Source organism: Pinus tabuliformis, chromosome 3_2 (assembly GCF_031772625.1).
Source record: "Pinus tabuliformis cultivar Carrire ecotype Pingquan chromosome 3_2, CPIR1, whole genome shotgun sequence".
Classification (NCBI taxonomy): Eukaryota; Viridiplantae; Streptophyta; class Pinopsida; order Pinales; family Pinaceae; genus Pinus; species Pinus tabuliformis.
The window spans coordinates 1109655389-1110805080 of record NC_142302.1 but is presented as its reverse complement, the minus strand read 5'-3'; the positions used below and the strand labels follow the sequence as shown (position 1 = coordinate 1110805080).

At 39.3% G+C, this 1149692-nt stretch overlaps 1 protein-coding gene across 6 annotated transcripts; it reads right to left on the bottom strand.

The window, feature by feature from the left end:
* Nucleotides 1-196761: 196761 nt before the first annotated feature.
* Nucleotides 196762-730191, bottom strand: ATM (Serine/Threonine-kinase ATM-like protein). Of its 6 annotated transcripts, none has more exons than XM_089417581.1 (79): nt 729688-730191; nt 729273-729419; nt 729057-729165; nt 713693-713836; nt 676023-676184; nt 675652-675847; nt 675298-675454; nt 675071-675210; nt 674876-674966; nt 674035-674138; nt 673272-673370; nt 673122-673178; nt 672840-672921; nt 631092-631166; nt 613506-613547; nt 613108-613178; nt 612674-612722; nt 612215-612286; nt 589413-589568; nt 589014-589109; nt 588714-588916; nt 573977-574640; nt 573661-573732; nt 573272-573445; nt 569659-569784; nt 569410-569537; nt 551727-551883; nt 550090-550136; nt 549929-549992; nt 549555-549629; nt 528288-528407; nt 509990-510178; nt 501885-502006; nt 501690-501762; nt 501354-501481; nt 500778-500919; nt 500473-500619; nt 500249-500347; nt 500092-500138; nt 499769-499964; nt 499303-499521; nt 474991-475062; nt 474710-474779; nt 454021-454138; nt 453745-453868; nt 452695-452841; nt 427311-427358; nt 427091-427195; nt 426406-426489; nt 422573-422890; nt 420876-420997; nt 394104-394170; nt 393877-393951; nt 393663-393785; nt 392241-392405; nt 392046-392150; nt 362733-362884; nt 362322-362526; nt 362173-362220; nt 361965-362048; nt 331216-331299; nt 305701-305781; nt 305397-305486; nt 305135-305197; nt 304710-304850; nt 304355-304411; nt 304205-304264; nt 279990-280084; nt 279775-279883; nt 279184-279273; nt 249980-250059; nt 249800-249878; nt 249133-249179; nt 248948-249047; nt 199299-199430; nt 198928-199062; nt 198764-198829; nt 198509-198652; nt 196762-197473 (listed from the first exon to the last, which is right to left on the bottom strand). In XM_089417581.1, exons 2-79 carry the CDS (start codon nt 729339-729341, stop codon nt 197396-197398), a joined length of 9126 nt encoding a protein of 3041 aa, XP_089273707.1. In that variant the 5' UTR covers nt 729342-729419; nt 729688-730191; the 3' UTR covers nt 196762-197395. The 6 variants fall into 6 exon arrangements, with proteins under 6 accessions (XP_089273707.1, XP_089273710.1, XP_089273708.1 ...); XM_089417584.1 differs by having other exon boundaries at nt 501690-501759; XM_089417582.1 differs by having other exon boundaries at nt 729273-729375.
* Nucleotides 730192-1149692: the final 419501 nt, after the last annotated feature.

Below are 1149692 nucleotides of genomic sequence, written 5' to 3'. Positions count from 1 at the left end.
GTTGTTGCTCCAAAACTGCACTGCAGCCTGAATTCGCCCCCTGATTTGCCCACTCTAGAGTGCCCAGAAAATTCTCGGAAATTAGGAATGTGATCCTTGTCCAAAACCAGAAAGGGTTTCCCTTGGTTCCAACCTTCAAAATTTGACATTTCATAGCTTGGCCCTCCAATTTCAAATTTTGTTACTGTGATTGATCCTGTCAATCTCCACTCTCCCAACTCCAACAATCCTCCTCAAATGGCCCTCCAAATGATTTCCCAGCACCCCAGCTCCAAACTCCCCCGGATGATGTTGCCCCAAAAGAGCCTCACTCCAATCACTGCGTAGTCATGGAAGAGACGACACAGTGCTATGTATGAGGAAGTGAGAATTGCGTGTAGGCTGGTCCTCTTGGCTGTAGCTACCCTCCACATTCGTGAAAATGATGAAAGAACACTCCCATAGCTTCTCCGATCAATTCCCAAGAGAGCACTGCTCCACAAACAACAAGTGACTTCTCCCTTTGTGCAGTGGTGGCTCCCAGATTGCATGCTCTACCCCTAGAAATGCGTGGGACTTGTAGCTAATGCTTCTTCCAGTCTCAATGATGAAGGAAAACCTTCCTTGGGTAGCACTCGAAGTCTGCCAAGGAAAGGTTGAGCTTCTCTCATTGGGAATCTCTTATGCTAAACAGCACAATATTGGCTCAATTGAACAACTAAGGCAAATTCAATTTTCAAATAAACAAAAGACCCCTATTGCTCCCTCGTTCCTTCCCTTTATAATTGTTGGCCATGCATTCCTTGTGGGTCCCTCCACCAATTTGATTTGCCTCAAGGAATTCGAATTCCTTCTTCCCCAAGTGCGTCCTCTTGGCTGTAGCTACCCTCCACACTCTTGAAAATGATGAAAGAACACTCCCGTAGCTTCTCCCATCAATTCCCCAGACAGCACTGCTTCGCAAACAACAAGTGACTTCTCCCTCTGTGCAGTGGTGGCTCCTAGACGGCGTGATCTACCCTTAGAAATGTATGGGACTTGTAGCTAATGCTTCTATCAGTCTCAGTGATGAAGGAAAGTCTTCCTTGGGTGGCACTCAAAGTCTGCCAAAGAAAGGTTGAGCTTCTCTCATTGGGAATCTCTTGTGCTAAACAACACAATATTGGCTCAACTGAACAGCTAAGGCAAATTCGATTTTCAAATAAACAAAAGACCCCTATTGCTCCCTCATTCCATCCTTTTATAATTGTTGGCCATGCATTCCTTGTGGGTCCCTCCACCATTTTGATTTGCCTCATGGAATTCGAATTCCTTGTTCCCCAAGTGCGTACTTCATGTGGGCCCTATATTCCCCAAACATACAAATAGAGTATTTCTCCTATGTTTTCCACCACAATTTGCCTTGAGCTAGTATTAATCAAAATTGTCAAAAATTTATTTTCCAAACATTAGGAAAATTTAGGAAGGAACATTACAGTCCTCCCCTCCCGGATGTTGCTTGACCCCAAGCAATTGTAAAATTGGAGGCTATAAATTCTGCTCATTCTCCCATGTAGAGTCTCCTCCAGTAAATTTTCCACTTGACCAAAAGCTCCCTGACCACCATGTTCCTCAACTTCCTCTCCCAAGTCTCTAGTATGAGCTCGATGTCAAAATCAAATGCCCCTCATCATCCAACGAAGGCAACTCGGTTGCTGCTACGACCTGTTGTCCCAATGCCTTTTTCAGGCATGAGACATGGAACACGTTCTGAATCCAGCTCTCTAAAGACAGCTCCAACTCATAGGCCACCTCACCTGCCCTCCTGACCACCCCATAAGGCCCATAGAAGTGTGGTCATAGTTTTTTTGCACCCTTCAGCTTGAGTGACAACTGTGTATACAGCTGCAAGCGTACGTAGACCATGTCCGCTAGTTCAAACTGTCTCTCCACCCTGTGCTTATCAACATATATCTTTTGTTGATTTTGGACCACCTGCAAATTGTTCTTGAGAGCCCGGAGAATCTCCTGGCTTTCTTGAACCGCATCCTTGGCCCCCCGGGCCCTACTATCTCCAAACACCATGTCAGAAAAAGTAAGAGCATCGTACCCATAAAGAGCTCGAAAAGGGGACATAGCAATGGACATATGATAAGTTGTGTTGTAGTAGAACTCCCCGAGATGTAGCCACTTGACCCACGCTCTCTGCTGCCCAGTCACGTAGTTGCGCAGGTACCCTTCCAACCATTTGTTCACAATCTTTGTCTACCCATCAGTTTGGGGGTGATAGCTAGTGTTAGGTGTAAGCTCTATCCCTACTAGCCGGAACAACTTCTGCCAAAAAGCCCCCATAAATCTGTTGTCCCTATCACTCACAATGGTCCTGGGAAGACCATGCAACCGAAAAACCTCCCGATAGAACAACTTAGCCACATGAGAGGCTGAAGATCTCAATGAAATAGCAAAGAAGTGGGCAAACTTGGTCAATTTGTCAACCACCACATAGATGCAGTCTCGCCCCTGCGCAACTGGAAGCCCGGTGATGAAGTCCATGGATACGCTCTCCCACTTCCTCTCCGGAATGGGAAGCGGTTGTAGCAAACTGGTCGGGTGGGTCAACTCCACCTTGTTTCTCTGGCAATCCACGCACTCCCTCACGTGCTTCAAAACATCTCCCTTGAGCCCCCACCAAGAGAATCTCTCCCTGACAGCACGATATGTCTTGAGGAAGCCTGGGTGCCCTGCTAGTGGAGAATCATGGGCTGCCTGCATGATCCTCTCCTTCAGCTGAGATCCTGGCACCAGATAGATCTGGTCCTTATAGTAAATCACATCATCCATCACCCGGAATCGATCATCCCAGTGTGTGCCATCCAAAATATCACAAGCATGCCTGTCCTTAGAGTACTCAACCAATAGTTGAGCCTTCCAATCTTGCGTGACATCCACCAAAGGCAGCCTTGTTGGTCTCCTACAGAGGGCATCTACTACCACTTTGTGTTTACCCTTCACATTGCCCTCCAAGACCAAGTCAAACCTTTCCTTTGATCAGCTTCTCTTCCACAAAGTCAACACTAGTAAAACTTGCTTCAATGCTTCAGATTTCGACCTCTTTTCAAAATTTCGGCTTGTTGCTTCTAGACTGCAATTTTCGGCCTCTACTACAGAAACCCTAGTTAGCACGTGTGAAAGAATTAATGGTGAATTTTGCCTTCTAACTTCTTCGCTTGGATAGACTTCTCTTCCTTGACTACTCAGCTTGAAAACTTGATGCTTCTTGACACTTAACTCGGCTCCTTGAAGTGACTGCAATTTAGTCTTGTTGCAGTAGCAATGATGCCCTAACTTCTTCGCACGTGTGAAGGATGGCAACCCCAAAAACAATTCCAAAACCTTGATTTTGCTTCTCCTTTTGTTTCCCTCTTTTTGCTAGCTATTATAGTCTTCTTTTCTTCCTTTAACCGAACTTGATTGATGCTTCTCAAATGAGGTCAAATGCCTCTTATTTATAAGCTTCTTGAGAGCCCTAATAGGCCGACTTCTCACAACTTGTAAGCCGACTTGTCTTGGAGAGTGACTTTGACTCAACTTATGACTCAAATAATTTCTTTTACATGATACAAGATGCCTTAATAGGGCCTTTTCATATGACAATGACTTCTTTGTCTTCTTGACTTAATGAAAAAACCTAGTAGCACTCAATTGGTGCTTGACCTACAAATAAAAATAACCTTGAGCATGAAACCCATTCTGCAAAATAATAATAATAATAATATTTCTTTTCTTTTTCTCTTTACATCAAAATACATAAAATCATGATTACATTAGACATTATGAAGACCGAACCTAGTTACATTTTTGCACATCCTTCACTCACTCATTATTGTTCAACTTCTATTTAGAGATGGAGCACTAGAGTTTCATGAGAAAACCCTTGGAAGGATGTGGTGAAAAGAGTGCTTTGATCTCTCTCTCTTGGGTTTTTCTCTTTGTACATTCTCTCTCTTGTATTGGAGGCTAAGTCACCAGATTCGGCGAATTTCAACGAACAAGTTCGAAATTCGACGAATTTTAATCGAAAACGAATTTATTCATTCGAATTTGCCGAATTTTATGGCGAACTCGAATTTCATCACGAATTCGAATTTTTTGCCGAACAAATTCGTTTAGGGTTCGATGAAATTCGTTTCGGGTTGGAAAAAATTCGTTTAAGTTCGTTTTTTTCGCGCGTTTTAGCGAATTGCCTGCAGCCCGCGTGTTTCATTGTTTGCCGGGTTAAAACTTAAACGATAGACTATAGTTCCATTGTTTCATTGTTCGAACTTCGAAGGGTTTCATTTTGGAACATCTACTCGTGCCATCTTTGAAAACAAAGCATTCATTTAGCGGTTAGATCAATCATCAGCTACAGGCTGTTATTATGCTTGATCGCCATGGGGTCGTTCCTTGTGCAAACACTTCTGGCCTTAGTTTATACGTGTGCAGAACCGAGGCTTAAGTAACCTACTGAACACTTGTGTTTGAAATGCAACCGCAGTATTGGTCAATTTGCACACTGGTAGCCTTTGGGTCCAGGGGCTTCGCTATAGAACATTATGCCTTATCGATCTTTTCAGAACTTCGTAGTAATATTTCAATTTTTATTGGTCTGCTCAGGCCTCCCAGCTTGAGTTTTTTTAATACTTCTTCCAAAGAGTCATATTGCAATGCATTAGCCCTTGAATGGTTTCTGAATGATTGATATTTTTTTCTCGGGAGGAAAGTGTCTTTCAACCAAAAATAATTATCTCATTACATTTGAAGACACAGTATTCAATGGAGCATTACATTTGTATACAGAGTATTCAATGAAGCACGCATCTTTATCAGAAAATTCATCACTCTAACTTTCTTTCCTTGTGAAGTGCAATATCAAGATTGAATACCATATAAAATATATCCAATTTAAAAGATATATGAAGTAAAATCTCATGCAGAATAAATAGGGGATATAAAGTAAAATTTCACATTCAACAGAAATTACAGAAACAAAGGACACATAATGTCCTTTATCAAAGCTTCTCGAGCTTCTCACGTATAGAGAAGAACTTCCTGAGACAATTTATTCATCCAGCACAGCCTATGCCACGGTGGTAGGAAAATTTTGAGGCCTCAATCATCAAGGGAGGTTGTTGTAGCCCTGTGGGATGGTTCCCTCTTTCTCAGTTTCATTTCTGACAATTTCTCATGAGTAAATAGTCGTTTTTATAGTTCTGGTAGTTTGAAATTGCTTAAACTATTTTCACAACCTTGAGAGCCTTTATTTGTGATTGCTTACCCAAAATTACATTTCCTGGTTGATTTCTAATTTTCTACTTTCCAAATCTTATGATTCTAGAACCTACATGGTAACTTTTTTCATTTATAAGCATGAATTCCGTTGCAATATGGTGCTTGCCATATTGTTCTAGTTTTTAAATTGATAAAAGATTCCTGTATTAATGAGCCTTTGCTTAAAATTTTAAAAGCATTACATCATGTTTTGCTTTAGCTTCGATCATCATTTCTTACTCTGACCAATAGACTACCCCTTCTATTGGTTGCGGCTCCAATTTTACAATATGCACACCCTTCTGTGAAGGCTATATTTATTACAGCTTTGTGCATGTACAGTATGAGGGAAGAGGTCAAGCAGAGCCTCCCATAATGCATCTAACTTTATCCCTAATACATGTTGCTTTTGACCTGATGCTATTCCTGCTAGGAGTCTAGGACGAGTAGATGTTCTATTGATGACATGGATTGTGGAAACAGCAATCTATTCCCAAAATGGAAGTTTCATTTTCTTGGAGTGAAGCAAGCCACCAACCATCTCCATGATAGCCCTATTCTTCCGTGCTGTTACTACCAACCATCTCCATGATAGCCCTATTCTTCCGTGCTGTTACTACATTTTACTGTGGAGTGTAAGGAATAGTTCTTTAGCAAGATATGCCTTGAGATATGAGAAATTATTGGAAAGCATTGCCAATATATTCACCTGTAGATTCTGAAGCATATAATTTGGAGGATAATTACAATAAAGATTAACATTAAAAGGCTTGAAAATGACCAAAATTGATCACACATAATTTATAAAATTTAATAAATTTTCTAGCCTCTGTTCTCTTGCTAAGCCAAAAATTTATTTGAATTTGACTTTAAATTGATTTTTTTTATATATATACATTTTTTTTCGAATTTCTATATGTCGAACTTTATCGACAAAATTTTAGTTGCCGAACTTTATTCGAATTTCATGGTCGCTGGACTCAAACTCGAACACGAACCTGGTGACTTGGATTGGAGGTGCTATGGTTTCTTGGAGCACTTAGAACATCTTGAATACTAAGGTTAGGGATCATCCCTTGAAGATTATAATTTTATGATTAAACCTTGGGTAGTATTGTTGAAGAGGAAAGACGAGACATCTTGCTTGACGACAAGAGTCTTGATAGTCTGATACTAGTTTGTGGATGACCTCTAGTAGAGCCAGGGTTTTTCATTGTTTTCCAGCTAGAGTTTTGGAGAGCTAGAGAATTGTACTAACCTTGTGATGAGGCTATGGTATCATGTATGTACATATGCTTCATATTTATACATATATATGAAATTTCCAGCCATCCAAAATTGTCTCAATTGCAGATTTGATTTTCAGTATTCATTATCTTCTTGGTTTGGTAATTTCCAGCGCTAGTTTGCCATGCTGGTTTGACATAAATGAAGGTTGAAATTGTTAAGTGATTAAACATTAATAAAAAAGATAATAGGGCAGATTTACTGATGTAAATCTGCATTAATTGCAGTGATTCCAGATCCAATTTTATGTTCGGAAAGTGTGCCCCAAGGCTAAAAATTGTTGCCATATGTTTGGTATCCTTACTCTTAAATTGCCCAATGGATTGGAGTTGAAGTGAATAGAAATATTGTCAACAATTTGCTGTTGTTATATTTCAGGTCAGCCCTAAGACTTAATTTTCGTAGAAATTGGATCTAGGAAACCTCCAATGTGAGTTGAAATTTCAGAATTGTATTAAAAGTCAGAATTCCAAATGTTCTACAATTAATTCAGAGGGTAGTGAAAGATTTGCAGGATACCAAATTTATTTCCTTCCCATCCCTTTGGCAGAGTGGACCTGGAGAGGTCTTGTTGTCTCCATCTACAAATCCTTGATCATATAGCCATGAAGAATTGTTGCAATTTAAAGAATTCTGTAGTACAATAAAAAGGGGTGGCAGCCCAGAAAGAAATTATTTTGTTATGAACTTCTGAGATTGTGATTCATTTGAGTCTGTGGCAATGTCAGGGGATTCCCAGAAGAGTGAGCAGAAAGAGGTGAGGATGTGGAAAGGGGGTCCTCCACCTTGACTCTAGTGCAGAAAACAAGGTTTCACGGGGAAGCCTAGTGAGATCAGCAAGAAGGGAGAAGTTTTCTAGTGACAAATTCAGAAAGCTTTGAAGGCACTAGTTCAAGAGGAAAGGGATTTGTGTGTTGAAGACCACAAACAATCTTAACCCTGTCATAGTATTTATGCAGTAGCCATGGCCATGAAGCAAGAGGTCTAACAGTCTCTTATGGATTGCAGAATTTGTTTGGATGAAAAGGAGAAATGAAATGAAGAAAACCTGGAGATGCTAACAGAAGAAAATGAATATGTGGGCATCAAACTCAGGGCTTAGAATTTGGTACTTTGTTTGGAGGAGAAGGAGAAATGGAATGAAGACAACAGAAGGAGCTAACAGAAGAAAAGGAATATGTGTGCATCAAACTCAGGGCTTAGATTTGGTAGTTACTTACTGTTGAAAGAGTGCAGAGGACAGCTGTGACATGATTGAGGAAGTGGACAGGTGAGTGGATAGATAACTGGATATGTTGCTTGATGAAATCATGTACAAGTCATTCAATATTTATCAGGTGCATTATTGAGAAGAACACCACTCCACCAGCGACTGGATCAGGTGCATTATTTCATTTACATGGTTTTAGATATCTTATGTTATGGTATGTTACTATATGGTCTCCTTAAATATGGATTTATTGAAGCAACTATCAGTTGGAGTCCATTAGAGTTTGGCATTCTACGGTCAAAAGTTTTTGTAATAACTTAAAAAGACTCTGAATGTTTATGTTTGTTGACGAAAGCCATGAAGAAGTTATTTAATAATGATAGGGCATTCGTGACTCCAACTGTACAGAGGCCTCAACAATTTTGTAAATCTGTATATCTTCCCACCTCAGGCATGGATAATATAAAATATTTTCTTTTTCTAAGTAGGTTTTGACCTTGTGTCCTGTTTCGATCACCGCTATTCTATTGGGTGGACACAAGGTGGCAGGAATAGCGATGATTAAAACAGGACAGCAGGCGCAAAACCTGCCTTAATAAGCTAGGTGGCAATGAGTATATGCGCCATAATCAGCGTGAACAGGTTTGCACCAGGTATCCTACAAGAATGCGGGATAGTGCCAGGACTTTCCCTGCAAGGTCCTTGGGACAAAAAAAAGACCACGGTAGACATAAAAATATATAGAACACTTGCAGATACATTCCGTCAAGCCGTCAAGAACGAACTATATGGGATCCACTCATGCACAAATAGTACAGGTCCAACTTAGACACAGAACTGTAAAAAAAAGCTCGCATGCAATGAACAAACCCCAAGCGCCTAAACAAAAGGGCTTAAAATGGTTTTATAGATCAAGTGGATTAGGCTCATTACAGCCACATTGCTTCCAAAATATGATTTTTCACTCCATAACAGGGAGTTCCTTTAGGCTTGGGTGGCAAAGTAACTTGTTCTGCCATAGTCACCCAGGCAACAGTTACTTATTCTGCCAAGATCTGCCGGGACTTGCCCCTGGCATCATCCTTTTTTATATGGATTCGCATAAATTATGTATTCTGCCAAATCCACCCAGACTTGCACGTCATCCCATCTTTTCACTGTCATTCAGATAAGGAAGCGGGAACTATACCAGAATGGAACACTAGTGGATGGCTTAATCCTCCCTAACTTCTCCAGCAAACCAAGACTCCTTTGGTAATTCAACATGAATTTAACTGAAACAAATATCTAGTGGACGGCTTAATCCTCCCTAACTTCACCAGCAAACCAAGGCTCCTTTGCTAATTTAAAATGAATTAAACTTAAACAAATATGTTGGGCTCTGGCATTTTATTTATTTTAAAATAAATCATATTGGTTTTTAGAATTGAAAAAAATAATAAAAATTCATGGGCGCCTATTCTAAGGCCATGAAAGACTTACCAGGGAGAGTGTTGGAATCTCTCATAGTGAATTCCAAGACACCATTTTCATTTTGAGAAATCCGTTGCAATCCGAAAGCTTGAGCATTGTAGTTTTGTGTGTTGTGATCACCGGATTCTAATGCCCCTCTTGCATGTCTATGGATCAGTTTACAATTGATTGTAAAGAATTTGTCCAAATGAGGACAACTCCTCCCTGAATCGAATGTTCGTCTATAGCCTGTAACATCGGAATTGAATATTGTAAAGTTGGTGTTTAAATTTTATTTGCACATGGTAAGAGACATCAACGACCTGGTGGCCATTTTCATCAATTTCTTGTTGTACAGCTCTGCAACTTCTACTTATAGAGTCCAAACTAATTTTCATTGAAACCAACAGGGGCTAGGTTGTTAATTTGAATGGCTAGGTTGGGTGGGGCTTAAATGGTGATTGTTGTCTTTGAGAGTATTTATGTGACGTAAGTTCCGATTGAAAAATTTCGCTTTTCAATCCCTTTCACCTTTGACTCTACTTCAAAAAATCTGTTATGCCACATGCCTATAATCGTCATAAAGCGCCTTTTTTGTCACATGGATTCCCTTCAAACAAGTTGTCAAGCACATAACCCCTAATTTTCTGCTTTTAATATGAGCTTTTCCTAAATAAACGTCTCAAAGCATCTCAAGGTTGCAGGTTAGGGTTTTCATCATTCTAATTATGAAGAGGTGAAGTCAATGTTTATTAAAAGTTTTTGAAGTTTTATTTTCAGAGAGTCAAGGTTTCGAACTTTCTACTGTGATTCGTTAATTAGTATATAATTAATTATTTGAATGTAAAATTATTATTTTATTTTATATTATAATATGATAAAGTTTTAAGTTTTGAGGATATTTGATAAAATTATTATATATAAATATTTTTTATTGAATAAAATTTGATGAAAATAATTAAAATGAATAAATTATTATTATATTGTAAAATGATTTAGATGGGAGTTTTATTTATTTATAAGTAAATGTTTATTTTAGTTTTTCAATTAAATATAAGTTTTTCACTAAAAATTTTCTTTAGATTAAACTTTGTTTTATTTATTGGTCAAATATTATTTTATTTTTTATAATTAAATATATATTTTTATCGATAATTATTATAGTTATTTTAATTTAAGCTTTTGTGATCTATATTTTAATATAAAATAATTTTCCAGAAGAAATTACATTGAACATTTTGGTTGGCGCATTTCGAACCAACGAGATGACCAAAATTTTCAATGTGATTTCTTCCAAAAAAATATTTTTTATTAATTATTATAGTTGTAAATTACTTTATTGAAATTGTCTCCACTATTTTAATATTTTATGTTAATTTTTATGATTATAGTTTATTTGAATGGTTTTTATCTTGAAAAATAAGAAACTTTTTGTTAAAAATTACATCATCGGAGTTTTGTTGACGTGTTTCGAATCATCTATTGTGGTTCATCATCAGGACAAGATGAAGAACAAGATATTGGCATCTAAGTTCCATAGGCGATGCCAAGAGAGCTCGCATTCCACTAAAAAAAGCACAGAGGGTTGAGTGCGGTTTCAGACATGTTTCTACAAACGCAAACGGCTGAGCAGAGGCGTAAGTCTTGATAACTTTCAAAGTAGTCCTAAAATTGGCTCACATCACAGTCCATTTTCATACAATTTGCACCAGATTCAAGATCTGAGTTGTCTATCAAACCCTTAGATGTTTCCTCGGGAAAATTGATCTCCTTGTCGTGAGCAAATTCTGCTTCTAGTGCACGAACAAAACTGATATGTTTCTTCACCGTGTTTTCTGAATCCTAAGAATGAAACCCAAAACACAACAACAGTTGACCTAGAACGGAAAATTCATGTTATCATTGGTTGTCTTCTTTAGGGACCGAAGTCTCTATGGAGGTTATTTCAATGCAAAGTATTTGATCTCTGTGAAGGCTAGGGTTTTTTCTGTGGTTTCGGCTACATCAATTGGCAATATTTTGATGCAAAGTATTTGATCTCTATGAAGGCTAGGGTTTTTTTCTGCGTTTTCGGCTACATCAGTTGGCAAGAGTCTGCATATGGTTTTGTTTCCAAGTTTTGTTTTCATAGGCGATGCCAAGAGAGTTCGCATTCCACTATAAATAAAAAAAACGTAGAGGGTTGAGCAGAGTTTTAGACACATTTCTACAAATGAAGATGGTTGAGAAGAAGAGTAAGTCTTGTCAGAGAAGTTAGTTTACCAATGTAGTGTAGAACTCTGACCTTATGATATTGAACTTTGGCAAAGAACTTCGACCTTATAATATTGAACTTTGGTGATACTTGTTCTCTGCGGTGACAAGGACCTCGACCCTATAATATTGATCTTCGGTCTTCATGCTATCGTCAGTTGTCTTCCTCTGAGAACTAAAGTCTTTGTGGAGTCAATATTTCAACTAGGGTTTTTCTGCAGTTTCGAAAGTATAAAATTATTATTCAACACATGTTTATCGTCTTGCTCTGTGGTTTTGGGTCTCACTCTGCGATTTCAGGTCTCTTCGGTGGTTTCGGGTCCAGCAAATCCAATTAAATATGCGTCACAAACATCGCTAAAAACAACTCTGACAGGTGCATACATTCCCACTTACTCTCCTTTAAGTTTTGTTTATTTACACTATGAGTACTTCCCCTCATATTTCTAAACCCCTCTCTAGCAAAGGGAGACGAAGTAAAATTGCCCTAGAGAGTCTTTATGAATACATTTAATCTTTAGAAAGACGAAGAGAAGAAAGAAAAAACCATTTTAAACTAGAATTAACTACAATGCTTGACAACAAACTACAAATTGTTAGAAAATAATATAATCTCACTCGAGACTGGACTCCAAGGAATGAAAGGTAGAATTCAAGAAATTGAACATAGTAAACAAGCAATGGTTAAAGAAAATGACACTTTGAAAAGCGAGATTAAAAATCTAAAATAGAAACTACATAATAACTTAGTCTTAAATAGCACAGAGAATACATTAGATATTAAACCCATAAAAGAAGAAATTAATAAACTAATTGTACTCGACCATGAGTGCCACAAAAGAATCTTACACCTAGTTATAATTGTTTGCAGAGAAGAACAAAACAATGAAGACACGTTAGAAATAGTTAAAGAACAATTAAAGACAAAATCTCAAATTCAAACAACTTATCTCACCGAAGCAATAAGGGTAGGAAAGATACTTGAACATAAACACAGACTAATATGTGTCAAGGTCAATTGTAATGACCATAAATTAGATATACTTAGGAAATCCCCAAGCCTAAAAGGAACTAGAATCTTTATAAATGAATATCTCATTCCAAAAGACCAAATTGAACTTAGGAAAGAAGTCCAAAAGGTCAAGGAGGAAAGAAAAGAAGGGAAATGGGCAATCATTAGGAATAGAAAAATTATTATTAGAGATAGAGTCCCAAACGCGAGTGATAAATAGGGAATAACATCACTTTGGATCATCTTCTAGAATTGTCCTGGTTTTCCATGGTGTAAAGGTCTTATGTTAAGTTGGATGTTGAGTGATATTGATATTATTCTTTTAGTTGAAACTAGGGAGCATGACGAATCTAGGGTCCCACACCTTGACGGATTCACTCTTTGGTCAACTTGGAATAAGAAATTCTCCAGGAGAGATTTTGTTGGTATAGCTTGTTATATTAGGAACATTGTTTCCTCTCACATCCGACTTCTTAAAATTGACCCCTTCAATCATTACATTTGGATTGAGAACTCTAACTCTACAACCAATAAGATCTTTCTTGCAATCTGTTATTTCGCCCCTATCAGCTCTACATCCTACAAGAAAAACAATCTGGATAAGAATTGTCCTTTCAATACCTTAGAGAATGGCATCTACAACCTAAGGAATTGTTGACACCTAATCATGGGGATTAGGTGAGTAGTTATAAATAGTGTAAATAATAAATAATGGAAAAGGAAGAGTTATCAGGAGAAGAAACCCAAGAGTCACTCCCTCATGTATATAACTATGAGCAATCTAAGTGAATAAACAGATTTCATTTTGAGGAATTACCTCCTGGCCTGACATGGTATCATAGCCAGCGCCATTTTTGGCTTCCCAACTCTATTTTTGGCTTCCTGCTCTTGTAACTCCCTTTGCCTCTATTCTACAGTTTTGCAAACTAACAAATCACTATTGTGCATTGAATGTTGTTGGAAGAGTCCTCAAAGAGCAACGATACCACGACTACAACAATTCGGTGAGGTGAACCGATACCACCGAGTTCAGAGGGCCAACTATGGAGTAGCATGAGAAAGGCGACCGTATGCTACTTGTATGTTAAATATTTGTTGAAGACTGTTTTTTTTATATAACTCTATGTATTAATTGTGCATGCATTAATCATGGCAGTGTTGACTGTCTCCCAGAAGGCGTGATATGATCTTCAGGTAGCATAAGTTATTGTTGTGATGTTAGTACTGGAATGACGGAGGATGCAGATAAGTTTTCAATGAATTTTCTACCGCAACTATTGATTTTTTGGCGTGGTGTTATTTTTTCAAACTACAAACGATTTACAATTTTTGTGTAGTTAATTGCTCCAAGCAGAACTTGCTGATTTATCCACAAGTTCTACAACATTTTTATTTGACATACGCTGCTTGGTTCATATACTTTGTAATGCCATACGTTATACCCGCCTCCTCCCATAATACGTTGTCATAATACCTGCCTCCTTGTAAAGCCATACGATACCTGCCTCCTCCCATAGTGTGTGTGCCTCAAACGCATTCTTAATCAATCCACACCCAGAAAGCTCGACCTCAGCCTCTCCATCCGCTCTCCATACCTCTACATAGTTAAACATTGGTTTCTCCTGTTGCTTATAAAACTTCACATCTCTCTGCTTGCGGTCGTTGTCCAATCCTTCTGCCAGAGGAAGCTCGTCACTGACCTGGGCTATCATTGTCATCTTCGCCATTATTCCCTATGAAATCCTGAATTGAGCTCCGGCTTCATTCGGTGATTCAAATCTGAGACCACAGACTTGAATATTTGGTATATATGAACGCATATTTGAATTTCATATATGAACGCATTGTATTGTTGAGTTATTGCATTAAAAACATGTTAGGGCTAGTATAAATGTGTTTCACGCATTTTAGGTTCCTCCATACTGGCACCTTGAATGACCAGATTCATTGATTCTTCGCCATTAATGCTTCAAAATATGTACAATGGTCAAGTTGGGATACCACTTATTTCATAACCATGGGGCCTCCCTCATATAATGCCTTCCCCATTTAACCCTCCCTCACATAATACCTCTATTTTCATATATCAGAATCATATTTTTTTTTACCATTAGGAGTAAAATTTTGCAACATAAGTATTTCTTTTCCCACAGTACAGATTTTATAATGCATTCATTGATATCTATTGTGGGAGTGGTTCTCAACGGGAAGGAGAACTATCCAGAATGGTCGCGGAAAATCAAACACACTCTCATTTTTAATGAGTTGTGGAAAGGAGTGTGTGTTGGTGAAGGAGACAAAGAACTATAAAAGCCTACCTCTGACAAGGAATTTTCCATTTGGGAAAATAAGAAGAACAAGGCTTATGCCTTGATTGCAACATCAGTAAATGAAGAAGTGAGTCGCCATATTTTTCCATTTTCAAATGCTTTCGAAGCCTTACAAAAACTAAAGGAACTCTATGACTCACACTTTGCACTTGAAGTTGTTCAACTAATGATTAAATTGTTTAGCCTTCAATTACAAAATGATGATCCTCTTGCTCTTACATTAGAAGTAAAATCTATTATGCATGATATCAAAGTCACTAATGTTGAACTGGACATTCCTTTGATAGCTTTTGTCAAGGCACTTTATCCCACTTACTCAAATTATCTTGAGTCAATGCAAGCAAATTGAAACCTCAAAGAAATTAACTTTGATTCCCTTGTGAATAAATTTGCTGAGAGAGAGAAAGCTTTCGCTCCTCAGTCATCTGAAGAGGATGTGTGTCTTGCACATAGAGAGAAGAATCTTGCTCAAGATTCTTCGAGAGGAAGAGGTGGTCGAAGAGGAAGAGGAAGAAGAAATTTCAAAGGTAGAAGGGGCAGACACTCTTAAGGAGAAAAGTTAGATTTACATTACATACGTTGCAATAGAGATGGATCACATGATGGATCCACATGCAAGTTGCCTTGGGACAGAATTGAGTAGGAAAGAAATCAACCCAAACGTAAAACTAATGACAAAGAGAAAGGTAAAGCACCTGAATCCACTCACTATGGTGTGGTACATTGTAATATTGGAGTAAATGAAGAATTCTTTAATGCTTCACTTGCTTCTTGGAAAAATGATTGGTTGCTTGACTCAGGAGCAACTTGCCACATGAATTTTAGAAGAGATTTTTTTGAATAATTTACTGATAGTGTTGACGGAGCAGTATACTTTGCAAACAAATCAAAACTAAAGCCATCAGGGCTTGGCACAATCATGCTTAAATTGCCTGGTCTTCCAGTCTTTCTTCTGCATGATGTTTTATATCTCCCATAGCTGAGGAGAAACTTGTTTTCCTTGGTCCACATCCGCCAACAAGGACACTCCATTCATATGTTTTATGGCAAGGTTGAGGTGAGAAAAGCATCAGATCACTCACTTGTCATGACAGGGATAGAAGAAGAAAGGCTTCTCAAGCTACAAGGTACCTCTACTCGTGCATAAAATTTCTCATACAATTCTCATTATGATGAAGGTACATTTCCATCAAGTCTACTATGGCATGCTAGATTTGGACACTTGAACTATGACAGCCTTCGCTTGTTGAAGAAAAATGGTGGTACCGCCTTGCCTACAATTCCTAGGAAACTAAAGCAATGTGATGCTTGAATTCTAGGAAAGCATAGCAAATAGTCTTTTCATGATTCACATTCCAGAGCATATAGAAAACTTGAACTCGTTCTGTTGAAAAGTGTGCAACAAGAAATGCTTGTTGAGAATGCAACAAGATGATGGAGCTTAGTGAAAAGAGTCGCCTTCACTAAGTGGGCCTGTAGGCAAATTATGGGGCAAGTTCTATTTTTGGATCCCAGCAGGGATGATCACAAGAGGAGTGACCACAACAGGGATGATCACAGCAGGAGTGATCACAGCAAGAGTGATCACAGCAGGAGTGATCACAGCATGAGTGATCAAAGTCTATTTTTAGACTGGTTGTCTAAAATAGAAAAGTCAAATATTTTTGTCTCATAATAATATTTGGACTATAAACATGATCTTATTCTCTTAGAGCACTTCAGCTTGAGCTACAGATGTGGCACATGCAGCTATCAGAAGGAAGTACGCTTTCTTTGTGGGTCAGTTGAGTTGTTGCATGCATGACTTCAGTTAGAACTCAATCAATTGAGTTTGGTGGAGTTGATTGTAGAGTTGATGGAGTTGTGTTCAGTTTGACTTGGTTAAACTAGTTGTAATTAGTCTAACTGCAAATAGACTAATGATGAGTTGTTAAACTAATTATTAACTCATAATGCAACTATAAAATACATCAGTTAACTCAGTTGCATGTTAGTGCATGTTCAGTTCAACAGGGACAGGTGTTAGAGGATCAGATTGTTATCAGTTGTGACTATAGTTGTGCATGAGGATTTGCACAATCAAAGGGATTGAGTATGCCAATGAATTGGTCAATACCAAGTATTATAGCCTCTGCTCACGTCTTTCACAGTGTGAGTGATTCTTTGGAGGTTAAATATGAGTTTGGTAAACCATTCTCATTCATTCTTGAGCAGGTATTGAGCTATGGAGGTAGGCAAGCAGCGAGGGAGATTTGGAGATCAGATCTAAGCTGTATTGTGTGTAGCATGTGGAGATAGTACTGAGTACTTGTGAGGAGTATTGTACTATGTATTGTTACATGATTCAATCACTATAATATACAGATAGTTGGGGTTTTTAGCGAGATGCTTTCCCCGGGAAAATATTGTGTTGATATGTGTGATTGATGCTTCTATGTACGCCTGTGAATGTTTCTGCTTCTGTAAATTGATGATCAATGTAGAGGAGGTTATGTATTATGCATGTTCCGCTTATAAGTGTATAATCAAGATAATCTCTGTGAATATGTGTCATATTATTCAAAATTTCTACATGGTATCAGAGCGCTTTGATTTGTAGAAGAAGTTCTACATGATATCGAAGCTGTATTGATCATCAGATCTATTATTTAGAAAGTGTTTACATTTTATTTCTTTAGGAAGAGTCTGTAATCGGGCCAGGTAGCCTCTGGATTCATCCTTCTTTTGGAAGGTGAGATATCCGGTGAATGCCCAGACAGTCAATCTCTGTACAAGAAATACTTTGTTCTCACGAATTCTAGATCGGAAGCGATTGAGTTTTGAGCTAGTGGAATTCGAATTTAATTCCAAAGTAAGAGCGAAACTCAGAAACATTAAGTGTGAGAATGGAGACAGTATGCCCTAGTATCTCACGAAGTTCACCCAATGTCGGGATGAGCTGGGAAGTGTGGGGGTGACTGTCGGATGAGGATGGTGAGTCTAGCACTCCTTTACCTTCCTAAGAGTTGGCATAGCTACCAGGACTCAGTGAATGGAAGGGAGAAACTGCCAGATTGGGAACGACTATGGTCGGATTTGATGCAGGAGGAGATTAGACGGAGCACCAGAGACAGTTCTTCATCTATGCATGATGAGGAGAACTATGCCTTAGCGAGTAAGGTGAAGAAGGGGAAGGAGAAGGGTTCTCTTTCCGAATCCAGTTCTTCCAATGATGGGAAGAAGGTTGACAAGGCGAAGGTGAGATGCTTTCGTTGTCATTAGTTGGGTCATTATGCTACTAATTGCCCAAAGAAGAAGTCCAAGAAGGGATCCGAGGAAGGATCTGAAGGTGAGGCACTTGCTTCACAGTTTGAGTTGGATTTCACACTCTTTGCATGCATGGTTTCATCCATGATGGGAAGTGGTTGGTTTCTTGACAGTGGAGCTTCTTTCCACATGACCGGTGACAAAATTTTGTTCAGTACTTTGGAGGAGAAAGATCTCCAGATACTCATAGGGATGGGTAATGATGAGAAGTATAGTGTCTCAGGTGTAGGCACGGTTATTTTTCAGAGGGAGCATGGAGCTCTCCTTACCTTGACTAATGTCAAGTATGTACCAGGACTGAAGAGAAACTTGGTGTCGATCGTGATGCTGGAAGATAGAGGCTATGATGTAGTCTTCAGTAAGGGAAAGGCTTTCCTTAGACACATCATCACTAGACAGGTGAAGCAGATTGGTTCACGGGTCAAGAACCTGTATGCTCTTGAGGTTCAAGATGCATGCAAAGCCTTGAGCAACGAGGCAACTGATGGAGACCTGGTGGTTGAGAGGGAGCGGATATTACCTCTCAACATGCAGAGCCAAAAGAAGTCTCAGACGATTGTGGAGGAGCCACGATTGGTGCAGCAGCTTCAGGAGGTTGTGGATGAGCCACAACAAGGGAATCTGAGAGGAGATCGAGTAGAGACATCTACTCATGTAGAGACCTCCAGTAGGGGGAAACTTCGAGCCAGGTGGGCTGAGGGATCACATGCAGCAATACCTCCAGGTAGGAGGTGGGGCGATATAGAGTGATCATCCCAAGGAGGAGGGGCGGGATCCTTGAGGTACCCAACCTCTTGGATGAGACCTTGCTATGGGAGCCCCAATGTGTAGTAGCAGGAACTGACTGATTGGGTAGAGACAGATGCGGATGGAGCGACAGAGAGAGCGACAGTGCAGGGAATCCCAGGACAGTGCATAGCTAGCAGGCTGCAGCAATGCGAGAGGCACAAGTGTTTTGCATAGTGCTAGATGGCACAGAGAGGTGTGCAATGGTGCGAGATGCATGGAGATGTTGCAGTAGCGCAGATGTCAGAGAGGGAGCACTTGTCAGCAACAAGTAGAGCTTCAACATCAAAGGGTGTTTCTAGCCCAACAGGGAGGTCAGTTGGGAGGTGCAGTGTGGATGCAATGCTGGGAGATAGAACCAGCAGTAGCACGGATGCAGTCAGAGATCAAAGTGACAGAGGCTAGAGCAGTCAGATACTGAAGAGCACAGAGATGCAAAGTCTTGAGTCGATAGAGGCAATAGCAGTCAGTGACTTTGATGACAGAGCAAGTGGACCGGCCAGATGTGTTGCATGGAGAACATTCCAAAGTTACAGGATCGGGTTTGAGAGGAAGTATTTCTTGTTGAGAGGGAGTGTTGAAAAGTGTGCAACAAGAAATGCTTGTTGAGAATGCAACAAGATGATGGAGCTTAGTGAAAAGAGTCGCCTTCACTAAGTGGCCCGTAGGCAAATTATGGCGCAAGTTCTATTTTTGGATCCCAGCAGGGATGATCACAACAGGAGTGACCACAACAGGGATGATCACAATAGGAGTGACCACAGCAGGAGTGATCACAGTAGGAGTGATCACAGCAGGAGTGATCACAGCAGGAGTGATCAAAGTCTATTTTTAGACTGGCTGTCCAAAATTGAAAAGTCAAATATTATTGTCTCATAATAATATTTGGACTATAAACTTGATCTTATTCTCATGGAGCACTTCAGTATGAGCTACAGATGTGGCACATGCAGCTGTCAGAAGGAAGTACGCTTTCTTTGTGGGTCAGTTGAGTTGTTGCATGCATGACTTCAGTTAGAACTCAATCAGTTGAGTTTGGTGGAGTTGATTGTAGAGTTGATGGAGTTGTGTTCAGTCTGACTTGGTTAAACTAGTTGTAATTAGTCTAACTGCAAATAGACTAATGATGAGTAGTTAAACTAATTATTAAATCATAATGAAACTATATAATACATCAGTTAACTCAGTTGCATGTTCGGTTCAACAGGGACAGGTGTTAGAGGATCAAATTGCTATCAGTTGTGTCTATAGTTGTGCATGGGGATTTGCACAATCAAAGGGATTGAGTATGCCAATGAATTGGCCAATACCAAGTATTATAGCCTCTGCTCACGTCTTTCACAGTGTGAGTGATTCTTTGGAGGTTAAATACGAGTTTGGTAAACCATTCTCATTCATTCTTGAGCAGGTATTGAGCTATGGAGCAGGCAAGCAACGGGGGAGATTTGGAGATCAGATCTGAGCTGTATTGTGTGTAGCATATGGAGATAGTACTGAGTACTTGTGAGGAGTATTGTACTATGTATTGGTACATGATTCAATCACTATAATATATAGATAGTTGGGGTTTTTAGCGAGATGCTTTCCCCGGGAAAATACTGTGTTGATATGTGTGATTGATGCTTCTATGTACGCCTGTGAATGTTTCTGCTTCTGTAAATTGATGATGAACGTAGAGGAGGTTATGTATTATGCATGTTCCGCTTATAAGTGTATAATCAGGATAATCTCTGTGAATATGCGTCATATTATTCAAAATTTCTACACATTCATTTAGATTTATGTGGTCCAATGCATGTTCCTTCTGCAAATGGAAATAAATATATGATGGCATTTATTGATGACTACACCAGAATGTGTTGGATTTATTTATTGAAGAACAAATCTGATGCTTTTCAAACATTCAAGAACTTTCATACATGGATTGAAAATGATGCACAATCTCATATTAGATCTATTCGCACTGATAATGGAAAAAAATACACTTTAAATGAATTTGAAAACTATCTTCGCCAACATGGGATCAAACATCAAACAACTATGCCTTATAATCCCCAACAGATAGGAGTAGCTGAAAGAATGAATAGGACAATCTTAAATATGGTGCGCTCCATGATGTTTTTCAAGAATTTAAAATTGATGTTTTGGGCTAATGCGGTTCTATGTGCTATATATGTAACGAATAGATGTCCATCTAATGCTATTAGAAGCAAGACTCCTTATGAAATGTGGTATGGCCACATTCCTTCGGTAAAGCATCTAAGGGTCTTTGGTTCCACCCATTATGCCTTGATACCAAAGGTATGTAGAAACAAACTTGGTGCAAGGAATCGTAAGTGTATCTTCTTAGGGTATTCAAACACCTCCAAAGCATATCGACTCTATGATGAAGTTAATAAAAAGTTTGTTGTATCTAGGGATGTAATATTTCTTGAATCTTCCAAAGCTGATAATGTTTTTGAGCGGCAACTTGATCGCTTGGATAGATTTACAAATATAAAATCATTTCAAGAATTTGATAATCAGATTCCACATCTTGATCCAGGTGGATGTTGGTGGCCACCCACCAACCCATTTGGACCCCCAAAACTGTCTCTTTCAGTCCTTTCAGTTTCCTAAATTGTAGCACAGTTTACTATTTTTAGCAGTTTTTCAGGTCCTGAACTTCCGGAGTCGTTTTAAGGCCCTAAACGACGTTTTTTTGGGATTCTGGGCCTCCCAAAGTGGTAGTACTCGGATAGATCTTTCTAACGAGCTATCGTACGCGTCAAACGGAGATCGTATGCCAAAGTTACGACCCCGGGAAATTGATGTACCAATTTACCCAAACGGGGCCCACAATTTGGTGTTTCATCTTCTAGGGTTAGGTTTCGGGATGTGAAGGGTTTTCCATTGTTTCTCAACAATAAACAGGCCTTCGAGCCTCATTGTAATACAGTTCGGAACAGTTCAGAGGCATGTAGCCGCACATCTCTTCTCAGAGATAAGCTACCATCGCCCTAGCTGGTTTATTTCCATTTCTGGTTGTAAGCATATTTCAGTATTTTCCATTAATGAAGTATTATTTCCGCTGCATCTCTGTATTTATGGTTATCGCATCTCTGTATTTATGGTTATCTCTGTAATCTATTGCGTTCCTGTTTAAATCCGGATCAGTGGTATCAGAGCGGTCTGCTTTTTCTCTGTTTTTCTTTGCATGTCCCCAACGAGGTCGGGATATAAGGAGTTAGGGCTTGAACTGGTCGAACCTTTGCAAGACCAGCCTCGCAAATCCCGACGGCCTCCCATGGCGGATGAGAAGAAAGACGAGGGGGCAGGAGATCCTATCAAAATCTTGCTCGAAGAAGCGCTCGAGCGGCAAAGGAACGCGATGATGGATAGCTTTGCGCAGATCCTTCAGCGGCTACCCAGAGGCGACGCATCGGCTTCCAACAGCGACTTTGGAAAGGCCACACCATTTAAGGTACAAGTTAATTTTGAAATCCCCATATTCGAGGGTCAAATAGACGCAGATGCCGTAGATAAATGGTTAAATCTGCTCGATGGGTATTTTTCTGTTCATGAATTTTCAAGTCGGGAAAAGATTATTTTCGCTCTTCTCAAAGCAGCCCCCCACGTCAAGGACTGGTGGGAAACCTACTGCGAGCAGAAGGATGAAAGTACAGGCTCACTATTTTCAGCCGCACCCACTTGGAATGACTTCCGAGATGCAATCAAGGAGCAATACTACCCTGTCGGAACCTATGAGGACAAATACATCAAATGGACCACACTGCGGCAGGGACGAGACCAAGATGTGCCGGAGTTCACAAACATTTTTCATACCCTTCGTACACAGTTGGGTATCAAAGATTCTGAGCTGCATCTAGTACTCAAATACCGCGGCTGCCTACACAGATACATTCAGGAAGAGATGGGGTTCTTGAACATCTCCTCACTCGGCACAGCATACCGATACGCTGTCAAAATCGAGCAAAAGTTCAAACAGAAGAAGCGAGACTTTGGATCTGCAAATCCGAAGCCCAAAGGACCAAGCCAAGGCGGGGTGACCCAAGACAACCCCTCGAAGCCGCAAGAAAAGAACAACACCATGAAGCCGAAGAAGGACACAGGGAAGTGGTGTGAGTTCCACAAGAGTCCCACTCATAACACAAGTGAGTGTCGGACCAAGCAGTCGCTGGTGGCTGAATTGAAGGCTTCCGAATCAGATGCATGTTCCGACCCTGAGCCAGAACCCGAAAAGGGGAATGGCAAAGGGAAGCAGATCATTGATGCGGATCCCAGTGCCACTGTTGCCACCGCCAAGATCAAGAAAAATGAGCCCGAAGATCCAGAGGAGGGGGAGCGTCTTTTCCACTCACAGATGTGGGTGAAGGGTTCACCGCTGCGATTCATTGTCGACAGTGGTAGCCAAAAGAACCTGGTTTCAGCAGAGGTCGTGAAGCGGTTGGGCCTACCGACTACACCACACCCACAGCCGTACAGTATCGGGTGGCTTCATGAAGGACGAGATCTCAAAGTTCGCCAGCAGTGTCGCCTTCCCTACAGCATCAAGCCCTTCACAGACGAGGTATTGTGTGATGTTACACCTCTGGATGTTTGTGATGTACTATTAGGCCAACCATACTTGTGGAGGCGACATGCTGTGTATGAGTCAAGGCCTCGTGCTGTCATTATTTCTTTGAATAGTTCATCATACAGGATACCAGAGGTAGCCCCACCTACTGCCACATCCTTGATCACTACCAAGAAAGGCAGCAAGCTCATATCACAGACCAGGAAATTCATCTGTATGGGGAAGATCGTTGCTACATCCATGGCCCCCGCGAAGGATTCCTCCATGCAGCAGCAACAGCAAAGGGATACGGTCATGACAGAACACAGGAACAACTTCTCCTCACCCACAGAGATACCACACAAGTTTCAGGTGGGCAACAAAGTCTGGTTGCATCGACAGAAAGAACGCCTTACCAGAACCCATCAGAAGCTCAGATCACTCCGACATGGTCCTTACAACAGTACCAAGGCTATGGGGAACAATGCTTTGGAGCAAAACATTCCTCCATTCCTTCGCCTGCACCAAATGTTCAATGTGGACCATCGTCGACCATGCTTCCCACCATCATTGGACACATCAGAGATTGCAGGACAAGTTCAGCAGATGGAGGAACTCAACGCAATCGGGACCATTGCTTCCTAAGGGGGGAGGAATGATCCAGGTGGATGTTGGTGGCCACCCACCAACCCATTTGGACCCCCAAAACTGTCTCTTTCAGTCCTTTCAGTTTCCTAAATTGTAGCACAGTTTACTATTTTTAGCAGTTTTTCGGGTCCTGAACTTCCGGAGCCGTTTTAAGGCCCTAAACGACGTTTTTTTGGGATTCTGGGGCAACATGGGTCCATGGACCCATGTTGCCTCCCAAAGTGGTAGTACTCGGATAGATCTTTCTAACGAGCTATCGTACGCGTCAAACGGAGATCGTATGCCAAAGTTACGACCCCGGGAAATTGATGTACCAATTTACCCAAACGGGGCCCACAATTTGGTGTTTCATCTTCTAGGGTTAGGTTTCGGGATGTGAAGGGTTTTCCATTGTTTCTCAACAATAAACAGGCCTTCGAGCCTCATTGTAATACAGTTCGGAACAGTTCAGAGGCATGTAGCCGCACATCTCTTCTCAGAGATAAGCTACCATCGCCCTAGCTGGTTTATTTCCATTTCTGGTTGTAAGCATATTTCAGTATTTTCCATTAATGAAGTATTATTTCCGCTGCATCTCTGTATTTATGGTTATCGCATCTCTGTATTTATGGTTATCTCTGTAATCTATTGCGTTCCTGTTTAAATCCGGATCACATCTTGAAGGGGGGATTTCTATACTGGATCAACCTATGGAATCTTCTTCTGAAACACTCTCTCCCCAGCATGAAAATCCAACCACTGATGATACTTTGGGTGATTTGATTGACAGAATTGGGAGACTCAATCTTGATTCAGTCCCAACTCAATCAACTGAGCGGCCTAGACCATCTCAGAAAGGTCCCCCAAAGTGGCTAACAAAGACACTTGAAAGTGTTCATCCTGATGAGGTTGGAAAGACACGAACAAGAAATTCAACCTGGTAAAATGGAGGTGATGTAGATGACTCTGATTCACCCGTTGATATGGATGTTTCTTCTAATTGTGAATTGAATTTGTCTACAAATTTCTAACCAACTTCCTTCAAATAATCCACTTCTCACGATGAATGGAAAGAAGCGGTGCAAAAGGAGTATGATGCCTTGATAAAGAATGGCACTTGGAAGCTGGTTGATCCTCCATTGGGAACCAAACCAATTGACTGCAAGTGGGTCTACAAGAACAAGTATAAATCTGATGGATCACTTGACAAGCACAAAGCCAGGGTTGTGGACAAATGTTTTGCACAAAAGGAAGGGGTCTATTATGAGGAGACCTTTTCCCCCACAACAAAATGGGCTACCATCTAGACACTCTTTTCCCTAGCAGCTCAGAACGGTTGGAAAGTCCATCAAATGGATGTAAAAACTGCTTCCTTTAATAGAGATCTAAAAGAGTCCCAACTTGAAGGATTTGTTGTGAAAGGACATGAACATAAAGTATGCAAACTTGTGAAATCCTTGTATGGCCTCAAGCAAGCACCATGAGCCTGGTATGAAAAATTAACTGAGCATCTTCTGAAAATCAATTTCAAACATTATGATCTTGATGATGGAACTTTGTTTGTCAAGAAAGTTGGCAAAATAGTTGTATATCTTGTGGTATATGTAGATTATATTTTGATGATACAGAACAACGAGAGCTACATTGCATCCATAAAGAAGGAATTAAGAAAAGGTTTTGAAATGACTAATTTTGGCTATGTTCATTACTATCTTGGTATTAAAGTAACTCAACATCCGAATTCTATATTCCTTTCTCAAAAGAAGTACATTGGAGATCTATTGAACAAGTTTGGCATGACTGAATGCAATCATCTAACTGCTCCAATGGAACAAAACTTAAAGCTCACATCCATTCAAGGAAAAGAATTTGAGGATGCAACAAAGTATGGAAAACTTGTAGGAAGTCTCAACTACCTGACTACTACCAGACCGAACATTTCGTTTGCTATTGGAATCCTCTCTAGTTTTATGCAAAAGCCTAGTGAGGGACATTGGTCTATTGCAAAAAGAGTTCTAAAGTACTTGAAGGGAACTCAAGACTTTGGACTCAAGTATACATAGGTGGGCGACTTCAACTTGATTGGATACTCTGATTCAGACTTCGACGAAGACAAAGAAACCAGGGTATCTACTTCTGGTTATGCTATGAGTCTTGGATCAGGAGTTGTCTCCGGGAGATCACACAAACAATCAGTTCCAACAGATTCCACAACAGAGGTAGAATATGTGGCAGCAGTTGAGGCAACAAAATAATTTTTTTGGCTTAGGAAAATCTTGGTATATTTGTAGGTAAAACAAGTACATTCGACTCCACTCATGATTGACAACACTTCTGCAATAAAGTTGGCCAAGAACCCAAAGTTCCATGATTGAACAAAGCACATCAATACAAAATACCATCTGATTTGACATTATGTTGAGGCCAAGACAATCCATCTACACCATCGTTCCACTAATGAGCAGATTGCAGACATCTTCACCAAAGCACTTGGAAGAGAAAATATTGACAGATTCAGAATGATGCTTGAATTCACCAACATCCCTTCAGATTAAGGGGGGGAATGTTGAAACCTAATCATGGGGATTGGGTAAGCAATTGTAAATAGTGTAAATAATAAATAATGGAAAAGGAAGAGTCATCGAGAGATGAAACCCAAGAGTCACTCCCTCATGTATATAACTATGAGCAATCTAAGTGAATAAACAGATTTCATTTTGAGGAGTTACCTCCTGTTTTGACAGGAATGAAGGTAATATCCTTTTGCTTGGGGACTTTAATGCTCAAACTTCTGCTAACCAAGATATTATGTTAAGTAACAACTCTAACCCCTACCCCTTATGGCTTGATGAGGATGATAACTTAGCTAATAGATTCAAGAGAAACTCTGAAGATATAATCAAGAACTTATTCGGCATTGATCTCCTTGAACTCTGTAGTTCCAAAGACCTAATCATTCGTAATGGTATTAGCAAGTGGCCTCTCTCCAGTCAGATGACCTGTTTCCATTGGCTAGGTAGCAACGTCATGGATTATGCGATTTTTGACACCCATGTCCTCAACTGTATTACAAACTTTGAGATACTTAATGGGTATGAGCCTGACTCTGACCACAAACCTTTTTCTTTATCCCTCAATCTTGTTATGCATACCACCCACATGCAAGAGACCAATGAAAGAAAAAGACACATTCACTTTGATAGAAGTAATGTCGACCTTTTCTTAAGGGATTTAGAAAGGGACTTAGGCTCCTTGACTTATAATAACAACATTGATCAAATCTATTACAATTTTACTACTACCCTTTCCACTACCATTAGCAAGTTCTCTAATGAGACATTGTATAAGCACAATAATAGAACTTCCAATCCATGGTATGACAAAGACTGTAAATTTTCCAATAAATAAATTAGAGACGCCCCTAATGAAATAATTAAGCTCCAGAATATAAGTATATACAAAGATCTCATCAAGAGGAAGAAGAGGTCATATATTAATAAGAGACAATAACATCTTCTCCGCCTTTATTAATTTGCACCCATAAAGTTTTGGCGGAATGTGCTTGTTCGTAAAACTAAAGGTAATCATTTTGTCCCATTAGAAAATTGGGATAACTATCTTAAGAAGTTGTATGACTCTCCGGACACCATGGACACCATCTTAAACACTCCTATTAAGGAATATACATTTTCTTTGGAAGACGTTGAGTCTAGGATTAATATGCTCGCTAATGGGAAAGCTAAAGATATTGAATAATACCAAGCTGAGATCTTTAAAATTGAAAGATCTATCCTCATTCCTCATCTCCATAAGCTTCTCAACTTGGATGTAAAGCATGGCTTCCATAAGCTTTGGATGCAAAGCCTTATTGTGCCTATCTTTAAAAAAGGGGACAAAAGTGTTCATGTTATTCAAGCTTGTGGTTTCTCCTTTGATTTTTTGTGACATGAAACTTGTGTAGGGGAAATGATTATATTGTTATTATGACAGAGTTTCTACACACATCCACCCATGCTCCACACTAGGCACAACCACCCATCACAAGCCAATCTCTCGAGGGAGAGACTCCAAGATGATGTTGTGAGAGGGGTGGGTCACCACAATCTCACACATGCCTCACTTTACCTTTTTGTATTCACCATCAATACGGTTTGTACTTGATCACTTAGTATAATCACTCTTTCAACACGTATCAGAAGATTATTTTCCTTCTTCAAGGATCCATACATCCCTCGATCCCTTCCCTTCCTTTTATCCTATACATTGTTGTACTTTTGCCAGTGAAACTTATTTTGGCATTAGCACCCCTTTTTTGATTCATATTTTCGATACTAGGGAATTGATGTGTCCTATGGAATTCCATTTATACGTATTGTGCATGGTGGTAATATGATGGACCGATAGGCTAGGGAGTCTTCTAGTGTATACAATTCTCTAAGGACTTACTTTTATTGGCTATTAGGGAAAAAAGAAAGACTCCTCATAATTATCTTGTATAGTGAGTCTAAATTGAGGGTTGAAGGAAAAATTCCTAAATTAAGATGCTTGATTATGTTGTTTGAGTTCCCTACAACAATGAGGGAGAAAATAGGAATTCTCTTAGCTAGATTGATTCCTTGGAGAAGACCATACATTTTTGCTTGGTTGTTGGAAAAGTTTCCCAGACTCCAAGAGTAGCATATTTCCTTTTTTTTTTCTCTGGGGATGTAGAGCATCCCCCACACACCTACTACCCATGGATTTTTCTTTGAGGCCCCATCAAAATAGAGAATATGAGAATTACAAGTGGTTGGCTATTCCTTGAATTGGTATTTTGTGAGAGACAATTTCCATGCTTGCTTCTTATGAGAATAAGATGGAGTTTGTAGTTGTATGTTGAAGGGAGAATTCCATATTTCCTCATACGAGTCTAAAGTCTATAGTCTGTATAACATTATTGATATTGTTTTTATGTGCTATGATAGTAGAGTTATAGCTTTGTTAGCTATTACTACTGGATTGGGATTGATGTCTTGGAAAAATGCTTTGTTTCTTGCAAGCCAAATCTTACAACTGACATGTTTTAGGAGAACCATCCATATCTTCCTAAATAAAGGATTTTCTTTAAATGTATATAAGTTATTCTTGTGTCTTGTTAGTTTTTATGCTATAATATATAATTAGTTATTACATATCAATTTTTAAAAATAAAAATTATTATTGTATTTTTCTAACAATAATAATGGAAATTATATTAACAGCTCAACAAATTTACATCTAAGATATAAGTAGCATGTTTTCCATGAGATTTATAAAGCATATCTAAAATTTACTGACCTCGTGCTTTAAAAATCAGTTACATACATCCATAATATCTTAAAACTATATAGTGTATAATAAATGCCCAAAGTTTGGTAGCATTTAGTTGGAATGTGCAAAATCAAAGGAGAAAAAATACTACTCTAATAATATAGAATTACCATATTCTCTATTGAGGTTCTTAGTTCAAGCTTGTCAATCCAACCAGAGTAGCTTTAGAAGAATTAATTGAGGATGCAAATGCTACCATGGTTTTTTTTCATATAATCTGTAAATGGATGAAGTTCTTATGTACTGGTTTTTTCTCTTTAATAGAAAACTCCAACATTTTTTTCTTTTTGAAAAAAACTTTGTGCACCAATTGTAATATTCCCTCTAACCTCGTATCATTAGAGAAGAATCTTACCCGATTCTGCTTCTCATTTAAATAATGTTCACAGGACTCAAAATATAGAGAGCAGTTAGACATACCTTCTACCATACCATTATTGTGTAGTACTCAAAGGCCCTTCTCTCTGATATGTCTCAGTCTTTAAAGCCATAACATAGTCTTTTCTCCAAAAGTTGTTGGAGTTTTTCCATCTTCTATTCTATTCTCAAGGACAAAGAACTATTGCACCCATCACTGTTAGTTCTTCCCAATAATATATATAGAGCTCCAATTCGAAATCCCCTTAGCAATACCATTATTCCTTGAACCATCATATTGGCATCCTTTTCAAACACTATTTTTCCACCCGCATTGCTCATCTTACTTATAGAAATCAATTTTTTGGCCAATCTAGAGATGTGTAGAACACCACAGAGTGTTCTAATTCTTCCACCCATGAGTTTCAATTTTATAACTCCTCTTCCTATGTGTTATGAAACCAGCTCACAAAAAGATAGAAAAGAGAGATCCACGACTTAGAATTCAGCCTCTTCGAGGGGGCAACCTCCTTTACATTACATAAATGAACAATTCTTGGATGATACAAATGAAAATACATAACAATAGTGGGCTTCTATGTGGCACAATAGTAACAATATGGGCACTACATGGGTACATCAATATAAATAAGGGGTATAACTACAATAGTAATGGGGTAATCACTAGTATTATAGGGACCCAACATGCCCCTCTCCTTCAAAAAAGTGTTGTCCTCAACGCTTGAGTAGTTCAGGATACTTCTGCATAAAATTCTCGTCCTCCCATGTGGAATCTTCAGCGGACAAGTTCTTCCACTTGATAAGGTACTCTGAAATTGATCGATTTCGTAGCTGTCGAGTTCTTGTTTCTATAATTGCTTCCAGTTCCAATATAATTTTTCCTTCTTCGTCAAGTTCTGGCAATATTGTTTGAACCGAGAGCTTGTCGCCTATAACCTTCTTTAAGCATGAAACATGGAAAACTGGGTGCAATCGAGAAGCTGCAGGAAGCTCCAATTTGTATGCCATAGTACCAATCTTTTGCAACACCTTGTACGGACCATAATACTTTGGTGATAATTTATTATCCTTCTTAGCTTGCTTGAGGGACATTTGCTTATATGGTTGTAGCCGTAGGAATACCCAATCACCTACATCAAAACTTCTTTCACTGCGATGCTGATCTGCTTGTTGTTTCATTCTATTCTGTGCCAACACAAGGTTATCCTTTAAGAGTTGGAGGACTTGTTGTTGATGTTCGATGTGATGTTCCACTGCCTGAACCTTAGAATTTTCTCTTAAATATGATGTGATGGATGGTGGTTGATACCCATAAAGTGCCATAAATGGGGTCATTTTTGTTGCTGTATGAAAGGAAGTGTTATACCACCATTCAGCCAGAGGCAACCATTTGACCCATTGTGTCTGTTTATCAGATACAAAGCAACGAAGGTATCCTTCCAAACATTTGTTTACTATCTCAGTTTGCCCATCAGATTGAGGATGATAAGATGAGCTATGAGCTAACTGAGTACCAAGACAAGAAAATAATTCTGTCCAAAAATTTCCAGTGAAAATGGGATCTCTGTCACTTACAATAATCTTTGGGTTTCCATGTAGCTTTTGAATTGTTTCCATAAATGCAGTAGAAACTGTACTGGCTTTAAATGGATGTGATAATGCACAAAAGTGTGCATACTTGGTAAGTCTGTCAACTACCACCATGATGACACTCTTTCCCTCAGACTTGGGTAAACCTGTGATAAAATCCATTGAAACCTCCTCCCAACGTTGGCTTGGAATGGGTAAAGGTTGTAATAGACCCGGTGTCTTAATTGTTTCCACTTTATTTTGCTGGCAAACCAAACATTCTGCCACAAACTTATGAATATCTGATTTAAGGCCATCCCAAAAAAATTCCTTCTTCACCCTGTGGTAAGTTTTTAAAAATCCTGAGTGCCCTCCTAAGGGAGAAGTGTGTAATTCCATAAGAATCTTTTGTTTTAGCTGGGAATTCTTACAGAGGTATAAGCGATCTTTGTACCATAACGAATCATTTTTCCAGCTAAATGTATCAGACGTACTAGAATCTTGTTGTAGCTTTCGAATAAGTGCCCATACTTCTTCATCATTCTTCCATTCCTCCCTTGCTTCATTTATCCAATCTGGTTGGATGATAGAAATAGCGCACAACAATGCTTCCACATCCTCATCCTTCCTTGAGAGTGCATCTGCCACCACATTTTGCTTCCCCTTTTTGTAGATGATTTCAAAGTCATAACCCAACATCTTTGTGACCCACTTTTGTTGCTCTTCAGAGGATAATCTTTGTTCTAAAAAGTATTTAAGGCTATCATGATCTGTTTTTACCTTGAAGTGTCTTCCCATTAGGTAGGGTCGCCATTTCTTAAGTGCATGGAGTATTGCCAACATTTCCTTCTCATAAATAGCTTTTCTTAGAAACTTTCCCTTGATTGGACGACTTTCAAAGGCAATGGGTCTTTCATCTTGCATTAGAACAGCACCAATTCCATTTCCTGAAGCATCACATTCCACAGTAAAGGTTTTTGTGAAGTCCGGTGTAGCTAAGACCGGTGCTTGGCACATTGCCTCTTTAAGATGTTCAAAGGTCTTTGTTGCTTCCGGAGTCCATGAAAATGCATCTTTCTTCAATAATGTTGTTAGAGGTGCTGCTATTCTCCCATAATTCTTAACAAACTTGCGATAATACCCTGTCAACCCAAGAAATCCGCGCAAATGCTTTATGGATGTGGGGATTTTCCATTCCTTAATGGCTTTAATTTTGGTAGGGTCTACCTTAACTCCTTCATGAGATACAATATGACCCAAATATTCCACCTCCTGGACTCCAAAGAAACATTTGGATCTTTTGGCATATAATTGTTTCTCTTCCAATAGTTGTAGCACCCTGTCGACATGTTCAACATGATCCTTCCAAGACTTGCTGTAGATAAGTATATCATCAAAAAATACTAACACAAATTTTCTAAGGAATGGTTTGAAAATTGAATTCATCAAACCTTGAAATGTTGAAGGTGCATTGGTAAGGCCAAAAGGCATGACCAAAAATTCATAATGACCCTCATGAGTTCTAAATGCCGTTTTCGGAATGTCTTCAATCTTCATTCTGATTTGATGATATCCTGAACGAAGATACAACTTGGTGAAGTAAATTGATCCATGCAATTCATCCAGTAATTCATCAATGACAGGAATGGGGAACTTATCTTTAATAGTGAGCTTGTTGAGCTCCCTATAATCCGGACACATGCGCCATGATCCATCCTTCTTGTGCACCAATACTACTGGAGCAGAGAAAGAACTTTGACTCGGTTGAATTATACCAGCCTCTAGCATTTCTGCAACCATACGTTCAATTTCACTTTTTTGGACATAGGGATATCTGTACGGCCTGATGTTTGGAGGAACACTTCCTGGAATCAGATGAATAGCATGATCATGATCATGCATAGGTGGGAGACCTTTGGGAGTCTCAAATACCTTGGAATGATTGTCCAGGACTTTTTGGAGATCTGGAGAAATAGATGATTCTAATGTGGAAACATCTAGCGAACATAATTGTGCAATTACACCGCTTTGCTCCTTTTTTAGAAGCTTTGTCATACCATTAGAGCTGATTATCTTTCCTGGTTTCCCTGCAATACCCCTTAATTCAACTTCCTTTCCTTCCACAGAAAATTTCATGAAAAGTTCTTGAAAATTAAAAGCTATTGTACCCAAGGATTGTAGCCATTGGACTCCTAGTACAACATCAGCACCTCCCATTGGAATGGAAAGCATTGGGCTAGTCAATACATATTTTCCCATGGATAGCTTGATATTATGGCACTTTCCAGAGCAATTTATTGTTCCTCCATTTGAAATCATCACTTGACACTCTGGTGCTGGATATAGGAAGCAATTCAATTCTTTTGCTACCCTACAATGAATAAAATTGTGGGTGCTTCCTGAATCAATCAACACTATCACCTTTTTCTTCTTGATTTGTCCTTCTATCTTGATGGTTTGAGGAGTGGTAATTCCCGCCAATGCATTACAAGATATGGTCGGATTTATTTGTTCTTCATATAGGCTTTGTTCCTGGAATATATCCTCTTCTTTTGACCTTTCTTGCTCCTTTTCTTCTTCCTCTTCACAATCTATGTAGAATAATTTCTTCTCAGCACACTTATGACCTTTTGTGTATTTGCTATCACAATTGTAACAAAGCCCTTTTGCTCTTTTTTCTTCCAATTGTTGCGGTGTCAACCTTGTAGGTTGTGGAAGACTATGGGAAACAACACTTCCATCTTTATAGTTGTGAATGGTATGCTTCCTAGTTGCCATAATTTTTCTTTCCATTTTTCTTGCTAACCTGAATGCCTTCTCTAATGAATCAGGTTCCCAAAGGCGCACATCGTGTTGGATATTATCCTTTAAAGACCCTATGAACACATCAATCCTATGCTCCTCTGGAATATCTTTTATCCTTATGTTCAATTTTTGGAACTCCTCAATGTGCTCCATTATTGAACCCTTTTGTTTGAGATTCATCAATTGGCTAAAAAAAGTGTTGCTTTTTGTATCCTCATAATGTGCTATCAATTCTTCCGTAAAAATCGCCCAAGTGATAAATTGTTTACGAGAACAAAGCCATTGATACCATACAAACTGATTTGGTTCCAAATATAAAGTTGCCATACGTACCTTTTGTGTGTTTTGCACATTATTGAGATCGAAGAATTGCTCCATCTGTAATATCCATGTGGCGGGATCCTTGCCATCAAACTTCCTCACATCGATTTTTGGAACATGGTGAGTCTTCGATCCAACATTAGAGTCTATGGAATCATGATTAACATTTCTTTTATTCTCATCATGGGTTTCCTTTACTACCTTTTCACCATTAGTGACCCTTTCTTGTAGCAACTTCTTCAATTCATCCATCTTATCATCCATGCCATCAAATTTAGCGTCAATCTTAGCTTCCATGCCATCCATCTTAGCTTCCATGCCCTTTATCTTAGATTCCACGCCATTTACCTTAGATTCCACGCCATTTATCTTAGATTCCACGCCACTTATCTTAGCTTCTGTTAGCTTTTGTGAGCGTGACATTTGTTGCACTTGTTCTTGTAATTTTGATATATCATGTAGCATTTCTTCCTCTTCTTCATGAGTCATGCTAGAGCTTTCAGGTTCCTTACTAGGTGTTTGCATTTTCTTTCCTCGGGGCATCGGTTACCAATAATAATGCTTCACTATGCCCTTTGAATTCCGTTAAACCAAGCTTACACAAAAATTTAAAAAAAAAACTACACACCTTTTTTCACTTTATAGAAGCCTGATATTGAATCTGATGTATCTCTGTGATTTCAGATCATCCAGTTCTGCAATTGCTATTGTAGTAGCCTTCTGCGTCCTCTTTCCAATGCCACAAGTCTAAGCCAAATTGGATTCTCCAAGGAAGAGTTATGTGAAATCTCCCACAGTGACTTGCTTTTAGACTAGTTCAGTAGAGCGAACTTGTACGACGTGCCACGAGTCACTGTTTCAACCTTTGAATCTGAAACTCACCCACAAACAACTACAGTCCGTCCTATTTATGTACCTTTTTACGAAATTTCAATCCGATCCTCAGAGAGAGAGTTATGACGATTTTCCCCAGGTCACCTGTTTTGAATGTAATTCAGGAGTCTGCAAAAAGTCCAACTTCCTCAGATCATATCTCCGAAAATATCGTGAGAAAAGTTCTGAAATTTGGACCCATGGTTCAGCGCCAATTCTTCTCAAATGGGTTTTTTTCGCGACTTCTGAAACGTTACAGAAAAAAAGTTATAGTGAAAATGCCACGATGACCTGTTTGGAGCAGCGAAACCCTAGAATCCAAAGCTCTGATACCAAATGTTATGAAACCAGCTCACAAAAAGATAGAAAAGAGAGATCCACGACTTAGAATTCAGCCTCTTCGAGGGGGCAACCTCCTTTACATTACATAAATGAACAATTCTTGGATGATACAAATGAAAATACCTCCTTTCTATATATAGGAGTCTAAGTGGTCCCAATACAATCAAAGCCTACATAACAATAATATTGTAGGGCACAACAATAACAATAGTGGGCTTCTATGTGGCACAATAGTAACAATATGGGCACTACATGGGTACATCAATATAAATAAGGGGTATAACTACAATAGTAATGGGGTAATCACTAGTATTATAGGGACCCAACACTATGATTCTAGCTATCGAGTCATCTACTAAGAAAACATCACCACCATCATATCTTTCATACTCGCAAAACCATTCCATGTGAGGAGTCTAATGAGGGGATGTTCTTGAGACAACCAACCATACCTCGTGATCTATATGTATTTTTAAGAAGCCATATACACATCCCCTCCTTCATCTAAAGAGTTTTTTGTTTTCATAGAAGGAGTATCATCAGACACCTTCCCTTTCTCAACAATTTCAGATTTACAGTGTTTTTTGTAATGCCCTTCTTTTCTGCATCTTTAACATACCTTTATAAATTTTCTTGGAGATTTAGATCTCCCACTTGAGGACTTATTTTTATTTCTATTTTGGGAACACCTTCTTACAAACAAGGCATCTCTGTTTTTACTTTCCATATTTTTCCATTTCATCTCCTATAATAACAAGGATGAGACTATATCGCCAAAACTTAAAATAGTTGCGTTAGTACCTATGACAACAAACAAACTATCCCACGAGACTTATCTTCATATGAAATCTTAATATCAACAGATGATATTTGAATTACCATATTATTGAATGTGTTTCTATGCTCTCTCATTGAGTCTATGTCATTCATCCTCAAGTTATACACCTTTTTCTATATGAGCAATTTGTTCACTGGAACTTACACTGATAAAAGGTCCCTAACTTGTTCCACATTGCCTTCATTATAGCTTCTCCTGAAACATTTAGTAAAACTGAATCTAAGAGACACAATCGTATTGTGTTCATTTTCTTCTGATCCAACTTGATCTAGTCGTCTATCAACATCACTATTAGCGTAAGACCCAAATTCACAACAATCTAAAAAATAAATATTTAATATCTATTTCTTTCACTTAACAAAATTTCTATTTTAATAAAAATAATAATTGATAATATATTTTGTAAAACGCTATTATGAAATTGGCTCTCATTGTGTCACGCCCCTACACCTGCGGTAGTCTTCCAACCGCTTGTAGCGAGGTGCGGCACCACCGAACGCTTTCTTTTTAACAATACTAACATTCGTGGACTACGCCTACTCCAACATTAACATACTTAGTTTGTGGTTCGCAACCAAGTAAAAGCATTATCCTTTATACTTTAATGAAGCCCATACTCATTCATTATCCATATGCAATTAACCGAGAACACCAACAATTGCAAACGAGTATAAAGGGAGGGGCAACTCCCGAAAAGTCTGCCCAACAATGTATTATATCAAGAATATCAGATTTACAACAAGTGTGTCTTGGCTAAACCAAGTCTCACACTTAACCAATTTTACAATATAAGCAACCTGCTTTACAACTGTGTGCACCCTTGCACAAGAAGAAGTGCTCACCCGAGCCACTCAACCTTCCCACCAAGTCCTGCACGCATAACCCGAACCTCTACACTTCAACCGGCATAAAAATACCAAAACTGCACTCTAGATGGACTACGCATGAGATATGCGTATCCTCTTTCACTCTTGCGCAGGTTTTTACCCCTTATGCGTAGATGAGAGAGAGTTCGTTGTGTTCCAAATGAGCTCCAAGCTCACATACTTATATCCACATCAAACGTATGTTTTAAGGGGGTGTGCAGCCCCATGGCCGACCCCACCATTATGCACACGCCCACATGTCTTCTTATTTCAAGTCGGCTTGCTTTCAAATGCAAGCTCCTTCCATCGCATGTATAAACTCTTGCTTTAACACTTAGTCGTTTTCTAAGTGTCTCCTCATAACATCGTTTTTTTAACGTCGCACTTCCATCGTAGGTTCGTTTGTCGCACGCCCGTCGTGCGTCCGTCGTGCGCCCGTGCCCGATATCCATCGCTCGATCACCCGAAGGCCTTACACATTGTGTCTCAATTTTCTTTGTCCCTTTGAACACATTATTATATATCCTTATGGACATTCTCTTTGTATCATTACATGTTTGTTAATTATTGATTATGTATGTTAATTATTGATTAAATATTTTTCAAAAATATTTTATGTAAGTATAAAAATAAATAAATACTAATATATAATAATCACATTACTTTAAAATTACAAACACAATTAGTTTATTATGTGTTTTTTTTTTCATCATTACCTATACAAGCTTCACCTTTCTTTGTAAATTAACCCTTAATATGCATTTCATATAACCCTTAATAATATTTTTAAATGTACTTCTCTAACTTTTATATATATCCACTAAACTTCGTCTAAGTTAAAAGTGTGTATTTCTTTTCCATCAAACCCCTCAATTCATCTTTCTTTATTTCCTTCACATACATTTTCTATAAAAATAAAACTAAAACTGACCGAAGGCCCTTCAAAGTCTTTCACGTCCACTTATATTTGTGAATATGTGCAAATAGTTATAAATATGATTACAACATTTAAAAAGCTGGCATTGCAATATATCCTCAACCAGGTCCTCGAACTCTTTCACGTACACTTATATTTGTGGATATGTCCAAATGGTTAATAATATTAGAAGATTTAAGTAATATATTTCAAGTGTCATATAATTCACTCTTGATCCACCTTTCTCAATTAACTATAAAAGGTAAAAGTTATTATATATTATATAAAAGGTAAAGGTGATTATATATTATATAAAAGGTAAAGATGATTATATATTATATTTTTAATCTGGTAACAATGGATTACACATAAATCTCATTTTGGTTAAAATTTTGGTTTCATATTGAAATAGGATAAATATTATTAAAATGTTAAATATAAAGTATTTCATGTTTAAATATGTTTTCAAGGAAGAATAAAAGAAAATTGGATAAGAAAAATAAAAATTATATTTTTATTGGATATAAAGATGGTTTGAAAGGTTATAAGTTTTGGAACTCAAAAACTAAGAAGGTTGTGTATAATATATATGTGGTATTTAGAAAAATCAAAGATGTTGTCAAACATGAAGTCATACTAGGTAAGAAAGAATAAAAAAACAGAGTTTGAATTGAAGGATGATGAATAAGGCTCTATTAAAGAACAAGAATTAGAAGATGAAGAAACACATACTCTAGTATTGATAAGATCAGTTCGAGAAAGAAGAAAGCCAAAAATGCATACTCGATTTGCTTTCTAAAATTTAAAATTTTCCTTTGTTTAGATGATGATTCTAAAACTGTTAGGGGGGTAGTGGATTTAGAGACTAAAAAACTCTGAGAAAAGGCCATGGTCGAAGTAATGGCATCCTTGGACAAGAATAGTGGAGTTGCTAGCTAGAAGAAATCCCATTGGTAACAAATGGTTGGTTAAGAAGTTGAATGCATAAGGTAGGGTGGAGAAATACAAAGTTGAGTTAGTAGCAAAAGGTTATTCCGGGGTAGAGGGAATTGACTTTGGTGAGATCTTTTCTCCTATTTCCAAGTTAACTTCTATTATTATTTTTTTATCTATTGCTACAACGTATGATTTTGAAGTAGAGTAGATGGACATAAAGACAACATTCCTACATGGGGATCCAAAAGAAGAAATCTACATGAAGTAACTAGAAGGCTTTGGGATGAAGGGAAAGAAAGAGTTAGTGTACAAGATTAAAATTCCCCTATATGGATTAAAGAAACCACCAAGGATGTGGTATAAAAAAATTAATACTTATATATAGGGACTCAACTTCACAAAGAGCAAAGCATATCACTGTGTATATTTCAAATTAGTTGGTGGTCATCTTGTTCATTTGATATTGTATGTGGATGATATGTTGCTGATTGGAAATGATAGGGAAATCATTTGGAAAGTGAAATCTTAGTTGTCCTATATATTTGAAATGAAGGGTCTTAATGCTATTTTTTTTTTTGGGCATGGAAATTAGAAGAGATTGGGCAAACAAGAAACTCTAGTTAAATCAGTGAAGGAAAATACTATAAAGGTTTAATATGTAGAAACATAAACTGGTAAAGTGCCCATTCCTATAGGTGTAAAGTGTTATTTTTTAGTAGTGACAGACATGTGTTCTAGTCTATATGGTGTCTAATAATGATGCTAAGGAACACATTTTATCCAATACCTAGAAAAGGTTTCACAAGAAACACCTCAATTAGATTAATTAGCCAATTATTAAATATTTTTCCTAAATCTAATTTAGGAAAACTAGTTAATTAAATCTGATTAATTGAAGAAAAATGATTTTGCTTTTGGAAGTCACTTGATGGGGTCAAGATCATCGTAGCCATTGATCGTGATTAGATCGTGGCCATTGATTGCTCAATGAGAGATTATAAGAGCAAGTCGATGAGGTTTGGAGAGAGACACTTGAGCATTTCGACTTATCCAATTGAAATGAGTTTGCAAGGGCACAATTGAAGTAGAGGGAGACACTAAGAACGAGGTTTTAGAAGAGGATTTTGGAGAAGAATTTTAGAGAAAATTTCCATAATGATTTCTAGTTTCCAGAGGAAGGGAGGAAGTTGATTTTATCTGGAGAAAGGGAGGCCGAATCAGTGGTGCGAGTTTGCTAGTTAGCTAGTGCAAGTTATAAAGAGGAGCTCATTTCAGTGTGCCAATGCCAAATCTATTGCCTAGAGGTAGAGCGGGTGGGTCAAGCAAAGTGTTGAAGGTGGTTTACTTGCGAGAAGTGATTTCTAGAGGCTGAGCGAATTTCCTAGAGGAGCTAATGTGCATTTTCAGTTACCAGTGTGAATTTCCAGAGGAAACTCATGTTTCCAGAGTATTTTTCTATTGGAGAAAATTGTATGCCAAATCTTCTCTAGTATCAAGAAAACATTTGAATTTCTCAAATTGTTGAAGAATAATAATAAAACCCTCATCTGTTGAACTAGTTTTTCCCGCATTGGGGTTTTTCGAGGGACTATTGTGTAAAAATAATGGTGTCCAAAAATTTGTGTGCATTATTTTCTCAATTCCTAAATTTTATTGTGAAGATTTGTGAAGTAGGAAAGTGTTCCCTCTGCGGACAGAGGCAACCCCTCTAGCCCTAGAGTGGGTCTAGTCACAACAAAGACAAAAACAACAATTGATTTCCTTAAATAGTCATCGTTGGAGGCCTACCTCAAAACCAGTGCTCGATGAAGCTTTCGTTGTGCCACTCCAGCTTCTGTTTCCTTCTCCTTAATGAGCAATCAACTTGAAACACCACAAGAAAACAACAGAGCACGTAACCGAGAACAACAATGATCTACTTACTTATAAAGTCAAGAAATCATAAGCTATCAAGTAAATTGTACACAAGATATAGGAAATCATCATTGATTGTATTAAAATGAATCAAGAGCAAAGCTTACAACCAAGTCTTGACGTCGCAAGCCTTCTCAGAGGGTCAGTAGGTATGTTCCTTTAAGCATTCACTCTCAAGAATGGGTCTCCCAAATGGGTAATATCTCTCTCTCACTTACAAGCTCTAATGCAAGGCTAAGGCACTCGACAACCTCTTACCAAACTATCAACAATTCCACACTTGTCAAACTCACACCAAAACTATCTAATCTGCTTCAATCCAACTAGCAACTAGTAACTAGGAACTCAAAATCTTGCTGATCATAGCAATGGTGAGTGCTTTTATAGGAAGAGGAGCCTCCATGAAATGAGGGAGAGGGAGCTTATCCTCAAGGGGGGCTTCATAAAAGGTGGAACTACCATCCTAGAGGAGGAAAGGCAAACCAATCTGACCCAAAAACCAATTCTAGAATCACCCAGAAGGCCGAATGTTTGAACTAATTCGCCAAATCTGGATTGTCGCAGGTCATAAACTAGAGCTTAGCGACGACATCGCAAAGGAGCAATGCATCCAGACCAATCGTCGCAACAAATGTCTGGAGGACTTGCGCCGAGCCCTAAAATTCGACCATCGCAGGAAACAGATGTACCCCTGCGACGATGTCGCAACTGTATAGTTCATGACAGGGAACCATCATGCTTTTTAGGGGTTTACTTGCGGCGAGGCAGAAACTTAGGCAAAGAGGGTCAATCTTTAGCATTAGAGAGCACTTGCTTAATATTCTTGTATGAGTGGGAAGATATGGATATGTTTATCTGTTGTATGACATAGTGAAAGCACTGAAATGAGGTTAGTGTTAAATTAATATGTAATAGATGCCCCCTAAAGCATGAAGCCTGAGAGAGTGGGAGGGGTGAAATGCTTTACGAAATCATAACCGAACTAGAACACCACCACAAAGAACCTGCAGGTGCAAGTACAACTGATATCTATGGTAGTGAAATACATGTAGTCTAGGCATGGGCGCAGCCATCCAAAAGACATATGAAACTTGGTCTGTGGTATGGACACAACCACCCAGTTGATAAGACCATATATAATGATAAAGGTATGGTCGCAACCATCCATGAAGACTCAGGTATGGTTGCAGCCATCCAATCAAAGAGTCATGTATGTAATCACAAACCAATCCACGCAACCCGAACATATGTAATTTTTGTCCGGGGTCTTGAAACCCAAACTAATCATAGTACAACTGTTAGCATGCGAACAGATGTGCTGAAGTTGAGCATCATAGAAAATCACTTGATTACTGGTCAATGATGGAAACCATTAACAAGCGCGAGAGAGACCACCAATAATGCCAATGGTTCTCAAGGTACTATCAGTGCAATCCACCAAGTGTGAAAAATGTTCTGAAGTCGAACACTCGTGGAATCACCCAATCGAAGTCTAATGATGAAAGTCTGTCGTCAGGTGCGAAGAACTTTCCATTGAGGCATGCAAGCTCCAAGGTACCAAAAGGGATCTCTAGATCAATCTCCTAGATAATGAGCTGGTGTCTACAGGAGGCGATCCATCGCAGGAGGGCCATAATGTTTCCTCATTAACGACACGAGACAAGGAACAAGTGGTAGATGGTGAAACAGAGCATCAGAGGAGGAGGTAAGGGTGTGAACTGCAAAAGGATGATACTCTTGAACATATCGGCGACATGACTTCGGAATACGGCAACATTTTGGTACCAAGGGATCTGAAGTTGATGGAGGCAACACGGATCAGATGGAATGAGGCAAAATGGCAACCCAAAACCCTGGAAGGCTAATGACGATGTGAGGATATCCCAACCCGATGAGAGGAAAAAGTGTCGATGTTCAAGAGTGATGAGTTGTCGTAGGTAACCAACGACGATTTCCAAATTTTGCCCCACCATTGCTGGCGAGTACCCCAATTATTTTTGAAAAACAAGCTTGAAGGGGATAGCATATGCTTGTAATATAAGTGATATTTTAATGAGCCCTAGGGAGGAGAAGCTCGAGTCTCGTCATGGTGACGAGTCCAATGTCATTAGGGTTTAATGAGTCCAACATAGGTAAAACTTGGAGTCTTTTTCATGTTTAGAGAATTTGAAAAAGACATGAAAAAGAAAACTCCAGGGGGGCCTTTTTCGTAAATTTGTGTCCCTGGAGCCCGAAAAAGTACAAAAAAATACTCGAGAGAACCGCTTGACCATTACGATCAAGGAGTACTTTTCGTAATTAGTGTTCTCGATCTGAAAAAGTAAAAAAGTGATCGGAGACACGACGTTTTACCAAAATCGAACTCGAAACGACAAAAGTCCGGTCATCTTTTCATATTTATACGGTTAGAAAAGAGCTTGAAAATAGATCACCTTTTTATTCTGTTTAACGAGTAAAAAAGGGAAACTCGACAATCTTTTCGTCTTTTATAAGTCGAAAAAGAGCTTAAAGAATACTTATAGAAAATTTCACAATATGGACCAAGTATGTATCAATCACCAAATGTATCCATCGCCCCCTGTTTCTGCACAGAAAAAACAAAGTATAAGATCCATTCGACAAGAATGCACTATAATTTTGAAAAATTAGGTCAAAAACCCTGAAATCATAGGTAAAACCCAAATTATGTTGCAAAAACCCAAGCCCTATAGTTTAAAACCCTAAAAATTTAGAAAAATATCTATTTAAAGGTCTATGGTAAATCATATTTACATTGTGTTTTGAGTTTCTTACCTTTGTAACTTTTCAACTACATACTTGTGCGATTTTGGGAACTGAATTCCATCACCTGTGGTCGACCATTTTGTGCGAGACTTTTACCAAGTAAGTACATCAATCCTTTCTCTGCATTTTGTTTGTTTTGAAGTCGAATTTCATGCAATTTAGGCGGTTTTTAGTGAATTTTTTGGTTTCACAATCGCTCCTCGATCGTTGCTGAAGTCCATCACGGGTTAGAGACGATCGAGGATTTTACACACACCATAAACGACATCGTCACAAGAAATAGGTGTACTGTTGTGATGATCCAACAAAAAATGAACTATGAAATTGAGTCATCACTACTGTTTTAAAACAATTGCGACGACGTCGCGAAATATGAATTTTTGATTTTTGGCACATTTTGAACGGTCAAAATAATTCTAATTAATGTTATTGGTTTATGCAGGGTGTGATAATGGTGTACGTGTGGCAAGATCTAACTCATGAAGTTGATGATGAAAGAGCACTTAATGATCCTCAATGTAGAATATCCCTTTGAAACTGTGGCCTATTAAAATTCTTCCTCACACCACCACTCCTTCGGGCACAACTAGCCCTGCTCGAGTTTTTGATTCGCTCGTGAAACCTAACAGAGGGAAAGTTCGTTATTCGAGGTTAGGAGATTGAGTACGATGTGACCGACATATACTTCCTGACAAGCTTATCTCGTCGAGGTGAGAAACCTCGCATGGAGGGTATGTGGGTTGCTGGAGAGACTCTCGACATGCTGATTGCACGAGTGTGCCCGGCGGCACACAAATCAGCCACTAGTGGGAAACTGCAGATCCCAACCGTGGAGGATTTGACACTTCATGTCTTACAATTTACGATTACGAGAGTAACAGGCTCTCAGGCACAGCATGAGGCAACTAAGACCCAACTGTGGTTGGCTCTAGATTGCCTTAACCTAACCATGTATGACTGGGCTGAGGCAGTGTCTCTGAACATGAAGAGACAACTGACCAAATGCTGACGTGGAGAGACCAAACAGTTTGGATATGGGTCCATCCTGATACTTCTCATGCTAGAGTGAGTACCGTCACTTCAGTTGCAAGATATGGACCTATACATGCGAGGACCGCGAGAGACTTGCATTACCATATGGGCATATGTGATGCCACGAGGAGGTGGCGGCCAACCAGTCTCATGGGGAGTACTATATCGGGAGTGGCTAGAGCGCCAAACGGTTGTTGTTGAGGATTGGCCCTATGCGGGCACAGACTTCCAAGGAGATCCTGACATGTTGCTCCCACCCGACGAGCAATGGGACAAGAGAGGTAACACACTTGGTTAGCCACCACACTGTTTACATGCTTTTGTTTTTTATAATGTTTTTGGATTTTTAAATGTATATGTCTTAATCATCATGTTTATTTCATTTGCAGATGTGGGACCTGAGAGGCTTGTGGGTCTCGCGCCTACAACACGGAGGGAGGAAAACGGAGAGCTAGCTTTGCCATGCCCAGGTGGTGATGTAGAGGAGGAGATTGCCCAGAACCTCGAGGGCCTGACTGAGGGGATCCCAGATTACAGGGGGTTCGAGGAGGTCCCGCGAGAGTACCAGAGACACATTGCTGGCGTATCACCTAGGATCCATAGACTCTTGCGACGAGTAATACGGGCAGTGGTCTGCTATAAGGAGCAGAAGCCACCCCAGTAAACACCTAGGTTTCTTTTTCTTATTTCGGAGAGACATGTGTCTCAGATGTATCACAAACACATACTCTATTTTTTGACATATACACCATTTTTTAGCGCCTCGGTGCGCCACATGATATATATATATATATATATATATATATATATATATATATACTATCTATGGTTTATTACTGTGTCTAAATGCTTGCATACAATGTTTTGATTATAAATTGCGTAAATGTTTGTCTAATACATGATTTTCCAATGCATCAGTTAATGTGTTTAATCTTCTTGGAATGTTTTGATAAGTGATAAAATCAAAATTTCTTTCCAATAATCTAACATGCAAATAAAACCTTAAAATTTGAGGATTCCTGACAGAATAACACCCGTTAAGTTCGAGAACAACAAGTTGAGAATCCAAATTCACAATCAACGCATGAATATCAAGGTTAACAGCCTCAGTCAATAGTTCAATTACAACACTATATTTAGTGACATTGTTTGTGGTACAACCTAGACAAATGCCTTGGAGGTTTACTAACTCACCGTGAGGATCGTAGATCACCCATGCCGTGGAGGAAATATTTCAGGTAGTACGGCAAGCATCGTCAGCGAAACCAATGTAAGGTGCACCAGACATATGCATAAGCAGTAAAAGGCACAATTAGTGGCGATAACACCTACACATCAAGCCACACACGCACACACACTGAAAACACACGTATGTACACAACAGATGCACAAAACTTCATGCATAATATTTTTTGAGATAAAGCCCATTTCGGGGCTTATCTAGAGGGTTCCCTTCATAATCAATCAGCTCATAGGCCCCTTTTTGCAAAATGCATTTCACAATATAAGGCCCATGCCACATAGGCTCGAATTTGCCTACCCCCAGCTTATCATTCGCTTGATCGTAGAGTAGGACTAAGTCTCCTTCAATGAAAGAACGAGGGTAATAGTTTGATCGAAGTGAGTTTTGACTCTCTTCTTCTGTGCTTCAATGACTAAAGAGGCTAGTCGACGGGTCTTGTCTAGCCGCTCTAAGTAAAGAAGGCATTCTTCTAATAGGGTAGTATTCGGGAGCAATTCGACAGCTAATTTAAGAGAAGGGATCTCGCATTCAATCGGAAGGGTAGCCTCCAGACTGTAAACAAGCTGAAACAGGGTGAATTCGGTGGCATCCTTCACGGAAGTACGGTAAGCCCATAAGGCAGAAAACAACATCAAATGCCAGTTAGACTTGTGCATGCCAATGGTACGTTGAAGCATCGTGACCAACACCTTGTTGATGGCTTCTACTTGGCCATTGGCCTGAGGATAGTATGGCGTCGAACTATCATGATGCAAGCCTAATTGGGTGTTAACTCAATCATCATATGACCACAGAAATGGGAACCATGATCAGTGAAAATGGCCTGAGGGACCCCTAACCGGGTAATTACATGATTGAATAAAAATTGAGCTGTTGTTTTACCGTCGTTAGATAATGTAGGCATTGCCTCGGCCCATTTTGTAAAATAATCGACGAAAATGATGATAAACCCATGCCCCCCGACCGAGCGAAGGTTACAGGTCATAAAATCTATGCCCCATTTAGCAAAAGGGCCAACGGTAATGACAGGGTGTAAAGGAGAGGGAGGTGCACGCATCTTCCGTTGGTAGATTTGGCATGCATGACAAGAACGGACGAAAAGAATGCAATCCTTAAAAATAGATGGCCAAAAATAACCAGCGCGGAGGATCTTTTGGGCAGTAGCATAACCGGACATATGACCACCACAAGCACCTGAGTGGCAGTCATTCAAGACTCGTTCAGCTTCCTCGAATGTCAAACAATGGCAGAGAACAGAATCAATGCCGAGACAGTATAGGGTGTCCCCGATAATACGATAAGGCTGAGAATGATGGCGAATACATCGCCGAGCATCCTTGGACAAATCAGATAAAAGGAGGACGTCTGCAGGTAGACAATAATATCCCCGTACCAGGGATAAACAGTGATGATCAAGAAAAGGGTATCATTTGGAATGTGATCCTCTAACCGAGAGGGTGCAGCAGCGGATGGTAATGAGCACAATAACTCAGCGAAGACAAGGGATTTCTTAGACTTGGCCGTAGTAAACTCCAAATCAAACTCTTGAAGGATAACAATCCATTTTGAGTACTTGCCCCCTAGCAATTAACGTGACAAGATGTACGTCATCGGGTTGCAATCAGAAATCACAGTTGTCATGCGCAATGAAAACGTTGGACAACATGAACAACTGCCAAAGAAAGCTTCTTGACATAAGCATATCGAGTTTTCGCATCGAGTAAATTGCGACTGAGATAATATACAACATGTTTGGTACCATCATCATCGTCTTGAACCAAGACCATGCCAATTGTGGTATCGACGATGGCCAGATAAAGAGTATAGTTGCAGTGATAATTAGGCGGATGTAATGAAGGAGCAGAGACAAGGAGTGCCTTGAGTTGCTCGAATGACTCTTGTGCAGCGGCATCCCAAACAAAGGAGGTGTCATGCTTTAATAACCGCGTATAGCCTTTAGCAACATGGCGCTTTGCTGAATGAGCCGGGAGGTCATCCAAGTAAGGTTGCACAATGTGACGAATGTCATGAAACGCGTAGGACATTGCGCGTTGGAAGGTAGCACTGACATTTTTAAGACCGAAAGGGAGCTTCTTATAGGCAAAGGTACCCCACAGGTAGATGAAGGCATTTTTGTGTTGATCTGCAAGCAATATATTAATTTGGTTGTAACCAGAAAAATCGTCCATAAACGAATAAATTTCACTCCCAACACAATCGTCAATGAGCTGGTCAATGAAAGGCATAGGATAATTATCTTTGGGACAAGCACGATTAATGTCGTGGTAGTCAACACAAACCCTAATAGTGCCCTGCTTCTTGGTCACAGTGAAAATATTAGAGACCCAATCAGTGAGCAGGATAGGGTAAATAAACCTAGCTTTAAGAAGTTTCTCAACTTCGCCTTTAATAGCTGCTGCCTTTCACGGGTGCACGGGGCGTAAATGTTGTCAAACAGGTTTGGCACCAGGATACGTAGGAATCTCATGCACCACGATACTAGGATCAATTCTAGGCATTTCTTCATATGACCAAGCAAAAACGTCGCGAAATTCTTGGAAAAGATTAGTATAAAGTTGAATCTCCTTAGGAGTACAGGTTACTACAATATGTATATTCTCGACAGTCCCTGGTTTGACAGAGATGTCGATGGGGATCGTTTGCATAATGTTCCCCATATTGCCTTCAGATAGAACTTCATGGACGTGAATAGGCGTATGAAGGGGTTGGGAGGGGACACAAGAAGCAAACTGCTCAAGACATGTAGTCATGGCCCCGTGGCTAGGGAGAAACGAGGAGCAATGGTGATAATAAAACCAAGGAGGCTCCTCAAAAGACATAGTCTCGATAATTGCTTCATCAGAAGGAAAGATTTCCTGTAACGGATCCGAAGAAGAACTGTCTCCGAGCCAAGGGGATTGTACATAAGTTTCGAGAGCCCTGCTTGAAGGAGCAGGTTTAGAAGATAAAGCCGATGCAGAAACAATCTCGACATAGCTGAGCTCGGCAGGACTCAACGGCATGACATTGCCCCAGGATTCTATCTGATCGATGGGAGGAAGCACCCAAGGATGAGAATGAACAAAAATCATATTGATGGGAGTGACGTTGGGAGGTGGGAGTGAAAAAACACCCATGAGGGCAAGATCTTTAAAAAGTCCAGCACCCACACTCTCATATGGAACAGAGGCATGTTCTATAAAGGCACGTTGCCATCGGAAGAAGAAGAAGCGAAGAAGGACAATTGGTCAACTGTGACAATTTTCCCTTGATGGGGAAAGCGAAGGACACAAAACAGAGATGATGCCACAACTCGCATGGCATATGTCCAACTTCAACCTAAGAGGAGGTTGTAAGTCAAATTTGCATCGACAACTTTGACCTCAACTTCAACTGTCTTCCCTTCCAGAGTAATAGGCAAACGCGGGAGGATACCGAAAGGACAGGAATCTCTTCCATCGAAGGCTTCCAAGGTATTTGGAGATTGACTCAACATTGGGGAACCAATAGCCTTCCAACAAGCAACATACATGATGCAAGTGGAGGTGCCCTCATCAATAATAGTGCGATGAATATTCTTAGAGTTAATGATGACTTGAATGAGGAAAGCAATCTGATGAGGCAATCTCGGTACATGATTATCAAGATCAAAAGTGATCAAATCTGAATCGGTTAGGTTAATGCCACCAATGGCTGATAGCAGAGACTTCCTCTGGGAGGGACAGCTCTGGAGGACTTCCAACGCAGACATAGCCGAAGGGGCTTGTGCTAGGTCCTCAAAAATGCTGTAGTGCTATGTGGCATGAGCATTAGGATTGTAAGAAGACTTTCAGAGCATCCCTTTGGGAGGAGGTTGAATGACTAGCTTCGTACTAGGCCGCTTGATATGGAGAGGACCAGTACTAGACGAAGGAACACTGGAGGGGATTTCAGTTTCCTTCCCTGTAGGTGGAGGGTATTATTTTGACCGAGTACTGATATGGATGGGAATCGTCCCAGCCATAAATACTTGAGAACTGAAAGTGGAAGAAGATTGAGGTTGATTAGCCACCATTTGAGTTTGTTGTGATGGAAAGGGTTCTTTGAGCACAACAGGAGTCCCTGCGGTGCCTTTGAGTAGACGACTAACCTCATATCATCTAGGACAGTCTTTAGTATAGTGATCCTCATCAAAAATGAGACAACTATACTTAGGTTTGCACTTAGCACCTTCTTCGGCCGGAGGCTTAGGAGGATCCTTCTTTGGTTGATCAGGTTTATTCTTCCCTTTACCCTTTTTCTTACCTTTCAAAACTTTATTTTCCACGGTGGACTGGACAACATTAACTTCGGAAGTTTTACCAGGATTGGATGGGGCCTGAGAAGCATTTTTAGTTGGAGCAACAGACTTTTGCTTCACAGGAGTCACAAAAGAATTTCTGGAAGATGAACTAATGGAAGCAATGACACCATCAACAAATGGCGTAGACGGAGCTTTGGAAGTTCTGGGTCGCGGAGCATCAGGAAAATAATCATATAGCGTACCGGACTGGGAGTAGACCAAGTCAAGATACTGAGCACGCGAGATAGCTTACTCTTCAATAACACATGCCCCCATGTTACAGGGAAAAGTGTCTATTTAGAACTGCTCTATCCCACTAAGGTGTGACAGCTACCTCAGAAACAAACAGAGAAAAGATACTTTTGTATTTCCTTTATGAATTATAGATAGAGAGGAATAGAAAGAACCAACCTGTGTCTTGCGCTAATCCTTTGATTCGATCCCTCTCTTCTTTGATAGTCTCCAGCTACCTGCTCACTAGCACGCCCAGCTTCACAAAGCACCTGTAAGATCACAGAAGCATAGCACTATACAAAGACATGGATCTATATTCATAAACAACTTAGGATCAGATTTAAGTTGACCATACAAATGTAACAAGCATCAATGATACAAAAGCATGGAGGAGAACTAAAATAGCTTTTATTGATAAACAAGAAAAGATCCAGGAGGAGTTACAACCAGTGGTTCCGACCCAGCATCAACCTCCCAGCAAAGAAGCCCCTCTTCACCTCAAACAAAGCTTAGATCACCCAACAATCTGATGTTTGTCTCTAGAAACCAACAACAATTCCTTACAATATGAAAAATTCCAGCCTCTGGATCTTTGGGATGAGGGATCCATATATAGATATCTGTAAGGAGGATGAGTCAACTTGTGATTTGATTAGTGTCTTCTCTCTGTCAGTTCTTGCTTCCACTTGGAGACTGAGGGCCTCTTACTCATCCTTGGTCGAATTCAGTGGGGCAAGTGTCACAAGAGAAGATTCTGGAAGCTTCCATTGCCTCTCCACCTCGCGGAATGACACTGCCATTTTTCATTTCTCGCCCATCGCACCCCATAGAAGGGAGTTTTGAAATGCAACGGACCCTCACAATGCATTTGGGTGAGATGCAACGCACCTAGCCAGTGGAGCAGCTGCAATGATCCTGTTTTGATCAATTTTGAGTAGTTTTTCATGGAGAACTTCTGGGAGAAGCTGTAATCTGTTGACCTTGTTCCTTTAGGGGTTAGAACAACACTTTTAGGGACTTAGGAGCCCTTGGTTTATGGACATTTCATGCTTGGAGTTGTAGGGCACAAAAATGTCTATAACAGTTGCCCCCTAAAGTATGAGGCCATTAACCTTTTGGTGTCGGGTGAAATGCTTTATTATTAGGATCCGAAGTTCTTTCAATGCTGGGAGGAGACGTGTAATAAAATACAATACAATACATTATCTTCATAATATTTTCATGATCTAGCTGAGGTGGGCATTCCCATGCTCAACTTTATAAATTCATTTTCATGTACATAGGACAGACAACCGTCTGAGTGTAGACTGATGATTCTGATAGACCCATCATCCTTTTGGTAGGATGATTATCTGTGCTGCAATGCTGTACATTTAATGTCTTTATTTCCCTGAATATATATCGTAGCCCGGATGGATGAAACTAGATCTGGGGTCTTCAATCTTGTCCGATCTTCACTCGAAGTACAAGTTGATCCATGTGAGAAATGTTCTGAAGTCGAACATGGAAAGACATCGCTTGATTACCAGTTAATGATGTAAACTGTTAACAAGTGCGAGAGGAATCACCGATAATGATAATGACCCTCAAGGTACTGCAGTACAATTCACGTGGTGTGAATAAAGGACTTGGCGTCGAACACCACGCAAAATCTTTCGGTCGAAGGCCATTGATGTAAACCTGTTGCCGGAAGTGAGAAACTTGCCATTGAGGCATGCAAGCTTCAAAGTAATGAATGGGGTGTTCCTAGATCAACTTCTTGGATAATGAGCTGATGTCGACAAGAAGTGATCCGTCACAGGAGGGTCTTAATGAATCCCACATCAATGAAACGGAACGGAGCAATTGATTTTGATGGAGGTGAAAACGATCTGGTGATATAAGGTTCAGGGTGGCGGTCATGAAAGAATGGAGTATAATGTATGGTAGTGGGTGAGACATAGGTGACTTCTCTAGATGACTTCTCTTGAACATATCGGCGACACTGATGTGATGGATTGGTAGCATTAACCCGAAATGTGGATGGTATGGCGTGACCATGGTGATGTGATCGGTGAATGAAACAACCCAACTCGACTCGGACACAGAGTGGAAGTGTCATGTTCAAGAGCGACTTGCTACCAACAAAGTTTCTTTGAGTTTTCTTCCCAATTTTTCCCCAGTCATTGCTGACCAGTACCTCTTTATTTTTGTCAAGCTTGAGGAGGATAACATATGCTTGTTCTATAATTTTCCCTTCGGGCAAACCCATCGCTATGTTTTAACGAGCCTAGCGATAGTGAAACTCGTTCTCGTCTAATGACAAGTTTGTCGCTATTAATCTTTTTAACGAGTTTAACGACAAAGATAACTCGGTCCTTTTCAATTTTAGAGATTCTGAAAAGGAATGTAAAGGTAACTCCAAAATTCCTTTTTCGTCATCTAATCCCTTAAGTCCGAAAAAGTATAAAACAATACAGAAGGGATGAATTTTCGATAGTTTTAACGAGCCGAACAAAACAAGCGCTCGATCTTTTTGTGTAATAATCCCTCAGGTCCAAAAAGGTTAAAATCTAGAGGAGGGATAGCACTTCCTTTCCCTTTAACGAGCTGGAGAGGCCAATGGCTTGACAATCTTTTCATATTTTACGAGTCAGTTGAGAAGAGCTTAAAGGAGATTCGTCTTTTGAGGAACGAGTGATAAAATGGGTAGCAGCTGATTCCAGGTAAGGTTTGGAATTTTCCAATCACGACAGTGTCACAAGGATGGCTAGTGAAATCACTCTTCGCAGCTGTTCCTCAAAATGGGTAAACAATCAGATGGAGGTGAATGATCGGCTAATGAAAAAGTGGAGGTGACGGTGCAAACACGACCAAGGCTTTAATGGCTGAAGTACTACATTCACGATGGTTATTTACCGGGGAATAGTTCATTTTTTAACGAGCTTAAACGTGGGTGGAAACATTTGCTCATGTCTTATGTTTATTTTTTAACGAGCTTGAACTATGTGCTAAAATTGCTCGATGCGGGTTTATTTTTTAACGAGATTGAACCTTGCGATAACACTGCTCGATTAATCCAGTCTTGTGATAAGAATGTCTCATATAAAACGACAAATTTTAGATTTTTGCCCCACATCCTTTCTTTATGCAAGTTAGGAAATGACCAATCCAAAAAACAGATAAATGATCATTCTTTGCTTGCACTCTAAAAGGTTTGCATGCCCCCAGGTAAAAATCAGAGTTTCAAGGTTACCCCTTCTTTAGTCCGTTAAAACATTTGGTTTACCGAGAGAGGCCTACCTCTTACAGGTTACCCAAAGATTGCTCTATTCACAGCGCAAACAAAACGCTTCTTCGGCGATGTCTATCGAAACAAACAAAGGTGAGCGGCGATGCCCGCCAACTCACATAACTTTGACAAGAGAATCTTGTTCCAGAATAACCCCCTTTTCCAATCACGGACGGGGGTACAAACTAGTCATATTCTCTCGCAGAAACCTACCTTATACCCGAAGTTTTCCTGCCGAAGCAGACCAGGGTGCATGCCCCCTGGGTTTCAGTCATGTCCCCCCGAATCACTCGCGCTCATCGAGAGGACGAACTGGAGATTGAGACATTTCTTGCGTGAAAAGACCATTCAGGGATGGTATATGACTATTTGCTCTGTATGATCTGGGAAATGAAAGCTGGTCCACGAGCTTGACCACTCTTCCTTCGTGCGGAAAACACATTACTCTAAAGAGTGAGGAGACAATTGCTCCCATGCAATAAATATAGTCTCGTCCAAGGAGTAGATTGTAATCCAGGGGTCCTCGAACTACCATTACGTTCATGTGAACTGTTTTCCCTCTCAATGTTATGGGCACATCGGGAAGGATCCCTAACGGTCGACTCGTTCCTTTATCAAAGCCTGTCAGATTTCTCATCTTAGGCAAAAGCGATGGTGAACCAAGCGCTTTCCAAGCAGTTGAGGAAAGGATACTCATAGAAGCCCCCTCATCCATGATGGTACCAGCCATAACCATTCTATATATTTGAACAATAATTCGGAATGGTACACTAGCTGGTAAACGGGGTCTGCCTAGTTGATTCCAGTCGAAGGAGACAACTAGGTTGCTTGGAGGTGGGACCGAATAGACGGCCGGGTACGACTCTGACGAACTTCCTTCCTGCGGTAAAGGAACGGGTAAATTGTCCCCATGTTCGTTGGAGTCTGTGCTTATGAAAATAATTTGGATGGTGTCATCCTTGTTCTCTTCAGTGATTGTATCATCTGAAGATGGAACCTCTGAAGGCAAGACCGGGTCAACTGCCGCCTCGACCTTTTGACTTTCGTCTGGTATGGATTCAGATGGTTCATCTTCAATGACAAATGCTTCGGCCGACCACCTGAGCGGGTCAGCCGGATTTTCAACTAGTGACGGACTCGGCAAGAGTTTTTTATATCCAGGAGGAAGTCGTAATGGTGAAACCGGACGATCATCCAAAACTCTTTTAGCTTCGTCTAAGAAGGGACAACGGTGGACGACATGATCGCCTTCGCACAGTTTACAAGGAAATCTATATTGTCTTTTTTTTCCTGGGGCTTCACTTTCACTAGTTGACGGTGTGTTTTCAACATGATCATCAGAGGTTGACGACACCGGGTTGTGCAAATGAGGAGACCAGTCCTTTAAGATCCGAGGGATGCAAGGACAATCTCTGTGATAGTGGTCTCCTTTGCAAATGGAACATGGCGATTTAGGCCTGGTCAGTGCAGTGTGTGGATTTTCGTTAGACGACACTCGTTTGCCCCCATTCGCTTTTGGCTCCTTCTTCTTCTTCTCTTTCTTCTTCTTTTCCTTCTTCTCCTTAGGTACTTGACTTTTGGTTTTACCAGCCCCATCAAGCGAAGAGGAAGGAGGGGAGGAAGAATTAGAGGAAGTAGAAGGTTGGTGGGTAACTCTGCACTCGTCTATTTGCTGATTCGATTGTTCAGGAATTGTGGTGTTCTGAACGACAGAGGTTGAGAAGAGCCATACAGGCAAACCAATTGTCAGTCTTGGAAGCGACAATGTGGCCATATGGGGTGAACCAACATCTCCCCAAGAGGAGAAGGGACTAGGATTTCCTCCAAGGAGAATTCCTTGGTTGGTGGACTCCATTTTCTCAACCCAAGATCAACGTAGGAAAGGGGTATGAATATTCCGTTTAAAATAAATTTTTAGACGCTTTGAAATAACTTGTTTTTTCAGTTTTTAAGAGTCAAGAAAAAACAAAAGATGACTCTAGCCGCCTTCGATTTTTAATGAGCCTGAAGTGACAAGTGCTCAGATGGACCTTTTCCGTTAAGGAGTCTGAAAAGGAACGAAAGGGACTACTCTGGAAGTCTAGGTAGGGGGAGTACCAAACCAATCGCAAAACTGCAGAATACTTTTTACGGTACGGCAGTCAATCTTCCCGAATGCTGTGTTCAGTGCATTGTGATCGATAGGGCGACAGACACGGCTTCCTATGGATAAAGGATTTAAGCCTATAGGGGTCTCCCAAAATATACTCAACGGTATGTGGGAGCACAAGTCCGTACTGGCACTTATCATTTCAAAGTGGAGGAATCACCCAACCATCAGTGAGAACAACAGTTACCAGGCTTTACGACGCTGGAATACGTCTCTAGCCTAGACCTCTAAATGTTGTGCGTTAAATTCCAAAGCGTTGTTAGATTCATTGAATTTATTTTAAGTTGATCTTGCTTATGAAGTTTGCCTTTTGGGTTCACCACGAGATGTAGATGTAATTCCTAAAATGCAATCTAAAGATGATAAACAAACTTTTTATCTCTTTTGTGCAATGAAAATCCTAGCTACTAAGGGAAAAGAAAGACAAAATCTTTTCACAAAAAGCAAAGAGCACACTGTAAATGCACTTTCCTAAATCAAGCCAAACAGACTGTCTATATGCAAATGCACATGCATGTATTTGTTTTCGACTTTCTTAGTATTGATGCTAAAAAGAAAGTTGATGTACAAATCTGAATTTCTTTTCAAGCGACAAATATAAACAAGCTCTTTTTCGAAATAAAAAATAGAGATGATTACGATACCTTACGATTTTGAAATGAACACTCGTTCTTGACACTAGAAAATCACAAATTCAGACCAAAGGCAATAGTAACAGGATAATCGACCATCAACAGCAATCAAACTTTCTCCTATGATCGAAATCGACACTTGCGACATATTCAAATCAAAGGACGACAATACGACTATGCTACTTTTGCAAAGGAAAACTGTAAACGACTCAACAAACACACAAAAACATCTACAGTTCTTTTGTACAAAGGAGGCGAAATAACAACAAGGAAAAGGGGTTTCAAACAGACATATACTGATCACAGGCAGCAAAATTCAGGGATAGAACTGGAAAGAATGAAGCACGGGAACCACAGCTGCACAGAGCTAGTCTGATCAGCGCACCTGTAACACAGAGAATCTGAAATGCAGCGCAGGTTGTCCCTTCGGGAAGTGCGCTGAAATTCAGAATCTCTGAACAGTACCTGCGTTGGCCCAGAAACGAGACTCTGTCCGGGTTCCAGGTCACAGTTTGCAGTTCAGTCCTTGATTTTTGGCCGAGTAAAAAGCAATTAGTAATGCAACAATCAGGGGTAGATATAAGGAGGATCTAAGAGCTATCACAAGGGCAATCAGATAGTTTGTGAATCAGTTGTTTAAATCATAAACATATCCAGTGAATGGATTGAAGTAGCAGTTATCTACTTTGCATTTGTTATGGAAAATGCAGTTCGAATGCTACTTATAAGTTTATGAAACAAACAACAAATAATGATAAACAAACAACAAATAATGATAAACAAACAAACTAATTATCCCCAGTGGAGTGGCCATTTTGTTACAGGGAAAAGTGTCTATTTAGAACTGCTCTATCCCACTAAGGTGTGACAGCTACCTTAGAAACAAACAGAGAAAAGCTACTTTTGTATTTCCTTTATGAATTATAGATAGAGAGGAATAGAAAGAACCAACCTGTGTCTTGCGTTAATCCTTTGATTCGATCCCTCTCTTCTTTGATAGTCTCCAGCTACCTGCTCACTAGCACGCCCAGCTTCACAAAGTACCTGTAAGATCACAGAAGCATAGCACTATACAGAGACATGGATCTATATTCATAAACAACTTAGGATCAGATTTAAGTTGACCATACAAATGTAACAAGCATCAATGATACAAAAGCATGGAGGAGAACTCAAATAGCTTTTATTGAAAAACAAGAAAAGATCCAGGAGGAGTTACAACCAGTGGTTCTGACCCAGCATCAACCTCCCAGCAAAGAAGCCCCTCTTCACCTCAAACAAAGCTTATATCACCCAACAATCTGATGTTTGTCTCTAGAAACCAACAACAATTCCTTACAATATGCAAAATTCCAGCCTCTGGATCTCTGGGATGAGGGATCCATATATAGATATCTGTAAGGAGGATGAGTCAGCTTGTGATTTGATTAATGTCTTCTCTCTGTCAGTTCTTGCTTCCACTTGGAGACTGAGGGCCTCTTACTCATCCTTGGTCAAATTCAGTGAGGCAAGTGTCACAGGAGAAGATTCTGGAAGCTTCCATTGCCTCTCCACCTCGCGGAATGACACTGCCATTTGTCATTTCTCGCCCATCGCACCCTACAGAAGGGAGTTTTGAAATGAAATGCACCCTCACAGTGCATTTGGGTGAGATGCAACGCACCTAGCCAGTGGAGCAGCTGCAATGATCCTGTTTTGACCAATTTTGAGTAGTTTTTCATGGAGAACTTCTGGGAGAAGCTGTAATCTGTTGACCTTGTTCCTTTAGGGGTTAGAACAACACTTTTAGGGACTTAGGAGCCCTTGGTTTATGGAAATTTCATGCTTGGAGTTGTAGGGCACAAAAATGTTTATAACACCCCATAGAAATATCCCGGGCTATCAGACCGACAAACGAGGTTGTAAACTAGTCAGTCAGAAGCTAATCGGGGATCCAGAACTTAATCAAACGGCGACGCCACCTCCATTCATGAATATGATAGGAGATATGTGTGGTCGTGTCCTATTTCAAAGATGTTAGGGGGTGTGTGCCCATAATGAATGGGCAACTGAAAATGAGTTAAAAATGCCATAGCAAGCGAATTAAAGTCCTGGAAAGTCCCACGAGCTAGCTCAATATACCATTTCGTGACAGAGCTAGTGAGGGTCCGTTGGAAATTGTGGAGCCGGATAGAATCGTCAAGCCATGAATTAGATGAACACCATAGGTGATAGGTCATGACATGGGCTTGAGGATCTTCCCCAGATTTACCATTGAATTTGGGACAATCATCGGGAATCTTAGTTGGAACCGGTGGCCAATACGGATTATGAAGAATGGGATCATTTGTCAGCTTGGACACATCAGGCAGTTCCAAAGTCGCTAAGAAAGGTAATTGATGATTGAAGGACATCTCAGGCCACATATAGGAAATGGCATTCGGGTTCCATCCAGCTCCTTGTTGCCCCCATTGATTTTTCCTGGACGGATTTTGCCCGTAATGGTTTTGTCCATAGGGATTATAAGTATAACTGGATGGTTGACCTGGGTTTTGACCACCAGCAGCCCATTGATTACCAACCTGACCAATAGGAGCAGCATACGGCTGTTGAAAATTCTGATAAGGATTGACCTGTGGCTGTTGATAATTTTGATACGGAGCAGTTTGAGGCTGCCCTTGGGGTTGTGGAAGGGTTTGAAAACCATATGGCGGATAAGCTCCAAACTGTGTCTGGGGTCCAGGCTGCATTTGATAAGTAGGTTGGGTTTGGAAGCCAACTTGAGTTTGGAGACCAGATTGTGTTTGGAGCCCAGACTGGGTCTGGAAACTGGGTGGAGCTTGAGAAACAACAAGCATTTGAGTGCTTGGTTGAATGAGACCAGACAGATGTCATTGCGGAAATTGAGGCTGACCCATTTGGCTAGAAGGTTGGCGCGGTTGAGATTGAGGTTGACACATTTGTCCAGAAGGTGGAGGTTGCTGGGTAATGGGTTGACTTTGCGGAACCGAAGGCTGGCCTGACTGACCAGAGGGTTGAGCTGGCTGAATAGTAGGTTGGCCTTGCTGGATTTGAGGCTGGCCTACTTGTCCAGAAGTTTGACTAGGCTGGACAGCAGGTTGGCCTTGCTGGATTTGAGGCTGACCTACTTGTTTAGAAGGTTGACCTTGCTGGGTACCAGATTGGCCTTGGTTGACCAGAAGGCTTCCCGAAGTAAGTAAAAGAGGAACCAGTGAAGGCCGAAGGTTGTCCCTGTAAGGGTTGTCCTTGTAGGCCAACAGGTTGCCTTGGATAAGGTTGCCTGTACTACGGCTACCTGCAAGACGGATGACCTTGATAGGGCAGACCTTGAAAAGTCGAAGGCTATGCTTGGCCACCATGATAACCAGTATGGCCCCAAGCAACAGATAAAGGAATCGAAACCTCAACCGTAGGTTGAGATGGGATAGATCCAGTGTGATAAATATGAGCTCCTCGAGAATCATAATATTGAAACGAATTTTATGGATCCAGATTCTGAAGAGCATGCATGTACTGGTCATACGTCCACCGTACTGGAATGGAACCAGAAGAAGGTGGAGCACCACTGGTGGGATTAACAACTCCAGATGTCGATGCTGAAGGACCACCACTAGTAGGAACAACTGAAGGTCCAACAACAATTGTCACTACTAAGGATATAGTGACGACGCTAATAATGGGAGTTGAAGAAGCCACACAAACAATAGGTATAGTCGAGACAAATGTGATAGTCACAATGTGAATCTGGGGTATAAAAGGTTCTGAGGTCAAAGTTACAGTACGAGACCACATAGAAATTGTAGGGGGAGATCTGGAACTTATCATATTAGCCAAAGCATGGTAGCGTAAAGGCAATGTGATACCAAGAGGGGTAACATAGAAGGGTGAAGTTTCCATAGGTATAGGGACTTCACCGCTTGCCATAAAGGTTTCTTCACTAGAGACGGGGGTCGTCTCATCCATGTCAGAAGAAGACATAGGGACTGAAACACCAGGAGGAGTAATTGGGAAGTCCACTTCAGAAGGCTCCCAAATAGGGTTCCAATTGATATTGTAGAACTCCTCTTTCGGGGCATGAGAGTTAAGTGGTTAAATACTCGGAATAATAGGGAAGGTATCACTAACAACCGGTACCTCAGAAGCGACAGAAGATGTAAAGCCTTGGTCACTTTGGGAGACGGGATCGGTGATTCCTCTAGGATGATTTAACTCAAAAGTCCTAAGAAAAGATAAATGAGCAGGGAAAACAATCCTATGCAAACTGAAATGTAGTCAAGATTTAACAAGGGAAATGTGAACGTGGTCGAATAAATTTTATGACACGGGAACAAAACTTAATCTTTTCATTTTTAAAGAGTCAAGAAAAGGAAAAAAGATGACTTTAGTCATCTTCGAATATTTAATGAGCCTGAAAGGACAAGTGCTTAGATGATCCTTTTCTTTTAAGGTGTCGAAAAGGAACAAAAGTGACTACTCTAGAGAACTAGGCAAAAGGTTTACCAGACAAACCATAAAACTACATATACTCCTTGGTGATCAAATGAAAGAGAAATGACCAAGGACTTTTCGTATGGTAGTCAATCTTCTCAAATGTTGTGTTTGGTGCGTTACGGTTCGTAAAGTAGCAGACATGACTTCCTATGGATGTAGGATGATAACCTAGTGGGGTCTCTCGATATATACTCGACGGTATGGGGAGCATGAGTCCGTACTAGCAGCTATTGAGTCACAGAAGGAGGAATCACCCAACCTTAAGTGAAAACAATAGTGACTAGGTTTAACGACATCGGAGCATGTCTTTAGCCTAGACCTCTAAATAATGTGCGTTAAGTTCCAATGCGTTGTTAAGTTCATTCAATTAATTTTAGAGTTGATCTTGAATCAGGTTTCAGTTTTCAGGTCCTAGCATATGTATGTCAAAAAATCTTAGGATGCAACTAGAATGAGTAAAGCACCAATCGTTTCGATGAACACCTACTTAGAGAAAGGTAGAGAGTTCATTCCCAAGTAAACATAAAACCAAGACAAGCAAGTGCAAGCGTTAAGAAACACAATGCATCAACACATTAATCCTACAGTGCATCACTACTACTAACGAAAGATTTAAAGTTCGCCTTATAATTTCTCAAAACATGAAAATTTGTAATGCACAAGTACTTTCACTTTCGTATACCAAATGAACAAAATCCCTTGTTTTTTTTTTTTTTGAATTTAAAGATACAAAAAGGAAAGTGTAAATATGATTGATCCAAGCAATCGTGATCTATGCTTGATAGTGAAGAGATCGAATCAATGTGAACAAACTGGTTCAATAATCGACACTAAAAATCAATCAGAAAGAAAAACAAGCAGCAAGAAACCTCAAGCAAATCAATAAGATGGTTGCCGATGAGCCTTGGATAGACAGGTAACCCAAGAAAATGGTTTGAAATACCTAAAAGAGCTAGGTCATAGGGTCTAAAACACAAGACTTACTCATATGAAAATCAACCAGAATCAAGCCTTAACCAAAGCATCAGAACAAGCCGATGGGAGACAGAAAACAGTAGGGGGTAAGCAAGACTGATGGTTTCAGGAAGCAAAGTTGTGAAAAACAACTTGCACCGGAATCGTCGCAAGCCTATAGCAAGCAACTTGTGACGATAAGCGAATCATCGCAAGTGTAGAGATAGCAACTGAGCGACGTCGTCGCAGGGATACACCTATCTTCTGCGACGGTCTGATTTCAGGAAAAGTCACTACTGTACGACAGGTAATCAGAGGACAAGGAAACGTCGTCGTAGTTGTTAAGCTATCTTCAGCGATGAGTTTTAAAAAAGGACAAAAAATGAATGACAACACCCGAAAACCACCAGGTTATTCTTGCAAACAGTAAAAGGAATTCCCAGATTGACCCAGGTAATCCATAAAACTGAAGGTGCAACCCCAAAAGTCAAGAGACACTTAAATCAAAAGAAAAACCAAGAGTAAATAAGAATAAAACACACAAAGGATTCTCTAACGGAGTCGCCAACTTGTGATGTAGGAAAGTGTTCCCTCTGCGGACAGAGGCAACCCCTGTAGCCCTAGAGTGGGTCTAGTCATAACAAAGACAAAAACAACAATTGATTTCCTTAAATAGTCATCGTTGGAGGCCTACCTCAAAACCAGTGCTCGTTGAAGCTTTCGTTGCGCCACTCCAGCTTTCGTTTCCTCCTCCCTAATGAGCAATCGAACTGAAACACCACAAGAAAACTACAAAGCACGTAACCGAGAACAACAATGATCTACTTACTTATAAAGTCAAGAAATCATAATCCATCAAGTAAATTGTACACAAGATATAGGAAATCATCATTGATTGTATTAAAATGAATCAAGAGCAAAGCTTACAACCAAGTCTTGACGTCACAAGCCTTCTCGGAGAGTCCAATAGGTATGTTTCTTTAAGCATTCACTCTCAAGAATGGGTCTCCCAATTGGGTAATATCTCTCACTCACTTACAAGCTCTAATGCAAGGCTAAGGCACTCCACAACCTCTTACCAAACTATCAACAATTCCACACTTGTCAAACTCACACCAAAACTATCTAATCTGCTTCAATCCAACTAGCAACTATTAACTAGGAACTCAAAAACTAGCTGATCATATCAATGGTTAGTGCTTTTATAGGAAGAGGAGCCTCCATGAAATGAGGGAGAGGGAGCTTATCCTCAAGGGGGGTTTCATAAAAGGCGGAACTACCATCCCAGAGGAGGAAAGGCCAACCAATCTGACCCAACAACCAGTTCTAGAATCACCTAGAAGGCCGTCTGTTTGAACTAATTCGCCAAATCTGGATCGTCGTAGGTCATAAACTAGAGCTTAGCAACGACATCGCAAAGAATCAATGCATTTAGACCAATCGTCACAACAAACGTCTTGCGGACTTGCGCCGAGCCCTAAAATTCAACTGTCGCAGGAAACACGTGTACCCCTGTGACGATGTCGCAACTATATAGTTCATGACAGGGAACCGTCGTGCTTTTTAAGGGTTTACTTGCGACGAGGATGAAACTTAGGCAAAAAGGGTCAATATTCAGCATTAGAGAGCACTTGCTTAATCTTCTTGTATGAGTGGGAAGATATGGACATGTTTATCTGATGTATGATGTTATCACTGAGAATTTTCTCAAGGTTAAAGAAAGAAATTTCCGAGGTAACCACAAACCAATCTTTTAAGTACAGAATCTAGCCAATCTGTACTCAGAGAGGGCTCTCTCTTTATGATTTAGCTTTGTTTGATGAGATGTTAGGCTAGTTATTATTGTTCAAGGGTTTTTTGTTTGAAAGTGATGGAATTCTGAAACAAGTGGGTAAATCAGGCTTTTAGGCCATTGGGCTATGGAGTCAAAAAGGGATAATTCAATGGATTAAGTCAAATTGCTGAGGTAGGATTTCAACAGGCAGGATAACAGAGTAAAAACAAACTTTGAGCATTTAATGGGTGGTAGTTCTAATCAAAACTAGAGGGCAATTAAGAATCCTCAAGTTAGGATTAGAAAGAAGAGGGAAAGATGGGTCGACCAACATAAGGCAATTAATAATCCTATACCAGGGACTTATTAAAGAAAACTACGGGGATAGAGGAGAAATTAAGAATTCCTTTACCGAAATAGTTTAGAAGAAAACATGTAAATGGCATACTATTGATAGCAGAGAGCTATGAAGCTAATTCTAATATACTTTGACTATTTTACCATTTAGTTTTAAGATGCATGAAACATTGAAACATGTAGAAAACACATAAATGACAAGGATAGAATACTTATTTGCAATTAGACTGCACTTGAATCTGATGAAATTTCCTCAACTTTTATTCCTTTTCCAACAAAGATCCAGTCTTGAATACAAAAGTTTCCTTAGCTTGATAGCATAGAGTTACAAAAATGTTGTAGAATCGACCCAAAATACTTCAAATGAAGAAGTATTTATACTAATTGTAAACTGAAATATCTTGAAAAATATCAAGATTAGTTTTACATTAATAGAACTTAAATAAAGGACATTCAAAACTAATGGATCTATTTGGCACTATGTTTATGGATTTATGGTGACAAAGAAGAGAAAGTCGAATTTCATAGCAACTCTTAAGTGATGATGAGGCATCCCAGTCACTAACTGCATCCTTCCTTTGTGCATTTTGCCCCAAAAATTCTACAAAACTTAGGGACCAATGATACACTTGTATATCTCAATCTGAGATAGATATGTAAAAAGAGAAAAAGGTTATTTTAGATAAATATGATGTTGAGATAAACCTCTCTCAGTTTCCCAAAATTCAGCTCCAGCTGTTCACATTATTCTCTGCAAAAAGATGTCAAAAACAAGACTTTACACAAACTGAAAAATAGGCTGTGAAGACATGCACTTATCTCCCTTTTGGTAATACCTATGTAAAAAGTGAGATAGGTTTTTGTAAATTAGCCTGCCAGGGAAAAAAATCTCCTCCATTTTCTTGAAATACTTCTTGGATTGGCCACAATAGTTTCTGCAAAACTATGACTTAAACAAGAAATTTCTGAAGAATGTACCATTTCTGCTCTGATTTCATCTTTTAAACTTAAATTCCTTTCAATTTTTTTTCACTTTTACTTTGGATAAACTTCATTGTAGTTGGTGAAATTGTTTCCATCTTTGTTTAACCCTTAATGTCTTCATGTTTACTTTTACTGTTTACTGTTTACTTTTTACTTTTACCACTCTGTTTTTTCTTCTGTCTTCACTTTGACATGAATTTGTATACTCTGTTTTGTAACTGTCTTCCCTTTTGTTTATCTTCATGCTAGATGATTTACTTGACTTGGTCTTCAATCTGATACTCTTTAATCCTGATACACTTTGACTATTATTTATCGTGTCCTTTTACCTTCAATGTGTAGTTTAGGTTTTTACTATCTGTTTCAATAGTAAATCGTTTACTTTCATGTTTCCTTTGCTTGTCTTTTTACTGTATGTTTTATCTTCCATCTCTATCTGAATAAATTTGATAACAATCTTGGAGTAAATAGGTCTTATGACTAGTATTAAGACTGTTTATCCAAGGCTATGGTCTTCTGATCACCTGTAAAACAAAACAAAATGTTAAGAAAGCATTGGCTTGCAGGGGAGGTCGAAAAGGTTTCATTTGAGATTGAAAGGTCTGTGGAGTGAGTCCAAAATGCTTTTCGGGAGGCAAACCATGCTCGAATCGGTTAACAGAGGCCTTAGGTGGCGCATATGGGTTACATAGGGTTTTATTGCACAATTAGGTGAAAACGAGAAAAACTGGGTTTTTTGTGTTTAAACGGGTAAACGATTGATATTGGCAAGTAAGCTTTGAATGAACAGTGGAAAATTTGTTATATGCGGAGAGTGGGAAGCGGGGGCAGTAAGCGGATTTCATCGTACCGCTTTTGGGAGGCGAGTGGTTTTAAGGGAGGACTGCGCGATCCACACATCTTTCGACACATAGCTTCGACACTATTTTGGAAACCGCTCACATTGCACGCTAAAGGTCGACCAAAAGGCCCGTGCGATATGGGCGATAGTCGTCAGATCTGAGGGATTCGATCAGACGGTGGTTGGGGTAATGATGTGACTGATGGATAACGGAGGGCGAGCCTGATATTAATTAAAGGAGTTAATCATATCGGGGCGATTTGATTGGTCACTGAGTTATTAGTTAATCCTGGTGACTAATTAATCCTCATTTAGTATGGCGGGGTTTCGGGTTCTTAATTAACCATAGATTGGTTAATTAATTCTGTTTATTGATTTTGTTAAGGTTATATTTAACCGCGGGACGGGATATGTAAATATTTTGGATTTTTATAATAATACGGGCGCGGGTGTTTTGTTTTTGGGGAGTTAAATAATAATACAAGTTAAAAGTTAATATGACTTTGTGGAAATTTAACAAGTGCTAAGATAAAATGTTTTCGAAAGTTTATTTCATCATATAACATTTATAACTCACGCTAAACGAATATAAGGGTTTTGAGATATGGAAATGTTTTTAATTTCCCTAAGTAAAATAGGGATTTTACTTAGGAAAATCTTTGAAAGGGGATGAATGAATTTATGAAGGTGTGAATATTGATGAAAGGGACTTAAGTACTTTAGTCATTCCAAATTATTGGGCCGAGGGTCCGGTCCCTCCAAAAATCAGAGAAATGCTCTGAGCCCCTCTAACCTGTTGTAGATACCTTTAGCACTTACAGGAAATTAGTAAAATTTTTAGGGAAAATGATTGGGGGAGTTAATTCATTTGACTTTGTTTCTTGATATGCTGTCTTCATTGTTATTCATGCTTTGTCCAAGTGATGAAAGCAAAAATATTTAAGCTTTTAACTTAACCATTCACCACACATTTATTCTGCAACCATCATCTACTTACCCTACCTACTTACCCTAGCATTTTTACTTCTTTATTAGGATGCACTTAAACTGGCAAACCCTTATCACACTTTCTTTTCTTTTACATATTGCAGTCTATCTGAGTCTACACTTAGTACATCCAAGGGCTCAGATTAAACTGTTGAGCTCCTTTTATTCACTCTACCTATCTACTTATCTGCCAAGATTAAACGGTATGGACAGATATTTATTCTCTATCTATAAAACATGAAATTGAAAATATGAACTAGCCAAGCTTAAGTTGTTTGACTATTCATAGATTGTGGCATGGGTGACAAGCTGCACATAACCTTTATTTCACAAAAGTAAAAAAGCACTAGCACTTAGACTTGCACACTTTCATGGTCTTTTCTTTTTGTTGGGGTTCAGTTTCTTTCATTTTTCTGACCTTTTTCATTCTTTTTGTCCTTTTATTCTTTTTCTAGGACATACCCTCTTTACATTTTTTAATTTTTTATTTTTCACAAATATGGAAAAAAATTGCAATAAGCAAAGATATGAACATATTTCAGAGCTAACCCAAGTAAATCATGATATATCACACTTATTGGTATAGGAACCTAACATATGACACAGTGAAAGCACTGAAATGAGGTCAGTGATAAATTACTGCGTAACACGATTGTAGTAGTGATTAATTGTTATTTACCGAATTAATTTTTTGAAAACAAAAAATCCCTAGTAGATAGAATATTAAATTTCTAGTTACTACAATTATGGAAATTTCATTTAACATTATATGCAAATTAGTGTCCCAAGACGTAGGAAAAGGAAGAGGGCATGTCTCATGTCCCGTATGTAGAAATTTTGAATAATAAACACATATTCAACAGAGATTACCCTGATCATGCACTATTGCGGAATACATGCAGAATACATAAGCTCCTCTATGTTGATCATCAATTTAGCAGCATCAAAAACAATGAAACATCAATCGCATGCACACATTAACACAGTATGTAACCCGGGGAAAGCTTACAGCTGAAAACCCCACACTATCTGTATATTAATGATTGAGAACATGTAACATTACATAGTACAATACTCCTCACAAGTATCTAGCACTATCTCCACCTGTTACACACAATACATCTCAGATATGATCTCCAAATCTCCTCCGCTGTTTGCCCGCCTCCACTGCACAATCCTGCAAGAGAATGAATGAATCCAAACTCATTCCAAGTTCTATTTACCTTGGAGAATCACTCACACTGGAAATCACGTGAGCACAGGCTATATCACTGGGCATATGCAATTCTCATGGGCATACTCAATCCTTTGATTGTGCAAAATCTCATGCACAACTATAGTCACAACTGATAGCAATCTCAACCTCTAACACCTGTCTCCATTGAACTGTACATGCACTGAGTTAAATGATGTATTCTTCAGTTGCATTATGAGTTAATAATTAGTGAATTAATTAATAACTAATTCACACAACTCATCACTTAGTCTTTTGGCCAGTTAGACTAAATACAACTAGTTCAACTAAGTCAAACTGAACACAACTCCATCAACTCCACATCCAACTCCACAGAACTCAACCACATGAGTTCTAACTGATGTCCTGCATGCAATAGCTCAACTGACCCACAAAGAAAGCGTATTTCCTTCTGACAGCTGCATGTGCCACATCTGTAGCTCAAACTGAAGTGCTCCAAGAGGATAAGATAAGGTTTATAGTTTAAATATTATTATGAGACAATAATATTTCACTTTTCTATTTTTGACTAGCAGTCTAAAAATAGACTCTGATCACTCCTGCTTTGATCCAAAAATAGAAGTCCATCTATTTTTACCAACATGACCAATCATCCATAAACAACAAACTGCAACTCATAGACCATGATCCATATGTCTAAAAATAGACATAGTCTAAAAATAGACTTTGCGCCAAAACTTGCCTGCGGGCCCACTTAGTGAAGGCGACTCCTTTCCACTAAGCTCCATCATCTTGTTGCATTCTCAACAAGCATTTCTTGTTGCACACTTTTCAACACCGTATTTGATGTATGCAGCAGTTTGCACTAGACGAGAAATTACACATGTTGTGGGAGTTGTTAGCACTCCAGGGAGCTCTCCTAGGTTTTAGCTCGGAGATGCCTGGAAACATATAAATCTTCAATATCGTTCTTTGAACTATTGGAATGGATTGCGGTTTGGATCAAGTCAGATGACCGTTTCAACTCTTTTTCACTCAAAACATGCATGAACACCCTCAACTAGAGAAGTATTTCAACCACTAATGCTCAATAGATTATAGATTCAATGGATAGATGGAGAATACTGACTGTACCAGCAAATGCATACATAAACACATATGAATGGCTAGCTATAGAAAGAAAATGAAGCTTACAAATCCAATTTATCAATGCAGAGATAAGATGACAATTATCTGGCGTTAGACACAGAAGAAAACATGAATAACCTATTCAAGTGCAAGCTTAGAACAGAGGAGAAAATGAGAATTGAACATGTAACAACAAAAGAAGCTTATATTGCTGGAATGAAGATGAGACGCTGAGAGGAGCAGAGTCTCCACAGTCTCCAAAAGTTGAACCTCTAATACCTCTAACTTTCAGCCATTTATAGGCTTTTTACAATGCCCTTGGGCTCTCTGAGGCTCGAGGTGTCTTAATCTATCCCCTCTATCTTTTTAACCACTTGATGCCATAACTCGACATACATGAGCTCAGAGGTCTCTTTTTCTAACAACATAGTAACCAATTTTTGGTAAATTCGCTGTGTTGTCAGGTGGCTCGCTCGTGCCAGCGATGCTCCATGATCACTTCTATTGGTTCGGCTGTATCGTGCTGTGGCTTTTCCCCTTCCAGCCATCTGTCTCCCAACCTATGTCTCCCAGATGAGTGCATCTAGCCTTTGAAATCCCTGAAATGGCCGCTTTCTGTTTTACACAGAGAAACACATTCAAACTGTGAAAATCCGTTGCGAACACTGTTCATTCGAACTTCAAAAGTCCTTAAATCTGGTCTATTCTCCTATCGAGTCCGTCCTCAATCGCTGTCGCAAGTCACTTCAGCTTTGTTCCAAGGCTTCCCTTTGTATTTTGGAAATACGTTTAAAACATTGAAAATAACGTGAAAATTGGCTCCCTCCGGACTTCAAATATTATATATTTCCCTTCATGAACCCTTTTGGGTCTGGGTTTTATTGCATCGGTGTTGTTTCTTTGTATTTCGTTAAATAATAAAATATGTGAAATTACATTAAAAAATGCCTTTCGGCGGATCTCAAAATCTATGCAATAATGTTTATATAGCCATCGGGTCCGGCTAATCGCATCGCATACATGTATGGGTATAGGCCCCGCTCCATAATGTTTCTCCGATTGCGATATCGCTATGCGATCAGTCGCAATCTCATATCGCAATAACCCCAGGCCATTGTAAGCGCTTTGTTGTGGTTGCCGATTGCGATTTGCCGATCAGATCTGGACCGTTGATTGGCCAGATCTGACGGCTGTTGTGCATTCATTGCTCAAGCCTCCGCTGCTCTGTTTTTCACTGCTTTCTAGTGTTTTTTGCCTCCCGATAGTGTTTTTCCGCCTGTTTGAAGGTTCCCCTTATGCGATGGTTTTGATCTTCTGAATGATTTTAAGAAGATTTTGAAGACTTAGAGAGTGTTTTGGATCTGTTTGGATCAACACCTCAGGGCTAACAGGACCCGATGCAATTATAGATGTGAGAGTAGTATTTTTGAAGTCTGGCTTATGGCCAAAGCAGAGCAAGAGGAGATGTGGCCGTCGGAGCTAAAATAAGGGACATTTCTTCTAAAAATAGCAGCACTGCACCTCAGGGGCTAACAAGAGTGTTGAGCAAGTATATGTCAAAAACAAGGAAGGAACAATAGAAAATAATTAAGAGGGTTTTTATGTATTTGCGTGGATTGTGTTACCAAGGAAGACTAGGATTAGACAAAGCGTTGGATATATATGGATTTTTTGATGCATATTTTGCTGGTGATATGGATCATAAAAGGTCTATAAGTGGGGATTTGTTTAACCTATTTGGAGGAGCAACTAGTTGGATGAGCAAGATATAATCTATAGTGGCAATCTCAAGTACATAAGATGAATACATGGTGACCACTCATGCAAGCAAGGAAGCAATATGGTTACATAGATTGTGTTTAGGAATTAGGTTGGTACAACAAGTTGTGAGGATAGATTATGAAAGTCAGAGTGCAATCTTCTTAGTCAAGAACCTAATATATCATTCTAAGAAAATGCATATTGATGTTTAGTATCACTTTGTGAGAGATATGACTGAAGAAAAGAATGCGTTGTTGGTGAAGGTGGAAAATTTGAAGAATGTTGCAAATTCATTAACAAAATTTGTAAGCACTGAGAAGTTCTTTTGGTGTGGAGAAATAATGGGAATTATTGCACTGGGTTGTTAATGATGTACTCTTGCAACCCCATGTGTGCAAATAAAATAAAGTGGGAGAATGTTGGGTATGCGTTATATTCTTTGTAAGACCATCTCCACGGGCTATACATTGCACTAGGTGCAACAAGGGGGTGACAACAGCCCCGAAAAAAAAATGGGGTAGTTTTTTTCTGTTCATCTTTGCGGTTTTCAACACATGGTTTTTGTATTTAGTGGTTTTGTGGCACATGGTGGTTTATCCCATGGTTTTCTAGTTTCAGTTAAAGAACTATGATTGTATTCTAATCCATGGTCAATGGAATGGTAGTTTATGACTCTCTCTCTCTCTCTCTCTCTCTATATATATATATATATATATATGTAATACTGTAAGGAAGGATATACTAACAAATGTTTTTGGATTTCCTAGTTTGGGTTTCAAGGGTAAAATCTCTATGTTAATGTGTGTTCCCATTGCATATTTTCTATTTTATGAAGAATCTGTTTGTATTAATTAATTATATAGGGATAAAACCTACATTTTCAACCTCAAAAGACATTGAGATTTGAATTAAGCTTGGGGATTAGGGGAGATTACAAATAATCAAGATGAACCAATATCCCTCTATTAGGGATCCCTATTATTGCAAGCAAGATGACTTAGAAATGTAATCATCATTGATGATTCTTTAATTTTCATTTGAAAAATGAAAAGCCCCACTTTCACTCCATCATCGAGTATAGATAGACTAATTTACCAACTATAAGGGATAGCCATGCATTTGAATCATTGGAATATTTTCATAATCTTTGCACTCATAACTGTCAAATGGATTTCTTCACAAATATGGGTATGCAAATGGAAAAATGTAGGTTGTGTAAAAATTATGGAGGGTGGGGGGTATTGGAGATTGGGTTGAAATCTTGATAATATTCCATTATTAATGTCCCCAAGTATTTTAGGATCTCATGCCATCAAGTTAACTTTGACGAGTGTAAAATCAATTTCTTTTGAGTGCATTGGAGTTTTAAGCCACCTCGTTGTCACCCTGCCCCCCTACATACCCTTATGTTGTGCTCTCCTACTTCGGAGGAGGTGACATTTAATGTAGGTTGGGATGTTTTTATGCCATTGAGGTGGGATTTATGGACTTCATGGGAGATTATTTCATCATAGTTGTGAGTAATTGTGGTTGTTTGAAGAGGCATGGCTCTATTCTTGGATTTTCTCCACTGATGGAAGTCCAAGTGGAAACTGATTGGCTCATTTCATGGTATTCATAGGTTATTGTGGGTTCCTCATTGTTGAGATATGTAGCTTGAACCAATCCTTTATTTGGTTATGAGTGTTTCGGGCTTCATCTTATTTCCAAGTTGCAACAATAAGAATATTGAATTGCATAGGAGCCTTCGGGTTCAATGAAGGAGTCTTATGTCTTCATCATTTACCTTTGGTTGCTACAACTCTAAGAATGAATGGATGGTGCCAACATTTTGGTTGTGACCCTTGTGATATAACGTATCTTCACATAATATTAGGAGATTATCCCACTAGATAAGGGACCTATAGGTTATGGTATCACAACTCAATGATTGCTTGCATCCTCATATATGAAGATTTGAAGGTTGAAAATGAAATTTTGGAGGTGAAAGTGGATTTTCAAAACAATCAAATAGAAATCTTGACCTTGAAACATAATTCGTTTTCTTAATTAATCCCAGATTATGCCAAATTCCACCAAACTTTAGTTGGTTTTCTCATAGATGAAGCAATGGAGAAGGCTATTGTCTAACTAGCACACGAGTGCATGGAAATTGAAGGAATGGATGTTAATATCAAGGTATGGAACACATAAAATGCCTATAAAGGAGACTATTTCAAATAACCTCTCCAAATTTTATGTTTTGTCGATTGAAGCTCGTTAGCATGCTCTAAAAAATAACATAAATTTACTGTTATTTGCCACAAAGGACTTCAAGAAGTCTAGATTTGGGAATAAGCAAACTAATCCAAGTAACTAAATGATTATTATGACCTTCCAAAGTTGTTCCAAGGATGAAATGATGCTTGTGATCTTGAAAAAGAACTTACTTTAACCATTTAACCCAATCCTACAACAAGGAATCATCAATACTAAATGTAGAAATATAAAAAAACAACAACAAGCGATGCATGTGAATAGGAAGTAAAGTGAATAAAAGTAAATGCTACAAAAGGGCTTTGAGGCTCCTGGGATGGCCAAGACCAAGGAAAATTAGAGTCCTATGGAGGATACCAAGACTTAGAAGCTGAACATGACACCAATCTTCATTATTTCCATCAATACAATTACATCCCTGCAAGAAATGACAGTGGAGCTGCAAAAATACGAGTTCTCTCCACAAGAAGACTAATAAAAATCAACCCCTAGAGGAAAATTTGACTTGGTACTTATAAAAAATGATTAGGAAGCATTCCCCATGAAAGGAGGAAGCTTTCCCCACCAAAATCCCTTAATTAGTGGATCTAGTTCCCAATACTAGGAATCTGCATTAAATGATAGGGAACACATTCCTAGATTTTCTCAATCATTGGAGCTCCAGAATATGTGAAATTATTTAAGAATATCTTCTTGATTTATTATTTAATATTGATCCTCCTATAGTAGGGAGCAAGTCCCTAAATTATATCCTCCTCCAAATCTTCATAATCGGCCTAACATTCTCACAATATTCCACAAAAAATAAATAATATTAGGCACAAATATGAAATTATCCATAAACCTTCCTAATGAACATATTAAAGTTAAAAATACATTATCTAATTCAAAAAAAGAGGTTTAATGTGCTGAAGGATGGTCAAATGAGCCTTAATTTATGTCTAATTTAGAGGCCCATCAAAACTGTCTCAACTTGTTGCTTTTTCCTAGATTTTTGGCATGCACATCATAAACCCTAAATCGATCAAATCTGTTTAATGGATGTTGCAAAAGCTCATTTTTACATTTTATCTTGGAGATCTGGCATTCCTGAAGCATCTAGGATCCTTCGGCATAATCGACACAACTTTTTTGGGTAAGTTTTGCTTTTCAAGTCTTTTGTTTCTTTTTTTCTATCGCTTGTGTTTCCCTAGCTTTTGTGGGTGTTGTTTTGCATGTATTATTGAATAAACGTTGAAATTTTAGTTTGTTTAAACTTGTAGAAGTGTTGTTTCAAGTTATTCATTGCCTTTCTTAAGCGTGCATGCATAACCCAGTTTTTGCACTAACGGTTGTTGTTGTGGCGACTCTCCCCACAAGCTCCATTGTTCGTCCGTTTGATTGATTTTTGCACTTGCTTTGATTGCATGCATGACCATTCAATGAGATTTGCACCATCCTTCACTAATGCATTCATATCTACTCGTTTTAAAGTTTCCCTTGGGCAAATCTGGGCTGCCTTAGCTCAGATCTAGCTCTTCCTAGCATGACAACATATTTATGGAATTCAAGGCTCTGCCTTGGCTCCAGGAATTGTGCAGAGGCTACCAGTTACTGGCTCCAGCTACACTCTATGCAGTTCTAGGAGGTAGTCTCGAAGTCTTTCCCACTGGGATTCTGCAATGTGCAGTCCTAACCAACATTAAGCCAGATTGAACTGCGCATTACGCAATTCCAGCCCTTAGCAAGTCACACTGGATTACACTCTGCATAGTTCCATTCATTGGTACCTCTTACTAGCAGCTGGGACTACGCAATTTATAGTTCTAGCCGACAGTCTCTCACCTCTTAGAGTCACAACTTTGAAATCTTGCCCAGTAGTTACCCAGTTTGTTGCATGATCCGTCCTTGAAGCGTTTTTGTTTTAAGCTGACATTTTCTTGCCGTGAGTGTCCATTCTATCTCTAGGTACAACAATTGTTGAAAATCCCCTCAGTGTTACAAGCAACATGGTTTCCAAGAAAGCTGGATCAAAGGATACTGTAGAGAGCAACACTAGAGATGTGGTTGAACAGGTGCCAATGAACTTGCCCATCTATGAAGACATGCAACTGTTCGTAGAGAAGGTCATGAAGATAACATGGATAGAAATAAAGGACATATTTGCAGGCAATTTCAAGGAAGATCTGGAAGATCGACAAGTATATGTAAAAGTTCACAAGTCAAGCTTGTATAGGGTTGCATGCATGTAAAACATCTTTTGCGCGCGAATATCATTCAATGGATTGTCTCACGTGCCAATCTCGAGACGATGACATTGAGTAGTAATAGTGGAACACAACTTTCCACCTTCAGGTCAGAAAAATACCATGAGATGTATCACTTGCCACAACCAACGAACCACATGGATGCATTGTTCTATACTCCCAACATCAATGTGAACACTAGTGACATGCGTTGGGTACGAGATCCATTAATGTTCAGAGCACTACCCAACCAAGTCTACAAGACGAAGTCACTCAGGAAGGCCTATCATCTCTTCGTCATCTTTGCATGCCGCTTGTATGGTCAAGAGAGCACAAAGACCTTTCTGCAAAGTTAGGTAAACAGTTGGAAAATGAAGGAAGGCCATTCAACTGGTTGGACATGTTGGCTCTTCAGCTGAAAGTGCATGTGTCTAGTGCCCAGAATCCGCCAAAGGATGAGAAAGAAAGATTCTATATGTCTGCATACCTGCCTGGTGCAATATGTGCCTAACAACAGTTCCCTGTAACAGGTTGGACATGTACACCATCAGATGATGAAGTGAACATCTATTAGAAGTTTCTCTCTGAGTGCAGCTACTGAGGAGTCTTGGCGAGGCTATTTGACCACTTCATCACCCTAGTTTACAAGATGATATTTGAACAAGATCCATCTTGCATGTCCTAAGAAGCGATGTAGGCATTGCTTAACATTGTAGATTGGTATGCCTCACTCGGTGGCACCTTTATCAGGATGTTTGGTGGAGATAAGCCTCCGCATGAGCTACCCAGGTTTGCCACGGACAAGCTGGTCATGCAAGAGGTTGCATACCACATCTCCATAGGGTTATCAGCAGGATTGCATAGGAGGAAGAAGGCACCATGGCCTAATCTTCCTTTACGGATTGGGTTGTACGAGATCCATACCTTGAAGGATGTGGATGCTGAGGCCGAGACCGAAGACTTAAAGAAGTTTGGGTTCAACACCAAGAATTTCAATCTGTACGACCACCACTGCATATGCAAGAACCATTGTGCAAAGGTGTATTAGCCATGGATACATGAGGCATGTCATTGGCTAGAGGAAGATCCTTGGAGGTATTGCTACAACTCCTCTAGGCTCAATGAACTGGTCATCATAGTTGTAGAATGGAAAGCAGCACTGCACGCAGTGGTACCACAGGAAGAAACATCAACAACAACAATGAGCAACAAACCAGCACAAGACAAAGGAAAGAGGAAGATTGTCAAGAGCGCAGAGGCTGAGCAAAGCTAGAAGTTTAGAGAAGATCCTCTTGTTGAGAAGGTAGCTTTGGAGATAGAGGCAAAGAGGCGACAACACAAAAAGAGGGTATAATGGAGGAAGAGAGAGAAGCAAAGGTTGGATGATACAGATAGGAAGTTCCAGGAAATAGAAAAGAAGCTAAAAGCATAGCAAGAGCTCAGGAGGAGATAAAGGGAAGAGAAGCATAAACAAGAATAGGAGGAAAGGCAAGGTGCATTGACAGAGCAAACTGCACCTATACAGGTTGAAGAATCATAGTAGCCAACAGATGAAGAAGAGGGTAAGTAGGTGCAGGTTCAGGAATTTTCTCAGCAGGTTGAGCAGATGGTTGAAGCAACGAACATGGAGCTGAAACAAGAGCCACAAGACCAAGACATTGATCTCATCTCGAGAGCATCTGAGGTTGGACCATAGTCTTCGCCACCTCTCTAATCACAACGAGTCCCGAGCGAGTAAGGAGAGGTTGTTCTCCTTGATGATGATCTCATGATGAGATGTACAATTGGTCATTTGATGAGTCACAATAAAGGATTTTACAAGCACGAAGAGAGAACTCCCGGATGATCACGCATCACCTGTGCACATTGAGGAAAGGGTGATTGTATAAGATGTTAGAAGACATCCAACTTCCATGGCCGAAGCTTCTAAGGCTTATGCAGAAGCCACGAGTTCAACGATCAAGTTCTTGATAGCAGAGAATGATCGGATGGCAAAGGAATTGCAAGAGGCCAGGCAGAGAACATAACAGTTCGCAGGTTCCACAATGATAGAAATGGAGAAAGTAATACTTGCTGAAATATCAACTCTGGAGACCACCATGTGGACATTGTATAGAATATTTGTCATCGTGCATAAAGCGATTGTCTATCTAAATGGTTTTCAATAGCAGTGCGTGAAGACAACCCAAACTCTCAAAGACATCCATGTTGCTATTGCACATGTATAGGAATGGACAATGAGGTGTAAGGGAGCCCCACTTTACTTGCACAAGATGAAGAAGCCGTAGGTAGAGATAGACAAATCACAGATTCAGATGTTGATTTGGAACTATGGGAAGCTCCCTCCGGTTATCACCAACACTGAGGCTTCCTATGCACGATTATTTAAAAGTCTAGATGTCATAGTGAGGACACACAGGATCCCTTCAATCAGAACCCTCACTCAAGCCATGAGGAAGAACCAAGTCATGCTAGAGGTCGACAGGTACATAAAGCAGTTGATGGCAAAGCCACCAGTGATGACTTGCAGCTAAGTGCATAGAACATGCAGAAGTACATCGGTGGTCCAACCACACTCAAGATAGTGTTGCACATGCTTCAGGATGAGATGGACAGAGGTTTCAAAACCATATACCCTGAAACTATGGAGGCAAGATTCGGCTTTGATAAAGACATCACAAAAAAGTATGGGGACAAAATAGCACAGTACCAAGCTTGGTATCAATTCGTCACTAAAGACCACCACGAGGAAGTTACCGAGTTGGTATTTCTCCAAGACCCCGAGTGATGTTGTTTGTCTTGTTAGCTTGACTCAAGCCTATTTTTCCCCACATGGGTATATGTGGAAATTGAATTATTGGAAATATGTTGTAAGTGAAAATCCAGGTATCACTAGTGGAATGTGAATAGTCACTATATAATGTGAAGAGTCATGAGGGTAGTCCAAGAGTCAAAGGGGAATGTCAAGGGTCACTGTTGGGCAGTGGATCCCCCCATAGCGGGTTTTTGGGCTTAAAGCCTAGATTTTCGTCAATGTAATGTAAAGACCCCACAAAATGCAGGTGCGGAGAGCGAGAGTCTAGGGTAAAATAATATAATTTAATGTATGATATGTCAGCCTACCCATGGTCCATGGACCATGGGATTGTATAAATAGAGCGAGGCTCTAAGTGTAAAAGGCAGCCTTAGTCTTAGCTTAGAGAAGTGATATGGGTTTTGGATGAAGAATTCACTCTGAGTCTATAAGTCCAAGTCTTGGGCTGTAGTACTAGGGTGAGGCTCTGCAGCTGTGTGCGCAGATGCCTGGTAGAGTCCGCAACTATGTTTGCGGACCCCTGCAGCTGAGTGCTCAGGGTGGAGTTGGAATTAGATCTGAACAGAGGATTAATGAAATATAAGTTACTTGTGGAATATTCTGTGTTTATGCTTCTACTATCTTTATGCATCTCTTTATTATTTATGATTACACGCACTTGTATGAATTTTGAATGACTGATAAGAATATTGGGCCCACATAATTAAGTTAAGATTTATAATAATAACAAAGTAAGGATAAAGGATCTAGACAGCGCCTCTTCGCACTCTTACAGAGCTACACGAAGATCAGACGACTGTGCGGAGCGGCGCAAGCGCGCAGGATTGGTTCGCAAACTTCCCATACCTCATCAAGACATCCCTAGGGTGCAGAAACCTGGTTCCAACACCCATTCATACTACCTCGGGTGAGACCTCAGTCTGCGCACCGCGGACTATTGCTGAAAGGGCTGGTAGTTTCGGGATTTGTTTGGCTAAATCACTTCTGAACCTGGGTCAGGCCCTAACAAGCCAACAAATGGTTCCATTGTTAGGACCGGGATCTGCCTAAGGGATGTCTGATGTCGTGCCACTAGAACCCAACAAAGAAGGAAATTGAAGAGTGGTTGGACAAGAAGCTTCACGAGTTCGTGACACAGAAAAATATAACTCCACATATATCCAAGAAGAGGTGGCTGGATCACTACGTATATACAGAAATCCATGAGATTTTCTTCGCGTCCTTCTCTTCTGAACTGTATGAGTGGATCGCGAGGTTAGCTGACAGCTAGGGAAGGTACAAGCTTGATCAACTGATAGTGTGAAAACTCTGGAGTTAGTGTGCAGACTAGAGGCATCAGAAGATAAGATCGCACGAGCTGTGGACCATTGGATCGATCAGATAATAGGGGGATTTATCACTGAGTTCATGGTAGATGTTAGCTCTCGAAACTACCTCAGGCTGAGGAAGGCAAAAACTCAAGGCAACATCAAACCAAGCTCAGCCTCGTAGCTAGCCCTACGAGGACAGGAGAGGGCTCTCTCCGGGTCTATCTCGGTAAAAGGTCTTCAAAGGGGCTGAGATGACAAATAAAGAATACTGATTTTAGGCTAGTAAATTGATAGGGAAAGTTTGATTTCAAATTTTTAGGGTTTTGTTGGACAACAGGGCAAGGCAATTTTGGGTGCGGGGATGATACACAGTTTTTGCAGAGGTCTTTTTGGGGCAAGGTAGGTGATTGTTTTGATGCCTTCAAAGGAATTGAATGGAAAGGTATGACTGGTGAGGAGCTAAGGAGAGCAAGAAACTTTCAGGAGTTCTCCTTAAACAGATGAAAACATAGATATTAAGCAAACTTAAAGGCAGAGCATAGAAAACCATGAATTCTACCTCAACACTTCATTTGCTTAATTTGCAAAAGAGAATAGTAGGAAAATGATACACATAAAAAACTTACAAGTACATGAGAGTAACACACCATCAACACAAATAACCACAGGAATCCCAAATAGTGCTGCAAAACCCTGGCCTTTCCTTTGCCAAAATTGCAGAGATACAAAGTGTAATACAGTCTAAGTTTATCCCTCCAGAGTCCAACCCTGAAAATGACTAAGAAGATACATAATATAGGCAAGCTAACACATTTCCTTGCCTCTAGGGGTCGATCTCATCATCCTAGGAGCTGTTTCAACCAATTCTAAACTGAGCACTACAATCTAGGCAATCAAAACAACTTGCCTCTATAAGCTAGGAAACCAATTCATTCATTAATTTTTTGCCATTTTATGAATGAATCTTCTAGAATAGGTAAAAAAATGTCATGTCAACATGAAAATACATTAATTACATCAAAGAGGGTGAAAAATCCCATGAAAATTCAAAACTGGTCAAATAGCTGCGTTATCCTGTACTGTAGATGAAAAATTGGAAAATTTCCCTGATGCGTAGCGCGCCAAATCTCTACGCGTAGTGCGCCTTTCAGCCCACTTTTGGGGCACTTTCCGGAATCCAAATGAGGCTCAGGTGGTCTTGGTGGAAAGGTTTGGATGTCTACTTTCCAACCCAAGTGTAATTTCTCAATTTGGTTCCCATTTGCCCCTCAAAAAATGAATTCTCCCAAGACTGCTTCCTGTGTGTCCAAAAAGGGGCAAAAGGTCATTTTTTGCATTTTTTTGACCTTTTGGGGGCCCAAAGCTTGATGAAATGTCTTGGCAGTGGCTGAGCAGGTGTATTTTATCATGACAAATCCAAAAATTCAAACCTTTCTTGAATTGGGCCTCCCCATCTTCAGGGTAGCGCGCGACGCGCTACGCGTTGAGGGCAAAAACCTGTTCTCAATACAAAAATTTCAAAATTGACCAAAACTTCTCCAAATTTTTTGAGATTTGAGCTGGGGGTGTATCATCAAGTACCATGCTCCTTCAAGGAGGCTTCGGCCAAAATTTGGAGTGGATCGGGCCTTTTTCGCCATTTTAATGCCTTGCTCAATCGCCTCTTAAAGATCTTCATTTTCGCTTTGCAAACATGCATGCGGGCCCAGTAATGATTCTTCATATGGCGGAGCAGATCTTTGTCTCTGTTTATCTTGGCTAACAATTTCTCTAAATGAGTGTTCACCCGAATTAGCATAGACCCTTGCTCAATAGGTGTCAAATCACCGGGTCTCTTGCGGGCCAAGTTTCGATCTTCTCGGATTCGCCGCAACTCATCAAGAGTGTGTTCATCTTCTAGCTGCTTGTTACACTGCTCCAAGTAGTTGATTGTCCAATTGGCCGTTTCCATTTTTTGTTGCAAAAAGCGATTTTCAGCCTTCTGTTGCTGAATGATCTCCTTTAGCTCCGCGCTAGGAGAGCTGATATCAAGGTCGATAATATCTATGTTCGGATCTCCTGATGGTCCCTCATCAAACATGGGTTGCTTGCCTCTGTCCTGTACCTGTACCTGTGCTGCTGTCGAAATCGAGGCCCCTTATACACGAAGTGGAGATAACACTCGCTGTGCTGATGAAGAAGGCGAGACCCCTTCCACCTGATGTGGAGATAATACTCGCCGTGCAGATGCAAATAAGGCCCTGTGGCCTCTCTGATATGTAATACATGCTGGAGTGCTGACATGCTCGGGCTCTGGAATGTCAAACTGATGTGAAAGCCCTCCCTCATCATGGAAAATCTCAGGAGGTGGCCTTGGTACCATGAAAAAGTCGCGAGAAATGAAATCCTCCCAAGCAATACCCTGCTGTGCCAACTGATGCATCACTATGATTTTAATCAGTGCATAATGATAAATACTCTTGTGCTGCTGTGCTGGGCTCTTCCTTTGTACCAAGGGCACCATCCTTTCTATATTGCGACACATGAAAAAAGGAATGTTCATCATTCGTACCCTTGTGAAATGCATCAACAAACGAATATGGTACGAATAGAGACGTGAAAATCTGCCCTCACAAGTGAAATAGCGAATAATGAGTCTCATCAATGGTGCATACTCATCCCTTAGGAATCTGAAAGGAAAAACAACAGTTAAGTGTCTCATACACCCGGGTTTGATATATGGCTCATAGTGAAATCTGTCTAACTGCTGGCGCTTATTCCATTCCTCCCCTACATTTGGTATCCCAGTGGCTTGAGCAACAATCTCGGGTGATAGGGTGAAGTCCACTCCTGCAAGGTTCACATGACCATTCTGCAAATGTAGGACAAACAAGCGAGCTAGTTCTCTATGATGTTGAATTTGTGAGATCCGCTCACAATATCCAAAACATGATTGGTACTGAAAATAGTTCATTGCAAGTGGACAAGCTTGCAAATGAGCCAAAGAAGTGGGCTCCTCCCTGACATGCCGACCACCTTTACCGCCCTTGTGATGCCTCCTTGGCACTTCTATCTCTGGTGTTGAATCACTGTCATAACTCTGCTCATAATATGATTCGGTTTCTGACATAGTTTTGAAGACAGGATGGCTGAAATGTATATGCTGACTGTGCACACAATTGATTGCTGTTTGACTTTTTCAAATGCTATTACCAAGGGGACATAAATACAAGGGAATTGTTAGGGAAAGTGAAACATGAGGGAATTAGGGACAATAAAAATAAACAAGGAATTTAGGGAAGGGCAAGGGCATAGGAAATTATGATAATGTAGGGTTTGGGATTTTGTGGAGGGATATTATAGAATTTTATGGGCAATTTTAAGGAGAATGCTGGTGAATGTGGGGAAAAGAAGGATCAAAATGGGAAAACCTTGGACAGCATAACACCTTGAAACCCTAGCACAAACTAGGTCTTTAAATTTCACACAGCAATTTAGGGTTTTTACTTCTAATTTTCATGGCATCTTTATCATATTTATTTCACATTCATCTTGGAAAACTGAAATTAGCCATGGAAAAGAAGCTTACTTGTATTTTTCTTGAGTTAAGAGAGAATTTGAGAGCTTGCTGGCAAGTCACTGGGCGAAAAACCCAACACGTAGCGCACCTTGCCCAACGCGTAGCGCCCCTCTGGTGCGTAGCGCCTGAACAAAATTACACTGAGAAAATCGCGCCGATGCGTAGCGCGCCCTAGGTGCGTAGCGTGCCTCTGCTGATGCGTAGCGCGCCCTTGGAACTGCCCGATTCGCTCACTGATTTGTGAAATCGCCTTTGCAAGGATCCACTTTGCTTGTAAGAGATGAATGAGGTGTTAATGAAGAGGAATGTGCTTATATAGGCTCCTTTTTAATTTTTACTTGACCAAAACCCACTTTGTAATGTTTGAGTATTGACACTTTTTTGAATTAATAGGCTCTGACTTCTAGTTTCACTTTTTAAAATAAATTGGTTGAAATAATGATTTCTTCTAATGATTTTTGCAGGGATAGCTCTGAAATGCTTTGGCAAAAGAAACCAAGGCTGCGCTTCAACATTTGGAGAACTTGAAATTTTGACAATTTTTTACAAAAACGAGATGGTGACTTGTGTTTTTCAAAAACAGAGTTTTGAAAACAAAGTCCAAATTTAGTTGTACAATGATGAGAATTATTGAAATGATGCTCTATGAAGGACATCCCTCTGGCCTACTGGTCCTTTATGACTTCTTAAGACAAAATTGACTCAACCCTAGACCTAAGACCTCGAAATTTAAAACAAGATGATGAATGACCCTTGAAGACTTTATTTACTTAAACAGACCTGAACCAGTAGTGCCAAACACGAGGGGAATAAATGACACAAAACTACTCCACCAGAGTTATGGCATGCCTAACGGAATGCAACTGATCACACTGATGGGACACCTAACCATGAAATGCAAAGAGCTTTGATCTCTGGTGAAGGGCTAGTAGACCGACTCTAACACTAGACACGACCGTGAACTATAACGAAGTAGAACGACATTTTCTCAAGGGATCGCGAGGTAGGTACATTAAATACCTGAATACTTGGATTTAGATGTTGTTATGTGAAAAATGGGTGATGCGAATACATTAATGTTTGGAACGACGCGGAGCAGAAAGATCTACTAAGGTACCCAGGGATTAGGAAACAATCCTTTAATTTCACCTTTGCGAGAGAGCGAGGAGGAGCTCACTCGGGTTTCTCCGAGAAGTGCGGTTAGTTTGATCAGGCAGCATATTTCGCAGTTATCACCTCCACTTATGCCGTCACCCGCTTCACCCACTTCACCTCCATATTCACCCACCCCACCTCCATCAAACCCACAGTTTAGCATGGCGAGCACAATCAAGCTACCCATATTTAGAGGAGTATGGAATGAGGATCCGGACCAGTTTTGGTTCGTGGTAAGAGTAGTGTGGGAAGCACAAGGGGCCACGGACAACAACATTAAGAAGGCCACATTGGTGAGCACACTGCAGGATCGCGCGCTGACATGGTATATCAAACACTCTAATGATCACCCAAATGCAGGAATAGCGGAGATCAAGAATGCGTTGAACAGAGAATTTAACCGGCCGAAATCAGAGACACAATCAATCATCAGATTTAAAAAAATCGCGTTGCTTCCAGGTGAGACTCCCTGGGATTTGGATCAGAGGCTAAAGAGTATGATCCGCCAGGCTAATATGATGCTAATGGATGCGCAACACCGTGCATGGTTTGTGGCGTCTTTGACACCACACCTAAGGACGACGCTGTCATAGTAGAAGCTTTCAACCCAGGCCGAAGCGTTGGAGATGGCGATGAGGTTGCATGAAACACCGATACAAGATCTGGGGTTGGGAGTCCAACAAATCCACGTGCAACTATAGAATCTATGCTTGGAGATGCAAAGTTTGAAGCAGGATAGGGCGCCACGGCTAGAGGCACGCGAAGAAGTGTGGTGCATAAAATGCAAAGGCCAGGGCCATGACAAAGACCACTGTCCAGTCTACACGAATTAATTGGTAGGAGGGGGACCAATGCCGTTAAGACCAGAAGCACAGGCAGGGCCTAGTGCAGCACCCGTGCCATGGTGCGCAACCTGTTAGATAGGAGGAAAGCACACGACAGATAACTATCGCTTGTTGCAGAAGTATACATAGACTCCCTAGCAACTGTTTTGTAATTTTTGCAGATCGATGGGCCACAATGAGTGTACTTGTCGCAACTATGAGTTAATGATGGAGCGGACCCCAGAATATAGAATGCAGACAGAAATGCAAGGCCTCGACCCAACCATGGGAATGGTGCACGTTGGATTTTAGGGCCGAGGTTGAGGACGAGGAGGAATGGGACTAGGAAGGGGCCACAGATAGTTAATCTGTTACAATTGCGGAGGACCAGGGCACTACGCTCACGATTGTACCAACCCAACGAGAATATCTTGTTTGTATTGTGCTCAGTTTGATCATGAAATGGTAGATTGTTCTACGTTGATCGCACAAATGCACGAGAAAGGGGTACTACAACCTACTCCGACTTAGAATATCCAAATGATGAGGTCTGACTGTGCGAGGAAGACCCCAACGTGAACATGATGCTCATAAGTGGCACGACCACAGGGGAAGATAAGGGGAAGCAGCCAGAGGAAGATACATGGATTCATAAGGCTCCTACAAAGGAACCTGAATTTGACTTGGAACGCACAAAGGAGATGTTTATGGAAGTTAAGAAGATCTTCGCGGAGGCCTCTACTTCAGGTAGTACGGATCAACCAGAGCCAGGAATGGATCCTTCTATGCTTACTACCTTTTTAGAAACACGGATGAAGTTTTTGCGCAACAATAGGGTAGTTAAAGGACTACAAGAGCTGATCACTAGGTGCGCAGGGTCAGGTGAACCACGCATGGTTCAGAAACTAAGAAAGCATACATTGTGCACCGGGAGGGAAATGAGATTAATGGCGCAGATTAGCAATATGAAATGGATCAGGTAATCCTAGACCTGGGTTCGGACGTGAATGTGTTACCAAAGCAGACATGGGAACGCATGGGCAGGCCCGCATTACAGTGGTCCCCTATTAAATTACGAATGGTGAACCAACAAAATATTTTGCCCATGGGAAGGTTGCAAGGGGTAACAGTTGATATCTAAGGCGCGAGCACGCAGACAGACTTTGAAGTGATAGAGATTGTTGATGATAACAATCCTTATCCTGCGTTGCTAGGAATAGATTGGGCCACTGATATGAATGGAGTTATCAACCTAAAGAATCGAAAGATGATATTCAAGAAAAAGTCCCTACGCGTAGTAGTTCCGCTAGATCCAGCCGAAGGATCACGCTATGCTGAACTTGTGCGCGACGAGGACAGTGAAGATGAGCTAGATTTCATATACCAGATAACAACGCAAGACTAGGATGGAGTGAACCCAACTACAGATGGGAGAATTTCATGGGAGTGCGATAGTTCATGTACTTCGGATTCAGACAAAGAGGTAGAATGCTGGTAGAACCGGTTGCACGAAGTGATAATGCTAAATTGCAACATGATGATTATATCACTACAGTGCGTGATGACAAAAGCAAGGGAACTGCCAACATATGATGGGGTAACAACAGTGGATGAATTCTTAGACAAATTTAAAAGTGTAGTACCGAAACAGCAGTGGTACGGTGCGCTGGAATGGGCGTTGCGCACGACACCCACACGATGGTGAGTACACATTAGAAGACTATGGGGAATTGGCGCGAATGTAGAAGACAGATGCGCTTACGGTTTGGAAGTCCCCAGTGTCGAACGCGAGCCGGGCAGCTAGGACGAATCAGTTTGCGCACCCACCTGTGTCTACGGGTGCAGACGTGTGTTGTGCAAGCACATCCCACGCTAAGGATTGAAAATCAGAACCCGACGCAGCAACAGGGAAAGTGAAGCACACCACAAATGCTCCACGCTGGAGCATTCACAAAGCAATATGGAATCATGAACAGAGTTTACCAGGCGGGACGAACTGATTGGGATTTGCGCGTGCCAGCGGTACGATGGGCCTATAGGGCCATGTGCAAGAATATGAGTGTGGAAATGACTCCGAAGATGACAAACAGAGTTGAGGCCGTAGTATTGCCTCACGCAATCACTCCCATAATTGCGACAACACACGAGGACCAGAGCAAAGAGATTATGCAACTGTGTGAGGATGAACATATGCAGATTCAAGAAGCCATTTAGTGAGGGAACCTTGAGCTTCACGAACTCGAAGAAGATCGGGTACGACTGAAGCATAAAAGCATATTAATGGACGAGGACATCAGAAAACTGGAAACCAAAATCTCGCAAGCATTACGCATCGATAGAAGGACGGGTCCACATATGGGAAACCCTACCACCGCACTAGAAGATTGTTGCTGGGAGTTTTTGGCTATACTACCATAGCTGTGACCACACCTTATCAGACAAAGGAACCAAGGAAGCACACCGCATAAGGAAGAACGCGAGGTGTTGAATGGCGCGAGGGTAACTAAGGAAGGCCCGCAGACCGGGTTGGAAGGTGACTTGAAGCCTCGAACCAGTAGTGTGACCACCTAACTATCTATAGGAAGCACAGTCTCAGCACTCTAAGTAGTTGAAAGAGAGCGCGGGATTATAAAAGAGTATGTATGGGAGCTGCGCGATACGGAAGTTGTGCGCAGGATTAGTATGACGCACATGTCGCGTTCGTGCACAAGGGAATGCGCTGTCATGCAGATAGGCTGGAAAGTGAATGTTGGTGTCACTGTTCATGATGGGATGGCCAACTAAGGCAACAAGGAGCAGACGATGGGCAATTAAGACACAAAGTCAGAACTAGATTTGGGACTATCTGCCACCAGTCTTGCATTAATGAGCTAAATCTGAGGGGAATAATCGAATTTGAATTCAAAAGGGCCTATAAATCACAAGGGGCTCTCCCTCGAACAACCCTTGGAATTTTGAGAATTCAGTTGTTGCGTTATCAAACGAGCATGAACTTGACGAATTTTGAGGTTGTAAGAGCAAGTCTGTGGTTTAAAGCATTTCCGAAGGAGACACATGATTCCCTGATCAGAATAATGTCAACAACCAAGGGAGCCGCACAGAGTTCTATGCGACTGGTAGGGGATGCACCAGAAATCCCTAAATCACCACGGACACCGAGGCACAAAAAGGACCCACAGGCAATAGGACCGGTCTGTATGTCTTCGCGAAATCCACGGTTTGGTAAACTGTCAATGGAAGAGAAGGGAAAAACAGTTAATATTGAGAGTGATGATGAGGAGAAGGATTTCCAGGCATTCGTAAAAGAGATTGAACCAGAGGTAGAAATGGAAGAAGAAATCCAACCAGTATGCACCGCAACGAAGCTGCCCAAGTATGTCCCTCCGCAATAAGGGAGGGTAAAGGTACCTAAAGATTTGGATGTCGTTAAAAGCACACTCAAAACCTCGTTCCTCCTCGAGGGAATACTGTTTGAAGGTTTGGCTGTGGGCGCATACCCAAAATGAAGTTTGAAGACTGGGACCTCGCAAATAGCGAAAAGTTCCCTCATTTGGAAACTAGCCAACTAATGGAACAAAGCAAGGAGGGGGCAGTTACAACGCTACAACCACAGAAATCGCTGCGCAGGGTGGAGGAGGCTGGGCTACTCCACCTCCTATCGATTGCACACTTTCGTCAGGCACCAATCACGATATTTTTCATAAGGAAACTGCTTTGCTTGGTGCACGATGGGTACTTGTGGCTGGAGGAGCCCATTCTCATCATAGCAGAGCTTATTCATAGGATTTATCGGCTTCCCTGTATGGGAAGGGACCCTGCGGAAATAACTGGCACAAGTGGAGACTTGGCGATTGCCGAGGCCATGAAAAAGAAATATAAGTTGGAGAAAAATCAGAGGGGTTACGTTATTACTAGAATTCAAGACAAAGGGGTCGAAGTCGCTACCCAGTTGTTGGCAGGAAAGGTGATAAGAAAATGTTGTGGCAATGAGGTACCAGCAATGGTCATCACGCTGGCCGAGCAATGCGTAGAAGGGGTACGGTTCAACTGGGCGCAGTTCCTCTGCGAGGAGTTCCTGACGAACTGTAGGGAGGCCCAGGAGTAGGGTAAGACCTTCCACTATGCATGGTTGCTCTTATCCATCCTGTTGGTTACAAGAGAATTTCCCCTTGACCACAACTGGCGAGAGGCAACAAAATATGCATCGCTATGGGTGATGAAGGATGACACGCGAATCTGCGAAAGAAAGATCTTCTGGGTATTGATGGAGGTAAGCATACAAATGTGGATGAACAAACAGCCACGCCTATCCCCCTCAGTATATGATAGTTTGCGGAGCTTTGCAGACTTTTAAGCAGATATGCACAATGTGTATATCAGGGAACGGAAGGATCCATAGCAGAAGTGGACCACACTCCCCTTCATCGCAATAGATGATGCTATTTTCGCAGTGCTCGACACGTGGCCACTGGAATGGCACGCACCAGATCTAGTGGCGTGCAATGAGACAATGATTCAAAGATAGAAGGAATCCGCCATGCTACTAGCACAACAAAAGTGGAATGAGAAGCTAGCTGAAGAAGTACAAGCTTCCCGTGAGGCAGCGAAGGCCGTCGCAAAAAAAGGTAGCAGTAGTAGGGGCCACTACGACGTAGGAAGAAAGAGGCCCGGACCTGACCATAGGACATGGAACAAATGATACGACGAAAGGCACAGACCCAAGCACCACCTCTGCATAATTGAAATGGCCGCGCGGGATGGAACGAACAGGGCCACGAAAGAATACCAAGGCTTCCAAGTTGGATGGGGAGCCTATTACACTGACCGAGGGTGACCTATATAACATTGGCGACATAGTTTGCGAAGTCACCAGGGAGGCACTCTAGGAAGCAATGACAGAGCAACAAAATGTGTTGGGGCGCTCAGGGCGCAACTCTAGGAACTTCAGGTGCAGCCCCCACAGCACAGAACGGTAACCGTTTACGGGGCTACGGGTACATCAGTAACCGAACAGTTGGTGCGAGCTAAAATGGATAATACCATCACGCTGCTGGAAGGAGCATTGACAACGGACAACACGAAGGACAGAGCCACAATAGGCCGGCTCAAGGGACTTGGCCTAAACTTGGCTACCCTTTAGCGAGAGATATTGTACCAGCTGCAGGATGGAGCGACAACAGAGCTTCGCGCTAGGGAAGGATGCGCAGTACAGATCCTGAGTGAACAACGAATCAACATCGAGTAGCCGAGCGTCCAATGCGATGAAGCAATAACACAAACTCAACAGCTGGAGCAAATCGTCGAGGAAGCATGTTGCCGCATCCCCGAGCTAGAGATTGCAACAGACTTACCAGTAGGTATACGGATCCATAAATTGGCCAGTGGATTCCATGGGGCAAAGGAGGAACCAATGAGGATCCAGCTGGAGCTGAACTTGCAGATCGCAGAGCTGCGGCTGAAGGCGCAGCCCTCTACACTGCCGGAAGGCAGAGAGCAGCGACACTATTCCATTCAATCGAGGTTGGAAGTAATAGAGCACGCCATACAAGATTGCACGGGCTTGTTAGATCAGTCACTCTTCACCCTCACTTCACTACAAGAAGACCCAACGCTACAGCAGTTAGAGACAGAAGCACGAGAGTTGCAGCAGTCCTATGACAATGTCCGGGGGACCATGCAGACGATTGCGCTTACTCAGCGACTGGCCAAGATGATGGAGGCCCAGGCTCTAAAGGAACAGGTGGACGTTGCGCGCCAGAAAGAAACAGTGCTTAAAGTGTGTATCCAACCTTGGCTCGAGGAAGCATTCATGGTCACCACCATGATCGAGGGAAAGCTGGCCTAGATGCAAGGTACATATGCGTTAAGGCAAGAAGGTGCCTCTAACAACGATGCATCAGAGAGTCGCGCACAATTGATACAACGAACATCGGAAGAATGTGTGGCAAAAGTAAGTGAAGTGCAGAAGTTGCTGGATAAACTCCACGCAAAGATCAACGCACCAGCTAAGTGACTCGGGACGAGTCACGATGATTGTGTTGGGGGCCTGTTGGTGGTGAGCCCTAGTATTGAAGCAATAATGTTGCAACTCCTGGAACTCCCTTCTTTAATTTTATCAACCCAGTAGTTCGTAACAAACTTGGAAGCGACGGTGATGTATGCACAAGTACTAGCTCTTGCCGCAACTGTCACTTGATCAGCTGGCACAAGTCCGTCAGGAGCTTAAGCCAACTTCTATGAGCTCTTAGAATGAAATTTTTAACTGATGGATGAAAGCTAACTCAAAGGAGGCTAATCTACTTGCAGAAAGAAACTGAAAGCGGAAAGGAAATGCAAACCCTAGAAAACCCTAATTTTACCAGCTAGCCCTACTGATGCAAGAAAGAGGATGCAAGCTACTGAAAGAGATGCCATTGCATTCTAGGAAGCTAAAATGCATGTGTCTAAGCTACTTCTATAGTAACATCTGAAAAAAAAAACATCTTTTTGTATTTTTAAATAAGTTGTCATAATTATCATGCATGTTCTTTCACTGTTTTGACTGTGCAGAGGTGGATTGGCGAGAGGAAATGCTTGTAGAAGGTTGGGAAGGTTCAAAGAGGGCCTAAGGGATCCCTAGCACCCTTCCAGAGAGTTTCACAAAGTTTGGCTATCAAGAAACCGCGTTCGTGAGCTTCTACAGGAAGTCTGCAGGGGTTCTACAGGATGTTCTGAAATTTCTATAGGATGTTCTGTAATTTTCTACAAGATGTTCATAAATGAGATTTTGGAGGATGGATGGAGGAAGAAAGATGAAGGAGTGGGTATGGAGGTGAGATAAGGGTGTTAAGGGGTCTAGGACCTGGCGCATGAGGCTAAGGAGTGATTGGTTTTGGTTCAAGGATGGAGGAAGCGATTGTGCACAAGAATGTAGAAATTAGGGCAAGGTGGGAAAAGTATGGAAAATGAAGGGTATGAATCTTGGAATAAGGGTTGGAGTAGATTATCTGATGGAGGAAAGGTAGATAGAGAGGTAATACAGGTGATCTGCACACAATTTTCTAAAACTGACCAAACAAAGACTATGCAAACCCAAGATCTAGCTATCTTGACCTAAATAACATCAAGGAAAATGAACAGCAGTTTATTTGCAACGAAATAATGTGAAATGCTATGCAAACTAAGAAATCAAGAATCTAAACATGTAACCAACTTCTGAAAATAAAAATCGAACACTAATGGTTGCATGGCGAAGCAAAGAAAGTGTTTTTGTTGGCAGCAAAGTCACCTTTGTCCTAGCTCATGATCCCACTGAGGGAGAGGTGAGATCAGAGGTGCTTGATGGCATTTTTCTGAAGATATTCCCTGTTAATAACCTATCCAATCAATCTGAACATGAAAAGCTATTTTAATCATCAAAAACAACCTAAATAACAAAACAAAATTTAAATCTAAATAGCAGATTTTATTCCAAGAATGCAGCAAAAACACATAAAGGTAAATAAAGGAGGTACTGGGCACTTGAGATGGGACCAACCCCAAGAGCTACAACCTCCTAAGAAATATTAGAGCTGGTGAAAAGCTGGATTCATCTTTATTGAGCAAGAAACAATAGTTACATCAAAAACTGTCCACAAGGGAAAGCTTGAAAGTGTGCTGAAATGCAGAGCTAATCTACTGCCTAAAAATGACTCAAATCGAACTACAAACTAGCTAACTTCTGCCTACAAAGTGACTAACTGAAATGAGGCACTAAGCCCTCTTATTTATACAAATTGAGGACCCCAACAGCCCTCCTAAACTTTAGGAACTCGGCTGCCAAAACTTGTAGTTAACAACACTTTTATTAGCACTTGCTCGGCTGCCCTTGTGATAATTGATTTGGTGGCCCTTGAACTCCGAGCTGATGGTGGAGAATTCGAGGTAAGGGCCCATAAATGAAGGGGACACCTTCCTACAAATCCTCTCCCTCGTTCTCGCACGAATTTGGCTGCCAAGTGCTCATTAAAACCTTTGATTTTGTCTCCAAATTGACCAAAAAGACTACACAAAGCACACATTAGACTTGTTGGCATAATGACTAACCCAATTCACTCTATTAGCATAAATATAATAAAAAACATGCAATAAACTAATGAGAATGATGGATTAAGTCGAATTAGGAGGTTGAATGAGCCCATTTAATTATCCATTTTTGGGGCTCATCAGTTGGGCAGCGGATCCCCCCATAGCGGGTTTTGGGGCTTAAAGCCTAGATTTTGGTCAATGTAATCATAATGTAAAGACCCTGAAAAATGTAGGCGCAGAGCACGAGAGTCTAGGGTTGTCCACCCTAAAACAATATAATTTAATGTATGGTATGTCGGCCTACCCATGGTTCGCGGACCGTGGGATTGTATAAATAGAGTGAGGCTCTAAGTGTAAAAGGCAGTCTTAGTCTTAGCTTGGAGAAGTGATATGGGTTTTGAATGAAGAATTCGCTCCGAGTCTGTAAGTCCCTGTCTTGGGCTGTAGTAGTAGGGTGAGGCTCTACAGTTGTGTGTGCAGAGGCCTGGTAGAGTCCGCAGCTGTGTGCATGGACCCCTGCAGCTGAGTGCGCAGGGCGAAGTTGGAATTGTATCTAAACAGAGGATTAATGAAAGATAAGTTACTTGTGGAATATTTTGTGTCTATGCTTCTGCTATCTTTATGCATCTCTTTATTGTTTATGACTACGCACACTTGTATGAATGTTGAATGATTGATGAGAATATTGGGTCCACGTAATTAAGTTAAGATCTATAATAATAACACAGTAAGGATAAAGGATATAGACAATGCCTCTTCATGCTCTTTACAGAGCTACGCAAAGGTCAGACGGCTGCGCAGAGTGGAGCAAGTGCACAGGATGGGTTCACGAACTTCCCAAACCTCATCAAGACATCCCTAGGGTGCGGAAACCTGGTTCCAGCACCCTCCCATACTACCTCGGGTGAGACCTCAGTTCGCGCACCGCGGACTATAGTCGAAAGGGCCAGTAGTTGCGGGATTTGTTTGGATAAATCACTTGTGAACCTGGGTCAGGCCCCAACAAGCCAACAATCACCCCACCCTTTTCTATATATAGAACCTCATAACTCATAGTACAGACTTTTGGGAGCCAATATTTTGGCTAGGCATTGCTTAAAGAAGTCATGGAGAGTATTGTGATGAGCCTTGGCTTCTCCACAATGTAGAGCAAGTACATCTTTTTGGAGGAGCAGGTGTTGTTGATTGTAATGTTCCACTATTGGGACTAGTGGTTGTTAATGGTGTAATTATGGATGAAACTTTCACTTAATAATATATAACAAAGCCATAACGTTTTCATGCATATTTTCATTATTATTGTAGTTGGACTATTATGGTTGCTTTAGCAATGCATGTTATTTAACTTACGCATTTGTGTGTGAACTATTTTGTATGAAATTGTATGAATCTTGTTGTAGATGTGTTGTTGGTTTAACCCGTCACTTTGGTTTGTGGGCTATTCCACTTTCTAGCTTGTGATGTCATTTCACTCATGTGTTCCTTCCGGGTTGTGTACTGTTACAAGCTTCTACGGGACACACTTCCTTTTCACCTTCATGTGTTAGAACCCCCATGCATCTCACTTGAATCGTTTCAAGGTCACACACTTGCTTCCGAAAAATGTATCACACTTACCTTTACGCGCTACCACAGTCAAGGCATTACTTTACTACCCACTGCTGGAACTCCTACTCAAAACGGTCTGAGGTCTAGTTGGGACTTCTTACCGGGGAGATCCCGTGACATGTTGGCAGGTCCAACACCATCAATAGGTGAGAAGGCGTCAAACCTTCTTAACAAATCTTAGATGTATGAGGCCCCTATATTCAGATGTGTATTTATGACCTGTACAGTACATGTTCATGATGTGTTCGACGAAATGCATTTCATGGTTAGGATGGGTCCAGCTAGGTCCTTGTTAAAGTTTTGCATTAGAGGCCTTGTTTTCTTGTTAATTATCACTTTTGAATGTTTCATCAAGTGGCTTAAATCCCACCGTCGATGGAACAAAACTGGTTGAAAAAGTCTACAGTTGCATGGAGGCCTTGTTGTGGGAGCGACTGGAGGGTTTCAGTCACATGAAGGGCTTGTCATGGCAGTGACTAGGGGCTTAACTTAGTTAAAAAACAAGTTAACTCAGGGGTGGGCACCTAGAGTGGTTTGTTAGCCTCTAAGGGTCCTGTAGCTCCTGAGGAAGGTCAATTTGGTTTTGGTTTGTTGATTCCACTTCCTTAATAGTACTTGGGAAGTTGAATCACATCATGTTAACTCTTTGTCACATATTTAGGAGGAGGGTGTTATAGATTGATATCAGAGCATGGTTCACCCTTTGGATTAGATGGGTGGAATGTGCCTATCATGCATGCATGTAGATTGTATATGTGTTTGATGTGTATGCATGATGATGGTCATTGTTGCAGTTGTGTTGTCATGTATAAGTTGAAGGTGTTGTTATTGAGATGTGTTTGTCATGAATGAATGTCAGTTGAATATGAATTTGTTGTGTATGTCTAGTGTCTATATGTTGTTGTGCATGCATTGTCATGGTAATGTTTGTCGTGCATGAGGTCATGGTATACAACTGGTATTGTCATGAATGGTGTCGATATATTGTTATGATTATGATTATACATGTATTGTGCTAATCTGGATTGATCTTGCAGATAAGATATCCTCCCTTGAACTATACTAAGGTATGTTGGTTATGTTTATATTTTGGTATAACTGGCATGATATACTTGTAGGAAGAATAATATGAAATATGACTAGTAAGATGGTGGATTATAGTTCACAAGACTCTTCCTATAGATAAGATGGGCAACATGGTGATGAGTACTCCCCTCATATAACAAACACATTGAGAAGTTTGAAGGCAGAAATAAGGATTTGAAAATTAGATAATGACATAATAATTTAGTCACAAGAGAGACTTTTCAGGGCATAAGAGAAATAAGCAGAGGTACATGTAGTTATCCTTCATAGTTTGTTAGACTTGCAGAGATAGGGACCACTTAGGACCAATCATGGACAAGAGGACGAGACTAATGGAGCCTATGGTAGCATATATCATGATGGACACAGGTCAGACAAGGATGATACTATCATGGATGGTAAATTCTTGGACACACCTGATAGCAGAAGTAGTGGACATGGGCATTACTCTAGTTCTGGTTCAGACAGCTATCATGGTCATCATCGCTATCATCCTTATAGCAGGAGTTACAGGGGATATTTGTCAGATGAGTTAAATAAGTCCAAGCCACCTACATTTGATGGAGAAATGAAGAAGTCACAAGATGCATAAGCGTGGTTGCTTGGGATAAATATGTTCTCAGATTGCATGATTACTCAAAGAACATGAAGGCCAGGGTAACTACGTCCAGTCTTAAAGGTAAAGTAGACATTTGGTGGGAAGGCGTGAAGAATGTCAGTGGCATTAGGGAAGAAGAGTTGACTTGGAGGGAGTTTGAAAGACTTTTCAAGAAGAAGTATCTATCACAGAGATATCATGATGATGGGGCAAAATAATTCTATCAGTTGAAAATAGGATCTATGATCGATGAAGAGTATGCTAGTAGATTCTTTGAGCTATTGAGTTATGTGCCTTATCTTAAGGAGGTGAAAGTGAAGATTTAGAGATTCATCAGTGGGTTGCTAGTATCATTCAAAGACAAGATTGAGTTTAATGAGCCTAGATCATTGGAGGAAACCATTAGAAATTTGAAACATTGTTTGAGCAATTGAAACGTAAGACCGAGTCTCAACAAGTTTGGAAAGGGAAAGACAAAGCTAAGGGCAAGTGGTCACCAAAGCGAACATGACCTTAGGATACATGTGAGAAAGAGAATGTGGTTCCTTACAAGAAGTTTAATGTAGTTAGACAGGGACATTGCTCAGAGCCTAGAGGGAAGCAGAATAAAGGTGAGGGTAAAGGATAGTTGCAATGTTGGATATGTGACAAGGAGCATCTCAAGAAGGATTGTCCATTGTATCAGGGCAGTAGGCCTAAGATCTACAGTGCACAGGAAGCACATATATTTGGGGATGTTGGAAAGAGCATTCCTTGGATCTATGTAACATTAGATAACAGGCAAGCGTATCACCAGGCATCTATTATCGAGATGGACGACAAGATTTGTGATCAAGTTGTTTCTATTATGATTGAACCTGTGTCTAATTATAATTATGTTAAAACTGACTTGGTGGATAAGTGTGGTTTGAATAAAGAAGTACATGAAGAATCTTGGTTAGTGTAGTTGGCTACATGTACAAGGAAAAGAGTTCATCATTGGGTAAGAGCTTATGCATTTGAGTTGAATGGTATGCCTACATGAACACATTTGAATGTACTTCCATTGGGATCATACAATATGATTTTGGGTATGGATTGATTGTATCTTCACATAACTAAGGTGGATTGCTATGAGAAATATACTGAGTGCTTGGATGAAAATAGGGAACAAAGAATCTTACAAGGTAAGAAGAAGGCTACATCAATGAGGACGGTTACAACTTTTTAGGAAAATCGCAAATGCAGGAAAGGGTGTGTGTTATATGTAGTGCATATTTCCAGTGACAAAGGTAAGGATGTTGAGGATGTGGAGGTATTGAATAAGTAGCTAGTTTTACAACATTTTTAGGATATATTTCCTGTAGGGATTTCATAGAGAAGTGGAGTTTTCTATTGAGTTGGTACTAGGGGAAACACCATCATGAAAGGCACCTTACAGGATGAGCACTCTAGAGTTAGTGGAATTGAAGTTGTAGTTGAAGGAAATGGTTGACAAAGGATACATTAGGCCAAGTGTATTGCCATGGGGTGCACCAATGTTGTTTGTGAAGAAAAAGAATGGTATTATGAGGTTATGCATTGATTATAGGCAATTAAACAAGGTGACCATCAAGAATAGGTATTTGTTGCGGAGGATTGATGACTTGTTTGACAAGTTGAAGGGAGCAACAATGTTCTCAAAGATTGATTTGAGATCAGGATATCATTAGGTACACATCAAAGAAGAGGACATCTACAAGACTTCTTTTTGGACTAGGTATGGACATTATGAGTTTGTTGTAGTCCCATTTGGGTTGACTAATGCTCCTGCTATTTTTATGTGTTTGAGGAAAAGTTTGTTGCATCCTTATCTGGACAAGTTTGTTATTTTATTCACTGATGATATATTGATATATTCTAATAATGAGGAAGAGCATGTCGAACACTTAACAAAAATATTGAGATTGCTAAGAGAGCACCAGTTGTATGCCAAGCTTAGCAAATGCAATTTGTTTAGGACAAAGGTGCATTATTTGGGACATGTGGTTTCCAAGGACGGCATAATAGTGGATCCAGAAAAGATCAAAGCTATTATGGAATGAGAAACTCCTAGGAATGTGGGTCAGGTCAGATCATTCATGGGATTAGAAGGTTATTATAGGAGGTTCATCAGGAAATTCTCACATATTCCCTATCCTATTACATCATTGCAAAGGAAATAAAATAAATATGAATGGACAAAGGAATGTGCAACAAGTTTTGAGGAGTTGAAATAATTATTGACTATTGCTCCAGTTCTAAAGATTGCAAATCTAGATAAAGAGTTCATGGTGTGTAAAAATGCTTGTAAAAGAGGACTTGGTGGAGTCTTGATGCAGGAGGGACAAATGGTATGTTATGAATCAAGGAAACTGAATGAGCACGAGTATAATTATGTGACACATGATCTTGAGTTGGAAACGATTGTTCATGCATTGAAGATGTGGAGACACTATCTTCTTTGTAGGAGGTTTGTATTGATGAGATACCACAATGGATTGAGATACCTATTTAACCAACCAAATCTTTATTCCAGGCAAGCTAGATGGTTGGCCACAATCAATGAGTTTGACTTCGTGATCAGGTATATTAAAGGGAAGGAAAACAAGGTTGCAAATGCTCTTAGTAGAAGAGTGAATGTGAATGATATAGCAACTATGAGTTCTTATGGGACAAATCTACAGTATCAGATCTTACAGGGAGGATAATAGGATGATAGGTATATGTAGCTTAGGAATAGGTTACAACAATAGGGTACATGTGATCAAGATGTGGACTATCATCTTACAGTGGATGGGTTGGTTAGATTTAGGGACAAGATCTATGTGCTGGAAAAGAATGAGCTCAAGAAGCTTATCTTGAGGGAATTTCATGTTAAGCCATATTCAGGTCACCCAGGATACCAGAAGACATTGACAGTGTTGAAGAAGCTATACTATTTTCCGAATCTGAAGAAGGAAGTGGCAAAGTTTGTGAATAGATGCTTGGATTGTCAACAAGTAGAGGCAGATTGTAAGCTTCCAGGTGGTTTACTACAACCGATTCACATTCCAGAGTGAAAATGGGAGGTCATTTATATGGATTTCATCACAGTTTTTCCGAGGAAATCTAGACAACATGATTATATTATGGGGTTGTTTGACAAGTTGACTAAGGTAGCTCACATCATTCTAGCGAAGTCTACAAATTCATGTAGTGAGGTAGCACAGGTCTTCATCAGGGAGATAGTGAGGTTGCATGGTGTTCCGAAGAATATCATATCAGACAGAGATTCCAAGTTCACTTCTAGGTGCTGGAAAGAGTTATTTACAAGATTGGGTTCAAAGTTGGCCTCCAAGACAACTTATCATCCACTAACAGATTGAAAGATAGAGAGGGTCAACATGATTTTGGAGGACATCTTGAGGATGTACATCATGCATTAGTAACTAAAATGGGAAGATTACCTTCCACTGGTTGAGTTTTCTTACAACAATGGGTATCATGAGTCACTAAGGATGAGTCCGTTTAAGGCACTCTATTGGGTGGAGTTGTAATACTTCCATCAGTTAGAGTGATCTGGTGAGTGAGGTATTGATTGGATAAGACATGTTAGTAGAGATGGAACAAGAAATGAAGGTTATGAAACATAATCTAAAGGAAACACAGGATAGACAAAAGAGTTATGAAGATCAACATAGGGCATTCAAGGAGTTTAAGGTTGGAGAGCATGTGTACTTGCACATCAAGTCCAAGAAGGGATCCTTAAGGATTGGGTCATGTGTGAAGCTGACACCTTGGTATTGACAGACTTTTGAGATCCTTGAGAGGATTGGACCAATGGCCTATTGACTTGCACTACCTCTCACAGTGAAAGTCCATGATGTTTTCCATGTTTCATTGCTTAAAAGATATGTAAATGCTGTTGATCATGTTATTGATTGGTCTGTATCGCAGGTGGATCCATAAGGATAATTCTAGCCAGAACCTCAGTGCATTTTGTAGAGAAAGATGCTCATGCTCTGGAACCGAGAAATCAATTAGGTTAAAGTGAAGTGGAAGCACTTTGGCCCCGATAACGCTACATGGGAGATGGTTGATCAGATGTGGGCTATGTATCCTTCATTATTTTCTGGTTGAGGAAAAGGAGTTCTGGTATATGTATTTATTTATATATATGTAAATAACACTATGAGTTGTGTTATAAAGATCTAATAAGAGGTATGCGTATCATGTTGTTATGTTGTCATGTTAGTTTTCTTTTCAGCAGGTGAATCATTGTAAATACTACAATGAGATAAGTTATAAAGATCCATGGGAAGTATGTTTTGGTCTTCAATGATTTTGCTGGTTGTAGGTGTCATTGAACACCGAGGACAGTGTTCCCATAAAGGGGAGGGGTCTGTAACAACCCTGGGTTGAAAGTTCATGTAGTAAAGTTAATAAAGGAAAAATAAGACAAGGGTCATGAGATACGTATTCCAAGATGAATGTTGGGAAAAACATTCTAATGGGTGTTCATTTGGTTTATTATGGCTAGGGGAAGGCGGAAAATGCAATTGCAAAGGATTTGGAAAGGCAAGAGGCATTAATTGGCATTTTATTTATGAAAATAAAGGAAATTAGGAGAAAAGGAAGGTGAAATGTCACATGTTGCATGTGAGGAGGAAAATGAATGAAAATAATTGAACATTGAAGAAAATAGAGGCCTCATTAATAAAAAGACTTATGAGGATTAATTCACAACCTTTTGTCAGTTTAGTTTTGGAGCTCTCTCTATTTTCTCTCTCTCATACTCTTTCACACTTAGAGTATTCTCGGGGCATTCTAGAATTGGAGAAAGGAAGTTAAAGGAAGGACAGGAAAGAAAAGGGAAGCAAAGATCAAGCAAGGAAGAGTTCGATCAAGCGGATATAATAGGATTACTTGTAGGTATCGAGTTGCATCTGTGATTTCCTTGCTAGTTTTGGCATGCATGGTACATGCATATGTGTATTTGGTTCTCTTACTGTCATTCACATGGGTTTCGCTAGGTGTGAAAGTGGTTTAAACCTTGCCTTGCCATTTTTGGATAACCATGGTGTGATAGGGTTCTTTTACTTAGTTGATTTGGATTGCCGAATGGTTTCGAAACTAAGTGGGGTGGTCTCAGGAAAATTACCAAAGGCCTAGGAATCCCTTCACCGATAAATGGCGAGATACAGGGTAAAGCTTGAGGGTGGAGATAGGAAAATTCTCCATGGTTTAGCTGGAGAGATCAGGAGGCATCCATGCTTATTTAGGGCCGAGTGATCCCTTGACTGATATATGGCAGGATTGCGGTAAATCTTGATAGTGTATGTTTCCTTGTTTATGCCTAGGAATCCCTTGACTAGTAATGGTAGGATAGATGGTAAAGCCTAGTTGTATAGATGAGGGTTTCGGGCCTAGGAATCCCTTGACCGGTAATGGCGGGATACAGGGTAAATCCTGAGGAGGCCCTGGTTTTTTTGTTGTGAGTCCCACATCATGCTTGGAATATAGCATGGGGGTGATTCGCTGAAAGAAAGATTTGGTTCAACCCAATCTATGGTCGGGTGGTACGTGGAATTCCATGACTTGGTTGGATTTTGAATATGTTATTAAGAGCTCTTTTACCTTATATTTCATGAGTAAATGTATTTGTGATTATGTGGATTTGATGGTTGTTCTATCATTGTCATTATTCTAGTTATATGCTGGTTATAAGCATGGTTTTATGACAGACTTAAGTTATGGATCTCATCATGATTTTGTTAGTAAATGAAATTTTAAAAAATGAATGACCCAATAGATGATATTTCAACTATGGCGAGAAGACATCAAACCTTCTTGATGAATCTCAAATAAGTATGAGGCCGCTATGTTTAGATGTATATTTATGACCCTCTACATTACATGTTCATGATGTGTTTGATGAAGTTCCTATCATGGTTAGGATGTGTTCAAGTTTTGAATTAGATGCCTTTCCTTCTTGTTAATTATCATTTATGAGTGTTTCATCAAGTTCTGGGAAGATTCCTGGGTCTCAGCCTTGAAAGACTGGCTTAAATTTTAGGGTCGCTGACACAAAACTGACTGAAATTTTTTGCAGTTATATGGAGGCCTTGTTGTGGGAGCGACTAGAGGGTTTCAATCACATGGAGGGATTGTCATGGGAGTGAATGGGGGTTTAGTTCAGTTAAAAAGAATGTTGACTCAGGGGTGGGAACATGTAGTGGTTGGTTAGCCTTTGGGGGTCTTGTAGCTCCCGAGGAAGGTCAGTTTTGTTTTGGTTTGTAGATTCCACTTCCTTAATTATACTTGGGGAGGTTATTCACATCATAGTAACTCTTTGTCACATATTTACCCTAACGAACCGATTATATTGGGTAAGTGTGGGAGGAGGGTGTTACAAATTGGTATCAGAACATGGTTCACCCCTTGGACTAGATGGGTGGAATGTGGTTGTCATGCATGCATGTAGATTGTATATGTGCTTGATGTGTATGCATGATGATGGTCGTTTATTGCGGTTATGTTGTCATGTATAAGTTGAAGGTGTTGTTGTTGGGACGTGTTTGTCCTAAATTCATGTCGTTTGAATATGCATTTGTTGTGTATGTTTAGTGTCTATATGTTGTTGTGCATACATTGTCATGGTTATGGTTGTCGTGCATGAGGTCATGTTATGCAACTGGTATTTTCATGCATGGTGTCGATATATTGTTATGATTATGATTATAGATATATTGTGCTAATCTGGATTGATTTTGCAGAAGGGATATCCTCCATTTAACTATATTGAAGTATGTTGGTTATGTTTATAATTTGGTATAGCTGACATGATATACTTGTAGATAGAACAAGATAAAGGATGAATAGTAAGATGGTGGATTATAGTTCATGAGACTCTCCCTACAGATCAGATAAGCAACATGGTAATGAGTACTCCCCTCACATAGTAGACACATTGAGAAGTTTGAAGGCAAAAATAAGGAGTTGCAGAACAGATAATGACAAAATCATTTAGTCACAATGGAGAATTTCCAAGGCACAGGTGAAACAAGTAGAGGTTAATATAGTTATCCTTCATAGTTTTCCAAACTTGCGGAGACAGGGACCACTTAGGATCAGTCATGGACAAGAGGACATGACTAATGGAGCCTATGGTAGCAGATCTCACGATGGACACATGTCAGACAGGGATGATACAATCATGGAATGTAGATTATTGGACACACCTGATAGGAGATGTAGTGGCAATGAGAAATACTCTAGTTCTGGTTTAGACATGTATCATGGTCATTATCGCTATCATCCTTACAGGAGGAGTGACATGGGATATTTGTCGGATGAGTTCAAGAAAGCCAAGCCACCTACATTTGATGGAGATATGAAGAAGTCATAAGATGTAGAAGCGTGGTTGCTTGGGATAAATAAGTTCTTCAAGTAGCATGATTACTCATAGAACATGAAGGTCAGGATAGCAACGTTCAGTCTTAAAGGTAAGACACACATTTGGTGGGAAGGCGTGAAAAATTTTAGAGGCATTAAGGAAGAAGAGTTGACTTGTAGGGAGTTTGATTTTTTTCAAGAATAAGTATCTATTAGAGAGATGCTATGATGATAAGGCAAAAGAATCATGTGATTTGAAAATAGGATCTATGCCCGATGAGGAGTATACTAGCAGATTCTTGGAGTTGTTGAGGTATGTGCCTTATATTAAGGAGGAGAAAGCGAAGATTCATAAATTCATCAGTGGGTTATGGGTAGCATTCAAATTTCAAAGATACGATCGACTTTGATGAGCCTAGATCATTGGAGGACACCATCAGAAAGTTGAAACACTGTTATAAGCAATCGAAGTGTAAGACATAGTCTCAAAAGTGTTGGAAATGGAAATACAAAGCTAAGAGATAGTGGCCACTGAAGTGAACAAGACCTCAAGATGCAAGTGAGAGAGAGAACGTGATTCCTTACAAGCAGTTTAATGTAGTTGGGGACATGGGTCACAACTTGGAGGGCAACAAAACAAAGGTGAGTGTAAAGGAAAGTTACAGTGTTGGATATGTGGGAATGATCATCTCAAGAAGGATTTTCCATCATATGAAGGTGGTAGGCCTTAGATATACAATGCACATAATGCACAAATAGTTGGGGATGTTGGAAAAAGCATTCCTCAAATCTATGCAACATTAGATAATAGGTAGGTGGATCACTAGACGTCTATTATCAAGTGGATGATAAGCAAACCCCTCTATATTTCAGAACAAGAAAGAGCACAAGAATGAAACAAGGGAAGCCACAAATATCAACAAAAATCCCTATTGATATTAAAGATTCCCCTACACCAAGAGACAAAATTCCTTCCCCTAAGTCACCAATCACCTATGTAAGGAGGCATAGTACCAGATCAACTTCCTTAAAGGGTAAGGACATCCTACAGGATCCACAACAAAAACTACAGGAAGCACATAAATTGGAAAGCAAGGTAGGGGATCAGCAAGAAACAAAAGAGGAAGACCCTAAAATAGAGGAACCAAGTCCCCAACCTAACCTAGACTCCTACTACCGGTTTATTGAAGGAGGCAAGGTGATACCTCAAAAATTTTCCATCCCATTGTTTTTAGAACTTGATCAGGAGAGGGCTAAAACCCACAGATGGATGCAAATCACCAAGTCAAAAGGGGTGGAAGACATTGGGCACATGGAAGAGAAGCTCAAGGAAATGGGAAAAGAGCTAAGTGGCTTAAGGGACAGAGAAGCAATAATGAGAGGGAAAATGCATGGCTGAGAGGACAACTGCAAGAAAGGGAAAACCAACTAGCATGTATGGCCAGCCTCTCATTGGAGGCCATCCAGTGTAGGACGCCAGCTAAATCTTATGCTCTTTACCTCAGAGAACAATGTCTGCAATTTCAGATTAAAAAACTAGCACAAAGGGGCACCATGCCATTTCAGGACTACATGCAGTTTATTGATCTTTGTGATCAAAGTACACTAGAGGATAGGGCCAAAATGGTTGAGTTTTACTTGCACAAAATGGCCCTCACATACATGAATGTTTGGGATCCTAATGTCAAGCTAGGAGATCTACAATTAATGGCTTTAGAATCATGGATGAACCATGAGGAGTCAAGGGCTGCAGAGATAAAAAGAATATTGACCAGAGAGCAAAATGAACCTCTTTTCGTTAGAGCTGAACAATAAAATCCCATGGCCCTAATCAGAACCCATAATCTAATTGCAAATGATCCTTAGCTGGCAGAGAGATATCTTCCTACCCAAGAGCAAGCAATTTCACATTTTGAGGATATGTTTAGGCTGCTAGGAGATGATAGTATACATGCCTACTTAAGGAGATGGAACACATTGCCACACAGCTTGAAGATCAGAGAATATCACTCCCCTCAAAGGTTGAGAGAGGCACTCAACAGGAGACCTATGTATAAGTAATCAATGCAAAGGTTGAAGGTCAATTGGATAGGCCTAAAAATCAGTCCACCACTACCCCTAGGGATGATAGAAGGGATAAAAGAAGAAGAGGAAAAGAGACAGTGGGAAGAAGTAGAAAGGAAAGTAGGTTTTTATGAACAAGAAGAAGAGACCACAACAGAGGCATGGGATGTCAGAGAGCCTACCAGAGCCATGAAGGACATGGAAATTGACTAAGTTGCTCAGAGGATAAGCAACACTTTCAATAGGGGGGTGATGATGAGCCTCATCATTGGGTAATTATATGGGCCTTAATTCACCTCCTAGCTTAGTCAAACCAACTATTCTCACAACTTACTGCATACTTTTTATTATATTTTGTTTATGAGATGAGTTAGAGGTGGATATTTTTCTTTGTGGTCTAATGTGCATTTAATGTAGGATTAAAGGATAAAAGCAAGGAATTTTGGAAAAGACCTTGGTCAAAACTCGAATGGGACAAGGGAGAGGAATTATAGGAGGTAAATCCTCCTCATTTACTGCCCCTCCATTCGAATATTCCTTCATCAACTCGAAGTGCAAACAACCAAATCATGAGGACTAGAAGGCAGTCAAGCAAGTGAAAGTCGAAGCACCAGTTTATCTCGAGTTTGGGAACCGAGCCTCCCTAATTTTAAGGAACTCATTGGAGACTTCAAATGTATAAGTGGAGAGGCCTAGGACCTCAGTAGGATTCAGATTTTTTATTGTAAAACTCTACTCTATTTTTGAGATGCAAGACTTGTGACAATTTTTGATGTAATCCATGGTTTTGATAATAAGAATGAGTTTTTTTTGAGCCAGCACTGAGTTAACTCAGAGGGTTGAAGCTCTTGGGTTAGGGCCCAACCCTAGCAGCTAAGGATCCTCTTTATTGTACATGTATGCTAGCATATATTCATGGTTTAATTGTTCATTTTCTTAAGTAGCTGCATTTCCATTACAACAGTGTAGAGTAGATTGGTTGTGTTTTAGTTTGCTTCCATTTGTGCCTTCTTTCAATTAGCAAGTTAGCAGGGAGAAAAAGATCACATAAGGTTGTTAGTAGGTGTCTCGACCTCACCTCCTCCCTCTGGGACCATGACTTGAGGAAGAGACCCTTCAGCAACCCCAAACACACAGATTTCTAGTTTTTGCATGAGCTTTGGAGTTTGTCTTGATTCAGTACTTGGTTCGCTTCATTGTCGTCTTTTTCCATCACTCTCTCTGTAATAAGATCTCACTCATATTCTAATTTCCTTCAACACTTTCTTCATGCATAATATGGGCAATCGTTTCAGGCTTTTCTAGTTTATGAGAATTTATCTTGTTGCATAGTTCTTGGAAGACACACACATTTTAAGCATTGTAGGTGCTTCAAGAGGAGGTCTAGACTTCATCACAAACATCCATCTTTCACTTCATCCACCTCAACCATCTCTTGGTCCACACTCATCCTTGCTATTTTTTTGTCCTTTTCCATTGAAATTCCCCTAGATACATTGAAATGCTTAAGCGGAAGCTAATAAATCACCTCTTAATCAGATTATACCCATGGATTTCCTTAGCTTCCGATCCACAACAATCCTGGCCAATCACCATCAACTGCGTGTCACATATCTAACGTATTCATTTCAATGTTTGACTTTATGCGCTCCAAATCTCCACCGTTGATCAATCTCGCATGATCCAATGGCTATCGCGTCACCCGCTCGCCAACTAGCTTGGCTGATCTCCATTTTTGATCAATCCCGCATGATCCAACGACTATCGTGTCACCCGCTCGCCAACTAGCTTGGCCAATCTCCACCGTTGATCAATCACGCATGATCCAACGACTATTGCGCAATCTTGCGTGAATTCTTGCACGACCGATATCGGATTGAGAGTGCGTGATAAAAGTGGTTTTCCCGTGCTACATGTCACCCACTTAGGCTAATCGCGTGAAATTTAGGAATTCTGCTTACAGATTTTAGGGGCGCAAGATACTACTTACCACCTACGAAGACCACTCCATCATTCTGCACATTTTCCACCCATCTTTCGACACGTGACTTGATGTGATCCATACATCTATTAACTTAATCTCCTGCGATAAGATCTCTATCGCTCATCTTTCGTTAATCTGACTGATCCAACGGTTCTATGCACTACTATTTCATTACTTCTTCCTTTCACTGATTTCGATCTTCGATTACTCTTCCGCTTGACTCCTTCCTGAACTTTGCTCTGCGTATTATTTAAATGCTACCACTCCTGAGCTTTGATTTGGTGATTCAATCAGACTCCAACATTTTCTGATCATCACAATACGCCTCTGAGCATTGTCCTCTCTCTTAGATTCTTTTTTAATTCCTTGCACACTTATGTTATGCAGAATTACTCTAATCCACACACAGTTTATAATTCAATTACTCAATACACACCACACCATCCAAACACTCCATAGACCTTCTAGCCATCCTCAACCACCTTCCATCCACCTGTCACATCTACAAGAACAATTAAATTGCATGCTTGATTTTACCAAAAAAACCAAAAAATTGAAAATAGATTTAGTTTAGTTTCCTTGCTTACACATTAGTATGGTTTGATGCTCTTTACTTTTGTAACTTAGATAGTAGCATTAGGTTAGTGTTGATTTAGCAATTCTGCTTAGCATAGCTGTTTAAATGGTTAATTAGGATATGGTGTGATTTAACATTACATGTTGTTTTCTTCATTACTGTAGTAGAGTAGCTCTCTTAGAATAGATTTGCTCTTCTTCCATTAAATAATCAAGCTTCTTCTAACTCTATAGAATTCTGGCTTGGAACCCCTGGGGTCTCTCACCAGATGAACAGTGACAACAGGCAGGACCTTCACTTTTACTTGTGCATATAGCACTGTCACCTCCAAGTTTGTACGAACCCTGGGTCGATAAGTAAAGCTGGTAGCCCAGGAGCTGTAGCATCCTTGCTGCAATACTGACGCTCATTAGAGTCATAGAGTTGGAGCCACACAAGTGGTTGCATTGAGTAGAAAAATTAGGGTTGTTAAACTTGCTTTGGGTGTTGCATTACCATCGCGCCCCAGTAACTATTTTTGTCATCAGGCAGCTGGTCTTCCTAGTGCATGATGGGTGTTTGTGGCTGGAGGAGCCCTCCCCATTACGAACCACCTAATCCACAGAATTACCTGACTCCCTTGCAAGGGGAAGGACCCAGTGGATATTTTGGAGGGTAAGAGTAACGATTTGGCCATCTCGAAGGCCATGAAGAAAAAATTCAAGCTGGAGAAGAAGAAGAGGGGGTACGCGATCTCTAGTATCAACAATAAGGTGGTTAGAGTCGCAATGTAGATATTGGCTGGAAAGGTTATGCGGAAGTGCCGTGCGGATGAGGTGCCTATGCCGATGGTTGCACTTGCTATGCAATGCGCATAGGGGGTCCAGTTTAACTGGTCAGAGTACTTGTGCAAGGAGTTCTGAAAAATTGTCACGAGGCACAGGAACAGGGGAAGACATTCAACTATGCATGGCTTCTGCTATCCATAGTACTGGTGGCTTGGGAATTGCCTGAGGACAGCCAGTTCCCCACGATTGTGCAATATTTTTCGGAGGTAGCGAAGTACACTTCGTTGTGGGCAACTAAAGTTGCGCAGAGGATTAGAGACAACAAGATATTCTAGGTGCTCATGGAGATGAACATCAGAATGGGGATTAACCACAAGCCGTGATTATCGCCCACTGTTTACAACAGTCTGCAGAGCTTCGCGGAGATCAAGGCGGACTTCCATCACATATATATTTAGGTGTGCAAGGACCCTGTGAAGAAGTGGAACAAGCTCCCCTACCTGGCCATGGATGATGTCATATTCGCCGTGCTTGAGTCATGGCCGCCGGAGTGGAGTGCTCCAGCTAGCTCTGCGGTGGAAGCAGAGAAGTTTGCTGAATAGAGGAAGAAGGAGGAGGCCAAACTGTGGATGGCGCAGTTGGAAGATAAAATAAGGAATGAAGCAACAGTGAGTAAGGCACAGGAGGCGCAGGATGCTGCAAAAGCAGCAGTAGAACAACAACAGGCAGCAAAGAAGGAGCGGGAGGGCCAAAAGTCACCCTCGCCTGAAAAGGAGCCCAAAATAGAGGAAGTTGGCATGGACCCACAAACAACGTCCACACAACTGAAGAGGCAATGCCTGAGAGAGCAGGTACGGAAGCGGAAGAAGTAAAAGGCCTCTAAGACTTCTTTCGACCTGATCACCCTCACTGAGGGGGATCTACATGATATAGGGGAGACGGTGTGTGACGTCACCGTGGACGCCCTCTAGTAGTTTGTGGAGGAAAATCAGATGGTGTTGGGGGCCCTTTAGGCACATATATAAGAGTTGCAGGTGTGCACTCCTCAGGCTGGTACTCTGTTGACCAGCCTCGCAGTAGGCACGACCACAACTAAGGAAATGCTGTGCACCCGCATAACCAACACTATAGTGCTGCGAGAAGGGGCACTGGTTACAGAGTTCAAGCCTATGTTTAGTGCGCTAAAGGGATTTGGGATAAACATGGCTGTGATCCCTCTAGAGATGCTTTATGTTCTGTGGGATGGAGTGACTGCAGAACTACGGGCAAGGGAGAATCACGCACTTCAAGTGATGAGAGAGCAAGAGATTAACATGGAACAACTGAGCCTGAAACATGATGAGGTTGTAACACAGAACATGCAACTAGTGCAGGTGGTTGAAGAAGCTTGCTAGATGATCCCTGAGTTGGCCATCCCAGCAGAGGCATCAGCAAAGTAGCACATCCAGAGATTAGCAGTAGGGGTGCGCGAGGCGAAAGAAGAGATGGATAAGGTTTAGTTGGAGCTGAACCTTCAAATAGATGAGCTGCAATTGAAGGCGCAACCTTCAACCCTGCCAGAGGTGAAAGAGCAGCGTGCCAGCGCCATTGCAGCAGGAATAGCAGAGATCAACAATGCAGTGAAGGACTGCACCAAACTTTTTGAAGAATCGTTCTAGGTCCTCACCACCCTGCAGGAGGACCCGAACACACAATGCGTGGAAACAGAGGCGCACAAGCTGCATCAATAGTATGATGACATAAAAGGGATCGCGTAGATAGTGGCCCTTACACAAAGGCTCGCGCGGATGTAGCAGGAAAAAGCACTCAAGGAGTAGGTGGATGTTGCGCGACACAAGGAAGTTGTTTTGAAGGCGCACATACAACTGTGGATCGATGAGGCCTTCATCATCACAACCTCTATCGAAACCAAGCTCGCGCAGATGCAGGGAATGTAGGAACAGGTGCAGGGCAGAAGTTTAGCTACAACAGTCTCTAAACAGCGCATCTAGGAAGTACATCAGGCAACTCCTTAGCGGGTTGTCGATCTTGTAGCGGTCCAGGTAGAGCTAGGTGGTCTTCGCGTGAAGATCTCTGTACCGACAGAGAGACTTGAGGGCGAGTCACGATGTTTGTGTTGGGGGCCTGTTGGGCGCGGGATCCCCCAAGGGAAGTTTTGGGGCTTAAAGCCCAAATTTTGGTCAAAAGATGTAAATCTGATGTAAAGACTCCGCATTTTGTGGTGCAGAGCGCGAAGTTGCAAATGAGTGATAGGTTTTTCCGCCATCATTTTTGTAATGTAATGTTGGTCGTAGAGATCTAGCTATTGTCCACGGACCATGGGATTATATAAATAGAGCAAGGCTCTAAGTTGTAAATGAGGAATGAAGGATGAAGAATTGAGTCTTATCTTGAGTGTAGAGTTGAGTCTTTGGGTTGTAGAGTAGGAGAAGGCTCTGCAGCTGAGTGCGCAGAGGCCTAGTAGTCTGCAGTTGAGTGCGCAGATCCCTATAGCTGAGTGCACATGGTGAGTCGAGTCCGTAACCATTGAAGCAGTAATAAAGAGAAGTTTCGAATCAATTATGTGTATCTATTTCCTGTTTTATGCTTTGAATATATTGGGTATGAATTTCATTTTCACTATTTATATGGTGCACGAACTTATGTGATTGTGCTGATTAAGTAAATGTGAGATAAAGTATTGGTTTACACGAAGTTAACTAACAATTGTAAAAAGATAAGTAGATACGCGGTGTAACTTGGAGAAATAGCATAGATCGCTGCCCTAGCAGCGCGAAATCCTCTCAGTCCCTGATTAGGGCTACATGAAGGCGATTATAACATATCGAGAAGGTATCGCAGGCCAGGATAGTGCACGAAGTGACCTGCGCAAAGATATTCACAATTGGACTAAATCGACCCCTCAGACATCTCAAGGGTGCAGAAACTTGGTTCCAGCATCCCCCCATACTGCTTCGGGTGAGACTTTAGTCCACACACCATGGGCTGTTACTGAAAGGGCCAGTAGTGTAGGGATTTGTTTGGCTAATTAAATCCAAACCTGGGTCAGGCCTTAACAAGCCAAAACTAACTATATATTTTACTTTCATTTTCCAAATGCAACCACCAAAAGAAAAACTATTTCAAATTTATTTCAATGAACAAGAATGCACTCAATGCACTTTTAGCTTTCAATCACTAAACAATATAATCTATGTTCAATGATGATCCCAAAAATGACTTTTCAATGCAATGTGATCTAATGCACTTTACGAAAAGTAAATTTTGAGATGAAAAATAAATTAATGCAAAATCAATTTCTTTTATGGTCTCTGTTATCACTCCTCCGGATCTCCAAGGCTGAGGAAGAGTCCAGTTGAGGTAACCACAAACCAACCTTTTTACTTGGTAGCTAGCCCTACCAAGCTGGAGAGACCTCTCTCCAAATAATCACAGCCAAGAGGGTTTGATAGATTAGGGTTTTAGGCTAGATATAGTAGCTCAGGGTTTGTTTGATTTGATTGGGGTAGTCACTGGATGAGTGAATTAGGTCAGAGAGTGAACCAGGTCAGGGAAAAATAGAATTAGAATTGCAGACATCTAATGGGGCAAGGTAGGAAAGTTACTTTAACATTTTGTAGCATAGTGATGAAATGGTTTAGACTGGTGAGGTGCTAAAAAGAGCATGAAAATAATGAATTATTTTTAAACTGAATAAATAAAACAAATTATGATGATTTTCCAAAAACAAAGCATAGAAGATGTATTCTTCTTATCACACCTTGAAAATCAAACATATTTAGAAGTGAAATGGATCATGAAAGGTACAAAACATTCACACACATGTAACTGAAGAAGAAACAATATCAAAATACCATGCCATAGGAATCCCACCAAAATAGATGCAACTCATCCAATATATTCCATTCCAAAGTCTGAAACACTAGTACAACATCCAATAGAGTCCAACCTGTAGAATGACTGAGAAATTACATGATATAGCCTCAAACCAACTCATCCTAGCTTCAGGGGTTGAATCCATGAGAGGAGGAGCAGTTACAACAAAAACTTAACTGATAGCTAGAGTGTAGGGTGGTCAAAGTGACTCATCCCTAACTTAAGTAAAATGATTCATTACATCTCATGAAGGCCATTTACCTGATGTAATTACCCTAGGTAATAGTAAAAACATGATAATTACATCAATAATATGAATTAAAACAGTAAAATATTGATTTCCCATAGGTAAAAATCAAATTTGGAGAAGAATAGTGAAAAACTAGGCCAACTGTCAAACATGTAGCGCCATCTTTAGACCCACTTTTGCCTATCTTCATGTGTCCAAATTGAGCCTAGGATAGCTCATTCGAAATATTATCATGTCTAATTTCCAAAAATGCCTTTGGTTTTCAAAATGGGCTTGATTTGACCCCCCAAACTCCATTCTCCCAAGACTAGTCAAATGCGCAACGCCTGGTCCAAAAATGAGGCAGAAACATGATTTTTTGGTAGTTTTTTGCCTTTTTCACCTGCCAATTTTGCATTCTAGGGCTAGAAACATGGTTTTCCTAGATGTATTGGTCCTTATGAATCCATTGGTGGCTTTCATTCCTCCAAAAAGTGTCCCAAAAAGTGCGCAGTGCCTAGGGCGTTGTGCGTTTGACCATGCAGCTGATATGAAATTGCCTCAAAAAACACAGAAAAGACAGTATTACAAAAAATGAGCCAAGAGTCTTCAAAATTGGTCAAGGAGCTGATGTTTGGTGTGGCTAGGCATGGAGTGAAGCCTCTGCAAGTATATCAAGCTTCTTCTTCTCCTCCTGGTGAGTTAGGGCTTCAATTTTCGCCTTAATAGCCTTGAGCTTTGCCCTTGTTATTTGATTTCTTTGACAATAACACTTTGCCATCCTTCTGTGAATGTTATTCTCTTTTGGCCTTGTCTAGGAGATTTTCAAGATGGTTGTTCACCCTCTCAAGCTAATGCTCTCGGTTCTCATTCATCATTCTGGCAAATTGTTCATTTAGGGTGAGCTCATTAACTAGTTCAACCTCTTTATGTTTTTCTAGCTCCAGTGCTCTTTTTAGGCCTCTGGTCCTTGGCCTTCTTCTTGGCACCTGTTCCTCCGTCTGGTCACCATATTCTCCATATTCTTCATCAATTAAAGCCTTAGCCTTTTCAGCCTCCCTCTTTTCCTTGATAAGCTGAATATCCATGACCTCATGTTTGGCCTCAAACTGCTTGTTTTCCTGCTCATAATATGAGATGATGTATTTTTCCCTCTGCAAGTTAATCGGAGCTCCCTGTTGAGTGCATCATTTTCTTTGATGACAATTCTTTTGCTTTCACTTTCATCAGGTTCACTTAGGTCAACTAAGGAAAAATCCTGCTCTGTATCATGGAGGTGCTCCTCCTGCTGCTGGACCTCTGTCTCTGTCATCTTTTCCTTGCCCTTCTGTACCTGTTTTTCTGATTAAGAAGGCAAGGCGCCTCCCACAATATATGGGGAAAACACCTGCCTATGGCATCTCTGATAAGTGTGTGTCAAAGTGCCCAAATCATCCCCTTTAGGCTTGATGACTTCAACTTGTTCAATCTTCTCTTGCTCTCTGATTTAATCTCTATTAGGTGAATGGATATGCTCATGAAATGGTGATGATGGAGGTGATGGTGAGGCTGACTGATTAGATGAGGATGAATGATTTATCGGCTGAGATGGAAGAATGGAGGTGGAAGGATGAGATGATGAAGGGATACTTTGAACATTCTGAGTAGATGAATGAGTGAATATGGGATTGGCTATGAAGGTACTCCATGCAATGTTGAGTTCCTTGAGATGATAAAGGACTATGATTTTAATGAGGGAATGATGAAAGAGACTCTTCATTTGATCTTTATACTCCCTTTTCTGGGCAATGTAGGCCATCTTCTCAACACTCCAGAAAAGATAGTAGGGTATATTGAGCATTTTTACCCTAGTGAAATGCATTAAAAGCCGGATGTGATAGGAATAAAGCCTAGAAAATCTACCTTCACATGAAAAATATTTCATGATAATCTTCATCATTGGGGCATATCTGTCAAGGAGGTGTGAAAAAGGAAAATAGCCCCTTCTTTCATTTCGGTACCTTGGTTTCATGTAAGGCTCATAATAATGTCTCTCCAAATCACCTTGTTTAAACCATTTCTCCCCCAAATTTGGGATTTCGGTGGCAGTTGATAAAGTAAAATTGATACATGCTAGAGTGACTTGGTTGTCTTGGAGTTTAGATATGAAGAGCCTAGTCAACTTAGGATGGTATTAGACTACCTGAACTTGCTCATAGAAATCATAACATCCTAGATATTTAAAGGATGTTACAATCATAGGATATGCCAAGAGTTCCCTGAGATTTGTGGGATCAAATCTATGTATCTTGCCTCCTTTGTGTGTTTTCTTGACCTCTGTTTCTTCTCTATATGTTTCCTATTCCTCATTGTGTGGTTTGTATTCCTCATCTACCATGGTGTTTAATATCAAACCTTAGGGAGGTATAAGGTAGTGGGAATGTAGTTTTTTGGGAATAGGAAATGGGGAAGGTTAAATATGAAATGGAGGAGGATATAGGGTACTAGTATGATAGATTTTGAGATGGGGGAAATTGTTTGCAATGTAGAGGTTTTGGGAGCCTAGGTAGTTGTGGCGCCTAGGACTTAGGGTTTTGGAGAAAAGGTTTAGGGGAAGGGAATGAAGGTGTAGGGGAGTGTATAAAAGGAATTGATAGTGCAAGGGTAGTTTTGGGGGAGATCTAGGGTTTAGATATAGGATGAACACCAAATATTCAATTAAACTTTTAAAACACTTTGAGAGTGACTTAAGGAGGAATAAACACACTATCCTTAGTTGTTACTTGCTTGTTTGGAGGTCAAATGTCCTTTGGTGGAGCTGAGGAGGTGAATGTCGCCTTTATGGGCAAACACGCAACACCAATGGGGAGTGCGCAACGCCTCAGGAAAGCGTGCAACGCCTTAAGGGAACACACAAAACCAGGTAAATGTGTAGCACATGAAGAGAACGCGCAACACTTGCTCTGTTTTGTTGATTTTCGCCCAGAATTGTGAAAAGGGTCTGTTGGGGTTTTCTCAATTAGTGAAGCTAATTTTGAAGCTAAGAAGTCCTTTATAGCTGAGTGAATTTGATCTTTTAACTTTAAAACCCACTTTCTAATGTTTTATTTCACCTTTTTGACATCTTTGCTAATTTCCTTTCTGACTTTTTCCTTTGCAGGTGGATGATGCTGGAGTTTTGGCAATCTTTACTCTTGAATTTTGCTTGGATGAAGTTGGCACATAGAGTTTGAGTGAACAACTTAGGAATAGTAACTTATTACATATAATGGACATAAAATTACATAAATAAATAAAAAAATATTACATCTATTTTTTTGAAATAAAATTACAATCTTGAAACAAAACTCATACTTTGGAATGAAAATTAGAGCTCAGGAAACCATAGTTACATGTTTTCAAATCCTCTTTGAATGAAACGGGATACTATTTCTTTCACTCTCATGATTTTGCTGGCCTTATGCAGTGAATGGTGTTTTATTGGACCTTGGAGGAATGAAACCTAGTGACATAATGGAACCTTGAATAACCAGACTTCATGTAGACTTGACTGACACAAGACATGATGAAATGAGCTTTTATAATGAATATATGCTCAGTAAGACATAGGAAGGTGGGCCAAAAAATATTGATTTTTTGAGGGAGAGTGGGAATTTGACTTAGGCTACCATCAGCGAGTAAATTTTTGCATGAGGACCTAGGTGGAATGATAAAAATTTCAACATGGGACACTAATATGATATGAAAGAGGAGTTTTGATCACTGATCGCAGTATGAAAATACTGTCTCTAACAGTCTCAAAAGAACTAATAATGCTTAAACAATAGAAAATCAGTATTTTCCCACCCATACAAGCAACAAACAAAGATTTTAATTGACTAAAAGTATGAAAGACTCAATCAAAAGGGCATTTTTACCACTTCAAGCATGGGATAAACATTTGCACACCATAAAGAAACTGAAGGCAAACAGACAGGATCTAATGCACACATAGCAGGAGGATGACCTCATAATTCAGGACACACTAGGATTTTTAGCAGAAACCCTAAAAATTCTCAATTTTAAGGATCAACACTAATTTTCATAGCAAAATCCATGCTGATAGGGTCATCAACGCTACTTTACATGGAAAAACGTGTGCTGAAAACACTACTTTACATAGAAAAACACGTGTTGAATGAGAAAATGGATCAACACGGGAAGACAGTGGAAGACAGGGCTTCCAGTGCGACTGTATTAGGAAAAATCAGTGTTTTCAGCACGACTATAACTAATAAAACCGCATTGAGCGATGAAATTTTAGGAAAAACAAGCAGATCTTGAGCAGAACCCTATACCTAATACCCTAAATGACTGAGTACTCAGAGCACAAACTAAAAGGCAATCAAAACCAAGGATCATTGAAAGGTTGGCCAAACTAATCAGAAAGGCCATGGTCTACAAAACCAAAGATTCTGGGTTCAATCCCCAGTGGAGTCACCAATTTGTTATCTAGGCAATCCCTTATATGGATAGAAGTGATCCCTCTAGTCCAATGAGTGGATCTAGTAACAACCTAAACAAATACATGCAAAAATTTCCTATTTTAAATCAGAATGACATGGGAGAGGAAATATGGCCTACCTCACTCCTATGTGGTCACTTTTCGAGGTTGATGTCGATCTCCTCACTTCCAAGCTCGATCCTCGCTATTATGTTGCGAATGCCTGCAAGAGAGATTAAACAAAGACTACAAAGGAAAAACATGGCATATGCATTCTAATGTAAACCATGTGATAGATCAAGGCACATCATACTAAGAAAGTAATCATTTACATTCTTATGGAAAGTAAGCATGCATTGTATTAATAATAAACACAAGAGGGGAGCACACAACCACTGCCTTGATGTTGGAAGCCTCCTTTGGGATGGGTTTACAAGTCCAAGCCAAGACTTATCAAGCTCTCCTTTCTCCTTAAAAAATTGGCAGCAATTAGGCACAATTTAGTAGCACTATGACCAATCTAGTCTGACTAACCATTTGAGGGTGTAAGGGAATGCATTTATAGGGAAGGAGAGGGAGTTAGGGATCCACAAAAAGGGGAAGAGGGTCCAAATATTAAGGGGAATATCCCTAAAGGTAGGATCAAGGACTCAAAATGGGAGAACCCGGTCATATCCTTACTCAACAATAACGAGCTCGCCGTTCTCGAGGCTTCTAGTAAGAGAAGCTTCTGCTCCATTTTTGGAGAAACCGCTTAAATAGGATCAACGTGGATTTTCCTATCCAAAGTCACGCTACCAGTGCTAGTCACTAGTTTGACCAAAGGGTACCAACATGAGTTTTCCTGCTAAAAGTAGCAATGGGCTTGCAAATAGGGTTTTTTGACAAGCTCTTCCAAAATTGCTTCAAGGAATTTCTTCTTCTTTTCTTCAAGGATGCTTTGATCAATGTTTTTTCATGGTGAATTCATTGACATCTTTTGTCACTTTGAGAAATTTTGGGCAAAGTTCGAAAGCTTAGGGTAAGAGACAGGGAGTGCGAAAAATTATTGTCTAACAGATGCCCCCTAAAGCATGAAGTCAAAACAGGAAGTGATGGCTGAAGTGATTTACAAGTAAAGGCAAGGAATTTGGAGAACTACCATCGGGAGACCTGAAAATACAACATATATGACATTTCTGAGTAGGCATTTAACAATACATGAATGCACGACATGGGAGCATCCATCCAACTAAAAGGGATCATGTGTATGGATCCACGTCATGGACGCAACCATCTGACTAGAATGGATCATATGTATGGATCCACATCTTAAGGGGAAGATCCCTAAAGGTAGGATCAAGTACTCAAAATGGGAGAACTCGACCATATCCTTATTCAACAATAACCAGCTCATCGTTCTCGAGGCTTGTAGTAAGAGTAGCTTCTGCTCCATTTTTTTAGAAACTACATGAAGAGGATCAATGCAAATTTTCCTATCCAAAGTCACACTGCCAATGCTAATCACTAGTTAGACCAAAGGGTAACACCATGGGTTTTACTGTTAAAAGTAGCGTTGGGCTTGCAAATAGGGTTTTTCGACAATCTCTTCCATAATTACTTCAAGGCATTTATTCTTCTTTTCTTCAGGGATGCTCTGACCAATGTTTTTTCATGGTGAATTCATTGGCACCTTTTGTCGCTTTGTGACATTTGGGGCAAGATTTGAAAGCTCGGGGTATGAGACAGGGAGTGTGACAAATTACTGTATAACACTTTTTTATTTCCCCTTTAGCATAATTTCATCTAAACATATGTAAAAGAAACCATTTAAACTTTCCATCCATGAAATATGCAATGATCTACTTCATGTAGTAATTTAAGCACTTTCAATATTGTTTATTTATATTTAGGATAGCCTAAATTCAAGTGCAATGGACATAGTGGATTGAAAGAAAAAATGATAAAATTGACTCAATATAACCACTAACTTTCACTTGCATGTCAATTTTTACATGCTTGGTATCATTAATTAGTGTCTTTATAGCTCAAAGCCTCAATGAACCATCACAATTTGATTTATTTATTTTAAAATATAATTACTACTTGTGCTGTGTGCCTTAGTTTTCATTTCTCATGTATATATTTTTTTATGCAAATTTCACTTTCATAACAACCAGTGGTGAATGGGGAATTTTCTTAACACAACAATCTCATGCACAAATTTGTGTGAAATCGTAATACAACTTAAATGATGGAAAGGTTGTAGGGGAAAATGAAAAATGATTTAAATGTATGCATGAATGAACTAGCATCCCTAGTGAAAAAGTTGGTCATAGACCACCTTCACACAAATAATAGTGAAAAAGTTGGTCCTTAAGACACAACTAACCAACTTATATTCTAAACATATCTTTCATACAATGAGTGCATGTAAAATTATTACTCAAAATATTATTTTCTTAATAGGTCAAGATGAAAAGGGAATAGATTTTTCAATTTTGACATAAGATTAACTCAAGACAAAAATACTCAAACTAGAGCCATACTAAAAAAATCTAGTAATAGACCATAGCTATAGCAATATCAACTTCATCTATAGGAGTAAACCACATGCATTGAAATTGATATCAAATTCTTCTTATCAAGCTTATCCACAAACTTTATAATCTTCCACGAGTTCATTGCCTAATGTCTAGATATAATAGATTTGTTCACTACATAGCTAATTTTTTCCAAGTAAAAATTGATCAAATCAAACCCTAGTTTGAACCGTAACCTCCTCAAAATCTATGGTTTAATCAGTGGTCTTTTCCATAATTTTTCTATCAAACTCATCAGTGGCTATGGAATACATGTCTTTCACATTGTGGAGCCATATAAACTATTAGCCAAACTTCATATGCCTTACATAATGTTTAACCATATTGCATATGCCATGTGACCAACCATTATACCATATAGCATACATTACCACATAAAATCATATTGTAAACCTTTTCCATTAAATCATATGTCAAACTTTGATATGGATGCACATTATCTCTATATTATATGTCCAAACATATATTGTATGCCTAATTTTGTAACATAGAACATATGTTTAGAACTTAGATTCATATTAAAACTTGCATATATAACCATAAGCCCAAAATAATCTTCATGTCATGATAATTTAAATCCTTCAATAAAGTATGGTTGAAACGTTTCCATGATTTTTTTATACCAAATATTTTATTTACATGCTTATCTCATACATTTATATCAACCAAAAATCATGTCAATCATTAATAACACTTTGACTAATGGGACCCAACCTACATAAGCTTAATAAAGCATTGGGATATCAATCTTTACAACAATTTTCAAGATTTAATATCATAAGATCCATATTTATAGATCAATAACATCCAACGAGAGCTTTACAACTACAAATGGGAAATTTTTCATAGGTTTTAACAATATTTTTTAGGACACTTTTTCCCAATAGGAAGAAAAGTTTACATTTTTTCTTCAATGTGCCAAAACAAAATGGATGCACTATTGTGGCATTATTAGAAGCACACTTTAAAAACTAGCTCTCGATATGGTTCCCTTTGGGCTCCATTCCATGAGGCTCATGGACACTAATTATCTTTCTAAACATAGGTTTGTCACAAGGCCAATGGACATGTGTGTTCATGTACCCTTTGTTGAAGTAACATTGTTGTCCATTATATGAAAGAATCATTAATGCTCTTTTGATTTATTACATACTTGGAGCATGTAATATTGTCTCATATGTATCTGTTTACGTCATTTACAACGAATGCATGCTAATTTATTAGTGTTCCTCCTTCTCACTTGAGTATTAATGCTATAATACATGGTGAAGCGCCAAATGCTAATGACATAATGAATCATCAATGCAATAATAGCACGGTGATGCATTGAAATATTCATAAATATTCTAGTGTGAGGGTTTTTGCAACACTTAGTGGTTTTCCTACATCTTGATGGCCACTATGTCAAGTGGCCTTGCTTCCTCACCACCTCCATCAATGCCTAATATAGTTGCCTTCGATGCTCTAATCTCCCATGTGTTGAAATTCCAAAAATCGAAGCCCTCACATTTTGTCAAAAAGATTGAAGATATTTTGAAGGTAGGGATCAATGCTTCTCCATCCAACATAAGGTCTCTTCAACTTTTTGAATGAGGTTTAGTGCAATGGGTCATAGGGATCTAGCCCTACCCACACTCCTTGAAGTAGTGGGTAAATAAAACTTGGCAGCCACTGATAAAGGGTCAATTTTAATCTTCTTTATATGTGTTCAGAGGGTTTTATACCTTCTTCTTTGAGAATAAGGAAGAATAGGACTTAATCTTTAGAGGCGACCCTTCTTTCATAAGTTCTCAGGGTATCTATTTTGATTGTTGGAGCCTAGATTTTAACCTGAAATGTGATGTTCCTACAACAAATACATTCTAGGTTAAACTCCCCTTCCTTCTTTTCCATTGTTGGAACGATGCCACTTTTAAAAGTATTGGAAATGCCCTGGGTAAGTGTATTGATTGTGTCGAGCCAAAAGAGGGTTTATTTTCTTGTGCTAATATATGTGTCGAAGAATATATGGACAAAGGGCTTCCGACCACAATAAATCTCAACTTGGATAACTAGCCCCATATCTAAGAGGCGGATTATGACTCACTTCCTTTTAAGTGTGTTGAAAATGCAACAAGAAAATCCTTTTTTAATTTTTTCCTGGATTAAAATTGGGAATAAAATTGCAATTCCACATCACATGACAACTTGTATTGGTTAACTAAGTTAATTTGACTTAGTTGGCTCATTTAATTCGAGTTGAGGGTCTAACTTGAGTCATGTAGAGTGTCTCCTACATTATAGGAGCCTGATTGAGTTTCTTTTGAGTTGTAATTAATTAATCTAGTTTAATTGAGTTAAAGTGAGTTAAACTGGTTCCAACTATTGGAGGAACTAGTGGGAGGTCTAGTAGTGTGGTCTGCTTGTAGTGATCAACCAATTAATTGACGATTCACTCATAAATAACTGATGCATGTCAGATATGAGAGTTATCTAGTTGCGATTGGATTTCAAGGACAGTGTACTGATCAGTTGTATAATCATCTGAATTGTTCAGATGGTGCATGCAGTTAAAGGAGGCATATTAGGATTACGTAATTCCTCATTGAACAACGCAAGGAAGTAGGAGCTTGGAAGGCTAGGAAATTGGGTAAGTGTTGAACAAAATTAGCCTAGGAAGTAGTGAGTCACATAGAGATAGTGCAGACGTTGCTCATGATTGAGCAAAGCATTGTAACCTTCTCATATATTCTGACTAATGCAGTATACATATAGCATGGATTTTAGTTGTGGCTTTCCCTAAGAGATCATTATGTAAAATGTTAATTAAATTCTTTCTCTTGTATGCTTCGTGATTTATCAATCGATCAATTATTTCCATTGATGAGAAGAGTAGATTCAAGCCTTTTGTTTTAGAAAATTACATAAGTAGGTTGGATCTACAAGGAATTTCTAAATGGTATTAGAGGAGAAATAACTCTAGAAGAGGAGAATATGAGTTTGTATTTTGCAGGTGAAATCGAATTTGCAGTATGATACTTCAGAGCCAGCAGGATGTCTTTCTATGTATTGAGACTTGAATATTCCCTTGAGGGTAGTTCGAACTATATTTCTTGGAAGGACAAGATGGAGGCATTGTTGGAAGACAACAGGCTTAAGGAATTCATAAACAAATATATTTCAAAGCCTCCCACAACTAATGCTCAGGATTTGGCAGAGTGGAGAAAATGTGTTGGAAAGGCGAGAAGGATTATCCTAGGAGTTAGAGATCATATTGTATCAAAACTCCAAGGTAAGGAGACTCCATTTGCAATGTGGAATTCCTTGACAGACTTGTTTCAAAATAGCAATGACCACACGAAGCTGGAAATTAAGGACAATCTCAGGAAAATCAAGGTGGCGAAGGGCAAAACAATACCAAATTACTTGACCAAGTTCACCCAATGTCAGGATGAGCTTGGAAGTGTTGGTGTTATAGTTGCTAAAGATGACCTAGTGATCCTAGCACTTTTGGGCCTTCCCAAGAGCTGGCACAGCTACCACGATTCGGTAAATGGGAGGGAGAAGCTACCAGAGTGGGAGCATTTATGGCCTAACTTAGTGCAAGAAGAGATTCGATGGAATACCAGAGATGGGTCCTCATTCAAGTATGAGGATGAGGAGAGCTGTGGCTTAGCTAGAAATGCAAAGAAAGGCAAAGATAATTCATCCCATTGCAAATCAGATTCCATTAAGGGCGGAAAGAATAAGGACTTGTCGAAGATTCAATGTTTTCACTGTCATGAGTTGGGACACTATAACACGAAGTGTCCACATAAGAAGGTCGACAATAAGCCCTAAGGAGGAGTGGCAAGTGAAGCTCTTGCTTCACAATTCGATTTGGATTTCACCCTCATCGCTTGCATGGTGACATCTATGATGGATAGTGTTTGGTATTTGGATAGTGGAGCCTCATTCCATATGATTGGAAACAAATAATTCTTCAGTGACTTGGATTTGAAGGACCTCTAGATGCACATCGAAATGGGAGATGAATAAAGGTATATTACAATCGACATTGTCACTATTACTTTTTAGAGGGAGTCTGGTTCTTCTCTCACATTAAAAGATGTCATGTATATTCTGGGTTTGAAGAAGAATTTGTTTTCAGTTGTTATTTTGGAGGACTGTGGCTACGCTATAATATTTAGCAAAGGAAAGGATTTCCTTCATCGCATTGCCTCAAGACAAGTGAAGCAGATCGATGTTTAAGTGAAGACCCTCTACAAATTGGATATAGAATACTATATTTCTTTTAGCACAAAAGCAGAGAAGGTGTAGAGCCGATACATTGGTGAGTTTTGGAATAGAAGATTGGGTCACTTCCACCACGGAGCTTTGAAGATCATGCAACATATTTCTACAGGACTTCCCAAGGGTGTACATTTAGGAAGTACACCAAATCCACCTTTCATGAGAAGGACAGTTGAGCGTAAGCGATCCTTGAAAGAGTTCACTTAGATGTGTGTGGACCGTTCTCAAAAGCCTCCACGGCCAAGCACAGGTATTATGTAATATTTGTAGATGATTTCTCTCGTAAGTGATGGATTTTCTTCATGCATACGAAAGATCAGGTGTTCGTTAAATTTTGTGATTTTAAAGCACTTGTTGAGAAAGACACTAGCAAGAAAGTGAAGGATCTTAGGAGCGATAACAATGGAGAATATGTGTCGAATGAATTCATGAAATTATATGCATCGTAAGGCATTCAATGGGACTTAATAGCACCCCATAACCCACAACAGAATTGGGTGGTTGGAAGGAATAACATAAGTATTATGGGAGTTGCACAGGCAATGTTACATGATCAGGGCCTACCATTGCACTTGTGGGTTGAAGGATGAAACATAGTTGTATATGTGGAACAAGAGTCCTTATCGGATTCTCGGGATGAGTACACTAGAAGAAGATGTTTCAGGTAAGAAACTAGATGTAGCACACTCCAAGATCTTTGGTTCATCATTTTATTGTCATGTTACCAAGGAAGCTAGGAAAAATCTAGCGCCGACATCTGAGTTTGGGATATTTGTGGGGTACACTGATACACCTCACAAATATTAGGTGTAATTTCCATTTCACAGGATGACAATGGTTCGTAGAGATGTGAAGTTTGATGAGGACAAGGCCATGAGATTTTCCCTTGAGAGGGAGCTTCAGTTGCATGCAAATGAGGAGATTTTAGCTCCAAAATAAGAACCTCAGGATGATGTGGAGCATCCACATGCAGAGGAGCAGAGAGTGAAAGCACCCAGTCATGTAGAGACTTCCAGAGATGGAAGGAAACACATCAGAGAGGCTGACATATCGATGCATGATGTTACAAAGAATGTGGGAGCACCCACATCACAATGTAGGAAAAGGAGGTCATAAGATCAGTACGCTAGCTACATGGCTATGATGAGCGAGAGTGTAGAGATTGAGTCATCGTCATTCAAGGAAGTAGTGCAAAAACCAATATGGGTTAATGCCATGGTTGAGGAGTATGACTCCATTATCAAAAACAATGTTTGGGAAGTGGTCCCAAGACCAACAAACAAGTCGGTGGTGAGTTCCATATGGATTTATAAGGTAAAGCAAGCAACGGATGGGAGTGTGGAGAAACACAAGGCCAAATTTGTAGCCATAGGGTTCTCTCAGGTGGAGGGAATTGATTACGAGGAGACCTTTTCTCTAGTAGCAAGGTACTCCTCATTCATATCTATTCTAGCACTTTCAGTGCAAATGGGATGGAAGATACATCATATGGATGTGAAGACAACATTCCTCAACGGATTGATTAAGGAAGAGGTGTACATTGAGCAACATGAAGGATTTGAGACCTTCAATAGATAGTCGCATCTATGTAGATTCAAGCGAGCATTGTATGGATTGAAACAGGCACCTCGTGCTTGGTACACCAGGATTGACAGTTAGTTCACCAGGTTGCGCTTCACCAAAAGTGAATCATATGAAAACCTTTACCATATTGTGGTTGAAGATAATTTTTTTATTATACTATTATATGTCAATGATTTAATTCTAACAGGTGATGAGAAGCTGGTAAAATCTTGCGAAGAGGATCTTGCAAGAGAATTCGAGATGAAGGACCTAGGGCTCATGCATTATTTCCTTGGTATGGAAGTATGGCAAGGAGATGAGGAATTGTTTGTTGCTCGGGGCAAGTATCCCAATGAGATACTGAAGAATTTCCACATGGAGAGTAGTAAACCCATGGAGACTCCTCTAGCAGGAAATAAGAGGAAGGAAGATGCTACTTCAAGTGAAGTAGCAGAGGCTACTATTTAGAGGACACTTGTGGGTTCACTTATGTATTTGGTGAACACACGACCATACATATGTTTTTTAATTAACATGATTAGTCAAGAAATGGTTAAGCCAACCAAAATCTATTGGAAGGCAGCTAAACATGTGTTGAGATACCTCATAAGCACCACTCAGTTTGGTCTTTGGCATAGACGGACAGAGGGAGTGAAGTTGCAAGGCTTCATAGATGTAGATTGGGTAGGGATTCCATCAGACAGGAAGAACACATCAAGGTAAATCTTTAATATTCGGTCAACAACAGTTTCTTGGTACAATAGGAAGCAGAGATTAGTTGCACTCGGTTTGGAAGAAGCAGTTTACATGGTTGCTAGTCAAGCAGCTTGTGAGGCTATCTGGATGAGGAAGATCCTTATTAAGTTATTTGGACAATAGATTGATCCGACATTGATTTATTGTGACAATCAGAGTTGTATCAAACTCACTGAGAATCTAGTTTTTCATGATCAGTCCGTGCATATCGAAATCTAGTATCACCATCTACGATATTGTGTGCAGAGGAGAATCATGTTGTTGGAGTACATCACTACAGATGAACATGATTCAAATATTTTGACAAATGAATCATCAAGATGCAAATTCGAGTTTCATAGAGGCAGGATCGGGGTATTAGACAATCTCTTTCTTGTTTAGAGGAAGTGTTGAAAATGGTACAAGGAAATCCTAATTTGGTTTTGTCCTTGAATTAAATTGGGAAAATAATTGTAATTCCACTTCACATGAATTTTTTTATTAGTTAACTAATTTAATTTGACTTAGTTGGCTCAGTTAATTCGAGTTGAGGGTCTAACTTGAGTCATGTAGAGTGTTTCCTACATTATAGGAGCCCTCGTTGAGTTCATTTTGAGTTGTAATTAATTAATTCAGTGTAATTGAGTTAAAGTCAGTTAAACCAGTTCCAATTGTTTGAGGAACTAGCGGGAGGTATAATAGTGTGGTGTGTCTATAGTGATCAACCAGTTAACTAATTATTCACTCATAAATAACTCATGCATGTCAGATCTGAGAGTTACCCAGTTGAGATTGGAGTTCAGGGGTAGTGTATTATTAGTTTTATAATCATCTGAAATGTACAAGTGGTGCATGCAGTAAGAGGAAGTCCTATGAGGATTGCATAATTCCTCATTGAACATCCCAAGGAAGTATGAGCTTGGAAGGCTAGGAAATTGGTTAAATGTTGGCTAAAGTCAGCCTAGGAAGTAGGCAGTGAGATAGAGATAGTGCATAGGTTCCTCAAGCTTGAGAAAAGCATTGTAATCTTCTCATATTTTCTTACTAATGCAATATACATATAGCAGGGGTTTTTAGTTGTGGATTTCCCTAGGAAATCATTGTGTAATGTGTTAAGTGAATTATTTCTCTTGTATGTTTCGTGATTTCTCAATCGATTAATTGTTTCCGTTGATGAGTAGAGTAGATTGAAGTCTTCTGTTTTAGAAAATTACATAAGCATATTGAATCTAAAATGAATTTCTACAAAATGCAAGATTTTCATGACGAACATTTTGTTAGAAGCTACAAAAACAAGATCAAGGAGAAATTGAATCAGGTGGAAGAATGGGATCAATGAAACAAACCAAAAGGCGAATAGGACCATCCAATTACACTAACAACTAGCCATAACAGAGTGATTCAATAGGGAACAAAGGCAAAAGCCTAGTCTCTCCATCCCATGCAAAATCAACTGCAGGAGAGGGTACCAGCAATCAGGGTGTAGTGCAGGCTAATATCAACAGTTTTGAAGCACTCAATCTAGTTGAAATGGAAGGTGAGTTTCCCTCAAGAAACTTCCCTCCCTCTCCTAGCAAGGACTCCAAATCCTCTAGTCTTCCTGAGGATGGCATTCCACCCCTTGAGGATGCCCCTTTCCATGTGATAGGAAATATTGACTCTTCCTTGGATGAGGGTGAATTCCACTATCCTAGGGTGACCTGAAATAGCCACTACATTGCCAGTTCAGCGAATGGAAAACATAGACAAAGACAGAGAAGGAACAAGATCAAATTCATCGTAAGGTGGGAAGAAAAAAGAACAAAGAGGTTTGAACTGAATGAAAAGGTCAAAGAATTGGGAAGACAAGCTATTTTGAACATAAACCACACATGGATATGGAATACAAGGAAATGATGTAGTTCAAGCCCCAATCAAGGGGTTGTAACACCCTCCTCCCACACTTACCGAAGCTAACCAGTTTGCCAAGGTAAATATGTGACGAAGAGTTACTATGATGTGATTCAATACCCCAAGTACAATTAAGGAAGTGGAATAGACAAACCAAAACCAAATTGACCCTCCTTAAGAGCTACAAGACCTCGAAAGGCTAATTAACCACTCTAGGTGCCCACCCCTAAGTTAATTTTCTTTCTAACTGAACTAAACCCTTATTCACTCCCATGACAAGCCCTCCATGCAATTGAAACCCTCCAGTTGCTCCCACAACAAGGTCTACATGTGATTGAAACCCTCCAGTTTCTCCCACAACAAGGCCTCCATGCGACTGAAACCCTCTAGTTGCTCCCACAACAAGGCCTCCATGCGACTGTAGACTTTTTCATCCAGTTTTGTGCTAGAAACCACAGGATTTAAGCCAATTTTTCAGGGCTAGGACCCAGGCCTCTGCCCAGAACTTGATGAAAGAAGTAATAATTAAAAAGAAGACAAGGCATCGAATGAAAAACTTGAACAAGGACCTAGTCAGACCCATCCTAATGATGACATACATTTCATCAAACACATCATGAACATGTAATGTACAGGTAGTAAATACACATATGAACATAGGGGCCTCATAATTATCTGAGATTCGTCAAGAAGGTTTGATGCCTTATCACCATAGTTGCAATATCATTTATTGGGTCATTCATTCATTAACATTTCATTTACTAACAAAATCATGATGAGAGCCATAACTAAGGTCTATCATAAAACCATGCTTATAACCACATATAACATGAATAATAACAATGATAGAACATCCATCAAAGCCACATAATAACAAATACATTTACTCATGAAATAAAAGGGAAAATAGCTCTTAATAACACATGTAAAAGGAAACCAAGTCAGGGACTTCCACGTATGTTATAGACATATTTGGGCACTGCAACCCCAATCACATATGTTGATAAAACAAGGGCTCTTAAACCCCTAAAAGTGTTGTTTCACACCCTAGAGGATCATGGTCAACTGATTACATCATTTCCCAGAAGTTCCACCTGAAAAACCACTCAGAACTAGCCAAAACTAGACCATCTCACCTGCTCCATGGTTAGGGTGAGATGCATCTCACCTGCTACACATGGGAGGTGCGATGCATACTGAAAAGGCCTTCTGTAGGGTGCGATGAATGAGAATATACAAATGGCAGAGACAATTTGCTAAGTGGATGATCAAGGAATCTTATAGAAACTTCTCATATGACACTTGCCTCTTAGAATTCGCCCAGGGATGAGTAAGATACCAATAAAATCTCCAAGTGGAACCAAGAAATATCATTAAAATGACAATAACAAAAAACCCAAAAGCTGACTCACTCCCCTGTAAATATCTATATATGGATCCCTCATCCTAGAGATCTAGAGGCTGGAATTTTGTATTTTGTAAAGAAGTGTTGTTGGTTTCTCAGTGAAACATTGTATTGTTGGGTGATCTATCCTTTCATGAGGTGAAGAGGGCTTTCATGTTGAGAGGATGGCGCTGGATCAGACAACTGGGTTGTAATCCTCTCTTCTACTTCTATCAATAAAGCTATTTGATTTTTCCTCCATATGCTTTCTTATTTCTGAATCTTGTATTTGTGTATGCATTTGTATGGCTAATGTACATCTGATTCTACATTGTTTATGGTATCATAGATCTCTATGCTTTGATGGTATTTTGTTGCTTTGACTCTACAGGTGTTCTTTGAAGCGGGACAAGTGAGAAAGGAGTGGCGAAGCTCTATCAAAGGAGAGAGGAAACAAGCAAGGAGCCAAGTGAAAGACTAAGGTTGGTGCTATCTGCTTCTCTCTCATCTATCTCCCATAAAGGAAAACACAAGTTATTTTGAATTGTTTGTTCCTAAGATAGCTACCCGTCTTAGTGGGACTAGAAGATTTGAATAGACACTAGTTTTCCTGGAAAAAAAATGGCGACTCCACTGGGGAGCGAATAATTTGTTTGTTTGTTACTATTGTTTGCTTTATAAACTACAGACGGAGCCTAAAGTTAAGCCAACTAGCCTTCGAACTGCTTTTGCTATGCAACTGCAAAGTAGATCAACGTTGCTTCAGTCAATCTCCGGGTTGGTTTATGAACTGAACATCTAACTTGCAAACATCCTAAGTGCCTTGGTGGTAGCTCAATAACCTCATAAGATCATACCTCTATACTTTGTGTTTACTGTCCATCATAAGCTCGGCCTAAATCCATGAACTTAGCTGCAAATTGTGAGTGAAAACCAAGCTCAGTCTCGTCCCTGGACCATCACATTGTCTCTCATTGGCAGTCTGGATGCATCGCACCTCCCGTGTGCTGCAGGTGAGATGCATCCTTGTTTCCCTTAAGGACAGGTGCGATGATTGAATGAGACTGTTTCTCTCTCCAGATTTTGGTTTTTTCTTCATTGTTTTCAGCTCTATTCAGTAGTTTTGCAGCCTATGATCAGTATATCATTGTTGAAACCTTCTTCCTTCACATTATTCAGCCTCCATTGATAAGGAATTGTAAATGTTTTTTTATGTATTTTTCGTCATTTACAGTCCTCCTTTGCAAAAAGTAGCTTAATCGAATTGTCGTCTTTTGATTCGAAAGTGTCACAACTGTCGTTTTCAGTCAAGAAAAAGAGTGTCATAAAGTCTTCCTCTTTTAGATAGTCGATTGTACTTTTGCCATTGTATTTGATTTGAATTGTCAATTATTTGAAGTGTCGAAAGTAGTTTTCCATTCGAAATTGAAAGTGTTGTCTTAGTCTTCCTTCCGTTTTTGAAAGAAATTGCTAAAGTATCGCTTTGAAGAAAAATAGTTCAGATCTGTACTTAGTTTTTTTTTTTGCATTCTCATATTAAGGAAACGGAAAAACAAATACATGCATGTGCATTTGCATTTAGACTGCATGTGGAAAATGATTTAGGAAAAGTGCACTTAGTGTGTGCTCTCTGCTATATGTTGAAATAATCGTACTTTTCTTTCCTTAGTAGCTAGGATTTTCATTGCTAAAAGAAAGCAAACGATTCTTTATCATTTTAGATTGCATATTTAGGAATTGTACATCTACATCACGTGGTGAACCTTGAAAGGCAAAATTCTTAAGAAAGATCAACTGTAAATAAACCTCAATGAACATTAAAATGCTTTGGAACCTAACACACAACATCTAGAAGTCTAGGCTAGAGACGTATTCCGACGTCGTAAAGTCTGGTAACTATTATTTTCATCGTAGGTTGGGTGATTCCTCCTCTTTGATACGACAAGTGCCAGTACGGACTTGTGCTCCCACGTACCATCGATTATATATTGGGAGACCACAATAGGGTGATATCGTTTATCCTCAAGAAGCCGTGTCTGCCACTCTATCGATTGCAATGCACTGAACACAACATTCGAGAAGATTGACTGCCGTACGTAAAGTCCTTAGTATTTTCTCTATAATTTACCATCGAGGTGTATATTGCAGTTTTGCGATTGGTTTGGTAATCCCTCTGTCTAGATTTATAGAGTAGTCACTTTCGTTCCTTATTGACTCCTTAAAAGAAAGGTCCATCTGAGCACTTGTCACTTTAGGCTCATTAAAAATCGAAGGCGACTAGAATCATCTTTAGCCTTTTCTCGACTCTTAAAAATTGAAAAAGAAAGTTGTGTCAAAGCGTCATAAAATTAATTTAATTCAGAATAACATTTTCCCCCCTTCAATTTTGAGTTGATCAAGTAATCCGCAATCGTGGAAGAAAGTCAATCAAAACCCCATCGTTCGTGGAGACTAATGAGTCAACCGTCTTTGACTCCAGAAATGAAACCATTCCGGGCCAAGAGATCTCATTTAATTGGGTCGAAATCTCCTGGTTTATTTGAAACTTGTGTTTCAACATCATTAGAGACTCCAGTTACTCCGATTATTTCTGGTACCCCTACCTCTACAAAAGAAGTTCCGCAGTTGCAAGAGGACATTAGAACTGATCCTAGTGTAATGGTAAACACTTCTATTCCTGAACCAGCTCCATCTAGGGCTGATTCTGAAGGTGTCACCCCTCCACTGATCCGGATTTAAACAGGAATGCAACAAATTACAAAGATAACCATATACACAAAGATGCAGCGGAAATAATACTTCATTTCATTAATGGAAAATACTGAAATATGCTTACAACCAGAAATGGAAATAAACGAGCTAGGGCGATGGTAGCTTATCTCTGAGAAGAGATGTGGTGGCTACATGCCTCTGAACTATGTTACAATGAGGCTGGATGGCCTATTTATTGTTGAGAAACAATGGAAAACCCTTAACATTCCAAAACCTAACCCTAGGAGATGAAACGCCAAACCGTGGGCCCCGTTTGGGTAAATTGGTACATCAACTTCTCGGGGTCGTAACTTTGGCATATGATCTCCGTTTGACGCGTACAATAGCTTGGTAGAAAGATCTATCCGAGCACTACCACTTTGGGAAGGGCAACATCAGTCCATGGACCCATGTTGCCCCTAGATTTCCCAAAAAACGTCGTTTAGGGCCTCAAAATGGCTCCAGAAGTTCAGGACCCGAAAAATTGCTAAAAATAGTAAGTTATGCTACAATTAAGGAAACTGAAAATGCTGAGAGAAACAATGGTGGGGGTCCAAGTGGACTTGGCAGGTGGCCACCAATATCCACCTGGGTCATTCCTCCCCCCTTAGGAAGTAATGGTCCCCATTGCGTTGAGTTCCTCCATGAGATGAGGAAACTTTTGCTGAACTTGTTCCCTGGTGAGTCACTTTCCCTGTTGAAGGAGTTGGCCTGCTTTGACAACTCGATACAGTTGGATATTCTGTTGGCGAGTGTTCTTGATCTGTGTGTCCATGATCTGATCAGTTGCAGCTTGTTCCATGCAATCTGGATTTAATTCTGTGGGTTTGAGCTGTTCTGCAATGTCGGATGTGTCTAGCAATGGTGGAAAGTATGGCCGAAGGCGGTCCACATTGAACACTGGGTGCAGGCCAAGGAATGGGGGAATGCTGAGCTCAAATGCGTTGTCTCCCATAGCCTTAGTAATGGTGTAAGGACCATATTGGAGTGGTCTCAATTTCCGATAGGCTCCAGTAAGGCGTTCCTTTTGCAAATGCAACCAGACTTTGTCGCCCACCTGAAACTTGTGTGGCACCCGATGTTGATCATGTCGCTGCTTGTACTTGGCATTTGATTTCTCAAGAATGTCATGGACCTGCTGGCGAATATGTTGGATGCGCTCAATGAAGCTGGTGGCCTTATCTATTTCGGACTGGACATGAGCTGAATTTATGTGAGTAGCTACAAGTGGCATGGCCACATCAATGGGGCATAGTGGCTGGAATCCCAAACCCACCTGAAAAGGGCTATGGCCAGTGGAGCTGTGAAGAGCTCGGTTGTAGCTGTGCTGAACATAGGGGAGGCTCTCGTCCCATGTGCGTGGATGCTTTGAGTTATACATGCGCAGAATGTGCACAATCATCCTATTGACAACCTCTATCTGGCCATCAGTTTGAGGATGGAAGGCTGTGGACTTCGTGAGTTTTGGTGTCCAGCATTGACCAGAGACTGGACCAAAATGTGCTGAGAAACCGACTGTCTCGATCTGAGATGATAGACTGTGGGATCCCAAAGTGCACCCACACTCGTTCAAAGAAGAGTTTAGCAGTGGCTTCTGCTGTGATATTCTTCTTGCAGGCCGCCATAATGGCCATCTTCGAGAACCTGTCGACAACCACAAAAACACAGTCATTTCCATGCTTAGTGGAAGGAAGGCCTGACATGTAATCCATGGAGATGGATTCCCAAGGTCGACTGGGGGTAGGCAACGGGGTGTAGAGGTCGTGCTTCTTAATGGTCGGTTTGGCAGTGGCACAGGCAATACATGATCTGATGTACTTCCCAACATCCTGTCGAAGATTCGGCCAATAGAAATAATTTTGCAGTACTGCGACTGTTTTCTCGACCCCGAAATGCCCAGTAGGCCGACTGTAGTGTGCTTCCCAAATCATCTTGGCACGCTCGCTTGAAGGAACACAAAGGTGACCCAGGTGGCATAACAGGGCATCCTGGAGGTGAAAATCTGGAACATGCCGACCCTCCAAGAGTGTCTGGTATGTGTGTCCGAATTCTGGGTCGCTTTTGTAGAGAAGTGGCCAATCAGAAGTCTCGTGCCCACAAGAGTTGAGCACGGTGGTTAACGCCATGATCGGTGGTCGACTGAGGCAATCTGCAACATTATTGGTGCTACCCTTCTTATACTTGATATTCAAGTGGAACTGTTGCAGGTATGTAGACCACTTCTGATGGCGATCCTTCTGCAATTTCCCTTGGGTCTGTATGAACTGCAGGGGTTGCTAGTCTGTGTGGATGACCGTTTCCTTCCCCAAAATGTAATGCTTCCATTGTCAGTAGGCCTGTACAATGGAATACATCTCTTTATCATAAGTGGGGTACTTCTGGACTGTGTCTAAAAGTGTTTCACTGTGATATGCCACTGGATGTCCATGTTGAGTAAGGACTGCCCCAATAGCATAGTCAGAGGCATCTGTCTCGACCTCAAATGGTTGTTGTAAATCTGGTAACGCGAGCACTGGTGCCGTGCAGAGGCGATCCTTCAACTCCAGGAATGCCTTCTGTTGAGATTCAGACCAAAAGAATTTTTCTTTCGCCCCTCCCTTGGTGACTTGACTCAAGGGCCAAGTAATATGAGAAAACCCCAACACGAACCTGCGGTAGAAGTTGGCAAGATCTAGAAAGTTGCGGAGCTCTGTTAGAGTGGTTGGAGATGGCCAATCCCGAATGACTTGGATCTTGGCTGGATCGACATGCACCCCCTGTTCATCAATGATGTATCCCAGATACTGAACCTGGTTCATGCCAAAAGTGCATTTCTCCAAATTGGCACATAGCTTGTGTTGCCACAGTGTTTGGAGAACCTGTCGAATGTGGTGGAGGTGCTCTTCCCAACTCTGGCTGAAGATCAGAATGTCATCCAAGTATACTACTACAAAGGAGTTGGTGAATGGCCGCAAGATGTCATCCATTAGCCTCATGAAGGTTGCAGGAGCATTCGTCAATCCGAAAGGCATAACCAACCATTCGAAAAGGCCCTCCTTGGATTTGAAGGCAGTCTTCCACACATCAGTGGGTTCGATTGGTACCTGGTGATATCCTAACTTCAGATCGATCTTGCTGAAATATTTCGCCCCCTTTAGTTGGTCCAGGAGGTCATCAATCCGCGGGATCGGGTACCTATTACAGACAGTGATCTTGTTCAGCGCCCGATAGTCAATACAGAGTCTCCATGTCCCATCCTTCTTCTGTACCAACACGATCGGGATCCCACAAGGCGATGAACTCGGACAGATGTGACCTTTCTGCAGGAGCTCCTGAATTTGCCTCTTGATTTCATTGTTTTCCAGAACGGAGTGCCGATAAATTGGTCCATTGGGTAGCGGCGCACCTGGGGTCAGATCGATGGAGTGTTTGACCTGACAGTGCAGAGGAACCCCTGCAGGGGAGGTGAAGATGTCCTCGTACTCCTCCACAACCTTGTTCACCTGTAGTTGTCGTGCAGAGGGACCTCGTCTGGAGGCCGCGACCACTGTATTCTTCTTTCCTTGATGGCGTATCAGCAGGAAAACAAATTTCCTGGTTTTGGAAATGATCTTACTGCATTGTTTTGCAGTAATCAAAGAGATGGCAGTAGGTGGTGCTACCTATGGTATCCTGTACAACTTATCTCCCAATGTAATAATAACAACACGGGGCCTTGATTCATACACATCATGTCGCTTCCACAAGTATGGTTGTCCTAATAATACATCACAAAATTCAGGGGGAGCAATGTCACACAATACCTCATCCGTGAAGGGCTTGATGTTGTATGGAAGGCGACACTGCTGGCTCATGCGAAGATCTCGTCCTTGGTGAAGCCACCCAATGGTGTATGGTTGTGGATGTGCTGTGGTCGGTAAGCCCAACCGCTTCACAACCTCTACCGAAATGAGGTTCTTTTGACTCCCGCTATCAACAATGAACTGTATCGGGGAGCCCTTTACCCACATCTGGGAGTGGAAGAGACACTCCTCCTCCTCTGGATCTTCGGGTTCATTTTTCTGGAACTTGGCGGTAGCAACAATGGCGTCGGGATCTACATCAATGATCTGCTTTCCTTTTTCATTCCCCTTATCAGGTTCTGACTCAGATTCGGAACATGCATCTGATTCTGAAACCTTTAGCTCAGCCACTAGTGACTGCTTGGCCCGACACTCACTTGTGTTGTGAGTGGAGCTCTTATGGAACTCACACCATTTTCCAGTGTCCTTTTTCGCCTTCGTGGCGCTGTTCTTTGCTTGCAGCTTCGGCGGGTTGTCTTGGGCTGTCCCGCCTTGGATTTGTCCTTTGTTCTGTGGTTTCAGGGCACCTTTCCCCTGCTTTGGATTCGCAGATCCAAAGTCTCGCTTCTTTTGTTTAAACTTCTGCTCGACCTTGACGACATATCGGTATGCTGCGCCGAGCGAGGAGATGTTCAGGAATTGTATTTCTTCCTGTATGTACTTGTGCAGGCAGCCACAATATTTGAGTATCAAATGTTGCTCCGAATCCTTGATACCCAACTTTGTGCGAAGGGTATGGAAAAGATTGGTGAACTCCGGCATGTCTTGGTCCCTTCCCTGCCGCAGCGTGGTCCACTTTATGTATTCATCCTCATAGCTTCCGACAGGGTAGTACTGCTCCTTGATGGCATCCCGGAATGAATTCCAGGTGGGTGCGGCTGAAAATAGTGAGCCAATACTTTCATCCTTTTGCTCGCAGTAGGTTTCCCACCAGTCCTTGACGTGGGGGACTGCTTTGAGAAGAGCGAAAACAATCTTTTCCCGACTCGAAAATTCATGAACAAAAAAATAACCCTCTAGCAGATTTAACCATTTATCTACGGCATCTGTGTCTATCTGACCCTCAAATATGGGGATTTCAAAATTAACTTGTACCTTAAAGGGCGTGGCGTTTCCAAAGTAGCTGCTGGAAGCTGATGCGTCGCTTCTGGGTAGCCGCTGAAGGATCTGGGCAAAGCTGTCCATCATCGCGTTCCGTTGTTGCTCGAGGGCTTCTTCGAGCAAGATTTTGATGGGATCTCCTGCCCCCTCGTCTTTCTTCTCATCCGCCATGGGAGGCCGTCGGGATTTGCGAGGCTGGTCTTGCAAAGGTTCGACCAGTTCAAGCCCTAACTCCTTATATCCCGACCTTGTTGGGGACATGCAAAGAAAAACAGAGAAAAAGCAGACCGCTCTGATACCACTGATTCGGATTTAAACATGAATGCAACAAATTACAGAGATAACCATATACACAAAGATGCAGCGGAAATAATACTTCATTTCTTTAATGGAAAATACTGAAATATTCTTACAACCAGAAATGGAAATAAACCAGCTAGGGTGATGGTAGCTTATCTCTGAGAAGAGATGTGGTGGCTACATGCCTCTGAACTGTGTTACAATGAGGCTCGAAGGCCTATTTATTGTTGAGAAACAATGGAAAACCCTTAACATTCCAAAACCTAACCCTAGGAGATGAAACACCAAACTGTGGGCCCCGTTTGGGTAAATTGGTACATCAACTTCCCGGGGTCGTAACTTTGGCATACGATCTCCTTTTGACGCTACAATAGCTCGTTAGAAAGATCTATCCGAGCACTACCACTTTGGGAAGGGCAACATCGGTCCATGGACCCATGTTGCCCCCAGATTTCCCAAAAAACGTCGTTTAGGGCCTCAAAACAGCTCCAGAAGTTCATGACCCGAAAAACTGCTAAAAATAGTAAGTTATGCTACAATTAAGGAAACTGAAAATGCTGAGAGAAACAATGGTGGGGGTCCAGGTGGACTTGGCAGGTGGCCACCAATATCCACCTGGATCATCTAGTATCTATTGCTGCAGAGTCTATAACTTCTTCGACACCAGAAATATTTTACGGACCTGATGGTCTACCTCTTCCACCTAGACTGATTTCTATAGAAGAGATTGTAGAGGATATTCCTTCTACTACCCCATTTCATTTTGGAACTGTGATCCACCTATATCCTTCTACCACAGAAGTTAGTTCTTTTGATCACCCTTCATCGCGAGTTCTTGTCGAATCGCTAGGAAATCTTTTGGATAGACTCAATATGTCTAAACAACCATCGACATCTAGGACTGTGTCATCTGATACAACATCAACATAACCTCCTACTGCTACTCCGACAATGTTCGCTAGTATACCATCTGTCCCAACTAGTTCTTAACCACTAGATGGAGTCCACCCGGAGACTGTTTCGACAGCATGGTTTGTTCCTATTCGTTCATCCAGAATCTTATCTGGAATTTCTTATGTTGAGACTCAACAAATTGATCCTTCACATCAATATCAATTTGGGCAGTCCAGTCTCCAAAGAAAAATTTACCCTTTGAACACTGGATTGCCGCCATATGGGGGGCAGTATGCCTTTTCATTATTCCCTCCGGGAGAGTAACCATATGAGAGTTCACAACAAAATTTGGGTCAAGTTGGAATTGCATCCAGTGGTTGGGTACCAATACTGCCTCAACAGCCAAGAGTTGTATATTCAATGCAACCAAATCAACCTGTGTCGAACATTCCCACTACACTGGCTATTGTGACTATGTCGCAGGTACAAGCGCTGCTTTTTGTATGTCAACCTCAAGTCTCTCAGGTCATAATACAACAGCCTCTTGTCTCCACGACTCAATCACAACCACATATTAGTGGCTCCTTAACTGAAGTGACTCAGGGTCAAACGGGTACTATCACCCCTCATCTTGGTCAAACATCCAGTATTGGATAGCAGCAAATGGTCCAACAACCATGGCTGGTGCAATATCAACAACCACAATTCCAGCAAGCTTACCGAGGACCTGAGCAACAAAGCTTTGCAGGTAATGGGCAGCCGTATATTCAAAACGGATACCAAAAATCATATTATAATGGTTATGCTCATCAACCTTATCAAAGTTATCAACATCAAATACATTATGCTAGTATGCAAAGACCCACTGCTCAGGCGATCCCATCTTATCCTAGGTATGCTTCGCCGAACCTAAATCAATAGTTGCCTTTCGTAGCAACTTTAGAATTACCAGATCTGAATCGGCTAACAAATGATCCAATTGCTTACGCCCCTTGGTGGCCAATGATTCCACATAAACTTCCGTCAGATATTCCTAAATTCAATGGAAATCCGGGAGAAGATCCATCAAATCATGTAATGACCTTTCATTTGTGGTGTTCGTCCAACACCCTCAACGATGATTTGATTAGGCTTCGCCTTTTTCAGCGAACGCTAATTGGTCCGACAGAGAAATGGTACATCGAATTGCCTAGAGCTTCATTCGACAACTTCAACGCCCTTGTCACCACCTTTTAAACCCATTTTCAGTTACCCATAAGGTACGAAACAGGAATGGAGCTCCTTACCAATTTTAAACAGACAACAGCCACTCACATATCTGATCATATTCATGAGTGGCAACGTTGTCGTCGAATGGTAAAGACATATGTTCCTGATCAACTTCTAGCTGAATGGTTTATTAAGTCATTGTTACCTTCTATTACAGAAGATGTGGCCAAGGGAGGAGTTGTCACTGAAGAGCAAGTCGTTGCTCATGCACAATATCTAGAATTGATCTATACTCAGTCTGGCACGCTCTATGACAAAATTCCTGACGCTCCTAGACCAGAATTTTCTGTTCTTCCTCCTCCTAAATCAAACAGAGACTCTCATGCCGATGATGGCGTGATTGGCACCTCAAGTACGCAAACTGCAAAGTCTCAAACTGGTAAAGCCCTTGCAGTTTTGAGTAAAAAATCAAATGACAAACTTCCTGCCTCGGAGGTCAATGCCATGTCATCAGACAAAGGCAATGAATCGAAGCAACCAGGGGGCAAGAAGAAAGGGAAAAACAAAAAGAAGAAACAAGAATATTTGACTCCTCAGAAACCTTCTGGAAACCCTACTGGGAAACAGAAACCTTGTTATCTATGTTTAATATGTAACGACGAGCATTTCACGAGATATTGTCCACATCGAGCTGAGGTTGCAAAATTTTGAAAGACTTCAACTACCTCAACGGTGTTGACTGATCCGTTTCCAAACACAGAAACCAACCTGGTTGCTATCGATAATGCTTCCCCATCCCAAGCGCTTATGTTATCCATGTCAAAGCAGCAAAATGAGCAAAATGATGCTTTGATATCGATGAGGAACAAAGATTACGGGAATCCACAGATGTCGAACAATAACAAGGCTAATGATCAACCTAGTAGTTAAACAACAACTTCTTCAGAAGTTGTGCCACCCATCATTCCCGAACTCCACCAAAGGGAGTAGTACACAAATCGACATTTAATCCTCGTGCTCGAGCAGCACAAAATTATAATATAGTAGAGGATCTGGCCCAATCGCAATCCGCTATGTTGACACTTGAGGTACTGCAGAATTTCCCCTCCCAAAAGCAAGCTTTATTATCAGAAATAGGTGGGATTGACCCAATGGATTCCAATCTTGTGGCCTTTAATCATAAAGGATATGAACCTCAGTTACCGGCCCAACTCGCTTTCCTTATACAGGTAAAATCTCTCAACAAAACTGTTCATCAAACGATCATTGATGAGGGCGCATCCACCTGTATAATGTCAATGAGTTGCTGGAAAACTTTAGGCTCACCACCCTTGTCATGATCATCAACAACATTAAAAGCATTCGATGGAAGAACATACACGCCGTATGGGATATTAAGTAACTTGCTAGTTGAACTGGGGGGCAAGACAATAGAAATTGATGTCGAAGTTATTGATGGAAACCTTGACTATAATATCCTACTGGGCAATCCCTGGATTTATGCTATGGCTGCCGTTGTGTCAACATATTTTAGAAAGATTTCATTTCCCTTCCAAGGTGGAATTACAATCGTTGACCAACTAACCTTTTTCCCCAACAGTTCACAAGCTACTGGAAGAATTCCATTGATCCATGGAAGTTCTCAATCGCTTCAAAATGTCAGAGTGGGTATCCTAAAAGACCCTTCCTTGATGGGTACTTTTTCCCTCCCGCCTCCAAATAATTTGGCGGCAGTGGCCATAGTGGAAACCTGTCATATGATATCTTCTACATCATCAAAGATTAAGAAGAACTCTGACCATTTTGATACTATGGGTGGCCTAGGATAGTTCTTATCTTGTGTCGACCTTGTTACAGAATGAAACAAGGGTTATGAGGATGGTTCTTTTACTTTGTCAACCTCATTAAAAAATGAAACAACTACCTTTCCAAATCGAGTCTTTGATTACGATCTCGTAAAATCCAAGTCGAGTCTTTCAAAGATCTCGAAGGTAAACCTTCATTCCAACCACCGCGTTGAATGCTATGAAGCTTGGGGGGCATGCACCTCGATTTGCGTCATTATGTTGGGGGCATGCGAACTTATAACAAGCATATTTTTTTTTGTTTTAAGCTTGTGTAAACATGAAGCCTAAATGAGAAATGTTTATGCAAAGTTCAAGCTCATTAAAAAATAAACCTAGCAACGAGCAATGTTGGCACAAGGTTCAAGTTCGTTAAAAAATAAACCCGCCACTGAGCATAGTTTCTTTCGATTCAAGCTCATTAAAAAATGAATCCACCCTCGGTAAATAACCTTTGTGATCGCATTGCTATCCGCCTTTGAGCCTTGGTCGTGTTCTTACCGTCACCTCCACTCTTTTAGCCGATCATACACCTCCACTTGATTGTTTACCCTTTTGAGGAACAACTACGATGAGTAATTCTACTAGCCACCCTCATTTCGCTGCCGTGTTGACAAGTTCCAAACTTACCTGGAACCAGTTGCTACCCGGATACATCACTCGTTCCTCAAAAATCGAGTTTTCTTTAAACCCTTTTCAGACTCGTTAAATATGAAAAGATTGTCGAGCATTCCAGCTCATTAAAGTGTTTGGAAATAACGAGTCTATTTTAAACTCTTTTCGGACTTGCTAAATATGAAAAGATTGTCGAGCAATTGGCCTCTCCAGCTCTCTAAAGTGATTTGAAATGCCATCCATCCTGTATTTTAATCTTTTTAGACCTGAGGGATTATCACACAAAAAGATCGAGCGCTTGTCTTTTTCGGCTTGCTAAAGTGATCAGAAAAGTCATCCCTTTCGTATTATTTTATACTTTTTCAGACTTAAGGGATTACACCACGAAAAAGGACTACTGGAGTTTCCTTTCCATCTCTTTTCAAACTCTCTAAACATGAAAAGGACTGAGTTATCTTTGTCGTTAAACTCATTGAAACAATAGCGACAAACATGTCCATTCGGACGAGAGCGAGTTTCAATGTTGCTAGGCTCACTAAAACATAGAGCCAAGTTTTCCCGAAGGGAAAATTATAGAACAAGCATATGTTATCCTCCTCAAGCTTGATAAAAATAAAGAGGTACTGGTCAGCAATGACTAGGGAAAAAGGGAAGAAAACTTGAAGAAATTCATTGGTAGCAGGTCACTCTTGAACATGAAACTTTCACTCCATCACCATGATTGAGTCGGGTTGGGTTATTTCGGTCACCATCACCATTGGTATTCTGTACCATCCATGGGGTTAACGCTACCGATCCATCACAGTGTTGCCGACATGTTCAAGAGAAGTCGCTTAGATAATTCACCAACCAAGCTAACGCCTCATCCACTGCATTACCTTCAGTCTCCATCTTTCATGATCGCCACCCCTGAACCTTATATCATCAAATCGTTTTCACCTCCAGAAAATCATTTGCTTTGTTTCATGTCATAGATGTGGGATTCATTAAGGCCCTCCTACGACAGGTCACTTCTTGTCGACATCAGCTCATTATCCAAGAAGTTGACTTAGAAACAACCCTTTCAGTACTTTGAAGCTTGCATGCCTCAATGGAAATTTTCTCACTTTCGGCAACAAGTTTACATCAATGGCCTTCGACCGAAAGATTTTGCGTGGTGTTCGACATTGACTCATGTATTCACACCACGTGAATTGTACTGTAGTGCCTTGAGGGTCATTATCATTATCGGTGATTCCTCTCGCGCCTGTTAACAACTTACATCATTCACTGGTAATCAGGCGATGTCTTGCCATGTTTGACTTCAGAACATTTTTTCACATGGATCGACTTGTACAATGGGAGAAGATTGAATGAGTTTGAAGACCTTAGATCTAGTTTCATCCATCCGAGCTGCCATATATTCAGGAAAATAAAGACATCAAATGTACTCCATAGCTGAACAGATGATCATCCAAGCTAAGGGATGATGGCTCTACAAGAATCATCAGTTTGCAACACAGACGGTTGTCTGTCCTATGTTCATGAAAATGAATTTATAAAGCTGAGCATGGGAATGCCCGCCTCAGCTAGATCATGAAAATGATATGAATATAATGTATTGTATTGTATTTTATACAGGTCACCTTCCAGTTCGAAAAACCTCAGATCCTCATGATAAAGCATTTCACTCGACATTAGAAGATTTACGACCTCATGCTTTAGGGGGCAATTGTTATAGACATATTTGGGCACTGCAACCCCAATCACATATGTCGATAAACCAAGGGCTCTTAAACCCCTAAAAGTTTTGTTTCACACCCTAAAGGATCATGGTCAACTGATTACATCATTTCCCAGAAGTTCCACCTGAAAAACCACTCAGAACTGGCTAGAACTGGACCATCTCACCTGCTCCATGGTCAGGGTGTGATGCATCTCACCTGCTACACATGGGAGGTGCGATGCATATTGAAGAGGCCTTCTGTAGGGTGCGATGAGCGAGAATAGACAAATGGTAGAGAGAGTTTGCTAAGTGGATGATCAAGGAATCTTCTAGAAACTTCTCATATGACACTTTCCTCTCAGAATTCGCCTAGGGATGAGTAAGAGATCAATGAAATCTCCAAGTGGAACCATGAACTATCAGTGAAATGACACTAATCAAAAACCCAGAAGCTGACTCACCCCCCTGCAAATATCTATATATGGATCCCTCATCCTAGAGATCTAGAGGCTCAAATTTTGTATTTTGTAAGGAAGTGCTGTTGGTTTCTCAGTGAAACATTGTATTGTTGGGTGATCTATATTTTCATGAGGTGAAGAGGGCTTTCATGCTGAGAGGATGGCACTGGATCAGATGGCTGGGTTGTAATCCTCTCTTCTACTTCTATCAATAAAGCTATTTGAGTTTTCCTCCATATGCTTGCTTATTTCTGAATCTTGTATTTCTGTATGCATTTGTATGGTTAATGTACATCTGATTCTACATTGTTTATGGTATTCTAGATCTCTATGCTTTGATGGTATTTTTTTTCTTGGACTCTACAGGTGTTCTTTGAAGTGGGACAAGTGAGAAAGGAGTGGCGAAGCTCTATCAAAGGAGAGAGGAAACAAACAAGGAGCCAAGCGAAAGACTAAGGTTGGTGCTCTCTGCTTCTCTCTCATCTATCTCCCATAAAGGAAAACACAAGTTACTTTGAATTGTTTGTTTCTAAGATAGCTACCCCTCTTAGTGGGACTAATAGATCTGAATAGACACTAGTTTTCCCGGAAACAACGTACCACCCGACCATAGATTAGGTTGAACCAAATATCTCTTTCATCCAATCATGCTCGTGCCATATTCTAAGCATGAATGTGGGACTCATAACAAAACAACCAGGGCTTCCTCAAGCTTTACCATGTATCCCACCATTACCGTTCAAGGGATTCTTAGGCCCAAACTAGGAAACATACTCTACCAGGATTTACCGCAATCCTGGAATATAATGGTTAAGGGATCACTATGCCCTAAACAAGCATGGATGCCTCTCGAAATCTCCACCTAAACCGTGATGAATTTTCTCATTGCCACCCTCAAACTTTACCATGTATGCTACCATTTACCGATCAAGGGATTCCTACGCTTTTGGGAATTTTCCTGAGAGTCGCCCACTTAGTTTCGAAACCATCCGACGATCTAGCTCAACTAAGTAAAAGAACCCCATCACACCATGGCTGTCCAAAAATGGCAAGGCAAGGTTGAAACCACTGTCACACCTAGAAAAATCCATGCTAATGACAATAAGATAACTAAATACACACATGCATGTACCATGCATGCCAAAACTAGCAAGGAAATCACACATACAACTCAATACCTACAAGTAATCCCACTGTAGCTACTTGATCCAACCCTTGCTTGCTTGATCTTTGATTCCCTTTGCTTTCTTATCCTTCATTTACCTTCCTTTCCCCAATGTTAGAATGCTCCGTGTGCAAGACTATGAGAGAGAGAGAAAATAGAGAGAGATCCAAAACTAAACTGAAAAAAGGTTGTGAATCGGATCCTCAAAAGCATTTTTATTAATGAGGCCTCTATTTTCTTCAATTTTTCATTATTTTCCTTCATTTTCATCCTCACATGCAACCTGTGGCCTTTCGCCTTCCTTTTCTCCTTTATTTTCATAAATAAAATGCCAATTACTGCCTGTTTCCTTTCCAAAGCCTTTGTCATTACATTTGTTAAATTCCCCTAGCCATAATAAACCAAATGAACACTCTCTAGGATGTTTTTCCCAACATTCATCTCGGAATATGTGTCCCATGACCTTGGTCTTATTTTTCCTTTATTAACTTTGTTACATGAACTTTTAACTCGAGGTTGTTACAGACCCCTCCACCTTAGGGAAACACCGCCCTCTGTGTTCAATGACACCTACAACTAGTATGACCACTAGAGACCAAAACATACTACCCATGGAGCTTTATAAATTAGCTTGTTGCATTATTTATAATGATTCACATAGCCAAAGTGCAACAAAGCTTATAGCCAAGATTGCTAATCGAGAAATTATTGTGAGGTATGCAAATTGTTTCCATCAATTCAAAGATGGGGTATGCTCATGTGGGGATTATTGGTGATGCCCTCTTAACGGACAATAAAAATAACAGTTTCCACAACAAGAAGCATGAAGACATGCTTTGGTTGACAAAGGGTAGTTGTAATTATTAGCTTCTAGAGTAAGGTGTTTCTAGATGGAAGGCTCAATAATATGTCAGTGCAAATTATTCTTTTGATGCAGACATGCTTTGAAATGCTTTGGTTGACAAAGGGTCATTGCAATTAGTAGTTACTAAAGTGTTTTAAGATGGAGGGTTAAACAATATGTTGATGCAAATTACTTTGAATTACAATTTTCCTATTGGACAAATTGTTATGAAGCACATCATTGAACTAAAAACACAGTAAAGGATGAAATGAGCCCAATCGGAAACATGCAACATGGAGAAACAAGCATCTACTAACTGTCTCACTATCTCTGAGGCTTCTTGTTTCAGTGTTCACAACAGGAACAACGATATATTATTTCAATAACCATTTCATTTTGTTAGTATTGATTTCCTACAGAGAAGCCCAACTCTAACTGTGAGCACTCCAATATCTAATTTTTGAAGATGCAAATTCCAGATGATATCCTGTGGACCTTCCGTTCCTTGATTAAAAACTGGGTGTCAATCAAATAATTACCAATTTTTGTATTAGTTCTACTTTTTTGGTTACGACAAAATTTTTTGGAGACATTGGGAGTAACATAGCAGACAGGTGTCATTCTGGGTGGTCATTTGGTGTATTTGGTAGATTTCAAATACGCTCCAAAATTTTAGATACAACGAATGTTTTGGAAATCTAGAGGCTTCAACTTGGATTGGTTTATGGCGGATGTGCAAATGCAGAAATATATATTATACCCAGGCTTTCTCAAGTTGAAGAAGCTATGTAATTTGCAAAGAAAAAATGAATGGTATGGAAAATACTTCACTTGAAAGTCATCCCCCTTTTAAATCATATTCTCACTATAAAGTTATGTTTTTTTCTTGTTCTTGTTCTCCACAATTTCCATTCCAATGATTGCAATAATTGAGTTTTTAACTGAATTGTTCTTTTTTAAAAGAGGAACGTTTGGGCTTATAGTGGGGACTGGTTAATTTTTCTCTCCATCCATTTGTTTTCAAGGTTTTTGGGACTTTCGCCAGTCTCAGATTAGATCCCACCTGTCGGGATTTGAACTTGAGTTATCTTCACAACAAGTAGTTGGACTTGCCACTAAACCTTAGCTAGATGGACAAATATCTGACTATTTTATAAGTAGTTCTAGGTTATTTTTTGTATCCAACTGTACCAATTTTTTTATTTCTGTAAAATGACATAAAGGCAAACAATTGTTGGAATGTCTCTATTTGGCCACCAATGCTGTCCATAAGGTGTATTCTACAGAGTGATTGGAAATATTAAAATTTAATGTCAGATTATGTGCATATGGTTTTCTTGCCATGCGTTGGCTACTGAGTACGAAAGTTTAAACACATTATTGATTATAGACCATATTCGTGGTATGGCTCAAGGATATTTTTCTTCATTTTGTTACCATGTTGCTACCGTTCAACACATAGGCAAGAATGAGATTGCTGGTATTTTTCCAACCGCAATCAATAGTTAGATCTCAAAAAGCCCCAATGTAACAGGCTACACGCTTGCATATACTTGAGCCCCAATCTTTTATGTGCATCCTAGAAATTCCTGTGCATTTGAGTCAGCTATTCAGATTGGAATTCATCTTTTTAGGAGGAAATCAACTCGTAAGTGGTATCAACACACCATTACCTATTCTTACTGATCTAACTAATTTATCCTTCCTTGAACAAATACACTTAGGTGAAAATCATCTTACTGACACCCTACCTTTTTCCATTGAACAACTTTCCCGATTGTCTGTGTTCAATGTGAGCCACAATGAAATAGGTGGAAAAATACCACTAGAGATTGGAAAACTGGCTAATCTAACATACCTTAATTTAGAGTGGAATATATTCAATGGATCCATTCCTTCAACATTTGACAGACTTCAAAAGTTGGAAATATTGTATCTAGGCAAAAACAAGTTACAAGGAAATATCCCAATGGAAATTGGCAGGATATAAACATTAGGACTCTTATCTCTGAGCCAAAAAAAAGTTCAATGGAAAAATTCCTCACTCTTTGGGTCAACTGAAACAGCTGAGAGACCTCTACCTTGATAAAAAAAAATTATCCGGAAACATATCTCCCTGGGAGATTGCCTGAGATTGGAGGTGTTGGACCTAGCTCACAATAGGTTCCATGGAAATATACCACGAATAGTTGCAGGTCTTCCAAATTTGCAATTCTTCTTTTACTTGTCCAACAATTTATTAGAAGGTCCCCTACCTTTGGAAATTAGCAAAATGACCATGGTTTAGCAAATAAATGTTGCTTTCAATCAATTAACAGGTTCTATTCCAAGCCAACTTGAAAGCTGCACAAAAGTACATTATCTCAATCTGTCGTTGAAATCATTTGATGTCCCAATTCCTGATTCACTTGGGAAAATGGGATTTTAGGAGGATTTGGATTTCTCTAGCAACAATTTATCAGGCACAATACTAATGTCCCTAGAAAACCTTAAAATGCATCACCATATGAACTTCTCTTTCAATAAGTTGACGGGGGAAGTTCCCAAAGGTGGGATTTTCCAAAGACATAGGAGCAGAGCATTCATGGGATATCTCGGTCTGAGTCGAGAATGGGTACAGTTGTCACCATGTCCATCACCTGTTTCCAATATTCACAATAATCATTGGCTTGTGAAAAGGGTAATGATTCCTTTTGGCATTTGTGTTTTTGTAATATGAATTTTATTCATTGGATTCTTGATTTGGAAACATGGCAAGGGATAGGTTTGAGGAGAGATTTCCTCAAGATTTCATAAGCTATTCCTTGGAATTCAGGCCCTCCAAGAATTTCACAGGAGGAACTTATTTCTGCAACTAACCGACTCAGTGGTGCGAACTTGTCAGGAGTTGGTAGTTTCAGATCAGTCTATAAAAGAGTCTTGATCGATGGCACATTGGTTGCAATCAAGATCCTCAATTTTCAAAATGAAGAGGCTCACTGAAGTTATATAAGTGAATGTAATGAGTTGGGAAAATTTAGACACCAGAATTTGATCAGAACCATTACATATTGTTCAAACCTTGATATCAAAGTTTTATTATTTCCTTATTTGCAAAATGGCAGATCAGAAAAGTGGTTATACCCTGGTGAAGATGTATGTCAATTAAGCTTCAATCAAAGACTACACATCGCCATAGACATAACTCAAGGTTTGGCATATCTGCACCACCAATGTTTTGTGCAGTATATTGTGATTTAAAACCGAGTAATGTGATTTTAGGAGATGACATGATAGGTTATATAGCAAACTTTGGTATTGTAAGAATAATTTTTGCAAATGCTATATATTCAATGAATTTTTCACATACACTTAAAGGATCCATTGGTTATATTGCCCCAGGTGCGACTTTTTGGCTAGTTATATGCATTCATGTCTTAATTTTTGTCACATTTATAGATTTCTTATTTGATTTTTTTTTTTTGTTAAAATGGTTTGAATCATTTTGCCCAATATGGATTGGGTGAAAGCGTTTCATCAAAAAGAGATGTATATAGTTATGAAATAGTATTGTTGGAGATTTTAACAAAGAAGAAACCAACCAACAACATATTTGTGGAGGGATTGAATCTTTCAAAATGGATAACCATTAATTTTCCAAATAAAATGGAAGTTATTTACAATAGTCTATTGAGAAAACCCAGTGATGACGCAAATGAACTACCAATAAAAGTAGGGCTTGTTACTGAACTTATGAGTATTGGGCTTTTATGCACTAAAGAGCCTTGACATCATTCGAGGCTTAGAAAGAATTAGAGAAACTTGGCAGTCCTAGATATGTGTTTTCTTTAGTAATTTTTTGTATGCAGAAAAATTACCTTTTTAAGGTGGAAAAATATATAACAAATTAGTTGTGAACCACCTTTGAGGACAATGATCACTAATTCTTATGCGTGAATGTGAGTTGATTTATCATCATCATTCAAGAAAAATTAAGCTATACAAAATGACCAACAAGATATATAAAGAAAACAAATTCTTAACCAACCAAAAACAATTTTAAATCTTACTCCAAAATCTATAAATAAAAATACTATAAAATTAAGTATACAAATATGTATGTAATATATTTTTATAAATAGAAAATTCAATTGAGTTGTTTCAATAAACTTAAATTCAAGTTGAAATTTCCATTTTAATAAAACATAGTACAAAACATGTTATAAGATAGTAAATTGCTCATTTAAACAAATGCCACTACAATGGTCATGGCCCTATCAAAAAGTTTTTCGCATGATTTCCCAAAAAAAAACTTCATATTGATTTGAATCACAAAAACAACAATATTAGTCCTTTTGAATAACAAGGACAACAATATTAGCACTTTGGTAACATTTTCTAAATACTGCAAATATATATTAAATATAAATTTTTAATCAAAATCACGAATAATATTTAAAAAATTATTTTAAATTACCATGCACAAAGATAATAATGCATTTTAAATTTTATTTAGTTATACTTTATATTTGAATGGCTGGAATTGCTAAATAATATTTTTATATAATATACAAATATAAAAAAAATTAATAAATTTATTATATTAAATATTAAAAATATAACAAATTATTTTAGATTACAATAAACAAAGATAATAATATATTTTAAACGTTATTCAACTATATTTCATATTAGCATTCTACATATTATTTGTATTATATATATTAATCTTTATTAAATATATAAATTAGAAATTTGTGATTATATATATTTAAAAAAAATTATGTATAAAATTTAAATATTTTTATAAAATTGAATCTTTGAATCATTATTTTGTTTTTATTAGAAAAGAGTTACATAAACTAAATAAGATTACTTTTTAAATATGAAAATATGATAAAAATTAAGGATATTATACTTAGATAAAAGTAAACATACATACATTAAATTAAATAAGATTATTTTTTGAATATGAAAATATAATAAAAATTAATGATATACTTAGATAAAAATAAGCATACATACATTAAACTAAATAAGATTATTTTTTAAATATGAAAATCTAAATCATTAAAACTTATTCATATCTAGAACTAAAAAATGAATATCATGAATATTTTTTATTTAAATCATATTTATATATAACTTAATTTTGTTTTATAATAATATTTTAAAATATAATAAAATAATTTGTAATAAATTAAGTTTTATAATAATTAAATAAAAATAGTTACATTTTAATTTAATAGTATTGAAAATTAATACTTATTAATATCCAAAATACAATTTTAATTTAAAATTCTTTATACCATAAATTTATTTTCAAGTATTTCTTTAACAACGTAACTCTCACAAAGTTTCCAAATTCCCTAAAAAGTTCAAAACAAAGGGATGCTTGCTTCATGTTTCCAACTTACCAAAAAGAGGAGTGGTTCCTATACAACTATGTTCATTGCTCATCAAATTATCATGATTTTTGGAAGCATCCCTAACTTTAAATATATCTTTAAATTATAATTATAAATGAGGTTTAAATGTTTAATATTTTCATATTGATTGAATATCTTAGTAGGGATCTCTATTTTGGAATAAGGCTTCTAGAATTTTTGTATTTTTGGATTAAAAAAATTAAGTGAATTTGTGATCTAAAGTTATCAGCGATAGAAAGTCTCTACGTCTTGTTAGTAAACAAAATATTTAAACTCAATAGGTGTTTTTATGCCATGATTTGTGCAAACATTAATCTCTCATAGATTGAGAGAAGTGGTAGAGAAAAGATTAATATCTCCCACCTTAACAAAATTGGTGGTCAAGCTTAACAAAAGTGGTGGTCAAGATCAACACATACAAGAAATTCGTGGTGGAATATTATCAAAACTAATAGAGGGATATGCAAGAGTGTACAGTAAGAACATTAACAAAAACGCCCACTGAAGATTGCAACATTGTTTATAGGAAGATAAAATTATGTTTCCTTTTTCCAAACATCTAAGTTAGTATATTACAGTTTAATGAATATGTTTTCCTATTATCATATATGGTTTCATACTTTAACAAAAAATTCGCCAAGACATCACAATGTTTTATTACTCAGTGAAAGATTTGGCAAGATCTTACAAGATTTTATAATTCAGTGAGATTCGCCATGATTTTACAAGATAATATAATTTGGCGAGAGATTCGCCAAAAAAATTATATATACATATTATATTATTGGTAAAAGTGCCTTCCATTTTTCCTATGTATCATGGGGATTCGTCGATTTATTATACATATAAATTTTAGGGGGTCCTTAAAATTTTCCTTGGCCATGAATGAGGCACAATGAAGTCACTAAGTTGCTCAAAGGATGAGCAACACTTTCAGCAGGGGGGTATGATGGGCCTCTAAATTAGACATAAATTAAGGCCCATGCCTCTAAATTAAACATAAATTAAGGCCTATGAACATCCATCAGCACATTAAACCTCTCTTTTTGCATTAGATAATGAATTTTTAACTTTAATATACTCATTAGGAAGGTTTATGAATAATTGCATATTTATGCCTAATATTATTTATTTTTGTGGAATATTATGAGAATATTGGGCAGATTATGAAGATTTCGAGGAGGATATAATTTAGGGACTTTCTCCCTACTACAAGAGGATCACTATTAAATAATAAATCAACAAGATATTATGGAATTATGGAACAGATTGTGGAACTCCAATGGTTGAGAAAATCTAGGAATGTGTTCCCTGCCTTTTAATGCAGATTCCTAGTATTGGGAACCAGATCCACTAATCAAGGGATTTTGGCGGGGAAAGCTTCCTACATTCATAGGGAATGATTCCTAATCATTTTGTATAAGTACCGAGTCAAATTTTCCTCTAGGGAGAGTTTTTCATTAGTGTTCTTCTGGAGAAAACTCATATTTCTGCAGCTCCACTTTGTTTTCTTGCAGGGATGTAATTGTACTGATAAAAATAATGAAGATTGGTGTCATGTTCAGCTTCTAAATCTTGTTCTCCTCCATATGTATCTGAGTTTCCTTGGTCTTTTCCATCCCAATAACCTTAGAGCCCTTTTATATCATTTTATTTCCTTCTTTTCACTTCTTATTCACATGCATCTCTTATTTTTATTTATGCATTTAGTATTAATGATTTCTTGTTGTAGGATTTGGTTAAATGGTTGATATAAGTTCTTTTTCAGGATCAAAAACATCATTTCATCCTTGGAAAATATTTGGAAGGTCATAGTAATCATTGAGAAACTTGGATTAGTGTTCTTATTCCCAAATTTAGATTTCTAGAACTCATTTGTGGCAACTAGAAGTAAATTTCTGCTATTTTTAGAGCATTCTAACAAGATTCAGTCAAGTTGATTCCATTTGTATTAGATCACAAAAACATTCTATTTCATAACAAAATTTACCCCATTGCATTTTCACTTGATTAGGTTAGGAATTTGATGGATTTACTAGCTCACTAGTTATCAAAATTCTAATTTTTAGACTAGTACTTTTCTGCTATTTTTTAGCATGGGTTAACAGAGGTCTTTTTGAGTGATTCCACTTGGAATGGAAACCTAAGACATCCTAGTCAATAAAATTTTTATCCCATCCAATTTGGATTTGATTTTCTTGGTCATTCGATGAATTAGAATTTTGTATAGTAAATCTGTAACATCCTGCAATAAAACAGGGGATCCTGTAGGAGAACTAGTACATCCTGTAGGAAATCCTATAGCAGCCTGTTTTGAGCCCGAATTGAGAAAAATCATCATTGAAGCTGGGATTAGGCCTCTACTTGACCTCCATGCCTTAATACCATTTTAACCCTCTTCCTCCATATCTGTCTCCCTTGCCAAAGAACAAGTGAGGATTAGCATTTTCATTTATAAAACAAAAATATGAAAAAAAGAGTTATTTTATATTCACGCATGCACATAGTAGTTAATAATCCATAGATCAGACTCCAGGCTCAGTTAGTTTAAATCATCACATGTGATAAATAGGTTAAGTTAGGTTTCTTTTACATTTAGTTCATGCTCCTTATGCAATTAGAATATGTTCCTTTCCTTGTACTTTATTTCTTGCAATAGGTCACGGTTTCCATTTCAGTTCATTTTCTGCAATTATTTTAGGGTGTGATTTCAGCACATGCATTCCATTACATCATGACAACAAAGGAATGAAACATTGTATATTGCACATATAGTGCCGATACCTCTTAAGTTTATATGAACTCCGGGTTGATAATTAAAAGTTGGTAGCCTTGGGAGTTGCAACATTGTTGCTACAATACCGAGGCTCATCACTTTTTGGTGCCATTGGTGGGGAGGTGTCAAAGTATGCATTGTTTTCTTCCCTAGTTGATTCATTTCTTTTTACTTTTTGCAAAAACAAAAAATATTTGCATTAGGCATATTTCATTTCAAAAATAGAAAAGTGCATTGCATTAGTGTTTTCATTCAATCATAAAAAAAAAAAACAAAAAAATCTCCAACACCAACCCACTCCCCCATTTGATCACGTGGTGCAGTAAGAGCCACATCACCATTCACTTTTACATGTAGAAGAAGAATATGACAAATAATGTAGAAGACATGGATGGAGAAGATAACAATGAAGAAGATCTTCTCGAATTTCCCATTCAAGATATTGATGGTAGTGTGCACATGAAGAACACCCTTCAATCTTTTCTTCCAAAATTTCATGGTCTAAGGTCAGAGGATCCGGAAACCTTTCTCTTTGAATTTGAAATTGTTTGTAGATCTTATGGTTACTTGATATTAAAAACTCAAAAATTGAGATTGTTTCCAACAACATTGAAGGATATAGCTCTTAAATGGTTCAAGAGTTTAGGGACTAATTCAATAAGATCATGGAATGATATGCAATGAATCAAAGAGAAGATGAGAGCATTGAGGATCTAATAGAGAGGTTCATGTACAATGTTAAGAGGGAAAAACTACATCATTTAGGACCCGACACATTAAAAACCCTCTTACTTAGAACAATTAGGGATGAGTGGATTGGTCTCCTTGATCTGATGAGTAAAGGTGATGTATACCAATTATCATTTGAAGAAATTTGTGAAACATGCAAACACATATCAAGAGGAAAGGTAAGAGTAGGTAAATCAACATCAAGATCGGTAAGTCAAGCTAAACATGGAAATTTGTTTGATGATTTTAAAACAAAAATTCTTAGCAATCTAACCAAACAAGTAGAAATGTTAAGAATGCAAGATGAAGAAAAAGAAGATGTTGATATTTGTGTTGTCCATGCAGAATCACATGATGTTAAACATTGTCCATCATTACCAAGGTTGAAGGAAGTTTACCAAGAGGACAATGGAGCAAGTTAATTGCCAATGCAACTATGTTATGCAGCTCCAAGAGGACCATGGTAGCCTAGTAACCTAGTATGATGCAAGAGCCTAATTCACAATTTCAAGGTAATACATATCCACCTCAAAGTAATTGGAACACACCATTTCCTTGGCAACATTGGCCATCTCAACCCCAAAACCAATTTTGGCAACAAGATTGGCAAGGAACTTATGGGAGCCATCCACAATATCCTCAATATCCTCCATACCCAACTCCATGTTATCCTTATTATTCACCTCCACCTCCACCACAACCCCAACCACATCCATCTCAAATACACACTCACACTTAAATACTTGTACCACCATTTCCAAACCCACACATTGTAGTAGCTCAGCCCACTCACAATGCTGAGGTACAACTCTTCCAAACATCTCCTCTTGAGCTCAATGGTATTCACCATAGCTTAGGAAGAGTATTGAAAAAAAGAGATTACCTTGATATCATTGAAGGAGCACATCCAGAAGAATTAGATTTGAATGATAAGACCAAAGAATCATGGGTTGCACTTGACGAAGAGCAGACAAAAAATTAGAGATTGAGAAAGCTCCCTCATGGTTACCATCAAATCCTCTATGTATTAAAGAGAATAATCAACAAAAAGAGGAAGATTTGAAGGTCATGGTAAAACAAAACATGAAGAATGATCCAAATAAGCAAGAAAACCAAGGACATCAAAGTTATATTGAGGTTTGGTTCCAGAAAATCAACAATATGGAGTATCACTCTCTTCTTCAACTATGCTTGATCCTTTCAAAGTCAAATCATTTGGTCTCTGAATCCAAGTACATGTCAAAGCATACATTTCAAGCCTACACCTCATTTTCTCTGTCATTTTAATGTGCACATGGCTCCATTGGAAATATTCTTCTACTTGAAGGTGATTTTGTTTTTCAAGTAGGGTAGGATAGAAAAAAAAATTGAAAAATAAGAGGAAGAAAATAAAAATCTCAGGTGAAAACCTCCTTTTAGGCGCCTCAGATTGGCTCATTGATTGAAAACCTCCATAAGCCGGTCAATGGGTTGAGAAAAAAAGAGAAAAAAGAAAAGATCCTAGGTGAAAACCTCCTTTGAGGCACCTAAGTAGACCTACTAGTTGAAAACCTCATTGAGGCAGCTAGTAGGCCTAGAAAAAAAAAGAAAAAAGAAATCCTTGCTCCATGTATCTCTTTGATGAATGTAGGTGCTCTCCAACATCTACAAGGAACAAAAAAAAGTTGCCACAAGGAAAAAAATAGGTCAAACCTAGTCAAAAGAGGTCAAATTTTGACTTTCTGCTCCTTTGCTGAAATGCTTCAACAAGGCCAAGGCCATGCCAATCTATCAACAACATCTATTTCCATCATCCACCCATCATTCTCAAGCTTTTCCCATTCATTTTTCTTGTTGTCATAAAAAAACTACAAGAAGGCTCTATTTTACTACAGGAAACAAACATACATAGAGAAAAAATTTATTTTTGTCATAATTTGAAAACCACACATCCATTTAAAAATATGTTTCATGGGGAGATGGGTATGGATTATGGTAACATGCCCAATAAATTTACAGTTTCCAAGAAATCGTCCTGCATCAACTTCAGCCATCTTTAGTTTTTCTCGAGATCCGTGCATCCATTGACCAATTTTTTCTTGGGTAGGTGCATAATGATGATGGAAACATGCTCAGAAAGTTTTAGGTCAATCTATTCTAGCGTTTGGGAGATATGGAAAAAACAAGTTTGCTACAAGAGGCTGTCTTGAATTACTACAGGAAGTTTTGAAAATCTACAGGAAAGACAATTTGATGGAAAAATTATGATGCAGGCATGTTTTGGGATAGGATAAAAAACATTGACTTCACCACATCTCAGCCAACACCCATCATGACCATGTCACTCTATGGGCACACCTTCCACTCATTCCAATACCTATTTACCCTCCAACAAACAAATGACACAAACATTAAAAAAAAGGGCAGATACAACAACCTATTTGGAAGTAACAACAGGCTCCAGGCCTAACCTTCAACACCATGATTAAAAGAGGAGAAGCATAACTACATGCACAATGAAACTTCTCTAGAGCTCAACAACAACAGAGGAAACCATCACCTGCACATCAACAAGAAGACAACCCATTAGCAAAATTAGATCAACAAAAAAGAAAAAGGCACTCAAGAAGATGTATCTGAGTCATGAAAAGCACAACAACATCAACTCAGCAGCACCATGCATGTCTCTCCAACAACCATCAGGTATGTACAGGTATGAAATATTATTGACCTCTTCTCTTGAGCATATTATAGTTAGAAATTTGTTGTCAATGCATGAGAGATGAGGTTTTATAAGCTAAGGATGGGTCAACAGCCTCAACCGCCTTCAAATAGTTAATTGCAGCTCACTCCTTCACTCATGAAATGTTGAAAAGTCAAATTATGAATGGTGATGATTTCAAGGAATGAGAACAACAATTAAAAGAATAAATTTTTGCAAAGACCAAGTCACCACAACACTCCAAACCCTCCATCCACTTCATATTCACTATCTATCCATCATTCATCCATCCCATTTCATAATTTCAAGAAAAAACCCTATCTCACCCTCAAAATTTCTTGAAAAATAAAACAGAGCATCCTCTCCATTTTCACAAACCTACGTCATTTCTCATCACTCCCATAGAGTTAGAGGACTTGAAGGAAGAATGAATGACTACTATAGGAAGGAAGAATGCTACTACAAGAAGGAAGAAATAATTTTTTTTTTGTTAAAACCCAAAATGATAGTGCCTAAGAGAGACCTGATCAAAACATAGAACTCCAAGGCCATTAGGAAACCATCTAGGCCACAAGAGAGAAGAAGAAGGAAGCAAAAGGAAATGATGCATTTACCATCAAAACATAGCTCAAACTGCAGTGGTGAAAAGAGACTTTCCAAGAGGTCTATAATCTCTTTCTAGCTTTTGTCTAAGGCCTAAAAGATGTTATAGAAATGAGAGAAAGGAATGTGAGTCAAGTTGAGGGGTTGTCCTAGGCTCAGACTACCATTTATGCAAAAAAATGGTTTCCTGTAGTTTTAACATGGTTTCCTGTAGTTTTGATAGGAATTACTACAGGATGTCCTAGTTCTCATCTGAAGACATTTTGAAGGTTTCAGAGGTTTCCAAATGGTGGAAAAAGGTAGCACAAGGTTGATAAGGATGTGGAATACCTTGCCAAAATGAAAAATATTCAAGAACCATCTTGAATAAGGGGAAGAAGGAAAACTAATGGTTTCAATAAACAAGGTTTTTTCTTTGCAAAAATATGTTTTTGGGCTTGTCATTGCAGAAAATACAACCAAAATTCTTAATGCACAAGAAAGAGGCCACTAGGGCCATGAATGAGGCACAATGAAGTCACTAAGTTTCTCAAAGGATGAGCAACACTTTCAGCAGGGGAGTATGATGGGCCTCTAAATTAGACATAAATTAAGGCCCATGCCTCTAAATTAAACATAAATTAAGGCCTATGACCATCCTTCAACACATTAAAACTCTCTTTTTGCATTGGATAACATATTTTTAATTTTAATATATTCATTATGAAGGTTTATGAATAATTGTGTATTTGTGCCTAATATTATTTATTTTTTGGAATATTATGAGAATATTGGGCAGATTATGAAGATTTGGAGGAGGAGATAATTTTGGGAGTTGCTCCCTACTGTATGAGGATTACTATTAAATAATAAATCAATAAGATATTATGGAATTATGGCATAGATTGCAGAACTCCAATGATTGAGAAAATCTAGGAATGTGTTCCTTGCCATTTAATATAGATTCCTAGTATTGGGAACCAGATCCACTAATCAAGGGATTTTGATGGGGAAAGCTTCCTCCATTCATAGGGAATGATTCCTAATCATTTTGTAGAAGTACCAAGTCGAATTTACCTCTAGGGAGAGTTTTTGATTAGTGTTCTTGTGGAAAGAACTCATATTTCTGCAGGTCCATTGTATTTTCTTGTAGAATGTAATTGTATTGATGAAAATAATGAAGATTTGTGTCATATTCAACTTCTAAATATTTTTCTCCTCCAAAGGTCTCTGAGTTTCCTTGGGCTTGGTCATCCCAGGAGCCTCAGAGCCCTTTTGTATCATTTTCTTTCCTTCTTTTCACTTCTTATTCACATGGATCTCTTGTTTTTATTTCTTTCTATTTCTGCATTTAGTATTAATGATTTCTTGTTGTAGGATTGGGTTAAATGGTTGATGTAAGTTATTTTTCAGGATCACAAGCATCATTTCATCCTTGGAAACTATTTGGAAGGTCATAGTAATCATTGAGCTACTTAGATTAATCTTATTATTCCCAAACCTAGATTTCTGGAACTCCTTTGTGGCAACTAGCAGTAAATTTCTGCTATTTTTTAGAGCATGCTAACGAGCTTCAATCAAGTTTATTACACTTGTATTGGATCACAAAAACATTCTATTTCATTAAAAAATTTATCCCATTTCATTTTCACTTGATTAGGTTAGGCATTTGAGGGATTCACTAGCTCACTAGTTCTCAAATTTATGATTTTTAGACTAGCAATTTTCTGCTATTTTTTAGCATGGGTTAACAAATGTATTTTTGAGTAATTCTACTTGGAATGGAGACCTAAGACATCCTAGTCAACAAAAAAATTTGTTCCATCCAATTTGGATTTGATTTTCTTGGTCATTCGATGAATTATAATTTCATATAGTAAATCTGTAAGATCTTGTAGTAAAATAGGGGATCCTGTAGGAGAACTAGTACATCCTGTAGGAAATCCTATAGCGGCCTGTTTTGAGCCCGAGTTGAGAAAAATCATCATTGAAGCTGGGATTAGGCCTCTACTTGACCTCCATGCCATAAAAACCATTTTAACCTTCTTCCTCCATACCTGTATCCCCTGCCAAAGAACAAGTGAGGATTAGCATTTGCATTTATAAAACAAAAAGATTAAAAAAAGAGTTCTTTTATATTTACACATGCAGATAGAAGTTAATACTCCCTAGATTAGACTCCATTCTCAGTTAGTTTAAATCATCACATGTGATAAATAGGGTTACGCTAGGTTTCTTTTAAATTTAGTTCATGTTCCTTGTGCAATTATAATATGTTTCTTTCCTTGTACTTTATTTCTTGCAATAGGTTAGGGTTTCCATTTCAATTCATTTTTTACAATTAGTTTAGGGTGTGATTTTAGTACATGCACTCCATTACATCATGACGGCAAATGAAGGACACATTGTATACTGCACATATAGTGCCGATACCTATTAATTTTGTACGAACCTCAGGTTGATAATTAAAAGTCGGTAGCCTTGGGAGTTGCAACATTCTTGCTACAATACCGAGGCTCATCAATAACCTTGATGATAAAAGTGTAGCAATGATATTGATACTAAGGATCTTCCTTTTGGTTAGGTTTTGATAAGCTTAGTAAATCTAACAATGTGGTAAATATGGATGCCTTGACTTGATGGTTGAGTAATGTGATAAAGAAAGTATGTTTTGATTATGATCCTTGAAGTATGATAATTCACCTATTAGCTATCCTAATTATATGACACTAACCCTTGATTAATGTTTGATGTCATGCTCATATGTGAGGAGGAAGTAGTTGATGCTAATATGCTATAAATATGATGCATATACGTTTAAAAACCTGATATAGTTTGATTTGATGATCTAACAACTTTGTTGATGCATGCAAACATTATGATAGATAAGTTGATGTCTTAATTAATGATGTCTGAAGTAGCTGTCCATTCAAAGGGAAAAACTCTCCATAAAACCCCAATACATTATTATTTGTAGATAATGAATAGAAGATACTTGAATATTTTAAATATGAATAACCATCTAATGTTGTTGAAGAAATTTTGGTTCTGATTTGGTTATAAAATGTTTCTATTAGTCCAAGCCTCAATGATCTGATTAAGAATATTAGTTTGTTGTGCTAATATCCTCCTCAGATTAGAAACAAAATGTTACTCATGTGCTTAAGGATCAATGAGTTTTGCAAGTGAAAATGAGTTTTTATGTTAATTTTATGAGCAATTTTAACATAAATAAGAGACTGAACAACAACATAAAAACATACAGAACATCACCAAAAACACATCACAACAGGAACATGATGAAGGAGTTCACCCCTCCTGGGCTACATCTCCTTGGTCCAGCTTCCAATGGCTTGGGCCTCTCTATTACGCTCAAATGTGTAAAAATATGTGTTTACAATGCTTAAATTCTTTTGAAACCTACTCCAATGAGTCTAAAATGTCCAAAAATGGCTACCTAGCCTCTTTCTACATCCAATTTGGTCAAAAACTGGAGAAGTTATGACCTCTCCTAGTTTTCCCACTATTTGCTCCACAAATTGCCCAAAATTCGGCATCATCCTACAATTTCACCCAATTTTCCACTAACGGACCACCAAATCCGCCGAAATCTGGGTGGATTTTTCGGATGGTGAACTTTTCCTTCGAGCCCTAAAAATTAGAATTTAGGGGAATATGGGGGGGCCATGCACCTAGGGGCTAGCCCCCAACGCTGGCCCCCTCTCTTTGATGGTTACATAACAATTTTGTTGGAGCGTTCACATGCCAAGACCATTGGCGGTTAGACATTTAATGTTTGGAGGAATGGTTAACGATCTCTATTACATAAACGGTTGGCCGACGTGTTCACATGGCGGGTGGTTAAGTCCACCTACCCCCCCATACCTTGCAACATTAACATTTAACAATAACATGACACCATATATTGTTAAGCAACACAGCCTGGACTATATGGTTAAGTTGTTGGTTTGTGTGATGGGAGGTCAGCGGTTCGACCCCCGCTGCCTTTGCCTGGTTTATAGCCAATTTTTGGTGCCCTGCTGGGCTGCCATGTGGCGGCCTCCCCACTGGAAACCTTTTGGACCTAAAAAGATCACTTTCAGCTGTCCATCAGGTGAGGTATGATTCCCTCACCTTTCCAATCTCTATCCATTTGGCTTTTGAAGGATTTGTTCCCTTCAACCCCACTCGAAGATAGTGACACTTCCTCTTTTCAATGTCCTTGTTCTTCTGTCAAGTATAGTGTCTTGCTGAAGCTCATCAAGGAATTCTGGAGAAAAGTCTTCAATAGATGGAATTTGAACATTATGTCCTAGATATTCAATCAAAGAAGGCTCATACAACCTTAAATTCTCAACATTAACAACATCATAAATTTGCATATATGAAGGCAAATCCAACTTGAAGGCATTGTTCCCAATCTTTTCCAAAATTCTGAATGGACCATATCGAATTGGTTTTAGCTCTTTACCTTCTCCGTGGAGCCTCTCTTTGCTAATGTGAAGCCAAACTTCATCATTGAATTGGAACTTTTGATCTACACGATGCTTGTCGTGCCTTGCTTTGTACTTGCCTTGGCCCTTTTCAAGCTGTTCTTGAACTCTTTGGTGTACCAATTGGATTTATTCAATGAACTTTATTTCTTTGTCTATGTCACTATGACCATCAATAGAAATATCTTTTCCAAAAATGAAATCTAAAGGAGATTTAGGCAAGTATCCAAAACATGCCTCAAATGGTAATGTTTGAGTTGAAGAGTGCTTTGCCCAGTTGTAAGCACGCTGAATATAGTGCAAATGTTCATCCCACAACTTAAGATGTTTGTTGCAATACCCACGAACAAGATGTATCACTGTTCTATTCACCACCTCTATTTGACCATCTATTTGTGGATGAAAAGTTGTACTCTTTTTCAATTTGGTGTCCATGAATTCCCACAAGCTTGACCAAAAATTCCCAACAAAGCGAGAATCTTGATCACTAACAATGGATGTGGGAAATCCAAAATACACCCATACATTTTGAAAGAATAACTGAGCAATTTTTTCATTTGTAACTTGCTTTTTACGTGGCATCAAATTACACATTTTGCTGAACCTATCCACAACTACATACAAATAATCATGACCTATTTTGACAATGGAAGACCTCCTACAAATCCATAGAAACACTCTCCCATGGTTGTGAAGGAACCGGAAGTGGTGTGTACAATCCTAAATTCCTATTGCTAAGCTTACTGGCTGCACATAATGAACATCCTGTAATAAAACGTGACACACTTTCAAGCATACGAGGCCAATAACAATACCTCTGTAGATGTGTCACCGTCTTACTTACACTTAAATGACCAATAATAAGAGAAGTATGACCAATAATAAGACTGCCTATTTCCAAGAAATTTCACCAGGTTTTGGGCCTCCAGAAAGTCAAAAAACAAGCAAAAAATGACTTTCTGCCACATTTTTGACACACAGGAAGCAGTCTTGGGAGATTGCAATTTTGGAGGGGCAAATGACCACCAAATTCAGAAATTCCACTTGGGTTGGAAATTAGACATCCAGGCCTTTCCAACAAGCCCACTTTTGCCTCATTTGGACACCTGGAAGTGCCTCCAAAGGTGCGTGACCCATTCAGGAATTGCGCGCGACCCATCAAACAGTTTGCATAGGAATTCAACCTACAGCTCAGCAAAACGCAGTTTTGACTGGATTTGACTTTTTGGAGTTGATTTTCATCCTCCTTGTTGTAAATGATGTAATTTTATGATATTTCGACACTTATTTATCTCTTCTAGAAGATTCATTCATAAGATAGGCAAAAATTTAATGAATGAATTGGTTTCCTAGCTTATAGAGGCAAGTTGTTTTGACTGCCTAGATTTTAGTGCTCAGTTTAGAATTGGTTGAAACAGCTCCTAGAAGGATGAGCTCGACCCCTAGAGGCAAGGAAAGGTGTTAGCTTGCCTATATTATGTATTTTCTTAGTCATTTTCAGAGGTTGGAGGGTTGGACTCTTGAGGGAGAAGCTCTTATTGTATTACTCACTGTATCTCTGCAATTTTTGGCAAAGGAAGACCAGGGTTTTGCAATCCTTTTTGGGATTCTTGTGGTCACATGTATTGATGGTGTGTTTCTCTTTGTACTTGTAAGTGTGTTATGTGAATCATTTCCTTACTTTTCCTTCTGCAAATTAGGCAAATGAAGTGTTAAAGTAGAATTCATGACTGTCATGCTCTGCTTTTAAGTTTGCTTAATATCAATGTTTTCAACTGTTTAAGGGGAATTCAAGGTTATTGCTTGCTCTCCTTAACTCCTCACCGGTCAATTCTCATCCATTCACCTCTATCAAAGGCATCAATACCGTTTCCTACCTCGCCCCAAAGAACCCCCTGCGGAAACTGTGTTCAATCCCCGCACCCGAAATTACCATTCCCCAATTTTCCACCAAAAACCTAAAAATCCCAAATCAAACCTCTTGATCAGTTTACTAGCCTAAAATCAGTGTTTCCCTATTGGTTATCTCGCCCATTGAAGATCTTTACCGAGATAAACCGGAGAGAGCCCTCTCCTGCCCCGTAGGGCTAGCTACGAGGCTAAGTGGTTTGATGTTGCCTTGGAGTTTGCCTTTCTCAGCCTGAGGTGAAATTTCAAGCGTTAATAGCTCCAATTCTAGATTAAGACATTTGCCCAGAGGGGCACAATCCCATTTTAATATTATGGTCAGTTTATGCATTTATGTGATCATAGTTCAGCCGGGGACAAAGCAAAGCTAGCAGAATTTTACCTACACAACATGGCACTTCCTGACATGAATTTATGGGATCCAAATGTTGCATTGGGAGACTTAAAGCTAATGGCTATGGCTTCTTGGATGAGCCATGAAGAAAAGAGAGCAATGGAAATTCAGAAAATAATGGCAAAAGAGCTAAGTGAGCCCCTGATGATAAGGGTAGAACCAGTAGAACCATTGGCTCTCATCTATTCTCATCTATGCCCGCCAAAACCTTGTAGCCAATCCTCAAGTTCTCCTTGACTATGTTGACAAGCAAGCACATGCTATTGCTCATTTTGAAGATATGGATAGATTGTTTGGCGATGACTGCCTTCATGCCTGCATGATAAGGTGGAATACATTGCCACATAGCTCAAGGATCAGGGAGTATCACTCCCCAAACAGAATGAAGGAGGCCATGATGAGGGTGCCCCTATATAAACACTCAATGCAAAACTTGAAAGCCAACTGGATTGGTCTTAAATTCAGTCCTCCACTGCTATTAGGAATGTTGGAAGGAGTTAAGGAGGAGGAAGAACAAAAACAATGGGAGGAAGTGGACAGAAAAGCAGGTTTCCATGATAGAGAGGAAGACATCACATCAGAGGCTTGGGATGTCAGGGAATCTGTCAGAGCTATTAAAGATGAAGAGCTAGATTAGTTGCTCAGAGGATGAGCAACCCATTCAGCAGGGGGGTGATGATGAGCCCCAGAAATGGGTAACTATATGGGCTCATTCTGCCTATTATTTCGATTTAATTCACCATTCTTAATAGTTTTGTGCATGTTTTTGAACATATTTATGTCAATAGAGTGAATTGGGTTAGTCACTTTGCCATATAGTCTAATGAATGTTTATTGCAGATTTTTTGGACAATTTTGGACAAAGACAAGGAATTTATGAGCAAATGGTAGCCAAACTCGAGGAAAACAAGGAAGAGGACTTGTAGGAGGGGTGTCTCCCTCATTAATGACCCCTTTCCTCAAATCCTCCATCGGCGGCTCAGAGTACAAAGGCCCACATTGATGATTCCAAGGGGCAGTCGAGCAAGTCAAGTAGGACTGCTGTTATCTTTAGTTCTAGGAAGCTGAGTTCCTTAATTTTAGGAGGAATGTTGGGAGTCTCCATTTGTATAAATAAGAAGGCTTTGAGCCTCAGTAGGTTAGCCAGTTCTTAGTATATTTTCGCACTTTTGTGCAACATTGTACTCAGCTCATTTTCGAGCTCTTTTTGAGAATAGTTTATGTGATGTAACTGCTATTTTTGATAATGAAGATGAACCAAGTTTTGAACCAGCACTGATATTTTTCAGAGGGCTGAAGCTCTTGGGTTAGGGCCCAACCCAAGCTACCCAACACCTCCTTTGTGTACTTATATGTTTTTGTTTCCATTCATGAGTTAATTTCTGCTGCATATACTCATTTTACTTCATTAGATTAGGTTGATTTTGATGGTTAGAATAGTTGTTTTTGCTTCAAGTTGCTTAAGTAAGTTGCTGCAGTGACAGAAAAGATCTAAAAAGGCTAATAACAGGTCTTGATCTCCTTTCTCCCTCCTTGGGACTATGATTTGAGGTCAAGGCACTACTGCTGCCATAAAAAACACAATTTTTGCTCTTCCATGCAACTGCTAGTGTGATACTTTTATTTCGAAAAGTCTATATTGGTTCAGATTTAATTTCTTAGATCATTTTATGTCCTTTCACCATAGTTCTCTCGCATGCTTTTCTGTTCATAAGGTACTGTTCAACATTTTTCTGTTTTTAGGTCAGAAATTAGGTTAAGCTAGACAAAACTCTATTTTTAGTTCTTTCTTTGGTCAAGTTTTGATAAGTGAATGTGCAGATCTCTTGCAGGACATCTCAGCTCACCATCCCTCCATGAAATAGCCAGCACCAGCTCACTTCTCCTATATTTACCAACTCATTCACAACATTTCGCCAATCTGCCCTAATTTCTGCGTTTTCTTCCATAAAGCTACTTTCTTGTCATTTGAGCAAATCCAACCATCATGTTCATCCATGATCTTCCTTGACAAGTTTTAGACACCTCAACACCTTCATCCAACCTTCATTTCCTCTTTCCCATCATTTTTCCACCTTCAAACCTCCAAAAACCACTTTCGGCCTCCTCCTGTAGATCCTTTTGTAGAACCTCCTGTAGATCCCCTGCAGCCTCTTGTAGAATTTCCTGTGAGTGATTTTTTGAAGTATGATCGCAATGGAAGTCTTCAGAAGGGTACTAGGGGCTTCTTAGGACCTCTCCACACCTTCCTCACCATCTGCAAAAGCCAACTCCATCTTCCTTTGCCACCAAACCTCTACACAGTCACAACTAGTCAAATCACAAGCATAATAATTCCACATAAAAACACTCAAAAGTAAAAAAAGATGATTTCTTCTCATTTGTTTTTAGAAGTAGATTGAATAAATCCAATTTACCTTTTTAGTAGTCAATAACACTCATTTCATTAGTTTCCATCTCTTTTTTTGCAAAAGTAGGGTTAGTGGGTAAACTAGGGTTTGCTAGGGTTTGCATTTCATTTCAGTTCTCATTCTCTTTCTGCAAGTAGAATAGCCCCTATAGAGTTAGTTTCCTTTCATCACAGTTAAAACTTTTTCTGAGAACTCATAGAAGTTGGCTTAAGCTCCTAGCGAACTTGCGCCAGCTGATCAAGTGATAGCTTGCAGTGAAAGCTAGTACTTGTGCATACATCACTGTCGCTTCCAAGTTTGTTACGAACTACCGGGTTGATAAAAGTAAAGAAGGACGCCCCAAGAGTTGCAACATTATTGCTACAATATTGGAGCTCACCAGTATACTTTAAAATCAACACCTTTTCGCATGGTCCATTCCCATATAGTACAATAATCCTTCTCCATGTATTTTGATTTGAGTCAAAATACCCATGGAGCAAGCTATAATATCTTCTTCCTTGGAGTTGTCATCGTCAACTCTCTTTCTTTATTTAGGAGACCATATTTGACGTTGATCAATATTATCATGTCTAAGTCATGGTATCTAATGGAAGAGTTTTTATCTTTAGCCATTCCAAATCATACCAAACTTCTTTTTCCAAGCATCGAGTAACCACATGGAAGACTTACCAAGCACGTTATTATAACCAACTCCTTGCAAGATTCTTGTCGATATGAACTCTACCTTCTAGAGAAGAGTTACTTAAAAACATGCATACCTTTGCTTCCATACAACCATCTAACCATCCTTTCTTTGAATGAGTTTGCTTCCATCCTTATAGAAGATAAGCTTTCCTTCCTTAAGAGTAGAAAGACTCGACTTCTACTTTTCAAACTAACACTTGCCCATTTGCATACCTTCATTCTTCAAGAATATTGTTTCCATACTAAATGGAATATACTAGTCATGTCATAATGATTTTTCTAAGAACATTTCCTTAATGATGGTTCTCATTGGAGGATCCTACTGATCCTTCTAACATTATGTTAGGAAATACTTAGATGAACTATGATGTGCAAGATGGTCCAAGTATTCTCATTCTTGTTTGCTAGATGAATTTTTCCAAAGCAATTTGATCATGTAGACTCTAATTCCTTTACAATCATATGCTTTCTTCTATGATTCCATGCTTTACAAAAAAAACAAGGCTCTTCTAGAGAATGCAATGATGCATGCTACTCTACTTTCTACTTTTCTAATAAAAGAAAGACAAATTTCAAATGAACCTGATAAAGATGGATCTTCCTTTAATAGTAAAAATCCTTGGGATCTTCTCCTTTTGACTTCTTCTTAGGCTCTTCCTTTTCTTAAACTATGTTAGCTCCACTCCTTTCCTTCCTTTTGTTGTTCTTCTTGTTTGGACAATCACTCTTAAAATGTCCATACTCGTTGCATCCAAATCATTGAATCTTGGACTTATCTTGTGTTTTAGATTTTTATATCTCCTATCACACAAGTGCTTCAAATATACAAAAGCCTCCTAGAGACAACCTCTGGGTTTATAGGAGACCAGTGCTTAGGGCATTCGAGAGGAGTGATTTTGAAGATTGTCTAAGGGCTTTGTGCTGCACTCCATATGTCACGTTGTTTGAAAAGAGATAATTCAGGGGCTTGGTTGAATAGTCCTTCATCAAGGTAAACTCAAGCAAACAAATAGATCTAAATACTCAGGGGGTAAATATGGCTAATCTCAAAGATAAGTGTTTTGGTTCTGGTGGCCGACACACAACAATAGGAATCTTAACATTGTTGTTGTAGTATATATGAACAAGATGAAGGAAAGGAGGGGAATTTATGTGTAGGGCTAGACAGAACACAGAATCCTAAGCAACAATATCCACTAGAAATATGGAAGAGTGAAGAGATGAAAATGTAGAAAGAGTGGAGCGCACATTAAGGTCTCAAACTCTATGCCTCATGAATACATTTTTCACCAAACAACAATAAGTAAATCTGTGCACATACAGGTACTGTAGGCTATTAAATAGCACAAGTAAATTTGTATTTAACACATGTACTTTTTACTACTTAGCAACAAACATACAACCATAAGGAGAGTGATACCAACAACTTCGTTACACTATTTCAGAGGAGGAAAGACATACATGAAGTGATAAACAAAGGGGAAACATATTGTGCATTTCTTTGATTGGAATCAACAAAACAATTTCATTAATCCTTGAAGAAGGAGTCCAAATCACCAACCCATTACATTTAGTAATTGTATCAGCCCAAGGACCTCATGAGTAGGCAAATTGAACAAACTGGAAACAACGAATTTGGGCCTCTTGGGTGCAGAATTCTAGAACTCTTATTAAGTTTTTCTTCCCTTTTTTTATAAGGGGAGGGGGAGCTTTGAAAGTAGTTACAAAATATATCAATCGAGCTTCAATTGTCTGATCGACTAGCTATCTCAACGTGTGAAGGTATGTTTCCCAAATCATTACAAAGGATTTGATTCCTTTCTTTAAAATGTAGAAATTACAGAATAAAAGAAATAATGAAAATTGAATGATGGTTGAGGAAAATATCTCCTTGTCGTTCCTATGATGGCCTCTGATTTGGCCATGTCTTTGCCATGATTCTCTTCTTCAACGACTCGATCGATTTGCCTATCGCTGTCCTCTTAACCTCTTGAACTTCCCACTTTCTAGATCTGGGAGCGATCAACTATGGTGGCCTTGGTGGTGTTCACGAATCATAGCTTTCGACTCATCCATCTCTTACCTCTCTGCATCACATTATCGGAGCCTAATATGTCCTGTAATATTACCATAGTGATATATGATAGTTTTTCCTTATCATAACTATATTCTTAAAATACATTACGAAAGTAGGGAGTCTCGATGTCCATGTCCCCTTTTGTTTAGCCCCTTTCTATTTTCCTCCATGCGATTGGGTGCGATGATTAGAGGCTTAGCCTTAATGTGTTAAGGAATTTTGTTCTTGCCCAGGGGCTATTTTTCCTTTGTTAAGAGCTTAGCGCCCTTGGTTCTATAAGTTCTTCTTGACCATGTGCCAGCCCTAATATCAGAGCTCCCTTATGAACACTTTTTCAATTGCCAATTGTTATAAAGTGTCAACATCCTCAACCTCTAATATGTCGACCTCCGATATGATGTCATCACTCCACGTGACACTTCCTGAGTGGTGACACGTGTCACCCATATTTTCCCCCTTAGGCTCCCCAAAACACCAAAACTGCTTGCCACGTGTCCTACTGTACTGCCATGTCATGCTAACGTCGGATGCCACTGTAGCTTATCCGGACCAATCATATACAACCACATGTCCTGCTAGAGGAGAGAGAAAAGGGCTCATCCACCTTTGGTTTTGCGATGGAATCCTTTGTTAATATTTATTGGAGTTCCTCGACGTTTTTTAACATTATCGAAACACTATGCATATCACAACTTTTTAAAGGTTGTCATCTTAAGAAGTTGCAATTCTTCAATTCGTCTACCTTTCGATGTGCCGATGCTCTGCTATCTCAGGATCTCTGATATGTGATTGCCAATACCTATAGACCTCTGGTATGCGATTGTCGATTTCTTTGGACCTCCAATGTTGTGATGGACCGATTTTCCTAACCTCCGATATGCAATTGCCAATATGCCTGATGCTCTAAACCTCTGATATACAATTGCCGATATGCCCGATGCTATGATGATGCAATCACTGATATGTCTGATATATCTTGACCTCCAATATGTGATCTCCGATATATCGGACCTCCGATATTCCTTCCTAAGGCTTCAATCCTTGAACTTCAACAGACCATATCTTTTGATCCAAGATTCCATTTTTGGACTTCCACATATTGTTGGAAAGCTTGTTTAGAGCACTTTCCAATGGAGAGGGTCCGACATAGGCTTTCAATCCTTCTGCTGCTTGGAAGAGGACTGCAAACTTATCTACTCGTTTACATTGTTTTGACATCATTTGGAACCATTCGAACTGTTTTGTAGTAAGTGATAACATTAGCTCCAATTGGGGACAATGCTTTGCTGGCAAGGTGTTGAAAACCTGCAGACTAGTAGCCTTCATCATTGGGCATGGAGTCAAAAGATATATTGAACCTATAAAGCCAGAAATTCTCCATGGAACCTTATTTGCTGGGAGTCCTTTCCTCACAATATGGAAATGCAGAACTATCAATTCTAGAAGCAGAAATTTAAATGCTCACTTGGTGAGCTTATTTATGTACAACTCCTACTTATGTACAAGGCTCAATTCATCCAAGTGAGGTCAACCTTCCAATGATACCAACTTAGCATCTGATTACTATACCTTATGCCATCGTTCTCTAGAAATTCAACAACTAAAATAGGCATGTACCATTTGAAATATTTAGGTAAAACATTTAATGCATACCCCATAATTGAGATAAGCTACTGAACAAAGAAAGATGCCATATAATCATCTACTGGATCATAGAATTGATGAGAGAAATTTATAGTTGTCTCCCTTTCTTGAACAATTTCCAGGAATAAATCTTTTTGCAAAAGGCACCCATAGACACTGCTTAGTCCTTCAACTTTGGGCTCTTCTTGAAAAATTTGTTGCTGGAAGCCTTCTCCCCACTTGCTGGTAAGGAACTATATTTGAACATCTGCGACATCCTTAGTCTCATCCTCCTCTGAATCATCTGAATCATAGATTGGAGAATATTTATTAACTTGAATACTAGTTTCTTAGACTTGTTCTCTATTTGAAGGAGGTAAGTTGTAAATTGGAGCCTCTTTGTTAACCTCTTGGTGGGCTTCCTCTTTTTGTGTAGCATCCTATGACTGAGACTGTTGTATTCCTGCATTGCTCAACATCCCATCAAAGTCATATGAATCATAAGAAGGAGAATCATACAATCCGACAGAATAAGATCTCTAAGGGTTTGTTTTTAACTCGACATCATCTCCTTATTCTCTTTCTTGATCACTGGGTGATGCTTCTTGATGCAAGTAGATATATTCTTGGAGTGGAGCACCACAAATATCTTTAGCATGATCATTAATCTCATAAATATTTTCAACATTAAAATGTGCACAACAATATTCAAACAGAGCATATGATGGATATAATCTTTTGCAAAAATGATTAAATGCTATGTGAAATCTCTTTAAGGAAGATATGCTACCACAAGGCATTGTTTTGTACCAAAGTCTAGCATCTCCCTCTAAAGAATGCATGAAAAATTTCATTTTCACATCTTCAAACAAAATACCCAGTTGTTTCATGCATTCAAGAAAATCCTTGAGGTGATGGTCCGACCTTCTATCTGTGTCTCCACTGAATCTAGGAAAATAGGTATACCATTCACGAATTGAGGGGACATGATTGGGATAACTAGCAATAGAAGAAAAAATCTAGTGGGGCAAATTTGTAGGCCAAGAATGCAGGAATGGACATTTTGAAAAACCCTCTAGGTGAGTGATCTCAAGTTCAAATGTAGGGGAAGTTTTCTGCTGTTTAGCATCAAAGCGAGTATGATGCCTCTTGAAAGCTAGGACGACCAATTAAGGAGATAGACAGTGGAGTCGCCAGGGTGTTTACAATAATATTCAAACAATGGAGTCACCAAGATGTTTACAATAAGATACTAATAGTGGAGTCGCCAAGATGTTTACAATAAGATACTAACTGTGGAGTTGCCAAGGTGAGAGATCTTCAACCCACACTTCCCTTGCTCACTCGACAAAGGGAATGCAAAAATTATCGTACCCAGGGAAAAAATTCTGACTCGTTCCTTGGTAATGATATCAGAAAGACGTTGTATCTTTTTCTATCTCCTGTCACACAAATTCTTCAGAAGATATAGAAGCCTCCTAGAGACAACCTCTGGGTTGATAGGAAACCAATGCCTAGGGAATCCAAGAGGAGTGATTTTGAAGATTGTCTAAGGGCTTTGCGTTGCACTCCATATGTCACAAAGTTTGAAAAGAGATAATTCAGGAGATTGGTTCAATAGTCCATCAAGGTAAACTTAAGCAAACATATAGATATCGATACTCAGGGGGTAAATATGGGTAATCTCAAAGAGAAATGTCTTGGTTCTGGTGGTCGACACACAACAATAGGCAACTTAACATTGTTGTTGTAGTATAGATGAAAAAGAGGAAGGAAAGGAGGGGAATTGATGCAGAGGGCTGGACAAAACATAGAATCCTAAGAAACAATATCCAGTAGAAATATGGAAGAGTGAGGAGATGAAAATGCAGAAAGAGTGGAGCACGAATTAAGGTCTCAAACTCTATGCCTCATGAATACATTTGTCACCAAACAACAATAAGTAAATCTGTGCACATACAGGTACTATAGGCTATTAAATAACACAAGTAAATATGTAGTTAACACATGTACTTTTTACTACTTAGCAACAAACATACAACCATAAGGAGAGTGATACCAGCAACTTCATTACACTATTTTAAAGGAGGAAAGAAATACATGAAGTGATAAACAAAGGGGAACATATTGCGCATTGCTATAATTGGAATCAACAAAACAATTTCATTAATCCTTGAAGGAGTCCAACTCCCCAGTCCATTACATTTAGCAATTGTATCATCCCAAGGACCTCATGAATAAACAAATTGAACCAAAGTGGAACCACAAAATTCGGGCCTCTTGGGTGCAAAAGTCCGGAACCCTTGTGAAGTGTTTCTTCCCTCTTTTTATAAGGAGAGGGGGAGCTTTGAAAGAAGTTACAAAATATCTCAGTCGAGCTCTAGCTGTCTGATTGACTAGCTGTCTCGGAGTGAGAAGCTCTGTTGCCCAAATCATTACAAAGGATTTGACCCCTTTATTTAAAATGCAGAAATTAAAGAATAAAAGAAATAAGGAAAACTGAATTATGGTTGAGGAAAATATCTCCCTGTCATTCCTATGATGGCCTTTGATCCGACCATGTCTTTTCCATGATGCTCTTCTTCAACTACTCGACCGATTTGCTTGTCGCTTTCCTCTTAACTGCTTGAACTTCCCACTTTCTAGCTCTGGGAGCGATCAGCTGTGGTGGTCTTGGTGGTGTTTAGGAATCATAGCTGCTGACTCATCCATCTCTTACCTCTCTGGGTCACATTATCGAAACCCAATATGTCTTGTAATATTACCATAGTGCTATATTGGAGTTTTGCCTTATTGAAACTTTATTCTTAAAATACATTACAAAAACAGGGAGTTCCGATGTCCTTGGCCCCTTTTGTTTAACCCCTTTCTATTTTCCTCCATGGGACTGGGTGAAGTGACCAGAGGCTTAGCCTTAAGGTGCTAGGGCATTTTGTTCCTACCCGGGGGCTATTTTTCCCTTTTTAAGAGCTTAGCGCCCTTTGTTCTATAAGTTCTTCTTGACCATGTGCTAGCCCTAATATCAGAGCCCCCTTATTGACACTTTTTCAATTACCAACTATTATAAAGTACCGACATCCTTGACCGATGATATGACATCATCACTCCATGTGGCACTTCCTGAGTGGTCACACGTGTCTCCCATATTTCCCCCTTAGGCCCCTGAAAACACAAAAACTGCTTGCCACATGTCCCGCTGTATCGCCACGTCATGCTGACGTCAGATGCCACTGTAGCTTATCGGGACCAATCATATGCCACCACGTGTCCTGCTAGAGGAGAGAGAAAAGGGCCTATCCACCTTTGGTTTTGTGTTAAGTTAAGGTATGTTCTATGCTAGAGCAATTTATTTAAATTTTCACAGTTAGCAATCACATCAGCATTATGATAAACTACAGATAGAACATAAATATAAAACGCAGAAGACAAGCCAAGACAAGAGGACACAAGATGTGGCGCAAGCCAGGGACAAACCCCACAATGTGTGGGGAAACCCTTTGATCAAATCTTCTTTTATCTTCAAAGTTCAGCAGAGAAAGAGAGAGAGAGAGTACATTTGCAACAGAAGTCAACCCTTTGACTTTCTCTAGATCTAAGCATAGATCATCTCCTATAATGAAGAGATCAATTGAAGACATTCTGCTTCAAATGATTCTCAAGGTGACTCCTTCAGCTATCATCGTGATGCATCTCGTCCATTTGCTGCACCGTACTGTGTAGCACCATCATGCTGCCCATGACCATCGTGCTGCTCATGATCATTGTGCAACCCACACATCATGTTGTCCATGACCTCATACATTATGCTGCCCATGTGTCTTGATGCTGCCAATTCATTATGTAGTGCTGCATCCAAGTATCACTGAGCTGTTCTCAACATCAAGCTGTCCATGATCATGTTGCCCATGCTCATGATCCTATCCATCATGCTGCTCATGATCTCATTCAACATTGTGTTGCCCATGCCTGTCCCTTAGAAGTTACCACAAAGGTGATCTCTGAATCTTCAACGAGATCAAGATCTTTACAAGAACTAGATCATGACTTTGTCACTGATCATTCTTGACACAACTTCTTCCACTATGCTGAGAATGTAACTATCACTGTCATTACTACAGCAGCACTTGACATTGCTTGAAATATTTGTCACTAATTCTCATTGTGCTAATATGCAGAGACTAAGGTTGCTTCTTAAGTATCATTGTGATCTCCATTAATCCAAGACAGGGAGAATAGTAAGGGGTCACAGTTCTCAATATCATACTATCACTGTCACCATAGATACTGTGTCTCACCATTATGCCAAGTCTGTCTTTCTGTTTCATGCCTCTTCAAGTATGCCTAGTTCCTGAGGTGAGAAGGCATTATCATGTCATACGTGATCTGGTCTGCCTGTATCCAAACACTACGATAGCATCTAGATCCTATAGCTATCAGAGGTCTGAACCCTCCTTCCTATAGTGTGGATCACACGAAAGAATTGAGTCGATGTTTGCGGATACCCTAGCCCACAGTAATGCGTATCTTCTGTTCTGTGGAAACCCTACCCCATTGTAATGCGTAACTTCTGCTCCTTCATCACCCGAAGATTCAGGGACAGATTGTGAGTCTTCAAGAACTGCGCGTAAGTAGTATTCAATTTCTGTGCGTATAAATGACAACTTATAGAGGTTATGGTTGCTACGTATATGCTGACAGCGTTCCATATATAATCCAATTGCGGGCTTCTGCGACTAACAACATTCCATATATAACTGCAAGTTATGTCCTTCCATTACCTATACATGGATTTTCCAGAGATTAACCAACGTATCAACATATATATGAAAAGAGTATCAATGTATCATTGAACAGCGTATCCATTGTATGTGTCATGACCTTCAGGAACTGCTTACAGATCCGAGAACATTATAGCCTCTATTGATTGCGATTTGACGACTGTGGCACTGTTGACAGTGTATAAGAGTTGTGTGTATGTTACATAGATGAATGTGGCTTCATGGTCCTTCATGACTAGCGTTATGGCTGTTGCTCTTCCAAGAGTAGATTCTCACGTTGACTGCGGCTAAGGCACGTCCGAACTGTGGCTAGGGCACAACAGAACTACGGCTAGATCATCATCTCCACAACGTACAACAGCTAGGGTATCATCCAAGGCCAACGTATTCTTCTTAGTGTCTCTCCTTCACTAATAACCCAAGATGTGGAGAGGAGGAGATCACTTGAAGAATCTATGTGTAAATGAATTCAAGTCCCTACCAATTTATACTAAAAAACGGATGATTGAATAGACACGTCGGTTGGGCTTCTAGAGCCTACATAAGAGCTGGTCGGCTTGATAATAATTACATAAACAAAATAAATTCATATCTCCATAAATACTTATCGGAATTGGATGATCTTTGGATCAATCTGTTGGAAATAATACTGAGAGGGGGGGGGGTGAATCAGTATTATCAGATCAGATAAAACTTTTCAATTTCATACTCAGAAACATATACGCGACTTCAGTTAAGTGAACCCGCGTGTACACGCGACTGTGTCTAAGGCAACTAGCGTATATGCAGAGATCTTATGATTCAGTTAATCTTATCTTCAGTAAATGCATCAGGATATTATTAAGCATATTAACAGTAAACAGGTGCAGTATAACTGAATAGATCATCACACAAAAGCCACACACATGAACACCATGATATAAGGTGGAAACCCAATGTGGGTGAAAACCACCTGCTGCAATTTGTCTCTTTCTTCTTTAATGAGAAACTTCTTTTACAATGTACTGGTGCAGTCCTTTACCAGCACGCAGGCTACAACCTGCAGAGGGCTACAACCCTCTCTCGTTTTCCAACTACTTTTGGAAGGGAGCTACAACCCCCTCAGCTCTTGTACTAGCTGATCTATTTACTAGTACGTAGGTGCTGACCCTACAACCTTCAGGGACCACGTTTCATACATTTTCATACTGGATCCATAAGAGTACAAAGCAAACATTACCGCAATACAATCATCAACTTATACTTGCATCATAATTCATTAAACAACCCAATACAGAATCACTGAAACCTTGTCATCAAGAACACAGAACCCTAACCAGAATCCAGAACTCTGCAACAGCCACCAGAATCAGCAGCAACCTGAAATATCAACCCTTATCATGCATACGCTACTTCACTGTACCAAAACCGCGTGTATACGCGCTTTCTCCAAAGGCAACCCGCGTGCAGATCTAGAAATGATTACTTCTGCCTTCGCTGTCAGATCCGACTCTTGCCAAGCGTCCCGAACAGATAACCAGTACTACCAGATCTTCTCACTGCGTCAGACACACCATCCACTCCACTTTGCCTAGTGATCTTCTCCTTATATAGCCTTAGGCCTTGTTCAATACCAAGAGCCAAAACCATAGAAACACAATACCATCAACTTCAAAACTAGGGATCGACACGCCCGTCGAGACACAATGGTCCGAAACCATAGGCACAACTTCCAAGGACTAACCGCCATGGACCAAAAGTACTTTTCCACATACACGCGCTTTTTCTGAAGCCAACCTGCGTGTACACGCGACTTGGGCTTAACAAACCTGCGTGTATGAACTTCCTTGGCAAGCTGTACTAGAATCTGTCTTCTGATTAAGTTGCCATCACCTGTACCAACTTCTGAGCATCTGTACCAACCTCTGAGTGAGTTGCCATCAAGGACAACACTTGAATCATAATGCCAACAATCTCCCCCTTTGGACTTGATGGCAACCACCACACCACCACCACACCAAGTCACTCTCCCCCTTTGACATCAAGGGCAAAGGGTGGACCAAAATATTCTCTTCTTTGGTATACCTTCTGCTGTCCATACTCCCCCTAAGTACCTGCTGAAATCTCCAAATGTGCTCCCCCTTTGTGTATGCCAAAGTGTACCAATCTATCCATCCTGCTCTTGCTGAATTGTGCTGTTCATGCTCCCCTTGACTATAGGCAAGATCTGCAAAAGATGTTCTTCAAGAAGAACAAAGACTTATACATCATAGAAGACCTTCCTATCACCAAAAGACTCAACATACATTCATCACCCAACCTAGTGGGGATATACCAATATTGACTCATCCACTTAACCATGTGAAGATACATGATAATACATGAACATTTCATCATTCATCCCAGGCATAGTGGGGAAACCAACATAGGCCGTTACATGACCTTGACATCATAAAAGAGATACATGACATAGTGATGAAATATCTAGACCAAGACTTATGAAAGCTACCAACAGCATCATAATCTGTACCATAAGCATCAGCCTGCAATACCATTCCTAAACAGTAAGATGTATCATTTAGCTTCATAGACTTTATCAACAACTTCTAACCATAATGCCAACAATGCATTATTTGAAGAATATTCTCCCCCTGAGTGTGAGCCAACCATGTCTGAACCATTTCCTGAGTCTGTTCTGCTCCCCCTGAGCCTGAGCCAACCATGACTGAACCTGGGTCTGTTCTGCTGCCCTTTTTCCATATACGCGACTTTGCAGCCTGTAACTCGCGTATATACGCGACTTGTCTTCATTATATCAGCGTATGCAGGATGGAATACTGAATTTCATCACTTTCAGATTCCCCTGTGTCTGTTATGTCAGCTGACTGAGTTATCCCACACCTTTCTGTCTCTGTCTTCTTCAATTCCTGCAACTGTGATGATGTATGGTCCCCTTGTCTTGAATTTTGAAATCTGCTCCTGCATTCCCTTGCTTTATGCCCATAGTTGTTGCATGTATAACACCTTATATTTTTCATGTTCCTTCTATCACAATCAATTGCTTTGTGTCCATATGCATTGCAGGCAAAGCAATACCCTCTGAAATACCTGGGATGCGATGATCTTTCTTGAACCATTCTACTTCTGCATCTGGCTGCAACATGTCCAAGATTATGACATACATAACATTCAACATTATTCAGTGGAGGAAATAATCGTCTATCACGTCCATAGTTAGGAGTAAAGGATCTTCCTTGAGAAATTTCTTTCCTTGGTTGTTCCTTGAGCATTTCAGATTTCTCATTAGAGTTTCTTGCTTCACCTTGTGAACTAGATTCACCTTCAACATATTCATGAAAACCAAGACCAGTCTTGATAGCAGGAGATCTTTGACTATTAAGAATATCATCCAAGACTTTAGAACTATCTTGAAATCGTAAGAGCTTATCCTTTTCTTCTAGTTTACCTTTCAAGATATTTACCTCAACCTGATGTTGTTCTTCCTTTTTCAGATACTGCTTCCTTAGGTTTTCTTCAGCTTTTCTCCCTTCTTCCACTTGTCGCTTTAGTTTGATCACTTCATGTTCTTGATCTTCAAGATCTTCTTTTAGAGAGAGAATCTTTGATTCAAGTCTTTGAATAGTTGTGCTCTGATCTTTTGCTATATCCTGCAATCTCTCCCTTACCCTGGTTTCTGTCTCCAATTGTTCTTTTAATTTGGCAACTTCTTCAGTTTCTGCATTCTTCTCTTCATGTGCCATGAGACTTTTAATATCCTCGCTATTATTGGATGAAGCATTCTTCTTCTTATGTGCCATGAGACTCCTAATATCTTCACTATCATTTAATGAACTCTTAATATGGGTATAATAGCTTCTACCATCTTCTTCATATATCTTTCCTTTGTTATGAGGACATCTAGCAGCATAGTGACCAACTCTACCACATAGAAAACATTTGAAAGGTAGCTTATCTTTGAACCGTCCAGTTCCCCGTTCAAGATTCTTGACAAAATTTACCTCATCTTCTTCCTCTGACACTTCGAATGCGGCCTCTGGTGGTACCTCTTGTCGCATTTCAAAAGCAGTTAAGATCCCGTGAAGCTGTGACATGGTAATTTTCCGCACATTCTCCTTTTCTTCTATGGCAGATACTTTAGAATCAAATTTAGTAGACAGAGATCTCAAAATCTTTTGAACTAAGACAACTTCCTCAAATTCTTCACCCAGATCCCTCATACAATTCACAATCTCATCCATACGCAGGAAATAATTAGCTACGCTTTCATTACTTCGCATCTTAAGAGTTTCATACCGGATTCTGAGAGTTTGAAGCTTTGCTATTTTTACCTGATCATCTCCTTCATAGCTTGTAACGATTTTGTCCCATATTTCCTTAGCTGATTTGAGATGCATGATCTTCATAAATTCTGATTGAGTCAAAGTACTCAATAGGACAGTAACTACTTTGGCATTGAGCTCATATTGCTTTTTCTCTGCTGGATCTGTAGGAGTTGCTGATGGGAATTTGTATCCTCCTTCTACGATTCCCCAAACTTCTGCTCCAAGCGACTGTAGATATGCAGTGGTTCTTATCTTCCAGTGAGTAAAATTGTTCCCGTCAAAGACTGGTGGCCTGATGTGTGCCTCTCTTTCTGGATTAGCCATTTGATGGATCTTTTCCTTCAAGCGATCAAGCTTTCTCTGAAGGACCTGCTCTGATACCAATTGTTGGAAATAATACTGAGAGGGGGGGGGGGGTGAATCAGTATTATCAGATCAGATAAAACTTTTCAATTTCATACTCAGAAACATATACGCGACTTCAGTTAAGTGAACCCGCGTGTACACGCGACTGTGTCTAAAGCAACTAGCGTATATGCAGAGATCTTATGATTCAATTAATCTTATCTTCAGTAAATGCATCAGGATATTATTAAGCATATTAATAGTAAACAGGTGCAGTATAACTGAATAGATCATCACACAAAAGCCACACACATGAACACCATGATATAAGGTGGAAACCTAATGTGGGTGAAAACCACCTGCTGCAATTTGTCTCTTTCTTCTTTAATGAGAAACTTCTTTTACAATGTACTGGTGCAGTCCTTTACCAGCACGCAGGCTACAACCTGCAGAGGGCTACAACCCTCTCTCGTTTTCCAACTACTTTTGGAAGGGAGCTACAACCCCCTCAGCTCTTGTACTAGCTGATCTATTTACTAGTACGTAGGTGCTGACCCTACAACCTTCAGGGACCACGTTTCATACATTTTCATACTGGATCCATAAGAGTACAAAGCAAACATTACCGCAATACAATCATCAACTTATACTTGCATCATAATTCATTAAACAACCCAATACAGAATCACTGAAACCTTGTCATCAAGAACACAGAACCCTAACCAGAATCCAGAACTCTGCAACAGCCACCAGAATCAGCAGCAACCTGAAATATCAACCCTTATCATGCATACGCTACTTCACTGTACCAAAACCGCGTGTATACGGCTTTCTCCAAAGGCAACCCGCGTGCAGATCTAGAAATGATTACTTCTGCCTTCGCTGTCAGATCTGACTCTTGCCAAGCGTCCCGAACAGATAACCGAAACTACCAGATCTTCTCACTGCGTCAGACACACCATCCACTCCACTTTGCCTAGTGATCTTCTCCTTATATAGCCTTAGGCCTTGTTCAATACCAAGAGCCAAAACCATAGAAACACAATACCATCAACTTCAAAACTAGGGATCGACACGCCCGTCGAGACACAATGGTCCGAAACCATAGGCACAACTTCCAAGGACTAACCGCCATGGACCAAAAGTACTTTTCCACATACACGCGCTTTTTCTGAAGCCAACCTGCGTGTACACGCGACTTGGGCTTAACAAACCTGCGTGTATGAACTTCCTTGGCAAGCTGTACTAGAATCTGTCTTCTGATTAAGTTGCCATCACCTGTACCAACTTCTGAGCATCTGTACCAACCTCTGAGTGAGTTGCCATCAAGGACAACACTTGAATCATAATGCCAACACAATCCTACACCTCTCGACAAGAGCGATCCAATAAAAATATTAGCTGCCATAAATAAGCCGACCCACATGGAGTTTGGCCCTAGTTTCCAATTTAACACTCCCTCTCAACTAGGGAGAACTCCATTCGGTGATCCATATGTACGATTGTACTATCTCGGCCATTAGTGCCTTGCAGTGCTCTGCCTAGCTCTGCTCAGCTCTGCTGGCTCTGCTCTACTCTGCTAAGCTCTGCTGGCTTTGCTCTGCTCACTAAGCTCTGCTAGCTCTACTCTGCTGGATCTGCTCAGCTCAGCTTTGCTGGGTCTGCTCAGCTCAGCTTTGCTGGCTCTACTCAGCTTAGCTTTGCTAGCTCTGCTAGCTCTGCTCAACTCAGCTCAGCTCAGCTCAGCTCTGCTGCTCAGCGCTGCTCTGCTCATCTCTGCTGAACTATGAAGAAGAAGAATTGATCGAGAATGTCTCATACCATTCTCCACTAACCCGAAGTCAGACTCAGAGTGCGTACCACTAGTCCCAGACCAGTCTCAACTGACCCGAAGTCAGCTTCATAGTAAGTACCACTCCTACCACTGGTCCCAGACCAGTATCGCAGTCTCAGAGAGTGTACCACTGGTCCCAGACTAGTCTCAACCGACCCGAAGTCAGCGTCATAGTATGTACCACTCTCACTGGTCCCAGACCAGTACTGCACTGACACGAAGTCAGTATCGGAGTATGTACCACTGGTCCCAGACCAGTCTCAGCCGACCCGAAGTTAGCGTCATAGCATGTACAACTCCTACCACTGGTCCCAGACCAGTATCATTGATCCCAGATCAATGGAGGACATCCCAGCGTAGGGAGTACGGTAGATACAACGATGCGTCCATTGGTACTACTATGGTCCCTAACTTCATTTCCCTGCTCATTGATCAGATGAGAGGTACTTCCCATGAGTCCCAGACTGCATGGGTAGGATGCCTCGACAAGAGAACTTAATCAATCTTGTCCTCATAGGAGAACACATCAATCCTGCTACAATCGCCATGGAGAACACATCAATCCAGGCTGCCATGGAGAACACATCAATCCAGGCCTTACAGGAGAACTAATCATCCTACTACACAAGAGAGCGAATCATCTTGTCCCACAAGAGAGCGAATCATCTTGTTTCAGTGTGCACCACCAGGGGAGGGTGAGTCACCCTGTGGTCGTATGTTGCTCCAATAGAACTGCAAGCCCCCCAAAGCTCCTAGAGCTCAATGTATGCAGCATGTAGGACCCTTTTACAAAGGCCTCTCGATGACTTCAAGTCGTTCGGGAAAATCACAAATTTGATCTTTCCTCAGGGCTCTGTCCTGTACATCATCTCAGTGTGATGGAGCCTCCTTGATCATCGACTTACCATATCCCAGATAAGGCAGTAATTGATGTCTATCTGCTGGAGCAATTGTCAAATATGGGATTCCTCAATAATCGAATCCCATCTCTGGTTGTCACAGAGATTCACAGTGTTATTCATCATGTGTACAAACAGCTCACTGAAGAGCTTCAGCAACTAGACTACCTCACAGAAGGCCATACTTTCAGCAATGTATTCTGCCTTGGTGGTGCTCAGAGTCACCGACTTCTGCTTCCTGCTCATCCAGGATATCAAGGCAGATTCCAAACAGCACTGAGAAGTGCTCTAGTGATCCTCCATACTTCCTGCCCACTCATCATTCGAATAATCATGTGGTTTCATATTTCCGGCAGTGTATCTCAATTCATGAGAGATTGTGCCCTGAAGATATCTTAGAAGATTCTTGGCACCAATCTAGTGAGGCTCAACCAAATATGAGCTCACCATGCTAACTGCAACACAGATGTCTAGACGGAGGTTCTCCAAGAACATCAACGCGAATGAGTTTATGAAACTCAGAGGCATTTCCCAAATCTGGTCCGACATCATTACCATATAACTTCTGAAAGTTAAGATCCTCAAGGCAGTCACAAGCTTGCATCTTATCTTCCCACATTCAGAATCCAACTCCCTCTGTCTCCTATAAATGAGAGGGTCTGCACCTGTCAGACATAGGTTCCGGTACAAGAGGTTTATCATCCACAACCTTCGAGTAATGGTTTGGATCGGTTTCACTCCTAGTGAATCTCAGCTGCATTAGACAGCTATCAATCCTCTCATATTATGCCTGAGGTGTTTTTCTTCAAGCTATAGAGGGCTTTCTTCCACCTGTATACATGAGATTCCTTGATCATGATTCTCAAACTCCTCGGGTTGTTCCAAACCTGTGAACCTGCTGCATGAGGGGAATGGTACCCTTATAATATTTTCCTTTGGTACATTTCAGACATGTACCTTCATGCTTCCTTTTGAATTCAGGCATCCTAGTCACCATTTGACTCACAGACCTCTAGAGCTGAGTCAATGGACATGGTCACCAGTGGACTTCCTGCAACTTGATACAACCCTGAACTCAAAAACATCTTTAAAAGATCTATTTTCAAACACGTACCTTTCCATCGATAAGTGCCACCCTGCAACCTTTGACTTCCATTTCCGAGATGGACATCAGGTTCGATTAGGTACATAAAAGAGATTTTGGGGTTCCTTGCTTTCGTGGAAGAGTCGACCATTTCCTTGATGACCTGCATTACCAGTCATTCTTTTGATCATTGAAGATGTCCCATGAATGATTGTTATCTTCATCAAGAGATGCGTCTCTACCATTCGAACACTCCTTCGCATAACGACCGAACTTATTTCAACAAGGCATCCGCCTTTCCTTCCACCCTTAGATCCGAACTTCCCAATGAAGTGATCTTAAGATGGACCATCAAAATCTTCCGCTGCGCCATTTTGATAACATTCTTTGCTTTGAATTCACCCTCGGTGAATTATGAGGAACCCATTGATCCTTCTGTCTTGTCCCAACTGTCTTCGGTGATTGCTATTTCACTCTTGCTTGGGCATTGTCTTCACCTCAGCTCTGATACCATGTTAAGTTAAGGTATGTTCTATGCTAGAGCAATTTATTTAAATTTTCACAGTTAGAAATCACATCAGCATTATGATAAACTGCAGATAGAACATAAATATAAAATGCAGAAGACAAGCCAAGACAAGAGGACACAAGATGTGGCGCAAGCCAGGGACAAACCCCACAATGTGTCGGGAAACCCTTTGATCAAATCTTCTTTTATCTTCAAAGTTCAGCAGAGAAAGAGAGAGAGAGAGTACATTTGCAACAGAATTCAACCCTTTGACTTTCTCTAGATCTAAGCATAGATCATCTCCTATAATGAAGAGATCAGTTGAAGACATTCTGCTTCAAATGATTCTCAAGGTGACTCCTTCACCTATCATCGTGCTGCATCTCGTCCATTTGTTGCACCTTATTGTGTAGCACCATCATGCTGCCCATGATCATCATGTTGCTCATGATCATTGTGCAGCCCACACATCATGTTGTCCATGACCTCATACATTATGCTGCCCATGTGTCTTGATGCTGCCAATTCATTATGTAGTGCTGCATCCAAGTATCACTGAGTTGTTCTCAACATCAAGCTGTCCATGATCATGCTGCCCATGCTCATGATCCTATCCATCATGCTGCTCATGATCTCATTCAACATTGTGTTGCCCATGCCTGTCCCTTAGAAGTTACCACAAAGGTGATCTCTGAATCTTCAACGAGATCAAGATCTTTACAAGAACTAGATCATGACTTTGTCACTGATCATTCTTGACACAACTTCTTCCACTATGCTAAGAATGTAACTATCACTGTCATTACTACATCAGCACTTGACATTGCTTGAAACCTTTGTCACTAATTCTCATTGTGCTAATATGCAGAGACTAAGGTTGCTTCTTAAGTATCATTGTGATCTCCATTAATCCAAGACAGGGAGAATAGTAAGGGGTCACAGTTCTCAATATCATACTATCACTGTCACCATAGATACTGTGTCTCGCCATTATGCCAAGTCTGTCTTTCTGTTTCATGCCTCTTCAAGTATGCCTAGTTCCTGAGGTGAGAAGGCATTATCATGTCATACGTGATATGGTATGCCTGTATCCAAACACTATGATAGCATCTAGATCCTATAGCTATCAGAGGTTTGAACCCTCCTTCCTATAGTGTGGATCACACGAAAGAATTGAGTCGATGTTTGCGGATACCCTAGCCCACAGTAATGCGTATCTTCTGTTCTGCGGAAACCCTACCCCATTGTAATGCGTAACTTCTGCTCCTTCATCACCCGAAGATTCAGGGACAGATTGTGAGTCTTCAAGAACTGTGCGTAAGTAGTATTCAATTTCTGTGCGTATAAATGACAGCTTATAGAGGTTATAGTTGCTACGTATATGCTGACAGCGTTCCATATATAATCCAATTGCGGGCTTCTGCGACTAACAACATTCCATATATAACTGCGAGTTATGTCCTTCCATTACCTGTACATGGATTTTCCAGAGATTAACCAACGTATCAGCATATATATGAAAAGCGTATCAATGTATCATTGAACAGCGTATCCATTGTATGTGTCATGACCTTCAGGAACTGCTTACAGTTCCGAGAACATTATAGCCTCTATTGATTGCAATTTGACGACTGTGGCACTATTGGCAGTGTATAAGAGTTGTGCGTATGTTACATAGATGAACGTGGCTTCACGGTCCTTCATGACTAGCATTATGGTTGCTGCTCTTCCAGGAGTAGATTCTCACGTTGACTGTAGCTAAGGCACGTCCGAACTGTGGCTAGGGCACAACAGAACTACGGCTAGATCATCATCTCCACAACGTACAACAACTAGGGTATCATCCAAGGCCAACGTATTCTTCTTAGTGTCTCTCCTTCACCAATAACCCAAGACGTGGAGAGGAGGAGATCACTTGAAGAATCTGTGTGTAAATGACTTCAAGTCCCTGCCAATTTATACTAAAAAACAGATGATTGAATAGACACGTCAATTGGGCTTCTATAGCCTACATAAGAGCTGGTCGGCTTGATAATAATTACATAAACAAAATAAATTCATATCTCCATAAATACTTATTGGAATCGGATGATCTTTGGATCAATCCTACACCTCTCGACAAGAGGGATCCAATAAAAATATCAGCAGCCATAAATAAGCCGACCCACATGGAGTTTGGCCCTAGTTTCCAATTTAACATTTTGTGATGGAATCCTTTGTTAATCTTTATTGGAGTTCCTTGATGGGTTTTAACATTATAGACACATTATGCATATCACAACTTTTTAAAGGTTCTCACCTTAAGAAGTTGCGATTCTCCGATTCGCTGACCTTCCGATGTGCCGATGCTCCGATATGCGATCACCGATACCTCTAGACCTCTAGTATGCGATCGCCGATACCTCTAGACCTCTGGTATGCGATCGCCGATTTTTATAGACCTCCGATGTTGCGATGCACCGATTTGCTTGACCTCTGATATGTGATCGCCAATATGCCTTATGCTTTGAACCTCCGATATGCGATCACTGATATGCTTGATGCTCTGATGATGTGATCGCTGATATGCCTGATGTCGCTGGACCTCCAATATGCGATCTCTAATATATCGGACCTCTGATACTCCTTCCTTAGGCTTCAACCCTTGAACTTCAGCATACCATATCTTTTAGTCTAGGAGTCCATTTTTGGACTTCCACATATCGTTCGAAAGCTTGCTCAAAGCACTTTCCAATGGAGAGGGTCTGATTTAGGCTTTGACTCCTTCTACTACTTGGATGATGACTGCAAACTTCTCTTCTCTTTTGCATTCTTTTGACATCAATTGGCACCATTTAAACCGTTTTGCAGTAAGTGATAACATCTTGTTTTCTTTTGGAGTTTCCAAACTTCCCTTTCTTCTTCTTGGATTTTACAACAAAGGCTTGAGACTTCTCATTTGATTTAGTGTCATCGTTTGCCTTCAATATTGTTTCTTTCCATAAAACATTGAGCCCATAGTTCATCGAATGGGGTAATATATTTTCTTGAGTAGACACTAGTTGCAAAATGCCCCATTTAGGTGGAAAAGCATTTAGTACACAAGTGGTTATATTTGAATTAGAGATGACTTCCCCAAGCCCTTGCAGTTGGTCCCTTAATTGTGAGATCCTCGTAAGATATGTGGCCATATCTTCATTCTTTGATATCCATTTTCTATATAGTTGATTCCTCAAGGATATTTTCTCACTCGATGTACTTATAGTACAATTTCACCAATTTATCATACATCGCTTTAGATGTACTCAAATCAACAACAAAGGGAATGAGATGCTCTTTTATAGATTCAATAAGAATCCTTTGTGCCCTCACTTCTCCCTTCTTATACTTTGCTAATTCTTGAGTCTCCTCCTTGTCCAATATAGTAACTTCTCCAAGAACATATTCCATGACTTCATTTTTGTGAGCACCAAATCAATCCTCTTCTTCCATGCTAGGATGTTTGTTGATCCAACAAGCTTATTGCTTTCCTTGCAAAATGTGGATTGACACATGAACGACAATATGGTACTTACTTGTCAACCAAGTGTCCTTCTTGATGATGCCTTGAACTATCTTGATACTTTCAAGAATCTTCAAGAGACTTCAAAGGCTTTCCTTCTTAAGATGATGACGCCTACAATGAGAGCTTGATCCTTCTTAAAATGATGAGGCCTTCAATAAGAGCTTGATGTAGTAACCTTTCTTCAATGAGAGCTTGATCCTTCTTAAGATAATGAGGTCTTCTTCCTTATGCCCTTCCTTGTGTCCTTAGCAAATGATTCCCTTTGACAAGTAACCTTCTCTTATGCCAACAAGATGATGTTCAAGCTAGCTTCTCTTCTTCATCTTTGCTCTCATACTATGTTGGAGAATTAGGTAGGGTAGATATTTAAAATAATTCTCCTTATCCTTAATAATTGTTTGTGATATTTAATTAACTTCTTCTTGTTCTTTATTAGATTTTCTTCATCAAACAATTATCAAGAGAATAAACCATAAAGACAATGGACAAAAATTATATGCTCCAAGCCAAGGAAAAAAAACCAAGAAAGAATTTCTCCTCTTCTTACAGAATCAATTCAAATGCGAGAATCTAAGACCCAAGCCTCTAGGTCAAGATTTCCTCCAAGCACCAAGTCAACCGTCCAAAAAATCTTCTTTAAGACAAGACAAGGTCAACCAAAGTCAACAAAGGTCAACTTCTTAAAGATCTTCTCAAATCAAGGTTTCAACCCTCAATTAAGGTCTGCAAATTCAACCTGCAAATCTCAACCTTGCAACAATTGTAGAAATATTAGGATCTTCGCACGTGTGAGAGAAATGATCACAAAATTCAAATTTTTGGTCTTCTTTCTCCACATTGACTTTCTTCCTTTCTGTTTGAATTTCTCACTCTAAATCTTCTTCTTTTCTTGTCGCAGATCAAACTTGTGAAGTGTCTCCCAAATGAATTCAAACTGTTCTTATATATATCCATCTGTGTAGGTTGAATTACCCAAAATTGGGCTGACTTGTTCTTATAGGTTAAATTTGACTTTGTAGACTACAAAATAATATCTTTTACATGTTACAACTTGCCCGAAAGGGTCTTATATAAATGATAATGACTCTTTTGACTTGTGGTAAATATTATTTTGACTTGACAAACCCTCACAGCATGAAATGCATGCTTGACCTAGTTGACCAATCAAATGAAGCATGAAGCCCATGCTTGAAAATAATATTTTTCTTTTTTTTGCTTGTAGCATAATATATACATAATGACACAAGTACAATGAAAATTATGAAGACCAAAACTAGTTACATTTTCCAATAAGATGTTCTCCTTCTAGATAACACTATATACTAGTATATCATCCACATAGACAGTAAAAAAATGAATCTATAAAAGGGTGCAATACATCAATCATTAACCTCATAAATGTAGCTAGTACATTATGTAGACCAAATGGCATGACTAACAACTCATACAAACCATTCATGGTTTTGAAGGCGATATTCCAGCTATCTTTTTCTTTAACTCGAACCTTGTGATATCCAGACTTTAAGTCCAACTTGGTGAAGTAATTTTCTTGCTGCAATTGATCTAGTAGATCATCTATCTTGGGCATAGGGTACTTGTTCTTGAGAGTGATTTTGTTCAACGCCTTGTAATTTACACACCCATCGACTCCCATCCTTCTTTGGCACAATGATGATGGGTGATCCACATGGTAATGTACTTGGTCAAATGACACCATGTTCCAATATCTGTTGCGACTGTTTCTTCACCTCGCTTCTATAACATACCGTCTGTACAACCTGATGTTTGGCAATGGAAAATCTGACTATAGTTGGATCTTATGCTCCACTTCCCTCTTAGGTGGTAATCCATTAGGTCCTCAAAACACATCCCTATATGCATGTAGTAACTCTTCCAACGATTTTTTTCCGTTTCTTAGTACACTCCTCTAGGGATGCCTTGCCTCTTATTGACTCTTCTACATACTGATTTTCTCTTAAAAACAATAAAACATACTTCTTATAGGAACTGATTAATTCCTTGGCTTGGTTGGCACTAACCAACAATTTTTGACTTGCCTTTGTGTGCATTAATAATGAATGATTTTCTATCTTTGATTCACTAATACTAGTTGACTCTTCGCATGAATATTGCATCGCACATGTACATGTAGGGACTCACAAACACCACTCCACATACATCAAGGGGAACCACATCTAGTTCTACTTCATCAATAAAATCAACACCGATGGAAGATTTAATTTTGCACTATTTTGTTACCTTCAGCGCTGCATCCTTATTTACCCATCCCAATGTATATGGGCTTGGATGATCACGAACTTCCGACCCCAACTTTTTGACCAGCATTGCTACAATGAGATTCACTTGCGATCCTGAGTCAAACATAGCATCAATCTTTGTCTTCTTGACTTGTATCTTTATATGGAAGAGTTTGGTCATTTCTTTCTTTTCTTGTTGCTGAAGGCTACTCAAATTTACCTCCTTCTGCACTGACGTACAAACGATCTTTTCATCCATGTCCGAGCTACTTTCAACTTGGTTGCTCAAATATGTGGCCATTGGATTCTTCTTCTTATTATTTTTCTTTTTGTTCACCGAATTTAACTCAAGATGCAACTTCCAACACTTTTTTTCTGTATGGCCGTCAATGTTACAGTGTTTACTAGGTCTTTGCATTGGTAAGCTATGGCTACCGTCTTTTTATCTTTTCCCCCTTTTTGCTTCTTCTTCCCCTCCTTGGAAATGTTTTGTTGGTCCTTCTGCTTCAGTCCACTTGATTGTGCTCTCTTTAGGCATATATTCTCCAAGTACTATGCATGTACACAAGCCTTGTCCATTGATTTGGGCTTGAACAACATCACTTGCTCTCACAGATGGCAGTATAGACCCCCCAAATATTTGAGTACATCTGGGTTCTTTGGGCAGATACCCAACATTATGGCCATATTTCTGAACTTTGTGGTGTACTCTTGCATGCTTTGACCCGACTTTTTCCTGAAGTAGTGCCACTAGATCCACTAGTCCTATGTATTTAATAAGGTAAAACTGTGACTTAATGAGGGTTTTGAAGTCTTCCCACTTAGTCACTGGAGGTTCTCCCTCCAACCTTGAGGTCCTCGTGTCGCTTTCCCACCAAGTTAGGGTATGGCTCTCTAATTTCAACAACACAAATGAAATCTTTTGTTCTTCCTCAATTTTATGGACATTGAAATACACTTTCAATTGTTGCAACCAATGATTTAGCTTCAGGGCATTAATCTCGATATGGTGCAACTCAATATCGACCTTTGCTTCCATTTTAAACAGGGGTTGTGATTGATTCACAACACTCGAACTGGGTTGATCCTTTCAGCTCTTCCTTTGGTTAATTCTTCGTTTCTTCTTGATCCTTTGATCCCCTTTCTGATTTGTCTTCTGCATTTAAACCCCCATCTTCTCCAAATATCCCAAGCTTTTTGTTTAGGGCCACTATGAGGAGATTTACATTACGACTTATATCCGTGTTGTTGTTCAAGCCGTGAAAATGTTTCCTTTGCAAGATCATTATGGTTATTCACAAATTCGTCGGCCATGATTAGGGTTTTTCGACTTTTTGCCTAGCTGATCTAGATCCCTTGCAAATATCCACAAAATACTCAAAGAAACCTGCTCTGATACCAATATGATTTGTAAACTACCATGGATATTCCACTAGATAGTTTGTCACAATAGATCTGATAAAATTATATTTAAAATATGGAATTCTAAATTGTTATAGTTTTATTAGATTTATGGATATGTAGATTTACTGTTAATAGTGCATGCATGCAAATTAAAATTATGCAAAAAATAGAGTGACAAAATAAAAGCCCTCACACACATTTGAAACAAGATATGCTTTAGGAAACCCTTTTAGTAGAAAAACCCAGCTAGAAGGCGAGGTCGCTCCACACTCTTCTAAATGGAAATATGACTATGAGTACAACAAAGTATTGCCTGTACGCTGCTACAATGCACAAATCATCTTTATATCCTCTACCTCCTCTTGGCTATTTTTGCTCAGCTATGGAACAAATCTACTTAAAAGAATGAAACCCCTTTTCCTCCCAGTGGCTCGATTATAACACAACTCAATAGCCTATTAGTGGTTAAGTTTTACTACATAACTCTTAATAGGTGTTACAATATAGACTCTTCTAGAGTCTTCTACAACATAATCATGTGGCTAGCCCCTTTTTCATGAATACTAGGGGCTGTCGTGGCATCCTCTCGAATTATGGTGGTGAAAATAGAAAGGCCAACTTTTGAGTGGCATAACTTTCACATACAGACTTTGATTCCCAGGTTTCTATGTGTAGACTAGGAAAAAAAGAAGCAGTGCTAAAGCGACAATTTTACCCCCAAAAGATGTCGTTTGATGCCTCAAAACGCTCTCAAAAAGTTTCAAACCTTATTTTTTCAAACTGGGTCCTATTGGTAAAAGTGGTGTCATGAGTTGATTCCTCCATTTTTTTCACTTTGAAAGCATCAAGATGCATGTCAAACAATATAATGAACCAATCCAGATCAACGCTCATTTGTTGCAACACTCATAAAAATATCATATTTTTATGTGTATGCACTTCCCAATTTTGTATTTTTATCTTCCACAACGTATTTTAATTGTGAAGATTGCAATAGTGATTTAATCATTATTTTCCAAATTCATAATTCAAAAAACAAATAATATCTAGTAGAGAGAAGATTAAATTCCAATTTTATTGCAATTGTCAAAATTTCAAACATTGGCTCTAAATGTGCAACCTTCTCCCCAACTACCATAAGTTGATCATGAACCTATCTGAACTTCATAAGGTAACTAGTCGTTGAATTTGAACTAGTAATGTCTACGGATCTTTTGTTTATATTGTCACTTTAGTAAAGGCTAACTAGGGCATTGAACATTTCATTTGTTGTTTTCTTCTTAGATATATAAGAGCTCATACGATCCTTTATGGCATTCATGATCATCCACTTGGCCTTCACTTCTTTCTTGTGAGCTTTCAACTACTATAGAACTATAGGCAAAGGCACAACATTCTTGACAATATTGACAATATCCTAGAGATAATTCTCTTCTAATAAGAGCATATACCTCACTTTCCATGACAAGAAATTCAAGGCTCTATCTAATCTATTCTCAAATTTGTGACTAGATGAGGCCATCTTTGAGATTTAATGCACAAAATCTTAGATCTAAAAAATAATCCTTAAAAGAAATATTGAAATCCTCTAATTGCTACCCTTATTCTTTTTCCCTTTCCAACAATTGATTTATTGTTGTAAAATCTTGAGAATTTCAATTAGAGAGATTATTTTGATACCATGTAAACTTTTCATGCTGAAGTGATCACTATCCTAACATTCTCTCATAAAACAACTCAAAACATAATTTATTCAACAAAAAAGGATTAGATTTTTAAACATTGCCTCAAACACACAATAATAAAAAAAATGAACATTAGAAGATAAATCACACAGATAGGGATTTCTCTTCAAATTTGATTTTCATTCCTTTGTTCAAAGCTTACAAGGTGATCTTTGCAAGCCGCTTTGAACCAATAATTATATTATCAATAAAATCGCTCCAAACTACAATGTATGGCCATATCTGAGGGTGTATGACCCGTGCATAAAGAAAACCCTATTATAGTAATGGTATGACTTGTATGGCCTATTGTACTTTCGAGTCACATTAGCAATCTCCTCTTTTACCCTTGAATGTATTATGCACTCTTCCAACTTTTTTGTTGTCTTCTCATATCTTGTTACACCAATAGACGTGTCTATTTGGAATAGGACTTCCATAATTTTAATTTAATTATCAATAATAATTAAGTTAATGATAAAGATTTAACCTCTAGGAAATATTCTAAAATATTTTTAGTTACACATCAAAAATTGAAATTTAACTCCAAAACAATTATATTTTTTCCTATTTAAATTAAATTAATTAATTAAAAATAATATCATATAAAACGAATTTTTTGAGTATGTAACATTAAAAAGAAAAGAAGCATTCTTACATATATAATAGACTTCTAATCAACAGTCCCTTTCCAATTAAAAGAAAATTGCTATAAATCCTGCCCACCTAATTGGTTGACTTTTCATATATTTAAATTTAAAATGTCTTTAAGAATTTGTTTAGATATCACATCTTCATTTAAAAAAAATAAATATAATTTAACTGTGTAAATATTTTGAGCCACCGTCTTTTGAAACTTTTACCAATACTCTTAAACATTATATTTGACCATCTTTTTTTCATCAGAAAAATTAATTTAATTGCGTTAGTACACATTCAAAGAACCATTGTCTTCTACTCCAAAGACATTATTTCAAAGTTGGCAAATGCATATGAGAAAAAAATATATAAACTGTACGTATTTTACAGTTCGGCCAAGTATGCATATGAAAACAAATTTCTATGCTGCAGTTCATAAATAAACAATTTTTAGACATGACCCTATCCATCTCTAGAGATACATGGCTTCCGCCTTCATTATACATAATCCACAATTTTGAGTCCACGGCAGCCATAGGATGCTCATGGAACAATTAATAAATAACAATTTTGAGTCCACGGCAGCCATAGGATGCTCATGGAACAATTAATAAATAACACCTCTGCCTCACCATAATCTTACGCAATCGATCAATGTTACTCCGGCAAAATTTCTTGCACGTTTGCATCCACCTCGCAGTAATATAGCTCCATATGAAAAATGGGACTAACTGAATTTATGCAAAATAGAAAATGCTTTTTGCTAATGTGACATGGCCCAAAATTTAACTTGGCCGGCATAATAAGAAGACCCAAATCTAACAAAATTGATTGTGTGTCCACAATGGACAATATGAGCTCTTAACCACTGATTGATTAAAATAAACAAACTCAATAATCTTCATTGCCACCTCTGACTCAAGTATACAACTGGATAAAAGGGCGCTGTACAACGGTGGAATTATGAATATTAGTGCTCCTCTCAACCTCATAGCCAAGAACCCCACCCGGGAAACATTTGACACAGGCGTTCTGAATCCACAGCATCTTGAATTAACTGTTGTACCTGAAAATAGAGTTTCCATAATAGATTGTCACTCTTCAAGCTGCATGGCACATATATATACAGCTAAGTACATATACTTACATAGCCTATAATAATAATATGTGGATCATATATACAGTTAAGTACATGTAGATACATAGCCTATAGAGTTAGTTCAAGTGGTTTGACTTAATACGTTGAAGTTGTATGGGCAAAGGAGGTACCCCAAACAACATTCATGGAATGCCAGGAAGAACCTGGGAGTATCCCAAGGAAATTTTCCATGGAAAAAATACATATACAATGTACATGCACATGAGCTAAGGGTCTACTGGTAAAGTAGATCTAGTATCTCTGTGCCTCTCCAACTTCAATTGTCATTGAGGCTGGCTATTATGTGATAGAGCAGAGAGATTCCCTTCCAGATCCTAGGGAGTTAATCGTGGGTGCATGCATTGGGGTTGGGATGAGAATGTTTCTAGCATTTTTAAAACCTCAAGGAATATTTTGGTTGATTTGACCCTTTTCCACTCTGCCGTAATGCAACCAGGGAGGTTGCAAAAGTCTTATATTGTGGTTGGCAGTTAACACTGCCCTTCATTTGGAAACCCGCGGAAATGTGGGTAAATATATGGATGTGTTGGCAAGCTACCAGCGTCCTCATGCATTCCACTGAGTGCTGCAAGGGTACCCACCACTATTACAGCTGGCTGTTAATACCATCCTCTATCACGAAACCTGCAGAAGAGGGGGCAATTCTGCGGAATGATGCTGGCAAGGTATCATTTTCCTTTTGCTTAATTAGCGATAAGTTATAATACTGAGTAGTCTTTAAGTGCGACTTTTTGGAAACTTTTCTGGTTTATTTTTCGATTTAATATGTCTAGAATCTAACTGGGATTCATTGAAATCCCAAGTTTAATAGGTAAACTCTTCACAATTGAAGTGCCTCGGGGTTTTTTAGGGCGCTGAATCCATATATGCGGTCAAAAAACTATTATCTATAAGTTCTCTATGTGCATGTCTGGTAAAAGTTTAAACATCTACAATACTTACCTGCCCCTGTATACTTCTCATTTCCCCTTCTTCATAACCTTCTAGCTTTTTTTTCACACGCATTAAGGCACGTGTTGCATCTTTGTTCCCTTCATTTTCATCTTCAGGGCTCTCCACATCTGAAGTCTCATCCTCGTCGGTTTCCTGTTATAATTGTAATTGTAATTTATCAGTAGTGTAATAGTATATCATCAGCTCATAAACAATTACACAAAAAAGCTCTGGCAATTTTTAGACCACCAATTCCTCAACTACCTTTTGTCGTTGTAATGCTTTAAGAGGTGACAGAGCCCATTTGTAAAGTGGGTCATGGATGAAAACCTGCCATGAAAGAAAGCGTAAGTGAGATTAGGAAATGTTTGTAATTGTTCCAAATAAGCTGTAACATGATTTTGTAGGAGGAAAATGAATGTCCCTACTTCAATAATAGTGAGCAGTGCTTCTTTATTTGTTCTCATCACGGATAATGTTTCTTCACAACATCTTCTAAATACACCCTCCACACCAGTGACTCCCATACCGTCAATGATGTCCCTTGTCAACCGAAAAGGAACCTGTTCCAAGATAAATTCCGAATTACGATACAAACATTTTGTGGATTCTATTGCTTTTATACTTGACACTTGATTTGACATTCTTTTTGTGACTCTGAATTTATAATTTCTTAAGCTCATATCATGTGCTCATGACGGACATAATGTTTAGTTGATGACAATGTCATACAAAATGAAAACAAGTAATACAGCGGTTTAGCTATGGTGATATAATATAAAGGTCGTGAGAAACATACTCTTTCTGGAGTCTTGAGCATTAAGCCTTGTTCAAAGGCCACACCAAGATCAATATGAACCACTTCAGCAGTTATTTGATCAATGAGAATGTTCATCGAGTGCCTGTCCCCAAGACCAACAATGTAGCCCACCTGTTTAAATAGAACAATCAATTCTCACTGTTAGCATGTCAATGCAAAACTATGAGGCACTCGGACTAAATTTTTACCCAAGTTGGCAATTTTCCTTAACTTGGAAAATTGGTTGCAGAATTCAGCATGTATAAAGACATGGAGGTACAAGTCCCAACTATACAAATGTATGATGCTTGACTACCATATTTACAAATAAGAAAGTATCCTTTTTAAGAAATGTACCACGATTCAATTAAGAGGATTTCAGTGGAGCTCCCAAAGTGTCAAATTGATCAAAGAAGGTCACAGGTAGTAATTACAAACCAGTGCACTTGTATTAATAAGGCGTGAAACAAAACAACTGCTCTAAAGTCCTGAATTAATTGTGGCTTCCCTGAGATATATGAACTATAATTGCATTGGTTGAGTAATAATTTATTGCCCCAAGCCCAATGATAAAGCCAACCTCTGTACAGAGAAAAATCAATAAAGACGTGTTCTTTCTTTTCATATCTTCATAAAGTTTATTGCTTTTTAACCTAAGTCACCTGACACGGGGATTCGGGATTCGTAGGATATGGGGATTCGAGAGTCGGATTCGGATACATTGACCCCCTGGAACAGGACACGTAGGATTCGTTATATATATATATATATTTAAAAATTAGATATTTTTTACACAAATTCTCATTAATGATACAAATTCATTGATTTCAAACATAGATCATCTAGATGTTAGTTTTACTGTTTACAAAGTAAGTTAGTAACATTATAGCAATTAGCATGCATAGTACATACAAAATTCCAATACATGTCACACAAAATGATAAATCATGATTCATAAATGAAAGACAACTTCCAGTTACAAGATAGTAAGATAAAGACACTGACAACCGTAGTTTTCTGATTAAGTCATCAAATCAAAATGTGTTACATAGGTAGTGCAATGGCAATGCTACAATGGCAAATAAAAATAGAAAATATAAAACAACTACAGATATACAAGCCTCAAGGAAATAGGTAGCCCATGACTCATGAGTCAACAATCCTCATAGTCATCATTAGAATCAGCATTTGTCCTCATCATCATGGTCACCACTGCTCTCCATTGCATCCTCCTCCTCCCCTGTATCCATAGTCACCTTTGCATCTGCTGGTGTGGAGGATGACCCCTCGAAAATATCACCATCATCAAATCTAACAGGTTCTAGCACTGGATCATTGAGATCCATGTTGGCCAATGCCAACTCAACACTGTTGTCCAGACCCATATCATCAGGAAAGACATCCCACATCTTTGTCTTTCCCCTCAACCACTCTTCCCTCTGCTTGTAAATAAGACGAAGGTTGGTGTGCACATACACCATTGTCTCTGCCCTGGACTGCTCAAGCCTGCTCTTCTTCACACTATACAAATTCACATATGTGCTCCAATTCCTCTCACAACAAGAGGATGAAGTCACCTGAGAGAGGATCCTCATGGCTAACTGCTAAAGAGGAGGGCTTGTTGCCCCATGATTTGCCTACCAAGAATAGGGCTTCTTAGCCCCCTTGTCTCTAATCACATCATATCTTGCAAATTGACCAGTGTGAGTGGAAAACTCTGCAAAGGCATCCTCCACCTCATCAAGGGATGCTCTATCTTGGAAAACCCGCCTGAATGCATCTTTCCTCCCCTGTAGGCTGTGAGATTTCACCATCCATGTGAGGAGGGAATCTGCAGGAAGGTCCACCATTCAGCCACTCATGGCTATAGCATTTTGGGTTCAATGAGTGAGCTAAACAATGTAAAGATGTGCAATTCTTGTCCCATCTGCTGATAAAAATATCTTGTATAGTACCACAAAAGGCCTCTGGTGATGTCTCATACTCGGGGCACTCACTTTGTAGAATAATGCTCCTCACAGACTCAATCATGGAATCCCATCCCTCATAACCTCTCCTAGGATGGGTTTGTCTGTATCTGCAAATCAAAGCAAAGAAATGATAGGGTCCATGATCTGAATAATTAGATCTACCCTCTCCATCATCTAGCACTGTATCCTTCATTCTTTTAGAGGCTACTTGATCTGTCTTTCTCCAAAAAGACCAAAACTCAGAGATAACCATGGCCCCAAGAGTGGTCTTGACCTCCCTCAATCTCTTCAACATCATGAATGAAGAGGCAAACCGTGTATCAAAAATCTTCAACAATGATAGATTGTTGTACTCCTTGTAAATAATGAGGGCATTTGTATGATTTTGCACAAAGTTATGAATATGTCGTGCATCCTCAATAATGTTACCAATCCAAAGCACATCAGAAGCAATCGATTTCAGTGCTAAGTTCAATGAATGGACAATGCAAGGTGTCCAAAACACTTGTGGATATTTAGCTTCCACAATCATGCCAACAACCTTGCAAACAAGTGCATTATCTGTAATGATTTGCACACAAGAATCAACACCTACATCTTCAATAACTTTAATAAATAATTCACCCTTAAATTGTGCATCCATGTATTCTCCAAGTGTATCCACTGCTTTCAAGAAAACTGGACCATTCAAGGAAGACACCATGAAGTTGATGATTGGGTGTCGTGCTGGATCTATCCATCCATCAGAAACAATGCTAACCCTAGATGTTGGCCATGATGCTTTAATAGGCTCAAGCATTTTTTGCACCTCTTTTTTTGCCTTCGTCAACAATGTGGTTCTAAGCTTCTCTGAACCAGGTGGCACATACCATGATGGAGACTCGTGAGTTAGAGCTCGACACATCTCAATAAATAAAGGTGAGTGTGCAATATTAAATGATATGAAGTTTTGATAGAAAAAGAAGGCAATGGTGAGATCAAGCTCTTTCCGTTTCTCTTTTTGAAAAATCTTGTCCATTGGACCAAGTGTAATTGTTCTTCTTTTCGCTGCTTGTCCCCCAATAGAACACTCAAATGGAAATTTAGTGGTGCTTTTCCTCAAAAATGGAAGGGGGTCTTCATTCTTGGTTTATCTTGATTTTGCAGCCACATTTTCCATACCAACAGTAAACTCCTTTTCCATTTCTTTCTTCTTTTGTAAAGGAACAGCTTTACAAGCTCCAATTCCACAACCTGGTAAAGCCAACAAATGGGCTTTCACACGGTAATATGTGCTTTTGAAAGGAATGTGGCAAAAGTTGCATCTCCATTGCACATTGCCTCCTCCCTTCTCCTTGGTGCTTGTCCCATCCTTTCTTGTGACATATTTCCACAAGGGATATTTCTCAATGTTGTCTTTACGTTCTCCTCTTCCCTCAACATTACTTGCAGCAGACTTTGATGATATTGGGGGAAGAGGGGCATCTCCAATGGAGACATTCTTCCCCTTCCTTTGCCCCCTAACTGCTGCCCTTGATTGAGCCATGAACACTGTAAAAAAAAAAAAAACATGCACAAATTTGTAAAAAAAATTTATATACAAATTGCCGTAATAGAAATGCAAAAAAATAGAGATGAAATGCACTTACTTGGTGCTTGAATCTCCTTGCCAAACGCTCCACACTCTTAGCTCCTTGCTCCAAACCCTTAGCTCCTTGCCCACAACTCAATATATGCAAAACTGAAAGAGAGAAATGGTAAATCACTGAAAGAACAATGCCTTTTTAAGCCCACGGGTTTCATTTTTTTGGGATTGGAATCCCAAAATCGAGACATGTTGTGTCCTAACGCGACATGTACGGGATTCGTATGTGTCTCGTTAGGACACGATGTGTCCCATTCTGAGATTCGAATCCCCAACGAATCGTGTCTGATTCATGGGAATCGAACATGCAGGGAATTCCAGAGAATCCGGTTTCATAGTTTTTAACCAATCAAATTTTGTTTATGCTCAAAATCAATTTTGCTGGTGCTCATATCATGCCCATACATTGTCGCCTATAATAAAGTTCTATATCATGTCTTATGCACATCTCTCCACTCTAATTTCAACAATGCTTCACAAATAAAAAAAAAAGAAGCATTCCTGGACCACAGGAGTCAAACCACATGACATAACTCCATCATGCTCTTGTCATTGTTGGAAAATGCAGCAAGAAAGTCTCAATTTGGTTTTGCCTCGGTGAAATTGAGAAAATTCGAATTTCCACATCAACAGACAACTGAGATGCAATTAATTTGTGTGACATGGCTCTTGTCACTCACTTAACTTAGTAAATTCGAGTTAGAGTTCACTTAAACATGTGCGATTGCTAATTTGTAGCAATCAAGGTCAGTGATTTCAAGTTGTTTTTAGTTAAACTAGTTCTAATTGTTGGAGGAACTAGTGGAAGGTTAATTGTGCAATGAGACTTCAGTCTAACTCAGTGATCATCCAGTTAATTGATCAATCAACCCAAAATAGCTAGTGCATGCAGAGAAGTTGAGTTCCCTAGCTGTGGTGGAGATTCCAAGGCAGTATAACATCAGTGGTAGACTAGTCTTGAGTGTACATGTGTTGCATGCAGTCAGATGATCAACCTTGAGAATTACCCAAGCATTTTGGAGGAAATTTGTAAATAATAGGAGCCTAATTTCCTCAAGAATTGCGCAAGGAAATAGGGGCTCAAACAAAGGCAGAAATTGACTAAGTCTGAGTCAGAGCTTCTTAGTGAGTAGAGAGATAGTTTATTCACTTGCAGGTTGAGTTCAAATTGAGCAAGCAATTGTAATATATCTCTATTCATCAGATTAATGCAAGCATTAGCAGACCAAGGGGTTTTTAGCAATTTTCTTTCCTCTAGAAAAACACTATGTGCATGTGTGTTATTTCTCATTTCATGTTTGTGATTGATGTTCTAAATTGTGAATTGAATTCTGCAGAGTAGTAGAGTAGGATTGTGTCTTGTGATTTCGATTAAAATTTCATGAGCAGTTACATTTCTACACCATAATTTTTACATGGTATCAGAGTAGGAATTTTGAAGTTGTTTCTCAGGAGGATCAAATTTGCAGTTTAGTGCAACAGGATTTCTTCAGAGTTGGGAAGACGACCTTCAATAGGCTGTGACTAGAGTATGCCTTGGAAGGCAACTCTAATTTCATTGCATGGAGGTGGTATTGGATGACAATGGATTGCTAGAATATATCAAGATAGATATTGCAAAACCACACACATCTGATAAACAAAACCTAGCCCAATGGAAGAAAGATGTAGCCAAGGCGAGGAGAATAATCTTGGAGGGAGTACGAGACCACATTGTCTCAAATCTCCATGGGAAAGAAACTCCTTTCGCAATGTGGAAAGCACTGATAAAATTGTTCGAGAACAAGAGCAACCACAAGAAACTGACGCTCAAGGATAAACTTCGAAATATCAAGATGTAGAAGAATGACACTATCCCACAGTATTTGAGCAAATTTACACAAGTTCATGATGAACTTGGTGGGGTTGGTGTTAATGTTGCAAAAGATGACTTGGTAAGCCTAACTCTTCTAGGCCTTCCCAAAAGCTGGCATAGCTACCAAGACTCGGTGAACGAGAGGAGAAATTACTGAATTGGGAATGCTTATGGTTGGATTTGTTATAAGAGGAAATAAGGCAGAACAACAGAGATGGACCTCATCCAAGGGCGAGGATGAAGAAAAAATTACATTGGTTGGAAAGTGTTAAATTGGTGTTAATGTTGCAAAAGATGACTTGGTAAGCCTAACTCTTCTAGGCCTTCCCAAAAGCTAGCATAGCTACCAAGACTCGGTGAATGAGAGGAGAAATTACTGAATTGGGAAAGCTTATGGTTCGATTTGGTACAAGAGGAAATAAGGCGGAACAACAGAGATGGGACCTCATCCAAGGGCGAGGATGAAGAAAAATTACATTGGTTGGAAAGTGTTAAATTTGGCAACTAGGGCCAGACTCTACCTTGGATAGCTCATATGATGGAGATGATATTTTTGTTGGATTCCTCTTTCTGAGAGCTGTAGGATTGATCTAAAGATCATCTCATTCTGACAAGTATAAATGGAAATATGAATTTCTTTCCTCTATGGACAAATTGTCAAGGTTGACCAACGATCTAATGTAGGCTCAAAAGCCTGAAAGTCATGACTTTTCATCCTCAACATTGCATATAAATAGAAGGAGCATCTACCACATTTGGACACTCATCATCACTCACATATCTCTCTCTCACATTATTTGATTGGGTTGTACGGATTTCTGGGCAGTTTCTCTCCTCCACACGTGCGAAGGGCTGACTTTACTATTTTGTTTTCTGCGTTGACCAAGTTGCAACAAGTTTGACCAGCATTGACCGTGTAGCAATTGACCTTGTTTGACTATGTTTTTCTTGGGATAAATTTTGTTTGGGCAGGCCACATTTCTTGGCACAAATTTCGAGGTTTTTTTGGGTTGTTTGACTATCGTTGACCACAGGTTTGACTCTATGTTGACAGAGTTTTTCTAGACTATTTTGGGCTAATTTAGACTGTTCTTGGAGGCCGAATTGACTAGGTTTGACCGAGCAACTTTGGAGGAGTAATTTTGCTAAGTTGACCAACATTGACTTTCTGGTTAGGGCATCTTGTTGACTGCAGTTTGACTAGACAGATTTGACTATGTTTGGGCAAGTGAATTTTGTATATTGTACTCTCTCTCTGCTGAACTTTTGAAGAATAATAAGAAGACTTGATCAAAGGGTTTCCCCACATTGGGGTTTTTCCCTAGCATCCACCAAATATTGTGTCCTCTTGTCTTGGCTTGTCTTCTGCTTTTTATTTATGTTCTATCTGCATTTACTATCATGTTAATGTGATTGCTAATCTGGAAATTGATATTGGGCTAATAAGAAAAATTGAAGTAAATTGCTCTTAAGCATAAAACATACCATTGTTATCTAAAATTAACATGGTATCAGAGCTGAGGTGAAGACAAAGCCTAAGCAAGAGTGAAAAGAGCAACGACTGAGAAGAGCAATCACTAAAATTTGTTGAACAAGGACAAGATTCAATGGCCTCTGCATCTTACTTCATACTTGATGACAAGCTCAATGATAAGTGTGATTATCATGCATGGAAGATATCTCTTGATTTGTCTTTGGAAGAGTAAGATGTTATGGATTATGTGCAGGGAAATATTATTGAACCTCCTTCAAATGCACCGGCTGCCGCTAAGACAAAGTACAAGAAAGGTCAAGTCAAAGTTAAGAAGATCATCAGGGATTCTATTAATAAGTATTTGGTCGCATACATATCTTATTTGAACACATCCAAGGAGATGTATGATAGGTTGGTTGGCATGCTCAAAGTTAGCAATGCAAACCAAGTCCTTTTTCTCAAAAACAAGTTGAAGGACATAAAGAAGGGAAGAGGTCAAGATACCCAATCCTACTTCATGAGGATTACCGAGATAAAAATGATCTTCTTTCAATTGGAGAAGTTATCGCTGATAGGGAGCTCACTCTCATTGCCCTTTGAGGTCTCCCTTGTGAATGGCATGTGTTCAACACTGCTATCCTCAACAATGACATGATTCCAAGTTTCGATGAATTGTTGACTAGATGTACTCAAGAAGGGACAAGGATGATGGAGAGAGACATGCCTTCAAATAAGAATGAACCTACTGCATTCTCCGCTCATGCTAAAAAGAAGAACAATGCAGGTTCAAAGAAGCAATGTCAAGGAAGACCGAGATTCAAAGATGGAAGGAAGGGAAGATGTTTCATTTGTAATAGGTTTGGCCACTATGCTAGGGAGTGTCCTAATAAAAGGGATACACCTCAGGATGATGACAACAACAACCACAACAATTTCAGGGGCAACAACAATCAAAGGAATGGCAAGTTCAACAACAAAGGAAAAAGGAATGCTCCTGCTACTCAACATGGAAATGGTCGACCTCCCAAAAGATCAAGAAACTCTAGGTATGATGAATCTAATGTTGTAGATAACAAGCAAAAATAATTTTATCTTATATCTGCCCTCTCTATTGCCTCTCCACCGGATACCTTGGGAAATTGGTTGATTGATAGTGGTGCCTCAAGGCACTTTACTGGGTATACGGAAGATCTTTCAAATCTGATAGAAAATGATACAAATTTGGAAATCATTCTTGGAGACAATGCCACCTATCCCGTGAAAGGAGTTGGGAATGTTACTCTTCAATTGAATCAAGGTAACACCATTCATCTACAAGAAGTTCTATATGTACCTAATCTAAAGAAGAACCTGGTATCTATTTCGGCGATGGAAGACAAAGGATTCAAGGTGGCATTCATTGCTGGAAAGGTACGTGTTTGGAAAAGAAATTTCAAAGAAGCATTTACTCTTGGATTCGGGGTTGACCACTTATATCAAGTTGGAGGAAGTCCACTAGGAGCTATCTCGTGCGACACATCTCTTCAATCTGAATTATGGCGCCAGAGGTTTTCTCATCTTCATTATAAGGCTCTACCCGATGTGAGGAAGATGGTGGTAGGTATGCCTAAATTTAAAGTAGAACATGAAGGTGTTTGTCAAGGATGTGCCGAACAAAAACATACAGGGGGACCATTCCCCTCAAGTGATAGCAAGACTACCGACATTTTGCAATTGGTTCATTCTAATCTATCTAGTATGTTGCTCGTGACATCTTTGGGAGGATATTTATGCTGATTTGTGGTAGCATCGGATGTGCTCTAGCCATGAAAATTGGTGGAGAGGCTAAGGCACATAAAATCTCCAAGACCCAGAAATCGTTTGCGGAAATTCCACCCGGTTGGAGAGATATTAAAATAATTAATATTTTAAATGGGGTTCCTAAGTCTAAACCTAGGAAAATTAAAATATTAATGGGTATTAATATAAAATTGGGTGAAAATGTTCTAAATGACATGGATCAAGCCAAATATAATCTTAGTTGTTGATTAGGGACTTAATCTCGGCCGTTGAAGACTCAATAGGAAAAGTATAAGAGGAGGCTTGAGGGTCAGTTGGAGATACACCAAATTGATCAGTCAGCTCGATTTTCTGAAGCGGGGTTTTGCTGAGAGAATCAAGCTAGTGATTTGTTGCAGCGAGGGGCAGCTCGGCACGAGGCCGAGAATACATAGTAGAGAGGCAGAGATAGTGCCAGAGAGACAACACAGAGCTTGGAGAGGCTGACGCAGAGGCAACTGGGACTTATGCAAAGGCTAAGGAGGTCAGTGTGGGTGATGCAGAGGGCCAGAGGGCTGACGCAGAGGCTTTAGTAGCTGCGTAGAGGCTAGCAGAGCTGACACAGGGAAAAGAGGCAATGCTGTGTGATTTTTCGTGGGGCAGATTGAGTGCTGGTGAGTTGAGAGGGTGACGCAGTTCCTATCAGAGTGACGCAAAGAAGTGAAGAAGATTGGAGCGGCTTTCGCTGTCCAGCTAAGGAGCTGTCGTAGTTGTTGTGGGATCGTTGATTCGGTGATTGATCAGCTGGAATATTTGTCTTCGAGGAGAGGTAATACTGCCGAGGGAATTCTCTGTTGGGTGAGCCATTTCTGGCACCCTAGTTGTGTTCAGAAACTGCGTAATAATAAAACCCTCATATTTGTTGCATCAGTTTTCCCGCATTGGGTTTTTCCGGGGTCGATTGTCCAAAAATAACGATGTCCCTTGTGTGATTGTCTCAATTATTTCAGTTGCTGATCTGTATATGAGTTAAGGCTGCATTTGCATTTATTTTAGTATTTATATTCATAAATAACTTGTTAATGGAATGAACAAGTAGGAGAAATTAAACTAGATAATGTAGTAGGGATTGCTAATGTGTTAGACTTAGAAATTTCAACAATTTATATTATGCTATCTTTGTGGATGATTTCTCTTGCAAAACTTGGATATATTTCTTGAAGAAGAAGGACGAAGTATTCTCATGGTTCTGTTCTTTCAAAGTCTTGGTTGAAACTCAAACAGGGAAGAAGATCAATATATTGAGGACCGATAATGGAACAAAATATGAATCAAATGAGTTTAATGGTTATTGTAGACAAGCTGACATTAAGAGGGAGATTACTACCGCATATACTCTCGAGAAAAATGGAGTTGTTGAAAGGAAGAATCGTTCCATTATAGAAGCCACTCGTGCCATGCTTCATGATCAAGGCCTTCCAAAGATCTTATGGGCGGAAGCTGCCAACACTGCGCTGTACGTTCAAATAGATGCCCTCATCAAGCGTTGGACTCCAAAACTCCTGAAGAAGTTTTCACTAGTAAGAAACTTGATGTTTCTCACTTTAGAATTTTTGGTAGCCCCATATATTTTCATGTGCCAAAAGAAAAGAGAAGCAAATTGGATGCATCTTGGAAGAAAGGAACATTTGTGGGCTACAATGAAATTTTGAAGGTATATAGAATCTATGTGCATGGTCTAAGAGAAGTGGAGATAATTCATGACGTCACCTTCGATGAAGATGCTGCCCTTGGGAAGATTAGTAACCTTCCTAGGAATAGGAAGGACAAAGAAGTAGATACAAGAAAGCAGGGAGAACTGCAGGATGAGTTGATGCCCGATGTTGAAGGACGAATGGATCCCATTGATCCACTTCCTCATGAGCCCTCCTCCTAAAAAAGGAGGCCCTCATGGCTTAGGGAAACTCTTGAAGATGCTGAGATTCGACAATTGCTCGTAGGGGAACTTTTCGCGAAAGTAAGAAACCGAATAGGTACCAAGGGTACTTACTAACTTAGCTACCATGAGCACCATTGTTCAATCTGAGCCTTGCACATTCGAAGAAGTTGTGAAGCACCAAGATTGGAAGGATGCTATGAACGAAGAGTATGAGTCGATTACGAAGAATGATGTCTGGGATGTGGTCCCTAGACCCAAGCACAAATCCGTTGTCACCTCGAAGTGGTTCTACAAGATCTAGCATGGAGCTGATGGAAGTGCTGAAAAGTTCAAGGCCAGGTTTGTTGCTCGAAGCTTCTCTCAAAAGGAATGTGTGGACTACAATGAGATATTTGCACCAGTTGCCTGATATACAACTGTCCATTTGATTATAGCCCTTGTTGCCTCGCAAGGATGGAATCTACACCAAATGGATGTCAAGACCGCTTTCTTGCATGGTTCAATTAAGGAGGAAGTCTATGTAGAACAATGCAAGGGGTTCGAAGTTCAATATCGTTAGACACATGTATGCAGGTTGAAGAAATCCCTATATGGGTTGAAGCAAGCTCCCTGAGCTTGGTATGAGAGGATCGTCAACTATCTGATGAAGTTGGGATTTACGAGAAGTGACGCCGATTTGAACCTTTACTTTAAGGTTGAGAATGGCGGACCTCTCATCTTGGTACTTTATGTTGACAATCTCTTTCTGACAGGTGCAGACCCTCTTATTCATCAATGCAAGAGGGAGTTGGCTTCTGAGTTCAAGATGAAGGACCTAGGATTGATGCATTATTTCCTAGGCTTGGAGGTTTGGCAAAAGGTAGGTGAAATTTTCCTTTCTCAAGAAAAATACATTGTGAAGCTATTTGAAAGATTTGGGATGGTGGACTGCAAGTCCGTGACTACTCCGATGGAACTTAACTTCAAGAAGTTATGCAGAAGTGCTGCTGGGCCCGATTTGGGAAATCCTTCTGAGTATCGTCAACTCGTGGGGGCCTTGATGTTCTTGGTGAACTCCCGTCCAGACATATGCTTTGCAGTGAATACATTGAGTCAGTTTATGGTCGAGCCTCATCACATACATTGGATTGCTGCCAAGAATCTTCTGAGATATCTTTGGGGCACAATCACCTGTCAGGAATGTGAGACTCCATGGTTATTATGATGTTGACTAGGCTGGCAGTGTGGTGGATTGTAAGAGCACATCGGGATGTTGCTTCTCTCTAGGTTCTGCTTCGATATCCTGGATGAGAAAGAAGCAGAAATCGATTGCTTTGAGCACCGCCAAGGCCGAATATATTGTTGCTAGTATGGCCTTCTATGAAGCTGTTTGGTTGAGGAAACTCTTTAGTGAGCTGTTTGGACATGCATTGGATACCACCGTGATCTTTTGCGACAACCAAAGTGGGATTAGTCTTTCTCGTCTTTCTGAGAATCCTATGTTTCATGACCGCTCCAAGCATATTGATATCAGGTACCACTCTATCCTGGATATGGTACAATGGAGAGCAATAAGGCTCCATCACATTGGGACTGATGATTAGGTCGCATATATTCTTACGAAGCCCGCAGGGAAGGTCAAATTCTTAACCTTCTGTGAACAACTTGGAGTCGTGGAGAGACCCTCTTATGAGGGTCTTGTTTGAGTTGGATATTGAGCTCTGGGAGCTTCAAGGTACTTCTTGGGGCGATGAGCAACCATAGGCTGGGTGGTTCACCTTCCCTTAGTGGTGCGCTGTGTACAAGGTGAGTGGTTCACCTTTCCTTGTGATACCCCATGGTGGTTGATATATGCATAGGATGAGTGGTTCACCTTCTCCTATGGCATATGAGCAGGATGAGTGGTACACCTTCTCCTACCATTACATCCTACCCATGTAGTCTGGGACTCATGGGAAGTACCTCTCATCTGGCCAATGAGTTGGGAAATGAGGATAGGGACCATAGTACTATTGAAGGACGCATCACGTACTACACTCCCTATGCTAGGATGTTTGATATTGATCTGGGATCAATGGAGACTGACTTCGGCTCAATGAAGAGTGATATGATACACTCTCAATCATTGGAGACTGACTTTGGGTCAGTGGAGAGTGGTATGGCACACTCTCGATCATTTCTTCATAGTTTAGCAGAGCAGGGATGACAGGGATGGTACAGATTGTTAGATGGTTTGGCAGGTGGAGTTCTTCCTAGTTGAGAGGGAATGTTAAATTTGGCAACTAGGGCCACACTCCACCTTGGACAACTCATATGATGGAAATTATATTTTTGTTGGGTTCCTCTTTCTGAGAGGTGTAGGATTGAGCTAAAGATCATCTCATTCTGATAAGTATAAATGGAAATATAAATTTATTTATTCTATGGGCAAATTATCAAGGTCGGCCAACAATTTAATGTAGGCTCAAAAGCGCAAAGTCATGAATTTTCGTCCTCAACGTTGCATATAAATAGAAGGAGCATCTACCTCATTTAGACACTCATCATCACTCACATATCTCTCTCTCTCATCGGATTGGGTCGTACAAATTTCTAGGCAATTTCTCTCCTCCACGTGTGAAGGGCTAAATATACTTTTTTGTTTTCTGCGTTGACCAAGTTGCAACAAGTTTGACCAGCATTGACCGACCAGCAGTTGACCTTGTTTGTGTGAAAATTTCTAACTCGAAATTCTACAGCAATAACTGATTTATTTCACCTACTTATTCTTCACAATAAGTTATTTATGAAATCCCTTCAACAAACATTAAAATAAATTCTACTGCAGTTATCACATAATTACATAAAGAAAATAACAGCAATATACATGCACAAGAACCAATCACATCAACACAGTTGTTTCTGGACAATTGTCCCCGGAAAAACCCAATGTGGGAAAACTGATGCAACAGATGAGGGTTTTATTAATCTTCAGCAACAATCGCTTTACAAGGAATGATTTTACAAAGAAACTGAGAGAAAACACCTGAGATTTTCTCCTGGCAACTTTCTGACACCTTCGAGACCCTTCTCCCAGTTTTGCGTCCCTCTGCGTCATCATGCATGAGGGCCACGTCTCCCTGGACTGCGTCTCCCTCTGCACTGTCTCTCAATGTCCCTGCGTCATCTCCTCCTCAGTCACTGACTGCTGCTGATACACTCCTCTTCCTCCACCCTACAACTTGTTGAAATTTCTAAGTCTAATCCCTTAGAAATTTTTCTGCACTATCTGGTTTATTTCTCCTACTTGTTAATTACTAAACAAGTTATTTAACCATATAAACGCTGAAATAAACACAATGTAGTCTCAACCATCTACAGATCAATAGTTGAAAGTAATAGACAAACACACAAGGGACACTGTTATTTTTGGACAATCATCCCTAGAAAAACCCAACTTGGGAAAACTGGTGTTGGCTTGTGGGGGCCTGACACAGGTTCAACATTAATTAACCAAACAAATCCCTACACTACTAGCCCTTTCGGCATCAGCGCGCAGAGTGCAGACTGAAGTCTCACTCGAAGAAGTATGGGGGGATGCTGGAACCAAGTTTCTGCACCCTTGAGATGGATGTGATGTTGTTTTAGTCTAGCTATACCTGCCTTCGCGTAGGTTGCTTAGCTTTTTGTTCCACCTTTTAGTACCTTCACGAAAGGATACAATCAGTTTTCGCGCAGCCCTAACCATGGGTTGATATACTTTCGCACTGCTAGGGCAGGGAGCTGTGATACTTCCCAAATTACACTAAGTATCTTACTTGTCTTATTAACAGATCTTAGTTATCTTTGCGCAAACAGATGTGCTTACTTGTGGTCACTTATCCAACACAATTATATATATTCGCGCATCATATAAGCATTATAAGTGAAATTCATACCAAAACATAACCTGATGCATAGGAATAAAGATGCAGAAATTGTAGAATACTTCTCTTTATTGATACTTTATGACAATTACAGACTCAACCCGCCCTGCGCACTTAGCTGCAGGGGTCCGCGCACTCAGCTGCAGACTTCTAGGTCTCTGCGCACTCAGCTGCAGAGCCTCTACCTACACTATGACCCAAAACTTAGACTTCTACTCAGAGCTATCTATCATATCTTGCTTGATTCCATTTTTCTCTCTTAATCTGCCCTAACTACTTAGAGCTTAGCTCTATTTATACAATCCCAGCGGACCATGGGTAGATCTTCTACAGTCGACATTACATTTTCAAAATATGAGTAGACAACCCTATGACTCTTTAACAACTACGCGCTCCGTGACCACAAAATGCGGAGGCTTTATATTTGGATTACAAAATTGAACCAAAATCTGGGCTTTAAGCCCCAAAGCTGTCCTTGGGGGATCCCACATCCAACAAGCCCCCAACAAAAACATCGTGACTCGCCCTCGAATCACTCTGCAAGTGCGGAGATCTTAGCACGAAGACCTCCCAGCTCTGTTTGGATCATTGCAACTTCGGCAGCGCATTGAGCGGCCGCCTGTTGGACTTCTTCCACGTGTTGTTCGATGACTGCTGCTAAACTGCTTCTCTGAATCTTCTGCTGAGTTGCCTGCAGTTTTGCGAGCTTCCCTTCAATGGAGGCTGTGATCGCGTAAGCCTCGTCTATCCATGGCTGTAGGTGCGCTTTTAATACTGCTTCTTTATGCCGAGCGACATCCACTTGTTCTTTGAGCGCCTTTGCCTCCTGCATCCGTGGAAGCCTCTGTGTAAGGGCAACCGTCTGCGCGGTCCCTTTTACCTCTGTCTCCAAGGGCTTTACATTCGGGTCCTCTTGCAGGGTGGTTAGGACCTCAAATGACTGTTCAAACAGCTGCATGCAATCTGCCACTGACTGTCAACCACTGCTGTTGCTATTGTAACAGTGGTGGTACGCTGTTCCCTGACTTTCGATAGAGTTGAACGCTGAGCCTTCAACTGCAGTTCTGCGATCTGTGCCATCTCTGCTCAGGCGTTGCGCACCCCTGTGGCCAACTTGCAGACGTGCGCCTCCACCTGTTCTGTTGCCTGAATGTCCAACTCCAGGACCATCTGGCAAGCTTCCTCTACTACCTGCATAAGCTACTTGTTCTGCTCCATTGCCTCATTGCGCTGCATGCCCAACTGCTCAATGTTGATGCATTGCTCGCTCATCACCTGTAGAGCGCGACTCTCCCGGGCCCTGAGTTCCGTGGTGACTCCATCTTGTAAGAGGTAGAGCGTCTCCCAAGGGAGCGCGGCCATGTTCAATTCGACCCCTTTCAAACTACTAATCGTGGGTCTGTCGGCCTCCTTCTCTGTAGTAAGTGCCCCATCTAGTAGCACTATCGTGTTGGTCACCCTTGTGCACAACATCTCCTCAGCAGCTGAAGTGCCGATCCCGAGGATGGTGGACACCGTGCTAGCCTGTGGAAAGCGTACCCGCAACTCTATTTAGAGAGCCCCCAATACCAACTATTGCTGCTCTTCGAACTATTGGAGGGCCTCCGCGGTGACATCCCTCATCATTTCTCCGATATCATGCAAATCCCCTTCAATGAGGGTGATTGGGTCGAAAGATGTCTTGGATGCCTTTGTTTTCTTTCGTGGCACTCCCTGCTCTCGTGGTCGCGGACACTTTAGTTGGGTGGATGTCGTCTGCGGGTCTGCGCCACCTTGTTCTGTCTCTATTTATACCTCAATGCTGGGCGAAGGTGACTTTTGTCCTTCACGCTCTGCTCCTCCTATTTGCTGTTGTTCAACCAATTTCGCAGCGTCGCCCCTTGCCTGGGCCTTAACCTCTGCTTCCTTTTTTCTGTGCTTCTTTGCCAACTATGCCATTCGAAGCTTTGTCTCTTCCTTCTTGCGCTGCGTGGTGGACTTGTCCGTATCCACCGCAGAGCCAACTGGAGCGCACCACTTCGGCGGCCAAGACTCAAGGACTCCAAATATCACGTCGTCAGTCGCTAGATATGGTAAGTTGTGCCATGTCTTTGTGGGGTCCTTCCACGCCCTGATAAAGACACAATGGAAATCCGCTTTGAACTCTGCAAACTGGCATAAACTGTGGGCGACAACCGCAGTTTGCGATTGATCCCCATTCGGACGCTCATTTCCATTACGACCCAGAAGATCTTACTTTCTCTGATACACTGCGCATCCTTGGTCACCCACAACGAAGTGTACTTCGCTGCCTCTGGAAGGTCTAGTGCGACCGAAGGGAATTGGCTATCTTCAGGCAGCTCCCATGCCACTAGTACTATCGACAACAGGAGCCACACATAGTGAAATGTTTTGCCTTGCTCCTGTGCCTCACGACAGTTCGCAAGGAACTCGTCGCATAGATAGTTCGCCCAGTGGAACTGGACTCCTGCACATTGGGTCGTTAGTGCAACCACGGGCGCGGGAACCTCATCCGTGCGACACTTCTGCATCACCTTCCCTGCTAGTATTTATGGTGCGACCTTGACTGCAGGGTTGTTAATGCTGGAGATGGCATATCCTCGCTTCTTCTTCTCCAACTTGAACTTCTTCTTCATCGCTTCCGTGAGGGCCAAATCACCACCTTTTCGTTCTGAAATGTTGGTTGGACCCTCCCCTGAGTAAGGCAACCGTGTAATTCGATGAATCAAGTGGTCTGTGATTGGAATGGGCTCCTCCAGCCACAAACACCCATCATGCACCAAGCAGAGTAGCTTCCTGATGACGAAGACGATCACTGGGGCGCAGTGGTAATGTGGCACCCAGAGCAGGTTAAGCAACCCGGCTTTCTCTACACCTTTGAGCCATGTCTGCGGCTCCAATTGAATTGTTCCAGCAGTCGCGTCAATCCTCTGGCACATTAGCTTCTCAATCACTAAATGTGGGAACTTCTCATCGTCTGCGAGGTCCCAATCTTCAAACTTCAGTACTGGAACTCGTCTTAAGTGTGGCCCCTCAAAAACAATATCGTCAGGGAGAAACAGGGTTTGCAAAGAGCTCTTTCTCTCATCTATGTCCTTCGGCACTTTGGTTTTGCCCTTGCACGGAGGAACATATTCTGGTAGCCTGGTAATAGGGTCCGCACCCTGGGTTTCAACTTCCATTTCTTCGTCCTCTTCTTCCACCAGTGTTTCTTTAGATTCCTCCTCGTCGGCCTCTAGATTAATGGCCTTCCCTTTTTCCTGCAGGGTGAGCTTGGTCCTCTGTGGGTTTCTTGGTGAGACGTGCATCAGTATCATACCTTGCTTATCCTTCTTAGGTCGCGGTGTTTTGGGTGATTTAGGGACCTCAACTATCACTCCAACGGTCTCAGGGGCTTCTACTACCGCAATTTCTTGCACTGCTTCCTCGGCTGTCGACATCATTCTAGTCAGGAGGTCCTGCGTCTCTTTCGGCAATGTTTCAAACACTGAACTTGCTCTCAAAGCCTCAAAATTTGAAAGGTCCATACACACTTGATAGCGCAACAACTAAATTTTCAAAATGCCAAGTGTTTTTTACTGGACAACCACTTGTAATTTATAGGGCCTTTTGAATTCGAATTCGACCGTGCGCCCCTTATTCGGTCCATTAATGCTAGATTGGCAGCAAATTTTCAAGAATCTAAGCCATAAAGTTCGCCTTAAATGCCTGCCGCCTGCTCCATTTGGCCTTAAATTGACCATCAAATCGTGAATAGTGATTTTAACAGTTACTTTCCGGCGGACCTGTGCGCTGTCGCGGACACTGTGACACTCTGCTGCTTCGCGCAGCTCCTGGGCAGTGTAGTTTATAGTCCTGCGCCTCTTTTTAGCTGCCTGGAGCGCTAATACTGTGCGTTTGTCGGCTAGTTAGATGGCTGGGCCACCTGTGTATGGCTTCAATCGACTGCCATTCACTTTTCTTGCGAAGGGATCTCCATTCAACTTAATCAACTTGATTGCGACACCGTTGGTGATCTCCTTAATAACATACGACCCTAGCTAATGCATTCTGAGTTTCCCTGGAAATTTATCAAACTTACTGTCATACAACAGCACCAAGTCATTCACCTTAAAGGTGCGCAACTTAATATGTCGATCGCGCCACGACTTTTCATGTTGCTTTTGGACATGCTAGTGAAATCCAGCCAAAATTCTCTCTTCTTCGAGTTCATCCAACTGCGCAAGCCTCTCTTCTAAGGCTCCACAATCCGTCATACCTATGAGCGCCGCTATGCGCAGACTAAGCACGATGTATTCCATAGGCATCACTGCTTCAACCCTGTATACCAGCCTAAAGGGTGTTTGTCCCGTTAGCTTTTTGTGTGTTGTCTGATAAGACCATAATACTGCAGGTATGCATAGGTCCCAATCACTTCGATGAGCATTGCATACCTTGGTTAGCGCAGTCTCCAGTACTTTGTTGAACACCTCCACTGTCCCGTTAGCCTGTAGGTTTAGCCTATAGGTGGTAAGCTGTGCTCTTTTGATGATACACCTGAAATTCTTCCGTCAGTGCACTGATCGTTTCGTTCAGAAAGTGCATACCACGATCACTCATCAAAATCTTTGGGCATCCAAATCGTGTCAGTGCATGTTCAGATACAAACTTCGCGGTCTTCGCGCCTGTGCAATCCTTTACCAGCTATGCTTTTGCCCAACAAGTCAAATACTCCGTCGTAGTGATAATATACCTCGCATCTGTCTTTCCTTGGGTAGAATAGGTCCTACAAAATCGATTCCCCACTTCTCGAAGGGCTGCAACGTCATTTGGGGATTCAAAGGCATTTCATCCCTCCGCGATGACCTCCCTGTTCTTTGACATACGTCGCACGCCTTGCAATATGGTTTTGAATCCTAATGAAGGGTTGACCACCACAACCTTGAGCGTAGAATCTTCTGCGCAGTTGCTCGCCTTGCATAATGTCCTCCCGCAATGCCCCCATCAGCGTCTGCGAGGATGCTGCTTCGTTCTAATTCAGGTACATACCTTTGCAGTATTTCATCATTCCCCATTTTGTATAGATGCCCAACAATGACAGAGAAGTCTGCCGCGTGCACCACTAATTCTTTCTTTTGTTGGACAGAGTACCCTTCCAGTGCAGTTCCAATTGTTAGGAAGTGTATTATATCCTTGAAATGTCCATCCGCGACGCGCACAGCAGAGAGCTGCGCGTCAGGTAATCCTTCCTCCAAATTAGTAGGTTCCTCCCTGTCTTGATGCGCGATAGGTGATCTAGTCCCACGTTCAATCATCTAGGCTTCACAACAACTTCAAAATTGTATTCTTGGAACAATAAGAGCCATCTGCAGATGCGCCCCCCCAACACAGGCTTATTGACCAGGTACTTTAGCGTGGAGTGATCCGTATACATCTTAAAGTGACCTCCTAGCAAGTAGTGTCGATACTTCTGGAGCGCATACACCATAGCTAGCCCCTCGCGTTCAGTGGTGGAATAGTTCTTCTCTGCTTTGGATAATCTGCAGCTTGCGAACGCGATAGGGTGGTCCAAGCCTTCTCTGCCATCCTGTGTTAGTACTGCCCCCAGCGCTATACATGACACATCAACATGTACATGAAATTCTTTCTTCCAGTCTGGGAAGACTAGAATCGGTGCGATAACCATCTTTTCTTTCAATATATCCAGGCTTTTCTTACAGTCATCATTCCAACAGAACTAGACATCCTTTTTCAACAATTTTTCCATTGGCGCAGTGATCTGGGCATAGCCTTTGATAAACTTTCTGTAATATCCCGTATGTCCCAAGGTAGCGCGCAGCTGTTTCACACTCCGCGGCGCTTCCAAGTTCAGAATTACCGCAATCTTCGCGGGGTCTACCATAAGCCCTTGTCTGCAAACCACATGCCCCAATAGGTTCCCAACAAGAATGGCAAACAAACACTTCTTGAGGTTGAGTGCGATCTGGTATCTTCGACAAGTATCCAACATCAAACGCAAGCTCGTTACATGGTGCTTAACCAGTCCAAATATAGTCCAGTCATCAAAATAAACCTCCAGGAACTTATGAATGAATTCCTTGAATGCCGCAACAACCATGCGCGAAAATATAGCTGACACATTCTTCAATCCAAACGGCATTACAGTGTATTGAAAACAACCCCACTCAGCCGTGAAGGTTGTCTTGCTCCTATCCTTCGGTGCGATTTTGATTTGGTGGTACCTAGAGAACCCATTGGTGGAGTATGCTTCTTGGCCACCTACATTGTCCAACACTTCATTTGTGAATGGAGTTGGGAAAGGATCATGCACACAAGCATCATTCAGTTTTCTGAGATCCACGCGTGTCCTTATCTCATCCTTCTGCTTCTTCTCTTGCACCACCATTGGGTTTACCCAATTGGACTCTTCCACAGGCTCAATGATGCTTGTTGCTAGCATTTTGTCTAGCTCTAAGCGGACCTTCTCCTTAGGCGGTAAGGCCTCTGCTTAACTGGCTTCGCGTCGGGCTTTAGCGTGATCTTCATCACTCCCAAGTCTCTGATTATTCCTTTCAAATCCGTAAACTTGGAAGGGAATATGTTTTGATATTCGCGGAGTAATTCAATGACCTTATCCATTGTCGCGTTGTCCCAGTAGTCTCCAATCTTCGCAAACTTGGGTTCTGCCTCCGTACCAACGTTCACCTGTCTAGTTTTCACTAGTGCAGTTATATCAGGGTTCTCAATCTGTGGTCCCTGAACCTCTCGATGGTCTTTTGTCTTTGGAATGTTAATCTTCCACGGATCCTCGTCCTCTTTTTCAGCAGTTACATTATAACATTCCAACACGCGACTCAGCTGAGTAGCCCATTCAGGCTGCATCAGGTCTAAAGGATCCTGCAGTATCCTAAAGATGGCTGCTTTCACAACTTATAGCGCTTCATCAATACTGTCAAATCCGTCCTCAAAACTGAAGGTCATCATGAATCCTTCGCTTTAGGATATCCCATTCACCTGTCCCATGGCGAAGCTCTGTTTCTACATACCAATTGATCAGGATAACATCCAGGGTATGACAGAATAAGTGAACCCACTCAGGTTGTGGCTTTTCTTCATAAGCTTGCGTCCATTTGGCCAGATGCGTGCGCGGATCATTCTGCGCATCGTACTTGTCTGTCAGTCGCATCTTAGGTTTCCCAAATCATGCTTACATCATCCTCCTACATTCACGTCAGTCATCGAGACTTCCCTTGTGTGTACCCCACCATCTTGTGGGTGTAGCGCGCATTGCCCAGTCCAAGGCCTGAAAGCGTTGTTTTTTTGGCACTTCCCTTTCGAATGCATCCAAAAAGATATTTACCTCATTCAGTCCATCATAAGTAGAAAGATTTCTTACCTCTAACGACACACAGCGTAGCGACTAGGTCATCATGTTGCAATTCAGCATAGTTACTTTGTGTAACCGATTCTGCCAGCATTCTATTTCTTCGACGGAGTCCGAAGTGCAGGAGCTCTCGCGCTCCCTTGTAATCCATCCATTCGTGGTGGGATTCACCCAGTCTTAGTTTTGCGTTGTTATCTTATAGATGCAGTCCAGATCATCATCACTCTCATAATCGCAGACTGGTTCCGTATAGCGCGATCCTTCAGCAGGGTCCAGGGGTATTATTACGCGCAATGATTTCTTCTCAAAGATCATTTTTCACTTCTTCAAATTGATTACCCCATTCATGTCAGTAGCCCAGTCAATTCCCAGGAGCGCAGGGTAGGGATTGTTGTCATCAACAATCTCTATTACTTCAAAATTTGCCAGCGCGCTTGCTCCCTCAATATCCACAGTCACTCCCTGTAGTCGCCCCATGGGTATGATTTTTTGTTGGTTTGCCATCCTCAACTGAATTGGAGACCATTGCAGCGCAGGTCTCCCCATTCGTTCCCATGTCTGTTTCGGTAGAACATTCGCATTTGATCCCAAATCCAGAATGACTTGATCCATTTCGTATTCTCCGATCTGCGCGGTGAGTCTCATTTCACGCCGGGTCCTTGTCTTATGCTTTCCAATCTTTCAGACTACGCAAGGTTCACCTGGCACGGTCCCAACACATCTATTGATAAGTTCTTGCAATCCTATCACAAGCCTTACTGTCGCGCAGTAACTTCATACAAGTTTCCAGGAAAGTTGTGAGCATAGAGGGGTCCATCTCTGGCTCTAGTTTATCCTTGCTTCCTGAAGTGGAGGCCTCATCGAAGCTCTTCTTAGCTTTCATGAATGCTTCATGAGTGTGCTCTAAATCGAACTCGGCCTCTTTCGCCGGGGCTTTGCGAATACATGTACTGTCTTTCGGTTGTTTCCCCTTGTCATGTCTTGTCGCGATTCCACTTCAAAGAATTATATTTACATTCAGATCTTCCTTGCGCGACTCAGATTTCATCATCTACAGGTTCTGAGTCGGGGGAGGCGGTAGCGCTCCTTTGTCGCGTATCCTAGCTATCAGCGTAGGAAAATCTTTTGTTTCATGATCAAACAGTGTGCAATACTTGCACGATGGCCCTGTTGGATTAGTGCAATCTCGGGCATAGTCTCCTGGCCCTCTGCAATTGTAGCAAATCAACTGTCTGCAACCTCTACCAGGTCCTCCTCCACCTCGGCCTCGTCCGCGCCCCTGAAATCTTATCCACGCTATCCTTGCATTTTGGTCAAGGGGCTGTGTTTCGGCCTGAACCCTATAGGTGGGAGTTCTATGCATCATCAATTCATAACTCCTGCCGGTACGCTGATCATGTCCCACCGATTTACAAAAGTTGCAGAACAACTGTTGCGGAGTTTGCGTATATTTCTGTAACAAGTGGCAATTATCCGTGGCATGTTTTCTGGCTACTTGACAGATAGCACACCACAAAGCAAGCGCCGCGCTAGGTCCTGCTTGAGCTTCCGGCCTTAAAGGCATCAATCCTTTTCCTGCGAGGTAATTTGTAAATACCGACAGTTGTCTTTGTCATGACCTTGACTCTTGCATTTTATGCACCATACCTCTTCGCGTACCTCTGGCCGAACCGTCCTATCCTACTTCAGACTTTGTATCTCAAGGCACAAATTCTTCAGCTGCGTGTGGATCTGCTGAACTCCTAGGTTAGGATCTTGCATCGGGGTCTCATGTAATCTCATGGCAATCTCCAAGGCCTCTGCTTGAGTTATTATCTTCTGCTGCGACAACGCACTCCTTAAGTGTGGTAGCAGCGAAGCCACAAACCACTCGCGATGCTATCCATCTGTCAAATTCATGTTAGCTTCACGGATCGTACATTTCAGCCTCTGATCTAGTTCCCAAGGCATCTCGCATGGTAGCATCGTGATCTCTTTGAATCCCACAATTGACCGTGCTTCAGATTTAGGCCTGCTAAATTCCCTATTTAGCACTGCTTGGATGTCCACTACTCTTGCATTCAGGTTATCGTTGGAGTACTTAATGTACCAGGTCAGCGCGCGATCTTGCAGAGCGCTAACTAGTGTTGCTTTCTTTATATGGTCATCTGTAACACCTTGCGCTTCCCATACAACCCTTGCAACGAGCCAGAATTGGTTCGGATCCTCATTTCCCAAACCTTTGAATAAAAGCAAATTCATTGTATTTGCCATATTGAATCGCGGTGGTGGTGGAGGTGGTACGGGTGAAGTTGGAGGTGATGGCAGGGAAGACGGAGGTGATGTGGGCAGGGGTGGTATTCATGAAAATACATGTCTTATCAACTGTATAGCACTTCGCGGTGAGGCCTTCACTATCCCTTCTTCGTCCCCTCACAGAGATGAAATCAAGGGGCTATAATTCGGACCCTTATTTCCTTCGTTTCTATAACTTTTTCCGCTTTGCATAGTCCCAAACATCAAGTTAGCTGCATAAGCCGTTTTTCGCACAACATTTTAATCCAAGTATTCAGAGATTTAACATACTTACCTCATGGTCCTTTGAAAAAGCGTCGCTTCGCCTCGCTATAGTTGGACCATTATCTCTGGTATGGGAGCCCTAGACTGTTGTATTATTTAGTTGGATTAACAAAATGAAGTTGGGTTATTGTACATAATCTGTGTATATTGTGAAAATTTCTAACATGAAATTGTACTGCAGTAACTGATTTATTTCTCCTACTTATTTTCCACAATAAGTTATTTACAAAACCCTTCAGTAAACATCAAAGTAAATTTTACTGCAATTGCCACATAATAGCATAGAGAAAAGAACAGTGAAATACAAGCACAAGAATCAATCACATCAACACAGTTATTTTTGGACAATAGTCCTCAGAAAAAACCCAATGCGGGAAAATCAGTGCAGCAGATGAGAGTCTATTTATTATTCTTCAGCAATAATCAATTTACAAGGAATGATTTGCAGAACATAGAGAAATCTTTGAGAAAATACCTAAGATAATTTCCCTCCACCCCATGGAAAAATTCTAACACCCAAGAGACCCTCCAGTTTCCACTGCGTCACCTCCGCGTCATCTCTGCATGAGGACCGCGTCCTTGCTGCGCTGCCTCTCTGAGCTGTCCCTCTGCATTGTCCCTTTGATGCACTGCGTCCCCTCCTCCTCAATGTCTAGCTGATGTTGATACACTCCTCTTCCTTCACTCTGCAACTCTCCCTCTGAAATCAAAATTCTTATTCCTTGATAATCGATTTCCCTCGGGTTAAAGAGTATTTGCCTGGTGTGTCTCCAAATGAATCTCAAGTCTTCCTTTATATTTTTCCTGATGAGATATCAATGCTTGTGATCTAATCTCTAATCAACAACTAAGATTAAATTAAACTAGATCCTCGTCTCTTAGAAGCTTCTCACCCATATTTTCATTAATAACCATTAATATTTTAATTTTCTTAAGTTTGGACTTAGGAACCCCATTAAAAATATTAATTATTTTAATAAAATACAATCTGGGTGGAATTTCTCCAAACGATTTTTGGGTCTTGGAGATCTCTTGTGTTCTAGACCCTCCACAAAATTTCGGAGCTAGAGCACATCCGATGCTTACCCAAAAATCAACATATATTTTGTGCACTAGTAGATTTACTACTATTTATTATTCCGTTGTGCAAAGTAGACTTGTTGTGATACTTGATTTGGTAGTGTCAAAGATTTAAGATTCTATCCTAGACACTAGTACCATAGAAAAACAACATGGAATCAGAGCTACTTTGAAGGGCGAGTGAATCAGGGTGTGCACGCAAAGCAACTCAGAGGGAGCTGGATTGTCTACATCATGGAGGAGAGGGTTCAATTGAAGACATGGAGATGTGGTCTTGACTGGCTTGGCAGCGAGATTGGTTAGGAGTTCTGGTGGATTGGTGGTGAGCCTGGGGAACAACAGTTTGTTGTAGTACAAGATCATGGACTTCCTATGACTTGTCATGGATGGTTGGGACAACTCAAGGGTTTCTTTGGCATGGACGAGATCAGCGTGATTGAGATGGCTTCATTTGATGGATTGCATATTGGTAGGCTAGCTTCTTCATCAGATCGTGATGTTGCATATCCGAGATTGGAGGAATTTGTATGAGTGGTGTTTGATCCAGGAGGATGAGTGCTTGCAGGACTGAGCCAGTGGAGATCGTGTAGGCTTAGAGGGAGTCTAGCTTTAGAGGGAGCAACCCTTGGACGTTTGGGATCTTTAGGTTCAGATGTGATGAGGCAGAGACACTATCGAGATTGCAGGGTTCATTCTACATAGTATGCTCTAGTGATGTACGTGAGATGGTATAGTGTCGCTGACGATGATGTTGATGGAGACTTCTGAGTGTTGGAAGTATCTCCCTCGCTAAGAGGGAGTCTTGAGATTTGTAGCTTGGGAGGTACTCCAAACCCTAGGCTAGAGGGTTGTGGAGGAATTGACACACAAAAGTGACTTGTGGGCTTAGAACCCAAGCATGTGGGCTTTGCACCCAAACTTGTGGGTATGAAACCATGAAGATTTTGAGTGATTTGACATATGGAGGCGTTAGAGGCCCCTTAGAGGAGAAAGAGGCAGTGAAAATCACTCAAATCTGAGGTGTCTATCATGAGATATGAATTTTCTATGTTGCTGATGGGTTTTGTGGCACATAAGTCAGGTCGGCTTGGTGTGTTGGTGTGCCACAAGACATGTTTGTTGACACCACATGAAAGTGTATAAATAGGAGTGAGGAGGAGCCTCATTCCTCATCCAATCATCGCACTTCTTTCTCATGTGAAGCCAAGCAAAGGAATTTGCAATTACAGGAATTCGTATGTGATTGCAGGAATTCACGATTACAGGGATTTGTGATTATAGGAATTCACGTGTGATTGCAGGAATTCGCGATTACAAGAATTCACGTGTGATTGTAGGAATTCATGATTACAGGAATTCCCACGTGATTGCAGGAATTCATGGTTATAGGAATTCACAGTGTGTTTGCAGAGCCAAAGAGAAGTCTCACTCAGATCCAAGGTGTTTTAGAGAGTAAAAGTGGACGTCTTTAAGGAGGAAGGGTGCAAGATTGGGGTCCTAGAAGAGGACAGTTTGTGGAGTCTTTTAGTAGCCGAGAGGAAGGGTAATCATAGTGGTTGGATGCCCTAATCAGAGTGCAGATGCTACAACAAGGATTGGTCACTCGTGGTCTATTGGAGGGAAGCGTGAGAGTGGACCAAGTGTGGACAATGGATTGGGCATTTATGGTTTGTTGGAGGGAAGCGTGAGAGTGGACCAAGTGTGGACAATGGATTGGGCATTTATGGTTTGTTGGAAGACAACGTGATAGTGCCCAAGTTGGAGCCCGGTGCGCACCATTTTAATGAACTAAGGTGGTTGCTAGAGTGGTAGAAGAAGAGAGCAAGTGTCTGATCAGCTAGGAGCAGTTTGAGTAGCCCTAGACTTACCGTGTAGAGAAGGACATCTACAACAAAAGATGGACAGTGCTCCTAGTCTGTGTTCATTGTGGGAGATGGACATCTTGCAGTGATAGGTTGCAACACTCTGTGCCCTATGTTAGTCTTCATTGGAGCAAAGTAGGAAGACTATGTTGAAAATAGTACCAAGGAGAGGTGTTACTAGGCTTTTATCCCTTTTAGCCTAGTGAGCACATTAATGGCTTTCGTTTTGGTGACATTGATGAGTTGCATTAATGTCATGGTGGAAAAGGTACTCAAAAGTGTTGTACCATGTACATTTTCTAATCTTAAAATCACTTGTATTTTATAAAGTGACTTTATGCTAAAAGTACAAGTGTACTTTTCTAATATTAAAGTGAGGTGAAAAATCACTTTACAAGAGAAATTAAAAAGTTACACAACTTGAAAAAGGTACTAGGAGACTTTTAAGTGACGGGGCCAATGTATGAAGGGGCTCATTTGAGAGAAATGATCTCAACCACATATCTTAAGATTTGAGGATGAAATCTCAACCATTGGATCCTAGGTTGAGGATTCAATATTTTCCAAGGAGACAAAAGTGAAAAAGAGAAACCCATTCTTCACTTCACACTTGACAGAGCATGAGAAGAAGAGAGGAGAGGACAAAACTTTAAGGAGGAGGAGAAATTGCAGATTTGAGAGAAGGGTTTGAATTCCAAGGAGGAGACTGTACAAACTACAACATGATTTTCTAAAAAGAGGCAACACGAAAATTGAGGAGCAGAGGCAAGAAATTTGAGGACTTGGGCACGAAATTTGAGGAAAAACTCAGTTCAAGCCTAAAATTCGAGGCATAAATTTCGGGACAGTCCGCTACAAGAAGCACAAAAATCGAGGAGGATTCCAACTACTATCAGGCACGAGCTTTGAAGAGGTAAAGTCAGCCTTTTGCACAAAAATCAAAGCAAATTTTGGGCACAAATTTAAGTGAAAATCTGATTTGTCAGTGGGCACAAATTTCCAAAATATGTGCATTTAATGCTACAGTAAAAAGGGAGATAAGTACTGTGTTTTTATGTACTTATTTATAATTTCTCAAGCAATAAAATCCTCCTTTGAAGACTGGTTTTCCCCAAGAGGCTGTGGGGTTTTTCCAGGGCTAGTTTGACAAAAAATAAGTCTCTTATGTGTTGAATGCTTGCATTAATTATCAGCTGTTAGGAAAGTGAAAAAGAGTAGAAGCACTCTTTATGTTTGCAATTAATGCATTCTGAAATTTATATCAGCATGACAAAACATGTGGGTTGGGCCTAAACAAACACATGCAAAATTGTAAACTGGGTTAAGGGTGTAGGGCATTAAATTTCTACATGGTATCAGAGCTAAGTTGAAGGCTTAGAGCTCAAATTTCATACAGCTGATAAAGAGGGTAGCAAGCATTAAATTCTGCTACAGTGAACGAAAACCTTGTTAGAAACCCAAAGACTTCGGTAGTTCATAGGGAGGAAGGTTCTAGCTCCAAAATTTGCTCCGAATTGTTGGTTGTGGGGTCATGGCTACTACGTTGAGAGTAGAGGACAGATTAGCAGGGTCTAAAAATTTTGGCCCATGGAAGGAGAGAATCATGCCTTTACTGGAGGAAGTTCAACTGTGGGATGTTGTTGAAGTAGCTATACAAACACCCATTGATCTAGCTCTGTTGGTGGAGTTCAACAAGATGAATGTGAAGTCAAAGAGGATCCTTCAAGATGCCATCAAGGACCATTTATTCCCTCGTGTCTGGGATGAGATATCCTTGTCAAATGTGGGAATCCTTGGTCTCCTTACACCAGGGTTCTAATGAGAACAGGAAGACGGTGTTGAGATAAAAGCTACGCAACACCAAGATGACCAAGACTGATAGTGTCACTTCATATCCCACCAGAGTCGAACAAGTGAAGGATGAGTTAGCTGCCATTGGAGAGGCAATTCCAGATAAACAGTTGGTTAGGATTGTCTTAGATGGGTTCATCGAGAAGTGGGATGGTTTTATCCATGGCTTGGTGGCTAGAGAGCATTTCCCTAGTTGGAGGAGGATGTGGGACGATTTCATCCAGGAGGAGATCAAGAGGAGTGCGAAGGGTGGCAGCAAGAGTGGTGGGGAAGGTGAAGAGGAGAATGTTGCTTTTGCGGAAAAGGGCAAGAAGGAAAAGGTCAAGAAGGGGTCTTCCAGTGGAGCAAAGCAAGGGAAGGGGAAGCAAACGACTAAGGAGAAGGACATGAGCAAAGTGAAATGCTTTTCTTGTGGGAAGATGGGTCACTATGCTGTACAGTGTCCCAACAAGAAGGGCAAGAAGAAACAAGGAGCTGCAGCTTCAACTAATGTGGATGATTTTGCGGCTATATTTGATTTAGAGTGTGCTTTGGTGGTGAGTTTAGCCACTCATGTCACATCTTCCCGTGCATGGTTCTTAGACAACATCCTGCCATATGATAGGAGTTAGAGAGCACTTCATGAACATTTCATAGGATGATATTGACTTGGGGGTTGTGCTTGGAGACAACTCCAAAGTCAAAGCGACAGGAGTGGGGACAGTTTCATTTAATCATTACCTCCACTGAAGGTCATAGATGTTCTTTATGTTCCGCAGTTGAAGAAGTGTTTGATATCAGTCTCTAGCTTGGAGGACAAGGATTTTGAGGTACTGTTTCGAAAGGGACAAGTGTTGATATATCCCAGAAGATCCAGTATCGAGTCTGCTTGTGTGATTAGAGCTCATAGTTGGAGACTATATAGACTTATGTTTCAGCCTCTTAGAGCTATGGTAAGCGCATGCCAATAACAATGAGTTATGTGAGCTATGGGACATGAGGATGGCCCACTTGCACCATGGAGCTTTCAGGATGTTGAGGGAGATGGTTACAGATTTGTTTGACTTCAGCACAGAGCATCATGATGTGTGTAGGGGGTGTGCTTTGGGAAAGTACACCAAAACACCTTTCCAAAGCAGTGAAAACAGAGCTGCAGGTATCCTTGATTTGATTCATTCTGATGTATGTGGTCCTATGTCTCATGTTTTATTGAGTGGATATGAGTACTATGTGACTTTCATTGATGACCACTCCAAGAAGACTTGGATTTACTTCTTGAAGACCAAAGATGAGGTCTTCCAGAGGCTCCAAGAGTTTAAGGCTCTTGTAGAGAACCAGATAGGGAGGAAAAATAGGGTGTTGAGATCAGAAAATGGGGCGAGTATACCTCCACAGAGATGGAGTTTTGTGGGGGTGTTAGCATTGAGAGGGAGTTCATTGTGCCTTATAACCCCCAGCAAAATGGGGTGGCAAAGAGGAAGAACAAGACCATTGTGGGTGCAACTAGAGTGACGTTCCATGATCAGAGTTTACCTTTCTTCTTGTGGGCTGAGACATGTAACACTGCTGTATATTTGTAGAAAAAGGGCCCACACAAAGTCTTGAGGAGTAGGACTCCTGAGGAGGTGTTTACCGAAAAGAAACCAAAAGTTGGGCACATTAGGATATTTGGGTGCCTTACATATTCACACATCCTTGAGGAGAAGAGGACGAAGTTGGAACCCACTAAAAAGAAGGGTATCCTAGTGGGTTACAGTGAGACCAACAGAGCTTACCGTATATATCTTCCTGCACAAAGGAATATTGTCTTGGTTCAGGATGCGACATTTGAGGTGGAGAGGGCTTTGAGGAGGTCTCGGGAGGTTGATCAGGTAGAGCAACAGTCTCCTTAGCAAGTGGCCACACTACAAGTTTCAAGAGCATTAGGATTAAGAGGTTCACCTTCTTCAAGAGTGACAGTTTCACAGAGTACAATTTTGCTTGGTTTAGGATTGCCTGGTGCAGGCTCATCATGCACAGTCATAGTTTTAAAACTAGGCTGGTCCGAATTGGATTCGGCCTGGTCAACTGAGCTAGACCCCTGCCCGGGTCGACTCGGTAGAAAAACCGGTTCGACGGTCGTTCCGTTACCGAACCGACCAAGCCCGTATTAAATTGGCCGAGCTAGTCTGTGGCGGAAAAAGGCGGAAAACCAGACTTGTAACTCAAATTTTTTTGGTTTTTTTTTTCCTCAATGCATCTAGCCCTCTCCCAAGCCTATAAAAGTGACCCAACCCCTTCACATTTCATCACAACTATCTCATTGCATTTGTTTGAGCATTTGTGAGGAGATTGTGAAGAGTTATTGTTGTTTTTTGGAGCAGCAATGAGGAGGTTCTTGGGAAATCATTGGAGAAGCATTGAGGAGTTGGTTTTTGGAGCAACATTGAGGAGGCTAGAGGTACTTTTTTCACTTCTCAAATCTTCCCTTGCCTTTTTTTTTGCAAATTTGGAAATTGAAAAGAGTAATTTTTCTAAAAGTAATGAACGTTGAAGAGTTGTTTTTTTTTTCTTTTCATTTTTCAGACTTTTGTCCTTTCATTTCCAATTCCAAATATCAGAAAATGACTCCTTGAATGAAAGATGTTGCTTGGGCATATGCTGAGATGATTGATAATCACATGTATTCCAAATTTTGTCATAAAAGAATTAAGGGAGGTGGAGGGGGCATTCACAGGCTAAAACAACATTGGATTGGTATTAGAGGCCAAATTGTTCCATGTGCAACACCAACAAAACAAATTGGCGAAATTAGGAAGGAGTTGCTAGAATATTTTGAGAAGTTTGAGGAAGAAAAAGCTAGGCAAAAAGAAATAGAGGCTAAAATAGGGAGGAAAAGGAGTATAAAACACATGATGACTGCCAACCCCAATTTTGATTATGAGGGCTCTTCATCTATCCCTTGCACTGATGCATCCAACCCCTTTCGTTAGGTTCCTCCCTCTTTGGAGTCTGTTGACCACTACCGGTCAACCGCCCATAGCAGTACACCCCCTTTTTCTTTGCAAAAAGGCTAGTGCTTGATCGACATGTCCGTGCCATTCTTCAATCATCGACAACTTGATCAATTTATGTTGTAAACCCAGTCTGCATGCATAAATTGTAAATAATCATAGCATATATGAGTCATGTCTGTAAAATGCCTAGGTGGACCTAATTTTCTAAGTGATAATCTACGTCCCTGAAGGTTTTTCGTCTCACCGATCCATGATCGGCAGAGTTTTCCTTCAGCCTAACCCCAAAGTCGGGATGGATTTTGTCACTAAAATCTTAGGAGAATCCTAGTGTGTTAATCTGCTAGATTATAGTTGTGTCGCAGAACTGGGTGGTTTATGAGGGTCTATGTTAAATGGGTTTTTTCCCCTTAAGATGTAAAATTGTAAAAGTCATGACGTAAAGTGTCTTGAGAGTTGGAAAATGTTTTAAATCCCCTCATGAGTCCTAAGTCCTAGGTCCTAGGTGTTTTTTCCAAAGGCTAAGTTCGAGGATCCATTAAAAATAAAAAATAAAAAATTAAATAACTGAAAAAAAAAATAATAAATAAAAAATAAAAAATAAAAATAATAATAAAAAATAAAAAATAATAAAAAAATTATAAAATAAAGCAAAAACCCTAAAAAATAATAAAATAATAATATTTTGAGTAAATACATGTAAAATTCCATTTTTTAATGAATTAACAAATTCGACGGATGAGATTAAGAGATGTCTTGATCCTCATCGACGGTCGAGATCATTTCGACATGGATCACTCGAACTAGCCGTTGGGATCATTTCCTTTAAATAGGGTTCTAGGGGTCATTTGAGATCATTCGATCTGTGAGTCTTGTGCTGAAGAAGCTCTCTTGTAGTTCATTTTTTGTGCAATAAAGAAGACTTTGGGGTTAAAAATCTTGCTGGTGTTACTCTTCGGAAAATGCTGTAAGATTGTTCTATTTTTTCTGCATAATTTTATTTTCAGCCATTAATGGTAGCTTAATGAAGATTGATCTAGGCACAGGTATCTTGTCTGATCTTTGAGGTTTAAATGATAGTTTAGATTCTGAAATATATTGGCAGGTATCTCCATTTGATCGGGGTTTCACTATTGTTTTCTCCTTCTATGTTGATGGTTGATTTTAAGCTGTGCAGGAAAATCCTTTTTTTTCAGATTACCGGGCATTAGGGGAAGTTCTCGGCTGAACCAGCCAACTCCCGGGTTGTGTTTTCTGAAAGAGCCTAGCCAGTTCTTGATCACGGGCTTATCATTCGATTTTTTTTTTTTTTTATGAATGCATGCAGGGTTTTCTGAAGCATTTTACATTTAAATTAAATTCTGATAATATTACTGCTATTATTGATAAATCTAGCTTCCTAAGAGATTTCAGTCTGTAAATACTGTAATTTTTTTTCTAGCTGATCTAGGGTTTTAATTTTGTTTTATGCATATATCATTTTTTGGGTGATTTTTTCATTGCAGGTTGCAGGTTTGAGTTTCCATCCCTGTCCTCAATCATTTATTTTTATACCTGCGTATTTTTCCTCAGCCACGCACATTCTCCTAATCTCTCATCAAATTTGCCTCAGTTTCACGGATCACCTCGGCCCTCCTTACGCTGGCCATTTCTCCTCACGCAGCCATCTTCAGATTTGCAGTTCCCTTTACCTCATCTAGCAACTTCCTAAGCTACCCACGTCCCCCTTCTGCCTGCATCTGTCCGCTCCTTATCTTCTTCACGCGTTTTTTCATTTGCAACCGGATCATTTATCGTTGTTCTCCCGCCGTCACCTGCAAAAGCCATAAGAGATCACGATTTTGTTTTATTTTACTAGTCATTTTGATACATCTTGGGAGGCTGTACAGTCGTTTTTAGTCTCAGAACGCATATACAAGACGAGATAGAAGAAGAAATTGGGATTCAAGGCATGTGGTGGCTAGATTATCGACGTGCAGCTCGATTCCTTCAAGCGATTCACTCTGTCGGCATTCTGCTGCCCTCTACCCATTGAAAGCACCTGCAATCCTACGTGTGGCTGCCGCTGCTAAAAATTTCGTGGACCTGCGTTAGCTCAAATGGAAAAATCAGTCGAATAAAACTGCGTTGATTGCTTCAGGAGTGTAGCGTTAACAGTGGAGCTCTAATCAACTTCGATCAGAGGCACATCGGTTCTCAATATCGGCAGACCTGCAAAAACGACAAAAAAAAAATATTTCGATTTTCTATATGCGATATGGGTAAGTTAGCATAGGTATAGCGTATTTTTCTTTTTTCATATAGTTTCATTTCAGTTAGAATTAAACCTTTCTTTTTTAATTTTAGTTTAGGATTTTTTAGATTTAGGTTTAGGATTTATTAAATTTTGTTTCAGTTTTTTAGATTTAATTTTCTTTAAATTTAGATTTAGCTTTGGTTTAGATTTTAATTTTAAAAATGATATCAAAAGGTTTAAGAATAAAAGAAATCAATTTTCATTTTTTAGTTTAGCCCATAGTTTAGGACTTAGTTTTCTTTTAGAATTAGATAACTTTGTTTTATTAAAAAAATAAAAAATAAAAAAGGATAAAAATTTCCCTTTTTTACCTTTTAGACTTTAGTTCAGAATTAGATTTAGGCTTTTATTTTTTGGTTTTTAGTTTAATTTAATTTAATTTTTTAAATTTAGTCAAGTTTGTTTAAAGTTAGATTTTAATCACAAAAAATTTAAAAATCAAATAAAAAAAAATAAAAAATTAAAAAAATCATAAAAATATTGTGGGAGATTTTTGCCAGGTACAGTTTTTCTCGGGAAATTATCATGTTATATTTTTTTATGCTGAGATTTAAATTTTCGATTTATGCAAGTCTGCACACGAATGATCATCTTGAAGATTTAGCTGCATAAATGTGATATCTGGTTAATGATTCGTAATTTGCCTGGTTGTTCAAAGCATTTGTCTTTCGAAATTTTTAGTCGCTGGATATCGTTATTGAAACTTTAATCATTATAAAAACTCTGTGTGTTTATCGAATATCCTGCATTTGTTGGAGTTTATTTGATGGTAAATGGTTGTTCATGGTTTACATCTCTGCAACATCTAGTAAATAATCGTTTAAACATCAATCCCACAAGGCACTGGTATATTAATTCAGCAAAATCAATCTAGTGCTTGTTTCTTCGTGTCTCCCAACCCAACTGGTCGACAGTGGGTCTTCATCACCTCATAGGGTCTACCCCCCTTAGCCGCGGGAGATAGGCTTAAACGGAGAGATCGGGGATCAGAGTGACAGCCCCCGGTCTGAGCGTTGTCGTGACAATCTGTGCGACAACAGAGTCTATTCAAGAAAAGGGTTAAGGGAAAATTAAAAAAAGAAGGGTGATATCAAAAGTTATTTCACAGTCACACCCTCCTCTCCCTCTGATAGTGCACATGGTCCTCAAGCTAATCAAGGTCAAATGCAACCTACTTTAGATGACCATTGGAATAAATAATTGAGAGAAACTGCCCGCGATTACATAGCTAGATGGTGGTATGATGCTGATATCCCCGTCAATACTTCCCATTCACCATATTATGAACCTAAGCTTGATGCCATATTTGTTGTTGGAAAGGGCTTCAAAGGCCCTACTATGCATGAATTAAGGGGATTTTTTTTGCAAAAAGAGGTTATGTCCATTGAGGAATATTTGAAAGCTTTCAAAAACTCATGGGTGAAAACAGAATGTACCATCATGTCAGATGGATGGACTGATTAAAGGAACCTTACCATCATAAATTTTCTTATCTTTTGCCCACAGGGAATCATGTTTCTAAAATCAGTTAATGCATTTGATAAGGTGAAAGATGCACAATTGTTGTTTCAACTTTTGGATGAGGTTATTGAACAGGTGGGGGTGGTTAATGTTGTTCAGATTATCACAGATAATGCCTCTAACTATGTTCTTGTTGTTAAAATGTTAGAGGAAAAACACAAAACCATCTTTTGGACCCCATGTGTTACACATTGCATAGACCTCATGCTTGAGGATATTGGTAAAACAGATTAGATCAAGAACACTATAGAGCATTCGAAAAGCATAACAAAGGATAACTACAATCACTCATGGATTTTGAACCTGATGAGGAAAAACATAAGGGGGCAAGGATCTTGTTAGGCTTGCTATCCCTAGATTTACAACTCATTTTTTGATATTGCAATCTATGCTTTCCAAACATAGAAACTTGTAGAGGATGTTTTCCAGTGATGAATGGAATGTACATCAATGGGTTCACAAACAGGATGGAAAAGATGTAAGAAAGAAAGTTGATGAAGACATATTTTGGAAAAATGCAACAGAGATTGTGAAGGTTGTTGAGCCACTAGTTAAGGTGTTGCGGTTGGTGGATGGGGAAAGATTGGTTGTGGGTTTCATTTATGAGGCTACGGATCAAGCAAAGGAGCAAATAAAGGTGGATAGAGTGGCTAAGTATGGGACCATTTGGGAAGTCATTGATCAAAGATGGAACAATCAACTCCATTGCCCTATACATGCAGCTGGGTTTTTTCTTAACCCAAGGTATCATTATAAAGCTTTGGAGGGAGAAGCTTTGATTGGGGAGGATAGAGATGGATTGATTGAGTGCCTCAAGTGCATGGTCCCTAATAAGAGTGAGCAACTGGAGATACACCGAAAGATCACTTCTTTCAATAGAGCCAGATGTACCTTTGGCAAGAACCTAACACAGATTGTAAGGGAAGTAGATAAGCAAGATAAACAATTTCAATTTTCAAATTCTTATTTTGTTAAATTGTTTATAATTTGAAAGTTGGATATAATTTATCGAGCTAACTCATTACACAACTATGTTTTTTGCAGCACGATGGTGGGAGGCTTTTGGTAGTCATTGTCCTCAATTGCAGAAGTTCGCAATTTGTATTTTGAGTCAAACTTGTAGTGCTTCTAGGTGTGAGCACAATTGGTCTGTCTTTGAGAGGATTCACATGAAGAAGAGAAATCGTTTAGAACAAAAACAATTAAATGATCATCTATGTCCAATACAACCTTCGATTAAGACGCAACCAATTGCTGAACAAAAGACCTGATACAAATCCCATTGTGTTGGAAGATATTGCTCCATCCTCAGAGGGGGTAGTGGAAAGTCAACTAGCACATTTTGACCCTGATGAGGATATTTGTGTTGATTTTGATTTAGAGATGGACACATTACAGACTATTCAGTTAAATGCAGATCTGCTAGTATCAGTCCCAAGTCCTCCAGTAGCAGGCAATTCTCTACTTAGCCACAACGCAGGCGCATAGCTTGTTTATCTCAGCGTGCACCTGCTACTACTTCTACAGTTGCAGTTGGAGATATTGATGAAGAGGAGGACCCATGGGTTTCCTCGTCTGACTATGATTCAAAGTTTGAGCCAGATGATGTTGGCTTTTCTAGTAGTAGTGACAAGTGATGTTTGTTGTAGAGGCCATTTAGAGCCTCCTTGGTTATGTGTTTTTGTTTTGATCTCTATATATCTTGAAATTTCTAAGTCTAACCCATTAGAATTTTTTCTGCACTATCTGGTTTATTTCTCCTACTTGTTAATTATTGAACAATTTATTTAACCATATAAATACTGAAAAAAATACAATGCAGTCTCAACCATTTACAGATCAACAACTGAAAGAAATAGACAAACACACAAGGGACACCGTTATTTTTGGACAATCGTCCGTGGAAAAACCCAACTTGGGAAAATCGGTGCAACAGTTCTGAGGGTTTTATTATTATGCAGCCTTTCTGAGTACAACTAGGTGCCAAACTGGCTCACCCTACGAAGAAAATAATATGGCAGTAATAACTCTCTTCGAAGCAGATATTCTGAAAGTCTGCTCCACGAAACCCTCTTCAGCGCCTCTCTGAGGCACTGCGTCAGCCCTCCCGGCCTCTGCGTTAGCCTGAAACCCTCTAAGTCAAACACCTTTATGCCTTCCTGCACTACTGCAACCTCCTTTGTGCCTCTTGCACTGTTGCAACCCTCTCTGCATTGGATGGGACTACTGTACTCTAGCACTCTCTGTCGCTTCATCTCCATCCGCTTCTACCGACATCTACCATCCTGCTACTGTCACTTCGGGGCTCCCGTAGTCAGGCATGATCCAAGAGTTTGGGTACCTCAAGGATCCTGCCCCACATCTCCTGTAGTCTTCCTTACTACAACTTGATGTCACCCCACCTCTTCTCTAGAGGTACATGAGCACTCATGGCACAATCGTCATTATCCTCTACCTCCTTCTCTGCCTTCACTGGCGCTGCCTTGGAGTCAGACGCCTCTCCCTTATTCTTCTTCCTCGGACACGAAGTTGCATAATGGCCCAGTTCCCCATAGTTGAAGCACTTAATCTTGGAGAAGTCTTTTTTCTTCCTCTTCCCTTGCTGCCCCGTAGATGTTAGAGTTACATCCTCTTCCTCCTCTTTCTTGACCTAGGCTCCTTTGCCACTACTTCCTGCCTTGGTCAGTTGTTTGATCTCTTCTTGGCGAAGAGCTGCCCACGGTTCTTCCCAATTTGGAAGATTTGCTCTGCCCAAAATGCTTTGGATGAATGTCTCCCACTCCTCGAGATTGCGTTCAGGGCAGTTCTCACCATTAATTTTTGATCCTGCGTGGCCCCTATGGAAGTCAGTTGGTCCTGGATCTCCTGCAACTTGCTGAGGAAGTGATCTATCTGCTCCCCCTTCTGCATTTGATACGATCGCGGTTGATTCTCCAGTAGCATCTTCCTCTGCACAGAAGTGCCCTGATATAATGTCGTCAAGGTGCCCCATCTCCTTTGCCATATTCTTCTCAGCAATATGATGAACTACATGATCCTTGACCCCATCAAGGATTATGCACTTTGCCTTAGCCATCACATCCTCATACTTTTCGTTATCAGTTGGGTTGACTAGGATAGCCACGGTTCTCAAGGCGAAGACCTTGATGCGATATGTATCTAGAACAGACAGGACCCTGGCCTTCCATATGACAAAGTTGGAAGCCCCATCTAGCCTGTCCTGATCCCTCAGTCCGTTCATGGTCATCTTTGATCTTCTATTCGACTCCTCTGAGTCTTTACTTCCCTCATGTAAGTTCTCTCTTCGACTCCCTCTGAGTCTCTACTTCCCTCCTGGAAGTTCTCTGCTAGACTCCCTCTGAGTCTTGATTTCCCTTTTGGAAATCCTTCTGCCAGCAGTCGACTCGCACCTCTTTGATCTCCTTTGCACCTACAACACTGATTTGGATTTCTTGGCTAGAAATCCGCCTAGGCAGCGATTCCATTCTACCTTGGTTCTGTCCCGTTAGGTACTGTTCTGCCTCAACAACAACAACACCCCACCAACTTCACACTCCACAATCTGCCCACAGTTTCCTATGCCCTAGCAACTGAAGCACTGAGTCTCTAGGCTCTATGCAATCCCGAAAGTGGCTGAATCACTCCACTAGCCAAGTGTGTCACTCCTACTTGGGTTGAGAAGGATGACGTGGCTCTTCGTGAGCCTCTTCTGCCTCTCTTTGCTTCTGCGCTGGCCCTTTCTCTGAGTCGGACTGATGACATTGGCCCCTTCTATCACTCGACACAGTTGTTTCTACTGCAAATCCTATGACTCAGCAAGTGCCTTCAGCTCTCCTGTGATCTGCAATCCTCTGTTACCATGTTGAAATTTCTAAGTCTAACCTGTTAGAAATTTTCCTGCACTATCTGGTCTATTTCACCTACTTTTTAATTACTGAGCAAGTTATTTAACCATATAAATACTGAAATAAACACAATGCAGTCTCAACCATCTATAGATCAACAACTGAAAGAAATAGACAAACACACAAGGGACACAGTTATTGTTGGACAATCGTCCCCAGAAAAACCCAACTTGGGAAAACTGGTGCAGTAGTTCTGAGGGTTTTATTATTATTCAACCTTTTTGAGTACAACTGGGTACCAAACTGACTCACCCTACAAAGAAAATAATTTGGCAGTAATACCTCTCTTCGGAAGCAGATATTCTGAAAGTCTGCTCCACAAAACCCTCTCCTTCAACCCTCTGCATCAGCCCTCTACGGCTCTATGCAACCTCTCTGGCCCTCTGCGTCATTTTTGCAGCCTCTGCATCACTCATGCAGGCCCTCTAGCCCTCTGCGCAGTCATTGCTGGCCTCTGTGTGGCTTCCTCTGGCTCTGCGTCTGCCTCTGCATTGGTCTTCCGACACTATCTCTGCCTTTCTTTGCTATGCACACATTTCCCCTCACTGCAACTGATCACTGGTTCGATTTCTCTTAGCAAACCCCGATCTAGAAAATCGAACTGACTAATCACTCTAGTGTATCTCCAACTGGCCCTCAAGCCTCCTCTTATACTTTTCCTGTTGAGTCTTCAACGACCGAGATTAAATCTCTAATCAATGGCTAAGAATAGATTTGGCTTGATCCATGTCATTTAGAACCTTCTAACCCAGTTTTATATTAATACCCATTAATATTTTTATTTTCCTAAGTTTAGACTTAGGAACCCATTAAAAATATTAATTATTTTAATATCTCTTTCACTGGGTAGAATTTCCCCAAACCATTTCTAGGTCTTGGAGATCTCATGTGTTTTAGCCCCTCCACCAATTTTCATGGCTAGAGCACATCCGATGCTACCCCAAATCAACAATATATTACATCTATTAGACAGTGCACTGGGCACCATTTTGATATAATAGATATATTCATGAGCATGTTTTGATAATATGTTGTCTTCTCTCTATATTCTAATGCTTTCAGTTTGGAAACATGAATGAAAATCTTTAAAAATATGTTTTTTCATGAAAAAAATATTTAATGTATTTTTTACTAAGACTGAGTCATTGAAATCAACTAGTCCAAATCGATACCAAGTTGGAGTTGACCCTCGTCCGGTTCTGAATCCGAGTTTGAGTGTTAAAACTATGGGCATAGTATCTCAATGTCCAGGATCTCCATTGGTTATAACAGAGCCTTCCTCATCAAGAGGAGAGGCACCAGTTGAGGATTTTCCCGTACCACCACATGAGACTATTTTAGGGAAGAGGAAGCCAAGATGGCTTCGAGAGACCTTGAAGGAGGCTTAGGAGGCAGTGGGGAGACCCAAGTGGTTAGTGAGGGAGAGAAAACCACCAAGGAGGTTTGGTGGCTTTGTGGCAGATGTTGTGGAGACAAAGCCAACTAGTTTTGAGTTGGCCACCAGTCAGTAGATTTGGAGGGATGCCATGGTGTAGGAGTATGCCTCTATCATGAAGAATGATGTCTGGGAGGTAGTGTCATGTTCTGATGGCAAGTGAGTGGTGACTTCCAGGTGGCTCTACAAGATCAAACATGTTGTGCATGGCATTGTGGAGAAGTTCAAAGCTCAATTTGTGGCGCGGGGGTTCTCACACGTAGAGGGAGTTGACTATGAGGAGAACTTTGGACTGCTTGTTCATTATACTTCCATTAGAGCAGTAATATCTATAGCAACCGAGATGGGATGGAGGATTCACCAGATGGATGTGAAGACCGCCTTTCTTAATGGTGTTATACAGCAGGAGGTGAACATTGAGCGGCCTGAGGGCTTTGAGTTGCATGGGAGGGAGTCTCATGTGTGTAGGCTTAAGAAACCCTTGTATGGACTAAAGCAGGCACCAAGGGCATGGTGTGAGAGGATAGATGCCTACTTGATGCAGATGGGTTTCCAAAAGAGTGATGCAGATCCAAACCTATACTTTATCTTGGTAGGTGACGATCCACTCATTTTGGTTCTGTATGTGGATGACTTGTTTATTACAGGTGAGGACAAACTCATCTAGCACTGCAAGAGAGATCTTGCTTTAGAGTTTGATATGAATGATATGGGGTTGATGCATTACTTCCTGGGGTTGGAGGTTTGGCAGGACGATGGGCATATCTTCGTGGACTAGGGCAGGTATGCTGGTGATATCTTGAGGAGATTCCGTATGGATGGTTGCAGGCCTATGGCTACTCCTATGATCACCAACTAGAAAAAGTTGCATGCTTCTAATTCTGAGTTGGTGAACCCCACTTTGTATCAACAACTGATCAATTCATTGATGTATCTGGTCAATACTAGACCGGATATTTGTTTTGCAATCAACACATTGAGTTAGTTTATGATGGAGCCCAGGAGAGTGCATTGGGTGGCTGCAACACATGTGTTGAGGTACTTACAGGACACAGTGGATTATGGTCTGGAAGATGTGATGGATTCAGATTGATTGGTTGCACAAACTCAGATTGCACTGGGAGTGCTAGTGACCGGAAGAGTACTTCCGGATGTTGTTTCTCGTTGGGCTCAATAGTTGTGTCATGGTTCAGCAGGAAACAAAGGTCAGTGGCATTGAGCAACGCAGAGGGAGAGTATATGGTAGCTAGTTAGGCAGGGTGTGAGGCATTGCGGCTTCGCAAGATGCTTTTTGTTTTACTTGGTCAAATGTTGAGACTAACTCCGATATGCAGTGATAACAGAGTTGTATCAAACTCTCTGAGAATCCAGTATTTCATGACAAGTCAAAGCATATAGAGATCAGATACCACTTCATCAAACACTGGGTTCAGAGAGGGGCAATGAAGCTTGAGTATATATCCACTGATGAACAGGTAGCATACATTCTCACCAAATCATTTCTAAGGGGCAAGCATGTATTTTTCATAGATAGGATGGGAGTGGTGAGCAACACCTTCCTCAGTAAGATTGAAAATAGTACAAAGGAGAGGTGTTACTAGGCTTTTATCCCTTTTAGCCTAGTGAGCACATTAATGGCTTTTTTCTTGGTAACATTTATGAGTTATATTAATGTCATGGTGGGAAAAGGTACTTAAAAGTGTTGTACCATGTATATTTTCTAATATTAAATTCACTTGTATTTTATAAAGTGACTTTATGTTAAAAGTACAAATTGTACTTTTCTTATATTAAAGTGAGGTGAAAAATCACTTTATGAGAGAAATTAAAAAGATACACAACTCGAAAAACGTACTAAGAGACTTTTAAGTGATAGGGCCAATGTATGAGGGGGGTCATTTGGGAGAAATGATTTCAACCACACATCTTAAGATTTGAGGATGAAATCTCAGCCATTGGATCTGAGGTTTAGGGATTCAATCTTTTCCAAGGAGACAAAGGAGGAAAAGGGAAACTCATTCTTCAATTCACATTTGAGAGAGCATGAGGAGAATAAAGGAGAGGACAAAACTTCAAAGAGGAGGAGAAATTGCAGACTTGAGGGAAGAGTTCGAATTCCAAAGAGGAGACTGTACAAACAACAACATGATTTTCTAGAAAGAGGTAACACAAAAATCAAGGAGTAGAGGCACAAATTTTAGGATAGTCTGCTATAGGCAGTGCAAAAATTGAGGAAGATTCAAACTGCTATCAGGCATGATTTTCTAGGAGGTACAATCAACCTTTTGCACAGAAATTGAGGGAGATTTTGGGCACAAATTCCAAGGAGATGAGCAAAAGAAAAATGGTAAATTTTTGGGCACAAATTTCAGTGAAAATCTGATTTGTCAGTGGGCACAAATTTCTAGATATGTGCATTTAATGCTATAGTAAAAAGGATGATGAGTACTGTGTTTTTATGTACTTATTTATAATTTCTCAAGCAATAAAATCCTCATTTGAAGACTAGTTTTCCCCAAGAGGCTGTGGGGTTTTTCTAGGGTTAGTTTGACCAAAAATAAGTCTCTTATGTGTTGAATGCTTGCTTTAATTATTAGCTGTTAGGAAAGTGAAAAAGAGTAGAAGCACTCTTTATGTTTGTAATTAGTGCATTCTGAAATTTATATCAGCATGACAAAACATGTGGGTTGGGCCTAAACAATCACATGTAAAATTGTAAACTGGTTTAAGTGTGCAGGGCATTAAATTTATACAGACTATAGTGGGCAAAAGTCCGTGAGTAGATGAGGAGCAACAGTGGACAGATAAGAGTTGTTCACAAACAAAGTTGTGAACAACTCAACAGGAGTCTCGATGTGTTGTGCCCTTGATGGACTAAGGCACAACTAGAGAGTAGATTGTTGAGTCGAGGTTCAGTGGCCAGATGGACTTGGATCATTGGTAGAGGCAGATTGGTGTTGCTGCAGATCTGGAGCTGAAGGACCATGCAGGTATAGGGTACGACCGAGAGGAGTTGAGAGAGCACGCTACATCAACCAAATAGTCAGAGTATCTTGTTGAGGGTAGATTGGTTGTCAATGGATTGACATCAAGCCCCAGTTTTTGTATCTTGTACTTGTGGATGTATGAGGGCCATTATCCCTGGTACAAGAGGCCTAAATTGTTGTATTAATATAACGAAGTTGGGTTATTGTACATAAGTTGTGTAAAGAGTTGTGTATATTTTGTGCACTAGTAGATTTACTGCTATTTATTATTCCGTTGTCCAAAGTAGACATGTTGTGATACTTCATTTGGTATCATAAGAGATTTAAGACTCTATCCTAGACACCAATATCGTGGAAAAAACAACATTAAGATAGTATATGCCATGCTACATTCGGATATGGTTGTTTGTTGTACAATATCAAGGGGGGAAATAATAAATAGTTTCTTAAGGAAAGGATTAGGGAAAAAGGTAGGCAGAAGTTTAGGTGAAAACATTTACTATAAATTAATTTCCTTAAAGCCCATAAATAAGCTTGACATTAGTTTAGGATTGAATAGAAATCACTGGTTCAACATTTTACAACTCTTTTTATTCTTGTCTCATATACCTTTTCATTTCTATTGGTTTCAGGTATTTTCCCTTGTGAAAAATCAAAAACCCGATTCCTATTGCAACAACTGGAAATAATTCTCCTAATTCTTAACAATTTATTTACTATTTGCTACAACAAAATACTGAATCAATCACACTGCAACCTACACAAATAAACTACGGAAGTAATATAAATAAATGCTGGAAGAAATACTAGCACACACACATAAAATGACAGTTATTTTTGGACAAATGTCCCCGGAAAAACCCAACTCGGGAAAAACGGTGCAACAACTAAGGGTTTTATTATTATGCAACAGTGACATAATTTGAGTACCACTGAATGCCAAAATTGGCAATCCTATAGAGAAAAACTGGCAAGAAAAATATAGTGAGGAATTTCCTTGCTCCACAGGCAGATCCGAGCTCTGACCTTAGCTCAAATTGAGCCGTTCAAATTGGCTCTCCACAGTCACTTTGTCACCCTAGCACAGTCACTTCTTCTCTTAGCTCGTAACAACTTCTCCTCAAGCCGTTTGGTCTCTCCTGGCCTTTGGAACCTTTGCCCAACTTCTGGCATTGAAACTCTGCTTCTCCCCAACAATTTCAACTTGGCTCTAGAGGCTACTGCGATGTTCTACGTCAGCCTCACTGTGGCTCCTCTGCCTCTCTACAAATGCACTCACCCGAACTGGAATCCTTCCTCTAGATTCACTGTCCCTGGCCCTCTCTCACTGCTTCGATTTCTCTGGTTCTCTCTCCGACAACTGAACGCTGCTACTCAGGAAATCGATATGCTCATAAAATCGACTTACACAAGTGATTTCTCTAAGCCCCATGGACTTTTTCTTATAGTTCTCTATTGAGACTTCAACGACCAAGACTAGATCTTAATCAATGGCTAGGATTAACTTGAAGTCAATTCGCTTGAGTTTTTAGAACATTCATACCATAACTTAATTAATTCTGATTAATTAGTCACATTCCCTAAGTTTAGACTTAGAAAATATTTAAAAACTGACTAATAATCTAATTAAGTCATTTCTAGGCGGAATTTCCATAAACAATTTCTGGGTTTTGGAGATCTCATGCATTCTAGCCTCCGCACAAAATTGTATGGCTAGGACACATCCAATGCTGCAAAAATTAACATTCCCAACTGACCATATCAACTAAGGAGGATATGCTAGTGAGGCTTTGCATTAGGCCCGCATTAGGCTTTACATTATGCTAGTGAGGCTTTGCATTAGGCCTGCATTAGGCTTTGCATTATGCTAGTGAGGCTTTGCATTAGGCCTGCTAGATTTTGTGGCACCGATAGTAATTTATAGAATAGATTATTTTTTTGGTTAGCATATTTTGCATACACTAATTTTCACTAGTTATTTGCTAAATTCCATTAAGAATTTAGTGTACTTTTAGGCTGGTTTAGTTAGTTTTACAGTGCATATTTTATATTAAGCTAGCAAGGTAACAATAAAAACTCCTCTTCTCAGCCAATTAGACCCCAATATAAGGCATTGGTCTTGTAGTGGATTGGTTGGAGTATCTCATGGAAAACCTCCCATAGACATGTGGTAGGAGTTGAGACTTGAAAAGTGGGGACCTAGGTTGAGGTGACAATGGGCATAGGTCTTGCTTGTGTGCTGACCATAGCGGATTGTACGATTTTCAACAATTTGCTAAACGGAGCAGTAACAAGGTCTCATACAACAACTGAACAATTTTTTCAAAATTCTTGTAATTGTCTTTATTTACTAATATTATTCACAAAACCCTAAAAATAGAAAAACAGAAAAAATAACCATAAATAAATAATCCATTGAATATCTTTTATGTTTTGTCTATAAAAAAGTTTACGCATTACATTTTTTATTCTAGACCTTTTTCCTGAAAATTGTGCCATACTGAAGATCTAGAGGCCTAAGTAAAATGACCCACTTATTTTGGGCAATTCAAGGTCATCTAACATTAATTTGAGGGTTTTGAAGGTTTTTTCATTAATTTGATTTTTATCTTTGGCAATATCTACAACACGATTGGTGAGGCTCGTTGCCCAGGGTTTTATAAAGGGTTGTCTCTAACATCTTAAAAGCCCTAGTTACATTTCCTAAATGATTAAATTGCATACGATCAATATTTAAAAGTGTTTTAAGCTGTCAGAAAGTGCTGCAACAGTTTTTATCTTGACTAGGACATTCTTTTATTTTTGACCCTAGGGGGATTGGACCACTTTTTCATGCAAGTTTGGATCAGATTGCTGTAACTTACCTTGTACTTTCATTTTCTCCATAGCTGGGCTGTATTTTCACTCATATTTTAGTCCCCTAGCTCAAACACCCAAAAATCTATCATCCTAGTGTGTTTTTCACACTTCCAGGTTGTGTCAAAGACACTCCAAATCTGTTTTTCTGCATTTTCTGTGTTATTTTGCAAATCTGGAAGTGTTGGACAGCAGCAAGCTTGTCTCAATTAGGTTACAAACCAAATGGTAATAAAGAGTAAATCATCTCACTTGAATTTTGTACTTTTCTCTTACTCTCAAGCTTCCAAGATAACCTTTGTTGAGTATTTTGAGTAAGTTTTTCTTGCTGGTTTGTATTTTCTATAGCATAATATTATATCAGACTGAGCATTTATTCGATTTTAACTCCTAACCTTCATCATATTGAGTGTTTATAGGCACTTCTAAGATCACTGGTGAAGTGTGTGTAGATTGGGATAGCTCCCGTGGCATTTTAGAAGTTCGCTAAGTGAGAGAAGAGCACGTTGAGGTGACAATGGGTGCATCTCTTATGTGTTTACCATTTAATACCTTGACCGGACCTTGCCAAGGCTGCTAATTCAAGTAGTAACAAGCCCAATGGGTTAGCTCAGTCGGTTTGAACCGACTATTTCAAGGTGAAGTTCACCATAAGGTCCTTGGTTCTATAGTCTGATTTTGGTTTGAGTCTGGCTAAGTCCTACTGGAGTACTAGTGTCTATTGTGGCTAGCAGTTGGACCACCATCCATCTAAATATATGAGGGAAGATGGGGGATCTTGTGAGGTTATCCTAGGAAAAGAGATCTAATTTTGATATAGAAGGTTTCTTTGACCAATGTTGTGAACATCGGCATCAGGATAAAATCGGCAAGAGTCCAGAAAACCAAAAAATCGTAAAAATCGTAAAAACTGGGTAAATATCGGTAAAAATCGGCAAAACATTGGCAAAATCAAGATGCCATCAAAATATCGATAAAAATCGGCAAACATCGGCTAGGCCAAAAAATTGTGATTTCAAGATAAAATCGGGATGTTATCGAGATGTTTGCAACATTGTCTTTGACAACATTGAATAGTAAGCTTTATTCGTTTAACTAGTGATTATTATTATTATGCTGTTAGACATTTCTCTATGAAGTATATCTATGGATTTGGCATTCTGCCCACACACAACAGTTATATGTTTCTGGGGAAGACAAGCAGTCCATCCATATTGTCCATTCCTAACACTTTCAACATAATTCTCATATTATGCATTAGACAAAGTCCCCTTCAGATAGGGGATGACTTTGGGATGTCTCCAAGCCAGCCCTTGTGGGTTGTGTTGAAAAATGCAGCGAGAAATTCTCAATTTGATTTTGCCTTGATTGAATTAAGAAAATTCGAATTTCCACATCAACAAACAACTTGGATGATGTTAACTTGTGTGACATGGCTTGTGTCACCCAGTTTACTCAGTAAATTTGAGTTGAAGGACTTAGAGTTCAGTTCAGCATGTGTGATTGCTAATTTGTAGCAATCAAGGTCAATTATCTCAGGTTGTTTTCAGTTAAACTAGTTCCAACCTTTAGAGGAACTAGTGGAAGGTCAGTTAAGCAGTGGGACTTCAGTCAAGCTCAATGATCATTCAGTTAACTGATCAATCAACCCAAAATCGCTAGTGCATGCAAAGAATTCGAGATACCCAGTTGAGGTGGAGATTCCAAGGCAGCGTAACATTAGTTGTAGACTATTCTTGAGTGTACAGGTGTTGCATGCAGTCAGAGGATTAGTCTAAAGGAATTGCGCAATCAATTTGAGGAATTTCCAAAATAATAGGGGCCTAATTTCTGAAGGAACAATGCAAGGAAATAGGAGCTCAAGCAGAGGTAAAATTTGACTAAGTCTGGGTCAGATCCTTTCAGTGATCACAGGGTGTGCTCAGTTGAGCAAAGCAATTGTAATACATCTCTATTCTTTTGATTCAATGCAAGCAGACATTGAGGTTTTTAGCAGTTTGCTTTCCTCGGGAAAAATACTTGTTGCATGTGTGTTATTTCTTATTGCAAGTCAAAATTTTTTGTTCTAGATTGTGGCAGAGTAGTAGAATAGGTTTGTGTCTTGTGATTTTGATTAAAACTTCATGAGAAGTTGCAAATCTACATTGTAATTTCTACAGGTTGGGGACAGATGGGGACATCTCTGTTACACCCCTCCCCATTTCCAAACAAGGAATGCAAGGTGCATGTCCTCCTGTACCCTTGGGATGCATCCCCTATGAAAGACTGTTCATGACCCATCTCTTCATACATCACACACACAATCCTTTGCACATGATCATCACTCGTAATTGAATACAATGTATACAATGTATATGATATTTGATATGCAGTTGTTCACTTTTAAATGGTTTTCAGATCTAATTATATGAAATGTTCAAAACATGTCTGTAAATTAACAATGCCTATATAAAGTTACCATTGAGCTTGTTGCCACACTCCTTGTATAGGCCAATCTCTTCTCAAACCAATCTGCTGGTCTAGAAAATCTTTCCAGGAAGAAAAAGTGCATCACTGGCCTGCTTCAACCACCCAATTGCCAAAACTGTTATATTCTGTAATTATGTACTTTTTAAACAACTGGAAATAAGTATGTAAACTTACCTGAAATTTTCACAAACTTTTTGAAAAGCTTTACGCTTGTCCTTTTCCTATAGACATTAAGAAAGGATAATCAGAATTTAGATGAACCAATTTTCCTTCCAACTAAAATAACAGCTACCATGTGAAAGCCATGCCAAAAGTCTCAAATAACCCATCATCTAGCCTCATTCATTTCATCGTTCAAATAACTTTAATAGCTTGAAACAGGGGAAAGATTGGCCTTCCTTACTTTGAAGTGAGGGATAATGAACTTGCAAGTTGCAACTTCTAGCAAATGAAAACAACAGATGTCCATTTTAAATGAGAATAATGGAGGGTGATGAATATTGAGATAACCATGGCTCATATTCTCAGTAAATCGTTGTACTCATTAAATAGGTGTAACACATGATGTCAGAAAGATTGCGATAAGATGAGCACAGCGGTAATATAAATTGAACTAGCATCTATAATTGGTAGATATACAATGCAAGGACTCTGTCCAAATGATGCAAAACCTCACCATAAAGGTTAACAACATGGCAACATTGTAAATGGTAGGGATGTATTTAACTGTAATTTGATAAATCAGTTTTGTTGATATATAATTGCACACAATGCATCCTTGCATTATTCACTCAGGCGTGCATAAAAGATTAGCCTTGGAAACAAATACAAGAAAACTTACAGTAGCCATGTGTTCTCGGCATTTAAGGAAGGACCAATCAGATTTTCTATACCGCCCATGTGCCCCTCCATTCCGTGTGCTGTAGCAGCATTTAGAAAATATAGTTTAGGTATCTTGATATTTCTATTTATGAATATGCTACTATGTAAATTTTCAAAAAGAAGCTGCTGCCCAATATACCTTCCTATAAGATATTCCCCAAGTGGAATTGTCCCATCAACCCACTCCAGAACGCCAGCACTTGGGGTGAATGGTATGACCTGCTCCAAGAATAAGAACACTCTTCATATCAAGGAAAAAAACGAGCAATGGATGAAGGACATCAAGAAATTATTTCAAGCAGAACATAAATTCATCACAATGTTAGTGTGTGAAGATGTAAATGTATCTATGGAATTGGATAGCAGACTGTAAGAATTGTTGCTGCTGCAACAAACTTTGCATGATACTAAGATTTCTGCCACACAGCAGTAACATTTTTCCAGATTGCTACAATCAAGCTTTCTTCTGATTTTGATCTTGTGTTTAAAATGAAGTCTACTTAATAGGAGAAGTATTGTAATTAACATGTTATAGCAAATAAACATTCGTTCTCAAATTAAATCAGTCAAAATTAGGCCCTCTTACAGGTTCAGACAAAAAATAGGATGCAGCAAGCACTGTGCAGTGTGGACAGAGTTGGTCAGTATAAACATAGTATAAGATAATTACATCTGAGCCATGTTTCTGTGCATCTGTTTCCAAAGAATCTTAGGGACTGAGCCCTCTTGATTTCACTGAAAAAGTCGGGATAAAATCAGGAGTTTTTCCAAAAAATCGTTAGTGAGATAATTTCTTTAAAGATTTTTAGAGATGAATATTTTTGTATTTTTTTATTTTTATTTTGCTGACTTTTTCAAAAACATCTCCACTTTAACGACTTTTTCAATTTCTGGAACCTTGCTGATCTAATCCTGACTTCAACTTTTTCCACATTGACTAAAACAAAATGCACAAATCGCTAGAAGGTGTATTTTACTGTAAACAAAACACTGTTGATAATATCGGCGATATTCGAAAATATCGCGATATTTTAGGCAAAACGATATATTGCCGAGAAAATATCACGATATTTTCAAAATATCGGCAAATATCGGCAAAATATTGCGATATTTTGAAAATATCGGCAAAATATCGGCTATGTTTAAAAATTTGAAAAAATTATTTTTTATGCTTGCCGATATTTGCTGATATTTTGCCGATATCTTCACCGATATTGCCGATAAGATGTTTTCTGGACCCTTGCCGATATTTTGCTGATACCGATATTTTCAACACTGATTTTACATGCATTTTTAAAATAGCTTCTATAAATTAAAAGAAATCACCTCTTAAGAGAAAACTATGCTTATGGCAAAATACAAAATAACAAAATTGTTCTTTAAAATAACTGTAAATTGCAATACAATTCAAAGTAAAAGATGTAAGAATATAATCCAGTCATAACAAACCTATCCAGGTTTGCCCTAGCCTTCTTCCTCACTCGGTTGGTCTTATGTTGTCCAATCAACCTATCTGAAAATGCTAACTCATTCATTATTTCATGTCTATCTTGCTTGCATTACTGCTATGCTCATCTATCTTCTTTTTATTAAGAAAACATGTCTTTTATTGTATTTAGTCACCTGTACATGTGAGATCATGTACAACTTACAAAACTATGTTTTCTGTCTTTACCAAGTCAATGCTCAGTCCATCTTGGTTCACACAGAATGCTGGATAAACATTTTGTCTGCCTGAAAACTTTTCTCCAAGTTGACTATCAACTCTCTCTGCAGGATTGCAAATGATGCAAGTAGCCCTCCTGGTTCTTGCCAAAAAGCCAAATCGTTGTAAATATACATGATCCCAAATGAGTCGAGATACAGTCTTAGCACTTCATTTAACATCCTCATGAATGTCATAATGGCATTGATAACACTAAACAACATCACTAGCCAGTGGCCACTTAAAAAATATCCTTCTTGCATCTAGAAGGTTGTCTTCCACCTATCCTTTAAGTTCATATGTATCTGGTGGTAACCAAATTTTAGGTTGCTCTTGTTGAAGCACTTTGTTCCCCAAAGTTCATCTTATAGATACCAATGCGTGACAATGGAAATCTGTTCAAGAGCCAATACTCCACCCACATTCTTCTTGTGCTATCTTTCTTTGGGACTAAAACTATGGTAGATACACAAAGTGACAAGTTGGGTTGAATGTAGCTGTTATCCAATAACCCCTGAATCTACCTTTCGATCTCTTCATCTTCATTTTCCAAGTTCGAACAACTAATTCTTGTGCAACACCTTCTTCAACAAAATCACTGCTTGTTGTAGGCCAATGGCATGCTCAATTGCACAACTTAGAGGCATCTCATGAGGTTATCTAACCATATTGCCATGGGTTTTGGCGAGTGGGTTGAGCTTGCGCCTTATGGCATCGGACAGGTATTTTTACCATTCAATAACATGTGATGACATGAGGGAATGGTAAATGGGCCCATTGAAGGTGTTAGACCCGCCAACATGTCAGGGGATCTCCCCGGTAAGAAGTCCCAACTAGACCTCAAACCGTTTGGTGTAGGAGCCCTAGCAGTGGGTCGTACGGTATCGCCTGACCGCGGTTGCGCGCAGAGGCAAGTAAGATGTCCCTATTGGTAGCAAAGGTGTGACATGCGTAGCAAGCCAAGCAAGGTGTATGAATGGTTCTAACACACAGGAAGTGAGGTGAGTGCACCCCTTGGAAACCTGTGGAAGCACGCAGCTTGGAAGGGAACTCATGAGCGAAGATGCATCACAAACTGGAAAGCAAGTAAGCTAACAATCCAAAGTGATGGTTAAACCAACAATACATCTTAGTAAGATTCATACATACTTATACAGAAAGAGTCCATACATGCATGCGTAAGCAAACAGATACATACATCATTAGAGTAACCAAGATAGCTGAAATACAATAACAATGTATGCATGAAACGTGTTGGCTTTTTTATATTAAGTAGTGAAAGTTCCAATCATACAGTACAACCATGACCACCCACTAGTCCTGATAGCGGAACGTTACAATCACTGCCGCCTGCTCCTCCAAAGAGATATACTAGCTTTGCACTGTGGAGAAGCCAAGGCTCGTTACAATACTCTCCAAGCTTTCTCTAAGATACTCCTATTGGAAGCTTGGCTAACCAAAAGCCTCTACAATGAGTTATGAGGGACTATTTATAGCAAAGGGTGGGGTGACCCTTGACATTCCCCTTTGTGTTGATTTGGGTAGCATCGGATGTGCTCTAGCCACGAAATTTGGTGGAGAGGTTGGGGCACATGAGATCTCCAATACCCAGAAAGTGTTTGAACACATTCTAAATAGATCAGGAGATATTAAAATAATTAATATTTTAATGGAGTCCCTAAGTCTAAACTTAGGGAAAATAAAATATTAATGTGTATTAATATGAATCTGTGTTAGAGTGGTCCAAAAGACATGGATTAAGCCAAATCTAATCTTAGCCGTTGATTAGGGACTTAATATTAGCCGTTGATATGTCAACAGGAAAAGTATAAGAGGAGGCTTGAGGGTCACTTGGAGAATACACCAGAGTGATCAGTCATTTTATTCTCTAGAGCAGGGTTTGCTAAGAGAGATAGAATCAGTGATCAGGAGAGAAGTTGAGGGGCATTGAGTACAGAGAAACAGAGAAGGCAGAGATTGTGCCGGTAGAGTAGCGCAATAGCCAAGGAGAGTGACGTAGAGCCAGCAAGGGCTCACGCAGAGCCACGCAAAGGCAGCCAAGTGCTACGCAGAGTACCAAAGAGGCCAGCGTGTTTGACGCAGAGGCCCAGAAAGCTGACGCAGGGCCTCCTGGGGTTGATACAGGCCAAGAAAGGTTGACGCAGGGCTAGTGTGAGACAGAGAGGGGCTGACGCAGTCCCGATTGGGCAGACACTAGGGTTGCAGAGCAGTTTTATGATGAGGAGTTGTTGGAAGGGTTTTTCGGGGTTTCAGCTAGGATATTTCTCTCAAACTGTGAGGTATAGCTGCTAAGGAAATTCTCTGTTGGGTAGGCCAGTTTCAGCACCCAAATTGTACTCTGATATTGCTTAATAAGAAAACCCTTAGATAGCTGCACCGGTTTTCCCGCATTGGGTTTTTCCGGGGACATTGGTCTAAAAATGATGGTGTCATGTGGTGTGTTTGTTCTTGTTTCTTTTAGATGTTGATCTGTAATATGTTGAGCATGCATTGGTGTTTATTTTCAATATTTACTTTTTAAATAACTTGTTAAAGAAAAATAACAAGTAGGTAGGAATAAATCAGAAATAAGTGCATGAAGGGTTTCTAAACTAAGTAAACTTAGAAACTTCAACATGGAATCAGAGGGTGATTGCAGATCACGAGAGTACTAAAAGACATCAACCGAGCGGAGCAATAGTAGTAGAAAACAGTTGTCCCGAGGTGATAGAAGCTATTTCTAGCAACGCAGAAGCCAAGGACGTGTGACGCAGAGCTAGCCAGAGCTACGCAGAAGAAGTTGAGAACTGCACAGAGCCTCCGAGAGGCCAGTGTTGTTGATGCAGAGGGCAGAGGGCTGACGTAGGGCATCCCAGGGTTGACGCAGAGCTAGCAAGAGGCAAAGAGGGGCTAACATAGTTCACAGAGAGGCAGTTGCTGGGGTCTAGAAGGCTGCAGGAATATTGCAGAGTGGAGCTGGTGAGGTACTGTAGTCAGAACAGTACCTGACAAAGCAGGGCCAAAGAACTTGTTACCGAGGGTTTCTAGCCGAGGAACCTGGATCAGCAGTGCAGTTACATAAGACAATCAAGTAGGGGACATCTCAACAAGCGGCAGAAGGATTTCCAGGAAGGAAATCAGGACTCAGAGGGAGTTCAGAAGAGAACTTCCAGACGAGAAGTAGAGACTCAGAGGAGTCAAATAGAGAACTTCTAGGAGGGAAGTAGAGGAGCGTCATGGCACTACACGGGGTAAGAGACCAGGATAGACTGGACAGAGCATCGAACTTCGCAGTTTGGAAGGCCAAAATCTTATTAGTGCTTGACAAGAATTGTGTCAAAAACTTCGCCTTGAAGGTTATAGCTATCCCACTCGACCTTAATGATAACGACAAGTACGAAGAGACGATGGCGAGGGCCAAGTGCATTAACCTTGATGGGGTCAAGGATCATGTGGTACCACATATAGCCGAGAAGGAAACGACAGTTGAGATGTGGGAGGCTCTCAAGAACTTGTACCAACATACTTCTGTGCAGAGAATAATGTTCCTCGAGAACCAGATGAGGTCGTATCAGATGAAGAAGGGTCAATCGATTGACACCTTCCTCGGAGGACTGAATGAGATCCAAGACCAGCTGATTGCTATAGGAGCGACACCAGATCAGGAGCTTATGGTGAGGACAGCCTTGAATGCTGTCTCAGAAGATTGGGAAGTGTTTGTCCAGAGTATCTTGGGCAAAGGGACTCTCCCACCTTCGGATGAGATGTGGGCAACTCTTCGCCAAGAAGAGATCAGACGACAGTCGAAGAAAGGTAGCATCAACAAAGGGATCAAGGTCAAGCAGGAGGAGGATGATGTGGTCCTGGCATCTAAGGGAAATCAAGAGAAGCAGAAGAAGAAAGATCTCTCCAAGATCAAGTGCTTCCACTGTGAGGAGATAGGTTATTATGCGATCCAGTGCCCAAGGAAGAAGAGTAAGGGAGAGTCTTCCGAGACTAAGGTAGCGCCAACACGGGCAGAGAAGGAAGTTTTGATAGACAATGACTGTGCCATGAGTGCACACATGTCATTTGAGCGGAAGTGGGAAGGCATCAAGCTGTAGTTAGGAGGACTACAGGCGATGAGGGGCAGGATCCTCGAGGTACCCAACCTCTTGGACTAGACCTTGCTATGGAAGCCCTGACGAGAGGTGGTAGGATTGGCTGTGTGGGTAGAGACGAATGCGGATGGAGGGACAGAGAGAGCTACAGTGCAGGAGTCCCGAGATAGCGCGAGGTTAGCAGGTTGCAGTAGTGCGAGAGGCACAAGAGTGTTGCACTAGTGCAGGAAGGCACAACAAGGTGTGCAACGGTGCGAGATGCAGGAAGTTGTTGCACCAGCGCAGAGGTCAGAGAGAGGAAGCACTTGTCAGATGTAGAGGGAGCTTCAACATCAATGAGTGTTTCTAGCCCAACAGGAAGGTCAGTTGGGAGATCAGTTACATACTTCTCAGTAACTGAGTTGCAGTGCAGCAGTGAGTAGCACGATGCAACATGATGAGAGCAGGTGCAGTGCTGGGACGAGGGACCAGCAGCAGCACGGATGCAGAGTGAGCTGTCGTACAGATGCAGCAGTGGCAGTGACAGAACCATGGGCAACAATATAGGATGCAACAGTGCAGAGGATGTTGGGCAGGAAGGCCTAACATCAGCACAGGTACCAAAGCCGGATGATCAGAGTAATACTCAGTGAGGAGTATTGCTAGAGCACAATCCTCGCTAAGAGGGAGTGTTGATTTGGGGTAGCATTGGATGTGCTCTAGCCATGAAATTTGGTGGAGAGGTTGGGGCACATGAGATCTCCAATACCCAGAAAGGGTTTGGGCAGATTCTAAATAGATCAAGAGATATTAAAACAATTAATATTTTAATGGAGTCCCTAAGTCTAAACTTAGGGAAAATAAAATATTAATGTGTATTAATATGAATTTGTGTTAGAGTGGTCCAAAACACATGGATCAAGCTAGATCTAATCTTAGCCATTGATTAGGGACTTAATCTCGGCCGTTGATATGTTCTGGGTATTGGGCAGATTCTAAACAGATCAGGAGATATTAAAACAATAATATTTTAATGGAGTCCCTAAGTCTAAACTTAGGGAAAATAAAATATTAATGTGTATTAATATGAATTTGTGTTAGAGTGGTCCAAAACACATGGATCAAGCCAGATCTAATCTTAGCCATTGATTAGAGACTTAATCTCAGCCGTTGATATGTCAACAGGAAAAGTATAAGAGGAGGCTTGAGGGTCACTTGGAGAATACACCAGAGTAATCAATCATTCTATTATCTAGAGCGGGGTTTGCTAAGAGAGATAGAATCAGTGATCGGGAGAGAAGCTGAGGGGCATTGAGTACAGAGAAATAAAGAAGGCAGAGGTTGTGCCAGGAGAGCAGCGCAACAGCCAAGGAGAGTGACGCAGAGCTAGCAAGGGCTCACGCAGGGCCATGCAAAGGCAGCCAAGTGCTACACAGAGCAGTAGAGAGGCCAGCATGTCTGACGCAAAGGCCCAGAAAGCTGACGCAGGGCCTCCTGTGGCTGACACAGGCCAAGAAAGGCTGACATAAGCCAAGAAAGGCTGACGCAGGGCTAGCGTGAGACAGAGAGGGGTTGACGCAGTCCTGATGGGGCAGACGCTGGGGTTGCAGAGCAGTTTTTTGCTGAGAAGCTACCAGAAGGGTTTTCCGGGGTTTCAGCCAGGAGATTTCTCTCAAACTGTGAGGTAGAGCTGCTAAGGAAATTCTCTGTTGGGTAGGCCAGTTCCGGCACCCATATTGTACTTTGATATTGCTTAATAAGAAAACCCTCAGATAGCTGCAACGGTTTTCCCGCATTGGTTTTTTCCGGGGACATTGGTCCAAAATAATGGTGTCATGTGGTGCGATTGTTCTTGTTTCTTTTAGTTGTTGATCTGTAATATGTTGAGCATGCACTGGTGTTTATTTTCAGTATTTACTTTGTAAATAACTTGTTAAAGGAAAACAACAGGTAGGTAGGAATAAACCAGAAAAAGTGCATGAAGGGTTTCTAAACTAAGTAAATTTAGAAACTTCAACATACAGATCAGCAACTGAAAGAAATGAACAAACACACAAGCGACACCGTTATTTTTAGACAATCATCCCTGGAAAAACCCAACTTGGGAAAACTGGTGCAATAGTTCTGAGAGTTTTATTATTAAGCAGCTTTTCTTGAGTACACTGGGTAAGAGACCAGGATAGACTGGACAGAGCATCGAACTTCGCAGTTTGGAAGGCCAAAATCTTATTAGTGCTTGACAGGAATTGTGTCAAAAACTTCGCCTTGAAGGTTATAGCTATCCCAGTTGACCCCAATGATAACGACAAGTACGAAGAGGCGATGGCGAGGGCCAAGTGCATTATCCTTGACGGGGTCAAGGATCATGTGCTACTACATATAGCCGAGAAGGAAACGGTAGTTGAGATGTGGGAGGCTCTCAAGAACCTGTACCAACATACTTTTGTGCAGAGAAGAATGTCGCTCGAGAACTAGATGAGGTCGTATCAGATGAAAAAGAGTCAATCAATTGACACCTTCCTCGAAGGGCTGAATGAGATTTGAGACCAGTTGACTGCTATAGGAGCGACACTAGATCAGGAGCTTATGGTGAGGACAACCCTGAATGCTATCTCAGAAGATTGGGAAGTGTTCGTATAGAGTATCTTGGGCAAAGGAACTCTCCCACCTTCGGATGAGATGTGGGCAACTCTTCGCCAGGAAGAGATCAGACAGCAGTTGAAGACAGGTAGCAGTAGCAAAGGGATCAAGGTCAAGTAGGAGGAGGAGGATGTGGCCCTAGCATCTAAGGGAAAGCAAGAGAAGCGGAAGAAGAAAGATCTCTCCAAGATCAAGTGCTTCCACTGTGGGAAGATGGGTCATTATGTGAACCAGTGCCTAAGGAAGAAGAGTAAGGGAGAGTCTTTCGAGACTAAGGTAGCGCCAACACGGGCAGAGAAGGAAGTTTTGACAGACAATGACTGTGCCATGAGTGCACACATGCCACTTGAGCGGAAGTGGGGAGACATCGAGCTATAGTTAGGAGGACTACAGGCGATGAGGGGCAAGATCCTCGAGATACCCAACCTCTTGGATTAGACCTTGCTATGGGAGCCCTGACGAGGAGTGGCAGGATTGGCTGTGTGGGTAGAGACTGATGCGGATGGAGCGACAGAGAGAGCTACAGTGCAGGAGTCTCAAAATAGCGCGAGGTTCACAGGCTATAGCAGTGCGAGGGGCACAGGAGTGTTGCACCAGTGCAGGAAGGCACAACAAGGTGTGCAACGGTGCGAGATGCAGGGAGTTGTTGCAGCGGCGCAAAGGTCAGAGAGAGGCAGCACTTGTCAGCTGCAGAGGGAGCTTCAACATCAGTGGGTGTTTCTAGCCCAACAGGGAGGTCAGTTGGGAGATCAGTTACGTACTTCTCAGTAATTGAGTTGTAGTGCAGCAGTGGGTAGCACGATGCAACATGATGAGAGGAGGTGCAGTGCAGCAGTGGGTAGCACGATGCAACATGATGAGAGGAGGTGCAGTGCAGTTGCAGTGCTGGGAGGAAGGACCAGCAGTAGCACGGATGCAGAGTGAGCTATCGTATAGAGGCAGCAGTGGCAGTAATAGAAACATGGGCAACAATATAGGATGCAACAGTGCAGAGGATGTTGGGCAGGAAGGCCTAACATCAGCACAGGTACCGAAGTCAGATGATCAGAGTAATACTCAGTGAGGAGTATTGCTAGAGCACAATCCTCGCTAAGAGGGAGTGTTGATTTGGGGTAGCATAGGATGTGCTCCAGCCACGAAATTTGGTGGAGAGGTTGGGGCACATGAGATCTCCAATACCCAGAAAGGGTTTGGGCAGATTCTAAAAAGATTAGGAGATATTAAAACAATTAATATTTTAATGGAGTCCCTAAGTCTAAACTTAGGGAAAATAAAATATTAATGTGTATTAATATGAATCTGTGTTAGAGTGGTCCAAAACACATGGATCAAGCCAGATCTAATCTTAGCCGTTGATTAGGGACTTAATCTTGGCCGTTGATATGTCAACAGGAAAAGTATAAGAGGAGGCTTGAGGGTCACTTGGAGAATACACCAGAGTGATCAATCATTCTATTCTCTAGAGTGGGGTTTGCTAAGAGAAATAGAATCAGTGATCGGGAGAGAAGCTGAGGGGCATTGAGTACACAGAAACAAAGAAGGCAGAGGTTGTGTCGGGAGAGCAGCGTAATAGCCAAGGAGAGTGACGCAGAGCCAGCAAGGGCTCACGCAGGGCCATGCAAAGGCAGCCAAGTGCTCCATAGAGTAGCAGAGAGGCCAGCGTGTTTGACGCAGAGGCCTAGAAAGCTGACGCAGGGCCTCCTGGGGCTGACACAAGCCAAGAAAGGCTGATGCAAGGTCAGCGTGAGACAGAGAGGGGTTGATGCGGTCCTGATGGGGCAGATGCTGGGGTTGCAGAGCAGTTTTGTGCAGAGAAGCTACCAAAAGGGTTTTCCGGGGTTTCAGCCAGTAGATTTCTCTCAAACTGTGAGGTATTGCTGCTAAGGAAATTGTCTGTTGAGTAGGCCAGTTTCGGCACCTAGATTGTACTATGATATTGCTTAATAAGAAAATCCTCAGATAGCTGCAATGGTTTTCCCGCATTGGTTTTTTCCGGGGACATTGGTCCAAAAATAATGGTGTCATGTGGTGCGATTGTTCTTGTTTCTTTTAGTTGTTGATCTATAATATGTTGAGCATGCACTGGTGTTTATTTTCAGTATTTACTTTGTAAATAACTTGTTAAAGAAAAATAACAAGTAGGAATAAACTAGAAAAAGTGCATGAAGGGTTTCTAAACTAAGTAAATTTAGAAACTTCAACCTACAGATTAGCAACTGAAAGATATGAACAAACACACAAGGGACATCGTTATTTTTAGACAATTGTCCCTGGAAAAGCCCAACTTGGGAAAACCGGTGCAGCAGTTCTGAGAGTTTTATTATTAAGCAACTTTTCTTGAGTACACTGGGTCCCAAGCTAGCTCACCTGATAGAGATAAAAAGTCTGGCTATAATACCTCTCTTCGGAAGTAGATATTCTGAAAGTATGCCCCACGAAACCCTCTCCAGCAAATCTGAAGCACTGCATTAGCCCACCTAGCCTCTGCGTCAGCCCTCTAAGGCTCTGTTTAGCCTCTCTGGCCCTCTGTGTCACTTCTACAACCTTTGCGTGGGTCACGCAGGCCCTTCTGGCCTCTGCGCAGTCACTGTTGCCCTTTGCATCTGCCCTCTGCCTCGCACTGACTACCCCTCTCAACAATACTGATCACTGGTTCGATTTCTCTTAGTAAACCCCACTCTAGAAAATCGAACTGACTAGTCACTCTGATGTATCTCCAACTGACCCTCAAGCCTCCTCTTATACTTTTTCTGTTGAGTCTTCAATGACCGAGATTACATCTCTAATCAACGACTAAGATTAGATTCGACTTGATCCATGTCATTTAGAACCTTCTAACCTAGTTTTATATTAATATCCATTAATATTTTATTTTCCCAAGTTTAGACTTAGGAATCCATTAAAAATATTAACTATTTTAATCCTTAACCACGTAGAATCTGCCCAAAGCATTTCTGAGTTTTGGAGATCTCATGTGCTTTAGCCTCTCCACCAATTTTCGTGGCTAGAGCACATCTAATGCTACCCCAAATCAACAACATATTGATGCATAGTGTTTGTGCTGATCTCCAAGTGTGTGCTGGTGACCATGCGCATCAACCTGTCGAAATACATGTTTAGCTTCAGTCGGACTTGCTTCTTGTCTTTGCTTTCGCGAGTGTGCCAAATGGGTGGGATCGCATGCATGCGCACAATGACACCCATGCTCTTGAATACCCTTGCATGTGATCGACAACACTGCTCACCCTGTCTCGTCCATGCCAGTTGCTAGATGGGTCCAAACCTGTCGGGCACAGTTTCATCAGTTTGTGCATATTGCGCCTCCTACTGTGCTTGTTCCTACTGCAACTCCTCTTGTTTGTGCAACTCCTATTCTTCCTTGAGTTGCTGCTTCAGCACCTTCAACTCCTTCTTTGTTTCTCTCATTGCCTTTGTGCGATGTTCTTGTCGCACCATCACCTCATAGCCTCAATCTCTAAAGTTGCTTTCACCACAGGTGGATCTGCTTGAGTTTGCGACTTTGTTTTGCATCCGCGCTGTCAACAACTCTCCTTTTGCATTTGTCGCATGCAGGTGTGCTACCTTCTGTTACCACTGATGGTGCTGCTCGCTGTGACATGCTGCCATTTCATATTAATATCCTTGTCCATGAACAACTTGATGTCTTCATAGATAGGTAAGTCCATAGACACTTGATCGACTGCATCCCCAGTTGTGCTCCAAACGATGTCATCGACTTTGCTCTCCTGGAAGCCATTGTACCTATGATGCTACTGAGAGGCAGACGAACACCTGTGATACCTGGAGACATAACAACACTCATGACAAGCAATCTGTTAGTCGAAAACCAAAACAAACTGGAGGACTGACATGCAACATACTTGTGTGACTGTCTGTGAAGATTGCACAATTTTCACTGGGAGGTTAGGAGACTGACTGGCAAAACTACGCAAGGCACAGTCCGGGCTGTTGGGAGGCTGACTAACTACTAGAAACGCAACACACAATACAGCTTGGCCTGCTGAGGACTGAAATGACATGCAAACCAGCAAACTGCATTTTGCAGTTTCTGGGGCCAGCAAGGCACTGCCTCCCAGAATTGTACAATGCAAGCTTGGAGGTCAGTGTTGGGCTAGATTTGCGCAGTTTTTGGAGGGAAGGTTAAGCCTTCACTTCCAGAAATGCACAATGCTAGTCGGACAAGGCAAGGTCTGGGCTAAGGCAGCCTAGACCCGCCAATGGGCGACTGAAAACATGATAAATCTAAATGCATGGTGACACTAAGTGTAAACAAGAGTGAATGATCATGCATGCAAATAGTAAGTGCAGGATTCAGAAAATAGGAAAGCATCCATGTGTGTGAAGCGAGTCGCCGCAACAACGATTGTTGGTGCAAAAACAATGTCATGCATGCGACAACAGTGAGATGCAAACGAAAACAAAAACAATGCTTCTACAATCTAACATATATTAAAATGACAACAAGTGCTCATTGAAATCAAGTAGACAACACTCACACAAAGTGAAACACAAAAAGTGTTAGAAACGTAGAGCAAGACATGAAAAGCAGTCTTACCCTGAAACAACTAAGCTAAAAGTGCCGAAAACTCCTGGATGCAATGTGGGATGTTAGAGCTGCAAGATCAATGTGAGGAATGAGCTCTGCAGCGTCTGGTTCATAAGTTTTGATAAGATCGAGGTTATGACGCGCATGCCATAAATCTAGGAAAAAGCAACACTTGGTGAGAGGTTTCTAAAATGAGCTTTGCATGTAACCTCTAGTTGCTACGAATAGATCCCTGGATCTAGGGATGCCTTTTGCATGCTGCCTTTTTCTATTTCGGGTAGAGTAGCCCATGCCTGCAAATCAATTTGCTTGGTCTCAAAGGGAACCGATCAACTTGAAGGCAATGAGACAGCCTGCTTGATTGAGAGAGGGATTTGCGTAGTTTCTAAGCTGAACTGGGTTGGTTGTCCCAGAGGGATTGCGCAATTTCTGGGAGGAGTTGGGCAAGCTATCGTAGAGGGATTGTGCAATTTCTGGCAGGAGTAGGTGACTGTTGCCCAGAATTGCGCAATTTCTGCACTGGGCTGCAGTGCTGGCCAGATTGCGCAGTTTTTCCAAGGAAGCCTGTCTGACTGCTCTGCGCAATTTTGGAGCTTAGCAGTCTGCCCAACTGATTTTCGCAATTTCTGGACTGAGCTGTAATGCTGGGCCAGATTGCGCAATTTTCCCAAGGAAGACTGTCTGACTGCATTGCACAATTTCTAAGCCCAATAGGCTGCCCAACATGTTTGCGCAATTTCTAGAGGGAAGGCTAGTTCCCCTCCAAAATTGCACAATTTTCTGAGGGAGTTTCTCAGCCCACAACTAGCCCAAGTCTGGAGTGGCAGTCTGTGAGGGGAGTGAAGCAAACTAACATGCACAGGGTGACAAGTTGCTGAAAAACCAATGAAGCCTATGTACTTGACAGTGCAAGACATGCTGCAAAGATGGTTGCTAGGGACGCTCCAAAACGAAGCTAAGGCAAAATTTTGGAGGGTGGTTGTAGCCGCTACAACAGGGCCCTAGGTTTCACCATGGGTCAGGTGGGTTCTTGACAAGACTGTTGATTTCTGGTAGAATCAGATGTGCTATAAGTCTCAAAATTTTCAGCGATTTGGAAGGTGGTGTGATCAATTTGACTATGTTTTGACTGGAAATTTCAGATGTACATTTGTTTGAATTGGACAATTTCTCCTAAGAAAAGATTGTTGGGTTTTTCCGCATCATTAGTTTACTTTGATCTCTACTACCTCACTGCATTTATGGTTGAATTTTTTTTAAGTGTAACTGCCTAATGATCTGGAATGTGCTAAAGAGATAAATTGTATATTAAAAGAAAGTATCTGACTTTTTCTTAATTGAACTTTAAAAATCAACATTTTATTAGGAACATAGAGGTTGAGCAGAAATAGTAGAATATACCAAAAACAATTGCAGAAATGACAGACTATAACAACATCAAGAAATAGAAGAGCCAAAATACCACAAATAGTTATAACTTCACTGATGAAAGAAATGTTCATTTTCCTCTTTCAGGAGGTGACTTCCAGACGAGCAGATCTCAGAATATGCTTCACAATGTTAATTGTCTCAAGTTAGCTAACTTCCAGACGAGCAAATCTCAGAATATGCTTCACAATGTTAATTGTCTCAAGTTAGCTACTGTAATAATTACTTAAAACAATAATTCATTCAATTACATTCACCTCAAAACAATTAAGCAATTATAGAGATAACAATAATAGCAATGAACAATAGAAGACACATGCACAATGAGACACAAATTTTGGTCAAAGACAAGGGCAAAACCCCACGAGGGGGAAACCCTAATCAATTCTTCTTCTAGGAGATATTCATTCAATGCTCAATTGAGATACATAATCCAACTTGTATATCAATAACCAGTGAAATCCAACCTTTCACTTTCCAAGTCAACCAAGTCAAATCCAGTCAAATGAGAGAGAAAAATCAGCAATCTGTTACCAGTCAACAATCTGGTCAAAGGGCCAAATTTCAGCCTCTTGCAGCTTGGTCAAAGGGACAAAATTTGGCCTGCAACTTCACAGAAAAATCTTCATCAAAGTCAACAGTCAACCTTGTGCTCAACGCCCAGAAAAAAAACCGAATTTCGGTTTTAACGCAGAGAGTCAAAGATTCATTCAACACAACAATATATTTGGCCTTCTTTCCTGTGAAAATTTGATCTATTGCAACAAATGGAAATTATTCTTCTAGCCGTAAATTTAATTATGGAGTTTATTTGCTACGGCAAACAACAAATAAAATCACATTTGCAACCTTCACAAATAAAAACTGCAGAGATAAAATAGTGTTGGAACTGAGAAAAGCTAGCACACACAATAAAAATAAAACCATTATTTTTTTTGACAATTCTCCCCAGAAAAAACCCAATGCGAGAAAATCGGTGCAGCAGATGAGGGTTTTATTTTATTATGCAACAGTGAAATTTGAGTACAATCTATGGATGCGCAACTGGAAATCCAAACAACAAGAAAATCTGGGCAAAATTATCTGAAGGAATTACCCTTCCTCCAAAAGCAACCTCGACATGAATTCTTTTTAGAAACTCGTCCTATTGGACCCTATGCACCAGCCTTTAGGCATACCCTATGACGTCAAGCCTTTGAACTGCCTCTGATGAAGTTGTTCTGCCTGTCTTTGGTGAGGAAATCGCATCTCCGACACTCTGGACCCTCTACCTAGCCTCTGGAACTGAAAACAAATTTCTCTCTAGCAAAATTGAATTGCTTCTGAAGCAACTGCACAGTCCTCTACGCTGCCTCACTGGGAATAACTCGACCCCTTGCTGCTGCCTCTCCGAATCACTGTTTTTTCCCCTCACTGACCCTGCTTTGATCTATTGCTTTCCAGCGACTGCTATTGCTCTTTGGAAATCAATTTGCCAAGGAAATTGAACTACAAAAGTATCTTCTCCAAGTGCCCATCGACTTCCTCTTATAATCCACTGTTGGAGCACCAACGACCAAGATTAAAACTTAATCAATGGCTAGGATCATCATGGAGTCGATCCTTGTTAGTTTTTAGATGATTCTCACCTTATCTCACTTAATACTGATTAATTAACCATATTCATTAAGTTTAGACTTCGGAATATTTAAAAAACAGCTAATAATCTAATTGAGACACTTCTGGGTGGAATTTCCAGAGATGATTTTTGGGTTTTGGAGAACTCATGTATTCTACCCTCTCCACCAAATTTCGTGGCTAGAACACATCCAATGCTACAAAAACCAATAGTCCCTCTTAGAGAGGATTGTAGAGGGACTGTGTTCTCTCCAACTAGTGCTCAACAACCCATGTTGCAATCTGCTGCATCCTACTCCTACAACACCCTGTGTTTGTAACACCTCTGTCACGCTGTTGATGTCTGGCTATACTGCCCACCAACCACTGTGCAACTCTGATGCTGCATATGTGCTGCTGCCAACACTACATCTGCACTGCAACTCCCTCTCATCTGTTGCTTCTGCAACTGCAACTACTACAACTAAAAAGCATCCAAAATACTGAATCAATTGTGTTCGGTATGATGCATTTGTCTCTCGAGTCTTGACTGCTACTAGCATCTGCACTGCCATTGAAGAATCTGTGTTGCTGCCAACTTTGCACTCAGCCACTTACTCTGTTGTCAACACTGCACTGCGCTCCTCAACATCTGACTACTACTAGTCTGCAATTGTCACCCAAGTACTGACTGCATCAACTGCCATTGATCCATACTGCTACTAAATACTATGGGCCCCCGTAGCCAGGTGATGTCCATTAAGTGGACTCCTCAAGGACCCTGCCTAATCTCTATAGCTCCCTCGACCTACAACTCTAAGTCACGCCACCTCACTCCTGGAGGTATGGCTACCAACATCGTGAAGTCTTCCTCCAACTTGGAGGACAACTTGTCGATCTCAACTGACGCTGCCTATTGGTCCTGCTTCTCTGACTTGTCCTTCTTCCTGAGAGTAAACTGCATGTTGTAGTGACTGAGCTCACCACACCTGAAGCACTTGACCTTTGACAGGTCCTTCTTCTTTCTTTGCTCCCCTTACCCCTAACTGGGACCCTTAGATGCTAGGGCCACATTCTCCTCCTCCTTCACCACCTTTTATTTGTTGCCACTCATAGAGCTTTTCACCAAAGCTCGTCTCAATTCCTCCTGCTGCAAATTGAACCACATTTTGTCACCATCTTGTTAGCGTGTCTCTGCCTAATGTACTTTGGACGAAGACCTGCCAATCCTCTAAGACACTGTTGATCGCCAATCATACTAGCTCTGAAGGTTGAGGTTGTTGATTTCTAGTACCATCGGATGTGCTCTAAGCCACAAAATTTGTAGGGAGGCTTGGACACATGTATTCCACAATATCAAGAAATCATTTTGGGAAATTCCACTCGGAGATAGTTTTATTAAAATAATTAATTATTTTTAATGGGCGCCTAAGTCTCAACTTTTGAAATTAAAATAATTAAAGGGTATTAATCTAACTGTGGGTGAAACTTCTAGAAGAAGATGAGGATCAAACCAAAATGATCGGAGCCATTGATTAGGATCTAATCTGGGTTGTTGGTTCTCAACAGAAGCATTATAAGAGGAGGCTTGATGGGCATTTGGAAAACACATCTGGTGGAGATCATAAGATCGAAATTATGAAGAACAACAGTTGTCAGAAGAGGAATTCAAAGTGATCTTTTAGAGTGAGGGGCAGGAATAGTATTCGGAGGGAAGTTTTTCCTAGCCTGGAGAGTACAAGGCAGAGATGGCAGAATGACGTCCAGAGAGGCTGACGTTGGGCCACGCAGAGCTATGTTGTAAAAGCATAGAGCCTGAGAGGGAGATAAAATTCCTGCTAAGGAAATCGAGTTTCAGAAGCCGGGAGCTAGGGTGTGAGACCGGGAGGCTGAGAGCTGAAGTTTCCAGCCAATAGAGGATCGGAAGGAGGAGCAGCACAATCCCAACAGAGGTGATACAAAGACTGCGTGGGGTTGACGTAGTTTTGCGTAGAGGCTGATGCAAAAGGGACACAAAGGCTCAATTCTAGCAAGATCAAATCCAGTTCTTCCAGTGACAAGGTGAGATCATCTCACTATTTGTTTTGCCCATTTTCTCTCTGTATCAGATAGCCAATTGAGCATCCAACGAATTGTACTCAGAATTACTACTGCTTACTAATAAAACCCTCAGCTGCTGCACCAGTTTCCTGCATTGGGGTTTTCTGCGGACTTTCGTCCAAAAAAATGGTGTAATGTGTTGTGTATTTCTTTCTTGCTCAATTTCTTGTTTTCACTTATAATTTAATTGGTGAAGACTGCAATGTATTAGTTTCGGTGTTTACTGTAGGAAACAATAAATAATTTGTTCAGTAATTAACAAATAGAAGGAACTTAATCAGTTGCTGCAGGGGTGATTCGAGTAATCGCATTTTCACATGGTATCAGAGATACAGGTGAAGCAAGAAAGTAGAGCCAGAAGAGCCCAACGCTGAAGAGGAGGGTCGAAGTGTTGCGCAGGCAGCAAATTGAATCCCCAGAGGGATTGTGTAGTCAAGGGCAGGAGGGCAAAGATTTTCAAGGAATGTCTCTCTCTGAGTGAGTTGACAAAGAGGTAAGACTTCCAGATCAAAGTTTGCTAGTGTCAGAAGGAGCAGCGCAGCATCTTCAACGAAGAGGCAATTTTCTGGTGTGACGCAGTTTTCTACAGCATTTGCTGGGGCAGAAAATCGTCAGAAGGAAGAAGGGAGACGCTATTGAGGGAATTTCTTCCTCAGAGAATTCCTAGCCAGGGAATTTGATTTCTCTATTGCTGAGTAGCAACAGAGAGGAGCATATCTACTAACTCTATAAGGGAGGGCATCGGTTAGCCCAGTGTTACGTAGAGGAGAGAGGAAGTAGTTCGACACTTTTGTTGGCAAAGATGGAAACCACTGGGTTACGAGATCAGGATCGATTGGATGGTGCATCCAACTATGTGATCTAGAAGGTGAGGATGTTATGCCTTCTGGATGAACATTTTCTAAAGATCTACATCGATAATGTGGTAGCTGAGCTCGTGGATCCAAATTCGCTCAAAAAGTACAAGGGAGAGATGGAAAAGGCCAAGCAGATGATCCTGAACGGAGTAAAGGATCATGTAGTATGTCACATCTCAGGAAAAGGGACTTCCAAGGAAATGTGGGACGCCCTGTCCACGCTATATCAGGGATCTTCCGAGCAGCGGAAGATGTACTTGGGGCAGAAGATGAGATCCATGCAGATGCAGAAGGGGGAATGCATTGATCCGTTCCTTGCAAAGCTTCAGGAAACCCAAGATGAGTTGGCAGCTGTGGGGTCAACACCTCAGCCTACCGAGATGGTAAGGATGGCTCTAAATTCAATCTCAGAAGAATGGCAAGTGTTTGTCCAGAGCATCCTGGGCAAAGAAAGACTGCCAGATTGGAAAGGGATAGGGGCTGGTCTTCAGCAGGAAGAGATGAGGAGAGACTTAGTCAAGTGCAAACTTGACAGTAGTAGTAATAACAGTGGGACGAAGCTGAAGAAGGAGGATGAAAATGTAGTCCTAGCATCTAAGGGGCAATAGGGGCAGTAGAAGAAGAAGAAAGATATTTCGAAGATCAAGTGCTTCCAGTGTGGTGAACTTGGTCACTACGCTACACAGTGTCCTCTCAAGAAGAAGGACAAGGACGAGAAGAATGATCTGAAGGCTCCATCCGCACAGATCGAGGAGGAGTTGTTTTCCATAATCGCCCAGAGGTGGGGTGATATAGAACTGTAGTTTGAAAGAACTGCAGATGGACAGGATCCTTGAGGAGTCCACCTCTCGGATCAATACCTTGCTACGGGAGCCCAGATCAGAAGAAGAAAGATGGACCAAGTCAGTTAATGTAGAGGAGTATCAAAGTGACAGTTGGAGTAGCTAGGAGTGCCAGAGACTAAGCAGCGCAGAGCTAGAGTTGATAATAGTGCAGTTGGCACAAAGCAAAGTCAGCAACAATGCAGAGGCTTCACAGGGTCAGCGAAGAAACTAGTAGCAGTCAAAACTCCAGCAACGATGCATCATATTGAAGACATGTTCAGTAATTTTGGATGCTTTTTTGTTGCTGATGCAGTAGCAACAACAGTTGGAGAAGGTTGTATGCAGATGCAGTGTTCGTAGTGGCAGTGCCAGCAGCAAAACAAATGCAGAATTTGAGAGCGAGTTGCAGTACAGTTGCAGTGTTGGCAGCGTCAGTGTCAGCAACAGTACAGATGCAACATTTGCATAGTAGTTGGTGGGAAGCAATGTCAGACATCAGCAGCGCAAAGGGAGATATTACAGAGAAGGGCGATGCTTTAGCAGGTTGCATAAATAGAGAATATTCCTCACTAAGAGAGAGTGTTGATTTTTAGTAGCATTAGATGTGCTCTAAGCCACAAAATTTGTAGGGAGGCTTGGACACATGTATTCCACAATACCCAGAAATCGTTTTGGAAAATTCTACTCAGAGATAGTTTTATTAAAATAATTAATTATTTTTAATGGGTGCCTAAGTCTAAACTTAGGAAATTAAAATAGTTAAAGGGTACTAATCTAATAGTGGGTGAAACTTCTAGAAGAAGACGAGGATCAAGCCAAAATGATTTGATCCATTGATTAGGATCTAATATGGGTCGTTGGTTCTTAATAGAAGGATTATAAGAGGAGGCTTGATGGGCATTTGGAAAACACATAGAGTGGATATCAAAAGATTGAATTTCTGAAGCACAGTAGTTGCCGGAAGAGGAATTCAAAGTGATCTTTTGCAGTGAGGGGCAGGGATAGTATTTGGAGGGAAGTTTTTCTTGGGCCAGAGGGTACAACGTAGAGAGGTCAGAACGACGTCTAGAGTGGATGACGCTGGGCCACACAAAGCCTGAGAGGGAGATCAAATTTCTACTAAGGAAATCGAGTTTCAAAATCCAGGAGCTGGGGTGTGAGATCAAGAGGCTGAGAGCTGAAGTTTCCAACCAATAGAGGATCAACGGAGGGGCAGCGCAATCCTAACAGAAGTGACGCAGAGACTACGTGGAGTTGACGCAGTTCTGTGCAGTTCTGCGTAGAGGGGACACAGAGGCTCAATTCTAGCGAGAATAGAGCCATTACTTCTAGTGACAGGGTGAGATCATCTCACTATTTGTTTTTCCCATTTTCTCTTTGTATCAGATAGCTAGTTGAGCATCCAATGAGTTGTACTTAGAATTACTACTGCTTAATAATAAAACCCTCAGCTGCTACACCGGTTTTCCCGCATTGGGTTTTTCTGGGGACTTTTATCCAGAAACATTGGTGTAATGCATTGCGTATTTCTTTATTACTTCTGCTTATAATTTAATTGGTGAAGACTGCAGTCTATTAGTTTCGGTGTTTACTGTAGGAAACAATAAATAATTTGTTCAATAATCAACAAATAGAAGGAACTTAATCAGTTGTTGCAGTGGTGATTTGGGTAATCGAACTTTCACAGAGGTGCTACCCCAACAACTGAAAGTTGGTATCAGACCACTTGAATCCCGGTGAGGAAGGGATTTATGCCTTCCCCCTTCTACATCCTGATGCATCTCAGCTTCTCCTCTAGGAACATCTTCCACTGCTTGGAAGCACCATGGTATAACGTGGAGAGAGTATCCCACATTTCTTTGGTCGTTCCCTTGGCTGCTATATCTAAGACTATATGATCTCAGACTGCATCTAGGATCAAATGCTTTTCCCTTGCCATCTCCTTCCTATATTCCTTGAGTTGGTCTGCATCTTGAGGAACTGCCACTACATTATCAATGTAGGCTTTCAAGCCATATTCATCTAGAAGGAAAGACATCCTGACCTTTTAGATGACATAGCTGGATGATCCATCCAACCTATCCTGATATCTAAGCCTTGCAGTGGCCATATCAAAAAATTGTCGAAAATCTCCTGTGTCTTTTTGCTTGACTGCTGTTCTGCTCACAACTACTGCCAATTTGCAAGGTAAAATCAAACTTCTGAGACTCTAAGTTCCCTGAGAGAAATTTTCCCTTTGCTATAAGCTCTTTTCTCTTCCACCTGATGTTGGTTCTACTACTGCCTAAACCCTTTGCATCCAACCAGAAATCTGCTCAGTGAAACTCTGAGTTGCAAATGCTCCCTATGATTGTTGGAATCACTCTTCTGGGCAAGTCAATTTTTTTGCACTCCTGCAAGTGAAAAATCGAAATGTTGGCCTAGCTATTCGGCCTGGCTGTTTGAGCACTGTGCTGCCTCAAGAATTTCGGCCAACTACTCCCTCTGAGCAACGAAATTCTTTCTCTTCTTCTGAGCTTCCCGAATGATCACTCACGCTTTGATACCATGTGAAAAATTCATCTATTGCAACAATTGAAAATTATTCTTCTAACTATAAATTTAATTATGCAATTTATTTGCTATGACAATCAATGAATAAAATCACAACTGCAAACTTCTCAAATAAAAGCTGCATAAATAAAATAGTGTTGGAGCTAAGAAACGCCATCACACACACACAAAATAAAAATGACACCGTTATTTTTTGGACAATTGTCACCAGAAAAACCCAATGCGGGAAAACCGATGCAACAGATGAGGGTTTTATTTTATTATGCAAGAATGAAATCTAAGTACAATCTATAGATGCCCAATTGACAATCCAAACAACAAGAAAATCTAGGCAAAATTATCTGAAGGAATTACCCTTCCTCCACAAGCAACCCTAACACGAATTCTCTTAAGAAACTTGTCCTACTGGACCCTCTACGTCAGCCTCTGCGCAAACCCTATGACGTCAAGCCTCTAAATTGCCTCTGATGAAGTCGTTCTGCCTGTCACTGCTGAGGAATTCACTTATCCGGCACTCTGGACCCTCTGCCCGACCTTTGGATCTTTAAACGAATTTCTCTCCAACAAAATCGAATTGCTTCTGAAGCAACTGCATAGTCCTCTACACTGCCTGACTGGGAATAACTCGGCCCCTTGCTACTGCCTCTCCGGATTTGGAAAAATTCCTTTAGATCATTGTCTATGCCCCTCACAGACCCTACTTCGATCTCTGGTTCTCTAGCAACTGCTACTGCTCTCTGGAAATCGATCTGCCAAGAAAATTGAACTACAGAAGTATCTTCTCCAAATGCCCATCAACTTCTTCTTATAATTCACTACTGTAGCACCAACGACCAAGATTAAAACTGAATCAATGGATAGGATCATTTTGGAGTCGATCCATGCGAGTTTCTAGATGATTCTCACCTTATCTCAATTAATAGTGAATAATTAACCATATTCCCTACGTTTAGACTTAGGAAATATTTAAAAACGACTAACAATCTAATCGAGACACTTCTAAGTGGAATTTCCAGAAATGATTTTTTTGTTTTGGAGAACTCATGTTTTCTAGCGTCTCCACCAAATTTCATGGCTAGAACACATCTAATGCTACAAAAACTAACATTTCCTTAGTCAAAACATGATAAAAAAAAGTCAAATTCTTGTTATAATTGTCGACCTTCCAAGACATAAACCTTGGTCAAAGATATGCCAAATAGCCCAAGTCAACAAAAGTCAAACAAAGAAGAAATTTTGGTCAATGCAGATAAGATTCTCCTTCAGATTCCTTCGCTCATGTGAACTCGCTCTCTTGATATTTCAGATTAGATGCGTTGATGTGATGTGTGTCCAAATGAGGTTCAAGAAATCTCTATTTATACGAGTTCCATGAGGTGGTTTTTCACATATGTGGGGCTGACTTGTCCTCCTTGAGGGTAACTTGGTCAAAGTCAAAATTATGAATTGTGTCCATAAATTTCCAATAAAATTATGATTGAAGCTGGCAACTTCAACACTCCTTAGCTAAGAAGGAATTTTTGACTGCACCATAGATCTCAACTCGGTTGAAAAGTGATGTATCAATCCATAAAAGAAGAATGATCCACAACTGATGATAGGTGATATCAATTTATCACAACCAAGTCCATGGCAGTCACATATGACCTTGGTAAAGATCACACACCCTATGTCTGTCGACTAATTCTCACCTAGTTTGATTGCTGGCGATTAAGTGGGAGAAAACTTGCATCCAACACTCGGGGGAGATCAATTTACCACAACCAAGTCCATGGTAGTTGCATTTGACCTTGGCAAAGATCACACACACCTAAGTCTCCTCACCCACTGGCCAAATGGGTGACAATCCAGACAAGCTTAACCATCTCAATATGGCCCTTGTTCAATAATGACACAAAGGTGAATTGTGGGCATGATGCATACTGGGGCATGTACTCAACCAAGTCCATGGGGCCAAGGAGTACCCCCACACCCAAGAGCTACTCTGCTCATCCCCCCCACCAAGTCCATGGCTAGTTGAAAGATCGGGGGACGAACATATGCTCAGTGCTCTCAATTAGTTGTGTTCCCTCTCAAGGAGGGATACATGCTCTTGCACTCCAAACTGGTCTCTGAAGAATAAGAACTTCACTTTGTGTGACGACTTGGTGAGAATGTTTGCAACTTTGCTTATATGTTGGAATGTGATGGAGCCTCACTACTTCTCTCTGTACCATATCTCTGATATGGTTGTACTTGATCTCGAATTGCTTTGACCTATCATGGAATACTGGATTCTCTAAAACTCTAATCCCACTTTGATTATCATAGTATATCACAATTGTATCTAGAACATGATCAAACAACTCTGCAAGGAGATTCCATAGCCACATTGCCTCACAGCTAGCCATATTAGTTGCAATATACTTTGCCTCGATTGTACTGAGAGTGTTAGATTTTTGCTTCCTGCTCATCTAGCAATGTTGATTTGTGGTAGCATCGGATGCACTCTAGCCATGAAAATTGGTGGAGAGGCTAAGGTACATAAGATCTCCAAGACTCTGCAATCGTTTGGGGAAATTCCACCCGGATGGAAAAATATTAAAATAATTTAATATTTTTTATGGGGTTCCTAAGTCTAACCTTAGGAAAATTAAAATATTAATGTGTATTAATCTAAAATGGGTGAGAAAGTTCTAAGTGACGAGGATCAAGCTAGATCTAATCTTAGCTGTTGATCAGGGACTTAATGTTGGTCATTGATTCGTCAACAGGAAAAGTATAAGAGGACTCTTGAGGGTTAGTTGGAGATACACCAAGTCGATCAAGAATTCGATTTTCTGGGGTAGGGTTTGTTGAGAAATCGAGTTAGTGATCTGTTGTAGCGAGGGGCATTTTGGCAGTAGGCCGAGAATACATATCAGAGAGGTAGAGAAAGTACCAGAGAGACAGCGCAGAGCCTTGGAAGGTTGACGTAGAGGCTGAGAAGGCCAGCGCAAGTAATGCAGAGGGCCAAGAGGCTGACGCAAAAGCAGCAGAGACTGCGTAGAGGCTAGCAGAGCTAACACTGGGCTGCAGAGGCAGCGATGAGGAACTTTAGTGGGGCAGACTGGGAAATGAGAGGCAGACACAGAGAAGAAGAGGGTGATGTAGTCCCTGGAGGGTGATGCAGTTCTAGAGAGAAGCTTGGAGCAACTTTTGCTATCCAGCTAAGGAACTGTCGAAGTTGTTGTGGGATCAATCATCTAATTGCTAATCAGCCAGAATATCTGTCTTCGAGGAGAGGTACTTTTGCCGAGGTAATTGTCTGATGGGTGAGCCATTTTTGGCACCCTAGTTGTATTCAGAAAACTGCATAATAATAAAACCCTCATATCTGCTGCACCGATTTTCCCGCATTGGGTTTTTCCGGGGACGATTGTCCAAAAATAACAGTGTCCCTTGTGTGACTGTCTCAGTTATTTCAGTTGTTGATCTATATATGTGTTAAGGTTGCATTTGTGTTTATTTCGGTAGTTATATTTATAAATAACTTGTTAATGGAAAGAACAAGTAGGAGATAATAAACCAGATAATGCAGTAGGGATTTCTAAAGTTCCAGACTTAAAAATTTTAGCAAGGAATTCATGGCAGATCTTAGGCTAAAGCAACACCATGATGTGCTCTTTTTGTTTGTAACACTCCCAGTCCAATCTCCATCTATATACCCTTGTAGTCTCAAATAATCACCAGAGATGTACCTTAGTCCATGATTGATTGCCCCATGCGGATATTGCAACACATGTTTTGCACCACCCAATGAGCATGCAAAGGTTCTATCATGAATTGGCTCAAGGTGTTGATAGAAAAACATATATGTGGCATAGTGTTGACAAGAAACATCAAAGCCAAATCAGTTGTTGGTACAAACAAGGATATGGTAGATTTGGTCCCGCAGCTTCACAGTATAACTTCTTGAAATTTTCCTCCATCGGTGTCGCCATGGATTTGCAATCCACCATCCCAAATCTCTCCAAGAGTTTAATAGTGTATTTTCCTTGGCTGAAGAAAATCTCTCCTGGTTTCTACCACTCTAAGCCCAAGAAATAGTGCATCAACCAAGGATCTTTCATCTCAAATTCGGAGGCAACCTCCCTCTTACACTTGATGATCAAAGGCTCTACTCTTGTTATCAACAAATCATCAACATATAAAACCAAAATCAAAGGCATACCTTGGACCACCTTGAAGTAAAGGTTTGGGTCGACATTGCTTCTGTTGAATCCAAGCATTATCAGATACCCATCAATCTGAGCATATCAAGCCCTAGGGGCTTGCTTAAGTTCATAGAGGTCTTTCTTCAATTTGCAAACATGGGTTTCCCTGTCATGTTCCTCAAAGCCTTGAGGTTGTTCCAAGTACGCCTCTTCCTTAAAGTATACCATGAAGAAAAGTTGTCTTCACATCCATTTAATGAAGACTCCAACCTTGATTAGTAGCTAAAGCAATGATAGACTAGATAGTAGTGTATTTGGCAACAGGTGCAAATATCTCATCATAATCTTCTCCCTCTTTCTTGGAGAATCCTGTAGCCACAAACCTCGGTTTAAACTTTTCAATGCGAACATCAACTGCATGTTTGATTTTTTATATCCACTTGGAAGTCACTACAACTTTCCCCTTAGGTCTCGAAACAACCTCCCATACACTTTTTCATAATGGATTGATATTCCTCTGTTATGGCATCTTTCCAAACTTGTTCCTTCATTGCTTCTTCATAACTGGTAGGCTCAGATTGTATGATGTTGCTCATCAATGCAACATATTCCTGATATCTATGAGACTGCTTGCTTTCTTTGAACGTGCCTCTAGGGGATAAATGTTTCTCTACATCCTATAATGTATATCGAAGGCACAAAGATCTCTTACTAGAAGAGAGAAGATCACAAAGAGGAGGATTAAAGGATCCAAAGGTGCCATATGCTCTTCTAGAATGTCAGGTTCTGGCATGGATGGCTCTACAACTTCATTAATAGTATCATCTCTCCTCTCAGTGTTAGCAGGGATAGGAAAGTCCCCGACTTTTCAAGAGCAACATCTTCATCAAAGATCACATCCTGACTGAACTCAATGTTCCTCTCTCTTGGCACATATTCCCTGTAAGCTTTAGAATTTTCGAAATATGCAACAAATGTACCTTTCTTACCTGAAGCCTCTAGCTTTGAACTCTTCTTTGTTATGAATATAATTCATATAAAAATAATAATGTAAATATAAATATAATAATAATAAATAATAATTAATTAACTAATGGTTAGTTAGTTAGTAATGAAGAGGCATGTCTTACAGACATGACCATTCATGAAAGGGCACCTGCCTAGGTATATAAGCAGGCCCTCATTGTAATCATGACACATCTTTTATACAATCAACAATTCTTATATACAATTACTACTTGTCCTACGATGGATACTTACATATTTTAGTTCTTTCGAATAATTCCGCTACGTATACGAACCTTGTTTGATACATTGGTATCAAAGCCACGTTCTTCGATCCTAGCCTTTGGCCATTAAAGTTTCTGTCAACCTTGTGCGAAAAATCGGTTACCCGATTCCTACTATAGCAACAGATGTTAATTTTTATAATTGTTAATTCGATTAAACAATTTACTTCTTGTGTGCTACGACAAAAATCGAATTAAATACACTGCAACCTACACAAATAAAAATTGTGGAAACTAAATACAACACAGGAGAGAAATATTCAACACACATCTACACAGTTATTTTTGGACAAATGTCCCCAGAGAAACCCATTGTAGGAAAACTGGTGCAGCAAGTGAGGGTATGTATTATTAAGCAGTAGTAAATCTGAGTATAATTCGTTGGATGCCCAATTAGTTATCTATTATAGAGAGAAACTGGACAAAAAGAGTAGTGAGATGATCTCACCTCGTCACTGGAAGAACTGACACTAATCTGCACTAAAGATGAGCCTTTGCACTGCCTCTGCGCAGTTCTGCGTCACTACCACGCAGTCACTGCGTCATTGCAGCTGGGACTGCGCTACACCTTTTGATAATCTGCTGGTTGGAAACTTCAGCTCTGAGGCCTCCTAGTCTCACACAGTGGCTTCTGGTTCTGAAACTTGACTTCCTCAACAGAATTTCAATCTCCCTCTAAAGCTTTGTGTGGCCCTGCGTCAGCCTCTCCGGACGTCTCTCTTCCCTCTTTGTTTTGTACTCTCTGGTCCAGGAAAACTTCCCTCCGAATACTATCCTTGGCCCTCACTGCAAGAAATCACTTCAAATCTCTCTCTGGCAATTGCTGTGTTGCTTGCTTCAGAAATTTGATCTCTAATCTCTTACTCGATGTGTCTTTAAAATGGCCATCGAAGTCTTTCTTATAATCCTCCACTTGAGTAATCAACAACCTAGACTAGATTCTAATCAATGGCTCAAATCATTTGGACTCAATCTTCGTTTTCTTCTAAAAGTTTCACCTTCAATTTGATTAATACCCTTTAATTATTTTAATTTCCTAAGTTTAGACTTAGGCACCCATTAAAAATAACTAATTATTTTAATAAAACTGTCTCCGAGTGAAATTTCCCAAAACGATTTATGGGTATTGTGGAATACATGTGTCTAAGCCTTCCTGCAAATTTAGAGGCTAGGAGCACATCTGATGCTACCAGAAATCAACACTCCCTCTTAGCGAGGATTATGCTCTAGTAATGCAACCTGAGGTTCCTCCTACTGAAATGAAGTGGCAAAAAGAGTTATAACACACCCACATTTCTCAGACTACTTCTAGTTACTGGGCTAAGGATGTGCAGACCTATTTGTGAGTTTCCTCTAGTTCAGCTTGAAAATTATAGTATCAATCACAAACAGCCTTATAGAAGCCTAGCAATTAAGATCTCATTTTGGATCCTTTCTTTAATTCATATTTCCCTTTCTTTTTGAGCAAAGTTTAGGTTTTTATCCTTAGCTAACATTGAAAGTGATTTACAGAACACCAAGGGTCAGTACCTTATAAGTGCGGATCTTGAGCTGTCGCTTTAGTGTGTCAGAGTGGTCCTGTAGAAGAGTATTCACCAAACCAAAAAATTGTTCCATCACCTGCAGACAACCCTCTACAAATATCAGATTATTCATTCTCTAGAGCAAAGGACAACGTAAATTAGCTAAGAAAGAAAAGGCAAATTTAACTATAGCTAGCCAGTAACAAAGGATTATTCCTTAGCTGAGAAATAACTTTTGTTTTGTTAATACACAAAATCAAGATGGCTTGTTACAAACTATTCATACAGTGCACACATATAAATCTCTGAGAATAGTCAGAAGGGAAGGTGGATGGTATCACAAAAAGTTTCACAATTTATAAGCTTGCCGTTGATATGCATTTCCCAGCAAACCATAAGCTAAGCCAGTTTAAGTTACCTAGTGCACATGAATTTAGAATCTGATTGATATGTTTCAATGCCATTCCATGAAAAAAATCTAAAATGCATTTGCTTGACTGATTCAATGCAGATTTATAGAGTGATAGAAATACATTTCTGATAGATAGGAATTGTCTGAATATATACTACAAAGTTCTTGAAATACTTGCTGGCTTACCGCATCTTGTCGAAGGTCATCGTTTCCAGATTTGGCTAACTGACGATACTTATGACCATCAGAACCAATGCATTCAATCACTTTTGGAGTATTTATTCCATTCATTACCCTGCATGGATGTCAATCAATCACATAAATATCTTATGAATGAAAACTCAACGAACAAGGAAAACAGTCAAACAAGAAATTGAGAATATATTTGCAGCTTTGCATACGTGACACGATCAGCTAAGCCATTGAAATATGGGAAAGACCCTTCTGGATATTGGCAGCTTCGATCCACTGGAAGGGTAGCAGTTATAACAGGGACCTGCATAAGAACTTCATTTTCAAAGGTAATCTGGCAAATGAATTTCACAATCTCTATAAGGTAAAGTTACTGAGTAAATACTAAATTCAAAAAATCTCCGAATTGACATATTACTTTATGCATTGATCATTCTAATCTATAACTGTACTAAGATTTGAAAGAAACACTAGTTAAAGTCATAGTTTTCCATTCCTTTTTTCCTCCTACAAGAGGATATACAAAATGAAATTCAAAGTCATAGCAGTTGAGACAGCTAAGTTAATATAAAATATTAATTATTAAATGGTTCACTATCACTGCCCAAAATAGCAGTCTTGTCAAGGTCCTCACAAGGTGCTAGGTGGTATCACATAGGGCAAATGACCATTGTCACCTCAGCATGAGTCTCCAATCTTTAGGCCAACTCCTACAAAGCCAAAGGAGGCTTCCCTATTCTAAATGTCCTCCAACACAGGTTGGTAGACTAGTGCCTAACAATACCTATTGGGCGATGGAGTCTAGTAATTTAATATCTCGCTAAGTCTAGAAAGGAAATATGACTGCAGAAAAATGCAGACCATTAATTAAAAAGACACTCAAACTATAGTAAATGGCCTCAAAATAGCACAAAGTTGAGTGTTAGGAGCCCTTAACAATTGGGAGATAAATAGTAAATACCTTGCTTCAGACTTGATAAATGGCTATAAATGGACTGCACTATATCTGTCTTGCACTTTCAGGCCTGGAAAAATGATATAAAATGTAGAAAACCAGCAAGCTAAAGGTGTCGTAATGACCACCCACAAGCATATGAATGTACTAGATAGATGGATTTAGGGGTTGAGAAGCTAGGGCAATAGATAAATAATAAATAAAATAGTTGAACACTAAGAATAGATGAATAGAACTAATGATAAGCAATCTGCAAATTGTTTACTCATAAAAGGGGTCAAATCCCCTAGGGTCAAAACCTGTAGTTATTTTTATGCAGACTTTTTAATTTCCAGCAATCTGGAAATTGTTTATCGCGTCAAAATGATAAGATATATCTTGGAAGTGAAGAAGAGGCAAGGGTTCATGAAGACATACTTTTTGAGCAAACCCTTAAGGGTTTCACTCACTGCCAAAATATTGTTGTTGTAAATTATATGACAGATATATAAAACCCTTGGACAGCCCCTTGTAATCACTTTAGATCTATTTCCGAACAACACAAGAGCCTTACCTTCCTTGGGCCAAATGGATAAGATTCTAGCAAAACCCAAGTGATGAAACTAGCTAAAACATATATTTGATGTATGAGCTAGTGAAATATTTTTTGATTTCTTTAAAACAGAAAAATGATAAAATTTTGGATTTTGAATGTATTGGTTGCAGCAGTGAGGGCTTACTTTGGCCTAGCAATTTACCTTTTTGGAGTGCTGGATTGGGATCACAATTCCTTCTAGATTAGCTTTGTGATTTGGACTATGAAGTGAGATTGGAGTTGAAGAGACTTTTGAACCCACTCAAGTCTAGATAGTTGTACTGATTCTAAAATTCTACTAGAAAGATCTTCTCCTTCTAGATGTCTCCAACCATTGGGCTTGTTGCCTCAAAATCTAGCAAGTCTTGGGAGATACCTCACAAGGAAAAAGCTAGACTATTACACAAAAATGATGGGGATGCCACCATTACCTCAACAATCCACCTCCTGCTCTTTAGCGGAATTTCACATGGGAGGCTTCCTAGTTTAGGTCACCTAAGAGGTATTCTAGGTCTAGGGTTCAATGTTTACAATTAAATAGGCTTACCCAAGGTACTTAGACTAAGGACAAGGCTCAATTCTATTGGACAAGGAATAGTGTACCTAAGAAGCAACCTATAAAGGACTTGTAGCCTAGGGTTTTTGATGTACGATTCAAAAGTAGCACAACTAGGCATACAAGGAGAGAGAAAAGGTTTGTTATAAGAATACAATCAACAATACGAGTCACAAACCTTCAAGTAATCCTAAGTTGAAGCCTCAGTCAGAATTAGGGTTTTTCTAGCCCTCGAAATGCTTAGGGTTGGTGATGACAGCCCTAAATAGGAGCTTTTGGCATGCAAATTGCTAGATTTTGGTGTTTTAAGACTCAACAGGTAGAACAATCTCCAACCAACCCAAAACTCATGCAAACCCTAACCCTAGTGATTTGCCTTCATGTGCTGAAATTTTAGGAGGGGTAAAAAGATAAAGCTTTATGTATTTTGACCCTCAATATGGATGCCAGTGCCTTCAATCTAGATGGGTGACAGAGACTTGAAGGAATTTAACCACGGAAATATCAAATCCTTGAAGGGAGTAAGCAGGAATACCCTAAGTTGAAGCCTCAGTCAGAATTAGGGTTTTTCTAGCCCTCGAAATGCTTAGGGTTGGTGATGACAGCCCTAAATAGGAGCTTTTGGCATGCAAATTGCTAGATTTTGGTGTTTTAAGACTCAACAGGTAGAACAATCTCCAACCAACCCAAAACTCATGCAAACCCTAACCCTAGTGATTTGCCTTCATGTGCTGAAATTTTAGGAGGGGTAAAAAGATAAAGCTTTATGTATTTTGACCCTCAATATGGATGCCAGTGCCTTCAATCTAGATGGGTGACAGAGACTTGAAGGAATTTAACCACGGAAATATCAAATCCTTGAAGGGAGTAAGCAGGAATACCCTAGGTTTTCACTTGCTAACCTTAGCTATCACTTTAAGTGGGGATAAATTTACTAGAGAAAATCTCTCTATGAGGTTCTCTAGGGAAGTTCAAGGACACAAATTAAAGCATGCAAAAATTAACCAAGTATCTCATATGAACATAAGAATTTAGACATGGAACATAGAAAAAGCTAGCAATATTACATTCAATAATCATGAAAGATATTCAATAATAAGGTAATCACAATATATATATCCAAGAAGCAAGCCCTCTTTATTTCACACCTCCATTCTTCGAGTACAACTTGTCACTGGTTCTTGGGGATATGGCACTCATATGTTCACACACCTTGAGTAGGGTTTGTAGACTTTGTCTTGGGAGGTTGATGTAGCTAAAAGAAAAGGAAAAAGCATATCATGGCCACAATAAAACAAAAAGAAAGAAAAACAAACTGCAAAGATGGTTGGGACATAAAGATTAGTAGGTCGGTAAAAGCACAGCATGAGCTCTACCTATCTCATATGGCCATTACCCGGTTCCTAGGCACATGATCCTCCATTACATCGAAGAAGGAACCATTGCATGTCCCAACCTTGATGAGCGATAAACTAACTCATCTTAAATGGGTAATAAAACTGCTACATCGTACAAAGTAAGCTCTAACCCTTGAGCTATAAGTGGTACTACAAGGAATGATCAAGAAGAAGTAAAGGTGTACAAGAGGGGTGGAAAAACTAAGGCCAAGTTGGTATCTCATGCATCCATGAATGCTTCCTCCTCACATCTATACTCAGGATGTGGACAACCTCGGCAACTGGTCCCTTTGACCACGACACTTGACCATGAAGTATTATGCCTTCCATTACCACAATACTATTCACTAACACTTATCAATTGAACGATGGACTATGGAACTGTGACTTCCCCATAGGGGCTAGAAGCACCTAATAGGGTTGACCTTTAGCCACCCCTACCTAAGGAGAAAAGACCTTTGCGAGATATTGTTCCTTGAATTTGGAAAGGGAGCCTTGTTTGAAGTATTAAATTGCCCTTAACATTTATGTTTGCTTCACTTAGATACATTATTGATCTTAGTTTCTAATAAATGGTTGCTTTCACTAGAATCCATGTTTTTAATGTCAAGTGGATCAATGCCCAGACATTGGGTGTGAAAATTCCTTCAATAAAAATACGAAACTGAGAAATAGATGCACACACATGCACAATAAAAATGACACCGTTATTTTGGACTAAATGTCCCCTGAAAATTCCCAAAGGGAAAAAAGGTGCAGTTGATGAGAGTTTATTTTATTATGCAACAATTTGATAAAATTATTACAATTGGTTGCCCAATTGGCAAACCTTTGGTAATACACTAGCAAATATACTAGAGATCCAAGATCTCCTCTGCTAATCATCTCGTACTCCTTTGGCCTGATCACACCCTAGATTGGCAACTCGCACTGCTCCCTGTAATGCACACTGCTAGCTTGAGGAAATTCACACAATCGTGGAAATTCTTCCAACTAGGAGTCTAGCCTCCCTCTGCCTCTAGAATGAATTCGCTCTGTCTTTCGAACACTCTTCCGGCAATTGACAATTGAATCAAACCTTTTTTGTCTATTTGAATGGGGATTTTGGCTAACTCGCACTGAACAAATCGACCTCTTCTGCAGATAATTCGGCCTCCTCTTTTCTTGCCTCTTGGACACTAGAAACCGAGGGAAATCTCCTTTGGATCTCTTTGTTGAAGAAAAGTGTAACTAGGTTCAGTATTTGTCAATGTAATTTTGATCTTTGTACTTATCAAGAAAAAGAAATATTATTTTTATAAAATTATATGAATGATTTTCTTGCTCATTCCATAGGTCTAGGAAAGTCAAAGAGTCAAGATTATGTTAAAGAGCTCTTTATGAGCATTTACGTAATGTACTTGTGTCAACCTAGTGTCAAGAAGCCCTCCAAGACAAGCACCATTCTTCATCAAAGAAGACTACAAGCAAAACGATGAAGAGAACATCATGTCGGCCTGCAAAAATGAATTAAACAACTAAAAGATGACATGTTGGCTCATATAAATGACACAATGCTTCACCTGTTCAAGTCGGCTCAATTATGGAGGACGAACTACTATAAATACCCAGCTAGGGTATCCACAAAACTACAAAACATAATTTTGGACATCTCTAAAATTATGCATGGGTTGCAAGACTGTAATTTCAGATGGGCTTAGGACCGAATTTCGGAGAGGTACAGTGGTGCAGGAAGAACAGAACTCACATTTTTCTGAGATGATTCAAGGGTTGTAATCCGAATTACAGGAAGGATGGGATCCTCACAGTTAGGATGACAAACAGTGAAGCAATTACAGATGTATACCACAGAATTATAAGTCCTAGCATGGGAGAAAGGAAGAAGGCCTTCGATCTCTGTTTCAGAATACAATCATAATCTCGACATCCCTTATGAACAACTCTCACAAAGACGTACACTATCTCAGTATGCAAATTGTCACGGTGTAATACTCTATCAATATGTTTTACATAATCATGATCATAAACCCTCCAAAGATAAGGTCATAATGAAGAACGATATGATGACCTTGTAGATATAGTGAAGATCTCTATAGAAATGCAGTAGTGATGTTCTCAATAAGTGCAGCAGTGATATAGATGAAGGAGCACTCATGGTGCAGCAATGATCTAGATGAAGAAGCAATTTTGGTACAACTATGGTGATAATCTCAATAGTGACTTCAAAGAGGATTGGTGTCTTGGTCTTGGAGTGGCATAGTATGTCAAGGGTCAAGGTCTTGGTATTCATCAATTGGAATCTCTATAAGAAGAATTTTGTGTGGGTTTTCCTCTGCAAGAGGGAGAGGTTTTGGCCCTAGTGGAAAGCCAAACTTCTTGTGTTCTTATCTCTTTGTTTTGGTAGCAGTTTGATGAAGGAAACACACACACTAATAATAAGAAGAAGATCAAGCTATGAAAATTTGTAAAAGCACTTCAAATTGTTATTAAGTCTAGAAGAAGCCCACTGATACTAAATGCCCTAGATTCTTGAACATGGTTTTAGAGCTAAGGTGCTGAAGTCAAAGGAAGGGCAGTAAAAAGAGACATCAAAGCAAGGTTTAAAGGTTGAAGAATCAAGTCTACAACAACAAAGACTTTTTGCCTACTCATCCTTCAACAGTCTATACTACTAACAGTCTTGGTACTATACAATTGAGATCTCGGTGCCACAGTAGGATTAAGCAACCTCGGTCAAAGAATGAAGTTCTGAACACAAGTACTTTAAACTCGAGTTCATGACAGTGGTTTTCGATGCCATTCACAATCTTAGTCTATACCACAGGGATCTCAATATAGAATGAAGGTGTTCGATGATGGGTCTCTACTATAAAATGATCATCATGGCAAGCACCATCAAGACCCTATGGTTCTACACAATGCTGCAAGATTCCATAATCCACTTATGTGATAGCAAGACAGTGCCATCTCAAGTTCATTAATGGTTTGCTAATCATAAGAATCAGATGTAGAAGGCGAAGAAATCTAAAGACAAGAAGGTAAGCTTCATACCATTTCATCAAGGATCTCATCCGAAGGAAGCATTAATGCATCTGCTTCAAATCATTAAAGCAAGCAAGGTGAAGATTTCATCTTCACATGACAAGTATCTTTTCAATTTATATATTTGGTTAAATGACTTCATGATTGCAAGGACATCTATAGGTTGGATGGGTCAACAAGATTCCTTGCATGAGGAAAGACAATAGACATAATCCTCTAAGTAGCTGAAGTCATTAAACATATCAATAGGTCTCCTCTAAATTTATGGAAAGGGATGCTCATGAAAGATCCCCTCACATAACAATAATGGAGACATCAAAGTGATATAGGTGAGAAACTCATTCTCTAAAGATGCAATGAAGAAGGTCACATGGAATCTATTCTTCATGAAAGTAAAAAAGGAATGTAGGATATCTTCATAAGATCCCATCTACAAGATCTAGGAAGGAAGATAATCATAATTGTTTTAACTGATAGGCAAGGTAACAAATGTCCATGAACAAAAATGTTACATCATTCAACATCTTGTGGTCTCTATGCTAGATAGAGAAAGACAAGTTGATAGAGAAAGACATCAAAGTGATATAGGTGATAAACTCATTCTCTAAAGATGCAATGAAGAAGGTCACATGGAATCTATTCTTCATGAAAGTAAAAAAGGATGTAGGATATCTTCATAAGATCCCATTTACAAGATCTAGGAAGGAAGATAATCATCATTGTTTTAACTGATAGGCAAGGTAACAAATGTCCATGAACAAAAATGTTACATCATTCAACATCTTGTGGTCTCTATGCTAGATAGAGAAAGACAAGTTGATGACAAAAATATTGAAGGTTAAAAGAACTCAACCATGTGTAGAAAGGAAAGGCAAGGTTGGTCCTCAAACAAGATAGAATAAGTATAGCTAAGATTCAATGCTATAAAAAGATTTTGGAAGCTCATATCACTGAAAGATGGAGGAAGTTGAAGAAAAGGGCCAAGGAAAGAGGGAGTACCAAATCTCTCCTATGAGTAAGAAGGTATCCCTCACAAAAAGGGTCCTATCATAAGCTCCTAAATCTTGTGTTATAAGATATGACAATGATAATAAGGTGCATCATGGCATCATGAAAGCACTAGAAACAAGAGCTCATGACATCACTATGAGAATCATAAAGGACAAAATCCATGACAGACAAACATGTAGGGTATATAGCTATTGGGAACCTAAGTGGACATTAAAGAAAAGAGTCATCTAAGGCTCAACATACATCAAGTCAAAAAGGAAACATCTACCAGTTGGGGATATACAAGATCCTCAAAATTCTCTGATGTGATCCTCATCGAAGGGTTCTCTAATCTAGAGAGGAAATAAGTGTTTCAACAAGAATTCCAACCTATGGAATCCATGAGATAATGATATGATGACATAAAGCAGATCAAGGGATTGAAGATCTCTTCAATCAAAGAACCTGTTGGAAGAAGCCTCAATGACCGAAAGGTAAAATAAGGTATGTATGCTTGTGTTTAATATTATAATGTCATGTCGTATGGTTGCAGGTAATATGGATCTTTGCTTCTATCTTAAGAAGCATGATCAAGAGAAAAATGATCTCTTCCTCTGAAAAGATGCAAGAAGGCATAAGCCACACTAGATGAAATCAACATAATATGTCCTCATATGAAGTATGAAGTGATTGACTACAATAAACTATAAAGAAACTTCGATTAAAAGCTATGGAATGTGTGCAGAAGGAAGAGATCGTGAAATATGCAACCAAGATGAAGGAAATCAACATCAAAAATGTTGATTCGGGGTAGCATCGGATGTGCTCTAGCCATGAAAATTGGTGGAGAGGCTAAAGCACATGAAATCTCCAAGACCTAGAAATCATTTGGACAGATTCTACCCGGTTTGGGAGATATTAAAATAATTAATATTTTTAATGGAGTTCCTAAGTCTACACTTAGGAAAAATAAAATATTAATGGGTATTAATATAAAACTGGGTTAGAAGGTTCCAAAAGACATGGATCAAGCCAAATCTAATCTTAGTTGTTGATTAAAGATGTAATCTCGGTCGTTGAAGACTCAACAGAAAAAGAATAAGAGGAGGCTTGAGGGTCAGTTGGAGGACACACTAAGGGAGACCAGTCAATTCGATTTCTGGAGCGGTGTTTGCTAAGAAATTCGAGCTAGTGGTCTGGATTGTAGCAAGAGGTAGCGAGTACAGAACAAAGAGGTAGGAACAGCACCAGAAGATCAGCACAGAGATTAGAGAGGCAGACACAAAGCCTCTCAAGCGGACATAGAGGCAGCAGGACTGCGTAGTCATTGGAGGGCCTATGTGGGTGACACAAAGAGGCCCAGTGCTGACGCAGAGAGGCAGGAGCTGACGCAGAGGGTCTGGGAGTTGCGCAAAGGCCAGCAAGCCTGACGCTGAGTTTGGGGAGGGTGCTGAGAATTCATCTCTATTGGGTAAGCCAGTTTGGCACCCAGTTGTACTCAAGAATAGCTGATTAATAAAATTCTCCTATGTTGCACCGATTTTCACGCATTGGGTTTTTTTGGGACAATTGTCCAAAATATCTGTGTTGATGTGTTTTGATTCTTGTGCATGTATTTGTTTCTGTATTATGGTGTGATGCAGCAGAATTTATTTTAATGTTTACTGAAGGGTTTTCATAAATAACTTATTGGAAAATAAGTAGGTCAAATAAATTAGTTGTTGCATTGATAGAATTTTCACATGTTATCAGACCAAGTAATCAGAGATAGGAAGGGAAAATTAATTATGGGTCAAGACCATGACGCAGAGGCATCTACATCAGAAGACTCGCACAAATTTTCAGAAAATTGCACAAGAGACAGTAATTTTGATTTCTCTATGTTGGCTTCCAGATTGGAAGAAGAAGTTGCTTATGTGACAAGCTCTGCATCATCAGAGTTATGGTATATAGACAGTGGAGCCTCCCTGGCATATGACAGGAATCCGGGAATGTTTCTCAGATTATCAGGAGGAAAGGATGAGTTTTCAGATCACCATGGCGAATAAGGCAAAGTGTACTCCAATAGGGAAGGTTACCATAGTTTTTCAAACAAAAACGAGAGAGCGGTTTCGTGCTACCAACATGCTGCATGTACCAGGACTGGGGATGAACTTACTTTTCGTATCGCAACTTCAAGGCAAGGGCTATGGCATTTTCTTCATCAAGGAGAAAGTATATGTCAAACACCTAAGATGGAAAAAGAAAGTGCAGATTGGGATCAAAAGTAACAGGTTGTACAGATTACAGCTAGAATCACCAATGGCACTGATAGGCAGTCATGGAGACAAGGATTCGAACGAACTATGGCACAGAAGAATGGGACATTTGCACCACGGGGCTCTAAGAATTCTCAGGAAAACTGTAACAGGAGTTCCAGATTTTAGTACAAAACGAGATGATGTATGTAGAGGATGTGCTCTAGGAAAGAATGCCAAAGCAACATTTCCTAGAAGTAAAAACAAGGCCAAGAGTGTAATAGGATCGATACACTCAGATATCTGCGGACCTATGTCCACTAAATCTCTTAGTGGTGTTAAGTACTTTGTCACCTTCATTGATGACCATTCAAGAAAAACTTGGATTTATTCTTTGAAAACCAAGGGCGAGGTTTTCTGTCGATTCAAAGAGTTCAAGGCTCTAGTGGACAACTTGACAGGGAAGAAAATAAAAGTCTTGCGCTCAGATTTTTGCGCCAAGGAGGGCATTAGAAGAGAGTGGACAACTCCTTACAATCTGCAGCCGAATGGCATAGCAGAAAGAAAGAAAAGGACTATCATGGAAGCAATTAGGGCCATGATGTATGATTAGGATATGCCAAAATTCTTGTGGGCAGAAGCATGCAACACGACAGTCTATGTTCAGAATATAACTCCTCATCAGGCATTGGGAAAGATTACTCCAGAGAAAGTCTTCACAGGGAAGACACCTAAAGTCAGTGATTTTAGGATATTTGGGAGCTTAGCATATTGCTGCATACTCGAGGAAAAGAGCAAGAAGCTGGATCAAACTGCAGAGAAAGGATATCTAGTGGGATATAGTGAGAACGCTAAGGAATACAGAATCTATCTTCCAAGGAGCAGTAAGGTAGTAGTTCGACGAGATGTGAAGTTCATGGAGGATAGGGGCTTTAGAAAATCTTGAGAAATGCCTTTCGAGGAGCAATCTAAAGATGAGCCGTTGGTCAAACCACTTCAACCAACAAAAGTAAAGAATTCTTCCTCGGATCAAGAAGAATCACAGGAGGAGGAGGAGCTAATAGAAGCAACTGCTACCAGAGGAAGAACGAGCAAGGAGCTTCGTCAGATTCTGCAAGATGCAGAGGATTTCATTGGTGCACCAAGAACAATAAAAGGGAGTGAAAACAGCCAGATAGATACAAGCATTAGTAGCTCAGGATAGGGAGCCTGCCAATTTTTAGGAGGCTACTCAACATTAGGTTTGGTTGGATGCGATGGTAGAGGAATACAATTCCATAATGATGAACAATGTCTGGGAGGTAGTGCCGAGGCCTTAAGACAGATCAGTGGTAGGTTCGAGATGGATATACAAGATTAAATACGGTGTAGACAATAGTGTGGAAAAATACAAAGCCAAGTTTGTGGCTAAGTAGTATGCTTAGAAGGAAGGAATTGACTACAAAGAGACCTTCGCCCCAGTAGCTAGGTACACATCTATTAGAACGTGATATCTCTTGCGGCCTAGATGGGATGGGAGATTCATCAAATGGATGTCAAAACGACATTTCTGAATGGGGTGATAGAAGAGGAGGTATACATTGAATAGCCAGAAGGCTTTGAGACACATGAGAAGAAGTCTCATGTATGTAGATTCAAGCAAGCCTTGTATGGGCTGAAACAGGCACCTAGAACATGGTATGGTCGAATTGATGGCTACTTGCAAAAGATGGGATTTGTTAAGAGTGACGCAGATCCAAATCTCTACTATCTGGTTGTAGAGAATGAGCCTCTAATCCTAGTATTATATGTGGATGATCTCTTCCTAACAGGATCATTCGGGTTCATCGGGGACTGCAAGAAGAATCTAGCCACAAAATTTGACATGAAGGATTTGGGACAGATGCATTATTTCCTGGGGTTGGAAGTTTGGCAGCAAAAAGGGGAGCTCTTCCTCAGACAAGGGAGATATGCTACAGAAATTCTGAAGAGATTCAGGATGCAAGATTATAGACCCATGGCTACTCCAATGATCACCAACTAGAAGAAAATAGATGCATCAAAAGACAAGGATGTTGATCCCACCTTATACAGGCAGCTCATAGGGTCCCTGATGTATTTGGTCAAAACCAGGCCATAAATTTGTTATGTTGTCAACACCCTCAGTCAGTTCATGGTGGAATCGAAGAGGGTGCACTGGGCAGCAGCCAAACATGTTCTCAGATATATACAGGGAACAGTCGATTATGGACTCTTGTACACCAGGAGTAAGGATATCAGATTGAGTAGATTCACTGATGCAGATTGGGCTGGAAGTTCAGTGGATCAGAAAAGTACCTTTGGGTACTATTTCAACATTGGATCAGGAATGACCTCTTAGTGCAGTAGGAAACAGAAATCCGTAGCTTTGAGCTCAACTGAGGCAGAATATATGGCTGCAAGCACAACTTTGTGCGAGGCCATATGGCTTAGAAAACTGCTTGTGAACCTATTTAGAAGAAATATCGAGGCGAACAGGATCATGTGTGATAATCAGAGTTGCATCAAGCTCTCTGCGAATCTAGTATTTCATGATCAGTCAAAGCATATTGATATTTAGTGTCACTTTGTCAGAGACTATGTCCAACGAGGATTTGTACAATTGAGCTACACTCCTACAGGAGAATAGGTGGCAGACATCCTTACCAAGGTCCTTGGAAGAACAAAGTTTGATTATTTCAGGGAGAACATGGGGCTGATAAAGAATCCATTTCAGTAGCAGAAATGGGTATGATGTTGTAGTGTAATAGCAGTCAGCAGTAGCACGATGCAACATGATGAGAAGAGGTTGCAGTGCAGATGTAGTGTTGGGAAGAAGGACCAGCAACAACACGGACGCAAAGGGGGTTGCAGTGCAAATGCATTGTTGGGAGAAAGGACCGGTAGTAGCACGAATGCAGAGGGAGTTGCAGTGCAGATGCAGTGTTGGGAGAAAGGACCAGCAACAACACAAATGCAAAGGGAGTTGTCGTACGGATGCAGCAGTGGTAGTGGCAGAGCCATGGGCAACAGTACAAGATGTAGCAGTGCAGAGGATGTTGGGCAGGGAGGGCTAGCATCATCACAGGTACCGGTGCTGTATAATCGGAATGATTCTTAGTGAGGAGTATTACTAGAGCACAGTCCTCGCTAAGAGGGAGTGTTGATTTGGGGTAGCATCGGATGTGCTCTAGCCATGAAAATTGGTGGAGGCTAAAGCACATAAAATCTCCAAGACCCAAAAATGGTTTGGGCAGATTCTACCCAGTTTGGGAGATATTAAAATAATTATTATTTTTAATGGAGTTCCTAAGTCTAAAATTAGGAAAAATAAAATATTAATGGGTATTAATATAAAACTGGGTTAGAAGGTTCCAAAAAACATGGATCAAACCAAATCTAATCTTAGCCATTGATTAGAGTCTCTCAGGCAGATGCAGAGGCAACAGGACTACGCAATCACTAGAGGGCCTGCGTGGGTGACGCAGAGACGCCCAATGCTGATGCAAAGAGGCAGGAGCTGATGCAAAGAGGCAGGAGCTGATGCAGAGGGTTTGGGAGTTGCGCAGAGGCCATCCAGTCTGACGCTGAGTCTGGGGTAGGGCGCCGGAGAATTTATCTTTGTTGGGTAAGCCACTTTGGCACCCAGTTGTACTCAAGAATTGTTGATTAATAAAATCCTCCTCTGTTGCACCGGTATTCCCGCATTGGGCTTTTCCGTGGACAATTGTCCAAAATATCTGTGTTGATGTGTTTTGATTCTTGTGCATGTATTTGTTTCTGTATTGTGGTGTGATGTCTGAAGAAAAATTTATTTTAATGTTTATTCAAGGGTTTTCGTAAATAACTTATTGGAAAATAAGTAGGTAAAATAAATCAGTTGTTGCAGTAATAGAATTTTCACAAAAAAGACCAAGAAGATTTGACTAGGAAATCTCCCAAAAAGATATGAACACTCTAATGAAAGTCTGAATAGAATGAAGACCCTTGATAATGGCTATCTTTGGGAGATGTGACAATATGTGTGCAGGATGCTGATACCTACAAGAAGATGTCGTCATGAAGATCCATCTAGTAAGGTATGATTTAATTTAATATAATGCTTTAATTTCTTGAATAATATCTGGATAAGTTCATGTAGGGCTACTAGAAGAAGACTTGTAAGTACAAATGCAACCAACATTCATGCGATGGATGGAAACTCCTGAAAGAAGCATGGAGAGAAAAGAATTAGCCATATGAAGAAGGTTCCAGATATGTACAAAGAATGCCACATTCCATGAAGAAAGGAATGACAGACGGAATAAGAAAGAAAGTGATCGATGGTTGTTTCCCTACAAGGAAGAAGCTCAACTAAATTTTATGACATCAAGCAAAGACGTTGATCAAGCAACTGAAGGACCCAAAAAGAAAAAGTTGTTGATATATGGAAGAGTCCCTAGCTAAGAGGGAGCTCTGACAGGTCCCTGATCAAGATGGAGTTTGAATTAAGATCACCCATGATTACAAAGGAGTGAAAATTGTGTTTTTTCCATGTCACGTGTCATGCACTAGACCAGGACTAACAACTGTAAGTCTAGATGAAGGCCATGAATGGAAATGTAGACACATGATAGACACAACATGCTTGTCTTCACTTGGGAAGAAAGAATGAGAGGATTGGGTAATCATCTGACATCCGATACTCTTTAAGGATGCGTAGGGCATCCAAGATAAGAGTAGGCAAGGGGATCGATATTCTTTGAGGGTTGGGAACCCAAGATAAGAATAGTCCTAGAAGGTCATACTCAATGAACACCCGGGTGGGTATGTACCTTGAGAGACAATGATAAAGGTGTCTATAAATCATTGGTCTCGTCGGCATTATAGCTCATGGTCTCGTGGAGAGATGGAGCTTTTAGTAAAGGCCTTGCACTATGACAATGTTGATTGAGATGATGCTATACAGATTGGATTACCAACCCGATTCTTCTTATGAGAAATTCTTCAGATTGAGAATAACCAAGTACCATTGTAAATACATCCCTAGTTAAGAGGGAGTGTTCAAGAAAAGTGTAACTAGGTTCAGTATTTGTCAATGTAATTTTGATCTTTGTACTTATCAAGAAAAAGAAATATTATTTTTATAAAATTATATGATTGAGTTTCTTGCTCATTCCATAGGTCTAGGAAAGTCAAAGAGTCAAGATTATTTTAAAGAGCTCTTTATGAGCATTTATGTAATGTACTAGTGTCAACCTAGTGTCAAGAAGCCCTCCAAGACAAGCACCATTCTTCATCAAAGAAGACTACAAGGCAAACGATGAAGAGAACATCACATTGGCCTGCAAAAATAAATTTAACAAATAAAGATGACATGTCGGCTCATTTAAATGACACAACGCTTCACCTGTTCCAGTCGACTCAATTATGGAGGGCGAACTACTATAAATACCGAGCTAGGGTATCCGCAAAACTACAGAACATAATTTCAGACATCTCTGAAAATTCGCATGGGGTGCAAGACTGTAATTTCGGATGGGCTCAGGGACTGAATTTCAAATGGGTACAGTGGTGCAGGAAGAACAAAACTCTCATTTTTCTGAGATGATTCAAGGGCTGCAATTCGAATTATAGAAAGGAAGGGATCCTCACAGTTAGGATGACAAACAGTGAAGCAATTACAGATGTATACCACAAAAGTATAAGTCCTGGCATGGGTGAAAGGAAGAAGGTCTCAGATCTCTGTTTCAAAATACAATCATAATCTCGGCATCCCTTATGAACAACTCTCACAAAGACGTACACTATCTCAGCATACAAATTGTCTCGGTGTAATACTCTATCAATATGCTTTACATAGTCATGATCATAAACCCTCCGAAGATAAGGTCATAATGAAGAACGATAGGATGACCTTGTAGATATGTTATCATCAAAAAAATTGATCATCTAGCCTAATTTACTAGATTAATCGAAGAACACCATGTAAAGTCAATTTCACCATAACAAAATTGCTTTCACTGTGAGAAATTACCTAATGAACCACATTTATTAAGTAATTTATAGTTAAATCCATGAAGAATAATTAAATAAATCACTATTTATTTGATTTTCTTCTAGGAATAATTAATTAAACCATTGTTTTATTATTATTCCTTGTCAAATTTGACCCAATCATGAAAAATAAACAGATAAATCATTATTTTTCTTATTTTTCTCTAAGAATAACTAATTAATCACTAATTAATTATTATTCTTTGTTAAATTTGACTAAATCCCTTAGGAATAATTAAATAAATCCTTATTTGTTTATTATTTCTTAACTAATTCCTTGAGATCATTTATTTATTTATTATTTCTTAATAAAAGTTTAAATACTTTTTCCCTCCTAAACAAATATAATAAAATATTATTCCAAGAATGGGATCAATAATATTTTATTATTGTTCATTATTCGATGATAACTCAATATTTTGTTATAATAGGAGCGTTTTCCATTCATTATTCACTTTTGATTATTTTCATTGTTGTACTCATTGTGTAACTGATTAATTTCATTATCACACCCCATATTTTTGTTGGGTTTATGCATTATAGAGGAGAGAGACTCTACAAAATCTAAAGACATTTAAGGATAGCCAAGAACCTATCCCATAGAGGGGGGATGGTAACATTTATCTGTTCTCTTCACAAGTGTTATTATTAAATTATTCTTTACATATTTAGTTTCCATTGGATGTTTGGAGTTATTACTCTTTGTTTTCACTGTTTAACTATGATCATAGCATAGATTAGAATTTTGGCAGGTTTTGTTTCTATCAATAGTTGCGGATCTACAATGTTTAGCAGTCATTTCTATTGTTGAGATTTTTTGTCATTCACAATCTTAAGTGGGTTCTTTTCGTACATAATTGAGAAGAATACACTACAACAAGATACAGTGAAGATCTCTATGGAAATGCAGTAGTGATGTTCTCAGTAAGTGCAACAATGATCTAGATGAAGGAGCACTAATGGTGAAGCAGTGATCTAGATGAAGAAGCAATTTTGGTACAACTATGATGATAATCTCAGCAGTGACTTCAAAGAGGATTGGTATCTTGGTCTTGGAGTGGCATAGTATGTCAAGGGTCAAGGTCTTGGTATTCGTCAATTGGAATCTCTATAAGAAGAATTTTGTGTGGGTTTTCCTCTCTGAGAGGGAGAGGTTTTGGCCTTGGAAGAAAGCCAAACATCTTGTGTTCTTGTCTCTTTGTTTTGGTAGCAGTTTGATGAAGGAAACACACACACTAATAATAAGAAGAAGATCAAGTTAAGAAAATTTGTAAAAGCACCTCACAAATTGTTATCAAGTCTAGAAAAATCCTACTAATACTAAATGTCCTAGATTCTTCAACACTCTTCTCCCAAATCTCAGCTACTCCCTATCGTTGATGCTCTTCTCTTGGCTCGAACTGCGCCCTCATAGAATACGATGATCTAGGTGAGTCAAACTACCTTGGTCACAACTGATTACACTGACGTTATCCCCAAGCCCTTCAACTTCCTCTTATAATCTCTCGTTGAAGTCTCAACGACAACGATTTAATCTCCATTAATAGTTAAGATCAAATTGACTTCATCACTAGAAGCCTCTAGAGCAATCTTGAACATCCTTAATTAATTAACTTTAATTTACCATTTTTCCCAAGTTTAAACTTAGGAAATATTTAACTATGGAAATTAATTTAAGGTGTTTCCGAGGCTTATCTCGCGAAACTTTTTCTAGATTTTGGAGATCTCATGTTCCTTGGCCTCTTAGCATCATCTGAGACTAGAACACTTATCTGATGCCACCATATCCATCAAAAACTAACACCCCCTCTTAGCGATGAAGGTGTTCTCCACTATACCCATATGTTCTCTGAAATTGACGAATTTGGCACTCCCTAGAGCTTTTGTGAGTAGATTAGTCCCCTGTTGGTCTATGGGAACATGTTGTAGCGGAACTGCTCAACGTTGCTGATGTCTGACATCTGTTATACCTCCTTTCTTCACATCTCAAACTGATCTCACTCCCTGTCATTAGAAATCACTGTGAAGAAGTCAATCTGACACACATTGTCCACCATGCTAGTGTGCATACTCTAATTCACCTGCTAACTTCTATAGTTGAACCAATCTCTCATCTCACATTGTTGGTACCCTACGCTGCTGCTACCACTGTTATTGTGTGAACTAACCACCTCAGAACATGAAGATCCAGCCTCCATAGGGATGCTCCCTCTGAAGCTAGACTCCCTCTGAGTCTCAAACTTATGTTGATCTACGATGTCACTGCAATTCGCTCTACAATTGTCCCTTGAGTCCCTGACTGCAACTAGCTCTGCACTGTCTACTGAGCATCTGACTGTGCCCAACTGACTCTGCTACTCCCTTTCAAGTATCTGACTACAACTAGCTCTGCACGTTCCTTTAGGATCTGACAACACCTTGTTGACACCATGATCCTCCTGCAACTTTGACTGTGAGCTCCCGTAGCAAAGGTATTGATCCATGTGAACAACTACTAGATCTGACCTGGACTTCCTTTTGCTCTCTCATGGACCTTGTCCGATCCTGGTAACTAGAGTATCATGCTCCTCCCTCATTTGAAGGTACTACTACTATCAATTCGAATTCCTTCAATCTGGAGGTCAACTCATCGATCTCTGTCGAAGCTGTCGTTTTCCCCCTTCTTGTCCTTCTTCCTCTTTGGACACTGGACGATGTAGTGACCAAACTCACCACATCTAAAGAATTTGACCTTCGAAAGTTCCTTCTTCTTTTCTCCCTTTGAGTCTTGTCCTTGACTAGGGCCTTTCTTCACTTTTCCTTTACCTACAAGGGCTACGTTTTGTTCTTCCTGCTCCACCTTCGGTCCCTTGTCATTCCTGCTGGCAGCACCATCTGCGAGATTGAGCCTCAACTCCTCCCGAGGGAAGTCACTCCACAAGGCGTTCCCAATCTAGTAGCTTATCTCGTCCAGTGATTCTTTGAACGAATGTTTGCCATTCCTTGGTAAACCCATTTAGAGTTGTATGCACCAGTTCACTATCTTATGGTTTCTCTCCTACAATTGCAAGTTCATCTCTAACTCCCTAAATCCTGGTGAGGTAGGACGTAACTCTCTCTCTTCTGCATCTTGGTCATTCTCAGCTTCTCCTTGAAAATCATTTTTTGATTCCTAGATGGATCTTGATACAACTTCACAACGACATCCCACATGTCCTTTGTTGTATTCTTTTCTACAATATGTGGAACAATATGATCTCTAACCCTATTTAGAACCATCCTCTTTTCTTTGGCCATATCCTTCTTGTACTCAAGAAATTTTATAAACTCTGTCAGCTCAACAATTACTATTGTCACGAGCTCCTTCAGACCTTGCTCATCCTACAGGAATTGCATCCTGGCCTTCTAGATGCCAAAGTTTGGGGTTACCTCAAGTCTATCCTGATCTCTTAGTCCTGTTGTGGCCATCTCTAGAGAACTATATACTAGAAATCTCCTCTTCCCAACAAACTAACTAGGCCTCCTCTCCTGCTACTTGCACTCCTCTTGGAATGTGTAGATCAACTTTTGTACTTGCCTCCAATGTCCTTCCCAGAACTTGGACTGCTTGTTGCTTCTATTGGATAACTCATTCTACCTCCCCGACGCCCTTCTATGGAATCTAGCACATGCATTGTTGAATCTGAAACTCGCACTAATTGGACCAGAAAGCTTAGCCTAGGAAGTTAACGTACTGGTCCAGAAGAGAGTTGGTCACCTTAAAATTTAATAAAATTTTCCTAAACATTCTCTCTCCTACATAGATAGGGCAGCCGCTAAGGTTTTGAGTGTAGATTTGTGTGTAAGCTGTTTATTTATTGATTGAAAGATGCTCTAAATTGTAGGACAATCTATATAAAACCTCTAAAAGCAAAATCTAACATTATAGGTTGCCTTGCATGCCCTAGAAGGCCTGATGCTACCCTAATTTATTACTTTTTATACACATCTAACAACCCTAAAACTTGTTTGTTTGAGTTAACCCAAGTGTCTATTGGGGTAGCATCGGATGTGCTCTAGCCATGAAAATTAGTGGAGAGGCTAAAGCACATGAGATCTCCAAGACCTAGAAATGGTTTGGGGAAATTATGCCCAGTGAAGGAGATATTAAAATAATTAATATTTTTAATGGGTTCTTAAGTCTAAACTTAGGAAACTAAAAATATAAATGGGTATTAATATAAAATTGGGTTAGAAGGTTCTAAATGACATGGATCAAGCCAAATCTAACCTTAGTCGTTGATTAGAGATGTAATCTCGACTATTGAAGACTCAACAGAAAAAGTATAAGAGGAGGTTTGAAGGTCAGTTGGAGATACAACAGAGTCATCAGTCAGTTCGATTTTCTAGAACGGGGTTTGCTAACAGAAATCGAACCAATGATCAGTTGCAGTGAGGGGCAATAAGTGCATAGCAGAGAGCTAGAGATAGTGTTGGAATACCAGCGCAGAGGCAGAGAGGTAGACACAGAGCCAAAGGAAGCCACGTAGAGGCCAGCAGTGACTGCGCAGAGGGCCAGAGGGCCTATGTGACTGCGTAGAGGGCCAGAAGACACAGAGGGACAGAGAGGTTGCACAGAGCCTCAGAGGGCTAACGTAGAGGGTTTCATGCTGACACAGAGGCTAGGAGGGTTGATGCAGTGCCTTAGAGAGGTGCTGGAGAGGGTTTCGTCGAGAAGACTTTCAGAATATTTGCTTCCAAAGAGAGGTATCACTGCCAGAATATTTTCTCTGTAGGGTAAGCCAGTTTAGCACCTAGTTGTACTCAGAAAAATTGCATAATAATAAAACCCTCGGAACTACTGCACCGGTTTTCCCAAGGCGGTTTTTCCGGGGACAATTGTCCAAAAATAACGGTGTCCCTTGTGTGTTTGTCTATTTCTTTCAATTGTTGGTCTGTAGATGGTTGAGACTGCATTGTGTTTATTTTAGTATTTATAAGGTTAAATAACTTGTTCAGTAATTAACAAGTAGGAAAAATAAACCAGATAGTTCAAAAAAATTTCTAATGGGTTAGACTTAGAAATTTCAACATGGTATCAGAGCGTGCAGATCATAGCAGAGCTGAAGGCACCAGCTGAATCAGAGAATTTGCAGCAGAAGCAGTTGTCCCGATTGACAAAAATTGTTCCTAAGCAGAAAGCAGTAGAGAAGGGTTGACGCAGAGGGCCTGCGTCATTAGTTCGAGCTAGAGAAGGGGCCAGCGCAGAAGTAGTGAGAGGAAGAAGAGGCTCACGAAGAGCCACGTCATCCTGCTCAGCGAAGTAGGAGTGACGCAGTTGGCTAGTGGAGCGATTCAGCCACTGCTGGGATTGCGTAGAGGCTAGAGGCTCATATCTTCAGTTGTTGGGGCATAGGAAGCTATGGGCAGATTGTGGATTGTGAAGCTGGTTGGTTGTTGTTGTTGTTGAGGCAGAATAGTACCTAACAGGATAGAACCAAGGTAGAAGGGAGTCGCTACCTAGGCAGATTTCTAGCCGAGAAATCCAGATCAATGTTGTAGGAGCAAAGGAGATCAGAGAGGTGCGATTCGACTATTGGCAAGAGAACTTCTAGGAGGGAAGTAGAGACTTAGAGGGGGTCGAAGAGAGAACTTTCAAGAGGGAAGTAGAGACTCAGAGGAGTTGAAAAGAAGAGCAAAGATGGCCATGAGCGAACTGAGGGATTAGGACATGCTGGACGAGGCATCCAACTTTGTCATCTAGAAGGCTAGAATCTTGTCTGTTCTAGATAGACATCGCATCAAGGCGCATCAAGGCATTCGCCTTGAGAACAGTGGCTATCCCTTTGAGAATAGTGGCAGAGAGAGCTTCAACATCAAGAGGATTTCTAGCCTGACAAGGATGTCAGTAGTTGGGTAGATCAGTTACCATCGTCTAAGTAAGTGAGTTGCAATGCAACAGTAGCAGTGGTAGTGCTATGGCCAGGACGATACAGCATGATGAGAGAGGGTTGCATTGCAGATGCAGTGTTGGGAGAAAGGACCAGCAGTAGAATGGATGCAGAGGGAGCTATCGTACAAATGTAGCAGTGGCAGTGGTAGAGCTGTGGGCAGCGATACAGGAAGCAGTAGTGCAGAGGATGTTGAGCCGGAAGGCCAAACATCAGCATAGGTATCAATGTCGGATAGTCAGGGTGATGCTCAGTGATGGAGTATTACTAGAACATATTCCTCGCTAAGAGGGAGTGTTGATTTGGGGTAGCATCGGATGTGCTCTAGCCATGAAAAATGGTGGAGAGGCTAAAGCACATGAGATCTCCAAGACCCAGAAATGGTTTGAGGAAATTATGCCTGGTGAAGGAGCTATTAAAATAATTAATATTTTTAATGGGTTCCTAGGTCTAAACTTGGGAAACTAAAAATATTAATGGGTATTAATAAAAAACTGGGTTAGAAGGTTCTAAATGACATGGATCAAGCCAAATCTAATCTTAGCCATTGATTAGAGATGTAATTTCGGTCATTGAAGACTCAATAGAAAAAGTATAAGAGGAGGCTTGAGGGTCAGTTGGAGATACACCCAAGTGATCAGTTAGTTCGATTTTCTAGAGCGGGGTTTGCTAAGAGAAATCGAACCAATGATTAGTTGCAGCAAGGGGCAATGAGTGCATAGCAGAGAGAGAGAGATAGTGTCGGAATACCAGCGCAGAGGTAGGGAGGCAGACGCAGAGCCAGAGGAAGCCACGCAGAGGCTAGCAGTGACTGTGCAGAGGGCCAGAGGGCCTGCATGTGTGACCAGAGGTTGCAAAAGTGACGCAAAGGGCCAGAGAGGCTGTGCAAAGCCTCAGAGGGCTGACGCAGAGGGTTTTAGGCTAACACAGAGGCTAGGAGGGTTGACGCAGTGCTTCAAAGAGGCGCTAGAGAGGGTTTTGTGGAGCAAACTTTCAGAATATCTGCTTTTGAAGAGAGGTATTACTGCCATATTATTTTCTCTGTAGGGTAAGCTAGTTTGGCACCCAGTTGTACTTAGAAAAGTTGCATAATAATAAAATCCTCAGAACTACTGCACTGGTTTTTCCAAGTTGGGTTCTTTCGGGGACGATTGTCCAAAAATAACGGTGTCCCTTGTGTGTTTGTCTATTTTTTTCAGTTGTTGATCTATAGATGGTTGAGACTGCATTGTGTTTATTTCAGTATTTATATGGTTAAATAACTTGTTCAGTGATTAACAAGTAGGATAAATAAACTAGATAGTGCAGAAAAATTTCTAATGGGTTAGACTTAGAAATTTCAACAATTTTGTTCAGGTTTTCCTCTCCAAGAGGGTGAGGTTTTGTCCCTGGCAAGATGCCAACATCTTGTGTTCTTGTCTCTTTGTTTTGGTAGCTATTTGATGAACTAAAGAAGACACACACTAATAATAATAAGTGAAGATTTATATAAGAAGAAAAATTGAAAACACCTCACAAATAGTTATGATGCTAAGAAGAATCTAATCAACTCTAACTGCCCTAGATTCTTCAACAAAATTCACTTTTCTTCTCCCTAAAGTCATTTTCGGCCTCTTAAGGTAAGCTGCTAACTAGGGCTAGTGCTCTTTCCTCAACTACAGTTAGCAATGTTTTTAAGTAGAGGTATTCAACATGTGGAGGTGAGGTATTTGCCTCAAAATCGAGTCAATCTCATGGCTAATTTCTCTTAGGGCAAATGTTCATTGCCCTAGAAAAGCCCTAGTTTCTCCTAGGCTTCAACTTGGGGCTTATTGAAGGCTTCTTGCTCCATAAATTGAAGGTATATTTTTGTCGGAAGCGTTTTCCTAGCCTTGTGATCATAGGTTAATCTATTTACCTTGCTATTTCTCAAGCCTTAGGTCACATTGTGTCCTAATTTGGCCTACTATAGGATGTGAATTTCCATATTGTGCTAGCTGAGCCCTGTTATTAGGTGCCAAGGTGGAGTTTCCCTCCTTAAGCCAATTTTGTCAAGAGGTAGTGGCTGTGCTCACAGTGGGCCACACCTCATATTGTTGTCCTTTGGTCTAGCTCTTGTCTTGTGAGCTACCCTCACAAGTCCTGCTAGATTTTGAGGCACCAAAGCCATAACATCAAAATACCTTACAGGTGGTGTAGGGAAGCCTCCTTAATGGTTGAAATCCCACAAAACAGGACGAAGGTTGTTGAGGTAACAGTGGCCAACCTTTTTCATTGTTTCCTTAAGGTTTCGACACTCGCTCGGTGAGTCCTTTTGCAAGAACTGCTAGATTTTGCAGCAACAGTACCTACTCAAAGAAAATTTATTATCTCACTGAAGAAACAAAGACCATTAGGCTTACATTTTACAAAATGAGGCAAGTCCATAACGATGCATCAAAAGATTAGATCTCTGATTATTTGGCCAAAAGCCAGTTAATAGTGGAAACAAAAAAGGCATATATTGTAATGTATGTCCTGAAAAGTGTCTTGTACTTTATGATCCATCTTATCAGTGCTAAGTGCATTTTTTCAAAACACTTGTTTCCTCACTAAACTTCTGATTATCTGCAAATGTCAATCTTGCATTCCACACCACATTTCCGGTGACACAAAAGGCAATTTGGCTGACCTGTGATATCATTTGCACTGAGTTTTCCCATTGCAAGCTGTAATTAAATGAAACATCCACCCAGATTCAAACATGCCTTACCAGTTCAAGCTGTCGGACACTACGCACATCCCTTGGCAATGGTATTTTTCTGTTTGTATCCTGCTATCCAGACAAATAATTTCAGATTGATCATTGCATTAAAGATGAACACATTTTATTTGGCAGTGGGAAACTGAATATAAACATTACCTCCTTCTTAGTTTCAAGTTCTGCTAGTTTAATGTAGATCTCTACCATTTGCCTCATCTGCAAACAAATGAGATGAATAACAAAAATCACAACCATTAACAGAACCCAAATTTGGATTTTAATCAAAAAAGATTTAACAATATGAAGGACACTTAAAATCAAATCAAGAGCATGAATGGTTAATGAATGGCAATAAACCATATAGCACATGGAAAGCTGATTTATAATGCCAAAGTTCAAAATTCGTTGTTTCTCTTTGCAAAACATTTTGCACTTAGAAGTAGAAGGAACAGTCAAAGGGCCATTATCTTAAGAATGGAAGACCATTTGGTTCTACTGTTCATAGAAAAATAACCTGTTGAATTACTGCACCATGATGGGATTTGAGTTCATTCAAGAGGTCCTCTGCGGCATGCTTTTTGTCTAAGTCAACAACAAATGCACTCTTGCTTCTTTGTTTATCTTTGACACGATCTCCATTGGCTAAAGCTAGAAGCTAAACAAAGATTAACTCTTCAATGTTAGATCACACAGCAAAGTTCATGCAAGAATTCTCTTTATAATGCCTTGTAGACAATTTAATGAAATTGCTAAAGAAAAACGATAAATATAGAATGCTATTTTAAGGCAAATGCAGCAGGTTAGTTGCATGAATAAGGTTCAAGGCTAACAACTGGCAAAGGAATATGAGAAAAAGCAACAAAATCTGTCCAAGAAATTCTACTGCTCAAGGTTAATCACAAATGGAATGATATCTACAGACGGGCATAGTACAATTACCTGAAATATAGTATGGTATGGATGGTCAACAGCCATTTTCTTAACAAGCATTGTCAATGCAAACTGCATGTACAGTAGACAAGTCATAAAATTTGTCAAAATTATCCAATGTACAGCGGAAGAATTGGAGTTGATTTCCTCACCAATATAATATCTAATTTAATTCCATAGCTCACAACTGGTCAGTTTTTATGATAAAATAATTAAAGTGAGTGAACTTATATGAGATAAGAGTAGAGTCAATTTTCCATGTAGATGGTACCTGAAAACTATGAGATCCTTGACCATCTTTTATGGCACCCATTCTTGATGCAATCTGATACACTAATGGCAGAAATTTATATGATTGAACCTGCTTAGAAATACAATAAAATTACAAGAATATCAAGGAAAGAAATGCAAACATAGAATAGGATATCAAAAATCAGAATGTTGCTTATAGGCCATTGGTTCTGTAGGACTATGAGCTTATCCAGTCGTGTATAAAATACTTCAGTATACATTTCGTACTTAGCATCCATCTTCGATGGAATTAACACTAAATATATATTTCCCTGGAGTCACACCTGTTTTATTGTCTTGATCATGGAATTGACCACATTCTGATTTGTTGATAGGTTGAACCATAAGGAGACAAGTCGAAATACCTGTGCAAGATACTTTAAACATATGAGAGTTGCAAGGGAAGCAATTACCTTCTAATTATTTCCTTTCAAGGATTATTAATATAGAGTTCAAATGTCATTTACAATATCTCATATTATAACAAAGCAAAACATAAATGGACGTTCAACCTACTTGACTCTTCGAATAAATTGTAAAATGTTCATATGATTGGTCAAGTAATGATCAGCTCGATAAGAACTTGTGCCAATCTGATATAAGCAGATGCAGAAAACATTGAAAGTGCATGCGCGAAGATGAGAGTAGAGAGTACACACAAAAGTTGTCAACTGTACACATACTTTACACAGACTAGAAATACATCTATACAAACGGTAAAAATTTGTGCCTAGAGGATAAAAATGATTCTCAGAGATAAAAGATAACATCCTAGATACAGAATTAGCAGAATATTATTTACATGATGCTTTCAAACATATATCCTATGTCAAAATACAACGTATAGATCTTGTTACCCACCAAAAGTGGGTGACCTCATAGAAGAATTTTTCTCCTAGTCATATCTTCCAGCCGACAGCCAGCAACCGCTGATAGCCACCATGTAGCCGATGTGATGTTGTTGATTTGGGGTAGCAGCGGATGTGCTCTAGCTGCAAAATTTGGTGGAGAGGTTGGGGCACATGAGATCTCCAATACCCAAAAAGGGTTTGGGTAGATTCTAAACAGTTCAGGAGATATTAAAATAATTAATATTTTTAATGAAGTCCCTAAGTTTAAACTTAGAGAAAATAAAATATTAATGTGTATTAATATGAAACTGTGTTAGAATGGTCCAAAAGACATGGATCAAGCCAGATCTAATCTTAGCCGTTGATTAGGGACTTAATCTCAACCATTGATTTGTCAACAAGAAAAGTATAAGAGGAGGCTTGAGGGTCACTTGGAGGACAAAATGAAGGAGACCAGTCAGTTCAATTTCTGGAGCAGGGTTTGCTGAGAAATTGAACCAGAGGTCTGGAGAGCAGTCAGGAGGCAGCAACTATGGAGCAGAGAGACGGGAGATCAGCGCAGAGGCAGCAGAGACTGCGCAGAGCCAGCAAGGCCGGCATCATCCACGCAGAGGTTGCAGGAGTGACGCAGAAGGCCAGAGAAGCTGTTCAGAGCCTAAGTAGGTTGACCCAGAGGGTTTCAAGCTGACGTAGAGGGTTTCAAGCTAACACAAAGGTTAGTAGGGCCTACGCTGGGTTTAGAAGGAATGCTCGAAATTTGTCTTTCTATGGGTAAGCCAGTTTGGCACCCTGTTGTACTAGAAAATTACTGAATAATTAAATCCTCCCTTGCTGCACCAGCTTTCCCACATAGGGTTTTTCTGGAGACATTAGTCCAAAATCACTGTGTCAATGTGTGCATATGTTTGTTTTTGTATTACGGTGTGATATTTGCAGCAGTATTTATTTTAATGTTTGTTGACGTAATTTCATGAATAACTTATGATGAAATAAGTAGGAAAAGTAAATCAGTTGCTGCAGTGATAGAATTTTCACATGGTATCAAAGGAAGTAATCAGAGACAGAAAGGGAAAATCAGTTATGGGTCGAGACCATGATACGGAGGCATCCACCTCAGCAGAGTCACACAGATTTTGAGAAGATTGCACAAGAGAGAGATTTCGATTTCTCTATGTTGGCTTCCAGGAAGGAAGAAGAAGTGGCGTGCATAACTAATGCTGCATCATCAGAAGTATGGTATATAGACAATGGAGCCTCGTGGCATATGACGGGAATCAAGGAGTGTTTCTCAAAATATCGAGAAGAGAAGATGAACTTTCAGATCGCCATGGGGAACAAGGCAAAGTGTACTCTAATAGGAAAGGGTACCATAGTTTTTCAGACAGAATCGAGAGAGCGGTTCCGTGCCACAAATGTGCTGCATGTACTAGGATTAGGAATGAACTTACTTTCCGTGTCACAACTACAAAGCAAGGGTTATGACCAATGTTTTAAAACTCCGACTCCGACTCCGACTCGGCCGAGGGTCGACTCTGACTCCAACTCCGACTCGGCCGAGGGTCGACTTTGACTCCAACTCCGACTCGGTATTGACTCGGCCAGTTCGAATTCAATGACTAGGTCGTTGTAAAAAATACATTAAATATTTATTTTTTATAAAAACACATAATTTTAAAGATTTTCAGTCATGTTTGCAAACACACAGCATTAGAATATAGATAGAAGACAACATATGATCAAAGTAGGCTCATGAATATATCCATTATATCAAAATGGCACCCAATGCACTGTCCAATACATACACAATGTTGATATAGAGATCAAAACAAAAACACATAACCAAGGAGGCCATAAATGGCCTCTACAACAAAAGTCTGTGACCAGTACTATTGGCAACTGCTAGAGTTGCCAACATTATCTGGCTCAGTGTTACTTGGGAGCGGGAGCGAAAGTGGGGAGCGAGAGCGAAAACGGGAGTGGGAGTGACATTTTCAGAAGCTCCTGGTTTAGGAGCGAATCCCGGAGGAGTTCGACAACCAATGTCACTAACATCAAGGTACATAGAGGGATTGGTGCTCTTGATTAAATACGAGTTCCATACCCTAATACATGACAAAATTCAATGGAAACATTGCAATCCTCCAATCTTGAAATCCTGAAAAACTGATAAGTCTGCTGGATTTTGAATGAAATCTAAAATTCTACTTTCTCCATATGAAATCCAATGAGGCCAGAACCACTCTCAAACATCCTGAGTCATTTCATGGTAATGTTAAAAATTTAAGTAAAAGGATGAAAATGAAGATTAAGGAGAATGTCACTTTTACTTTAAGAATTTAACATTACCATGAAATTTGAATAGCATATCAATACTAGGAGAGGGGAATGGACCCCAAATAGCACTTAACCAATTTAGAAAACACCTTGGAGTCCCCAACAATTAGCTAAATGTTAAAAAGTTAAAAAAAATTAGAAAAATCCCTGTTTTTTTGGGTGACTGGCCGGATTTAATGACTCGGCCGAGTAGATGTGGAAACGGCCGAGTTGGCCGAGTCATGGCTGACTCGACCTCCCGAACCGTTTCCTCCACCGAGTCATATTTCTGGGCAATAAAACGGATCAACTTGGCCGTTTTCGTTTCGAATCGGCCGAATTTTAAAATTATGGTTATGACATCTACTTCATCAAGGAAAAGGTATACGTCAAACATCTGAGCTGGAAAAAGAAAGTGCAGATCGGGACCAAAGTGATCGGTTGTATAGATTACAACTAGAATCTACAAATGGCACTAATAGGTAGATTACAAGATCAAGTATTCTACAAATTGCAATATAGAGAAGTACAAGGCTAGGTTCATGGCACAGGGGTATGCACAAAAAGAAGGAATAGACTATGAAGAGACCTTTGCCCCAGCAGCCCGATATACCTCTATCAAATCTGTTATATCTCTAACAGGTCAAATGGGATTACTAGATGGATGTCAAGACAACATTCTTGAACGGGGTGATAGAAGAAGAAGAGTATATAGAACAGATCGAAGGCTTTGAAACTCATGAAAGGAGAACTCATGTATGCAAATTAAAGAAAGCCCTATATGGGCTCAAGCAGGCACCCAGAGCATGGTATGGTCAGACTGATAGTTACTTGCAGCAATTGGGATTCGTCAAGAGTGATGTTGATCCCAATCTCTACTATTTAATGGTAGAGAATGAGTCACTTATTCTGGTATTATATGTGGATAACTTGTTTTTAACAGGGTCATCTAGATTCTAGGCTCATACAGGACTATAAGAAGAATCTTGAAGCAGAATTCGACATGAAGGATATAGGGTTGATGCATTATTTTCTAGGGTTGGAAGTTTGGCAAAACAATGGGGAGATATTCCTTGAGCAAGGAAGATATGTTACAAAATTTTTGAAGAGATTCAAAATGTGGGATTGTCAACCCATGGATACTCCCATGATCACCAACTAAAAGAAAATAGACGCGTCAGGAGAAGGGGAGGTGGACCCCACCTTGTACAGACAGCTCATTGGGTCGCTCATGTATGTGGTCAACACTAAGCCAGACATTTGCTTCATTGCCAACACCCTTAGTCAATTCATGGTGGAACCGAAAAGGGTGCATTGGGCAGCAGTTAGGCACATTCTTAAGCATGTGCGTGGAACAATCGGATATGGATTGAAATACTCCCAAGGGGATGACGACAGATTGAATGGATTCATAGACGTAGATTGGGCAGGTAGTTCAATAGACCGGAAAAGTACCTCTAGGTATAGATTTAGTGTTGGATCAGGAATGATCTCTTGGTGCAGTAGGAAACAGAAATCGGTAGCTTTAAGCTCAGCAGAAGTTGAATATATGGCAGCCAACACAGCTACGTGCGAAGCTATATGGCTTAGAAAATTGCTTGTGAGTTTGTTCCTAAGTTGCACGAAACGGGGAAACGGAAACGAGTTTCCGAAACGGGAAGCGAAACGAAACACGACCTCCCCAAATTTTGGAAACGGGGAAACGCGAATATATATAATAATATATATATATATATATATATTAAAAATATTTAAAAATTATTATTATATATATGTGCAATCATAAAGCATGAATGATACATTTACATTATATGATTATAATTTATTACATTTAAACATTAAGATTAAATTTACATCACATTTACTCATGAGTCATGAATGATCACATAATGAAAATAAAAATATAGGAAAATCCAAAATCATCCTTTATTTATATTAGTATATGAGGCTGCAAGAACTATAGAGACAAGTCACAAAAGACTAATCCTCATCAAAAATAGAAGCAGCACAATGCTCAACAGTGGATGGTAGTGCTGAAGAAGATGATGCACCAATTCCACTATCAGATTCGGCCTCAATATTCAGGGCAGCAAGAGAGAGATCCAAATCAGGATTTTCTTCATCCACATCCCATTCTTTAGAAGGACCACTGTTGTATTCTGGACCCCTACGAGATGCAAGGCGAAGGTTGGAGTGCACATAAACAAGATCCTCTGCTTTCTGTGAGCCCAACCTATTGCGCTTCACAGAATGAATAAAACCATAAGTGCTCCAATTCCTTTCTGCTGATGAAGAGCTTGCCACTTGTAAAAGAATACGAATGGCAAGGTTTTGCAAATGTACACCATTTGCTCTATGACAAATCCACCACCTAACTGGATTCATGGTGCTTCTCTCCTCCAAAGCTGATATATCTGCATAATCATCTATTCCTGCAGCAAAACTGGCAAATTCCTCCTTTACCTCCCTATGTAGATGAGAATGAAACATTCTCATAAGGGCTTTTTTCACCCCAGTAGCCACCTCTCTATCCTTATGGGGTGCCTTCCTCTTCCCATTGCTTTTAGCAATAAGCTCCTCATCATAAAATTTGGGGTTCAAAGCATGTGCTAAAGTGTGCAATGGTGTATTGAAATTGTTCCACCTATCAACAATGATTTTCTTGATCAAACCAGCAAAATGATCATCAACAAACAAAAGTTGTGGAGACTCCTGCGAAATGATTTCCATAGTTTTCTCAACCATGGAATCCATGCCATCATATACCTCTCCCAAGAATGGTTGGTCAGTGTCAGCACTCCGGAGAAGCTCAAATGCAGGGGTTGTGAACTTTAGCAAGAAATCTACCCTGCTCCACCAATCCTCATCAAGGCACAATCTACGCACCATAGATCCCCGCTTTGAATCTGCTTGTCTCCACTCAATCCAAAGCTGACTCACCACCATAGAAACTAATGCATGCTTAACCTCAATAAGGCGGCGCAACATCACGAAGTTTGAGGCATATCTTGTCTCAGCAACTTTTAACAACTCCAATTTGGAGTACTCTCGAAATATGGCCTGAGACTGGTGGTGGTTGGTGATGAATTTGATAATCTCCCTTGCTTCCCCTGTGAGTTCCTTTATCCAGGAAACTTTGTTGTCGATCTCCTCTAAGATTAGATTCAAATTATGGACAATGCATGGTGTCCAAAAGATGTGGTCATACCTCCCCTCAATAATTAAACCTGCAGCTTTGCAAACCGATGCATTATCCGTGATAACTTGCACCACCTTGTTAGGCCCTATTTGTTCAATAGCTTTTATAATAACATCAGCAATGTATTGTGCATCTTTCACCTCTCCTGAGTAGTCTTCTGCCTTGATAAACATTGCTCCTTTGGGGGAAGTGGCAATGATATTTTTATCAATGGTCTGCGCCTCATATCTGTCCAACCATCTGAGACTATGGTAACCCCAGAGCTACTCCAAGAAGAACGAATTGGAGCTAAAATGTCCTCCACAAGGTCCTTCTCATTTTTGAGAAGCTGGGTTCTGACTTTCTCATAGTTGGGCCCCTTGTACCCTTGAGGAGCTTTGCTAACTGCCCTTATCATATCTTGCCAGTAAGGAGAGCGAACAACATTGAATGGGATACCAAATGCATAAATGCACCTAGCCACTCTGGAATCAGTTTCTTCTCTTGCTTGCACATTCACCAATCTAGCAATTCTGCTATCCTGAACTGAAGGGGATGCCCCTGGGCCTCTGGTATTTTTGGGTGCTGGTTGTTCATGTTGTTGAGTGTGACCAGCTCTCCTCTTTCTTGCTTCAACTACAATCCTTGGCTCAATGTTAGATGGAGCTTGAGTAAGCTCATCATGCCTTCTCTTAGTACCATCCGCCTCATCTTGCTCTCTTTGATATGCCCTCCTTGCCAAAGGATTTGATGTTTTTGTGCAACCTGAAATCCCCTGTCCTCCTCCATGCAATAGATGCGCCTTCACTCTTGGGTAGGATCCCTTGTACGTATTATTGCAAAGATTGCATCGCCATTCCCATGAGCCACCACCTCCACATCTTTGAAGCTTCGTCACATACCTCCAAAGAGGATAATATTCAGCCCTTGGGTTGGCCCTAGGGATTGAACTTGCAGCTACACTTTGGCTGGAAGCCATTGCTGCAAAAATAAATTAAAAAAACAAATCTGTAAATAATAAAAACGTTTTTCATATTTTTGGCTGTATAAACCCTAGAAAAATTAAAGAAATAGTAAGAAAAAAACTAAGAAATGAATGTGGCTTACCCAAATTAATTTTCTGTGGCTGAATCTACCCTAAAATGCCAGAAAAGAGGAGAAATATGGCTGTAGTTGAGCCAAATCTGCTGCAAAAATAAATTTAAAAAACAAATCTATCAATAAAAAACGTTTTTCATATTTTTGGTTGCCTAAACCCTAGAAAAATTGAAGAAATAGTAAGAAAAAACTAAAAATATGAATGTGGCTTACCCAAATTAATTATCTGTGGCTGAGACTACCCCGAAATGCCAGAAAAGAGAAGAGAAATATGGTTGTAGCTGAGCCAAATCTGCTGCTACTGAAATCTCCTCCTGAAATCTCTTTCTCTTGCTGCTGAAATCTCTTTCTGCTGCTGCTGAAATCTACTTTGCTCACTGCTCAAAACACCCTAGCTGAAACAACTGCCAGTCTCCAAGAGAAATGACTTGCTGAATAGTGTGATGAGAGAATGAGACAAACTGCTCTTTTATAACTTTCGAATAGGTTTCTAGAACATCCCGGAAACCTAAAAAAAAATTAAAAACAAATTAAAAAAACAACACAAATTTGGGGAAACGTGGCTTGTACGGCCTGGAAACGTGTTTTCGGCCGTACTGCCACGTTTCCGTTTCGGGAAACGTGGCAGTACGGTCGGAAACGCGTTTCCAGGTCGTACGGTATGCGTTTCCGGGTTTCGTTTCGTTTCCCGGGAGGAAATGACCCCTAGGGCCACGTTTCCTGCAACTTAGGTTTGTTCAGAAAAAAGATTGAAGGGACTAGTGTTTACTGCGATAATCAGAGTTGTATCAAACTCTCTGAGAATCCAGTATTTCATGATTGGTCGAAACACATTGATATCCGATGTCACTTTATCAGAGATTGTTCAGCATTGGGCAGTACAACTGCAGTATGTCCCCATAGGAGATCCAGGTAGCAAACATACTCACAAAGGCTCTAGGAAGAGCTACGTTCATTCAATTTAGAGAGTATATGGGTATGGTAGAGAATCCATTTTAGTAGCAAAAACAGTGGATTTCTCAGTTACAGTGGCAAGGAAAGAGAGGGAGTTGCAATACAGATGCAGTGTTGGCAGTGGCAGGGTCAGCAGCAGTACATATGCAACATTTGCGCAGTAGTTGGTGGGCAGTGATGTCAGACATCAGCAGCATGGAGGGAGATGTTACAGAACAAGGCGAAGCTTCAGCAGGCTGCCTTGCTAGAGCACATTCCTCGCTAAGAGTGAGTGTTGATTTCTGGTAGTATCGAATATGCTCTAAGTCTCAATTTTTGCAGGGAGGCTTAGACATATGTATTCCACATCAGCAGCATGGAGGGAGATGTTACAGAACAAGGCGAAGCTTCAGCAGGCTGCCTTGCTAGAGCACATTCCTCGCTAAGAGTGAGTGTTGATTTCTGGTAGTATTGGATATGCTCTAAGTCTCAATTTTTGCAGGGAGGCTTAGACATATGTATTCCACAATACCCAGAAATCATTATGGAAAATTCCACCCAGGGACAATTTTATTAAAATAATTAATTATTTTTAATGGGTCCCTAAGTCTAAATGTTAAAATTGGCAACCTAGGCCAAACTCCATGTGGGTCATCATATTTATGCCAGCTGATATTTTTCTTGGATCCCTCTCATAGAGAGGTGTAGAATTGATCTAAAGATCATCCGATTCCGATAAGTATTCATGGAGTTATGAATTTATTTGTGTTATAAGACAATTCGTCAAGGTTGGCCAGCAAGTAAATAACACCCACATGTGCTCAATGTTTTAGTACAAAAGGAGATGACTTGAGAGTCATTTCACACACACTTCTCTCTTGATTTCTCTCTTGGGTTTTAGTGTGAGAGAAATCTAGGAGGAAGTAGCCCTAAGACGCAGGAGGGAAGGAGGCCTACACACTGCCCTCTACAAGCCCTAACACAGTCCTAAGGAGGATGCCCTAATGCATTCCTAAGGAGGATGATCTAGCAACAATTCAAGAGAAGAGACCCTACTTCTATACGCTGCCTAAAGGAGCCTAGTCGCAGTCCTAGGATGGAGAAATAACGCTATAGAGAAAGCCCTAAACGAGTTGTACCTAGTCGCAGCCAAGGAGGGTTATAAAATGCCCTGGCCGTAGCATAAGGAGGCTGAAACAACATGGAATAGCAGGACTATTTTGGGGTCCGAGTTGCTGTAATAGAGGTCGAGTATGCGGTGTGATAGGCCAAGCCCTTAAGGGCTAAACGCTATTGGTTTAGGCATTGTTTTGAGGGACCCAAGGCTATAGGACTGTTGTGTGCTAGGCCGCAAGTCTTAGCACCACAACAACGCTTGCATAGGGGCAGATTAAGGGCCAATATTGACCCTAGGCAGCAGTGTAGCAAAGGAGAGGTCTCTTAAGGGTGTGTCGTAGTTTTCCAAAGGGTTGTTCAAGGGCTATGTGCGAAATTTAGGGCTCCACTAGTGCTCTAATCAGAACAGTCACGAACAACAGTACATAAATTGTTTGGAGCAGCGTTTGTACAGTGTGTTGGCAGCTAGATACATGGGACAACAAGGTCACTTGGTGGAGAAAGCAAATGGGACATCAAGGATATGATACTTGATGGAGAAAGCATTAGGACAGCAGCAAGGTACAGAGTGCCAAAGGGGATAGCTAGGCAACTATGCTTAGTACAACATGTAAAATGGGACAGCTAGGCAATGGTGCTTGTTGGAGCATGGTAAAGGGGACAGCTAGGCAATGGTGCTTGGTGCAGCAAACATTGGGACAGCATGTGTGACAGCAAGGTATAGCAGTACTAAACATTGGGACAACATGTGTGGCAGCAAGGTACACCAATGCTAAACATTGGGACAAGCAGTGTGATAGCATGGTGCAGCAAATGGCACATGGGACAACAAGTACATGATGCAATACAGTGATGGGTATAGTCATGATTAATGAAGCATGATGAGCTGCAGCATGGTGATGATGGGTGTAGCATGGTGCACCACAGTGAGGTGCAGCATGATGATGAGGAGCAACACAATGATAGGTGCAACATGGTGATGGAGTCACCTAGGAGAATCAGTTGAAGCAGCATGTCTTCAACTGAGTTCAACTACCTAATGTATCATCTTCTTAGAGATGATCTATGCTCTTATTTAGATAAGTCAAAGTGTTGACTTCTGTTATATATGTTATTATGTACTATCACTCTCTGTCTCTGTTGAACTATTGAGGAACATATAAGAAGAATTGACCAAGGGTTTCTCCGCATTGGGGTTTGTCCCTGGCTAGCGCCACATCTTGTGTCCTCTTGTTTTGGCTTGTCTTCTACGATCTATGTTTATGTTCTATTTGCAATTTACTTTCATGCTGATCTGATTGTTAATCTTGAAAAGATATTGAGCTAACTGTGAAAATTGAAATAAATTGCTCTAAGCATAGAATATACCTAAAATTAACATGGTATCAGAGCTGAGGTGAAGACAAAGCCCAAGCAAGAGTGAAAGAGCAATCACCGAGATAGTTGGGAAAGGACAAAAAGATCAATGGGTTCCTCATCCCTCTTCAAATTCACCAAGGGTGAAGTCGAAGCAGAGAACATTATCAGAATGGCGCAACAAAAGCTTCTGATGGCCTACCTAAACATCACTTCATTGGGAAGTCCGAATCTAAGGGTGGAAAGAAAGGCAGATGCCTTGTTTGCGAAGGAGTGTCTGAATGGCAAGGACACATCACTTGATGATGATAACAATCATTCCAGGACATCTTCAATGATCGGAGGAATGACAGGTAATGCAGGTCATGAAGAAAATAACCGACTCTTCAAAGAAAGCAAGGAACCCCAGGTATGAAGAATCAAATGTTGTTCTGATAAGATAAAGAAGCGTTATCTTGTATTGGCCCTCTCCTTCAGACTCTTTGGGAATCTGGCTTATTGATTGTAGTGCTTCAAGGCACTTCAACGGATAGAAGGGTGCTCTCTCTAATTTGGTAGAGATGGAAACAATCATGGGATTATACTTGGAGTCGATGCCATCGGTCCCAGAAAGGGTGTAGGGAATGTTACCCCTCAATTGGATGAGGGTAACTTGATTCATTTATAAGAATCTCTTTTATGTACCTAATCGCAAGAAGAACCTGGTGTCCATTTCAGCAATGGAAGTCAAAGGTTACAGGGTGGCATTCATCGATGGAAAGGTACGTGTTTGAAAATAGAATTTTCAAAGATGTTTTTATCTTTGAGTTCAGGGTTGGCAATCTGTATCAAGTTGAAGGATGGTCCATTGGAGACCATGTCAGTTGACACATCTCATCTATAGCATCGGAGGTCTACTTTATGGGGCCCTACCTGATGTGAGTTAGATGGTGAGAGGGATGCCTGAATTCAAAAAGAGCATGAAAGTACATGTCTAAGATCTACCAAAGGAAAATCTTACTAAGGGACTATTCCTCACATGTAGCAGGTCCACAGGTTTGCAACAACCCGAGGGGTTTGAGATTCATGATCGGAATCTCATGTATGCAGGTGGAAGAAAGCCCTCTATGGCTTGAAGCAAAACACCCCAGGCGTAGTATGAGAGGATTGATAGCTATCTGATGAAGCTGAGATTCACTAGGAGTGAAGCCAATCCAAACCATTGCTTGAAGGTTGTGGATGATAGACCTCTCATAACGGCACCTTCTAAGGATGACCTCTTTCTAACAGGTGCAGACCCTCTCATTTGCAAAAGTAAGAGGGAGTTGGATTCTGCATTTGGAATGGTAAACTGCAAGCCTGTGACTACCTTAATGGAGCTTAACTTTCAGAAGTTATGTGGTATTGATGCCGGACCAGATTTGGGAAATGCCTCTAAGTTTCATCAACTCATTTGCATTGATGTTCCCGGTGAACTTTCGTCCGGATACATGTTTCGCAGTTAGCATGTTGGGCTCATATTTTGGTTGAGCCTCACTAGATTGGTGACAAGAATCTTCTCAAATATCTTCGGGGCACAGTCTCTCATGGATTGAGATACACTACCGAAAATATGAAGCTGCATGATTATTCGAACGCTGACTAGGTAGGTAGTGTGTAGGATCTCAAGAGCACCTCTAAGTGTTGATTCTCTTTGGGTTCTGCTCGATATTTTGGATGAGCAGGAAGCATAAGACAGTTGCTTTGAGCACCGGTGAGACCAAATACATAGCTATGAGTATGACCTCGTGTGAAGCTGCCTAGTTGCGGAAGCTCTTCAGTGATCTGTTTGAACACATGATGGATACCACCGTGATCTTCTGTGTCAACCAGGGGGGGATTTGATTGCTGAGGAATCTCGTATTCTATGATTGCTCTAGCATATAGACATTAAATACTACCTTATCTGGGATATGGTACATCGATGAGCAAGGAGACTCCATCGCATTGAGACTGATGTACAGGTCGCAGATATTTTGTCTAAGCCCCGGGGAAAGGTCAAATTTGTGCCTTTCCTGAACGACTCGGAGTCGTTGAGAGACCCTCTTATCAGGATCCTACATGATGCATGCATTGAGCTCTGGGAGCTTCGGGGGAATTGGGGTACTTCTTGGACCAACAAGCGACCATAGGGCGATTCACCCTCCCTTAATGGTGCATTTTGTACAAGATAAATGGCTCAGCCTTCCCTTGTGATACCCCATGGCGACTTAGGGACAGGATGAGTGGTTCTCCTGTCAAGGCATCCTACCCATGCAGTATGGGACTCATGGGAAGTACCTCTCATCTTGCCAATGAGCAGGGAAATGGGGTTAGAGACCATAGTAGTACTATCGATGGACGTGTTGACCCTGTCGCGTACACCTACCTACAAGTTAGTGAGAAAAGCCTTCAACCCCACAAGGTGTGGTTGGTGGCAGGGAACTCAGAGAAGGCGTTGTCACACGAATCCCAACTCTCTTCGTTTGAGCTATCTCCTAAGTTAGCTAAAGGGGGTGGTCCCTAATGAAAAGTTAAGTTAAAAGATGTGAGTTTCTAGGAAAGTGTTATAGTGAAAATGGATTACTTTTAAGGATTTATGAGCAAATATGAAGTGAGCAACTTGAAATAACAATGCCAATCATTAATATGATTAAAAACCATAAAACTAGTGCTTTATAAAGAATTTGCTCAACAATTTAAAGATATATTTGCTCAAAGTAAAATGCAATGCTCTCAAAAGAGAAAACAAAGTAACCCTGAAATGTAAATAAGAATTGTTAACACAAGATATGTAAGATACAAAATGCTTTTGAGATAATCAAATTTATAAACAAAACATGTGAAACATATCTTGCCAAAACCCAAAAATTAGTAATTAACTTGGAAATGTAAAAGAAAGGAAGTGCTAAACCAAGACATCAATATGCAATTAGACTTGAAACATGAAAAGAAAACACTTGTTTGAAATGATTACAACTCTTGCTTTTGGAATAGACTTTGCATATGAAAACTCAAACCATCAAGAGACAAGTAAAGTAAATGTAATGAAAAGTGCTCTTGGTTAATTTTATTAATTAGCTCTACCACAAGATTACAATTTAACTCTTCAATTCTCAGACCTCACCCTCGCTCAATGATATGGATCTCACATTGAGGAGTCAATAGAGGAGTAGAGGATCCCTAAGATATCTACTTCAACCAACTTATTTTTGGAGGTAAAATTTTAATGAGGCTTGGGATCTTCCTACACTAAAATGCCTAGATGAAATGCAAATTGTATTAATTCCCCAAATTAAAATAACGATACATGCAAATGCTTCAAAGAGATTGATTTGCAATGCCTGAAAATGAAATAGTGTTCAACATAAGTTGCAATTATAACTTCAATTGGAGGAATAAAATTAGCTTACAAGTGTTACATGTGTTTCATCAATGAAATAAAATGATACAAGTGAATTGCTTGAAAGTAAAATTTGTTTCAAATAAACAAGACAATAAATTGCTCCAATATTCAAGATAACAATGTGGCATAAAATTAAAGCATGTATTCAAGTGCTCATGAAAAAATTTACCAAGATACATGGAAACGAATCAAAGTTTGTTAAGAATAAAAAATGCTTGCATGTAAATAATGAATTGCCCAAAGTAAAATGCAAGCTTGTAGCTCCAAACAACAATGAGAAAGAAAATGCAAAGCTAAAATGAAATTGTAACAAACTTTAACTTAATGAAATGTGATAGTGAGGTTGTGTTAATTCCCAGTTAAATGATGCATGTAAGTGAATGAAGTATAAAAGCTTAAACCATGCAAATGTCAATCCACCCAAGAGAAGCCTCCTTCTAAATGGGGAGATAGGATACCATGGGAGAAATCCCAAGCTCCTACAAGCAAGTTAGATCTTTTATTAATATTACAATGAGAAAAGGGCCCTTCAAAGTTCCCACCTATACTTCAAGGAGAGTCCTCAAAATCAGTGTTGAAAATATCGGTATCGGCAAAATATCGGCGAGGGTCCAGAAAATATCTTATCGGCAATATCGGCGAAAATATCGGCAAATATCGGCAAGCATAAAAAATAATTTTTTCAAATTTTAAAATGTAGCCGATATTTTGCCGATATTTTCAAAATATCGCGATATTTTGCCGATATTTTCCGATATTTGCCGATATTTTCTCGGCGATATACCGTTTTGCCGAAAATATCGCGATATTTCCGAATATCGCCGATATTATCAACAGTGCTCAAAATAATTGCTTGAAGCTTGGACACTAGACCTCTTTTCTTGAGAAAGTAGTGACAGGATCTCACAAAACTCATTTAAGGGAAACAAGGTGTCAATTTTCTCCAAATGCCCACGATTTAAAGAGGAAAATGGGCAGCCCTCTAATGAACTCGACTTGGACAAAATAAGTCTCAAAAGGGCTCACGACATCCTTGGAAATCAAACTCCCAACACTTGCCAAAGGTCCTGCAAACACTTGTTAGATGTTGCGGGAAGTTGCTCTTCAAAATCTGCCACACAAGAGTTAGCAAACAATCCAAACAATGGCTGCAAAATAAGTTAAGTATTAATGGAAAAATCAGCAAGATAAAATGTATATATACAATTATATTTTACAAAAGGCTAAGCTAAAGAATGAGAGTAAAATCTTGTTTTTGCTTAGCCATCTTCAAGCTCTTAGATAGCAAATGAAAGAAATGAAGTACACTGTTTTTTTTAAAAGAGATTTAAATTTAGAAGTTCTCAGCTTTTGTACAAGCTATGTGCCGAAATCCCTACAAAACCACTTTGTAAGATAAGAGTATGAAGGTTCAAAGAACAAATTAGAGCTCCTTTAAGAATGTATCAAGAGTGGGTTGATCTCTCCAAAGACTTCCCCTCACGCTTGATTCTGTAATCCCAACAAGATGTTCCCTGTACAGAACTTCAATCAAGAATTAGTTCCATATAGATTTAGCAATAAACAATGATAAGAAACTCTAGAGATTTATTTAAAACCAACTAGAGCATTCTATACCTAGAGCATGCTTCTAAATTAAATGTCAATGTAAGATAGCTCTACATTAACAAATCTACAAGAGCATATGGAAGCAAATTAGATCAAAGCATGAGTAAAAGGAATTACACCAATGCTCAACAATTCATCACTCAAAAATGAGGAACACCTCATGAATGAAATCCCAAAGTATTAATTGATATTTCTGAAAGTGTACAAAGCAACAGGGCTCCCGCAAGCACATGAGTTAGTAACAATCTTATACAATGTGAGAGCCCATGGCTCTATTATATAGAGAGTTGGGAGCAAATCCCAATGAAGAATGACAATGACAAATGGCATTGGGTAACAATCCCAAAGAGAAATTCGAACTTGTTGAATAGAGCTCTGATGCTGATCCAAAATGGATCCTAGAACACTCTCTAAGTTTTCGTGAACACTTTAAAAATCATGCCAAAGATTCAAAGTCTTATAAAGATCAAGCTATCGGAAGGAATCCTCAAAAAATTGCAATGGCGATTAACGCGGATCAACAAAGAGCGTCGATCTAGCGCACAAAGTGGTGAACCATGGTAACGTGCGCTGACACCAACCAGCAAATGCAGGGAGAAATTTTGTAAAAATTTCTCATTTCCCACCCCGGTTTTCAGTTTCACTTTATTTCTCCAAAATAGTTAAATGCCCTTTCCCATATCCATACATTCAACAACTGAACAAAAAAAAAAAAAAAAAAAAAAACTGATGAAAACACAAATTCTGGAAATTTTACAGAATGTTGGAAAATGCAGAAATAAAAAATCAGCAGGTACAAATAATCATTTAACACATTTAAACACAGTAATTTTTAGTCAAGGTGACCCAGGAAAAACCCCATACAACTCTTGGGGAAAACCAGTTCGAGAGCTCCTTATTTCTGAAAAATATGCTTTTTACAGTGAGAAATATTCAGCAAAAATCAGCAAGTAAACTTTTACAACTTATCTCGTTTTCCGTGCCTCACAGCCAACTGGAGAAACTTGCAAACAGCAAAATCTGAACAACAATAAATGTTGTATGTACTCCTCGATTTTTGTGCCAATTTTCAGCCTTAAATTCTGTTGTACAGCCTGCCTAGAAAATCGTGCAAGCTGCCAGAAATTCTGCTGTACGATTTCCTCGATTTCTGTGCCGAAAACTGCTATATGGCCTCCTTGAAAATCTGATGTACGACCTCCTTAAAAATCGTGCTAGCAAACTCAGATTTCTGCTCGAGTTCTGTGCAAATTGCTGTACGGCCTCCTTGAAAATTGTGCCCACAAATCTGCCTTTCACTGTATGCTAACCCAGCTGTACGGACTTGCTGGAATGCTACCTTGGAATGTGTGCCAAGCTACTGCCTCCTTCTCCTCCCTGTCCAGAAATCTCCCTTGCTCTCTTGTTCTCCTTCTCCCAATCTGCTCATGAAAGAATGAATGACCTTTTCCTCATTTTTTTCCTTTAATCTAACCCTAAGTGATTTTTGGGTGATCCCTAAATCCAATGGCTGAAATAGATTGAGATCTAGGGCTGAGATTAAATGCTCATTTAAATCTCACTTTCTATTTTTTAATTCACCCCACTTTAATAAAGACCCACTTAGTCATTTATTTCCAAAGTCACTTTTCCTTTCTAATTTTTCATTGACTTTAATAAAGTCACTTTAAAATTAGACTTTAGTAACTTTATCACTTAAAGTCACTTTTAAATTAGATTTTATAAAGTCACTCTAGGAGAAAAATTAAATTCTTTTGGACACTTTTCCCCAGGCCAAAGATCAAAGCCTTAGGGAAGCACCTGTCCTCCGGTACCAAATTTCAACACTCCCTCTTACCGAGGAAGGTGTTTCTCACCACACCCATCTTGTCTCTGAAGTAGTCATGCTTGCCCCGTGGTAAGGCTTTAGTAAGAATATCTGCAACCTGCTCATCAGTGGGAATATACTCAAGCTTCACAGCGCCCTTCTGAACAAAGTCTCTGATGAAATGATATTTGATCCCGATATACCTCTTCAAAGATACTCTGCATTCTCTCCTTCCAAACACTGTAATTTGTATGCCCATCCACCCTATTCTCCACCCTCAATCCCAATGACATCCTGCTGTCCTAAAACTGAAAAATAGCAATGTTGTAGTAAAGATAAAACTGTTGTTTGTGAAAAATCAACTTGCTGGAATTTTCTGAGTGAAAAATCAGCAGGCTGTAATTTTTCTCCTTGCTGTCCCAAACTGCATTTCAGCACTCAAGCTCCGATACCATGTAAAAATTTCTCATTTCCCACCCCGATTTTCAGTTTCACCTTATTTCTCCAAAATAGTTAAATGCCCTTTCTCATATCCATACATTCAACAACTGAAAAATAAATTTTGCTAAAAGCACAAATTTTGGAAATTTTACAGAATGCTTGAAAATGCAGAAATAAAAAATTAGCAGGTACAAACAGCGATTTAACACATTTAAACACAGTAATTTTTTGTCAAGGTGACCCTGGAAAAACCTCCTACAACTCTTGGGGAAAACCAGTGCGAGAGCTCCTTATTTCTGAAAAAAAATGCTTTTTACAGTGAGAAATATTTAGCAAAATCAACAAGTAAACTTTTACAACTTATCTCGTTTTCCGTGCCCCACAGCCAACTGGAAAAACTTGCAAATGGCAAAATCTGAACAACAATAAATGTTGTACGTCCTCGATTTCTGTGCCAATTTTCAGCCTTAAATTTTGTTGTACAGCTTGCCTAGAAAATCGTGCAAGATGCCAAAAATTTTGCTGTACGATTTTCTCGATTTCTGTGCCGAAAACAACTGTACGGCCTCCTTGAAAATCGTGCCAGCAAACTCAAATTTTTGCTCCTCGATTTCTGTGCAAACTGCTGTACGACCTCCTTGAAAATCGTGCCCAAAAATCTGCCTTTCACTGTATGCTAACTCAGTTGTACAGACTTGCTAGAATGCTGCCTTGGAATGTGTGCCAAGCTGCTGTCTCCTTCTCCTCCATGTCCAGAAATCTCCTTTGCTCTCTTGCTCTCCTTCTCACAATCTGCTCATGAAAGAATGAATGACCTTTTCCTCCTTTAATCTAACCCTAAGTGACTTTTGGGTGACTCCTAAATCCAATGGCTAAAATAGATTGAGATCTAGGGCTGAGATTAAATGCTTATTTAAATCTCACTTTCTATTTTTTAATTCACCCCACTTTAATAAAGACCCACTTAGTCATTTATTTCCAAAGTCACTTCTCCTTTCTAATTTTTCATTGACTTTAATAAAGTCACTTTAAAATTAGACTTTAGTAACTTTATCACTTAAAGTCACTTTTAAATTAGATTTGACTTTATAAAAATTATAGTCACTTTAGGAGAAAAATTAAATTCTTTTGGACACTTTTCCCTAGGCCAAAGATCAAAGCCTTAGGGAACCACCTGTCCTCTGGTACCAAATTTCAACAAATTTAAGCAGCGCAGGTAGTTTCTAATATGCGATTAGCGATAGTGAAGAGAAGCCCCGAGCGCCCGGACCTGAAATAACTATCAAATGCAGAAAATAATGTTTCGGTTCCATCGGAGCAGGATTCCACAAAACCGGCAAAATATCGGACGGGTTTCGAGTGGTAAGCAGTTTCAATCGAGTTCCGCCCGATGCCATACAGCGAGTGCCACACGTCCCGGGGAAGAGAGAGAGAACCGCTCACATCGGACGGCTAAACATCATGTTACTTAGCTGCCCAATATGAACGATGATCGTCGGCGGAGATGCGTTCTGATGGATGACCAGATTTGACAAGGTTATGAAGCAAGGTCACATAGGATTTGAAGTCCGAGATAGATGATGCGTTAACAGAAGGTCGTGTTTCGCGGGCATTCTTGGAGTTAACGGAAAAAATGGTCGTCTCAAATATGTCTAAGAGAATTGACACTCATCCATTATGAAATAGGTGGCCACCTCCCTGTGAGGCATTATACAGTGACTGATTACACAAGACAGAGGGATTCAAACGGACAGAAGTAGGGGAACCAGAAAGCCAGGAAGCGAAAACGAACAGTCAGGAAGCAGATTGGCTTTAAAGCCACAAACTGACAGAGAGAGAAGCAAGTGAAGCAGAGAGCAGAAAGCTAGGAATAGAGAGCAGTAGGCAGTAAGCCGAAAGCATAGAGAAGAAGCCGAGCTGACCTACAGAAGCAAAGGCAACATCGAGCCAGGATTAAGATAGAGACAGAGAGAGTCAGAGAGTCTGTGCACTCCAGAGAATGCTTGAGAGCTTCAAGCGCACTCCTCTATAATACCTGTCATGTATGAGTCTCAGATTGGGCTCATACTACTATGACCAATAGAGGTCGAGAGCCAGTAAGGAGAGTCTGTGTACTCTAGAGACTTAGGGGATCCAAGCACAGTCTTGCTAATTTATATTTGTTGTGTGAGACTCAAATTGAGCTCATTGTTGTAAAAACTCTACTTGAAAACATAACAGAGAGGGCACCACTGAATGTTGGACCGGGAGTATTGGGTGAACTCCTTATTAAACTTGTTGTGTTTACATGTTTTCCTATTATGTTTTCTTTAACTACTTCATTGCCTGTGTATTTCACAATTTTATCGATCATTGCATAAAATAACATAGGCACATCCATGCACGAGTCTGTAATACCTTATTAATTGTCTTAGATCAATATATGATCAAATGTCAAGTGTAAAAATCAAATTCTAGCAAGTGGACATCATTTTCTTCTTCCCTTATGTGCCAAATTCGAATTTTATGGTGGAATGACAAGTGTATATGGACGGTAACCCATGTGGGGACAATTTCCCACAAATATTCTCCCAAATCCTCCTAAATGTGCATTAACTTCACAAATTCGAATTTCCAAGCAGTTTTTCATTTAATGCCAGAAATTCGATTTTATTGAGCACATGTCCTTTCCTTGATTTTAGGAGTCCACATCACCTTGGGACTTCATTTTAACTCCCCCATAATGTTCCACCTCATTTCCACAACATTTAGCATGTGTGGATATTTATTTTTCTCCATTTATTTAATTTTCGGCTTAATTAATTCCCAGATTTCCCACTAAAGTTAGGAAAAGTGGGTTTTGAGGGTCCAAAACACATTATTAACCACTCAAAGTGTGTCATAGTAGAAAGTTGAGGGTGAGAGGTGTAATTTTAATTACTCATACCTCATAAAATTTCTCTAGACTACACTTATTACAATTTAAATACAATTTTATTTGCAATTTTTGATCTGCGAGAAATCTAAAAAATTAAAAAATGCTACCTAGACCTAACCAAATTCCACGAAATTTTTTGTGTGATCTAGTATAGTAATATACATCGACTCTAGACACCAAGATGTGTTAGGGGTTCAACCTTGAAACTGTCACCCCGACTTTGGGATAAAACGTGAGTGATAAACCTAGAAAATTATCCGCCTCTAAAAAATAAGGGATAATTAACCAGATAAAAAAAAAACTCCAAGGTGTATTTGTTTGCTCATTGAATCCCAACACTCTAGGCCTGCTACAGACTCAAAACTCATCATTACTAGTATCACTTATTACAATTCCCCATAGGGTGTGGAATCTGGGTACAAAAAAGATGATGAGAAGATAGAAATAGCGTTAAAAAACTCTGTTGACTGACGATATCTGATGGTACAAGTGTCCTTTGGATCATCCTTGGGCATGGAGTCTTCATATAATCATTAGGTGCCACTCCAGTGGTCAACATGATGCATCGCTGTATCTACTGTACTCCCTATATGCTAGGATGACCTCCATTGATCTGGGATCAACGATACTGATCTGGGATCAATATGAGTGGTTTGAGACACTCTCTTGTGATATTGATATGGGATCAATAAAGCTGACTTCGGGTCAGTAAAAGTGATATAGCTCACTCTCTCTTGGAACTGATCTCGAATCAGTAAGAGTGATATGACACACTCTTCATATGGAACTGACTTCGGGTCAGTAGAGAATGGTATGAGACATTCTCGATCAATCCTTGTGTGATGTATGCGACACATGCATATGTAGCTATCATATGCATGTACTGTATACCTGCTATTATGCTTGCGTTCTTTGTATTTATAGATGGGTCGTTACATATGTAAGAGTCGAAAACAGATGTACATAAAATAGTAAGGGATTTAAAGCATGAACCTGTAACATTTTCAACAGAAACCTGACAAAATCAATTAACGGGACTGTTGAGGTACCTACCTGTACTCCTGCAGTTGAAGATGCCTCCGGCTACGCTGCTCCAGTTACCAAAAGACCGAATCCACCCAGCCAGACTGAGCAGAGCCTGGCTGCTCAATCCAGTATGCTTCTTAATAGAAGCTGACTATTCCCCCGTGCCCAAAACCTCAGAACTCTCAAGCTCTTCCAATGGCTAATTCCCCTCCCTTCCGAATTCTTCTTGCTGGTTTTTCCGCCCCCTCCGAATTCCATGCCTCGTGGTTTTTATGCTCTAGCTTGGTAGTGGCCACCCTTCCATCTGCAGCCACCGCTCTCCCTGCAGAGGACACACCTGTGCTTACACATCCCTCCTAGTCTCCTTTCCAGTCGTGAATGAATACGCCTTAATTTTTTAAACCATAAGGTATGTATTAATTATTCTTTTTAACATGACCATTACATGGTGTATACATGTATCATTAAGATATTATAACGTTTAAACATTATACATGTGTCCTTATAACATTATCACGTATCATTATAACTACATAACGTACCATTATAACTTTAGAACATTTAAAACATATCATATTTTTTATATATATTTGTTGTAATATAACATTTATAAACTTTATACTTGGATCCCCTTTTAAATTGATTATTTATATTAATATTTAATATTTATTTTATTAATTTATTACTATAATTTTATTAATAATCTGGAGCATTTATATATATATATATATATATATATATATATAGTCCTCTTTTAAGATCTAACCATACATTACGAAATATTGGTAAATGAGTAGAACTTCTATTCCAAGAAGTGTCATGGTATTTAGCACTTATAATTAATTTAGTATAAAATACTAGTGCGGTGTATGCGACACATGCATATGTAGCTATCATATGCATGTACCGTATACCTGCTATTATGCTTGCGTTCTTTGTATTTATAGATGGGTCGTTACAACAACACTCCTAGATCGAATGATTTCAAATGACAACTGACCTCCTATTTAAAGGAAAATTTCCCAATGGTTAGTTCGAGTGATCCATGTCAAAGTGATCTCGATCGTCGATAAGGATCAAAATCTTTTTTAATCTCATCCGTCAAAATTTTAAATGCATTTTAATATATTAAAAAATTAAAATTTTGCATTTATTTCCTCAAAACTTTGACTTATTATTATTTTATTTATCTATCTATTTATTTATTTATTATTTTTATTGGACCCTTGAACTTAGCCTTTGGAAAAAATTACCTAAGACCTAGGACTTATGAGGGGTTTAATTATTTTTCTAACCCCCAACACATTTTACATCATGATTTTTACATTTTTACATCTCGGGGGGAAAACCCATTTGACAAAGACCCTCATAGACTACCCAGTTCTATGACACAAACATAATCTAGGAGATCCAGCAATTTGTAATAACCTAACCAAATAGTTAGAATTATTCCCAAATCACTTTTACATAGACTCGATTTAGCACACTAGGACTCCCCTAAAATTCTAATGACAAAATCCATTCTGGCTTTGGGGTTAGGCTGAAGGAAAACTCTGCCGATCATGGATCGGTGAGACAAAAAACCTTCCAGAATATAGATCATCACTAGAAAATTAGGTTTACCTAGGCAATTACATACATGATATAGATCTACTAAGATTATTTACAATTTACACATACAGAATGGGCTTATAACATAACATGATCAGGTTGATGATGATAGTCGAATGGCACGAACACATTGATCAGGTGCTATCCCTTCTTCGATAAAAAGGGGGTGTACTACTATGGGTAGTTGACACGTAGTGGTCAATAGGCTGCATTTCAGGGAACAAAAATTGAGGAATTATGGACTGTTTGACCAGTGTTGACTGCGGTTTGACCGCAGAAAGTTACAACAATTTTCTCTCTCATTTGACCGTGTTGTTTTGGGCTGACTTTAACCTTTTGATTAGGCCGAGTTTGACTGGGCAAGACCGAGTTTCTTTGAGGATGATTTGCTGCTGTTTTGAACAGCATTAACTTTCTGGTTAGGGGTGAAGTTTGATTGCAACTGACTGCAGAAATTTACAAGGCTGTTTTGATTTTGAATTGGGCAAGCCAATTTGACTTTTGTACTCTCTGCTGAACTTTTGATATAATAATAAGAAGAATTGATCAAAGGGTTTTCCCCGCATTGGGGTTTTTCCCTGGCATCCACCAAATCTGGTGTCCTCTTGTCTTGGCCTGTCTTATGCGTTTTGATTCATGTCTATCTTCTTTTATTATCAATGTGATTATTGTGATTGCTATTGGAAATTGGAAATTGTTATTGGGCTACTAAGAAACATTGAAGTAAATTGTGCTAAGCATAGAACATACCATTGTTAACTAAAATTTAACATCTATGGATCATGGTAGGCGTTTGCTCACTAGCAAACTGCATCATAGGAGAAAATTTTCTCCTAGGCTTATCCATTTATGTGGATGGGTAACAAGCACTAGGCTCGATGTACCCATCACCTTAATATTTTCCCATTCTTACAACTCTTTGTTTTGCGGAAGCCACTCAACATTTTCACTTTGAGATCAATTGCCTAAATTTTGATAATCCTATCTTAAGGAAGCCCTCCTTGAGTTGGAGAAGAGTCAACCTAAAGAGTGGGGAAAATCTATCAAGGTGGCAATGCATAGCCTTCCCAGGCTCCCTTGAGGTTGCACTTTGTGGTTGGGACTTTTTACAGATTAGTGTTGCTAGACTCTTTTGCAGACTCCAAAGTTTGGATGAATCTCATTCATTCACCATTGGGACGACTAACTCCTAGAGACTCTTCTGTCATACTCTCCACTTCCTAGACTCCTCTGATACTTTCCAAACTCCTATGAAACTCACTGGACTCCTCTGAAACTCACCAGAACATATTTTGAGTATTTTTTTCTCTTTAATGAGTTTGAAAAGAGTCACTGAGTCTTTTTGAGTCAGCCAACCAAGTCTGACAACATTGGTACAAAATGAATGCAGGTTGAAAGGTAACAGGCAATAAATATTGAAACGATGATCTAAAAGAATTGAAGTTGCCAATAAATTCCCTCCAGAGAATATAGCATGCAGAGAGATGGGATAACCCTTATAATAGTAGTTACAAGGTGATATCAATAATGAATAAGCAGATAAACAACACCATGAATAAAATTCATTAGAACATGAATTGTAAGTAATACATGTGAAATTTAATTGTCAGATAAAGCAGATAAGTTGTACAAGTCACATGAATCACCAAATATCCATATTTCTATCTCAATAAAAGATTTGAAATGCTGGGTCTTAAGCTATTGAAAGCATATAGGAAAAGACAGCACAGGATTGATTTAGATATACAGAATCTTAATTGAATTTGCAGGAACTCACTATTATATATCGTTTGGATATGCACATGAAATAGTTCACATAATTAACGCCTAAACAATTTTGAAAGAATTGGACAGAGAAACAATTGAATTAGACGACAATGGCCGATTGATAAGAAATCTGCACCGAATAAGCTTGTTTTTATATCAGAAAGGAAGATAAATTTTGAAGAGGATGGGCATCACTTTGTGATCGATAGCATAAACACAAGTCATAACATCTCAAAACATTGCTAATCTTTAAAAATGTTGACATGTAAAACTGAAAAGCAAAGACCAAAGATAATATTATGCAATGATCAATGATTGTGATGAGCCATCTCCACTCTCTGTTTCCGTTAGGAAGGTTTAAACTTTGTACATACCACTCTTATATCATACTTCTCTCCAGTGACCAAACAACGCTGATAACTCTCCAATGCCAACATCAAGAAAGAATCCTTATCATCCTGCAAAGATCAACACCTGTCAGAAATCCATATCCCATTTTTATTTCGTCATTTAACATTACTTCCAGAACAATTTTAATTTCTGCTTGTTTATTTATATTGAATTTTCATATTGCTTTGTTTGCACTTCATTTTGCACATTAATTTGTTCGCATGGCTGCCACCGAACAATTCACGCTCCATTTTATGGAAGAATAGCATTAAGGGCAATGAACTTCTTCACAATCAAGAGTGCATAAATGAATTTGTATATAAAATGGATTTATTTTAATCATAAATTGTTTAATTAAATAGCGCCTGAATACTGGACTTATAAAGAGGTGTTTGTACAAGCTATGGTGACAGCAAGACCAAAAAAATAACTGGGCAAGGCATATTTGCAAGCCAAGCAAACACATAAGCCTCTGTTGGACATGGCAATGCATTGTCTGAGCTATTAACACAAAAATTAGGTCATACATGCTTTTGTTAACCATAGACTTTTACCAATGAAAGATTATACAAAAATATTTGTTTCCATGCTCAAATCTTTGTAGCTAAGTGGGATGCTTAGGAATGCAATATGATTTAGGGATAAAACTAAGACTATACAATAGAATCAAGTCACTCTCAGGAAGTCATTAACTAACCTACTTATTAATATATCTACACACAAACATGTTGTTTCCACTTTTAGAATTCCTAGATCTGGAGGAGAATTTACTTGAATGAATAGGACCGCTTGGTCTACATCGTACCATTTCATTACTTTGAATGTCTTCCTGGCTAAAAGATCATATCGTCATATTATTCTTGTGATTATTTGCATACAGTAAGTCAGTGATGCAATACCCATATCGCTTGAATATAGTCAAGACTCAACACTAACCAATTTATCATGATCTTGAATTTTCCACTTAGCACTCATTGCATTGGAAGAAGCTCAAATGGGTGAAGAAATGGGGATTGAAATTTGAAACTAATGAAATGAATGCATCAATCACCAACTTAGTAATGGGGATTGAAACTAATGGAATGAAAATGCATCAATCACCAACTTTGGGGCTTCCACTCAGTCAATCTCAAATAGTTCACTTAGCAGTCATTGTGGCAGGTGATGCACACATGGGTAAAGAAGAGGGATTGAAACTAGTGAAATGAATCACACAGTATTAATCACCACTTCTGAGGCATGCACCTAGTCTTGGACCTTGGTTACTAGGTCCAAGCCACAAAGATGTCGAATGATGTTACGTGTTTCTTTTTTCTACTTTCAATCCCACTTCTTTACCCCAATGAGCAGTAACCATTGTAATGAGTGCTAAGTGGAATATTCAAGATCATGAAAAATTGGTTAATTTCGATGGATCATCATTAATGATTTACACTTTACAGATATCCCCAAAATGCTATCTCATACGTTAGACTACAAAATTTTGATTTTATAAGGGTCTTCCATACTGATAATTTCTTTTGATGATTTATTCCTTTGTCACATTCTTATTCATGATTTCATCATTTAGCAAATTACACAAAAGACATCAACCATATAACATTTAAGAAAGTATGATCATAAAGAAACAGCGACACAAAGAACACAAAAATTTACCTCTGGAAAACCCACAGTGGTAAAAGCCTAGCAACCTTTTCAACAGAGAAGTCTTCAATTCAACATCTAAATCAAAACTAGGTCAAACATGGTCCATCCTCCTAGTCAAGTCAATTTGCCAGCCCATTAACATTTGCTTCTACTGTAGCATAACTTCAGCTTTTCTAAGGCAGAGAAGATCTTACATGTGTGAAAATTCTATTACTGCAGCAATTGATTTATTTTACCTACTTATTTTCCAATAATTTATTTACGAAATCTCTTCAGTAAATATTAAACTAAATTCTACTGCAGATATCACACCATTATATAGAAACAAAATACATGCACAAGAATCAAACACGTCAACACAATTATTTTTGGACAATTCTCTGTGGAAAAACCCAACGTGGGAAAACCGGTGTGGCAGAGGAGGATTTTATTAATCAACTTTTCTTGAGTACAACTAGGGTTCCAAACTGGCTCGCCCAACAAAGATAAATCTTCCGGCACCTCCCCTAGGCTCAGCATCAGTCCAGTCAGCCTCTGCGCAGTGTTGATTTGGGGTAGCATCGAATGTTCTCTAGCCACAAAAATTGGTGGAGAGGCTAAGGCGCATGAGATCTCCAATACCCAGAAAGGGTTTGGGCAGATTCTAAACAGTTTGGGAGATATTAAAATAATTAGTATTTTTAATGGAGTCCCTAAGTCTAAACTTAGGGAAAATAAAATATTAATGTGAATTAGTATAAAATTGTGTTAGAATGGTCCAAAAGTCATGGATCAAGCCAAATCTAATCTTAATCGTTGATTAGGAACTTAATCTCGACCGTTGATTTGTCAACAAGAAAAGTATAAGAGGAGGTTTGAGGGTCACTTGGAGAACACATTGAGTTGATCAAGATTTCGACTTTCTGGGGTAGGGTTTGCTGAGGAAGTCGAGAGAGTGATCAAAGTTGCAGGTGACGGGCAGTGAATACAAAAGCGGAGAGGCAGAAATAGTGTCGGGAGGATCAACGTAGCAACCGAGAAAGTTGGCATAGAGGGCAGAAGCTGGAATTGCCGGAATAGCCAGAAAAGATGATGTAGAGGGCAGAAGTCGAAACTACCGGGAACTGTCGGAACAGCCAGGAAAGCTGACGCAAAGGGCAGAAGCTCGAACTACCGGGAACAGCCAAGAAAGCTGACGCAAAAGGCAGAAGTTGGAACTGCCGGGAACAGCCGAAACTCTTGGGAACTGTCGGAACTACTGGGAAAGCTTACGCAGAGGGCAAAAGAGGTTGATGCTGGGGTTTTTCGTGGGGCAGATTGGAGCTAAGGAGCTGCCAGAGTGTTTATCAGGGGTTTCAGCCAAACCATCTATCTCCGAAGGAGAGGTACTACTACCGAGATTATTCTCTGTTAGGTGAGCTGGTTTTGGCACCTAGATTGTATTCAAAAACTACATAATAATAAAATACTTAGATAGTTGCACCGGCTTTCCCGCATTGGTTTTTTGGGGACATTGGCCCAGAAACAAAAGTGTCACTTGTGTGCTTGTTTTGTTTCCTTCAGTTGATGATTTGTAATGTGTTAAGCATGTACTTGTATTTATTTCCAATATTTACATGGTAAATAACTTGTTAATTAACAGAGCAAGTAGGTAGGAAAAAATCAGAAAGTACATGAAGAGTTTCTAACGGGTTAGACATAGAAATTCCAACATGGTATCAGAGCGTGGTTGCAAATCACAAGAGAACTAAGGACATCAGCCGAGCAGAGCAGTAGCAACAGAAAACAGTTGTCCCGAGTGACAGAAGTTCTTCCTAACAGAGTAGCAGCAAGAAAGGGGTGATGCAGTGCTTGCGTCATCAAGACTAATTCAGGAAGAGGCAACGCGGAGGCTGAGGGAGGCAAAGACAAGCTCACGCAGAGGCTAGGAGGACTAACGCAGTTGGCTGAGGAAGCTGATTTGCCGGTGCCAAGATTGCGCAGAGCCTAGGATCTCTAACCTTTAGTTTGCTAGGGTTTAGGAGGTTGTGGGTAAGTTACATAGTGGAGCTAGTGGGGTATTGTAGTCAGAACAGTACCTAACAGGGCAAGGCCAAGGTAGAGGGAGTTGTTACCGAGGTGGATTTCTAGCCGAGGAATCTGGATCAGTGTTGTAGTTGCACAGATGATTAGAAAGGGGCAACTTGACGGTTGGCAGAAAGATTTCCAGGAGGGAAATTGGGAGTCAGAGGAAGTCTAGAATAGAACTTCCAGACGGGAAGTAGAGAGACTCGAAGGAGTCGAACCGAAAACTTCCAGACGGGAAGTAGAGAGACTCAGTAGGACTCAAACAGACAACTTCCAAATGGGAAGTAGAGAGACTCAACAGGAGTTGAACCAACAACTTCCAGACGGGAAGTAGATAGACTCAGCAGGAGTCGAACAGAGAACTTCCAGACGAGAAGTAGACTCAGCAGGAGTCAAACAGAGAACTTCCAAACAGGAAGTAGACTCAGCAGGAGTCGAACAGAGAACTTCTAGGCGGGAAGTAGAGAGACTCGGAGGAGTCGACAAGAAGAGTAGAGAGATGGCCATAAATGGGTTGAGGGATCAGGACAGGTTGGATGAGGCATCCAACTTTGTCACTTGGAAGGTCAAGATACTATTTGTTTTGTGTGCCATGAGGGCTCATGTGCCACTTGAGAAGAAGTTGGGAGACATCGAGCTGTAGTCAGGAGGACTACATAAGATGAGGAGCAGGATCCTCGAGGTACCCAACCTCTTGGATTATGCCTGGCTACGGGAGCCCCGAAGAGGAGTAGCAGGATTGGTGGATGTCGGTAGAGACAGATGAGGATGGAGCGGCAGAGAGAGCTACAGTGCAAGATTCCCAGGACAGCGCGAGGCTAGCAAGCTAAAATAGTGCGAGAGGCATGGGAGTCTTGCACCAGTGCAAGATGGCACAGAGAGGTGTGCAACAATGCGAGATGCATGGAATTGTTGCAGGAACACAGAGGTCAAAGAGGGAGCACTTGTTAGTGACAGAGGGAGCTTCAGCATCGAGAGTGTTTCTAGCCTGACTGAGATGTCAAAGTTGGGAGATCAGTTACTTACTTCTCAGTAACTGAGTTGCAGTGCAACAATTAGCAGTGGTAGTGCTACGGGCAGCATGATGCAGCATGATGAAAGGGGTCACAGTGCAGATGCAGCAGTGGCAGTGGTAGGGCCATGGGCAGCAACACGGATGCAGAGGGAGTTGCAGTACGGATGCAACAGTGGCAGTGGCAAGGCCATGGGTAGTAGAACAGGATGCAGTAGTGCAGAGGATGTTGGGCAGTAGGCCTAGCATCAACACAGGGACCGATGCCGGAAAAACGAAGTTATGCTTAATGAGGAGTATTACTAGAGCACAGCCCTCGCTAAGAGGGAGTGTTGATTTGGGCTAGCATCGGATGTGCTCTAGCCACAAAAATTGGTGGAGACGCTAAGGCACATGAGATCTTACCCAGAAAGGGTTTGGGTAGATTCTAAACAGTTTGGGAGATATTAAAATATTAAATATTTTTAATGGAGTCCCTAAGTCTAAACTTAAAGGAAAATAAAATATTAATGTGAATTAATATAAAACTGTGTTAGAATGGTCCAAAAGTCATGGATCAAACGAAATCTAATCTTAGTCGTTGATTTGGGACTTAATCTCAGTCATTGATTTGTCAACAAGAAAAGTATAAGAGGAGGCTTGAAGGTCACTTGGAGAAAACACCGAGTTGATCAAGATTTCGACTTTCTGGGGCAGGGTTTGCTAAGGAAATCGAGGGAGTGATCCGAATTGCAGCTAAGGGGCAGTGAATACAGAAGCAGAGAGGCAGAGATAGTGTCAGGAGTATCAGCACAGCAGCTAGAAAAGCTGACACAGAGGGAAGAACTCGAAACTGCCGGGAATAGTCGAAACTGTCGGGAACTGCCGAAACAGGTGGGAAAGCTGACACAGAGAGCAGAAGCTAGAACTGCCGAGAAAGCTGACATAGAGGGCAGAAGAGGCTGACGCTGGGGTTTTTCATGGGGTATATTGGAGCTGAGGAGTTGCCGGAGAGTTTATCCAAGGTTTCAGTCAGAGCATTTGTCTTTGAAGGAGAGGTACTACTCTCGAGATTATTCTCTGTTGGGTGAGCCAGTTTTGGCACCCAGAAAACTGCATAATAATAAAACCCGCAGATAGTTGCACCGGTTTTCCCGCATTGGGTTTTCCCGGGGACATTGGTCCAAAAAAAATGGTGTCACTTGTGCGCTTGTTTTGTTTCCTTCAGTTGATGATCTGTAATATATTAAGCATGTACTTGTATTTATTTCCAGTATTTACATGGTAAATAACTTGTTAATTAACGGAGGAAGTAGGTAGGAATAAATCAGAAAGTACATAAAAGGTTTCTAACAGGTTAGACTTAGAAATTCCAACATGCAGCTCCCAGACCCTCTGCATTAGCACTCTGCCTCACTGCATCAGCAGTTGGCTTCTCTACGTCACCCACGCAAACCCTCCAGTCACTGTGCAGTCCAGCTGCCTCTGCGTCTTCTTGGGTGGCTCTGTGTCTGCCTCTCTCAACTCTGCGTTAGTCCTCCAGCACTGTTCCTGCCTCTTTGTTACGTACTCGCTACCTCTTGCTGCAGTCCAGTCTTCTAGTTCGAATTTCTCAGCAAGCCCTGCTCTAGAAATTGAACTGACTAGTCTCTCTCAGTATCTCTCCAACTAACCCTCAAGCCTACTCTTATACTTTTCTTGTTGATGAATCAACGGTCGAGATTAAGCCCCTAATCAACGGCTAAGATTAAAATAGACTTGATCTTCGTCTCTTAGAAGCTTCTCATCCTTATCTTTATTAATACCCCTTAATATTTTTATTTTCCTAAGTTTAGACTTAGGAACTCATTAAAAATATTAATTATTTTAATAACTCTTCTTACGGATGGAATTTTCCAAAACGATTTCTGGGCCTTGGATATCTCATGTGCTTTAGCCTCTCCACCAATTTTCATGGCTAGAGCACATCCGATGCTACCCCAAATCAACAACATGCTTGCCTCAGATTGAGCATTAGACCACCTAAAATATTTTTGTACAGAGGGATGCGAGTTGCCTCAGATTAATGTGAGCTCTCTTGACTTCTTCACATGCCCAGACATAAGATGATGTCTCAGATAGCCATTCACTGGATCTTGATGAACTTTGTGTGCCTCAAACCTCTTCTCGCTAGCCTCAGAAGATGTCATTTTGTTGGCCTCAGACTTCTTTCTTCTTGACCTCAGATATGACAGAGTTGCTTGCTTGGAGAGGGATGAAATGATGCTTTTATATAAGATATCATGAGGCCAAATGGGTGCCTCATTATTGCAGCCGACCTAAGCTCTTTAGAGGGCCGACTTGACTAGGAGGAGGCCAACATAGCTAATTTTGGAGCCACAAATTTTATTTCAAAAATTCAAATTCTCCCTTTTTAAAAGTGTAATATCCCTAAGGAAAATTAACAGTAAATATGCCAAGCAAAATAGACAAAAACATCATGAAACAACAACAAGAAATCAGACCACAATTTGACACTCAAAAATTGTGTTGTGTACTCTTTTTATTAATGGAAAGAGGTGTACAAATAGATGTTGGAATGAGTGCACCTGGGCTTTCTCTAGGCAAGCTAGCAAAGCCAAAAAAAGACAAGTGAGACACCCTCCTCCAAAATTGCTGCTATGTTGCCCAATACTGCACTGTAAAGGCCCAAAAATGTGTTGTTGCTTGAAAGTATTTGCTGCTAGGGCCCTCTCCACTGCTTAGAAAATTTCAGGAAATTAACCTCGACCTCTCCTTAATAAACACATAATAACCAACGAGGGGTTTGGCCAAAGCTTGACCTCGGGAATTGTTGATTTGGGGTAGCAACGAATTTTCTCTAGCCACAAAAATTGGTGGATGGGCTAAAGCACATGAGATCTCCAATACCCATAAATGGTTTGGGCAGAATGTAAGCAGTTTGGGAGATATTAAAATAATTAATATTTTTAATGGAGTCCCTAAGTCTAAACATAGGGAAAATAAAATATTAATGTGAATAAATATAAAACTGAGTTAGAATGGTCCAAATGTTATGGATCAAGCAAGATCTAATCTTAGCTGTTGATTAGGGACTTAATCTCGGCCACTGAAATGTCAACGAGAAAAGTATAAGAGGAGGCTTGAGGGTCACCTGGAGAACACACCGAGTTGATCAAGAATTTGATTTTCTGGGGCAGGGCTTGTTGAGGAAATTGAAGGAGTGATAAGAGTTGCAGTTGAGGGGCAGTGAATGCAGTAGCAGAGAGGTAGAGATAGTACCGGGAGCATCAGCGCAGAAGCAAGGTGAGGGTTAACACAGAGCCAACTAAAGGTCACGTAGAAGCAGCGAGAGGCCATGCAGAGGCAACCAAGAGCTGAGCAGAGCCTGAGGAGGGCCAACGTGGGAGACGCAGAGCCTCCAGAGGCTGACGCAGAGCCCAGAGAGGCTGACGCTAGGCCAAAGAGGTTGACGCAAACCCCACAGGTTGACGCTGGGAGCTTTTGTGGGGCATATTGGCGCTGACATCTGTCTCCGACTGAGACGTACTACTGCTGAGGGTATTTTCTGTTGGGTGAGTCATTTCTGGCACCCAAATTGTATTCTGAAATTGCTTAATAATAAAACCCTCAGATAGCTGCACCGGTTTTCCCGCATTGGGTTTTTCCGGGGACATTAGTCCAAAAATAATGGTGTCACTTGTGTGCATGTTTTTCCTGCAGTTGATGATCTGTATGTGTTGAGATTGTACTTGTATTTATATTCAGTATTTACATGGTAAATAACTTGTTAATTAATAGAAGAAGTAGGAAGAGATAAATCAGAAAGTATAGGAAGTATTTCTAACAGTTAGACTTAGAAATTCCAACATGGTATCAGAGGGTGGTTACAGATCACAGGATAACTGAGGGTATTAGGCGAGCAGAGCAGCAGCAGCAAAAATAGTTGTCCTGAGTGACAGAAGTTGTTCCTAGCAGAACAACAGCAAGGAAGGGGTTACGCAGTGCCTGCATCATCAATTCGAGCCGAGAAGAGGATCAGCGTAGGGGCAAAGAAGAGCAGACCTGACCTAAGCAATGCCCAGTCATCTTTCTCATTGAGGAACGATTGACGCCCATGGCTAGGAGGTGTGGATTTTGCTGGTACCAAGATTGCGTAGAGCCTAAAGGCTCTAACCTTCAATTTGTTGGGGCATAGGAGGTTGTGGGTAAGTTGCGGAGTGAAGTTGGTGGGGTATTGTGGTCAAAACAGTACCTAACAGGGCGAGACCAAGGAGGAGGGAGTTGTTGCCGAGGACTTCTAGCCAAGAAATCCAAATCAGTAGTGCAGTTGCACTAATGATCGGACCGGGGGCAGCGCGACATCGGCAGAGGGGTTTCCAGGAGGGAAATCAAGGTTCAGAAGGAGTCACACCGAGAACTTCCAGGAGGGAAGTAGCGAGACTCGGAAGAGTCGAAAGAGGAGCAATGAAATGGCAATGAATGGGGTAAGAGATCAGGACAAACTGGACAAAGCCTCAAACTTTGTAGTCTAGAAGGAAAGGATCTTGTCCATTCTAGACAAGAATCGTCTCAAGCACTTCGCCTTGAACACGATAGCAATCCTAGTTGACCCAGATGAGAACGAAAAGTACCAGGAGGCAATGGCGAGGGCCAAGAGCATCATCCTTGACAGGGTCAAGGACCATGTAGTACCACATATTGCCGAAAAGGACACGACAAATGTGATGTGGGAAGCCTTGACGAAATTGTATCAGCATACTTTCATGCAGAGGAAGATGCTACTAGAAAATCATCTACAGTCATACCAGATGCAGAAGGGAGAACAGATAGACACCTTCCTCGGTTGATTGAAGGAGATCCGAGATCAACTGACTTCCATAGGGGCCACATCGGATGAGGAGATGATGGTGAGGACTGCATTGAACGCAGTCTCAGAGGATTGGGAGGTATTCGCCAATAGGAAACTGGGCAGGTCGACCCTTCTAGATTGGGAGGAACTCTGGGTGGCTCTTCGTCAAGAAGAGATCAAAAGGCTAACCAAGGCAGGAAGCAGTGGCATGGGGGTCAAAATCAAGAAGGAAGAGGAGGACGCTGCCCTAACATCTGAGGGAAAGCAGGAGAAACAAAGAAGAAGGACCTCTCCAAAGTCAAATGCTTCCACTATGGAGAACTGGGTCACTATGCGAGCCAGTGTCCGAGGAAGAAGAGCAAGGGAGAGGCTTCTAAGACCAAGGCTGCGCAATCAAGGGTGGAGAAATAAGTGGAGACAGATGATGACTGTGCCATGAGTGCTCATACGCCACTTGAGAGGAAGTGGGGAGACATCGAGCTGTAGTCAGATGGACTATAGGCGATTAAGGGCAGGATCCTTGAGGTACCCAACCTCTTGGATTATACCTTCTTATGGGAGCCCCGAAGAGTAGTAGGACTGCCGGATGTCGGTAGAGACGGATGCGGATGGAGTGACAGAGGGAGCTACAATGCAAGAGCCCCAGGACAGCGCGAGGCAGCAGTGCAAGATGCACAGAGTTGTTGCAGTAGTGCAAAGGTCAGAGAGGGAGCACTTGTCAGTGACAAAGGGACCTTCAGCATCGAGAGTGTTTCTAGCCTGATGAAGATGTCAAAGTTGGGAGATCAATTACTTACTTCTCAGTAACTGAGTTGCAGTGCAACAGTTAGCAAGGGCAGTGCTATGGGCAGCATGATGCAGCATGATGAGAAGGCGTGCAGTGCAAATGCAGTGGCAAGGCCATGGGTAGCAGTACATGGTGCAGTAGTGCAAAGGATGTTGGGCAGTAGGCTTAGCATTAGCAGAGGGACCGATGCCGGATGATCAGGGTGATGCTCAGTGAGGAGTATTACTAGAGCACAGTCCTCGCTAAGAGGGAGTGTTGATTTGGGGTAGCATCAGAGGTGCTCTAGCCACGAAAATTGGTGGAGAGGCTAAAGCACATGAGATCTCCAATACCCAGAAATGGTTTGGACAGAATCTAACCAATTTGGGAGATATTAAAATAATTAATATTTTTAATGGAGTCCCTAAGTCTAAACTTAGGGAAACTAAATTTTAATGTGAATTAATATAAAACTGAGTTAGAATGGTCCAAAAGTCATGGATCAAGCCAGATCTAATCTTAGTTTTTGATTAGGGACTTAATCTCGGCCGTTGAAATGTCAACGAGAAAATTATAAGAGGCTTGAGGGTCACCTGGAGAACACACCGAGTTGATCAAGAATTCGATTTTCTGGGGTAGGCCTTGCTGAGGAAATCGACGGAGTGATCAGAGTTGCAGCTGAGGGGCAGTGAATGCAGTAGCAGAGAGGCAGCGACAGTACCGGGAGCATTAGCACAGAAGCTGGGAGAGGGTTGACGCAGAACTAGCTAGAGGCCACGCAGAAGCACCTAGAGGCCACGTAAAGGCAGCCAAGAGTTGCGTAGAGCCTGAGGAGGGTCAACATGGGAAATGCAGAGCCTCCAGAGGCTGACGCAAAGCCCCGAGAGGCTGACGCTGGGCCAGAGAGGCTAACGCAGACCTTAGAGGTTGACGCTGGGAGATTTTGTGGGGCAGATTGGAGCTGATATTTGTCTCTGACTGAGAGGTACTATTGCCAAGGGAATTCTCTCTTAGGTGAAGCATTTCTGGGTTTTCTCAGGGACATTGGTCCAAAAGTAACAGTGTCACTTTTGTGCTTGTTTTTCCTTTAGTTGATGATCTATATGTGTTGAGACAGTAGTTGTATTTATTTTCAATATTTACACGGTAAATAACTTGTTAATTAACAAAACAAGTAGGAAGACATAAATAAGAAAGTACAGGAAGGATTTCTAACAATTAGACTTAGAAATTCCAACAGAAATTCGACCCTATTTGGCTTGAGTGGCTCCGTCGTTGGAGAAATCGACCCAACTGTAGAATCTACTGCTAAATGCTCCAAAAATGCTCGCAACCCCTATTAGAAGGCTCCCCAAGCCCTCCCTCCAATTTTCCACCTCAAACTCCACTCACTCCTCAGCCTCTCAAAGTGTCTCTACCCAAGACTGCGTAGTCCCTGTGCTTCTATAGCTTCCTATCTGTTGTAGTACAACCTCACTACTATTGGTATGATTTGGGACTAAGTTGAACTCCCTCCTTGGGTTGGCAGTCGAAGTCCATCGACGCAAGGGTTGGAATCTCCGCTCGGAAACACCCGTGTGTTGAACAGCACATGCAAACTTAGCTCACTGCTCAAGCGTGATTTGTCAAGAGGCGAATTCTGAATTGATAGATGAATGAGCAAAATGAGAGTCCCTCCTTCATTTTGTCAACTTGCCTCCAAGATTGCCCATGTGGGCCCACATTGAATTCCCTTGTGGTGGCCCCCACCCTCCACCAAGGCCGCAATATTTCATCGAACTCTAATGTGGGAGTGACCCCTATGCCAAAAATCGAATGTGGGCCCCCTAAGCCCACTTTTCCTAAGTGTAACCATGTAATAAACCATAAATGAGCAAAATTGGTATTGACTTAATAATATACTAATAAAAAATATCGCAGTCCTCCCCGCCAAAACGTTGCTTGTCCTCAAGCAACTACAATGAAGGATGTTGTAGTATCTACTCCCCCTCCCAAGTGGCATCCTCATTTGACAGATTCCTCCATCGAATCAAAAACTCCCTGATGACCCTATTACGCAGATGCCTCTCCCTGGTATCCAAAATGGCCTCCGGTTCCAGCACCAAATTCCCCTCATCTTCCAAAATGCGCCGTATTGTCTCAAGGTGCTACAAATGCTCCTCCCAAGTCTGGCTATAAATCAGTTTGTCATCAAAGAAACACCAGCACAAACTTCCTCAACTTCCCACGAAACATGTGGTTCATGCATGAATAGAATGTAGCCAATGCGTTGGTCAGCCTGAAGGGCATAACCAAAAACTTGAAGTGCCCATAATGGCAACGAAATGCTATCTTCGGGACATCTTGGTCCTTCACACGGATCTGGTCATACCCCAACCGTAGATCAATCTTCGAAAAGAACTTAGCTCCCCTCAACTCATCCATCAGCTCATCTATGCGTGGGATGGGGTAGCAGTTCTTCAGTGTCTTCTTTTTTAGGGCTTGGTAATTGATGCACATCTGTAAGGACCCATCCTTCTTCACCGACACAACTAATGAAGCAAAAGGTCTAGAGTTGGGTCTGATATGCCCAAGTTCCAATAGCTCATGGACAACCCTCTCTATCTCATCCCGATATACATTGGGATGTCAATAAGGAGTGGTGATGACGGCCTTCACTCTCGGCTCCAGCTCGATAGTGTGCTCAAACCCCCGGTCAGGTGGTTGACCTGATGGTATGTGCCCAAACACAACTAGATACCTATCAAGAATAGCTTGTATCTCCGAATGTGGTGGCTTGGGCTTACCCCAAACCTCCTGGATCCTCAACTCCACATCCCACTCAATGTCTCCATGTCTCATGTCAGCCTCCATCATGTAGGCCGAAACAGTCCAAGTTGGGTATGAGTGCATTCCTCGAAGCAACACGGTCTTGCCATCTGGCCCTACAAACTCCATCTCCAACTTCCTCTAGTCTGTTGTGACTTTGCCAAGCACATAGAGCCACTGGACTCCCAAAACCACATTGGTATCTTGTACATCTACTACAAAGAAATGATTTGTCATGGAGTAATTCCCCATGGTCACTGTCGAAGCTGGCACATAGCGAGTACACTATATGGTTCTGTCCCCAGGCACAAGAACCGAGAATCCCTAAAACTCCTCAGTCGAGATGGCTCTCCTCTGAACCAACTGAGCATCAATGAAATTGTGGGTAGCACCACTGTCCACCAGAACAGACACACGTTGCCCCTAAATAGTGCATTTGATCCTCAAGGTCAAAAATTTGGGTACCCCGCACATCGATGCAAGGACCCCTGTAGAAGATGAAAAGGAAACTCCCCCTGCTGATGGTGGTGGTGGTGGTGGTCCTCCCTCCTAAGGTGTTGCGCTATCATCTTCACCCATCTCAAAGTAGGTCTCATCCTCTGCATCGTTGTCAGAAAAGACCTCTATGTAGTGGACCTTGCCCACTGCACATCTGTGGCCTGGTGCCCACGGCTCCTGACAAGTGAAGCACAGTTTCCTCCTCCGAAGGTCTCTACAGGTATCCTTATCTAGCTGCCCATGCCCCTGATTGGCCCTTGGTGGTGGAGCCCTGGTGTCTTTCCCCCTCTGTTGGAAACCTTGTCTAGGAGGTAGTGGTGTTCAAGCCCTACTTAGGGCATCCTGTAAGTCTCGAGCTCTCCCTATCGCATCCTGTAATGTAATGGACCTATTGGACCTCACTAGCCCACGCAATGGCTCTGCTAGCCCATCCATAAACATGTAGACCCTCGTAGACTCTGACAAATCCGGCACCATCACAGACAATTGTAGAAACTCAGAAAAGTATGCTTATGTACTCTCGGTCTGCTTGAGCCTTGTTAGCTCCCCAAAATACTCCTCTGGGTCTTTCCTCTCAAGCCTCTCTAACACCCTTCTAGTGAAATCATCATAAGCAGTTACTCTTGCATGCCCCAACGTGGTCAACCCATGGAACCACCAGCCATGGGCTTCCCCCTCAAAATGCAACGTGGCAATCTTGATTGCCTCTTTTTCTGTCATTTGATTCAACTGGAAATAGGCATCCATCTTTTTGACCCGTGCCTTGGTCGAGCTCTCGGAGGACCCATCAAAATTTGGGAGAAACAACCTCCCCAAAGTGCATTGCAAGTCCGTCCCTTGCATGTAGCCTCCTCCACTCTATCCCTTGGGCCTGTTATTGTCCTTTAGCTCACATAAGTCTTTGAAAGTAATCGCCCTCCCAAAATCAGGCCCATAGGGCTGATACTCCAGGAAATTGTCCCCATAAGGTGCCTCCTCCTGCTCCAGTTGCCCACTAGCTCCAGATCGTAGGAATGTCGGAATGGTAGACCTAGGGGATGTGTTCGGAATTAGTGCCATGTTGGCATTGAGAGATGCGTGGTGCTGCAAAGTGCCAAACCCTTCTCCATAGTGGAAATCCCCTTGGACTCCATTACCCTTATTTCCATTGCCATTTCGTTGGCCCATTCTCTCGATGTTCTAGGATAAGTCCTGCACTGCCTTTAGTAGGAGTTGGGAAAACTCCTTTTCCTCATTCACTTTGTCTCCTCCATTGTCCCCCATGTTGGTTTCTTCTACCTCAAGCTCTGTAATCACAGGATCAAGGATAATTTCCAACTGTCTTTCCTTGCTTTTGTACCTTTGCCTTCGATATGTGTCATGTTTTGCTTATCTTCCAATGTTATAGACTGCGTTGCTCCCATAGGATGTGCCAAGTCTATGAGCTGTAATACCACTATAATATCCCTAAGGAAAATTAGCAGTAAATATGCAAAGCAAAATAGACAAAAACACCATGAAACAACAACAAGCAATCAGACCAAAATTTGACACTCAAAAACTACATTGTGTACTCTTTTTATTAATGGAAAAAGGTGTACAAATAGGTATTGGAATGAGTGCACTTGGGCTTGCTCTAGGCAAGCTAGCAAAGCCAGAAAAAGACAAGTGAGACACCCTCCTCCAAAACTATTGCTATGCTGACCAAGTACTGCGTTGTAGATTCCCAAAAATGTGTTGCTACCTGAAAGGATCTACTGCTAAGGGCCTCTCCACTGCTCTGAAAAATTCCGGGAAATTAATCTTGGTCTCTCCTCAATAAACCCAGAATAACCCACGAAAGATTTGGCCAAAGCTTGACCCCGGAAATTCGACCCTCTTTGGCTTGAGTGGCTCTGCTGCTGAGCAAATCGACCCACCTATAGAATCTGCTACTAAATGCTCCAAAAATGCTTGCAATCCCTGTTAGAAGGCTCCCCAAGCCTTCCCTCCAAGTTTCCACCTCAAACTCCACTCACTCCTCAACCTCCCGGAGTGTCTCTACCCAAGACTGCGTAGTCCCTGTGTTGTTGTAGCTTCCTCTCTATTGTAGTGTGTCCTCACTATTGCTGGTATGATTTGGGACTAAGTAGAACTCCCTCCTTAGGCTACCACTCAGAGTCCACCAAAGCAAGGGCTAAGATCTCTGCTCGGAAACACCTGTGTTGAACAACGCATGCAGACTTAACTCATTGCTCAAGCGTGCTATCTCAAGAGACAAATTCTGAATTGATAGATGAATGAGCAAAATGAGAGTCCCTCGTTTCTTTTGTCAAGTTGCCTCCAAGATTGCCCATGTGGGCCCACATCGAATTCCTCTCACTATTTTTTCTCCAATGAGAGCGTACTCTCCATGTGGGTCGGAATTCCTTTTGTGGTGGCCCCCATGCTCCACCAAGGCCGCAATCTTTCATCGAACTCTAATGTGGGATTGACTCCTATGCCAAAAATCGAATGTGGGTCCCCTAAGCCCACTTCTCCAAAGTGTAACCATGTAATAAACCAAAACTGAGCAAAATTGATATTTACTTAGTATAATATTGAATAGGAATATCACCACCAGTCCAAAAGGGACATGATTCAAAAATAATTTTCTTTTTATTCTATCATGAAGAACATGCTTACAAATACATAAATGACTCAAATATACATTATGACGACCAACCATAGTTACAAAAATTCAACATAAAAGCCCCTTTATAATTATCATATATATCTCTGCATGTTTTGCTTAAATGCCTCACAAAGCAATCGCAAAAATTGGTAATGATTGCTCTCATCCAACAATTAAATGTGATTGCTAACTCATCTGTTTTCAAATAATTTTCGACATTGGAAGATTGCCTTGCATATTTTTGCAAACAATTTTGACTTCACATACTCCCCATGGTTTTTTGATGCTAAGATAGAAGGGCCATCCCCCTTTTGTGGAGGTTTCTACTCACATTTTGTAGGGTCGATTGACTTTGGAATCCAAGATCTTTGCTTGGAAGAAGACTTGGAGCAATTCTTTGCAAGATTAAAGGATTTTTCACCCTTTGAATAGCTTTTGGGGGCTAGACAATGCACCTTGAAGCCCATGTATACCTTGGCTTGAGGAGACCTGTCATTGTTTGGAGGGTTACTGATGAACTTGGTTTTCATTGATGTCAAACCAAGCAGCAACCAATGGAGCCCCATCTTTAAGGACAAAAATGGCAAGGAAAGTTAAGGCCTTTTTGGTCAATATCATTTTATTGGATTCTCCTCGTTGTACCGATTCTGACAGTATGTGGCATGCCATAGGAGCCCTCACAGTTTGAAAATTATGTGTGCTCAAACATGAAAGCCCCATCTCATAGTCAAAAGCCCCAATTCAAAAGGTTGACATGGCATCTCACTTTTGACAAGATCATGAAGAAAAATGAGATCTTATTAAAAATAAATTAAATATTTCTTTGACTAATAAATCTTATTGAGGGCATCAAAATATTTTGATTAAATTTTTTGAAAATATCAAGGAGTTTTGGCTCCAAAAAGAAGAAAAATCTCAAATTTGAATAGCCCTCCATGTCGACCTCATCATCAAGGGGATTTTGGCTCCATAAAATTGAATTTTAATTTTTTGTTTCCCTCCCAATCTCAAGCTGGCTAACACTGTTGGGCATCCTCCAAAATCTATTCAAAGGTTCCGCTCTTCTCATCAAGGCATGCATCTGAATGAAGATCAAAAGCAAAGCAAGCTCTGAAATTGTTTCAGTCCTGTGGAGAACTGTTAAGATCAGATGAGAGGTTTGTTTTGTGACTGTAATTCTCTTAAGGGATTTGGCCCTATTAGGGCATGGTTCTGTGCCTTTAGGCTTCAGGTTTCTAGGAATCGATTGGGTCTTTTCACAGTGCTTTGCAGGCCAGCAAAGGAATTGAAGTCTATCTATGATCCATGGCACAATTTTCTGATCTGTCCAAGTTCTGTAAAGGCCGAGATCTGTGAGTAACCTGTGTAATAAGCCCAAACTGTTTTGAGCCTATCTGTGGAATTGACCTTTCCTTACCTGTACTTGAAGATCAGAATTGTCAATACAACTCACTCTTCTGTAGCATTGGACAAATTTTGACCAAATCTCCGTGACGCAAAAAAGACAATCTCTGTTATATGAAGTGACCCTATTGATCTCTGTGATGTGAGAAGCCTATTCACTTAGAAGAATTGTTTGAGGCTTGGTTCAAGTGTAGCTTATGTCAACTGTAATTCAGTTTTTGAGGTACGTTAGATTATTCTGAAAAGCATTAACATGTGCAGATCATTAAGGAGCATTTAAATTGTCCTTGGAAACATGCATCTCATCTTAAGTGCAATTCATTTAGGTGAAAGTTACAATGATAAGGGTGCCTTTTTCCGTGTGGTCTTGACTAGTCTTCTTAGGGATCTAGTATCTGAAGCAATTTTGACATTTGTCCCTCATAAATTACTCACTGGTTGGGCCTTGTCTGACATTCTTGTGCAGCGAATAATTTATGAATCATTCCTCTTTAAATTGATGTGAACTCTTCAACTATTGGAATCTCCAAGCCCTAAGCAGTACTCATTTTGAAGCATGTGTCATGCCTGAAGCTTATACAACAGAGGTATATCGTTGCTTAAAGAAAGAAAAGTTTCAGTCCTTGGCTAGTAATGAACCTATGAAATTCTGAGCAGCTTGAACTGTAATCTAAACATATGATATATTCTTAAGGTGACAACTAATCTATAACTACAGTCTCTCTTGTTTGGTGACAAATAAACAGAGTTTTGTGCAAGGAAATTCTTGAATCTGTGTCTTGAATAATCAAGATGATTGAATCACAGTATAATCTACAATGGCACACTTGCTATTCAGCATAGTTAGCAACAATAGGGTTTCATATTACAGACTCCTTTCTCTTAGCCTGGCAGTTACATCATTTTGACTTCTTACAACGTTGTGTTCTTGCAATAAGAAGTTGTTTGGCTCTGAAATTGGACAGTACAGTGCATTGAAAGTGTCCAGTAATAAGGGTTTGTTAAGTGTTTGTCACTGTTCAGTATTTTTGCAGTTGGGTTTCACAGTTATATCGTTTCTGAGGCAGTTGAAAGAGTGACTTATTTTGCAACAGGCTGTAAGGATTTTTGAGTCTCATCAGCAGCAAGGGTATTGTTGGTTGGTTTTCAGTCTTTTGTAGAAATTTCTCATTTCCCACCCCGATTTTCAGTTTCTCCTTATTTCTTCAATGTAGTTAAATGCACTTTCCCATAACCATACATTCAACAAAGTGGAAAAACTAAATATTGCTGAAAACACAAATTTTGGAAATTTTACAGAATGCTGAAAATTGCAGAATTAAAAATCAGCAGTAATAAACAGCGATTAAAACACATTTAAACACTGAGATTTTTGGTCAATGTCACCCTGGAAAAACCCCCTACAACTCTTGGGGAAAACCAGTTTGAGAGCTCTTCTTTATTTCTGAAAATTGCCTTTTACAGTGAGAAATATTCAGCAAAAAATCAGCAAGCAAATTTACAACTTATCTCTTTTCTCGTGCCTCACAACAATCTGGAAATTACAGCAAACAGGACAGCAATAAATGCTGTACGACCTCCTCGATTTTCGTGCCACTTTCAGCATTAAATGCAGCTGTACGGAAATCATTAAATGCATTGTACAACCTGTAATAAATACGTTGTATGACCCTCGTTTTGCGTGCAGAAAAATCAGCGAACTGCTCCTCGATTTTTGTTCAAACCACTCCTCGAAAATCGTGCCAAAATATGTCTTTCACTGTGTCCTGAATCAGCTGTACAAATCTGCTCAACTACTGCCTTGGAATGTGTGCCAAGCTCCTGTCTCCTTCTCCTCCCTGCTCAGAAATCTCTCTTGCTCTCTTGCTTTCCTTCTCCCAATCTGCTCATGAAAAAATGAATGACCTTTTCCTCATTTTCCTCCTTTAATCTAACCCCAAGTGACTTTTGGGTGATCCAAGTGACTTTTGGATGATCCCTAAATCCAATGGCTGAAATAGATTGAGATCTAAGGCTAAGATTAAATGCTCATTTAAATCTCACTTTTTATTTTTTAATTCACCCCACTTTAATAAAGACCCACTTATTCATTCATTTCCAAAGTCACTTTTCCCTTCTAATTTTTCATTGACTTTATAAAAGTCACTTTAAAATTAGACTTAGGAACTTTATCACTTAAAATCACTTTTAAATTAGATTTAACTTTATAAAAATTATAATGTTACTTTAGGAGAAAATTAAATTCTTTTGGACACTTTTCCCTAGGCCAAAGATCAAATCCTAAGGAACCACCTGTCCTCCGGCTAAGTCACCGGATTCGCCGTATTTAATCCTTAAAATTCGAAATTCGCCGTATTTAATCCTCATTCGAATTTGTTCGATAAAATTCGCCGTATTTAATGACGTATTCGAATTGCATGGCGAATTCGAATTTCTGTCGATTAAATTCGACATTAAAATCGATGAAATTCGCCAGAGATGCGTTAAAATTCGTGACTGATCAAGGGTTATATGGACGCTCCCTTAAAACCAACTCGGCCTACAGCCTACAGGCCAATAGAAAACAACGAAACTCAGAAAACTGCCGCGGCCCGCGTGTGCATCTGCATTTAGTATAGCTGTTTCTGTTCTGTTATGTAAACTCCCTCCATCTGTAATATTCTATGTGATATTGGCTTGTCTTTCGAATAACTCTCGTGATCTGCTTTTCTTTGGAATAAAATGACACAATGCCCTTTCGCATGTAGAACTATTATATATTATATATAATATATTGTATAATATATTATATATATTATGTATAATATATTATATATTATATATATATTATATTTAATATTTAATATTTAATATTGAAATTATAATTTTTATTTTATTTTTATAGTTATAATTTGAAATAATTTTTGTTTTTAGGTATATGGATTTATAAATATTAAGTATTTTAATCATAGGTGCAGAACAGAAACAGCTATACTAAATGTATTTGAAGTTGCCATACCATTTCTCATATGCATATGATATATCTATCTATAATATACATTTTTTTTTTCGAATTTCTATATGTCGAATTTTATGTCGAATTTTATCGACAAAATTTGAGTTGCCGAACTTTATTCGAATTTCATGGTCCTCGAATTCGAACTCGAACTCGAACCTGGTGACTTAGTCCTCCGGTACCAAATTTCAACACTCCCTCTTACCGAGGAAGGTGTTCCTCACCACACCCATCTTGTCTCTGAAGTAGACATGCTTGCCCCGTGGTAAGGCTTTGGTAAGAAGATCTGCAACCTGCTCATCAGTGGAAATATACTCAAGCTTCACAGCTCCCTTCTGAACATAGTCTCTGATGAAATGATATCTGATCCCGATATGCTTTGACCTGTCATGAAAAACTGGATTCTCCGTGAGTTTAATGCAACTCTGATTATCACAGTAAATCACTGAAGGTCTCAACGGCTAACCAAATAAGCCAAACAACATCTTGCGAAGCCAAATAGCCTCACAACTAGCTAGACTGGCTGCCATATACTCTGCTTCCGCTGAACTCAGTGCTACTAACTGTTGCTTTCGGCTGAACCATGACACTACTGCTGAACCCAACCCAAAACAACACCCTAAATTGCTCTTCCTATCAGAAGCACAACCTGCCCAATCAGAATCACTGTATCCTACCAATCTCACTCCATCTCCCTGCCTGTAGTCCAGACCATAATCCACTGTCCCCTGCAAGTACCGCAAAATGTGTTTTGCAGCCACCCAGTGAACCTTCCTAGGCTCACACATAAACTGACTCATCGTGTTGACTGCAAAATAGATATCTGGTCTAGTGTTGACCAAATACATCAAGGAACCAATCAGCTGCCTATACAATGTGGGATCCACCAACTCGGAATCTGAAGCGTGAAGCTTCTTCCAGTTGGTGATCATCGGTGTCGACATGGGTCTACAATCCTCCATGTGGAATCTGCTAAGGATGTCCACAATATACTTCCCCTGCCCCAGGAAGAAATGCCCCTCCTCCTGCCACACCTCCAAGCCCAAAAAGTAATGCGTCAAGCCGATGTCCTTCATCTCAAACTCCGTCGCAAGATCTCTCTTGCAGTGCTCTATGAGTCTCTCTGCACCTGTAATGACCAAGTCATCCACATACAGCACCAAAATGAGAGGCTCCTCACCAATCACAATAAAGTAAAGGTTCGGATCTGCCTCACTCTTTGTGAAACCCACCCCTGCAAATATGTATCTATCCTGGAGTACCAAGCTCTGGGAGCTTGCTTCAGGCCATAAAGGGCCTTCTTCAGTCTGCACACATGGGACTCCTTCCCATGCACCTCAAAGCCCTGTGGCTGCTCAATGTACACCTCCTCCCTTATGAAGCCATTGAGAAATGCGGTCTTCACATCCATCTGGTGGATCTTCCAACCCATCTCTACTGCTATCGATATAATGGAACGGATCGAAGTATATCGAGCCACGGGAGCGAAGGTCTCGTCATAATCAACTCCCTCTACCTGGGAGAACCCTCTAGCCACAAACCTTGCTTTGAATTTCTCAATGCTGCCATCTGCAGCATGCTTTACCTTGTAAAGCCATCTAGAAGTAACCACGGATTTGCCCTCAGGCCTCGGCACCACCTCCCAAACATCATTCTTCATGATAGAAGAATACTCCTCCTGCATGGCCTCTCTCCAAACCTGCTGGCTAGGTACCTCCTCATAGCTAGAAGGCTCAGAGTCAAGGATGTTGGTAACCAACGCCATATAGCTACAAAACCTCTCAGGTGGTCTACTCTCTTTGACCGGTCTCTTCGGCTCAGCAACAAATGTGGCATCTCTCAAGGTGTCCTGAAGCCACTTGGGCTTCCTCTTCCCTGAGCATGCTTCTCCCATAGGAGAATGAAACTCCTCCTCATCACCATCAGTAGCCTGAACTCCTGACTATCTGTCTGTTGTTCTCCTGCCTGCACCTGAACCTGTAGAAGCTGAGGTACCGTGTGAACTGTCCATCAGTGGACTCCCTAGTGAACTGCTCTGTGAACTGCTCTGCATGCTTCCCGGAGCACCACCCCTCTGGCTCCGCGAGCCACTGCTCACTGACAGACCTGACATCCTCATAGATGTACCTCCTGATCCCTGCCCACTGGATCCCTGCGACTGACTCAACTGCTGCTGAGGGTCTAGCTGATCCAGATACTCTAACTCCCATGACCTCCTAAAGGCCCTGTCCTCCTCGAACTTCACATCCCGTCTAACAACAACTCTCCTCTGTGCAGGAATGTAAATCCGAAAGGCCTTTGAGGTCTCACTGTAGCCCACAAAGATACCCTTTTCTGCGGTGGGCTCTAGTTTGGTCCTCTTCTCCTTGGGTATATAGGAGTATGTAATGCATCCAAAGATATGAAGATGACCAATATCAGTTTTCTTCCCAGAGAAAGCCTCCTCCGGAGTCATGTGCCCCAAGGCACGATGCGGACTCCTGTTCTGCAAGTAAACAGCTGCATTGCAGGCCTCTGCCCACAAGAAGAATGGCAACCCTTGATCATGTAACATGGCTTTGGCAACCCTTATGCTGGATCTGTTCTTCCTCTCTGCAACCTCGTTCTGCTGGGGGTTGTAAAGAACAGTGAACTCCCTCCTAATGCCTGCCTCCGCACAATAGTCAACAAACTCTCCAAGGGTGTACTCTCCTCCATTGTCCGACCTCAGGGACTTGATCTTTCGACCTGTCTGTGTCTCCACAAGAGCTCTGAACTCCTGAAACCGCTTGAAGACCTCACTCTTGATCTTCAAAAAATAAATCCAGATCCTCCTGGAGTGATCATCAATGAATAAAACATAGTACTCATATCCACTCAAGGAAACATGAGACATCCGACCGCTCACATCGGAATGAATCAAATCAAGTATCCTAGTCGCTTTGTTGTCACTGCTGGGAAAACGGGATTTGGCAAACTTGCCCATCGCACAACCTCTGCAAGTATCAAATCTGGCACACCTGTAGTCATCTCCCGCAGTGTCCTCAAGGCTCCATGATACATATGTCCCATCCTGCGGTGCCAAATCTCACACAGCTCAGAACTGCTAGCTCTACTGTCAGTACTACTGCTCAATGCCAAAAGGGGCTGGAATGCAAATTTGTACACCTTTGCATGGCGTACATCTATCACTCTAGCTGAATCAGCTGGAGTGCCCCTGGGATACATCAACACCTGTCCTCCCCTAAACAGTACCTCATATCCTCTGTCCTCCAAAGCTGAGACGGATATGAGGTTCTTCCTCATCCCTGGCACATAAAGAACATCTGACACTTTCAAAGGAGGTTTGGACTCCCTCTGAAATGTCAGTGTCCCCACCCCGATTGCTCTAACAACTCTGTCATCACCGAGTACTACCTCTATATCAGTGCCACTCTCTGAAAGCTCTGAGAAGTACTCACGGACTCCTGTCATGTGACGTGAAGCCCCACTGTCCACATACCAGATACCTGAAGATGCTCCGCTAATCGAGGGAAAAGCATGCTCCCTCTGAACTTGTGTGGCAGGTGATCTTGCACTAGAGGACTCACACGTAGTGAACGCAAACTCCCGGTCAAAACGACCTGCAAAGTCCTCAATCTCTGCAGAGACGGATATGAGGTTCTTCCTCATCCCTAGCACATAAAGAACATCTGACACTTTCAAAGGAGGTTTGGACTCCCTCTGAAATGTCGGTGTCCCCACCTCGACTGCTCTAACAACTCTGTCATCACCGAGTACTACCTCTATATCAGTTCCACTCTCTGAAAGCTCTGAGAAGTACTCACGGACTCCTGTCATGTGACGTGAAGCCCCACTGTTCACATACCAGATACCTGAAGATGCTCCGCTAACCGAGGGAAAAGCATGCTCCCTCTGAACCTGTGTGGCAGGTGATCCTGCACTAGAGGACTCACACGTAGTGAATGCAAATTCCGAGTCAAAACGACCTGCAAAGTCCTCAATCTCTGCTGAAGTTGCCATGTCCTGGTTCTTCCCCTTCTTCTTCTTCTTCTCCGGACACACAACTGCATAGTGTCGCATCTTTTGACAATTCCAACACTTCACCTTGGAATATTCCTTCTGTGTGTTACCCTGTTTACCTTTACCTTTGCCCCCACCACTGCTTGTGGAAGCCTGCTTCTTCCCTTTGCCTTTCTTGCCTCCTGCCACCAGTGCTACATCCTCATCCTGCTCAACTGGCTTGGCTGCCCCAAGCTGACCTTTCCTGATCTCTGTCTGAATGCAATCATCCCAAAACCTCTCCCATGTGGGAAGGGTCTCACGTGCACAAACCCCATCAGCAAAGTTCAACCATGAACGGGGGAGGCCATTCACTGCAATCCGCACCAACTCAGTGGGTGGAATGGCCTCTCCAATCGCTGCCAACTCATCGCTCACATTAGTAATCTTTGTGAGATATCTAGCTGCACTATCATTACCCATCTTAATATTCTTCAGCTTCTCCTTTAGGACCATCTTCCGGTTCTCATTGGTACTCTGGTAGAGATTGGACAATGTTGTCCACATCTCATGGGCAATGCTCATTCCTCTCACATGAGGAATGCAATGGTCTTTCATTCCGTCTAGAATCAGCCTCTTACCCTTATTGTTCTTCTTATTATACTTAGCCAACTGAGTAGCATCAGTAGGCACAACAACAGGGTTTTGTGTGGTATGCACCATGATATCCCAGACTTCTGCCTCCTCAAAGATACTCTGCATTCTCTCCTTCCAAACGCTGTAATTTGTATGCCCATCCAGCCTATCCTCCACCCTCAATCCCAATGACATCCTGCTGTCCTAAAATTGAAAAATAGCACTGCTGTAGTAAAGATAAAATTGTTGTTTATGAAAAAATCAGCGTGCTAGAATTTTCTGAGTGAAAAATCAGTAGCTGTAATTTTTACTCCTTGTTGTCCCAAACTGCACTTCAGCACTCAAGCTCTGATACCATGTAGAAATTTCTCATTTCCCACCCCGGTTTTCAGTTTCTTCTTATTTCTCCCATGTAGTTAAATGCCCTTTCCCATAACCATACATTCAACAATCTGGAAAAAATAAATATTGGTGAAAACACAAATTCTGGAAATTTTACAGAATGCTGGAAATTGCAGAATTAAAAATCAGCAGTAATAAACAGTCGTTAAAACACATTTAAACACTGAGATTTTTGGTCAATGTGACCCTGGAAAAACCCCCTACAACTCTTGGGGAAAACCAGTTTGAGAGCTCTTCTTTATTTCTGAAAATTGACTTTTACAGTGAGAAATATTCAGCAAAAAATCAACAAGCAAATTTACAACTTATCTCTTTTCCCGTGCCTCACAGCAATCTGGAAATTACAGCAAAGAGGACATAAATAAATGTTGTACGGCCTCCTCGATTTTCGTGCCCGCTTTCAGCATTAAATGCAGTTGTACGGACATCATTAAATGCGTTGTACGGCCTGCAATAAATGCGTTGTACAACCCTCGTTTTGCGTGCAGAAAAACCAGCAAACTGCTCCTCGATTTTTGTGCAAACCACTCCTCGAAAATTGTGCCAAAATCTGCCTTTCACTGTGTGTTAAATCAACTGTACAAATCTGCTCAACTGCTGCCTTGGAATGTGTGCCAAGCTGCTGTCTCCTTCTCCTCCCTGCTCAGAAATCTCTGTTGCTCTCTTGCTCTCCTTCTCCCAATTTGCTCATGAAAGAATGAATGACCTTTTCCTCATTTTCCTCCTTTAATCTAACCCCAAGTGACTTTTGGGTGATCCAAGTTACTTTTGGGTGATCCCTAAATCCAATGGCTAAAATAGATTGAGATCTAAGGCTGAGATTAAATGCTCATTTAAATCTCACTTTTTATTTTTTAATTCACCCCACTTTAATAAAGACCTACTTAGTCATTTATTTCCAAAGTCACTTTTCCTTTCTAATTTTTCATTGACTTTATAAAAGTCACTTTAAAATTAGGCTTAGTAACTTTATCACTTAAAGTCACTTTTAAATTAAATTTAACTTTATCAAAATTATAAAGTTACTTTAGGAGAAAATTAAATTCTTTTGGACACTTTTCCCTAAGCCAAAGATCAAAGCCTAAGGAACCACCTGTCCTCTGGTACCAAATTTCAACATCTTTTATTATTTGCAGCAGTTTATTCATTATAAACGGGTCATTGTCCGTGGTACGGGAGCCCACAATAGTTGGTCTATTTTTATTTTCAGGGTGGTAGGATGGTGCTAGGCAAGTGGTTGGCGTCACCTTTAGGTTGTAGCCTGAAAACACTTCAGGGTGGCAGAGCAAGTTGGAGTTTCCAGGGCGTTGGTGCGTCCTTCAATTGGGTGGTGGTAAAACAAGGTGTAGGAGACCGCTTTTATAAGGGAGTTGGGGCTTCCCTTTTAGTTGGAGCTGAAGCATTGATGTACTCATAAAATTATTAGAGAAGCACTCGGTGGTTTTTCTCACAGAAGTGTTTCCACCTAAAAATTTTGGTGTCTACGGTTTTTGATTCTGTGTACTATTTGTTGAATTTCCACAATCTTGGGTTTAGGTTAGAGTCTTAAAACCACTGACGCTACCAAACCAAGAATTTCAACCATAAACTACTTTGCATAGTGGAAATATAAAGCAGTAAATCACATATGCACAATATACACAGTTTTAAACCAATGTTGTAGTAATCGTTATTGAGTTATTATCGGCGAAGTGAAAAAATCGGAAAAAATTGTAAAAATTAGAAAGAAAATCAGTAAAAATCGGGAAAAAATCGTAACATACAAAAATATTCATTTTTTTTCAATTTTTTTAATATCTAAAGCATCTACAACATAAAATAAATACCTTGACACATAAATATGATAAAAGAACTAATATATAAGATTTGTAATATCATTTCTACTGCTACATCACATGATCACACATAACAGTGAATCATGTTCTGAATAGTAAGCCCTGACTCCTAAGTCCCAACTCAGCCACAAAATATCAACAAAAAATATAATAATGTATCTCATATCATGAGTCATATATAATGTCATATACAATGAAATGAACCAAATAACTAAAGTCTAAAACTACTGATTTCCTCTACCCCTCTAGATGTAGATGCCGGTGGAGTTGGCAGTGGACTCTGTTGAGCTCTAGAAGCTGAAGAACTAGGAGCTACAGGAGGTAGACCACGTCCTCTACTGGTGACAGGGGTAGCCTGGGTAGGTTGTGTCACCTCCTCCTCCTCATCAAAAACATCGTCGAAAAAAAATAAAATAAAATAAAATCTATATATATATATATATATATATATATTCTTCCAATGATTTTTTCAAGTTATCGCGATTTTTTGTGAAAAAAAAAATAGCATAAAAATCGGGCGATAATATCGCCAAACTCAAAAAATCGCGATTTTCACAACACTGTTTTAAACAAAATTGTACAATTCCCAATCTGTTTTATATTTAATAAACTGAGTAATACACTAGTTTATGGTTTACAAGATACAATGACAATCTTCGTTGCGGGTTCTATGTCATATCTTGTCCTGTTGGTCCTTCACTTCCGTACTATTCACTAGTAGTGTCTTAGTTGATCAAGGCATCTACACTTCAAGACTCCATGAGGGTTGCCTCCTACCACTGCTGCAAGTCACGTCTGCTACAATTAACACATGCTCATCAACTATTCTTTGGGTAGGCCAAATTCCCAAGCTCCAATCTACCACGCTAGCAGCAACTTTCGTCCATCAAGGTGCTACACTTTGGCACCAAAACCTCACCCAATCTCACACCAACAAAGTCCTTATCCGCTGCTCTAGGGCTACTTTGGGTAGCCAACTCGCTATCATCCAACCAGCTCCATGACACCCAATCTCGTCACTATTGAATATGCTCCTAGTATGATGCTTCGCCACCTCGGAAGGCCATACATTTGGCCTCAGCAGGCTTCACAAACATCTACTCCAATCTGGTCAACCATTATTGACCCAACACATCTCCAAAACACTGTTGTCCTTCACTTGTTAGTTGTTTCTCTTGCAATACTGGCTAGGGTACACCACGCTGCACTCAACCTCCACACAGTGCCCGAGGATCAGCGCAGAGATCAATAAGGTAGACGCAGATCCACTCAGGAAGACGCAGAGGTAGCAGGACTGCGCAATCACTGGAGGGCCTGCATGGGTGACGTAGAGAGGCCCAATGCTGACACAGAGAGGCAGAGTGCTGACGCAGAGGGTTTGGGAGTTTCATAGAGGCTAGATGGTTTGACGCAGAGGGTTTGGGAGTTGCGCAGAGGCTAGTTGGTTTGACGTTGAGCCTAGGAGAGGTGCACTAGAATTCATCTCTGTCGGGTGAGCCAGTTTGGCACCCAGTGTACTCAAAAAAGTTAATAATAAAAATCCTCCTATGTTGCACTGGTTTTCCCGCATTGGGTTTTACCGAGGACGACTGTCCAAAAATATTTGTGTTGATGTGTTTGATTCTTGTGCATGTATTTGTTTTTGTATTATGGTGTGATAGCTGCAGTAGAATTTATTTTAATATTTACTGAAGGGTTTTCGTAAATAACTTATTGGAAAATAAGTAGGTAAAATAAATCAACAGCTGTAGTGATAGAAATTTCACATACTGTATTTAATTAAAATATATTTGATAATAACCCCGTTTCATTGGAATTGTCAAAGTGCAACAAAACCAAGAATGAACTGTGCAAAATTGAACCTAATGATGAAATATAAGAAGCGAACCCCATAAAACTCCTCCAAAACCCTCTAGGTCGACCGATGATGTAAACTCGCTCTTGTGACCTAGCTGACACAAACCCTAGAAATCCACCCTTACCGCATCATAAGGGAAACCAAAAATGGGAATATTACAAATACTCTTTCCCCAACTAATGTGGTTGGCCAAGAAGGACCCTCTTGGTGTTAGAGATGCTTAGAGAATCATTGTAATACTCTTTCCCCAACTAATGTGGTTGGCCAAGAAGGACCCTCTTGGTGTTAGAGATGCTTGGAGAATCATTCTTCTCTTCTCAACAATAGCATGAAGTGACCACTAAGGAACCTACTAGTGATTGTGGTGAGCCAATCATGGCTATTGAATATGGATGGAGATTCAAAAGGGTTGCATTACTCTTGGAGAAACAACAAACAAAATAATAGTCAAGCAAGTGCTAGTAGCAATAGTGTACCCCAAAAGAGTACTAGGCCACCTCCACCACCTAAGAGCATCCAAAAGCCCAATGCACAAAGTCCTAATATGTCCAGATGTTGACTTAGGAAGTGTGTTAACAAAGATGAATGTGTCAGTGCCTCTTTTGGGTTGGGTAAGCCTGAACCCCAAAGGGGGCAATTTAAAAGAGCATCAACCTTGAAAAAGAGTCTTGGGTAAGCCTGAACCCCAAAGGGGGCAATGAAAAAGAGCATCAACAAATACCCTTTCGTGATCCTTCAAAATATGTATAATGACCAAAGAAATGGAGGGTATGCACCTTCCTTATTGTCTCTAGTGGTAAATAATCTGATTTTACGCAATTGTGTGCTTGACTCTGGTGCCTTTGCAAATGTAATGACTTAAAAGTCATTGACCAGTTGGAAATGCAAATCACAATGGTGTTGCTTTGACTAAAAGTCTATCCCTATGTATGGTCAGATGAAAGATGTTAAAGTGTCATTGGCTGCTAATAAGGATATTTCAGTGCTAATGGATATTGAAGTCATTGATATGCCGGACGGTTGGGGCATGCTCTTGCCTAGGAAATGGTGTGCCTCTATAGGTCAGTGATTACAGATGGATCTATCATATACTACCATACCCACCATGGATGGGAAACCATTCATTTTGTATAGAGAGCCACACATGCCTGAACATTTGATAAAATATTCTACTGTTTCCCACAATTTTCTGATTCTGGCCATTTGAAGTCATTACTGTGACTTCTATTTTTCCATTGACAAAGGATTCTACAGAACAATTAGCAGGCACAAAATTTAAATGCAAAACAATATTTTACTCTTGGCAATTATGTGTCCTCTTTACAAGATTAATTCAATCTTGCATTTCACATATCCGAAAGATAGTGCACTGAAATTGACACCTGCAATCTATTTGCTTCTTCCATGTCCATTGTATGCTGTTTCTGCAATTCAACAATTCTTCCAGCATAGTCTGTTTTCTCTCCCTGAGAACAAAAACAACAGCCATATCGTTCAGACTTAAATACAGCGGCAATGGAATCTAGGACATTACAATTTTATTTCTCAGAAGGGAACAGTGACAGAACAATAATCAAGAAAATCATGTACCTTTGTCAAACTTTTAATTCTTTTGATGAGAGCTTCCAACTCTTTAGCCTGAAAGAGTGATTTAGTCTCAATCATCAGAACAAATTTATACATTTCAAGAGATGACAGATAATCCATGTCTTCCTATTCCTCATTACTTATACAAATACCTTGTGTTGCCTAAGACGAAGTGCAGCTTGCCATTCACTAGAAGCAAGCCGTTCTTCGTAACTTCGGAAAAGAGCATCAGTGTAGTGTGCGAGTTGGAAATGTGTTCGACATTGTCTGTCTATCCATTGTTTCTCACTTGGAATGCATTTAACTTCAGCAATCTCAACGGCACGCTTCAAGTACTGTTCTAAGATGGTTCGTGAACTAATAAGAGCAATTCAAAACGAAATGTAAGTTCATAATATTTTGGAAATCTGCTCAATGTAAGGGTCCAACAGTAATAATTAAGTTAATATCAATGTCTTTCCTTGCAAAACAAGAGACAAATTTAAGCATCCGAGCTCATGAAAAAGTTTTAGTACTGTTCTGTCACCTGTGTAAGTCTGACAAATGAGGATATCCATTCTTACCTGCTGGATCGACCTTCAGCCAGCCATTTACCAGTCAAACGATATACATCCGCTGATTCATCTCCACCGCCATAATATTGAATAATATACTTTGCCAGGCTAATAGCCATTTCATGTTGACCTTGAGCACGCAAAAGCTTTGCTTCCTCAAGCTGTCAAAGCAAAAAATCAAACACTACATCACGAACACCATGGCGATCGATTATAACATATTCACAAGGACTTGTTAGTATAAATATTAACAGTTAGAATTTAATGTAATAGGATCTACTGCGCTTAAGTGCTGTCCTCAAGTTATTGGCCATCCCTTTGCATTTACTGATTATTAACCATGCAGCTGTCGTACAGATTTGGTCTTGCATCTCCCTTAGCCTGCCATAAGGTGTGCAAAAGGACTTCATATTGCCCACCCAACCACATGATACAATTCTTTTGGGTCATCTGCAAGGAGCCCTTGCAAAAGGTGGAAGTGTTTGTAGCCATGGTGTCATTGAAGCCTCTGTGGAAGTTCACCCTAAAGCTGGTACATGAAGTTATGAAATACCAATTGATATTGAGGATAACAAATGCGTTGTTGTTTGTGAACTTAAAATGGTGTACCTTGTAACGGTATTTCATAGGCTATATTCTATTAGAGACTCTGAATATTGATGACTGGGAAGCTCATGGCAAGCTATGTTCAACAATGGGAACCTGACTATAGGCTTGCTTTTGTCAATTTTAAGGAAAACGTTACTGTGATGAAGTGGTTAGTCATGACTCGTATATCTGTGGAAATACCATAGTCATCCTCTCTGAATGGTATGAGTAGTTTTCCATGAATGAACTTGCACAGTTATATTGCCCTGTTTGGGTTGATTTCTCAAGGTTGCCTGTGCAATAACAGGACTTCTTGGAGCACGTCTTTGTGCTGATTGGCAAGTTTATATGACATGAACCTGCTAACCTTTTCAATATGCAGCCTTTGAGAAGGTGTTGCCTCAGAGTCAACATGTCGAAAGACCTCAAGGAATCATTGTGTATTGTCAGTTTTTGGGGTTACTCTAAGTGTCTACACCATGTGATATTGACCGCATGGTGTCTTGGCTACCCTTGATTGTACCCAAGCGGGCATACATATTGGAGATGGCTTACTCATGGGTTGCTATACCTTAACTTGATGCTAATGTGATGCACTTGCTTAGGAGGTATTAGACCTATGTGGAATGGTGATATTCTTCATGAGGCTATCCAACATCTATATTTTGAAGCATGTCGATGAGAGAGCGACAGTTCGAAATTGGCAAGACAAGGACCCCCTAAAAGGCACCTTTTTCCTGTGCAATGATTTTAATAATGTTGAAACACAAGAAAATAATGAAGGTTTGTTGCCTGTTAGAATGTCATTGAGGAAGAAAATGATCTGAAATGGCCTAAATGCTAGACTTGGCCCTTATGATCCTATTCGGTTCTATAGTTGAGACTTTTTAGATTTGCGGTTTACTTGATCCAATTTACTTGATCGCCCCTGCAAATTTTCACCTGTGTATGTACCTCTGTTGAAACCAGAGTAACTGTGCACCAATTTTGTACAGATATTGAAGTGCTCTCTTGCTCAAAGCAGCGATTTTCCAAAAAATAATCATTAAAGAAATTTCAATATTAAATTGGACATATATTGCTCCCTGCTCTGTTCCTTACACGTGAGGAAATTAATCATAAAAAAGGGTTATATTAAGATTTTATGTGCCTTTAATCAAAGGTATCAGAGGTTATAACTTGCTTAAATATCATAAAAAAATCAAAATTAAAATTAAAAGGATAAAGTGAAAGTTCGACCAAGCCTTTAAAAAAAATTAGTAATTAAAAAAAAGAGCAATTAAAAAAATAAAAGAAGAAAATATTATTAAAGGGGTATTTTGAAATATTGAAGAGAGATATTTGAGGAAGGCAAAGGCTATTGGAGGAATTTGAAGAAAGTTTATCTTGACAAAGAAAAATGACATCTAATTCAGAATTGAAGGGAGGGAGATTTTTAGGAGCCTCACGCTGCGTTGCTCCAGTGCTATTCAAAATTAAAGGGACTCTTGCAAAAAAAGATGTTATTATTTCTATCTCTCTCACTAAAGGGAAAAATTATATAAACTCTAATCTTGCTAACCAATTGGTGATTCCGGAGTCAAATATAATTGAAAAATTAGACTGCTTGGGTAGAAAACAATATGACATAACCGAATTACAGTTAAACATTGGCGATTATACTTTTATATCGCAATTATCTGTTCAATCCCTATGGAATGATCAAGGTGACATTATTTTGGGATCACCATGGATGGAAACCCTAGGTTCCTTCATCCTGAATATGAAGAAGAAGTTTTTGACATTTTCTTGCAAAAAGAAAAAAATAACGCTACAAGATATTACAGTGAAGCCGAATTAAGCAATACCAAAAGACATACTAGATATCTCAAAAGTAATTTTTCAAGAAGTTAAAAAGGTACTACAAAATATGCAAAGAGAAGTTGATAAGATCACCATTGACAAAAATGAAAAAGTTTCTTGGCTCAAAGACCATAGCGAAAAGTTACTAACACAAATCAAGAAGCTTAAGAAGGACAAGAAATCATTACAAGACAAGCTAGCGCAACTTACTCAAGAAGTATCGAAGTCTCCAATCGTAACAGTTCAGGTTGAAGATAACGAAACTAATACCAATCCAGTCAATATCACAACTCAAGAAGAGGACAAACTAGATGAAGTAAAGATGTACTCAGAAATTGCATTTTCAACAACACAAGATTCTAGTGAGGATCAAGAAATTAACCATGCAACTTCCATAGCTAAAGGAAATCAAATACATCAAGAAAACGACACAAACATGATAAAGTTAAGTCAAATCACTAAAAGTCTTTATCGATATCTGAGTCACGAAAGTAGACAATTCAATCAAGCTACTTATTTAGAACATAAACAACAAACTTATGTTCCAAAGAATATTTAAGTGCGCACAAATGAGTCCAGTGATAACAGTTCATCACAAGTTTCTAGTCACCACAAGGTTCCACAAAAGATTGATCTAGGATAGTTTAATCCCTTCTCAGTGCGACAGTTTTGTTTGTCACTTAGAGGATCATATCAACTTGTATCGACGAAGATGACAAGTTCAAGACAGGAAGACATTCAAAATTGAAAAAGAGATCAAGCCTTTTTCATCAACAAGCTTTGAGGACAAAACTTTTTGAGGATGAAGGCAATGTTATGAATAAAATATATAGAAAATAATGTAAATGATAATAATCATAAATAAAGATAATTATTTAGTACTAAGAAGCATGTCTAATGGGGCATGACTTTCCATGAAGAGGTACCTGCCTAGTATATAAGCAGAACTCTTACTCTCATTTGTAACATCATTTTTATTCATAAATTTAATATATAATCTTGTATCTCAATGGAGAAGTACATATTCCAAGTCATTTGGAGTATTTAACTTGAAGGACAAACTTTGTTTGTTCCATTGAATTTGTTTGTGCCTTGTGTGTTGAAGTTTCCGCATGTATTTGCATCTTTGAGGCTGGGAGCGTCAATATCATATAATTTATAGTGTTAACCTTACCAATTAAACTCCAGGAACTATTCTTCAAGGTTTGTATGTAATGTCCCTTCCTAAATTAATTTGTCCTAGGTTTATTTTTATACAATTTCGACATGTTTAGTGACCATGGGACTCACAAAATTTTGAATAAATACTTAGGAGGAAAAAGAGAGGCTGAAATATTTGGTTAGTGGAGCATGGGGGCCACATGCACAAGCAAAAACGCACTTGTCAAGGGAGAAGTTCGAATAGCCAAGGAAGGGAGGTCGAAGAGCTAGATGGAGGGGTCCACGTGGGAAAAGGAAGCTCACTAATTATAAATAGGAGAAGCTCAACTTCATTTGGGGTCTTTTGTCAATTGGACTCATTATTGTTGCTCGAGTTGCTTAGTCGGGTCACTCGGTGTTTAGCATCGAGTTTTCCAAGCGAAGAACTCACCTTTTCTCCGGGGGACTTCGAGTGCCACCCTAGGGAGATCAAATCGTACCAATTTGGATAAGAGTTGGAGGGGATTCAAAGCTTATCACTCAGCCATTTGCTCAGCTAGTGCATGTTCCAGGAGGACGCAGGAAGGGAACACGTTGGAGTCATTTCAGGGATCTTTCGGGTAGCAATTGCTGAGAGAATTTTGGTATAGAAGCTTTAGTGGGATATCAACCTTTTGGAGGAGTTTGGGAGCAAAAGATTACTGCTTGAAGGCAACACAAATTGCAGCATCTAGGGCTATCACAGGAGCCTCTCACTATGTACATGTGGTAGCTTGTGGGACGAATTGTGGAGTTATATTTTGCTAGGGGAAATAAGGAGAACCTTGGGGGAGTGAAACTCGGCCTTTCTGGAGTGATTTGGAAGGCTTTCTCTGGGAGTTGCAGGCAAGCCATATTTCCCAGCAACTAGAGGAGGACGTGGTATTTGGGGGTCGAATTTCGGGGGTCAAAACCAGACCAAACTCTTTTTGGGTTTTGGTGGGTTATTTGTAAAGAGATTGGGGTTAATTTTGCAGAATTTTCTGAGCACCGGAGGTGGAGTTTTGAGCAACTTCTTTCCAGCAGACAGTGCAGTTTTTTGGGGCAGCGCAAGGCATCATTGGAGCAGTTGATTCTATCATCTGGGCTTGTTATTTTATCACCTGGGTTTTGTCACGCTTGCCATTGAGGCAAGCCTAGGTGCACTCCTTCCACACTATTGTACTATTGCTCCAATTGCTTAATAAAATGGCTCAACTGGTTATCATTTCTGGAGTTTACATGGGTGTTCACTGAGCGTTTTAATTTTTTGTTGTTGTATTTATTGTTTTCTTTGTATATCATTGTTTTTTCCTAGTTAGGAACATTAAATTGTAGTATAGCTTCCTAACTTTGTTAACCATTTTGCAACTAGCACTATATCCATTTCTTTAAGTGGTAGGGCATAGAGTTTTGTATGCAGTTTGAGTTCTTGTATTTCGATTGAAACCTTATAACATTCTCCTATTTCCTCAAACCTTTTCCCAATAGCGACAGTCATGGTCAGGTCCTTGATGTTGAAATTTGTAACTAGGTTTGGTCTTCATAATATCTTATGTACTCTTGATTTTATATGTTTGATGTAAATGAAAAAGAAAATGTACTACTATTATTTTGGTCAAAACCAGACCAAACTCTTTTTGGGATTTGGTGGGTTATTTGTAAAGAGATTGGGGTTAATTTTGCAGTATAGCTTCCTAACTTTGTTAACCATTTTGCACCTAGCACTATATCCATTTCCTTAAGTGGTAGGGCATAGAGTTTGTATGTAGTTTGAGTTCTTGTATTTGGATTGAAATCTTATAACATTTTCCTATTTCCTCAAACCTTTTCCCAACAGCAACAGTCATGGTCAGGTCCTTGATGTTGAAATTTGTAACTAGGTTTGGTCTTCATAATATCTTATGTCGTCTTGATTTTATATATTTGATGTAAATGAAAAATAAAATGTACTACTGTTATTTTATAGCATGAATTCCATGCCCTAGGTCAATTTGTTTTTAGGTCAAGCACCCATTGTGTGCTTCTAGGTTTGTCATAGAGTCTAGGAGTCAAAAGAGTCATTGTCATATGTAAAAGCCCCCATTGGGCATCTTGTATCATGTAAAAATAATTTATTTAGAGTAAAAATTTCTCATAGTAGCCCTCCAAGATGAAGTCGCAATATAGAGAAGTCGGCCTCATTAAGGGCAATTTGGGCCTCATGGAAAGGTATATATCAGTGTAGCACGACTCTCATAAGACCCACGAGTACCCGCGGGTCTTGACAGGTTTTATAGCGAGACATGTCATTCGCATAGAAACGACAGTTTCTAGCCATACCTGCCAAAACCTACATAAAACTTGGATACCCACATTGAACCCGTGAAGAACCGTATATGACCCGCACAAGACCAATGGAGAGACTTAAAATTTCGTTTTTTTTTTTTAATAATTTTTTTGGAGATCATGCGGAGGGAAAGGGAAAATGGAGGGAAAACTTTGTCGAGTCCTATACAAGTCGCCGAGTCAATAGCCAGACGAGTCTTATACGAGTACGAGTCGTGCAACATTTGTATATATAAGCGCATTCCACCTCATTTGAAGGAGAGTATCCAAGAAGTTCGATCAAGCAAGAAAAGAAGAAGAAAGAACAAGGGAAGGGCTAATCTTAAGAAGGAGAAACAAAATTTTGAAATTTTTCTCTCTTTCTCTCTCACACATGCTAACAAATTAGGGCACATTTTGTTGCTACAGGGCCAAATCGTAGTTATCTAAAGGAGTCGAAGTTTGGTATCAAAAGGATCAAGTTTGCAAGCCAAATTGCTAAAAAGAAAGAAGCACCCTATGCAAAGGAAGAAGAAGACCTCTTTTACCTTCTTTTCACCCACACATGTGAATTAGGGTTTCGGCAATAAGGTCGAAATTTGCAATCAAAAGTTGCAAGTCCAAAGTTAACATCAAAAGTGAAGTTGCAGTAGTTTGACTTGGGTTGACATTGTGAAAGAGAAGCTCATCTAAAAGAAGGTTGACTTGGTCTAGGGTCTAAAGGTCTTGGAATTTGTCATTTGAAGATTCTATAAGAAGAGAAGAATTCTTGTGGGTTTTCCTCTCTAAGAGAGGTTTTGGCCCTAGCTAGCAGCTTATATCTTGTGTCCACTTGTTCTATTTATCTTCATGTAGTTGTTTGATGATAAGAACATTATAATAATCAAGACAAGAAGAAGTTAATTATAAGTTCTACAAGTTGAAGTTAAAGAACATCACAATCAATTATCAAGTTAAGAGAAATAACCCTTAATCTAGTCGCCCTAGATTTCTCAACACGGTATCAGAGCCAAGGTGACAAGGAAAGGCAGCCAGAAGATCACTCAATTGAAATAGGATACATAAGGGTTGAATATTAGAGGAAGAGCATCAATGGGAACTAGTCATCACTTCACAAGGACTTTTGAAGGGAGAACTTTTGAAAGAAGAAAATAAGACCTCAAGGACCCTACCTCCATCTTAAAGAAAGGAGGACTCTACACATTTGAATTTTTAGGAAGCATCCACATTCTACACATCATCCAAAGGAAGCAAGAAGAGAACTTCATTATCATTAAAGGAATCTTCCTAATATTGAAGAGAAGGAGCATTGTTGAAGAAAGAAGACCATCCCTCCTTATAAAGCTCTCAGGAAGACATCATCATCAAGGAAGCATCTAATGGAAGATATCATCTTCTAGAAGACGTCTTCATTTGTCAAGTAAGTACTTTATATTCATGTCTCAATGTACGAATCAAATGACTACCTTTTGCAAGGAGAACAAAAAACTTGTTGGAACATCAATCTACCTTGCATGGAATAAGAGAATAGAATTGATTCTCACAAAAAATGAGGTTTTTGAGTATGTCAAGGACTCCATCACAAAGCCTCCTTAAGAAAAATCTCAAACATTATCAAAATATATGAAAGGAGAAATAAGCACTCAAAGAATCCTCATTGAAACTATTAAGTATTATCTCATTCCCTTTCTAGAAAAATTGAAGACATCGAAAGAGATCTCTGACAAGATGGTAGATTTGTACTCTGTAAGTATAGTTGGGGAAATAATATCTTTAGGAACTGAATTATACAAGATGAAAGTATTAAAGGAAGAAGGGAGGCTTCATATCTCATGAAGGTATCTCAAATTAGAGATCAACTACAAGAGCTAGGAGAAACAATGTCAAGATCCAGAAAGGACTACTTGTGTACTCAACGCACTACCAGATGAATGGGGCAACTTTGTATCAAGCATCAATGGAAAGAAGGAAGATACACCATTTAGTGATCTATGGGCACTATGTAAGATTGAAGAAACTAAATTAAAAGCAAAGTATGATGTTGGATCAAATGAGCAAACACAAATATTTGCAATTGTGACAAGGAAAAAAGGAAAGTTTGGAAAATTCGAGCTTTGAAAGAAATTTCAGAAGAAAATTGACATGTTTAAGATTCAGTGCTATGAATGCAATGAATATGTGCACTTCAAAAGGAATTGTCCTAAACCCGAGAAAGCAAACAAGAAAAGGAAAGAAAGAAGTGAAGCCCATGTAACTGAAGAAGTAGAAGAAACGGAAGAGAAGAAATCTAAGAAAGAAGTGAAATATCTCTACTATTAAAGATCTCTCATACATTAAGTTTATTCTCAAGACAACAATCATGGTAGGAAGCATTACTATTATGATAAGATGCATTATAGCAGTAATTGAGATGGCATCATATTACAAGCATGAAAGGTTAGCAAAAACAACATTTGCATGGTTGAGACAAGTCATCTAGCAAGATAGGAAGATAAGAGATCATCACACTTCATCATCATTAGATAGAAGCATTTGCAAGGATCATCAAAGATCCTCCATTAGAATCTGTGTTGAAAAGGTTCACCTCTACTTAGAAGAAGCAAGCATTACATAGATAGTCTACATTCCGCCTAGTGTGGGATCTACAATTTAGAATGATAAAGGTATGGTCACAGAAAAGTGTTGCATGACAATTTAGTTGAAGCATTTTCGTCCTCAAGAAAGGAAAAGTAAGTTGTTGAACGAAGTCTAGATGATCATCTGAAGGAAGAGGAAAGCATATATTTGATAACTTTTAATAGATAGATAAAAGTTATGTCATCAACTAATTACAGATAGAATGGTTAGAATACCCTACCTCATGAGCCTGATTGAAGAAGGAACTCTTCCTTCTGAATGAAACATGGAGGCATAAATACAATATGCCTTGATCTCTTCTACATTATGACATGATAGAATCAACATCATATGACGTCATAAAGAATATAAGGTGATCGGCAACAATTGTTCCTATATAAGAGGATTTATGTATAGAAATCTCGAGGAAGCAGTATGTGAAGAAGTTGAAAGGAGAGTTCGTGAAAATGTGTTTGTGATAGTATGGATAATGAACATCTAATGTTAAAAAGGGATTGGCTATGACATGTCCATGAAGAAATTATGAAGACCCTGATAAGTATGATGAAGAAGGAGAAATTTGAAAAGAGATGCCTCGGAGATGGATTCATATATTATGTTAAAGGATGTTGATGGTGCAGAAGCAAATGTTATGACGAAAGGCCAACATAAAGAGGTAATTCTATTTTTAAAGTGTGAAAATTTCTAATACGAAATTCTACTGCGGTAACTAATTTATTTCTTCTACTTATTTTCCACAATAAGTTATTTACAAAACCCTTTAGTAAACATCAAAATAAATTCTACTACAGTTCTCATATAATAGCACAGAGAAAAGAACAATGAAATACAAACACAAGAATCAATCACATCAACACAGTGATTTTTGGACAATAGTCCTCGAAAAAACCCAATGCGGGAAAACCGGTGCAGCAGATGAGGGTTTATTTATTATTCTTCGGCAACAATCTCTTTACAAGGAATGATTTGCCAAACATAGATGTTGATTTAGGGTAGCATCGGATGTGCTCTAGCAACAAAATTTGGTGAAGAGATTGGGGAACATGAGATCTCCAATACCCAAAAAGGGTTTGGACAGATTCTAAACTGATTAGGAGATATTAAAATAATTAATATTTTTAATAGAGTCCCTAAGTCTAAACTTAGGGAAAATAAAATATTAATGTGTATTAATATGAATTTGTGTTAGAATGGTCCAAAGACATGGATCAAGCAAGATCTAATCTTAGCCGTTGATTAGGGGCTTAATCTCGGTCGTTGACATGTCAATAGAAAATGTATAAGAGGAGGCTTGAGGGGCACTTGGAGAACACGCTGAGGGAGACCAGTCAATTCAATTTATGGAGTGGGGTTTGCTAAGAAATTGAACTAGTGGTCTGAAGAGCAATCAGAAGGCATCAAGTACAGAATAGAAAGACGGGAGATCAGTGCAGAAGAGGCAGACGCATAACCAGAGGAAGCCACACAGAGGCAACAGAGACTATGCAGAGCCAAAAGGGCATGCGTCATCCACGCAGAGGTTGCAGGAGTGACGCAGGAGCCCAGAGAGGTTGCGCAAAGCCTCAGTAGGCCGATGCAAAGGGTTTCAGGCTATAGCAGAGGTCAGTAGGGTCTACAATGGGTTTAGGAAAGTGTTGGAAGTTTGTCTATCTGTGGGTAAGCTAGTTTGGAAGTTTGTCTATCTGTGGGTAAGCTAGTTTGAAACCCTGGTGTACAAGAAAATTGCTGAATAATAAAATCTTCCCTTTCTACACTGGTTTTCCCACATTGGGTTTTTTCGGGGACATTAGTCCAAAATAACTGTGTCAATGTGTGCATATTTTTGTTTCTGTATTACGATGTGATATCTGCAGCAGTATTTATTTTAATGTTTGTTGAAGTAATTTCATGAATAACTTATGATGAAATAAGTAGGAAGAGTAAATCAGGTGTTGCAATGATAGAATTTTCACATGGTATCAGAGCAAGTAATCAGAGACAGAAAAGGAAAATCAGTTATGGGTCGAGACCACGATGCAGACGCATCCACCTTAGGGGACTCACACAAATTTTCAGAAGATTGCACAAGAGAGAGAGATCTCGATTTCTCTATGTTGGCTTCCAGGTTGGAAGAAGAAGTGGCGTGCATGACTAGTGCTGCGTCATCAGAAGTATGGTATATAGACAGTGGAGCCACGTGGCATATGACGGGAATCAGGGAGTGTTTCTCAGAATATCGAGAAGAGAAGATGAACTTTCAGATCACCATGGGGAACAAGGCAAAGTGTACTCCAATAGGAAAGGGTACCATAGTTTTTCAGACAGAATCGGGAGAACCAGTGTTGCGGGGGAGCGCCCCCCCCCCTTCGAACCCGCTCTCGAAGCGCGCTCCGGGCGGGAGTAGGTCGGGAGCGGGTCGGGAGCGTGCTCCCGTAAAAAAATTTGCGCTCCCTGGTCTGTGAGGGAGCGATTCAGGGAGCGATCGCTCCCGCGCTCCCGGAGCGTTTTTTAATGCATGATATTGTCAAAAACAAAAATGAACAATACCAATGGATTGGTGATTTGTACAAGAATGGAAAAAAAATGATAAAATTTATTACAAATCATAGCAATACCCATGGCCTTTTCCGCAGTCACTCGAGATTGGAGTTGTTGAAGATTGCGAGGACTAGATTTGGTAGCTATTACCTCACCTTCAGGCACCTTTTGAAGGTAAGAGAGGCATTAGCTAGCATGGTATCAAGTCCACATTGGCAGGTGTTAAAGGAAAGGGCTACAAATGTAGCTGACATGGCAGGTTTTGAAACGGTGGAGGAGGCCGCTCTTGATGGGCAGTTTTGGACAACTGTGAGACAGGTATTGGATTTCACCAAGCCAATTTATAACATGATTCGGTTTGCAGATACAGACAAACCAGTGATTGGCGAGGTGTATGAGCAAATGGATACCATGTTGGGGGAAATAAAAGACATTGTTCATAATAAAGATCCCAACTTGTACAAACTGATTCATGATTGTGTGTGTGAACGGTGGATAGGCTTAACCTTCCACTACATTGCTTGGCGTATATCCTTACGCCAAAATACTACTCAGAATCTTGCTTGGGCAAACCTGCAGCAGGGGGTGGTGTTAGGACCAAACCCCATTTAGATCAAGAGGTAACTAGAGGATATCTGGAAGCATTAGAAAAGTTGGTGCCTGATAGGGAGGAATGTGCAGCTGTGCGCCTTGAAATAGGCAGATACTTCAGTGGCAGTGGTTTGTATGGTAACTTCCATGCAATGGACGACAAAGATAAATTTGATTCTCTCACATGGTGGGAAACATATGGCAGCCACGGACTTTCGCCAAAATTGGCAAAAAAAGTTCTTTCACAGGTTGTAAATTCTTCTTCTGCAGAGAGGTGTTGGAGCACCTATAGTTATATACATAATGTGAAAAGAAACAGGCTCAACGAAAACCGAGCAGAAAGCTTGGTTTATGTGCACTACAACTTGAGGTTGTTGAGCCATTACTGTGATCGGGCTAATGAAGATCCCACATATAAAATTTGGGACAATCACCCTGAGGACGACAATTTGGAGGATGGCATGGTACATATGGAAGAACTAGAAGAGGAGCTTGTACGGGATGAAAATGAAGCAGCTGCAGCAGCCATTCCACCTCCACCTCCACCATCCAGTAGCAGTTCTCGGGACCCGAGTCTTGTTCCATTGCTGTCGCCACCTCCATCGACACCCTCGCGTGGAGGCTCTAGTTCTGGTCATCGGTCTGTGCGGGAGACTCCTGGAAGACCACCATGACCTGCTTATACTCCTGGAGACTCTCGTGGCAAGGGCCACTTGTAGATTTACAGTTTACTTGTCTTTTTTAGTTTCTATTAGACTTTAGTTTTCATAACTGTTGAGTTTTGAGTCCTTGACTCTTGACTCTTGACTCTTTCATATCATTATGACATTATGATATTTTTTGTAAACATTATATCACTGTGACAATGAAAATTTGAAGTTTGAAGTTGGGCCTTGGCAATTATAACTCATTGGTAATGATTGTGAATTATGAATATGATGCTTTGTGAAAGACTAGAGTTGTTTCATTTCATCTCATTATTCATGTTTCATTTTATAAATTTTTAACATTTCATATCATGTTAACAGTTAGAAGTTAGGACTTAGAAATATCTTCGATATTACTTCTTGTAATGGTTAAACTTGGCTTACAAGTACAACTTGTTACTTTGGTGATCAATGATGATAAATGTTATTGAATTTTCAATTCTGAAAGCTTGAAGTTGAAACTTTAATATTGAATTTGATGAATCATGATTTATAAGACTCAGTATGTTGCAGTTGTAATATGTATTTTACTAACTTGTGGACATGGTTGATGACGATTATAATTTCTAGATGATTGATGTGATATGGTTCAATGATCAATTTATGTTTTTTTATGTTTTTTATGTCTATTTCATCATTCTACATGTTTTTGTTGACGTATATGTATCAAAAATTAAAAAATATAAAAAATATATATATTTTTAAAAAATCGCTCCCCGATTCGCTCCCAAACCGGGAGCTTCTGAAAATGGTCGCTCCCGCTCCCGCTTCCGCTCCCGCTCCCGCTCCCGCTTCCGCTCCCGCTCCCGCTCCCAAGTAACATTGGGGAGAACAGTTCTGTGCCACAAATGTGCTGCATGTGCCAGATTGGGGATGAACTTACTTTCCGTGTCACAACTACAAGGCAAGGGCTATGACGTCTACTTCATCAAGGAAAAGGTATACATCAAACACCTGAGCAGGAAAAAGAAAGTGCAGATCGGGATCAAAAGTAATCGGTTGTACAGATTACAACTAGAATCTCCAATGGCACTAATAGGTAGTCATGGGGACAAAGACTTGAACGAACTATGGCACAGAAGGATGGTTCACTTGCACCATGGAGCTCTGAGAATTCTCAGGAGCACTGTAACAGGAGTTCTGGATCTGAGTACAGAACAAGATGATGTATTTAGGGGGTGCGCTCTAGGAAAGTACGCCAAGGCGTCATTTCCTAGGAGCAACCACAGGGCCAAGAGTGTACTAGGATTGATACACTCAGATATTTGCGGACCTATGTCTGTCAAAGCTCCCAGGGGTGTCGAGTATTTCCTTACCTTCATTGATGACCACTCGAGAAAAACTTAGATCTATTTTTTGAAAACCAAGGATGAGGTTTTATGTCGATTCAAGGAGTTCAAGGCTCTAGTGGAGAATCTGACAGGTAAGAAAATCAAAGTCTTGCGTTCAGGTAATGGTGGAGAATATGTCGATAAGGACTTCATTGATTATTGCGCTAAGGAGGGAATCAGAAGAGAGTGGACAGCTACCTATAATCCAGAGCAGAATGGGGTGGCAGAAAGGAAAAACAGGACTATTGTAGAAGCAGCTAGGGCCATGCTATATGATCATGATATGCCAAAATTCCTATGGGTAGAAGCATGCAACACAGCTGTCTACGTTCAGAACAGGACTCCTCATCGGGCATTGGGCAAGATTACTCCAAAGAAAGTCTTCACTGGGAAGACACCTGAAGTCAGTCATTTTAGGATATTTGGGAGTTTGGCATATTGTCGCATACTCGAAGAAAAGAGGAAGACGTTGGATCAAATTGCAGAAAAGGGGTGTCTAGCAGGATATAGCAAGAATGCTAAGGCATTCAAGGAGTTCAAGGCTCTAGTGGAGAATCTGACAGGTAAGAAAATCAAAGTCTTGCGCTCAGGTAATGGTGGAAAATATGTCGATAAGGACTTCACTGATTATTGCGCTAAGGAGGGCATAAGAAGATGGACAGCTACCTATAATCCAGAGCAGAATGGGGTGGCAAAAAGGAAAAACAAGACTATTGTAGAAGCAGCTAGGGCCATGCTATATGATCATGATATGCCAAAATTCCTGTGGGCAGAAGCATGCAACACAGCTGTCTACGTTCAGAACAGGACTCCTCATCGGGCATTGGGCAAGATTACTCCAAGGAAAGTCTTCATTGGGAAGACACCTGAAGTTAGTCATTTCAGGATATTTGGGAGTTTGGCATATTGTCGCGTACTCGAAGAAAAGAGGAAGAAGCTGGATCAAACTGCAGAAAAGGGGTATCTAGCAGGATATAGCAAGAACGCTAAGGCATATAAGATATATCTTCCAGGGAGCAAGAAGGTGGTAGTACAACGAGATGTAAAGCTCATGGAGGACAAAGCTTTCAGAAGATCTCGCGAAATGCCTTCCAAGGAGCAGTCGAAAGAGGATCTATTAGTCATGCCTCTTCAACCAACGGAAGTGAAGAATCCTTCCTTAGATCAAGAAGATTCTCAGGATGAGGAATAGGAGCAAACAGAAGCACTTGTTGGCAGAGGAAGAACCAGCAGGGAACTTCGTCGGATTCTGCGTGATGCAGAGAACTTCATTAGAGAGCCAAGGAACAATAAAAGGGAGCAAAAACAACCAGACAATTATCGCGCGTTAGTAGCTCAGGATGGAGAGCCTGCCAGCTTCAAAGAGGCAGCTCAGCATCAGGTCTAGCTAGATGCGATGCTGGAGGAATATAACTCCATTATGGTAAACGATGTCTAGGAGGTGGTGTCAAGGCCTCGAGATAGATCTGTGGTAGGTTCAAGATGGATCTACAAGATCAAATATGCTGCGGACAGAAGTATTGAAAAATACAAGGCCAGATTTGTGGCTAAGGGGTATGCTCAAAAGGAAGGGATTGACTATGAGGAAACCTTCGCCCCGGTAGCCAGGTATACATCTATTAGGACCATGATATCTCTTGCAGCATAGATGGGATGGGAAATCCATCAAATGGATTTAAAGATGGCATTTCTGAACAAGGTAATAGAAGAAGAAGTATACAATGAACAACTAGAGGCCTTTGAAACTCATGAGAAGAAGTCTCATGTATGCAGATTGAATAAAGCCTTGTATGGGCTGAAGCAAGCACCAAGAGCATTGTATTGTCGAATAGATAGCTACTTGTAAAAGATGGGGTTTGTCAAGAGTGACGCGGATCTGAATCTCTACTATCTAGTCGTAGAGAGCGAGCCACTTATCTTAGTATTATTATGGATGATCTCTTCCTGGCAGGATCATCCAAACTCATTGAAGGCTACAAGAAGAATCTAGCCACAGAGTTCAATATGAAGGATCTGGGACGAATGCACTATTTTCTAGGGTTGGAAGTTTGGCAGCAAAAAGGAGAAATCTTCCTTGGGCAAGGAAGGTACGCTACAGAAATTCTGAAAAGGTTCGGGATGGGAGACTATAGACCTATGGCTACACCAATGATCACCAACTGAAAGAAAATTGATGCATCAGAAGACAAGGATGTCGATCCCACCCTATACCGATAGCTCATAGGGTCCCTAATATATCTAGTCAATACTAGGCCAGATATTTGCTACACTGTCAACACCCTCAGTAGCCAAGCATGTTCTCAGGGATTTATAGGGAACAGTTGATTATGGGCTATTGTACAACAAGGGGAAGGACATCAGGTTGAGTGGGTTTACTGATGCAGATAGGGTAGGAAGTTCAGTGGATCGGAAAAGTACCTCTGGGTACTATTTCAACATTGGATCAAGAATAACCTCCTGGTGCAGTAGGAAACAAAACTCTGTGGCTCTGAGCTCGTCTGAGGCAGAATATATGGCAGCAAGCACAGCTTCGTGTGAGGCCATATGGCTTAGAAAACTGATAGTAAACCTATTCAGAAGAAATATGGAGGCAACCAAGATCATGTGTGACAATCATAGTTGCATCAAACTTTCTCAGAATCCAGTATTTCATGATAGGTCAAAGCATATTGATATCTGGTGTCACTTTGTCAGAGATTGTCCAACGTGGAGCTGTACAGTTGAGCTACACTCGTATAGGGGAACAAGTAGCAGATATCCTCATCAAGGCCCTTGGAAAGTCAAACTTTGACTACTTCAGGGAAAAGATGGGGATGGTAAAGAACCCCTTTCAGAAGTAGTGTGTTAGTAGCACGAATGAAGAGGGAATTGCGATGCAGATGTAGTGTTGGGAGAAAGGACCAACAATAACACAGATGCAAAGGGAGTTGCAGTGCAGATGCATTGTTCAGATAAAGGACCAACAGCAGCACAGATGTAGAGGAAGGTGCAGTGCAGATGTGGTGTTGGGAGAAAGGACCAGCATCAGCACGGATGTAGAGGGAGTTGTTGTACAGATGCAGCAGTGGCAGTGGCAGAACCATGGGCAACAGTACAGGATGCAGCAGTGCAGAGGATGTTGGGCAAGGAGGTCTACCATCAGCACAGGTACCGATGCCGGATGATCAGATTAATACTCAGTGAGGAGATTGCTAGAGCACAGTCCTCGCTAAGAGGGAGTCTTAATTTGGGGTAGCATCGGATGTGCTCTAGCCACGAAATTTGGTGAAGAGATTGGGACACATGAGATCTGCAATACCCAAAAGGGGTTTGGGCAGATTCTAAACAAATCAGGGAATATTAAAATAATTAATATTTTTAATGAAATCCCTAAGTCTAAACTTAGGGAAAATAAAATATTAATGTGTATTAATATGAATCTGTGTTAGAATGGTCCAAAAGACATGGATCAAGCCAGATCTAATCTTAGCCGTTGATTAGGGACTTAATCTCAGCCGTTGAGATGTCAACAAAAAAAGTATAAGAGGAGGCTTGAGGGGCACTTGGAGAACACACTAAGGGAGACTAGTCAGTTCAATTTCTGGAGCGGGGTTTGCTGAGAAATTGAACCAATGGTCTGGAGAGCAGTCAGGAGGTAGCAAGTACGGAACAGAGAGATAGGAGATCAGCGCAGAAGAGGCAGACGCATAACCAGAGGAAGCCATGCGGAGGTAGCAAAGACTGCGCAGAGCCAGAAGGGCCTGCGTCATCCACGCAGAGGTTGCAGGAGTGACGCAGAAGCCCAGAGAGGTTGCGCAGAGCCTCAGTAGGCTGATGCAAATGGTTTCAGGGTGTAGTAGAGGTCAGTAGAGCCTACGCTGGGTTTAGGAAAGTGTCAGAAGTTTGTCTATCTATGGGTAAGCCAGTTTGGCACCCTGTTGTACAAGAAAATTCCTAAATAATAAAATCCTCCCTTGCTGCACTGGTTTTCCGACACTGGGTTTTCCCAGGGACATTAGTCCAAAATCACTGTGTCAATGTGTGCATATTTTTGTTTCGGTATTACAATGTGATATCTGCAACAGTATTTATTTTAATGTTTGTTGAAGTAATTTCATGAATAACTTATGATGAAATAAGTAGGAAAAGTAAATCAGGTGCTACAGTGATAGAATTTTCACAATAGAGAAACCTCTGTGAAAACACATGAGATAATTTTCTACCACCCTTTGGAGAAATTTTGACACCCAAGAGACCGTCCAGCTTTCACTGCATCACCTCTACATCATCACTGCGTGCAGACTACATCCCTTGTTGTGCTACCTCTCTGAGTTGTCCCTCTGTCGTGTCCCTCTGATGCACTGCATCCCCTCCTCCTTAGTCTCTGATTGATGTTGATACCCTCCTCTTCCTTCACCCTGCAACTCTCCCTCTGAAACCGAACTCTTACTCCTTGAGAATCGATTTCCCTGAAGTTACTGAGCATTTGCCCAGTGTGTCTCCAAATGACTCAAGTGTTCCTTTATACTTTTTTAGTTGAGATATCAACAGTTGTGATCTAATCTCTAATCAACGGCTAAGATTACATTAGACTTGCTCTTCATCTCTTAGAAGCTTCTCACCCATATTTTCATCAATACCCATTAATATTTTACTTTTCCTAAGTTTAGAATTAGGAACCCCATTAAAAATATTAATTATTTTAATAGAATACAATCCCAGTGGAATTTCACCAAACAAATTCTGGGTCGTGAAGATCTCATGTGTTCTAGACCCTCCACAAAATTTCGAAGCTAGAGCACATCCAATGCTACCCAAAAAATCAATACTCCCTCTTAGCGAGGAATGTGCTCTAACAATACTTTGTAGCAGAAGTATCACACTGATCCACGGCATCGGTCCTCTACGTTGTTGATGCTCAGCCTGTTGCCCCTCATCCACTGTGTTGCTGCAATCTGTATTGCTACCCATGACACTGCCACTGTCATTGCTGCATCTGTACTACAGGTCCTTTTCAATATGTTGCATCATGTTTCCCATAGCATTGTCACTGCTAACTGTTGCACTACAACTCCCCCTTAAGAACTACACTATCCATTTCTGCTACTGAAACGGATTCTCAATCATCCCCATCTTCTCCCTGAAATAAACAAACTTTGTTCTTCCTAGAGCCTTGGTGAGAATGTCTACCACCTATTCTCCTGTTGGAGTGTACTGTAACTGTATTTCCCCTCGCTAGACACAGTCTCTGATAAAGTGACACCTAATGTCAATGTGCTTCGACCGATCATGAAAAACTGGATTCTCAGAGAGCTTGATGCAACTCTGATTATCACACAAAATATTGGTCGCTTCCATCCTTCTCCTGAATAGATTCACAAGCAACTTCCTAAGCCATATGGCTTCACACGATGTTGTGCTAGCTGCCATATATTCAACTTCAGTTGAGCTCAGAGCTACAGATTTTTGTTTCCTACTACACTAGGAGGTCATACTTGATCCAATGCTGAAACAGTACCCAGTGGTACTTTTCTGATCTATTGAACTTCCAGCCCAATCTGCGTCAGTGAACCCACTCAGCCTGATATCATTGCCTCGGGTGTACATTAATCCATGCTCAATTGTTCCTCGTATATATCTGAGAACATGCTTGGCTACTGCCCAATGTGCCCTCTTCAGTTCTACCATGAACTGACTGAAAATGTTGACATCGTAACAAATGTCTGGCTTGGTATTGACCAGATACATCAAGGACCCTATGAGTTGCTTATACAAGGTGGGATCTGCTTCTTTATCTTCAGATGCATCAATCTTCTTCCAGTTGGTAATCATTGGAGTAGCCATGGGTCTACAGTCCTGCATTCTAAACCTTTTTAAAAAATTTGTAGCATATCTCCTTGTCCAAAGAAAATCCCACCCTTGTGTTGCCAAACTTCCAACCCCAGAAAATAATGCATCCGTCCCAAATCCTTCATGTCAAATTTTGTAGCTAGGTTTTCCTTGCAATTTTTGATGAACTTGGATGAACCTGTCAGGAAAAGGTCATCCACATATAACACTAAAATCAGAGGCTCATTCTCTACAATCAGATAGTAGAGGTTGGGATCTGTGTCACTCTTGACGAATCCCATCTTCTGCAAGTAACCATCAATTCAACCGTAACATGCTCTAGGCACTTGTTTAAGCCCATAAAAGGCTTTCTTCAACCTACATACATGAGTTTTCTTTTCATGTGTATCAAAACCCTCTGGTTGTTCAATGTATACATCTTCTTCTATCACCTCGTTCAAGAACGCAATCTTGACATCCATCTGGTGAATGTCCCACCCCATCTATGTTGCAAGGGATATCACAGATCTAATAGAAGTATACCTGGCTACTAGGGAGAAGGTTTCTTCGTAGTCTATCCCTCCTTTTGAGCATACCCCTTAGCCACGAACCTGCCTTTGTATTTTTCTACATTGTCATCTGCAGCATATTTGACCTTGTAGATCCATCTCGAACCTACAACTCATCTATCCCGATGCCTAGGTACCACTTCCCAGACATCATTGATCATTATGGAACTGTATTCCTCCACCATAGCATCTACCCATACTTGAGGTTGAATGGCCTCCTGGAAACTAGAGGGTTCTCCAACCTGAGCCACCAAATCATTGTATCTATCTGGCTGTCTACACTCCCTTTTCTCGTTTCTAGGAGCTCTAATGAAATCCTCTGCATCTCGTAGTATCTATCGAAGTTCCCATCTCATTCTTCCATTGGTAGTGGGTAGATCTATTTGCTCCTCCTCCTGAGATTCCACCCGTTGTGATGCCTTTGGATTCTTGTCCTTTGGAGAAGTACTGGTGCTGGTTTCTGTTGGTCGAAGTGGTTGGATCAATGGATCATCCTTTGATTGCTCTTCGGAAGGCATTTCTCAGGATTTCCTGAAAGTTTGGTCCTCCATGAACTTTACAACCCGTCGTACTACGATCTTTCTATTTTCCGGAAGGTAGATTCTATATGCCTTAACATTCTCGCTATATCCCACAAGATATCCTTTTTCTACAATTTGATCCAACTTCTTCGTCTTTTCTTCAGGTATATGGCAGTATGCCAAACTCCCAAATATTTTGAAATGACTCACTTCAGGCTTCTTGTCGGTGAAGACTCTCTGGAGTAATCTTACCTAATGCCCTGTTAGGAGTCCTGTTCTGAACATAGACTGTTGTGCTGTATGCGTATGCCCATAGAAATTTGGGCATATCCTGATCATACAACATTGCCCTCTCTGCTTCAACAATAGTTTTATTCTTCCTCTCTGCTACTCCATTCTACTCTGGATTATATGGAGTTGTCCATTCCCTTCTGATGCCTTCCCTTGCGCAGAAATCAATGAAGTCCTTACCAATGTATTCTCTACCATTGTCTGAGTGCAACACTTTTATCCTCTTCCCTGTTAGATTCTCAACCAGAGCTTTAAACTCTTTGAAGTTTGAATTGATCAAAAAACCTCATCCTTGGTTTCTAGAAAGTAGATCCAAGTCTTCCTGGAATAGTCATCAATGAAGGTGACGAAGTATTTGGTACCACTAAAAGCTTTTGTGGACATGGGTTCGCAGATATTTGAGTGTATCAATCCCATAACACTCGTTTCCCTACTATTACCTCTGGAATAAGTCGCTTTGGTGTACTTGCCCAGTACACAACCTCTGCATACATCGTCTCGTTTGGTACTTAATTCTGGAACTCCTGTGACAGTTCTTCTGAGAATTCTTAGAGCCCCATGGTGTAAGTGCCCCATCCTTTTGTGCCATAGTTCATTCAAATCTTTTTCACCATTGTTGCCTATCAGTGCCATTGGCAATTCTATCTGTAACTTATACAGTCTGTTACTTCTGACTCCAATTTGGGCCTTCTTCTTCCAACTCGGATGTTTGACATATACTTTCTTCCCAATGAAGTAAACATCATAGCCCTTGTTTTGTAACTGAGATATAGAGAGTAAGTTCATCCCCAATCCAGGCACATGCAGCACATTGGTAGCTCGAAGTCGATCCCCTGCTTCTGTTTGAAAAACTATAGTACCTCTTCCTACAGGGGTACATTTTGACTTATTTCCCATGGTGATTTGGAAGTTCATATGTTCTTCTTGATAGCTCGAGAAACATTCTCGTATTCCCGTCATGTGCGCAGAAGCTCCACTATCAATATACCAAACCTCAGAGGAAGCAGAACTTGCCAAGCAAGCGACTTCTTCTTCCAGTCTGGAAGCTAGCACAGAATTGTTGTGATCCATTATATTCTTCGTGCTTTCCTCTTTCCTGGGAGAACTGCGTGAGTCCTTTTGAGTTGCTACTCCAACATCATGTTCGCGACTCATTGCAGATTCTCTAATCCTGTTGCCCGATCTTTGATCTGATACCATGTGAAAATTTCAAATACAAAATTCTACTGCAGTAACTGATTTATTTCTCCTACTTATTTTCCACAATAAGTTATTTATAAAACCCTTTAGTAAACATCAACAAATTCTACTGCAGTTGTCACATAATAGCATACAGAAAAGAACAGTGAAATACAAGCACAAGAATCAATCAAATCAACACAGTTACTTTTGGACAATAGTCCCCGGAAAAACCCAATGCAGGAAAATTGGTGCAGCAGATGAGGGTTTATTTATTATTCTTTATCAACAATCTCTTTACAAGGAATGATTTGCAAAACATAGAGAAACCTCTTTGAAAACACCTGAGATAATTTTCCTCCACCCTTTGGAGAAATTATGACACCCAAGAGACCCTCCAGCCTTCACTACGTCACCTCTGCATCATCACTGAGTTGTCCCTCTGATGCATTGCGTCACCTCTGCGTCATCACTGAGTTGTCCCTCTACATTGTCCCTCTGATGCACTGCGTCACCTCTGTGTCATCATTGAGTTGTCCCTCTGCATTGTCCCTCTGGTGCACTGCGTCCCCTCCTCCTCAGTCTCCAACTATGATGTTGATACCCTCCTCTTCCTTCACCCTACAACTCTCCCTCTGAAATCAAACTCTTACTCCTTGGGAATCGATTTCCCTTGGGTTACTAAGTATTTGCTCGATGTGTCTCCAAATGACTCTCAAGTCTTCCTTTATACTTTTCTTGTTGAGATATCAACGGTCGTGATCTAACCTCTAATCAACGGTTAAGATTAAATTAGACTTGATCCTCATCTCTTAGAAGCTTCTCACCCATATTTTCATTAATACCCATTAATATTTTAATTTTCCTAAGTTTAGACTCAGGAACCCCATTAAAAATATTAATTAAAAATATTTTTGGGTCTTGGAGATCTCATGTCCTCTAGCCCCTCCACAAAATTTTGGAGCTAGACCACATCCGATGCTACCCAAAATATCAACATAAAGTTCACTTTTTGATTTTTTGAAAGAAAGCATTTGGTTGGATTGGAACAGGGCTACTAGCAGAAGGTTGTAGAAACTCACCTATAACTAGTACACATAAATTTGGATGGATGATTCTAAAAGGAACATGACTTGAAAGAAGTAGTAGTATGAAGGGCATCCAGATGATGACAAAGGTGGTCATTTTTCGATGATAAGGAGAATGACATGACTAGCAGTAATTAAGTTCACCGCTGCATTTCGTTGAAGGAAAGTGATGAGAATATTGGATCTGGGATGATCTCCCGATGCAGTAAGAAGCAAAAGTTTGTAGCACTGAGCTCTGTTGAAGCTGAGTATATGGCAGCTAGCAAAGCAACATGTCAAGCTATATAGCTCAAGAAACTACTTGTAAATCTATTCAGGAAAAGGATGGAAACGACAAAGATCTTTTGTGATAATCAAAGTTGTATCAAGCTCTTTGAAAATCCAGTGTTTCATGATCACTCCAAACACATTGATAATTGGTATCACTTTATCAGGGACTGTGTTCAGCGTGGGATGGTACAGTTCGAGTATACTCCCACAGGAAATCAGGTAGGAGATATACTCACCAACGCTTTAAGAAGAACAAAGTTTGTTCAATTTCAGGAACATATGGGTATGTTGGAAAATCCCTTTCAATAGCGTGATGCCGCATTTGAGAGGGAGATGTAGCACAGATATAGCAGTGGCAGTGGCAGTGTCATGGCCAACAGTATAGTAGCAGCAGCAGCACGATGTTGGTGGAAGTAACAGTGCATAAAGGGGATGCTTCAAAGACAGAGCAGCATGTAGTTGGACATTGTTGCTAGAGCACTTTCCTCGCTAAGAGGGAGTGTTAGTTTTTGGTGGCACATGAGTTCTAAAGAACCCAGAAACCGTTTGGTGAAATTCCAACCGAATTGTATTTTATTAAAAAAATTAATATTTTTAATGGGGCTCCTAAGTCTAAACTTAGGAAAATTAAAGTATTAATGGGTATTAATTAAAATATGGGTGAGAATGTTCTAGAAGTCGAGCAAGTCAAGATTTAATCTTAGCCATTGATTAGAGACTTAATCTCGGTCGTTGAAGTCTCAACGAGAAAAGTATAAGAAGGAGGCTTGGGGTTCATTTGAGATACACAAAGAGTTGATCAATCAGTTTGATTTTCCTAGGGTAGGGTTTGCTAACAAATTCAAACTAGTGATCAAGTAGTGAGGATCAGAGGCAGTACTGGAAGGAAGTGATTTCCAGTTCCAGCGAATATACGTCAGAGAAGTCAATGAAGGATAATAGAGCCAGTGATGTGCCAAGGAGGGGCAATGTAGTAACTAGAGGAGATTGACACAAAGGGACATCGCAAAAACTGGAGGAGGTTGACGTAGAAGTGCTGGGGAATAGTAGAGATCAGTGTCAGAAATTAGTGTGGGTAACTGGCAGGAGAAATCTTGATTTCTCAGCAGCAGCCAAGGTTGACGCAATCAGAGGGAGTCTCCATGCAGAAGTCACGCAGCAGTTGTGTAGGCTCACGCAGAGACTGCACAGTGACTCATCCAGGCGCTGGGGATAGTCTAAAATCTCCAGAATCGATGTGAGATAATTCTCAGTTATCTTCTCTGAGTGGATTGCCATTTTCTCTGGGGGCATCCAGATTGTATTCAGAAATTTACTGCCAATAATAGAAACCCTCAAATCTATTGCACTAGTTTTCCCACATTGGGTTTTTTCCGGGACAATTGTCCAAAAACAGGTGTGCCAATGTGATTGTTCATATGCTAATGTTTCTCTTGACTTTTAATTTTCAGTTCTTAATCTGCGAAGTCTGCAACTAAATTGATTTTGATATTTACTGAAGCATTGGAGAATAACTCATTGTAAATAAGTAGGAGAAATAAATCAATTACTGCAGCAAAATTTTCATAGATACCACTGTAAGAGATAAACTGAAGTATTTATATGTAATGTAATATTTTTAAATAGAAATAGAAATATGAATGGTGATTACATGCCTTCATGGTGGTTGCCTATATAGGCATTGACTTGCCACGAATGTGAATGGTCACGTTATTTGACCTTTGGAGCCTTCATAGCTAATAGTGGTTATTAATTAATTAATTAATTATTATTAATATTTTATTATTTATTTAATTATTATTTTATTCATAATAGAGGCACATTAATAAGGGGCATTGATTGGTATAGCCTAATCCATATTTAACACTTTCTATCCTTCCTTATTATTTGCTCCATAATTCCATTTTCCCTATCAATTATCACGGGTCTTGGGATTAGCACTCTCTATCCACATCCTTGAGTTAGGAATTGAAAACTTGGCCCTGGAGGTTGATGCAAGTAATGAAAATTGATAAAAGCATAGAAGGCCACAATGGAAAGACAATGTAAAATGCAAAATATGTCAGGGACTTATTTAGCATGTGGGCAAAAGCCTAGGATGAGCTCTACCCCCCTAATTAACCATCGCCCAGCTCCTCAAGCATTCAATGCTTCATCTGAAATAAAGGAAGTCTTGAATGTTCCAACCTCGATGAGCCAGAAATTGTAAGATCTTTAGGGGGTATTGGAAAAGCATAAAGCAAGCTTGATCTCCTAAGTTATGCACGAAGAAGAGAAACTGTTAAAAAAAAAGGTGCCCCAAAAAGGGTTGAAAAGGCAAGTTGAGGAAAGGGGGTAACTCATACCTCCACAACTGTTCCCTCCTTACATAATTATACTTAGGAAGTTCGACCTCCATCAGCTGGTCTCATGGCCATGGCATCCTTCTTGAAGTATTTCCTACTCCATGACCACACTATCACATGAAATCATAGATTAATGGGCCTAGTTATGACACGTTACTCCCCTTGGGGAGCTACAAACGCCTAATATGGTTGTTGACCTAATCATCCCTAACATAAGTGTAGTAACTTGTTTACAAATTCTAAACTAGTAAGACATTTGAAAGTGAATCTTGTGTGAAGTATTTTTGTGCCCCTAGAATTAGATATGGTCTAGTGTGATGGTTTAATGGGTTTTATCCCTAATGACGTTGATCTCACTTGATTTTGGGAGGTTCATTCAGGTGGTGTCACACATCAAATGGAGGTCCCTTGAGGGATGGCTTGAATCCACTCCAACACACTTCAAAGGATGTTTGGCCCATTTTGAGGGAAGATGTGATATTATAGCCCCAACCTTGCCCCTCCAAAGATGGGCGTTGGGCCTTGAGAAGCTTACAAATGGTTTCATACCTCTTGATGTACCTCCAGATGCTGAAATGTTGAACTAGAAAGCCTAGGCATTGGCCTATTTGATGATGTGCCTAGATGGACTTAGGACGCCCTTAGGCTGGCCTTGACCCTATTTGATGGACGCTGCCTTGTTACAATGCCCATACAAGAATGCAGATCATTGAGATGATCTGGGGGGGCAGGCATACCATGCCTTAATGCCAATTCTTGATCTAGATGATGCCACATCATCCCTACATGCCTTGGAAGGGTAATGTAGGCCCTCTTGAGGATGATGTCATGGACCATGGCAGTGGCAGTGGCTAGTAGAGACACAATCATTCACAGAAATTCTGTTTTGCAATTTCTCAATAGATTTTCTCTGTATTTTCCGTAATTTGTGTGGTTCAATATTCTTCTTCGGTGGTCAAGAATTACTATATCGTACCTTTCTTATGTACTCATTGTACCGTGTAGTACGTACTACCAAGTCACATGAAGAGCTTCCTTTGCAGCATTCAATGAATGGTGGTTCCTCACTGAATATAAATTCAAATACTTTCAACTTTTTCCTTGCCAACAACAAGAAATATTTTTAGGGCTATATGCACTTGAAACAAGATTTGTGATCCTTTTTATGCTGAATGTTGAATGAGAAGGATTGTTAACATCGTGATAATATCGCGATATTATCACTTTATCGCGATTTTTTCTAGAAGCCGAAATTATCGTGAGTAATACTCGCGTTTTCTTTTATATGCGATTTTTTTCGAAAAAAATCGCGATTTTTTCCCAATTTATCGCCGAGGGTCGGGGCAACGCGGTTTTATAAGGGATGCTAAATGTTCGAAATGCAATTTTTTTTTAAAGAAACAAATAATTTTTGAGTGGGGCAACTTAATGATCAAGTCTAGGCCCTAGTATTGATATGCTATTCATGGTAATGTTAAGAGAAAGTAGAATTTTAGATTTCATTCAAAATCCAACAGACTTATCAATTTTTCAGGATTTCAAGATTGGGAGATTGTAATGTTTCCAGGTGACACCACCTGCCCGAGCTACCCATGCCACCAGTAGAGGACGTGGTCTACCTCCTATAGTTCCTACTTCTAGTTCTTCAGCTTCTACAGCACAGCAGACTCCACTGCCAACTCCACCAGCACCAGCATCTACATCTAGAGGGAAAGGGAAAGTTGTGGCATTTTCTCGCAAGAGGGGCAATGGAAATCAATAGGATTAGACTTTAGTTATTTTCTTCATTTTATTGTATATGACATTATGACATGATGAGATACATTATTATATTTTTTTTTTATATTTTGAGGCTGAGTTGGGACTCAGGAGTCGGGACTTACTATTCAAGACATGATTCAATGTTATGTGTGATTTTAGCACTAGAAATGATATTAAACATCTTATATATTACTTCTTTTATCATATTTATGTGTCAATGTATTTATTTTATGTTGTAGATGGTTTAGATTTAAAAAAAAATTGAAAAAAAATGAATATTTTTGTACCAAACATTTTTTTCCCGATAATTACGATTTTTTCCTCGCGCCGATATTATCCCAATAACGATTAATGCAACATTGATTGCCGGTTCCTATTGAACTGGGAAGTTATGGGGATTTCCTTGAACTCTTACTGGGAATTAGGGCCAAAGAACATTTCCCTATGGTTTAACTTATATGTTGCAGCATGGCATGTTTTATTGTCAGAGTACCTAGCATATTGTTGGATCCCTTAAGTCCAGTCCTAGAGGGTGATTGTCAACCCAGGGTATTGTGGACAGGCTAATTGTCCACTCTGGCTAGAATTCCCAGCTTACTTGCTGGCATGTGCCCTTTTGCTGACCTCTTTGCTTGTATATTTCGTAAAGTTCTTATCCCAGATGGCCCACAAAATTCTTTTAGGAAAAATATAAGGGTTTCTATGGAGGCGGATTAGAAGAGGAAGCTTGCCCAATTAATTTTTGTCCACACCAATGATGGAGTTAAACAACAGAATGTTTGGTTTTTAAATCTTTGGAATGCCTACTTTCACTGTAAAAATGAGCAGCCATGAACAATGAATGAAAACAGTAGCATCTCAGGAAATAGAAATGACAGTAGCAAAAGATAGATTGAACAATGATAAACAGGAAGGAATAAGGAGGGTTTCACCTCAATGTTAATCCTCTTTAGATCACAATTCCTCTTCTACAAAATATTCATACAGCAGACTTTCGGGTGGCCAGATTAGTGTGTTTGATGTTCATTTCCCAGTAGTATGTTTCTGTTGATTTAGATCTCTATAGCAGAAATTTTGATTGGTTCTTTCAAAGCTTGTGACCTCTAGACTTTAGGTTAATTTTAGAGTACACATAATCTAATTTTTGACACAGGGCAATGATGGATGGGATCCCATCCAAGCTGATTCTGAGCCCACAGATGGAGGGGGTCAATCCCTGAAGGTAGAGATCCTCCACCTGATGCAAATGCTATTCCCACAATGGCTTGATATGGCTTTGTATGCTGGCCAACTGGCCTGATTTTGTTTTTAGATCTTGGGTTTATTAGCTTCTGCTTCCTTAATGGTGAATAAGGATTTTGGGACTCTCAGGCATCCATTTCAATCAATTGATTAGGAACCATAGCTTTCAGCATTATTCTTGTAGACACCGTTGAAACAACATTTTTTTTTGGAATAAAACTCATGTACTATATTTGGAATCTTAATAGAATCAGGAGGCATTTTATTCAAGCCAAAAAAACAAAAAGCATTAATAGTTATTAATCAGCCTCAACTATATAAAGCATATATTAAACCTGCATCCCCTTTATTCATTTAACAACATTCATTACATGCTGACATGGCTGTTCAAAGTCGAGGGATACCTTCATCATAATTAATCTTTCAATCAATGTGATTTATGAATAGCACAGATTTCAAGGATAATTGTAAGTTATAAGGATGATTACAGCCTAGAATAGGTCTAATTTCTGAAAAGAAGTTATAAAGAACAGACAAACAGAACTGAATGGCCCTGACTTTGTAACTTACCCTTCCTAATTGGCATATGGATGAAAATTCCTTCTGATTTTCCATCTCAGCACAAATAAGCTTTAACTCATGTACAACTGTTGCAGCATGACTTAATCTGCCACACTGAGCCATAAGAAGTGACAGCATGAATGTTCGTCCAACACCAAAACTGAATGATATTGAAGCTGAGACAATAGTTTGAAGTGTAATCACCTTACGGAAAATGGTAGCAAATTCAAGGAGATGCCGAGGGATATGCTCTTTACAGTTTAATATCTGAAATAAAATCCGTCTAAATGCAATGAAAGGCTCAAGTAAATTAAACTGTAACCGCATTTGTTTCAAAATATATTGCCAATCCGCATTAAACAAGCCCAACTGCAAAATCAGTGAGAACTATTGATCAGTAATAATGATATGATAAAAGCTTCTGTGTGTAAGCACAATAAAAGATTCTTGCCATGAGAGAACTATTTACTCCTTGAGCATGTGAGCTTCCATAATATTCATGCAAGATACATTCTTTAAATTCATATCTAAAACAAATGCTGCTACAGTTATTCTATGAATTTGTTTACTGCTATGCATACGTTAGGTATCGGGAATTGCATTTCTTAGATGGTTACAAATACATCTTTTCCAACAGAATATATACATTCATGATATGATAATATCAGTCAATCCCTATATCAACATAATTGAACAGTAAAAATTATCTAGAGATTTCCTTGTGTGGTTTCCATTCATTTGTTCAGTTATATCCTAATGTCCTACTTACCTTTAACAGTCGCTACATGGAAAGACATTTGAGAGCCTCGAGAATCTTTTGCATTGAATCAAAATTACCAGTCAACATAAAGAACACAAGTCAAGAAAAACATCTGAAAAAATGAATAGGATGTTAACCCATACAAGATACCTTTGAAATGGTTATCCCAAGTGACCTAAATTGGAAAAAAATCATTTTTAGAATAACAGGCAAAGGACTGAAGACATTATAGTGCATAAAAAGAAAGATATACTGAATCTGGAGTATGGGAAGAAAACCATTGTAGCTGAACGTTGGAGAGTATGGGGGAAATACAAGTCTAGCTGAACATTGGCTCACTAGCGAGTAAGAATTGGAGATACTAAATTTTGAGTATGAGAGAGAAACAATAATAGTTCAACCTCAAATTACATGTAATTGTTCAACATTCTACTTCAGAAAAGATAATGTTGTTAATGTCTACCAATGACCGAAGAATAGGTTGAAGGGACTAGAAAATGCAACCAGTTTACATCAAATATGTGTCTGCTAGATTTCTTTGTACTACTTAACAAAACAAATAATTTGGCCATTACACCAACATGCTTAGATCTCCTTCTATTTGATATCTCAGTGGTTACAAATTTACAAGAAGAATTTATGATCTATTAATCTAAAGTTCAAAATATTTTTCCTGAGAGTCGAGTGAAATTTCCGCTCTGATGTAACTTCGAAAGAGAAATGTTAAGGGATTTTCCAATTAAAATACTTAAAATAAACATAACAGACAAACCCCTAACGTTTTAGAATATAGTCATACAATAAAAAATAATGTAATTATGAAACAGATGCAATGCCTAGCTCAACCACAAAGGCACTGAGTATACCTGCTCAGAAGATGGAACAAAAGGTCCAGAAAATATAGTATTCTTCGGCTCATGATGACTTGCACCATGATTCCCTGTATACATCCAGCGCATTCCCCACGCCTGCGAAAGGTGGTCTAATATCTGTGAATAGAAAACACAAAATTCCATTAGCTAACTTCCATGCAAATTTCCAAAAGTTCAATTAAAATACTTAATTTTCTTCTTGTCATACCTGAAGTTTAAGGATGACAGAGTGGATATTTTGAGTACTTTCTCTACTTGTATGGGAGATATATGAAACCAACTCCTGGATACATAATAACACATATCGGATCTTATATACATGCATCCTTGACACACTAGGAATAATTGTAATCACTGCTCAAGATTCCAATAAATGTGCCTAGGATGTACATTTTAAATCAAGATAATATATTTTGGGATTGCAAACATAAACACCTTCTTGGATTCTTTAAGCTTCAATCCGAACGTGTGAGCATCACCTTCTTCTAGACATCGGAGGCAACTTGAAGAAAAGCAATAATGTGAGTCAATAACCATTAAAGAAAAACAGCTTACATTAAGAAAATAATCTTCAACTAACTATTGTGGACAATTCGGTAGCAACATCACATCCCTAGTAATTATATGCAAATTTGTTACTTAGAGAATGTTTGAACAAGATGGAATTGCAAATGTTTGGTATTCACTAATTATGTACACAACAAACTTGCATTTCTTTCAAATAGGTTATACATCCACAAGCCACACACAATAAATGAAGAAGAACCTTCCACAATTGTTGCACTTAGAGAAGTTATACCAAAATTGACAGAAGAAACAATGGGTTAATGAAAAGAGATATAAAATGTTAGGTGCACGGATTGAGTGGGAAGGAGGTTCAGACTTGAAATGTCAAGAGCAACAATTTTGTTATTGATAAAATCTGATGTTCTATGCTGTCACAATCACTTATTACAAAACTTCTTTATGCTGCAATATTAGTTAAGCAATTGTAGATAGAACATAAACCAAATGCACAATGGAAGACAGCCAATAACAAAATGAGACACAAAAAATCTAGGTCCAAGGACTAGGGCAAAACCCACAAGGGGAAAACCCAACCTGATTCTTCTTCTATTAGGTATCAATTGTTCAACGGAGATAAAAAAGTACAAAGAGAGATCAAGAGAATGAGTGACTTCACCCAAATATGAACAAGTTGTAGCATGAAGATCATTGATAGAACCTACTGATGCAAACACTTAATCAACCTTCAAGTTTTGCTCTTATTCTCCAAATCTCTCTTCCTCACAATCTTCTTCAAGTCTCTCCAACTCTCTCTCTCAATTTTGAATCCTTCTTTCACAATGCACAAGTAGTGAGGGGAGAAGATATGAGGCACATATATATAGGAGCAACATATTCATGCCATAAAGGAGAAGCATGCCTTAGACTCTAGAGTAACTCGCATGCCAAATAGGGAAGAGTAACTTAAGCCATTATGGAGAGAGGTAACGCATGCCTTCAAAGGAGGAATTTCACATGCCTTCAGGAGTATAACTCATGCCCTTTTAGGAAGTGCAACTCATGTCATTAAGGAGAGAGGGTAAAGAATGTCATTTAAGGAGAGGTATGCATGCCTTTGTAAGTTTATGTATTTAAGAGAGAGTGTAACATATGCTTTAAAGAGTGCGTAAGAGGAACCTTTTATGACATGCCTTCAATGAGTGTGTAAGAGGAATATGCTTAAGTCTTTAATGAGAGAGTAAGAGAGAGTGTAATGTAGAGTCATGTGAGACATTAAGGAGAGAGAGGTGCGAGTATGAAGGTAAGGTGACTTGAATTTCTTTTTGATAATAATATCATAAGGATAATGATAATAGTAATGACAATATTGATAATTAAGTCAAAATTGAACTATTAGGATTGATTAATGATAAGTTGACTGATTTTCTATCAACTATACTTGATTACCAATTGATACAAGACAATTTACTATTTTTGGGAAGTCATACTTGACATGCTAGACATGACTTTCTATTTTTAGAAAGTCACTCAAGAATTGTCAGAAATGAAATTTTATTTGAGGAAATCCATCCATGAGTTACCAATTTTCAACAGTTATATAGATTTGTGCCATCGATGATCACAATCTCTTTGAATGTCAATTCAATGTGGGAAGGAGGAAAAAAGGTTATGCTTGTCAAAGAGGGAGGCAAGGAAATACAATAGTGGAAGTAACTATAAATGGAACAATAATAAACACTAGTGTTCTCCAAATCAAAAGATAGTAGGTAAATATGATAAAGAAGGCCAATGGTACTACATTTTTTAGTGTGGGATATAGGGAAACCACAAGGCTGCATAAAAACCCAGCAGAAGAAGCCACTACCATACCAATGATTCGGACCTAGATATCACAACAATGACTATAGTTTGAAACATGAACAAGTGTATTTTTTCAATCTTATACACATAAAGTGCAAATGACACTCCAATAAAAGTCTACGAAACTAAGCGATAAAGGAAGCTCCAACATAAGAGGCCAAGGAAGTGACAAAAGAAGCTCCAGTAAAATAACTCTAATCTTGTTCCCACCCATGTCCTGCATTCTTCATCATTGGTTCAGGTTCGAGTGTCACAAGTCCAACTTCTCCTTTTCTTGACATGACATATTCTGTTAAAATTGGAAACTAGGGCCAAACTCCATGTGGGTCATCTTATTTATGGAAGTTGATATTTTTCTTGGATTCCTCTCTCCGAGAGGTGTAGGATTGATCTATAGATCATCTGATTCCGACATGTATTTATGGAGATATCAATTTATTTGTGTTATTGACAATTTGTCAAGGTCGGCCAGCGACCAAATTACCCCAGCTCAACCTCAACATTGCATTATAAATAGAGGTGACCTCAAGTCATTTGGAGCACACACATCTCTCATGATCTCTCTCCACTCGTTCGGGTTTGGTGGAAAGAGAGGTCAAGAGGGAGACCTAGCTGCAGTCCTAGAGAGGAGATCTAGCCCTAGTCGAAGGTCTAAAAGAAGCGCTAGTCGTAGGTTGAAAAGAAGCCCTAGCCACAGGTCAAAAAGAAGCCCTAGCCGCGGGTCTAAAAGAAGCCCTAGCTGCAGATCCTAGGAGCACTAATACATAGTCTAAAGAAGCCTCTTATTCGCAGCAAGAGGAGCTCCAATCTGTTGTCTAGAGAAGCTCTTATACGTAGCAAAGGAAGTCTTAATCCACTGTCAAAAGGTGGCCCTAATTACACAGTTAAAGGAGACCCTAATACGCAGTTGAAGGAGATCCCTAGCAGTTGTTAATGAAGGATATTTGGCTGCAGTAAAGGAGAGACCTAGCAGCAGCAAAAAGGAGCCCTATAATAGTGTGAAAGAGTCTAGAAAATTAGCGTAGTAATTATGTGATAAAGCCACATTGTTGTAGGTGATAACATGGCCTATTTCAAGGTTGTCTGGGCATGATAGGGTTGTTCTTGAGCTCGATTAGCAAGGTAGAAGAAGCCGCAAAAAAGAGGAGCAAGGGGCTGTTGTTTAAGGGTTGATTGGGGCACTAATTGAGGGGACTGAAGTTACAGTCAACAGCTGGGCTAGGTCGTGGGACATAGCTAGCAGTTGGAGACCTTCAAGAGCTACGTTCAAGGAGGATAGCAGCCCTATAAGGCAGCGTATAGTTGGAGGGACTGTGTGAAGGAAAGCCGCAATCAATAGGTGGGTTGTTGGGTGTATTTAGGGTGTTGTAGCAGACAGAGTTTGTGCCCTAACCAATGACCAGGTTTGCCAAGAAAAGAACCAGTCCTTGCAGCATGTAAAAGGTGCGAGATTAGCAGCTTTGATGCAACGAAGAAAGGAGTGTCTTATGGAAGGAAAGCCACAGTACTCTGGGTGATTGGTTGAGTTGTTCTAGGGCTATCATTTGTTGTATAGAAATCTTCAGTCCTTGGTGTCAGAATTGCAACCTCATTGTGTCATCTTCATGGTGAAGATCTTTGATGTTTGATCTCCTATTTGGCAAGTCAGTATTGACTTTAAATCATTTGTACTATCTCTCTCTCTGCTAAACTATTAAAGAAAATAAGAAGATTTGATCAAGGGATTCCCCACATTGGGGTTTGTCCCTAGATGGTGCCACATCTTGTGTCCTCTTGTCTTGGCTTGTCTTCTCCTATTTATGTTTATGTTTTATCTGCATTTTACTATCATGCTAATGTGATTGCTAATTGATATTGGGCTAACAAGAAAATTGAAGTAAATTTCTCTTAAGCTTAGAACACACCAAAATTAACATATTCACCACCTTAAAACATTCTAGCTTCCACGCCATTTCCTGATTACTTATGCACCTAACATCTTAGTTGTGCCAACTTCCTTCTTACAAAAATATTCTATCACAGTTTTTGCATGCTCACCTCCTCAACTATCTTCTATGGTTTCTCAACCTTACATGCCTCTTGATACTCCTGCATCACCAATTGTAATATGAAGTACAAGTGCCATGATATTGAAGATAGTTTAACTAGCTAATGAAGTTGCCAATGTTGATTTTATTATAGCTTCGGTCGGTATTAAAGTCGGCCCAAACGAAAGAAATTTGAATTTTGAATTTTCACCTCCAAAAATACAAGTCGGCTCCATATTGTTCAAGTCAACTATCCCCAAAGGACACACCTATTCGAGCTCATTAGTTCACTATATAAAGGCACTCGACATCCTCCTCAAAGGACACAATTTGGATCATACAAACTTAACATCTCTTGTTCATCTATGTGAAGGAGACACAAGAAAAGAAGGCCGAAGTTGACCAGGACAATCCAACATTTGACCAAGCCCTTATTCTCTCTCTTTTTGACCTCGCACATCCGGAAGAGGCTGAAATTTTTTGTGAATAGTTCTTTGCAACAAGACAAAATTTATGTGGAGGAACAGGAGCCGAAATTTGGCATAGTCAACCAGATTTGACCGAAATCTTCTGGGAAGCAATCTCCCTGTTTTGATGGAAGTTTGTCCAAGATTGACTTGGGTTTGGTTACTGATCAGACTTCATTTGACTGGGAAGTTGAGATTGTATCTCTTGTTGAATTGAATATTTTTTTAAGAAAAGATTGTTGGGTTTTTCCCTACTTAGGGTTTTCCCAGGGTAAATTTTGTGTATCTTCTATTTGGTTGTCTGTTCATGATTCTATTGTCATTTCTGCTTTACAGTTGAGATTTTCTATGTATAATTGCGTAATGATGAATGTGGCACAAGAAGAAATAATTAAGAAATCATTGGAAGTAATTATCAGTCTAGAAGATCATTAAAAATCAACAACCAGAGATTTGCAAGAAGTGGTCAAAATGGAAAAGGGATATGGTATGAACGTGGCTCAACCCTAAAGAAACTACGTGAAACCCTTGCAAATCTCCTTTCCGATCATATAATGCATCACCTTTTATGGGAGATGAGGAGAGGCATTGAGGGAGACACTGTATGGGGTTAGGCAATCGATAAAGATACTAATTGTGCAAAATGAGTTTGCCTCAAAAACCAATAGCGGAATGTGGAAAGAAAAAAGAAACCCAAGTTTGTGGAAAACAAGGAAGCAGAGTGGGAGTTTCTTTCCCCCATGTGGATATCCTAGCAGGGTGGAGTTCTCTCGAGAAAACAAAAATTAAATGTGCCCATGCTGCCAGCTGACAAATAACATAAGGGCGGATGGCATTTTCCCATGGGAAGAAAAGTAGTGTTAAAGAATGTGTAGCTATGGTCAGTCTTCATAATTATCATTGTACTCGAGAAGAACAAAATTATTATTGTTTCTAACATGTTCTCCATGCTTTTGATTTGGCCAAAATGTTTTTTTGGAAAGAAGAAAATTATTATTTTATTTATGTTTTAAAGTGGCTCCATAAGTGCTAACTCGGATCAAATGATGGCTAGTTGGCTTGCCTAAAAACTCACTCATTCAGATCACATGATGGCTATATAGAGAGCTTAATTCGCTCTCCTTCATATGCAATTGGAACACACATACATTGCTCATTTTCTTTCCTATGTGAAGTGGTCTGAGATCTATAGATCTGGTCATTAAATTTACGATATAAAATCAATGATTAGAGATATGCTCATTGTACTTATGATATAAGTCATAGGTTCGATATCTACTCATTATACTCAGTGAAGCACCACCCGAATAAGACTTGAAATTTGTTGAAGTTTGTAAGTCTACCAGTTAGAAACCCTCCATGCACTTTATCTGATTTATTCCTACCTAATTGTTCCATTACTTAACAACTTATTTACAATGTAAATACTGAAAATAAATACTAGTGCATGCTCAACATATTACAGATCAACAACTGAAGGAAACAGAAACAATCACACTGAATGACACTGTTATTTTTGGACCAACGTCCCCGGAAAAACCCAATGCGGGAAAATCGGTGCAGCTATCTGAGGGTTTTCTTATTAAGCAATTCAGAGTACAATCTGGGTACCAAATCCAACTTACCCAACAGAGAATTTCCTTGGTAGTAGTACCTCTCAATCTGAGACAAATGTCTCAGCTGAAACCTCGGATAAACCTTCCGGCAGCTCCTCAGTGCCAATCTACCCCAGAAACCCCAGCATCTACCTTTCTGGACTACGTCGGCCTCTCTCTGCCCAGTGTTGGCCCTGCGTCAGCCTTTTGGCCCTCTGTGTCAGCAACGCTGGCCTCTCTAAAGCAATGCACAGCCCCCGACTGCCTCTATGTGGCCCTGCATGAGCCCTGCCTACTACTGCGTCACTCTCTCTGGCTCCTCCATTCTCTCCCGGCACTATGTCTCTCTGTACTCAATGCCCCTCAGCTGCAACTCCGCTCACTGATTCTATCTCTCTTAGCAAACACCGCTGTAGAGAATTGACTAATCACTCTGGTGTATTCTCCAAGTGACCCTCAAGCCTCCTCTTATAATTTTCTCGTTGACACATCAACGGTCGAGATTAAATCCCTAATTGACAACTAAGATTAGATCTGGCTTGATCCATGTCTTTTGGACCATTCTAACACAGTTTTATATTAACCACATTAATATTTTAATTTCCCTAGGTTTAGACTTAGAGACTCCATTAAAAATATTAATTATTTTAATATCTCCTGAACTGTTTAGAATCTTCCCAAACCCTTTCTGGGTATTGGAAATCTCATGTGCCCCAGCCTCTCCACCAAATTTCGTGGCAAGAGCACATCTAATGCTACCCCAAATCAACACACTCTCTTAGCGAGGATAGTGCTCTAGCAATACTCCTCACTGAGTATTACTCTAATCATCCAGCATCGGTCCCTGTGTCAATGCTAGGCCTGCTGCCCACCATCCTCTGCACTGTTGTATCCTATACTGCTGCCCATGGTTCTGCCACTGCCACTACTGCATCTGTACGACAGCTCCCTCTGCATCCGCACTACTCTTGCTTGAGATTTTCCCACATCTCATCCCAATTCGGCAAAGTCGCCCTGCCCAGGATATTCTGGCCAAAGACTTTCCACTCATCTGAGCTGAATTGAGGGCCAGTCTAACCAACTCAGAAACTTGAGGCGTAGACCCTACAATTGCTAACTCATCACAGCTCTCCTAAAGCTTCGTGAGGAACAGATCTATGTGTTCCCCCTTCTGCATCTATGCAGATCTCAGTTTCTGCTCTAAGAACATCTTTCGTTGCTCGAAAGATCCCTGATACAACTTAGACAATGGATCCCACATCTCCTTAGTAGTCCCTCTGCTAGCGATGTGACAAACTACATGATCCTTCACTCCGTTGAGGATCATTCTCTCTACCTCCACCATTTCTGCTTGGTACTTCTTCAACGGATCTTGATCTGCAGGCACAGCCACCACGTTGTCGACATATGTCTTGAGGCAATGCTCATCTAGAGGGAATGGCATCCTTGCCTTCCAGATGACATAGTTAGATGCTCCATCCAATTTATCTTGAACCCTCAAACCACTGGTTTCCATCTCTGCCTCAAAAATTTCGAACTGCTCCTCTCTGCTTCCTACTGTTGTTGCTCAGCCAATAGGAAAACAGACTTCCTGGCAGGAAGTGTACTGAGGAAAAAATTCCTCACTATGCTTCTCCTCTCTTATGACGTCTTTCAACGCAGCAAAAACGGCCTGCAAAAAAACTACGTCCCACCAGCTCTTCCTCACATTGAGGCTCAGCGTTGCTCCCTCTACCATGGCAAAATTTCAATCTGGAAGCCCTTCCTCTCTGTCGACTCACTCAGAGAGAGACTGCCTCGAAAATTTTGTCCTCCCAGCTTAGACATCACAATCCCTCTAAGGATTCGAACTACTGCCTCCTGCAACTTTTTCGACCTCTTTTTCTGCTCAGCGTTGGGTTCTCTGGCACTATTCTTCTTGCATCACATGCACTACTCAGATACCATGTGAAAATTCCTTACACCTAGGAATCCCTACTTCAACAACTGATGATATTTCTCCTACTTGTTAAATTTACATGAACAAGCTATTTGCAGTTTCCTATGGCAAACATCGAAATACATACACTGCAGCCTACACTAATTAAATAATATATCGAAACAAGAAACTGAACAATAGAGAAAGATACACACAAATGATAGTTGTTTTTGGACAAACGTCCCCGGAAAAACCCAATGTGGGAAAACCAGTGCAACAGATCTCAGGGTTTTTATTATTAAGATGAAGTATTTCTAAATACAACAAAAATACAACTACTGGATACCTTCCTAGCAATCTAGTTATGGAGAATATCACTTGGGAGAAGAAATTAGTGAGATTACCTCACTCTACACTACAAGACCTGGTTGATTCGGCAGCTGAATCAACAAGTTCACCAACTACTTCTGCGTTGCCCCTGTTGGGCCTACATCAGCCTCTAAGGCTCCACATCACCTCTACTAGAGATTGATTTGCTTCCAAGAGCTAATTCCAACCCTCCCGACTCAAAAACTTCAACCTCTCAGCAGATCTCAGACTTCTGTGTGGAGGCCTCTGCGTTGTTCTCTATGGGGCCTGTGTGAGCCCTTCCTGGCTCTGTGTCACCCTCTTTGGCCTCTGCACTGCCTCCTCTATGTATCTCTCTGCCTCTCTACTGAGTATCGTTGGCTCCAGAGAAGATCCTCTAGCCAAAACTTCTTCTACCCCTCACTGTGTGATCACTACAAATTGCTACGTTGCCTCTAGCTTCGGTAATTCGATCTGATTGATCAACTCTCTATGTGTTTTCCAAATGACCCTCAAAACTCCTTAAATAATCTTCTCGTTGACATTCAACGGCCCAGATTAGAAGCTAATCAATGGCTAAAATCATTTATGCTTGATCCTCGTCTTCTTCTAAAAGTTACACCCATAGTTATATTAATACCCATTAATTATTTTAATTTCCTATGTTTAGACTTACGGTCTTGTTAACCACTAGAGTGGCACCTTTTGATTATATGAAAACTCCATGCCCAAGGATGATCCAGTTTTTTAACTCTACTTCTATCTTCTCATCATCTTTCTTATACCCAGATTCCTCACCTTGCGGGGAATTGCAATAAGTGATACTAGTAATGATGACTTTTTGAGTCTGTAACAGGCCTAGGAGGTTGGGATTCAATCAACAAACGAGTACACCTTGGAGTATTTTTTTTTAATTTGGTTAATTATCCCTTCTTTTTCAGATGTGGATAAATTTCTGGGTCTTTTCACTCACGTTTTACTCCAAAGTCAGGATGACGGTTTCAAAGTTGAGCCCCTAATACATCTTAGTGTCTAGAGTTGATGTATATTACCATACTAGATCACACAAAATTTTTGTGGGATTTGGTTACGTCTAGGTAGTCATTTTTTATTTTTTAGATTTTCCGCACTACGTAAATTGCTAATAAAATTGCATTTGCAATGTAATAAGTGATGTCTAGAGAAGTTGTATGGGGTATGAGTAATGAAATTTGCACCTCACCCTCAACTTTCTATTATGACACATTTTGATGGGTTAAAAATGTGTTTTGAACCCTCAAAACCCACTTTTCCTAGGTTTAGGGGGAAATCTGGCAATGAATTAAACCCGAAATTATATAAATGGAGAAAAAAAAAATACACACACATGCTAAATGTTGAGGAAATGAGGTGGAAAATTATGGGGGAGTTAAAGTGAAGTCCCAAGGTGATTTGGACTCCTAAAATCAAGGAAATGATATGTGCTCAAATAAAATCGAATTTCTAGCAATAAAGGAGAAAGTTGCTTACTTGGAAATTCGAATTTGTTAAGTTAATGCACATTTGGAAGGATTGGAGAGAATATTTGGTGGAGATTTTTGTGGGAAATTGTTCCCACATGGGTTACCACCCATATGCACTTGTCATTCTATCATAAAGTTCAAATTTGTCACGTAAAGGAAGAAGAAAATGATGTCCACTTGCCAAAATTTGATTTTTACACTTGGCACTGGAGCTCCATTCAACAAATTTGAATTTCTCTTTGAGATTGTCACCTCATGCCACTTGTTTAATCACGTTTACATTGAGATTAACTCCAATGCCATTTGTCATTGTCATTCTTCATTGGGATTTGCTCCCAACTCTCTATATAATAGAGCCATGGGCTCTCATATTGTATCATGTAATAAGTTATTGGACTTGAGGAAACTCTATCATTTTGTACTTGCATACTTTCTTAATACAATCAAAATTTTGGAGACGTTTGGCTGGGGTTATCTTGGCGTTATGAGGTCATGTCCTTTCATACTACTGGTATTGTATTTAATTTCTTTCGCATGTTAAATTAATATTAATTTATGCTTGCCATCTTGCTTGGATTTATGTGTGCAAACTATCTTGCACATATCATTGATTGAGAGTAGTATTCTAGGGATAAGTTTGCCAATTCATTTTAGGAAAATGGCTTGGTTTATCTTATTCATTATATTGCTCTAATTTTGTGCAAACTAATACATGTTTAAGTGTGCGGCAAAGATCTTTTGTATTGTGCGCAGAAATCCATCTAGAAGTGGAAGAAATCTCATTTAGATCAACTCACTCCCAGAATCACAGTGATCCAAGACTCAGCCATTTTTTCGCTTCAAGTTTTCAATCCAACGAAGAGCAAAAGAGAATTCTTTTAATCTATAGCTACTTGATCACCCATTTAAAATTCAAAATACTTCTTTGATTCTATTTCTTTCAAAGTTATATCTCCTATTCAAGAGTCATTTCCAAAGTTAGGCAAGTATGGGGTTCACTGCCATTACTTGAGCTAGTACTTTGTATATTAAATTATAAATTTAGTTTTGATTTCTTTTTTCTAATTTCACACTAACAATTTGTTTTTTTTATGTTTTGCAGCCCATAAGCTTGAGCATTGGACAACAAGGAGCTTGAGGAGAAGCTTTGGAAAACTACTGACTTTTGTGTATGCAGAACCCCCTCATGCTATCCAAACACTGATTTCTAGGGAGGCCATAAGCACTTGGGAAAGAGTTGCAAACTCATTGAAGCCGTGGGCCTTTTGAGCCTTGTGAATCTCTTTTGGAAAGTTGTTTCCATCTTCAATTTTGTTGTTGTTATATTTTTTGGGGGAGAGAGTCTAGCTTTGTTAGAGTCCCATCTTTGCAAATATAGCTCTCGTATTGTGGGTTGCCCTCTTAGAGGCATTTTTACCCAGTTTTAGCGCTAATAAAAGATAATTAAAAAAATGTTGGAGGGAGCTTGGGATTTTTCCCATGGCATCCTCCTTCCTCATTTATAAGAGGGATTCTTGTCGGTGGCCTAATCTTGCATTTAGTTTTTTTTAGTTTTTTAGTTTTTAAATTTCATATTGTGCATGCTTAAAATCAATACATTTCACTCCACATGCAAATTTTTACTAATATTGTATTTAAATTCCCACATGCATACGCTCTCAAGTTTTGCAAACTATTTTTCTTTGAAACATTTGGATGAAGCATTAGTTTAATTTGGGGATTTAACACAATTTGCACTTCATCTAGGCATTTTAGTATAGAAAAGCCTCAATCCTCATTAAAACTTACCTCCAACTTAAGTTGGTTGAATTGACTTTCAGGAACCCTCTATCTCTATTGACTCCTCATTGTGAGATCCATTTGGGCGAGGATGAGGTCTGGGGACTAGAGTTCAATTGTAACTTTGTCGTAGCACTAATTAATAAAATAAACCAAGAACTCATTCCACCATATTTGTTTTCTTTGAAAAGTTCTTAAATTTCTTGCTATCTTGATGGTTTAAAGTCTCACATGCAAATCTTATTTCAAGAGGCACTTTGGATGCAAGCATTGTAATTCTTTTTAATTTTGCAACAAGTTTAATTTTTCTTGTAGCTGGAAATTGACTCATCTTGTGGTTTAATTATTGTCATAAATGGTTGATTTCACTTTCAAGTACTATTATTTTGGGTTGCATACTTAATTGCAGTGTTGTGAAAAGCGCGATCAGGATTAAATCGACGCGGGGAACGAATCGGAAAAGATTGGAAAAATCGGGAAAAAATCGGGAAAAAATCGTTTGGTACAAAAATATTCTTTTTTTTTTTCATTTTTTTTTATTTTTTTAATATCTAAACCATCTACAACATAAAATAAATACATTGACACATAAATATGATAAAAAAACTAATATATAAGATCGTGCGCGCCACTGTCCAAATGAGCAACTGAAAAACCAAAAAAGAAATTATAAAATCGTGTTGCCCGACCCCGCACGATTTTTTGAAAAAAGCGCGATTTTTTCAGTAAAAAACGGCAAAAGAAACTAAGCGATTCTTTTGTATAAAAATCGCGATTTGATCGACAAGCTGAAAAAATCGCGATTTTTTCATTAAATCGCGATTTTCACAACACTGCTTAATTGCATGTTGTCATCTTGATCTAACATTTGAGTTATTTTTGTATCCTTTTGAGCAAGATAGTTTCCATGCTTTGATTTGTAGACTTAGTCATGTTGAAGGCATTTATAATATCTTGTGCTAACAATTTATTGTTTCACTTTTCAGGATTATTTTGGCTATCCATTTGAAAGCATTTCACTTCATTCTAAGCAAATACAATTTCATTTCTTAAAAAGAAATACTTTGAAACCACTGGTTGTTTATGTATTTCATGCTTATCTTATGTATTTATGGTTATTGCTCATATCAGTTTTTCTTATAAATCTTAAAAGAAATAATCTATTTAACTCTAGCAATTCTCCTAGAAACTCACATCCTTTTTAACTTAACTTTTCATTAGGGAACACCCCTCTTAAATAACCTAGGAGATAGCTCAAACGGAGAGAGTCGGGATTAGTTTGATAGCCCCTTCTCTGAGTTCCATGCCACCAACCATACCTTGTGGGGTTGAAGGCTTTTCTCACTAACCTGTAGTTAGGTGTAGGCAGCAGGGTCAACAGGTAAAAATAATTAATTATTTTAATAAAATTGTCTCCGGGTGGAATTTCCCAAAACGCTTTTTGATTTCTTTAGAATACATGTGTCCAAGCCTCCCTGCAAAATTTGAGACTTAGAGCACATCCGATGCTACCAGAATTCAACAACTAGCTCCATGAGGGTTTACTGTAGGCGTAGTCGTCCATGAGTGATGAGACTCAAGATTGTTATGAGACAATCATTTATCATTTATGACATATGTATTTGAATTTTGCACTTGCTGACATTTTTATTTTAATTATGGAATCATGAGCCCTGTTGTCGCGCAAATTGACACGACAACGCTCAGACCGGGGGCTGTCACTCTGATCCCCGATCCCTCTGTTTAAGCCTGTCTCCCGCGGCTAAGGGGGGTAGTCCCTGTGGGATGATGAAGACCAACTGTCGACCAGTTGGTTGGGAGACACGAGATACGATAAAAAAACACTTGATGGATTTAATTAATGAAGCAGACCAGTGCCTTAAGAGATGATAAAAACGATTACTTGTTAATTGATATAGAAACATGCACCATGAACAGCAATCGTATTTCAACTTCGCATCTCGACTTGAAAATTCAGATCTCAGCGTGAATAATAATTCCCGAAAAATAACTGGATCTAACACAATTTTTTTTTTTTTTTTTTTTTTTTTTTTTAAAAAACAAAAGTTAATCTAAAAAACTAAACTATAAAACTAAATCTAAAATCCTCCTTTTTATTTTTTTTATTTTTTTGTTTTTTTAAGTTTATTTTATGATTTTAAAATAAAACTAAAAGAAACTATATCAACTCCTAAAAATAACCTATATCTAAAATTGAAATTTAACTAAATCAAACATAATTCCTAACAAACAAAACCTAAAGTTTAAAATTAAAGTCTAAATAAGATTTATTAAATCCTAAAAGAAATTTTCTAAAACAAAACCTTTGCAAATCCTAAAAATTTAAGTAATCAAAACTAAATTTAAAAGCACTAAAACCTAAGACGTAAGTCATACAAATAAAACGAATCAAAATCTAATTAACAATGCTAGCCTATGAATAACCAAAGGTTGGATCTAATAAAACCTAAACTAAAGCGTGACTAAAATCTATGTCAAACAAAACTCATGAAAACGAAATTACCACTGAAACCGTAACTAAAACGCAGAGACGCAATATGTATCACGCTGCCCAAAGAGAAATTCGTTTTTTACCTGATACGCAGGGATACAAAATCGATTTACCTGTTCCGTGACCCGTCAGATAATTTTGAGATTTACGTATGCTGAGACCGCAGAAACTGATACGCTGACATTACCTGAGATCGAGAGTGAAGACGGCTGACCGAAATTACTGCCTGGAACGAGTTTCTTGGGACCGGGCTTCTTACCATGTGCAAAAATAAATGCGATTCCCTTCTCAAAGGCGGATAATGATCGTTTGAGAGCCTCAGCTGCAGTGCCAACTCGTTCAGCAATCTCAACGGCTAAAGAGAACACGCTGGAGTCGTATTTCCAAGCTGGGGGAGTCTGCACGGAATTTTTTAACGCCAATCACGCCACAATCCTAAAGCATCCACGCCAATTTCAACCTAATCTTCCATTTAAGCTACTGCAAGTCCACGATGCTTTCAGCAGTGACAGTTATAAGTAGATTTTCAGTCGAATTAAAAGACGGCTTCAACAGTTTTATGCATGTAGACGGTAAAGGTTTGAGAAGCCTGAGGCTCGCTTCAGTTTGCTGGCTGTGCAGATCCGCCTTACCATATGTCGATTTGAAATGTCTGGGCGATGAAAGGAAGGCGTCTTTATTAACTGCGTACTGGCCCGAAGATATGAATTCAGATCGTCGACGAATGGGATCGAATCACCATCACGCAAAAGAGTGACAGAAAGGACGCAGCTAAAAAATGCCCAGGATTATTCAGTGTGTGCGTCGCAGCCTCTAACAGGATCACGTGATGGAGAGAATGGCCTGTATAGAGAGCTTGAATGGCAGAGTCTGCACTAAATGTGTAGATTTGTCCAGACCTGCAAAACCCTTGATACCGAAATGGTAACCCTGCAAAACTAAATTTTTCTTCCAGATCTTATCTCAGGTCTGCATCCTGCAAGAGGGGAAACAAAACCCGGCAGCTACACGCAAAGATTTAAAGTAAAACCCTTAAAAATTAACCTAAAATCACAGAAAAAATTGCAGTAAACAAAATCAAAACCCTAGATCCAGCGAAAGAATTACAGATATTCTTCAGGTTATCGAACAAAATCAAGAAACCTCTCATGTAAATCAGAACAGAAACTTTTAAAATGATTAACCCAGGGCCGAAATCAGCTAGGCTCTGCAAAGAAAAGCTTGTGGGAGTCGGCTGGTTCAGCCGAGAACTTCCCCGAACGCCCACAAATTTCCTTCAGAAAATGTTTTCTGCACAGCTCAAAACGACCGTCAACAAAGAGGGCAAAAATGCTGCTAGATCTCAAACAGTAATGGAGTTACCTGCCATTACTTCAGAAACCCTAACAGCACCCAAACCCCAGCAAGTGAACAAGATACCTGTGCTCACAATACTCTACGAAAAGCTATTATTAATGGCTGAAAATAACATATGCAGAAAATGAAATGATCTCACAGCAATTCCAGAGAGTAACACCAGCGAGATTTTGGACCCCAAAGTCTTCTTTATTAACCAGAAATCAGATTACAAGAGAGCTTTTTCAGTACTGACTCACAGATCGAATGATCTGAAAATGACTCCTAGCACCCTATTTAAAGGAAATGCTCCAACGGCTAGTTCGATTGATCCATGTAAAAATGATCTCGACCGTTGATGAGGATCAAGACATCTCTTGATCTCATCCGTCGATTTATTCAATTAATTTTTTATTATTATTTTTTAAATTTTTAAATTATTTTTTATTATTATTTTTTAAATTTTTAAATTTTTTTATTATTTTTTTTATTAAATTTTTTAAATTTTTATTATTTTATTTCATTTTTTAAATGGATCATCGAACTAAGCCATTGGAAACATCACCTAGGACCTAGGACTTAGGACTCACGAGGGGATTTAAAACATTTTCAACCCTCAAGACACATTTCATGATGACTTTTTACAATTTACATCTCAAGGGGACAAACCCACTTAATACAGACCCTCATAAATCACCCAGTTCTGCGACACAACTATAATCTAGCAGACTAACACACTAGGATTCTCCTAAAGTTCTAATGACAAAATCCATCCCGGCTTTGGGGTCAGGTTTGAAGGAAAACTCTGCCGATCCATGGATCGGTGAGACAAAAAACCTTCCGGGACATAGATTATCATAGAAAGTTAGGTCCACCTAGGCAATTTTACATACATGACTCTGATCTGCTTAGATTATTTACAATTCATACATGCAGACTGGGTTTACAATGGAAATGATCAAGCTGCTGATGACTGTAGGCTGGCACGGACACGTCGTTCAGGTGCTATCTCTCTCTGCCAAGAAAAGAGGGTGTACTGCATGGGAAGTTGACCAGTAGTGGTCAACATCTGGCTCTACTTGGGGACACGTTGCTGCTCTGTAGGAATGTGAGAATCCAGAATCTGCATCCATGCAACACACAACAAAATATAAGTAGCATCCGTCCAAAATCATCATATACATTAAGCACAGGAAAGATAAAAGCTCTTCATTTATTAACTAACTAATAACATGAAAAGTAAATCTAATCCTAAAAACAGAAATGAAATGCTGAAAAGACAAGTAGGGATAGAAATATAATACAGAAGATGCCCAATGGCATCAGATATCATCTCTGAAGAACAGCTTGAGCATTTGGCCGTTCACTGGTAGATCAAGTGGTTCGCCATCCAATCTGCTCAAGTAGAATGAGTTTGGCCCGACTATATCTCTAATGATGTATGGTCCCAGCCACAAACTATCAAACTTCATATGTTTTCCCGGCTTTTCATTTTTGCGATCCCAGAGTAAAACCATATCTCCAACCTGCAAAGATCTGGATCGAGAGCATTTATCAAAGCTTTTCTTAATATTAGATTGATTTTTACATATAGCCTCAAAAGCTGTCCGACGAGCCTCATCTAATTCCACAATCTGATCTATCCTATTCTGAACAACATCTTTATTAGTGGAAAAATTTTGGAGAAGCCGATAGGCTGGCAATTTTAGGTGCACAGGTAAGGTAACATCCAAGCCATAAACTAATTCAAAGGGAGATTTACCAGTAGACTTCTTCTTAGTAATTCTGTCTGCCCACAAAGCATACTTGATTTTACTGTCCCAAGACTTCTTGTTATCTCCTACTATCTTCTTGATAATGGTTATGAGATTTTTATTGCTTGATTCAGCCAAACCATTACCCTGAGGATAGTAATTCGACGAATGAGATAAGACAATGCCATATTTGAAGCAAAAAGATGAAAACTCTGAAGAACTAAAAGCCTTGGCATTGTCCGTAGTGATCTTAGCGGGGACACCAAATCTAGTAATGATGTTATTCTCAATGAAATCCATAATCACCTTTTCAGTGGCATTCTTAGCAGGAATGGCTTCGACCCATTTAGTGAAATAATCGATAGCAGTTAAAATCCATGAGTAGCCATTGCTAGAATTTTCATGGAACTTCCCTATGAAGTCCAGACCCCAATGCTGAAAAGGTGCCTCCACAATAACAGGTTGTAGAGGAAGGGCAGCAAGCTTCTGCTTCCCAGTGAATAGCTGACAGGCTTGACACGTTCTAACATACTTGTGCACATCAGAAAAAATCGAAGGCCAGTAATAGCCAGCTCTTAGGATTTTGTGGGCGGTAGTTCTAGCGGCATAATGACCACCACAAAATCCTGAATGAAATTCGGAGATTAATCTTTTGGACTCAACATCGTCAACACACCTAAGCACTATGCCCTCAGGATTTCTCCATCCAAGGCCATCCTTCATAAGGCAGTACTTAGTAGCTTTTAGTCTAAGAGCCCTTCTCTTATGAGCGACTAAATGGTTAGGACATGCAAGATTGGTTAAGTAGTAAATTATGTCCTTATACCATTCATGCTCTGCTAATCTTCTCAACTCTGGCGAAGATAGATCGTCAAGGCAGAACAAACCAAGAGTCTTTTCATTACTTTCAGTTAACATTTGAGCTAAACCTTGGCCTTTGATCAGCTTGGTGGGTCTAATTTCTAAATCATACTCCTGTATCTTAGTAACCCACCTAGCACGAGTCCCTAAGCAATCAGTTTGAGTCAATATGTCTTTAACAGTAGAATGTGGGACGAAAGCAATGATCTTAGAATAACCCACATAAGTTTTAAAATGCTTAAGAGACTTGACCAAGGCATAAGCCTGCTTTTCCATGGTATTGTACTTCAATTCAGAGTTTTGAAGTGCTCTACTCATGAAAGCAATAGGCTGCTCGTGACCATCTTTATTCTTTTGAAGCAAGACACCGGCAATGGTATCCTCAGAAGCGAAAGAAAAAATCATGAAATCTTTGGAGTAATCAGGACTAACAAGGACAGGAGCTTTCGCGATAGCAGACTTGATTTCTTGGAAAGCCCTTTTGCCTTCTTCCTGCCAGACAAATTTCACATCTTTCTTCAGAAGACTTTGAATGGGCTTAGCTATTTCCGCATAATTCGGGATAAATCTTCTAATAAAATTTATCTTTCCAAGGAAAGACTGAAGGGACTTGAGGTTATGCGGGAGAGGAATCTTTTGAATTGCTTCAACTCGTTCAGGATCGACCTTGACTCCTTCCTTAGAAATGATATGACCCAGAAGTTTCCCTTCAGTTACCCCAAAGACAGATTTAGCCGGATTCAAAGAAATTCCATATTCTCTGCATCTATCAAAAACCTTCCTAAGATGATCTATATGGCTGATACCATCTTTAGAGAAAACAGTAAGATCGTCTTGGTAAATTTCGATGATTTTCCCGATTAACCCTTTGAAGGCATAATCCATGGCCCTCTGGAAAGTAGCCCCAGCGTTTGTCAACCCAAATGGCATTCTAATGTATTCAAAAGTGCCCCATGGTGTTGTGAATGTGGTCTTGTGTCGATCTTCCTTTTTAACCCAAACTTGATTGTACCCAGAAAAGCCATCTAGCAATGACATCATTCCAGACCCAGTTACTCTTTGCAACAAAGTTTCCATGTTTGGTAAAGGGTAATTATCCTTTTTGCATGCCAGATTAAGGTTTCTAAAATCGACACAAAGTCTTATCGAACCGTTCTTTTTCCTAACAATCACCAAATTCGAACACCATGTCGAATGCCTAGTTTGAGCGATGATCCCTGCTGAAAGCATCTTAGCAAGCTCTTTCTGGACCAAGGGGGCTAATTTCGGATTAATTTGCCTAAGTTTCTGCCGAAAGGGTTTAGCATTCTCGTCCTTTAAAGGAATAGTATGCTCCATAACATCTTCCCTATAGCCTTTTAATTCATCATAGGAAAAAGCTAAAACATCTCTATATTCATGAAGTAAATCAGTCAACTTTTTCCTTTCCTCCAAACTAGTACCTTTACCAATTTTAACTATTTTCGGATTTTCAGACGTACCAATGTTGATTTCGAGGTACTCGCCTGGGTCCATCTTGTTTTCTTCTCTAAGCTTCGTGGCATCATGCCGATCAAAATGTTGCTCCAAGGCAACCACATTTCTAGGAGTAGGATTTATGATATGTTCATGATTCAAAGATCCATCCTCCTGAGAAATTATGCGAAAATCCTCAAACTCATCTAAACTATTGAGAAAACGAACGACTTGTTTTTCATCATTAAAAACTTGCCAATGCTCTGAGTTGTCTGGAACAGATGGTCTGAATATTACTTCCATTTTAATTTTATCGTTAATTAACTCGTCAGACAACTGGAAAGTGGTAGCAGCTACGGCAAGCTCATCCGCCAAACTATTTTGTTCTCGAGGGATTGCTTCAAGGTTAAGGGCATCGAAGTGCTCCATAGTATCCCACACAGCATTTCGATAGTTTCTTAATCTCTGATTTCTACATGTGAATTTGTTTTTAAGTTGCATGATAACCAGATCGGAATCCCCCTTGATGCTAAGCAATTTAATCCTCAAAGCTTTGGCCAATTCCAGACCCAACAATATAGCTTCGTACTCAGCGACATTGTTGGTTGCTTCAAATTCTAAACGATAGGCAAACTTTAATATGTGACCAAGGGGAGATTTAAGCACTACTCCCACACCCTTACCATGACTAGAGAACGCACCATCGAAGTACATATACCAGACTTCATCTTTAAGATTTTTTACCTTATCATCGGGAGGAATTATGAAATTAGACATGATAGAATAGTTCCCGATGTCAGATTGCTCCCTAATTATTTCATTATGAGGCTTCTTAGGATTTTCAACATGAAATTTCCTCTCGGGCTCTCTATTTAGCCTAACAAAACCATCACCGCTAGGAGAAGGAATCATAGCATATGACCAATTCATCTGAATGCTTCCTCCTAGATCAGAGGCCCACTTTCTAGATAACAGCATACCCCAAGCATCAGGTACATCAACGACAACGATATCCATAACAACCATGATGTCCGGGTAAACTGAAAGGTGAACTTGTAAATCCTTGATCAAACCATGTACTTCGATTTTCTTAGAATCCATAGCACATATATTATAGTAGGGTCTAGAAACTCTTAAGTTAAGCTGTTCCATGACCCTTTTAGTCATAACACAAGCAGATGCGCCTGAATCCAACATGCAGTTATTCAATTTATACCCGTTGACTAATAAGGTGATAAAGAAGGGTTGATGATCTTTGTTATCAGCATCTACGCTTTGCAGATAAATAGGAGCATCATGGTAGTCAACCTCGCGAATCTTCTGTTGAGAAGCGTTGACTTGAGGACCCTGAATTGCTTTTAGTAACTTGTCTCTTTGGGAAGGGATCTTAGCGATCTCAGATACGGGAACCCAAATTTTAGCATTATTAAACCAACTACCCAAATTGACATCTATTCCAGAGTTTATACCAGGGTTTAAAGTTCGAGGAGGAATTTGATTTCCGCTCTGATCTTTATCCCTTCTCTGGTATGTTAAACCCTTATCTCTAGCAATCTCCAGAATTTTCTCAGGAGAGGGTTTCTCACCATATAACCTGGCCAAAATGTCATCTTCGTTTTCAAGGTTATTTATACTAAAAGCAGATTGAGGGTTCACAACATCATAGCTCCTTTCCTTAACCTCTATCCAGTCATTCATGGGCAAAGGAAACTTGCTCCCTACTACGCTTATTTGCTCACCTGTCCCAAGCATTCCATTATCCAAGAGTCTTCTGATAGTGGGACAAGAGGACTCTTCGTGAAAAGCATCGCAAGCACGACAGTAAGGAGGAGCATCATCTACCAGATTAGTAAGCGGGTTAGGGGGTCTCTGCTCACTAGATTGACCCCTTCTTTGCCAATTATTATTTCTGTTATTATTATTTCGAGGCTGAAAATTTTGCGATTGCGTTCTTTCCATCTGAATCAATCTATTCTGCAAAGTGTTTATCTCCTTATTATGATTGATTTCCATAGTTTCAATTTTTTGAAGCAATTTAAGAACAAGCTCACTTTCTGGCTCCTGGACTACTTTTCCCTTAGGTTCCTTTAGTTTCGTAGCAGCCCTATCAAAGCCTGGGATTTCAGACTTCCCAGAAGCTGCCTTGTCCTTTTCAAGTTCTACAGCTAAGGCTTGGCAATCTCGATAATCAGTAAGTTTAGCACGCCTTAACTCATAAGATGGTTCAGGACCAAAGGCATCAATGTAAAAATCTTGGAGAGTTTTATCTGTAGGTTTATAGTCTTGAGGTAATTCTCTAATAATACCATTAAACCTTCTATTAAATTCTTCAACATTTTCATCCTCTCTCTTTTTTATTAGAGTAAGAGCTCTTACAAGATGTCTTCCCTCTCTCTTATCTCCATATTTTTCTCTAAATGCATTTATGATTGATTGTAAAGAGTTAAATGAATTTGGAGGTTTTTCTGTAAACCAGTCATAAGCATCACCTGCTAGAGTCAAAACAAAAAGAGACATCCTGACATCTTCATGATCAAAATCAGGAGATCTAGCATACTTAGCCATCCATATATTGAAATCTCGTAAGTGGGAATTAACAGTAATGGCATTATCTCCATGAAAATTAGGCAATTTGTCTAACCCAACAGATGGAATAGCATTGGGGGATCCAGGAATGTTAGAAAAATCACAAGGGGCATACAGACTCATGATGCTGCGCCTAACTTGACCTTTAAAGAGCAAATGAATATCGGAAAGGGCTTCTTGTCCAAGATTTGCAAGGAGTGTACGAGAAGCAAGTTTGTGTGATCGCACCCTGTAAACCTTTTCAGGATCAGGAGTGGGGTTGCACAGACTGCTTGGATGTCTTCTAGTGTACACTCTTGCAGATAATATAGGAAGTGGAGTCGCCACTTGAACAAGAAGTTAGACACAGAAAAGCTTGAAATGTAAGAACCAAGGAGAGAAGAACTCTATTCCCCGGCAACGGCGCCAAAAAATGTTGTCGCGCAAATTGACACGACAACGCTCAGACCGGGGGCTGTCACTCTGATCCCCGATCCCTCTGTTTAAGCCTGTCTCCCGCGGCTAAGGGGGGTAGTCCCTGTGGGATGATGAAGACCAACTGTCGACCAGTTGGTTGGGAGACACGAGATACGATAAAAAAACACTTGATGGATTTAATTAATGAAGCAGACCAGTGCCTTAAGAGATGATAAAAACGATTACTTGTTAATTGATATAGAAACATGCACCATGAACAGCAATCGTATTTCAACTTCGCATCTCGACTTGAAAATTCAGATCTCAGCGTGAATAATAATTCCCGAAAAATAACTGGATCTAACACAATTTTTTTTTTTTTTTTTTTTTTTTTTTTTTTTAAAAAAAACAAAAGTTAATCTAAAAAACTAAACTATAAAACTAAATCTAAAATCCTCCTTTTTATTTTTTTTATTTTTTTGTTTTTTTAAGTTTATTTTATGATTTTAAAATAAAACTAAAAGAAACTATATCAACTCCTAAAAATAACCTATATCTAAAATTGAAATTTAACTAAATCAAACATAATTCCTAACAAACAAAACCTAAAGTTTAAAATTAAAGTCTAAATAAGATTTATTAAATCCTAAAAGAAATTTTCTAAAACAAAACCTTTGCAAATCCTAAAAATTTAAGTAATCAAAACTAAATTTAAAAGCACTAAAACCTAAGACGTAAGTCATACAAATAAAACGAATCAAAATCTAATTAACAATGCTAGCCTATGAATAACCAAAGGTTGGATCTAATAAAACCTAAACTAAAGCGTGACTAAAATCTATGTCAAACAAAACTCATGAAAACGAAATTACCACTGAAACCGTAACTAAAACGCAGAGACGCAATATGTATCACGCTGCCCAAAGAGAAATTCGTTTTTTACCTGATACGCAGGGATACAAAATCGATTTACCTGTTCCGTGACCCTTCAGATAATTCTGAGATTTACGTATGCTGAGACCGCAGAAACTGATACGTTGACATTACCTGAGATCGAGAGTGAAGACGGCTGACCGAAATTACTGCCTGGAACGAGTTTCTTGGGACCGGGCTTCTTACCATGTGCAAAAATAAATGCGATTCCCTTCTCAAAGGCGGATAATGATCGTTTGAGAGCCTCAGCTGCAGTGCCAACTCGTTCAGCAATCTCAACGACTAAAGGGAACACGCTGGAGTCGTATTTCCAAGCTGGGGGAGTCTGCACGGGATTTTTTAACGCCAATCACGCCACAATCCTAAAGCATCCACGCCAATTTCAACCTAATCTTCCATTTAAGCTACTGCAAGTCCACGGTGCTTTCAGCAGTGACAGTTATAAGTAGATTTTCAGTCGAATTAAAAGACGGCTTCAACAGTTTTATGCACATAGACGGTAAAGGTTTGAGAAACGTGAGGCTCGCTTCAGTTTGCTGGCTGTGCAGATCCGCGTTACCATATGTCGATTTGAAATGTCTGGGCGATGAAAGGAAGGCGTCTTTATTAACTGCGTACTGGCCCGAAGCTATGAATTCAGATCGTCGACGAATGGGATCGAATCACCATCACGCAAAAGAGTGACGGAAAGGACGCAGCTAAAAAATGCCCAGGATTATTCAGTGTGTGCGTCGCAGCCTCTAACAGGATCACGTGATGGAGAGAATGGCCTGTATAGAGAGCTTGAATGGCAGAGTCTGCACTAAATGTGTAGATTTGTCCAGACCTGCAAAACCCTTGATACCGAAATGGTAACCCTGCAAAACTAAATTTTTCTTCCAGATCTTATCTCAGGTCTGCATCCTGCAAGAGGGGAAACAAAACCCGGCAGCTACACGCAAAGATTTAAAGTAAAACCCTTAAAAATTAACCTAAAATCACAGAAAAAATTGCAGTAAACAAAATCAAAACCCTAGATCCAGCGAAAGAATTACAGATATTCTTCAGGTTATCGAACAAAATCAAGAAACCTCTCATGTAAATCAGAACAGAAACTTTTAAAATGATTAACCCAGGGCCGAAATCAGCTAGGCTCTGCAAAGAAAAGCTTGTGGGAGTCGGCTGGTTCAGCCGAGAACTTCCCCAAACGCCCACAAATTTCCTTCAGAAAATGTTTTCTGCACAGCTCAAAACGACCGTCAACAAAGAGGGCAAAAATGCTGCTAGATCTCAAACAGTAATGGAGTTACCTGCCATTACTTCAGAAACCCTAACAGCACCCAAACCCCAGCAAGTGAACAAGATACCTGTGCTCACAATACTCTACGAAAAGCTATTATTAATGGCTGAAAATAACATATGCAGAAAATGAAATGATCTCACAGCAATTCCAGAGAGTAACACCAGCGAGATTTTGGACCCCAAAGTCTTCTTTATTAACCAGAAATCAGATTACAAGAGAGCTTTTTCAGTACTGACTCACAGATCGAATGATCTGAAAATGACTCCTAGCACCCTATTTAAAGGAAATGCTCCAACGGCTAGTTCGATTGATCCATGTAAAAATGATCTCGACCGTTGATGAGGATCAAGACATCTCTTGATCTCATCCGTCGATTTATTCAATTAATTTTTTATTATTATTTTTTAAATTTTTAAATTATTTTTTATTATTATTTTTTAAATTTTTAAATTTTTTTATTATTTTTTTTATTAAATTTTTTAAATTTTTATTATTTTATTTCATTTTTTAAATGGATCATCGAACTAAGCCATTGGAAACATCACCTAGGACCTAGGACTTAGGACTCACGAGGGGATTTAAAACATTTTCAACCCTCAAGACACATTTCATGATGACTTTTTACAATTTACATCTCAAGGGGACAAACCCACTTAATACAGACCCTCATAAATCACCCAGTTCTGCGACACAACTATAATCTAGCAGACTAACACACTAGGATTCTCCTAAAGTTCTAATGACAAAATCCATCCCGGCTTTGGGGTCAGGTTTGAAGGAAAACTCTGCCGATCCATGGATCGGTGAGACAAAAAACCTTCCGGGACATAGATTATCATAGAAAGTTAGGTCCACCTAGGCAATTTTACATACATGACTCTGATCTGCTTAGATTATTTACAATTCATACATGCAGACTGGGTTTACAATGGAAATGATCAAGCTGCTGATGACTGTAGGCTGGCACGGACACGTCGTTCAGGTGCTATCTCTCTCTGCCAAGAAAAGAGGGTGTACTGCATGGGAAGTTGACCAGTAGTGGTCAACAAGCCCTTTTCTTATTCAGTGTCTAAATGTTTTGCTTACAAAAATAGAATATGTTATGTTGTACTTTTATAGATATGAGATGATGTTATGAATTATTACATATATTGTGGTTTTTATAACTTATAAGGATTGGAATTGTCACTAGTTTCTTTTTTGCGCTTAAAATTTACCATATTTCAATGTTTTTTATATTTTGACGAGCCTTATACGGGTTGTTCCCGAGTCTTATATGGGTCGACGAGTCTTATACGAGTACGAGCCATGCAAAATTGATTATACTTATGATCTGAAGTCTGCAATTCGAGATCTTCTTATTATCATTGAGATCTGAAGTCTGGTATTTGAGATCTGCTTATTATCATTGAGATACGAAGTCTGGTATTCAAGATCTTCTTATTATCATTGTGATCTGAAATCTGATGTCCAAGATCTGTGTATTCTTATAGAGATCTAAAGTATGTGTCTGAGATCTGAGCCTAGATCTGAGTTCTAATCTGATTGTCTTTCATGGTATGATAAGAGGATCAGCCTCTCCTTGGTGACCTTTGTTGGACATTCAGTTATGAAGACTTAGCACTTGTGGAAGCCTTCTTGGGTCAGTATAATGTCCGTCTTGATGTATTGTTGAAGGATCTCTCTAAGAAATATTTGGTTGGGCTTCCCCCTTGTGGGGTTTCTCCGTGGTCTTTGACCTAATTCTAGTATCTCTTGTTATTGTGCATTATGATCTCTTCTTTCTCCTTATTGATCATTTAATTTCTCAAGTGTAATTACTTAATGAAGTGAATTAAATTGTAAAGAAGACTTAATACATTCACAAGTAATTCCCAGTAGTTCAGAAATACTCTTCCACTTGGTTTCCCAACAAGTAGGCAGTTTCTCTATTATTTGTTTTATGGGCCTTGTGTTTAAATGACCCCCGTTCAAGCACACTAGTCTTACCTAGAAAGGATGATCTCTTTGGAGTACTATCTCTATAGTCTAATTCAAAATAAAGCAAGGCAAAGGAAAATTTATCTTAAACAACCTTTTAGGAGAAATACCTATGTAAATTTGCATTGAAAGTAATTCGTTGGCTGCTGCTTTGGCCACCACATTGGACATAATTAAATTCAGGAGAAATCCAATAGAAATCCCACTTTCCTGCTCGCCAAGCTGCTTCATACTGTATAAACAGAGGTAACACAAGAACAGTTTTCATATATAAATATGCTAAAAATTTATAAGGACAAATTACCAAAGCACATACCTTCTAAACACAACAAACAATACAAGTTCATTAATCAACTACCTTCTATCATTTTCTTATGACTTTTCAGCATGTCTCTGAATTAATGTAACTTAAATTTTGAATGTCAGGTACATACTATAATATTATTTTTATTAGAAGATATATCCTTCATCTCTACACATCATATTGTAACTCGTTTATTGAAAATTTAGGTTGGCGATCGAACACCAAGTTCTCAGACTAACAAGAGTAAATCTTACACAGACAATGTGTTCTCGAGTCATTTCTTCTGCAGTGGTCAAGGCCCATAAGCCATTAATGCAAAGGAGGAATGAAAGCCATGGCAAAATTCAAGTAACTAAGGATTTCAGTAATGTTCACAAAAGCAGGGCCTAAGTCAGATAAGACAAGACAAGTTGATAATATTATTAACGTCCAACAAATGACCACAATAGTAAGTCAACCAGACTAAGAAGTACAACCAGTGATACAAGACAAGTGAATCACTATTTTCAATATCCCACTCTTGGAATCATTATGTACAATCTGATTCATCAATTCTACCTGTACGGGAAAGTGGTAACAATCCTTGAACATCATCGTTGATGTGAAGCTAGAAATACTCATTTTATTTGTGATGATAGAAATGGTATGGAATTTTGCGTTCACATGTGATGAAGTTCATCAGCAAATCATATTTTTACAATATTTCTAACTTTATATTAGCAAAACTCAAACACAGAATGTCCAGCCAGGATTGAACCATCACATGGAAGTGATTGATCATCCAAAATGCAATTGTTTGCACCTCTAAGAATTACCTTGTATATCCAAAACTATAACCAAGGGTTGTAGTAGAAGCAGAAAAAAGGACAATAGGATACATTCCAACTCTTCTTCCAGACCTATAGCAAAATCACATGATGACCAGAGTGACGTCCCCACACTTGATGTTGCAATTTAATTTGGCAGGTGTAAGCCTATGAGCAAAAGAAAGCTATTAGTAAATCTAAGGACTGATTGTCAGGACAGTGTCAAAATACTACCTTGGTACAGAGATATGATTTCTGGTGTTCACACTGCACAATAACGGGTCATAAAAACATCTGTATCTTGTTTGTTGCAAAGTGAAAGTAACATGCCTTTCTGGTTTAGTTCTGAAACATTTTGTAAACTCATCTCTCCAGACCCCAATACTTAACACTGGTCATATCTAATGTTGCATGTATGTACGAATAAGTAGAACAATTTCCACATTAGTGCTGGGATGTACTCCGTACACACTGTTGTTGTATTTTATATCATATTCTTGATCATCCAATGAAGCAAGCATTTGAAAATTAAATCAAAAAACATGGATAGAAACATTCTCATGTGCTGTGCTAAAAGTTGTTGCAGTTAGAAAACCTCCCAATAAAAAATGGAACCCCTTTTTTGTAAGCATTACCTACCAGTGAGGTTTCAAAACGTACAAAATGAAGCAAAACCAATAAGCAAGATCTGAGAAACCTGCAATTCGATAAATTCCAAATCTTGCTGTAGGAAGCCCTTTTGGGAAGCCAGGCCCTGAGAATAAAGATCAAGCACATGGCTGCAGCCAGTTTGTTGCAATGATTTCATGAGGCCTTTGTAGTATTTCCAGTCTGAAAATTCATCTTTGAATGGTGAATTATGGCATATATTTCCAGATAGAGAATGCCTTTGAGAATTATTGCTTGACAGTCCAGCAGTAAGATCTCTTTCTGTTGCTCTTAGAGCTAAATCATATTTTTCCAAAGCTTTGCTCCAATTTCCTTCATGCTCATAAGTAAGGATCTGTGAAACCAACTGGTAATATGGAAGACAGATGTGAGACTTTAAATTATACCAAACAGAACTAGAAACCCATTTCCATTCCCTATGAATTTATCTCAAATTTATCAATTAGGTTGAAATCAAATACCACCAGCATCTTGAAAAAGTTTCAAGTAAATGAGAGAAAATGTCAAGAAAATACAATGTAATTTAAATTATGATGATGTTAGCCAGTAATCCACATTTAATAATCAAAACAGGGTTATACACTCTTCTCTACTTAACTCTTGTAAGTTGCATTATCAGGTGTGTTTTCTTCTCAACTAAAGATTGGATGGGAAGCTGTAACCCCATTAAAAACTGAACAGAAACAAGTAGAAATGGTAGAGTCATTGTATGTCAAAGAGCTAGTTCATCACTGAAACACACTATGGACAGTTCTTTGTAGCATCTTTATCTTTGTTATTCGTTTAGATTAACTACTACAGGAGAATCAAGAAACAAGAAATCAAATGCATATATTATTGTTGTAGTGTTTAATGTTTTTAACTAAGTTACCAGGATTCAGATACGGATACGGATTCAGATCCACTAGATTTTTGAAAATCCAGGATCCGGATACAGCAAGTACAAAAGTTATAATAATACTTTTTAAATTTTAAAAAACACTTTTAGAGTTCAAAAATCAAATCCATTTATAAATCACAACATTTAGAACTGAAATCATATGTTAACAAGATATGAATCCGGAATTTGGATACAGATTCGTCATCTTTTTAAAAGACTAGGATTAGGATACGGCGAGTACCAATACTATAAATATAATTTTTTATAATTGTAAAACTATGAAAATTTACGAATTTATAGCTTTTATATAACTTTGTAATATATAATATTTATGTAAAATAAATAATATATAACATTTTTATGTCATTATTAACTTAATCCATTAACCTTTTTATAGAATTTAAATTATAAATATATAATATAAAAAATTATAAATTAAAACAAAAATAAAGTTAGTCGATAAAGTATATACATTAAAGATTAATAAACATAAACTAAAGATTAATTTGACTACGTTAATAACATAAAGTTGCTGCTGATATGACATAAAGTTAATAGCTTAAAAAATTAAAATAAATAAATTCAAGTTCACAAAATAAAACTATAAGTTAATAAATTAATCGCCGTAAACAAACTCCCGACCACAGGGTGCTCTAATTAATCTAATCGATTAATTTTTTTATATAATTTATAATATATTAAAACTTATATATTAAAACAAATCTAAAGTTAGTCATCAAAGTTTAACATTGAAGATTAATATAACTAGGTTTCGTTATGACATAAAGTTAACAAATTAAAATAAATAAATTAAAGTTGACAAAGTAAAACTATAAATTAATAAATTAAATCGCCAGTCAGCAAACTCCTGACCACATGGTGATCTCTGGAATTTCTTCACCTTCGTGTCCTCTTCTCTATCCGAGAACAAGGCTATATTTCCAATCTCTCTTCGTTCGTGTTGTCTTCCCTATTTGGACAACAATGCACTGTCAACTTCAAGTGGCGGGTGAATGGTATGCTCCAGCAAATGTATGGCCGGTGAGAAGTTTAGTGGGCGAATGACAGGGTCAAGCGATTGCACGACCACAGGGGACCCTCATTGGATGAATGGTCATACGGGGGTGTTATGTCCCTTCTCAAATGAATTAGTCACAGGATGCAGCAACACAATTTTGGCAGCGTTTTTGGTTTAGGAGGAGAACGCTACATGCAGAAACTTAGGAACTATAGGCAATTCGATTTATCTCTTACAGCTAGTGGAATGTAGGGGCCACTACATGCATAATTCGAACTTGGCCAAGGAATACATTGGAGGGAATTCGAGGTAGTGGAAGGAGGGGCCCACAAGGGGCTAAGGGGGCCCAAGGTGATAAAAGAGGATGGAGCTCTCATTTTGCAGCATTCTGATTATTTCACAAACAAACTCAATTTTGTGCGCTCTGCTATTTAGCGAGTCTACCGGCCGTTTAGCCATGGATCTCTCACGCGGGACCTCTTCTTTGGGGGACCATCCGTGCCCGCCCTAGGGAGGTTGTTACACAAGAGTTTCCATGGAGTCCGGTACAGTTACACACTTCAGCCATCATCGCAAGGAGGAACTGTATATTCCTGGGCAGCCAAAGAACACGCAGGAGGGGTTGGAAATCAGCAAGGGGGATTCACAGCATGTTGGGAGAGCCGAGAATAGATCAAAAAAGGAATTCATAGCTTGCTAGGAGAGCCGGGAGTTGAGGAGGTAGCAGAAAAAAGGCGATTTTGCTGGAGTAGCAGTGAGCTAGACTAGCATAGTCGTGAGTCGAAGTTCTAGACAGAGGTACTACGCAGAGGCCTGTAGCAACAAACTAAGACATGTCAAATAATATAATAATTATCTTTAATAGTCATCAGTTAAGTGAAAAGGCATTTCTAAAAGACATGCCCATTCATGAAAGAACACTTGCCTAGGTATATAAGCAAGGCCTCATTGTAACATTCAATATATCCTTGTACATTTTATATATATAATAAATTATTATTACAAATACCTCTTGTGTATTTTTACATTAAAGTGAACAAGCTACAGTTTTGTTGCTTCAGTTCTCTTGTAGATGGTACTCTATGTGGAGATGTTTTGCTGGGATTGAATGATTATTTCAGATTGAAAATATTGTATATATAGATATGTAGGCGAATATTCAATGAAAATATACAATTCACTATTAAAACTCGAAAATTTTAGGCGAATATTATTTTATGTAACAAATAGGCGAAAATTTAAAGTGAAATTGACTAATTTGCTAAGTATTTTTTGAATAAAGGGCCCCAAAAAAATCAATCAACGAGGATTTACATCACTGCTTACACAACTATTATAATAAGTTAGGAAACATCCACATCATGCTTAGTAGGCAAAATGACTGACAGCATAGACCCTTTCAAACTAAAAAGTTAGTTTGGCCAGGCAGATGGCACTTGTGCATACCTTTTGTGAAGATAGTTTAACCATAAATGCTTTTCTTTTTTCTTGTACTTTTGTATCCTCTACCATGGCTTGCTATAAATAGAAGCTAAATTCTCAATTTTACATGCACACAAAAAAGTTCCAAGTATTGGACATGTCTCTATTTACTATTTTGGTAAAGTTTCCCCATCTTTAGGAAAAATTGAGGACAATCCTCCTGTGACAAAAGTTGGTTTTTCAAGTTATACCTTCTAAGCTAAAGTTATAATGCCTCATTGGCTGTACCATATATGCTGATACGTGCTTGAGTGCACCACTGATCTTTATAGACAGTTCATAAAATCTCAAATTTAATTTCTTGAATTTAGTTGAAAATTCCAAGTGCACGAATTTGTGCCAAAGGGTAATGTCGGACTTGTAATAGAAAGGTATTTAAATATTTTCCAAGCAATTTGTAAACATCCAAACCCTTTATGATAAACTCATCACAGAAACAATGATAATTAGATGTCATATATGTTGAGAAAATGAATGCTACCTTATGGGAGCGAACTCCGTAGATACCATCAGGCTCATTAATATTTGTGGTTGCTGCCATCAGCACTGCTATATGATCTGGTAACTGACAAAAAAATAAGGGAGAAATGAACAATGAAGTATAGAATCAGTGACTGTAACCACTAGTTACAAAATATTCACAATTTGAGAGGAATGTTCAGTGGAAGAACCTTTATTGTGTGTACAACATTGATTTACGACATGATATTTAAGAAAAAAAGCTCAAAATGAAAACTATATTCACAAAAAGGACACCTTAAGATGTGCTTCAGGAAAACAAATTTACAAGCTATTATAAAATTGGCTCCCGAAATTCAGTTGTAAAAATGTAAGATTTGCGCCAAGATATTTATTCATCCAATCTTTATGAATTTTCCCCAAGATTCTTATTCACCCTATCTTTATGTGTAAAATCTAAAATACCACTACATTCTCACAAATTTTCAAACTACAAAAGGGGTCGGAAGATTTGGGAAATTTGACATAAATTACAATTTCATTATTACTTAAATTACAAATATTCATCAATAAATTTAAAAGTATAAGCTGTATTTCTTGAAAGTTACTACTGATATACATTTTGTGCAATAAGCAGACTTAGTTTGAGGATGAAACAAAGTGGACATTCTTAACTTTCATCGAATGAAATAATGAAGGGACCTTACCTGCTCATGATGAGAAAAATCAGGATCACCTAATGTGAGAGATCCAAAATATTCTTCACACCAGTGCTCAACATATAAAACAGAAGTGAAATATGAAGCACATTGCTGCCAGATAAAGAAATAACCTTTTCAATAACCAAAATTTCTGCAATATAATAAAATGGTTTCATACATTGCAATTTTTTCACCTATACATGAAATAGAAAAGTAAAACACTCACTATTGCAGCTTTTGCTGCTAGAAGATAGTCAATCTGCAACCAGTAGACCTTGCACAAATTAAAGTTAATGTTAGCTAGTTGGAATTGAAAAGAAAAAATAATAATCTAGAGAACATGTATAGAATATTTAAGGCATTTTAGACAATAGCATATTTCAAAGATAAATGATAGACTACTTTCAATAGAGTTCATCTGCAAATCTCTTCAACATTTTTAAGTAATGAGTGTGGATGAACTTAGCTTTCATCAATGTCCGTACCTAATAAAGCATTGTCCTTATTATCTTTTGACATTAGGCATAACTAAATCTCTCTCTCTCACAGACACATACACACACACACACATATATCCTAACAAACAAGAGATTTAGTAATAACTTGAATTTGGAATATGCAAATTTTACCGTATCTTGACCAATTTTCTACTGCTCTCTTGCAAAATGCATGAACCTGTTGAGAATTGACGCTCACCTATGGAACAAATAAATGAACATTCCAAATAACTCTAAACACAAAAGAAAATATAGCTAACTCAGACATCAAATACCTGGTTTAGTTACAATAGACAACCTTGAAAATTATTTTGGATAATCAACGCCTAGAGAAATCTGTACCACAACATCATATGCATCCTGTTCAACTGGAACCATTTGAAGAAGGATACCTCATACCAAATATACTATCACATCACTAAAACATATCAAGGTACCACTGGCGATGTACAAGTATCACTGGTCAATGAATGGTGCTCTTGCTAGGCTCTAGGGATATAAGTAAATCACTCTGCACTATCCACTTTACTCTAAACATCACACATCTAACTATTGATGAAGTTGGTAGAACCATCAGGGTGATGCCAAGGAAAGGGTGTGCATTCATAAAGTAGCCCCTGTATCTGTACAATGATCAAGCAATCTCATCAAAAGGCCTATCCTAGGCAACTATATTGTAATAAAAATCGTGGATGTGACCTCATACAATGTGAGGATTAATAGGCTGAAAATACACCTCTTTCAAGGAGTCACTGTCCAACTTATCTTGGTCACCAGCATAGACCTTGAGAGGTATATCATATAACCCTAGAACAAGCATCCTTAGTAGCCATAGTACAATTTGTCAAAGCATAAGGAGAAAAGATATTCTAGAAATGTAGCCCAAACATACCTCTAAACTCAGTTGGATCTTCAATAAGACCATTAGCATGAGCCAATGTAAGAACCTCGTTAACCACCACTTTCCCTTATAGAAAGTCCTTCCTACATCCATTTTGGTTTAGAGCAAAACTAGGCACCCTTGGCAATATAATCCTCCCCCTTGTGAAGCATCATCCCATGTTGTGCAATAACCTCCTAAACGAGTGGAATATGGATGTCTTCTTTAAGAAAATGTGCATGTCCTCAAGCTTATGCCAAGCCTCATAGCCACAACTATTTTCTCATACAACCAATAGGCCATTGGTAAATGTTATAGTATCTATTTCTGATGGTTGAATTGATAAAACCAATAGACCACTGGAAAACATTGTAGTAATGTCTCTGTTAGGCCCATACTTTTTGGGGGAAACAAATGCCTCAAGGGAGGAAACTGCTGAATTCATTGCTGATAAAATTTTACATGAAATCAAGGTCATAGGCCCTTTAAACATCATGTGAGTCATCACAGACAATGGGTGTTTATGCAAAGCAGTTGCTGCCACAATTGGGGACGGGTAAGACCTTTTTCTTCCACCATTTAGCTGGTTAATTGTAAGAGCTGAAAAACAGATGCAAAGAAAAACAGTAAGGGATTTATCATGAACCTGTAACATTTTCCTGAAACCTGACAAAATCAATTAACGGAACTGTTGAGGTACCTACCTGCACTCCTGCAGTTGAAAATGCCTCCGGCTGCGCTGCTACAGTTACCGAAAGACCGAGCCCACCCACCCAAACTGAGCAGAGCCTGGCTGCTCAATCCAGTAAGCTTCTCAACAGAAGCCGACTGTTTCCCCGTGCCGAGAACCTCAGAACTCTCAAGCTCTTCCTGTGGATGATTTCCTCCTCCTTCACCATTCTTCCCTCCGTTTTTCTCCCCTTCATAAATCCATGTCCCGTGGTTTTATTTTGTTGTTTGGCGGAGGCCGTTCTTCCATCTGCAGCCCACCGCTCAGCCTGTTGATGACACGCCCTTTCTTATGTATCCCTCCCTTATCTCTTTTAAGGTCATGGATGTACATGATTTATGTTTTTGTAATCATACTATACTTTTATTAAAATATTCCTTTATTATAACACTATATCGTATATATCATATTATAATTTTAATATATCACATTATATTATAAACATTGTTTATTATATATTCTTTTAAATATAACATCATAACTTTATACTTAGATCCCTTTTAATTAATTACTTATATATATTTTAAAATTTATTTTATTAATTTATTAATATAATTTTTATCAATAATCTGGAATATATAATATATATAGTCCTCTTTTAAGATCTACCCATACATTAAGCAATATTGATGAATGAGTAGAACCTCTATTCAAAGAAGTGTCATGGCATTTAGCACTTATGATCAATTTAGTATAAAATACTAGTGTGGTGTATGCGACACATGCATATGTAGCTATCATATGCATGTATCGTATACCTACTATTATGCTTGCGTTCTTTATATTTATAGATGGGTTGTTACATACACTCCCCCTTTAGAAAACTTCGTCCCGAAGTTAGAGTTTTTATCTTATTTGATTACTTATGATAGCAATTAGTACATCCTTCTTAGGTTTGTAAACCGAGGTTAAAATTCTTATTTAATATAAGGAGATTATAAAATTAGTGTTTGTGAATATTTTTAGGTTTATGATTTTAATGGTCATGCCTTGCCCTATCCAGGTTCCCAAGCTATTCTAAAATCATCCTATCCTTCCTAATCTCTTCCGCTCCCATCCTATCCGTCCTTTATTGGAGTATGCCATGGTGTCAGTTTTACTGACCTAACCATTTATAAACTCTAAGGTGACAGCATCGATTATACCAACCTAATTTCCAGTAGGCATCCAGCAGTCATCATCACACGTCTAGGGGAGCGTGATTCGCACAGTCCTCCCATGACTCCAGGGTTCGGAGGATAAACAGTGGGCAACACTTCCACCCCTCTTAGTAGAATTAGGGTTAATACCCTATCATAGAATCTCTTTGAGCCTTAATTGTTCTGAGGTTCTGTCATCACGTGGTCATTTTGGTAACTGTTTATTATCTACAATCATACACTTATCCATGCATTTATAAAATGTGCATTAGCATATTCAAAATAACTTATGTATAATTCACATATGTCAACTACAGTATAATGTATTTTTGCCATATTCTATTCATGTCATTGACTTTCATTTAAAATGTAATTATTCTTTGATTTCTATTCCATCGATCATATTGACATGTATAAATAAAACATAATTATAATATCTTAATTCCTATCAGAAGTAAAATCATTTAATTGTCTTAAACTTTACTTTGACAACTATAATTTAGTAAGATCAATACATATTTCGTTTTGGTATCCATGTACCAGCAGAATTTAAATATATATTATGTCACTAAATTTCACGTTTATATATAATCATTCAAAATGGTTCCGAGTCTCTGATTTGCAATGAAGTAAATATATACTAAACATAGTTTAAAGTTCTTCAAAATTGACACAGATTTGGGTATCTTTAACATATGTCTTTTGTATCTTCCCAAGTAGCTGCTCCAGGACCATACTTGTCCCATTAGACCTGAACTTGGTCTACTAGGCGATTCCTGAGCTGTCGAACCCTACGTTCCAGTATACGTAATGGTTCAACCGATACGATTCCCTCGTCCGATACTTGCAATTCCTTCCATTGAAGGTTATGAGATTGATCAGCTATATCATGTCTTAATACAGATACATGAAATACATTACGAATTTGATGCAGGTGAGGTGGCAAGGCAAGACGATAGGCGATAGGTCCAACTCTTTCCAGGACTTTAAATGGTCCAATAAATCGGGGTAACAACTTTGTCCCTTTTCCGAATCGAATAGTACTTTTATTTGGTATGATGCGGATGAAAACCTGATCCCCTACTTCATACTTCCGATCAGTTCTGTGAGCCTCAACATAACTCTTTTGTCTATCCTGTGCTTCCTTTAATCGTTGTCTAATTTGGCTTACCTGCTTTTCCATTTCTTGGATTAATTCTGGTCCTATCATCTCTCGATCTTCTAACCTGTCCCAACTAAACAATGTTCTGCTAGGTCTGCCGTATAATTCTTTGAATGGAGGCATTCCAATCGAACTGTGATAATTGTTATTGTATGCGAATTCGACTAAGGGTAAGTACTTTTCCCAGTGTGACTGATGTCCATAACATACATTCTCAACATGTCTTCAACTACTTGATTTACTCTTTCTGTTTGCCCATCAGTCTCAGAATGGTAAGCAGTGCTTAAATTTAGTTGAGTTCCTAAGGCTGACTGCATGCAAGTCCAGAATCTTGAAGTGAATCGAAAATCTCTATCGGATATAATCTTCTTAGGTACTCCATGAAATCTGATAATTTCATTTATGAATACTCGAACTATGTCAGCAACTTCGTAAGTATCTCTTACGGTAATGAAATGTGCGCTTTTTGTTAACTTATCCACTACCACCAGAATGGCATTGTGTCTTTGAGAAGTAAGAGGTAGCCCAGTGATAAAATCCATTGAAATAATCTCCCATTTAGACATAGGAATGTCGTGAGGTTGTAAGAGACCCGCTAGGTGACAATGATCTGCTTTTACTTGCTGACATTCCAAACATTTTGCAACAAATTGAGTGATCTCACGTTTCATGTCTGACCAGAAGAAGAGTTTCTTAGTATCCGAATACATTTTCTTTACTCCAGTATGTGCACAATATATTGTTCTGTGGGCTTCCCTAAGGATAGTGTCTCGAAGATCATTATTATTAGGAATATACATCCTTCCATGGAATCGTAAGATTCCATCGTTTTCTAATTCATATCCCTCAAATTTAGATTCTTTTGGCTTTTTACCCTCAAGACTAGATTTCACCTTTAAATACCAGCTATCTTTTATGAGATGCTCCAGTACTCGTTGTTTTAAGTCTACTTTAATAGGTATGAGAGAAAATATCCAAGGTCTTCTGCTTAAAGCATCTGCTACTACATTTTCTTTTCCCTTAATGTATGATATTCCAAAGTCATATTCACTTAGGAATTAACTCCATCACCTTTGTCTGGCATTTAAGTCTCTTTGGGTGAACAAATATTGTAGACTTTGATGGTCGTTTTTAAGTGTAAAACTTCGTCCCACTAGATAGTGTCTCCAAATATTTAAAGCTAGCACTACAACTGCTAATTCTAAATCGTGAGTAGCATAGAGTTCTTCATGAGGTTTTAACTTTCTGGAACCATATGCTATCACTCCTCTATCCTGCATCAATACTGCGCCCAGCCCTTGTTTGGATGCATCAATACATACCGTAAAATCTTTGTCCATATCAAGGACTCTTAGGATTGGTGCACTGGTGAGTAGTCTTTTGAGTTCAGAGAATGCTTTATTACATTGCTCAGTCCATTCATACTTAACACCTTTATGTTGAAGGGTTGTAATCGGCTTTGCGATTTTGAAGAATCCCTCCATAAATCTTTGGTAGTAACCGGCTAAACCCATAAAGCTTCGTATCTCATATGCGTTTTTCGGTATTGGCCATTCCATGATTGCTTTTACCTTCTCAGGGTCTACTAAAATCCTTCACCTGATATGATATGACCTAAATAATGAATCTTTTCTTGAAAGAATGAACACTTGGATAGTTTTCCATACAACTGATGTTTTCTAAGGCAGGACAATACTATCCATAAATGATCTTCATGCTCTTTCTTATTCTTGGAATAGATGAGAATATCATCTAAAAAGACTTGTACAAATTGATCAAGATCGTAAAAAACATTGTTCATAAGATTCATGAATACTGTTGGTGCATTTGTTAATCCAAATGGTACCACAGCAAATTCATAATGTCCAAAACATGTCCGAAATGTAGTCTTAGAAATATCGTTTTTAGAAATCCTTAGCTGATGATAGCTTGATCGAATATCAATTTTTGAAAAGATAGCAGCTCCTTTCATTTGATCGAAAAGATCATCGATTCGTGGCATAGGATATTGATTCTTTACTGTAGCTCGATTCAAGTCCCGATAATCTATGCATAATCTTAAAGATCCATCTTTCTTCTTCACAAAAATTACAGGAGCACCCCAAGGTGATATACTGGGCCGAATATGTCCTATATCCAGTAGTTCCTTCAATTGAATTTGCAATTCTTGAAGTTCTGGAGCTGTCATTCTATAAGGCGTTTTAGAGATCGGTTGGGTACCAGGTTTTAATTCAATAGTGAGATCCAGCTCTCTTACAGGGGGTAATCCTGGTAGTTCTTTTGGAAATACATCTGGAAATTTGGCTAACACCGGATATTGTTCTAAGGATGGTCCTTTTTCTTTGCTTACTTCTTGAATTACATATGCCTGACAACCTTTCCTTAAACAATGCTTCATTTTCATTGCTGATATGTAGCGTAAAGATACCTTTCTCTTGATTCCTTGAATTTGGATTGCTTCTCCTTCATCATTTATACCTAGAATTCTTTTCCCATAACAGTCTATCCAAGCTTGATGAGCTTTTAGTCAATCCATACCTATGATAAGATCATAAGTTCCTAAGGTTGTGACATAAACTTTCAGTTTAGTCGTACAGACCCCTAGGTCAGTTTTGCATCGATCCACACTTAAGCCCACGGATTGGAGTTCTCCTGAGGCCATTTACACCTGTTTGAAATCATTTTGCCTGCGAGCTGCCAACCCACATTTGTTTAATGCATATGACGAAATGAAACTATCTGTGGCACCAGTATCAAATAAGATTTTGAGTTTTATACCATTGATAATACCTGAAGATTCCACTACAGTGGATTGATGTGCTGCTTGGTCGTTGCCGACTACTGCATGAATTCTATGATTACCTTGATTGTTTGATATTGGTTCCTTTCTAGTCCTATGCAATATCTTTGACGAAGCTTCTGGGCAATCGCGTTGAAAATGCGGTCTTCCACATCCCCAACAATTAAGCTGCGTTGATCCTCTTGAATCAGGGCGTGAATTTCTAAATAAAAAGCTTCGTCCTCTCATGTCGATTCCTCTCGAATTTCTTACTCTATTGGTAGTTCCACGAGATGTCCATGGACTGGTGTTTGATGATTCAGCGGCTATAGTGTTTACCCCCATGGAAGCTCTTGTTCCTACATTTCTTGGGGTAAATCTATTACCATAAGGTGGCCTCGAGCTACCTCCTCTGAAGGAATTTCGAGGAGTCTTTCCTGGAAATCCTGATTGTAAACGTTCTGCTGGCCCTACATCTTTTTTGATCCCTAGATGTTCTTCTGCATAACGACCACATTCTACCGTCTCGGCTACTGATGATAGTTTCCACATGCTCACCAAGGCTCTGATGCGAGGATTTAACCCAAATATGAAGTGTTCAGCTTGATGTTCATCAGAGTCTAAGTAGTGAATGTATTTTACAAGCTCCATAAACCTTATCTCGTACTCTTCCACTGTTTTATTACCCTGTACTAAGGTATGGAAGGCTCTGGCTTGCTGTTGTTGAAAGTATGGAGGTAAATACTTTGCGCGGAATCTTTCCTCAAATAGTTCCCAAGGGACATTATCCGATGTAAGGTGCAGTTGCTTTTCCAGATTTCCCCACCAAATCAAGGCACTTTCCTTTAATTGAAATACAACAATTTTTGTTTTTGCCGAAGAAGAATATTCTCTTAATCTAAAGCATCTGTTCATTCCTTCTAACCATGCCTCAGCACGTTCACCTGCTCGACCTCCTGAAAATTTTGGGAGTTTAATTTTCTGAAGCTCCCTAGAAATATCTTCTTTTGATCTTTTGTGCTCAAAATTCTTTGGTTCCGCTGAACTAGTAGCTAAAGGTTGAAGTTCTTCTTTGGTCTTAGCCTTAGTTGATTCTTTTAATGTCTCCAATAAGGCTTCCAATGAGTTCATTATCACGGTCAACTCTAGTGTTGGAGCGATTGATGTTGACAATGGTCTTGGTGGTGACGATGGTGATAGTGGTGGCGATGGGGATAATGATGGCGACGGTGGTGCCATTAATGACGGTGATGCTACCCGATCACGTGTCGTTGCTCATATGTCTTTACCATTGTAATGTTTCCTGTGTACATAATAAAATTCTATAAAAATTTGAGGTAGACAATCGAATTTAACATATAGTTTTCTTTTTGCAATTTCACATTCATAAACGGGTATAGTTTTTTTGCTATTTTTATCTGCTAGGCAGATCTTACTGGTACCGAGGTCAAGGAGGGTGGTCTCGCGACCTCCTTGTCCTAATGCAGGGTATTCTATCCTAATATGAAATAATGCAGAAGTGTATGGTTATTAGTTCCTAAGGTAGATCATTTAAAATTTATTACTAAATAGCATTGACAAAATGAAAATATTAAATGCCTCGTTACGATGAACATCATCAACATACCCATCACACCTCAAACTAGCTATTACCTTTAAAGAAGGACATACATAGTTATAATGTTGAATATATTACTTAGATTAGGATTAAACCTATAATATATATAAATTAAAGATTGTTCTGGTTCAATCTAAATCTGGAAACTCGTATGAGATTGCGATATGAGATTCCAAATTCGCTAACCTTTAAAATTATTTAACCAAAGTTTCTCAAAGGGCAAATTTTCAAGCATGAAATTTATATATATATATATATATTCTCTTCGGAATCTAGTTAGGCATGCAAGTCCTTCACTTACTCTGGGGATAATTGATTACTGCCACACAACCGGTGATAGTATCTCCAATTATTTCACTGGATTCCTACTCCATGCTACTTATAACATCATCTCTCTTCTCGGTTGGAATATTTGATTCCAAATTCGCTAACCTTTAAAATTATTTAACCAAAGTTTCTCAAAGGGAAAATTTTCAAGCATGAAATATATATATATATATATATATATATATATTTTCTTCGGAATCTAGTTAGGCATGCAAGTCCTTCACTTACTCTGGGGATAATTGATTACTGCCACACAACCGGTGATAGTATCTCCAATTATTTCACTGGATTCCTACTCCATGCTACTTATAACATCATCTCTCTTCACGGTTGGAATATTTTGAATATTTTAAATAATTTGAATGTATACTTTTCATTGGTATATTGCTTAAAATTTCAAGAGAATAGTTGGGAATGGTCGTAATCTATAAATATTTAGATTCTCTTAATTGAATTGTCCCTTACACAATATTAATGAAATTATTCCATATTAAAATAATCCCAATATAAATTTAAATTAGGTAAAATAAAAATTCTTACGTTTATATAAATATAGTTGAAATTCTTACATTTATATAAATAAATTAATAACGTAGTTGTAACTCATATACCTCAATGGTTTTTTTTTTAACCCCTAAATATACAATTTTACATCATTAACTGGGTTATTGTTAGAAAGATTAATGAAAAGTAACCTGCAATGTGGCTATTTAACTTTAGATGATCAACAAATGAAATGAATACGAACTTAATCTTTGCAACAACAAGCAGTCTGTGACACTCGTAAAAAGAATACAGGTGCCATTTGGCCACAGTATAGAAAACTATCTCGACACATGGAAATGAGCATGTCCAGGTGGTGACTGCCCGTTCTAAGTGTGTGTTAGAGCGCAAGGCTCTTTCAAGCCTCACAGTGGGCGGCCTAAGCGAAGAATTTTTTTTTTTTTTTGGTATTTAACATCTTTACTGCAATGTAAAACAAGATTCTCATTCTCTTGTTTGGGTTGTGGCTGAATTTACGCGTTTCCCTTATGGAAAAGGACGGGCTTCCTCAACGTGTCGTTAGAAACCGAGAACGGCCTAAACAGCTAGATTTGGCGAGCGATAAACATAAAATCTCATCATCTCAATACTCGCATCATAAACTGCTCTCATGTTACATTCCAGTTGGTATATAAGTCTGCCATCGAGTCCTCTTTTCGTCAAATCTGGGTGCGGCCTAGCCACAAAAATTTCTACACGCTGGACCTCTTGAACACGTATTCATAGGCACTATCTAAGCTCTGGGGGATTAATTGTTGTTTTTAATGACGTCTCTTAGAATTTAGGATATGTAATATTATGCCTTTTGTTGAAGTCATTAAGCTTATCCCTTCGATTTTTTTTTTCTCTTAAATTCCAAAATGGTGACTGTTGTGTTCTTCTAACAATGCTTCTAGATTGCTCTCAGATAGTATTTGTTGGCCACCGCCACGCGGCAAACAAAGCGCTTGTAAACGGGAACTGTCTCCAGTTCGAACCCCTTTATTAACAGCTCACTGCGTGTTGCAGGAATCCATTAATGGCAGGGAGATTGTCTGATCCTTTTACTTGCCCCTCTAGCAGTGATAAAAGGGTTTTGCATACTCAACCTCCTCGGCTCAAATATGTGTATATAAACCAACGCCCCAATAAAATATATGAGCCATGTTTATATATTAACCAACCTCTCATATAATATATATGAATAAAATAAGGTTTGCCTACAAATATTCATCATTCACCATAACATATATCTGTTGGCTCCCTATAATACTAATAGTTACCCCATTACTATTGTAGTTTCATCCCTTATTAATATTGTTGTGCCCCTATTATCCCCATATTGTTATTATTGTGCCCCATAGAATCCCTCTATTGTTATTTTCGTGGCTTTATATTATTATTGTGAGGTCGGCTGGGTTATATTGTGACTCCCTAGACTCCTATATATAGAAAGGAGGTTTTGTCATTTGAATCATTAAAGAATTGTTCATTTATGTAATGTAAAGAAGGTTGCCCCCTCGAAAAGGCTGAATTCTAAGGCGTGGATCTATCTTTTCTATCTTTTTCTTGAGCTAGTTCATAACATTTGGTATCAGAGCTTTGGATTCTAGGTTTTGCTGCTGCAAATAGGTCATTATGGAATTTTCGCTATAGCTTTTTTCTGCGATGTTTCAGAAGTTGCAAAAAAAAACCATTTGAGAAGAAATCGCGCTGAACCTCGGCTCCGAATTTCAGAGCTTTTCACGCTATAATTGCGGAGATATGATCTGAGGAAGTTGGTCTTTTTGCAGACTCTTGAATTACATTCCAAACAGGTGACCTAGGGAAAATTGTCATAACCTTCTCTCTGGGGATCGAATTGAAATTTCGTAAGAAGGTACAGAAAGAGGACGGATTGTAGTTTCTTGTATGCATTTTCAGATCCAAAGGTCGAAACAGTGACTCGTGGCACGTCGTACAAGTTCGCTCTACTGAACTAGTCCATAATCAAGTCACTGTGGGAGATTTTGCATAACTCTTCCTTGCAGAATCCAATTTGGGTCAGACTTGTGGCATTGGAAAGAGGACACAGAGGGCTATTGCAGATCACAAATTCAGAACTAGATGATCAGAAAGTACAGAGATACATAAGAGGCAATATCGATCTCCTACAAAGTGAAAAAAGGTGTGTAGATTTTCTTAAATTTTTACTTAGGCTTGGTTTGAAAATTTATTTTGAAGGAATTCAAAGGGCATAGTAGAGCATTATTATCGGTAACTGATGCCCCGAGGAAAGAAAATGCAAACACCTAGTAAGCAACCTAAAAGCTCTATCATGATTCATGAAGAAGAGGAAGAAATGCTACATGATATATCAAAATTACAAGAACAAGTGTGTTATGAAACCAGCTCAAGAAAAGATAGAAAAGAAAGATCAACGCCTTAGAATTCAGCCTCTTCGAGGGGGCAACCTCCTTTACATTACATAAATGAACAATTCTTGGATGATACAAATGACAAAACCTCCTTTCTATATATAGGAGTCTAAGGAGTAACAATATAATCCAGCCGACCTAACAATAATAATATAAAGCCACAAAAAATACAATAGAGGGATTCTAAGGGGCACAGAAATAACAATATAGGGGTAATAGGGGCACAACAATATAAATAAGGGGTATAACTACAATAGTAATGGGGTAATCACTAGTATTATAGGGACCCAACATGCCCCTCTCCTTCAAAAAAGTGTTGTCCTCAACGCTTGAGCAGTTCTGGATACTTCTGCATAAAATTCTCATCCTCCCATGTGGAATCTTCAGCGGATAAGTTCTTCCACTTGATAAGATACTCTGAAATTGATCGATTTCGTAGCTGTCGAGTTCTTGTTTCTATGACTGCTTCCGGTTCCAATATAATTTTTCCTTCCTTGTCAAGTTCTGGCAATATTGTTTGAACTGGGAGCTTGTCGCCTATAACCTTCTTTAAACATGAAACATGGAAAACTGGGTGCAATCGAGAAGTTGCAGGAAGCTCCAATTTGTATGCCATAGTACCAATCTTTTCCAACACCTTGTACGGACCATAATATTTTGGTGATAATTTATTATCCTTCTTAGCTTGCTTTAGGGACATTTGCTTATATGGTTGTAGCCGTAGGAATACCCAATCACCTACATCAAAACTTCTTTCACTGCGATGTTGATCTGCCTGTTGTTTCATTCTATTTTGTGCCAACACGAGGTTATCCTTTAAGAGTTGGAGGACTTGTTGTTGATGTTCGATGTGATGTTCCACTGCCTGAACCTTAGAATTTTCTCTTAAATATGATGTGATTGATGGTGGTTGGTACCCATAAAGTGCCATAAATGGGGTCATTTTTGTTGCTGTATGGAAGGAAGTGTTATACCACCATTCAGCCAGAGGCAACCATTTGACCCATTGTGTCTGTTTATCAGATACAAAGCAACGAAGATATCCTTCCAAACATTTGTTTACTATCTCAGTTTGCCCATCAGATTGAGGATGATAAGATGAGCTATGAGCTAACTGAGTACCAAGACAAGAAAATAATTCTGTCCAAAAATTTCCAGTGAAAATGGGATCTCTGTCACTTACAATAATCTTTGGGTTTCCATGTAGCTTTTGAACTGTTTCCATAAATGCAGTAGAAACTGTACTGGCTTTAAATGGATGTGATAATGCACAAAAGTGTGCATACTTGGTAAGTCTGTCAACTACCACCATGATGACACTCTTTCCCTCAGACTTGGGTAAACCTGTGATAAAATCCATTGAAACCTCCTCCCAACGTTGGCTTGGAATGGATAAAGGTTGTAATAGACCCGGTGTCTTAATTGTTTCAACTTTATTTTGTTGGCAAACCAAACATTCCGCCACAAACTTTTGAATATCTGATTTAAGGCCATCCCAAAAAAATTCCTTCTTAACCCTGTGGTAAGTTTTTAAAAATCCTGAGTGCCCTCCTAAGGGAGAAGTGTGCAATTCCATAAGAATCTTTTGTTTTAGCTGGGAATTCTTACAGAGGTATAAGCGATCTTTGTACCATAACGAATCATTTTGCCAGCTAAATGTATCAGAAGTACTGGAATCTTGTTGTAGCTTTCGAATAAGTGCCCACACTTCTTCGTCATTCTTCCATTCCTCCTTTGCTTCGTTTATCCAATCTGGTTGGATAATAGAAATGCACACAACAATGCTTCCATATCCTCATCCTTTCTTGAGAGTGCATCTGCCACCACATTTTGCTTCCCTTTTTTGTAGATGATTTCAAAGTCATAACCCAACATCTTTGTGACCCACTTTTGTTGCTCTTCAGAGGATAATCTTTGTTCTAAAAAGTATTTAAGGCTATCATGATCCGTTTTTACCTTGAAGTGTCTTCCCATTAGGTAGGGTCGCCATTTCTTAAGTGCATGGAGTATTGCCAACATTTCCTTCTCATAAATAGCTTTGCTTAAAAACTTTCCCTTGATTGGACGACTTTCAAAAGCAATGGGTCTTTCATCTTGCATTAGAACAGCACCAATTCCATTTCCTGAAGCATCACATTCCACAATAAAGGTTTTTGTGAAGTTCGGTGTAGCTAAGACCGGTGCTTGGCACATTGCCTCTTTAAGATGTTTAAAGGCCTTTGTTGCTTCCGGAGTCCATGAAAATGAATCTTTCTTCAATAATGTTGTTAGAGGTGCTGCTATTCTCCCATAATTCTTAACGAACTTGCGATAATACCTGTCAACCCAAGAAATCCTCGCAGATGCTTTATGGATGTGGGGATTTTCCATTCCTTAATGGCTTTAATTTTGCTAGGGTCTACCTTAACTCCTTCATGAGATACAATATGACCCAAATATTCCACCTCCTGGACTCCAAAGAAACATTTGGATCTTTTTGCATATAATTGTTTCTCCTCCAATAGTTGTAGCACCTTGTCAACATGTTCAACATGATCCTTCCAAGACTTGCTGTAGATTAGTATATCATCAAAAAATACCAACACAAATTTTCTAAGGAATGGTTTGAAAATAAACCTTGAAATGTTGAAGGTGCATTGGTAAGGCCAAAAGGCATGACCAAAAATTCATAATGACCCTCATGAGTTCTAAATGTCGTTTTCGGAATGTCTTCAATCTTCATTCTGATTTGATGATATCCCGAACGAAGATCCAACTTGGTGAAGTAAATTGATCCATGCAATTCATCCAGTAATTCATCAATGACAGGAATGGGGAACTTATCTTTAATAGTGAGCTTGTTGAGCTCCCTATAATCTGGACACATGCGCCATGATCCATCCTTCTTGTGCACCAATACTACTGGAGCTGAGAAAGAACTTTGACTCGGTTGAATTATACCAGCCTCTAGCATTTCTGCAACCATACGTTCAATTTCACTTTTTTGGACATATGGATATCTGTACGGCCTGATGTTTGGAGGAACACTTCCTGGAATCAGATGAATAGCATGATCATGATCACGCATAGGTGGGAGACCTTTGGGAGTCTCAAATACCTTGGAATGATTGTCCAGGACTTTTTGGAGATCTGGAGAAATAGATGATTCCAATGTGGAAACATCTAGCAAACATAATTGTGCAATTACACCTCTTTGCTCCTTTTTTAGAAGCTTTGTCATGCCATTAGAGCTGATTATCTTTCCTGGTTTCCCTGCAATACCCCTTAATTCAACTTCCTTTCCTTCCACAAAAAATTTCATGAAAAGTTCTTGAAAATTAAAAGCTATTGTACCCAAGGATTGTAGCCATTGGACTCCTAGTACAACATCAGCACCTCCCATTGGAATGGAAAGCATTGGGCTAGTCAATACATATTCTCCCATGGATAGCTTGATATTATGGCACTTTCCAGAACAATTTATTGTTCCTCCATTTGCAATCATCACTTGACACTCTGGTGCTGGATATAGGAAGCAATTCAATTCTTTTGCTACCCTACAATGAATAAAATTGTGGGTGCTTCCTGAATCAATCAACACTATTACCTTTTTCTTCTTGATTTGTCCTTCTATCTTGATGGTTTGAGGAGTGGTAATTCCCGCCAATGCATTACAAGATATGGTCGGATTTATTTGTTCTTCATCTAGGCTTTGTTCCTGGAATATATCCTCTTCTTTTGACCTTTCTTGCTCCTTTTCTTCTTCCTCTTCACAATCTATGTAGAATAATTTCTTCTCAGCACACTTATGACCTTTTGTGTATTTGCTATCACAATTGTAACAAAGCCCTTTTGCTCTTTTTTCTTCCAATTGTTGTGGTGTCAACCTTGTAGGTTGTGGAAGACTATGGGCAACAACACTTCCGTCTTTATAGTTGTGAATGGTATGCTTCCTAGTTGCCATAATTTTGCTTTCCATTTTTCTTGCTAACCTGAATGCCTTCTCTAATGAATCAGGTTCCCAAAGGCGCACATCATGTTGGATATTATCCTTTAAAGACCCTATGAACACATCAATCCTATGCTCCTCTGGAATATCTTTTACCCTTATGTTCAATTTTTGGAACTCCTCAATGTGCTCCATTATTGAACCCTTTTGTTTGAGACTTATCAATTGGCTAAAAAAAGTGTTGCTTTTTGTATCCTCATAATGTGCTATCAATTCTTCCGTAAAAATTGCCCAAGTGATAAATTGTTTACGAGAGCAAAGCCATTGATACCATACAAACTGATTTGGTTCCAAATATAAAGTTGTCATACGTACCTTTTGTGTGTTTTGCACATTATTGAGATCGAAGAACTGCTCCATCTGTAATATCCATGTGGCGGGATCCTTGCCATCAAACTTCCTCATATCGATTTTTGGAACATGGTGGGTCTTCGATCCAACATTAGAGTCTATGGAATCATGATTAACATTTCTTTTGTTCACATCATGAGTTTCCTTTACAACCTTTTCACCATTAGTAAGTATTTCTTGTAGAAAATTTGTCAAATCTGTCTTCAAATCTGCCATGTCTGTCTTCAAATCTGTCCTCAAATCTGTCTTCGGATCATCCATTTTAGCTTCCATGCCCTTTATCTTAGATTCCACGCCATTTATCTTAGCATCTGTTAGCTTTTGTGAGTGTGACATTTGTTGCACTTGTTCTTGTAATTTTGATATATCATGTAGCATTTCTTCCTCTTCTTCATGAGTCATGCTAGAGCTTTCAGGTTCCTTACTAGGTGTTTGCATTTTCTTTCCTCGGGGCATCAGTTACCGATAATAATGCTTTACTATGCCCTTTGAATTCCTTCAAACCAAGCTTATGCAAAAATTAAAAAAAAAACTACACACCTTTTTTTTACTTTGTAGAAGCCTGATATTGAATCTGATGTATCTCTGTAATTTCGAATCATCCAGTTCTGAAACTGTGACCTGTAGTAGCCTTCTATGTCCTCTTTCCAATGCCACTAGTCTAATCCAAATTGGATTCTCCAAGAAAGAGTTTTGCACAATCTCCCGCAGTGACCTGATTATAGACTAGTTCAGTAGAGCGAACTTGTAGGAAGTGCCACGTGTCACTGTTCCAACCTTTGACTCTGAAAAATATATACAAGAAAACTAAGTCCGTCCTCTTTCTGTACCTTGTTACGAAATTTCAATCTGATGCTCAGAAAGAAAGTTATGACGATTTTCCCCAGGTCACCTGTTTTGAATGTAATTCAAGAGTCTGCAAAAAGACCAACTTCCTCAGATCATATCTCCGACAATATCGCGCTAAATGCTCTGAAATTCGGACCCAAAGTTCAGCGCGATGTCTTCTCAAATCGGTTTTTTTTTGCGACTTCTGAAACGTCACAGAAAAAAAGTTATAGCGAAAATGCCACGATGACCTGTTTGGAGCAGCGAAAGCCTAGAATCCAAAAGCTCTGATACCAAATGTTATGAAACCAGCTCAAGAAAAGATAGAATAGAAAGATCAACGCCTTAGAATTCAGCCTCTTCGAGGGGGCAACCTCCTTTACATTACATAAATGAACAATTCTTGGATGATACAAATGACAAAACCTCCTTTCTATATATAGGAGTCTAAGGAGTAACAATATAATCCAGCCGACCTAACAATAATAATATAAAGCCACAAAAATAACAATAGATGGATTCTAAGGGGCACAGAAATAACAATATGGGGGTAATAGGGGCACAACAATATAAATAAGGGGTATAACTACAATAGTAATGGGGTAATCACTAGTATTATACGGACCCAACAAAGTGCAACAAATGTCACTGTCACAAAAGCTAACAGAACCTAAGATAAATGGCGTGGAAGCTAAGATGAATGGCATGGAAGCTAAGATGGACAACTTTAAGATAGATTTGAACACAAATTCGAAGACAGGCATGGCAGATTTAAAGATATATTTGACAAATTTTCTTAAAGAATTACTTACCAATGGTGAAAGGGTAGTAAAGGAAACTCATGATGCAAACAAAGGAAATGTTAATCATGATTTCGTAGACTCTAATATTGGATCGAAGACGCACCATATTCCAAAAATCGATATGAGGAAGTTTGATGGCAAGAATCCCGCAACATGGATATTACAAATGGAGCAATTTTTCGATCTCAATAATGTGCAAAATACACAAAAGGTACGTATTGCAACTTTATATTTGGAACCAAATCAGTTTGTATGGTATCAATGGCTTTGCTCGCGTAAACAATTTATCACTTGGGCAATTTTTACGGAAGAATTGATAACACATTATGAGGATACAAAAAGCAACACTTTTTTTAGCCAATTGATAAGTCTCAAACAAAAGGGTTCAATAATGGAGCACATTGAGGAGTTCCAAAAATTGAACATAAGGGTAAAAAATATTCCAGAGGAGCATAGGATTGATGTGTTCATAGGGTCTTTAAAGGATAATATCCAACATGATATTCGCCTTTGGGAACCTGATTCGTTAGAGAAGGCATTCAGATTAGCAAGAAAAATGGAAAGCAAAATTATGGCAACCAAGAAGCACACCACTCACAACTATATGGACGGAAGTGTTGTTGTTCCTAGTCCTCCACAACCTATAAGGTTGACACCACAACAATTGGAAGAAAAAAGAGCAAAAGGGCTTTGTTACAGTTGTGATAGAAAATACACTAAAGGTCATAAGTGTGCTGAGAATAAATTATTCTACATAGATTGTGAAGAGGAAGAAGAAAAGGAGCAAGAAAGGTCAAAAGAAGAGGATATACTCCAGGAACAAAGCCTAGATAAAGAAGAAATGAATCTGACCATATCTTGTAATGCATTGGCGGGAATTACCACTCCTCAAACCATCAAGATAGAAGGACAAATCCAGAAGAAAAAGGTACTAGTGTTGATTGATTCAGGAAGTACCCACAATTTTATTCATTGTAAGGTAGCAAAAGAATTGAATTGCTTCTTATACTCAGCACCAGAGTGTCAAGTGATGGTTGCAAATGGAGGAACAATAAATTGCTCTGGAAAGTGACATAATATCAAGCTATCGATGGGAGAATATGTATTGACTAGCCCAATGCTTTCCATTCCAATGGGAGGTGTTCATGTTGTACTAGGAGTACAATGGCTACAATCCTTGGGTACAATAACTTTCAATTTTCAAGAACTATTCATGAAATTTTCCGTGGAAGGAAAGGAAGTTGAATTAAGGGGTATTGCAGGGAAACCGGGAAAGATAATTAGCTCTAATGGTATGACAAAGCTTCTAAAAAATGAACAAAGGGGTGTAATTGCACAATTATGTTTGCTAGATGTTTCCACATTGCAATCATCTATTTCTCCAGATCTCCAGAAAGTCTTGGACAATCATTCCAAGGTATTTGAGACTCCCAAAGGTCTCCCACCTATTCGTGATCATGATCATGCTATTCATTTGATTCCAGGAAGTGTTCCTCCAAACATCAGGCCGTACAGATATCCCTATGCCCAAAAGAGTGAAATTGAATGTATGGTTGCAGAAATGCTAGAGGCTGGTATAGTTCAACCGAGTCAAAGTTCTTTCTCTGCTCCAGTAGTATTAGTGCACAAGAAGGATGGATCATGGTGCATGTGTCAGGATTATAGGGAGCTCAACAAGCTCACTATTAAAAATAAGTTTTCCATTCCCATCATTGATGAATTACTGAATGAATTGCATGGATCAATTTACTTCACCAAGTTGGATCTTTGTTCAGGATATCATCAAATTAGAATGAAGACTGAAGACATTCCGAAAACAGCGTTTAGAACTCATGAGGGTCATTATGAATTTTTGGTCATGCCTTTTGGCCTTACCAATGCACCTTCAACATTTCAAGGTTCGATGAATTCCTTTTTCAAACCATTCCTTAGAAAATTTGTGTTAGTATTTTTTTATGATATACTAATCTTCAGCAAGTCTTGGAAGGATCATGTTGAACATGTTGACAAGGTGCTACAACTATTGGAGGAGAAACAATTATATGCAAAAAGATCCAAATGTTTCTTTGCAGTACAAGAGGTGGAATATCTGGGTCATATTGTATCTCATGAAGGAGTTAAGGTAGACCCTAGCAAAATTAAAGCCATTAAGGAATGGAAAATCCCCACATCCATAAAGCATCTGCGAGGATTTCTCGGGTTGACAGGGTATTATTGCAAGTTTGTTAAGAATTATGGGAGAATAGCAGCACCTCTAACAACATTATTGAAGAAATATGCATTTTCATGGAATCCAGAAGCAACAAAGGCCTTCGAACATCTTAAAGAGGCAATGTGCCAAGCACCGGTCTTAGCTACACCAGACTTCACAAAAACATTTATTGTGGAATGCGATGCTTCAGGAAATGGAATTGGTGTTGTTTTAATGCAAGATCAAAGACCCATTGCTTTTGAAAGTCGTCCAATCAAGGGAAAGTTTTTACACAAAGCTATTTATGAGAAGGAAATGTTAGCAATACTCCATGCACTTAAGAAATGGCGACCCTACCTAATGGGAAGACACTTCAAGGTAAAAACGGATCATGATAGCCTTAAATACTCTTTAGAACAAAGATTATCCTCTGAAGAGCAACAAATTGGGTCACAAAGATGTTGGGTTATGATTTTGAAATCATCTACAAAAAAGGAAAGCAAAATGTGGTGGCAGATGCACTCTCAAGAAAGGATGAGGATGTAGAAGCATTGTTGTGCGTCATTTCTATTATCCAACCAGATTGGATAAACGAAGCAAGGGACGAATGGAAGAATGATGAAGAAGTATGGGCACTTATTCGAAAGTTACAACAAGATTCCAATACGTCTGATACATTTAGCTGGCAAAATGATTCTTTATGGTACAAAGATCGCTTATACCTCTGTAAGAATTCCCAACTAAAACAAAAGATTCTTATGGAATTGCACACTTCTCCCTTAGGAGGGCACTCAGGATTTTTAAAAACTTACCACAGGGTTAAGAAGGAATTTTTTTGGGATGGCCTTAAATCAGATATTCAAAAATTTGTGGCGGAATGTTTGGTTTGCCAACAAAATAAAGTTGAAACAATTAAGACACCGGGTCTATTACAACCTTTATCCATTCCAAGCCAACGTTGGGAGGAGGTTTCAATGGATTTTATCACAGGTTTACCCAAGTCTGAGGGAAAGAGTGTCATCATGGTGGTAGTTGACAGACTTACCAAGTATGCACACTTTTGTGCATTATCACATCCATTTAAAGCCAGTACGATTTCTACTGCATTTATGGAAACAATTCAAAAGCTACATGGAAACCAAAAGATTATTGTAAGTGACAGAGATCCCATTTTCACAGGATATTTTTGGACAGAATTATTTTCTTGTCTTGGTACTCAGTTAGCTCATAGCTCATCTTATCATCCTCAATCTTATGGGCAAACTAAGATAGTAAACAAATGTTTGGAAGGATATCTTCGTTGCTTTATATCAGATAAACAGACACAATGGGTCAAATGGTTGCCTCTGGCTGAATGGTGGTATAACACTTCCTTCCATACAGCAACAAAAATGACCCCATTTATGGCACTTTATGGATATCAGCCACCATCCATCACATCATATTTAAGAGAAAATTCTAAGGTTCAAGCAGTGGAACATCACATCAAACATCAACAATAAGTCCTCCAACTCTTAAAGGATAGCCTCGTGTTGGCACAGAATAGAATGAAACAACAAGCAGATCAACATCGCAACGAAAGAAGTTTTGATGTAGGTGATTGGGTATTCCTACGGCTACAACCATATAAGCAAATGTCCCTCAAGCAAGCTAAGAAGGATAATAAATTATCACCAAAGTATTATGGTCCGTACAAGGTGTTGCAAAAGATTGGTACTATGGCATACAAATTGGAGCTTCCTGCAGCTTCTCGATTGCACCCAGTTTTCCATGTTTCATGTTTAAAGAAGGTTATAGGCGACAAGCTCCCAGTTCAAACAATATTGTTAGAACTTGATGAGGAAGGAAAAATTATATTTTAACCGGAAGCAGTCACAGAAACAAGAACTCGACAGCTACGAAATCGATCAATTTCAGAGTATCTTATCAAGTGGAAGAACTTATCCGCTGAAGATTCCACATGGGAGGATGAGAATTTTATACAGAAGCATCCAGAACTACTCAAATGTTGAGGACAACACTTTTTTTGAAGGAGAGGGGCATGTTGGGTCCCTATAATACTAGTAATTACCCCATTACTATTGTAGTTTCATCCCTTATTAATATTGTTGTGCCCCTATTATCCCCATATTGTTATTACTGTGCCCCATAGAATCCCTCTATTGTTATTTTTGTGGCTTTATATTATTATTGTTAGGTCGGCTGGGTTATATTGTGACTCCTTAGACTCCTATATATAGAAAGGAGGTTTTTTCATTTGAATCATTCAAGAATTGTTCATTTATGTAATGTAAAGGAGGTTGCCCTCTTGAAAAGGCTGAATTCTAAGGCTTGGATCTATCTTTTCTTTTTCTTGAGCTGGTTCATAACAATATCGGCTTCCATTAAAAATTTATCTCATAATGAATGTCTTCACTAAGCCATTCACTCGTCACAGTTTTCGGTCCTTGCTTCATTGCATAGGCAGTATCAACAATACCATTCAATGCACAGCATAAATACCATTCAACACAGTCAACACAGGAATAAACAACGGACTCACCGGTCAACAACACCACGAGACTACACCAAGGTTGCACCATGTCTCGCTTCGCTTCTTCCCTGTGTGGAGGCACCACGGTTCTTTTATGTGTTTTCTGCTCAATTTAGCGAGTTTCTTCCTGTGTTTTTGTTACCAAATTTCTTATAGTTTCCCGATCCCATTTCTAATATCTACCGACGTTGCCGCTGATGAGAATCGTATTTATTGTTACAGATGGCGTCCTTGTGACCGCTCCATGCAGATTTTCTTCTTCTTCGTTTTATTTCGTTTTTTGAGAGTTTTTTTTTAGTTTCTGGGTGGATTAAGGGCAGATGAATTGTATGCACAGGCCAGATTATACTACACAGAAGAGTTGTGTACACAGTTACAGGAGGTTTCGGATGCGTTGTCTACATCAGAAACTTCTCAAGAATTGACCAAGGGTTTAGATTCACAGGCTGTGCAGCTTTGTGCTAGCCAGCTCACAAAAGGTTTTGATTCAAAACATGGTTGGACTCTCTACGCAGCAATTTCAACAGAATTAAAATTCACAGAGAATTACACAATGCGTAGGGCTGGTAAGGTCAAAAGGGTTTAACCTACCCTCTAATATCAAATGTAAGAACCGAAAAACAAATGCAAAGAAAAACAGTAAGGGATTTATCATGAACCTGTAACAATTTCCTGAAGCCTGACAAAATCAATTAACGGAACTGTTGAGGTACCTACCTACACTCCTGCAGTTGAAGATGCCTTCGGCTGCGCTGCTACAGTTACTGAAAGACCGAATCCACCCAGCCAAACTGAGCAGAGCTTGGCTGTTCAATCCAGTAAACTTCTTAACAAAAGCCGATTGTTCCCCCGTGCCTAGAACCTCAGAACTCTCAAGCTCTTCCTGTGGATGATTTCCTCCTCCTTCACCATTCTTCGCTCCGTTTTTCTCCCCTTCACAAATCCATGTCCCGTGGTTTTATTCTGTTGTTTGGCGGTGGCCGCTCTTCCATCTGCAGCCCACCGCTCAGCCTATTGATGACAAACTTTCTTACGTATCCCTCCCTTATCTCTTTTAAGGTCGAGGATGTACATGATTTATGTTTTTGAAATCATACTATACTTTTATTAGAATATTCCTTTAATATAACACTATATCGTATATATCATATTATAATTTAATATATCACATTATATTATAAACATTATGTTTTAATATATAACATTATTTTATTATATATATTTTTTTAATATAACATCATAACTTTATACTTAGATCCCTTTTAATTAATTAATTATATATTTTTTAAAATTTATTTTATTAATTTATTAATATAATTTTTATCAATAATCTGGAATATATAATATATATAGTCCTCTTTTAAGATCTACCCATACATTAAGCAATATTGATGAATGAGTAGAACTTCTATTCAAAGAAGTGTCATGGTATTTAGCACTTATAATCAATTTAGTATAAAATACTAGTGCGGTGTATGCGACACATGCATATGTAGCTATCATATGCATGTACCGTATACCTGCTATTATGCTTGCATTCTTTATATTTATAGATGGGTTGTTACATTAATACTTCAAATATTGTTTTAAAATATATTGTTGTTGATATTTGATGGGTCAAAATAATATGTAACAAAGAAAACTTTGTTACATGGTATATGGATGAGAAAAATTTGCATATTTTGTCTCTAATGGTCTCGAAACCCACCACACACATAATGACATAGTACAAAACTACACATATATTTAACATTGAATGATCTTGCTTGCTTAAATTATAGTCTGTGATTCCTTCTTAAATGTAATCTAATAAATCAAAATGACATATCACTTGGTCAGGATTTCATTCAACACTAACATCATTACAATATTTGTTCATCACGTACCTTTCCTTTGTAATTGAGGAAGACACATGTTTTGCTAAAATGGGAATAGTTGCTAAGCATCAAAACAAAATTTTCCACTAGAAAGTGCCATTACAACAAAAATAGTATTAATATATTTATGTGCTAAATATACATTATATAGTTATTCTTCATGTCTTTATGTATTCTAGTAAGTCCTGACAACCAAGTTGTATCAACAATTTTGACTACGGAGCTCCCCAATCATTGATTGGATGCTATATACAAGTCTGACACAGAAAGGACCAATCCTTTTCTATGAGCCCTTTTTGGGATCTTCTGCCTATAACTTCATGTGATGAACCTCTACTTGCATGTCATTATAGTAATAAGAAACATAGTTCAGTTTCTTGTTTTATACAAGTGTGTAAATCAATAGCCTGTGCATGTATTTCTAATTCCTCAATTTCTCTAAAACTCATAATTCAAGGTTATATTAAAGATTAATGCATTTGTGTATGATCAATTCATGTGAAGCCAAGCACAACATCCATTCATGACCCAAAACAATAGAACTTACCATATAAATGTTCTCGTGGGCATTAATATTTTTCTTGACTAAGACTCATCAATGTCATGTACTATACCACATACGTAATCATGAGGCCTTGAAGCAAATGAAAGAATAAATAGAAATATAAAATTTGTATTGATGCTATATACCAAATTTTTATTGAGAAATCTGTAAAACTCAAGTATAAATGCATGAATTCATCTCGCTTTCATGGAGAAGCCAAAGTGATTTCTTGACTAGAAGAAAAAACATTTTCTAGAAATACTTTTTTTAATTTTGTATATACAGAAATAAGATTGAGTTCTTCGCATGTACAACCATAAAATATTTTCAACAAACATTTGCAATACTATGAAAAGTAATCAAGTGAACAAAACCAAAAAAAAAAAAAAATTTAAAATACACATAATAAATATCATTTATCTACCTTTGAAGTTTCTTTCCTTTTGGATGGCTCTAGTGTTGATCCTGCCTTCTCCAAAACGTAGCAAAGACGTAGCTCATTCATTGCATCCAAAAACACTTGAATTGACCTTAAGGTTTCATTGGATTCAATAAAAATATATTTTTCAACCTGTACAACATACACATCCCCCACTCAATAATATAACTCCTAAGTCCTAACCATTCCGTGCTTGTAATTTTCTAAAAGTGTGACGAAAGATGCATTCTTAAACCAACAAAATTTGCTCACAGCACAAACAAAAAATTCAATTAAGTCCTCTCAATGTCCTAGTGTGAAAAAACATGCAATCCTAAACAAAAGTTGCTCACAGCATGAACATAAATTTCTATCATGATGACAAATAAAGTGAAGCCCACTTTGTGAGTTCAAGGACTCAATTAATGAAGTTTGACTTTGATTGTTTCATATGTTTAAACTAACATTAGGAATTCAAAATTTCAAGAGTTACTGTCATCATGAATTGAAAGGAAAAACATATATACTTGAGCTAATTAAGATATAATGTTTATCATATCTGAGTAATTAGGACAAGCGTCTAAGAAAATAGGTCTAGTTTGACAATAATAAGTAGTTATATATTTTTTGATGAATACTCAATAAAAATATACAACTTTGAGAAAGGGATGATTTTAATTTCAACCAGTGTCAAAGATATCTCACAAACACAACTGTAGCTTAACAATGTTTAACAGGACAATAGTCTAAAATGACATCCAACAATAAATTATAGATCATTTCCTTGATATCAAACTGGGTATTGAAATAATCCTCGCGAACAGTACATGTATTCTCATCAAACTTAGTTTTGTAAAACAGAAAACATACTATGAAATGCAAATGGCAACAAATAAATGCATTCCAAACAAACAGCATAAACTCGCATCATATGCAGAAAGAATCACTCTTTCATCTCCAACACACAAAAGCTTTATTACATAAATCACCATTTCATAATAAAACTGAAAACAATGGGATGCAATCTAGAACTAAAGTGACAATAATACTGCTAACCTGGTTTGAAACAACCTGGCAAATCTGGGAGCTTTCATCACTTCTTCCAGCTAGATTTCCAAGGACATGAGGAAAAACAAGTTCTGCAAGCGATGGTTTCAGAAGTACTATGTCTTGACACAAGCTGTCACCAAAAAAGAAATAATTAATCAAAGAACCTTTCGAAACTCTTCGACCATCAAGGTACAAAATAAATGTTCAATAACCCATGCATATTTTAATACCAAATGTTGAGACATCAAGAAAGCCTGTCAAAGCAAAAGAAAATTCACATACCGTAGAATTATATCATTTGTGTGATGCATGAGAGAATAAACAAGTTGGCAAATCCATTCCTCGAATGTCTTCCCATGAGTCTGCCAAAGGGAGGCATCTTCTAAAGGAACAGCATTATCTGCAAATTGAGTTCATGAAATAAAATATCGTTTGAAGCACAAAACAACTTAATCTGTTTTTTGATTTAAAAAATACTTCTTCAAGTCAAAATGCATAGACTGAGCATGGGTCACATTTATTTTATAGCCACTAAAGCAATATTTGCGTGTCTAAGAGGAATTGCACGATATAAAACAATCTTGGGATAAGCATAGACAACTGCAACCCATGATCCAAAAAAGGGCAGGAGCAGTGATTAAATTATGATCTAAGTTTTGCAGGCTCCAGGAATCCAGGCAGGAGGATCCTAAACTCCAATGAGCCAAAAGTTTGGATTATAGTCCCACCACCACCCTTGAGGCAAAACAAAATTTAATGCAATCTCTGACAGAATCAGCCTGCTACCATTGAAGACCTCACCCAGGTGTCAAAATCCTCACTCACAAGGTAAAGACCTAAAGGCAACTTGGAGGGTCATCTGGTGTCACCTCAATAACCCACTCAGGGGGGAGTCCATTAACTCCAAATCTTGGATGGAGAAAGATGACTCAAAAAACGGTTTCAAGAGACTTAGTGTAAATCTGGATTTATGATGATATTCAATTGTTAATTCAAGATTTATTAAAACAGAAAATAAACCTAAAAGATATGGCTCAATTTGAATCTGGATTCTAATGTAAATTTCTGCCGCAATGTAATGTCCCCATCTGTGAAGCGAAGACTTCTTGCTCACTGGTGTTTACTAATTGAAGATAAATTAATGTGTAATTTCTGTGTAAGTAACTATTTATTTATATTTATAAAATCTGAGTGTGTAAAATACCCTCGTGGCGGTTTGCCTATATAGGGAGTGCAAAGTCCATGAGGAATGAATAGTCATGTCCCATGACTATTTTACCTCTTCACAATAATGTTTTTATAATTATGTAATTATTTATTTAATTAAATATTATTTATATAATTAATATTGTTATGAATATTTCATTCATAACACTGCCACCACCCTTAAAGATGCTTTGTCCTCAAAGCATAACCAGAAGGGGTTCTTCTAATTGAACATGTTGCTATGGAGTGACATTTTGCGTTGGTGGGCGAAATCTTAATGAGTATTTATACCTTCCTTGAAGCTGAGAGTGTTAATACCCTAAGTTACCAAGATCCTGATCCGGATACGGATCCGGATCTGGATTCGGATACACCAGTTTTTTGAAAAGCCAAGATCCGGAAACGGCAAGTACAAACAAATATAAAATATTTTATAATTTTTAAACTTAAAATTTATATAAATATCAATGTTGCACGAAGCGGAAGCGTTTTTTGGAAGCGGGGACGCCGAAGCGTCATTTTCCAAAAATCTAGGAAGCGAAGCGTCCGCGGAAGCGTCTACTATATATATATATATTTTTGCATTTATACTCAAAACAAACATCCCAAATACCAAATTAATTGTAGAAGACATGAAAACATGCATATTTTTGCATAAATCAAGATAGATATAACATCCATTGTACATTAATGATTAATTATTCGAGCATCAACCATCTAGAATCTAGATTCTTCTCCTTTTGTCTAGCCTTTGCCTCTACCTCGATTGTCTAGGGATATTAGTCAACATTGCCCAATTTTGATCAAACTACCTAATTCAAGACTTAAAATATGGTAGAAAAAGCTTAACATGCTTGATCGATGATTTTGACTTGATTGAAAGGTAATTTTTTGCTAAGGGCATGCCGCGTGACAAAGGAGTTCAACAATAACACCACCAACACTAGGGTACATATAGGGTTTGGTGCTCTTGATTAAATGCTAATCGCATACCTTCATACTTGATATAATCTAATGAAATGCCACAATCCCATTGATCCTGAATTCCTGAAAACTGTTAAGTCTGCTGAATTTTGAATAGGATATGAAATTCTATTTTCTCCATATGAAGTCCAATGAGGTTGGAACCACTCTCAAACATCCTGAGTCATTTCATGGTAATGTTAAAAATTTAAGTAAAATGATGAAAATGAAAAATAAAGGAGAATGTCACTTTTACTTTAAGAATTTAACATTACCATGAGGGAGCATCTGCTATATTTATATTTTTTTTTGCCTTTATTCGTCACCCTAACCCAAGGTGGACCCACCCCCAACAAGCAAACTCACCTAAAATTTAAAAAAAAAAATTGAAAAAAAATGATTTTCTAAACTCTTTTCCGGAAGCTTTTCTGGAAGCGTACGGAAGCGTACGCTTCCTCCTCGGAAGCGCCACGCATCAGATGCCCGAAGCGTCGTACGAAGCGCGCTTCGGCGCTTCGGAAGCGGCGCTTCCATACAACGCTTCCAAATTTGCAAGAAGTGTCTAAAAATGCCAAAGCGGCGCTTCCGGCCAAGCTTCCTAGGCGCTTCCGTACGGGACGCGCTTCGGGGCTTGGAACCGTGTGGGGGGGGGGGGGGCGCTTCGTGCAACACTGATAAATATAAAAATAAAACATATGTTAATTCTTCAAATATGTAATTTTTATATACAATAAATAATTATTATATAAGTAATTCCTAAGGTATCATTTATAAATATTAATTAAATTTATATAAAAATAAAAAAACATATGAAAATCTTTAAATATATACATTTAATATAATATTTTAAAAATAATTATTAAGTTAATCATAATATAATTAATGCATCATTTATAAATATTTAAACATTAATTATTAGTTATAGTTATTTATATTAAGCAAATTATTAAACTTATTTTAGAAAAACTATTTTTAAACTTGAAAATAAATTTTAAAATTTATTAAAATATAAACTTACATTTTAAACTTTAAATAAAATATCTTCTAAATAAATATGAGTAGATTATAATCTTGATGCATGTATTAAAGTTTATAATATGTATTTGTATTAAATAATATAAAGTTTATAATATATCTTTGGATTAAGATCTATAATACTGTCAACATAGAAATAGAAATAGTAAATTGTGGCTGGCCAACTCCCTCTCGGACTTCATATGCGCTCGTTCTTATCATTAGATTCATTCACTTGAATTAAAGTTTATAACATATTGTATTAAAAATAATACATTTCAATCTAAAAATAATAAATTTTATGACCCAACAACTCCCTCATTTATTTTCGCGGAGGGATTTTTAATCCATTTCTTAACATTCGAAATTGACTTGCGTTGATATTTCTGTTTAGAAATTTTGTGCTGAATTACAGTTTTTTACCCACGGAGAGTTTTATGATGTCCAACAACTCCCTAGTTTATTTTCGCGAAGGGATTTTTAACCCATTTCTTAACATTCGGAATTGACTTGTGTTGATATTTCTGTTTAGAAATTTTGCGCTGAATTACAGTTTTTTTACTCACGTAGAGAAATTTTTGCTGACATACGGTATTTACAAACGGAGAGAAGATGGGCGGATCTCTACGGATCCGGATCCGAATCCGTCTCTGATCCGGGGATCCGCGTATCCAGCCATCAGGGTTGACGGATCCGGTAACATAGTTAATACCATTCAATTTATAATGTCATCCTTGCCAGTTAAACTCCATGAATTGTTCTTCGAGGTTTGTAGTATAGCTCCCTAGTTGTTTTAACCATTCTGCACCTAGAAATATATCCATTTCTTTGAGTGCTAGGGAAAATAGATCTGTTCGTAGCTCTAGTTCTTGTATTTGGATTGAAACTTTAAGACATTCTCTTATTTTCTTGATTTTTTTCCCAGTAGCGACAGACATGGTCAAGTCCTTGATTGGGCATATACAAAGATCAAGTTGTTTAGCAAGATCGATGTTTATGCAATTGTGACTACTACCAGAATCTATAAATATATTGACATTTCTGCCTCTTATGAGTCCCTTGAACTTAGTGTTTTAGGACATAATCTCCTCATGTTTGTTGATGGAGTAATAAGCTTAATGTTCCTTCTTGGAGATTGGTTCCTCTTCCTTCAAAGATGTGGTAGAACTTATTTTGCAGTTGCTTGTTGTCCTTGATATCTGGGAGAGTTACTATTTCCATAAAGGTTTTTTTAATCACATAATATTGCAGCTAATGACGGTTCCTCGGAATTTGAATCTTTATTGTGTGTGACAACGATTTCTTCATCATGTTCTTGTACTTCAATTTGCTTCCCATCTACAATTTTATAGTAGCACAGGGATGCGTCTTCACATTTATGTCTTGGCATCTAGTTTTCTCCACATTTGCGACAATTATTTTCCTTTTTAATCTTTTTTTTTGCCTCATTACTTGAAGCGTCTGATTCCTTCTCGACTTCATAGGTATATAATTTCTTGTTAAGGAATCTGTGCCCTCATGTCCATTTGTCTCCACAACGCCTACATTTGTTAGTTCCTTTTTTTCCCGAGTGTCGTTGTTGGTCTTCATCTTCCTTGAATGATGACATTCTGAGCTTATGTTTTCTCTCAATAATTATCATTGCATGTCTAGCTTCTTCAATGGTTTTGGGTTTATATAGTTTTAATTCTTCTCGAATATACCCTTTAAGGCCACATCTATACATTTTTAACAACTCTTTTTCGAAACCCCTCTTTGTCTTATAGCTAATACTTCTCATTCTTGGGTGTATTCGCTTACAGTTCCTTTTTGTTTAAGGTGAACAAATATTTTGTAAACATCATCTTCTTCTTCGTCATGGAACCTTTTGTGCAAAGCCTCCACAAAAGTTTTCCAGTTGAACACATGAGCTTCACATCTATTGGACCACTATTGATTTGTGGTAGCATCGGATGTGCTATAGCCACGAAATTTGGTGGAGAGGTTGGGCACATGAGATCTCCAATACCCAGAAAGGGTTTGGGCAGATTCTAAACAGTTCAGGAGATATTAAAATAATTAATATTTTTAATAGAGTCCCTAAGTCTAAACTTAGGGAAATTAAAATATTAATGTGGATTAATATAAAACTATGTTAGAATCGTCCAAAAGACATGGATCAAGCCAAATCTAATCTGTAATATGTTGAGCATGCACTAGTGTTTATTTTTAGTATTTACATTGTAAATAACTTGTTAAGTAACGGAACAAGTAGGTAGGAATAAATTAGTAAAGTGCATGGAGGGTTTCTAACTGGTAGACTTAGAAACTTCAACATGGTATCAGAGCGTTGTTGCAGATCACAGGAGAACTGAGGACATCAGCCGAGCGGAGCAATCGCAGCAGAAAACAATTGTCTCGAGGTGACAGAAATTGTTTCTAGCAAAGCAGCACAAGGGAAGGGTGACGCAATGCCTACGTCATCAAATGTGAGCTAGGAAGTGGCAGCGCAGAGGCTAAGGAAGGTAAAGGGAGACTCACGCAGAGCCACACAAAAGCTAGGAGGGCTGACGCAGTTGGATGAGGAGGCCGAGTTGCTGGTGTCGGGATTGCGCAGAGCCTATGAGCTCTCACCTTCAGGTTGTTGAGGTTTAGAAGGCTGTGGGAAAGTTGCAGAGTGGAGCTGGTGAGGTACTGTAGTCAGAACAGCGCCTGAAAAGGCAAGGCCAAGAGGAGGGAGTGGCTACTAAGGGTTTATATCCGAGAAATCCGGATCAGTGGTGCGATTGCACAGACGATTCGAGTAAGGGGCATCTCGACATCGGCAGAAGGATTTCCAGGAGGGAAATCGAGACTCAAAGGGAGTCTCCTCGAGAACTTCCAGGACGGAAGTAGAAGAGCATCATGGCACTACATGGAGTAAGAGACCAGGACAGACTGGACGGAGCATCAAACTTCGCAGTCTGGAAGGCCAGAATCTTATCCAAACTTGACAAAAATCGTGTCAAGCACTTCGCCTTGAAAACGATAGCTATCCCAGTCGACCCAGCTGAGAACGACAAGTACAAGGAAGCAATGGCAAGGGCCAAGAGCATCATCCTTGATAGGGTCAAGGACCATGTAGTACCACCAATGTTTTTAAAACCGGAACCGGTGACCAGACCGATCTACCTAATGAACCGGTTTACCGACTGGAACCGATCTAACCGGGACTGGAACCAGTTTTAGAACAATACATTAAATAATTAATTTTTAATGAAACAAAACTATTTTTAAGATTTAAAACCATGATTCCAAAACAATAGAGACAAAATATGCAAAGTTTGCTCATTTATATACAATGTAAAGGTGAATATATCAAAATGGCACCGAGTGCAATATATATCATCGACAAAATAGAAAAATACATAAGCAATGAGGCTATAAATGTCCTATAAAGTCCAAAAACAATGTTGCAAGCTATGAGGCCATTGGCACACTACAATTCTACAATGTACACATGATCAATCATCAAGTTCATCACCACTACTAACCACAGGACCATCATCAGGAGCTACATAGACATCCTCTGGTTCAGAGTCTAAGGATGCCTCCGCCTGGTCTGCAACCTCAGTATCAATGCCACGAATAACAATAGAAGTTGACCTAATGGAAGCACGAGTTTGTTGACCTACACAACTAGTGCCCTTCATTGGTTCTTTGCCTTTCCTTGATGCCGCTACTGATCCTGGATCTGATGCCGCCACATAATCTGCTTCATCCCCCGCTAAAGCCATGTCAATATCAAAATCAGCCTCAAACAAAGGATCTTCAGTCTCCTCCACCTATTCTGATGTTGGATCAATATCATCCAACACAATGGGATCTAGATTAGGTGTTTTGTTCATCATTTGGTTCCTCCTCAGTCTAAGGTTGTATTGCACGAAAACAAGATCATTTAACCATTTTTTTCTAAACAGTTTCTCTTCTTCATGTGTATGCGCTCAAAAACGGACCAATTGCGCTCACAACCTGAAGCACTACAAGTTTGATTGAGGACTCTAATTGCAAACCTTTACAATTGAGGACACTAGCCACCAAATGACTCCAACCAATGCGCTGCAAAGAAAAAGACATTAATTAGTAACTTAGTTTATAATTTGAATTGTAAAGAACGTAAACAATTTTAACTTGAAAAGAAAAACAAATTGGAAATTGGAATTGCTTACCTGGTTGGTCCACATCTCTTGCAATCTTTGCCAAGTTTTTGCCAAAGGTACCACCTGCCATAGTGAAAACAGTAAGTTGTCTATGTATTTCCAACTAGTCTGCATGGGTAGGGACTCCAAGCAATCAATCAATCTAGCTCCGACCTCGCGTATCTCCTAGCCGATTTTTATAATGATACTTTGGGTTCAAAAAATACTCAGCTGCATGTATAGGACGATGGAGATAATTGTTCCATCTGTTATCAATGATCTCCCATATACGGCCATATTTAGCTAACCTATCCTTGTAAAGTTTAAACTACCCGTATCTGCTCCTTTGCCTGATCCATAGCCTCATAAATGTAGCCCATGGCCAATTTTTCCCCATCCACCATCCTTAGCACCTTAACAAGAAACTCGGTAATTTTCACAAGCTCTACAGACCTTTTCCAAAAATAATTGTCTAACACTTTCTTTTTGGTGTCTTTTTCATATTATCTACGAGCGCACCACGATTCAGACCATTCTTCAGAAGAAAACATTTTCTGCAAGTCTTTATGTTGACCATTGAGACATTGCAACGTGAGGAAGTGAGTTGCAAATCTCGTAATTGCAAGCCTAACAATCTCTTTGCCCCCGGTGTTTTTCCTCATTAGGCTCAATACCCATGAGTGGTTGTAAATGTATTTTGTAATGCACTTAGCATGCTCTACAGTGTATTTTACCCACTCCACTTTGCCTATGTCCTCAAGCATGAGGTCTATGCAATGTGCAACACATGGAGTCCAAAATATGGTTTTATATTTGGACTCAAGCATCTTTCCAGCAAAAACAAGGTTTGAGGCATTATCGGTGATGACCTACACAACTTGTTGCTCCCCAACTTCTTGAATAATGTCATCCAAAAGCTCAAATAGAAGGGCCGCATCCTTCACCTTATCATATGCATCAACTGATCTCAAAAACATGGTTCCTTGAGGGCAAGAAACAAGGAAATTAATGATAGTGTGGTTCTTTCCATCGGTCCATCCATCTAACATGATGGAACAACCTGTTTTGAGCCATGAATCTTTAAACTCAACCAAATACTCATCAATGGAAGATATCTCTTTTTGCAAAATAGCTCCCCTCAAGTCATGCATACTAGGGCCTTTGAAGCCTTTTCCTGCAGCTATAACAGAGTCCCACATAGCTTGCTAATAAGGTGAGCGAGCAACATTAAATGGGATATCTGAATCATACCACCATCTAGCAATGTATTGATGAGAAGTTTCTTTGCATTGTTTTTTTCCAATGTTGATCCAAAGTGGGTTGACGACTTGGCTGGGAGGAAGTGGGATTAGAAGAGGCAATGTTGGCAAAAAATGAGAAAATAAATTGGATGTTTGTTCTCTTTGTTCCTTTTGATGATTGGCCACAAGAAGGATGAAGATAGTGAAAGGGGTCATTGGTGGAAGGGATAGAAGTTGAGCCTTGAATCTCATAATCATCATACCCACTCTCTTTCATGGCTTCTAATAATTCCCTCTTCCTTGCAATGTCATCTTGGATGGCCCTCTCCCTAGCCTTATCCTCATAAAACTTTTCAAGCTTGGAAATGTATTCTACCCTAATAGGACCTAACACTACATTTGGTGCATCACATGGCTTTACTTGGCCTCTTACACGAACCAAGTGTTGTTTCAATCTAAGAATCCCCCCACCTCCAATAGATTTATGGCATAATTTGCATATCATTTTTCCATCAATTACATCACAATGAGCCCAGGCACTGTCCTTTCCTTTTGGAACCATGTTTGCTTGAAATAATTACAATTTGCAAAAGAAATCTGCCATTTAAAAACAAAAATTGCAGCTAAGCAACATGGAAAACCAAAGCTAAATTTAGGAAAATAAATGCACATGCAAGCTACAAATTTTGATAGCATAGAACTAGAGATTTGATAGCATAGATGATAGAAGTGTGAAGTTTATAAATTTATAACACAAAAAAATTGATTCATGGACAGCAGTCAAATGAGGAATTTTCAAGTGAAAAGCCTTACCTGGAAATGCAAACTAGCTTCCTTAGCCTCCTCTTGAACATGCCAACTCCACTGACAGCGACAAACTATCTCAAAATAGCTCCAACTCCAACTCCAAGATGACTCTTCAAGCTCCCAAACACTCATAAACACTCCAAATCAGATGTGTGAGACAAATGAGAGGGAGAGGGGCCTCTTAAAGGCTCGAAGAGGGTGTTTTTGGAGGGAAAGCACCCTTAGTTTCCCTCCAAAACCCCAAAACCTCATTGAAAAAGCCGTTCTGGGGGGCCTCGGTGGGCATGGCCAGTAACAGGTCGGTTTAGGACAGAACCAGCTAGTTTGCTACAAACCGGCTGGTTCCATCCTAAACCGGCCGGTTAGGACCGGCTAGTTTGCTACAAACCGGCTGGTTCCATCCTAAACCGGCCGGTTAGGACCGTCTAGGGCCCATTTCTTGCCATCCAGCCTCCTAAACCGGGTTTTTTCTCCAGTCCCAACTAGTGGGCTTACTAACCGGCCAGTTAGACCGGTAACCAATTAGCTAGGCCAGTTTTTAAAACTATGAGTACCACACATTCCCGAGAAGGAAACGGCAAATGAGATGTGGGAGGCCCTAAAAAAATTGTACCAGCATACTTCTGTGCAGAGAAGAATGTTACTAGAGAATTAGTTGAGCGCATATCAGATGAAGAAGGAAGAACCGATTGACACCTTCCTTGGAGGACTGAATGAGATCCGAGATCAGTTGACTGCTATAGAAGCCACGCCGGATCAGGAATTGATGGTGAGAACAACCCTGAATGTTGTCTCAGAAGACTGTGAGGTATTTGTCCAGAGTATACTAGGCAGAGGGACACTTCCACCTCGGAATAAGATGTGGGTGGCTCTTCGCTAAGAAGAGATCAGACGGCAGTCAAAGGTTGGAAGCAGCGGCAAGGGGATCATAGTCAAGCAGAAGGAGGAGGATGTTTCCCTAGCATCTGAGGGAAAGCAATAAAAGCGGGAGAAAAAGGATCTCTCCAAGATCAAGTGCTTCTACTATGGGGAGCTGGGTCATTATGTGACCCAGTGTCCAAGGAAGAAGAGTAAGGGAAAGTCTTTCAAGACTAAGGCAGCAACAACAAGGGCATAGAAGGAAGTATTGACAGACGATGACTGTGCCATGAGTGCACACGCACCACTTGAGCGGAAGTAGGGAGACATCGAGTTGTAGTCAGGCAAACTATAGGTGATGAGGGTCAGGATCCTCGAGGTACCCTGCCTCTTGGATTAGACCTTGCTACGAGAGCCCCGAAGAGGAGCAGCAAGACTGGCTGATGTGAGTACAGACAGATGCGGATGGAACGACAGAGAGAGCTATAGTGCAGGAGTCCCGAGACAGCGCAAGGCTAGCAAGCTGCAACAGTGCAGAGGCACAGGAGTGTTGCACCAATGCAGGATGGCATAGAGAGGTGTGCAACAATGCGAGATGCACGGAGTTGTTGCAACAGCGCAGAGGTCAGAGAGGGAGCACTTGTCAGCGACAAAGGGAGCTTCAGCATCAGCGGGTATCTCTGGCCCAACAAAGAACTCAGAGTTGGGACATCAGTTACTTACTTCTCAGTAACTGAGTTGCAGTGCAGCAGTGGGCAACACGATGCAGCATGATGAGAGGGGTTGCAGTGTAGATGCAATGTTGGGAGAAAGGACTAGTAGCAGCACGAATGTAGAGGGAGTTGTCGTACAGATGCAGCAGTGGCAGTGGCAAAACCATGGACAGCAGTACAGGATACAGCAGTGTAGAGGATGGTGGGCAGCAGGCCTAGCATTAGCACAAGGACCGATGTCGGATGATTAGAGTAATACTCAGTGAGGAGTATTGCTAGAGCATAGTCCTTGCTAAGAGGGAGTGTTGATTTTGGTAACATCAGATGTGCTCTAGCCACGAAATTTGGTTGAGAGGTTGGGGCACATGAGATCTCCAATACCCAGAAAGCGTTTGCGCAGATTCTAAACAGTTCATGAGATATTAAAATAATTAGTATTTTTAGTGGAGTCCCTAAGTCTAAACTTAGGGAAATTAAAATATTAATGTGGATTAATAAAAAATTATGTTAAAATGGTCCAAAATACATGGATCAAGCCAGAACTAATCTTAGCCGTCAACGAGAAAACTATAAGAGGAGGCTTGAGGATCACTTGGAGAACACACAAGATGATCAGTCATTCTATTCTCTAGAGCGGGGTTTGCTAAGAGAGATAGAATCAATGATCGAAGTTGCAACTGAGGGGCATTGAGTACAAAGAGACAAAGAGGCAGAAATAGTGACGGGAGAGTAGCGCAGAAGCCAGAGAGAGTGATGCAGTAGCAGCCAAGGCTCACGCAGAGGCAGCCAGGAGTTGCGCAGTGCTTCAGATAGGTCAGCGCTGGTGACGCAAAGGGCCAAAAAGCTGACACAAGGCCTCCAAAGGCTGACGCAAGGCCAGTGTTGGGACGAGAGAGACTGACGCAATCCAGAAAGTCAGATGTTGGGGTTTCTGGGACAGATTGGAGCTGAGGAGCTGTCAGAGGTTTTATCTGGTGTTTCAACCGGGACATTTGTCTCAAACTGAGAGGTACTACTGCCAAGGAAATTTTCTTTTGAGTAAGCCGGATTTGGCACCCAGATTGTACTCTGAAATTGCTTAAAAAGAAAACCCTCAGATAGCTGCCTCGATTTTCCTGCATTGGGTTTTCCCGGGGACATTGGTCCAAAAATAATGGTGTCATTTGGTGTGATTGTTTTTGTTTCCTTCAATTGCTATTCTGTAATATGTTGAGCATGCACTAGTGTTTTTTTCAGTATTTACAGTGTAAATAACTTGTTAAGTAACGGAACAAGTAGGTAGGAATAAATAAGTAAAGTGCATAGAGGGTTTCTAACTGGTAGATTTAGAAACTTCAACAACCACCACGAGAATCAATCATATGCTTCAGCTTCCAGGTTGTTGGATGCGATCATGACTTTCTCCTATTCACCTATTGGCAGGTTTGCTCCGAAGATGGCGTCCATTTTATTTACCCACACAATGGCATCTTTATGGTCTTTACCATCATACTTGGGTAATTCCCTTTTAATACTGTGGAAGTTTCTTTTCGGGAAATTTTGTATAGTACTGACTTCCCTAGAACTGTATATGCAATATTCGTGGGACTTCGCGCATTGCCGAGAACTCTGTTGATTCGGGGTAGCATCGAATGTGCTCTAGCCATGAAAATTGGTGGAGAGGCTAAAGCATATGGGATCTCCAAGACCCAAAAATAGTTTGAACAAATTGTACCCGTTTGGGAGATATTAAAATAATTAATATTTTTAATGGAGTTCCTAAGTCTAAACTTAGGATAAATAAAATATTAATGGGTATTAATATAAAATTGGGTTAGAAGGTTCCAAAAGTAATGGATCAAGCCAAATCTAATCTTAGCCATTGATTAGAGATTTAATCTCGGTTGTTGAAGGACCAACAAGAAAAGTATAAGAGGAAGCTTGAGGGTCAGTTGGAAGATCCACGAGAGTGATCAATCATTCGATTTGCTAGAGCGTGGTTGCTAAGCAAAGTCGAATTAGTGATCAGTAGCGAGGGGCAGTGAGTACTGGACAGAGAGGCAGAGACAGTGCCGAGAGACCAGCGCAGAGGTAGAGAGCAAGGAGCAGCAACCAGAACAGGGCACGCAGAGCCTAGCAAAGATAGTGCAGAGACCAGAGGGACTGCATCATCCACGCAAAGAGCAGTTGGAGTGACGCAAAGGGTCCCAAAGGCTATGCAGTGCCTTAGAGGGTTGACGCAGAGGCCAAAAGGGCCAGCGCAATGCTTCAGTTGTGCTGGAGAGAGTTTCGTGGGACAGGTTTTCTAAATACCCGTTTCCGAATATAGAGGTATTGTTGCCATGTATTTTTCTCTTTCGGGTGAGCCGGTTAGGCACCCAGTTGTACTCAAAGAAATACTGCTTAATGATAAACCCTCTGAATAGATGCACCGATTTTCCTGCATTGGGTTTTTCCGGGGAAAATTGTACAAAAACAACAGTGTCACTTGTGTGCTTGTTTTCTTTCAGTTGATGATCTGTAGATGTTGTGACTGTATTGTGTTTATTTTTGTATTTAAATGTTTTAAATAACTTGTTCAAAATTTACAAGTAGAAGAAATAATCCAGCAGAATACAGATTAATTTTCTAACGGGTAGACTTAGAAAATTCAACATGGTATCAAAGCGTGGTTGCAGATCATAGGAGAGTTGAAGGCATCAGCTAAGCAAAGCATTTGCAGCAAAATCAGTTGTCTCGAGCGACAATGATCCTTGCAAAAGCAACAAAGGAAGGGTTGACGCAAAGAGACTACGTCATCAGTTCGGGCCAAAGAAACGCTAGCACAGAGGCTGAGGAGGGCAGAGAGAGGCTCACGTAGAGCCACACAAAGACCAGGAGGGTTGACGCAGTGGCTGAGGGAGTTATTTTTGTTGTAGCTAGGATTGCGCAGAGCCGAAAGGCTCAGTACTTTAGTTGCTGGGGCGAAGGAAGCGGTGGGTAGTTTGCTAGAGCGAAGCTAGTGGGATATTGTGGTCAGAACAGTACCTAACAAGGCAAGAACAAGGTAGAGAGAGTTGCTGCCAAGGCAGATTTCTAGCCAAGGAATTTGGATCAGTGTTGCAGCTGCACAGACGATCAGAGAGGAGCAACTTGACAGTTGGCAGAAGGATTTCCAAGAGGGAAATCGGGACTTAGAGAGAGTCCAGAAGAGAACTTCCAGACAGGAAGTAGAGAGACTCGGAGGAGTCAAACCGAGAACTTCCAAACGAGAAGTATAGAGACTCAGCAGGAGTCGAACCGAGAACTTCCAGGCGGGAAGTAGAGAGACTCAGAGGAGTTGATAGAGAAGAGAAAAGAGATGGTCGTGAATGGGTTGAGGGATCAGGTAAGGCTGGATGGAGCGTCCAACTTTGTGGTTTGGAAGGCCAGGATCCTGTCCATTCTAGACAAACATTGTATCAAGGGCTTCACCTTGAGAGTAATGGCTATCCCAATTGACCCGATAGTTAATGAAAGCTACGAGGAGGCAATGGCTAAGGCGAAGTGCATCATCCTTGATGGGGTCAAGGATCATGTGGTCCAACATATTGCTAAGAAGGAAACGGCAAAGAAGATGTGGGACACTTTGAATACATTGTACCAGCATACTTCCATGCAGAGGAAGATGCTCTTGGAGAATCAACTAAGGTTGTACCAGATGCAGAAGGGAGAGCAGATAAATCTCTTCCTCGATCAGTTGAAGGAGATCCGTGACCAACTAACTTCCATAGGGGCCATGTCGGATCAAGAGTTGATGGTAAGGACCGCATGGTAAGGACCGCACTTAACGCAGTCTCTGAGGAGTGGGAGACATTTGCCCAGAGCATACTAGGCAGGCCGAGTCTTCCAGATTGGGAAGAACTATGGGTGGCTCTTCTTTAAGAAGAGATCAGATGACTGACCAAGACGAAGAGTAGCAGCAAAGGGGTCAGCATCAAGAAGGAAGAGGAAGAGGATGTAGCTCTAGCATCTGCGAGAAAGCAAGAGAAGAGGAAGAAGAAGGACCTCTCCAAGGTCAAGTGCTTCCATTGTGGGGAACTGGGTCACTATGCGAACCAGTGTCCGAGGAAGAAGAGGAAGGGAGAGGCTTCTGACTCGAAGGCAACACCAGCAAGGGCGGAGAAAGAAGTCGAGGAGGATGACGATTGTGCCATGAGTGCTCATGTGCTACTTGAGAAGAAGTGGGGAGACATTGAGCTGTAGTCAGACGGACTACACACGATGAGGGGCAGGATCCTTGAGGTACCCAACCTCTTGGATTATACCTTGCTACGGGAGCCCCGAAGAGGAGTAGTAGGACTGGCGGATACAGGTAGAGATGGATGCAGATGAAGCGGCAGAGAGTACTACAGTGCAGAAGTCCCAGGGCAGCGCGAGGCTAGCAGGTTGCAACAGCGCGAGAGGCACGGGAGTGTTGCAACAGTGTAGGATGGCACAGAGAGGTATGCAACGATGCGAGATGCAGGTAGTTGTTGCAGTAGTGCAGAGGTCAGTAGAGGGAGCACTTATTAGCGGCAAAGAGAGCTTTAGCATCGGGAGTGTTTATAACCTGATAGTGATGTCAGAGTTGGGTGGATCAGTTACTTACTTCTTACTAACTAAGTTGCAGTGCAGATGTAGTGCTGGGAGGATGGACCGACAGTAGCACGGATGCAGAGGGAGTTGCTGTATGGATGTAGTAATGGCAGTGGCATGGCCATGATCAGTAGTACAAGATGCGGAAGTGCAGAGGATGTTTGGCGGGGAGGCCTAGCATCAACACAGGGACTGGTGCGGGGAGGCCTAGCATCAACACAGGGACTGGTGCCAGATAATCAGGGTAATGCTCAGTGAGGAGAATTACTAGAGCATAGTCCTCGCTAAGAGGGCGTGTAGATTTGGGGTAGCACTGGATGTGCTCTAGCCATGAAAATTGGTGGAGAGGCTAAAGCACATGGGATCTCCAAGACCCAGAAATGGTTTGGACAGATTGTACTCGGTTTGGGAGATATTAAAATAATTAATATTTTTAATAGAGTTCCTAAGTCTAAACTTAGGAAAAATAAAATATTAATGGGTATTAACATATAATTGGGTTAGAAGGTTCCAAAAGTTATGGATCAAACCAAAATTTAATCTTAGTCGTTGTTTAGAGATTTAATCTCGACCGTTGAAGGACCAACAAGAAAAGTATAAGAGAAGGCTTGAGGGTCAGTTGGAAGATACACCAGAGTGACTAGTCATTCGATTTGCTAGAGCGGGATTGTTAAGCAAAGTCGAATCAGTGATCAGCAATGAGGGGCAACAAGCATTGGACAAAGAGGCAGAGGCAGTGCTGAGAGACCAACGCAGAGGCAGAAAGCGAGAAGCAGCAACCAAAGCAAGCCACGCAGAGCCCAACAGAGACAGTGCAAAGGCCAGAGGGATTGCATCATCCACGCAGAGAGCACTTGGAGTGACGCAGAGGGTCCCAGAGGCTGCGCAGTGCCTCAAAGTGCTAACGCAGACGGGTTTGGGGCTCACACAGAGGCCAGAAGGGCCAGCACAGTGCTTTAGTTGTGCTGGAGAGGGTTTCGTGGGATAGGTTCTCTGAATACCTGTTTCCGAATATAGAGGTATTACTGCCGTATATTTTTCTATGTCGGGTGAGCCAGTTAGGCACCTAGTTGTACTCAAGGAAATACTGCATAATAATAAACCCTCTGAATAGCTGCATCGGTTTTCCCGCATTCGGTTTTTCCGGAGACAATTGTCCAAAAATAACGATGTCACTTGTGTGCTTGTTTCTTTCAATTGATGATCTGTAGATGTTGTGACTGTATTGTGTTTATTTCAGTATTTAAATGTTTTAAATAACTTGTTCAGAATTTACAAGTAGAAGAAATAAATCAGCAGAATACAGATTAATTTTCTAACGGATAGACTTAGAAAATTCAATAAACTCGTGACTTGGAAAAACTTTGCCTTCTGGCGTCTGGGGGCTTTGTGGTGACTCTTGTGTGCTTAAGGGATTACAGGGTGGATTGACTTAGCAAGCTAAAGATGCCAAAAATAGATGCCCAATATTTCCAAAAATAGAACAAAATTCCATAAATTGGAAATTTCAGTTTTTGGCCCTTGTTAAGTATTTGATTCAGAAAATTTCAGTTTTTGGCCCTTGTTAAGTATTTCATCCAGAAATTTCAGATCTGTAGAAAATTTTAGTTATGCAGAAAAATCCAGCAAGATTAAATATTAGATCTAGGGAAAAACTCGAATACCTAGGAGGCCAAAATTTGTGAAAATGAAGATTTTGCAATTTTAAATGACTTTGACCATTTAGTTTATGATTTTAAGGCCTAATTATTAGTAATTTGCATGTTGTAATAAAATTGCAGAAAACAAGGGTTTGGAAGTCGAACCCTAAGCCCAAGGCCTTAAAGAACCCACCAATGAAAATCGATGAAACTTTGGGATCACTTGCCGCTGGAAAATTAAGAAGTTTGAGACGTTAATCCTACAAAACCGCCAAGTATTTAGCTTTAAAACTTCGGCTTAGGGTTTCGGGTCAATTTTGAGGCAAAAGATGCCAAGAATTGGAGAACATGGCTAAGTGAGAGAAGAGCTAGATCTAGGCCCTTGAGGGTAAGACCTAGTCTCTAGACAATTTGGTTAGTGTTCTTAATGATTTGGCCAAGGGCCAGAAGGTGATGAAGGCGTTGATGGGGAAATTTGCCAATAACGCATTGGGAGAACAGCAAAAGAAGGATCCCATTAGCGGTGAAGGATCTAGCAATGGAGAAATCAGCCATGCACACACAACTATGCAAAGCCACCCACATCTATAAAACAAGACACCTCGACCCACTATGCCACAATTTTTAGAAAAGGAACAGCAAGCAAAATGGTGCAAGATGACCATGATTTTTAATAGTGGTGTGCATGTCAATTTGATTGCATAATTGCACTCCGCACCTATAATCGAATCCACTGAGCATAGTTTCATAGACGTAAACCCTCTGCGCTAGATCTTCTCTACAAAATCCGATCTACCTCTGGAAATCCTTTCCGGCAAACTCAATGCTTGCTTCTTCTCACTGAGACAACTCGCACTTTCTCCAAATCACCTCCCTAGACTAGAAATCGAACTATTGTCTCTATAATTCGTGTTGCCTAGTTGGCATGCATGGATCTACTCTTCAGTGCACCGATCTCCCTTTCATCTTCACCAAGCTCACTGTAGAGCTACTCTGATACCATGTGAAATTTCCACAAATTGCAACTACTAGAAATTTATCTCCTAACTTATGTAGTTTATTTGTATTATGTTAATTATTAATATAAATATAGATAAACTCACACTACAATTCTTCACAAATAAAATATCTTGTGGAAAATAAAATACTCGAATTGAGAAAATAACGCAGACACACAATAAATCTAACACTGTTATTTTTGGACAATTGTCCCTGGAAAAATCTAGAATGGAAAACCAGTTCAGCGGATGAGGGTTTTATTATTATAAATTCTTTAGCAAATTAGAGAGTACAATGATTTGTTTTCCTAACACTGGCAAAGCTCTGGAAAATTTTCTCCACTACTCCAACTGCGAAATCAATCTGGAAACTCAACATTTCCTTTGCAAAATTCAACTCGGCCTCCTCCAGTAATTTGCACTCCCTCCCACTCTGTGCACTAGCAACTAGAAATGTGCACTAGCAACTCAACTGGAATTCGAGCTATTACTGGAATGTTGTTCCTATAACCCTTTCATCTGCCTACAACTCACACTAGGCAACTCGCTCTTCCTTAGGAACCTATTCCTAACAACTGGAAATTGATCTGTTGCCCAGATCTATGGACTGGATGATTTGCACAGCCTCTGCAGAATAAATTCAGCCTTCTCTCCAACTCTGAGAATACCAGAAATCTCTTTGGAAATCTCCCCTGGAAATCTTCTCTCCAATTTCTACTAAAACCCTTACTACCAGTGTCTCCTTAGTTTCAACTACGCCCTTGCTGAATCATTGTCACTGGGTAGTCGAACTGCTCAATTCTCTTGTGTGTCTGATCTGTCTTCTTTGAACCCCATCGACCTACTCTTATAATCTTTTGTTGGGCAACCAATGGCCATGATCACATCTCAATCAATGGCTATGATCATGTTGACTCCATCAATTCACTTTTCCAGAAGTCTAGAGAAAAAAACAATTTCACTCTATTCTAATTAAATTAGCCAGTTTTCCTAAGACATAGGGATTATTTAATTATTGCCTAATTAATCTAATTGACATGTTTCTAAGACTTTTCTCATGAAACCTTTTATGGGTTTTGGAGATCTCGTGTTCCTTAGTATCTTAAACACCATACAGACTAGAATACCTATCCGTTGCTACCAAAAACTAACATGGACCAAATATGGTGGAGCATGAGCTTTGCCTATGGTTTTATGGGATGACTCTATCATGCCCAACAAAAAGGGTGTTTTTGAGTTAATTGATATGACGACTCAAAGGAGTATTCTGTCAGCTAAGTTGGTGGTTAAGTGTTTGGAGTAGACCCCCCTTGGCAAGTCCTTTTGAGACCTCAATCACTTTCGTTGCAACACGTTGCTAAAATCATAAGGCCCTTGGATGTTTATGATATCATTTCAACTCCTCAAAATTTTCAGAAAGATTAATATTTCATGTTCAAAATTATCTAGTCATCATGGAGAAACATGGCTAGTTTGGTAAGGTGGCAAATATCAAGCAGGTTGCAATTTTGCTAGAAGGCCATTTTGAAGTTGGAAGGTGCTAGGTGCTTGTGTTTGTTGATCTCCCTCATTTTCAAGCACAACAATAGAATAAGAAAAGAGAATATTTTGTAGAGGGTTTTGTAGAATGCTAGATCTCGCTCTTGGAAGGACTATCGTTCCTTAGCTCATGTATATGCCCTGTCTTTTTCTAATTGACCTACTATTATAGAGATCGTTGGTCTCATCCCATAGGAAGATCTCTTCAAAATGAACATAAATATGTCGAGGCCCTTTTGGTGTGATTGGGAGTGGAATTTTGGGTGTCCCTTGGTCAGTTATGATTCTAGTAGATTGTACTCCACTCTTTATCATTGAAATCATCGGGGTCATATGTTTAATGGGTAGTGGGTGTCCTCCAATGCCAAGAATCAATGGATCCATAGATTGTATAGTGTGTGGTCAATGAGGGTGTCTTAAAAGCTCCAATTATTTGCTTTGTTGGTATTTTTTGGGATCATCCTTCCAAGGCCCACTTGGCTATGAGTGGCTTCATGGATGGGCTTTGCCCTTCCTATATTAGGCATACACAGTGAAGCATTTATTTTGGGATTCTCCTTTGGCAAGGTCATGTTGGGAGCATTTTCAAATAGAATTATCCACTATTCTTCAAGAGTAGCGACATTGGCATGTAGTGTTGTTTGATCACTCTCAATCTATGGTCTATTATTCATTTAATAGTATTTGGCACTGCTTGGGAATTTGTGCCTCATTTGTTCTTTAGAAGCTTCAATGCAAATATGTTTTCAAGAATGCGGTTAGCTCTTTGTCTGCCTTTTGTCTTTTGTGAAGAGAAAAGGTACCTATGTAGCTATTGACAAAAGGTTGATCAAGGATGCAAAGTTGTTAGACTCTATTGCCTATTCAAATTTTTTTGTTGTTCTCATTTCTTTAAAGAAAAGGATGTAAATAATGTTGCATATACCCTTTGTGTTTTGGTCCTCTCTTGATGTAAATACTTTTCATAAATATATGAACTATTTTACAAAAGAAAAAGTTGGCACTTCTAGCATATGTTAAGAAAGGGGGCCATTCTAAAATTTTGGCCCATCAATATACTTCTTGCTGCAGATCTTTTCTTTATGTGTATAATAAGAGATGTGCTTTCAAGAAAAGATAAGAAAAAATAAAAGGAATGATATGTATACATGTAAATGTACATAGCATGACAATCAGACAAGACAAAATGACACCTAGCCATCATTTGCAAAAGAAAAAACATAGAAGTTAAAAAACAATAATACATCTAAAAATATTTACCGGTAGATTTTGATTGAGCTTCAGATAATAAGCGTTCTACAAGCTTGACATCAACTCCTTTTGTCAATACCTATGAAAAGTATACACAATCTATTGAAATATCACCCTTGATAGTTCAAATCAGAGAGACAAAATATGAAATATAAACACCATTTACCAACTAGAAAGAAATTTTACTCAAAAAACATTAGTTCCTTCACTTTTGTAGGCAGCTTATATAATATCAAGATTTTAGATGTTCATTAATATGTCCTTTTCAAAGAGATTACGCTTGACTTTACCCCAACATATGATCTCTCATTTGCAGCAAGGGACTGGAGAGCTTTCTGGCCCTTGTCAGTTGACAGCAATCCCTGTCAGAAGCATATGGGTGTACTTAATACTAACATACCAAACTAGGATGTGACTAAATTATACACAAATAAAATTGTTTCCAAAATAATGTCAAATTGTTTGTTTTCTAGAGATAAACCCATTGATTACAACAAAATAAAGAAAACAAATCAGATGCTGTATATGACATATGATATGCTGCCTACCGAACCACAAAAGAGGTATTACAAAATTAGTCATGCATGCAAACACACTTTTACATCAAGTCCTTCAATAAACTAACCACCTGCTGTTTTGTCAGATATGGTATGTGACACGGTGGTACTTACCATTCCCATAAAATATGACATGCAAATTTGTCTACTCATATCTTCTAACATAAACTACGCTACATAATGAATGTTGATAATGACATATGCACTTGTGAGATTAAAGTTTTTGATAACTCACCTGAGAAATTTGAGATCTGTTATAGACAGCTCCTACAATCTTTACCTCGGGCACAAGGTAGTGCCTCATCTTTTACAAAGTATTCCATTTCCTTAGCTTGAAAATGACAGTGGGAGACAGCGCAAAGAGAGATGCAGCCGTCATGCAGGCTGCAGAGGGATGCAGAGCCACTTAGAGCCACGCTGAGCCACACAGAGTGACGCAGGAGTGGGAGCAGGGTCTCCAAAGTGTCAGAAAGTCTCAAAGGGAAAGTCTCAGGTGTTTTCTTTCAATTTCTTTGTAAAACCATTCCTTGTAAAAGAAATTGCTGCTAAAGATTAATAAAGCCTTCATCTGTTGCACCGGTTTTCCCACATTGGGTTATTCCGGGGACAAATGTCCAAAAACAATTCTATTGATGTGATTGGTTCTTGTGCATGTATTTTTCTCTAGGTAATTGTGTGATAACTGCAATACAATTTATTTTAATATTTGCTAAAGGGATTTCGTAAATAACTTATTGTGAATAATAGGTAGGTGAAATAAATCAGTTGCTGCAGTAGAATTTTAGTTTAGTAATTTTTACATGGTATCAGAGCAGAGATGTGGCAACAGGAGAGGGAAATCAACTATAGGTCAAGAGCATGATGCAGAAGCATCCACTCAAGAGGACTCATGCAAATTTCCAGAAGCATGCACAAGCGACATGAATTAAGATTATTCTATGTTAGCTTCCATATTGGTAGAAGAAGCCATTTTCTTAGCAAGCTCTGCCTCCTCTGAGGTTTGGTATATAGACAGTGGAGCTTCCTGGCATATGACAAGAATCCGAGAATGTTTTTCAGATTATCAAGAAGAAAGAATGAATTTTCAGATCACCATGGGAAATAAGGCAAAATCTACTCTAGTAGGAAGAGGTATTGTGGTCTTTTGAACCGAACCAGGAGAGCGGCTTCGAGCAACCAATGTGTTGCATGTGCCAGGATTGGGGATGAACTTACTCTCTGTATCTCAACTTCAAAACAAGGGCGATGACGTTTTCTTCATTAAGGAGAAAGTATATGTCAAACACCAGAGTTGGAAAAAGAAGGCCCAAATTGGAATCAAAAGTAACAGGTTGTACAGGTTGTAGCTAGAATCACCAATGGCACTGATAGGCAGTAATGGAGACAAAGATTTGAATGAACTATGGCACAGCAAGATGAGACACTTACACCATGGAGCTTTGAGAATTCTCAGGAAAACAATATCAGGAGTTCCAAAACTAAGTACCGAACGAGATGATGTATGCAAAGGGTGTGCTTTGGGCAAGTATGCCAAAACAACATTTTCCAGAAGTAACAATAGGGCTAAGAGTGTGCTAGGATTGATACGCTCAGAAATTTGCGGACCGATGTCCACAAAAGCTCTTAGTCGTGCCGAATACATCGTCACCTTCATCGATGACCATTTCAGAAAGACTTGGATGTACTTTCTGAAAACCAAGGATGAGGTTTTGGTCAATTCAAAGAGTTCAAAGCTCTAATGGAGAATCTGACAGGAAAGAAGATAAAAGTGTTGCACTCAGACAATGGTGAAGTGTATGTTGACAAGGACTTCACCGATTTTTGCACTAAGGAAGGCATCAAAAGAGAGTGGACAACTCCCTACAATCCGGAGTAGAATGGAGTAGCAGAAAGGAAAAACGGGACTATTGTGGAAGCAGCTAGGGCAATGTTGTATGATCAAGATATGCCTAAATTTTTGTGGGAAGAAGCATGCAACACTGCAGTTTATGTCCAGAACAAGACTCCACATAGGGCATTGGGAAAAATAACTCTGGAGAAGGTCTTCACAGGGAAGACACCTGAAATCAGTCATTTCAATATATTTGGGAGTTTAGTGTATTGTCGTATACCCAAAAAAAAGAGAAAGAAATTAGATCAAACTGTTGAAAAAGGATATCTTGTAGGATATAGCGAGAATGTTAAGGCATATAGAGTCTATCTTCCAGGGAGTAGGAAGATAGTAGTTCGGTGAGATGTAAAGTTCATGGAAGACAGAGCTTTCAAGAAATCCCGAGAAATGCCTTCCAAGGAGCAATCGGAAGACGAGTCTTTCATCAAACCTCTTCGACCAGCGGAAACTAGTACTAGAAATTCTCTTGAAGTCAAAGCTTCAAAACAGGAGGAATCTCAAGAAGAGGAAGAGTTGATAGATGTGCCTACTACCAGTGGAAGAACGAGCTGGGAACTCCAACGGATTCTACGAGATGCAGAGGACTTCATTGGTGCACCCAAGAATAATAAAAGGGAGCGAAGATAGCCAAACAAATACCAAGCCTTAGTAGCTCGGGTTGGGGAACCTTCTAGTTTTCAGGAGGTCGTTCAGCATCAAGTATGGGTAGATGATATGGTGGAGGAATACAGCTCTACAATGGTCAATGATGTCTGCGAAGTGGTACGTAGGCTTCAGGATATAACAGTGGTAGGTTCGAGATGGATCTACAAGGTCAAATATGCTACAGACGGTAGTGTGGAGAAATACAAAGCCAAGTTTGTGGCTAAGGGGTATGCTCAGAAGGAAGGGATAGACTACGAAGAAACATTTGCCCCAATAGCCATGTATACTTCTATTAGAACCGTGGTATCTCTTTCAGCACAGATGGGGTGGAAGATTCATCAGATGGATGTCAAGACAACATTCTTGAATGGGGTAATAGAAAAGGAAATATACATTGAATAGCCAGAAGGTTTTGAGACACGTGAGAAGAAATCTCATGTATGCAGATTAAAGAAAGCCTTGTATGGGCTTAAACAGGCACCTGGAGAATGTTGATTTGGCGTAGCATCGAATGTGCTCTAGCCACGAAATTTGGTGGAGAGGTTGGGGCACATGAGATCTCCAATACCCAGAAAGGGTTTGGGCAGATTCTAAACAAATCAGGAGATATTAAAATAATTAAGATTTTTAATGGAGTCCCTAAGTCTAAACCTAGGGAAAATAAAATATTAATGTGTATTAATATGAATCTGTGTTAGAATGGTCCCAAAGACATAGATCAAGCCAGATCTAATCTTAGCCGTTGATTAGGGACTTAATCTCGGTCGTTGAATCGTCAACAAGAAAAGTATAAGAGGAGGCTTGAGGGTCACTTGGAGAGTACACCAGATGATCAGTCATTCTATTCTCTAGAGCGGGGTTTGCTAAGAGAGATAGAATCAGTGATCGATAGAGCAGTCGGGGGCTTTGATTACAAAGGAACAGAGAAGGATGAGATTGTGCCAGGAGAGTAGCGCAGCAGCTAAGGAGGGTAACGCAGAGCCACGCAGAGGCAGCCAAGTGCTGCGCAGAGCACCAGAGGGGCCAGCGTAGCTGACGCAGAGGCTCCCAGAGCTGACGCAGGGCCTCCTGGGGTTGACGCAATTCACAGAGAGGCAGTTGTTGGAGTCTACAAGGCTGCAAGAATATTGCAGAGTGGAGATGGTGAGGTACTGTAGTCAGAACAATACCTAGCAAAGCAAGGCCAGAGGAGTTGTTACTGAGGGTTTCTAGCCGAGGACCCCGAATCAACAGTGGAGTTGCACAAGACGATCAGAGTAGGGGGCATCTCGACAAGCGACAGAAGCATTTCCAGGAGGGAAATCAGGACTCAAAGGGATTCCAAAAGAGAACTTCCATACAAGAAGTAGAGACTTAGAGGAGTCAAATAGAGAACTTCCAGGACGAAAGTAGAGGAGCGTCATGGCACTACACGGGGTAAGAGACCAGGATACACTAGACGGAGCATCGAACTTCGTAGTCTAGAAGGCCAGAATCTTATCAGTGCTTGACAAGAATCGTGTCAAGAACTTCGCCTTGAAGGTAGTAACTATCCCAGTCGACCCCAATGATAATGATAGGTAAGAAGAGGCGATGGTGAGGGCCAAGTGCATTATCCTTGACGGGGTCAAGGATCATGTGGTACCACATATAGCCGAGAAGGAAACGGCAGTTGAGATGTGGGAGGCTCTCAAAAACCTGTACTAGCATACTTCTGTGCAGAGAAGAATGCTGCTTGAGAACCAGATGAGGTCGTATCAGATGAAGAAGGGTCAATTGATTGACTCCTTCCTCGGAAGACTGAATGAGATCCGAGACTAGTTGACTGCTATAGGAGCGACACCGGATCAAGACCTTATGGTGAGGATAGCCCTGAATGTTGTCTCAGAAGAGTGGGAAGTGTTTGTACAGAGCATCCTGGGTAGAGGGACTCTCCTACCTTGGGACGAGATGTGGGCAGCTCTTCGCCAAGAAGAGATTAGACGACAGTCTAAGACAGGTAGCAACAGCAAAGGGATCAAGGTCAAGCAGGAGGAGGAGGATGTGGCCCTGGCATCTGAGGGAAAGCAGGAGAAGTGGAAGAAGAAAGATCTCTCCAAGATCAAGTGCTTCCACTGTGGGGTGATGGGTTATTATGCGACCCAGTGCCCAAGGAAGAAGAGTAAAGGAGAGTCTTCCGAGAGTAAGGCAACGCCAGCACGAGCAGAGAAGGAAGTTTTGACAAATTATGACTATGCCATGAGTGCAAATGCACCACTTAGCCGAAGTGGGGAGACATCGAGCTATAGTAAGGCAGACTACAAGCAATGAGGGGCAAGATCCTTGACATACCCAGCCTCTTGGATTAGACCTTGCTACGAGAGCCCTGACGAGGAGTAGCAGGATTGGCTGAGTGGGTAGAGACGAATGTGGATGGAGCAGCAGAGAGAGCTACAGTGCAGGAGTCCTGAGACAACGCAGAGCTAACAAGCTGCAGCAGTGCGAGAAGCACAAGAGTGTTGCACCAATGCAGTAAGGCACAACGAGGTGTGCAACGGTGAGAGATGCATGGAGTTTTTGCAGCAACGCAAAGGTCAGAAAGAGGGAGCACTTGTTAGCAACAGAGGGAGCTTCAGCATCAGTGGGTGTTTCTAGCCCAACAGGAAGGTCAGTTGGAGGATCAGGTACTTACTTCTCAGTAACTGAGTTGCAGTGCAGTAGTGGGCAGCATGATGCAACATGATGAGAGGAGGTGCAGTACAGATGCAGTGCTGGGAGAAAGGACCAGCAGCAGCAGGGATGCAGAGGGAGTTGTCGTACAAATGCAGCAGTGCCAGTGGCAGAACCATGGGCAGCAGCACAGGAGGCAGCAGTGCAGAGGATGTTGGGTAGGAAGGCCTAGAATCAACACAGGTACCGATGCCGAATGATCAGAGTAATACTCAAAGGAGAATTGTTAGAGCACAGTCCTCGCTAAGAGGGAGTGTTGATTTGGGGTAGCATCGAATGTCCTCTAGCCACGAAATTTGGTGGGGAGGTTGGGGCACATGAGATCTCCAATACCTAGAAAGGATTTGGGCATATTCTAAACAGATAAGGAGATATTAAAATAATTAATATTTTTGATGGAGTCCCCATGTCTAAACTTAGGAAAAATAAAATATTAATGTGTATTAATATGAATCTGTGTTAGAATGGTCCAAAAGACATGGATCAAGCCAGATCTAATCTTAGTCGTTGATTAGAGACTTAATCTCAGTCGTTGAATCGTCAACAGGAAAAATATAAGAGGAGGCTTGAGGGTCACTCAGAGAGTACACCAGATGATCAGTCATTCTATTCTCTAGAGCAGGGTTTGCTAAAAGAGATAGAATCAGTGATCGGGTGAGCAGCTGAGGGGCATTGAGTACAAAATAATAGAGAAGGAGGAGATTGTGCCAGGAGAGCAGCGCAGCAGCTAAGGAGGGTGACGCAGAGCCATCAAGGGCTCAATAGGGCCACGCAGAGGCAGCCAAGTGCTACGCAGAGCACCAGAGGGGCCAACGTAGCTGACGCAGAGGCTCCTAGAGTTGACGTAGGGCCTCGTAGGGCTGACACAGGACTAGCATGAGACAAAGAGGGGCTGACGCAGTCTAGATTGGGCAAACACTGGGGTTGCAGGACCAGTTTTGTGCTGAGCTGCCAGAAGGGTTTTCCGAGGTTTCAGCCAGGAGATTTCTCTCAAACTGTGAGGTATAGCTGCTAAGGAAATTCTCTGTTGGGTGGGCCAGTTACGGCACCTAGATTGTACTCTGATATTGCTTAATAAGAAAACCCTCAAATAGCTGCATCGGTTTTCCCGCATTGGGTTTTTCCAGGGGCATTAGTCCAAAAATAATGTTGTCATGTGGTGTGTTTGTTCTTGTTTCTTTTAGTTGATGATCTATACTATGTTGAGCACACACCGTCTTTATTTTCAGTATTTACTTTGTAAATAACTTGTTAAAGAAAAATAACAAGTAGATAGGAATAAATCAGAAAAAGTGCATGAAGGGTTTCTAAATTAAGTAAAGTTAGAAACTTCAACAGAGCATGGTACAATCGAAATGATGGTTACTTGCGAAATATGGGGTTCGTCAAGAGTGACGCAGACCCTAATCTCTACTTCTGGTCATAGAGAATGAGCCTCTAACCCTAGTGTTATATGTGGATGATCTCTTCCTGACAGGATCATCCAGACTCATCAAAGATTGCAAGAAGAACCTAGCCACAGAATTCGACATGAAGGATTTGGGACAGATGCATTATTTCCTAGGGTGGGAAGTTTGGCAACAGAAGGGTGAGATCTTCCTTGGATAAGGGAGATATGCTATAGAAATCTTGAAGAGATTCAGGATGCAGAACTGGCTACTCCAATGATCACCAACTGGAAGAAGATTGATGCATCAGAAGATAAAGACATTGATCCCACTTTGTACAGGCAGCTTATAGGGTCCATGATGTATTTGGTCAATACCAGACCAGACATTTGTTATGTTGTCAACACCCTCAGTCAGTTCATGGTGGAACCTAAGAGGGTGCACTGGGCAGCAGCCGTTCTCAGGTATATACAAGGAACAATTGAACATGGACTATTGTACACCAGAGGCAATGACATCAGGCTGAGTGGGTTCACTGACACAGATTGCGCTGGAAGTTCAGTAGGTCGGAAAAGTACAACTGGGTACTGTTTCAACATTGGATCGGGAATGACCTCGTGGTGTAGTAGGAAACAAAAAATATGTGGCTCTAAGCTCAAATGAAGCAGAATATATGGCAGGTAGCACAGCTTCATGCAAAGCCATATGGCTTAGGAAATTACTTGTGAATCTATTCAGGAGAAGGATGGAAGCGACCAGGATCATGTGTGATAATCAGAATTGCATCAAGCTCTTTGAGAATCCAGTATTTCATGATCAGTTGAAGGACATTGATATCAGGTGTCACTTTGTTTGAGACTGTGTCCAATGAGGGGCAGTACAGTTGAGGTACACTCCTACAGGAGAACAGGTGGCAAACATCCTCACCAAGGCTCTAGGAAGAACAAGGTTTGTTTATTTCAGGGAGAAGATGGGGATGGTAAAGAATCCATTTCAGTAGCAAAAATGGATAACTGTCAAGAGTTGTAGTGTTATGGGTAGCATGATGCAGCACGTTGAGATGGAGGTGTAGTACAGGTGCAGCAGTGGCAGTGTCATGGGTAGCAGTACAAGGAGCAACAACGCAAGGTATGTGAGGCAGCAGGCCAAGCATCAGCACAGGTACTGATGCAGAAGATTAGTGTGATATTTTATAGTGAAGCATTGCTAGAGCACATTCCTCGCTAAGAGGGAGTGTTGATTTTTGGTAGCACTGGATGTGCTCTAGTCTTGAAATTTGGAGGAGAGGCTAAGGCACATGAGATCTCCAAGACACAGAAATCGTTTTGAGAAATTCCACCCGAATGAGGAGTTATTAAAATAATTAATATTTTTAATGGGTTCCCAATTCTAAACTTAGGAAAATAAAAATATTAATGGGTATTAATAAAGATAAGGGTGAGAAGCTTCTAAGAGACGAGGATAAAGTTTGTTTTAATCTTAGCGGTTGATTAAGGACTTAATCTTGGTCATTGATTCGTCAACAAGAAAAGTATAAGAGAAGACCTGAGGATCATTTGGAGACACCAGAAAATTCTCAGTATCTCTAGGAAAATCGATTCTCAAGTAAAGGAGAGTGATTTCAGAGGAAGAGTTGCAAGGTGGAGGAAGAGGAGGGCATCAGCAGCAAGCAATGACTAAGGAGGAGGTGACGCAGGGACAGCGGAAGACAGCGCAGAGGGAGACGCAGTCCAGATGAGAGATGCAACGCTCATGCAGGCTGAAGCGGAGGGACGCAGAGCCACTCAGAGCCACATAGAGTGACGCAGAGATGACGCATGAGTGGGAGCAGGCTCTCCAAAGTGTCAAAAAGTCTCAAAGGGAAAGTCTCAGGTGTTTTCTTTCAGTTTCTCTGTAAAATCATTCCTTGTAAATGCAATTGTTGCTGAATATTAATAAAGCCCTCATCTGCTGCACCGGTTTTCCCACATTGGGTTTTTCCAGCGACAGTTGTCCAAAAACAATTGTGTTGATGTCATTGGTTCTTGTGCATGTATTTTTCTCTGGGTAATTGTGTGATAACTACAGTAGAATTTATTTTAATATTCGCTAAAGGGATTTTCATTTCGTAAATAACTTATTGTGAATAATAGGTAGGTGAAATAAATCAGTTGCTGCAGTAGAATTTCAGTTTAGAAAATTTAACAATATGTGGTATGCCCCGTGGTTCCTTTTGGTTTGAGAGAAAATTGAGTTTAAAGTTGAAGACCCGATTTTTTGGGCTAAAACCCTGGGGTAGAGACATGACACCTTATTCACCAACGGTTTTCAATATATGATAGGGATTCTCACCATAATCTCACCACGTATAAGTTGAATAAGTTCAAGATCCAAAGGTAGTAAACCAATCATTGAATTCACACTCGAGAAGGACCATATGCACTAAGCCAATCATTGATTTCAAATTTTGGCAGAGCTTAAGGCAAAGCAAGTTATAAAAAATAATAATAATAATAAAAGTAATTGAATAAATAGTTACCCCCATGGCAAAGTAATCTTAGAGTCACTAACGTTAAATATAACGGGTTTCCTACACATTAAAATATACAATGGGTTTCCTAAACATTAACAATGGGTTTCTAACACTTAATTCTAAAACACCTTATTCATGGTTTTAATTTAAATAAAACTAATATTTAATTTCTCTCCAATAAATTACTCCAACATCTATCTTTTATGAAGCCCCTCCTAAGCTACGAATTAGACTATAAAATAACACGGATCCCACCTCTCAAAACATAAACTCAACGAACTGGCATATGACATTAGCTCTGAAATTTTCAGCAACTTCAGGCTAGGACAGTGAAGATCAGTTTCTTCATAGTTTGGGCTCCACCTTTCCCTCTTCCTTTCAGCCTCCTGTGGAAGAGAAATCTCGGCCTCCCTGAGGCACAGTACAAGTAGGGCTCTCTCTCCTCAAGCGAAATCCAAGCTGAGCTCTCTTTGTTGCATGTTTTATTGAGGTATCATTATAGTATGGTTTGGATCTCCTTTGGTTTAGACACCAAATGAAAGCTCCATCTAGGGTCTAGAAGCTTCTCTCCATACACATACAAGCTGGTCGTAGTCCTATAAATTAAAGTTTACTCACATATTTCTGTGAAGAAATTAGGGCTTCCTAAGATCGCTGTCATTATCCACCGTGAGCACAAAAATAAAAATAAAAATAAACTTCGCTTGGCCTTTTAAAGGTGAATCAAATCCAAGCAGAGCTCTTGGCCTTATTTCTTCTGTGGTATGATACTAAGCAGCCTAATCTCTAAAAGTATTTGTAGACAGTAGTCGGTCCTAGAAAGAGGTTTTGTATCTTTCATCAAGCAATCTACAGGTGCATGTACATATCACATTGAGAACCCTTATCATTCTAGAAAGTTGTGGCATACCTTTTGGCATAGTTGTTCCATTTTTGCATAACTGGCAACGTATAGTAGTAAGGAACAAGAGATATGATTATGGGACTGCAAGCAATCCAAATCATTGGCTTGACACCTTGACTATTTTTTACAAGTACTGTAAGCAACATACATCTTGAACTTGACACAAGAAAACTGTGACCTCAAGTAATGACCTTATGTCTTTTCTGAGTATAGATAACAGCAAGTGATATGAACCTTGATTCAGTGCCTTGGTTGAAATAGTGAGCATGATAAGAAACTTTATGACAAGATATTTTGATATGTTAAACTTGACATGGAAACTATGAGCAGTTTTAAGTATAACTATGAACGTATGACAGTAGTGTATAGACTTGACAACTTGACATATTGCATAATGATGTTGAACAGCGATTACATTGATATTATCTTGACCTGATAGCCTATTAGGTGTTGCACTGTCCATATCTAATATTTTAGAGATATGTGTTGGGACAGCAAGTGACACATCAGTTGGTTGATACCTTAACATGACAAGTACCTTGATAATGATGTGAAATATTGATTGACATAGTATGATGACTATCTTGACTTTGACTTAAATTAACTGTGACACTATATGACAGTGATGCATTACTATTGACTTGACAGCTTGACATATTGTACAGTGACATAACATAAGTTGATTGGCAATAACTTGACATATGAACATGATTTGATTAAATATCATGACACCTAGATATGACATATAGACATAACACATAGACCTAACATATGGGGCTGACACTTTGATTTTTGACTTGACCTAGCAGTGATACTTGACACAGACTTGTGACTGAGATGACTTAGTGATGACCTAGGGATTTGTAGTAATGATCTAGAGGGTGTACTATCATAATGACATGACTTTCCATGGTAGCAGGTCTTTGTGGGCAATATCATCTTGTTGTACAGTGTATTGATGTAAGAATGGATAGCATGGCTTGACCAGTTGAGTAGCAGTGTTTACACATATGCTGGTAGTTCTCCAAGGACAGAGCTTGAGAGCATTGATTGCAGGTCATTGGGATGACCTGAGGCACCTTGGATTGTGCCATTATTTGATAGAAATACCCGATGGTTGTAGCATCGAGTGCAGCCTGATACGATGATGACAGTGGTTGTGCATTGATGAGTATTCATTCATGAGCAATAACATTAAGTGGTACCCAACAGTTTTGAAGTGTGCAGTGACCGTGAAGTGCAGTTGAACTATGATAGCTTAATGTGTAGCTTTGTACAGTGATCAGTTTGTGGGGACAGTGATCAGTGGCTACCAGGATTCAACATTTATTCTACATCTTTCTTACAGTTATTCTACATTGCTTCAGAGTATAGGGGATCCAATCTGAAAATTGTGAAACGCGATCTTCTGACTCGTCAAGGCGGGTGATTGGAGTCACCTTCAGACTATCGCCTGAGAACACTTTAGGGTGGCAGGGTGGTGCTAGGGCAAGTTGTGGCTTGCACAGGGCGTTGTGGCGTCCATTCATTTGTGGCGGATAAACTAACAAGGCAGCCAAGCATCCTCTCTGACCACAGCTAGTAAACAGAGAGTTGGGGCACTTATCAGGTTGTAGCCTGATCTACAAGGTGTTGGGGAGTCCTTCTCGTTGCAACAGGATATTATGATCTAGTAGCGTGCTACAGGTTGTAGCCTATGAATTAGGGGGTTAACGCCTCCCTCAGTTGTAGTTGAAATCTTGATGTAATCAAATTTCTTTTAACAGGGAGAAGACAATTACTAAAGAAGCATTCGGTGGTTTTTGACCCAGAGGGGGTTTTCCACCTAAAAATCTTTGTGTCCTTTGTTTTATCTTTCTGCATTGATTGTATGGTGTTGTCTACTGTTGATTATTGTTTATGATCATCTGAAGAAGAACAATAATAATAACTGAAGATTAACTAATGCTCTGAAAAAGAAAAAAAAAAAAAAAAAAAGTGCCAATTGCTAAGAAATATTGATTCACCCCCCCTCTCAGTATTTCCAACAATTGGTATCATAGCTTGGTTCCTTCAATAACAGCTTAACCACTAGAAGGCAGTTTTCAGAGCAGAGAGATGGGAAAATCAAAAATGCAGGTTACAAGGATTTCAATGGAAAGTACAAGTACAATAAAATCTGAAGAAAGTGAGCATTGTGTACCAACCCCTTACTTTGATGCAAATAATTATTGGATATGGGAATCGAGGATGGAAGTATATTTGCAGGCACATGGAGTATGGGAATCAGTGGTTTCTGGAGACACATCTACCGACAAAGCTAAAAGGCACAATTCAAAGGCCATGAATGTAATATTGAATGTTTTGCCAAATTCTGTGAAAAAAAAAGTTGGTCAATGTTCAACAACTAAAGCTCTTTGGGAAATGCTTCATAATCTTTATTCAACAAAGCAATTAGGTCAAGATGTTATTGGAAATTCAGATCCTTCTGATTATGATGAAGAAATTGGAGAAATGAGTCAGACAAAGTTTCAAAATCAAGTGATCAAGGTGATAAAAGAACTCAAAAGCCAAAAGGAAAGGGCAAGGCTTCTGGAAGTAGAATTGGAAACAACAAAAGAACTCAACAAGAAAAATGAAGAATCAAGGAAGATCCTTAGCATTTTTTGAGTACAATTGGAAAAAGTCAAAAATACAAAGACACGAGACCTCAAGAGAGAACTCCAACAAAAGCAACAAGAACTCGACACAACCTTTGTGAAGATTAACAAACTCAAACAACAGATGCAGGAAGCAGAAATTGAAAGGAAAGAATCTAATCAAAGATACATATCCGGAGTTGACCTAAAGCAAAAGAAATTAAAAACTTCTTTAGCAGAAATAAGCAGGCTCAAGATTGAAAATGTGAAACAGAAGGAACAGATACAAGTTCTCAATAGAAAGGTAGAGAAGACCACTCTTCTCAACCTACAAGTTGAGGAGGCAGAAAAAAGAAAGGAGATCTTGAAAAGATGGATTCAAGAAGATCTTGCTCAAAAGAAAGAGGAACTTGATGCAGCGTTTAATGAGATCAACAAGCTCAAAGAAAAGGACAATTTACAACTTATCGACAAGACAAATAAAGAATTTGCAAAAAGAACAAGTAAGGCTCCAATTAATAAAGGTACAAGCTCCACATCTTCGCACAGTGAGAATGGGAAGACGATTGAACCAAAGAAGAACGTATTAACTCTAAAGAATGATGCCAAAGCAGTCAAGGACAAAGGACGAAAACAAAGTACAGCACCGCTTTCAAAGAAGAATGAAAAATCTTCCAAGTATGTTCGTTTATTTAATCGTTATTTTTTTTGTGCTAACCTTGGACATATGGCTAGGGATTGTAAAGTTGTTAGGTACAATTATCAAGGACCGCCGCCACCGAATGAATTATCTAGGTATGCATGTTCATTTGATGGTTATTGCTTTTTATGTGCTAACTATGTCCATATGGCTAGGGATTGTGAAGTTTTTGACAAGTACAATCATTATCCACAAAACCCTAGAGGCAAGTTTGCGAGATCACAAGGCAGATACCAAATAGAATCTTCTATGGATGACATTAAATGTTACAAATGTCATAACTGCAAGTACAAGATGAAATCAACCATAAATGAAAATCTTGACGACGAGAATAAGAAGGTTTGAAAAAGAAAACAGATACAAGATAAACAAGTACAAGATGAGCGAGAAAAGTAAGAAGGAAAGAAGGTTTCAACAATTATGCTTTCAGGGTTCGTAACAAGTCGTAAGGAATCAATAGTTGCTTCGGTTAATGACTCAAGTCAAGATGGATTGTTAGATGATACATTATTTTGAAGAATCTGGCTAGTCGACTCCTAAATTTTGAAGAAGGGAGTCTATTCAGCGGTATGTGGCACATGTCTACCGTTGAAAGATAGACAACATGGACAAGATAGAAGCTTCAGAACAATTGAAGGATTACCAGTTACCAAAGGAAGGTTTCTCGTCAAAGGAAGCACATACAGGACACAGGTACACAGGGATCGTCATTGACAGACTATTACAAGAAGTCTTCTCTTCAGGGGGAGCGCAGGCAGATAACAGGTCCACATGAAGCAAGCAAATTCTCAGGGGGAGTAACCCTTTGCCATTGATGTCAAAAGGGGAAAGAAAATCATGAGAAGGGGATGAAGCATGATGTCAGGGGGAGTTGTACTCGCAGGAGGAGTGCATATATTGCCATCAATGACAAAGGGGGAGATTGTTGGATGGTGTTGTCATTGATGTCAACCTATGGAGTTGATTGGGTTTGACTTTGACTAAAAACACCAATTATTGATGTCAAATGGCTAATGAACGCTTCTTAGTATTTGTCAAATTACATCAAGATGGCAGTTATATTGTTGGATGGATGAAAACCCAAGTCCTAGGGTTTGGGTTCCCTGGATTAAGGATGTACCCCGATCTTGTCGAGGGTTTTGGAAGGGTCAAACCATTGAGTTTGTGTTGATGATCTAGGTCATTAAATTCTCCTCGAAGAGATGTTTCTGATGATATGTGGTACACCCCGTGGTTTTTTCTGGTTTGAGAGAAAATTGAGTTTAAAGTTGAAAACCCAATTTTGGGGGCTAAAACCCCAAGGGGTAGAGGCATGACACCTTATTCACCAACGGTTGTCAATATATGACAGGGATTCTCACCGTAATCTCACCACGTATAATTTGAATAAGTTCAAGATCCAAAGGTAGTAAACCAGTCATTGACTTCACACTCGAGTAGGACCATATGCACTAAGCCAATCATTGACTTCAAATTTTAGTAGAGCTTAAGGCAAAGCACATTATAAAAAATCATAATAATAATAAAGGTAATTGAATAAATAGTTACCCCTATGGTAAAGTAATCTTAGAGTCACTAACGTTAACTATAATGGGTTTCCTACAGAATAAATTATACAATGGGTTTCCTAAACATTAACAATGGGTTTCTAACACTTAATTCTAAAACAACTTATTCATGGTTTTAATTTAAAAAAACTAATATTTAATTTCTCTCCAAAAAATTACTCCAATGTCTATCTTTTATGAAGCCCCTCCTAAGATAAGAATTAGACTATAAAATAACAACTATCCCACCTCTCAAACCATAAACTCGACGAACTGTCATATAACATTGGCTCTGAAATTTTCGGCAACCTCAGGCTAGGACAGCGAACATTAGTTTCTTCATAGTTTAGGTTCCAACTTTCCCTCTTCCTTTCAGCCTCCTGCGGAAGAAAAATCTCAGCATTCCTGAGGCACAGTACAGCAAGTCGGGCTCTCTCTCCTCAAGTGAAATCCAAGGTGAGTTCTCTTTGTTGTATTTTTCATTGAGGTATCATTATAGTATGGTTTGGATCTCCTTTGGTTTAGACACTGAAAGAAAGCTCCAGCTAGGGTCTAGAAGCTTCTCTCCGTACATATTCAAGCTGGCCGCAGTCCTATAAATTAAAGTTAACTCACATATTTCTGTGATCAAATTAGGGCTTCCTAAGATCCCAGTTGTTACTCACTGTGAGCACAAAAATAAAAATAACTTTGCATGGTCTTTTAAAGGCGAATCAAATCCAAGCAGAGCTCTTGCCCTTGTTTCTTATGTGGTATGATACTAAGCAGCCTCATCTCTAAGTATTTTGTAGACAGTAGTCAGTCCTAGAAAGTGCTTTTGTATCTTTCATCAAGCAATCTACAGGTGCATGTACATCTCACATTTAGAAGGCAGAGGTATAAAAGCAGCCTTATCATTCTACAAAGTTGTGGCATACCTTTTGGCATCGTTGTTCCATTTTTGCAAAACTGGAAATGTATAGTAGTAAGGAACAAGAGATGTGATTATGGGACTGCAAGCAATCCAAATCATTGGCTTGACACCTTCACTATTTTTCACAAGTAATGTAAGCAACATACATCTTGAACTTAAAACAAGAAAATTGTGACCTCATGTAATGACCTTATGTTTTTTTGTCTGAGTATAGATAACAGCAAGTGATATGAACCTTGATTCACCGCCTTGGTTGAAATAGTGAGCATAATAAGATACTTTAGGACAAGGCAGTTTGATATGTTAAACTTGACATGAAAACTATGAGCAGTTTGAAGTATAAATATGCACGTATGACGGTAGTGTATAGACTTGACAACTTGACATATTGCATAATGATGTTGAACAGTGATTACAGTGATATTATCTTGACCTGATAGCCTATTAGGTGTTGCACTGTCCATATCTAATGTTTTGAAGATATGTGTTGGGACAGCAAGTGACACATCAGTTGGTTGATACCTTAACATGACAAGTACCTTGATAATGATGTGAAACATTGATTAACATAGTATGTGTTGATTTGGGTTAGCATCGTATGTGCTCTAGCCATGAAAATTGGTGGAGAGGCTAAAGCACATGAGATCTCCAAGACCCAAAAATGGTTTGGGCAGATTCTAACCGGTTTGGGATATATTAAAATAATTAATATTTTTAATAGAGTTCCTAAGCCTAAACTTAGGAAAAATAAAATATTAATGGGTATTAATATAAAACTGGGTTAGAAGGTTCCAAAAGTCATGGATCAAGCCAAATATAATCTTAGCCAGTGATTGGAGATTTAATCCCGGTTGTTGATGGACCAATGAAAAAAGTATAAGAAGAAGCTTGAGTGTCAGTTGGAGAACACAACAGAGTGATCAATCATTAATTTTGCTAGAGCGGGGTTGCAAAGCAAAGTTGAATCAGTAATCAGCAACGAGGGGTAGTGAGTACGAGGCAAAGAGGCAGCGACAATACTGGGAGACCAGCACAGGAGCAGAGAGACCGAGAGCAGCAGTCAATCCAGGCTACGCAGAACCCAGCAGAAGCAGCGCAAAGCCCAGAGAGACTGCGTCATCCACACAGAGGGCAGAGGGAGTGACGCAGAGGCTCCCAGAGGTTGCGCAGTGCCTCAAAGCGCTGACGCAGAGGGTCCTAGGGCTGATGCAAGTCAGTAAGAGGCTGACGCAGAGGCCAGAAGGGCCAGCGCTGAGCTTCAGTTGTGCCGAAGAGGGTTCCATGGGACAGGTTTTCTGAATACCTACTTCCAGATATAGAGGTATTGCTGCCATGTATTTTTCTCTGTCGAGTGAGCTGGTTAGGCACCCAGTTGTACTCAGAAAGACTGCATAATAATATAACCCTCAAAATAGCTACACCAGTTTTCCCGCATTGGTTTTTTCCAGAGACATTTGTCCAAAAATAACAATGTCGCTTGCGTGCTTGTTTTCTTTCAGTTGATGATCTATAGATGTTGAGACTGTACTTCTGTTTATTTTCAGTATTGATATGGTTAAATAACTTGTTAAGAAATTAAACAAGTAGGTGAAATAAACCAGATAGTACAAGAAGAATTTCTAACGGGTTAGAATTAGAAATTCCAATAATATAATGACTATCTTCACTTTGACTTTACTTAACTGTGACACTATATGACAGTGATGCATTACTATTGACTTGACAGCTTTGACATATTGTACAGCGACATAACATAAGTTGATTGGCAATAACTTGACATATGAACATGATTTTCTTAAATATCATGACCCCTAGATATGACGTGTAGACATAACATATAGACCTAACATATGGGGCTGACACTTTGATTTCTGACTTGACCCTTTGAACACAATTAAAAAAAAAAACAATAATTTATGAGTGGGGAAGCCTAGTATTTGACCATATTGCCCCACTAATGCTATACAATTAATGGTAATGTTAAATTCTTAAAGTAAAGGGAACAAAGAGAATGTCATTTTTACTTAAATTTTTAACATTACCATTAATTGACTCAAGATGTTTGAGAGTGATTCTGACCTCATTGGATTTCATATGGAGAAAGTAGAATTTTAGATCCCACTCAACATCTAGCAGACTTAACATTTTTCAAAATTTTAGGATTGGGGGGATTGCAATATTTCCATTGGATTTTGTGATGTACAAGGGTATGGAACTAGCATTTAATCAAGACCACCAAGCCTTCTATCCACCTTGATGTTAGTGGCATTGATTGTTGAACTCCTATATCATAACCCTATTAAAAATGTACCCATCAGTGAAACAAAAATCTTGACCTGACATGCTAAGATTTTCTATCTTATTTTAATTCTTAGAGGGTGGTATTGATGAAAAAAATCTCAATATATGCAATGATTTTGATGATATTTGTTGATTTGTGGTAGCATCGGATGTGCTCTAGCAATGAAAATTGGTGGAGAGGCTAACGCACATAATATCTCCAAGATCCATAAATCATTTGGGGAAATTCCAAGGTTGGAGAGATATTAATATAATTAATACTTTTAATGAGGTTCCTAAGTCTAAACTTGGGAAAATTAAAATATTAATGGGTATTAATATAAAACTGGGTGAAAATGTTCTAAATGACATAGATCAAGCCAAATCTAATATTAGCCAATGATTAGGGACTTAATCTCGGTCGTTGAAGACTCAACAGGAAAAGCATAAGAGGAGGCTTGAGGGTCAATTGGAGGTACACCAAATTGATCAGTCAGTTCGCTTTTCTGGAGTGAGGTTTTGCTGAGAGAATCGAGCTAGTGGTCTGTTGCAGTGATGGGCAGTTCGACATGAAGCCGAGAATACATAGCAAAGAGGCACAGATAGTGCTAGAGAGAGCACAAAGCCTAGAGAGGTTGACACAAAGACAGTTGGGACATACGCAGAGGTTGAGGAGGCCAGCGTCAGTGATTCAGAGGTACAGAGAGCTAACACAGAGAGCCAAGGGGCTGACACAGAGGCATCAGTAGCTGCGCAGAGGCTAGCAAAGCTAACGCAAGGCCAAGAGGCAACTCTGGCTGATTTTCGTGGGGAACACTGAGTGCTGGTGAGTTTAGAGGGTGACGCAGTCCCTAGTAGAGGGACGCAGAGCAGTGGAGAAGCTTGGAGCAGCTTTCGCTATCTAGATAAGTAGTTGTCATCTGATGACTGATCAGCCAAAATATCTGTCTCCGAGGAGAGGTACTACTACTGAGGGCATTCTCTATTGGGTGGGCCATTTCTGGAACCCTAGTTGTATTCAGAAACTACATAATAAGAAAACCCTCATATCTGTTGCATCGTTTTTCCCACATTGGGTTTTTCCAGGGACGATTGTCCAAAAATAACGGTGTCCCTTGTGTGTTTGTCTCAGTTATTTCAGTTGTTGATCTGTATATGAGCTAAGGTTGCATTTGTGTTTATTTCAGTATTTATATTTATAAATAACTTGTCAATGGAATAAACAAGTAGGAGAAAATAAACTAGATAATGCGGTAGGGATTTCTAACATGTCAAACTTAGAAATTTCAACATGGTATCGGAGCATTTCAGATCACAGGAGAACTGAAGGCACCTGCAGTAATCTGAAGAATTTGCAGCAGTAGCGACGGTCCTAAGAGACAGCGTTGTTCCAGAGCAGAAGCAGCTAGAAAGGAAGTGACGCAGAGCCTGCGTCATCATTTCGAGCCAGGAGGAGGGTCAGCGCAGAGGCAGAGAGGGGAAAATCAGACCTACACAGTGGCCGGTCATCTTTCTCATCTAGGAAGGATCGACGTTGTGGCCAGGAGGTGCAGATTCAGTCGTTGTCAGGATTGTGCAGAGCCTGAAAGGCTCAATTTCTTCAGTTGTTAGGGCTTGGGGAGTTGTGGGCAGATTGTGATTGAGAAGTTGGTGGGGTGTTGTTCTTGTCAGTGCAGAACAGTACCTAAGGAGACGAAACCAAGGTAGCGGGAGTCGCCTTGACGGATTTCTAGCCATGAAATCCAGATCTGAGTTGCAGTTACAAGGAGGATTGGAGAGGAGCGCTTCGATAGCTAGACAGAGGATTTCCAGGAGGGAAATCAGGGCTTAGAGGGAGATTTCCAGGAGGGAAGTCAAATCTCAGAGGGAGTCCAGAAGAGGAGTTGAAATGGTAGTGAACGGACAGAGGGATCGGGACAAGCTAGACAGAGCTTCCAACTTTGTCATCTGGAAGGCCAGGATCCTGGCAGTCTTGGATCGACATCACATCAATGACTTTGCCTTGAGAGTCGTGGCTATCCCAGTAGACCCAGCTAAGAACGAGAAGTATGAGGATGCAATGGCAAGGGCGAAGTGCATGATCCTATACGGGGTCAAAGATCATGTCATACCACATATTGTTGAAAAGAACATAGCAAAGGAGATGTGGGATACTTTAAAGACCTTGTATCAAGGCACTTCCGTGCAGTGGAAGATGTTATTAGACAATCAGTTGCGGTTGTATCAGATGTATAAGGGAGAGCAAATAGATCCATTCCTTCTCAGGTTGTAAGAGATTTGCGACCAGCTCACTTTCGTAAGGTCTACACCGAATCCAGAATTTATGGTTAGGATTGCCCTGAATGCAGTCTCCGAGGAGTGGGAGACATTTGTCTAAAGTATTTTGGGCAGGGCCACTCTTCCAGGATGGGATGAGATGTGGGCAACTCTTCGCCAAGAAGAGATCAAGCGGATGACCTAGTCGGGTGTTGAAGTTTCTAATTTTCCTTAGTTAGAAACCCTTCATGCACCTTTTCTGATTTATTCCTACCTACTTGTTATATTTTTTCTTTAACAAGTTATTTACAAAGTAAATACTGAAAATAAACACCAGTGCATGCTCAACATATTACAGATTAGCAACTAAAAGAAATAAGAACAAACGCACTACATGACACCATTATTTTTGGACCAATGTCCCCGGAAAAACCCATTGCGGGAAAACCGGTGCAGCTAACTGAGGGTTTTCTTATTAAGCAATATCAGAGTACAATCTGGGTGCCAAAACTGGCCTACCCAACAGAGAATTTCCTTAGCAGCTATACCTCATAGTTTGAGAGAAATCTCCTGGCTGAAACCCCGGAAAACCCTTCCAGCAGTTCCTCAACACTAAACTGCTCTGCAACCCCAGTGTCTGCCCAATATGGACTATGTCAGCCCCTCTTTGTCTCATGTTGGCCTTGTGTCAGCGTTTCTAGGCCTGTGTCAGCCCCAGGAGGCTCTGCGTCAGCTCTAGGAGCCTCTGCGTCAACAGCGTTGGCCCCTCTGGTGCTTTGCACAGCACTTGGCTGCCTTTGCGTGGCCCTGCGTGAGCCCCTGCTGGCTCTGCATCATCCTCCTTAGCTGTTGCGCTGCTCTCCCGGCACAACCTTTGCCTTCTCTGTTTCTCTGTACTCAATGCCACTCAGCTGCTCTCCAAGCACAATCTCTGCCTTCTCTGTTTCTCTGTACTCAATGCCGCTCAGCTGCTCTCCCGATCACTGATTCTATCTCTCTTAGCAAAACCCCGCTCTAGAGAATAGAATGACTGAGAAGTGCTTCCATTGTTGGGAGCTGGTACATTATGCATCGCAGTGTACCAGGAAGAAAAACAAGGGAGAGGCTTCTGATTCTAAGGCAGCTCCAGCTAAGGCGGAGAAAGAGGTCGAGACTGATGACGATTGTGCCATGAGTGCTCATGCACCTCTAGAGAAGAGGTGGGGAGACATCAAGTTGTAGTCAGGAGGACTACATACTAGGGGCAGGATCCTTGAGGTGCCTAAACTCTTGGATCCTATCAAGCTACGAAATCCCTTAATAACAGTAGCATGATGACAGATGTCGGGTGGAGCAAAGTGTAGTTGAGCAGCAAGGCAGTGCTTGGGTGCAGAATTCTAAGGTAGCGCAGTGGAGGTTGCGGCAGTGCGAGAGGCACAAAGGTGTATGCAGCAGTGCAGTGGCAGCAAAGGGAGCACAAGATAGTAGTAGAGGCAGCTTCGGCATCACGAGGCTTCCAGACTAACTGGGATGTAAGTATTTGGGGGAAGTCAGTTACCTACTTCTCGGTAACTGAGTTGCAATGTAACAGTTAGCAGTGGCAGTGCTAGGGGCAGCACAAGCAGCATATTGAGAGGGAGTTGTAGTACAGATGTAGCAGTGGCAGTGGCAGTGTCATGGGCAGTAATACAGGAAGCAGCAGTGCAGATGATGTGAGGCAACAAGCCAAGCATCAGCACAAGTACCGGTGCGGAGGATCAGTGTGATGTTTCCATGGTGAAACATTACTAGAGCACATTCCTCGCTAAGAGGGAGTGTTGATTTGTGGTAGCATCGGATGTGCTCTAGCCATGAAAATTGGTGGAGAGGCTAAGGCACATAAGATCTCCAAGACCCAAAAATCGTTTGGGGAAATTCCACCCGGTTGGAGAGATATTAAAATAATTAATATTTTTAATGGGGTTCCTAAGTCTAAACTTAGGAAAATTAAAATATTAATGGGTATTAATATAAAACTGGGTGAGAATGTTCTAAATGACATGGATCAAGCCAAATCTAATCTTAGTCGTTGATTAGGGACTTAATCTCGGTCGTTGAAGACTCAACAAGAAAAGTATAAGAGGAGGCTTGAGGGTCAATTGGAGGTACACCAAATTGATCAGTTAGTTCGATTTCCTGGAGCGGTGTTTTACTGAGAGAATCGAGCTAATGATCTATTGCAGCAAGGGGCAGTTCAGCACGAGGCCGAGAATACATAGCAGAGAGGCAGAGATAGTGCCAGAGAGTTAGCACAGAGCCTGGAGAGGTTGATGCAGAGGCAACTAGGACTTACGCAGAGGCTAAGGAGGCCAGCATGGGTGACTCAAAGGGCCAAAGAGCTAACGTAGAGAGCCAAGGGGCTGACACAGAGGCGTCGGTAGCTACGCAGAGGCTAGCAGCATTGGCGCAAGGCCAAGAGGCAGTGATGGGTGATTTTCGTGGGGTAGACTGAGTGTTGGTGAGCTGAGAGGGTGACGCAATCCCTCGCAAAGTGATGCAGAGCATTAGAGAAGCTTGGAGCAGCTTTCATTGTCCAGCTAAGTAGTTGTCGTAGTTGTTGTGGGATCTATCATCTGGTGACTGATCAGCCAGAATATCTATCTCCGAGGAGAGGTACTACTGTCGAGGGCATTCTCTATTGGGTGGGCCATTTCTGGCACCCTAGTTGTATTCAGAATCTGCATAATAATAAAACCCTCATATTTGTTGCACCGGTTTTCCCGCATTTGGTTTTTACGGGAACGATTGTCAAAAATAACGGTGTCCCTTGTGTGTTTGTCTCAGTTATTTCAGTTGTTGATCTGTATATGAGTTAAGGCTGCAATTGTGTTTATTTCAGTATTTATATTTATAAATAACTTGTTAATGGAATAAACAGAAAGGAGAAATTAAACTAGATAATGCAGTAGGGATTTCTAACATGTCGGATTAGAAATTTTCAAAAATATTAGGGTATTTGTTGTAGCATAATTATTTAGTACACTAGAGGCCATCTAGGACCTGTTTGTTGATGTATTTTTGGTTCACAGATGGATTTCACTCGGTGCTATTTTGGTTATGCACATCCTTACATGCTATATAAATGAGAAAAAAAAAAAATGTGTATAAATGGTTTGGTTTCATATGGATGCACACGAATATATATGTTTTTCTTTAAAATTCAAATATTTTATGTGTTTCTAGTTGACCAGTTTTTTGGTGTGCTTTTTTAACTGGCTTCAGTCCAATTCTTACTGGTTCCCAGTTCGGGGGGTCTACCGGTTTGGTCAACAATTCCGTTCCGATAACATTGAGTGGAACCACATACTCAACTTATAATTATAGTGGATCCATTACTTGATTTTTAGAATTAACTTGAAAAAAATGCTTAACTAATTTGCAAAGGACTAGGTGTTGGTGGATATTGGACTACAATTTATAAAAGGTGGGGTGTGCAGAATAGAGGGTAAAGGATGTTTGTGAAATTCAATCAATTGTTTTTGCTCCAATACATAATTTGCTACCACAGCAGTGGCAAACATGTAAATCAGTTGTGTGTCCAACATTAATTGTGACAGATAGTTTATCTGCACCCTTGATACCAGCTATAACAGTAGCAGAGAAAATGAGAGAGTAAATAAGTACACCACTGTATAAAAGGAATACTTTTGAAACATAAAAATTTATGAGCATCAGAAGAATTCACCTGAAGGCATTTGGATGCCATTTCAACTATTAGCACAGAATCATCCAACAGGTATTGCCCCAGAATCTTAATTATTGCAGTTACAAGTTCTTCACAAACCCCCACGTCGGGATTGATGCTCACAACAATGTCACCATCTCTGCCTTCTGACCAGGAAGAACTCTTATCACAATCATCTGGTAAACGAAATGTAACAGCATATGGATCCCCAATGCCAACCTGCATAGATAAAAATAAATGTCAGTATAAAATGTAAAGGGCTAGGGGTTGTTGGATCCACTGCAGGGACAGAAGGTTGCCAAATAGCAGTCAAATTCAATCGCAGCTGACACTCCAAAAGTGTGTTAATGCAACACAGCAGCAGATAGAAAGCAGAATTTAAAACGTCTGCACACACTCAAAACAAGAACCTACAAAGCCTAAATTAGCAATTGCAGTTTTTCTTGAAAATATAGATCAACATTACTTTTGCAATAAAATCTCCAACCAGGTCTCTAATAGCATGGGCATCATCATTGCAGCATAGTTCAACAAGTCTCCAGACAGCAGAAACAATGCCAGGATTGCAAAGCCATCCTCTACACTCAGAAGACTGCATATCCATGTCATTTCTTAAGCAAAGAGTTTCTCTTGATTGCAATTTTTTATGAAGATTCTGCAGACTGAGAAAACAATAAACACAAGCTCCCAAGTGAGTAACTAAGTTAATAAAGAACCTTAAAACTTAAAAGTGATTATTATGTTTTCATAAAAAGTCATGTCTGGAAAAAGAAATCTAACAGGACATACCTCCTGAGACGTAACTGTTGTGGCAATGTCGATGTCCTTTTGACAAACTAGAAACAAAGAGAATTATGGAATATCAATGACATAGGACACAAAAACCTTATAAAGGAAAAAAATCATTCATTGCAATAGAACATCTGTAAATAATCGAGGAGAAGACCTTGATAAACTCATCTGCCGGAGTCTGACCCAAACAGAGATCTCGATGGAATTTCCGTATATGTTCAAAGCAATCCAAATCAGGGAAAGGATCCAATTCCTGAATCAAGGCACAATATGTCAAGAGAAACAAAATAAAGGTTATAGATAGTAAGGCAAAGACATTGTATAAGAACAACAAATAAGCCCCTAGTAAATGAGAACCAAACAAAGACATGCACATACCTTAATGTAATTATACAATGAGCAATCAGCATCCATAGTTAATCGATGCAGTAATAATAACACTTGAGAAGATGGCTCTACAGTCCTTTCACCAGCTATTACATGATCAGAGCTAAGGTAACATGCAACCAATTTTGATACTACTGACTGCAGCCAGAAACAGCTCAGTGAGCTAAGCATGAAAAAAAAACGATGCAGTCTACCACTGATCCATCAACAGCTCAATCTCATCAAAGAGCAACATTGACGTTTTAACTTTTAACTAGAAACTGCACAAATATCGAAAAAGAAAAGCATTCTCATACCTGAAGTTGACTGCCTACTACATGAGAGATCTCTTCAGAAGGCAGTAGCTTAAATATGTCAAGCAGGGATGACATGAGATGACAACATTGATCTTGCAAATCATGGTAACCTAATGAAAGAAGAATAAGGTGGAATAGATAGCTGCAAAGTCATTCAAAGGAGATCAATTAACCCAAAGCCATTATACTAAAAGCGGCAAAAAATGGGAGGGGATCTCACCTTTGCCATATAAAATAGAAATTCAAGTGCTTTGAAAGAAATAGTCTCAAATTCTGTTGTAAAATGTAACCACGATGTGCAGAAATGAAGTCAGGGTAACAATGTTCAACCTTTTGCCTTGACTTACTAATATATCATCCTTATACATGATGGCATCCTTATCCATGACCAAGCACAAATATAAAGCACAGGCTTTCATAAATTTGCCAATTTATAAAATTCATTAGATTGTGTTGTTGCTATTACCAATACTGTAGTTTCTTAGAAAATTGAGTTAAAACACTCTGCAGCCACATAAATGCATCTTAGACATTTTAAAAGCTTCTGAATGCAAACAGATTATAGCACATGCTTACCGACAAGTACTGGGAATAGCAGCTCTGTGCTTGATAATATCAATAACAACAGCCAGCCTAGTCATGGGATGGCATCGATGTCGAGCATGAACAGCAGAATCGATCTGATAATGTATCTGTAATAGAAACTGCAAATAGATCCAAAAAGAGACCCAAAATTTTGAGTTTGAGATATAATTCCAAATATGTATGACCAGTAGCAATGGAAGAAAAAACAAAAGCTGTTTGATTAGATTAGAGATCAATCTAAACTCCTAAGAAATAAAACTGAATAATGTAAAGGGAACATGTACTTTAAGCCTCATAAATATTCCCAAACAATAGAAACATAACTACCATAAACACTCTATCAGGTCGGAAAACACGGATCTTATCCACAACACCTCCATCAGAAGGAAGTTGGTCCCTGCTAGTAAGTGCAAATCATTGGAGACGGATCAGTCAACTGCTGTAATACTAAACGTACAGTACATATCAAACATAAACCAATAAAAAGTTGAATTAAACAACCAGTACAAGGGAGAGAAGTACATTTCCAAAAACCCATCCACAACGGTTTGTATTGCCAAAATAACTGTTTCCTTGGAACAGTGAGGAAACTGGGGTTCCAAATCGCAGCTGCAGAGTGAAATCAATGAACTCACTATTGATATCTGCAAAACCAAATATCATATTAGGTTGCAAAATTTGCATGTATTGTAGGTCATGTTAATAGATAGTTGCAATAGCCCACATCATAGACTGCATAATTTATTTAACTCGTCATCTAAAATTAGGTCTGTCTTTTAGACAGAAAGACACATTAACAAATGAAAGATTTATCCACTCCATCCAACTCTCTATGCCTCGAGGACATACATTTTGATTCCAAAATAAACAACCTAAAGTGCACTCAAAATTGAAAGAACACAATCAGATATCCTATTAAAAGATAAGATAAAAGAATAAATGTCTGACAAATCACCACAAAAGTAGGTAAATTGGACTAAAGAATACAACCAGTATGAATAAAAAATGGAAGTGCCAATGCAACTCCTAGAAAATACTGAAAATGATACAAATAAAAAAATCTACATAACATCAGATCACATGCATAAAACCATGACAAATGTTCAGCAATAAGAAACACTAAACCAGTTTGTCCAAGGACTCGAAAGATGGACAACCCAACTCCAAAACATGTCAAGATAGAGTTAGAGGGAGATCAAGCAATGAGGCCAATAATGTCAAGCTCTCTTGATACTAATGGCCAAAAGCGAGGATGGCAAAATGGGCACTATCTAACTTACGGATTTCTTTGGAACCCTCGAGAAGCTCAACTACATGATCTGGGGGGGAGTGGAGGGGATGTAATAACGAGGGATGCTCCTAGCATCAAAGGCAAAAGAAGGAAAGATTGAATGGATCTTTGGTTCTTCCGCTATATCTGGGAGGTAGTCTGAAAGGTGAGAGGTGCTCTACGTTGGATCTTTCTAGAGTTGATCTCTCCAACACTCTGAGAACATGTGGCCAGCTGCCAGATGTACAGACCAGCACCTCCAAGTTGGTCTCAATAATATCAAATGGTCTCTCAATGGGGGATGCTAAGGAGAAACTCGAGATCTCACCATCCTGCTTCTTCCTTTTGTTTGTTGTTTTGAGCAGATGGATCAACAGAGAAGCATGAAGTAATCAGCCTGGTCATCCTAGAGTGGGGCATGGCATGTAGTACCTGATATCTACGGCGAAAAATCCCCTTGATGAAGAGTCATAAGGATCTCTAACCTTGGTACCAGAATAAAGTAGAGAAGGAACCTCTTGACTCATTATAAAGGCAATAATAGCATCCCCAACTTTCATTGTATAGGGCACACCAAAAAAAGAGCTACATTTTCGATATCCAGCTCTTGAAGGTGGCACACCTAGCAGATCCTATCAAATCATGGCATTGGTCATCTGTCTCAATCCAAAGTCGATGGGAGCCAGCCCAAAGTTGTCCCAAAGAGAGATCTTGAACAAGTGCATCCAATGTCTGTGTATACAACGGGGGCAAACCATGATGCAAAAGACATTTCTCGGACAGTCCCTGGGACTGCCTTGAGGATAGACTCTGACTGCCTTTTAGGCATAGTTTTGACTCTTGAGGCAAATTCAGGATAGACCTTGACTGCCTCCTTCCCACCAATTCTTTTGGCAAAGATTTCAGAAAGTGGGCTTAATTTCGTCCACCGAAACAAGTGTTCTAGAAGGCTACGATACTTCCACTATTGTAACTTTTCCATTGAAATTTCCTTATTCAATGGAAATCCTTCAAGGAACATTCCTTTTGAAACATCTATGTAATAGCTCTTCTTTGGTTACAAGGGAGCCTTAATTTTCACTATAGTTTGTAATCATTGGCTCAATCTCCATTATAATTTTCGAGTAAAATTTGAATCAGTTATAACTACTTGGGAAGAACATCATTTCCCTTAGAGGGATTTGTTTGTAAGTTCTTTCCTAAAACACTCTCCATCCCTCACTTCAAGTAGAGGAACCTAACTTAATAAAAGAACGATTTTATTTTGGGAGCTGGGGGATATTTCCCCTTGGCATCCCTCTTCCCCACTTGGGGAAAGCGTCTTTTATGGTTTCTTGAGTGGTTCCATTTTGTCTTGGAGCATCTAATCCCTTTTAAAGTTGTTTTTCATGCTTGTAATTTCTTTACTTGACATGCAACATATCTAATCATGCAATCTCACTTCTAGCCTCTTTAATATTGCCCATTTTTATTTCACATTCAATCTAAGTTAATGTGTTGAATAATTTTCATTTGGTAGCTTAGTTAGCTAATTCCATCCTGTTTTCATCTCTTATGCAATTTTCTATCTCTTACAATTGGTGCAATTGCTTGTACTAGCAACACATGTGCATGTCTTCTAATTTCATTTGATTTAGCTCATATTTTACTGGGTTGTTTTGACCTTTCTCTTTTAAGCATTTTCAATGCGCAACATTTCATTAACTTGACAACTTTTGCACTAACAATTTACCTCCAACTTAGGTTGGTTGAAGTAGACATTAGGGACCCTCCATCCCCTATTGCCTCCTTACTCTGAGGTCTGGACCCGAGTGAGGGTAAGGTATGGGAAAGGGAGTTGTTTTAAAACTTGTTTTAGATCCTAGGACTAACCTAACTTAAAATTTACCAAGATAATTTTAATACACTACAACGCAGGGACAATATTTGAATTTATGTTTCATATGCTTTTATTTGGCAGTGTTCATTTATTTCAAATATCACTTCATTGAGCATTTATTTTGTTATCAAGCATTTTTCAAGTTGTTGTCCCTGTTAAGTTATCATTTGTTATTTTACTTTGAAAGCACTTGTCTCTTGTGGCATCTTTACTTCAAGTTTTTTATCTCCAAGTTTTTCCTTTTCTGAATCATCATCTTTACTTGGAATATCATGGAACTAGTCTTAGATTATCTTGTGTTGATTTCTGGTAGCATCGAATTGTTGGAGAATCTAGGGCAGTTAGCATTAATAAGATTCTTCTAGGCATGATAACTATTTGAGAGGCATTTTTTATTTTCTTATTAGCACAATCTTCTCTTTGATGTTGTTAGAGTGTGTGTTTCTTATTTCATCAAATAGATACCAAAACCAAAGAAACAAGAACACAAGATGTTGGCATTCTTCTAGGGCCAAAACCTCTCCCTCTTGGAGAGGAAAACCCATACATAATTCTCCTTATAGAGATTCCAATTGACGAATACCAAGACCATGACCCTTGACCTACTAGGCCACTCCAAAACCAAGGCACCAATCCTCTCCTTACTGCTAAGATCATCATCAACATTGTTGCTTAACCAGTTTGGCCATCACTTCTGCACCACTTGCTGCACCATGACTATTCCTTCATTGAGGTCTTCATCACGACCTTGATTTCATGCACTGAAATCTTCATTATGACCTAGTCTTCATTATGATTATGATCGAGACGATGACTGTCATTATGCTGAGGTCTTGACTGCGTTTAGTATGCTAAGAGTATATTACTTGTGAGATCCCAATTGTACCGAGACAGTGAGGGTATTCTCTCCATTTGATATGTCGAGCCAGTGATTAGCAATGTGGTCTTCATTATCTTATTTATATGGAAATAGTGACTATACTCTTACACCAAGATTATCATCATAGTTAGGTTGAGATTGTAATCTGTTCACTGAAGTTTTCCACGAGACTGTCCTCTTGTAATGCGGATTATATCCTTGTACCCATCCAAAAGAAACCGAGTTACTTATCTGAAGTGTCTGTCCTCTTGTGGTTGACCGAGATTCCTACACCATCCGAAGTTTTAGAGGTATCTGAATATATCCTTTCTATGGTGACCCCAGCGGGGTATATATAGTGTTCTCTGTGTAGGTAAGACGACTTGTATTCATGACTAGACATGTCACTTTCACTGAGTCAACATGATTGTTCTTCAATATACATTTTCAGGGCGACTTAATTGTTTTCTTCATTGTTTTGCAGGCAGACTTCTCTGTGCTTGTCTTGGAGGATTGTGCTTGTCTTGGAGGGTTGTTCTTGACTAGTATACATTTTACATATATGCTCAAGAAGAGCTTTTTACACATAACTTTGACTCTTTGACTTTCCTAGACCTATGGAATGAGCAAGAAACTCATTCGAATAATTTACAAAATAATATTTCTTTTTCTTGACAAGTACAAAGACCAAAATTACATTTACAAATATCGAACCTAGTTACACCTTTCTTTAACACGGATGTGCTCTAAGGCTCAAAATTTGCAGGGAGGCTTGGACACATGTATTCCACAACACCCAGAAATCGTTTTGGGAAATTCCACCTGGAGACAGTTTTATTAGAATAATTAATTATTTTTAATAGGTGCCTAAGTCTAAACTTAGGAAATTAAAATAATTAAAAGGTATTAATCAAACTGTGGGTGAAACTTCTAGAAGAAGACGAGGATCAAGCAAAAATGATCTAAGCCATTGATTAGAATCTAATTTGGGTTGTTTGTTCTCAACTGGAGGATTATAAGAGGAGGCTTGATGGGCATTTGGAAATTACATCAATGAGAGATCAAGAGATCATATTTCTCAAAGAGGGCAACGCAGCAGTTGCTAGAGAATCGAATGAGGAGATTTCTTGCAGTGAGGGGAAGGGATAGTTCTAGTAGGAGAAATTCTTGATCCGGAAATACATCGCAGAGGAGGCAGAGAGAGATTCGGAAGAGGTGGCAGAGGCTGCACTGGGCAGCGTAGGCTGATGCAGAAGTAGCGCAAAGCCTGACAAGAAATCTGTATTTTGTTGGAGAGGTAGAGTTCTAAAGCCGGAAGTCGAGGTGTGAGACCGGGAGGGTAGAAGTCAAAGTTCCAAAAGCAAAACAATCAGCAGAAGGAGTGACGCAGTCCTCAGAAGCTGTGACGCAGGGCCCACACAGTGACTGCATAGAGGCAGCAAGGGACTAGCCATTCTATGACTGGATCAGTCAAGATCACCAGTGATAGTGTGAGTTATATCTCACTCATCTCTCTATCAGGTATATTCTCTGTATTGGATAGCCAACAAGGCATCCAAAGATTGTATTCAGAAAACTACTGCTTAATAATACAAACCCTCAACTGCTGCACCAGTTTTCCCGCATAGGGTTTTTCCAGGGACATTCGTCCAAAAATAATGGTGTAATGTGTTGTGTATTTCTTTCTTGCTCAATTTCTTGTTTCCAAATATAATTTTAATTGGTGAAGACTGCAGTGTATTAGTTTCGGTATTTGTTGTAGTAGGCAGTAAATAATTTGTTCAATGATTACCAAATAGAAGGAACTTAATCAGTTGCTACAGTAGTGATTTGGGGTTTCTCGAATTTTCACATCTTGCAATATTCATTCTTATTGATGTATGTGCTCATGAATGTACTTTGATGTTGTATAGTGAAATGTGTCTTGGTAATCCTTACTAACTCCTAGAACTGAACTTCGATAGTTGACCCTTAGATATCTTTTAGGGTCCAACCCCTTAGCTTCCTAGGAGTAAGCCTAGACGAAGAAGTAATCCTTACTAACTCCTAGAACTGAACTTCGATAGTTGACCCTTAGATATCTTTTAGGGTCCAACCCCTTAGCTTCCTAGGAGTAAGCCTAGACGAAGAAGTTAAGAATTGAGTGACAACCTCAACTCTAGACTTGCCTCCAAGGCCACACTAAGTGGAGTTAAAAGTTTTCTCCACGATAATCCCATATGTGGATTAAGGCGGCAACAGTGCCTAAAGTATACAAACTTCGCTTTAGACAGAGGCTTGGTGGGAATGTTCACAATTTGTTTGTCTATTGATATGTACATGGAGATTCATTGCTCCCTTCTGCACCATGTCCAATTGTACCACGCATGTACCTCCACACGTGTTTTTCCACATACCTCAGCTCAACCATAAACCGGTCAACTCCCTTAATTGGATTCATCATGACAACTTCTTTTTGGTCACCCTAAATGGGTGCTCCCTCTGAAATCAAAGCAAATCTTCTTGTGGCAATCCTGACTGCTCTGTTTTTCATGGAAGCAAATACTCTTTCCACTATTGCTCCCTCTATTACTGAAGCATACCCTGTTGTCTAGCACGGTCCCCTCACAGAAAACATACTACTCCTAGAGACCTCCCATCTCTCTAAGCATCCAGTCTAACAATCTCAACCCATGACGTCCTCTCGAAAGGTTGCTCCTTCCACTCTACTTGACTGTCTGCTCCCTTTGAACTGGAATATCTTCCGGTCCTTTGGCACAATCCTAGAGGGCCTATCAATTTTTACAATCCTCCTTTTCAAACACCAATCACTCTTGTTGAGTCTATGCTCGAGCCCTTAGGCATACACGAACCTAACCATCTGGCGACTGGAGCAAAAGTCTCTTCGTAGCCTACTACCTCTTTCTAGGAGAACCCTCTTGCCACAAACTTTGCTTTGTACTTCTCGATGTTGCCATCTACTACATGAGTCATCGCCTTGGCAACCTCCACAATGGACATGTTCTTCCTTTCCACAAACCCCATTCAGGAGACCATGGACAAGGAAAAACCATAACCAAACCAAACAATCATTTTCTAATATCCAAAGCATACGAAATAGAAGGAGAATAGGTTGACCAAACAATCAAAAGGAGAAAAAAATATGATTGGAAATACTTATCTTTGGATCAAGGAAGAAATTGTTGAGGATTTGGGGAACTATCCACTTCCTCTTGATCCATGCGTCATTGCAGAAATCATTGAGGTCTCTGGCACTATATTCTCCTCCATCATCTGACCTCAAAACCTGGATCTTCTTCTCTGTCAAGTTCTCCACCTGAGCCTTGAACTCCTGCAACCTATTGAAGACCTCATCCTTGGCCTCCATGGGGAGAAATCATTATTGAATGTCAAAACAAGTATTTTTTCCTAAGTCCATCTACAATCTCATCAAGTTTAATTTCCTTTGTCTTATTTTGAGGTTGATGTTCATCATCATTATCAACATCAGTTGTTGATGCATGTTGTTTTTCCTTTCTTTTCTTCTGAGGACACAGGGAGGCACAGTGTCCAAAATCCTGACAATTGAAGCACCTGATCTTTGACATATCCTTCTTCTTCTATCCTGAACTGGAGTGGATCTTCTACCTGTATTCTTATCAAACTTTCCAAAATTTCTTCTTCCTTTTCCTTTCTTTGCATGAGCTGCAAGTGCTTGAGTTTCTTCATCCTAAAGTCTCTACAAGCTATCCTTGGGCAACAATCTGGCCTCCCCTTGAACACAATCGCTCCATAGCTTATCAAACTTGGGCAACTTTTCTACTGCACAAATTCCCTAAACAAATGGATCCCATGAAGAAGGAAATCCATTGAGGGTCATTGTAACAAGCTTTGCATCATCAACGGTATCTCCAATAACTCCAAGTTCATCACTCACTGAGAGAATCTCATAAGAGACAACAAAAAAACTACAAGCATTACCTGATTTACAGCCAGTTCTTTCCATTGTGTTGACTCCAAAAATACCTTTTTTCATTAAAAGTTCATTATTTTATGTCCTTTTCTGAAAACTGATTCATTGAATCAAATTTGATCCAAGTCCAATTCACAATTCCAATTGATCGATGGCCAGGACAAAATCCAACACCAAGTTCTAAAACTATGTTTCGAGGTACATTAGGGCAACCCTGCAGAATTATAACATTAATTGTACCTTCTAGTTCCCATGACCTTCCTTTTGGTCATTTGTTGAGCATTAATAAACTATCTATCTTATCTTATATTCTCCTTAATGTTATCCATCTCATTTCGGTGATCTTTAACACAATCCCGTATTCTTGGTTCTGTATGTATTAACTTTATATTCCCACTGGACATTAACGGTTAACAGTGGACGTTATTAAATATTTCATTTCAATTCCTTTTGTTTTCCAAAAGTAAGCTTTTCTTATTTCTTGGATTCCAAATATATTTTAGAAAATGCATAATTACTAGTTCATAAATACATATGGCTCTTATCTGATCCATGGGCTATAAGAACCAAGGGATTTAAAACATGTCAATAACCAAAATTCATATTTCTACAATAACCATGTTTCCATTATGAAATTATAAAAGAAATGAAGTGGCTTAATACACACCATCTGCTTCTTTATGAGAGCATCTCTCTCATCCGTTGACATTTTTGTAATATGTAGCAGAGAGCCCTGAAGGACAGCTGCAGCTTTTTCCTGATCAGACTTCTTGCTACCACAATGTAAAGATATGCATGCAGCAAAAATTGATGCAAAATGCTGCTTAACCAGTGTTGAAACAGGCTCAGAAGCAACCTGAAAAATAATAATCAATTACTTAAAGCACTTGATCTGAATGCAATCTGATCACAAAAGAATGCCTACCAACTAAGAGAATCAACTGCACAGGAATTGGTATCCATTGTAAAAGAACCGTCCATCTACCAAAATCACATTAATGTCAGGTCACAACTGGAATTGTGAATGTACATCCTTAATGAACAATCTCTGTATGTAACAGGGAACAAATACATTGATCATAGCCTTTAATTTCAATGACAATTTTGAAGTTCATAGATCAGAAAACCTTGTCTTCAATGTCATGAGCATTCTGCCAAGGAAGAAAAAAACACAACCCAAGAGAAAACAGATGCATCTTATTTCAATACTTCAAATCTTAGTCGAGTCTACTTCATCCCTTCTAACCTGGAAATAAGGTGTTGCCAATATAATTTTATAGGTCAACCCATTTTCTCCATTGGGATTCATTATCTCTTCATTCACTATGTTATCTAGCCCCAAAATAAGTCAAACACAAATTGGTTGTTATGTATAAAAAAATAATAATACATCGCTACGTAATAATACATAAATGTAATAATTATCTAAAGGGGCACGATCAAAGATCATAACCCTTTGTTGAAAGGCACCCAAGTCTATTTTTAAGCCTGCTCCTTCAGTGTAAACATCAACATCATTCAACAATTCAAAATTCATCGTAAATATATCTTTATTTATTACATATATACATGTTTGTAATATCTGGTATCAGAGCCTGTGGTTTCAAAACCCATGGTATTGAAAAGATGGGATTAAAAAAAAATAACAAGAAAGAAAGAAAAAAGAGTAAATTTGATTTTACCATTGGTGGTTTGCACGCCCATGATTTTAGTAAGCTATTGGCCCATGGTATATAATGGTATATTCTATCATATAGGAAAAACAATGAACTTACAGAGATAACATTTCTTTTTACAGTGGTAATTTTTTCAAAATAAAAAATAAAAAAGTTAATTTAGTATAATAAAAGTAATTAAAAGTTAGTATAGTAAGTAGTATAGTGTAACGTTCCTTCTAAGGCCTTTTCTCCCTCATCGTTTCCCTGGTCGGCTCCTTCCAGTCTTTCATTTTCCATTGCTAGCCCTAGTGTTGGGGTTCCGTAGCCCTAGTCTATCATTCTAGCCCTCCTTCAGCCATTATTTAGTCATTGATTTAGTTTTTCATCTCTAACATTTGGTTTTGCAGAATTTTTAGAGCTAACTTGGTGGTTGCAGGTTCTCAAGTCTAGTGGAAGCATCTCTACCCATCTGCAAGGCCATAAGGCTCTTGGTTTGCTCTCCAACCCTTTAATTTCATCGTTGTCCTCATTTCAATTTCTAAAACGTTTTATAACAGCAGTATATTTAAGGCCTAAATACATTTTTCATTAGCCTAAATTCATTAATAATTCACCTAAGGCATTGAAAATTAACCTAAAGTCGATTTGATTGCATATAAGTGAATTTCTTGTGAACTTTTAATTTCAGATCTGATATGTTTGCTACATCCACATAAAAACACATATAGCAGTGATAAATTATTTAACAGTGGCATAATAGCTCATCGACAGTCATATTTCATCATTATATTGTCACTTGCACTCATTCGGCTTACATTTCTTGGCATATTTGATTATTTTTTAAGGCTCTAATAATAATTTGAGGTCTGAAATTTACTATAAATAGGTTTGATATAAGATTTATAGTGGTGGAAAAAGTGATTAAAAGTCATATAATTTCACTTAGCTCTTGTTTCTTGCATCTTGTGGATCTTGGATAATTGTTTAATTGTGTAATTGGGTGATTTTCTTATTGTTCCAATCATATGTCTCTTGGCTGATCCATATTCCATTTCTGCATCATTGACATCTATTTGCACTCTTGCATTAACACACATAAGTACTCTGATTGAATTGACAAGTGTTTAATGAGATTGCCTAATTGCTCCAAGTAATATTGTGGATTAATACCCCTGTTGTTATCATTGGTTATTGGATAAGTGGATACATTGCTCTTCATTGATATTGTGGATTTACAAATCTTGTTAATCAAATGCACTATTGGAGCACCTTAATCAAACATCTAAGTATTGACCTTGTCAATTTGATCCCATTTAAGCAATTTTCTAATGGTATTACCGGCAACATTTCCTGGCACCGTTTAATTTGAGCACTTTCTCTTGTGGTGAGGATTGTCATTGATTTACTTTTTAAGTACTTCATTGTTCCAAATTGAGAGTCATTGTAACTTATCTAAGTACTTAAGAAGCTTTAAAGAGTCTTCACTCATAAATTGCACTTGCATCTTAGGCCTAGTTTTGTACTAATTAATTAACCTCCAAGCATAAGCTTGGTTGATAGAAAGATAGGCCCACCTTTCTCACCCAGCTTGTGAAGTCTAGAGCCTCTTTAGTGGTTAACATAGAAACCTTGCAGTCACCAGAGCCACAGTCTCTGCAGCGCCGAGGCATCAGGTGGTTAAAAATCACGGGGAGGGATCATTAATCAAGCCATAGCTTGCTTTTCCTTGCTTTCTCTCTCACAACCTACTCTAGAGACTAGCCTCAAAACAGTTGAGAGGAAGGATTCATCTAGGTAGGCATATAATTTAAAATAAATCAAGATTATGCATCTCACTTAAATTTTAGGAGTTGCATCTCATTTAGGATAGTGAAGCATCCTAAGGCAGCTACTGTTCATCCGGTTACTTGGTACATAATTTGTGTAAAGCAAGCATTTGACACCATTAAGGCATTGGTCTTTCAAGATAAATCTAATTCAATCCTTAAACTTGCTAAATTCACCAAGATGTTAGGCCATTCAGTTATGTCTCCCAGACTTGTTGGTTGCAGTGAGTCTCTCATCTTCACATTTCACAGGGATTACCCCCCATAGCCTGTTGTAGGGAGACAGCTAGAACGGAGAGGGTCGGGATCAAAGTGACAGCCCCCATCCTAAGCATTGTCACACCTTGCCTATACAATTTGGGTGGCAATAGTGCCTATAAGTCATGAATGTATAGTTTGTTCATTTTTTTCATTAGTTCATCAAATATTCATCAAGAAGGTTGGTTGCCCTCTCACACTAGCTGCAATAAAACACAAATTAGCACATGCATTCACATAAACCAACCGTGAGCCATCAAACCATGAATTAGATCTACATCAAGAGCACATCATATAATAATAAATATACCATGCATGTAACCAACATTTAACCAGAATGAAGCTACGACAAACCAATCATATAAACAACAGTGAATCAGCACTTATGATCATTTATCATCAACAAAGAATAACACATATTAACATATGCATAGTAGCAACCAATTCAGGGACTTCCACGTGCCACCAGACCATATATTGGGCTCAACCAAGTTTCTCTTTCAGCCAATCACCCTCGTGCCATATTCCAAGCAAGAATGTGGGATCACATGGGATAAACCAAACAAAACCAACTAGGGAATTTGGAGGTTAAACCACCTCCACCCTCAAGCCACAGTGATTTCACCTAAACCGGTCCAGAAATCACCAAAACCAATACAAGCTTGGATGCCTTAGGATTTCTTCACCATACCTAGAGGAATTTTCCTATCTCCACCCACCTGTCAAGAGCTTCCCAGAGAAAACCATCTCCACCCTCAACCCTTGGGATTTTCCTGAGACCACCTCAACCGGATCCAAATCCACTAGCAATCCAAAGCTCAACCAAAATGAAAACCCACTATACCATGGCTATCTAGGAAATGGCAAAGGCAAGGTTATACATCACTATCAATCCAGGCAAATCCCATGCCAATGACAGCAAACATGACCAATAAACCAATGTATAAACCATGCTTTCACATCCCAGCAAGATAATCAAACATCCAACCTGTTACCTGCAAAATCCTCGTGGTGCTTTCCCTTTCCTTGCTTGATTTCTACCCTTGCTTACTGTTGTCCAATCTTCTCCTTGCACTCCCTTGCTTTCCTTGCTTGCTTGCTTGCTTGCTTGCGTCAGTTTGAGCAGCATTGTGCAATGATCAGCGTTATGACAGGGTACACAGAGCAGCAGTATCTTCTTTATAGCATTCTTATATTGATTCAGAGCACAGGGGGATCCAGTCTCAAAATTGTGAAACGTGGTCTGCCAGCTCTTTAGGGTTGTAGGGTGGTGCAAGGAAAGTGATTGGAGTCACCTTCAAGCTGGTGCCTGAGAACACTTCAGGGCGGCAGAGTGGTGTTAGGGCAAGTCAAAGCCTGCAGCAAGGCATTGGTGCATCCTTTCAGTGGATGTTGATAAAACACAGGGCGTTGGTGCGTCCTTTAGGTTGGTGCCAATAAACCAAGGCGTTGGTATGTCCTTTAGGTTGGTGCCTGTAAACCAGGGGGTTAGAGCCTCCTTTAATTGGAGCTGAAAACTTGATGTAATTATTTTCTTTTAAAAGACGAGAAGACAATTACTAAAGAGCGTTCGTTGGTTTTTAACCCGAAGGGGGTTTTCCACCTAAAAATCTTGTGTCCATTGTTTCTATCTTTTTGCATTATTGTATGTTGTTGTTTACTAGTTTTTCTATTTGATACTGAATAATAATAATACTATTAAAGATTAACTAATGCTCTGAAAAAGATTAATAAAGTGCTAATTACTAAGAAATATTGGTTCACCCCCCTCTCAATATTTTCAAGTTCCAACACATTACTTCAGTTTGTTTTACTAGCAGCGCCTACGCCAAAATAGTAGCATTGTCGCCCTTCTGAGGAGTACCTGCAAGTCACACGGTATATTTCTTGAATCTTCACCCTCTTGCATAGCTGACAAAATACCTTGAAGTTATAACGACTGCCAAAACGAAGCCACGTTAACAGTATGATTAATGCTAAATGGGAGTAGAACGGTTGAGTGAGTTGACTCGACTGTTAACTGAGGATCCACGTGCGTGTTATGAGGTTTGTTGATGAGATTCACCTCCAAAAACCCACTGAATCCGTCGTCGAATAGAATCAAACGCGCACAATTGTTGTGTTAACAAATTGTATTGTATCCTAGCGGATCCATATCCATATCAATTTTAGATTCAGGGATCTGTGGTTCCATCTCTTGCTCCCCATGTATTTGGTAATGTAGAATATTTTATGTAAAATATAAAAAGTGTTGCCTATAGAAGTTGTAGGGGGTATGAGTACTCAAAATTAGACCTCAACAACTCAACTTTATATCTAGACACACTTTGAGGGTGGAAAAATATGTCTTTACCTCTCATTTACCCATTCTTCTAAATTTTGGCAAAAAATGGCAAATAATTAGCCAAAAAATAAAATGAGAGAAAAATAAAAATTCTCTCCAAGTAAAATTAAAAAAAAGAAAGATGGAAATACCCAAATATTGAAGTCAAGTCAAAATTTTGTGAGAATTCCATTTTCCAAAAAAAATGGTCCAACAAAAATTTGATGGTACAGGGGAAAGGCCCATGACCCAGCAAAGATTGATTTTAAACGAATGGTCCATGGAGATTATTTTGAACGAGGGATTTTCAAGGAGAAACTTGAGAAAATATTTTTATGGTCCAGTATCAAGATTTTGGTCCATCCAGCTCAGTATTCAAGACAAATCAAATTTCCTCTTAGAGATTTGCGCAGGAAATCATGGGATACGAATTTTTTGGAAGGACTAGTCGTTTTTCTTGTGGTATCAAGTTAAAGATGAGCAACTCTTGGGACCTAGCCGTTTTCACTTGGAGAGGGATATAGATCTCTCTTTTTTTTATTTAAGGAAGTTCTTCACTGTATCATTATTAGATCAAGCTTGAGACTTTGGAAGCTCTACTATGTACTGGATTTAATGAATAATATAGCAAGTCTTTGGAGGTAAATTTTTGTGGTGTTCTTCTATTGGTTCATTGTGCTTAATTTTCATTGTGCTTAATTTTCTATTGGGTTTATTAATTGTTATTTCCATTTGCTATCATAGATTTATTGGTGTATAGTTATCTTGCACTGGTATTTGGATTTGGAGTACCCTCGACTTTGGACGTTCTAGTGGGTTTTCAGTTGAACCTCTGAAATTTTCTTTCATTGTATTATCCTATCCCATCTGGATCTAACAATATATCTTTGAGATTTTATCGAAATCATCTTGTTGAATCAGATCTCAAGTGTATGGGGACATTTTCGGTTAAACTAGCCAACTCTTGAGCACAGAAGTGGAAGAACCCACTTTATTTTATTTTAAAGACTTATCTAACGAAAATTTGTGCAGGTGTTTCTTGGTCATAGGTAATTAAAATTATTCATTTCAATAACTATTTTTCTTGCTAATGTGCTTTACTGAATAGATTTCCTAATTTAGATCTTACTACTTATAGACTTGTAAATTTTGTAAATAATTGTGTACATATTTTTCTAACCCTCTTGTATATGTATTTCTATTATATATTTTTCTTGATTTTTCTCCTTATTTTCTTGCAAATCTGAAGACAAGAGTAAGGGTTTGGGTTTGGAAATTTCGTGATAATTTTTTGCAAGAAAAAGCTTGGGATCAAAAGAAAAATTAAAATTCTTTTATAGCTATACACTTCCTCATTGATTAAACACTCGCTTTTCTTGAATGGCTAGGGTTTTAGAGGAGATCGATTTGAATAAAAATTTTGGAACTGTCCTCATTCTAGAAGCAAAAAATCGAATTTCTCTGAGGGTCGTTTTCAATCTTCTGAAAAAAAATCAAAATTTTGGAAGTCGTCTACACTTTTTGAAGTTAAATCGAATTATTTTTGGAGACCTCTATACCTCAACCGCAAACTTTAGAGAAATTCATATTCATTTATTGTTGAAGGCTTGGAAATTCAGATCGAAAATTTTTCTGAAAGTCATCTTCATTTTTTGGAGTATTTTCAATTTGTCGTAAGCTTAAAAAGGGGCTTTTTTTTTAGACTTATGCAAAGACTCTTTCCTTGGTTGGACGTCAAAATTTCTTGAGTGAAACTATCTTGGGAATTTAGCTTAAATATTTTTGAGCTTCCATATCTTGGCTGCAAGGGTCCCTCCATCCCTTGCGTATTTTCTTCCTGAGGCTTTTGCATTAACTAGTTGGAGAGTATTTCATTTAGAGGAAAATCTTTCCATTGGGAGAAATTTTATCATTATAAGTTTTGTAAAATTATTATAGAAAATCCTCTCATCTACATCTTAAGATTATTCAAAGCCCTCATCTTTGACTAAGAAGGTTACTTTTGTAATTTTAATAAAATAATTTTTTTTTCTTAAGGGAGCTTGGAGATCTCCCCCATGGTATCCCACCTCCTATTTGGAAGGAGGGCTTTTTTGTTGTGGTGACTAACTTTTAGCTTAGTTTTTATTTTTCTTGCTTAGTCTTTAGATCTAGCTTGATCATTTTGGTTAGATTAGTTCCATGTTTATTTAATTTTCATAGTTCCATTAGCATTGATAGATCTAATCATCTAAAATAATTCCAATTTCTTGCTTTCTTTTGATCTAACTTGATCTTATCTTCATTGAGTAATTTTCACTTGGTAATTGGATCTAATTGGCACTTCTATTAAAAGATTACTCTTATCACAATTAATTTAATTCGCTTTGTTAATTTAAGCTAATCCCATATCCAAAGGTGTTAATTGCTAATTTGATCATATAAGTGAAATTGTCTTTTGCTATTGATAAAATATTTAAAGCATTTCACTTTTGAAGCAGTGTTCCAAAATTGTTAAATTTGCCATGTTTTAGATCTCATTCCTAATTTGCATTTAGATTTAGTTGGCATCTCTAAAATTTACCTCCAAGCATAAGCTTGGTTGGTAGAAATTTTAGGGCAACCTTCCCTAACTTTCATTTTGATAAATTTGAGTTTGGAGAAAAGGTTAAAACATGTGACCTCGCAGTTCTCTCGTGGCTGAGCCCTTGTAGGAATGAAAGCACATGGGTTGTCTTGAAGTCTAGGCGGGTATCGTTAATGATGGACTGAGCGCCTCCGCGTCCAAGCCTTGTTGCAATTCACCTCAGTCTTTACCAAATTTTGAGAAATTGAAGGGAAGACTCACCATAGATTAGGCATATAATTAAAATTTACCAAGATCACTTGCATTAAAACTCACATAACATTATGTTCACTTTGCAAATTGAGTTATAAGCACTTTTATTTGCAAGCATTCCTTTCCTATTGCTCTTGTACTTATCATCTTTATTTCATGTGCATTGTCCTTTAATATCATTTAGTCTTACTGGAGCATTTCTCTTAACTACAAGTATAAGTTCTATCTATCTTGCAAATTTTTCTATCGCTCATATCTCAATTTTGTACATGATCACTTGTACTAATGCTTGTCTTGTAGCATTTCCTATCTTGTAACTTAAAGCATCATTTTCTTATTTTGCAAGTATGTAACTTTATTTGAGCATTGTTTATAGGGCACTGGTCTCTCATCTTTTATTTTATTGGATGCCATATTGATTTAATCGAATCTATCCCATTAATATTCATACTTGCTAATTAATCATTTATTCAAGTTATATTGTATGGTCATTGCCTTGCCCTTTATCTCCTAGAGCTTGTTGTCTTCAACAAGTCTTCCTTTTAGAATCATCTTTAGGGACCATCCCCCTTAGCATAACTAAGAGAGAGCTTGAACGGAGAGAGTTGGGAATAAGTCACAGCCCCTTCTCTGAGCGTTGCGCCTTAAAGACCAAACCTGGTGGGGTTAAAAACCTTTCCCGCATTTATATGACCATCTTAGGCAACAACGGGAGGGCCCACACATGTCTGAGTGTACCAAACCATACTTGTGATTTCTTTGAGTTTTTATTATCTTTCTTATGTTCTTCTTTTATCTTAGTTCATCAAGCAATTGCCAAAATCAAAACACGAAGATAAAGGACACCAAATGTAGGCACTAAGCCAGAGCTAAAACCCCTATATAGGGAAAAACCCAATCAACTCTTCCTTCAGTAATTCAAAATGAGATATACCAAGACCTTAGACCTACAAACCTTCCTCCTCCACCAAGTCAGCCTTCCAATAAGATTCAGCACACTTCAATAGTCTCTTCTTATCCAACAACTTTAACCCAGCAAGAATCCAGAAATTCAACTTCCCAGTTTCAAAACTTTGACCCCAGCTACAAAATTTTGGCACAGCAATAGAACAACAATTTTGACTTCTCCAACAACTTAGCAGCTTCACACGTGTGAGAGAAAGAGAGAGAATTTTGACTTCTTGTGCTTGAGAGAGACCTTCGTCTTCGCTAGCCCTTTCCTCTTCTTCCCTTGAATTTTCAAATTTTGCACCTTTTTTGGCCCTAGAAGTTACAAATCAAACTTGATGAGTGAGAGTGACAAAATGAGGTCAAGTTGTTGCTTTTATATAGGAGTTTATGCCCCTCTGTTTAGGCCAACTTGTCCATTTTGAGGACGACTTGGTGGACGAGGTCTAGAAGACCTAATTTATATTAAAATAAATTTATTTATTGATAAATAAATCCCAAGAAGGGTTATTTACAATATAATATGGTTAAGGACACTTGACATAAACCATAGAAGCCTACAATGGAGGGTTTGACCTGTCAACAATTGACCCAAGCATGAAACCCATGCTTTACTAAGTCAATTTCTTCAATAATAAATTTTATTTTTCTTTCTTTTGACAAATATATTTCATTATGACTCAAATAAAATTATGAATACCGACAGTAGTTACATTCTTCAACAGGTGTCGTTGCTCGAAAAACTGGTCTTGGCATATTTGCCTAGTGTGCAACCCTTGCACACCTCATGTTGCTCAACCTTCATTTCTGATAGCCCCATCACTATCTCCCTAAGCACACTAAGCGTTCCATGATGAAGATGAGCCATCCTCCAATGCTAAAATAACGAATAAGTCACACTACAATTTCTTCACAATTAAACATTGTGGAAAATAAACCGGAAACTGAGAAATAATATGCATGCACAAACTAAAATGACAGTTATTTTTGGACAAATGCCCCCGAAAAAACCCCATGCGGGAAAAGCGGTGCAGTAGCTGAGGATTTTTATTATTATGCTGCAATGAAATTTTGAGTTCACTCTATGGATGCCCAAACTGGCAATTCAATCTAAGAGAACTACTAGCAAAATCAACTGAGGGAATTTTACCCTCTTCCGCAAGCAATCCCAGCTCAGTGTGGCCACTCGAACTGGCAAACTCAGACCCCTCTCCACAGCGTCTACATCACCTCTACGCAGACCCTCACACGCTCAGCCCAATCCTGCCTCGAATCTGCCTCTGACTGATTATTGTGACTCTGGAAAGAATCCTCTGACCCTCTGGAAAATTATCCTGGACTTCGGCAACTGAATCCTCCACCTACTCATCTAAATCGAACTGCCCTCTTGAGGCTACTACACAGCCCCTGCGCAGCCTCCTAGAGAAATAGCTTCGCCACCGCTCCTAACTCTCCGGAACTGGAATCCTCCTCCAGAATCACTGTATCTGCCCCTCTGCGTCCCTTCTGGCTCAAACTCTCTTCCTCTACTCGACCTTTGAAGCTAGATAGCTTGACCTGCCAAGGAACTCGCACTATTGGTCTATCTCTCCATCTACCCCATTGACCTCCTCTTATAATCTCTTGTTGGCTCACCAACGGCCATGATTAAAACCTCATCAATAGGTAAGATCATCTCTAAGTTGTTCAAATGTGAGTTTCTAGAGAATTCCCACCTTTCTCAATTAATTTCTATTAATTAATTGATTTCCCTAAGTTAGACTTAGGCATTTTTAATTATCAAACAATTAATTTAATTGAGTTGTCTCTAGGTGAAATTTCCAGAAACAATCTATGGGTTCTAGAGATCTCATGTGTTTGAGCCTCTCCACAAAGTTTGAAACTAGAACACTATCTAATGCTACATAAACTAACAGATGGTACATGGCATTATCTCCAAAATCTATGTAGAAATCCAACTCCTTCACCTTCAAACTGGTGAAATACTCTAACTCTTGTCATGTGGCAAGAAGCCTCATTGTTAATGTACCACACGTTGGTGGCTAAGCTCGACATACATGCAATGAGCGAAAACTCATTCTCGAACCGTGTTGCTAATTCATCCACCTCTGCAGTAGCAATAACTTGCTTCTTTTGTTTTCCCTTCATCTAATTAAGGTGTTGGTTGGCATAGTAACCTAGCTGATGGCAGCGAAAACACTTCAACTTGCTTGGATCCTTCTTCTTCTCGCGCTTTCAAGATGACCCATCACTCGGCCCCATTTTGGCCTTAGATTTACAGTTGCTTGCTAGGGCAAGGTTCTCCTCTTCGAATATCTTTTTATGGTCTCCAAGTTGAGCGCCCTCTCGGATTTCCTTCTAGATGAAGTCGTCCAACATCCTCTCCCAACAAAACAAGTGCTCCCGTCCAACAATACACTATACAAACACTACCCATCATTTCATAAAGCCATTAAAGGCAATACGAAGCAGCTCAATTTCTTAGATCATGTCCCCAACAACTACCATGTTGTCCCTCAACTACAGTGTCATAGTCAAGTAAGATGCCACACTCTCACCGTTGGATATTCTTATGCTATGCAACATGTCCCTCAACACCATCTTATGACTCTGATAGTCCCTTTCGTATAGCTTTGTGAGCATATCGCACATCTTCTTTGCAGTATCTTTCTCTGGCAAATGGGGTATCAAATTATCTTTGACCCCATCGGGGAAAATTCTTTGCACCATGGCCTCCTTGACCTCATGCAAGTCACACGAAACTAATCACATGCAATGAAATAACACAGATTTACCTTGGAAACACTAGTTTGGGGAAAACCAACAAACATTGGCAATCTTATTCAGCTTTAGGAGAAATATCTTTTACAGCAGACTTACAAGAAATTGCTCCAACAATTTACAGAGTGAATCAAATCGATCTCAACCCTCACTCAGCCCTTTTACGGCCCACGTGTGTAGCCCAGCAAAAGCTATTTTGCGCACAACGAACTCGGCCTACATGGCCCAAGAGTAAATCAACCCTCTACTACTTGAACTTGCCCTAATCTCGCCACTTGCTAGCTCGACCTAGCTCTTTCTCGCTCTCACCGCCCAAATATTGTGCTTGATTGAATACCCAACTCGTGCCAGTCGATATGTATCTTCTATTGCTTGAATTCTCTATTTAAAACACAAATCCTAATCTCAAGCGAAATCCCTAATTTCAACAATTGAGATTAGATCTCGACTCACTGAGATCAACAGCTACGACTTAATGTTGATTTGGGGTAGAATCGGATGTGCTCTAGCCACGAAAATTGGTCGAGAGGCTAAGGCACATGCAATCTCCAATACCCAGAAATAGTTTGGGCAAATTCTAAACAGTTTGGGCGATATTAAAATAATTAATATTTTTAATGGAGTCCCTAAGTCTAAACTTAGGGAAAATAAAATATTAATGTGAATTAATATAAAACTGTGTTAGAAGGGTCCAAAAGTCATGGATCAAGCCAGATCTAATCTTAGCCGTTGATTAGGGACTTAATCTCGATCGTTGATTTGTCAACAAGAAAAGTATAAGAGGAGGCTTGAGGGTCACTTGGAGAACACGTCGAGTTGATCAAGATTTCAACTTTCTAGGGCTGGGTTTGTTGAGAAAGTTGAGAGAGTGATCAGAGTTGCAGCGGAGGGGTAGTGAATATAGAAGCAGAGAGGCAGAGATAGCACCGAGAGGATCAACACAGTAGCCGGAGAGAGGGACGCAGAAACAACCAAGGGTTCACGCAGAGCCAGCCAGGAGCTCCGCAATGCCCCAGAGGACCAGCGTGGGTGATGCAGAGGGCCAGAGGGCTGACGCAATGCCTCCAGAGGCTGACGCCAGGAAAGCCAGAGTGACATTGGGCTAACGCTCGGCCAAAGAGAGGCTGACGCAGACCCTAGAGGCTGATGTTAGGGTTTTGTGGGGCAGATTGGAGCTATGGAGCTGCCAAAGTGTTTATCCAGGGTTTCAGCTAGAATATCTACTTCTGAGTAGAATGGTACTACTGCCGAGATTTTTCTTTGTTGGGTGAGCCGGATTTGGCACCCAAATTGTATTCTGAAACTACTTAATAAATCAAACCCTCAAATAGTTGCATCGTTTTTCCCGCATTGAGTTTTTTCAGGGACATTAGTCCAAAAACAATGGTGTCACTTGTGTGCTTGTTTCTATTTCCTTCAGTTGATGATATGTAATGTGTTGAGCATGTACTTGTATTTATTTCCAATATTTACATGGTAAATAACTTGTTAATTAACAGAACAAGTAGGTAGGAATAAATCATTAAAGTGCATGAAGGGTTTGTAACATGTCAGACTTAGAAATTCCAACATGGTATCAAAGGGTTGTTGCAGATCACAGAAGAACTGAGGACATCAACCAAGCATAGCAGTAGAAGCAGAAAGCACTTGTCTCGAGTGACAGAAGTTGTTCCTAGCAGAGTAGCAGCAAGGAAGGGGTGACATAGTGCCTACGTCATCAAAATTGAGCAAGGAAGAGGCAGCGCAGAGGTTGAGGGAGGCAAAGGCAAGCTCACGCAGAGCCACACAAAAGCCAGGAGGGCTGACGCGGTTCGCTAAGGAGCCTGATTTGTTGGTACCGGGATTGCGCAGAGCCTAGGAGCTCTAAGCTTCAATTGCTGGGGTTTAGGACGCTGTGGGTAAGTTGCAGAGTGGAGCTAGTGGGGTACTGTAGTCAAAACAGTGCCTAACAGGGCAAGACCAAGGAGGAGGGAGTTGCTACCGAGGGTGTCTAGCCAAGAAATCTGGATCAGTGGTGCAGCGGCACTAAGGATCGAAGTGGGGGCATCTCGACATTGGCAGAAGGGTTTCCAGGAGGGAAATCGAGGCTCAGAAGGAGTCATACCGAGAACTTCCAGGAGGGAAGTAGAGGAGTAATGAGATGGAAGTGAACGGGGTAAGAAACCAGGACAGACTAGACAGAGCCTCAAACTTCGTACTTTGGAAGGCCAGAATCCTATCCGTTCTAGACAGGAATCGTGTCAAGCACTTCGCCTTGAGAACGATAGCTATCCCAGTTGACCCAGCTGATAACGACAAGTACGAGGAGGCAATGGCAAAGGCCAAGAGCATCATCCTTAACGGGGTCAAGGACCATGTAGTACCACATATTGCCGAAAAGGAAACAGCAAATGAGATGTGGGAGGCCCTAAAGAAATTGTACCAGCATACTTCTGTGCAGAGAATGATGTTACTAGAAAATCAGCTGCGAACATACCAGATGCAGAAGGGAGAACAAATCGACCCCTTCCTCAATCGATTTAAGGAGATCTGGGATCAGCTGACTTCCAAAGGGGCAACGTCGAATTCAGAATTGATGGTGAGAACAGCCCTGAACACAGTCTCAGAAGACTGGGAAGTGTTTGTCCAGAGCATACTGGGTAGGGCGACCCTTCCAGATTGGGAGGAAATGTGGGTTGCTCTTCGCCAAGAAGAGATCAGAAGGCAGAGCAAGGTGGGAAGCAGCGGCAAGGGGATTAGAATCAAGAAGAAGGAGGAGGATGTTGCCCTAGCATCTGAGGGAAAGCAAAAGAAACGGAAGAAGGACCTCTCCAAGGTCAAATGCTTCCACTGTGGGGAGCTGGGTCATTATGCGACCCAGTGTCCAAGGAAGAAGAGTAAGGGAGAGGCCTCTGAAACCAAGGCAGAGCACCAACAAGGGCAGCGAAGGAAGTGGAGAAAGACGATGACTATGCGATGAGTGCACACACACCACTTGAGCGGAAGTGGGGAGACATCAAGTTGTAGTCAGACGGACTATAGGCGATGAGGGGCAGGATCCTCGAGGTATCCAGCCTCTTGGATTAGACCTTGCTACGAGAGCCCCGAAGAGGAGTAGCAATGTTGGCGATGTCAGTAGAGACGGATGCGGATGAAGCAACAGAGGGAGCTACAGTGCAAGATTCCCACGATAGCGTGAGGCAGCAGTGCAAGAAGCACGAGAGTGTTACCCCAGTGCAAGATGGCATAGAGAGGTGTTCAACGGTGCAAGATACATGTAGTTGCAACAACGCAAACGTTAGAGAGGGAGCACTTGTCAGCAACAGAGGGAGTTTCAGCATCGAGGGCGTCTCTAGCCTGATAGAGATGTCACAGTTGGGAGATCAGTTACTTACTTCTCAGTAACTGAGTTGCAGTGCAGCAGTTAGCAGTGTTAGTGCTATGGGCAGCACGATGCAACATGATGAGAGGGGTTGTAGTGCAGATGCAGCAGTGGTAGTGGCAGGGCTGTGGACAGCAACACGGATGCAGAGGGAGCTGTCGTACAGATGTAGCAGTGGCAGTGGCAAAGCCATGGGTAGCAGTATAGGATGCAGCAGCGCAAAGGATGTTGGGCAGCAAGACTAGGAACAGCACAGGGACCAATGCCAGATGACCAGGGTGATGCTCGGTAAGGAGTATTACTAGAGCACAGTCCTCGCTAAGAAAGAGTGTTGATTTGGGGTAGCATCAGATGTGCTCTATCCACGAAAATTGGTCGAGAGGCTAAGGCACATGAGATCTCCAATACCCAGAAATGGTTTGGGCAAATTCTAAACAATTTGGGAGATATTAAAATAATTAATACTTTTAATGGAGTCCCTAAGTCTAAAATTAAAGAAAAAAATATTAATGTGAATTAATATAAAACTGTGTTAGAAGGGTCCAAAAGTCATGGATCAAGCCAGATCTAATCTTAGCCATTGATTAGGGACTTAATCTCGACCGTTGATTTGTCAACGAGAAAAGTATAAGAGGAGGCTTGAGGGTCACTTGGAGAACACATCGAGTTGATCAAGATTTCGACTTTCTATGGTTGGGTTTGCTGAGAAAGTTGAGAGAGTGATCATAGTTGCAGCTGAGAGGCAATGAATACAGAAGTAGAGAGGCAGATATAGCACCGGGAGGATCATCGCAGTAGCCGGAGAGAGGGACGCAAAAGCAGCCAAGGGTTCACGCAGAGCCAGCCAGGGCTCACGCAAAGGCAGCCAGGGGTTGCGCAGTGCCTCAAAGGGCCAGCGTGGGTGACGCAAAGGGCTAGAGGGCTAACGCAGTGCCTCCAAAGGCTGACGGAGGCCAAGCCAGAGTGACGTTGGGCTAACTCTGGGCCAGAGAGAGGCTGACAGTCGAGTTTCGTGGGGCAAATTGGAGCTGTGGAGCTGTCCGAGTGTTTATCCGGGGTTTCAGCCGCAATATGTGCTTCCCAGTAGAGTGGTACTACTGCCGAGATTTTTCTCTGTTGGGTGAGCCGGATTTGGCACCCAGATTGTATTTTGAAACTGCTTAATAAATCAAACCCTCAGATAGCTACACCGGTTTTCCCACATTGGGTTTTTCCGGGGACATTCGTCCAAAAACAATGTTGTCGCTTGTGTGTTTGTTTCTATTTCCTTCAGTTGATGATCTGTAATGTGTTGAGCATGTACTTGTATTTATTTCCAGTATTTACATGGTAAATAACTTGTTAATTAATAGAACAAGTAGGTAGGAATAAATCATTAAAGTGCATGAAGGGTTTCTAACGTGTCAGACTTAGAAATTCCAACACTTAATCTGTCCTTGACTTTATCATTTTATAAAAAGGGTAACCAGAGATTAAATTAAACTGTCGTCTAAAGTATTGAATTCATTAAAATAATTGCCATAGAAGATAATTGAGGTGGTTCGTTGCATGTCATGGCACTTGATCCATGCAAACCCACCTTCCAAGCTACAAACTCAATAGTGAAGCTTCAACCTTACAAACAATTATACCTGGAACAGCAAGGAAAGAAAAATTTGGCACCAAAGTTCTACAGACCATATCAAATTAACAAAAAGATCAGCCAAGTAGCATACAGCATGAGCCTCCCTAATAAAAGCCACATTCACAATGTTTTCCATGTATTTTGCGTCAAGAGGGTACTAGGTAAGCACCAAGCAGCATAAACGACACTCCCCACATTAGATAATGAAGGGAAGATCGTTTTAAAACCAGAAGGTATTGTTACCACCAGAGAAAAGAAATTATGATCACAAGTAATTAAAGAATATCTTATTAAGTGGAAGAACCTATAGGAAGAAGAAGCCTCGTGGGAGATGGAAAATTTTTGTCAACAACATCCCTTACTACCTATGCTTTAAGTACAAACCATTTCTTCTGAGCGGGTGGCAATGTTATGTATAAAAATTAATAATATGTTGTTATGTAAGAGGCACGATCAAAGATCATGACCCCTCGTTAAAAGGCACCCAAGGCTATATTTAAACGAGGTCCTTTAGTGTAAATACTAAAAATCAACATCATTCAACTGTTCAAAATTCATCATAAATATATTTTTATTTATTGCATATATATTTGTCTGTAATATTTGTAGTACATTTACTCCTCTGTAGATTACTCAAAATTCTGCAGACATGCAATTGTTTGTACTTGATATGCATATTCATTTATCAGAACTTTGTAATGTCAATGATATCGTCAAAAATTAGGAAACAGAATAATCAAAACATTCTATAGTTCTCCATCTGTTCTAATTGTCACATCATATATTCAAATTGCAAATGTTGATATAATGCTAACAGCCAAAAGAACTTGGTAAAATTGTCATTAAATCTGGATTCTGATGCTGGAGAGGACCTCTGATTCTTCAATGGTTACCAACTTACCATGCCTTATTTAAAGAAATCAACTTTATTTATGTCCACCACTGATCAAGACCAATCAACAAAAATGGCAAGTTCATGGAGGATGGAACATAAAAAAGATAAATTTTAACTGAAAAATCTCTCTAAAGGAATCCAGAAGAGCCTTGATGGTGGCTACATAGTGAACAAAACATAAAAAAGGCACCCAGGGATGCCTTTCCACAGCAGGAAAATTATATGTCCACAGGAGTTTGGCAAAAAAACCATGTTAATGTACAATAATGAAATAGTAGAGACTTTTCTAATATAATATTTGTCCGTATATTACTATGAACTTATAAACAAACAAACAAAAGCTCCATAATTTAGAACATGTTAAGGTATCTCTGCATTCTGGCTCTCCCTATCCAACAAAAAAATGAATGAAAAAGATTTGCAAATCAAACCGTTCAACAAAAACAAAGAGTATTGCAAATTATACATCTTACCGTTGCGAGCCATTTCAAATCAGAATCATTTCCATTCAAGATCAGTTGTGGAAGAAGTACTGGACAACAATTTAGTACAAAACACTTTGGTTCTGCCTTCAGAAAGAAAAGCCCTCTAATCTGAAACAGCCCAATAAAACAGTCATGAAAAAGATACAGATCGATAAAACACCAGTTTAATATCAGTAAAAGAGACCATTAATGTTATGTTCACGGAAACTTAAGATGCTAGAATAACTCTCAAGTATATAGAAACTGAAAACATTTGCCAGAGGGAACACGAAAATTATTTAGAGGAAGAAATTTTCGGTATGAAGCTTCTGGCATAAAAACCTTCATAAAAAATTATCAGATATGAACCACTAGCCACAATATCACTTCAATAATATGGAAACAGACACCAATAAGATTCCAATTTTCAGTATTTTATGGATATAGAGAGAGTAGGAGAGATAACAAGACAGCAAGTGATACTGATATGATCATAGTACCAACAATGTGAACACTCACACACAAGACAACATCAAAGACCATGTAAGCATTAGAGAGGAGATTTCCAAAGCTGTACATATATCTGTACACTTATTTGTATTAATAAATATATAAAGAGTACAAATCCACACTACACTTCAAATGATTACATATTCTTTTATTATGAGCCAATTGCACTCTTCTGTGACGATTAAGCCTATAGGCACCTACTCTTGTGTTTCTCTTGTTCATGGGCTCATCTTCTCTTCTCTTTATGTCTATCGATTATATCTATTTAGGGTGTGTTCGTTGGTCCCATATGATCCTCATTTATCTCCTGTGATCTCAACATGGTATCAGAGCATGTCTGAACCTCTTCTTCTGTATTCAACCATTTCTCTCTTCAAGCTTGTCATTTTCAATCTTGGCCTGACTTTTCTCTCCAGCGCACTTTTATTACAGCACGTTCACTCTTTAAAGAGTGTGCTGCACTAGCATCGTTATCTTCTCTGTTTATTACAAGTCAGGGATGAGAATTTACAGCAGAAAATCTTTAACAGATCTAAAACCTCAGTATTGGCAACCTGAGAATTGCTATAAAATAATGACCATCACATGCATAGCAGTATCCCTCTGCTGTCTGAAAATATTCTTAGTATTTAACGAGCATAACATCTCCTTAACTTGGACATGGAATTTTCATAGTTGCATAAGCTGGTTTCATAATTTGGATTTCTTTTGCAAAGCACAACATGCAAAGAAATTTATTCAGTAAAAAGTAAAGAAATCTACCAAGGGCTATCTTTATCAATCTGGGGTTTGGATCAATGTCTTAAAACTTGGACTGAAACTTGGAATCGGGCAAGGATCAACTCAAGCTCAGACTTGGACTTGGCCATGACTTGGACCAATCTGATTTTAATGATTCAGTTTACAAAAAAAATACATAAAATATTTAAATTTTAATGAAAAGAATATATTTTTAAAATTCCAAACTTTTAGAGACAAAATATGCAAAATTTACTCATGTATATACCATTTAATGCTGAATATATTAAAATGGCACGTAGTGCAATAGATATGAGCAACAAAATACATAATCAGTGAGGCTCTAAATAGCCTCTACAGTCCAAAATCAGGCTACAAACTACTAGCCAACGGTCTACCACATACTGCATAGTACGAATCACTGGTCAACATGATCAACTATCAAACTCATCACCACTGCAAGAAATGGGATCCTCTGCATGACCTACAAAAGCATCCTCTGCCTCAAAGTCTTCGACTTGCCAAACTCAGCGACATTTGAGGCTATAATAGTAATTCTAGCAGAAGCATGAACTACACAACTAGTGTTTGCATGTACCATGCTTGGTGCTATGCTGTCACTTTAATTTACTGTGTCTCTTGCTAGGGGATCCAGATCCAAACCAATCCCCCCAAAATCCAAGTCATCGATATCAAAACCAAGAATAAGCTATGCTGACTTAGACTCTTCTATCCATTCTAAGGTTGGATGAACAACATCCAACATGATGGGGTCTATATCATGTCTTCTGCTTAGCCACTAGTTGCGCCTTAGTCAGAGGTTGTACTGCACAAAGACAAAAGCATTTAACTATTTTTGGTCCAAACATTTTCTCTTCTTTGTGTGAATCCGATCAAAGGAAAACCAGTTGTGCTCACACCTAGAAGCACTGCAAGTTTGACATAGGACTCGCATTGCAAAATTTTGCAATTGAAGGCATTGGCTACCAAAAGACTCCCACAAACATTCTACAAATAGACAGTTAATTCAACAAGTTAGATTATAACGATTACCCACCAAAAAGTGGGTAACCCATAGGAGAAAACTTTTTCTCCTCCTTGGACAGCCAGCCAACCAGCACCCCTATTTGATCAACACATAACACAATGCCAAGATCCTCCCCTTCTTGCTCTGGTTAGACTTCTCTCTCCCATCCAGCATTCCTTCTTGAAGGAAGGTGGGACATCCATTGGGAGGTACTTTAGACATTTTGTAATCATGTGCTTTCACTTAATCTTATCGGCATACTAATATGGTTCAAGGGGAAACAGGATGATTGACCAATCCTGACTGTATTCTTGTTTCCTCACTTCACCCAGGGGGTTAGTCTTCAACTCTAGTTGAGTGAGACCTTGTTTGAGGCCTTAGGGTTATAAGAAGGGCACTACTAGGGAGGCTCTGATTGAAGTAGTGTGTCCAAGATATTCCAGACTTACCAATTTTATCTTTCCTATTATTCCATATCTATTCCTTGCTTTGAAGCTCACTGGTCATGGGGATTGGCACCTTTTCATCCTCATCCTTGAGTCTAGGCCGAAAAACCTTGCCCTAGAAATTGATGTAACTAAAAGAAAGACAAAAGCATAAGAAAGCCATACTAGAAAAAAAATGCAAAGGATGGCTGGGATAAAGTATGGCTAGGATATTGTTGGAAATACTGAGAGGGGGGTGAATCAGTGTTTCACTTTTCTTTACAATATAGTATGAAAATCATTAACCAATAACATCACATCAAGAAATGAACAAAAATTATATGAACTATTTATTTATATTACAAAGGAAGCTACAACTTCCAGTTTACCAGCTACAACTAGAAGGGTTACAACTCCAAGATATTTTCCAGCCACTACTAGAAGGAGTTACAACCCTTGGTTTGCCAGCATCCACTGGAAGGAGGAAACAACCTCCTGAAGGAAGCTACAACTTCCTTCCCTAACACCACCCCACCACTCTTTATAATAAAAGATAAAACAAAACTCTTGGGCTCTTTTACTAGGGATAGTGGCCCAATTACAATAATATTCAACCACTGCAAACTCTTCTAAATCATTTACATCTTGATCTTTGACATATTCTTCTTGTTCTTTTTCTGAGGACCAAACCTTCCAAACTTTCCTTCCCTCCTAGCCATGGAAGCAAATGCTTGGACTTCCTCATTTGATCCTACATTGCTTTTTGCCTTCAACCTGGTTTCTTCAATCTTACACCATGATCTTGGTTCACTGAATGGGGTAGCTTCCTTTTTTCCATAGATGCTTGATGTAAAGCTACCCCATTCCTCTAGTAGTGCATTGAGCATTATGATGGTCATTTCTTTGTCGGACATTATTTCTCCCAACTCTTGTAGTTGGTATTTCTAATACCCTCATGAAGTATGAGGCTATTCCATCTTCCTTTGAGATCTTCGTTTTGTATAGCTCGTTTTTCAAAGATATCACTTCTCCAGTAGTACTTACAAAGAACAATTCTACTAAATTGTCATATATTTCTTTTGATGCCTCCAACTCCGCTACATATGGAATGAGGGGATCCTTGATGGATTCTATAAGAATCCTTTGAGCCCTTATTTCCTCTTTCTTATATTTGGCTAGAGCTTGAGCTTCTTCCTTTGGAGGCTTAATGATTGAACCCTTAACATGTTCAACAAATTCATTTTCTACGAGGATCAAATATGTCATCTTCTTCCATGTAAGAAAGTTTGATGACCCAACCAATTTGTTGCTTTCCTTGCAAAATGAAGTCATTTTGATAGCAAATTCAGTCATAGATATAGAGGTACTTACTTGTCAAGTGAAGCTGCCCCTTGATGAAGATATCTTCAACTTGATGCCTTCTTGATTTTGATGATGATGTTGATAATAGAAGATGTCTTCTTAATGAAGGTGTCTTCCTTCAATAGTGATCCTTCAATGAGAGGGAGATCACCTTGATTCCTTGATGATGATGACAGTGCCTCTTCTTGCTTCTCTTGGATGTAGAGACTTCAAGATGCTTCAACGAGTAGTCCTTCTTTGAGTGGAGGTAGGGTCTTGTAGATCTTTTCTTTGTGATGATGATGTGAGCTTCTCAAGAATGCTTCAAGTGAATAACCCTTCTTTGGATGAGCTAGGGTTTTGAGGTCTTCTTTCTTTGAGATGTGATGATCCTTGAGATAAATGGTTCTTTTTTATGATTGATGCTCTTGATGATGTTCTTGTGCTTTGGCCCTTGAGTGTCCTTCTTTAAGTTGCCTTTCCTTGTCTTGTCACCTTAGCTTTGATACCATGTTGAGAAATCTAGGGCAGCTAGATTAGGTGATTTCTCTTATTTTTTATAATTGCTTGTGATGTATTTTGCTTAAGTTAATTTGCTTCTTCTTTTACTTGTTATTATTATGTGTTCTTTTCATCAAACAACTACCAAACCATAAAGAACAATAAAACAAAAGGACACAAGATATAGGTGATCAGTCGGGGCCAAAACCTCTCCAACTGAGAGGAAAACCCACCAGAATTCTTCTCTTCTTATAGAACTTCAATTGATGAATTCCCAAACCAATGACCCTTGACCAAGGCCCCTCCAAGACCAAGTCAAAAGAACAGTAAAACAAAAGGACACAAGATATAGGTGATCAGTCGAGGCCAAAACTTCTCCAACTGAGAGGAAAACCCACTAGAATTCTTCTCTTCTTATAGAACTTCAATTGACGAATTCCCAAACTAATGACCCTTGACCAAGACCCCTCCAAGACCAAGTCAAACCTTTCCTCTTGATGAGATTTCCTTCCAGCAACTTCGACCCTCCGGTAGATACTTCTGCAATTTTGACTTCCTAGAAGATTCTTCTGCAATTTCGGCCTCCAACAGTTTCTTCTGTAGAAACCCTAGATCACACGTGTGGCTAGAATATGGATGAATTTGTCTTCTTTCTCCTTCGCTTGAGATGGAATCTTCTTCTTATCAATTCAACTTGCAAGGGAGACTTTCTGACCCAAAACTCTGGCTCTCTTGGAGCAACTATGATTCGGTATCTTATGCTACAAGATGATCCCATAACCTTCGCACGTGTGGACGAATATAGCCCAAAATAGATCTAGAGTGCTTCACTCTTCCTTCTTCTTTCTTCGCTAGGTATTAAGCTACTTTCTCTATCTTGATCGAACTTCTCTTAATGCTTGAGTGAGTGTGTCTTGAATGAGGTCAAGTACTCCTTTATATAGGCTATCTTGAGCCCTCAAAGAGGCCGACTTCACCTTCTAGATAGGTTGACTTGCTTGTTAGCACTTGATGAGGTCTTGGAGGATCTTTTGACTCTATTTTGACTCAAATAAAATGTCCGAGAAGGGTGTTTCATACATGACAATGACTTTCTAGACTTGTAGACTCAATGACAAGCCCTACAAGCTCTAAATGGGAGCCTAACCTATAAAATAAATTTCCTTGAGCATGAAACCCATGCCTCAAGAATAACAATAATAAATTTATTTTTCTCATTACATTAAATACATAAAAATCATGATTACATATGTCATTATGAAGATCGAACCTAGTTACATATTTCAACACTTGACACCCCAGATGTTCAAATGTTGAGCCCATGAAGCTTGATGTTGGAGATATTGATGATGTGCCCAATGGACCTAGGATGCCCCCCAGCTAGCCTTAACATGGTTTGATGGGCATTGCTTGTTCCAGAACCCAGATGATGATGGTCATCCTTGAGATGATAAGTGAAGGCTTGCAAATCACCTTTTAGCCCCAATACTTGAGTAGGAGAGTACCACATCACTCCTCTTTCCCTTTAGATGATGACGTTGGGAACCATGAGATGACATAATGGTATGGAGACACTTTGGAGACACGCCCATGATACTAGAGCTACTTTTTGGAGTCTAGAGCACCCATTAGCCCAATCGGTACTTACTTGTGGCATTTAGAGCTCATTTGGGGAATGATGTCATAGTGGAGGAGATATTTCTCCCACATGTGTGGGTATTTTTGGCATCTTATGTTATATTTTTAAGCTATAAGGTTGGTTTGTAACCACTCTCTTGTAGAACACTCGAAGTAAACTTGTAATTAGGACTTGTTACTTGTATTATTATAGAAATGAGTGGAATAAGTCTCATATAAATAGAGACTACCCTCATTTCATTTTCATCATCACACATTCTATTCTCCTCTCCAAATAGAGTGTGAATCGGTGTTTTTTGCTACAATGGGCAAGATGTAATCTTTTTACATTGGGACTTTCTTGTGGAATCGATTTTTGCATGGACATGTTATTCTAGGATTGAAAGAGCATTTTTGGAGGATTTTGTACGTTGATCACTTTATCATTGATATTGTGCATATTCAATGTATGAAGTAGGGTTTCTATTGTGCCATAACTAAATGCTTTATTTATGTTGAAATCTTGCTACAATGTTGCATGCAAAAATTGTTCTCCTTAAGGCCTATAGGGAAACTCTAAACGTGAATTCCCTATATTTAATTTTTCCCCTCACAAGAATAACAGTTAGGGCTTTAAAAGTAGATGCCCTAGCCATCCCCCTTACTCCATCAAAGTCTTTCCCTTGAAATTGATCACTAAAAGATTCCATTAAACCCTAGTAGGATAAGGCACTAATCATTTGTGTGTTGATCATCCATAATCTTCATTAAATTTCATTTTTTTCTCCTATTCCTAGACATCTAGGTTTAGTTGCTAAGGTTTCTAGAGAAGGTTTATGCATAAAAGTGAATTTTGTGTGGATGTTTGTGGTTTATAAACTAGGATTTGCATCTATAAATCATATAAAGGAAAAATCTAGAATAGGGCATGGTAAATCTTCCTCATTTAGGGCTGACGTCATCCTTATTTTTTATGTTTATGCATCATACAAGCATTGGTTAACTTTCTAACAAAACCCTAGTCCCTATTGGAAGGCCTTTGTTCCCTTATTGATTATCATTAGAAGGCATTTTCTTTGGCTGCTATATGACATTGTGCACTTTATTGTTGTATATCAATCAAACCCTAATTTATGGTAGCCTCATCTTTGCCCTGTGAATAGAGTATTTGAACCCCAATATAGAATATCTAGGCCTTTTTACGCTTTTTCCAATACTTTAGGCCATATTATATGTTGAGAAATGTAACTAGTATCGATCTTCATAATTGTTGTCTACCTCATGACATGAAGTATTTGTCAAAAGAAAGAAAAAGAAAAATTTATTGTAAGAAAAAATTGTTTATAAGCATGGGTTTCATGCTTTATTTATTTTATTTCTAGGTCAAAGCACATATTATGTGCTTCTAGGGTTTGTGTCATGAGCCTTAGTCCTTGTCATCATGTAATAGACCCTTCTTGGGCTTTGTATATCAAGAAAGAAATTTGTAGCTGAGTCAAAAATGTCATTTATGCCTCCTCCACCAAGTCGACGTCAAGAAATTGTCAAGTCAACCTTGTGAAGGGATTTGACTGCCTTGAAGAGACTATATATACAGCTAAGCACTCAACCTATTATGGCATCCCAATTTCTCATATTCAATCTGCAATTGATACACAAGAAAAAGGGTGTGAAGGCAAGGAAAAGTAGACGAATATTCAAGCGAAGGTGAAGAAGGTTTTTGTCTAACAAAGGAGAACGGAAATTTACCTTATGACAATCCATACACAAGAACTCGATCTGCAATTTAGTGAAGAAAGGAAATTCAAGACACAGAAAATGAGTCTATCTTATTGCAAAAAGTGAAGGAAGCCTAGCTAAGAAGACTAGAAGCTTGGCAATGAAGAAAAGTCTGAACGTCGTCATATTTTGCCACATGTGCAAGAAGACTGAGGTACGGCAAGGCCAAAGGGGTACAAGATTAAAATAGCAGACCAAAGATTTCAGAAGTGAAAGAGAGGGTCGAGACCCTGGTTGACCTGTTTTGATGTGCTTAAATTATGTTGACTATTGAAGGGCTTGACTAGAGTTTGACTAGTCTTTTCTTAGAGGCTGACTTGGTGGTTGGAGGAAGGTTCTTGGTCTAGTAGTCTTGATTGTCTCATTTGATTTGGTTCTAAAGAAAAGAAGAGAAGTTTTTGGGTTTTCCCCTAGAAGAGGGGTTTTTCCCTAGCTGAGAGCCTGCATCTTGTGTCCTTGTTGTTTTGATCTTTATGCTTCTATGTTTTGGTAGTTCCTTGACGATAAGAAGACACAAAAGAAGATAATAAGAATACAAAGAAATCACAAGTAATTATCAAGGTAACAAAATCTTTTTGCCTTTATGATTTTCTAACATGGTATCAGAGCTAAGGAAGGGAAAAGGCAGCTTGAAGATCTTTGGCTTATTGAAATTTCTAAGTCTATCCATTAGAAATTTAATCTGTATTTTGTTGGTTTATTTCTTCTACTTGTTAAATTCGAACAAGTTATTTAAAACATATAAATAACGAAATAAACACAATACAGTCTCAACATCTACAGATCATCAACTGAAAGAAAACAAACACACAAGTGACACCGTTATTTTTGGACAAATGTCCCCGGAAAAACCCAATGTGGGAAAACCGGTGTAGCTATTCTGAGGGTTTATTATTATGCAGTATTTCCTTGAGTACAACTGGGTGCCAAACTGGCTCACCCAACAGAGAAAAATAACTACCTAGTACCAGCAATACCTCTCTATTCAAAAACAGATATTCAGAAAACTTGTCCCACGAAACCCTTTCCAATGACTCTAAAGCATTGCACTAGCCCTTCTAGCCTCTGCGTCAGCCCTCCAAGGCACTGCACAGCCTCTGGGACCCTCTACATCACTCCAGCTACTCTCTACGTGGATGACGCAGTCCCTCAAGCCTTTGTGTTGTCTCTGTTGGGATCTGTGTGGCCTGCTCTCGCTGTTGCTCTCGCTCTCTACTTCTGCACTGGTGCCTTGGCATTGTCTCTGCCTCTCTGTCCAGTACTCACTGTCCCTCATTGTTGATCACTGATTCAACTTTGCTTAGCAACCCCACTCTAGCAAATCGAATAACTGATCACTTTGGTGTGTTCTCCAACTGACCCTCAAGCCTCCTCTTATACTTTTCATGTTGGTCCTTCAACGACCGAGATTACATCTCTAATCAACAGCTAAGATTAGATTTGGTTTGATCCATGTCTTTTGGAACCTTCTAACCCAGTTTTATATTAATATCCATTAATATTTTATTTTTCCTAAGTTTAGACTTAGGAACTCCAATAGAAATATTAATTATTTTAATATCTCCTAAACCGAGTAGAATCTGCCCAAACCATTTTTGGGTCTTGGAGATCTCATGTGCTTTAGTCTCTCCACCAATTTTCATGGCTAGAGCACATCCGATGTTACCCCAAATCAACATGGCTCTCATCACCTAGTTGGAGTTGGCATATCTCTAAATCAATTTTGCAGATCCTTTACGAAGAATTCTGAAGCAATTATGTGACAACTTCTGAGACCAATTGTGAAATTTCTAAGAAGGTCTAATACAATTCTCAACATAACAAGTAATCCGAACTTTTTACAAAATACCTCCTCTACATCAACTGATGAGAATATGCTACAATATACAGTTGCAAGCTAAGGGATCTGAAGCCCAGTTATAAGGATATCTCTTACTTAGGAGAAGTACCATAAGTTGCCTGTAGATGGTACTTGGGAGGGACATCTTAGCCTGGTTGGTGTTGAGATCTTAGTTATAGTTTGGCCTTGATGATGTCTAGATCCCAGTGTGAGAGGGTATCTTGGTCTTGTGGAGCTCTGTTTTAGTGCTTGACCTTGATGATACCTGGATCCCTGAGGGTTGGTGTCTTCGCATGAAGGCCTAGACGGTATTTATATCCTGTTGGATTGATACCATGGTTGTAGCTTGATGGTACCTATATTGGCAAGTTGCCTTGATGACACCTTAGTCCCTGTTAGTGTCTTAGATCCTTGTATTAGCATCTTGGAAATGACACTTAGATCCTTGAGTCGATGGATCTTTGAAATAGTGTCTTGACACTTGGATCTTTAATGTGATACCTTGGTGGTTTGGTAACTAGCATTGCGTATGTTGTTGTACTCTTCGTGGAACACTTCAAATTGAGGTCAACCTTGTATCGGTTGAACAATTATGAACACCTCCCTCGTTAAGAGGGAGTGTTGAGAGATGTAACTAATATCAATCTTCATAATTGTTGTCTAGCTGATGACATGATGTATTTGTTAAAAGAAAGAAAAAGAAAAATTTATTGTAAAATAAAATTATTTATAAGCATGGGTTTCATGCTTATTTATTTTATTTCTAGGTCAAAGCACCCATTGTGTGCTTCTAGGGTTTGTGTCATGAGTCTTAGTCCTTGTCATCATGTAATAGACCCTTCTTGGGCTTTGTATATCAAGAAAGAAATTTGTAATTGAGTCAAAAATATCATTTATGCCTCCTCCACCAAGTCGGCCTCAAGAAACTGTCAAGTCAGCCTCATGAAGGGATTCAACCACCTTGAAGAGACTATATATAGCTAAGCACTCGACCTATTATGGCATCTCAATATCTCATATTCAATCTGCAATCGATACACAAGAAAAAGGGTGTGAAGACAAGGAAAAGTAGAAGAATATTCAAGCAAAGGTGAAGAAGATTTATGTCTAGCAAAGGAGACCGAAAATTTACCTTATGACAGTCCATATACAAGAAGAACTCGATCTGCAATTTAGTGAAGAAAGGAAATGTGAGACACATAGAAAAGGAGTCTATCTTATTGCAAAAAGTGAAGGAAGCCTAGCAAAGAAGACTAGAAGCCTAGCAATGAAGAAGCGGTTTGAAAGTTGTCATATTTTGCCACATTGTGAGAAGACTGAGGAACTGCAGGGCCGAAGGTACAAGATTAAAATAGCAAGTTGAAGATTCCAAAAGTGAAAGACAGGGTTGAGACCCTGGTTGATGTTAATTTTTCTTAGAGCTATATTGTTATTTGCTTTAGATAATTGCATTTCATTTTTTACACATTGAATTCACCCCACAGCATCATAACATTATTCAGCAACATATGCAATTATATAGAAAGAACAATATCATCATCAATGCAATGGAACATAAAGGAACAATAGAATAAAATAATTCACACATAGACACCAGGATTGGTCGGAGACCAGGGAAAAACCCCACAACGGGGAAAACCCTTTCAAATTCTTCTTCTTATTAGAATGTCCTAAAATGTTCAACAAAGAGAGTAGAATAATCCAATCCTTTATCCACAAGACTATCCAGCAAAATCAACTAAACAACGTCGAAGAGATGAATCCAACAACACTACTAATCAAAGTCATGATCCAAAAGCCTGCGGTCAACATCTATGGTCAACTGAAAAAATGAAACCCTAAGACCCAACCACATGGAGAGAGAGACGTGTGTGGGATTAAAACCTTCCAACCACATAGATGAGCCTGTGAGCCTACAGTTGCAACCTAAAATTCACTGTGGCAACCCTGTGGTTGTAATCAAAACCCTAGATCACACATGCGAGCTTCATACCTTGAACTTTCAGACTTGTGCAAACCAACCTCAGACCTATGCAAGCCAAAACAAAGAAAGAATAATGATAGATGATTTCCAAATGAGGGTCACTTGACTTGTATTTATAGCCATCCAAGGGTGTCCAATTTCTCTTTTGGGCCGACCTGCTTCTTCACGAGTTTCTTTAAGACATGGAATGATTGTAGCTCCTTTCTGCTACCTTGATAGCTATAGGTATTCCTTGCAATGGAACTTCATAATGGGGATCCTTTTGTTGCACTTATCCTTGAATTGACTGCTTTATTAAAAATATATCAATGATTATCAGTCCTTTGGAATGAATGATCGTGTTATAAGTATGAGTGTAAGACAAGTGCTTGAACTTCTTAGTGCCAAAGAGATTTGTTTCTCCATAAATTCGAGATATACGATTAGTGCTATGAGTACAACTCATCTTTAATGATCTTCTTGAGGAGTTTGATGATGCCCACAAATTTGGTTGTTGCCTCTTGAGGGGATGAAAACAGTGATTTCTATAAGGCCCAAATGTTTGCTTCCCTTGCCAAAGGGCTTGAATTGCTTTGATTATTTAAATCAGGCCTTCCACTTCTTGAGACAATGATATAGTTCATTGTTTAGAACTGGAGAATCTAGAACTTGATCAAGCCTTGAAAGCTTGATGATATTGACAGCATTTTATTCTTTCTTTTGTTGGATGAGTAGACTTCAATATGTTTTGATTTGCATATCTCTTTTATTTGAATAGAGGTAGGGTATTTTTGAGGTCTCCTTCTTTGAGTTGATAATTGAGCGAAGTTTTGAAGAATGCTTCAAGTGTAGAAACTAGAGTTTTGAGACATTTTATTGGCTTCCCTCAAGATGATGATGTAATCCTTGTCTTTGAAATTCCTTGGAGAAGAGAGGACCTTCTTGATGATTAATACCCTTGATAATCTTCTGGAACTTCGGTCCTTGAGTGTCCTTTATTAAGTTGCCCTTCCTTGACTTGACACCTTAGCTCTAAAACCATGTTGAGAAATCTAGGGGCAGGAAGTGTAGGTGATTTCTCTTGCATGATAATTGTTTGTGATGTATTTTTACTTGATTAACATCTTTGTTTGCTTTGTTATTATTAGTATTTTCTATCATCAAACAGCGATCAAATCATAAAGAACAATGAGACAAAATGACAAGAGATATATGAGATCAGCCAAGGCCAAAACCTCTCCAATCTAAGAGGAAAACCCACATGAATTCTTCTTTTTATAGAATCTTCAATTGACGAATTCCAAGACCTAGACCCTTCACCAAGACTCCTCTAAGACCAAATCAACCTTACCTCTTTTGTCACATCAATTCAACTGCTTTTCACTTATCTTTGACTTTGACCTTCCAAAACCTTGACTATCCTTCTGCAATTTCAGCTTGACTATACCTTGATGCAACTGTAATTTCTTCGTTGACCCTAAACCTCGAACTTGCAACTTTGATTGTGACTTCGGCCTGTAATGGCTTCACTGTAACATCCTGTAATGTTATCTTTTTCTCTTTGTATGAAAATGTCAAAACCACCTTCTTCATATTTAGGATAATAGATCCTAGTGATTCGATCCGGGGTGAACCCAGAACTGTATCACTATTGTCGCAAAATAAGGTTTTAATGGTGAATTGCGAGACAAAAGTATAGTCTCCAATACTTAGTTGTAGATTGCTTATGTCGTATTGTTTGTCACTTGTGTCAACGAAATTAGTTTCAATTATATTTGATTCGGGAATTACTAATTGGTTAGCACATTTAGTACTAACATAATTATTACTTTGGGTAGGATCAATAGAGATGATAACATCATTTCCCGCCCGTGATTCTTTGATTTCAAATAGTGCACTGACACATATACTAAAAGTTTTAGGAAATCTTCCCTCATTCATATCTGACTTCGACTAAATTTATTTCTCGTCAGGGATTGATTCCATTTTGCTTGGTCGATAATATCGTCATGATACTTTGACCAAGGAATTTATATATTCTTCGTGTGATTGACCCACTCTTTCAAAATATACTAAAGCCCCTTTCTAGTTAATGAACTTAAACACCTTATTAATAAAAATTCACTTTTTTTTTAATTGGTAATAAACCTTCAAACATATTATTCCTTAAAACCTTAGTATTGAATCCTTAACAATTTCCCCTTTATCTTTCTTTAGTCAAATGTATAAACTTTATAACCCCTTATATACTATCTTCTCACTTTAAAAAAGAAAGTTAATATAGCTCCACTATTTAAATAAACTGCTCCTTATATTTATTATAATGCTTTTATAAAGTACTCTTCCTTTGCTATAACTTGTTATCCTTATGTCTCTTTATAGTTCTAAGTTTAACCTTTTATATACTTTAATAAATGGATCATTTAAGTAACCTTCTATAATAATACCCGCTTTGTACTTATATATTTTCAATAATTTTATGACTTGAACTTTTCTTTAAAATACCCCTTTATAATATAAAACTTCTCTTTATATATCTTTTATTTATAATTTTTTCTTTTTCTTTTTGAAAAGTTACAACTCACTTGGCTATTCACCTCTTTGGGGTATAATATAAAATATATGTCCACTAATGTTCCTTTGACTCGGTTAATTTTCTCCACATAAATGTAAAACTTACCATTCACATAAAGAGATTTTGTATTCTTTTTGTTTTTCTTTTACCTTGAAAATACCATGGGCAATTACCATGGGTTGCTAAAACCACGAGCCAGTAAACCACTTAATGAAGAATAAAGATAATCTTATATAGTTTTAAAGATATTTCGAAAGATTCCCTTTTAATTTTATCATGCACTTTTTATCAATAATGTAGAACCTTTATAAAATATATGTCCACTAATGTTCCTTTGACTCGGTTAATTTTCTCCACATAAATGTAAAACTTACCATTCACATAAAGAGATTTTGTATTCTTTTTGTTTTTCTTTTACCTTGAAAATACCATGGGCAATTACCATGGGTTGCTAAAACCATGAGCTAGTAAACCACTTAATGAAGAATAAAGATAAACTTATATAGTTTTAAAGATATTTGGAAAGATTCCCTTTTAATTTTATCATGCACTTTTTATCAATAATGTAGAACCTTTATTATATATATGAATGTTCTCCTTCAAAATTTACATCGGACTATTTTTTTTTAATAGTATATTTTTTATATGATTTTTTTCTTTAAATCTTTTCTTTAATCTTTATATGTACTTCTTTTTTCTCTTTTTTTTATTTAATATATCTTTTTAATATGATTTTTTTTTTTGGGCCAAGGGCCTATTGGCGAAGATGGAGAAACTCCAATTTGTGTAGCGAGTGCTTCAGTCACGATGACAACAAGGTTGACAATTTTTACCAATCAAGGACCTGGATCAAATTGGCTCTGTGCAGCAGTGAGCGGCGATCGAATAGCTCTGATACCAATGGAACAAACAAAGTTCGTTCTTCAAGTTAAATACTCCAGAAGACTTGGAATACGTAGATCTCCATTTAGGATACAAGAATATATATTAAAATGTATGAATAAGATTGATGATACAATTTAGAGTGAGGGTCTTGTATATATAGCTAGGTAAGCACCCTTTCACGAGCGTCATGTCTCCTAAGAACATGCCTTTGTTTAACTAATTATTAATTAACTAATCATTATTACAATTATTTATATTTATATTATTTATATATATTTTATTCATAACAGTAGGGTTCTTTGCCAAAAAGAATGCACTTGAGCTATCACAACCTATCCTCACTTCTTTCTGAATTTGAAGTCACACGGTTTGAGTTCGAGTTTGGGTTGAGCAATTATTAAGATTGATTTCAGTTCAAATTTTCCAAAACAATTCAAATGAAGTTCAGCTTTAGGTTCAGTTATCTATATTTTTCAAATATATATATATATATATATATAGAGAGAGAGAGAGAGAGAGAACATGAAAAATAAGAAATCACATCAATAAGCACATTTGAATAGGAATTTTGATTAATAAATTTAAAATACATAAGAAAAGTGGTTACATTGACACACAGCTGACAAGCATGATGGAGAAATGCATTGGCGGCAAAGGGTTTTATCATGCCAAAATTTGAGAATCATGCCATGGGACCCATTTTTTAACCCTTCTAACAAATTTAAAACCTTAAATCAAACCTAAAGTCGATCTTGATTTCCTTTTTATTAAATTCATGATTTGGTTTCAATACAAATCAATTTGAGGTTTGTCAAACTTAAAAGAACCTAATTTTTTTTGGGTTCGCTAAATTTCGAACCTAAACATTCAAGTTCAACAAACCCTGTGAGTTAGAAAACCAATACCTAAACATAATCTTTGCTACCATACAACTTCCTGTTACTTCCATGAGTAGCAGCCATGCATGCAACTTTTGGAATTGACAATGCAACCAAGACCTTCCTCTAGCACATCCAACTAATGGCTCCACCAACAGCTTAAAAACATAAGTACTTGTATATTTTCAACCATCAAGATCTCTTGCCTAATCTACATTGACAAAAACCTATATCTCTGTAAGGTCCAAGCCATCCTTTAGTAGCAAATCACATAAACTAAAGTTCCTTACAAATATCTGAAGACCCTCTTTATAGCTCCCCAATTGTTTTTATCTACTTTTGACTATGCTTTCTCAAAACTATTATGCATTCTATTACAGCCCATAGCATCAACTAGACTTCCAATGACACTTGCACAAGAAAACAAAGAACAAGTCCTCTATCACTTCTTGTCCCTCAAGACATTGATCTATAGGTAAATTTACAACTCTAGGAATAGTGACCTTAACCAATTTCCGTTACTACATATTCAACCTTTGCAATATTATCTCAACCTATTTCTCTAATTCAATAAGAGTTTCCTATTTGCTCAATCTCTTTTAATTTCCATGCCCATAATGAAATTTGCAACACCAAGATCGTTCATATCAAATTTAGAAAACCAATTAGCTTTGACATCCTTGATGACTTCCTTATTTGCTAGGAATGCACAGTGATCAACTTTGCTTCTTAAGGATCCAAGTCCCAATATGTAAGTATCACAAACTTTAATACCATGTTCTTGGAGAATGTTTTAATCCATACAATGGCATCTTTAGCTTGCAAACCAATTCCCTTGCCTTCACTGCAAAACCTTTTGTCTATTTCATGTAGATTCCTTCTTCAAGATCCCCATGTAGAAACATTGTCTTCACATCCATCTGCTCTACTTCAAGATCAAAAGCAACAGTGATAAACAAAATAAATCTAATAGAAATTAATTTAGCTACAAGAGAAAAGTCTCACCAAAATCATTTCCCTCCACCTAGAAATATCCCTTTTCTACAGGGCAAGCTTTGTACTTCTCTACCTTACCTTCTGCATGCTTCTTCTTCAATACTCATTTGCAACCAATAGGTTTTCTACCAGCCAACTAGAATTTAAGCCTCACTTTTATCCAAGGCATCCATTTCTTCAACCATGGCCTTTACTCGAAGTCTACTATCTTTTGAATCCATTTCCTACCAAACAATTCCAGGACCATCACCAACAATAGATAGGAAAAACCTAGAATGAAAATAAGGTGTGGCACATGTTGATGTTTGTAGCAGTGGGCAGGTATTTCTGCATTCGCTAGGTGTCAAGCATGCATGAATCGTACAAAGCCTCCTTAGGAAAATTGCTAAATTTATTGAGCAAGTCTTTTTATGATTTAACCTGAGTCAAACTTAGGAAAAGCACATTAATTAAGCTAATTCATAAATGTTGGCCATTGAGCTAGGAAACTAAGGAAATGTAATTTTAATTACATTAATGAATTTGGTCTAATTTCAACTGTTTATCTCAAATGGTTTAGGATTTAATCCTAGTGATCCATCTCTTTGGAGATTACAGTTGGGGATTTAGCTCAATGAAAAATTATAAAAGCAAATAAACAAAGATTTGAGAGAGTAATTTTCTCCAGGGATGAAGAGAAAAAGAAGTGTGCAGCAATAAGAGGAAAAACTCCAAGAAAGAGAATGAGTAGAGGCTTTTCAACAAGGAAGCTGTACCACTTTCTGAACACAAGATGCAGAAAGGGCTGTAGCTCACTCGTGCTACACAACTAGAGCAATTGGGCCACACATACCATGTGAGGGTTCCTTCAGTAGGTCACACGTGTGGAGGAAAGTCTTCAATTGAGCTGTACAACACTTCTGTGGTGCAGATCGGATTTCTCATGGGCAGATTTGTGAGGTTTGTTTGCTGTAATGATTTCTGTATTTTTCTCTGTGGGCCAGTTTCCTAGGAAGGGAGCCTCACTGTTCAGATAATTAAAAGTGAAGATCAATTTGAGGAAAAATTTCAATGCGTGATTGACTTCCTATATGTTGCTTCTGCTGTCTAAATTTTTCCGAGTTAAAAAATTCCAATGTATTTTATATTCAGTGATTGCAAAAATATTTTTATGGGTTATAAAAATTACTGTAGTTGGAAGCTAGAGCCTACAACTATGGTTGTTTTTCCATATACTTGTCTAATGCAACATGGTTAGGGTTTGTAAACCTACGTAAGACAATGGTGGTAGTGTGGAGAGTTTGTAACACAATCTTGTTGTATGCACTAAAGGGTAACTTATCGGTATTGATGCTAGAAAAGTTGAGGATCTTTGCTGGACTGAGCAATTTTGGTTGGGAGTGATTCCTACTAAGGAGGAATTGGTAGCTAGGGTTTTCTTATGGTTTCCCTAGGATTTGGATAGCTTGATTTGTACCAGTTTTCTATGTGTGTGTGTAGTATGCTAAATATCTTCTTTATTGAATAGATTTTAGCCCTTGTTGTTCGTCTTGACTTCTCATAATATATAGCTGAATTTCTTAATTAATTTAACATATATCTAGAAGATAAAGGAACAGAGTTTTTGTCGTTATAATCTTGTGTAATAAGTTATTTCAAATTTGTTATATGTTTGAAAAGTGTGGCTTAAGGCCTATACCTTGTTGGCATTGAAGTAAATTTATATGGTATTCATTATCTTAAGTTGCTGGGTGAGTAAGGTTGAAGTGAATCAAGCATTAGCTTCTGTAACAAAATACTTCAAATCAACCTTAAGGCCAAAAATTCTCAAAAAGTAGATCCAGGAAACCTCAAGTAAATGAGGTGAAATTTCAGAATTGCATTAATTGCCAATTTCAAAAAAAATTACACAGGAAGCACTTCTATGATACACATATGTACAGCTTGATATCTTGGATTGTAGTAACCTTGTAGCTTGACAATACTTCTAGTCCAGTTTTGGGTATGTTCCCATCAATTCCACATGGTCATGCATCCCATGCAAACACCGATGCAGTAGATAGTACAGATAAATTATATGTTAAAATTGACAACTAGGGCCAAACTCCACATGGGTCATCTTATTTATGACAGCTGATATTTTTCTTGGATTCCTCTCTCCAAGAGGTGTAGGATTGATCTAAAGATCATCCGATTCTGACATGTACAAATGAAGATATGAATTTATTTATATTATAGACAAATTGTCAAGGTCAGCGAGCAAACTCATGTAGGCTCAGAGGCCCAACAGTCACGTCTATTCATCCTCAACGTTTTCCTATAAATACATGATGCCTCATCCTCATTTGGACATCACTCATCTTCACACATCTCTCTCTCCTCATCTGATTGGGTACGCATTTTTGGGCAGCTTCTCTCTCCACACGTGCGAAGGAAAGGACTGTACTTTTCTGTTCTAGTCGTTGACCGAATTTGCATAAGGTTGTTTTGACTGCATTGACCAAGTGTTGACTTGTTCTTGGAGCGATTTTGGGTGGAGGAATTCTGTCCTAGCAGGCCACAGATCTGGGCACAAGAACCGAGGCAATCTGACCTCCTGTTTGACCAGCATTGACTGTACTAGGGCTGGCCACAGGGTTGACTTTTGTTGACCAGTTTTGACTGGACTTTTTCAGACTGTTTTGGGCTAATTAGACTTGCTGTTGGAGGCCGAAGTTGACTGGGTTTGACCGAGTTGAATTGAGGAAGAAATCTGCCCTGTTGACCCGCATTGACTTTTCTGGTTAGGGCTCTTTTGTTGCTGTTATAAATTATCAAAATTTGTAAATTGTACTATCTCTCTCCGCTGAACTATTGAAGACTAAAAGAAGATTTGACCAAGGGTTTCCCCACATTGGGGTTTGTCCCTGGCTGGTGCCACATCTTGTGTCCTCTTGTCTTGGCTTGTCTTCTACTGTTTATGTTTATGTTCTATCTGCATTTTACTATCATGTTGATGTGAATATTGATATTGGGCTAATAAAGAAATTGAAGTAAAATTGTTCTAAAACACAGGACATACCAATGTTCTCTAAAATTAACATGGTATCAAAGTTGAGGTGAAGACAAAGCCCAGGCAAGAGTGAAAGAGCAATCACCAAAGACAATTGGACAAGGACAAAAGACTCAATGGGTTCCTCATCCCACTTCCCGGCTGAAGACAAGATCCATGATAAATCTGACTATCATGGATGGAAGATGTATCTTGATTTGACCGTGGAAGAGAAGGAAGTGATGGATTTTGTGCAGGGTAAAATCCCTGAGCCTCCTTCAAATGCATCGCCTGCTGCGAAGACCAAGTACAATAAGGCTGAAGTCAAAGCGAAGAAGATTATCAGGGATTCCATTGGCAAGCATCTGGTGGCCTATATCTCTGAATTGAAGACCTCCAAAGAGATATACAACAAGTTGGTCGGCATGTCCTCTTGTCTTGGCTTGTCTTCTACTGTTTATGTTTATGTTCTATCTGCATTTTACTATCATGTTGATGCGAATATTGATATTGGACTAATAAAGAAATTGAAGTAAAATTGCTCTAAAACATAGGACATACCATTGTTGCCTAAAATTAACATTATACAATCAATAAGCTGTAATAATATCTGTGTGTAGAAGGCTAGCTTGGGGCTGAGTCTGAGAGGATGAAACTGAAGTGTAGGTGTCTTCCTAAAATTCCTATTAATCTTCTCTTTAAGAGGCAATGTGAAAAATGCATTCAAAAAGTATCTAAAAGGGGAGGGTGGAGACAATATTTAACCTCATTATATCATATGGAGAGTGTGACACAAATTAAAAGAAATTAGCTATGCTATGGACACAACTAGAAGCTCTGCAGGAGATGGACAAAACCAACAAACTCATAGAAGGGAGGAGAGATCTTACTATGAAACCTGTATTGTTATCCCTCATTAGCTAAAGAAATGAATATGGCAGTTGTCAGAAAAAAATTTATTTCTAGTTTATATTTATAATAAAAGTATAATTTCTATATTTTTAAAAGGTGAATATTAATTAGCATTTAACTATGAGATAGAATCAACATTTAACCAAGATTATTCATAAATATCAGATGTTTTAGAAGCCTTACCTCTAAATAAGAAATAGAGGAGTAGGCTTCAGTCTTACTGCATTCACAGATCATAAGTATCTAATTAATGATTAAAATTGCATGCTTAAACCTTACCTCAACTAAAGCTGCAAGGCTCAGATGTGCTTTTATCCAACGTATGAGGATAGATCCTATGAGTTGCTCCAGATACTGCACAAAGAAAACAATTACTCCGCATGTCTCTGTATCACACATGCTCAGTGCATATCACAGCAAACACTCCAAAAGAATAACATAGACATATCTTATCAAATTAGTTTATAGCGTCAATCTTTATTGGATATGTATTTAACAGAAATATAAAAGCCTTGTTGAAACAGCTAGAGCACATAAAAATCTTGATTGTACATTTTTCCTTGTTCTTGTACATATTGTTCTCCTTCTGGACATAGTTTTATGTAATATAAGCAGTTTTTTCTCAAAAGAAAAAAACTATGCCCAGCACTCACCTTGAACCTTGTAGCATATTGAAGCTGTTTTGAAAGACGATCAAGTATGGCACAAATCAATGACCTGGCATTAAATGTTGTTAGTAATTAGTCTCCACGGGTGGAACAAATATGCACCCGAAGAAAGAATCCACAGACCTCACGAAATAAACAGGATATACCTGTGTGCAGGATTTATGGCTGCTATTGCACATATCATAAAAACAGCCTGCATTTAAGATCATAGAAAACATATAAAAGATTTAAAATAAAATATCTAGTACATGCGATATCTGTGCAATTTTAAATCAATAATCCGTTGTCATTTCTATCTTACCAAAAAAATCAACACAAAAAATTAATGATATTCAAGGTCTATTGATCCAAATTTTAAATACAATCCCTTAATATAGCATAAATCGGTTTATTCATATTAGATATAACCAAGGAAGCAGTATTATAACATCTGTGCCCTGAAACAGCTAGTATTTCAGAAATAGATGTCGAAGCACACATTATAGGGATATTAATAAATATTCATCTCATCCAGTAGGAATTTCAAGAGATTATTTATTATTTTAAATAAAGTAAAGCATTCATGATTCAACTTCGTGTCTTCTCTAATCTTATTCCTAACATGAGTTGGTGAATGTTATGATGATGATAGTCATTAGTTGCAGTACTGTAAGGCAGTCCACAACTATTTTTAATGCAACAGGAGTGGGTGCAGTGAGTCGGGACCACTCTCCAAACAAATGTTGAAAACTCATCAAGGCAAATTTTCAGAATATCCTGAGCAAAAGTAAAGTTGGTCTGTAATGGATTACTTGGGCAGCTAGATTCCAAGGAGATCAGAAATGATCGATATGTACAATACGACAGCCTCTAATAAATCTGTTATAGAAACTATTTTATCAATGAAGGTTATTGAATTCTCTTACATCAATCCATAGTTTAAATTGATAATAACAAATTTCTCCCCTCATCAGTACCAATAATAACTAATCTACACATGATTATCATTCAGTAAAGAGAAAAGAGGGGTAGTGATTATGTCAATTGATATTAACTTTTAAGAATTAGAAAACGAGCAAGAGTCAGTTTCAAAAGTGATAAAAAGAGACTTCTAAAAAGACAATATCAAATAGGAAGTAGTCAAGTCACCAAAAACGAAAAGCAAATATAAATGGGAAATAACCTCCTGGCTCAAAATGCTTTTGATCCACATCCATATTGAAAAGAACAAACTAAATAAAAAGTCAACACACACTAATTCTATTTGAATCAGGGAAAAAAGAAGAAAAGTTAACGTACAATCAGCACCAGAGAAAGTAAAAAAGTGCTTACCATTTCTCACAGAGAAATCGTAGTATAAAAGTCAGAGGCTGGTACTTTATCATATTAAATAATAATATGGGAATCTAAAGGAATAAAGTGCGTAGAATGGTGGAAAAAAGGACAGCTTATACACTATTCATTCTGAATGTTAAGGCTTCAAATCTTGTTCGAGTTCTTATCTACTGATTAGTGTTTCCGTCCAGCATTTTCCAGGAAACATCACCCTAGTGACTTCTGGAAAATGTATGGAACATTTTAACTTTATGTGGATGCCACATTTATAACCATTATAAGGTCAAAACACAAATATCATCTAACGAAAGAGTAGCTTGCATGAAAAGCATATAAACACATCAGCTGATTACTTTATTCACAATTCAAGCTTAAAAAGAAACTTCATCAAAAGACCACATAGATTTAAAGAAAGAGGAAATCCAATGACATAAAAGACACTTTTGCATTAAAATATTTCAAGCACTACCTCCTCCTCCACCTTCTCACTTGATGCTGCAAGATGTCCAAGTGTCACGAGAGCTGTTTCCATAAATGGCTCTGCTTGCATTCCCATCTCCAAAACCTCTTTTGCGGTAACAACTTTTACTCTTGTAGCAGTGACCAACTTCACCTCAAAATTACAACTGGAAATGTGGGAAGGTAGATAATTTAGCAATTACATTTGACAATGAATGTTGTAACCAAATACAAGCCAAATTTTCAAATGATAAAGAGAAAAGTACTAAAATAAGGCAAATTTAATACTGCCATATATTTGCCTGAAAAGATATCAAGAAATATATTAAGGTATGAAATCCTTATAGACAAACATATTATAACAAAATGTCATGTTGAGTTGCAAGCTCTATAGAAGATATACAAATCATAAATTTAACGAGTTAACACTGAAACCAAGGCTGCCATAAATCAGGCACTGTGGGAAGTGGCACTAATGTGATCAGGTTTAAGAACAACAATTAAACACATGCAAAACATTATTTACTATCTGCAAAATTATTATCATATCTTGGGTTCCTAGAAATCTTGGAAGAACAGTAGTAGTAAATTTCAGCAGCAAAATTTCAGCAATAAAATTCAGCGGTAAATAGAAAAGGACAGCAAGAGATATTTCAGCAACAAAAGGGAAGAGAAATTTCAGCAAAAAATGAGCAGCAAGTAGAAGCAACAGCAAGAGATATTTCAGCAGCAAAAGGGAAGAGAAATTTCAGCAAAAAATGAGCAGCAAGTAGAAGAAACAACAAGAGATATTTCAGCAGCAAGAGAGTTGCAATTGGTGTGGACAGCAAGAGATATTTCAGCAGAACGAGACCTGGAAATGGAAAAAACAGCAAAAGATATTTCAGTAGAAAAAATGTTGCAAATGGAGCGGACAGCAAGTAGAAGCAACAGCAAGAGATATTTCAGCAGCAAGAGAGTTGCAATTGGTGCGGACAGCAAGAGATATTTCAGCAGAACGAGACCTGGAAATGGAGAAAACAGCAAGAGATATTTCAGTGGAAAAAAAGTTGCAAATGGAGCGGACAGCAAGTAGAAGCAACAACAAGAGATATTTCAGCAGCAAAAGGAAAGAGAAATTTCAGCAAAAAATGAGCAGCAAGTAGAAGGAACAGCAAGAGATATTTCAACATAACGAGACCTGGAAATGGAGAAAACAGCAAGAGATATTTCAGTAGAAAGAAAGTTGCAAATGGAGTGGACAACAAGAAATATATCAGCGAAAAGAGAGCTAGAAATGGAACTTGTTTTCACCAAAGCTATGATACCATGTTGAAATTCTGATGTTCTATGTTGTAACAATCACTTATGACAAAACTTCTTTATCTTGCAATATTAGATAAGCAATTGTAGATTAAACATAATCATATGCACAATAAAAGACAACCAAGAACAAAATGAGACAGAGAATTTAGGTCCAGTGACCAAGGAAAAACCCCCAAGGGGAAAACCCAATCAGATTTTTCTTCTATTAGAAATCAATTATTCAGCAGAGATACAGAGTACAATGAGAGAGCAAGAGAATGAGTAAGTTCACCCAAATCTGAACAAGATGTAGCATGAAGATCATTGGTAGCAGCAGCAGATGCACACACTGAATCAACCTTCCCTACAACTAAATCAACACTAAAACATTGAAGCATTGAATCAACCTTGGCTCACCAAGTTTTGTTTTTACTCTCCAAGTCTCTCTCTCACAATCTTTTTCAGCTCTCCAGCTCTCCCTCAAGTTCGAATTCTTCTTTCACAATGCACAAATAGTGGCGGGAGAAAAAATGAGGCACATATATATAGGAGGAGCAACAAATCAATGCCATAAAGGAGGAGTAACTCGCATGTCAAGAGAGAGTAACATATGCTCATTTAGGAAATGTAACTCATGCCATTAAGGAGGTATGCATGTCTTTGTAACTTGTGCTTCTAAGAGAGAGTGTAACATATGCATTAAAGAGTGCGTAAGAGGAATCTCTTATGACATGCTTTTATTGAGTATAAAAGAATGTAAGAGAATTTTTTATGACGTGCTTTAATGAATGTAAGAGTGTAAGAGGAATATGCCATGCCAATAATGAGAGTGTAAGAGAACATTATTAAGAGTCATGATTGAGTGATTTGAATTTCTTTTTAATAATAATATAATAGTATCATAAGAATAATAATAATATTAATGATAAAATATTAAGTCGAGATTGAATTATCAGGATTGATTAATGATAAGAAGTGATTTTTCATCAAAAATACTTGATTACCAATTGATGCAAAGTGATTTACTATCTTTAGACTTTCCATTTTTAGATTTCCTATTTTTTAGAAATTCACCCCTAAGCTATCAATTTTCAACAATCTTGAAGCTATAAGCCGATAGGGGAGATCCCACAGGACTAGGATTGAGGGTTAACCCCCCCAGTTAAGGTGAGGGAATAGGACTGCAGTCGAAACCCTTCCTCTTCCAAGTCAACCAATCATCCTTACCCAAGTGTGCCCATGGAAAAACAAGCATAAGCACCTGATTGCACAATGAAAGGCATACCTTAGGATTGGATGGCCCACCTTCAAACATATGATCTTGACAAATGGGCGAGGGGACATATGACTGGCTCAAGGAGCGGAGATCAACTGGCACAATATCGGCTACACTAGTGGTTGTCAAGGGCCGTTGGTTGCCAGCTGAAGACAAATTAAGGAGAAAATTTCTCCTAAGGTGTCACCCACTGGTGGTCAGTAACAGTGATCATTACCAATATCCAAACTATAACAAAGAATACCAAAGTTTCAAACATGAAATGAAACGTTCTATGAAACATGATATTCATAATTCATTGCCAATGAGTTATAAATGTCAGCTTCAAACTTCAAACTTAAATTGTCATATATTGTTTACAAAAAATACCATAATAAATATGAAAGAGTCAATAGTTATAAAAAGTACTACAAAGTTTAAACCAATTTTGCAAACATCGCGATCGGGATTAAATCGGCAAGGATCCAAAATCGGAAAAAATCGAGATAAAATTGGTAAAAATCGGGAAAAAGTCGGCAAAATTACCTTTTATTACCTGCCAATGTGGACTTGATACAATGCCAGCCAATGACTCTCTTGTGAAAATTCGAGAATCCTCGAATCAATACTACAGCAAACTGATATTACTTCTACTTTTTTATCCATGCAAGTTATTTACTGTGTTCTATTGTAAATATCGAAGTAATTACAATTGTAGCCTTCACAACTTAAATAATATGTGGAAACAAGAATCTAAGCAAGAAATAAATAACACACACCCGGCACAAGTGACACCGTTGTTTTTGGACCAATGTCCCCGGAAAAACCCAATGTGGGAAAACGGTGCAGCAGTTGAGGGTTTGTATTATTACACGGTAGTGTCTGAATACAATCTTTGGATGCCTTACTGGCTATCCAATACAGATATTCTAACTGACAGAGAGATGAGTGAGATATACCTCACACTATCACTAGCGATCCAATACTGATCCAGCCACTGAATGGCTAGCCCCTAGCTGCCTCTGCGCAGTTTCTGCGCAATCACTGCATTGCTCTGCATCACAGCTTCTGGGGACTGTGTCACTCCTTTGGCTGATCGATTTGCCTCTAGAACTTCGACTTGTTGCCCTTTCGGTCTCACACCCTGGCTTCTGGCTCTAGAACTTGACTCTCCAGCAAATTTTGAATCTCCTCTCAGGCTCTGTGTTGCCTCAGTGTGGCTCTACGTTGCGCAGTGTGGATCTACGTTGCCGCTTCTGGATCTCTCTCTGCCTCCTCTACGATGTATCCACAGATCAGGAAACTCTCCAACGGGAAAACTATCCCTACCCCTCACTCCAAGTACTTTCCTCGATGACTTCTCCGACAACTGTTGCGCTGCTCTCTTGAGAAAATTGATCTCTGATCTCTTACTTGATGTATTTTCCAAATGCCCATCAAGCCTCTTCTTATAATCCTCTCGTTGATCAATCAACGGCCCAGATTAGATTCTAATCAATGGCTCAAATCATTTGAGCTTGATCCAAGTCTTCTTCTAGAAGTTTCACCCCCCGTTTGATTAATACCCTTTAATTATTTTAATTTCCTAAGTTTAGACTTAGGTATCCATTAAAAATAAATAATTATTTTAATAAAACCTTCTCCGGGTGGAATTTCCCAAAACGATTTTTGGGTATTCTGGAATACATGTGTCCTAGCCTCCCTACAAATTTTGAAGCTTAGAGCACATCTGATGCTACTAGAAATCAACACTCCCTCTTAGCGAGGAATGTGCTCTAGTAATGCAACCTGTCGAAGCATCACCCTTCTCTGTAACATCTCCCTCTACGTTGTTGATGTCTAACATCACTGCCCACCAACTACTGCGCAATTGTTGCATCTGTGTTGTTGATGGCCCTGCCACTGCGAACACTACATTTGCACTGCAACCCTCTCCTATTGTTGTTGTTGTTGCAACAACAACGTAAAGGCATCCAAAACACTGAACCAAAGGTGTTCAGCATGATGCAACTATTGTTGAAGTTCTGATTGCTGCTAATCTATGCCCTATCACAAAAGCCACTGCGTCGTTGCTGACTTTTCTCAGTGCCAACTACATTGTTGCCGACTTTTCTCAGTGCCAACTACATTGTTGCCAACACTAGCTCTGCGCTGCTCAGACTCTAGCACTCCTAGCCACTACACCTGTCACTCTGACACTCCTTTGCACCAACTGACCCTGGTCCATCCTGCTACTTCTAATATGGAGTCTCGTAGCAAGGTATTTCATCTAAGAGGTGGACTCCTCAAGGATCCTGCCCATCTACAGTTCTTTCGAACTACAATACTAGATCACCCCACCTCTCCCCTGGAGGTATCTGGGCAATCATGGCGAACTCCTCTTCCTCGATCTTTGCGGTTGCAGCCTGCGGATCATGTTTCTCTTCCTTGTCCTTTTTCGTGAAAGGGCACTGCATAGCATAGTGACCAAATTCACCACACCAGAAACATTTGATTCTTAAGACATCCTTCTTCTGCCTTTGTTGCTCCTGCTACCCCTTTGATGCAAGGGCTACATTCTCTTCCTCCTCCTTAGGCTTCGTCCCATTGTTGTTGCTACCATCAAGTTTGCACTTGACTAAGTCTTGCCTCGTCTCTTCCTGCTAAAGAGCAGCCCACATTCTCTCCCAATCCAGCAATCTCTCTCTGCCCAGGATACTTTAGACAAATACTTGCCATTCTTCTGAGACAGAATTCAGGACCAACCTCACCATTTTTGTAGGCTGAGGTGTTGATCGTACAGCTGCCAACTGATCTCGGACTTCCTAAATCTTTGATAGGAACGAATCAATGCATTCTATTGTATGAGATGGATAGTGAGCCCTGGGAGCTCCGAGGGGCTTGGGGTACTTTTTGGAGCGACCATAGGGTGACTCACCCTCCCCTAGTGGTGCGTTGTGTACAGGGTGAATGGTTCACCTTCCCCTGTGATACCCCATGGTGGCAGATGCATAAGCTGAGTGGTTCACCCTCCCTTATGGCATATGTGCAAGATGAATGGTTCACCTTCTCCTGCCGGCACATCCTACCCATGCAATCCAGGACTTATGGGAAGTACCTCTCGTCTGGCCAATGAGTATGGAAATGAGGATAGGGACCATAGTACTACCGATGGACGCATCGTGTACTACCGTACTCCCTATGCTAGGATGTTGATATTGATCTGGGATCAATGGAAACTGACTACAGGTCAGTTAAGAGTGGTATGACACACTCTCTATTGTTGGACACTAACTTCGGGTCAGTGAAGAATGGTATGATACATTCTCGGTCATTTCTTCTTTCTTCATGGTTCAGCAGAGCAGTGCAATGACAGGGATGGTACAGATTGTCAAACAATTTGGCAGGAGATGTTTTGCCTAGTTGAGAGGGAGTGTTAAATTTGGCAATTAGGGCCAAACATCACTTTGGACAGCGCTTATGAGGCAGCTGATATTTTTCTTGGATTCCTCTTTCCAAAGGTGTAGGATTGATCTAAAGATCATCCCATTTTGACATGTACAAATGAAGTTATGAATTTATTTTGATTATGGACAAATTGTCAAGGTCGGCCAGCCATCAAAATAGCCTCCTCCAGCCTTCAATGTTACATATAAATACAAGGTGCTTCCTCCTCATTTTGGCATCTCATCTCATTCATCCTTCTCTCTCATCTTAATTGGGTACAGATTTTTGGGCCTCTCTCTCTCCACACATGCGAAAGGAACATTGTCTTTTCTAGCTATTGTGTTGACCAGATTTGACAGAAATTTCAGGAGGCCAAAATTTCAGGAAACCAAAATTTCAAGAGGCCAAAATTTCAAGAGGTTGACTTTGACCAGTGTTGACCCTGTTTGACTTCGGTTTTGTGAGGGAGACCTCTGTTTTGGCAAGCTGTTGTTCTGGGCACAAAAACTGAGCAAGTTTGACCCCTGTGTTGACTACCCTAATTTGGGTTGTTGCGTTGACTTTTGTTGACCAAATTTGATTGGTTATTTTCGAACTATTTTGGGCTGCATTATCTTGTTGTTGGAGGCCAAGTTGACCAAGGTTGACCAAGTTGTTTTGGAGGTCAATTTCAGCCCTGTTGACCAGCGTTGATTTTCTGGTTAGGGCTTTATGTTTCTGTTGTTTTGACTAATCAGTTTGGGCAAGTGAATATTGTAAATTGTACTCTCTCTCTGTGTTGAACTTTTGAAGAATTATAAGAAGAATTGATCAAGGGTTTCCCCACATTGGGGTTTGTCCCTGACTAGTGCCATATCTTGTGTACTCTTATGTTGGCTTGTCTTCTACTGTTATTGTTTATGTTCCATCTGCATTTTACTATCATGTTGATGTGATTGATATACTGGATATGATATTGAGCTAATAAAGAAAATTGAAGTAAAATCGCTCTAAGCATAGAACATACCATTGTTATCCTAAAATTAACATCTTTAGATATCCCAACCAAAGATGCTTGACCTTAAATATGTAGGAGGCTCTTTGTCTTTGTGCTTCCATCCTTTAGCCATCCACTCCAAATATCAATTTCTACTTTGCATATCACTACACGGGGCTCTATTCCCTTCCTAGTGAGATCTCAAAGGCGCCCCCAGACAAAATCACCATACAATACACTCACTAGTCAAGATCTTCTAGACCACAACAACGATCCCTTCCTTGCAAACTGTCCAACAATGTTCACTCAAGCTCCTCACCTAAATATTATTCTAGACAAATATATATATATATATATATATATATATGTTGTGTTTTCTCCATTTGGCCTCAGTTGTCACAAGAACAATGGATCTAGAATCGCCTCTTATGGTTGGTACCTTATGCCAATTAGCCTCCCATCTTGTACATCATTCTCTTAGATTTTCCTCTCCATTCTTTGGAGTTGGCCATCTAGGATTTTAGAGTAGAATGCTTTTTCATTTTCTAATTTTTGTCTTTTAAAGGAGCCACTTTAGTGCTCCTACTTTGTACCGACACCATTGTACCTAACACAGTCCCATTGAACAACTATTCTAGTCATGCTTTGGACATTAATACAATTATCTTATCAAATAATTCCTTGTTAAACTTTAAATAATGACCTAGATGTACTAGTATGGATACTAGCTGAACATGGGAAACACACCCCAAAGCTGGGCTACACCCACCTCCTCCCAGATCGCAAACCTACACTTACTAAAGCATGGTGGCAATAGATCTGGAAAATGAAAACTCCTCCCCGGGCGCGCCTCTTCATGTGGAGTGTTTTATGCAACAAAACTCCTACAGGTGAAGCCCTTCTGCACAGATCTATTCATGGCCCGAACTGGTGCGTTCTCTGCAAGCAAGACTCTGAAACCAACGAGCACCTGTATCTGCTCTGTCCGACTGTCACTCAATTTCGGCAATCTACCATGCAACATCTCTCCTTGCAGAACGCATGGCAAGGCCCTTCTATTCTCCAAGCATGGAACAATTGGATCGCAACACACCAGGGAGCAAAGGAACAATGCCTACCTCTTATCCTCTGTTGGACTATATGGCTTACTCGGAACCATATTATTTTTAAGAACGAAACTGTCCGCTGGCCTCTTATCATTGCAAAGGTTGTGGCAGCTTATCATGACATTCCAGAAGAGGCAAATCCCCACATTTGCAGAACCTCGGCCCCTGGTCGGATTGATAAAACTAAGCCATGGGCTTTCTTCGATGGAGCAGCCCAACCTCATGGTTGCGGAGGGGGTTTCATTCTATACATCTCTGATCAGCACTTCTATAAGGTCCAATTAGGACTAGGGGAGGGAACAAACAATTTTGCCGAGCTTATTACCCTCCGACATCTGCTCCATTTTGCATTAGCTCATGATTGCTCTACCATTCAGATCTATGGGGATTCAAAAATTATTATCAACTGGTTCAACAATAAAAATCATTGTCATGCTATTTCACTTCAAAATATTTTGGATGAAGTCTACAATTTCAAAGCAGTGTTTAACTCAACCTCTTGTCATCATATATACAGGGAATATAATGAAAATGCTGACAGACTTTCCAAGGAGGGCACACTACTACCCCAAGGCTTGTGGATAATCTTTGAACAGATGGGAGCAGATTTCTACCAATACCACCACAGGCCATATATAGACCAGGATTACCATAGGGTGGAAAGGCCCTAAATATATATTTTTGTTGTTTTATCATAGCTTTATCCAAAACATGCATATATTTATCTTTGCTGATATATGGACAAACAGTCTGAATATGTACAGGGATTCCTACAGGAAATGGCTTGGCCATTTATATTTTTGACACAACTAGATTCGAAATGGTCATGGGCCAACAGTACTCGCATATGCCTCGGGCACCACTACATGTAAATTTTCCACATAATGAAAGATTACGATTTTTCCATTGGGAAAAAAAAAAAAAAAATCCTTGTTAAATTTATTCTTGAAACCTTGAAATACTTTCCACATAATGAAAGATTACGTATTTTTCCATTGGGAAAAAAAAAAAAAAAATCCTTGTTAAATTTATTCTTGAAACCTTGAACTTTTTCTGATACTTTATCATTTCATGTTTGTTTCATTGCACTTAATACTCTCCAACTCTTGTGGCAAAGGAAATATTTATTTTCAAAGGTTGAGAAATACTCACTTCATTGCAGAAAAAGGATAATTAGTCCAAAGGGTTAAATTTTTTGTGGAATTCATTGTTCATAGCTCACATATTCCAGGGGTTACTTCTTTCCAGGAGAATCTTCAACTTTACTAATTTCCTAAGAAAACTTATGAACATATAACTTTACAAATATAATATAAATAATACTGGTACTTATGCTATTCACCTTCACTTATTAAAATATTCTTTAATAGAGGCCTTTACATGGAGATTCATCCCTTTTTATTCCTCTTAGTGAATATTTTTACCTTGTATCAAGACATTATTTAATTAAAGACTCTTTATTAATTCCTTTCAAATGTATAGGATATTGTATACTCAATTTCCACTATCAACTATAGAATGGAAGTTATATGATTCAATTATTTCATTTTTTCTTTGTTGTGAACTTTGACAATACTTCGAACTTTAATAATTTATTTTCCCTTGATCTTCAATTTCTGTTGACTAACCTACCCATCATGTCACATCAATTAAGCCCTTCAAATGGATTCTCAATCAATCGCTAAGCTCCCAATGTGTTGAATTTCTGAGAAGCTCTCAACAAGGGAACATTCTAATTTGTTCTTTGACCAGCAAGCCACAAATGCAACTGAAATTGTTCAACTCTTCCCTAATTCCATGTCAGTTATTCTTTGTTGAATTACATCATAATTATTGGGGAACACAGTGCCAATATATCCTATTCTGTATAGGATGTGCCAAAGAAACTCTTTCCATTAAAGGCTTGACTTGACCATCAATTTCTTTTATTCTTAAAAATTGCAGATGCAAAGCTGGCTATGGCACATTCAATACTAAACAGTAAGAAAAATTATTCTGCTGATTTTATCTATAATTGATGGTTCCTAAAAAGCTTAATTTCATTTTGATGACTAACAATCTTTGTAATTGCAAATATGGTATATTTTCCTTCTCCTTTTATCATTGTTCTTCGAATCAATTTGTCTTTTGCACAACTTATGTGTGATCTAAGCAATCCATCTACGACTTCATTTCACTTTTTTCTACAGTTGTGTCATTTTCTACATGTTGTATTCATACAAATTTACTTTGTATCTCAACCTTTTTGACTTTTGGTTATTGCTTCAAAAGTTACAGTGGAAAATTTATGATAGAGTTCGCAGCAATTCATATTCACAAAATTTTAATGTATGTCAATGAAATACTTGCACTGGAATGTCTTTCTTCAATAAACTTCTGAACTTTAAATGACTGAAGGCCAATTTGTGGTCAAGGGCTCAGAATCAGAGAAACTTTGATAATAGTGAGTGCCAAAGATTAGAATCAATGAAAGTACATTGGAAGGGGCTTTGATACCAATGTAATGAACAACAGTTCATATCCTGAAAATATCAACCATAAGAAGAATAGCATAAAGTGTGTCAGACTAGGAGGTAACTCCTCAAATGTAATCGTATTATTCATTTAGGTTGTTTATTATTATAGAGGGAGTCACTGTTCAGTTCATCTCCTGATGACTCTCCATTTCTTATATTATTTATTTACACTAATTACAGTTGTTCACCCAATCCCTATGATTAGGTGTCAACATTCCCCCCCCCCTTAATCTGAAGGGACATTGGTGAGTCCAAGCATTGTTCTAAATCTTTCAAGATTTTCTCTTCCAAGCGCTTTGGTGAAGATGTCTGCAATCTGCTCATTAGTGGAACAATGGTGAAGATGGATTGTTTTGGCCTCAACATGATGTCGAATCAATGTGCTTCGTTCGATCATGGAACTTTGGGCTCTTGGCCAACTTTATTGCCGAGGTATTGTCAATCATGAGTGGTGTCGATTGTACTTGTTTTACCTGCAAATCTTCAAGAATTTTTCTAAGCCACACAATTTATTTTGTTGCCTCAGCTGCTACCACATATTCTGCCTCTGTTGTGGAATCTGCTGGAACTGATTGTTTGCGTGATCTCCAGGAGACACCTCCTGATCCAAGACTCATAGCATAACGCGAAGTAAATACCCTAGTTTCTTTGTCTCCATCGAACTCTGAATCAAAGTATCCAATCAAGCTAAAGTCGCCCACCTATGTATACTTGATTCCAAAGTCTTGAGTTCCCTTCCAGTACTTTAGAACTCTTTTTGCAACAAACCAATGTCCCTCACAAGGCTTTTGCATAAACCTGGAGAGGATTCCAACAGCAAACGAAATGTTTGGTCTGGTAGTAGTTAGGTAGTTGAGACTTCCTACAAGTTGTCTATACTTTGTTGCATCCTCAAATTATTTTCCTTCAATGGATATGAGCTTTAAGTTTTGTTCCATTGGAGTAGTCAGAGGATTGCATTCAGTCATGCCAAATCTATTCAACAGATCTCCAATGTACTTCTTTTGAGAAAGGAATATGGAATTCGAATGTTGAGTTACTTCAATACCAAGATAGTAATGAACATAGCCCAAATCAGTCATTTCAAAACCTTTCTTCAATTCCTTCTTTATGGATGCAATGTAGCTCTCATTGTTCCTTGTCATCAAAAGATCATCTACATATACCAAAAGATATACAATTATTTTGCCAACCTTCTTGATAAACAAAGTTGCATCATCAAGATCATAATGTTTGAAATTGAGTTTCAGAAAATGCTCAGTTAGTTTTTCATGCTAGGCTCGCGGTGCTTGTTTGAGGCCATACAAGGATTTCACAAGTTTGCATACTTTATGTTCATGTCCTTTTATAGCAAATCCTTCAAGCTAGGACATAAAAACATTCTCTTTTAAATCTCCATTCAAAAAAGCAGTTTTTACATCCATTTGATGGACTTTCCAACCATTCTAAGCTGCTAGGGCAAAGAGTGTTCAGATAGTAGCCCATTTTGTTGTGGGGGCAAAGTCTCCTCATATTCGACCCCTTCCTTCTGTGCAAAACCTTTTGCCACAAGCTTGGCTTTGTGCTTGTCAAGTGAGCCATCAGTGTTATACTTGTTCTTGTAGACCCACTTGCAGCCAATTGGTTTGGTTCCCAATGGAGGATCAACCATCTTCCAAGTGCCATTCTTTATCAAGGCATCATACTCCGTTTGCATAGCTTCTTTCCATTCATCATGAGAAGCAGCCTCTTCGAAGGAAGTTGGTTCAAAATCTGTAGACAAATTCAATTCACAATCATAAGAAACATCCATATCAACAAGTGAATCAGAGTCATCTACATCACCTCCATTTTGCTGGGTTGAATTTCTAGTTCTTGTCTTTCCAACCTCATCAGGATGAACACTTTCAAGTGTCTTTGTCAGCCACTTTGGGGGACCTTTCTGAGATGGTCCAGGCTGCTCCGTTGATTGAGTTGGGATTGAATCAAGATTGAGTCTCCCAATTATGTCAATCACATCACTCAAAGTATCATCCGTTGTTGGAGTTTCATGCGGGGGAGAGAGTGCTTCAGAAGAAGATTCCACAGGTTGATCTACTATAGGAATCCCCCCTTCAAGATGTGGAATCTGATTATCAAATTCTTGAAATGATTTTGCATTTGCGAATCTATCCAAGCGATCAAGTTGCCACTCAACAACATTGTTAGTTTTGGATGATTCAAGAAAGATTACATCTCTAGATACAACAAACTTTTTATTGACTTCATCATAGAGGCGGTATGCATTGGAGGTGTTTGAATACCCCAGGAAGATACACTTACAACTTCTTGCACCAAGCTTGTTTCTATGTACCTTTGGTATCAAGGCATAACATGTGGAACCAAAGACCCTGAGATGCTTTACCGAAGGAATGTGCCCATACCACATTTTAAAAGGAGTCTTGTTTCTAATACCATTAGATGGACATCTATTCTTTACATATACAACACATAGAACTGCGTCAGCCCAAAACATCAATTTTACATTTTTGAAAAACATCATGGAGCGCACCATATTTAAGATTGTCCTATTCATTGTTTTAGCTACTTCGATCTGTTGGGGATTATAAGGCACAGTTGTTTAATGTTTGATCCCATGCTGGCGAAGATAGTTTTCAAATTCATTTGAAGTGTATTCTTTTCCATTATCAGTGCAAATAGAGCGAATATGAGATTGTGCATCATTTGCAATCCATGTATGAAAGTTCTTGAATGTTTGAAAAGCATCAGATTTGTTCTTCAATAAATAAACCCAACACATTCTGGTGTAGTCATCAATAAATGTCATCATATATTTATTTCCATTTGCAGAAGGAACAGGCATTGGACCACATAAATCTGAATGAATGAGTTCAATTATGCGCTCTGGAATGTGACTCATGAAAAGATTGTTTGCTATGCTTTCCTAGAATTGCATCACATTGCTTTAGTTTCCTAGGAATTGTGGGCAAACCAGTAACACCATTTTTCTTCAACAAGCGGAGGTTGTCATAGTTCAAGTGTCCAAATCTAACATGCCATAATAAACTTGATGGAAATGTACCTTCTTCATAATGAGAATTGTATGAGAAATTTTGTGCATGAGCAGAGGTACCCTGTAGCTTGAGAAGCCTTTCTTCTTCTATCCCCGTCATGACAAGTGAGTTGTCTGATGCTTTTCTCACCTCAAGCTTGCCATCAAACATATGAATGGACTGTCCTTATTGGCAGATGTGGACCAAGGACAACAAGTTTCTCCTCAACTGTGGGAGATATAAAACATGATGTAGAAGAAAGTCTGGAAGACCAGGCAATTTAAGCCTGATTGTACCAAGCCCTGATGGCTTGAGTTTTGATTTTTCTGCAAAGTATACTGCTCCATCAACATTGTCAGTAAATTCTTCAAAAAAATCTCTTCTAAAAGTCATGTAGCAAGTTGCTCCTGAATCAAGCAACCAATCATTTTTCCATGAAGCAAGTGAAGCATTAAATAAGTCTTCATTTACTCCAATATTACAGTGTGCCACAACATAGTGAGCGGATTCAGGTGCTTTACCTTTCTCTTTGTCATTAGTTTTACCTTTGGGTTGGTTTCTTTCATGCTCAATTCTATCCAAAGGCAACTTGCATGTGGATGCATCATGTAATCCATCTCTTTTGCAGCGTATGCAGTGCAAATCTGACTTTTCTCCTTGAGAGTGTCTGCCCCCCCTGCCTCTGAAATTTCTTCCTCTTCCTCTTCGACCACCTCTTCCTCTGGAAGAATCCTAAGCAAGATTCTTCTCTCTATGTGCAAAGCACACAGCCTCTTCAAAAGACTGAGGAGTCGTCTTCTTCCCAAAAGCTTTCTCTCTTTCAGCAATTTTTTTCACATGGGAGTCAAAGATAATATCTTTGAAGTTTCCATTTGCTTGCAATGACTCAAGGTAATCTGAGTAAGTGGGATAAAGTGCCTCGAGAAAAGCTATCAGAGGAATGTCCAGTTCAACATTAGTGACTTTGATATCATGCATAATAGATTTTACTTCTGATGCAAGAGCAAGAGGATGATCATTTTGTAATTCAAGGGTGAACAGTTTAATCATGAGTTGAACAACTTCAAGTGCAAAGTGTGAGTCATAGAGTTCCTTCAATTTGTGTAAGGCTTCGAAAGCATTTGAAAATGGTGAAATATGGCGACTCACCTCTTCATTTACTAATGCTGCAATCAATGCATAAGCTTTGTTGTTCTAATTTTCCCAAATGGCGAATTCCTTGTCTAAGGTAGGTTGTTCTGGCTCTTTATCTTTGTTTCCAACACACACTCCTTTCCACAGCTCATCAAAAATGAGAGTGTGTTTGATTTTCCAAGACCACTCAAGATAATTTTCTTTCCCATTGAGGACCACTTCCACAATAGATATTAAATAGTGCATTTTTTTTAAATATACTTTTGTTGCCAATAAGTTGTAAGAAATTGCACTTCTACTTGTAAAAAAAACTACAATTTTAATGTATATAATAGAGGTATGGACATGCTCACAAAACCCAACAAGTTAGTATAGATGTAAGGCTTCCACTTCAGAAGGTCCAATTTAGAGATGGTCCACACAAAAATTGAACCTCAATGTCTAACTATCAACAAAGCACACATTCCGGACCTGTATTTAGGTTTTCTTCACCGTCAATCTGAGAGTCAGTCTAAAACTCCGTGTCAAAGCAAGTACCCATGAATTTTCTTTTAGGGAAGGCGGAGGGCCAATACCATGGAGCAGTTGCCTCACATAACCAGCCGAACGTCTGCAGCAGTTGCCAGAGAGGGGAAAACCTGCAGAACGATTATCAAATTCTTGACAGAGGCACACCTGTGGAGTGGTTGCAAGAGGTCAGTTCTGCAAAATAGGCAGAACATAGGTAGAATAGGCAGAAGGGAGTTACAAAGCAGAGAGGGAAGCCAAAAATGGCGCTGGCTCTGATACCATGTCAGACCAAGAGGTAACTCCTCAAATGTAATCGTATTATTCATTCAGGTTGTTTATTATTATATACAAGAGGGAGTGACTGTTCAGTTCATCTCCCGATGACTCTCCATTTCTTCTATTATTTATTTACACTAATTACAGTTGTTCACCCAATCCCCATGATTAGGTGTCAACAAAAAGGAATCCATGCAAATAAATAACATATAACTGATAACTGAATAGATGAGTTACAATGAGCCTTGTGATGATATACCTATATGCAATGACAAGTCGCATAGGTGAAAAGTTGTCCCTTAGGTTATTTAATTCACATTACTATTAATAATAATTGTTTATTTATATATTTTATATTCATTACAAGGTTTTCCACAATTAGGTCTTCGCTAATCCATAAGGAAGCACTCCAAACATTTATGCCATTCTTAGGTTTTTGACATTTTACAAGACTTGGTTAAGCATTTTTTGGGCTTATGTAAAAAGGAGCATATTTTTAGGGTTAATGGAAATTAATGAATAACCTAAGTTACCGGATCCAACAGGGGGAGGGCCAAGATCGGCGGATCTGCAGATCTGATCCGGATCCACCAGAATACACTGAAAATATGGCAGGTGGTGGATCCTTGTCGACAGAAACAGATCCCGTATAAGCTTTTCGGAACCGGCGAAAGTGGAATCAAACGCCGTGAATGATTTTAGGTTTTTGACTTGTGGTTAAAGGTTAAAGTGTGCAATGTGGTCCCTCTTTGTTAGCAGTGCGCAGTGAAACTTAAAATGTGTGGGCAACCAGCCACAGTCTGAATTCTTCTGACTGCCCAAAATAAGAATTTTTGCAACCCTTTTGGACACAGTTGTTATGATCCCAAAATAATGGCACAAAAAGAAATTTTGCAGATGGAGTGAGTGATGATATTCTTTGGGCAGAAATCATTCCTCACTTATCTCGAGATTTGCCATGGGATAAGCGGCCAGTCTTGAACTTGTTAAGTCGAGCGTGGGATAATGTTATGGCAGGCGATTACCCATTACGGTATAACCGTCTTTACAACCAAGACAGCGTATTCATCGACAACGTATTCATCACCGTTCGCCCCACTCATATTCCGATATTCGAACCTCAATATAGAGTTTGTTTCAAAAAAAAATTGTTTGCCAATTCCACCGAAACCCGTCTTTAATTCCGGGTGGGTTAAGCAAAGAAAAGACGGCAACCCTTTTCTACTTCCAATTGGCATGATCTCATATTTATTAAACTTTAATACATGTGTCATGGACTCGTATTTATTTAGAAGATATGTTAAGGTTCAAAAAGTAAGTTTATATTTTAATCAACTTTAAAGTTTCTTTTCAAGTTTAAAAAGTGTCTTTTCTAAAATAACTATAAGTTTGATAATTTGCTTAATATAAATAGTTATAACTAATAATTAGTGTCTAAATATTTATAAATGATGTATTAATTATATTATGATTGACTTAATAATTATTTTTAAAGTATTATATTGGAGTTATATATTTAAAAATTCACATATGTTTTGTTTATTTTTATATAAATTTAATTAATGTTTAATTAATATTTATAAATGATATATTAAGAATTATTTATATAATAATTATTTATTGTATGTAAAAATTATATATTTAAAAATTTGCATATGTTTTTATTTTTATATTTGTATAAATTTAGTTTTTATTTTTATATTTATATAAATTTTAATTTTAAAATTATAAAATATTTTATCTTTGCTTGTACTTGCCGTTTCTTTGCCGTTTCCGGATCCTGGTTTTTCAAAAAACTGGTGGATCCATATCCATATCCATATCTGGATCCGAATCCAAATACTGGTAACTTAGTGAATAACACAAACCATTATCCTCGGGCAACCTCATGCTAGGTTCTAATTGTCAACATGCATCTATCCATACATTGAGAAAGAAAAATACTGAAAGAGAGAGCAGGAAACAGACGAAAAAACACAAGTTTGGAAAATATCCTCAAAAGAAAAAAAAATCTTACAATTCATGTTTAAAATAGCACATTCAATCTCTACCTTTTAAATTTAATGAATTAAACCATAAGGCTTGGGGGACATCATGTGGGGTAATCATTGTCAACATGGTGGCTTTCACTTGTTTACAAAAGAGAGATAGAGAGAAGGGGTATATTATTATACTTACCAAACATCTTGGAAAAGCTCTTCATGTCCATTCCATGTCTGGAACAGCACACATATTTTTTTAGAGATTGACAGTCTCACTCGATAATCAGAATCTCGCAGCATTGGGAAGAGCATCTCTGTCAAGGGCTGTCAATAAACAATAATCAGTCGAATAATCACATGCTAGGAAGCCTTTCAAGACTTCTGTCAAGAGCAAAATCATAAGGATGAAAATACAAAACATAAAGTAACAAAACCACCAGATCACCTGAGCTATATGTGGATCAAGTATGACAAAATGGCATAAACAATCTATAAGCTTAACACGAGTACTCCATATAAGCAACCCCATTTCCGCAACTGTGCTTGTCAAACTAGCAAGTCTTCTTAACTCCTACAAGAATGCTTGAAAATGCCACTATATTAAGATTGACAAAAAGAACGTACAAAAGCAAACAAGAAAAATATTATGTAGAGATCATAATAGTAATTATCAAAACGTTAAACAATCCTTTTGTTTATTGAAAGTTGAAAAATATTTATCACCTAGAACAAAACAAACTTCTTGACAGGATGACCACTAAGACTTATTTTTCCCATGTCCCTAAAATTTTACAACTTTGTGAAAAGCCCATGGCATTCTTAAGATTATTGATTATATCTCTTTCTGAACACAATGTGCATCAATATCATTTTCCTTTGTATAGCATATAATACAAATATATATTGTGTGTGTGTGTGTGTTTTACAAAATGAGAGTTAATTCTAAGAGTGCTCAAGAATTAATTAAAGTACTAATCCAGAACCAAGCAAGAAGAATAAAGGCTTTCTTAAAGTTCAAAGGCAGTTTTGTTCTGAGGGCAAGTCTAAAGTAAGTCAAGGGCAGAAGGTATGAATCAAAGGCAGAATGTACTGACTGGTGAATTGAGTTGGATCAGAGAACTAGCATATTTTTAAGTATCAAGTGGTTCTTACTGCTTATATTGGCTGAGTCTACTGGCTGTTGTTAAAACAATGTCTGCTAACAAAGTTATATATTACAGCTAAAGGACAGAGCTGCTGAGATTTATGAGCCGTGGAATGATGACAAAATTTTGTGATTCATTAGTTGTTTGCTGATATGTAAGTCAGTGCTGCTACAGAATTAGGTTGCAGACCTTAATGGATACGTTGAGGTTTTTAGAGTTTAGAACAGGAGTATGGGTACTGTCCAGGATACAAATGTGTCTGACTGAAGTTTATGGTGAATGTGATAAGTCAGTGCTAATTATTAGGGTTTACCTTGGTGCTATTTAGAAAATGCATTGTTGAGAGCATATTGCTGCTACCAGGGTATGACAGTGAAAAGATTGATGGATTGTTGATTGTTGGGCTAGGGTTTCAGTTGCTGAAGTTTCATGCCAGTTGAAGTGTAGCAGTGGTATTGCCAGCTAGGGTCGATGCACTGTTAAGTGTATCTTGCTAGGGTTTGTGTCACTGAGGTCAGATTGATTACTTGCAGTGTTGCTGATGATCAGAGAGTTCTGAGAGTAAGGTTGCTGCTTGTGCTAAGGTTTTCAAGCAAAGATCATGTACATGCTCATTGTGTGCAAGAATATTGAAGAATATGTTGCAGGTCTGAGATGATAGAATGGTTTGATGAGCAGGTTATTGTTGGGGTTTATCAACAGATATACATGTTAAGCAGCAGTGAATCTAGGGTTTGATCCCTTAAGCAAAGGGAGTTGTTATTGTTGTTGACAATTTTATACCATTTTTGCAGATTGATAAAGTCAAAAGATTGCTTTGATATTATTTATTTTGGATATTGAGAACAGGTGGATCCAGTCTGAAAATTGTGAAACATGGTCCATTGTGGTGAATTGAAGGTTCTCAGGGAAAGTGGTAGCTTGCTAAGCAAAGTGGAGGGGTAGCGCAAGGCAGAGATTAGAGTCTCTTTCAAGTTGGAGTCTAAGAACACTTCAAGACCACAGGTTGGTGCCAGGATGGGTTGGAGCCTGTGTAGGGTGTCGAAGCATCATTTCAGTGGAAGTTGATAAAACCAGGGCATTGGAGCATCCTTCTAGTTGGAGCTGATAAATCAAGGCATTGGAGCGTCCTTCCAGTTGCAATCGGTAAATTAGGGCATTAGAGAATTCTTTCGAATGGAGCTGACAAATCAAGGGGTTGAGCCTCCTTCTAGTTGTAGTTGGGGAATCTTGGAAGTTGAAGCTTCCTATTGATGTGATCTTTAAAAGACCTATATTAAGAAGCATTTTGTGGTTTTTTTCCCATAAGGGTTTCCACCTAAAAAACCTCGTGTATTGTTTTTGATGTTGTGCATTGTGGAATGGTGTTGATAATTTATGCTAATGTTTTGAAGATTAAAAATTAATTAAATAATGTGAAAACTGATTCACCCCCCTCTCAATGTTTCCAACAAAATGAACAACATATTGGAAGGGCAGTAGATTTTGCGTATGTGTGAGATTGGTTATTTTGCTTTTGTCGTTTTATTTATGTGTTAAAATCTCAGCTATACCTTTTATTCAGTAGATCTGCACTAATAAGTAACTTACAGCAACTAATCTGCTAGGTTAATAATTACCCGGGTAGTTGGGGTTAGAGATCATTTAACATGGTATTAGATCTTACACTTCAAAAAGGGGCCAATTTCTAAGTTTTGCACAGATCAGCCAACAAACTGGTGGAGTTCATACTTCAAAGGGAGAGACGGAGGTCATACCAATCAAGGGCTTGGCACATTTAAATTTTTGTGGGTGTTTAAGAGCACCAAAACACAGATCCATAGAAATTTGTAGCAGATCTATGAAATCTACAAGGAGATCTTAGCATATCTATAAATTAGCAGTGAGATTGGTAGAGGCGACACACCTCACCGGAAGAGAGGAAGGCCATACCAATCAGATTATGGGTGCAATAGTTCATATACATAGCAATACAATATCCATGCGGATAGATATCAGTCACGCAAACGCGCAGCAATACAACAGACAGCCACGTGAGTTCGTAGAACCTACAGAAAACCCAGCAGTTATATTCCTGTGGGTGCTAGGAGGACTTAGCACAGGCCACAACATTATCATAACTAGAAATGACAACAACTAGCTTTATATATGAAGACCGGTTGGATGGAGCATCTAACTTCCTGCGCTGGAAGTCAAGGGTTTCTTGTTGCTGAAAGAAAATGACCTTTGGAAGATTGTTGATAAGGAGATTCAACAACTAACAGATTTAACGCAGTTGGCGACCCATGAAGAGAAGGACATTAAAGTTTAGCGGATGATCATGGATGCCATGAAGGATCCCTTGATCCCGAGAACAAAAACCAGTGAGACGTTCAAGGCTCTAGTGGACCTGTTGTAGAGTGACAACATGAACAGGGAGATAATCTTGAGAAACAAGCTTAGATCCATTCAGATGTCAAGGTTTCATAATGTTACCAATTACTTCATGAGGATCACCCAAACACATGATCATCTTGCAGCCATTTCAGAGAAAGTGGAAGATGTGGAGATCGTAAATGTGGCACTAAATGGTTTTCCAAGTCATGGGAACCATTTGTCAAGGGAATCTAAACTCAAAAGAAGCTTCCCAATTGGGAGAGGCTTTAGGATGATTGCATACAAGACAAGGCTCAGGAGCAGTCTACAGCCAGCAAGCAGGGAGATGGAGAGCAGAGCTCGATATTGGTTAGAATGGCAGGGAAGGGATCCAAGGGTAAGAATGAGGGGGGAACCTCTCAGCCAGGGAAGGACTTCATAACATCATATATTGTTTACTCTTTCTTCTGCACTCTCGAAACTACCATTAGAAGCAAATAAACATTATGAGGTAGAAACAAGAAAATAGTCAATTGTTTATGAGAGTTTCATTTGTACCTTCTCTGATAGTCTCATTTTACTGGACCCTTCCAAAAACTCCACTAACCCACTGTGGTGGCATTTTTCTGTGTGCAACAGTCGCTCAAGTAGGGCATCTATTGCAGTCAGCATATGATAGCGGCTAGATTCCGAACTGCGACAATCTTCAATTATATCATTCATTGCATTTACCTGTGAAACAATTTTCATGTTCACCACTGTCACTTGGCACTATAAATTTATACTGCATGACATGTGCATTCAGTTTATTCAATCAAACAATGTAATACAGCCAACATACAAGTTAGTGATAGATTCTACCATAACACCACTTTCCAGATTCTGTAGGCATATTGGCAATCAAAAACTGATCAGCTCTATATATAATGTAAAATACAGTGACTCACCACAGAGGGAACGTTTTGGCAAGAGGTTCCTGAAATGGATTTGCAGAGATGGAAAAGAATTTTCCGATGAACCTTTACACACAAATTTTATCAGATTAACAAACAGAATATAGTTCTTATAAATTGATTTTTATATCAGTCAATGAGGAAATAGCCAAAGACTCAATGCATTTATATGCAACATAAGTAGCAGCCTTTTTTCCATGTATATCTGATACTAAAAATGGAGTCAAAAATTAATAAATACAACCAAAATCTGAAAATGTTAAACTAGCTAAGAATGGAACAATTCCTTTAGTCAAAAGATAGCAATCACCTCTGTGTCCATTTCATTTCGAAGAAGATTTACCAACACATCACATGTGAGACTTGGAAGAACTAAGTGGAAGCTTGAAATGATGGAAATCATGTTTGACCTCCAATGCACAGAGGATAAACAAACGCCAGAGGTACTGCTGATACCAACTAAGGATGAATCCACATCTCTTTGACTGCCTAGAGCTGCTGGTTTGAAGTCTTTATCTGCGTCCAATTCTGCATCAACAATTCTGACTTTGCCATCACTTTCCTGCCATGATCTACTCCCCAGTTCATCATTAATTTCCAACTCTAATCCTTGTACAGAAAAATTAAACGGATCAACTGATTTCAGAAAATCAGTGGCCGCTTCAAATAAGTTAGACAGTGAGAGAAGAAGTCTCTCGAGCTGAGGAATGATGGTCGTACTAAAACTCTTTGCAGCTGACAAACCATCCACATGTTCCAGGTTGCAAAAAACTGGAGATGAGATGAAGTTCCATAGAGCACAATGAGTTGCGGGTGTTATTTCCAGCAAAGGTCCAAAAGAAAAGCTACCAATAGAGTTCAAGCCTTCCTTAACCATATCCACATACTTGTTAATTATGCTAGTGGATCGATCTATGGCATTACTTAAAATTTGCAACATTTGTTCCTGGGAGGAATGATGGACTCTTTTAGACCTGCCAATCCAAAACAGAAATAGAGCAAAAAGTTCTTAACCAGTATTTCAAAAAGAACAAATGACAACTTTTAGCTCTATCTTTACTTCTTTCCTAATCATTATTAATAATTCGTAACATTTATCCTCATGAAAGTCGTTTGTCTTATCTTGATAGCTATATCTACAAGAAGGTAACAAAGTCAATGCACTCTAGCATTGAATCAACAAGCAGGTTTCAAAACCCAAAAGCAGAAGAAAATCCCTGAGTCCTAGGTATTCATGTTGACCAGTTTTTGACAAACCCCATATCTATTAAGATGTATGAAAAGTGGTCGGTGGGATGTTCATTTTGCATTTCTAAGAAAAATATGGATAATATGCTAAAATTTTCATTGTCATCAAAAGAGTCAGAGCTAAATAAACTTATGGCAAAACATCCATCATAATGTATTTAGACTCTAGACCAAAAGTAACACAAAAAGGAAAGAAAATAGAAGGTATGGTGTAACGAACAATTGTTCATTTACAGAAACATGCAACATAAGAATAACAAAGACTTGAAATCCATCTAAGACAAAGAACTTTCTAATTTATAATAAGTGAATGAATGAGACGATAGAATGAGTATTGTAATGGCACGCTTTCATGTATTTATTATTGACTACTCACGAAAGTGAACAGTTATGTCCCTTAGCTCACTATTATTATTATTACGTTAGATCCGAAGAATGGAGATGGAATATGGGGCTTGTAATCTGTCATGGAAAATGTCAAGTATGGTGTACGGGATAATGAACAAGCTATATCTCAATCCCAGTTTTTCAAGTAGTGCCCCTCTTATAACCCAAGGCTTTAAGGGAGGTCCCACTGAGATCAAGATCACTCAATCTTCCACATCACCCATTTATCCATACTAAATGCCCAAAACAAACAAAGCATAAGCACCCAATTGCAGAATGATCAAAGTACCTTTTGAATAGCATCCCACTTTCACTGAAGTGGAAGTGTCTGATGTTGAGAGGTATGTGATTGATGCAGATGGTGGAGGCACATGGCATATCATCATCAAAAAGTGAGTACCAGGGGCTGCTGGCTGACTAGGTATCCGAATGGCTGTCAAATGTAGGAGAAAATTTTCTTCCTGTGGGTTTACCCATTTTGATGGGTAGCATTGCCCTAAGGTTTGGTCTTGCCTAGTAGGGATTTGCACTAAGCCTGCTAGATTTTGTGGCAACAATCATGTATTTTATTGTACAGTAGAAAAAAAACACAGATATAGATTTGATTGAACAGAATTTCAATCATCAAGAAACCATGTATGAGAAAAAGTGTCTTAGAGGATTGTCAGATTCAACAGCTGTAGACCCATTTATTCCAATAGATGGTGGCCTTTTTATATGTACAACAAATACAAAGTTATTTTGCAGGTACAGGATCTAATTAAAAGAAATTAAAAAGATGAACACTAAAAAAAGATTGAATATGAAGGATGAAGAAGACAAAAGATGAAGATTGCAGAACAGAAAATGTTGAAGAAGATTGACGTTATGAATAAAATATATATGAAAATAGTAAAAATAGTAGAAATAATAATAGAAATAAACAATGATTAATTAACTGATAATTAGTAGGGAAGAGCCATGTCTCTACAGACATGACCATTCACGAAAGGGTAGTTACTTGCCTATATATATGGCACCTTCACTCTCAATTGTATCATCATTCTCATTCATACATTTCAATATATATTCTTGTATACTCAATGAAGATCTACATACTCCAAGTCTTCTGGAGTATTTGACTCAAGTACGAAATTTGTTCACTACATTTGGTATCAGAGTTGTTCGATCCTCTGGTCGCTCAACCGCTGCACAGAGAACCAGTTATATATATATATATATATATATATAAAACATAAACAAAAAATTAAAGGAATATATTATCTGCAGTCGTATACACAGTTGTCAACGATCCGACAGCATCCATAATCACGGAAAATTCGTCGCAATCAGCTAGACATCCACCAGAATCCGCTAGACAGCCACCGTTGCCAGTCGTTACCATTGTCTCACCACCAAACTCTAGTGATGAGCCCAATTTCTTTTCTACAGTCAGCGCTGCAACTAGCCAACACTTATCGCCCAGCCGCCATTCCAGTGTGTTGTCGCGCGGATTGACACGACAACGCTCAGACCGGGGGTTGTCACTCTGATCCCCGGTCTCTCCGTTTAAGCCTGTCTCCCGCGGCTAAGGGGGGTAGTCCCTGTGAGATGATGAGACCAACTGTTGACCAATTGGTTGGGAGACACGAGACACGATATGAAAAGCACTCGATGGATTTGATTAATTTAGCAGACCAGTGCCTTAAGAGATTGTGGTTGAAACGATTACTTGTTAAACGATATAAAAATATGGACCATGAACAGCAATCATCTATCATCAGTTAAATCACAATGCTCTTAGAATGACCAAACGATATCCAGCAATTGAAAATTTTAAAAGATGAATGCTTTAAACCATCACGAATCATAAACCATTAACCAGATATGAATTTCGCATCTCGACTTGAAAAAATTCAGATCTCAGCATGAAAGACAATTCCCGAAAAATAACTGGATCTGACAAAGAAAAATTTTCCGCAAAATTTTAATTTTTTTTTTTTTTTTTTAAATACGAACAAAAAGAAAATCCTAAATCTAAACTAAAACCCTAAAAATCCCTTCAAAAATATTTTTTTTATTTTAAAATAAAAAATAAAACAAAAATTAAAATTTAATTTAAAGTTAAATCTAAAAAATTTAAAATCTATATACTATACAAATTCTAAACTAAACTAAAGATTAGAATTAAATTAAAATCTACGTTACTTTAAATTAAATTCTAAAATTAAAACTTTAAAATCTAAAATCTAAATCTAAACTTTAAAATCTAAATCTAACTATCTCTAAACTAGAACTATTGCTAAATTTAAATTCTAAAAAAAATAAATATTTTTTGTTTTCATATTTATTAAACTAGAACCTAAAATAAAATAAAAAACGTAAGATGAAAAAACGCATTCAAACTGCCATGTAAACACTACGTAACCCTAGACCACGAAAATGACGATGCGTAATGGCGTAAACCAAAAAACTCAATGCGATTTCAGCTCAACTTAAAATGGATCAGCCAGACAAAAATGCGATGACAGAAACGCTTCAGAAGTCTTCAGATGAAGCCGTAACGTGATGCATGAAATGAATTCATCGTTTGCGGGGTTTTGAAACCTGAAGTTTTTAGATGAAGCCGTAAAACCAAAGGAAATTTACCATACATTTCAGAAAGAACGACTTTCTTACCACGCAAGCAACAGAAATGACTTTCGCATACCTAGCCGAGTGAATGAATAAGTAAACGCTCACGCTGCAGAGATTTCTCGAAGAGCTTACGTGTCGAATTTTTTTTTTTTTGCTTGGTTTACAATTTTGCAGGTACGCAGATTTGATGATGGGGCGATCAGAAACTGCGGCGATAAAGCTCTTGACGGATAGCTGGATAGATTTCGTCCTGTCGGCGGCCTGAAAATTGACTCGATTCCCAGCCGACAACTGATATCTTCTCCTTCAAAGTGTTTGGCCTTCCAAAAACTCGTCCTTTTGAAATAAAAGATGCCGGCTCAGTCTCAGTTTGCCAAATACGCTGGCAATAATTCGTTCTCCTCAGGTCAAATCATTTTTCTTGAATGCACACACGCATCAGATCATGAGTTTCCAGCTTCCGTCGAGGTGGTAGCTCAACTCAATTTATGGTTTGGTCAAGGTTCAATGATCAATTGAAGATGGCTCTCTCTTTAATGAACCCTGCCCATGTAACAACAACGTGGCCTCTTGTGAACCCAAATGGATTCTTCCAATAATTCTGATACCGATAGCAGCTACTCAATTTCCGGCAAAGTAATGTTAGCTTTCCGATGGTTGTGAACAAGTTGAAACCACGAACCTTTAGATCGTGTGACCCATTACTGCAGAAAGACAAAACCCTATGCCTGCAATCACAAAAGAAAACAAAAACCCAAATGAAAAATCTGTGTAAAGCAGAACTTTAAAACCCTAGACAGCTAATCTTAATGTACAGACTTAGCCCCTTCACAGCCAGGTTTAACAATAAGAACAGGAAAATTTTAAAGAACAAAAATTTCAGATTGTCACTGTGAAAAAACTTCAGAAATTCTCTCATGCAGATCAGAAAAATAAACCGAATGATAGACCCAGGATCAAATCCACTGGGCTCAGCAGAAAATGCTTGTGGGAGTTGGCTGGTTCAGCCGAGAACTTCCCCTAACGCCCACCAAATCTTCTTCAGCAAGGGTTTTTCTGCACAGCTCAGAAACAACCATCAGTAAAGAGGGCAAGAATGCTGCTAGATCTCAGGAAGTAATGGAGATACCTGCCATTACTTCAGAAACCCTAACAGCACCCAAACCCTAGCAAGTGAGCAAGATACCTGTACTCACAATACTCTACAAAAGCTATTATTAACAGCTGAAAATAACATATGCAGAAAATTAAAACAATCTCACAGCATTTCAAGAGAGTAACACCAGCAAGATATGGACCCCAAAGTCTTCTTTATTAACCAGAAACAAATTTACAAGAGAGCTTCTCCAGTCTTTGACTCACAGATCCAATGGTTGAAATGACCCCCTAAGACCCTATATAAAGGAAATGATCCTAACGGCTAGTTCGAGTGATCCATGTAGAAATGATCTCGACCGTTGATGAGGATCAAGACATCTTTTGATCTCATCCGTCGATTTATTAACTTAAAATATTATTTTTTTATTAATTAGGGTTTTTTGCTTCATTTTTTAATTTTTAATTTTTTTTATTATTTTATTACTTTTATTCATTTTTTTTAATTTTTTAATTCATTTAACATGGATCACTGAACTAAGCTTTCGGAAACATCACCTAGGACCTAGGACTTAGGACTCATTACATCATGACTTTTACAATTTACATCTCAAGGGGACAAGCCCACTTAATACAGACCCTCATAAATCACCCAGCTCTGCGACACCACGATAATTTAGCAGATCAACACACTAGGATTCTCCTAAAGTTCTAATGACAAAATCAATCCCGGCTTTGGGGTCAGGTTTGAAGGAAAACTCTGCCGATCCGTGGATCGGTGAGACGAAAAACCTTCTGGGACGTAGATTATCATCAGAAAGTTAGGTCCACCTAGGCAAATTACATACATGACTCATGTCTGCTAAGATTATTTACAATTAATACATGCAGACTGGGTTTACAATCAAAAAGATCAAGCTGCTGATGATGGCAGGATGGCACGGACATGCTGATCAGGTGCTGCTTTTTTCTGTCAAGAAAAACGGGGGTGCACTGCATGGGCAGTTGACCGGTAGTGGTCAACATCTCGCTCTACTTGGGGACACGTTGCTGCTTGCAGGAATGTGAGAATCCAGAATCTGCATCCATACAACACAAAAATAAGTAGCGTCCATCCATAAATCAGCATATACATTAAGCACAGGAAAAAAAAAGCTCTTCATTTATTAACTATCTAAAGCAGAAATGAAAATGCGGAAAAAACAAGGAGTAGGGTTAGAAATACGCTACAAAGGATGCCCTACGGCATCAGATGTGTTCAATATAGTGCATACTGAGCATTTGCCTGCTTTCAGGCAAATCTGTCGGCTGCTTATCGGATGTGCCATGTCCAATTTTGCATATGGTAGGACTCTTTCCTATCCGAAAATCAAGCTGCTCACGGCCGTCTGATGCATCAAATCTTCGTCTAATCTTCTTCCTCTTGCGCTTCTTCTTTCTGGAAGGATGAATTATTGATGATCTGGAACTTTCTGTTTCGAAACTATCAGATGAAGTGTGTAAGATATGCATGCTAAGTCTTTTTGTGTCTTGCATCTGATTTTTATCGTTTTTAAGCTTATCTGGATCACCTTCAATTATTCACTTAATGACCTCCTCATAGTAAGATGGAACTTGTTGCGGCAAATGAGAAGGCTCCTGGTTTCTCTTATCATCTGACCATTGTTGAATCTTTTGAACTTGTATTCTAATGGCATCCATCTGACTAGAGCATTCATCCCTTATAGCGCTGATTTGCATGGCATGGTTTTCTTGCATGTGTTTTATTACCTTATCATTCTTTTCCTCTATGTCCATCAAGCAATGTTGCATGAAATTTATCTCTTCTTTATGATTCGCTTGCATGTCAGCCAACTGATTGTTATGGTTGAATGTCATAGAGTCAATTTCCCTATCATGATCAGCTTTCATGGTCACCATATTTTCCTCTAAGACTGACATTTTGCTTTGCATGCTTCTAATTTCTGTTTCATACTTAATTTTCATGGCCTCAATTTCCTTATTACGTTTTTCCAGATGGGTGCGTAAAGTTTTAACATCATTGATAAGATTAGTTTGGTTGCTTTCCATATTTTTCACCATCATCTTTAAATCTTGTAGTATTTGCTTTTGCTCCTCCTTTTCATTGTCATTTATTCCTGATTTTTCACTATCATGAACTTGATCTGCAATAGTTCCGGCTAATGACATATTCTGATCTTGAACTCTTTCTTCAACAGCTTGACCTTTAATATGATTACTTTCTTCTTTTTGCAGAATTTTAGAGGTAGAAGGCAAGCTGTTTGGACTATCATATCTATCTTTAAAAGCATCGAGAATGTCTTGTAAAGAAGTGAAAAAATCATTAGGAAAATTATTAAACCAATTCAAGGCATCACCCTCTAAAGAATGGACAAATAGACGCATCTTGAAATCTTCATGATTATATTGAGGAAATCTACAATATAAGATCGTTACACAAGTAAACATGTTTAAATGATGTTTAACAGCGACCGGATCATCACCCGAGAACTTAAATAATCTAGAAATGGCCTCTTTCGGAAGATCATGAAGATTATTAGTAAAATGACATGGTTTACATGAATAATCCATGATGAACAACAGGGGATCAAATGGATGATAGAAAGAGATTTCTGCTCAAGAAAATTAAGAGATGAGAGAAGTGGAGTCGCCACTTGAACAACGAATCTGATTCTAGGATCCAAAAAGTAAACACAAGCAGATATGAGGAAAGCTTCTTGTCTGGGAAAAATGAGAAAAATGGAGTCGCCACCCAAACAAGAAACAAAACCGAAGAGATGCTGCTGATATGTGATGAAAAGATGCCAAAATATTTGAATCTGCCAACTCAAATGAGAGATGAGAAGATGAGAAGCTGAATGTCGATGAAACCCCAAGAACAGAAAAACTCTGTCCCCGGCAACGGCGCCAAAAAATGTTGTCGCGCGGATTGACACGACAACGCTCAGACCGGGGGCGGTCACTCTGATCCCCGGTCTCTCCGTTTAAGCCTGTCTCCCGCGGCTAAGGGGGGTAGTCCCTGTGAGATGATGAGACCAACTGTTGACCAGTTGGTTGGGAGACACGAGACACGATATGAAAAGCACTCTATGGATTTGATTAATTTAGCAAACCAGTGCCTTATGAGATTGTGGTTGAAACGATTACTTGTTAAACGATATAAAAATATGGACCATGAACAGCAATCATCTATCATCAGTTAAATCACGATGCTCTTAGAATGACCAAACGATATCCAGCAATTGAAAATTTTAAAAGATGAATGCTTTAAACCATCACGAATCATAAACCATTAACCAGATATGAATTTCGCATCTCGACTTGAAAAAAAATTCAAACCTCAGCATGAAAGACAATTCCCGAAAAATAACTGGATCTGACAAAGCAAAATTTTCCGCAAAATTTTAATTTTTTTTTTTTTTTAATACAAACAAAAAGAAAATCCTAAATCTAAACTAAAACCCTAAAAATCCCTTCAAAAATATTATTTTTTTTTTATTTTAAAATAAAAAATAAAACAAAAATTAAAATTTAATTTAAAGTTAAATCTAAAAAATTTAAAATCTATATACTATACAAATTTCTAAACTAAACTAAAGATTAGAATTAAATTAAAATCTACGTTACTTTAAATTAAATTCTAAAATTAAAACTTTAAAATCTAAAATCTAAATCTAAACTTTAAAATCTAAATCTAACTATCTCTAAACTAGAACTATTGCTAAATTTAAATTCTAAAAAAAATAAATATTTTTTGTTTTCATATTTATTAAACTAGAACCTAAAATAAATAAAAAACGTAAGATGAAAAAACGCATTCAAACTGCCATGTAAACACTACGTAACCCTAGACCACGAAAATGACGATGCGTAATGGCGTAAACCAAAAAACTCAATGCGATTTCAGCTCAACTTAAAATGGATCAGCCAGACAAAAATGCGATGACAGAAACGCTTCAGAAGTCTTCAGATGAAGCCGTAACGTGATGCATGAAATGAATTCATCGTTTGCGGGGTTTTGAAACCTGAAGTTTTTAGATGAAGCCGTAAAACCAAAGGAAATTTACCATACATTTCAGAAAGAACGACTTTCTTACCACGCAAGCAACAGAAATGACTTTCGCATACCTGGCCGAGTGAATGAATAAGTAAACGCTCACGCTGCAGAGATTTCTCGAAGAGCTTACGTGTCGAATTTTTTTTTTTTTTGCTTGGTTTACGATTTTGCAGGTACGCAGATTTGATGATGGGGCGAACAGAAACTGCGGCGATAAAGCTCTTGACGGATAGCTGGATAGATTTCGTCCTGTCGGCGGCCTGAAAATTGACTCGATTCCCAGCCGACAACTGATATCTTCTCCTTCAAAGCGTTTGGCCTTCCAAAAACTCGTCCTTTTGAAATAAAAGATGCCGGCTCAGTCTCAGTTTGCCAAATACGCTGGCAATAATTCGTTCTCCTCAGGTCAAATCATTTTTCTTGAATGCACACACGCATCAGATCATGAGTTTCCAGCTTCCGTCGAGGTGATAGCTCAACTCAATTTATGGTTTGGTCAAGGTTCAATGATCAATTGAAGATGGCTCTCTCTTTAATGAACCCTGCCCATGTAACAACAACGTGGCCTCTTGCGAACCCAAATGGATTCTTCCAATAATTCTGATACCGATAGCAGCTATTCAATCTCCGGCAAAGTAATATTAGCTTTCCAATGGCTGTGAACAAGTTGAAACCCCGAACCTCTAGATCGCGTGACCCATTATTGCAAAGAGACAAAACCCTATGCCTGCAATCACAAAAGAAAACAAAAACCCAAATGAAAAATCTGTGTAAAGCAGAACTTTAAAACCCTAGACAGCTAATCTTAATGTACAGACTTAGCCCCTTCACAGCCAGGTTTAACAATAAGAACAGGAAAATTTTAAAGAACAAAAATTTCAGATTGTCACTGTGAAAAAACTTCAGAAATTCTCTCATGCAAATCAGAAAAATAAACCGAATGATAGACCCAGGATCAAATCCACTGGGCTCAGCAGAAAATGCTTGTGGGAGTTGGCTGGTTCAGCCGAGAACTTCCCCTAACGCCCACCAAATCTTCTTCAGCAAGGGTTTTTCTGCACAGCTCAGAAACAACCATCAGTAAAGAGGGCAAGAATGCTGCTAGATTTCAGGAAGTAATGGAGATACCTGCCATTACTTCAGAAACCCTAACAGCACCCAAACCCTAGCAAGTGAGCAAGATACATGTACTCACAATACTCTACAAAAGCTATTATTAACAGCTGAAAATAACATATGCAGAAAATTAAAACAATCTCACAGCATTTCAAGAGAGTAACACCAGCAAGATATGGACCCCAAAGTCTTCTTTATTAACCAGAAACAAATTTACAAGAGAGCTTCTTCAGTCTTTGACTCACAGATCCAATGGTTGAAATGACCCCCTAAGACCCTATATAAAGGAAATGATCCTAACGGCTAGTTCGAGTGATCCATGTAGAAATGATCTCGACCGTTGATGAGGATCAAGACATCTTTTGATCTCATCCGTCGATTTATTAACTTAAAATATTATTTTTTTATTAGTTAGGGTTTTTTGCTTCATTTTTTAATTTTTAATTTTTTTTTTATTATTTTATTATTTTTATTCATTTTTTTTAATTTTTTAATTCATTTAACATGGATCACTGAACTAAGCTTTCGGAAACATCACCTAGGACCTAGGACTTAGGACTCATTACATCATGACTTTTACAATTTACATCTCAAGGGGACAAGCCCACTTAATACAGACCCTCATAAATCACCCAGCTCTGCGACACCACGATAATTTAGCAGATCAACACACTAGGATTCTCCTAAAGTTCTAATGAAAAAATCAATCCCGGCTTTGGGGTCAGGTTTGAAGGAAAACTCTGCCGATCCGTGGATCGGTGAGACGAAAAACCTTCCGAGACGTAGATTATCATCAGAAAGTTAGGTCCACCTAGGCAAATTACATACATGACTCATGTCTGCTAAGATTATTTACAATTAATACATGCAGACTGGGTTTACAATCAAAAAGATCAAGCTGCTGATGATGGCAGGATGGCACGGACATGCTGATCAGGTGCTGCTTTTTTCTGTCAAGAAAAACGGGGGTGCACTGCATGGGCAGTTGACCGGTAGTGGTCAACACAGTGTTTCTCTCTCTCTGCTACTCACACCTTCCGCAGCACCTGCAACACCATCTATCACCGCTCCACCTTTCGACAGACCGCCATCTCCACCGCTGCACTTGCAGTTTCTGTCAACAAGTTGTTGCTCTGTAGCATAACCACACCCATCGTGCACGTTTGCCTCGACCAACAGACAGTTATCCACTTCGCCGACAAACCGCCACACTGACCAACCGTGCACAGGACCCACAACACACCACAGTCGCCTCTGCTATTTCACTTCCGCACACCACCGTAACCTACCTGCAACCGCCACCACTAGCCTGCACCACTGCTCCACAACAAAGCTGAATCCATATAACTATACAAACTTCACAACCATCCATATGGGCATTTGCAAGTGTGCTACTGCAGTCACTCTATTGCCAAACTGCCCATCTGTTTGACGCCAATTGTTATATCATCAACCCTATAATATTTTTCCGCCACTCGTTGTACAGCTCTCCACACCATTTATGTGGGGTATCAGCAGTAATACAATCCTCCACACCGTTGTCATCTGTTCAAGATAGACGGTTCTACATGTGGTTCACTTTCAGCACGGTTAGTTGACAGACCTATTGCCACTATTCATGCGTATTGGCAAGCATGACCATTCATAACATAGCATTTAATTAATTTAAAAATACATCTATTGTTTAGCTAGAGGGCTATTTACAAAAATTATAAAGTAGCTAAAAAAGGTGTGAGGAATTTAAAAAAAAAATTATCAAGGCTACTTTAAAAAAAATATAAACGTATTTACAATTATCACAAGATAAGTTAACTTAAAAATAAATAAAATATAAAAAATACCTGAGTCATAAAGGTATGAAAAAAGCAAGTTGAAGTAACAAGAGTGAAGGGAAATTCCAAGTCAAAAAACATAAAAGGTGAATTAGTAAAGGATTCAATACTAGTTTGAATGAATAAAGTTTTGAAGGTTTATTAAATAGAAAAAAATATTTTATTATAAAGAAGGGGTTACTTTTAAAAACCTAAGTTCATCCCAAAGAAGCCTAATACAGAAATGAAGGCCGGAAGATTCCCAGAAACTAAATATAACTATGCCTAAGTGCTATTTAGAATTAAAAGGTCTATTGCGAGGAAAGATCTTAGCATCGATATCTCGCCAACCGAAGGTAAAAATTATATAAAACCTAAAATCACAAACCAATTAATGATTTCCGAGTCAAATATAATTGAAAAATTAGACTATTATAAAAATAAAAAAAATATGAAATAACCAATTTACAATTAAACATTCGAGATTATGCATTCATATCACATTTCTCAGTTCAAAACCTATGGAGCGATCAAGGTGACATTATTTTAGGTTCACCCTGGATGGCAACCCTAGGTTCCTTCATCTTGAATACGAAAAAGAAGTATTTGACATTTTCTTACAAAAAGAAAAAAAATAACGCTACAAGATGTTACAATGAAGCTGAATTCAGCAATACCAGAAGACATACTAGATATCTCAAAAGTAATTTTTCAATAAGGTAAAAATGTACTACAAAATATGCAAAGAGAAGTTGCAAGATCACTGCTGAAAAAAATGAAATTTTGTGGCTTAAAGACCATAGTGAAAACTATTGATGCAAATCAAAAATTTTGAAAAGGACAAGAAGTCATTGGAAAACAAGGTACAACAATTTATCGAGAAGGAAGCATCAAATGTAGAAGTCCAAGTTGAAGAGAGGAATAAATATTGATCTAGTGAATATCATAACTCAAGAAGGCGGCAAACCAGTTGAAGAAAAGACGCACTTAGATGTTGCAGTTCAGATGATAAACATCTAAGTGAAGGTTTTGTAACCAACTCAACAACATCGTCACTTGAAGTAAATCAAGATACCACCACACACATGATAGGGGAAAGACAAACCAAAAGAACTCTTTATCTACATCTGAATCACAGGAACAAACATCTCAATCAGTCTACGAATCCATATCACTCTAAACATAAACAACAAACTTATGTTCTAAAGACTACTAATGTCAGTACAATTCAATCTTGCGATAACAATTTACACGAAGTATCTAGTAACCACAAGATTCCGCAAAAGATTAATTTAGGATGGTCAGATTCATTCTCAGTGCGACAGTTTTGTTTGTCACTTAAAGCATCATATCGTCTTGTTTCGACAAAGTTGACAGTTCTGAGACGGGAAGACATTCGAAACAGAAAAATACATCAAGCCTTTTCATTAACAAGCTTCGAGGACAAAGCCTTTTTGAGGAGGAAGGCAATGTTATGAATAAAATATATATGAAAATAGTAAAAACAATATAAATAATAATAGACATAAACAAGATTAATTAACTGATAATTGGTAAGGAAGAGGCGTGTCTCTATAGACATGAGCGTTCGTGAAAGAGTACTTCCCTACCTATATATACGGGACCTCACTCTCAATTGTATCATCATTCTCATCCATACATTTCAATATATATTCTTGGATCCTAAATGAAGATCTACATATTTCAAGTCTTCTGGAGTATTTAACTGAAGTACAAACTTTGTTCACTACAATTGAAGATAAAGAGCATTGAAGATCAAGATCAAGATTGGACTAGTTCAAAAGACCAATTAAAGAGACCGAGGATGATGGTTGAATATTGATATCACAAATATTCGTAAAGGAATAACTCATACTTGTGAATATACATACATCTAAAGTATGTGGTTGCATAAACATAATGCAGTAAACTAAGCTTAGATGTCTACATACAAAACTAAGAACGAGAGCAACAAAAAAAGTTAAGATGGGGATTTCATCAAATCATGTTGAGTGATTCATAGAGATATTATTAGAGATAGTCATGGAGATGGTTGAACCAAAGATCTTAAATATGGCATATTCATTATGGTCACCTAGTATACATAAAGGGACCTTTTGTATAGTAGGAAAGCACAAAGAAACTGATTTGATTAAATAGAATTTCCTCTTTGGGGTGTAAAACACTAGAAGTGCAACATGTAACCATAAAATAGGGTAAGTGATGAAGGGTGAAATATCATGCATATGCCAATATTCTAAGATGTCATATAAATGTCACCTGGGAAAAACAAACCAAAGTTTAAGGCTTTACGCATTTTTGTATAATTGTTAGTATGAATGAAAATGATTTTTCAGTGTGATGAACCTTTGAAAATCCATTTGACAGTGAAATATAATATGGAACTTGAGAAGATTCCTTCCTATAATTGCAGGATTTTGCTTGAAGCATCCTGGGTTCTTCATGTCAGCAATTGAGATCACGATGTGTCCACTTTCTAGAGAAGTTTCTTCTTAGCAGAAGCATTAACTGTGTGTACTCTAATAAGAACAACCTTCTCTTATGGATAGACTCGTGGAGATAGAGCTGAGATGCAGCTTTTCCTAACATAAGTTATTCTATAATGTCATGATGAGCTTCATACCAAGATGGATCACTTATTTGCCGAAGAGTACTTGCTTACAGTTGTCATATACCTGAGCACATTGATATGGAATGCTCCACATACTGAGGTTGATATAACCGTGCATATTCCAAACAAAGAGGTCAGGGAAGTCTTCTGCTCGTCTTGAATATTCAAAGACAGTTTTCCAAGTAAGCAATCTTCCATGTCATGCAAAAGGGGATCTCTTACTGACCCAGGAAGTAATATACTTGAAGGGCTTTCTCTCCTCATTTCCTGTGAGTCAAAAAAACATGCAAACCAGCATATAATAACAATTATGCCAAGCTTAACTGATCAGCATAACTTAGCATTTTTCAAATCATTCATATACCTGAACAGCATCATGCACTCCAGAAGCTGCCAACACTTCCTCAGCGTGATCTAGGGATAGAATTTCATCTTCTTGGGCCTTTTCTTGCTCATCTGGCTACAAACAAAAGAAACAGTCCCAGGCAAAAAATGGCCAAATCAAAACTTAAAATCTGATTTAAAACCCTTACAAAGTGAAATTATTCCAGAACCCACTGAAACTCACATTTATAAAAGATGAGATTTTGTTCAGTAATATGACTGTGAAAAGTGCCAGTGAAAGGGATTTCTTATTCACAGTCATTGATATACTATTGCATATCCCGTGATCGGTCGACATAAAGTTACAATTTCTATTCAGAAAATTTGAAAGACATGCTAGTGTTATCTTTTCACTTCCAAAAATATATTAAAATTTTACCTGAGCCCAGTCTTCCAGGTGTCTGGAAGGATGCACATTTGTCACGTTTACTGCAGCAAATAGTGAACATGTTGAAATGGGGACACGACCAACACAAATAGCAAAAACGGCTTTTGAAAACAAGTAGGTCAATTCATTATTTGTCCCCAGTTGATCCTGCACAAACAAAAAACAAATAAAAATATATACCATAACATCCAAATATATTTGATAAAAAACACAACACTACTTGAGACAGCATAACATCCCCTCAAAAATATAATTCACAACCGTTAGTGGATCAGACAAAGGAGGCACGAATTTCAGGAATGGATGGATAGACACCCCAAATTTCAGGGGATGACAAACAAGACTGCACCCTAAAAAGTGTTAAATATTACCAAGGGTTAGCTCAATTGGTCGAGTCCCTGTTGTCAAGTACCTCACCGATCGGGAGATAACAGGGTCAATTCTCCTTGACGCCCTTGGGGTTAGGCCCTGCTAGTTTGGCCAATGGGCTTTAAAAGATCCCCTTCGGGGTTGATCTGCCCAGATTTTTCCAAGGGGGGGAAAATACAGTAATTTTTATACATAACCTATTATGTATATACATAATATTTAAATGTATAATATAATTAATTTGTTGTTACTAGTACTACATTATATATATATATACACATCGTTTAATGTTTTATACAATTATATTAAGAAAAGGTAATAAATATTAAGTAAATGTAATATAATATATATACTATAATGTTAAAAACTGTGTTAGAATGGTGTTCTAGCCTCAAACTTTGTGGAGAGGCTAAAATATATGAGATCTCCAGAACCCAGAAATCGTTTATGAAAATTCCACCTAGAGAATACTCAATTGAATTAATTGATCGATAATTAAAAATATCTAACTTAGGGAAATCGATTAATTAATGGGAATTAATTGAGAAATGTGAGAATTCTCTAGAAACTCACATGGATCAACTCAGAGATGATCTTAGCCATTGACAAGGATTTAATCATGGCCATTGGTGAGCCAACGAGAGATTATAAGAGGAGGTCAATGGGGTAGATGGAGGAAAGACTAGGAATGCGAGTTCCTTGGTAGGTCGAGCTATCCAGCTTCAGAGGTCGAGTAGAGGAAGAGAGTTCGAGCTAGAAGGGATGCAAAGGGGTAGAGACAGTGATTCCAAAGGAGGATTCTATTGATTAGTGGTTGTCATTGATGTCAACCCAAGCAGCACCAGGGGCTACCCCAATTTTGCATGGGCATTTTGACTTGACAACTTACTCTATTCTGAGTCAAGGATCTTCTAGATGGATTCTACTCATCGAGATATTTCTGTTGATATACAGCACGCCAAGTAATTCTTCACGGTTTGAGAGATATTCATGTTTGAAGTTAGTAACCCCAGTTAGTGGGCTAAAACCCTATCGGGTTGTAGCATGGCACTCATAATTGGTTGTGGTCATTGAATAGTCAATAATTAATAATAAAAAATTGCTCCTAAAATCCCTCCAACGTTCACTTGTTGAGGACCCTCTCAACTGAAAACATTCATATAAATAATGACCCTCATATCCTCCTCTAGTAGGGATTTTGTGGCTTCAAACAGGTCATCGTGGCATTTTCACTATAACATCTTTTCTATGAAGCTTTAGAAGCTGAAATTAAAATCCATTTGAACCGAAATCTTGATGAACCTTGTGACCGAATTTCAAATCTTGGCTCACTATATTTTCGGAGATATGATCCGAGGAAGTTAGGGTTTTTGCATGCTCCCAAATTTCATGTCAAATAGGTGACGTTGGGAAAATCATCATTGTTGGAATTTCTAATTCTAACCAGTTAGAAATTCTTCCTGTACTATCTAGTTTATTTCACCTACTTGTTTAATTACTTAACAAGTTATTTAACCAAATAAATACTGAAAATAAACACAAGTACAATCTCAACATCTACAGATCATCAACTGAAAGAAAACAAGCACACAAGTGACACCGTTATTTTTGGACAAATGTCCCCGGAAAAACCCAATGTGGGAAAACCGATGCATCTATTCTGAGGGTTTATTACTATGCAGTATTTCCTTGAGTACAACTAGCTACCTAACTGGCTCATCCGACAGAGAAAAAATACACGGTAGCAATACTTCTCTATTCGGAAACGGGCATTCAGAAAACCTGTCCCACGAAACCCTCTCCAGCGTCTCTGAAGCTCTGCGCTAGCCCTTCTAGCCTCTGCGTCAGCCTCTTGTTGCCCTACGTCAACCTCAAACCTCTTTGTGTCAGCCTCTCGAGGCACTTCATAGCCTCTGGGACCCTCTGCACCACTTCTGTAGCCTCTGCGTGGATGACGCAATCCCTCTGGCCTCTGCACTGTCTTTGTCGGGCTTTGTGTGGCCTGAACTGGCTACTACCTCTCGCTCTCTGCTTCTGCGTTGGTCTCTTGGCACTGTCTCTGCCTCTCTGCCCAGTACTCACTGCCCCTCGCTACTGATCATTGATTCAACTTTGCTTAGCAATCCCGCTCTAGCAAAATGAATGATTGATTACTCTAGTGTGTTCTCCAACTGACCCTCAAGCCTCTTCTTATACTTTTCTCGTTGGTCCTTCAACGGCCGAGATTAAATCTCTAATCAACGGCTAAGATTAGATTTGGCTTGATCCATGACTTTTGGAACTTTCTAACTCAGTTTTATATTAATACCCAATAATATTTATTTTTCTTAAGTTTAGACTTACGAACTCCATTAAAAATATTAATTATTTTAATATCTCCTAAACTATTTGGAATCTACCCAAACCATTTATAGGTCTTGGAAATCTCATGTGCTTTAGCGTCTCCACCAATTTTCATGGCTAGAGCACATTCGACACTACCCCCAATCAACACTCCCTCTTAGCGAAGACTGTTCTCTAATAATACTCCTCACTGAGCATCACACTAATTATCCGGCCCCGGTACCTGTGCTGATGATAGGCCTCCCCGCCCAACATCCTCTGCACTGTTACATCCTGTACTACTGCCCATGGCCCTACCACTGCCACTGCTGCATCTGTACAGCAGGTCCCTTTGCATCCGTGTTGTTGTTGGTTCATCCTCCCAACACTGCATCTGCACTGCATCCCCCTCTCATCATGTTGCATCGTGCTACTACATACTGCTACTGCACTGCAACTCAGTTACTAAGAAGTAAGTAACTGATCCACCCAACTTTTGACATACCTGTCAAGCTAGAAACACCCTGGATGTTGAAGCTCCCTCTGTCGCTAACAAGTGCTCCCTCTACTGACCTCTGCGTTGCTGCAAAAACTCCCTGCATCTCGCACCACTGCACACCTTTTTGTGCCATCCTGCACTGGTGCAACGCACTCCGTGCCTCTCGCATTGTTGCACCCTGCTAGCCTCGCATTGCCCGGGGACTCCTACACTGTAGCACTCTCCGTTGTTTCATCCGCATCTGTCTATACCGACATCTGCCAGTCCTGCTACTCTCTCTTTGGGGCTCCCATAGCAAGGTATAATCCAAGAGGTTGGGTACCTCAAGGATCCTGCCCCTCATCGCTTGTAGTCCTCCTAACTACAGCTCGATGTCTCCCCACCTCTTCTCTAGAGGTACATGAGCACTCATGGCACAATCGTCATCCTCCTCGACTTCTTTCTCCGCCTTCATTGGCGCTGCCTTAAAGTCAGATGCCTCTCCCTTATTCTTCTTCCTCAAACACTGGTTCACATAATGACCTAGTTCCCCATAGTGGAAGCACCTGACCTTGGATAGGTCTTTCTTCTTCCTCTTCTCTTGCTTTCCAGCAGATGCCAGAGCCGCATCCTCTTCCTCTTCCTTCTTGATCTGGAGTCCTTTGCTGCTACTTCCCGCCTTGCTCAACCGCCTGATCTCCTCTTGACGAAGAGCCACCCACAGTTCTTCCAAATCTAGAAGATTAGGCCTGCCTAGTATGCTCTGGACAAATGTCTCCCACTCCTCGTAGACTGCATTAATTGCAGTCCTTACCATCATCTCCTAATCCGGCATGGCCCCTATGGAAGTCGGTCCCAGATCTCCTTCAATCAATCGAGGAAGAGATCTCTCTACTCCCCCCTCTACATCTAGTATGACCTTAGTTGATTCTTCAGGAGCATCTTCCTCTGCATGGAAGTATGCTGGTACAATGTCTTCAAAGTGTCCCACATCTCCTTTGTCGTTTCCTTCTCAACAATATGTGGGACCACATGATCCTTGACCCCATTAAGGATGATACACTTTGCCTTAGTCATTGCCTCCTCGTACCTCTCATTAACTATCGGGTCAACTGGGATAGCCATCACTCTCAAAGCGAAGCCCTTGATACGATATCTGTCTAGAATGGACAAGATCCTGACCTTCCAGACCACAAAGTTGGACGCTCCATCCAGCCTGTCCTGATCTCTCAGCGCATTCACAGCCATCTTGCTGCTCTTCTGTCGACTCCTCCGAGTCTCTTTTACTTCCCGCCTAGAAGTTCTCGATTAGACTCCTCTGAGTCTCTCTACTTCCCATCTGGAAGTTCTCTTTTGGACTCCCTCTGAGTCTCGATTTCCTTCCTGGAAATCCTTCTGCCAACTGTCAAGTTGCTCCTCTCCGATTGTCTGTGCAACTGTAACACTAATCTAGATTCCTTGGCTAGAAATCCACCTCGGTAGCAACTCCCTCTACCTTGATCTTGCCCTGTTAGGTATTTTTCAAACCACAGTACCCCACCAACTTCACTCCCACAAACTGCCCACAGCTACTTTGCCACAGCAACTGAAGGATTGAGACTCTTGGCTCTGCACAATTCCGACACCAGCAAAACAGCGCCCTCGACGAATTAAGTGAGCCCTCCTGGCCTCTGCGTGAGCCTCTCTCTGCCCTCCTCAGCCTCTGTGTTGGCCTCTCTCTGGCCCAGACTGATGACACAGTCCCTCTGCGTCAACCCTTCCTCTGTTGCTTCTACAAGGATCAGTTATTGTCACTCGGGACAGTTGATTCTGTTGCAAATGCTCTGCTCAGCTGATGCCTTCAGCTCTCCTGTGATCTGCAACCACGCTCTGATACCATGTTGGAATTTCTAATTCTAACCCATTAGAAATTCTTCCTGTACTATCTGGTTTATTTCACCTGCTTGTTTAATTACTTAACAAGTTATTTAACCATATAAATACTGAAAATAAACACAAGTACAATCTCAACATCTATAGATCATCAACTGAAAAAAAACAAGCACACAAGTGACACCGTTATTTTTGGACAAATGTCCCTGGAAAAACCCAATGCAGGAAAACCAATGCAGCTATTCTAAGGGTTTATTATTATGCAGTATTTCCTTGAGTACAATTGGGTGCCTAACCAAATCACCCAACAGAGAAAAAATATGTGGCAACAATACCTCTCTATTTGGAAACATGTATTCAGAAAACCTGTCCCACGAAACCCTCTCCAGCGTCTCTGACGCTCTGTGCTGGCCCTTCTAGCCTCTGCGTCAGCCTCCTGCTGCCTTGCGTTGGCCTCAAACCTCTCTGTGTCAGCCTTCTGAGGCACCGCGCAACCTCTGGGACCCTCTGCGTCACTCCTGTAGCCTCTGTGTGGATGACGCAGTCCCTCTGGCCTCTACGTTGTCTCTGCTAGGCTCTGCATGGCCTGAACTAGCTGTTGCCTCTCGCTCTCTACTTCTGCACTGGTCTCTTGGCACTATCTCTGCCTCTCTGCCCAGTACTCACTGCCCCTCACTGTTGATCACTGATTCAACTTTGCTTAGCAACCCCACTCTAGCAAAATGAATAATTGATTACTCTAGTGTGTTCTCCAACTGACTCTCAAGCCTCTTCTTATACTTTTCTCGTTGGTCCTTCAACGGTCGAGATTAAATCTCTAATCAACATCTAAGATTAGATTTGGCTTGATCCATGACTTTTGGAACTTTCTAACCCAATTTTATATTAATACCCATTAATGTTTTATTTTTCCTAAGTTTAAACTTAGGAACTCCATTAAAAATATTAATTATTTTAATATCTCCCAAACTGGTTAGAATCTACCGAAAGCATTTCTGGGTCTTGGAGATCTCATGTGCTTTAGCCTCTCCACCAATTTTCATGGCTAGAGCACATCCGATGCTACCCCAAATCAACAGTCATAACTTTCTCTCTGAGCATTGGATTCAAATTTCATAAATAGTCACAGAAAGAGGATGGACTGTAGTTTGTTGAGTATAGTTTTCATCTCGAAGGTCGCAACAATGACATGTGGCACTTCGTACAAGTTCGTTCTACTAAACCAATCTATAATCAGGTCATCGTGGAAGATTGGGCATAACTCTTTGTTGAAGAATCCAATCTTGATCAGACCTGTGGGGTTGGAAAGAGGACTTAGAGGGCTACCACAAGACGAAATTTCAGACACTGGAGATCTGAAATTACACAGATACAGCAGATTCAATATCGAGCTCCTAAAAGATAAGAAAAAGCATGCATTCAAGGATCACCACAGTAAGGACCACACATCAGCAATCAAGGGTAAGTCTCCTACAGCAAGGTATGCATGATTTTACATTTGAAATATGAGTATCATCTCTGACATATGTTTTTGCAGGACAACATAAATACATACAGTGTCTCGGTTATATCTCTATGTCTCTATATGTTGGAAAGAGGACTTAGAGGGCTACCATAAGACGAAATTTTAGACACTGGAGATCCAAAATTACACAGATACAACAGATTCAATATTGAGCTCCTAAAAGATAAGAAAAAGCATGCATTCAAGGATCACCGCAGTAAGGACCACACATCAACATTCAAGGGTAAGTCTCCTCCAGCAAGGTATGTATGATTAGTGTTTACATTTGAAATATGAGTATCATCTCTGACATATGTTTTTGATTTAGCTGAGCAGGTGGAGGATTCAGTTGCCGGAGTCTAGGATAATTTTCCAGAGGTTCGGAGGATTCTTTCCAAAGCGGAAACAATCAGTCAGAGGCAGATTCAAGGTAGGATTGGGCTGAGTGTGTGAGGGTCTGCGCAGAGGTGACGCAAAAGTTGCACTGAGGGGTTCGAGTTTTCTAGTTTGAGTGGCCAGACTGAGCTGGGATTGCTTGTGGAGAAGGGTGCAATTCTCTTAGTTGATTTTGCCAGTATTTCTCTCAAATTGGATTGTCAGTTTGGGCATTTATACATTGTACTCAGAATTTCACTGTTGCATAATAATAAAAACCCTCAGTTGTTGCACCAGTTTTCCCGTATTGGGTTTTTCCGGGGACATTTGTCCAAAATTAACTGTCATTTTTATTGTGTGCATATTATTTCTCAATTTCCAATTTATTTTCCACAATGTTTATTTGTGAAGAAATTACAGTGTGAATTATTTGCTATTTTGTCGTACCAAAATAAACTACATAATAATTCTATCAATGAAAAGAATAATTTCCAATTGTTGCATTTCAAGCAAATTTTCACATGGTATCGAAGCTAGTTTGATAGATAAGAGGCGTAGAGATGAAGAGGGAAAATCTCATTGCTCGGAGGGAGCAACAGCACGATTTCTTCAGGGATTGTGTAGTGCCTAGCCAGGCAGTGTGAATTCTTGGACAAGGGTTCGTTTTCCAGAGGCAGGTGGCCAAAAAACTCTGACTTTGTCCAGGAAGTAATTCCAGCAGTTCGTAGGTGAGCAGCCCACTATTTTCGCAGAGTAGATTCCTTGTCTGGGGGAAATTTTTTTTGCAGCAATTTTTAAAGTTGCAAAATCAGCGCCGGGTGTAAGGGAAATTGCACACACAAAGGGTTTTTCTCATAGGATTCCCTGTTCTAGGAAATTCATGATTTCCAGTTGCAGAGGCAGAACCAACTGGCAAGACTGCAAATTCTAGAAGGGAGTGTGAATTGCAAAGCAAGCAGCCAAGCAGGAGAGGAGGAGATTCTTGCTTATATCCCAATTGTGAGTTTTGCAGAAGATGACCTCAGCAGGGCTTAAAGATCAAGACAGATTGGATGGTGCATCCAACTATATCATTTGGAAGGCCAGAATGTCCTTCTTGTTGGATGAGTTTGGTTTGAAGACGTATACAGAAAGAGCCATAGTCGTACCTACAGATCCGCAGCAGTTGGACAACCACAATAAAGAGATGGTCGGGGCGAAGCAGATGGTCCTTAATGGAGTACGAGATCATATAGTCTCATACTCAGCAGCGAGGAATACGACCAAAGAAATGTGGGATGCTCTCTCAACACTATACCAGAATCCTCCCAAGAATCGGAAGATGTTCCTAATGGAGAAGCTGAGGACCACTAGGATGCAGAAGAGAGGAGTTGACCCCCACCTCACCAGAATTCAAGATATCTAAAATGAGCTTGCCACAGTAGGAGAGCCGCCATAAGAAGTTGAACTTGTGTGTGTGGCCATCAATGGTTTCACTGAGGAGTGGGTTACTTTCGTCCATGGCATTACTGAACGAGATCAGCTACCTAGATGGGCTCGATTGTGGGCAAATTTCACGCATGAGGAGGTGCGAATTGCTCTAGTCAAGAGTAGTCTCAGTGGCCGTGGCATAGGATTGAAAAGTGTGGAGGAGTAGGAGAACGTAGTGCTTGCATCAAAGGGAATGGAAAAGAAAGGTTCCAGTCAAGGACAAGGCTCATAGGGAGGATAGAAGAAGGACATGCTGAAGGTTAAGTGCTTCAAGTGTGGTGAGTTTGGTCACTACAACACTCAATGTTCTCAGAGGAAGAAGAACAAGAAGGAGGAGTAGGATCAAGCAATGGCTTTGGCAGAGATTGATTAGTTATCTTCTAGGTTGGAAGAAGATTTCGCTTTGTATGCAGCTATACCTCCAGGAGAGAGGTGGGGAGACATTGAGCTCTAGACTCCAGAGTTGGGCAAAGCTAGGCAGGGTCTATCGAGGTGAGCATCAGACAGGTGTTTCCTCTTGGATCAATACCCCTGCTACAGGGGCTCACAATATTCAGTAGTAGGTTGGATCAATGTCATCTTGATGCAGTTAGTTCTCGAGGGACAATTGCAGTACTAGTTGCAGTCAAATGTTGAGGAGCACAGCGCAGTTGAAGCACAGACAAACTCAGTGGACAACGCAAAGACTAGTAGCAATCAGAGACTCGAGAGACAAGTTGCAGCATATGGACACAGTTGATTCAATTTTCAGGATTTTAGTTGTAGTAGTTGCAGTAGTTGCGGTAGTAGCAACAGCAAGAGATCAATTGCAGTGTAGTGGCAGAGTTGGCAGCAATAAAGTTGTACAGTACAGTGTTAGCAGCAACACAGATGTAGTATTTTCAAAGTTGCGCAGTAGTTGGTGGGCAGTGGTAGGTTGTCAAACATCAGTAACGTGTATGGAGGATGTTACGGGAGAGGACACTTTCCTTGCTAAGAAGGAGTATTAGTTTTTGTAGCATTGGATGGTGTTCTAGTCTCAAACTTTGTGGAGAGGCTAAAACACATGAGGTCTCTAGAACCCAAAAATTGTTTCTGGAAATTCCACTTAGAGACAGCACAATTAAATTAATTCATTGATAGATGTGAGAATTAATAGGGAAATCGATTAATTAATAGGAATTAATTGAAAGATGTGAGAATTCTCTAGAAACTCATTATGATCAACTCAAAGATGATCTTAGTCGTTGATGAGAATTTAATCATGGTCATTGGTGAGCCAACAAGAGATTGTAAGAGGAGGTTGATGAGGTAGATGGAGAAGAAACCAGTGGTGCAAGTTCATTGGCAGGTCGAACTATCCAGCTTCAGACGTCGAGCAAAGGAAGAGAGTTCGAGCCAGAAGGGACGCAAAGGGGCAGAGAGAGTGATTTCGGGGGAGAATTCAAGTTCCAGAGAATCAAAGAGGAGGCCGAGTTATTTCTCCAGGAGGCTACGCAATAGCCTCAAGAGAGCAATTCGATTTAGCTGATCAGGTGTAGGATTCAGTTGCCAGAGTTCGAGATAATTTTCCAGAGGGTCGGTGGATTCTTTTTAGACCAGCAGCAACCAATCAGAGGCAGATTCGATGCAGGATTGGATTTTGTGTCTGAGAGTCTATGAAGAGGTGACGCACAAGATACTGAAAGGGGTCCGAGTTTGCCAGTTTGAGCGGCCAGACTGAGCCGGGATTGCTTGTGGAGGAGGGTAATATTCCCTCAGTTGATTTTGCTAGTATTTCCCTCAGATTGGATTGTTAGTTTGGGCATCCATAGATTGTACTCAGAACTTTATTGCTACATAATAATAAAATCCCTCAATTGTTGCATCGGTCTTCCTGCATTAGCTTTTTTCGGGGACATTTGTCCAAAAATAACTGTCATTTTTATTGTGTGTGTTCATATTATTTCTCAGTTTCCAGTTTATTTTCCGCATCGTTTATTTGTGAATAAATTGAAGTGTAAATAATTCGTTATTTTTCCGTAACAAAATAAACTTCATAATAATTTTATCAGTTAGAAGAATAATTTTCAGTTGCTGCATTTCAAGCGAATTTTCACAAACTCTATTTGTATATTTTAGAAAATATATATTTCGCTTGCATATAAAAGCATATGCATATAAAATTTTCTGCCAAGTTTCAGGATGTGCAATGTAGGAATGTAGGAAAGAGTCCCTTATCTTTGAAATACTGGAAATTCAAAAAATAGGTAACAAACAAAGTTTGTATACTCAAAAGTTAAATATTCCAGAAGACTTGGAATATGAAGATCTGCATTGAAGATACAAGAATATATATTAAAATGTATGAATGATAATGTTGTTACAAATGAGAGTAAGGGCCTGCTTATATACCCTAGGCAGGTATCACTTTATGAACAGCCATGTCCTTTAGGGACATACCTCTTCATTAACTAATTACTAATTAATCATTATTTATGACGTTTTCTTAATATTTATATTTACATTATGTATATCTATATTTGATTCATAACATTGCCTTCCTCCTCAAAAAGCTTTGTCCTCAAAGCCTGTTGATGAAAAGGCTTGATCTCTTTTTTTGTTTTGAATTTCTTCTCGTCTCGGAACTGTCATCTTCATTCAATCAAGTTGATATGATCCTCTAAGTGATAAACAAAATTTTTGCACCGAGAAGGGATCAGACCATCCTAAGTTAATCTTTTGTGGAATCTTGCGGTGGCTAGAAACTTGTGATGAATTGTTATCACATGAGTGGATTGTACAAACTTCAGTATTCCTTGAAACATAAGTTTTATGTTCTGAGTGATACTAGTTAGTAGAGCGATTGAAAAGTTTGATTTTGTGATTCGGATGTCGATAAGGAGTTCTTCTGTTTTGACTTTCCCTTATCAGGGGTGTGGCAATTTCCTGATTTACTTTTTGTACCAATGTTGCTGAATTGGATACAAAATCTTCACTTGGAATTTCCATCATTTGAACTGCAACATCTAAATATGTTTTTCCTTCAACTCATTTGTCATTTTCTTGAGTTGTGATATTGATTGGATCGATGTTCGTGTCTTCAATGTGGACTGAAGGCTTTGCCACTTCTTTTGGGATGAATTCTTCTAATTTGTTGTTCAATGATTTCTTATCATTTATAAGTTTCTTAATTTGAGTGAGTAGACTCTGATTATTATTTTTGAGACATAAGGGTTCCTCATTTTCTGAGTCGACTTTACGTTAACATTCGAACTTCTCATCTTTTCAACACTTAACTTGTTCTAATAACCTTTGATTCAAGTCTTTTAAGCGCAAATTTTCTTCTTCTCTCTGATAGAATCTCGTTGAATTTCTTCTCGACACATTCTTTTTCTTCTTCTAATTTTTTCTTTCTTTCCTTGGATTTCTTGACCTTCGCAAGTAATTTTGGGCTATGGTCACTTAGACGCAAAATTTCCTTGTCCTTTTCTATTAATTTTTGTTCCATTTTTTTAAGTTTTTCCTCTCGTTCAGTGATTTGTATCAGTACATCATCTTGACATTCTTCCACATTAAATATTTTTCCACTTGTTGGACAACTTAATTCGCAATTTTTATAAATTCATGGATATTCAATGTATATTATACAAAACAGAGATTTAGTCCAAAATAATGATTGTTGTTTGGAACTCATCTTCTCTGTTTTCCTTGAAGTCCTTTCTCAAATCACTTTTATAATAGTTTTTTTTTTTTTTTTTAAATAAATCATTATTAAACTATATAGTTATAAACTATACAATATAATTATAAACTATATAATTAATTTATATATAGATTGTATATATGAATTTATATAAAACATGCATATATATATTAATGGTAAGTTATGGGTGGAAAGAAGAATTGAATCGGTGGTTGCTACAGGGGATTAATGGATTGGCCGAATAGCGTTGACGAGGGACGATTGTACTGACTGGTGAAAGGTGTGGATGGTTGACTTAGTAGTTGTTTGGTAGCTGGAATAAGTACATCGTGCAATAGGGCACAAGGTACAATGCAATGGAGGAGACGTGGAAGGGTTTTCAGGAATTGTCGACTAGGGGATTTGCCAATGAAGATGTCATTTGGGATAGTGGCACATAGATGTTTGAGGTCAGAGGTGATGGTTTTGACAATGGCAACAGAGAAGCGAGCAGCGACTTCAACACAGTGTGTTGCTGCTCGAGCGACTGTGGTGGCTTGTCTACTAGCAGTGGGTGTAAATCGAGTTGAAGTTGTGTACGATGGCTAGGCAGAGTGCAGGTGGTAGTGGAGATGAGATGTGGTTTTGTGTGGATTTAATAATTTATCACAACCACGAGGAATAACGAACAGGCACTGTGGACATCAGATAGCGGAAGGCAAGTCGACAACAGTTTGCAGAGATGGTGGTGGCGGCGTGGCGGTGTGAACTGCGGTGGCTGTCTCTGGTACAATGGTTACCCTTTTTCTTCCCTTTTATATTATTTTATTTATTAATTTTTTTTAAATAATTATTTTTATACATATAATTTTTTCTTTTTAATATGTTTTTTTTTTCCAAATAATTTTTTTATACTTTTTTAAAACCTTTTTTTAAATATATATAACCTCTTTTTCTCTTCTTTTCCTCTATAATTTTTTTTCCAATTTTTTTTTAACTCTTCTTTTTTCAAGGTTTTTTATTTTTTTAAATGGCCAAAGCCCTGAATCGCAAAACTGGCGAAATGGAGAAACTCCAAACTCTTGTAGCAAAATGCTTCAATGGCAACAAAGTTGAGGACTTTCAACGACCAAGGATCTGGATCAGACTGGCTTTGTGCAGCGGTTGAGTAGCGAGAGGATCAAACAACTCTGATATCAATGTAACGAACAAAGTTCGTATATTCAAAAGTTAAATATTCCAGAAGACTTGGAAAATGAAAATCTCCATTGAAGATACAAGAATATATATTAAAATGTATGAATGATAATATTATTACAAATGAGAGTGAGGGCATGCTTATATACCCTAGGCAGATGTCCCTTTATGAACAGCCATGTCCTTTAGGGACATAACTCTTCATTAACTAATTACTAATTAAACATTATTTATGATGTTTTATTATTATTTATACTTACATTATGTGTATTTATATTTTATTCATAACAAAATATATGAAAATAATAAATGTAAATACAAGTTTGGTTGTGTTATCTCCCAGGCTCTTTCTTAGAGTAATAAGTCCCCTAAACACAAGTTGTGAACCATAAGGGTAGTTTAGACAAACTACCTAGTGTCACCTTGGTAGTATTGTCTTGCTCTCTTTAGGTTATACAAGGTTCTAGTCACGGGGGACATCCCTAAGCAAGCTAAGCTCAAGATGTTGGAGTTTAAAAGGAAAATGGAGCTTAGCTTTAATTCTGATATAGGGTTTTAAATTAGCAATTAAGTTTCAGATCTTAAATCGGATTTCGTTAGACTTTTCCAGAAGTATAAATCAGCAATAAAATAACACTAAAATTAGTAAATTGAACTATGTTTTGCACTAAAAATCATAGATTTGCTTACAGAAACAAGCCAGTTTTAGATGATTATTTGAAATTCAAATGACTTGAAAAATACTGTTCTAACTTCTAAGGGTTTGCTTGATGTAATTTTCAGATTGCCTAAAACATAAAAATAAAATGAATTTTTTGTAGCATTTTGGTTGGTTGGGAGGGAAAATCAGTGCCTTAATCAGATTGGGCTTATCAGGTTAAGTTATCATCTCTAGAGGCATGTTCCTATGAAAGATTAGGGGTTGTTGACAACCTAGGACATGTACAACAGCATCCCTAATATGGATATTAAAGATCACAAATTTTAACTACTAATAGGTCTATGAAAGTTCCAATTTCAAGACCACACAAAGGGTGACCTTTGCATAAACACTTTAGCAAATGCAATAAATCTAGTGATGCTTAACCCATAATGTTTTCCTTCTCATAGCCAACCCAACAAAAAGGTTAAAGAATAGAGTCTATCACATGTAACCTTTTCCAATGTAGCAAGCTATGGCCCTTGAGTCAACTTTGACATCTACAAATCTGCAACATTAGTTTCCAATAATGCTCCAAGAACAAATTTGCCTCACATACAAAGAGATATAGCTATTTCCATAAAGTTTGAACAAGAAATAAGTAGAGTTTTATTCCAAAGCTTCAAATAATTTTCAACAACAGTTACAAATGGAGGAGCTTCTCACTAATAGAGTGCCTTCAAATATGGAAGAGCTTCTCATTAACAGAGTGCCCTCATTAATGGAGAATGTCTACAAACAAGAGTACCAACAAGATGTGATCTTTAAGCTTCTTTCCTTCACCTTAGCTCTGTACCATGTTGAGAAACCAAAAGCAAGTAGATAATGATGATTTCTCTTAACTTGATAATTACTTGTGAATATTTGTTGGCTTCTTATTAATATTATGTTCTCTTCATCAAGCAATTACCAAAAACATAAAGTTCACAAAGAGACAAAGAACACCAAAAATTAGACTCCAAACCAAGGCAAAACCCACAAGGTGGAAAACCCAAAAATCCTCCTTATAGAATCAGATCAAAGTGAGATATCCAAGACCCAAGACTACGACCAAGACTGTCACATAGACCCAAGTCACCCTCCTTCAAATCTCCTCCAACCAAGTCAAAATCAACGAAAGTCAATGCTGGTCAAACCTTGTCAAATATGGTCAAAACACAGAATTTCGAACCTGTAATTTTGCAGAGTTGCCCCAGTTTCTTTGCACATGTGAACAGAAACAAGCCAAAAACCACTAAATTCTCTCTCCTTTGACTTCGCTATTCTTCTTCTTGTACTCGGCACAGAAATCAATGAGTTTGATGATTGGATGAATGAGGTCGAAGTGTCTTCTATTTATAGTTGTCCAAGAGGTCGAATAGATGCCTCTTCTAGATCGACTTGTCCACGTAGGGCTGAGTTGGTCTTGTGGATGACAAATTGACCTTTTGACTCTTTTTGACTCAAGATAAAATAATTTTCTTTTTATTACAAGGAATCCAATTAGGACTTTGACTCGAATACATTTCTTTGACTTGTATTAAATTTTCTTTTGACTCAATAAACCCTACAAGCATCAAGAACATGCATTGACTAGAAATCAAAATAATAATAATGAATATAATAAGTACATCAATGATACATTTGTATTACATTATGAAAAGCGACACTAGTTACATTTTCAACACTTTCTTAGCCACTAAAAACACACTTTTCCAAGTGGTGGACAAGCCCTCTTATGGAAATATCCATCCAAAAACATTGGTTATTGGGGCTACAATTTCTACTTCAGTTGGGGCATCTCAAGTGAAGACGTCCTCCTAGTGAGATAGGATTTCCAATGAACAGATTCAAGGCTAAGATAGTGGGATAGTTCCACCCCCAACTCCTCACTCTTTAGTCCCTAAAGGGAAAGATTGACAAATGAAGGGTGGTGACAATGACCTACAAACTGGTAAGGTAAGAAATCGAGGTAAAACTCACTCTTCAACCTCCAAGTTATTTCAAAAAAATCTAAAGCAATTATTTTCAATTTATTTGTACTTTTATTTTTATTTTACAAGCTTGCTAAGATTTTCCAATCTTTCTAGCCAGTAAAATCTAGTGATGATAATATCAGCGAGATATCGCCGAATATCGGAAATATTGCGATATCTTGGCTCGCGATGTACTTTTGAAGACATTCCAAAAACAACATTTAGAACTCATGAGGGTCATTATGAATTTTTGGTCATGCCTTTTGGCCTTACCAATGCACCTTCTACATTTCAAGGTTTAATGAATTCCATTTTCAAACCCTTCATTAGAAAATTTGTGTTAGTATTTTTTGATGATATACTATTCTACAGCAAGTCTTCATATCATGTTCAACATGTTGACAGGCTGCTCAAACTATTGGAGGAGAATCAATTATATGCAAAAAGCTCCAAATGTTTCTTTGGAGTACAAGAGGTGAAATATTTGAGTACTCAGTTAGATAATAGCTCATCTTATGATCCATTGTCCATCACATCATCTTTAAAAGAAAATTCTAAGGGTCAAGCAGTGGAATATCACATCGAGCATCAACAACAAGTTCTCAAACTCTTCAAGGATAACCTCACTGTGGTGCAGAATAGAATGAAACAACAGGCAGATCAACAACGTAGTGAAAGAAGTTTTGATGTAGGTGACTAGGTATTTCTACAACTACAACCATACAAACAAATGTCGCTCAAGCAAGCTAAGAAGGATAATAAGTTATCGCCAAAGTATTATGGTCCGTACAAGGTGTTACAAAAGATTGGTACTATGGCATACAAATTGGAGCTTCCGGCATCTTCTCGAGTGCACCTAGTTTTCCATGTTTCATGCTTAAAGAAGGTTATAGGTGAGAAGATCCCAGTTCAAACAATATTTCCAAAACTTGACGAGGAAGGAAAAATCATATTGGAACCTGAAGCAGTCACTAAAACAAGAAATCGACAGCTACGAAATCAATCAATTTCAGAGTATCTCATCATGTGGAAGAACTTACCGTTGAAGATTCCACATGGGAGGGTGAGAATTTTATACAGAAGCATCCAGAACTAGTCAAGCGTTGAGGACAACACTTTTTGAAGGAGAGGGGTTGTTAGGTCCCTATACTACTAGTGTAACCCCTTATTGTTATTAGTGCAACCCCCTTATTGTGTGCCCATATAGTCCCCATGTTGCTATTATTATGCCCCATAGAAGCCCACTATTGTTATTGTTGTGCCCCTACAATATTATTGTTAGTAAGCTCTAATTCATCATTCTACATGCTTTTGTTGACATATATGCATCAAAATATAAAAAATATAAAAATATATATTTTATATAAAAAATCACTCCCGGAATCGCTCCCAAACTAGGAGCTTCTAAAAATGTCGCCCCCGCTCGTGCTCCCGGTCCTGCTCCCACTTCCGCTCCCCTTTTTCGCTTCCGCTCCGAGACAAGGATACTTTCATATAAGCTTGTACAGTCTATATACAACAGGATTTCCAAGTGCTTGGTTTAATTGAGACAACACTTTGTAAACCCAATAACCAATGGAGGATTGGACAAATGTGTTTTCTGTATCTTCAAAATTCTTTACATAAAACTCCTTAGTATTGCAAACATAAATGACAATATCATGTCCGCTTGTAATGTAATTCTCCCTGTAAAAATCGCGCTCAACAAGGAGGGGCATGCGCAGCGGATGTTCTTGAAAAGTGAGCAAAATGTCACCTCGCATATTACAGACATGAAGCCTTCGGGTTGTGGTCTAGATAGTAAGGCTCCACCATTGCTTCAAAATTTGTTGTTACTACTCCAGGGTTGTCACGGGATATAGCACGCAGTTGAATTCTCTGTCGAATTTGCAGCACGCATATTCTATTTTCGCCACACAGTGTAGCGAACTGTAGCCAATATTCAGGGTGGAGATACACAGTAACTTTCTTGGACAATTCTCCATTTTGTTGGGAATAAATTTTGAACAAAATTATGTTCATAGCATGTGGGTGCATTTTGTCAAAATACAGGAGTAGGTACACATTTCCTAGACTTTGAAAATTCCATTCTATTTTTCTTTCAACTTGTATGGTAGATATTTCATTGTGTTCTTTCAAATCAAAAAATTTCAACACTCTCTGTGCTCGATTAAAAATCAGGTACCTGGAATTTGCAATATCCAAATCCCAAACAATCATGTTGCCTTCTTCTGGATAAATATGGGTATTCGTTACTTTGTCCTGCTTTTATAGATGTTATTTCTATGCTTAGAATCTTGAGATGTGCCGACAATTCATGACAACCAACAATTATGAGTGAATTATTATTAGAATTGTAGTAGACAAATCCAATTTCCATTGGATAACTCAATATTATATGTTTACCGTAATCGTCTGTCAGGGGAGAGAATTTTTCCTGTCGTCGTTTGAGTGGTATGAGAAAGGTATTGTGAAACCCAACATTGAAAAAATCGCATATTAAGTCATCTGCTATGACCAAGTCTGTTGCCCTTTCGCTTACAGGCAACGATTTTCTTTTTGCACGCATCTGTCTTTTCTTTGCTACAGGTATCACTGGAATGACAGTGGTCCCTTTAAATAAGAGAAAATCCTGATTGCAGTTAAGCAATATTGGCCTGGAAATGCAAAAGACGGAAGCTCCTAGTGCAAGGCCATGTTTTGTTTTGTGTTTTATGATTTTGAGTTTTTGAAATATAAGAGATTGCTCTCCATTTTCAACTTGTTGTACTACAGTGATGTGAATAAATCCTAGTGACAGAAGCTATTGTTTTCCATAACGAAAAATAAGTGCAAGTGCATTGAAGAAGTTACTGGTAAGGTTTTATTACAGGGCATTGATGTGACCAAGCCAATCAATTTGAAAGAAACACAGGGCAATTTCAAACTTCATATAGAAGAAGGAGCATTCACAGATTGTTGTAATGTTGGCAAAAAAGGAACAGGAAAGACCACCTTCATGCACGTGTTGGCTGAATTATTGAAACCAGATACAATTGAGAAATTAGAGGTCATGAATTGCAGAGAGTAGTGATATGCTTATGTCTTGACAGGTCTGTAGACATTTAACTCATTGATGAACCAAGTGCATACTTAGATTCTGAACAGCTTATTGTGGCAGCAAAGGTCATAAATTGATTTATTTTTCCTTAGTTGCATGAAACAGGGAAACGGGTACGAGTTTCCCAAACGGGCACGGGTACAAAACGTGACCCCCCCAAATTTTAGAAACGGGGAAACGCAATATATATATATATATATTAGGACATTTAAGAAATATGTGCAATCATAAAGCATATATGATACATTCTAATTTATTACATTATGATTAAATTGTCAATTGTCAATGCATAAACTATAAGTCTCTAAACTTACATCACATTTACTCGAATTATCACATAATGCAAATAGCAATATTCAAAATCAGCCACGAGAAATTTCTAATTTCTTGTCTCGTACTTGATTGGGAGTCTCCTCCTACATAGTCGAACGACCTTAGTGCTCTTGATTAAATACAAGTTCCATACCCTAGTACCCTATGTGCTCTTGATTATTGGGAATCTCCCCTGCATAGAGGGCTTGGTTTTCTTGATTAAATACAAGTTCCATACCCTAGTACATGACAAAATCCGATGGAAACATTGCAATCCCCCCAATCCTGAAATCTTGAAAAACAGATAAGTTTGCTGGATTTTGAGTGAGATCTCAAATTCTACTTTCTCCATATGAAATCCAATGAGGGCAAAACCACTCTCAAACATCCTGAGTCATTTCATGGTAATGTTAAAAATTTAAGTAAAAGGATGAAAATGAAACTGTACCATGAATTGCATATCAACACTAGGGCCATAGGCTTGAACATTAGGCTGTCCCACTCAAAAAAATCATCATTTTTATAACTTGAGAGGCATCTAGAAGATATTTTAGTCGCCCAAAAAAAATTGGGAGAAAAAAATTTAAAAAAATACAAGACAGAGTCAAGTTACAAGAGGAAACTCCACCGTACGGCCTGGAAACGCATTTCCAGTCGTACTGGCCACGTTTCCTCCTCGAGAAACGGGCCAGTACGGCCGGAAACGAGTCTCCAAGCCGTACAGTACGAGTTTCTTTGTTTCCGTTTCGTTTCCGGCAGGAAATGGACCCTTCTCCAACGTTTCCTGCAACCTAGTATTTTTCATACCGAGAAGACAGTTCTTGTTGTTGAGTGCAAGATTTTATAATGGCAACATATCTGGTAGGCAGGGTTATAGTATATGATGTGAAAACTTCAGTGGAGTGTACTTCCCATGTTCCGCAGGGTTTACAAATAGTCTACAAACAAAGATATGGATAGACCAAAACTCCTCCAAAGCAGGAACTACTGAACTAACGAAAAGCTAATATATTCGGGTGTCAAACTATAAAAAATAAAATCATCTTCATGAATATTATTAGCAATCTGTTCCAGATTTAAAGCAGAAATATTAGCAGTTTATCCAAATTAAATCCAACATTTTCAGGGCATCAAACTCAGCATTTGGAGAGCATGTAGATATCATCAGATGTAAGAGGCAGGGAGGATTTGGAAGCAACAAGGTTGTGTGAAGCCCAATGGGCTTTTATATCTTTAATTTTTTCAGATCCAAAGGGGTTTCTCGAGAATTCGTGGCTTGGATGAAATAGAGCCCAGTTTCTTTATCATTTGTGTTAAGCTTTCTTTCTTTTTCACACCTATTCTAGCTCAGTTTTTGTGATTCTGTAGATCAGTTCCAGTTGCTCAGTGATTAATAAAGGACAACATTGAGTTTCAAGTCTGTCTTTGTAATTTCTATGTGGAGTATTTATGCATTTTCAGGATACAGTGGAAGAATTTCTTTAAAGACTCTTTCCTGTAGCTACAAAGTATCTGTCAAACTATTCCTATAATTGCACATGTACATGCTATGATAGTGAATTCATCCTCTATGTCAGTTTCATGGTCTTTATTCTGCTGGATTCATTAATTTAATGCCCAGCAAACCCATATTCTTCATCACAAGACAACAGTGACTTCCTTGCTCACTGTTTGTGTTTGCAATTTATTGTTTTTTTCATTTCTTCCACCTTTCAACAATAAACTATTGTGCTCTATCCTTCAAGACTCCATTATGCCCAATGGATTCTCCTTTGATTATCTGAGATTTGCACTATTTTTATCCCAGCTCTCTGCTATTTTGATTCTCAACCCATTCCACTATTTTTATCATCTAAACCTGGCCTTTGTGCTGAATATTTTAGCTGTTGTTCTGTAATTTGGCTTGTCGTTAACCTCCAAATCTGTTTTGTAAGTGACTTTACGCAGATTTCCAGATTTGAGAGTTATATAAATATCAATCCAAGAAGATAGATGTTCAAACTTTAAGCAAGACATCTTGAATTATGATCTAGGGTTTTATGATATACAATGAAACAGTAACCCAATTCATTTTCAATCACGTCCACAATAAGTAAACCAACATAAAACAGAACGAACTTGAATCACAAATTAGATTCTCCTTGGGGTTTATCAAAAATGGCTTACAATTTACCAAACAAAACTTTAAGTCTAAGATAATCGAGTAATACAACAGAAAGATGATTTCACAACTTGAAAAGGAGATAAGACTTGACAAAGCCTTCTAGTATAAGACTTGACCCTAAATTCCTATCTTTATCCTTTGGTGGAAATCATTATAGAACCCTTTGGGGGCACTTAAGTTGATTGGGTTATTTGATCTCTCAAATATACTAGGGAAGCCTCCCTTGTGTTGTATATTGCCCATTACTAAAACTAGGGGAGTAGTTGCTGTGGTAACAGTGGTGACACTCCCATTGTTGTGGTTGTCAATGTCACCTAATGAGGCTTTGCACTAAGGTGCTAGATTTCACGGTAATAGTGAGAACACAGGTGCCTAATAAGCACGAAATCACATTGAAGCCACAAGCTTCACCAAATCAAGAGGAAAATCAAAATCAAAATCAAATCCACATGTTTCCCGTTCTAGGTGTAGTTAGAACGTTCCACTTTGGGTGTTGTAACCAAATTCAATATTATAAAGTGTAATTTATACAACTATGTATATTGTGCTTTTTGTATTTTTATGTTATTTTAGATTGACACTCAGAAAAAGAGCGTCTAAAGTAACACCATCCTGATTCTAAGGCATTGTATCAGCCAACCTTGCATTCTTACACATCTGCCTTGTAGAAGGTTCCAGATTCAGCTCTTATTAAAGATGGAATGTACAAAGCACATCTTGCAATTAGCTGGGCACAATGGGTACACCATAACTGGAAGTTAGGGTACCAACCATGTAACTAAGACCACAAATGCAAATTTACCTTGACCTGGAGCAATTCATTACTAAAACTGTTGTATAAACTAATATCCTAACATGGACATGTTGAATTGTGGTCTTTTCAAACCGGGAAAACATAATTTATCTTTTTTTAGAAAACATATTCAATATAAATAAATCCATTCTTCTTCAACTCTAGTTACCTAATTGACCAGCAAAAAGCTGCTATGTCCTTTACAGCTGAATCCAATGGCCAGATTATGAGAACCATGTTTCTCTAGCATCCAGTAATTGCTCAAAGTAAGATGTAAACATTTAATTTGTAATGAACTTGCACAACTTAAACAAGGCTGGTACTACTCACTTTCTAATGTGTTAAACAGTTCAAATGGAATGGTGAATGTCATCATATTGACCAACTTGCTTCATATCCCAAAGTATAATCAAATTGAAAAGAAATTCAACTAGTGAAGTTGAGCACCATATGTTTCTTTCTATGTATAATTCTTTCCTACAACTGCATTGCCAAATTTAAAAGTTCCTCTTTTCTTGGCCACTAAAAAGGGAACATACCAAAGGGTCCAAAACTTTCAAAATCCCCTTTAAAATCTTTCTTCGTAATTGTAGAACATCTCCATGAACAACCTGCAGACAAATTAATCACGATTAATACATTAAAAACTTGAAATGAGTTGAAAATGTATTTATTCACCAAGTATTATTTTAAAAAATTGGGAGATTATTGTAAGTTCTTTAAACTTGGCTCACATAACGGAGCAATTCAACCAAAAACAGTCTAAATTGCTTATACACCATAACAAGGAGATGGAAAATGGTATTCAGCTTTCTGCTTTACCCTCTCCTAGGTAAATGTGTGCTCTATGAAGTGGGGGACTCTCCATTATGAAAGAAAAACAATGTACTGATTTACTTAACATGAAACATTTTTCTAGATATTTGAGGTCAACATAAATAAAGAAAAGAAAAGCAGAGAGTTATGAAAATAGCGATAGAAAAGACGGGCAATTTTACCTGACAGCCGGAATTGGAGAAGAAAGAAGCAATGAAAAACAGCGTGGACCTGTCGTTCATTTAAAGAATATGAGATCTGTATTATGCTCAATTAACAACAACAAAACCTGCTTTGCAATATGTAGCAGATAATGGGTTTTACTTGAGTCTTGAAAGAAAATGAAGGCATAATTTATTCTTTTCTAGTCGTTGCACTTTCCTCTCTTACTCTTATAATTCATTCTGCGACTACTCATTCTATGTTTCCATAATGAACCACGCTATTTGCCAAGAGCTTAGCAAAGAACTCCAACAAAATGCATTTTTGTATATACAGGACAAAATGAATTATAGTCATGTGAAGCTATTACATAAAGTCAAATATGGAACCTTTATCAAAACATAATATAGAGAAAATAAAAATATCAACTTTGCAAATAAAATACAGGACATACCCTGAAGGCACTTCTGAAAATACACGAAATTCCCAAAAGTCTTGAGGCACACCAAACACAGGTAACAGATTCTGAAAAAAAACAAGTACAATCATGAATTTAGCCAAGGATATAAGTATCATAAAGTTAAAACTCAACTACCTTCAACCGATAGCTCTGATTGTGCTAAAACTGGCCAAATGAGAAAGGATCTTTCTATATATATTCATACAATATATTTTTCAAGCCTGCTGCACACAAGTTACTCAGGTGAAACAGCTTAATTGCATCAATATCCATGCCTCACCAAAGGAGTGATGTTCGTTACTGTCATTGATTGTATTCCCAAAACCTTTATGCTGTTCGAAGAGAGCTTGCACTCAATCGTAAAAGCAATAGTGACAGTTTAGAATCATTACCTCGGATATCAACTGACCAAGAAGCTTGAACGTAGCCTCCACCTGTTCATACATAACTTAAAGGTGTATATGAAAGTAGGACTTAATATAGAAATGCGCCAAAAAATGAGATAAGGATAAAATACCAGTACCATATATACAAAAGACAATTAAGAACAAATCAGAGTGGTTGTCTATTTCAGAATTAAACATAGAAATAAAAAAGAAGAAAAGTGAAGACAACTAGTTTATTTCCCCCAAATCCAACTGTACTACAACTTCATTATGAATAGTAATACTGCTTGACATAGATAATAGAATCTTTATTCAGTCCACATGTTATCAAAAGCAATCGAATAGACTTGCAAGTTGATGCGTGCTATTCTAGCTTTCACGCTACATAGGAAAAGAAACAACTGAAAAGGATCTATAATTTTATCTGAGAAAAAACACAGAAGCTAAGAAACAAGAACATCTAGAAATACAAAGAGATATTGGTTGAACTTGAACCTGCAAAAAAGGTCTCCAGATAAAAGGTCCTCAATGAATGAAATATTCGATTGACAATAATGAAATATGCATTTGATAGCAACAGTGAAGTGCCACTTGACAAAACTTCTTCGAAAAAGGCATCATCTTCTAAGATGTGTTCGACACAGAATTTTTAAAATGGAAAGAGCATGTATATGTCCAATCATAATAGCATTAACATCACAGGAACACATAATCATCAACATTCCTATTTAGCAGAATAAAACATTTAACACTAATAGAATGTCCAGCTCTAATGATATCCCCATTAACAGAATGCTAACATGGACAAAAATAGGTACAAAAACATAGTTCCATTATCCAACGAGTATGCCATCATCAACATATGCCAGGTATACATCAAATCAAATTAATAGAATTAATGACCATTATCCATAACTAAAAGCAGAGATATATTGAAAAACAGAAATATATATCTATTCTAATAAGCAGTGTATCCATCACAAGATTAATAAGAGTCCACAGACAAAGTACAGACCAATATATTATGGGGACAATGGTAGTCTGATGGGTCTCCAAATAGCCATAGTGCCTGTCTCTGATCCTACGTTGAGCGCTTCGACGGTGGTGGTATCCCTCCCATGTCTCAAGGGGTGAAACCATCCTCATATGGGCTCTAGATCAGCTTCTATCTCTCATTAAGTGCTAAGGCCGGCTAGGGGCATGTTGGGTCCAGGTGCATCATCCCGAAAGTCATCAAATGTAGGGCAAGGTGCCAAAATGTTGTGGGTGTTGGAGGTTGCCCAAGGGTATGTATGATGCTCTACTATTGCTTGGAGTCCCATGGCTCTCAACACCTGCCTGGAATCCTGGTACCAGTTAAGGTGGCCAGGTCTCGATTGTAGAACCACCTAACGACCACATCACAAACTATAGTGAAAGCAACAAATAATCACGTACAATAATCATTTTTGAATCTAAGTGACCAAGCCTATTTGACACTTCAAACAACACTTCCTTTCCAAATTAGGGCTTTGAACTCGCAATGTTGTTACCTCCTAGGTAGGAGTGGCTAAAGGGCATCCCTATTAGGTGTTTCCAACCCCCAACCGAAAGTGACATTTCCTCAATCCACCTTTCAATCAAAAGGTTTTTGATTCCTGGTAGCATCAGATGTTCTCCAAGCCTCAAAATTTGCAGGGACGCTTGGACACATGTATTCCACAATACCCAGAAATCGTTTTGGGAAATTCCACCAAGAAACAGTTTTATTAAAATAATTAATTTTTTTAATGGAGACCTAAGTCTAAACTTAGGAAATTAAAATAATTAAAGGGTATTAATCTAACTATGGGTGAAACTTCTAGAAGAGGACGAGGATCAAGCCAAAATGATCTAAGCCATTGATTAGGATCTAATCTGGGCCGTTGGTTCTCAACAGAGAGATTATAAGAGGGGGCTTGAGGGGCATTTGGAAAATACCTCGAGTGGAGATCAGAAGATCAAATTTCTGAAGCACAGCAATTGTCGAGAAGAGAATTCGAAGTGATCTTTTACAGTGAGGGACAGGGATAGTTCCGGTTGGAGATTTCTCCTGATTTGGGAATACTTGGCAAAGGAGGTAGAGAGAGATCCGAGAGAGGCAGCGTTGAGACTAAGTGGGCCCGCATAGGCTGACGTAGAGGCAGCGCAAAGCCTTGAGGAGGTCCGTATTTTTGCTGCAGGGATCGATTTCTGAAGCCAGAAGCCGGGGTGTGAGACCGGGAGGTGGAAATCGAAGTTATTGGGAGGCAAACCGATCAGCAGAGGGAGTGACGTTGTCCCTAGAAATTGTGACGCTGGGCTGATGCTGTGATTACGCAAAGGCAGCAAGGGGCAAGCCATTATGTGGCTAGATCAGTCGAGATCGCCTGTGATAGTGTGAGGTACTTCTCACCATTCTTTTGTCAGTGATATTCTCTATACTAGATAGCCAGCGAGGCATCCAGAGACTGTATTCAGAAAATACTACATAATAATAAAACCCTCAGTTGTTGCACCGGTTTTCCCTATACTACTAGTGTAACCCCTTATTGTTATTAGTGCAACCTCCTTATTGTATTATTGTGCCCATATAAACCCATATTGTCATTATTATGCCCCATAGAAGAACACTATTATTATCGTTGTACCCCTACAATATTATTGTTATGTAGGCTCTAATTCGTTATTCTACATACTTTTGTTGACATATATGCATCAAAATATATATATATATATATATATATATATATATATATATATAAAAAATCACTCCCAAATCGCTCCCAAACTGAGAGCTTCTGAAAATGTTGCCCCGGCACCTGACCTGCCTCAAAATTTGCAGGAATGCTTGGACACATGTATTCCACAATACCCAGAAATCGTTTTGGGAAATTCCACCCAAAGACAGTTTTATTAAAATAATTAATTATTTTTAATGGAGGCCTAAGTCTAAACTTAGGAAATTAAAATAATTAAAGGGTATTAATCTAACTGTGGGTGAAACTTCTAGAAGAAGACAAGGATCAAGCCAAAATAATCTAAGCCATTGATTAGGATCTAATCTGGGCCGTTGGTTCTCAACAGAAGAATTATAAGAGGGGGCTTGAGGGGCAATTGGAAAATACAGCAAGTGGTGATCAAAAGATCGAATTTCTGAAGCATAGCAGTTGCCAGGAAGAGAATTCGAAGTGATCTTTTGCAGTGAGGGGCAGGGATAGTTCCGGTTGGATATTTCCCATGATCCGGGAATACTTGGCAAAGGAAGCAGAGAGAGACCCGGGAGAGGCAGCGCTGAGACTAAGTGGGCCAGCATGCCTTGAGGAGGTTCGTATTTTCGCTGGAAGAATCGATTTCTGAAGCCAGAAGTCGGGGTGTGAGACTGGGAAGTGGAAATCGAAAGTTCCTGGGAGGCAAATTGATCAGCAGAGGGAGTGACAATGTCCCTAGACATTGTGACACTGGGCTGACGCAGTGACTATGCAGAGGTTGCAAGGGGGCAAGCCATTATGTGGCTAGATCAATCGCGATCGCCTATGATACTGTGAGGTACTTCTCACTATTCTTTTGTCAGTGATATTCTTTGTACTAGATAGCCAGCAAGGCATCCAGAGATTGTGTTCAGAAACTACTACATAATAATAAAACCCTCAGTTGCTGCATCGGTTTTCCGGCATTGGGCTTTTCCGGGGACGTTTGTCCTAAAATAACTGTGTAGATGTGTGTGATGTTTATTTCTCTCTTGTGTTGTATTTATTTTTCGCAGTTTTTATTTCTGTAGGTTGCAGTGTATTTAATTCAATATTTGTCGTAGCACACAACAAGTAAATTGGTTAATCAAATTAACAATTAGAAGAATTAACATCAGTTGCTGCAGTAGGAATCGAGTAACCAATTTCTCACATAGATGTCATGTGAATAGTGATTGTAATGGAGCAGAGAAGACTTCATGGCCAAAAGCCATGGTCAGAGGGACCAGCATGATAGGGATCCACATCCTAAGTGTATAGACGTGAGGAGGGAGCAATCGTGTATGCATGAGTTACCAACCCAACCTTTGTCTTTCTACCACTCTTGTATGTCTTTTACTTTTTCTTGATTTTTCTTTGTATTATTGCTCGTAGCTCAAAGGGTTAGAGCTTGCTTTGTATGATATATAGCAGTTGTATTATCCCTTAATAATGAGGCGGTTCATTGACCATCAAGGCTGGGACATGCAAGGGTTCCCTTCTTGATGTATATGAGCAATATGGTGCTCAGGAACTGGGTGATAGCCATAAGAGGTGAGGTCGAGCTCATGCTAGGCTTTTGCCCATGTGCTAAAGTGTATGTCCCAGCCATATTTTGCATTGTAATATGTTTTCTTTCATTTTTCTTGTGGCCATTATATGCTTTTTCCTTTTCTTTTAGCTACATCAACCTCCTAGGGCCAAGTTCCAAGCCCTACCCAGGTATGAGGATTTATGGGTGCCAAATCCCAGAAAAACAATGGTCAGTTGAACCCAAAGAATGGAGGTGGAATATAGGGCTTGTAATGTAAGATGCAAAGTCGTAAGTATGAAATGGAGATAGATGGAACACACTATCTCAATCAAGGGATTCAAAGCTTCCCAAGTAGTGCCCCTCCTATACCCATTGCGCCATTAGGAGAGGTCCCACTGGACTAGGATCGACGATTAACTCCCCATTTAAGGTGAGGGAACAAGAGCACAATCAAAACCCCTCCTCCTTCCAAGTCGTCCCATAATTCATGCCAAAAGCCCAAGTACAAACAAGAATAAGCACCTTGTTACCACTTAAACCAGCAGGGGACCTAAAAGGGGTTCCTAAGAGGGCAAACTGCTAGGTCAAGGGCAACAGTGGAGGCTTAGCCCACTGTCACCACAGCTAAGTCTCCCTACTCTTTACGGACTTTCACCGATGGGAGGACTCCCGGTAGTGTAAGGAGCACTTTGTAAGGTAGATGTCAATGGATAGGTGAGGAGTGACCCTAAAAACCCATTCCCAAGGATGGAGTGAAAAATTGAACTTGCTTACTCTATAAGCAAGGGACTTGGTCCACCAGAGGTAAGGGGTGAGGATTGGAGGGTTGAGGGAGAAACAATAGGATTATAAAGGAGTTTCTCAATCCCTATAATCCTTGGAAACTTAGATTCCCAAATGGTCTTTGACAAAAAGTCTTTATTGAGAAGTGGGACCACACAGGGCCAACTGGACCCAGCGCAAGTTCAGGGATGGAATATAGCAACCAATGATGTTCCTATCCTGGACAGGTGGGAAAGGACCGAACAGGAGTATTTACTTCAAAAGGTTGAATTGATCCTATTAGTGTCTATCCTTAGGGATGCCTAGGAAAAATTCGGTCCTAGAGCTAGGGCTTGAGATTCCCGGAGATTCCACCGTCAGAATGGCCTCAAATTTGGAGGAGAGGGAGGGGACCCACTAGCGCAGTAGCCTAGAGGAGATCGAAATTTTCCTTGGGCCAATTGTCGGGAAATTGATGCCCTAGGTGACCCACTGGGGCTAGACTTGGGAAAAAGGGAAAAATGGTGAAAAGAAGGTTAATATGATCACCCTTTTTATGGAACCAATGCCTAATTCACTTGGGGATATGGAGTCAAGGATGGTAATGAGTAAGAACTTGGATTCTTGATCAAGGAGGCCCAGAAAGTCAACTTCATCCAATGTAGATAGTAAGAAAAGAAAAGTGACTTTCAAGCATTTATACTTTAAAGCAAATGATGCAATCTTCACGAAATAAATAATCTCTAGACATTTCATTCATATAACATTGACCCATACATTTAATAACTAAAACATTGCTCAATTCCACATTACAATAATGTAGCAATTAGACCTAATTTTAGCAGTATGTAGCAACAAGAATAACAATGATAAAAAAGCACTTACAACGTTATAGAGTATATCCAACCAGCAATTCGTTTGCATAACAAAGCTCCAAGATAAGAGAAGTGGCCCAAATCCATACATCAAAATTCATCCATCTCCAAAAATATTCACCAAGGAAAAAGTGTGAAAATTATCTATGAATAGAGAGATCCCAAGTCAAGTGATGATACAAATGAATGTATCTAACATTAATATATAGTCTCCTATGGAGTTTGAATTAGTCTATGGGCCCCTAAAGATAAAATAATGTGCAAATAATAACTCCTAATGGTGACAAGCCCACCATACTAGCTCATAATGTAAAAACAAGTCTCACAAGAGGCCAAATAATGATGTATGCATGTCGTAGGGCCCTCCAAAGGCTCACTAACATCCTGAAGTGCCATATTGAAGAATAAATTCCTCGGAATATGATGGACAAGGGGGTGGCCCCTTGTTCTCCAAATAGTAGACCTGTGGTGCTCTCAGTGGGTCTAAGGGCACATCAATGACCCCATGGGTCTCCATATGAATCGGAGATGTATGTAGATCCTCTGCATCATACAAGTGTTGGGACACCTGCCAAGAGTGTGGGGCTCTTGTGGGGGCCTGTTGGGCATAGTGTACCAATCATGTCACCATCGTCCCAAAAGTGGATCGCTAGTAGTCTCTGAACATCCATGAAGATCTGTGGAGTGTTGTCTGCTGTTGTGGAGGCCCATGGCTCTCTATGCACACCCTACATGTGCCAATGTGGACCTCTAGGGGTCAGGATCCCATATAGGGAAGCCAAACCCAAATGGAAACCACTTGCAATCCTGCATAAGATCCAATGCGTCCCTTAGGCTTCCAGTACAATTAGTCATTAGAATAATCAGGTAAAGGAGCTTACAAACCATGGATAACAAATTGGGCACTTCATAATGGCATGCCCTTTCGTAGTGGGCTTTGGCATGTGCTAGTGTCTCCAAAATCCAAAGGGGGTTAGCCAAGTACCTCATTAGGTGGTTTCAGCCCTTAGAGGGGATAGTATGTCCAAAGTACACCTTTCTAATGGGGGTGGCAAGTGACAAATAAGTGAGATTCAACCCCCTCGCAGTCTCAACAGAAGTTCAACAGTAACTAGTTACAAAGTGTGGAAATTGGAATACAACAATGACAATTCAAATTGTAGAAATGTAAAGGCATGCAAGGTATTTTCTTGTTGAATCTTTGCAAGGCCCTAACATTATGCTAAGGTCTCTCATTGTTAAATCATGTGCCCACTCTTAAAAATATTTTAACAATCTTTACGTTGTTTTGAAAAGATCATCAACAAAGAGGATAGACACGCGGTGACCATGCCAAAAATATTTAGAAGCAATGCTAGAAAGACAAAAAGAAAGAAAGACTCAAAAACGACATGTTATAGCAAAATATCACACTTCTCAAGATAAAGTCCTAAAGCTCAACTATGACACTTGTGTAATTAAGAAGGGGTGAATAGCATGGAAAATTTTAGGGGTGAATAGCATGGAAAATTTTAGGGGCGAATTTTCACCCTTGGGCTAAATTAAGGGGTTTTATATTTTTATTGGGCGAATATTTTGTATCATAGTACATTGTTATAAATCGCCTCAAATTTATTTTATAAAAAAATTAGGTATGGAAGTTAGCCCACCTTATTTTAAGGGAGAGGGTAAAAAAAGTAAATTTAGCCCTTGAAATTAAGAGTTACAATCTTCCATTCGCCCTCATTTTCAAGAAAATGTATTTATGATGGTTGTAAATAAAAATATAAATACAGTAGAGGTATAGTAAATAAATAAAAGCTCTTTTTATACTTACTCCAAAGGTATGGTAAATAAATAAAAATACAAACAAACTAGAGGTATGGTAAATAAATAAAACCTCTTTTTATATTTAGTCCAGAACTCTCTTTCTATTTAAGAAGGCTCAAAAACGAGATTTCATTTAAGTGAATCCTATGGGCCAAATACCATATTTATAAAAGAGGTATGATAAATTAATAAAAATATAAATAAATGAGAGGTATGGTAAATAAATAAAACATTTTTTTATATTTACTCCATATGTCACCTTATATTTATAAAAATATAAATATAAATAAAGTGGAGGTATGGTAAATAAATAAAACCTCTTTTTATACTTCAAAGGTATGGTAAATAAATAAAAATATAAATAAACTATAGGTATGGTAAATAAATAAAACCTCTTTCTTTATTTAGTCCATAACCCTCTTTCTATTTAAGAAGACTCAAAAAAGAGGTTTTATTTAATTGAATCCTATGGGCCAAATACCATATTTATAAAAAATGTATGGTAAATTAATAAAAATATAAATAAACGAGAGGTATGGTAAATAAATCAAACATTTTTTATATTTACTCCATAAGCGACCTTATTTACGAACAATCAAAAAATGTGTTATATTTAGGTAAAGCCTATGGGCCAAATTATTAATACCATGCAAAAAACATTATTAACCCTAATATTAGTATTATTAAAAATAAAGATGGCACATGGTATTGACCCATGGTATTCACATGGAATGCAGCCTATTTAAAGGGGGGAATTAAACTAGCATAGATCCAACTTTACTTTGGATCAAATATCGTGATATGCAAACTAATATAGAGTGAAAAAATATTTGATCCCTCTCGGGGCTTGGTAGATCAAGAGTAAAAATGGATCTTGCAATTTAACGTCACTTAAACATTTTAACATGGTTAAAATAAAAAAATAAAATAAAAATCAGTTATTAATTTTATTAATTTTTATAAATTATTAATAGCAGTTTTTAAGCTCCAGGTTTATGATAACCCATGGTATTGACCCATGGTAATACCATGATATTCATGTGAGCATAGACTATTTAAAGGGGAAATTCTATCAGCTTAGATCCATCTTAATTCCGGGTCTATCAAGTGCTGGGAGGGATAAATAGATTTCATCCCTCTAAGAGTGGTAGATGTGGAGTTAAGATGGATATAGGTTGATTTTTATGATAATGAAGATATTAAATAGACTTAGGAAATTATATTGTAAAAAAAATCTTAAGGTGAATGGTTAAAGCTACATTTAGTCACTTCACAAAATTTAGTAAAAATACCGATATCTCCATTAATATTGGTTTTTTTTATTTAACAAAAAAAAATTCAAAACAACGATATCTTAACTCTTTCCGCATCACCCTTGCAGAAGAGAGAGTCATTGCCCAGATTTCCCACCATTTTTCAAACATTCTCAATATGATATCTTCATGAAAAAGTTAAGGCATTGATCTTGGATTAGTTGTTTGAAAAATACGTTGGTTTGTACAACCTTTCATCTTCTCTGCTATTCTTAGTTTGTCGTAATGATCTGTAGGGGTTGGGTCACTACACCATATTGTCCTAAAAGGCGGAGATTGTGCCCCAAAAAGGAAATTAATCCACATGTTACAACGCTGTTAAAAATGGTATGAAGGTAGTGAATTATGCTAATAAGAAATTTAGATTAGGAGAGACGTAATCAAATTTTATTATTTAATTGAAGATTTCAATTAAAATAATAATAAATCTACATTTATATATTTATATATTGATTGGAAGGCTTCTGACAACGGTCACTTCTTTCCATAAGATCCCCTTCAGTCCTTTGGGATACCTACTATTTCATTATATTATATAGTTGGGGCTTGTTACTTGTTGGCGTGTTGGGGTAAACAAACTTGATGTGTTTTTCTTTTTTTTTATCTTGCGGTTGGAGTCTATGGAATAAGAAAGAAGTTTGATAGCTTGGCAAAAGTAGTAGGTTCAAAAGTGGTAGAGAAAACATTAATCTCTCCTACCATGACAAACATGGCCACTAAAACTTGCAACATTGTTTGTAGGAAGTGAAAATTATGTTTCTTTTTTCCAAACATGTATGTCAGTATATTACAGTTTAATGAATATGTTTTATTATTATCATATATGGTTTCATACTTTAACAAAACATTCGCCAAGACTTCACAATGTTTTATTATTCAGTGAAAGATTTTCCAAGATCTTACCAGATCTTATAATTCAGTGAAAGATTCGCCATAACTTTACAAGATAATATAATCTGGTGAGAGATTCGCCAAAAATATATATATATATATATATATATATATATTAGTGATAAAATTGCCTCCCATTTTTCCTATGTATCATGGGGATTCGCCCATTTATTATACATATAAATTTAGGGTGGTTCTTAAAATTTTCCCTGGTGAATAGTCACCTCACCAACCCCCACTTCTCACTTATGGATGGCTTTCCTCTAGCTCAAGAGGGGTTCTTCCTAAAATATGATCACTAGGGTTTTAAAGGCAATTTTAGGATTTGAGTTCAAAAGGCCTAATGGCTAACTGTAAGGCTTAGGTCAATGATCAATCAGTGTAAGCTCAAGCCTAATGATTGATTGTAAGGCTTCTGTCAATGATCAGTCAATGTAAGCTCAAGCCTAATGGTTGATTGTAAGGCTTAGGTCAATGATCAATCAATATAAGCTCAAGAGAGGACCCCAAACACACAATTAAGAAAGTACAAGGTGATTTTGAAGATCAAACCCCAACAAAACAATTTTAAGGATTTTTAAAAGGCAAAAGGTGATGGAGAGTAGAAGATCAGTGCCTTAGCTTTGCCAATATATTTTTGGGGCATATGGAGTAGAGGATCAACAAACTTGAAGAGGATTGGAGCAAATCTAGGTTCAAAAGATCACAATAAATCCATTCTCTACCCCTGGAAATTTGACCCAAAGCTTCTCAATCTTCAAGGATGAGATAACAGAAGGAGCCCACTTGCTCCTTCCCCAAAGTCTTGTAAGAAGGGTTTGTTTAAGAGGGATAATGAAATTAAAATACCATGTCCATGTTAGATTTTTGGTAGCATCGAACAGGGGTTTTGCTCTTAATTTGTTTCTAAGAGGCTAAGGAACACGAGATCTCCAAAACCAAGCAAAGGTTTCAGGAGAAAACACTTGGAGGCCACTCTATTAAATTAATTGATCAATAATTAAAATTGCCTAACTTAGGAAATTTGATTACTTAATGGGAATTAATTCAAGAGATCGACTTATGCTTTAGAGGCTTCCAAAAATTGGCATGGATCAAGTCTAAGATGATCTTTTCCATCGATCATGATTAGGTCTTAGTCGTTGATGCTCCAGGGAGAGATTATAAGAGCAAGTCGATGCGATGGAGAAAGACACAAGAGGGAGAGTGTGTTATCTAAGGCAGATCGAGCTACCTAGTTGCAGTGATTCAACAAGGGCACAGTTTGAGCCAAAGAAAGCATCAGAGAGATGGAGCAGCAAAAAATTCAAGAGGAGGATTTAGGGGAATTTTCCAGCATTTCTCCAATGTCGGAGTGGCAGGAGATAAGAGGATGAATTATCCGCAGAGAGTGTTGTAGAAGCCAGTGCGAGCAACGAGAATCCCCAGTGCGAGTTGTTGGAAAGGGGTCGTTTCAATTGCCAGAGGTCGAGAGATCATCAAGGAGGCAGATCGAATATTTTCCAGGGGCAGAGGAAGGCTAGACAGTTCACTTGGAGCCAATTTGTAGGCAGTGCGAATTATCCAAGCCAAAAAGTGTGAATTCCAGGCAAAGCGAGTTTCCAGTGTGGGGTTTGACAAGGCCAGTGGAGGTCGGATTGATTGCAGAAGGGAGAAAATTTCTCCATATTATTTTGGCTAGTTACTTACCAGAGGATTGCCAGTTGGGCATCTAGATTATTGTACTCTCCAAATTTGATGCATAATAATAAAATAAACCCTCATCTATTGCATCAGTTTTCCCTTCAGAGTTTTTCCGGGAATTTTCAGTCCAAAATAATTTTGTCGATTTTTGTGTGTGCATCTATTTCTCAATTCCTGATTTTACTTCGATGGCATATTTATTTTATGAAGAATTGCAATGTGATTTATTCATTAATTTCCATAGACAATTAAACTGTTAATCAGTTAGGAGAATAAATTACAGGTGTTGCAATTTCAAGGAAATTTCACCTCCCACTTGCTTAATACTTCATTACCATCATCTATAAGCATAACCAAGACAAAGGAAGTCCACTTAGATTATCATGCAGTCATGCAAGCTTCACCAATATCCATCCAACAAAATAGTGGAATCCTCATCAACAAGTCCTCACAATGAGGTCGCACAATGTTGAAGTTCTTGGTAGCTTTGAAAGGTCTTCTACATGAGATTGGTGTCTTACCATGCAAAAGATGGTCGATTGCCTCTTTGGGTGTTAGCTTGGTGGGAAAAGTACAATAATTGAAGTCAATTAATTATTGTACACTATTATGTTAGTTTTGTAGCTCAGATGTTTTAGCCTCAAGAGGTGTCAATGAGGCTAAGAGCATAAGAGGATAAATTATCTCCAAGCCCAGTTTATATTTCTAAGTAAAAATGTCTTTAATTAGATTATTAACTAGTTTTTAATGATTTTACTAAGTCTAACTTAGGGGAAATGGTTAATTAATCAATATTAATTGAGATAAGTCGATTTCTCTCTAGAGACTTCTAGAAAGGTGATTTGATGAAGTCAAGTTGATCATAGCCATTGATTATGATTAGATCTTGGCCAGTGATTGCTCAACAAGAGATTATAAGAGGAATTCGATGGGCATCTTAGAGACACAATTCGATTTAGTGGATGCACAGTGATAGCATGGGACACCATCCAGGGTTTCAGCAGAGTGATTGAGAAAAGATTTGTCGAAGAGAATTCTTCACAGTTGCTTCCAGTTTTTGAGATACAAAAGGAGGCCGAATTATTTTACAGGAGGGTCAATTTTCTCTAGCGGTGCTTGTTGAGATTAGTAGCTTGGGAGGTACTCCAAACCCTAGGGTTCAGGGTTATGGAGGAATTGGCACCACAAAAGTGCTTTGTGGGTTAAGAACCCAACATGTGGCCTTTGCACCCAAGATTTTGGGTGTGAAACCAAGAAGGATTTTAGACATTTGACCCTTGGAGATGGAAGAGCACCCTTAGAGGAACAAGGGGTAGCTTCAAGCACCGAGAGAGGAGGTTTACAAAGTAAGCTATTAATTTTTATTTATGTGCGTGGGCAAAAGTGGCACAAAAGGTAGGGTCGGCTTGACTTAAGGAAGGCCCAAGGTTGGGCTAGACGTTGCCACATGAAAACATATAAATAGAAGGGAGGAGAGACCTCATTAGCAAAACACCAATAGAAGAAACTCGTCATAGAGAAGAGTTTGTTCAAGAGAAAAAATACGTGAGTTTTGAGTCTTGTCTGTGCCTTGAGGCAGACAGAGTTTAGGGCAGAGTTGGCAGATGTTTGAGGGTTGTTTTGTGGTAGATTTCTCTCTATTATGCATGCCGAGAATCTTTGTTGAAGTTGCAGGTGGACGGCTCTCTGTTTAGGAGGGCCAAGAAGGCCTAAAGGAGTCTCTTCTAGGCTGCATTTGCACACAGCATCAGTGCAGGGATAGAAGAGCATAGGAGGATAACCGCAAGCTTGAAGGGACTATTTGGCCAGGAAAAGGAAGATCTGAAGTTGCCTCAGAGTGGCCTAACCAGAGGACTGAAGTTGCAGAAGAAAAGAGAACAGGTCGAGGTACTTCAAACAGCATGAAGAAGGTATCTTGCAAAGGTATGTTGTCTCTCTAAGTTGATGAGTTTTGCAGGCTAATAGTCCAAGTATTGGACAGTTGCTGGAGCAGTCAAAAGAACAGTTTTGGGAGGGTTGTAGTGGCTTGCTCCATGCCCTAAGTACAGCCTCTTGAAGGACAAAGAACAGTTGTTAGAAGGGCAGAAGAAGAGAAGCTAAGAGACTTATCTTTTAAGGACTAAAGAAGGAAGTCAAGGGAGCAGTTTGTCTAGCCTAAGTTGACAGTTGAAGAAGGACATTTGATAGTCATAGAGGGCAGCCCTCCATGCCCTAAGTTGCCTCATTGAAGCAACACAGGAAGGCAATAAAGGGAAGAAGTCCCTAGGAGTTGTGTCCTTGAAGGACTAAAGAGAAGCTAGCAAGAAGTCCCAAAGTGTTGACTTCTTGGAGGACTAAGGAGCGGCAAGTGGACAGTTGATGAAGATCCTATGTGTTGAGTCATTGATGGACTTATGATCAGCTAGAGGGCAGATTGGAGTCATGTTTAGTCACCTAAATGACGTGGATCATTGATAGAGGCGGAGCTACATATCAAGAGCCGATGCCAACTTTTTCAACACTCATTTATAGGGAGAGAGACTCAACTTCCTCTTACAACTAAAAATTAATTTCCCAAGTGAAAGCCCCTAATCTAAAGTTTAAACCATGAAGGGGTAAAATCCCTCTTTTACAATTAATTAATCTAAAATACTACAATATAGTGGATTTTAAAGCTAGTGTACAAAATCTAAGGGGCATGAGCCCTTAAATTTGAGATGCATCAACAAAAGGGCTTCCAAGCATAGCATTCAGCCTCCAAATGCCCTTCAATGCAAGCAAACCATCTAACCGCGTCCTCCATAAGTGGGCTCAAGAACCCCCAAAGCATCCAAAGCATCATTCAAAAGGGGTTGTTTCAATCTGCAAGTAACCCCCCTAAATGGTAAGGATAGCATATCTCCTACACCAAATAACCCCATGTCCTCCACATGTGGACATACAGTTCCAAAATGATCATTTATCCAATAAAACAGGGCAAACACCCTTCAAAAACCAGCCAGCTAGACTAACAAACCCACTCCCAAGTGGACACAACAATCTTCAATGGAAGAACACTTCCTTTAATTATCAACCAACTACTTCAAAGAGGTCAGCCCTTCTCAAATCCACATAATCAACAATTTAAGAAGGTCAGCACCAATCAGCATTCATGTTCGGCTCACCTAAAAATTTAAAAGCTATGTATGTATATGTGTGTGTGTACACATACCATGACCTCATTTCTTAACCATTTGTCTTCAGTCTGCTGGACCATTATGTTTAGGTCGCAGGTCTGTATCTGAAATAACACATAATGCACATGCAAATATAAATTTCTGTCCGCAGTCAAACGTCCTCCTTTGATCTGATACAGAGTTGTTCTCAGCTCAAATTCGGATAGCAATATCAGAGGTCAAACACTTCAAAATGAAGTATATTATTGTTCAAGGAAGAGCATATATTTTCCAAAACATGAGTTGCCATCTGCACTTGGTATTCATCAGCATGACCAAAAATATTATCGACCCACACTATCATACATAATCTGCCCTGAATGTATTCACTTAATTGTTCACAGACTTGAGAAAAGGTTATGTTACAGTCTTCATTATGCTGTAATGCAATGTGCTGGAGAGGCCTGTATACCTTGGTTTGAGAGGTGGACTTAGATAGTCTCGCATGAACCTTGTTATCCCTGAACCTCCTCTGTGTACTCATATCTCCTTTGTTCTATAACATTTTACCTCCAGGTCATGTTAACAACACTCTTTGCTTTCTGGAATTGTTGTTTGCCTATATATCCTAATTTCTTCGATTTAATTCCCGGCAAGGTTCCAGTATTTCTGCATGTCAACTTTCTATTGCTAGGATTGCAATGGAAACTATGATTGTCCCTAGATTGCATAAAATTGACAGTTCTTCAACTTTTCTGAGTTCAACATTCCTTAATGGCTGTATTGAACAAAGTTCGTAAATGCTCTAATAACAATGTGACAAACAAGGTTCATACTCTGCAATAATATTCAGAACAGTTGGTACACGAAAACATCCATGGAGGATAAGGATATATATTGAATATTATATAGAAGAATTGATGTGAGATTATTTGATTACAACTGAGGGTCCTGTATATATAGCTAGGCAGGTACCCTTTCACGAACGGTCATGTCCATAAAGACATGCATCTTCAATACTAATTATTAGTTAATTAATCATTAATCATTATTATTAATATTATTATTTTATATATATATATATATATATATACATCTTCAAAAAGCTTTATCCTCAGCTTATTGCTTCACAAGGCGTGTCATATGTTTGTTTATCTTTTAATCTTTTCGTATCTTTCGGAGTTCTTCAAATTGTCATCTTCATCGATACATGATGATAGGATCCTCTGAGTGATAAACAAAATTGTCACACTGAGAAGGGATCTGACCATCCTAAATCAATCTTCTATGGAATCTTTCGATTACAGGGAATTTGTAATAAATTGTTATCACCAGACTGAATTGTGCAAACTTCAGTATTCTTCAGAACATAAGTTTGTTGTTTATGTTCTGAGTGATACAGATACGTAGATTGATTGAGTTGTCTATTCTTGTGATTCAGATGTCGATAAGGAGTTCTTTTGGTTTGACTTTCCCTTATCAAGTGTGTGGCAATTTCCTGATTTACTTCAGGTACTAATGTTGTTGAGTTGGTTACAGAATCTTTACTTAAAATTTTCATCATCTGAACTGCAACATTTGGGTGTGTTTTTTCTTTCACTAGTTTGTCTTCTTCTTGAGTTGTGATATTCACTGGATCAGTGTTCATTTCTTTCTCTTCAACTTGAATTTCCTCATTTGAAGATATCGACGCTTCCTTCTCAGTAAGTTGTTTTACCTTGTTTTCCAGCGACTTCTTGTTCTTCTTAAACTTCTTAATTTGCGTTAGTAATTTTTCACTATGGTCTTTAAGCCGAGAAACTTCATTTTTGTCAGCGACAGTTTTGTCAACTTCTCCTTGCATATTTTGTGGTACTTTTTTTACCTTCATGAAAAATTACTTTTGAAATGTCTTGTATATCTTTTGGTGTTACTAAATTTGGTTTCAATGTAACAGCTTGTAGTGTTATTTTCTTTTTGTATGACAATGTCAATAACTTATTTTTCATATTTAGGATGAAGGATCCTAGAGTTTCCATCTAGGGTAAACCCAAAATAATGTCACCTTGATAGATTCATAGGGATCGAACTGAGAATTGCGACATAAATATATAATCCCCGATGTTTAACTGTAAATCAGTTATGTCATATTGTTTTTTATTCCAAAGATATAATTTTTTTGATTACATCTGACTCAGGAATCACCAATTGGTTAGCAAGGTTAAGGTTTATATAATTTATTTCTTCGGCGAGAGATAGAAATAGTAATATATTTTCCTGCAAAGAGTCCCTTTAACTCTACATAGCACTAGAATATAGCTGAGTGACAATGGTATGAGCTTAGGGTTTTAAAATAACCCTTTTTAATATTTCTTTTTAAAATACCCTTTTCGCCTTAATTGATAATAAATCTCTTTTCAAAGGCTTCCTTGCTATACCACTTAAGGTACCTTGGCATTATTTTAATATAATATTTTACTATGGCATTATGCTTTCCAATCAATGCTCAGCTTCTATGTTGTAAGTGCTCCTGGTCTCATAATTGCCATAGCGCATCCTAAGGCTTCCCTCAGGAACAATTTTGTGCTAGATAAAATTGTGGGTAACATGACCAAAATGGAAATACAATAATAACAATCAAATTCTAGACATGTGAAGGCATCTAATTGGCAAAATTTTAAAAATTTCCTATGGATTAGGAAATCTAATCATATGCTTGCTGAGAAAAAAGGTTCTAAGAATGAAATGAAAATTCCATAATAGAAAAAAGAGAACAAGATTTCTACATTAGAAAATAGCAAGTTATTATAACAACAGATGCAAACCATTAGAAGTAGCATTTATTTATTGATAAAGATACCGTAGTATCTACCAAGCCCAACTTACCATCACAGCCATGCTGCTGAACACAGGTAACCAGTGAACCAAAGTATTCCATATCATCTGCCAATTATCCTTCCCCTACAACTCATTTCCAATTTGATGATAAGTTAGGTCAACTTTTAGCATCATAAAAAAGAATCCACACACATTATACTATGTTCCAAAGAATCATACTGCTAATAAACCTGATATACATACAGAAAGTATAAGTAGAAAATTAAGATCTTAAACAAAATGTTCTTTCATACTTGAAATCTGTCTTTTCATTATATTCCCAGGGAACAGGGACAATGGAGCATTTTGTAGATATCCTGGCATTCCCCATCTCCAAGGAATCTCCATCACATAACAACCCATGATGTACACTATAAAAAGCAGACACCGCCATCACTTGTAAAAGGAGGGATATCACCAGACATCCCCAGTATAATGGGATTCCTTGGCATAATCCACATTGCACAAACTTTAAAATAAATAAACAAACGAGTTTTTCTTTAAATTTTCAATATAAGATACATTAGAAACTTTCCTAACTTTCTAAGGTATCCACACTTGAAATATGCCTAGAAATGCAGCCCACTGATAAAAACAAAAATCAACACAGAAAAAGGTAATTACATTAGTCTTGAAAGAGAGGGCACCAAAGCGAACGCTTGAAATGGCATCATGAAGGCACCCATCATGATCTAATTGTGACTCTAATCATGACTTCCCAATATAACTTCATGACCTGGAGATTCGTGGCCAAAGGTTTCTCTCAAGTCGAAGGGATACACTATGATGAGACATTCACAACTTCGCACCTAGAGTGCAAAGGTTTGTAGCAGTGCAGTGGAGGTTGCAGCAGTGCGAGAGGCACATAGGTGGTTGCAGTAGTGCAGAGAGGCACAGAGGAGGTTGCAGCAATGCGAGAGGCACAAAGGTGTTTGCAGCAGTGCAGAGGCAACAAAGAAAGCATCAGATAGCAGCAGAGGTAGCTTCAGCATCAGGCGGCTTCTAGGCTAACAAGGATGTCAGTACTTCGGTAGATCAATTACTTACTTCTCGGTAACTGAGTTGCAGTGCAGCAGTAGTAGTGGTAATGCTATGGGCAGCATGATGTAGCATGTTGAGAGGGAGTTGCAGTACAGATGTAGCAGTGGCAATGGAAGAGCCATGGGTAGTAGTACAGGAGGCAGCAGTGTTGTGGATGTTGGGGAGCAGGCCAAGCATCAACACAGGTACCTTTGTTGGATGATCAGTGTGATGTTCAGTGGTGGAGCATTACTAGAGCACATTCTTTGCTAAGAGGGAGTGTTGATTTGTGGTAGCATCGGATGTGCACTAGCCATGAAAATTGGTGGAGAGACTAAAGCACATGAGATCCCCAACACCTGAAAATGGTGTGGGGAAATTCCACCCGGTTAGAGAGATATTAAAATAATTAATATTTTTAATGGGGTTCCTAAGTCTAAACTTAGGAAAATTAAAATGTTAATGGGTTATTGATATGAAACTAGGTGAGAATGTTCTAAATGACTTGGATAAAGCCAAATCTAATCTTAGCCATTGATTAGAAACTTAATCTCGGTCGTTGAAGACTCAACAAGAAAAGTATAAGAAAAGGCTTAAGGGTTAGTTGGAGATACACCAAGAATGATCAGTGAATTCGATTTTCTAGAGAGGGATTCACTGAGAGAAATCAAACAAGTGATTTGAGTTGCAGCGAGGGGCAGTGACTACATAGCAGAGAGGCAGAGATAGTGCCAAAGGGTCAGCACAGTGATTGAGGAGGCTACGCAGAGCCAACAAGAGCCACGCAGAAGGCCAGAGAGACTGCGCAGAGGCTAGCAGAGCCTGCGTGGGTGATGCAGAGGGCCAAAGAGATGACGCAGAGGGTCTAAGCGCTGACGCAGGGGGTTCCAAAGCTACGCAGAGGCTAACAGGGCTAACGCAGAGCCTTGGAGAAGTGCTGGAAGGATTTTCGTGGGGCAAACTTGTTGAATATCTGCTTCCGATGAGAGGTATTACTACCAGATAGAAATCTATGTTGGGTGAACCAGTTTGGCGCCCTAGTTGTACTCAAGAAAGTTGCTTAATAATAAAACCCTCAGAACTGCTACACCGGTTTTCCTACATCGGGTTTGTTCGAGGACGATTGTCCAAAAATAACGGTGTCCCTTGTGTGTCTGTATATTATTTCAGTTGATGAAGTGTATATAAGTTGAGACTGCATTTGTGTTTATTTTCAGTATTTATATGGTTAAATAGCTTGTTAAGGAATAAACAAGTAGGTGAAATAAACCAGATAATACAGGAAGAGTTCCTAACGTGTTAAGACTTATAAATTTCAACATGGTATCAGAGCATTGCATATGACTGGAGGACTGAAGGCACCAACTTAATCAAAAGTATTTGCAGCAGTAGCAGTTGTCCCAAGATCAGAGTTGCTCCTAAGTAGAAAGCAACAGAGAAGGAGTGACGCAGAGGGTCTACGTCATCATTTCGAGCCAGAGAAAGGGCCAATGCAGAGGCAGAGAGAGGCAAAAGAGGCTCACAAAGAGCCACGTCATCCTACTCAAACAAGTAGGCTTGACGCAGTTGGCCAGAGGAGCGATTCAGTCTTGTCGGGATTGCGCAGAGCCAAGAGGCTCAGTTTCTTCAGCTGCTAGGGCCTAGAGGAGCTGTGGGCAGATTATGGATTGGGAAGCTGATGGGGTGTTGTTGCTATCGAAGCATAACAGTACCTAACAGGACAAAACGAAGGTAGAGGGAGTCGCTGCCTTGAGGGATTTCTAGCCAAGAAATCCAGATCCGAGTCGCAATCGCAAAGAGGATCAGATCGACAGTTGGCGAGAAGATTTCCAGTAAGGAAATCGAGACTCAGAGAGAGCCTAGGAGAGAAATTCCAGGAGGGAAGTCGAGACTCAGAGGGAGTCCAGTAGAAGAGCGGAGATGGCAATGAACAAACTGAGGGATCAGGACAGGTTGGACGGGGCCTCCAACTTTGTCATCTAGAAGGCCAAGATCCTGTCTGTTCTGGATAGACATCGCATCAAGAGCTTCGCCTTAAGAACCATGGCTATCCCAGTCGACCCAGCTGATAATAAAAGGTGTGAGGATGCAATGGCGAAGGCAAAGTACATAATCCTTGATGGGGTCAAGGATCATGTGATACCGCATATTACCGAGAAGAACACGGCAAAGGAGGTGTGGGATACCTTGACGACATTGTATCAAGGCACTACCGTGTAGAGGAAGATGTTGTTGGAGAATCAGTTGTGTCGTATCAAATCCAGAAGGGGGAGCAGATAGATCTATACCTCAGAAGGTTGCAAGAGATTTGGAACCAACTTACTTCCATAGGGGCCACGCCGAATCAGGAGTTCATGGTGAGGACCGCCCTGAATGCAGTCTCCGAGGATTGGGAGGCATTTCTCCAAATCATTTTGGGCAGAGCTGATCTTCCAGGATGAGAAGAGATGTGGGCAACTCTTCGCCAAGAAGAGATCAGACAGTTGACCAAGGTGGGAAGTAGCAGCAAATGAGGTCAAATCAAGAAAGAGGAGGATGCGGCTTTGGCATCTACAGGACAGCAGAGGAAGAGGAAGAAGAAGGACATCTCCAAGGTAAAGTGGCTCTGTTGTGGGGAGCTGGGTCATTATGCAACCTAGTGTCCCACAAAGAAGAATAAGGGAGAGGCTTCTGATTCCAAGGCAGCTCCGGCTAAGGCGGAGAAAGAAGTCAAGACAGATGACGACTGTGCCATGAGTGCTCATGCACCTCTAGAGAAGAGGTGGGGAGACATCGAGTTGTAGTTAGGAGGACTACAGAAGATGAGGGGCAAGATCCATTAGGTACCCAAACTCTTGGATCATATCAGGCTATGGGAGCCCCTAATGACAGTAGCAGGATGACGGATGTCAGTAGAAGCAAGATGTGGATGGAGTGACAAGGCAGTGCTAGAGTGCAAAGGTCTGTAGCAGTGTAGTGGAGGTTGCAACAGTGCGAGAGGCACATAGGTGGTTGCAGCAGTGCATAGAGGCACAAAGGAGGTTGCAACAGTGGGAGAGGCACAAAGGTGTTTGCAGCGGCATAGAGGCAACAAAGAAAGCACCAGATAACCGCAAAGGTAGCTTCAGCATCAGGAGGCTGCTAGGCTGACAACGATGTCAGTACTTCGGTAGATTAGTTACTTACTTCTCGGTAACTGAGTTGCAGTGCAGCAGTGGCAGTGGTAGTGCTATGTGCAGCATGATGCAGCATGTTGAGAGGGAGTTGCAGAACAAATGTAGTAGTGGCAGTGGAAGAGCCATGGGCAACAGTATAGGAGGCAGCAGTGCAGTGGATGTTGGGGAGCAGGCCAAGCATCAGCACAGGTACCGGTGTTGGATGATCAGTGTGATGTTCAGTGGTAGAGCATTACTAGAGCACATTCCTCGCTAAGAGGGAGTGTTGATTTGTGGTAGCATCGGATGTACTCTAGCCATGAAAATTGGTGGAGAGGCTAAAGCACATGAGATCTGCAAGACCCATAAAAGGTTTGGGGAAATTCCACCCGGTTAGAAAGATATTAAAATAATTAATATTTTTAATGGGGTTCCTAAATCTAAACTTAGAAAAATTAAAATATTAATGGGTATTAACATAAAACTAGGTGAGAATGTTCTAAATGACTTGGATCAAGCCAAATCTAATCTTAGCCGTTGATTAGAGACTTAATCTCGGACATTGAAGACTCAACAGGAAAAGTATAAGAGGAGGCTTGCGGGTCAGTTGGATATACATCAAGATTGATCGGTTAGTTCGTTTTCTGGAGCGGGGTTTGCTTAGAGAAATCGAACAAGTGATCTAAGTTGCAGCGAGGGGCAGTGAGTGCATAGCAGAGAGGCAGAGATAGTGCCAAACGACCAACGAAGTGATTGAGGAGGTTACGCAGAGCCAGCAAGAGCCACGCAGAAGGCCAAAGACTCTGCACAGAGGCAAGCAGGGCCTGCATGGGTGGCGCAGAGGGCCAGAGATCTGATGCAAAAGGTCTAAGCGCTGACAGAGGGGGTTCCAGAGCTACATAGAGGCTAGCGGCTGACGCAAAGCCTTGGAGAAGTGCTGGAAGGATTTTCGTGGGGCAATCTTGCTGAATATCTGCTTCTGAAGAGAGGTATTACTACCAGATAGAAATCTTTGTTGGGTGAACCAGTTTGGCACCCTAGTTGTACTCAAGAAAGTTGCTTAATAATAAAACACTCAGAACTGTTGAACCGGTTTTCCGGCATTGGGTTTTTCCGGGGACAATTGTCCAAAAATAACGGTGTCCCTTGTGTGTTTGTCTATTATTTCAATGGATGATTTGTATGAGTTAAGACTGCATTTGTGTTTATTTTCAATATTTATATGGTTAAATAACTTGTTAAGGAATAAACGAGTAGGTGAAATAAACCAGATAATGCAGGAAGAATTTCTAATGTGTTAGACTTAGAAATTTCAGCATGGTATCAGAGCATTGCAGATCATAGGAGGACTGAAGGCACTAGCTTAATTAGAAGTATTTGCAACAATAGCAGCTGTCCCGAGATCAAAGTTGCTCCTAAGCAAAAAGCAGCAGAGGAGTGACACAAAGGGCCTCCACCATCATTTCGAGCCAGAGAAAGGGCCAACGTAGAGGCAAAGAGAGGCAGAAGAGGCTCACAAAGAGCCACAGCATCCTACTCAGCCAGGTAGGCTTGACGGAGTTGGCCAGAGGAGTGATTCAGTCTTGTCGGGATTGCGTAGAGCTAAGAGGCTCAGTTTCTTCAACCACTGGGGCCTGGGGGAGCTGTGGGCAGATTGTGGATTAGGAAGCTGGTGAGGTGTTGTTGTTGTCGAAGCAGAATAGTACCTAACGGGACAGAACCAAGGTAGAGGGAGCCACTACCTTGAGGGATTTCTATCCAAGAAACTTAGATCCGAGTTGCAGTCACAAAGAGGATCGGAGAGGAGCGATCGACAGTTGGCGAAAAGATTTCCAGCAAGGAAATCGAGACTCAGAGGGAGTCTAGGAGAGAACTTCCAGGAGGGAAGTGGAGATGGCAATGAACAGATTGAGGGATCAGGACAGGTTGGACAGAGCCTCCAACTTTATCATCTGGAAGGCCAGGATCCTATCTGTTCTGGATAGACATCGCATCAAGGGCTTCGCCTTAAGAACCGTGGCTATCCCAGTCGACCCAATTGATAATAAAAGGTATGAGGATGCAATGGTGGAGGCAAAGTGCATAATACTTGATGGGGTCAAGGATCATGTGATACCGCATATTGCCAAGAAGAACATGGCAAAGGAGATGTGGGATACCTTGACGACATTGTATCAGGGCACTTCCGTGCAGAGGAAGATGTTGGAGAATCAGCTGCAGTTGTATCAAATCCAGAAGGGGGAGCAGATAAATCTATACCTCAGCAGGTTGCAAGAGATTTGGGACCAACTTACTTCCATAGGGGCCACGTCAGATCAGGAATTCATGGTGAGGACCACCCTGAATGCAAACTCCGAGGATTAGGAGAGATTTTTCCAACACATTTTGAGAAGAGTTGATCTTCCAAGATGGGAAGAGATGTGGCCATCTCTTCGCCAAGAAGAGATCAGACGGTTGACCAAGGCAGGAAGTAGCAGCAAAGGAGGTCGAATCAAGAAAGAGGAGGAGGAGGATGCAACTCTGGCATCTGCTGGACAGTAGGGGAAGAGGAAGAAGGACATCTCCAAGGTAAAGTGCTTCCACTGTGGGGAGTTGGGTCATTATGCAACCCAGTGTCCCAAGAAGAAGAATAAGGGAGAGGCTTCTGACTCCAAGGCAGCTCCAGCTAAGGCAGAGAAAGAAGTCGAAACAGATGACGACTGTGCCATGAGTGCTCATGCACCTCTAGAGAAGAAGTGGTGAGACATCGAGTTGTAGTTAAGAGGACTACAGAAGATGTGGGGCAGGATCCTAGAGGTACCCAAACTCTTGGATCATATCCGGCTACGGGAGCCCCGAATGACAGTAGGAGGATGACAGAGGTCGGTAGAAGCAAGATGCAGATGGAGTGACGAGGCAGTGCTAGAGTGCAAAGGTCTATAGCAGCACAATGGAGGTTGCAGCAGTGCAAGAGGCACAGAGGTGGTTGCGGAAGTGCAAAGAGGCAAAGAGGAGGTTGTAGCAGTGCGAGAGGCACAAAGGTGTTTGCAACAGCGCAAAGGCAACAAAGGTAGCTTCAGCATCAGGAGGCTTCTAGGCTGACAAGGATGTCAGTACTTCGGTAGATCAGTTACTTACTTCTCGGTAAATGAGTTGCAGTGCAGCAGTGACAGTGATAGTGCTATGGGCAGGATGATGCAGCATGTTGAGAGGGAATTGCAGTACAGACGTAGCAGTGGCAGTGACAGAGCCATGGGCAGCAATACAGGAGGCAGCAATGTAGTGGTTGTTGGCAGCAGGCCAAGCATCAGCACAATTACTGATGGTGGATGATTAGTGTGATGTTCAGAGGTGGAGCATTACTAGAGCACAGATGTGCTCTAGCCATGAAAATTGGTGGAGAGGCTAAAGCAAATGTGATCTCCAAGACCCTGAAATGGTTTGGGGAAATTCCACCGAGTTAGAGAGATATTAAAATAATTAATATTTTTAATGGGGTTCCTAAGTCTAAACTTAGGAAAATTAAAATATTAATGGGTATTAATATAAAACTGGGTGAGAATGTTCTAAATGTCTTGGATCAAGCCAAATCTAATCTTAGCCATTGATTAGAGACTTAATCTCGGTCGTTGAAAACTCAACAGGAAAAGTATAAGAGGAGACTTGAGGGTCAGTTGTTGATACACCAAGATTGATCAGTCGGTTCGATTTTCTGAAGCGGGGTTTGCTGAGAGAAATCAAACAAGTGATCTGAGTTGCAACGAGGGGCAGTGAGTGCATAGCAGACAGGCAGAGATAGTGCCCGAGGGCCAGCACAGTGATTGAGGAGGCTATGCAAAGCCAGCAGGAGCCATGCAGAAGGCCAGAGAGACTGCGCAAAGGCTAGCAGGGCATGCGTGGGTGACGCAAAGGGCCAGAGAGCTGACGCAGAAGGTCTAAGGGCTGACATATGGGGTTCCAGAGCTACGCAGAGTCTAGCAAGGCTAACACAAATCCTTGGAGAAGTACTGGAAGGATTTTCGTGGGGCAGACTTGCTGAATATCTGCTTTCGATGAGAGGTATTACTGCCAAATACAAATCTCTGTTGGGTGAACCAGTTTGGCTTCCTAGTTGTACTCAAGAAAGCTGCTTAATAATAAAACCCTCAGAACTGTTGCACCGGTTTTCCCGCATTGGGTTTTTCCGGGGACGATTGTCCAAAAATAACGATGTCCTTTGTGTGTTTGTCTATTATTTTAGTTGTTGATCTGTATATGAGTTGAGACTGCATTTGTGTTTATTTTCAGTATTTATATGGTTAAATAAGTTGTTAAGGAATAAACAAGTAGATGAAATAAACCAGATAATGTAGGAAGAATTTCTAACGTGCTAGACTTAGAAATTTCAACAGATAGTTGAGGGAAGATTTCTCAATACTTTGGAGGGGCTGCAAAGACAGAATTCATACAGGTCGTAATTTTCTGGCTGTGGAGGGGTGCCTAGAATTTGGGGGTGATTTTGGAGCGTCAAAACTAGAGGAAACCCTTTCTGGGTTCTTCTGGATTTTTGGTGGAGAGTCCGGGATTAATTTGGTAGAATTTTGTAGGCAGTTTTGGAGGCTCAAACAGGGGTTTCATTCAGCTAGCAGTGTAGAATTTCCAAGGCCAGCACAATACCTTCTGGAGGAGTTGTCTCATTGACAATTGGGCAGCGTTATCTCACATGGGATTGTCTAGCTTGCCTTGGCAAGCCCAAGTGCACACGTTTCATTGCATGGTACTCCCTATATATATGATAAAATGGTTGATTTTGGAGCAATTCCAGTGAAATTTCTTGGTGTTTAATGGTTTGCTGAAAGTTTTTTGTTTGCACATGTATTTTGCTTAATATCACTGTTAATTTTCCTATTAGGAATATTACAGTGGTATTAGAGCATGTTCCTAGCCAGTGTGGGGAACAAGAGCAGGTGACGCCACCAAGATACCAAGAGGTTTTCTAGAGGGGTCATGGAAGAGGAAGAGGCAGGGGTCGAGGTAGAGAGGGAGCATTGGACCCATTGTCTGATACGAAAGTGGAAAACATTAGGGGTCACATGGATAACCAAGACGACAACGAGCAACCCAGACAGGTGGGATAGAACCAAATTTTAGAAGAGTTTCTAAGGACAAACCAGCAGATGTTGAGGCAGGGGCAACTCATGATGAATATGACGCAATAGGTGATGGGCCTGCAGGTGAATGGTAGACCAGAGGTAGAGCCCCAAGGTGATGGGGGTTCTAGAGGCGGGGGAAGGCAATCGTACATTTAAGCCCCCACACACCCCTTTGTGTGGTTAGGCGGGCCACCTCACCATGCCTCATTTTGTGGACGAGCGAGAGCATAAGAGGGAGCCAGACCCAGTAGCAAATTTAGTCCACTCAGTTGCATTAGGCATTGATGAGTACGAGGGGCTATATGCCAAGATTAAGAGGGTGATGCCCTTTGGGGAGTATATTCACCTCAAGGAGAGGCGTACCACTAGGGGCGGGACTCACTACATAAGAGAGCAGTCTAGCCAGGAGGTACAAAATATAGCGGGGAAGGTTACACTCCCCAAATTTGATGGGTCGGCTAAGAGTTCAACCAAGGCATGGGTTCAGAAGCTAGACACATACTTCCACCTCAACCCCATACGTGAGACAAATGTTATCCGGTTTGCTACACTACATCTGGAGGGTGATGCACAGGAGTGGTGGTACCACGGGCTGATTACCTTGGGGCACATTCACATCACCTCTTACACCAAGTTCACCCGAAGATTGATTGAGAGGTTCAAGACGAAGGACCCTGAGCTACATTTAAGCGTGTTGGCCCACCTGAGACAAACCGGCAATGCAGACGTTTACATTTCAGAATTTTAAAGGTTGGTTGTGATGGTATCTAATATCTTCGAGGCCCATTTGATTATGTTGTTTGTGGAGGGGCTTGCTAATCCATTACGTGGTTGGGTGAGGACCTACAAGCCCACATCCTATCTCCAGGACCCAAGACATGATTGACGTAGTGCCCAAGACCCGGGCCTTAGCACCCACCAAACCCATTGCCTCGCAGGGGAACCGAGACACTCGACCATCTCAGCAAGATGGAGGACCTGACCAATTATATGAGGAGACCACAAGAGATCTCAGGAGGAGGAAGCCATGCTTCACATGCCAGGAGCCTTGGGCACCCGGGAAGGGCAAGGCCCATTACATTGATGTGTATTCAAACAGTGAGCTAGATGAGGAGTTTGAGTTGGGTGTAGATCAAGGAGATGAGGGGGCACAGTCATCAGGGGGAGCACCACCACCACCACTACCCGGGAGGAGGGCCATTCGCTCCATCTAGGGGAGTTATTGCCTCCCTTCGGGGAGTTCCGAAGTAACTAACACTCAGGATCAAAGGGACTGTAAAGAGGCAGAGGGTGTCAATTCTAGTAGACAATGGAGCCACCCATAACTTTATGGATGCCCAGATGGTGGAGCAGAGGGGCATCCGCACAAAGACATTTGAGGGGTTCTCAGTGTCGGCGCCAGGAGGTTGGATGATGCAGCGCACGAAGTACATTCCCAGCTTGACTTTGACGAGGGAGAACCACTCTGTCACTAATCACTTCTTTGTGGTGGATGTTCTACACACCAACGTGGTGTTGGGTGTCCAGTGGTTGTACTTGTTGGGGAGAGTCACCACTAATTGGCAGAAGCTAGTGATGGAGTTCACGGGCCCAGATGGGAAGCCAGTAGTGCTGAGGGGAATGCACTCCTACCCACCCCAGACAGTCTTCACGCATTGAATGGACACAGATTTGTGAGATGGGAACATAGAGTGGGCAGTGGAGCGCAAGATTTCAGAGACAGGGACTTAGACAGACCACCAAACAGGGGATTTGAGCACAGTATTGATCTGGAGGAGGAGGTGCACACAGTCATTACCACTCCCTATAAGCACCCTAAAGCCTATCAAAACGAGATTGAGAGGGCGATACAGGAACTGTTGAGATTGGGGCATATCAAGCCCAGTTTGAGTTCCTTTGTTTCTTCCATGGCATTTGTGAAGAAGGATAGGACTCTCCACATGTGTATCAACTACAGGGCCCTCAACAAGACACTAAAGAACAGATAGCCTATCCTGCGCATTGATGAGCTGATGGACAAGCTTAGAGTAGTGAGATGCTTCTCTAAGATAGATCTGCACTCAGGGTATCACTAGATCAGCGTGAGGGAGCAGGACATCCCCAAGGCTGCCTTTCGTTGTCACTATGGACACTTCGAGCTTTTGGTGATGCCCTTCGATCTAACCAACGCTCCAGCTACATTTCAGTCCTATATGAAGCACATGTTCCGTGGACAGTTGCAGCGTTTTGTCCTTGTCTTCTTTGATGGCATTCTTATCTATAGCTAGACTTGGGAGAAGCACCTCCAGCACCTGGAGGAAGTACTGCGCATACTTGAGGAGCAGCAGTTGTATGCAAAGATGTCCAAATGTGAGTTCACACTAACTGATATTTTGTACCTTGGGCATGTGATAGGAGAGGATAGAGTGAAGATACATCAAGAGAAGATTAGGGCCATCCTAGATTGGTCTACGCCCAAGGACGTCACTAATTTGAGGGGACTCTAGGGCATTTGCACTTACTACAAGAGATTTGTGAGGGGATTCTCACAGCTTGTAGCACCCCTCGCGGATTTGACAAAGAAGGGGGCCTTTGAGTGGACGCAAGTGACATAGGAGGCATTATGAGAGAGCATCATCATCACTTGGATTTTTCCTCTTGTACAAGAATTTTGCAATTTTCTCTTGGATGCCGCCTGGAAATTCTTTATGCATTTCGATATCTTTGGAAGCTAAATTTTTTATCTCTCTTGGAGCTACTTCTTTTCCATGGTTGGATATATCTTGTCATCTTGTAAGTACATTTTCTTGAAAAATTCTCTTGAATAATGTCCACAACTAGCTAATTCTCTTGAGCCCTAATTTATTGAATATCATTGTAGAAGGTTATTTGGTTGTAAATTGCACATGTTACTCATTGCATGAAAATAGATGAATGTTACTAGTGGATGGGATTTTGTTACTCTTCCATGAAAAGCCATAGATATTGAGTAGGTAATTGCTGAAGAGTGGTTGTTAGGGCATCATTTGTTAGCCTCCTTGAAGATGATTTTGGAAAATCTTGAACCATCATAGAATCCATAGACCAAGGATTAGGCATTGGTCTAAGCAAAATTGGTGATCAACCTTTCCCTCCTCTTTTCTTCTCTTCAAAATTTTCAGCCCCTCTCCTTTAAACGGCTATGTAGAAAATCCACAAAAATTATGATCTGCTTGAATGAACAAATTTAAAACTAGCTTGTAACCCAAGACACAGAATTTTCTCTACTTAATTTGCAGCAAAATAGGAACAGAAATAAACATAGTCACACAATATCAAAAACACAATTTTTTTCTAGGGAATCCAACTGGGAAAATCCTTTGCTTGATTGAGAATTTTATTGAAGAAATTTAGAGCAATCGATCTCTTACAACACAGTCTTATTTCAATAGAGAAAACAACTTATTCTCACTGCTAGTCCTTGTGAAAATTTATAAATAGAAATCCAACTGCAGTGGCTCATGTTATTTCTTCTACTTATTAATTCAGAAATAAGTTATTCATAGTGGCAAATCTCGAAATAATTTCTACTGCAGCCTTCACAGAAATACTGCGGAAAGTAATTGCAAGAAAAAATACTAGCACAAGTATAATCACAATAGCAGTTATTTTTGGACAATTGTCCTCGGAAAAAACCAATGCGGGAAAACCAGTGCAGCAGATGAGGGTTTCTTTATTAATCTTCAACAAAAATCTTAGGTACAAGATACAACCAGCAGAATAGAAGAGGAATCTCCATGAGAAATTCACTGACAATTCTCTCACACTTCTCGGCAGTATTTTGATCCAAGAGAGGACCTGTTGCCCCCTTTGTGTCTCACTAAGTTAGATTTTGTGTGGAGAGTGCACAGTCCCAGCATCACAGCCTCTGCACTGTCCCTTCTTTTCTCTGCGTCTTCTATTCCTACACTCACAACTGAGGTTGCTACTCTCTCTCTCCTCCTCACCTGCAGCTCTCCCTATGAATTGATTTCCTCTTTCCGAACTTCGACCAGTGAGAAAATCGATCATACTCGGGTAACTGAGTATCTGCCTAGTGTGTTTTCCAAATGCCCATCAAAGTCGTCCTTATAATCCTTCAGTTGAAAACCAACGGCCCATATTAGATTCTAATCAATGGCTCAGATCATTTGGACTCCATCTACATCTTCTTCTAGAAGTTTCACCATAGTTAGATTAATACCCTTTAATTATTTTAATTTCCTAAGTTTAAGCTTAGAGACCCATTAAAAATAATTAATTATTTCAATAAAACTACCTTCGAGTGGAATTTCCCAAAAATATTTATGGGTATTGTGGAACGCATGTGTCCAAGCCTCCTTGCAAATTTTTAGTCTTAGAGCACATCCGATGCTACTAGAAATCAACAGTCCTTAGCTTAAAACACCTTGCAAGAATGTTGATCCTACTTCTTCCTTTCCTTGCCTTGTTGAGCTCCTATTTCCTTGAGCTGATTTCTCCTAAATCCTAGCACAATAGAGGCCCCCATTATTTAGGAATTCCTCCTAAATTCTAGTGCATTCCTCAAGAATTCTCCTGCATCAATATGCCCTTCCCACCACAAGCTCTTGCACAAACTCATGCTCTCTATTGCCTTGTCTCCCCAACTCGTTGTTATGAATATAATTCATAACAATTAGCTAAATAAAATAAATATAAATATTAAATAATTAAATATTATTTAGGTTAATTAGTCATCAAAATAGGTGAAAAGGCATGTCTAAAAGACATGCCCATTCACGAAATATCACCTGATGAGGTATAAAAGCAGGGTCCTCATTGTACATTCAAATCATCTTATACATTTTATATATATTAATAAATTATTATTTTTAAATACCGTCTGCGTATTTTAACATTAAAGTTTACAAGCTATCAGTCCCTAGTGCTTCAGCATAGTTTTTATGTTACACTCCTGCTTACAAAACAATTGAATAATTTTGTGCCTTGGTCCTCCTTATAAGATTTTTGAATAGGCTAAATCTCGCAAGTTATTATTTCTAGAAATCGAACTAGTGATTAATTGAGTTAACTGAGTCTAACTGACTCATGTAACTCGTCCTTCCCAAATTTAGAACTTGACACTCACTCACCTGTCTTTCTCTAAAGATAACTCGCACTAGGAGACAATAATTGAGCCTCCCACTCCAACACATGAGTCGAATCACTTCACAAACTGTCTTAACTTATAAGAATCTGCCCTAATTTTTAGGAATCCGTCCTAAATTTTAGGAACCCGTCCTAACTTTTAGGAACTTGTGCATGTTAAGGAAAACTACTTCTTGGTCTCTTTGACTAAGGCACAAGTCAAAGGAGGACCTTTCTCGCTACTATTTTCAACACTCCCACTTGGTGAGGAAGGTGCTTCTGGAAGAACCCCATCCACCTAGATTTGTCTCCAACGCTACCCCGTTCTCTATTGCTGCAGTTTCTCCCTTTGAACTAGAAAACTTCTCTACTTTTTTCTGCGGAACCTGATCTGAAGACCTGTTCTTTCCCACCATGTTCTGCGAGTCCAACACTTCAATCATAAGTAACATGTACCTTATGTACCTTTGTGGCTGCTTCCTCTGGCTGGAAGTGATACTAGAAGATTCAACTCTCTTTTGATCTCCCTTGACCAAATTCCTCTGCCCACTTGGTTCGAACTCTCCGTATACTGGGAATCTCTAACTGAATGGCTACCTTCACTCGCCCTGGGCTATGCTCCTCATCATCCTGCTAGTCAACCCAACTACCAACTAGCGTAGACTCAAACTAAGATACTATTGAGGCTCCATCTTGAGAGCTTTATTCTTCTCTCGCTCAACCACCACTTCTCTAATCTGAGCTCTCCCTTGAGCAAATTCCTCTGCCCACTTGGTTCGAACTCTCCGTATACTGGGAATCTCTAACTGAATGGCTACCTTCACTCGCCCTGGGCTATGCTCCTCATCATCCTGCTAGTCAACCCAACTACCAACTAGCGTAGACTCAAACTAAGATACTATTGAGGCTCCATCTTGAGAACTTTATTCTTCTCTCGCTCAACCACCACTTCTCTAATCTGAGCTCTCCCTGCCTTGCTGCTCAAGGCTGCATCTATCTCTACCTGCAAGTTGTAGAGATTCTTCACCCTCACACCCATCTACTTCTTACATCCAGAAGCTACGTTTTGGAGGTAAGACTTACCTCTGTTGAAAATGATATCATATCCCTTGTCCTCAAGGGTAACTAGTGAAACAAGATTCTACCTCAATCTTGGAACATAGAGAACATCTCTGAGATGAAGAGGATTACCTAAGTCCCTCAGAACACTGACAGTACCAACTCCTCTAGCTGCATGCTGACCATCATCTCCTAACTCAATTTGAAACGGCATGTCCTTTTCCTTCAGGTGGTTGAAACTCTTCTTGTTCTCGATCATGTGGAAGGATGCTCTTGAATCAATATACCATTTATTGTTATCTATTGAGCTTTCCATGCAAGCAATCAATGAGAAATGTTTCTTGAAATAGGAAGAAAATGCAACTACCTTCGTTGATGCAACAACATATAAGAGGTTAAGGGTGCTAAATGGCACAAATCCTTTGTAAATCCGGGTCGGATGAAATTCAAAGGATGCTCCTAGAAATAGTTTCATTGCAGAGATCTCTTCATTATGAATCTACTGCAATTTGAATGGGCTTAAATTGACTCTGGATGAAGGGGTTATCGCAAAACGAAATTTGCCCATTATCCTTAGAAAATGAGGCATTTCTTATAAAAATGGACTTAAAGGCTCCTTAAGGAAATCGCATCAGAAGAGATGCAAAGGGCGGACTTAGACCAAAGGCCAGACAGACCCCCGATCAGCAATCTCTGATATATCGCATCGGCGGAAGGCCTTCATGTGATATCAGAGCCCCGGATAGTGCGATTAGCGATTGTGATATCGCAATCGGCGATCGGGTCAACAAATACCAAAGGGGGTCGTTAAAAATGCGATACGCCGATACGATGGGCCGATAGCAATAGCGTCGATAGAGCGATCGGCGATTGGCACAGTCAAAGGGAAGACCCCCGGGGCCATTGCGATAGCGATATGCGATACGCCGATATCAGCGATCGGTGAATCGCATCACAACAATACAAAGGGCCATTACATGCGATATGTCGATGCGATGGCGTCGATATGCGACAGTGCCAACATGCAATTGCGATAGCACGATCGGCGATTGGCGAATCCCCGATACAAGGGCCAATGCACATGCGATTGCGATATGCGATTAGACCTGGACCCGATAAGTTTATAAGCGCAATTTCGTAATATTTGAAATCCGGATTTTCAGATTTTCAATGTATTTCCGTGTATTTGGGTTTTTTGGCCATACGCAGCGCGATATGCGACATGCAATGGAAAGGCAGACCCGATGGGATTATAAGCACGATTACATATTATTTGAAGTCCGGGCTTAAGGCGAATGATGTGTTTTCGTGCATTTCCTGTGTATTTTCCGTTATATTGCTATTTTCAGGATTATGGCAGGGGGAAGGCAAAACGATCGGGTTCCCGTGCCCGCCAGTTCCTTTCCAATTGTAAACTGCTTCTTGTAACGAAACAGTCGGGCTTCCATGCGATTGGCAACTATAGTTGTTGTGTATTAAATACACAGAGAACACAATTGACAGGGATTTGCACAGAGGCCGAGAGTATTGCCATGAAGACACAAAGAGAGAAAGCCCAGGCAGAGTAATGCACAGAGGCAACTCGAGAAGCCCAGAGATGTTTGTGTGTTGAGGAACCCATTGGAAAGCTCAGTATATGCCAGGAGGGTCGTCTGCAGAGTAGCGGTTGCTCGGTTCAAAATACAGGAACACTTGGATAAACTCGAATAGCCACCAGAGGTTGGAAGCCAGAGCCAGAGAGCCAAGAGCCAGAGCCGAGAGCCAGAGCCAAGAGAAAGCCGAGAGCAGAGGCAGAGCCACCAGAGGTTGGCGGCAGAGCCGCAGAGCCAGAAAGCTCAAAGCAGACTTCTAAGAGCCATGATGTCGTAGTGAAGCTGCAGGACAGCAAAGAGATCAAATGATAAAGCTATTGTTGGTGTCCAGAGCGTGCTGAAGACAAAAGAAGGATTCCAAAGACAATACAGAATTCTGAGGGAGTCAGAGAGGCCAGAAGCTCAAGAAGCTCAGAGCACTGACTGAAGGAGTCAAGTCCAGAGAAACCTAGATCTGCCTATAGCTAAAGGACAGCCAACGAGATAAGATGGTATTCTAAACCCATAGGTTCAGCTGTAAACCAATGGAGTTGAGTGTGGAGCTTGTAAAAGAAAGATTACCATAATCCCAAAGAGCCTAATTGAGCTGACTAGAGCTCAAGGAGACGTAGCCCCATAGGTTTGGGTGAACTCCTAATTATATTGTTGCCTCATGTGTTTGCCTATTTGCTGCTTTATTTACTGTTATGTGTGTTTTACATCAGCATAAGCAAATGAACATAAGCACTTGAACAGTCTAAAAACAAACACAAACATACACCTATTTCAAGTTCTTTTAAATTCCGCAGATTGTCAAGCATAAGCTAGATCTCGGGAATATTTAAGCTTTGGAGTGGGAGAGGTTCTTGTAAGCTGACAAGAAGCCTTTAGTGCCCCATTTCAGATCACACTTAGTGGCATAGTGTCCAAACTCATGACAATAAAAGCACTTGATCTTGCTTAGATCCTTTTTCTTCCCTTCTGACTGGACTCGACCTCTCCTTGGCCCTTCTTGCCCTTGGCCTTACCTGAAAGAGCAAAATTATCCTTGTCCTCAATCCAGATTGATCTCCCTTCTATGGTTCCTCTTTGGATCTCTTCCTATATGCAGTTAGTCCAAAACCTTTCCAAATCAGGAAATTTCTCTTTCCCACTAACAACATCCTAGAACCCTTTCCAAGTACTTGTGAAGTCCAAGTAAGGCAAGACTCACAAGGTCATGATCAGATTGTTGAAGTTTCTAAGTTTACATAGTTAGAAACCCTCCATGCACTTTATATAATTTATTCCTACCTACTTGTTATTTTACTTAACAAGTTATTTACAATGTAAATACTGAAAATAAACACTAGCGCATGCTCAACATATTACAGATCAGCAACTAAAGGAAACATAAACAATCACACCATATGACACCATTATTTTTGGACTAATGTCCCCAAAAAAACCCAATGTGGGAAAACCAGTGCTGCTATCTGAGGGTTTTCTTATTAAGCAATATCATAGTACAATATGGGTGTCGAAATTGGCCTACCCAACAGGGAATTTCCTTGGTAGTAATACGTCTCAGTTTCGGACAAATCTCTTGGCTGAAACCCCAGATAATCCTTTCAGCAACTCCTCAGCACCAATCTGCCCCAGAAACCCCAACACCAGCCTCCCTATGGACTGCGTCAACCCCTCTCTGCCCAGCGTTGGCCCTGCGTCACCCCGAATAGGTCTGCGTCAGCCTTAGGAGGCCCTGCGTCAACCCTCTGACCCTCTGCGTCAGCAACACTAGCCTCTATGAGGCTCTGCGCAGTTCCCGGCTGCCTCTGCGTGAGCCTTGGCTGGCTCTGCGTCACTCTCCCCGGCTACTGCGCTGCTCTCCCGGCACTATCTCTGCCTCTTTGTCTCTTTGTACTCAATGCCCCTCAGCTGCGACTCTCGATCACTAATTTTATCTCTCTTAGCAAACCCCGCTCTAGAGAATAGAATGACTAATCGCTCGGGTGTATTCTCCAAGTGACCCTCAAGCCTCCTCTTATACTTTTTCGGTTGATATATCAACGGCCGAGATTAAGTCCCTAATCAACGGCTAAGATTAGATCTGGCTTGATCCATATCTTTTGGACCATTCTAACACAGTTTCATATTAATTCCCATTAATATTTTATTTCCCCTAAGTTTAGACTTAGGGACTCCATTAAAAATATTAATTATTTTAATATCTCCTGAACTGTTTAGAATCTGCCCAAACCCTTTCTGAGTATTGGAGATCTCATGTGCCCCAACCTCTCCATCAAATTTTGTGGCTAGAGCACATTTGATGCTACCCCAAATCATCACTCCCTCTTAGTGAGAATTGTGCTCTAACAATACTCTTCACTGAGTATTACTCTGATCATCCGGCATCGGTACCTGTGCTGATACTAGGCCTTCCTGCCCAACATCCTCTGCATTGTTGTATTTGTACTACTGCATATGGTTCTGCCACTCCCACTGCTTCATCTGTACGACAGCTCCCTCTGCATCCGTGTTGTTGTTGATCCTTTCTCCCAGCACTGCATCCGCACTGCACCTCCTCTCATCATGTTGCATCGTGCTGCCCACTGCTCCACTACAACTCAGTTACTGAGAAGTAAGTAACTGATCTCCCAACTCTGACCTCTCTGTTGGGCTAGAGACCCTCTTGATGCTGAAGCTCCCTCTACCATTGAAAAGTGCTCCCTCTCTGACCTCTGCGCCACTGCAACAACTCCCTGCATCTCACACTGTTGCAAACGTCTCTGTGCCATCCTGCGCTGGTGCAACACTCCTGTGCCTCTCGCACTGCTGCAGCCTGCTAGCCTCGCGCTGTCTCGGGACTCCTGCAATGTAGCTCTCTCTGTCACCCTGCATCCGTCTCCACCCGACTCAGCCAATCCTGCTACTCCTCTTCAGGGCTCCCGTAGCAAGGTCTAATCCAAGAGGCTGGGTACCTCGAGGATCCTGCCCCTCATCGCCTTTAGTCTGCCTAACTATAAATCTATGTCTTCCCATTTCTGCTCAAGTGGTGTGTCCACTCATGGCACAGTCATCGTCTGTCAAAACTTCCTTCTCTACCCGTGCTGGCAATGCCTTAGTCTCGGAAGACTCTCCCTTACTTTTCTTCCTTAGACACTGGGTTGCATAATGACCTAGCGCCCCATAGTGGAAGCACTTGATCTTGGAGAGATCTTTCTTCTTCTGCTTTTCCTGCTTTCCCTCAGATGTTAAGACACCATCTTCCTCCTCCTACTTGACTTTGATCCCCTTGCTGCTGCTACCCGTCTTCGACTGTCGTCTGATCTCTTCCTAGCGAAGAGCTGCCCACATCTCGTCCCAAGGTGGGAGAGTCCCTCTGCCTAGTATACTCTGGACAAATACCTCTAAGTCTTCTGAGACAACATTCAAGGCTATCCTCACCATCAACTCCTAATCTGGTGTCGCTTCTATAGCAATCAACTAATCTCGGATCTCATTCAGTCCTCCAAGGAAGGTGGCAATCGATTCTCCCTTCTTCGTCTGATATGACCTCAATTGATTCTCAAGTAGCATTCTTCTCTTCACAGAAGTATGTTGGTACAATTTCTTGAGAGCCTCCCACATCTCAAATGTCGTTTCCTTCTCGGCTATGTGTGGTACTACATGATCCTTGACCCCGTCAAGGATGATGCTCCTGGCCCTCGCCATTGCCTCCTCGTACTTCTTGTTATCATTCGGGTCGACTGGGATAGCTATTACCTTCAAGGCGAGGTTTTTGACACGATTTCTGTCAAGTGCAGATAAGATTTTGGCCTTCCAGACTGCGAAGTTCGACGCTCCGTCCAGTCTATCCTGGTCTCTTACTCCGTGTAGTGCCATAATGTTCCTCTACTTCCCTCCTAGAAGTTCTCTGTTCGACTCCTCTGAGTCTCTACTTCCCGTCTGGAAATTCTCTTCTAGACTCCCTCTCAGTCCCAATTTCCCTCCTGGAAATCCTTCTGCCGCTGTCGAGATGCCCCCTACTCTAATAGTCTTGTGCAACCGCACCACTGATCTGGGTCCCTCGACTAGAAACCCTCGGTAGCAGGTCCTCTGGCCTTGCTCTGTCAAGTATTGTTCTGACTACACTACCTCACCAGCTCCACTCTGCAATATTCCCACAGCCTTCTAAACCCCAGCAACCTGAAGGTGAGAGCTCCTAGGCTCTGCGCGATCCCAGCACCGGCAACCCGGCCTCCTCAGCTAACTACGTCAGCCTTCCCAGATACTGCGTGAGGCTCTCTTTGCCTTCCTAAGCTTTTGCGCTACCTCTTCTCGGCTCACCCTTGATGACGCAGGTGCTGCATCACCCTTCCCATGTTGCTGATCTGCTAGAAACAACTTCTATCACCTAGGGACAGTTGTTTTCTGTTGCTATTGCTCCACTCGGCTGATATCCTTAGTCCTCCTGTGATCTGCAATCACGCTCTGATACCATGTTAAAGTTTCTAAGTTTACTTAGTTAGAAACCCTCAATGCACTTTATCTGATTTATTCCTACCTACTTGTTATTTTACTTAACAAGTTATTTACAATATAAATACTAAAAATAAACACTAGTGCATGCTCAACATATTACAGATCAGCAACTAAAGGAAACAGAAACGATCACACCATATGACACCATTATTTTTGGACTAATGTCCCCGAAAAACCCAATGTGGAAAAGCCGGTGTAGCTATCTAAGGGTTTTCTTATTAAGCAATATCAGAGTACAATTTGGGTGTTGAAACTGGCCTACCCAACAAAGAATTACCTTGGCAGTAATACCTCGCAATTTTTGACAAATCTCCTTGTTGAAACCCTAGATAATCCTTCCGGAAGCTCCTCAGCACCAATCTGCCCCAGAAACCCCAGCGTCAGCCTCTCTCTGAACTGCGTCAGCCCCTCTCTGCCCAGCGCTGGCCCTGTGTCATCCCGGATGGGTCTGCGTCAGCATTAGGAAGCCCTGCGTCAGCCCTCTGACCCTCTGTGTCAGCAACGCTAGCCTCTCTGAGGCTCTACACAGCTCCCCGCAACCTCTCCGTGAGCCCTGGCTGGCTCTGCGTCACTCTCCTTGGCTACTGTGATACTCTCCTGGCACTATCTCTACCTCTCTGTCTCTCTGTACTCAATTCCCCTCAGCTGCAACTCTAGATCACTAATTCTATCTCTCTTAGCAAACCCCGCTCTAGAGAATAGAATGACTGATCACTCTGGTGTATTCTCCAAGTGACCGTCAAGCCTCCTCTTATACTTTTCCAGTTGACATGTCAACGGCCGAGATTAAGTCCCTAATCAAGAGCTAAGATTAGATCTGACTTGATCCATGTCTTTTGGACCATTCTAACACAGTTTCATATTAATTCCCATTAATATTTTATTTTCCCTAAGTTTAGACTTAGGGAAAATATTAATATTCTCACTTTAAAATATTAATTATTTTTATATCTCATGAACTATTTAGAATCTGCCCAAACTCTTTCTAGGTATTGGAGATCTCATGTGCCTTCTTGCCCAACATCCTCTGCATTGCTGTATCTGTGCTGCTACCCATGGTTATGCCACTGCCACTGCTACATCTGTACGACAGCTCCCTCTGCATCTGTGCTGCTGCAGGTCCTTTCTCCCAGCACTGCATCCGCACTGCACCTCCTCTCAACATGTTGCATCATGCTGCCCACTGCTGCACTGCAACTTAGTTACTGAGAAGTAAGTAACTGATCTCCCAACTCTAACCTCTCTGTTGGGCTAGAGACCCTCCAGATGCTGAAGGTCCTTCTACCACTGACAAGTGCTCCCTCTCTGACCTCTGCGCTACTACAACAACTCCCTACATCTCACACCGTTGCACACGTCTTTGTGCCATCCTGCATTGGTGCAACACTCCTATGCCTCTCGCACTGCTATAGCCTGCTAGCCTCGCGCTGTCTTGGGACTCCTGCACTGTAGCTCTCTCTGTCGCTTCATCCGCATCCGTCTCTACCTGACTCAACCAGTCCTGCTACTCCTCTTCGGGGCTCCCGTAGCAAGGTCTAATCCAAGAGGCTGGGTACCTCGAGGATCCTGATTCCTGCTCCTCATCGCATGTAGTCCGCCTAACTACAGTTCGATGTCTCCCCACTTTCGCTCAAGTGGTGTGTGTGCACTCATGGCACAGTCATCGTCTGTCAAAACTTCCTTCTCTACCCGTGCTGATGTTGCCTTAGTCTCGTAAGACTCTCCCTTACTCTTCTTCCTTGGACGCTGGGTCGCATAATATCCCAGCTCCCCACAATGGAAGCACTTGATCTTGGAGAGATCTTTCTTCTTCCGCTTTTCCCGCTTTCCCTCAAATGCTAGTGCAACATCTTCCTCCTCCTGCTTGACTTTGATCCCCTTGCTGCTGCTACCCGTCTTCAACTACCGTTAGATCTCTTCCTGGTGAAGAGCTGCCCACATCTCATCCCAAGGTGGGAGAGTTCCTCTACCCAAAGTACTCTGGACAAATACCTCCCAGTCTTCTGAGATAGCATTCACGGTTTTCCTCACCATCAACTCCTGATTCGGTGTCGCTTCTATAGTAGTCAATTGATCTCGAATCTCATTTAGTCCTCCGAGGAAGGTGTCAATCGGTTCTCCCTTCTTCGTCTGATACGACCTCAACTGATTCTCAAGTAGCATTCTTCTCGGCACATAAGTATGCTGGTACAATTTCTTGAGAGCCTCCCACATCTCAATTGTTGTTTCCTTCTTGGCTATGTGTGGTACTACATGATCCTTGACCCCGTCAAGGATGATGCTCTTGTCCCTCGCCATTGCCTCCTCGTACTTGTCATTATCATTGGGGTCGACTAGGATAGCTACTACCTTCAAGGCGAAGTTATTGACATGATTTCTGTCAAGTACGGATAAGATTCTGGCCTTCCAAACTGCGAAGTTCGACGCTCTGTCCAGTCTATCCTGGTCTCTTACTCCGTGTAGTGCCATGATGCTCCTATTAGCATTATGATATAGGTGTTGTCCTTGATGGTAACTCACTCAGATGGCAGTTCACAGTGCAGCAACAAAAGATTACAGATCAGACTCCAAAGAATGAAGAAAGAAAGGTATACGTAGGTTCACTTTGTCCAAGGAGCGTATACACGCGGATTAACAGAACAAAAGGATCGTATAACGAAAAAATGCACTTTCACAAAAGGAGAAGCGCGTACATGTTGGAAAACTAAGTTTTTGGTTCGAGGTATTTGGTCCAAGGTATTTTGATCCAAGGTATTGGTCCAAAGTATTTGGTCCAAGGTATTGACCCTAGGTATTTGATCCAAGGTATTGGTCCCAAGTAGTTTTGGTCCAAGGTATTGAGAAAAGCCTAAGAGTATATAAAGAGGAGAAGATCATTAGGGCAAGGGTGCAAGTATTGAATATCTGATGAAGTGTGAGGTCAAGTATGCAGATTATGGGTTTCTAATCTGAACTAAGGATGCACCTATGAGGTTGATGATGGATGATGGATCGAGATCATAAGACCTGAAATGTATTATCATTGTGTGGTTTGAACATGGATAGTCTAGATCTGGATATTGACACATGTTTTATTTTGCAAATGTTGTGATCTGGGTATGACTGAATTCTGGAACAACTGTGAAGTTTTTAAGTTAGTATTTGCATATTTGTACGCTGGTTCGGCTCATTAGAGTAGCGTATACATTATAAAATATGATATTTGAATTTGCAGTTGGTTCTAGTGGTTGTTGCAGAGTTCTAGGTTCTGCTCTGTGTTCTGATGACTGTGTTTTGATGACAGTATTTTGAATGTTCAGATTGGTTGATAGTGATTTGCTTTAGTGATGATGGATCTTCAATGATTCAGTTGTGGATGATTCAGAGAATGATGATTGAGTTTCAATGATTGGTTAATGCAGATGTATTTGATGGTTGTATTGTAGTGGTGATTGATTTTGAGCTTCAATGTTGTTAATGGGTCCAGTATGAAAATTGGATGAAACGTGGCCTTCAGATTGTGGTGTTGTGTTCTAGGAGTATCCAGTATGAAAATTTATGAAACGTGGTCCCTGGAGGAAGAGAGAAAGTCGTAGCCTTTTGTAGGTCGGCGCCTACATACTAGTAAACGTATCGGCCAGTACAAGAGCCAGGGGGTTGGAGCTCCCTTCCAGTAATAGCTGGAAAACGAGTGAAGGTTGGAGCCTTCAGTAGGTCGGCGCCTACGTACTAGTAAATGGATTGGCTAGTACAAGAGCTAAGGGGTTGTAGCTCCCTTCCAGTAGAAGCTGGAGAATGAGAGAAGGTTGTAGCCTTCTGCAGGTGGGTGCCTGCGTACTGGTATGAGTCTGCACTAGTACAAGATTGTAAACAGGTTTTTCTTATATTAAAAGAAGACAGCAGCATGTGGTTTTTGTCCCGCATTGAGTTTCCACCTTAAATCTTGGTGTTCATGTGTGTTTCTTATGTGTGATGGTTTGTTCTGATATTACTGCACATGGTTACTGTTTATATGGTTAATAAAGTACTAATTAAAGATCAACATATGATTAATTAACTGAATGATAAGTTTGATGGATATACGTTGGTTGCCTTAAACACAGTTGCATGTACACGTGGGTTACCTTCATTAAAGTAGCATATATAAATTTGAATATGAAAAGAAAAATATTATTGACTTGACGAATACTAATTCCCCCCCCCTCAGTATTATTTCCAACAGCTCCTTTACTTCCCTCCTGGAAGTTCTCTGTTCGACTCCTCTGAGTCTCTACTTCTTGTCTAGAAGTTCTTTTCTGGACTTCCTCTCAGTCCTAATTTCCCTCCTGGAAATCCTTTTGCCATTATCGAGATGCCCCCTACTCTGATCATCTTGTGCAACCGCACCACTGATCCGGGTTCCTCAGCTAGAAACTCTCAATAGCAGCTCCTCTGGCCTTGCTCTGTCAGGTACTGTTCTGCCTACAGTACCTCACTAGCTCCACTCTGCAATATTCCCACAGCCTTCTAAACCCCAACAACCTGAAGGTGAGAGCTCCTAGGCTCTGCGCAATCCCGGCACCAGCAACCCGGCCTCCTTAACCAACTGCGTCAACCTTCCCAGCTTCTGCGTGAGGCTCTCTATGCCTTCCTTAGCTTTTGCGTTGCCTCTTCTCGGCTCACCGTTGATGACACAGGCACTGCATCACCCTTCCCTTGTTGCTGCTCTGCTAGAAACAGCTTCTGTCACCTAAGGACAGTTGTTTTCTGTTGCTATTGCTCCGCTCGGCTAATGTCCTTAGTCCTCTTGTGATCTGCAATCATGCTCTGATACCATGTTGAAGTTTCTAAGTCTACTTTGTTAGAAACCCTCCATGCACTTTATCTGATTTATTCCTACCTACTTGTTAATTTACTTAACAAGTTATTTACAATGTAAATACTGAAAATAAACACTAGTGCATACTAAACATATTACATATCAGCAACTAAAGGAAACAGAAACAATCACACCATATGACACCATTATTTTTGGACTAATGTCCCCGAAAAAACCTAATGTGGAAAAATCGGTGCAGCTATCTGACAGTTTTCTTATTAAGCAATATCAGAGTACAATCTGGGTGCTGAAACTGGCCTATCCAACAGAGAATTTCCTTGGCAGTAATACCTCTCAGTTTCTGACAAATCTCCTGGCTGAAACCCCGGATAATCCTTCCAGCAGCTCCTCAACACCAATCTACCCCAGAAACCCCAGGGTCGGCCTCTCTCTGGACTGTGTCAGCCCCTCTCTGCCGAGCGTTGGCCCTGTGTGACCCCGAATGGGTCTGCGTCAGCCTTACGAGGTCCTGCGTCAGCCCTCTGGCCCTCTGCGTCAGCAACGTTGGCCTCTCTGAGGATCTGCGCAGCTCCCGACTGCCTCTATGTGGGCCTGCGTGAGCCCTGGCTGGCTCTGCGTCACTCTCCCCGGCTATTGTTCTGCTCTCCTGACACTATCTCTGCCTCTCTATCTCTCTGTACTCAATGCCCCTCAGCTGCAACTCCCGATCATTAATTCTATCTCTCTTAGCTAACCCGCTCTAGAGAATAGAATGACTGATCGCTCCGATGTATTCTCCAAGTGACCCTCAAGCCTCCTCTTATACTTTTCCTGTTGACATATCAATGGCCGAGATTAGATCTGGCTTGATCCATGTCTTTTGGACCATTTTAACACAGTTTCATATTAGTTCCCATTAATATTTTATTTTCCATAAGTTTAGACTTAGGGACTCCATTAAAAATATTAATTATTTTAACATCTCCTGAACTGTTTAGAATCTGCCCAAACCCTTTCTGGGTATTGGAGATCTCATGTGCCCCAACCTCTCCACCAAATTTCGTGGCTAGAGCACATCCGGTACTACCCCAAATCAACACAAATACAACTTCACCCACACAACCTAGTTCATCTCAAACCTAAGTGAACCTAGTAAGATATATGATAATGGGATCACCTTGTTTCATTTGGATACTCCCTAGTGTGAAAATTCTATTACTGCAGCAATTGATTATTTTTTCCTACTTATTCCACAATAAGTTATTTATGAAATTACTTCAATAAACATTAAAATAAATATTGTTGCGGATATCACACCATAATACAGAAACAAACATATGCACAAGCATTGACACAGATATTTTGGACAACAGTCCCCAGAAAAAACAAAAAACAAAAAAAACCAATGTAGGAAAACCGATGCAGCAAGGGAGAATTTTATTATACAACAATTCTTCAGTACAACAGGATGCCAAACTGGCTTACCCACAGAGAGAAAATAATTCTCCAACACTTCTCCCAATTCCAGAGTCAGCCCAGCTGACCTCTGCGTGGCTCTCAAACCCTCTGCGTCAGCCCCTACTTAATATGTCACCCACGCAGGCCCAGCTAGTGACTGTGCAGTCTTCTGCTGCCTCTGCGTCTACCTCTCCTGCCTCAGCACTGATCTCCAATGGCTAATCCTGCCTCTCTGCTCCGTACTTGCTGCCTCTTGACTGCTCACCAGACCACTGGTTCAATTTCTCAGCTAACCCCGCTCCAGAAATTGAACTGACTGGTCTCCCTCAGTGTGTTCTCCAAGTGACCCTCAAGCCTCCTCTTATACTTTTCTCGTTGACAAATCAACAATCAAGATTAAGTCCCTAATCAATGCCTAAGATAAGATCTGGCTTGATCCATGACTTTTGGACCATTCTAAGACAGTTTTATATTAATTCACATTTATATCTTATTTTCCCTAAGTTTAGACTTAGGGACTTCATTAAAAATATTAATTATTTTGTTATCTCCCAAACTGTTTAGAATCTGCCCAAACGCTTTCTGGGTATTGGAGATCTCATGTGCCTTGGCCTCTCCACCAATTTTCGAGGCTAGAGCACATCTGATGCTACCCCAAATCAACACTTATCTCCTCCTTAAGAATAAGCTTCATGGTATCACTAGTATTCTGATATAGTTTTAAGATGGCATCGAACATCTCATATGTTGTCTTCTTCTCATAGATAGAGGTACTATATGATCTATGAACCCTTCTAAAATAATCCTCCTTGCCTTGATATCATTCTTATTATGTTGGGCCAATTGTCGGGGATATTGAGGCAGTGCTATTGTCTACTTGATAAATTCTCCCACCCCATTATCCTCCAACACAATCGTGATCCTCCCTTTCCAAGAGATGAAGTTTGATGCTCCCTCTAAGAAATGATCTGCTCTCAACCCTTGGTACACCATCCTACTTTCCCAGAGAGCTCTCCAACACCTACCCACTAACAGCCTTGTAATCCTTAACAAGAAGTTGTACTTAGGGCTCAAATAATGTTGCCTCTCCTATCAGTCTTATAGTTCTTCACAAGGACTGAACTTAGGGCTTGAATAGACACCTTCTAGCAGCCCTCCGATTTGCTCTTAAGCTACCACCTATTATGTCCCAATCCTAGACTCTCACCAACCTAGCATCAACACCATACTTGAAGGAGATTTAACATATCTTGAGACGTTGACTTTTGTCCCACAAATCCTGCACCTGTGCATGCACTAAAGTCTGCAATTTTGGACTTGGTTAGAGCTGTCTGTAGCAGCTATTACAGCCTTTCAAACTTGGCTTCAAACTACTCCCAAAAACCGTGCTTAGTCCTCTTCTACAAGCCCTCCTCCTGCGATGCCTTTTGTGACTACTTAGCTCCTATTTCTAGCCCCTTGTTAGGACTTACGACCCTCCAAACCAAGCTACAAAAGCTCGGCCTGTTGATTTCTGGTAGCATCGGATGTGCTCTAAGTCTCAAATTTTGTAGGGAGGCTTGGGCACATGTATTCCAAAGAACCTAGAAAGCACTCCAAAACTATGCACAATAATGCCCAGAATTCGTCCTCCAACCCTCTTCCTCAACTCAAGCTTGTCGAGTCACAAGAAAGACACCAAAATAGACAACTCCTTCACTTCAACTAGACTCCTTGAGGCTGCAGCGAGTTCAAACTTCAGATCTCCTTCCCTTGGATGTGTTGCAATTGTGATGATATTAAATTTGTTCCAAGGGCTCTAATACCATGTACAAAATCAACAAAAAAATTGATCTGCTTGAATGAACAAATCTGAAACTAGCTTGTAACCCAAGACAAAGAATTTTCTTTACTTAATTGGAAGCGGAATAGGAACAGAAATAAGCAGAGTCACACAGTATCAAAAACACAATTTTTTTTTATAGGGAACTTAACTCGAAAAACCCTCTACTTGATTGAGATTTTTGTTCATAGAAATTTAGAGCAATGGATTTCTTACAACACATTCCTGTTTCAATGGAGAAAACAACTTATTCTCCCTACTAGTTATTAACTTGAAACACCTTGCAAGAATGTTGAACAACTTCATTTTCTATGGGGATCAAATTTGTCTTCTACTTCCATGCTAGAAAGTTTGATGACCCAACCAATTTGTTGCTTTCCTTGCAAAATGAAGTCATTTTGATGGCAGCTTTAGTCAAAAATATAAAGGTACTTACTCGTCAAGTGAATATGCTTCTTGATGACAATATCTTCAAACTGATGCCTTATTGATTTTGATGATGATGTTGATAATAGAAGATGTCTTGATGAAGATGTCTTCCTTCAAAAAGAGAGTGAAATCACCTTGATTCCTTGATGATGATGACAATGCCTCTTCTTGCTTCCCTTGGATGTAGAGACTTTAGGATGCTTCAATGAGTAGTCGTTCTATGAGTGGAGGTAGGGTCTTATAGATCTTTTCTTTGTGATGATGACGTGACCTTCTCAAGAATGCTTCAAGTGAATAACCCTTCTTTGGATGAGCTAGGGTTTTGAGGTCTTCTTTCTTTAAGATGTGATGATCCTTGAGATGAATGGACCTTCTTGATGATTGATGCTCTTGATGATGTTCTTGTGCTTTGACCCTTGAGTGTCCTTTGAGCTGCCTTTCCTTGTCTTGTCACCTTAGCTCCGATACCGTGTAGAGAAATATAGGGGCAACTAGATAAGGTGATTTCTCTTACTATGATAACTGCTAGTGATATATTTTTGCTTAACTTGATTAGCTTCTTCTTTCACTTGATTATTATTAGTACTCTCTTTATCAAACAACTACCAGACCATAAAGAAAAATAAGACAAGAGGACACAAGATATAGGCGATTAGACAAGACCAAAACCTCTCCACTTGAGAAGAAAACCCACAAGAATTCTTCTCTTCTTATAGATCCCCAACAAGACCTATGACCCTTGACCAAGACCTTCCAAGACCAAGTCAAATCTTTCCTGCTTTCCAACAAACTTGACCTCAGCAACTTCTGCAATTTCGATCCCCAGTAGATTCTTCTACAACTTCGACCTCCTAGCAAATTCTTCTGCAACTTCGACCTCACAGTAAATTCTTCTGCAACTTCGACCTCCAATTGTTTCTTCTGCAAAAACCCTAGCCCTATATCATCTGGAAGAGATGATTATTTCCTTCTCTTTTCCCCTTCGCTTGGATAGATTTTTTCTTCTTGACAATTCGGCTTACTAGTTAGACTTCCTTTGACCCAGAACTCAGCCCTCTTGAAGTGACAACAATTCGATACTTGTTGTTGCAATATGATGCCCTAATCTTTGCACGTGTGGAGGAATATAACCCAAAAACAGTCCAAAAAAGTGCTTCGCTCTTTCTTCCTTTCCTTTGCTAGGGGTATTTGGCTTCTCCTTTATCTTGATTGAACTTCTTGATGCTTGAGTGTATGTCTACCAAGTGAAGTCGAAGTCTCCTTTATATAGGTCTTCTACAAGGTCGAATTGCTTCTATTAGGTTGACTTGTCCACTTGTGTATGTTGATTTCTAGTAGCATCAGATGTGCTCTAAGTCTCAAATTTTGCAGGGAGACTTGGGCACGTGTATTCCAAAGAACCCAGAAAGCGTTTTGGGAAATTCCACCTGGAGACGGTTTTATTAAAATAATTAATTATTTTTAATGGGTCCCTAAGTCTAAACATAGGAAATTAAAATAATTAATGGGTATTAATCTAATTGTGGGTGTAACTTCTAGAAGAAGACGAGGATCACGCAGAAATGATCTTAGCCATTGATTAACTTCTAATCTGGGTCGTTGAATGTCAACGAGAAGATTATTTAAGAAGGCTTGAGGGTCATTTGGAAGACACACACAGAGTTGATGAGTCAGATCGAATTGTTGAAGCTAGAGCAACGCAGTGATTTCGTAGCAATCAAGCAGAGGGGCAGAGAGAGTTTTGGCTAGAGTATCTTCTCCGGAGCCAAGAATACTCAGCAGAGAGGCAGAGAGACATGCAGAGGAGGCAACGTAGTGCCCAGAGAGGGTGACGCAGAGCCAAGAAGGGCTCACGCAGAGCAGCGCAGAGCCTTCACGCAGAAGTCTGAGATTTGTTGGGGGTTTGACGTTATAAGTCGGAAGGGTTGGAGTCAGCTCCTGTGAGCAAATCAATTCAGCAAAGAAGTGACGCAGGGCCTTTCAGGTTGTGACGCAGGCCCACGCAGTGACTGCGTAGGGGCAACGCAGAAGTAGCCGGGGACTCGTTGGTTCAACTGTCAGATCAACCGGGACTTGCAATGTAGAGTGAGCTAATCTCACTAATTTCTTCTACCAAGTGATATTCTTTGTACTGGATTGCCAGCAAGGCATCCAAAGGTTGTATTCAGAAATAACTTCTACTTAATAATAAAAACCCTCAGATCTGTTGCACTGGTTTTCCCGCATTGGGTTTTTCCAGGGACATTTGTCCAAAAGTAACTGTGTCATTTGTGTTGTGTCTTTCTATTGTTTAGTTTCTTGTTTTCGGCATATTATTTTAAATGGTGTAGGTTGCAGTGTATGTATTTTGATATTTGTCCTGGGACACTGCAAGTAATTTGTTTAAAGGAATCTAACAAATAGGAGAAATATCATCAGTTGTTGTAGTAAGGATTCCGGGTTTAGGAATTTTCACGTGGTATCAGAGTTGCAGGTGGAAGTGGAACAAGAAGAGCAGTGCCAGAGAACCCAGCGCTGAGCAAAAAAAGAGATCGAAATAGTTGCAAGAGGAAGCAGTTCGAATCCCTAGAGGGATTGAGCAATCCAAACCAGGAGGGCTGAATTTTCGAGGAAAGTATCTCTTTGAGTGAGTCGATAGAGAGGACAAGCTTCCAAATCGAAATCTTGTCGTGGCAGAGGGAGCAGCACTAAGCCTAAGCATGAGGAAGAGCTGGTGGGACATAGTTTTTCAGCAGACAGATTGCTGGGTTGAAAAGACGTCAGAAGAAAGAGAAGCACAGTGAAGGAATTTTTCCTCAGTAGACTTCCCACCAAGAAGTTCATTTACTTATTGGTTATGCCACAGTAGTAAGAAGCAGAGAGGAGCAGTTCAACATTTTCGTAGCAGAGATGGCAACCAGTGGGCTGGGAGATCAAGACAGGTTGGATGGGGCATCCAACTATGTCATCTGGAAGACAAGGATGTCATTCCTTCTATATGAGCATTCTTTCAAGACCTATGTCGACAACATGGTGGCTATGCCTGCAGATGTAGATCTGCTAAAGAAATACCAGGCAGAAATCACAAAGGCCAAGAAGATGATCCTTGATGGAGTAAAAGGTCGCGTGGTTTGTCACATCGCTAGCAGAGGAACTGCTAAGGAGACGTGGGATGCCTTGGCAACATTGTATCAAGGGTCTTCTGAGTAGCAAAAGATGTACTTAGAGTAGAAACTGAGATATGCGCATGCAGAAGGGGGAGTGCATAGATTTGTTCCTCACGAAGTTTCAGGAGACTCGGGATGAGTTAGCAACTGTGGGGTCTACACCTCAAGGTTTCGAGATGGTGAGATTGGCCCTAAACTTAGTCTCAAAAGAGTGGCAAATCTTTGTCCAGAGCACCCTAGGCAGGGCATCTTTGCCAGACTAGGATAGCATGTGGGCAACTCTCAAGCAGGAAGAGCTAAGGAGAGATCTAGTCAAGTGTAAGCTTGACGAGAGCAACAATAGTGGGTCAAAGCCATAGGAGGAGGAAGAAAATGCAACCCTTGCTTCCAAGGGGCAGCAGGAGCAATGGAGGCAGAAGAAGGAAGTCTCGAAGATCAAATGCTTCAAGTGTTGTGAAATGGGTCACTATGCAACATAGTGTCCTCTCAGGAAGATGGACAAAGATGAGATGCACGATCCGAAAGTTGCACCGCAAAGATTGAAGAAGAGGAGTTTTCCATGACAACCGAGATACCTCCAGGAGGGAGGTGGGTTGATTTGGAGTTGTAGTTCGAAAGAGCTACAAATGGGCAGGATCCTTGAGTCCACTTCTCAGATCAATACCTTGCTACGAGAGCCCAAATCAGTAGTCGCAGGATGGACTAAGTGTCAAATGGTGCAGAGGATTGCTAGAGCGACAGATGCAGTGGCTAGAACGCCAAGTCTGAGCAGCGTAGTGCAGAGTTGCAGTAGTGCAGGGAGGCACAGTGCAGCAGCAGCGCAGTGGCTTCAAAGGGATAGAGTAGGACTAGCAGCAATCATATCTTCAACATCGAGATGCATCTATGCTGAACACTTGTTCAGTAATTTGGGATGTTCTTTTGTTGTTGTCGCAGGAGCAGTTGGCAGTGCGAGTGCCAGTAGCAACATGGATGCAGAAATTCAGAGAGAGCTGTAGTACGGATGTAGTGTTGACAGTGGCAAGGTCAACAATAGTACAGTTGCAGCAGAAGCGCAGTAGTTGATGGACAGCATGTGAGATATTAGCAGTGCAGAGGACCATGTTATGAAATCGGGGTGATGCTTCAGTGGGAGGCATTGCTAGAGCACATTCCTCGCTAAGGGGGGAGTACTGATTTCTGGTAGCATCGAATGTGCTCTGTTAAAATTTAAATTCTAAATTGTTGTAGACTGTAATAAAACACCAGATAAATTCTGAATGTAATATGAATATATATGAATATATATATAAAACACCAAATAAATTCTGAATGTAATATGAATATATATATATATATATATATATATAATAATTGAATGATGTTTACAAGGCTGAGGCGGTGCTCCTTAAATAGGAGTTGACTGGCCATGCCAAATCAGATAGACATGTCCCTTAGGGACTGATGTCTCTTCATTTAACTAATTATTTGCTAATTAATTGATTATAATTAATAATTTATTTATGTAAATAATATTTTAATATTTATTTAATTGTTATGACTTTAAGTTCATAACATTGCCTTCTCCTTAAGATTCTTTGTCCTCAAAGCATAGGTAGGCCTGGGTGTTGATGCACGAAACGTTATGATTCCCAAGACGAATCTTCCTCTGGTAACCTCTTCCATTTAACGAGGTATTCCTTTATTGTCTTAGATCGTAAAACCTTTTGTCGGGTAGCGAGTATAACTTCAGGTTCAAGGACTATTCTTCCTTTCTCATCGGTCTTTGGTATTTCTGTTTGTTCTATTTGGTTTTGCCCTAATACTCTTTTGAGACTTGATACGTGAAAGGTATTATGGATTCGGCAGTTGTCCAGTAACTTTAACCCATAAGCTACACTTATCTTTTTGATTATCTGATACGATCCATAATATCTAGGTGACAATTTATTCTTCCCTTGTTGTTTTAGTGACAATTGCTTATAAGGTTGGAATCTAACAAAGACCCAATCTCCCTCCTCGAACTCTCTTTCTGAATGGTGTTGGTCGACTTGTTGTTTCATTCTATTATGAGCCATGGTTAGATTTTATTTTAGTAAGTTGATGATCCTTTGACTTTCTCCTAGGTGGTCTTTAACCACTGGTACCCTAGAATCAAGGAGTGCAAAGTCCTTCCACCTGGGTGGCTCGTAACCATATAAGGCTTGGAAGGGTGTCATTTTAGCTGACGTGTGGTACGCGGTATTATACCACCATTCTGCTAGGTGTAGCCACTGTGTCCATCTGTATTTTTGTCTGTAACAAAACAACAAAGATATGTTTCCAAGCATTTATTAACGATTTCGGTTTTCCCATCTGTTTGGGGGTGATAGGCTAAACTCATATTGAGGGATATTCCTGTTTGATGGCAGAATTCCTTCCAAAATTTTACTTTAAACCTTACATCTCTATTGCTAACTATGACATTAGGAAACCCGTGTAGTTTGTAAATATTTTTACAAAACACATCAACGATTTGTTTAGTTGTGTCAGTGTTTTTAATAGCCATAAAGTGGGCATATTTAGTGAGCCTGTCGACTACTACAACTATTTTATCCTTTCTGTCAGATGCAAGTAGTCCTTCAATAAAATCCATTGAAATCTCCTCCCACTTCTCATTTGGAATGTGTAGTGGATGTAGAAATCCTGGAGTTGGAACATTTTTTCTCTTGCTTCTTTGACAAATATCACATTCTGCAACATATTTCCGAATTTCCTTGCTCATACCCTTCCAATAGAATGACTATCGGATGTTGTAGTAAGTCTTGTAGAATCTGACATGTCCACCTGCTGGCGAATTGTAAGACTCCTATAGTATTTTCACCTTAAATTTGGATACGGGTGTCAGGTAAATTCGACCTTTGTACCATAAGATGTCATTTTTCCACTCGAAGTTGGTATATTGACTAATATTGTTAATCATGGAGTCACAATCCTTATCCTTGGAATATTCGGCTCGTATTTCGTCCAACCATTCCAAAACAAATATCATGGCAGCACATGTTGTGTGATCATCATCTTTACGTGAGAGTGCATCAGCTACGATATTCTCCTTTCCCTTCTTGTGTAATATTTCTAAATCAAAAGCTCACAACTTCTCCATCCACTTTTGTTGTTCTGTTGATAATGTCTTTTGTTGAAGTAAGAATTGAAGACTGTTGTGGTCAGTTCGGATTGAAAATTTACTTCCAAGCAAATATTGGCGCCACTTCGTCAAAGCGTGTATGATGGCGAGCATCTCCGTTTGGTATGTTGATTTTAAGCCTTCTCGTTTATTAAGTTTCCTGCTCTCAAATGCTATAGTATTAATATAGCTCCAATTCCAAACCTAGAAGCATCACATTTGACTACGAATAGTTTGAAGAAGTCAAGAGTTGCTAGTACTAGTGTGGTTGACATCACTTCCTTTAATTTCTCAAAACACTTGTCTGCTTGGTCATCCCACTTAAGAGCATTTTTCTTTAACAAATTCGTTAGAGGCGCTGTCAGATGTACGTAGTTTTTTATAAATCTTCTGTAATACCCTGTTAAACCTAAAAATCCCCTCAGCTTAGATATGTTCTTGGGTTTGGGCCATTCTTTGATTGCCTTGATTTTGTTGGCATCCACTTGGACTCCTTCCCTTGATATAATATGTCCTAAGTATTCAACTTCCTTCTGCCCAAACATACATTTTGATAGCTTGGCGTAAAACTGGTTCTTTTCCAAAACAGACAACACTTCTTCTAGATGTTTGAGATGTTCTCTCCACGTCTTACTGTAGACTATAATATCATCGAAGAAAACTAATACAAACTTCCAAAGATACGGGTGAAAGAGCTCATTCATGGTTGCTTGGAAGGTGGATGGTGCATTTGTTAATCCAAATGGCATGACCTTGAACTCGTAACACCCTTCATGAGTCCTGAATGTTGTCTTTTCGACATCTTCTAACCTTACTCGTATTTGGCAGTAGCCTAATCTTAGATCTATCTTGGAAAAATATTCTACACCGTGTAATTCATCTAGCATTTCATCAATGAACGGAATCAGAAACTTATGTTTAATAGTGATTTTGTTTAAGCCTCTGTAACCTGTAAATAATCGGAAAGATTTGTCCTTCTTCCTGACTAATACTAGGGTGCAGCGTATGGACTTCTACTCTTTGTAATGATTCCATGCTTCAGCAGGTCTTGTATTAATCGTTTTATTTCTATCTTATGGTGATGGGGATAACGATATGGCTTAACATTAACTGGAGTTGAGTCTCGTTTTACTTCAATAATGTGTTCAATTTGCCTTTCCGAGGGTAACTTTATTGGTAGATCTTGGAAAACCTTCTCGTATTTCTGGATCAAGGATGAAATCTCTGATGGTTAATGAGTCCCTTCTGTCGATAATAATTCCAAGTGCTGACATAGTGCAAAAAAAGCTAGTGCCCCCTTGCAAATAAGCTTCTTCATCTGTTGAGCAGAGATGACTTGTGTTGGTGGTGCCTGAAACCCAAACAACTAATATTTCCTTCCATCCCATTTGAATCTAATGAACTGTTTTATGTGATTTGTTGAATATGTGCCTAGTGTTCTTAACCATTGTACACCCAAAACAACATCTACTCCTAGGGGAACCGTATAAAAATTGGACTCCATTGCATAGTCGCTTAATTGCAACTTAACTTTATGGCACTTGCCCACTCCATCTATACGCTTTCCATCTGCTACCATAACTTTTAAGTCTGCTACCGGGTAAGCAAAGATGTTCAGTCTTTTTGCAACATTGACATCTACAAAGTTGTGTGTACTTCCTGAGTCCACCAGAACAATAATGCTTTGCTTCTTCATGTGACCTTTGAGCTTCAGTGTCTGCGGTTGAGCTATCCCTGTGATGGCTGCTATAAAATTCATGGCATATCATCTTCTGATTCTGGACTAGGGTTTGCATTTTCTTCATTGTCATCTTTGTCAGAGCTGTCTTCTGAAGATTCCTCTTCTTGTTCAGCTTCACAATTGTACAATTTTTGTGTTGCGCATTTGTGTCCTGCATAATACTTGTCTCCGCACTTCTAGCATTTGCCATCCTTTTTCCTTTCGACATTAGATTGTTTTTTTCCTTCACTTAGTAATGGTGGTGGAACATACTTACTAGTATTTTCTGACGAGGGTTTACCTGCCTTTCCCTTGGAATAGTTGTTGGTCCTGTCGTTACTGGCATGTGGTGCTTTGTGAAGTTTATATTTTCGCTCGATAATTATGGCTGCATGTCTGGCATCCTCAATAGTTTTGGGTTTATGCAATTTTAATTCTTCGCGAATGTAATCTTTAAGGCCACAAGGATACATTTTTAGCAGCTCCTCATCTAAAAACCCTCTCTGCCTTACTGTTAATACTTCCCATTCATGAATGTATTCACTCATTGATCCTTTTTGCTTCAGGTGAACAAATCTCTCGTAGACATCATCCTCCTCCTCGTCCTGAAACCTTTTTAACACAGTGTTTTGAGGTTTTTCCAATTGAACGAGCAACCTGTGCATTTAGACGACCACCACAAAAACCAATCGTATGCTTCTCCTTCTGAGTAGTTGGATGCAGTTACGACTTTCTCTTGTTCGCCGAGCAGAGGGTTTGCCAACAAAATTGAATCCATCTTATTCACCCATACGACAGCGCCTTTAAAGTTCTTACCATCATACTTAGGTAATTCATTGTTATTTTAAGATGGTTCCTTCCGAAAGATTGAGTATAATATTGGCTTCCTTCGAAGTGAATTTGGGGTATTTGTTGCTTCTCATGCCTCAGGAACTCATGCTCTAGAGAAGTCTCCCCTTCCAGAGTTTTGGGACTCTGTGTAGCTGAAGGTGGAACGGTCTCTTTGAAGCGCTCGCTTTTAAGTAAGAGATGCCATTGGCCATCTGGTCCTGCTTACTAATTAACTTCTCGACATTATCCAGGCATATATTCAGCTTGCTAATGTCCTCTTGAATATTCTTCATATCGTCATTGTTGTTGGCCGCCATTTTATTTCGTTTTTTGCTTGAAGACCCAATTTTTTTTAAATAATATTTTATTTTATTTTTTTTTATTATTATTATTTTCTTTTTTCTTTTTCTTTTTTCTTTGAATGTAATAAATATATATATATAGATATATATATATATATATATATATATATAAATAATTAAATGATGTTTACAAGGTTGAGGTGGTGCTCCTTAAATAAGAGTTGACTGGCCATGCCAAATCAAAGAGACATGTCCCTTGGGGACTGATGTCTCTTCATTTAAATAATTACTTGTTAATTGATTGGTTATAATTAATAATTTATTTATTTAAATAATATTTTAATATTTTATTTAATTGTTATGACTTTAAGTTTATAACATGCTCTAAGTCTCAAATTTTGCAGGGAGGCTTGGGCACATGTACTCCAAAGAACCCATAAAGCGTTTTGGGAAATTCCACCTGGAGACAGTTTTATTAAAATAATTAATTTTCTTTAATAGGTCCCTAAATCTAAACTTAGGAAATTAAAATAATTAATGGGTATTAATCTAACTGTGGGTATAACTTCTAGAAGGAGACAAGGATCAAGTAGAAATGATCTTAGCCATTGATTAACTTCTAATCTGGGTCATTGAATGTCAACGAGAAGATTATTTAAGGAGGCTTGAGGGCCATTTGGAAGACACGCAAAGAGTTGATCAGTTAGATCGGATTGTTGAAGCTAGAGCAGCGTAGTGATTTCGTAGTGATCACGCAAAGAGGGGCAGAGAGAGTTTTGGCTGGAATATCTTCTCTGGAGCCAACAATACTCCGCAGAGAGGCAGAGAGACATGCATAGGAGGCAGCGCAGTGCCCAAAGAGGGTGACACAGAGCCAAGAAGGGCTCACGTAGAACCTTCACGCAAAAGTCTAAGATTTGTTGGGGGTTTGACATTCTGAGCCGGGAGGGTTGGAGTCAACTCCTGAGAGCAAATCGATTCAGCAATGAAGTGATGCAGGACCTTAGAGATTGTGACGCAGGCCCACACAATGACTGCGTAATGGCAGCACAGAAGTAGCAGAGGACTAGTTGGTTCAGCTGTCGAATTAGTCGGGACTTACAGTGTAGAGTGAGGTAATCTCACTAATTTCTTCTGGCAACTTCCAAGTGATATTCTCTGTACTAGATTGCCAGCAAGGCATCCAAAGGTTGTATTCAGACATAACTTCTGCTTAATAATAAAAAACCCTCAGATTTGTTGCACCAGTTTTCCCGCATTGGGTTTTTCCGGGGAAATTTGTCCAAAAATAACTGTCATTTGTGTTGTATCTTTCTATTGTTCAGTTTCTTGTTTTCGGCGTATTATTTTAAATGGTGTAGGCTACATTGTCTGTATTTCAATATTTGTCGTAGGACACTGCAAGTAATTTGTTTAAAGGCATCTAACAAATAGGAGAAATATCATCAGTTGTTGTAATAAAGATTCATGGTTTAGGAATTTTCACAATGTAGGCCGACTTGATCTTTGCATCATGACGAGGTCTTGGACAGTCTTTTGACTCTACTTTGACTCAAATAAATTCTCTTTACAATATGTAACATGCCCAAGAAGGGTCTTTCGTACATGACAATGACTCTCTTGACTTGTAGACTCAATGACAAGTCCTAGAAGCTCTCAATGGGAGCTTGACCTATAAAATAAATTTCCTTGAGCATGAAACCCATGCCTCAAGAATAACAATGATAAATTTATTTTTCTCATTACATCCAGTACATAAATCATGATTACATATGTCATTATGAAGACCAAACCGAGTTACATAGTTCAATAGAGAGAAACCACTAACGTGACCATGTTGGCTAATCTCGTTGTTGCCACAAGACCTAGGTTGCCTAGTGAGAATTTGCACTAAGCCTTTTAGATTTTGTGATAACAAGGACTATGATAAATTGTACTATTCACTTGAACATGAAGACGAAAAGTCCCAAGTGGATATGAATAGTCTTTGGGAGTCCAAGAGACCTTAGAAAATGAATCCAAGAGTCATTAAATAATGTATTTATGTGTATCATATGAATGAGAAATGTATTGCACGCTTAACTTTCAATTCGTGTATTTCAACAATAGAGAGAGGGCATAACCAAGGTACTGACACCAAGTGTGGATATCCAATATACATAAACAAAATGAAACTAGGCCTTAACACCTCAAATAGAATTAAGAACAAAAGCATGCTCTAAAATTATGGACAAGAAAGCACCAATGTTCAATAGGACAAACTAAAAACTTCAAAAAGTGGAATGCTTTGCACATTCAAAGGCAGTAATTGTAGGTATCCAATTCATGGATGCTGATATCAATCATCTTCAACACATAACCATATTTATATTTACCCTGAAATTACAATTAAAGTGCATAACAGTGGTGACAACACCAAAGGAAGATGGAGACAATGAAATGGTAAATAGGTATTATCGCCTTTGAGAGAATTGATTATAAGAGCACACATTCATCACATGGACAAAGGATACTAGTATTAAAAGGGCATTCCTGCCATGTCCAAGACATGTGGAATGCATTATACACCTTGATGCTTGGCTACTCTAGATATCGCATTTATAGTCTGAACGAAAATAGCACACACCTCATTAGTGAAATCAGTTGAATGACAAGTTTTCCCTGTTGCCACAATTAATCGCCATATAGCACATAACTCCTGCAAGCCTCTGCGCAATTTATAAAAATGTAACTCGGCACTGACGTGAAGCATGCAGTGAAGCAATCAAATAATTTCTGTGCTCTAAGAAAATAGTAACCAAAGCAAGCCTTCCAGAGATGCCAATGCGTTGATCAATCTTAGATGTAAGCATACTAGCACATTCAAAGAAGAGAAGATTAATATACACATAAGGATGTATATGTTTACCTCAAAGTCCATAAAGGAGCATCATACATGTGTGTATTGACTCCATCACTCAGAACCCTGCATAAAAAGTGTACCAGTAATTCTATATCACTATTTTCCAAAACTATTTCAAAATGTAACATGCACACTGAAGTAACAAGTAATTAGCACCTCTCAAAGCTAACTGATATTCCCTCAAACCAGTCAAGAATAAAGGCTTTTGGAAGATAGGCAGAATGATGCCGAATTAAAAGGCAAAATGCTCCATTCCTGTCGAAGATAATACCATACTGTTAGCCTGAAGTAGAACATAGCAGACAGCAACAAAAAAATAAATTCTAACTGTGAACTTTTAATGCTGAATACAGAACATCAAACCAGCTCGATCAACTGCAACCTTCACCAGAGGTAAATCAACAATTTCCCAGTACTATTTAGAAAATAAACCAAGGGGGATAGGCATTACCGCAGAACTTTATTAATAATATGATATATTCAGTAAACGAATTGACTTATAAGCATCAGGAACACTTAGTTAAAGAAGCAGACAGACTAAAAACATTTTTTCTCCTTTTGTATTGATCAGCTGCATTATTAGGAAATCATTTTACAATACAATTATCTGCAAATGTTTGATTCTTTTTTTATTTCATGGTCAGCTTCACTATTTCACTGCAAGTATCTTTCTAAATTCTACCTTAAAACTTACAGTGTTAACTATGGTGTATAAAAATCAATCAAACAGAACAAGCAATGAACTTAATATTAAAAAATAGACTTTAAAAGTCACTGTTTTCAAAGTTGAGCTCATTAAGATTGGCTGGAGCTATCTCTAATGGCATTTCTATTCAACATTAGTCCTTCATGACAGCAGAAGTATCACCATTTTATGTGATTTGAAGACAGCTAAACAGAGCCAGGATTTCGGACTTACCAAAGCCATTTTGCTTTAAGAAGCCGATCCTTTAAAATGGTATTAATGTTCTCCTTCTTATGTCGCTTCAGTGCAGGTGGACCCCTGTCAACTTTTACACAAGCCTGCAAGCATTATAGCAAAAGACCGTTGAAAGAAAAAACACAAAAGATTTGTATTATCTTTGTTGCCACAGCAGTATAAGCAGATGAGTTTTTATATGTTTCTGCTGGACCCCAGTCAAGTCTTCAATCAGTAAATTCTCTCTAAAATATGCAAATTTAATAAATTTAATTTAATTTAAAGCTTTATTTTAACCCAAGCTTAGTTTAACTTAAATCTAAATATATGACCTAAGCCACCCACACACTGGCCCAAGCATTTTCCTCTCTTACCACTTCTGGATGATGCTAGTCCTCGATGACTAAGCACATCAACCTGTGCAGGGAATATATACATTTTATATATAGCATTAATGTGCATATTTTAAAATTCTTTCATGTCTTGATCCTTTTCTCAAACAAGATATATTTAATTCTTTTCTCGCCCAACCATTTCTCACTCTTTATGAATGCTTGTACTAGGATTGTAAGCTAACCATCGAATAAATTTGTAGATGCATTCAAATTTGATTTTCCCAGTGCAACAACATCAGAAGTTCTCAGCCAACTTGGCAACAAGTACTAGGATATAATTTTCTCAGACTATAAAGCACTCCCTTATGCTATGTACCTGAAATGCTAATTTGTATTTCAATCCCACTGACAGCTTCTTTGGTAACCTTTAAGACAGTAATAATATTTCAATTTCAATATCTAACCAACAACCATAGCATTAACTAAGTTGCAGAAACAATGCAAACCTCATGAAAAACTGTCGCTGCAAGTTCCACTAAGCTTCGCTGACAGTTTGTAATATTTCCAACCTTCTCATCTCTCCCTCCATCATAATTTCTGTATTACATTTTGTAATAATAAAATGTCACCCAACATCTATGTATGTGCAACTGATACAAGGTAAAACATCTTTTCAAATTCAACTGAATGTAAACTAATACCGTAAAATGCCAGGTGTAGTGATGCTGTTCTGGTCTAGTTCTTTCACAACAAGATCTAACAACTGATCAAGAGCCGCACCTCCATCTGAAAGAATGCCCCTGAGTTTCAGCTGTATCCTTGCATAAAGAAATAATCCTTCCTGCCACAGAAGTTGTTACATAGACTTAAGTTTAAAACCTCCAGTATTGCCCAAGATGGATGCAGTAAAAATTAGAATCTCATTTACCTTCAACAAGCGGTCATGTGTCGTTAACCAGGATCGAACCATAAAGTCTTGCACAGAACTGTGGATTTCTTGTGCAGAGGTCCCAATATTCAGACCATCTTTCATAAGAAATGAGTTTAGGGAGGCTAGAAGTTTTCTTGCAATCTTGCCTTCATCCCTGCAACAATGCCAATTATAGGAAACCATGGAAAAGGTGATGAATACATACTGGTAGGTGCAAATTTTACAATAGGCCAGATCTGCAAGATTGTGGGATGTTTTGGACTTCATCACAGTTCTAGACATTAGGATAAGAAAAAGATTTCTATCTTCATAAAAAGACACAATAAAAGCATTCATTGCACTTGCTTTTACCTTAAATGTGAAAAGATCTCACTAAAACCCTTTATCAAACCCCCCCTGACATCATCAGGAAAATCACCAGGGGGCCTTTCTAAAAGACAGTGAAGTGTCAACGTATGGCGAAATAGGTCTTCCTTGGATGTTGAGAGCTCATCTGCTCTACAGGACAGAGATGTCTTTATCTTGTTTATGTAGAAAAGCACTAAACCTGCAGGAATAGAGTTGTTGTCATATTTTTAATTTTAACCACACTGATAACGTCATCAAAATAACTGCAGGCAGAGAGGATCACAATAGAATCAATGATAATGCACTCGTCAACTCATCAATAACCAAAAATAAGTTTGAGTACACCAATGAGACTCAAGAACCCAGTTACTCACCTGAGTACACCTTTTTCCTCATGTGTTCACGGTACTCTGACACAGCCAACAACTGCCGAAGTATGTTACTGTACTCTGATTGAAAGCTTGGCACATCTCGTATTACATCCCATATATGATTAAAAAATCTCCTAATAGTTCCAAGCAATAGGAGCGTTTTACCTGCAAAAGTTTTGTGCAACATAGTCAAATATACAATTTGACGAAAAATGTCATAGAAGAAAAAATGATGAAATCATATAAGATACATGACAGAATTCTTTGAAATCTGACATAATTTACAAGAGATGTACAATCAAGGAATATAGACCGAACAATATTTCTAATTATGAGAGAAGATAAAAGCCATGGCCCATACAAGGTCAATACGTATATAAATGTTTTTTTCAATGTTGCAAACATCAGCATGAGGATAAAATTGGCAAGGGTCCAAAAATCCTAAAAATCGAGAAAATATCAGTAAAAATTGGCAAAATTAGGATACCGCAAAAATATCAGTAAAAATCAGCAAGCATCAGCTGGGCCAAAAAATTACCATTTTGTGATTTTTTCATGATAATGCAACACTTGTTTTCTGCACATACATTTTACATCAATGAAATAAGGTTTTATAAATGCATAATACAAGTCAATGCCAATGGAGTGTTGGTCAAAATGTGAGGATGATGGATTGTCATTCCATCCACCAGAGTTCCAATATGATAAAGGTCCTGCCACTCTTGGTGGCATAGTTGAGGCCAGGTGCAGGTCCTTGGAGACTTTGGTGGAACAGTTATCCTCCAATTTTGGCATATCTTACTGAGCATATGTTTGACCCACTCCAAGCAAATGGCCAGGTGGTTGGATCCAGGACAGTGGACCATTGGTAATCTTCCTATTGACCACTGGGATGACACCTGATGATTATATGAAAGACTCCATGCCCAAGGATGATCAAGAGGACACTTGTACCGTCGGATATCATCAGTCAACAAAGTTTTTTAACTCTACTTCTATCTTCTCATCATCTTTCTTGTACCCAGATTCCACACCCTGCAGGGAATTGTAATAAGTGATACTAGTAATGATGAGCTTTGAGTCCGTAACAGGCCTAAAATGTTGGGACTCAATCAGCAAACGAGTACACCTTGGAGTGTTTTTTTTATCTAGTCAAATATTCCTTCTTTTTCAGAGGCGGATAATTTTCCAAGTTTTTTCACTCACGTTTTACCCCAAAACCGGGGTGACAGTTTGAAGGTTGAGCCCTAGTGGCCTGGATGCAGGCAATATAGACAAACGCCCTAATCCTGATATAATTTCCTCTAATTCTGGCTGAAACCCTTCTTCTTCCTCCACCGGAGTACCAGTCATCTATTTTAGACCAACTGTTCATAAATTCCCCTTTTTTAATCACTATCACCACTCTTTTCCCAATAATCGCCCCAACCCTTGTTATCGGAAACAAATTACACAACCGAGGCTTCTTTTCCACTATCGGAGCTGTAATTCCATGGGAATTACGAAATACACTATCGGCGGGGTTTAGAATGGTAATAATGCAAATAAGTGTAAATTACACTATCGGCGGGGTTAATGGTCGTAATGCTATTTCACAAGAGATTACACTATCGGCGTGGTTTTTACAAAGGAGAGCGTTAATATACAAATACACTATCGGCGGGCCTTTATTCCAAAAAATGGAATAACATTATCGCAATAGCTATCGGCAGTTCCTATGGAATGGAACATAACATAACGGTCCTTCCGATGCGATAACACGTGGTATTGTCGGCAATCGCAATCGACGATTCCGATACGCTAAGCTCTTCCCGTTAAAGGCTTGCGATGCGACATGTCTACGGACCCGATAGGTTATTAAAGCCTCTTTTATAATGGTTCGGATCTGAAAGTCGCACTTCGAACTTCGGCGCTTCAAAAGGCTAGTCCCTCCCCGCTCCAACACAGCAATGCGATATTGGTTGCGGACCCAATAAAGGGTATCGCTATAGTTAATAGGATTTCAAGTCCGAAACTTGATTCCAACTAAGTTTTTAATGGTTTTCCAGTGTAAACCAGAGTTTTCGCCTGCGGAACTCAACAACGCATATAAGGGAAACAGGGCATGCCGATATAAAGGAAAACCACTCCAACAGGCTTCAATCGAAGTGTTAGTTGGAAAACAAGGCCAAATCACTATTATAAAGACTCAGAAGAAAAGCAAAGTCGAATACACTCATAATACCAGATTTACAGGCAAACAGGCATTCAGATGCATAAGAAGGGTTTCAGAGAGCACAAGTTCTCCGGGATCGACCAATACACAGAGATATCTGCTCTTTTCTTTAGCAATGCGGAATAAACACTTTCGGTCAAAATCCATTTACAATAACATCAAACTTACATATATACTGGTTCGTGCTAACAACCAGATCCTAAAACAAAGGCTTAATTTATTGCAACTGTCAGTTCTGCGAGACATCCTCCTCGAGAACCTCCACTTTGCTTAACTAATCCTATCTGTTCAGCGAGGTATTCTCCTCGAGAACCTCCACTACAACTTAACTATTTAACATTTATTACATCATGATTTATTCCTAGATTCTATCTCTATGCTAAACTAGAAAAACATGGAAATTGATGGCTAAAGGATCCCACTCCTTTGCTTGTAGATTTTTTTGGATTTTTGGAATAAGTTTGAAGATTTTTCCCTCCAAGTCTCATGCTCCTGCATCAGACTCCTGAGGACAAAATTCTTCATGGGATCCTATCCATGAGCTCTTCTACAGAACTGTCCAGCTTCTGTAGCATGCTTTAAGTTACCCAAGTACCTTCAGCAGTTGGTTGATCCTTCCATTTGACCAAATACTGAAAGTACTCCTGTCCTCTGGTTTTCTTGAACACTTTCTTGTCCAAAATCCTTTCTAGTTGTAACTCTTTTGTTGTAGGTAATTGTTTTACCTAGTCAATTTCCTGTGTCTCCTGATCCTTTTCTGTATCATCTGTAGTTTCACCTTCATACTTGTACAGGTCAGCAACATTGAAAATTGGAGATATTCCAACATCAGGGGGTAATTCAATTTCATATGCATTTGCAGAAAACTTCCTTAATACTCTGCATGGTCCAATTTTCTTGAACTTTAATTTGTTATACTCCCTCTTTGGAAATCTTTCCTTTCTGAGGTGTGCTAAAACCAAATCTTCGACTTCAAATTTCACCTCTCTTCTTCTCATGCCTGCTCTGGTTTTGTACTTGATATTGCTATCCTGCAGCTGTTGTTTCACTTGTTCATGTATTGCTTGCATTTCTGAAGCAAAATCTTCTCCATCTGCACTTCTCATCTCATCTTTTCCCAAGTTTCTTAATTCAGATACTCCTCTTGGCTGCATTCCATAAACTATATGGAATGGACTCTGTCTTGTACTCCTGTTAGGTGAGTCATTATATGCATATTCAGCTTGTGCCAACACTTGATCCCACTGTTTTGGATTTTCTGCAGTAAGACTTCTTAAAAGATTGCCCAAACTCTTGTTCACAACTTCAATCTGTCCAACAATTTGTGGATGATAGGCAGAACTGAAACTTAGTTTAATTCCCAACTTCTTCCATAATGTCCTCCAGAAATGTCCAACAAATTTGGAATCTCTGTCTAAGACAATACTTTTAGGCAACCCATGCAATCTTACAATCTCCTTAAAAAACAAATTAGCAATGTGAGTAGCATCACTAGTTTTATAACATGGAATAAAATGTGCCATTTTTGAAAATCTGTCCACTACAACAAAAATTGAATCATTTCCTCTTTGAGTCTTTGGTAAGCCCAAAACAAAATCAATACTTACCATATCCCAGGGCCTATCTGGAATTGGTAATGGAACATACAAACCTGTGTTTTGGCTTCTTACCTTTGCATATTGACAGATTTTACAAGTTTTCACATACTTTTCCACTTCAGATCTCATTTTTGGCCAGAAATAAAATCTGTTCAACTGTTCATAAGTCTTCTCTATACCAAAATGTCCCGCAAGTCCACCACAATGTTTCTCTTTGATTAAGTTCTCCCTCATAGAACAGCTTGGTATGCACAGTTCATTCCTTTTAAACAACAGTCCATCTTGTAAGAAATAATCAAACCATTTACTCCTATCCATCAAAACAGGATTCTTACAAGCTTCAAATGCCTCTTTAAAATCTGAATCTGTCTCATACAATTCTTTAAGAAAATCAAAACCTAACACTTGAATTTGACTCTCTTGAAGTAATACATTTCTCCTACTTAAGGCATCTGCAACTTTGTTTGATTGGCCATTTATGTGCTTCAAGACAAAATGGAAACCTTGAAGATACTCTACCCATTTAGCATGTTTCTGGCTAAGCTTTGGTTGCTGCATAATATACTATAATGCATGGTTATCTGAATAAAGTATGAACTCTTTTGACATCAGATAATGTCTCCACTTCTTCAATGACTACACAACTGCATAGAACTTCTTATCATAAGAAGAAATTAGAATACTTCTTCTTTGAATCATTCAGCTTTTCACTAAAATAAGCTATAGCTCTATCTTCCTGACTTAAAACACCTCCAATAGCTTCTCCACTAGCATCACACTTCACTTGGAAAGACTTACTAAAATCAGGTAGAACCAAAATAGGTTTTTCAGTGATCTTCGTCTTCAATAGCTGAAAATTACTTTCTGCTTCAGCAGTCCATCTAAATGGTTGTTTATCTTTCTTTATGGTCTCAATAATAGGAGCATTGATCTTACTAAAATTATTTATGAATTTCCTATAAAAACTAGCAAGACCATGGAAACTTCTTACCTCAAAAACACTTTTTGGTGAAGGCCACTCCATGATTGCCTTGATCTTTTCTGGATCCATCTTTAGCCCTTCAGCAGAAATAACAAAACCCAAATACACTAACTCTTCTTTCATGAATGAACACTTCTTCAAATTCAACAATAACTTCTCTTGTTGTAGCCTTTGTAAGACATAATTCAGATGTCTCATGTGCTCCTCCTTAGACCTGCTGTAAACTAAAATATCGTCCAAATATACTATTACAAATTTACCAATAAACTCTTTAAGAACTTCATTCATGAGTCTCATAAACGTACTTGGTGCATTTGACAACCCAAAAGGCATTACTCTCCACTCATACAATCCCTCATTTGTCTTAAAGGCAGTTTTCCACTCATCCCCTTCTCTTATCCTTATCTGATGATACCCACTTTTAAGATCTAGTTTTGTAAAATACTTTGCTCCACTCAAGCAATCCATTAAATCTTCAATTCTAGGTAAAGGAAATATGTACCTGATTGTGATTTTATTGATGGCTCTTGAATGAGTACACATTCTCCAGCCTCCATCTTTCTTTGGACTCAACACTGTCGGTACTGCACAAGGACTCGAGCTTTCTCTGATCTGTCCTTTCTCAAGCAGTTCCTAAACCTGCTTCCTAACCTCTTCATTCTCTGTGGGAGTCATTCTATAAGTTGTTTTGTTAGGTAGACTTGCTCCAGGAATCAAATCTATATGATGGTTGATTCTTCTAATGGGTGGCAACTCATTAGGCAAATCATCAACAATGATATCACAATAGTTGTCCAACATTTCTTGAATTCCAATGGGTAAATCAGAAACTTTAGTGGAAGTCATTATTACTTCGGGCTTCCAAATTACAGCAAAATTTACCTCATTCTCTTCAATCTGCTGCAAGTATTCATTTCCTCCCAGTAACAGAGTTTTTGGATCAGTCTTCTTTCCTGATGCATCTTCTTCTTTCATAGGCAGCAACGTATGATTGATACCATCTTTACCAAACTTGTAGGTGTTTCTTTTCCCATCATGCATAGCTCCTCTGTCATATTGCCAAGGTCTTCCAAGCAATATGTGACATACATCCATTGGCATCACATCACATACAATTTTGTCCTTATATTTTCCCAACTGCAACTCCACTTCACACTGTTCATTCACTAACAGCTGATGTCCCTTTTGTAACCATGACACCTTGTAAGGTGTTGGATGTTTCATTGTCTTCAGCTTCAATTTCTCCACCACTTCTGTAGAGACCAAATTATCAGTGCTGCCACTATCAATAATCATCTGACAACATTTCCCTTGAACCTTACACATTGTTCTGAACAAAATCTTTCTCTGTGATGGTTCAACTCTCTCCTTTGTTGGCTTGAGCAAGGCTTTATTGATTACCAAAGATTCTCCTCTCTCTGGTATATTTTCTTCTTCTGCCATTGCTGGTGTTGTTGCTTCTCCCTCAACTTGAGCAGCAATTGCATTCCTCTAACTTGTTCATGCATTCTCTGGGCACTCAAAAGCTCTGTGTCCCAGTTTGTTACATTTGTAACATCTTACTTCTTTTCCTCTTCCTCTGCCTCCTCTTCCTCTAGAAAAACTCCCTCTGCCACTTGCATCACCTCCTGTGGTCGCATGCTGGGTTGAGCTACTGCTAGCTCCATATTTAAGTGTTGTAGATCTTCCTCTGCCACCTGGACTTCCCCTTCCTCGGAAAGTACCTCTCCCCCTGGCAGATTGCTTCCTCACAAGTTTTTCTTCAGCTTTCAGTACCAGCTGATAAGCTTCCTCTACTGTTTTAGGAGACAGTATACGTATCTCATCTTAATGTCCATCCTAAGACCATTCACATATCTAGCCACCTTCTCATCTATATCCTGAGTTTGTCCAGCTCTTATGCTTACTTTATAGAATTCCTATGTGTATTATTTCACTGTCATAGACCTTTGTCTAAGATTCTACATCTGTCTGAACACGGTTGCTGATAATTACTTGGTATGAACTTACCTCTTAGCTTTGCTACCATCCTACTCAAATTTTTGATAGGTTGCTTGCCAAGTCTCTTTCTTTCTGCCTGCACTCCATCCCACCAAAGTGTTGCATGTTCTTTTAGCTTCGTGACAGCAAACTTTACTTTCTTCTCATCTTCTGTTTCTTCATAGTCAAAGAATTTCTCCATGCCATTAATCCAGTCTATCAATTCTTCTGGATTCAGTCCTCCTTCATATATTGAAATCTCAGTCTTTAGCCTAGCTGTGGATCTCAACACTGACTAGAAGAATCTCATCTCAGGAGTAATTGCTACAGCATCCTCCTCTCCTTCAGCGTCAACCTTAGGCTCACTAACATCCCCATCATCTATATTTCTCCCTGCTATTAAAGCTTCCATTCTAGCCCGCATCTATTGCACAGCTTCCATCACTTCAGCATTTGCAACTGGCCGTCCTCTTCTACCACGTCCTCGTCCAACTCTGAAAGCCATATTAACTTTCCTTCTTTTGCTTCTAAGATTCAATTAAGTATCAAAAGGTTGCTCTGATACCACTAATGTTGGCCTGAGTGCAGGCAATATATACAAACGCCCTAATCTTGATATAATTTCCTCTAATTCTGGATGAAACCTTTCTTCTTCCTCCACTAGAGTATCAGTCATCTATTTTAGACCGCCTGTTCATAGATTCCCCTTTTTTAATCACTATCACCACTCTTTTCCCAATAATCGCCCCAACCCTTGTTATCGGGAACAAATTACACAACCGAGGCTTCTTTTCCACTATCGGAGTTGTAATTCCATGGGAATTACGAAATACACTATCGGTGGGGTTTAGAATGGTAATAACGCAAATAAGCATATATTACACTATCGGCAGGGTTAATGGTCGTAGTGCTATTTCACAAGAGATTACACTATCGATGGGGTTTTTACAAAGAAGAGCGTTAATATACAAATACACTATCGACGGGTCTTTATTCCAAAAAATGGAATAACACTATCGCAATTGCTATCGGCAGTTCCTATGGAACAGAACATCACATAACGGTCCTTCCGATACGATAACACATGGTATTGTCGGCAATCACAATCGGTGATTCTGATACGCTAAGCTCTTCCCGTTAAAGGCTTGCGATGTGATATGCCTGCAGACCCGATAGGTTATTAAAGCCTCCTTTATAATGGTTCGGATCTGAAAGTCGCACTTCGGACTTCGGCGCTTCAAAGGGCTAGTCCCTCCCGCTCCAACACAGCAATGCGATATTGGTTGTGGACCCGATAAAGGGTATCGCTATACTGAATAGGATTTCAATACCGGAACTCGATTCTGACTAAGTTTCTAACGGTTTTCCAGTGTAAACTAGAGTTTCCGCCTGCGGAACTCAACAACGCATATAAGGGAAACAGGGCGTGCCGATATAAAGGAAAACCCCTCCAACAGGCTTCAATCGAAGTGTTAGTTGGAAAACAAGGCCAAATCACTATTATAAAAACTCAGAAGAAAAGCAAAGCTGAATACACTCATAATACCAGATTTACAGGCAAACAGGCGTTTAGATGCATAAGAAGGGTTTCGGAGAGCACAAATTCCCCAGGATCAACCAATACACAGAGATATCTGCTCCTTTCTTCAACAATGCGGAATAAACACTTTCGGTCAAAATCCCTTTACAATAACATCAAACTTACATATATATTGGTTCGTGCTAACAACCAGATCCTAAAACAGAGGCCTAATTTATTGCAACTATCAGTTTTGCAAGACATCCTCCTTGAGAACCTCCACTTTGCTTAACTAATCCTATCTGTTCAGCGAGGTATTCTCCTTGAGAGCCTTCACTACAACTTAACTATTTAACATTTATTACATCATGATTTATTCCTAGATTCTATCTCTATGCTAAACTAGAAAAACATGGAAATTGATGGCTAAAGGATCCCACTCCTTTGCTTGTAGATTTTTTTGGATTTTTGGAATAAGTTTGAAGATTTTCCCCTCCAAGTCTCATGCTTGTGCATCAAGCCCCTAATACATCTTAGTGTCTATAGTCATTATATATTACCATACTAAATCACACAAAATTCGTGGAATTTGGTTAGGTCTAGGCAGTCATTTTTTAATTTTTTAGATTTCCCGCAGGTCAAAAATTGAAATAAAATTGTATTAAATTGTAATAAGTGTAATCTAGAGAAGTTGTATGGGGTATGAGTAATCAAAATTACACCTCTCACCCTCAACTTTCTACTATTACACATTCTGAAGGCTAATAATATGTTTTGGACCCTCAAAACCCACATTTTCTAAGTTTAGTGGAAATTGTGGCATTTAATTACACTAGAATTAAATAAAATATAGAGAAATAAATTATTCCATGTGACAAAATGACGTGGAAATGAATTTGGACCCTCAAAACCCACATTTTCTAAGTTCAGTGGAAATTGTGGCATTTAATTACGCTAGTATTTAATAAAATATAGAGAAATAAATTATTCCATGTGACAAAATGACGTGGAAATGACTTAGAAATTATCCTAAGTCAAAGAGTTGAGTCAACGGACATGTGGAAGATGACTGAGCACACTGCATCAGAAATACACCATTATTTCATAAAATCGAATTTCCCAAAGATAAAGCAGCAGCTGCACATGTGGAAAATTGAATTTATTAGAGGAGCTCATGCACTGAAAGAATATTCTATGGTATATTTGGGTTGAAGATTAGGTGGGGCCTCATCTCATAGTTATCTCAAGTTCTTCTACTCTTAGCAATCCACTCTTGAGGATTACGAGTTTCACTTGGCCAGACTACGAGTTGCACATGGAGGAATCACGCAGTTCCTGGGGACCTATGCAAAGCTATCTAGGGATCATCTACATATGTGGCATCACTTAGTTCAAGTTTGCATTTGTTCACTGGAGTTATCTCGGTACTTGGATTCACTCATGGATGAGTTTACTATGCCATATATGGAATTCGATTTCCCTTGATGTGTACATATGGAATTCGATTTTGCTCTGATGTCTCTATCTTCTCCACATCCAACTTGACTTATCTTTCCTTGGGACTTGCTCCAAGTTCAATCTCACATGCATTCTTCCTTGAGATTTGCTCCCAACTCTATATAATGAGGTTATATGCTCTCATATAGTATCATGTAATGAGTTATTGGGCTTGAGGAAACTCTTTTCATGCTACTGCTATTATGTTTAATTTCTTTCACATATTGAATTAATATTAGTTTATACTTGTCATCTTGTTTGGGTTGATGTGTGCAAGCTATCTTGCACATATCGTTGATTTAGAGTAGTATTCTAAAGATAAGCTTGTCAATTCATTTGAGGAATGTTTGGTTTATCTTATTCATTATATTTCTCTAATCCTGTGCAAACTAATACGTGTTAAAGTGTGTAGGAAAGATCTTTTGTATTGTGTGCATGAATCCATCTGGAGTGGGAGAAATATCAATTAGATCAACAAAGAGCAAAAGGGAGTTTTCTTACTCTATAACTACTTGATCATCCATTTAAATTCAAAATACTTCTTTGATTCTAATTCTTTCAAAGTTATATCTCCTATTCAAGTCATTTCCCAAGCTAGGCAAGTATGGGAGTTCACTCTCATTACTTGAGCCAGTACTTTGTAAATTAAATTCTAAGTTTAGCTTTGATTTCTTTTTCCTAATTTCACACAGACAATTGGTTTTTTTTGTGCTTTGCAGCCCATAGGCTTGAGCATTGGGCAGCAAGGAGCTTCAGGAGAAGCATTGGAAAACTACTCACTTGTGTGTATGCAGGACACCCTCACGCTATCCAAAGACTGATTTCTAGGGAGGCCATAAGCAGTTGGGAGAGAGTTGCAAACTCATCTAAGTCGTGGGCCTTTTGAGCCTTGTGAATCTCTTTTGGATAGTTTTTTCCATCTTCAAAGTTCTTGTTGTTATATTTTTTGGGGAGAGAGTTTAGCTTTGTTAGAGTCTTATCTTTGTAAAAATCTCTCTCGTATTGTGGGCTGCCCTCTTAGAGGCATTTTACCTGCTTTAAGTGCAAATAAAAGATAAAAAAAATTGTTGGAAAGAGCTTAGGATTTTTCCCATGGCATCCCCCTTCCTCATTTAAAGGAGGGATTCTTGTGGATGGCCTAATCTTGCTTCTAGTTTTTCTTAGCTTTCTAGCTTTTAATTTCATATCGTGCGTGCTTAAAATCAGCACATTTCACTCCACATGCAAATTTTTACTAGTCTTGTATTTAAATTCCCACATGCATACGCTTCCAAATTGTAAACTTGAGAAAATCTCATCTTATGTGTAAACACTTCATACTTTGGCAAGTTTTAATTGTTTCATAATTTCTTCAAGTATATGCTTCACTACTTGGTCAATTTATGCTATATGTCATGAAAACTATTGGAGCACTATCATTTATTTGAAACAATTGTAGCTTAAAGAAATCTATTCCATTTTACTTGCTTATTTTCCATTCAATGGTGCAAACACATATGAGCTTATTTACATTCTAGCCTCTCAAGTTTTGCAAACTATTTCTCTTTGAAGCATTAGTTTAATTTGGGGAATTAACACAATTTGCACTTCATCTAGACATTTTAGTATAGGAAGGCCTCAAGCCTCACTAAAACTTATCTCCAACTTAAGTTGGTTGAATAGAATTTTAAGGACCCTCTACCTCTATTAACTCATCATTGTGAGATCCAAATATTTGGGCGAGGATGAGGTCTGAGGACTAAAGTTCAATTGTAACTTTGCCTTAGCACTAATTAATAAAATAAACCAAGAACAACATTCCATCACATTTGTTTTGTTTGCAAAGTTTTTAAATTTCTTGCTATCTTGATGGTTTAAAGTCTCATATTCAAATCTTATTTCAAGAGACACTTTGGATGCAAGCATTGTAATCCCTTTTAATTTTGCAATAAGCTTTAATTTTCTCGTATTTGGAAATTGGCTTATCTTTTGGTTTAATTGCATACTGTCATGAATGGTTGATTTCACTTTCAAGTACTATTATTTTCGGGTTGTAAACTTAATTGCATGTTGTCAGCTTGGTCTAACATTTAAGTTCTTTTTATCATCTCATTCTCACAAGTATATTTCTAATGGTATCTTTTTTAGCAAGATAGTTTCCATGCTTTGATTTGTAGACTTATTCATCTTAAAAGCATTTATAATATCTTGTGCTAACAATTTATTGTTTCACTTTTCAAGATTATTTTGGCTTTCCATTTGAAAGCATTTCACTTCATTTTAAGCAAATACAATTTCATTTCTTAAAGAGCAATACTTTGAAGGCACTGGTTGTTTATGTATTTCATGCTTATCTTATGTATTGATGGTTATTGCTCATATCAGTTTTTGCTTATAAATCTTAAAGAAATAATCTATTTAACTCTAACAATTCTCCTAGAAACTCACATCTTTTTAACTTAACTTTTCATTAGGGACCACCCCCCTTAGCTAACCTAGGAGATAGTTCAAACGGACAGTCGGGATTAGTTTGACAGTCCCTTCTATGAATTCCCTGCCACCAACCACACTTTGTGGGGTTGAAGGATTTTCTCACTAACTTGTAGATAGGTGTAGGCGGCAGGGTCAACATCTTTTGGCGACGTTGTCGGGGACAAGCTTTCTTGTACCTGAGAAATCGACTAACCTTTTGGTTTTAGCATTTTTAAACTTTAGATTTATATTCTTGCTCAAGTGGCAACTCCATTCAATCGAAATTTTGCAAGAGTCTCTACTAGGAGAAATTCAAGTGGTCTAGTTAACCCCTCTCCTGATCCTGAAAGGGTTTTTTGAGAGAGGTTGAATAGAATTTCTCATAATAGAGCTCTTGCTGATCTTGGGCAAGAGGCTATTTCTAATATTCATTTTCTTTTTCAAAAACAAGTAGAGCCTAACACCATGAATGATCTTTTTGCTCCTTGTGACTTCACTAACATGAATGGCTATCCTCACAATATCCCTGACAAGGCTATTGAAAAGTTGTCTTCCTTTCAAGGTAACAATGCCATTAGTGCTACATCACATGTGAAAAATTTTAATGTGTGTATCTTTAAATGGTGTAACACTGCTAATTATGAGGATGTGAAGATGAGACTTTTTGTTTTATCTTTAGAAGAAGATGTTCTTGATTGGCTCACTGAGCAACCCGCTAACTCATAAAGCTCTTTACAAGCCATTATAATTGCATTTTTAGATAAGCTTGGAGAGAAGAAGGAAAATAGGCATTTGATCAACGCCATTAGCAATATGAAGAAAAATGAGAATGAAACCATGGAGGAGTTTAACAAGAGATTCAATGGATTAGTAAAAAGCATGTCTGCTACTGTTAAACCTCCTGATGAATTTCTTTTATGGTCATATCTGGATGCTTTTGGTGTTGACATGCTTATGAGTTGAGGAGGAAGGAGCATGTGAATTTAGGTGTAGCTCAAACTGAAGCCTTAAAAATGGAAAAGGCTAAAAAGCAATCAGGAAAGTCTGAACTTCTTGGTTTCACTAGAGGGTCATCGAAACTGAATGATTCCAAAGGCAAGGCCAAAGAAGAGACTACACATGATCCTATTAAGGAGTTAACCCAACTCATCAAGAGTATGGAGACAAATCGTACTAGTCAAAAGAATGCTATCCAAAATCGATTAGTGGCCATCGAAAGAAATCAAGGTGGGAGATTCCCAAATAGAGGAAATGATAGATGGCAAAAGGGAGGACCTCCCAATGACCATAGGCCACCTAATCCACTTGAGTCTACAAACTTAGTTGATGATTCCATGCCTTATTGTAGACCTTGTGATGACATACATGATGAACTCACTTGTCCTTATACAAGAAGGATCCTAGAAGGAGATATGGTGGGAACAAGTGAGCAAATCAATCTAGTTGGAAAAGAGCAGCATTTGTCCTTGGAAAATTGGATGGGAGTTATGGAGAGTAGTCAGAAGGAAAATAAAAATGTCTCCATCCTCCTATAGTATAAATAATTTTGAAGATTTGGATAGGATCACTGAGTTATATGGAGAGAATCCTTCATCAACTCAGATTTTAGAGATAGCCAAGGATAAGGAAAGGGGAAAGAATAAAGAAAGCAATCATAGTAAAACTTTCACTCCACCCACATCGAAGTTGAATATTGACTTGAGAGGATGGATTAATAATGCTAAGATTTTAGTTCATGTCACTGAAATCATGAAGATTCCCTCCCAAAGATATAAATTGTTGAAAGCCATTGATGCTCCCCATGGAAAAGAAATGTCTAATTTTTCTAAGGATAGATATGAGTATGCCCCTATCACTCTGCAAAGTAGTGATATGTGTAGAGATAACAAAGACCAACAACGTTTTTTCATCACTGTGTTGGTCAATGGAATGCTTTTACACAATTGTATGTTTGACTCTGGGGCATCATCTTGTGTCATGATTAAGAAAGTCACGAATCAATTCAATTTGAAGATTTCTAGACCTTACCACAACATTTGTGCAATGGATTCAAAGATCATTGAAGTTTGTGGTTTGATAAAAGATCTTCAAGTCCACTTAGTTGTACATCCTGACATTATGATCACCATGGATATTGTGGTGATTGATGTGCCTGATGCTTGGGGGATGTTATTATCTAGAAAGTGGGGAGCTGATATTGGGGGTAGTTTGCAAATGGATTTAAGTTATGCTACCATTCCTAATAGTGAGGGCATCATGGTTAGATTGGACATGGAATTGGAGCGAAAGTTTCATATAGAAAATCCCAAGGAGCCTCATAATGAAATTGTGTATGAATCTGATAACTTGGGAAACAATGTTATCTTGGCTAATTATTTTCCTCCTTTCGAGAAAGAGGTGGATTGTAAGAAAGATAGACTTTGGCACATGAATTTTGATGGTGCCCATTCTAGGTATGGTAAGGGTGTTGGAATTGTCCTTACCTCCCCTCTTGGTCACATATTCAAGTTTGCCTATAGATTGGAATTCGATGTAACCAACAATGTAGCAGAGTATGAGGCTCTACTGTTGGGTCCTGAGTTGGCAAAAGACTTGAGGATAAAGTTGCTTAGTATCAAGGGGGATTCTGATCTAGTCATTCTTCAAACTAAGAATCAATTTGCATGCGTATCGAACTCTTGTTTAGGATAATAGATGCATTAGACATTCAAGCAATTCCTAGGGAAGGAAATAAACAAGCTGATGAGTTGGTTGTTGTTGCATCTACATTACATCTTGGAGAGAACTTGATGGGTGATAAAGTTAAGATGGAGATTATCTTTAGGCCATCAGTTCCTAATAATCTTTAGCATTGGCAAATATTTAATGATGAAAGCCAAGTGGTTTGTTTTTTAAATAACATGGAGGAATTTTCTGAATTTAAGGCTAGCTACAAAAAGGAAGGATGAGATAATAAGGAGTGTAATGTGGTGACAAATCCCACTCCTAGGGAACGTGTAGCCTTGGAGCAAGTGTTTGACAGACATGATGGATCAAAGAGAAAAGATGATAAGAAAATTGACCCACAGGAATTCATTGAAGTGAATATTGGTACCCCTCATCATCCAAAGATTATTAAAATAGGCAAAGGTACCAATGAGCAAGAAAAGAAAAATTTGATAAATTTACTTCATGAATATAGAGATGTTTGTTGGGAATAATACTGAGAGGGGGGGTAATAACATAATAGACCATCACACATGAACACCATGATTTAAGGTGGAAACCCAATGCAGGAGAAAAACCACCTGCTGTTGTCGTCTCTGTCTTCTTTTAATACAAAGAAAAGTTGTTTACAAACTTGTACTGGTGCAGACTCATACCAGTACGCAGGCACCCACCTGCAGAAGGCTACAACCTTCTCTCGTTTTCCAGCTTCTACTGGAAGGAAGCTACAACCCCCTAGCTCTTGTAGTAGTCGATGTGTTTGCTAGTACATAGGCACCGGCCTACAGAAGGCTACGACCTTCTCTCTTCTTCCAGGGACCACATTTCATTAATTTTCAAACCAGATGTTTCTGGTACACAACAATAGAAAATGAAGGCCTCATTTCATCAAATTTTCACACTGGACCCATCAGAACTTTGAAACTCAAATTGCATCAACCAACATTCAATGAATCTAAACAGTCAAATCACTGTCACCAAAACACTATGTTGAACCCAGAACCCAGCATCATCATTCAGAACCAACTGCAACCTCAAAAACCATACATCAGAATGTATATGCTACTTTACTAAACCCAACCTGCATGTATACACTACTTCCCTTAACCAAACCTGTGTATACCTTCAAAACTACTGAAACATAAAACTTCTGAATCAAGTCTGTACCAACCAGCAATATTCTGAACATCTACTGTAAATTTACAGATTTCTAGATAGGCAATAGCAGAGATAACCCTTCTCACTTAAACAATCAATCAATGAGACACAAAACTCCCTATGCATTCAATTTTACATTCAGATCTAAGAAGACTTCATTGACAGACAACAGTAAAACAACAGCGTTGATCAAATAGATCAGTCATTTCTGAAGAATAGGCTTTTCCTTTACATACGCTACTTGGAAGAGTCGAACTTGCGTGCATACATGCCTTTATCGAGGCGAACCAGCGTATAGATATGCAAATATTAACTCACAACTTCGCTGCTATTCCAGACTTCAGACATACCCAGATCATGACATTTAAGAAAAAAAGCGTGCGTAAGCAATCAGATCTAACCCAACCAATATCAGATCATTCAATGATAAGTCATTTGAGATCTCATGATCCTGATCCAACATTGAATTCAAGGTGCACAAAATATTTCAGATCATCTCACAATCATAGCCCCTGCAACATAAATATACTTCAGATAGAAGTATTCCTGAGAAACCCTTTCACTTGCACACTTGGCCCTTTGATCTTCTCCTCCTTATATAGTTTTGGCCTTTCTCAATACCTTGGACCAAAACAACACTTAGAACCTGTGGTATTCTTGGACGGGATCAAATAGTCATTACTCCACTCAATATTGTGCGCTAATACCATGGTATTGACCCTTGGTATTCTTTTCTCTTGAATTTCCTTGATTTTTCAACCCACACGTGCTTTTCCTCTTGCAAAAGTGCGTGCATTCGTAAATGCTCTTTTTGTTCTGTGAACCTATGTGTATATGCCGCTTTGACAAGGTGAACCTGCGTATACAGCTTAAACTATCTTAAATCATCCTTTTCCTTCAACTTCTTGATTTTGATCAGTAGACCTTTGTTCCAACTTCTTGTTCTTTTGTACCAATGCCTTTTATCAAATTTGAGCTGACCTGTGAGTGAGTTGCCATTAAGGACAACACCTGTATCATAATGCCAACAATCTCCCCCTCTGGACTTTATGGAAACCATATTGGTGTTGATTACTGCAAGCTGTAGAAACTGTTAGAGATATCAAGCAACACCAAAATACTCTCCCCCTTTGACATCAAGGGCAAAGGGCGAACCAAGATATTCTCCCCTTTTGAAATACACTATGTTGTCCATGCTCTCCCTGAGTACATGCAGAGTATGCAGAGATAATTTTCAAAAGAAACATGACTCTATATCTCAACTAAGTATGACATTCCTAAGACCAATGACTCATACATACATCAATCACCCAACCAAGAGGAAATACACCAAATTTGACTCATTCACACAATCAAGTGGGGATACACCAATTGTTTATACATGACTAAAATATAGCAATTATTACATCATCCTTCCCATGCAACGTGGGGATACAAATTACATCATATGTCCAATAGGACTCATTCAAAAACAGACTATGACAGAAGAAGACATATTACACGCTAGATCTCTACAAGACCTATGCAAGAATATCTGAAACCATAGCTGTAATCAGCATCCATAATGCCAACAATGCAGAATGTTTGTGAAGGCTAATGCTCCCCCTGAACCCGTGCTACCTGTGCATTATCAACAAACCATTCATCAAGGCATCTTCATCAATCAGATAAAATCAATGAACAAGGCATATCAGCAGGCTGTAATCATCAATATCAGATTGAGCACCCATAACCCAGTCTGACCCATTGTTTTTCTATCAGAAAACATATACGCTCCTGCAGCCACAAAAACTCGCGTATATACGCGACTATCCTTCATAAAACCCGCATATAGGAACCTTCCTCTAAAAAACTGGATTTAATAGCAAGATGATGCAGAAACTACTCCCAGCTTTTGTCTATGATATTCAAAAGTTTATCTGGGAAGCGATTTGGTGAATATATCAGCAACATGTTCTTTGGAGGGAACATACTCCAATTTAACCTTTTGTTAAAGCACTTGTTCTCGTAGAAAATGGTACTTAATGGGTATGTGCTTGGTTTTGGAGTGCATGATTGGATTTTTCAAAAAACTGATGGCAGTTGTATTATCACATAGAATGGAGATGGGTGGAATACATGTGATTTGAATATCTTGTAATGTTTGCATCATCCAAAGTAGTTGTGTGCAGCAAGATGCAGCAGCCACATATTTTGCTTCAGCTGTAAATAAGGCAATCGAACTTTGTTTCTTGCTGAACCAAGACACTAACTGTAATCCCATGTAGAATGCACCTCCACTAGTGCTTTTTCGATCATCAACATTTCTTGAGTTCCTTGAAGATATTCGAATATTCTTTTTACTGCCTGAAGATGTGATTCCTTTGGATTTGCTTGGAACCTTCCAACAATTCCTATTGCATGCATGTTATCAAGTTTGGTATAGCTTAGATAGAGCAGACTTCCAATCATAGATCTGTATGTTGGTTGATTCACTATAGGTGATTCATCGTTAGAACTGAGACTGCATCCTGTTACCATTGGAGTACATACTGGTTTAAAATCTTCCATTCCGTACTTCTTCAGAATCTGCTTGAGATATTTAGTTTGTGAAAGAAAAATACCATCTTTTGATTGTTGTACTTGTAGACCAAGGAAATAAATAAGTTCACCAAGTAAGGACATTTCAAATTCTTGTTGCATCACCGAAGCAAAGTTCTGACTCGTAGATTCTTCATTGCTACCAAGGATGATATCATCAACATAAACAACAATAATTAGTAGTTTGTCATTTTCAATCTTTGTGTATAAGTTGTTGTCTGCAAAACCTTTTGTGAAACCTTCTTGTTGTAAATATTTGTCAAGACGATAATACCAGGCCCTTGGAGCTTGTTTCAGGCCATATAGAACCTTTTTGAGCTTTCATACATGTTTTGCATCATTTCCTAGAATGAATCCTTTTGGTTGCTCAATATAAACTTCTTTTAAATCCCCATTAAGAAAATCTGATTTTACATCCATTTGATATACTTTGAATTTTCGAAAACTTGAAAGAGCAAGAAACATTCTTATGGTTTCAAGTCTAGCAACAGGTGCAAAAGTTTCTTCAAAGTCTATACTTTCTTGTTGAGCATACCCTTTACAAACAAGTCTTGTTTTGTTTCTAATAACCTCTCCATTTTCATTTAGCTTATTCTTAAATATCCATTTTGTTCCTATAACATTTTTATCATGAGGTCTAGGAACTAATTCCCAAGTATCATTCTTTTCAATTTGGTCAAGTTCTTCATCCATGGCCTTAACCCAACATTCATCTTTGCTAGCTTCATTTACATTTTGTGGTTCTATGGAGGATAGTAATGCTAGATAACTTGAGGTTCCTGTAAGAGTTCTTCTTGTCTGTACTCCAAACCCTTTTTCTCCTAGAATTTGAGATTTTGGATGATTCTTTTGAACATACCTGGATGGAGTCTTTTCCCTGTCTGTTGTATCTTCTTCTGATGCTTCATTGGTTTCTTCCTCTATATCATTTTGATTTGATACGGGAAAGCATTCACCGTCTTCCTCATTGTCATATTCCTTTGTTGATTTCATTTGTTCCGGATTTCTGCATGCTTCATCAATTACTACATCAATGCATTCAACAATTTTCCGAAGTCTTTTATTATAACATTTGTATCCTTTGCTTCTGGATGAATAACCAAGAAGAATTCCTTCATCTGCTCTGCGTTCAAAGTTACCAAGTTTGTCATCAGTCTTTTTAATGAAACAATTGCTTCCAAAAACTCCAAAGTGTTTTACAGTAGGAGGCTTACCATAACAAAGTTCATATGGAGTTTGATCATTGTTTACCCGAACATTAGCTTTGTTGAGAATAGTGACAGCAGTAAATGCAACTTCACCCCAGAAGGTGGCAGGAGTTTCAGATTCATCAAGCATAACTCGAGCCATTTGTTGAACTGGTATGTTCATTCTTTCTACTACACCATTTTGTTGAGGAGTTTGGCAACAGAGAACTGCCTTTTCATTCCATGTTGTTCACAGAAATCAAAGAATTCATCTGATATGAATTCTCCCCCTCGATCAAATCTGAGACATCTGATTTTTTGATCTGATTCATTTTCAACTAAAGCTTTGAAGGCTTTAAACTTTTCAAATGTTTCACCTTTATGCTTTAGTAGACCTATCCAACACATTCTAGAAAAATCATCAATGAATAAAATAAAGTATTCTTCTCCACGAGGTGACTTTTTCCTTGTTGGTCCACATAAATCAGTATGGATGAGTTCAAGAGGCTTACTTGCTGATCCTTCTTTTTCACTGAAATGAACTCTGGTTTGCTTACCGATTTGACATGGTTTGCATATGGTATTTTCTGGAATGCTGAGATTTGGAAGATCATGGACTGCCTTGAGCCTGCATGCTTTTCTTATTTGAGAAAAGCTTAGATGCCCCAATCTTCTGTGCCATAACCAGTTTTCATCTGTTTTGCTTAGATAGCATTGTTTTTGTCCTCCTTTGAGTATGTATAAATTGTTTGGAGTTCTTGTACCTTTGATTATGGTCTTTCCTGTATCAAGCTCACGAACCACACATTCGTTTGATCGAAACACAACTTCATTTCCTTGATCACACATTTGACTGACACTCAACAAGTTATGCTTTAAACCATCTACATACATGACATTTCCAGCTTTAACCTTTTCTTTCAAATAAACAAAACCTTTACCTTTAATGACAGCTGATGTGTCATTTCCAAACGAGACATTATTTTCCTTTTCCAGAGCGTTATATGAATGAAGTTTCTTTTTATCACCTGTCATGTGTTTGGAGCATCTGTTGTCAATGTACCACTGATTTTCTTGTCTTTCTGCAAATAGAGCTATGCCACATCTTTCTGATTGAACTTCCTTCTTTCTCCATACCTTGGAATTTGATGATGATTGTTCCTTTTGAAATGTTGGCCGAAATTTGCTCCTACATTCATATTCTTCATGACCAAATTTATTACAAAACGAGCATTTAGTTTCATCTTCAAGAGGAGAAAACTTATTATAGGAACTTTTATTGATTCCTGTTACGCTCCTTTGATTTCGTGCTTCTCTAGTCATGATGGTTTTGTAAGCAACACATTGAGCAGCCTTATGCCCAAATTTATGGCATGAAAAACATTGTCCATTAAAGAAGTTTTTGCGATCACAAAATCTTTTGGCATTGGTTACCTGTTGGTTGATGCTTTTGCTAATGTTCATCATTGGAGTAAATTGAGCATGATTTACCCTATGAGTACTTTTAGGCTTTTGCTGACGAATGACATACTGTTCAGTGGTCTTTGTTGCATCAAGATAGCTTCTGGTGGAGGCTGACGGCTTTTCGGATTGGGATGATTCTTCAATATATCCAAAACCTGTCTTTATAAGAGGAGAACATTGAACCTTGATGATTTCATTTAACGTTTCTGAATCTTTAGCAAATCCAAGATTAAGAGATTTTGTCTTCTCAAGTTCTTTTCTTAAACCCACAACTTCACTTCCTCTTCTAAGGCATCCCAAAAGTCATCATTGTCATAAGCCATCAGTAGTTTATAATCTTGTTCAGTTTCATCTTCATCACTATTAGATAATCCATCACTTTCTTCATGAGTATAGTAACAACTTCTATTAATAGCCTGTTTTCTATTGCCTTTTGCAGATTCCTTTCCTTTTTCATGATTATCTTTATGAGGACATTTTGCAGCATAATGGCCAACTCTACCACAAGCAAAGCATTTGAATGGTAGCTTACCTCTGAATCTTCCAGAACCCTGTTGAAGTTTCTTGACAAAGTTTACCTCATCTTCTTCTTCTGAAATATATCTTGATTCATTACGCTCTTCCTTTTCTTTTCCTTTTGCTGAAGCTTTGAAAGCGACTTCTCTCATATCTAATGGACCTCCTTTCCTCATTTCAAAGGCAGTTAGAATTCCATGAAGTTGAACAACAGTAATAGATTGAAGATCCTGTTTTTCTTCTATGGCAAATACTTTTGACTCAAATTTAGAAGACAAAGATCTCAAAATTTTCTCTACTAAAGTAGCCTCCTTTATCTCTTCACCCGAATTCTTCATACAATTAACAATCTCATCTACACATAAAAAGTAACTAACAATACTTTCATCATTATACATCTTAAGAGTTTCATACTGAAGCCTGAGCGTTTGGAGCATAGCACGTTTTACCTGGGAGTATCCTTCATAGCTCTGAATGATTTTGTCCCATATCTCTTTGGCTGTATTGAGCTGCATGACTTTGACGAATTCTGATTCTAACAAACTTCCTAATAAAGTATTGACTGCTTTGGCATTGGTTTCGTATAGCTTCTTACCTACTAAATATGTAGGTATTGCTGCTGGAAATTGACATCCTCCTTCCACAATTTCCCAAACATCGGCTCCAAGCAACTGAAGATAGGCCCTGGTTCTTATATTCCAATATACCAAGTTGTTCCCATTGAAGATTGGTGGTATGATAGATCCCATGCCTTCATGATTGTTCATCTTGAAAGATCTCCTTTCAAGTGATCAAGCTTCTTCTGAAGAACCTGCTCTGATACCAATTGTTGGAAATAATACTGAGAGGGGGGGTGAATTAGTATTAGCAATTCAACAATATTTCAATTCTCAATCAGATTTATATACGCTACTTCAATGAAGTGAACTTGCGTGTGTACGCAGCTGTGATTAAGGTAACCAGCGTATACACAAAGAACTTATGATTTAGTCAATTTATCATGTGTTTATCTTTAATCAGTGCATCAGTATCTTATTATACAATAACTATGTGCAGTAATAACATAATAAACCATCACATATAAACAGCACACATGAACACCAAGATTTGAGGTGGAAACCCAATGCGGGAGAAAAACCACATGTTGTCGTCTTTGTCTTCTTTTAATATAACGAAAATTTGTATACAAACTTGTTCTAGTGCAGACTCATACCAGTACACAGGCACCCACCTGCAAAAGGCTACAACATTCTCTCGTTTTCCAGCTTCTACTAGAAGGGAGCTACAACCCCCTAGCTCTTGTACTAGCTGATGTGTTTGCTAGTACGTAGGCATCGGCCTACAGAAGGCTACGACCTTTTCTCTTCTTCCAGGGACATTAATTTTCAGACTGGATGCTTCTGGTACACAACAGTACAAAATGAAGGCCTTGTTTCATCAAATTTTCACACTGGACCCATCAGAACTTTGAAACTCAAATTGCATCAACCAACATTCAGTTAATCTAAATAGTCAGATCATTGTCACCAGAACACTATGCTAAACCCAGAACCCTGCATCATCATTTAGAACCAGCTGCAACCTCAAAAATCATACATTAGAATGTATACGCTACTTTACTGAAATCAACCTGCGTGTATACGCTACTTCCTTTAACCAAATCTGCGTATACCTTCAAAACTACTGAAACATAAAACTTCTGAATCAAGTCTGTACCAACCAGCAATATTCTGAACATCTACAGTCAATTTACATAGCCTTAGACAGTCAATAGCAGAGATAACCCTTCTCACTGAAACAATCACTCAATCAAACACAAAACTCCTTATGCATTCAGTTTTACATTCGGATCTAAGTAGACTTCATTGACAAACAACAGTAAAACAGCAACACTAATCAGATAGATCAGTCATTTATGAAGAATAGGCTTTTCCTTTGCATACGCTACTTGGAAGAGTCGAACCTGCGTGTATACGCACCTTTACCAAGGCGAACCAGCGTATAGATCTGAAAATATTAACTCACAACTTCGTTGTTATTTCAAACTTCAAACATACCCAAATCATGACATTTAAGAATAAAACATGTGTAAGCAATCAGATCTAACCCAACCAATATCAGATCATTCGATAAGTCATTTCAGGTCTCATGATCCTGATCCAACATTGAATTCAAGGTGCACAAAATATTTAAGATCATCTCAGAATCATAGCCCCTGCAACATAAAACATACTTTAGATAGAAGTATTCCTGAGAAACCCTTTCACTTGCACACTTGACCCTTTGATCTTCTCCTCCTTACATAGTTTTGGCCTTTCTCAATACATCGGACCAAAACAACACTTAGAACCTATGGTATTCTTGGACGGGATCAAATAGTCGTTACTCCACTCAATATTGTGGGCTAATACCATGGTATTGACCCTTGATATTCTTTACTCTTGAATTTCCTTGATTTTCCAACCCATACGCGTTTTTCCTCTTGTGAAAGTGCGTGCATACGTATACGCTCTTCTTGTTCTGTGATCCTGCGTGTATACGCCGCTTTGACAAGGTGAACCTGCATATACAGCTTAAACTATCTGAAATCATCCTTTTCCTTCAACTTCTTGATTCTGATTAGTAGACCTTTGTTCCAACTTCCTGTTTTTCTGTACCAATGCTCTGTTACCTCTAAATTGACCTATTACACTGTAAGTTGCCTTTTATCAAATCTGAGCTGACCTGTGAGTGAGTTGCCATCAAAGACAACACCTGTATCATAATGCCAACAATGTTTTGGCTTTTTCATATGATGAGTTGAAAGGTTATAGAGAAAATGTTATGGAACATACTATCCCTCTTAAAGATGAAAATGTCAAACCCTTTAGGCAGAAACTTAAGCAAATCAATCTTAAGATAGCCCCCTTGGTGCAAAAAGAATTGCAAAAGTTGCTTCAAGCTGGTATTATTGCTCACACTAGACATTCCACATGGTGTTCAAACTTGGTTGTTGTAAGGAAGATGAATGGATCAATCAAGCTATGTGTAGATTTTTGAAATCTTAATTTAGCTTGTAAAAAAGATAATTACCCTTTACCTAATATGGAAATATTATTGCAAAGGGTAACAGGATCTGGAATGATGTCTTTGTTAGATGGACTTTCAGGATACAACCAAGTCTTGGTGAAGAACGAGGATAGGCATAAGACAACATTCACCACTCCATGGGGTACTTTTGAATATTTGAAGATGCCTTTTGGATTAACGAATGTTGGAGCAACTTTTCAAAGGGCTATGGACTATGCCTTTAAAGGTCTAATTGGAAATTTATTGAAATCTATCAAGATGATTTAACTGTTTTTTCTAAAAATGGAATTTCCCATATAGGCCACCTAAGGCAAATTTTTGATAGGTGCAGAGAGTATGGAATATCCTTAAGTCCTACTAAATCTATTTCTGGAGTGACTAAAGGGAAGTTGTTTGATCACATTATTTCAAAGGATGGGATCAAGATTGACCCCGAAAGAGTTGAGGCTATTCAAAAGATTCATTTGCCTCATAATATTAAACCCTTCAATCCTTCTTAGGAAAGATTAATTTTCTTAGAAGGTTCATTCCAAATTATGTTGAGATTGCCAAACCCATCCAAACCCTCTTAAAGAAAGATGTTAAGTTTGTTTGGGAAAATGAGGGTAGAAAAGGTTTTCAGGAAATCAAGGATTCTATTGTCAAAGCACCTGTTCTAGTAAGCCATGATTATTCAAAGGAGTTTTTGATTTTCTCTTTTGCCTCCGAAGATACTATTGCTGGGGTGTTGCTTCAAAAGAATAATGAAGGGCATGAGCAGCCTATTGCTTTTGTGAGTAGGTCCCTTCAAGGGTGTGAGTTGAAGTATAGCACCATGGAGAAGTAAGCTTATGCTTTAGTCAAGTCTCTTAAACAATTCAGAGTTTAGGTGGGGTATTCTAGGGTAATTGCATTTGTTCCCCACTTTGTTGTAAAGGATGTTTAGTCCAAGCGGATTGCTTAGGAACTCGAGCTAGGTGGGTCTTGAAGATTCAAGAGTATGATTTGGATATTAGACCTACCAAGCTAGTGAAAGGCCAAGGATTGGCCAAAATCTTGATTAAAGGAAATGAGAAAGCAATAGGAATGATTTGTCAAAATGATTTGGAATTAACTACATCGTAACTACAAAGATTGGGTCAACTTGAATGGTATCAAGACATTATTTATTATTTGCAAAATTTATCATGTCCTAACCATTTAGTTGGCCACAAGTGAAGAGCATTAAAGCTTAGAGCAACCAAGTATTGCACTATGAAGGATGGTCTAGGTTGGAGAAATCCGGAGGGGGTAATACTTAGATGTGTTGATGAAGTTGAAGCCAAAAAGCTTCTATCTGAGTTTCATTCAAGATTTTGTGGAGGGCATTATGCTGCTAAGATTACTACCCACAAAATCTTGAGAGTTGGTTATTTCTAGCCTTCTATTTTTGTTGATGTGCACAAGTATGTTAGAGGTTGCCAAGCTTGTCAACTATTCACTGGGAAGCAGAAGTTAGCTTCTTTGCCTCTTCAGCCTCTAGTCGTAAAGGCTCCCTTTCAACGTTGGGGGCTAGATTTTATAGGGAAATTTAATGAAAATTCTGTGAAAATTTCTAAACTGAAATTCTATTGCATCAACTGACTTATTTCACCTACTTATTATTCACAATAAGTTATTTACGAAATCCCTTCAACAAATATTAAAATAAATTACACTGCAATTATCACACAATTACCCAGAGAAAAATACATGCACAAGAACCAATCACATCAACATAGTTGTTTTTGGACAATTGTCCCCGGAAAAACCCAATGTGGGAAAACCGGTGCAGCAGATGAGGGCTTTATTAATCTTCAGCAGCAATTGCTTTTACAAGGAATGATTTTACAAAGAAACTGAAAGAAAACACCTGAGACTTTCCCTTTGAGACTTTCTGACACTTTGGAGACCCTGCTCCCACTCCTGTGTCACCTTTGCGTCACTATGTGTGGCCCAACGTGACTCTGAGTGGCTCTGCGTCCCTCTGTGTCAGCCTGCGTGAGGGCTATGTCTCTCCTCTGGACTGTGTCTCTCTCTGCGTTGTCTCCCACTGTCCCTGCGTCACCTCCTCCTCAGTCACTGCCTGCTGTTGATGCCCTCCTCTTCCTCCACCCTGCAACTCTCCCTCTAAAATCGATCTCCTTTATTTGAGAATCGATTTTCCTTGAGATACTGAGTATCTGTCGATGTGTCTCCAAATGATCCTCAAGCCTTCTCTTATACTTTTCATGTTAATGAATCAACGGTCGAGATTAAGTCTCTAATCAATGGCTAAGATTAAAACAAACTTGATCCTCGTCTCCTAGAAGCTTCGCACCCTTATCTTTATTAATACCATTAATATTTGTATTTTCCTAAGTTTAGACTTAGGAACCCATTAAAAATATTAATTATTTAAATAACTCCTCATCTAGGTGGAATTTCTCAAAACGATTTATGGGTCTTGGAGATCACATGTGCCTTATAGCCTCTCCTCCAAATTTCAAGGCGAGAGTACATCCGATGCTACCAAAAATCAACACTCCCTCTTAGCGAAGAATGTGCTCTAGTAATGCTTTATCACTGAAACATCACACTGATCTTCCGCATCAGTACCTGTGTTGATGCTAGGCCTGCTGCCCCATGACACTGCCACTGCTACATCTGTACTGCATCTCCCTCTCAACATGCTGCATCACGCTGCCCATAGCACTGCCACTGCTAACTGCTGCACTGCAACTCTAGTTACTTATCCATTTCTGCTACTGAAATGGATTATTTATCATCCCCATCTTCTCCCTGAAATAAACAAACTTTGTTCTTCCTAGAGCCTTGGTGAGGATGTCTGCCACCTGTTCTCTTGTAGGAGTGTACCTCAATTGTACTGCTCCTCGTTGGACACAGTCTCTGACAAAGTGACACCTAATATCAATGTGCTTCGACCAATCATGAAATACTAGGTTCTCAAAGAGCTTGATGCAACTCTGATTATCACACATGATCCTAGTCGCTTCCATCCTTCTCTTGAATAGATTCACAAGCAATTTCCTGAGCCATATGGCTTCGCACGAAGTTGTGCTAGCTGCCATATATTCTGCTTTAGTTGAGCTCAGAGCCACGGACTTTTGTTTCCTACTACACCAGGAGATCATTATTGATCCAATGTTGAAGCAGTACTCAATTGTACTTTTCTGATCTACTGAACTTCCAGCCCAATCTGCATCAGTGAAACCACTTATCCTGATGTCATTGCCTCAGGTGTACAATAGTCCATGCTCGATTGTTCCTTGTATATACCTGAGAACATGTTTGGTTGCTACCCAGTGCGCCCTCTTAGGTTCCACCATGAACTGATTGAGGGTGTTGACAGCGTAACAAATGTTTAGCCTCGTATTGACGAGACACATCAGGGACCCTATAAGTATTGATTTCTGGTAGCATCGGATGTGCTCTAGCCATGAAACTTGGTGGAGAGTCTAAGGCACATATGATCTCCAAGACCCAAAAATTGTTTGGAGAAATTCCACCCGGTTGGAGAGATATTAAAATAATTAATGTTTTTAATGGGGTTCCTGAGTCTAAACTTAGGAAAATTAAAAATATTAATGGGTATTAATATAAAACTGGGTAAGAATGTTCTAAATGACATGGATCAAGCTAGATCTAGTCTTAGTCGTTGATTAGGGACTTAATCTCGGTCGTTGAAGACTCATTAGAAAAAGAATAAGAGGAGGTTTGAGGGTCAATTGGAGATAAACTCATGTCGGCTCACTTGAAATGACACATCTATTCGAATGTTAAGGTCGGCTTAATATATGGTCGAACTACTATAAATACCCAGATAGGGTCTTCCCAAAAGTGCAATACAAAATTCAGATATCTCTGAAGTTTTTCGGTGGGTAATTACAGTCAACCAAGTTCAGATAGCCTGAGATTTTCAGTACTAGTCACAGTCAACTATTCGTGGATCTCTCTCTGAAGTTCGGATAAATGATGCCAGTCTTCAAGCTCGGATCTCCAAGGATGATTTCTCTGAAATTCGGGTCACAGTCACAGTGATAAGAAAGGATTCTAGCTTAGATGTCAAGATACATAATGAACTCGGACTAGTGATGAAGGAATAGCAAAAACCTTTCATGATGAAGGGACAGCAAAGATACAAGCGAGGATCTATAGTTGACAGTTCAGATGCCTCTGTGATGGACAGTGTTATAAAGTTGATAGCTCGGATGATGAAGGCTAATAGGATCTCAGATCTGGCACAATGAAGACATTACAGAGACTTCAGATGATGCAAGGTATTGTTCAAAGTTATAAAGGAGACAGTACTTTGATGAGCTATGTGCTATGACTCTGTGTAGATCTACTATAGTCTAGGTGCAACTACAGTAAGAAGATCTCGGTGCTATCACAATGACAACAAGGATCAAAGGAAAGAGGAAGAGAAGAAGAGAAGGCAGTGTCTTGGTCTTGGAGTGGCTACTAGACCAAGGGTCTTGGTATTCGTCAATTGGAATCTCTATAAGAAGAATTTGTGCGGGTTTTCCGCTCAAAGAGTGAGAGGTTTTGGCCCTAGCAGAAAGCCAACATCTTGTGTTCTTGTCTCTTTTTGTTTTGGTAACTATTTGAAGAAGTAAAAGAACATACACTAATAACAACAGAAGATTGTGCTAATAAGAAAAAGTTAAAAGTACCTCACAAATAGTTATCATGGATGAAGAATTTTATTAATCTAAATTGCCCTAGATTCTTCAACAAAAAGGAGGTAGCCAGAGAGACCGAATATTGGAAATCAATATCAAAGTGGGGAGGGGCTTTCCTAGGGAAAAGAGTATATCAAAAGTCATAGTGGAATGGCGGAGCACTAAAAGTAGCTAACATCTTCTCTAAGCAAGAAAGGCATGCCTCTTGTGCCAAAGGAGATGGTGGTTCTGTATGTTCACTCATAATCATAAGTTGGTCATGGAAAAGAACAGTCAAGTTACCTATAAATAGCTTTACATTCCTCATCATACCATTGATTCATGAGACAGTTATTCAGGAAATGGACAACTTTTCCATGGTAGATGATGTAAGGGTGAGAATCAAGGGCAACCTCCCAAAGGATATGCAATAAAGAATCATAATCGCTTGAGGCAGTCATGACAAAGGAAAATTAAAAAAGTTAAGAATAAAATCAGAAAGGCATGTGGCATAGGCATTCACGTACCCAAGGTCAAAATGGATTGTGATAGGTGGTTCCCTTAGGCTTTGATCTTTGGCCTAGGGAAAAGTGTCCAAAAGAATTTAATTTTTCTCCTAAAGTGACTTTATAATTTTATAAAGTTAAATCTAATTTTAAAGTGACTTTAAGTGATAAAGTTACTAAGTCTAATTTTAAAGTGACTTTTATAAAGTCAATGAAAAATTAGAAAGGAAAAGTGACTTTGGAAATAAATGACTAAGTGGGTCTTTATTAAAGCGGGGTGAATTAAAAAATAAAAAGTGAGATTTAAATGAGCATTTAATCTCAGCCTTAGATCTCAATCTATTTCAGCCATTGGATTTAGGGATCACCCAAAAATCACTTGGGGTTAGATTAAAGGAGGAAAAGGTCATTCATTCTTTCATGAGCAGATTGGGAGAAGGAGAGCAAGAGAGCAAGAGAGATTTCTGAGCAGGGAGGAGAAGGAGACAGCAGCTTGGCACACATTCCAAGGTAGTAGTTGAGCAGATTTGTACAGCTGATTCAGCACACAGTGAAAGGCAGATTTTGGCACGATTTTCGAGGAGTGGTTTGCACAAAAATCGAGTAGTTTGCTGGTTTTTCTGCACGCAAAACAAGGGCGTACAGTGCATTTATTGTAGGTCGTACATCGCATTTAATGATGTCCGTACAGCTGCATTTAATGATGTCCGTACAGCTGCATTTAATGCTGAAAGTAGGCACGAAAATCGAGGAGGCCGTACAACATTTATTGTTGTCCTGTTTGCTGTAATTTCCAGATTGTTGTGAGGCACGGGAAAAGAGATAAGTTGTAAATTTGCTTGCTGATTTTTTTGCTGAATATTTCTCACTGTAAAAAGGCAATTTTCAGAAATAAAGAAGAGCTCTCGAACTGGTTTTCCCCAAGAGTTGTAAGGGGTTTTTCCAGGGTCAAGTTGACCAAAAATCTCAATGTTTAAATGTGTTTTAATGGTTGTCTATTACTGTTGATTTTTATTTCTGCAATTTCCAGCATTCTGTAAAATTTCCAGAATTTGTGTTTTTCAACAATATTTATTTTTTCAGCTTGTTAAATGTATGGTTATGGGAAAGGACATTTAACTACATGGGAGAAATAAGGTGAAACTGAAAACCGGGGTGGCAAAACAGAAATTTTTACATGGTATCAGAGCTTGAGTGCTGAAGGGCAGTTTGGGACAGCAAAAAGAAAAATTACAGTTGCTGATTTTTCACTCAGAAAATTCCAGCAAGCTGATTTTTCATAAACAGCAGTTTTATCTTTACTACAGTAGTGCTATTTTTCAGTTTTAGGATAGCAGGATGTCATTGGGATTGAGGGTGGAGGATAGGTTGGATGGGCATACAAATTACAGCGTTTGGAAAGAGAGAATGCAGAGTATCTTTGAGGAGGCAGAAGTCTGGGATATCATGGTGCATACCACACAGAACCCTGTTGTTGTGCTTACTGATGCTACTCAGTTGGCAGCTTATAATAAAAAGAACAACAAGGGTAAGAGGCTGATTCTAGACGGAATCAAAGACCATTGCATTCCTCATGTGAGAGGAAAGAGCAATGTCCATGAGATGTGGACAGCATTGTCCAATCTCTACCAGAGTACCAATGAGAACCAGAAGATGGTCCTGAAGGAGAAGCTGAAGAACATTAAGATGGGTAATGATAGTGCAGCTGGATATCTCACAAAGATTACTAATGTGAGAGATGAGTTGGCAACGATTAGAGAGGTCATTCCACCACTGAGTTGGTGCGGATTACAGTGAATGGCCTCCCCCGTTCATGGTTGAACTTTGCTGATGGGGTTTGTGCACGTGAGACCCTTCCCACATGGGAGAGGTTTCGGGATGATTGCATTCAGACAGAGATCAGGAAAGGTCAGCTTGGGGCAGCCAAGCCAGTTGAGCAGGATGAAGATGTAGCACTGGTGGCAGGAGGCAAGAAAGGCAAAGGGAAGAAGCAGGCTTCCACAAGCAGTGGTGGGGGCAAAGGCAAAGGTAAAGGTAAACAGAGGAACACACAGAAGGACTATTCCAAGGTGAAGTGTTGGAATTGTCAAAAGATGGGACACTATGCAGTTGTGTGTCCGGAGAAGAAAAAGAAGAAGGGGAAGAACCAGGACGTGGCAGCTTCAGCAGAGATTGAGGACTTTGCAGGTCTTTTTGACCGGGAGTTTGCGTTCACTACGTGTGAGTCCTCTAGTGCAGGATCACCTACCACACAGGTTCAGAGGGAGCATGCTTTTCCCTCGATTAGCGGAGCATCTTCAGGTATCTGGTATGTGGACAGTGGGGCTTCACGTCACATGACAGAAGTCCATGAGTACTTCTCAGAGCTTTCAGAGAGTGGCACTGATATAGAGGTAGTACTCGATGATGACAGAGTTGTTAGAGCAGTCGGGGTGGGGACACTGACATTTCAGAGGGAGTCCAAACCTCCCTTGAAAGTGTCAGATGTTCTTTATGTGCCAGGGATGAGGAAGAACCTCATATCCGTCTCAGCTCTGGAGGACAGAGGATATGAGGTACTGTTCAAGGGAGGACAGGTGTTGATGTATCCCAAGGGCACTCCAGCTGATTCAGCTAGAGTGATAGGTGTACGCCATGCAAAGGTGTACAAGTTTGCATTCCAGCCCCTTTTGGCATTGAGCAGTAGTACCGACAGCAGAGCTAGCAGTTCTGAGCTGTGTGAGATTTGGCACCACAGGATGGGACATATGTATCATGGAGCCTTGAGGACATTGCGGGAGATCACTACAGGTGTGCCAGATTTCAGTACTGATCACTTTGATACTTGCAGAGGTTGTGTGATGGGCAAGTTTGCCAAATCCCCTTTTCCCAGGAGTGAGAGCAGAGCGACTGGGATACTTGATTTGATTCATTCCAATGTGAGCGGTCGGATGTCTCATGTTTCCTTGAGTGGATATGAGTACTATGTTTTATTCATTGATGATCACTCCAGGAGGACCTGGATTTATTTTTTGAAGACCAAGAGTGAGGTCTTCAAGCAGTTTCAGGAGTTCAGAGCTCTTGTGGAGACACAGACAGGTCGAAAGATCAAGTCCTTGAGGTCGGACAATGGAGAAGAGTACACCCTTGGAGAGTTTGTTGACTATTGTGCGCAGGCAGGCATTAGGAGGGAGTTCACTGTTCCTTACAACCCCCATCAGAACGAGGTTGCGGAGAGGAAGAACAGATCCATCATAGGGGTTGTCAAAGCCATGTTACATGATCAGGGGTTGCCATTGTTCTTGTGGGCAGAGGCCTGCAACACAGTTGTTTATTTGCAGAACAGGAGTCCACATCGTACCTTGGGGCACATGACTCCGAAGGAGGCTTTCTCTGGGAAGAAGCCTGATATTGGTCATCTTCATATCCTTGGATGCATTACATACTCCTATATACCCAAGGAGAAGAGGACCAAACTAGAGCCCACCGTAGAGAAGGGTATCTTTGTGGGCTACAGTGAGACCTCAAAGGCCTTTCGAATTTACATTCCTGCACAGAGGAGAGTTGTTGTCAGACGGGATGTGAAGTTCGAGGAGGACAGGGCCTTTAGGAGGTCACGGGAGTTAGAGTATCTGAATCAGCCAGACCCTCAACAGCAATTGAGTCAGTCGCAGGGATCCAGTGGGCAGGGATCAGGAGGATCGGGAGGTACATCTATGAGGATTTCAGGTCCGTCAGTGAGCAGTGGCTCGCCGAGCCAGAGGGGTGGTGCTCCAGGCAGCATGCAAAAGCAGTTCACTAGGGAGTCCACTGATGGACAGTTCACACGGTACCTCAGCTTCTACAGGTTCAAGTGCAGGCAGGAGGACAACAAACAGATAGTCAGGAGTTCAGGCTACTGATGATGATGAGGAGGAGGAGTTTCATTCTCCTATGGGAGAAGCATGCTTAGGGAAGAGGAAGCCCAAGTGGCTTCAGGACACCTTGAGAGATGTCACATCTGTTGCTGAGCCGAAGAGGCCGGTCAGAGAGAGTAGACCACCTGAGAGGTTTTGTAGCTATATGGCGATGGTTACCAGCATCCTTGACTCTGAGCCTTCTAGCTATGAGGAGGCAGCTAGGCAGCAGGTCTGGAGAGAGGCCATGCAGGAGGAGTATTCTTCTATCATGAAGAATGATGTTTGGGAGGTGGTGCCGAGGCCTAAGGGCAAATCCGTGGTTACTTCTAAATGGCTTTACAAGGTAAAGCATGCTGCACATGGCAGCATTGAGAAATTCAAAGCAAGGTTTGTGGCTAGAGGGTTCTCCCAGGTAGAGGGAATTGATTATGAGGAGACCTTCGCTCCCGTGGCTCGATATACTTCGATCCGCTCCATTATATCGATAGCAGCAGAGATCGGTTGGAAGATCCACCAAATGGATGTGAAGACTGCATTTCTCAATGGCTTCATACAGGAGGAGGTGTACATTGAGCAGCCACAGGGCTTTGAGGTGCATGGGAAGGAGTCCCATGTGTGCAGACTGAAGAAGGCCCTTTATGGCCTGAAGCAAGCTCCTAGAGCTTGGTACTCCAGGATAGATACATATTTGCAGGGGATGGGTTTCACAAAGAGTGAGGCAGATCCGAACCTTTACTTTATTGTGATTGGTGAGGAGCCTCTCATTCTGGTGTTGTATGTGGATGACTTGGTCATTACAGGTGCAGAGAGACTCATAGAGCACTGCAAGAGAGATCTTGCGACGGAGTTTGAGATGAAGGACATCGGCTTGATGCATTACTTTTTGGGCTTGGAGGTGTGGCAGGAGGAGGGGCATTTCTTCCTGGGGCAGGGGAAGTAAATTGTGGACATCCTTAGCAGATTCCACATGGAGGATTGTAGACCCATGTCGACACCGATGATCACCAACTGGAAGAAGCTTCATGCTTCAGATTACGAGTTGGTGGATCCCACATTGTACATGCAGCTGCTTGGTTCTTTGATGTATTTGGTCAACACTAGACCAGATATCTGTTTTGCAGTCAACACGATGAGTCAGTTTATGTGTGAGCCTAGGAAGGTTCACTGGGTGGCTGCAAAACACATTTTGCGGTACTTGCAGGGGACAGTGGATTATGGTCTGGACTACAGGCAGGGAGATGGAGTGAGATTGGCAGGATACACTGATTCTGATTGGGCAGGTTGTGCTTCTAATAGGAAGAGCACTTCAGGGTGCTATTTTGGGTTGGGTTCAACAGTAGTGTCATGGTTCAGCCGGAAACAGCAGTCAGTAGCACTGAGTTCAGCGGAAGCAGAGTATATGGCAGCCAGTCTAGCTAGTTGTGAGGCTATCTGGCTTCGCAAGATGTTGTTTGGCTTATTTGGTCAGCCATTGAGACCTTCAGTGATTTACTGTGATAATCAGAGTTGCATTAAACTCACGGAGAATCCAATATTTCATGACAGGTCAAAGCATATCGGGATCAGATATCATTTCATCAGAGACTATGTTCAGAAGGGAGCTGTGAAGCTTGAGTATATTTCCACTGATGAGCAGGTTGCAGATATTCTTACCAAAGCCTTACCACGGGGCAAGCATGTCTACTTCAGAGACAAGATGGGTGTGGTGAGGAACACCTTCCTCGGTAAGAGGGAGTGTTGAAATTTAGTACCGGAGGATAGGTGGTTCCCTTAGGCTTTGATCTTTGGCCTAGGGAAAAGTGTCCAAAAGAATTTAATTTTTATCCTAAAGTGACTTTATAATTTTATGAAGTTAAATATAATTTAAAAGTGACTTTAAGTGATAAAGTTACTAAGTCTAATTTTAAAGTGACTTTTATAAAGTCAATGAAAAATTAGAAAGGAAAAGTGACTTTGGAAATAAATGACTAAGTGGGTCTTTATTAAAGTGGGGTGAATTAAAAAATAAAAAGTGAGATTTAAATGAGCATTTAATCTCAGCCTTAGATCTCAATCTATTTCAGCCATTGGATTTAGGGATCACCCAAAAGTCACTTGGGGTTAGATTAAAGGAGGAAAAGGTCATTCATTCTTTCATGAGCAGATTGAGAGAAGGAGAGCAAGAGAGATTTCTAAGCAGGGAGGAGAAGGAGACAGCAGCTTGGCACACATTCCAAGGCAGTAGTTGAGCAGATTTGTACAGCTGATTCAGCACACAGTGAAAGGCAGATTTTGGCACGATTTTCGAGGAGTGGTTTGCACAAAAATCGAGCAGTTTGCTGGTTTTTCTGCACGCAAAATGAGGGCCGTACAATGCATTTATTGCAAGCCGTACAACGCATTTAATGTTGTTCGTACAGCTGCATTTAATGCTTAAAGTAGGCACGAAAATCGAGGAGGCCGTAAAGCATTTATTGCTGTCCTGTTTGCTGTAATTTCCAGATTGCTGTGAGGCACGGGAAAAGAGATAAGTTGTAAATTTGCTCGCTGATTTTTTGCTGAATATTTCTCACTGTAAAAAGACAATTTTCATAAATAAAGAAAAGCTCTCGAACTGGTTTTCCCCAAGAGTTGTAGGGGGTTTTTCCAGGGTCAAGTTGACCAAAAATCTCAGTGTTTAAATGTGTTTTAATGGCTGTTTATTACCGCTGATTTTTATTTCTGCAATTTCCAGCATTCTGTAAAATTTCCAGAATTTGTGTTTTCAGCGATATTTATTTTTTCAACTTGTTAAATGTATAGTTATGGGAAAGGGCATTTAACTACATGGGAGAAATAAGGTGAAACTGAAAACCGGGGTGGGAAAACAGAAATTTCTACAGTGTTGCTGTAGGATCTCAAGAAAGAGCGACTGGGAGGGGAAGAGGAGGAAGGGGAGGGCTTCAAGAGAATAAAGGGAAGGTATGCAGGGTCAGCAACAGGAAGTGAGTGGGAGAGAGGAATTTCAGATATGTTGGATCAAAGTCTAGTTAGCTATTACATAATCCACCACACTAGTCCTGCCACTTTGGGAGAAGCAAGTGTACGCACTGGAGTCAAAGTAGCTGAGGAGCCCATTAAGAATAAACAGACTATGAAATTCACCTAAATCTTTAATTTTTATATTTTAGGTTTTATAAGATCACACTAATTAAAGATTTAAATTTTTCACATTCCTTCTCAAGGACCCACAGATTCAAAGGTTTGAAGAAGAATGATAGAATTTGACATCACACTTCAACAAAGTCATATTCATTATCTGTGATCAAGACATATATGAAACTATAAAAGGAAAAAATTGGTCTGATACAGACAACATCATCTGGTTAGCCTATGAACCAAGACACCTATGTGTATACCAAAATTAACTCAATACATAAAAGTACTGTAGGATCAAAGAAAATCACTACTGCAATTCCTCCAACCTTGTGAGATAATTACAGAATATATTATACGTAACATATATTATGCCATTGTAAACAATCTTGATAGTCACTTACTGAAGTATAACTATAGGTTTCCTACTCTTTTTAATGCTTGCATGAAATGTTGTGAAGGGTGCATATAATGAAACTCTTCTTTATATACAAAACCTAATGCCTGTGTATTTTTAAATTTGCTAAACACCATTTAATCCTCTGAAGACAAACCTTTACATGTGTAATCTAGTTAGCAGAGCCTAAATTACCTGAGCGCTTAACATCTTCTGCATGTTGAACATATATTTTTAAAGTTTTTGCCAAAATGGGCTTTGGCCCTCTCTTCTTGCTCAAAGAGACTTCTGTGCTAATACATTGGTAAAGAAATCCGAGAAGAACAGGCCACGATGCAGCTGCAAGGCAACATGTAAATTAAAGAATTATGTAATAATAACATTAAGCAATAAAATCATAAATTACTACACTTTGTGCGAAATGCAAACCACCTTTAACATTTGCATAACCTGTACTAAAAGTCGTACATATAATAAAAAAATGCCATGATTGATGCACTCAGATAAAACCCTTGAGAATGCACATGCCAGGATTGACCCCATAACTTAAGAAAAAATCCCAGGTAAACATTGTATTGGTTAAAGTTCAAAATGGTAAATGGAGTAAAAGATTGAACAAGTTCCACCCCATCTTTTTGATAACGGAATTCAGAATTTTATAATCTCTGATAATAAAACAAAATATTTTCAACATTGCAAAATTACAGGCATCACAAAGGATGACAAAACAATGTTCCCACAGATGGCTGAGGAAAATGCAGTTAAATTCCAAGCTCTTCAGATTGTTTCCTACAGTTGACTGAGGAAAGTGCAGTTAGATTCCATGCTGTTGGGAGAAATCTTTAAGTAACAAGCAACTTTGTCAAAACCCCCACAAACATGTTGACCAACACTCCAATCCATTCTGTAGGAAGCTTAAGAACAAGATCATTGAGGACTACAAACTTCAAGTCAGTGTTCCACAGGGACGTGTCCCCCAGGGTCAGAGGCACGTGCCCCTCCAACAATAGCAGCCCGCTCCCCCACATACCCTTTCCACTCTCTAGGGACTTGAGGGTGCTGAGGAAATGTTTCCCCATGCCCCCCTTTTTGAGAAGATAAAAGGTAAAAAAAAATGAAGGCATAAAGTTTTCTAAAGACAAATCTATCTCTGTTTCATATTTCACATTCAAACTTCAAACTTCATGCAGCAGATGGGTGTAGAGGACCAATCAATTGGATTGACTCCTTGATGCTCAATTTATTTCCAGCATTCATTGTCCATTGTTAATTTCAGTTTTAACTTTGGAGTCTTCACTCTAAACACTGATGACCTCAAATCAAATCATTGACTCATCACTCTACTATTTTTGAGTAATTTCAATTTACTGTTTCAGACTTCAGTATCCACTATCTTGCTTAGTACTTTTTAGATTCTAGGATGATTAATCTGAGTCAATGTATACAGTATTTCATTTATGAATCAATGTATTTTATTTCTGAATTTGAATCTGAATCATGTTTATGTCATTTATGAAATTGAATTTAGTATTACATTGCACAATGATAAGTTGGGCACAACTATTTTTATAAACCTCCTAGGCTAGGGACCTCAATGTCCCCTCAACCCCCATGAATTTCCCTAAATTTTGGGCATGTCTCCACCCATACCCATGTGCATTTCTCGCTCCCGTGGCCTGGAAACATGGTGGAATATTGCTTCAAATTTCAATTTATTATCTATAAAAATATGGGACCTTTAAAATACACTATACCTCAATACATTTTGTGTCCAAAAGATATGATAGAGACTCACCACCACATGATAGGCTGTTAGTAACAAGACCAGGCCTATTAACCAGCATACCAAGAACAGCCATCATAATCAAGGTCAAAGGACTAAGGGGTGTATCTCTTGGTAGGAGGAGCTTCTACCACAAAATCTAGCAGGGCCCTAAGGGGGAAAGCCTACAGGAAACTATTAGATTAACTGACAACAATGGGACAATGGCCGACTATCACCACAGCCAAAGTCCCCTGCTCTTTATGGACTTTCACCGATGGGAGAAGTGTTGGTATGATTGTGATCACCTATAATAGATATTTTATGTTTGAGGGTTCAAGGTGATGGAGCTAGAACTCATTCAAAGAGAGGCTCAATAAATGTACAAGGCTTCAAAGAAGCAAACTGCTCTCTAAGAAAAACCCTAAAAAAGAAGGCACAAAACCTAGGGTCTTGAGGTTTCTCGATGGTAATAGCCTAATAGGTATTCACAAGGTCAAGGCCCAAGAGAAGAAAGGGCTCCTTATGATTTATTTCAATGAATACTAAGCTCATACAACCCTCAAAGAAGTCCCCAAGGTGACAAAGAAAGACCTAGGTTTTCCCTGTTGGAGTAGCACCTAGGGCAAGAGATTTTATGGATGAAACTCGGACAGATGCCCACCAAAATTGGAGCATAGGTAGCCTAAATCCTAAGCTTGATGTTTGGACCCTCGGATTCCCGAAAAATCCTTGCAGATATCTCAATGTATATTTGGCTGATATCCAATGATCATGCTTCAGCTCAACTTGAAACTGACTGAGAACATTCACCGCAAAACATATGTTTGGTCGAGTATTCACCAAGTACATCAGTGAGCTAATCAATCGTTTATACTTCGCTGGATCCACAAGGCTTGATTTGGAACTTCTTAGCCTCTTCAAGTTTGTGACCATGGGAGTAGTCATACGTTTGCAATCCATAAATTTGAAGAGCTCTCTAACAGGTTTTCCCTGGAGAAGATTGAAGGGCTTTTGCCTAGGTCTAAGTTGACCAAAAATCTGTGTTATTTTTATGTGTGTTGCTGGTCTGTTTATGTCCATATTTATTTTCAGCATGTATTGACAGTCCCATGTGCTTTAATCTGAAAATTTCATTTCCAGAATTCTATATATTGAATGTATGTTTATGGGAAAGGGCATTTAACTGAATGGGAGTGATAAGGTGAAATTAAAACCAGGTTGCGATTGCAGAAAATTTTTAGTCATCAAATTTCAACATTTTGCAAAGCGCTGCCAGATATTTTGGCAGTGCTGAAAGCTGTTCTGTTTTGGCAAAGTGTTGCCATATATTTTGGTAGTGCTTCACAGATTTGGCAGTGATAAGGATATTGGCTATAATAGAGTTTACTGGAGATTATTTTTGCACAGTGAACATTATTTTGATGATCAGGTCAAAGATCTAAGGAAACTTATTATCTTGAGCATATGGATAAAATGAAAGCGGGATTTCAAGGGATGAAACAGGGGATTTCCAGATTTCATTGCAGATTTATCAATGAGTTGTTTTGATCCACTTTAGCAGCAGTTCTTTCAGCTACAACTCCATTTTTTGTTACAACAGTTGATCATGCATCATGATTCAAAGACAACACACCAATGTTATCTTGTAAATAAAGATTTTAGATATGTTTAAATATAGATATTTTGTAATTAAAGACTTCCCTAAAGTTATGGTTTCAGTTTTGTAAAGATCTATAAAATTGTTGATGAAGAGAAACCAAGGGTTGGTTCTTAAGAGAAAAGTGACTCTATTGTGTATATCTGATTTTAATATTAATGAAATTTCCAGGACAAAGTTTCTAGACTTGCAAATCTGAGATTCTTTACAGTGTTTACAGGTCAGTTTCTTGGTGTTGTTCTTTTCCTTTGTAAATTTCATGATTGTTGGTTCTTCATGTTTGAATGAAGTTTATAAAACAATAGAATTCATCTGCACTCAGATGCTCTGCTATTTTCAGTTTCAAATATTCGACCTTTTTTCTCTAAAGTTGCACAAAATTCACTTGTATGCCTTGTGTAATGGATTGTTTTCTCTTTCAACTTACCACCTGGATATTTTGAATATGAAATCTAAGTGAACATTGTATTTATGCCTTTGATCTGTTTGTCTTATCGCCATCTTGAAGCGAACAAAGTTCCTTCTACAGATTAATTACTCCAGAATACTTGGAATATCAAGATATCCATGAGGATACAAATATTATATTAAATACGTGAATAAGAATGAGAATGATGATTACAATGAGAACAAGAGGCTTGTTTATATACCACGCAAGTGTTTCTTCATGAAGAGTCATGTCTCATTTAGACATGCCTCTTCAACCTAATTACTAATTAACTAATAATTATTTATGATTATTATTGTTTACATTATTTTACATTATTTATATATATTTTATTTGTTACATTGCCTCCTTCCTCAAAAAGCTTTGTCCTCAAAGCTTGTTGATGAAAAAGGCTTGATCTCTTTTCGGCTTCGAATGACTTTCTCTCTCGGAACAATCATCTTCGTCGATACAAGTCGATATGATCTTCTAAGGGACAAACAAAATTGTTGCACTGCGAAGGGATCAGACCATCCTAGATTAATTTTCTGTGTAGTATTATGATCATTGGAATTTTGTAACGACTTGTTAGCATAAGACTGGAGTGAGATTACATCACTATTATCTGGAACATCAGTTTGTTGTTTCTGGTCTGAATGGTCCCGATATGTAACGTGGTTGATTTGTCTATTCTCATGATTCGGATGCCGATAGGGAACCTTTTTGGTTTGATTTTCCCTTATTGGGCATGTGGCAATTTTTATATTTTTTTCTGGCGAAGATGTTGTTGAGTTGGTTATGGAACATTCTCTTGGGAAGTTCATTGTTTGAACTGCAACATCCAAGCGCGTCTTTTCTTCAACTTGCTTGTCTTCTTCCTGAGTTGTGACATTCACTGAATCGGTATTTGTTGTTTTGTCATCAACTTGAATTCCTACATTTGATGCTTCTTTCTCGATAAGTTGTTGTACCTTGTTTTCTAATGACTTCTTATCCTTCTTAAGTTTCTTAATTTGCGACAGTAATTTTTCGCCATGGTTTTTAAATCGAGAAGCTTCTTCATTTTTGTCAACATTGATTTTGTCAATTTCTCTTTGCATATTTTGTAATACCTTTTTACCTTCTTGAGACATTACTTTTGAAATATCTGAGATAATATCTGAGATATCTTCTAGTGTTACTGAATTTGGTTTTAGTGTAAAATCTTGGAGCGTTATTTTCTTCTTCTTGTAAGAAAATGTTAAAAACTTCTTATTTGTATTTAGAATAAAGGAACCTAGAGTTTCTATCCAGGGTAAGCCCAAAACCATGTCACTATCGTCAAGAAATAAAGTTTTCACGATGAATTGCGAGGTAAAAGTGTAATCTCCAATACTTAGGTGTAGATTGCTTATGTCGTATTGTTTATCACATATGCCAGAACAATTTGTTTCAATTATATTTGATTCAGGAATCACCAATTGGTTAGCACATTTATGATTAACATAATTATTTTCTTCAGCAAGACTGATAGAGATTACGATATCTCTTCTTGTGAGTGATCCTTTGACTTTAAATAATGTATCAACTCTTTTACTAAAGGTTCTAGGAAACCTTTCATTACTAGTCTCCATTTTACTTCTTAAATATTAAATTTTTTTTTTTAATATAAAACAATGTTGATATTATATAATATAGTTTATATTAATATTATTTAAAATATATTAATATGTAACTATATATTAACATCAAATAGAATTTTATTAGTATGTTAATATCTAATTGAATCAATCACCCGATTTTTATTTTTTTTTAAAACAAATCAGACTTAGTTTTACGAAAGGGTGTGTCTTTGTGTTTACTGAAGGTGTGACTTTTGGATACCCGAGACCACTTGAAAATGGTGGGGGCGACTACGCAGTCAGCACCCGTGGAAAGTTTGGTCGGCCACAGATAGCAGAGAGGGCAGGGTTGTCGGCTTTATACCAAATGGAACGATGATGGATCAATGGACAAAAGCGTAGGTAGGGTTTAGCGGTGGCAAGGAAATTATAGTGGAACTAGTGGTAGAAGTGCGGTGAAATATATGGAGAGTCTGCGGAGTTATTCTGGTTGCAGTATTGATAATCTCCCTCAACTTGACCTGTCAGATTAATGATTGTCACGCTGTGTGGTTCAGTCATAAATGGAATATGATATTTTATATTTTTGGGCAACTCGTGTCACAGTAATAGTGAAGTTCAACGACGAGTCTCTTTCAAGGTGATGAAAATTCCAAGTTGCGGATTATGCTCAAATACGCTTTCTCTACGCGCTAGGTTGCTTCAAGACGACAGCACGAAGGATGGGTTTCCCTTGAAATCTTCCTCAAATGTTTAGAGACACGTGCACGCAAGCAGCTATTTTATTTTTTTTATTTTTTTAGTGATACTAGCTCTATGTCATCGGTTGAAGCCAAAGCAATTTAAATGCAGTGGACACGTTTGGATTTTCTTGAATTCGTGAAAATATAGCAGATATCCTCTCTAATTGGCGAAAACTAAAAAGCTTAAAAAATGACAATGGAACACACAGAGTATAATTTTTCTTACGGAAGAATTGGTTTTTTGACTCTTTTTTTGTATTTATAATTTTTCTCTCTTTTTTTTTAACATGGCCAAAGACCTAAAAAATGGAGAATCTCCATAAACTGATAGCGAAACACTTTAACAACAACAACGTTGACGAATTTGATGGTCAAGGAGCTGGATCAAAGAGCGTGACTCTGTGCAGCAGTGAAGCAGCCAGAGAATCGACTCCTCTGATACCACATGAAGCGAACAAAGTTCATTCTACAGATTAATTACTCCAGAATACTTGGAATATCAAGATATCCATGAGGATACAAATATTATATTAAATATGTGAATAAGAATGAGAATGATGATTACAATGAGAACAAGAGGCTTGCTTATATACCACGCAAGTGTCTCTTCATGAAGTGTCATGTCTCATTTAGACATGCCTCTTCAACCTAATTACTAATTAACTAATAATTATTTATGATTATTATTGTTTACATTATTTATATATATTTTATTTGTTACACATCTCTTGGAAACTCTTATTGAGATCAACCTTATGACTCCATGCTCAATGGTACATTTTCCCATTCTCCAACCAAATTTGTTGCCATTTACATTTGAGCTGGCCACATGAATGAGTTCTTGTTGTAGTGACCTTGAGTAACAGAGTCAAAGAGAGATCCCTCTCTAGATTGGAAGGGCCAACTTCCAATCTTAAAGACTAGTTTGAAGTTGCATTGGTAATTTTTTCCTACAACAAAGAAAATTACAGAGTGATAACAGGTTCAATAATTTTTCCAGTAACATATCCCATTACTTCTTGTTTAGTGAGTATCAAGTCAATTATTTTCTTCCATGCTAGATACTTCAAAGCCCCAACGAGCTTATTGCTTTCCTTGCAGAAAGAACCCATATGACTTGAAGATTCAGACATAGTGTAATAATATAACACTTGATAACCAAGAGTCTTCTTGATGATGTCTCCAACCTTCTTGATTCTTTCAAGACCTTGGGAGAGTTCTTGAAAGATGCTACCTAGGATTTCTCCACCAATAGCTTCCAAGACTGATGTCTTACAGATAGACTTCCTTTTTTTTGCAAGATCAATACCCTCCTTGCGAGATTGATGTGGTCTTGATCTTCTTCAATGTAAATACCCTAGATTAGATGGTCTTCTACCAACGAGTCTTTAACCAGATCCCTTCAAGAGACAATTTTCTTTGTAGTCTTTTTCTTTCAGGCTTTGAGAGCTTCATGTCTTTTGATCAACAATTCTTTCTAGTTTCCTTCCAGCTACTCTCCTTGTTCATCTTAGCTCTGATACCATGTTCAAAAATGGATAATGGTAGCTTATTATACTTATTTTCCTTTCCTTTAACCTTGATACTTACTTGTGAATCTTAGTTATTCTTTTTTAGGTATGCCTTCTTTGGACCCTACTTTGGAGAAGAGTTACTTAAAATATGCATTCCTTTGCTTCTCATAGAACCATCTAGCCATCCTTTCTTGAATGTGCCTGCTTCTTATACCTGTCGAAGATAGGTTTCTTTTCCCAAGAAGAGAAAGACTTTCATTATGCCCTTCATACTGCAACTTGACCATCTGCATTCCTTCATCCTTCATGAGTATTGTTTCCATACTAGATGGAATATATACCAGTCATAATGTTGCTTCCAAGAACCTTGCAAAATGATGGCTCTTAGAGGATCTTAATGATCCCTCTTTGCAAAATAACTACCTCTAATAGTATGTTAGAAAATGTTTGGATGAACAATAATATGCAATATGGTCCCAATCCTCTCATTCTTGAAAAGCTAGATGATTCCTACCAAAACAACTTAATCAAGTGGACTCTAATTCTTCTACTATCATTATGCTTCTACATATGATGCCATGCTTTACAAAAAAGAAGACTCTTCTAGAGAATGCAAAAATGCATGTTATTCTACTTTCTAATTAATAAAAGAAAGACAAATTGCATAAAGAACCTAGTAAGGATGAAGCTTCCTTAAATAGTAGAGATCCTTGGGATCTTTTCCTTTCAGATTCTTCTCAGGTTCTCCCTTTTCTTCAGCTATGTGAGCTTCATTTCTTTCCTTTTTTTGTTTTTCACCTTGTTTGGAGTCTTGGGAAATCCCTCTTAAAGTGTCCATACTTATTGCATCCGTAGCATTGAATCTTGGACATATTTGGCTTTTTATTGGACTTTCCAAACTTCCTTTTCTTCAATTTCTTGGTCCTTGCAATAAAGGCTTGAGACCTTTCATTTGATTCGGTGTCATCCTTTGCCTTGATCCTAGATTCTTCCAAGATACATTGAGCCCATAACTCATCAAAAGGTGTAGTATCCTTCTTTGAGTAGATACTAGTTGCAAAACTGCTCCAATCAGGTGGCAAAGCATTTAATACACAAATGGTCATTCCGAAGTCGGAAACAGTTTCCCCAAGCCCTTGCAATTGATCCCTTATTTGTGAGATCTTCATGAGATAAGTAGCCATGTCTTCATCCTTTGACTTCCTTATTCTATATAGTTGATTTCTCAAAGATATCTTCTAGCCCGATGTACTTATAGAGTACAACTTCACCAACTTATCATACATAGCCTTGGACGTCTTCAAATTAGAAACAAAGGGAACAAGATGATCCTTAATGGATTCAATAATGATTCTTTGTGCCCTCACTTCTCCCTTCTTGTATTTTGTTAATTCTTGAGTCTTCTCTTTGTCTGGTACATCTACTTCACCAAGGACATATTCCATGACTTCGTTTTTTGTTAGTGCCAAGTCAATCCTCTTCTTCCACACTAGGAAGTTTGTTGATACAATGAGCTTGTTGCTTTCCTTGCAAAATGTAACCATATGATCTATAGATTGAGACATAGAAGACAATATACTTACCTGTCAACCAAGAGTTCCCCTTCTTGATGATGTCTCGAACTATCTTGATGTTTTCAACACCTTCAAGGAGACTTCAAAAATGCCCTAGAATGATGACTTCTAGGATGCTTTTAACAATGGTATCTTCGAATTGCTTCAATGAGATGATGATCCCAATATTTATTATTCTTCGATGCTTCCTCTTCTTCAAGATGATGAAGTGCACTAGAGAGCCTTCAACAAGAGCTTATCCTTCTTGAGATGATGAACTCCTTGATGTAGTAATCTTCCTTCTAGATCAATAGGTCTTCTTCTTCTTTCTTTGTGTCCTTTTTACAAATGATTTTCCTTGACAAGAAACCCTTCAAGATGATCTTCCAGTTGCCTTCCCCTTGTTCACCTTAGCTTTGATACCATGTTGGAAAATGCAGTAGGGCAGCTATTAATTCAAATCCTCCTTAACCTTAATAATTGCTTGTGAACTTTAATTATCTTCTTATGTTTCTTTATTATATCTTTTCATCAATGATCAAACAATTATCAAAAGCAAAAACAATAACGACAATTGACACAAGAAGTAGGCTCCAAACCAAGGCAAAACCCCACCAAGGGGCAACCTAAAAAGAATCTCTTCTCTTCTTATCGAATCTGCTTCAAATGAGAAAACCAGGACCCAAAACCCTAGACCAAGTCCTCCTCCAAGCACCAAGTCATCCCTCCAAGAAGTCCTTCCAATTAGGTCAAAGATCAACCAAGACAACAAGAATCAATCTTGCTTCAACCAGCTCACAGCTTCAACTTCAGCCCCTAGCTTCGACCTGCAATTTTCGGCCCTGTAGTAGCTGCAAAAACCCTAGTTCCTTCGCATGTGTGAGAGAATAAGGCCCAAAAACAGACTTTCTTCCTTCTTGATTTCTCCTTGCTTCCTTGACCTTTGCTCTTGCTTCCTCCTTTTTCCCAACTTCAGATCGAACTTCTTCTTGAGAGATTGAATTGGTGACTAAATGAGGTCAAATCTGCTTCTATTTATAGGCTTTCCATGAGGTCGAATACCCTTTTTTAGGCTGACTTCTTGCTGGCAGGGCCGACTGGTGCTAGGATTCTTATAGCACTTCTAGACTCATAATTAATATTTTTTTCATACGACAACTTGCCCAATAGGGTCTTATACAAATGATAAGGACTCTTTTGACTCAAGAAAAATATTATTTTAGTATGACAAACCCTAGAAGCATGAAGAACATGCTTGACCTAGATGATCATCAAAGTGAAGCATAAAACTCATGCTTAAAAAATAATTTCTTTCTTTCTTATTTTTCTTGCAACATAAATATACATATTGACATGAGTACAATGACAATTATGAAGACCGAAACTAGTTACATTTTCCAACAGGGATGAGGCTATGGTATGTACATGTATTTCGTCTTTATGTATATATATGAAGTTTTCAAATTGTCCAAAATTGTCTTATTAAATAAATGATTTTCAGCTATCATTATCCTCAGAATTTGGTAACTCCAGCAATTGTATGTCTTGCTAATTTGACATAAGTTAAGGCTGAAATTGTTAAGGGTTTTAACATTAATATTGATGGAGAAAGGGAAGATTTACTACTGTAATCATGGCTGTCATAAATTGATTTTCAGATCTGGTTTATGCATGATAAAGTTGCCAGAGGGTTGAAACTTGTTGGTACGCATTTGGTACCTTTTTCTCCTAGATTGCCTTGTTGATTGGGGTTGTTAAGAAGAGGAAAATTGTCCAACGTTACTGTTGTTTTATCATATCTTATAACAGCCCTAAGGCTGAAAATTCATGGGGTTAATATCCAAAAAGCATCTAGGAGAGATATAAATTACTTAAGATCTGTTAAAGCTTGACCCTTGAAAATTTCTACATTTTCATCCAAACCTTCAATTACATGTAGTGAAGATCTTATATCTAAAAGACATTTTGCCGTATTCATCCTTACATGCTATATCCAAAAACATCCTTCACATATTTGTTGTGTAATGGTTTGAATTAGCATTGATATGTGTGTGTGAAAAAATTAAAATTTGAATATTTTATGTGTTTTTTAGTGAAAGATTTTGCAATCGAGTTTTCTGGCCAATTCTAGTCCGCTTCATAATTTTGGGAATTCCAAATCCAATTCAGATAACTTTTTGCAAAAGAACAAGGTGCAATGCAAATCATGGACCAATTGGAGTGACTGTCCTGTGTAACCAATTAAGGATTGATGATCCACCACTTGTTTAGGGACATCTCTCATGCGCCCAATTTTAGTGCAGGCCAATCTCATGACTATTTTTATGGAATGTTCAGACTTTGGAAGACCCCTCACGTATAGGTTCACAGTTCATCACTTTGCCATTTATAGCATTCACGTACACAATTGGAGGTAGCTTATCGCATTCGCACCTAATGCTTAAACTTACTCTTTGTTCTTTTGAAAAAATGAATCTAAACTTGTGTTTCAACCATCTCTTAAATATGGTTTTAGACTACAATTCAATAAGATTAGCCAATCATTTGGAAAAGCATTGATTTTAAAATTTTACATCTCTACCTCAATACCCCAATCATAGCATTAGAATCCTTCAACATCTAGGCCATCCTCCTCAAAGGCCTTCTTATGCTAGGACTTGTGTTGTTATTAAGTGAGGGGACAAGAAACCTACCCATAGGCACCCTTCTAACCAATCCCTATCACGAAAATTAAATGTTGAATCAAGGAGGATCTTTCCTTCTCAAAATTGCCAACTTTACCCTTTCACCAACTCACCAATCAAACTGGAAAAACACTACGGAACTACCACTGCATAGGCAGTGATTTCCTACATGCCCTTTTCCACCCCCCAAATTCATCTGCTCCCTATAGGATTCTCTCCAACCCAGTATGGTAGAGATGTTGTAATGCCCTATAAACATTGACTCGGTCAAAATAAAATAAAAATAAAAATAACCCTATGTTCAAATAAAAATAATATCAAACTAGAACAATAAAAATAAAAATTATATGTTATTATTTTTATTTTTATTAATTTTTGTTGGGTAGTTAAGGTAAACTTAACTTGGTCAAGTAACCAGTGGTTTTTGAGCTCCAAGTTTATGAGAACCCATGACATTCATGTGGAATATAGCCTATTTAAAGGGGGAAATTAAACCAGCGTAGATCCATCCTAACTCCGGATCTACCAAGCTTTGAAAGAAATCAAATCTCTTATTACTCTAAAAGAGGTTTGCATCTCAAGAGATTTGATCCCTCAAAGCGTTTGGTGGATCCGGAATTAAGATGGATCTAGGCTGGTGAATAAGGAAAGGAAACCTTGAACCATTCCATCAAAAAGGGAAGCCAATTTCTCTATGTTCAAAATTTGTTACAACTACAATCAATCTGAATGACAGAAAGCAATGCATCCCAAAATCGCAACAACTATAGTAAAACTTGCATTTTCTCACCCTAGGTCCCCTTGTGACAAGTAAAAACCAACTGTGCATGAGTTAATCCCTAACGACACTCAAGGAAAGTATATCCCACATGGCACATAGTGAAGAGACAGTTGTTCCTTACGCGTAGTAGGAAAAGCAATGGCTTTCTTTTCCTGTAAATTTATAATAGAGGAAAATTATTACCCTTCTACATTCTAACTAAAACATATTGTATATTGTATGTTGTGCTTATGTTTTTCTTCTCAACCAACGCATCAACTATTCTTGAGAACATACAAGCATCCATTTCATTAGTTATCGTTCCATAAATCAAGGGTGAGCTAATCACTATCACTTCTACCACCTTAACATGAAATAGCAAACGATAACTATGAATTATCAATTGCCATCTCTACCAACTAGTCCTATAGATATATGATATATCTATAATGAGTTAAGCAGAACAATTGTTATTAATAGAGAAGTGCAAAAACCTTTTGCAAAAGATAGACAAGTGTTAGAGAAGTTCAACACCTACAAAAAGCAAAGTTTGACAAGCGTTGGAGAACCTTCTAATTGAATTTTAGTTGTTATAACTTATAAAGCCTCGATTTTTGAATTTTTATGGATAACATCTAAAAGGATCATGGTTGAGTGAGATTAACAAAGACTTACAATCTTTCAAGAAAGAGAGGCAGAGCACTAGAGAAAAGAGCTCTTTTTGGGATTTTTTGCAAATTTTACCTGAACATTTTTCTTCATTCCAAAAATTGTTTTCTAACGTTTCCCCCATTTCCTATGGTTTCCTAAAATGTCTCCTCCAAGTTTCCAACACTTTTTGGACCCTTGTCATACCCTTTTCCTATTGTTTCCATTCTTTATTTCTGGTACTTCAAGACATAAAGCTATTTAACTATGCAGACCACCATATCAAATGTTTATTGTATGCATTAATTGTGCATGAATTCCTACCATTGTCTACAAATATGACAAATTCCTTGGATTCTATTTACAATATTTTATAGTAAATCAAAGAAGGTCACTGGTTTTGGGAAAAAGATTTTAAGCCACTAGAGTCGAATCATTCAAAACTCTAACACATGGTGGAAAATTTATTGCAAAGTTAAAGAAGATAATTCAATAAAGAAGAAAGATAGTGCACCACCAGAGAAACAAATAAGCATTTCAAACATTGCAGAAAAGATGGAGTTGGTTAAATATGCAATGCTCTAATCATGGGCAGGTTAGCAACTTAGCATAAAGCATCCAAGTAATGAAAAATAGTATAGAGGTATTCCAAACAAGAAGCACCATAGAAGGAAAAGCAATGCCACAATAAAATAATAATGTAAATATCATGAATAAATCGCATCCACTTCAAGTTCACATTCAAAAGACGGCATCATGTTTTGTCCATTACTCCTTACATCATTATCAATAGAGAAATGTTATCAGAACCAGTTGAACCAAACTGGATCGAGGGTTTTCAGGTCAAAACAAGTTCAAACTGGTTTTGACCAATTCTATCCCCAACTGGCTGGAACCTATCCAAAACCAAACAGTTATAACCAATTCCACACTCTCACAACCCACCCACAAGAAAACTAAAAAAACAAAAACCCTGAACCTAACCTGAACTATATAATGATGCCCCCCTCTATTTGCCTCACATGCTTCTCATCCTGCATGTGTGAGCTTGTGAAAACTCTGACATTTTCAGCGATAAATATTGATTGACATTATTCTTGAGTTGATTATGAGTGATTCTTAGGCTATTTCGGACTGCTTCCCAAACATAACCATGTCAAGAATAGATGATCTAGATTGGGATGATTTGATTGTATAGGGTAGTAAGATTATTTTTTAACTCTAAAGACCATTTATAGCCTCAATGATTATGTTTTTTATTTCAAATATGTATTGCAAGCAGTGCTATTTTGTTATATTCACACTTACATGCTATATACATAAGAAAACTTCACAGATTTTGTGTCTAATGGTTTGGATTTACATTGATGTGTGTGTCTTTATTTGTCAAGACTTTAATATTCCATATTTGTTTTGGTTGACAGGTTTTATTTTTGGTTCCGGTTCTGATAACATTGCAATAGAGTGCCAACGTGCATAGCTAGATTGTAGCGGTGAAGTTTTCATGTTTACAAACAATGGTCAAAAGTTCACAACCAATCAAGATATTGTGTGCAAGTGAATGTGATAGGACTCATAATTGTGGGCAGTTACAATTGTGTAGAAACAAGTTACTTAACATCAGCAGAGGGTTCACTTTGTTCGACATTCAACAGCACAGACATGTAATGCTTGCATTCAAAATGCAGCCTTAGTTTGACTCTGAATTTTACTACTGCATCAAGTCATCAAATAATTAGATCGTTACAAATATGTAGTACAATTGAGCAAAACATGGCACAAGAAAGTAATCGTCGCCTAGATGCCCAAGTTATGGATCCTACAATACTCCACACTCAAAAAATCCCATTACATTATACTGCAAAAGGCTATTCAATATTACCATGTGATAATTATGTGAAAGAATACAAGTCACTAGAGCAATTGTTTGATTCAGCTCCATAAAGATGTGTTGTCAAAAATATTTAAAGCATATTATACTCAAACAGACGCAATCATGGCCATATTTTTAAGTGAATTGATGGCTTGCCAAACCCATTGGATTTTTCCATAAACATCCTATAGTGTTAAATGCAACTCGATGAAGCAATGACATTATCTTGTGGCAGCTAGGCTTATAACTCTTTACTGTTTGTATCAACAGAAAATGCAAGCATTTCTAAAATTAAAAAATAAACTAAATATTCATAATTAATGCTAAAACTTACAGCGTGGTCTCTCGTGCGGCCGAAGCTTCACAGTCTGCCGATCAAGCAATGTGCAGAAGCTTTTGCAGCTCCCTCCCTCTAAATAGCTGTTTAACAACTTAATTCCCTCCTATATTACAAAAATAAACTTGCATTTCAGTTCCGTTCCAGCCTTCAATTTCATTGAAATGAACTTTAATAAGTACAATGTTAAATACTTCTAAGGTGAATATTTACCTCTCGAATTTTAGCCTTGTCTGAAGTAATTTTGGTGATTATGTCTTCTATGTCTCTGATGGTGGCCATCACTTCGAGAGGATTTCGCTTCAGTCGCCTCGCCCTGCTCCAAGGTTATCATTCATGGCTTTGTTCAACTCAAACCCTCTGTGTTTCATGAATGAATAAAAACAAAAATATGCGTTTTCCCAACAGATTGATTAGTTAAAAATTGCAATACAACCTTGTCTTGCATTATCAGTAAACTTAATTGTTTCTTTTGACAGGCAAATTGAAATGGGTAGCGTTAAACGCGGATTTTATGATTCAATACATAATTTATGGAAAATGCGATAAGTTAACATTGCAGTGCAAAACTATTTTGCATTTACTGAAAATGTAATATTGCCCTAAAGGATAGAATGAGTGAACTTACTTAGCAGGCTACTTGGAGATTTTCAGAGGGCAATGGCGTCATGTCGTTCTCCTTCGGCCACAGATTCTGGTGGTTCGTAAGGGAACTAAGAAACCATCTGCGAGGTTTAGGGTTTATATGGAAGAATAAGTTTTAGAATTCCAGTGTTGTTTGCACTTGGAACATTCCGGATTATTTTCATATGGTTCTTTCTTATTTCTTTATTTATATGCAACTGTAACTATGGGTCGTTGTCTCTTAATTGTTTATTTATATCCCACTGTAAGCATGGGTTCACCTCTACTGGTTTGAATGTTACAAGTAATAGTAGAAGCAGATGCTCAAATTGTTGCAACCTTAGATATCAAATGAAGGGATGGAATCAGAAATAACTTTCTTTAACTTTCTTCCAAAGAGACTTATGTCCTTTTGAATCCAAAATTTCTGGCTATATTTTTTTGGGTTAAAGGGGATTCCAGGGATATCCGAGGTGCCGGAATGAAATGAGAATTGAAGCGGGGCCAGTTACAGGAGCTTTCTAATAACAACCCTTTTATATGACATATTAGCATTTTTATCAATGTATTTATAATTTATCTTTAAGAAGTTTATTTGTGACAATAAAAACTCATTAGTTTGCCTATGTTGGGTTCAAAAATAAGGTATATATTTTATTTCAATGTTTATTTAATTCATCGTTGTTATCATGCCAATAGTGTATCTTTACCATTTACATAGTTACAAAAGAGACACAAATTTTGAAATTTAATTTAGTATTAATGTTTTTAAATATTTAAATATAATGAATGAATTAAAGGAAAATGTATTTTAAAAAAAGATATTGTTTAAAATTATTTTTAAAAGATAGAAGTTAATATGTATAGATATGGTTTAAGGAGTTAAAGGAAGGAACAATGATTGAATAGTATGTATGGCAATTAGGAGTTCTTAATAGCATTTTTGTAGAGGAGTGGGGATGCAAGTCAATACTAGCAAGACCAAAATAATGATTTTCTCTAATAAAAAGGAGTGTCAACATACATTCTTCTTTGAAGGCAACATTTTTGAAGAAGTAAATGAGTACAAGTACCTCGGGATTGATTTCAACAACAAACTTAATTGGGAGGACCACAGAAAGAAGAGAATTTTAGGTGGGTGGAAAGCATTATATGCTCTTCAAAACAAATATAAAGAGGCAAAGTTATGAGATTGGAAAACAAATAAAGCAATTTTTTGGACTCCTAATTTATTTAGTGATGTTATATGGGTGTGAATTGTGGGCTAGCAGCACCCCCGTCTCAAAATGGAAACAAATTGAGAAAATCCAAAAACGCTTGATCGTGAGCAAGTTCAACATAAAAAGTTTGGTACCTTATGGGATAATGTTGAGGGAAACAGAAGCAACTCCCATCGATGCAATTGCTATGGTGCGGCTCATAAGATATCAAAGAATTGAGCAAATGGGAGTAGGTAGATGGCTTAATGTCATCTTCAATGAAGGCATGAGTGAAAGAAAGAAAACATGGATGAAACAAAACTACACATGGATGCAAAAATGGAATATCTACCTCAATGTCTATCCCACAGATAGCAAGGAGTTAAAGAATTTTGCTATGGAAAAGTTTCATAAACGAGTACGGGGAAAAGAGTTGGGTAGAAAGAAGAAGCACTACATTGAGGAATTCAACCCTACGTGTGATCTACAACAAAAAGAGTTCATTGGAGCTAGCATTTCGTTGAGGGAAAAATTTCTTATTGCTCAATTAAGAACCAACTCGCATCAACTTCAGTGTGAAACAGGATGGTGGAAAAGGCCTAAAGAAGCTTGGGAAGAACGAGTGTGTACATTTTGCATGTCTGGGGTAGTGGAATCAGAAAAACATTTCATTTTGGAATGTGATGCATTCAAAGACATCAGAGAAAGTTATGGGAATATGTTAGCATTGATTTCTTGGCATTGTCTTTTTAGTGAGGGGATTGTTGGAAGGTTAGGCCAGCTCATCATCAATTTGAATAAGAAAATGATTGAATTGCAAAAGGTGAAAAGCAGGGAACTAATGGCCTCATATACTATTTTTATTCTCGTGGACTTTAAATTATCATTTCATATAACAATTTAGTCGAAACATGTGCATTTCTAGAAGGTATAATCTTAACAATCTCTTAATATTACAAACATCTCCTCATTTTAGGTGACTGGTATATCATCTTAAGACACATCAAAATAAGATCAAGGATAAATATTTCAAATTGGAAGCTATCCTTAGAAGAATAAAAAAATTGGTAGGGAGAAAGAGTTGTTTGATTGGGTAATTCCACGTTTGGTGACAAAACAACAAGTTGGCGAATTCTCAAACCAACTTGGTTACTCACTTATGACAAAAAGGTTTATTATTAATCAATGGGTAATTTGTCACTCGTCCAATTCCCTAAGTCCCAAACTCCAACAAGGTGTCTCGTCGGCACAAATCAAAGCAAGCATAATGTCAAATATAATCTCATATGAGGTTGAAAGACCTGGTGGCCCATATACACTTATTACAATCATGGTTTTTTACTCTGCCACCTAGGAATATAATGCCCTCAATCTCATCGCACATTGTAATAGTGCCATTTATCATTTGGGCATGATGAATATGGCAAAGGATAATTCAAGGTTGTTTCTCTTAAATGTTCGCTTAAGGAAGCATAGTAGCTCTATTTTCACTAAGAGAATTATCATGTATTCGAAGAATCATTCTAATCTTGTTAGATCGAGCAGCAATGGGTTTATCATGGATTTCTGAGAGCTACGAGTCATTTGTAGTTTCCTACAGCGGCACAACACGGACATTAAGTGGCTATGTGATGAATTGGCTTCAATGTAGCAGAGGTTGACAATGGTGGAGCTTAATTCTAGTTCTAGTGCAGATGTCTTATTAAGTGCGCTCCTATTTTAGAAGCGATGTCGGACACCTAAGAGGAAGCGTTCTCAACTTGATTATTGTGGGCCAATGCAAAACCCATACTCTTGTGCATCATTCTCTGAATTTCAACCTTCTACTCTCAGGTCTCGATGAAAAAGATTTTGCCTTATGCACCCTGAATAGTGGACTATGATTGATTAAGATTTTTCTTCTTTCATCAAATAACACTATGTCTATACACTATTTGAATACAAAAAACACATCTTATGAAATGGTGAAATATTTTAAATCTCAGAATTTTGGTTATCTTGTTCATGAAGTCAAAACTTCAAGTCCTTTTTGTTCCTTCGTTCTACACGGATATGCATCTATGTAATCTCTCTACCTGCATTAACCATAGACCTTTTATATAAATAAAAATTTACTATTTTTTGTTATTAAAAAAGATGATAAATGTTTTGAAAGAATATTGGAATAATCACTTTTTTTTTGTATTACTTGAGATGGAGTAAAAGTAAATAATACATTTTAATATATATGTATATCTTGATGTGGCTTTAATCCCTAGGTATAGCTTCACTGGCTTGTCTTTCTATGGAAAGTCATAATGAATAAGGAGTTTTATATATTATTCAAGGTGTTAAACACCTAATCCTTGGGAATTTGGTGAATATTTTGTAAATATGTAAATAGGAAAAATATGAACAATTGGAATAGGAACCAACCTTGAAACATGAGGGGTTATTTTTGTAATGTTATATAAGTCTATTCACATCATTATAAAAATAAATCCAATTTTAGAATTCATTCATTACCGTGACAAGGTATTAAAGCCAAGTTTATGCATTTTAGCCCACTCTTTGTAACTCATTCTCTGCTTATCACTTTCTTGGTTTCCTACCATCCCTCCCTATCTGGTTTGACATCAGTTCGACCATTTCTTTATCCATAGAATTCTGTCACCCCATTTCTCATTGAAGGAATCATTATATGCTTCATTTTGTCCTCGGACCTCCCTCGTTTGCACTAGCTGGACTTGGTTGTTGTTGTCTTCAAAAGAAACACTTGTTATCAACACTTGATTCGTTCAACTACGTGACACATATGTTATGTCTTCATGATTAATTCAGTCCCTTCAAACCAAATTGAGTCTATGTGTGCCATTTCAACTATAAATTCATAATATGGCTTCCAACACTCTTGCCTTGTCAGGGTATGATTACCTTTAGCATCAACTAGACACACACATTGTCCATGTTTAAATGATGTTTTAGAGATGAAAGAAGAATTGTGATTTAAAGTGCTCTCTAGAATTGAAGTGCAATGTCCATTAAAATTAGCCTTCATGGTGTAAGAAGAAAGGTTTATATTTTACATGACTAAATGTTATATTGGGATGCTTTAGATTTTAGGTAACTATCTAAGCTTTTATTTCTTTGCTATATTTCAAAAAGAGATGTTCTTATGTTTATATTCCTTACTAATATTTTGGCAATTGTCTCATGGGAACATGGCTACAATTCGGGTTAAACCCTATGTAAAAAGAGAAATATTTGGGGTTCTTAATGGATTTTATATAATATGCATTGAATGATAGTTTGGACACAGTTACTTACCTTGTACATATTTGAAGAGATAAAGATTATTGTTGCAACATTTTTTTGCTTATCCTTTTTTTAGCCTCAACTCAAAGCTTTATTGAATATGCACTCCCATATCCATTATCAGAGTGTTACTAACTGGAAAAGGGAACTACAAAGCGTGGTCAAGAAAGATCAGGCATACCCTCATTTTAGTGACTCATGGAGAGGTATTTGTGAAGGAGAAGATGACAAGCACCTATCACGCCCACATCAGATAAAGAGATAACCATTCGGGAGAACAAGGACATCAAAGTTTATGCCCTAATTGATGCTTTTGTAAGTGAAGAGGTGAGTCATCATATAGCTTCATTTATAATAAAAAATATGGTGCATTGAAGAAATTGAAATATCCATATGACTCACACTTAGAATTGGAAGTTGCTCAGTTGATCATCAAACTCTTCAACCTTGAGTTGAAAGATGATGATCTCTTAGCCCTAGCCTCTAAAATTAGAGTCATCATTCATGATGTAGATGCCACTAGAGTTAAAATGGGATTTCCTCTCACAGCCTTTATCAAGGCCCTCTATCCTACATTCTCTAATTATCTTGAATCCCTACAAGATAGTGAACAACTCAAGTCCATTACATTTGGCTCTCTTGTGGAGAAATTTGTGTAATGAGAGAAATCTTTTGAGAAAAGGAAGACAACAACTCCATGTTTTGAAGAAGCAATTTGCCTTGCTCATACAAGGAAGAATCAATCAAATGGTTCTCCTAAAAGAATAGGAAACAAAAGAGGATGTGGAAGGGAGAATTTCAGAGGTAAACACCATCAAGGAGAAAGATATGATCTTTACTACTTTCAATGCGACATAGATGGACATGATACATCCACATCTAGAACTCCCTAGGAAAGGGTCAAACAAAACCGTAAAGAAGATAGAGGTAAAACACCAAATCCCGCACCCGCAGAGGTTTGGTCTCGTGGCCAGCGAACGATCTACTAAGTCGTCCATGCTGCTATGCAGGTCATGAATTCGAGTCTTGTCTTAACCGAGGGTCGTTCTTGCGGCCTGGGCGGTCCTTCCTAAAGGTTATAGTGGCAGCCAATGGGATTCGACCCCATGTAACGCGAGTATGATACCACGGCCATTGCTGATTCCGCTAGTCAACAAAAAAAAAACACCAAATCCCACAAAACATAAAGCACTTGAATCTTCCCATTACATTGTTATTCATTGCAATATCAGAGCAACCACATATTTGTTTCAGATTACATTTTCTTCTTGGAGAGATGAATGGCTACTTGATACAAATACAACATGTTATGTGACTTTTTGGAAAGATTTATTTGAAGACCTCAATGACGATTTACATGGAATAGTGAACTTTGCAGTCAAGTCTCAAGCCATTCAAAATAGGCACCATGAGGCTTAGATTGTCTAGACTTCCTAAGCTTGTTTCTGAAAATTCCACGAAATGCAGCAATTGGAAATTATTCTTCCAGCTGGTAAATTATTAAGAAGTTTATTTTCTATGGGAAACAACGAATAATTCACACTACAATTTCTTCACCAAAAATATTGCATAAGTAAAATAGGAACTGAGAAATGTTAATGCACACATAAAAATTTGACACAATTATTTTTGGACAATTGTCCCAAAAAAACCCAATGTGGGAAACAGTTGAGAGGTTTTATTATTATGCAGCAGTGGAATTATGAGTACAATGAAATGATGCCAAATTGGTGATCCTTTCCTGAGAGAAATACTGGCTAAAATACTAAGCGAAATTTACCCTCTTCTCCAAACAATCCTGGCTCCAACTGACAGATCCAAGTGAGTCCTCCAAACCCTCTATGCAGGCCCTACATCACCTCTCGGCAGTCTACCGCACACTAAGTCTGGAACAACTTCTACTCAAGTCATATTGCCTGTTGGTGACTGAGGAAGTGTCTCTCCTACCTACTAGAAAATCTTCCCAGCATTTGGAACCTGAAATGATCTCCACTCCAGCTACATCGAATTTCCTCTTTAAGGCTTTGCGCAGCCTGCTAAAGAATAATTTAGACCTGCTCTCTTTGCCTCTTTGGAACTGGAAAACTTCCTTCGAATCATTGTCCCACCCCCTCTCTAGCCTTGTGTCCCCTCTCGAGTTTGAACTTTGCCGATGGTAGCTCAAACTGCCTAAGGAACTCACACTATTGGCTCTCTCCTCTGTGTGTTTCTCCATTTACCCATTGACCTCTTATTATAATCTCTAGTTGGGGCTCCAATGACCAAGAGTAAAATTTAATCGATGGTTAAGATCATTTACAAGTCGATTCGTGTGAGTTTCTAGAGAATTCCCATCTTTCTCAATTAATTATTATTAATTAACCATTTTCCCTAAGTTAGACTTACGAAAAAAATTAAATGATAGTCAATTAATTTAATTGAGCTATCTCTAGGTGGAATATCCAGAAAGGATTTCTAGGTTTTGGACAACTCATGTGTTTTAGCCTCTCTACAAAGTTTCAATATTAGAACACCTTTGATGCTACAAAAACTAACACTCCCTCTTAGTAAGGAAAGTGTTCTCCAACTATCTTCATAACATCCTCCATACACGATGTTGATGTCTGGAAACTGTGACTGCCTACCATTGCCCACCAACTACTATGATGTGTTTGTGTTGTTACTAACACTACATTGTACAACCTATATTTTTGCCAACTTTGTATATACATTGCAACCCAACTGACACTCCTTTTCAAACGTTGTTGTTGCTATTGCAACTATAGCAATTAAGAAGCATCCAAAATACTAAATCAATTGTCTTTGTGTTGCAATTGTCTTCCTGAGTTCTGACTACTACTAGATTTAGCACTGTCCATTGAGAGTTTTGTGGTGTTGTTGATTATGCACTGTGTCTCCTGCAGTATTATCAACATTGCATTGTGCTCCTCAGTATCTGACTACAGTTGGTCTGCCACTGTCACTCTGGAACTGACTGCACCAACTAACATTAATCCTCTTGCTACTGAATATTGTGGGCCCTTGTAGCAAAGGTAATGATCCATGAGAAAACACCATCCAATGCTTACCTCAATGGACCCTACCCAAACCTCTACGTAACTCTAGGATTAAAGATCTATGTTTCCCCACCTCATCCCTGGAGGTATAGCTACAAACATTGCAAAATCTTCCTCTAGCCTAGAGGAAATTTTTATCAATCTTTGTTAATCTTGTTGCTTTATCCTACTCATCCTTCTTATCCTTCTTCCTTTGAGGACACTGAGTACTATAATGGCCAAATTCGCCACACTTGAAGTGCTTGATCTTGGACAACTCATTCTTCTTCTTCTTTTCTCCCTGCGAACCTTGTCCCTAACTGGGACCTTTTTCCTTCCCTTTCGATGCAAGGGCCACATTTTCTTCCTCTTTTTCACCCTTTAATCCCTTGTTTCTACTGATGTTTATGGATCTCTTTACTGAAGCTCACCTCATCTCCCCCTGAGCAAGATCACCCCACATCCGGTCCCGCCAAGTAACGTATCTCGTCCGAGAATACTTGGACGAAATTCTCCCAATCCTCGATGACAATGTTGAGGGCCAACCTCACCATTTACGTAGGTGGAGGTGTCTCTCCGACAATTGCAAGATCATCCTGGATATCATGAAGTCTGGTGAGAAAGGGGTCTATTCCTTCACCATTCTTCATCCTAGTGTTCCTCAACTTTTCCTTCAATAACATCTTATGCTACTTAGAAGGATTCTGATAAAACCTTGAGAGAGCATCCCACATCTCTTTGGTTATGTTCTTTCCAGATATATGTGAGACTATATGGTCCCAGACTCCATCCAAGATCATTTTCTTCGCCTTGGTTATATCTTTCTTAAAGGTTTTCAACTGATCTGCATTGGTAGGTTCTGCCACTACATTTTCTAAAAAGGTCTTCAGGTCATGCTCATCCAGCAGGAAGGACATCCTAGCCTTATAAATGATATAGTTGGATGCACCATTCAACCTGTCGTAATCTCTAAGCCCAACTGTGGCCATCTCTTCAAAAAATTGACTTGGGATTGAAATCTCCCTCTTTCTCTTGTTGGATAGCTAGCGTTGTTATTTGCACTCCTTCTTGGAGTGAGAAATCATGCCTGCTATTGTTGCCAACTACAACTGGAAAATTAGATTTCTGAAGTTAGAAACCCTCTACGAGAAATTCCCTCAGTGTGTGAACTTTGTCTTCCTTTTGGCACTGGGTTTTCTCTAGCAATTGCTGCAAAACCTCTATACCCATACTAGGAATTTGCTCTGTGAAAATTCGAGTTGTTGCTAGCTTTGCCTATTGGAATCGTTTTTCCAAATAAATTGAAATTTCCTGCCACTACTTACCTCAATGGACCCTGCCCAGACCTGTAACGTAACTCTGGTATTAAAGCTCTATATTGCCCCACCTCACCCCTGGAGGTATAGCTACAAATATGGCAAAATCTTCCTCTAGCCCAGAGGAAAGTTTATCAATATTTTCTAATGTTGTTGTTTTGTCCTGCTCGTCCTTCTTATCCTTCTTCCTTTGAGGACATTTAGTACTGTAATGGCCAAATTCGCCACACTTAAAGTGCTTGATCTTGGACAACTCCTTCTTATTCTTCTTTTCTCCCTGCGAACCTTGTCCTTGACTGGGACCTTTTTTTGATGCAAGAGCCACATTTTCTTCCTCTTTTTCACCCTCCAATCCCTTGTTGCTATTGTTGTTGATGGAGCACTTTACTAAATCTTGCCTCATCTCCTCCTAAGCAAGATCACCCCACATATGGTCCCACTTAAGTAATGTATCTTGTCCCAAAATGCTCTCGATGAAATTTCTCCAATCCTCGGTGACAATGTTGAGGGCCAACCTCACCACTTCTGTAGGTGGAGGTGTCTCTCCTACAATTGCAAGCTCATCCTGGATATCCTGAAGCCTTGTGAGAAAGGGGTCTATGCCTTCATCCTTCTTCATCCTAGGGTTCCTCAACTTTTCCTTTAAGAATATCTTCTGTTACTCAGAAGGATTCTGATACAGCCTTGAGAGAGCATTCCACATGTCTTTGGTTATGTTCTTGCAAAATATATGTGAGACTATAAGGTCCCAAACTCCATCTAGGATCATCCACTTCACCTTGTTTATCTCTTTCTTTAAGGTTTTCAGCTGATCTACATTGGTAGGTTCTGCCACTACGTTTTCTAAAAAGGTCTTCAAGTCATGCTCATCCAATAGGAAGGACATCCTAGCCTTTCAATTCATATAGTTGGATGAACCATCCAACCTGTCTTGATTTCTAAGCCCAATTATGGCCATCTCTACAAAAAACTCAACTTGGAATGGAAATATCCCTCTTTCTCTTGTTGGATCACTGGCTCTATTATTCGCACTCCCTGTTGGAGTGAGAAATCATGCTTGCTACTACTACCAACTACAACTAGAAAATCAGATTTCTAAAGTTAGAAACCCTCTACGAAAAATTCCCTTAGTGTGTGAACTTTCTCTTCCTTTTCGCATTGAATTTTATCTAGCAATTGTTGCAAACCCTCTATACCCAGACTAAGAATCTGCTCTGCGAAAATTTGAGTTGTTGCTAGCTCTACCTATTGGAATCACTTTTTTAGATAAATCGAACTTTCCTACTACTGGAACTAGAAAATCGAACTCTTGCCCAACAATTCACATTGTTTGGATAGGCATTGCACAACTCCATGAAATTTTGTCCTACTACTCCCTTTCAACAACGAAATTCTCTTACTTTGACTTTGATCCTCATATCAGTCAAACTTGCTCTGATACCATGTGAAAACTCCTTGAAATGCAACAAATGGAAATTATTCTTCTAACTAGGTGATTATTAAGCAATTTATTTGCTATGGAAAACAACAAATAATTCACAATGTAATTTCTTCACCAAACATACTGCAAAAGCGAAATGGGAACTGAGAAATGCTAACATACACACATAAAAATTTGACACAATTATTTTTGGACAATTGTCCCTAGAAAAACCCAATGTGGGAAATCTAGTGCATCAATCAAGGGTTTTCATTATTATGCAATAGTGAAATTCTGAGCACAACGAAATGACGTCAAAGTGATGATCCTTTCTTGAGAGAAATACTGGCAAAAATACCGAGGGAAATTTACCCTCTTCTCCAATCAATCCCAGCTCCAACTGACAACTCTAAGTGAGCCATCCAAACCCTCTTCGGTGGCTTTGCATCACCTCCACGCAGGCTACCACATGCTTAGTGTGGAACAACTGCTACTCAAGTCGTCTTGCCTATTGATGACTAAGGAAGTGTCTCTTCTACCTACTAGAAAATATTCCCAACCTCTAGACCATGAAACGACCTCTACTCCAGCTAAACTGAACTAACTCTTTGAGGTTCTACGCAGCGTTATGAAGAATAATTTTGGCCTCCTTTCTCTACCTCTCTAGAACTAGAAAACTTCCTCCAAATCATTGTCTCTGACCCTCTCTATCCCTGTGTCCCCCTTTTGGCTCGAACTCTACTGCTAGCTAGCTCGAATTTCCCAAGCAACTCGCATTGTTAGCTCTCTCCTCTATTTGTTTCTCCATCTACCCATAGACCTCTTCTTATAATCTCTAGTTGAGACTCCAATGGATAGGATTTAAACTTGATCAATCGTTGAGATCATTTCCAAGTCGATTCATGTGAGTTTTTAGAGAATTATCACCTTTCTCAATTACTTACTATTAATTAACCATTTTCCCTAAGTTAGACTTAGGAAAAAATTATATGATGGTCAATTAATTTAATTGAGCTATCTCTAGGTGGAATCTCTAGAAACGACTTATGGGTTTTGGAGAACTCGTGTGTTTTAGCCTCTCTACAAAGTTTCGAGACTAGAATACCTCCAATGCTACAAAAACTAACATCTTATACATGATGCGCTCTAATTTCTAGAGCTGCAAAGAAATATGTTGTCCCTTCTCACAAATGTCGATAATGTCACTCTATTCATATGTTTGATGGAAACGTAGATGTAATATTCCTAATATAAATTTTACAGTGAAATATCAAACATGCACTAGTTACAGCATAAGCATAACCATGAAATTTCTGTAAATAACACATGGCAGATTTCTATGAATTTGGTATATATATGATACATTGAGTTTCTTTTTGTATGAGGGTCGTATTGTATTGTTTGGAATAAATATTACACAAAAGGCTGAGAATCATACCTCATAATGTGATGGGTTGAATAGTTTAAAAAAGGTAAGGCATGTATGGTGAATGCATATGCATTTGAGTGCATACAGAGGTTTTTAAAAAATAAAATAAAAGGCATATTTTGTGATGTTTATATTATGAAGTGCATTATATGATATGGCTTAATCTATGGTGATGATTAATATATGGTATAGTGGTAGATGATGTGAGTAGTAATATTATATGGTGGAGAACTTTCATATGCACAATGAAGATTGAAGTTGGTAGTGAAGTTATTTTTAAGAAGGCAAAAGGTACGTTGGAATTATTTTGGAAATCGAAAGCACATAGTATTTTTTTGATGATGTATTCACCCATCTCCATTGTAGGAGTAGTTCTCTCCGATAAAGAGAACTATCTTGAGTGGTCCCAGAAGATAAAACACACCCTCATTTTTAATGAGTTGTGGAAAGGGGTTTGTGAAGGAGAAGGAGATAATGCACCTGAAAATCCCACTTCGGACAAGGAGCTTTCCATTTGGGAAAATAAGAACAACAAGGCTTATGCCTTGATTGCAACATTAGTAAATGAGGAGGTGAGTTGTCATATGTATTTTAAGCCTTAAAGAAGTTGAAATAATTATATGACTCACACTTTGAACTTGAAGTTGTTCAATTAATGATCAAGTTGTTCAATATTGAGTTGAAAAATGATGACCCTCTTGCCTTAGCATCAGAAGTAAGATCCATTATGCATGACATAAAAGTCACTGGTGTTGAAATAGACATTCCTCTCATAACTTATGTCAAGGCATTATATCCCACCTATTCACACTATCTTGAGTCATTGCAAGCAAGTGGCAACCTTAAAGCGATTACCTTTGACTCCCTTGAGAAGATTTACTGAGAGAGAAGGCCTTTGAGAAGAAGACAACTCCCTAGTCTACTAAAGAAGATGTGTGCCTTGCACAAAAGGAGAAGAATCATGCACAAGATTCTTCTAAAGGAAGAGGTGGTCGAAGAGGAAGAGGAAGGAGGAATTTTAGACCTCAATTTTTTTGTAATGATGATGCCACAGTGGCACGCCATAGTGGCGCCACATGACAACTAGAATTGACCATATCGGAGGGTTAAGGGGCCCAAAAATGGGTGGCACATGATGCTCATGGAGGAGGCCATGTGGGTGAGATGATGTCAGCATGATATCATCTCGATAGTATTGTCTATGTGCATACCATGGCGTGGGTGAGATGAATGAGCGAGATATATGCGAATGCCCTCTCAACAATTGACAAAAAAACTTTACATCTCAAGACCTTGGGGTCATGGACCTTAAATTTGTTATGTCACGACTGTGAACGAGGTTGATAGGGTTGAGATCGACAAGAACATATCTAGCACTTATCAACAAATTTCATGTCTTAGAACTTGGGGAACTCATGTCGTGGGGATGTGCATGACAAAGGAAGAGGCCAAGGTTGATGGGAAGTCCTTCCGTCAAAAGTTGTGAAAGATTTTGTCTCGCCTGAGTTGTCCATTACATGTATGTGCAGTGGACCAAGAATGGAGCACTGAGGCCACATATTATTATTATGTAAAGGGGCCACATGGTAGACTATGGGACTGGGCCTATAGGCCCCAAGCAAATAATGAAATGGAATGTGTTGTGGGATTGCCACGAGGGTTGGGGTATGACTTGGAATGTGATGTGGGTTACCATGTGGGAACCATGTGGGATCATGTGGGTGCCATATGGAAAAGATTGTTGATGTCACAAAGGGTTGTTGGCCAAATCTTTAAATGGCCATATATTTTGATCCAAGAGTTGGTTTTCGATAAAATTATATTGTTCGACATATCTAGACAATTCATACTCAATGACAATGTTTATTATTAGTTTTAAGAAAGTTGAACAATGAGGGATTTTTAAGACCCCATTTCCATGACAGGCTTATATAGGTCGATTCAATGATAGTAACACATTCTCCTACCCTTAGGTGGATGGGGGTGTCATAGAGTGGCATCAAAGCAGACATATCAACATTTGACCTCTAGAGATGAGTTGGGGTTCTAGCACAATGTGATAGAGTATAGGACCTTATTATAGATGATAATAGTTATGATGATTGATTCTATGTGATATTTGATATGTATATGTATGTGTAGTTTATGTATTGATATTGATATGATTATCGCTTCTAATGGAATTTCTAACTTTAGATATGATGTTTCAAATAGCTTGCACTAACAAACTTATAGTGACAAGCCAAGGTGATGATGGATATTGTTCATTTATGTTCTAATTGTCTAAAAATTGGGTGTGTGTCATAGTAGATATGAAGACAACAAGGGATGAGCAACATAATGGTGCAATACAACATTGACAAGTCTCCACATGAGCATAAATAGGAAGTAGTGGAGAAAGGAATAGAGGAAGGTTCCCATGATTGGATGGATACTCTTAGAAATCTGAGAGCTGAGTTAAGAAGTTTCAAGGATGATAATGAGAGGATTGTTAGATCTCAAGAGAGGCAAGCAAAAGTAAATGCAGTAAAAATGCAAATCCAATTAGACTTGAAAAGAAAAAAGCAACATGAACTAGGAGTCAGCTACAAATTCAAGCACAGCTTTTCCGGGCAAGGAAAACAAGAGATGAGGACTGATGGTGTAGAAGGTAGCAAATCCAGTAAGAGACATAGGTTTTCAAGTGAAGACACAATGAGATGAGGTGCTCCATCGAGTGCTCCAAGAAGGAGGATAGACAAACATGAGAAGAAATCTAACACTACTACTATAAGGCACCATTATCGGAGAAGGAAAGAAAGAGATCAAATGCCATAAGAGTTCAAGAAGGCCAAACCTCCTAGATTTGATGGTGAGGTAAAGAAAGAAAAGGATACAGAAGCACGAATGCTTGTTATGAAGAAATTTTTCAAAATCCATAAATATTTTGAAAACATGAAACCCAGAGTGGCCACCTTCAGCTTGAAGGGAAAAGCCGATATTTAGTGGGAGAACTTAAAGAACATGAAAGGCACAAAGGAGGAAGAATTTTCCTAGAAATAATTTGAAAAATACTTCATGTGAAAGTACCTATCTAAGAGGTACTATGAGGGAAAAGCTAACGAGTTCTATGAACTCAAGATTGGGTAGCTATTAGATGAAGAATACACTACAAAAATTATAAAATTGTTGATGTATGTACCCTACCTTAGGGATGAAAAGTAAAAAATTTAGAGGTTTATCAGTGGGCTTCCACAATCATCCAAGGATAGAATTGAGTTTGATGAGCCATAAACTCTTGAGGATGCAATAAGAAAGATGAAGCATTGTTATGAGTAGTTTAAGCTCAAGGCATAGTACAGGGTCAAGTGTGAATCCAAGGGTGAACTCAAATTTAAAGGAAAGGGTCATAGGAATGTGAAACAATAGTCTACAAGAAAAGGAAAGAACAAAACCATACTTAATTAGAATAAACCCCAGCAGAGGTTCAATGCATCTAACAAAGAAAAATTTTCCTAAATTGCGGGAGAAGGAAACAAGGGAGGAGAATCCTTGAAGCGTTGAATTTACGGGGAAAGTCACCTAAAAAGGGATTGTCTGTAGTTTAAGATGGATGGGCCAAGGGTGTACAATGTCTAGGAAGTCAAGATAGTATACTAGCTCATAACGTACTCGAAATTTATGCAAACATGGACAATAAGAAAGTTGACCACCAGGCATTGATAAAAAGTATGATTTGCAATAAAAATATATTTGTTTTAATTGAACCTGGATCAAATTTTAGTTCTATTAGTACAATAGTTGTTGAAAAGTGTGCTTTGACCAAGGAAGCACATCAAGAATCGTGGCTAGTTCAATTGAACACGTATGAGGAGGTGGGTGGAGCATGTAGTCAAATCATGCCCATTTGAGTTGAGCGGCATGCCTACAACTGTCGATTTCAATTTATTTTTGCTGGGTGCATATGACACATTATAAGCGATGGATTGGTTAACCCTTCGCATGAGAGAATTTGATTGTTTTGAAAAATCAATAGAATTTATTAGCGAGGATGGAGAAGAATGGTGTTGTGAGAAAAGATGAAGCCGATATCAATATGATTAATAACAGTGATGTAGGCCAAAAGGAGTTTTTGAAAGGGTTGCAAGCTATTTGTTATCCAAATTAGTAAACGTTCAGAAATTGAGGGTCACAGTGACCTGTTGATACACCCAGTCTTGAATCAATTTCAAGATGTGTTTCCAGAAGAAATTTGTAGTCTACCTCCACATAGAGAAGTGAAATTCCTGATAGAGCTTCTACCGAAAACAACACCAGCATCTAAATCTCCTTAACAATGAGCACTCCAGAGTTGGTAGAGATAAATCTACAACTCAAAGAAATGTTAGACAAAGGATATATAAGACCAAGTGTCTCACCTTAGGGAGCACAAGTCTTGCTTGTGAAGAAGAAGGATGGAGCACTCATACTGTGCATAGATTACAATCAGTTGAACAAGCCACCATTAAGAATTGATATCCCCCACTGCGGATTAATGATTTGATTGATAAATTATAGGGAGAATAAGTATTTTCAAATATTGATTTGAGGTGTCAGTATCACTAGGCGCACATCAAAGAGGACCATATCTATAAAACTACATTTTGGACTGAGTATGGGCATTATGAATTTGTTGTTGTGCCCTTTGGACTTACAAATGCACGTGCAAATTTTATGTGCTTGATGAACAATGTGCTCAACTCTTATCTAGACAAGTTTGTATTGGTATTTGTTGATGATATATTGTTGTATTTGAAGACCATAGAGGAACACAAAGGACATCTGACTACGATGATACAGTTGTTGAGAGAGAAAAAAACTATGCAAAACTCAGCAAGTGTGAATTATTTTAGTCTTATATCCATTAATTGGGACCTATTATCTCAAAGGAGGGTGTGGCAATTGACCCAGAGAAAGTTAAATAAATTATGAACTAGTCAACGCCATGAAATGTAACTAGAATAAGGTAATTTTGGGCATGGCAAGTTACTATAGAATATTTATTAAAAATTTCTTTAAGGTTGGTTGCCCAATCACAACATTGCGAAATAAACGGAATAAATTTGAATGGATAGAAGAATGTGCCACAAGTTTTGAGTAGCTGAAGTATCTACTAACTCATGTGCCTATTCTCATAATATCAGATCGAGATAAAGACTTTGTGGTATGCATAGATGCATGCAAAGGACTGGTGGGGCCTTAGTGTAGGAAGTCCAAGTAGTTTGTTATGAATCTAGAAATATGAATGAGCATGTGTTATGTTACCATATCAAAATAGTATAGAAACATAAGAAAAAATAGATCAATGGCTAGATAACAAGCCACTTCGAGGGGGAAACCTCCCTTTACATCACATAAATGAACGATTCTTGGATGATTCGAATTACAAGACCACCTTGGTATATCTAGGAGTCTAAAGGGTCTAATTATAATTAGGGCCTACATAACAATAATAATGTAAGGGTTCAATAATAACAATAGTGGGTTTCTATGGTATACAACAATAACAATATGGGGGCTACACTAGTATAATGGGGACCTAACATGCCCCTCACCTTCAAAAAAGTGTTGTCCTCAACACTTGAGTAGTTCTAGATGCTTCTGTATGAAATACTCATCCTACCATGTGGAATATTTAGTAAGTTATTCCACTTAATGAGATACTCTGAAATTGATTGATTTCGTAGTTGTCAAATTCTTGTTTCCATGATTTCTTCAAGCTCCATTATGATTTTTCCTTCCTCGTCAAGTTTTGGTAACATAGTTTGAATTGGGAGCTTCTCACTTATAACCTTCTTTATGCATGAAACATGGAAAAATAGGTGTACTCGTGAAGATGTAGGAAACTCCACTTTGTATCCCATAGTACCAAACTTTTGCAACACCTTATAAGGGTCAAAGTACTTGGGTGATAATCTATTATCCTTCTTAGCTTGCTTGAGGGACATTTGTTTATATGGTTGTAGCTATAAAAATACCCATTCGTCCACATCAAAACTTTTTTCATTGTGATGTTGATTTGCCAGTTATTTAATTCGATTTTACATCAAAATTAGGTTATACTTTAAGAGTTGGAGAACTTGTTGTTAATGCATAATGTGATATTATACTGCTTAAGCCTTCTAATTGTCTCTTATGGATGATGTGATGGATGGTGGATGATATCCATAAAGAGTCATAAATGGGGTCATTTTTGCTGCAAGATGGACGGAAGTGTTATACCACCATTCTACTAGAGGTAACCACTTGACTCAATGTGTTTGTTTATCAAATACAAAGCGATAAAGATATCCTTCCAAACATTTTTTCACCATCTTAGTTTTCCCATCAGATTAATGATGATAAGATGAGCTATGCGCTAATTGAGTACCAAGACAATGAAATAATTTAGTCCAAAATTTTCCAATGAAAATGAGATCTCTGTCACTTACAATAATATTTGGGGTTTCCATGTAGCTTTTGAACTACTTCCACAAATGCAGTAGCGACTATATTGGATTTGAAAGGACGGTATAGTGCACAAAAGTGTGTATACTTGGTAAGTCTATCAACGGCCACAATGATGACACTCTTTCCTTCAGACTTGGGTAAACCTATGATAAAATCCTTTGAGACCTCCCCCCAATGTTCACTTGGAATGGCTAATGGTTGTAAAAGACCCGGGGTCTTAATTATTTCAACTTTATTTTGTTGGCAAACAAACATTCTGCCACAAACTCCTAAATATCATATTTAAGGCCATCCCAAAAAAAAAATTCTTGACCCTATGGTAAGCTTTTAAAAATCTTAAGTGCCCTCCTATAGGAGAGGTGCAATTACAAAAGAATATTTTGTTTGAGTTGGGAGTTCTTACATAGGTATAAGCGATCTTTGTACCATAGTGAATCATTTTCCAGATAAATGTATCATATGCACTGGGATCTTACTGCAACTTTTGAATGAGTGTCTATTTTATCTAAACATATCAAAATAGCATAGAAACATAAGAAAAATATATCAACAACTAGATAATAAGCCACTTCGAGGGGGAAACCTCCCTTTACATCACATAAATGAACAATTCTTGGATGATTCAAATGATAAGACCTCTTTGGTATATGTAGAAGTCTAAAGGGTCAAAATATAATTAGGACCTACATAACAATAATAATCTAAGGGATCAAGAATAACAATAGTGGGTTTCTATGGGGCATAACAATAATAATATGGGGGCCATACTAACATTACAAGAACCTAACAAGATGAATTAAATTATGTGACTCGTGATTTAGAGCTAACAATGATTATTCATGCAATGAAGATGTAGAGACATTATCTCCTTGGAAGGAAGTTCATCTTAATGACAGATCATGGGGGTGTGAAATATTTATTTGACGAGCCAAAATTAAATGCGCAACAAGTTATATGGTTGGCCTTAATTAGTGAATTCAATTTTGAAATCAAGTATATAAATGGAAAAGAGAACAATGGTGTTGATGCACTCAATGGGAGGTTGCAGTTGTCTCATGTAGTATCAGTGAGCTCATGCGAGATAAATATGCAAGAGAAGATTTAAAGCGATCAAACGACAAGAAAATAAATACCAATAGTTAAAAGAAGCATTACAACAACAACGAGAAGGCAAGAGAAATAAAATTTTTTCCCTCTCAAAGGATGGGTTGTTATGATTTAAAGGCTCATGTTAAATGAATTTAATAAAAATCCCTATTTCATCCATGATCTAGGTGGATATTGGTGGCCACCTGCCTATTCCACTTGGACCCCCAACACTATTTCCTAACAGTTTCCTATTTTTTAGCACAATTTCCTATTTTGACAGTTTTCTATTTTTGGTATTTTTTGAGTCTTGAACTTCTGGGGCCATTATGAGGCCCTAAACTATGTTTTTAGGGAAACTTGTAAATGTTAGTCAAGAAATACATTTGTAATTGAAAATTTTACACCTTAGATAGACCTTTCTAACGGGATATCGTGCTCACCAAACGAAGATCATATGCTAAAGTTACGACCCTAGGAAATTGATGTTCTGACTATCCCCATCAGGGTCGATAAGCTTTTGGCACTCCATCTCCTAGGGTTAGTTTTTTGGATGTTTAGGGTTTCTCATTGTTTCTTCATGATCAAAATGCCTCAAAGCCTCATTATAACATAGTTCATAAAACATGTAGTCGTCACATCTCTTATCAGAGATAAGCTACCATTGCCTGTTATAGGCCATTTTGTCACATCTGGTCAATAGGCCTTCAACTGGATTAATCAACATTCTTTGACCTCCTTCTCATCATCCTTGCAGAAAGTGCTAAACATGAATCACTCTAATCCATACATTTTTGCCTAAAAGCACCTTGTTTCAGTCATTTTAAGGATCAACACTCCATGGCCTCCTACTGGACAACATTGACTACCAAATTGCTCTACTTTGCACTTGCATTGATCACCAATAGGTTTCTCAGTGTTGGGGGTGCGTTGATTTAGGAAAAAAAGAGAGAATCATGAAGCCTCTTCTTGTAGAAGCTTCCAAGATTTGTTGTAACCATTTACCTCAGATAAAAATCTTGAACCTTATCCTATCCTACCTTAGAGTTTTCATCCCTTATCAAGAGTGAATCTCATCCTCCATCAAGAGTGAATCTCAAACCCTAATTGGTAAAAGGATAAAAATTCATGAACTACCTCCTTCACTTATATATTTATTGTCATCCATAAGCAAGCGGTTGGCTTTTGGAGAGCGTTTCTACCCTTATTCTGCTGATGTGAGAGATATCTTTGCATGCATTTAGGTGATTAGAAGTGCACTTTGTGACAAGGAAAGGACAAGTCGACTTGGAGGAGCTCTTTTACAGGCTCAACACCTATTTTGGTTGTAACTCACTCCATTTCTATTAATGCAAAGAGTTCTTTGTTTTCCTAAATATGATATCATGGTTTCATATATATCAATACCATGTTGATCTATTGAATAAAGTAATTAGATGATGCTACATAGATTCTGTGGATCGTTGGCTTATGTTCTCTCACTATGCAGGTTCTAAAAATAGCGATCAGAGCTAGGATTGGAGCATTCAAGCCAGGGAAGGAGCGAAGTATATGACATATTCTAGGTAGGCTTCATCATATTATCTATTTACTTTAAGGAAAACATTAGTCCCTTTGTTCTTTATGTTGTTCTAGGTCAGTCCACGAGGCCTAGGGAAAATACTTTTGTCTGTAGTCGTAGATTCTGCATAAAAAATTTCAAATCACATTTCATATCACATTCATGAGTGGCGAAGTCATCACCAGTTGGTTAAGACTTATGTTCCAAATCAATTTTTAGTGGAATGGTTCATTAAATCCTTGTTATCATCTCTCACATAGGATGTAGCCAAAGGCAGAGTCATGACTGAAGAGAAAGTAATTTCTCGTGCTCAGTATTTGGACTTCATTTATACCCAATTTGGAACACTCCATGAGAAGATACCAGATGCACCAAGAACTTTGAATGTTGTTCCTTCCATTCCTGGTAAAGAATCTCATGTTGTTGATGGCATCATTGGTTCTGTGAGTTTGCAGATAGTGAGCAAACCATCTAGTGTTGCCCTCATTGCTTCTGCCCAAAACTCTTCACCCAAACCTTCTGTGACTTCTTCTTCTAAGATAAATGTTGTTTCATCTAATAAAGGCAAATCTCAACAACAACCAGGAAGCAAGAAGAAAGGAAAATGCAAAAAGAAGAAAGATTCATCACTGCAGGATAAACAAACAAATCAATCATGTGATGAGAAATGAAAACCTCGCTACCCATGTTTGATATGAAACGAGGAGCACTTTACCCGTGACTATCCTCACCACACAAAAGTGAATTAGTTTATGAAATCCTCCACTTCTCCTGTTGTGTTGACCAACCTGTTTCCCAATCAGGAGACCCATATGGTTGCTCAACACCCATCTTCCTCTAAATCGGTTTTAGTGCTCTCCTTCACGAAGCATAAATATGATGTTATGGTGGCTACTCAGAGAAAGGACTATGGTAATGTGAATCCTATGAATGGTCAGGTTATTAATCAAACTCCTATTTTGGCATCACATCCATCTGATGCTCCTTCGCCCATGATTCCTACATAGTTAACTATTAAGCCTCTGAAGGGCATTGTTCATAAGTTTACTTTCAACCCTCATTCTAGGGCTGCTCAATATTTTAACGTAGTTGAGGACTTGGCTCAATCTCTGTCAACTATGTCGATCCTCGAGGTGTTGCAAAACTGCCCCACCTAGAAAAAGTCTTTGCTTCCAGCTATCAGATGTGTGGATCCTTTGGATTCCAACCTAGTTTTCAGTCATGGAAACTATTCCCCTTGCCTTCCAACTCAATTGGCCTTTATCATTCAGGTCATTGTCCATGGTAAGAACATTCATCGTTCTATTGTGGACAAGGGAATCTCGACCTGCATCATGTTTATGTCTTGTTGGAAAGCCATTGGTTCACCTCAACTGAGTCAGTCACCTACTACATTGAAATATTTTAACGTGAGAACATATAAGCCTTGCGGTATTCTGAACTCCTTACAAGTTGAATTAGGGGGGAAATTGTATCCATAGAAGTGGAAGAGTTAGATGATCAAAAATACATAAACTATAGTTTAATTATTTAGAGTCTAATATTCAATTATATAGAATATTTAATTAGATATTGGAGACCATTTAGAATAGTTAATTGTTGTAAAAGATATGACATGTAGGAAGGTTTCGTTTCTTAGGAACTAATTTAGGAAAATAATTAGGAGTGTTGTTATGAGAGGATTAAATGTAAATGGACACTTGTAAATGAAATAAGTGATCCATAACAAAATTAGTTTAGGACACAAGCTTATTTAAATTTTGTTTCTCTCCATTTGCAAGACTGTTGAATAATTGTGTGTAAGCTCTTGCAGATTTCATGTAAAATTATTTTTCTTATTAATAAAATTTGCGTCTAAGGACACTTCTGCTATTATTGATGGATCTCTTGATTATAACATTCTGTTGGGTTGCACGTGTGTTTATGCCATGGTCGCAATCGTTTCGACTTATTTTCGTATGATTGCCTTCCCCATAAGGGTGGGATTGTGGCCATCTACCAACTCACCTTTTTCATCTCCAATTCTGATGTTACTGGAAGTGTCCCACTTGTATGGGAAACTCTACATTCTTATCAGCATATCGGGGTTGGATTTTTAAAGGATTCCTTACTCATGGGAACCTTTTCGCTTCCTCCTCCTCCTCCTCTTCCTGACAGCTCATCTTTAGTTTCTTATATCAATATGATATCATCTTCTACTATCCAAATCAATTCATGGATTGTACCAGATGAAACTAGCATCCATAGTTTTGGTGATCGAATGTTGCTTAGCCCTATTGAACTTGATTATGAAGCTATCTATTCGTCTTGTGCGACTCATACCTTCTCTTCAATCAATTGGGTCGATCGATCATTGGATTATGGCATGTCTTCTGATCCATTCTCTCATGTATTCTCTACCAATGAGAGCATCATGGAGATCATGATGCTAGACGATGTGTTGTGGGATGATCATCACCATCATTCCTCCTTACCAAATTCCATTGAGGATAATCTCAGTGATGTGTATCAACCCAATGTCTTCAAGTCTTTTACAAGTTTCATTTCTATCCATGAAGTCGATTCCGAGAAGAATCTCTCGAATATCGAAGAGACGATACCTCTTGATATATCTGTTAAACCGAGTATTATCGAAAATCTACACATTGGTGTGTCTTGCTCTCCATATGAGATTGAGACCTATAAAGCCCTATTTCAGGAGTTTCGAGATGTCTTTCCCTGGTATCGACCCAAATATAGTAGTGCACGAGATTAAAATGTATCCAAATGCTAAACCAGTATGGCAGCGCCTCCATACGATTCATCCAAAGAAGGTTGTCGCGATAAAGAGTGAAGATGAATAACTCCTTCATGCTAGTTTCATCTACCCCATTCCTCTCACTGATTGGGTGTCAAATATTGTCCCCATCATGAAGAAACAGGGGACAATCCATGTATGCATCGATTATCGGGATGTGAATTGCGCTTGTTCAAATGACAATTACCTAAACCCATTTATCAAATAGATTGTTGATGTATGCACCAGTTGTGAAATATATTTGTTCATGAATGGTTTCTATGGATATAATCAAATCAACATTCTCCCAATGGATCAACCTAAGACTCAATTTATTTGTCCCTGGGGTACATTTTCCTACTGGAAACACCCATTTGTTCTAAAGAACGTTGGGGCCACATTTCAACGGGAAATGGATTATGCTTTTCATGATATTAAACACATCGTGCAACCTTATTTGGACGATCTCCTTACTCATTTTAAGTATCATGTTGATCACCCTATTATCACTGGGCTAGAAAGAATTGGGTTGTTTCAACCTTTAATCTAGTTTAACTATTTCAAACCACTTGAACTGGAAGTTAGTCCTTCCAATCTGAGAAGGCTCTCTCAAATGTTTATCAAATCTTATAGAAATAATTCAAACAACAGATGACTAGCTCTGATCTCTTTTTGTGATTTTGTAGGTGAAGAAAAAAGTGATGATTGCCACCATTGGGCATGGAGTCAAATTAAAACAAATTATGTCCAACGACAATGTTTGATGGAAGCTTAGGCATCTATAGCTTCGAAACTGATAAAAATGAACATCCACAGTCATACATAGTAAATGAAGGAAATTTGAGGAGTTTGACAAGATTTCCAAGTAATCAAAATACTATGTACAACTTGAAACAACATGATAAAAACCCATAAAATCTATGACATGAATCTCAGGTACAAAAACAGAGTCGCTGCAAATTTTCTATTAAAGGATCAAAACATTACAAAAGGCCAATTCTTCACACTCTCCATCGACCCTTATCAAAGTCGAAAACCTACTTATCTATAGAGAAAATATCTCTTTACATTATCTTGTCACCTGGGCCAAATTCGATCCACTATTCCAGAGACCTATTCCTACTTTTCTTCCAACTAACAGAGTCCTCATAAGGATTTTTTGTTTTACAATAGTTGGATTTCAACTAGGACTCTACTAGCTTTAAAACTATAACCACTTTATGTTGATGTAGATAACCAAGCCCAAATGCATGCTATATTTGTTGGAATGTCATTAAATCTTCAACCTGCTAATAAACATCAATTAAATTTCCTTTTTGCTGATTGTCTTAATGAGATGGCTATTATGTTGATGTGGCTATGTGCTAACTTGGCATGTTGAAAAATAGGAGTTCAACATGATGAAGTGGACACCTTTATCATATGTAATCCATCTGGAGCTTGGATTTTCGATATTCAAAATCTTCAAAAGGGCTGAAAAAACAAAGTTTTTTATGATTTCATAGAAAAAACAACTTTTTCAGCAGTTTCATAGAAAGCTTTGGTAGCAACTTCAAAAAACACTCTTATGCTACCTCTTTTCTCTCCCTACTAATTTTGAGGTCTTCTTTGATGTTTATAAGCTAAACACGGCCCTTTAGAATTATCTTTGCTAAATTTTAGACCATCCTTAACCTCCATGGAAAGCTACAACAGTTCCAAAATTCTGAGCTTTTCTAGTTTTCAAGATTCTTAATGCCTTCTTATGACTCCTAATATCATGTTGACTATACATATGGCCGACTTGACTGATTTAGCTATAATGAAGACAAAATTGAAGACTTTACCATATCATGGAGTAGCACTTACTTCAACAATAATCTTGAGGTTTCTCTTTTTGAGCTCAACTTGAATCATTTCAATTTGAGTTTCCAGTGTTGTGACTTGTCTCTGTAGGCTTTTCCTATCTGCCTGTAACTAGCTATTCCTTTTATACATATGGTTCAACATTATGTGCAAAAGCAGAGTCCTTCTTATCATCCTTTTAGATTTGTCTGCAATTTCATCATAAAATCCTATTTGTTTTAATGCTCCATTTTGGTATTCATCAAACTCAAGGTTGGTTTTGATCACTTCTTGTTTGGCCTCCCTTGACTATTCTTATAGGACCTCTATTTTACTTTTTTTCTTGAACAATTGTTGGGCATGGGATCCCCCAAGGGAAGTTTTGGGGCTAAAAGCCCATATTTTGGTCCAATTTTGTAATCCAGGTGTAAAGACTCTGCATTTTGTGGTCGCAGAGCGCATAGGTGTTAAAGAGTCATAGGGTTGTCCGCCCTTATTTTGGTAATGTAATGTCAATTGTAAAAGATATACCCACGGTCCATTGACCATGGGATTGTATAAATAGAGCTAAGCTCTAAGTAGTTAGAAAAAGGAAAGAAAAACGAATAAATAATCAATGAAGATACGATGTATGAGAGACAACTTTGAAGTAGAAGTCTAAGTCTTGGGTTGTAGCGTATGTAGAGGCTCTGCAACTGAGTGCAAAGAGGCATAGAAGCCTACAGCTAAGTGCGCGGACCCCTACAGTTGAGTGCACAAGGCGGGTCGAGTATGTAATTGTTCGGAATTACTAATAAGGAGAAGGATTCTGATTATGAGCTCTCGAAGGCGGCTACAATGGCGGAACCCTAAACCCTAGGGTTTGTTACAGGGACGTTTGCCCATGGCGACTAGCGTTTTGGGGTATGGGAGCACTGACGGTCTGATCATCGACAGTGGTTTCGGGTTTCACGGAGCATTATTTTACTCTGCGGTCCCCTCCTGGTTTCCCTGGCGCACTGACCCCTCCTACCTTTCCGCCGGTCGGTCCCCCTGATCGATTCCTGTTTTGGCTTTCTCTGCACCGACATTCAGCATGGGAGATGAAGACTTGGTGGACTATGAGGCGGACCCCACGCCTCACCAAGACATCTGGGCTCACCCAAAGAGGCCTCATATGATCCCGTGGAGTGTTTCACTGGGCTACGAGACAGGTGCTTCGTCTCTGCAGCCGCACCTGTCGCATACAGGGAAGAACAAATCTCCAGTCTTCACCCTAGCGGACTCCTCGCCACTTGACTGCCCGCCCCTATCCCCTGCGACGATTCAGTTATTGGGTTCTTGCTTTCAGAACTCGCCTTCTCTCGACGCTCCGCTCCAGTTTCAAAATCGCCCTGCTTTACCTCCGCCCCCTCCACCTCTGCCTCCATCATCCTCACATTCACCCTCTGTTTCCTTTATGCCGCAGGCCCAATAGCCCCCCCCCCCCGCTCCTCCTTATCCCTTCCCCCTGGCACTAGCAACTCGGTTCCTCGCTCTCCGATTCGCTCGGGTTGCTTCACTACCCCGCCGCTACCGGTTCGATCCGCTGGCTCCGCACAGCATAGCTCTACTGACCCTTGCCGTAAACTTCTAAAGGAGTTCCCCTTTGGCAAGCGCTCAGAGAAGGTGACAAAAAGAAGATGCCTTCGAGCAATTGATTCGGATTTCAACATCAATTTTGGGCCTGAAGCACCGCTGCCGGACGTGATGGATGCTGCTCGCAAGGTCCTGGTCGGTAGGGTCCGTGGACGCACCTACACTGTGGAATGACTCAAGCTCTGGGTGGAGGAGATATGGGGCTCATTTTTTAAAGAACTTCCAGATATTATGGTTCTCACGAGGGGCTGGTTCGCCTTACATTTCCATCGACCCGAATATACCCAGTGGATCCTCTCTCAGTATTGGCACATTGAGCTAGCTCCAGTCATGCTCAAGCGATGGGATCCCCTCTTCGACCCGGAACGAGAACAATTGGGGGCTAGACCCATTTGGGTTCGCCTACCTGGTCTGCCATGGCAATTTTGGACCCCGTATGCCTTTAAGAGAATAGGGGACACTCTAGGTACTTATCTGGAGCACGACAGATCTTATGCGAAAACGGGCATCAGGACAATGGCTCGAATACTTGTCCACTTGGATACCAGACCAGGGTTAGAGGAAAAAATCACCCTGCACCACAGCCATGTCTCTCGCAAACAGCTTCTAGACTACGAAGGCGTTCCCTTCCGCTGTCGAAGATGCCATAAAATTGGCCATCTCTATAAGGATTGTCCACTGAATTCGGGGGTGACTTCTGAGGATACCAAAGGACCTCGACAGCAGACCACTGTGGAACAAAATGCTGGAGATAACATACCAACGGAAGGCGAGCAGGCACAACAGGAGACTCCATCCAAGAAGACGGGTGATAGCGCTAAAAAGAACGCTCGAAGGAAGGCATCATCTACACCAGGACCGCCGCGTACTCGCTCCAAGACTGCTGAGGCTGCACCTAAGCCGGCGGATGCTGCACCTACTCATCCGGGTAATGCTTCCAATCCCATCTGTACTCACTTTTTCTCTGATGATATGCATTCATTTGTGAACTCTTCTTTGCGGACCTCCCACTCAGAAATTGTCTCCCTCCCCTCCATCCTTTGCACCATTGCCCCACCTCCACCCACTTTCTCTACCACTCCTCCCTCTCACAACCTGGTATTGGGCTGTCCTGACTCTCCCTCCTCTCCGGTCGGATCCGGTTCTCATCACTATCATCTGAGGCCCAGAGCACGGTCTAGAATTATGGGTCTGGGATCATCCCCTGGTCGTCATCGCAAGCAAAAGCGAGGCAGACCTTCTCATATCTCTTCAGCTAAGCTAAATGTTGTTGCGGATGTTGCCATGGGGCGACAGTTTACTATTGAATGGGCACTTAGAGCTATTGAGCCCCTGACCTGCGGTTCCCCATGATCTGGCTCTTCTACAACTGCAGGGGACTAGCCAACCCCAAAAAACGACTGGCTCTGAAAAGACTCTTGCATGAATCTAGATGTGATATCATTTTCCTTCAGGAAACACTCTGCACATCAGAGGTGGCGGTGCGAAGTATACAAGCTATGCTCCCTGGTTGGGTTTTACATGGATTGGATGCGTGTGGTCGATCTGGCGGACTGCTCATTGGAATAAACCCTAGAAAAAGCAGGCCACTCTCTATTTGGGGGGGTAGTGGCTTGCTCGGTATGGACATAATCATGGGTGACCTGGGCATCCCAATCAGAATTATTAATATTTATGGGCCTAATCAGAATAGACTACCATTTTGGCAAAATTTCCTAAATGGCAACCATATCACTCAGAATACAGTGATAGGGGGCGACTTCAACTTCTCATTGGGGGTTGGAGAATCCTGGGGTCATCATGCACAGTGCGATCCTATTGCGGATCAAATGAACATGTTATTAGATGCACATCATCTAGTGGATATCCCCATGAACAAGAAGCTTCCCACTTGGCACAATCAGCGTACAGGAGAGGCTGCTCTGGGGCGGCGACTAGACAGATATATGATGCATGAGGAATTGATACAGTTGTTCCCCTTATACAGACAATGGGTCAGCACTGGGGGTCTATCCGATCACCACCCGATTCTACTTCAGATCAGTGACAAAAAATCAAAGCCGCGCTCCCCCTTTAAATTCTTCGCTGGATTTCTCCAAGAGCCGGAATACATCAAGCTGGTCACGGATTTCTGGGCATCACAACCCCCGCTGAGGGATCAGAGGAAAGCGATGGATTTCTGTGATAGACTAAAGATGCTCAAAGTAATGACTGAGACCTGGGCGAGATCAAAGCGGAATAGAGATGAACATATTCTAAAGGATACTGAAGAACAGATAGCTCTATTGACTGATGAGAGAGGGGCTGGCTATCAATCCGACGATTCCAAAACACTACTAAGCCAGTTGCTTGGGCAAAAATCAAAGATATTACAAGAAAAGGAGGAGCTATGGAGACTTAAATGCAAAGCCATTTGGCTCAAAGCTGGGGACAGTAATACAAAATACTTTCACAACCTTGCCAATGGTAGAAAGGCATCAAATACCATTTGGAAGCTACCAAGGGATCCAGATGGATGGGCTACCACACACCAGCAACTTGCCAGTTTGGGGGTAACACACTTCAAGCGACTATTCACGGCGCCGAATGTTGTCAATCTTCCAGACATCATCAGTCTTGCAGGAAAGTTTCCTCGGTTTGTTGGACAGGAAGACATTGAAGACCTCAGTCAACCGGTCACTATACAAGAGCTGGAAAGTACCCTCAAATGGTTTAAGAAAGATAAGAGTCCGGGGCCAGATGGCTGGCCAGTGGAGTTCTACCTGGATTTTTATGATCTGCTGGGCGAGGACTTATTGGAAGTCGTTGAGGAGAGCAGGATCACTGGGCACATACATCCGCCTATGAACCAGACCTTCATTGCCTTGATTCCCAAATCTGATGACCCCACATCCTTCAATGATTTTCGCCCTATCCCCCTCTGTAACTGCCTCTATAAATTCATTGCCAAAATCATTGCCAACCGCATTAAACCTATTCTGTCCACACATATATCTACAGAACAATTTGCCTTTCTCCAAAACCGCCACATCCAAGAGGCCATAGGCACTGCCCAGGAAGCTTTACACTCCATAAAGCTGAAGAACCTCAAAGGTATTTCACTTAAGATCGATCTTGCAAAGGCTTTTGACAAGGTAAATTGGCTCTACCTTAAGATGATTCTTACCCATTTGGGCTTTCCCCATACGCTCATAAACTGGATTATGGGATGTGTATCTTCTGTCTCCTTTGCCATCCTTATTAATGGTGCAGCCTCTGCCCGCTTTAATATCAACAGGGGTATCAGGCAAGGATCCCTCTTTCCCCACTACTCTTTCTCATTGTTATGGAGGGACTGAGTAGGCTCATTGCGGCTGCAAAAAGGAACAGTGACTTCAGCAGTCTCAAAATCACTGAACAGTGCTCTCTTACCCATCTACTGTTTGTTGACGACATTTTAATCTTTCTCAATGGAAGTGTCCGTGACATCATTGCATTAAATGATATTCTACTACTCTTCTGTAAAGCCACGGGCATGGAAATCAACAGGGACAAATCCACCAGATCCATGATGAGATGCACACAACAGGAAACTCAGCTGGCGATCCAGTACTTCCCCTTTTTGGAAAGTAACTTGCTGGAAGGCATCAAATACCTTGGTTTCAGATTAAGGCCGGATGGATATAAATCTGAACACTGGTCATGGCTTATAAATAAAATTGAAAAAAGGATCATCTGCTGGCAACATCGACTACTGTCAAAAGCTGGTAGACTACTGTTGATCAAATCTGTACTCGAGGCTACCCCAGTCTACTGGATGTCCCTCACATGGATCCCAAAAGGCATCCTTCAAAAAATTCAACAAATCTGCAACAGGTTCCTCTGGAATGGCAACAAAAAGGTAAAGATTTTTGCTTGGACAAGATGGTCCCTCGTTTCCATGCCAAAGAGATGGGGAGGGCGAGGTCTAAAGTCTCTCTCAGATTTCGCACAAGCGTTAACAGCGAAACAGGGCTGGTCACTCCTCAAGATGGACAGTTTATGGGCGGAAGTAATACACCAAAAATATATTTGGCCCTCCAACATCATTGAATGGCTTCGCAGACCCACTTGGAACCACCAGGGCTTATCCGCGATCTGGAGGGCCACACTAAAAGCTATGCCACTCATCCGAGATAACCTTCTATGGAAAATTGGAAATGGAGCACAGGTCCGTATAGGCTTAGACCCTTGGCCTGGTTCAGGGAACGCACACCTTCTGCCGGAAGGTTTGATCCGACATCTCAACAACGGGGGCATAAAATATCTGGCACAGATTGGTGATCCTCAACGATCAACTATCTTCACACAGGCATGGATCACGGATCGTCAGTGGCACCTGTCAGATGAATGGTCTGAATTTTGGCAAGGATACTTTCAGGCTCTTACCGAATCACACATCAAGCTTCATGAGGAGGAAGATGAACTAATATGGGTGATCAGGTGCTCATGTCCTAGGTGTCGTAAAAATGCTCAAAATTCAAAGTGCTCAAAACTAGTTCAAAGCTGAACAACTGCAAAGTGCTCGTCCTCTCGATTCCGGCGCCGCAAACGGTTCGAAAAACGGTCGCCGTATGAGGAAGATATGGCCAAAAGAATATTTTGCCCAAAACATTAGAAAATTTGAATTTTAAAAAAAAATTAAAAAAAGAATATTCCGCAGAATATTTCTTAGAATATTCCCTTTCAACAGCCAATCAAAAAACGCCACGTGGCAGGGCCAGGGCACCACGTGGCCCTGGCTGACATCAACAAACCTCATGGGTGCGTTTTCAAAAGTTTGTTTGTGCTCAACGGGTTTTGAACACGGGACCTCAAGGTTAATAAACCAACGTGTTATCGTTAGCCCAAAGGCTGTAACTTGGTTCTAATAGTGGAATAAACTTTAATAAATTTTAAATATCAGCTGGCGGGAAAATAAAGGGGGCCAGCCCCATACCATATGACCACGCGTGCAGAACCGGGAGCTAAACCCAACCGCCAGCCAAACCGCCGGCACAAAATCCGAGGGAAACCGCCATTATGGTCACATGTGCCTTTATGAACTGCAGTTACAGTTGGCGGCAGAATTGGCGGAGCGCCAAATTTGGCGGTCCCGCCATATTTGGCGGGCTTAACTGGCCTCCACTACAGTTAACTGGGGTTTTGTTAGGCCAAACTGGCAGTCAGGAGTAAATGGCCATAACTTTGGCCCAGAAAGTCGGTTTTGGACGATTTTTTTTTTTTTTTTTTTTGGATAATTTCGACCTTCTGAAGCCATTGGTGCAGGTCTTACAGCCATCAGAGGTCATTTGCATACGTTTTGAAGCCATGAAAGTTCTAGGAGCCACCAGGGGCCAGTATTGGGAAGACTGTACAAGGTTCCAGGTATCCGTTGGAGGTGATCCAATAGTCAATCCTGAAGGATTCAAGTGTTCTGAATCCATTTTTACCATCTATTTCTCCTGTAGATGCTTCTATTAAGCTGTATTTTCAATTTGAGCATTTAATAAAAACAAGGACAAGCCCGGTTGGGAGCTTTGGACCCAGCAGACGTAGCCCTGGAGGGGGTGAACTGCTTTATCAACTTCTTTTGCATATGTGGTTGATTTATTTTGTAGAACAAATTCATTTTTATGTGTTAAACAGTAAAAGGAAATAATTCTGCTATGCTTAGATGGGTCATAAACAGCGGAAAATTTCATGTGTTTCCTTTCTGCAAGACATGGAAGTCTTTTAAACATGTTTCATTCTGAATTGAATACCTTGCAAACCAATTTCAAGTAGTTTCAAATTCAGATCAAGTTGGTATCAGAGCTCAGGGTTTTTGTGCAAAGATCTTCTAACTATCTTGCAAAGTATTGATGCTTACCAGGTTGAAACTTAAAAGAGGGGAAGGACAGTTGACTAGAGAACGAGAGAATCCTCAGTCAAGGAGGGCCAGAGAGCCATCACCTCCACCTTCAATTTCACCCTCAAGAGTCTCAGCAGAAGCTTCAAGGATGTCTGAACATGAAGGAGAAATTCCTATAGAGACAGATCCAAGAGAAGAAGAAAGAGTCTTCAGAAAGGCTTTCTTAGATCTCACTGAAATGGTGAGGATATTGTACCAAGAAAGAAATGAGAAATTGGCTGGAGAAGGGTCCAAACATCCACATGAAGGAGAGGGCTCTTCAGGAGGTAAGAAGGATGATGATCATTCCAAGAAAGGACATGGAGGTAATGGTGATCCACCACCCCCATCTTCACCTTCTTCCTCTTCATCCTCGTCTTCTTCTGTCCATAAGCATAGATCCTCTGGAAAAAAGTCCTTTTTTGAAGCTTGATGTAAAATTCAAATTACCTATGTTTAATGGTGAAGTGAATGCAGAAAAGCTTGACAACTGGATTAGGCAGTTGGAAGTTTACTTGAGGATCCAAAATATGCATGATGATGCCACAAAGATTCAGTTGGCTTCTTTGAGAATGGATGGAGCAGCATTGGTCTCGTGGGAGGCCAAGACTAAAGAGGAGATCAAGAAATTTGGTAAGGTTACCTTAACATGGCCTGAATTTCGGTTAGCCATTAAAAAGCAGTTTTATCCTCTTGCTCACATGTAGAAAGCCATTATGAACTGGCAAAATTTCAGACAACTTAAGGGTCAGAGTGTCCAAGACTACACCCAAGAATTCAGGAGAAGAGCTCTCTTGTTAGGGGTAGATTTACAGTCCCAAGAAACCTTGCTGAAATACATTGGTGGCTTGCATAGCTACCTTAGACACACCATCTTGATGTTTAACCCTACTAGCCTGGACGAGGTTTGTGTCCAAGCTACCCATTTAGAGGCAAGGGGAAAAAACACATTTGAAGAGGGTAGAAGCAAGCCCCCCAAGGGGAAAAGCAAAGAGAAAACCTCCAAGGGAAAGGGCAAAAAGAATGCATCTGTCAAGCAGGAGAGTGAGAAAGTGATCTGTAAACACTGTTCTAAACCAGGCCATGAGGAGAAAAACTGTTGGAAATTACATCCTGAAAAAAGACCTCAATTTAACAAATCCAAAGGGAAACAGAAAACTGCTGCTACTACATCTACACCACAAGATTTAGGGGAAGATTCAGGTGATGAAACCAAAATTGCAGCCATGGGTTTGAAAAACTTAAAGGGAAAAGAAATTGAAACTCAAGCCAGCACTAGTACCTCAAACTGCCATGTACAAGCTCCTAAGGAGGAAGAAAGAATTGAACTGTTTCATGTGAGGGTGATTTCAAAACATACTAAGATTGACACCCTTTTTGATAGTGGGTCACAAGCAAACCTTATATCAGAGGACTTGGTCAAGCAGCTTAAACTTGAGACCGTTCCACATCCGAAGCCATATCCACTTGGATGGATTTGCAAGGATGCAAATTTACAAGTTTCAAGAAAGTGCACATTGCGCTTTGCAATTACTGCACATTTTATTGATACAGTTGAACTTGATGTGGTACCTTTTGATATAGCAGGAATTGTTTTGGGAAGTCCTTACTTGTTTGACAGGAAAGCTATCTTTCATCGCCATGAAAGCAAATATCATCTGTTCAAAGATGGCAAGGAGTTCATTGTTAGAGCTCATCGCAAGAAGACAAATATAGTGATGGTGAATGCAGGACAGGTAAAAAGGCTGGTCAATTCAAGTAAGAATTTTGTTCTTCTTATGATTAAGCCCAAGGTTGATGTGAATCATGAGTCATTTGAAAATTGTGATTCAAAACTTAAATCAGATCTGTATGATGTAGTTGATGCATATCATGAGATGTTTCAGGAGCCAACAGGTTTGCCTCCTAAGAGGGAGATTCAGCATGAAATCCATTTGCATCCAGATTGTCCTCTTCCAAACATAGGCATGTACCGCATGTCTATTATGGAGATTGCTGAAATAAAGAAGCAAATCAAGGACTTGTTGGACAAGGGTTTCATAAGGCCAAGTACTTCACCATGTGGGTCACCGATTGTATTGATTCCAAAGAAAGATGGCACTTGGCGTATGTGTGTTGATTTCAGGGCCTTGAACAAGATAACGGTAAAGAATCGTTACCCACTCCCAAGGATAGATGATTTGCTAGACCAGCTGAAAGATGCTCGATATTTCACTAAGTTAGACTTGCGTAGTGGATATCATCAAGTAAGAATTTAAGAAAGTGACATTTGGAAGACAGCCTTTAAAACCAAACAAGGACTCTTTGAGTGGCTTGTGATGCCATTTGGTTTGTGCAATGCACCTGCAACTTTCATGCGGGTAATGGATGATGTCTTGCGTCCTTTTCTTGATGATTTCGTTATTGTCTACTTAGATGACATCTTAATTTTCAGCAAGTCTAGAGAAGATCATGTCATGCATGTTAGAAAAGTACTTGATGTTTTGAAGAAGAATCAGTTATTTCTTAAAATGTCAAAGTGTGAATTTGGAAAGACTTCTTTGGTTTATTTGGGACAAATAGTAGGAGGAGGTGCTTTGAGAATTGATCCTGCTAAGATTGAGGCTATTGTGAAGTGGCCTACTCCCAAATCCATAACAGAGGTAAGAAGTTTTTTGGGTGCAGCTCAATATTGGAGGAAGTTTATCTCTAACTTCTCTTCTATAGTAGCTCCTATGCATGCAGTGACAAGTGTGAAGCATGCTTTCCAATGGGGAGGCAAGCAGCAAAAAGCTTTCGAATCTTTGAAAGAGAAGATTAGTTCAGCTCCAGTCCTTGCATTACCGGATTTGAGACAGCCATTTGAGATACAAACTGATGCTAGTGATTATGCTACGGGTGCAGTTCTTCTACAACATGGTAAGCCTATTGCATTTCATTCTGAAACTTTTAATGGTGCTGTTGTAAATTATCCTACATATGATAAGGAGTTGTATGCGTTGGTACAAAGCGTCAAAAAGTGGAAACACTATTTGATGGGCAAAGAAACAGTTATACATACCGACCATCAGCCCTTACAGTACTTGCAATCACAAAGCAAGTTACAACAGTCACGACACTTCAGATGGATGGGCTTCTTGCAACAGTTCCATTTGGTAATAAGGTACAAGAAAGGTACTTTGAATAAGGTTGCTGATATGCTTTCAAGGCCTATTATTGGTGTTGTTACTTTACTTAAGAATGATTCCATTGTACATGATAGTTACATAGAACAATATGCATCTGATGATGACTTTAAAGATGTGTATGCTAACTTGAGTAAAGGGAATCATGTAGAGGAAAATGATTATCACATGCATAACAATTTGCTGTTTCATTTGGGCAAGTTGTGTATACCACAGGGGGAGAGGATAAATGTCATAAGAGAAGCTCATTCTTCTCTTATTGCTGGCCATTTTGGTATGAGCAAAACAGTTGCACATCTACAGAGGTATTGCTATTGGCCTCGCATGGTAGATTCAGTTTCAAGGTTCATAAGAGGTTGTTCATTATGTGCTACAAGCAAGCCTAGCAATAGGAAGCTTGGTTTGTATACTCCTTTGCCGGTACCTTCTAGACCATGGGAGAGCATCTCTATGGATTTTGTAGGAGGTTTGCCAAAATCTAGAAAGCAGCATGATTATTTATATGTAGTAGTTGATCGTTTCAGCAAAATGTGTATACTTATGCCTTGTAAGAAAACTATAACTGCTGAACAAACTGCTGAATTATTTTTTCATCATGTATGGATTCACTTTGGTTTGCCTACTTCCATTATTAGTGACAGGGATTCCAGATTTGTGGGGAATTTTTGGTCCAACCTATGGGAGATGATGGACACCAAGTTGAAGAAAAGCACTGCTTTCCATCCGCAAACAGATGGACAAATCGAAGTTGTGAACAGAACCATTGTGCACCTCTTGAGAGGTTATTGCAGCAAGCATCCCAAGCTTTGGGATGAACATTTGCACTACATACAACATGCTTACAACCGTGCCAAGCACTCTTCCACAAACACCTCACCGTTTGAAGCTTGTTTTGGTTACTTGCCAAAATCACCTCTTGATTTCATTCTTGAGAAAGATGTCGCCATTGAGGGACATAGTGATATTGACAAAGCTCGTTCATTCATTGAAAGAATGCAGCAAATACATCAGCAAATTCAAGAACAGCTTGAGAAAAGTCAAGGCAAGTACAAGGAAAGACACGACAAGCATAGAGTCGATCACAAGTTTCAAGAAGGGGATGAGGTATGGTTGTACATTAGTAAGGAAAGGATGCAAGGAGAAGGTAAAAAGCTGAAGCCTATTCGTTATGGTCCATTCAAAATCCTCAAGAAGGTTGGAAATAATGTTTTTCAATTAGATTTGCCTTCCTACATGCAAATGTATTCTGTTGTCAATGTGGAGAACTTACGTTTGTATGAACCTCCTTTGATTGCTGATCATGAAAGTGCTGTTCAGCTGCCATCTATAGAAGATTTCTTGCCAGAATTCTTAGATGAGCTGAAAGAAGATACAATCCTTGACAGAAGGACACGCACTTCAAGGAGGGGCAGTGTAGATTATGTTCGGGTTGGTTTCAAAGGCAGCAAACCGAACAAGGCAAAGTGGATGGAGGTGGACAGAGTGAGGGAGCTGTACCCTCACCTCTTTAACAGGTAGTTGAAGGCTTTTGGGGTCCAAAAGCTTCCCAATGGGGAGGCGTGATCAGGTGCTCTTGTCCTAGGTGTCGTAAAAATGCTCAAAATTCAAAGTGCTCAGAACTAGTTCAAAGCTGAACAACTGCAAAGTGCTCATCCTCCCGATTCCGGCGCCGCAAACGATTCGAAAAACGGTCGCCGTATGAGGAAGATATGGCCAAAAGAATATTTTGCCCAATACATTAGAAAATTTGAATTTAAAAAAAATAAAAATTAAAAAAGGAATATTCCGCAGAATATTCCTTGGAATATTCCACAGAATATTCCTTGGAATATTCTAGAGAATATTCCCTTTCAGCAGCCAATCAAAAAATGCCACGTGGCCCTGGCTGACGTCAACAAACCTCATGGGCGCGTTTTCAAAAGTTTGTTTGTGCTCAACGGGTTTTGAACACGAGACCTCGAGGTTAATAAACCAACGTGTTATCGTTAGCCCAAAGGCTGTTACTTGGTTCTAATAGTGGAATAAGCTTTAATAAAGTTTAAATATCAGCTGGCGGGAAAATAAAGGGGGCCAGCCCCATACCATATGACCATGCGTGCAGAACCGGGAGCTAAACCCAACCGCCAGCCAAACTGCCGGCACAAAATCCGAGGGAAACCGCCATTATGGTCACATGTGCCTTTATGAACTGCAGTTACAGTTGGCGGCAGAATTGGCGGAGCGCCAAATTTGGTGGGCTTAATTGGCCTCCACTACAGTTAACTGGGGTTTTGTTAGGCCACACTGGCAGTCAGGAGTAAATGGCCATAACTTTGGCCCAGAAAGTCGGTTTTGGACGAATTTTTTTTTTGATTTTGGATAATTTCGACCTTCTGAAGCCATTGGTGTAGGTCTTATAGTCACCAGAGGTTGTTTGCATACGTTTTGAAGCCGTCAAAGTTCTAGGAGCCACTAGGGGCCAGTAATGGGAAGACTGTACAGGGTTGCAGGTATCCGTTGGAGGTGATCCAATAGTCAATCCTGAAGGATTCAAGTGTTCTAAATCCATTTCTACCATCTATTTCTCCTGTAGATGCTTCTATTCAGCTGTATTTTCAATTTGAGCATTTAATAAAAACAAGGACAAGCCCGGTTGGGAGCTTTGAACCCAGCAGACGTAGCCCTAGAGGGGGTGAACTGCTTTATCAACTTCTTTTGCATATGTGGTTGATTTATTTTGCAGAACAAATTCGTTTTTATGTGTTAAACAATAAAAGGAAATAATTCTGCTATGCTTAGATGGGTCATAAATAGCTGAAAATTTCATGTGTTTCCTTTCTGCAAGACATGGAAGACTTTTAAACATGTTTCATTCTGAATTGAATACCTTGCAAACCAATTTCAAGTAGTTTCAAATTCAGATCAATGGGCGCCTGCTAAATCTGGTATTTATGCACCAAAGCTTGGCTACTTAAAGCTTATCGAAGCCAAGAAACCTGACATACAAAAAAACTGGTGGAAAGATATCTGGCAACTACAAGCACAGCCACGGGCCAGACTTCTAATGTGGAACATTATAGCAGACAAGCTACCTACAGGCGCCATTCTCAAAAAACGGGCTTTCGCTGGACCTACTTGGTGCGTACTCTGCAGAAAAGAGGAGGAATCCACGCCCCACCTATTCCTTAACTGCGAGGTTACAAAGGATATATGGCAGCAGGTCACACGGGCCCTCAACATAACCACAGTCTGGCACGCTGCAGATATACCCACAGCCTGGGATCAGTGGTGGACTGCGGTGGCTTCTGAAAAGGCCAGGAACTTACCGCCTGTGGTGTCCTGGTTCATATGGAACAAGCGTAATGCCATAATTTTTGAGGATTACAGGGTCAACTGGCAAATACTTCTGCCATCCATCTGCGCGGCATACACGGAAATCTCATTTGAAAATGAAATTAACACACCCAGGAACATCTTGCCTGAAATCATCAACAGGGATATGCCTTGGGCGTATTTCGACGGGGCAGCTCCATTGCAAGGTTGTGGGGGGGGTATATTACTTCATCTAACAGAAACACATTATTTTCACCTGAGATTGGGACTCGGCCCGGGCACCAATAACCATGCTGGGCTTATTACACTGAGACATCTTCTATACTTTGCTCTATCCAAAAGCTGTCGACAAATACAAATCTTTGGGGACTCAAAGATTGTGATTGATTGGGCAAATAATAAATCTATCTGTCATGCATATTCTTTGAAACACATCTTGGAAGAAATTGTTTTTTTAAAAACACATTTTGACCAGATCACTGTTTCTCACATCTATAGGGAAAGAAATGCAACTACTGACCGGCTCTCCAAAGAAGCGGCGGATTGCCCTCTAGGAGACTGGTTGATTGAAGAATACAATCCAGAGGGGATGCACAGTTTCTATCATCGTCCATATATTGACGGCCTACAACAGGGGGACAACCTCCCCATCTAAACTCTGATCTACAAGTTTTTATTTTTGTATATAACAGCACAGTACTGATCGGCTCTATACTTTATTTCACTGCATGAGGGCTCATATACCTCAAAACTCTGTCTATTTATGGTTTTTGTGAGATACTGCTTTATAGTTTGACGGATACAGAACCACCGTATCCTCAGTGGGACTTACAGGATGTTTATTTGTATAATTTTTTGAACAGTGGTAAAACCACACTACTGCATATGCCTTGGCATCAACAGCATGTAATCTCTATTATTTCTCTTTAATAGAAATTACGAACTGTATTTTCCTCGGAAAAAAAAAGGAGAAGGATTCTATAATTTCTGTGTCTTTATTTCCTGTTTATGCATATATTATATTGAGTATGAATTTCACTTATAATGCTTATATGATAAGCGAATGTATGTAAATGTGTTGGTTAAGTGAACACAATTAAGAACATCTGTTTACGCGAAGCTAACTAAGATTGGTTAATAAGATAAGTAAGACACTTAGCCTATTTTGGGAGATATTTTAGTTCGCTACCCTAATAGCATGAAAATCCCTAAGCCACAGGTAAGGGTTGTGCGAGAGGCAATTGCACCCTTCCACGAAGGTTCTGAAGGGTGGAACAGAGGGCTGAGAAACCTGCGAGGGTAGGTATAACTGGAATAAACCGACATAAAATCCATCTCAAGGGTGCAGAAACTTGGTTCCAGCATGCCCCCATACTACTTCGGGTAAGACTTCAGTCCGTGCTTCGCGGGCTGATGCCGAAAGGGCTAGTAGTGTAGGGATTTGATTGGTTAACTAATGTTGAACATGGGTCAGGCCTCCTCAAGCCAAAAAATGGTTCTATTGCCGGGATCAGAATCTACATAAGAGATGTGTGATGTAGTATCACTGGAATCCAACTAAGAAAGAAATCGAAGTTTGGTTGGACAGAAGGATCCACGAGTTCGCGGCACTAGAGAATAGAAACCCGCGACTGTCAAAAGAATAGTGACTAGATAAATACCTAGATACGGAGATCCACAAAATATTTTTTGCCTCCTTTCCTATGGAGTTATACGAGTGGATTACGAAGCTAGCAGATAGCCAAGAAAGGTGGAAAATTGACGGTCCTATTGTGTGAACCCTAGAGCTAGTATGAAGGTTGGAAGCATTGGAGGATAAGGTCGTCCGCACTATCGATCATTGGCTTGATCGCATCATAGGAGGGTTTATTATTGAATTCACGGTCGACACCTCAGTTAGCTATAGCGAGGTAGAGCGATGTTTTTTCAAAGGACCACGAGGTAAGTATGTAAAATCTTTGAATACTTGGATTAAAATGTTGTTATGCAAAAAACGGGTTACGCAACCACCTTGATGTTCGAGACTACGCGAAGTAGAATATTTTACATAAACGAAGGAAATAAGGGTCCAGAGCATAGCCCCTTGATTTCACTTCCACGAGGGGGTGAGGAAGGGATTGCGAAGGTCTCTCCGCGAAGTTCTATTCAGTTGATAAAACAAGGATTCCTGCTAATACCACCTCTGCCCACACCACCTCCGGCTTCATCTCCATCATCTCCAACTTCATCCGTACCACCTCCACCGTGATTCAGTATGGCAAATACAGTGAAGTTGACGTTGTTCAAAGTCTTGGGAAATGAGGACCCGGACAAATTCTGGTTCGTTGTGAGGGTTGTATGGGAAGCTCAAGGTGTTACATATTACCATATAAAGAAAGCGACATTGGGTAGCACTCTACAAGATCACGTGCTAACCTGGTATATTAAGTACTCCAACGATTACCCGAATGCTAGAGTAGCGGACATCCAAGCAACACTAAATAGGGAATTTAGCAGGCCTAAATCTGAAGCACAATTGATTGTGGGATTCAAAAAGATCGCCATGCAATTAGGCGAGACGCCTTGGGAACTAGATCAGAGGCTGAAATGTACGATCCGCGAAGCCAACATGAACTTGGCATATGGACATCATCACGAGTGGTTTGTGGCTTCGCTACTACCACACTTAAGAAGTGCGTTGTCGTAGCAAAAGATAACAACTCAGGAAGAGGCCTTGGGAGATTGCCATGAGACTCCGATGTAGGATCCTAATCTAGGAGTTCAACAGATCCATGCGCAGCTGAAGAATCTGTGCCTTGAGATGCAAAGTCTGAAGCAGGACAAGACGGTTCGACCAGAGGTTCGCAAAGAGGTATGGTGTTTGAAATGCAACATTCAGGGTCATGACAAAGACCACTGCCCGGTCTTTACAAATCACCTTGCAGGAGGAGGACCGATGCCTTTAAGGCTGGAAGCTCAAGCAGGACCTAGCGCGTCGCCTGCTTTATGGTACGCTATCTGTCAGGTAGATGGAAAACATGCCACAGACAACTGTCACTTACTACAAAAGTATGTGCAGGCACCGCAACAGTTGTTCTGCAACTTTTGTAGGTTGGTAAGACATGATGAGCGCACTTGCAGGAGCTATGAATTGATGATGGATAGAACTCCTGCCTACAGGGTTCAAGCCGAAACACGGCCCCTTGATCAGAATGCAGGGATGGCGCAAATAAGATTTCAGGGGCGGGGACGAGGTCGAGGTGGAGGAGGACCTGGTAGAGGTCGAGGACAGTTGATTTTCCACAATTGCAGAGGACCAGGACACTATGCCTGTGATTGCACTAATCCAATGCATCCATCGTGCAAGTATTTCACGTTGTTTGATCATGAAATAGAAGACTGTCATACGCTGATAGCTAGGATACGTGACAAAGGAGCGCTACCACCTCCCCCGACTCAGAACCTGCAGATGATGAGGTCTGAGCCACGCGAGGAAGAGCTGAACATAAATATAGTGCTCAAGAGTGGAATCACGACAGGAGATGACAAGGGGGAACAACCGGAAGACAGTACATGGGTTTGCAAGGCCCCCACGAAAGAGGCTGAGTTTGACTTGGAGCGCACTCAGGAAGCCTTCATGGAAGCTAAGAAGAGCTTCGCTGAGGCCTCCACTTCAATAAGTAAGGATAACACTGAGCTGGAGATGGACCCTTCTATGCTAACAACTTTCCTGGAAACCTGTATGAAGTTACTACGTGACAATAAGGCTGTAAAAGGGCTACAATAACTCATCAATTAATGTGCTGGAACCACGCTAAGTGAGCCACACGTAGTGCGAAAGATTGCCAAGCATAAGACAAGGACAGGGCGTGAAATGAGACTCACTGCGCAGATTGGGGAATGTGAAATGGATCAGGTCATTTTGGACCTGGGGTTAGATGTGAATGTCTTACCAAAGCAGACTTGGGAGCGAATGGGGTGACCTGCACTGTAATGGTCTCTGATTCAACTAAGGATGGCGAATCAACACAAAATCATACCCATGGGGCGACTGCAGGGAGTGACCGTGGATATTGAGGAAGCGAGTGCGCTGGCAGATTTTGAAGTAATAGAGATAGTAGATGATAGAAATACCTACCCTACGCTCCTAGGAATTGACTTGTCTACTAATAAGAATAGGGTAATCAATTTGAAGAAGCAAAAGATGATCTTTGAGAAGAAGTCGTTGCGCATAATAATACCCCTCGATCTTGTTGAAAATGGAAACAAGAAATGCTAAAAATAGAAGTGCCAAAAATAGCAGTCTGGGTACCAGTGCTGGATTGAGCAACAAGGAATGAAAAATGGAAGTGCTAAAAATAACATTCTATTTTTAGCAGTTCGGGATGGATTCTATTTTTAGTTAGTCCCTGGACTAAAATAGGAAGTAAAATTCGAATTTGAACTTAACAACTGTTTGAAAATAAATTAATTAATTCACCATGAGTTAATTAGTTGTGAAAAATCAAACATGAAGTCTATGTGGGACATGCAACCGTTTCTCTATTAATTGAGGAATTTATCCATCAGTTAAAGAGAAAAGGATGAGTTCTAACTTGAGTTGTAATTAGTTGGTTCAGTTAACAGAGTTAAGTCCAGTTAGATTGATTTAAATAGTTTGTTTAAATTAATGTGAGTTCAGTTAGTTAATGCATGCTTGCATATAACTGCTACACTTCAGATAACTGAAGATTCTCTCATGAATAACTCATGCATGTCTGTTCAGACAGAAGCCCAGTTGAGGTCAGAGAAGGGACAATGTACTATCAGTTGGATGAATATTTTTCCTATAAAGGAAGCTCATGCATAGATAAGGATTTATCTCCTTCAGGACTGCGTAGTTGGATCAGAGGTTAGTGAGTGTGTGAAGAGGCCAATTCACACAAGTAGCTGCACTGGACCCCAATCAAAATTGTGCAAAGAAATAGGAGGCTTGGAGGGCAGACCAGAGGTTAGATAAAGGCCTTTGACTGTCTATGAGCAGCAGAGGTATTGTAGAAAAAGCAGGATAGATTTTGAGCTGATTCTTTTTGTAATACTAGCTATATTTCCACTTGTATGATAATATAGAGTTGGGGTTTTAGGCTGAAGCTTTCCCTGGGTTATATCTTCTATGTTATGTGTGATTGATTCCTTCTTATCTGATCAGGTGCTCATGTCCTAAGTGTCGTAAAATGCTCAAAATTTAAAATACTCAGAATTAGTTCAAAGTTGAACGACTGGAAAGTGCTTGTCCTCTTGATTTCGGTGCGGTGAACGGTTCGAAAAACGGTCGCCATATGAGAAAGTTATGGCAAAAAGAAGAATTTCTCAGTAACATTGAAAATTTGAATTTTTCAAAAAAAAATTAAAAAATGAATATTCCACAGAATATTCCTTTTCGGAAATCAATCACAGGCTGCCACGTGGCAGGCCCGGAGGCCGCCACGTGGCCTGGGTGATGTCAGCAAAGGTATTTGGCGCATATTAAAATTTGTTTTGGGCGGTGAGTGGAATTGAACACACAACCTCCCGCAGACCATGCCAAAGACTTACCAACACGCCACAAGGATCAGACGTGTTATGTGGGTGGAACGATTTCAATATGAAGTCTAAAATTCATTTGGGCGGGGCCCAAATGGGGCCAGCCCCCCATGCCATACGACCCAACGCCCAAAACCATGGGCTCAACCCCCTAAATCGCCAGCGCACAATCCGATGCAAACTGCCAGCCGGAATTTTTGGTCACATGCACATTAATGACTGCAGTCAAGTTGGCATAAATTTTGGCGGAGCACCAAATTTGGGCGGACCGCCAAAATTGGCGGGCTTATCTGGCCTCCAACTACAGTTAGCTGGAGTTTTTCTAGGGGCAAAGTGGAGAAACTTTAATTGGCCATAACTTTGGCTAGGAAAGGCGGTTTTAGACGAATTTTTTTTTGATTTTGGGTATTTTCGACCTTCTGAAGCCATTGGTGCAGGTATTCAGCCATCTGAGGTCATTTGCAGAGGTTTTGGAGCCGTGAAAGTTATAGGAGCCACCAGGGCCCAGTATTGTGAAGACTGTATATGGTTGCAAGTATCCATTGGAGGTGAACCAGTACTCAATCCTGAAGGATTCAAGTGTTTTGAATCCATTTTTACCATCTATTCCACCTGTAGATGCTTCTATTTAGATGTATATTCAATTTGAGCATTTAATTAAAACAAGGACAGGCCCATTTGGGAGCCTTGGACCCAGCAGACGTAGCCCAGGAGGGGTGAACTGCTTCATCAACTTCTTTTGCATCTGTGGTTGATTTATTTTGCAGAACAAATTTGTTTTAGTGTGTTAAACAGTAAAAGGAAATAAATCTGCTATACTTAAATGGGTCATGAACAACTGAAAATTTCATTTGTTTCTTTTCTACAAGACATGGACATCTTTTAAACATGTATATTTCTGAATTGAATACCTTGCAAAAATCATGCGTGAAGTTATTTAGAGAATCAAAGAATCATCATTGGATGATGTCACTAAAAAGAAAATCATCCCTAATAGTTCCATTACTCCTAGAATTTATGGGGCTCCTAAAGTCCATAAACCTAACATACCCCTCAGACCTATAGTTAATACCATAGGTTCTCCTACTTACCTTCTCGCTAAACACCTAGCCAAAAAACTTAAATCCTTGTCTGGTAATACCCCTTCTTATATTAAAGACTCCTATCCTTTTGTTCATAATAACATAGAAATGAAAGATGAAGATCTTATGGTTAGTTTTGACATTGTATCCCTTTATACCATGATTCCTATTGGTGAAGCTATTGAGATCATGAGAAACATCACTGATAAAGAAACCGTTGATCTTTTGGAGTTGTTCTTGAGATCCTCTTACTTCAGTTTCAAAGGAAAAATTTATGAACAAACTCATGGTGTGGCTATGGGCTCTCCTCTATCCCCCATAATGGCCAACATCTTTATGGAGAACTTCGAACAAAAGGCCCTCAGGTCATTTCCATACATCCCTGCTGAATGGAAAAGGTTTGTAGACGACATATTTGCCAAGTGGAGTCATGGAAAAGAAAAACTTGACCTATTCCTCAATCATCTAAATAGCCTATCTGACCATATAAAATTCACTATTGAAATTGAAAATAACAACCAACTTCCCTTTCTTGATATCCTTCTAACTAAAAGAGATGGGTCTCTTGGTTTCCAAGTCTATAGAAAGAAAACCCATACAGAAATATATCTTCATGCAAATTCCCATCACCACCCTAAACAGAAGATTGGCATCATTAGAACCCTAACTACCAGGGCAACCAGAATATGTGATCATGACCATTTAAATGATGAACTCAACCATCTACACAAAGTGTTTGAACTAAATGGCTACAATAGAAATACCATTAAGAAAATCATGCACCTATCTCTAAACAAGAATAAGAAGGACATGAAAAATCAAAATTTATCAACCCCTAAGGTCTCTCTTCCATACATAAAAGGCACCACTGATAAAATTACTAAAATGCTAAATAAACATAACATCAATGTAGCATTCACCCCTCCTAACACCATTAGACAATTATTCAACTCAGTCAAAGATCCCATAAACCATAAACTTCAAAAAGGTGTTTATGTGATTCCTTGCTCATGCGGTAAGGAATATATAGGTGAAATGGGTAGGTCTCTTAACACTAGAATTAAAGAACACACTACTGACTTAAGAAGAGATAGGACCTCTAAATCGGCCTTAGCAGAACATGTTCACTCTTCCTCTCATTACATCTGCATGGAAGATGTCAAACTGATTAGAAAAGAAGACCACTGTCTCAAAAGGAAAATTAAAGAAGCCATAGAAATAGAAAAAAGGAAGAACAATTTGAACCGGGATGATGGATTAAAACTAACACATGGAAACCTTTACTTGAAACTCTTAAAAATCAATAATTAGCCCTTGTCCCTTAAATTAACCTATTCCCTTCTCTCTTAAAAGCATCATTATAATAATTAACATTAACATCATTCATATAACATCCTCCTTAAACATTCAACATCATAATCATAAATTAGTAAGTGTTTACTTCACACAATCAGTTGATAACATTAATCAAATTAAATTATTTCTAGGATTGATAGATAACATTATAACAAACCTATAAGGATTTATTAATTAATTAAAAATTGAATAAATTAATCAATTAATTAAAATTAATAAATAATTAAACATAAAATAAAAACAAAAAGAAAATTAAAAATTAATTATAGACATATTAACAAATAATAAATAATAAATTAATAAATTTAATTTAATCAAACAAATTAGATAATTAGTTAAAAATATTAATAAAAGTAACTATAGCTAATTTCACATTATTAAAAAAAAAAATAATTAAATAAATAAATAAATAATAATTAAAAAAAAAACTACCAATAAAATCAAATAACTAATCAAATAAACAAATTATTAAAATAAATTAATAAACATATCAATAAATAATAATTAGTAAAATTCATTAATTTATCAATATTCTTTTAATTAATTAATTAAACTAATTAATTTATAATAAGTAATAAATCAATAAAAAAATAAATAATAATAATAATAATAATAAATTAATTAAAACATTAAAGCAAATTAATAAATATAATTAGGAATTATATAAATAATAAAATTAATTAAGTTACCCCTTTAACCTAGTAATCAATTAATTTATCCTTTAAATAATAATAATAATAATTAATTAACAATGATAATAATAATTAAATTAATTAATTAAATAAATAAAGTAGAAACCTGTAAAAAAAAAATAGCCGACCTATTTTCTTACATATTTTCTTTAATATCATATATATATAACCTAAATTCTAGCTCTTGGATACATCATTAAGATCTGAGATTATCTATTGATGCATCCCCTGATGATGGACTCACTTAAATAGTCCGAAACGTTGGGTTCTCAAAACTCTATAACACGTCATTCCTCCTTTACTAAAAATTACAAGTAGTTTCAAATTCAGATCAAGTTGGAATCAGAGCTATGTTGTTGTTTCTTTGTATCAAAATCAGTCAAATATACTATAGACAGTGCCTGAAACGAGCCAGGAAGCCTTCGAAATGCTCTTGTTATACAATTGCAAAGTAGTTAAATGCTCTTTCAGTCAATCTCTGGTGTAGTTATCTTTTGATTGTTTTTGTGCAAAGATCTTCTAACTGTCTTGCAAGTATTGATGCTTACCAGGTTGAAACTTAAAAGAGGGGAAGGACAGTTGACTAGAGAACGAGAGAATCCTCAGTCAAGGAAGGCTAGAGAGCCATCACCTCCACCTTCAATTTCACCCTCAAGAGTCTCAGCAGAAGCTTCAAGAATGTCTGCACATGAAGGAGAAATTCTTGCAGACATGGATCCAAAAGAAAAAGAAAGAGTCTTCAGAAAGGCTTTCTTGGACCTCACTGAAATGGTGAGGATATTGTACCAAGAAAGAAATGAGAAATTGGCTGGACAAGGGTCCAAACATCCACATGAAGGAGAGGGCTCTTCAGGAGGTAAGAAGGATGATGATCATTCCAAGAAAGGACATGGAGGTAATGGTGATCCACCACCCCCATCGTCACCTTCTTCCTCTTCATCCTCGTCTTCTTCTTTTGTGCATAAGCATAGATCCTGAAAAAGTCTTTTTTTGAAGCTTGATGTAAAATTCGAATTACCTATGTTTAATGGTGAAGTGAATGCAGAAAAGCTTGACAATTGGATTAGGCAGTTGGAAGTTTACTTGGGATCCAGAATATGCATGATGATGCCACCAAGATTCATTTGGCTTCTTTGAGAATGGATGGAGCAACATTGGTCTGGTGGGAGGCCAAGACTAAAGAGGAGATCAAGAAATTTGGTATGGTTACCTTAACATGGCCTGAATTTCTGTTAGCCATTAAAAAACAGTTTTATCCTCTTGCTCACATGCAGAAAGCCATAATGAACTGGAAAAATTTCAGACAACTTAAGGGTCAGAGTGTCCAAGACTACACCCAAGAATTCAGGAGAAGAGCTCTCTTGTTAGGGGTAGATTTACAGACCCAGGAAACCTTGCTGAAATACATTGGTGGCTTGCATAGCTACCTTAGACACACCATCTTGATGTTTAACCCTACTAGCCTGGACGAGGTTTGTGTCCAAGCTACCCATTTAGAGGCAAGGGGACAAACACATTTGAAGAGGGTAGAAACAAGCCCTCCAAGGGGAAAAACAAAGAGAAAACCTCTAAGGGAAAGGGCAAAAAGAATGCATCTGTCAAACAGGAGAGTGAGAAAGTGATTTGTAAACATTGTTCTAAATCAGGCCATGAGGAGAAAAACTGTTGGAAATTACATCCTGAAAAAAGACCTCAATCTAACAAATCCAAAGGGAAACAGAAAACTGCTACTACTACATCTACACCACAGGATTTAGGGGATTATTCAGGTGATGAAACCAAAATTGCAGCCATGGGTTTGAAAAACTTGAAGGGAAAAGAAATTGAAACTCAAGCCAGCACTAGTACCTCAAACTGCCATGTACAAGCTCCTAATGAGGAAGAAAGAATTGAATTGTTTCATGTGAGGGTGATTTCAAAACATACTAAAATTGACACACTTTTTGATAGTGGGTCACAAACAAACCTTATCTCATAGGACTTGGTCAAGCAGCTTAAACTTGAGACCGTTCCACATCCGAAGCCATATCCACTTGGATGGATTTGCAAGGATGCAAATTTACAAGTTTCAAGAAAGTGCACATTGCGCTTTGCAATTACTGCACATTTTATTGACACAGTTGAACTTGATGTGGTACCTTTTGATATAGCAGGAATTGTTTTGGGAAGTCCTTGTTTGACAGGAAAGCTATCTTTCATTGCCATGAAAACAAATATAATCTTTTCAAAGATGGCAAGGAGTTCATTGTTAGAGCTCATCGCAAAAAGACAAATATAGCGATGGTGAATGCAGGACAGGTAAAAAGGCTGGTCAATTCAAGTAAGAATTTTTTTCTTCTCATGATTAAGCCCAAGGTTGATGTGAATCATGAGTCATTTGACAATTGTGATCCAAAACTTAAGTCAGAACTGTATGATGTAGTTGATGCATATCATGAGATGTTTCAGGAGCCAACAGGTTTTCCTCCTAAGAGGGAGATTCAGCATGAAATCCATTTGCATCCAGATTGTCCTCTTCCAAACATAGGCATGTACCGCATGTCTATTATGGAGAATGCTAAAATAAAGAAGCAAATCAAGGACTTGTTGGACAAGGGTTTCATAAGGCCAAGTACTTCACCATGTGGGTCACCGATTGTATTGATTCCAAAGAAAGATGGCACTTGGCGTATGTGTGTTGATTTCAGGGCCTTGAACAAGATAACGGTAAAGAATCGTTACCCACTCCCAAGGATAGATGATTTGCTAGACTAGCTGAAAGATGCTCGATATTTCACTAAGTTAGACTTGCGCAGTGGATATCATCAAGTAAGAATTGAAGAAGGTGACATTTGGAAGACAACCTTTAAAACCAAACAAGGACTCTTTGAGTGGCTTGTGATGCCGTTTGGTTTTTGCAATGCACCTGCAACTTTCATGCGGGTAATGGATGATGTCTTGCGTCCTTTTCTTGATGATTTCGTTATTGTCTACTTAGATGACATCTTAATTTTCAGCAAGTCTAGAGAAGATCATGTCATGCATGTTAGGAAAGTACTTGATGTTTTGAAGAAGAATCAGTTATTTCTTAAAATGTCAAAGTGTGAATTTGGAAAGACTTCTTTGGTTTATTTGGGACACATAGTAGGAGGAGGTACTTTGAGAATAGATCCTGCTAAAATAGAGGCTATTGTGAATTGGCCTACTCCCAAATCTATAACAGAGGTAAGAAGCTTTTTGGGTGCAGCTCAATATTGGAGGAAGTTCATCTCTAACTTCTCTTCTATAGTAGCTCCTATATATGCAGTGACAAGTCTGAAGCATGCTTTCCAATGGGGAGGCAAGCAGCAAAAAGCTTTCGAATCTTTGAAAGAGAAGATTAGTTCAGCTCCGGTCCTTGCATTACCGGATTTGAGACAACCATTTGAGATACAAACCGGTGCTAGTGATTATGCCATGGGTGCAGTTCTTCTACAGCATGGTAAGCCTATTGCTTTTCATTTTGAAACTTTTAATGGTGCTGTTGTAAATTATCCTACATATGATAAGGAGTTGTATGCATTGGTACAAAGCGTGAAAAAGTGGAAACACTATTTGATGGGTAAAGAAACTGTTATACATACCGACCATGAGCCTTTATAGTACTTGCAATCACAAAGCAAGTTACAACAGTCACGACACTTCAGATGGATGGGCTTCTTGCAACAGTTCCATTTGGTAATAAGGTATAAGAAAGGTACTTTGAATAAGGTTGTTGATATGCTTTCAAGGCCTATTATTGGTGTTGTTACTTTACTTAAGAATGATTCCATTGTACATGATAGTTACATAGAACAATATGCATCTGATGATGAATTTAAAGATATGTATGCTAACTTGAGTAAATGGAATCATGTAGAGGAAAATGACTATCACATGCATAACAATTTGCTGTTTCATTTGGGCAAGTTGTGTATACCACAGGGGAGAGAATAAATGTCATAAGAGAATCTCATTCTTCTCTTATTGCTGGCCTTTTTTGTGTAAACAAAACAATTGCACATCTACAGAGGTATTGCTATGGGCCTTGCATGGTAGATTCTGTTTCAAGGTTCATTAGAGGTTGTCCATTATGTGCTACAAGCAAGCCTAGTAATAGGAAGCTTGGTTTGTATACTCCTTTGCCGGTACCTTCTAGACCATGGGAGAGCATCTCTATGGATTTTGTAGGAGGTTTGCCAAACTCTAGAAAGCAACATGATTTTTTATATGTAGTAGTTGATCGTTTCAGCAAAATGTGTATACTTATGCCTTGTAAGAAAACTATAACTACTGAATTATTTTTTCATCATGTATGGATTCACTTTGGTTTGCCTACTTCAATTATTAGTGACAGGGATTCCAGATTTGTGGGGAATTTTTGGTCCAACCTATGGGAGATGATGGACACAAAGTTGAAGAAAAGTACTGCTTTCCATCCGCAAACAAATGGACAAACAAAAGTTGTGAACAGAACCATTGTGCACCTCTTGAGAGGATATTGCAGCAAGCATCCCAAACTGTGGGATGAACATTTGCACTACATACAACATGCTTACAATCGTGCCAAGCACTCTTCCACAAATACCTCACCGTTTGAAGCTTGTTTTGGTTACTTGCCAAAATCACCTCTTGATTTCATTCTTGAGAAAGATGTTGCCATTGAGGGACATAGTGATATTGACAAAGCTCATTCATTCATTGAAAGAATTCAGCAAATACATCAGCAAATTCAAGAATAGCTTGAGAAGAGTCAAGGCAAGTACAAGGAAAGACACGACAAGCATAGAGTCGATCACAAGTTTCAAGAAGGGGATGAGGTATGGCTGTACATTAGTAAGGAAAGGATGCAAGGAGAAGGTAAAAATCTGAAGCCTATTCGTTATGGTCCATTCAAAATCCTCAAGAAGGTTGGAAATAATGCTTTTCAATTAGATTTTCCTTCCTACATGCAAATGTATTCCGTTGTCAATGTGGAGAACTTACGTTTGTATGAACCTCCTTTGATTGCTGATCATGAAAGTGTTGTTTAGCTGCCATCTATAGAAGATTTCTCACCAGAATTCTTAGATGAGCTGAAAGAAGATACAATCCTTGATAGAAGGACACACACTTCAAGGAGGCGCAATGTAGATTATGTTCGGGTTGGTTTCAAAGGCAGCAAACCGAACAAGGCAAAGTGGATGGAGGTGGACAGAGTGAGGGAGCTGTACCCTCACCTATTTAACAGGTCGTTGAAGGCTTTTGGGGTCCAAAAGCTTCCAAATGGGGAGGCGTGATCAAGTGCTCATGTCCTAAGTGTCATAAAATGCTCAAAATTTAAAATGCTCAGAACTGGTTCAAAGTTGAATGAATGGAAAGTGCTCGTCCTCCTAATTCTGGCGCCGTGAACGGTTCGAAAAACGGTCACCGTATGAGAAAGTTATGGCAAAAAGAAGAATTTCTCAGTAACATTGAAAATTTGAATTTTTCAAAAAATAAAAATAAAAAAAGAATATTCCACAGAATATTCCTTGGAATATTCCTTTTCAGCAACCAATCATAGGCTCAACCCCCTAAACCGCCGGTGCGCAATCCGATGCAAACTGCTAGCCGGAATTTTTGGTCACATGCACATTAATGACTGTAGTCAAGTTGGCGGAAATTTTGGCGGAGCGCAAAATTTGGGCGGACCGCCAAAATTGGCGGGCTTATTTGGCCTCCAACTACAGTTAGCTGGAGTTTTTCTAGGGGCGGACTGGAGAAACTTTAATTGGCCATAACTTTGGATAGAAAAGGCAGTTTTGGACGATTTTTTTTTTTTTTGATTTTGGGTATTTTTGACCTTTTGAAGCCATTGGTGCAGGTCTTACAGCCATCTAAGGTCATTTGCAGAGGTTTTGGAGCCGTGAAAGTTATAGGAGCCACCAGGGCCCAGTATTGTGAAGACTATATAGGGTTGTAGGTATCCATTGGAGGTGAATCAGTACTCAATCCTGAAGGATTCAAGTGTTCTGAATCTGTTTTTACCATCTATTCCACCTGTAGATGCTTCTATTTAGCTGTATATTCAATTTGAGCATTTGATTAAAACAAGGACAGGCCCATTTGGGAGCCTTGGACCCAGCAGACGTAGCCCAGGAGGGGTGAACTGCTTCATCAACTTCTTTTGCATCTGTGGTTGATTTATTTTGCAGAACAAATTCGTTTTAGTGTGTTAAACAGTGAAAGGAAATAAATCTGCTATACTTAAATGGGTCATGAACAGCTGAAAATTTCATTTGTTTCTTTTCTGCAAGACATGGACATCTTTTAAACATGTATATTTCTGAATTGAATACCTTGCAAACAATTTACAAGTAGTTTCAAATTCAGATCATTATCACTTATATGTGTTCTTATTGATGTTGCTAATATTCGATTAAGCTTCCGCTAAATTGTTTGTAGAAGTAGATCAAGTGTTTTGCTTTAGTATATTGCATTACCAAGTGATTTACAGGTGGGAATTTCTACATGGTATCAGAGCACAGGTGATTAAGGAAGAACAATATACAAGAAGGGAAAAGTTGAAGTTTGTGGTTCCTGAATATAGAAATCGAGTTCTTATCACATCTCTATTTCACCTATGGCATTCAATGGTTTGAGACTCGAATATGCCCTTGATGGCAGTTTGAATTATATAGCCTAGAAGGATCGCATGGAAGTAGTACTAGAGGATAACGGTCTAAAGGACTTCATTGCTCAAGAAGTCCCCAAGCCGACTGGTGCTATTGAATTGGCTGAATGGAAGAAATGTGTGGCTAGAGCAAGGAGAATCTTTCTGGAGGGAGTTCGAGATCACATAGTCTCGAGTCTCCATGGGAAGGAAACATCGTTTTCAATGTGGAAAACATTGAAAGATCAATATCAGATTAGTAGTGATTAGAGGAAGCTGGCACCGAAAGACAAGCTTCGAAAGATCAAGTGTGAAAAGGGCGACACAATCTATATGTATCTGAACAAGCTCACCACATGCAAGGATGAGCTTGGAAGTGTAGGGATCACGACAGCTGATGATGACATGGTGACTCTTGCACTCCTGGTCTTCCTAAGAGCTGGCATAGCGGTTAATGGAAAAGAGAAACTGCTAGATTGGGAACGACTTTGGTCGGATATGATGTAGGAGGAGATAATAAGAAGCACTAGAGATGGTTCTTCATCCATGGAGGATGAAGAAAATTGTGCCTTAGCGAGTAAGGCGAAGAAGGGGAAGGAGAAGGTTTCTCATTCCGAATCCAGTTCTTCCCATGGTGGGAAGAAGTTTGACAAATCGAAAGTACGATGCTTTCATTGTCATGAGGTGGGCCATTTTGCTACAAATTGTTCACTGAGGAAATCCAAGAAGTGATCCATGGAAGGATTAGAAGGTGAGGCACTGGCCTCACAGTTCGAGTTGGATTTCACACTGTTCACATTCATGGTTTCATCCATGGTGGGAAGTGGTTGGTTTCTTGACAATGGAGCTTCTTTCCACATTACCAGCAATAAGAGTTTGTTCAGTACTTTGGAGGAGAAAGATCTCCAGATACTCATAGCGATGGGTAATGATGAAAAGTATAATGTCTTAGGTGTAGGCATGGTTATTTTTCAGAGGGAGCATGGAGCTCACCTTACCTTGACCGATGTCAAGTATGTACCAGGACTGAAGAGAAATTTGGTGTCGATCGCGATGCTGGAAGACAGAGGCTATGATGTAGTCTTCAGTAAGGGAAAGGTTTTCCTTAGACACATCATCACTAGACAGGTGAAGCAGATCGGTTCACAGGTCAAGAACCTGTATGCTCTTGAGGTTCAAGATGCATGCAAAGCCTTGAGGAGCAAGGCAACTGATGATGACTTGGTGGTTGAGAGGGAGAGTACATTACCTCTCAACATGCAGCACTAGAAGAAGTCTCAAACGATTGTGGAGGAGCCATAATTGGTGACGCAGCTTCAGGAGGTTGTGGAGCACCCACAACTAGAGAATCTGAGAGGAGATCGAGTAGAGACATCTACTCATTAGAGACCTCCAGCAGGGGGAAACTTTGAGCCAGGTGGGCAGAGGGATCACATGCAGTCATACCTCCAGGTAGGAGGTGGGGCGATGTGGAGTGATCGTCCCAAGGAGGAGGGGCAGGATCCTTGAGGTACCCAACCTCTTTGATTTGACTTTGCTATAGGAGCCCCGATGAGGAGTAGCAGGACTGACTAATTAGGTAGAGACAAATGCGGATGGAGCGGCAGAGAGAGCTACAGTGTAGGAGACCCAGGACTATGTAGAGCTAGTAGGCTGCAACGATGCGAGAGGCATAGGAGTGTTGCACCAGTGCAGGATGGCACAGAGAGGTGTGCAATGGTGTGAGATGCATGGAGTGTTGCAGCAGCTCAGAGGTCAAAGAGGGAGCACTTGTCTGTAGCAGGTAGAACTTCAACATTAGAGTATATTTCTAGCCCAACAGAGAGGTTAGTTGGGAGCTTTTTTTGTTGTGAGAGTTGCTGGAGCAACCATACTTGGTAGAAGTGTTGCATGCAGAACATTCCAAAGGTATAGGATCGGATTCGAGCTGAAGCCTTTCTTGTTGAGAGGGAGTGTTGAAAATGGAAACAAGAATTGCTAAAAATATAAGTGCTAAAAATAACAGTTTGGGTACCAATGCTGGATTGAGCAACAGGGAATGAAAAATGGAAGTGCTAAAAATAACATTCTATTTTTAGCAGTTCGGGATGGATTCCTATTTTTAGTCAGTCACTGGACTAAAATAGGAAGTAAAATTCAAATTTGAACTTAACAACTGTTTGAAAATAAATTAATTAATTCACCATGAGTTAATTAGTTGTGAAAAGTCAAACATGAAGCCTATGTGAGGACATGCAACAGTTTCTCTATTAATTAAGGAATTTATCCGTCAGTTAAAGAGATAAGGATGAGTTCTAATTTGAGTTGTAATTAGTTGGCTCAGTTAAGAGAGTCAAGTCCAATTAGATTGATTTAAACAGTTTGTTTAAATTAATGTGAGTTCATTTAGTTAATGCATGCTTGCATATAACTTCTACACTTTAGATAACTGAAGATTCTCTCTTGAATAACTCATGCATGTTAGTTCAGACAGAGACCCAGTTGAGATTAGAGAAGGGACAATGTACTATCAGTTGGATGAATATTTTTCCTATAAAGGAAGCTCATCCATAGATGAGGATTTATCTCCTTCAGGACTGCGTAGTTGGATTAGAGGTTAGTGAGTGTGTGAAGAGGCCAATTCACACAAGTGGCTGCACTGGAACCCAATCAAAATTGTGCAAAGAAATAGGAGGCTTGGAGGGTAGACCAAATGTTAGATAGAGGCCTTTGACTGTCTATGAGCAGCAGAGGTATTATAGAAAGAGTAGGATAAATTTTGAGCCGATTCCTTTTGTAATACTGGCTATATTTCCACTTGTATGATAACATAAAGTTGTGGTTTTAGGTTGAGGCTTTCCCCAAGTTATATCTTTTGTGTTATGTGTGATTGATTCCTTCTTATTAGTTACATGTGTTCTTATTGACGTTGCTCATGTTCGATTAAGCTTCCACCAAATTGTTTGTAGAAGTATATCAAGTGTTTTGCTTTAGTAGATTGCATTACCAGGTGATTTATAGGTGGGAATTTCTACAGATCTTGCTGAGGGATCGCGCTATACAGAACCAGTCCACGATTCTGAGAGTGATGATTATTTAGACTGTAACTATAAGCTAATAGCGCGAGACCAAGATTGGGTGAATCCCACAGCGGATGGACGGATTACATGGGAGCGCTAGAGTTCCTACACTTCGGATTCCGACAAAGAAATAGAACGCTGGCAGAATCAGTTACATGAAGTAACTACGCTAAATTGCAACATGATGACTCGGTCGCTGTGCTGCATGTCATCAGAAGTAAGAAATCTTCCTACTTATGATGGTCTAAATGAGGTAGATACCTTTTTGGATGCATTTGAAAGGGAGGTGCCAGAAAAGCAATGCTTCCAGGCCTTGGACTAGGTACTGCGCACTACGCCCGCAAGGTGGTGGGGTACGCATAAGGGAAGCTTTGATGATTGGTGCGAATGTAGGAGGATGATGGGAGCAAGATTTGGGAAGCCTTAGATGTGACTGACAAACAAGTATGATGGGCAGGATGATCCATGTGCGCATCTGGCCAAATGGACACAAGATTATGGTGAAAAGCCTCAGCCTGAGTGGGTGCACCTATTCTGTCATACCCTGGATGTTATCCCAATGAATTGGTATATAGAAATAGAGCTCCGCCATGGGACAGGTGAATGGGATATCCTACACGAAGGATTCATGATGACATTCAGTTTTGAGGATGGATTTGATAGTATTGATGAAGCACTACAAGAGGTGAAAGTAGCCATCTTTAGGATACCGGAGGAGTTGCAGGTTCACTCTCCACAGGTGGCACAATGTCCACGAGCCTCGCAATCGACACTTCAACTGCCGAGGAGATGTTGCGCACAAGGGTGACCAATGCAGTACTGCTACCTGGTGGGGCACTCAATACAGAAAATGAGGCTGACAAGCCCCTGGTTAGCAGTCTGAAAGGGGTAGGATTGAATATGGTCGTGCACCCTTAGGAGACGCTCTACCTCTTGCACGATGGAGTCACTGCGGAACTCAGGGCCTGAGAGAGTCGCACTCTACAGGTGATGAGCGAGCAGTGCATTAATATCGAGCAATTGGGCCTGCAACGCAATGAGGTAGTGGATCAGAATAAGAAAATCATGCAGGTAGTGGAGGAGGCCTGCCGAATGGTCCCAGAGTTGGAAATTTAGGCAGAAGAACCGGTGGAGGTGCGCGTCCGTATGTTGGTCACAGGGGTGTGCGACGCTCGAACAGAGGTGGCTAGGGTTTAGCTGGAGCTGGAGATGAACCTGCAGATCACAGTATTGTAGTTGAGGGCTCAACCTTAAACTCCACCGGAAGTCAAGGAACAATGTACCACCGCGGTTACAACAATGATAGCGGCGATTGACAGTGCAGTAGCAGATTGCACGCAACTATTTGGACAAGCATTCGAGGTCCTGACCACTCTACATGAGGACCCGAATGTAGAGCAACTGGAGACAGAGGCACGTGAGCTACAACAAAATATGACGAGGTCAAAGGGACTGTGCAAACGGTCTCTCTTACATAGAGGATTGCACGGATGCAAGAGGCGAAGGCGCTTAAGGAATAGGTGGATTCCGCTCGACACAAAGAAGCAGTCCTAAAAGTGCGCCAACAACCATGGATAGATGAACCATATACGATCACAACTTCCATTGAACAGAAGCTCGTGACACTGCAGGCCACTCAGCAAAAGATTCAGGGCAACAGTTCAACGACAGTCATCGAGTAGCGAGTGGAAGAAGTCTAGCAAGCGGTCGCTCAGTGCGCTACCAAGGTTGTGGTTATACAAACGGAGCTGGGAGGTCTTCGTGCTAAGATCTCGGTGCCTGTAGAGTGACTCGAGCATGAGTCACAATGTTTGTGTTGGGGGCCTGTTGGGCACAGGATCACCCAAGGGCAATTTTGGGGCTAAAAGCCCATATTTGGGTCCAATTTTGTAATCCAAGTGTAAAGACTCCAGATTTTGTGGTTGTGGAACACGTAGGTGTTAAAGAGTCATAGGGTTGTTCGCCCTTATTTTGATAATGTAATGTCGGCTGTAAAAGATATACCCATGGTCCGCGGACCATGGGATTGTATAAATAGAGCTAAGCTCGAACCATGGGATTGTATAAATAGAGCTAAGCTCTAAGTAGTTAGAAAAAGGAAAGAAAAATGAATAAATAATTAATGAAGATATGATGTATGAGAGATATGTCTGAAGTAGAAGTCTAAGTCTTGGGTTGTAGCGTAGGTAGAGGCTCTGCAGCTGAGTGTATAAGGCCTAGAAGTCCGCAGCTGAGTGCGCGGACCCCTGTAGCTAAGAGCGCAGGGCGGGTCGAGTTTGTAATTGTCCAGAATTGTCAATAAAGAGAAGGATTCTATATTTGTTGCATCTTTATTTCCTGTTTATGCATCTGTTATATTGGGTATGAATTTCACTTATAATGCTTATATGATGCGCGAATGTATGTAAATGTGTTCGTTAAGTGAACGCAATTAAGAACATCTGTTTACGCGAAGCTAACTAAGATCGATTAATAAGATAAGTAAGACACTTAGCCTAGTTTGGGAGATATCGTAGTTCGTTGCCCTAGCAACGCGAAAGTCCCTAAGTCGCAGGTTAGGGCTACGCAAGAGCCAATTACACCCTTCCACAAAGGTACTGAAGGGTGGAACAGAGGGCTAAGAAACATGCTTAAAGGCAGGTATAACTGGAATAAACCGACATCACATCCATCTCAAGGGTGTGGAAACTTGGTTCCAACATCCCCCCCATACTGCTTCGGGTGAGACTTCAGTCCGCGCTCCATGGGCTGATGCTAAAAGGCTAGTAGTGTAGGGATTTGTTTGGCTAACTAACATTGAACCTGGGTCAGGCCCCCTCAAGACAACAACAACCTCCTTGCCTTTCTTTTTCTTTGATGGTTACTTTGATGTTTTTTTCTTATCCGATGGTGCTTCAAGTATCTCTTTAACTTCCTAATTGATCTTGTGACAGGTTTCCTTGGCCTAAAAATGAAACCATGTTCTTCTTGAGTAAAATCTAATTTCTTTGCTATCTTGCTTTTATTCTTGGTTTCAGTTGGAGTCACTTCTGCATGCTGCTCAACTGGTATTTCTTCAATGTCTATAGCTTCTAGAATGCTAGTCAATTTTCCCGTCTTTGTACTCTGTTCTCTCTTCTATCTTTTGTTCATTCTCCTCTTAGTACTTTTAGAAGATTCAATTATAGGTTGCTCTATCACTGATTGCTGCTCTATTCTAGGTTGTTTCTCTGCTCGAGGTTGCTGCTCTGCTCTAGGGGTTGTAGATTTGGATTTTGGAGTTTTTCTAGAGGGGGTAGCAACATCTAGTTCATATCCACTTAGGAACAAAAAGGTAAGCCAATCCCTGTTCAATATATTTAACTCTTCAACTACTAACAATTTGATAAGACCATGATGAAAAATAGAGGTACTATTTGTATCTGGTTTAGCTTGAACCTTGTCAGCCATCTTTCCTAAACTTCTAAAGAGATAGAAAGGGATGTCTAAGGGTTGTTTACTTGTGAAGTGGAGCAACAAACTAAAGTGGTATTGGTAGACCATATGGAACCTTCATTCACATGTAAAATAATTTTGAATAACCATCAACAACTTGGAATAATGGTCCTAAAGGCAAGTTCTCAGGATGCCCACTGTCATATCAATCCCTTGATGTTCTTCCTTCAAGAATTCATCACAATTCTACATCTCGAACTTCTGAAATTTAAACCATGTTTCCCCTGACCTTGGGATTTTAGTAGCATGAGCAATGGTGTCTGGGGAGACATTCAAACTTAAGATGCCAACCTTCATGCCAATCCCTATGAAATTGAGGGCAAAATCCTTAGTGATTTTCTCATGAAAACCCTGCAATTTTAAAACAAATCAAAGACATCCCATGCCGGCAAATGACAGTATAAAACCTGGCTCTTCTTCAAGCAGTTTCATATATGTGGGATGTTAACGTACTACAAACCCTCCTTTCTAGTGTTTTCTGGTGGCCATGCTTGTCAACACGTCAAGATATTCTTGTGAGATGCTTTCGTTTCACGTGCAAACCAAATTCAGAACACCTAGACCTCACTCATACCACGACTAAGCTTGTTTTTGACAACAATTGTGAACTTTTTGATAGGAGCAAATGGTATAAAAGGGAAAAAGAGAGGTAAGGGTGAATGGAAAGGAGTGGAGGACACGAGAATCAAGATGTATAATGACTCAGTACATTCGACATCACTAACAATCATTTATAATAAAACCGTTATATAGCAACAAAAATTCATAGTGAGACAAGTGTCAGAATGGACCATTTTGCTACGGAACTGTCAGGGAATTTCGCAGTAAATTTTGGGTTTGCTTAACTGCATTTGCTGCGAAAGTTTGTAAAAGTGTCAAAAAAGTGTAATATGAAATGATAGCCTCAAGATAGATAGAATTATGACCTTTTTCTTTTTATGATGACCCTATCAAACATTATATGGACTATATGACAAGTCTCACATGAACCTAAACATAAAAACCCTATTTATAATGACCAATCAAACTATATTTTTTTTCCTAAGTGTTATCATGGACAACAGTGGCTCTAATGGGGATATTATGCCCTGTGGTGCAACAAAGAATCAGTGGACCAGTTGCCTTATTGAAAACTTGAAAACTAGTGATATCCTCTCCAAGCTTTTATGGCCTTCACTTTGGGCTCAAACCTATTTTGGGATTGATGATAGTTTTTGTAGACTTGTTTTCTTTTTTTCCTACAAGGTAATAAGTTGATTGATCCTTCGTTGAACTGTATTTGGTTCTTCCTCCAATCCTTGAAACAATTTCATTACTTGAACTCCAAAGGAGCTTGGAAACACAACTTCAGTCTCGTAGACTACGTGCCTATTCATTAGGTTGTTCCCAACCTCTTGTCATATTCTTCAGCCTGCATTCAACCCTTGACATGCTCTTAAAGAAAAAACATTGTATAAACTGAAACTTGCAACTACAATCTTCAAACTAAATGATGAAAGAGATGCTTGCCCAACAAGCTTATTTATGTACATACCAATCCTACTCTAACAGCTGAAAATCCAACTGCTTAATTCAAGCAATATGAAAGCTCCAGTATAACAATTCAAAGAGTTGATCCAACACCTAGGTTCCTTGAATGTGCTTGAACATAATCAATAGTGGATCATCTATTGGCAACTCGGAATGAAAATTGAATCCACAACCTGAACTTGTAAATGAAAGAAACTTCACCTTCACTGACGACTGAAATAGACTTACCAAAGGATCTTGATAATCATGAAAACTCACCTTTTGTTGATGAGTAAAATCACGAGGGATGAATTCATTCATAACTGATGGCTTCTTTTGCCCCATGTCTTCAATTAAAATAACATCATCAAATAAAAACCAACAATAGATTTTTCTTCCCTTCCGTGCAAATCAACAAAAACATCCATACATCATTGAACATCTTCAAACATGACATCCATATTGTGTGTATCAAAACTAATCTATTGCTTATCAAATAAATCAAATATAACCTTTGGTAGTTTTTCTTGAGGAATGTCATCTTGAGTCTGAACACTAATAGCTCCTATATAACTAACTTCATGCATATCATCCATGTCATTTTGATGATCTCCAAATGGAATAGGTAAAGCCTGTATATTCAACTCTTCATGTAGCTCAAGTTTACCTAAAAGTGAACTTTCATGCACTTTAACCGCGACAACATCATTATGGTCTTCAATGGAAAAAAGTCCTTGTCTAGGTAGACAACTTTCATCACATGTTACCTCACTTTGACTGCATATAGATTGACAAGGTTGCAAATCCTCATGGGTTTCATGTAATATGACTTGACTTTCAAATTGTTGATCCATTTCGTCTTAAACTAAAGAAAAGACATATACTTGTTGGAAAACTTCTTGATCATCATGACAATTAGCTAGAGAAGAAAATTCATAAACTTCCTCTAATATCTCATTATCATCCATACATTCTACATCATCATTAATACTTTTGAGATATTGAATGAAACCTTTCCAAAAATTACAACAATGTTGAAACAGTGGTGATGAAGGATGAGACTTCCCATAATGTCCAAAAAATATTCTATGGAAATGTTTAAGAGAACATAAGCTTCCTGATGGCAACCCTTCATATCATACTCTAGCTTTGTCTTCTAGGGTAGCCATAAACATCTTCACGAGACAATCCTCAGGAAACTCAACCCTCAGCCTACATACGTGTATATGGAATTTAACCAAATTTAAACCAACATCATATTTCTTTTCATCTTTGAACATGGGAAGATGGGTTGACCAATCAACACAAGGCATAAGATTTAGAAAACCAAAGATGTGAGATTGATCCATAGGAGCATACCTCGCATTCCTTCTTGCAGTAGAACTCATCTTGGAACTTCTTCAAGATACTGATCTTGAAGCAGTGGAGTCACCATGAAGCTTTTACCTTCTATATCAATTGAGATTGGAATCGCCAGGGTAATATCACAACCTTCAGAAAAATCTGGTTTCCTATTACCCTCAGGAATCAGAATGAAGAGACTCAAAGAAAATCCGGGAAAGGGAGCTTTTCGTCTCCTGGCAGACGCACCAAAATGTTATCACTGGGCTAGAAAGAATTGGGTTGTTTCAACCTTTAATCTAGAGTAACTATGTAAAACCACTTGAACTAGAAGTTAGTCCTTCCAATCTGAGAGGGCTCTCTCAAATGTTTATCAAATCTTCTTGAAACAATTCAAACAACAAATGACTAACTCTGGTCTCCTTTTGTGATTTTGTAGGTGAAGAAAAATGTGATGATTGCCACCATTGGGCATGGAGTCAAATTAAAACAAATTATGGCCAACAAAAGTGTTTGATGGAAGCTGAGGCATCTATAGCTTTGAAACTGATACAAATGAACATCCACAATCATACATAGTAAATGAAGGAAATTGGAGCAGTTTGACAAGATCTCCAAGTAATCAAAATACTATGTAAACCTTGAAACAACATGATAAAAACCCATAGAATATATGACATGAATCTTAGGTACAAAAACAGAGTTGTTGCAAATTTTCTATTAAAGGATCAAAAGATTACAAAAGGTCAGTTCTTCACATTCTCCATCAACCCTTCTCAAAGTCGAAAACCTACTTATTTATAGAGAAAATATCTCTTTACATTATCTTGCCACCTGTGCAAAATTCGATCCAAAATTCCAGAGGCCTATTCCTAATTTTCTTCCAACTAACAGAGTCCTCATAAGTATTTTCTGTTTTAAAATAGTTGGATTTCAACTAGGACTCTACTAGCTTTAAAACTATAACCACTTTATGTTGATGTAGATAACTGAGCCCAACTGCATGTTAGATTTGTTGGAATGTCATTAAATCTTCAACCTGTTGATAGACATCAATTAAATTTCTTTTTTGTTGACTGTCTTAATGAGCAGGCTATTATGTTGATGTGGCTATGTGCTGACTTGGCATGTTGAAAAATAGGAGTTCAACATGATGAAGTGGACACCTTTATCATCTGTAATCCATATGGAGCTTGGATGTTTGATATTCAAAATCTTCAAAAAGGCAGAAAAAACAGAGTTTTTTATGATTTCATAGCAAAAACAACGTTTTCAGCAGTTTCATAGAAAACTTTGGTAGCAACTTCAAAAAACACTCTTATGTTACCTCTTTTCTCTCCCTGCTGATTCTGAGGTCTTCTTGGATGTTTATAAGATAAAAACAGGCCTTTAGAACTATCTTTGCCAAACTTTAGACCAGTCTTAACCTCCATGGAAAGATACAACAGTTTCGTAGCAAATTGGCTTCATTATGGGCAGTTGCTACGAAAGTTCCAAAATTCTGGTTTTTTCTAGTTTTCAAGATTCTTAATGCCTCCTTATGAATCCTAATATCATGTCGACTATACATATTGCTAAGTTGATTGATTTAGGTATAATGAAGACAAAATTGAAGACTTTACCATATCATAGAGTCACACTTACTTCAATAATAATCTTGAGGTTTCTCTTTTTGAGTTCAACCTGAATCATTTCAATTTGAGTTTCTAGTGCTGTGACTTGTCTCTGTAGGCTTTTCTTATCTTCCTATAACCAACTATTCATTCTATATATGTGCTACAACATTCTGTGTAAAGGCAGAGTCCTTCTTATCATCTTTTTAAATTTGTATGCAATTTCATCATAAAAATCTATTTGTTTTAACACTTCATTTTGGTATTCATCAAACTCAAGCTTGATCTTGATCACTTCTTGCCTGGCCTCCCTTAACTGTTCTTGTTGGACCTCTATTTCACTTTTTTCTTGAACAAGCTCCTTGCCTTTCTTTTTCTTTGATGGTCCTGTTTTATCCAATGGTGCTTCATGTATCTCTTCAGTTTCCTGCATTGATCTTGTGACATGTTTCCTTGGCCTAAAAATGAAACCATTTTCTTCTTGAGTAAAATCTAAATATGTTTGCTCTCTTTCTTTTCTTCTTGGTTTCAGTTGGAGTCACTTCTGCAGGCTGCTCAACTGGGCTTTCTTTGTTGTCTGTAGCTTCTAGAATGTCAGTCAGTTTTCCCTTCTTTGTACTATGTTCTGTCTTCTGTTCATTCTCCTCTTAGTACTTGTAGAAGCTTCAATTATAGGTTGCTTTGTCACTGATTGTTGCTTTGTTCTAGGTTGCTGCTCTGATCTAGTTTTCTGCTCTACTATAGGTTGTTGCTCTTCTCGAGGGGTTGTAGATTTGGATTTTGAAGTTTTTGTAGAGGGGGGAGGAACATCTAGTTCATATCCACTTAGGAACAAAAAGGTAAGACAATCCCTATTCAATCTATTTAACTCTTCAACTACTAACAATTTGATAAGATCATGATGAGAAATAGAGGGACTACTTGTATCTGGTTTAGCTTGAACCTTGTCAGCCATATTTCCTAAACTTCCGAAGAGAGAGAAATGGATGTCTAAGGGTTGTTTACCTGTGAAGTGGAGCAACAACCTGAAGTGGTATTGGTAGACCATATGGAACCTTCCTTCACATGTAAAATACTTTTTAATAACCATCAACAACTTGGAATAATGCTCCTTAAGGCAAGTTCTGGGGATGCCCACTGTCATATCAATCCCTTGATGTTCTTCCTTCAAGGATTCATCGCACTTATGTAGCTTGAACTTCTGAACTTTAAACATTGTTTCCCCTAACCTTGGGATTTCAGTAGCATGAGCAATGGTGTCTCAGGAGACATTCAAACTTAAGATGCCAACCTTCGTGCCAATCCCTGTGAAATTGAGGGTGAAGTCCTTAGTGATTTTTGCATGAAAACCTTGCAATTTTTGACAAAATTGAAGACATCCCACTTTGGAAAATCACTGTGTAAAAGTTGGGTCTTCTTCAAGCAGTTCCATATCTGTGGGCTCTTAACGTATTAGAGCCCCTCCCTTGTAGTGTTTTTTGGTGGCCATGGTCATCAACATGTTGAGATCTCCTTGTGAGATGCTTCCCTTTCACCTGCAAACCAAATTTATAATACCTAGATCTCACACGGACCACAACTAAGCTTGTTTTGATAGGGCAAACCTTATTCCACGACAACACTTGTGAACGTTTTGATAGGAGCAAATGGTATAAAGGGGAAAAGGAGAGGTAAGGGTGAATGAAAAGGAGTGGAGGACACGAGAATCAAGATGTATAATGACTCAGTACATTCGTCATCACTAACAATTTACAATAAAACTGTTATACAGCAACAAACCTTCATAGCGAGGCAAGTGTTGAAATGGGTCGTTTTGCTACGGAACTGTTAGGGACTTTCGTAGCGAATTCTAGGTTTGCTTAACTACATTTGCTACAAAGGTTTGTAAAAGTGTCAGACAAGTGTAATATGAAATGATAGCCTCAATATAGATGGAATTCTGACCTTTTTATTTTTATGATCACCCTATCAAACATTATATAAACTCTATGACAAGTCTCACATGAACCTAAACATAAAAACCCTATTTATAATGACCAATCAAAATCATTTTTTTTTCCTAAGCGTTATCATGGATAACAATGACTCCAATGGGGATGTTGTGCCCTTGTGGTGCAACAAAGAACTAGTGGACTAGTTGCCTTATTGAAAACTCGGAAACTGATGATATCCTCTCCAAGTTCTAATGGCCTTCACTTCGGGCTCAAACCTATTTTGCGATTGATGGTAGTTGTTGTAGACTTATTTTCTTTTTTCCTTCAAGGTAATTAGCTGATGATCTTTTGTTGAACTGTATTTGGTTCTTCCTCCAATCCCTCTAACAATTTCATTACCTGAACTTCAAGGGCGCTTGGAAACACAACTTTAGTCCAGTAGACTATGTGTCTATTCATTAGGTTGTTGCCAACCTGTTGTCATGTTCTTCAGCCTACATTCAACCCTTAACATGCTCTTGAAGCAAAAACACTGTATAAACTGAAACTTGCAACTACAATCTTCAAACTAATTGCTGAAAGAGATGCTTGCCCAACAAGCTTATTTATGCACATACAAATCCTACTCTAACAACTGAAAATCCAACTGCTTAATTCAAGCAATATGAAAGCTCCTGTATAACAAGTCAAAGAGCTTATCCAACACCCGGGTTCCTTTACTGTGCTTGAATAAAATCAATAGTGGATCATCTATTGACAACTTGGAATGAAAATTGAATCCACAACTTGAACTTGTAAATGAAAGAAACTTCCCCTTCACTGATGACTGAAATACACTTACAAAAGGATCTTGATAACCATGAAAAATCACCTTTTCTTAATGAGTAAAATCATGAGGGTTGAATTCATTCAAAATTGATGACTTATTTTCTCCTATGTCTTCAATTCCAAGCACATCATCAAATAAAAAGGCAACAATAGATTTTTCTTCCCTTCCATGTAAATCAACTAAAACATCCATACATCCTTTCTTCAAACATGACATCCATATTGTATGTATCAAAACTAATCTTTTGCTTATCAAACAAATCATATATATCCTTTGGTAGTTTTGCATGAGGAATGCCATCTTGAGTCTAAACACTAACAACTCCTATACAAGCAACTTTATGCATATCATCCATGTGATTTTGATGATCTCCAAATAGAATAGATAAAACTTGTATATTCAACTCTTGATGTAGCTCGGGTTTACCTAAAAGTGATCTTTCATGCACTTTAACTGGGACATCATCATTGTGATCTTCAATGGAAAAAGTTCTTATCTAGGTAGACAAATTTCATCACATGTTACCTCACTTTGACTACATATAGATTGACAAGGCTACAAATCCTCATGGATTTCATGTAATATGACTTGACTATCAAATTGTTGATCCATTTCATCTTCAACTAAAGAGAATACATCTAATTGTTGTAAAACTTCTGGATCATCATGATAATTAGCTTGAGAATAAAATTCATAAAGTTCCTCTAATATCTCATCATCATCCATACATTCTACATCATCATTAATACTTTTGAGATATTGAATGAAACCTTTCCAAAAATTACAACACTCTTGAAACAATGGTGATGAAGGATGTGACTTCCCATAATGTCTAAAAAATATTCTATGAAAATCTTTAAGAGAACATAAGCTTCCTGATGGCAACCCTTCATACCACACTCTAGCTTTGTCTTCTAGGGTAGCCATAAACATCTTCATGTGACAATCCTCAGGAAACTCGACCCTCAGTCTACATACATTTATATGGAATTTAACCAAATGTAGACCAACATCATTTTTCTTTTCTTCTTTGAACATAGGAAGATGGGTTGACCAATCAACACAAGGCATAGGATATGTAAAACCATAGATGTGAGACCGATCCATAGGAGCATACTTGGCATTTCTTCTTGCAGTAGAAATCATCTTGGAACTTCTTCAAGCTACTGATCTTCAAGCAGTGGAGTCACCATGAAGCTTTGATCTTCTAGATCAATTGATATTGGAGTCGCTAGGGTAATATCACAACGTTTAGAAAACTCTGGTTTCTTGTTACCCTAAGGAATTAGAATGAAGAGACTCGAAGAAAATCTGGGAAAGGGAGCTTTTCGGCTCCCGGTAGACGCACCAAAATGTTATCACTGTGCTAGAAAGAATTGGGTTGTTTCAACCTTTAACCTAGTGTAACTATTTCAAACCACTTGAACTAGAAGTTAGTCCTTCCAATCTGAGAGGGCTCTCTCAAATGTTTATCAAATATTCTTGAAACAATTCAAACAACAAATGACTAACTCTGATCTCTTTTTGTGATTTTGTAGGTGAAGAAAAATGTGATGATTGCCACCATTGGGCATGGAGTCAAATTAAAACAAATTATGGCCAACAACAGTGTTTGATGGAAGCTGAGGCATCTATAGCTTTGAAACTGATACAAATGAACATCCACAGTCATACATAGTAAATGAAGGAAATTGGAGCAGTTTGACAAGATTTCCAAGTAATCAAAATACTATGTAAAACTTGAAACAACATGATAAAAACCCATAAAAGCCATGACATGAATCTCAGGTACAAAAACAGAGTTGCTACAAATTTTCTATTAAAGGATCAAAAGATTACAAAAGGTCAGTTCTTCACATTCTCCATCAACCCTTCTCAAAGTTGAAAACCTACTTATTTATAGAGAAAATATCTCTTTACATTATCTTGCCACCTGGGCCAAATTCGATCCACTATTCGAGAGACTTATTCCTACTTTTCTTCTAACTAATAGAGTCCTCATAGGGATTTTCTGTTTTACAATAGTTGGAATTCAACTAGGACTCTACTAGCTTTAAAACTATAACCACTTTCTGTTGATGTAGATAACCGAGCCCAATTGCATGCTAGATTTGCTGGAATGTCATTAAATCTTCAACTTGTTGATAGACATCAATTAAATTTCCCTTTTTGTTGACTGTCTTAATGAGATGGCTATTATGTTGATGTGTCTATGTGCTGACTTGGCATGCTGAAAAATAGGAGTTCAACATGATGAAGTGGACACCTTTATCATCTATAATCCATCTGGAGCTTGGATGTCTGATATTTAAAATCTTCAAAAAGGAAAAAAAAACAGAGTTTTTATGATTTCGTAGCAAAAAAAACGTTTTCAGCAGTTTCATAGCAAAGTTTGGTAGCAACTTCAAAAAACACTCTTATGCTACCTCTTTTCTCTCCCTACTAGTTTTGAGGTCTTCTTTGATGTTTATAAGCTAAACATAGGCTTTTAAAATTATCTTTGCTGAACTTTAGACCAGCCTTAACCTCCATGGAAAGCTACAATAGTTTCATAGCAAATTCTTGACTTCATTATGGGCAATTGCGCCGAAAGTTCTAAAATTCTAAGGTTTTCTAGTTTTCAAGATTCTTAATGCCTCCTTATGAGTCCTAATATCATGTTGACTATACATATGGATGCGTTGACTGATTTAATTTTAGTGGAGACAAAATTGAAGACTTTACCATATTATGGAGTAGCACTTACTTCAACAATAATCTTGAGGTTTCTCTTTTTGAGTTCAACCTGAATCATTTCAATTTGAGTTTCCAGTGTTGTGACTTGTCTCTGTAGGCTTTTCCTATCTACCTGTAACCAACTATTCCTTTTATACATATGCTCCAACATTCTGTGCAAAGGTAGAGTCCTTCTTATCATCTTTTTAGATTTGTCTACAATTTGATCATAAAAATATATTTGTTTTAACACTTGATTTTGGTATTCATCAAAGTCAAGATTGGTCTTGATAACTTATTGTCTAGCTTCCCTTAACTGTTCTTGTAGGACCTCTATTTCACTTTTTTCTTGAATAACCTCCTTGCCCTTATTTTTCTTTGATGGTTTCTTTTATGGTTCTGTTTTATCCAATGGTGCTTCAGGCATCCCTTCAACTTGTTGCATCTGACAAGTTTCCTTGGCCTAAAAATGAAACCATGTTCTTCTTGAGTAAATTCTAATATCTTTTCTCTCTTACTTTTCTTCCCGGTTTCATTTGGAGTCACTTCTACAGGCTGCTCAACTGGGCTTTCTTCAATGTTTATAGCTTCTACAATGTCAGTGAGTGTGCCCTTCTTTGTACCATGTTCTCTCTTCTATCTTCTAGTGATTCTCCTCTTAGTACTTGTGGAATCTTCAATTATAGGTTGCTCTGTCACTGATTGCTACTTTGTTCTAGGTTGCTTCTCTACTCTAGGTTGCTACCCTTCTCTAGGGGTTGTAGATTTGGATTTTGGAGTTTTTCTAGAGGGGGGAGCAACCTCTAGTTCATATCCACTTAGGAACAAAAAGGTAAGACAATCCCTGTTCAATATATTTAACTCTTCAAGTACTAACAATTTGATAAGACCATGATGAAAAACAAAGGTACTAATTGTATCTGGTTTAGCTTGAACCTTGTTAGCCATCTTTCCTAAAGTTCTGAAGAGATAGAAAGGGTTGTTTACCTGTGAAGTGGAGCAACAACCTAAAGTGGTATTGGTAAACCATATGGAACCTTCCTTCACATGTAAAATACTTTTGAATAACCATCAACAACTTGGAATAATGCTCCTTAAGGCAAGTTCTCGAGATGCCCACTATCATATCAATCCCTTGATGTTCTTCCTTCAAGAATTCATCACAATTATGTAGTTGGAACTTCTGAACTTTAAACTATGTTTCCCCTTATCTTGGGATTTTAGTAGCATGAGAAATGGTGTCTGGGGAGACATTCAAACTTAAGATGCCAACCTTTGTGCCAATCCATGTGAAATTGAGGGTGAAGTCCTTAGTGATTTTCGCATGAAAACCCTACAATTTTTTACAAAATCGAAGACATCCCACGCTGGAAAATGACTGTGTAAAAGCTAGTTCTTCTTCAAGCAGTTTCATATATGTGGGCTCATAATGTAGTACAACCCCTCCTTTGTAGTGTTTTCTGTTGGCCATTCTTGTCAACACGTCTAGAGTTGCTTGTGAGCTACTTCCCTTTTACTTGCAAGCCAAATTTAGAACACCTAGACCTCACTTAGATCACGATTAAATTTTTTTTGATAGCACAAACCCTATTCCATGACAGCACTTGTGAACTTTTTGATAGGAGCAGATGGTATAAAGGGGAAAAGGAGAGGTAAGGGTGGATGAAAAGGAGTGGAGGACACAAGAATCAATATGTATAATGACTCGGTACATTCAGCATCACTAACAATCATTTACAATAAAACTGTTATACAACAACACACTTTTGTAGCGAGACAAGTGTCAGAATGGACCATTTTGCTATGGAACTGCCAAGGACTTTTGTAGCGAATTTTGGGTTTGCTTAACTGCATTTGCTGCGAAAGTTTGTAAAAGTGTCAGACAAGTGTAATATGAAATGATAACCTTATGATAGATGAAATTATGACATTTTTCTTTTTATGATGACCCTATTAAACATTGTATGGACTCTATGACAGGTATCACATGAACCTAAACATAAAAACCCTAGTTTTATTGACCAATCAAACTATTTTTTTCCCTAAGTGTTATCATGGATAACACACCCGATGCATCTTAGGGCCATTTTATTAAAGTGTAGACACTATAATATTCGACTGAATCCACACAAATGTGTGTTCTACATTAGTTTTAGTTGGCTTCTCAGTTTTTTTATTTCAAAACACAAAATTCATATTGATCCTTTGAAAGTACAGGTGATCATTGACTTGCTTTCACCTTCTTTGCTCGTTCATCTTCAATGACTTCAAGGGAAAGCTAAATTCTTGCGACGATTCATCCCAAATTACGCTGAGTTGACCAAAGGATTCACTCACCTACTTAAGAATGGGGTTCCTTTCTATTGGGATAACACAACTCATATATTTTTTGATGTCTTGAAATATGTACTAGTTCGGGCATCTCTATTTTATCCCCCCTGATTACCAGTGCGACTATTTCCTGTATCTCGCTGCTGCCATTTCTACTATAGCAATGGTATTGGTCCAAGAAGGCACTATAGGGAAAAAACACCCCATATATTATCTGAGTCAGAATCTCAATGATATTGAGATTAGGTATACCTACGTAAAAAGGTTGGCTTTCGTGGCCATTCAAGCCGTCTAAAGGTTCCGCCATTACATCTTGCTCTGGAAAACTATGGTTGTTTTCGATTGCAACCCTATGACATACATTTTGTCACATAAATTTCTAGGGGGAATATACTCTAAATGGATCATCATCCTACAATAGTTTGACCTGCAATTCATCAAATCTAAGTCAAAGTAATCCTTGGTTTATGTTGATCTTATGTGCAACCTTCCTTCCCTTGATTATGAATTTACATCTGACGATTCTATCCCTGATGAGTCATTATTTCTGATTTCGTCATTTGACCCATGGTATGGAGACATTCTGATTTATCTCCACACCCATACTTTTCGCTCTGATACCTCTCGCTCCGAGCAACGACGTATTCGATACCAAACCAATAATTACATCATGATTGGCAATACTCTTTATTGACGCAGTGCCGATATTATTTTATGAAGGTGCCTCATGTATGAGGTGGTCGAGAAAGTTCTTAATGAATGCCACTTGGGGGCATGTGGCGATCATTTATTTGGCTACGCTACAACGCAAAAGATCTTAGGTGCTAGTTACTTTTGGCCTACCATTTTTTGAGACTGTATTCTCATTGTCAAGAAGTGTCATGCATGCAAAATTTATGATCATAATACCTGCGCACTGCCCACTTTATTGCATCTCGTTATCGTTGTTAGACCATTTGAGAAATGGGATAACAACTTCATGACATGTAACCCTCACTTGGCCGGGGGGTTGTTGGTATCCTAAATTGCCCTATTTTTTACCCCATTTCCATCAATATCAACCTCTGTTATCTTAATAAAAGACCCTTCTTTCCTGCACTAGTACAATATGGTTACCCTTTTCCTGCACATGCTCATATTTTATATTAAGATTTATTACAACACTTTATTAATCTTTTCATATAGATTTCGTGCCTATTTAAATATTTCTTGTAACTCATATTAATTTCCTAGAGTAATCATGGAACTTTGTGTTAATGATGAATGAGGTGACTAGTGCAAGTAGATTCCTGCACCGCCACTGTCCGAGATTTCCGAGAAACTATCTTCCACGAGGACGAATCTTGATCTTCAACTCTGAGTCTAACTGCTGATGAACTGAAGCAGGATAATAGGTGGCGCACATTCAAGGATTTTTCTCCAAAGATATGATACAACCAAGCGAAGTTCGTATGTATTATAACCACTAGCCAAAGTTGTAATTTCGGTTTTCTAAGTCTGTTCAGATGAGAGGCCTGAACGAGAATTATCTGTAACTAGTGTAAATGGCCTAGAGCCGAAAGGATATATATGATGTAGATTGTAGATAGGAAGCTGGCGAACCATTGACTATCATTTTGATTTATGGAATCTGGCTATCACCTCGCTCTGGGGATGGACTACTCTGTAATGTAATTTGCCAAATCGAGTGATACAAGGAACTGTTATGATTTGTATGCGCAACGTTTAAATTCGTCTTTGATGTATCTTTGAAGCGCTGATCTCTTTCATTCCTTAGAAGGGGAATGAGCTAGTTGGCTAGGGCCTAGCCAACCCAACTCATTTACCCCTCTCGCTTTCGTTATTCATAAAGACACTATGGTTATTTCGTTTGCAGTTGTGTGATGTAATAGTTTAATCACTAATCTTTAAGTTATGCATTAAAATATCTTGTATCTTAGGAAAGCACAACAAACAATCTTTTTATTATTCTCATTCCAGAGCACATAGAAAACTTGTACTCATTCATTCTGATTTATGTGGTCCAATGCTTGTTCCTTATGCAAATGGTAAAAAATATATGATGACATTTATTGATGACTGCACCAAAATGTGTTGGGTTTATTTATTGAAGAACAAATCTGAAGCTTTTGAAACATTCAAGAACTTTCATGCATGGATTTAAAATGATGCACAATCTCATATTGGCTCTATTCGCACTGATAATGGAAAAGAATACACTTCAAATGAATTTGAAAACTATCTTTGCCAGCATGGGATCAAACATCAAACAACCATGCCTTATAATCTCCAACACAACGAAGTAGCTGAAAGAATGAACAAGACAATCTTAAATATGGTACGTTCCATGATGGTTTCCAAGAATGTTAAACTAATGTTTTGGGCTGATGCAGTTCTATGTGCTATGTATATAAAGAATAGGTGTCCATCTAGTGATATAAAAAACAAGACTCCCTATGTAATGTGGGATGGCCGCATTCCTTCGGTGAGGCATCTCAGGGTTTTTGGTTCTACCTGTTATGCCTTGATACCTAAGGAACAAAGAAACAAACTCGACGCAAGGAGTCGCAAGTGTATCTTCTTAGGGTACTTAAATACCTCCAAAGCATACCGTCTCTATGATGAAGTAAACAAAAAGTTTATAATATCTAGAGATGTGATCTTTCTTGATTCTTCCAAGACTAACGACATTGTTAAGCAACATCTTGATCGCTTGGACATATTCATACATGCAAAGTCTTTTCAAGAATTTGATAATGAGATTCCATATCTTGAAGGGGGATTCCTATACTGGACCAATCTATGGAATCTTCTCCTGAAGCACTCTCTCCCCCCGCATGAAGCTCCAGCCACTGATGACACCACGAGTGATGCGATGGACAGAATTGGGAGATGAAACCTTGATTTTACCCCATCTCAATCAATAGAGTAGCTTGGCCCTATTAGAAAGGTCCTCGAAAATGGATGAAAAAGAAACTTGAAAATGTTCGTCTTGATGAGGTTTGAAAGATAGGAACAAGAAGCTCAACTAGAGAAAATGGAGGTGATGTAGACAATCCTGATTCACTGGTTGATTTGGATGTTTCTTATGCTTGTGAACTAAATTTGTTTACAGTTTACGAACCAAATTCCTTCAAAGAAGCCACTTCTCATGATGAATGGAAAGAAGAGATGTAGAAAGAATATGATGCCTTGATAAATAATGGCACTTGGAAGTTGGATGATCCTCCATTGGGAACCAAACCAATAGGCTAGTGGGTCTTCAAGAACAAGTATAAAAGCAAATCGCTCACTTGACAAGCATAAAGCCAGGCTTGTGGAAAAAGGTTTTGGATAGAAGGAAGGGGTCGACTATCAGGAGACTTTTTCCTCCATAGCAAAAAGGGCTACCATTTGGACACTCCATAGAACGATTGGAAAGCCCATCAAATGGACGTAAAAATTGATTTCTTCAATGGAAATATGAAAGAGAATGTTTTTATGTCCCAACCAGAATGATTTGTTGTGAAGGGTTAGGAACATAAAGTATGCAAGATTGTGAAATCCTTGTATGGCCTTAAGCAAGCATCATGAGCCTGGTACGAGAAGTTAACTGAGCATATTTTGAAACTCAACTTCAAACATTATGATCTTGATGGTGCAAGTTTGTTTGTTAAGAAAGTTGGAAAAATAATTGTATATCTTGTGGTGTATGTAGATGATCTTCTGATGACATGGAACAATGAGAGCTACATTGCATCCATAAAGAAGGAATTGAGGAAAGGTTTTGAAATGACATATTTGGGCTATGTTCACTACTATCTTGGTATTGAAGTAACACAACATCCAAAGTTTATATTACTCTCTCCGAAGAAGTATACTGGATATCTATTGAACAAATTTGGCATGATTGAGTGCAACCCTTTGACTACTCCAATGGAACAAAACTTAAAGCTCACATCCACTGAAGGAAAATAATTTGAGGATGCAACAAAGTAAAGACATCTCATAGGAATTCTCAACTACTTGAATACTACTAGACCAGACATTTCATTTGTTGTTGGAATCCTCTCTAGGTTTATGCAAAATCCTTGTGAGGGTCACTAGTCTGCTGCAAAAAGAGTTCTAAAGTACTTGAAGGGAGCTCAAGACTTTGGACTTGAGTATACACAGGTGGGCAACTTCACCTTGATTGGATACTAGATACTCTGATTCATACTTTGATGGAGATAAAGAAACTGGGGTATTTACTTCAGGTTATGTTATGAGTCTTGGATAACGAGTTGTCTCCTGAAGGTCATGCAAGTAATCAGTTCCAGCAGATTCCACAACTCAGGCAGAATATGTTGTAGCGGTTGAAACAATAAAGGAAATTATGTGGCTCAGGAAAATTTTGGAAGATTTGCAAGAGAAACAAGTTCATTCAACTCCTCTTTTGATTGACAACACTTGTACAATAAAGTTAGCTAAGAATCCAAAGTTCCATGATTGAATGAAGCACATCGATACAAAATACCATTTGATTCAACGTTGTGTAGGCCAAGACAATCCACCTATGCGCCATTGTTCCACAAATGAGCATATTTCACCAAATCATTTGGAAGAGAAAAGTTTGAAATATTCAAAATGATGCTTGGAATCACCAACATCCCTTCATATCAAGGGGGTGAATGTTGACACCTTATTTGAAAGGATTATTGTAAATATTGTCAGTTATGCATTTGAGCAAACAAAGAGACCTTGGAATTGGAATCACAAGAGTCTCTCCACTCATGTATAAATTAATGATATGGTAATGCAATAGACAAGTTCATTCATGGAGTTACTTCCTAGTCTGACATGGTATATATACAAATTAAAACTCTATAGGGCAACAACAATAATCCTGAGCCATTTTATTGATAATCATGAAGTATGATCACAATGGGTGATGGAAAGTGTGCACTTGGGCTTGCTACAATAATTAAGAAAATACCCAGGTGAGAATGGCTAGAAATATCCACTCAAAATGACTCCTCTAAGTTGTGCATTCAACCCAGAAAATTTTGCACTGTTGTTGTAGGTGAACTGAGATTTGAAGGCCCAAAAACATTATAAAAATTCTACAAATTTAGGGGCATGCTACTTAGGTCTAGTTCAGGAAAACCGAGTTCTAACCTCCTAGAAATACCCAAATTTTCTCCTACACCCTCCTTGACTGGCTTTGAGTCACCCACAAACTACAACTGTTGAATATGTCACCAATTCCTCATCAAATAATTGTGATATGGCACTGCAATTCTCCTCCCGAAGATATGAGTGAATTCCTTCCATAAACCCGACATAAATGAGGTGAATCTAGCCCCACAAATTTTGCCCAGTAAAATTACTGAGTAGGCCCTGAAATGGTGAATTTGGCTCTCTTAAAAGCAACAAATTTCAGCCTTGAAAATCAGCGTAAATTTTGGTCCACTGTCTACGAAATATCTCCTAAATTCGTTGGCCAAAATTCCCCTTGAAACTCCCTCAACTTAGTGGAACAAATTTTTCTCGTGTGTCCGCTTAGAAAGTCAAACTGACTAAAACAAAAGCTTATATGACCCAGGAATTCCAACAATCTCATCCCAGTAAGTTCTGAAATTCCCTCCTAGGGTGGCACTTAAAGTCCATTGAAAGAGAGGCTCGAACTTCCCCTTGGAAATTCCTATGCTCAAAGCACTAGATAACTTGGCTAGTAGCTCATGCGAACTCTCAAGTTCGATGCATAAATAAGGAACCCCAAAAATGAGTTTTCTTTTGCTTTTTGTAGCTGCACTTCTCTCTCCCTTTGTTTTCCCCACCCAATCAAGCCCCTTAAGAATTTTCCCTCCTTGTGGGTCGAATTTCTCCTAAGGGTTCGATTTCCCCTTCTAGTGTGGTCCCCACAACTCACCACTTAAATTTTTACCCACTTTTCCTAAGTTTCCTTCTTTTCCTTTTTCAAAATTTAATTCTAAGCCTTCTAACCCAAATCTCCTAATTCCAATGTCAAAATATTTAGTAGGAAACAAAACTACAAAATTAGTGAGGCTTCTTAGACAATTTTAATTATTGGGGATATGACAATCCTCCCCTCCCAAATGTTGCTTGTCCTCAAGCAACTGAAGTGTCAGATGTTGTAGAATCTATTCCCCTTCCCATGTGGGATCCTGTTCTGGTAAATCCTTCCATCTTTCAAGGTACTCCTTAATAGTTCTACTACTGAGATTTATTTCCCTCTCCTGCAAGATTGCCTCCAGTGTCAAAACCAAATGCCCCTCATCATCTAGAGGTTATAACTCTGCTTTGGCTGTCATTTTTTGTCTTAGAGACTTCTTCAGGCAAGAAACACGGAAGATGTTGTGCACTTTTCTTCCTGGTGGAAGCTCCAACTGATACGCTACATCACCTACCCTCCTGGTCATCTTGTGTGGCCCGTAGAAATGGGGCTTGAGTTTCTCTAATCTCTTCTGCTTAAGCGTGGACAACTTATATTGCTGCAACCCCAGGAATACCAAGTCACCCACCTCAAACTACCTCTCCACTCTACCCCTATCTGCATATAATTTTTGTTGGTTTGGGTAGTCTGTAAGTTATCCTTAAGAGCTATAAGGATGTATAGACTTTCTTGTATCCAGTCCTTTTCCCCTGGGGCCTTGCTGTCTCCAAATATCCCATCAGAAAATGTTAGTGCATCATAACCATAAATAGAATGGAAGTGCATCATACCTATGGACATATGGTACATGGTGTTGTATTAGTAATCCATGAGGATTAACCACTTCACCCACGCTCTCTGATTCCTAGTCACATAGTTGTACAATTAGTGCTCCAACCACTTAATTCACGATCTCCATCTGGTCGTCCATCTGAGGGTGATAACTTGTATTAGGTGTAAGCTTAGTACCCACTAGGTGAAATAGCTCCTGCCAGAAACCACTCATGAACCCGTTGTCCATGTCGTTGGCAATAGTCTTAGGCAACCCATGCAACCTAAGCACCTCACTAAAGAATAACTCGGCTACTTGAGAAGATGAGTACTTGGTCGGAATGGAAAAGAAATGAGAAAAATTCACCAACCTATCCAGCACCACATAAATGCAGTCTCATCCTTGAACCGTTGACAACCCTATGATAAAATCCATCGATATACTGTCTCGCTCCCACTCAGAAATGAGGAGAGGATGAAAAAGTCCTGTTGGATGAATGTTCTCTCCCTTTTCCCTTTGGCATACATCACACTCCCTCACATGCCTCGATACATCTTCTTTGAGCCCCCGCCAAGTGAAGCGCTCTCTAATAGTCTTGTACATCTTAAGGAATCCCTGATGCACTACCGAAGGTGAGTAATGAGAAACTTGTAGGATATTCTCCCTCAACTGTGATCCTGGCACTAAATAGATAATGTCCTTGTAGTATATGGTCTCATCCGTTACTGTTTGGTCAATTTAGTGAAGTCTAAATTGCAACTTTTAAATGTCAACCCGGGGCTCGTAAGCTGATGAAGTGAGGCGTACTGTATGTACTTAGATAACCGTTTTCTTAGTCTTTTGTCGTTTTTAGTTTTTTAAGTTTGTTTTCGAATGTATCTTTCCTACTGTGATGTGATGGAAATGTAATAAAGCAAGTGAAATGTGGATGATTGTGGTGATCTCTAAATGATTTCTCAAAACTTAAAGAGTATTCTACAAGAAAGCTTGAACAACAACTGCAATAAAATCAACTCTTAAAGGAAAATAAAGACATCAAATAAAAGACTAATGACATCGGCCCAATATCTCTGCTGCTGAATGAAAAAGAAAAAATGAAATCTATATTAAATCCAACTAAAAGTAAGAACAACTATCTCACACTATTTCAACTCTTCAACTTAATCTTCTCTATGAAAAGATATCATGAAATGTTAAGCAATGTGAAATCTAAGTGAAACTACATAAAAGAGACTAGTCACAATACTTTAACTTTCTCTTAACCTTTTGCCTTTCAACTGAATTTATCATGTAAGAAACAGTTATGAATAAGTCAAGTAATGTGAGTTCTAAAGCAAACTAAATCAAGCTATACTAAATGATATTTTGGCTCCCAATAAAGTTATTTGATTATGGAAAAGGAACCATCAATAGATGATGAACAACTTGATATCTAAGAGCAGAAAGTAAAAGAAATGACAGTAAGGAAAATCAAAACTGCAAAACAATAAAGGTCAGCAACATAGACAAGATGATCACGCATGCCACTAGTTATGAAAAGAAAAGAAGGAAAACTGTCCCAGGCTTGCCTAAGAAACCTGCATAACACACTAATCAGTCGTGAACATAAAAGTGCAAAAATGTAAATCAACAGAAATCAAAGTTTATGTACAGCTAATATACATGTTGAAAAGAAATAAAAACGCAACAATTAAAAGACATCTGTACAACTAATATACATGAAACAAAAAAAAGAAATGCAGGAAATTAAAGGTTACTGTACAGGGCTTCAGCAAACAGGGGCCCTCTGCCTACTTCAGCCGGTTCAAGGAGCAGTTATACGCTTAAATGTAGAACAATCTTCTCATGTATTGACAGCAAATGTAAAGTACAGTGGGGAGTTCAAAATTACATACAAAATGATTACAAAAACGATTAACTCTACAACGTTCAAGGACACTTTATTTATAAGGAGAAAGCAAACTACTTTAACGAGATCTATGCTATTCAACCAGCTGTTTAAAAACACGTGAATCCTCTGCGTCCCCGAATCTAGGTAACTGTCATCGTGTTCATTCAATCTGGAGAGTATGGCTGTTGGATTCGTGCTTCTAGATTGTCTCCGTGGCTGAGGATGATGCCACCTAGCTTCACGTGCCCAAAAACAGAGCAACGCAGAGTCGTGCCACCACTGAATACTTCTGTTAACCGGTATTTGCCTCCTCGTTGACCGCAGGCTTTTATGGCTGTTCTGGGTGATCTGTAGGGACACGTACCATGTCCTTGACCCCTGGAACTTGCCCATGTGGCTCATCTTCTTAGAGGACACCTGTAACATATCGTTTGATAAAACAGCTGGGGAATCCTGTGCTGGCTACAGAAACCTGGATCAGCTGCGGAAACCTGTGTTGGCTGCGGAAACGCAGCACACTGAACCAAAATTCTAAACCAAACAACAGTCACTTAGCATAGTTAGAAAACCATGTAAAAAGTCCTAAAATACAATGATTTAATCAACTTGGTGGATGAAATGAGTGGGAAAAGGAGGAAATGAATGGGAAAAGAAGGCTGAGAGGGTGTGTAAGGAGGTACAGGTTCAAGGCTCTACAGTTACCCTGAATCTGTCATCCCCATAAGTACCATCCAATATCTCTCATGCATGCTGCTTCTTGAAGTACTCCACTAATCACTGTGACCTCCAATTTTTTGTGATGTCCATCAGGGAGACGGGCCTCCAGGAAAGTGCATGAACCACTACATTTTATTTTCCCTTGACATACTCGATCTCAACGTCATATGCCTGAATCTTGCTCACCTATTTTTGTTGCCTCTCTTTTAACGTTTATTTCTCTAGGAAGAACTGAAGACTGTTGTGGTTAATATTTAGATTGAACCAGTTTCCCATTAGGTACTGCCTGAACCTGTCTAATGTGTGCATCATTGTGATGATCTACTTGTCATAAATGGAGTACAACCACTCATGGGGTAGCAACTTCCTACTCTTGAACGCTATGGCGTGGCCTCCCTGTGTCAATACAACTCTAACCCCTTCACCAGAAGCATCACACTCCAGTACAAATGGTTGTGTGAAGTCTGACAAAGAAAAACAGGGGCAACTACTCATTACCTCTTAAGGTGCTCAAATGCCTCCTATGCCAGCTGTGTCCACTCAAAGGCCCCATTCTTTGTCAAATCCGTGAGGGGTGCTGCCACTTGTGAGAACTCCTTCAAGAACCTCCTGTATTATGTGAAAATACCCAACAATCTCCTCAACTCCGTCACATTCCTGGGTGTAGGACAATCTAAGATGGCTTTGATCTTCTCCTAGTGTACCTTCACTCCATCCTCCCTTATCACATGCCCAAGGTACATCATATTAGTAAGTCCAAACTCGCATTTGGACATCTTCACATACAATTGTTGTTCCTCCACTATGCATAATACCTCGTCTAGGTGTTGGAGGTGCTCCTCCCACGTCCGACTATATATCAGAATGTCATCAAAGAAGACAAGGACATATTATCACAATTACGAGCATAACAAATGATTCATGTAGGATTGGAATGTGGTCAGTGCTTTAGTTAGCCCAAAGTGCATCACCAAAAACTCAAAGTGCCCATAGTGACAGTGAAAGGAAATCTTGGGGATGTTTTTCTCCGTCACCTGTATTTGGTGATACCTCGAGTGCAAGTCTATCTTAGAGAAGTATTTAGCTCCTCTAAACTCATCCATCAGCTCATCGATGCATGTGATGGGGTACCTGCTCTTCATCATCTTCTTGTTGAGGTCCCTATAGTCTATATACATGTGGAGGGTCCCATCCTTCTTCTTCACCAACAACCTAGAAGAAGCGAAGGGACTGGAACTAGGCCCGATGTTCCCAAACCTCAACAACTCCTTTATCACCCTCTCAATCTCATGCCGATATGCCTTGGGATGCCTATAGGGAGTAGTAATGATTGCATGCACTCCCTCTTCCATCTCAATAGTATGCTTGAACCCTTTGTTTGGAGGTATACCCAGGGGAATCTCTCCAAAAACCATATGATGCCTCTCCAACAAGGCCAATATATATGGATGTACTATTTGTTCCTGTACCCTTGTCTATGAGATCCTGAGCCCCACTGCCCACTCTATATCTCCATGTCGCAAGTCTTCCTCCATCTTATAAGTAGAAATCGTCTAAGGTGGGTAGGAGTGCATACTGCTCAACACTACCAACTTTCCATAAAGGCCTATAAAATCCATCTCTAGCTTCTTCCAGTCAGTGGTGACATGTCCCAACGAGTACAACCACTAGACATGCATCACCACGTTGGTGTTAGGAACATCAAATACAAAGAAATGGTCAATGAAATAGTAGTTCCCCATGGTCACGGTCAAGCTGGGAACATACTTTGTGCACTGCATCATCCAATCTCAGGGTATCAACATCGAGAAGCCCTCGAATGCCTCTGTACATATGCCCCTCCACTCTACCATCTCAGCTTCAATAAAGTTGTGAGTAGCCTCACTGTCCACCAACATTGATACCTGCTTCCCCTACATTGTGCCTCTAATATGAAGTGTCAAATACTTTGGAACTCCCCTAAGTGAAGCTAGTACGCCCCTTGTTGGAGTGACTGGCCCCCCTCCCTAAGGTGGTGGTGTTCATCATGAAAAATATGGTCCCTCATCCCTGTGGCCTGCCTCTAACTCGTTCTCCTCCTCCAATTCACTACTTGAGTACACCTCAATGTAATGGGCCTTTCCCTTGGTGCACTTTTGCCCAAGGCTCCTAGCATGTGAAGCACAACTTCCTTCTCTTGAGGTCCCTCCTAGTGTCATCATCCAATTGGCCCTGCATAGTCTCCCTCTGAGGTTGACGAATGTATCAGTCCCCTTGAGGAGTGGTAGGTCTGGTGGATATGAAAGCCCTGGTCTTGGGCACTACACCAATCATGTCCCTGGCCCCGGAGATAACATCCATCAACGATATGGGCTTGTAGGCCCTCACCCAACCACACAAGGGCTTAGCTAACCCCTCCAAAAATAACATGATCAATTAGGCCTATGAAATGTTAGATACCATCATGACTAACCTCTGTAACTTTGAAATATAGGCCTCATCGCTGCGTGTCTCCCTCAAATGGGCCAACTCCCTAAAATGTAACTTTGGGTCTTCCTTGTCAAACCTCTCAATTAACCGCATGGTGAACTCGGTATAATAGGTAATATGAATGTGCCCCAGTGTGATCAGGCCGTGGTACAACCACTCCTATGCATCTCCCTCCAGATGTAGGGTATAAAGCCAGAAGTGTCCATATCTCACATGGGGTTTACGTGGAAGGAAGTGTCTAACTTTTGAACCCAAGCCCTGGTTGAACTCTTAGTTGGCCCATCATAATTTGGAAGTGTAACCTTCCCTGCTATATTCTGCACCTCTTGATTGGATTACCATCCCCGGTAATGAGTCCCAACTCCTGTGGCATGCCTCTCCTTGAGGTGAAGGTACTCCCCAAAAGAAATCATGCTCTTGATCTTGGGGTCTAGCCCCTCGTACTCATCAATACCCGAGGCAACTGAGTTCACCAGATTTGCAACTAGGTTAGGCTCCCTCTCCCATTCAGGCTTGTCCTTGAAATGGGGCATCATAGGATGACCTGTTTAGCCATGCATAGGGGTATGAGGGGGCTAGTATGTACGACTTCCTCCCCCTGCCCTGGAACCCCCATCACCTAGGGGCTATTCCCCTAGTATATCACCCACATGTAGGCTAATCACCTGTTGCAACATGTCCATCATACGTTGGCCTTGCCTCAACATCTGTTATTTGGTCCTCAATAACTCCTCGAGGACCTGGTTTGTCCTCCTTTCCTAGGCTGCTCTATCTCCTCTTGGTTCTCCATGCGCCCTCGTATGTTTTCTAGTTTTGAATCATAAAATGGGTCTGGTGCTCCCTCTCTACATCAACCTCTACCTCTTCCTCTTCCACAACCCCTCTAGAAGACAACTCCTTGATATCTGGATGGCATCACCTACTCTTTTCAAACACACTAGCAAGGAACATGCTCTGATACCATAGTAATATTCCTAATATAAATTTAATAGTGAAATATCAAACATGCACTAGCTACAACATAAGCATAACAATGAAATATCTGTAAATAACACATGCAAAGAGAAATTAAAACTCCATAGGGAAGCAACAATAATCCTAAGCCATTTTATTGATAACAATGAAGTCTCAATACAATGGGAGATGGAAAGTGTGCACCTAGGCTTTCTACAATAAACAATTAAATACCCAGGTGAGAAAGGCTAGAAATATCCACTCAAAATGACTCCTCCAAGTTGCGTATTCAACCCAAAAAAATTTGCATTGTTGTTGTAGATGAACTAATATTTGAAGGCCCAAAACCCCTCTATAAATTCAGTAAAATTAGGGGCACGCTCCTTGGGTCTAGTCCAGCAAAACCCATAAAGAATTTGGGCTAATTCCAACCTCCTGAAATTACCCAAATTTAGTGCTATTCCCTCCTTGACTGGATTTACATCCCCCACAAAATACAATAGTTGTCACCAATCCCTCGTCAAATAGTTGTAGTATGGCCCTATAGTTCTCCTCCAAAAGATATGAGTGAATTCCTTCCACAAACCCAACATAAATGAGGTGAATCCAACCCCACGAATTTTGCCTAGTAACACTCTTGCGCAGGACCTGAAATGGTGAATTTGGCTCTCTTAAAAGAAACAACTTTCATCCCTGAAAATCTCCACAAATTCTGGTCCACCCTCAATGAAATCTCTCCTAAATTTGATGGCCAAAATTCCCCTTAAAATTCCCTCTACTTAGTGGAACGACTTCTGCCCCTGCGCCCCCCTGGAAAGTCGAACTGGTTGAAACAAAAGCTGATATGACCCAGAAACTCCAACAATATCCTCCCAATAAGTTCTGAAATTCCCTCCTAGGGTGGCACTCGAAGTCCACCAAAAGAGAGGTTGGAATTCCCCCTTGGAAATCCCTACGCTCAAAGCACTAGTTGACTTGGCTAGTAGCTAAAGCGAACTCTCAAGTTAGATGCATAAGCAACTAACCCCAAAAATGAGTTTGATTTTTCTTTTTGTAGCTGCTCTTCTCTCTCCCCTTGTGGTCCCCACCCAATTGAGCCCCTTGAGTGTTTTCCCTCCTTGCGGGTTGAATTCCTCCTAAGGGTTCAATTTCCCCTTCTAGCATGGCCCCCACAACTCACCACTTAAATTTTTACCCATTTTTCCTAAGTTTCTTTCTTTTCCTTTTGCAAATTCTAAGCCTTCTAACCCAAATATCCTAAGTCCAACGTCAAAATATTTAGTAGGAAACAAAATTGCAAAATTAGTGAAGCTCCATATAAAATTTTAATTATTGGGGATATGACAGTTGAGATAAGGAAGGCATTTGAAAACATAGTTTTTTCATGACTTTAGTAGAAGAGGAAATACTATTGAAGTTGGAAGGAACATCTGCACGTGAACAAAAAACTACATACTTTTCTCAATATAATGAAGCTACATTGTCATCCAATTTTCTATGCCATGCAATATTTGGACATCTTGATTATGATAGTCATCGTTTGTTGAAAAAGAATGGTATTTTTGGTTTGCCAACTGTTCCTTGGAAACTGAAGTAATGTGATGCTTGTATCCTAAGAAAACATAACAAAAAACAATTTCATAATTATACTTCGAGAGCACTAGAAAACTTTCACTAATTCATTTTTATTTATGTGGCCCTATACCTATTCCTTCTGCCAATGGGCGATATATATATGACTTTTATTGATGATTACACCAAGATGTGTTGGGTATTTTTTTTGAAAACCAAATCACAAGCTTTTGAAACTTCAAACATTTTTCATGTATGGATTGAAAATGATGCACAATCACATATTGAATCCCTTTGTACTGAAAATGGAAAAGAATATACTTCTAATGAATTTGAAAACTATCTTTGCCAACATGGGGTTCAACATCAAACCATTTCTCCATATAATCCTCAGCAAAATGGTGTAGGTAAAAGAATGAACAAGACTATTCTGAATATGGTTTTCTCCATGATGTTTTTCAAAAATGTAAAGTTGATGTTTTGGGTTGATGTAGTTTAATGTGTAGTATATGACAAAAACATATGTCCATCTCATGCATTTAGGAATAAGACTCCTTATGAAATGTGGTATGGCCACATCTCTTCAGTAACACATCTCAAGGTCTTTAGCTCCACCTGTTATGCCTTGATGTCTAAGAAAAAATGAAGCAAGTTTGATGTATTGAGTCGAGAGTGCAGCTTCTGATCCAGGTGGATCTGGAGAGACTAAAAAATCAAGTGCTCAAAATTTGATAATTGTAGTGCTTGTTGTTAGGATTCCAGTGGTGCAAACGACATTCAATTCCGATTCCACATGGGAAACTTATCGCAATCAGTATTTTGATAACTTAAAGCAAGAAAGTGGAACCCATAAGGCATACGTGGTAGTTGATTGGCCAATTAGCAAACAACACATGACACTACATCATTGGTTCCTTGCCTCTACAGAAAAAACAAAAAAATATATATTGAAAACATCTCATTAAAAACAAATTCATATAAAACAAAAATCATTTAAAAAACACATTAAATAAAATCCATATATATTAAAATACGATTATTCAAATAACCACCTACCAAACCATATAAAACACATTGGGTCAAAATTTATCCACTGTACCATATAAAACATTAGTTAAATGTTAAAAAAATAAAAAATCGAAATACATAACCAACGAATTGTGATATGGAGGGTGTAAATACCATATATGACATTAATATATATGGTGGGTGTTAAATCAAATGACATTGCACAATTGCCAAACGACGGGCAACCATGTTTTAAATGGCCAACGAACAATTACATACAATGGCGGCAAATTGTTATTTGTTAACTAATTCCAAAAGACGAAATAATAAATAGTTTATGCAATGGTTGCCGTTGTAACAAGTGCTGCATGCAACCGGTAGTCCCTGTCGTAAGCGAATGGCCTCCCTCAAGCACAAATGAAGCCCTTTTTTGATTTATGCATCGTTTCTCGTGATTTCGGCAAAGAAGCTAGCTGACATTAATTCATGTGGGTGCTGCGCAGGACGATTAACTGTTGGTGGCATAGAATGAACCACCCTGTAGGACTAAGCATGTCATTAGTAGTTTGCACTTCAAAGGCTTGATCAATCTTTATTTGGTAAAATTTTTGGACCAAGTAATTAATCTTCTCTGGTACAAATAAAATTCAGAACACCCAACAACATTAGATACCCTCTCATTATACATTTGTAAGAGTTTGCAATGACTCTGTAAAGAGTGATTTAATGAACTGAAGAGGCCCATCAGTGCCTATGAGTGTGCTATTCACGGTCCATTTGCAGCCTTTCAAACAACTATCTATTAGTCCGAGTGTTCGAGACAACTATTTGTATTAGTTCCAGTGTTCGAGACAACTATTTGTCTCCGATCTATATGATAATCATATATAACTGTTTCTGTTTTAGAGCTGAAAGGCGAGCTTTTCTCAATCCTTATTATATACGATAGAGATTTCATACCATTTTTCAAAAACTTCTACGCAATTATAACCTTTGAAAACACAGTGATTTTCTAATAACTTATAAGCAGTTACGCAGATGAGAAAAGATACTGTATTCACAATGATGTTATTTGCACTATTTCTGTTTAGTGACGACTTAAGGTGCAATCACAGAGTTGACACCTCGGAATTAGTCATCTTCCTTTATGCTAAGCGTGGATCGTGGGGTCAAAGTGATAAGGAGGTGAGCGTCACCTTATTTATTTTTGGGAGCCATTTGTCCATTGTCACAAATTCTGTCGACGGAAGGGTTTTGTATTGTTTTTTTGAGGTTGAGGGCCCATTCTGTTTCTGCGTATAGTAAACATCCAAATTCTTCTACTTTATCACTATCTTTGGTGATTTCATGCATAAAGTATAATTCGAACCTAAAATTGGAAATTTGTTAATAATGACTGCTATTTGTTACATAATATTTATTATTAATTATATTCCGAAATTTGTTAATAATGACGCTATTTGTTACATAATATTAATTATTAATTATATTCTTCACCATTAGTTTCATCTGTGAAGAATTATTCACCATTAGATGCCTCTGCACCGATTACTCGCATTTAAAAAAAAAGAGCAAACGACCGCATTTATTTTAGTGCTATTAGAGAACAACTGTATTTATTTAAGCGCTATTAGAAAACAACTGTATTTATTTTAGTGTGCATGGGTTTTATAACCGGGTTTCCAAGCGATACCCAACGATAATCTGGTTGAAATATTATAGAATTTAGTCATTGTCAATTTAGCAAATATTTTAAAATCAGATCAAATCAAATAAACAACAATCAAATAAAATATTGTAAGTGCCCATGCACTTACAATCTTTTAGTGGTCCCTGCACCACTGACGCCCTCTACACAATTTATGAAATGCGAGATTCCATCAACGCCTTCCTCTGCAGGCTTGCTTGAAATACAGAGTTGGACTATTACAAAGAAGGAACAAATGGGTTCTTATGTAATTTGTATTGCACACAAACATATAGGTAGAACGATGTTAGACCGGATATGTAATACGGATTTTCTTGGATCTGTCTAAGGAATGTGGTTCAAAAAGAGCCTTGAAGGATAAATTCCAAGTTCCAGACATGAGCCTTGAAGGAAAAATAGAACATAGTTAAAATTTCTTAGGCCTATACTTTAGTTAATAGTTAAAATTTGAGTAGTCTTCACTAGAGGCATTCCATTTTTGCTCAATTTCAGGTTGTCGCACCCTGGCAAAACTGAAGAAGTTGTGCTGAAAATTCTCAGATAACAAGTTTATATCTTGCAGATGGATTCCTCTGTTGACATTGTCTAGTCTATGGATTGAAAATGGCAAGAGAACATCAAAGCTAAAAGAGAAGTTAGGATATTTTAGTGAATGAGTTTTTCATATTTGCATTAGGCCATTATATACGTCATTTATTACAGATATAAAGACACCAAGCGTAGGAACAGTAATCTAAATAAAAAATAAAAAGTTAATAAGAAATAAAACAATTAAAAGGACGTGGGGCAAGCATTTTGGGAGTGCATGCAACCCACCTGTCACATCATTGCTATTTCATGCTCATAAGTTCACTCTATTACTGAGCATATTAAGAGATCATAGAATTGTTTGGTTTGAGCCAAGTGCTCATCACTTATTCTGTAACCTGCTTTATTGTTATCTGTCTGTAAATGGACTCCATCAATGCCCCTCACCTTCCCGAGGTCGGCTTATGGCGGCTACAGAGGTCGAAGTTAGAGAGGTTGCATATCCAGTTTACCGAGTGAAGGAAGAAGGCATAAGGAGGGGCGTGACGGTTAACCCACCACTGCAGAGACAGGGACAGATATAAAAAATCTATCACCTCATAAACTCTTCCTAATTTCTTAACGGATGTGTGTGTCCTCTCCTGTTAGTCGAGCGACTGGCGTGTTGTGGACTCCCAGGCTTGCATGCAAGCCACGTGTCCCCTTTTCTTCTTTTGTAAATGACATTTGACCATCCTTCCTATCTCAGCGTGTTGGCCCCAGTCTTGACATTACATCGTCTTCTGGATTTGTTCTCAGTTTCTTTGGCTATTGCGAGTTTCTGGATGTTGATTTAAATTGCTAAATCTGACAACCTCTAGCTCAGTGGCAGATCATTTGACTGCAGATCAAGAGGTCACTGGTTCGAACTGGGTTGGGCCCTCTTCCATTTCGGCTTTGGCTTTGGCTATGCGAGCTCACAGGTTTGAACCTAGTTGGGTTCTCAAGTTTCTGGATGTTAATTTAAATTGCTAAATACGAGAACCTGCAGGTTGGGCCCTCTTCCAAACACGCTAGCAACGTTGGGCACTAAATCCTCTAGCACGCGACATAATCCAGTGTGGCAAACAAATGATTGAATCAATCTCTCTGAAGGCAACGCAGTACAAGATGGTTGATGTAATTTGTTTGCGGGAGGAGAAAACGAGCAGCTGCAGTGGAGCACCTGCTTATATGGATAATAATAACAAAGCTGGAAGTGGAAGTGGAAGCAGGGTTATAAATGCAGTGCTCAAGGCATTATGTGTGGCTGGAGGGGTTTACCTGATTAGGAAATTCTCCAAGTTCACCACTCGGCAGGATCAGACGCGAATTGTTGCAGAAGCCCTCTGCGGAGAGAAGGTTTCTATATCCACTTGTCCTATTGATTTCATTAGTGGCAAATGCTTGGTTTAATTCAGGGTTAAAATACAAACGAAATTGAATTTGTTATTTGCTTCTATCAGTCATCAAGCGAGCAAGCAGCAGGGCATCCTATGACCTATTTCAATCTCAGGTATGGTGTTCATCTCAACCTTTTATTCTCTATTTGTTTGGATTCCTCGTAACAAGAAAATAGTACTGGGGTCTCTGTTGTCAAGTGATTACATACGAGTAAGCGTTATGATAAGGGGTTTGCTATTGTAACTCCATGGATGGAGGCACTCTGAATTCCGAAAATGACTCAGAGAAAAAAATTGGGACGCAGCAGTTGAAAATTATACAAAATGCATTGACGCCACTCACCTTCAGCTCAAGGAGAGCGTGTTGAATGACCATCAGAATATTAGTACCAGTCTTCTGCACGCGGCTTCCACAGAGGTGATTTATCATTAATTTCCGGCAGCACTGCAGCAGGTTAGCATTCTAGCAATTTGATTAGGGAAATTTATTTTTTTGTTACTGATTACTTGTAATCATTTTTATAATGAAAACAATTTTGAAGAAGCATAACCAAATTCTTTGATGAGCAACGAAAACATTTACTAGCTCATGGTTCTGTTCTAGTAATTCAATATGATAACACTTCAGGAAATTAAAAGAAGAAAGATAAAGAAATCAAATACCTATTGAAACTGCTTCACAGGGGTGAAGCTCTGAAGCATCTGGGCACCTGCATCTATCAGGTGGGATCCCACGGTGCGTGGCTTCCCTGGCACATCTTCTGGGGTTGAAGCTATGTAACCAGAAGGTGGTCTCTCGCTCAATGTCATGTTGATGGATAAACACACAATAATATCTTCCTCAGCTGAAAATTCAATTACAGAGACAAGGAATAGAAGAACACAATAAGGAACAAGCATAGAAGGTAGGCTGCCAGAGTCAATTTAGCTTGAAAGCTCAGCCACAGCTACGTGACATGCATGAAACACTTGGATTCCTCTCTAACTTTGCTAACCCAACATGTGGTTTCATCTTAATAAAAAGTGGCCCCAACTAGACTTTGGATAAAATGAAGGCACGAAATTGGGATAAAATGAACTTTGGATAAAAATGAAGGCACGGAAAAATCGCTGCTACCCGAACTTTGGATATAAAATGAAGTGCAACATAATTTCCGTATCGGGCCATGTGAAGGCCGTAATAAGAGGTAGAATATTTTTCAAAGAAAAACTTTGGTTAAAATTTCAGTGAATGACATTGTCAGCATTAAACTTTGGTTAAAATACGTATAGGCGGAAAAAAAACCGGTCAAAAGATGAATTAATGCATGGTCAACGATCAATCGATCGCTATAGTCCTGCTAAAGGCAGGGACTAATAACTGTTGGCAAAATAAAAATCATGTAAGTGGGGAGACCCATGGATTTGACATCGGGACCTAGCCCCAACAAAAACTTTAACATGGTGTGGGCCAACCGTTGATCCAAAGGCTCATTCCTTGATTGGTTTGACCACGACTACAATATAAACTTAATAATATGCCATTTTTTAGGGGACGCTGAGCACATTAGAACAATGCCTCATTGGAACTAAGTTATATCAGAATGGAGTTGTCTTTAGTGAGACTTTTTGGAAGCTTTTCCGGTGGGTTTTTCCGGTCAAATTTCTCTAAAATCCGGAAGCAATTTTTTGAAATCGCAAGTTTGATAGGTAATTTCTGCACAATCAACGTGTCCTGGGGTTTTTCAGGGTGCTGAATCCAAATATGCAGTTAAAAAACCATTTTAAATAATACAAATCAAGATTTAACCTCAACTTTTTCCGCCCGATTCCGTCACCGGAATCTCCAAAAAGTCGCACTAAAGACAACTCCGATCAGAATTGCGAGCTGAAATGTTGGAACCTTGACCAGTGTCGAGGCATAACCACTATATAGAACCCTGTGGCACGAACTTTGAGTAAAATAATATTTTCAAGGAATATTTTTTTTTTGATGTTGTGAGGAATCTTTAAGATTTCTTAGGGGCCAAATTTTGACAATGTCATAAACATGCTAAGTTTATACTCATTTGAACTGAATTTTAGCTAGGTGTCTGATGGTGTAATTTGTTCCTTCATATGAGTAGTCAATTTCTATCCATCTTCAAAAGAGAGTCTTGTGAGGAATCTAAAAGATTCTTGGGGAGCCCAGATTTGACCGTGACAGAGAAGGGTTGTGTTTATACTCAAACTTCACGATTTTTCTCCAGGAATCTGATAGTGTAGATGGTTTTATGATCCGAGTAGCCCATTTTCAGGCCATCCCCAAATTTGGAGGTATAAGGTGTATTTTTTCCATGCATTCATTTAATTTTGTTGTTTATGAATGAAGAGGCCTCCCCATTTTGAGCAGGGCCCAGAGACGTAGTCCACGCTGGACGAACTCAATTATCAATTTTTGCGTGTTCCTTGTTTTTTATTGTTGCCTTTGATTTTCCTCTTCTTTAAAGTGTATGTAGATCTGGTTTTCATGCTCTTTTTACATGCAATTCTAAATACATCATTGAAGTAAAATATCCCAGATCAAGTTTGGTATAAGAGTGGGTCTTTGGCTGATGTAAGTTGCGAGTGTGAATGATACTAGGAACAAGCTCCAAAAAGGTGAAGGTAAAATTAAGTTCTTTGATCCAGAAATGGGGCATGCAACATGAAGAAGGAAAATGATAGTTCATGATGCTCATCTAGAGGAAGAGCAAGATTTTCGCAAAGAGTTTTACACCATGGCTGACAAATTGTTTTTATAATATGATAAGACAACGATAAAGTAGGAAAAGAAAAAAGAACCAACAAAAGACAATCCATCGATAAATCAAGGGAATGGAGAAGAACCTATTTAACCTCCATCTCTCTCTGCTAGTGAATACTCCACTTCTTCTTCATCTTTTCATCATTCTAAAAGTAGAAAATCTCATAAAAATCATTTTTTTCAAGTTGGATGTAAATTTTGATTTTCCTGTGTTTAATAGAGAATCCGATGTAGAAAAGTTGAATAATTGGATAAGATAGATTGAAGTGTATTGCTAAATTCAACAAATTGAAGAAGATAAGGCCAAGATCCAATTAGCATCTGTACGATTGGGAGGCATCGCTCTCTTATGGTGGGAGAGAAAACATCTGAAAGACAATAAGCATGTGGGTAAAATCCTTTCTTCATAGTCTAAATTTGTTTCTACTTTAAAAGGAAAATTTAATCCATTAGCATATTAGCAGGAGGCCATGATAGAATGACAATATTTGAAACAAGGCAAAGGACAAGTATGTTCAAAGCTTCACAAAGGAATTTAGGAAACAGGCTTTAACATTGGCCAATCCTTTAAATTCTCCTGATACTTTGATGAAGTATATTGGTTCTTTACATGATTATCTATGACATTCTTTGTTGTTATTTTATCCCACTACTGTTGACTCGGCTAGTGTGAAATGCATTCACCTTGAAACTAGGGGAAAGTATGAACATGGAAACTTTGCAATGAAGGCAACAACAACAAAGAAAAAGGAAGCAAAGCCTTCTTGTACTCATTGTGAGAAAGAAGGGCATGATGAGGTGCATTATTGGAAAATGCATCCGGAATTGAAGCCAAAGAAGAATGATAGAAAAAAGAAGCAGAAGATGGTAGCCACCGTGCAACAAGCCCAAGAATCCAATTTAGGTGATGAGATGAATATCACAACTATTGGAATTGCAGGTGATGGAACTATTGACCTGGGCTCTGATTCAGACGATGGGATGATTTTGCAGCAAATGTTGTGCTAAAGATGATAAGAGCACTAGAGACTACATGACTCCAAGAACTTGAGAAGATCGACCAAAGCTTTCAAGTCGAGAATGTTGAACTGGGGAGACTTCTACAAGAAGTAGAGGAGGATAAACAAAGTTTGCAACATCAGTTACAAGCTAAGGAAGAGGCCTTAAAACAATTACAATGTGACAATCCATCATCACCCACTTCAGATTTGACACATGAGGTAAAAAAATGATTCTTTATTTTCATGTTATGATGGTGATTTCACTACTTTTGAGAAACACACTGCATGAATTGGTTCAAAATTGGTGAAGAATATGGAGTATCAAGGAAAATGCCTCGACATTAATGGCCAGGGAATTATGAATCCCATCAAAGTGGAGGAATTGCCTCGTTATGCAGGACTTGGTTATGTCAGAAACAAGGTTGGAGAATGTTCCAAGACAACCAATGTGTTAACGGGAAAAGTGTCTATTCAGAATGACCCTATCCCACTAAGGTGTGACAGTACCTTAGAAACAAACAGAGAAAACTACTTTTGTATTCTTCTTTATGAACTATAAACGAAGAGGAATAGGATGAACCAACCTGTGTCTTGCGCTACTCCTTAGATCCAATCTCTCTTCTCTTTGACAGCTTCCAGCTACCTGCTCCCTTACTTGCCCAGCTTCACCAAGTTCCTGCAAGATCACAGAAGGAGAAAACTACACAAAGACATGGATTTATATTCATAAATAGCTTAGGATCAGATTTAAGCTAAACATGCATATATAACAAAACATCATTGATACACAAGCATGTAGGAGAAACTCAAATAGTTTTATTGATATAACAAGAAGGTCCAGGAGGAGTTACAACCGATGATTCCTGATCCAGCATCAACCCCCCAGCAAAGGAATCCCCTCTTCACCCCCAACAAAGCATAAATCACCCAATACTCTGATCTCTATCTCAAAACCAACAACAATTCTCTGCAATGTACAAAATTCCAGCCTCTGGATCTCTGGGATGAGGGATCCATATATAGATGTATGCAAAGAGGATGAGTCAGCTTATGATTTGACTAGTGGCTTCTCTCTGTCAGTTCTTGCTTCCACTTGGAGACTGAGAGCCTCTTACTCATCCTTGGTCAAACTCAGTGAGGCAAGTGTCATTGGGGAAGATTCTGGAAGCTTCCATTGTCTGTCCACCTCGCGAAATGACACTGCCATTTGTCATTTCCCGCTCAGCGCACCCTGGTAATGCATTTAGGTGTGTTGCAACGCACCTAGCTAGTGTACTTGGGTGCTATGCAACGCAGCTAGCTAGTGGAGCAGCTGAAATGATCCTGATTTCACTGATTCTGAGCAGCTTCTGGTGGAGAACTTTTGGGAGAAGCTGTAATTGGTTGACCTTGTTCCTATAGGAGTCGGAACAACACTTTTAGGGACTTAGGATCCCTTGGTTTATGGACATTTCATGCTTAGAGCTGTAAGGCACAAAAATGTCTATAACACAATGGCCAATCAACAATGAATGTTGAGAGCACATCACAACATGCCAGTGATAATGAGGATTCCACAAGAAGAACTAAGGCAATTTCTCCTTGTTAGAGATGCACCAAAAAAATTCATTCAAGAAGATCAAGAAATTATGGAGGACGAAGAACCATTGCAGTCACTGCAACAAGAGTGGACACCAGAGAGCCACATGTTGGGAACTCCATGACCCAAAAGCACCTGCGAAGGAACTAGTTAGTGGAGTAGTTCAAGAAAATCAACTACATGAATAATATCCACTCACCTTGTTGAGTCTAGATGGTGTCATCAATTTTTTTTTAGTATGGCCACATTTTCAAATCAGATGTTGCGAAATGTTTGTAAAAGTGGTGAAGTATTTTCCATCACTTATGAATGAAACATGATGATATTTTGGCCTTTTAGTTGATAGCTTGGGATATGGTTTCTATTATGATTCTCTTGTAAACTTGACCATGAGCATGTTATAAACCCTTGGCAAGTATGGGGTTTTCTTGGGTCATGATTGGTCTTGTAATTGAACATGTATTAGCAGTTACGAGTTTGCATACGATAAAGGTGTCAGTTTCATCATTCCGAGTTCCGAAGAATAAAGGTGAAGGAAAGGGAAGGTGGCATGTCAGACGTAGTTGTTATACAAATCAAGATTGCAATAATGTTTATGATTTTGGAGGACTAAGAGCTTCTCAATGGGGAGGAATGATCCAGGTGGCTTTGGAGAGGCTCAAGAATAAAAGTGCTCAAAATTCGATGGAAACATTGCCAGATTGTTGTGCTCATTGTTATTATTCCAGTGGTGATGACACTCAAATCCTAGTCCATATATCCAACTTATCACAGTCATAAGTTCACAAGTTAAAGTAGGAAAGCTAGACCCATAAGTCATGCGTGGCAATTGACTGGCCAATTATCTAATGACACATGACACTCCATCATTAGTTCCATGCCCCTACAAAAAAGACAAAAAAAAATCTCATTAAAAACAAATTTATATAAAACAAAAAAGACATTTAAAAAAACATTAAACAAAATCAAACTTTATCCACCATACCAAATAAAACATTAGTCAAATCTTATAGAAAAAGGAAGAAATCCATAACCAACGAATTGTGATATGGAGGGTGTAAATATCATATATGACATTAATATGTATTGTGGGTGCTAAATCAAATGGCATTGCACAGTTTCCAAACAACGGGCGGTCATGGTTTAAATGGCCAGGGAACAATTATATACAACGCTGGAAAATTGTTATTTGTTAATAAATTCAAAGCAACGAAATAGTCAATAGTTTATGCAATGGCCACGATTGTTATAAACTTTAACAAAGTAAAAATGATGCAAGAGGGGAGGCCCGCAGATTTGACCCTGGGACCTACCCCCAATAGAAACATTAACTTGGTGTGGGCCATCATCAAACTAATGACACATTTGGTTGGTTTGTCCAAGGCCATAATATAAACTCAATCATATGCCATTCGCAATGGAGGCCGAGCGCATTAGAACTACACTGCGTTGGAACTAAGTTAGAGTAGAACCACGAGATATGATGTTGGAACCTTGACTAGTGCTGAGGAGAAACCACAATGAAGGAACCTTGCTACACAAACTTCGAGAAAAAGAATATTCTCAAGGAATATTCCCTTTTTAGGCCGAGAGAAATCTATAAGATTCCTTGGGGGTCAAATTTTGATGGTGTCAGAAATATGGAAAGTTTATACTTATTTGAACCAAATTTTCACAAGGAGTTTGATGTTGTAGTCCATTTATTCATTTGAGTAGTCAATTTTCTGTCTGTCCTCAATAGAGAATCTTGTGAGGAATCTCAAAGATTCTCAGGGACCGCAAATTTGACTGTGACAGAAAGGGTCGTGTTTATACTCAAACTTCACGATTTTTCACTAGAAATATGATGTTGTAAGCAATTTTTTTATCTGAGCAAACCATTTTCAATCCATCCCCAATCTATGTATTCATTTGATTTTGTTGCTAATGAATGAAGAGGCCTCCCTACTTTGAGCAGGATCGGAGACGTAGTCCACGCTGGACGAACTTCGTTATCAAGTTTTGCATGTTCCTTATTTTTTATGGTTGCTTTTGATTTTCCACTTCTTTAAAGTGTATAAAAATGTGGTTTTCATGCTCTTTTTACATGCAATTCTAAATACATCAATAAAGTAAAAGATCCCAGATCAACTTCTTAGGGTATTCAAATACCACCAAGACATATCATCTTTATGGTGAGGTGAATAAGAAGTTTGTTTTGTTTAGATATGTGATTTTTCTTGAATCTTCCAAGACTGACAACACAATTGAGCAACAGTTTGATCGTTTGGATAAATTCAATCATGCAAAAACTTATTATGAATTTGATAATGAGATTCCACATCTTAAAGGGGGATCCCTATCTTGGATCAATCTATGGAATCTCATTCTGAAGCATTGTCTACCCCTCATCAAGTTTTGACATTTTCTCCATATCAAGAAGACCCTTTAAGTGATGTGATTGAGAGGATTGGAAGGTTGAATGTTGATACAACCTCATCTCAATTAGTGGATCAACTTTAACCATCTCATAAAGGTCCCCCAAAATGGCTCACCATGTTAGGGTCCTATAATAATAGGATTCATTATTTTGAATTGGCTATGATTAGTCTTGTAATATTGTACATACTTTTGCTTTCTGCAAAATGTTTTCCTATATTAAGAAAAAAAATGTAAAGAGGGTAAGTCCTAAAAAAATAATCAAAGGACTAAAAGAAAAGGATCAAAAAGAAAATAAAATATGAACCCCACCAAAAGAGATTAAAAAAGATTCTGAACGTGATGCAAATTCAAATGCCACTACTTTCTACTTTGCCTTGCAAAAATAAGATTGTGTGCAACTTGTAAAAAATGCCACAATCCATGATGGTTAAATAGTTTAATCTTGATTCATTCATGCTTTAAATTTCATGTTGATAGATAGAGAATGGAGATCCAAACAAACTGTTTAACCTTGGTGGATCAGTAGTTAGGTAGAGAATAATAAGGAGCTCATTAGTTTAATTTGAGCCCTTGTAAGTTATAAGGTTAGAATTAGATAGTTTGCTTATCAAAGAAAAAGAAAGAAAGGGTCAGCAAGCTCAAGTGCACCCAATAAATGAAGAGAAAATGTTAGGGTCAATAAAGGGTAGGTACAAGAGGTTTTGGAGTGCACAAGGTTGCAAGCTCAAATGCATCTTCATTATGCTTAATGCTATGTTTCATGTGTAGGAGGAACTGTGAGAGGAAAGACGACATTCACAAAAGTTGTGTAGTACTTTGGGTATTTACCCTAAACAAGTTATATATGATTTTAGGCATAAATACTAAAGTTAATTCACTAATTTCCCCTCATTTCACTCAAAACGTACCCTTACGTATCTAAGTTTCCCTCCATTGCCCCTTCATTACTTTTCATTCACTAATTTCCCCTTCTTGATTCCAAAGGACCCTTCCCTTTCACTTCCTCTCATTTTAACACATTCCCATTGTAAAAACCCTTTCCCTTCATTTTAACCCTGTTTCCCCTTGATTTTACACTTTTCCCTAGACATTACCCTTTAAAAATCATTTTCCCCTTATTAATTTCCCTTTTCCCTTAAAAACCCACTAGACCCCCTTATCCTAAGTTATTTCCTAACCTATAGTCCCGCTTTATGTATATTAACCCCCCACTGTATAAATCCCTGACCCTCACTAAACCTTTGAAAATATGTAACCCGCCGCATTATTTATCCCCGGGCCTCACCAACCACACCCCGACTCCGCCCTCGTAACTCTACCGTGCGATATCCATCCGATCAAACACTCCCAGATCTGACGACCCATATCCATATCGTGTGCCCCCATTGTCTGACTATTAAAATCCAAAAAGAACATGATATTCATGGTTTTGCCCGAGCGCTCTTTTGCTATGTGGCAGCCCCACGTTATATCGCGTGCTCTCAAAAAATACTGCGTTTCACTCAAAAGCAGTGCAATATGCGACAAAACCACCTCCCAGCGTAGGATGAAACTGCCCACTGTTCATACTTTAATATCACGCCCAAATGTTAACCGTTGTTGGATAAAAGCTAAAAAGCTGCCCTTTTACCCTTTTCGTCGTTATTTCGTTGCAAACAACCTCTACAGACCAATTCTGAACCCCGAACCTCTACTCAACCATTTTAACCTCACCTGCAACTAGAAGAAGTGATAGGCTTCAAGTTTTAAGAACCACATAGGCAATTGAAGTCTCAGAAACCTCTGCTGCTACCACAGAACCTTGACTGCACACCAAAACTATGTTTTTCCACGTATTCTTGAATAAAACCAGAACGACCTTCTACCTAAGCTTTGCACAATAATTATAAAAGGTTAATTAATTAAATTAATTAAAAACCTTACCAAACTGAAGAAACCTACTGTGCATCCGAAGAAACCCTTTTCTCTAGACTATATTCACCCTTCCCATTGTTCCAGAAGTCATGAGCTTACTTCTTAAGCCAGATAAACAATAATTCAACAAAAAACAAACCAAATTATGGATTCCCAAAGCATTCTAAATGAGAAACCCCTGCAAACCCCTCACCTAGATGTTGACCACCTCCCATTGGCTGATAGAGATTTCCAAATTAAAGACATAATTTCCCCTAGCCATCTATTGAAACTCCACTGCTGGAGTAAAGACAGTTCCTGAACCAAAATGATGACATTCATCTATGGCAATCCAATTTTCCCAAATACTTGTTCCCACAAGTATACCTGTTCCCTGAAATCATCCATCTATGCCAAAAATGTTATATCCCAAGCCAAAGAGCCATAGTCTCTCCTAACCAGCAGATTTTGTTTACAATCACGACAGAGTCAATAAACCAAATGTTACAGATCCAGCCAAACCTAAATGAAACCCCATTTTCCATTGAATACCTACTTGAACTCTATTTGAAGCTGGACCTTCCCAAGAGGACTCAAATCTTTCAGACTTTCATCCTAGAAGAGTCTCATACCCCTACAGATAGTCCCCCATACTCTGCTACCATTTTCTCTGAGAGGGCTAGACAAATTGTGACCATGCTCTCTTGTATTCTAGGATACACCACAGATGAGCATGTAGATGAGCCTATTCTTGCTTTCCTCTCTATTTTTTTCCCAGGCAAGCCTCCAGCTGCAATTTTCAATTTTGCCCAGTTCTTGGCAAACAAAATCCATGATCAATTGATCAGATTGCCAAATGAAAGAGTATTCAAACACTCGTCAGTATTATTCCACATGTTCTTGTATTTAAAATCTAATAAGTTCCCAGTCAATATCCAGAAGCTGGATACTATGGGCCATCACAGATCATTCATGTTTTGGAGACCCTTCATCCAAAAGTGTTCCACTGTTTTCAGTTATAAAGAGTTCATTGATTCCTTTGTGCATCCAGTTGTAAATATGCTAACCAGTAGCAATCAATCCAGGATTAGTGATGAGATAAAAAGAGTTTTGCAGTTGTCTAAGAACAGTAGAATGGGAGACTGGTATCTATACTAGGACCACACTAAAATTAGAATATTTGGATGCGAGCTCACTCCCTATAAGCTGCCCAAATATCTTCCCATGAAGATATTTGCATTAGAATATATCAGGCAGGTTATAAACTCAGATGATGTGAATTTCCTATTAGCTAGGAAGAAAACATAGTTCAAGATAAAAAACCAGCTTGGTCCTTTTATCTGTAATAATAGGGTGGCTGGAGAAGAAGAAGAGAAGTGTTTATAGGAAATGAAGTTCAGTAGCAGTTTTAAATGGCAGTATGACCCTCTAGGAGTCATAAACAAACTAAGGCTGAAATTCAAATTAAGCCCTTTTATGCATGAGTCTAGGGTAGACATTGAAAAATATGCCAACCAGTCATAATGGTTGGAAAATACCTTGATAGATATGGAGAAATAGATGGATACTAGTTCCATTCTGCATACTCCAGCCCTGCAGGAAAAAAGTACAAAGAGGACCAGGGAAGAAGGTTCTTGTTCAAGCATAGATACAAAACATGATAGATTTGAAATCATGTACAAGAAGAAGCCCAAGCTAAATCTTGTCAATGAGAAAGAAGAACAAGCAGAGATAGTTGGTACAGTTGAGACACTTCAAATCATTGATAGAGAAACAGTGGTCAAAGAAAATACAACTCCATTAGTTTTAGAGGAAACTCATCAACCTTCCACCTCTAATACCCAAAGCATTCAAAAACAGCTTAGCATAGAGGTTTCTTCATCAAGCAAACTAGTAGATAAGAAAAAGGACATAATGGAGAAGTATAAAGAGATCAAATTAATGAATTAGGCATTAAAGACTGAAATGTATGCCCAGTATTCCAAACAGACTCCTAGCAATCACAATAGGTTGATGTCAGCTTTTGACATTAAAACTAGTAAAATGCAAATGACCTTTTTGCAGCCTACAATCCAATAGCCTAAATCATCAACAGACTACAATAAAACAAAATTTGAAGTTTTGGCTAGGGATGTTCACCCTATTGATCAAATTGAATTTCATAAGCAGGCCGGAGAAATGATCTACTCAACGATGACCAACAAGGCCATGAGTGTTCAGAAACTTAAAAATTCTCTAGACAATGTCACAACACAGTTTAAACTAGAGAATTCATCATCACATGCAAAGGATAACAAAATCAAGTCACTAAAAGACTCGGTTATTGAGATTGGATATAATCCAAATGACATCAAGGCTACAGAAAAGTTCATAAAGAAGAAAAATGAAGACATTGCTGCATTGAAGAAACAATTGAAGTTGCCTCCTTCTGAACATCCACAGACCAAGGAGGTTCTAGAGAGCCAAAGCAAGAATGATGAAATGATGGACCTCATTCTCTAGCTAAATTCTCAATTAAAAGAAATGGAGAATGAATTGGACAATTTAATACACCTGAAACAAGCCAGCATTGAGATAGCCACTACCACAATTGTTCCTACAGTTACTACAACATTTTCTTCAACTTTGGCAGCTTCATTGGCCCCAACAGCTCCACTAGCTACAACACTTCTAGCTGCAACAACAACTACATCAACAACAAGTTCAACAATAGCAACAACTCATCCTAGTGATGAAGAAGCTAAATTGGTCAAAGCCATGGAGGATATGTCCATCCAAACCACTGAAATAAATAGACTTAAGGAACAAATCAAAAGTCTAGAGGATGAGAAGAAATTGGCTCAAATTATGCATAAGAATGAAGTTCAGAAGACAAACAAGTTGAATGAAAAGATTGGGAAGTTGGAAAAAGAATTAACACTGAAAGAGCCACTAGCCCAAGAAAAACAACCTTTATGGGCCAATATTATCGAATTAGTCAATGATAGTTGGACATCTATACATGTGATCTTTGAACAAAATGATTTAGTCAAAGAGGTTGGTGAAGCAATTCAAAGGGTTAAGGCCGAACTTGGAAACATGCCAGAAGAAGCCTCTAGAATAATCCAGTTCCTTAACTCAAAGAATAAATATGAATTGCAAGAGCTTGGAATAGCTGACAGAACTGGCACTATACTAGAGGTGAAGAAGGTAATCACCAAGAGGAACCTGATGATGCAGCTTGAGGACAAATGCCAAACAATGGAGCTAGCTATAGGCAAGTTCATGGTTAAATTTGATGCTTTGAGGCAGAAAGGTCTATCTAATCCACCGGTAGTTAATGACAGGTTAAGGCCACATGAAGACTATGACAAGAGAATCAGAGAAGTAGCAAAGGAGCAAGCCAATATTTCCTCCATGAAGGGGATGCCTATAGGAAAGGTTCTTTACCAGAATTTTGAGAACCTCTTTTACCTCCAGCATGAGGTAAAACATATTTTTGTAAACAAGCCCACCTTTGCAAAATATACAAAAGTTGATGAAGTCTACAAAAGAATGGTAAATATTAAATTACCAGATACAAAGACTTTTGAAAATTTAAATGATTTATTGTAAAAAATGCAAGTTAAACAATGAATACAAAGCAGTGAAAGTAAAACAACAGATCAACTAAGTCAAAGAGTATCAGATGAAAGAGTAGTAGTCAAAAAGAAAAGTAAAAGAACAGCCAGCGTAGAGCAATAGCAAAGGAGAGAAAGAAGCAAAAGATCAAAGTATAAAACAACAAAATAGGTAAAAGAAGGGACAACTAGCCTTTTATTTTCCTAGGTGTCTCTTTCTTCTTGCATGAAGATATTTATTTTCCTTGAATAATTCCTAAAACAATTTAGGATATTTTGTAACTATTTTTTGTATAAATACTTAATAATTCGAAGTATAGAGGGTGGATTGATGAACATTTCTATAATTACATTGATCTGAAAACCTGAGGGTTTATTGTAAACATTTTCAAGTCAACAGACTGGACTGAGTAATAAAGGAATTGCATTACAGGATTCATGTGTTGGTCCACTTTAGTGAAGTATCTTTCATTTGTTGAATTGTTATCTTCCTAAGTTTTTCACATAAATACATGTTTTCAAATTTAAATGAAATAACTAGAATTTTACTTCAGAATTTGTTTAAGTACACTCTGTCTAGAAAATTTATTCATTTTTATGTTTTCTTCTGATATCCGGAGTAGGGAATTCTTCATTGCTCCCTAGTTTCAATTGACCTCTTTGATTTCCTTCATTATCCGATTTGAGGAATACTTGACTACTCCTTGACCTCGATTGAAAAATTGCTTCACCATCCAGCCTAAAAGATCTGAAATTACTCAGCTACCTTGCCCTGTGAACACTATCTCTAGAACTTGATTCAGTCCTGTTTTCTTAAAAATTTGGATTCCATGGCCCAATGGTAAAAAGACATTTATCTATCCATCTGAATCAATGATTCTACCACCAAATCAAAACCCAATCAAGCTTACATAACTAGCCTAAAATCAATTAACTCAAGAAAGTTAAATCATTTAGAGAGAGCCCTCTCTGAGCATTAGGAAGATTAGATCCCTATCTCAAAAGTAGGTTTGTGGTTACCTCTATTATTTCTTTCATGACAACCCTAGGGAAATTTTAGAGTGATAACATAGTGACGACCATACTGGGGATGAGTCCTCAGTTCAATAAACCTTAAAGGAAATCCTAAATCTCATCTTTGCACCTTAGGTCCATTTAGGGTTGTAAAAGATTTCATTAAAAAATTAAAAAAATTAAAAATTTTGGCTTCCAAAAGAACATACTATACTAGGGCACATCCAGATCCAAATCCTGCTATAATTGTTGATAATCCAGACAAAATCTTGAGAAAAAACAATAAAGTAGAAATCGAAGAAAGCATTAGCCAGCTAACCAAAGAAAATTCACTTCCTAAAGAGTTATCAAACTTAGAGGATCTTCAATTTGATTTATCGTTTGAGCCTTAATTGTTTCGTACCAAATCTGAAACTTCAGTTCATGATACTGTAATAGACCCTACTTTTATTCAATTTATTGAATGAAAGAAGACTACTATACATCCTGATTTAGATCAACATGTTCAAGAGACTTTTGAAAAACTTGATGCTTTGACCTCAAATTTGGTAAGACACATAGATGACGCTTATTTTCAACAGTCAGTTGAATTAGCTGCCCTAACTGTTGCTACTTCTAATCCTTCTACCATACCTCCAGAATCTGTAAATTCATCTTTTTTTAGTACCACCTCATCTATTATTTCCACTACACGTCATAGAATCATTCATCCCCAAACTCCCTCTTCAACCCAAAGTTTTATTTCCATCTCCAAATATGTCAAGCTCACCAGTAAGCTCTTGAAGCTCAACTGTAAGCCCTTCAAGTTCATCTTCAAGCACTACCACTTTACCTCCTAGCCAATCTAGAATCTTAGCCATGGCTTCCAGATATACTCCTTTGATCTTACCAGCTCAAGTACATGCTATGCCCCAAGACTATCAGAGTAAAGTTTTTCAGTTTGATGGTACTGGTCAATATACTGCACAACAACATGTAAATAAAATGAATGATTACTTTGAATTACATGAAATTGATGAAGAAGATGTAAAAATGAGATTATTTGCACAAACACTAGCAGGAGATGTCAAGAAATGGTTTAAAGGTTTACCTGCTGGTCATATTGCTAATTTACCTGCTTTCCATAGATTGTTCATCAATAGATGGGAAAGGTAGAAAAACCCTTTACAAATATTATCTGAATATGAAAACATTATAAGAGCTCCTAATGAATTTGTTTAGGACTGTTGCACTAGGTTTAACAGTATTTACAATGCAATCCTTGCAAATATTAAACCTCTGCTAGACTTAGCACTAATCAAATTTCTTGATGGTTTTGACACTTATATGTCTTACCAATTGAGAGAAAGAAACCCTTCAAAGTAGAACAAGTGCAGAGTGATGTAGTTAGTGTAGAAGCTAACTTGTTGGCTAAAAGAGCTAGAATGAAGAATGAGAGGAGAGTTACCATTAAGGAGAAACCATCCAATTCAAATGTTAAGATAGATACTTTGGCTAAAAGTTTAGAAAAGTTAGTGGATAGATTAGAAATTATGGAAAGAAAACCACAATGGGATAATCAACAACAAGGCCCTCAAATAAGAAATCCTAATTTTAGGAAGAATCCCAATACTGGTAAGCCTAGAGAAGGGCCACCTGATCAACATATTAGACCACCTTTCCAAGAAAACTATGCTGAAAGTTCTCACCAAAATGAAGAAGATCAAGACACTCAGATTAACTTAATGGGAATAAATGATGGTAATACTATTTTTCTTACCCAAGAAGAATAGGAATTATGCATGTTACAACAATTACAGTTACAATCTGGAGAGTCTTTTGATTATAAACAAGGTTATGAATTTTCCATTAATGAAGTTCATAAGCAATATAACCTTAGGAGTAGGAAAAACACAGAAGCCCCTACTAATAAAACTGTCCAAACTCAAACCAAGAAAACAGTGGGAGCTCCTGCAACCAAAGTGTTGCAAATTCTCTCTAGGGAAACCCAAAAAACTTTCACTCCAAAGATTGCAGCCAGTCCAAAAATTGTAGACATCACAAATACTACTGTCAAAACTTCAGCTGATATTCAAAAATCAGCTGCTGTGAAAACTTCAAAGGATGACCAAAAATCAACTAATCCTCAAGCTTCAAAAGCTATTCAGATTTCAACTGCTTCCCAAACTATTCCAAATCAAAGAATTGAAGATAGTAAAGCAGTAGACACCCAAACACAAATTGAATTACCAACTGAGGATAAAAGAGAAAAAACTACACAAACTCCAATTGCCAAGGAGGAAGTCATTCAGTCAGGCAAAACACAGACTCCATTTAATATCCAAAATGAAATTGCCAAATTAAAAATATCAGTTCCTTATGATTCCTACAAAGCCCATATCATTGAAACACTGAATATAGATGAAGGAGAAGACTTTGTTAATCTAAATGATGACCAACCAGAATTAAACTTTGGTCGTGAGGTAAATGGTAAACATGAACAAAGTGGTGTTCCTCCATTCTACATTAGCATGACTATTCATGATCAAATCTTGCACAATGCTATGTTAGATTCAGGAGTGTCTCACAATTTAATGCCAAAAGCAATCATGGAAAAATTAGATTTAGATATAACCAGACCATACAAAGATATTTTCTCTTTTGATTCAAGTAAATTCAAGTGCCTAGGCCTGATAAAAGACTTGTGTGTCACTCTAGTTCAATACCCAGGTAAGAAGTATTGTCATGGATATTGTAGTTGCTGATATCCCTTCAAAGTATGGAATGCTATTGTCTCGCTCATGGGGAGTAGAATTGCAGGGATATCTATAGTTAGACATGTATTATGCCACAATTTCAATATTTGGTCAGCCCAAAAGACTTTATAGAGAAACTTTAGTGAAATACACGTCAGTAGTACAAATAAACCACATAAATATCCTATTTATTCTGTACATTCTGATATGGATTCTTTCATTTTATGTAATTCAGAAACTGAAAAGGAAAATAACACAGTTATCAAATGAGAACATAAAGAACCTGACAGTGAAAATATATTTCAGGAATCTAGGTGGCACTTAGACTTTTATGGTTCAGTGAATAGATTTGGAGCAGGTGCAGGAGTTTGGATTCAAAACATGGAAAATAACAATTCTGAAGTTCATGCCTTTAGATTAAACTTTAAATGCACAAACAACATGGTAGAGTATGAAGCCTTAATCTTAGTATTGCAAATTGTAAGAAAGCTTGGAGCCAAGAGAGTTTCCATCATTGGAGACTCTGAATTGATCATAAAAAAAATTAGAGGAGAGTATTCTGTGAATAATCCTAGACTTAGCCAATATAGAGAAACTGTCCTAGATCTCATTAAAGAACTTCTTGAGATTGATTTTGCTGCTATTCCTAGGAAACAAAACATGCAAGCTCACTGTTTGGCTACTTTTTCCAGCACTTGCAGATTACTTTTTCAGCCCAATCACTACTACACTGCAGAGGTGAGACACAGGCATGTTATACCTGATAATCTGAAATATTGGCAGATTTTTTCACAAGATTCTCAAATCTATGATTTTATGAGTGCGGAGGGAGAATTCCAAAACTGTAACATAGACACTGATTGTACAGTAAATGACACCATGGATAGTGAAATAGATATAAATTCTTTAGATGTAAATAAACCCACTAAATTCAGTAAAGTAGAAATAGATAACTTAGAAAAAGTAGAAATAGAAGAACTAGTTAATGATGATTCTGAGATTTTAAACCTTAAAAGTAACTTTTTGCCTAAGGGATTAGTCCCATTAGAAGATTTGTTTGATTCAAATGATGTAGCTAGGAAACCAAAGATGGAGCCATTAAGATCATACATATAAGAATGCAACCTGGGAACGGAGGAAAAATCTAAGCTTGTTAAGTTATCCAAAGTATTACCTCCAGTTGAAAAGATGAAATACATATCTTTATTTAAATAATTTCAAGATGTCTTTGCCTGGAGTTATGAAGACCTTAAGTCTAATGACACTGACATTATTCAACATAAGATACCCATCAAAGAAGATTAGGAACCTTTAAACAAAATCTTAGGAGAATTAATCTAGTTCTTATGCCATTGATTGAAAAAGAAGTAAAAAGGATGTATGAGGCACAAATTATAGCACCAATTAGGTATTCAGATTGGGTCTCTAATTTAGCCACTACTAGAAAGAAAATAGGAGAAATCAAACTCTGTGTTGATTTCAGAAACTTGAACAAAGTATCACTAAAGGATAACTATCCCCTCCCTAAAATGGACCACATTCTCCAGAGGGTAGTAGGGTCATCCAAAATTTCATTACTTGATGGATTCTTTGGATACAACCAAATCCTAGTTCAACTAGAGGATCAAGCGAAGATTACATTACCACTTCATGTATTTGAAAATTCCTTTTGGATTGATGAATGCTAGAGAAACATTCCATAGAGCAATGGACATATCTTTTGCAAAAAAAAATGACTTTCTAGTTGTTTACCAAGATGACATCACATTGCTTTCCAAATCAGATAATGAACATCTAGATCACCTAAGAAGAGTTTTTATTAAATGTAAAAAATTTGGCATTTCTTTCAACCCCAAAAAGACACTCTTTGGGCTAGAAGAAGGTAAACTCTTGGGACACATAATTTCAAAAAAGGGCATTAGAATTGATCCAGCTAGAATAGAGGCAATCCTAAACACCACTCTCCCTAGGAACATTAAAGAATTACATTAAAGAAGAGATGGTGACTCCACAGATCAATGAATCTTTTTTAGATTCACCTTGGTATACATATATCATATTTGTTTTACTAAATTTACAAGCTCCTCGTGGTTTATCTATAACTAAAGGTAGATTCTTGAAAATGAAATCAATGAAATATTGTATCATAGACAATGCTTTATTTTGGAAAGATAATGGTGGAATTTTTTTGAATTGTTTATTAAAATATGAAGCTGACAAATTTATGCAAGAATTTCATGCAGGAGATTGTGGAGGACACCTATACTGGAAAACAACTGCTGATAAGATTTTAAGGGTAGGCTTTTATTGGCCCACCCTTTTTATAGATGTCAAGAAATATGTGACCTCCTCTCACAAATGCAAAATCTTTGAAGGCAATAAAAAGCTATTACCTTTGTCCCTAAAACCCATCTCCACAGAAATTCCATTTTAGTAGTGGGGTTTAGATTTCATTGATGAAATTCACCCATCCTCCTCAGTGCAACATAAATGGATTTTGACAGCCACTGATTACTTCACCAAATGGATAGAATCCATCTCTTATAGACAAGCCACTGATTCTATCATCATCTCATTCCTTGAAAACAATATCCTTTCTAGATTTGGATGCCCACAAAAGCTCATTACTGATAATGCAACTGCTTTCGAATCCAAGAAAATGGTATACTTTTATAACGGATATCACATTACCCTTGGCCACTCCATTGCCTATTACCCTTAAGGTAATGGACTTGCATAATACTCAAACAAAAGCCTTGTTAATATCATCAAGAAATTGTTAGAAGACAATAAGAAGGCCTGGAACAAAAAGTTGGTTAATGCCTTATGGGAAGATAGACTAACTACAAAAAAGCCCATTGGTACATCTCCTTATTAACTAGTATATGGAATGGATGTTGTTTTTCCATCCTCTTTAGGAGTACTAGTGATGAAAATGATTCAAGAGCTGTAGGTAGAATCCAGTGATATCCAAAGGAGGATAAATCAGACAATACATTTGCAACAAACCAGGGAAGAAGTCTATGTCAAATCCCAAGTGATCCAAGATAAAATCAAAAAGATTTTTGAAAAGAAAACCAAAGCGGATGATTTTTACATAGGTGACAAAGTACTCAAATGGGATTCCAGAAGAGAAGAAAAGGGTAAACATGGTAAATTTGATTTCCTATAGCAAGGCACTTATATCATTTATGGTTACAGAGGTAACAATGCATTTTTATTGAGGCAGTTAGATGGAATAGATCTACCAAGTGGACCACTGAATGGTAGAATGCTAAAGCATTATTTGTCCCCAGATTAACATTAGTTCAGTTGTTTACTTTGCTCATTTTACATAACATTGCAAAGTTTGGATTGGATTAGATGATTATCTTTTGAGGTTGAAGCTCGAAGAGAAGGGATTAAGCTTTGAAAGGTGTACCATCATATGCATGAATAAAGCAGATCATTGAGAAGCAGTTACAAGGCAACCACAGTCAAAGTTTCAAAGGCTACTGGTCTTAAAGTTCTTGACTTTTCACCAGGAAATTCCATCCCCATGTGGAGCCACTGTTAGGGTCCTATAATAATAGGATTCTTAATTTTGAATTGGCTATGATTAGTTTGGTAATACTGTACATACTTTTTCTTTCTGCAAAATGTTTTCCTATATTAAAAATAAAAAATGTAAAGAGGTTAAGTCCTAGAAGAAAAATCAAAGGACTAAAAGAAAAGGATAAAAAATAAAATAAAATATGAACCCCACCAAAAAGAGATTAAAATAGATTCTGAAAGTGATGCAAATTCAAATGCCACTGCTTTTTACTTTGCCTTGCAAAAATAAGATTGTGTGTAGCTTGTCAAAAATTCCACAATCCATGATGGTCAAATAGTTTAATCTTGATTCATTCATGCTTTAAATTTCATGTTGATAGATAGAGAATGAAGATCCAACCAAACTGTTTAACCTTGGTGGATCAGTAGTTAGGTAGAGAATAATAAGGAGCTCATCAATTTAATTTGAGCCCTTGGAAGTTATAAGGTTTGAATTAGATAGTTTTCTTATCAAAGAAAAAGAAATCAAGGGTCAAAAAAGGGTAGGTACAAGAGGTTTTGGAGTGCACAAGGTTGTAAGCTTAAATGCAGCTTCATTATGCTTAATTCTATGTTTCATGTGCAGGAGGAACTGTCAAAGGAAAGAGGACATTCACAAGAGTTGTGTAGTACTTTGGGTATTTACCCTAAACAAATTCTATATGATTTTAGGGCTAAATACTAAAGTTCATTCACTAATTTCCACTCATTTCACTCAAACCCTTACATATCTAAGTTTCCCTCCATTACCCCTTCATTACTTTTCATTCATTAATTTCCCCTTCTTGATTCCAAATGATGCTTCCCTTTCACTTCCTCTCATTTTAACACATTCCCATTGTAAAAATCCTTTCCCTTCATTTTAACCCTGTTTCCCCTTGATTTTACACTTTTTCCTAGACATTACCCTTTAAAAATCAATTTCCCCTTATTAATTTCCCCTTTCCCTTAAAAACCCACTAGACCCCCTTATCCTAAGTTATTTCCTAACCTATAGTCCGTCTTTATGTATATTAACCCCCCATTGAATAAATCCTCGACTCTCACTAAACCTTTGAAAATATGTAACCTGCTACATTATTTTTCCCTGAGCCCCACCAACCACACCCTGACTCCGCCCTCGCAACTCTGCTGCGTGATAGCCATCCGATCAAACACTCCCAGATCTGACGGCCCATATCCATATCGTGTGCTCCCATCGTCTGACTGTTAAAATCCCAAAAGCACACGAGATTCAAGGTTTTGCCTGAGCGCTCTTTTGCTACGTGGCAGCCCCACGTTATATCGCATGCTCTAAGAAAATACTGCCTTTCACTCAAAAGCGGTGCGATATGCCACAAAATTGCCTCCCCGTGTAGGATGAAACTTCCCATTGTTCATACTTTAATCTCGCGCCCAAATGTTAACCGTTGTTGGATAAAAGCCAAAAAGCCGCCCTTTTACCCTCTTCACCGTTATTTTGTTGCAAACAACCTCTACAAACCAATTCTAAACCCCGAAGCTCTGCTCAACCATATTAACTTCACATGCAACCAGAAGATGCGGCAGACTTCATGTTTCAAGTAGCACACAGGCAATTGAAGTCTCAGAAACCTCTGTTGCTACCACAAAACCCTGACTGCACACTAAAACTCTGTTTTTCGAGGTATTCTTAAATAAGACCAGAATGGCCTTCCACTTAAGATTTGCACAATAATTATAAAAGGTTAATTAATTAAATTAATTAAAAACCTTACCAAACTGAAGAAACCTACTGTGCATCCGAAGAAACCCTTTTCTCCAGACTATATTCACCCTTCCCACTATTCCAGAAGTCCTGAGCTTACTTCTTAAGCCAGATAAACAATAATTCAATAGAACAAACCAAATTATGGATTCCCAAAGCATTCTAAATGAGAAACCCCTGCAAACCCCTCACCTAGATGTTGACCACCTCCCATTGGCTGACAAAGATTTCCAAATTAAAGACACAGTTTCCCCTAGCCATCTATTGAAACTCCACTGCTGGAGTAAAGACAAATTCCTGAACCAAAATGATGACATTCATCTATGGGAATCCAATTTTCACAAATACTTGTTCCCATAGGTATATCAGTTATTTGAAATATCCATCTATGCCAAAACCATTATATCCCAAGCCAAAGAGCCATAGTCTCCTAACCAACAGATTTTGTTTACAATCACTACAGAGTCAATAAACCAAATTCTGTAGATCCAGCCAAACCCAAATGAAACCCCATTTTCCATTTAATACCTACTTGAACTCTATTTGAAGCTAGACCTTCCCAAGAGGACTCAAATCTTTCAGACTTTCATCCTAGCAGAGTGTCATAGCCCTACAGACAGTCCCCCATACTCTGCTACCATTTTCTCTGAGAGGGCTAGACAAATTGTGACCATGCTCTCTTGTATTCTAGGATACACCGTAGATGAGCATGTAGATGAGCCTATTCTTTCTCTCCTCTCTATTTTTTTCCAAGGCAAGCCTCCATCTCCAATTTTAAATTTTTCCCAGTTCTTGGTAGACAAAATCCATGATCAATTGATCAGATTGCCAAATGAAAGAGTATTCAAATACTCTTCAGTATTATTCCACATGTTCTTGTATTTCCAATCAGATAAGTTTCCAGTCAATATCCAGAAGCTAGACACTGAGGGCCATCCCAGAGCAGTCATCTTTTGGACACCCTTAATCCAAAAGTATTCCACTGTTTTCAGTTACAAAGAGTTCATTGATTCCTTTGTGCATCGAGTTGTGAATATGCTAACCAGTAGCAATCAACCTAGGATCAGTGGATGAGATAAAAAGAGTTTTGCAGTTGTATAAGAACAATAGAATAGGAGACTAGTATCTATACCAGGACCACATTGAAATTAGAATATATGGATGCCAGCTCACTCCCTATAAGCTACCCAAATATCTTCCCATGAGGATATTTGCATTATAATATATCAGGCAGATTATAAACTCAGATGATGTGAATTTCCTATCAGTTAAGAAGAAAACACAGTTCAAGATAAAAAAACCAGCTTGGTACTTTTATCTGTAATAATAGGGAGGCTGGAGAAGAAGCAGAGAAGTGTTTACGGGAAATGAAGTTCAATAGCAGTTTTAAATAGAAGTATGACCCTTTAGGAGTCATAAACAAAATAAGGCTCAAATTCAAATTAAGCCCTTTTATGCATGAGTCCAAGGTAGACATTGAAAAATATGCTAGCCAGTCAGAATGGTTGGAAAATACCTTGATAGATATGGAGAAACAGATGGATACTAGTTCCATTTTGCATACTCCAGCCCTGCAAGAAAAAAGTACAAAGATGACCAGGGAAGAAGGTTCTTCTTCAAGAATAAATACAACACATGATAGATTTGAAATCATGTACAGGAAGAAGCCCAAGCTAAATCTTGTCAATGAGCAAGAAGAGCAAGCAAAGATAGTTGGGACAGTTGAGGCACTTCAAATCATTGATAGAGAAACAATGGTCAGAGAAAATACAACACCATTAGTTTCAGAGGAAACTCATCAACCTTCCACCTCTAATACCCAAAGCATTCAAAAACAACTTAGCATAGAGGTTTCTTCATCAAGCAAACTAGTAGATAAGGAAAAGGACATAATGGAGAAGTATAAAGAGATCAAATTAAGGAATTAGGCATTAAAGGTTGAAACCTATGCCCAGTATTCCAAATAAACTCCTAGCAATTATAATAGGTTGATGTTATCTTTTGACATTAAGACTGGTAAAATGTAAATGACTTTTTGCCGTCTACAGTCCAACAACCTAAATCATCAGCAGACTACAGGAAAACAAAGTTTGAAGTTTTGGCCAGGATGTTCACCTTATTGATCAAATTGAATTTCATAAGCAGGTGGGAGAAATGATCTACTCAATGATGACCAACAAGGCCATGAGTGTTCAGAAACTTCAAAATTCTCTAAACAACATCACAACACAGTTTAAACTAGAGAAAGCATCATCACAGGCAAAGGATAACATAATCAAGTCACTAGAAGACTTGGTTATTGAGATTGGATATAATCCAAATGACATCAAGGCTGCAGAAAAGCTCGTAAAGAAAAAAAAAAATGAAGACATTGCTGCACTGAAGAAACAACTAAAGTTGTCTCCTTCTAAATATCCACAAACCAAGGATGTTCTTGAGAGCCAAAGCTAGAAAGATGAATTGATGGACCTCATTCTCCAGCTAAATGCTCAATTAAAATAAATGGAGAATGAATTGGACAATTTAATACAGCTGAAACAAGCCAACATTGAGACAACCACTGCCACTGCTATTCCTACAGTTATTACAACAGTTCCTTCAACTTTGGCAGCTTCATTGGCCCCAACAACTCCACTAGCTACAACACTTCCAGTTGCAACAACAACTACATCAACAAAAGGTTCAACAGCAATAACAACTCATCTTAGTGATGAAGCAGCTAAACTAGTCAAATCCATGCAGGATATGCCCATCTAGACCACTGAAATAAATAGACTTAAGGAACAAATCAAAAGTCTAGAAGATGAGAAGAAATTGGCTCAAATTATGCATAAGAATGAATTTCAGAAGACAAACAGGTTGAATGAAAAGACCGGGAAGCTGGAAAAATAAATAACACTGAAAGAACCACTAGCCCAAGCAAAACAACCTTTATGGGCCAATATTATTGACTCAGTGAATGATATTTGGCCAACTATACAGATGATCTTTGAACAAAATGATTTAGTCAAAGAGGCTGATGAAGCAATTCAAAGGGTTAAGGGCGAACTTGGAAATGTGAGAAGAAACTTATAGAATAATCCAGTTCCTTAACTCAAAGAATAAATATGAATTGCAAGAGCTTGGAATAGCTGACAGAACTAGCACTATACTAGAGGTGAAGAAGGTAATCACCAAGAGGAACCTGATGATGCAACTTGAGGACAAATGCCAAACAATGGAGTTAGCTATAGGAAGGTTCATGGTCAGATTTGATGCTTTGAGGTAGAAATGTCTACCTAATCCACTGGTAGTTAATGACAGGTTAATGCCACATGAACACTATGACAAGAGAATCAGAGAAGTAGCAAAGGAGCAAGCCAATAATTCCTCCATGAAAGGGATGCCTACAAGAAAGGTTCTTTACCAGACTTTTGAGAACCTCTTTTACCTCCAGCATGAGGTAAAACATCTTTTTGTAAACAAGCCCACCTTTGCAAAATATACAGAAGCTGATGAAGTCTATATAAGAATGGTAGATATTAGATTGCCAAATACAGAGACTTGGGAAAAGTTAAATTATTTACTGTAAAAAATGCAAGTTAAACAATGAATACAGAGCAGTGAAAGTAAAACAACAGATCAACTAAGTCAAAGAGTATCAGATGAAAGAGTATCAGTCAAAAGGCAAAGTAAAAGAACAACCAACGTAGAGCAACAACAAAGGAGAGAAAGTAGCAAAAGATCAAAGTATAAAACAACAAGATCAGTAAAACAAGGGACAACTAGCCTTTTAGTTTCCTAGGTGTCTCTATCTTCTTGCATGAAGATATTTATTTTCCTTGAATAATTCCTAAAACAGTTTAGGATATTTTGTAACTATTTTTTGTATAAATACTTCATAATTTGAAATATAGAGGGTGGATTGCTGAACATTTCTATAGTTACATTTATCTGAAAACCTGAGGGTTTACTGTAAACATTTTCAAGTTAGCAGACTGGATTGAGTAATAAAGGCATTGCATTACAAGATTCATGTGTTGGTCCACTTCAGTGAAGTATCTTTCATTTGTTGAATTGTTGTCTTCTTAAGTTTTTCACATATATACATGTGTTCAAATTTAAATGAAATAACTAGAATTTTACTTCAGAATTTGTTTAAGTACACTCTATCTTGAACAATTATTCATTTTTATGTTTTCTTCTGATATCCAGAGTAGGGAATTATTCATTTCTCCTTAGTTTCGATTGACCTCTTTCATTTCCTTCATTATCTGGTTTGAGGAATCCTTCGTTGCTCCTTGACCTCAATTGCAAAACCATTTCACCATCCAACCTAAAAGATCTGAAATTACTTAGCTACCTTGCCCTGTGAACACTATCTTTAGAACTTGATTCAGTCATGTTTTCTTGACAATTTGGATTCCATGGCCCAATGGTAAGAAGACATTTATTTATCCATCTGAATTAGTGATTTCACCACCAAATCAAAACCCAATCAAGCTTACATAACTAGCCTAAAATTAATTAACTCAACAAAGTTAAATCATTAAGAGAGAGCCCTCTTTGAGCATTAGGAAGGCTAGATCATGATCTCAAAAGTAGGTTTGTGGTTACCTCTATTATTTCTTTCATGAAAACCCTAGGGAAATTTTAGAGTGATAACATAGTGGCAACCATACAGGGAACGAGTCCTTAGTTCAATAAACCTTAATGGAAATCCTAAATCTCATCTTTGCACCTTAGGGCCATTTAGGGTTGTAAAAGATTTCATTAAAAAATAAAAAAATTAAAAATTCTGGCTTTCAAAAGAACATAATATACCAGGGCACATCCAGATACAAACCCTGCTATAATTGTTGATAATCCAGACAAAATCTTGAGAAAAAACAATAAAGTAGAAAGCCAAGAAAGCATTAGTCAGCTAACCAAAGAAAATTCACTTCCTAAAGAATTATCAAACTTAGATGATCTTCAATTTGATTTATCATTTGAGCATTCATTGTTTCGTACCAAATCTGAAACTTCAGTTCATGATACTGTAATAGACCCTGCTTTTATTCAATTTATTGAATCAAAGAAGACTACTATACATCTCGATTTAGATCAACATGTTCTAGACACTTTTGACAAACTTGATGCTTTGACCTCAAATTTGATAAGACACATACATGAAGCTTATTTTCAACAGTCAGTTGGATTAGTTGCCCTAATTACTGCTACTCCTAAGCCTTCTACCGTTCCTTCAGAATTTGTAAATTCATCTTTATTTAGTACCACGTCATCTATTATTTCCCCTACACTTCATTTCACTGAATCATTCATCCCCAAGCTCCCTCTTCAACCCAGAGTTTTATTTCCATCTCCAAATATTTCAGGGTCACCAGTAAGCCCTTCAATCTCAGTTGTAAGCCCTTCAAGTTCATCTTCAAGCACTACCTCTTTACCTCCTAGCTAATCTAGAATATTAGCCATGGCTGCCAGATATACTCCTTTGACCTTACCAACTCAAGTACATGCTATGCCCCAAGACTATCAGAGTAAAATCTTTCAGTTTGATGGTATTGGTCAATAGACTGCACAAAATCATGTAAATAAAATGAATGATTACTTTGAATTACATAAAATTGATGAAGAAGATGTACAAATGAGATTATTTGCACAAACACTAGGAGGAGATCTCAAGAAATGGTTTAAAGGTTTACTTGCTGGTCATATTGTTGATTTACCTGCTTTCCATAGATTGTTCATCAATTGATGGGAAAGGAAGAAAATCCCTTTACAAATATTATTTGAATATGAAAACATTAGAAGAGCTCCCAATGAATCTGTTCAGGACTACTGTACTAGGTTTAACAGTGTTTACAATGCAATCCCTACAAAAATCAAACCTCCGCCGGACTTAGCACTAATCAAATTCCCTGATGGTTTTAACATTGATATGTCTTACCAATTGAGAGAAAGGAACCCTCCAAACATAGAACAAATGCAGAGTGATGCAGTTAGTGTAGAAGCTAACTTATTGGCTAAAAGAGTTAGAATGAGGAATGACAGGAGAGTTACCATTAAGGAGGAACCATCCACTTCAGATTTTAAGATAGATACTTTGGATAAAAGTTTAGAAAAGTTAGTGGATAGATTAGAAACTATGGAAAGAAAAGCACAATGGGATAATCAACAACAAGGCCCTCAAATAAGAAATCCTAATTTTAGGAAGAATCACAATACTGGTAAGCCTAGAGAAGGGCCACCTGATCAATAGATTAGACCACCTTTCCAAGAAAAATATGTTGAAAGTTCTCACCAAAATGAAGAAGATCAAGACACTCAGATTAACTTAATGGGAATAAATGATGGTAATACTAGTTTTCTTACCCAAGAAGAACAAGAATTATGCATATTACAACAACTACAGTTACAATCTAGAGAGTCCTTTGGTTATAAACAAGGTTATGTATTTGCCATTAATGAAGTTCATAAGCAATATAACCTTAGGAGTAGGAGAGAAACAAAAGCCCCTACTAATAAAATTGTCCAAACTCAAACCAAGAAAATAGTGGGAGCTCTTGCAACCAAAGTGCTACAAATTCTCTCTAGGGAAACCGAAAAAAATTTCACTCCAAAGATTGTAGCCAATCCAAAAATTGTAGACATCATAGATACTACTGTCAAAACTTTAGCTGATATTCAAAAATCAGCTGCTGTGAAAACTTCATAGTATGACCAAAAATCAACTAATCCTCAAGCTTCAAAATCTTTCAACTGCTTCCCAAACTATTCCAAATCAAAGAATTGAAGATAGTAAAGCAGTAGACACCCAAACACAAACTGAATTACCAATTGAGGATAAAAGAGAAAAAACTACACAAACTCCAATTGCCAAGGAGGAAGTCATTCAGTCAGGCAAGACACAAACACCATTTAATATCCAAAATGAAATTGCGAAATTAAAAATATGAGTTACTTTAACAGAATTGATAAGAAATGATTCCTAGAAAGACCAAATCACTGAAACACTGAATATAGATGAAGGAGAAGACTCTGTAATCTAAATGATGACCAACCAGAATTAATATTTGGTCGTGAGGTAAATGCTAAACGTGAACAAAGTGGTGTTCCTCCATTCTACATTAGCTTGACTATTCATGATCAAATCTTGCACAATGCTATGTTAGATTTAGGAGTGTCTCACAATTTAATGCCAAAAGCAATCATGGAAACATTAGATTTAGATATAACCAAAACATACAAAGATCTTTTCTCTTTTGATTCAAGTAAAGTCAAGTGCCTAGGCTTGTTAAAAGACTTGTGTGTCACTCTAGTTCAATACCCAGGTAAGAGTATTGTCATGGATATTGTAGTTGCTGATATCCCTCCAAAGTATGGAATGCTATTGTCTCGCTCATGGGGAGAAAAATTGCAGGGGTCTCTATAGTTATACATGTCTTATGCCACAATTTCAGTATTTGGTCAGCCCAAAAAGCTTTATAGAGAAACTTTAATGAAATACACAGTCAGTAGTATAGATAAACCACAAAACTATCCTATTTATTCTATACATTCTGATATGGATTCTTTCATTTCATGTAGTTCAGTCATAGAAAAGGACAATAACAGAGTTATCAAACAAGAACATAAAGAACCTGACAATGAAAATATATTTCATGAATCTAGGTGGCACTTAGACTTTGATGGTTCAGTGAATAGATTAGGAGCAGTTGTAGGAGTTTGGATTCATAACATGGAAAATAACCATTCTAAAGGTCATGCCTTTAGATTAAAATTTAAATGCACAAACAATATGGCAGAGTATGAAGCCTTAATCTTAGGATTGCAAATTGTAAGAAATCTTGGAGCCAAGAGAGTTTCCATCATGGGAGACTCAACCAGAGGATCAAGCAAAGACTGCATTTACCATTCCCTAGGGTACTTTCATGTATTTGAAGATGCCTTTTTGATTGATGAATGTTGGAGCAACATTGCAAAGAGCAATGGACATAGCTTTTTCAAAAGAAATCCATGACTTTCTAGTTGTTTACCAAGATGACATCACAGTGCTTTCCAAATTAGATAATGAACATCTAGATCACCTAAGAAGAGTATTTATTAAATGTAGAAAAATTGGCATTTATTTCAATCCCAAAAAAGACACTCTTTGGGCTAGAAGAAGGTAAACTCTTGGGACACATAATTTCAAAAGAGGGCATTAGAATTGATCCAGCTAGAATAGAGGCAATCCTAAACATCACTCACCCTAGGAACATTAAAGAATTACAATCATTCTTAGGTAAAATAAATTTTCTTAGAAGATTCATTTCTAACTTAGCATAACTAATCAAAGAATTGAATAACATGTTAAAGAAAGATTCAACACTTAAGCTGATAGTAGAGGTTAAGCAGTCTTTTAAGGCAATCAAATAAGCCCTTACTAAAACACCTGTCCTCATAAGGCCTAATTTTAAAAAAGATTTTATAATTTTTTTCCTTTGCTTCAGAACACACTATTGCAGTAGTCTTGTTGCAAAAGAATGATCAGGGTTATGAGTAGCCTATTGCATTTTTCAGCAAATCTTTGAGAGATGCTACACTAAAGTATAATATAATGGAAAAACTGGCACTTGCTTTTTTGAAGGCTATTAAAGATTTCAGAGTATAGATTTATACTCACACATCATTGGATATGTTCCAAATTCAGTAGTCAAGGACATTCTAACATAGGATGGGCCTGAAGGAAAGAGAGGCAAATAGATTGCCACTATTTTGGAATATGATATTGAAATAAAGCCCACAAACTAATCAAAGGCCAAGGTTTAGCTAAACTCATGGCTGAATCAAACTGACAGGCCTTAGATATAAATTTCATTGGTGCTCTAGGCGATCAGGAAGAGATGGCGACTCCACAGATCAGTGAAGCTTTTTTAGATTCACATTGGTATATAGATATCATATTTGTTTTACTAAATTTACAAGCTCCTCCCGGTTTATCTAGAACTAAAGGTAGATTCTTGAAAATGAAATCAATGAAATATTGTATCATAGACAATGCTTTAATTTGGAAAGATAATGGTGGAATTTTGTTGAATTGTTTATTAAAAGATGAAGCCGACAAAGTTATGCAAGAATTTCATGTAGGAGATTGTGGAGGACACCTATACTGGAAAACAACTGCTAATAAGATTTTAAGGGCAGGTTTTTATTGGCCAACCCTTTTTACAGATGTTAAGAAATATGTGACCTCCTGTCACAAATGCCAAATCTTTGAAGGCAAGAAAAATCTATTGCCTTTTCCCCTAAAACCCATCTACACAAATATTCCATTTCAGCAGTGGGGTTTTGACTTCATTGGTGAAATTCACCCATCCTCCTCAGCCCAACATGAATGGATTTTGACAGCCATTGATTACTTCACCAAATGGATAGAAGCCATCCCTTCTAGACAAGCCACTGATTCTGTCATCATCTCATTCCTTGAAAACATTATCCTTTCAAGATTTGGATGCCCACAAAATCTCATTACTAATAATGCAGTTGCTTTCAAATCCAAGAAAATGGTAGAATTTTGTGACAGATATCACATTACCCTTGGCCATTCCACTGCCTATTACCCTCAAGGTAATGGACTTGCAAAATCCTCAAACAAAAGCCTTGTTAATATCATCAAGAAATTGTTAGAAGACAATAAGAAGGCACGGAGCAAAAAGTTGTTTAATGCCTTATGGGCAGATAGCCTAAATACAAAAAAGTCCATTGGTACATCTCCTTATCAACTAGTATATGGAATGGATGTTGTTTTTCCATCCTCTTTAGGAGTGCTAGTGATGAAAATGATTCAAGAACTGTAGGTATAATCCAATGATATCCAAAGGAGGATAAATCAGACAATACATTTGCAACAAACCAGGGAAGAAGTCTATGTCAAATCCCAAGTGATCCAAGATAAAATCAAAAATATTTTTGATAAGAAAACCAAAGCTGATGATTTTTACATAGGTAAAAAAGTACTCAAATGGGATTCCAGAAGAGAAGAAAAGGGTAAATATGGTAGATTTGATTTCCAATAGCAAGGCCCTTATATCATTTATGGTTATAGAGGTAAAAACGCATTTTTCTTGAGGCAGTTAGATGGAACAGATCTACTAGATGGACCAATGAATGGTAGAATGCTGAAGCATTATTTATCCCCATATTAACATTAGTTCAATTGTTTACTTTGCTCATTGTACATAACATTGCAAAGTTTATATTGGATTGGATGATTATCTTTTGAGGTTGAAGCCCGAAGAGAAGGGCTTAAGCTTTGAAAGGTGTACCATCATATGTATGAATAAAGTAGATCACTGAGAAGGAGTTACAAGGCAACCACATTCAAAGTTTCAAAGGCTACTGATCTTAAAGTTCTTGACATTTCACCAGGAAATTCCATCCCATGTGGAGCCACTATTAGGGTCCTATAATAATAGGATTCATAGTTTTGAATTGGCTATGATTAGTCTTGTAATATTGTACATACTTTTTCTTTTTGCAAAATGTTTTCCTATATTAAAAATAAAAAAATGTAAAGAGGGCAAGTCCTAAAAGAAAAATCAAAGGACTAAAAGAAAAGGATAAAAAGGAAAATAAAATATGAACCCCCCCAAAAAGAGATTAAAATAGATTCTGAAAGTGATGCAAATTAAAATGCCACTAATTTTTACTTTGCTTGCAAAAATAAGATTTTGTGCAGCTTGTCAAAAATGCCACAATCCAAGATGGTCAAATAGTTTAATCTTGATTCATTCATGCTTTAAATTTCATGTTGATAGATAGAGAATGGAGATCCAACCAAATTGTTTAATCTTGGTGGATGAGTAGTTAAGTAGAAAATAATAAGGAGCTCATCATTTTAATATGAGCCCTTGGAAGTTATAAGGTTAGAATTAGATAGTTTTCTTATCAAAGAAAAAGAAATCAAGGGTCAGCAAGCTCAAATGCACCCAATAAATGAAGAGAAAATGCTAGGGTAAATAAAGGGTAGGTACAAGAGGTTTTGGAGTGCACAAGGTTGCAAGCTCAAATGCACCTTCATTATGCTTAATCCTATGTTTCATGTGCAGGAGGAACTGTCAAAGGAAAGAGGACATTCACAAAAGTTGTGTAGTACTTTGGGTATTTACCCTAAACAAGTTCTATATGATTTTAGGCCTAAATACTAAAGTTCATTCACTAATTTCCCCTCATTTCACTCAAACCCTTACATATCTAAGTTTCCCTCCATTACCCCTTCATTACTTTTCATTCACTAATTTCCCCTTCTTGATTCCAAAGGACCCTTCCCTTTCACTTCCTCTCATTTTAACACATTCCCATTGTAAAAACCCTTTCCCTTCATTTTAACCCTGTTTCCCATTGATTTTACACTTTTCCCTAGACATTACCCTTTAAAAATCATTTTCTCCTTATTAATTTCCTTTTTCCCTTAAAGCCCCACTTAACCCCCTTATCTTAAGTTATTTCCTAACCTATAGTTCCACTTTATGTATATTAACCCCCCACTGTATAAATCCCCGACCCTCACTAAACCTTTTAAAACATGTAACCCACAACATTATTTATCCCCGGCTCCCGCCAACCACCCCCCATCTCCACCCTCGCAACTCTGCTGTGCGATAGCCATCCGATCAAACACTCCCAGATCTGGCGACCCATATCCATATTGCGCGCTTCCATCATCCGACTGTTAAAATCCCAAAAGCACGCGAGATTCCCGGTTTTTCCCAAGCGATCTTTTGCTATGTGGCAACCCCACGTTATATTATGTGCTCTCAGAAAATACCACCTTTCACTCAAAAGCAGTGCAATATGCCACAAAACCGCCTCCCCGCATAGGATGAAACTGCCCAATGTTCATACTTTAATCTCGTGCCCAAATGTTAACCGTTGTTGGATAAAAGCCAAAAAGCCGCCCTTTTACCCTTTTCACTATTATTTCGTTGCAAACAACCTCTATAGACCAATTTTGAACCCCGAAGCTCTGCTCAACCATTTTAACCTCACCTGCAACCAAAAGACGTGGCAGACTTCAAGTTTCAAGCAACACACAGGCAATTGAAGTCTCAGAAACCTTTGCTGCTACCATAGAACCCTGACTGCACACCAAAACTCCATTTTTCCAGGTATTCTTGAATAAAACCAGAACGACCTTCTACTTAAGATTTGCACAGTAATTATAAAAGGTTAATTAATTAAATTAATTAAAAACTTACCAAACTAAAGAAACCTACTGTGCATTCGAAGAAACCCTTTTCTCCAAACTATATTCACCCTTCCCACTGTTCCAGAAGTCTCGAGCTTACTTCTTAAGCCAAATAAACGATAATTCAATATAACAAACCAAATTATGGACTCCCAAAGAATTCTAAATGAGAAACCCCTGCAAACCCCTCACCTAGATGTTGACCACCTCCCATTAACTGACAGAGATTTCGAAATTAAAGACACAGTTTCCCCTAGCCATCTATTGAAACTCCACTACTGGAGTAAAGACAAATTCCTGAACCAAAATGATGACATTCATCTATGGGAATCCAATTTTCCCAAATACTTGTTCCCATAGGTATACCAATTCCCTGAAATCATCCATCTATGCCAAAAATGTTATATCCCAAGCCAAAGAGCCATAGTCTCTCCTAACCAGCAGATTTTGTTTACAATCATTGCAGAGTCAATAAACCAAATGTTGCAGATCTAGCCAAACCTAAATGAAACTCCATTTTCCATTGAATACCTACTTGAACTCTATTTGAAGCTGGACCTTCCCAAGAGGACTCAAATCTTTCAGACTTTCATCATAGAAGAGTATCATACCCCTACAGATAGTCTCCCATACTCTGCTACCATTTTCTCTGAGAGGGCTAGAAAAATTGTGACCATGCTCTCTTGTATTCTAGGATACACCACAGATGAGCATGTAGATGAACCTATTCTTGCTTTCCTCTCTATTTTTTCCCAGGCAAGCCTCTAGCTACAATTTTCAATTTTGCCTAGTTCTTGACAGATAGAATCCATGATCAATTGATCAGATTGCCAAATGAAAGAGTATTCAAACTCTTCAGTATTAATCCACATGTTCTTGTATTTCCAATCAGATAAGTTTCCAGTCAATATCCAGAAGCTGGACACTATGGGCCATCCCAGATCAATCTTTTTTTGGACACCCTTAATCCAAAAGTATTCCACTGTTTTCAGTTACAAAGAGTTCATTGATTCATTTATGCATCCAGTTGTAAATATGCTAACCAGTAGCAATCAACCCAGGATTAGTGATGGGATAAAAAGAGTTTTTCAGTTGTATATGAATATCAGAATATGATATTGGTATCTATACCAGAACCACATTGAAATTAGAATATATGGATGCTAGCACACTCCTCATACGCTGCCCAAATATCTTCCCATGAGGATATTTGCATTAGAATATATCAAGCAGATTATAAACTCAGATGATGTGAATTTCCTATCAGCTAGGAAGAAACCACAGTTCAAGATAAAAAACCAGCTTGGTCCTTTTATCTATAATAATAGGGAGGCTGGAGAAGAAGCAAAGAAGAAGTCTATGTCAAATCCCAATTGGTCCAAGATAAAATCAAAAATATTTTTGACAAGAAAACCAAAGCTGATAATTTTTACATAGGTGACAAAGTACTCAAATGGGATTCCAGAAGAGAAGAAAAGGGTAAACATGGTAAATTTGTTTTCCTATGGTGAGGCCCTTATATCATTTATAGTTACAGAGGTAACAATGCATTTTACTTGATGTAGTTAGATGGAACATATCTACTAGGTGGACCAATGAATGGTAGAATGTTGAAGCATTATTTGTCCCCAGATTAACATTAGTTCAATTGCTTACTTTGCTCATTGTACATAACATTGCAAAGCTTAGATTGGATTGGATGATTATATTTTAAGGTTGAAGCCCAAAGAGAAGACCTTAAGATTTGAAAGGTGTACCATCATATGTATGAATAAAGCAGATCACTGAGAAGCAGTTACAAGGCAACCACAGTCAAAGTTTCAAAGGCTACTGATCTTAAAGTTCTTGACATTTCACCAGGAAATGCCATCCCCATATGGAGATATTTTTAGGGTCCTATAACAATAGGATTCATAATTTTGAATTAGCTATGATTAGTCTTGTAATATTGTACATACTTTTTCTTTCTGCAAAATGTTTTCCTATATTAAAAATAAAAAATGTAAAGAGGGTAAGTCCTAAAAGAAAAATCAAAGGACTAAAAGAAAAGGATCAAAAAGAAAATAAAATATGAACCCCACCAAAAAGAGATTAAAATAGATTCTGAAAGTGATGCAAATTCAAATGCCAATACTTTTTACTTTGCCTTGTGATGAGCCCCAAAAATGGACAATTATTTGGGCTCATTCAACCTCCTAATTTGACTTAATCCACCATTCTCATTAGTTTATTGCATGTTTTTGATTATATTTATGTTAATAGAGTGAATTTGGCTAGTCATTATGCCAACAAGTCTAATGGGTGCTTTGTGTAGCCTTTTTGGTCAACTTGGAGACAAAATTGAAGGTCTTAATGAGCACTTGGCAGCCAAATTCGTGGGAGAACAAGCTAGAGGATTTGTAGGAAGGTGTCCCCCTCATTTATGGGCCCTTACCTCTAATTCTCCACCATCATCTCGGAGTTCAAAGGCCACCAAATCAATGAGCACAAGGGCAGCCAAGCAAGTCAAGTAGGACTGCTGGTAACTACAAGTCTTGGGCAGCCAAGTCCCTAAATTTTAGGAGGACTGTTGGGTCCTCAAATTGTATAAATAAGAAGGCTTAGGGCCTCATTTTGGTTAGCCAGTTAGTCATTTTGTTAGCCAGTGGATGTTAGCTAGTTAGCCAATAGATAGTAGCTAGTAGTTAGTCATTTCATAGCCTTGTTGTAGTCATTTTGTAATTCGATTTGTAGGCCATGGATTAGCTTTGCTTTCAGCTCATTCTCAAGCTCTCCTTGTGGACAGTTTTGATGTAACTCTTCATTCTTGATTAATAAAGATGAATCCAGCTTTGCACCAGCTCTAAATCTCTCTTAGGAGGCTGTAGCTCTTGGGGTTGGGCCCATCTCAAGCGCCCAATACCTCCTTTGATTATCTTTATGTGTTTTTGCTGCATTCTTAGAATAAAATCTGCTATTTAGATCTAACTCTTGTTTTGTTATTTAGTTTGTTTTTTATGTGTAAAATAGCTTTTCATGCTCAAATTTAGTTGATAGGTTGTTAACAGAAAAAGCTTCAAGAAAAGGGCCAACAAACATCTGTGGTTTCACCTCTCCCTTAGTGGGATCATGAGTTGTGACTAGGATGACTTTGCTGCCCACAAAACACTGATTTTGCTTTGCCATGCAATCACTAGTGTTTGATTTTCATGTGTAGAAGTTGGTTACAAGTTCAAAATTTCATTTGCTTATTTGCATGAGTTAAAATACATGGTTTCATTGCAGGTCACACTTCTGTTCATTCTCTTTATTAACAGCTAGCAAATTAGGTCAACGTAACTAGGTCTTTGAATTTATAAGTTTTGTTGGTTCAGATTGGAAAAACGACTTCTAGAGCACCTGTACCACTCCTTCATCTGCTTATTCTCCATCTGCACCATCCACTCCACCCTCTACTTAGAACCCTTGCTTCACGTTTGCCATTCGCTCCCAAAACCCTAATTTTTGTGCAACATTGCTTCACTCTCCCTTGAACAAATCCAATCACTCCTTAGCCTCATCCACCAAGCCCTAGACCTCTTCACACCCCTATTTCACCTCCATACTCATTCCTCCATCTTTTTCCCTCCATCCATGCTCCAAAATCCCATTTCAAAACATCCTGTAGAAGAATTACAGAACATCCTGTAGAAATCCCAGAACATCCTGTAGAACCCCTGCAGACTTCCTGTAGAAGTTCATAAACACGGTTGCATGGCATCCTGACTTTGTGAAACTCTCTGGAAGGGTGTTAGGGACCCTTTAGACCCTCTCTGAACCTTCCCAACCTTTCCCAAGCGCTTCTCCTCCTTGATCCACCTCTGCACAGTGAAAAGCTAGTTAAAAGCACATGCATGATAATTCTAATAACTTAATCAAAAATACAAAAAGATGTTTTCTTCAGATAGTGATAACTTAGACACATGCATTTTACCTTCCTAGAAGTAATGGCATCTCTTTCAGTAGCTTGCATGCTCTCCTTTGCGTCAGTAGGACTAGCTGGTAGAATTAGGGTTTGCATTCCTTTTTGGCTTTCATTTTCTTTTCGCAATTAGATTAGCTTCCTTCGAGTTAGCTTTCATCCATCAATTAAAAAGCTTCTTCTAAGAGCTCATAGAAGTTGGCTTAAGCTCCTAGCGGACTTGTGCCAACTGACCAAGTGACAACTGCGGCAAGAGCTAGTACTTGTGCATACAACACCGTCGCTTCCAAGTTTGCTATGAACTACCGGGTTGATAAATTTAAAGAAGGGAGTTCCAAGAGTTGTAGCATTATTGCTACAATACTGGGGCCCACCATCTTTTTGGCGCCGTTGCCGGGGAAGCGTCAGAGTATTGGTTATTGTCGCTTTTCTTCTATTTTCCACTACAATCTTCTGCTAAGTAGTTTATTTCATTTCCATTATGCAATTTCGTTTATGCAAAAGTAGATTAGCATTTCCCGCTTTCATATATTAGCATTTCAATTCCGCAATTTCATTTCTGCAAGCGTAGATTAGCATTTCAATTCCGCAAGCGTAGACTAGCATTTCATTCCTGCAATTTCATTTAAGCAAGATAGATTAGTCCTTTCCTGCTTTCATTTCAATTCCGCATTTTCATTTTCGCAAGATAGTTAGTTGTAGTTCAATCTATTTCAGTTTTGCAAGTAGAAGTAGAAAAAAAGAAAAAATCAACCAAAAAGATTTCATTTCATGCCTTGTAGGAGTAGAGATAAGTTAGAAAAATGATTGCACAACACGCCCACTGCTTCACACAACCAACGTTCTCTCTTCTTCGATGGCTGTGATTAAGAAGAAGCCCTAGGTGTACATCAAGGCATATTTAAAGAACCTCTAGGGAAGAAGAAGAAGAAACCATTCCTCTGGAGCAAATGGCTACAAGCAGGAATGTTGGGAGCAGTACCTTGTCCCAACATGAATTTGCAAATCAGATCGAAGATTTCAAGAGTGATATGAGACAGTTTCTTGCCATGCAACTGGATACCTTGCGGATCCAAAAGAAGCAAGAAGAAGCCAAGAGGGCTTTGGTCATTTTTTGTCCTAGTTGCACTAGAAAGCATCCTAGGAATGAATGTCCATTGTACTCCATAGAAGTATGTTTTGTCTGTGAAGAATACCATCCTACAGATTAGTGCCCTTCCTTACCCAGATTCAAAGCTGCATATCAGAGAGCCAAAGGAGCCACTGAATCACTATATTACATGAACCAAAGTTGGCCGCATGGCCCTAGATCTTACCAGCAGGAACTACAAGGGACACCCGAGACCTATTATGACCCCTATCAAGCCACTTTCATGCCTTCTTGGGGTCCCCCTGCTCATCCTTCTTGGTTCACACCTCCTCCTTGTTCCTTCACAGATCCATATTATGCCCAACCAGCTGCTCATTCGTTTCACTCTTATGCTCAGCCACAGCCTCAGTGGAATGCACCTCATCAGGGGTGGAGGCCCCAATACAACACTCCTCCCACTTCGTTTCCTCCACCACCTGCTCATCCACAACCATCGCCTCCTCCTCCACCAAGGCAACCCAAAATGCCTGCCCAACCACAATGCCATCCACCTCCATCTCAATTACACCCCTCCACTCAGCTACCCGTAGCACCATTTCCAAAACCATGCAATGGAGCAGCTCAACCAAATTGCAAAGCTGAGGCACAACACGTGCAAATGACTCCTTTTGATCTCAATGATGTTCACCAAAGCTCAGGAAGAGCCTTGCAAAAAAGAGATTATCTTGAAAGCATTGAAGGACCACATCCGGAAAAAGAAGATCCAAAAGAAAAGATCAAAGAACCATGGGCTGCACTTGATGAAGAGAAGAGATCAGAATCAGAGATGGAGAAAGTTCCCTCATGGTTACCATCAAATCTGCCATGTATTCAAGAGAAAGATCAACAAAAAGAGGAAGATCAGAAGGTCATGATAGAAGGTGACATGAAGAATGATCCAGATCAGCAAAAGAACCAAGGATATCAAAGCTATATTGAGATATGGTTTCAGAAGGTCACTAAGTTGCAACAATACTTTCTTCCTCAACTTCGTTTGATCCCTTCAAAGCCAGATCATTTGGTCTCTGAGATCTGGGTACCTGTCAAAGCATGCATTTCGAGCCTTCACATCATTTTGTCTCTAATCTCGATGTGCACATGGCTCCATTGGAAGTATTCTTATACTTGAAAATGATTTTGTTTTTCAAGTAGGGTAGGGTAGAAAAAAAAAAAGAGAAAAAAAAATGAAAATAAGAGAAAAATAAAAATCTAAGGTGAAAACCTCCTTGGAGGCGCCTTAGATTGGCTCATTGATTGAAAACCTCCATGAGGCGGTCAATGGGTTGGGAAAAAAGAGAAAAGAGAATAAGATCTCTGGGTGAAAACCTCCCTTGGAGGCGCCCAGGGTAGGCAATTAGGGTGAAAACCTCCATGAGGCGCCCCAGTTGTTTTTCAAAAAAAAAAAGAAGAGAAAAAAAAGAAAAAGAAAAAATAAATCTAATCTCCATTGAATAATTTCATGTTGCAGCAATGACATTGCAGGTTGCAAGAAGGACGTTTCATGACAGGACGAGCACTCAAATCAAGGTCAAAGTAATTTTTCTTGTGCCTTCTACAGGAAGCTCTGTATTTCTACATGAAACATCCTGTAGAACCTTTGGACGAGCCAAATCCAATTTCAAAAGTGAATCTGATGGTGGGAATCTGTTGATTAGGCCTACAAGCACTTGTGTGTCCATCCCTTGCCTTTCTCCATCATTTTTTCCACCTCCTTGTGCTTCTCATTGTGCTTCTACAGGAACTTCCTGTAGAAATTGTGGGAAACTAGGCATGCATTTCAAAAAGTGGTTTGGCGAACATGGTAGCTTCCTCAAGGGTTCAGAAGTCCTCATGCAATCTTCCAACTCCTCCTCCATCATCTCCATACCTGCATCACAGCCCAAGCTCAGTTTTCCCTTCCATTCAAACACATGCAAAGTGCCTTGAAGCAAAAATCCATAGAACAAAATTTGTTTTTGCCATAACTTGAAAACCATGCATCCATTTGACAAACCGTTTTATGGGGAATTGTACAAGGGTGATGGCAACATGCTTGAGCAGTTTCAGCCAATTCTGGTGCACGGTTTCCAAGAAATCAGCCTCTATCACCATCATCCATTTTTGCATTTTCTCCATAACCGTGCATCCATTTCAAAACTTGTTTCATGGGGATATGCATATGAGTGATGGTAACCTACCCAAGCAGTTTCAGCCGATTTCGATGCACGGTTTCCGAGAAATCGATCTCTGAAATCTTCAGCCATTTTCCATTTTCTCGAAATCCATGCATCCATTGATCACGATTTTGCTATGGGAGATGCATAATGATGATAGGAACATGCTCATCAAGTTTCAGATCAATCCGGTTTACAGTTTGAGAGCAATGGCGAAAACAAGTTCTGGTTTTGTGACCATGCAGCAGCAGCAGCTTGAAGGTGCAGATCTGAACGTGGAAACAATTGCATGCAGCTCAGATCCAGCCAGAGGACACCTGCACAAGGAAAAGCAATAAAAAATTGTCAGCCAAGCCCTCATGCAATCAAAGGATCCAAGCATGCAGCAGCAGAATCAGAGCATGCAGCAGCAAAAAGCTCACGGCAGCCATTTAACTTCGAGGTATGTGACTGAAACTCATTCCTCTATTGCATAAATTTAATTTAAAAACTGCATGGATTAATGGAATGGTGGGATTAAGACACGAATTAGCAAGGTTAAGCTGATTGTCTTCTCTAGAACTCAGCTGGAAGTCACGCAGTACACGTGGATAGCTGACTTACGTGAAAATTAAAGCAACAAGGAGTGTTGGTTGTTTAAACTTCAGTTCAATTCACGACAGTGATTACAGGGGGAAAACACAGAGTTCAAGAACAAAACTTCTAGTTGCATGTGGCCACTTCACTCCCTCACCACAAATCATGCCGTAATTAAAAAATGCTCGGTTGACTCTCACCATCCACTGATTAATTTGCATTTGTGACATTCTTAGCTGAAGTATGCATCCTCTGCTCCCACAATCGGTTAACCTATCAACCTCCATGGAGCTTTGCGGCCTGGTTCGAATTTCTCTAGTGTATCGGGCTCACTCAAAGGCAGAATAACATTCTACAGGAAACGGGTGGGGTCTCCTACAGGAAGTATGGCACAACATTCTGGACCAGAGAAGCCCGGACTTTTCTTCATCGAATTTGGAGTCCCGAGAAAGGTAGGATCGAAAACACTCTTCCATGTATGATATACTCCAAAAGAGTGATGAATTGAGTTGTTTTGAATTGGAGGGTGACCATGCATGAATTTGCTTGAAAAACACTTGCTAATAGAATATGTTTTAATGCCTGAAACAAGAGGCATCACAGCAAATGGGTAAAGCAGATCTGAAGTAGTGCGCTCCATCTACCCAGTCAGCAGGCATCAGAAACAATGGTTAAGAATGCTCCCTTTTATGCTGTAACTAAGGCACATAACAACCCTGGAAAATGTGCCCAGGCTGCTGGTTATAACTCCTATCAGATGTGCCTCATCTCTTGGTGTAGATATTGTGCTTGGTCTTCCAAAAAGCGCCTCATATGCTCCTCTTCAAACAACACTCAAATACCATATAAATTGGTTAAAGAACTGCACCTAGACATGTGAAATCAGGGGCTACATATACCAACATAAAAATGCCTTTCATTTTTTGATCTGGAACTGATGGGAAAACAACATCCACTTCTCTCAAAACAGTGTCTCTTCAACTTCAAATCTGCCCAATCATACAAGAACAACACCAATAAAATAAAATGCTCATATTTGTGTTTTCTACATGTATTATAATCCACCATGACTGTTGATTTGTTTGCAGGGCTTGCACCATACATATTGAAATATATGCGTTGGTTTAGACTCTGACTTTGATTCAAAAACAACAAAAAAAAAGGGAAAAAGAAAAAAGGGTCAAAAGTCTCATGGAAGTGCTCCTCTGTAAGCTGGTATAATTCTGCACCCTGTTCAAAATCTGATGTGAACTTTTTCAAATCTGAAATATCTCCCAGAATCTTCAAGGTGCCTTCCTATGCTGCACAAAACGTCTCAGACATATGGACTTATAAAAACATTGGATTTATCTTATTGTGTCCATCTGCTACTCGGGAATACTGCTACTTCATTTCCCAATATCACCCTGTATATGAAGTTATTGTGTGCTGGAAAGAATGCCTCTGCAAAGATCAAACTGCACCGGCACTTTGAGGGGTATCAGGACCTAATCATGCACTTGAAGAATGCTGCCACTAAACTGCTCATCATCTGGGGAACTAGGATACTGAACTGTCCATCCAAAAAGAAGTGTTGGAAGAAACAAGTTTAATCCCTGGAAATTTTTGCAGGTTACAGGAACACCATGCAGTTAGAAAGAAAATTGGGAAGTCTTCAAGGACATGATAGCAGAAAGTGACATAACAGCCCTCACCTATGATATCAGTCCTTCTAACAGTGAGGAAGAAGAGCAGAAAGGGGGAGAAGATGAAGGCTGCCACAACCAAGCTAAAAGGAGAAGGCACCCTCAGCCAAGCAGGCCAAAACAGTGAAGACTGTTTCTACAGGAAGACAGAAAACAACCACTACAGAACTGTTTCTACAGGAAGTTTGGAGAAAGGGCAGCAGAAGGAGAAATTGGCCGAGATTTTAGCCAAAGAAGCCACCAGGGCCATCAAAGACGAGGAGAGAGATTGGTTGCTCAGAGGATGAGCAACACTTTCAGTAGGGGGGTGATGATGAGCCCTAAAAATGGACAATTATTTGGGCTCATTCAACCTCCTAATTTGACTTAATCCACCATTCTCATTAGTTTATTGCATGTTTTTGATTATATTTATGTTAATAGAGTGAATTTGGTTAGTCATTATGCCAACAAGTCTAATGGGTGCTTTGTGTAGCCATTTTGGTCAACTTGGAGACAAAATTGAAGGTCTTAATGAGCACTTGGCAGTGAAATTCGTGGGAGAACAAGCTAGAGGATTTGTAGGAAGGTGTCCCCCTCATTTATGGGCCCTTACCTCGAATTCTCCACCATCAGCTCGGAGTTCAAAGGCCACCAAATCAATGAGCACAAGGGCAGCCAAGCAAGTCAAGTAGGACTGCTGTTAACTACAAGTCTTGGGCAGCCAAGTCCCTAAATTTTAGGAGGACTGTTGGGTCCTCAAATTGTATAAATAAGAAGGCTTAGGGCCTCATTTTGGTTAGCCAGTTAGTCATTTTGTTAGCCAGTGGATGTTAGCTAGTTAGCCAATAGATAGTAGCTAGTAGTTAGTCATTTCATAGCCTTGTTGTAGTCATTTTGTAATTCGATTTGTAGGCCATGGATTAGCTTTGCTTTCAGCTCATTCTCAAGCTCTCCTTGTGGACAATTTTGATGTAACTCTTCATTCTTGATTAATAAAGATGAATCCAGCTTTGCACCAGCTCTAAATCTCTCTTAGGAGGCTGTAGCTCTTGGGGTTGGGCCCATCTCAAGCGCCCAATACCTCCTTTGATTATCTTTATGTGTTTTTGCTGCATTCTTAGAAGAAAATCTGCTATTTAGATCTAACTCTTGTTTTGTTATTTAGTTTGTTTTTTATGTGTAAAATAGCTTTTCATGCTCAGATTTAGTTGATAGGTTGTTAACAGAAAAAGCTTCAAGAAAAGGGCCAACAAACATCTGTGGTTTCACCTCTCCCTTAGTGGGATCAAGAGTTGTGACTAGGATGACTTTGCTGCCCACAAAACACTGATTTTGCTTTGCCATGCAATCACTAGTGTTTGATTTTCATGTGTAGAAGTTGGTTACAAGTTCAAACTTTCATTTGCTTATTTGCATGAGTTAAAATACATGGTTTCATTGCAGGTCACACTTCTGTTCATTCTCTTTACTAACAACTAGCAAATTAGGTCAACGTAACTAGGTCTTTGAATTTATAAGTTTTGTTGGTCCAGATTGGAAAAATGACTTCTAGAGCACCTGTACCACTCCTTCATCTGCTTATTCTCCATCAGCACCATCCACTCCACCCTCTACTTAGAACCCTTGCTTCACGTTTGCCATTCGCTCCCAAAACCCTAATTTTTGTGCAACATTGCTTCACTCTCCCTTGAACAAATCCAATCACTCCTTAGCCTCATCCACCAAGACCTATACCTCTTCACACCCCTATTTCACCTCCATACTCATTCCTCCATCTTTTCCCCTCCATCCATGCTCCAAAATCCCATTTCAAAACATCCTATAGAAGAATTACAGAACATCCTGTAGAAATCCTAGAACATCCTGTAGAACCCCTGCAGACTTCCTGTAGAAGTTCATAAACACGGTTGCATGCATCTTGACTTTGTGAAACTCTTTGGAAGGGTGTTAGGGACCCTTTAGACCCTCTTTGAACCTTCCCAACCTTTCCCAAGCGCTTCTCCTCCTTGATCCACCTCTGCACAGTGAAAAGCTAGTTAAAAGCACATGCATGATAATTCTAATAACTTAATCAAAAATACAAAAAGATGTTTTCTTCAGATAGTGATAACTTAGACACATGCATTTTACCTTCCTAGAAGTAATGGCATCTCTTTCAGTAGCTTGCATGCTCTCCTTTGCGTCAGTAGGACTAGCTGGTAGAATTAGGGTTTGCATTCCTTTTTGGCTTTCATTTTCTTTTCGAAATTAGATTAGCTTCCTTCGAGTTAGCTTTCATCCATCAATTAAAAAGCTTCTTCTAAGAGCTCATAGAAGTTGGCTTAAGCTCCTAGCGGACTTGTGCCAGCTGACCAAGTGACAACTGCGGCAAGAGCTAGTACTTGTGCATACAACACCGTCGCTTCCAAGTTTGTTACGAACTACCGGGTTGATAAAATTAAAGAAGGGAGTTCCAAGAGTTGTAGCATTATTGCTACAATACTGGGGCCCACCACCTTGAAAAAATAATATTGTGTGCAGCTTGTCAAAAATGCCAGAATCCATGATGGTAAAATAGTTTAATCTTGATTCATTCATGCTTTAAATTTCATGTTGATACATAGATAATGAAGATCCAGCCAAACTGTTTAACCTTGGTGGATCAGTAGTTAGGTAGAGAATAATAAGGAGCTCATCAGTTTAATCTGAGCCCTTGGAAGTTATAAGGTTAGAATTAGATAGTTTTCTTATCAAAGAAAAAGAAATCAAGGGTCAATAAGCTCAAATGCACCCAATAAATGAAGAGAAAATGCTAGGGTAAATAAAGGGTAGGTACAAGAGGTTTTGGAGTGCACAAGGTTGCAAGCTCAAATGCACCTTCATTATGCTTAATCCTATGTTTCATGTGCAGGAGGAACTGTCAGAGGAAAGAGGACATTAACAAAAGTTGTGTAGTACTTTGGGTATTTACCCTAAAAAAGTTCTATATGATTTTAGGCCTAAATACTAAAGTTCATTCACTAATTTCCCCTTCTTGATTCCAAAGGACCCTTCCCTTTCACTTCCTCTCATTTTAACAGATTCCCATTGTAAAAACCCTTGCCCTTCATTTTAACCCTTTCCCTTCATATTAACCCCCCACTGTATAAATCCCTGACCCTCACTAAACCTTTGAAAATATGTAACTCGCCGCATTATTTATCCTCGTGCCCCGCCAACCACACCCCGACTCCGCCCTCGCAACTCTACTGCACGATAGACATCCGATCAAACACTCCCAGATCCGACGGCCTATATACATATCACGTGCTCCCATCGTCCGTCTATTAAAATCCCAAAAGCACTCGAGATTCACGGTTTTGCCCAAGTGCTCTTTTGCTACATGGCAGCCCCACGTTATATTGTGTGCTCTTAGAAAATACTGCCTTTCACTCAAAAAAAGTGGTGCTATACCACAAAACCACCCCCCCGCGTAGGATGAAACTGCCCACTATTCATACTTTAATCTTGCCCCCAAATGTTAACCGTTGTTGGATAAAAGCCAAAAAGCCGCCCTTTTACCATTTTCGCCGTTATTTCATTGCAAACAACCTCTGCAGACCAATTCTGAACCTCGAAGCTCTGCTCAACCATCTTAAGCTCACCTGCAACCAGAAGATGTGGCAGACTTCAAGTTTCAAGCAACACGCAGACAATTGACGTCTCAGAAACCTCTGCTGCTACCACAGAACCTTGATTGCACACCAAAACACTCTTTTTCCAGGTATTCTTGAATAAAACCAGAACAACCTTCTACTTAATATTTGCACATTAATTATAAAAGGTTAATTAATTAAATTAATTAAAAACCTTAGAGCCAAGTAAAAGAACAGCCAACATAGAGCAACAACAAAGGAGAGAAAGCAACAAAAGGTCAAAGTATAAGACACCAAAATCAGTAAAACAAGGGAAAACTAGCCTTTTAGTTTCCTAGGTGTCTCTATCTTCTTGCATGAAGATATTTATTTTCCTTGAATAATTCCTAAAACAGTTTAGGATATTTTGTAACTATTTTTTGTATAAATACTTCATAATTCGAATTATAGAGGGTGGATTGCTAAACATTTCTATAGTTACATTGATATGAAAACCTGAGGGTTTATTGTAAACATTTTCAAGTCAGCAGACTAGACTGAGTAATAAAGGCATTGCATTACAGGATTCATGTGTTGGGCCACTTCAGTGAAGTATCTTTCATTTGTTGAATTGTTATCTTCTTAAGTTTTTCACATACATACATGTTTTCAAATTTAAATGAAATAAGTGGAATTTTACTTCAGAATTTGTTTAAGTACACTCTGTCTTGAACAATTATTCATTTTTATGTTTTCTTATGATATCCAGAGTAGGGAATTATTCATTGCTCCCTAGTTTCGATTGACCTCTTTCATTTCCTTCATTATCCGGTTTGAGGAATCCATGATTGCTCCTTGACCCTGATTGAAAAACCGCTTCACCATCCAGCCTAAAAGATCTGAAATTACTCAACTACCTTTCCCTGTGAACACTATCTTTAGAACTTGATCCAATCCTATTTTCTTGACAATTTGGATTCCATGGCCCAATGGTAAAAGACATTTATCAATCCATCTGAATGAGTGATTCCACCACCAAATCAAAAGCCAATCAAGCTTACATAACTAGCCTAAAATCAATTAACTCAACAAAGTTAAATCATTAAGAGAGAGCCCTCTCTGAGCCTTAGGAAGGTTAGATCTTGATCTCAAAAGTAGGTTTATGGTTAGCTCTATTATTTTTTTCATGACAACCCTAGGGAAACTTTAGAGTGATAACATAGTGGTGACCATACTGGGGACGAGTCCTCAGTTCAATAAACCTTAAATGAAATCCTAAATATCATCTTTGCACCTTAGGGCCATTTAGGGTTGTAAAAGATTTTATTAAAAATAAAAAAAATTAAAAATTCTGGCTTCCAAAAGAACATACTATACCAGGGCACATCCAGATACAAACCCTGCTATAATTGTTGATAATGTAGACAAAATCTTGAGAAAAAACAATAAAGTGGAAAGCGAAGAAAGCATTAGTCAGCTAACCAAAGAAATTTCACTTCCTAAAGAGTTATCAGACTTAGAGGATCTTCAATTTGATTTATCATTTGAGCATTCATTGTTTCGTACCAAACCTGAAACTTTAATTCATGATACTGTAATAGAATCTACTTTTATTCCATTTATTGAATCAAGGAAGACTACTATACATCCTGATTTAGATCAACATGTTCTAGACACTTTTGACAAACTTGATGCTTTGACCTCAAATTTGATAAGACACATAGATGAAGCTTATTTTCAATAGTTAGTTGAATTAGCTGCCATAATTGCTGCTACTCCTAAGCCTTCTACCATTCCTTCAGAATCTGTAAGTTCATATTTATTTAGTACCACCTCATCTATTATTTCCACTACACTTCATTCCACAGGATCATTCATCCCCAAGCTCCGTCTTCAACCCAAAGTTTTATTTCCATCTCCAAATATTTCAAGCTCACCAGTAAGCCCTTCAAGCTCAGATGTAAGCCCTTCAAGTTCATCTTCAAGCACTACCACTTTACCTCCTAGCCAATCTAGAATCTTAGCCATGGCTGATAGATGTGCTCCTTTGACCTTACCAGCTCAAGTACATGCTATGCCCCAAGACTATCAAAGTAAAATATTTCAGTTTGATGGTATTGGTCAATATATTGCACAACAACATGTAAATAAAATGAATGATTACTTTGAATTACATGAAATATATGAAGATGTAAAAAATGATATTATTTTCACAAACACTAGCAAGAGATGTCAAGACATGGTTTAAAGGTTTACCTGCTGGTCATATTGCTGATTTACCTGCTTTCCATAGATTGTTCATCAATAGATGGGAAATGAAGAAAAACCCTTTACAAATATTAGTTGAATATGAAAACATTAGAAGAGCTCCTAATGAATCTGTTCAGGACTATTGTACTAGGTTTAATAGTATTTATAATGCAATCCTGCAAATATCAAACCTCCCCCAGACTTAGCACTAATCAAATTCCATGCTGGTTTTAACACTGATATGTCTTACCAATTGAGATAAAGAAACCCTCCAACTTTAGAACAATGCAAAGTGATGCAGTTAGTGTAGAAGCTAACTTGTTGGCTAAAAGAGATAGAATGAGGAATGAGAGGAGAGTTACCATTAAGGAGGAACCATCCACTTCATATGTTAAGATAGATACTTTGGCTAAAAGTTCAGAAAAGTTAGTGAATAGATTAGAAATTATGGAAAGAAAACCACAATGGGATAATCAACAACAAGGCCCTCAAATAAGAAATCCTAATTTTAGGAAGAATCCCAATACTGGTAAGCCTAGGTAAGGGCCACATGATCAACAGATTAGACCACCTTTCCAAGAAAAATATGTTGAAAGTTCTCACCAAAATGAAGAAGATCAAGACACCCAGATTAACTTAATGGGAATAAATGATGGTAATACTATCTTTCTTACCCAAGAAGAACAAGAATTATGCATGTTACAACAATTACAGTTACAATCTGGAGAGAATTTTGATTATAAACAAGGTTATGAATTTGCCATTAATGAAGTTCATAAGCAATATAACCTTAGGAGTAGGAAAAACACAGAAGCCCCTACTAATAAAACTGTCCAAACTCAAACCAAGAAAACAGTGGGAGCTCCTGCAACCAAAGTGCTGCAAATTCTCTCTAGGGAAACCCAAAAAAATTTCACTCCAAAGATTGCAACCAATCCAAAAATTTTAGACATCACAGATACTACTGTCAAAACTTCAGCTGATATTAAAAAATCAGCTGCTGTGAAAACTTCAAAGGATGACCAAAAGTCAACTAATCCTCAAGCTTCAAAAGCTATTCAGATTTCAACTGCTTCCAAAACTATTCCAAATCAAAGAATTGAAGATAGTAAAGCAGTAGGCACCTAAACACAAACTGAATTACCAACTGAGGATAAAAGGGAAAAAACTACACAAAATCCAATTGCCAAGGAGGAAGTCATTCAGTCAGGCAAAACACAGACTCCATTTAATATCCAAAATGAAATTGCCAAATTAAAAATATCAGTTCCTTTAACAAAATTGATAAGAAATGATTCCTACAAAGCCCAAATCACTGAAACACTGAATATAGATGAAGGAGAAGACTCTGTTAATCTAAATGATAACCAACTAGAATTAATCTTTGGTCGTGAGGTAAATGGTAAACATGAACAAAGTGGTGTTCCTCCATTCTGCATTAGGTTAACTATTCATGATCAAATCTTGCACAATGCTATGTTAGATTCAGGAGCGTCTCACAATTTAATGCCAAAAGCAATCATGGAAACATTAGATTTAGATATAACCAGACCATACAAAGATCTTTTCTCTTTTGATTCAAGTAAAGTCAAGTGCCTAGGCTTGATAATAGACTTGTTTGTCACTCTAGTTCAATACCCAGGTAAGAGTATTGTCATGGATATTGTAGTTGCTGATATCCCTCCAAAGTATGGAATGCTATTGTCTCGTTCATGGGGAGCAAAATTGCAGGGATCTCTATAGTCAGACATGTCTTATGCCACAATTTCAGTATTTGGTCAGCCCAAAAAGATTTATAGAGAAACTTTAATGAAATACAGGGTCAGTAGTATAGATAAACCACAAAACTATCCTATTTATTATGTACATTCTGATATGGATTCTTTCATTTTATGTAATTCAGACACTGAAAAGGACAATAACACAATTATCAAACGAGAACATAAAGAAGCTGACGGTGAAAATATATTTCATGAATCTAGGTGGCACTTAGACTTTGATGGTTCAATGAATAGATTAGGAGTAGGTGCAGGAGTTTGGTTTCATAACATGGAAGATAACCATTTTGAAGTTCATGCCTTTAGATTAAACTTTAAATGCACAAACAACATGGGAGAGTATGAAGCCTTAATCTTAGGATTGCAAATTGTAGGATTGCAAATTGTAAGAAAGCTTGGAGCCAAGAGAATTTCCATCATGGGAGATTCTGAATTGATCATAAAACAAATTAGAGGAGATTATTCTATGAATAATCGTAGACTTAGCCAATACAGAGAAACTGTCCTAGATCTCATTAAAGAACTTCTTGAAATTGATTTTGCTGCTATTCCTAGGAAACAGAACATGCAAGCTCACAGTTTGGCTACTTTTGCCAGCACTTGCAGATTACCTTTTCAACCCAATCACCACTACACTGCAGAGGTGAGACACATGCCTGTTATACCTGATAATCTGGAATATTGGCAGATTTTTTCACAAGATTCTAAAATATATGATTTTATGAATGCTGAGGGAGAATTCCAAAATTGTAACATAAATACTGATTGTACAGTAGATGACACCATGGATAGTGAAATAGATATAAATGCTTTAGATGTAAATAAACCCACTAAATTCACTAAAGTAGAAATAGATAACTTAGAAAAAGTAGAAATAGAAGAACTAGTTAATGATGATTTTGAGATTTTAAACCTTAAAAATAACCTTTTTGCCTAAGGGATTAGTCCCATTAGAATATCTGTTTGATTCAAATGATGTAGCTAGGAAACCAAAGATGGAGCCTTTAAGATTAGACATAGAATAATGCAACCTAGGAACAGAAAAAAAAAAAAAAAACTAAGCTTGTTAAGTTATCCAAAGCATTACCTCCAACTGAAAAGCTAAAATACATAACTCTATTTAAAGAATTTGAAGATGTCTTTGCCTAGAGTTATGAAGACCTTAAGTCTTATGACACTGACATTATTCAACATAAGATACCCATGAAAGAAGATCATAAACCCTTTAAACAAAAGCTTAGGAGAATTAATCTAGTTCTAATGCCATTGATTGAAAAAGAAGTAAAAAGGATGTATGAGGCACAAATCATAGCACCAATTAGATATTCAGATTGGGTCTCTAATTTAGTCAATACTAGAATGAAAATAGGAGAAATCAGACTCTGTGTTGATTTCAAAAACTTGAACAAAGTATCACTAAAGGATAACTATCCCCTCCCTAAAATGGACCACATTCTCTAGAGGGTAGTAGGGTCATCCAGAATTTCATTACTTGATGGATTCTCTAGATACAACCAAATCCTAGTTGAACTAGAGGATCAAGCAAAGACTGCATTTACCACTCCCTGGGGTACTTTCATGTATTTGAAGATGCCTTTTGGATTGTTGAATGTTGGAGCAACATTCCAAAGAGCAATGGACATAGCTTTTGCAAAAGAAATTCATGACTTTCTAGTTGTTTACCAAGATGAAATGTAATTAGAAATGTAATTAAAATAATCAATTCTAATTATAGTTAAAAGGGAAACTTTTATTGTTAAAAAACAATAGAAGAATATAGTCATATACACATAACATCTATGTGTTTTGGAATTATTTTACAATGTAAGTGGTGGTCTCTATAACAAAATTCTCATTAAATATGTAGTAGAGTATTTTTAAATAACTTTTTTAATTATTAATAAAAAATATATGTACAAAAATAAGTATATAAAAAAAGGTTCCTTCTTCGTGATGGAAGTTGCACCCTTCCCTAAATTACTCTAGTAATGCATGCAAACACACCAACTTGCACTATTTTCATTTCTACTTTTTGTTCTTAAAGTTTGAATATATTAAGAATTTATCATACCATTCTTGTTTAAAATAGAGGACTTATCCTATTAAGCTGCCATGATTCAAGCTAGCTTGTAATCCAATTGGGTAGATTTCCATGAGATAGTTACAAGCAATGCCCAATTATATAATTTAGACTCCAATTCCTTAGTAGATTTGGCACATATATATAACTAAGATAATTTCCTAAAACTTACAATTTTTTCACAAAGAGAGTATCTAGGTTTTGATATTCCCAGGCGAACTAGTCTTTGGCATAAATCCAAGCCCTCAAGCATCAAAGTTCACGCAATAAATGCCATTTTCAGTTCCATAAATGGATTTCATATAATGCAAAACTAGAAGAGGTAGCCACTTCTTTTGTTTAGGCCTTTGCAACTTTTAAACGCAACTACACAAAAAGAGATTTTGACATAGGCATTCGTATCCATTAGCAAGATTTCTCTGAAACCTTAGCTTGATTCCACACCTTATTCTTCCCCTAAGTAGTTCATTTTGATATCTTAGTTTTTAATCATCATATTATTAAGAAGGGTCTTATATTTGTTCTTAATAATAACCCTATCTGGTTTTGCTAATTAAGGGTGGCCATTAGATCTAACAAAGGCTACCAATCATGTGTTTGCTTGTCAAACATATCCTTAGCCATGTTAATTCTCCTCTTAAAGAGGCATAAGGTTAAGAACAATACATTCATGTACAACAATTTACCATTTTGAAGTAACATAGGGGACCACCAAAAATACTAGACATTAAAAGGAAAGGCATGATGTAGGGGCCTTATTCTTCCAATGTGAGTCTTAACAATCCATGTGAGGCGAGTTATGAATGCCACCTTTACCTTAACCTTTGTTGAAGTGATAATTGAGGTTAAAGGTTAATGCCTTTTTAATAATCTTTATGGAGAAGATCTCAAGGGAATATGACAAAGACTTGTTATGTCCCCTTCCCTTTGATCACCCTATAGATGATCCATTTAGTAGAAAAGGCCTAAGACTATGTGTGTTTGGGTAGGTGTCTTTTAATGATTCTTTGGTTCCCCTACTCCTTCGTTAATACAAAGGTTTTAGGTAATTATTTGGAAGCCCTGACCAACATATTTATTGGCCTCCAAAAAGCTATAAGTGACATTTTCTAGCCTCTAGTAAGCATTAATGGATGGAACCTAACACAAGGAGTAGTAAACATGAGTACATTCCAAGACTTTGGTAGAAATTTGGAATTTTGTGTATAATTTCATGGGTTTAGTTATTGGTTTAACAACATCCTTCTCCACTTGTTGAATTATTGTTTTTTTTTATCTCCTTAGGGGATGCATGGAATGCATACAAAATCACAACCCCCCCCCAAAAAATTGGATAGGTAGGATCTACATCCACCTTGAGTTTGACACCACAAGTTAAAGATATTTTCTACTATGTATGTCATTAGGTTGTATCCATGCATCTTTTACCTTGAAGTCCCAAAGGTTTGCATGGAAACCATGGTATTTTCTATTGAAATTTGATCTTTAAAATGAGTCACGAGCAAAATGTCCATTAACAAATTAACTTATGTCTAATTCATGGAGAGAGGTGCCTAATAACGCCTTGCGTTTCATGGGGTGACTAAGGTTGTAACAACCTCGAGTTAAAAATTCATGTAATAAAGTTAATAAAGGAAAAATAAGACCAAGGTCATGGGACTTGTAGTCCAAGCTGAATGTTGGGAAAAACATCCTAGTGGGAATCGTTGAAAATGCAACAAGAAAATCCAAATTTAATTTTGTCCTTGAATTAAATTAGGAATAAAATTGTAATTCCACATCACAAGACAACTTGTACGAGTTAACTAAGTTAATTTTACTAAGTTGGGTCAGTTAATTCGAGTTGAGGGTCTAACTAGAGTCATGTAGGGTGTCTCCTACATTATAGGAGCCCTGGCTGAGTTTATTTTTAGTTGTAATTAATTGATTCAGTTTAACTGAGTTAAAGCCAGTTAAACTAGTTCCAACTGTTGGAGGAGCTATTAGGAGGTCAGGTAGTGGGGTGTTGCTTCATGTGTTCAACCAGTTAACTGACGATTTACTCATAGATAAATCACACATCTCAAATATAAGAGTTACCCAGTTGAGATTGGAGTTCAAGGGAAGCGTACTATCAGCTGTATAATCACCTGAGTTGTATAAGCGGTGCATGTAGTTAGAGGAAGAGATATGAGGATTGCACAATTCATATTGAGGAATTTCCCTAATTAATAGGGGGATAATTCCCAGGGAAAAAAAGCAAGGAAATAGGGACTCGAGCAAGCCAAAATTTGGTTAAGTATTGGCATAGGCTTGTCTAGGAAGCTGTGAGGCAGATAGAGATAATGCAGAGGCTGCTAGGGCTTGAGAAAAGCATTGTAATCTTCTCATATTTTCTGACTAATGCAATATATAGATAGTAGGGGTTTTTAGCTGTGACTTTCCCCAAGAAATCATTGTGTAATATGTTGATTGAATTCTTTCTCTTATATGCTTCGTGATTTCACGATCGTTTAATTGTTTCCGTTGATGAGAAGAGTAGATTCAAGTCTATTTTTTTAGTAAATTACAATTAGCAGTTTGAATCTACAAGGAATTTCTACATGATATCAGGATAAAATTCAGTCTAGAAGAGGATAATATGAGTTTGTCTTTTGCAGGTGAAATAAAATTTGTAGTATCATTCCTTAGAGCCAATAGGATGTTGTTCTATGGATTGAGACTCAAATATGCCCTTGAGGGTAGTTCAAACTATATTTCTTGGAAGGACAGGATGGAGGAAATGTTGGAAGACAACAGGATGAATGAATTCATAGACAAAGATATTCCTATGCCTCCAGTAACTAATGATCAAGATCTGGAAGAGTGGAGGAAATGTGTTGCAAAGGCGAGAAGGATCATACTAGAAGGAGTTCGAGATCATATTGTCTCAAACCTCCATGGGAAGGATACACCATATGCAATGTGGCAAGCCTTGGTCAAATTGTTTCAGAACAAGAATGACCATAGGAAGACGACACTAAAGGAAAATCTTTGGAACATCAAGATGGAGAAGGGTGACACAATACCACACTACTTGATAATGTTCACCCAATGTTGGGATGATCTTGGGAGTGTCATTATTACAGTTGCTGAACATGATCTAGTTAGCCTGGCACTTTTAAGCATTCCCAAGAGCTGGCACAACTACCAGGATTTGGTAAATGGGAGGGAGCATCTACCAAAGTGGGAGTGTTTGTGGTCCTAGTTGGCGTAAGAAGAGGTAAGGAAAAGCACCAGAGTTGGAATCCAAGCATGATGATGAGGAGAACTGTGCCTTAATTGGAAAGGAGAAGAAAGAGAAAGGAAAGAAATTCCAATCCAAAGGAGATTCCAGTAAGGGTGGTAAGAATAAGGACTTGTTGGAGATTAAATGTTTGCACTGTCATGAGCTGGGACACTATGCCATGAAGTGTCCACACAAGAAGGCTGATAAGAATCCCTTAGGAGGAGCGACAATGAAGCTCTTGCTTCACAATTCGAGTTGGATTTCACCCTCATTGCTTGCATGGTGACATCGGTTATGGGTAGTGTGTGGTATCTAGATAGTGGAGCCTCATTATATATGAATGAAAACAAAGAATTCTTCAGTGACTTGGAGGAGAAGGACCTATAGATGCACATCGAAATGGGAGATGATTGAAGGTATAGCGCGACCAACATTGGTACTGATACTTTTTAGAGGGAGTTTGGTTCTCCTCTCACATTAAAAGATGTAATGTATGTTCCTGGTCTGAAGAAGAATTTGGTTTCAATTTCTACATTGGAGGATCGTGGCTACGATGTGATATTTAGCAAAGGAAAGGCTTTCCTTCATCACATAACCTTAGGAAAAGTGAAGTAGATCGAGGTTCAGGTGAAGAACCTCTACAAATTGGATGTAGAAGATTGTGTTGCTTTGAGCATAAAATCAAAGAAGGTATAAAGCTGAGACATCAGTGAATGATGACATAGAGGATTGGGCCATATTCACCATGGAGCTTTGAAGATCATGCATCATATTTCTATAGTACTTCCCAAGGGTGCACTAGAGCAGAGAGATACATGCAAAGGGTGTACATTGGGGAAGCACACCAAGGCCACCTTTCATGATAAGGACAATCGAGTGCAAGAGATCTTTGAAAGAGTTCACTAAGATGTGTGTAGATTGTTATTGATAGCCTCCACGACTAAGCACAGGTATTATGTAATATTTGTAGATGATTTCTCACGTAAGTGATGGATTTTCTTCATGCAAAAGAAAGATCAGATGTTCTCTAAATTTTGTGAATTTAAAGCACTTGTTGAGAAAGACACTGGCAAGAAAGTGAAGGCTCTTAGGAGTGATAATGGTGGATAATATGTGTTGAATGAATTCAAGAACTTCTGTGCATCAGAAGGCATTCGATGGGAGTTAATAGCACCCCATAACCCACAGTAGAATGGGGTAGCTGAAAGGAAGAAAAAAAGTATTGTGGGAGTTGCACGGGTGATGTTACATGATCAGGGCCTACCACTGTACCTGTGGGCTGAAGCATGCAAGACAACTATATATGTGCAAAACAAGAGTCCTCATCAGATTCTTAGGATGAGTACACCAGAAGAAGCTTTTTTCAGGTAAGAAACTAGATGTGGCACACTTCAGGATCTTTGGTTCATCAGTTTACTGTCATGTTACCAAGGATGCAAGGAAAAAGCTAGAATTGACAACAGAGTTGGGCATATTTTTGGGGTACAATGATACACCTCACAACTATCGAGTGTCCTTGTCATCTCACAAGATGACAGTGGTTCGTAGAGATGTGAAGTTGGATGAGGAGAAAGGTATGATATTTTCCCTTGAGAGGGAGATTCAATTATATGATGATGAAGATCTTTTAGCTCTAAAGGAAGAACCTCCAGGTGATGTGGATCAGCCACATGTAGAGGAGCAGAGAGTTCAAGCACCCACTCATGCAAAGACTTCCAAAGATGGAAGTAAGTGCACTAGAGAAGCTGGCAGATTGATGCATGATGCTAGAGAGAATGTGGGAACACCCACGTCACAATGCTGGCAGGGGAGGTCACCAAATCGGTACACTGGCTACATGGTTATGATGAGCGACAATGTAGAGATTAAGCCATCCTCATTCAAGGAAGCAGTGCATCAACCAATATGGGTCGATGCCATGGTAGAGGAGTATGACTCTATTCTCAGAAACAATGTTTGGTAAGTGGTCCTAAGACCAACAAACAAGTCAATGACGAGTTCCAAATGGCTTTATAAGGTAAATCAAGTAGCAGATGGGAGTGTCAAGAAACACAAGGCCAAATTTGTTGCCAAAGGGTTCTCTTAGGTGGAGGGAATTGATTACGAGGAGACCTTTGCTCCAGTAGCAAGGTACTCTTCAATCATATCTATTCTATCACTTTCAACATAGATGGGATGGAATATAGATCAGTTGGATGTGAAGAAAATATTCCTTAACTGAGTGATTGAGAAAGAGGTGTACATTGAGTAGCTAGAAGGATTTAAGACCTTCAATAGAGAGTCACATGTGTGTAGACCCAAGTGAGTGCTATATGGATTGAAACAAGCACCCCGTGCTTAGTACACTAGGATTGACACCTATTTCACCAGGTTGGGCTTCACCAAAAGTGTAGCAGATGCAAACCTTTACCATATTGTGGTTGAAGGTAAATTATTGATTATAGTATTATATGTCGATGATTTAATTCTAATAGGTGATGAGAAATTTGTAAAATCTTGCAAAGAGGATCTTGCAAGAGAATTCGAGATGAAGGATTTGGGGCTCATGCATTATTTCCTTGGTATGAAAGTATGGCAAGGAGATGAAGAACTATTTGTCTCTTAGGGAAAGTATGCCAACGAGATACTGAAGAAGTTCCACATGGAGAGAAGCAAAATCATGGAGACTCATCTTGCAGGGAACTTAAGGAAGGAAGATGCTACTTAAGGTGAGGTAGTGGAGACTACTATTTACAGGCATCTTGTGGGTTCACTTATGTATTTGGTGAACACACGACTAAACATTCCATTTTTGTAGTTAACCAACTTAGTCAAGTAATGGTTAAGCCAACCAAACTTTATTGGAAGACAACTAAACACGTGTTGAGATACCTCAGAGGCACCACTCAGTTTGGTCTTTGGTACAGACCAACAGAGGGAGTGAAGTTGCAAGGCTTCACAAATGAAAATTGGGCAGGGAGTCCATTAGACAGGAAGAGAACATCACGGGGAATCTTTAGTATTGGGCCAACAAAAGTTTCTTGGTACAGTAGGAAGCAAATACCAGTTGCACTCAGTTCGGCAGAAGCAGAGTACATGGCTGCTAATCAAGCAACTTGTGAAGATATGTGGATGAGGAAGATCCTTGTTGGGTTATTTGGTCAACAAATGGATCCTATAATGATTTAATGTGACAATAGAGTTGTATCAAACTCCTTGAGAATCTAGTTTTTCATGATCGGTTCAAGCATATCGACATCCGATATCACCATCTTCGAGATTGTGTGCAGATGAGAATCATGTTGTTGGAGTACATTCCTACGAAGGAACATGATGCAAAGATCTTGACTAAGGCACTACCAAGAGGAAAATTCGAGTTCCATAAAGGCAGGATTGGGGTATCTGATAATCCCTTTCTTGTTGAGAGGGATTATTGAAAATGCAACAAGAAAATCCTAAGTTAATTTTGTCCTTGAATTAAATTAGGAATACAATTGTAATTCCACATCACAAGACAACTTGTACAAGTTAACTAAGTTAATTTGACTTAGTTTCCCAATTAATTTGAGTTAAGGGTCGAACTAGAGTCATGTAGAGTGTCTCCTACATTATAGAAGCCCTAGTTGAGTTTATTTTGAGTTGTAATTAATTAATTCAGTTTAACTGAGTTAAAGTCAGTTAAGCTAGTTCCAACAGATGGAGGAACTAGTAGGAGGTCAGATAGTGGGGTGTTGCTTCATGTTTTCAACCAGATAACTAATGATTCACTCATAAATAACTCATGCATGTCAGATTTGAGAGTTACCCAGTTGATATTGGAGTTCAAGGGTAGTGTACTATCAATTGTCTAACCATCCAAATTTTACAAGTGGTGCATGCAGTCAGAGGAAGGCATATGAGAATTGCGCAATTCATATTGAGGAATTTCAATAATTAATAGGGGGCTAATTCCCAAGGAAATAACGCAAGGAAATATGGACTTGGGCAAGCCAAAATTTGGTTAAGTATTGGCCTAGGTTTGCAAAGGAAGCTCTGAGACAGATAGAGATAGTGCAGAGGTTTCTCGGGTTTGAGAAAAGCATTGTAATCTTCTCATGTATTCAATCTAATGCAATATACATATAGCAAGGGTTTTTAGTTGTGGATTTCCCCAGGAAATCATTGTGTAATGTGTTGATTGAAATCTTTCTATTCGTGATTTTGCGATCGTTTAATTGTTACTGCTCATGAGTAGAGTAGATTCAAGCCTATTGTTTTAGTAAATTTCAATTAGCAGTTTGAATCTACAAGGAATTTCTATGGGCATCATTTATTGTGTATTATGGCTAAAGGGAAATTGGTAAAGGTAATCACAAAGGCTTTGAAAAGACAAAAAGTCATTATTGGTATTTTATTTATGAAAATAAAGGAAAATAGGAGAAAAGGGAGGTGAAACGTCATAGGTTGCATGTGAGGAGGAAATTAAAGGAAAATGAAGAAATTAGAGGCATAAATAATAAAAATACATCAAAGAATTAGTTTGGGGCCTTTTGTTTAGATTTATTTTGGAATTAGTTGTTGGCTTGAGGGGGCCTGACCTAGGTTCGAAGTTAATTAGCTAAACAAATCCCTACACTACTGGCCCTTTCGGCATTAGCCCAAGGAGTGGGGACTGAATTCTCACCTGAAGTAGTATGGGGGGATGCTTGAACCAAGTTTCCGCACCCTGGAGATGTCTAAGGGGTTGATTTAGTCCAACTGTGCCTACCTTTGCGCAGGTCACTTCGCGCACTGTCCTGACCTGCGATACCTTCACGATCTGCTAGGATAACCTTTTGCGCAGCCCTAAACAGGGGCTGAGATGCTTTCATGCTGCTAGGGCAGCGATCTATGCTATTTCCCCAAGTTACACCTCGTATCTTACTTCTTCTTACAATTGTTAGTTAACTTTGCATCAACAAATAATTTATCTCACCTTTACTTAAACAACATAGTTATATATGTTTGCGCACCATATAGACAACAAAAATGTAATTTATACTCAATATATTCGATAAAAAAAACATGAAATAAATACACAAACTTTCTGTAAAAATTCTCTTTATTAATGCTTCAATAGTTACAGTCTCGACTCACCCTGCACACTCAGCTGCAAGGGTTCGCGCACTCAGCTGTGGACTACTAGGCCTTTGCGCACTCAGCTACAGAGCCTTCTCCTACTCTACAACCTAAAGAGTCGACTCTACACTTTAGACACAACTCAATTCTCCATCCTTCCTTCCAATTCCTTTCCTTTTTTTTACAACTAAGCCTCGCTCTATTTATACAATCCCATGGTCCATGGACCATGGGTGGATCTCTAAAGTCGACATTACATTACAAAATTAAGGGTGGATAACCCTATGACTCATGTACAAACTTTGCGCTCCGCGCTCACAAAATGCAAAGTTTTTACATCGGATTACATCTTTTGACCAAAATCTAGGCTTTAAGCCCCAAAACTTCCCTTGGGGGATCCCACGCTCAACAAGCCCCCAACGCAAACATTGTGACTTGCCCTCGAGTAAGTCTATCAGTGCAAAGATCTTCTTGTGGAGACCTCCCAACTCTGCCTAGACCGCTACAAGTTCGGCATCACACTAAGGAGCTGCCTGCTGTACTTCCTGGACGCACTGTTCAGAGACTGCTGTAGCTGAACTGCTGCCCTACACCTGTTCATAGTCCCGCGCCTCCTTTAGCTGCCTGGAGCGCTAAGAATTAGTGTCTATCGGCTAGTCAGATAGCCGGGCCACCCGTGTATGGATTCAACTGACTACCATTTACTTTTCCTGGGAAAGGTTCTCCATCTAACTTTACCAACTGCACCGCACCACCATCTGTGATTTCATTAATAACATACGGTCCCAGCTAATGCATTCTGAGTTTTCCTAGGAATTGATCAAACTTACTATCATATAGTAACACTAAATCGTTCACCTTGAAGGTGCACAACTTAATATGTCGATCGTGTCAGGACTTTTCGTGCTGCTTTTGTACCTGTTGGTGAAAACCAACCAAAAATCGTTCTTCCTCGAGTTCCTCCAATTGTGCAAGCCTCTCCTCCAGGGCTCCACATTTCGTCATACCTGTGAGCACTGCTATGCGCAGACTAGGCATGATGTATTCCATCGGCATTACGACTTCCACTCCATAGGCCAGCCAGAAAGGTGTCTGTCCCATCAGTTTCTTGCATGTCATCCTATAAGCCCATAATACTGCGGGTATGAAGGTCCCAATAACTTCGCTGTGCATTGCATACCTTGGTTAGCACAATCTCTAGTACTTTGTTAAATGCTTCTACTGTCCCATTAGCTTGTGGGCGATATGGTGTGATTTTCTCATGATACCCCTGAAACTCTTCTGTCAACGCACTGATTGTCTCGTCCAAGAAATGTGTACTGCGATCACTCATCAAGATCTTCGGACATCCAAATCGTGTCAATACATCTTCAAACAGAAACTTCGCGGCCGTGCAATCTTTTACTGACTGCGCTTCTGCCTAACGAGTCAAGTACTCTATCGCAGTGATAATATATCTCACGCCCATTTTTCCTTGAGGTTTGATAGGTCCTATGAAGTCGATCGCCCTCTTTTCAAAGGGCTGCAACGTCATTTGTGGATTCAAAGGCATCTCGTCCCTCCACGATGGTTTACCTGTTCTTTGACATACATCACAGGCCTTGCAATGCACTTTTAAATCCTCATGAAGGGTCGACCACCACAACCCTACGCGGAGAATCTTCTGCATGGTTGCTCTCCCTGCATAATGACCTCCCACATGCTCCCATGTGCATCCGTGAGGATATTGCTTCATTCAAATTTAGGTACATACCTTCACAGTATCTCATCATTTCCCATCTTATATAGGTGCCCCACAATGATAGAGAAATCTTCTGCACACACCACTAGTTCCTTCTTCTGCTGGACAAAGTATCCTTTCGGCGTAGTTCCAGTTGTGAGAAAGTGAATTATATCTTCAAAATTTCCATCTGCTACACACACAGCAAAGAGCTGCGTGTTGGGTAATCCTTCCTCTAGACTAGTAGGTTCCTCTCCTGTCTCAATGCACGACAGGTGATCTAGTCCTGCGTTCAATCGTCCAGGTTTCACAACAACTTCAAAGTCATATTCTTGGAACAATAAAAGCCATCTGCATATGCACCCCCCCAACACAGGCTTATTGACCAAGTACTTCAGTGTGGAATGATCTGTATACATCTTAAAGTGACCTCCTAGCAAGTAGTGTCGATACTTCTGGAGCGCATACACCATAGCCAGTCCCTCGCGTTCAGTGGTGGAATAGTTCTTTTCTGCTTTAGACAATCTGCGACTTGTGAATGCGATAGGGTGATCCAAGCCCTCTCCACCATCCTGTGTTAGTATCACTCCCAACGCTATACACGATGTGTCAACATGGACATGAAACTCTTTGTCCCAGTTTGGGAAGACAAGAATCGGTGCAATGACCATCTTTTCCTTCAATATATCCAGGATTTTGTTGCAGTCATCGTTCCAGCAGAATGTAACATCCTTCTTCAACAGTTTCTCCATCGACGTGGTGATTTGGGCATAAGTTTTGATAAAATTTTTGTAGTACCCTATATGTCCCAGTGTAGGATGCAACTGTTTCACACTTCGCGGCGCTTCCAAATTCAGAATCACCGCAATCTTCGTAGGATCTACCATTAGTCCCTATTTGCAAACCACATGTCCCAATAGGTTCCCAAAGGAACAAGAAACACACATTTCTTGAAGTTAAGCATGATTTGGTATCTTCGGAAGGTATCCAACATTAAGTGTAAGCTCACTACATGGCGCTTAACCAGCCCAAATATAGTCCAATCATCAAAATAAACCTCCAAGAATTTATGAATATATTCCTTGAATGCTGCAACAACCACATGTGAAAAGATGGCTGACGCGTTCTTCAACCCAAATGGCATGACAATGTATTGAAAGCAACCGCACATAGTCACAAAGGTTGTCTTTCTCCTATCCTCTGGCGCGATTTTGATCTAGTGATACCCTAAAAACCCATCAGTGAAAGAATATGCTTCCTGCGCACAGACATTGTCCAACACCTCATTGTGAACGGAGTTGGGAATGGATCATGCACACAGGCATCATTCAATTTTCTAAGATCCACACATATTCTTATCTCTTCCTTCTACTTCTTTTCCTGCACCACCATTGGACTTACCCAGTCGGATTCTTCCATCAGCTCAATGATTCTTGCTGCGAGCATTTTGTCTAGTTCTACGTGGACCTTCTCCATGTATTTCAGATTTAAGTGGTAAGGCCTCTGCTTAATTGGCTTCGCGTCGGGCTTTAACGTGATCCTCATCATTCCTAAATCTCTGATGATTCCCTTTAACTCTGTAAACTTGGTCGGGAATAAGTCCTGGTACTCATGGAGTAACTCAACGACCTTATCCATCGTTGCATCGTCCCAGTAGTCACCGAGCTTTGCAAACTTAGGTTCCGCCTTGGTACTAATGCTCACCTGCTTTTATTTTACCGACGCGTTATGTCAGGGTTCTCAATTTGTGGTCCTTGAACCTCACGATGGCCTTCTGTCTCTAGAATGTTAAGATTCCTCGAATCCTCATCCTCCTCTTCAGCAGTTACATTATAACATTCTAGTGCGCAACTCAGCTGAGTAGCCCATTCAGGCTGACTCAGGGCTAAATGCTATCTTTTTTGTTGATGTACCTGTAGTTGTAGACTCGGTTGTGATTGGTAGTGATGTAGCAAGTGGAGCTGTTGGTGCTGAAGAGGCTGCCAATGTTGAGGGAACTATAGTAGAGATTGTGGGAATTACAGTCTGTGGAGTGGTGGCCAACTCAATCTGTTTAGACTGAATCAATGTGTCCAACTCTTTCTAAGTTTCCTTCAACTGATTATTTAGCTTAAGGACCAAGTCCATAAGCTCTTCTTGTTCCTTATGAGTTTCTAAGACTTCTGCTGTTTGTGGATGATGGAGATGTGGAATTTTGAGCTACTTTTTCAAAGCAGTTATGTCATAATTATTCCTTTTAATTAACCTTTCTGCAGCTTTCACATCTTTGGGATCATGTCCGAACTCTATAATTAAGTCCTCTAAGGACTTGATCCTGGTATCCTTGGCCTGTGAGGAGGCCTTTTCTAGTTGAAAATGTGCTAATATATTATTCAGCCAATTCTATAACTGGTGGGTTGTAATGGCTTTGCTTGTCAATGTGGAATATACCATATCTCCTGTCTATTTATGCAATTAAATCTGGTCAATAGGATGTATGTCCTTTTCTAGCACTTCAAAATCTGTCTTCTGGTAGTCAGCTGCTGATCTGAGTTGCTGAGTGGTGGGCTTCAGAAAAGTCATCTGCATTTTTCCTTCTTTCATATCAAAGGTTGACATAAGCCTTGTTTGGTTGGTGGGAGCCATTTTGAGGTACTGTGCATAGCTTTGGGCTTTTAACTTGTCATTCCTCGCCTTTATTTCCTTGTACTTTTCTCTGATATCCTGGTCTTGGTCAGCTGGAATCCTTAATGAGGACTCTTCCACACTATGATGTTTTTCCAACATCTGAGCATGTGATGTGGAAGGTTCTTGTGTTCCTCCAGAGGGAGTAGCATGTCTCATCCCTTCTCTTTCTGTGCTTGTGGCTCCAACTGTTTCTTATGTGAACTCTTGCTCGGAGAAAGGATTTAACCTTTGCCTCTTGACATAAGTCTGTGAAATTGCTTTGCCTGAAAGAGTGGCCTCCTACCCGTCTCTTTTGGGGTTCTTCTCCTCATTTAGAGGAGTTTGCACGGTAGGGGGAGTACTCATAATGTGCTCTGGCAGTCTTGTTTGAGTTAGTTCTTCTGATAAGTTTGGTTGATCTGACTCTTCTTGAACCTGGGGTCCTTCTTCTGCTTGTTGTTCACTGTGTGCCTGTGATTCCCTTTAGGCTTGGGATTTTCCTGGTACCTGTATGAAAGAACCTTCATCAAGCCTCCTCTCTAGATCAATTAATGCATTTTCAACAACAACTTCAGTGCTATCTCTGTCTACTAGAGTATTCTCCACCCATTCCAATTGATTTTCATATTTTTCTATCTCAGGGATTCTGTGGTGGATATAGGGAGACAACTTGTTTTTCTGTCTTCTATTGCAGATGAAATCAAAGGGGTCATATCTCCATATGAAGCTTTGTTTCAGTTTGAGATTTTGAAGGATTTCTTCTGCTTCTCTTCCAGCTTCTTGAATATTGCACACAAAGGGGCCTAGTTGATCTTTGATTCTGAGTTGAGCCTTCTTCTTGGCTTTAACAAAATGTACCTCATCTGAATTGATTATTTGCCTATAGTACTCCAGAGAAAATAACCTCATTGGGAGGTATCTGGGTAAGTTGTATGGTGCTAACTCATAGCCATAGATCCTAATTTTAGCGTGATTTTGGTACAAGTACCAATCTCCCACTTTGTGGTTTTTTGAAAGCTGTAGGATCCTCCTGATATTTGAACTGATCCTTGGAGGAGGACTTTCTAGCAGCATAGTGACTACATGATGAACAAAAATGTCTATGAAGTCTGTGTATGGATATGGTGATTCAAATTTTTGGACCAGAGGAGTCCAAAAGACTACTGACTAGGGTTGCCTCTAGTATCAAGTTTTTGAAGAGTAAATGGGAATTTATCAGCTTGATAATATAAGAAAATGACTACTTGAATACTCTTTCATTGTTCATTCTCAAGAATTGATCATGCATTTTATCTGCTATGAATTTGGCATAATCATATATGATGGTAGGGGGCTGTCCTGGAGTGAAGATGGACATGAAGGCTAGAATGATTTCATCAACATAGTCACTTGTAGTATAGCCTAAGACACTAGATATCATAGACACAATGTCCTGACCAAGTTTAGAAAATATGGTAGCTACATATGGAGGGGGTTCTGTTGGGACATGATTTCCTTCCCTGATGAAGGTCTGAAGCATTTCAGCAAGTATAGCAGGGGTAATATTGGGGAATTGGTCTAGCAGGTCTCCAATGGAAATGGGGGTCAGATTTTGTCTTGGTTGCAACTATAGCATCTCATTGATGGATTCAGAAGTGATGGTGAAAAGTACAGTGTGGTCAGGGGACATCACTAGTCTTTGGCTGGGACTGTAGTTTGTATAGCAATAATGGAAAATTTTGGGAAATATATGTACTGAAGGGAATTGGTACTTGGGTAAGTTAGACTCCAAAAGACCTAATTTGTCTGTATGGTTTAGGTATTGGTTTCTGTACTGGCAGCCTAATTTCAATGGGGATTCATGGACAGAGGTGTCCTTGATTTGAAAGTCTTTGTCTGCCAAAGGGAGATGGTCTAAATCTAGATGGGGAGTGGTAATTGGTCAGACATCCATTGCAACTGGAGCGGCCATTCTTAGTTCTTTTGTATTTAAGAATGGGGAAAAGGGTTTTTCAGTTAAATTGTGGCAATTTGGTTCAATTATAGAGCAGTTGTGGATTTGCAGGGATATTATTTCACTTAATTACTTAACAACTCTAAGTAATTCGATAATTGGTTTAGAAATGAGACAGGGTTTATGGTGTATTTGGATAAATACCTGGAAATTTTGGGTTCTGATGGGTCGATGGGTGACTGTGCATGGTTGCATGGTTGCAGGAGGTCTATTTGAGCTGGAGTGTCGACTGGAAGTTTAATGGCATCTGCAGGTTGGCGGTTGGATGTGGGTTGGCAGTTGCACGTCGTCTGTCTCTTGCGTGGAGGGTTGAGCGTCTTTTTCACGATAAAACTAAAAAATAATGAGTTTTTTTTTTTAGTTTATTTACAAAGTCAACTGTTTGGCAGGCACATGGGGAAAAAGGGTATGTTTGGCTTTTAGCGGGAGATGGGATGCTTTATTGTCTAGTGGGAGGCGATAAGTGGGTTTGATTACACCGCTTTTGGGTCTAGAGTAGTTTCAGGGGGAGGCCACCCGGTGCCACTCATTGAGCGCCACGTAGCATCGGGGCCCAAAAGAAAACTGCCAATATCAGGTAGGTAAAGGTCGGGCTTTGGAGGCCGCCTGATATGATCATCCACCATTGGATTAACTGAAAGTCGATCGCATGGTGATTAGGGTGGGGAGTTGTACGAAGGGAAATGGAGGGTCCTGACCAATGATTAAGCATGGCAGGTTTTGTTTAAACAATGGATTAAAGCAGGGTTAGGGTGTACTTTTGTTGGCAGAGTTCGATTATTAATTAACCGCAGATCGATTAATTAATTCGTTTTATCGCGTTAGGGTGTATTATAAAGTTTATATTTCAAACTTCTTTGGGGCAGGGTATTAATATAAGGGTTTTGTTATATAACTATACAGGAAGGGTTATTGTTTTTTTGGGATTTAATATATAAAGTTAAAAGTTAATATTAAAATGAAAAAGCGCTAAAGTGTAATGTATTCATTCATTTGTTGTTGTCATAACACATTATACTTAGGCTTTGAAGTGTTTTTTGGGTTTTTTGAAAAAAGGAGTTTTTTCATGGGGAATGATCACTTTTCCTAAGATAATAAGGTTTTATCCTTCAAAAAAGGGGTTTATTAGGGGGAAATGATTTTTCCTTAGGAAAATGGTGTTTTTTCTTAGGAAAAGGGGCTTGTTTGGGACTATGAGTGAATTGAAGGGGTTGAATGTTGATGAGGGGTCTTTTAGTACTTAAGACCTATAAGTCATTGGGCCGAGGGTCCGATCCCTCCAGAAGTCAGAGAAATGCTTTGAGCCCCATTGACTTAAGATTTTGGGTACTTAAGACTTTTTATTGGAAATTAGTTAAGTGAAAGGTGTAATAAGTGAGAGAAGTTAATCAATTTGACTTTGAGAACTTGATACATGCCCAATTTTCATCTATACTTAGAAATTTGATGATGAAGGTGATTAATATGCTTTTATCTAACAATCATCACAATTATGCAACCTTTCTTTTACTTACCCACCTACTCATCCTACCATTTTTTTCTTCTCTTTATTATGGTGCACTTAAGCTAGAAAACCCTTATCAAAACATTTTCTTTTCTTTTACAATAGTAATCTAACTAAGTCTAACCTTATTACATCCAAAGGCTCAGATTAAACAATTGAGCTCCTTTTATTCACTCTACCTAATCTAATTATCTACCAAGATTACACTGTTTGGTCAGATTTTATTCTCTATCTATAAGCATAAAATTGAAAGAATGAAATAGTCAAGTTTAAACATTTTGACTATCATGGATTGTGGCAAAGGTAACAAGCTGCACACATCATTTATTCTGCATCAAAGTAACTAGGAGTGGCATTTTGACTTGCACACTTTCATGGTCTTTTCTTTTCTTGGGGTTCATTTTTTCATCTTTTTTGACCTTTTTTATTCTTTTTGTGCATTGATTTTTCTTTTAGGACATACCCTCTTCACATTTTTTAATTTTTTGAATATGGAAAACGTTTGCAAAAAAGCAAGGGTATGTACATATTACAGGTTCAATATCAACCATTCAAAAATTATGACTCCTATTGGTATAGGAACCTAATAGTGGCTCCACTTGGGGATGACATTTCTTGGTGAAATGTCAAGAACTTGTAGATCAATGGCCTTTTGAATTGCTGTGATGTTTTTCCGCAACTTTTTCCCTTTAACTTTTCTGCCTTATTGCTATTTATGACAGTGAAACTTTTGAAGCTTAGGGACTTCTCTTCAGGCTTCAACTCCAAAAATTACCATCCAATCAACACTAAACATTTTGAAAAATAAAATATGTCGAAGTGATTAGTGAAATCAGTAACTAGGATCTATGTAGTGCTTAAGAATTCAACCATTAAGTGGTCCTCCTTCTACTTTTGTGCCATCCAATTCTTTGAGGAAAAAAACATTATTTCCCCTAAAAGCATAAATGATATAAGGGCCTTTCCATAAGAAGTCAAACTTCCCATGTTTACCTTTATCCTCCCTTCTTGAGTCCCATTTCAAAACTTTATCTCCTAGGTAAAAATCTTCTGCCTTAGTCCTTTTGTCAAAAGATTTTTTGATCCTTTCTTGCACAACTTGGGATCTGATATACACTTCTCTCCTAGTCTGCTGTAAGTGAATTTTCTGGCTGATTCTCATTTGAATATCATTTGGCTCAACTTGCAACTCTTGGAGTAATTTCATCACTGGAGTTCCCAAGGAAGATGGGAAAACAACCTCCATTCCATAAACTAATTGATAAGGATTGGTGCCAATGGATTTCTTTATGGTCAACCTATCTGCCCACAAGGCATTTACTAGCTTCTTGTTCCCGGTTTTCTTGTTATCCTCCAACAATTTCTTGATGTTGTTCACTAAGCTCTTATTGGAAGACTCTGCTAGTCCATTTCCTTGGGGATAGTAGGCTGTGGAGTGACCCAGGGTTATATGATATTTGTTACAGAAATCAATCATTCTCTTGGATTTGAAAGCTGCTGCATTGTCAGTGATGATTTTGGTGGGGCATCCGAATCTAGACAGAATGTTGGCCTCAAGGAAGCTTATTATGACAATATTAGTGGCTTGTCTTGAGGGTATGGCTTCTATCCACTTGGTAAAGTAATCTGTAGTAGTGAGAATCCATTTATGCTGGGTAGAGGAAGGTGGATGGATTTCACCAATGAAGTCAAGACCCCACTGTTGAAATGGTGCTTAGGCAGATATTGGCTTCAAAGGTAAGGGTAAAAGTTTTTTCTTTCCTTCAAAAATATGACATTTATGACATGCGTTTACAAATTTCTTTACATTAGAAAACAGAGTGGGCCAATTAAAACCGGTTCTTAGGATCTTGTCAGCTGTGGTTTTCCATTAAAGATGTCCCCCACAGTCACCTGCGTGAAACTCCTACAATACCTTGTCAGATTCTTCTTTTAATAAATAGTTTAAAAGGATGCCTTCGTGATTTTTCCAAAATAAAGCATTATCAATTATGCAAAACTTCAAAGATTTCATTTTTAAGAACCTACTTTTAGTCCTGGATAGTTCTGGAGGAGCTTGTAAATTTTGTAGAACGTATATAATGTCAGCATACCATGGTGAGTCAATAAAGGCCTGGCTGATTAGTGGAGTTGCCATCTCCTCTTCATTATCCAATTCTGCAATAAAATTTATGTCTAGGGCCTGACAGTTCGATTCAACCATGAGCTTGGCTAAACCTTGGACTTTGATCAATTTTGTAGGTTTAATTTCTAAGTCATATTCGAATATAGTAGCTATCCACTTCCCTCTCTTTCCATCTGGACCATCCTGTGTTAGGATGTCTTTGATTACATCATTGGGAACATAAGCTATTACATGAGAATATAGGATGTAAACTTTGAAATCTTTGATGGCTTTGACTAGAGGAAAAGTTTGCTTTTCCATTATATTTTACTTTAAAGGTGCATCCCTCAGGGCTTTGCTAAAGAAGGCAATGGGTTGTTCAAAACCCTGATCATTCTTCTGCAGTAGGACTGCAACAATTGTGTGTTCTGAGGCAAAGGAAAATATAATGAAATCCCTATCAAACATTGCACTGATTAGAACTGGTGTTTGTGTCAAGGCTAGCTTAATATCTTCAAAAGACCTCTTAGCCTCAAGTGTCCATTTAATAGTCGAATCTTTCTTCAACATGCTATTTAATAATATACTTAGTTCTGCTAAGTTAGAAATAAATCTACTCAGAAAGTTTATTTTAACTAAAAAGGTTTGTAGCTCTCTGATGCTCCTAGGATGTGTTATCTGTAAGATGGCTTCAATTCTTGCAGGATCTATTCAGATACCATCTTTAGAGATTATGTGGCCTAACAGTTTTCCCTCTTCCAACCCAAATAAAGATTTTTTAGGATTCAAAGAAATTCCATACTTCCTACACTTGGTGAAAACCTGCCTTAGATGATCTAGGTGTTGTTCATCAGATTTAGAAAACACTGTGATATCATCTAAGTATATTACAAGGAAGTCATGGATTTCCTTAGCAAAAGCTATATCCATAGCTCTTTGAAAGGTGGCCCCTGCATTCTTTAACCCAAAAGGCATCTTCACATACATGAAAGTGCCCCAAGGAGTGGTGAATGCAGTTTTTGCCTGATCGTCTGGGTGGACTAAAATCTGGTTATAACCAGAGAACCCATCTAACAACGAGATTCTGGTCGAACCTACTACCCTCTGTAATATGTGATCCATTTTGGGAAGGGGGTAGTTATCCTTGAGTGAAACTTTATTGAGATTCCTAAGGTCAACACACAGTCTAATTTCACCAATTTTCTTTCTTGTGGGTACCAAATTAGAAACCCAATCAGAGAATCTAATTGGTGCTATGATCTTGGCTTCGTACATTCTTTTGATTTCCTTTTCAATAGAAGGCAATAGAATAGGATTAATCCTTCTAAGCTTCTGTCTAAAAGGTTTCTAGTTTTCTTTTAAGGGGACGATGTGCTGTATTATGTTGGTGTCATAGGACTTGAGGTCCTCATAACTCCAAGCAAAAACATCTTGGAATTCTTTTAGCAGTTCTATGTATTTCACTTTTTCATTAGGAGGTAAAGACTTTGAAAGTTTTATCAATTTAGGATCTTCCTCAGAGCCTATGTTACACTCCTCTATGTTAGACTTTAAGGGTTCCATTTTCGGATTTCTAGGGACATCGTTTGAATCAAACAAGTCCTCTAAAGGAGTTAATCCTTTGGGAAAAAAATTGTCTTTGAGATTGATGATTTCAGAGTCTTCGTCAATTATCTCATCAATTTCAATTTGCTTTAGGTTTTGAATATCTGATTTTGTAAACTTTGTGGGATGGAATCTATCTATCTCTTCCTCTTCTAATTTGTTAATTTCTATTTTATCTGTAAAATCAAGATCTAATGTCATGTCAGTATCTATGTTGCTATTTACAAATTCTTCATCTAAAGTTAGAAAATTGTTTATTTATTTATTTGTTTTTTTAAGTTGTCAGGGATAGCAGGTCTGTGCCTAACCTCAGCAGTGTACTGATGATTGGGTTGAAATGGTAACTTACAAGTGCTGGAAAACATAGCTAAACTATGAGCTTGCATATTGTGTTTTCTTGGGATGACTGCAACCTTAGTTTCTAAAAAAGTATTTAATATTTCTACAACTGTTCCTCTATAAAAACCTAACCTAGGATCTCTAGTCATATATACAACGTTGATTTGTTTTATAACCAACTCAGAATCTCCCATAATAGAAACTCTTATGGCTCTTAACCTTTTAACCAATTTGAGACCTAAAAGAAGTGCTTTGTACTCGGCCATGTTGTTCATGCATTTAAAGTTAAACCTATAGGCATGACCCTCTAAGCGATCATTTTCTAAATTGTAAATCCACACTCCTGCTCCTGCACCTAGTTTGTTCACTGACCCATCAAATTCAAGATGCCATAGTATTTCTTGTTCATAATTCTTACTGTCTGGGGGAACAAAATATTCTTTGACTAAGGTATCTTGATCATCTTTATTATCTGAAAGCTCTTGAATTTGGACAATTTGATTTTTTGCTACAACTAAAATTTCTTTTGGTTATGAAGTAATGTTGTTTGAAGTGTCTTCTTTGTTTGGTTCAACATTATACAGAATGGAAGAATCGATGTCAGAATGCATGGAATATATAGGAAAGTTTTGAGGCTTGGCCTGGCTACTCACTACATATTTCATCAGGGTCTCTCGGTATAGTTTTTTAGGATGTCCAAAGATTGAAATTGTTGCATATGACATGTAAAGTTGTAAAGATCCTTGGAGTTTGGTCCCCCATGATCTAGACAACAACATACCATATTTAGGTGGTATATGAGCAACAACTATGTCCATAAGAATGGTCTTAGCAGGTTACTGCACTAGGGAAACACACAAGTCTTTTATAAGTCCTAGGCACTTAACTTGACTTGAATTAAATGAAAAAAGGTCCTTGTAAGGCCTAGTTATATCCAAGTTCAATTTCTCCATAACAGATTTAAGCATTAGATTGTGTGAAGCCCTAGAGTCTAGCATAGCATTATGTAGGATTTTATCGTGGATGTTAACCCTAAAAGGGTGGTATCCCTCCTTCCACTGGTTTTCCATTAACACCAGGCCTGCAAATTAACTCAGGCTGATCATCAAATAAGTTAGCGGAGTCTTCATTCTCAATGAAGTTTAAAGATTTGCTTATTTGAGATTTTTAAGTTTCATGTTTAATCAGTTATGTTAAGGGAAATGAGATTTTCAATTTGGCTACCTTTGCCCCCAAATTGAAAGGAAAAGGGGATTTCTCTGTTTGAATGTTTGGAATTTTAACAACAGGGTTTGGAGTTGTTTGTTCTTCTTTTTCAATGTTTAGAGTCTTTTTTAGTGGATTTTCTAATATAACTTCTGGAGACTGTTCCACTGTTTCCTTGGAGGGAACTGAAGTGGAAGGTTTCTAATTAGAAGGTTTGTCATGGTTACATCTACAATGGTAGGACTAGGAGGGTTCTGATTTGGTCTAGAGAGGATTTGGAGAGTTTTTGTAGCTTGAACTACTTTAATTTTCTTAGGCTGATTTGGTACTGCTTTCTTATTTTGGTCCAGAGCATCAATGTTCTTTTTGCTCCTCAAATTGTACTATTTATGCACTTCGAAGATAACATAATCATACGCTTGCTTGTAGTCGAATGATTCTCCAGTTTGGGTCTGGAACTGCTGAAGCATGTGTAATTCCTGATCATCTTGAGTCAGGAAGACAATTTCCTCCTCATCTAATCCCATTAAGTTAATTTGTGTGTCTTGTTCAGGGTTTTTTGAATGGGAAGTTTCAGCATAGTTTTCTTGAAAAGGAGGCCTAATGTTCTGATTAGGTCCATTTTTTCTAGTGTTTTGGTTTTGATTCTTTCTAAAATTTGGATTTCTCACTAGAGGTGCCTGTTGGTTGTCCCAGTGAGGCTTTCTTTTGATGTTCTCCATCCTATCCATCAATTTTTCCATTCCTTTGGCTAGGGCATCCATTTTAAGGTGAAAGGGTGAGGTTTCATGTTTCAAGGGTGCTCTTTGTTCGTTCCTAACCCTAGCTCTCTTTGCTAGCAGATTAGCTTCTACATTAACTTCTACACTCTGCATATCTTCTTGAGTTGGTGGATTTCTTTCTCTAAGTTGCAATGCCATATCAGTGTCAAACCCGTCTGGAAAATTTATCAGAGCTAAGCTAGGTGGGGGTCTAAGGTCGACTGGTATTGGATTGTAAACACTGTTAAATCTAGTATAGTAGTCCTGAACTGTTTCATTTGGTCCTCTCCTAATGTTTTCATACTCTGAAAGAATTTGAAGAGGGTTCTTTTTCTTTTCCCATCTATGTAAAAATTACTGGTAAAAAACTTCTAAACTATATATACTATTGTTAGGAAGAGATATAAACCATGTTCTCACATCGCCAGCTAGAGTTTGGGAAAAAATTCTCATTTGGACATCTCCAATATCAATTTCATGCAATTCGAAATGGTCTGTCATTTTTCTAGTATGTTGCTGGGCTGTGTAGGATCCTATGCCATTAAATAGGGTAATTTTACTTTGGTAGTCTTGTGGCATTGCACCTTGTGGAGCAGGCATCACAAGAGGGGCATATCTATTGGCCATGGATCTAAGTTGGGCAGGATTGAGAACTGGAGTTTGGGTTCCCGAGGGTGGTACAGAGGTTGATGGGGAACTAGGGGTGATAGGTGTTTGATAGGTTGATGGGGAAGTGAAGGTATGAATGGAGGTGTGGAATGATCTTCAGAGATGTGAGGGAATAATGGTGGACTAAAAGAAGTTGAATCTATGTCAAAAAGATCAGGGATCTTAACAGTAGTGAGGGATGACTGAGGGGAATTTAGAAGATACTAATCAATTGACAAGTTTTCCCTTTGGACTTCAAGTTCAGCTGTAAATTCTGGATCTATAACTATGTCATCAAGTGCACTCTCAGACCTGGTTCTAAATAAGGAAAGGTCAAAATATTCATCAAAGGGGAGGTATTCTAAAAACAACCACTGATCTGGGAAGGAATCTGCTTTAATTGAAGGTATAGGACTGATTGAACTCTCTTGTCTTCTAGATATTCTTGAAATTAGATTAAATTTGTCAAATACTGGGGGAGGATTTGGATTAGGATTAGCCCTAGTATAATGAGTTCTCCTTGAAGCTAGATTTCAATCTTTTTCTAATTACTTTCTTTTTGTGAAATTTTATAAATAACTTCTAATAAACCCTTCAAGAGGCTTGAAATAAAAGTTTGACATTTCTCAAAGGTTTATTAAGACTGAGGGTTTGAATCCCCAATATGGTCACCACTATGTTATCACTCAAAAGTCTTCCCTAGAAGCTATAAAATGAAGGAATAATACGAGGTAACCACAAACCTAATATTTTAGACTCGGGTTCTAGCCAACATAAGTCCAGAGAGGGCTCTCTCTTTATAATTTAACTTTGTTTTGGTGGGATTTTAGGCTAGTTCTTAGTGCTCATAAGGTTTTGAATTTGGTTGGGTGGTGGAATTCAAGGAAAAGATGGATAAAGCAAAGCTTTCAAGCCATTGGGCTATGGAATCAATCAAAGGATGGCTTAACTAGATCAAATTAATCACTGAAGGAAGAGTTCATAGGGAAAGCTAGAAAAGCAAAAGGAAAATCTTCAGGTTCAAATGGATGAGGTAGACCTAACCAGGGTGAAAGGGCAATGAAGAATCCTTTAATCAGGATCAAGATGAAGAGTAGAAGGTGATCATGAGCAAAGGGAACCTAAGATTCCTTTACTATAGACCTAGGGGGGAAACTACGAAAGTAAGGGAGCAATGGAGAATTCCCAGACTAAGATAGTTTAGCAGAAAACATTAAGAATGTAAACAGTCAAGACAAAGAGCATTTAAGCCAGTTCTGAAATATCATTCCTAGTTTAACATTCAGATTTCATAGAGACACATATGATTATTTATAAACATGAAGAGAAACAATAATGCACATGAGATAGAGAATACTTATTTGACTTTCGCTTTACACAAGAATCCTGTGAAATGTCTTTACTTTATTCCTTGATCCAGCAAGCCAATCCAGTTTTGATTACAATAACTCCTTAACTTGAGAAGAAAATGTCTATAGAAATGTCTTTGAATCCACCCTTAATACTTCGAAAGGTGAAGTATTTATACAAAAAGTATTTACAAAATATCTTAAAACAAGATGGAAACCTGCATCATGCTGTCCCTTTTATTATGGTTGTGTTGGCTGTTGCAGTTGAACTTGAGCCCTTTTAAGCTGGCTGATATGTGTACGCTGGAATCATTTGTGTCTTTAAATTTTGATTGATACTCTTTACCTGTTACTCTTTGACCCTCTTTACCTATTTTCATCTCGCTGCCATTTAGAATTACTGTGGTAACTTATAGTAAATCTGTCACATTTTTCCACCATTCATCTTCAGGTAACTTTATCATGAGCATCCTTCTATATATCTCGTCTGCCTCAGTGTATTGGGAAAAATTTGTCTTGGTGACAAATAGATGCTTCACTTCATGCTCTAGGAAGAATAAATTCTCTAAAGTATCATATAATACTTTCCCTGTTGGCAATGCTTTGAATCTTGATGTGCTTGCCTGTTCTCTGGACAATTTCTCTTGTCTGTCAACATAGTCCGATTGGATCATAATTTTGTCATTGATTACCATGGGATTGGGAAGGCCTTTATCCCTCAGAATTTGAAGCTTTGCCATGAATCTAGCAATACCAATTTGCACGTTATGGCATTTTTTCTCTAGATTGAGCATAAGGTTTCTTTTAGTCAGAACCCTTTTGACTTGGATGATGGTTTCAGTTCTGTCCTCCACAAAAAGTTCATTTAGTTCCTCCCTGTTCTTGATGTTCAAGAATTGAATGAGTTGATCAACCTCTTCAGGCTGGTCTCCCAGGTCTTCCTTGATCTTTTGTATTGCTTCAGTGGCCACTTTCACCAGTTCGGTTTGCTCGAATATTGCTTGAATTGATGGCCAAACATCATTGGCAGAGTCAATGATGTTGGCCCAAAGCATTTCCTTAGTTTCTCCTAGTGGCTTTTGCAATGTTAAATCTTTTTCAAGGAACTTTATCCTCTCACCCATCCTTAGGGCTTTCTGTGCTTCTTCTTTCTGTTGTATTTGAGCAAGCTTACAATTAGTTTCTAGGCTTTCTATTTTCTCCTTAAGCTGTTTTAGCTTAGTAGCTTGGATGGAAATTTCCTCCATGGCTTTTACTAACTCTGTTGTCTTTTCTGTTGATGTCCCTGTAGTTGTAGACTCAGTTGTGATGGGAAGTGATGTAGCAAGTGGAGTTGTTGGTGCTAAAGAGGCTGCCAATGTTGAGGGAACTGCAATAGAGACTGTGGGAATAACAGTCTGTGGAGTGGTGGCCAACTCACTCTGTTTAGACTAAATCAATGTGTCCAACTCTTTCTCAGTTTCCTTCAGCTGATTATTTAGCTGAAGGACCAACTCCATAAGCTCTTCTTGTTCCTTCTGAGTTTCTAAGACTTTTGCTGTTTGTAGATAATAGAGATGTGGAATTTTGAGCTACTTTTTCAAAGCCACTATGTCATCATTCTTCTTTTTAATTAACCTTTATGTAGCTTTCACATCTTTGGGATCATGTCCCAACTCTATAATTAAGTCCTCTAAGGACTTGATCCTGGTATCCTTAGCCTGTGAGGAGGCCTTTTCTAGTTGAAACTGTGCTGATATATTATTCAACGAATTCTATAACTGGTGGGCTGCAATGGATTTGCTTGTCAATGTGAAATATACCACCACTCCTGTCTGTTTATGCAATTCAATCTGGTCAATAGGATGTATTTCCTTTTCCAGCACTTCAAAATCTGTCTTCTGGTAGTCAGCTGCTGATTTGGGCTGCTGAGTGGTGGGCTTTAGAAAAGTCATCTGCATTTTTCCTTCTTTCATATCAAAGGCTGACATAAGCCTTGTTTTGTTGGTGGGAGCCATTTTGAGGTACTGTGCATAGCTTTGGGCTTTTAAATTGTCATTCCTCGCCTTTATTTCCTTGTACTTTTCTCTGATATCCTGGTCTTGGTCAGCTATAATCCTTAATGAGGACTCTTCCACACTCTGTTGTTTTTCCAACATCTGAGCATGTGATGTGGAAGGTTATTGTGTTCCTCAAGAGGGAGTAGCATGCCTACTCCCTTCTCTTTCTGTGCTTGTGGCTCCAACTGTTTCTTATGTGAACTCTTGCTCGGAGAAAGGATTTAACCTTTACCTCTTGACATGTCTGTGAAATTGCTCTGCCTGAAGGAGTGGCCTCCTTCCTATCTCTTTTGGGGTTCTTCTCCTCATTTAGAGGAGTCTGCACGGTAGGGGGAGTACTCATAATGTGCTCTGGTAGTCTTGTTTGAGTCAGTTCTTCTGATAAGTCTGGTTGATCTGACTCTTCTTGAACCTGGGGTCCTTCTTTTGCTTGTTGTTCATTGTGTGCCTGTGATTCCCTTTGGCTTGGGATTCTCCTGGTACATGTATGAAAGAACCTTCATCAAGCCTCATCTCTAGATCAATTAATGTATTTTCAACATCAACTTCAGTGCTATCTCTGTCTACTAGAGTATTCTCCACCCATTCCAATTGATTTGCATATTTTTCTATCTCAGGGATTCTGTGGTGGATATAGGGAGACAACTTGTTTTTCTGTCTTCTATTGCAGATGAAATCAAAGGGGTCATATCTCCATATAAAGCCTTATTTCAGTTTGAGCCTTTGAAGGATTTCTTCTGCTTCTCTTCCAGCTTCTCGAATATTGCACACAAAGGGGCCTAGTTGATCTTTGATTCTGATTTGGGTCTTCTTCTTGGCTTTAACAAAATGTACCTCATCTGAATTGATTATCTACCTGCAGTACTTTAGAGCAAATAACCTCATTGGGAGGTATTTGGGTAACTTGTATGGTGCTAACTCACAGCCATAGATCCTAATTTCAGTGTAATTTTGGTACAAGTACCAATCTCCCACTTTGTGTTGTTTTGAAAGCTATAGGAGCCTCTTTATATATGAAATGATCCTTGGAGGAGGACTTCCTAGCAGCATAGTCACTACAGGATGAACAAAATGGTTTATGAAGTCTGTGTATGGATATGGTGATTCAAATTTGTGGATCAGAGGAGTCCAAAAGACTACTGACCTAGGGTTGCCTCTGGTATCAAGTTTTTGAAGAGTAAATCGGAATTTATCAGCTTGATAATATAAGAAAAGGTGGCACAGTACTGAGGAATACTTGAATACTCTTTCATTGTTCATTCTCAAGAATTGATCATGCATTTTATTAGCTATGAATTTGTCATAATCATATATGATGGTAGGGGGTTGTCTTGGAGTGAATATGGACATGAAGGCTAGAATGATTTCATCAACATACTCAATTGTAGTATAGCCTAAGACACTAGATATCATATACACAATGTCCTGGCCAAGTTTAGAAAATATGGTAGCTACATATGGAGGGGGTTCTGTTGGGACATGATTTCTTTCCCTGATGAAGGTCTGAAGCATTGTAGCAAGTCTGGCAGGGGTAATCTTGGGGAATTTGTCTAGTAGGTCTCCAATAGAAATGGGGGTCAGATTTTGTCCTGGTTGCAACTACAACATCTCATTGATGGATTCAGAAGTGATGGTGAAAAGTGAAGTATGGTCAGGGGACATCACTGCTCTTTGGCTGGGACTGTAGTTTGTATAGAAATAATGGACAATTTTGGGAAAGATATGTACTGAAGGGAATTGGTACTTGGGTAAGTTAGACTCCTAAAGACCTAATTTATCTGTATGGTTTAGGTATTGGTCTCTGTACTGGCAACCTAATTTCAATGGGGATTCATGGATAGAGGTGTCCTTGATTTGAAAGTCTTTGTCCGCCAAAGGGAGATGGTCTAAATCTAGATGGGGAGTGGTAATTGGTTGGACATCCATTGCAACTGGAGTGGCCATTCTTAGTTATTGTGTATTTAAGAATGGGGAAAAGGGGTTTTCAGTCAATTTGTGGCAATTTGGTTCAAGTATAGAGCAGTTGTGGGTTTGCAGGCCAATTCTTTCACATAATTACTTAACAACTCTAAGTAATTTGGTAATTGGTTTCGAAATGAGACAGGGTTTGTGGTGTATTTGGATAAATACTTGGAATTTTTGGGTTCTGACGGGTCGACGGGCAACCGTGCACAGTTACAGGAGGTCTATTTGAGCTGGAGGTTCGACTGGAAGTTCAATGGCATCTGTAGGTTGGCGGTTGGACATGGGTTGGCAGTTGCATGTTGTCTGTCTCTTGCATGGAGGTCTGAGCGTCTTTTCCAAGATAAAACAAAAAAATAATGATTTTTTTTTAGTTTTATTTACAAAGTCAACTATTTGGCAGGCACATGGGGAAAATGGGTACGTTTGGCTTTTAGCGGGAGATGGGATGTTTTTTCGTCTAGTGGGAGGCGATAAGTGGGTTTGATCGAACCACTTTTGGGGCTAGAGTGGTTTCAGGGGGAGGCCGCTCGATGCCAATCATTGGGCGCCATGTAGCATTGGGGCCCAAAAGAAAACTACCCATATCGGGTGGGTAAAGGTCGGGCTTCGAAGGCCTTCGGATATGATCATCCACTGTTGGATTAACTAAAAGCCAATCACATGGTGATCGGGGTGGGGAGTTGTACGAAGGGAAATGGAGGGGCCCGGTCAATGATTAAGCATGACGGGTTTTGTTTAAACAATGGATTAAAGCGGTGTTAGGGTGTACTTTCATTGGCAAAGGTCGATTATTAATTAACCGCAAATCGGTTAATTAATTCGTTTTATCGAGTTAGGGTCTATTATAAAGTTTATATTTCAAACTTCTTTGGGGTGGGTTATTAATGTAAGGGTTTTGTTATATAACTATACCGAAAGGGTTATTGTTTTTTTTCCGGATTTAATATATAAAGTTAAAAGTTAATATGAAAATGAAAAAGCACTAAAGTGTAATGTATTCATTCATTTGTTGTTGTCATAACACATTATACTTAGGCTTTGAAGTGTTTTTTGGGTTTTTTGAAAAAAGGGGTTTTTTCATGGGGAATGATCACTTTTCCTAAGATAATAAGGTTTTATCCTTAGAAGAAGGGGTTTATTAGGGGAAATTGATTTTTCCTTAGGAAGATGGTGTTTTTTCTTAGGAAAAGGGGTTTGTTTGGGACTATGAGTGAATTGAAGGGGGTGAATGTTGATGAGGGGACTTTTAGTACTTAGGACCTATAAGTCATTGGGCCGATGGTCCGGTCCCTCCAGAAGTCATAGAAATGCTCTGAGCCCCTTTTACTTAAAATTTGGGGTACTTAAGACTTTTTATTGGAATTAGTTAAGTGAAAGGTGTAATGAGTGAGGGAAGTTAATCAATTTGACTTTGTGAACTTGATACATGCCCAATTTTCATCTATACTTAGAACTTTGATGATGAAGGTGATTAATATGCTTTTATCTAACAATCATCACAATTCTGAAACCTTTCTTCTACTTACCCACCTACTCATCCTACCATTTTTTCTTCTCTTTATTAGGGTGCACTTAAGCCAGAAAACCCTTATCAAAAAATTTTCTTTTCTTTTCCAATAGTAATCTAACTAAGTCTAACTTTATTACATCGAAGGGCTCAGATTAAATAGTTGAGCTCCATTTATTCACTCTACCTAATCTAATTATCTGCCAAGATTACACTGTTTGGTCAGATTTTATTCTCTATCTATATGCATAAAATTCAAAGCATGAAATAGTCAAGCTTAAATATTTTGACTATCATGGATTGTGGCAAAGGTAACAAGCTGCACATAATCATTTATTCTGCATCAAAGTAACTAGGAGTGGCTTTTTGACTTGCACACTTTCATGGTCTTTTCTTTTCTTGGGGTTCATTATTTCATCTTTTTTGACATTTTTTATTTTTTTTTACTTTGATTTTTCTTTTAGGACATACCCTCTTTATATTTTTTAATTTTTTGAATATGGAAAACATTTGCAAAAAAGAAAAGGTATGTACATATTACAGGTTCAATCTCAGCCATTCAAAGATTATGACTCCTATTGGTATAGGAACCTAACATAAGCCAATGATTGATTATGCTTTAGACTTCGGCTTGCTAAATTCTCCATTTAGCGCTGCTTAGATATCTGTGATTCCCACATTTGGATTATCATTGGAATGCTTAATATACCAGGTCAACGCGCGGTCCTACACGGTGCTAACCAGTGTCACTTTCTTCATATTGTCATCTGTAAATCCCTGTGCTTCCCATATGGCTTGTATGATGAACCAAAATTGGTTTGGATCCTCATTTCCCACTCCCTTGAGCACAAGCCACTTTATCGTGCTTGCCAATTGACTTGCAGTGGTGGCGGAGGTGGTACGAGTGAAGATAGAGGTGATGGTGGTGAAGCTGGGGGCGGTGTGGGTGGGGCTGGTATGCACGGAATTCTTTGCCTTATTAGATGGATCGCACTTTGCGGAGAGACCTTGGCGAGTTCTTCCTCGTCCCCTCGTGGAGGTGAAATCAAGGGGCTAGTTTCAGGTCCCTTATTTCTTTCGTTCTTGTAAGTTTTTCCACTTCGCATAGCCCTGAACATCAAGGTAATATCATAACCATCTTTTCACACAATAGATTTTTAATCCAAGTATCCAGATACTTTACGTACTTACCTAACGGTCCTTTGAGGAAGCGTCACTCTGCCTCACTATAGCTGACTGAAGTGTCTACCGCGAACTTAGTAATGAATCCTCCTATAATCTGATCGAGCCAGTGATTAACAACATGCATGATCTTATCCTTTGATGCTTCCAATCTGCGCACCAACTCTGGGGTCCACACAATAGGATCATCGAGTTTCCACCTTCCTTGGCTATCTGCTAGCTTCGTAATCCACTCGTACAACTTAGTAGGGAAAGATTCAAAGAAGATTTTGTGGATATCTGTGTATAGGTTGCAGTCTAACCACTCTTCTTTTTGTTGAAAATAATACCGGGGGGGTGAATCAGTATTATTAAGTCAAATTCTTTTTCAATTTATACAAAGATTAGTATACGCTACTTCAGTTAATGAAAATAGCGTGTATACGCAACTCTGACTAATGAAAATCGCGTATAACTTCCATACTTATAATTTAATTTATTCTTCAGATGTTGATCATTAATCTGTGTGTCAGAACCATATAACAGTAAGCATGAACAATAGAGCAGGCAGTCACATAAAAGAACACAATATATAAGGTGGAAACCCAATGTGGGTGAAAGCCACCTGCTACAATATGTCTCTATCTTCTTTCAATTAGAAACTTCTTTTTACAATGATTCTGTATTGGTGCAGTCTTATACCAGCACACAGGCTTCAACCTGCAGAAGGCTACAACCTTCTCTCATTCTCCAACTTCTCCTGGAAGGGAGCTACAACCCCCTTAGCTCTTGTACTAGCTGAGGTACTAGTACGTAGGTGTTGACCTACAGAAGGCTTTAACCTTCTCTTTTCTTCCAGGGACCACGTTTCATAAATTTTTAGACTGGATCCATGAATATCAATCAAACATCAAGTAGATCTGCAACAACCAATCTCCCTTGTACAAATACTGAATCAACCAATAACTTCTTAGAATGCTGTAACTAGAAAACAGTACCAGTAACCAGACACCAATTCTGAACCCAGAACACTGCAGTAGAAGTAGCTAAAACATATTTCAAGAGACGTACGCTACTTCACCAATAGAAACCTGCGTACATACGCAACTTTGTCAAAGCCAACCAGCGTATACACAGTCTTCACTTGCTTAACCTATGTGTATACACGCCTCTGCTATGTCAAACCTGTGTACAGATCTATAAAAGATAATTTATCCTTTTACTTAATTAGACATCAGTTATACCCAGATTATCAGATTTATAGATCTAATCATGCACCAAATATAATAGATCAAAATCACAAAATGATACTACTATCCAAGCCTTGAGATCTCGGCCCATCAATAGATCTTAACCATCGTGTAATGCTCAAGTTCCTCCTTGATTCAGATCCAGTTGTAACTTGCCAACCAATCATCAATATTCTAGATCTTGCTCCTCTCAAGATATTCAACACATAAGTCCATGCCCTTGCCAAATGATCTCCTTCCCTTTTTATAGTCTTAGGCGTTACTCAAACCATGGTCCAAAACCATTGAGAACTAATAATAGGGACCCAATACTTTGGTTCAACACTTTAACTGCAATACCAAGGACCAAAACCATAGGTTCAAATATGTCAGACTAAATACCATGGACCAACCATAAGTTTTCCCACATGTACGCGCTTTTCTTTGCATGAAAGTGCATGCATACGTATACGCGCCTTCTGATCAGTACACCCATGTGTATATGCGACTTTGTTACGAGGAACCTGCGTATACCTCATTTTCTTTCATTTTGAGAGCCTGAACTGAGATCTGCCATTTGAGCGAGTTGCCATCAAGGACAACATTTATGTCATAGAGCCAAACCTGTGTCATAATGCCAACAATCTCCCCCTTTGGACTTGATGGCAACCCAAAGTCACTCAAAGTCATTCTCCCCCTTTGACATCAAGGGCAAAGGGTTATGATCCCCCTGAGTCCATGCTAAAATCTTTGTTCTGATGTGCTATCCAAACTCCCCCTAGCAAGGTTTGCAAGAAGATGTTCTATAAAAGAAACATGACTTTATACATCATAAGTGACCTTCCTATCACCAAAGACTCATAGATACATCCGTCTCCCATCCAAATGGGAATATACCAATATTGACTCATCCACCCAACCAAGTGGGGATACATAAGAACATTACATCATTCATCCCAGGCATAGTGGGGAAACCAAAATAGGCCGTTACATGACCTTGATAAATGAAATATAAGACATAGAGATAAAATATCTACAGCAAGACTTTGACAGTTATCAGCAGCAAACATCAGCAGCATTTGTCAATCATTATTCAGACCAGCACCCATGTTCTCCTTTTGCACCAGTTCGACCTAAAATCAAACCAATTGTGAATTTGAACCAAGATCTTCTAAGATAATGCCAACAATGCATGATTAGAAGAATATATGCTCCCCCTGAATCTGTGCCAGATGGTCTCTGTCAGACCCATATCAGACTCTTTTCATCCTGAGCCTGGCCCCACTGCTTTTCTTCAAACCATCATATACGCGACTGTACCTTAATAAACTGGCGTATGTACACGGATCCTCCTCATTCAACTCGCGTATAACCACTTTTCTCTGAAACAGACAAGATTCAACAGCAAGATGATGCATCAACTACCCCCAGCTTTTGTCTGAGGTATTCAAATGTCTCCCTGGGCAGCGGTTTGGTGAGGATATCTGCAACTTGTTCCTTAGAGGGAACATACTCCAATTTGACCTTTTGTTCAAGCACTTGTTCCTAGAGAAAATGATACTTGATCGGTATGTGCTTAGTCTTTGAATGCATGAAAAGATTCTTTGAAATACTGATTGCACTTGTATTATCACAAAAAATGGAGATAGGTGGAGTACAAGTGATTTGAAGGTCTTAAAACGTTTGCATCATCCAAAGGAGTTGTGTGCAACAAGATGCAACAACTACATATTCTGCTTCAGCTGTAGATAATGTAATAGAACTTTGTTTCTTGTTGAACCAAGATACTAATCTAGGACCCATGAAGAATGCACCACCACTAGTGTTTTTTCTGTCATCCACGCTTCCTGCCCAATCCGCATTTGTATATGCATGAAGTGTGAGATCTGTACCTCTAGGATACCATAAGCCATAGTTTTGAGTTCCTTGAAGATACTGGAAAATTCTCTTAACTGCCTAAAGATGAGTTTCCTTTGGATTTGCCTAAAACCTTCCAACTATTCCCACTGCATGCATAATGTATGGTCGGGTGCCTGTTAGATAGAGCAGACTACCAATCATGGATCTATAGGTTGATTGATGTACTTCTGTCGATTCATCATTTGCACTGAGGCTACATCCTATTACCATAGGGGTACATACTAGTTTCGAATCCTCCATCCCATATTTCTTCAAGATCTGCTTGAGATACTTGGTTTGTGATAGAAAAATGCCGTCTTTGTTTTGTTGGACTTGTAAACCAAGAAAATATGTGAGCTCACCAAGCATGGACATTTCAAACTCTTTCTGCATCACTAAGGCAAAATTTTGACTCATGTCCTCTTCATTGCTACCAAAGATGGTATCATCAACATACACAACAAGTATTAGCAACTTATCATTGTCAATTTTTATATATATATTGCTATCAATTGATCCTTTTATAAAACCTTGTTGATGGAGGTACTTATCCAACCGATAATACCAAGCCCTTGGAGCCTATTTAAGGCCATAGAGAGCCTTTTTGAGTCTGCATACAAGTTTTAGATCATTTCCAAGAATAAACCCATCTGGTTGTTCAATATATACTTCTTCATCCAAGTCTCCATTCAGGAAGGTAGACTTCACGTCCATTTGAAATACTTTGAACTTTTGAAAGCTAGAAAGAGCAAGGAACATTCTTATGGCCTAAAATCTAGCAACTGGTGCAAAAGTTTCTTCAAAGTCTATCCCTTCTTGTTGAGCATACCCTTTGCAAACAAGTCTAGCCTTGTTTCTAATCACATCTCCATTTTCATTCACCTTATTTTTAAATATCCATTTTGTTCCTATGAAATTCTTATCTTTTGGTCTAGGAATAAACTCCCAAGTGTTATTCTTTTCAATCTGCTCAAGTTCTTCCTCCATGGCCTTGACCCAGCATTCATCTTTGCATGCCTCTCGTACATTTTGTGGTTCAGTGGAGGAGAGCAATGCTAGATAGCTTGAAGCTTCTGAAATGGTTCTTCTTGTCTGTACACCTGCCTCTTTCTGCCCCAAAATTTGAGATTCTAGATGATTCTTCTCAACGTAACTGGATGGAGTCTTTTCTTCTATCCTTATCTGTTCTTCTGGTGCCTCATCAGTTTCTTCTTCATCATGAATCTGATTTGATGTTGATGGATAGTCCTCATCATCTTCGAAATCTTCAGATTTTACCTGCCTAGGAGTGTTTCCTTCTTCATCAACCACTACATCAATACTTTCAACAAATTTTCCAAGTCTTTTATTGTAACACTTGTATGCTTTGATGTGGGGAGAGTAACCAAGGAGAATGCCTTCATCTGCTCTAGGTTCAAACTTGCCAATATTTTCATCAGTGTTCTTGATGTAGCATTTTCTTCCAAAATTTTTGAAGTATTTTACCGTGGGAGTCTTACCATACCAAAGTTCATGAGGAGTCTGAGTGCTGTTTACCCAGATATTTGTCTTGTTGAGAATAGTAACTGCAGAAAATGCGGCTTCACCCCAGAAGGTTGCGGGAGTTCTAGACACATCAAGCATCGCACGAGCCATTTGTTGAACCGTTCTGTTCATCCTTTCTACTACTCCATTTTGCTAAGGAGTCCTTGCAGTAGAGAATTCCCTCCTTATTCCATGTTCTTCACAAAAATCAAAAAATTCATTCGAGGTAAATTCTCCTCCTCGATCATACCTGAGGCATTTGATTTTGTGATCTGATTCGTACTCCACCAAGGCTTTGAATGATTTGAATTTTTCGAAAGCTTCATCTTTATGCTTCATAAGTCCTATCCAACACATCCTGGAAAAATCGTCAATGAATAATATAAAGTATTCTTCTCCTCGAGGTGACCTTTTCCTAAATGGACCACATACATCAGTATGGACAAGTTCAAGTGGCCTGCTAGCTGATCCTTCCTTCCCAGGGAAATTAGTTCTAGTTTTCTTACCAAATTGACATGATTTGCATATTGTATTGTCTGGAATTCTGATGTCAGGTAGATCACGAACTGCCTGATATTTGCATGCTTTCCTTATCTGTGAGAAGCTTAGATGCCCCAATCTTCTGTGCCATAGCCAGTGTTCATCATTCTTGCTTAGATATCATTGTTGTTGTCCTCCCTTGAGTATATATAAATTATTTGGTGTTCTTATGCCTTTGATCACTGTTTCTCTTGTATCAAGCTCACGAACAATGCATCCATTTGATCGAAATATTACTTCATTACCTTGATCACACATTTTACTGACACTTAATAGATTATGTTTTAAGCCATCAACATACATAACATTTCCAGCCTTGACCTTTTCTTTCAAAAGAACAGAACCTTTACCTTTTATGAGTGCAGGGGTGTCATTCCCAAATGAGACCTTCTTTTCCTTTTCTAAGGCACTATATGACTGGAGTTTGTCTTTATCACCTGTCATATGTTTTAAGCATCCACTATCGATGTACCACTGATTTTCCTGTCCTTCTGCATATAAGGCTATCCCACATCTTTTTGGTTGTGATTCTTTCCTTTTCCATTTTTTGGAACTCAATGAAACTTTCTCCTTCTGAGTTGTTTGCCGAAACCTGCTCCTGCATTCATAATCTTCATGACCGAAGTTGTTACAAATAGAACATTCTACTTCATTCTTGAGAGCAGAAAAGTTATTGTAGGTCCTTTTCATGATCCCATTCATACTCCTTTGTTTTTGAGCTTCTCTAATCATGATTGTCTTGTAGGCAACACATTGAGCTGCTTTGTGACCAAAGTTATGACAAGAGAAACATTGGCCATTGAAGAAGCTCCTGCGATTATCAAATCTAACAACCAAATGATTGTAGTTTCTATTGACATCCATTCTTGAGGAAAATTGAGAATGATTTACCTGTGGTTGGTTGTAGCTTCTGTTCATCCTTGAAGTTGATTGCCCTGATTTACCTGGTAGTCTTTGTTCATTCTTGAGGTAAATTGTCCCTGACTTACGTGGTGATCTGCATTATGCTTTTACTGTAGATTGTCAACCTGTTCACCTCTCCTTGCTGCATCAAGATAACTTTTGGAGGTGGATGGCTTTTGTGCTTGCTTCTGTGCTTGAGATGCTTCTCCAGTATATCCAAGACCTGTCTTGATTAGAGGAGAACACTGCACTTTGATAATCTCATCTAAAGTTTCAGATACTTTAGAAAATTTAAGATTAAGAGCTTTTGTTTTCTCAATATCTTTTCTAAGTCCCACAATTTCACATTCTAACATTTCATTGTGTTTTTCTCTTTCAGCAAGTTGGAATGTCAGAGTATCTATAATCATATTCTTTTCCTCTAAACAAATTTTGAGTTTAGAAATTTCTTCATAGAGACCTTCTTCATCTATAGCATCCAAGAAATCATCATCTTCAAAATCCATCAAAAGTCTATAATCATTACGTTGTTCATCTTCATCACTAATTGAATATCTGTCACTGTCTTCATGTGTATAATAGCTCTTCTTACTTACATTCTGTTTTCTATTCCATCTAACTGGTTCCTTACCTTTGTCAAGTTTATCTTTATGAGGACATTTGGCAGCATAATGACTGACTCTCCCACAAGCAAAGAATTTGGATGTCAGCTTACCTTTGAATCTTCCAGTTCCCCGTTGAAGGTTCTTGACAAAATTAGATTCTTCCTCTTCTTCTAACATATGTTCTGACTCATTGTAATATCTTTCTCCTGAGGCTTTGAATGCAGCTTCTCTCTTGTCTGATGGTCCACCTTTTCTCATTTCATAAGCAGTTAGGATTCCATGCAGCTGTGACATGGTAAGGCTATGTAGATTCTGCTTTTCTTATATGGAAGAAACTTTTGAATCAAACTTAGGAGACAAAGATCTTAGAACCTTTTCAACCAAAATAACTTCTTTTATTTCTTCACCCAAGTTTTTCATACAATTAACAATCTCATCTATATGAAGGAAATAGTTAGCCACGCTTTCATCATTGTACATTCTGAGATTTTCATACTGAATTCTAAGAGTTTGAAGTTTTGCTCGTTTTACCTGATCATCTCCTTCATAGCTCAGAACGATCTTGTCCCATATTTCTTTTGCGGTTTTGAGCTGCATAACCTTAATGAATTCTGATTGAGATACACTCCCTAATAAGGTATTGACAGCCTTTGCATTTGTTTCATACTGCTTCTCACCAGCCGTATCTGTAGGAGTTGCTGAAGGAAATGTGTATCCTATTTCCAAAATATCCCAAACTTATGTACCAAGAGATTGAAGATAGGTAGTGATTCTTACCTTCCAATAAACGAAGTTGCTCCCATCAAAAATTGGTGGCCTGATTGATGCTTCCTTTTCGTAGTTTTTCATGATGATAGATCTTCCTTCAAGCGATCAAGCTTCTCATGAAGGACCTGCTTTGATACCAATTGTTGAAAATAATACTGAGAAGGGGGGGGGGGGGGGTGAATCAATATTATTAAGTCAAATTCTTTTTCAATTTATACAAAGATTTGTATACGCTACTTCAGTTAATGAAAACAGCGTGTATACGCAACTCTGAATAATGAAACTCGCGTATAACTTCCAGAATTATAATTTAATTTATTCTTCAGATGTTGATCATTAATCTGTGTTAGAACCATATAACAATAAGCAGGAACAGTAGAGCAGACAGTCACACAAAAGAACACAAGATATAATTTGGAAACCCAATGTGGGTGAAAACCACCTATTGCAATATGTCTATATCTTCTTTCAATTAGAAACTTCTTTTTACAATGATTCTGTACTGGTGTAGTCTTATACCAGCACGCAGGCTTCAACCTGCAGAAGGCTACAACCTTCTCTCATTCTCCAGCTTCTCTTGGAAGGGAGCTACAACCCCCTTAGCTCTTGTACTAGCTGAGGTACTAGTACGTAGGTGCTGACCTACAAAAGGCTTTAACCTTCTCTTTTCTTCCAGGGACCATGTTTCATAAATTTTCAGACTGGATCCATGAATATCAATCAAACATCAAGTAGATCTGCAACAACCAATCTCCCTTGTACAAATACTGAATCAACCAATAACTTCTCAGAATGTTGTAACCAAAAAACAATACCAGTAACCAAACACCAATTCTGAACCCAGAACACTGCAGTAGAAGCAGCTAAAACATATTTCAAGAGATGTACGCTACTTCACCAATAGAAACCTGTGTACATACGCAACTTTTCCAAAGCCAACCAGCGTATGTGTAGTCTTCACTTGCTTAATCTGCGTGTATACGCACCTTCGCTATGTCGAACCTGCGTACAGATCTATAAAAGATAATTTATCCTTTTACTTAATTAGACATCAGTTATACCCAGATTATTAGATTTATAGATCTAATCATGCGCCAAATATAATAGATCAAAATCACACAATGATACTACTATTCAAGCCTTGAGATCTCGGCCCATCAATAGATCTTAACCATCGTGTAATGCTCAGGTTCCTCCTTGATTCAGATCCAGCTGTAACTCACCAACCAATCACCAATATATCAGATCCTGCTCCTCTCAAGATATTCAACACATAAGTCCATGCCCTTGCCAAATGATCTCCTTCCCTTTTTATAATCTTAGGCCTTACTCAAACCATGGTCCAAAACCATTGAGAACTAATACTAGGGACCCAATACTTGGGTTCAACACTTTAAATGCAATACCAAGGACCAAAACCATAGGTTCAAATATGTTGGACTAAATACCATGGACTAACCATAAGTTTTCCCACATGTACGCGCTTTTATTTACATGAAAGTGTATGCATACGTATACGCGCCTTCTGATCGGTACACTCGCGTGTATACGCGACTTTCTTACGAGGAACCTACGTATACCTCATTTTCTTTCATTCTGAGAGCCTGAACTGAGATCTGCCATTTGAGTGAGTTTCCATCAAGGACAACATTTATGTTATAGAGCCAAACTTGTTCCAAACCCATGTCATAATGCCAACACTTTTTTCAATCATGGATTCTTGTTCTCCTACATCGCGAACTCGTGAATTCTCCCCTCCAACCAACCTTCAATTTCCTTCTTAGTTGGATTCCAATGATACGACATTAGACATCTCTATGTAGATTCTGGTCTCGACAACGGAACCATTTGTTGGCTTAAGGGGGCTTGACCTAGGTTCGGATTTAACTAGCCAAACAAATCCCTACACTACTGGACCTTTTGGCATCAGCCCGCGGAGTGCGGACTGAAGCCTGAAGCAGTATGGGGGAATGCTGGAACCAAGTTTTTGCACCCTGGAGATGTCTGAGGGGTCGATTTAGTCCAACTGTGCCTACCTTTGCGCAAGTCACTTCGTGCACTGTCCTGACCTGCGAGACCTTCGCGATCTGCTAGGATCGCCTTTCGTGAAGCCCTAACCAGGGGCTGAGATGCTTTCGCACTGCTAGGGCAGCGATCTGCGCTATTTCCCCAAGTTACACTATGTATCTTACTTATCTTCTTACAATTGTTAGTTAACTTTATGTAAACAGACACCAAATCTCACCTTTACTTAATCAACACAGTTATATATGTTCGCGCACCATATAGACAACAAAAATGCAATTTATACTCAATACATTCGATACAAAAAACATGAAATAAATACACAGAATTTCTATAAAATTTCTCTTTATTGATGCTTCAACAGTTACAAACTTGACTCACCCTGTGCACTTAGCTGCAGGGGTCCACACACTCAGCTGCAGGGGTCCACACACTCAGCTGCGGACTACTAGGCCTTTGCGCACTCAGCTGTAGAGCCTTCTCCTACTTTACAACCCAAAGACTCGACTCTACACTTTAGACAAGACTCAATTATGAATCCTTCCTTCCAATTCTATTCTTTTTTTTTACAACTTAGAGCCTTGTTCTATTTATACAATCCCATGGTCCACGGACCATGGGTGGATCTCTAAATCCGACATTACATTACAAAATTAAGGGTGGAAAACCTTATGACTCATGTACAAACTTCACGCTCCGTGCACACAAAATGTGAAGTCTTTACATCAGATTTACATATTTTGACAAAAATTTGGGCTTTAAGCCCCAAAACTTCCCTTGGGGGATCCCGCTTCCAACATTAGTCTCAGAGAGGAGAAGAGAACCAAGATGATAAGGAAAGAAAGCAAACAAAGTAATGACAAAGAAAGCAAAGGAAAGAAAAGGAGAACAAAGGAAAGCCAAGAAAGTGATGGGTGTTGGCTTATTAGGGTCTGACCTAGGTTTAGATTTAAGTTAGCCAAACAAATCCCAGTACTACTGGCCATTTCGGCAACAATCTGTGGAGCGTTGATTGAGGTCTCACCCGAAGTAGTATGGGAGGGTGATATGACTAGGTTTCCACACCCTGGAGATGTCTGATGAGTTCAAGTGGTTCGCGGTTCGACCCTGCGCGCAAGTTGCTTCACGCACTTTCCCGTACCTTGCAGCCTGAGATACTGCCTTCGCGCAACCCTACTCAAGGGTTGAATGCTGTGCTTCTGCATTATTACCCAAGATTTTACTGATATTCCAATGTTAGTTGATTATCTTAGCCTACTTGCATGCTTTAAGTTATACTTAACAATATACAAATGCGTGCAATAAATAAACAACATATTCACAAATTATATCAAACATGCATTAACCCAAGAACAGATACACATAATTATGATAAAACTTCTCTTTATTAATTCCTTCCTCGGTTACAGACCCGACACCGCCCTGCACACTCAGCTGCAAGGGTCCGCACATTTAATTGCAGACTACTAGGCCTCTGCCACTCAGTTGCAGAGCCTTCTCCTACTCTACGACCCAAAGACACACTTTACACTTGTGACTCAATCACTTAGACTTGTTATTCTTCTCTACCATTCTTCATCTTTTACACTTAGAGCCTCACTCTATTTATACAATCCCATGGGCCGTGGACCATGGGTAGGCTGACATTACATTACAAAACTAGGGCGGACAACCCTGCGACTTTAACATACTTCCGCACCTGGAATTTGTAGAGCTTTACAACACAATTCGGTCAAAACTTGGTCTTTGAGCCCCAAAACATGCCTTGGGGGGATTCCATGCCCAACAGGCCCCTAACACAAACATTGTGACTCGCCCTCGAGTCACTCTGGCGGTGCGGCGATCTTGGCGCGGAGTCCCTCCAACTGTTCTTGAACTGCGCGAAGGTTAGCAGGGCACTGAACTGCTGCTTGATAGATTTGATGCATGCGCTATTATGAGACCTTTGTGTCTAGACTGCTTCTCTGCATCAATGTGTGCATCCCTTGTATGTGCATGAGCTTTCCTTTGATGCCTGTCATGATAGTGAAGGCCTTGTCGATCCAAGGCTGGACACACGCTTTTAGGATTACCTCCTTGTGTCGTACTGCATCCACCTGCGCCTTTATTTCTTTAGATTGCTGCATCCTCGCAAGCCGCTGGGTGAGGACCACTGTCTGTGCAGTTCATCAGACATTGTCATACTGCTGTTGGAGTTCACGCACCTATGTCTCTAGGCATTGGATGTTGGGGTCCTCCTGCAGAGTTGTGAGGACCTCAAGTGATTCTTCCAACATGCTGGTGCAGTCTCACACTACACCTCCGACCTCCTCCAATTCGCTGTGGTAGCACTAGCGCGCTTTTATCTAACTTCCGAGGGAGTGGATGGTTGCCTCTTTAATCACAGCTCGATGATCTGAATATTCAACTCTAGCTGAAACTTTGTCGTTTCTTCCCTAGCTTCGCGGACTCTTGCTGCAAACTTTTGGATCTGCGCCTCTGTTGGTAGATCCGTTGGAATGGCTAGCTTTGGGATGCTTTGACAAGTGTTGCCTATCACCTGCACCAGTTGTTGATTTTGCGACAAAAATTCGTCGCGCTGCAAGCTGAGTTGTTCCATATTTATCTTCTGTTCGCTGAGGACTTTGAGCGCGCGGCTCTCCCTAGTGCACAGCTCTGCCGTTATCCCATCTTGCAATAGATATAATGTCTTGCACGGAAGGGTAGCTAGATTAACCTCGAGACCTTTCATTGTGCTAACCGAAAGCCTATCATCCTCATTTGGTGTCACTAGAGCCCCTTCTGGCAACACAATTGTGTTCGTCATCCGTGCACGCAACATCTTCTCTGCTTCTGTGGATCCGACTGCAAGGTTTGTTGAAAGGGTACCAACCTGAGGGGTGCGCACCTGAAAGTATTGCAACTACGCTCTGAGGGCCCCCAACACAATCTGGTTCTCCTGCATGAAATCCCGAAGAGTCTCATTTGTGACATTGCGCACCGTCTTGCTGATGTCATGTAGATCACCCTTGGTTAGGGTGATCGGGTCAATGGACAATTTTGAGGCCTTGAACTTCTTCCTCAATCCTGCTTGCTCTACTGGGTTTTGGCGCTTCAACTATGTGGACACGGTCCATGGGTCCGCGCTTCTTTCTTCTGTTTATGCTTCGTCTACCTGCTGCCCCTTCGAAGGCGTTGCTTGGCCCTCGCTTGTCTTCGCGATTGCTTCCTGCGTTGCTCCTGCTGCTGCGGCCTTTTCCTGCTCGGCTGCTTTCTGTGTCGCTTCTCGCGCTGCCCGCACCTCGGCTGCTGCTGTTTCCTTTCGCCTTTTCTTGGCCAACTATGTAATGCGCAGCTTGGCATCATCTTTCTTCTTCTGCGCTGCCAACCTCTTGAGTTCTGCAATGTTTGGGCACGCCATTCCGGAGGCCATGCCTCCAAGACAGTGAAAATAGTGTCATCAGTGGCTACAAAAGGTAGCTTCCTCCACTACTTCGTCGGATCCTTGAGTGCCCTAATATATATGTTGTGCATGTCTACCTTAAATTCTAAGAACCTTTGTAGACTGTTGTAAATCATGGGCGACAATCGCAGCTGATGGTTGATCCACATTCGGATGGTCATCTCCATGAGCACCCACAAGATCTTGGTGTTGCGTATCCTTGTAGCATCCTTCGTGGCCTAGAGCGAAGCGTACATTGCGGCCTCCGGTAATTCTCTGTCAATTATGGGGAATTGATTGTCCTCCGACAATTCCCCAACTACAAACACTATGGACAACAACAACCATGCACAGTGGAAGGTTTTACCTTGCTCTCTGGCTTTGCGACAATTCTCTAAGAATTATGTGCAGAGGAATTCAGACTAGTTAAACTAGACCCCCTTCGCGCCATTGCTCAGCCAATGCCACCACCGGTGAAGATACCTCATCTGTGCGGCACTTCCGCATAACTTTTCCTGCAAGGATATGGTTTGCTGCGTGTACTGCTTTGTCCTTGATGCTGGAGATGGTGTAACCCCTCTTCTTCTTTTCCAACATGTACTTTGTCTTCATGGCCTCCGCGAGGGCCAAATCACTGCCCCTTCCTTTCGATATGGTCACATGGGCCTTTCTTTTGTATGGAAGCTAGGAAACACGATGAATTAGTTATGTTGTGATGGGTATGGGCTCCTCCAGCCATAAATACCCATCATGCACTAGGCAGAGCAACTACCTGATGATGAAAATGGTTATTTGGGGGCGATGGAAATGCGGCACCCATAGTAAGTTCAGCAGCTCGGCCTTTTCCACACCGCACAACCATTTCCATGGCTCTAATGTTGTCACCACCCCCACGGTGTTTTGCTTCATGAGGTTTCCAATCTCTAGGTGAGGGAACTTCTCGCGGTCAGCAAGGTCCCAATCTTCAAATTTCATGGTTGGCACGCAGCCTAGGTGCGTGCCTTCAAACATAATGCCATCTGGGGGGAGTGGGGTTTGTAGCGAATTCTTGGTCTTGTCTAGGTCCTTGGGCACTTTGGCCTTCCCTTTCACGGGGGGACATAGGCGGGCAGTTTTGTCGCAGAGGGTGTAGGTTGAGTATCCACCTCCATGCCTTTGTCTTCTTCCTCTATGATGATAAGGGCCAGCAGATCTTCTTCTTCTTCGTCTGTATCTATAGTGACAACTTTCCCTTTCTCCTCCATCGATAGTTTTCTATGCAACGGGTTTCGTAGAGACATGTGTATGGGAGCCATTTCTTGTTTATCCTTCCTGGGTCTTGGCATACACAGTGATTTTGGGATCTCTACCACAATCCCAACAACTTCTGGAACATCTTCCATAGTTAGGGTCTACGTGGCCTTGTCGGCGGGCACTTCTTCTATCCCCATACCATCCTTAGTTGCCGTCATTGTTGCTGTGTAACAATTTATCACTCGCGAATGCTTAATCAATGCTCGGCTCACAATACTTAGGGCTCTGCTCAATCACTTATTTCACAAATGACCAAGTTTTGTTTGTTGGGAAACCTTTTTTATTTTATAGCGCTTTATGAATTCAAATTCAACCGTTCCCCCCAATTCCGGTTCATAAATGCTTTCTTGGTGGCAGATTTTCCCAAATCTTGCCCATAACTCACGTCTTAAATGCCTACCGCCTGCTCCATTTGGCCTCAAGCTGAGTATCCCATTGTGAATAGTGACTTGAACGGTCAGTTTCTGGCCAACCTGAGCAACAGCGTAGCCCTCTATGCATGGTCGCAGACCTTATGACTCTTTGCTTCTGTGCACATCTCCAATATCGCGCGGCTCCTGCGAAAAATAGTTTATAGTCCCGCACTCCCTTCCAATTGCCTTGAGCGCTAAAACTGTCCTTCCCCTAGCTATTTAGGTGGCTGCACCACCCGTGTGGAGTTCCATCCTATCCTCCGCCATGGTTCCTGGTGAATCCCCACCTTTTATTGTAATGGTCGACATTGTGCACTTCACCATTTGCAACGTGCTATCTTGGTCACTATACCTTAGCAATATGCGGTCCAAGCCAAGGCATCAGGTTAGTCAATTCATGGTGATAGTTCTCAAACTTGTCAGTATGATCCTATGCACCTTGCCTTACCATCCTAGTTTTTTGGTGAGAAACTCTTTCTTCATCTCGTCCTCTAGCTTTTTGACTTCCACGTTCACCAGTGTGCTTTTCTTTCTTAACCGTACCCTGTCTTCTTCAAGTTCTTGGAGTCTAAGGTTTCCCTATTGGATTTATTCCTCAAGTCCCATGCGTTATGTTTCTTGCGGCTGTGTGATTTCTTCTTTCCGTGCTTTGCGAACCATCGTATCTACGGGTGCGGCTATGCGGGGACTAGGCTTTGCATGCTCCATAGGGATTACAACTTCTGCCTCATACTTCATCTTCGGAAGTGTCGGTGGTCTGGGTTTTGCACATAGTCCTATAAGCCCATAGAACCGCCGGTACGCACAGGTCCCAGTCAGTTCACTTCACATGGTGGTCCGCGTTCAATGCTTCGCATACTTTTTCAAAGGATTCCACGTGGATAATATTTAGCGCGCTTGGTCTTATCATACTTCCTGGTCATCGTTCACGCCATCATCTTGCTCACTTCTGCTTGTTGGTCGTGTTTCCTATCGTGAGGATGATGTGAGTTCATGCAGGTTGCGCACCATACGCCTGTACCCATCTGGAAAGGTGGGCATGTAGGCCGTTTCATCCATCATACCTAACTTTCATCCACATTTGAGGGTTTCCAAACCACATGAGCATCATCCTTCTACATTCGCGCTAGTCCTAAAAACTCCTTTGATGTGTACCCGACCATCTTGTGGGCGTAGCACGCAGTAGCCATTTCAGAGCATCGAACCGATGCTGTTCCGTCACTTCTTTTTCAAATTTGTTTAGGAAATCATCCACCTCGTTCAACCCGTTATACATAGGCAGATCTCTTACCTCGGTTGTCACGTAGTGCAATGACCTTGTCATCATGTTGCAATTGAGCATGGTTACCTCGTGTAACCAGTTTTTCCATCGTTCTATCTCTTCGTCCGAATCTGAGGTGCAGGAGCTTTCGCGCTCCCACGAAATCCTGCCATCTGCTGTTGGATTCACCCAGTCCTACTCCTGCACTGTTATCTTGTAGATATATTCTATATCGTCATCGCTGTCGTAGTTGCGCACTGGCTCTGTGTAGTGCGATCCTTCCGCAAGGTCTAAAGGTACAACTACGCGCATTGACTTTTTCTCAAAAATCATCTTATGCTTCTTTAGATTTATCATTCCATTCATTTTAGTGGCCCAATCCGTTCCCAGTAGCGCGGGATAGGGATTGCTGTCATCAACAATCTCTATCACTTCGAAATCTGCAAGCGCACTTGCACTTTCGATATCTACCGTTATTCCCTGTAATCTTCCCATAGGTAGGATATTTTGCTGGTTCGCCATTCATAATTGAACAGGAGACCATTGCAATGCAGGCCTGCCCATGCACTCCCATGTATGCTTTGGTAGGACGTTCGCGTCCGATCCTAGATTGATCCAAATGGATTCGAGAGAACTCTCGTAGTCTTAATAAACCCTTTAAAAATCATTCCTAAGGCCCAAAATCCTTTAAAAGATTGAAATTATCGCAAAAGGGATACTCGTAGCATGGTGGAGAAAGCCCTTGAGAATGAAGAAAATCACTGTCGGAAGGCCCAAAACTCGTGAAAATAGAGTAAACAGAGCTATCGGCGCTTTAACACAATGTTAAATCAGAGCCGTCGGATCTGGCCGATCAACGGCCCAGATCCGATCGACGGATCACTATCGGCCGGATATCGGCGCTTTATGTACATAAATTGCGACAATGATTGGCAGAGTGAATCTAGATCGTCGATCAAGCGCGCAAATTGACGACCCATATTAAATTGGCGGATCACTATCGGAGGATGCAGTGGATCACTTATTGCGATGAGTGATTGCGATATATCACATCGCCGCATAACATCGGAAATTTTCAAAGGAGCGGGGCCAATGACAGTGATAGCAGTGATATTACTGACTCGATAATAAAATAGGTGGCATTGCATATATCTTGAAGTCCGGAAAATTGAGTTTTCCTTTGTAAATCACATTTTCGTTGAATAAACAAAAAGCTAAGGAAAAAGCGTCGATGTGATGTCACAGACCCTAAAGGGTTTATTAACAATATTGAACAATATTTCAGGTTCGAAATGCGGAATTTTACAGTGTTTTAGTGCATTTTCATAGTTTGACATATTTTTCCAAAATACAAAGGAATGGGCCCTCCCGATATGCGATAGCGACCTGTGGGTGGACCCGATAGGGAAATGAAGTGTATTAAAGGACTTTTGAAGTCTGACATATCATGTTTTTGGCAGAATTTCCCCGTTTTTATGCATATTTCTCTACGTTGATAAAGAAGCGGTCGCGGTTGGGAATCCAACGGATTTCAGAGGACCCAAGCACTCTTACGTTGCGGAATCGGTGGCCACCTCCCCTTCAAGCGTTATGCCATTCTTGGGAAATGCTATAAGAGGGATTCGAGCGGACAGAGGCCCGGGAGACTGAAGAATGAGGAGATGAAACGAACAGGCAGCCCAAAATGGCTTTAAAAGCCACAGACATAGAGAAAATAGACAGGTAGTGTTACAAGCAAGTGCGAGATAGAGTGAGGACAAAGATTGAGAGCTGTGAGGGAATCTGTGTACTCAGAGGAAGCTTGATGGATTCAAGTGAAGCTCTTGTAATTGCATCTATTGTGTGTGAGGCTCAAACTGAGCTCACTGTTCACTGAAGGCTGGACCAGGAGATGTAGCTGAGGATTATTGGGTGAACTCCTTATTAAATTTGCTGTGTTTTTATGTGTTTGTCTATTATAGTCTTTAACTGCTTCAAAGTCTATGTATTTCGCAATCTGATTGATCCATTGCACAAAATAACATAGGAACACCCATGCACATGAGTCTGTAATACCTTATTAATTATCTTAGATCTCATTATCAGATTAAGTGGTATCAGAGCTTTAGGTTGCTAAGGTTAGACAAGCTTGTGCTGGACTATTTGTGAATGCTAACTAGGTCAAAGCTTAAATTAGGAGAAGGAGAACTAGTTGAAACTAACCCAGAAATTGGTAGAGTCTATCCTAAGAGGAAAATGACAGAAGAAGTTCCCTTGGAATCAGACCCTCAGTTCATGGACAGTTTCATGACCATGAGAGCCATGGTAGAAGAAATGTATAGAGAATTTAAGAAAGGTCGAAGTGAAGATTCTTCCACTTCCAAACAAGACAAGGGAATAGAAGAATCTCTTATAGATGGCCATTCTGAAGGCAAAGGGAAAGGAAAAAAGGCTCCTCTATCCATACCTCCTGATAGCCCTGAAAATACAAAGAAGAAGACATCTTTGATTAAATTAGATGTTAAATTTGATTTGCCAATGTATGATGGAGAGTTAAATGCAGAGAAGCTAGATAACTGGATTAAATAGATTGATGTGTATTGCAGGGTGCAGAGCATTGATTCAGATAGAAGTAAAATTCAGCTGGCCAGCCTACGCCTTGGAGGAACTACCTTGGTATGGTGGGAAGGCAGGACACAAGATGACTTGAAGAAGCATGGTAAAATTCTTTCTGTTTGGAGTGAATTTGTTTCTGTAATTAAAAAACAATTCTATCCACTAGCTTATATGCAGCAAGCTATGATGAGTTGGCAAACTCTTTGCCAATTAAAAGGGCAAAGTGTACAAAGCTACACCCAAGAGTTTAGAAAAAGAGCTTTGATTCTAGGCATTTCTTTAGACTCACCTGAAACTTTACTGAAGTATATAGGTGGTCTACATAGTTATTTGAGACACACCATTCTCATGTTTAACCCTACTAGCATAGATGAAGTATCTGTTCAAGCTACCCATCTAGAGGCTAGAGGCAAGAATGTGAACCCAGAGATTGGGGGATCATCAAAACCCACTGCAAGAAAGAACAAGGAAAAGAGGAAGCAGAAATGGAAAGAGAGGAAGGAAAATGCTGTACATAAGGCCAAACCTTCATGCACTCATTGCAAGAAGGATGGACATGATGATGAACATTGCTGGTCTTTGCATCCAGAGCTAAAACCCAAGAAGTTCGATGGCAAGAAGAAGAAGCCTACTGCTGCTATTCAGAGAGAATTGGGGTCAGACTCAGGTGATGAAACAACCATCACAACCACAGGTATACAAGGTAAAATTTTTGAAGCATCTTCTAGTAATTCAGCCCGAACTATTGATAGTGAAGAAAATGAAAGAAGAAGACATGAGCTTTTTCATATTGGAGTTATTTCCAAGCATCAAAAGATTGATACTTTGTTTGATAGTGGCTCACAAATAAACTTAATTTCTGAAGCAATTGTAAAGAAACTGGGATTACTAACCACACCTCACAAGAAGCCATATCCATTGGGTTGGTTATGTGATAAAGCAAAGCTACAAGTGACTAGACAATGTAAACTTAGGTTTGCCTTTTGTTCAACATTTGTAGATGAGATTGAGTTAGATGTAATTCCCTTGGATATATGTGGAATTGTTTTAGGAAGTCCTTACTTGTATGATAGAAAAGCCATCTTCTATAGAGCTGAAAATAAGTATCAACTTGTCAAAGATGGAATAGAATATGTTGTAAGAGCTCACAAACTCATAAACAATTATACTCTCATAAACTTAGGGAAGATGAAAAGGATTGTAAATTCATGCAAGCAATTTTTACTGATGGTTGTAAAGGAAAAGAAACCTAAAAAAACCAATGTTTTTGAGGGCTATGATGCTAAAAAAAAGCTGATTTAGAAAAGGTTGTTTCAGAATATTATATCTTATTTCAAGAACCTAAAGTTCTGCAACCAAAAAGGGAAATTGTACATGATATTAATTTGCAGCAAGATGCTCCATTTCCTAACATTGGAATGTACAGGTTATCCGCTTTAGAGAATGCAGAAATCAAGAAGCAAGTATAGGAGTCGATCGAGAAAGGGTTCTTAAGACCAAGCACATCACCATGCAGATCTCCAATAGTGTTGGTGAGAAAGAAGGATGGTTCGTGGAGGATGTGCATTGATTACCGAGCACTGAATAAAATAATGATCAAGAATAGTTATCCCCTTCCTCGCATTGATGATCTATTGGATTAGTTGAAGGAAGCTATTTGCTTTTCCAAGTTGGACCTACGTAGTGGTTACCACCAGGTCAGAGTAGCAGATAAAGATGCATGGAAGACTGCTTTCAAAACAAAGCAAGGGCTGTATGAATGGCTAGTTATGCCTTTTCGCTTAATTAATGCTCCTACCACTTTCATGAGAATAATGAATGATGTACTCAGGCTTTTATTGATGATATTGTAATTGTATATCTAGATGGTATTCTTGTATTCAGTAAAACATGGGAAGAACATTTGAAGCACGTAAAGTAGACTCTAGATGTTTTGAAAAAAGAAAATCTTTATGTTAAATTATCAAAGTGTGAATTTGGTAAAACATCTTTGAATTATTTGGGTCACATTGTAGGGGGTGGTGAATTGAAGATAGATCCCTCTAAGGTTGCAATCATTGTAAACTGGCCTAAACCCAAGTCTGCTACAGAAGTTAGAAGCTTCCTAGGGGCAACACAATATTGGAGAAAGTTTATTGCTAACTTTTCCTTAATTGCAGCTCCCTTACATGCTTTGACATGATTGAACAAGGTGTTTTAGTGGGGAGGAAAACAACAGAAAGCCTTCGACAAATTGAAAGAAAAAATTAGTACAACACCAGTACTAGCATTGCTAAACTTTCAACAACCATTTGAGATCGAAACAGATGCCAGTGATTATGACATGGGAGCAGTGTTGATTCAACATGGTAAACCCATATGCTACCATTCTGAGACTTTTAATTCTGCAGTAGTTAATTATCCTACATATGATAAAGAATTGTATGCATTAGTTCAGAGTGTGAAGAAGTGGAAACATTACTTAATGGGAAAAGAAACAATAATACATACTGATCATCAGCCACTTCAGTACTTGCACTCACAAACTAAATTGCAGCAGTCAAGACACTATAGATGGATGGGTTTCCTACAACAGTTTCATTTAGTCATCAAATATAAAAAGGGCATACACAATAAAGTTGCAGATATGTTGTCCAAACCAATCATAAATGCATCTACTATACTTAAGCATAACTTAGTAATGCATGAAAGCTACATTGAACAATATGCTCAAGATATAGACTTTAAAGATGTATATGCAGCTTTAAGTAATGGAAAAAAGGTAGAAGAATTGGATTACTATATTAAGGACTGACTCTTGTATCATTTGGGAAAGCTATGCATTCCACAAACAGAGAGAATTAACATAATTAGGGAGGCACATACTTCCTTGATATCAGGTCATTTTGGTGTAAGTAAAACAGTTGCACAACTGCAAAGATACTGCTATTGGCCAAAAATGAATGAAACAGTTTCTAGATATGTAAGAGGGTGTACCATGTGTACTAAAAGTAAGTCCAACAATAGAAAACTAGGCTTGCACACTCCACTACCAGTCCCTTCCCATCCTTGGGAAAGTGTTTCCATGGACTTTGTTGGGGGATTGCCAAAATTTAGAAAGGGACATCAATATTTATATGTTATTGTGGACAGGTTAAGCAAAATGTGTATTTTAATACCTTGTAATAAGTAGATTACAGCTGAACAAACAACGAAATTGTTCTTTCAGCATGTCTGGGTGCATTTTGGGTTACCCACTTCCATAGTATCTGATCGAGACTCCCGATTTATTAGGAAGTTTTTGTCAAGTCTGTGAGAATTAATGGACACCAGACTGAGAAAAAGCACAACCTTTCATCCACAGACAGATGGCCAAATAGAGGTAGTCAACAGGACAGTGATCCAGTTGCTCAGGGGTTATTGAAGCAAGCATCCCAAGCTTTGGGATGAACACTTATGTTATGTGCAACATGCTTACAACCATGCTAAACATTCTTCTACACAAAGATCTCCTTTTGAGACCTATTTTGGTTTCATACCAAGGTCTCCCTTGGATTTTGTCTTTGAAAAAGATATAGTAGTTGCTAGACACAGTGATGTGGACAAAGCAACTATATTCATTGAACATATCGAAGAAATTCACCAGGCAGTGTAGGAACAGTTGGAAAAGAGCTAAGACAAATACAAGGCAAGGCATGATAAACACCGGGTGGAGCACAGCTTCCAAGTTGGAGATCAAGTCTGGCTGTATATAAGCAAGGACAGAATGCAAGGTGAAGGAAAGAAGCTGAAGCCAATAAGGTATGGGCCTTTCAAGGTACTTGAGAAATTTGGTGAGAATGCTTTCTGCCTTGATCTGCCAGCATACATGCACATCTATTCAATAGTAAATGTAGAAAATTTAAGATTGTTTGAACCTTCTTTAATTGAAGATCCTGAAGAGAAAAGTCAATTGCATTCCATTGATGATTTGTTGCCTGAATACCTCAATGAGCTGTAGGAAGATATATTTCTAGACAGGAAGGTGAGGAAAACACATAGAGGGGACGTGGAGTACCTTAGAATTGGACTCAAAGGTTCAAAACCTAGCAGTGCCAAACGGATAGAGATTGGGCAAGTGAGGCAGCTATATCCTCACTTAAGCGATGCTTGAAAACCAACTTTTGGTGGTCCAAGAGCCCCTTTTAGAGGGAAGGCGTGATCCAAATGGATCCGAGAGAACTCTCTAAGTCTTCATAAACCCTTTAAAAATCATGCCCAAGGCCCAAAATCTTTTAAAAGATTGAAATTATCGCAAACGGGATACCCATAGCATGGCGGAGAAAACCCTTCATAGTGAAGAAAAACACTGCCGGGAGGCCCAAAACCCGTGAAAACAGAGTAAACAGAGCTATCGACGCTTTAACACAACGTTAAATCAGAGCTGTTGGATCTGGCCAATCAATGACCCAGATCTGATCGGCGGATCACTATCGGCGGGATATCGACGCTTTATGTATATAAATTGCGACGATGATTGGCGGTGTGAATTTGGACTATCGATCAAGAGCGCAGATCGACGACCTATATTAAATTGGCGGATCACTATCAGAGGATGCAGTGGAGCACTTTACAACGACCCGAGGGTTATTGCGATGAGCGATTGCGATATATCGCATCACTGCATCGCATCAAAACTATGTAGAGGAGCAGGGCCGATGACAGTGATAGCAGAATATTACGGACCTGATAATAAAATAGGTGGCATTGCATATATTTTGAAGTTCGGAAAACCGAGTTTTCCTTTGTAAATCACATTTTTGTTGAATAAACAAAAAGCTAAGGAAAAAGCGCCGATGCGATGTCGCGGAATCGAAAGGGTTTATTAACAATATTGAACAGTATTTCAGGTCCGGAATGTGGGATTTTATAGTGTTTTAGTGCATTTTTGCAGTTTGACATATTTTTACAAAATACAAAGGAATGGGCCCTCCCAATATGCGATAGCGACCTGTGGGCGTACCTGATAGGGGAATGAGGTGTATTAAAGGACTTTTGAAGTCCGACATATCATGTTTTTGGTAGAATTTCCCCGTTTTATGCATATTTCTCTGTGTTGATAAAAAAACGGCCGCGTTTGGGAATCTGACGAATTTCAAAGAAACCGGGCATTCTTACATTGTGGAATCGGTGGCCACCTCCCCTTTAGCCATTATGCCATACTTGGGAAATGCTATAAGAGGGATTCGAGCAGACAGAGGCCCGGGAGACTGAAGGACAAGGAGATGAAATGAACATGCAACCCAGAATGGCTTTAAAAGCCATAGATAGAGAGCAAACAGACAAGCAGTGTTGCAAGCAAGTGTGAGACAGAGTGAGGATAGAGATTGAGAGTTGTGAGGGAGTCTGTGTACTCAGAGGAAGCTTGAGGGATTCAAGTGAAGCTCTTGTAATTACATCTATTGTGTGTGAGGCTCAAACTGAGGTCACTATTGTAAAAACTCTGTTTGAAGACTTAATAGAGAGGCCACCACTGAAGGCTGGACCAAGAGATGTAGCCCAAGAGTATTGGGTGAACTCCTTATTAAATCTGCTGTGTTTTTATGTGTTTGTCTATTATAGTCTTTAACTGCTTCAAAGTCTATTTATTTTGCAATCTTATCGATCCATTGCATAAAATAACATAGGAACATCCATGCACATGAGTATGTAATGCCTTATTAATTGTCTCAGATCTCATTATCAGATCATAGATCCAAAATCACTTGATCCATTTCATATTCCCCGATTTGCGTGGTCAATCTCATCTCTCTTCCTATTCACGTCATGTGCTTTTCGAGCTTCTAGACTACGTATGGTTCTCCTGGTGCGGTCCCAACGCATTTAGTGATGAGTTCTTGCAATCCCTTCACAGCTTTGGTGTCATGCAACAACTTCATGCATGTCTCCAAAAAGGTAGTGAGCATTGATGGGTCCATTTTTGGTTCAAGTTTGTCTTTACTACCTAAAGTGGAGGTCTCTGCAAAGCTCTTCTTAGCTTCCATGAATGTCTCCTTAGCACACTCCAAATCAAATTCTGGTTCCTTTGTTGGAGCCTTGCGGACCCAGGCACTCTCTTCGGGCTACTTGCCTTTGTCATCCCCTATCGTGATACCACTTTGGAGTACGCTATTTACATTCAGGTCTTCCTCGCAAGGCTTAGATCTCATCATTTGTAGGTTCTAAGGCGGGTGAGGTTGGAGTGTTCCTTTATCGCGCAACCTCGCTATCAGTGTGGGGCAGTCCTCCGTCTCATGATCAAACTGGGTACAATATAAGCATGATGCTCTCATCAGATTTGTACAACCGCGGGCATAATGCCCTGACCCTTCGCAATTTTAACATATCAGTTGGTCGCGACCTCTTCCCGGTTCCATTCCACCTTGACCTCATCCGTGCCCTTGAAATCTAGTGCACGCCATCCTTGCATTTTGATTAAGGGCATGTGTTTCGTCTGAGCTCTGTAGGTAGGAGTCCGATCCATCATCAATTCATAACTTCTACAAGTACACTCATCATGGCCTACTGACCTCCAAAAATTACAGAAAAACTGCTGGGAAGTCCGCGTATACTTCTGTAATAGATGACAGTTATATGTAGCATGCTTCCCTCCTATCTGACAAATCACACACCATAATGTAGGCATCGTACTCGATACTGCTTGTGCCTTTTGTCTCAAGGGCATTGGTCCTCCTCCTACCAGGTAGTTCATGAATAATGGACAATGGTCTTTGTCATGTCCCTGAACTTTACACTTTACGCACCATACCTACTTGCGTGCTTCTGGGTGAGCTGTCTTGTCTTGTTTCAAAATCTACATCTCAAGACACAAGTTTTTCAACTATGCGTGGATCTGTTGGAATCCTAGGTTAGGATCTTGTATCGGGGTCTCGTGCAGTCTCATTGCGATCTCCAAGGCCTCGACATGAGTGGATAGCTTCTACTGTGACAAAGATTTCCTTAGATGCAGCATTAGCGACGCTCCAAACTAGGCATGGTGTTGCCCATCCGTTAACGTCATGTTGGCTTCATGAATCATACCCTTCAGTCTTTGACCTAGCTCCCAGGGGTCTCTCTTGGAAGCATCGTGATTTCCTTAAATCTAATAATCGACTGTGTCTCTGATTTTGGCCTACTAAATTCCCTATTTAGCGCAACTTGGATATCCATGATCCCTGCGTTTGGGTTGTCATTGGAATGCTTAATATACCATGTCAGTGCGCTATCCTGCAAAGTGTCGACTAGTGTTGTTTTCTTTATATTGTCATCCGAGACTCCCTGCGCTTCACATAAAACCTTTACCACGAACCAAAACTAGTCCAGATCTTCGTTCCCTACTCCTTTGAACACCAGAAACTTTATCGTGCTCACCATATTGAACTATGGTGGTGGCAGAGGTGGCATGGGTGAAGATAGGGGTGAAGATGGTGAGACTGGTGATGGTGTTGGTGGAAGTGGTATGCACGAAATTCTCTGCCTTATCAAACTAATTGCGCTTCTTGGTGAAATTGTCACGAGCTCTTCCTTGCTTTCTCGTAGAGGTGAAATCAAGGGGCTAGACTCTAGTTCTGTGCTACCTTCATTTTTGTAGATCCTCCCACTTCGAGTAGCCCTAAACATCAATTTATTCGCATAACGCACTTTTCACATAGTAGCATTTTAATCCATGTGTTCAAAGATTTAACGTACTTACCTTGCGGTACTTTGAGGAAATGTCGTTCTGCATCGCTATATTTGACTGAAGTATTTACCGTGAACTCGGTGATAAACCCTCCTATAATTCTGTCGGGCCAATGGTCCACGACACACATGATCTTATCTTCTGATGCTTCTAGTATATGCACCAACTTTGGAGTCCACATAATAGGTTTGTCGAGCCTACACCTTCCCTGACTGTATGCTAGCTTCACGATCCACTCATACAACTTAGAGGGGAAGGATGCAAAGAAAATTTCAGGGATTTCCGTATATAAGTAGCAATCTAGCCACTTTTCCTTCAATACTTGCGGATTCCTATTTCCCTGCATCGTGAACTCATGAATCTTTCTGCCCAACCACTCTTCAATTCCTTTCTTTGTCAGATTCCAGTGATAAGACATCAGACATCTCTTTTGCAGATCCTGGTCCCGGCAATGGAACCATTTGTTGGCTTATTGGGGCCCGACCCAGGTTCGGAGTTAATTTAGCCAAACAAATCCCAGTACTACTGGGCCTTTCGACAACAGTCTGCGGAGTACGGACTGAGGTCTTGTTAGCTCTACTACACAATTTGGTTTTTATCGGGTCAAAGACACTGTTACCATGTGTTTTTTGCAAAAAGGATGCTTACAGTAGTTCATTTAATATTTTCCCCTTCATTTTCTTAATGCCCTTATAACTCCCACCACCCCCGTTTTCGCTTCCTCTTTCGCTCTCCTTATTCTCCCTTAACCCATTATTCCATTTTCCTCTATAATCCTTTCTAAACCTCGCATAAACCCTTTTCCCCTGGCTCCCACGCGTTTTTTTTAACACTATAAAACTCCACGTAAGTCCTTTTATTTTCTCAAAGCCTTCAATGCTTAGTTTTAAGGCCCATATGGTATTATTCATGTAACCACATGCGTATAATAAAAGCGCTACCACTGAGGCTTTTCCCTGTCACATCATTTAATAAATGTGTGTGACTAGCCTGGGCTATCTGATCATTTCTCGCGGATTTGACGGTATTTGCAGCTCCCGCCCCATGAACTTGCATGTATGATAGCCTGCGGGGAAAGCTGTTTCCCGCTGGACCCTCAAGCCACGCGTCGCAATTTTGTTGGATCACGTGGTCACGTACGGAAACCACCCGCCTTCAATAAACGGTGCGGGGAAACCACTTACCACCATCCGCTTGTCCTCTCGCCCATTAATTTCCCCGCAGCTTCCGCACCCGTCCATCATCTAATCATCCATCTCGCGATCCGACGGCCCACAATCTCACTACTCCCCTACCTTTCGTTAGCCTTCGTAAGCTGTCCTCCACCGTTGGATTACATGATCCGACAGCCCACACTCTTCCATCCACATATCTCCCGATATCCCCTGCAAGTTGATCCTCGCCGTCTATTTGTGAGATTCGATGGTTCATATTCACTCCACCCCGTGTCTTCCCATCGCCTCCCGCCATGAGATCTCAGCCGTCTGTCCACTTCATCCAACGGCTAGCATTCATTCCAAGGCCCTCGTCCATTTGGTATGCGGTTTTTATGTTTTTGGCCTGTCTTGTGCACGCGAAGGAGGAAGGAAGCCATGATCCAGTATGCTGCGCATTGAATCCTCAACAACCACATTTAAAGAGCAACATGGCCCAGAAAGAAAGGACAACCTTGAGCAGATAAACATGGCATTCCACCAGTTCGTGAAGTACAACAGAGTACCAGAAAGGCCGATTTTGTTCATTAAAACACACAGTTTGCAGTAGATACCCATATCTGATTGTAAATGTGGTTGGTGGTCCATTATGACCCCTCCACGCTTTGAGCAGCAGAGCAATTTTGTAAACATACTCTATATATACCAAAAAACAAGATGTAATCAGGTTGATGAATGTTATTTTGATGTAAAGTTCAACTTCTGGAGACTATAACTACTGTGATACCTGTAGCTTCTGGTCTTCATTTTCAACTAATGCAAGCTTCTTTTTCTGTTAATTGCTCACTTTCCACTTCTTCTTCTTTGTTCCAGGCTGTTCCTGTTATGCATTTTTCATGTGCTCTCGATGTTTAGCATTAGAGGCGCTGTCATCCCACCTTTTTGTTAGAATCTAGTATGTATCATTGAATTTGTATGCAGGCTTCTGTTATTTTAATGCCAGAGAGCTGTCATCCTGTCTGTGCATTAGAAAATAGATTTACAAACCTGTTTACTGGTTGCAACTAGCCATCACAGGGTCCTGTGCATCTGCTGGTGTGATCAATATTCTCCATCTTCACCTGTTCCTCAAACTGTGAGTAATTGGTGGTCTAAAGCCTTGTAGTCTGGGGTGTTCACCCATGTCTGGTGTTAAGCAAAGTAGAAGTGGTTATATGGCTTGAATATGCATCATTTCTTCCATTCATCCACCATTTTCCAACATTTTTGTTGATTTTGTAATGTTCCAGAGCATCTCCAATATACAACCTATGGGAGTTTCTTGGGGTGATAACATTAATTGGTGCTGTTGCCGGGGAGAGGAGAATTGAAGCTCAGCTTCCCTGGGAGAACGACACAGTTTCAAGCTTTGATGATAGACAAGGTTTGAACATAGTTTCTGGTTGTAATCATCTATCTGGCGACTCCACTGGAGGAAGACCATCTTTGGCAACTCCACATTGTAGTTCTGGCTCAGTTCGTGAGACATACTCGAAGAAATCCTCAGAAATCACCAGCTGAATCAGTGCTTGAACCTGAGAGGATTATCAAATCGAAGAGAGCATCACAGAAAGGGGCATCAGGATCAGGTAAGCCTAAGAAATCTCATTCATCTCTGAAAGATAAAGTTGTAGCTGAAGATTTACAGTTTGAAAATTTAGAGCCCAACACTGTTAATAAGGAAATTCCTTCAGAGATTAGTACAACCCCTTGTTCAGTTAGTTCCCCTTTGAATCTCAATCCAAAAAAAACTTCCAATACAATCCAAAACATCCCTTTGTCTCTGCCATCCATCACATTACTTCCAACCATTCAATCTGCTACTATCCTTCCACATACCCCAATCATGGCAGGCCAACAAGCACCTATGAAGATAGAAAGAATTGTAGCTGCCAGATATGTACCTTTAGTCTTGCCTGTTCCTTTAAATCCCATGCCTATGGGAGAATATCATAAATATATTCCCAAATTCACTAGTACAGATGGAGTGACAGTAGAAGAACATCTTGAAGCTTTTTATAGTTATGCTGATAATTTAGATATAAGTGAAAATCATGTGTGGATGAGAGTTTTTGTCCAGAGCCTTGATGGTGAGGCCAAGAAGTGGTTCAGAGAATTGACTTAGAGATCTATAACAAATATTGAAGCCTTAAATGATGCATTTTTGAAGCACTGGGGAGATAAAAAGGACTTGTTGTATTATCATACTAAGTTTGGTAATCTGAAGAGGGAAAATGGTGAATCTTTGCCTGATTTTAATAAAAGATTTAACTGTATGTATAGTAAGATACCAGCTGAGGTAAAGCCTACACCCACCTCTGCCAAACTCACTTATGCCAATTCTTTTGACTCCGATTTCTGCCTGTTATTGAGAGAAAGGAGATGTGCTACGCTGGAAGACATGCAGGATGCAGATCTAGAAGTAGAGTCTAATATCATGGCTGCAGAAAAGCTCAAAAGCCAAGCTGACAGAAGGAGGCAAAGAGGTCAGGATTCTACTTCCTTTGCGTCATATTCAGAGCCTAAATTAGATAAAATGACTAAGATGATAGAGTCATTGGCTGCTGAAATTTCCAAGCTGAAGGTTGAGCAAAATTCAGGAAAAATAAGGCAGCAGAACACATTTTCTCTAAGGAATCCCATTCCATTCAGAAGAGCAAATGAGTAGTTACAAATTATTCAGAGGGGTGAAGAATCTAAAGAAGAACATAAAGTTAAAGCTCCTTTCCAAAATGTAGTCATGGAGGAGGAACAATTTGAAGATGAGGATGAAATTCACTGCATGGAAGATAAAGGCAGTGTTGCATTTTTGACTTTGGCTGCTTTAGAAGAATCATTGCCGCAGGAACAAGATAGTCAGCAGTGGGACAAAGAAGCTGTTCTACAAACTGGTAAGAAGCAAGGATACAATCTGAGGTCAAATGAAAAAAATTTCAAGGAGAATCCTGCCCAAAGAAGTTCTGTCCAAACAGAGTCACAAAATATTAGGCAGAGAAGACTAGAAGCTGATCCAGTCATCCTTAAGGCTCCAGTTCAAGAGGTAAGAGGTTCTGATAAGTTACCTTCTTCTTTCAGCTTTGAGTCAGAAGTTTAGAAATTGAAAATATCTGTGCCTCTGGTAGAGTTGGTGAAGAGTGAAGTATTTAGAAAGCCTATCCTTGAAGCCCTTGAGCTAGAAACCACACAAACCTCCACTGACTCTGTCAACTTGCAAGATGACAATCCTGCCATGGTGCTTAGTCCCATGATTGAACCTACTGATAATAATTCTCCATCCTTTTATGTTTCATTGACCATTCATGATAAAATCCTCCACAATTGCCTGCCAGAGACAGGGGCCAACCACAATTTAATTCCTAAAGCTGTCATGGAAGAGTTAGGCCTTGACATCACCAAACCATATCATGATTTATTCTCTTTTGATTCAAGGAAAGTGAAATGCCTAGGATTGATTAAAGACCTGGCCATTACCTTAACTCAGCTGCCCATGAAGAGTATGATGATGGATATTGTGGTAGCAGATGTCCCTCCTAAGTTTGGCATGCTGCTGTCTTTAGGATGGGTTAAGAGACTAGGTGGGATATTAATGATCTATCTTATCCAACAGTCCCAATTTTTGGAGGAGAAAACATGAGATTTTACATAGAAGCACAGTTGGCATATATCATCGGTGATGAGAAGAATCCTACAAATCATCCCATATATGCAGTGGACACTGATTTTGGAGCATGCATTCTCCAAATTGAAGAGTCTCAGAAGACCTCAATGAGCTTAGGAAACTAATTCAGGCTGAAGAAGAGCAAGGAAGTCAGGTTTAGGAGATGTTGTTTGATGGAGCATGTTCCATGGAGACTGCAGGAGCAGGGGTGGTGCTGGTATCTCCAAAACAAGAAAGCATTCAGTTGTCTTTTAAGCTGGTTTTTCAAGTCGCAAACAATATAGCAGAGTATGAGGCTCTGCTGTTGGGCCTTAATGCAATAAAAGACAGAGGAATTAGAAGCATAAAAGTGTTTGGAGATGCTGATATGATCATTCAACAAGTAAATAAAACATTCCAAGCAAAGCACCCAAGGCTGAAAGCATACAGAGATGACGTATTGAGAATCAGAGATTCTTTTGATTATTTCTGTATTTCCTATATCCCTACAGCCAAAAATTAGCTTGCTGATTCCCTTGTTGTTTTTGCTAGTCTATTTATACCTTCCATGCCTCCCAGACTAGTTTATGAGTCCAAATGAAATATAGGCCATCCTTGCCTGATAATGTCGAGCATTGGAGAGTTTTTGAAGATGATGATGAGATAAATAGGTTTCTGCAGGTCATTGATGAATTTTCTGAGATGCAAATTGACCAAGATAATGAAGCCTTGCAAGAAAACCCCCATTCCCAGCTTAGAAACAAGATTGGTAAAAATAGCATTGTCCAACTTCCCAACAATCATATTCGTAAGGGTTTAATTCCTTTAGAAATATTGTTTGACCAGAATGATGTGCCTTACAAGGCTGCCCAAAAAGTAGACGAATCTGCAGTCTGTAAGCATGATATAGGGAGTCTAGGTTAGCCTAGATATGTAAATTTGTCCACTCATCTGTCTACTGACCAAAGTGCTGAATACTGCAAATTAATGATGCAATTTGCTGATGTGTTTGCCTGGGAATATAGTGACCTGAAAACTTATGATAAAAAGATTATTCAGCATAAAATCCCTCTGGAGAAAGACACCATTCCTTTCAAATAGAAGCTGAGACCAATAATTCCTATGCTTCTTCCTATGATTGAAAAAGAAATTAAAAAATTGCTGGCTACCAAGATCATAGTTCCTCTTAGATATTCCAAATGGGTAGCCAATCTAGTGGTGGTGAGAAGAAAAGTGGAGAAATCATATTGTGTGTTGATTTCAGAAATCTAAACAAGTTCTGAAAGAAAGATAATTATCCCTTACCCAAGATGGAGCATTTGCTGCAAAAGGTCTCAGGAGCCAAAGTAATGTCTTTCTTGGATGGATTTTCAGGCTTTAATCAGATTTCCGTGCACCCAGATGATCAAGAGAACACTACATTTACCACTCCTTGGGGCACTTTTATGTATGCTAAGATGCCTTTTGAACTGATGAATGATGGAGCCACCTTTTAGAGAGCTATGGATATAGCATTTGTGGGGAGAAGGATAAATTTGTACTCATCTACCTTGATGACATAACAATATACTCCAGCAGCCATCAGAATCATTTGCAGCATTTGAAAAAAGTGTTTCTGAAGTGCAGGAGGTTTGGAATTCAGTCAATCGCAAAAAATCACAATTTGCTTTAGAAGAAGGCAACCTGTTAGGACATGTTGTTTCTGCTGCAGGTGTCCGAATTGACCCAGAAAGAGTAAAAGCAATACAGACTTTGTCTGTCCCTAGATCAAAGAAAGTTATCCAATCCTTTCTGGGTAAAATTAACTTTGTAAGGAGGTTTATCCCGAATTTTGCTGAATATGTGAAGCATATTACCTCCATGTTAAAGAAGGGGGTAGAGATCAGATGGAGTGATGCAGCAAGAAAATCATTTGATTCTGTCAAGAAAGCTATTATGGAGGCTCCCACTTTAATAAGTCCAGATTACAGCAAGGAGTTCCATATATTTTCATTTGCCTCTGAAGATACCATTGTAGCAGTTTTATTGCAGGCAGATGAAGAAGGTTTAGAACATCCAGTAGCATTTTTCAGCGAGAACTTGAGGGATGCTGAACTGAGGTATGATATTATTGAAAATAAGCATATGCCCTTATCAAATCCTTGGAAGCTTTCAGAGTTTATATCCTGAATTCCAAGATAATTGCATATGTACCCTTTGCTGCAATAAAAGATGTCTAAACACAATCTGATGCTGATGGAAGAAGGGCAAAATGGATTGCAAAAATGATAGAATTTAATATAGAACTGAGGCCCACCAAACTTGTCAGAGGTCAGGGTCTTGCCAGGTTGTTAGCTGAAGAAAATTGCAGATCTTTGGATATTGATTTCCTGAGCACAATAGCAAAAAGTGGTCAGACAGATGAAGAAGAGGAAGCAGCTGAACCAGACAGAGAGCAGTCAATGGCCAAGAATCTAGCTTCATGTGATTGGTATTCGGCAAGAGTTAATTTCTTGCTGAATCTAGAAATCCCTTCAGACCTTACTCAAAGTCAAGCCAGAACTTTAAAACTTAGGGTAGCTAAATATTGCATTAATGAAAATTTTCTCTACTGGAGGGATCCATCTGGAGTGCTTTTAAGGTGTTTGGACAAAGAACAATCAATAGAAGTTATGCAACAGTTTCATTCCAGCATGTGTGGAGGGCACCATTACTGGAAGACCACAACCCATAAAATTCTCAGAGCTGGATACTATTGGCCCAATTTATTTTCTGATGTATTTGCTTTTGTTAAATCTTGTGACAGGTGCCAAAGATTTGAAGGAAAATAGCAGTTGAAGCCCCTGCCCCTAAAACCAATACAGGAAACGGGACCTTTTCAGCAGTGGGGCTTGGATTTCATTGGAGAAATCAATCCACATTCCAGTGGCCAGCACAAATGGATATTAGTAGCCACCGATTATTTCACTAAGTGGATTGAAGCAATCCCTACAAGGAAGGTTGATCATAATGTGGTCATGAAGTTTTTAATTGAAAACATCTTTACCAGATTTGGTTGTCCACACAAATTAGTCACAGACAATGCAACAGCCTTCAGGGCAAAGGAATTGGTGGAAATGTGTGATTCAATGGGTATTAAACTTGTTCATTCCACTGCATACTATTTTCAAGGTAATGGTCTAGCAGAATCCTCTAATAAAAGCTTGATAAGGATGATTAAGAAGCTGCTGGAAGACAATAAAAAGAATTGGGATTCCAAGCTCAAGTATACATTGTGGGCTGACAAAGTAACCATTAATAAATCCACAGGGAACTCTCCTTTCATGCTGGTATATGGTACTGAGGCTGTATTACCAATTCAGCTAACTATCCCTGTGGAAAAATTCCTTCAAGAAGAGCAGGATGAAGAAGAAGACATGGCAAAGAGGATCACTGATTTAGCAGAGGTACATCAAATTAGAGAACCACCGTTGAAAAGGCTGCAGCACATCAGAAAAAGATCAAGGAAGCCTTTGACAAGAAGTCAAAAATGAATAATTTTCAGGTTGGTGACTTGGTTTTGAAGTGGGATGCATTGCAGGAAAAGAAAGGCAATCATGGGAAATTTGATGCTTTCTGGACAGGGCCTTTCATCATTTCACATATTCAAGGGAACACACCTTCATACTGAAAAGTATGGGAGGAGAGGCAGTTTTTGATGGTCCAGTTAATGGGCGTTTTCTGAAAAATTATGTTGTTTAAGGTCTTTTGGCCTTAAAGGTTGTAAATATTTGGTTTTATCAATTTTAGTCAGACTCCATGCCCAATGGAACACTAGGAATATTTTTAATTTGTTTTCAACTGGAAAGGCAATGGTCTGCTACACAATTTGGTTTTTTCCGGGTCAAAGACACTATTACCATGTGTTTTTTGCAAAAAGGGATGCTTACAGTAGTTCATTTAATCTTTTCCCCTTCATTTGCTCTATGCCCTTATAACTCCTGCCACCCCCATTTTCGATTCCTCTTTGTTGTGGGGAAAAGTATCCAACACGGAATGACCCTATCCCACTCTAAGGGTGATAGTTCCTTAGCAACAGCTGAAGCAAAGCTATCTAAAGTTACTTCTTTATGACATGCAAGAGATGAAAGGAAGAGATCCACTTACCGATGTCTTGCGCAAATGGTCGATCCAATCTCCTCTATTTGCCGCTCGCTCCCAGCTCCAAGTCTTCCCACGGGCCCAGCTACACGAGATCCTGCGAACAAGACAAGAAAAAGAGACTACAAGAAGCATGCATTCATAATTGATTCAAGGATTAGCATAAATCAAATACACAAGTAAGACAATACACCATTGAAACACATGCGGATAGAAGAACCTCAAATGCTTTATTAATATAAGGAAGTAAGGTTCAGGCGGTGATACAACCGTGAGAGGTCCAATCCAGCATCACCTTCCCGACGGAAAGAAATCTCCTCTTCACCTCCCTCAAGCAATCACCCAATACTCTCAACTGTAAACCAACAACAATTCTTTGCACCAAATTCCGCCCTCTTAGATCCCATGGGATGAGATCCTTATATAGAGTTTTGGAGTGAAGATAAGTCAGCTTGATGTGTGACTTGTTGTCCTCTTCAACTCCAGTTGTTCTTCAGTCCTTGAGTCCACTCGGAGTTTCTACCTTCCACTTGGAGTTTTAGAAGCTCTTAACTCATCATTAGGCGAATCTTTTGATCCAAGTGTCATTTTGGAAGCTTCCTGGGCACTGGCACATTGAGAAAAGATTCCTCCACATGTCAAAGTACGCCCAGCGCAGGTAGTCTTTGTTGCACTTGCTATGCAGCGCAGGTACACCATAGAGCTTTTGACATTCAGCGCAGATGCTTAGTGGAGCAGCTGCTTTGATCCAAAATTGACCTGTTTTTGAGTGTTTTTCAGTGGAGAACTGATCTGAAGTGCTGTGGTTTGCTGACCTTGTTCCTCTAGGGGTAGGAACAACATGTTTAGGGACTTTGGATCCCTTAGATTATCGACATTTCATGCTCTATGCTGTAAGGCACAAAAATGTCTATAACAGTTGCCCCCTAAAGTATGAGGTCGTTTATCGGGTGAAATGCTTTATTAGGAGGATCCGAAGTTCATTCAATCGTCGGGAGGTGACCTGTAACAAAATACAATACAATACATTATCTTTTCATACTTTCTTTTCATGATCTAGCTGATGCGGGCATTTCCCATGCTCAGCTTTATAAATACATTTGCTGTACATAAACAGACGATCGTGTGATAATAGACTGATAATTCTCTGCTTTTAATTATCATCCTTTTAGTAGGATGATCATCTGCTGCACATGTCTATGTTTTTATCTCCTGAATATATATCGCAGCCCAGATGGATGAAACTAGATCCGGGGTCTTCAAACTTGTCCGATCTTCACTCTAGTACAAGTCGATCCATGTGAGAATTTCTTGAAGTCTAACATGGAAAGACATCGCTTGATTACCAGTCAATAATGTAAACTGTTAACAAGCGCGAGAGGAATCACCGATAACGATGATGACCCTCAAGGTACTGCAGCACAATTCACGTGGCGTGAATATAGGATCTGACGTCGAACACCATGCAAAGTCTCCTGGTCGAAGGTCCTTAATGTATACCTATCGCTGGAAGTGAGAAACTTGCCATTGAGGCATGCAAGCTTCAAAGTACTGAGGGGGTGTTCCTAGATCAACTTCTTGGATAATGAGCTGATGTCGACAAGAAGTGATCCGTCAAAGGAGGGCCTTAATGAATCCCACATCAGTGACACGGAACGGAGCTAGTGATGATGGTGAAAACGATCTGTGGAATATGATTCAGGGTGGCGGTCATGGAAGGATGAAAGATGATGTATGGTAGTGGATGGGACCCAGTTGACACTTTCTGAATGACATCTCTTGAACATATAACGACACTGATGTGATGGATCGGTAGCATTACCCCATGTATGGATGGTATGGTGAGACCATGGTGAAGGGACCGGTGAATGATAATAACCCAACCCGATATTTACGGAGGCAAAAGTGTCATGTTCAAGAGCGACTTGCTACCATTAAGCTTTGAGGTTCTCCCAATTTTTCTCCAGTCATTTCCGACCAGTACCTCTTTATTTTTGTCAAGCTTGAGGAGGATAACATATGCTTTTTCTATAACCTGCCCTTCGGGCAAGCCCATCGCTATGTTTTAACGAGCCTAGCGATAGGGAAACTCGTTCTCGTCTAAAGACAAGTTTGTCGCTATCTAATATTTTTAACGAGCCCAGCGACAAAGACAACTTGGTCCTTTTCATTTTTAGAGAGTCTAAAAAGGTACATAAAGTTAACTCCAAAGGTCCTTTTTCGTCATCTAATCCCTTAAGTCCGAAAAAGTATAAAACAATACAGAAGGGATGAATGTTCGATAGCTTTATCGAGCCGAACTAGACAAGCGCTCGATCTTTTTGTGCAATAATCCCTCAGGTCCAAAAAGATTAAAATCTAGAGGAGGGATAGCTCTTCCGGTCCTTTTAACGAGCTGGAAGGCCAAAACTCGGCAAACTTTTCATTTTTTACGAGTCAGTGAAAAGAGCTCAAAGAAGACTCATATTTTGAGGAACGAGTGATAAACAGGGATAGCAGCAGATTCCAGGTACAGGTTGGAATTTTCCAATCACGGCAGTATTACAAGGATGGCTAGGTGGGATCACTCTTCGCAGCTGTTCCTCAAAATAGGTAAACAATCAAGTGGATGTGAATGATCGGCCAAATGAAAAGTGGAGGTGACGGTGCACAAACACGACCAAGGCTTTTATGGCTGATGAATTTACGGTCTCAAATGGTTATTTACCAGTTCATTTTTTCTGGATGAGCTTGAACTCTGGGGGGAAGCTTGCTCACATGCTTATGTTTATTTTTTAACGAGCATGAAGTCCGCGTTAAAACTGCTCGGTTTTTCGTTTATTTTTTAACGAGCATGAACTATGCCAAAACTGCTCGTTTGATAAGGTCAAATTCATATTTTACCATGACTAGTTTTTCTTTTCCAGAGATAGTACTGTTTTCATCAATTGCTGCAACAAACTTGTTAGAAACGGATAGCATGAAGTAAAAATACTAATATTTCACTTTGAACTACGTAAAAAGAAATTTAAAAGATGTTTTTACCTCTCATTTTACCATTTCATGTGCATTTGGTTTGTTGGAGCTTTGGAGGTGCCTCTTCCCCTCGATTTTTTACCAGCTGATTTCGGGAGATTCTGTGGACGATTTTCAGTGCCGTTTCCACCAGGTAGGAGCTAAACCCTAGCTCTATCTTTTCATGGTCTTATTTCTCAGTTTTATGCTTGTTTTCCTGCCCCCATGAGCCCCTGGGGTTTCTCTAGGGCGCTTTGCCATCAGCGCAGGTGCCCTATATCGAAACCTGCGTTGGGGGTTTTCATTTTCAAAGGCAGTTTGTCTCCCAACGCAGGTGAGACCCTTCCCCACCTGCGTTGGGCACATAAAACTTTTTGGTTGCATATTTTTTCATGAGAATTTTGCCATTTTCTTTACCGAGTCAGGGATCTTACTCCTCCTCTTGTTTGTTTTGCAGAGTTTATTGGAGCAGAATGACTCTTACGCGGCGAGAACGAGAGCATGAAGAGGAGGACATGATTGCCCTCCATGATCCTGTTACCGTGAGCGCGTTGCGGAACTGTGGCTTGCTAAAATTCTTCCGTATATCTAGCATGAGGGCACAGATACGTTTACTGCAGTACCTGCTTGATGCTTGGGATCCTGTTAACCAAGTGTTCCAGATTAGGGGCAAGTCCATCCCTTTGACCATAGTGGACATTTACTTCTTGACTGGGTTGTCAAGGCGGGGTGCCCCCATTTCCTTGTCCGGTTCGGCCTGAGGGAGCGATTCCGTGAAAGATTACATCCGTCAGTATTGCAGGGAGGGATCCCAGCCGAGCAGAGACGGCAAGGTTTCTATCCGTGATATCACTGACAGGTCTCTCAGGTCTATTCTGTACACGATTTGTAGGATGGCCGGCAGCGCATCCCCTCATGTTGCCAACAGGTCATATGTGCAACACGCCCTGGAGTGTCTTCAGCCGAAAGTTTTTAACTGGTGTGATGCAGTACTGGTTCAGATGAAAAACCAGTTGACCAAAGTAAAGGATGGGAAACTGAAGAATTTTGGCTTCGGTTCAGTTTTGACTGCCTTCGCTTTGGAGAAGATACCCCTGATGCAACCTCAATATATTGTTCTCGACTTGCCATCTCCTACTGAGCCACGCATGCAGAGGTGGGTCGACCACATGTCTAGACATGCAGGTCAATCTCAGATTACTTTTACTGATGCCTTCTTTAGGTGGTTCGAGCGGCAGGATATGGCTTTTTCCGAGTATCCATATATTGGCATGGATTTCCGAGGTGATCCGGATTTGGTACTACCGGATGGCGAGCAGTGGGGTGATCTTGGTAAATATTTTGACCTTATCACTGTTTACTGTTTTTTATTTATAATGTCCTTGTGCTTTACTCTATCAAGACTCTAATCAAACTCATGTGTGCATGCAGATGTTGGTCCCGTCCGTCCAGCAGTTCGTCCGAGAGTTCCGGCCGCTGCCCCAGCAGGGGAGGCTCCTGGGAGAGCTATTCTCCGTGACCTTGACTTGGCCGAGACTCTTGCAGCTGTGCAGGAATAGGTCGAGGGTCTTACCCTTGGGATTCCGGATGTACGGATCGATGAGTTGCCTCTACGATTGCAGCGACATACTGCTGGTGTTCCTAGACGATGGTCACGTCTTCTGCGCATGATCACACAGGCCGTGGCATGTTATCATGAGCATCACTAGGCTAGGGTGCCCCCCAGCCATTTTTGAGTTTTGGGGTCGTATGACCGATTTTGTCTTGGTTACAGAACATTATATGTAAACCGTAAACAGTTATATATATTTTTGATTTTCGGGGTTTATTCCAGTTTTTATGTGATCCATGTATGAAACATCGATGATGCTTCTCTTTTTATCAATTTTGCAAATGTCTATCTAACACATAGTTTGCTAATGAGTCGGTTAATGTGTTTAAGTTTCTGGAAATGTGTTGATATTGGATAAAATCAAACTGTCTTTCCAAGATTTTAACTCTTAGGAACTTGCGATAAATAGCTGGATTTCGGACAGAGTAGGTACCATTGAGCTGTAGTACCACGAGCTGTGAGTCTAGCCTGACGACTAGCCGGCGTATGCCATGGGTGATGGCATCAGAGAGGAGTTCTATCAACGCGCTATACTTAGCGATATTATTTGTTGATTGACCAATACATACCCCCCTGAAACTCACTAACTCGCCGCTTGGGTCAAAAATGGCCCATGCTGCAGAGGATAGGTTCCTCGAACTACGACTCGCTCCGTCAGCATATCCAACCCACGGTTCCAATGGATTTGACATATGCAATAAGTGTAAAAAAGCGGATTACTTAAACCGGAACAAACGCTTTAGCGAAAAGAAAAATGTAACAAAAGCATACAGGTTACTATTAGGCATAGTAACGCTTAAGGTACAACCCGTTGCGGGGTTGCGCCAGTGGAATTCCGTCATAATCTACCAACTCGTAGGAACCTTTTGCTAACACACTTTTAACAATATAAGGGCCCATCCATAAGGACTTGAATTTCCCAGCTCCCAATTTATCGGATTCTTGGTCATAAAGCAAGACCAAATCACCTTCCGAGAAGACACGGGGTTTGACATTTTTGTCGAACTGCACTTTGACTTGTTTCTTATGGGCTTCGTTGGCCAAGGCGGCATCACGACGGGTTTCATCCAACTGGATTAACTCCAAGAAACGAGCTTCTTCTTCTGAGGTTCCGGGGAGGAGATCAATTGCGAGTTTAAGGGACGAAATTTCACACTGGATTGGTAGGATCGCCTCCAGGCCATACACCAGTTGAAACGGTGTGAACCCAGTGGCATTCCTTACCGATGTTCAATAGGCCCACAAAGCCGAGTACAGGATCAAATGCCATCTTCTTTTGTGAACCCCCACCATCCTTTGCAGCATGCGCTCCAGGACTTTGTTGATCGCTTCAACTTGTCCGTTAGCTTGCGGATAGTACGGAGTAGAGCTGTCGTGAGACAATCCTAGTTTGGCAGTTAATTCAACCATCATGTGATTGCGAAAATACGATCCATGATTTGTTACTATGGCCTGTGGCACGCCGAATCTGGCGACTACATGATTAAAAAAGAATAGGGCTGCTGTTTCACCAGTGTTATCCAATGTAGGCATCGCCTCAGCCCATTTGGTAAAATAGTCAACTACGACTATAATATACCCATGCCCCCCGGTCGAGGTGGGGTTACATTGCATGAAATCGATGCCCCACTTGGAGAAAGGCCCCACAGCTATTATTGGCTGTAAAGGAGCGGGGGGTCTTCTGGTTTTGCTATCAAAAATCTGACATGCATGGCAACTTCTAACTGCGGTTATGCAATCTTTGAACATGGTTGGCCAGAAGTATCCTGCTCGTAAGATTCTTTGTGTTGTAGCATATCCAGATTGATGCCCCCCACAGGTGCCTGAATGACATTCATTCAGGGCTTTTTCGGCCTCCTCATGGGTTAGACACCTTCTCAGGACCGTATCGACACCACGACGGTAAAGCGTATCACCGACGATCATGTAGTCTTTTGCTTGGTATCGAATGCGTTTTTGTTCTGAGTGAGAGGTGTCTGGCCGAAACTTTTGGGTTTGGAGATAAACTATTATATCTCCATACCACTCATCACTTGCTGATATCAGAAACAAACTTTCGTCCACGATCGATTCTTTGGACGTTTCATCGTTGGACGATGATGGGAGATCGCATAATAATTCTGCGAAAACTAAAGCTTTCTTTGATTTGGATTTCACAAATTCCAGATCAAACTCTTGAAGGATAGCTATCCACTTTGAATATTTTCCCCCAAGCAACTGTCGCGACAGTATATAAGTCATGGGGTTGCAATCTGACAATACGGTGGTCTTCCTGAAGAGGACATAATGCCGAAATCTTTGTATCGCTTGAACAGCAGCAAGTGCTAGCTTTTCAACATGAGAATATTTACTTTCTGTATCATTTAAGTTTTTACTTAAATAATATATAGGGTGTTCAATTCCGTCGACTTCTTGAACTAAAACCATTGCAATGGTCGTATCTGCTGCAGCCAGATATAGGTTAAAGTCTCTTTGATAGTCCGGGGCGTACATTAATGATGCTTTTACTAGCGCTTCTTTCAGAGCATCAAAGGAAGCTTGCGCAACCTGGTCCCAGACGAAAGGTACATCCTTTTTCAAGAGACGGGTATAACCTTTAGCAAGTTCTGCGTAATTTGGAATGAACCTCCTCAGAAAGTTTGCTTTCCCTTGGAGTTTCTGAATCTGAAGCAAGTTCGAAGGTGGAGGCAAATCAATGATTGCCTGCACCTTGCAAGGGTCGAGACGAATCCCATCCTTGGAGACTATAAAGCCAAGTAAACGACCAGAACTGACGCAAAACACACATTTGTGCGGATTGAGTCTTATCTTGTAGTGTCGGCAACGTAGAAATATCGCTCTTAAATGCTGCGGATGATCAGTCTGCTTTTGCGAATGAGCCGGAAGATCGTCGAGATAAGGTTGAACGATGTTCTTGATGTCATGGAAAGCATAATTCATTGCTCTCTGAAACGTCGCCCCTGCGTTCTTTAAACCAAAGGGTAATTTTTGATAAGCGAATGTGCCCCACGGACAAATAAATGCAGTCTTTGACTGGTCCTGTGGGCGGATATTAATTTGATTATACCAGGAAAATCCGTCCATAAACGAAAAGATTTCACATCCAGCGCATTCATCAATTATTTGGTCGATGAAGGGTGTAGGGTAGTTGTCCTTTGGACAAGCTTGATTTACATCCCTATAATCGACGCACACTCGTATTGTTCCTTGTTTTTTCATAACAGGGACAATATTCGATACCCAGTCGGTTAGAGGAACCGGGTAGACGAAACCAGCATGGAGGAGTTTTTCAACTTCTGCCTTAATGGCAGCGGCTTTCTTGGGGTGCACCTGCCGAAGCCGTTGTCTTACTGGTTTGACATCAGTATACATCTTAATTTCATGTTCAACGATACTCGAGTCGATGCCTGGAATTTCATCATATGACCAAGCAAAGACATCTCTAAATTTGCGGAAAAGAGCTTTATATATTTCTTGTTCTGAAGGGGAACAACCTTTGCCGATATAAATGTTCTCTACAATGTCTGTTTTGGTCGAGATATTTATGGCTATAGTCTCTTCTATATTGGACAGGTTTCTCTCGGAATCCACCGTATTTACAGTATTTGTTAGGAATTCAAATACTGAAGGGTGATATAGGTCGCCTTGAGTATCTTCCTGAGGAAGGGAACGATGGTGGTTATCATCCCATGGTGCCCCCTCAATCAACATTGACTGTAGGATTCCTTCGTCACTTGCATGCACTCGTGACCAAGGATCCAAAGGGGTACCACATTCTCCTGACCTGTCTACCCAAATGCTTGACGAGCGTTGATTTGGGCTTGCCTCCCATGCCTGAAACATTGATTGCTACAATATTTCGATGCCTAAAACTTTGTCTTTTGCGACCTTCGTGGAAGATATCATGTTGCAGGTAGCCACCAATGGTACATTTCCTATGTACATATGATTTGGTAGCGAGAAAGTCCCCATCATCGTGGGGTCTTTCAACAGGCCTACTCCTATATCTTGAATTGAATGGTCGCTTTCATGGATCATGGGAATGCTTCCCGTAACTTGTGAACCATTAAGGAGGAAGTTCTGTTGGTCGATGACCGTAATCCCTCCTTCAAACGGGAATGCGATCCTCCTAAAATAAGTCGACACGACAGCTGCCATGGCATAAATCCATGGTCTTCCCAGTAGGATGTTGTAATCCAGATTTCCATCTATGACTTCAACATCAATCTCTACTGTTTTTCCACCTAGTTCAACTTTCAAGTTACTTAGGATACCGTAAGGGGTATATGTCCTACCGTCGAAAGCCTTTAGTGTTGTCGAAGATCTCGACAAGGTTGGTGACCCTAGCGTTTTCCAGCAGCTCATTGACATAATACATGTCGATGCCCCCTCGTCAATAATTGTTCTGTGAACAGTTTTGTTGAGGGCCTTCACTTGAATAAGGAAAGCTAGTTGAGCTGGTAACTGAGGGTCATACCCTTTGTGATCAAAGGACACAAGATTGGAATCCTTAGGATCAACCCCCCTATTGCCGATAACAATGCCTGCCTTTGGGATGGACAATTTTGTAGTACTTCTAGAGTCGACATAGCGGATGGCGATTGAGCCAAATCTTCTACTATGTTATAATGCTGCGCCGCTCTGGCACGAGGATTAAACGTCGACTTGTGTACTACACCCTTAGGTGGTTTTATCGTTAATTCTGGCATTATGGGTGGGACAACTTCTGTCGAAGTTGTTGTCGAACTACTAGGTTGATCTTTACCTTTTTCGTTTGACAGTTGCGGATTCCCGTAATCTTTGTTCCTCGTCGAAATCAAAGCATCATTTTGCTGCTTGGAGATCGATAACATTAGCACTTGCGACGGGGAAGCATTTCCACTATCAACCATATTTTGACCTGGATTGGGAAATGGATCAGTCAACACAGCTGGGTTCTTTGGACTTTTAAAGAATCTCTTGAGCTCAGCTTTGTATGGACAATCTGTTGTCTTGTGATCTTCGTCACATATCATACAGGGCCATTTCTTTTTCCCTTTCTCAGGAGAGTTCGAAGAAGTTTTTTCAGGTGACGGATCATCCTGTTGCTTCTTCTTCCCTTTGTTTTGCTTCTTCTTGCTTCCTGGTTGGTTGGTTTCTTTGCCTTTATCTGCTGATATGGCATTTACTTCCGAAGCAAGAATCTCTTCATGGGCATTTCGATCTGAAGTCTTACGGGCTTTCTGAGGTGACACCTTTTTCGACTTCGCGCTTGCAGTGCCAATCACGCCATCTCCGGCATGAGAGTCAATATTCGATTTAGGAGGGGGAGGAATTGAAAATTCAGGTCTAGGGGCGTCAGGTATTTTGTCGTAGAGCGTGCCAGACTGAGTATATACTAAGTCTAAATATTGAGCACGAGCAATGACTTGCTCCTCTGTTACGACCCCCCCCTTGGCCACATCTTCCGTTATAGCTGGAAGTAATGACTTTATAAACCATTCGGCTAATAGCTGATCAGGAACGTATGTTTTCACCATCCTACGGCGGCGACGCCACTCATGTATATGATCAGATATGTGAGTAGCTGTCGTCTGTTTGAAGTTGGTCAGTATCTTGGTTCCTGTTTCATACCTGATAGGTAATTGAAAATGGGTTAAGAAAGTCGTGGCTAAGGAGCTGAAATTGTCGAAAGAGGCTCTTGGCAATTCTATATACCATTTGGCCGCCGGACCTGTCAATGTCCTCTGGAAGAGGCGAAGTCTTATCGAATCATCGTTCAGAGTGTTCGATGAACACCATAGATGAAAGGTCATGACGTGGTTCGACGGGTCTTCACCTGGATTTCCATTGAATTTAGGAATGTCGGAGGGAAGTTTGTGAGGAATCGTTGGCCACCAAGGGGCATAAGCAATCAGATCATTCGTCAACCGATGTAAATCGGGTAACTCTAGAGTTGCCACGAATGGCAGCTGTTGACTCAGATTAGGCGAAGCGTACCCAGGATACGAAGGGATCGCCTGAGCAGTTGGTCTTTGCATATCGGCATAATGTATTTGATGCTGGTATGATTGATACGGTTGGTGGACTACCCCACTGTAAAGTGGTTGGTTTTGACCGTATTGTAGGTACGGTTGTCCATTGTTCGCAAAAATCTGCTGCTCGGTACCTTGGTACACTTGCTGGAACTGCGGTTGTTGATACTGCACCAACCATGGTTGTGATACCATTGGTTGTTGTGTGATGCTTACCACTGGGCCAAGATGAGGGGTAAGGGTACCCGTTTGTGCTTGTGTCGCCCCGCCAGTCGGCGATTGTGGTTGGGTTGCAGGGTCAAAGGGTTGTTGCATTATAACCTGAGAAAACTGAGGTTGACATGCAACAAGTATCGTTTGAACTTGCGACACAGTCACAATTGCTGGTGTCGTCGGGATGTTCGTCACAGGAATCTGTTGTTGCATAGAATACACAACTCTTGGTTGCTGGGGTAGCATAGGTATCCAACCACTTGTAGTTATTCCAGTATAACCTGAGTATGGTTGTGAGCTCCCGTATGGGTAACCTCCCGGAGGGGGTAATGAAAAAGAATATTGCCCCCCATACGGTGGTGGTCCGGAACCGAGAGGATTTATTACACCTCGAGGACCGGATTGCCCAAACTGATTTCCGAAAGGATCAATCTGTTGAGTTCCAACATAGGAGTTACCGGGTATTATCCCGGGAGAACAAACAGGAACAGACCATACTGTCGTCATGGCCCCCGAAGGGACCCCCTCCAGTTGTTGAGAGTTAGGGACAGATGGTACGCCGGCGAACATTGTCGGAATGACTGCAGGGAGTTCTGCTGTCGCTGTGTCATTTGGCACAGTCCTAGATGTTGACGGTTGTTCAGACATTTTGAGTCTATCCAATAGATTGCCTAGTGATTCTTCAGGAACTTCTCTGGGTGATAGGCTAGCTTCTGATGCAGTAGGAAGAAGAGTGATCCCTGCTCCAAAATGTGTTGGAGTAGTTGCTTGCGGATCTTCTACAATTTCTTCTATTGCGATCAGACCGGGTGGAAGAGGAAGACCGTCAGGTCCGTAGAATATTTCTGGTGCCGAAGAAGGGGTTGTTTCGACAGCGACAATTGTTTGAGGAGCAAGACTCTCTGAACCGATCACTGATGGAACTGATTCAGTAACACAAGTATTTGCTCTCAGACTAGGATCAGCGTTACTGTCCTTCTGGGGCTGTTGAACTTCTTCAATAGGGGCAGGGTTTCCAGAAATGTTTGGAGTAACCGAAACCTCAGATGTCGTCGGAACACTTGTTCTAACTTTGACAGGAGATTTGGAACCAGTTGAACGAGATCGCTTTGCCCGGGTTGTTTTCGATTCCGGAGACAAAGACGGTTGACTCGTACGCCTCCGCGAACGACGGTTCATCGATTGACTTTCTTCCACGGTTGCGGATTACTTGATCAACCAACAATGCATAGGGTAAAATGTGTTTTCGAATTGAATTAATTTTAGACGCTTTTTAAGACACAACTTGCTTTTTCACTTTTTAAGAGTCGAGAAAAAGCTAAAGATGACTCTAGTCTCCTTCGATGTATTAACGAGCCCGAAGTGACAAATGCTCGGATGGACTTTTTCAGTTATAGAGTTTGAAAAAGGCCAAAAGAAACTACTCTGGAGTTCTAGGCAGAGGGTGTGCCAAACCTTTCGCGAAACCACATAATACGTTTTACGGTACGAGTGGTCGATCTTCGTGAATGCTGTGTTCACTGCATCGCGATCAGTAGGGCGGCCGACACGGCTTCCTATGGATAAAGGCTTTGTTCCTATAGGGGTCCCCCAATATACGCGACGGTACGCGGGGGCACAAGTCCGTATTAGTGCTATCATCCCTCAGGAGGAATCACCCACCTTCGTAGAGATCGACAGTCACTATGTTTAACGACGCCGGTTCACGTCTCTACCTAGACCTCTACTGTGTTTCGTTATGTTTCAAAGCGTTGTTAGATAAATTCAGTTCTTTTTAGGTTGATCTTGCTTAGCAGTTTGCCTTTATGGATCACCACGTGATGTATGATACAACTCCTAAATGCAGTCTAAGAATGATAAGCAAGCTTTTTCAATTCTTTCAACTTATGAAAATCTTAACTACTGAAGGAAAAGAAAGACATCATCTTTTCAAACAGATCATAGAGCACACACTGATGCACTTTTCCTAAATCGACATGCAAACTGTCAAAATGCACATGCACAATGCAAGTATTTCTTTTCTTCTTCCTTAATGTTGATGTATTACAAAAAGAAAGCTGTTGTATAATTTCGAATTCAATTTCAAGCGAAAGCAAACAAGTTTTGTCCAATAATCAAAAGAACACCTTAAGATTCACTCGTTTCAACACAAGAAATACTGAAATTCGAACCATATAACGAAAGCAAATGCTCAAGCAGCTATGAACAACAATAAACTAGCTCTTAGAATCACAATGACACTTTCTCATAGGTCTAGATCCAAGAGGTCATAGCAAGACTAGTTCACTTTCGCTACAGGAAACTGTGAATGAAAGCAAGAAATACAATAAGAACAATCACGGTTTCTTCATACAACTGAGGCGGAATGAAGGCAAAGAAAAGTAGTTTCAGCTGGGTATACAGGTTGACAACAGGTTGCAAAAACAATACTGAAAACTGGGCAACAGGCAGTGGGGAATCCCAATTGCACAAGGCAAAACTGGATCAGCGCAGGTGCTGCACTGTCAATCTGACATGCAGCGCAGGTAGCCCCTTCGGGACCTGCGTTGCAGCGCAGGTAGCCTTTGCTGCAGCTGCACTGAAGAGACAACTCTCGTCTCTCTCAGATTCCGGGTCACAGTTTGCTCAAAAATCAATGGTTTTTGGCCAAATCAGAGGCTATCAGTCAAGTATACACTAGAGGATGATTAAAGGAAGATGAACACTATCACAAAGAGCTAAAAAGAGTCCTTGTGGATCAGCTCTTCAAATCATAAACATGCCCAGCACTGGGCTAGAGTAGCTGCCCTCTACTTTGCATTCGAAGGACTCGAATGCAATTCGATTCGGTACTCCTTTTGTTTAAGAAATGAATAGCAAGAAACACAAGCTACCAACAAGACACGATCCCCAGTGGAGTCGCCAGTCTGTTGTGGGGAAAAGTATCCAACACGGAATGACCCTATCCCACTCTAAGGGTGATAGTTCCTTAGCAACAGCTGAAGCAAAGCTATCTAAAGTTACTTCTTTATGACATGCAAGAGATGAAAGGAAGAGATCCACTTACCGATGTCTTGCGCAAATGGTCGATCCAATCTCCTCTATTTGCCGCTCGCTCCCAGCTCCAAGTCTTCTCACGGGCCCAGCTACACGAGATCCTGCAAACAAGACAAGAAAAAGAGACTACAAGAAGCATGCATTCATAATTGATTCAAGGATTAGCATAAATCAAATACGCAAGTAAGACAATACACCATTGAAACACATGCGGATAGAAGAACCTCAAATGCTTTATTAATATAAGGAAGTAAGGTTCAGGCGGTGATACAACCGTGAGAGGTCCAATCCAGCATCACCTTCCCGACGGAAAGAAATCTCCTCTTCACCTCCCTCAAGCAATCACCCAATACTCTCAACTGTAAACCAACAGCAATTCTTTGCACCAAATTCCGCCCTCTTAGATCCCATGGGATGAGATCCTTATATAGAGTTTTGGAGTGAAGATAAGTCAGCTTGATGTGTGACTTGTTTTCCTCTTCAACTCCAGTTGTTCTTCAGTCCTTGAGTCCACTCGGAGTTTCTACCTTCCACTTGGAGTTTTAGAAGCTCTTAACTCATCATTAGGCGAATCTTTTGATCCAAGTGTCATTTTGGAAGCTTCCTGGGCCCTGGCACATTGAGAAAAGATTCCTCCACATGTCAAAGTACGCCCAGCGCAGGTAGCCTTTGTTGCACTTGCTATGCAGCGCAGGTACACCATAGAGCTTTTGACATTCAGCGCAGATGCTTAGTGGAGCAGCTGCTTTGATCCAAAATTGACCTGTTTTTGAGTGTTTTTCAGTGGAGAACTGATCTGAAGTGCTGTGGTTTGCTGACCTTGTTCCTCTAGGGGTAGGAACAACATGTTTAGGGACTTTGGATCCCTTAGATTATCGACATTTCATGCTCTATGTTGTAAGGCACAAAAATGTCTATAACACTCTTCCGTTCTCCTTATTCTCCCTTAACCCATTATTCCATTTTCCTCTATAATCCTTTCTAAACCCTGCATAAACGCTTTTCCCCTGGCTCTCGCGTGTTTTTTGTTTTAACACTATAAAACCCCGCGTAAGTCCTTTTATTTGGTCAAAGCCTTCAGCGCTTAGTTTCAAGGCCCATATGATATTATTCACGTACTCGCACGCGTATAATAAAAGCACTACCACCGAGGCTTTCCCCTGTTACATCATTCAACAAATGTGCGCGACTAGCTTGGGCCGTCCGATCATTTCCCGCGGATCTGACGGTATTCGCAACTCCTGCCCCACGAACCTGCATGTATGATAGCCCGCGGGGAAAGCTGTTTCCCGCCGGACCTTCAAGCCACGCGTCAAAATTTTGTTGGATCGTGCAGTCACGTAAGGAAACTGCCCGCCTCTGATAAGCGGTGCGGGGAAACCACTTACTACCGTCTGCTTGTCCTCCCGCTCATTAATTTCCCTGCAGCTTCCACACTTGTCCACCGTCCGATCGTCCATCTTGCAATCCAATGGCCTGCGATCTCCCTACTCCCCTACCTTCCGTTAGCCTCCATAAGCTGTCCTCAACCATTTGATTACATGATCCGACAGCCCACACTCTTCCATCCGCATATCTCCCGATACCCCCTGCAAGTTGATCCCCACCGTTTATTTGCGAGATCCGACAGTTCATATTCACTCCGCCCCGTGTCTTCCCATTGCCTCCCACCATGAGATCTCAACCATCCGTCCACTTCATCCAACGGCTAGCATTCGTTCCAAGGCCCTCGTCCATTCAGTATGCGGTTTTCGTGTTTTTGGCCTGTCTTGTGCACGCGAAGGAGGAAGGAAGCCATGATCCGGTACGTTGCGCATTGAATCCTCAGCAACCAAATTTAAAGAGCAACATGGCTGAGAAAGAAAGGACAACCTTGAGCAGATAAACACGGCATTCCACCAGTTCGTTGATCCAGATTTAAACAGGAACGCAATAGATTACAGAGATAACCATAAATACAGAGATGCAATAACCATAAACACAGAGATACAGCGGAAATAATGCTTCATTTCATTAATGGAAAATACTGAAATATGCTTACAACCAGAAATGGAAATAAACCAGCTAGGGCGATGGTAGCTTATCTCTGAGAAGAGATGTGCAGCTACATGCCTCTGAACTGTTCCGAACTGTATTACAATGAGGCTCGAAGGCCTATTTATTGTTGAGAAACAATGGAAAACCCTTCACATCCCGAAACCTAACCCTAGAAGATGAAACGCCAAATTGTGGGCCCCGTTTGGGTAAATTGGTACATCAATTTCCCGGGGTCGTAACTTTGGCATACGATCTCCGTTTGACGCGTATGATAGCTCGTTAGAAAGATCTATCCGAGTACTACCACTTTGGGGGGCAACATCAATCCATGGACCCATGTTGCCCCAGAATCCCAAAAAAACGTCGTTTAGGGCCTCAAAACGGCTCCAGAAGTTCAGGACCCGAAAAACTGCTAAAAATAGTAAACTGTGCTGTAATTTAGGAAACTGAAAAGACTGAAAGAGATAGTTGTGGGGGTCCAAATGGGTTGGTGGGTGGCCACCAACATCCACCTGGATCATTCCTCCCCCCTTAGGAAGCAATGGTCCCCATTGCGTTGAGTTCCTCCATCTGCTGAACTTGTCCTGCAATCTCTGATGTGTCCAGTAATGGTGGGAAGCATGGTCGACGATGGTCCATATTGAACACTTGGTGTAGGCAAAGGAATGGAGGAATGCTGTGCTTCAAAGCATTATTGCCCATAGCCTTGGTACTGCTGTGAGGACCATGTCGGAGTGGTCGGAGCTTCTGATGGGCTCTTGTAAGGCGTTCTTTCTGCAGATGTAACCAAACTTTGTCGCCCACCTAAAACTTGTGTGGTACCCCTGTGGGTGAGGAGAAGTTGTTCCTATGTTCTGTCATGACCGTATCCCTTTGCTGCTGCTGCTGCGTGGAGGAACCCTTTGTAGGGTTCATGGAGGTAGCAACGTTCTTCCCCTTACTTTGGGAGTGAACCAGACAGATAAATTTCCTGGTTTGGGATATGAGCTTGCTGCCTTTCTTAGTAGTGATCAAGGATGTGGCAGTAGGTGGGGCTACCTCCGGTATCCTGTATAATGAATTATTCAAAGAAATAATGACAGCACGAGGCCTTGACTCATACACAGCATGTCGCCTCCACAAGTATGGCTGGCCTAACAATACATCACAAACATCCAGAGGTGTAACATCACACAATACCTCGTCTGTGAAGGGTTTGATGCTGTAGGAAAGGCGGCACTGCTGGCGAACTTTCAGATCTCTTCCTTCATGAAGCCACCCGATACTGTACGGCTGTGGGTGTGGTGTAGTCGGTAGGCCCAACCGCTTCACGACCTCTACTGAAATAAGGTTCTTTTGGCTGCCACGGTCGACAATGAATTGTAGCGGCGAACCCTTCACCCACATCTGTTAGTGGAAAAGACGCTCCCCCTCTTCTGGATCTGCAGGTTCATTCTTCTGGATCTTGGCAGTGGCAACAGTGGCGCTGGGATCCGCATCAATGATCTGCTTCCCTTTGCCATTCCCCTTGTCGGGTTCTGGCTTAGGATCAGAACATGCATCTGATTCGGAAGCCTTCAACTCAGCCACCAATGACTGCTTGGTCCGACACTCACTTGTGTTATGAGTGGGACTCTTATGGAACTCACACCACTTTCCTGTGTCCTTCTTCAGCTTCGTGGCGTTGTTCTTTTCTTGTGGCTTCGACGGGTTGTCTTGGGTCACCCCGCCTTGGCTTTGTCCTTTGGGCTTCGGATTTGCAGATCCAAAGTCTCGCTTCTTCTGTTTGAACTTTTGCTCGATTTTGACAGCGTATCGGTACGCCGTGCCGAGTGAGGAGATGTTCAAGAACACCATCTCTTCCTGGATGTATTTTTGCAGGCAGCCACGGTATTTGAGTACTAGATGCAGCTCAGAATCTTTGATACCCAACTGTGTGCGAAGGGTATGAAAAATGTTTGTGAACTCCGACACATCTTGGTCTCGTCCCTGCCGCAGTGTGGTCCATTTGATGTATTTGTCCTCATAGCTTCCGACAGGGTAGTATTGCTCCTTGATGGCATCCCGGAAGTCATTCCAAGTGGGTGCGGCTGAAAATAGTGAGCCTGTACTTTCATCCTTCTGCTTGCAGTAGGTTTCCCACCAGTCTTTGACGTGGGGGGCTGCTTTGAGAAGAGCGAAAACAATCTTTTCCCGACTTGAAAATTCATGAACAGAAAAATACCCATCTAGCAGATTTAACCATTTATCTACGGCATCTGCATCTATTTGACCCTCAAAGATGGGGATTTCAAAATTAACTTGTACCTTGAAGGGTGTGGCATTTCCAGAGTCGCTGTTGGAAGCCGATGCGTCGCCTCTGGGTAGCCGCTGAAGGATCTGCGCAAAGCTATCCATCATCGCGTTCCTTTGTCGCTCGAGTGCTTCTTCGAGCAAGATTTTGATAGGATCTCCTGCCCCCTCGTCTTTCTTCTCATCCGCCATAGGAGGCCGTCGGGATTTGCGACGCTGGTCTTGTAAAGGTTCGACCAGTTCAAGCCCTAACTCCTTATATCCCGACCTCGTTGGGGACATGCAAAGAAAAACAGAGAAAAAGCAGACCGCTCTGATACCACTGATCCGGATTTAAACAGGAACGCAATAGATTACAGAGATAACCATAAATACAGAGATGCAATAACCATAAACACAGAGGATACAACGGAAATAATGCTTCATTTCATTAATGGAAAATACTGAAATATGCTTACAACCAGAAATGGAAATAAACCAGCTAGGGCGATGGTAGCTTATCTCTGAGAAGAGATGTGCGGCTACATGCCTCTGAACTGTTTCGAACTGTATTACAATGAGGCTCGAAGGCCTATTTATTGTTGAGAAACAATGGAAAACCCTTCACATCCCAAAACCTAACCCTAGAAGATGAAACGCCAAATTGTGGGCCCCGTTTGGGTAAATTGGTACATCAATTTCCCAGGGTCGTAACTTTGGCATACGATCTCCGTTTGACGCGTATGATAGCTCGTTAGAAAGATCTATCCGAGTACTACCACTTTGGGGGGAAACATCGGTCCATGGACCCATGTTGCCCCAGAATCCCAAAAAAACGTCGTTTAGGGCCTCAAAACGGCTCCGGAAGTTCAGGACCCGAAAAACTGCTAAAAATAGTAAACTGTGCTGTAATTTAGGAAACTGAAAAGACTGAAAGAGACAGTTGTGGGGGTCCAAATGGGTTGGTGGGTGGCCACCAACATCCACCTGGATCATTCGTGAAGTACAACAGAGTACCAAAAATGCCGATTTTGTTCATTAAAACACACAGTTTGCAGCAGAGACCCATATTTGATTGTAAATGTGGTTGGTGGTCCATTATGACCCCTCCATGCTTTGAGCAATAGAGAAATGTTGTAAAGAAACTCTATATATACCAAAAAACAAGATGTAAGCAGGTTGACGAATGTTTTTTTGATGTAAAGTTTAACTTCTAGAGACTGTAACTATTGTGATACCTGCAGCTTCTGGTCTTCATTTTCAACTAATGCAAGCTTCTTTTGCTGTTAATTGCTCACTTTCCACTACTTCTTTGTTCCAGGCTGTGCATGTTATGAATTTTTCATGTGCTCTTGATGTTTAGCATTAGAGGGGCTATCATCCCACCTCTGTGTTAGAATATAGTATGTATCATTGAATTTGTATGCAGGCTTCTGTTATTTTAATGCCAGAGAGCTGTCATCCTGTCTGTGCATTAGAAAATAGATTTACAAACCTATTTACTAGTTGCAGCTGGCCATCACAGGGTGATGTGAATTTGCTGGACTAATCAATATTCTCCATCTTCACCTGTTCCTCAAACTGTGAGTAATTGGTGGTCTAAAGCCTTGTAGTCCGGGGTGTTCACCCATGTCTAGGGTTAAGCATAGTAGAAGTGGTTATCTGGCTTGAATATGCATCATTTCTTCCATTCATCCACCATTTTCCAACATTTTTGTTGGGTTTGTAATGTTCCCGAGCATCTCCGATATACAACCTACGAGAGTTTCCTGGGGTGATAACATTAATTGGCACCATTGCCGGGGAGAGGAGAATTAAAGCTCAACTTCCTTGGGAGAACGACACAGTTTAAAACTTTGATGATAGACAAGGTTTGAACATAGTTTCTGGTTGTAATCATCTATCTGGCGACTCCACTGGAGGAAGACCATCCTTTGGCGACTCCACAATGTAGTTCTGGCTCAGTTCGTGAGACATAATCGAAGAAATCCTCAGAAATCACCAGCCGAATCAATGCCTGAACTTGAGAGGACTGTCAAATCGAAGTGAGCATCACAAAAAGGGGCATCAGGATCAGGTAAGCCTAAGAAATCTCATTCATCTCTGAAAGATAAAGTTGTAGCTGAAGATTTACAGTTTGAAAATTTAGAGCCCAACACTGTTAATAAGTAAATTCCTTCAGAGATTAGTACAACCCCTTGTTCAGTTAGTTTCCCTTTGAATCTCAGTCCAAAGAAAACTTCCAATACAGTCCAAAACATCCATTTGTCTCTACCATCCATCACATTACTTCCAACCATTCAATCTGCTACTATCCTTCTACATACCCCAATCATGGCAGGCCAGCAAGCACCTACGAAGATAGAAATAATTGTAGCTGCCAGATATGGACCTTTAGTCTTGCCTGTTCCTTTAAATCCCATGCCCATGGGAGAATATCAGAAATATATGCCCAAATTCACTGGTACAGAGGGAGTGACAATAGAAGCACATCTTGAAGCTTTTTACAATTATGCTGATAATTTAGATATAACTGAAAATAATGTGTGGATGAGATTTTTTGTCCAGAGCCTTGATGGTGAGGCCAAGAAGTGGTTTAGAGAATTGCCCCAGAGATCTATAACAAATATTGAAGCCTTAGATGATGCATTTTTGAAGCACTTGGGAGATAAAAAGGACTTGCTGTATTATCATACTGAGTTTGGTAATCTGAAGAGGGAAAATGGTGAATCTTTGCCTGATTTTAATAAAATATTTAACCATATGTATAGTAAGATACCAGCTAAGGTAAAGCCTACCCCCACCTCTGCCAAACTCACTTATGCCAATGCTTTTGACTCCGATTTCTGCTTGTTATTGGGAGAAAGGAGATGTGCTATGGTGGCAGACATGTAGGATGCAGCTCTAGAAGTAGAGACTAATATCATGGCTGCAGAAAATCTCAAAAGCCAAGCTGATAGAAGGAGGCAAAGAGGTCAGGCTTCTACTTCCTCTGCATCATCTTTAGAGCCTAAAGTAGATAAAATGACTAAGATGATAGAGTCATTGGCTGCTGAAATTTATAAGCTGAAGGTTGAGAAAAGCTCAGGAAAAACAAGGCAACAGAACACATTTGCTTCAAGGAATCCCATTCCATTCAGAAGAGCAAATGAGTAGCTACAAATTATTCAGAGGGGTGAAGAATCTAAAGAAGAAAAGAAAGTTAAAGCTCCTTTCCAAAATGTAGTCATGGAGGAGGAACAATTTGAGGATGAGGATGAAATTCACTACATGGAAGATAAAGGTAGTGCTGCATTTTTGACTTTGGCTGCTTATGAAAAATCATTGCTGCAGGAACAAGACAGTCAATAGTGGGACAAAGATGTTATTCTACAAACTGGTGAGCAGAAAAGATACAATCTGAGGTCAAATGAAAAAAATGTCAAGGAGAATCCTCCCCAAAGAACTGCTGTCCAAACAGAGTCACAGAATATTAAGCAGAGAAGACCAGCAGCTGATCCAGTCATCCTTAAAGCTCCAGTTCAAGAGGTAAGAGGTTCTGATAAGTTACCTTCTTCTTTCAGCTTTGAGTCAGAAGTTCAGAAATTGAAAATATTTGTGCCTCTAGTAGAGTTGGTGAAGAGTGAAGTATTTAGAAAGCCTATCCTTGAAGCCCTTGAGCTAGAAACCACACAAACCTCCACTGACTCTGTCAACTTGCAAGATGACAAGCCTAATATTGTGCTTAGTCCCATGATTGAACCTGCTGATAATAATTCTCCATCCTTTTATGTTTCATTGACCATTCATGATAAAATCCTCCATAACTGCCTGCTAGACATAGGGTCTAGCAACAATTTAATGCCTAAAGCTGTCATGGAAGAGTTAGGCCTTGACATCACTAGACCATATCATGATTTATTCTCTTTTGATTCAAGGAAAGTGAAATGCCTGGGATTGATTAAAGACTTGGCCATTACCTTAACTCAGCTGCCCATGAAGAGTATGATGATGGATATTGTGGTAGCAGATGTCCCTCCTAAGTTTGGCATGCTACTGTTTAGAGGATGGATTAAGAGACTAGGTGGGACATTACAGAATGATTTATCTTATGCAACAGTATTAGTTTTTGGAGGAGAAAGAAAGAGATTTTACAGAGAAGCACCGCTTGCATACATCATCAGTGATGAGAAGAATCCTACAAATCATCCCATATATGCAGTGGACACTGATTTTGGAGTATGCATTCTCCAAATTGAAGAGTCTTAGAAGGCCTCAATGTAGCTCAGGAAACTAGTTCATGCCAAAGAAGAGCAAGGAAGTCAGGTTTGGGAGATGTTCTTTGATGGAGCATGTTCCAAGGAGACTGCAGGAGTAGGGGTGGTGCTGGTATCTCCAAAACAAGAAAGCATTCAGGTGTCTTTTAAGCTGGTTTTTCAAGTCACAAACAATATAGTAGAGTATGAGGCTCTGCTGTTGGGCCTTAATGCAACAAAAGACAGAGTAATTAGAAGCATAAAAGTGTTTGGAGATGCTGATCTGATCATTTAGCAAGTAAATAAAACATTCCAAGCAAAGCACCCAAGGCTGAAGGCATACAAAGATGAGGTATGGAGAATCAGAGATTCTTTTGATTATTTATGTATTTCCTATATCCCTAGAGCCCAAAATCAGCTCGCTGATTCCCTTGCTGTTTCTGCTAGTCTATTTATACCTCCCATGCCTCCCAGACTAGTTTATGAAGTCCAAATGAAATATAGGCCATCCTTGCCTGATAATGTCTAGCGTTGGAGAGTTTTTGAAGATGATGATGAGATAAATAGGTTTCTGCAAGTCATTGATGAATTTTCTGAGATGCAAATTAACCAAGATAATGAAGCCTTGCAAGAAAACCCCCATTCCAGCTTAGAAACAAGATTGGTAAAAATAGCATTGTCCAGCTTCCCAACAATCATATTCCTGAGGGTTTAATTCTTTTAGAAAGATTGTTTGACCAGAATGATGTGCCTTACAAGGCTGCCCAAAAAGTAGACCAATTTGCATTCTGTAAGCATGATATAGGGAGTCTAGGTCAGCCTAGATATGTAAACTTGTCCACTCATTTGTCTGCTGACCAAAGTGTTGAATACTGCAAATTAATGAAGCAATTTGCTGATGTGTTTTCCTGGGAATATAGTGACCTGAAAAATTATGGTAAAAAAATTATTCAGCATAAAATCCTTCTGGAGAAAGACACCATTAATTTCAAACAGAATCTGAGACCAATAAATCCTATGCTTCTTCCTTTGATTGAAAAGGAAATTAAAAAATTGCTGGTTGCCAAGATCATAGTTCCTCTTAGATATTCCAAATGGGTAGCCAATCTAGTGGTGGTAAGGAAGAAAAGTGGAGAAATCAGACTGTGTGTTGATTTCAGAAATCTAAACAAGTGCTCAAAGAAAGATAATTATCCCTTACCCTAGATGGAGAATTTGCTGCAAAAGGTCTCAGGAGCCAAAGTAATGTCTTTCTTGGATGGATTTTCAGGCTTTAATCAGATTTCCGTGCATCCAGATGATTAAGAGAAGACTACATTTACCACTCCTTGGGGCACTTTTATGTATGCTAAGATGCCTTTTGGACTGATGAATGCTGGAGCCATCTTTCAGAGAGCTATGGATATAGCATTTGTGGGGTAGAATGATAAATTTGTCCTCATCTACCTTGATAACATAACAGTATACTCCAGTAGCCACCAAAATCATTTGCATCATTTGAAAAAAGTGTTTTTGAAGTGCAGGAGGTTTGGAATTTCAGTCAATCCCAAAAAATCACAATTTGCTTTAGAAAAAGGCAAGCTATTAGGACATGTTGTTTCTGCTTAGGTGTCTGAATTGACCCAGAAAGAGTAAAAGCAATAAAGACTTTGTCTGCCCCTAGATCAAAGAAAGATATCCAGTCCTTTCTAGGTAAAATTAACTTTGTAAGGAGGTTTATCCCGAATTTCGCTGAATATGTGAAGCATATAACCTCCATGTTGAAGAAAGGGCAGAGATCAGATGGACTGATGCAGCAAGAAAATCATTTGATTCCATCAAGAAAGCTATTATGGAGGCTCCCACTTTAATGAGTCTAGATTACATCAAGGAGTTCCATATATTTTCATTTGCCTCTGAAGATACCATTGCAGCAGTTTTATTGCAGGCAGATGAAGAAGGTTCATAACATCCAGTAGCATTTTTCAGCAAGAACTTGAGGGATGCTGAACTGAGGTATGATATTATTGAAAAACAAGCATACGCCCTTATCAAATCCTTGAAAGCTTTCAGAGTTTATATCTTGCATTCTAATATAATTTCATATGTAGCCTCTGCTGCAATAAAAGATGTCTTAACACAACCTGATGCTGATGGAAGAAGGTCAAAATGTATTGCAAAAATGATAGAATTTAATATAGAACTGAAGCCCACCAAACTTGTCAGAGGTCAGGGTCTTGCCAGGTTGTTAGATAAAGAAAATTGCAGATCTTTGGATATTGATTTCCTGAGCACAATAGCAGAAAGTGGTCACACAGATAAAGAAGAGGAAGCAGCTAAACCAGACAGAGAGTAGTCAGTGGCCGAGAATCTAGCTTCATGTGATTGGTATTTGGAAATAGTTAATTTCTTGGTGAAGCTAGAAATTCCTTCAGACCTTACTCAAAGTCAAGCCAAATATTTAAAACTTAGGGCAACTAAATATTGCATTAATGAAAATTTTCTCTACTAGAGGGATCCATCTGGAGTGCTTTTAAGGTGTCTGGACAAAAAGCAGTCAATAGAAGTTATGTAGCAGTTTCATTCCATCATGTGTGGAGGGCACCATTACTGGAAGACTACAGCCCATAAAATTCTCAGAGCTAGATACTATTGGCCCACTTTATTTTCTGATGTATTTGCTTTTGTTAAATCTTGTGACAGGTGCCAAAGATTTGAAGGAAAACAATGGTTGAAGCCCCTGCCCCTAAAACCAATATAGGCAAAGGGACCTTTTCAGCAGTGGGGCTTGGATTTCATTGGAGAAATCAATCCACATTGCAGTGGCCAGGACAGATGGATATTAGTAGCCACTGATTATTTCACTAAGTGGATTGAAGCAATCCCTACAAGGAAGGCTGATCATAATGTGGTCATGAAGTTTTTAATTGAAAACATCTTTACCAGATTTGGTTGTCCACACAAATTAGTCACAGACAATGCAACAACCTTCAGGGCAAAGGAATTGGTGGAAATGTGTGATTCAATGGGTATTAAACTTGTTCATTCCACCACATACTATCCTCAAGGTAATGGTCTAGCAGAATCCTCTAATAAAAGCTTGATAAGGATGATTAAGAAGCTGCTGGAAGACAATAAAAAGAATTGGGATTCCAAGCTCATGTATGCACTGTGGGCTGACAGAGTAAACATTAAAAAATCCATAGGGAACTCTCCTTTCAAGCTGGTATATGGTACTGACGTTGTATTCCCAATTCAGCTATCCCTGTGGCAAAAGTCCTTCAAGAAGAGCAGGATGAAGAAGAAGACATGGCAAATAGGATCATTGATTTAGCAGAGGTACATCAAATTAGAGAACAATTGGTTGAAAAGGCTGTAGCACATCAGAAAAAGATCAAGGAAGCCTTTGACAAGAAGGCGAAAACAGATAATTTTCAGGCTGGTGACTTGGTTTTGAAGTGGGATGCATTGCAGGAAAAGAAAGGCAATCACGGGAAATTTGATGCTTTCTAGACAGGGCCTTTCATCATTTCACAGATTCAAGGGAACAACACCTTCATACTAAAAAGTATGGGAGGAGAGATAGTTTTTGATGGCCCAGTCAATGGGTGTTTTCTGAAAACTTATGTTGTTCAAGGTCTTTTGTCCTTAAAGGTTGTAAATATTTGGTTTTATCAGTTTTAGTCAGACTTCATGCCCAATGGAACACTAGGAATTTTGTTAATTTGTTTTCAACTGGAAAGGTAATGGTCTGCAGGTTCTTGAGACTTCACAGGGAGGATCTCATCCCCAGAAGGAGCCAGTGTTAGCTCTGCTACACAATTTGGTTTTTGCTGGGTCAAAGACATTGTTACCGTGTGTTTTTTGCAAAAAAGGATGCTTACAACAGTTCATTTAATCTTTTCCCCTTCATTTGCTTTATGCCCTTATAACTCCCGCCACCCCCGTTTTCACTTCCTCTTCCGTTCTCCTTATTCTCCCTTAATCCATTATTCCATTTTCCCCTATAATCCTTTCTAGACCCCGCATAAACTCTTTTCCCCCGGCTCCCGCGTGTTTTTTGTTTTAACACTATAAAACCCCGCGTAAGTCCTTTTATTTGGTCAAAGCCGTCAGTGCTTAGTTTCAAGGCCCATATGATATTATTCACATAACTGCACGCATATAATAAAAGCACTACCACGGAGGCTTTCCCCTATCACATCATTCAAAAAATGTGCGCGACTAGCCTAGGCCGTCCGATCATTTCCCGCGGATCTGACGGTATTCGTAACTCCAGCCCCACAAATTTGCATGTACGATAGCCCGCAGGGAAAGCTGTTTCCCGTCAGACCCACAAGCCACGCGTCACAATTTTGTTGGATTGCGCGGTCGCGTACGGAAACCGCCAGCCTCCGATAAGCGGTGCGGGGAAACTGCTTACCGCCGTCCGCTTGTCCTCCCGCCCATTAATTTCCTTGGAGCTTCCATGCCCATCCACCATTTGATCGTCCATCTCATGATCCGACGGTCCACGATCTCCCTGCTCCCCTACCCTCCATTAGCCTCCAGAAGCTATCCTCCACCGTTCGATTACATGATCCAACGGCCCACACTCTTCCATCCACATATCTCCTGATATCCCCTGCAAGTTGATCCCCGCCGTCTATTTGCGAAATCCGACGGTTCATATTCAATTTTCCCCATGTCTTCCCATTGCCTCTCGCCATGAGATCTCAGCCGTTCGTCCACTTCATCCAATGGCTAGCATTCGTTCCCAGGCCTTTGCCCATTTGGTATGCGGTTTTCGTGTTTTTGGCCTGTCCTGTGTACATGAAGGAGGAAGGAAGCCATGATCCAGTACGTTGCGCATTGAATCCTCAGCAACCACATTTAAAGAGCAACATGGTCGAGAAAGAAAGGACAACCTTGAGTAGATAAACACGGCATTCCACCAGTTCGTGAAGTACACAGAGTACCAGAAAGGCCGATTTTGTTCATTAAAACACACAGTTTGCAGCAGAGACCCATATCTGATTGTAAATGTGATTGGTGGTGCATTATGACCCCTCCATGCTTTGAGCAGCAAAGAAATTTTGTAAACAAACTCTATACATACCAAAAAACAAGATGTAATCAAGTTGATGAATGTTATTTTGATGTAAAGTTCAACTTCTGGAGACTGTAACTATTCTGATATCTACAGCTTCTTGTCTCATTTTCAACTAATGCAAGCTTCTTTTGCTGTTAATTGCTCACTTTCCACTTCTTCTTCTTTGTTCCAGGCTGTGCCTCTTATGCATTTTTCATGTGCTCTTGATGTTTAGCATTAGAGGGGTTGTCATCCCACCTCTGTGTTAGAATCTAGTATGTATCATTGAATTTGTATGCAGGCTTCTGTTATTTTAATGCCAGAGAGCTGTCATCCTGTCTGTGCATTAGAAAATAGATTTACAGACCTCTTTACTGGTTGCAGCTGGCCATCACAGGGTCTAATGCATCTGATGGTGTGATCAATATTCTCCATCTTCACCTATTCCTCAAACTGTGAGTAATTGTTGGTCTAAAGCCTTCTAGTATGGGGTGTTCACCCATGTCTGGGGTTAAGCATAGTAGAAGGCGTTATCTGGCTTGAATATGCATAATTTCTTCCATTCATCCACCATTTTCCAACATTTTTTTTGAGTTTGTAATGTTCCCGAGCATCTCCGATATACAACCTAGGAGAGTTTCTTGGGGTGATAACATTAATTGGTGCCGTTGCCAGGGAGAGGAGAATTGAAGCTCGACTTCCCTGGGAGAATGACACAATTTCAAGCTTTGATGATAGAAAAGGTTTGAACATAGTTTCTGGTTGTAATCATCTATCTCGCGACTCCACTGGAGGAAGACCATCCTTTGGCGACTCCACATTGTAGTTCTGGCTCAGTTCGTGAGACATACTCGAAGAAATCCTCCGAAATCACCAGCTGAATCAGTGCCTGAACCTGAGAGGACTGTCAAATCGAAGAGAGCATCACAGAAAGGGGCATCAGGATCAGGTAAGCCTAAGAAATCTCATTCATCTATGAAAGATAAAGTTGTAGCTGAAGATTTACAGTTTGAAAATTTAGAGCCCATCACTGTTAATAAGGAAATTCGTTCAGAGATTAGTACAACCCCTTGTTTAGTTAGTTCCCATTTGAATCTCAGCCCAAAAAAAACTTCCAATATAGTCCAAAACATCCCTTTGTCTCTGCCATCCATCACATTACTTCCAGCCATTCAATCTGCTACTATCCTTCCACATACCCCAATCATGGCAGGCCAACAAGCACCTACGAAGATAGAAATAATTGTAGCTGCCAGATATGGACCTTTAGTCTTGCCTGTTCCTTTAAATACCATGCTTGTGGGAGAATATCAAAAATATATGCCCAAATTCACTGGTACAGAGGGAGTGACAACAAAAGAACATCTTGAAGCTTTTCACAGTTATGCAGATAATCTAGATATAAGTGAAAATGATATGTGGATGAGAGTTTTTGTCCAGAGCCTTGATAGTGAAGCCAGGAAGTGGTTCAAAGAATTGCCCCAGAGATCTATAAGAGATATTGAAGCCTTATATGATGCATTTTTGAAGCACTACGGAGATAAAAAGGACTTACTATATTATCATACTGAGTTTGGTAATCTAAAGAGGGAAAATGGTGAATCTTTGCCTGATTTTAATGAAAGATTTAACTGTATGTATAGAAAGATACCAGCTGAGGTAAAGCCTACTCCCACCTCTGCTAAACTCACTTATTCCAATGCTTTTGACTTTGATCTCTGCCTGTTATTGAGAGAAAGGAGATGTGCTACGCTAGCAAACATGCAAGATGCAGCTCTTGAAGTAGAGTCCAATATCATGGCCGCAGAAAAGCTCAAAAGCCAAGCTGAGAGAAGGAGAAAAATAGGTCAGGCTTCTACTTCCTCTGCATCATATTCAGAGCCTAAATTAGATAAATTGTCTAAGATGATAGAGTCATTGACTGCTGAAATTTCTAAGCTGAAGGTTGAGAAAAATTCAGGAAAAACAAGGCAGCATAACACATTTGCTCCAAGGAATCCCATTCCATTCAGAAGAGAAAATGAGTAGCTACAAATTATTCAGAGGGGTGAAGAATCTAAAGAAGAACAAAAATTTAAAGCTCCTTTCCAAAATGTAGTCATGGAGGAGGAACAATTTGAAGATGAGGATGAAATTCACTGCATGGAAGATAAAGGTAGTGCTGCATTTTTGACTTTGGCTGCTTATGAAGAATCATTGCTGCAAGAACAAGACAGTCAACAATGGGACAGAGACATTGTTCTACAAAATGGTGAGCAACAAAGATGCAATCTGAGGTCAAATGCAAAAAATGTCAAGGAGAATCCTGCCCAAAGAACTGCTGTCCAAATAGAGTCACAAAATATCAGGCAGAGAAGACCAGCAACTGATCCAGTCATCATTAAGGCTCTAGTTCAAGAGGTAAGAGGTTCTAATAGGTTACCTTCTTCTTTCAGCTTTGAGTTAGAAATTCAGAAATTGAAAATATCCGTGCCTCTGATAGAGTTGGTGAAGAGTGAAGTATTTAGAAAGCCTATCCTTGAAGCCCTTGAGCTAGAAACCACACAAACCTCCACTGACTCTGTCAACTTGCAAGATGACAAGCCTGCCATTGTGCTTAGTCCCATGATTGAACCTGCTGATAATAATTCTCCATCCTTTTATGTTTCATTGAACATTCATGATAAAATCCTCCACAACTGCCTGCCAGACACAGGGGCCAACCACAATTTAATGCCTAAAGTTGTCATGGAAGAGTTAGGCCATGACATCACCAGACCATATCATGATTTATTCTCTTTTCATTTAAGGAAAGTGAAATGCCTAGGATTGATTAAAGACCTGGCCATTACCTTAACTCAGCTACCCATGAAGAGTATGATGATGGATATTGTGGTAGCAGATGTCCCTCCTAAGTTTGGCATGCTGCTGTCTAGAGGATGGATTAAGAGATTAGGTGGGACATTACATAATGATCTATCTTATGCAACAGTCCTATTTTTTGGAGGAGAAAGCAGGAGATTGTACAGAGAAGCATAGCTGGCATACATCATCAGTGATGAGAAGAATCCTACAAATAATCCCATATATGCAGTGGACACTGATTTTGGAGCATGCATTCTCCAAATCGAAGAGTCTTAGAAGGCCTCAATGCAGCTTAGGAAACCAGTTCAGGCAGAAGAAGAGCAAGGAAGTTAGGTTTGGGAGATGTTCTTTGATGGAGCATGTTCCAGGGAGACTGCAGGAGCAGGGGTGGTGCTGGTATCTCCAAAACAAGAAAGCATTCAGTTGTCTTTTAAGCTAGTTTTTCAAGTCACAAACAATATAGTAGAGTATGAGGCTCTGCTGTTGGGCCTTAATGCAGCAAAACACAGAGGAATTAGAAGCATAAAAGTGTTTGGAGATGCTGATCTGATCATTCAGCAAGTAAATAAAACATTCCAAGCAAAACACCCAAGGCTGAAAACATACAGAGATGAGGTATGGAGAATCAAAGATTCTTTTGATTATTTCTGTATTTCCTATATCCCTAGACCAAAAACAGCTGCTGATTCCCTTGTTGTTTCTGCTAGTCTATTTATACCTCCCATGCCTTCCAGAATAGTTTATGAAGTCCAAATGAAATATAGGCCATCATTGCCTGATAATGTCCAGCATTGGAGAGTTTTTGAAGATGATGATGAGATAAATAGGTTTCTGCAAGTCATTGATGAATTTTCTGAGATGCAAATTGACCAAGATAATGAAGCCTTGCAAGAAAACCCCCATTCCCATCTTAGAAAGAAGATTGGTAAAAATAACATTGTCCAGCTTCCCAACAATCATATTCCTAAGGTTTTAATTCCTTTAGAAAGATTGTTTGACTAGAATGATGTGCCTTACAAGGCTGCCCAAAAAGTAGACCAATTTGCAGTGTGTAAGCATGACATAGGGAGTCTAGGTCAGCCTAGATTTTTAAATTTGTCCACTCATCTATCTGCTGACCAAAGTACTGAATACTGCAAATTAATGAAGCAATTTGATGATGTGTTTGCCTGGGAATATAGTGACCTGAAAACATATGATAAAAAGATTATTCAGCATAAAATCCCTCTGGAGAAAGACACCATTCCTTTCAAACAAAAGCTGAGACCAATAAGACCTATGCTTCTTCCTCTGATTGAAAAAGAAATTAAAAAATTGCTGGCTGCCAAGATCATAGTTCCTCTTATGTTATTCCAAATGGGTAGCCAATCTAGTGGTGGTGAGGAAGAAAAGTGGAGAAATCAGACTGTGTGCTGATTTCATAAATCTAAACAAGTGCTCAAAGAAAGATAATTATCCCTTACCTAAGATGGAGCATTTGCTGCAAAAGGTCTCAGGAGCCAAAGTAATGTCTTTCTTGAGTGGACTTTCAGGCTTTAATCAGATTTCCGTGCACCCAGATGATCAAGAGAAGACTGCATTTACCACTCCTTAGGGCAGTTTTATGTATGCAAAGATGTCTTTTAGACTGATGAATGCTGGAGCCACCTTTCAGAGAGCTATGGATATAGGATTTGTGGGGGAGAAGGATAAATTTGTCCTCATCTACCTTGATGACATAACAATATACTCCAGCAGCCATCAAAATCATTTGCAGCATTTGAAAAACGTGTTTATGAAGTGAAGGAGGTTTGGAATTTCAGTCAATCCCAAAAAATCACAATTTGCTTTAGAAGAAGGCAAGCTATTAGGACATGTTGTTTCTGCTGAAGGTGTCCGAATTGATCCAGAAAGAGTAAAATCAATACAGACTTTGTCTGTCCCTAGATCAAAGAAAGATATCTAGTCCTTTCTGCGTAAGATTAACTTTGTAAGGAGGTTTATCCCAAATTTTGCTGAATATGTGAAGCATATTACCTCCATGTTGAAGAAAGGGGCAGAGATCAGATGGAGTGATGTAGTAAGAAAACCATTTGATTCCATCAAGAAAGCTATTATGGAGACTCCCACTTTAATAAGTCCAGATTACAACAAGGAGTTCCATATATTTTCGTTTCCCTCTGAAGATACCATTGCAGCAGTTTTATTGCAGGCAGATGAAGAAGGTTTAGAACATCTGGTAGCATTTTTCAGCAAGAACTTGAGGGATGCTAAACTGAGGTATGATATTATTGAAAAACAAGCATATGCCCTTATCAAATCCTTGAAAGCTTTCAGAGTTTATATCCTGCATTCCAAGATAATTGCATATGTACCCTCTGCTGCAATAAAAGATGTCTTAACACAACCTGATGCTGATGGAAGAAGGGAAAAATGGATTGCAAAAATGATATAATTTAATATAGAATTGAAGAATACCAAACTTTTCAGAGGTCAGGGTCTTTCCAGGTTGTTAGCAGAAGAAAATTGTAGATCTTTGGATATTGATTTCCTGATCACAATAGTAGAAAGTGGTCAGACAGATGAAGGAGAGGAAGCAACTGAACTAGACAGAGAGCAGTCAGTGGCCGATAATCTAGCTTCATGTGATTGGTATTCGGCAATAGTTAATTTCTTTCTGAAGATAGAAATCCCTTCAGACCTTACTCAAGGTCAAGCCAGAACTTTAAAACTTAGGGCAGCTAAATATTGCATTAATGAAAATCTTCTCTAATGGAGGGATCCATCTGGAGTGCTTTTAAGGTGTCTGGACAAAGAACAATCAATAGAAGTTATGCAGGAGTTTCATTCTAGCATATGTAGAGGGCACCATTACTGGAAGACTACAACCCATAAAAGTCTCAGAGCTAGATACTATTGGCCCACTTTATTTTTTGATGTATTTGATTTTGTTAAATCTTGTGACAGGTGCCAAAGATTTGAAGGAAAACAACAGTTGAAGCCCTTGCCCCTAAAAACAATACAGGCAAAGGGACCTTTTCAGCAGTGGGGCTTGGATTTCATTGGAGAAATCAATCCACATTCCAGTGGCCAGCACAGATGGATATTAGTAGCCACCGATTATTTCACTAAGTGGATTGTAGCAATCCCTACAAGGAAGGCTGATCATAATGTGGTCATGAAGTTTTTAATTGAAAACATCTTTACCAGATTTGGTTGTCCACACAAATTAGTCACAGACAATGCAACAACCTTCAGGGCAAAGGAATTGGGGGAAATGTGTGATTCAATGGGTATTAAACTTGTTCATTCCACCACATACTATCCTCAAGGTAATGGTCTAGAAGAATCCTCTAATAAAAGCCTGATAAGGGTAATTAAGAAGCTGCTGGAAGACAATAAAAGGAATTGGGATTCCAAGCTCAAGTATGCACTATGGGTTGACATAGTAACCATTAAGAATCCACACAGAACTCTCCTTTCAAGCTGGTATATGGTATTGAGGCTGTATTCCCAATTCAGCTAACTATCCCTGTGGAAAAATTCCTTCAAGAAGAGCAGGATGAAGAAGAAGACATGGCAACGAGGATCACTGATTTAGTAGCGGTACATCAAATTAGAGAACAACTGGTTGAAAAGGCTGCAGCACATCAGAAAAAGATCAAGGAAGCCTTTGACAAGAAGGCGAAAACAAATAATTTTCAGGCTGGTAACTTGGTTTTGAAGTGGGATGCATTGCAGGAAAAGAAAGGCAACCATGGGAAATTTGATGCTTTCTGGATAGGGCCTTTCATCATTTCACAGATTCAAGGGAACAACACCTTCATACTGAAAAGTACGGGAGGAGAGGCAGTTTTTGATGGCCCAGTCAATGGGCGTTTTTTGAAAAATTATGTTGTTTAAGGTCTTTTGGCCTTAAAGGTTGTAAATAATTGGTTTTATCAGTTTTAGTCAGATTCCATGCCCAATGGAACACTAGGAATTTTGTTAATTTGTTTTCAATTGGAAAGGCAATGGTCTGCAGGTTCTTGAGACCTCACAGGGAGGATCTCATCCCCAGAAGGAGCCAGTGTTAGCTATGCTACATAATTTGGTTTTTGCCGGGTCAAAGACACTGTTACCGTGTGTTTTTTGCAAAAAGGGATGCTTACAATAGTTCATTTAATCTTTTCCCCTTCATTTGCTTTATGCCCTTATAACTCCCGCCACCCCCGTTTTCGCTTCCTGTTCCATTCTCCTTATTCTCCCTTAATCCATTATTCCGTTTTCCTCTATAATCCTTTCTAAACCCCGCATAAACCCTTTTCCCCTGGCTCCCGTGCGTTTTTTGTTTTAACGCTATAAAACCCCGCGTAAGTCCTTTTATTTGGTCAAAGCCTTCAGCGCTTAGTTTCAAGGACCATATGATATTATTCACGTAACCATGCACGTATAATAAAAGCGCTACCACGGAGGCTTTCCCCTATCACATCATTCAGCAAATGTGCGCGACTAGCCTGGGCTGTTTGATCATTTCCCGTGGATCTGACGGTATTTGCAGCTCTCACCCCACAAACTTGCATGTATGATAGCCCACGGGAAAATCTGTTTCCTGCCGGACCCTCATGCCACGCGTCCCAATTTTGTTGGATCGCGCGGTCACGTACGGAAACCACCTACCTCCAACAAATGGTGCGGGGAAACTGCTTACTGTCATCCGCCTGTCCTCTCGCCCGTTAATTTCCCTGTAGCTTCTGCACCCGTCCACCGTCCAATCATCCATCTCGTGATTCAATGGCCCGCGATCTCCTTGCTCCCCTACCTTCTATTAGCCTCCGTAAGCTGTCCTCCATCGTTCGATTACATCATCCGACGACCCACAGTCTTCCATCCGCATATCTCCCAATATCCCCTGCAAGTTGATCCCCTCCATCTATTTGCGAGATCTAACAGTTCATATTCATTCCGCCCCGCGTCTTCCCATCGCCTCTCGCCATGAGATCTCAGCTGTCTGTCCACTTCATCCAACGACTAGCATTTGCTCCCAGGCCCTCGTCCATTTGGTATGTGGTTTTCGTGTTTTTGGCCTGTCCTGTGCATGCGAAGGAGGAAGGAAGCCATGATCCAGTACGCTGCGCATTAAATCCTCAACAACCATATTTAAAGAGCAACATGGCTGAGAAAGAAAGGACAACCTTGAGTATATAAACACGACATTCCACCAGTTCGTGAAGTACAACAGAGTACCAGAAAGGCCGATTTTGTTCATTAAAACACAGTTTGCAGCAGAGACCCATATCTGATTGTAAATGTGGTTGGTGGTCCATTATGACCTCTCCACGCTTTGAGCAGCAGAGCAATTTTGTAAAAAAACTCTATGTATACCAAAAAACAAGATGTAATCAGGTTGATGAATGTTATTTTGATGTAAAGTTCAACTTTTGGAGACTGTAACTACTGTGACACTTGCAGCTTCTGGTCTTCATTTTCAGCTAATGCAAGCTTCTTTTGCTGTTAATTGCTCACTTTCCACTTCTTCTTCTTTGTTCCAGGCTATGCCTGTTATGCATTTTTCATGTGCTCTCGATGTTTAGCATTAGAGGGGCTGTCATCCCACCTCTGTGTTAGAATCTAGTATGTATCATTGAATTTGTACGCAGGCTTTTGTTATTTTAATGCCACAAAGCTGTCATCCTGTCTGTGCATTAGAAAATAGATTTACATACCTCTTTACTGGTTACAGCTGGCCATCACAGGGTCATGTGCATCTACTGGTCTGATCAATATTATCCATCTTCACCTGTTCCTCAAACTGTGAGTAATTGGTGGTCTAAAGCATTGTAGTCTGGGGTGTTCACCCATTTTTGGGGTTAAGCATAGTAGAAGTGGTTATCTGGCTTGAATATGCATAATTTCTTCCATTCATCCACCATTTTCCAACATTTTTGTTGAGTTTGTAATGTTCCTGAGCATCTCGAATATACAACCTAGGAGAGTTTCTTGGGGTGATAACATTAATTGGCGCCGTTGCCGGGTAGAGGAGAATTGAAGCTCAGCTTCCCTAGGAGAATGACACAGTTTAAAGCTTTGATGATAGACAAGGTTTGAACATAGTTTCTGGTTGTAATCATCTATCTGGCGACTCCACTGGAGGAAGACCATCCTTTGGCGGCTCCACATTTTAGTTCTGGCTCAGTTCGTGAGACATACTCGAAGAAATCCTCAGAAATTACCAGCTGAATAAGTGCCTGAACCTGAGAGGACTATCAAATCGAAGAGAGCATCACAGAAAGGGGTATCAGGATCAGGTAAGCCTAAGAAATCTCATTCATCTATGAAAGATAAAGTTGTAGCTGAAGATTTACAGTTTGAAAATTTAGAGCCCAGCACTGTTAATAAGGAAATTCCTTTAGAGATTAGTACAACCCCTTGTTCAATTAGTTCCCCTTTGAATATCAGTCCAAAGAAAACTTCCAATACAGTCCAAAACATCCCTTTGTCTCTGCCATCCATCACATTACTTCCAACAATTCAATCTGCTACTATCCTTCCAAATAACCCAATCATGGCAGGCCAGCAAGCACCTATGAAGATAGAAAGAATTGTAGCTGCCAGATATGGACCTTTAGTCTTTCCTGTTTCTTTAAATCCCATGCCTATGGGAGAATATCATAAATATATGCCCAAATTTACTGGTACAGAGGGAGTGACAGCAGAAGAACATCTTGAAGCTTTGTACAGTTATGCTGATAATTTAGATATAAGTGAAAATGATGTGTGGATGAGAGTTTTTGTCTAGAGCCTTGATGGTGAGGCCAAGAAGTGGTTCAGAGAATTGCTTCAGAGATCTATAATAGATATTGAAGCCTTAGATGATGCATTTTTGAAGCACTGGGGAGATAAAAAGGACTTGTTGTATTATCATACTGAGTTTGGTAATCTGAAGAGGGAAAATGGTGAATCTTTGCCTGATTTTAATAAAAGATTTAACCGTATATATAGTAAGATACTAGTTGAGGTAAAGCCTACCCCCACCTCTGCTAAACTAACTTATGCCAATGCTTTTGACTCTGATTTCTACCTGTTATTGAGAGAAAGGAGATGTGCTATGCTGGCAGACATGCATGATGCAGCTCTAGAAGTAGAGTCTAATATCATGGCTGCAGAAAAGCTCAAAAGCCAAGCTGACAGAAGGAGGTAGAGAGGTCAGGCTTCTACTTCCTCTGCATCATCTTTAGAGCCTAAATTAGATAAAATGACTAAGATGATAGAGTCATTGGCTGCTGAAATTTATAAGTTGAAGGTTGAGAAAATTTCAGGAAAAACAATGCAGCAGAACACATTTGCTCCAAGGAATCCCATTCCATTTAGAAGAGCAAATGAGCAGCTACAAATTATTCGGAGGGGTGAAGAATCTAAAGAAGAACAGAAAGTTAAAGCTCATTTCCAAAATGTAGTCATGGAGGAGGAACAATTTGAAGATGAGGATGAAATTCACTGCATGGAAGATAAAGGCAGTGCTGCATTTTTTACTTTGGCCGCTTATGAAGAATCATTGCTGCAGGAACAAGACAGTCAACAGTGGGACAGAGACATTGTTCTACAAACTGCTGAGCAACAAAGATACAATCTGAGGTCAAATGCAAAAAATGTCAAGGAGAATCTTGCCCAAAGAACTGTTGTCCAAACAAAGTCACAGAATTTCAGGCAGAGAAGACTAGCGGCTGATCCAGTCATCCTAAAGGCTCCAGTTCAAGAGGTAAGAGGTTCTGATAAGTTACCTTCTTCTTTCAGCTTTGAGTCAGAAGTTCAAAAATTGAAAATATCCGTGCCTCTGGTAGAGTTGGTGAAGAGTGAAGTATTTAGAAAGCCTATCCTTGAAGCCCTTGAGCTAGAAACCACACAAACCTCCACTGACTCTGTCAACTTGCAAGATGACAAGCTTACCATTGTGCCCAATCCCATGATTGAACCTGCTGATAATAATTCTCCATCCTTTTATGTTTCATTGACCATTCATGATAAAATCCTCCACAACTGCCTGCTAGGCATAGGGGCTAGCCACAATTTAATGCCTAAAGCTATCATGGAAGAGTTAGGCCATGACATCACCAGACCATATCATGATTTATTCTCTTTTGATTCAAGGAAAGTGAAATTCTTGGGATTGATTAAAGACCTGGCCATTACCTTAACTCAGCTGCCCATGAAGAGTATGATGATGGATATTGTGGTAGCAGATGTCCCTCCTAAGTTTGGCATGCTGTTGTCTAGAGGATGGATTAAGAGACTAGGTGGGACATTACAGAATGATCTATCTTATGAAATAGTCCCAGTTTTTGGAGGAGAAAGCAGGAGATTGTATAGAGAAGAACAGTTGGCATACATCATCAGTGATGAGAAGAATCCTACAAATCATCCCATATATGCAGTGGACACGAATTTTGGAGCATGCATTCTCCAAATTGAAGAGTCTCAGAAGGCCTCAATGCAGCTCAGGAAACCAGTTCAGGCCGAAGAAGAGCAAGGAAGTCAGGTTTGGGAAATGTTCTTTGATGGAGCATGTTCCAGGGAGACTGCAGGAGCAGGGGTGGTGCTGGTATCTCCAAAACAAGAAAGCATTCAGATGTCTTTTAAGTTGGTTTTTCAAGTCACAAACAATATAGTAGAGTATAAGGCTCTGCTGTTGGGCCTTAATGCAGCAAAAGATAAAGGAATTAGAAGCATAAAAGTGTTTGGAGATGCTGATCTGATCATTCAGCAAGTAAATAAAACATTCCAAGCAAAGCACCTAAGGCTGAAAGCATACAGAGATGAGGTATGGAGATTCAGAGATTCTTTTGATTATTTCTGTATTTCCTATATCCCTAGAGCCCAAAATCAGCTTGCTGATTCCCTTGCTGTTTTTGCTAGTCTATTTATACCTCCCATGCCTCCCAGACTAGTTTATGAAGTCCAAATGAAATATAGGCCATCCTTGCCAGATAATGTTCAACATTGGAGAGTTTTTGAAGATGATGATGAGATAAATAGGTTTCTGCAAGTCATTGATGAATTTTCTGATATGAAAATTGACCAAGATAATGAAGCCTTGCAAGAAAACCCCCATTCCCAGCTTAGAAACAAGATTGGTAAAAATAGCATTGTCCAGCGTCCCAACAATCATATTCCTAAGGGTTTAATTCCTTTAGAAAGATTGTTTGACCAGAATGATGTGCCTTACAAGGCTGCCCAAAAAGTAGACCAATTTGCAGTCTGTAAGCATGACATAGGGAGTCTAGGTCAGCCTAGATTTTTAAATTTATCCACTCATCTGTCTGCTGACCAAAGTGTTGAATACTGCAAATTAATGAAGCAATTTGCTGATGTGTTTGCCTGGGAAGATAGTGACCTAAAAACTTATAATAAAAAGATTATTCAACATAAAATCCCTCTGGAGGAAGACGCCATTCCTTTCAAACAGAAGCTGAGACTAATAAATCCTATGCTTCTTCCTCTGATTGAAAAAGAAATTAAAAAATTGTTGGCTGCCAAGATCATAGTTCCTCTTAGATATTCCAAATGGGTAGCCAATCTAGCGGTGGTGAGGAATAAAAGTGGAGAAATCAGATTGTGTGTTGATTTCAGAAATCTAAACAAGTGCTCAAAGAAGGATAATTATCCCTTACCCAAGATGGAGAATTTGCTGCAAAAGGTCTCAGGAGCCAAAGTAATGTCTTTCTTGGATGGATTTTCAGGCTTTAATTAGATTGCCGTGCACCCCGATGATCAAGAGAAGACTGCATTTACCACTCATTGGGGCACTTTTATGTATGCTATGATGCCTTTTGGACTGATGAATGCTGGAGCCACCTTTCAGAGAGCTATGGATATAGCACTTGTGGGGGAGAAGGATAAATTTGTCCTCATATACCTTGATGACATAACAGTATACTCCAGCAGCCATTAAAATCATTTGTAGCATTTGAAAAATGTGTTTCTGAATGTAGAAATTTGAATAATATAACACTTATTCACAGAGATTATCCTGTTTATACACTATTTGCGGAATGCATGCATAATACATAACCTCCTCTACCATTGATCATCAATTTGCGGAATTAAAAAAACAATCGCATACGCACATTGAAACATCAATCACACATATCAACACAGTATGTAATGGGGAAAGCATGCAGTTGAAAACCACCAACTATCTGTATATTATAATGATAGAGAACATGTAACAATACATAGTACAATACTCCTCACAAGTACTCAGTACTATCTCCACATGCTACACACAAAACTAGCTTAGATTTGAACAAGTCACGGGTTCAAATCTCCTCCACTGTTTGCCTGCCTCTACTGCACAATCCAAGTTGAGAATAGATCAGATCCAAGTTTGAATTCCCTTGGCTTGTGTTGCGCAATCCTCATTGGAAATTGCAATCAATGATTGTGCAAATCTCATGCACAGCTATAGTCACAACTGATAGTAGTCTCACCCTTTCACCCACCTCTAACACTTGTCTCCACTGAACTGTCCATGCACTGAGTTAATTGATGTATTCTTTAGTTGATTTATGAGTTAACAATTAGTGAATTAATTAATAATTAATTCACATCACTCATCACTAGTGTATTTGGCAGTTAGACTAAATACAACTAGTTCAACTAAGTCAAACTGAACACAACTCCATCAACTCCTCAATCAACTCCACCAAACTCAATCACTTGAGTTCTAACTGAAGTCCATCATGCAATAGCTCAACTAACCCATAGGAAAATCATATTTCCTTCTGGCAGTTGCATGTGCCACATCCGTAGCTCAAAGTGAAGTGCTGCAAGAGGATAAGATAATGTTTATAGTCCAAATATTATTAAGAGCCAATAATATTCGACTGTTCTATTTTTTTGACTAGCAGTCTAAAAATAGACTCCGCCCATATGTCTAAAAATAGAGGTCCATCTGTTTTTACTAACATGACCAATCATCCATAAATAGCATCCTGCAACTCATAGACCATGATCCATATGTCTAAAAATAGACTTTGCGCCAAAAATAGCCTACGGGTCCACTTAGTGAAGGTGACTTATTTTCACTAAGCTCCATCATCTTGTTGCATTTTCAACACTGAAGTGTAGGAGGTTTGGAATTTCAGTCAATCCCAAAAATTCACAATTTGCTTTAGAAGAAGGCAAGCTGTTAGGACATGTTGTTTCTGCTGCAGGTGTCCGAATTGACCCAGAAAGAGTAAAAGCAATACAAACTTTGTCTGTTCCTAGATCAAAGAAATATATCCAATCCTTTCTGGGTAAAATTAACTTTGTAAGGAGGTTTACCTCGAATTTTTTTGAATATGTGAAGCATATTACCTCCATGTTGAAGATAGGGGCAGAGATTAGATGGACTAATGCAGCAAAAAAATCATTTGATTCCATCAAGAAATCTATTATGGAGGCTCCCACTTTAATAAGTTCAGATTACAGCAAGGAGTTCCATATATTTTCATTTTCCTCTGAATATACCCAGTTTCATTGCAGGCAGATGAAGAAGGTTTAGAACATCCAGTAGCATTTTTCAGCAAGAACTTGAGGGATGTTGTAATGAGGTATGATATTATTGAAAAACAAGCATATGCCCTTATCAAATCCTTGAAAGCTTTCAGAGTTAATATCCTACATTCCAAGATAATTGCATATGTACCCTCTGCTGCAATAAAAGATGTCTTAACACAACTTGATGCTGATGGAAGAAGGGAAAAATGGATTGCAAAAATGATAAAATTTAATATAGAACTGAAGCCCACCAAACTTGTCAGAGGTCAGGGTCTTGCCAGGTTGTTAGCTGAAGAAAATTGCAGATCTTTGGATATTGATTTCCTGAGCACAATAGCAGAAAGTGGTCAGACAGATGAAGACGAGGAAGTAGCTGAATCAGATAGAGAGCAGTCAGTGACCGAGAATCTAGCTTCATGTGATTGGTATTCGACAATAGTTAATTTCTTGCTGAAGCTAGAAATCCCTTCAGACCTTACTCAAAGTTAAGCCAGAACTTTAAAACTTAGGGCAACTAAAAATTGCATTAATTAAAATCTGCTCTACTGGAGGGATCCATCTGGAGTGCTTTTAAGGTGTCTGGACAAAGAACAATCAATAGAAGTTATATAGCAGTTTCATTCTAGCATGTGTGGAGGGCACCATTACTGGAAGACTACAGCCCATAAAATTCTCAGAGCTGGATACTATTGGCCCACTTTATTTTCTGATGTATTTGCTTTTGTTAAATCTTGTGACAGGTGCCAAAGATTTGAAGGAAAATAGCAGTTGAAGCCCCTGCCCCTAAAACCAATACAGGAAAGGGGACCTTTTCAGTAGTGGGGCTTGGATTTCATTGGAGAAATCAATCCACATTCCAGTGGCCAGCACATATGGATATTAGTAGCTACTGATTATTTCACTAAGTGGATTGCAGCAATCCCTACAAGGAAGGCTGATCATAATGTGGTCATGAAGTTTTTAATTGAAAAAATCTTTATCAGATTTGGTTGTCCACACAAATTAGTCACAGACAATGCAACAGCCTTCAGGGCAAAGGAATTGGTGGAAATGTGTGATTCAATGGGCATTAAACTTGTTCATTCCACCGCATACTATCCTCAAGGTAATGGTCTAGAAGAATCCTCTAATAAAAACCTGATAAGGATAATTAAGAAGCTGCTGGAAGACAATAAAAAGAATTGGGATTCCAAGCTCAAGTATGCGCTGTGGGCTGACAGAGTAACCATTAAGAAATCCACAGGGAACTCTCCTTTCAAGTTGGTATATGGTACTGAGGCTATATTCCCAATTCAACTAACTATCCCTGTGGCAAAATTCCTTCAAGAAGAGCAGGATGAAGAAGAAGACATGGCAAAGAGGATAACTGATTTAGCAGAGTTACATCAAATTAGAAAGCAACTGGTTGAAAAGGCTGCAACACATCAGAAAAAGATCAAGGTAGCCTTTGACAAGAAGGCGGAAACAAATAAATTTCAGGTTGGTGACTTGGTTTTGAAGTGGGATGCATTGCAGGAAAAGAAAGGCAATCATGGGAAATTTGATGCTTTTTGGACAAGGCCTTTCATCATTTCACAGATTCAAGGGAACAACACCTTCATACTGAAAAGTATGGGAGGAGAGGCAGTTTTTGATGGCCCAGTCAATGGGTGTTTTCTGAAAAACTATGTTGTTTAAGGTCTTTTGGCCTTAAACGTTGTAAATATTTGGTTTTATCAGTTTTAGTCAGACTCCATGCCCAATGGAACACTAGGAATTTTGTTAATTTGTTTTCAACTGAAAAGGCAATGGTCTGCAGGTTCTTAAGACCTCACAGGGAAGATCTCATCCCCAGAAGGAGCCAGTGTTAGCTCTGCTACACAATTTGGTTTTTACCGGGTCAAAGACACTGTTATCCCTTAATCCATTATTCCATTTTCCTTTATAATACTTTCTAAACCCCGCATAAACCCTTTTCCCCCGGCTCCGGCGCATTTTTTTTTAACACTATAAAACCCCGCGTAAGTCCTTTTATTTGGTCAAAGCCTTCAGTGCTTAGTTTCAAGGCCCATATGATATTATTCACGTAACCGCGCGCGTATAATAAAAGTGCTACCATCTAGTCTTTCCCTTGTCACATCATTCAACAAATGTGCGCGACTATCTTGGGCTGTCCGATCATTTCCCGCAGATCTGACGGTATTCGTAGCTCCCGCCCCACGAACTTGAATGTATGATAGCTTGGAGGGAAAGCTGTTTCCTTCTGGACCCTCAAGCCACGTGTCGCAATTTTGTTGGATCACGTGGTGGCGTACGGAAACCGCCCGCTTTCGATAAGTGGTGCGGGGAAACTGCTTACCGCCGTCCGCCTGTCCTCCCGCCTGTTAATTTCCCCGCAACTTCCGCGCTTGTCCACCGTCCGATCGTCCATATCGCGATCCGACGGCCTGCAATCTCCCTGCTCCCCTACCTTCTGTTAGCCTCTGTAAGCTGTCCTCGACCGTTCGATTACATGATTCGACGACCCACAGTCTTCCATTAGCATATCTCCTGATATCCCCTGCAAGTTGATCCCTGCCATCTATTTGTGAGATCCGACGGTTAATATTCACTCCGCCCCGCGTCTTCCCATCGCCTCCTGCCATGAGATCTCAGCTGTCTGTCCACTTCATCCAACGGCTAGCATTCGTTCCCAGGCCCTCGTCCATTTGGTATGCGGTTTTCGTGTTTTTGGCCTGTCCTATGCACGCGAAGGAGGAAGGAAGCCATGATCCAGTACGTTGCGCATTGAATCCTCAACAACCACATTTAAAGAGCAAAATGGCTGAGAAAGAAAGGACAACCTTGAGCAGATAAACACGACATTCCACTAGTTCATGAAGTAAAACAGAGTACCAGAAAGGCTGATTTTGTTCATTAAAACACATAGTTTGCAGCAGAGACCCATATCTGATTGTAAATGTGGTTGCTGGTCCATTATGATCCCTCCACACTTTGAGCAGCAGAGCAATATTGTAAACAAACTCTATATATACCAAAAAACAAGATGTAATCAAGTTGATGAATGTTATTTTGATGTCAAGTTCAACTTCTGGAGATTGTAACTACTGTGATACCTGCAGCTTCTGGTCTTCATTTTCAGCTAATGCAAGCTTCTATTGCTGTTAATTGCTCACTTTCCACTTCTTCTTCTTCGTTCCAGGCTGTGCCTGTTATGCATTTTTCATGTCCTCTTGATGTTTAGCATTAGAGGGGCTGTCATCCCACCTCTGTGTTAGAATCTAGTATGTATCATTGAATTTGTATGCAGGCTTCTATTATTTTAATGCCAGAGAGATGTAATCCTGTCTATGCATTAGAAAATAGATTTGCAGACCTCTTTACTAGTTGCAGCTAGCATCATAGGGTTCTGTGCATCTGCTGGTGTGATAAATATTCTCCATCTTCACTTGTTCTTCGAACTGTGAGTAATTGGTGGTCTAAAGCCTTATAGTCTGGGGTGTTCACCCATGTCTGGGGTTAAGCATAGTAGAAGTGGTTATCTGGCTTGAATATGCATCATTTCTTCCATTCATCCACCATTTTCCAACATTTTTGTTGAGTTTGCAATGTTCCCGAGCATCTTCGATATAAAACCTAGGAGAGTTTCTTGGGGTGATAACATTAATTGGCGCCGTTGCCAGGGAGAGGAGAATTGAAGCTCAGCTTCCCTGGGAGAACGACACAGTTTCAAGCTTTGATGATAGATAAGGTTTGAACATAGTTTCTGGTTGTAATCATCTATCTGGAAACTCCACTGGAGGAAGACCATCCTTTGGCGTCTCCACGTTGTAGTTCTGGCTCAGTTCGTGAGACATACTCGAAGAAATCCTCAGAAATCACCAGCCGAATCAGTGCCTAAACCCGAGAGGACTGTCAAATCGAAGAGAGCATCACAGAAAGGGGCATCAGGATCAGGTAAGCCTAAGAAATTTGATTCATCTCTGAAAAATAAAGTTGTAGCTGAAGATTTACAATTTGAAAATTTAGAGCCCAACACTGTTAATAAATAAATTCCTTCAGAGATTAGTACAACCCCTTGTTCAGTTAGTTCCCCTTTGAATCTCAGTCCAAAGAAAACTTCTAATGCAGTCCAAAACATCCCTTTGTCTCTGCCATCCATCACATTACTTCCAACCATTCAATCTGCTACTATCCTTCCACATACCCCAATCATGGCATGGCAACAAGCACCTACGAAGATAGAAAGAATTGTAGCTGCCAGATATGGACATTTAGTCTTGCCTATTCCTTTAAATCCCATGCCTATGGGAGAATATCAGAAATATATGCCCAAATTCACTGGTACAGAGGGAGTGACAGCAGAAGAACATCTTGAAACTTTTTAAAGTTATGCTGATAATTTAGATATAAGTGAAAATGATGTGTGGATGAGAGTTTTTGTCTAGAGCCTTGATGGTGAGGCCAGGAAGTGGTTCAGAGAATTGCCCCAGAGATCTATAATAGATCTTGAAGCCTTAGATGATGCATTTTTGAAGCATTGGGGAGATAAAAAGAACTTACTGTATTATCATACTGAGTTTGGTAATCTGAAGAGGGAAAATGGTGAATCTTTGCCTGATTTTAATAAAAGATTTAACTGTATGTATAGTGGGATACCAGCTGAGGTAAAGCCTACCCCCACCTCTGCCAAACTCACTTATGCCAATGCTTTTGACTTTGATTTTTGCCTGTTATTAAGAGAAAGGAGATGTGCTACGCTGGTAGACATGAAGGATGTAGCTGTATAAGTAGAGTCTAATATCATGGCTGCAGAAAAGCTCAAAAGCCAAGCTGACAGAAGGAGGCAAAGAGGTCAGGCTTCTACTTCCTCTCATCTTTAGAGCCTAAATTAGATAAAATGACTAAGATGATAGAGTCATTAGCTGCTGAAATTTCTAAGCTGAAGGTTGAGCAAAATTCAGGAAAAACAAGGCAGCAGAATACATTTGCTCCAAGGAATCCCATTCCATTCAGAAGAGCAAATGAGCAGCTACAAATTATTCAGAGGGGTGAAGAATCTAAAGAAGAACAAAAAGTTAAAGCTCCTTTCCAAAATGTAGTCATGGAGGAGGAAAAATTTGAAGATGAGGATGAAATTCACTGCATGGAAGATAAAGGCAATGTTGCATTTTTGACTTTGGCTGCTTATGAAGAATCATTGTTGCAGGAACAAGACAGTTAGCAGTGGGACAGAGAAGCTGTTCTACAAACTGGTGAGTAGCAAAGATACAATCTGAGGTTAAATGCAAAAAATGTCAAGTAGAAGCCTACCCAAAGAACTGCTGTCCAAACAGAGTCACAGAGTATCAGGCAGAGAAGACCATCAGCTGATCCAATCATCCTTAAGGCTCCAGTTCAAGAGGTAAGAGGTTCTGATAAGTTACCTTCTTCTTTTTGCTTTGAGTTAGAAGTTCAGAAATTGAAAATATCTATGCCTCTGGTAGAGTTGGTGAAGAGTGAAGTATTTAGAAAGCCTATCCTTGAAGCCCTTGAGATAGAAACCACACAAACCTCCACTGATTCTATTAACTTGCAAGATGACAAGCCTGCCATTGTGCTTAGTCCCATGATTGAACCTGCTAATAATAATTCTCCATCCTTTTCTATTTCATTGAACATTCATGATAAAATCCTCCACAACTGCCTGTTAGACACAGGGGCCAGCCACAATTTAATGCCTAAAGTTGTCATGGAAGAGTCAAGCCTTGACATCACCAGACCACATCATGATTTATTTTATTTTGATTCAAAGAAATTAAAATGCCTGGGATTGATTAAAGACCTGGCCATTACCTTAACTCAGCTGCCCATGAAGAGTATGACGATGGATATTATGGTAGCAGATGTCCCTCCTAAGTTTGGCATGCTGTTGTCTAGATGATGGATTAAGAGACTAGGTGGGACATTACAGAATGATCTATCTTATGCAACAATCCTAGTTTTTGGAGGAGAAAGCATGAGATTGTACAAAGAAGCAAAACTAGCATACATCATCAGTGATGAGAAGAATCCTATAAATCATCCCATATATGCAGTGGACACTGATGTTGGAGCATGCATTCTCCAAATTGAAGAGTCTCAGAAGGCCTCAATGAAGCTCAGGAAACCAGTTCAGGCCGAAGAAGAGCAAGGAAGTCAGGTTTGGGAGATGTTCTTTGATGGAGCATGTTCCAGGGAGACTGCAGGAGCAGGGGTGGTAATAGCATCTCCAAAACAAGAAAGCATTCAACTGTCTTTTAAGCTGGTTTTTCAAGTCACAAAGAATATAGAAAAGTATGAGGCTCTGCTGTAGGGCCTTAATGCAACAAAAGACAGAGGAATTAGAAGCATAAAAGTGTTTGGAGATGCTGATCTGATCATTCAGCAAGTAAATAAAACATTCCAAGCAAAGCACCCAAGGCTGAAAGCATACAAAGATGAGGTATGGAGAATCAGAGATTCTTTTGATTATTTCTATATTTCCTATATCCCTAGAGCCCAAAATCAGCTTACTAATTCGCTTGCTGTTTCTGCTAGTCTATTTATACCTCCCATGCCTCCCATACTAGTTTATGAAGTCCAAATGAAATATAGGCCATCCTTGCCTGATAATGTCCAACATTGGAGAGTTTTTGAAGATGATGATGAGATAAATAGGTTTCTGCAAGTCATTGACAAATTTTCTGAGATGCAAATTGACCAAGATAATGAAGCCTTGCAAGAAAACCCCCATTCCCAGCTTAGAAACAAGATTGGTAAAAATAACATTGTCCAGCTTCGCCGTAATCATGTTCCTAAGGGTTTAATTCCTTTAGAAATATTGTTTGGCCAGAATGATGTGCCTTACAAGGCTGCCCAAAAAGTAGACCAATCTGTAGTCTGTAAACATGACATAGGGAGTCTAGGTCAGCCTAGATATGTAAATTTTTCCACTCATCTGTCTGCTGACCAAAGTGCTGAATACTGCAAATTAATGAAGCAATTTGCTGATGTGTTTGCCTAGGAATATAGTGACATGAAAACTTATGATAAAAACATTATTCAACATAAAATCCCTCTGGAGAAAGACACCATTCCTTTTAAACAAAAGCCGAGACCAATAAATCCTATGCTTCTTCCTTTGATTGAAAAAGAAATTAAAAAATTGTTGGCTGCCAAGATCATAGTTCCTCTTAGATATTCCAAATGGGTAGCCAATCTAGTGGTGGTGAGGAAGAAAAGTGGAGAAATCAGACCGTGTGTTGATTTCAGAAATCTAAACAAGTGCTCAAAGAAAGATAATTATCTCTTACCCAAGATGGAGCATTTGTTGCAAAAGGTCTCAGGAGCCAAAGTAATGTCTTTCTTGGATGGATTTTCTGGCTTTAATCAGATTGCCGTGCACCCAGATGATCAAGAGAAGACTGCATTTACCACTCCTTGGGGCACTTTTATGTATGCTAAGATGCCTTTTGGACTGATGAATGCTGGAGCCACCGTTCAGAGAGCTATGGATATAGCATTTGTGGGGGAGAAGGATAAATTTGTCCTCATCTACCTTGATGACATAACAGTATACTCCAACAACCATCAAAATCATTTGCAGCATTTGAAAAAAGTGTTTCTGAAGTGCAGGAGGTTTGGAATTTCAGTCAATCCCAAAAAATCACAATTTGATTTAGAAGAAGGCAAGCTGTTAGGAAATGTTGTTTCTGTTGTAGGTGTCCGAATTGACCCAGAAAGAGTAAAAACAATACAGAATTTGTGTGTCCCTAGATCAAAGAAAGATATCCAGTCCTTTCTGGGTAAAATTAACTTTGTAAGGAGGTTTATCCCAAATTTTGCTGAATATGTGAAGCATATTACCTCCATGTTGAAGAAAGGGGCAGATATCAGATGGACTGATGCAGCAAGAAAATCATTTGATTCCATCAAGAAAGCTATTATGGAGGCTTCCACTTTAATAAGTCCAGTTTACAGCAAGGAGTTCCATATGTTTTCATTTGCCTCTGAAGATACCATTGCAGCAGTTTTATTGCAGGCAGATGAAGAAGGTTCAGAACATCCAGTAGCATTTTTCAGCAAGAACTTGAGGGATGCTGAACTGAGGTATTATATTATTGAAAAACAAGCATATGCCCTTATCAAATCCTTGAAAGATTTCAGAGTTTATATCCTACATTCCAAGATAATTGCATATGTAACCTCTGCTGCAATAAAATATGTCTTAACACAACTTGATGCTGATGGAAGAAGGGCAAAATGGATTGCAAAAATGATAGAATTTAATATAGAACTGAAGCTCATCAAACTTGTCAGAGGTCAGGGTCTTGCCAGGTTGTTAGCTGAAGAAAATTGCAGATCTTTGGATATTGATTCCTCAGCACAATAGCAAAAAGTGGTTAGATAGATGAAGAAGAGGAATTAGCTGAACCAGATAGAGAGTAGTCAGTGGCCGAGAATCTATCTTCATGTGATTGGTGTTCGACAATAGTTAATTTCCTGCTGAAGCTAGAAATCCCTTCAAACCTTACTCAAAGTCAAGCCAGAACTTTAAAACTTAGTGCAACTAAATATTGCATTAATGAAAATCTGCTCTACTGGAGGGATCCATCTGGAGTTCTTTTAAGGTGTCTGGACAAAGAACAGTCAATAGAATTTATGCAGCAGTTTCATTCCAGCATGTGTGGAGGGCACCATTACTGGAGGACTACAACCCATAAAATTCTCAGAGCTGGATACTATTGGCCCACTTTATTTTCTGATATATTTGCTTTTGTTAAATATTGCGACAGGTGCCAAAGATTTGAGGGAAAACAACAGTTGAAGCCCCTGCCCCTAAAACCAATACAGGCAAAGGGACCTTTTCAGTAGTGGGGCTTGGATTTCATTGGAGAAATCAATCCACATTCCAGTGGCCAGCACATATGGATATTAGTAGCCACCGATTATTTCACTAAGTGGATTGAAGCAATCCCTACAAGGAAGGCTGATCATAATGTGGTCATGAAGTTTTTGATTGAAAACATCTTTACCAGATTTGGTTGTCCACACAAATTAGTCACAGACAATGCAACAACCTTCAGGGCAAATGAATTGGTGGAAATGTGTGATTCAATGGGTATTAAACTTGTTCATTCCACCGCATTCTGTCCTCAAGGTAATGGTCTAGCAGAATCCTCTAATAAAAGCTTGATAAGGATAATTAAGAAGCTGTTGGAAGACAATAAAAGAAATTGGGATTCCAAGCTCAAGTATGCACTGTAGGCTGACAGAGTAACCATTAATAAATCCACAGGGAACTCTCCTTTCAAGCTGGTATATGGCACTGAGGCTGTATTCCCAATTCAACTAACTATCCCTGTGGCAAAATTCCTTCAAGAAGAGCAGGATGAAGAAGAATACATGGCAAAGAGGATCACTGATTTAGTAGAGGTACATCAAATTAGAGAGAAACTAGTTGAAAAGGCTACATCACATCAGAAAAAGATCAAGGAAGCCTTTGACAAGAAGGTGGAAACAAATAATTTTCAGGCTGGTGACTTGGTTTTGAAGTGGGATGCATTGCAGGAAAAGAAAGGCAATCATGAGAAATTTGATGCTTTCTGGACAAGGCCTTTCATCATTTCACAGATTCAAGGGAACAACACCTTCATACTGAAAAGTATGGGAGGAGAGGCAGTTTTTGATGGCCCAATCAATGGGCGTTTTCTGAAAAATTATGTTGTTTAAGGTCTTTTGGCCTTAAACGTTGTAAATATTTGGTTTTATCAGTTTTAGTCAGACTCCATGCCTAATGGAACACTAGGAATTTTGTTAATTTGTTTTCAACTGAAAAGGAAATGGTCTGCAGGTTCTTGAGACCTCACAGGGAGGATCTCATCCCCAGAAGGTGCCAGTGTTAGCTCTGCTACACAATTTGGTTTTTGCCGGGTCAAAGACACTGTTACCATGTGTTTTTTGCAAAAAGGGATGCTTACAACAGTTCATTTAATCTTTTCCCCTTCATTTGATTTATACCCTTATAACTCCCGCCACCCCTGTTTTTGCTTCCTCTTCCGTTCTTCTTATTCTCCCTTAACCCATTATTCCATTTTCCTCTATAATCCTTTCTAAACCCCGCATAAACCCTTTTCCCCTGCTTCCCGCACGTTTTTTGTTTTAACACTATAAAACCCCGCGTAAGTACTTTTATTTGGTCAAAGCCTTCAGCGCTTTATTTCAAGGCCCATATGATATTATTCACGTAACCATACGCATATAATAAAAGCAATACCACTGAGGCTTTCCCCTGTCACATCACTCAACAAATGTGCGTGACTAGCCTAGGCCGTCCAATCATTTCCCGCGGATCTGACGGTATTCAAAGCTCCCGCCCCACGAACCTGCATGTACGATAGCCCGCGGGGAAAGCTGTTTCCTGCCGGACCCTCAAGCCACGTGTCGCAATTTTTTTGGATCACGCGGTCGCGTACGGAAACCGCCCGCCTCCGATAAGCGGTGCGGGGAAACCACTTACCGCTGTCCGCCTGTCCTCTCGCCTGTTAATTTACCCGCAGCTTCCGCGCCCGTCCACCTTCCGATCGTCCATCTCGCGATTCGACGACCCGCAATCTCCTTGATCCCCTACCTTCCATTAGCCTCTGTAAGCTGTCCTCCATCGTTCGATTACATGATCTAACGTCCCACACTCTTCCATCCGCATATCTCCCAATAACCCTTGCAAGTTGATCCCCGCCGTCTATTTGTGAGATCCGACGGTTCATATTCACTCCGCCCCGTGTCTTCCCATGCCTCCCGCCATGAGATCTCAGCCGTCCGTTCACTTCATCCAATGGCTAGCATTCGTTCCCAGGCCCTCGTCCATTTGGTATGCGGTTTTCATGTTTTTGGCCTGTCCTGTGCATGCGAAGGAGGAAGGAAGCCATGATTCGGTACGCTGCACATTGAATCCTCAGCAACCACATTTAAAGAGAAACATGGCCGAGAAAGAAAGGGCAACCTTGAGCAGATAAACACGGCATTCCACCAGTTCGTGAAGTACAACAGAGTACCAAAAAGGCCGATTTTGTTCATTAAAACACACAGTTTGCAGCAGGGACCCATATCTGATTGTAAATGTGGTTGGTGGTCCATTATGACCCCTCCACGCTTTGAGCAGTAGAGCAATTTTGTAAACAAACTCTATATATACCAAAAAACAAGATGTAATCAGGTTGATGAATATTATTTTGATGTAAAGTTCAACTTCTGGAGACTGTAACTACTGTGATATCTGCAGCTTCTGGTCTTCATTTTCAGCTAATGCAAGCTTCTTTTGCTGTTAATTGCTCACTTTCCACTTATTCTTCTTTGTTCCAGGCTGTGCCTGTTATGCATTTTTCATGTGCTCTTGATGTTTAGAATTAGAGGGGCTGTAATCCTACCTCTGTGTTAGAATTGTTAGGATTCTGGACACCACATATCTCCACAATGGTATGATATTGTCCACTTTGGGCCTAAGCCCTCATGGATTTGTTTTTGGGCTTTACCCCAAAAGGCCTCATACCAATGGAGATATTTTTCCATCCTTATATACCCATGATCCTCCCTACTTCTAGTCAATGTGGGACTTTGGTCGTATACCCAACAATCCTCCCCACGAACAAAGGACCATCGAGCCTCCCCTCAAACGATTATCCATCTGTCCACTCTCTATCAACCAGGATTCTCCGCTCCAATGCGTTGGAAGCACACATCTTACATGGAAGCACCACCTACCTCGAGAGCTTTTTCTATCCCAGGTCAACTCCTCTTCACCATGTTGGGACCAGGACACGTCATGAAGAATCCGGAGCACACCACCTGTCTAACCGAGCTCATCCACGGATCCCATCGTGATATTATCGGGGCCCACCACCTTCGTTCGACATTCCAAGGATTCATCCACCTGGCTAACTTCGGGGCATGGCTCCAATACCACTTGTTAGGACTCTAGACACCACATATCTCCACAATGGTATGATATTGTCCACTTTGGGCCTAAGCCCTCATGGATTTGTTTTTGGACTTTACCCCAAAAGGCTTCATACCAATGGAGATATTTGTCCATCCTTAATACCCATGATCCTCCCCACTTCTAGTCAATGTGGGACTTTGGTCGTATACCCAAAAAGAATCTAGTATGTATCATTGAATTTTTATGCAGGCTTCTGTTATTTTAATGCCACAAAGCTGTCATCCTGTTTGTGCATTAGAAAATAGATTTGTAGACCTCTTTACTGGTTGCAGCTAGCCATCACAAGGTCATGTACATCTGCTGGTGTGTTCAATATTCTCCATCTTCACCTGTTCCTCAAATTGTGAGTAATTAGTCATCTAAAGCCTTGTAGTTTGGTGTTTTCACCCATGTCTGGGGTTAAGCATAGTAGAAGTGGTTATCTGGCTTGAGTATGCATCATTTCTTCCATTCATCCACCATTTTCCAAAACTTTTGTTGAGTTTGTAATGTTCCCGAGCATCTCCGATATACAACCTAGGAGAGTTTCTTGGGGTGATAACAGGTCTTACTTGAAGTAGTATGGGAGGGTGCTAAAACCAGGTTTCCGCACCCTGAAGATCTCTGATGAGTTCAAGTGGTTCGCGGTTCGACCCTGTGCGCAAGTTGCTTCATGCACTTTCCCATACCTTGCAGCCTGTGATACTGTCTTGGCACAACCCTACTCAAGGGATGAATGCTGTGCTTCTGCGTTATTACCCAAGACTTTACTAATATTCGAGTGTTAGTTGATTATCTTAGCCTACTTGCATGCTTTAAGTTATACTTAACAATATAAACCAGTCATACAGATGTACGCAGTAAATAAAAAGTATATTAAAAAATCATATAAAACATGCATTAACCCAAGAACAGATACACAAAATTATGATAAAACTTCTCTTTATTAATTCCTTCCTCGATTACAGACTCGACCCCACCCTGCGCACTCAATTGCAGGGGTCCGTGCACTTAGTTGCGGACTACTAGGCCTCTGTGCACTCAGTTGCAGAGCCTTCTCTTACTCTACGACCCAAAGACACACTTTATACTTGTGACTCAATCACTTAGACTTGTTATTCTTCTCTACCATTCATTATCTTTTACACTTAGAGCCTCGCTCTATTTATACAATCCCATGGTCCGCGGACCATGGGTAGGCCGACAACATTAAAAAACTAGGGCGGACAACCCTGTGACTCTAGCATACTTTTGCACCTGCAATTCGTAGAGATTTACAACACAATTCGGTCAAAACTTGGGCTTTAAGCCCCAAAACATGCCTTGGGGGGATTCCATGCCCAATATTAGGCCTCTAAATTAGACATAAATTAAGGCTCATACCTCTAAATTAAACAATAATTTAAGGCCTATGACCATCCTTCAACACATTAAACCTCTCTTTTTGCATTAGATAATTTATTTTTAACTTTAATATATTCATTAGGAAGGTTTATGAATAATTGGATATTTGTGCCTAATATTATTTATTTTTGTGGAATATTATGAGAATATTGGGCAGATTATGAAGATTTGGAGGAGGAGATAATTTAGGGACTTGTTCCCTACTACAGGAGGATCAATAATAAATAATAAATCAACAAGATATTATGGAATTATGGCACAGATTGTGGAACTCCAATGATTGAGAAAATCTAGGAATGTGTTCCCTGCCATTTAATGCAGATTCCTAGTATTGGGGACCAGATCCACTAATCAAGGGATTTTGGTGGGGAAAGCTTCCTCCATTCATGGGGAATGATTCCTAATCATTTTTTATAAGTACCAAGTCGAATTTTCATGGCACAGATTGTGGAACTCCAATGATTGAGAAAATCTAGGAATGTGTTCCTTGCCATTTAATGCAGATTCCTAGTATTGGGGACCCAATCCACCAATCAAGGTATTTTGGTGGGGAAAACTTCCTCCATTCATGGGGAATGATTCCTAATAATTTTTTATAAGTACTAAGTCAAATTTTCCTCTAGAAATAGATTTTCATTAGTGTTTGTTGGGTTGTGTTATATTCTTTCCACGACTAGCCCACGTAGTTAACTGGGGGGCGGAGCCCCCCCTTCATTATGCTGATTGCGTAGCGGGGGGAGTCATAGGGGGTTTGAGGGGTGCAAGTAACCCCACTCTATGGGGTCTAGGGCAGCACCCAGAAAATTTTGTTTTTGGACCCTATATTAGGTTGGGCGAACCTACCTATGGTTTTGTGCATGATTTTTCACACATGGTTTTGGACGCGATGGTTTTCGGTCCATGGTATTGGATGCTTCAGCATGTATAAATATGTATTGTAAAATTGCAAGGAATATAATGAAAAATCAAGTTGGTAGTCCTGTTTTTGGGATCCAGGGGAAAATCTCTGTGTATATGTGTTATGCTCTCGCATTGTTTATTTTCTATGTTTTAGAATTCGTATGCAGGTAATCAGTACAGGGTTAAAACCTAAATTTGGTATTGGAGCATTTTGGCTTCAAGGAGATGCCTTTTTTGCTGAGGGGTTTCACTCGGGCTTGTGGTAGACCCCGTTCAGTGGGAGATCTGCGAGATTGATTCTGGTGGTGAAAGAAGATGGCGAGTAGTGGAAAGATAGAGATCGAGAAATTTAATGGTCAGAGGTTTGAGTTGTGGAAACTCAATATGGAGGATTTGTTGGTGGATAAAGATCAGTGGATCATGGTAGATCCAGATACTAAACCAATGAGAGTGTCCGATGAAGAATGGAAGAAGTTAGATCAGAAGGAAAAGAGCATAATACGATTGTGTGTCTCAGATTCAGTATTGCTGAATGTATTAGGGAAAGCTACGACTAAGGCTTTGTGGGTCAAGTTAGGGAATTTGTACCAATCTAAGTCTCTAGTGAATAAACTGTTCATGCGGAAAAAGATGTATAACTTGAGGATGAAAGATGGAGACTCGATGATAGAGCATCTGAACACATTTAATACTGTGGTAAGTTAGTTATTATCTGTTGATATTAAAATTTTAGATGAAGATAAGTACATCAGTTTGCTGTGTTCTCTACCAGATTCGTGGGATAGTCTAGTTATTCGAATAGGTGGCAATACAAATTCCTTGGAGTTTGATGAAATAGTCTCATCCTTGCTGACGGAGGAGATGAGATGGAAAAATATGGAGAGCTAGAATGGTGATGCCTTGTATGTACGAGGACGGTCCCAGAACATAAACAAAAATAAGTCATCGAGTGGGAGATCTAAATCTAGAGGGAGATCTAAATCTCCAAGAAAACCTATAAAGGTGGTGTGCTGGAAATGCGGAAAGGAAGGAAACTACAAAAGGGACTGTAAATCTAAAGCTCCTGATAAAGGAAAGGGATTTGATGATGCTCCTTCTGCAGAAGTGAAAACCACGTCAGATGAAGGTGGGGATGTGTACTTGGCTTCTTCAAGTACACATGTAGATCATGAAGCATGGTTGATTGACTCAGGTGCATCCTTTCACTTCACTCCCCATAGAGAGTGGTTCTGCGAGTATGAGAAATATGATGGTGGTGGTGTTTTCTTGGGGGATGACAGGAAGGCTAGAATCGTTGGTCGCTGAAAAGTAAAGATGAATCTACAAGGTGGAAGGGTTAGAACAATTCCAGGTGTTCTACATATTCCTGCATGTTGGGCAATGGAGCCCCCCCATAGTGGGTTTTTGGGGCTTTAAGCCCAGATTTTGGTTAAGTATAATGTAAAGACCCCGTGAAATGCGGGCGCGGAGTACGAGAGTCTAGGATTTTCCACCCTAAAATAATGTAATTTAATGTATGGTATGTCAACCTACCCATGGTCCACAGACCATGGGATTGTATAAATAGAGCGAGGCTCTAAATGTAAAGTCAGTCTGAGTTTTGGAAAAATAACGTGTGTTTTGGATGATGAATTAGCTCTGAGTCTGTAAGTATGAGTCTTGGGTTGTAGTAGTAGAAAGAGGCTCTGGAGCTGAGTGTGCAGAGGCCTGGTAGAGTCTGTAGCTGTGTACGTAGACCTCTGCAGCTGAGTGCACAGGGAGGAGTTGGGATTGTACTTGAATAGAGAATTAATAATAGATAAGTTGATTCTAAAATATTGTGTATCTATGCTTCTTTTTTATTTATGCATCTTTTTACACTTTTATGATTGCATGCAATGGTTATGAATGTTGAATGGTATATGAGAATATTGGGTTCATGAAATTATGTTAAGATCTATAATAATAGCACAATAAGGATAAAGGATTTAGACAACAGCTATTCAGAGCTGCACAAAAACTGTCGCACGAGTTACAAAGGTCAAACGACTGCGCAGAGCAGCGCAAGTGCGCGGGTTCGGTTCACGAAATTATCAGACTTCATCAAGACATCCCTAGGGTGTAGAAACCTGGTTCCAGCACCCTCCCATACTACCTTGGGTGAGACCTCAGTCCATGCACCTCGGAATGTCGCCGAAAGGGCCGACAGTTTTAGGATTTGTTTGGCTAAATCACTTCTGAACCTGGGTTAGGCCCCAACAAGCTAACAAATGGTTTCATTGTTGGGATTGAGATCTACCTAAGGGATGTCTGATGTCGTGCCACTAGAACCCAACAAAGAAGGAAATTGAAGAGTGGTTGGAAAGAAAATTCACAAGCTCGTGATGCAGGAAAACAGAAATCCGCAGGTATCCGAGAAAATGTGGCTGGATCGCTACGTGTATATGGAAATCCACAAGATCTTCTTCATGTCCTTTTCTTCGGATCTGTAGGAGTGGATCACGAGGTTAGTCGATAGCCAAGGAAGGTGTAAGATCAACCAGCCAATAGTGTGGACTCTGGAATTAGTGCGCAGACTAGAGGCCTCAGAAGATAAGATCGTGCGAACTGTGGACCATTGGCTCGATCAGATAATAGGGGGATTTATTGTTGGGTTGTGTTATATTCTTTCCACGACTAGCCCATGTAGTTAACTGGGGGGTTAGAGGGTGGGCAGAGCCCCCCTTCATTGCGCTGATTGTGTAAAGGGGGGGGGGGTCACAAGGGGTTTGAGGTGTACCTATAACCCCACTTTATGGGGTTCGGGGTAGCGCCCCGATTTTTTTTGGTTTTGGACCCTATGTTAGGTTGGGCAGACCCGCCTATGGTTTTGTGCATGATTTTTGCACATGTTTTTTGGACGCAATGGCTTTTGGTCCATGGTATTGGACGCAATGGTTTTCGGTCCATGGAAGCTGGGAATTTCCTCGTAAGACCAAGTGAATACATCGTGTAATTCCTTTAAAAGGCAGGTGAAGCTTGCAATTTCCTCAGGAGTGCAATCTACTCCAACCTGGATGTTTTCTACGATGCCTGTTGGGATAGAAATATCGTTGAGCAATTTCTTTGAAATATTGCCCATGTTTCCCTCCGAGTCCAACGTTTGGATAGTTGTATAAGGTGAGCAAACAATTTTAGGTGTGTCAAATGACAGGATTTGAAGAGGTATTGTGTCCGAATCAGATACTAAAACACAATGGTGAGAGTCCTCCTAAGATCACTCTTCTAAACACATGATCTCTCTAATAGCTTCGTCTGAACGTAGGACTTGATTGAGGAGATCGAAACAAGGAGCCATTAATGATAGTTTTGTGTATTCCTCAACCTTTTGAAAATATTTGCACTTGAAATGCAAGCTGGTGTGAAAGGGAGGTTTATATTTTTCCATGTCGAAAATTGAAAGCATGGAATCCTGAGGGTTGATACCACCAATTGCTGAAAGTAGAGCTTTCCTTTGTGCTAGACAGGTTTGTAATACTTCGAGCACCGACATAGAAGATGGCACTTTTGCCAAATCTTCTACAATATTGTAGTTTTGGGCAGCATGTGTAGATCTATTATGCATTGTGCGACGAAGTGCCCCTTTTGGGGGGCGAATCATAAGATCAGCAATCGGCCTTTCGATATGAAGATCTTAAGGCGGCAGTGGGTTTTCACTTGAGGAGGCTTCCTCAACATTAGCGACTGGAGCTCCATAAGATTTGGCTCTGGTTTGTAGATCTACCGTTTCAAAGGTGTAAACGGTAGATGGTACTTCACCTGCTAAAGGATGATGCAAACCGCCATTGCCCCCTTGTGGGGGTTGGGGTTGGTTTGCAACAAGGTGTTGTTGTTTTTGAGTGGGGAAAGGATTGTTTAGGACCGTAGGGGTCCTATCGGTGTCCTATTTAGTGATGAAATCTGGGCATTCCTGAAGATGCGGACAACAATATGTCATGTGGTCTTCTACACATATTTTGTAAGGGAACCTGGTGGGTTTATCATTTCCATCGTCAGAAGGCACAACAAACTTTTTCTTTGGGTTGTATTGCTTTGTTGACTGCTCTTCAGAAGGAGTAGTCTTTTTCTTATTCTTACCACCAGGTTTTTGTGTAGACTGCATAGAGTTTATTGCGGTGGTAGGAAGAGCAGTAGATTTGGTAGAGGGGTCAACTGACAATTGGGCGATGTGACTGTTGAGTTATTTTATAGCAACCCTAGTGGTACGTCAATAATCCCATCGGCGTGCGCTCTGGGGTGCTGAGTAATGGGAGCATTGGAGTTGTGAGGGGAATTGGAAATGACATCATATAAAGTGCTAGACTACGTATATATCAAATCTAAGTGTTGGGCACGATGAATGGATTGGTTGTCCATGACCGCACCACTTAAGGCAACATCTTTAGCTGTTTGGGGCAGTAGAGACTTGCAGAACCAATCAACTAATAGATAGTCTGGGAGGGAAGCTTTGACTAACCTTCACCTACATCTTCATTCATGTATATGATTAAAGATGTGGGTGGCGGTGTCCTGACGTAATGAAGTGAGGAGTTCCATCTCAGTTTCATAGTGGATGGGTAGATAGAAGTGCTTTAAGAATTCCATCGCTAAAGTGCCAAAGGTATTGAGTGACGTGTGCGGTAACTCGATGTACCACTTAGGTCCCTATACTACTAGTGTAACCCCTTATTACAACCCCCTTATTATATTGTTGTGCCCATGTATTCCCCATATTGTTATTATTATGCCTCATAGAAGCCCACTATTATTATTATTGTGCCCTTATATTATTATTGTTATGTCAGCTCTGACTATATTATGACCCCTTAGACTCCTATATATGGAAAGGAGGTCTTGTCATTTGTATCATCTAAGAATTGTTCAATTGTGTAATGTAAAGGAGTTTGCCCCATCGAAGAGGCTTATTTCTAAGGTGTTGATCTTTCTTTTCTATCTTTTTGTGAGCTCGTTTCATAACATTTGGTATTAGAACTTTGGATTCTAGGGTTTCGCTGCTCCAAAAAGGTCTTCATAACATTTTCGCTATGAAGTTTTAGAAGCTAGAAAAAACCCATTTGAGATGAAATCGCGCTGAACCTCGGGTACGAATTTTAGATCTTCTCTCACTATATGTTTGTAGATATGATCTGAGGAAGTTAGGGTTTTGGCAAGCTCCATAATTTCATCTAAAACAGGTCATCGTATAATTTTCACTATAAATAATTTGCTATGAAGTTTTAGAAGCTAAAATAAAAACCCATTTGAGAAAAATCATTTTGAACCATGGCTCTAAATTTCAGATCATATCTTGCTACATTTGCGGAGATATAATATGAGGAAGTTAGGGTTTTTGCAGACCCCCAAATTACATTCCAAATAGGTCACCTTGGAAAAATCATCATAACGTTCATTCTGAGCATCAGATTGAGTTTTCGTAAGAAGTTACAGAAAGAGGACAGACTGTATTTTGTTTGGGTATAATTTTCAGAACCTAAGGTTGAAAAAGTGACACATGACACATCATACAAGTTGACTCTACTGAATTAGTTTATAATTTGTCATTGCGGGGGATTGGGAATAAATCTTTCTTCAAGAATCCAATTGTGATCAGACTTGTGGAGTTAGAAAGAGGGCTCAGAGGGATATTACAGACTGAAATTTTAGAACTAGAAGATATGAAAATAAAGAGTTATAGTTGTTTCAAGATCAAGCTCTTGAAATCAAGAAAAGGTGAGATGAGGAAGTTTGATGGCAAGGATCCGGTAAATTGGATACTATAGATGGAGAAATATTTTGATCTACATGGTGTACCACTGTTACAAAAGGTATGTATTGCATCTAATTATTTCGAATCGAATCAATTTTTATGGTATAAAGGGCTTTGTTCTCATAAACCACTTCTCACGTGGTCAATTTTCACGGAGGAAATGATAGCACATTATGAGGATACCAAGAGCAACACCTCTTTAGCCAATTGATAAATCTCAAACAAAAGGGTTCAATGGCAGAGCACATTGAGGACTTTCAAAAATTGAATATAAGGGTAAATGATATTCCAGAGAAGCAAAATATTGATGTCTTCATAGGGACTTTAAAGGATAACATTCAACATGAGGTTTGCCTTTGGGAACCTGATTCATTGGAGAAGGCATTCAGGTTGGCAAGAAAAATTGAAAGCAAAATTATGGAAACAAGGAATCCCACCACTCACGAATATAATTATGGAAATGTTTTTTCTCCTAGCCTTCCATAACCTACAAGGTTTACACGACAACAATTGGAGGAAAAAGAGAAAAAGGGATTTGTTACAATTGTGATAACAAATACATTAAAGGTCATAAGTGTCCTGAGAAGAAATTATTTTACATTGACTGTGAAGAGGAGGAAGAAAAAGATCAAGAAACATTAAAAGAAGAGGATATACACCATAAACCAACCCCAAATAAAGAAGAAATGAATCTGACCATATCTTGTAAAGCATTGGCAAGAATTACCACTCCTCAAACTCTCAAGATAGAAGGACATATCAAGAAGAAAAATGTTCAAGAAGTGAAAGATCACATTGAGAAAGAAGAAATGAATCTGACCATATCTTGTAATGCATTGGATGAAATTATGACTCCTCAAACTATCAAGATAGAAGGACATTTCAAGAAGAAAAATGTTCAAGAAGTGAAAGATCACATTGAGCATCAAGAGATGAATCTGACCATATCTTGTAATGCATTGGAAGAAATTACCACTCCTCAAACTCTCAAGATAGAAGGACATATCAAGAAGAAAAAGATTGAAGTAGTGAAAGATCACATCAAGCATCAACAACAAGTTCTGTAAATTTTAAAGGATTGCCACTTTGGTGCAGAATCAAATGAAACAACAGGCATATCAACATCATAGTGAAAGAAGTTTTGATGTAGGCGATTGGATATTTTTATGGTTGCATCTCAAGCAAGATATTTATGAGAAGGAAATGTTGGAAATACTACATACACTTAAGAAATGGCGACCTTACCTAACGGGAAGACACTTCAAGGTAAAAATTGATCATGATATTCTTAAATACCTTTTAGAACAAAGATTATCTTTAGAAGAATAGAAAAAATGGGTCACAAATATGTTGGGTTATGACTTTGAAATCATCTACAAAAAGGGGAAGCAAAATGTTGTTGCAGATGCACTCTCAAGAAAGGATGAGGATGTGGAAGCATTGTTTTGTGCTATTTCTATCGTCCAACCAGATTGGATAAATGAAGCAAGGGATGAATGGAAGAAGGATGAAGAAGTGTGGCTACTCATTCAAAAGTTGTCGAAGATCCTAGTTCAAACAATATTGCCAGAACTTGATGAGGAAGAAAAAATAATATTAGATCCTAGAGAAATCACAGAAACAAGAACTCGACAACTACGAAATCGATGAATTTCAGAGTATCTCATCAAGTGGAAGAACTTGCCCATTGAAGATTCCACATGGGAGGACAAGAATTTTATACAGAAGCATCAAGAACAACTCAAGCATTGAGGAAAACACTTTTTGAAGGAGAGGGGCATGTTAGGTCCCTATACTACTTGTGTAACCCCTTATTGTTATTAGTACAACCCCCTTATTATATCGTTGTGCACATGTATTCCCCATATTATTATTATTATGCCCCATAGAAGCCCACTATTATTGTGCCCTTACATTATTATTGTTATGTCGGCTCTGATTATATTATGACCCCTTAGACTCCTATATATAGAAAGGAGGTCTTGTCATTTGCATCATCTAAGAATTGTTCATTTGTGTAATGTAAAGGAGGTTGCCCCCTCTAAGAGGCTTATTTCTAAGGCATTGATCTTTCTTTTCCATCTTTTTGTGAGCTGGTTTCATAACACGCATGCGGTAACTCGATGTGCCACTTGGTTGCATTGCCAGTAAGGGTGAGGGGAATGAGCCATAGTCAGATACTATCATCCACCATGGAGTTAGAAACACACCATAAATGATAGGTGAAGATGTGTGTACCCGGATCATCCACTTGTTTCCCTTCAAACTTTGGGATGTCTGTCGGGATTTTATGCGGGATTGGTGACCAAAATAATTTCTGATAGATAGGGTCATTTGTGAGTTTGTACAAGTCAGTTATATCAAGCATTGCCAAGAAAGGAAATGGGTTTGACGCCCCTGAATCAGACCAAGGCGATGACATATGACTTGAGGAGCCTTATGGTCCTCCCATCATGTTGTTTCCAATATTGTACACAATTTGCATGGTATAGTAAGTGCCTTGGGTTATAGTATTGTACTGTGGGTTTCCATAGGGGTTGTTATGCATAGATCTGTCTATTGTCAAGAATGAGATCAAGATATACGACAATGCTAAACCTGTCCGCCAAAGGCTTCTACCAGTCCACCCCTGCAAAACAACAGCCATCAAGACTGAGGTGGAAAAGTTGTTATGTGCTGGTTTCAGCTACCCCGTTCCCTTAACATAATGGGTTTCCAATTTGGTTCCTATCTATAAGAAACAAGAAACCATTCGCGTATGTGTCGAACATCAGGACTTGAACACCGCGTGTTTGAAGGGTAATTATCCGACACCTTTCATCAACCAAATCATCAACGACTACACTGGTTGTGAATCATTCTCATTCATGATGGTTTCTCAAGTTACAACTAGATTTCCATAAAACCAAAAGACCAACACAAAACTGCCTTCATTTTCCCATGGGAAATATTTTCCTATCGAAAACTCCCATTTGGTTTAAAGAATGTTGGAGCAAAATTTTAAAGGGCCATGGACTACACGTTTCACAATATTAGACATATCATTCAAGCTTACTTGGATGACCTTCCAACCAATTCCAAGAAGCGAGCACAACACCTAGATCATTTAAGAGCTATATTTATTAGGTGTTGGTTTTATAACATACGTATGAATCTGCATAAATGCGTTTTCTTTGTCGAGTCAAGACACTTACTTGGATTCATTGTCTCCAAGTATGGGATTAGGGTTTATCTTGATAAGGTAAAGGGAATTACTCAATTTTCCGAACCGCAATTCATTCTGTAGCTCCAATGTTCGCAGGGGAAAGAAAACTTCTTACGACGGTTCATCATAAACTATGCTAAGTTAACAAAAGGCTTTATGCACCTACTTAAGAAGGGAGTGTCGTATCTGTGGGATGACCAAGCTCAACGATCATTTTATGCCTTGAAAAAGGCACTTATATTAGGCCCACTCATTAACACTCCCAACTATGGGCACAAATTTCTTCTATACCTGGCAGCCTTGCCATCCTCTCTAGGAATGGTCTTGGTTCAAACTCACGATGACTAGAGTGAGCATGTGATATACTATCTATCGAAAGGTCTGGCTAAGGCTGAAATCAGATATTCACATGTGGAAAAGATGTCCTTGGTAGTTATCTTTGCTGTCAACCACTTCTGACATTACATACTACTGTGACAGACTATTGTCATCACCTTCGAGAATCCCATGAGACAGATTTTGTCTCGTCAAGTCATTGGAGGGAAATATTCCAAATGGATAGTGATCCTCCAACAATTTGATTTGGTTTTCACTGCTGCCAAGGCGAAAAATTCCTTAGTCTTCGCCGAACTTTTGTCAGATCTTCCCATTGTTGATCCTAACGAGATAGCCCATGATCCTCTTCCAGATGAAACTGTCTATCTTATCGACACTACTGACCCTTGGTATGGTGATATTCTTTTCTACCTCCAAGCGCAACATTTCTACCCTGAACTATCGTCAGGGTTGAAAGTGCCCCCAGGATAAGGAGTGCCCCCTTGGCTCATTTGAGATTGTGAGTAGGGTGCCAATATGGATTGATTGGGACCTTGTTGAGGGTTCCCGCTCGCCACATAAATAACTATTGGTCCTTGATTGACATAAGGAGGGTTCATGTCAATCAATGACTGACCCTACAAACCTATAAATGGAGGGGGAGCTATTACGTTCCTGACCAGTCTATGCATATTGGGAACTATGCCCCCAATTATCTAAACCTGGGGGTTAGAACTATACAATTGATGCCAACCATAGGGTTGGTTGAGGGGACCCATGCTACCTGTGTTATATTGAGCGTTATAAGGAGCACTATACGTAGCACTTGTCAAAGGTCTAGGGGCTGACACAAAAGGGATAGAACCTGGAATGTATTGGGTTCCACTCATGGTGGGTGTCACGATAGGGTTTGAACCTGGGACAAATGGGATAGCGGGGTTCTCCATCAGAGGTGTGGTACTGACTATTAACTGGGGAGGTGGTGGTGGACAAAAAGTGTTCACAAAATCCCGTGACCTATTAGTCGTCAATGGGATGGGTGGAAATGTTCTAATGGAAGACAAAGGAGGTACAAATGCAATAGGAATCAAGAGTGGTCCCAATAGATTCATGATCAAAGGATTGTATGGAGGAAGGAATCCTTCAATAAATAAATCTTCTAGTAAGCATGAATCGTGGGATGTCCAAACAGATTCTGTGTTATATCTCAAAGAATCATTGCCCGAAGATGGGGAATCTAGTACATTGGGGCTCAGTATATCCTCCACACTGAGTGTGGGAAGACCTAACAATGGTCTAGATTGACAATGAGGGCCGGATGTAGCCATGGTGACCAATAAATTTTATCAATAAATTTTTCAGTGATGTTTATTAAAGTCTTGGTGATAACACTCTGCACTTAAAAAATAAAAAATACACTAAGGAAATCAATCAAAAAGTAGAGGGAAATGACCCTGTCTGATAAGAACTGATCACTGGAGATGAAACCCAGTATCACAATGAATAACAAAGAGAGTTTTCCAAATCTACAGTTACAATTACTCTTGAGCTTCACCCAAACCTTAGATTAAGGGGCCAGGTACTCTCGTGAAGACGAGCACCCTCCCAAAAATGGAAGACATAGTTGGTTTGTCTGTGTTAGGTACTAGGGCAAGCCACCCCAGTCACCTTGTGTTCATCCCTAAAAGTATGGCCACTAAGGATACCTCAAATCACAGACACTACCAAGGGGAACATAATCACAAACAATACACTATGTGGGCAGGATACCTTAGTCCCTAACTTAGCTCCGATATCCCCAAAGGGATCCCTGATACATAGAATACCCAAAGGATATGTAAGAAAAGGCGGGATACCTTCACTTACAGTCTGATGTTGTCTCCTATTTAGCTCCTCTTTTATTGGAGTGGTCCCAAATAGAATGAGTGCAGAAGGATTTCTCTCTTTAATGACACTAGTTTCGGTGTATGATCTTGGGCAGTTAACTCACACTGCCCATCCCAAGATCCTAGCCTAAACTAATGTGTGTTTACTCTAAAAAGAGTTGCTGATTGATTTTATTAGGTAGATTTTAAATGTACTTCGTTAGAGTCTTCAGTAGGGGTGTTTACATATGAAGTTATATGGGACACTGACTCAAATCATGCAAAAACAATGCTTGTAAGTTTTCACTTTCGATGAATAAGTTGCTTTTACAAAGGGAGAGTCATTCATAGATCAATATATATACCATGCATCCTATTCAGTAAAACACTAGCATAACCAACAAAACTTCAATGTTCACTAACAACTTTTTAATACCAAATAATGCAGATCTAACTAGCTAAACAACAAACAATAAAAAAAAATTGTATTTTTTCTTTAATGAAAACAAAAACTTTAAGAAGTAAAGCTATTTTCTTAAAACAAACTTGTTCGGGACACAAATCAGTCAAACAAGTGCAGTTGCAGATCCCTGATCAATCTACAAGTAGATTTCCCAACCCATGAGGTCACAGAGCAAGTTGTTTATCAAGAAATGGCTGGCTAATGCTTTGTACTAGAGGCTATAGAGAGCTAGTTTCAGAATTAATGCACTGTTTACACTAGCAGACAATGTTAGTGAGGAAAAAGGCTTTAAAAATAGGTTGTGGGGATCAGATCTAGGGCTGAGCACTGAGAGAAGGGTGTTATATAGTCCTGAGTGGTCGGAAAGGGAATGAAGAAGTACAGCAAGGTCTAGAAGAAAGAGATCTCTAGGAACTTTTTGGGAAAAATAGGAACTAAGTGTAGTCCCCAGTGGAGTCACCAATTCTGCTATAGGGATTAATGAACGAGTGTTTGGTGATGTAGAAACCCTCAAGGATCTTCCTAGGATCCTTGGTAGACAGTCAAATTAGCTGTAGTTGTCGCAAAGAGGCATGCATATCTATGCTTAACAAATGGATATCAAAGCGAGAACGAATTATTACCTCGACTATTAGTGTGGTGTTCCTGGAGAGTGTAATGTAGCTAGGCAGAAGACCCCTGAGCCAACTCTAGATCAAAACCTACACATAGAAAAGACAAAATAATATCACATCATAAAACCTTGATAAACAATGCATAAACATATAAAGATATCTAGTTGCATATATCTAAGCCACTCATGCTAGTGATATTGAATAAACACATAAAAAAGTCATACTATCAACATCTCGGAGTGGACAACACAATTGAAGTTCTATATTGATGTTGAAAGAGTGATTACAACCATCATTTGCATCAACTTTCCCTTATCCCTCTATCTCCTCTCTCTCTCTCTCTCCCTTCTTAACCTCTTCTGACGCCTTAGTCTGAGACTCCGTTCGATAGTCAAATAGGCAATCCTTTCAAATGGTTCGACCCCCTTCACAATGGACCTAGCCTTGCATATATAACATGTGAGGATAGGGTTTCCAAGTCCTTCATGAGTTCCATTAGGAAAAGAAGTGATGTTTCCATGCCTTTGTGTTGTTTCCCGTTTGCATATTCCATTAGGAATTAGTAATTCCCCCAAACAGGTCGAGTTTTGACGTTTCCTGTAATGTTCGTTAATAATAAATAATAAATAATAAAAATAATAAATAATAAATGATAATAAATATTAAATATTAAATAATAAACAATAAATAAAATAACAAATAATAATAAATTAATTACATGCTTTAAATAAATATAAATAAAAGAAGTAAAATGAAAAAAATAGTAATATTAATAAAATAATAAATTAATTACATGCTTTAAATAAATATAAATAAAATAAATAAAACAAGAAAAATAGTAAAATTATCAAAAAGTAAAAACAAAAGAATAAAACAAGAAAGTAGTAAGTTGCATGATTGACACATGGAGTGTGTGCATGTGGTTCCCCTTATAATGTTTGCTCTATTTAATAGATAGTGAGGAAGATGAGAGGATTCCATCATTCCAAGATTCTATCATTCATTCTCTTGGGAGAATAGTGGTCTAAGGCATAGGAGCCACTGGTAGTAGTACGTTGATTGAGGCTCGAGGGTGGCCAGTTGTAGCAAGTCCTTGTGCAATTGAACCTATGGTTGGGTGGAGAGTCATCGCCAAAACCTTGTTGCCATCAGCAGATGTCAACCAAGGTAACACATGTAAATTCTACTCTGATTCAAATTCAAATCAGAGTAGCATTTACCTATGTTACCTTGGTTGACGTCTGTTGATGGCAACAAGGTTTTGGGGACAACTCTCCACCCAACCGTAGGCTCAATTGTGCAAGGACTTGCTACAACTGACCACCCCTGAGCCTCAATCAACATACTACTGCCAGTGACTCCTATGCCTTAGAACACTATTCTCCCAAGAGAATGAATGATAGAATCTTGGAATGATGGAATCCTCTCATCTTCCTCACCATCTATTAAATAGAGAAAACATTAGAAGGGGAACCACATGCACACACTCCATGTGTCAATCATGCAACTTACTGCTTCTTGTTTTATTCTTTTGTTTTTACTTTTTGATAGTTTTGCTGATTTTTACTATTTTTCTTGTTTTATTTCTTTTATTTATATTTATTTATAGCATGTAATTAATTTATTAATTTATTATTATTACTATTTATTAATTTATTTTTAATTTCTTTTATTTATATTTATTTAAAGCATGTAATTAATTTATTATTATTTATTGTTTATTATTTATTATTTAATACTTATTAGTATTTATTATTTATTATTAGGGGACATTACATTTCCCTGCTTTTGTGAGCTGACATAGGAGAGAAACTTGGGATATTTCTCAATCAACTCGTTTCTTTAACCCATATAAACTTATTAGGGTTCACTAATGCTCTTCCTGAGGTAACAGATAGAGTTACTTTGGGCACTAACACACCCTTAGCCTTGCTAGGATCTTTATAAATCAAGTTGCTAGTGTTTAGACAATGTTAGCTTGACAATTGGGCTTGTGAACTTGGTCAGTTTTTCAGTCATCATGTCTTTCTCCTCTGAGCTAATGAGGAGGTCATTTTCCTATATAACAAAAACCCATCGAATGGAGGTGCCTTTGTCGTTGCAACTTAAACACTTTATCATTGAAGATTTCTAAATGAAAAGAAATGGGTTTACCATATTGCAAATAGATTGTGCCCATGGCATAGTCACATACAACAACCTAAAACTTAAATGATTTTCTCAAGTCTAGAATTGTAAGTACTGGAATTGTACTGATCTTTGGTTTTAACACATCAAATCCCTCTTGTTGTTTGCCTCCCCACTGAAAGACCTTTTGCGCAACTGCCAACGAATGCAAATGAGCTAGAATAGAAGAAAAATTAACAAAATTTATCCTCCAACATTGGGATACTCGAAAAAATCGTCTTATCCAAATGACTATCTTGAGCCTGCCTGTGTAAATTACGAGCATAGAAAAGGAATTTGTGGCTTCATGGGGATGTATGATTCTTTCACCTGTGTCTGCAAGAATGGAGTAAATACCACCACAGACTATTACAACATCAATCTTGGAGAGGTCTAACTTCAAATCACCTTCTCCATGTCCCACGTAGACTGCTGAAAAGCCTTTGGAACATGAACATGCTTAGAAGAAATAATTTCACACCTCACGTACATTGAAGAAGTTTTATCCAACATATACTTTGACATCTTCAGAAACAACTTTTCTTGACATATGACATCAAGTATTTTTTTCTCACACATGACATGTTCATAATGAAATTTTCTGAAAATGAAAATGTCATCCAAATAAACTATCCTGACTAGAAATGGATTCAACACATCTTTCTTGATATGGGTAAAAGTAGTAGTAGCATGGAAAAGACCAAAAAGAATAACAAGCCATTCAAACAAGCCTTGCCTAGTTTTGAATGTTGTTTTCCCTATATCTCCTTCAACAACTCTACTTTGATGAAGACCACTTCTTGAATCCCATCCAAGGAAATGATTACCATTCTTCTCGGGCACCAAAACAAGAGCCACACCACACGGTAAAGGAGTAGGCCGAATGATCCTTTTATTCAACAATCCCTAGATTTTCGTCTTAATTTTTGTGCTTTCCATCACTAACATCCTATACATGCCAATGTTAGGAAGAGGACAATCCTACTGCAACTGTATCTCATGTTGGATTCCTCTCTTGGGAGGTAATCCCTTTGGTTCCTATAAACATTTCATCAGATTGGTTAACAATGTCAAACAAATCAGTTTTCAAATTCTAATTACAACCATCAAACGCTTCATAATCAATATCATTATGAGGTTTGATCATGAGAAGCATAAAATTCTTGCTTGAATTCACCAGTCTTTTCATCTTGCCTGCATTAACAGTTGAAAGATTTGTTTTCTTGCTGTGAGATCTCACAATATATTCTACTCCATTTTTAATATGTGATATTTGTTTTTATGTCTATGGAAGATAGCTTTTCTTTCATAAAGGTACGGGCTTCCCAAAACCATCCCATAGATATCTAACGACAAAACGTCAAGCTCCACTTCATCTATGAAATTTACATTAATAGAGAATCTCAGTTTAAAATTTCTAGTAACCTGCAATTGCGCATTGTCACATACCCATCCAAGTGGATACGGTTTATGATGTGGAACAATTTCTAGATTTAAACTCTTGACAATATTTTCAGAGATAAGATTGGCTTGAGAGTCACTATCGAATGACGTATCAATCTTGTTATGTTTCGATATCACCCTTATGTGTAACAATTCTATTCTCCTCTTTTCATTTGGATTTTTATTATGTGAGTTTCAAGAACTAGTGCTGGAAATGGATTCCTTTCCTTGAAACCCCATGGCTGTGATTTTTGTTTCATTTCCCAATTCGGATCCCAAACCCTCTTCTTGAGTTATTGCAACTGTCTTTTCTTTTCCTTTGTTGTTGAATTTCTTTGGTTTCATTTCAGGATGAAGCTTCCAATAATGAATTCATTGTGACCCTCTCTGGAGCAATGTTTACATATTGTTTTCTCTCCTTCCCTTTCAATGGATGCTTTTTTATTTCCCTTGAAACGCTTTTCTTTCTCCCTACCCTTAAACGAATTTTTACTACATTGTTCTGGGGTGTTTTCCCTCTTGCCTCAAGATGAGTGGCTTGCACACACACATCATCTAGATTACTAGGATTAAACATTAAGATAGTATGCTGAAGGTAACTTTTTAAACCCCCTATGTACTTCAGAAAAGTGTCCTATGACTAAAAATATACACCTAATATCATAGACATTTTTCTAAATTCTTGGGTGTAATCTTGCACATTTTGACCCTTAAGCTGTGTAAATTTCTACCAATTCCTGATGGATTTTAGCATATAAGATAGAGGGTAGAATTGTCTTTTAATTTCAGCAATGAAATCATTCCAAGAAATTGAGATCTTACCATGTTTTTTAATCTCCTTTTGGGTCTTTGATTCCCACCATACTAGTGTTGCACCCTCCATTCTCAAGGCAACTAACTGAATTTTTATATCATCCTCTTGAAGGTTTTGAATCCTACAATAGACCTCCAACCGACGAATCCAATTATCAAGATTCTCTACATTCACTTCACCATTATACATGGGAAACTCGAATTTAACATCAAGTTTTAAAAAAGGTGATTTACTAGTTCCTTTTGAAGAATGATGATGAGTATGAGTAAGGGTTGTATTAATGGAAGAGTGTGAAGATGCTTGTGAAGAAGAAGATGAAGAATATGGTGGAGAGCGTGGAGGTTTGTCTCCATTCATATTACCTCCTTTTCCATTACCTCCTCCTGAAGAGCCTTCTCCTTTGGGAGGTTTGGAACTTTCTCCTTATAACATGCTATTCCTCTATTCATATAGGACCTTTACCATCTCTGTCATATCAAAGAAATCCTTTCTAAAGGTCTTCTCATCTTCTATCATGTTTGCATATTCTACTTCATGAGAAATGATCTTTGGAGTCTCAACTGCAACTTGAGGCTGAACTAGTGTTGGAGATTGTGGCAACCTTGCTCTTCTTCCCCTTCACCCAACTTCAGGGCTTCCAACCAGCTTTCCTTCACCTCTTTTGAGTTTTAACCTTGTAAGCATGACATAAACTTGCAAACAATTAAATCCTTCTTTCACAAAGCAAACCTAGTGCTCTGATACCAAATTGATATGATTTAGAATATTAGTTTGCAATGTTAAGATATTCCTCGGATTATAAACAAAATGCTTTCATTGTGCTTAAGGATCCATCAATTTTTGCAAGTGAAATGAAGATTTTTTTTGTTAATTTTATGATAAATTTAACACAAACTAGAAACTGAACAACAACATAAACATGTACATAACATCATCAAAAACACATTACAACAAGCACATGATAAAGGAGTTCACCCCTCCTAGGCTATGTCTCCTTGGTCCAGCTTCCAATGGATTGGGCCTCTTTATTATGCTCAAAAGTGTAAAACTGTATGTTTACAATGCTCAAATTCTTCTGAAACGTGATCCCATCACTCCAGAATACTAAAAAATGGCTATCTAACCTCTTTTTGCAACCAATTTGGTGGAAAAATGAAGAATTTATTACTTCCCCTAGTTCTCCCACTATTCGTAACACAAAATGCTCCACATCCGGCATGATCCTACAAATTAGCCCCAAAAACACGCTAACTGGGCGAAAATTTCCTCATATGGCCGGACATATTCTGTTGCCTGACTTTTCATCGCAAATCGTAATTCATAGGGACTAGTGAGATTAAGATGTGTGAACATAATGGCGATTTTGCAACTGTGATGTCGCGGAACTGATAGAATTATAAACTAGAATCCATAAACAAATCACATCTGGAACTTATCACTTAATCGCAATTTAGAAGAGTATTAGTGGGTAATCATAATGTGGGACATTGTTTTCCTATGAGTTGTGATTGTGATCTGCGATTACATTTATTGCATTGCAACCCGAGTATGCTGGGGGCTGATTTATCACATCGCTTCTGTCAGGCTGATTCATTGCATCACAACTTCGGGGCAAATCCTTTAACACCTTTCCGTCTGCCTTTTGCGAAGTGTGATTGTTATGAAACCAGTTTAAAAAAAGATAGAAAAAGATAGATCAACACCTTAGAATTCAACCTCTTCAAGGGGGAAACCTCCTTTACAATACACAAATGAAAATTTCTTGGATGATACAAATGACAAGACCTCCTTTCTATATATAGGAGTCTAAGGGGTCATAATATAATCAGAGCCGACATAACAATAATAATGTAAGGGCACAATAATAACAATAGTGGGCTTCTATGGGGCACAATAATAACAATATGGGGACTACATGGACACAACAATATCATAAGGGGGTTGTACTAACAACAATAAGGGGTTACACTAGTAGTATAGGGACCTAACATGCCCTCTCCTTCAAAAAGTGTTGTCCTCAACACTTGAGTAGTTCTTGATGCTTCTGTATAAATTCTTGTCCTCCCATGTGGAATCTTCGGCGGGTAAGTTCTTCCACTTGATGAGATACTCTGAAATTGATCTATTTCGTAGATGTTGAATTCTCGGTTCTATGACTGCTTCAGGTTCTGATATGATTTTTCCTTCCTTGTCAAGTTCTCGCAATACTGTTTGAAATGGGATCTTCTGCAACTTTTGAATGAGTTCCCACTCCTTTGGGCATATGGATATCTGTAAGGCTTGATGTTTGGAGGAAAAATTCCTGGAACCAAATGAATAGCATGATCATGATTAAAAACAGGTGGGAGGCCTTTGGTAGTCTCAAATACCTTGGAATGATTGTCCAAAACGTTTTGGAGATCTAGAGAAATACATGATTCCGATGTGGGATCTTCTAGTGAACATAATTGTGCAATTACGGCCGGTTTTTATTTATTTAGAATCTTTTTCATGTTTTTAGAGTTCATTATATTTATATGTTTCCCTTTGATACCACTCAATTTGACTTCCTTTTCTTCCCAAAAAAATTTCAAGAAAAGTTCTCGAAAATTAAAAGCTATCATACCCAAAGATTGCAGCCATTAGACTCCTAGTAAAACATCAGCACCACCCATTGGAATGGAAATCATTGGGCTATTCAATACATATTCTCACATGGATAGCTTGATATTATGGCACTTTCTAGAGCAATTTATGGTTCCTCCACTTGCAACCATCACTTGACACTTTGGTGCCAGATGTAGGAAGCAATTCAATTCCTTGGCTATCTTACAATGAATAAAATTATGTGTACTCCCCCAATCAATCAACACTATTACCTTTTTCTTCTTGATATGTCCTTCTATATTGATACTTTGAGGAGTGCTAATTCCAGCCAATGCATTACAAGATATGGCTGGATTCATTTCTTCTCTCTCGATGTGATCTTTCACTTCTTGAACCTTTTTCTTCTTGATATGTCCTTCTATCTTGAGAGTTTGAGGAGTGGTAATTCTTTCCAATGCTTTACAAGATATGTTCAAATTAATTTCTTCTTTCTTTGGGGTTGGTTCCTGGTGTGTATCGTCTTCTTTTGATGTTTCTTGATCCTTTTCTTCCTCCTCTTCACAATCTATGTAAAATAATTTCTTCTCAGCACACATATGACCTTTAGTGTATTTGCTATCACAAATGTAACAAAGTACCTTTTCTCTTTTTTCTTCCAATTGTTGTCATGTAAACCTTGTAGGTTGTGGAAGGTTGGAAGAAAAAATGCTTCCATAATTATAGTTGTGAGTGGTAGGATTCCTTGTTTCCATAATTCCGCTTTCAATTTTTCTTACCAACTTGAATGCCTTCTCCAATAAATCAGGTTCCCAAAGACGAACCTCATGTTGAATGTTATCCTTTAAAGTCCCTATGAAGACATCAATCCTTTTCATCTATAGAATATCATTTACCCTTATATTCAACTTTTTAAAATCCTCAATGTGCTCTGCCATTGAACCCTTTTGTTTGAGATTTATCAATTGGCTAAAGAAGGTGTTACTCTTTGTATCCTCATAATGTGCTATCATTTCTTCTGTGAAAATTGACCAAGTGACAAGTGCTTTACGAGAACACAACCCTTTATACCATAAAAATTGATCAATTTCTAAATATTAAGATGCAATATGTACCTTTTGTGACAGTTTCACCTCATGCAGATCAAAATATTGCTCCATCTGTAGTATCCAATTTACCAGATCTTTGCCATCAAACTTCCTCATATTGCCTTTTCTTGATTTGAGGAGCTCGATCTTGAAATGACTGTAACTCTATAATTTTGGATTTTCCAGTTTTAAAATCATGACTGACAGTAACCCTCCGCTTCCTCTTTTCAATGTCACCAGTCTGATCAAAATTGGTTTCTCCAAGAAGGATTTGTGCACAATATCCCAAGATGACCTGATTAGGAAGAGGAAAATCCTACTGCAACTGTATCTCATGTTGGATTCTTCTCTTGGGAGGTAATCCCTTTGATTCCTATAAAAATTTCATCAGATTGGTTAACAATGTCAAACAAATCAGTTTTCAAATTCTAATTACAACCATCAAATGCTTCATAATCAATATCATTCTGAGGTTTGATCATGAGAAGCATAAAATTCTTGCTTGAATTCACCGGTCTTTTCATCTTGCCTGCATTAAGAGTTGAAAGATTTATTTTCTTGCTGTGAGGTCTCACAATATATTCTACTCCATTTTTTAATATGTGATATTTGTTTTTATGTCTATGAAAGATATCTTTTCTGTCATAAAGGTACGGGCTTCCCAAAACCATCCCATAGATATCTAACGGCAAAACGTCAAGCTCCAATTCATCTATGAAATTTACAATAATAGAGAATCTCAATTTAAAATTTCTAGTAACCTGCAATTGCGCATTGTCACATACCCATCCAAGTGGATACGGTTTATGATGTGAAACAGTTTCTAGATTTAAAATCTTGACAATATTTTCAGAGATAAGATTGGCTTGAGAGTCGCTATCGAACAACGTATCAATCTTGTTATGTTTCGATATCACCCTTATGTGTAACAATTCTATTCTCCTCTTTTCATTATGTGAGTTTCAAGAACTAGTGCTGGAAATGGATTCCTTTCCTTGAAACCCCATGGCTATGATTTTTGTTTCATTTCCTGATTCGGATCCCAAATCCTCTTCTTGAGTTATTGCAACTGTCTTTTCTTTTCCTTTGTTGTTGAATTTCTTTGGTTTCATATTGGGATGAAGCTTCCAATAATGAATTCATTGTGACCCTCTCTGGAGCAATGTTTACATATTGTTTTCTCTCCTTCCCTTTCAATGGATGCTTTTTTATTTCCCTTGAAACGCTTTTCTTTCTCCCTACCCTTAAACGAATTTTTACTACCTTGTTCTGGGGTGTTTTTCCCTCTTCCCTAAAGATGAGTGGCTTGCACACACACATCATCTAGATTACTAGAACTAAACACTAAGATAGTATGCTGAATGTAACTTTTTAAACCCCCTATGTACTTCAGAAAAGTGTCCTATGACTAAAAATATACACCTAATATCAGAGACATTTTTCTAAATTCTTGGGTGTAATCTTGCACATTTTGACCCTTAAGCTTTGTAAAGTTCTACCGATTCATGATGGATTTTAGCATATAAGATAGAGGGCAGAATTGTCTTTTAATTGCAGCAATGAAATCATTCCAAGAAATTGAGATCTTACCATGTTTTTTAATCTCCTTTTGGGTCTTTGATTCCCACCATACTAGTGTTGCACCCTCCATTCTCAAGGCAGCTAACTGAATTTTTATGTCATCCTCTTGAAGGTTTTGAATCCTACAATAGACCTCCAACCGACGAATCCAATTATCAAGATTCTCTACATTCACTTCACCATTATACATGGGAAAGTCGAATTTAACATCAAGTTTTAAAAAAGGTGATTTACTAGTTCCTTTTGAAGAATGATGATGAGTATGAGTAAGGGTTGTATTAGTGGAAGAGTGTGAAGATGATTGTGAAGAAGAAGATGAAGAATCTGGTGGAGACCGTGGAGGTTTGTCTCCATTCATATTACCTCCTTTTCCATTACCTCCTCCTGAAGAGCCTTCTCCTTTGGGAGGTTTGGAACTTTCTCCTTATAACATGCTATTCCTCTATTCATAGAGGACCTTTACCATCTCTGTCATATCAAAGAAATCCTTTCTAAAGGTCTTCTCATCTTCTGTCATGTTTGTATGTTCTACTTCATGAGAAATGATCTTTGGAGTCTCAACTGCAACTTGAGGCTGAACTAGTGTTGGAGATTGTGGCAACCTTGCTCTTCTTCCCCTTCACCCAACTTCAGGGCTTCCAACCAGCTTTCCTTCACCTCTTTTGAGTTTTAACCTTGTAAGCATGACATAAACTTGTAAACAATTAAATCCTTCTTTCACAAAGCAAACCTAGTGCTCTGATACCAAATTGATATGATTTAGAATATTAGTTTGCAATGTTAAGATATTCCTCGGATTATAAACAAAATGCTTTCATTGTGCTTAAGGATCCATCAATTTTTGCAAGTGAAATGAAGATTTTTTTTGTTAATTTTATGATAAACTTAACATAAACCAGAAACTGAAAAACAACATAAACATGTACATAACATCATCAAAAACACATTACAACAAGCACATGATAAAGGAGTTCACCCCTCCTAGGCTATGTCTCCTTGGTCCAGCTTCCAATGGATTGGGCCTCTCTATTATGCTCAAAAGTGTAAAACTATATGTTTACAATGCTCAAATTCTTCTGAAACGTGATCCCATCACTCCAGAATACTAAAAAATGGCTATCTAACTTCTTTTTGCAACCAATTTGGTGGAAAAATGAAGAATTTATTACTTTCCCTAGTTCTCCCACTATTCGTAACACAAAATGCTCCACATCCGGCATGATCCTACAAATTAGCCCCAAAAACACGCTAACTGGGCGAAAATTTCCTCATATGGCTGGACATATTCTGTTGCCTGACTTTTCATCGCAAATCGTAATTGGTAGGGACTAGCGAGATTAAGATGTGTGAACATAATGGCGATTTTGCAACTACGATGTGGCGGAACTGATAGAATTATAAACTAGAATCCATAAACAAATCACATCTGGAACTTATCACTTAATCGCAATTCGGAAGAGTATTAGTGGGTAATCATAATGTGGGACATTTTTTTCCTACGAGTTGTGATTGTGATCTGCGATTACATTTATTGCATTGCAACCCGAGTATGCTGGGGGCTGATTTATTACATCGCTTCTGTCAGACCGATTCATCGCATCACAACTTCGGGGCAAATCCTTTAACACCTTTCCGTCTGTCTTTTGCGAAGTGTGATTGTTATGAAACCAGCTCACAGAAAGATAGAAAAGATAGATCAACACCTTAGAATTCAACCTCTTCAAGGGGGAACCTCCTTTACATTACACAAATGAAAATTTCTTGGATGATACAAATGAAAAGACCTCCTTTTTATATATAGGAGTCTAAGGGGTCATAATATAATCAGAGCTGACATAACAATAATAATGTAAGGGCACAATAATAACAATAGTGGGCTTCTATGGGGCACAATAATAACAATATGGGGACTACATGGACACAACAATATCATAAGCGAGTTGTACTAACAACAATAAGGGGTTACACTAGTAGTATAGGGACCTAACATGCCCCTCTCCTTCAAAAAGTGTTGTCCTCAACACTTGAGTAGTTCTTGATGCTTCTGTATAAATTCTTGTCCTCCCATGTGGAATCTTCGGCGGGTAAGTTCTTCCACTTGATGAGATACTCTGAAATTGATCTATTTCTTAGATGTTGAATTCTTGGTTCTATGACTGCTTCAGGTTCTGATATTATTTTTCCTTCCTTGTCAAGTTCTCATAATACTGTTTGAAATGGGATCTTCTGCAACTTTTGAATGAGTTCCCACTCCTTTGGGCATATGGATATCTGTAAGGCTTGATGTTTGGAGGAACACTTCCTGGAATCAAATGAATAGCATGATCATGATCACAAACAGGTGGGAGGCCTTTGGTAGTCTCAAATACCTTGGAATGATTGTCCAAAACGTTTTGGAGATCTAGAGAAATACATGATTTCGATGTGGGATCTTCTAGTGAACATAATTGTGCAATTATGCCTGGTTTTTCTTTATTTAGAATATTTTTCATGTTTTTTAGAGTTCATTATATTTCTATGTTTCCCTTTGATACCACTCAATTTGACTTCCTTTTCTTCCCAAAAAAATTTCAAGAGAAGTTCTCGAAAATTAAAAGCTATCGTACCCAAAGATTGCAGCCATTAGACTCCTAGTAAAACATGAGCACCACCCATTGGAATGGAAATCATTGGGCTATTCAATGCATATTCTCCCATGGATAGCTTGATATTATGGCACTTTCTAGAGCAATTTATGGTTCTTCCACTTGCAACCATCACTTGACACTTTGGTGCCAGATGTAGGAAGCAATTCAATTCCTTGGCTATCTTACAATGAATAAAATTATGTGTACTCCCCCAATCAATCAACACTATTATCTTTTTCTTCTTGATATTTCCTTCTATATTGATACTTTGAGGAGTGCTAATTCCAGCCAATGCATTACAAGATATGGTCGGATTCATTTCTTCTCTCTCGATGTGATCTTTCACTTCTTGAACCTTTTTCTTCTTGATATGTCCTTCTATCTTGAGAGTTTGAGGAGTGGTAATTCTTTCCAATGCTTTACAAGATATGTTCAAATTAATTTCTTCTTTATTTGGGGTTGGTTCCTAGTGTATATCCTCTTCTTTTGATGTTTCTTGATCCTTTTCTTCCTCCTCTTCACAATCTATGTAAAATAATTTCTTCTCAGCACACATATGACCTTTAGTGTATTTTCTATCACAAATGTAACAAAGTCCTTTTTCTCTTTTTTCTTCCAATTGTTGTCATGTAAACCTTGTAGGTTGTGGAAGGTTGGAAGAAAAAATGCTTCCATATTTATAGTTGTGAGTGGTAGGATTCCTTGTTCCATAATTCCGCTTTCAATTTTTCTTACCAACTTGAATGACTTCTCCAATAAATCAGGTTCCCAAAGATGAACCTCATGTTGAATGTTATCCTTTAAAGTCCCTATGAAGACATCAATCCTTTTTATCTATGGAATATCATTTACCCTTATATTCAACTTTTTGAAATCCTCAATGTGCTCTGCCATTGAACCCTTTTGTTTGAGATTTATCAATTGGCTAAAGAAGGTGTTACTCTTTGTATCCTCATAATGTGATATCATTTCTTCTGTGAAAATTGACCAAGTGACAAGTGCTTTACGAGAACACAGCCCTTTATACCATAAAAATTGATCAATTTCTAAATATTAAGATGCAATATGTACCTTTTGTGACAGTTTCACCTCATGCAGATCAAAATATTGCTCCATCTGTAGTATCCAATTTACTGGATCTTTGCCATCAAACTTCCTCATATTGCCTTTTCTTGATTTTAGGAGCTCGATCTTGAAATGACTGTAACTCTATAATTTTGGATTTTCCAGTTCTAAAATCATGACTTACAGTAGCCCTCCGCTTCCTCTTTCCAATGCCACCAGTCTTATCAAAATTGGATTCTCCAAGAAAGATTTGTGCACAATATCCCAAGATGACCTGATTATATAAATTTTCAGAAGAGAAAACTTGCATGAAGTGCCACGTGTCACTGTTTTGACCTTTAGATCTAAAAAATATAAATAAGAAACAAAATTCCATCTTATTTCTTCTACTTCTTACTAAATTTCAATCTGATGCTCAGAGAGAAGGTTATGATGAGTTTCCCAAGGTCACTTGTTTAACATGTACTTTGGGAGTTTGCAAAAACCCTAACTTCCTCAGATCATATATCCTAAAATATAGAGATACAAGATTTGAAATTAGGACTTGAGGTTCAAACCACTCTCTTGTCAAATGGATTTTTTTTAGCTTTTGAAACTTTGTAGCAAACACGTTATAGTGAAACTTCCACGATGACCTGTTTTAGATGAAATTTTGGAGCTTACAAAAACCATAACTTCCTCAGATCATATCACCGAAATAGCGAGACAAGATCTGAAATTTAGACCCGGGGTCTAGCAAGATTTCCTCTCAAACGGGGTTTTTTTATAGCTTCTGAAACATCGTAGAAAAAATGTTATAGTGAAAATTCCACGATGACCTGTTTTGAGTAGCAAAACCCTAGAATCCAAAGCTCTGATACCAAATGTTATGAAACCAGCTCACAAAAAGATAGAAAAGATAGATCAACGCCTTAGAATTCAACCTTTGAGCGGGAAACCTCCTTTACATTACATAAATGAGCAATTCTTGGATGATACAAATGACAAGATCTACTTTCTATATATAGGAGTCTAAGGGGTCATAATATAATTAGAGCCGACATAATAATAACAATGTAAGGGCACAATAATAACAATAGTAGGCTTCTATGGGGCACAATAATAATAATATGGGGACTACATGGACACAATAATATAATAAGGGGGTTGTACTAATAACAATAAGGGGTTACACTAGTAGTATTGGGACCTAACAGTGATTTCAATTTATCGCGTCGCAACCCTTCCTTGCTCAGGGGAGGATTCTTTAACATGATATACCTATGAATTGCAATTTGCAATATGTGGGGGCCAATGGCGGCTTGCCACTTGGTGCCTCCTCATTCGCTGAAGGGCATTGCTGCATCATCCAATCTTGCCATGTGTCCAAGTCAAACCTGAACTTTGACTTGCTCTAACTTCTCCATACGAGCTCATATTTGACTGTCGTTTGCAACGTTGGAATGAAAATGATGAGATATTTGATCTGAAGCTAAGTTTAATAAAATTTTAACAATTTTATTTTTGAGCATAATTTTGAGCACCTGATCACCTGGTTAGGTGGTTGAAATCAACTACAAGAATTAGTAGCAACAGTGAAAGAAATTAGCACATGCAGTAGTACGTTGGTAAATCACTTTAGGAACTAGGATATTGTGGGACACTAATACCCAATTGTGTCCATTGATTGCCATGAACATCCTATGACTAGTATGATGGTTTTGAGGCAGTGATATGCCTTGTTTTTTTGTATCTTTTGATGTGAGGAAGCCTTGCCAAGGGATGGAATGCCCGAAATGGGGGTGGTAGTGGAACTTGGAAGGTTAGTGACTACATGGAAGGGGTAACCGGATTCCCAAGGGATTGTGTAGTAGAGAAGGGAAGTTCATCTTTTGGCCATTAGCATTTCTAGATGGAATCATATGCACATTGGGAGTGCGCCCTCGAAAAATGAGTTGGTAACCGTTCGTTGAAAGGACAAGTGGTGTATGATTGTAGCGCTGGACATTGGATGCAAATTTGAATTTCAAGTGGATTCTAGACTTTCTGGGAAGGAGGTGAATCCTGGTATTACTTTGAGGGTGGAGTTGTGAGCCTCTAGATTCCCTTGTTGATTGATATAGGCATCATATTCTCTTGTTTGCTAGTTTAGTAGATGTGCATATGTGTATATGTGGATATTGTAAATACCATAATGAGCTGAGTTATATAGATCCAGTAAATGATATGTTTGGCATGTTTTAGCAGATGGGCATTGTAAATACTACAACGAACTGTGTTATCAAGCTCCATGGGTAGTATGTTTTGTTTTCATCATTATTTTTGGTTATAGGTGTCATTGAACACAAAGGACGGTGTTCCCCCAAGGGGGAGGGTTCTGTAACAATCTTGGTGAGAATTCCATGTAAAAAATAATAACCACGGTTGATGGGACACGTTTTACAAGCTGAATGTTGGGAAAGAAATCCTAGGGGGTGTTCATTTGGTTGTTTATGGCTAAGGAAATTGGCAAAGGAAATGGCTAAGGCTTTGGAAAGGAAAAATGGCATTTTTGGCACATTTATTTACGAAAATAATGGAAATTAGGAGAAAAGGAAGGTGAAAGGTCACAGGTTGTATGTGAGGAAGAAGTTGAAGGAAAATAATGGAAAATGAAGAAAATAAAGGCTTCATTCATAAAAAGGCTTATGAGGATCAATTGGTAACCTTTTTGTCAGTTGAGTTTTGCAATTCTCTCATTATTCTCTCTCTCTCTCACTCTTAGACAGTTAGAGTTTCTCTTAGAATTCTTTGGAATTGGAGGAATAAAGGAAAAGAAGGCAAGAGGAAGAAAATATCAAGTATGGAAAGGCAGGATCAAGCAACTACAACAGGCTTCATCAACTTGCATGTGTATTTTCCCTACTAGATTTGGCATGCATGGTATTCATGTGGTTCTTTTCTTTCACGTAATGGGTTTTTCCATGTGTGATAGTATTCTTCAGCATAACCTTGCCATTTCTTGATAATTTTGATGATATGGGTTCTCAGACTTCGGTTAATGTGGGATGACTAGACGGATTCGAAGCTGAGTGGGGTGGATATCTGAAATGACAAACACATGGCCTAGTGGTCCCTGAACCAGACTATGGATCATGGTAAAGCCATTGGCCTAGTAACCCTTGAGCCAGACTGTGGGTCTTTGTAAATCTAGGATTGAGTGCCTCGGTGGGCCTAGGAATCCTTGTCAATGAATGGTAGGAAATACAGTAAAGCAAAGAGGTGGATTTCTCTCCATTGGGCCTAGTAGTCCCAGGATGGGATATATGGTAAAGCCTGGAGAGTGTGTCTTGGTTTAGGGCCTAGTGATCCCTGGATCAAACTGTGGATTACGGTAAAACTTGAGAGACTAGGAGACACTCAAATTCCTCACGCTGTAGGTGGAGAATTCTGGTGGAATCCATGTTTGTTGGTGTTTTTGGTGTGCTCTATGAGTCCCACATTCATGCTAAGAATATGGCACAAGGGTGATTGGCTAAAGAGAGACTTGGCTCAACCAATCTATGGTCGAGTAGAACGTGGTAGTCCCATCTTTGGTTGGTTTATTTCATTCATTAATGAGAAATTCATTCCCTTGGTTTTCATCTGTAAATGTATTGATGTAGATGTGGATTTTATGGCTGATATGTTTATGTTATTTCTATCCCTATTATGTTGGTTATATGTATGTTCTATGACGATAGCTATGTATGGCTCTCAACATGTTTTTACTTGTAAATAAATGGATAATGTAGCTATGACCTAATAGATGATAGTGCAACAAATGACATGTGGGAAAAATGGTTCTTAGTGATTCTCAGATAATTACGAGATCCCTATGTTTAATTTTGTTGGTTACACCTGTATATTACATGTTTGTGATATGTTTGATGAAATGGCTGTCATGGTTAGTAGGGGTCTGATTAAGGTCTTGTTTAACTTATTTCTTTTTCATCTTTGTTTCCTTGTTCTTTTACTGCTCCTAAGTTATCATTCCATTCTAGGAAGTGACCTGGACTCTGGGCTTGAAAAAGTGGCTCAAATCCCGAGGACACTAGCATAAAACTAGAAAAATGAGTTTCTAAACACAGGCAGGAAAGCCTACGAGAGTGACTCTAGGTTTCTAGATGTTGTCATGCCTACAACATGAGAGTGATTGAGGCTTAAGATGGTTAAAACTTCAGTAGGACCTAAGGGCAAGCTTTCTGAAGTGTTGGATTCATTCCTGAGGGTCTTGAAGCTGATGTTGAATGCTTGTGTGTTATGTTTCTATCGATTCCACTTCCTTAAGGTCACATAGGAGGTCGAATCCAATCATAGTATCCTCTCGTCTCATGTTTACCCTGGTTGGTTGGTTCCTTGAGTAGATGTGGGCGGAGGGTCTTACAAACTATAGTATACCGTTTTTCTTGTCATATTTGATTGTCATCTTCCTGCAAGTATACCATGTCAGATAAACCAAATAGATACCATAATCAAAATCATACCTCAATGACGTTCAAGGGAAGCTTATCGTATTTGCAAAATCAGTCCACATTAGTATGTTTAATGTTAATATATACATAATCATGATCATATAAATACATCAACATCATGCATGACAATACCAACTGCATAGCATGACCTCATGCATGACAACCATAACCATGACAATGCATGCATAACCACATCCATCTAGCCCATCAGGTCCAAGTGTTTGAACCATGCTCTGATACCACTGTGAAACATGCCTCCTCTCATATCTACCCACTTTCACTAGGTTTCTTGGGGTAAGCATGAGCTTAGGGGATATTATGAAATGACTCAACCTCCTAGATGACCTTACGAAAATGAAGTCAACATAACAAGACCTTATTGACTTCACTTAGGTGCTACAAGACCCCCAAGAACTAACCAACCATTCCAAGTGTCCAACCCCTAAGATACATTTCTTTTTTAGTGAGATAGACCCCAAGTCACTCCCATGACAAGGCCTCCAAGCGACTGTAACCCTCTAGTCGCTCCCATGGGCCTATTTCCCAGTGACTACAACCTCTTTGAGGCAGTTCTGTGCTAGTGACTATGATATTTAAGCCACTGTTTAAGGGTTAGGATCCATACCCCTACCTAGAACTTAATGAAACTTCTAGAAATGATAAATAACACAAATACAAAGCCTCTAACAAAAAACTTACTCAAATACTTGACCTAGCCCTCTTTCACCATAATAGTCATTTCATCAAACACATGATGAAAATGTAACCTATGGGCCATGAATTCATATCTGAACATAAAGATATAAAAATTATCTTAGGTTTACCAAGATGGAATAGTTTCCTCTCATAATATTTTCCATAAAACCTATTAGCTTATGCATTCAATAACCATTCATTTATCACCCAAACACAATAAGAACCATAACTTGGATCTGTCATAAAAACATGCTTATAACCAACATATAACTAGATAAATAATAATGATAAAACAACCATTAAATCCACATAATAAAAAGTATATTTACTCACAAAATATAATAGAAACTTAGCTCTTATTGACATATGCAAAAGCTAGCCAAGTTAGGGACTTCCACATACCACTCGACCATAGATTGGGTTGAACCAAAGCTTTCTTTCAGCTAATCACCCCCGTGCCATAATCCATGAATGAATGTGGGATTTCATGGGATAAACCAATCCATAAACAACCAAGGGAATCCACAGGTTAAACCACTTCCACCCTCATAATACCATGATCTCACCTAAACTGATCCCGAGATCACAAAACCAAACCAAGCTGTGATACCTTAGTATTCCTTCACCATCCCTTGAGAAATTTTCCTGTCTCCACCTACCTATTGAGGGCATCCTAGAGAAAACCATCTCCACCCAAAACCCTTGTGATTTTCCTAAGACCACCTCACTTAGATCCAAAACCTTCCAGAAATCCAAAGCTCAACCAAGAATGAATCCCATCACACCATGGCTATTCGAAAATGGCAAGGTAAGGATAAAACCATTGTCAATACCTGGAAAAATCCATGCCAATGACAACAAATGGACCAAATACACACATGAATATACCATGCATGAAAAAACCAGCTATGAAATCATACATGCAAGATGTCACCTATAAGAATTCCTATTGAAGCCGGCTTGATCCAACCTTTCCTTGCTTGATCCTTGCTTTCCTTTTCTTTTCTTGTTTTCCAAGTCCTTCCTTTGCTTGCTTTCTTTCCTTCTCTTCTTGGTGCTCTTCTCCTCTCTTAGAATAATTCCAAAATTGAATTGACAAAAGTTGTGAACTGATCCTCAAAATCCTTTTTATTAATGAGGCCTCTATTTTCGTCAATTTCCATTATTTTCCTTCAATTTCCTCCTCACATGAAACTTGTGACCTTTCACCTCCTTTTTCTCCTATTTTCCTTTATTTTATAAATAAAATGCCAATAATGCCTTTTTTCCTTTTCAAATCCTTTGTCATTTCTTTTTCCAATTTCCCCTTAGCCATAATAAACAAGAAGTCATTCCCACTGGGATACTTTTCCCAACATTCAACTTGGAATATGTGTCCCATGACCTTGGTCTTATTACATGAACTTTTAACTCGGGTATGTTACAACTATGTAAGTCACATGTCCTTCGCTTGTAACCAAAGACATACTACCAGTAGATGATGATACAATGATACACTAGAGATATCTGATACCTAGAAACTGAAAATCACTCCTGGAAAAATATACAAGATCAATTCAATAAAATCCCTACTTTATCTTGCTATTTTGTTTAAATTATTGAAGTGGAGGAATAGTGTGCTAGGGTTGGCCGCAAGTGCAGAGGCTAGAGACAGGGTTGAAGAAGCTGAGATATAGGATTGCATAGTGTGTTCAAACAAAGTCAAACAGTGAGATGGGTGCAAACACATAGGTTGCTGATGAAGCTTTGCTTGGGTTGAGCACTAGAAGAGCACAATGTGCTAAATAAATAAAAGAATATGTATAGGGCACAAGCACATTGAGCAAGGATAGTGGATTCAAGACTAATTCTAAAAATTGTGCTATGTGATGACATGGAAAAAGGCTTAAGTTGGTGGTATCAGACTTTCTAGGATTAGAGCTTCATGGCCATGCTCCTATCTTTTACCGGTGTGATAGGTAAAGGTGTAGGTTGCAAGCACACCATTTAGAGGCACACATGAGAGTTTCAATAGGGAGAAACACCATACCACGTATGTTCACTTTGGGGGATATATAGTGAGGAAAAAATGACGTAATATATTGAGCATATAACAGGGGGTAAAGGGTTTTTATATTGATAGGTATTAAAAATGGTGCTCAAAGTTAATGAAAAAAGATAGAGGGGTATAAAAAATGTTAATGAAAAAATGGATGGCTACAATATCTAGTGAATGTAGGGTTTTTTAAATTGGGAAGGTGTATTAGGTTCGCATTGGTAGTGGGTTAAATAATGTGATTTTTAGAGGTATTTTCCTATATGTACTCAAATTAAGGGTATTGTTTAGTATTCCACAAACGCACATGATATGTTAGAGGTTCATTGAGTGAAGCCCCCATGGAGGCACACAACTGAGGCTCTAACTTGCACAAGTGCTCCCAGTTCAGAAGGTAACAAGGAAATCATAAAACTGACTAAGTGTTAGAAAAGTCTTGGTGAGAGAGTGCAAGAAAATTTAATAAATGAAAGCTCATTACAAGAACACACACGTATCTATATGTCAATTTGGTCATTAAATAATGTGAAAGGTCATGGTATACAAAGAGGCACAAGAAACAAATTCAAGGAATTGAAACGATAGGACATAAGTGCTATTTTTAGGTGTGAAAGAGGAATTTACCTTGAAGAGCATGCGTATGATCGCAAATAAAAGGATATGCTATATGCTCAAATGACACGCGAAGCTCCCAATGAGACTAAATGAAACAACGTAATGGGCATTTGGGGGGTGTTTTTGTATATAACTAGCCTACACGTGTGAACTAGTTGGAATTTTGGAGTGCACCCTAGCGTGAGAATGTGCGCCAAGTGTGCTTGATTGTGACTGTAGAATGCACTTGCGTGAGGCTGAAATATTGCACTAGTGCTAGTTTCAAGAAGTGTGCTAAGAAGAAAAGGTGTGTTGTGCCTCTGAATGAAAAGTGCGCTAACACTTAGAGACTTTCAAAGAAAAATTAAATGACTTCAAACACATAGAAGATCTAAAATGATTTTAGGATGACCTAGATCACTTCGACATATGGATAACATGGTCTTCATGGTTGATAGGGGCTCCAAAATAAGATGACATCAAAATTTTTGGAGGGTGGTTGTAGTAGCTATAACACAACGATAGTTCCATAAGTGACACTAAAACAAGAAACACTAAAGCTCTCATCAAGGAACCAACCTATTGATTTATAACTCTATGCATAATGGAAGTCTATGGGATAGGTTAAAAAGGTCTTTGCCTTGGAAATTTATTGTGGGAATATTGTCTCAAAATGTCTATTGCCATGATTGAAGGTGTGGGATGCGTTTACCATGATTGCATTCCTAAAATAATTCACAAAACATTAAATCCAGCTACATTCTTAAAAGTTCTAAAGGTGAAGCTTGTGCTAATTATTTTATGTCGGCCATGTGTGTGGATACATCTAATTCCACATATTCTACATCTTTTCTCAATGGTCATTGCGCATGTAAGTCACCATGGGACAAGCCTATACTATAGCAATGGGATAGGTGGATAATAATAGTGTATTGTAGGAGTCCTCTTGATTATAGCCAATTTCCCTTAGTATTTTCTCAATATCTTCCTACAACGGAGTAACATATGCCTTCTAAATTAGATAAAGAGGACCGATAAAGAGGACCAATGCTGGCTTTGATTAGGTAGAAGGATCAACGAGTAATTATCTTTCCCAAGTAGTGGCAGCCATTGCATCTATGGCGTTCCAAAATGCACAAGTGAAAAATACATTAACAACGATAGGGTTGAGAATGGTGGTGAGTCCATTGGCGGTAAAGCAGTTATCATAATAGAATTAGGGAAGGAGATGACCACATTGTAAACCATGAGTGTATCACCCTCCTCTTTATTTGGGGTGAAGGTGGTAAGCATAAGGCTTTCGTTCCACATAAGTGTGTTAAGGTCTACATCATATGGGATATACATGAGATTGTAATAAGACAATTTGATATTCAAAATATGGTACTTGAGGATGCTTGTGTATTCTTGTGACAATTTGGAACCCAACAATGAGTCATGGAGAGCTATGTTTAGTAGAGTGATGAAGGTGTATGCGTTTGGTGAGTAAGGGTTAAATGTAGACAATATCAAGGGCCTTGGCAAAGAGATAGTACCCCACCCTCTTAGTGTATTAATCGCTAAGTCTCATCCTTCTAACTAGGTAAACTATCATCATCTAACATTGTCATATAAAAAAAACATGGAAAGCATGAACCATGGAAATACTATTGTAAAAAGTACCATAACTACATTCACAAGAAAAATCACGATACAAACTACACCACCAAACATAACAAACATTCAAACGTGCCAACACTATAGGAAGATCATCAAGGTGATAATATTAATATGCATATAGATCACATGACACAAGCATTGACTACAACATCTGAATAAACATCATGACAACATCAATAACATTGATGGTAATAATGGTATAAACATCAATTACAACATTTTATGTTATCTATAGTCACTTTTAAAATCTTGTATTTAATCTTGTATTTTTAAATGTTATGTATGTGTTGAGGGGCCCGAAGTCGGGTCAACAACAAGGGGGATACCCACCCGGTCTGGAACCTAGTTGGCGGCTCCTTGCCCGTTTGGAGTAGCGGGTCCGACTGGGGGTAATGGGACTAGTTTCCCAATGTGATGGGTGTGTGTGTGTGCGTAGAGTCTGATGATATTAATCTAGAGGTTTTTCTAAACTAGTCTCGATTCTAACTGCTAAACTAACTCTATGCTAATGTAATCTAATGAAGAGAAATACATCTGATCTATGCTAACCCGGGGTGTTTTTCTTTTGTTTATGCGATCTAGAAAGATTTCTAACAGCAGCTGGTAATAAATATCATTCAACTGATATCAGAATATAAACCAATAAAGATAAACCATTCTGCATAAGAAGTTAGGCAGAATAGTTGTGAACATCATATCACATAATCAGTCTTCTATATGTTAAGCATGATTAAATGATCCCACCGTACAGAAGTGCCAAATGGTAATGCAGGCATTCATACAATAACATATAAAGAACTCAGCTACATATCACTTTAGGGATACTAGCAGAATCTAGTCAAGAGATAAAAGTACCATTTATGACTAACTTCACCAATAAAATTCAAGTAATAATGATTTATTTCTACTTGTTCTAACATCTGCTAAGAGTACAGAAGTGCAACATCAGTAACAGATATTAAAATGCAAACATAAATAAATATTGATCCATCTATTCATCAAAAACCTCCTCTGAGGGTGCAGAAGTGTATGTTCTGAGGATAAGTTTTTTGACAGATTTCCGGACCCTTCTCCAAAAACCATGAGAAGGGTTAAATACTACTAACTAATCAATCTTAATTACATGAAATTAGGGAATCGGCTTCAAATGACCGCCCTTTTACTAAAAGCAACTTTATTTCTAAACTTAAAATCTAATTTCTGACCGTTTCTGTATATTCTCTTTAGTGCTGTCAACAGTGCAACGTTTTCCTGGGAAGAGTCGGCTGGCCGCTTTCTTCTTTCGCTCTGGAGATAAAAGTGGAAATAACAGGAGCTGGCACTTCCTTCCGGCAGACCAAAAGATATTTTCAAAAACCTTTCTCTAGCTGGGTGTATTCGCCATGTGTATACTTAGCATAACCCAGGTTCTTCTCGAACTGATTTTGCTGTTGCTGTTTTCGGTTTCCGGTCGTGTGAATGACTGAGTGGGTTAGGAGTCGTGCTGTATGGACATCCCCCTGTTTTAAGAATTGTTTCCGTTCTTTGTTCCAGGTTTTCTTGAAGCGTCTTCCTTCTCATGCGCTTCTTTCTCTGCTTTACCAAGTCTGAGCTTCAGGATCTTTTCTGAACATGCTGCTTTTGTGCGCCTTTGACTCTGAGTCCTGAATAGTCTAATTTCATCAGTGCCGGTTGGCTGATAGTCTGGAATCCGCGGTTCTGCTGCATGCAGCATCCGTTTGCGGAGGCATTCTCTCTTTACTATCTGATTGGCGCTTTCCTCTTTCCCTCAAATGTTTCCTGCATATAAACTTATATTAGTTGCGTGTCTTGCAGTCTACGCAAAGAAGAAGGGAAATGAAAAGATTTGACGTGAAAGTATTAATCTCTAATGAATGCATAACCCTGACATTCATCATGACTTGACTCTTCGATAAATGTAATGCAATCATTCCTAGATACTCAAGCATGCGGTCATTAAATTCCTTCAAGGCGCGCACTTAATCCTGGGTTTATCGTGTGATAAGTCTTTTCAGATCGCAGATCGCAAATCACTGCCATCGCAGATCGCAAATCGCAGATATCGCAAATTTTGTTTAATGGTTATGCCGTATAGCGCGATGCTTGCGATTTGCGATATCGCATATCGGCGATCGGCATTTCTCGAAGGTCTTCTTTTAAAGGGGCGCGTGTGATGTATGCGACGCGATGAACTTCGCATCGCTCCTTTGCAGTCTTGCTTTTCGCGCTCGAGCAATGCTTCGGCCTTTCTTTGCGATGCGATTTAAGCCTTAGGGAGAGAAATACAAAAACTTTAGAGAAATATTTTTTGGGATTTTTGTTCAGGGTCCCCTCTTTGCTTGACGTTATTGCTAATGTCAAGTGAAGAAAGGGAGTTGTTGGTGACCACAACAGTATGATAAAAATGTTATCTATATAGTCACTTTTAAAATCTTGTATTTTTAAATGTTATGTATGATAAAAATGTTATCTATAGTCACTTTTAAAATCTTGTATTTTTAAATGTTATGTATGATAAAAATGTTATCCATATAGTCACTTTAAACTTTTGTATTTTTAAATGTTATTTTGTCTCTCTAACCAATACCGAAAAATTTAAACAGACAGACTAATTAAATCGCATCATGAGCCCAATTTCAATCATAAAATTCAAATTATTTAATTGTAAAATATAAAAATTTATTTACGTTTTAAAAATAATCAAAACATTGTTAAATCTTTTGCCAAATGTCAAGGTAATACGAGGCAATGAATGTTGACTTGGTTCTTATTATTTTTATGTATTAGTTGGATTGTGATTTAGTTGTGGCGTATATATTATATTAATTGGATTTTGCTTTAGTAGTGTTTTATTATTTATTACGGGGGATATGGGGATATGTAGGTATGATGTGAGTAAGCACATATGCTAATAAATTTTAAATGTCGGGGAAATAATATATCATAAAATAATATGTTAATATTTTTTAAATGCTGGGGAAATAATATATATCATAAAGGAAAATGTTGATTTTATGTATAATATTATGGGTTAAAATTATGTTTATATCAATATTATATGTCTCAAAATTATAATTTATTTCACAATTAAAATATTTTATAGAAAAAAATATTTGAACAAATTTTTGTTATAATTTTTAAAATTAAATCCAAAAGAAAAAATGTTATAATTAATTTTAAAATATATCTAAAAACTTTATCCTTATTATAATTAAAAATTTTCAGTGAATATTATATAGAGATTAAATCAAGGTTCTAATAAAGTTTAAAATGAAAATACTTTATATATAGAGATGTGAAATTTATATAATATCAATGTTATTAAGAATCAACATAGATCCATTTTAATTCTACCAAGCATTGAGAGGAATCAAAACTCTCAAGGTGCAAACATTTATTCAAGTTTTTCACTTGAAAAGAAGTTTGTATCTTGAGAGATTTGATCCCTCTCGGCTCTTGGTAGAACTGGAGTTAAGATGGATCTATACTGCTTTATATATTAGTTCGGATATTTGGTTGTAAAGTAACGCTTATATTTTTTTAAGAAGTTAATTAATAAATTATTTATTTATTTTCAATAAAGAATTTTATATGTGATTGTGAAAGTAAAGAAAGGAAATATCTCCCTTTGTGTTATGTATGGGGTGGAAGAGTTTGTCATGATTGATTGAAGGTTGGATAAAATACTTAATATAATTGTAACAAATTAATAAATTACATCATAAAAATAATTGGATTTAAGATTATAATCTTTGTTATGACAGTTTTTTGGGACATTTAAATTGACAATGAAGTGTTATGTACCAATAGGACAATTCAATTGACAAAGTGTTATGTATCAAGAGTTTCAAGGTTCAAATTCCCTCGATTTACCCATGTCCACAAAAAGGGAGTATGTAGGAACCTAGAGGTTATAGTGGTAACGATCATAATCAACCTCATGTCAGGAAAGTAAAAAACTCTAATCATTTAAAAAAAGAAAAACTTTGTCATGATAGCCTCCCAATTGAGTTGGAAGTGAAATTTACACTAAATACATATAGTGTCACTAAATATACTTATATAATTAATTTCTTAAACTCACTTTATTTAAGAGATAAGGATCCTATTGTTACTTTCTTAAATGTGGTTCACAGAAAATGAAGTTAAATTGATAATGAAGTGTTGTGTACCAAGAGGACAGTTCAATTGATAAAGTGTTATATATCAAGAGTTTTGAGGTTCAAATTCCCTCAATTTACCCATGTCCACAAAAAGGGAGTATGTAGGAACCTAGAGGTTATAGTGGTAGTGGTCATAATCAACCTCATGTCAAGAAAGTAAAAAAATCTAATCATTTAAAAAAAGAAAAACTTTGTCATGATAGCCTCCCAATTGAGTTGGAAGTGAAATTTACAGTAAATACATATAATGTCACCAAATATACTTATACAATTAATTTCTTAAACTCACTTTATTTAAAGGATAATGATCCTATTATTACTTTCTTCAATGTGGTTCATGAAAAACGAAGATTAGTGGCTTCCATGTCCACGATAACTATCCATGAAGATCTATCTGAAGGGATCACTTCTCGCCATCTCATTAGCATAGGCTAACCCCAAGAGTGTCGAGAAGAATTGACACCATGACCTCCCATTAGAAAGGTGCTTTTAATAACAGGAATCATACCAAATTATCTAAACCTTAAGGCTTTAGGATCTTATTGTTATTTATAAATCTACAATCAAGTTTTATTTTTTGAATTTTTTTATATTATGTATACTCTATGTGTAATTATATCGATAGTGTTAGTGCCTAGATTTACCTCAGGCTGAAAAGGTAGGATCCAGGGCCAACATCAAACCACACTCAGCCTGGTAGCTAGCCCTACCAGGTCAGGAGAGGGCTCTCTCCGGGTCAATCTCAGCAAATTATGATCGATGAGGGCTTGAGAGATTGAAATATCTTCTGATCTTAGGCTAGGTATATGTGAAAGAGAATTTGATTTGATAAAATGATGATTTTGTTGGCTCAGAGGGAAAGGCAAATTTTGGGGTGCGGGGATTGAGGCTCAATCCTGCAGAGATCTCAATGGGGCAAGGTAGGTAATCATTTTGGCACTTAAATTTGAATGAGATGGAAAGAATATCCAGGTGAGATGTTGAAGAGGGCAAGAACAATCATGGATCCTCCCCAAACAGTTGAAAACATCAAATAACTAAAGAAAACTTCAAGTAGAGCATTGCAATTTCAATGGATTCTACTTACACTCTTGTTTGTTTAGTTCGGAAGAAACAATATGGATAATGGCATACATAACACATAAGCAATTTCACAATTACAACGAAAAGCACTGTACCAAGAAAAATTGCCACATGAATCCCAAAGAGTGCTGCAAATCCTGGTCTCAATCCCTTAGCCAAAATGAAAATATGAGTGTACAATGAAGTTCTTTTCTTTCTCAAGAGTCCAACCATGCTAATGACTAAAAAACAACATAATATAGACAACCATAGCTCATCATTGCCTCTAGGGATCGAGCACACATGTTTAGGAGTTGATCCAACTGATTCTAAACTAAGAACTAGAAACTAGGCAACATAACAGCATGCCTCTAGAAACAAGGGAACTAATTCATTCAGTTTCAAACAACCTTTAAATTGATGAATCTACCTCTACAAGTGAAAATTTAACATATTTACATCATGATCGAACAATTTTCATCAAATTATATCATAAATTTTCCATTAGGAAAGTGAAAAAGTCAAACTAGACAAAGCTGGGCGAAAAACAGAGCAAAACTTGGTCAAACTAGCAATTTTTCCTCTATGCACCGCGCCTAATTCTCTATGCATAGCGCCTATTTCGACCCACTTTTGTAGGCCTTGCCGGTGTCCAAATGATCTCTAGGTATTCTTGTTGGAAATCTCTGCCTTTCTACTTTCCAACCCAAGTAGAATTTTTTAATTTGGCCTCCATTTACCCCTCCAAAAGTCCATTCTCCCAACACTGCTTCTTGTGTGTCAAAATAGGGGCAGTAAGGTCATTTTTTGAGTGTTTTTGACCTTTTTGAGGGCTCAAAACCTGCCCAAATTTCTTGGCCATAGGTAGGCAAGCATAATTTTTCATGCCAAATCCAAAAATGTTGAGTTTTTGTGATTTGGAGGCTCCTAGCAAAAGCGAGCGCCACGTGGCGCGACGCATAGGGCAAAAAATCCTGTTTTTGTGCCAAATTTTTTTTCCAAAATGCAAAAATTGCTCCAAATTTTTTGAAATTTGGGCTGAGTCTTCTCTATCAAGAGCTATGTTGAACCAAGGAAGCCTCGGCCAATATCTGAATTCGATCATGCTCCTTTTGCCTCTTTGATGCCTTCTTCAATTTTGCTTTCAAATTCTTGATTCTCGCCTTGCAAATTTTGTTCCTCGCCATGTAATGAACAACCATGTGTCTCAACAAGTTTTTCTCCTTGTTGGCCTTTTCTAGCTTCCTCTCCAAGTGGATATTGGCTCTTTGAAGCCATGACTCCCTATCGGCATTGATCTCTTGCTCTAATGAATTGAACTCCACCCTCCTCCTTTGGGAAGCTTGACGATTCTCCTGAATGTTTCGCAACTTCATAATCACCTGTTGGTCCTCACGTTGCTTATTCTTTTGTTCCAGGTATTGTATTGTCCATTGGGCTCTATCCAAGTTGGTAGACAAGGCATCAATGTCTGCCTGCTGCTCCTGAATGATTTCTCTAAGATTTGTGCTTTGCGGGCCCATATCAGTATCATCACCCTCGATGAGAATGAAATCAGTCTCCCGCTTACCTGATGGCCGTTCCTCCTGCAGTGGCCTCTTGCCTCGATCCTGAACCTATTGTGCTGATGAAGGAAGCGAGGCCCCTTCCACCCCAGGTGGAGATAACACTCGCTTGGCTGCTGCAAACAACCGTCTAGGGCCCTTCTGATAGGTGATGAACACCGACATGCTAGCGGTTTGTGTCTCATGGCCCTCATGCTAATAAGAAGGTCCACCTGTCTCATGCCAAGCCTTTGAAGGTCCCTGTTGAGCTCTGAAAAACTCACAAGAGATGAAGTCCTCCCAAGTGATGCCCTGTAAGCCAAGTTGATGAATGAAAACAATTTTGATGAGAGCAAAATGGTAAATACTGTTGAATTGCTGCTGAGGAGTCTTGTGATGCACTAGGGTGGTCATCTTCTCTATGTTTCGGCACATGAAGTAAGGAATGTTCATCATCTGTACCGGGGTAAAATGCATCACTAGCCTGATATGATAAGCATATAAATGGGAGAACCGGCCCTCACAACTGAAATACTTCATGATCAGTTTCATTAAAGGAGCATATTCATCTTTGAGGTACCGAAAAGGAAACACTCTCTTGAGCTGTCTCAAAAGCTGGGCTTGTTGTATGGTTCATAATGCTGCCGATCAATTTTCTGCCTCTTATTCCATTTCTCTCCAATGTTGGGAATATCGGTTGCTAGTGAAATGGATTCTGGTGTTAATGTGAAAGTGACACCAACTAGAGCGGCTTGATCACCATGTAAATGCAATACAAACAAATGAGCCAACTCATGATGAAACTGAATGCTAGCAACCTTCTCACAAAATTCATAACATGACTGATGTTGGAAACAAGAGATGGTAAGAGGGTAGGCCTGTAATTCAACAAGAGTGGTTGGTTCTTCTCTAATGTGTTTTCCACCTCTATGAGGCCTCTTGGGTGCATGTCCCTTTGTAGGTGAGTCATTGTGGGTCTCCTCTTCATAATCATATGAAGGATCAGATGCCATGTCTGCTGGTGGATAAACTGTCTTGGAGTTGTAGATGTTGATGTGTTAAACTGTCTTGAACTGTCTTTGATGATGTGTTTGACCTCTGCGACCAAGGGAAAACAGTGAAATGAGGGATCGTGGAGGGGTAATTTAGGGAAATAGGGAATTAGGGATTGTTAGGGTAGGGTTAGTTAAGGGAACAGGGAATTAGAGTGTAGTTTGGGAGTTTAAGTATGAGACTAGGGTTTGGTACATTTGGGATTTTGGGAAAGGGAATTGGGGTATGGGATTAGTGAATTTTAGGGGTATGTGAATTTGGGGAATAAGGAAAGCAAGGAAAATATGGAATAAGGGAGTGATGAGGTGAGAGGATACTTGGTAGCAAAACAGCCAATACAAAACCCTAGCAGCAATCTCCCTTGAAAATTCTGAAGAGATAGGGTTTGTTTTCCTTTAAACATTCACCATGCCACAAACACCATCAAACAACCATCAAATTTGGATGAAGAGCAATGACAAAGGGTCAACCTACTTGGACAAGTGACAATCCATGCGTTTTGGGCGATTGGAGCAAGTTCTGGCAGTTTTCGGGCTCTCTGGCTGTGTGCGCCGCGCATCCAACCCAATGCGTCGTGCTCAGTGTATGCACTGTGCCCATGTCTTTTTGCACTGAGAAATGCAGCCCAATGCACCCCAATGCACCGTGCCTGGTAAGTGTGCCGCGCCTCCTGCCCAGTGTGCCTCGCCGGTGACTTGGAGCGATTTTCACCAAATATCCTCACTTGCTCACCAAAATCACTTTGCCTTGCTTCTATTTTGCAAACGAACTCTTGAAATGAAGAAATGGCTTAAATTTTTGGCTCATAAAACCCATTTTCATAATGTTTTGAAAATGACTTTATTTTCACACCATGTTTTTTTAGACTTTTTCACTTCATTTGAGTTTTGCGATGAACTAAATGACCTGAGCTTTGCTTGTTTTGTAGGTGTTGGAACTACTAGGGCTAAGGAAAGAAACCAGGGTTGCAGATGGAGTGATACACAATGAAGAAAACAAAATTTCATGATTTTTGTACAATAAAAGCAAAATACTTTGTTTTTTCCTCAAAACAGAGTTTTGAGGAAAAACACATTTTTGAACACTTGGTGATGAAATTTATTGATGTTGAAACCTCCTCATGGCCTGCTGGTTGTTATTAGACACTTTGAAACATTTTTTGACAAAACCCTAATGAAACCCTAGACCTAATTGACAATGAAACCCTAAAGAAAACCTTTGCAATCTTTAAGATAAAAAGAAGACTGTATATGCTTCTTAATGAACAGACATGAGCTAGCAGGTAGATAACATGAGGGAAACTGTAGGAAAGCCACTACCGTTAGACGATCCATGTGCCTAATGGAATGCAAATGACTGGGCGGGATACCTAATATGAAATGCAACAAGAGGACTTGATCTCTGATGAAGGGATGAAGATACCGACACTAACAGATAGATATGTCTATTTTGGAATAGGGTTTCCAAAATTTTAATTTAATTATCAAAAAAATACTATGTGGATGGTAGAGATTTAACAAACACAAAATATTTAGAATATTCTAAGTAATAATCACTAATCAAAATTTGATATTTAAAAGTTGTTGTGCTCATTCTACCCTTGTAATTAAATTGTTTGATTAATAAAAATGTCATATGAACAAGAGTCATATGAAATAAGTTATGGATTTTTCACATGTGAGTATTGATAAGCCATGGTATTGTAAGAAAGTGTATTTATAGTTAAAAATATCCATGGTAAAGTGGGAGTGAATATTTATGGTTAAGAAATTTGTTACATGTTTTTTAAGTGTATTTATGTTTAACTCATATATTAATTTGTTTTGTAATAAATAAATTAAAATAAAGTTATAACTTAGTAGTCATTTGGGATTATCTTGGATGGTTGGGTTTAATGGCCATTATATTCCCCACCCAAATTTAAGTCATCACTAGTGACATGATGAGTTATAATGCTTTGATTGTGCCGAGAGGTGCATCCTACAGCCCAGTATGACTCCGATGTGTAAGTATATCACGTCCTCAAAAAATAATAATTTTCGCTAATGTCAGCCAATCTTAAATTATATATAACTTTGTAATATTATTAATGGAATTAGATAATTATTAAAATATAACTATATATTTGAATAGATAGTAAATTATCTCATGCTTTTAACAGTTCCTTTATCATATCCGTGAATTTGAATGGATCATAAATTTACCTTTAACAAAAAAATTTACCACATTAAAATTCCAAATTGAGTGAAACTTTAAACATTTTTACTCTTTAGTAAAGTCAATGTCAATTCTTAAATCAAAGGAAAAAGGTTAATTCAACACAAAGAATGGAAAATATTGCTCCAAAATCTTTTAATATTTCTTTAAACTAAAAATTTGTAATAGGAATCTTTAAAAGGAAAAGTCATATCCTAGGGATGTATTAAAATCTTTAAAGATATGAATATTTCCTCATTAAAATTGTAAATTTGAAAATATTATTTTGATGTAGTTTTATTATAAATTTTGTTATCATGCCATGTAAAAAACATCATTAAATCTGATATTGATATTATAATATTAATATTAATATATTATAGTATTAATATTATTAAATTTAATAACTTTGGATTAATGTAATATTAAATTTAATATAATATTAAATTTGTTATATTATAATATATATTAATATATTATGATATATATTAACTCTAGATATATATGGAGGGAAGAACAAAGATAGAGTGATAGAGGTGGAGAGATAGGGGGAGTGACAAGGGAGAGGAGGAGATACAATGAAGGAGAGGGAAGAGGAGGAATGAAGAGAGAGAGAAAGAGAGGAGTGAGAGAGGGAGAGAAGGGTAAGAGAGAGAGAGGGGTAGACACAAATATGGAAAGGGGAGAGATAGTGACAAGGTTTGAGGGTAGATAGAGAGGGAGAGAGGGGGGGGGGGGAGATAGTGACAAGGTTAGAGGAGAGAGAGAGAGAGAGAGAGAGAGAGAGAGAGAGAGAGAGAGAGAGAGAGAGGGGAAGGACCAAAGAGAGGACTTGAGAGATAGGAGGAGAGAGGGAGGGACATATAGATGGAGTTGGAGTGGGATAGAGAGCGAGAAAAATAAAGACATAGAGAGAGAAAAGTGGAGAGAGAGAGAGAGGGAGAGATGGAGAGAGAGTGTGTATTTTTGGGGTGAGCTAGAGAGACAAAAAATGAAAGATGGAAGGAATGGGAGGAGAAGGAGAGACAAAATAGGGAGGGATATAGTGACATAGTTGGAGGGAGAAAAGAGAGGGGGGGGGGGGGTGTGGAGGGGGGGAAGATAGAGTGAGGTGGGAGAGAAAGGGATAGAGAGGAAGGAAGAGAGAGAGGACATGATAGAGAGAAGAAAGGGAGGGAGAGAGAGGGATTTGGAGTGGGGAATAGAGGTAGGTAAGAAGAAAGACATAAAGAGAGAAACGTGGAGATAGAGAGAGAGGGAGTGATAAGGAAAAGAGAGAGATAGAGAGAGGGGGTGTTAGGGTCCTATATTCATAGGATAAAATGATGATTGACTATTATCTTTCAGTTGATAGAAATTGTAAATAATATTGTATTTTGCAAATGTTTTACAGAAAAATGATGATGAAAAGGGGATAAAAAATGTATATGAGAAAAGAAAAATAGAATAAAAAGGGAAAAAAAAAGAATGAAAAAAACCCCAAAAAAGAAAATATGTATGCAAGTGAGCAAGTCTAAAAGTCACTAAAAAACAAAAAATGCATCAACGTTACTTTAGAAATATTTTGAAATAAAGTGTCCAGCTTGTTTAAATGCCACATAAAAATAGATTTCCTAAGTTTGATCATACTGTTTAATCATGGTCAAAATGAATTAAATAAGTTTGTTTAGGTTAGTGAATAAATCAACCATCCAGTTTAATCTTGGTTGAAATTAATTAGGCGGATTAGAGAAAGATTAGCCAAAGTGTTTAAGCTTGGTTAAATTTGATAAATAAGTAGTAGAATAGAAGTTTCACAACCTTAGAGAAAATAAAAATGGGATTGTTAGCTTAAATGTGTCCCTAGGATAAATTAAGCATGTTTTAGAATAAATAATCCTACTTTTACTAAATTAATCGTGTCATTTAAACACGATTAACAATTTGTAAATTTATACTGGCGCTAAAGTTGTGATTTATGATAAAGTTTAAAGAGGAAAAATTTATTTTTTCGGCTTGTGGTATATCAGGCACATGATCCAACAACCACGATCTACCCCACCAGATCAATGGCGGGGGATTGATTTCAGACCCCCCAGTCCATTCTATCATTATCATCATGGGGGGGGGGGGGGTGTTTGAAAAGCGTATTCACTTTCTTGAGCCCCATGCTACATGGCAGGCAATCAACATTTCGCATCCCCCCCCTCAAAACCTCTTACCACCTACCCCCCCTCCAAAAACCACTCCATCTCCCGCCAACTTTATAAGTGCCCATCACCTCACTTCCTCCCGCCATGTCTCTTCTCCCCCTCCACTCGTATCATGCCACACATTCTCCCCGATCCCACATATAGTTTCCTTTCCCTTCTGCCACATGTCTTGTCCTGTTTTTATGCCTATCCTTTTCTCGTTACACCCTATCTATTATACAATAATTGTTGCCTCCTGAATGTGCATTAGTTCACAACAAACCCGGTCCATAATGGTCGAACATAACAAGGATTGTCAATTGCCTATAAAAAACCTCATAGTTGTTGAGTGTAGCCTCCTTCTCACTTCATGTTTACTTTAGAGAACAAGTACAATGGTTTAAAACCCCATCTCCCCCACCAAATTGCTCTGTCACCCACTAAAGATTCTAGATAGTTGTTTCCAGACCAAGTACCTATTACAACAAGCGAATTCCTCAGCAAACAACTAAATTTTCCTGGGTAAATGCCATTGGCTCTTCATCTCTTTTCCTAATCATTTTCAAAATGGTACCTAAGGGGAATTTGAAACCAACTAGCGAAAACCCAGTGACCCCTCCTGCCATTGACCTAGACCACTTACCCCTGGTCGACCAACAACAGAAAATCACAAAGACCAATTGTGAGTTCAAATTGTTCGAAGTGCATAATTATCTCAAGCAAACCTTTCTCGACCATAGTGATGAAATCAACCTCTGGGAATACCTCTTGTCGCAATTTTCTGCAGACTCACCCTTTCCCAGATTTTGTTTTATGTGTCAAGCCAGGTATCTCCCCAACGAAAGAGCCACTGTGGCCCAAACTGGTGACATTATGTTTACTATAACCTCAGAGTCAATTAACCAGATGCTTCAAGTCCCCCATAATGATTCTTTGAGCCCTTTCTCTATAGATTCCGTCATGGAAATCTACCAAAAGCTAACCTTCTTTGAAAGATTTAGAATATTTGAAATTTTCTTGCCATAAGATGTCCAACTTCCAAAGAAAACTCCACCATAACCAGCTTCCATGTTTCTAGAAAAAACCAAGAAAATTGTCGCATTAGTATCTTATCTCCTAGGGTATCAATCAGATCAATGGGTGGATGAACCTATCACAGGTTTTCTGTTCATCTTTTCCACACAATAAAAACCTTCTGTAACATTTAATTTCAATCAATTCCTTGTAGAAAACATCCATGAGTAGTTTCTTAAGATTACCATAGAAGGAATGTTTAAACCTGCATCAGTGTTACTTTATATGTTTCTATTTTACCAAGTAGAAAGATTCCCAATTACTTTGCAGAAACTAGATGAACAAGGCAATGCACAATCAGTCATCCATTGGACCTCTTGGGTGCTAAAGAGTTCGAGTAATTTCAGTTTCAGTCCCCTCATAAACCAGTTCATTTATACAGTTGCATGCCTTCTTAATAGTAATGTGGAACCTGGAATAGGTTTTGAGATACAAATAACCTTACATCTCAGTGAACAAGTTAAAACAGGAGACTAGTACTTGTACTAAAACTACATAGAAATTAGAGTGTATGGCTATGAGCTGCCACCATATAAACTACCAAAATATATTCATATGAGAATATTATCATTAGAATATATAAGTAAAATGATCAACATGGATGAAATACACTTTGTTTCAGCAAAAAGGGAGGCAAGTTTCAAGAGGAAGACATAGGTGGGGCCATTCATATGCAACAATAGAGCAGTAGGTAATGAAGCAAATGCACTTGTCAAAAAAAATAACTTCCAATTAATATTTACTTGGTCATATGAGTGCTTCAGCATCATTTCTATCTTAAGAGTGGAATATAATACCACTCCTTACATTCATGCTCCCAGGCTAGAGATTAAAAAATTCATGAACCAGGGCTAGTGGGAGGAGAACACTTTGCAAGAAGTTGAAGAATAGGTTTTGTCCACAACCATTTCATAGACTCGAGTACCTTAGGAGAAGCATGATAAAATACCAAGAGAAGAAAAGTCTACGACAGTAACAAAAATTGGAGCCAAGGAATTCCTAATATATACTAACAAGCATAAAACTAATCCAAAATCAGTTTTCATGCAGGATGATGAAGGACATGCTACTATAGTTTCGATAGGTCCACATGTTTCTATAAAACCAGAAAACATTTTTGTAGGTACAAGACAAGAATGTATTTTTCTAGGCTCTCCATCTCCCTCAACCTCACAAGATTCTCCAGTTTCAACACAAACAACAGACTTGGCTCAAGCCCAAACATAACCAAATAGTTTTTCTAAGTATAAAGAAATTGAGCAGAAAAATGAAATGCTGAAGGCCAAAACATATACTCAATTCTGGAAACAAACCTCTTCTTCCTAGTACAAGCTTCTACCAACCTTTGATACTGAAAGGGGAAGAATGCAAATGGATTTTCTAAAGTGATGCACGAGCATTCAACCCAAGAGAAAATCATTGTATTTTAGTAGACATAGGGGGGTCATGTGTTTTAAGGAAGTTGGATTCCTGAGTGTTGAATTAATGTAATATTTAGGCTTTTAAGTGAGTAGGATAGGAATTAATTAGATAATGTGAGATATTTTATAAATGCTCTCGAATGAAAGAGAACATGAGTGGTTAATAATGACGAGAGAGTTAGAAGTCAATTATAACTCTTAAGGTAGTTTCATGATTCGAGGAACTAGAGAGGATTCTTAGGGATTAACTAGAGTTAGAAGTGGACTTAGAGGACATTTAGGAGTCAGTTCAGTAGATTAAGGATCTAAACCAGAATTAGTTCAACAAAACCTTTCTGGTATAAATATAAGCCTACAAACAGACTGTAAAGGAAGGAGGCCACTGATATCGAAGATTAGGCCTGAGAGACAGAGAGCCTCGATATGTAATAAGTTGTTTATACTTATATATACATAGGTTTATTCCAGAAATGTATGGATGCGTGAAATGAATATTGAATGATTGAATTACGTGAAAGTTGTGTATTCAGTAATAGAGGTTGCAGAGAGAGTTCTGTAGAACTACGCAGAGGAGAAGAGTGATTTGGAGGAATCATAATGGATCATCAATCCAATTGAAGGATCAGAGTGAAGCTCTGGAGAGGTAGCAAAGTGAGAATTCGCAGGGTTAAGCTCAGAGAAATTTGAACAACAGAATAGCGAAAATTCAAAACCCTGAAGAAAAACCCGAAACCACAAAATACTAAAAAATGAATTAAAGTCAAAGCAAAGGGATGAACGAAGAGGCAAGTCATCAGTACACAAGAACCATTGGATCTCAGAGATAAAAAATGAGGTTGTTAGATGATAAGTGGCCAAGATTAAATCGCGTAGATTTGAATCAAGGAATGAATGGTGGAGATTAACTAGAAACATTTGTGGAAGAGTAATCTGGAGAAGCCATCACAACCATCGATGGTTGAAGATCTACGGTCATCAGGCGCAAACAAGTCTGGACATTAACTAAGAAGAAAGGTGGGTTTATAAGTAGAAGTGGTATTTTCTGTGAGGTAGAAACCATAAGTGGTAAAAAGGAGTGGTCACTCGATTCCACTAACCAAGCGACACGTAGCAGTGGAGGTGAGAGAGAAAACCGCTTTTTCGGGTGGTTATTCTCCATGCTTTTTATTACACGAAATCATTGTGAACCATCAGATCCATTGAGTGCAGATTGATAGTGGAGGATTGTCATGCAAGTATTGGTTGATCAAGCTAAGTGACAACTGTCAGATCGAGCGCAAATCAACGGTCCTGATTTGATCGGAAATCAGAGAATGGAGAGCACAACGGGAAGAAGATGTTTTTGATGTGCGAACCTGACGATTTATGAACATGGGTTCATTCTTTTTTATGTCAGGAAAGGACCGAGGAAAAAGGCGAAAAGGTAAGTTTATGAATGTTTATGTGTATTTCTATTATAAAAGAATATAATAGAAATAAAGCGTCGAGAGAGGGTTTTTTGGTTAAGTCCGATATATCAAAGCAAAGTGTGGAGTTTGGTTATATGCAGCTTAAGGTTTAAACTAAGGTTTTTGAGGGTGAATGAGTCCAGATAGAAAGGAAAGGATGGATTAAGGGTTATACTTGGTTAGTCTATAAATTATTCTATAGAAATTAAGAAAGGGGCCTTAACCATATTCTAAATGAAGATTTGACTCTTTTGTGAGTTAAATTCCTGGGACAAATGTGCTTATGCATTTTAGATGCATACGGTGGGTGTAAGCGGGGGTGACCTTGCATCATTTGGTATCAGAGAAGAATTGTAATTGAAGCAATTGGTGTTAAAACAAAATAAAGAAATTCTATGTGAAAGAATTGAGAACAAAGTTATGTGTCAAAGATGTTTATGCAGGCAAGGAAGGGTCGGATTCTAATCTGATAAAAAGTAGGCACACAGAGGTGATGTGTAGCAAAACTTGCAGATGCAAGAAATAGAGGACAATCCATTAAAGGTACAGGTGGAATTGTGGAACAAGATCATGCAAAGATCTTGAAGGTGAGGTGATATGTTCTGTTTTGATTTGATTGGAGAATGTGTGTTTGTACATTGATGCACAGATAACAGCAAAAGAAGGTGAGAAGGTTGCGACATCTAGAGCAAGGAGTTCTTGAATTGGTTCGAGAGGAAAGAACCAAAGAAATGCTAAGAGACTGAGCTCAAAAGAGGAGAGAAGCTTAGTAAAGCATATGTAGCAAGGAGGAGACTTGTTACTAAATGGGTGTTTTTGCAGCTCACAAAGGTAGTTCCACAGAGCATGTGGGTAGAATTGCTAAGTAATGAAAGAAGCTGGTAAGGCTTTCTAAGTGAAAGAAGAGGTGGTTAGAACCAAGTATTTTTATGGTGATTAAAATACAAGAGGACAATTGTGTTCCTAGGAGATGTAGAAGAGTTGAAGCCTAGAAGGAGTAGAGAGAACTGCTCCAAAGAGGTTCCAGAGATAGAGAACCAAGTGCTTTCCAAATGACCAAGTATAGAGGAAATTTTGGTGAGGTAAGTTACAACAAGGAGGACTTGTTGTTGCAGAGGCTTTAATGCAACTCATAGTAAGTGAGTAAGGAGCTCATGAAGATAGAGGAGAAGAAGATGGCTACTGACAGCCATAGTAGAGGTTCTGAGGAAGACCATAGTAGAAGAAAGATGAAGAAAGAGGATGCCAAGGAAAATGGCAAGAGGATGAGTCAAGAGAAAATTGACAAGAAAATTGCAGAGTTAAGAGAAAAACTCGATGCATTAAGGAGAATACTTGAGGAAAACCAGAGACTAGGTTGGGTCTTGAGGAAGAAGCCAGTGAAGTGGCATAAGTTGCAGAGAAGGCTACAACATAGGCAAGTAAGGTGGTTGAGGGAGGAAGTGTCCATTTGTGAAGCAGAATAAGGTGAAGTTTTGAGTGGAAATGAAAACTTGAAGACTGAAACTTCAAGTGAGGCCAAAAGGTTACATGGTTTTAAATCTGACAATTTGTGTATGTTTGCAGGTGAAACATGTAAAGAAGGATAATTTACTGATATTGTCATAAAGGAGGAAGAAGACAAGTAGAATTTAAATTCTGTTCTGGAAGAAGATGAGATAGATAGGTCTCATATACAGTTGGGGAAAGATATCAAGAAACCAAGTGAAGGGCTTGAGGAGATTGAAGAGGAGACCATCAAAGAATTTCTGAGTCATAAAGAGAACTTGGAACAACAAGGAGATATGATGGTTGAAATATCAAGTGGGACCATAGGGTCTTATGCTTTTAAGACTGATAGTCTGTCTGTGGATGTAGAACAAATGCAGGAAAACATTAATGCAAATGGTGAGATAAGAATAGCTCTTGGAGAAGGTAAACAACAAGAGATTAAAGGAAAACTTGAAGAAGAGACTATGTTAGCTGAAAACATAGTAAAGGATCATCAATTCATCATGATGATAGACATAGTGGAAATAACCATGGAAGTCGTTGAGACAGTTAGTAAAAAAGAAGGACATCTACTGAAAGATGTTATGAATGAAGAAACCTATACAAAGGATTTAACCTTGGGAGAAAGGACATATGATGATTGGTCACTAACAAAGGAGGGTTTTGCAGAGGATGAACAATCTTTTGAAGCTATCAAAAGTATGGAAAATTATCTTTCAGAAGATGAATACTCTAGAGTAAAGGATAAGGGAGAATATATCTTTAATGAGGAAGACAGTGACTTATTGTAGCAGAAAGAAATTAGTAATGAAATTGTTACCACATAGGGACAATTTCTTGTGGGAAAAAGAGATGAAGTTCAGTTTGAAGAACTGATGTGTGAAACAACAGTTGAAACTGTTGAGCCATGTAATTTTCAAACTGACAATTTATTTATAAATGTAGGGATTATAAGGGATGATGAAGTACTTGTGAAGTGTCACAAAGAAATTGCATTGCTGGAATATTTACTGGGACATTCAGAGTATGACAATGTAATTGTAGAGGAAGGAGTTCACTACAATGGAAAAGAGCAGGAAAACATCATTAGAGCAGATGGTGTGGAGGAGAGACTAGTTGACAGTCTCATGAATTCTTTTGAGAATTCAAAATAGCATACTGATGTGCTGACAGGGAAGAAAGAAACAGAGCAACAAACTGAATTGTTGCCAAAGGAAGATAAGGCACAGGAGCCTTATGTTTTTGTTTTTAACAAGTGTTTTGTGAGTGCAGGTTTAGTTGTAGATGCTGGAGGAAATTTGTCACAGATGAGCAGCCAAATAAAGATGAAAGAAGAATATTTTGTGGAAGAATTTAATCCATGGAATAGAGATGCACAATTGCTGGAGAGAATGCTGGAAAGTCATGATTCAGTGCAAAAAAAAATAATCATGAAAGAGGGTAAGGATGAAAGGGAGGCAGTAAGCGTAGGAGTCAAAGCAAAAGTTGGAGCAAGAGCAAGAGCAAAAGTAGAAGAAAAAGCAAACCAGCAACTACAAAGTGGGAGCAACCTACAATAGTTTGAGGAGTTAGTGGACAACAGCAACAACCTGAAGCAAAGAGAAAGAGGAAGAAGTAAGAGGCAGAATATGGACCAGTCCAAGGATGAATTAGAGATAGAGATTGAAGAATTATGGCAAGTGATGATGAAACAGTGCATGTGGAGGAAACTGATAGCAGCATGAAGGATGATGAATCAAAACTTGAACTTGATTGACAAGGAGAGGAAGATAAAACAAAGTACATCAGATATACAACAACAACAAAGGTGCAAGGCATTGTGGCAGCTACAAACTAAATTTTGGGACCCTAGAGGTTTTCTATCAACTTATGAAGACACATGATCAAGAGATCATGAATATTTTCTACTTTTGGAGTCTGATGCAGGAGGATTCAACCCAAGAGAAAATCATTGTATTTTAGAAGACATAGTGGGGTCATGTGTTTTAAGGAAGTTGGATTCCTAAGTCTTGAATTAATGTAATATTAAGGCTTTTGAGTGAGTAGGATAGGAATTAATTAGATAATGTGAGATATTTTGTAAATTCTCTCGAATGAAGGAGAACATGAGTGGTTAATAATGACGAGAGAATTAGAAGTCAATTATAACTCTTAAGGTAGTTTCATGATTCGAGGAACTAGAGAGGATTCTTAGGGATTAACTAGAATTAGAAGTGGACTTAGAGGAAATTTAGGAGTCAGTTCAATAGATTAAGGATCTGAACCAAAATTAGTTCAACAAAACCTTTCTAGTATAAATATAAGCCTACAGGTAGACTGTAAAGGAAGGAGGCCACTGATATCGGAGATCAGGCCTGAGAGATAGAGAGTCTCGATATGTAATCAATTGTTTATACTTATATATACAGAGGTTTATTCCAAAACTGTATAGATGTGTGAAATGAATATTGAATGATTGAATTACATGAAATTTGTGTATTCTATAATAGATGTTGCAGACAGAGTTCTATAGAACTACATAGAGGAGAAGAGTGATTCAAAGGAATCATAATGGATCATCGAATCCAATTGAAGGATCAGAGTGAAGCTTTAGAGAGGTAGAAAACTGACAATTCACGGAGTTAAGCTTAGAGAAAGTTGAATAGAAAAATAGCAGAAATTCAAAACACAAAATAAAAACCCGAAACGACAAAATACTGAAAAATGAATTAAAGTCAAAGAAATGGGACGAACGAAGAGGCAAGTCGTAAGTACACAGGAACCGTTGGATCTCAGAGATCAATAGACGAGGTTGTCAGATGATAAGCAGCCAAGATTAAATCATGTAGATTTGAATCAAGGAATGAACGGTGGAGATTAACCAGAAACGCCAGTGGAAGATTAATCTGGAGAAGTCGTCACAACCTTCGATGGTTGAAGATATATGGTCATTAGGCGCGAACAAGTCCGGACTTTAACCAAGAAGAAAGGCGGGTTTATAAGTGGAAGTGGTATCTCGGGCGAGGTAGAAACCATAAGTGGTAAAAATGAGTGGTCACCCGATTCCACTAACCGACCGACACGTAGCAATGAAGGTGAGAGAGAAAACTGTTTTTTTGGGTGGTTATTCTCTTTTCTGTTTGTCTACCCAAAATCGTTGTGAACCATCAGATCCATTGAGTGAAGATCGATGGTGGAGGATTGTCGTGCAAGTATTGGTTGATCAGGCTAAGCGAAAACCATTGGATCGAGTGTAGATCAACGGTCCTGATTTTATTGGAGATCGAAGAATGGAGAGCGCAGTGGGAAGGAGATGTTTTTGCTGTTCGGACCCGACGATTTATGAACATGGGTTCATTCTTTTTGATGTATGGCAAGGACCAAGGAAAAAGGTGAAAAGGTAAGTTTATGAATGTTTATGTATATTTCTATTATAAAAGAATTATAATAGAAATAAAGCGCTGAGAGGGGGTTTTGTGGTTAAGTCCGATATATCAAAGCAAAGTGCAGAGTTTGGTTATATGCGGCTTAAGGTTTAAACTAAGGTTTTTGAGGGTGAATGGGTCCCAATAGATAGGGAAGGATGGATTAAGGGTTAGAATTGGTTAGTCTATAAATTATTCTGTAGAGATTAAGAAAGGGCCCTTAACCATATTGTAAATGAAGATTTGACACATTTGTGAGTTAAATTCCAGGGGAAAATGTACTTATGCATTTTACATGCATACTGTGGATGTAAGCGGGGGTGACCCTACACCATACAGGCATAGGTTCCATTCAAATCACCAACCGACTATGAGAATAAAATTTTCTCTTTTGGCACTGATTAAATCCATCTGATTGATTAGATAGATATGCGCAAACAGAATGGAGAGATGTTATTCTCCACAGTGACTAATACTGCCATGACAACTTAAAAATTGCAGGCCTCCATCAGCAACATACTTTCACAATTGAAGTTGGAAAAGATCTCATATTTAGAAAATGATAATAGAATTAAATCACTATAGGACTTACTCCTTAACCTAGGTTATGACCCCAGTGATGTAAATGCAGTAAAGGAGATTGTAAGAAAAAAGAATGCATGTATAGAAGCTCTGAGGAAGTAGCTCAAGCTACCATCCATATAGGATCCATAGACCAAGGAAATGGGAGAACTGGAAAAGAAAAAGGAAGATATGTTCAAGATAATAATTTAATAGAATGTACAGATCAGAGAAATGGAGGTGGAATTAGAAACATTTTTCAAGGAGAAAGAGAATCCCTTACAGTTGGTTATAGTTCCACTTACTGCAGTGTCTATTTGAGTCGCAGGAACAACAAATGATTCTACATCAACAACAACACCAACACCAACCACAGATCCTTCCACTGAATTGATTAAAGCCATGCAGGAGATTTCCATTCAAGGAAAATAAATTGAGAAGTTAAAAGATTAGCTAAAGAGTTTACAGGAACATAAATTGAAGATAGACAACTGCTATGTAGTAGAATTACAAAAATATCATTGGCTTGCTCAGAGAATAGAGTTTTTAGAGAGAGAGTCAGTAATGGCTCAAAATTTAGCACAAGCCAAAGAAAACATATGGGTGGATATCAATCAGGCCATAATAAATTTTTTTCCATCAATTTAGATCATCTTTGAACAAGAAGAATTGATGCAAAGATTAAAAAAATGACAGAGGAGGTAAGAGAAATGTTGGGAGATAAACCAACTATGGAAAATGTTGTTCAACGGCTTAGTACCATATTAAATTTATTGAATCAGAGAGGGCTACTAGGGTTGGTAATCATTGAATGACAGATTGATCAATTTGAGTGACCACAACCACAAACTGTTTACTATTTCCAAAGCTAAGTCTAAGTTTGCAGAGGTATAAGGAAGTATTACAGGAAAAAGGTTTCCTAGAGGCTTTAGATTTTGATTTGATCATTAAACATGAGATCAAACACATTTTCATCAACAAGACTACATTTGAGAAATACATTGAAGTTGATGAAACATATAGAAAGCTAATAAAACTTTCTATCCCTAGTGAAGATCGATGGGATCAATTGTGTGAATTACTTGAGTGAAAAATTTTTCATCTCAAACACCAAGGCAACACCTTTTTGGGAACAGTCATCAAAAACCATCCTCAACAATAGTGCCAACGGCTCCAGTAGTTCAAAATTCCTAAACTTTTGTATTATTTGTGTAATCAGTTTTAGATATTTTAGGATTTTGTCTTGATATTTTGACATCAAGATATTTTGTAATTATTTTCTATAAGTACTTCATTATTCGAAGTAGTATAGGTTGATGATTATGTAAAAGAAAAGGACTATTGATGTAAAGTTATTCCACAAAGTTCCAGTGGACACATTTCAGTAATACAAAAGTTCTTACATGATTCTTTTTTCATATTTCTTCATGAAGTGATATTATCCTTTGTTGTTGTGTTTTCTTTTCTCTCTAATTTCATATGTGTTTTCTAATCTATATTGTTCAAAGAAAATTATGAATCTGAATTTGTTTAAGTACACTCATTTCTATCTTTTGAACAATGTCAATGTTTTCTACTCAAGTTAAGAAATATAATTATTAATTTCTCTCTTCTTAATGGACACTTGATCATTCTTCTTTTTCCATCTCATCAAACATATAAGATCCAATAAATCTGCCTACCTTGCCTTGTTAGATCAGTTTGTCAATGTTGAAATAAATCTAGTCGAAGTAAGTTGACTCCATTTCCCAATGTTATCTTGTTACATTATCAACCAAACAATCAAACCAAATAAAACACCAAACTATTAAACCTTCATATATAGCCCAATATCTCAATATAAATGAGATCCCTCTCTAAAGCTGCCAGGGCTAGATACTAGCTTCCAAAGGGTTTTTGTGGTTGCCTTTGTATTTCTTTCACAGTCTTAGGAGATATAGAGTGCTAACAGGGGGGAGAGATAGATATATATGGAGAGAGAGCATGTGTATTTGGGGGGGGTGATATAGAGAGAGACAAAGAAAGATATATGAAGGGAGATATAAATACAGATGGAGCGGGGAGAGAGGGAAGAATATTTCTTGCACAAGATGCATTTATTTCAATGCAGATGATGACTTATAATCCTATTTGATTACTTGCACTATATGCATTGATTTCAATGTAGATGTTTATTTCTAATTATATTTGATTGTTTGTACTAGATGCATTAATTTTAGTATAGATTTTTATTTCTAATCCTATTTGATTGCTTTCTCTAGATGCATTGATTTCAGTGTAGATGATGAGTTCTAATCCTATTTGATTGCTTGCACTAAATGCATTGATTTCAGTGTAAATGTTGATTTCTAATTATATCTGATTGATAGCACTAGATGCATTGATTTTAGTGTAGATGATTATTTCTAATCTTATTTTATTGCTTGCATTAAACACATTAATTTTAGTGTAGATGTTGTTTTCTAATCCTATTTTTTTTCTCACATTAGATGGATCAGATGTTGTTAATATTAAGACTGTAAAATGTGAAACAAAAATCAAGAATAGATGGATGGGAGAGAGAGGGAAGAATATTTCTTGCATTAGATGAATTGATTTTAGTGTAGATGATGTTTTCTTAGAATTCTATTCTATTTCTTGCACTATATGCATTGATTTCAATGTAGATGTTCATTCCTAATTCTATTTGATTTCTTGCTCTAGATGCATTGATTTGAGTGTAGATGTTGATTTCTAATAATTTTTTATTGCTTGCACTAGACGCATTTATTTCAACGTAGATTTGGATTCCTAATCCTATTCGATTACTTTCACTAGGGTCATTGATTTTAGTGTAGATGTTGATTTCTAATCTCATTTGATTGCTTGCATTAGATGCATTGATTTCAGTGTAGATGTTGTTTTCTAATCTTATTTGATTGCTTGCATTAGATGCATTAGATGTTGTTAATATTGACATTGTAGATTATTAAGAAAAAATATTTTCAAGATATATAGTAATGCCTAAAAGGACAATATTAAGAATTAATTAGGTGTCAAAAGTTGTGATACATAGAATTAAAATGAAATAGATGTGTAGAACCAATCTTCCTGCAAAGTACAAATTAATCCTTGATAAGATCGTCTCCCTTCTACATCACCAACTAATTACTAATAGACAATTAAATATATTCAAAATTACTAATAGATAATTTCATATAATAATGTATTCATAATATTTATAAGATGAAAATATATATTTATAAACATTTAAAACAAACTAGAATATTCTTGAAGGAAATGCGATAATTGTTTGGAGAAACAAATAATGTAAAGGTTTTATAATTCTAGCCATTCATTAAAAAAATACATTATTTCTTAACTTTGTTGAATAGACTATAGATAAAAAATCATCAAAATATTCTTGAAGGAAATAAATTATTTCAATCATTAGCAAAGAAATAAATTTTTTCAAGAGTAATCTTAACGCAAAAAATTATTAAAACTACTCTTCAAGATATATTTAGTAATACATGGAGGGACGCTATTGATAATTAATTTGTTGTCAAAAGTTGTGATACCTAAAATTAAATGAAATAGATGTGCAATGTCAATCCTTTTGAAAACTATTGACAAGATTGTCTCCCTTCTTCATCACCAACTAATTACTAATAGACAATTACATACACATATAAAAATATAAGACAACAATTGTAACATTCAAAAACATTAACATCTAAATCCAAACACATAAACACACAAACCACTCAAAGCATCCAAACAAAGATGCACAAACCATTCAAGGTAAACAACATGGACTAAATTAAAGAAGAGAATGATATGGTCATGCCAAGCAAAGAAAACATCATGTGAATTTTGAAGTTAACCTCAAGCATATGCATAACAATAATAATCTGAAAATGTGACATTTTTTCCCTCAAATGGAACCAACTTAGATCCATCTAACACCAGATATATCATGCTCCGAGAGGGATCAAATCCCTCAATGTGCAAACTTTTCCTTAGGTTCTACACCCCAAAAATAAGGTTTTCACCTCAATGGATTGATCCCTCTTGGCGCATGATAGATCCGGTGTTAGATGGATCTAAGATGGTATATATTTTTGTAATACCTTTTAAGTGAGTAAATATGTAGATATGAAAAATGTATTATAAAGTAAATATTTTGATACTTGTTAACGTTTAACTTATATAACTAAGTTACATATATTTAATAATAAATTGTTAGGATTTTCTCACACATAGGAAATAGTTAAGTATAACTTGGTCTAGTGTAGAGTTAGGTAAAGTGTGTTTTTTTACTATGTGATTTTGTAACTTACAATCCAACGGTCACAATATGTTCTAGACATGAAGTGATCTGACAGTTCATTCTCTCCTCTGTATTACTGACACTTGATCCATGGCTTAACACTCGATTTGTCCATGATCTCTACTTAAAGAGCGTGGAGGGTCATTTGTAAGGTGACCGTTCATGAGAGAAGCTTATGTAAATTTCCCTTATTTTACATTAATAAATTTCTTGAAGTGGCCGCATTGGGTGAGGTCATGGACTATTTCCCTCTTTGAGGCTTTTAACCACGTCAAGAATACTGGTGTATTGATCTGTGATCTGTTTGTAAGCAGTGTCATTTGGTGTTCTATCTAAGGAACTTACCCTGTAAATTCCTAAATGGTGTTAGAACTATTTGAGGGCCACATCCGTTGGTGATCCAAATCTGAAGCCGGTACAATTGCATTCGACTATCGTTTCATAGATCTAATGTTCCTGACTGCTTTTGGGTGGAGACGACTATGCTATTGTGCTAGGAGCATCTATTCTAGTGAGGAACCCCTTTCGTTTCACGTAAAAATGCTTCCAATAACCCTAGCTACGTCATTTTTAAGATCTGGAGGTATACAATGTTTATTTGCAGTTTTAGTTATTTATCTCTATGTTTATTTTGGTTTATTTATCTCTCTTTTTTTTATTACCAGATATATATCTTTCATTTATGTGTATGCTCTTTGTCCTGCAACTCTATGTGATCTTGGAAAATCCGAAAGAGAAAGGAAGGATTTTTCTCATGTGTATGCTCTTTTTCGCCACGCCTTAGTGTGATCTTGGAAAGTCAGAAACATTGAGGAAAATATTTAGTTTGCGGCGAAATCTAACTTCAAGACGTAAGGGTTGGTTTTTTTTTGCATATTTGTTTTGGGTTTTGAGGTTTTTTGTTTTGTAAGTAAAAAGAGATTTCTCAGGTAAGAACACACTCCAAAGCTTCGGTGACCAAAAAAAAAAAAAAACCCTTCCTCTTTTCCAAAAATTACTAGCCTTTTAAACTAGCTCACTTGGTCTAAAGTTAGTTTATGAGAATAGAGGTCTTGGGTTCACATGTTTCTTTTTGTTGAGTTACTTTTTCAAAAAGCACATGTAACTTATGTTTTAAGTTAATTTATGTAAAAGTGTTCTTATCCATTATAAAAAGTGAGTCATTTATAATTCTAAAGTCTCTTTTTTTTTTCCAAAGAAAAAATCGGCAACTTTCTATTAATAAAAACGAAGATTTACATTGTAGTATATAAAGCATTCCGGAGTTTGTCCCAAAGGACTTGTGTTCATGAAGCACACATAGTAGCAAATCTATCCATGAAAAGCAAAAAGAAAAGGCAAAGAGAAAAAATAAAAATAGAATTTAAGATTACATATTACCAGCAAAAATAGACTTGTCTTTTTTGCCTTTTTTCTTTTGAACCTTTTGCGAGGCCCCCAGTGGTGGAGAGGTAGGGACAATTGCCAATTGACTATTACTTGTAAGATTGGAGGTTTCTTTGCCTGAATTAGATTTTTTGAAAAAATGTGGTCTCTTATTTCCACCAGTACATTGGTTGTTGTTATTTCCTTTAAATTGGATTTCAAGTATCAGATTAACCATTGAGTTATTTTGATTCTCTGGTTGCATCTTCTGATCTTCTTCCTTTTCATCTCCCATCTCATGTGGACCTTGTTGTTTTCCTGACTCCTTTTTTTGATGGTTTTCATCTTTTTCCTCTTCCTCATCATCTGATGAAGAGGGTTCTGTAAATTGCCATCCTTTTTGCTTTTGAATTCTCTTTTTTGTTGTTGTTTTTTTTGGTTCTTTGCATGTATTTTGTAAATTCCCTATTTGGTGGCATACCCTCATCTAAAGGCTATATTTTCAAAATCAAGCCATTGTATCCACTTAAAATCATTATGTGTCATTTTTATGTAGTCAAGAAGGCCTTTACTCAAATCCATCTCCACACAGATGCATGAAAATGTTAAGAGCCCTTTGTCGATTATTTCTTGATCTATCTTCAAGTTCCTTCCAAGGGAATTCCCTATGCTTTCTAGAACCTGATGGTGTCAGAAGGGGAGCGGAAAGTTATGAAGCCTCACCCATATCGACATTTTTGTGATCACCATTGTATTTGCATCAAAACTAGAGAACCATGGGGTAACAAAGAGGCCGGCCCTTCCACAGAACCATGGCCCATCATTAATGACGTAGTTGTAGTCTTTTTGGGTATCAAACTGAACCACAAAAAAACCTTTGCGCACAGGTAAATATCACATTCTCTAGTCCAGTTTTGGTAAATCCATTCATTAAGCTCTTTAGTTTTTGTCCAAAATCCATTAAAACAACAAATGATGGAATTAGAGTGTAAAATAGTGAATAGATCACTTACTTCTGGGAATTCAATGGATAGATCTGACACTTTTTCCATTTTTTCTACAATGTATGGTCCTAGAATTGTTAGATTTGGGACTTGATTGTCCTATGTTGCTAGTTTCCTTCTTAGTACATCTTTGTTTCTAAAGTCTCTTTGTATTTTATTTAAGTCACAATTTAGTGTGTAGCTCATAAAATACCATTGTAAAAGTGACTTTCACTTATTTATAAAAGTGGGTCACATAATGTTTTTTTTTAAGTGAGCTAAATATATTAAGTTTGGAGGGGGGGGGGGGGGGGGGGGGGAAGGGGGGCAGGGTTAAAATATAACATTATCATTCACTTCCACACATTCATGTACTTCATCATCATCTTCAACAAATTTTCTTAAAAAATCCATAACTTCTTCATTCGGAAGCAATTTTCAGAGCCATTTTTTTTTATTTGGCCTACTTTTTCAAGATATTTCCATTGAAACAATTAGTTTCAACATCTTCAACTTCAGTTACTGTTAAAATGGAAAGTCCATGCCAAGTTATTCTTGACAGCACCAACTACTTCCAATGGGTGTCCTATATGGAGGATTTACTTAGAAGTAAAGGTATCTATAGAATAGCCTTAGGCCAAGAGTCTAAACCTAAAGATGAAGATAAGCAAGCCAAATGGGAAAATAGGAAAGATCAAGCACTTGGGTTGATAGGGATGTCTATTTCTCCATACCTTAGATTCCATATCACAGAACTTGATACCCCTGAGGAAGCAATGAAACAACTCCATAAAGTTTTTGGAATTAAAAATGAAATTAGAGCCCATTAACTCGAAAATGAGTTGCTTACATTGCACCCCAATATTTTTTCTTCCATTGAAGATTTTTGTCCAAGTTCAAGACCCTTACACTCCTCTTGGAAGGTTTTTTTCCAAGTTCAAGACCCTTAGACTTCTCTTGGAAGGTGTTAAGGTTAAGAAAGAAGATGGTAACCTTATCTATTCTATTCTTACTAATTTGGGACTAGCCTACTCAGTGTTTTTTTCCACCTTCCATTCTACTAGAGAAGCCTTTATTTATCAAGGAAAAGACTACAAGTGCCCCGCTTTTGATTCCTTTTGTCCTTCTTTAATAAGAGAACAAGAAAAACTCTTACATCTTGGTCTTCTTAATCTTGGAAACTCTTCTAAGAAAGCCTTAGCCGCCCATCAACAACCAAGTTCAAACAATCCTAAGAAGCAACATCCTAAAAAGAATGGTACTAAACCAACCAAGGTTCTTAATCACTTTCAATATAAAAATGAAAAATCAACTCAACAAAATGATAAGGAAAATAAAAAAAAAGGGAAGAATACTGATAGACATTGCAAATTTTGTAATTGAGATGGTCACTTAGAATCCAAATTCTTTAAGAAGATGGAAGCCTTGGAAGCAACAATGAAGAAGAATAACATCCATTTGAAGCACTCTTCAACCTCAAATTCATCTTTAAGAATAACACTTTCTGTGTGTGGTTGTCAAGCATCTCCGTCTGGTTATGCACTAAATGTATCTTCTTCTTCTCATTCTCATGAGTGGCTCATATATTTTGGGTCTTCTTATCACATTGCCAAAAACAAAGCCATGTTTTCTTCTTTAAATAATTGTAACACTAAAAATATATATGTTGGTGATGATAGATCTCTTAGTTTTCTAGGGACTGGAACTATTCATCTAGACAATGTTCAATTTAATGATGTATTATGTGTTCCTACCTTATCCTACAACATTCTATCTGTATATCAGATAACTCATTCAGGTGAAGGTAAAACCATTGAATTTTCAACTAATGATGTTGTAATTAAGGACCTAAGAGATCCTAAACAAATTTTAGCTACTGGCATTGTTGATGATTCTAAAAGGTTGTATAATTTAAACAACTTTGGGTCATCAACTATTCCCTCGGTATTTGTTGCTCATAATGATGAAGTGAGGAAACTTTGGCATGAGAGATTTGGTCACTTAAACTATCTCTCCCTTCAAAATATATGTAAGGAAAATATGGTGATAGGTCTTCCTATGTATATTGTAGAGATGGTGTTTGTTCTGGATGTGTACTTGGAAAACATCATCAGGATAGTTTTGAAAAATGTGCCTCTTGGCATGCCTCAACCCCTTTACAACTTGTGCACAGTGATTTATGTGGTCCACTTCCAGTTGTTTCATTCTCTAGCTACAATTATTTCTTAACTTTAATTGATGATTTCTCCAAACGCACTTGGGTATACTTCTTGAAACTCAAGAGTGAAGTCTTTAAAATGTTCTTGGCCTTTAAGGCCTTTGTTGAGAAACAATCTGGACATCAAATGATTAAGCTAATCTCTAATAGTGACGGGGAATATGTTAACAACAAATTCATCAACTTTTTCACTAAGCATGGAATTCAAATGCAACATACTATTCCATATACTCCACAAAAGAATGGTGTAGCTGAAAGGAAGAATCGTACCATAAAGGAAATGGCTAATTGTATACTTAAATCTAAAGGACTTAGTCTTAATTTTTGGGCAGAAGAAATTAACTGTGCAAATTACATTGTAAATCGCACTCCTACTAAGGTTTTAAATAATATCACTCTGGAAGAAGCGTGGAGCTCAATTAAACCAGATTTAAGCCACTTTCGTGTTTCTGAAAGTGAAGCATGGGCCCATATTCCTGATGAGAAACATAAAGCCTTAGAACCTAACAATGAAAAATATATTTTTGTTGGATATTCTGAAGATTTCAAAGGATATAGACTTCTTCCACCTAAATCCAAAAATTTTATCATTAGAAGAGATGTAAAGTTTTCTAAAAATATATCAGCCAATGAGCCTAGTTCATCGGATGTGCCACCTCTCTCTATCCCTTCTACTTCTGAAAATATTTATTCTTCAGATGATGATAGCAAGGATGAAAATCCCCCCCCCCCCCACCTTCTTAGGACCCTCTTTCAGCTCCTCAGCTTCCAAAATGGGTTTGTGCTACTCAGGATGCAACAGGTGCTCTTGCAAGTGATCCTACGGGTCATCGATGTATGCATTCTCAGTTCGATAGAGCCTTTTCTTTACAGGCTCAAGCTTCAACAAATTATGATCTTGACACCTTTGTAGAAGCTTCAGGCCATCCAGATTGGGATGCAACTATGAATGAAGAATATTGTTCATTATTGGCAAATGATACATGGGATATTATTCCTCTTCCAAAGGGATGAAAGCTTGTTAGATGCAAATGTGTTTACAGAACCAAGTTTGAACCAAATGGAAAATTTGATAAACATAAAGCTCATCTTGTTGCTAAGGGTTTTTCATAAGTTGAAGGCATTGATTATACTAAAACCTTCTCCCCTATTTCCAATATGAACTCTATCCACCTTGTTCTTCCCCTTGTTGACTCTTTCAAATGGGAAGTCCATCTGATGGATGTTAAATCTGCCTTCTTGCATGGGGACTTGCATGAAGAAATCTATATGGAACAACCTATTGAATTTATACAAACAAACTCTACCCTTATATATCATCTTAAGAAATCCCTTTATGGTCTTAAGCAAGCTCCTCGAACTTGGTATGTCAAAATGGATAGATTTCTTTTAGATACTGGCTTTTCTAGGTGTCATTTTGACAATACAATCTACACAAAGAAAGTGGGTAAGTCTCTTATCATTCTTGTTATTTATGTTGATGATCTTATCCTTACTGGTAGTGATCCAAACCTTATAAACCATGTGAATTCCAACCTTAAAAATCATTTTGAAATGACAAAGGACACTTGCATTATTTTCTTGGTCTTCAAGTCTTGCAATCCAAGGAAGATATTTCCCTTTACCAATCCAAGTATGCCTGTGATCTTCTACACCACTTTCACATGGAAGATTGTAATCCTACCCCTTATCCCTTTCATTTTGGAGCCAAAATTTCAGTCACTTGTATTTTCCCTGAAGTTAATGCTACCTTATACCGTCAACTTATAGGAAAACTTTTGTATCTAACCCATACTCGTCCCGAACTTTCCTTTGTTGTTGGCCTTATTGCTTAGTTTATGCAAAACCCACATGAAAGTCATTGGAAAGTAGCTAAAATAATACTTCGTTATGTTTGAGGTACAATTTAGTTTTGGATTCATTATAGTGCAGAAGCATCTCCTCTATTGGTTGGTTTCACTGATTTCGATTGGACTGGTGACCCTGATGATCGAACCTCTACTGTTGGTTATGTCTTCACTCTTGGTTATAGACCTATTACATGGGCTTGCAAGAAAAAAAGTTCCATTTCTCTTTCTTCAGCAGAAGTAGACAATCATGGCGCCGTATAACCTAGTAGGGAAGCCCTTCGGCTTCGTTAGATCCTATCAGAGTTTGGCTTTCAACAACAGCATCTGACTACACTTTGGTGTGAAAATCGAAGTTCCATTCAACTATGAAAAGATCTAGTCCAACATTAGCACAACAAACACATTGAACTACACATGCACTTCATCAAAAAGCTCATTCATGGTCATGTTCTCGAAGTGCAATATTTTTCAACCGATGATCAAATTGTAGACATCTTTGCAAAGGCTCTCAGAGAGGCGAAGTTTACTAAACTTCAATTGATGGTTGGAGTTTAGGAAGTTGTCACTAAGGGTGGATAGCCTCTAATGCCTCCTTCCTTCTCCTATTGTGTCATACTTATACATCCTTCAATCCTATCCCAAGTTGTTCTTAACGGGGGATGTTAGGATATTCCAAAACATAAGAAATAGTTAAGTATAACTTGGTCTAGTTTACAACTAGGTAAAGTGTGTTTCTTTACTATGTACTTTTGTAACTTACAATCTGATGGTCACGATATGTTCTAGACATGAAGTGATCTGACGATTCATTCTCTCCTTGGTATTATTGGCACTTGATCCATGGCTTAACACCTGATTAGTCCATTATCTCTATTTAAAGAGCATGGAGGGTCATTTGTAAGGTGACCATTCATGAGAGAAGCTTATGTAAATTTTCCTTCTTTTACATTAATAAATTGCCTAAAGTGGCCGCGTTGGCTTAGGCCATGGACTGTTTCCCTCTTTGAGGGTTTTAACCACATCAAGAATACTGGTGTATTGAGTTGTGATATGTTTGTGAGTGGTGTCCTTTGGTGTTCTATTTAAGGAAATTACTCTGTAAATTCCTACATAAATAAATTATATAATTAAGTTACATATATTTAATAATAAATAAAAATATGATAGTGTGTTTGTGTGTGTGTGTGTGTATATATATATATATATATATATATATATATATATATATATATTATTTCAATACAATTTATATTATATTGTGGTTAACTAGTTTTCCAAATTCTTAACGATGAATTAGTGATTATGCCATTCAAATTATTATGAATCGTATGGAAATTCATTTGTTTCCAAAATTTTAATGTTTGATTAGTGGCTTCTTGCTTTATAATAAAAAAATGTATACATAGAAAAAAAATACATTTTTGTTGTTGTTGTGAACTAGTACAAATGATTTCTATTATAATGAAAAGAGATTACATTGATATATATTTAAGAGAAGGTTTGGCTCATCAAAATGATACTAGTGCAAGAGTCAAGATGAAAACTAGACTTTAGTCATGTGCTTTATTCATAGATGCATGGTTGTGCTATTTAGTTGAAGGAACTATAGATAAAAAAGAGTTACAATATCCTTACTTGACAGCCAAAAAAACCAAGTAAACAGTTCCTAGTTCTATTCAAAAATATTGGAGTCACCATGTATACCATAAAGAGTTACATGTCAGATGACTATAGTCCTAAAAAGAGACAAGGAACTACAAAATTGATGTTGCCAGGGAACCACCAAAAAACCAATCCAGGAGTGCAACTGGAACGGGAGCCAGGAATGAGAACAAAAGCCAAGAGTGCAATGGGAAGTAGCAAACCATACCAGCACCATCATGTTAGGGTTGTTGGAGTAAAATTGAATCCATTAAGTGACTGGTGGTATTCCGACTCTAAGTATATAATAATCCATGGTTTTTTCCCATGGTATTCATATGTGATGAAGCCTATTTAAAGGCTAGAAATATCAAAGGTAAATTGTTTGAGTGGCCACTGAGAACAAAACAACTATTTATTTAGACACCACCATCTCTCTAGGTGCTATGTGATGCCAATATCTCAAATCAGAGCCAAATCCTGATGAATATAAGAGCTGAAGGTGGATAAAGAAATCTGGATGAAGAAGTTGTGTGAAGGTGGATTTTGTGGTGAAGAGTTCATATAAATATTGGTGAAGCTCATTGGATAGAATTCTCGGTGCTATGTGATCCCAACATCTGGAATCAAAGCCAGAGCCTAACGAATATAAGAGCTGAAGGTGGATAAATAAATCTGGATGAAGAAGTTGTTTGAAGGTGGATTTTGTGGTGAAGAGTTCATATAAATATTGGTGAAGCTCGTTGTATAGAATTCTCTTAGTTGTAGAGAATATGGTCTCTCCCATGGCCGAGAGTTAGATGGTTGCTTCCATGGTCGAGAGTTAGAATTTTTCCAAGGAAGGTTGGAGATGAAAGGAGAGGATTGAGAGAAATAGTGAAAAGTGACATGGAAGTAAGTGGAGGCCTTTGGAAACAAGGTTTCATGGCTTGGCCAAAATTAGGAGGCAAATGATATGTGGTCAATCTGTTCAACTAAGATCTATGGAGCGTGAGAGTAGCAGGAATCCTAAAATATGAGGTTGTTGTAAAGGATGTTAGAGCATTGAACAAAAAAACCTCTAACAAGACACACATGAAGAGAGCAGCTTATGGTCCTGTGAATGAGACTCAGACCTACATATTGGTATCTGAGACTCATGCAACGCCAGCCATGGTTGATACCATCATAAGGGTAAAAAAATGACGTGTGTATGTAATATGCAAAGATTAATATTAAGTAATGATTGACTAACGTATGAAAAGTTGATGTGATGTGAAGCTACTCCTTGATTTCATTAAAGTAAAAAAAAATTATTGCAAATTTCTATAAATTATTTATTTCTTTACATGAAATATGAAAAGAACTTGTTTAATTCTCCCAAGCATTGGTTGAAAATCAGATTTCCACATGGTTCAAATGGAGAATTTGTTAATAACTATGGTCTACTCAGTCAAAGACAGAGATGGCACTGGGCATACCATTTACATGATGAATGTTTGTTGATTCTGCTAAGAAAACTTCTCGTTGTGGGACTTGGTGTCAAGGGAAATGTCAAAAATGCTAGATATTCTCAAGGAATTAATTAATAAGAAAATACAAGACGTTGAATGCTTGGAAAGAAAGGCCATTTAGCTTGTGAAAAAAAAAGAGATTCATGCAACAATAAATCATGATGAAAATTCTAAGTTTGAGTAAGGAAAGATGCTGAGAAAATGGTAGGATGGATGAAAAATAAAATATAGCTGAACAAAATGAAAATGGAGATGGATTCAATCGACAAATTAGTGTGTATGTAGTGTGAACACTCTAAAAGTTTTGGTCCAAGTTGTGAAACCTATGATGGGAAGATGTATTCCCCTAGGAAGTTGTAAGACTTAATGATGAGGTAGACATATTGCGTGGGAGCATGCATAGTTGTAAGGCCTTAAGAGATTTATCAGGTATACATGCAGTGAAAATGACACATGGAGTTATCAAGTTGTGGAATGGACCACTTAGAGAGGTACCAAGGTGGCTTTGTACTGGTATCCTAGCTTGAGGGGGAGAATGTGATATCTTGGGTGAGATGGTTGTTGAACCATGTACACAAAAAGGCATCCTAGATAACTGGAAGATACAATGTCTAGTTACCCATGTAATCAGTTGATGGTGTTATCACTTAGGTTGTTCCCTGCCTACAGGAGGGAATACAACCGAGGTAACCACTAACCAATCTTTTAGCTGCAGATCCTAGCCAATCTGCGACCAGAGAGGGCTCTCTCTTTATGATTTAGATTTGTTTTGTTATATGTTAGGCTAGTTATGAAGCACAAGTTTTGTTTGGTGTTTGGAAAGTGACATTCAGTAGAGCAGGGCTGTAATGTGAGAGAAGTTCAGACCATTGGGTTGATGGATTCTAATGGAAATAAACCTCTGGGTATGGTTTCTTTGGCAATAGGAGAACTACAGAGCAAGATATTTAAACCAGAACAATTTTAAAGCTAGAATAAGATGAAATGAAGTCAGGGAATGAAAGGCAATTAAGAATATTTCATTATGCTAACAAAGGGAAATTGTGTAAACATTATCAGGGAGCAGTTAAGAATTCCTTGATGATATTTAGAGTGAAAGAACCAAGGAGAAAAGAGCAGTCAAGAATTCTTGCCTATGCTAGTCCTGTAGAAAACATAAAAAATTACAGGAATTGAACACAGAGTACAACAAAGTAAATTCTAGGTTATCCTTTTTCCTGTAACTTAGAGCATGATATTTAGATGGTAGATAAGACACAGATACAATAACACAAGAGTAAAGAAGAATTATTGATCCATGTATTAACACGATAATTCTGCAATATATCCTTTTGCCATTGATTCCATAACCAACAATTTCACTAGCAAAGCATTCCAACAATCTTTATTTCAGAAGAGTTCTCAAAACATACAGCGCAGGTCCAGAATGATATTCACCAACCAACAGTAATACATATCTTGGGGAAGTATTTATAAAAGAGTTTACAAAATATCCCGTAGGAAAAAATATCAAGTAATAAAATCATCCATCTACTTTGGCAAAGGCAATAACTGATGTGGAAAAACCATGCGGAAATGAATGAAGGAGTAACTATGTTGTACTAGCCGCCTTAGGTGTTCCACTATTGTTGAATTTTCGGCTTAACTAGTCGGCTGATAGCTGCTTTTCTGATTTGCGTTCCTGATGTGCTGTCACTTGCCACCTGTGCCTGAGTTTGCCTCAACGCTTTTTAGCGCGAATTCCCTCCTTGTCAATTTCGATTTTCTGATAGGTGGCTCTTGTATTTGAATTTTCTAATGTGTAGCTGACCAAAGAAAAGAATGAAAATTACCTTGGTAAAACCTCAAGCATGCCCTCCCACCATTGATCTGTTGGCAGCTGGTGCCTCTGTAGTTTAATTAATGTTTCATCAGCTTCAGTATATGTGTAGTAATTTGGTTGGACTTCAAAAAGATGATTTATTTCATGTTCAATATAGAAAAAAATTTCTAATTTGTCATATAAACTCTATCCAGAGGGAGGTACTGTCTCTTCTAAGCTGCTTCATGATGCTGTGATTTGATTGGTAACATAGGTATTTAACCTTTGAGCATACTGTTCATGTGTTAACAGTCTTCCACTGTTGGCCAATAAACTGGGTAACCCCTTGCTCTGCAATACTGCAAACTTTTGTCTAAAGGCATTTATTTCTGCTTGCATCTCTTGGCACTTTCTTTCCAAAGTCTGCACAAAATTCCTCATGGTCAACACCTTTTTCACTAAAAAAATTGTGTCTATTCTGTTCCCGATATCCAGAGCTGCTAACTGTTCTCTAGTATGAGTATTCAAAAAATGGATCATCTTGTTGGCCTCTTCGGGCTTGTTTTCCAATAATTCTCTGGCCTTTTGAGTCTCAAATTGAGTTATCCCTATCAATTCAATCTGGTCATGAATGGTCTGGATTGATGTCCATTGATCAGTGATGGACTGGCCAATTTTACTCCATAAAATTGTTTTGATTTTTTCCAGAGTTTTGTGAAGAGTAAGGTCCTTCTCCAAGGCTTTTATCTTATTTTCCAGGGCCTTTACTTCCCTTGTCTTCTCAGCCACAACCATTTTTGATTTGTCATAATTCACCTCAATATTGTCCAGTTTTTCTTTAGCTTCTTTTAATTCTGCCATTTGGAGTTCCAGAGCTTTTATTTCCTTCATCATTTCTTCCATACTTAGGCTGGCATCTTGTCCTGCTACTGCTGTAGTTGTTGCTGAAGTTGAGGTACCTGCTGTTGATGCCGGATCAGTAGGAGGGATTGCTGCTATAGTTGTAGGAAGAGTAGTTGTAAGAATTGGAGATGTTTGAGCTGGCTGAGAGGCCAACTCTCCCTGTTTTCCTTGCAGTGCTACCTCCAAGGCTTTCTCTGTTTCTAGCAGTCTTTCATTCATCCTCATTAGCAAACTTACTACATCCTCCTCTTCTTTCTGTTGTGCTACTTCTGTGGTTTGAGGATGTATTGTAGCTGGCAACTTGAGCTGCCTCCTGAGGGCTACTATATCTTTTTTTTTTTTTTTAATCAAGGCCTGTATGCCCTTGGGATCCTTGGGATCATGTCCCAGATCCATGATAATTTCCTCCAATGATTTGATTCTTGGCTAATGAGGAGGCTTTCTCCAATTCTAATTGGGCAAAGGTATTATGAAGTGAATTTTGCAATCTGTGGGCCAATATTGCTTTATCTGCCAAGGTGGAGTACACCATTTCTCCAGTTTGTTTGTGTAACTCAATCTGGTCCATTGGGTGGATATCTTTAGCGAGGACATCCAGATTGGTTCTGATGTAGTCAGCAGCTGACTGTGGCTGCTGCGTTGTAGGCCTGAAGTGACTAAGGGTCATTTTCCCTTCTTGAATACCATAGGCTGCCATTAGCCTTTGTTGATTGGTGGGAGCAATTCTTAGCAATTGGTTATAGAGCTGGAACCTTACTGGCTCATTTCTGGCCTTTATGTCAGTGAATGCTTTTTTGATGTCCGAGCCTTGTTTGCACTCTTTCCTGGTGGATGTAACCTCCACACCATGTTTCCTCTCTTGCTCCTGCTGAAAGGAGCTAGCTGATGTTTCCAGAATTGGACGAATCCACTGTTCGGTTGTTTCCTCACCCCTTAAGTTTCCTGCTGTCTCCTCTATCAATTCTTCCTCAGAGTAGGGGTTCAACCTTTGCCTTTTCTCCCCTTGCTATTCTATGGATGCCCCTGTGGGTGTCTCTTCCTGCCTGTCCCTTTTCTTGGCTCTTTCCTCATTGAGAGGGGTTTGTAACACAGGGACTTCAGTTACCTTTGCTTGTGTTGAAGGGGCTTGCCCTTGACTTTGTTCTTTTTCTGTATCTGGCCGGTCTGCCATTGTCTCCCGCTGCTCTGAATGCTGCACTTCATTGCCTTTGGATGTCCCTGTAGAAGGAGTACTCTCTTGGGCAGGCCGTTGTGAAGTTGTGGCAGATGATGTGCCCGCTCTAGGGTGTTGAGGCAATGTGAGAGGCACCTTTCCAAAAGAGTCCAGGTCAAGTGTTTTTTCAAACTCTTTCATTTCTTTTTCTAATCTCTCTTCTTCAGTAAGTTCCTCAACTAGTGTGCCTTCTATCCATTCCTGTTGATTAGCATATTGTTCAATCTGAGGGATTTGATGGTGCACATATCCTGTAAGCTTGTTTTTTACTCTTCTAAAGCTTATGAAATGTTCATGGTCATATGGTGTCAGGCGGAAAGAGTCGATAGTGCAGACACAACCAACCTCCCTAGGAGCCTCAGACTCTCTAGTGACAAACAAGACAAATAAGAGCAATCCTTCTCTAAACATGCATTTACTATACGGGAAATCAAGTGTTTAGATCCTACCTGTAGTCCCACGCTGTTGTAGCAGTCCAGCCTCGCTGATCCGGATGAGCTCCTCCTTCACTTTGAAACCTGCATCCACTAACAATCAAACGATTAAATAGCACTTGATAATCTCATAGAATAAAACATTTTTAACACATAGACCAAGGAGTACATGAAACAACTCATAAATAACAAGTTATTGAGAAGAATGGACTCATTTGCATTAATAGGAAACAAAAGGAACAATTACAACCTGAGCCTTGGTGTTGTGCAAGTCCCTCCCAGGGTCCATCAAGAGTTCTCCTTTACTTTGACAAAACTCACCCACTTCCAAATAGAACAAGCAAAGATGGCAATCTCTCCTCACAAGCTTCTAAATGGGAGTCCTAATTCCAGCAGCATCTACACTTAGAAATGTTTAGCTTCCAACCTCCCCTCCTTCTGGCCCAATGCCTGTATTTATAGTGCTCAAGAGGAAGTTAATCAGGTCCACCATCAATGGGATAATCCCCTCTTTGGATGGGATAGCTCCGTCATTGATGGGATAAGCTCCTCTTTGGTAGGGGTACATGAACCATCTGGAGGCGCTCAATACACGTCGAACAACCTTCTAGAATGCTCTAGAAATGACCACAAGTAACTTTTTAAAGATGAAACTTGCGCATTTTGACCTTTACAGGGGGACGCACCTGCCCCTTTACATACAGAGCGTCCAAAGACGCAATTTTTGTGAACATGGGATGCGTACCCGCAGGTAAGGTTGAGAGAACCTTCGTACCCAGAGATAAATACATTTACAAAGACTTTCTCTCTTTTTGGAGTTTGACATGGAGAGCAGAGGCATAAGACTTGCCTAAGAGGGTAGCATGACTATTGATAGGGCAATACTAACTGTAAATAGTCATGGTGACATTTTTTAGTGTAACAGATTGCCCCCTAAAGTGCGAAGCCTGAAATAGATTAGGGTTTTGTATCATCTAGGAAGGGTGAAGCGCTTTATCATTTCAAGGATTGTCTCGTGGAGAGCCTGGTCAGAACCTGCAATTTTCAACACAAAATACATGTATAAGATTATATCATCACTGAGGTAGGCATTCCCATACTCAGATTAAAACTTTAACTAACAGACTAACTACTGTGATACATGAATGATCTTGTAGTACATCATAATCATAGACTTTTGTAGACATAGTATGGGCGCAGCCATCTGTTTATGATTAGTCTACTTAGATAATGAATACAAAACTCCTTGCAGCCTGGATGGTGGAAACTAGATCCAGGGTCTTCACTTCTACTTCCCGAATTGGTACGATTCTATCCATGCGAATAAATGAGCTGATGTCGAACATGGTAGAAACCACTTGATTACCAGTCGATGATGTAAACTGTTAACAAGTGTGAGAGAAACCACCAGTAATGTCAATGGTTCTCAAAGTACCCAGTACAATCCATGAGATGTGAATGAATGAGTTGATGTCGAACATTTCACGGAGTCCTTCGATCGAAATTCAATGATGTAAACTGACGTCAAAGGCGAGAAACCTGCCATTGATGCATGCAGACTTCAAGGTACTGACGATTTCTAAGTCATCTCTCTAGATAATGTGCTGATGTCGATAGAAAGCGGCCCGTTACAGGCAAGCCTACAACACGAAATCATTGTTCAAGTTGAAGAAATGTTGCTGTAAGGACTGACTCAGGGATGGTCAAATGGACGACAAGTATTTTGCAGATGAAAGTTGCTTGCAGACCTCTTGAACACATAACGACACAACAGATGGCTTGGTGATGAATGACTCAAAGTTAATCCCCGGAACCCGGCTGAAGACTTTCAAAGTGGTTTGATCAACTGTGAGATAAAGGATTTCCCAACCCAGGTGAATGAAAAGTGTCGTGTCCAAGAGTGGTAATAAAGTTTCTTCTGAGACAAAAGATAACAAATAGGCTCATTCTTCTCTCTTTTCCCCCACCATTTCTGGCAAGTACCTCTTTATTTTTAACAAGCTTGAGGAGGAAAACATATGCTTGATTATAAGCTCATCCTTCGGATGAGTCCAACCTAGTTTTGATTCGAACCCTAGGAAGGAGTGGTTCGTTCCTGTTTGTAATTGAACAGGTCCTTTACTGTGAAATTTTTAACGAGTCCAGTATAGGAGAAACTCGACGTTTTTCAATTTTAGAGAGTCTGAAAAAACTTAAGAAAACTCCAAGTTGAACTTTTTCGTAGATTTGTGTCCCCCAAGCCTGAAAAAGTATAAAATAATACCTGGGAGAACCGCTTGATCTTGCGACCAAGGAGTACTTTCATGATTAATGCCTTTGACCTGAAAAGTAAAAAGCGATCAGAGGCATGTCGTTTTATTCCCAGTATCGAATTTGAAACGACAAAAATCCGACAATCTTTTCTTGTTTTTACGGTCAGAAAAGGGCTGTAAGAGGACCGTCTTTTAATTCCGTTTTAACGAGTGTAAAAGAAACGCTCGGCAATCTTTTCATATTTTAGGAGTCTGAAAAGGGCTTTAAAAGAGAACTCCAAGGTTTCACTTTTTCGTAAGTTTTAATGAGTTCGAAAAAATGATAAAAATGTACTCATGGTTTTCACTTTTTCATAAGTTTTAATGAGTTCGAAAAAATGATAAAAATGTACTCATATGGCCGACTTTCAATTTTATTTAAGAGCAAGAAAAGACGGAAAGAACTCGGAATTTTCATTTGTTTTACGAGAATGAAAGATAGAAAAATAATCTCGGGATTTTCATGAGTTTAACGAGTCTTGAAAATAACTGAAATTGACTCGAGATAGGTTTCATTTTTACAAGAGCTTGAAACAGAGAAAAACTATGCTTTAAAGTAGTTTCATTTTTGCACAAGCTTGAAACAGAGAGAAAACTGTGCTTGATGCCCCCTAAGCATAACTACTAGAGCGCAAGCATAACTACTAGAGCGCATGCCCCCCAGCTTCATTTCATTCAACCAGTTGGATGAAATGAAGGCTGAGTTCGAGATCGTTTGAAAGACTTGACCTAAAACTGTAAGAAAACTATGCAAAAAACTGAAATAACTAACCTAAATACTTAACATTGATGAGATCTAGTCAATCTCTCGACTCAAGTAGAGGAGGATTTGTTTCATTTTTTAACGAGCTTGACACAGGAACTATGCTCGGATTTGGTTTCATGTTTACGCAAGCTTGAAACGAAAAACTATGCTTGTTATAAGTCCACATGCCCCCAGCATAATGACGCAATCCTTGATTCATTTTTTAATGAGCTTGACACAAGACAAGGAACTATGCTCATGACTACTCTCTACAATCTACCTACTTAACCTACCCTTGTTTCATTTTTTAACGAGCTTGACACAGGACAAGGAACTATGCTCAAAAAGTTCGCATGCCCCTAGCATAATGATGCAAAGCGAGGTACATGCCTCCCAGGCTTCATTGCATTCAACCAGATGGATGGAATGAAGGTTTACTTTCAATATTAAACTTGAAAAGGGAGTTGTTTCATTTTTAAGGAGTTTGACACAAGAAAAGAACTATCCTCATACCTGATTCATTGTTTAACGAGGTTGACTCAGTAACAGGAACTATCCTCATACCTGATTCATTTTTTAACGAGGTTGACTCAGTAACAGGAACTATCCTCACAAAATCCTACTTTCTACAACCTAGCTACTTAACCTAAAATCTACCTGATTCATTTTTTAATGAGGTTGACTCAGTAAAAGATCTATCCTCATGCTAGCCTTTTTCATTTTTTAACGAGGTTGATACAGGAAAAAACTATCCTCGCACACACTGATTCATTTTTTAACGAGGTTGACACAGTAAAAGGAACTTTCCTCGTTACATCCAGTTTCATTTTTTAACGAGGTTGAGACATGAACAAACTATCCTTGTACCTGATTCATTTTTTTAACGAGGTTGACTCAGTAACAGGAACTATCCTCTAACACCCTGTTTCATTTTTTAACGAGGTTGAGACAAGAACAAAACTATCCTCGTACTAGCCTGTTTCATTTTTTAACGAGGTTGGTACAGGAAAAAACTATCCTCGTAATCACTGATTCATTTTTTAACGAGGTTGACACAGTAAAAGGAACTTTCCTCACAACATCCAATTTCATTTTTTAACGAGGTTGAGAGAGGAACAAACTATCCTCGTAGCACCCTGTTTCATTTTTTAACGAGGTTGGCACAGGAAAAGGAACTATCCTCGCAACATCCAATTTCATTTTTTAACGAGGTTGAGAGAGGAACAAACTATCCTCGTAACATCCAATTTCATTTTTTAACGAGGTTGAGAGAGGAACAAACTATCCTCGTACACACTGATTCATTTTTTAACGAGGTTGACGCAGTAAAAGGAACTTTCCTCGTACTCTGATCATGGCTTCCAACTGGAAGAAAGACATGTCAATGGACACACCTTGATCATGGCTTCCAAGAGGTCTTCATCAGAAGGAAGAATACTTCTCTGGAAGGAACACATGTCAAGGGACTCAAAAGGGATAAGAACATCGTGTTCAAGTAATCCCATAGAGTTTTCCATGTCAATTACCGGATCTAAATCAAAGGAAGATGAGCAAACAATGAGAGGCTCACTTACATTGGTAACTGAAAACATGGGACCAGTTGCCACATAATTAACCCGTGGCAGGGTAGATACCACTTTAGAATCAGGAACATTTAGGGTAGTTGAGATAAGACTAGGGAACGAAAGCTGGTCTACAGTCACAATACTGCCATTGTGAGGGAAAGACATCACGCGAAAGAGTGTCGATACGACAGCTTTCATTGCATAAACATAGTCTCGCCCAAGGAGTAAATTGAAATCCAAGGGACCTCGAACTACCATAAGATCAATACAGACAATTTTACCTTCCAAGGTAATAAAAAACTTAGGAAGGATCCCTAAAGGTTCGCTAATGGTTCTGTTAAAAGCTTTCAGATTCTGTGTAATAGGCGCAAGCTAAGGAGAACCCAAAGCTTTCCAAACAGTTGAGGATAAAATACTAACAGAAGCACCTTCATCTACTTGAGTACGATGTATGTCCCTACCACCAGCCTTGACAATGATTTGGAAAGGGATGGAGGAAGGAAGACGAGGTTCTGTCAGTCTATTCCAATCAAAGGAAAAGACCTCAGTGCTTGGAGGGGGTTCTGTAGAAACAGGTGAAATTCCCCCCGACATAGAAGAATCTGATGTAATAAGAAGAACCTGAGCGGTATGAAGTTCACTCTCTAAAGGGAAAGTGGGATCGACTCTTTGTGAAATTGAATCGACCACTTGATCAACTAATGGATCATCAACCTGAGTGACATGAGTTTCACTCTCCAATGGGAGAGTGTGATCGACTGTACTTGAATTTAGATCAATCACTCCGTCAGTTGACGGTAGGTTGGGAGAAAGTTTACGGTAACCAGTTGGAAATTCTTGTTGTGGAACAGTAAGTTTTTCCAATAATGTTGAGGCTTCATCCATGTGAGGGCAAATGTGAGTTTGATGACTCCCTTTGCATAACTTACAAGGAAACCTAACTTTACCCTTTTTCCCAGGAACCTAACTATCACTGGTTGATGGATCAACGGAAAGTTGATGAGATTTTTCTGACCATACTTCCAAGACCTTTGGAATACCAGGACAATTGACAAGGAAGTGGTCACCCTTACAGAGCTTGCAAGGGTATTTGGGTTTACGGTGCATGTCGGAATTTTCCTCAACACAACTAACACTTACAGCCATGGTTGGTTGGTTGACTTCTTTCTTATCTTGCTTCTTCTTCTTCTTCTTCTTCTTCCCTTTCTTCTTCTTCTTAGCCTCCTGGTTACTAGCATCAAGGCTTTTACCAGGCGAAGAGGAAGAAATGGAGGAAGAAAAATTAGGCGAAGAAGGTAAAGGGTCAACAGAAGGTTGGTGATGTTGAGATGGTGAACTCTGTTGAGGTGAAGCATCCGGTTGAGGTGGAACAATTGGAGTATTTTGGGCCAACAAAGTTGAAAATAACCATATCGGTAAACCTATTGTAAATCCAGGTAATGACAAAGTAGCCATATAAGGAGGACCAACATTTCCAAAGTAAGGAAAAGTACTAGGATTCTCGTTAGGAGGGGTTCCTAGGTTGGTAAATTCCGGAATATTTGCCATTATATTCAACTTCAGTGAATTTTATTAACAAATTAAACTAAAATTAACAATTCACAATTCACACCTAACAATTAAAATTCACAATTCACACCTATGGTCTCTAAAAGTAAAAACAAACAAATTAACACGCGCTATCAAATCTAGGAGTCAAACCACACACAAACAGTAAGCTTTCCGGACCGAAAACACTAGTTGGTGATGAAGCCCAACCTCGCAGAATTCAGTACAGAAATGGCGGGTGGAACAGTTACCCCGACAACCTGCTTAATGAATAGACTGGACCAAGTTCCTCCACTTTAACCGTCTCGAGTGAAGTGAACCCCCCAGAAAATCCAAGTGAGTCTAGCCGACGTCTGCTCCAGGTACAGTGGGATCTTCCCTCCACCGTCACCTTGGGTAGAATCCTAAAGATAATGGTCACTAAGGTTACCAACAACAACAAGTACACCTGGGGGAACAGTCTACGCTCCGACAGCACGCAAGGGCAGAGTATCAAGCTCAATCCCCTTACCGGCTCCTTGACAATAATCCAAGGTTTACCGATAAGTGACCCTTAGCTCCTCGACAATGGTTAATCCGAGGTTTATCGTTTGTAGTACGTGCATATCTGGCGTCGTTCCCAACGAGGGAGGATTGATCCCCTCACTGGTTCGGACACGAGCTCGTGCTTCTCCTTTAAGAGGAGCTTTCCCAGAGTATAAATGCAACAGTTGGATTTATCCTACCACAAGATAAGCTACTTGTTTGGTTTTGCTGTCTTGGAGAGTTAATTACTCTCTTACTCCAAGACACTAGCCTAAGCTATGTTGGTGTTTCAGAACCCTAGAAATGTAAAAATTACTAGATGAATTTTAATTAAGCGCTGTGTTATTAAGGCTGTTATTACTCAAATGGGTAAATGGATATGAAACCAATGGTGTTATGACCCGACTCAACTGAATGCAATCGAATATGATAATGTAATCTTTTCAATTCGATGAATCCTAACTAAAGTAAGGAGAGAGTTTCCATTCACTTCCAACAATGCAAAAAATTGATTACTAAGAGAAAATATAACAAATTCTCTAATGCACTAATTTTATCAAGAAAAACTAATGCAAATCAATTCCAAACCATTTTTTTTTTATTTTTATTTTTGTGTAAATTCAAATCAAAGAAAACTGATCTAAATCTACGATTGATTTTCCAGAATGTAAATTATGCAATTGTAATCTATGCACAATTTATTCGAAAAGTATGCAAATGTAATCTATGCACATTTTTCATTCATATTCTGAAAATGAGAATTCTAAAACACAAGACGATTCTAATGTAATCTAAGAATCAATCAAGTGCAAGTCGAGAAAATTGGGTGAGAGTTCCAAAGATCGAAACATAAAAACACTCAAAGGCGATTAAAACTCATACACAATTTAGCCCCCCCCGGCGAATGAGGGGGAATTTTTTTTGCAAAAACAAAAGAAAAAAGATGCAAAATTGTGAAAAGACTGAGACAAACCGCCAAGTAATGACCAAAGGAAATCAAATCAAGAATTTCTCAAGAAAGAGACTCAAAACACCCAATTGATGAAAGCTTAGAGCAGGAATGCCAATGAAACAAGCTTAGGTGAAGATTTATGGCAGGTAACTAGTGGATCTTGGCAGTAAAAACTAAGAAAAAGCAAAATCTAAGAGGAAAAATGCAAAAAATGGAATTTTCTTAATTTTAGCAGGGGACGCAGGCAACCAGTTAAGCCAGGTGCGGGCCCGCTCTGTGCACACAGCGACAGTGTGTGCAGGGACGCACTGTGCAATACTCAGACGGTGCGTCCTACTGGAAAATTCAAGAAAAACTAAATTGAATCTAACCCTAAGCTAACCCACCCAAAAACAAAGTCACAGAGCCAAAAACCAAAAAATAAATGACTTTTCTCAGAGCAAAGTTGCATACAAAGGAAAAGACTTTCACATCAATGGAATCCCCAGCGGAGTCGCCATTTTGTCAGGCGGAAAGAGTCGATAGTGCGGACACAACCAACCTCCCTAGGAGCCTCAGACTCTCTAGTGACAAACAAGACAAATAAGAGCAATCCTTCTCTAAACATGCATTTACTATACGGGAAATCAAGTGTTTAGATCCTACCTGTAGTCCCACGCTGTTGTAGCAGTCCAGCCTCGCTGATCCGGATGAGCTCCTCCTTCACTTTGAAACCTGCATCCACTAACAATCAAACGATTAAATAACACTTGATAATCTCATAGAATAAAACATATTTAACACATAGACCAAGGAGTACATGAAACAACTCATAAATAACAAGTTATTGAGAAGAATGGACTCATTTGCATTAATAGGAAACAAAAGGAACAATTACAACCTGAGCCTTGGTGTTGTGCAAGTCCCTCCCAGGGTCCATCAAGAGTTCTCCTTTACTTTGACAAAACTCACCCACTTCCAAATAGAACAAGCAAAGATGGCAATCTCTCCTCACAAGCTTCTAAATGGGAGTCCTAATTCCAGCAGCATCTACCCTTAGAAATGTTTAGCTTCCAACCTCCCCTCCTTCTGGCCCAGTGCCTGTATTTATAGTGCTCAAGAGGAAGTTAATCAGGTCCACCATCAATGGGATAATCCCCTCTTTGGATGGGATAGCTCCTTCATTGATGGGATAAGCTCCTCTTTGGTAGGGGTACATGAACCATCTGGAGGCGCTCAATACACGTCGAACAACCTTCTAGAATTCTCTAGAAATGACCACAAGTAACTTTTTAAAGATGAAACTTGCGCATTTTGACCTTTACAGGGGGATGCACCTGCCCCTTTACATACAGAGCGTCCAAAGACACAATTTTTGTGAACATGGGATGCGTACCCGCAGGTAAGGTTGAGAGAACCTTCGTACCCAGAGATAAATACATTTACAAAGACTTTCTCTCTTTTTGGAGTTTGACATGGAGAGCAGAGGCATAAGACTTGCCTAAGAGGGTAGCATGACTGTTGATAGGGCCATACTAACTGTAAATAGTCATGGTGACATTTTTTAGTGTAACATATGGTGACCAAAGAAAACTTTGTTTCAGATTAAGTTTCTCTCTCAGAATAGTGTCAGCTTCTTTCCATGCTTCTTCCCTTTTATTAAAGATAAAAGGGCCCAATTGATCCCTTATCTTGAGCTGTGCTTTTTTCCTAGCACCATAGAAATGAGTTAAATCTGAACTACTGAATTGCCAGTAGTATTCCAGGGAAAAGAGTCTCATAGGGACATACTTTGGTAGCTTGTAGGGAGCTAATTGACAGCCATAGATCCTGATCACGGTGTGGTTTTGGTAAAAATACCAGTCACCAATACTATATTCCTTTGAGAGGTGTAGGATTTTCTGCATTTCAGTAGAGAGCCTGGTAGGAGGAGTTGTTGACAAAAAACAGGTGGCTGGATAATATATGAAAAGGTCAATAAAATCATAATATGTATATGGGGAGCTACGAACATGATGGAATACTGAGGACCAAAATATCACAGACATTCGCTCCCCCTTAGCATCCAATTTTTTGAGGGAAACTGGGAAACTATCAGGTTGATAGTACAACAGAAAATGATATATATATCAAGTGTACTTGAACACTCTCTCTCTCTGTATAAATCCATGAATTGATCGTGAATTTTGTTAGCTATGAAGGTGGCATAATCATACTTGACAGCAGGGGCTGTCCTGGAGCAAACATGGACATCAAAGCAAAGACAGTCTCATCCACAATTTCACTTGTTCTGAATCCCAGGATGTAGGAAATCATGTCTATGAGAATTTTTGCAGGCTCATCAAACCAGGCATGGTGATAGGGAATTGTGTATCTGGAGTAGCAATCTGGTGGCATGAACATCTTGGAAATTCGGTCAACTTCTGCAGAGGACAACTTGGAGGCTTGATCCAGCAAATGTTTCATGGAGAGAGGGACCAAAGGCTGAGTTGGCTTGAAGTGCAGCATCTCATTTATAGACTGAGGGGTGATATGAAAGAGGACATTGCCAGAAGGGTCCATCACTGCCCTTTGAGAAGGCTCATAATTAGCACAACATTGATGGATGAGGTCAGGGAAGACATTCACTGAAGGCAGGTAGTATATAGGCATATTAGACTCCCAGATTCTAAATATGTCAGTTTTAATCCTGTAGCTATTCCTTATTTCATAAAAATCCTGAAGGTGAGGTTTATCACCCTCCATGTCATCAATATGGAAATCTCTATCAGCAAGAGGTAGCCACTCCAACTCCCTATGTGGTGCATTCAAGGGTGTAATATTCAGGGCCACTGGAGCCTCCATGATTCACTATGTTTACAATTGGATTTTGAGTCTGTGTCTCAACATGGAACAGAGTACTGGCACTGAGTCTTTCACAGGAATTTCACAGGACTTTTTCAATTTGAGTTTTATATGGAAATGGCCTCACTGAGTAAAACTCAAAGGAGAGACAGAATCTGCAGAGTTTAGTTAGGAAGCTAAAAGAATAGTGGAAAGGGTGCTTCTTCTGCAGGCGTTTTTTGATGGTTTTGCAGGCGGAAATGAGCTTGACTTTAAGTTCAATGGGCAATTTACAGAGGGCCACAGAATTAGCAGGTTTTCTTCGGAAAGAATGGTCAAACAGTGACTTAGAGTACCGAGGTTTGCAAAGAGTAGTGAATTTTACTCAAATTCAATTCTTCTGGTAATTACAACAGAGAAGTTTCGTAAAAACAGGGTTTATGGGCAACTGTTGGGTAAATGCCTGTTTTACAAGTGACTAGTGCGAAATGCAGTTGCAGACGGAGCTGAGGAGGTCGAGTTTACAGCATGAACTCGCCTGGGTGGCAGACTGAAACATTGGTGGCGGATTCAACATAATTCACATGCACAGTCTCCACAATACGACGAATTGGAAATAAACAAAAACATCACTTTCATGACTTTTGAACAAATTTGGGCTTTCTCGGACTTTTTGGCGCTTTTTGTGCTGACATCATAATGACGTAACTTTGTCCTGTAGCGGGGTATGGAAGGTGACGTGGCGGATGACGTGGTCGCTGACATGGACGGATGACATGGCAGACACGACAGACGGAACAGTAGCACGGGCGCTGGCATGGGCGCGAATGTGGTGAATGATGTGAGCAGCGGGAACAGGAGGCGGTTTGTGCTTTCCATCAGACCGCTTTTGGTACAAGGGCGGTTTGTGTCAAAGCGGGCCCGATGCAATAAAAGGATGACACATGTCTCGGGGTACGGTGAGAAAACTGCTTTCCATCAGGAGTGAACTCTCGTACATCAGAGCGGCTCCGATATCGATGAGAGCCGTTGGATCTGGAGGGCGCGATCCAACGGTTGACGGGATGGTGAGTTAACGGTAAGGTATGGCGCGGGGGCCTGCCAATATATTTAACATTTTAAAATGTTTTGCGGGGTTTGAAAATGTTTTTAACCTTGGACTTTGGCAGATTGGTTATTTATTTGGCCGAATGTTAAATAAAATCCAATTTAATAATGTGCAAAGGGTTATAATGTGGTTTATGTGGGCGGGTTAGGGGAGGTTATTTATTTAACCGGAGGTTAAATAAATTTCAATTACGTGGAGGGTTATTATAATGTTTCTGGTAAACGTTATAAGTCCCAAAACTTTGCTATATGGCTATAGTTTCCAAGGGTAGGGATATTATACATTTTTGGGTTTTTTATGTATTTTTATATATAATAGGGGAGGGGGAATATAAGTGGGAGTTATATAATAGATTTAACATGTTAATATGAATATGAGGGGAAGTGCTGGGTGCATGAAATTGAATCACCTAGACTTGGGGGTGTGGGGAGAAATAAAACTTTACACAAGAAATGTGGCTTTGAGCTTTTAAGTAAATCTAAATATTAACTTAAATTTTTATGGAAATGGAGTGAAGTTTGAGCAGATCCCAATCTCTTTGAGGGATGTTAGTGAATGATTATTGTGAGGGGGGAAAAGGGGAGTTAGACATGCAACATCTGATCACACCTTTGCCAAGGCACTTGAGATATCCATGAAAATAGATCATATTCAAAAATATGACACTGCTGATAGACCTGTTTCTGCAACTTCAATCTACTTACCCATTCTACAATTCCTAGCATTTTTTATCCATTTTGATTGGGTGCACTTGAACTAGCAAACCCTGATTTTCCTCTTTTCTTTTGGCTGCCCTCCTATATAAATCTATCCTTATTTCTTCCAAGGGCTTAGATTAAGCAGTTGGGCCCTTTATTTGTCTATCTATCTAGTGATCTGCCAAGTTTGAACTATTTGGACAAACCTTCATTCTCTATTCTACAACAGGAAATTTAAATATGAACTGGCCCATATTAAGCTGTTGGACCATCCATCAAGTGTGCTAAGAAACAATGTTTGCACATTGTGAAATTGCTTTGCACAAATAGGACAGTAGTGGCATTTTAACTGGCCACTTTCCTAGTCTTTCTTTGGGATCCATTTTCTTTGTTTTTTGTTGATCAATTCATTCTTCTTGCCCTTTGATTTTTCTTTTAAGGCATAACCTCTTTACATTTTTTAATTTTCTTTATTTGTTTACAAAATATAGAACCTTTGCAGCATGGAAAGGATGATCATATTTGGCACTTCCATAGCCAATCATGAAATATGACACCTATTGGTATAGGAACCTAATAGTGGCTCCACTTGGGGATGGATTTTCCAGGGGAAAAGCCAAGAACAACAGGTCAGATGGCCTTACTTTCAACTCTTGCTGTAATCTAAAACTTCCTTCTGCTATATACCAATTAACTGAACCTTTGTGGCATGTGTGCACTTCTCATGAGCTAATGTGGACAGAATAACAACTTTGTTTTTCCAATTGATCTAAATGTTCAGCGATCTTCATGGCTCCCAAGATTTCTTTTTGATTTCCTCTGATAAGCTCAAATATGTACAAAAGGTGGAACAACTGTTTGCTTTTTTCCTGCAGAGCTTGCCGCATCTTATCCCTAATCTAATTTTTGTAATGAACTACTAAAATAGATACTATTTATGTACAATATACAATCCTGTTATGTTGATTAAAGAGGATCAAAATAATGCTTGAGCATTTGCCCATTGACTGGCCCTTCCTCAACTTCTGTGCCATCCAAACTCTTCAAAAAATAGGTGTTGTTTCCTTGTACAACCTGAATGACATAAGGTTCTTTCCAAAGGAAATCAAATTTGCCATGCTTTCCTTTGTCTTCCCTTCTAGAATCCCACTTCAGCACTTTGTCTCCTATGAAGAAATCCTCAACTTTTGTTCTTTTGTCAAAAATATTCTTGAGTCTATCTTGCAGAACCTGAGTTCTCTGATATACTTCCTCTCTAGTTTGTTGCAAGTGAATAGTTTGATTGATTCTCCTTTGAATGTCATTGGGTTATGCTTGTAACTCTTGCAACAATTTGATTACAGGGATTCCTAAGGATGAGGGGAATACAGCCTCCATGCCATAAACCAATTCATATGGGTTGGTTCCTATAGATCTTTTGGTGGTCAATTTGTCTACCCATAGTGCATTTACCAGTTTTTTATGCCATTTCTTTTTATTCTCCTCCAAGACTTTTTTGATGATGTTGATCAGACTTTTGTTGGAGGATTCGGCTAGGCCATTACCTTGAGGGTAATAGGCTGTGGAGTGGCCTAAGGTAATGTGGTACTTATGACAAAAATTGATCATTCTTTTGGATTTAAAGGCGGCAACATTGTCTGTAATAATCTTCTCCGGACAACCAAATCTAGACAAAATATTGGTTTCTAAGAATTGCATGATGATTGAGTCATTGGCTTGCCTACAAGGGATGGCTTCTATCCATTTGGTAAAGTAGTATGAGGTAGTCAAAATCCATTTGTGTTGGCCAGAGGAGGAAGGGTGAATTTCTCCAATGAAATCTAAACCCCATTGTTGAAATGGTCCTTCGGTGGAAATAGGGTTTAGAGGTAAACGTAACAGATTTCTCTTGCCTTCAAAGATTTGGCATTTATGGCAAGAAACTACAAATTTTTTCACATCAACAAAGAGGGAGGGCCAATAAAAACCAGCTCTCAGAATTTTATCAGCTGTTGACTTCCAATACAAGTGTCCTCCGCAATCCCCTGCATGAAATTCCTTGAGTATTTTCTTTATTTCATCCTGTATTAGGCAATTTAGCAAAATACCTTCATGATTTTTCCAAAATAAAACATTGTCTGTGATACAAAACTTTGAAGCTTTCATTTTTAAGAATCTCTTTTTAGTTCTGGATAACCCTGGAGGAGCTTGCAGGTTTAACAATACAAAACATATGTCAGCATACCAAGGTAATTGTAAAAAGGCTTGATTGATTTGTGGAGTTGCCATCTCCTATTCGTTATCCAGTTAATTTATGTCAAGGGCTTGAAAATTGGTTTTAGTCATCAATTTAGCTAACCCTTGTCCTTTTATGAGTTTTGTAGGCTTGATTTCAATGTCATACTCTAAATGTTGGCTATCCATTTTCCCCTTTTACCCTCAATTCCTTCTTGAGTCAGAATGTCCTTGACCACAACATTTGGAACATAGGCTATCACATGATAGTACAAGATATAAACCCTGAAATCCTTGATGGCGTTTACAAGGGCATAGGCCTGTTTCTCCATGATTTGATATTTTAGTGGAGCATCTCTAAGTGCTTTGCTGAAGAAAGCAATGGGCTTCTCACATCCTTGGTCATCCTTTTGTAATAGGACTGTTACACAAAAATATCGTCACCATGATTATTCGCAGTCAGTATGAGTCTATCATCACTTGTACTGTCCTCCTAGGCAAGTCTCAGACCTCAACTCTTCAAGTCAAGCTTTGAAAATGAGAGAAAGACATTAAAAATCAATGAAACTCTGGTTCCGCACTTTCTCTCACTGTCACCTGCAGTCCCGCACCTTCTGTTTACAAAAACTATGGACCTGCCCGCTCTGTCCCTAAAGGTGTTGATGCGGACCCCTGTGAAAGTCAAAAGGCGCAAGTTTTATCTTAAAAAGCTCACTTTGGGTTAATTCTAGAGGATTCTAGAAGGAATTTTGACGTGGATTGTTCGCTCTGAGGTGGTTCATGCATCCCAAAAGAGAAGGAGCTAATCCCTTGATGAGAGGAGCTATCCCTTTGAAGGAGGGCTTTATCCCTTTGAAGGAGGACCTAGTAATCTCCCTCCATTGCACTATAAATTCAGGCATTGGGCTGGTTACTGGGGAGGTTAGAAGCTGAAAATTTTTGAGGGTAAATGCTGGTGAAATCAAGACTTCCTAGTTGAGCTTAAGAGGAGAGATCACATACCTTTTTGGCTTCATTGGGGAGTGAGTGAAACTTGTCAAAGTAGAGGAGACTTCTTGCTGGACCCTGGGAGGAGCTTGTACAACGTCAAGGCACAGGTTGTAAAGTTATTCTTCTTTTGAATTAATACAATCAAACTCATTTTTCTCAACAAGAATCTCATGTTATATGTTTCATGGACTCCTTGATTTTCATGTTGAATGTGTTTTATGATATTGGATTTTCAGGTGCTATTTAATTTGTTTGCCTTGTTTGTGTTTGCAGATTCGCGACAAAGGATCTCATCTGGATCGAAGGAGCGAGGGCATCCACAAACTTGCATTGGACCTAAGGTAAGCCCTAAAAACACTTGTTTGCCTTTGTTTATTAAAGCATATTTAGAGAAAGATAGTGTTTGGTTGGTTTGCTTGTCATTAGGTCTTCTTTAGATTCTAGGAAGGTCTATCTTGTCCGCAAGATCAACTTATTCCGTGTGACAAGGACAACAACAATAATATACTTAGATGCAAAGGAAAAGATTATGAAATCTCTATCAAATTTTGGGCTTGTGAGAACAGGTGTTTTAGTCAAAGCTATCTTGATTTCCTCAAAGGCTCGTTTAGCTTCTATGGTCCATTTGACTTTAGAATCTTTCTTCAGCATATTATTCAACAGTCTTATTACCTCGGCCAAATTGGCAATGAATCTTCTTAGGAAATTGATATTCCCTAGAAAGGCTTGTAGTTCCTTGATGTTTCTTGGGTGAGGGACTTGGAGGATAGCCTGAATTCTGTCCAGGTCAATTCTGATGCCATCTTTTGAAATTATGTGCCCTAGGAGTTTGCCTTCTTCTAGGCCAAACAATGATTTCTTTGGGTTCAATGATATGCCATATTTTCTACAAATTAGGAACACTTGTCTTAAATGCTCTAAATGTTCTTGGTCTGATTTTGAAAAAGAAGTGAGGTCATCAAGGTATATGACTAAGAAATCATGGATCTCCTTTGCAAAGGTTATGTCCATTGCTCTTTGAAATGTGGCCCCTGCATTTTTGAGTCCGAAAGGCATTTTTACATATTTAAAGGTTCCCCAAGGTGTCATAAAGGTAGTTTTGTCTTGATCATCTGGGTGGACTAAAATCTGATTAAATCCTGAGAAGCCATCTAACAGTGAGATCCTAGAAGCTCCTAATACCCTTTGTAGGATATAATCCATTTTTGGTAAGGGGTAGTGGTATTTAAGAGAGACTTTATTCAAATTTCTTAGGTCAACATAGAGTCTTATCTCTCCGGTTTTCTTCCTAGTGGGCACTAGATTTGAAATACAGTATGAGAACCTAATAGGTGCAATTATTCCATCTTCGTACATTATTTTAACCTCAATTTCAATGAGTGGAAGGAGAACTAGATTAACCCTTCTCAACTTTTGTTTAAAAGGCTTTTGATTTTCCTTTAAAGTTATTGTGTGTTGGATAACCGAAGTATCATAGGACTTGAGGTCCTCATAGCTCCATGCAAAGACATCTTGGAACTCTTTAAACAACTCAATGTATTTCAACTTTTGATCATGAGTCAATGTTTAGGATAGTTTTACCATTTTGGGATTTTCTGTGGTTCCAATATTGCAGTCCTCAATTTCTGCATTTAGAGGTTGCATTTTTGGTTTTCTTGGAATATCATTTGAATCAAATATATCCTCCAAAGGAGTTAGGCCTGTGGGCAGGAAATTATCCTTTAGTTTAATTACTTCCGATTCTCCCTCAATCATTTCATCAAGGCCCATTTGCTTCAGCTCTTGTAAATTTTTACAGTCAAAGGTTGTTGGATGCAAAATCAGATTTGTTGTTTCAGCTGATAAATTTTGCTCAATTTTGTCTATTTTTTGTTGATCATCAATGGTGCTTGTGTCTATGTTTGTACTTGAGAATTCCTCTTTCAAAGTTAGGAAATTATTTATTTGTGTATCATTTTCAAACACCTGCCAATTTTTGACATTATCTGGGACAACAGGTCTGTGTTTGATTTCAGCAGTGAAGTGGTGGTTGGGCTCAAATGGAAGCTTGGAAGTGCTGGCGAAAGTTGCCAAACTGTGTGCATGTAAATTGTGCTTTCTTGGAATTTTGGTGAGCTGAGATTCTAAGAATGTGTTAAGTATTTCAATGGCTACACCTCTATAAGCTCTTAGCCTAAGATCATTTGTAACAAAGTTTCCCTTCATTTGTTGTATAATCAAATCTGAGTCCCCTAGAATTGAAATCTTGGTTGCCCCTAGACTTCTAATCAATTTGAGTCCCAACAAAAGGGCTTCATATTCAGCCATATTGTTTCTACATTTGAAATTTAGCCTATATGCATGACCTTGAGCATGGTCATTTTGCATGTTGTGTATCCAAACCCCTGCTCCTACTCCTAATTTGTTCACTGACCCATCAAACTCTAAGTACCATAAGGTTTCTTGATTGTGACTAGCCTTATGAGTTCTGGAAACTTGCTCAATGGGTAGATTTGGATTTTGTAGCTTGTATGGTATGTTTTGTTCATTTGTGGCATCAATCACTTCAACAATATTTTGATCTTGAGCACTAGATTGTTCATTTATGTTTTTTGTTTGTGCTATTCCCAGGAGTTTGGCATCAGTTTTTGGACACATCTCAGCATTATATAAGATGAATGAATCCATATCGGAATGCATAGAATATATGGGGAAGTTTTGGGGTTTCTCTTGACTTCTAACCACATATTTCATCAATGTTTCCCAGTACAATCTCTTTAGCTGGCCAAAGACTGAAATGGTGGCATAGGAAATGTCTAGCTGCAAAGATCCTTGGAGTTTTTCACCCCAAGATCTAAACAAAAGAATTCCATATTTAGGTGGGATATCAGCTGCCACCACATCCATCAAGATTGTTTTGGCTGGATATTAGACTAAAGATACGGTCTTTAATTAGGCCTAGACACCTGACCTGGCTGGAATCAAATGAGAAGAAGTCTTTGTAGGGCCTTGTGATATCTAGGTCTAGCTTTTCCATCACAGACTTAGGCATTAGGTTATGGGAAGCTCCCGAATCAAACATTGCATTGTGCAGCACTTTGTCATGAATGTTTAAGCTTACATAGAATGGAGGAACTCCTCCATCTACTGTTTTACCATTGACTTCAGGACCAAGAATCAGTTCTGGTTGGTCATCTAAAACATTGACTACATCCCTATTCTCTGATATTTGAAGTGAACTATTGATTTGTTCCCTATAAACTTCATGTTTAGCCAATTCAGACAGAGGAATGGCTATTTTCAGTTTGCCTATTTTTGTTTCTAGGTTAAAATGTTTTTCCACTTGAATTCTTGTATTGCAAGTAGCAAGGTTTTCCTTTTTTGCTGTATTTTCAGTGACCTTCTCTTCATCATGAGTGCTGTTTTGAGGTAAATCTGTTTTAAAATTATTTTCAGGAGGGCGGTTTAGATTTTATCTTGAGGGAAGGGATGTAGATGAATGATTTTTTGAGGGCTGTGCATCTGAGATGTCCTCAACCGTGAGTTCCTTTGGGTTGGGGTCTATTTTAGCAGGAAGTTCTATCAGGGCAGCTTTATCTTTTGTTTTCTTTGGCTGCTTGGTATCTTTCAGCTTGGCAAGGTCAAGCACATATATAGTTCTGCTTCTTAGTTTGTATTGTTTATGGAACTCATAGACCGCTGCATCATACCCTTCTCTGAAATCAAATGACTCTTCAGACTTGGTTTGAAATTGATTGAAATTATGGGCCTCTTGATCATCTTGTGTTAGAAAGATTTATTGCTCACTGTTTAAACCCATTAGGTTGATTTGAGTGTCCTCTGTTGGCTCACTAGAGGTTGAAGCTTCGGCATAGTTCTCTTGAAATGAAGGTCTGATATTCTGATCAGGGCCAGCCTTCCTGGTGTTAGGATTTTGATTTTTTCTAAAATTCGGATTCCTAGTGGTGTTACTTGGTTGACCTTCCCAAGAGGATTTTATTTCAATGGTTTCCACTCTATCACCCAGCCTATCCATGCCTTTGATGATCGCATCTAGTTTTTGTTCAAATGCTGAAGGCTCTTCTTTGAAAGTTGTCCTTCTTTCAGCTCTAGCTCGAGCTCTTTTAGAGATCATATTTGCCTCTACACTAACAGCTATGCTCTGCATGTCTTCCAAGCTGGAAGGATCTCTTTCTCTTAGATGATATGCCATGTCAGAGTCAAATCCATCAGGGAATTTGATTAAGGCTAAGTAAGGTGGAGGTCTAACGTTTTGAGGGATAACATTGTACACATTGTTGAATCTAGCACAATAGTTTTGAACAGTTTCTTGTGGACCTCTTTTTAAACTGTCATACTCTGATAGGATGTGCAATGGATATTTCTTCTTTTCCCATCTGTTGAGAAAGGTTTGGTAAAGGGCATCCAAATCAGCAATTGTGTTCACACCAAGTGCCCTAAACCAGGTCCTTACTTCACCAGTCAAACTTTGAACAAAAATTTTCATTCTGACATCATTGTCATCAATTTCATAGTTCTCAAAGTAGTCCATCATTTTCTTAGTGTGTTGTTGGGCTGTATAGGAGCCAGTACCATCAAAATATGTAATTTTGCTCTGATAATCTAGAGGCATAGCCCCTGGATTTACAGGCAACTATAGAGGAGCATAACGGTTTGTCATATTTACAGGGATAAATGGGACAGCAGGAAGAAATAAGACACCTAGAACAACAGGGACCGTGGTGGAAATATGTGCAGTGGATGGGGGAGTGGAGAGAATGCTTTGAGGTGTGGAAGAAGAACTCGGAGAGGCTGTAGTATTGATAGAAAGGAGTGCTACTCTCCCAGGAGTAAACTCAGATTTTGTAAGGTTTTTCTGAAGTATATCAAGGTCTAGATCAACAGATTTTTCTAGATTTTATTGTTTTCTAAGGGTCTTAGAGATCAAGTTAGGATTTTCAAAAACAGCTGGAGGATCTGGATCAGGATTTGACCTAGTGTAACGAGTTTTCTTCTTTGGAGCCAGCTTCTAAATTTTTTTTTGGTATTTTCTAGGAATGTTAAAGATCACAGTCTCTGACAATATTCTGCAGGAAACTCTTTTGGAATATAGGAGGCTTTGGGCTCTCCTTGAATATGTTGAAACAGGGAGACTGATCAAATCTTTGGGACAACTGTTTAAAGCCTAAAGCTATACTGGAGATTGACTGAAGCAACTTTTATTTACTCCTATAAATGCATAGCGAGAACAGTTTCAAAGGCTACCTGGCTAACTTCAGGCTTCATCTGTAGCTTTAGAAAATAGACAACAGTTACAAACAATCATTCAAATCCCCAGTGGAGTCGCCAATGATGTTATCACTGAGGTTGTTCCCTGCCTCCAGGAGGGGATACGGCCGAGATAACCACTAACCAATCTTTTAGCTGCAGATCCTAGCCAATCTACAACCAGAGAGGGCTCTCTCTTTATGATTTAGATTTTTTTTGTTATATGTTAGGCTAGTTATGAAGCACAAGTTTTGTTTGGTGTTTGGAAAGTGACATTCAGTAAAGCAGGGCTGTAATGTGAGAGAAGTTCAGACCATTGGGTTGATGGAGTATAATGGAAATAAACCTCTGGGTATGGTTTCTTTGGCAATAGGAGTACAGAGCAAGATATTTAAACACAAAACAATTTTCAAGCTGGAATAAGATGAAATGAAGTCAGGGAATGAAAGGCAATTAAGAATCTTTCATTATGCTAACAGAGGGAAATTGTGTAAACATTATCAGGGAGAAGTTAAGAATTCCTTGATGATATTTAGAGTGAAAGAACTAGGGAGACAAGAGCAGTCAAGAATTCTTGCCAATGCTAGTCCTATAGAAAACATAAAAAATTACAGGAATTGAACATAGAGTACAACGAATTAAATTATGGGTTATCATTTTTTCATGTAACTTAGAGCATGATATTTAGATGGTAAATAAGACACAGATACAGTAACACAAGAGTAAAGAAGACATTGATCCATGTATTAACACCAGAATTCTGCAATATATCCTTCTACCATTGATTCCATAACCAGAAATTTCACCAGCAAAGCATTCCAACAAACTTTATTTCAGAAGAGTTCTCAAAAAGTACAGCACAGGTCCAGAATGATATTCACCAACCAACAATAATACATATCTTGGGGAAGTATTTAGAAAAGAGTTTACAAAATATCCCGTAGGAAAATATCAAGTAATAAATTCATCCATCCACTTTGGCAAAGGCAATAACTGATGTGGAAAAACCACACAGAAATGAATGAAGGAGTAAGTATGTTGCACTGGCTGCCTTAGGTGTTCCACTATTGTTGACTTTTCGACTCAACTAGTCGGCTGATAGCTGCTTTTCTGATTTGCGTTCCTGATGTGCTGTCACTTGCCACCTGTGCCTGAGTTTGCCTCAACAGTTTTTAGTGCGAATTCCCTCCTTTGTCAATTTCGATTTTCTGATAGGTGGCTCTTGTATTTGAATTTTCTAATGTGTAGCTGACCAAAGAAGATAATGAAAATTACCTTGGTAAAACCTCAAGCATGCCCTCCCACCATTGATCTGTTGGCAGCTAGTGTCTCTGTAGTTTAATTAATGTTTCATCAGCTTCAGTATATGTGTAGTAATTTGGCTGGACTTCAAAAAGATGATTTATTTCATGTTCAATATAGAAGAAATTTTCTAATTTGTCATATAAACTCTGTCCAGAGGGAGGTACTGTCTCTTCTGAGCTGCTTGATGATGCTGTGATTTGATTGGTAACATAGGTATTTACCCTTCGAGCATACTGTTCATGTGTTAACAGTCTTCCACTGCTGGTCAATAAACTGGGTAACCCTTTGCTCTGCAACATTGCAAACTTTTGTCTGAAGGAATTTATTTCTACTTGCATCTCTTGGCACTTTCTTTCCAAATTTTGCACAAAATTCCTCATGGTTAGCACCTTTTTCACTAACAAAATTGTGTCTGTTCTGTTCCTGATATCCAGAGCTGCTAACTGTTCTCTAGTATGAGTATTCAAAAAATGGATCATCTTGTTGGCCTCTTTGGGCTTGTTTTCCAATAATGCTCTGGCCTTTTGAGTCTCAAATTGAGCTATCCCTATCAATTCAATTTGGTCATGAATGGTCTGGATTGATTTCCATTGATCAGTTATGGACTGGCCAATTTTACTCCTCAACATTGTTTTGATTTCTGCCAGAGTTTTGTGAAGAGTAAGGTCCTTCTCCAAGGCTTTTATCTTATTTTCCAGGGCCTTTACTTCTCTTGTCTTCTCAACCACAACCATTTTTGATTTGTCATAATTTACCTCAATCTTGGCCAGTTTTTCTTTGGCTTCTTTTAATTCTGCCATTTGGAGTTCCAGAGCTTTTATTTCCTTCATCATTTCTTCCATACTCAGGCTGACATCTTGTCCTGTTGCTGCTGTAGTTTTTGCTGAAGTTGAGGTACCTGCTATTGATGTCGGATCAATAGGAGGGATTGCTGCTGTAGTTGCAGGAAAAGTAGTTGTAAGAATTGGAGTTGTTTGAGCTGGCTGAGAGGCCAACTCTCCCTGTTTTCCTTGCAGTGCTACCTCCAAGGATTTCTCTGTTTCTAGCAGTATTTCATTCATCCTCATTAGCAAACTTACTACATCCTCCTCTTCTTTCTGTTGTGCTACTTCTGTGGTTTGAGGATGTATTGTAGCTGGTAGCCTGAGCTACCTCCTAAGGGCTGCTATATCTTCTTCTTTCTTTTTTATCAAGGCCTGTATGCCCTTGGGATCCTTGGGATCATGTCCCAGCTCCATGATAATTTCCTCCAATGATTTAATTCTATTGTCCTTGGCTAATGAGGAGGCTTTCTCCAATTCTAATTGGGCAGAGGTATTATGAAGTGAATTTTGCAATCTGTGGGCCAATATTGCTTTATCTACCAAGGTGGAGTACACCATTTCTCCAGTTTGTTTGTGTAACTCAATCTAGTCCATTGGGTGGATATCTTTAGCGAGGACTTCCAGATTGGTTCTGATGTAGTCAGCAGCTGACTGTGGCTGCTGCGTTGTAGGCTTGAAGTGACTAAGGGTCATTTTCCCTTCTTGAATATCATAGGCTGCCATTAGCCTTTGTTGATTGGTGGGAGTCATTCTTAGCAATTGGTTATAGAGCTGGAACCTTACTGGCTCATTTCGGGCCTTTATGTCAGTGAATGCTTTTTTGATGTCCGAGCCTTGTTTGCTCTATTGCTTGGTGGATGTAACCTCCACACCATGTTTCCTCTCTTGCTCCTGCTGAAAGGAGTTAGCTGATGTTTCCAGAATTGGAGGAATCCACTGTTCGGTTGTTTCCTCACCCCTTAAGTTGCCTGTTGTCTCCTCTGTCAATTCTTTCTCAGAGCAGGGGTTCAACCTTTGCCTTTTCTCCCCTTGCTATTCTGTGGATGCCCCTGTGGGTGTCTCTTCTTTCCTGTCCCTTTTCTTGGCTCTTTCCTCATTGAGAGGGGTTTGTAACACAGGGACTTCAGTTACCTTTGCTTGCGTTGAAGGGGCTTGCCCTTGACTTTGTTCTTTTGTTGTATCTGGCTGGTCTGCCATTGTCTCCTGCTGCTCTGAATGCTACACTTCCTTGCCTTTGGATGTTCCGGAGAAGGAGTACTCTCTTGGGCAGGCTATTGTGAAGTTGTGGCAAATGATGTGCCCGCTCCAAGGTGTTGAGGCAATGTGAGAGGCACCTGTCCAAAAGTGTCCAGGTCAAGTGTTTTTTCAAACTCTTTCATTTCTTTTTCTAATCTCTCTTCTTCAGTAAGTTTCTCAACTAGTGTGCCTTCTATCCATTCCTGTTGATTAGCATATTATTCAATCTGAGGGATTTGATGGTGCACATCTCCTGTAAGCTTGTTTTTTACTCTTCTAAAGCTTATGAAATGTTCAGGGTCATATGATGACCAAAGAAAACTTTGTTTCAGCTTAAGTTTCTCTCTCAGAATAGTGTCACTTCCTTCCAGGATTCTTCCCTTTTATTAAAGATAAAAGGGCCCAATTGATGCCTTATCTTGAGCTGTGCGTTTTTCCTAGCACCATAGAAATGAGTTAAATCTGAACTACTGAATTGATGGTAGTATTCCAGGGCAAATAGTCTCATAGGGACATACTTTGGCAGCTTGTAGGGAGCTAATTGGCAGCCATAGATCCTAATCACGGTGTGGTTTTGGTAAAAATACTAGTCACCAATACTATATTCCTTTGAGAGGTGTAGGATTTTCTGCATTTCAGTAGAGAGCCTGGCAGGAGGAGTTATTGACAACAAACAGGTGGCTGGATATATGAAAAGGTCAATAAACTCACAATATGTATATGGGGAGCTACGAACATGATGGAATACTGAGGACCAAAATATCACAGACCTTCGCTCCCCCTTAGCATCCAATATTTTGAGGGAAACTGGGAAACTATCAGGTTGATAGTACAACAGAAAATGATATATATATCAAGTGTAATTGAACACTCTCTCTCTGTCTAAATTCATGAATTGCTCATGAATTTTGTTAGCTATGAAGGTGGCATAATCATACTTGACAGCAGCGGGCTGTCCTGGAGCAAACATGGACATCAAAGCAAAGACAGTCTCATCCACAATTTCACTTGTTCTGAATCCCAGGATGTAGGAAATCATGTCTATGAGCATTTTTGCAGGCTCATCAAACCAGGCATGGTGATAGGGAATTGTGTATCTAGAGTAGAAATTTGGTGGCATGAACATCTTGGCAATTCGGTCAACTTCTGCAGTGGACAACTTGGAGGCTTGATCCAGCAAATGTTTCATGGAGAGAGGGACCAAAGGCTGAGTTGGCTTGAAGTGCAGCATCTCATTTATAGACTGAGGGGTGATATGAAAGAGGACATTGCCAAAAGGGTCCATCACTACCCTTTGAGAAGGCTCATAATTAGCACAACATTGATGGATGAGGTTAGGGAAGACATTCAATGAAGGCAGGTAGTATATAGGCATATTAGACTCCCATATTCTAAATATGTCAGTTTTATTCCTGTAGCTATTCGTTATTTCACAAAAATCCTGAAGGTGAGGTTTATCACCCTCCATGTCATCAATATGGAAATCTCTATCAGCAATAGGTAGCCACTCCAACTCCCTATGTGGTGCATTCAAGGGTGCAATATTCAAGGCCACTGGAGCCTCCATGATTCACTGTGTTTACAATTGGATTTTGAGTCTGTGTGTCAATAGGGAAGAGAGTACTGGCACTAAGTCTTTCACAGGAATTTCACAGGACTTTTGCAATTTTAGTTTTATATGGAAATGGCCTCACTGAGTAAAACTCAAAGGAGAGATAAAATCTGCAGAGTTTAGTTAGGAAGCTAAAAGAATAGTGGAAAGGGTGCTTCTTCTGTAGGCATCTTTTGATGGTTTTGCAGGCGGAAATGAGCTCGACTTTAAGTTCAATGGGCAATTTAGAGAGGGCCACAGAATTAGCAGGTTTTCTTTGGAAAGAATGGTCAAACAGTGACTTAGAGTACCAAGGTTTGCAGAGAGTAGTGCATTTTACTCAAATTCAATTCTTCTGGTAATTGCAACAGAGAAGTTTTGTAAAAACAGGGTTTATGGGCAACTATCGGGTAAATACCTGTTTTACAAGTGATTGGTGTAAAATGCGGTTGTAGACGGAGCTGAGGAGGTCGGGTTTGCAGCATGAACTCGCCTGGGTGGCGGACTGAAATGTTGGTGGTGGATTCAATGTAATTCACATGCACTGTCTCCACAATACGATGAATAGGAAATAAAAAAAAACATCACTTTCATGACTTTTGAACAAATTTGGGTTTTTTCAGACTTTTTAGCGCTTTTTGTGCTGACGTCATCATGATGTAACTTTTTCCTGTAGTGGGTTACGGAAGGTGACATGGCGGATGACGTGGCTGCTGACATGGACGAATGACATGGTGGACAGGGCGGACGGAACAGTAACGCGGGCGCTGGCGTGGGCGCAGACGTGGTGAATGACGTGAGCAGTAGGAACAGGAGGCGGTTTGTGGTTTCCATCAAACCGATTTTGGTACGAGGGCGGTTTGCGTCAGAGCGGGCCCGATGCAATAAAAGAATGACATGCGTCCCGGTGATCCGGATTTAAACAGGAACGCAACAAATTACAGAGATAACCATATACACAAAGATGCAGCGGAAATAATACTTCATTTCATTAATGGAAAATACTGAAATATGCTTACAACCAGAAATGGAAATAAACTAGCTAGGGCGATGGTAGCTTATCTCTGAGAAGAGATGTGTTGGCTACATGCCTCTGAACTGTGTTACAATGAGGCTCGAAGGCCTATTTATTGTTGAGAAACAATGGAAAACCCTTAACATTCCAAAACCTAGCCCTAGGAGATGAAAAGCCAAACTGTGGGCCCCGTTTGGGGGTAAGTTGGTACATCAACTTCCCGGGGTCATAACTTTGGCATATGATCTCCGTTTGACGCGTACAATAGCTCATTAGAAAGATCTATCCGAGCACTATCATTGTTGGAACAGGAAACATGGGTCCATGGAATGGACCCATGTTGCCCTCGGATTCCCCAAAAAACGTCGTTTAGGGCCTCAAAACGGCTCCAGAAGTTCAGGACCCGAAAAACTGCTAAAAATAGTAAGTTGTGCTACAATTAAGGAAACTGAAAATGCTGAGAAGGACAATGGTGGGGGTCCAGGTGGACTTGGCAGGTGGCCACCAATATCCACCTGGATCATTCCTCCCCCCTTAGGAAGCAATGGTCCCCATTGCATTGAGCTCCTCCATGAGATGCGGAAACTTCTGCTGAACTTGTTCCCTGGTCAGCCACTTGCCCTGCTGAAGGAGTTGGCCTGCTTTGACGACTCGATACAGTTGGATATTCTGTTGGCGAGTGTTCTTGATCTGTGTGTCCATGATCCGATCAGTTGCAGCTTGTTCCATGCAATCTGGATTTAATTCTGTGGGTTTGAGCTGTTCTGCAATGTCAGATGTGTCTAGCAATGGTGGAAAGTATGGCCGAAGGCAGTCCACATTGAACACTGGGTGCAGGCCAAGGAATGGGGGAATGTTGAGCTCAAATGCATTGTCTCCCATAGCCTTAGTAATGGTGTAAGGACCATATCGGAGTGGTCTCAATTTCCGATAGGCTCCAGTAAGGCGTTCCTTTTGCAAATGCAACCAGACTTTTTCGCCCACCTAAAACTTGTGTGGCACCCGATGTTGATCATGTCGCTGCTTGTACTTGGCATTTGATTTCTCAAGAATGTCATGGACCTGCTGGCGAATATGTTGGATGCGCTCAATGAAGCTGGTGGCCTTATCTGTTTCGGACTGGACATGAGCTGAATTCATGTGAGTAGCTGCAAGTGGCATGGCCACATCAATGGGGCATAGTGGCTGGAATCCCAAACCCACTTGAAAAGGGCTATGGCCAGTGGAGCTGTGAAGAGCTCAGTTGTAGCTGTGCTGAACATAGGGGAGGCTCTCGTCCCATGTGCGTGGATGCTTTGAGATATACATGCGCAGAATGTGCACAATCATCCTATTGACAACCTCTGTCTGGCCATCAGTTTGAGGATGGAAGGCTGTGGACTTCGTGAGTTTGGTGTCCAGCATTGACCAGAGGCTGGACCAAAATGTGCTGAGAAACCGACTGTCCCGATCTGAGATGATAGACTGTGGGATCCCAAAGTGCACCCACACTCGTTCAAAGAAGAGTTTAGCAGTGGCTTCTGCTGTGATATTCTTCTTGCAGGCCACCATAATGGCCATCTTCGAGAACCTGTCGACGACCACAAAAACACAGTCATTTCCATGCTTAGTGGAAGGAAGGCCTGACATGTAATCCATGGAGATGGATTCCCAAGGTCGACTAGGGGTAGGCAACGAGATATAGAGGCCGTGCTTCTTAATGGCCGGTTTGGCAATGGCACAGGCAATACATGATCGGATGTACTTCCCAACATCCTGTCAAAGATTAGGCCAATAGAAATAATTTTGCAGTACTGCCACTGTTTTCTCGACCCCGAAATGCCCAGCAGCTCGACTGTAGTGTGCTTCCCAAATCATCTTGGCACGCTCGCTTGAAGGAACACAAAGGTGACCGAGGTGGCATAATAGGGCATCCTGGAGGTGAAAATCTGCAACCTGCCGACCCTCCAAGAGTGTCTGGTATGTGTGCCCGAATTCTGGGTCGCTTTTGTAGAGAAGTGGCCAATAAGAAGTCTCGTGCCCACAAGAGTTGAGCACGGTGGTTAGCGCCATGATCGGTGGTCGACTGAGGCAATCTGCAACATTATTGGTGCTGCCCTTTTTATACTTGATATTCAAGTGAAACTGTTGCAGGTATGTAGACCACTTCTGATGGCGATCATTCTGCAATTTCCCTTGGGTCTGTATGAACTGCAGAGGCCGGTGGTCTGTGTGGATGACCGTTTCCTTCCCCAAAATGTAATGCTTCCATTGTCGGCAGGCCTGTACAATGGAATACATCTCTTTATCATAAGTGGGGTACTTCCGGACTGTGTCTGAAAGTGTTTCACTGTGATATGCCACTGGATGTCCATCTTGAGTAAGGACTGCCCCAATAGCATAGTCAGAGGCATCTTTCTCGACCTCAAATGGTTGTTGTAAATCTGGCAACGCGAGCACTGGTGCCGTGCAGAGGCGATCCTTCAACTCCCTGAATGCCTTCTGTTGAGATTCAAACCAAAAGAATTTTGCTTTTGCCCCGCCCTTGGTGACTTGACTCAAGGGCCAAGAAATATGAGAAAACCCCAACACAAACCTGCGGTAGAAGTTGGCAAGACCTAGAAAGCTGCGGAGCTCTGTTAGAGTGGTTGGAGAGGGCCAATCCCGAATGACTTGGATCTTGGCTGGATCGACATGCACCCCCCGTTCATCGATGATGTATCCCAGATACTGAACCTGGGTCATGCCAAAAGTGCATTTCTCCAAATTGGCACATAGCTTGTGTTGCCGCAGTGTTTGGAGAACCTATCGGATGTGGTGGAGGTGCTCTTCCCAACTTTGGCTGAAGATCAGAATGTCATCCAAGTATACTACTACAAAGGAGTTGGTGAATGGCTGCAAGATGTCATCCATTAGCCTCATAAAGGTTGCAGGAGCATTCGTCAATCCGAAAGGCATGACCAACCATTCGAAGAGGCCCTCGTTGGATTTGAAGGCAGTCTTCCACACATCGGAGGGTTCGATGGGTACCTGGTGATATCCCGACTTCAGGTCGATCTTGCTGAAATATTTCGCCCCCTTTAGTTGGTCTAGGAGGTCATCAATCCGTGGGATCGGGTACCTATTACGGACAGTGATCTTGTTCAGCGCCCGATAGTCAATACAGAGTCTCCACGTCCCATCCTTCTTCTGTACCAACACGATCGGGCTCCCACAGGGCGATGAACTCGGACGAATGTGACCTTTCTGCAGGAGCTCCTGAATCTGCCTCTTGATTTCATCGTTCTCCAGAACGGAGCGCCGATAAATTGGTCCATTGGGTAGCGGTGCACCTGGGGTCAGATCGATGGAGTGCTTGACTTGACAGTGCGGAGGAACCCCTACCGGGGAGGTGAAGATGTCCTCGTACTCCTCCACAATCTTGTCCATCTGTAGTTGTCGTGCAGAGGGGCCCCGTTTGGAGGCCGCAGCCACTGTCTTCTTCTTTCCTTGAGGGCGTATCATCAGGAAAACAAATTTCTTGGTTTTGGAAATGATCTTACTGCATTGTTTTGCAGTAATCAAAGAGAGGGCGGCAGGTGGTGCTACCTCTGGTATCCTGAACAACTTATTTCCCAATGTAATAATAACAACACGGGGCCTTGATTCATACATAGCATGTCGCTTCCACAAGTATGGTTGTCCTAGTAATACATCACAAACTTCAAGGGGAGCAATGTCACACAATACCTCATCCGTGAAGGGCTTGATGTTGTATGGAAGGCGACACTGCTGGCTCACGTGAAGATCACGTCCTTGGTGAAGCCACCTAATGGTGTATGGTTGTGGATGTGCTGTGGTCGGTAGGCCCAACCGCTTCACGACCTCTGCCGAAATGAGGTTCTTTTGACTCCCGCTATCAATAATGAACTGTATCGGGGAGCCCTTTACCCACATTTGGGAGTGGAAGAGACGCTCCTCCTCCTCTGGATCTTCGGGTTCATTTTTCTGGATCTTTGCAGTAGCAACAGTGGCGCTGGGGTCCGCATCAATGATCTGCTTCCCTTTTTCATACCCCTTATCGGGTTCTGACTCAGAGTCGGAACATGCATCTGATTCTGAAACCTTTAGCTTGGCCACCAGTGACTACTTGGCCCAACACTCACTTGTGTTGTGAGTGGAGCTCTTATGGAACTCGCACCATTTTCCAGTGTACTTTCTCGGCTTCGCGGCGCTGTTCTTTGCTTGCGGCTTCGGCTGGTTGTCTTGGGCTGTCCCACCTTGGCTTTGTCCTTTGTTCTGTGGTTTAGGGGCACCTTTCCCCTGCTTTGGATTCGTAGATCCAAAGTCTCGCTTCTTTTGTTTAAACTTCTGCTCGACCTTGACGACATACCGGTATGCTGCGCCGAGCGAGGGGATGTTTAGGAATTGTATTTCTTCCTGGATGTACTTGTGCAGGCAGCCACGGTATTTGAGTATCAAATGTTGCTCTGAATCCTTGATACCCAACTTTGTGCGAAGGGTATGGAAAAGATTGGTGAACTCTGGCACGTCTTGGTCCCTTCCCTGCCGCAGCGTGGTCCACTTTATGTATTCATCCTCATAGCTCCCGACAGGGTAGTACTGCTCCTTGATGGCATCCCGGAATGAATCCCAGGTGGGTGCGGCTGAAAATAGTGAGCCAGTACTTTCATCCTTCTGCTCGCAGTAGGTTTCCCACCAGTCCTTGACGTGGGGGGCTGCTTTGAGGAGAGCAAAAACAATCTTTTCCCGACTCGAAAATTCATGAACAGAAAAATAACCCTCTAGCAGATTTAACCATTTATCTACGGCATCTGCGTCTATCTGACCCTCGAATATGGGGATTTCAAAATTAACTTGTACCTTAAAGGGTGTGGCGTTTCCAGAGTAGCTGCTGGAAGCCGATGCGTTGCTTCTGGGTAGCCGCTGAAGGATCTGGGCAAAGCTGTCCATCATCGTGTTCCGTTGTCGCTCGAGGGCTTCTTCGAGCAATATTTTGATGGGATCTCCTGCCCCCTCGTCTTTCTTCTCGTCCTTCATGGGAGGCCGTCGGGATTTGCGAGGCTGGTCTTGCAAAGGTTCAACCAGTTCAAGCCCTAACTCCTTATATCCCGACCTTGTTGGGGACATGCAAAGAAAAACAGAGAAAGAGCAGACCGCTCTGATACCACTGATCCGGATTTAAACAGGAACGCAACAAATTACAGAGATAACCATATACACAAAGATGCAACGGAAATAATACTTCATTTCATTAATGGAAAATACTGAAATATGCTTACAACCAGAAATGGAAATAAACTAGCTAGGGCGATGGTAGCTTATCTCTGAGAAGAGATGTGCTGGCTACATGCCTCTGAACTGTGTTACAATGAGGCTCGAAGGCCTATTTATTGTTGAGAAACAATGGAAAACCCTTAACATTCCAAAACCTAGCCCTAGGAGATGAAACGCCAAACTGTGGGCCCCGTTTGGGGGTAAGTTGGTACATCAACTTCTCGGGGTCGTAACTTTGGCATATGATCTCCGTTTGACGCGTAAATAGCTCATTAGAAAGATCTATCCGAGCACTATCATTGTTGGAACAAGAAACATGGGTCCATAGAATGGACCCATGTTGCCCCCGGATTCCCCAAAAAACGTCGTTTAGGGCCTCAAAACGGCTCCGGAAGTTCAGGACCCGAAAAACTGCTAAAAATAGTAAGTTGTGCTACAATTAAGGAAACTGAAAATGCTGAGAAGGACAATGGTGGGGGTCCAGGTGGACTTGGCAGGTGGCCACCAATATCCACCTGGATCACCCGGGGTATGGCGGGAAACCTGCTTTCCATCGGGAGCTAACTCTCATACGTTGGAGCGGCTCCGATATCGACGAGAGCCGTTGGATCTGGAGGGCGCGATCCAACGGTTGACGGGATGGTGAGTTGACGGTAAGGTATGGCGCGGGGGCCCGCCAATATATTTAACATTTTATAATGTTTTGCGGGGTTTGCAAATGTTTTTAACCTTGGACTTTGGCGGATTGGTTATTTATTTAGCCGAATGTTAAATAAAATCCAATTTAATAATGCGCAAAGGGTTATAATGTGGTTTATGTGGGCGGGTTAGGGGTGGTTATTTATTTAACCGGGGGTTAAATAAATTCCAATGATGCGGAGGGTTATTATAATGTTTCTGGTAAACGTTATAAGTCCCAAAACTTTGTTATATGGCTATAGTTGCCAGGGGTAGGGATATTATACATTTTTGGGTCTTTTATGTATCTTTATATATAATAGGGGAGGGGGAATATAAGTGGGAGTTATATAATAGAGTTAACATGTTAATATGAATATGAGGGGAAGTGCTGGGTGCATGAAATTGAATCACCTAGACTTGGGGGTGTGGGGAGAAATAAAACTTTACACAAGAAATGTGGCTTTGAGCTTTTAAGTAAACCTGAAGATTCACTTAAATTTTTATGGAAATGGAGTGAAGTTAAGAGTTTGAGCAGATCCCAATCTCTTTGAGGGATGTTAGAGAATAATTATTGTGAGGGGGGAAAAGGGGAGTTAGACATGCAACATCTGATCACACCTTTGCCAAGGCACTTGAGATATCCATGAAAATAGATCATATTAAAAAAGATGACACTGCTGATAGACCTGTTTTTGCAACTTCAATCTACTTACCCATTCTACAATTCCTAGCATTTTTTCTTCATTCTGATTGAGTGCACTTGAACTAGCAAACCCTGATTTTCCTCTTTTCTTTTGGCTTCCCTCCTTTCTAAATCTATCCTTATTTCTTCCAAGGGCTCAGATTAAGAAGTTGGGCCCTTTATTTGTCTATCTATCTAGTGATCTACCAAGTTTGAACTGTTTGGACAGACCTTCATTCTCTATTCTACAACAGGAAATTTAAATATGGGCTGGCCCAGATTGAGCTATTGGACCATCCATCAAGTGTGCTAAGAAACAGTGTTTGCACATTGTGAACTTGCTTTGCACAAATAGGACAGTAGTGGCATTTTAACTGGCCACTTTCCTGGTCTTTCTTTGGGGTCCATTTTCATTGTTTTTTGTTGATCAATTCATTCTTCTTGCCCTTTGATTTTTCTTTTAGGGCATACCCTCTTTACATTTTTTAATTTTCTTTATTTGTTTACAAAATATGGAACCTTTGCAGCATGGAAAGGATGATCATATTTGGCACTTCCATAGCCAATCATGAAATATGACACCTATTGGTATAGGAACCTAACAGATGGAAACTTTTTTATATGGATTGCAATGAAAATGAATGAGACTAAGTCAATCTCCCAGAGTCAATTTTAAGGGGGGGATTTTTAGGGTTGTTCAAGTAAACTTGACTTTGTCAAGTGACTAGTGGTATTCTAGCTCCAAGTATATGAGCATCCATGGTTTTTGCCCATGGTATTCATCTCTCATGAAACCTATTTAAGGCTCAAAAGATCAAAGGTAAATTGTCTCAATGGCTATTGAGAACACGACAACTTTGTCTTTAGACACCACCATCTCTCTCAGTGCTTAGTGATACCAACACATTGCTTCATTTGCAGAATGAGACTAATTGAAGTAGACTAGTGGGAGATGAGAACCAGTGAAGAAGGTGTTGGATTTTGTAGAGGAGAAGTAGCAATAGAAGGTGCCAAAACCAAAGTAACTTCATTTATAAACACAAGAGCCTCACGATCCTCCACAAGATCCTCCAATGATTCAATATCCGAAGTAGAGACTATGTATTTCTCCACTCTATCCAGTCTAGTGTCAATGTCATTGAAGCTGAAGTGAATATTCCTTAGTATCCTTTTGATGTCTTCCTATCTTGCAAACAATTGATAATTGTCGACTTGTTTGTCACTTATAACCATGCATAGGAGGATGTCAAGATATTAGTGCACACTGATAGAGTGAAGAAAGTGTAGGCGGTGTGTTGGTGAATGTTGGGTCATTGAATAGACATTTGGCATGCCCGACACACTCTTCAACACCCTCCAACCGTTCAAAAAACATGCTCTCATGAATCATGGTGAAGAATGTGATGTCAAAAATCCTAAGAGATTGCTCCAATTGATCGTTCATTAAGGTTGCCATTACTTCTCCCTAAGAGAGACTATAAAACAATATACCCTTGTACTGCCCTATAACACCTACTTGACCATCGCATTTATAGTGACAGGACTAGGTGAGGTAACTCGTAGGCATGATTTCCAGCGGAAGCGAGGCGGTGATTCCCAAGGAATAGGTGGCAAAGAGTAGCGGAGATATTAAATGTTGCTACTCCTTGCATCATTCTCCTCTTCATCATGTTAATCATTCATGTTATCAAGGTGTGGTTTAGTGCAATCACCCCATCGGGAAAAAAATACACTTTGATAATGATGTCTTTTGGAACAAAACTTAATCTTCTAGTATATCTCTCTAAACATGACTAATCTTTAATAACCTACATAAAATGTGCAACATGGATAGTATTTTATTTAAAAAATTTAAGAATATATTTTTGTAATATTTCACCATCTTTTAAATTTGATAATTTATTTGATTTTAAAATATCTTTTTAGATAAATAAATTTAAATATTTTATATTTTTTATTACTTTTAATAATTATTTTCTAAATTTAATTATAAAATTATTATGAAAATTACAAATTTTCATTACTTAAATTATAATTTTAATATCTTAAACTATTTAAATTATAAATATCAATAATTAAATTTTACCATTCCAATAATCTTTTTAAATTTATAATCTATTTCATATCCTCACTCAAACCTCCTTGAAATTAACACCCATGTAAAATCAACATTCATTGTGTTTAATTAAACCTCCAAAGAGTTTTGAATTTCTTTACTTGTACCATTTGTCTTGATGTGAATCTTTTCCCTGTGAAAATGGACATGCAAAGGTTCACATACCAATCTCAAAACTATATATTTCCATATAAATAAATATAAAATAAAATTGATTTACACACTTAATTTTAACATTTTTAAGAACTATATCCATTTCTATTATATTACCCTTCTCATGAGTCAGAAAGCATATTGCGAAAAGTGATTGAATTAAAATTATGTTAATGGAACATTCCGGTAGATAAAATATTTTGGTATGGTCAAAAGAATGTTTGAACTGCTTAAACAAAGGAAATGATTTTTATTAATAAATAGAAATTTGGTACTAAAAGAACGGACAAAGGGAATAAACAGTCCTTTATAAAGAGAATAAATTTACGTTCATTCTATTATTTTAGGGGTGATTAGAACTTTTATCCTTATTCTAATTTGAATAAGGGTGATTAGAACTTTTATTCTTATTCTAATTTGAATAATATATTATATTAAAAGATAATAGTTTTAAAATTTAGATAACTATTTTATTATAAATTTTTAATATTGATATTATTTTAATATAAACTTATTTTATGATAGACTTTGATTATGATTTACTTTATTATTGAAATTTTATAATAAAATTTTAATTAAGAAAAATTTTATATTTTAAAATATAAATTAGATGATTTTTTAAATATAATTGTATTTAAAGTAATGAAAGTTAATGTTTTCCATTTATGTAAAGTTAAATTTTCCCATCACTACCATTTAAATGGTATATTTTAAATATGATATATTTGTTTTTTCTTTTAATAAATTGTATATTTTAAATATGGTATTTGTATATATTTTTATTGTGGATTTAGTTTATAAAAATCAGTTAATTTTATTTAGAATAACCAATATACATATATTTTTTTTAATAAATTGTATATTTAAATATGGCACAATGTCTTTGTTGTTATATTTGTATATATTTTTAATGTGGATTTAGTTCATAAAGATTAGTTAATTTTATTTAGAATAATCAATATGCATATATTAATTATTATTATTATCTAGTTAGTTCATAAAAAATAGTTAACTTTATCTTGGGTAGGACAAGGGACCCACCATTTAAATTGTATATTTTAAATATGATATATTTGTTTTTTTTTATAAATTGTATATTTTAAATATGGTATTTGTATATATTTTTATTGTGGATTTAGTTTATAAAAATTAGTTAATTTTATCTAGAATAATCAATATACATATAATTTTTTTAATAAATTGTATATTTAAATATGACATAATGTCTTTGATGTTATATTTGTATATATTTTTATTCTGGATTTAGTTCATAAAGATTAGTTAATTTTATTTAGAATAATCAGTATGCATATATTAATTATTATTATTATTATCTAGTTAGTTCATAAAAAATAGTTAACTTTGTAGTGTCAAGATCCGGATTATCCATAGTTTCTAGTTCATTCTGCCAATGTTTCAAACCCCAAAGGGGGTCCATCATCAGGACAAAACAGATAGAATATGAGTGAAAGATTATTGAGAGAAGAGAACCTGCGACCAGGATATAAATAAACAAGAACCCTAATTTTATATATAAAGGCCGACACATGATTCTTTATTTTTTAATTATTATTTTATTTTTATTTTTATTTATTATTTTCTTTTTATAGTAATTTTATTTATAAAAGTTTTATAAAAACTTTAATTAATCATTATTCATTATTAGTAGTTTAGGTTAATTATTTTAATCATGAACAACAAAGATTAATTTATTTTAATTTATTAATTTTGTACTTTATTTATTAACTAATTAATTCTTTTTATTTTTATTTAATTAATTACCTAATTTAAATTAATTTATAAATTATTTTCGCACTCCTTTAATTAATCAATAACCAATTAATTAATTAATTAATTAGTTTATCTAATTAATCTAATTAATTGATTTATTAATTTCTAATTATTTATAAATTAAATGTTAATTTAATTTACTTTGATTAATAAATTGACTAGTTAATATAATACAAATTTTTATTTTTATTTTTAATTTTCATTTTTAATTTTTAATTTTTAATTAATTAATGAGTCCTTATTGAATTTAATTAAAAACCATTAAAATTGATAAAGAAAATAATTTATAATTCTAAAGCTCTAATTTTTATTTTATTAAAATTTTTTATAATTTCTTTTTCTATAATTAGATGATTAAATTAAATTAATTTATTCTAATTAATTAATTTTGATTAAATAACCTCATTGAATTTAATTAAAATCAATTAATTCATATTACATTAATTTCATAAAATTTTAAAATTTTATTTTTGATTAATATTTTATTAGAGAGTAATTAGATCTAATTCTTAATTTTACTATCATAATCAAAGTTATTTTTGGTTATTATTAATCATTTAAGAAGATATATTTAATTTCATATTTTATTTTAGAATTAATTAAATTAACTTAATTAAATTCTCGAAATGCAAGACCCCCTATTATCTTCTGATCCTATGCTTCCAAGGGTCCGGAGGGGTTTATTTGTTTGATCAGAGGAAGCCAATTTCCACTGATTTCACTCCCATTGTCCCTGTTGAGGTTATGAGGAAATTTCATAATTTCAATGGCCTCTCTGATTTTTCTTTTATGATAGTTGTCTTCTCTTGCAATTACCTTGGCGTCTTCCAAACACATATGATGTTTGGTCTTGGACGAGTGCTCCGCAAGGGCTGATGTACGGGATATTCCATTCTTTATGTTAGCGACATGCTCTTTAAGTCTTATTTTCAGAGACCGACCTGTTTCCCCAATATAACTCTTGCCACATGAGCAATCGATCTTGTACACTCCCTTGAGTTGCTGTCGATCAATGTTATCCTTAACCGACCTCATCATTTGCCTTATCGTTCCACATGTTGTAAATTGAGTGTCTATGTTATTCTTCTTTAAAATTTTTGCAATCTTATCTGTAATCCCATGGATGAATGGCAGGTAAAATTTCCCTTGATTTTCTTGCTTGTCTCTAGGGGGACGCTCAGAGAGGGCCCTATCCTGAGCCCTTCTTATAGCTCTTTTGATACTCCATTCCTTGTATCCAATGTTTTTGAAGACAAAGGTTAAGTGTTCAATCTCATCCTTTATGTGTAGAAATTTTGAATAATTTAACACATTCAATGGACATTATCCTGATCATGTACTATTGCGGAAAACATACACAATACATAAGCTCCTCTACGTTGATCATCAATAGCAGCATAAATAACAATAAAACATCAAGAGCATTCACACATTAACACAGTATGTATCCCGAGGAAAGCATCGCGCTAAAAACCCCAACTATCTGTATATTAATGATTGAGTCATGTAACATTACATAGCATAATACTTCTCACAAGTATCTCCACCTCTGTTACACACAATACAGCTCAGATCTGATCTCCATATCTCTTCCACTGCTTGCCTGCCTCCACTGCTCAATACCTGCTCAAGAACTGATGAGAATGGCTTCCCAAACTCGTTTTTCACCTGCAAAATAGTCACTTACTCTTTTTGGACGTGAGCAAAGGCTAAAATGTGGGCCAAATACATGAGAAAACTCATTGGCATACTCAATCCCTTGATTGTGCAAGATGTGGTGCACAACTATAGTCACAACTGATAGCAATCTGATTCTCTACCACTTGTCCCTGTTGAACTGAACATGCACTGACATGCAACCGAGTTAACTGATGTATTCATTAGTTGTATTATGAGTTAATAACTTGTGAATTAATTAATAACTAATTCACTCAACTCATCTCTAGTCTATTTGCCAGTTAGACTAAATACAACCAGTTTAACAAAGCTAAACTGAACACAACTCCATCAACTCCACAATCAACTCCACCAAACTCAACTGATTGAGTTCTAACTGAAGTCATGCATGCAACAACTCAACTGACTCATAAGAAAAGCGTATTTCCTTCTGACATCTGCATGTGCCACTTCTGTAGCTCAAACTGAAGTGCTCCAAGAGAATAAGATTAAGTTTATAGTCCAAATATTATTGTGAGATAATAATATTTGACTTTTCTATTTTTGACAGCCAGTCTAAAAATAGACTTTGATCACTCACACTGTGATCACTCACACTTTCATCAAAAATAGAAGTCCATCTATTTTTCCCAACTTGATCAATCATCCATAAACATAGACATGATCCATATGTCTAAAAATAGACATAGTCTAAAAATAGACTTGCGCCAAAAATAGCCTGCGGGCCCACTTAGTGAAGGCGACTCTTTTCACTAAGCTCCATCATCTTGTTGCAATCTCAACACTCCCTCTCGACAAGATATGGATTATCAACAACCCCTATCCTGCCTCGGTGGTACTCGAATTTGCTCCTATTGAGAGCCTTCGTCAGAATATCAGCATCCTGATCCTCCGTTGGAATGTACGAAAGTAACATGATCCTCCGCTGCACACAATCTCTGACATGATGGTACCTGATGTGCTTGGACCCGAAAAACCCGACCAAGATCATCCTCATCCACACAGATCTCTGCTTCCTGTTGTACCAAGAAACTACTGTCGATCCGATACTGAAGACCCCTCCTGATGTGCTCTTTCTGTCCGTTGGGCTCCCTACCCACTCTGCATCCTCCTGCCTGTACCAAGATCCATATCCCGATGTGCCTCTCAAGTGGCTCAATACATGCTTGCCCGCCTTCCAGAAGAGCTTGGTAGGCTTAACCATAGCTTGTGAAAGCTGGTTAACTGCATAGCATATATCAGGTCGTGTATTGACCAAATACATCAGCGACCCCACCAACTGTCGATAAACAGTGGCATCCACTTCTTCTCCCGAAGTGGCATCCTCCTTCCTCCAACCTCCAGGAAGAGGAGTATCAACAGGCTTGCAGCCATGCATGTTGAACTTCTCCAGTATCTCTCGAGCATACTTGCCCTGAGAAACAAACTGTCCACCACTACGCTGCCATATTTCCAATCCTAGGAAATAGTGAAGGAGGCCCAAATCCTTCATCTCAAACTCTGTAGCAAGATCCTTCTTGCATGACAGTATCAACAACTCATCACCCGTTAGAATCAAATCATCAACATACAGTACAATGATAAGCAACTTACCCTCCACCACAATCTGGTATAGGTTCGGATCTGCCTCGCTCTTGGAGAATCCAAGTCCTGTGAAATAGCTGTCTATCCGTGTGTACCAAGCACGTGGTGCTTGCTTCAACCCATACAGCGCTCTCTTGAGCCTGCACACATGCGACTCGCTGCTGAAGACTTCAAAGCCTTCGGGTTGCTCAATGTACACCTCCTCCTCAATGACTCCGTTGAGGAACGCAGTCTTCACATCCATCTGATGAATGTGCCATCCCATCTGCGCGAGAGAGAAAGAATCGTCCGTATGGAAGAATACCTTGCGACAGGTGCAAAGGTCTCCTCATAATCGATCCCCTCAATCTGTGAAAAGCCTCGGGCAACAAATCTTGCCTTGTACTTCTCCACACTCCCGTCAGCTGCCTGCTTAACTTTGTAGATCCATCTCGAACCCACCATTGATTTCCCTTCCGGTCTAGGAACAATCTCCCATGCACTGTTTCTGACAATAGAATCATACTCTTCCACCATGGCGTCTACCCATGCGGGATCCTCCACAGCTTCCTCGAAAGAGGATGGCTTAGTCACAACACACTTGCTCGTAAGAGCCATGTATCCAGTGTACCGATCAGGTGACTCTCTCTGCCTGCGTTGGGCTGTAGGTGGTCCTACAACTTTCTCTGCATCTTGAGCCAGTCGCTCAGCTTCTGTCAAGCGCTTTCGCCCTCTGATGGTTGGCGCTGCATGAGTGGTCTCTCCCACTCCATGAACCTCGTCCTGTGGCTGATCCACGTCCTGAAGCTCATCCTTAGGAACTAATAGCTCCTCATCTGCATGCAAGTGTAGCTCCCTCTCAAGTGAACACTTCATGGCTTTCTCCTCCTGAAATTTTATATCCCGTCGCACAACAGTTTTACCACTGTCTGGCAAATACACACGATAGTTGTGGGGCGTTTCAGTGTACCCCACAAATATCCCAACCTCTGCAGTCGGCTCCAACTTCTTTCTGGCATCCTTCGTCACATGCATGTAAACGTTAGCACCAAAAATCCTCAAATGAGAAAGATCAGGCTTCTTACCAGAATAAGTCTCCTCAGGTGTACTCATGCCAAGTATCCTATGAGGACAACGGTTCTGCACATAAACTGCTGTATTGCATGCTTCCGCCCACAAGTGAAGGGGTAGGCCCTGATCATGCAACATTGCCCGTGCAGCACCCACAATCGTTCTGTTCTTCCGCTCGGCTACCTCGTTCTGCTGTGGGTTATGGGGAGCTATGAGCTCTCTACGAATCCCTTCTGCCTTGCAGAAATCCTTGAACTCGTCCGAGATGTATTCACCACCATTATCGCTCCTAAGAGCCTTCACCTTCTTCCCCGACTCCTTCTCGACCAGTGCTTTGAATTCACAGAACTTTGAATATGTCTCGCTCTTCTTCTACATGAAGAAGATCCAGCACTTACGAGAGAAATCATCAACAAAAATCACATAATACCTGTGTTTTGCTGTTGAAGCAACTGAGAAAGGTCCACACACGTCTATGTGAATTCTCTCAAGGATCATCGTGGCGCGACTATCCTTCTCGTGAAAGGTGGCTTTCACAAACTTCCCCAAAGTACACCCCTTGCACTGATCTGACTGTGCAAGTGTGCCTTTAGGAAGCCCTGTAGTGATCTGCTGCAGTATCTTCAAGGCTCCATGGTGAAGGTGACCCAATCTCCTGTGCCACAACTCGCCATCATCCCGGCTCACCAATCCTTCTGCCTTGCCTGCCATTGCTGCGCATCCATCTACATGCAACTGATACAGGTTCCTCACTCGAACCCCTATCTTCCGGGTCTCACCAGTTGTCTTGCTGCGCAGGAAGGCCTTTCCCTCGCTGAAAACAACATCATACCCCTTGTCTTCTAACATCGCCACTGAGATGAGATTCTTCTTCAATCCAGGAACATGCATGACTTCCTTCAATACAAAGGGTTTACCAGACTCCCTCTCAAAGGAAATGGTACCGATACCAGTCGCACTGTATCTACCATCATCGCCCATCTCGATGTGCACTCCAAGATCTTTGTCCTCCAGATCAGAGAACAAATCTCTATCTCCCGTCATGTGAAAAGACGCACCACTGTCCAAGAACCACACTGATCCCATCACACTTGAAACCAAGCATGCGATCAATGAAAAATCAAGCTCAAACTGAGAAGCTAAGGCCTCTCCCCCTGTAGATCCAGCAGCTTGCTTGTTCTTCTTCTTCTGCGGACAATTTGTGGCATAGTGTCCATGCTGGTGATAGTGAAAACACTTCACTTTGGACATATCCTGCTTCTTGCCTTTCGCACCAGAATTGGAAGCTTTCTTGTTCTTCCCCTTCTTTGCTTTGGCAGCCAAAGCGCAATTCTCTTCATCAGATACCTTTGATGAAGGTCCATTCTCACCTTTATTGTTACTGAGTTTATCCTTGAGCGCCAGGTCGCTCTTGCTTTGGAATAACATTTGCAATCCGTTGAAAGACATTTCAACAACACTGCTGCAAATTCGATTTTCCACCAGCTCCAACTCAACCGCTTCCGATCTAAAATTCGTGAGAACAAAATATTTCTCGTACAGAGATTGACTGTATGGGCATTCACCGGATATCTCACCTTCCAAAGGAAGGATGAATCCAGAGGCTACCTGGCCCGATTACAGACTCTGCTTGAAGAAATAGAATGTAAACACTTCCTGAATAGTAGATCTGATGATCAATCCTCGCTTGATATCCTGTAAAAATCTCTTCTACAAATCAAGCAGCTCCGATACCATGTAGAAACTTTTCTACAATTATCTAGCTCACTCCGATACCATGTAGAAATTTTTTCTACAAATCATCTAGCTCTGATACCATGTAGAAATTTTGAATAATTTAACACATATTCAATGGAGATTATCCTGATCATGTACTATTGCGGAAAACATACACAATACATAAGCTCCTCTACGTTGATCATCAATATAGCAGCATCAATAACAATAAAACATCAAGAGCATTCACACATTAACACAGTATGTATCCCGGGGAAAGCATCGCGCTAAAAACCCCAACTATCTGTATATTAATGATTGAGTCATGTAACATTACACAGCATAATACTTCTCACAAGTATCTCCACCTCTGTTACACACAATACAGCTCAGATCTGATCTCCAAATCTCTTCCACTGCTTGCCTGCCTCCACTGCTCAATACCTGCTCAAGAACTGATGAGAATGGCTTCCCAAACTCGTTTTTCACCTGCAAAATAGTCACTCACTCTTTGTGGACGTGAGAAAAGGATAAAATGTGGGCCAAATACGTGAGCAAACTCATTGGCATACTCAATCCCTTGATTGTGCAAGATGTGGTGCACAACTATAGTCACAACTGATAGCAATCTAATTCTCTACCACTTGTCCCTGTTGAACTGAACATGCACTGACATGCAACTGAGTTAACTGATGTATTCATTAGTTGCATTATGAGTTAATAACTTGTGAATTAATTAATAACTAATTCACTCAACTCATCTCTAGTCTATTTGCCAGTTAGACTAAATACAACCAGTTTAACAAAGCTAAACTGAACACAACTCCATCAACTCCACAATCAACTCCACCAAACTCAACTGATTGAGTTCTAACTGAAGTCATGCATGCAACAACTCAACTGACTCATAAGAAAAGCGTATTTCCTTCTGACAGCTGCATGTGCCACTTCTGTAGCTGAAATTGAAGTGCTCCAAGAGAATAAGATTAAGTTTATAGTCCAAATATTATTGTGAGATAATAATATTTGACTTTTCTATTTTTGACAGCCAGTCTAAAAATAGACTTTGATCACTCACACTGTGATCACTCACACTTTCATCAAAAATAGAAGTCCATCTATTTTTCCCAACTTGATCAATCATCCATAAACATAGACATGATCCATATGTCTAAAAATAGACATAGTCTAAAAATAGACTTGCGCCAAAAATAGCCTGCGGGCCCACTTAGTGAAGGCGACTCTTTTCACTAAGCTCCATCATCTTGTTGCAATCTCAACATTATGTGATCAGGGTCAGAAATCCTGAAAGCCCTCACAGCTAGGGTGTTTAAGACGCCGGATTTTTGGGAGGGATGATGGTAAGAGTCAGCATGAAAATAGTTATCAATATGAGTTTTCTTCCTTAGACCTGGTGTCCCAAAGTACCATCCTCTTTTCTACTGATCAGAACATCTAGAAAGGGGATCTTACCATTCTCCTCAAGCTCCATAGTAAATTTGATTTCGGAATATATAGAGTTAAGATGATTGAAGAACTTTTCAAGCTCTGCCTTACCATGAGTCCAATTCAGGTTGGTGTCATCGACAAATCTTTTCCACCATGCGGGCTTCAAGTGGAAGGAGTCAAGGGCTTTCCTTTCAAAGTACTCCATGTATAGGTTGGCGACAATAGGTGAGAGCGGGGAACCCATGGCGACTCCAGAAATTTGTTCATAATAGTGATCTTGAAAATTGAAAAACGTGGACCTCAAACAAATTTCTGCAAGCTTCGCCGTTTCAGGATCTATGGCCATCTTTATAACATGAACACCTTCATCAAGAGGAATCTTTGTAAACAAAGATATGACATCAAAGCTTACTAGAATATCATCTTTATCCACCTTTTTATTCTTAATAAGCTTTACAAAATCACTTGAGTCTTTTATAAACGAGTCTGTGTTACCAACTAACATAGTTAACTTTATCTAGGGTGGGACAAGGGACCCACCTCTGATACTCTACGCCCTCTAGTTTTGAACTTGTGACCTCTTAAGAGGAAACACATGCTCTTAACCATTAGGCCCACTCAAGTTGTATATCAATAAAAATAATTAAGGGCAATAATATTAAATTAATATACTGATAAAGATAGTTAAGGGCGAGATTACACTTGATTATCTAATTGATATAGTATAGATGCATTTATTCACATGTCTTTTGATTAATTCTAAAAGTATGAATACACATTTTTTTGTCAGAGAAATGTATCATTTTGGTAATTAAACTTGATGAAGGAATAGTGTGTTTCATGATTTTGATTTTATTATAGGTACTATTTCCCCAGTAATATGTTCTATTCATAAATATCAAGGTCATTTGACTAACGAGATCACATTGTCCTTGAATCATTTGCATGGTACTAACATTCGATATATTGGTTTGGTCATTCCTATTTGTTCCTTGGCCCTTCCATTTTCTATCTCACTTGATTGTTTAATTACCTCCACAACTTCTACCTCTCAACTACTATGATTAGTTATTTTCTTACCACCCACCCTCTTACTAATCTAAAAATTCCAAATCCTTCTACAAAGCCCCATGGCTTACTTCTTAATTATAGGTCGACCTCTTTTGCAATAATCATAGGGTATGGGGTTTCATGACATGAAGAGGAAAAGGTCCCTAGCACAAAATCTGACATTGAAGGGAGAGGTCAACTTATGGAATTGAGGCACATGGTTTCTTATATCATAATAATTGGATTTGGATATGGTAATAGTTTGGGTTAGCTATCAACATTAGCGTTTTAGGATAATTAGCATTTTAGGATACTAATACTGTATTGCCTTATCATTAGCTCATTGTTGATCATTATAATTCCTCTTTTTAACCCTATCTTTTATATTATTAGTTGAGTGCATCCATCTCCCCTATAGGTCAAGCTTAGTGAGAAACAAGAAAATTTCAACCTACCATCCAACGAACCTTAACTTGGTTATCGACCTCTTATTATTTACCTTTACTAAATAAATGTTTCACCATTTGAAAGTTTCTTGAAGGACTTTCTCATAATTACTAGGAGTTCTTTCTCTCATCTTACCTAATTATGTGTTGAGATATCTTAAACCTTTTTCTATCTATTTTCCCTAATAAGACATCCAAAGAATGAGAACACACAACCTTGTCAATGTCTAATCTTATCCCAACTACTTAATTAAGAAACCTTAGTTAAAATTCAAGCCACTCATTTCCTCTTTGGGTTGGGGAGTAGAGCATGGGCTTGTTCCACTTGCCAATCTCTTTGGTTCTTTATGAATCATGTGTCCTATATCATATTGTAATGAAGACCTCTTCCCACCCCATACCCATTAATGCTCCTCTAAAGGAAACCCTACATGACATAACCCTTCCACCTATATAGGAAAATATTTTTTTGTACAATCCATTATTTGCTAAACCATTCTCTTGGTAATGGTTTATAAACCATTCATAATTTCTAATGATTTTTAATTGCTAAGCCATTCTTTCCTTTCCCTTATATTAAATAACCTAGCTGGGTTGTTTTCGTATATGTCATATTAGTATTATTTATATGACATGTATCTCGGTTTTGTGATTGAATATATCAATAATTTTGTGAGTAATTTTTACACTTTTATTCTCTTCTAATTTTTTTCTTTGGTATTAGAGTCTGTATGGGTGTGACTCCCTCACGGGAGTGCCCACAAAGGTGAAAGAAACGTGAAGACTGATTTTTTTTTTGGTATAGATTAGGGTAGGAGATTGTTTGCGGTGTGAGAATATTAGTTTTTTTTTGTTGAGTGTGATCTGCGGACTACAGCCATTGCATTGCTATAAGCTTAGCCTAAATGGTGTTGAGCCATTGCGTTACTATAACCTTAACCTAAATGGTGTTGATTGGCAATAAAATTTCGACCCAGGGAATACCAGGGTTCATCTTCAGTAAATATTGATTGTTCTGCGGCCAACTACATACAATATCTTTGTAGCCATACATAAGCATCCACGTCCATTAATTTATATTGGCGCCGGGGTTCTCTGTGGGAGGTATTATCTCTGCGGTTGTGAGTCTAGCATCTCGCATCTTTATCTAAGTCATAATACTTCCTGGAATTTTTGGATTTGCACAATTATATAGTTGGGCGGAGATGACTTGAGATCCGCGAAAGTGGAGGAGGAGATCCGCTGCATTGAGATCAATCGTTGGCTTGATTGGAAAGCTAGTGGGGCGAGGCTGATGCAATCAGAGTGCGCTAGGGCAGGCGTTGGAGTTTCTATCTCCGAAGTATTTTGAAATTGAATTTCTTGTTGCTCTCAAAATATTTTGCTAACTTTTTGTCGCGTATGACGTCTCTCTCGAGACCGACCCAACCTCAACCAAGTCGTATTGATCTTCTGAATCGATTTCTCAACCACCGTTCACAATCTTTGCAGTGGAGACCTATATTTTGAACATAATTCAGACACCAACACTGTCACTGCTCATGCCATCTTGGTGCCTTATCTTTCAATACACACGAGGTCACCATATGCACTTCATTAGCCTTGCAGCAGTTCTCTTTTCGTAGTGAGTCCGTTTTTCCAATTTTTTGTGTATGAGTCCGCTTGTCCAACAAATTTGGGATGACTGATCTGTGATACACCGACTTCAAACGACGATGACACCTTTTATTCCTATGATGGAACTAACTTCAACGACTTTCATGGCATGTTATGGATTATAGTCTCGTGGCGATTCTAGAAAGATCCTGTAACAACATAGAATGGAAGAACGGCTAACAACAAATTACTGTAGTATATGATTTTGATTGGTTGATTGTAAATACATTATAATTTTATTTTGATTGTATCATGAATATAGGAATATAATTTATAATTTAGTGGTTTTCAATGTTTTTCTGTGTCGAGAGAATGTATTGTTGGTTCGATTGTGTGAGTTTGTTATATGTTGATAGGTTTTTTGTGTTTTAGATTTCAAGATCATCAGTCACATGTTATTTATATGAGATCCATGTGTCAAGTTTGATTGTGTGAGTTTGTTATATGTTGATGGGTTTTGCAGTATGTTAGATTTCAAAAGCATGAGTAACATATTATTTATATCAGATCCATGTGTGTGACACAAGTCAGGTTGTATGGTCAAATCCTAAAGACATTCAAGTTGTATGGTCAAATTCTAAATACATTTAGTACCGAGACAACTATCTTAAATAGATAATTGTTAGCTACAAAGAGCTATGTCATCTCACAAATTAGAGCTTGTCCATAGGATGGTTCATTACTTACTCCTTTACCTGATGGTTATAGTGAGCTATGTAATTTCGGTGAATAAAGTATGTCAACATTGTTGATCATGCAAATTAGTCAAAGATGGTAAGAGGCTTTTATGTTTTAAATGGAGTTCAAGTGACAACTTGAAGATGTGGTGGTGAAAAAAGAGTGGTGTTTCCGAGCTTCCAGAGTGAATGTGAATATATGTAATTTATGATTCTTGTAATAATCTTTGTAATGATGTAATGTAATTTTTAAAGGGGGTGGTTGGGGCTTGGAATAATTGGCTTGGAATAATGCTTACAATAGTATATAGGTAACATTAGTTTGTTCGTTGTTGAGAGATTTTCCCAACAAACAATTTCTTGATTTGGAAACCATTAGATCTCATAAAACACTATTTATGTAGCATATATATGAACTTTGTGATTGAATATAAAAATACTTTTGTGAATAATTTGTGCACTATATTTTTTAGCTAATTTCTTTATTGCTCCACCTCAATTATTTTTTTAATATAAAATAAAAAAATTCCATTCCATAAAAAAAAATCATTCAAATAAATCTCAATACCCTCCATTTAACCTATCTTTTAGCTAATTTTCTTCTTGCACCACCCAAATTAAATTTTTAATATAAAATAAAATAATTTCCCAGGCATAGAAAGGTGTAATTCAAATAGAGATCAATACCCTTTAACTTGACTAAAACGAAACACCACAGATCACATAATAAATTATGTAGAGTTTCCTCATTACATTTTATGGAGTGAGAAGGTAGTTAAACGAAATAATTATACATAAATAAAGAGTTTCCTCATTACATTTTATGGAGTGAGAAGGTAGTTAAACGAAATAATTATACATAAATAATAGTTAATAACACCACTAATTTTGATTCAAATAAAGTAAACAGCCAAAGGAAGAGGGAATTTGAAGTCAGTCATTTGGTTTGCATCTCATATATATGTTACATCCCAACATAATAATTATGGAGAATCTTTCGAACTCATTTCACACAATACAGCTCATCTCTTCCTTACTAATACCACACTTCTCGAGAGATAATAAATTCCTTCCTTTTAGTATTCCTTTTATTTCGTTGTTAACATCGAAATTTCGTGAAAAGTTATGGTCTGCAAATTATCACCAACTTTTGTTTCGCTGTTGAGATGAGAATTTTGTGAAAGGGTGTGGTTTGCAATGCTCAAAACTTTTATTTCGTTGTCATTAGCAGATTTTTGTGAAAAGTTGTGGTTTTGCATGTTATCAAAAAGGGTGTGGTTTGCAATGATCAAAACTTTTATTTCGTTGTCATTAGCAGATTTTTGTGAAAAGTTGTGGTTTTGCATGTTATCACAAATTTAATTTTGATACTATTTTTAATTTTTAAAAACATAAAATTATAAAGTTGGACATGGTCTATGGTCCAAATTTAAATTTTATTATGAAATAAATAAAGGATAATTAATATATATATATATATATATATATATATATATATATATATATATATATTTTTGAAGGTTAATTTAATCTATTAAAAGTTTGTTAGTAATTTGAAGTGATATATAAGTTTATGGTTTAAATTTTGTTAGATTAGATTTATAAGTTTAATTTATATTGGATAAGTTTTTGAATTGAATGGAAATTTGTAGACAATTTTTTGTAATTTCAATTATATTTATTAAAATTTTGTTGTGTTGATTAAGATGTTTAAATTTATAGTAAAATTGAACAAAGTGATAATAACAATCTATATCTATATATGTATATGTAGATATACAAAAGGATGCTCAAGGACTAGATTGTGAAACCAAAAATATTTCTATGACGAGTGAAAATTAAAGAAATGAATGATGATATTCTTCATTACTTGAAAAAAATATTGTTGTCATTCTTATTTATAATAACAAGAGAATATTCTAGAAATAACTAGAAGATAAGCTTTACAATACAACATATAAGATCACTATGTTAGTTTACAAAATTTCAATGTTCTTTTATTGGAATTAACGCCCCCATAAGTGAAATGTGTGGTGGAAACAAAAAAAAAAAAAAAAAAAAATGGGTATAATGAGGCCTACCAAGGTACCCATGTAAAACCTTTCATATGTTGAGAAAATGAGGAATACCTATAGGAAAACAACTCCTTGCCAAAAGGGAATAAAATGGGAAAAAAGAAGATAAAATATGAATGACGAGACAAAGGAAGGAGGGCTCAAGATGAATCCAATGACAACTTCATTTACTTCAACCATCAATTGTAATGAAATAAATCTCAATGATGTCAAAGGTTTGGTGAATATATATAACTTGTTTTTTAGTAGGCACGTACTTTAGGTTAAGAAAACCTTCTTAAATAAGTTTGGAAATTGAATGCACATGGATCTCAACATGTTTGTTCCTTTAATGCTTCACAAGATTTTTTGAAATATGTATGGCACTCCCATTATCATACCAAAGAATAGTAGGATGATCCTATTAAATGCCAAACTAAATCAATAATTTTCAAGTCCAAAGAAGTTCATGACTAGCAAGAACTACAACTTGATACTCAAATTCTATATAAGATAACATGATCATTAATTGTTGTTGGCTTGAGAGGCGCTGACCCAGGTTCGAAGTTTATTAACCAAACAAATTCCTGTACTACTGGTCCTTTCGGAAAGCCTGCAGAGCGCGGATTCAGGTCTCACCCGAAGTAGTATGGGGGGTTGCTGGAACCAAGTTTCCACACCCTTGAGATGTCTAAGGGGTCGGTTTAGTCCAATTGTGAATACCTTGCACGGGTTACTTCGCGCACCACCCTGGCTTGTGAGGTCTTCACGATCTATTATAATCACCTTCACGCGGCCCTAACCAGGGATTGTGATGCTTTCATGCTGCTAAGACATTGATCTGCACTACTTCCCCAAGTTACATCGTGTATCTTAGTTATCTTCTTATAATAGTTAGTTATCTTCGCATAAACAAATACTTTATCTTATATTCACTTTATCAACATATTCGTATAAGTTCGCGCATCATATAAGCAATAGAAATGCAATTTAAATCTGATACATTCAAAGCACAAAACAAGAAAAAGATACACAGAAATGATGTAAAAATTCTCTTTATTACTTCTCCAACGGTTATAGACTCAACTCACCCTGCGCACTCAGCTGTAGACTACTAGGCCTCTGTGTACTCAGCTGCAGAGCCTTCTCCTAATCTATGACCCAAAGACTCGACTTTACACTTCGATAAGACTCAATTCTTCATTATTCATTCATGACTATCATTCCCACTCTAAATGATTTAAAACTTAGAGCCTCACTCTATTTATACAATCCCATGGTCCGCGGACCATGGGTAGATTTCTAAAGCCAACATTACATTACAAAAATGAGGGTGGATAACCCTATGACTCATTTACAATATTCGTGCTCCGCGACCACAAAACGCGGAGTTTTTACATTGGATTTGGTCAAAATCTGGGTTTTAAGCCCCAAAACTTGCCTTGGGGGATCCCACACCCAACAGGCCTCGAACACAAACATCGTGACTTTCCATCTAGTCACTTTGTTGGTGCGGGGATATTCATGCGGAGACCTCCCAACTCTGCTTGGACTGCTGCAAGGTCGGCAACGCACTGAGTAGCTGCCTGCTGCATATCCTGCACGCATTGTTCAGAGACCATGGTATCTGAATTGCTTCCCTTCATCTTCTCATACGTTCCCTACATCTATGTAAGCTTGGGTTCGATCGAGGGTGTAATGACGAATGCCTCATCGATCCAAGGCTGGGCACACACCTTCAAAACCACTTCTTTGTGTTGTGCCGCGTCAACCTGCTCCTTAAGCGCTTTTCCTGTTGGATCTGTGTGAGTCTCTTTGTAAGGGCCACCATCTGCACGATCCCATTTATATCATCATAATGTTGCTATAGCGCTCGTGCCTCTATTTCTAAGCGCTGTATGTTTGGGTCCTCCCGTAGAGTGGTGAGGACCTCGAACGATTCTTCTAACATTTTGGTGTAGTCCTTCACTGCACTGTTGATCTCCTCCATCCCCGATGTAATGGTGTTGACGCGTTATTCCCTCACCTCTGAAGGAGTAGAAGGCTGCGCCTTCAACCACAGCTATGCTATCTGAAGGTTCAGCTCTAGTTGAACCTTAGCCATCTCTTCTTGTGCTTCGTGCACCGCTGCTGCTAACCTTTGGATGCGCTCCTTTGTTGGTGCCTCTGCTAGGATGGCCAACTCAGGGACCATCTAGCAGGCCTCCTCAATCACCTGCACGATCTGTTGGTTCTGCGTCACTACTTCTTCGCGTTGCAAGCTCAGTTGTTCCATATTAATTTTTTTCTCACTCAAAACCTATAGTGCGTATCCCTCCCTAGCCCACAACTCTGTAGTCACTCTATGCTGCAGGACATAGAGTGTCTCCCGAGGGAGTGCAGCCATGTTTATCCCTACTCCCTTCAACGCACTAACCACAGGCTTGTCGGCCACATTCTATGTAACCAGTGCCCCCTCTAGCAGCACTATGGCATTGTTGATGTGGGGGTGTATCATTTCCTCAGCCACAATCATTCCTACTATAAGGATGGTCGAGAGAGTACCATCCTAAGGAGTGCGCACCTACAACTCCTGTATCTACACCTGGAAGGCCCCCCAACACAATATGATTCTCCTCTGTGAGCTGTTAGAGTGCCTCCGCGGTGACGTCACACACCATCTCCCCTATATCATGGAGATCTCCTCCAGTGAGGGTGATCGGGTCAAAAGAAGTCTTAGAAGCTTTTGAATTCTTTCGTGGCCCCCCATTCTCTCTCGGGTGCTAGCGCTTCAACTATGTAGATGTTGTTTCTAGGTCCGTGCCGCCCTCTGTTTCGAGCTCTTCCTTAGGCGAGGGCGACCTATGGCCCTCGCGCTCCTTCTTTGCTACTTGTTGTTTTGCGGCTAACTTCTACAGTACTGTTGCCGCCTTCGTGGCATCTTGCACCTCCTGTTTTATCACCACGGTTTTCTTATCAAGAAAGTCCTTCTATATTCCTTCCTCAAGCTTCTTGAATTTTTCTTCCATCATGATACTTTTCTCCCTCAATCGAAATATTTCATTCATGAGTTCTTGGAGCCTAATATTACCTTGCGGAATCTCTTCATCAGGTCCCAAGCATTCTTCTTCAAGTTCTTCCAACTGTGCGATCCCTTCTTCCAAGGCTCCACGAACGATCATATCTGGGGGTGCTGCTACACGTAGACTAGGCATGATATATTCCATTGGCATTATAGCATTAGCTACATAGGTTAGCCTAGAAGGCATTTGTTCTGTCAGTTTCTTGCGCATTGTCCTATAAGCCCATAAGACTGTTGGTACACGTAGGTCCCAATTACTTCATTGCGCACTACATACCTTATTCAGTGCTTCGCACACCTCGTTAAATGCTTCTGCGTGGATAACCTTATGCACGATCATTCTTTCCACATTCTGTCATTCCAATTTGAGGAACCATTGGCACATTTGCTCCCCCAACACATGCTTAATGACCATATTTCCCAATGCACAATTCATGTGTATCCACACATGTTTTTTATCACATGCATGTACCCAACTAGACAAATGTGCGTGCGGACCATCCCGACCATTGTGTTTATCTACCAATCGCACTATAGGTTTGCCAAACCATGTGCTTAACATTTTTCTACATGCGCATCAGTCTTGAAAGATTCCTCTGTGCATACCCCACCACCTTCCCGGCATAGCGCATAGTGCCCAATTCAAGGACTGGAAATGTTGCTTTTCCAGCACCTTCCTTTCGAATCTATCTAAGAAAGAAACTACCTCACCTAATCCATAATAAGTAGGGATATCTCTCACTTCGATTGATATGCAGTGCAATGACCTTGTCATCATGTTACAATTAAGCATGGTTACCTCGTGTAACCGGTTTTGCCATCGTTCTATCTCCTCATCCAAATTTGAAGTGCAGGAGCTTTTGTGCTCCCATGATATTCATCCATCCGTGGTGGGATTTACCCATCCTTGCTCTCGGGCAGTTATCTTGTATATGCAATCTAAATTGTCGTCGCTTTCATAGTCGCACACCATATTGGTGTAGCGCGATCCCTCAATAAGGTCTAAGGGTATAACTACGTGCAAAATTCTTCTCAAAAATCATATTGTGCTTCTTCAGATTAATCAACCCGTTCATGTCAGTGGCCCAATCAATTTCTAAGACAACAGGGTAGGGACTGTTGTCAACAACAATCTCTATCACCTCAAAGTATGTTAGTGTGCTCACTCCCTCAATATCCACTGTTAGCTACCTATACCAATAGGTTTCATATTTCATGATTGGCTATGAAATGGTCCAAATATGCTCTGCTTTGATGATTCAAAGATCACATATTTCCAAGAGAATCCAATCTGTGCTTATAGCTTGGTATGGACTTAAATTTTGAATGGATGTTCCAACAGTCTAATCTGGATCATTCCATGATTTAAATTTTCAGTTGTAGAATAGAGAAAGGAGTCTGTCCAAACTGTTTAATCTTGGCAGACAAATAGTTCAGGTAGAGAAGAAAAGGCTCCCAACAGCTTAATCTGGGACCTTGGAAGAAATAAGGGTAGAAGTAGATAGAAAAACAAAAGAAAAAGCCAAAGAAAAGAAAAGGCAGGTAAGGGTCTGCAAGTCCAAGTGCACCCTTCAAGAAGAAATAAAAAATGCTAGGCAAGTAGCTGGGTAAGTAGTTGGGGTTGCAGAAAGGTTATCTTTACCATTGCAGGTGTGTTAACTTTGTTTACCAAAGCAAAGTCAATCAATTGAGAAGGTGTTCTTCTTCATCAAGTTGCAGCAAACAGAAAGCATGACTAACCTCCCTTCTTCCCCTTTCCATTTCATTACTAACACTCCCTCATCAGCTGAGATTCATGGAAGAAGATTATGGTTTCATGGTGGTTCTTGTTCCTTCAAAAGCCACATTTCTTGTGTAAAAATCTTTTCATTTTGATCTACTCTTTAAGCTAAGTGTTTCACAAATAAGCTCAGTATTTTCTCCCTTCATTCACCCCCCTCATCCATACTAACTCTAACTTTACTATATAAATCCCCTATATCACCTTTCCCCTACTAGTATAAACACCATGGTGTATAAACCCCAAATGTTGTATAAATATCCCCTCCCCTTGGCATTATAGCCAATAAGTTCTATATCAGGGATCAAATGACACCTGGTCATGTTGATAAACCTAACTCTAACCCTCCTCCCCCTTTCTGAATCCATTTTTAACCCATTGCACCCCATTTGCAAACATAAACCTTGTAAAAGACCTTGCTTTACCCTTACCCGCTCTAAATTGCCAAATAATACACAAAAACCCATTTTTGTGATTATCCAATGGTTCGGGCGCATAAATAGGATTTTCCAAATACACCGCAAAACCTTACAAAAGCCATACCCTAAGGTTTTCCGCCGAGCACAGATCCCGAAATGAATATTAAAATAACCCCGCCCCTTCCGTATCGGCCGATCATTTCATTGATCCGACAGCCGTCCGATTGAGAACCTTTAATCCAACGGCTCTCATCCATGTCGGAGCAGCTCCGACGTCCGTCAGTTACCCCGTACCGGTCGAGCACTTCCCCCCCCGCCAACCGTCGGATCGGGCCCACGAGATCCGATGGCCCTCGTTGATATCGGAGCGGCTTTGATGGCGGACAGATACCTCCCGATATCTGTCAGAAGGGTTACGTCATGCGGTCACCACGCGTCTTCCCCACAGCGCATCGGAGGTACGCCTGACAAATACCTCGTCCGTATCATAAGCGGTGCGATATAAAACCGCTAACCGTTTCCGGTTTCGGTGACCCCGCTTGTCCAACGTCACTCCCACGTCATCCCACGTCACCGCCACCCTGCCATCGCGTCAACCGCTGCGCCCGACCTTCTGCCAATGTGTCTTGCCATTTCATCATCCCCGTGGACCACTCAGAGCCTGCCACCTCACATGATGATGTCATGCTGACGTCGCCCGGCCCTGACCCCAACAATGACGTCATGCTGACGTCACCAGAAAAGCGCACCAAAAGTCCGAAAAATCAATATTATAGCCAAAATTCGCGTTTTTTGGCTCTTTTCTTGCAAAATCGTTTGTTGCTCTTGCATGTTTTTTCCACGTCCAACAGTGCACCAACCTGCAGAACTCGACCAGGAGACCGCCAGCGCACCATTTTCACCTGCATTCCTCTCCATTGCTCTCTGAAAGCTAGGTATTTATCCTTGAAAATCCTTCCTTCACTTGGTTTTGTCTGTAAATTTCCAAGGACGATTAAAATTGTGAAAAAACATATAATTGACCGGCAGAAACACTTGCGCCTGGCCCCATTTACAATTGTGAACTCAAAAAACACTAGCTGAGCCTTGTTTGCCCGCATTTTCACCAAAAACCATACTCTGTTCGCGCATTCGCGAAAGACTCATTTAAACTGAATTTACCTGCTGAGAGAGACAGAGTGAGGCCAAGCATTGGTCTTATTTAAACTTCAAACAATATTTCAATTACTGTTTATCAGAACTACTCTCTGCTCCTTATAAATTCACCTCCCTGGTAAAGAGACACTCCTCTATACTGTCCTGCTCAATTGAAACCACTTTACACCTAATTCAGAATCCTCTTTGGCAATGGAGACACCTGTAGTACTAAATGTTCAGCCTCTGAATGCCCCTCAAAGAAACTTGGAATGGCAAGCCTTGGCAGATATGGATTATCAGATTTCAGAAGAGATGTTGATGAGAACCAAGTTCCATATCCACCTGCTCAATGAACTTAAGGCCAAACATGAAACTGGAGCAGATGTGTTGGGTATATGTGATTCTTTTCTTCCTATTTTTAAGTTGCCTCAAGTCAATCAATTCCCTGACTTGATCCATCTTTGTGCTGAATACTATGACCCTACCCAGAGGTCTGTGTTGGATCCTTCTGGTTCTGCTCTCTTTTACATCACTCCTGAAGCCATCAGGAACATGCTCTGCTTCAAAACTCAGAAAAAATTGGTCCCCTTGTCACTAGTAGACTTGATAAAACAAGGGAATAGATTGACAGATGCCCAAATCACTAAGCTAAATCAGTTATACATTGACTCTGATTCTGTGCAATATCCTCCTTTGAATCAAGTATACCTTAACCAGTTGGGCAGGGACTTGGTAGATATGATTAGTCCGATTTTGGGCTATAGCTCAATAGAATTGGTAGACCAAACTGTAATGGTAATGATGCTGATGTTCGATCCGGGCAGACTTCCAGTTTGCTATGATTATGCCACCTACATCTCCGACAAAATGCATGAGCAGCTAATGAATTTATCCAGAGAAAAAATGTTCAGATACACCTCCTACATTTACCATTTGATCTTGTACCATCAACATGAGAGATTTCATTTTCCAATCAAAAGAGTGGATGCCCAAGGCAATCCCAGATCAGTGGTCTATTGGTCCTCTGTCTTCCACACTACACCTGAGTCTCCATACACTTACTTTGAATTCATAGATCTGTTCATCCATCCAGCTATGGCAATGCTGATGAGCTCACCTCCTCCGAGACTCACTGATGACATGCAGAGAATTCTTTAGCTATCCAAAGCTTACAGCATTGGGGATTGGTACTTCTACCAAAACCACACCGTCATCAGGATATATGGGTGTGATTTGCCTCCATTCAGATTACCTAAGTATGTGCCTATGAGGCTATTTGCCCTAGAGTACTTTAGGCAATTTGGCAGGGTTGATGTGCTTCACTTTTCAGGAAAAGGCAAAAAAGCACAGTTGAAGGTGAAAAGCCAACTTGGCCATTTGGTCTATAACGAGAGGGAGCAAGGATGGAAGGAAGCAGATAGAATGCTTGAGTCCCTTGGCCTTCAAACCAGTTTCCTATGGACACCCTATGACCCTAATCATTTTATAACTACGAGGAGGCTCAAATATAAGTTGTCTGCCTATGATCATTATAGTATCCCTCACATTGAAAAATATGCTAACCAAGACAAATGGAGGAGAGGGACCTTAGAAGAGCCCATGTCACAAGAAGAGCTAAATCAGAGGGCGATAAGGAATCTAAGGAAGATGGCTGACCTTGAACTTTGTTCACAGGTATTCACACTTCCAAGCACGCAAGTGGGAGCAGCTGCATCCTCCTCAACTGCCAAACAGCAAACTACCAAGGCCACTGAAAGTATATCCAGCAAAGGCAAAGAAAAGGAAATGGAGATAGAACAATCTCTCCATGGCAAGGAGCAGCCACCTCCAGTGACTCAGCAGCAGGTAGATAAAGAAATGCAGCAGCAGGCAGAGCAACAACAACAACAATAGGAACTGCATCAAGAAGAAGGGCCACATGAGGGACATCAGCCCTTACAGCAAGAAAGAGTAGTTGATACTCCAACTTCCACTGAGCAACAGGCTCAAAACATAGTGCCTCCTAGGCCAGAAACTACCTTAGATGCCTCGGTCCTCCAAACTCCACAGAAAGAAGACATCAACAGAAAAAGGGATAGAGAAACTCCCCTGACATCATCTATAAACCAGGGTGAGAAAAGGCAAAGGTTGAATGAATTTTCTGAGGATGACATAGCAATAAGGCAAGCAATGGGCATGGGCCCACCCAGCAGAGAAGCTTCAGCCAGTTCCTTCCAGCAGGAACAGGACATAACTATGGGAGGAGAGGTCAGCTCCTCCAGCCAGCAAAGAGAAGGAGAAAGGAGCATCAAGCAGCAGTTTATAGACATCAAAAGGAGGAGTGACCCTATCAAGATACAGTTGTACAACCATTTATTGAAAATGGCTCCTACCAATCAACAAAGGCTGATGTCTGCATTTGATGTACAGGAAGGCAAAATGATCATGAGCCATTTTATGCCAACAGCACTGCAGCCCCAATCTACCTCAGATTACCTCAAAACCAATCTGGAGGTCCTGGCCAAGGACATACACCCAATGGATAAAATTGAACTGCACAAACAGACTGGTGAGATGGTGTATGCCGCCTTGGCAGACAAAACATTAGAAAATTATAAGCTGGAAAGCAGCCTCAATAATACAGCCTCTCAACTGGAGTTGGAGAGGGCATCATCCCAGGCAAAGGACAACAGAATAAGGTCCTTGGAAGACATAATCATTGAGATTGGGCATGATCCCAAAGACATCAAAGGAATACAAGAGATATTGAAGTTGAGGGATGCTGACATGGCTGCCTTAAGGAAAAAGATCAAACTCCCGGCTACCATTCACCCTCAAACAAAAGAAGTAGCTCAGCAAAGACATGAGCAGGATGCCACAGCCTTGATGATTTCCCTTTATAAGCAGCTGATTCAAGCACAAGAAAAGTTATGAGAATTAGAGGCCGCACAAGCAGCATTGCAAACAACACTGAAACAAAGAGAAGAGGGTCAGACCTCTCAGCCCCCTCTGGTCATCAATCTTGAGGAAACTGCTCCTATCACTGCTCCTCCTCCTCAACAGACTGAACAGACAGCAACATCTACTTCAGCAGCACCAACAACCACAGAGCAGGCCCAAAGCCTGGATATGAAAAAGCTGAAGAATGAAATTCAAATCCTGGAAGCTCAAATGACTCAGTTAAATGAGACCAGGGATAAACTGGCCAAGGTGAATGACAGGTATGACAAATCCAAGCAAGCAGTGGCAGAGAAGGGCAGGGAGGTGAAAGCCCTCAAAGACAGAATAAAAGAGCTAGAAAATGAGCTCAAATTAGATAAGGTTATAGCTGGGCTTAAGGCAATGCTATGGGCCAACATTGGCCAGTCTATTACTGACCAATGGCAGTATATAGAGACAATCCATGAGCAGGTAGAGCTCATCCCAAAAGCACAAGCTGAAATTCACAAGTCAAGGGCTGCTCTAGGCAACATGCCTGAAATTGCCACCAGAATGATCAATGTGCTAAATAATAGAACAAGTACTCAGCTGGCAAACATGGGAATTCCCAATAGGACTGAGGCCATTCAGTTGATCAAAAGGGTTCTCACATTAAGAAATTTGGTGCAGACACTGGAGAGAAGAACCCAAGACATGAAGACCGAGGTAAAAAGATTCATGGATAAATTCCTGGTGCTGCAAAACAGAGGACTCCCTAGCTTACTGAACAGCGCGGGGAGACTGCTCATTCATGAGCAGTATGCCAAAAGAGTGAATGCATTTGCCACAAATGAAATCAATGAGAAGCCCAACAGCTCAGAAGAAACAGGGCCAGCTACAGGACAGACTATCTACAACAAGGTAGAAAATCTGTTTTTTATAATGAATGAGATCAATCACCTGTTTGATGTGGCACCCAATTTTTACAAGTATACAGAGGCAGAGGAGACTATGGATGCAATTCTCAGGCATCAACTCCCTACACAAGACTGGTGGACAAGTACAATACATAAAATTTTATAAACAGTGAGCCATTCACCAAATTTTGTTTTTTAAAATATCAGTTGTGATGCAAAGTACAGTTTAAACAAAATCAGCATGCATCAAAGATTAAAGCTGAGCCAACTCAGCAAAGATTTTGGCCAACACAGCAAGAATAGGAAAACACAGCTGGCAGAGCCGAGAAAATACAGCGCAACAAAAAGTAAAGACACATTATTCAGCGTTAAAGCAAAGCGGTTCAACCGACTCAATGACCTCCAAAGGTCAAATTATCCTCTGACAGACTTAAAGAGCATTTATGCTGCATTCAAAGTTGTAATAACTTCTTTTCTACTTTCTGCACGAATTTATGAAGATATTTTCTCTCTCAGATGACTCAATGCCTGAGATATTTTGTATAAACATTCCTATAAAGTCCCCTTCGCATGAGCTTGCAAGGGGTTGTTGATTTCTCCTGAAGAAGTTCTTATGCTATAATCCTTTCAGAAGTTTAATAAAGAAAGTGATGGAATTTCTCGGATTTTGAGGTGTTGAATGCGTTCTGGTGTCTATTGAAAACTGCTGGATTCCTGTGTATTACACAATACAATAAGTGCCTGTAACTCTCTCTGTTATGTATTTTTGATTTGTTAAAATCCATATATGTTTCTAATTTTGAATATTTAGCAACAAGGAAAAAGGATAACTTTCAGGATTTATTCAATGAATACCCTGAGTTCAATCTGTGTTGTTAATGAATGTTTTCTTCAGCTGTACTCTTGATAAGTGTAATTCTTAATTGCTGCACTTTCAGAATACATCTTTCATAGTAACCTTTGTCATAGGAATTCAAGTTTGCTCCTGTGCAACGTGTTTCACTTTCACCTCACCAGCTTAATAGAAAATTCTTAGTTGCTTTCTGTTGGCTGACATGCCTCACTATTCAAGTTAAATTTGTTTGTCTGAGATACACAATAGGCCCTGCAGTTAAAACACCACCAATCCTGCATTTCAGAACATTTCACAACTCCAGACTCCATTGCCCAATGATATATTACTCTCTAAACACTACATCTTAAGCCCTGAAAGAAATCCTTCAACCAAAACATAAAACAAAACCTGAGCATAATACCTAGCCTAAAACACCATCATAACAGAGACAAATCATAAAGAGAGAGCCCTCTCTGATCACAGTTTGGCTAGAAGCTGTGATCCAAAGATTGGTTAGTGGTTACCCCGGCCGTATTCCCTTGGGAGTCATAGGGAACAACCTGGGTGTTAACATAAATGGCGACTCCACTGGGGACTGCTTGAGGTTTTTCAATTATTATATATCTTCCATAGCTACTATCAAGCCTGAAATAAGTCAAGAGGCCTTTAATCTGTTTCTGTATCACATTAACAGCTTTAGGGAGGAGCTTGTTTAGGGAATCTTCATCTTAGCTCTGAGAATATATAGCCATTCCAAAATCTTCATCCAGTCCTTTCAGATATAAAAAATTTCCTACAAAATCCTAAAAAACAGTTAGAAACTGGCTCCTAAGAAAAATCCACGGCATACTAGGGCAAATCCTGACCCTAATCCACCTATCATTGTTGATAATCCAAATACCATCCCAAGAAACATTAGGAGGCAGCAAAAGCAGGAGCAGCCTGCTGATTTAACCTCAGATTCAGATCATCCTAGCCTTATATCTACCCCATGCAAGGTCCTTTTCCGGTCTACCCCTAGTTCCCCTAGTTCACCATCCGCATCTCAAAGTCCTCCTCTCACATCTTCATCCACTGCACATATCCCCTTGACCAACATTCTAGGTTCACCCCTACTTTTTACCCCTGTGATACCCACTGTTCCTATTATCCCAGCTGCCCCTGTTAATCCTCTAAATCCTGTAAATATGGCTAACAGATATGCACCCTTGCAGATACCAGCTAATGCCGCAGCTTTACCCCAATATTACCAAACCAAAATTTCATATTTTGACTCCAATGGCCCTCTGACAGTTGCCCAGCATGCCAAGAGGATGCAAGACCATTTTGAGACCTATGAAATAGATGATGACAGTGTCAGAATGAGGATGTTTGTTCAAAGCCTAACTGGGGATGTAAGAACTTGGTTTAGATCCCTGAATGCAAACTCCATTACACTCCTGCTGAACTGTATCAAGCCTTTACTAGTAGATGGGAGAAGAAGAAAGATCCTCTACACATACTTGGGGAATATGACACTATCAAAAGAGGTCCCCAAGAGACTGTTTTGGAGTATTGTGCAAGATTTAACAATGTATATAACTCAATTCCACAAAATTTAAGGCCTCCTCCAGATTTAGCCTTGTACAAATTCCCTGATGGTTTTGACCCTGATATGGCCTATCAGTTGAAGGAAAGAGACTGTCAATCCCTTGAAGAGGCCCAAAGGGTTGCTGTCACAGTGGAAGCCAACCTAATTGCCAAAAGAAACAGGGCAAGGTTGGAAAAGAGGACTGCTTTCAAAGAGGAGCCCTCTGCCTTTGATCAGAAGCTGGATGCAATACTCAATGGAATGAAAAGATTGGGTGATAGAGTGGAATCGGTTGAAAGAAAATCATCATGGGAAGCACCACAAAACAACCCTCCTAGGAATCCAAATTTTAGGAGAACTCAAAACCCAGGCATTGGCAAAACCAGTGCTGATCAAGACATAAGACCCCCTTTCCAAGAAAATTATGCAAAAACTTCCACATCAGCAGAGCCTAATGAAGATCCTGAGATTAATTTAATGGGTCTAGATGGGGAAAGCCAAGTTTTCCTAACACAAGAAGATCATGAGGATGATGAAATCAAATTGTTCCAAACAAAGTCAGGTGAATCCTTTGACTTCAAACAAGGCTACGACACTGCTGTCTATGAAGTCCATAAACAATACAAGCTGAGGAGCAGAATTGTGAATGTTAACCAGCCTGAAAAGAAAAAGGATAATTAGCAGCCTGAAGGAGTTACAATCATATAACCTAATGACAAAATGACTTCACATACAGAAGAAGTGATTGTTGAAGAGATCACTGAACCACTGCCCTCAAAACAGCAGCCTATGGTCACTCCCCCTGCTCATCCTTATTCAACTCTTTATCCTCAAGAGATGAGTAAAAAGGATAAGTCCCAAAGTCAAGACAAAAATCAAGAAGAAGATGAAATGAACAAGGAAAGAACTGTCACCTATAACCCCAAGACCCAATCTGAAAAACCTTTTGATCTAGAAACAGAAATTGGCAAATTAAAGATAGCAATTCCTCTCTTAGAACTTGCCAAGCATGACATCTATAAACTACAGATCAAAAGGTCCCTTCAACTCACTAGTAACAAAGATGATGTCAATGTGATGGATGACACCCCAGAACTCCTGTTTGGCCCAGAAGTGGATGAAAAAACAGTAGTCACAGGGGTACTGCCTTTCTATGTCAGTTTACATATTCATGATAAAATATTACATAATGCAATGTTTGACTCAGGTGCCTCTCACAATCTCATGCCAAAAGCAGTCATGGAGAGATTGAATTTAGACATAACAAGACCATATAAGGATCTGTTTTCCTTTGACTCCAGCCAAGTCAAGTGTCTAGGTCTCATAAAAGATTTATGCGTGTCTTTGGTTCAATACCCAAACAAGACAATCCTAATGGATGTGGTAGTTGCTGATATCCCACCTAAGTATGGGATGCTGTTATCAAGATCATGGGGAGCTAAACTCCAAGGTTCCCTGCAATTAGACATGTCATATGCCACCATCTCTGTTTTTGGGCAACCAAAAAAACTGTACAGAGAAACACTAATGAAATACATGGTCAGCAGTGAAGAAAAGCCTCAAAATTTTCCCATATATGCTATCCATTCAGACATAGACTCATACATTCTCTTCAGTGACACCGCAATTCCCTCAAAAGGTGAGGTTGAAACCAAGATATTCATACAAGAGGAAGATTCAAATGAAAGTATTACCACCCATGAAACAACTGTCAATCAAACACTAGATGTTGTTGCTGCCCTAGCTGTCAAGAACATCCAATCAAACGATGAGACTGCCCTAGAAGACAAGCTAGAGAAAAAACCACAACTGCTGCTCACATGGCCAGCCCATGAACAGATCATCAAATCTCCTTCCCAACAGGATATTCTATGGTTCCTTGAATTTGATGGCTCAGTCAACAAATTAGGGGTAGGAGCTGGAGTTTGGGTACACAATGAAGAAAATAGTCATGCAGAAGGCATAACCTATAGATTGAATTTCAGATGTACTAATAACATGGCAGAATATGAAGCTCTTTTACTAGGACTCAAGTTGGTAAAGTTCTTGCAAGCTGCCAGGGTTTCAATCATGGGTGATTCAGATTTAGTTATCCAACAAGTGAAGGGAAACTTTGTCACCAATGACAAAAGACTAAGGACTTATAGGTCTACTGTTGCTGAGGTACTAAACTTTTTCTCTAAATTCCAAATTACTAAAATTCCCAGAAACCACAATCTACATGCTCATAGTTTAGCCACCTTTGCAAGTACCTGCAAGTTGCCCTTTGATCCCCACCATTGTTTTACAGCTGAGGTAAAACACAGACCCTCAATTCCAAACAATATCAATGATTGGCAAGTATTTGAGGATGACAAGCAAATAAATCATTTTTTAACTATGCAGCAAGAATTTGCAGGACTAAATATTGACACTGATACAGCAAGTCAATCACAAATACTTGAGTCAGTAAGTCAATCACAAATACTTGAGTCAGTAAGTCAATCACAAATACTTGAGTCAGCAATTCAATCACAAATACTTGAGTCAGCAAGTCAATCACAAATACTTGAGACAGCAAGTCAATCACAAATATTTGATGGAGCAAGTCCATCACAAATACAGTTTCAACAGATTGCTCACCCAATATCACCTAGAACAGCAAAACAAATACTAAATCCAACTATTTTCAACATAGACAACATTCAGCAAATTCAATCAATCAATGGTGAGGAGGTGGCCAATGCTGAAACTGAAATCATCGAGCTAAAAGACAATTTTCTACCAACAGGCCTAACCCCACTAGAAGATATCTTTGACTCAAATGATATTCCCAGAAAACCAAAAATGCAGCCCTTAAATGCAGCCATTGAAGAGTGCAACATAGGTACAAGTGAGAAGCCCAAGATAATTAAATTATCTGCTTCCTTACCTCCTGACCAAAAGCCCAAATACATTGACCTCTTCAAAGAGTTCCAGGATGTTTTTGCATGGAGCTATGAGGACCTAAAGTCCTATGACACCTCTGTAATCCAGCACACTATCCCTCTCAAACCTGATCAAAAGCCCTTTAAACAAAAACTGAGGAGAATCAATCCTATGCTTCTCCCAGCAATGGAACAAGAGGTACAAAAAATGTTCAAGGCAGGCATCATAGCACCAATCAGATTCTCTGAATGGATCTCCAACCTAGTCCCTACAAGAAAGAAGACTGGTGAAATTAGGCTGTGTGTGGATTTGAGGAATCTGAACCAAGTATCCCTTAAAGACAATTACCCCTTACCCAAGATGGATCACATTTTACAGAGAGTAGTGGGGGCTTCCAGAATTTCTCTACTTGATGGATTCTCAGGCTTCAACCAGATCTTAGTTCACCCTGATGATCAGGATAAAACAACATTTACAACCCCATGGGGAACTTTCAAATATGTAAAAATGCCTTTTGGATTGAAAAATGCAGGGGCAACATTTCAAAGAGCAATGGACATTGCTTTTGCAAAGGAGATTCATGACTTTTTAGTCATTTACCTAGATGACCTTACACCTTTCTCAAAATCAGACCAAGAACATATAAAACATCTGAGACAGATCTTCCTAAAATGCAGAAAATATGGGATTTCCTTAAATCCCAAGAAATCCCTGTTTGGCTTAGAGGAAGGTAAGCTATTGGGCCACATCATTTCTAAAGATGGCATAAGAATTGACCCAGATAGGATACAGGCCATCCTACAAATTCCCCACCCAAGAAATGTCAAAGAGTTGCAAGGATTCTTGGGAAAAATCAATTTCTTGAGAAGGTTTATCCCAAACTTAGCAGAACTAATCAGATTATTAAATAACATGCTAAAGAAAGATTCAAAAGTAAACTGGACTGTTGAAGCCAATCAAGCATTTGAAAGTATAAAATTGGCCCTTACCCAAACCCCAGTGTTGACCAACCCTCAGTTTTACAGAGAATTTATCATTTTCTCTTTTGCCTCCCAGCATACTATCGCTGCTGTTCTATTACAAAAACATGACCAAGGAAATGAGAAGCCGATTGCTTTCTTTAGCAAAGCTCTCAGAGATGCACCTTTAAAATATCAAATCATGGAAAAGCAAGCTTATGCTTTAGTCAAAGCCATTAAAGACTTTAGGATTTATATCCTTTATTCCCATGTTATAGCATATGTGCCAAGTCCTATTGTCAAAGACATTCTCACCCAAGAAAATTTAGAGGGCAGAAGAGGAAAATGGATTGCCAACATCTTGGAATTTGACATTGAGATAAAACCTACAAAACTAATAAAAGGCCAAGGCTTGGCCAAATTAATGACAGAAACAAATTTTCAAGCCTTAGACATCAATCAGCTGGACAGTGAACCGGAGCTGGCGACTCCAAAGATCAATGTAGCCTTTGAACAATCCCCCTGGTATTCAGATATCTGTTATGTGTTACAAAACCTGTGTGCTCCCCCAGGACTGTCCAGAACTAAGTGTAGATTCTTAAGAATGAAAACCTCAAGATTTTGTGTGATGGATGGAAATCTGCTTTGGAAAAACCATGAAGGTATATTGCTGCACTGTTTAATTGAAAATGAAACTGACAATATCATAAAAGAATTTCATGCAGGTGATTGTGGTGGACACTTGTACTGGAAGTCCACTGTGGACAAGATACTAAGGGCTGGATACTACTGGCCCACCATGTTCTCTGATGTCAAGAAATTTATCACCTCATGTCATAAATGTCAAGTGTTTGAGGGAAAGAGACAGTTGCTGCCACTTCCTTTAAGGCCTATTGCAACAGAGAGACCTTTTCAACAATGGGGATTGGACTTCATTGGGGAAATTCATCCCTCATCTTCAGGCCAACACAGATGGATCTTAACAGCCACAGACTACTTCACTAAGTGGATTGAATCTGCCCCATGCAGACAAGCAAATGATTCAATAATTATTCAATTCCTGGAAAACAACATATTGGCTAGATTTGGCTGTCCTGACAAAATAATAACAGACAATGCTGCTGCTTTCAGATCCAAGAAAATGGTGAACTTCTGCCACAAATTTCACATTACTTTGGGCCATTCTACTGCATACTATCCCCAAGGAAATGGCCTTGCTGAATCATCAAACAAAAGCCTTGTAAACATTATAAAGAAAGTACTGGAAGAGAACAAAAAGAATTGGCATAAGAAGCTTGTGAATGCCCTATGGGCAGATAGACTAACAACCAAAAGATCAATTGGGACCAGCCCATATGAGTTGGTTTATGGATTAGAGGCCAAGTTCCCTTCGTCATTAGGAGTGCCTGTTATGAAGCTTCTTCAAGAAAGCCAAGCTGAACCAAATGATATGCAAAGAAGAATCAATCAAATCATTTGTCTGCAGCAAACTAGAGACCAAGTTTTCAGCAGAGTTCAAGTTCTACAAGAGAAATTAAAGAAGGCCTTTGATGGAAGAACTAAGGCAGAAGATTTCAGTGTGGGAGACAAAGTCCTCAAGTGGGATGCCAGAAGAGAAGACAAAGGAAAGCATGGAAAATTTGACTCCCTTTGGAGAGGACCATTTGCTGTCCAAGCAGTGCAAGGTAACAATACCTATTTCCTTAAAAGTCTAACTGAAACTGACTTGGATGAAGGTCCTGTGAATGGCAGGATGCTGAAGCATTATTTTGACTATTACCCATGAGTACAACCTGAGGTTCCCTTGTATATATGCAGATGTATATATTATTTTCTGTTTAGATTGTAAAAATGCAGTTTCTTCAAGTTTATTGATTGCCAGCAAAAGGTAAATAGAATCAGAGGTCTACCAAGAAGAAAAGCACACAACTTGGGCACTTCAAAGCAGCAAACCACAAGATGGGCAAGAGCAATCAAGGAGCAAGGCAATCTGACCTGCTGTTCTTGGTCTTTCAAATGAAACACCATCCCCATGTGGAGCCACTATTAGCTACCTATACCAATAGGTTTCATATTTCATGATTGGCTATGAAATGGTCCAAATATGCTCTGCTTTGATGATTCAAAGATCACATATTTCCAAGAGAATCCAATCTGTGCTTATAGCTTGGTATGGACTTAAATTTTGAATGGATGTTCCAACAGTCTAATCTGGATCATTCCATGATTTAAATTTTCAGTTGTAGAATAGAGAAAGGAGTCTGTCCAAATTGTTTAATCTTGGCAGACGAATAGTTCAGGTAGAGAAGAAAAGGCTCCCAACAGCTTAATCTGGGACCTTGGAAGAAATAAGGGTAGAAGTAGATAGAAAAACAAAAGAAAAAGCCAAAGAAAAGAAAAGGCAGGTAAGGGTCTGCAAGTCCAAGTGCACCCTTCAAGAAGAAATAAAAAATGCTAGGCAAGTAGCTGGGTAAGTAGTTGGGGTTGCAGAAAGGTTATCTTTACCATTGCAGGTGTGTTAACTTTGTTTACCAAAGAAAAGTCAATCAATTGAGAAGGTGTTCTTCTTCATCAAGTTGCAGCAAACAGAAAGCATGACTAACCTCCCTTCTTCCCCTTTCCATTTCATTACTAACACTCCCTCATCAGCTGAGATTCATGGAAGAAGATTATGGTTTCATGGTGGTTCTTGTTCCTTCAAAAGCCACATTTCTTGTGTAAAAATCTTTTCATTTTGATCTACTCTTTAAAGCTAAGTGTTTCACAAATAAACTCAGTATTTTCTCCCTTCATTCACCCCCCTCATCCATACTAACTCTAACTTTACTATATAAATCCCCTATATCACCTTTCCCCTACTAGTATAAACACCATGGTGTATAAACCCCAAATGTTGTATAAATATCCCCTCCCCTTGGCATTATAGCCAATAAGTTCTATATCAGGGATCAAATGACGCCTGGTCATGTTGATAAACCTAACTCTAACCCTCCTCCCCCTTTCTGAATCCATTTTTAACCCATTGCACTCCATTTGCAAACATAAACCTTGTAAAAGACCTTGCTTTACCCTTACCCGCTCTAAATTGCCAAATAATACACAAAAACCCATTTTTGTGATTATCCAATAGTTCGGGCGCATAAATAGGATTTTCCAAATACACCGCAAAACCTTACAAAAGCCATACCCTAAGGTTTTCCGCCGAGCACAGATCCCAAAATGAATATTAAAATAACCCCGCCCCTTCCGTATCGACCGATCATTTCATTGATCCGACAGCCGTCCGATTGAGAACCTTTAATCCAACGGCTCTCATCCATGTCGGAGCGGCTCCGACGTCCGCCAGTTACCCCATACCGGTCGAGCACTTCCCCCCCCGTCAACCGTCGGATCGGGCCCACGAGATCCGACGGCCCTCGTTGATATCGGAGCGGCTTTGATGCGGTCGCCACGCGTCTTCCCCACAGCGCATCGGAGGTACGCCTGACAAATACCTCGTCCGTATCATAAGCGGTGCGATATAAAACTGCTAACCGTTTCCGGTTTCGGTGACCCCGCTTGTCCAACGTCACTCCCACGTCATCCCACGTCACCGCCACCCTGCCATCGCGTCAACCGCTGCGCCCGACCTTCTGCCAATGTGTCTTGCCATTTCATCATCCCCGTGGACCACTCAGAGCCTGCCACCTCACATGATGACGTCATGCTGATGTCGCCCGGCCCTGACCCCACCAATGACGTCATGCTGACGTCACCAGAAAAGCGTGCCAAAAGTCCGAAAAATCAATATTATAGCCAAAATTCGCCTTTTTTGGCTCTTTTTCTGCAAAATCGTTTGTTGCTCCTGCATGTTTTTTCCACGTCCAACAGTGCACCAACCTGCAGAACTCGACCAGGAGACCGCCAGCGCACCATTTTCACCTGCATTCCTCTCCATTGCTCTCTGAAAGCCAGGTATTTATCCTTGAAAATCCTTCCTTCACCTGGTTTTGTCTGTAAATTGCCAAGGACGATTAAAATTGTGAAAAAACATATAATTGACCGGCAGAAACACTTGCGCCTGGCCCCATTTACAATTGTGAACTCGAAAAACACTAGCTGAGCCTTGTTTGCCCGCATTTTCACCAAAAACCATACTCTGTTCGCGCATTCGCGAAAGACTCATTTAAACTGAATTTACCTACTGAGAGAGACAGAGTGAGGCCAGGTATTGGTCTTATTTAAACTTCAAACAATATTTCAATTGCTGTTTATCAGAACTACTCTCTGCTCCTTATAAATTCACCTCCCTGGTAAAGAGACACTCCTCTATACTGTCCTGCTCAATTGAAACCACTTTACACCTAATTCAGAATCCTCTTTGGCAATGGAGACACCTGTAGTACTAAATGTTCAGCCTCTGAATGCCCCTCAAAGGAACTTGGAATGGCAAGCCTTGGAAGATATGGATTATCAGATTTCAGAAGAGATGTTGATGAGAACCAAGTTCCATATCCACCTGCTCAATGAACTTAAGGCCAAACATGAAACTGGAGCAGATGTGTTGGGTATATGGGATTCTTTTCTTCCTATTTTTAAGTTGCCTCAAGTCAATCAATTCCCTGACTTGATCCATCTTTGTGCTAAATACTATGACCCTACCCAGAGGTCTGTGTTGGATCCTTCTGGTTCTGCTCTCTTTTACATCACTCCTGAAGCCATCAGAAACATGCTCTGCTTCAAAACTCAGAAAAAATTGGTCCCCTTGTCACTAGTAGACTTGATAAAACAAGGGAATAGATTGACAGATGCCCAAATCACTAAGCTAAATCAGTTATACATTGACTCTGATTCTGTGCAATATCCTCCTCTGAATCAAGTATACCTTAACCAGTTGGGCAGGGACTTGGTAGATATGATTAGTCCGATTTTGGGCTATAGCTCAATAGAATTGGTAGACCAAATTGTACTGGTAATGATGCTGATGTTCGCTCCGGGCAGACTTCCAGTTTGCTATGATTATGCCACCTACATCTCCGACAAAATGCATGAGAAGCTAATGAATTTATCCAGAGAAAAAATGTTCAGATACACCTCCTACATTTACCATTTGATCTTGTACCATCAACATGAGAGATTTCATTTTCCAATCAAAAGAGTGGATGCCCAAGGCAATCCCAGATCAGTGGTCTATTGGTCCTCTGTCTTCCACACTACACCTGAGTCTCCATACACTTACTGTGAATTCATAGATTTGTTCATCCATCCAGCTATGGCAATGCTGATGAGCTCACCTCCTCCGAGACTCACTGATGACATGCAGAGAATTCTTCAGCTATCCAAAGCTTACAGCATTGGGGATTGGTACTTCTACCAAAACCACACCATCATCAGGATATATGGGTGTGATTTGCCTCCATTCAGATTACCTAAGTATGTGCCTATGAGGCTATTTGCCCTAGAGTACTTTAGGCAATTTGGCAGGGTTGATGTGCTTCACTTTTCAGGAAAAGGCAAAAAAGCATAGTTGAAGGTGAAAAGCCAACTTGGCCATTTGGTCTATAACGAGAGGGAGCAAGGATGGAAGGAAGCAGATAGAATGCTTGAGTCCCTTGGCCTTCAAACCAGTTTCCTATGGACACCCTATGACCCTAATCATTTTATAACTATGAGGAGGCTCAAATATAAGTTGTCTGCCTATGATCATTATAGTATCCCTCACATTGAAAAATATGCTAACCAAGACAAATTGAGGAGAGGGACCTTAGAAGAGCCCATGTCACAAGAAGAGCTAAATCAAAGGGTGATAAGGAATCTAAGGAAGATGGCTGACCTTGAACTTTGTTCACAGGTATTCACACTTCCAAGCACGCAAGTGGGAGCAGCTGCATCCTCCTCAACTGCCAAACAGCAAACTACCAAGGCCACTGAAAATATATCCAGCAAAGGCAAAGAAAAGGAAATGGAGATAGAACAATCTCTCCATGGCAAGGAGCAGCCACCTCCAGTGACTCAGCAGCAGGTAGATAAAGAAATGCAGCAGCAGGCAGAGCAACAACAACAACAACAGGAACTGCATCAAGAAGAAGGGCCACATGAGGGACAACAGCCCTTACAGCAAGAAAGAGTAGTTGATACTCCAACTTCCACTGAGCAACAGGCTCAAAACATAGTGCCTCCTAGGCCAGAAACTACCTTAGATGCCTCGGTCCTCCAAACTCCACAGAAAGAGGACATAAACAGAAAAAGGGATAGAGAAACTCCCCTGACATCATCTATAAACCAGGGTGAGAAAAGGCAAAGGTTGAATGACTTTTCTGAGGATGACATAGCAATAAGGCAAGCAATGGGCATGGGCCCACCCAGCAGAGAAGCTTCAGCCAGTTCCTTCCAGCAGGAACAGGACAGAACTATGGGAGGAGAGGTCAGCTCCTCCAGCCAGCAAAGAGAAGGAGAAAGGAGCATCAAGCAGCAGTTTATAGACATCAAAAGGAGGAGTGACCCTATCAAGATACAGTTGTACAACCATTTATTGAAAATGGCTCCTACCAATCAACAAAGACTGATGTCTGCATTTGATGTACAGGAAGGCAAAATGATCATGAGCCATTTTATGCCAACAAAACTGCAGCCCCAATCTACCTCAGATTACCTCAAAACCAATCTGGAGGTCCTGGCCAAGGACATAAACCGAATGGATAAAATTGAACTGCACAAACAAACTGGTGAGATGGTGTATGCCGCCTTGGCAGACAAAACATTAGAAAATTATAAGCTGGAAAGCAGCCTCAATAATACAGCCTCTCAACTGGAGTTGGAGAGGGCATCATCCCAGGCAAAGGACAACAGAATAAGGTCCTTGGAAGACATAATCATTGAGATTGGGCATGATCCCAAAGACATCAAAGGAATACAAGAGATATTGAAGTTGAGGGATGCTGACATGGCTGCCTTAAGGAAAAAGATAAAACTCCCAGCTACCATTCACCCTCAAACAGATGAAGTAGCTCAGAAAAGACATGAGCATGATGCCACAGCCTTGATGATTTCCCTTTATAAGCAGCTGATTCAAGCACAAGAAAAGTTGGGAGAATCAGAGGCCGCACAAGCAGCATTGCAAACAGCACTGAAACAAAGAGAAGAGGGTCAGACCTCTCAGCCCCCTCTGGTCATCAATCTTGAGGAAACTGCTCCTATCACTGCTCCTCCTCCTCAACAGACTGAACAGACAGCAACATCTACTTCAGCAGCACCAACAACCACAGAGCAGGCCCAAAGCCTAGATATGCAAAAGCTGAAGAATGAAATTCAAATCCTGGAAGCTCAAATGTCTGAGTTAAATGAGACCGGGGATAAACTGGCCAAGGTGAATGACAGGTATGACAAATCCAAGCAAGCAGTGGCAGAGAAGGGCAGGGAGGTGAAAGCCCTCAAAGACAGAATAAAAGAGCTAGAAAATGAGCTCAAATTAGATAAGGTTATAGCTGGGCTTAAGGCAATGCTATGGGCCAACATTGGCCAGTCTATTACTGACCAATGGCAGTATATAGAGACAATCCATGAGCAGGTAGAGCTCATCCCAAAAGCACAAGCTGAAATTCACAAGTCAAGGGCTGCTCTAGGCAACATGCCTGAAATTGCCACCAGAATGATCAATGTGCTAAATAATAGAACAAGTACTCAGCTGGCAAACATGGGAATTCCCAATAGGACTGAGGCCATTCAGTTGATCAAAAGGGTTCTCACATTAAGAAATTTGGTGCAGACACTGGAGAGAAGAACCCAAGACATGCAGACCGAGGTAAAAAGATTCATGGATAAATTCTTGGTGCTGCAAAACAGAGGACTCCCTAGCTTACTGAACAACGTAGGGAGACTGCTCATTCATGAGCAGTATGCCAAAAGAGTGAATGCATTTGCCACAAATGAAATCAATGAGAAGCCCAGCAGCTCAGAAGAAACAGGGCCAGCTACTGGACAGACTATCTACAACAAGGTAGAAAATCTGTTTTTTATAATGAATGAGATCAATCACCTGTTTGATGTGGCACCCAATTTTTACAAGTATACAGAGGCAGAGGAGACTATGGATACAATTCTCAGGCATCAACTCCCTACACAAGACTGGTGGACAAGTACAATACAGAAAATTTTATAAACAGTGAGCCATTCACCAAATTTTGTTTTTTAAAATATCAGTTGTGATGCAAAGTACAGTTTAAACAAAATCAGCATGCATCAAAGATTAAAGTTGAGCCAACTCAGCAAAGATTTTGGCCAACACAGCAAGAATAGGAAAACACAGCTGGCAGAGCCGAGAAAATACAACGCAGCAAAAAGTAAAGACACATTATTCAGCGTTAAAGCAAAGCGGTTCAACCGACTCAATGACCTCCAAAGGTCAAATTATCCTCTGACAGACTTAAAGAGCATTTATGCTGCATTCAAAGTTGTAATAACTTCTTTTCTACTTTCTGTTCGAATTTATGAAGATATTTTCTCTCTCAGATGACTCAATGCCTGAGATATTTTGTATAAACATTCCTATAAAGTCCCCTTCGCATGAGCTTGCAAGGGGTTGTTGATTTCTCCTGAAGAAGTTCTTATGTTGTAATCCTTTCAGAAGTTTAATAAAGAAAGTGATGGAATTTCTCGGATTTTGAGGTGTTGAATGCGTTCTGGTGTCTGTTGAAAACTGCTGGATTCCTGTGTATTACACAATACAATAAGTGCCTGTAACTCTCTCTGTTATGTATTTTTGATTTGTTAAAATCCATATATGTTTCTAATTTTGAATATTTAGCAACAAGGAAAAAGGATAACTTTCAGGATTTATTCAATGAATACCCTGAGTTCAATCTGTGTTGTTAATGAATGTTTTCTTCAGTTGTACTCTTGATAAGTGTAATTCTTAATTGCTGCACTTTCAGAATACATCTTTCACAGTAACCTTTGTCACAGGAATTCAAGTTTGCTCCTGTGCAACGTGTTTCACTTTCACCTCACCAGATTAATAGAAAATTCTTAATTGCTTTCTGTTGGCTGACATGCCTCACTATTCAAGTTAAATTTGTTTGTCTGAGATACACAATAGGCCCTGCAGTTAAAACACCACCAATCCTGCATTTCAGAACATTTCACAACTCCAGACTCCATTGCCCAATGATATATTACTCTCTAAACACTACATCTTAAGCCCTGAAAGAAATCCTTCAACCAAAACATAAAACAAAACCTGAGCATAATACCTAGCCTAAAACACCATCATAACAGAGACAAATCATAAAGAGAGAGCCCTCTCTGATCACAGTTTGGCTAGAAGCTATGATCCAAAGATTGGTTAGTGGTTACCCCGACCGTATTCCCTTGGGAGTCATAGGGAACAACTTGGGTGTTAACATCCACGATGATTCCCTGCAATCGTGCCATAGGTATTATCTTCTGTTGGTTCACCATTCACAATTGAATATGGGAACACTACAGCGTAGGCCTCCCCATGCGCTCCCAGGTCTGCTTCGGTAGAATGTTCACATTCGATCCTAAATCCAGAATTACTTGGTCCATCTCATATTCTCCAATATGTGAGTTTAGCTTTATTTCTCTCCCCGTCCTTGTCTTATGCTTTTCAATCTTCCAGACTATGTGTGGTTCTCCTAGCGCAGTCCCAACGCATCTGTTAATGAGTTCTTGTAGTCCCTTTAAAGCCTTACTGTTGCGCAGTAGCTTCATGCATGTTTCTAAGAATGTTGTAAGCATAGATGGGTCCATTTCCGGGTTTGGTATATCTTTGGTTCCTAAAGTGGAGGCATTAATGAAGCTCTTCTTAGCGTCCATGAGGGTTTCCCTAGTGTG

What these genes read in the sequence shown, in the direction of transcription:
- ATM (XM_089417581.1), bottom strand. Translation starts at nt 729,341, where the DNA reads ATGGCCACCATCAGAGACATAGAAGACATAATCACCAAAATTACTTCA. An exon ending in CAGCGACAGTTTTTCATGAG is followed by an intron (nt 674,139 to 674,875) that starts GTTTGCATTGTT and finishes TAATGCTTGCAG; the next exon opens with GCTTGTGTAAAAGTTGACAG. An exon ending in GCCAAAACGTTCCCTCTGTG is followed by an intron (nt 573,446 to 573,660) that starts GTGAGTCACTGT and finishes ATTGTTTCACAG; the next exon opens with GTAAATGCAATGAATGATAT.